This window comes from Cygnus atratus, chromosome 19, assembly GCF_013377495.2.
Source record: "Cygnus atratus isolate AKBS03 ecotype Queensland, Australia chromosome 19, CAtr_DNAZoo_HiC_assembly, whole genome shotgun sequence".
NCBI lineage: Eukaryota > Metazoa > Chordata > Aves > Anseriformes > Anatidae > Cygnus > Cygnus atratus.
The window spans coordinates 1,850,431-2,965,826 of NC_066380.1; the positions used below are offsets into that span (position 1 = coordinate 1,850,431).

At 46.4% G+C, this 1,115,396-nt stretch overlaps 31 protein-coding genes, 2 long non-coding RNA genes and 1 other non-coding gene across 99 annotated transcripts; 17 read left to right on the forward strand and 17 right to left on the reverse strand.

The window, feature by feature from the left end:
• The first annotated feature begins 28,193 nt into the window (after positions 1-28,193).
• Positions 28,194-86,090, forward strand: STRBP (spermatid perinuclear RNA binding protein). 4 transcript variants are annotated; one of them, XM_035555459.2, is made up of 18 exons: positions 28,194-28,278; positions 52,356-52,528; positions 55,437-55,654; positions 59,632-59,797; positions 62,443-62,587; positions 68,063-68,157; positions 68,580-68,675; positions 69,430-69,541; positions 70,147-70,244; positions 70,668-70,779; positions 71,598-71,690; positions 72,505-72,704; positions 75,118-75,276; positions 77,399-77,533; positions 78,637-78,777; positions 80,485-80,608; positions 82,389-82,433; positions 85,126-86,090. In XM_035555459.2, exons 2-18 carry the CDS (start codon positions 52,526-52,528, stop codon positions 85,200-85,202), a joined length of 2,019 nt encoding a protein of 672 aa, XP_035411352.1. In that variant the 5' UTR covers positions 28,194-28,278; positions 52,356-52,525; the 3' UTR covers positions 85,203-86,090. The 4 variants fall into 4 exon arrangements, with proteins under 4 accessions (XP_035411352.1, XP_035411353.1, XP_050570507.1 ...); XM_035555460.2 differs by having other exon boundaries at positions 68,066-68,157; XM_050714550.1 differs by having other exon boundaries at positions 55,510-55,654.
• Positions 86,091-109,302: 23,212 nt separating this feature from the next.
• On the reverse strand, positions 109,303-180,334 carry RABGAP1 (RAB GTPase activating protein 1). Its single transcript, XM_035555461.2, has 26 exons — positions 180,248-180,334; positions 173,731-173,932; positions 166,342-166,576; positions 165,613-165,817; positions 164,877-165,051; positions 164,379-164,536; positions 161,564-161,674; positions 160,376-160,442; positions 158,729-158,831; positions 157,619-157,788; positions 154,911-155,085; positions 153,037-153,130; positions 150,049-150,199; positions 128,708-128,821; positions 126,863-126,937; positions 124,801-124,926; positions 124,051-124,194; positions 122,416-122,457; positions 121,931-122,059; positions 118,230-118,322; positions 117,133-117,243; positions 114,016-114,120; positions 113,450-113,533; positions 112,621-112,692; positions 111,887-112,084; positions 109,303-111,101 (listed from the first exon to the last, which is right to left on the reverse strand). The coding sequence occupies exons 2-26, from the start codon at positions 173,878-173,880 to the stop codon at positions 110,979-110,981; spliced, it is 3,210 nt and encodes a 1,069-aa protein (XP_035411354.1). The 5' UTR covers positions 173,881-173,932; positions 180,248-180,334; the 3' UTR covers positions 109,303-110,978.
• GPR21 (G protein-coupled receptor 21) lies at positions 142,103-143,536 on the reverse strand. Its single transcript, XM_035555462.1, has one exon. It carries the CDS (start codon positions 143,429-143,431, stop codon positions 142,385-142,387), a length of 1,047 nt encoding a protein of 348 aa, XP_035411355.1. The 5' UTR covers positions 143,432-143,536; the 3' UTR covers positions 142,103-142,384.
• On the forward strand, positions 180,325-188,188 carry ZBTB26 (zinc finger and BTB domain containing 26). 6 transcript variants are annotated; one of them, XM_050714553.1, is made up of 4 exons: positions 180,325-180,431; positions 180,754-180,825; positions 181,885-181,957; positions 182,804-188,188. In XM_050714553.1, exon 4 carries the CDS (start codon positions 182,814-182,816, stop codon positions 184,128-184,130), a length of 1,317 nt encoding a protein of 438 aa, XP_050570510.1. In that variant the 5' UTR covers positions 180,325-180,431; positions 180,754-180,825; positions 181,885-181,957; positions 182,804-182,813; the 3' UTR covers positions 184,131-188,188. The 6 variants fall into 6 exon arrangements, with proteins under 6 accessions (XP_050570510.1, XP_050570511.1, XP_050570509.1 ...); XM_050714554.1 differs by lacking the exon at positions 181,885-181,957 and having other exon boundaries at positions 180,331-180,431; XM_035555465.2 differs by lacking the exon at positions 180,325-180,431 and having other exon boundaries at positions 180,750-180,825.
• Positions 188,189-188,471: 283 nt separating this feature from the next.
• ZBTB6 (zinc finger and BTB domain containing 6) lies at positions 188,472-192,160 on the forward strand. The gene has a single exon (XM_035555467.2). The coding sequence runs from the start codon at positions 188,501-188,503 to the stop codon at positions 189,785-189,787; it is 1,287 nt and encodes a 428-aa protein (XP_035411360.1). The 5' UTR covers positions 188,472-188,500; the 3' UTR covers positions 189,788-192,160.
• Positions 192,161-192,833: 673 nt separating this feature from the next.
• On the forward strand, positions 192,834-222,506 carry RC3H2 (ring finger and CCCH-type domains 2). 3 transcript variants are annotated; one of them, XM_035555468.2, is made up of 21 exons: positions 192,834-192,960; positions 200,691-200,987; positions 202,391-202,508; positions 202,972-203,205; positions 204,139-204,314; positions 205,254-205,454; positions 205,844-205,976; positions 206,217-206,335; positions 206,622-206,734; positions 207,352-207,660; positions 208,462-208,676; positions 209,773-210,200; positions 210,661-210,831; positions 212,007-212,162; positions 213,113-213,326; positions 213,536-213,620; positions 214,151-214,232; positions 214,610-214,744; positions 215,285-215,392; positions 216,430-216,578; positions 217,191-222,506. In XM_035555468.2, exons 2-21 carry the CDS (start codon positions 200,757-200,759, stop codon positions 217,387-217,389), a joined length of 3,576 nt encoding a protein of 1,191 aa, XP_035411361.1. In that variant the 5' UTR covers positions 192,834-192,960; positions 200,691-200,756; the 3' UTR covers positions 217,390-222,506. The 3 variants fall into 3 exon arrangements, with proteins under 3 accessions (XP_035411361.1, XP_035411363.1, XP_035411362.1); XM_035555470.2 differs by having other exon boundaries at positions 216,430-216,559; positions 217,191-217,354; XM_035555469.2 differs by lacking the exon at positions 212,007-212,162.
• Positions 205,640-205,755, forward strand: LOC118252347 (small nucleolar RNA SNORD90). The gene has a single exon (XR_004780115.1). It is a non-coding gene; the product is annotated as a small nucleolar RNA SNORD90 (small nucleolar RNA).
• A 98-nt stretch (positions 222,507-222,604) lies between the features above and the next one.
• On the forward strand, positions 222,605-229,834 carry PDCL (phosducin like). 6 transcript variants are annotated; one of them, XM_035555471.2, is made up of 6 exons: positions 222,608-222,749; positions 223,069-223,150; positions 223,380-223,423; positions 223,919-224,093; positions 225,231-225,412; positions 226,019-229,834. In XM_035555471.2, exons 4-6 carry the CDS (start codon positions 223,925-223,927, stop codon positions 226,568-226,570), a joined length of 903 nt encoding a protein of 300 aa, XP_035411364.1. In that variant the 5' UTR covers positions 222,608-222,749; positions 223,069-223,150; positions 223,380-223,423; positions 223,919-223,924; the 3' UTR covers positions 226,571-229,834. The 6 variants fall into 6 exon arrangements, with proteins under 6 accessions (XP_050570514.1, XP_035411364.1, XP_035411365.1 ...); XM_035555472.1 differs by having other exon boundaries at positions 222,626-222,749; positions 223,069-223,181; XM_035555474.2 differs by having other exon boundaries at positions 222,665-222,749; positions 223,069-223,191.
• A 3,383-nt stretch (positions 229,835-233,217) lies between these two features.
• PTGS1 (prostaglandin-endoperoxide synthase 1) lies at positions 233,218-243,061 on the reverse strand. Its single transcript, XM_035555477.1, has 11 exons — positions 242,909-243,061; positions 238,589-238,705; positions 238,363-238,503; positions 237,571-237,714; positions 237,205-237,386; positions 237,024-237,107; positions 236,634-236,880; positions 235,771-236,057; positions 234,876-235,023; positions 234,264-234,648; positions 233,218-234,187 (listed from the first exon to the last, which is right to left on the reverse strand). The coding sequence occupies exons 1-10, from the start codon at positions 243,018-243,020 to the stop codon at positions 234,284-234,286; spliced, it is 1,827 nt and encodes a 608-aa protein (XP_035411370.1). The 5' UTR covers positions 243,021-243,061; the 3' UTR covers positions 233,218-234,187; positions 234,264-234,283.
• Positions 243,062-251,074: 8,013 nt separating this feature from the next.
• MRRF (mitochondrial ribosome recycling factor) lies at positions 251,075-468,437 on the reverse strand. Of its 3 annotated transcripts, none has more exons than XM_035555479.2 (8): positions 468,425-468,437; positions 265,129-265,170; positions 263,987-264,186; positions 263,376-263,531; positions 262,026-262,144; positions 259,151-259,242; positions 254,127-254,286; positions 251,075-252,370 (listed from the first exon to the last, which is right to left on the reverse strand). In XM_035555479.2, exons 3-8 carry the CDS (start codon positions 264,159-264,161, stop codon positions 252,293-252,295), a joined length of 780 nt encoding a protein of 259 aa, XP_035411372.1. In that variant the 5' UTR covers positions 264,162-264,186; positions 265,129-265,170; positions 468,425-468,437; the 3' UTR covers positions 251,075-252,292. The 3 variants fall into 3 exon arrangements, with proteins under 3 accessions (XP_035411372.1, XP_050570522.1, XP_050570523.1); XM_050714565.1 differs by having other exon boundaries at positions 265,129-265,152; positions 468,423-468,437; XM_050714566.1 differs by lacking the exon at positions 263,376-263,531.
• On the forward strand, positions 265,222-276,238 carry RBM18 (RNA binding motif protein 18). Its single transcript, XM_035555480.2, has 5 exons — positions 265,222-265,397; positions 269,751-269,877; positions 271,103-271,189; positions 273,020-273,105; positions 274,489-276,238. Exons 1-5 carry the CDS (start codon positions 265,249-265,251, stop codon positions 274,646-274,648), a joined length of 609 nt encoding a protein of 202 aa, XP_035411373.1. The 5' UTR covers positions 265,222-265,248; the 3' UTR covers positions 274,649-276,238.
• On the forward strand, positions 278,451-293,133 carry LHX6 (LIM homeobox 6). 3 transcript variants are annotated; one of them, XM_035555481.2, is made up of 10 exons: positions 278,451-278,534; positions 279,050-279,190; positions 279,356-279,541; positions 279,626-279,747; positions 284,851-285,071; positions 287,426-287,526; positions 287,604-287,699; positions 289,375-289,549; positions 289,963-290,066; positions 291,784-293,133. In XM_035555481.2, the coding sequence occupies exons 1-10, from the start codon at positions 278,460-278,462 to the stop codon at positions 291,802-291,804; spliced, it is 1,242 nt and encodes a 413-aa protein (XP_035411374.1). In that variant the 5' UTR covers positions 278,451-278,459; the 3' UTR covers positions 291,805-293,133. The 3 variants fall into 3 exon arrangements, with proteins under 3 accessions (XP_035411374.1, XP_050570520.1, XP_050570519.1); XM_050714563.1 differs by having other exon boundaries at positions 278,514-278,534; positions 279,125-279,190; XM_050714562.1 differs by lacking the exon at positions 278,451-278,534 and having other exon boundaries at positions 279,033-279,190.
• Positions 294,736-468,431, reverse strand: MORN5 (MORN repeat containing 5). 7 transcript variants are annotated; one of them, XM_035555485.2, is made up of 6 exons: positions 309,639-309,745; positions 309,414-309,561; positions 308,892-309,003; positions 307,995-308,126; positions 296,087-296,202; positions 294,736-294,843 (listed from the first exon to the last, which is right to left on the reverse strand). In XM_035555485.2, exons 1-5 carry the CDS (start codon positions 309,683-309,685, stop codon positions 296,123-296,125), a joined length of 519 nt encoding a protein of 172 aa, XP_035411378.1. In that variant the 5' UTR covers positions 309,686-309,745; the 3' UTR covers positions 294,736-294,843; positions 296,087-296,122. The 7 variants fall into 7 exon arrangements, with proteins under 7 accessions (XP_035411378.1, XP_050570528.1, XP_050570530.1 ...); XM_050714571.1 differs by lacking the exon at positions 294,736-294,843 and adding an exon at positions 468,425-468,431 and having other exon boundaries at positions 294,892-296,202; positions 309,639-309,703; XM_050714573.1 differs by lacking the exon at positions 294,736-294,843 and adding an exon at positions 468,425-468,431 and having other exon boundaries at positions 294,892-296,202; positions 309,680-309,714.
• Positions 309,791-311,907, forward strand: NDUFA8 (NADH:ubiquinone oxidoreductase subunit A8). Its single transcript, XM_035555487.2, has 4 exons — positions 309,791-309,901; positions 309,984-310,147; positions 311,013-311,178; positions 311,658-311,907. The coding sequence occupies exons 1-4, from the start codon at positions 309,800-309,802 to the stop codon at positions 311,793-311,795; spliced, it is 570 nt and encodes a 189-aa protein (XP_035411380.1). The 5' UTR covers positions 309,791-309,799; the 3' UTR covers positions 311,796-311,907.
• Positions 326,671-358,327, reverse strand: LOC118252268 (carboxyl-terminal PDZ ligand of neuronal nitric oxide synthase protein-like). Its single transcript, XM_035555361.2, has 11 exons — positions 358,211-358,327; positions 354,819-354,890; positions 333,950-334,042; positions 333,084-333,142; positions 332,377-332,485; positions 332,124-332,265; positions 331,611-331,771; positions 330,045-330,212; positions 329,605-329,770; positions 329,156-329,516; positions 326,671-328,646 (listed from the first exon to the last, which is right to left on the reverse strand). Exons 1-11 carry the CDS (start codon positions 358,313-358,315, stop codon positions 328,157-328,159), a joined length of 1,926 nt encoding a protein of 641 aa, XP_035411254.1. The 5' UTR covers positions 358,316-358,327; the 3' UTR covers positions 326,671-328,156.
• On the forward strand, positions 366,730-410,454 carry TTLL11 (tubulin tyrosine ligase like 11). Its single transcript, XM_035555362.1, is given in 10 exon segments — positions 366,730-367,008; positions 372,322-372,418; positions 373,900-374,033; positions 380,453-381,028; positions 381,656-381,751; positions 382,274-382,392; positions 402,498-402,755; positions 405,140-405,246; positions 410,164-410,387; positions 410,389-410,454. Coding segments are annotated over 10 exon segments (1,956 nt in total).
• Positions 423,579-661,691, reverse strand: DAB2IP (DAB2 interacting protein). 16 transcript variants are annotated; one of them, XM_035555499.2, is made up of 20 exons: positions 660,928-661,691; positions 651,500-651,619; positions 648,672-648,762; positions 647,326-647,423; positions 635,441-635,558; positions 555,523-555,626; positions 532,965-533,083; positions 466,437-466,590; positions 460,381-460,479; positions 457,620-458,174; positions 449,451-449,595; positions 447,286-447,430; positions 443,442-443,678; positions 441,720-441,921; positions 440,920-441,098; positions 438,461-439,334; positions 435,629-435,781; positions 432,195-432,397; positions 430,670-430,757; positions 427,013-429,083 (listed from the first exon to the last, which is right to left on the reverse strand). In XM_035555499.2, exons 6-20 carry the CDS (start codon positions 555,589-555,591, stop codon positions 428,916-428,918), a joined length of 3,390 nt encoding a protein of 1,129 aa, XP_035411392.1. In that variant the 5' UTR covers positions 555,592-555,626; positions 635,441-635,558; positions 647,326-647,423; positions 648,672-648,762; positions 651,500-651,619; positions 660,928-661,691; the 3' UTR covers positions 427,013-428,915. The 16 variants fall into 16 exon arrangements, with proteins under 16 accessions (XP_035411397.1, XP_035411392.1, XP_050570518.1 ...); XM_050714561.1 differs by lacking the exons at positions 648,672-648,762; positions 651,500-651,619; positions 660,928-661,691 and adding exons at positions 620,757-620,801; positions 647,932-648,041; XM_035555498.2 differs by lacking the exons at positions 635,441-635,558; positions 647,326-647,423; positions 648,672-648,762; positions 651,500-651,619; positions 660,928-661,691 and adding exons at positions 575,224-575,444; positions 614,328-614,770 and having other exon boundaries at positions 427,013-427,711; positions 429,013-429,083.
• Positions 648,057-660,745, forward strand: STOM (stomatin). Of its 2 annotated transcripts, none has more exons than XM_035555523.2 (7): positions 648,057-648,184; positions 653,192-653,295; positions 654,202-654,274; positions 655,198-655,280; positions 658,106-658,309; positions 658,830-658,964; positions 659,699-660,745. In XM_035555523.2, the coding sequence occupies exons 1-7, from the start codon at positions 648,136-648,138 to the stop codon at positions 659,891-659,893; spliced, it is 843 nt and encodes a 280-aa protein (XP_035411416.1). In that variant the 5' UTR covers positions 648,057-648,135; the 3' UTR covers positions 659,894-660,745. The 2 variants fall into 2 exon arrangements, with proteins under 2 accessions (XP_035411416.1, XP_050570521.1); XM_050714564.1 differs by lacking the exon at positions 648,057-648,184 and adding an exon at positions 650,759-650,792.
• A 138-nt stretch (positions 661,692-661,829) lies between the features above and the next one.
• Positions 661,830-688,688, reverse strand: GSN (gelsolin). Of its 4 annotated transcripts, XM_035555515.2 has the most exons (18): positions 688,579-688,682; positions 688,125-688,181; positions 674,262-674,463; positions 673,134-673,288; positions 672,423-672,584; positions 672,025-672,174; positions 671,624-671,713; positions 670,538-670,670; positions 669,985-670,073; positions 669,216-669,431; positions 668,289-668,422; positions 667,379-667,469; positions 666,178-666,348; positions 664,589-664,763; positions 664,182-664,306; positions 663,564-663,641; positions 662,791-662,851; positions 661,830-662,313 (listed from the first exon to the last, which is right to left on the reverse strand). In XM_035555515.2, exons 2-18 carry the CDS (start codon positions 688,155-688,157, stop codon positions 662,144-662,146), a joined length of 2,235 nt encoding a protein of 744 aa, XP_035411408.1. In that variant the 5' UTR covers positions 688,158-688,181; positions 688,579-688,682; the 3' UTR covers positions 661,830-662,143. The 4 variants fall into 4 exon arrangements, with proteins under 4 accessions (XP_035411408.1, XP_035411411.1, XP_035411412.1 ...); XM_035555518.2 differs by lacking the exon at positions 688,125-688,181 and having other exon boundaries at positions 688,579-688,688; XM_035555519.2 differs by lacking the exons at positions 688,125-688,181; positions 688,579-688,682 and adding an exon at positions 686,743-686,779.
• Positions 676,145-714,089, forward strand: RAB14 (RAB14, member RAS oncogene family). 9 transcript variants are annotated; one of them, XM_035555528.2, is made up of 9 exons: positions 697,625-697,837; positions 699,010-699,265; positions 705,838-705,896; positions 707,185-707,238; positions 708,643-708,820; positions 709,932-709,998; positions 710,906-710,993; positions 711,319-711,349; positions 711,970-714,089. In XM_035555528.2, the coding sequence occupies exons 2-9, from the start codon at positions 699,216-699,218 to the stop codon at positions 712,145-712,147; spliced, it is 705 nt and encodes a 234-aa protein (XP_035411421.1). In that variant the 5' UTR covers positions 697,625-697,837; positions 699,010-699,215; the 3' UTR covers positions 712,148-714,089. The 9 variants fall into 9 exon arrangements, with proteins under 9 accessions (XP_035411422.2, XP_035411421.1, XP_035411424.1 ...); XM_035555530.2 differs by lacking the exons at positions 697,625-697,837; positions 699,010-699,265 and adding exons at positions 703,317-703,925; positions 704,010-704,304; XM_035555533.2 differs by lacking the exons at positions 697,625-697,837; positions 699,010-699,265 and adding exons at positions 703,706-703,925; positions 704,010-704,307.
• A 1,065-nt stretch (positions 714,090-715,154) lies between these two features.
• CNTRL (centriolin) lies at positions 715,155-748,797 on the reverse strand. Of its 5 annotated transcripts, XM_050714559.1 has the most exons (45): positions 748,533-748,768; positions 747,819-747,886; positions 746,818-747,073; positions 746,230-746,363; positions 745,573-745,703; positions 744,093-744,234; positions 743,430-743,616; positions 743,141-743,334; positions 741,274-741,393; positions 740,719-740,944; positions 740,171-740,280; positions 739,719-739,913; positions 737,226-737,379; positions 736,352-736,572; positions 735,508-735,684; positions 734,431-734,565; positions 733,280-733,425; positions 732,627-732,807; positions 731,566-731,745; positions 731,097-731,276; positions 730,423-730,539; positions 729,864-730,008; positions 729,228-729,367; positions 728,399-728,576; positions 727,847-728,157; positions 727,319-727,527; positions 726,942-727,134; positions 726,493-726,623; positions 726,224-726,364; positions 725,975-726,101; positions 725,343-725,507; positions 724,399-724,558; positions 723,551-723,666; positions 722,444-722,661; positions 721,834-721,991; positions 721,516-721,589; positions 720,601-720,789; positions 719,436-719,661; positions 718,978-719,183; positions 718,536-718,676; positions 717,178-717,450; positions 717,006-717,068; positions 716,208-716,414; positions 715,786-715,893; positions 715,155-715,360 (listed from the first exon to the last, which is right to left on the reverse strand). In XM_050714559.1, exons 3-44 carry the CDS (start codon positions 747,038-747,040, stop codon positions 715,810-715,812), a joined length of 7,008 nt encoding a protein of 2,335 aa, XP_050570516.1. In that variant the 5' UTR covers positions 747,041-747,073; positions 747,819-747,886; positions 748,533-748,768; the 3' UTR covers positions 715,155-715,360; positions 715,786-715,809. The 5 variants fall into 5 exon arrangements, with proteins under 5 accessions (XP_050570516.1, XP_035411382.1, XP_035411386.1 ...); XM_035555489.2 differs by lacking the exon at positions 747,819-747,886 and having other exon boundaries at positions 748,533-748,797; XM_035555490.2 differs by lacking the exons at positions 715,155-715,360; positions 715,786-715,893; positions 747,819-747,886 and having other exon boundaries at positions 716,245-716,414; positions 716,953-717,068; positions 748,533-748,781.
• Positions 748,798-750,374: 1,577 nt separating this feature from the next.
• Positions 750,375-777,778, forward strand: C5 (complement C5). Its single transcript, XM_035555494.2, has 41 exons — positions 750,375-750,439; positions 751,411-751,603; positions 752,338-752,500; positions 753,114-753,184; positions 753,840-753,931; positions 756,066-756,148; positions 756,666-756,756; positions 757,070-757,175; positions 757,962-758,088; positions 758,413-758,528; positions 758,742-758,942; positions 759,504-759,707; positions 760,207-760,416; positions 760,597-760,746; positions 761,669-761,798; positions 762,123-762,188; positions 762,795-762,995; positions 763,653-763,743; positions 764,190-764,266; positions 764,924-765,063; positions 765,712-765,933; positions 766,524-766,584; positions 767,191-767,280; positions 767,557-767,769; positions 767,913-767,988; positions 768,851-769,010; positions 769,476-769,571; positions 769,833-770,004; positions 770,853-771,058; positions 771,441-771,593; positions 771,965-772,027; positions 772,412-772,493; positions 773,176-773,227; positions 773,964-774,066; positions 774,472-774,546; positions 774,645-774,750; positions 774,947-775,033; positions 775,404-775,493; positions 776,590-776,673; positions 777,197-777,335; positions 777,608-777,778. The coding sequence occupies exons 1-41, from the start codon at positions 750,375-750,377 to the stop codon at positions 777,735-777,737; spliced, it is 5,037 nt and encodes a 1,678-aa protein (XP_035411387.1). The 3' UTR covers positions 777,738-777,778.
• Positions 777,779-794,126: 16,348 nt separating this feature from the next.
• Positions 794,127-812,469, forward strand: TRAF1 (TNF receptor associated factor 1). Of its 4 annotated transcripts, none has more exons than XM_035555539.2 (11): positions 794,127-794,233; positions 796,000-796,221; positions 797,235-797,319; positions 800,755-800,853; positions 802,278-802,439; positions 805,959-806,030; positions 806,809-806,874; positions 807,331-807,768; positions 808,156-808,333; positions 808,926-809,074; positions 810,272-812,469. In XM_035555539.2, exons 2-11 carry the CDS (start codon positions 796,013-796,015, stop codon positions 810,488-810,490), a joined length of 1,677 nt encoding a protein of 558 aa, XP_035411432.1. In that variant the 5' UTR covers positions 794,127-794,233; positions 796,000-796,012; the 3' UTR covers positions 810,491-812,469. The 4 variants fall into 4 exon arrangements, with proteins under 4 accessions (XP_035411432.1, XP_035411431.1, XP_050570532.1 ...); XM_035555538.2 differs by having other exon boundaries at positions 794,130-794,233; positions 806,806-806,874; XM_050714575.1 differs by having other exon boundaries at positions 794,130-794,233; positions 796,003-796,221.
• Positions 812,470-812,514: 45 nt separating this feature from the next.
• LOC118252330 (uncharacterized) lies at positions 812,515-814,976 on the reverse strand. Its single transcript, XR_004780110.2, has 3 exons — positions 814,584-814,976; positions 813,330-813,494; positions 812,515-812,891 (listed from the first exon to the last, which is right to left on the reverse strand). It is a non-coding gene; the product is annotated as an uncharacterized LOC118252330 (long non-coding RNA).
• A 3,681-nt stretch (positions 814,977-818,657) lies between these two features.
• Positions 818,658-825,086, forward strand: PHF19 (PHD finger protein 19). Its single transcript, XM_035555540.2, has 15 exons — positions 818,658-818,735; positions 819,774-819,968; positions 820,251-820,332; positions 820,485-820,580; positions 820,686-820,786; positions 820,903-821,051; positions 821,363-821,458; positions 821,696-821,764; positions 822,606-822,726; positions 823,478-823,545; positions 823,635-823,805; positions 823,880-823,967; positions 824,142-824,227; positions 824,339-824,434; positions 824,573-825,086. The coding sequence occupies exons 2-15, from the start codon at positions 819,783-819,785 to the stop codon at positions 824,922-824,924; spliced, it is 1,761 nt and encodes a 586-aa protein (XP_035411433.1). The 5' UTR covers positions 818,658-818,735; positions 819,774-819,782; the 3' UTR covers positions 824,925-825,086.
• A 3,479-nt stretch (positions 825,087-828,565) lies between these two features.
• On the reverse strand, positions 828,566-836,515 carry CUTA (cutA divalent cation tolerance homolog). Its single transcript, XM_035555542.2, has 6 exons — positions 836,352-836,515; positions 834,058-834,206; positions 830,480-830,539; positions 829,652-829,697; positions 829,241-829,290; positions 828,566-828,686 (listed from the first exon to the last, which is right to left on the reverse strand). The coding sequence occupies exons 1-6, from the start codon at positions 836,427-836,429 to the stop codon at positions 828,584-828,586; spliced, it is 486 nt and encodes a 161-aa protein (XP_035411435.1). The 5' UTR covers positions 836,430-836,515; the 3' UTR covers positions 828,566-828,583.
• A 733-nt stretch (positions 836,516-837,248) lies between these two features.
• PSMD5 (proteasome 26S subunit, non-ATPase 5) lies at positions 837,249-845,277 on the forward strand. Its single transcript, XM_035555541.2, has 10 exons — positions 837,249-837,458; positions 837,627-837,771; positions 838,427-838,540; positions 839,002-839,130; positions 839,868-839,977; positions 840,367-840,509; positions 841,075-841,266; positions 842,109-842,218; positions 842,855-842,995; positions 843,443-845,277. Exons 1-10 carry the CDS (start codon positions 837,286-837,288, stop codon positions 843,698-843,700), a joined length of 1,515 nt encoding a protein of 504 aa, XP_035411434.1. The 5' UTR covers positions 837,249-837,285; the 3' UTR covers positions 843,701-845,277.
• Positions 845,278-846,888: 1,611 nt separating this feature from the next.
• B3GALT9 (beta-1,3-galactosyltransferase 9) lies at positions 846,889-848,013 on the reverse strand. The gene has a single exon (XM_035555363.1). It carries the CDS (start codon positions 848,011-848,013, stop codon positions 846,889-846,891), a length of 1,125 nt encoding a protein of 374 aa, XP_035411256.1.
• A 22,891-nt stretch (positions 848,014-870,904) lies between these two features.
• On the forward strand, positions 870,905-926,098 carry KCNT1 (potassium sodium-activated channel subfamily T member 1). Of its 4 annotated transcripts, XM_035555543.1 has the most exons (30): positions 870,905-870,999; positions 907,667-907,746; positions 908,582-908,681; positions 909,848-909,904; positions 910,219-910,267; positions 910,436-910,495; positions 911,085-911,159; positions 911,346-911,429; positions 911,874-911,968; positions 912,651-912,831; positions 913,024-913,188; positions 913,699-913,835; positions 914,139-914,202; positions 914,291-914,399; positions 914,759-914,867; positions 915,590-915,739; positions 915,898-916,136; positions 917,048-917,264; positions 917,781-917,886; positions 917,966-918,138; positions 918,366-918,437; positions 918,734-918,868; positions 919,073-919,184; positions 919,596-919,697; positions 919,798-919,881; positions 920,286-920,414; positions 920,686-920,706; positions 921,523-921,826; positions 925,792-925,876; positions 925,978-926,098. In XM_035555543.1, the coding sequence occupies exons 1-30, from the start codon at positions 870,905-870,907 to the stop codon at positions 926,096-926,098; spliced, it is 3,510 nt and encodes a 1,169-aa protein (XP_035411436.1). The 4 variants fall into 4 exon arrangements, with proteins under 4 accessions (XP_035411436.1, XP_035411437.1, XP_035411439.1 ...); XM_035555544.1 differs by lacking the exons at positions 909,848-909,904; positions 920,686-920,706; XM_035555546.1 differs by lacking the exons at positions 909,848-909,904; positions 918,366-918,437; positions 920,686-920,706.
• A 4,900-nt stretch (positions 926,099-930,998) lies between these two features.
• LOC118252337 (uncharacterized) lies at positions 930,999-933,537 on the reverse strand. The gene is made up of 3 exons (XR_004780111.1): positions 933,119-933,537; positions 931,698-931,772; positions 930,999-931,100 (listed from the first exon to the last, which is right to left on the reverse strand). It is a non-coding gene; the product is annotated as an uncharacterized LOC118252337 (long non-coding RNA).
• A 375-nt stretch (positions 933,538-933,912) lies between these two features.
• On the reverse strand, positions 933,913-962,749 carry CAMSAP1 (calmodulin regulated spectrin associated protein 1). Its single transcript, XM_035555548.2, has 18 exons — positions 962,486-962,749; positions 961,961-962,123; positions 951,319-951,581; positions 950,967-951,128; positions 949,685-949,765; positions 945,110-945,251; positions 944,231-944,370; positions 944,035-944,131; positions 943,422-943,599; positions 942,606-942,700; positions 942,063-942,147; positions 939,263-941,699; positions 937,733-937,869; positions 937,439-937,647; positions 937,250-937,352; positions 936,774-936,889; positions 936,441-936,559; positions 933,913-936,175 (listed from the first exon to the last, which is right to left on the reverse strand). Exons 2-18 carry the CDS (start codon positions 962,121-962,123, stop codon positions 935,873-935,875), a joined length of 4,830 nt encoding a protein of 1,609 aa, XP_035411441.1. The 5' UTR covers positions 962,486-962,749; the 3' UTR covers positions 933,913-935,872.
• Positions 962,750-980,293: 17,544 nt separating this feature from the next.
• On the reverse strand, positions 980,294-998,204 carry UBAC1 (UBA domain containing 1). Its single transcript, XM_035555550.2, has 10 exons — positions 997,951-998,204; positions 991,910-992,030; positions 989,905-989,978; positions 988,501-988,608; positions 987,829-987,931; positions 987,035-987,143; positions 985,373-985,604; positions 984,193-984,279; positions 983,292-983,430; positions 980,294-981,031 (listed from the first exon to the last, which is right to left on the reverse strand). The coding sequence occupies exons 1-10, from the start codon at positions 998,086-998,088 to the stop codon at positions 980,916-980,918; spliced, it is 1,227 nt and encodes a 408-aa protein (XP_035411443.1). The 5' UTR covers positions 998,089-998,204; the 3' UTR covers positions 980,294-980,915.
• Positions 998,205-1,011,810: 13,606 nt separating this feature from the next.
• On the reverse strand, positions 1,011,811-1,030,972 carry NACC2 (NACC family member 2). The gene is given in 6 exon segments (XM_035555551.2): positions 1,011,811-1,016,273; positions 1,018,549-1,018,646; positions 1,018,949-1,019,054; positions 1,021,674-1,021,841; positions 1,030,045-1,030,711; positions 1,030,713-1,030,972. Coding segments are annotated over 6 exon segments (1,737 nt in total). The 5' UTR covers positions 1,030,911-1,030,972; the 3' UTR covers positions 1,011,811-1,015,773.
• A 50,648-nt stretch (positions 1,030,973-1,081,620) lies between these two features.
• TMEM250 (transmembrane protein 250) lies at positions 1,081,621-1,085,496 on the reverse strand. Of its 4 annotated transcripts, none has more exons than XM_035555350.2 (3): positions 1,085,340-1,085,496; positions 1,084,396-1,084,572; positions 1,081,621-1,082,311 (listed from the first exon to the last, which is right to left on the reverse strand). In XM_035555350.2, the coding sequence occupies exon 3, from the start codon at positions 1,082,176-1,082,178 to the stop codon at positions 1,081,759-1,081,761; it is 420 nt and encodes a 139-aa protein (XP_035411243.1). In that variant the 5' UTR covers positions 1,082,179-1,082,311; positions 1,084,396-1,084,572; positions 1,085,340-1,085,496; the 3' UTR covers positions 1,081,621-1,081,758. The 4 variants fall into 4 exon arrangements, with proteins under 4 accessions (XP_035411243.1, XP_035411245.1, XP_035411244.1 ...); XM_035555352.2 differs by having other exon boundaries at positions 1,084,295-1,084,572; XM_035555351.2 differs by lacking the exon at positions 1,085,340-1,085,496 and adding an exon at positions 1,084,839-1,085,097.
• Between the last annotated feature and the right edge of the window lie 29,900 nt (positions 1,085,497-1,115,396).

Sequence of the window (1,115,396 nt, forward strand, 5' to 3'; positions counted from 1 at the left end):
GCTCGAGGCGAGAAGGAACAGGACCCCGTGTGCTTCCTCGGCTTTTGGCTTTCCTGAGCTCCCCCGACTTGAGGAAGAAAACGAACCTCGGATCTCCACGGCTGGGACAGGAGCCCAGCGCTGGGGTCATGGCTGGGGTGCGGGTGCTGCATCAGTCACCATCCACTGTTCCAGGTGAGGATCAACAAGGACCTTCCAGAAGAGGATGACTTGTCCAAAGAGAAGAGAAGCCGAAAGACACAAAAAGCTCACTACTAATTCCAAAGAGCAGAGGCATTGGTCCTTACTGCTGCCTCATGAGATCTGTGGACCCACGAAACACACAAACCCACGAGACGTACACGAACCCTCTTTTCCCAGTCACAGAGACCAACGGACACATCCGTGTAACACAAGCACCAGATCACATCCCCACATTTACATGCATGTGCTTAGAGTTTTACAAGCGGAAAAAAATGTCAGTGTCCATTTTTTGGGGGGAGTACCTGGAAACAGACAGAGCTCATGCTCAGTTGTGACCTCCTAAGTACCTCAAATCCACATCACAATTGGATTAAATTAACCCTAGTGAGAATTACGTACACTGCCTCACCCCTCCAGTGACAACTAAAAATAGAAGGCAGGTAAGATGCCGTACGAGCTCCTAGCTTAAAAAAGCAACATGAAAGACAGCGAGGAGTTGGTGCAGACAGACCTACGCTGCAAATCTATTGCAGTGCTTCATCGGTTCTCTTCCTTTCCAAACTCTTAACAATATCTGTGCCAGACTTGGAAAGCAAGTGCAGAAATTGATGAAAAAATAGTTCCTGTTTTGGACAAGTTCCGTACTAAAACATGGGCTCTTTCCCACAGGTATCCTACTATTAAATACAGGTTACCAATACCACAAATAGGTCCCAGCTGCAAACTATTGAGGTAAAGAATTCAACAACCCCCAGAGCAAGCTCAGATTCATGCAAACCTTCACCAATTTTAACTTGAAAATGCAGGATAATGTGGAACAAAATAAACACGCTTCCAAGCTGGAGTCAGTGCTCCATATATTCTAAAGCTAAAACTAAAAGTAAAGGTAAAACTAGGGGTAAGTCTCTGGCAGGGTCTCATGTGACGTTTGCAGTGCACAAAGGTGTATGCGAAACTACAGCAGGGGTTCAGACAAAGCTGTGAGACTGCCTCGTGCTTTTGCCATTACTCCCATGTTTGTTCACTGTGAAATCTTTTATGGCAGGAAAAAAATAAAGGCAACCCCCCCCCAAGAATCTGATGAAAGCAACAGAAATCCTGCACTGAGTAATTCACATTGGCCAGGCTGACGGGCCACGTGCGGGGAAATGGCTGCTTACCACCTTGTTTCTACCTTCAGCACAGAAGGCAGAACAACAACACATTCGGTGGGCATTTTCACCAGCGGAACACCACAATTTGGTAACAAATGCTTCGCCTCACTATCCTGCCTCAGAACACTCCACAGATGATGCATCATGTGTTATCAACCTTATCTGGACCACCCTGCCCCCACTGCCAGCTCTGGTGTCTCCACTCTGTTTTCTCAAGACCAGCCTCAGCATCGGTTTTCTTGCCAGCTACGGCAGCCATCTGGAAATCATTTCTCCCTCCTTAGATTCTCATTTTGCTGCCAGGGGATGTAACCAAGCGCTGACGTGCAGAATCTTTCTGCTCAGAATTTTTTGCCTCACCTGTGTGAATGATGCTGCCAACAACTTGCCTTGTCAAAGCAATACGTGCGAACCCACTGCATGGCTACATTGCAAGGAACACCGCTCTTCCTCCACCAAACACCTTCTCTAAGCTGAACACTGCAATCCCTCACAACTACCCACAGTAATTTCTGGTTCGTGTGTCTACCTGCAGGCCGTGCACTGTTCATACAACAGAGGCAGTGTAGTGACCTCCCACACAGAACAAAGTAGAGACCTTCCCCCAGAGGCTAAGGTCTCACGTGCAGCTGCTGCTTTGGGGTCTGTGGCACCTCACACCCCTGACGGAGCCGCTGGCTCCTGAAGACCTGGTACCTGCTAGCTAGACTCAAAGAGCAAAACGGTTTAGCAGAGGCTGAACAAATAGAAAAGCTTGAGAGGAACATTCCTGGTGTGTCTCAGTACATTTCAGACAATGTTAACTGGTAGTACATCTAAGAGGTCTGCTGGGACTTAAGGCTCATTTAGCCCAAGCTACCAAAGCCTGCATAGGTCAAGACATCTGTTTCATTATCCTAAGTAAAATACCTTAATCCGGCGTCTACCTATGAGGATATTAGAATTTAATTTTTCAACATTCATGCTTGCAATTGTATGGGATTTTGCCAGCATAAATGGCAGACCACTTCTGTGCTGGGCCCTGGGGCATACAGAAACCAATGCAGGTATTAACCAGCTTAGTCCAATTAAAGGACTTTAACGCAACTCTGTTAAGGCCCTGATTTGTTAGGCTTGACTACATTTCCAAAGAAAGAGCACAATTGGGTGGATTTGTTATCTAAAGAATAAGCTCCAAGTCCTTAGTCATCCTTGCTAAAGCCTTCCCCACAGTGGCCATGGTTTGTGCTACCTCTGCGCTGCTGCAGCCCAACGTCGGTATAATCTGCTCTTTAACATAGTATTAAAATTAGAGCCAAAGGACACAGCTGCTTTCGTCTGTGTAACACTCATTACGAGAGACTTAAGGACAGCGTAACAGCAAGGCTTCTATTCTCAGCAAGCAGGCAGGAAACTTTGCAAGCCGGAAATGCATGCCAGGAAAATGGGGCAGCAGCAGGCGAGCTGGATTAGGGGAAAAGGGAGAGAGAAGGTCTGGGGTACCCTGCAGAACCTTTCTGTTTTCTATGTTACCTCCTTTTTTGCACACTTTTCAGAAAACAATCCTACACATTTTTCTACAAACAGTTCACAATGAATCGCACAGCAAAGTACCTGAACAAAACAGTCTGCGCTTTCCACTCAAAGAACTATGCATGGTGGCATGGTTGCACTATTTTTCCTCACACTGGGTTTAAATAGTGCTAACATTACAGACTGGATACTAGAGATTACACGTGTGAGGTGACAGTCAGTACCACAGACAGAAGCTGGTAAGAATAGGGTCATTCACGCCTCCTGTCTATGCACATAGGGTACTCACTGCAGAGCCTCACCTTCCCTCCCTGCAGTTCTGGAACCTCACCATCAAACAAATATTCTACTTTTCTGAACTGAGCGATGCAATCTAATGGGACCAAAATCTTCTGATTTTTTTTCATCAGCTTCCTCCGAGTGTTATTAGGCACAACCCTCAGTGACTGCAGGCCTGGCACAAGGGAAGTTAAGCTAGTTAAACAAATTTCCAGTTCCATTCAAAACAATCGTTGGAAAAATCACTGCTTTGGTACACTCTTCTGCTCTCAATCACAGCTGAAAAGTGCCAGATATATTCAAAAAGACTTAAAGTTCTGGAATTTCAAGCCTACAGAACCACAGGCCAATTCTGCAAACAGAAGGGTTCGAAGACAGTTTGGTGATGTAATGCTTGAGGGTTCTCTGGGGCCCAATCTCTCAAAATTTGCTCTTTCTTGCAAATAACAATTACCCTTAAAATCCATGTCACTACTTTTCCATTTGGCCACTAGATGTCCCTTCTGCACTGCACGAATTCAAGCAAAGGCCACTATGTGAGAACAGGAGTTGAAAAGAAATTCCTGCACCACCAGCGCTGTCAACCCAGTGCCACCAGCCACAGCCACCAGGACCGTGCCAAGCAGCACACCGACCGCTCTGCGACCCACTGCAACACCCACACGCCAGACGAGCCAAGTTTTGTCTGCAAATCAAAACCTCGAAGTTGCTACTAAAAATTGGGAACAATCACACAAAATTTACACTCTCAAGACATATGGAAATATAGAAATATGGTCAGAGTTTCTGACCCGGTCTCCCTTTCCTGGCACACGATAATTGATTTCAGATAAAATTGCAGTGTTAAGGCAGAGGAGCAGGCCTGTAAAACAAAGGCAGAACAAACATGGGAATTTCATCGGAAATATCTGCGTGAATTAAGCCTGAATATAGCACACAATTACACGTACGTGTGTGGTCTGCCTCCTCCCATACGTGCAGCCCTGAAAGCCTGGCCAGCAGGCGCCATCCTGTGGCAACAGACTCTCAGTCCTGCGATGCACCAGAGACCTGGCTCAAACACACAAAGGACTCCTGTCAGTCATACAGCACAGACAAGGAAGAAAGCCTCTGAAATCCTGCTTTAACTGAGAAACTGGGACAACACCAGGTCCTCTTAAGAGAAGTGACATCTTAAGCATAAGTTCTTCTAATCAGTATTACCACCCAGTTCTGGGAAGACTCCCATTTGTCTGCAGGCTACGGAAGGTCTGAGGTTAGGGTTTGAGGGGACAAAATGGAAGCAGACTTCTTGAAGCCTGGAATCACCTCTTCTGCCTTGCGTTATCAGCCGCCTGTGCAGAGATCCCCATTACATGTTTCATTTCAGAAAAGAACAAATTGGAAGAACTGGAACAAGGATATCTAGTACACACATAATACTTTATAGCTTCCTCTCCAGTGCTCGAGGCCATTCACATTACATGCAGCCTTGGCCATCGTAAAGACGGAGCCAAGCTTCTGCCAAGTTATCTCCACGAGAAGTTACAGAAGTCAGGCTCTAGCCACGTACGTCTCCTTTGATCTATGTGAGACTCTGCTGGAGTGCTACAGGTCAAGTTGAAGCCCCTTTGATCCTCTTCCACCGCTTACAGCTGCATCAGTGGAGGTGAACCCCTTCCAGGAGGCCTCTCTTGGCAGACGGGGAGATGAGAACACTGAGCAGCTAAGAGGCAGCAGCCAACTGACTGAGATGGCTCTCAGGCAAGATATTCTGTAAGTAAAGTGCTAGAGCTGGAAGAAGCATGTGTCCAATATGTTGCCTGGATCCAAGAGGGTTTTGAAGTTGAGTATTACCAGGACTTTTTGCTGCTGTTTTTGTCAAAATGATCCAACATGTTTGTAAATGAAATGTCTCATTTTTTTTTTTTTTTTTATCACGACTAGCACTGCCCAGAGAGAGCCTTTCGGGCCACGAGAGGGCAGTGCTGGGCAGTGTTCTGATCTGCCAGCCAAAAACCAGCTTGGGGAGGCACCCTTCTAAATCAGCAGTTTGTTGCAACTGTCTGCATTGCTGGCAACCCTGGAGTCCCAGTGCTCCCTAGGGGGCTCAGCAGGCTCCAGGGGAAGAGTTAAAGGCTCAGCCAGAAGCAGCGCAACCTGCAATCAGAGCCAAAGGAAAGGAGTGAGTAAGTAATCCCTGCAGCAGAGTCTGGGGGAAAGGAACCTTTTAATGCAAAATTTAGCACTTTGTGCAGGTCGAAGCAGGGGGTGGAAAAAAGGGAACTTTGGGAAAGCTCCCAGCTGGACCTGAAAAACAACTGCATCTAGCTGCACCGTGTGAGCATGCAGAGGTAGTGTGCTCTGAGGCAGCCTGGCCTCAAAGGCCTGTTGCACTGTATTTGACAAGTGTGCCACGGAAATTACACCTCTGAAAACTGCATAAATCAGCAAGCACTGCCTCATTTTCCTTCCAGATGCAATCTCTGTGATCTCTCGCAGCCTTCATGCACACATTATGCTCTGTAATTGGGACTCCACAAAATGTGCATTCTTACCACAGTCGGTAGCAAGGAGCAGAACGGATGCAGACCACACATGTGCCAAATGTTGAGGAGTGAGTAATTTTCTCCAGGATGACTAAGATGTGGGGCTCTCTTTTGCACATTTGCATCTCAATAAACACTCCATTCAATAGTCTCACTACCTCCTACTCTAATCCAGGTAACTAAAGAGATATGTCTGTCACCATGAAGACAAGGGACAACTCTACCAAGAGCCATTTTTCCACTCACAAGCTGGGGACGTTGCCCAGCTCTCTCAGTATCTCAGGCCTACACACTCATGACTTTCTAGGCTATCAATATCGTTATAACCACTGACTGAGCCACAGCGAGACAGAGCAGCAAACATCTCCTAAGTTACCTTCTATTTTAAGAATAGTTCATTAACTGGAGCTCCCATTTGAGTCAATTGTTTCTTCTTCTGAGATGTCCCAGAATAATGGCCTTACCTATACGGGGTGTGCAACAGTTGCTGCAACCACTATCACTTGGATAAGAGGGTCTGGAAGTCTTCCAAGGATTACTGCAGCATGCACTGGCATGTGGGCAGAGACATTTCATTTTGCTGAGATGCCATACCCTGTGATTTCCATCACCATCCATTTGTCAAATTGCTTAACAAATTTTAAGAATGACAAATACAGAGCTTTACACGACTGTTAACATGACAGCATTCAAGTGTGTTTTCATGATCCTCTAATGGAGCTGCATCCCAGTATCAATAACACTAATTTATTTTGTAATTAGAACCTGAAGAATTATCTTGTCATCACAGTGGCAACGATGCTTCCAGACCTCCTCTGTGCACATACATCTCTATTTAAGGAAAAAAAAAATGTATCTAAGTCAGCAAAATTAACTTAATAAGGATATAAGCTTGCACTCCTGACTGTTCCCTTCTGCTATAGAAATGTTTTGATGATGACCAGCTTGGCAGCACTGATGTCAGATCAAAACAATAAGAGGCGAGAGCCAATCCCCCATTTAATCCCTCAAATCCTTTTCTGAAAATATCTTTATTTTCTACTAGTTGCCTAACTGGACCAGAGATACAGCCAGGCTGAAGCTTTTAGGACTTCAGCACTTCTCTATCCCAAGAGAAGCTCCAGTTTGTTCCACTTCTCTTAGGGAGCATGGTTTGTGCCCATTTCCTACTCCATGCCTTACAACAAGAGGCAAACCAAGTCCCTGCCGAGGCTCCGCTAAAAGGTGACCTTGATCTGCTCACAGGTGTTTGAATCCTTGGCTCTGGTAACTGGTGTGCTGGATGTGCACAGGAGTCCATCAGTATGTCTGAAACAAAAACTACTTCGTGGACTGTACAAAAGGAAAATGAAGCTTCAATAGCATGCTGAACTAAAACACAATCTATAATCCTGATTTATAATTAAGAAATACAACCATGATGTAAACCAACCTTTAAGGACCCAGCACACTGCACTGCACGAACTCATTACTGCTTTCTTGCTGCACTGGGCGAGAGGAGGCGTGGTAGCTAAGTGAGGCTGTGCATTGCACCAGCTGTGCTGACAACGCACCAAATCCGAGGGAATGCTGCAGTTCTGGGTGTTCTGGTGCAGTTCTGACCATGCGTTTTATTAAACGGAATGTTTTAAGTCAAGGGACTCTGTTGCTCATGCACCAACTGGAATCCAAGAGCCATCAGATCTGTGACTGCACTGTCAAAGGCTTCAGGCGTGGGAAGTGGAAGCAGCAGCAGAGTCTGAAGCAGAACAGTCCATCTACATATGAGCACTCAAAAACTTCCAGTAGAAAGTGACTTCAGCAGATGAAAGCAGACAAACTGGGAACCATTTAAAACTCTTCCAACGTACTTCTGAACACAACCATAGGAACAGAGCCCTGGTAAATCCTTGTTAAAGCACAACGGGAGCTACATAAGGAGTATGATTGTTTCAGTAAGAGCAAGAACAAGCAGCAAGACGCCTCTGTTTGACAGGAGACATGCAAGGCTTCTTCCGAGGTTGTATATAAAATATTCAAGAGGATGGATCTAGAATCTTCCCAAGAACTACGGCAAGAAACATGGAAAGAATTCTAACACTTTAAATCAGATGTCTGATGCCAGTTCAGCCTTGCCATTCACCAATGATACATATCTCTGGAAAGAAACATGATAATTGACAGCTTATTGGAACACTACCCATTTTATCCCTGAGAAACTCCACTGCAACTAAGTCACCCCTATATTTATCACAGCAAGAAGCAGCATCTTGTATCTTGAAAGATTTCCATGCCAAGGCCAGTTTGCCAGCATCATTTATTATGCCTGAATGCCTTATGAGACAGAAGTCACAAACATGACAATTTAATTCTCATTCGCTTTGGGAGCGGCTGAATGTACCAGCCTGGCTCTACTGTTTGGGCAAACGATGAATCTTTCTGCTTCCAATTCAGCCTTAGCTCCTCCTCTTTCTATTAAAGGACTTGACTTCAGAAAAATTTCCTTTCCTGTATCTGCAACCAGAAGGCAAGCCAAAGTTTATATGGCTGAGCTTCCCGTAATAGCAGAACGGTTACCGAAATTTCATTTCACTGCATGGTGTTTGGATCAATCTCTGGATCTTTAGCTTTGTACATTCAGTGAGTCACTGATGTTTGGTGAGGGCCCATCAATGCTTTCCAGAAAAAGCCTTTGGTTGAAGATGTAAACTCCATTTGATCCTAAGTCTTTTTTAATGCATGACTCTGAACCAAATGACCTTGCTTATTTCTGCTAGTCTCACTTCTGGAAGGTCAGTAGGGCAACCACTCTGGAGAAAATGGAATCTGAGAAGTAAGGATAAAATCTCCTCAGAGAAAAAGACGAAACCGCTGTCATTTGGAGTACAAGAGATTAAATGAAAATTTCTTCAGTTCTGGTTCCACCTCCCTTTGCAAAGCTTGTTAAAACACACTCCCTTTGCTTCTGCATTTTCTTTGATTCAGACCAGACAATGTAACATGGGGATTAATCACTACAGAGCACCTGGTATTTCTGAGATTTCTGAGATTTCCTTTGGCTTAGAAAGGTAAAAAGACAACCTGCAATACTGTCAACTGTCAGGGCTGTTACATTTCCTCTTATAACCCGGGGAATACAGCTATTTCCCTGAAATCTTGAACGAGGTAATGATTACCTTGAGCTTTCCTTTGTCAGCCAGACTTAACCCAAAGTAGCCTTCAAGAATGCACGCTTACTTGTGAATACAACCAACTTTCAGGAATAAGTGAATGACCAAAATGCACAGGAGAAAGCTAGGAATGTCAACACATTGTTTCTCTACCTTGGAACAGTTTCTTCTCATTCAGTAAGAGGCTATGCCCTATAAACATTAATTTAAAATTATGAATCCACTCCTGGCTATTAGGTACTTCAAAACTGCTACATACTTAACTCCAATTTCCTTGTTTATTTCCCCTCAGTCACTTAACCCTACTATAAATTTCTGTTAAAACCATAAAGCTGACACTTTGTATTCCCACCATCACAGGTCCCTTGGAGTTAACACTGAAGTCAAAACCAAGGTTCCTCCCCTTTCTATGACTTTAAAGCTCATAACCCTCCATTAAATTAGCTGATTAGCTGATTCTGCCCAGCAGAGGACTTGGTCTCCTTTTTCTACTGCTTTGCAGAATTGGTACTTCAATTATCAGCACATCCTCATGGGCTGACAGAATCTCCCTGTTGGGTCAGAACAAGTACCTACGGTTTGGGAACCAGAAGAACTTACTGGGCAACGACACACAGGAATTGCCACAGCAGCAATAGACGTAATGCTTCCTCACTCATTTATCCATCTTCAGCTGAAACTGAGCTTCTGAGAGCAAAAAAAGAAAGTCAAAACAAACTAAAGAGTGAAATGGAATCTGTCCTGTCAGTAACAACCAGCCAGATGTCAGGTGTCCAGCCCACAGAGCCTGACCAAGGACAAAGTGGTCATTCTCTATTAGCTGCGGTGGGATGTTGGGAATTTTGAGCAGATGTTAATAGGACGAGTACATCCTAGTTGTACAGTCTCAGAATGATAATGCCTGTGAATACCAAAAACATATTGATCTTCCGAAGTGCATAGTTAGAACATCTAATAGCTCTAGAGAGAGCAAGAGAAACACTCAAGGGAAAAAGGAAGAAAAAAAAGCTGCTTTAAGATTGGATAGTTTTATCTGTCAAATCTCTGGGGCACACAGGGTATTTAAAATGCTACTGCCCAGACACGCATTGAAGTGTGCCAAGAATGCACACTTAGTACATGAGAATCAAAGAATGAATTGACAGAACTGTGAGACTATAACAGGTTTAAAACATTTCTTCGAGGTATGTTAGAACCAGGAACAACCTAAAGATGAAATATAATCCTCACTGCACTGTCCTGGTGGAGCAGAACTGTGTGGGGAGAAAAAAAAAAAAAAAAGAAGAACCAGTTATGCAGAGAATACAGATGCTGTTCAAAAGAAAATCAAAGGGAAATTCTTTCTATTTTAATAACCTCCTCTGTTATTAGTAATGCAGATCAGGACTTTGTTCTAAAAGGAAATCTAATTTCTAACCTATAGTTTCTTTTTCAAGTGCAAGACATTTGAAAGCTCTGTTTTTTAAACAAGGGCTATATAACTGGAAAACTTAATTCATTCTCCTAGCTTTGATATCTATTTAGCTCAGCATTATGCACACTGTCAGAAAGGAAATGCTGTCCTCCGCTCTGCACCAGAGGGCCAAACCATCCGACAGTGTAAGCTCACTGCTCCACGGTACTGATCCAGTTTGTTTTCTCCATCTCACAGAACAGAGCTCTCTGAAGAAGGGTGAGACTCCAGGGTGCCAGGACTGCAGATTACCAGCTTATTCAGAGGTGTTTTCCATTTCTATTAACGATACATCAAACTAAGCTGCACTAACAGAAAGATCACTGTAAAGCTGACTCTCAGCAGTGCCACCATAGGAGCATATCATAATTGTAAGAACTCCGGTCAATAGCATTATATATCCACTGAACCACTAAGGACATTAAGCAAACACTTTGAAGAGATGAGAAAAGATTCCAGTTGTCCTGAGCTTCCCACTCTCCGACCGCAAAACCACGCTCTCATATCAAATGGGGAATGAAACTCGAGGGACATTTTAATCCTGCACCCCTGCTCTAATTAATAATCCTACTTTATCAATATTTGATGCAGCTGTTATTGTGCCTCCTCTCACCATTGTACTTTTCATAGAATGCTCTGAATTATGCTGATCTGCAGCAGAGCAATAGCAATGCACTCCTTCCAGAAATCACGGCATCTCCTTTCCTGGCACAGCGCCTTTCCAGAACTCCTTGCTTCATGACTAGCCTATGAGATCGGCAGCTATAGCATAAGCAATCAGGTAATAATTTATGCAAAAAGATATACTGACGCACTCCTTAATGACACCTCTGCTTCCTGGCCTGCTACATCACCATTATATGGAAAAAATACATCATTTCCTGAAAACTGTACCAATGCATAGGTGCTGAGCACACCAGAGGACAGCCGTTGTGTATACTGGCATGGAGAACCACAATTAATAAGGTACAAGAGCAATGACAACAATAAAAGCTTACAGGGTTTTTTTCAAATTAAAGTGTTGAGGAGGGGTGGGGGGTGGACTACCCTGTGCTAAACATAGCAGCGATGCCCATCCCTCACCACAGAACCTTCGTTCAGGTCACACAAACCTGTTTGATGAGTACATGAGGGGGCGCGCGGCGGTGGTCCTACTTCCACGCGGTCAGGAGGTGAGTGCTGCTGCCCGGCCGCTCGCCTTCACAGCTCCACGGGAGTGCTCCCTCTTGGCTCTGCAGGCATAACTGCGGGTGCAGTATCTCCCCGAACAGATGTTGGTAACATGCTCGAGAATATTAACTCAGCCATTGAAAGTGCTTAAGCCGATGTGAATTGCTTCAGTAAAAGGCGGCTCAGGAACAATTACATACAACTACACGAGAAGTAAAACATTCCACAGCTCAGCTCTCATGCTTTAAAATGCAGAAGCCTCTTTGAAAAATAAAACACGTGCTCAAAATCCTCCATCAACGCAGAATCACTGGGATTAGTTCCTGCTGCTGAAGAACTGAGACAGCTGGAGAGGCAGTACAAACCCATGGATACAGAAAGGGCTTGTTCGGTATGTTCTTTGGTCTCACAATTTCTGCGTATTGTACCTTTCATCTACAAGGCATCTTATTTAAAATGAACAAGCAAAATAAATAAATAAATAAATAAATAAAAGTAAAACAAACATTTAAGAGAAGAATAACCTCCTAATAGAAGAGAAACACTTAGCTTGTGCACTTTTTTGGTGCTGCCCAGCTTGTTTCTCTACAGGACAACCATTCTCAAAGCAGAGGTAGGGCCCAAAGCATGGCAACCTACTGGAAGGTTCAGACTTCCCTGTTAGGCCACACGTTTCTCCAGTCCCAGCCTTCTATTGCATTGTGCCACGTTGGTATCTAACATGCAAGTATCAATCCATGAAAAAATGCAAGGAGCAGAGAAGCGGATCTTCATCCCAATAAAAGGCTGCGCGTTAGTGGCCTCCCTGCCTGAAGAGCAGTTACTATTTGTAGAAGAAAAACAGGAAAAAAGTACTTAGACATGCCCAACCGCCTGTCATTAGAGATTAATCATAGAAGTATGGCATTCCTCTTCCCTAGTTCCCTAACGCAGTATCAGCATAAAGACCACAATTTCGTCTCCCAGTAGTGAGGGCAAAAAGGAAAGAAAGAAGTGGGGATGAAGGAAAAAGGAAACCAGTCACAAGCAGGTTCGGGACTCCACATACAGAACGTATTTTGTGCGTGCGTGCACGTGTGTGTGCATGCATGTGTATCCCCAGCCAGTTCTGTCCAGAGGGTGTACAAACCTGTAACTTCACCACCTGGAAGAGAGCCCCCCCAGATGCCAAGAACAGACAGGATTTCTTGGGCTGACATTCAGCACAGAGCCCAGAGGAGATTGAATTTCTGTGGAGGGCAAGGGCAAGGGCTGGACTGCACAGAAATCACATCAAAAAGTTTGTGCAGCTTTAGCTTGTGGAACATAACGGCAGAGATATTAAAATAGGAAGATTAAAAGAAAAGTAACAAAGAAATGTTGAGGTGTTCACAGGACAAGGGGTAGAAGTCCAAGTACCAGAAAAAGCCTGCTAGTTACTGAAGAGCCTTCTACACTTACCATCTGACTCAAAGGCCAGAGAAGTAATTAAAGATCCCTTGCAATTACAGCAGGCTTTGGTTCAGGCCCACAGAGACTACACTGCCAGGAAGCTCAATCCTTCCACATCTCAGTAGATCATGACAAACATTAGACTGCCAAAGGTTGTAAAAATAACTGAGAGACAGAGCAAGGCCTGAATAAGCCTTGTTCAATGCATTAAAACTACCAGATAATGTAAACTTTGTGGGAACTTTTAATCTCATCTGTTCTGTCTCTAAAGAGAAGAAAAGACATGGTTGCATTTATTTTTTTCACAGTAATTATACAAGCACAGTACAGCAAACAGATGGAGGTGTCATAAGCAAAGTGTGAAAAAGGAAAGGAAAAAAAAAAAAGAAAAAAGTGAGAGTCCCACTGCTGGAGATTATCATGCTGTGAAGTCTTGCTTGCAGTGATCTGTCAGGAAAATGGCTCAGCTCCCCCAGGTCGGGACAAGCAATAGGATAAGCCTAAGTCCTTAACCTCGGAGGGAAGATGCCCCGCGATGGACTGGTTCACCACTCCAGAAAGCGGGGCACGGCACAGCACGGCACAGCACGGCATGGCACAGCAAAGGGCAGGCCGGGCCAACGGCCAGCCAGCCAAAAAAACCAACAACATGGAAAGCACGAAGTGAAAACCTCCTCTAAGTGGAAGGAACTAAATAACTGATGTTATCAACACATAATGGAAAAGCCTTAATGACAACCATGTGGACTATAAAGACTATGGATCTCCACCACAAAATACAGACGCAAGTTTTAACTGAGCATTACAAATTTTGAGGGACACACTGGTTTATCTATGAAAAACATGACAAGATGCTACAGTTTAGTCTGTTTGCAGGATGTCCTTTGCTAACGCCACTGTAAATGGTCACTTGTTCAACTAAAGAACACTTCTGCCATGCAGTATAAAAGGACATTAATTTTTCAATTCTGCTTTTGAATTATGTTTCAGGTATTGATTTTACCTCCTGCTCAACATAACTGATGTTTTCTTCATAGTTACAGCCTCATCTTCTGGTGCTCGGAGCAGAGAGAAGCAGCATTTGCCACATCTTCATCAAGTGTCTGAACAGTTTTTTGTTTGTTTGTTTGTTTAAACAGAATGTTCTCTGAACAGATCTTCCCAACGCTAGTCGATCCCCAGTCCCAGCAGCCAAAACAAACCAAAATATTTGGCAATACTGAATTGTTCAAAGAAACAAGACTTTTTTCTGTTCATAGGTGTCTGAGTGGGTTGTGAAAGCAGAGACATTAGTCACTCAAAATAGTCTGTATCCAATCACTTGGCTTGATGGTGATTAAATATAGAAAATGTTACTTGTCCAATGTTTGAAACAGAAAGGCCCAGGGCACCTAAAAATGCTTTCCTTAAAGTGCCCTGTTCCCAGCCCAGCCCACTGAGTCCTGTAACGGGAGCCAGTCGCAAACCTCTGCTCCAAAGGGAAGAGAACCAGAACAGAAAGGAAGTGAGGAAGTTCAAGAGGCAGGACTCTTCGTTCCTCTTCACCTCGTATGTAAGCCACTCTTCGTTGCAGACCGCTATGAGACAACAGATGTTACACACTCTTCTGCTACCTAGATGCTGTTCCTAGGAGGGGTGCTAGTCTAAGTGGTTCAGTACAGAGTTCTTTACCGTTTCTGCAAGATCTTTACACTCCAAGTGGAAAAAAAGTTAGGGCTTTTTCCTAGCTTTGAAAATGCTATACTTTGGATGGTCCCCACTTCTTCAACATTCGACAGGAAAAGGCAAAGCAAAGCACAGACACGGCAAGCACCATCACTGTCTTACCAAGTAATTTAAATACACACGAGTAAGTGTTGCCTTACAGTCCTTTAATTATGCACTGCATCTGAATTATGTATTGAACAGAGGGCACACAGGAATTCTGGTGGAAAAAAACATCCCTGTGCAGCAATGCCTCCTCACCCAGGGTAAGACAGGAACGTGCCCTACTACAGGTTCGCTCTGGCTGACCGGGGTGCTGCCATTCCCAGGGACAGTCTACATACCTGTTCTCGCTGCAAGAAATTGACTGCAGCCCTCTCAGAAGAAAACACATTGCTGGTGAGCAAAAACCTCCTCCTATATCCTGCTGTACTCTTATTTAGCCCAAATTCTGTTCAAGAATAACATAACACGTAAGCACTTTACACCTATAAGCCTGCAAGGCCTAACCTGTTCACCATGCTAACAGCCTCTCTACTGTAGATGCAAACTGTTTAAATACAGAATATACATCATGCTTTTCACATCAGACAGTGGTTTTACAGCGTATGCCAAACCCCAGAACCGTTCAGATTATTTTGGTACTTGATCTAATCAGTAGTTTTACTATTCTGTTGAAAAGCATGACTGCTCTTGCTATTCTAATTCAATATTTACATCTCTGCCATTTTCTGTGAAGGACAGAAATGAATCAGCTCTCATAACGTTCATATAATCTAGTTCTACTGTCACATGGAAACAAAAGTCTTTTTTTCTTTCCCAGTGTTTTCATGTTAGCATTACACACACAGTGGTGATAACACCTACATTAATCACTGTATCAAGTTCTGCCTAGAATGAATCTGTAAGGACCGTATACATACACAAATGATCCATTTAGCATAAGGACTCCCATCTCTGTTCTATCCTTAATCCCATCCCCTTCTTTCCATTTCTTCTGTTTTTCATTTTAAACATATAGTTGTAAGATTTACATAAATTAAGACTGTTTACAGAAGTGGTAGTAGATAAATGATTAACCCTCAGAGACAGTTTTACAGGTTGATCTCTCCTCGTCCATTTCAACAGTCAGACATCAGCCAGAAGCATCCTCCCCACCCTGCTGCCTCTCTAGATTAGGCCTGTACCTTGCGCTGGGCAAAATACCAAACACTGCTCCCCCAAAACAAGTTTGAAGCAGAAAACAGCAGCTGTCAGCTTCAGACACGGAGTCAGACATGCAGGCTGGTCTTTGTTTTGTGCTGAGAAAAACTTCTGAAACTTCAGGTCTACTTTTGCTTAAAGAATCTGCTTTTGTCTTCTTCTTAGCTCGATGCCCTTCTTCCCTTGAAACCATGGCAGTGCTGGCAGGCTGAGCAGCGCAGCCCTGCTGCCAGACCTCCTCTGGCTGGGGCCAATGCTGGGCAGTGATAGCCAGCTGCCACTTGGTGGCAGAGGTTAGATACCATCATTACATTCCTGGTTCCCAAGAACGCATCGTGCATGCTTATTCTCTGCTCAAGGTGACTCTCAAGATAATTTCTTGCCGCCGCATTAATTACTATCCATATTTATAGACAAATTAAAGATTCAAACAAACATTTATTCAATTTATCACTTCGATTTGTAGTAGAATAAACCGTATTAGCTCGGGGGTTCGTGATAATTTAACACATCCATTTTCTGCCTCCTCTCTGTGGCAGCACGTCTCACATGAGTGAAAACATCAAACAGCAGCAGCTATCTTTGTAAAAGAAAGAGCATAAGAAGTTTTGAACCACCAAACTGTTTGCTGCAAGTCACAATGAACAGAAAATGGATTTCCTGCAGTTATAAAATTAAGCTTGTTCCGCACCCTCCTCCAGAAACATCGTGTCTAATCTTTTAAGTCTTTAGCAGATAATTCAATTACTACTTTACTGAGAGCAACTGTAAGCACGGTGTGTGTTCCTAACTGTGACTTCTTGCACAGCGTGAATAAACAATATTCTCCAGCCAGACGCTGCTGCCTGCTTCATGAGACCTAGCTTATCATTCCACTTCCGAGGAAGCTGCGTATTTTATTATACACATGCTGCAAAAGTTTTTGATTCTACGGCCACAACCTTCTTTCCCCTGAGAGGAGCAACCCCATGACTTCAATGGCTTTGCCCAACACGCGAGGAAGGGAGCAGGCCAAGGGACCTACCTGAATTTACATGACATTTCCCTTTCTGCATCTGTGTTTTCCCCTTTTTGTTTCAGAATCTTTTTGAAACCATCACAACACTGTGAAACTCATAAATGCACACAGCAATAACTATCCACCTGATCTATAAGTGAAGGGTAACAGACAACTTCACGTCTGCAGGACTTTACAGACGGACCAAGCTGAGCACCGAGCTGAGTTTATGCCTAACCTTGGCCACAGGACTTTCTGCTCCCTTTACTCCTCTCTACCCCAGTCTTCCACTCCACAATAATTCCAATGGCAGTCAGAGACAGTTACACACACGGTTCCAGAACATCCCTGCTGACATGCTGCAAGCCAGAACGCTTCCAACTGGACAGTATTTAGTGGAGTAGGATTAAGAAAAAGGCTCTTTAAGGCCAAGTTACTTTTGTCAACTGTTTTTTTTTTTCTTCTGACAGGAATCTTTGTACAGATTGTACAAGCTGAAGTTCAGGACAGAGTTTATAAACCACAGGCATTTAACCTCAGAAATAAATAACTCAGCCTCCTGAATAATGATAATTTCACCTAACCATAGCTGTTACTGTTTGTTTAGTCCACACAAACAAACTCTGATCTAGAAACACTGACATAATTAAAGATCATCTCAGTATAAACCATTTCATAAAACTTTAATTAAACTTCATCTAGCTGACTTACCAGGTTAGCCAAGCTGGCTCTGTGTATACCAGCTGCACTTCATCAAATAGGAGTGCTCTATTTACAAAGTATGCATTAATCCAAATATTCGGGGCCTCTTCTGACACACTAAATGATCGCTGAGAAAGGGAGCATGAAAACATCAAGATGTTTTGATACTGGTAACTTTCAGGCTCTAGAATAATTATTGCTGCTACTGAAGATGTGTTAGCTTTCCATTAACAAATAAATATGAGTTAAAATTCAGAGCAGACTAACTGTGTACACATAAGAGAGAAACCAACTATTCTGCATAATTTGCAAATTCACAACAGGAGTAGTTGCTGCAGGGATCAAACATGCTATCTACCAACCTTCCATTAATTCAAAACGATGTCACTTGGAATATTATTTTTACATCCATTACATTAGTATCTTCCAAATCTAAGTCACAGCTGTCAAAATGGTGAAATCTCCATTTGCCTCTTCTTTCAGCATAGGTGGGGAGTTGGCATAACTGGTGTCCCTGTATTATACCTAGCCCTACTTAGAATTGAGTTTTCCAACCCATACGTCAACACCTCTCTCCAGAAACACCTATCTCCCACTCAACCAAAGAGCTTTTCCAGTCTCTGCTACACCCCTCATAAGATCCCTTAAAACACAGCACACCTTCATTCTGCCCTGAGTATTCCAGGCTCGCAGTGCAGTTTGGACTATTTCCCTTCCTCAAACCTTGTGGATTCTTCTGCCTTTCATGTACTTAAGCACTGATGTTTCACTAATGCATCTTTTGATTTGCATTTCTCCCATGTTTTTGCTAGACCAGACACATGCAGCATGCTATGCAGCTTTAAAAAAAGCATGTAAATCTCCTTAGAATGGCTCAACAGCATAACAGACCATATGTGGCCCTGGTACATGGGCCATGCTCATTGTACTGCTACCTGCTGAGCACAGCCGCCAGCGTTCAGAGCAGTATAAAAAGGGCATTACTGTAACAGTGACAAAGACAGTGAGCACTACTTGTACAGTGTCTAAATGAGCCATAAAGGCTGGCATTTGGAGACTGACAGTTCAGGTATTTTGTTTTTTAACCAAATTTCTATCACCATTCAAACAATAAAATGCCTGAATGAATCAGAGTTATTCCTGAGGAAGCAGTCTATGATTTCAAGCCCTTTTGCAGAAAGCACACCTGGGTGCCTCTGAAGACCAGCATGATGACAAGCCTTCTGCACAGAAAACTGGAGAAGATCAAACTGTACTTGTTTAGAAATCATTCTGCCTTTACAGGATTTGAACTATACTTAGACTGCTGATGCCCTGTTAGAACGGAGACAGAAGCAGAGTTACAGAGAGAAGAGGACAGCTTTCAGGGGAGGGCATCACTCACAAACCGAAGAAACAGGTCACAATGGGCAAACTGCTGGTACTGGTTCTTTCCAAGTTTTAGACTACTGCAGGATTATATTTATTTGTAGGATCTTCGATTATATTTATAAATAAATATTTATAATATATATATATTTAAAAAAAACAGCCCGTGTTATGTACTTCTACTCTTTCCCTTTAAATTTTCCACAGGACGTTGGTTTTTTTAGCTGCCAATTCTGTGACCTTGCTGGAAGTCACCAAGCCAGAGATCAATTAGTGAGTACAGAATAGAGAAGCAGCATTGACTGCATTCTGCCTGTCCCTTGGGAAGAACAGCTATGCTTCAGGGTAAAAGCAGCACAAACCTGGAAGATTGTTATCCAGTGGGAGTGCTGATACTCAGGCTGGTTACTAACTGCAGGATGCAAAATGGAGGACGGAAAGGATACAGGAAAATCTCCTCTTTCCTTTGTCTTCCCCGTTTACAATTTTCCAGTAATTTAAAAATGGTTTAATTTTACATACAGCGAATCCTTGTTACACTAAATATCTACAACAAATACACCATGCTGGTTTCAAGCTATGAGTGTTTGTTAGTGCCCCATAGGAAATTATCCTTTAAAAGTACTTTCTGCTTTTCACACATCTCACTTAATCACTTAGCAAACTTGTGAGAAGTTAGCCTGTAAAGATTAATTGTGAATATGCAAAAAGAAATTAAAAGAAACCTTTACTGAACCTCAGAAAAGTTTTCCTGGGTTTTATTAGCAAAGGAAGAGTAACATTATCAGTAACATCTAAGCATGATTGAAATTGCTAAGAAGATTCAACTGTGGACTGTCCTATAGCTGTATTCCCAGTATTACATGAACTCCAGCTCTTTAGTATTTAAATCAGTACATAAATATTTCACATAGAACTTAGCTTGCAATAAGCCGCTTGTCTTGTTACTACAATGTTACAGCAGTCTGTCAGCTTGCCTTAATTTGCAGGCAACTATCACGCAATTTGTGTGATCCACTGTTCTGTGCAGCCCCTCAGAAGGAACCTGAGAGATCAATAGCCCTTAAATAAGTAATCAGAAGAGCTAAAATCATTTAGGTTATCAAATAGCAAGTGTGATGAATAAAAAGTCATAGCTCATGAACATCTGTGTACAATACGATTTTTACATTCATTTGTTGAGTTAAATGATAGGAAGGCTGCACACCGAAGCGTAAGGGGCAGAACTGCTAAACAGTATCCAGAATAGGAAAAAAACAGGATAACGACACATACCTACATCAAAGCTACTTGGTACGTTAATTGGAGAAAAAAAAGACACAAGATATAACAAAAGCCTTCATCCTCCCACTCTATTGGAAGACAATCTGAAATTGAGGACTTGGAATCTTCTAATCACAGAATGGGTTGGGTTGGAAGGGACCTTTAAAGCCCATCTGGTTCCACCTCCCGCCAGCCCAGGCCGCCCCCAGCCCCATCCAGCCTGGCCGTGAGCCCTGCTCGGGACGGGGCACCCCCAGCTCCTCGGGGCAAATCTGAGCCATGGAGCAAAGACAACACGCAGCATGAGGCACTTCTACACTCACAGATGTGCTGCACTAACAATGGGAAAATGAATGTAAAATACACTCTAGTGAAAACACAGCTGCATAGCTGCTTGGATGTCTCAGGTTTGATCCATTTTACAGCACCTACCCTACTCCAGCACATTACCCTGTCATCCCTAGAGGAGGTACCTGCCCCACTGCCTTACCCCCTTACAGAGACGGCTTGTCTGACTTTAAAATCCTTTACTGTCTTCCCTCAAGGAGGCCTCCAACCTGCGGTTTCTTCAGCCTCAGCAGGGAAATTGGTCTTCTACATTTTTAAACATTTCATTCACTTATTTCCACATCCTTACACAGTAACTCCACCTTCCACATCTGTACAGGCTCCCACTTCCTCAAAATGGCTTAGGAGAAGAAAAAGTTTCCTTCCCATATCTGGTTGGAAGACTCTAAATTACAGCTGATTAGTCTGCTGAGACTAATGACTTAACCTGACCACTTCAGGCTTGCTTTTGGGCAGGTAAACCCTGGGAGCTTCTTTCCTGCTGTGTGATCGTCATGGGGGTATCTGCTCTACCAAAGGCTTTGGGCTGCCCCGAGGATCATCTTTACAGACTGGGCTCAACTTTCCCTTAACGGGGAAACCTGATACACTTCAAAATTGACTGTCAGCATTTCAACCTACATAACTCACATGACGCAGACACACAAATCTTTCTGCTGCTCCAGCAGCACACACAACTCGTTCGCTAGTAAAGGCTTACTGAAAGCTCCAGCTACTGCATACTCTACATCTAGACAACATCTTGGCATATCAGTCAAAGTTTACGAAATTTTGAGGTACACACCTAATGTTTGGAAGATGACCCGTATCTGTTGCAGATCTCTCTCCGTTTATCATTTTATATGACAATACCAGGTAGTTAAGCAGCAGCATTCCAGGTAAATATTCTCAAATATTGACAGGCTGCTTCTAGTTTATACAACACAAAGAACACATTACAATACCATGAAAAAGGTAAAACATTACAAAGTATGTCTTCTCCTGTGATTCTGGATAGAGGGAGATACATATATATATATGTGTGTGTATATATATATATCGATACTCATTTGTCAGATCTAGGTTTTGGTGTACAGGACCACATCTGTTTGCTCTGGAAGTTCCACTACTCAAAGATGAATAAACATCAGAAACTGCTCTGTCCCCATGCTGAGCTCCTGGATTTGGATAGCACTGCATTCAGGAAATACTCACACCAGCTTCAACAAGGCCAGGATTTTATGCCAAGGGTACAGCCTGTGAACATTTTCCAAATGCTATTGAATTCTTGTTGTAGTCTCACAAATTTTTTAATGATGTTGTAAAACTACTGCATTATAACCGCAGTTCTCATTACAGCAAGACTTTTAGAGCAGACTTCTGAGCGTGGTTCAAAGCTTTTTATTTTTGTCTGACTACTCTTATTCCTAAGAATTCTCCACTTTCTGTTGATGAAAATGAATCTTGGAAAAAGCTTTTTTCTTCTGCTTTGTTTTTTATTATGACTGTATTGCCAGCTGCACTCACACAACTCTGACTCCAGCTCTATGCTTCAGGGTCATTGATGGACACTCAGCTATTGCTTTCATCAAAAAATACAGACTGCTATAGACAAAAACAGATATGGGGAGAAGAAAACTTGCAGTCACAAAACAAAGGAGAAAAAAAAAGCAGCACTGAAAACAAAAACCTTTTGTACCAGAAACAGATTGAAAACGGAAAGAAAATTAGCATTTAAGAATGAAAAAGCCTATTCACTGTTGACGTTACATACAACACCCGCGGAGATGGAAGCAGGGTTTATTTTTGATAGCAATACAAACATTAAAGATAAGCCACAAGCATTTAGAAAAATATGGGCGCAGTAGAAAGGCTCATGTGATGATAGATATTTTGCTTTTAATCTTGCCCTGGAAAACCTCTTATGTGACAGGGTCTCTTTACAGGGGAGGCACAGTCCTGCCCGGTTACTCTGACTTAGTGATAAAAAGGCCACCCAAGTCGTTGCTACTTTGGGATGATGGCAGGTTTTCTGTCCTAAACTTCAAAGATAAAGGAAAACAAAAACAAAAATAATGCAATATATCAAACTAGGGACCTGCACTAAACTCCTGTCTTCCTTCCTCTTGTCCAATCACATTCTTCCCTGAAGGTCATTACCCTGACAACTGTATAACCATTTCTCTAGAAAGACACAAATTTTCCTCCACATGTACATGAAAATATTTATCTGCACACATGACAGGTGAAAGCACTTCCTTTCATGATAAAAGACAAATGTTAGAAGTCAGATAATATATTAACACCCCATTTCCCAACACCGAGATGTTAAGGATCAGGAGACTTCAGATGATCACTTAGGGCCTCACCTTTATCAGAAATTTCAATTAAATGCTCATTTAAGGATGGCAATACTGTTTGTTTCCAGCACTTCCTACTACATAAGGCATGCTCTGCTGCTCAGATCAACGCTCCTGTGTGGTGTGGCGCTGTGGCTCTGGAAGTGGCAGCAGGAGACACCGCTTGGAGGACACTTGTGAGCTTGGCCACTCCTCCCATGGCCTGCCCTCTGTTTTCCCCTCAAGGTCCACAGTTGTTGTATGAGTGATGTCAACCACCAGTAACTACTGCTGCTTCTCGCTTGCCTCTCAGTAGGGGCTGACATCATACTATCAGCCAGAATTTGCTAAGTTCTACCAACTTGCAGAAACACTTTGAGACAAGAATTAAAATTACTTATTTTTTTTTTTTTACCTACGTTCACACGTGACCACATATGCAAGTGATAAGCAATATTGCAACAGTCCTTCCAAAGAGTTCTCTTTCCCTCTTGGGGGACACTACAGGTATTTCAAGAAAAGTATTAAGTTAACTACATAGTCTTAATTTCTCAAGAAACACTCCTGGAATACCTGCCACAACAAAATAACCTCAGCAGAAAACATGTCTGCATATGCACACTCAGTTTTAAAGCCAGCTGTTCACTGCTCTGCGTTTTGTCATGACCACCAGTGGAAAAATTGGAATTACACGTTCAGCAGCTGCCAGGGGGCGGTGAGGACACAAGGGGACTGAAGGCAGCACAGCCCACCGAACCAGCTAGATGTCGGGATGCCCAAGACTAGCTACACCGTGCTGCATCCTAAACAGCATCTATAAAGACAAGATTAAAGCACTTTTGGTTCCAAGCGGTTCAGGAAGCTGCTGATGTGCAGGTTCACTACAGACAACTTCACCTGGGCTGGTTCTAGCCAAACAAAGGAGTAAGGAACGCAGTGATGGGGCCAGACCAAAGGGACTGACATGCCGAGTGCTGGTACAGCGTACAGAAATTCACTTGCTAATAGGAGGAACACTGCAGCACAACACTCTGCATAGCTAAGACATCAAACAAAAACGTGGAGTCGGAAGATTAACAGGTAGAGTAGCACAGACTGGAATATGCACTTTTTTTTTTTTAACCTAGACCTTTGTTGTTTTTAATAATTGATACAAAATAGCAAATGACTCACTAATTGCACTTCTAAATTGTAACCCAACCTGGAATCAATCACACATGGCATAGCTTCTGTTCTTATTTGAAGCTAAATCCACCTCAGTGCATGCAGTAGTCTCTAATAATTGCATTAGTCATAACCTGAAAGTGTTTCCCACTTACTTGGTTCCAGTTCTGCTTGCTTTTCAGGCTGGTCCTCATCCCTATCGCTAAAAAGATCTCTGAAATGTTACCCCACAGAGCCTGCTCTGGGACCTGAAGAGCACTGTGGCACATTTCACTGTATGATTTCTCCTCTCAGTGTCTAATTTTCCTCCAGTACAATTTTATCTCCTTTGCTTCCAGTCCAAAGTCAAACAACTATCGTTCAGGATTGCACAAGATACTAGCGAGTAACCTGTCAAACTCTTAGTAATGACTTAGGTACACAAAGAACTGCCAGATTCACACGTACCGTCACTTGTTTTGCAGCACAGATTTGAGATTTTTAAGTACCCTCCACCCCAAAAGTCATCTGTTTGATTCTCTCCCTTCTTCTAAGATGTTGATTTTTCCCTTCCCGCACTCCAGACCACTCCCACAAATTGACTACACAGGTATTGAGCTTTTGATTTTAGCGCAGATTTGCACAAATATTGGTTTTAATATCTGCACAGTTGCCCTACAAAGATAGGGACCTTTTTTTACATGTTTACCTTTCAAGACTACAGCTTCAATCCACTCTCCATCTACTTTATGCTGCTTAAATTATAACCCTTTAACCTTCACCTTCTGCTCTTTTTTTTTTTCCTGTAGAAGCCAGATGACATCATGACTTTCCACTTTGTTTCCTGTATCCTTTGGCATTCTACTTCCCTTTGTTACTTTTCTCCTTACAACCAAATACACAAGATGTAACAATTGCTCTAGACGTTGTTTTACATTATATGGAATTGTTTCTGACTTCATTCTTATCATTAAAGATGAGTTGCTTTGTCAAACTTCAAGATTTTCTTCAAAATACTTTGCATTTGCAAATCATCATCTTATCACCCTTCTAAATCCAAGTCTCCTGTGTGGAAAGTATTCAAACACTGCCAAACTTCAAAGCATGCAAACGGTCACATTAAATGTCATTACTCCCACTGAAATTAAAGTTAAGCACATGAAATTATTTGGCTTTATAGATTAAAAAAATGTAAAGTCATACAAGTTCATTTTCAAATTCTTTTTTTTTGTTGTTATTTTTTAGTTCTTAGAAACTTAAAAAACTAATTTCACATATATAGGTTTTTTTCATGAAGATTTCTAAAATATATGCCTCAAACAGTTTTTTTTTTCCAATTCAAAGTCTGTCCTCAGATACTTTTGCACAAATCCCATTAACTTTGGTACATATGTCTAAAGGCAGAATTTGAAACCTGAAAAGAACTGGGTCACTGGACAATGGCAAGTCTCAAAGAGAGATTTCTTTTCTGTGTTATAACAAGAGAACGCCTCTTCCCTCAGGCATACTATGTGAACATGCCCATTTGTCTGTAAACAATACCAGACACTTGAAAATTGATAGGTTACATTTCATCCCTGCTCACATAGGATTTTTCTCTTTACTATAGCTAATAGCCATTTAGTCTTCAATGTAGCATTTGTAGCTGATGCTAGATCATCCAAATACACCGTCCCATGGGGCCGCCTCACAGGATCTCAGTGCCTGGTTCATTCCAACCTTAAAACCAGTAACTATCAACACCGCCTTGCAATGAGTTCCTCTGTTTTTCTGTCTTTTGTTTGGTTGGTTTCGGTCCCCATGAGCACGGTTGGTCATATATACCAACCCCTATTTTTTATTTAATACTGGTAATAATATGCCTTTATCAGATATACAGAATGCAACATAACCACATATGAGATCTGCAAGCTGTAAAATCAGTCTTGGCATGGATATTTTTACAAGCTAATTCTATATTAAATGTCTCAGGGACATAAATAGAAAAGTTCAGTCACTTACTCCGTGTGCTCTGCATTAACACCTCAGATCTGTATGTTGTTCTGTATAACTGGTTATATTCCATCATATACTTGTCACAGTACAAAATCTACACAGCACTTCAAGTCAGACCATCCTCAGCTAGCCTGACCATTGAGGTGAAAGAAGAAATCGCTGTGCAGTACTCAGAAACAGATTGTGAGTTTCCTTTCCATACTCGCTTTTCCTAGAAAGTTCAGGCTTGCAGGAATCATCTAAATCATCAGTGTCTTTCCAGAAAAAAAATCCATGTTACATACTAATGACATATACTTTGTATTTTCTGCTCACAACCATGTTCCCAGTTAGAGGACAGTCTTCTGTAGTGAGCACAAAGCTTGGAATACTAACCCAGACTACGTGAATTGGACGTGTTACCTCTGGGAAAGTGCTTCACCTAATTTTTTGTCTCTGTGTCTCTACAGCCTTTGTGATTCCCTCAGTTGTTTAGGGGATGCTGGGAAAATTCAAGAATACCAGATAATGTTCTGGCATCCCCTTGACACCACAGCCTTGCAAAGAAGCCTACAAACTATCAGCAGTTCAGTTTGAACAAGCTAGGCCTCCCACTACATGTAAAGTTATTCATGCACGTGTGTTTTCTACTTCCACTGCAAACTGCTCTTTGGAATGAACGTTACTGCTTATCTTCAGCACTGCAGAATTCCTAAAACTACTGCCTTTTACCAAAGTTCCCTCACAGGCTGCTTTAGCACAGCGTGTTGCACGTTGATTAGTTTGGCATGGCACTCCCCAGTCAATTGCCTTTCATCCTTCCAGCCTATGCAAAATTGGTTTTGAAAAGTGTGAGAAATTATATTACATAGTACGATCGCCATGAACTAATATGTTCAAAGCTGAGCCTGAAAGGCACTTAAACTAGAAATACTTGCAGAAATTTTGAAGCACTCGCGCAAACAGTTCTGGAAACATTCATCTCTTACATTGATCCTGGAGTGCCAAGTCTTGAGGGGAAAAAATAATATTTTTGCACAAATTATGGGTCAAATATCCTCATTTGAGGCACTCAAGTGTAATGATTTTGGCAATTTGAATGTTGAAACAGAAGCACTGAGGTTCTTTGAAACACATACCAACAAACAAGCAAAATTCCACACCCAACCTTCCCTCCTCATACCTAAAGGTTTCGGCATGCTAGCGCTGCTCTGAAGCGTTTGAAGCGCATTACTTGAACTCTCTCTTTGACTTCGTATTAGTGCCCGTGGCAGATGGAGCTCTAGAACTGTCAGGTGCCTGGGGTTGGAAGAATTATCATAGGCTGAAATCTAACTCGAAGCAGGAACGTGTGCCTTTGTCTTGATTTCTAGAGGAGAAAGATGTAGATTACTGAACGCTGTATTGCTTGTGGTGCCCAACCTGCCCAGGCTCACCCACAGAAGTCTTGATTTTAACGGCCTCTGACACCCACTGAGGGATCCGTGTGGCGAACAACCCCCTTGGTGACCCTGCTTCTCAGCCCAGCTTAGGCCACCGCTCCCTCCTGTCGTGCTGTCCACCCGGGCTTACAACCACGAAGGGAAGCGCCGGGGCCTCACCTCACACCTCACCCCCGGACCAGGCCCTGTCAGAGCCGAGCGGCCGGGCGGGTACAGGACGGGCACGGCCCCGGGGGCAGCCCCCACAGAGGCGCCCTGAGGCGGGGCTGCGGCGCCCCCCGCTCTGAGGCGCCGGGGCCGGGGCTCACCGCGCACACCTGCGGCCGCCTCCGCCGGGCCCCGCCGCGCCGCTTGCGTACCCTGCGCCCGGCACGCCAGCACCTACGCCGTCGGCTACGCCATTTGCGCAACGGGAAGCCTCTCAGGTGCAGCGCCCGCCTCGGCGGCGTTACGGAGAATCCGTAAGGAACACTGACCTCTTTGAGGGGCTTTACGCAAGTGGCGTGTCGAGGTGCGGGCTCGGCCGCTCCCGCCTCGCACGGTCGCGGGAGCTCCCTGAGGCGCCGGGAGCGCTCCCCGCGGGCGGCGGCTGGGGCTGACGCGGGGTACGTGAGGGGCAGCGGCCGCAGGTAGGGAGCCGGCAGGGCCGGGCCGAGCACCTTTACGTCAGCCCCGTGAGGCTACGCCGGGCCGCCGCGGGAGGGGAGGGGAGGAGGAGGCGGCCCGGCGGGGCTCCGCTACGCACTCTGCGCGGCGGCCCGGCATCCCTCTACGCCGGCGGCGTAAGGCTCCCTCTCAGGTGCAGGCAGGGGGCGGGCTCACGTTGCCCGGCAGCCGCAGCCTATGGGGGCGCGGGGCGCTGTCACGTGCCCGAGCCCCGCTCGCCGCTGCGGAGCCGGAGGAGCCGGACGGGGCCGGGCCGGGCCGGGGGCTGCGGCGGGGCCGGCGGCCGGCGGGGTGAGGGCGGGGGGGAGCGGGAGGGGGGGCGGACGGGGGGCCGGGAGCGGGGCGGGGGGGGGCTCCCCGCTACCCTGTGGGGAGGCGGGCGCCGGGCACCGCTCCGCCCACTGCACCGGGCACTGCGGGCAGGAGGCAAGGGCAGGACGGGGGCGGCGGGGCCGTTAGGGACGGGGGAGCCGTTGGGGCCGTTAGGACCGGTGGGGCGGGGGGGGGGGGTGATGTGAGGGAAGGGGGGGGGCGGCAGCGCGCCATGAGGGGCCGTTAGCCCGGAGTGGGGGGCTGGGGGAGGCCGGCCTGAGGGCGGCGCGGGGCCAACGGGCACCGGGAGGGCGGGGGGGGGCTGGGGGGGCGGCCAGGTGCGGGGAGGTGCGGGGGGGGGCGGCCCCGTTCCACTCCGCCCGGCTGAGGGAGCCCGGCCTCGGCCCCCCCCCCGTGTCCCCGGGGCCGGGGTCCCCCCCAGCGCCGCAGCCCCCCTGGGTGCGGGAGGTGCCGCCCGCGCCCTGCCCCGCGCTGCCCCGCTTTGGGGGTTTGGGTTTTGTTGCTTTTTTTCCCCCTTTCCTGGCTTCGCCCTGCACTGGGTGTTGTGGGTTGTGGAGCCGCTGGTTGGTGTGGAGGGGAGAAGTTCCGAGGGGCGGCCGGGGTGCCGCTGGAAGGGTGCCGAGGGGAGCCAAATGCGAGTTTTGTATGGGAACAGAAGTGCCCGCTGTCCGGCCAGAGGGCTCCTTGTTGATCCCACGGCCCTGAAAACGGTGCCGTGCGATCCCAGAAAGGACGGGGAAAACGTCCTGCTCCAAAGAGCACCCGCTCCAAAGAGCCCATGCACAGAACAGTGCATTGGAAGAGCTGGTAAAATGGTGGAGTTGGGATGGGTCTGAATTTGCGTGGCGGTGTCCTACAGACCTTTCATTTTCCTTACGAGGCTGAGGATACTTCTTACGGAAGACTTAAAATTTCTGAGCGTGGTTAAAGCGAGGAGAGACTGAAGTGGACGCCGTTGTCAGGTGGTCGTAACGTGATGTAAGGTGTTTCAGATCTCTAGTTCTAAAAAGTGCTTGCACAACTGTAACGTAAATCAAAATAGCTGTGCTTACACAGCTGTGTGTCCTAGTGAGCGTCTGAAACCGGGTAAAGGCAGAAAGCTAACCTCATTTCCTTCACTCGTGCAGAATAATTTTCCGTTCTTGGAAAGAACAGGGAAGGAAGGACTGAAAACTTTGGTCTTACTGTATTTTGGTTTTCAAGATGTGATAACCTCTTTTTTTGGAGACCCAAAGGAAGCAACTGAGGAGGCACAGAGGGCCTAGTGTTTGCAGCAAGGGAGAGAAGACGGAAAAGTGCTGCCTGTGCTGGGGGAGCACCGGGAGGCCTTGAAAATATGAGAGGGAAGGTTTTGGGGAGGGAAGGAGTAAGGCATGTCTGTAGAGGTTGTATTGGTGTTTTCCTTGAAGTGCATGCTGGTTGCTTGCTGCCTCTCAAAGCAGAAGTGTTCTCCAAGAATGTGAATAGTTTGCCTCTTAGATGGACCATCAAAAGTGTGTAAAAGATGGGTTGAGGTTATTTCCTGCCAGCCTGGAGAAGAAGAAGAAGTAGAAGGCCATGTCAGCAAACGGGCTGGCTGTGACTTGTACTACATTCCTGGTCATTTTTAGGAAGCTGGACTCTGGAAGTTCTTGGCGTGTGTCATTTTGTCTCTCTGGAACTTTCCAATCATTTTCCTTAGCTTCACGTTGGTGTAGAATGAAGGGAGGAATAGGGGAAAAGAGCGGGTATGGATCGCTAATGGTCAGGTTTTAATATTTTCTGTTTTCTGTTTCTCATTATCTTGTCGTTGATAGCACAAGTCTAGTGCTGTTTTCACATTCCTCGTAGAATCTTTTGTTCTGGCAAAGTATCTTAGTCCTGTTTTATGAAAGGGCTGTTCGCCCACACCGATCGCTGTTATTGAACTATCGACAATATTGTCGTCTCCTCCCAAAGAGGATGCTGAGGAAGCACCAGGTCTTGCTCCCAAGGGTTCACGGGCTAAATGGAAGGTAGGAATCTAGGACTGAATTTCTTGGAACCGGAGGAAGCTTCTACCTAGAAACACCCGTGTGTTTGGGTGAGCCCCAGCTGGTGACTGGTAGGAAGGCTGCTGAATCCAGCCTTGTGGCTTGCCCTAGAAGATGGAATTCCAGTCGCTTCTGGTGGCTGCTGGTGTAAAACCAATTGCAAGTGAGAAGAAATGGTAGGCAAATGGAAAGGTGTAACACAAGATGGGCTGCACGTGTGCAGATCCCTACAACAGAGTCTTGAGCTAGCTAAGCAATCGTATAGAAAGCCATTGGGAAGAGAGGAGCAGTGTGAGAGCAGAGGGCAAAAGGCATGCCTTCCGTAAACATTAGTGGAGAACTGAAACTCGGGTGCATATGCAGAGTTCGGGAACTGGTTTCCAGCTTGTGAGCAGAGTCTTTCCCATGGGTGTTCATTCGGTAGCAGTGATGCTTAAGGTTGCAGAGCTCTTTTCTTTTGAAGCCACTCTGTTCCTCAAAGGTCTGTGGCTGGGCAGGCGTTTTTTTTGAACTGTCTCATCTAAAAAGTGAATCCTGTTGGGGGAGGGGGGGGGGGGAAGAAAAGGAAAAAGGGGAGGGGGGGAACTAGTCCAGACTGCTTCGTCTTGTGAAAAAGCCTCGCTGTAGAATCATAAAAGCTGCACTTTTTCCACGTTGCTTTGGAAGCAGCTGAACTTTGTAACTTGGCATGTAAATAGCGCTCTTTGAAGAGCACATCCATGGCTGGAAAGAAGGGAGAGGGAAATGCCCTGGCTGGTTAACAAGCTTGCGTGTGTGTAAAACGCCACCGTGAGCGTGCTCGCTGACGGACCTGTTAGAACATAAAGAAAAGTTTTCAGGGTCTTGTCCTTGGCTGTGGTGATGTGTGTAAGCACACTGGCCGCTTCTAGGGGTGAGTATAAATACGGAGCTGCAAGAAAGCGCAGGCAGTTTGAGGATTTCTATAGCTTGGGCTGGATGAGGGCGAGTACCTGGAGCCACGGACGGGAAGCATCCCCGAGAAGTGCCAGCCATCGCGGGAGACGCTCGGAAGGTGCACAGGCTGGGGTCCCGTCTGCCGTACAGGCCAGCTGGCAGCTGTTGGTGGGTTAGGGTTTAAGATAAATGTAGCCATGCCAACAGAGGACTTGAGCACAGCATTTTGATTTCTGTAACTTATTTTGTATCGAGGTCAGGGAGAGGAGGCTTTTCTGTTCTGACAACATATGCATGAGGAGCACTTGGCTGAGGCAGTGTCCTGGATTTGCTGTAAACTGAGTAATATTGGCAAGTGAAGGTGATTTTACTGCTGTATATGCAGCAGCCATGAAATTAAAGGGAAAAATCCTGCTTAAAGCAACGTGAAAATTACAGTTACAGATTTAAATGGCAGAAAAATGCAAATCTCAAACATTTCTATAGGAATCATAGTTTTACTGCGTATGTTGTACTTGCAGTGTGCGCTTGGCAAATAGAAACTTAGCACTTGATATTTAAGGATAGAGAAGCCTGTGCTGCCCTACCTGAAAATATTTGCTTCTATTTTTATTAAAAGCAATGATTAATACAAACTATAAGACGAGACAATATTTTTTCAGTTGTCCTTTTTCATTTCTTGGCAGTTGTATAGTTTTTCCTTCTTATGTGCAAGTCTTTCACTGTGCAATGATGACAGAAAACACAGATAGTGGCGCATGCACTGTGTCAACTCACAGACAGTGTTTCTATTTAGCTTTTTCAAAAACCTTTAAATTGATGTCCCTTTAAGAAAAAGCACGCATAAGAGTTGTTACAAGTGATATGAGTGAGTTAGACTTCTTGCACTTTGTATTTTTGGACTTTATTTTGTAGCTATGTTACCTTACGTTTCTGGTCCTTTAACTTTAAACATCACGGAATGAAGGAGGATTTGGACCCCGCTCCATGTTGGTCTGTTGCCTTGTATTCATACTTCTGCGTTGCAATGCATATACTGACCTTTCCATTAATTTCCTATGCAGTATAGGAATGTAGACAAGATGCTGGGTATAGGAGAAATGTTACAAAAAATTCAGAGTATGTGGTTTGTTCTGCTGCTACTGAAAGGTATGTAAAGCATGGTACTGGGCTGCTCCCTCCCTCCTGCTCTGCCAGCTAAAAGCAAGAATTGAGCCTAATCCTGCGCGTGGATTTTCCATGCAGCCGAGCAAGGCTGCTCTGTTACTGGGCCATCTGCACATTTGCTGATTGGTTTCTCAAGTAGTAAAGACCATGGATTATTAAAACCCATGCCCTCATTGTTTTACTTAATTGAATTTTTCCATAGCTAAGCAAAATTTTTCTCTTTCGTAGTAAAGTGTTTTCTTAACGTGCTGGCAAACTACAGGTGCCTACAAGAGGAATAATCTTAGGGAATCCAGTTGCTACCTCAGTTTAGCAGATCTCTCGGTTTGGGGAAACTTAAGTGATCCTGCTGCACGGGTTGAATTAAAGCAGTGCTCTTATGTTGTGGCTTGGCATACTGCTTAAGAGCCTCAAGATGCTACTTGTGATTGACATAACAAAATGTAAATTATATGCTGTTTTACTAGGCTCTAATTTATCTGTCGTAAGGTTTGTGTACCAATAGTACTAAGCTCTTTTTACAGCAATGCTTCTCTTCCATTTAATATCTGCATAGGGGAATTGAATTACTCTTAATTGTATGCTTAAAAATAAAATAAAATTGGGGCATGTCTGGCTATCACAGTAAATTAAATTTTGCTGCTTCACATTCTTATTGTGCATTTACTTTAAATCGACTTTATTGAAAAATTAAATGCTTGAATAGCTGATTGGGAACACCACTCTCACTAGTGGGTGGTCAAGAGATGTCACAGAACCTGGCAAAATCTTAGAAAACAAAATCCATTAAGGTTTTAGACCGTGAATTTCCCGATGTAGTTAGTGCTTCGAGAAGCAAAGCAGTGACTGAAGCTGACCGTGACGTTTGACTTAAATGAACTCAGTGGTGAGGAGCTGCCACTGCCTCTCAGGCGTTCGTGTCCCGTAATAGAAGCAGAGAAGCACAAGTTGGTTTGGGAGGCCTTTACTTCTCTCCTTCCTCTGATTCCTGGGAGGGGAGACACTTTCACTAAAGGCGTTTCTTGTTTGACTTGTAATACAGCAAAGCGGAGCGTTACCATAGTGTTTTAGGTGTCGGGCCCGGAGGTGTTTTTAGTGTTCTCTGAGCCACAGGTATGGTGTTACATGGGGAAATGTTTCTCCTAAGCTATTGCATTAATTCAGATGATTATAACCTTAACCAGAGTCTTCCCCTAATCATAGCTCTCAGCTGGCAGTGTCTGTCTTCCTGGAAAAGCAAAAATGGGCTCCAGGTGAGTGTGAAGCGCAGACAGGGGTGCTGTGCGGAGCTGGTTTGGGAACAAGGGCTGCCTGTTTCTACAAATGAGCCTTGGCAAAGCAGTCACAGACTTGAGGCCTGGGAGCAGGATTTTCATGGGCACGCAACACTGCTCATCTTGTCTAGTGAGATTTCACTGCAGAGTGCTTTATCCTAGTGGCAACAATACTGTGAAACTGAAATATATATATATATATAGGGGGAGGATCTTTAGCTGTGGATTTTGTGAAATCACAGAGTTAATCTTTGAGGGGGCATGAAAAATTTTGCTATTTGTTGCAGGGCACTGGCTTTTGTTATGAGGTAGCAGCCAAAACTTCGTTACCTCTCTACCTATTTAACCCTTCCAATAAACATGCTATCTCTTGAATGTTCTCATCTTTCAGAAGCGTACATAAAATTGAGCAAGCAAAGAAGCCAGCATGCTGCACCCCACTGAATTTAGTTGCTGTTGTTGAAATAGGTGAAGCTTTTAAAATTGCTAGCTAGTATGTGCAGCACTAAAGAAGGCATTTAACTTGAATGGCTGGTCTTCTTACAGCCTGCTTAGCAAGACCCCGAATGGTTGTACTAAACGCATCACCTGGACATTGGATGGAGGCCTACAGTTAAGGCTGTACAAGTCCATTTCAAAAAACAAATTACAGCTTGTACTAAAAAGAAAAAAAGCATTTAATTTCTCTGTGGTAGGAGATTCAGCTGTCCAGAGCGCTGCTGGGTCTGTGTTTCTGTTCTAGTATGTGGCGTGGTGATAAAGGGTCCCACCGGGCAACCTTACGGAGATAAGATGAATAGAATTGGGTTGTGGATGTTTTCCTAACCCTAGAAACAAATAATGTGTTATCGGTTATCTGAAAGTGCTGACTAATGTGTGTTAACATTTAATCAATTTGGAGCTGAGCTTAAGGGCCAGCTGTTTATGTTGTTGATGACCCGGTCCTAGGCCTGGCCCAGAGCTGGGCAGAGGGCAGCACGCCGTGGTGCCACACTGCACCGTAGTGCCGCACTGCGCCGCGCTGGCCTAGGGCGCTGGCTGTGCCAGCTGTGCTGGGCAGAAGCCGTGCGTTGTTCCCACAGGCATGTACCTGGTGCTGAACCTGGGTGAAGACACAGAATCTGCAGTATGAAAATAAGGGAAGTTAGTCATTTATTGCCGCCTTTGATACTTCTGTGCTGTTGGAGGGGCAGGTCTTTGCATATGGAAACCTTGCTGTCTCTCTGGCTTTGGGGTACTGTGGTTTGCTCTCTGACCCTCCCCAGGCTCAGTACTTTGCTGCTTTCTCTATCAACTTGGCTTAATTTGTGTATGTGTAATGTGGTGATTTTGAATGGAAATATATGGAAAGGACTCTGGAATAGGAGGGGGTTTGTAGGTGTGTACAGCGTGTCTGCAGGGAGCTTGGTGCCAGATAGTACAAGACCACACTCAGCCTCAGTTCTAGGCTTCTGCAGTCCCTTTCCCGAGCAATAGGTGCCGTGAGAACTGGAGTTTCCTTGGTTTTTGCTTTTCTTTAAGCAAGCTAGCCTGAAGTCCTACCTGAGCTAGTGGCTAGTTTCTAAGTGAAGGAGCTTGAGCTCATCTTAGTTGCCTCAGAAAGATTTGTGACATTGCTGAACTCAGGAATGAGATCTCGGATGTAATCTTGGATATGTGCTGGAGCTGCTTGGTAAATGCTCGTGGTACAGGCTTAGAGAATTTGGCTATCTGCTCCTCTTCCACTTCCAATCCTACTCTTACTCCCTTTATGCTGATAGCTAGTTTAGGTTAACACATGATGAGAGGAAAACAGAAGTGCCCAACAACTGATTTCTCCTCACCACCTGCTTTGTAGAGGAACCCATTTCTCAGGTCAGATCCTCAGAGTGATTGTCATCGCTTTCGGAGCAGCTATTTAATGTCCTAAAGCTTCATGATCTCTCGATTTGATGTCTCGATAATTGGACTTAACAAATACATTAGGGCTTCTTTGGTTACCCAGTCATGCTGTCCAAGTATTTAATCCTATAGAGACTTAATTTGTTCCTTCAAAGCGATCAGCTATGCCATTTGGATGACCTTAAAGATGGGTAGCTGCATTGCTGTAGATGTACCACTTGTTATGTATGGAACAGGGGCTGTTTGTGTTGGGTGCAGAACACTCAAGCCCAGGAGAATTGCGAGTGTTCTTTCTCCAGCTGGACACTGATTAAAAAAAAACACAAAAACCTGGTGAATAAACTCTTCAGAACCAGGCACAGAGCAGCACTGATCTGGTGAAGAAGTCTGGTGATTAAACTGAAAGTATTGATTATGGGACCATTTGGCTCCTTTTCAGGTTCTGCTGTGGATTTACCACATGATTTCATTTCTTCATGTCTCAGGTTCCCCTTTAAAAGACCTGAAATGTTTCCCTCTGTCACAAAAACTGTTAGTTTGAAACCACTAATATATGTACTTGGGTAAATATGGTGACAAGTGTTCTAGAAAAGCCAGAAAGAAAGGCAAACACTGGGAATGGGGGTTGGAGACAAGGCTGATAACTTCTCCGCTTCTGGTGGGTGAGGGTGAAATTGGCGGCTGCCAAAAATATGAGCTCAGACAAGTCGCTTGTTCTGCTCGGAGCCCACATCTGCACACACCTCCCCATCTCCACAGATGGCCAGGAGGCTGAAAAGAGAACACAGTTGTCTAAATTTGTGTAAGAGAAAAGAATCATGACTCCCACCTTGAAGGCGAATAAGAACCTCCTGTAACTGCAGTATTTTTGACAATTTAAAAAGTTTGGTTGAATTTTCAGTCCTAGCAAATTACGTGAAACCTGAGGCTGTTGTAACTTCCAAATAAATAATTTTTACACTGCTTTGTGTTAAAAGGTGGTTGGCTGGAGCTGGACTCTATTCCTGTCAAAACTCCTGCTAAGGAACCAGTTGGATTCAGAGCACTTCTTTGCATGCTTATGCTGTAACAACTTATCAATATGATAATTTTCCTTTTTAGATTTCACAGTACTACACGTTTTAGAAAAAAACAACTGTCACCATCTAAATAGTGATGGTACTGTTTGAAACAATCATCAGAAAAGGCACAAAAATAGAAATAAACTATTTTCTTCCTTATGTTTCTTTTCTCCTAACAGTATTGTGGGAATGAGACTGTAATATTTTGTGGGTTGGTTGTTTCCCTACCATCTGCTTTATCTTTTGGGGGTATTTAGTCATTTTTCTGTGTTAGCCCATGGGATATAGGATATGGTTTATTCCGAGTGGATGGGAGTCATATAAGTGGTGAGCTCTTGACCAAAAGTCTGTTTTTGTGGATGTGGCCTTGTGTAATAGACCAGTAACAAGAGCAGTTTACCAAGTGTGTCTTTGGCAGGTCTCTGATTAACTTTGCAGATAGTGATTGAGAACTGAATGCTTCTGAAGCTTGATGTATATTGTTTCTCCCCAGCCAGAACACTGAAGAACCTGAAACTGGAGACTTCCTGACTCTTCCAAAAACAAACGAGCAAAGCTGTGTTGTTTAATTTCTTGCTATGGGTCGGGAGCCTGAGCTTCATGCCAAGTTTCTGTAAGAAACAAAATAGGACTGCAGAGTTGAGGGGAGAAAAAAAAACTCTTACAAAGAGGGTTTGAACAGGACTGCTGATAAAGCTACAACTTTGAGGAACTTTGACTTTAATGAAGAAGATTCTTAAAAGGGAGATGAGATACGGCCTGCCTTAAACATCATTCGGTAAACTACAGTTCTTAGCTGAAAAACTTCCCAAGTGCGTAAGTGCAGTGTTTCAGGCTACTTAATAGAGATTCCACATTAGTGTTGGAATAACTGCATGTAACAAATAAATCTGCTTTTTCTGTGTAGTTGAAAAGTAACATACCTCTGTTTTGGTTTCCGTTGAGATGTTTCCAAGTGTGCTTTTAGTAAAGCAACATAAGCATAGTGTCATTGTCATAACAGCATTCCACCCTTGGTGAGAAGTTGCAGCAGCACTGTAGGAAGGTGCCATCGGTCTTTTCCTTACAGGATGTCAGTCATTCTTGCAGCACCATGTCTGCTTTCTGTGAAGGCTCTGTTGAGTTCCATGAAATTTTGGAGGAAGCGAGCATGCTGAAAGAATGTTAAGGTAGAAGAGAAACAGGCAAGTAGAGAGTTGAATTAAGCTGATTTGGATCAGTGGTTTGCCTGTAGGTAGGTAGAGTCCAGATGAAGCTGCCAGAAGTTCCTTCAATATTTTGAGTATCCATTTGCTCCTGACGCTTTTACTGTTACTGCAGTGTTTGAATATCACGCTGGTGCTTCTGCAGTTGCTGAAGTTGGCTCAGCCCCTGCCTCCTTGCAGTTCTTCTGTGGAGGAGCTGCCTGAGGAGAGCTCATTTGGGCTTGGGACGGACTCAGTGGTACGCTTACTGTTTGCTTTCACACTGAGATCTGTAATCTTTATTTTAATGTAACCCCCTTGGCTAAGTTCTTTTCTTTTGCTCGTAAATGTTTGATCTGTACGTGCAACTCACCATAGTCTTGTGCCAGAAAAATACAGACTGGCTTTCTGTTTGCACTGGGTGCTGCTGATTTGCGGGAGTTGACTGATTTCACTGCCAGCTTTAGCAGGTGCTCTGTGTCTGAATGAGGGCTCTTCACCCCCTTCGCACAGTACAGTAGCAGGTCTCATGCTCGGTACAGAGAAGATTCAGTTTTGGCTGAGAGCTGAGGAGTACAGGGATTTGCTGTACTTCTCCTCTCTTTCCTTTTTCTTGTTCTGTTTCTATTTGTGCTCCTCTTGTGTTTGCAAAGTTTGGAATATTTCCTGAAAGGACTTTGTGTGTGTTTAGCGTTTGTATTGGTAGATTGGATAATAATTGGATAATGTGCATGCACAAAATATAGCCCTAAATTTCCTTCATACTTCAAAATGTTGGAACAGATCAGAAAGCTGTCAGCCTGGATGCTGTAAAGGGACGGTGGCTGTTCAGCACTGCAGCACAAGAACAGCTTGCAGGTATTCAGCACAGGAGCGACGAAACAGGGTGGCTGCAGAGCCTCGTGCGGGGGGAGAAGAGCGGGGAGCTCTGACAGCGCTCGCTGTGCTGCTTGCCGGCTGGGAGAGAAAATTGCCCAGAGAACCACATGTGCAGAGTGCGTGGAGCCCGAGGGAAGCGGTAACTGCTGGCTGTGTTTGCTTTCCTTTTGTTTGTTTCTTAGACGCCTAAGAGATGTTTTTAGAAGGAGGGTAGAGTCACATAACAAACAGCAATGAAAAGTGGTGCTTTGGCAGAGTTGGGCTTCGTGTAGGGATCGTGATACTGAAGAGATGTTTGAGGTGTGTGATGTGGGCACAGGAGGGGAAAGTGAAGTGCTGACATCTGCTCTCCCGGTCATCCTGGAGTTTCAGCTTTCTGCTTTAATTTGTAAGAGAGGTGCTGTCAGGTTGATGGGGTTGGGACCGTATAGAGGGGCAGCCAGCATCTAGTGTGAAGGCTGGTTTTGTTGTTCTGAGAGAGAAATGAGCTCCCCTATCTTCTGTACCCTGTGCCACGTAGAGCTTTAGAAATGCCAGGTGGCAAAGCCAATCGCCTTTTGCAGTTGTCTGTAAACATCTACTTATACCTGCATGTCTTTGGTTTCCTTTTTTATTATTTTAAAGCAAAATCGTGGTGATAGTGTGAAGCCTAACATTTGCCAGGTGACAGAAACAGGCGCGTCCCAACAAAAGCAGCAGTTGCTTCTTTTCCTCCTTCTCCCAGCAGTGGTGCTAGGAGAGGAATTTGGAGAGCCTTTAAGGTGCCAATAGTGCACAACTTTTTAAAAGTTTTGCCTTTTGTCTCTGGCAGAGTTTCTGTGTTAGAAGTTGGTAACAGCTGTGAGATGTGAACATGATGTGCTGGTAGGTTCTTACTGCTGCCTTTGAAGTTATTCCTGGGAGGCCTGTGCAGTGAAGCCCTCAACGTGTGTCCATGCTTACAAGAAGCAGCATTGGTAAGATTTTATCTCAACATTTATGAGCTAAATGCCCCAGAACTGGGGGCAGGGCTCCTCCTGCCCTGTGTGTTTGCAGTTATCAGAGGACGTCTTCTGAGCACAAAATCTGGGGGAAAGCAGGACACCGGTCCTTGAATGACAAGGAGTTTTTATGTGGTTTGTGTCTCATGTCAATACTGACTTGGATTCAAATTGTTGAGCGTGCCTGAAATTAATTTCCTTCAAAACCTAAACACTGTGCTGGAACTTGGTGTCCAGAGCGCGATGTGTGATGCTGAGGACGGGGTTGCTGGATGGAGTGGGGCTGCAGAGCTTCCCCTCACCTTGCTGAACGGCTCAGGGCCCTTGCTGGTGTCCTGAAATGTCCTCATTTTGCTGGCTTCTGTTCTTCCCGAGAACAGACTGTGTGCCTCTTGCTGTCTAACAAAAGAGGGACTCTATTGTCCTCTTCTGAAAAAGATGGGGGGTCGCTGAGTCCATGTCAGCCTGACTTTCCAAAGAGTGGAGTGCTCAAAAAATCTGATGCCTGAAAATAGGACACGTTCCGAATTCGGTTCCTGAGATTAATCACTCCATATTCAGATACTGAATTGCTAATTTGGATGCCATGAATCTGCAGGTAATTGTTGTCAAGCATTTAGCTGTGACTCTTTGCCAAGTTGGCCTGCAAAGGATGGCTGCACTCCTGCGAGTGAGGGCAGCCAGCAGCGCAGCATCTGTGCAAATTGAACTAAAGAAGCCTGAGTAAGGGGTGGAAAGCTGGTGGGGCGGGGGCTGTGGCATACTCCAGAGCTTAGTGTGTATGGTAAGTGAAAAACTAATTTAGTTTCCAAGTCCTGCCATAGATTTACAATGGCATTGGGAAAGTCACTTCAGTCTTTGGGGATGGGGTCTCTTCTAAATGCAAACAGCATCAAATGTGTACCTGTTACCGGGGCTGGAGAAGTAATGGCTAGGAAGTGCTGTGAATTTCTCGTGTGCACAGCTACGTTCGAGGAGTGTTTTGGTCTCTAACGAAAAAAGCACATTGGAGCTTCCTACTGCAATCAAAATGGAAGAGGTTATTATGCTTCAGTCCCTGCTGCTAGGTTAAGCTGAAGATTGCTATCTCCCACAGGTTAGTGGTGGAGCACTGGGTAGTACTGTCTGTTTACCAGTAGATGGAGAAGTAATGACCCGTATTTCTTTCGTTTGTAACCTCCGAGCTGTTTCATTCAATTTGTTCATGGTGCTGCAAAAAAACTTAATCTCTTGAACAGCAGCAGAGCGCTAGGGACTCGCAGGGGCTGCAGGAAACCTGCCGGTCGCTTCCACAGAGCAGCCTGGTGACACCTGCCTGCTTTGGTCAGTGTCTGCTCGTGGGATTTAAGAATGAGGCCAGAGTCTAGAAGTGTGATATATTAGCCCCATGGTAAATGGGGAAAAATTACCCTGAGCACTTTAAATGAACCTAGTTATATAAGTAGTCCTATTGAGCAACTATGCTTACAGTGCCATGGAGCTAACTTTGATTCCTCTACTAGCTGTAATTTTCATGGTGTTTTTCCAAGAAGAAAAAACACTATACTTAAGTTTTGTTCTCAGCACAGGGATAAATGGAATGTCTCTGTCACTTGTCTGAAACCATGTGTTGAAAGGCATGATTTTTTCCTAACAGTTTTGCAGAGTAATAGAACAGAATATGATTTGGATTACAGCAGACACATGCTGGGTCAGTTTAAAGTCTGCCAACTTCTAATTTGCAATTTCTAGAAAATTTAGAGCAGAAACATCTGAGTGCCTGCAGAAATCATCATTCTAAATTTAACTTGCAGATTTTGTCTTGGTAAAGCAGGAAACTGTCTGGTAACATTTGTCCACTGAATTCCAGGGACTAACCTTTCTTTTCTTGTGCTGAGTTCTGCATAGGTAGAAGCAGTAATATTGAGAACATTAGGATCTGATTTTTTTATTTTTTACCACCAGAACTATAGTTCTCGACTGTAAAAACTAAGGAGATTGTGCTCTGAAGATTCAGAGTTCAGTGTTTGTGTCCCTTTGGTTCTTTTTCTCTTTGCTGTGGTATCCTGTAATAATGATGGTGTAGGGACGTGGCACAGACTTAGACAGATGGCTAAGCAGGTAAGAAAAACATTAGGACTGTAATACAGCTCTGTCATAACTTCTGACTGATGGCTGAAAGGTTTTGTATCCTATTGCCCAGCTTAGGAGAAATTCCATTGATTTATAAAGTAGCTGTTTTTCTATTTGGGTTTTGATCCTGTCCTGTGCGCCTTGATTTGTGCGCTCCTACCCTGACGTGTTGTGGCTTCCCAAGTACACATTCTTTGAAAAAAATAAAATTAAAAAAAAAACAAAGCACCTTCACTGTTGCTTTTGGGAACAGCAGGTTCCCTGTTATCAGGGGAAGCTGAAGTGGCTAGACACAAAATAGTTAATGACCCAAAATAAACAAACTTAGATTGTTTTTCTCCAGTCTTTCCCTTGATAACAATTTCAAGTGTTACTTCTAGCAACTATAGTGTATAGCGGGGGCTTTGGAGAGAAAGTGAGATTTTTGTTGTTGTTGTAAATTGATCTTCCTGTAAAGCTGAGAGCATTTTGAGTGCTGCTATCGATTGCACAGTCTATTTGCTTCCCTCAGAGAGAAACAGGCATGCACCCTGTTTTACATGGGAGTTGCAACAGCTTGCTCTCACACACTTCTGTTTCCTAACCTGGATGTCATCTTCCTAACCTCCACAGACCCCCCAAAAGGCTGGGTCCTTTGGCTTGTGACAAGCAAGTTGCCTCCAAGCCACTGGTGCTGGTTATAGCCTTATAGTTTGATGTTCAGAGGTGTTGCTTAATGTTGAGAGAGAGAGCAAGGTAGGTTGGTGATTACAGGGCCTAAGGAAAACAGCGGGGAATGGCAAAGATGGGGGAGCCTTCCGGTAATGAACAAAGAATCAGGAGTGTTCCTGCTGCTCTGAGTAAAGCGGTACTGGGGATGACATTGTTACCTATGAAGAGAGATTAAATGAAGTCATACCACTATGTGAAACTTAAGGGAAACACCGAAGCAACAAAGCTGTATCCATGTTTTTGTAACAACAACCAGGTGTGGTTGCTGGATTTGTGCTTATCGCTCCTTGTTTCAGATTTTATTTGAAATTCAAAAGACAAGAAAGAGATTGAATGTAACTTCTCAAGTTCAAGATGGATTACTTAGTTGTGTTTTCCAAAGACATTAGAGAATATAGTGCTACAGATGCTTACATATATTTAACTTTTAAAAATTTTGATATCCGGTTAAAAATAAGCAATTGTGGAATTCAGTGCTCATCTCGTGAAGTTCTTAAGGGTAAGATTGACAGATACAACTTATTCACACAAAAAGATATTTAATTTTGCAACCTAGCCATCATGAGTATTGCCATCACTGGTCTCTGCAAAAGTCATCTTTTTTTTTTCTTTTTTTTGCATAGCTGTACTGTGTTGTGCTAACTGGAGAGAAGAGTAACAGATGAGCTTTGCGACTGGGGTTGGCAGATCTGACGGCATTCACATGCAGGGTAGATCTGCTGGATTAGGCCAGTATAAAACATTTTTAAGACTTGAATGACCTTCCAAGAAAATATTAATTTGTAAATCTCCAAATACATTTATTTTTTTCTTCCTCTTAGCCATGCTTGGACTTCTTGAACAGTTCTTTGTAGTAAGAAGTAAAGGGTATCCTTAAGTTGCTAAGGTCAGGCTGACAGTTCTTCTCTGCCATCTAATGTGGATGTGGCGTTGGTTTTTATCTTCATCATGGGTATTGTTGCTAGCTTTCATGCCTAAATAAACTAATTCCTATATTTTGATAGGTTTATCGTGCCTTTGAAGTAAATAATTCCATTCTGAGGCTGAAAGGAGATGGCAGCCAGGGTACTCTGCAGCGCTCGGTCCTGCTCCTCTGGGCAGCTCGGACTGTCTGCAGTGGAGCTGCAGCATTGTGAGGGAGTTTCCAAAGAGGAGGCTTTGGTTCCTAAGCAGCCTACAGTGGTAATCACAGTTTTTGTTTTAAATGCATCTGTGGCATTACATATTGTGCCACTGAGCTTCAGGCTTCCCTGGAAATAATGATCTAAGACAAGAATAGTGAGACAATGCACGGTAACAGAGGAACAGGCTGAAAATACCAGGACTGGAGCATTGTTTGGTCGTGGTCAAGCCTGATGGCAGATGTGGACTGGCGGAGAGCACGAGCTCTTCGCACAACGCTAACAGAGACTAGCTAGCAGTCTTCTCTTCCAAATTCTTGTAAATCCTTTCTCTTTTTTTTAAAAAGTCACCGAGGCAGCAAGACTGACATACTAGAAAATGCATTTAAGTGGAGAGTCATGAATGTTTAAACTGGCTAATGTGCACAGTATCCAGCGTGAATTTGCAATATTGAAAATGCCAGCTTCCTCATGTGCTGTCACTGGGGACCTCAAGGAAGAAATTCTAGAGGAGAAGCTGTTGGTTAAATTTTGCTATTAAGAGTTGCTGGGATTCTAATCAGAACAGCATTTATTCTTAAAAACTTCTTAATCCTTTGAAATTAAAACTTTTTGTTAGCATTGGAAAAATACAGATGTCAGTGCTGTCTAAAATACAGTATTTACATTCTTATTTGTAAAACAGAATTACTAAATATGTACTATCTACAGCACAGATTTTTGCTGTAAAAAAGTCATGTTACTTTTCTCCTTCATCTTGCAAATCGCTGAGTTATGTATTAGCTTGAGACAGGGAGCAGGGCTCCCTGCTAGTACAGCAAACGTGTTCTGCTGCTGAATGCTTTTACAGGCAGTTTAACTGAACGCTCTTTATTGAAATAAGAACAGATTTTTTGAAAACTCACAGATCTGTGCATCTTCTACAGTAAGAAACTTGTAATGAGCAGCATTAGTGCTTGAGAGTTTCTGTGGGTTTGGGGCAGGACCTGGCTTGAGGGAGCAGCCCGTAACTTTGACGCTTCCCGACAAAGCACCACAGCAGTCTTACTGCCACGCTGGGTGTTTGTCTGTTCGCAATGCCAGCTGCAGCTGACCCGTACCTCAGCTCTTTGTGTCGTTGCTCTTGTTCAGCAGAACATTTTGGATTGGATGCAGATGGAAAGCTGATGCAGGAGCTGTTGGGGAGCTCTTGCTGTCATACTAAAGGGAGAGGCAGATCGTGTATTGTAAGCAATCTGTATGTGTTGGTGAACTTGTGAACATGCTGCTGTGGCTGCGCTTCTGTTGAAAGGGAATTGGTAATGCAGACAAGACACAGGAGGTAGGACATGGCGCTTCAGAGCGTGCAAGCAGAAATTTTTCCATGGTTCTTCTATGGTCTAACCTGCTGATGGAGGAACTAGCAGGTAGCTCAAAGGAAAAAGGTCTGCATCTCTTACGTAGGAATGTCTGAAATGCTTTCTTCTACGTTGGTGAGTGGTCACAAAACACCAACCTTTTGGAGAGCCCAGGAAGTGTCTAACAATACTTCGTGGCAGTAAGCCTGTATGTTAAATGATACCTGCAGAGACTATCTTCTAGGAATTCAAATTGAATAGATATTTCCTCGGGGGGTTATGTTGCTTTCTTGTGCTAGGAGTAACTGTGTGAGATACTAGATACGTTTTATGTATAGCCCATTTGTGAGCTTGCATGTTTTTGTTTTTTTTAATGCCTTTACGAATATTAACAGATAAGATCGTTAGTCATTTAGAATAAGCTATTTTATCCTATCTGATGTGCCTAGAATAAAAAAAAGTCTGCTCTGATTTTAGTTTGAAGCATAAGAGTGTTTTTGATTAAGTACAAAATAGGGCTTTTCTGAATATAAAATTATACAGGAATAGAATCATTGCTGAGATCTAGCATGTCACCCGAAAGGCTGTTCTTGGGTGAGGTAAGAAGTTACAGCCTCATGCAATTTTCCCTCCTTCACTTGATGAGAAGTGAAAACCACCAAGGTGATCTAGTTCTCCTGTTTGTCTGTCTGCCCCCCTATTTTATTTCCAGGATGTAAATCACATGCCGTGATTTCCAGCGTGCAGGCTGCAGCACATGCTGCTCCGTGTGTGTGCTGCTTTGGCCTCGCTGTTCTGTGGAGAACTCATTCTCCTGGGTGGAAGAGTGACCCCTTGGTCTTTTCCCCATCCCGGTTGCGTGTCAAATGCTGCTGGTTGGCAGGCTGCAGCGTAGGTCAACCCGCAGTCTTTGGGGTATGAATCACAACAGGAAAGAAACTGGGGCACTGCAGCTTTTTGAGTTAAGCTGGAGGATGCTAGGGAAGGAGTGTCCCAGTTCTTCTCTTCAGTGTTGTGGCTGCTTCCCGCTATGGTTCTGGAGCAAAAAGCCTCAAAAGTAAGGCCGTGGACAGAAATACGGGGATGGAAAGTGGCTAGGGGTTTGAAGGTCTGTAAAGCTCTGGTGCTGGGATCTGAGTGCAGGGCAAGGCTTGGGCAGTAAGAAGCCCAGCATGGCACTAAGCTGCGCTGTGTGGTTGAGGAGGTAGAGCTGCGATTCTGTTTTGGGGAACGTGATGTAACTTCGGGCATAGATCCAGAACTTCGCTTAAGCCAAATCTCTCTCTGGGAAAACTGACATTGCAGATGGTTTCATTTCAGCATAATGTAATTCTTTTTATTAATTTAGTTAATTCTTCAACTGTAACTGAATGTAGCCTGTTTTATGGAATCCTCTGATTTTGAATGTTGATGTCAAATTCTGACTGCTTCGCTAACAGGTGAGTACTTCAAAGTAGCTTCTGGTTTCCAGCATTCAGTTTAGCCAGAAGAGCAGGAATGCCTGCTGGAAGTCAGAAATCAGTTTAACATTTCAGACATGGAGAGTCTAGTAGTGGTTTCTGTCTAGTCTCAAGATGAATAATTCACTATTAATTATTCATGTACTATCTAATAGCAATTTTTTTTAAAGATGCTGCCAAGAAGTTCTCCTTTTAAGATATTTTGGTTTGTATAGGGCTCAGTTTTACAGGCATTCTGTTTTGGACGTTTCTGACCGGTTGAGCAGGAAGTACATTGCCACTTTGTTATTTAAGTGCCAACAGCTGGTTTTTAAGTTTTGTTTTTTTGTTTGTTTTTGAAATTGGTCTGTCTCAGTCTTGTATCTGGGCAATAATAGCAAGACATGAAGGGATCTTCAAAATCACTTCACCAGAGAGCCTTTGTAACACTAGCTGTGAGTGGCGTGCTTGGTATTGTGCAGGTGCCAGGGAACAGGAGGCTGTGTAAAATCTGGACAGAGAGGAGTTCCACCTTGAGGGCTGTAACTGATATGCTGATCTGAAGACCACTGAGTGAGCTTGGTAGGATATTTTCGTGTCCTCAGTAGTGAAGAGTAGCTTGAATCCTAAAAGAAAATTACTTAGGTTCTGCCCCCAAACGATTTTTTTTCTTTTGTTACATCATAATTTGATATCTGCAGTTATTCCTACTAATGTGCGTTCCTTTCTGAGGTTGCCTGGTGTGGTTCTCCAGAACAGTGTTTTCTTTCTTCCAGGGATTGTGCACTTACTTACACCGTGCTTCCCTGTTCCTTTTTAGCCTTCCTGTTAGGGTTGTGATGTTTTCCCCTTAGACCATCCTTTTTCTTCAACTTCTCCACAAGCTAAAAATGTGAGGTATGCTCTGCACAGCCCTGTTTCCTTTCACCTTAATTAATCTAATGAACTGATTGGTTGGTTTTAATTCTTCAACTTGGATTTCTTTACTGGAGTGATTTATTTTGGCTGGTGTTTTTTTTTCCCTCCTTTTTTGCTCTACTACCTGGAGGAATCTGTGTTCACCTGTTTGCAGTTATGCATACTTGTTTGCATCATTGCAATTGAAGGTCCCCAAGTTCCGTCCCCATCTCTGTCCTCGGTACAGCCAAATCCTCTCTAGGAGCTCTTCCAGTAGCTTCCTCCCCAGTCTTGTCTGAACGCTGCTGTCCTTGCACTGTGAGCTCTAGCGCCGGGAAGGTGGCTTGGGTGGTTCCCTCTGTTCTGGTGCTATCACTTCACGCCTGTTTACCAAGTGTGTGCCTGCCTGGCTGCTCCTGAGAACTTCGGAGCGCAGGAGCCTTTTCTCAAACTGGCACAAGAACTGAGCAAGCAGGAGTAATGCTAGACTCCGTGTGTGTTGTGTGCAGTGTACGGGTTTGCCATGGGAAGTACCTCTCCAGCTCTTAGCTGTAGTGTTGCTTTGTAATTATTTATTTGGCTGGAAAATTCCAGCCTTCTGAAGGCTAAACCAGATGCAGCTTTGCCAGGAATTGTATTACTTGGAAAATAATAAAACTCATCTGGCTGTACGGTCTGCAGGTGAAGCTGGATGCTGAGCATGTTGGTGGAAGCAATCTGAGTCTTATTAGCTATGGTTCCTAGTGGTACGATTGCGTTCCTTCAGGGGCTGCTTATATGGCGGTGAGTGGCAAGGGTTTCTCTTCGGTGGTGAAGAAAGAAGAAAGCAATGCTGTGCAGCATGCAGGGCGCCGGGATTTAAAATAGCAAACATCTGCACACGTAGAAGGCTGCTCATACTCTGCAGATTTTTCTGCCCCACACTCCACTCAGTCCCTGTGAATTGTGGTTTTTATCTGTATCTCTTGGTTTGTTGATACTTTTAACAGGAGGGAAAACTATTTTGCTATTTCTCTGTCTGTTATTTTGACACTAATCAACTTTGCAGATCTTGTTTTGTTTGGTGTCTGGGTACATCACAAAAAGAGTTGCTGAAAGAGTTCAATTATAATATCAGCATCTCTGCCAACTGTATTGAGCCGTTCTGAAAAGCGACTTGTCTTTTCTGACCCAGATACACAGTTTCCAACTGCGGGAGATGCTGCCAGAAAGACTCTTGGCAGAATGCCAGCAAAAAAATTTACTGCAGAAAAACACAGCATATTTTCAGCAGCACCATGTGCAGTGTGACGAAAACCTACCTGTCTGCTGAATGCAAAGCAGAAGTTAAAATCAACCTGCAATTTCAAGTTGCAAGCCTCTTATTCCGACTTGAAAAAGTAACAAAAAAGATAGCTTGCACCTTTTCTCGCCTGTTCTGTATAAATCCCAGTTCTGATCCATTGCCTTGTGTGATGCGCCCCAGTCTGTGCTGGATGCCCACCTGTTCGTTATGAGCACCCTGCGCTGCCCTTGCTGCACTGCTGACACAAATGTGGAGCGATCTCGGGGTGGCGTGGGCTGTAAGCTGTAGTTTCCAGGAGTAGCCATTGGTAAGAGGGTAGGCTGGGGGGGTGGTTTTGCTTCAGCTGACTGCTACCTCACTCCGGGCCTTCTAAATTTCCAGGCTCGGGATTTACTGGTCAGCCCTTACGGAGGGCAGGTACCTGCTTCTGCTTTTCGCTTGCCTGCACTCGAAGGTAGGTAAGCACGTTTGGTACTCCTGGATGTTTAAACGCCTCCTCCTGGGAGCACAAGTGCCAGATGCAGGAATGTGCCCTATGCAAAGGCCTCCTCTGAAATTCTTTCCCTTGTTTGTCTTGTGCCAACGCATAAACTTCCTCTGTGCAGGATGGGATGTTTAATGGAAACACTGAGAGACTGTCATGGTGTTTTAGTAACATGTCTAATGTGTCAGATCCCCAGTGGCTTAAAACCACCCTGCAGACTCTGCTCGGCTCCTCCAGATCAGGAGACAGAGTGTTTACTCTGTTTTGTGCTTTAGGTCAACGTGGTCTACAGGTCAAGTGACTTTCTCGAGATCACCAAGGTCTCATTAGTGCTAGGAGCTTTGTCTAGAAGTTTTTCACAAGTGTAGGTGGCAGCCCTCGCATCGGACAACCGTGCGTTACACTATTGTGCCATTAGTCTGGGCCTCAGCCGCCGCTCCCTGAGGATGCGGGGACACGTATCCTGCTATAACCTGCAAGTAAAATGGGGCTGTTGGATTTATGGGATTGCTGCTCACTCCACATAATGCTTTCTGATGTGTTCAGTGCTGAGCCGTGTTCAGTGCTGAGCCATGTTCTGCTGCCTTGGTCCATATGGTTGGAGCAGATTTGATTTTTAGTTTTTCTTAATTTAATTCTGCATGTTGTCAAATGTACTTTGTTCTGTAAATTGTGTCTGCGTTTTTGTAGTAAACTTCCTGTTTAGTCCTTTATTAAAAAAAAAATAAATCCCTAAAGTCTGGACCAAATTAGGTTTTCATTCCTTTGTGTGTTTCTGTGAAATATTCTGAGGATGTCAGTGACTTGCAAGTCATTAATGTGACTTTCATGTATGTCAGCTTCAACTCAGCTTTTGGGATTTTTTTTAGTTGAGTTGTTATAATGATGGGCACCAGTGGAGATGTAAGTCCCTTTTTATTTCAGCTGTGTATGCCCAGACCTCAGCCATTCACTGCTGAGAAAAAGGGTAGGTAGAATGGAGGTCATAAATGTCTTCATCCAACTCTATTGCTTGTCACTGAAACTTGAACCCCTCTTAAAGACAAGACGGCCACGGCCCATTTAAGGCGGAGTATTGGGAGATGGTGGTAGTTTTGCTTCGTCTTTCTAGTAGAAGATTAATCCCCATCACTGCTGTGAAACATTCCTTTTCAGCCTGTTTCAGATTTTCAAAGAACACCAAAAAGCTCTCGATATATGCAGAATTGCGCTCTGAGGTATGGCAGTTTTCAGGGCTTGTGAGAGAGCCTGTAGACTTGCCCTCTAGACAACAGGCTGCTCAGCAACGTACTGAAGCACCAGAATTTGCTCAGCCAGCTATCCTTGTCCATCTGCTTTCAATACACTGCATAAGCTGATAAGCAACAGCTTGCAGTAGTCTTAGGAGGGAGTCCAGGCTGGGGTGTTGCTTGGAGTCTAGAGACGTCGTGCTGGGCATATGCTAAAGTCAGCAACACATTCCAGTGCCCTTCTCTCTGCCTGGCATTGCCAAGTTACAGTTACTAGAGAAGACAGCAAACTGAAAATGTGAAATGTAGGAGTCGCATGGAAGAACGGGTATGTGAAGGTGGTTCTTTCTTCAAACTAAATCCCACCTAATTCGAAATAGATGATCTGGAAACACGTCTGGTAAAAGTCTCTCTAGCTTGCCATCTGCTGACTCAAAAAAATATTATTCATTATTACTACTACTATTATAGAAAAGCTAAGCAAGAAGACCTCACAGAGTCTGGTCAGTTCTAGAGATGGTGCAAAGCTAGTGAGTTTGGAAGTGCCCATGACTAGCTCATAGCCCGAATAGTCTCAGAGCAGTAATCCTGCCTTGTTTGTGCTCCCAGCTGACCCTGCTTGGCTTTCAGGGTCTCTTAAGGTAGGAATCCGGTCCCATTAAAGAACATCTTCCTTGATTGCTTCTAGGAAGCGATTTGGTTGAGTGTTAACATAACTTGGTAGGATATATAGCCTTTGTGAGAAGAAATTAGATCCTTCAGGGTTTTTATTAGCTTGCTTTTCCCAAGCATTTTTAGTATGAGTGCATGTAACTCTCTTGGGGTTTCTTCCCTGGCAGTCTTTAGCTGCTGAAGCAGACAGGCCTCGGCATAGTGTTCTTGTCTGGCTGCTTTTTTTTTTTTTTTTTTTTTTTAACTCAAATTTGCATCCTAAACCCTGTGGTATAATATACAAATAAATAATTATTAGGCACTTACTATCAAAGCTATTGGTCCTGTAAACCCACTGCATTTCTTCTTGATGGAGAAAATAGTAAAAAAGCATTTGTGGTTGCCTTTGCCTTTCCCTTGGAATGCTTAAGTCTCTATCAGATACAGTATTTTAATTATTTCCTGTTACACCCCTGAGGTTTAAACATCTACTCAACTTTCGAGTCATCTCACCTATCTCTGTGTTGTTGCCAAACTTGCCTTTAATCTCTAACTAGAGAAGCAGGACTGACATATAGGAGGAAAGTAGAATATTTGAGTATGTGTGTGTCAGTCTGCAGGAATTTACTGACAGGGCTTCCAGTTACTTCAAGATGTTGCTGAAAAGCTGATGCAACAATATGTGCAATGAAAGGAAAACAGGAGATTTCTGCAAGGACTTGCATGTTGTGCTGTGCAGTGAGCTTAGCCTTTCCTCTCTTTCACACCAACTGCTCGGTCGTTCTACTTTAGTACAAGAGGGCTGCTCTTACAGGATCTTTTAGCTGTTGTGTGCTGCAAAAAGATGTACAAGGGCAGAAAAAGCAGTGTGAATGATTTCAGCTGAACATTGTCACAATTGGTATGCCTTCCGTTTGTTGTAATGCACTTAGTCTTTTTTAATAACAGCGTACAGTTATTGCTACCTGGAGTCTTAGTTCATGTCGTACAGCATCTGACGCACTCAGGATCAAAGGCTGCACTGGGAATTTCAGCTGATAATTACTTTTTGATAATTAAATATAGTATAAAAATAGAAGTCTTCAAGTTGCTTTCATACGGAACATATTTGAGACTTTGGATTTCCAGTCTTCCTCATATCAGAAACTGGGATTGCCAGGAGAGGAGCTCTAACTGGCATGGGACAGTGGTCACATACGTGTGGGCACCTCAGAGAAAGTTGCTTTCTGTAACGTCTGCTATTGTTCTGAGATAAACAGTTCAGCGAGTCCTTCCCCACCATGAATTCAGCTCGCTTTATTCAGCGGTTTAATGTCATGTTCTGCATTGAGCACTTACTGGAATTACCATGTTGTTTCTTCTGGTTTCAAGTTTTATTGTGTGTGTTTGTGTTTCGTGTGTTGGGTTTTTTTCCAGGTGAATTACAGAAAGTGACTCTCAAAGCATCTTGGCTTTATGAACTCTTGAGCTGTCAAGGGACTGAGAGGCTTATGAAGAGGTTCTGTCAGGCAAAACAGCGCTTAGCGAAGACACCGAGGAGGAGGGAAAAGGAGAAAGGAAGAGAAAAACTGAAACACTAACAAACCATGGTAGGTATCTGTCATCTTTATAGGGCTGCATTAGTAATATTCTCTGCTGACAGTCTTGCATGGGGCCTGGTAAAACAAGAGTGAAGGGATATTCTGACCTTGCACTAAATTAGAGATGGTACTGCATGCTTTGAGCAAAGCAAATGAGGTTTGATATTTTGTCAGCCTTTTTAAACCAGAGAGTTGTCTTGTGAGCCTGCATTACATGAATTATTAAATATGAATGAAGGGGATGCTCATAAGGTTTTCTAATAAAACCAGCGTTGGCAAGCTGTAGCAGACAGCACGAATGACCTTGAACTTGCAGACTGCGTAACTGAATGCTGCTCTTCCCCTTCCACCCTCCCTCACAAAAGCGAGTGTTGATTATTCATATTTGTGTGTGTGTGTGCATGAAAAGCTGATTGCAAGTAGTTTTGTGCATGCTTTGTTAATAGTGTAGATGAGATGTGTGTAAACAGTACACACCAAGTGTATCTGACTGAGTGAGGGGTCGTTCCTGTCTACCCGGTATTAATTGCAAATTGGGATTGTCTGAGATGGTGGATTGTGATCAAGGATTGTGATGATAAGGTTCTAAAGTCATGTTCACAAAAGGGCAGCGGTACTGCTGAGAAACAAAATGAGAGTAAATGCAATAAACTTTAAATACAGCTCTCTAACATTTTTGTAGCTGACTGTGGATGATAGCCAGGATGTGTGTTTATATTTAAAAGCAAAACAAACAAAAACAGCAATGTAGAAGACCCGAGACAGGATTTTACCTGTTACAGAGCACAGAGAGGAAGAACACGTGACACAGCAGAGTTGTCAATACATTGTGTTTTAAAAAGTCTTGTTTTGCTATTATTTTTGGCTTAAATTGTAATGAAGAATTGATCTTGCCAGTTGCTGTCTATTAGAAAAGAACACAAATGTCTTCTAATCTGAGTTACTCATTTGTTGCTCTCTGACTGTTTTTCTGATGGATATTTCATGAGATAAGAGATGTGGGGGGAGGGGGGGTGAAGTAGGATCTCCAGCTTGTCAGTTTTCACTGCTGAAGTGAAATGCAGCTTCTTTGTGTATCCAGGCTGCAGATGGGCCTCAGGAGGGGCCTCCTGGCAACATTTTGCAACCTGTGAAAGTACTGGGGATGACACCAGACCCCTGCCTGATGAGGTTTTACTATCTGAATTGTCTGTTTGGGTAGGAGCACAGAAGTTAGGGAGCAAATTGTGACATAGGCCTTTGAGGGACCTATGGATGTGATGAGCCAGGAAGCCTTGACCAGTTCCTTAACAAGGATTCAACCCAGAGGCCTTTCAGATCCTTCACAGGCCCCAAGAGCGTGTGCTGTTACAGGGTATGTGCTGTTAAACTCATGAAGTGGAGGTAAAACTGCAAGCTTTTTGAGGTATTTAATGTGTACGAGGAAGAGGGCTTTTAGCTCATGATTGCAAATTCTGGGAGCCTTTCAGCATTGACTGGCATGTGCCTGTAGAGAATATTTAAAGATGGTCTTGCTGGAGGTCTGTGCTGGGAGAGCAGCTGGTCCAAGTTCACTGTTTAGATCAGATAAGTCTCACTTGGATAAGTGTGTGGCAAACCATAACGTCCTGGCACAAGTCACCCCATCAGTTCTGTTTACCTCTCTCAGCGCTGTCACTCAGGTACTGCAGTCTCACTGTAAACTCTTTAATTAGCAGTCTAATCCCCTTCTATTCTTTCAAATTTTTAATAAATGATTTTTACATCATTTCTTACCAGTTTCTCTCTGTCCTAATTTTCATTTATGCCTTTGTAAACCCCAGTGCAGTTTGCTAAGCCTCTCTCAGTACTAGGTAGTGCCTGTGACTTCATGTGCAGCAGCAACAAAACCATACGGGAATGGCTTTTTCATTGCTTTGTTCCAAAGGGGTTGCCATTGTCTCTAGCATAAACTGAGGAGAGACAGCTGCATTCAGCCTATCCGGAACATGTGAAGTTGTATTTGGAGAGCATCGATGCCTTCTGTAAGCAGGAGTCTTCTCCATGTTCTCCTTGTCTGCCCTCCTCTACACAAGCATTGCCCCATCTGCTTTCACCCTGAGCTACTTAAGTTCTGAATTTCCCTACTTTGAAATGCGATTACCTTTTGGAATCAAGGCCCTGGCTTTTCTCTTTGCTTTGAGCTATCAAGCCACTGAAGCTTGAGACAAGTCAGCAAAGATCACTGAAGTTCAGGATCTTTTGAGTTCCTGCAAGTATTCCCGGGCAGGGTGTTTCTCCCAGTTCTGTTACTCAGCCTGTATCTCCAGGATAATGAAGATCTTGCTTTGAGCAAGATCAGGGCCTATGTCTTTTCTCACTGGCTTTGAAAACCTAATCTAAATTAACAAGCTAGTAATCCCTAGGATGAGGGAAGTCAGAGACACTTGAAAGCAAAGGGAGTGCCCAGGACCCTAGACTGGCTGTTGCAAAGCTGGGAATGAAACTCAGGTTTTTCTGGCCCCTGCTTCAGCACCCTAGCCTTACACAGCTAGCCTATGCCCTCTTCTTCAAAGAGAAGGGGGATAGGCAGAAGAAGAACGTACTTCTGAAGCACAATTCATTTCATCCTAGAGTGGAGTAAACATGAACTGTGCTCCAGATGTGCCTGGTGGAGTAGCCAACAAAGTGATTCTAGAAGAGTTGCTTTTAGGCATCTAATCTAGGTGCCATGAAACCTACCAAAGGCCTTATATGTTTCACCAGTTTAATGCTGATTCTGCATTAGTGTTTGGTCTTTTTCTCTCTGATAAGAGATCACTCCTGCAAGATTATAATCCATGATCATCAAAAAACACTTGCCTGCATCTGTCAGAGAGGATTCCCATTCAGGCGATGTCCTTCTGTTGATAACCCAGTAACTTTGTTCTTTTCCCCCCCCTTTCCCACTTTGTAACAGAGATCTATCCGATCTTTTGCTAACGATGACCGCCATGTTATGGTGAAACATTCAACCATTTATCCATCTCCAGAAGAACTTGAAGCTGTCCAGAACATGGTATCAACAGTAGAATGTGCCCTTAAACATGTCTCTGACTGGTTGGATGAAAAGAACAAGTCTGCAAAATGTGAGGGTGACGTGGAAGCAAAGGAGGAAGCTGCAGAAAGCAATGCCAAGTGAGTGAGTTGAACCTCATAATGTGTTACTGTACGGCTTTGAATGGGTTCCTTTCCTTCTTAATAAGCGTTGTAGTGTTCCTTGATTCTGTTGCATACGAGTATTCATAGAAGGAAGTGGATATATTTGCACTTTTTGAGGTGGGAGCACACAGGATGAGTGCAGGGAATAGTAATAAGTCCAATGTACGCAGCAATTGCTTTCTATTTCATTATTTATTTTAATGCGATACGGTCCAGTTGCATTTTAGCAGACAAATTTCTCAGCAATTATAAGTGAATATATGTCCCTGTCACACACGAATGCAAATCCACAGCCATGTAGCTTAGGGACTCCTTCAGTTTAAGAAATAAAAGATTTTTTTTTTTGGTAAGCTCTCACTGTTTATCCAGCAAACTAACTTTTCTAAGGATCCATTATCTTCTGTTATGTAGTGCTCTCCTGAGTGAAACATCTGTTTGCTCTATTTCTGAGTCAACTCCCTGACCCGGTGCCTAGTTTTGTTGTTGTAGCGTAACTCTGGTAGTTGAGGAAGAAGCTGGAACAAATGGCTCCTTATTTTAGGTTTCTTGATGTATGACTTCTTAACTTGGGTGCTTCCAGTTCTTCAACACTTCCTGGCTAATCTGTCATGTGCTCTGCAGCTCCTGTCAGTGTTCTCTCAGGTTTGTGGATGAGGAAGCGAAGCGCTAGGCGGCTACCTGCACAACCTGGAGAATTGGCCCACGTGAACCCAATGAGGTTCAGCAAGTCCAAGTGCAGGGTGCTGCACTTGGGCCAGGGCAGTCCCAGATATTGGACTAGATCATCTAGGTGATCTTTAAGGTCTCTTCCAACCCAAGGTGTTCTTTGGCTCTCTGATTCTGTGAGACTAACAGCAAAGTTGTCATGACCTGAAAAATCTGATTTCCAGTTCTCTTCCTGTTAGACAATTCTTCTCCACTGAACTTACTCTGGTTACCTCTGTAACGTAACCTGCACCAAAGGTGTAGTCGAGGACTCTTCCAATTTCCTTTCCTATGGTGTGTGCAGCATTAAGAATGTCTGCTGCTGCATGGGCTTTGCCCACTTACATTGTGTTCTTAAACTGATAAATAAAGTGTATTCTTTATCCATTTTTATTAGTTATGTTATCTGACAGCTTTTATGGTAGTGAAAATTTTATCGAGGCCTTTTTAAAATATGTATTATTTACCAGGACACCAAAAATTAAGTTGTTCACATTTGGGGGCAGGAGGAGGTATAGCTTACACTAGCAGTAGGAAATGGAAATGCAGATGCTCTATGCTGGGTGCTTCTGGAGTAGGATACAATTCAGTGCAGATAATGGAGGAAGAGCCAACTGAATCGGGAAGACTGTAGCAGTTTGCAAATTGAAAATACAGTTTACTGGCTTAAAGTGAAAGACGCTGATCACTGCTGTATTTATCAGTTATTTCTAAATTCATAATGATGTGTGTCTGAAAATTCATAAGTGAAATATTGCTTCCTGCTTTATAACATTGGGGTTCCTACTTCTCGCCAGGCCTCAGATTTTCAGAGTAGCATTCAGGAAATGCAATATAAAGCTCTGGTACACCTCACTACGTGAACGTACTTCAGTTTGGAAACAAGAAACGTGCTACTGCATTAACTGAGGAAAATTCTAGAGGGGTGGCAGAAGCAGAAAGCATCCATGACTTGATATTTTGCTGTTCTGAACAGCATTGTGGATTCTACAGAAAATTCTTCAAGTATAGTAGCATTTTTCCACAGGTTTCTTTCTTAATGTTCAGGTTTGTCTTTGATTATCTCTAGTACAAAGTTATGGGCTTGGGAACCATTGAAAGAAAGTGCTTGTTCTGCATGAAGCTTAAATGGAGCACCACCTACTCAGGATACACTGATCTACATGAGAAACGGTCAGCAGCATGAAGACCATCATACGATAGCCTTGAAAAAGTAAATGTACAAACAGTCCCTCATTTTGATTCTGTGGTTTTCTGTTTCCCCTAATAAATATTTAACAGACACACTCATGAACACTGGCATTTTTGTATTAGGCCGAGCTGTGTTATATCACTTTTTTGGTGTGAAATCTATTCAAATAGAAATAGCAAAACACTTAAATTCATGAATATTTTTACATAAATTAACATGTAAATTGGTTTAAGACAGAGGGATTGTATTGCTACTGGAGAATAATTGCAGTAGACCGATAGGCTGTTTCTCCCCAGATGGACAATTAGGTTCTGTCATCTTCTTGAGAAAGGTTCGGTGTCCTGCTGAAGAACAGTCTCTCTTGCCATGGAGTGTACTGGATGTTTTGTGGGTGATTTCCTAGCATTACTGGCAGCATTTCTACATGTCTTCTGGTGAGGATAACATAGGCACAGAATGGATTCTTCTTCAAAAAAAAAAAAAGTTCAAAAAAAATTGAGGACCTGCATTAAGTGCTTTTGAGACAACTGGTTAGCCTTGCTTTCACACCTGTGTGTGCAGGATGTTTTGTGCTTGGGCTCTGTTACAAATCTGGAGTAACTATCCATGCAGTATTAGATTAATAAAATAGTTTGTGTATTTATGTATTTGCTTTGGGACAGATTGTTTTACTAATCTCTTTACAAGCTAAGAGGGGCTAAAACAGTATGTTTCCCCACAATGTAAAACATCTTTATGGCAGTTAGAAACTATATCTGAAGGAATTCTACATTTTCACACTTATTTGCATCCAAGTACTGGTAAAGAAGCAGAGTTCCATGCTGGAAGTTGAGAGGCTGTTTGGTTTTGTAACAGTATTTGCTTGTTTGCTTCTGGCTGTTCCAAGAAGAGTGGGATTACCACTTGGTTTTCCAAGTCCTTCTTTTTTTTTTTTCCCCTCTGTTGTGTAAGCATCCATTGCTGCATTTCTATTTAAAATGCACAGGCAAAGTTAGTAAAATGTTTAGATGAAGATACTTCTGAATGAAGCTTAGGATTTCTTAGGATCGATTTGATGATCATTGATCACAATGGGATTGTTTTGTTTGGTTTTGTTTTTATCCAGTCGATCCTTTTGGATGGTAAGAATGACAGGAACAGGGGTGCTGTCTTTCTGGCAGCAGTGGTTTACCACTTTCACTGATTAAATACTTTCTGTGGTTTTTATAACAGGAATGTGCCACTAGTTGGTGCCACAGTGTTTAAGATGCATCATATGGCAATACCTGGTTTTGAACTGTCAAAGGTGCTTTTTTTGCATTTTTTCCTTGCTGTTTTTATGCAAGTTTTATGTTGTTTTTTTTTTTAGCCTACTGAATTGGTTTTTGTTGCATTTTTCTTCTTGATACTCAGAACTAAAATGTTCTTATGTTGCTTTGAAAGTTGTTTGCTGCGATCTGTAAATGTTCCCCTGAACGTTAGTGGGGAGTAGAACCGAGAGTTCAGACGTCTATTCCTGTAGGTTTTGGTGGTGAGACTTGTTGAAGGAATTGGGCCTGGAAGTCTTTCTAGAATTAGAAGCTTTCCTGAAACATCAGTTTGTACTATGTGCTAAAACTTCAGAAGTTGGTTTTATAGTTAAGATAAAAGTTTGAGTTTATGGATCAACTAAAAGAAGCATTGAAATGGTATGTGGCCATGTTTGAAGTTGAAGCATTGCTAAAAGACAACTCAGATCACTTTTGCTAACAGGAAAACTTCGTTGGTTTAATTATTGTACTCTTTTGGTAGATCTGCAGATAGTTAATTTTGGTGTTTTTTTGTGTGCTTTGTGTCTTAAGCTAGGCAACTTCTGCATTCATGTGAACTGCAAATCAGTGTTTCAGTTTTGTTCTTTTTTTCCATAGGAGCTACTTGTATAAAAGCACTGTATGCTTTTCATTTTCTGATCAGTGGTATGCCACTTCAGCACTGTAATCAGTCCAATCCATTCGTCTCTTCACTGTGATAGCACAATGCAAGTATTTTGAATGTGTGAAAATACCATTTTAATTACTCAGAATTATTTCGTTTCCAGGGATCAAAGTGGTCGGACCTTGTGTGGTGTTATGAGAATTGGCTTGGTTGCAAAGGGCTTGCTGATAAAAGATGATATGGATTTGGAGCTGGTTCTCATGTGCAAAGAAAAACCCACAAAGACCTTGTTATGTATAGTCAAAGACAATCTCCCAGTTCAAATTCAGGTGAGTTAACTTAGGGTAGTCCTGTAACAATGACTGACAGCACTGCAAGGTGTATTTGGGTAAAGGCTGGATTTTCTTCCAGCAAAAGAGGCAAATGATATAGATTAAAGAATATCCTTTTAATCTAGGACATCTAAGGTGTGTAACGTCTTTAATGTGATGTTATGAAGTAGCTATTCACAAAACTTAACATCTTACTCCTGATGCTGCCTAATCCTAATTTGTGATGTCCATTTTCCCGTGCTGGCAGCTAACCTTTCTATTTGGTAACTAACCAAGCTGATTTTTGTTCTCTGCTCCAATCCACTAATGTGAGCTAAATTGCAGTCCCAGAAATCTTCCCTGCTCAAGCATGTGAGTTGGTCTACGTTGTTGTCCCCTGTCCCCCTGCCTGAACTTTAAGTTCTACATTGCAGCAGCTTTGCTTTGCTTTGCTTAGGCTTTTCCAAAGTAAGTGCCTCTCTACTTCTGAAGTGAGAACAAGACAATTTAGGTGATCACTCATTTTAGCTTATGTTAATCATGAGCTCATAATTCTTTTTTATCTACAGCTATTTCATTCTAAAGTTGGCATCCAATAGGCATCACTTACAGCTAATGTTGGTCTCTCTAAAGCAGCCAGGGTTAATACCTTTTTGACAGAGTTCTGAGCTTGAGTAACAAGTCCAGCTTCCAGATTGAGACGTGCCCTCTTCATGAGAAACCATGCCCCAAAATACTCCACTGCAGGTGCCTCTCTGCAAACCAGGTCCAAAGGGGATTGGTTTCTCTCCTGATCTGCTTTTCTGCCTCGTGTTTATTTCCACACAGACAACGTGATCTGCCATTCTTGACAGTTGTTTGTTTTCACTGTTCATTTGTTCACACAAAGGGCTTGTTTTAATGGGATAATACCGTGCCTGCAGATGTAGCCCTATCCATAGCTGAAAATGATAGGAATATATTGAATAGTAGAGAGTAAACTTTACTGTTTATATTGAGATGTGAGTTGAGAAGGGTTGAAAATGGTAAGAAAAGTTGACATATGTGCGTTTTTCAAAAAAAAAAAAAAAAAAAAAGGCAAGAACAGCGGAACAGCCATATCTAAAAGACATACAGACTGCAATAAACTCTGGGGACAGCAGGTAAGGTCTTATGGGGAAGCAAGCTGACAGAAAGGATTACAGAACAGTTGGGGTAAGAGGAATCTAGTGAAACAAGCTACAACTATTATGGCAATAAGGAGAGGTTCTGCAAACACATTAGAGAGATGAGGAAGGTGTAGGTTCATTAGTGGGCAAAACCAGCACATGATGTACAGAGACATTAACAACTTCTGCTTTATTTTTCTTTGAAAGTTAACTGTGAGCATGCTTAAAGAATTTCATCCCAAAATAAAGGAGTTGGAGTGCAGGTCACGACAAGAAAAATAGTAGTTAGAACACAAGTTAAATACGTTCTAACATCGTAATCTTTCTTAAACATACAAATACAGGGAGCTGACTTTAGGATTCATCTTTGGTTATCTCTGTACTTTTGAAGGTTGAGAGAAGACCCAAAGGGCACTGAAATACCTTTCAGACACAGATCAGTTGAGAGAATTCTGATGCATGCTAGTGGAACACATTATTAGGCAACTTACATTACTATCTACAAAAGAAATCTAAGCAAGAAATAAAATGTTTGAGAGCAAATCAATTTTAAAAACACACTTACTGACTTCTTGTCAAGAGAGGAAGGTTAGGTTTTCCAGGCATTCTCAGGAATCTCTTCTGGGACTGGTATTAATGAGGTGGGTGACAGTGGAGTCTTGCATTCAGTTTCAAGTGCTGTGTGGAAAGGGAGCGAGAAAGATGGATGGTCAAGTTGGAGAAAATCTAAAGAGAAGACTGAGAATGAGCACCTAGAAAAACACTGAAGAAAGATTAAAATGATCGTGTTTGGAATGCAGGTGTAAGTTTCAAAAATACATTAATGGCTATTTATAAAGGGACAGGGAGTCAGTACCATGCATGGCTACTAAAGGTAATTAAAAGTGTAATCAAAAAAGTAATTGGAAGTATAGCGAGGGGTAGTTATGTTGCAAAATAGGCCATCTATATATGCGGGCAGATACGAATCAGAATACACTGTTTGGCAAAGTGGTGAAATCCTTTTTGCTGGGGCATCGAAGACTGGCTTAGGCGTGGTAAGAAATGGGCTAGGTGAGCCACCGCGGCTCTTGCACTGCAGTCTGCTGTCCGTTCGCACTGGCTGGCACGGCTGTGTCGGTCATTCTGCATACGAGAGCTTTTACGTTTAGAGGCAGCATTACCAGAGGTCTCTACTTCTAAGAACAGAAGTTGCTGGTGGTATTTCACATACTAGCAGCTACAAAAGTCAGCTTCTATATTTTCTTTTAATTAAAAAAAAAAAAGTGATAGTAGTGCCTTTGTAGTGGGACTACTTAGCATTGTCATTAAATTTGTTGTAGAATTTTCTTAGCTTTTTTAAAAATCACGTTCCTGGGGTTTTTCAGTTTGTTTTTAATGAAGGAGGCAGGGCCATATTTGCTATTGCAATGTTTGTAGGCTTCTCATTAGTTCAGGAGGTGTATGCACATAAAGAGATTCTGCAGTTTTTCAGTTGATTAGGAGATTCTTGAAATCTTTCTTGGTGACTTTCAGAAACTTACAGAAGAGAAGTATCTCGTGGAGGAGCATGTAAATGAGGCAGCTATTATTATTCGTAACACAAAGGAGCCCAAGCTAACCTTGAAGGTGATACTTACATCCCCTCTCATTCGAGATGAAGCAGAGAAGAAGGAAGGAGGTACATGGAGCGTTTTAACGTGTTTCTAAGACTGTTCTATCAAAATGCCCTGACTGTGCAGCACAGGGTTAATGAGGAAGTAGGTTTTTAATTGTGTATTCTATACTAACTAGACTGGCTTTTGCCACAATAGGTTACATTATTTGTGCCTTAAAAAGATAGCAGTCACTTAATTGTCCTGTAAGTATCCAATGGTTTTCATTTGCAAGCAGCATTGCTACAGTGTTAACTTTGACACACAACCAGATCTTAGTTCTTTCTTTCAGACTTAGTGGTTAATTCTGGAGCACCCCAGCGCTGCACAGTCTTGTTTTTAAATTCAGTCAGTCAAGTGGGATTGGTTCTAGTATCTTGACAAACTCGTAAAATTGTTTCTCTTTTTGCATAAAATAACTCTCCTGCAAAGCTCACAAGTATATCCTCCTGGCCCTCAATTCTTATCAATTGCTGATACATGTGTATGGTTCTAGCTTTGAGTTTCCTTGTCAATGAAGTTAGGGTGCTATAATGCAGTACTTTTGCTTCTGAGTTGAGTATTGTACCTCATGCCCCTAGTGCCAAATAGATTTAGAAAACTGTAACTTAGTTTCTTTCTATTCCTTCCCCCTAACTGCCTGACTTCCAATCTAGTCCTCAGCCCCTTGGTAAGGATGAGTAGTATCAATGAGGCTGGAAACAAACCAAGAGAAATAGAGAAGAGCAAATGTAGCCTTATTTTGTTTTATTTTTAAAATCTTGTCAGTAATTTCTGCTTCCGCTTCCCAAACCTATCCCTAGAAACTTTGCCACTGGACGATGTCAGACCTTTGACCAACTGGCCACTCTCTGTCATGACAACTGAGGCAGCTGGGCCCGCGTGGGCTAGGGAACTCCCTGTCGCTCTCTTCCCATTCTAGACTTGCCACAAGTCCTTTGCTTCTCCCCCCCTCCCACATGAACTACCGATACAATGGGAAATGTTGGTCAGTTTCTCTTCACTTTTGTTTGAGGCGAGGGCAAGAAGGATAACCTTGAAAGGAAACAGAGCCCTCTGGCAGCAGTTGGATGCAGAAAAATCTTACAAAACAGATGAATGGCAAAGATTTCCAAATTGCAATGTCTTATTCTCAAATTAGTAACCATGCTCTTTTGCAAGACCATTAAAATAAATTGCACATTACTTCAGTTGTTCTTCAACTTTCTGTAAGATGTTGAGGTCAGGCCTGTTGTTACTGCAGCTGACGGATGTTTGTAAGGAGGAGTACAAAGTGCAGAACAAATTTTAACGATAAAAGATTTGTAGGATTCCCATAAGGGAATAGTTTTGCACAAAGGCTTCCATCCAAGTATTTTCTTGCCAAAAAAATGATAGCATTGTGGCAGTAAACTCTCAGGACTCCTGATTTCATCCTAAAATGAATGAGGATTTGAATTTTTATGCTTTCTTATATTTAAAGTGTACGTGTCCTATTTTGTTTTCAGTGTCTTCAAATATTTTTCAAAATATTGTACTATTTTTTAAACTTAAAATGGTTTCACTGCCTTTGTTAGAGCAGCATTGCACTATCATTTCTGTAAAGCTGTTAAGTATTTGTAGGGTAATTGGATCTTGTTTTAAAGTCCAGGTGCTTTGATGTTGATTTATCACAAGTGCAATAGAAATTTATTATATCCCTTTATCAAAGGTGTGTGAAACATTATGCAGATGTCACTAAATGCAGGTTTTAAAGAGTTAAAAAATACTTTTTTTCATAATATTTGCAATTGTTTTTAAGTCACTTTCACTTAGGTTCAGACCAAAAAAGTTTTGTATCTATCAATGGAAAATACTCAGAGACACCACCAGGTGAAAATACTTTTTTTTTTGGAAAAATTTCCAAAGAAAGTACTGCCATATTTTTTCCAATGCTCCCCAAAAAAATGCCAACCAAATATAACACAGTTTCTGTGCAGTTCTAAAAACGGCCTTGAGCTTATTCCGTACGTCCTTTTGCATGAAGGAGCTCTGAATGCTGGTCAGCTTGCCGTTCATCTTCCGTGTAAGATAGGCCCTTTGGGTCCAGGTGCTGCTGCGGGTTTGCCCTAGAGCCTGCGGGCCCCTGCAGCAGCTCCCGGTGAGCAGAGGCTGCGTGAAACTGACCAAGGTTTCAAGCCGTTCGGTGTTGGTCACTAATCTGTCCTCTAACCAAATCAGCAAGGTTAGGCGCAATGACCTCGTTACCAGTGCTCCCATCTGTTCTGTAGGAATGCTGTGTGTACCTTCATGCCCTGATGTCAGAATGTATCGAAAAACGTTCCTGGATTTCTCTTCAGTCCCCACCTCTTTTGGAAAAGTGTTCATGTTTAAACTGTGGTGTTTGCCCTATTTGTTTTTGCTGCTTGTTAGCAAAAATAAATAGCAGACCTGTGTGCGTGCGTGCGTGTGCATTTCAGTGTTTCTCACAAATGGCTATCCGTAAAGCTCTGCTTTGTCATGTTAAGAAGTCAAGCATCTAAAATTCCTGCATTTTGCATCAGTTTAAATTTTAAACTTAATAAACTAAATTTTTAGTCACAGCATCAAACACGAATTGGGCTTTCCAGGCCAGAATGTTGTACCTTGCAAATCAATTCTTGTTACTGAGCAATACAGTAAAACAAGCTTACATAATAATAATAATAATAATAATGAAGTTCAGTCACTGAAGTGGTGCTGAAATCAGCCTTGCTCTGGAACTGAGCAACTACTGCATAAACAGCCTGCCTTTGCTGGCAGCCAGCAATGCTCCAAAGGTGCCAAGCCCCTCTGAAGGGGCAACAAGCCACTGATGTACCTTGCCTCTGTGGAGAAGGCAGCACTCCTTGTGTGGCTGGCTGTAAAGGAATGAAGTTGGCAGCCACCGTATGAAGAGAGTAAATACAGCAAGTGGGGAGAGAACTACTGAAGGATTGGTTCTAAGTTGCAGAGTGTGAGCTAACGTCAGGGCTTTATTATGAGCTGTTTATTAAACTCTTTGTATCTTTGCCCTTGTTAAAACCACAAGAGAAAAAGGAAAGCTTTGCAATCACATTTAAAAATTTTGATTGGGTCTCACTTTCCTGACTGGCAGAGCATGAAGAAACATGCCATTCTACTGAGGATGTCGAAAGGGAGTCTGCTGCAAGCCGCTCACCCTTTTCACTGCCTGTTCTCTTCATCTTTCTGTTTAATAGAATCTTGCATCAAAAGCTGGCTGACTGCAACATCTGCAAAAGGTGTTCACAACACTAGTACGGAAGTTGCAATTGACAAAATTCTCCAAGTTACTTGTAATTTAGACCTTTGGAAATAGCCTTGATCCTGCTGGAGAAGTAAGATTTCAGTCTGCTGAAAACAATTCTTACGAGAACAGAAAAGGCCTTTAATTCACCGGAATGACTGATAACATTCTGTTTATGGCCTTGTAGTTTAAAGGCAAAATTAATTTACTTGGTCAACAGCTGCAACACGCTTTAACAGCCTTGTAGAATACTATGTAAAAGTCCCTAGGTATGTGAAAATACAGTTCATTGCCAAAAATCAATGATTTTGCAATCAGTCATCTTTGCTAGTTCTAACGTTTTAAAATAAGATTCTGATCATTCATTGACAGTAGCTGTTTTATACAATACGTGAGCTTTAAGCAGATGTTTATATTGTCCAAAATAAAGGTTTTTTATGCAACTACATAGAGGTACATTTAATAATTGTGTGCCACAAAACATTACTCCTGAAAATAAATGAAACTGCAAAGCAAACTTGGAAGCAAATTTTGTTTCAAGGTGACCTTTTGTGCTCACAGAAATCAAGCGCCTTGAGACTTTGCAGCTTTTATTTGGATAACAGGCAAGATGAGTGATTAATCTCAGTATCGCAATAATGTTGGTGAGGGCAATAAGAAACAATGCAAATATCTGCTGTGAAGTTCATCAGGGTCAGAAAATGAGCTTATAGCACTTTAAGTCTTCATTCTGCTGACAGCACAGCCAGCAAGTACAGAATGCAGCCATGATCTATCGGACAGGATACCTGCCTCTGTTCAGTTTTACACTTCCTTTTTTTTGCTTTGGGTTCTTTTATCCATTGTAACACAATGTGCTTTTACCAGAGTAACCTTCCTGGTGAACGGCATAGGAGGTGGAGTAACTGAACATTAAAGATGCAATTACATTTGCAGTCAATACCACCCAAATTAATCTATGTAAAGGTATATTGAGATGTTACTAATAAATTATACATACAAACTGATTTTACTTTTTTCTCCTACCAACCTGATATTTTAAATGTCTTTCTGGGTACTGGATTTTGCTTATCTGGCATAGATTTTGGACTGGATGCTGCATTTCAGTGACGCATTCAAGGATCTCTCTGGAAACCTGCAGAGTTGTCCATTGTGAATAATGAAAAGATAGTTTTTTCCAAATTATTTTGAAATTAAGAATAATTGTGTATTCATAGAAAAATAACACATTCATGGTTTTAGTTGAGCCATGGATTCATTTAGCTCTTCCACTATGTTCTTCTCATGTCGGCTAAAATCTAACATCCCTGTAACCTGAACTCTGATATGCAAAATCTGTCATTTGTACATAGCTTCCAGTGAATCTGAGTGCTAATCACACATTTTAAGAAAAAAATAAATAAAAATCAGTGAAGAAAGGACTGTTGTATAATATCGCTCGTTACAGAATTGCTTGTGACTGCTAAAAGCAGTTTGTTGCGTGCTGGATAAAAACAAAAAAAGGGAAGGGTGGTGAGTGTAAAGCTCCACAAAAGATGTCTTGTCTCTAAAACCCTTCTTTGAATTTCATCTGTCAATTTTGCTTGCTGTTGGGAAGAGAAGCTTTATATAAGTGGAGACTACATCTCAATATATTAATAATCTGGTAGTTAACAAAATTCTTTCATATGTCCTGATTATATGAAAGATTAAATTTTTTCAGCATTTATTTATTTCTTTCATTGAATTATATTGACTAATACTATTCAAGAAAAAATATTTCAAATGTATTCATTTTTTTTTGAATTCTCAGCAATTGCATGGGAATAACTTCAAAGTGTTTCTACCTATTATAATTTTTCTTTATGTTCTATGTCCCTCAAGAAAATATTCCCCTTGTCAAAAGAAGCATGTCTCTGAAATTCTGTGTCACTTTTTGCACTTGGAAGTCACAAAGAAGTGAAAGAAAAATAACGATGAAAGAAGTGCTATAAAGCTATTTTCTGCCCTGAAATGTTCTACATTTTTAATAAGATCCCAGATTGTCTGTAGCAGTGGCCATCTTTATTATTACTATTATTGTATGAGGAGTGAATGCCTTTGCTTCTGTTGCACACGTGCACATTTACTATCTTTAATGGCTTGTTTAAATTAAGTAACAGTGCACTTAAATTCTGGGAGTCTTATTACCTCATTGAGATGCTGCCACTCTTTTTGTATTGTGACAGAAACCCCTTGGTCAAATTGTATCTGTCTCTTTTTATCCCATTTTTACCAGTAGATAATGTTGCGATGAAAGATCCTCCGGACTTATTGGACAGGCAGAAATGCCTGGAGGCCTTGGCGTCTCTGCGGCACGCCAAATGGTTTCAGGTTGGCTATTCGTTCTTACCTTGTTGTTACTGTAGCCTTATGAGGTTTAATTTCAGATATTTAATTTTAATGCCTCTTTAACTTCTGATTAGTCCCTAGTAGAGCAAAGGTCTAGATTTCCGAATTCAGTGTTGTACTGTGTAAGGGGCAGGCATGACAGGTAGACAGCCAACTGGTCTAGAGTTGTCATGAGGCTACAAGAGCAATCTTGATATTTTGCTTCCTTTTCTTTGTCTCTCTATAAGTTGAAATATTTTACTTAATATAACTGTTCTTTTGCATGAAGCTGATTAAGTATTAAATAGCTATTGTAAAAAAAAATCTATCACAGGACTCTGTGCTCTTCTTTTTAAAAAAAAAAAAAAGGCAAAATTGAAGGCCAGGTCTTTGCAGGTATATTGGAACCCTTTTGTTTGTTTTAGGCCAGGGCAAATGGACTAAAATCATGTGTAATTGTGCTTCGTATTCTACGGGATTTGTGCAACAGAGTCCCCACATGGGCACCACTGAAAGGATGGGTAAGTACAGAAAGAGCTGAAGGCAGCCTGGTCAGATCTTAAATTTTCTACGGATTGTAGCGGTGTTTGGAGTGGGGGAAGCAGTGCATTGTATGACACTCCTCCCTTTAACCTGCCTCCCCCCTCTTTTCTCCCCGCTCCCCACTAACTGCTAGCTGTGTAGAGAAGTGCTTACCAGAAGGAAAGAGAATGAGTCTTATTCAGTCTGTAAGATGTACTGATAGCATGGGAAGAGGCGTGACATTGTGGGGCCTTGCATGTCCTCATGGATTATCAGTAGAATCCCACTTGTTGCTTCCAACCTCAGTTTTTCAAGTCTCCTGCTACCATGACAGAGCTGGTCCTATCAGAGCAGCCACTTCGTGTTAGCAGGTCTGGGGAAGGCAAAATGCTCTGTGTGTCCAGAGAGGAACGCTTCGGAGGTCAGCAGAGGCAGCGTTTTCTCTGATGTAGAACTGATATCCCTTTGACAGGAGGAGAATATTCACATGATTTGGCTGTAGAAGGCTTCTCCTTTTAGACTTCCAGTGCAGTTAATGGAGAGCAGTTGGTTTCCTAAAAGGTGACTCAGAGCAGGGAACAAATATACATGCCATGAACTGTCCTCTGAGATGGCAGCCTCTGTCAGTTAGACCTGTAGTGGATTAAAGTTGAAGTAAGCTGATGTGAATATTCTTCCCCTCTACCTCTCCATATTTAACTGCAGTTATAGTTACCCTTGTGTCCATACTAATCATAATTTAATGTCTTCTAGCCACTCGAGCTTATATGTGAAAAATCTATAGGTACTTGTAATAGACCTTTGGGCGCTGGGGAAGCATTACGACGAGTGATGGAGTGTTTGGCATCTGGAATTCTGCTTCCTGGTAAGGGGCCAGATTAACCTCAGGAATACAGAATGTTGATCGGGCAGCCCAGACCGATTTAAAAGTATGCTGCTGTATGATTAGATGAAAAACACCCGCATCCCACATTGCATCCCACCTGCAATGCAGCTGAATGAATATGGCTTATTTAAAACTGAAAGATGAAAGGAAGTTGCATGGTCAAACTGAATGAAGTACTTCCAACACAGTTAGGAGTTCATGGGGAATGTTAGGTTTGTTTATAAATTAACCTCTATCTTATTAAGGGGTTGCAAACAAATCTGGACCTAACGACTAGCTACTTCATTTAGATTTACTGAAATCAGTATATCTACCCAAAACATTATTATTATTATTATTTCTTTTTAAACCTCCTGCTTTTAATTCACATTGTTGTACACGTGCGGTGTTCACACTGATAAGTTCTGTGGCCTCTTGCTTCATGGGTTAGCTTGCTTTGGATAGTATTTGAATCCCTTATTGGGAAAGGTGCTCTTCCCACTCTGCTGAAGATGAAGGCTACCTGTTAGAATATTCATTACTCCCTTTTTTCACGTTGCTTTGTGTTTACTCTCAATAATCTGTTTTGCCTTTTTCCTTCCCAGGAGGCCCAGGTCTGCATGACCCCTGTGAACGGGAGCCAACAGATGCTTTGTCGTATATGACAGTTCAGCAAAAAGAAGCCATTACGCACAGTGCCCAGGTAGAAAACTCACGCTGAGGAGCTAGGTGCTATAATACTCGAGATTTCAGCTAATTAATTTAATTTATTCTCTGGTATGATGGCTTATTTTAATGGTGGTCCTGGTGGTTCTTACAGTGCCCTGCACTGGAAAGATGAAATTTTTTTGAGTGCAAGAGTTAAATACAAATGAAATACAGTCCTTACACAAGGCAGCCTAATGTGTGTGCACCATTTGCATCCTACTTCAAGCGCTTACGGCACAGAGTCCTTGGGTAGGCTCCCTGTCAATGTGGCCTGCACTTTATATTACAGATATTGATGTGTTTTAAATTTCTAGAAATTAACATTTTCACGGAAGAAATGACTTTGTGTCTGCAAACTTAGACAACTCAGATAAAATAGCATTGTGATGTAACTTGTATTTCTACTGTCATTTTATAGCATGCCCTCAGATTATCAGCCTTTGGTCAGATCTATAAGGTTTTGGAAATGGATCCCCTCCCATCAAATAAGTCATTTCAGAAATATTCCTGGTCAGTAACTGACAAAGAAGGTAGGTATTGTATGCTCTAAAAATCACTAATTTGGAAGTAAACTAGGGATTAATATAGAACAAGTGAAATTCCTGAGTTCCATGCTATGAATGTACAGTGAAGATTTTTCTTTGTCAAATGTTTTGTTTTGTTTTTTTTTTACTTGGTTTGTTGTTTGTTTTTTTGCTGTTGTTGGTTGGTTGGTTTGTTTTAGTTGTTTGGCTTGTTTTGTTCTGGTTGGTTGGTTTGCTGTTTGGATTCTTTTTTGGTGGCTTGGTTTGTTGCTTTTAATATACGTATTTTATTGTTAGGAGAAAATCTGAATGTTCTGTTTTCCAGAAGTACCAACAGAGAAGCAGTTAGGGAATAGCTGATGACTTTTTCTAAAGCACAAATCCTTTTGGGGTCTGAAGAGTAAAGTTAATATTTACGATTCTTGTGCTGGGGAAGGAGAGACTTCAGACTGGTCAAAAAGCGTATAATGAATGTCCATAATGAGAATTACTCACGTTTTTCCTAAAAAATAGTATACATCTAACAAAAAACTTTCCATGTATTTCTTTTTTGGAAAAACAAAATTATTACAGTTCTTGCCATAGACTAAATATAAAGCAAACAAATACACATACTATTGGAAACAGACATCTTGCATGGCCTGGTGCAATGAGTAATAAGCTATTAATGGTTTACATGTAACAGTAAGAAAGCTTTGACTGAAGGTTGAGTTCTTTTCATAGTAATAAATGTGGAAAGAACAGTATGGGACTAATCAGATTCCTGCTGTGGAATTTTGTTTTTCTAATAGTTTATTCATATTACAAGGAAATTTATACTCTAGGTACAGGTTCATCTGCTCTCAAGAGACCATTTGAAGATGGTGTTGGGGATGAGAAAGATCCAAATAAAAAGATGAAGCGTAATCTGAGGAAAAGTAAGTGCAACGCTTCTCCATTCTCTTTTCAAAGGACCATTGTACAGTGGGAGCTGGCTTAAAAGCTTCTCGCTGTTGGTGTGGAATAGCATGTGAGGAAGTCTTTGGAACAAGAAATGGCGCCTCTCTTGTCCCACATTGAGAATATACATTTCTTACTGGGCATCTGAATTTCCCCTGACATGTTTTACTAACTGAATGATTTGCACTCTAAATAGGATTGCTTGTCAGGTCATATGAAAATTTAAGTTGCCCAAGCAACTGAGGTATTTTATTGATTACTGTCCTCTACCAGTATTTTCCACCAAATACTGCAGTGATTTTGCTGTGTGAAGATACGCCTTTTTTGCACTCTTCCCTTCTCAAGAAAAATAAAATGCTTAATCTACAAAACAATGACGCTGAAAATGCACAGACTAAAAGTCTCAGCATTTCTGGGATCCCATCAATTCCAGAGGCTGTTTTGATTATGCTGCATTGGTGCCAATTCTATGTCTGGTTCTTCACTACCTATGAAACTTGTTACTCTTATAGCAACCAGGAAAAATACAGGTAGCTGCAAAAGAATTGTGCTAACGATATTAAAAGATGGGTAATTATAGTTACCCAAAAGTGGAATGGCTTATTACAGACTTAACAGTGTCATGATTATCCTCAATCTTTGAGAGGCTGAGGGGTTGTTTTGCTCCTTTATACAGACAGAAAACTCTTAAATGCAAACTGTTTCATTTTTCTGTTCATCTTGTTTTGTTCATCTCCCCTCACCCTTTTTTTTCCCCCCTTCTCCCCCTCCTTCCCCACTATCTTGTACTAGTACTAGATAGTAAAGCAATAGATCTCATGAATGCTCTGATGAGGCTGAACCAAATCAGGCCAGGGCTTCAGTATAAGCTGCTGTCACAGTCTGGTCCAGTCCATGCCCCAGTCTTCACAATGTCTGTAGATGTTGATGGTACGACATATGAAGCATCAGGACCTTCTAAGAAAACAGCCAAGCTCCATGTGGCAGTGAAGGTAAGGCAGCCTAAAATACTCTGCTAACCCCAGATCTTGGAACATAGAGCGTGAAATATGGTTAGAACTAGTAATACTAGTAAAACTCAATAATGAATAAAATTTTAAAACTGAATTTTAAAAATGGATGAAGCTGAGGTGCTACCTGTGTACTTGAAACAGAGGTTCAGAGGTTCAAAGGGCACCAATATTTTTAGACTAGTGGAGAGGGACAATGTGGAAATGTGAAGGAAGAATGTCCCAGGGCTCTGCAGGTCAGCTCATGTGCCAGGGGATTGAACACAGTGTTTAAGTTCTGGACTGGGGGGGTGTACGTGCTGGTTTCGTTCTGTTCTCCTCCTTCCTCCTGTTGGCTAGAAAACAGCATGCTGGTGGCTCCCTCTTTCTCCCCTTCCTTCTCTGTGTCTGTCCATTCCTGGGTTGTGAAACTCCTTGAAACATGGAGTTGTTTCCTGTCTTCAGTGTTTGAAGAGTATCTTTTGTGCACTGGGATGAATGCTGTACGTAAATGACTGGTCTCCAGTCAGTTTTTCAGTAAGACTAATCTCATGCAGCCGCTAGTCAACCTACTGTTGCTTCTTGTAGGTGCTGTACATGGCAGAGCTTTTGTCTGTTAAGCAGTAATAGACTGGAATGCCCAACATGAACACCCTTGTTGTATGGCAAGAGGACAGTTCAGACTGCTAAAGCAGACCGAGCCTGCTGGGTTTCTGGGAAGAAAGGAAAGTTTCCTACAGATTTTTCATGTGAAAGAGAACCTCTTCTAATAGAACTGCACTTATGATAGGAGCAAGCGCATCTGTCATTCTGTGCTTCGTTTTGTGTTTTTAAGGAGAATTGCCTTTTTAGAAGCTTCATCTGGCAACTTTCTGCTCTCTTTTGATTTCAGTTTTGAAAATCCCATTGTCCCTTGTGCTTTCAAGTTCAAAGTGTCCAGAAGTATCTGAGGGAATGTGTTGTTCCTCAGGAAAAGCAGCTCTCTGCATGTGTGTCCTTCCAGACCTTCTTCCTCATACTTTTATTTTACCTCACTCCCTGCAGTTGTTTTGGAGGAGAAAAAAAAAATCTATATATAGAGAGAGATTTTTTTATTTTTTTTAACAAAACTTGCCCTGAAAAGCTGCAACTTCTCTGCCATTGAACCTCTCTGTATCTGCCGTATCTGCACTGGTACACACCCAGCTCTGTTCTCTCAGTCTACACATACACAAATCCTGGGTTGAATTTCAAAACATCCCTAATTCAAGCCAAGGGCAAATGGATGGTGTGTAGATACATTTTTTTTTTCCCTGAGCAAATCTGGGGCCTTTTTTCCCAGACTTACAAGAGAGCTTAGTGTAACCATTTCAGTTTCCAGATCTGATTTTTTTAAAACATAGAAGCCTTGAAAATTCACCTAAATACACAGCAATTGTATGGGAGCTGAGTCTGGGATGGCATCTGTAGTTCTCAGTTCAGTGTTTGAACAGTGATTTTTGCAGGCTTTCTTCTTGGGACTGTGTTTTCAAGGGAGCTTCAGGTTGGTTTCAGATTCCCTGGGGCTGTGTCTGGTACCTCTGTCCAGCTAGGTTAGGTAGCTGGTTAAAGGAGAGGCTGATGTTGCTAGCGGAGGATGTTTTTGAAGGAACTGATTAGTACCTTAATCGGAGAGTAAAATTTCATTTGGCATACAGCTGCTGGAAGCAACAACTAGGAAGTTGTGACATGCTCCACTAAAACTTACTGCAGATGGAGTGGTTTGTTGCTTTGCCAGCTGGACCCTCCCTCATCTCGCAGCTCGGCTCAGGATACCTGAGTTTGTTCCCTGTACACTCACTTTGGAAGCATCTACCCTCCCGTGTTCTGGAAGATGCAAACAAGGAAGGTGATGTCAGCCCTGTAGCTCCAGGGATACACTTTGCATGACCAGCTGTCACTGCGCTTTTCTAGGAAGCTCCAGAAGTGCCATCTTCTAGAAGTGTAGTGCTTTGATTCTCATGAGACTGATTGTCCTGTTTGCCCCGCAGTCAGTCTGTTCATCTGTCTATATACACAGAGAGAGAGGAAAAAGTATGCAAAACAATCTCCTTATCATACTGTTAAGCAGTACCATGGAGGGGATGAACTTTTTAATTTTACCCTATTATTTTGCATGGAATTATCAAGATGAATGATGTTCATGAGTAATTGCTGTCTTTGAGACAAACATTTCTGTTTGTGTTGATTCCACTTTTGGAAACCTAGGACTATTTCCCCCATTGCTGCTGTGCTTTTCTCCATTTCAACACAGGAGAAAATGCATTTTCTAAGCAATCTGCCTTTATTAAGTGTGTGGTGGCCATTCTTTTGTGTTGTGATTAGCCCTCTATTTGTTTATATTTATTTCGGTAGCGTTAACCTATTTTACAGTTCATTTCATGTGGTTTTGTTGTAGGTTTTACAAGCAATGGGGTATCCAACTGGTTTTGATGCGGATGTCGAGTGTGTGAGTTCTGATGAAAAATCAGATACTGAAGGCAAAAATGAAACAGTGTCTTCAATCTCAAGCAATAATACTGGAAATTCTACATCTGACACCTCCACTACCCTAGAGGTGAATATTGCATAGAAAAGTACAAGTGATGGAGAGGTGTGGGGTTTTTGTTTTGTTTCCTGTCTTGGAAAAGGATGATGTTTTCTTTATGGCAGCAGATGAGAAACTGAGTCTCAGACCTTCCATAGGCTTTGTCACTGTGCACAAATAACTTGATCTTTATGCCTCCTTTCCTAAAATTTAAGGTGAAGTAGCCATATTATGCTCTTAAGACCATAAACTCTTTGACAGGTGTTGTCTCTTCTACTTTTCTCACATACGGTCCAGTCCTAGGAGTGGGACAGCATAATCTTTTGTTTGTTACCTTTGGGCTTTGGTAATGCAATTTTGGTATTTTCTCTCTTGTAATAGGTTTGTCAAACAGGTATAGTTCTGTAGACAGTATTTTACGGATACACATGAAGACCAATGAAAATAAAACAATTCATCAAGCGATGTTAAGAAATGTAAAACCTAATACCTCTATGCATATTGAATGCCCTAGAAAAAGCCACATTGAAGATTACATTGAAATTGGATCATTTATGTTAACTTCAGCACTTGTAGCTGACTGAAGTCGGTTGCTACAAAGAAGTATGCAGTGCTTGTTTCCTCACTGAAGTTGTAAGAAATATGGTATTCCTCAAAGGACTAAATTCCAATAACTTTAGCAGTCTTGGCAGAACGTCCCCAGAAATCATGCTAGGATGGGTCTGTAGTACATTATTTGCATGTTTTCTTAAAGTATTTCTGGTATTTCTTTTCACAATTGAGAAAGCAGGAGATTTTGAAGAGGTGCTTGGATATCTTCTCCTTTGCCCTTCTCTTTCTGATTTCCTTGACCAATCTCCATAATTGAAATAAGGGATTTTAGAGAATTATTCTGTGTAAAAACAGAGTAACAGCTTTTATTTATGTATTTGTCTGCCTGATTGTTCTGTGGCAAGCTCTCGAGGCTGTACAGATAAACCACTGTAGATCTCTGCTTTATTTTTAGTCGTAATGCTTTTCTCAGACAATGGGGGGGGGGGGGGTTATACTATGAAACCAGTAATCATTCAGTTCAAGTATTTGTCAATATATTGAAACATGAATTTCTTCAGCTGAAGGTCACTTTCTTTCCAGACAGTGCATATTTACTGATGACTCAGTTTACATGTTTTTAGTCCAATGACGTATTTCCAGGGAAAAAGGTGTGTGGAGGTATTTTATACTCAACAAACTGACCTGTTAGTTTTCCATTACAATAAACGTTTACAGTACTTCATCACAGAAGTGGTAATCTTTTAAGAAGACAAAGGTATTTCCTAAGCTGCATTGACTTTGGGTTTCCATGTTTATGCTCGTGAGATGATTTACTTTCAAAGGACCCGTCCTGGTACTGGACTCCTGATCCTTATCCAAAATAAAAAATTGCTTTTGAACATTTGGCATTCTTAATCCATCCTTCTTCATTAATGACTTGCCGTTAATATCTGTAGCTGAATGCACTACAATGCAGGCCAATGTGCTGGTGCACTTGGATCTTAGCTCTACCTTCCTTGCTTCCCAAACAGTTGCAGATATATTTGTTGTAACGTGTGACCTGGGTGGAGAGCTCTGCAGTCAGAGCTCAGTAGTGCCAGGATATAATTAGATCGAGGAGCAGAGATGTGCACAAGGTTGAGAAGGCCAGTCTCCCCTTTATCAGCATTTGATGTCAAGGAACTTGACACCATGGCTTCAGCTTTGGAAACCTCAGGGTTGAAATTCCAAGCACAGCTGGTGAGATGTTCGATGATGGGTAGACACCAGACCAGGCCCTGAAGACCAGGCTCACTTCTGGACAGAAACACAGGGTATAACTTCTTTTATGGTATTTTTGTCCCCCTGCCATTCTCTAGAGAAGAGACTTTGTCTGGTATTCTAGCGCAGCATGTTATACTGAAGCCAAGGCAGCGTTATCTGTGATACAGGTCTGTTACTGGAGTGTCTAGTGAGGCGCACGTACTAGGAACAACAAGCTGTTGCGGAGGCTTGACACGGTGATAATGCTGGCCTTCTCTAAGGGGCTGGCCATTTGATGCTGTAAGCTGTACTGCTGTAGATGTTTGCCATTTGAAGACATAAAGGCTCTAAAGCAACACCATAAATGTGTCTCTAGGTAAGAACTCAGGGTCCCATACTGACAGCAAGTGGCAAAAACCCAGTGATGGAGCTTAATGAAAAAAGAAGAGGTCTGAAGTATGAGCTCATCTCCGAGACGGGTGGAAGCCATGACAAGCGCTTTGTGATGGAGGTGAGCGAAACAAGTTTGTAGAGTTGGTAGGTGGTTTTAGTAACAATGCTTCAGTCTTTGGGGTTCTTGCTGCTATGATTTTAGATTTTTTGTGTTTTGCTTTTTGCAGCGCACAGCTGTAGTGATGTTTTTCAGGCTTTTGTATCTGTTATTACAGCTGTGATGATTAGACTGGGGAAGGGAATGTCTTTTATGCTGTAGGAAAATAAAAATGAGAAAACTGGATTCTGACAGCCCCAAACCACATTAAGTCTTGTCACAAGTAGGAGAAAAGTAGATGATCTACAGCCTGACAAACACAAAAACCTGATCAGCAAATTTTGCAAATATGCTTGGTAACCTCAAAATTTGAATCTCCTGTTGGAGTCTTAGGGGGGTATTTGGTATGACTGTGACAGAAGCTAAACTTGTGCGTCTTCTTCATCTACTTGTGCTATCTCTGAAGTAGCAGTTAACTTGGAAAGAGTTATGAGGTAGTGTAGTGCTCCAGTTAAATAGTGTATATATAGTGTAAGCAAAGGTGTTGTTGTTTGAGGCACTGATAAAGATGAGGGGGCCTCAAAATTTGACTGAAACGCCCTGTTTCCCAGCAGTATCGTTTATTTGTTGAGAAGCCCTCACTGTGAGGGTGACAGAGCACTGGAACAGGCTGCCCAGAGAGATTGTGGAGTTTCCTTCTCTGGAGATACTCAAAATCCACTTGGATGCCATCCTGCGCAACGTGCTCTGGGTGATCCTGCTCGGCAGGCAGGTTGGATCAGACGATCTTCAGTGGTCCCTTCCAGCCTCGGCCATTCTGTGATTCTGTGAAGTTCAGGCATACTGGTTAAATTCAGTATCAAATAGATACACTGGTCCTCTTTTAATTGTACTTGTAGTTTCCAGGTTCCTATTATCAGTCATGTAATGGTTCATGTGATCACATGCATACACTTCATCAGCTTCATGTTCTTGAAGCAGAAGAAAGAAATTTGTCGTATAAAACACGGAATAGTGTTTTTTTGTTTTTTAACTACTGAGGCTCTCTCATCACTGACCAGTAGGCGCAGCATGGTACTCCCAAGGATAAAATACTAGACATAAATTCATATCTTAATTTTCAGGTAGAAGTAGATGGCCAGAAGTTCAGAGGTGCAGGTCCAAATAAGAAAGTAGCAAAAGCAAGCGCTGCATTAGCTGCACTTGAGAAACTGTTTTCTGGGCCTAATGCAGCAAACAACAAGAAGAAGAAGATTCTTCCTCAGGTAAGAATTGTTACTTGCTTTTTGGACTACTCTGTTATCACAGCTCTTGAGTGGTTTTATGACGTGACTTTCTAGAGAAAGCAAGTAATTTCAGTTTCTTGTCTTGTGCACACTCTGTAAGGTTTCTATTTTTATTCTTATATAGTAATTGTTGTAGTATAGCCGTATAGTATGATAGCTGGGACTGTATTGTGCTAGTGCTACTACAAAATATTTTCCTATTATTATTAAGTGGTTTAACCTAGAGGACACAGAGTAGAAAACGAGGCACAAAGAGAGGTGGTGATTAGCCAGAGGAAATACGAGGTCAACGGTTCACTGATGACATGGAAGTCTCTTGCGTATAAGGCCAGAGCCATACTGTGCTCCTCCATCATCTAAGATACATAGACTTAAAGAATAAATCATTTATAGCTTGGCAAAGGCATTAACTCTATGTTCTGGAGTAAGTTGAGATTTTTGCACCAGACTTTTCAAATGAGACATTTTATTTAGTCAGGACGCTTCTGTAATAAAAAGCTTGGTCTTGTCCATTAGGTTTAATAGCCACAATGATTTCTCAAGTCTATTAAGTTTAAGGTTGAACAGAGCAGAAACTATCAACAGTGTTCTTCTCCAGAGGACTGTTATCAGAAAAAAAGAAAAAAAACCTTGAGGGTTACCATTTGGATCTCTTTTGTGCAAATGTGTTAGAATTAGGATTTTCTTACTTCACAGTAGCAGAATGTATCCCAAAATACACTTACAAAAATTAAAAGTCAACTCTATTTTTGTCTGTAATTACTAAGACCTCCTCAATTCACTAAGACTTTCGGTTAGGAGTATTTCAGTTTCCATTACTGTGTTGAAAGTCTAGTAGATCAGAAGAAATGGTACCTCACAGGACAATGTTCCACAGGCAGCTAAAGTATGAGAATGACTTCTGATTCTGGCACTTACTTAAATCTTTTTTTTTAACTTTTTTTTTCTCTGTGTGTTTATGGCCAAACTTGTCTTTGAAATATCTAGATATGCTTGATTTTACTGTGTTTCCAGAAGGTAGCCGGGGGGTATGTAGTACAGCAAAGCTCTGCTCTGATGCACTGAGCAACACCAGCGTCTGCAGCTCCTTGCTGTGCTCTGAGTTCTTTCACTCTTCACAATGGAAAAGGAAGGTGGCGTTCTAAAAGAAGCTGGTCTGAAGTAATCCAGCATTGTCATGAGGTGGTTTTGTTTTTGTGGTGAAGTCCTGGCCCTGATGAAGATTTGTGGATTCAGAGTTGTAGGAGAAAAGCAAAGACCACGTTGTAGATCAGGGAGAGGCAGTTTGTAAGGATGTGGGAAAGACAGCGGCGAGGCACGTCAGAGAACAGGGCAGAAACTACTCATGTTTGATCATGCCCACGCAACCAAAACTGAAGTAAATAAAACATGGCCTGAATATGCTAACTGCCAGGACAGAGTGAAGTGACCATGCTCTTGGATTCAGAGTGCTATGCAGTCAGTGAGAACAGAGAGCTTTTCCTCTCAGAAGGGACTCACTTGGTTTCTGTCAGTCTTTTTTTTTTAAATATTACTTCTCCATTTTGTACTCTATGTTAAATAAGGCTTGTGCAGCAAGCATTCTTAAAGAGATTTGGGAAAGGTGGTGATTTAATGCAGATGGCCTTTTATTTCCAGCAACACTTCAACCTTCTGAATTGCTATTGTTTTTATTACTCTGAGCAGACTAAAGGGGTTGTCAATACAGCTGTTTCGGCAGCAGTCCAGGCTGTTCGAGGTAGAGGAAGAGGTGCTTTAACACGAGGGGCATTTGTTGGGGCAGCTGCTGCTACTGGATACATAACACCAGGTAAGGCATGGCAATAACAGTTAATACTTTAATTCTGACTACTGGTGTGCTCTATTCCATTTGTCAGTCAACTATGCAAGTGACCTCTTCAGCTTCAGTCATCTGAGATGAAGCAGAAGAGAGAATTCATGGGCGTTTTAATAAATCAAAGAGCTGAAAAACTGGCAGTACCTATCCTTTATAAGTCTGCAACTTAAAACTCCATGTGCACAGGGCACGAGTACACAGTTATCCCCATAATGGCTTTCCTGGCTTTATCATTCTATTATCCATCTTTGTAGTTGACTGCCAAACAATTTCCCAAACTTTCTTCCTAGGTCAGGTGTCTCTTGGGTCACGTGTACTGTAGCAGTAGGATTGGCTTGCCCAAGAAGCCCTTGCAGGGATAGAACTGGCAGTCACTGTGATCCCAGAAACTTTCCACATGAATTGGGCATGCGAGCACAATATCTATCAGTAGCTTCTGTGCTGGCCTAAAAAAACAAAAGTAAAAGAATTTGTGTTCATACTCTGTTAATTCATCATCCGTGCTGTATTGTTCTGAGTAGCAAAGGATCTTTTGAAATCCAAGGGCCTTGTGGTTCACATACGTGGTACTTTCTGTACACAGCAGGTGAGTTACTAATCAGGTTATTTCACTGCTGACTCCTCAGGGCAGACCTGCAACCATCAGAGGCAAAACTATTTGAGCTTGAAGAGCTGAGGTGCTCGACTATTAGTGGCTGGTCCAAAATAGTGATGATTTTTATTAACCAGTAGGTTGCAAGCAGATATGAAAGACGTACAGAGTGTAAGCTGTTACAATCCCCAGACAAGAAACTTTTAATGAAATGTTAACTTTCTCCTCACTTTCCAAAGTGCGTTGTTTTTTTGTGACTCTGCATCATATCTGAGGCTTGCAAGTAACGTAAAGGGAGTCTAGACGTTGTTTTGACTTTGAATATGAATCACAAATTTTTAAGAATGAGATGCTTGGAGATCCCTTAGTCAAAGCAAACCCAATAGCTTCCAAAAGTAGTATGTATACTCATACTCAAGTTTTTAGATTATAGCAGGAGCTCTAATTATACCCTTCGTCCATTCACACATGCTAATAGCATAGCCCTGTTGTTTGGTAGACCTGCTTTCTGGCACAGTCAACAGCATGATGTCTTCATTGTTCCTGTATGTTGATGTAATTATAAATACTAAAAACCAGTAATTCATTTTTAATAGCTGTTAACATTGTTTTTGGAACTGTCTTGCTGCCTGAGGAGTCATTTATGAGACATTTTAACCTGTCAAGGGCATTCTCCTTGCCAGCATGGAATTACTCCAGAAACAGGTTTAATTTCCAAGTCATTGCAGTTGTTAAGCTTTTATTGGTCTTGGCCTACACAGATTATTGATGACGTGGTATCTGCCACAGGCACCTAGCATTCCCCTCTTTATAATGCAAGTTGAGGAAGATGACTGTTCTCTGCATCAGACTGTATTTGTACTTCAGGGGTAGTATAAGCAAATACGGGATGTGTGACTGGATCATGCCAACTCCGTGCTCCGACATTACAGACTCGAGAGCTGAGGTTTAAGGAAGTCACTGGGTAGCTTGTTTGTTAAGACACTGTGTAGAAGGATTTTAGTGTTTTCAGCAGTTTTCACGTGCATTAATGTGAGTTTGGTTTTTCCGTGGTCCTTCTTTGTGTACCAGAAAGGGTCCCTGTGTATTGGTGAGCGAATACCAATTGTCTTCAGGTATCACAGGAAATGAAAACCCATTCCCCATCTGTTTATATTGCAGGCTATGGAGCACCATATGGGTATAGTACAGCTGCGCCAGCTTACGGTATGTATAGCCCAGTAATTAACAAAGTAGAAATTATACAGAAACCATTGTGCCAGTCCAAATGTGGCAGTCCAAGTTGGTTTAGGGTTTGCAGGAGAAACTAGAGATTAAAGCTCTTAAACCATGACGACAACACCTTGCCATAACCTTGTGGTTCTTTTTTGGTTGGAGTAGTTTTTTGCCTATGCTTTGCCTGATCTGTGGAAGGACCGCTTGTTCTAATTGCCTGTTCCCTTTCATACTGAAACTGAAGTAGTTTTCTTACTTTTTACAGCCAATCTGTGCTCCATTCAAAGACTACCTAAGGGCCTATGTCAGCAGCTCTGAGCAATATTTATCTAAATGGCTTTACAAATAATTGGCAATGTTTGTCTACAAGTTTAATTGGCTTGTGGACCAAGCTCCCCTAGTGCTGTCAACTCTGTGAAATAATCTCTGATACAGTAAAAGTCTACGTGCGTACAATCCCATCCCCGCCCCACCCCGCTCCCCCTGCTGCAGGCTAAACCACTGCTGCTTGGGACAAGCAGAATGATTTTGTGTAGTTTATATCGCTGGTGATTAGACTGCAAGGAAGCTAGGATACGGTAATTTGCCACAATGATTTTACTAAGAAGCATAGTGAAATTAGGCTGGCAAAGCACTGGTTTTGTTAAGACTGTAAAATAAACTAAAAATCAGCAATGATGGAAAGGTTTTTCTTACCTCAGCTTCTCCCTACCCACCTGCTTTTTTTTTTATGCTAGACTAACGAAGTGTATTTACCTCTAACCGGCCCTTTTGGTTACTTTGAATGAGGTTTATGTGGCAATGGGAGCAAAGCAGTTTGGAGTCAGTGATACGTCCTGGCACACACACAAAAAAAAAAAACACACCTGCGCCTACCAGAACCCATCCCACCGTCCTCTCCTGTCACAGGGCTGGAGGGAAATCCTGCTACTCAAATGACAATAAGTACGTTTCAAAGCCTGCAGTTTTTTCATATGGGAAACTGAGCTTGCAATTTCCTACTCATTTTCTAGCTTTTGTAGTATTTGTAATACTTATTCCTCTCTAATTTGTATAGCTTTTATAGCTTGGGCAATACCAACTCCCCTGATAGCATTATAAAAGTTAGAAATATTTTCAAATGTTTATTTCATTACTTTCTTTTAGAGGTATGAGCTATAAACAACAGAATGCTGCTGCTTTATTGAAAACATTCCCTTTGCTTGACTAAGACCAGCCGGCCCTATTCTGTACTCCTGCAGTGGAGAGGGGAAGTACAATGGGCCAATGGGCTGCACTTAACAGTGGGAATTCTCCCTTCAAAATATAAGCAAACCTCACTAGTTCTGCAAATCCTGCCCTGTTGACCGGCCAAGTGCTTTGACAAAATGGCAGCTGACAGCTGTGCTTTCCTACTGAGTGTGCTCTGCATTGTCTTCTGTGTTGTATTACTGAAAATAGAAGGAATAGCTATTTGTTTTTCAAGGAAAAATCAAAGGAAGTTTAGTTTATGGTTTACTTCATGGCATGGATTTTTAAAAAACCTCTTTAGTTCTTTCCAAGCTATAGTGACTGGCTATAACCAAGATCAGTGGTATATGCATATGCGTATTTTTACAAGCCAGGGACTTGCAGTGACGTAACATGAATCCTTTTGTGGCTGAAGAAGACGGTACAACTGTTATCAGTGCTCCTGCAGCATGAATTTTACTTACAGCTTTTTTTGCCTTCCTTCACTCCTCCTACTTTGTTTTTTTTTCTCATGATGCGTATTTTGGGAGCTAGATTTTAATCAATTAACTGTGTATATGTGACATATCACTGACTTCAAAACACTGTGGAATTGAATGCCCCCATTTTTCACATAAAGAGTTTCTGTTTTTAATGTCTTATGATTGTGATGCAAAGTACTGGGATAATGCTTTTTGGCTGTAAGGTAAACATGTCTCTTTGCCTTTGTAAGCTGTTGCATGTTGGGAAACTTCACTTTGATCATCTGGTGCTCTGGAATACCTGCTGTTGCTGCTTTGTGATTTCTAAATGGACACATAGGATAAATACTAGAATTTAAATAGGAAAGAATTATTAAAAAAAAAAAGCATTTAATTGTGCAGAAGCTTGTGAGGCCACAAGAACTCTGTAATAACCATGAAATCAGGCAAATATTAATCTTTCCAGATTTGCCACTTCAATACAGGATAGCAAAAGCAAAATAAAGCAGCAGATACAAAATTTACTGTAGGTGCTGGATTATTTGGCTGATCTATGTGGATGCTTATCAAAACTGCTGGACAGTTTCCCTATGAATTTTCTTTTATGCATAGCAGTTCCTGTCAAGAGTATCTGCAATTGTTACTGGCCTGTGACATACGAACACAGAACAAGGTAGTAGAGATTAATTATCATAAAGATTATGAAGTAGCTTCAAGTCCAATCTCTTTTTAACAAAACACACTCTATTTTTGAGACTACTGCTTGCTTTAATTTTAACAAACACTGGGACAAAAATAAAAGCAAACTTTAAGCTAACCATCTGTCTGAAATAGTACAAAGTGTTGAAGTGTTACTGTTTATGGGGCCCTGTACCCTAAAGTCACATTGACTGATTTGGAAAAGGTTAATGAGAACACTACTGTAAGCTCATATCTGACTTTCTTGGATCACTGAACTTATTTGGAGTCCTCTCCCTTTTTTCTCTCTGTAGGTTTACCCAAGAGAATGGTTCTGTTACCAGTTATGAAATTCCCAACTTATCCTGTTCCCCACTACTCATTCTTTTAGCAAATGGCAGAAGCTAATTCCTATTGATTGAACAACACAGTACAGTGCAGAATGTTAGAAGAAAAAAAAGCCTTTTTATCCTGTTTTCTTTGAACACATACTTGAGCAAACTCATTTGTAAAGAAACATCTTTTTCCTACTTTTTGATTTTAACAAAATGCAAATTTAGTTCTCTAAAACTTGAAAAAAATGTTCTGTGAAATGTTACCTCATTTTCAAATAACTTATACCAGCCTTCTGTTATAGGGAAGAACTAGAAGCTTAAATCTTACGTTTTAAATGAAGTATCCGATTATGTAAAATTAAATTTGTGAAGGATGTATAGAATATAAAACACTGATCACAAATAAACTGTTTTGTTGTAACACAAGAGTACTGCCTGTTTCCTAATGCAGTCACACAGATTCAGTTAGTGACCTGTACTTGTTGTAGGGTTATTTAATGCAGGGCATAGTTCTTTAAAAAATTATAAAAATAAAAATAAAAAAATAGAAACTTCAGTTAAAATATAACTTTGTAAATATTATGGTGTGTAATAAACTTAGTAAAATATGGGTTAAATATTGTTTTATTTTATAGAGCTAAGCATCAGTATGTGAGTTTCCTCAGAATCTTTAAAATCAGCATCCTGTAACTCTCAGTGACTTGAGTCTTAATCATCAAAGAAGGCTTTTCATTTGTACACAGAATACTGAAAAAACAAACAAAACAAAGGGAATTAATCCTAGACTGTCTCTTTGTATTAGGTTACATTCTGTGAAATACATATTAAACAAAGGAAGTTCCCACAGAAGAGCTCATATAATTACAGGGATACACAGTTAAGTCCGTATTGCCCAGAGAAAGGACGTCAATAATGTTACAATCTTGTTCTTTAGAGCTCAAAAGCTGCTTGTTTTCCTTTCTTTTGTTTTTCACCAAAAAAAATAAAAATAAAAAATTGCACTTGTTCTTGTGGCCTTCTTCACTTTTAAGATTGTCTGCCCACCCTTGATTTTCCATTCACCATTTTTGCAGAAAGCATTTTAGTTGTCAATCTTGTATTAAAACAAAGGGTTCTCCTTTTTCCCCTTACGTTTACAAGAATCTAAAGCAGCAACAAGGTCCCCATGAAAACTTGCTATTTAATTGTCCCAGTTCTTGTTGAGTGCTGCTGTGGAAAGTGACACACTTCAGCCATAGGCCAGTACTTTTCTTAAGAGTTGGTGCTCAAACCAAAAGAATTTCTTTTCAGATAAGGAGTGGGTGCACCTGTCAAATTCCAGGACAGGCCCCAGCTCCGTGCTGGCTCCATGTGTTTTAGACTTCTGCAGAAAAACTGCTGTGGGCTCTACTGAGGGATTCAAGTAGTCTTTATTAAGGTATCACCCCCACAAAATAAGTAGCGTTGCTGGTTGTATTTCTCTACTCTTTCAAGTTGCTTTTCAGGAGGTTTGCTTTAGTTCATGCTCTTTTCAAGACTGCCTTTATACACTCTGTTCTCCAACAGATTTTGCTGTCGAGGCAGGGGGGAGCTATATTTATGAAGGGGGTGTAAGAACAGTGCTTAAAGCCATGTAAAGTTCCTCCTTCCTTTCATCACCCATTACAGGGAAAGAAATATTAGAACAGCATAATAAGGGGCAGCTTATTTAACAAGCTGCTCTTCTTGGAATTAACTGCACCTGTTAAACTAATATTTATGCTTAGAACTGTGTTCATATCTTACATGGTTTTCCTTCTGACATAGCTCTCGCTTTTGTTTGGTGTTGGTGGTACTTTAATAAAAAATGCAGCTCTACTGACAAGTAGCGGTGAGCCTGCTGTTCTCATCCATGCGACAGTGCTGAAATAAAGAGCAGGGTCTTGGGGATGTAATCAAATTGAGCGGTGCTCGTAAATCACCAATACATTTTGCTGGCCTATGGATGAAAGGAAGCCATCACGGAGCAGAAAAAGCATGGCTGATAAGAGCCCGTTTTTGTTAATAAAATATTCATTAAAGGAATCTTTCCTCTGCACACGTTCCACCCCCTCCCACCCCTCTTTTGGAGTTCCCCTGATTGGCAACTGTTTTCTTTTTTCTTTAATCCCTGGATTTGTAAAATTTCTAACAAAATATTGTCTGAACCAATTCTATAAAATAAACATTTGTATGCCAAATAACTTGTTCCTTATTTCAAAAACAAGGAGGGCGCTATGCTCTTTTCCAACATGATGGCAGTCATTTCAGATGATTGATAGAAGTCTTTTTTTTTTTTTGTCATTTGTTGGGAGTTACTAACCACATTGTAAACTTGCCCCCTTGCTGCATATTTTACATTTCTCTGCTTTACTGAAAATATGAATGAGCTGTCAGTTCTTTGTTTAGAAAGTGGTAACCTTGGAAGTGTTAGATATTTCAATACCTTCAAAGAATTAGAAGTGCCCATTTTACAATGAAAATTCCACTTGCAGCTGAAAGAGCAGAGAAATTTAAATGGAGCTTTAGCTTCAGCCATTCTCTGAAATTAACATGAAATTTTTGCTTCTCTGCTCTTTTCCCACTGTAGGTGGTTTTTTCATTGACAGTCCCTATTGCCAGCCTCTCAGCATCGCACCTTTTATTATTCACTTGGGCCCTCAAGATTTCTTCTCTGACTTCTAGAACCATCAGGTTGTGTGGCTCCAAATGGCATTTTGTACATGTCTTAAAAGCAAGAACAAAAGTGGCTCGTTTTGAGGTTTCTCAACTTCAGACATGGAATCTGAGGGTTTTTTTTTTTTCTTTTTTCTCTCAAAAGTGTTTCTCACTTTTTGAACTTTGTTCCATTTAATGAAAAGCAATACTTACTTCAAGCCACAGTCCTTTCTTTGGGTACATAGCAATAGATGTGTATATACTTCTGGTTATTTCTTTACACTAGAAGGGAAGGGGGGGGGCAACAAAACAAGACTTTAAACCTCGCAGGGTGCTTGCTTTAAGCAGTGAACCCACATTTACTTTCACTATTGAAGTATTTCAGAATTTTAATACCATGACTGTATTTGCATGTTTCCTATAAAAACTGCTACGAACAGTTGCAATGGTCACTCTTGAAGCAGTAGTGCTTTGTACCATTGTACATGTCAGCAGACATGAAATGTAGCAAAAAGCTGGAAGAAAAAATAGTCTATTTTTCTCCAAAATATAACTAAATGTTATTCTTTCTCTCTCTCTCTCTTTCTTTACCACATCGTTAATATGAGGCACAAAAAGGGTAGGCCTGAATTTGACTTTGAAATAGTTCTTCTGTGTCTCTTAAAATCATCACCAAATGATAGGAAATTGTAGTATTTGGTAAATCTTCAATTCAAAATCCTCGCTTCTCTAAATTTACTAGTGTGTTTGGTTTTTTTTTCTCTTAAACTTGTATGTTGATATTCTGAGATTGTGAATCAGTAATCAGCAATAACTGAAAGGTAAATGTCCTTGTTTATTTAAATGGTATTGGAACATCTGTATGTTGCAGTTAAGACTTTTAAGCAATTTTCAGCAGGTTAATACCACTTTATTCTCATTCTCTCCGGACCTCCATAGCCATATGCACTTGTATAAAATAAGCAGAAATGTAATGACTGTAAGCTGAGATCGTGATGTAAAAGGTAAGAAATTTTATTTTAAGCTTAAAGAATATTTTTATTGATTTTTTCTAAAAATCTCACATACCTGTGACAATCTTGTATATGGCAGATTTTTATTATGTTTTATGTAACTCTAAACATTCAAACACGTAATATGCAGTTTTGGATTCCAACTTCATGTTTTTCAAGGCCACTTCAAATATTCCAGTTTCAGTTAAAAATATATATATATTTCTTAACACTTTTAAGAAATAGTTTGGTTTTATCAACAGACTGTTCTTCAAATATCTTTCTCTAGCATAGCCTAAAAAGCTGTTTTGATACTGCTATGTATCAGGCACCGCATTCCTTGCATACTTGTGGAAAACATTTAGGTAGGTACTAAAGCCTGGCCATGGCCCGCACTGAAAGCCATACCATGGTTACAGTTATGTGAAATAAAAATGTGAAGTGTAATTTGTGGTATTATCTAACTAACAAGAGAGAAATTATTTCCCTAAACTAGTAAAGCTGAACTCCAAACTGAGAATGAAAGACTTTGATGATGTTAGAGTTTAAATCTGCAGAGATCAAATTACATTAGGCCAAATTAATTCATGAAGCAGCCAGGTTTGCTTTCCTCTTGTGGGTGCAGTGGGAGGAGAGGAAGGCAGGCAGGAAAAGATTTAACTCTGCATGAATAAATTGTTTGGCTGTAGTTTTCTAAAGCTAGAAATTAAGATAGGGGCATCCGTAAATAATTATTTTCAGTTCTGTAGTAAATGTTTTAGATGATATTTTACTTCGAGTAAAATGATTTTGGATTATGACTTATATGGTGCACATGATATGTGTAGTTTTAAAATACTTGTTTTTTTAATTTGCATTTATATAACCTTACATTATGCAAGATTGCATAGCACAGTACTGCACAACTGCAGTACCTGCAGTACTTGAAGTTGCTGGAAACAACTCTTTTATATTAAAAAAGAAAAAAAAAAAAAAAGGAAAAGGGGGGGTTGATGATGTATTAGCGTTTTAGGGTCTCAATTCAGACATGAAAGCATTAAAAAACCCTGACTGATCACAGTTTATACTGATGTAAAACAGAAAAATACTTGGTATGAAATATGTAGTAAATCAAGCCTAAAGCTTGTTGTTTTGCATCAAAATATAACAGCAAAAATAAACTATATTTCTTTTTCAATACTGAAAATATCAAATTCAGTAAATAACTGCATGTGTAGGTTCTCCATAACTCAGGATATGTCTGGATAAAATACATAGGTTGATGTAGAAAAATAGCTGTCAAATATTGTTGGGTTTAGTAATGTTGGAGGAAACCTGATCTTGCAAGTGGCCTATGTATCTGCACCTGGAGAAATTAAGTTCAGGAACTTTACCAGTGACTTGCCCACTAAAGCACATAACTGTTTGATTACATTTGCAGGTGCAATTGATGAGCCATCAGAATGACCTTTCTGTTTGGTGGTGCAGATTTTCATCTGCTGTTATCTTCGAGGTATAAATATAGGGTTTGGTCTGAAGCTCACTTAATATTCAACTATTTGTTCAGCCTGTAAGGCAAAGCAATCCTGATAGTGGAGCAGCAGGCTGCTCTGTTTCCTCTGAAAGACAGTGTTTTATATGCTTCACGGCAACGTTAAGGCACATTATAACGAACTTCTCTTGAGTATTCCTTTTGTAGGTTTAACTGATGACAGTCTGACAAGCAGCTTATCTGTCCAGTTCAAGGACTGATTAATAAAATGTCTTGTTGACTTCTTTGATCTCTCTCTTTGTGGCCTGGATTTGGCAGCTTAATCCATTTGTATTGGTTTTCATCAGCACTGTTTTGACTGTGTATTTCCATATTTTTCTGTCATTACCCTCTTAACTCTTACAATCGTAAGCATTCTGCCCTTCTGCTTTTTTGACATTTTCACTTTCTTGGACCTTCTCCTCCTCTTTTTCAATGAAAAGATACTAAATTTCTTTGGTATATTTTTGCTCAGTAGGCAAACACTTATGGCCAAAAATTGTCCCCTTGACTTTGCTGCACGCCTTCGCAGTAGGATGGACACCATTTCCTGACATGAAGTACACGTTGTACTTAAAACTCCTAAATCCTGGTTTTGAAGCCATGTGGAATCAGTGACAAGACCCTACCGTGGGTGCTAAGACTTCCTAGGACTGTCTCATTCATGGTGGTACTTGAGCAAAACATTCACATGTTCTGAAACATCTTTCATGTAGGTTCCACAAGTGCCTAATACACTGGCATTTGAGAGAACTGTTACGGACTGCATTCTAACCAGTAGGTTTTAACCAAACCAAAATACCAGGCTACTATTTGATGAGTGAGTTGGATAACAGCTACTTGATCAATGTTGCAACAGCCACTGTTTTGCTAAGGCAGAATTAGAAACTGCTTTCTTTTGCCTATAACACTTGCAGGTTTCCTTTTAAAATCCACCTCACTAAGAGAATGGTCTGAAGTGCCTTTTCTGTGAGATTGAAGTCTGCTATTTGATGGCTACCGAGCTTTGTCTTTCTGGATATATGCAGCAGTCAATGTGGAAACCTGGTTCCATGTGCTTTGTGTAGCTGCTGCTATCTTCGCCAATTCTGCAGTACCATTTATGTGAAGCAAAAATATTTTACAGTTGGAATTTCTGGTTCATGGAAAAGAATTCTGAAAAAGTTCCTTTCGACTACTACATATAAATAGGACACTCGGGAAAGTCTGTATCTATTCACTTCCCACCTTAACTCTAGTTTTAGCTAACCAGATGCCAGTATATATTTTGGGAGATGATGTCTGGCACTCAAAGGATTAAAAGAAACCAGAGCTTTACAATGAAAAACTGACCTGCTTAGTGTGTTACCTGGACTGGAGATGAATGGCATTAACATTGACTTTGGACGAATAAATGTGAGCTTGGGTGGCCTGGCTGGTTGACATGGAGGGAAGTGAGGCTATTTACAGAATTGTGAGATTAAAACACAGGCTGTTCCATTGTTCCAATAGCGTTTATTTGCTTTTAGCTGTTCTGGCATACAAATCCAGAATCACACACAGTGGATTTCCCTTTCTAACAGTTTGGATTTTCTGGAACCATGTGAGGGAGAAATGTATAAGCAGCCTGTTGAGTTGTCAGATTGGTATCTGAAGTGGCCATGCAGGACAGCAGTCTTCACAGATGGAAACCTCTAAGTACAGTATACTGCTAACCATACCTCAGCATTTTTCTTCCTGATGGTTGAGTGGCAGCTGGAATGGTTGTCATTTTCCCAGATAGGAAACTGTGACTTTTGAAGAAATAACATATTTAACAAGGGAACTTAAATCCTGCTTTGCCAGCCACATGAAATTTCTACAGGCATGTTCTGTCTACAGACTGGTTTAAGGCAACCAGATCGCTTTGGAAGAAAAGTGTTATCTTGAGCTAGTGTCTCAATTGTACATGATACAAACACCATAGAAAAATCTGCCTAAACCTTTTGAGACATAATTCCATCACCATCCTTTGCTTGAAAGCCTTTATGTTAAAGCACCAGGGTTGAATGACTGTGAAAGGACTTGGCGAGCTGAAAGCATGGCACATGATGCTTCCTGCCATCGTATCCTCTCTCTGCCAGTGCTTGCTGTCTTCTTAAAGTGTGCATTCTGGAGCTGGAACATGGTGACCTTATTCCTGGGCATTGAGCCATACGGATGGAGGCCAGCCTATACCCATGAAGGGACTGTGTAACACACGGCCTCTGTTGCCCAAGCAGTTTCTGTTGGACACAGTACACAATCCAGCCCTCACAAAGGCAATTTAGTGCCTGGGTAGGTGGTTCCTAATCTGTCTAATTTGCTGTCATGCAGCCAATGTGAGTTAATTAGATGATTCAGCAATTGTCGTGGCTCCCAGTTAATGTGCTGTAAACCCTGCTGCCCTAAGTTTCACTGGGGCGGCATACCTTAGTTTCTGTGAATGCTTCCCACTGCCTTTTCTGATCTCCTCTAGCGTCCCAGTAAATAACCAAGTCTCTAAAGTTACAGAATATTTATGTAGCTGTTTCTAGATTGTTGAGAATTTCTAATCAGCCAATGAAAAGCTTTAGGGAACAAGTTTTCCTAGAAACTTATTAATGTGCCAATGGACTATTTTTACTCATGTGCAAACATCTGTGAGAAGTATTCTGGTATCTCTGATCACTTGAAAGGGCACTAGTACTCCTTCTTTAAGAATACTTGCCTTCTGGCAGAAAAAGATAGATTTAATGTTTGTCTTAATTCTAAGATTATTTGTGCCTTTTTCCTTTCATTGGACTACTAAGAGAAATTTCTCTGACCACAAGTTTCTTGCGTTAATAGGAAGTAGAAAATGAAGGAGGAGTGGCATGAAGACTTTTCAGGTGTTCCAGGAAAAAAATCTCGTTTGTTGGCTGTTCAACTACGGGACATCAATCTCCTGGCAATTCTAAAATGCCAAGATAGCAATAAATGTGAGCAGCTTCAATGTACTATCCTTGATCCAATCCAGCAATGTCCTTGGAGAATGAGTCTGACAGTCCCTGTGTTTTCAGTCACTGATCTCTGACAGAAAGTGTAGAAGCACACGGGTCCCTTGCTTCATTTTTAATTCTCCATCTGTACTTCAAGAGTCCATGGGTCATCACAGTCTAGTGATGAGATTCCCAAACATCTCACCAGAACTGTGTAAATTAAGAGCTAGCACAACATTATAGTATTTCAGTCTTAGACAAAATTCCAAGTTTCCCTCTGCATCCTTTGCTCTGTAGGCAATACAATACAATCATTCTGTATTAGAACTTAGTGCCTTTAGATAAATCCTCTGTAGTCAGTTGCTTGCTAATAAATAAAGGGAAAAATATGTCTTCCACCTTCAAATGAGTTCCAAGTCACATAAGCAGCTTACAAAAAAAGGCTCCTACTTCCTGAGGCTCTGGGAAACACCACAAGAACTCTGCCAGGGCAGACTCTTTTGGATACGTGATGAGATAGATACACAAATATAAAGTTCAGACTGCTGTTCTCAGTCATGAATCACACTGGGGCCTTTCCTCTGGCAACAAAAGAATGAAAATGAGGTCTCTGCTGGCCTTACAGAGAAGTTCTGTTAAGTACAGTTGTACTGTCTTAATATCCAGTAACTGAGCTTGAATTTTCAGGACACAGACCCTCTCAAGCGTCCTGCTGGAAAAAACTATGGAAAAATTAGATACTTTGCTGACTTGTTTAAAGAGATGCGAAGGTATATCATAGTTGCAGCCGCTATCCTTAGAATATAGACAGCTTGTCTAACAGTTCATTGGTTCCAGCCTTCTGTTTTAGCAGATTTGGTTTGCTGTGAAACTGAGCCCTACTATAAAGTGGAAATTCTGTCGCAGTCATTTTAGAGCAATTCACTGAAGAAACTCAGCACTGGGGTCCCACACTTACAGGTTGTGGCAGCAGTTTTCACCTCTATTTTCTTTTGAACATTAACCACTTAAGCTGGTAATTAAGTGTTTGACATTAAGAGAATTCACACCACAAAGCTGCTTTATTAATTAACCCCTGAAGTTATGTCTCCTTAGCTTAACTTCTCTCATCTAATTCCATACCTATCTGTGTGCAGGTTCTTTAGTGCCCCAAAACATCTTCCTGTTTCCCATTGTAGTCACAGAAACAGGAGTGATTCAGTTACTTACGTGCAGCTGATGCTCAAGATAATAAAACAGCATGAGTGGGATACATACAGACCTGTTCCTCTAGTCTGGTGTTTTCTAGGAGAGAAGATGCTCTTTCTGCTAGACCTGTCTAATACTGTGTAGGCAGTGCAATACCTTATTAAAAGAAGTTCTGTGAGCTTTTTAATAAAAAAAAAGTTCATCTTATATTAAGATTTAAATTCAGTATTTTTTTCTCCAATTCCTGTGGCTATGTGAAAACATTCAGACTAAATGCTTACCTTGACACTTAAGAGGAGTTGAGTGATCTAAAGTGCTAAGTGGAGATGTGCAGTTCTAAATCAAATTTCTTATGTTGTATGTTGTTTTAACTTGTATTTGGTGCCTTAACTCTGTACAATCTAATGTTATCTATACTGTACCACAGGTAGTTTAGTGGGTAAGTGTATTTTAAGAGAAGTCATCAAGCTAGGCTACAGAAACTGTAGCAAGGACAAGCCTTCTCAGTGTGAGCTCTCCTGCATGTTTAATTAATAATCCACTGATAAACAAAACCTGAAGAATTTAAAGAGTATATAAAATTTTTAACTACAAATTGAGACTGAATGTATCCAATTTCCAACTTCAAAGGTTTGTGGCAATGAGATAAAGGTACAATCTCTTCTATGCTGTGTAAGTAAACATCAAACTGGCCAGAAGTGTGTGTTTGTGAAAACCTATGGACTCTTATCTTTACTAGAACAAATGGCACTAGAAGGTATTAACTGAATGTAGTTTAGAAGGGTATTAATAGAATGTAGTCGATTATCCTTTATCCACTGGTACAGGGGGCTTGGAATGAGTCAGATTTGCAGTTAATGTTTAAGTCCAAAATACCATGGGGACTTAAGCCTCATTCCTCCCTCTTACCTGAATCTAGAAGCTCCAGGTGCCTTATGCTGCTTTGCAGTTTGCAAGGTGTAGCACAGCTTCTACTTGAACACACATTTGCTTGCTGAATGCACCTGGTCCTGGTAGGATGGACTGAGGCAAAAGAGAGAGAGAGAGAGAAGAAAACAATGAAGGTAGAGTGCTCTTCTCCAGTCTTAGGTTAAGCAGACAAGGAAGTTGCAGGGAAAGTTCCACTGCCTTTTCCAAGGCCATAAATACAGTCTCTGGAAAAAATAGGAGGTTTGTCTATTGTGGTAAATCAGCAGCCTTAGTACACTAAGAGCAACGAGGAAGAGGTATTGTTTTTCCAATAGCTTGTAAGAAATTAGGTAAGAGATTTAAGCTACCCATATTACAAGCTAAAAATCTGCTAGAGCAGATTATACTTTTTTCCTGCTTCAATAAACAGGTACAGGTTGGAAAGAGGAGGAATAGGAGCAATCCAATGAATCACAGAACAGTTTGAGTTGCAAGGGACCTTAAATATCATCTAATTCCAACCCCCTGCCGTGGGCAGGGACACCTCCCACCAGACCAGGACACTCCAAGCCCCTTCTTTATATCTAATCTAAAGCTACCCTCTTGTAGTTTAAAATTGTATTTGCTGATGCAGCGCTATCCTCAACAGGGAGACTCCTCCATGCAGTATATAAAGCATGCAAATGAATTTTGGCAGGGAAAGGAATACTAGTAGTAGTTTTCTCTAAAGGAATACTAGTAACTTATTGATACGATGACCACAGTACTCTAGACAACCTGTTTTTGAAAAGAGCAGCACGGTAACAAGGGAAAGCTGATACTGCTCCCACTACTACATGTTGTAATGTACATACTGCAGGTCACTAATACTGGCATAACTAGTTATGACAAGATCAGTTCATCTTACCAGAAAAGCTTATTTTGACATTCTAGCTGCTTCTATTTTTTAAGCTACAAGGGAGTTAATTATAGCACAGATCTTTTTCTAAGGCAGTAGAGCGGAAGGTAAGTTTCAGCTTTGTGCTTCGAAGCTGCTGCAAGTAAGTTGATTAACAGTGTTCCATGGAAACAACCTGACATACTTATTTATTTTCTTTGTGCTCATTTCTATGTTCTTAGAAAAGCACAAGCTTCTATAAGCATAATCAACACAAAGTTACTCAGGGTACCGTGTCATCTCAGCAGTGGACACCAACTTGCATCTTCAGTCAACAGGCACATATAAATCAAGCTTAATTAAGAGGAACAGAACATCTTGGCAGGTTTGCTTTACTACTGGCACTGTTACAATTTAATGATCTATGCATATGGAAATGTGTGTATTCCTGCACTCCCAGTATAAGTTAGAGTTCTGCAAGATCATCCTGTAACAAAGTAAAATGTGTTTAGTGTAGAAACAAGTATTATTCCTTCATTATTTCCACAAAGGGCTGTTTATAAGCAGTTGCAAAGTGATACTACTCAAAGCAGAATAGCTGTGCGCTGAAGAACAGTAGTCAGCTTTTGGAAATTTAGCAGTGATATAAATTTAATAATGAAACAGCTGTACCATACAGATTATTTCCTGTGTTTTCAAACTAGTATCCCTGCTTCCCTGCTCAAAGTAACAGGATAAAGACAAGTGTAGTTTTCCAATAACATGTATTGCATGGAAATGTACTGGACGAAAATGGAGGCTGTACTGCTGAGAGCGTATTCTACTATACAGAGCCATTCTCTGGGCAATGCTGCATAATTTAAGAGTGGGTAAATATGCCTTCAGGGACAACACAACACCAAACAGATGTTTGTTTTTAAAAAAACTACACAAAAAAATCCAAAAAATCAAAAACAAAAACCAGAAAAAAGCCTTGAAGCTTTGTCCAGTCATATGCCTATTCTTCCCTGAAAAAAAGAGACAGGTACATCCATACGTGCTTAGTGAGTTACAAACCAGGTAACACAAAGGCCCTTAAGGATGAGCGTTTTACAGATAGTCTCCTTTTGGCCAGAAAAGAAAGGAAGCTGACGCTGTCTTCCAGTTCCACAGAGCAGTGTGTTATTTCTGATCCTAACCCTAGAGCAGTATTTATTGATCAAACTGACTAAGCTTTTTAGGTCGGTGAGCTCTCCGCAAAGCAATTCTGTTCTCCTCTCAAGCCTCTGCAGGGGCCAACAACTGGTGCTTAACTACTGCTTCCACTGCAGAATGTCACCTGTCCTCCAGCTGGCCCAGGCGTTCTGGGACACTTGCACTTCTCAGAGCAGCACTGCTGTGGGGGCGCCCATCAGAAGCGCTGCAGTAACACAGCAGCGCAACCCCCGGAGGGCTGTATGCTTTCTCAAGTCCCACCCAGGTCTTAGTGACAAAGTTGAGCATGAAACCTGTACCGCCAAAACTCCTGCCCTTTAATGAGGACATCTATGGGAAGGAGATGTGAAGCTGGCGACTTTGAGGAAAGGTTGGTGTCTTCCAAGTCCAACTCATCTTACAAGCCTTTTTTTCCAAATGGTTGAGCTTCCATCCACTGTTCACCATCCGTCTAATCAGTTCAAACAATTACTGCTAATTTGGGCTAAAATATCCCCCTTGTGTAACCCAAACTACCACCACCAATCCATCTGAAGAATTTTTTTAAACAAAGGGTCATCTGGCGGCAGATCACTGCTAAGAGTATGCATACTGCAAGGCAGACAGGAAATCTGGCAGTGCAGTGCAATGCTTCTTTCCTGATGACAGTTACTCCTACAAGACAAGAAAAAGACTGAGGCAGTGCTTTGGGGCAGCGTTTCATGCTCAGCAAGTTTGCAGAGGGAAGGAATGCAATTCTATAAATCACTTGTACTGTATTTCTGTTTCTAGACTTGAATGAATTTCACTTTTCCTTTGTGGGTCAGCATAGTAAACATTAAAGAAAAGGACTATTTTTATAAATCTCTTTCACCAATAGAGAGGTCTGACCTGCAGCCACCAGATGGACTTAATTATCCATAGAAGACAGAGTGTTTATTTTTACACTAAGATTATGTATGATATTGAATAATACAAAATATGGCCTTTGAACTATCTAAACCTTAAATCCTATCACCAAATTCCATAAATAAGTAATATGGTGGACAATTCCATCTTCCTTCCTAATAAATCTCCCTCTCAAAAGAAGTTACTCAGAAATAAATTTCCAAATGAAGTACAAGAGATCCTTGTGGTCTAATTACAGAATACTTTACAAATCAGGAGGCATCTTAAATATTTTTAATAAAGTGAGCTGTATGTACTCACTAGCTAAAAAAGCCTGCAAATGTAAAGTAACTGGAATGCTCTTTGGACATGAAGTTGCTTCCTCATGTGATGCTGTACCCAGTACACTTGGCTTCATTTGGCTTCTGTGTTGTGGTTTATATGCCAGCCACTGTTCTGAACTGTACGCAACACCGATATTTGCACTGTAATCTTAATTCATTTGCCACTGATTGTAACCCAATGCTACGGACTTCTCTGTATATAAAACCATAACCATGTCCCATTTGCTTCCAATAGCACACAATAAAGGCTTATCTCTGTAAACGGGAATTATGTCCTTATGACTCTTTTTTTAATTATTATTTTTGTCTTCAGTGAGGAAACTGGCTTTAAGGATTTTTTGAAGCCTGGAGAGCCAAACCACAGAAGTCTGTTCTGCTTTAGGCAGGAGGCTAAGACAGGCTTCCAGGCCTACGGACTTATCAGAGGCAACTGTTAGCAAAGCTGTGTCTTAGAGATGGAAACGTAAAGCACATTTACACCGTCTGTACTGAGCGGAATGCCTTCCTTCACAAAGGTGAATAAAGTATGCAGGACTAATGTCTGACACGCACTGACGTTGTGAAGGGCTGCTGCACAAAAATACTGCTTGGTGTTAGCCAGTGGAAGCAGTAGCAGAAAAGCTCAGGAAAGGCTGCAATGAGACTAGCCAGGAAAGCAAGTTGTACTGCAGAATAAAAACATTCATTTTCTAGCATGTAGTTAGTTGGTAAAATGGGATGCTTATTTTCTTAAAATATAAATTATACAAATGAAAAACCAGTGAAGTTCTTTCTCAAACTTCTATTCTCGTTCCCCTCCCTTTACTGCATTTCCTAGAACATTCAATTCCTGTGGTCCTGGTTTGCCCTCTGAGGTCTGGAGCAAACCCAAGGCACTTCCCTGTGCAGGGCCACTGAAGGCCCAGCTGAGGACAGTGGGAGAGCTGTGTGCCTGTTTGCTTGAGGCTGCATCCCACGGCAGGATTTACTGAACATGCGTATGTCCAGGCGCCTGCAGTTAGAGAACACGCTTTTAGTCTAGAAACCAACATAGAGAAGGCGTTTTATCAGATGGCCTTAACCTTTCCTTCAAAGTCTTTTTATGGTCTTCAATTCAGCTTTTCAAGTCTAAGTGCAGAGCTCATTAATCAAATTCAGAGGAGCTCAACCTCGAGGAAGGTTTTAAAACCACTGTGAGCTGACTATAGTTGAGAGCGCTCTCAAACATGAGAATTGTGGAAACCCATGGCTTAGCATGTATGGCAATGGGAGTAAGACTCGGTGTGTGACTCCTGTTCTCAACAACACAGCGGGCAGCCACCTGAGTCTGCTGTTGTGAGGCAAACCAGTCAGTTGTGCACACGAGCTGTTGAGGGACCCCTGTGCCAAAACTGACTAAACCGTGTTTCCTTTTAAAATGCAGAGCTGCATCGAATATTTAGCAAGTAAAAGCCATAAAGAACCGGCCTTAGTTAAGAAAACACCATTAACACTTGGCTGAAACAGAGGCCCGCTTTACCCTATGTATTGGCATCATACCGTGCCTCTGTACATGCTTAGTGCCGGCTGGCTTATTGAGAGGTCATTCAGAAAGCTACCTAAGGATTAGCATCGCAGAGGTGCCAGGAAGGCCGACAGCTCTTCAGCCGTAGCCTGACAAGTGCTGTTCAGTGCCAGCTAAAGAAATGCACTGGGCCCGCTCCAGGAGCTGGCGGATAGCTGTGGCTTCAGAGGAATGAAACAAGGGGTAGACAGGAGAGTGGCACACGGGAGGAGCAGTACGATTTGGTTCCAGATCAATAAGGGAGGCTAGCACGCCATCTTTCCTCCCTGTGAAACTGCCTGAGGTCACCAACTGATGTTTCCTGTCCTGCTGTAGCTAACCTGAACTTGCCGAGGCGGCTGCACAGAGCCTTGCTTAGAACAGGAGGCTGCTCGTCGTGGCCCCATGCACACAGTACTGCTCCACCTACTCCCCACCAAACAACCAAAAGGAACCACAAACGAGCACCCAAGTCTGTCTGCTTTCTCTCAGGATAACGCAATGTCTTTACCACGCCAGCACCCAGTGCCAGCAAGCTGTGGCTGAAGGCAGGCAGGGAACTCTTCAGCAGCCCACAGTCGCTGGACTGCACCAGCCCCGTCCCTTGCGGGCACAGCACCGAAGGGACCATGCGGCAAGAACCAGCCACTAAACGAGCAGGAAGCCCGGTTTCTCTTGCTGCAATCAGCATCACCTTGAAACACTGTATTTGATACAGACAAAACTGAATAAATGATTTATTGACTGATGTCCATGTAACTAGCAACCCAGCTTGTCGCTTCCACGTGGCCTGATGCATCTCTAAACCTGCCCCAAAATTCAGAGAACCAGCTCCAGTCTCACTGTGCAATAAACACACAACAACAAATAACGCACATTCTGTGTCCTACTGCCTCTTAATTTATTGATGCAGTTTGATTTATCCAGGCATCAGTTCCCTTTCCTCATGAATACAGAACAGGTCCCAGCTGCAAATTTTTGTCCCAGGCAGTGGGGATGCTGAAGGCTCCTATTTACTCAAAAGCACGCTTACAGCCTGTGTACAGCAGCCATCCCTCACGGTGGTCTCCTCTAATGCTGGTCTGTTTCAAGAGAATTGGAAAATGGTAAGGAAAAGCAGTTAATGCAGAGTGGAAGTAGAGATCTTGACAGTGCCTCAAACAAGGATGTCTATCTTCCCCAGGCTCACAGATACCTTCCACAAACCTGCGAGAACACAACTCATGCTGCCAGGTTTCCTTGACAAAAATCAGAAGGCTCTTGGTTCGGCATTCAGGTCTCTGAAAACTTCCAAAGCCAGCAGTCTGAGCCACACCTCCCTGCCAGCAGAGACAGGCAGCTTGGTTACAGCCCCCACGTGTCACTCACTGCAGACGTAAGCATGGGAGCAACCCGTATTGTTGCACAGGGAGCACGCAAGAAGCCCGACCATGGAGCTACCCACTGGATGCCAATGTAGCGCTCGAAATGTCATCCTCCATACAACTTCTGCGCTCTGCGTCAGGCCCACCACCGAGCCCCTGCTCTCCCCAGTGCCGCGCAATCTCCCTCACTGCTGCACAACTCCCGACCAGAATTTGAGGCTTACTCAAGTACCACCCATCCTCACAGGGCTAGCTGTCAATAAGTCACAACTGTAATTTCTTCACCATGCCTGTCCCCTCTGCCAAGCTAGCACCAATTCTTTCTGAACAGCACCCCTGCTGTGAGAAGAGAAATGTCACCTCGCTTAATTGCTCACCACTTAATGCTGACTTTGGTCCTCTGCTGCAGATTGAGTTCCAGCAAGTCAGCTAGAAAGAGCTCTTTCCCTCTTACCAAGCTGTAAACTATCTTTCCCTTTTTTCAGCCCAGTCCTTGGTACACTCCACTGAAATAAACTGGAGCTGCTAACATTTTCAGGGCGCTGGATTCATCCCCGCTTTGGGTTATATGTCCCAGCAGATCTGTAAAGGTACAAAAAGCCTGTGTGCGCTCCTGTCACAGCAGTACAAAAAGGCCCTTTATTGCTCCAGATACGAACACAGAGCAAAAACCTAAAGAGGCCTTTGGATACCCAAAAAGGGTCACACACCCTAGCGCAACTCACACTTCCCTCTACTGCCCCTTCCTTAGGTGCTGACACACACCAAAGATGGGATGTCCTGCTTGCAGGAAGAGCAGACTCAGCCCCCTGCTCATTATAAGTTATTCAAAAAGGATTTTTTTTAAACTGGGCAATTCTGGTTACAGCAGAAGACAAAGTACAGCTCAAGTAAATCAAATGACGTTGCCCTGCAAAGCAGTTCCAGACTCCTACATTGTGACACTGCAGGGCTTGGCGTAGCAGAATCACTGCATGCAGCACAAAGGAAGCCTGGGGACAGGGCTATCAGTTGCAAAATGCAGGTCAGTTATCCCGGTTTTAATGTAAGATGCTGTTAAATGCTGAAGATATACAGCTTCCTGTGCCTGCAGCCTGGGGACTGCAGAGATCTGTGGGTGCCTCAGTTTCGGCAATGAATAAACAAATCTGAAAGACAAAGGTGAGACCAAGTCCCAGTGACCGGAGGAAGTATGAAGAGAGCTTTCTCCATCTACTGTTAGTCACATCTACTGTTAATACAGTTATTCAAAAAACCTTTCTTATGCTGGTTAGGATGAAAGGTTTAAAACCCCAGACACGTAGCCTGGTCCAAAGTGACTTGGAGGGCTCTGTTTCTGTGTGGTCTGAGAGGAAAGGTGCTTCAGAGAAAGCCAGGAGCCAGTCTGCAAGCCTCAGCTCCACCTGCCAGGTCTCATTCAGGTCAATTTATCTCAGGAAGAGCGAAAGCAGAGCCCTGCCTGCGCTGTGCCTGGCTGAGGAGTGATTGCTCCTACACAACAGCTTTGTACCTGGAGACGGAAGGCACAGAAATCAATAAACCATGCCAGTGATACCACAATGTAAAAAAATAAAATAAAATAAATAAATAAATAAAACCTGTCCCTCATGGCTCTAGCTGTACAGAAAGCTGAGCATCACAACTTCTTTGCCCTTATACCAATCTCTCGTTCTCTAATTTTTCTCTGCATACAGCTGAGCTCCTTAAAGGAGGCATCTGTTTACAACACCTAACAGAAGCCCAATGGAACTGGTCCGCATGTCCGAGCAGCTATCTCAAGATATTTTACGCTCTATTTATTCTCTCACCTTGCTTGCTATGTTCACAAAGGGCATAAGGATTACTCAGGGCTGTCTGGGACTATGACCGCCTTGTTTCATTACTGGAGCAAAGTACAAATTAAACAGCTGAAGGAAAAGACAACATCCTCCCCGCAAAACTTACAGAACAACAGAACGGGCCAGACTAGCGCACACTCAGACTAGGAAAACGAAGCAGTGTTCAAGTGAAAGATGATGAATAAATTAAATTCAAACATGTTACACAGATCTCCCTGGGAACAAATGAATGAAGACTTGGACAAGATTTAGAGCTTTCCAGTTATGCTACTTACCAGTGGCCTTCTCACTCTGCCCTAACCATGCGAACCAGCAGAACCTGCAACATCTAAAGACATTCAAATGAGCTCAGAGCGGGCTGCTGAGCAGCTACCTGACTCTAAACGCAGTCTGTTACTGTACTGCTGAGACTGCCGGCACCCAGGAGCTCTACAGTTTGCTGTTCATGTCTGTGCTAGCAGCAGTCATCTCATTCATAATTCACAGAAGTCTGGCACGGGCTTCCATAGCCCCTCTGGCATGCTGGGGTTTTCACCATACCATGCAAAAAGCACTTTAAGGAGATGCCCAGCCATCACCTCTTAGGAACACCGTCCCTTCCGCTCCCTGCTAGACGAGATCTTGTTCCACAAGTGATTCTCAGTGGGATTATGCAGCAGCCCTACTACGTCCTGGGCAGGTGGAGAGCTCAGACGCACACTACTCTGTAACAGCCTTCATTCTCCTCCTCTTCCTATCCATTTGATCTGGCACATTGTTATTAAATTACCATAAAACCACTTCTTTAAACTAGCACAAGCCTTCAGGGCACAGAAGGCATTAAGTCACTTCCCTATTTTCTTGTCAGCCAAGAACTGTGCCAAAACCACAATGGTTTTCTACAGTATTCTAAAAGAACTGATAAAAAACTTTCACACTGTGAAAGCTGATAGCAACACAGCTCTCAGCCTCATCTCAGCAAGTATTTTACTACCTTTTCTCATGCACAGAAGCTGAGTGAAATCTGCAGAGTTTTCTTTTCCCTACGTGGGATAAACTGGCCACACAATAGATCAGAAAACCTCATCAGGAATCATTCCAGTGTCACCTCCCAAAGTTCATTTATCAGCGTGGCTCTGAGGCTCCCCCTTACCCTGATCACAGACAACTCTGTGCATTAACAGATGCTCACAGCAGGGAGTTTAAACACACAACTTTGATGTATTCATGGTTTTACACTAACTGCGCACTCTGCATGAGGGTTTCTGCTTCCTATCTGGCAGGCTGCAAATCTCATCACTTCTGCACCTTCTGGCATCTGAGAGTCCGCAGCGGCTGTGATTCTACCTGAAGCACTACAGAACCTTGCCAAAAATCAAGACATTTGTCATATGAGCTGTTGATTAGGAGAAACTCTGCAACCTTGGAACGAAAACAGTGTGCTCATTTCTATAAAACAGGCTATACTCTAAGGAGTTACCACCTCTGGAGACAGCCACGTACAGAGTTAACCTGCACATGGAAGGCCCATACGGCAAGATCACGGTAGAGCAAACAACTTAGGCCACATCACACTAACTAACTCATCACTAAAGCTGATTAAAAAATACTTTTGTCTTAACATTTTAATTAAGCTAATTTTTTTTATCATATTCTGTTTTTTCACCATAACGTGATAAACTTTTGCTCTAGTATGCTCTGCCTCATATCTCAAGCAGTACTATTAAAGCAAGAGAGCAGCTGAAAGACTTATCCATACTCTAAGCCAAGTCCAAGATGTACTACAAATACATCTCACAGATTTACTTCATACATACTTAAATTTAATCACACTCCATCCCAGCAGATCTTTTACATACAGGGATATAACAACACAGCTTTCAGAACAGAAACTCACAGGAGACTAACATGGGATGTCCTAGTCTTGTAACTACCTCAGGTTATCTCACAGATTGTACATTTTGGATTTGCTAAAAGGAAATGAGGGTTCACAAAGAGGCTTTTGTTAATGCTGGGCACCTACTATCCTCAGATTCCTTGGAAAATTCCAGACCTAATGATTTGAGCCTTTGAGAAGAGCCTAAGCACACATTAAAACTCTCTCTCCTGCTGCAGACTAAGGAACTGATTCCGTAACAAATAACCATCAGGCCATAGTTTTCTTTCTTTAACTCTTCTCTGATATCTAGAATTAATATGACATGCCAAGCAGGCTGAATAATACACGTACTAAGGACAAGACAGCACCAAGATAAATATTATCTTGAAATCTGCATCTCTGGCTGGATGCTGTTTGGCATCCTGACAGATCCTGTCTTTTATAGTTCATTGCTTGAATTGCCTAATTGCTGAATTTTATTGAAATAGATTTTAGCTCCCTGCAAGTATGGCAAACTTTTAATTAAGCATTAAAAGATCATTTAACAAAGATTATTTCTGTTAAGAATCTTGTTATTTAACACTGCTCTTTCGAAGTCTTGCAGGGTCCAGAATTTTTACAGTACCATCTGCAATAATTTCATCTATGCCAATTTGGGCCAAGTCTCGTAATATAATTACTCAATTAAAAACAAAAATAATTTCAAAGAATTGCTTAACAAACCGCTTCTGCAGTTCTCAGAAGAAGATCTGATAAATCATATTCGCCTCCCATTACCTCAGGATTAGAAATGAGAGAAGTTCTACTTACAGCAGTTTGTACCCTATAGAAATGCATTAGATGTGAGAATACATAGACTATACATTTTTTTTCTGTACAAAATTAGCTTATGCAGAGAAATAGCTTCCTTTTACACACCCATACAACCATTGTCTCAGTGATTCTAAGATTTACAGAGGTAGAGTTTTTTCTTATTCCAGCTTTCTCTACGTCCAGCCTCAGAACACAGCTGACACTCAGCGGAGCCCATGAAGGGAGGAGGAAACCAGGATCCACCTCAACTTGCACAGCAGTTAGCGACTTCCCTGGGTTCTCATCGTGGGCAGCACAGCACAAGGCACCGCTCATCACATCACGGACCAAACGGTTTGAGCACACAGCACCTTGTTAGTTCTCACATCCTAGTTCAAAGCTTATCACATTAGGAGGCCTCAATTCACCTCTCAACAAAGTTGGCGCCAGAGAAGAACAAACCTGACTGGAACTGTGACAAAATGACATAAAAACAACCCCCCGCAATAGCAGGTGCCCATCCCGCACCACACGAAGACCTAACCCCTTCCTCAACCCAGGGCACCTACAGCATCGTCTGCAGAGGACAAGCACGAGGACAAGGCAATATAAATGCCATGTAAGTTAGAAAATATGAGCATGTATATATATATATATGTCTTTTCCACAACAGCCATTAATGCCCTGTCAACTTCAGTACGCTTTTCCTCTTTGGTGCTATCACCCCCAGCCCTGCCCTACAGCGCCCCACTCACCCCGACGCCCGCTGTACCCAAGATGGCGCCGAAGCGAGAGCCCCGTGGGCGACGCCCTAGCACCTGCCCCGCGAGCCGCTGTCTCCCATAGGCTGCTCCTGCCGCCAATCACCGCACGACCTTTCAGAGGCCGCTCTGCCACCCGCGAGACACGCCCCCCTCCTCAGGCGGGAGCCGAGAGCGCCCCTGAGAGGGCGGCGGCCCGGGGCGCTCACGGCTCCTCACAGCCCCTCCGCCAGGCTGTTTTAAAACGTCAGCCATGTGTGAGGCTCCAAAGTGAGCTCGGTTCCACTTAGCTCGTGTTCAGCAAGACCTGACACCATTGCAGGAGAACACTTGACTTTAAACACTACAAATATTAAAGACGCTTTCTTAAAACATAGTCATACCCAGTCCATGCTTTCCCACCATCTTTGTGACTGGACTGCAGCTGTGTGCCCACATTATCCTCAGAACAGTCCTTCAGTATGGGATTGCACTTTGTTTTATTTCATTAGCATGCAGAAAATGCAGCAAAATCAAATCCTCATTCCTCAAAGTCCTTTTGGACACATAGTTGTAAATTCCAGTAAAACTCTAAAGGTTTTTGTACAGTCTTCGATTGCCCTTAGGGATAGTGTTAGGGTTAGGAAAGATAACGCACAATAAGAAAAAAAAAGGGGGGGATCTAAACTAGAAAGCAATTCTTGCTGTGTACACAATGCCCTATTTTCATTATTATTTTTTGATTTAAGAAGGGCCTTCATGCAGCTGGTTGCCATTAGCCTCCTTGCTCAGTCACAGCGCAGCACGTGGGCCGGCGTGCCCAGGGACTGCCGAGCAACCCAGGCCGATTAAGCTCTTAAGTGAGGCACCTCCGTGAAGAGTCTAAAGTTAGGTTGGATGAACACGAGCCAAGCTGTTGAACAGATGGAGTGAAATCCTCCTCTTGATAACAGGAACTTTATATCACTGCCATGGATAAGAAGGGCAGCTAAAAAAAGTCAAGGAGATGGTTATATAAATTTCAAGGAGGCTTACCAGCAACACTTAAAGGTAAAGTTTTTGATAGATCTAGAATATTCACTTCCATCTGAAGACCCTGCACAGCCAAGAAGTAGATCTGCAACAGAAAGGAGATTGTAACACTGGAGCTACCAATGCTACAGAACCCTGGGAATGCAATGACACAGCACAAAACATGCAAAACTGGAGCCTGGGCCACACCAAACTCTTAAAAAAAGAAGTGGCACTTATTTTGAGTTTTGTGCACAAAGCCAGCTGAGAGGCATATGTGAACAGAAAGATAATTAACTACCAGGAGATAACTAAACATCTTATTAATGCCAAAAATGCTAGTACATTCATTCCTCTTTGCTGACATGTCTGCAAATACCCTTGCTTATAGCACCTTTGACACAATGTTGTTTTTTTTTAACCTTGCTTATACATAGTTTCAAATATCTGTAAATTCATCTTCCTCATCTTCAAAATGACCTGTTTCCTTGTATTTCACATGTAACTAAGATTCTGACGATATGCCTCTCAATGGAGGATCCAATATTCTTAATTAGTTGTGAATATTTTAGATGGAGTCAGATGTGAAATATACTGGTAACATTTATTTCTGAGCATCAAAATCCATGTTCCATGGCCATACTAAAAGGAATATATGCTGCATGCAGTTTTTAGGTTATGTTTACTTAGTGGAATAAAGCAACTTTTCCCCTCCTTTAAGTACCTAATTTTTGGAGGAAAGGAAGCTATATTATTTCCCATTCCCCTTGGGAAAGGCAAATGGATGAATTGCTTTGGTCTTTGGTTGTTTCTTCTTCCCCATCTTTCACCTATTTGCCTTCAAACTTTCTCGAAAAGGTGTAATTACTGAGAAACTGCAGAGCTGAAATTGCCAAGGGATACCAGTCTGCGAAAGACAAAGCAGCAAAGACTACATGCAGACTTATAATACCATTCTCTTACAGCAAAGTATGGTTAGAAAAATGACAGCGTGATAACAGCTTCCCAGAGTAGGGCTGCTTTCAGAGTCACCTTTAGTCATTTTGGTGACAAAAATACATTTTTACTCCTTGTTATCTCTGCAGAACACATGCAGTTAGGGGAGCCTGATCTGCACTGTGACCCAATTAGTGCATTCATCCAGTTGCACTGCTAAACCCTACATTCAGCTATGACTAGAAGATCCTAGTGAAGATGACGTGAACAACACTTGACCCCACAGAATTTATGTTCCTGATGATAAGCAGAGCTAGGCTACATTTATTTTTGCAGATCCAAGCAGAATTTGGAGGGTCATGGAAAAAAGTGTTCTAAATTGGACATATTTGAGAAATACTGAGTCACAAGCCTCAAGCTGCACAAGGTCATTTTTGCAGTTTCTTTTTTCTAAGCAAAACCTAGATTTTATTATATAAAGCAGTGTTGGCAACATGAAGAACACGCAGTCTTTTTTAGCAAAGCCCTTTGCAGCACGAATATAGCTTTGGTCTTACAGAAGCTTGCAGATCCTAATGCTTCTATTTTAAGAAGAAAATTGGTTTCATATTGCAGAATATTTAATGAATTTCCTGTTAAAATGAAATGAAACGACAAAGTAGTTATACAATTTTACTAGTTTATATTTCAATTCATAAAGTATACACACTGCAACTATGCTACCACAATGTCCACGCATCTAATATTGATGGAGTTACAGGTTTTGTTTTGTTTTGGTATTAAACAATAGAGATAATGTATGCAGTTAAGGAAAAAAGCTTGGACATAGCATGTTCTATTCTGTAGTTACAGAGTACATTAGCTAGCATTAGTACAGTAAACAAGAAAAAGGTAGAAATACAAAATAAACCAAATATCTTTATATACAAACCAGTGCCTCTTATTGTTACCAGCTTATACTCACACTGCACACAAAATTTATCCACTGATGCAATAGATACTTCAGCATAACACAAACCATTATAAATTAAAAAAATTACAAGGTGCAAACTCCATTCTACAGCTTTCTGGTGAGAACTCAAGACAATCCAAAGAATAAAAAATCCAAGCACGTTTAGCACCTATTAGTGCAACTGCATCGAGCGTGGAAAATGACCTACACAACCTCTGAACATGTTAACAGGGAAGCCAGTTGGACAGCTATAGATGCTCGCAGCTACACTCACGCAGTGATTTTTGCCTCATATATATCTCAGTTTATTATTTCTTTGTCCCATTCATACCTATGTGCAAAACTAAGTCCTGGAAGCTTTCTCAGAGCTTCACAGAAGGCCTGCTACAGCCAGTTAAAAACAAAACAAAACATCAACAACAACAAAACAACAAAAAAAACGGACAAAAAAACAAACAAAAAGACTTAATTGTCAGACCATCCACATAATTAGTACTTATTAGCAGTTCTGGTGTTGGGGATTTTAACGCTGTTGATATGTGGATCAAAGAATATGACACAGAAGTGAAACGGAAATTTGCCAAGAATTCTGATTATTCTTGTCTAGCACTTAGACAAGGCTCCCAACCTCAGGTTGTGAATTTGTTTGGCAGTCCATGCCAAAAAAAAAAAAAAAAAAAAAAGCCGAGAGTTGCATAGAATTGATTAGTAAGAGAAAGAAATGCCAAACACAGAGAGATGGATGCTGCATCCAACTAAAACAAAGTGGGGTTGCTCCGACAGGAATGCTGAAATCATCATCCCCATTCATAAAGCAAAACATGTCACCTCCTACTCTCCATATCCTACCTCTGGGGACTGCTTTCTGGCACTGATGTAGTTCTTGTTAAAGTTATCTTTTTTTCTTTTTTTTTCCTTTTTTTTTTTTTTTAAACTTTGTTAGTGACACTTTTCCTTTCAAATAAAATATTAAAAAAGGTTATAACTGTAAAAAAACCTATCATATGTAAACTTAACGATTAGGGTTTGGTAAGTTCTCGTACCTAGTCTGTGAAAAGCCTCCAGCCAGACCGCAGAATGGAGTGTTTCTCTGAAGAGCTTCAATCTAGCTACATCACCTGTTAAATATCAGTAGTATGAAGATCCCGTGTCTAGCAATAAAGCCATTTTTGTGTTTCCATCCTTTTTATCACTGACCTATTGAAATCCTGACATGCTGTGTTTCTATTGTATTTACATTCTGGTCCTCTCATGTCACAGAATTAAACATCTGGCCAAGGAAGGCAACAAAAGGTGTTAAGAAGGTGTGTTTGACCGAACTGCTTTTCAACAAGTCTCTTTTCCTTGGACTCCAGTCACTGTTTTTATAGAGCTTATTGTTCTGTTGAACCATGTTTTCTTTGCAGCTTGTACTTCATTCAATGCCAGACCCAAATGGTGTTCCAAATCCTGCAAACAGAAGAGTAATTTCTTTAATTTGGTATGCATTCACAACACAAAGTTATAGGAGTTAAACTTTGAAGGCTGTAGGACATCTACAATCTCTTGGCTACTGTAGAAGCTGAACAAGTCTTACATAAATTAAAAGTAATATAACAAGCAGATAAAAAAAAAGCTTTGAAAAGCAAAACAAGCCTTTGTTGTTGCCCACAGTGAAACATTCAGCTTTCTTCAGTACATGTAAATCTATTAATTCTTTCTATCTGAGAAGGAGGTGTTCCCACAAAAAGTGGACATTCTACAGACTAAGTTTTAAGTTTCTGTGAAAAGCACTAACATACCAGTTTTAGGCTAGAAGAACAACATTGTCATATTTTACACTAGTACCTCAAATACCTGTAGTGCTTTTCATTCATGTTTTAAGAAATATGTCTAACATTTGTCACATCAGTTCTTCATTTAACATTGTGAGATAAAGAAACACATGGTTCAGTAGTTTGTCAGAACTTGGATTTCTTCCAGGAAGTTGCAGAAGGTCAGTCAGTAAGTACTGCACTGCAGCCAGGCAAATGTCTGGAAGTTGTGGTAGCTGGTAAATACAGTTCATGCGATTTCAGTTATTTTATCTGCATACACCAAGTTTCAGACAATATTTGGTTAAATAAGCCATACAGGAAACAGCAGGTTACAGTTTCAACCAAGAGGATCTGTTCCAACCCCTCTACAACAAACACACTTTTCTAGGAATGCAGACACACCGTATACACTACAGAATAAACCCCCCAAAATATTACCTGTATTTTACATTCTGCTTCCACAAGCTGCAATTTGGTCTGGGCCAGCTCAAGCTCCATCTCCCTCAGCTGGTTTTTCAGCGTTTCCTTCTCCTCATCTGTGTCCTCATCTGAACCATCCTTGGCTGAACTAGCAACCTTCACACGGCCTTCTTTATTGAAGAACTCTCGGCAATGTTCACAGTCATCCACTTTTTGCTAAAGTAAATACCTGATTGTGAATGCTTGTACTGAAGCACTGATGGTATTATCACAGCCTTTTCCTGCCTCTGCTCTGGCAGAGCAGCACAATGTGAGAGGGACCACTAATGGCCTGCAAACTCTTAACTACCAGGGAGCACAGCCAAGTAGGTTCCAGCCATGCCCAGATCTGTGGGCTGTACAAACAAACACTGCTGTATTTTTGGTAAAACTGGCTAAGATAGTGGGCTCTGTAAAAGACAGCCAGAGCAATCTCCTCCAATAAAAAATAAATAAATAAATAAGACCCCTCAGAACAATTAACATTTATTACTGCCCAGCATGAAAATGTAACCAATACGACATTGGAAAAAGATGACAGCTATCCATCTCTCCTCCAAGATCTCCCCCTCATAATCTTAATTCCAAAACTGTAAGTTAACAATGAATGCTCTTTCAACCATCATTTTAGTAATGACAAATTATATTATTTCTGTTATGATTTGGCTAAAAGACTTAAACAATGCAGACTGTGGTTCTATCTGGTCTCTTACCCGTATCTTCTCAATTTCAGCTTTATTTGCTGTCTGTTGCTTTTCCAGTCGCTCACTCAGCTGGGAACAAATCTGAAAGCAAAATTATGTTACCAGACCATTTATAAATGTACATTTTCTCCAAGATGAATGCTAAAGCACAGATAAGTGCTACAAGAATGTTAATATGGATTGTTTGAGGGCTCTGAGAAAAATCGGAAAATTGGGATACTACATTAAACTGTCTCATTCTATACATATTCTCCTATGCCTATAGGAAAAGGTGCAGCTTCAACATCAGTTATTGGCCTTTTGTTTGGCCTTGCTAAAGGAATCCAAAAAGATTATGAAAAGCATGGCTCTTCTTATTGTCTTTGGGACAAAAGGCACCAGCCAAGACACCAAAATAGTAACAAAAAAAGTCTAAAAAAAATAAAAAGATGCACGGATTCGCTCCCTTGATACCTGATGATCAGGTGCTTGAATTCTAAAGCAAAATCTTTGAAAAGAAAAAAAGACATTTTCTTCTTAACTGCAATTACCATCAGATTGAAGAAGTGAAGATTGGAGAGCTTTTAGAATAAGCTACAACTTTGATATATGAGAGCCAACGTGAACAATGTTAGGCTGTCATCGAGGCTGTGGTGACTGGTGATCTACAAATACCTATGTCAGGGGTAAACAGAACGGGCTATCACTATATCAGCAAAATAAACATAAAGCAAGAGCAAGTTTCCTGCTTAAAATAGCTAAAATGTCTCCTCAAATGCACGGTGGAGAAGTCTCCTAAAGTACCTGAGAAAGTCTTGGGATTAGATTGCAAAACACATAATCATTAAGTTGTTCTTACCTGTTTGTAGTCACCAATAATAGAGCTGTTCTTTTTGATCTCTGACTCTGCTTTATCTAGTTCCCTACGACACATTTCCTTCAGCTGTAGAAAAAAAGGTTAGAGGTTTGTGATATCTGTACAACCTGAAAAAATAAATGGTTGGTATTTCCTCCTCCTCCTTAATCTCAATACTTTTCGCACAGGGCAGTATTCTACAGGGAACAAGGGTCTATCTCACCTACATGGAAACAGGGAAAAGCTGGACTTTGGTGGCTCTCATTGCTAGAAAAATGACTAGTTTAGAGAAGAAAGTATTAAATGTACTGACAGGTGAAGTCCTGTGCTGCCTCTCTGTGCAGCAATCTCTGACACAGTCTGCGCCTTCACAATTTCAAGTTAAAAATTCACAACTCTATGAAGCACCTGACAGGAAAGCAAAGAATTCTGCTTTGCTGACGTCCTTTATACTACAGAAGAGGCACAAACATGACTTCGAACATTACGCTCTTCCCACGCTTGTCACTTTTTTTTCCCCCTCTCTCTGTACTGCACAGAAATGTGAAAATGACAGAAATGCCCCTAACCTGAGCTGATTCTTCTTCTAGGCGCCTCTTCTCTTCTTCTGCATCAATCAACTTCTGCTTGGTCATTAGCAGTTCCTTATTCAGAGCATCTGCCTTCTCCTCCGCCTGAAACACAGAGAAGTTTACAGCACTAAAGAGAGGCTTTCTTGCTGTGCTGATGCTGTGAGGCAGCCATGGGCGGAGGCTCCAGAAGGACACAACCAAGAAAACAGTCTTTTAATTCTTATTAATAAAAGTCTGTTCATTGTTACTAATAACAATAGCTGGATTATTGTGGTATTATTTTTATTATAAATAAACATTTAATTGTAATTATTTTTCTGAAAAAGTACCATCTGCAATGGCAAAGCAGCAATAAATTAAAATTAACAGAGTACACCACTATACTCCATCACCCCTAAAGTCTCTCTTGAATTCAGTGATTATTTTTAGCAAAACTGGAGTAGGGCTTGCTCCAAAGAAATACAATTACAGAATTAAGCTTTGTTTTCTCATCCAAACTGGAAGCTGACCAATACATTTTGAAGACAATGAAAGGTACAAAACAGCTCACAATGTGCAAGATCAATAAACAACTATAATCAGCTTAGACATAAGTCCAATTTGCAAGCATCCAAACTTGTAATGCAAACAGAATTCATGAAAAATGTCTCTATAACATTAAAAACACACCTCTCTGATGCCTACCAATGGATTTGATACCACCTTTATGTCACCTAGAAAATGCATGAAAAAATTTAGCTGCCAAAATAAATGTCAGACTCCTCTAAGAAAAGAGATGTCCCACCAGAAAGCATACATTTTTTATTTTTTAACCTTTTTTTATATTTAGAAGTATAGCTGAAAAATCTTGTGCTCTTCATAAGCCACTCAAAACTACCTCTGCAAAGTAAGACATCTTTTTCCGGTCTTATACACGGCAGCTCAGTACTTCCCAACAGGTGTACGAATTCTACATAAAAATAGATCAATAACTCAACTGATATATAAAATGTTCAGAGAGTAGCTGTACCATTTCCCTTCAAAGGAAGAAAGTCAGAAAGTGAATTTTAGTCCCTTAAAGTCCTGCTGATCCTTTAAAACAGATGGCAAAGTCAAAGAGAATATCCTTTCATTATACATGGTTTTTAAGGCAGTTTTAAAGTTAAAGAAAACTGGGATGGTGAGAGTCTAGCAACAGCAAAAAAAATGAAGCCTATTTTCTGGTGTAGTGCAAAGGTTATTAAGGAAATTCTCATATTCCCAAATGCTTTGCTTTGATCTTTTAGGCTGCGAGATTTCAGACACACCATGAAGGTATTAGAAAAGGTATATTAAACTGGTACTTTTCTTTCAGGACATCAGGCTAGTAGAATGAAACTTACCATTTCAGGTTCCAATTAGAAGAATTAATCAGGGTCCTAAAGTAGGATCAAACCTACCTATCTCCTCCTGGGAGATAACCTGAATGCTACCAATCGTTTACCACCTTTGAAGGCATCACTGTTACATATCTACTGGGGTATCTCAAAGATTTTGCTTAATTTTGTTCCTCTCTTAGCTCTCCATTTCAACGAATCAATATAAAAGCGTAACTGGGTTACATGTACTGAAGCAGCCACAAACAACAGCTAAAAACAGATACAAAAAGCATCTTCAGTACATTTTATTTGCTACAGTCCACCCTCTGAGTGCAACTACTGGGCAGTCTGCGTAGCCTTCTATGAGCTATCTTTAATGAAGTAAAAAAGCATAGGTAATAGGAAGTGGACATAGCAATGCTTTGTGAAAACCCTGTATGGAACGTACTTCTATGATTTCCACATTTTAACATTATAGAGCAGTAGATGTAATAAACCTGAAAGTCACAAAACAAACCTCATTAAGAGCAACATTCATCCATTAGCATCAACATTTACTATGAATATTTTTCAACAGCAAGTTTCCAGGAGACTGTGGGAAACCTTAATGTTCTCTGCAGCAGGTAAGCTGAAACGCTTTAAAGCCTGTCAACTCCTGCACTATAAGATTTTTGAAAGTTATTTTCCTTTGAGATTTCTGAAATGTACTTATCTCAGTACAGAACGAAAATGCCAAACACCAAGTACTTGAACTCTTCTCTTCATGTCTCTAACCAGATAGACCAAACGTGTTCTAGCCTAGTACGTGCACTACAAATGCCAGTATCTTTCTGCCTCTGCATGTCTTGTAAAAAAGCATAACCTGATAAACTCTCCCAGATATGACTATGTAAAGAAGGGAATGGGAGAGCAAGCTTAAAAAAACCAAAACCTACAACAAAGCAAACCTGAAGCTTCCTCCTGAGAGCTCTACTGATATGGGAGTGACTGCTCTACTGGCAGTGAGTTCAACATGGGCAGATTTCAACAAGCCAAACCCAAACCACAGTAGCTTTTTCAGAGTTGCCTTAGGTATCTAAGAGCCAGACAGACTCAGACTTTCAAGTTTATTAGCCACTTTAGAAAAGCCCATCTCCTGTGAGATCATACACATTAAAATATCAGTTGAGGGAAAACAGAACACATGCTATTATTTTTTATAACAATTCAAAGACTTGGCTCCTGCTATACTTTCTTTCAATATACATATAGCAGAAAGTAATTACTCAAGTACAGGTTTAGAACCTGTCTTCTTCCTCAAATTACACTGAATGCTTTTCAGAGCAATCAGTATTTCAGTCAGCGGTCCTATTTCTTGTGGATATCTGACACAGGTCTATGTATCACTGTTCTGCAGTAGGAACATGGAGGAGGAAAGAATCCTATCCCACCCAAATTAATACCATCACATTCTGCAGCGTATCAGATACCCTGTAAACATGCCCCGCCCCACTATGTAATGTGAAAAACTGCACCTGCTCAGCCTGTGGACCTGACAGGACTACAAGTAGCCCAGTAGTCTCAGAAATAAACATAAAGGCAATCCCTAAGCCTGAAGGCAAGACATGAGTGAAAATACGTCCTGTAAGGCACAAAGAATAAGGGATTTATCAGTCCTGTGAACAGAAAATGCAAATCTACAAAGTGTGAAAACATTCTGTGATACCTTCAGCGAGAGGAGTAACTAGGAATTAGCCCAGTACTTTGTCTCCACTACAGAGCATAAAAAAAGTCTTACATTGTCTAAATCTTTTCGCAGAGCAATCTTGCTGGTCACCAGTTCATGTGCAAGATCATCATTTTCTTGCTCAAGCCTCATGTTTGCTTCTTGCAGACGACGGTTTTCGCGCTATGGGGAAAAAAAAAAAAAGTCAAGAAAAAAGTCTTACCAGGTATTTGTCTATAAAACACAATGCCTACAGTGCCTGAACACAAAAGCTACCTTATATCTCAAGTATTGAAAGAGAACTCTACCTGCATTAAATTCATTGAGGACAAAAGCAGATAGCCGTATTGTTAATATAAATTAAACGTTAGCCTTGAAAAGAAACCATATATAAATAACACTGCTCCTCTATTACTTGTTTTCCCGGATAACTGGTTTTGAAGAATGCAATGATAGGGGTGTCTTTCTGCCATCAATATCTTGCAAGGAGGTTCCCACAAAAACTGATTTTCTTGGCTGAAAATAAAATTTGCGTGCTAGAAAAAGGTGAGAGAGGATGGTCCTGGGAAGGCCACTCTATATTCTCCTGCTACAATTTCCAGCACACAGACAGATGTTAAAGTTTATATACAACTTTTCAGCTTAAAATATATAAATGTATGTATGTATGTGTGTTGGTGTGTTATGTATACGCATACAAAATTATATATAAAATATATTCCTATTTTTTTTGCAAAACAAATATTTATAAAATTATATACTTACCACAACATACATCATTTAAAATCAGGAAGAGGAGTAAAGGCAAAGATTATAATCAATGGAAAATAGGGTTATAATCAACTAGGAGTTTTCTTTCTGTTCCTGATATTTGGCACAATCAGCACATTATATAAGTGCCAAAACCTGGCTCTAGTGAAACAGTTCTATAAGCCCAAATAAAAATTCACACTATTCCTTTTTCCACTGAGAAGCTGGGCTCACAAGAACCCTGCCACAATTAACACTGCCAATACAAAGAAGTGTACTTGATGTTCATGTAGTCTATTTTCCTGCTACATCAAAAACTGGTCACAAAACAAAGAAAACAGCTTAAAGGAGAAAAAGCCAAAGTAGGAACTTCCTGCAGGTATTCTGTGTTAAAACAGATGGCAGTAGGTAGGCATTACCTCAAATCTTTCTATAGGATCCTCCTGCTGAGCTTGCTGCTCTCTCATGGTATGATATTCCTTTTCATATTTCTTCAGCTTCTTCTGGCTAATCTAAATTAAAGCAGCCCATTAGTTCCTGTCCAGAACATCAATAAAAGAACACACAATTCACAAAGGGTTATGGTACAAGCTTTGGGCAACTCCTGCCTTCTACAAAACACAGCTAATATGTTCACTCAAATTTTGAGTGTCAAACCATTAGACATAGTCAAAAATTCTATTCCACTCAATATAATCACAGAAGTATTCCTTTCTCTTATCCTTTTGTGAAACAGAAAAGTTTTTGAAAGGGATCCATTAGAGCATCCTACCCGAATTTTCCTTGGTACTGTACAGCTATTTGATGCTCCTAATACTACAGTGGCTTAGCAAAACAGTTTGCTTTGAGGCCTGTGTGTTTAATTTCTGACTTAGCATGGTGGCGAGGTTTCTTCAGCTGCTTTTTCAGCTGTAACATTCATCATCATGCAGAAATGTTTGCTTTACTTTGCATGAGGCTGCAAATGCTGAAAGGGCAAGCGCAGGCTCAGCTGACTTTTCTGCTACTGTTGCTCAAGCCCAGTAGAAAATAATCCAGTCCTAAAGTTGTCTAGGTGTTTTAGGCAAGCAGCAACACCTCAGAAGCATATACGCTCTGTCCCCTGCTGCTCTGGGATTCGGAAGACAGGAATTCCGTTCTCATCTCTGATAGACTGCACAACACCAGGCAAGTGACTCCCTCAGGGTCCCAGTTTCCCTTTCCGTGAGAAGGGAGAGAAAGGTGGTGTTAAATTCAGTATTTTGTGCACATTGTCCAAGTCCTACAGGGACAGAGAACATGAGATCTACAACAGATCGTGACCAGCCTATTTCCAGGGGTCCGCAGCCAGGTGCGCCGTACACCACCATGGTTTAGCGATACAGGCTATGCTCACACTGCTGCAAGCATTTCACATGCAAGGCAGCACCCATCTAAATTAAATTGCTAGTAAGAAAAGCTGCTGAGCCTTTATTGTTATCTTAGTAAACCAGGAAAATTGAACGGCTATGGATACGTTTTCCTCTTAAAAACAGGCTTTGTCTGAGAAACATATTGAACGAACTTTCCACGCATAAATGGCAGACAATGGAAAGCACGCTTTAATTTCTCTTATCTGTGGTTTTTATCACTAACACTTACTCGAAATGAGCTGTAGAAAACTGGTAGGTAGGCTCCCCCTAGTGAGAGTTGCACAGAAACATTTCACTGAATGTATTTCAGGTGACAATTTTTTGGAGAAGCTGACCCATTTAAGTGGAGTCAGTCAGCCACATCACAAGTGCAGAAGGTATTCTTACTAAGCAGCCCAGACAAATACTGAGAGTATTAACCCTACTGACAATGCAGCCAGTGACTTCAGGAGATTATTTCACTGCTCTGCTGAAACACTGCCTGAATTGTTGGGTTTCATACACCAAACCTCAAGCTGTGTAAAAGTTAGCTCTTGAAAGTGAGGCATCCAGCTGTGCAAGAGGAAGAGAAGGAAGTCCCACCACTATAATTTCATCCTCTCCTTTTCTGAGTGCATTAAACCAGTTTTGCCTCTAGATACTAATAATGAGGTGATCAGGAGAACATTTGCTGTTGTCACCAGTTCTTGACTCTGGAGCCCTAGAGGAAGCCGCGCTCCGGGAGTCAGCAAGGCCTTTGGGTGTGTGTGGTGATGGAAGGCAGAAATGAACACTGGAGTCCCACCAGTTCTCCAGGGGCACAGAAGGCAGCAGTAACTCTGTTAACATTTGACTGCACCACTGAGGAGTGACTTTAAGAAATTAGTGTTGTCTCAAGCTCATCATTTACTGACCTCCTTTTCAGCAGAATGCTGTTGCAATCACAATGCCTTTGCCAAGCTACTTCTCCCTTCCTATAAATGATTTATTTTGACATCAGACCCTTTTCTGCTCAAAAACACTTCCAGACACAGAGCTGACGATTTCTACTGACAGCAAAAAACTTGTATTTTAGGTCAAAGAAGGCGATTACGTGCAGCACTCCAACCAGAGGCAACAAACATGGATGAGATACAGAAGTGTGCAGCATCTGTGCAGAGCCTGCACAGAGTAGTACAGCCTGCACTTTCTCCGTAACTTTCCATTTAATCCCCTGAAAACATGAAGCACTCAAGAAAGCAGTGTACAACCTTGACTGTTTGCCTTAACTACTTCACACAGCACTGAGAACGAAGGGAAATTTGGCAGGGTGGGAAGAGGAACAAGCTATTTGGAAACATGAAAAGCAAATGCACCCATTACACGTGATCTTAACCAGACGTATATGCAATGTCTAATCTGTGGCTAACATCAAATGATTGGATGAGCTGAAACAGCTTGCTTACTTCTTGATTATTTGCTAATTTCTACGCTAGTGTCATGTAAGACATGCTTGAATTCTGTGGAGAATATTGCTACTACTACAGGATGTCTTGAATGTTAACATACTAGGGAAGATGTGTACTTATAAACTGACGCTACAAAAGAATTCCTCCAGCGAATTTTAAGAAATATAAAAATAAAAAAATTGAATCATACCAGTATACTTGACCAAAAGTTAATCTATGTGAAACTATAAAGAAAGAATCACAGCTTCCTTAAAATATACAAAATAAATTACCAAAGTTCCATTTTAGAACTCAATCATCCCATCTATAAAGAGGAAACGATACATTTCTTACAGTAAATTCATTCTGAAGTTCCATTTTAAGGGCCTATTCCAAAATGCCAATATAAAGCTTTAGTTAGAATATTTATTGATTATAAAAGCAATTGACTTTCAGCTACAAGATAATGCAATACTTGACGTATGTAACTAAAGTCTTAACGTCAAAGGCTAGAACTTTTATTTCATGTAGTTATACTTAATAAATAGGGCTTAATGGGCAACTGAAACGTAACAAAAAACATCAAACAAAAAAACTCCACTGCGTACCTCAGCAATTCAAATACACAAGGAAGCCCACAGAGATCTCTGAATAAATTATCTTAGAAAACAGGAACTACTGAGATTAATTCATTTATAGAGAGAAAATTTCTGGGACATCTCTCCAGTCTATAGTACATACTGAACTCTAGTTTCTATTCTGTTCAAAAGAAGGCTCCTATAAGGATCAGAAATGACATATTTTACTATGAAACACGATTTCTGTTCTTTAAGTCAGAAAGCTAATCATTCTCAATATTTTATTACAGTATCACGTGTGCCCAATTAAAAATAGCCACACTCTGAAAGATAACATTTTGTTTGTGCATTATATACTCTGTTTTAAATAAAACTTCCCCCCTTCTTCTCAGTTAAAGATACTACCCATTTTGTGCCTACTACTAGATGGGAATTTCAGAGAACTGCAGCTATGTCAGTATTTTATTTTAGTGCCATTAGTGGTGTTTTTGTTGTTGTTGTGTTGTTTTTTTTGTTTGTTTTTTAAGTCTGATTTTAGCAGCACTAAATATTGCTCTCTGAAAGCCAGTCTCTCTTATTTGTCCAAGTGGGCCTATATCACTGAAAATCTCAGGGCTTTACTGTATTTCATTGCAAAGAATCTGCAATTATTTTCATTTGGACAAACAAATTGTAAAGTTACATATGGAGACTGAAACTGTACCCATTCAAGACATGGTCACAGTTACTATCACCACATCTTTACCTTCATATTACAGGCTAATTCCATCAGCTTTTTTGCATTTTCCTCTGAACGGTATCTCTTGGGCAGCTGTACACGGAAGAATTTTAAAGCCCCTTCAAAGTCAGTCAGTAACAGATCATCCTTGGTAGTCTAGAGACAAGGAAAGAAGACCCAGTAGTTGCGAAGCAGCTTTTGAACAAATACGGAATTCCCAGAGACAATGCAACAACAATTTTGTAAAGCTCCCAAGAACATATTTACTTTTTAACTTTCTAAAAACTTCTTGTGCCTATTTCTGCAACCTTCTATTTCCCTGCCACCCCATCCCCCAAAAGCACTCTGCTGCACTCAGTACGCCAGACAACAGCATATGTAATACAGGAAGTTGTTAGCTTTAAAAATATATATTATAATAATAATTATTATTAAATAGTTTTTAATAAGCATCTTAAATTTTGATAATGTGCATGATGAAGTATAAAACACTTTAAAAACTGGATACTCACTTTTAATAATCCCAGCGCAACATTAAAAATAACACTTATTCCCTAAAGAGAAAAATAATGACAAAATAAATTCATTTATCAGTATTTACAATCCTAGTTATTAAATTATTTGGTGGGTTTTGTTGTTTGTCTAGTTTTTGTGAAGTTGAGAACCAGGATACAAGTTTACACTTGTAAGTAACTACAGGTACTACGTTAAATCAAAAGCCCAGAGAATGACTTTGCAAAAAATGAGGAAGGTATTTTTACTGGATTGCCATTATGTGATAGCAAACCAATCTTTCAACACAGGTTTTACTATCTCCTTAGTAGTTCGAAACTCCAGAATGATAAAGCACTGTACTTTATTTTTTAATGACTAGTTGGTCAGCTCAAGGTCACTTAATTTTCATATAGCAACTTCAGAAAACACTGGAGTCAAATGCAGCAATATATGCATGAATATATCAATTTCTGGTATTCAAAAGTTGGAATAATTCTTTTAATGACAAAGAAAGTGACTCACTTTAGGACAGAGTCCTACATCATCTAAAAAGTAGTGGCAAAGGTTAGAAGTGCTTTATTTAAATTGCCCAATTAATTATGAAAAGTCAACAGTAGCATGCAACTTAAGTGGTACCTTCAAAAATCAAGACACATTGCTGATATTGTTTCAAGATTGTCTTTCACTTCCCCAATGAATTATTTTTTCACTATTATTTTTAAATGACAAAAAAAACCCTAAACCTTCACTAGGAACACATTTACTATTTATTAATTTAAAATGTGTTTCTAAACAAATAAAACTGATTTTCTAGATACCATCTGTTATTTTCTATTTCATTGGCACATGGACAAATCAAGCAGCAGACAGATAACAGCGAAAGGGTAGAAACATTGACCAGGAGGTTTATGAATGCTGAAACCCTTCCGTGTAGGAAATGCAGACAAACTATGCTACTTCACAGCAGCAACTGCAGATCTGGTGAAGAATGCATGAATAATGTTAATCAGCAAGTAAAAAAGTAAATCATTAGTTAACTCAGGGATGCTTCAGTACAAAATGTGAATTGTTCATATATTTTAATAAGCTCCAACTGAAACTACACTACTTACCAACATACCAGGAAATATACTGTTTTAAACATGATTATGTACAAAATCTCAAAGTAAAGAATTTGCTTTCCTCCTTATATGCTGGGAAGTATAAAGAGACTTCAAGTCTCCTGGAAAAAGAGCTCCATGCTTGAGATTACCAGCACAGAAGTTAGCTGAGCAATTTTATATGTAATGGCCTTCTTTCAACAGTGTTCTACAAAAAACATTATCATGTATAATACAATTTAACAACCAAAGAAATTTGGAATCTTTCATCCACATATTCGTAAATTAATTTCCATCCCATGAGCACTGTATGGAATTATACATACAGATTAAACAGTATTCCATGAAATGCAATTTTATAATCACATATGTTCCCAGTTCATACCTTTAAAATGCTGAGATCTCTTTTTCAATACAAAAATGTAACACTTCTACATAAAAATATCACTTGCCTAGCTCTGAAAGAACAGATAGTAACGAGGACATGAACCAAGATAGTAAAAAAACTGTCAAAAGTTACTAGTAGTACAAATCTCCAATTATAACACCTACCTCACATAAGAGTAAGTCGATAATATGGAAGACCATGTAGAGAGGGAATTTTGCAGTGAACAATGTAAGGAACCACTGGGAAGCATACATGTGTGCTTCAAGGCTAATGTCCAGAAAGTGGTTGTAGAGATCAGGAATGTATTCCTAAGAATAATATTACCAAAAAAAAAAAGTTAATTTACGCTATTTTGGAGCATTAGATAAAATCCCAAAGTAACAGAAGTTGGGTAGAGCCTTTACAGTGACAATCAGTGCAGATAGGCAGGCTTCTGTATCCACTCGTGCCTGACAAGCCAGCTGTCTGACATGTTAAAGAACCTTGCAAGGATGCTGAAGGCACGTCCCAGTGCAGATGCTCAAAAGGCCACTGTATTACATGCACAACGAGCCCAGTCTCCAAGCTCTCACCCTAGCAAGAAACCCAGACAGGAGATGTGCTGACCCTGCAAAGCCACTCTGCGGCGTGTCCGCAGTGAGCTCAGAAGTCACTGGCAGGACAGTCTGTATGAGAGCCACTCCAGCTGCTCACACACCTCTCCCTTCAGACTTACTGCATGCAGCCAGTGCTATCCGACTGTCTCGGGTCAGCACTCTCTAGTCTCAGAAAACCTCCAGTATGGGTAATCCTCACTCTTCATCCTTACTAAGAGGTTACAAACAGCATTCATGGGTAAAACAAATTGCTGCTTTTGCTAACAGTTTGAGTTGCAGGCTCTGATCCATTCAGTTCACACAAGTTTGAGCACCTACCTGCATGAGGCGCTCCAGCTGGTAAAACTTGCAGTGCAAATCTTCGAAGTTTTGTTTGAAAAGTTCCCTGAGTCCGTAATCAAACATGATTTTGACCAGAACACTGAAAGCTTGCTCTTCAGGCATCTGTGAGAGGAAAGCGTATTTATCAGAGCGCATTTAAATCTTTCATACTGGGTCCATCTGCCCTTGCTGTTTCTCCTCCCTCTTACAGAAAGGCCAAATTATTACTACTATTTAATCTGGCCCAAACCAGTTTAAAAGTAAACAAGAGTATTAACACACAAAATGAGGCCTAGCGTTGGAAACTGCACTTCATTCTTATTCTGTGGAATAAACCATCTCCCAATGCCCAACTAAAAACACATCTTTCAGACATCGAGACCAAAGAAGCTTCTTGCCATATTTTTGCCAAATCATGTCAGAATCCTACGAATTTTAAACAGCCTAACTCTGTCACCTATGTAACTAAGAAAAAAGCAATATTAGATGATGTTTAACTGGATCTTTCCCTTATTTTTAACTATATATTTACCTTTTAAAATAACATTACTATATTTGATGTTTATTTTTCAGATTCCATGAATACAAGAGACCAGTAACTGCTACCAAAAGCTCTATTTATCACAACTCAGCATTGGTTTGGGAATGTTCAATATCCCTTTCCTGCCAAAAGCTGAAGAAACACTCATCATGGCTTGTCAGTGTTTAGACATTTCCCCCAAATATCAAAATTCAGTAATAGTAAAGTCTGACTTCAGGTCGATCACTTGTTCCTGTAAAGGCCAGAACATCCATCTCAAGTATTCTATTATTAATCTGCAGATGGAGTCTGTTAAAAATGAAAACTTTGCTGAGACATGCCAAACTGGTAGTGAAGGGCTCCTTTTCTGCAACACTGTCTTAATATTTATTTTCCCTAGCAGCCATACTCCAAAGACTGATTTCAAAGAGAATCAAATAAAAAAAAACTTATTTCAAATTTAACTTTTTTTAATGCATATTCCATTCCCACAGGCAATAATTATCATTAAGAAAGAATTCTAGAATAACTCATGGTCCACTCTTGACAGCCACTCTCTCTAATGCAATGGATATTCAAAAAATGGACATAAGACAATGAAAAAGAAAAAAGAAGGCACATATGTTTCAGTAAAAGGGTTCAATTTTCCTATCAGAAAGTATCATCCTTCTTGATCTGTTTCAGGACAGTAGTAAAGGATTAATTGGTCATCAAGCAAATGTTTCAGATTACAGTCACAAAGAACTAAAAGGTTGCTCTGCTTAGTCATTTGCCTAATGTTTGAAAAGAATGGAGTTTACAGTATGTTTGACATCCTCCACCGACTTCATAACGTTGTGGAAAACACTACACCGAAGATCAGACTTCCTCTTCCACTGAAAACTGCAGAGAAGGCTTCATGCTCAGTTCTCACTGGTAGCAACAGGCACTAAAAATCAGCTTGGGAAAAGAAATCTCAGAGCTCTGCTGGGCTTAGGAACTGGTCAGTTTCAACTGCCCATGGCTGCAATACACACACTGAGAAAAAGCAGACCTTCCTTTAAAAAAGAACGGTCTATAAATAATTTGTACAGATTTCTAATCCTCTCATATTTCCCAAGCATGAGTGAATCTAAAACTTTTGCTTCTGATTTACGGTAACCATAAATCTTTTGGCTTCTGAACACGCAAGCAATTAAAGGATATTACTCTGCCGAGGTCACTTTTACCAACAACGATTAAGTTAAAAAAAAGTATTCTTGAGTATATTAACAAAACAAATATAAAAACTGTTTTATCCTTCAATAACCTCTAAAACCAAGAAGCACAAAGGCCTACAATGCAGTAGTCCAAATAAAGGCAGCATTTGTTACGAATATCCCAGCAAGTTTTAAACAATTTACTCTTCTCAGTCTAAAATCACATTATTATTGACCAACATTTAAGTGGATAAGCAGTCTGCAATCCCGCTAGTTCAGAAGTTACCAATGTCTGTCCCAGACATGTGGAGCAATATTTATTCTTAAGCTTAAGACAAACTGGAAAAAAACCACCACTTACATGTAGAAGCAGCACAGCAGCAAGAAACGATTGGCCTTGACAGTAGCCAATCTCTTCATCATAGACAGAATAGGCCTAAAAAAGGAATCAAATTTTACAGCATATCTGTCTTAACCTAAAAGCACAATGAGAACAAAATGCTATGTTAAACACAGCTCCATGAAATTTTCATGAGGTGTTCTGGTGCCAGCGAAACGAGGGGATAACCCGTGTGAAGAATCCAACCATGGCATGCAGTGGCAGTGGCTGATTACAGCGATGCACCAGGACTACTGCAGCCTCTCCAGGTATTTATCCGAGTGCTTTTACCTCTGACCAGCTGCTACAGGGGTGTTAGGAGATCAGATGTGGAAGATGGAGAAACACAAGAAACACAAAAGAAAGGGTGCTGGAAGCTTAAAACATTCTGGTTGAGACGCAAACAACAAGCTGCCCACTTGTGCTGCTAATTTCTGCCTTTTAATAAACAACTCCAGTGCATGCCTGTGGCTTTATAACATAGCTATCTCCAGTCTTAAAGACCACTGTGTATTTTTCCCCAACATCTTTGCACGTTGCTAGACTAGTGTATCTCAGATGACATCCTACAGGTCCATTGGTCATATTTTGGAAAAGTTTCACCCCCTGTTTGGATTTCAGCAGGTTTTTTCAATGCGGAGGTGTGATCTATAGAAAGGCAGTTATCCACATTTGCCGTTCTGATAAAAACTCTAAGATGTCTTATTCTTTCTTCATGGCTGCATTTTGCCTGTTTGATGCACTCAAATCACTCATATATTTCTCTTAGAATAACTACCTGTAGTAGTGTTGGTTGGGGAGGCCAGTCACGAACACACCTACAGGTTCCTTTCACCATCTCTAACCAACTGCACTGTGATGAGCAGCCTGCCTGCTGCTATGGGGATGGGGTCTCCCAACTTTCTTTCTTTCCCTCACTGCATTTTAACCTTTACCTAAGGATCTGTTGTGTCCCTGTCTCTGCATTCCTCCTAACGGGGACAGCCTGCTCCAAATTCAACACAGTATGGCTTGTGTTTTTGTACTTCATTTGAATGAAAAAACTACACAACTTTCAATGTGGATATAGGGAAAAACATGAGGATTTCTAAATCGAAGCTCACTCACTCACTGTAGTTTTTATATCTCCTTTTGAAAAACAGTCACCTGGCCACACAAACTTCACACCACTCAGCAGGAACAAAGCTCAGGAACACACTTTGTGAAATTATAAACTGATCTCTTGAATTAATTTGCAAATGTTCACTGTCTCCATTTTAGATCCAAAAATATTCATTAAAGAATGCAGAGAAAGCTGAACAGAAGAAATTCAACATCTTTCATTTATTTCATGTAGATGTTGCATTCACACTTGCTAGTATACATTAATGTAAAATACATTAATGTCAATCAAAATCAAATTCAAGAGGCAACATCAGCATGATTTCCTGCATGTGTCCCCAACTTTGCCGGAATCATTTAGACAATATTGACAACCAGGGAGCATGCTAGAGTGACAAGCTGTTCTTGATCACTATGGAATTAGTCATCACCTCTAGAACAGCATATAATTCGTCCAGCCTGATCCAGGCTGACATGAAGTTTCTGTACGAAACAAATTAGCATTCAGGAATCCAGAGGGCTTACTACTTTAGACCTCCTACCTGAATGTCACTATAACCAGATAAACATCTACAATGAAGGACCAACCGGAGCCTAGCACCAGTCTGTCTCCATGATACAGTTAACTATAATACCCTACATATTCTTCTCAAGTAACAGAGTTACATCTGTTAATGATTTTAAACATAAGTTACCAAAATAAGTGAAGAAGAATTTAAAGAATACCTTGCATATTTTATACAGGGAGTCCTGACCATCTCCCCCGGTATCTTTAAAATAATCATGAGCAGGGAACGTTCGATTGATGTCTCGGGTGATAGCACTGTCTTGTGGAGATTCCTATTAGACAAAAATAAAAATTCAGGTAACGTAAATGAAAACACATCAAAAGAGACTAAATTACAATATGCTAGGACTGAGAGTTAGGAGACTGGCATTGTGTTCTGTGCACTGTTCTAAATTTAACAAAATACAGTCTACTCAGCCAGAACAGCCTGCCTGCAGGCTGGCAGCTCCAGATCACAATCTTGATAGATTTGGTTACCTAAGCACATCTGGGAACAGTCAGTGAGTGGCAGAAAAAGCACACACAGAAAAGCATTCCAGGACTTTGCAGTGCAGACAGCAGCCTTCCCTCGCAGTCTCCTGAACACAAATGCTGCCTAGTCACATCTCATTTTTCTTACAACTGCAGAGGGTAACTACCAATTGTAAGCAGCTGCACGCTGCCGTCCTAAGTTCTTTCATTCATTCTCTTAAATGTTTTAGCTAGAGAAACCACTCTCCATCCTCCCCAAAAAATTAGGCAAAACAAGAAAAGAAAACTGAGTATGACCCCAAGGAAGACACTAACCATCCATCCAGAGCTTAACACATGGTGCAACAGCACCACACACCTCTCAGAAGCTACTTCTAAATTCACAAAGCTCAGGAAGGTGACTGGGAGCAGCAACGTGGATATAACAATGGCAAACCACTCCTAACCAACCTCCCAGCACTAACTGGTGAGGTGACTGGAGCTGTGGACAAGGAGAGGCCAGCAGATTGCGAGGCCTTTGACACGATCTCCCACTTTCTCCTTAAAATCAAATTAGTGAGACGTAGGCTAGGTAATTGGAGCAGAAAGTGGGTGGAAAATTGCCTGGACTTCTGGGCTCCAATAGCTGTGAGCAGCGGTGCAAGGTCCAGCTGGAGGCCAGTAACTGGCGAGAGCCCTCAGACCAGCGCTGGCACCAGCACTGCAGGATGTGGCTCAGGGACGTGGATGATGGCAGGGAGTACCCCACAGCAAGTCTGTGACCACCAACAAATCAGAAGAAGAGGCCATTATGCTGGAAATAAAACAGAAACAAAGCCCTCTGTTTATCTTTAGATATTTCTTTTTGCCTTTAACTGGTCCCTCTTTCTACTGCCAAAAAGAGGACTTTTTCTAGGCATGGAGCAAGAGCTCCTTGGTAGGGGGATCTCGGCAGTGAGTAACCGTCTGAAAAGATGCCACAACAATAAACCAGCAACCATTGCTACGGGAAGGATCCAGGCTCCCTTACTAGATGGCACTGCCGACTGACTGAACACTCAAACAAAACCCCGGTCAGCTTCACACCTGAGGCTATCACAGAGCAGCGCGCCAGGCTGTGGCTGCAAACATCCACGATGCCCTGCGGAACCACACTGGAAGAGGTGGGTGTTCGTTGTTGGTTGGTTTACTACAGCCAAATCACTTGTGGGTTTGTTCGACAAAGGGAAGAAAGTTCAGAAGTAAAATAACTTCAGAGTGCGTGAATTAATCAGTGTGAATACAGATTTTAGTTGATCTTTTTTTCAATGTTGCAAACAGGAACAAAATTACAGCTCTGAACTTGATTTTCTCTTCAGATTTTATCCAAGTTTAATGCTCCTCTCTGTGGCTACAGACATTTCATTAGGAAAGCATTACACTGCTATTAGAATCAAGTTATTGGATTGTTTTGGAAATTGTATCAAAAGTACTGTACAGCATTTCAATTTGGTAATAATTAATATGCCAAAGAGGTCCATTTCATTACAAGGAAATCAGAAGCAAACAAAAGCCAATACCAAAGAAATTTCATACATATACACACACACGCATTAAAAATCCTTTTAAGTCAACAAAGACGTTAAGATGATGGCTGGCTGTCAGCTTCAGCTAGTTTCACAAGAAGAGAAAACAAATGCTCAGAAATAAACCAAGAATTTTAAAGCATGTGAATAATGTCTTTGTGATAACTTCCAGTTTCTTAAAAGTTTGCAAGGCTGAATTACGGTGAAGTACCCTTCTTTGCAAGAGCGCAGATAGTGTCCACTGCTAATAGCAGTCTGTGGCACCAAACAAGTGGATTTCCTGGGAGTTACCTGTGGTCTGCTGCAAGGGCACAGATGACAGAAAATAACCTTAAATCCACCTGCCTTTTAATTCACTTATTTAATAGCAGAAGCAAAAGCATCTGGTTGGAAACTCTTAGGACAGGCTTCTCAAACAAATCACTCATTTTGACTAAAGAGAGCAATTAGTGGTCCCTCTGACTTTGCGTGACTTGTTGAGCACTTGACTCCTGTATTTCAGTACAATTCCTCAAGTAATCTGGAAAGCTAGTTCCTGCAGCTCAAACAGAGCTTGGTGAGAGAAAAATTAACGGAAACGATAAGGTTTTAAAAATGTTTTTCAAACCATGGCTTTGAAATCTCTCCATTAGTACAAACTGCTGCACTCCAAGCATTGTGTAACCTTTTCTTTACTCCTATTTTTATACCTTGCTGTGAGAATTGGCTCAATGGGCAATTTCTCATGCTTTCAGGGGACTGGGAACTGAAGGAAACCCTTCTGAACCCACACCCTTCACAAACTGGGATTGAAAAATAGAAAGCTAAGAATGACAGGAAGAAAAAGAAAGTAATAAAGAAAACAGAATGGAAAACAGCCATGAGAACTGAGGCAAGCGCAGTAAAGATTAAAATTCTCACAACAGTTCACTGCTCTGAAGGAAAGCAGGGAAATATGGATGCTCCGAACACAGCCTTCCTCCCCCTTTCATGCACTTTAAAATATTAGTGGGGTTATACTAAAAAATTCCTCTCCAGTTGATGGAGTATCCCAAATTGCATCATGCAGTTACAATCTCGATCAACATCTTCAGAGTGAGACTGTTGCATTGGAAGGCTTTTTCAGTAGCTTAAGACGCTTAATCTCGAAGAGCTGGAGTCAGTAGGACCTCTTCACAGGGATGAAATACTTGCAGTTTTCAGCAGGTCAGATTTATTTTTCCTAATCCCGTACATAAAACTGAAAAGACAAAGCAGCAGCAGCAAAGAATTGCTGAAGGGACAAGAGCTGTGATGAAAAAAAACTGAAATAAACCATTTCAGTAGAGGTAGTTGCCTGCTGAAAATGGCTCGCCACTCGAGGATCAACTCCTCCTGTCACACCCGGAGAAATCAGGTGTGGACATAAAACAGAGCCCTTACTGAGACACAGGCTGACTTCAAAAATGACATAAAAGTGGAAAAATGGTACGGTCGAAAAAGACCATCTCCCAAAAAATTCAAAATACAGTTTGTTCACTGGGGTGACACATCCGCCCAATAAATGATTAAAATTCTAAACATTTAAAGCTTACCAAAATTAAACCGTTAAAAAAGTTAAGAGAACTAAAGAAATCAAAAAGAATTAAAGAAAACAGTCCAAGGAAAAAGCCGTCTGGACATGTCCTGGGCAAGCTGCTCTACGTGTCCATGCCTGAGCGTGGGGATGGACCAGATCACCTCCTGGGGTCCCTTCCAACCTCAACCATTCCGTGATTCTGTGAAATGCCACATAAAATACAAAAATGAAGGAAATTAAGAATTTCCTTGGCATAAACCTGAATTCAAACACCATTCCCATAAGAAAACAAAACCCAAACTCTGCTCAATTCTCACTCTTGGCACCATGGAGTAAATTTTCACACTGCAATTGCTTCTCAGGAGGTCGCACTGACTTTGCCGAGCTTTTGTCATACAGGCAGAGATGACTGTGAAAAGAAAGGCCTAAAGATTCCATCTGTCGGTCACATTTCAGATGCTTCGGCCAGGGGCTGATCAGCACGCGGCACGGTGTTGCAAGGCATTTCAATGCAAGGCACACACAAGACATTGAAGGAAGCAGCACGGCAGCTGACAGCTTCCAGCAGCTCTAACGAGTGGGGGAAAACGAAACTGTCAAACTTCCATGGACAGCAACACGGGCAGTGTTACGTGCTATGGGTACGTTATTCGGAGATCTGTGCATTTCCAATACATCCTGCAATATTAAAAGGTCTTTCAATGGCTATTTTGGATGTTCGTAGGACACCACATCACCAAATTCATTCTGCAGGTTAACGAGGTTAACGGCATTCCCACCATTACTTTTGATAGGGAACATTTACAGCGAGTGCATCTCCTGCGTGTCCTGGACCAAAGCGCTGTGAGGTTTTAGGAAGAAGAATTACACCTGCTACCGAGACCTTGAGGAAGCCCCACAGAACCCACTTTCAAAGCAACACGCTGGTTAGCTTCCCATAAGAAATGCTGCCCCCAGAACACGTGTGTTACCTGGAGTCAGCACTCACCGAGAACGCTCCCAAATAAACAGTAGTATTTGTGGAAAACAAAAATTGAATAATTTAGAGAAATTCGGAATGGGCAAACAGCTGCAATTTGATACAATAGAGCATTGATACAGCATACTTTCAGTCCAAATATGGCAATATAGTGCAATTCTAAAAATAAAAGTGTATCCCTTGTGATAGCCAGCCCTTTAGCTGTGTTCATTTCCTTTTAGGGCTCAAGTTTCCCACAGGAAAATTATAGAGAGAAGCTTGCCTACAGTGCCCTGCATCATGTATGGATAAAGCATAAACACAAAATATATGATGGAAGGTTTTCCTGCTCTTGGCAGTTACGTAAAAAGCAGAATATTTGGAGCAGTAAAGATAAGAGGGAAAAGCCACCCACTCCAAAAAGAACACACCTTTATCAGCCCGGTTACATAAAAGCCATCGGAGACAAGACATGAAAACATGTGACATATCATTTATTTCTTAAATGTATTTATGATCCATTCAGACCTTTCAAATAAAGTGTACAAGTGCATTTCCGAATAAAAAACTACACTCTTCACACAGCTCTGTAGAACACTACATTTCATCAAGAAACTTGAAGCAAAAACTTCCTATTAATCCACCCATGCATCCTTTGGCTACAATAATATCACTGATCAACGAGTACTGCTATTCAATTCCAGGTTTCCCTTTAAAGAGAAGGAGCATCCTAAAATATGCTACCCCTTCCGACGAGCTCTCTTTAAAGAGAGAATGTTAAATAAATTAGCTAGGCTTTTAGGCAAAACAGTAAGGCTACGTAGTACTGTTGATGCACGATCCATACATTTGGAGAACAGGCAATCCCAGGCTATGTGAAATGCGTCAACAGCCCTTGAAATTTTAGTAGTATCAAGATTACATCAATCCAAAACAAATGGCAGACAAAAATGTAACCAGTGGAACAATCACTGAAATATGTGCAGTTTTTCTTAGGATGGGAAGTGCTGATAACAGATTCAGAAAAGTGTTTATAAAATTCGCTAAGAACCACACTGACATTCTTAAAATTACATATTTTACAAAGCCCTAAACTGTGTGACTGTACAATTACTGCCACGTTAAATCACTTACTTTGAGATACATACATATCTATGTATGTACATCTACAGCAAAAAGGAAACAAACCAAGAGATGTATGACACAGCTAGAGTACAGGTCAGCTCAAAGGGAATAATACATTTCTTTGAGTTTTAACAGCTCATAGCAAAATTATCTCTTGGAAATAATTATGCAAAGATTGAGGATCAGGTATGTACATACTTCGCTTTAATGCAGTTCCATTTAATTTTTAAAAATACGTAGGTTATTTTAAATCAGTAACATTTGTAATTTTTGGCTTAACTATAGTTTTTCCTATATTAGCCTTAGCTGAAAAATCAGCTACAGAAATGTCTATTAAAATAATTGGGCAGAAGTACCTCTCACCCCTCTATTTTAACAACAATTCTGAGTTGGCACAAAATACACATTTTTGGACTCACAACAATAACTGTTCCCCAGCTGCCGTGAATATCAAAATGCCCATCTTCACTACCTCCCCCTTCCCCTGCAGGGTACAAAACAGAACAAATCAGGCAGAAACCAGGGACATTAAGGTGCCTAGGCTGACACCTTAATATTCCTCCCTGTGTCACAACTACACACAGCATCACCGAGTCTTAAGGGTTGGACTGCCTCAAATTCACCTGTTTGCTTTTCTAATCTGCTTTGGTGGACTCTTTTTCCCTGTAGTTTTTCATAGCAGGGGTTTCACACTCACACCTCTTTCTCATCTTTTAATAAAAAAATAAAAATAAAAAAATTCCAGCATTAAAAAGGTGCACAAATTTCTTACAAACACACATACACACTCTTAGGTGTGATTTTGTCTATTCCTGGCCTTTTCACCGACGCTCAAAAGAAAAGTACCAGTTGTAACACTACTCATGTACAGAGCTGGATCGTCTCCCCCAGAAAAACTCCTCGTGACAGCCCTCAGGCAGATGCCCCATCCTGCAGAACACTGAAATTATCTGACCGGTGGCTTCTGCTGTCCCAGTGACTGTGAAGGAGCAGACACAGGTGGAATGTAAGGACAAGAGAGCATCCGTAAGTAAGATCGCTCCACTGCATTTTGTTCAGCAAAGCAACCTAGAAGCACATGCATGCATAGCCTCCCATGCTTGCAGGTTAATTGTAAACAGCATGTGGGAAAAAAAAACAAAACAAAAAACAAAAAACAAAAAACAATTAAAAAAGGTACTAATACAATTTTGAACTCCCTGAAGTAAAAGACATACCCACGAGTATTAAGAACAGAAGAAAGCTCATCATTAGCAATTGCAAACTCATTTCCATCCTGTTGCATTCATTAGAGGAATACAAAATTGAACCTAGTGTTTACATGCTAGAATTACAATAGAAACTTGATTTCAAAGGTTACACATGGAGAGAAATTTATCAGCATAGCAACTTGCAAAACACTGTGCTGTACAGCATTGCTAAAGACATCAGTCTATGAAGACAATAAATGCGATGGCAAATCCTTTCAGACAGTTCAAAAGCATGGCTGGAGGTAATGCTGCTTCCTGTTGCTGAAAGGATTAACTGCACCATTATTTTTAGTAGGTTTTAACAACAAAAATTTATCCCAAGAAATCCCTAATCCCTCAAAAACTGAGGTGATCAGAACCACACATGTACCTTACAGCCCTCAGGGTTTTATTTCTTTGTACACTAAACATCAACTCCTTTGACAGCATCTACAGAAAATGTTTTAAAAAAATGTTTTTATGAAATACTTTTAATACCCAGTAATGCTAATATTTAAAAATACTTCACAGTGTTGTACTAATGTAACTTCATAAAACAAGCAACTTTAGTCAGCTAAAGCTCAAAGCCTTACATTATATTAAAATTGTCCAAAGTTTTCACGCACACAAATATCACTAACACTATAAACAATACCTAAGCCACTTTAGTGCAAAGTCTGTTTTTGCTTCCCCTGACAAATCCCTCTATATTCCTGCCAGCATATTAAAACATCATCCTTTACTAATCTAATTATTGATTTTCAAGGATTCATTTACAGTTGAAATCCTGAAAGAACTTTTGTTTCCCGCAATTTGGGCAAAAAGCGCCGACTTGTTTTGCCACGCATTTGGCTGCCTGTAGCACGCGACCCTCAGGACGCCTGAGGATGACCCACATATGCACAGCAAGACTTGTCCGAGTTCATCTTTAGGAGGGGCTGCTTGAATTTGTGTAACCTTTTAACCGAAGGACCCCCAGCAACACCTGAGAAGCCTAGGCTTTGAATTCCAAAGCTACTGTCCTCGTCTTACACGTTCACACAGAGAAAGCAGCCCAACGAGGAGCGCAGGCCACCCTCCAAACCCGCCCCTCTGTCGAAAACCCCATTCTAAATATAACCTAACCCAACGCACAGCCCCCCAGCATTTCTTCAATCCTCGCGGCACACACAGCCCCTGCGTACAGCCCCGCGCCCAGGGAGCAGCCCCATGCCACCACCAGCTCCGTGGCACCAGGCCGCCCCCAGCTCCATGGCACCAGGCCGCCCCTCACGTTCCCAGGCCAAAACAAAGACAAGTGCCAACTTGGTTTCTCAATGCCAGTAAGGGCAGATTCACGAGGTGGAGGATCCGTTCTGACCGGACAGATTGCCCAAGCCCACCACAGGTTGTAAACAAATAACTTGGGGCAGGATGTGAGAACAGAAGACTTAGGGTAACATTTTCACTGAGTGCCAAAGCCCAAGAGAAGCAGATGTTCTACGGGTGAGATCTGCAAACATTTCCTTGCGACAGCCACTACATGCACAGAGAGCAGGCACAGGCTGTGCACGGGAATGGGGATAAAAACTGGAAGGCAACAGAAGTCAATAACGAGCAGAGAACCATGAGTATAGCTGTCTGTGTAACCGACATCTCACATACCTAGAAAACCCTGTGTCACACGAAGGAACTGGGAAGCTGGCTAAGCCCACCCAACTAAATCGGCCCCTTCTCTCTGGGGAGAACACGTCGGTCACCCAGCACGGCATGGGCCCGCCTCAGCTGCCCCCTTCTCCCCGACCATGGCTGGAGCAGCCCAGGCCCGGCACTGGTATGGACGGGATCCGAGCGCTGCGGGCGCGGGGAACCCAAGGCTTACACGAGCTGCCCCCGGAGCACGGCCCAGCAAGAAGGGTAACCTCCATCTTTAACACGTGTGCCATAAGGGATACACCCAGGTTAAATACTCCATTGTTCTAACACAACTTACATCATACCACCAGCGCAGACACACTGCTGGCCCGCAGGCTTCTTTTGTTTGTTTCCAACAGCTTTCAGTTTCTTTCTCTAAATATAACGGCACCTGTTTTTACACATACTAGATTTTAATCTAGAAGACTTTCCCTCTTCCAAAAGCATTTTACTGATATAATTTTAGTATTAAATCATCTGCCTTTGCTTATCTGCAGAAAATGTCTTTCCAAGTGGTAACCCTGCAATGCCAAGGCAGTAAGGGAAATAACACGAAAATAAGGAACAGGTCAGCCAAAGTTTAGCAGGTGCTTCAAGTACCCAGAACTAAAGATGTGTTAGAACAACAATAAGATAAAACTTCCAAAATCTCCGCCTCCTCATAAAGAATTATAATTACCTACAACAGATGAATAAAGTCACTAGAAAAATTTTAATTGGGCATTTTGTTTGTAATGTCTAAAGGCAGGCTCCTATGCTCAAGTATTAGTTCCTAAGAAAAATACTTCCTAAAGCACCAACCTGAATTAGGAGTAGAAGCTTAATCAACTTCAAAATCTGATGTGGAATAAGAGCAGACTGAAAAGTTTCAGGCTTCCTGGCTCAGGAAGGTTCAATACTGCTGTTAGCATCGAGTAGCTGGTGATGCCACAAAACAAATACAAAAAACTACTCATCAATTTCGCACACTGAATATTTCCACCTGACCTTATATATATGCTTTGGAAGCGTCTTTTTCAGAACAGACAAGCTTCTTACAGGTAAAAGCTTTATGTAAAGGGGAAAGGGGTGCTGCCACAGAGATGCAGGGCAAAACTAAAATTTGGGAATTCTCATTCAAGTCTTTGCTCTATGAAAGACCCTTCATGCAACCTTGCACTACTCCTGAGATTCTCTGTGCCTCAGTACTTTATACCACTTTCTTCCTGTAGATTTATGACAAATATTCAAAATTGTGGCACTCAGACACTGAGCTACATCAGAATTGCAACTAGGAGAAACAAATTTCTGATTAATAAGCAGCTTAAAAAAAACAAGTAAAAAATCCCTAACAGCAAATAATGACTGTAGAAACCAGTAATATTTAATATTAAGAACTAATGGTAGACAACAACAAAACTTTTGCTTCACACAAATAAAAAAATATTGTCACCTGATTCAAGATTATAAAATTAATACTTCACAGATCTTCACCCAGCCTATCTGGAAAATGACAATATCATCACTGCCTCAGCACCCAGTAAACTTTTTTTTTTTAATCAAGAGTACTAGATGAAGCAAATTAATCACACTGAGAAGTTGTGCATATAGAAATCCTTTCCCATGATACTAAAAAAATGCCACTGAATTCCATCCCGTAAATTGAACCTTCTAGCAGCTTAATTTGAAAGTAAGGCAGATAACCCTAATAAGAAATAAATGTCGACTCTGAGATGGAATTTCAAGATTAGTTTGTTTAACTATACTACAACATGCCATTTTTATGAAGACGGAATTTGATTTCTATGTTCTCTTCATCGTGGCATTCATATGTGCAATGCTCTTGATACCAATTTCTAAATCACTAGGCACACTCGGATACAAATAGAGCCAAGAAAGGATTAGCTTCATATGTACAACGATGAAAGCGATCCGACTGGAAAGTTAGCTGCCTAACAATTCATAGCACATATTGTGATGAAAAGGACTACAGTGCCTCACGTTAAGTCCATGGCAAAGGATGTTGAATGGAATGCCGAGCAAACAAGGTAATATGTTTCACAATTATTTCTTCCACAGCTGGCACAGTGAGCTAGATCCACCCCCGTGCAGTTTCACTGAAGACAACAGGCTCAAATGTTATGAATATTTAAAACATCTAATCACCTACTGAACTCAACCAACCTTAAATTAATTGACAGGGGAAATTAAAAAAAAAAAGATAAATTAACACAGACAAAATTAGAAATATCTGAAACTAAACGAACAAGGCTACTGAGGCAACATTCAGAAGTGCCTCTGGACATACCGGACGGAACCTGACCACATCAGCTGGCTGCAGCTCTGCCCTTCATCTCTCAGACTTCAGGTTCTGATTTTCACCTCTTATGGAAAACACCGGAGCCGATGAAGACTTTGAGATGAGTATGGCAACTGAGAAAAGCCTAGCTGTTAGGAATATTGACTAGAACTTTAGCTGAAAAGCAACAACAGCTGCAAAAATGCATCTACATCCGTAACAACCACTGCACTGACTACAGCTCTAGGCTTACAGCTGAAGTAGCAACTGCTTCAACTCAAGTTAAATCTCCATGCCATCCTTTAGAGCCCTTGATTTATTTTAAACTTCCCAACTTTCTCAAAAAGTAACATACAATACTCCTACATAAATCTTTTACTCATGCCACAAAAACTGAAATAAAAGCCACGATATTTGTAGTCCAGCTCCCACTTAAACCTGGAACTGCCATTTTTACGGTTTTAGGCCCTAGCAGATTAGTTTCTTCTATTAAATTTAATCAAATGTTATTTTAATGCGAGATTGCATCACTTCAAAGACGTGGAAACGTTAGCTCAGGTGAAGAGTCAGAGAAAAGCTACTGAGGAGTTTACCTGAGATGCTGTTCCAAAAGATGCCACGCGGAAATGCTTTGATATTGGTGACTCAAGTGCTTACATTGCCCCCCCCACGCCGTAATACCTACAAAACACTAGGAACAATTAGCCAGCTGGTGTGCCGCGAGCTTATTACACCGTTTACAAGTGACTCACTACACCGTTATGCTCTGCTCCCCCACGGCTGTCTGGCATATTCAGGTGCCTCTAACCAGAAGTCAGACTGCAAGAACTGCAAGAACCACCTCTGCTACGTCTGCAGGAAGGCCACGGCGAACGCCCTCGCTCTAGACGCTGTCTTAATACAGAAGAGCACAAGTAACATCGTGAAGGCATCAGGATTTAAGCAGCCTTCATCCCTAAGATTTCAGATGAACGAAGGAGGAAGCTTATTTGGAGAGGTTTGGGCGATGGATGAAATACTCTGAATGCCGACCACAACGTGACTTAGACACAGTTTGTAGCAGCAGCTCTCAACCCAAACTCAGCAGCAGCAGCCAGGGTCTCCCCAGGAGCGGGACACGTGCCGTGCTTGTGGGGGACTCGTGCATCAGCGCTTGCTGCTGAGCAGGACCAGGCATGCCGGGAGTGCCCTGGTGCCCTCCTCCAGGCACAGCGTGGAAGACCAGGGGCCGGAGTACGCAGCACATCAGAGCAGGGTATGTAGATGCTTGCGGGAGGGGCAGGGTAGACCACTTTAAAACAGATCATCTCAGTCAATGACAACAGTGGAGCTGAAACCAATTAACAAATACACAGAGTCTTCCCTTCGGCCAAAAGAATTACCCTGCTTCTAAAATATTCCTCTGAAATTTATTTTCCTTTTTTTTTTTTTCCTTTTTTTTTTTCCTTCCCCTATTTTTTTTTTCCTTTCTCTGTATGGCTAACAGCGTCCACCAACAGCAACTCTAATACAAGAGCTCCAAGAATTCCCCCCGGTCACAGCAGTCGAGCACAGCGCGGGAGCACAACGCGGTGACCGCGGGCGGGCGCAGCACCAGCTGCAGAGCAGAGCTGTGCCTGCCGGGGACCCCCCAGGCCGCAGAGCTGGAGCTACAAAAGGTGATGCAGATGTAATCATTATTACAGAAAAACGTGGTTCACAAATACTTTCCTATTCCAATATGGCATCAGTAAAGAGACAGAGATATTCTTTAGAAAAACCCATCAATTGAGGGCCGCGCTGCATTCTAACAGCATTACAATACTCAGAAACACCTCACCTAAACTAGCTTGGAAAAAGTCGTGGTCAATGAGACTGTTTCTCAGATACCGTACATTGTTTGACCAGTTAAATATGCGTTTGCCAACAGGATTTAGCTCCTGCTATATTCGAACCATCTTTAATCCCCTGCAGCCTAAAGAAAAATGTCTCTGATTTAGCTCTGTGCACTTATGAATAACTCAAATACTACAGTTAAATTTACAACATAGTTCCCTTAGCTGTTTAGAAGACAATTGTTTTCTTTCCTTTCCCCTTAAGTTCTAGTATGTAAAATATCAGAAGAATTTAGATTAAAAAAAAAGGGGGGGGGGATGTTATTTTTAAAGTTGTTCTTGAGAAAATTTCCACACAAAAATGTGGCATTTCTCCACTGTTTTGAGAATAATTTTCACATGTTGGCATCATCCTCGAGTGACTGCCACAACTCTGCTATCATAAAACGACAAGTATTTTCTCTTAGCTTATCAAAACACATTTTATTTAACTGCTAGATTTGGTCTGATCCAAGTTTTTCTTCCTACTTCACAACAAATAGGAGAATGCAGATGCCACGCTGATCGCACGCAGGCAGCCTACCAGAGGAAGGGGCACAGAAGCCGGATCGCTCCCCCTACGCGTACGACTGCCCAGACCAGGTTGCTGCACCCATGGCTCAGTAAGACTTTAAGTTCATGCTGAAATGTTCACATTGTTCATTACTGTTCTAGAAATCCTGTCTAGGTAGCACTGAAAAACAAATTGTTTGGCCCCTTCTCTTACGACGCTGGAAAATTGTGTCGATATACTTTGGCATATATTAAAAAATCCCTGTAATACACCATATACCGTGACATTTCCACTTCAGATCTATCATTTACATGTGAAGCACGAATCTCCAAAGAACCTAGTAGAGCTGTAAGAAAGACTACATTTTGCTGAAGCTCTCAGACACCCACTCCATTCAGTCACACCAGCTGGAGAGGTAACTGTCAAGATACAGCTTTATTCTTAAAAATGAACATGGAGGTGAAACTCCACGGCCGCCTCCACAGCAATAAATTTTTAAAAGTGAAATCACAATGATATGTGCTCCTGATTCTTCTATGTCAGCAGCATTTCTCAGAAACCTTTTTGCAAATCTGGACATCTTAAAATCATATTCAATTTTTTGCAATTTACAGAGTTGTCCCTGCACTTCCCAGTCAAGCTGATAGGTGTCTTAGACATGACATCCATTGGAAGATCTTTTGCTCCTAGAGGTAGAGGAGTCCTTAGCTACCCTCTGTCTAGCACAAGAGGCACAAATAGCCCCCGAGAGACGCTTAAGCCCCTTCTGAAAGACACTGTTGGAGAGACTGTAAATGACACAGTTGCAGAAACTGTTGCTAATGGCAAGCCAAGTGGTCAAGAAGGACGCAACGCGGTTACTATAGACATTGGAGCTCTCCAGCAGAAAATAGATGATGTAGGGCAGCCAGAGGATGTAGAAGACACTGGTGATACGGAAAAGAACCATGGCGTAGCGCTTGTCTGGGCAGGGCTGGGCCTCCCCAGTCTCCCCGTCCTGAGAGCTGAAGCGCACTCGCCTCTCGTTGATCTCCTTGGTGTGCTGCTGGCAGATGCGGAAGATGTTGAAGTACGTGAAGCAGACGGTGAAAGCAGCCGGGGCGTAGAGCATCACCACGATGAAGAGAGTGAAATAAGGATCGGTGTTCCAGGAATTGGCACACCACTGAAACACATCCCCGTGATATCCAGGCTTTCCCCAGTGGAAGGAGGGTAAGAAGACGAGGCAGGAGTACAGCCAGATTATCAGGATGCAGATCCGCAGTCTCCACGGAGTAACCAGCGTGTTGTAGGTCAGCGGCTTTGTGATGGCGATGTATCTGTCAATACTAATGCATGCCAAAGAGGCCATGGAGACGCTCTTCAGCACCGACACAACGTAACCGAAGATTTGGCAAACCAAGGACTCACTTAAAACAATGGGATAGTGCAGCAGAGACAAAGAAGGCACCAGACAGCTCACGCCCACCAGGAGGTCAGCATACGCCATGGTCTGTATGAAGTAACTGGTGGTGTGGTGGTTCAGCAGCGGTGCACAGTGAAAGACAAATATCACAATGATGTTGCCCGAAATAATCAGCACCATGAGGAACACGATAACGACCACTTCCAGGAGGCAAAAATTGATGGTCTCCAGATAGCTAATGGCCAGGAGGCAGAAGGGCCGGCCACTCTGGTTGCCAACCAAGGAGGAGTTCATCTTGAGCACTGCAGTGGTCTCCTCACTTCATGCTCCTGCCTGCTGCCTGCAGCCACTCCAGGCAGCCGCTGTCATTGCGGCTGGTGCCGTGTGTGCAGCAATGTCAAAACCGGAGCTCCAGTCCCCGGGGCTGCTCCAGATGCCGCCGCGCATTGTCTGCAGCACAATCCCCCTCGGAAGCCGGCTCCCCGCCGCTGCCGGCGCACCGGGACCTGGCGGCGGGCATGGCAGCAACTTCGTGCAGCCGCACCGGGGGGGTTCTGCCGGCCCCGGGGTGGGGGGGGGGGGCTGCGGGGCCGGGGGGTAGCAGGAGGGACGTTCCCCGGGCCCGGGCGGGACTCCTCCCGCAGCTGACAGAAGAGAAGGGGAAAGCGTTTTACAGCAGCATCCCCGCCCTGCTCCCCCGGCCCCCCCCCGGGGCGCTCCCCGCCGCCCGCCCCAGCCCCCCCCCGGTGCCCCCGGTGCTCCCGTTCCCGGGATGCGCGGCGGGGCGGGGGTCCCGGCCCCTCTCCCTCCTGGCTCCATCTTGCCCGCCGCTTTGTTCCCGGCTCCCCCCGCCGCCGCCCGCCGCCCCGGCCCCCCCCCCCCCAACACCGCTCCCCCCCCCCTCCGCCGCCGCCCCCCGCCCCTCACCTGCCGCCGCCACCCAGCCCCGGCGCGGCCCCGGCCGAGCGCGGCGGCGGAGCTCGGGCCCGGCACTGCGGAGCCGGGAGGGAGGGGAGGGGACGGGAGGGAGGGAGAGGAGGGGAGGGGAGGGCGGCAGGAAGGGGAGGGCGGCGGCCAGGAGCGCGCCGAGGGCGCGGCGCCGCCGGCGGGGACCCGGCAGCCCCCCCCCGGGAACCCCCCGGCCCCCCCCCCGCACGGAGCAGCCTCGCCCTGCGCGCCCCCGCGGCTGCGAGACGGGCGGACGGGTGGATGGACAGACAGACGGCTGGATGGACGGACGGATGGATTGATGAATGGACGGACGGACGGACGGACGGACGGGCACCTGCCCTGCTCCGCGCGCCCCCCTCGCTGCGTGCCGGGTGCGAGCAGCCCGAGCCCGGGCGTGAAACGAGCGCCCAGGGCTCCGTTGAGGCTCTTCCCCGGGGAACAAACGCTCATTCGGGGGGAGAAAGGAAACCCACCCTGGGTCTTCCTGCCTGCCGCGGTCCGCGTTGCTCAGGAGACACCTGAATGCGAGGACACGAGAGCCCGGCGGTGCGTCTCACCAGCTCGGGTGGGCTCCTGCACCCTCACAGCCACACGCCCGGCTGTCCGACCGCTGGCGGTGCCCGAGAAAACCCAAACCGACCGCTGACGGTGCCCAAAGCAGCTACACAAACTGGAAAACCTGAGGGCATTCCCGTGGGCAAGCGTGCAAGGGATTCACAACAGCACTTAGACGTGAATTCGCACCACAGACTAACGCGTCACGCACGTGTAAGCAGAGAAACCTCTTCTGCGCACGCAGGCATAGGTGTCACAACAGGATACGGGCACCTTGTCTGCAAAACCAGAGGAAAACACCCAAGAGCCTTCTGCTCGCTCAGCGTGCTGGAAAACACATCCCCGTAAGATGCCGAAGCTCACTTTGCAACACCGGACCGACCGCGCCACAGCCACGATGCGGGCAGGCCGTCCCTACGGGAACTGGGCTTTGAACCCATCAGCCAGTAAGGCACCGGAACGAGGCTCTTCAACAACTGAAGTCCTTTCACCAAAAACGCAAGCACGCAGCTGTTGTGTGCCAGTACAAGTCCACACGCCAAATTCCATCGGTACCAACAAGCCCAAGGTTTTGGTTAACGCAAGCCAAGTGTTTGTTGCACTGTGGGATTTCTAACGGGAAAGGAATTAGCCAAAGGGATGAGTCTCAGGGCAATCACACTGCTGCGCTTGGGATTTCAGTTGACCTGTAGGCAGAAAAACCATTCTACAATGTATTTGTACTGGTCAAAAACATTGGTTGGACAACACCATGACTTGGCAAATCTACAGGCAGTCTCCTGCAAAACTCTGAAAACCAAGATCTCACTTTTGCACCTTATTCCACCCCCCAACCCCCAAAGATCACTTCACTGTTGTCCTTCATTTCTCTTATAATTTATGGCATTTCTACTCATGGAAAGTTAAGTACTAGAACTGTAGCTAGGAAACATAAACTTTGAATTAAATTTAGGCAACTGTATTGTGGTTGTACAAAAAACAAGCTCTGATTGAATTACTGCTGGAGAAATGATCTCCTATCTTTCCAAAGCAGGGAATGATTTACATACCAATTGATTCACATAGTATTTCTGGATCCTTAGGCATGAATAGGCACATTATAAACATCCTTAGTAAAACAGCACACATTGAACCTTAAATATATCTCAGATATAAAAGTAAGGTGGTATTGGAAATCCTGAGACTGCCCAAAACAGCGTCTGCTTGCTCAAATTTCAAAACAAAAGATGTCCCACCAAATCAAAAAGTCTTCACTGTTTTATTTTTATTACTATTTTATTAAGTCCAAGCTTAACTCCTTTATAGCTGACAGGTATTTCTATGTCAGAGTTTTTTCCCTTTAATTGACAGCCTGTTGGTTCTTCAACAGTGACAGCTCTGCCCAGAGTCCAAGCCAACTGCTCCATGATGTTACAACGAGAGCTCCTGGGAGACCTACTGCTTCTAAAAGATAATTAAACTTTTATCACCACGTGATCAAAACTAATCAAAGGGAGCTACAAGTTCAGGCACACCAACACCAAGACTGTCATACTTCTATTAAGCCGCGATTCACAGATGTACATTAAGTTTAATTTCGACGGATCGCACACAGTTGTGGCTCTCTGTACTCCTGAAAACTCAATGGATACTTCTGAATTTAAATGAACACGTGGAAACCTGACTGTGATACACGTGGAAAATAAATGTTAGTCACCCACAGCTAAAGTACTGTTATATTTTATGCCACTGATAAAACAACAAATTCAGTCAAATAATGATAGTGACACATCAACCTATTTCTTCCTTAAAAATTCGTATCATTTGCTCCAAGACTCAGGGTGCGTTTGGTAGAACTTCCATGTACTATAATCCTCTGCTCATGGAGACAAAATAGGGGGAAGATGAGAAAGGGAATAGCGAGAGTCCTGCTCTAAGAAAAACTGGAACAAACTCATCTCTAACTAGGCCTAGATTTTCTATCAGAAATGTTATTGCAGGGTAACATCCCAGGATACTCATTCTGCCACTGTTTTATTATTATTATTATTATTTAAATTTGTGCCACCAGATGTCCCTCTCATGTTGGATTTTTCTTAATGTAGTGTATTTATCTGGTTCAACAGTTCATTGTTTCTTTTTTTTTATTACTATTATTTTAATCTTTCAACCTTATTTCCTCCCACACAGACCTATATCCAAAAGCTTTTAGTTTCTCCTCAATATTGTAAATGTCAGGTTTTTAAAATTTTGGTATTATGGAGTACTTATCCACTAAAAGACTTCCACTGATCTGAGAGATTCAGTGGCTGTATTAATCCTCTTTAAAAACATTGTCTGAAAAGTAGGTGATGTCTATTTTGCTTTGTATCACGATTTATTTATTTTTTTAACTTGTGTGGTAGCTTTACAAGCCTTCCATTCAGCACCACTCCCCATCCATCTATGACTGTCAAAAACACGAAGCATTTTTCCTTCAGGTACCCGTTAACACCTGGAGCAAGTCCCCATCTCTCCCCTCCTACTGTTCAATGGCTGAAAGCCTAAAGATTAACAGCGACCATAACCACGACTGCCAAAGTCCTATCAGGAACAGATGCCTCTCAAAGGATTGTCTAGATCATTTTACCTAGAGTTTCCTTTCTGTCCCCAGTAGGGACATGACCTTAATTCATTGGGCTGGCTTTCATCCACACTCCCCATCACCAGCATGGCAATCTGGAGTTGCTAAAAGCTTTGTTATTGCACACAGATGGTGTGCAAATTCTCAAAAGTAATTTGAAATACCACAATGGTGCAACACTTCTGCAATAACAAAAGCATAGAGTACAAACCCAACTAGTGCATATCAAAGAAACGTGGAACAAATAATTAATAAACGTTGTCACCACGACTAGAACGCAGCACTGCACCTTGAGGCCTGGTTTCAATGCTGGCTTTTATGCACAAGTCAGATTCAAGAAGAGAACTAGATACAGCCTTCACTGGTGAAACCCATCGCAAGACACTTCTCTTTTCATCATTCAGTAGTCACACTTCAGTAGTAAACAAGAAATTTTTCTTGCAGCAATTAATTTGCAAAAAGAAAGCTAAAAACAGTTCTCCAAGCACCAGAGGCCAGAATTCCATTGGAAAGCATCAAACATCAAAAGAAATACTGGGGAGCCTGCATCCAACACCCTGCTCACAAGAAAAAGGAAAAAAAAATCACTGAAAGAGGCCAGAAGCTTTTGAAGCAGCTGTCAACACAGATCCTTATTAATTTGGGACCGTTCTGCCACATGGGGTCGTGAAAAGCATGGCAGAAATCAAATGCAGCTACAGAAATAGAGGTCAACATTAAGAGAGCAGGGGCACAGGATTAGGAGTGCTCAGACTGGCTTACTGCACCTCCTGCCTGCACTGAAGAGCAAAGGTTTTGCATCAAGTCATGCTTCAACTCTGCGCCACAGCAGTTATTTCCATATAGAACATTTTCAGTGGACATTAACAGAAATAAGTGCACTCCTGCCCGAGCAGGATTAGCGTTAGTGACATGCAAAACATGACGGAGCATTATGAGGCCAGCGACACAATAGATTAGAAAGACCCTTGCCTTCACATGACTCATGACTTTCTTTTTTGGACATTCTTTCTTGTGCATTGATGCATTTTGACTACAACTGAGCTGTTATTTTCAGAGCTGTTATTTTCAGAGCTGTAAGAATAACCAGTCACATCGGAACTCCAAAATTATCAAATAATCTATGAAAGGCATGAAAACAAAAAAAATAAGGCCAAGATGCTATTCAGCATTATTATACTGTTGGCGTATACTATATACGATGGGTCTGCAAGCATCATCTTCCCAGGTCCTGAACTCATGTCCTCAACAGTATACGACAGAAATCATATGACTGCAGCAGAGTCTGAAAATAGACATTCAGTGCTCGTTTTTTTTAATTCCTTAATTAGTTTATATGCTGAACGACCACTGCAAGTATAGCCAGTTCTTTTGCTGATCAGTTCTTTTGCTCTCCCTTGCACTTGGACTCTAGAGATGCTTCCAACGCATTAGATCCAGGTTATTTCCTTTGTGTCTGCTAAATGTGAGTGAGTGGAAAGGTTTCACAGATTTAAAAATCGTTACACAATTCCTTTTTAGATCACAAAGATAGCACCAGTACGTGCCATCAACTGTGCTACAGAGATCACATTTTCCATTCTGATACCAAAATATTGAAACAGGAACAAGTGACATGGTCACCTACTCAACAGGCAATTAAAACAACACAGCAAGAATAACTCTGGTATGCTCCTTGCAAGAGCACTCAACCTCCGTAACATTTGTATGATTTACGTACCACAGATACCAGTTACAGTTCTACTGTGCAGGTACCAATATTAAGGAATTCACATCAAGTTTCTCCTACGTTCAGTAAGCGTGTGTGAGTATTTATGGCAGAACATTTTTAGCTAATCTAACGTGATTCATTTGAATCATGTAGGATCCTTCCTACAGGATGCCAGCAGAAACCAAGTTTAAATTCAGAAGCCCTCTTACCCTCAGAATAAGATCTTTAATTGCTCCCCATGAATCTGTGCCATCAGAACATAAATATACAGAGACTGATTCAGTTGTTTTGCTTTTTTAGCTGGTGAACAATTAGTTTGTTATTTTAATACTAAGCCTGCATCATTAACAATGTCTAATATAGTCCTTCTAGACATGAACATTTGATGAAAGTAGTAAAATACAGCTTATCTATAAAGATAATGATCAAATCCAAATCAGCGTATTGGTAGGGAAGAGAGATTTCATTTTGTGACACATTTGTTACTCTAGAACTCTGAGAAACACTGAATGATGTCTGTATCTGTTTTTTTTTTTCTTTTCCTATATTATTGAGGTCAGCATTCAAGATAAGTTAAAAAACTGCTGCTAATGCAAAATGTCCAAAGTGCTCTGCTTTTTCTATCTAAAAAAAAAAAACAAAAAACACACAAAAACCAAACCAACCAAACAAAAAACCACCCTGCAATTTCAACTAGCACTGGATTTTTAACATAAACATTAAGACAACGGAACAAAATTCAGCCTTCTTTCAGGAAATCCAAACAAGCAAAGGAAATGAGCTTCCTGAATCTGTCAATTACGAATGCAATTAATAGAATATTAATTTCTGACAAACTAATTCAGAACCAATCCAAGTGTAACAGAAGCAAACCTATGAAATGAAAGCGCTCTACAAATATTGTAACAACTAATTTTTCTTGTTATTTTTGTTGCTGTTGGGAGGAGAATTGAATTATCCTCACTAGTTCACACATATTCAGATATACTCATGAGCCTTTAAACAAGACGTTACATACTTGGAATTCTCTGTATTTCCATTCATTAACTTATGGGGGTGGGGAGGAAGATGGAAAATAAAATAGCACTCTACCTTTGTGATGAGAATTCGGTACTTCTCCACCAGGTGATCGTTGTTATGACACCCTGCCAGCAGCTGCCACACTTCTCCTCTCAGGGCCTCAGGGACACCACTTCTCACCAGCGCTGACAATGTCTTTGGCCTGACACTCAGATTGAGGTGCCTGGGTGTAAAGGAAACCTTTGTTACTATTATCCAAGTACGTATAAATGAGTACATGAACAACAACTGATGTGCAACACCTAACATGACAAATGACAGGAAGCTCAAGATATTCAACATATTGTCAAGAGTAAGTGAAATTCTTCTGAAGAGTGAAAAGTTATTAAAAAAAAGATTTAGAGAAGCACTCTGCAAACTCTTTCCTTGATTCCTATTAAATTTAAATACAATATAAGCATAAACTATAAAACACTCAAGAAAACAGAAGTCCACAGCAAAAACTACAACTGGAGGACAGTACCACATTGTGTGAATCCCAAGCTCAAACTACACAAACAACAGAAAGAGCTTGCAGAAGCACGTACTGCGCTCTGGTCCTTCTATGCCAGAGTGTGACCAGCTAACCTGTTTTGGTAGCAGAGCTATCAAAAAATCTTGCAGGGCTTTCTAACTGCCTCCATACATTTGAACAGCTTTCACTGTTACACAAGCTAGTCCCATCTAAACTTTTTTTTTTTTTGAGTGAAACTGGTTGACAGCCCATAAATTACAGCACTGCAAGTTGTAAAAACTAAACTTAATTTATGCAGAAAGTGAAGCCGAACAGTCCATTTGTGGCTCAAACATTAAAATCCCAAAAAACAGTCCTTAAATCAAAGAAATCATATTTTTTTCTACAGTTACTGAAAGAAAACTGCTTTGTAAAATTATTAAGAGGACTGATAGACAAGCCAGGCAAAAACTGAACTTGTCAACATTGACTGCATTCTATTAATAAACTCGTGCTTAACAATCTTTATTAACAGTCTAACATACGTGGATGATAATTTTACACGTGCTGGGAATCCTTGTTGCCTTCCTCCTGTCTACAGTGTTCCCACACAATAACCTGGAGCCCAGCCATCCTGGACACTTAAATCAGCTCGTACCATAAAGTCCACCTTCACTTTGTTTTCTCTAAACAAAACCAACTATAATCAAGATAATATTTCTATAATAGTTACACTCATATTTATATACATTTATATTTACATACTTATATTTCCTATTTATATGAATATTTATATCAAATACTCACTATACAAAATACTCAAATCACAGAACAGTTTGCAAAGGCCTATTAAATGAAAGATTTACCTTAATCTTAGACCAAAATAAGTACAACAGTAGCTCTAATGAATACAGCCATGAGCTATAAGGCTGTGATCACACACTACTAGATTTTTCCAAACTATTTTGAGATAAAAAAACCTGACTCACCAGTTATAAAACAAGCCAGATATTAAGAAATCACAAAATACCAACACATTTAATTGCTATACAAATCTAACGATAGGATTCTAAAAACCTAGCATGAAACTACCTGAACTCTGATTTTTATGATTTTCAATCCTCTTATGTTAAAAGCTCAAGGATCATTACTTCCAAATGCTTATTGTTGGTTAAGAAGGAAAGCCCTTTAACACATATTAAAGCTGTTGTTGCCAGCATTAGCAAAGAAGCACTTCATATCCTCTTAAAGCTGCCAAAACATTTTCAATGGGAGTCAGGTGGCTTAATTATCTTTCAGCCCTTGGAAGAATTACAGAAAATGCAAGTTGAAAGAAACTTTCCCATAGCAGCAGATGCATAGAGCTCATCTGTTAACGATGTTCCTACAAGTCTAGGAAAGGGAAGAAAAAGGGATCATGTATCTTTTTAGCACAGCCTTCCCCTTCTTACAAAGGTGTCCACATCAGACGTGCCCTTTCCTATCAAATTAGTGCAACACAGTAGTGCAAAACCAAATGGTAGCAAAAGCACTTATTTAAATAAGCACTAAGCAATAGCAAAAATAAGAAATATTACCACGTTGTGATAACCTTAAATTAAAGGCTGATATGACCTCTTAGCCACGTCATTTTCCCTCATACAAAGTGCATGACTTCATTTAATCTCTGCTCTCCTACTCCTTAGATCTAATACTCTGTTAAGACCTTTGGTTGCTGTACACTCCTTGTCCTGCTCTTCAATAACATTAGGAAGCAGAAGGCAACAACTAAAGCAAGAGCTGAAATGTAGCACATTGGAGCTCAATCCAATGTTGTGCTTGTTGTCCTGTTTTGCCAAAAAAAAAAAAAAAAAAAGAATTTTTCAGTAATTAGCATCACTTTCTTAAAACCGCTCAGGCTACTTCAAGGTGACTAAAAGATCCTTCACGAAGGGAAGGCAGGTGTTGCATTAGCAACTTGTCTGTTGAGAAACGTGCTCCTTGTAAATTGGCATTTTGGAGGAAAAAATAGAAGAACTCATATACTTCCTTCTTGGCAGGCTCTGGAGCCATCTCACTTCAGAGAAGGGAGGAAAAGCATCTTCTGTCCAAGTACAAATCTCCTGTACTCTTAAGCTGCAGTTACTAAGATATGACAGCTGCAGAAAAAATGGCTGTGAACTACATCAGAATTACAGACAGGAATGGAAGTGATCTATGCAAAATAAAGACAAAAGAGCTGCATTTTCTTTATATTATTAGTTTAGATTCTTCTTCCATAGAGTTCTAGTCAAGCTTACATATAAGTCACACACTTATTTTAAGAGATCAAAGAAGCTACAGAAGCAGCGTAAGTGAATTTCTGTACTGTATTTAAACATGCACTCAAAAATGAAAATACTTGAAACACTCTGAAGAAATCAGAAAACACAAAGCTGGAGAATATGGAGTGTTCTGGGGATAAAAGAGGACTAAATCCATACTAATCTTAACCGGCTTCTGGAAATACGAAAAAATCCAGGCAGAAGGAGCAAACAGGCTGAGAATATTCACAATTTTAATTTTCAGAATGCGATTTTGCAACTTACCATTTGGACAGCAGCTCTCCCCACGTCTCAAGAATTTTTTCTGCACACTCTTTGGAAACATCTCCAGAACCACTCAAGAGAGGTTCATCGTTGTCTGCCAGCAGAATAAAGGAGATGCTATGAGACCAAGAACCGTAACGCTACCTCTGCAGATATAAATATTGCTCTCCTAAGAATTCCTCATTTGTGGATGCACTGCTTGTGCACTCAACCCAGAAAAGCCAGAAGTCTTTTCAAAGGAGCACAGATGTGATAAAACACAGAAGACAAGCTTTAACGTGAAATTCTGGTTAAAACATAAGGTAAAAAATTACCACAAGGGTGTCCAAACACCTGGACACAAGGACCCAGAGAGGCTGTGGAAACTCCATCATTGGAGGCTGTCAAAATACAACAGGACATCCCTAAACAACCTAACTAGCTGGATTCACACTGAGGCAGGACTAGAGACCTCCACAGGTCCTCTCCCATACAAGTACTTCTATTATTCTATCCCAGACTTTTGGACGATTACAAAAATTCTCAAAGAGCACAACTTTCTGTATAAATAAAAAACAAAAAACAACCAAAAAAACCACAAACTAAAATAATAAAAAAGCTAAAAAGACAATAAAAGCAATATGGTTCCACTGACCAGCTGCAGGCTCAGCCCTGTTGTTGCAGATCCATGACAGTCCACAAGCTGTTTTAACTGTTTTGTAGTTTTACTTTGAAACCTGGTACTTTCTGATAACATCCCTGACTTAAAGTAAACAGCTTTTTGAACCAAACATTTTCAATTGGGGGTGGGGGGTGCACAGATTTGCATAATTGCAGTAATTCTTTTTGAAACCAATATTAAACTGATGTACTCCCAGATATTTTAAAATGCTAATAGCAGGTATCACACACAAAAACTACATTTCATAATAGAGTAGTCAATATTGGTTTTGAATTATTGAGGAAATAGCATAGATTTAGTAAAAAAGACTGTATCTCAGCTGACACCTGAAATTGTCAGCAAACTCTTGCAATGCTGCAACTTTTGTCTTCTGCAAACAAAATATCTATGTTCCTGGTCTTGAAAAGAATGCCACTGTGGTAACACACAGTGGTTGGAGAATCCTTATGAATAATACTTTGCAAAAGGAGTTAAATTTCAAACCTTTTTTTTTTTTTTTTTTTTTTTTTAAATAAAGGGAAGGTGAAGCACAGAAGTGAAACAATTCACCTAAGGTCACACAGAAGGTCAGCAGAAAAAGCAAAAAAGCAGAAAGTCATCTGCACTTCAGCTCAAAGCTGTAAAGCCAGATGTTTATATACTCAGAACTAGTCCATATTTTGGCTTAAGAGAATAAAAAAATAAATAAAGAAGCCAGAAAGATATATTGAAAATGCATTAAGGTTCTGACTAGGCGGCTCCTGATAGAGTTTTATGTATTACAGAGGTCTGTATTTTTCTCTCCACTAAAAATGCTGCTTGCTTACATTTCTAAATATCAGCTTCTCATTTTCACTCTCAAATCTTTTCACAGCTGCTCAGGGAGGGGCAGAAGCTACATGATAATCCCAAATTTTTAGCAGCTTCTTTTCACATTGTTCCAAATATATCACACACGAGGCTTCGTGAGGCCTGTGCTGAGCAAAGCACAGACAGAGCACAGAAGTGGCAGACAGGGGAGAGGCCGATCCAGGAATGCAGGGGTACTGGTTACTGAACACTCACAACATTAAAGCAAGATTTAAACAAGAAAAACAAACAAACAAACAAAACAACAACAACAAACTATCAGCAGGACAGAGTCTGACTGGAAAGTATTCAACAAGTTTCATAGCTATTACTTAAAAGCTACCCTTTCTTTTGAAGTATACAAAGTACGCAATCCACTTCTTACCTTCCTCTTCATCATCCTCTGGAGGAGAAGGAATCATCGAGCCCTGCGACCCAGACTGGGGCAGGCGAAGAGAAGGGCTTGCTGTAGTTTTTCTTCTCTCCCTCTCTGATTCACTTTCTAGACACACAACTTCATACAGTGTGTCAGAGTTATTCTTTCTGTCCTTTTGCTTTATCTAGGAAAAAAGAAGTTTCCTTTTACCAAGAAAAGGTATACAAATCTCCATATTACTTCACAAGGCTCTACCTCCTCTTTTTAGAATAGGAGAGCTGAGAAAGAAACAATTTTCATCACATTCTGCAGTGAAAAATATTCAATCCTTGCAGCACCCTCAATGCATCATGCCAGCCTGTAAATGTTCCCATCCCTAATGCTGTGTAACAAACCCTAAGCATACTTTCATACCTTTCAAATGCAGTCTAATTTCTCTTTTCTAACTTTCTGGGGATACTGGCAGGAGCAAAGGGAGAATTCTAATAAGAATTGTTCACATTTAGTTTCCCAACGTGACGATGTCCTTAGCAATGCCTCCAAGTCAGCTATCTGTGCATATGTATTGCGGTGGACAACACAGGCACACAAACTGGTGGGTCCCCAGGTTTATTACACGGACCTGTTTCATCCTTAATTTTCAATGTTTTGCACCTTCCTTTCTTTTAAAAGGAAGGTCTTTCTCTGTGAAATTGTTTCAAATTTTTGATGCAGTCCAAGAATTTTATTTTTTTTTGTCATAAAGTAATAAAACAGAAAATAGAAAAGGAAAGGTGAAGAAAAGAGGAAGATAAGATTTATAATCATTAAGCTCCCTGTGCTCAATTTTATCCCTTGTAGTACTTAAAATGAAGAGAAACGCATCAAAACTAAACAGGACTAAATCACTAAATGTACTCTGAGAAAATAAAATCCCTCTGCTTTCACCATTTCCGAATAAAGAAACACTGCCAAAGTAAGATAAGCCAATTCTGCACAGCTGTATTTTAATAGGCTAATCATGACTCCATAGAAACAGGTTTCCCTTCCAGGCTTATCAGGCAGTACATTCTATATTTGTTGCTTCCACTATGAATTTTGATAATCTTCCATTAGTAAACACTGGAAGTTGGACAGCCTGACAGTGCCTGTGGAAAAAAGAGAATTAGCTAAGATAAGTCACAATGCCTGTGAATTTGGTGAGACAAAAGATACAGAATTAGCTAAGTAAGATAAACTTCCTTTAAACTACCAATCCGAGAAGGCGTCTGCTGGAGGTAGTAAAATATTTATAGTTCAGCAGCCTTATCAGCTCAACATCTCCATGCTACACCTCACAAAAGTTCCAAGTAAAAAGACTTATCTCAATCACAAAGATTTTTTCCACCTTACGTTTTGAAGGAAATTTTGAAGGAAAGTTTCCAAAATATTTATTCGTATTTTACATAAAAGATAGGACATACACAAAAAACGAATCCTTAGCAAACCTCATCTTTGTTACTACTAAGAAATAATGCCACTATGTGCTAGCACTGTATGACAAGTGCACACATAGACACAAAAAAAAGCTCACAAAAGCATCTTATTTCATTCAAAACGTCTTTAAAAAAAAGAATACTTATCAAGAAATCAGATGGACTCCAACCTTGCTTTTTTGAGATTCACTCAGAATTATTAAACTTTGAGAGAGTACATACACCCACACAGATGTTTGCTTCTATCTTTCAATTCCTTTAAACAGGACTTTCAGTTCAGACCAGTGATTTCTAAAGCAGGAGAACTTCAAGTACATCATCTCTTTAGTAATGTGGACCTTCAACTTTCCAGACTTATTTTGAGACTAAGTTATTGCCTTGTATTGTTATTATGAACATTATAGACAGAAATATCCTTTCCTTTTTAGTAGATACGGTTAAAAAAAAAGTTGGAAGAAACAGTAAAAATTTTTAACAAGTTCTAGGGATTTTTTGTGGTTGCTTAGATTTTTTTTCCCCCCAGGGGAAACTTGGGGTATGTGTGAAATCTCTGCTCTCAATCACGTACAAGTGGGTTCACATATGTCTTTTTCCCCCCTAATTTCAGGTGGATGTTTGCTCATAAAAAGAAAAGTTTAGTTTGTATGATAAAATAATTTTAGCATCATATCAGATAGTATGTCACCAGGATTATGTTGAAAGCTTTTTTTCCCCCCTTAGTCCTTTATTTTACATGTTTGCCCTATGTAACCCAAACGCAACCAACTCTTGGCACAGCCTTGAACTGCAGATAAATCCTCTGTTCCTTTTATTTTCGAGGTTTGGCTGGAAAATCCATAAGCCGATGCACAGCCTCATCAAAGCTGTCAAAATTTGCCTTGAAATGAAGACACCCAGCTCTTTAGGGGAAGTTTAGATAACCAGCAACAATTAGTGTGATGATTTTAGTTTTTCTAAAAAACGAAGACCATTTATTACATCTCTATTTCAGGAGAAAAATGCTGAAATATAAGCATCATATTAGTAAGGGTTTTACCAATCCCAGGGAGAAACAACCGTAGTGAAATTTTGATCTGCTAACAGGCACCAGTAAATACAATTCTGTATCTTTAATGCATTTGCATTTATTCAGCATTACACCGTAAGTTTACCTCTCAAGTTCCCAAACAATATAATCGACTGCACCACAATTAACCTTGAAAATCAACCCAGCAAAATCCCAGATTAACTGTAGATTATTATTATTGTTTTTCAAAGTGTTACCTGTTTCAATTTCAGGAAAAAATTTTCAGTCGAGCTACGTTTGCTGAAGGGCCAGAACAATCTCTCGTTAGGTGAGCAAACTCTGACTTTAGTCTCCAGAATGAATCGAACAGGTTCCTGAACCTCAGTTATCACCAAATCCACAGCTGTAGTCATGAAAAGTACTTTATCTAGAGAGAAGAACCAAAGCATTAGTATTAAGAGAAATATTTCAAACAAAGTACTCTGTAATCTCTTTCCTAGTAACATGAAAGTACAGAGTAAACTTTTTTTTCAGAATTCTATTTTTTTGCGTAGATTAACATCTTCAAAACCCAGAAGTTTCAAAGAAGATGGAACAGGAAAATACAGTGACTGCACACTACTCACTAGGGAGTAAGCATACTTAAGTCTTCAAGCCAAGAAAATGATCTCGTTAAAGAGAACAAATATTTTTGGTTTTCAAATCCCACTGAAATGTATCGGAAGTTTGTGGGTATCAAGGTTTTGATTTGTATATTAATGCCACAGCGCAGATTTCTTGCCACCTAGCCTAATTACATTTTACCTGTTTTTGAAAATAAGTTACTTAAGTCCCACTGTACTAAACAGTGTTTAAGACCACTTCAGCTGCGCGATTTAGTACATTGGCTATATAATATGATGCTCCAAAAGGAGGCAACTGGACCCAGAGACTTATGAGATCTCTTCCGGTGCTAAATAATAAATGATGTCCTTTAGGTAGGATGGCATCTCATCGAGCAGCAGACTGTACCCAGCTGTACCAATCAGCTGACTTTTATGACTCTGCTCAGTCAATTCCCAAGAACTTCCCCAACCATCGGTACCTACCTGTGACAGGATTAAAAAGATGATCAGTCAACTGACATCTTAACAACAATGACAGATCTGTTTCAGATCTCTTCTTGGGGTACAGTTGTTCTTACAAGGGATTATTGCTAAACACAGGACTTTTCTTCTAGCCTTCTATTTTGCTTCTGAGAGTATATTACACACTATGAAGAAAGTTTTTTTTTGCAGGATTCATCTTAAAAGAAAGGAGAATTGAGCCAATGCTCCCTAGATAAGTCATCTGCCCTAACTAGGGATAACATCTGGCAAGGTTCATACCTTTTGGTGTTTCTTCATTTACAAACTGGAAGTGTGGAGATTTTTGATTCCAGCTCCCAGTGATCACGTATGATTTCCCATCAGAACTTTTACCCATGGACTCCTGTAAACAAGGAATTTTATGCAACTTTATTTAAGTTACAACAACCTCTACATTACAAGAGTCTCAGCTGCATAAAACAGCTCCTGCACTAGCTAGAGAAGGGCAAGCACGTGTAGTCCATTTTACGTAGTCCTGTAACAGAGATCATCTCTGAAGGTAAGAGCAGAGTTCCCATAGAGTCTTTGCTCCTTTGCTGATGACACAGAAAGGCCAACTACTGATAACTGTTTTGTGTGTATGTAGTACGAACATCTGTCTAGTGACACCTGAAGATCAATAGCTCATTTCGGAGGTGGCTATTTGACAGCAACTTTAAGCTCACCAAGCTGTAGGTGCAAGTACACCAGTTCCCCAAGTTTCACAGTTTTGCTCTTTCTTTTTTTATTTTTCCCCTGTTGCTGCTGCTGTTTGGGGAAAAAAATCAAAAACAAATAAAAGCTTTTCAAACTTCTTTTTAATTTTTTTCTGGAAAATCCAAGGCAATCCAGTTATTCTGGCCTCATTTTGTATCATGAGTCTCTGAATGACAGCTGCCTGACTGGCAAAGCATTTAAACACATAAAGCTTTAATCACACACTTAAGGAATGTAGTTCATTGCTTTTAAAAGAACAAAATAAACCAGAACACTGTCCTACAAGCTACTGAACTTGTAAACTTGGCAGATGTTTCACATCAACATCCCTCTGCTTCGCTATCATGTTTTAATAAACTAACTGTGTTTTATTTTATCCTAAATAGCTATTTTATAAAAAAGTAAATTTTACTCTAAAACATCTTGAGATCCAGCTTCATTCAGCAAACAAAACATGTTGCTCAACTATTAGGAACCGAGTCAGTATTTTATCCTTAGTGTTCAGTGTATCTGTCTTCCTATCAACCTTATTTTCTGAGCAACTCAAAGCCTGGTAAAAAGTAAAGTTACTCATTAAGTATGGGATCATTTTGGGTAGTCACTACTGCAACAAGTATGTACTTCATAAACACTAACCAAGTTTGTTTTTACAACACACTTGTGAAGTCAGACAATTTCTAACATCATTTTATACGTGAAAAAGTGAGTTGTAATAACAAAGCACCCACTAATTCTCAGAGTTATACGTGAAGGTCTTAGGCCTTGATTTTTACAGCAGTAAGTATGCTGTAAAACTTTATAAGTTCAAGGCACAACTCTTCAATACTTAGTACTTCCAAAATAAAATGTATCATGGAATGGCTCGGTTCGAAGGGACCTTAAAGATCGTCTAAATCCCCCCCCGCCATAGACGGGGATGCTTGCATGTTTCTTGTTCCAGGCCCCTAAACAAGAACAGTCATGGCTGACTGCAGAATTGGGCAACTCCCTTGACCAACATTACGTCATGTCATATAACTCTGTAGCAGTAGTGATTCATCCCAGTTTCACAGGGCTACACTCAGGAGCATACACTACAGCATCAACCCAAAACAACAAGTCTGCCTAAGAAGCTCAATCTTTTCTGTCTATCCTGAGATCACAAGCAATTGTAATAAAAGTTATAGAATTTTGTTAATAAGAGATCCTTACCAAATCTAAAAGGTGCATGTCACCACTCCGAACATCTTTCCCACGGCTCAGGAGGAGGCCAAAACATCTGCAAAACCAGACAAAAAATTAACCTGCAAAAATTACTACTTATAAACAAACCATTAGCATTCCTTATCTGAATATTCTGTCATATACCACAAGCAGCCCATGAATGCAGTAACAAATGTCAACAACTCTTGACATTTGAGAGTATTATCAAGCATGTACACCAAAACAATGTTAAGCCAATATTGAAAATGTCAAGAAAGATTTCATGAACATATTTACAGTGTGATTGTATCCTGCCTGCAGTTGCCTCCAAACGAAGATAACTGTTTGTCAAACAGACTCTGCTAATGATCCCTATCCTGTAGGTAGGGCAACACTGCCACCATTTCTCTTCCCTTATTTTATTTTTGTTGTTGTTTTGTCCTGGTTTGATACATATTTGCATACAATTTAACCTTCTAACAGACAAGAATCAGGAAATTCTACATGAAGTGCATGGACCTGTCTTCTACGGGTTTAATTTGGAAAGACCTTTGGCCCACAGAGATATTCCACTTCACACTCTGGTTTACCACACTTTCTGAAGTTCCTACATTTTGTGTCAGACTGTAGAGTCTGGCAGAAGATGCATCTTTTCTCTGTATTGTGAGCAGCGCAAAACTCTGGCAGTAATCAAAAATTGCTAGTTTATTTCCAAGCAGCAAAAGATTTGAAGTCTGAACTCTCCATTCCCTACACAGGTGCTTCATGTTCTAGAACTCCACACTGCAGCAGATTCAAAGTGTACGTACCAAGATATTCTCAGATGCAACTGAGAAAAAAGGAAAGCAAAATACTTTAAATAATTCAGTCACTGATTACAGCCTCTGCATTTTAGACATATTGACCATTTAAAATGGAAATAGTACATTTTTATACAAAGTTTTTGAATGGGCTAGAGTAGATATGACACTGACTCAACAATCAGATCCATGCAGATTCCACTGCACCTGCATTGCGCCCTGCCACACACGTGCTGAACAAACCAATGAAATCTTCTGCACAATCCCGCTCAACACAGAGGTGTTGAATTAAATTACATAAACAGAGGATTCATGGAACAGGCAGTAAGCTGCTGCCTCAGAAGAAAGAGCACAAAACATCAATTAAAGATATATTTCTTTAAATCAATAAAATTACCTCTCAATAGCAAGTTCCTTATTAGTTGTCTGTTGGACGTAAATCACTATCTTCTTATCAATTCCTTGGCGGAGTTTAAAGCATTGCCTGTCCTTGTCTTTGGGAACTGCGCTGTTATTTACCAGAAAAGGAAAAAAAATAAAATTCTCAGAGCATCATTCAACTGTATTCCTTTTATGCATTAAAAACAGCATCACACACTCGGTGAAGCCAGCTTCTTACACTAAAGCACTTAAGACCTTTCTTCCCTGCACACTGCTAACAGTTACTTGGAAGCAAAAGCCACATAATAGGTGTCGGTATTTTATCACAATTAGGTGAAACCAAGGACACTTTCAAAATAAAAATTGTATTTTTTTATATTGCTTGACTTATTCTTGTGAGACCTCCGGCAACATTTAAAAAAAGTTTCCAAATATTGATTTCCCATATAACATGGGATTATCATCTGTTAAGTAATTGCTTACAAGCGGCAGCACATCACTTTCTTTCACAAGGGAGGTGAGCACTGGGGCACTTGATAAGTCAACAAGTCAGGAGAACGTTATGATCTTTAGGCCATTTTTTGTACTCTTTTTCAAGAGAGATCACCTTCTCCTAAATGCTACCAAAAGCAGTGATAGTGCACTGTGGTGGGCAAACCTAGAATTATATTTCCATCCCAATACTGATGGTAAAACCGTAGCATCTGTATTCCCTACTGAGCAGCACAGTCACAGTAAACGCTCAACAGATTGAGACTGTTGGGTTTGGACTTTCTTTCAAGTCACCCACATGCTCACTTTTCCCTTGGACATAAAAATATTCTTTATTTTAGTTCAGACTTCTCAAGCTAAGCATTGCGACCCGAGAGATGCAAAATGGGATATGCAGTATTGCCCGTAGTTTAACAACTCCAAAAGAATTTGGGTTTATTTTCTGACAGCAGGTGCTTACCCAGGGAACAGCAGACTACCTTTAACTGGAGTACTCCGGAGTTTATTCTTGGAGCAGGACAGTGGATTTACACTTACGGCCAGTTACGGCCACTTACATGCAGTCTGAGCTCCCGTTCCCAGTATGACAGAAATGCACCACTACTATTGACCCATGGTGAGCAATGATGGTAAATGAACCAGGACAGGCTCATCTCTGATAGCAGACCAGTTATGTGAAAGAGTTCTCTTACTTTCCACACGAGTATGGGTCTGCACTTGAAGGGTCATACAAGGATTAGCGTCAAACAGCTAAAGCTAGCTGAATTAAAGCTAAAGCTAGCTTGAATTAAAACCTTTACAGTACACCCAATGTAGGTAGGACAAAAAGTCACTTCTCTTTATTTTCTGTAGAACAGGTACATAGCTTATAAACAAATGCCCTGTTCCACCCCTAAAGCAACAGAACTGTTGTGGCTGAAGAGATCTTTAGGCATCTCTCCACAGCAAAGGCTGAGGTTCAGTGCAGTCCATGCTGGCATACCTGAGCTGGCTATGACTGAAGCAGCTCTTGGCAACATGGTTTCTGAAAACCACTGCAAGCGCCAAATCCTAGGGACGGCGTACTCCACCTGCACAGCTGTGACTACACTGTTACTGGTACCAGGCCAGCGAGCCTGAACATCACCTAGAGTACCGCTGTGTGCTGCAGCCATGCACCCTGGCGGCTGCTGCTGCTGCGCCCAAGCCCAAGAACCATCAGTATCTTTCATACTCAGGCTCTGAGCTAAACCATTTTTCTGTTACTAGCACATGAGCAGTCTTTTGGATTGTCTACAATGGAAGGTGCTGAATAAATATTGGATTATTAGACGTGAATTATTTATTTATTTAATAAATAAAGCATGAGCGGGATGCAAATCCAAGAGGAGAAACATTGCTGAAGCTGTGGCTAGGAGCCAATGTTCTCAACAAGTCAGAGTATTTGGCAGACATGTTGTACTGTAATAAAGACACTTCAGCAATTACAGAACACTATAAATGGTTACATAAAATATCTAAGGGCACTGTGTATAAGCAAAGCAGAAAAAAAACTTCTAGCAAAAAATTTAAAAAGTCTTTTTAGAAACCAAGGTTATCCATTAGCAGACTTCACACGAAAATGGCACTAACTAAAACAATGTGAAAAGCTGCTCTAACACCCTCACCCTATACCACTTGCCATAGCACCTGGATCAGGAAACAAACAAACCTACCTGGGAAAAGATTTATGGCATTTTGAGAACTAGATCAAAAAACAAAAACATTCAGAAACAGAAGCAACATTTGTTCGTAAAGCTTTTTTGATACAGACAAGGAAGCACTACTTTACAGATCAAAACAAGTGAGTATTTCAAATAAATGGATCACAGGAAAACTAAGGAGAATCAATATTGGTGATTTTTTATAATAAATTTAATTTCTGCCTTCTTTTCTGCTTTCAATAACTAATATACAGATCAGCCCTAGGAAATCACAGGGAAATGGATAAGGATGACCAATTTGGCCTTCCTAAGCTTAAAAATGCATGATGTAACTAAAAGTTGCAAACGTGAGGGGAAAATAAGGAAAGCTGGGTTCTTCCTAGGATAAAAAATAACAGCACGTCTACACAGGCCATGTCATTCAAGACATTTACCTTTACTGAGCAGCACTGGAAGATCAAATGTTGGACTAGATGATCTTAGAGGTCTTTTCCAACCTGAATGATTCTATGATTCTATGATTTCGGCTTGGACTACTCAGCTGAACGTAACTTAAAACACATTGCACAGAAAAGGTTTTAAAGACAAAAGAAGAACACAAAATAGAAACAGCACTTTGCACGTAGCAACAGCTTCAAATGAATGAAGAATCTATACCTGAAATAACCTTTGCCATCGTCTTCCTTGATTTCCAGTGACACAGAGAAGGTGAAAATATCACTGTCTGGAGTCTGTGGGGTGGCGATGGCTGAGAGTGGAGTTTGTTTGGCGGAACGACGGAAGGCAGTGGCAAAGCTGTACAGTATTCGGCTCACCTGCATTTAGACAGCACCAAAGAAAGTTCAGAAAGACACAGGTGTACAGAATGTAGCAGCTGAAAACCTACCTGAATTTTCACTATATAACACAATGAGAAATAAAGATGCTGGCAGCTTTAGCATCTAACTGTTTTTCCACACTTTTTTTTAAAGAATAAACCATTAAACGTGTTCTCATTTCATATCCAAGATTTCTAAATTATCTTAACTTGGGGTATAAAAGAAACAAAAAGTCATGAATTGAATTACTTCTGAAGTGCCTGACATAATTCTGCTCTATCTCAGTAATAACTTTTACGTTTACATAATAATTATTTGACAAAAAGATTCAACTTACAGCCTCTTGGATTTCACATCGGAAGACATGAATCCTAAAGAGTTCTGCATTGTAGTGGCTTTCAGTGAAAGCAAAGCAATCACTTTCAGGGGTTCCATCATGCCCTCGTACACAGAAAAGGATTTTATAGATTGGATAATTTGCGATTTCTGTGTTTGTCTGAGGATCTAAAAGTCTGTTAAAAGAGAGAGAGAGATTGGATAATTTGCGCTTTCTGTGTTTGTCTGAGAATCTAGAAGTCTGGGGGGCAGGGAGAGAGAGAGAGAGAGAGAGAACCTGCACCTTTAGAAGAATTAGCTCAGCCAGCCAATAACTTGCAAGCCTCAACAATTTCATAGCTACTGGAGAACGTACGTCATGAATAAAATAACTAATATACAGCAGTGGACAGCCTCATCACTGTTAAGCCTGATGTACCAGCAATATTCCAGCCCTACAAACCAAATACTTCTCAGGCTATTTCCAAAGTGTTCATCAATAACCACTCCCACTGTAGCTTTTGGGACACCCTGGATCATCACAGTATTCCATACTGATTCTTGGGCAAAAAAATGTCTTCAGGAAACAAAATCAAAGCATCACTTTCCACAGATCTCTTTAAAATCCACTTTTTCCACTGAAAGAAATGCTAAGTTGCTCATGACTCCTCACGGATAAATTGGTAAATTGTTTCTTTTGCTACAAGAAAGTAATATTAAATGCACAAAGTCAGAGTACGCTTGAATTAGCTTTGTACCTCACTGTTCCTTCAGAGACATTAGGCACTGACAGAGTCACATCTAAAGAAATCTGGCACTGGCTTCGTAAGATGCACATCATTCTGAGGGCTTCCACTTCACTCCGGGGAGCATTCACAGAGGCACAGCCTAAGTAGGTGAGCTTGCTAAACACCACACTGTCCTCATCAGTCACAGGTGTAAAAGGGCTCAAATCCTCACAGTCTAGGGTAAGACACAAAGTTGAACATAAGAAGCAAGACTAGGTTTACAGCAGTAAATTATCAGAGATTGACTAACTGCATGCAAAAAATGACTAAGAAACATATTATAGAAAGTCAGGTCAGGCCAAAATACTACAGCAAAACCTGCCTGAAAGGAAGTCACTGATTGCTAACATTGCTACCCAAACTCTATAATCAGTTCACTCAGACACCTTTTCAATATGAGTGCACCAATTTTCACTACAGCAATAAGATGCACAGACAAACTAAACAAATTAGTATTTTATACAGCCAGACAAATAACCATAGTATTTTTGCACAAGGCCAGTACAGCAAGTGTTTTCAGAAGAGACAATGTTTCAGCATATGGTAACTCTTGCATCACATAACCTGCACTATAGTGGTGATTATAGTGGGAGAAATGGGGAAAGGTAGACGGACACACCTGTACCTAAATCCTCCTTCCTTTCCCCAGATAAAGCTAGTTCAGAAGATACCACCAGGCATTCCCCATTTTTTTCTAACCTCCCTGGGATGGTTTCACCGGCAAACTCATTTCTGGTTTCTGGAGTCCTGCCACCGACACTGGGTTAATGGTAGAAGATGCTGAAGCTTCAAGGACAACGGGTTCTTCCCCATCGCCATCAGTCCTAATTTCTTCTCCATGGTCCCGGTCACTTGACTGATCTTCTATGGGTGGATCCATCAGCACGTCCTCAAGTTCCCTCTGCAGCTGCTGTTCGCTTCCATTCCCCACAATCTAAGAGCACAAACAGAGTTGGACACACACACAAGAAAAAAGACTGTTCAAATGAAAAAGAAAAAAAAGAAACAAAAACCAACAACCACCTTTTGGGTACGTGGCTGTTCATATGGCTGCCTCCACCAACCAAAACAGCAGTTAACAAATTTCATCTAGTTACAACCGTAAACACAAATTGCAATGAGAAAATGTTCACCAGTTGTGATTCTATCCCCCTCACTTTAACAAACTAACAAAGGGAGCTCAAAGCAGGAATTTTCTAGTACTACGAAGACTAGCTTATGGCAGAGGAAACTTAGAGAAGTCCACAGTTCACTGGTCTATTACAATTCTCAGAATAGTACCAGGAAGGACCAAATATAGTTAATATGCAACGTGGTTCATGGGGAAGATAGCAAGGTTTCACAGGAAGAGAAGAATCTGGAACAGGATGATGCCACCATGCTGAGGAGCAGTGTACGTTTATTTCCTAGCACACATCTGTAGCCTGACCCTGCACTCACTGAAGTCAACAGGAAAGAGTGCAGCAGCCCAGGTGGTGCAAAATTAGGTCCTAAGCTAGAAAGAGGATGAAGATATTAAGTGCTACTGTTTTTGTTCGTTTTTTTTGGTTGGTTGGTGTGTTGTGGTTTTTTTGTTGGTTTGTTTTTGTTTTCTTTTAGTTTGTAGGCAACATGCGGGGAACTATTCATGTTCACTGAAGAGAGAAAGAGAACTGGAATTCCTGCACTACCTCCTGTTGACAAAGACAATCCAACTGTATTGTTCTCTAGTCACATCTGGGCAGAGATGTTCAATCTTTGTGCAAAAAGACCAAAGAGGCTCCAGATACACGAGGTTCTGTCCCTTATGGAAGATCAGCATAGGCTGTAGCAACAGTGGGCTATACTAACAGCAGCACAGGCAGCAGACACAGGGATGTGGCTCTCTCCTCTGCTCAGCTCTCCTAAGACCACGTCTAGAAGGCCACATCCAGTTTTGGATTCCCCAGTGCAAGAAAGATACCCGTGAGCTGCAGCAGGTCCCAGATAGGGCCACCAGGTTGGACAGGGAGCACTTGCTCTACGAGGAGAGGCTGAGGGAGCTGGGTTTGCTCAGCCTGAAGGAGAAAAGGCTTTGGGAGTCCCCAACAGCAGCCTTCCATAGCTGCAAGGGATGAGAGAACCAGGCTCTTCACAGTGCTGCACAGCAGGAGAAGGAGAGAAAGTGGCATAAGCAGCAAGATGTTCCACCTGGATAGCAGGAAACATTCCTTCACCATGAGGACAGTAACCCATCGAATCGTGTCACCCAGAGAGGCTGTGCAGTCTCCATCCTTGGAAGTTTTCAAGACCTGACTGAGCGACAGCCATGACAACCTAACCTGGTCTGACACCACACTGCATGCTGCTTTGAACAGGACCTGAGACCTCCTGAGGTCCCTTCCAACCTGACACGGAGACCTGTGCTCTGAGCAGTCTTCCAGAAGCAGTCTTGGTCAGAAGCACGCACTGTAGCAAGCGATCCAACTGGAAGGATGCAAACATTTCTGTCTCAATGAACAGGAGCTCTTTAAGAGCTTGCGTGCCGAAGTCACATAAATGCAGGACACCAGTCACAGCAGTAGGACCCTGCGTTACTGCGTTCCTGCAGTTTCACAGAATCACAGAATGGCCAAGGTTGGAAGGGACCTCTGAAGATCATCTGGTCCAACCCCCCCTGCTGAGCAGGATCACCCAGAGCACGTTGTGCAGGATGGCATCCAGGTGGGTTTTGAGTATCTCCAGAGAAGGAGACTCCACAACATCCCTGGGCAGCCTGTTCCAGTGCTCTGTCACCCACCCAGTAAACCTCTAATTTCAGGAAGCTCTCAGATACTGGATCTAAGGAAATGCTTTGCCCATTCCTCTGCAACTAATAGGAAGTGAGTGATGCTTTACACGGTTTAGAAATCAAGCATGGAAATGGAGTTAACTGGAAGTATTTTACCAGATGGGATCCAGAGCAACGCACCTGATTCCAACACTTCAGCTGCTGGCTGCTGGTTATTGTTGTTGGCACCAAAACTCACCCTACGAGCAGATACGCATTTCTATGTCCTTATGTTTCCCTAAGCTTATTGACTTAGGGCACTACGTGCAAGCTAATAAAATCCAAATTGTGCAACTACCTAAAAAGACTGCAAGACAAACCTTATTAAAGAAAATTTGCGTTCTTTCTTTTCTCTTTAAAATAAGATAGTAAAAAAAAAAAAAAAAAAAGGAAATGGTTAAAAGCAGGAGGAAGAATGCAGGGCAAACAGACGTCTACCCATATACCCATAACACAATCTCAGTACTAAAGCAAACTCCATCTGCCTCAAAACTCGCATTTCATCATAGAAAAATAAATTATCTTGAAAGTATCTGAAACAATGGACAAGGTTCTCATATTTTAACAATAAATAAATAAGTAAATAAACACTTTAAAAAAAATGAACATTTATCCTCCTGAAGCTGATGCTCAAACAGAAACTAACTTTCTAGTACGGATTAAAACGTATTGACGTGCTATGTGGGATCACCTGCCAGGAGTAGAACAGAGTAACCGCTTTCCTCGGCTGTAAACACACAGAAGCACCTGTAACCTGTAGCTAGTAACAAATACAGATTCACATTCCCCCCCACTAATGTCAGTATTCTTTTCTGTGATTCCTCACAGAAGCAATGAAAAAATCTTGCGCAAGCATGTGGTCAAAGACACAATCTCGGTAAGTATCAAGTTCATTTTTCAGGTTTGTGCAGGCTTTCCTCAGAAAGATGATGACGATGATGGAAGATGCTACATGTTGGTTTACTGCACCCTGTTTATATGGCTTGCAACAAAATATAATGAATCAATTAGAGAGTTCCACCAGCCCCATTAATGCCTGTAACTTCTATTTTACAGGACAGGTATTCTAAGGAACAGGAATTCAAAATTCTGGCACAAACCTGCTCCTCACATACTTTTGTTCACAAGGATTAAACAGATACAGTTTGGGGAGGGATGGTGGGGAATTTATATCCAAAGAGAATTAAATATTGTAATGGCCTTAACATAAAACGCAGGTGAAAAACGTTCCATTCCATCAGGCTTACAAGACAGAGAACTCTGAATGCTGACCTACTGTATTTGGTACAACAAATTGTATTAAAAAACTATACCTCGATACTGCTCTATAAAACATGATCTAAAAAGTTCATGAAAGCAGCAGGGACAGGTAAAACGTGAGTCCAGGTTGCTTACATTGTGACAGTAAACAGGCACAGGAAAAAGAAGAAAGGGCTAGGGGAGATTTACCTAAAATGCAAAGTAACCAACAAGCAACAAAACTCGACTCCGAGGCACTGCTTGGATCCAATTTAATATTTAAGCTATGTAAAGACAAACAAAATCACTGCCTGCTTCCATATATTTTAAGATCCAAGGTAAGTCTAGATTTAACTGTTCTAACAAAAACATAGATAAGTAGACAAAAATAATACAACAACATACATGTGAAGCCCACTGCATCAGCAGAGAGCAGCACAGCCCACTGAGGAGACTCTATCTAGCAAATATTCTAAAAACTCCAAATCCTCATTTAAAAAGTAACTCAAAATGCCTCCAAGAAAGCCCTCCTTCTCAAGCCAGGCACTACTTTCCAAAAACAACTCTAAAAGCAACATCAGTGACACTTCTGGACTGGAGGCCTTCTGTTCTCACAGCTTAGCAGCCAGTTGCAACAAAGGAGCTGCCCAAAGGAGACCTAACATCCAAAGTACGGCCGACTTCGAGTGAAGCAGAGCCTCTTACGCAGCCGTAACAACCACCACCTCGTGGGGAAAACGAACGTTAGGTGTAAACCCGTCTGAAGCTCTGCTGCAACCCCAAAACTGGTAAGATGCGGCAGGACAGAGTGCAGCAGAACCAAGGGCAGAAGGGGAGAAGAAACCAAGTGGATCTAACAAACGCCTTCACGTAGGTCCGCTTGAGACGGAAGAAAGAAACCATTTAGCCTAGACAGCGTTTCCTCCATTTCTCACAGCACTGAAAACTAGTTTGACTTAACTTTTAAATAGTATGCAGCCTCCTTCAAAACTTCCTTCACAACAACACAAAGGATCTATTAGAAGTGTAGTTTATTCCCTTCTCCTTACTCGTGTGCTGCTGGCCTCTGCTGTCAGAGAACTCGAGGAGTTAGTGGGCTCCAGAAGCAAGGTTTTTGTAAATCCAGTTCAGTCCCACTCGCAGCAAGCAAAAGCAGACACAGAAATAATACTGGAAAGCAGAGACAGCTAGCAAATGATATTTCTGGAAACATATCAGTGACAAGCCTGTTCTGTAATTGTTGAATCATGTTTCTCTGTATAAAAAAGGCAAAGAAAAAGTACAAATTACGACCAACTGAAGAAAAACATGACTATTCAAAAGAAATATTTATCTGCCTGGACTTGAGAAAGACCAAGAATAAAACTGTGCATTAGTTCAGTCCACAGCACTATTACTTAAAGCGATAGCTTAGCAAAGAATGCACAATGAAAGGCTCAGATTTGATCTACAAATCTGACAGCCTACTGCATTCAGCCAACACAAGCCTAAACTTCTAGCACCATCGTCAGACTGCATTTAGCAAATGTTTTAGGATCCTCAAACTGCTCTTCTAAAGCAGCAGAAAAAAGACAAAAGCTCAAATACAAACCTCAACTTATTTTCTGCTTTTCTTGGTGGGCTCATCATCGCAAATGGGTTTTGACATCTACAATTTAACTTATTCTACATACCAAAGCAATTGCTTCTCCTTGAAGAACTCTTCTCCCTGTTTGTCCCTATGAAATGCATAACCTCATGCTCGTTTTGTAGTCACATTAATTTTCCATATACCACTGAAATACTTTTACCTATCACTGCGTCAGTACTTTTAACTTACCTGACAACCTTCGAAACTCCATTTATCTATTCACAAACAGTTCAATAATACAGTAAAAGTGTCTACTGAATAGTTATCAGCAAACTAGAACCAAAAAGATATCAAGAACGTGCTTTCCGGGCAGTATCTCTTTTCTTGTAGAACAGTACCAGAAGACAATTTATGTCCTTAAGGCCAGCTAAAAGATCTTCCATTTCTGATGGTAATTGTTTTTACAACCTTAACCAGAAGAAAGGAGGTTAACAGGAAAATTCCTGCATGAGAGAACTTACACTGCGCACTGCCTGCTTATCTCAGGTGTAACGTTTCCACTAACCACGCCAACTGCAGCCACTAACAAAACAGCACGCACTCAAACGGCAGAATATGGAAAGGCTCAAGGTGAATCACTCTGTTCAGGGATTGTGCTCAGTCTTGGCACCAAATTCATAAAGAAGCTTATCTTTAAGACCTGTGAAGCTCTGTGACATTCAGTGCCAAGCCAGGGAACAGCGTAACTTTCCTGCTCGGCTGTTGATCAGCAGAGGCAGCAATGGTAATGGCCTTTCCTCATCAAGAGGAACAGCGTGCCTGCAGCCAGCATTCTGTAACTGCTTTGAAAGTAAACATGAAGAAAATTTTAGTAGTAAGTTTCAGGAGTCAGTCTGAAATTGATTAAGGATATTCTTCACAAATATCCATGTGCTTTAATGAAGATGGTTTCACATACAAGCCTCTTTAATGTCTTTGATTGTACTAAACAAGATACGTCCTGTCAAACTATCACAAGGGGACAGCCACAACAAGGCAGTCATTAGACCAACAATACAAACGGCTCCCTCGTGGAGCAAGGAGTGTTGCAGACTAAGGCATTTCATGTTTCCAAACCTTCTTTGGGAATAACAAGATGAAATGAAAACTCTGGTAGACCGTGTCTGTCTCCTGGAGTCTCAAATGATGCGTTTTGACTTTGGGAGCTGAACCACACACAACTACCACATAAGCATTCTCGAGGTAAGAAGTACTGTGGAGACTATTCTGAACTCTTAAGTACTTATAGCTGCTGGTACATGCAGAGTCTAGAAAGATAAGCATGAGGTTACAGTCTTCCAGCAGGTTTTACAGAACATCAGGCTGATTATTCAAGAAAATTTCAAACTTTTGTAGACTATCCTTCTATGATCTTCTGCAACTGCAATAAAATATAAGTGAACATTTTTGCCAGACTAAATAAAAGATCTTGAGACTTAACTGACAGGTTTAGCTGGAAGTCTTATGTAAAAGAAAACAGACGCTATAGTGGCCCATCTTGTGTGGGGCTCAAATCAATGCACAAAAAGCAAATAAGGCCATTGGAGGTAAAAGCAAGATGAGCACAGACATCAAGAAATGTTCAGTAAAGTCTCTGTTCCAACTACTGCTAACGAAAAGAGGAATATACAGTCTACCAGCAGAACACAATTTCTTATCATCTTTGAAGACATTATTTTGAAGACATAGATGTGACCGTAGGTTTCAGTTTCTTGCAGTGGTGGAATGTCTTTCCGTCTCCCACAAAGAACACACCAACTTGACTCGCTCTAGGAAACACCTGGTTTTGAACAGGTTAAAAAGACAGAATTCTGAGCGACCACCTTACTAGCGTCACTTTGCTTAAGGGCTGGTCAAATACATACTGGAATGAAAGATTTTCTTTAAGTAGACAAAAAAAGGAAAAAGAGTAACAAGGGTCTCTTTCCAGAACAGCACTTTTAAAAGCGAGAAGATGTCAATACCCTTCCAGTTCACACAAGCCTACCCACGTAGGTTTGTATTCTCAGTTTCATGCCAAGTTGTTAGTTATAACTACACTTCTACGTTTCTTAAAGAGAACATTTCACATTGGGGAAAACTTTAATATATACTTTGAATTAACAGATACGTTCAAATCAAGTGTATGTTAATATTGCTTTCTACCTGAAATCTGTGAGGAAATCACAGTTCCAAGCTCTTGACAGTCTCTTTCATCCTAAGCACTTCATGAAGGATTAAGCGAAGTGGGAAAAAAAAACCCACAGGTAGTGATGGAGAAAGCTCTTACTCAAAACCTAATTATCACCTTTCACATCAGCAAAAGTAAAGCAGAAACTACTGGCAAAATCAATTCTTGAATAAGTTCTCCTTTCTGTCAAGTTTTCCACAATAAAGAAGTCCCTCTTTAAGCTCTTCTATGGTTAGTTAGGTTTAGAAGAATAGAGAACAAACTCAGGTTACTGATTCTTACCTTCAGTCCTGTTTTTTCATCATCACTACCATTATTTGTAGATGGTGTTTCATCCCCTTGCCTGGAAACCAAGACAAAATCTTCACTGTTAAGAGTGGATACCGAGTCTGATGAGACACTGATTTTTCCAACAGAAGCCTTGTCATCCATGACTTAAAAAGGAAGTTCGACTCATGAATGAGATTAAATATTTTATAAACTCCTGAAAAACAAAAATCATAAAAATACTTATATAAAACTTCATGCTAAAATGCTCAAATGTTTCTTTACAGAAACCTGCTGACTAGTTACAAAAATGAAAAGAAAAGCAACACATCTGACAGCATAACCACGTTACAACTCTCCTGCCAGCGCACACTCATTGTCCTGCTTTGATTTTGCTAAGAAGCACACTGCTATTAGATCACTGGTTTCCACAGCTCACAGCTGGGACGTTAATAAACCTTTCTGCAGCATTTCATGACTGTGTCAGACACCATTCTATACACAGCACAAACCAGGCCCTCGGAGCACCTGCTACACCTGCTCACAAAGGACTTGTCTTAGGGCCGGAACTATTCAGTCCATTTACTTTCTTCAGAGAATTTGTCTGCCTTCATCTACGTTCCTGCAAAGTTATTTCTGTAGCTACTGGAGCACGCTGCACATACAGTCACATTCAACACCCCTCCCCGAAAAGAGAGTTAGATCCAACTCGTGACATTTTGCACTGAGGCTGCTCTAGAACCTTGGGCCGAACGGTATGCTGTGAATCTGTGCTGAATCTTCTGTACTGGAAGGAACAATAAAAGATTCCAAGAAGCAGGAAGAACAGCATAGGCTGGATCAGTACTGAGAATCAGAGCCAAAAGAGAATTTTAAAAGCTGGAACTGGCACTGAGAGGCAGCTGAAGAAAGGAACAAAAGGTGAAGTTCAGCTGCACACCTTGAACTCTACAGCACAGTTCTCAGAATCCATGGCTCAAAACAGACTGCCGTGATAAAAACGGCTGATTAAATTTCCCAGAAACCCAATTACACCCTTATCGCGATGGCTTGGGTCTTTGCTTACCCCCGAGCACGACCAAACCCAGAGGCCTTTTCAACCTCAAGCTCGGCCTTCCACTCGGGGAGCGCTGTCCCAGCCTGGCTCCCAGCAGAGCAGCCAAACAACAAAGGCACCTGGCCTAGCCACAAGCACGGCTCATCACATTCCTCTCTGAACCAAGAACAATGCATCTGAAAATAGCAAAGCCTGCTTTTATTTCTGTCAATACCCTTCTCCACAGCTACCAACAGGACTTGAAAATCTGCCAGGACGACAACAACATTTTTTTTCCCCTGGGTTATTTTTAACCTGATTACTTTCCCAATCGAGTCACTTCGTGGTCCTGAAAACGTTCGGCTGGATATCTGAAGCAGTGCGTAAGATGAATAATGGATGTGGGTTGTTTGTGAGTAACAACATACCTGTGATTACCGTCTTGCCTTTTCAATTGCACGATGTTCACATATCCCTTTCAAAAACATTTTAAGATGCGCTGGCTTTCCATGAAAGTTACTGGCTGAGAAACATAGACAGTTTGAAAAGTTTTACGCACTGTGTGGGTCTCTGATATTACGTGCAGCTACCTTAAAGGTAGGGCATAGTTCTCATTTTTAAGTTGGTATTGTTTAAAATGTTAGTATCAAAACAGTTCTCAAGAAGCTCCTTATCGCACCATCTACATAATACACAGATTATCTGATGGTAAAATCAAATGTATTGAAACACAGAATAAAAATAAGCTTAAAACACTTAATATGACCCCAGCTTTACTGCTTTCATTCAAACAGAGCAAACTCGTCTGCCACACTAAGAGGCACGAGTAGAAGAGCTGGCTTTGATCACAAGCAGCGCTGAAGATCACCCAGGCAAGGATCAATTCAGCAATTTATTTTGGCACAGCGTGCCTGTCTTGAAGCGTTAATTTCACCTACTTCCAAAGTCCTTCAATCTGCCACCTTTCACCAGCATTAACCTCAATTAAGGAAAAATTATGCTGTGCTTTTGCGTACTCCTTTTTGTGGTAGTGTGGTGGAAACAGACAGCACCCGTGGTCCTGGAGCACAGCTGGCTTAGCCTAAGCCCCGCAGCGGTTTCACAACGCAGAATTGCAACAGCAGAAGGTCCTGATTAGCCCAACTTCGCCAACCTCACGTTGAGCAAAAGTCTTACTGAGATTACACAAGATAAGAAAGCACAGGAAAGGGGAGAACGTAGTAGGTTGCTGGACGAAGCTTCTGTCCCGTAGCGACGTACCGGCAGGCGAGGCTCGATTACCCAACCGCTCTGGAATCAGCAGCAGAGGTTCATCAGATTGACACCCAAACAGAGGAGTTGCAAAAGCACTGCCTTAAAATACCAAAAATACTACAACGTTGCCTCAAGTTAACCCAAACGTGCATAATCCCGTACTTTGCTTTGCATGCACTTTATTTCTCCTGGTGCTTGATAGCACTTTGTTTCGGGCAGATTTCCGCACGGACTGTTTTACCCAAATCAGGAAACCGACAGTGGCAGCACCCACACCCCAAAGCCCACGAGCTCATTAAAGCACGCCGGTACATTGGGGCGCGCATCAAAGACCAGCAGCAGAGCAATTACGTGCAGCAGGCTTATGGCTCCTCTGGAATCAAAAGAAGAGCAAAGGACAGTGACAGCGCTCATTAGTGCTATCTGCAGCTCGTGACGAACCGAAGCTTTCTCTGCTGGCAGTTTAACGAGTAACGAGTAAAACAGGAGCTTTCAAGTTCAGCACAGCTTAGGCCCGGACACAAACTTACACCTCAGCAACGTATTTGCCCGAAGGTGTCTTTACACCTCCGTGGGAGTCAGAATGTCTGGGTAAAACGCATACCAAGAGGCAAATTTTTATTAACTTCTTTGCTCGCCCGTTAATTAAAGGGGTATCCCGGCCCCTCCCCAGGTGAGAGACCATTGGAAACGGCTGCGAACTGAGACAGGCACCACGGCCGGCTCTTGGGCCACTGCCTTCAGCTTTGCTTAAAATTCTGGTTCTCAGGACAACTCACCCTCACTCTGCGCTTGCTCTCGTTACACAACGCGTGTCCAAGAACCAAACTCTCTTTTAAGCAGCAGTCTCGTTTGCCACCAAAGCAACCAACCAGCTGAGGCAACCCACCTTACTCTCACTATATAAGATAACGTGCAAACGGACAGCAAAGACGCCCTGCACCGTGTAAGATCTCAAGCAAGGGGGAGACAAACCTATGAAATTTCAACAGTAGTTCAGCAGATTTATAAGACATTTATCCTTTACTTTCCTACCCTCTTCCCAAGTATTTGCCACCTGGCCTGCAACTTGAGATCAAAATTCTCCTCGCAAGTGCTTCAGGAATGAACTTAAAAGAGCTTCAAGCCAATGGGATATAAAAGATAAAACCTTCCATCTTACATTGCTGTGAGACACAGAGGCCTGAACGCCACCATGAGAGCCGAGCACTCGTAACTGCAGCTGGTTTCACTCCACGGAGTGCCAGTTTTCCAGTATTTAGGAAGTCCAGAGCCACACCGAAAGGCAGGAGAGCAGCAAAATCAATGCCGCAGCTGTGAGCTTCCCTGGCTGCTCAGAGCAGCAGTTACCTTTACGGCAACAGCACGCTCAGCACCGAGTTCAGAGGCGAACACAATGCAGAACAATTTGGGGAGGCGGTTCAGGGCAGGAGAGAGAAGAAGCGTGAGAAGGGTGTGCAAGCTAGAGACAAAAGGTGATTTTTTTTCCCCCATTCCGAACCTCTCGGCTTTTATCCGTCAGCAGCAGCTCCTTTAGCAATCCCACGGTTAGAGCACAGCTGATGAATGCACCAGGTACAGAAGAATGATACAGTAACGTTAATTAAATTACTGAAGAAGATTTTAATTCAAGAAGCTGCCTGAAACAACAAAGCTAAAAAGCTCCTCATGCAGAACAAACCTATACCCTCTACCCCCTACAAATAAAAACCCAGTAAGTGTAACATTAAAAAACACGAAAAAAGAGGTAGCTTACGGCCAAGAAACTGAGGTGACTGACTCAGTACAAATTCATTCACTGACAAGTAACGTCTTTTCTGGTTCTATTTCTCGGCCTTCACTTTCCTAGTTTGCAGCAGCAGCAACTCCGTGCGAGTGAAATGTGGAATTTGTTGTAGAGTTCAGAAGCTTTAAGGTACACACCCCAAAGCTGGTTTACGACAAATAAGCCTGCATCCTTTAGGATTTCTGGCTCCTTACAGCCTTTGACAGCTGTGATTTTTTCTCCCGCTCAATTCAAATAGGCCATAATTATTATCTTTATAAATGCAGTGAGTGAAAAAGTGTGGAAAATGCTACAGCACGACGCTGTCACTGCAGGCAGTCATCCAGATGTTTCTGTCTGAGCAGCCTAAGAAATTTTCAGAACAAAACTGGTGTCACACTGACAGACATGGGAAAGGAGCTGCGGTTCGACTTTTCTTGAGCATATGCACAGAGCCTGGATTTTACTGCAGCTCTGGGAAAAAATCATACAAGGAAGATCAATCACTAGCAACCTTTTTCTTCTCACGTATCATATGATTAGTCTGCATAACCGTACGTTTGATCTTTACCCACCGCTCTTTACCGACAGCTACAGCCTTCCCTTCCCCAGGCAAATCATTCTCAAAAGCACCGAGAAGTATTTTTGCGCTCCAAGTGAAGCAAGAGAGTCAGGGGAACACTGCGTGTGAAAAATCAAGATTTAGGATAACTGAAGAGAGCAATTAATTAGCAAAATAGCAACTGCAATACTAAACTTTCCGTTCATTTTAAAAGACTCTGACAGCCACAGATGTTCCCGCTAACCTCAAGAGACAGGCGGAAAGAGGTTTTTATCTGCAGATAACGCTGCCTCCGATGTCACCGCCACTCCTCGAGAGCAGAGCACACCCATCGCGGGGAAGCTGGCGGAATCACTCCGCATTTTACGCGGAGCCAGGAATCGGACAAACACAAGAGTTAAGCTAACGCAACCTTTGTTAACAATCCTTAGCAGATTCAAAGTTGGTGCCAAAATCATTTTGCTTTTACTCTTCCTTTGAACTATTTGCTCAGAGGAGAAAACTGTCATTTCAGGCTCTTGTTACAGGCCGATTCGCAACCCCAGGAACACGCTGCAGGCCCTGGGAAGCCGTGGCTGGTGACAGAAATGCTGACGCTGCCTCAGCTCGCCCGTCACAAGAACGTAGCTGGGATGAATTAACCCCAACATCCACACCCTGCGGCCGACGCTTCGCCAGCATCGGGCACATCCAGGGGCTGCCTGCGCGGGGCTGGACACGCGGGACACACGGACGGCCTGGTGGCCGGGGCAGAGCGAGAGGCAGCGCAGCCGGTGCCGGGCACGCTCTGAAGATCACACTCCGCATACTTCCATGGTTCCCCTCTCGCCAGGATTCAAAGAGAAACGCAGCGTTATGCTTACCGGGCAGACACAGCGCTTTAAAAACACTCTGTGAAAGAGCTGGAACAGGGGTTAGATGCTGCCAGAAGCTGCCTGCGCTTGGATGTGGAAAGCGAAAGGAAAGCCCTACGCCAAGCTCAATTTGTTAATTTATTTACTGTGTACACAAAACGAAGTTTGCTCAAGTCCTTGACCTTTTAACGTTCAGTAGAGACCTTTAAAAAAAATAAGTGTTTCTGTAATTTAACCAGCAACGGGGAAGTCCGTGCAGCTCTGCATTTTTTAACAAAGCAGCTACAAATCCCAGCCGGGTTTAATAAAGCCCCGCGAGCTGGGTGGATTTGGGGGCACCGATGGAGCTCTACCTGCACACCAACGCAGCCAAGCAGCACCCGATCTCCAACGCCTCTTTCAGAAGAAAGGCGCTGCTTCGCTGCTCCCAGGCGTCTCGGTGCTTCAGCTCCCTCTCCTCTCCCCAAACGACTGACCGGGCAAAGCCGGGTGAGGGACAACCACAGATTTTACTTCCACCGCCCCGGTTTTCGCTCCGTTGCCAGCAGCCCGCGTTTCGGGGTGGCCGCGCACGGTGCGGCCGGTGACCCTTCCCCTCCCCTCCCCTCCGCCCCGGGCGGACCCGAGCGGCCGGGATTTACCCGCGGGGGCCGAACCGAGCACGGACCCGCGGCCAGCACGGGGAAGCCCGAGCGAGGCTCCGAGATTGCGGCCCGCGCACCGAGCTCGGCGCTGCGGAGGCCGAACGGCCCCAACGGCCCCACAGCCCCCCCCCCGGAGGCGGCCCCGGGGCGCTCGGCGCGGCGGGAGCGGGACGCGGGGCTCGGGACACGCCGAGGTCGGGGCGGCTCCGGGAGCGGGGCGGGGACCCCCGGAGCCCCGGGCACGGCCCCGCCGCCACCCGCTGCCGGGCGGCTCCCGGGCCCTGCCCCGCGCACGGCGGGGCTGGGGCCCGGCGGGGAGGGGTGGGAGGGGGCGCGCCGGTACCGGAGGGGGGAGAATGGGGAGGGAGAGGAGGGGGCGGCCCGGCGCAGCGGGCGCGGGGCGCGGCCCCCACCTACCCCGGCCGCCGCCGCCGCCTCCCGGTGCCGGGCCTGGGCCGCCGCTGCCGCGCCCCACGTGACCGGGCCGAGGGGCGGGCGCCCCGCGAGGCGCTTCCGGGTGCGGGGGGCGCGGGGCGCGGGGCCGCTTCCGGCGGCCGAACAATGCGGGCCCGCGGCGCGGCGGCGGGGGCAGGCGGCAGCTGTAGGTGCAGCCGCGGGGGCGGCGCTGGGGGCAGCGCTGGGGCCCGGCCCCGGGCCCGGCGGGCGCGCGGCGCGCGGGGGGCGGCCCCGAGCGGGGGCCCGGAGCGGGGCGCGGCCGCCGCCCCCGCCGCCGCCGCCCCCCCCGGTCCCGCCGCCGCCGCCGCCTCCCCTCCCGCCGCCGTCCCGCGGGCGGCCGGGCCCGGCCGGGAGCGCGGGGGGGCGCGGGGCCGCCCGGGGGTCGCGGCCGGGCCCGGCGCTGGGGCGGCGCGGTGCCGGCCGCGGGCGGCGGCTGACGGCGGCTCTCCTCCTCCTCCCCTCTCTAGGTCCGTAGCCGGAGGCCGCGGCGGGGGCGGCGGCAGCGGGTGCCAGCGGGGGGACGCGGCCCGACGCTCCAGGTACCGGCCCCGGCCCCGGCCCCTTCCCTCCGGCCGCTGCCCCGGCGAGCTCCTGCGGCTCGGCCCGGGCCGGGTCGGGCCGTGCCGTCGGTTCCCCGGGCCCCGGGATCTGCGCGTGTCCGGGCCCGGCCGCGGCTCCCCGGGGCGCGGCTCCCCGAGCGGGCAGCGGGCCCTCGCCGGGGGGGGCACCGGGGGGAAGGGGCTGGCAGAGCCGTGCTCCAGCAGCGTGACGGCACCGTGCTTTAACGGCACTTCCACTGCCTTATCCCGCATAACCCGAGGCCGGCTCGCTTGTAGACTCCGTTGCTTCCTACAGAATAATGAAAACAAGTCGTTTGGTATTTCTTGAAATTCACCGAAAACGTTTGCGGCAGCCTTTTTGCCCTGCAAAGCAGATGAGTCAGGCAGCGCTGGCCACAGGGTGACCAGGAGGCTTGTGGCTTTGCCTTCTGTAGATCTAACAGAATTGTGCTACAAACGGTGCTGCCGCTGTTTCTGAGCGCTCAGTGCCTTGTTTCTGAAAACTCTTGAAATCCTTTTGTGGTTTTCTATGTCACGCACTGGAAGATATACTTGATGCATTCGCGTAGTAAGGCTCCGAATGATATCTGGTCAGGAAACTGAAACAACTCTGACAACAGTGTCACCAAATACTGCTAAAAATGTTCTTGGTACCCCGTCTTGTTCATTCGTTCATTTACACTAGGCATGACTCCATTTCCTGTTGTGTTCATTGACCTGATATTTCATGCCCCAAGAGAGCAGCATCTGCTTTTATCTATAAACTTCAAAGCTTCTTGTCAAGCTTTATGTGGTGTTCATAATAGTGGTGAGGTGTAAGTTTTGCTTTGTTTTGTTATTTTATCTCACCAAACCGTGCATCGTTTAGTCTCCTGTGATTTCTTCACTTCCTGCAATCCCAGTTCTCTGGCAGGATTATTTAATAATTTCGTCAAGAATCAGTGTAGCCTTATAGGTTCTTAAGAGAACTGTTGAAAGACAAAATATTGATACTTGTCTTATGGAAGATTACTGTTCTTCATTCCCAAATACTATCAGAGAAGAACAAACTTCCTAGAGGAGTGATCTTTCAAAGAAGAAGACAAGGAACAAGACTTCCTACATTCCCCAGGTATTCAAAACAGGGAGGCTAGAAGGTGTGATTTATATAATGAGGGGTCATACAGCAGAATTTTTCTTAAATCTTAAAAAACATCAGACTTACCCCCCTGCCCTCCCCCCCAAAAAAAAATCCTCCAAAAAACTTCAAGGCAATGTAAAACAGTCACTTCAACCCAGTGCTGCAGATACTGAAAAGCTTGTGTAGTCCTTTCTGCCAAAAGACAGGTTAGCCAGAGTTAGTTACTTCCAGTGAGACAATTTATCCTATATCAATACTCCTGAAAATCATGAAGTGTCTTAGAGGAACTGTAACTCTTAGGAGTAGTAGGTAGGAGATAGACAGTTAAGAGGGAATTCTCTGTCTGGCAGGTTCCAGGTTCTATCTCACCTTGAATTAATGTGTTATGAAAGCTACTTAGCGCAAAAGTAAATCAAGCTAAAGAAGCTCAAGGAACATTGTTGTATTTGGTAAAGACAAAATCTCTGAAGAGTTGCAATGTGGAAGCAAAACTTAAAAAGACTTAAGGCTACTAAAAATACTTCCAGAGTTTCCTTTTAAATTCCATACAAGGAGTGTGGAAAACATCTTAACTCTTTAAGATACTGCCTCAAGAGGATTTCTGTCATCACTTCTACTTCGTATTCAGACTGCATCAAATTAAAAAAAAAAATAACTGCAAGGCAACGTGCAAACCTGATATTTTTTTCAGTTTTAAAGTCTAACATGCTTGACTGTTTACCTAGGGCAAAACATGATGTCTCATTGAGCACGCTTTACTTTAGAACCTTCTGACTTGCAATCTAGAAACTAAAAAAGTTCTCACTTGTTTTTTTTTTCCTTGCTGCTTTTCTTTAGGTGTGCCAAAATGTCAGAAAGATCAGACATTCTTCACTTCAAGTTTGACAATTATGGAGATTCAATGTTACAGAAAATGAACAAGCTGAGGGAAGAAAACAAATTTTGTGATGTTGTGGTCCATATAGATGATGTTGAAGTTCATGGGCATAAAATTGTATTTGCTGCTGGCTCTCCCTTTTTAAGAGATCAGTTCTTATTAAACGACTCCAGAGATGTAAAAATCTCTATACTGCAAAGTTCAGAAGTGGGGAGGCAGTTGCTTTTATCCTGTTACAGTGGCATTCTGGAGTTTCCCGAAATGGAACTGGTCAACTACTTAACTGCTGCAAGCTTTCTGCAGATGAGCCACATTGTGGAACGCTGCACACAGGCGCTCTGGAAGTTCATCAAACCGAAGCAGCCATTGGAGAGCAAGGAATGTGAACAGCAAAGTGACTCCTCTGAGCTGAAGGAACATCCAGAAGACGAAGACTCTCTGCAGCAAGATTCACCTTGTATTCAGCCCTCAGAAGACAGTATGGACATGGAGGACAGTGATATTCAGATCATCAAGGTGGAGTCCATTGGGGAGGTAACAGAAGTTAGGAACAAGAAGGATCAGAACCAGTTTATTTCTTCTGAACAAACTGCTTTGCATTCCTCAGAGCCTCAACACTTTCTAATCAACTCCACTGTTGAAAACAGAGCAAGTGAGATAGAGCAAAACCACCTCCACAACTATGCCCTTTCGTATGCCGGCAGCGATAACATCATTCTGGCCTCTAAAGATATGTTTGGGCCTAACAACCGAGGTATAGACAAAGGCCTCCAGTGGCACCATCAGTGCCCAAAGTGCACGAGAGTATTTCGGCATCTGGAAAACTATGCTAATCACTTAAAGATGCATAAACTATTCATGTGTCTACTCTGTGGCAAGACATTCACTCAGAAAGGCAATCTCCACCGGCACATGAGGGTGCATGCAGGCATCAAACCGTTCCAATGTAAGATCTGTGGGAAAACCTTCTCTCAGAAATGTTCCTTACAGGACCATCTCAACCTGCACAGTGGGGACAAGCCCCATAAATGTAACTACTGTGACATGGTTTTTGCGCATAAACCCGTTCTGAGGAAACATCTTAAACAGCTACATGGTAAAAATAGCTTTGACAATGCCAATGAAAGAAACGTTCAAGACATAACAGTGGACTTCGATTCATTCACATGTAGCGCTGCTACAGACAGTAAGGTCTGTCAGCAAGCTGACGCAAGCCAGGTACTGGATGCAGGGAAGCTGCCTCAGGCTGTGCTCAGTTTAAGAAATGATAGCACCTGCGTCAATTAAGCAATTAAAAGCAGCCCTTTGTGGGGATCATGACTGAGAGGAGCAAACAGTTGGCTTGGGCTCTTACCTAAACTAGTGGTTTGCTCTGAAAGGCTATGGATAGATGGATGGATGGAGGGTTGGATTGCAGAAACTGGCAGGTCTTCAGCCATCGTTCTTAGTCTTACTTGATATCTTCTGTGAATAACAATCTTCCTTCAGGTTTCTGTCTGTGTCTCTACTGTGGATTAAGAGGTTAATTGTTTCATTTCTCTCTGATCAGGAGACTCAAGACTAACACCTTTTGAAAGACTGTTGCTGTGGGCTGCAAGTAAGCCATCTGCTGTACAGTCAGAGGCTTCTCTGTGTCTGGGCAGATGGAGGAAAGAGCAAAGAGGACAAGTCTGTGAGATAACCCAGTTATTATTTTTTAAAGCACTGGATCACTGAAAAAGCACTCCACATAGTGCTAATTTGTTTTAAACTTACCTCTTAAAATTATCTTTCACCAATCTTACCCCTAGACCCCTACAGTTGAAATGAAGTATTTTTGCGTCACTTTTTTGCCCTTCCTACACTATTTCAAGAAACTACTACTGCCAATCAACACTATCTTAAAAGCTCTCAGGGTTTTTAATGTTGGCATGCGTTTTGAAAAGGTAAAACCCTGAATGATTTGGCAGGGTTAGTTGATGGTTGCATAGAACTGTTTGAAGTAAGTTGCAGCTCTGGGATCTGTGAGCGCGGCACCTGGAGTGCCGGTATGACTATTTCACAAGCCGTCATACCGAGGGTCGTTAAAGGGCACTTACCGTTGTATGTACTGAGACCAGCTAAGCACTTCAGAACTAGAAGTTATTATCTATCTTCCATAAATTTTGCTTCAAATAACCACAACAGTTGCTACTTTCCTAATTGGTTTTAGAGCAAAGTTGGAATGGAGAAATACTGCTTTTTGACACTGTGAAAATACTCTGTTTTTTAAAAGCTGCAATGTATAGTAACTCTGTGCTTTTCCTTTTCTTTTTTTCCTTAGTTCTTGTATATCTCTCCTCAATAACTAGTAAGGGCCACATGTCAGTTAAATTAAAAAAAAAGAAAAGAAAAAAAAAGTACCTGCCACAGGAACATTAACATGAAGTTTTTTGATTTCTTGGATACTCAAAGAACATTTTTTTTTTTAAGTGACCTACATAGTTCATGACCATTAGTGTTTTACAGAGCCTACGATGAGGTATAGGTAGCACAATTTCCGTAGTTTAGTGTATCAGCTATTGACTGTACTCAGCAATACCTCTTGTATACCGCCTTAAACATCAAATGTAGCGGGAATGGCATATTAATTGGGATTCTAGGATGATACTGTATTACTTCTCAAAAGTGCCGTGGAATTATCCACATCCCAATTGGGCTGAAAGAAACTAATTCCTCATCTGAAGGACACCATTCCCAGTAGAAAAGCACTCATTCTGTTGAAGTGTAGCATAGACTAATAATCAAGTGGCAGATCCTTGGTGGAGAACTGCTGTTTGTATTTGGAATAAGCATTTCTTCCAATGCAGCTCTTTTCCTCAAGGTTTGCCATGAGGCTAAGATGATGCTTCCTACCTAAAAGTAGTACTGTCTGTGTGTCTGAATGAGGGGTAGGGGTGGGGGGAGGCTGCTACTGTATAGTTAAAAATGCTAAACAGGTATGACCAAAGGTATGTTAGAGCAAAAAATGTTTTGTACGTAATTATCAAAAGTTGGTCTTGGTCTTCAGATACGTGTATGTAGAAACCAGGATTTCTTTATGCAGACATTACACTGATGGACAGTAGAAAGTGTTTATCTTGCAGAACGTTTTCAGAAATCCACATACCTTCGAGTAGCAAAGCAAGGTGATTCTGTGAATCAGTTTTTGCAATTGAGTTTTTAAACTACTGTACTTGACTGTTACATTAACTATTATTACATGGACAGCTATGAAGTAAGCAATGGAAATGGAGTCAGGGCATTACGTCTTTCAAGTTGTAGCAAATATATTTAGGCCTAAAATATAACTATTTGAGACTTTTAAGAATTATTGTTCAGGTTCCAGGGGCAGAAAATGGGTAGGCATGGGAAGAAAAGCTGTTTTTCCTTTTCAGTAACCTGCTTTCAGAATCACTTTGAGCTAAAACAGGCCGTGACAGTCGCATCTGACCCTTGTATTCTGACTTCAGGAAGAATCTTCTGTGGTGTTGTAACATTTTTATAACGTTATCTACTACATGGAAATAAGTTACAGCTCTAATGTCAAAAAGAAGATAGAAATGGAGAATAAGAACTTGCAGGGCCAGGTCAACATACTGTAAGGATTTAGTGACGTATCTAACAATATATGGATACGGATACGATAAGGAAAATGGTCTTCTGCCAGAGAAAGGAATAGAACTGCAGATGCTAGAAGAAAAGTGGCAGCAAAATGGACAGTATTGAGAACTTTGTCTGGGAAGTTTCTTCATGGAATTACTGAGCTGTAATGCTACTGCAAGGAGGACATAGCTTGTGGAAGTAGCCATGGGCCACCTGAAGTTGATTTGAAGAGACAGGGGGTTATCCTAAGAAACAAAAAATGATTTGATCAGGACATCCAGGTTTTCCATCCACCCTGTGCTGTGGTGATACCAGCTTCTGAGAAGGCTGAGACTGCTGGCTGTTCATTTGAAAGGCTGCTTGTGTCATTTGGTGAGACCATGGCAGAAATAAATGGGAAAAAGCAGAAATGCAGAAGACTGTTTCTTCAATGAAAGCAAGACAGATCCGTTGGATGAAAGGTGTCTTCTTACAAATGTCTGTGCTTTTGGCCTCACAAAAGGGTGCAGACCAAAAGATTTATTCAGGAGACAGCGATGTAGCTCCAGAAGCACTAGAGATTAAGAAGGCAACATGCTGATGGCACAATGTGAAATGTGCCAATGGTAAGAGTTCATGTAAGGTTTGCCCCTATATGGAACAGATGAGTGAAGAGTACAGAAGAGGTATTAGAAAAGCAAAATCTGGCTATTGCCTCTTCCCTGAATTAGATTAAAATGGAGTGAAAATTATTATAAATGGAATATACAGAGGCAGTGTGATTATAGAATACAATGAACTTAATTGTCCATGTATGTAAAATGTTGTCTTCATTGCAATGTTCCAGTTAGTGAAAGACTAGATCCAGTGGTTGTTGCTGCTGATGCTGCGTATTCAGACAAGGACTATGGCAGTTATAATCTGTGTGTTAATGTGTAGAATACTATTTGCTGGTAAGTGGATAGTCTCACAACTTAATGTGCTGTACAACTTCCTGCATATCCTAAAAATAACTGGTCTATTACAAAAATATTTTAATAACTCCTCGAATATAATAGGATTTTTTATGTTGGCATTTTATTTATTTGATATAGAAGAGAATTCTTAGAACTCTTAGATTTACCAGAGGCTGAGGCTCACCGCCCTGCTGAGGGGTGGTAGCTCGTGCAGCACGCGTCCCCGCTGAACGTGGGGCAGCTGCACGGCCTCCTGTAGAGATCAGGGATGAGTCTTTCCGTCATTTTTCGTTCTGAGGACGTGTTTTGCAAGTTACTAACTGATATAATCGAAGCATCAGTCTCTCTTCTCCAGCTTTTTGGCAAAACTTGGAAAGCTGCCGCTGAACTCCTGTTGAAGTAACTTTAAAATGGTGCGGGGCCGGTTTTGGTTCTGGAGTCGTTGGGAGGAGCGAAGGCGAGGAGGGAGAATCAAAACTTGATGCGGACCGAGCCGTGAATGGATCTAAGGTCGCGTTAAGCCTCGCTTACACAGAGAGGAGAAAGGAGGAAAACGGCCGGCGCTCGTCACTCGGCGAGGGCGGAGGAGGCCGAGCGACGCCGTGCTGTGGGACTGCCCCCGCCGGACCGAGCATCAGCTACCTCTTCAGGGACCGGGCAGGAGGCTCGTCCCCAGCGGCGTTACCAAAGCAGGCGGGCCGGGGCCGCGGGAGGGGGCCGCTGCCTCGCTACCTCTACCGGGCGCTGCGCCCCGCGGCCGCCGCCGTAGCAGTGCCAAGTCCCGCAATAAACGTGCTGCTAACTCTGCCTCCGCCGCCTCTCGTTTGTCCGCCGGGGAGGGGCGGGGCGGGGACGCTTCCGGCGCCGGTACCGGTACCGGAAAGGGCGGGCGGACGGGGCGGGGCGGGGCCGGGGGAGGCGGTTCCGGCGGGCGGGCGGGCGGGCGCGGGGGCACCGGGAGCGGCGGGGAGCGGGCGGGGAGCGGGGCGGCGCGGCCGGAGGGGGGCGGGCGGCTCCGTGGGGCTGCGAGGCCTCGGCTCAGCCCGGCCCGGTCGTGCCCGACCCGGTCCCGTCGGAGAGAGGCGGCCCCGGTGCCGGCGGCCCCCCGGGAGCGCCGCCATGGCTGCGGACTCGGAGGTGCTGCACTTCCAGTTCGAGCAGCAGGGCGACGCGGTGCTGCAGAAGATGAACCTCCTGCGGCAGCAGAACCTCTTCTGCGACGTCTCCATCTACATCAACGACACCGAGTTCCAGGGCCACAAGGTGATCTTCGCCGCCTGCTCCACCTTCATGCGCGACCAGTTCCTGCTCAACCAGTCGCGGCAGGTGCGCATCACCATCCTGCAGAGCGCCGAGGTGGGCAGGAAGCTGCTGCTCTCCTGCTACACCGGCGCGCTGGAGGTCAAGAAGAAGGAGCTCCTCAAGTACCTCACCGCCGCCAGCTATCTCCAGATGGTTCACATCGTGGAGAAGTGCACCGAGGCGCTGTCGAAGTACTTGGAAATCGACGCTTCCATGGAGAACGGCAGCCAGGCTGCGGAGAGGTGCCATTCTTCAGACACGGAGCTGAGACGTAGGGACGATGTTTTGGATAAAGATTGCGAAATAATCGAGATTTCAGAAGATAGCCCGGCTAATTTAGAATTCTCCATTAAAGAGGAAAATGGGGATGTCTCGCAGCCTGCAGCACAGAGCTTGGACTCGGAAAGAAAGGAAACAAAAACCCCAGAAATATCAACGGTTGAAATAGGATATAAGGATGACGAAATTTGTATCTTCAGGATGGACTCTGTGAGTGTCCCTAGCGTAGAAAACGATCACTTTCCTCAGCCTTGCACCTCCTCTAAAACAAACTTATACTTTCCAGAAACTCAGCACTCCTTGATAAATTCTACGGTTGAAAGCAGAAATACCGAAACGTCAGGAAATCACTTCCAGGCTTTTGTCAATGACAACCCAGAAGGGACTTCGAGTCTGATGAATGGGTTTCAAAGTCTGGATGATTCCGGTAATTCATGGCGGCACCAATGTCCAAAGTGTCCGAGGGGATTTCTGCATCTTGAGAACTATCTTAGGCATCTAAAAATGCACAAGCTCTTCTTGTGTTTGCAGTGTGGTAAAACGTTTACACAAAAAAAGAATCTCAACAGACACATCCGGGGGCACATGGGTATCCGCCCCTTCCAGTGCATGGTGTGCTTGAAGACGTTTACTGCCAAAAGTACCCTCCAGGACCACTTGAATATACACAGCGGTGACAGGCCCTACAAGTGCCATTGTTGTGACATGGACTTCAAACACAAGTCTGCTCTTAAAAAACACTTAACGTCTGTTCACGGGAGGAGCAGCAGCGAAAAAACAAACCTGAGTGCTATTACAAAAATTAAAATAGACTATGATGAATAGATGGATGGCTGTGGAGCTGGGTTACACCAAATGCTCCCACCTAGTGAAACTCCAGATGTTTAACAGATTCCCAGATAATGGAGAGAAGGACAGATATGTGACTGGTGAGCAAAGACAGGTCCTGAGAACAGCGATCTTGCCTGTTGCATTGAGGCTGCTATCGCTGTAAGTGTTCAAAATGCGTTTACTGGTTGAAAGTAAACCATAAAATACGGGAAAATGTTTCATGCCTCTAGTGTCCCTGAAGTATCTAATTTTTATGCAGCTAATCATGTTTTGTGCTCCCTTGTTTCATGGGTGGGCACTGCCAATTTTCAAACTCTTACTGACATTGCAATAAGCTGAAGCCTGAGCTGTGACGCTCCTGATCTATAATGGCTAAGGGAAGGAGATGTTTGTACTTATTCAGCGAGTCAGTCGCTCCCACCCTGTTCATGTGTCGCTTATGGTGAAATCATCTCCTTAACTTGACCAAACTTTGCTGGATCTTTCACCAGAAGAAAGGTACATTCTCATACTCAAACCTGTGATATTTAAGAAAGAACACACAACAAACAAAATCAAGGAAGCTTTCAAGTTGCCTTTTGCAAATAGGGAGTTGGTAAAATAGGGAAAAAAAGTATTGCCTTGCAGTTCATTTTTTTTTTTAAACTGGATAGTCTCATTAGACTGACATGCATTCAGTTTTATGAATGAGTTCTGAATTGTTCTAAACTTTTGGTTGATGATTTTTTCTGTCATACCAGTGTTTAGTGCCTGTATTTGACTTACTAAGTTAGTCCTATCTGCTGAGTTACAACATATGTCTTTTTTTCTTTTACAGATCTTAGATACATATACTAATGTGAAAACTTAAACTGTATGCTGTTACATAACAACATTTGCTATGTTCATTTTGAAAAACAATTCTTTTATATCTTGAACAACATAGACATAGAAGTCTTATATACTCTGGTTCTGTGATACAGTAGAACAGTAACTGCGTGTGTTTGGATAGCTGTGTTTGTACTTTGTCAAAGGTCATTTCAGTTTCATCGTAAGTATTGAAAGCTCTGTAATGCAGAATCTTTATCCAGTACCTGTCTTTGACTGGTATATGTTTCTTTCATTTAATGTGATATGAATAAAGAGTCAATTCAGTTTCTATTACAAGATAATGGTACTTACATTAGATTCTTTCCAATTAGCAAAAAGCAGTAGTTCTTAATCTTGTCTGTATCACGGGTACACTTTCCTTCAAATTTCAGAAGTGCTGCTGTGAAGTTCTTGATGAGTCCAGAAGTGTGACACTTGTGCTCCATAGCTTGGCTGTTTTGAAAATAAAAAACAACGATTTTTCATGTCGATTAACAAGTTTAACTTACTTTACTGTGACTGTACCAGTTGTTGTTTGGGGTTTTAGTTATCAGTTATGTGAGGGGTTGGGTGCAGTTTCCTGGTACTACCTGTAATGGGAACAATCAGCTATGCCAGCGTTAGCATTGTCATCATGTATTAGAAGATTGTCATCATGTATTAGAAACTTTAATTGAGGAGATTTTAAGAACTTGCTTCACAAGGTGTTTTTTAATCTCTTAATTTGATATTATTCACCACTTAAAGTACGTATGAGTTGGATTGTCATATTTGCAAGTCCCAGTTCATAGTAGGCCTTATGTGTGTGTATGCCTTCCTCCAATATCATGGAGTCAAAATGGGCAAGTACTGTGTTCTGAAGCTGAGTGAGTCACCAGTGCGGTATTCCTTCAAAAATTCACAAAAAGTTTAACTTGTTTAAGTTTTCTTGTGAGTGATTTGATTGTATTGATCCATTGGAAAGTCAAGTCACACGCATGCTAAGTCTGCCTACCTGGGTGTCTGTATGAGTAGAGACAAAAAAGATGCACCCAAGGTAAGTAGCTGTGTAACTGGATTAAAGTCACCTATTTTATCAAGTACTTTGAGCATGAGGCCTCGCCTTCAAAATCTGTGTTCTTACTTAACGTTAAAAGGTGATCGTTGGTTTTATTTTGGTGATTTTTATCTACAGTAATTGTCATGCTGAGATTTGGAAGCCATCTTGTTTACGGTGCAACTGCCTCACATTTTGGGGAAAAAAAGCATTTCTGAGCAATGTCTTTTGTTTGCATTCATTAGACTGTCATTGTCAGCCTTTTTGACCTTGTGATTAATATTGAGTTTGCTTGTTTTTCACAGAATGCCATTAATTTCTGGTTCTTAATTGCATCAAAATTATGAGCCTGACCTTGAAAAGCATGCTAATACCGTGCACTCACCCTTCCTGTATTTACAGGTATTAACTTGGGTATATGTACAGGTTTGTATGTAGCTTTTCCTTTGTGTCTACAATCTTATTTTAAATAAACTTCATCATCCTTGAGAGAGGTCATAAAACAAGGAAAAAGTTTGTTTGTCCCCCACACCCCAACCTTTTATGCTGGGCTGCCATTACCGTTCAGTAACTGTGCAGTTATGGGACAGATTTGGTTCAACTGTGCTTAAATTTGTGCTGTGTATACTCACTTTTGACAGACGTACGATTATCATTGGTAATCAGACCAACAAAATACAAGGAATGACGAAGTGTTCTTAGAGGCGTGTGAAGGGTATTTCCCTTCGTCAAAGGGAAAACAGAGGCCAACTTTTGAGGCGCACCTTTGCAGGGAGCAGGACTGTGAGGATTTTGCCCCGCTGCTCTGCTGTGTGTGATCGTGAGGGGCAGTTGTGTGGGGCCAGGGGGGTTTCGTGAGGTGCCTGCAGCGTCCCGGGAGCGTCGTGACGGAAACATTTTCTGCCCGCCTTCACACGGAGGGCCTTTCCTGCCCCTCTCCGTACCTGTAACCGCCAGTCCGCGTCACAGCGCCGCTGAAACCGCGCACACGGCGCTGAGGAGCGGCGCCGCCATTTCGCGACGCGCCGCCGGGAGGCGCTGCCGGCGGCCGCTCTGTGGTGCCGCCCCCCCCCCGCCCCTCCGCGGTCACGTGGTGCTGCGGCGCTCTCGCGAGAGGGGCGGGGCGGGGGCGGGGCGCTCCCGGCTGTCAGCGCGATGAGGCGGCGCCGCCGGGGCCCCCGCCGCTGCCTCCGCCGGGCCGCGCCGCGCTGCCCGCCCCATGGCGTCTGAGAGGCCGGCCCGGCCCCCAGCTCCCGGCCCCGCCGCCGCCCGCGCCTCGCAGGTAGGAGCGGGGCCGCTTCGCCTAGGCTGGGCCGGGCCGGGGCGGCGGCGGGGGGGGGGGACGCGGTGACCCGGCGGGGCCCCGCCCGCACCCCCCCCCCCCCCCCTCCCTTCCCGGTTCCCGTCGCTGCGGAATCCGGGCCCCAACAGCCGCCCCCCACCCCCCGTGAGGCGGCGGCGGCCATTTGGGGGCGGCTGCGGAGCGGGGCCGGGCCCGGGGCAGGTGCTGGGGCCGGGCCCGCGGGCGGCGGCCTCGGGGAGCGGGGCGAGGCGGAGCCCGCCCGCAACGGCCCCGGCGCGGCCCGCGGAGCCCTCAGGTGCCGGGGGGAGCGGGAGCCGCCCCCGCGGCGCCTTGCTGCGGGTAATGGTGGAGGAGCCGCGGTGGGAGGCAGGCCCCGGCCCCGCGTCGCCATTCGGGAGCCTTAAATAAATAAATAAATAAATAACCGCGGGCAGGAGCGGCGGGGCTGGCCCCGGCGGGGCCGGGGGCTGGCAGCCAGCTCGGGGGGCCGGCCCCTGCCTGCCGTGAGGTAACGGCACGGCCCCGCTGACAGGGCTCCGGCATCGGCCTCCGTCCCCTCGCTGTCGTTAAACGCTCGCTGAGGGTTTTTGTGGGGAAAGGTGGCTCTGATTGCAGCTCTTGTAGTTGCTCTTCGTGCCCGTCACAGCCGTGTCACAGTACTGAAAAGAACGTCTAAAACAAGCCTCCGATTCACAAGGGTGTGAGCTTGTAGTAGTGGCAGAATTTTCATTTTCAGTAAGAACGTACAATTTAAATCTCCCGAATCAAAATGCTGTTATTTGCCCTTTGCTCTGTGTTAAACATCTGTGGAATTTCTAGAAATTAAAGCGTGTATTGCTAGCACAGGTATTATCCCGTGAAGCACCAAATTCTCAATTTCTGTAATTAAGCACTTTCCCAAGGGCTGCGTACATTTTTAATGAACTCTTTCTTATATCTGCAACGTGGGCAAAGCTTTCCCCAAGAAAAGGTTTCTTATTAAATCACGTTGCTGTCTTGTTTGAGGTCACGGCCATTTCTCTCATAAATATTAAATTCTAACAATTTTACCGACAGTTCTTGGGATATCCTGAACTTAAGTCACGGCGTTGAATATTCATCTTCTTTTATTTAAGGTTTTGCTGGTTTACAATATTTACAGTGTCCGGAGGGTAATAGCTAGTAGCATTTATTTTGGCAGGTGTATGATACCAAAGCTTCCCCCAAAAAAAATGTAATCCCCTTAGTGGGATGAATAGAAGTGGGCTCTCTTTACTGGCTGGACATGATGAAAGGAATAAAATTTATATCCATGGGAATATTAAGCCATTCTGTACAGATTTAAAAAGGCTTTCTGCCTTATGGAAACCCTCTGTTTTTTTGCTAATGTCTCAGAAAGGAATTAGTATTTCATTAAAATTATAATTGAAAAATGTTAGACCATGGAACCTCTCTTTTGTAAATTTATAGTTGAAGCATTGCAATGGAGATGGTGTTTAAAAAAACAAACACCCCAAGGATTTGAAAGACCTGAGGAACTAAGCCACATGTGAGAGTCCTCATTCTCTGAAATTACTCGTGAAAAATAAGGAATCCATCAGCATATCTCTTACTGGAGTAATTGCATCAATGTGGATCTGCTTAGAAACAGGTTCCCTTAGTCTGCGTTTGGTGCAAGTTCACCCAATTTTGGTGGCAAAGAAAATTTTTTATTTGCCCTTCAGCTAGTTCTGAAAAGGCGATACTGTTACAGGAGCTGAACTCATATCAAGCTTGTGGCAAAGGCAAGCTCTCCTCTCAGTGACACCTACAGAGCACAAAAGCCCCACGGTGGCATTACATAAGTATGTAGGAAACTTAAAATCCAGTAGCAGGACTTCTGCTGGCAGCACTTGAACAGGAACGAGCAGGTGTTGGCTCGGTGGGGATACGCCGACTCCAGTGCTGAGCAGGGTGGGGAGATTTACATCGGAACTGAGTGAACTTTGGCCACCACTGAGTATCAGCGAACCGACGTTTCTGTTGGTGAATTGTGCTGCTGTTTGTTGTGAATTATTCTTCAGCCACGTGTTTAGGGAGGGCGAGGCGATCTGTTTTAATTTCTTAAGCTGGCTAGTGAAGCATCTGGTGGGCGTTTTAGCTAAACGTAGTCTAGGTGAAGTTACAGGTTCAGAGATGTCACCAGGTTTTCTCTTGATGATAACTTTTCTGGAGTTGAAGCTAGGCTGTAGTATTCCCAGTACCATTAATGTTCAGTGGAAAAAAGGGATTGAAATACCATCTCCAATGGTCGTTAAAGACTTTCCTTCATATAGAATCTGGTGTGATATGAAGAGATTTACCTGTGACAGATATTATGGAACGTAGAAATAAGCAAGTCTGCTCTGCCAAGAGGATTTATTTTAATTTCAAGTCACCACTGCTGAATGGTGCAAAGCTATTACGAGGGTAGCCCTTTTCTAAGCCTTTAATGAAGCTAGTTTTGTAGATCTGTAGATGATGGCTGCTGAAGAGAAACGAACAAAAGATTCTAGCCTTTGCAGAGAATAATACCAATAACTTAATTATGCGGGCACTCTAATTTTTTGACCCCGGCAGGATGCTTTCAGAACTGCCTAACTTGGGAAGGAAGGCTTGAAAAAGTTGCCTCCTTGCAGTGCAAGCAATCTGCATAAATGGAACGTTAAAATGGAGATCTTTAAAAAAATAACAATAAATACCATGATCTCTGCAGTCAACATTAAGAGCAAGTCAATATCAAAGACTATTTAATTTAGAGATTAAAAATCAATTTATGTCTAAGATTTGGGATTAAATCCACAGTGGGCTGTACTGCCTTTGTTTGTGAAAGCTCCATATAATGAGCCGCCATAAGTTTAAGATTTTCCTTCATCTGTAGAGAAGACTTTCACCATTCAGCCCTGTCCATTCTCACACAAGATCTGCTTTCGGCACCGTCCGTTGCAGGTGTCCCACAGGGGACCCGAAGTGGCAGGCCAGGGCAGACCCCACGTGGTGCTCCCAGGCTGCTGGTCAGAAGCCCGGCAGCTCCCAGGCTGCTGCTCTTTTTTCTTTCCGAGGCGTTTGCCTGGGCTGTGGGGAACTGAGTTCAAGCCTTCGACCTTCCCCTTACAAGGGCTGGTACTCGCACAGCCTGTGCTTTGGTAAATGCCCTGCCCTGGCGGTGTGCGGCCTTGCTGGGGAGCACCTCGGCCTCGTGTTGAGTTTGAAGAAAGGAAAGCAGTCGTAGAACGAGATGTGTGCTCACCACGCTGCCCAGGAGTTGGGGCATCTAGCTGGGGAGGAGGCGCTGACTCTTTTCTTCCTTGCTCAAAGAACCACACTTCGATCTGGTGCAATGGCTGGCTGGTCAAAATGCACAAAAAATCTTTAAAATGAAGGAAAATCCAAGTCATCTGCTTGGGAAGCTGCAGCCTAGGCTGCAGTTGTCTTTGAGTCCTTTGGTGTGATGAACAGCTTCAGGTGGAGGGGCTGAAATTGCTCTGTCTCGAGGCGTGTGTTTGGCTGCTTTTTTGGAAGGTGGAAATGTGGGTTAAAAGCATTTAAAAGGAATTGGGTTTGTATCTCTGTGTGGGTGAGAAACATAGTCAGTGAATTAAAATGTAAGGCACCAGCACCGCTACCTGAAGCGTGTCCCTTTCTCCTCCTGAGGTCGTTAACATCTGCCGTGGAGACGTGAATGGCTCCTGGTGTGAGGGCTCCCAGCCCTGGATGTGGATAGACTCCCAGATAAAGCGCTGGCATCACAGTTTCTAATTAGCTAGCCCAGAGCGTGCTGCTCAGCACGGTGCCTCGCTGTCCTCACGCTTTGAGTCCTGTTCTCAGCGCCAGGCGTTTGTCGCTGTTCTCCGCAGATCCGCCCTGCCTTCACAAAGCCAGAGGTCGCCAGTGGCTCTGCGACAGGGCAAACGTTGGAATTCCCGCAGAGTTGTCCCAGCCCTGCCTTCCAAATGGTCCTGCGCTGTAGCGGGCAACGTGGGGTGGTAGGGGCTGGGTTCTGGCTGGCAGGCCAGGCAAGTAAGAGCAGGCAGAGAGCTGCTGCGCGTGGCGCCGTCGCCTGTCCTGAGATGTGTGTGGACTTGGACCGGTCTCTGGATATTGACTTTTATGAAATGTGAATGCATTTCAGATGTGAAGCATCCCTGTCGTGTTTATGTGAAAACTGCCCAGGGGTCCCAAGGCTCCTTTGGGAGGGGAAGATGCTGACAGAAGTACGGTCACCTAAGCTTGGCTTCCCTAGGAAGCCAGGCCTACATGCTGCTTATGGGGCCGTATCGAGAGGTTGCTGCGTCGGTACGATGGCTTTGATTAGCTGCAAAGAGTGTCATGGGATTAGGATTAGGTAGCTAAAAGTTAATGTAAAATACCATCCGAATCTTAAAACTTCCATTATTTGAAAGTTGTGCCGCTGCTTGAGAAAAGCTTTGGGGCTTCGCACCTGCTCCCCCCATCCCTGCTTTCAATTCCATCAAGCATCCTGTCTAAAATAATGATTAATCACTGACTTTCTCCTGATTGTTATTATGCTCCATTGCAACCTTTACTGCAATGGGAAGATGTTATTGTGTTACAAACAAAATGACTCAACTGTAATAGTTTTTATTTATTATGTAACTTTGAACTTAGGCACTTGTGTTTTTCAATTTGTCATCTGAGATTGCTCTTAATAGTAATAGTATAAGATTTATTGGAGTGATAGTATGTAAATATGTTTTAAGTAAAAATTACCATTTCTTTTCAAAATCTTTACTTGTATATTTGGCCAGTTTCTGTATCAGACATTTCTTTTTTGCAGGGTGCTTCAACTTTGACAGGGAAGAGAAGCCTGGTGTTGTGTGCTGACATAGCGTATCTAACAGAATGAATAGATAGACCGAGGTGAATTCTACAGTGTATATTTTCAGTTTTTTAAAACAAAACAATGCCACTGATTTCTCATTCACCTTCTTTATTGTGTTTCCTTCCTTGTCTTTGTTCAGTGTAGAGCACTGGAGCAATTTGTTCTTCAAGAGAACATCCCTGAAATGCGTTGTTTTTGACAAGGAGCAAGAGTCAATTAAACATGTGGCTTATGCTTTTTGTAGAAGTCAACATGATAATTAGTAGATGTGAGATTGTTTTCTTAACACACTGGAGTGCAAGAATGGCAGGATATCTGGCATGTTTAATAGAGTATGGAGACTTCCTCTGTCTATGGCTGCTCGAAGTTTTCAGAGTTCAGAGCTTTCCCCAGCTGTTGGCTGATTTAATTAGACTTTTTCCTGTCAAGAAATATGAAGGTCAACACATGCTTAGAAGAATCTGTCATTTATGATGATTAAATACTCAGAGACAGATCTTCAAAAATCAGTGGTGCTCTCTTAAAGAATCTGTTTTGTTTCAGCTGTGTGCTGGCCTGGAAAACAAACAGCTATATTGTAGAAGCTTGTAAATAGAGAGGTGGCTGTTTGTGCAAGGCTCTGAAGTATCTGTGGAAACTGAATGTGGCTACTGTGTCGGAGACGGGATTCCTGCATTCGAGTTAGTTAATGAGTGGTGTGGAAATAGAGACTGTTTATTAGGAGGTTGTCAGTGCCCAACAGCATGTTAGCAGTGGAGCTGCGTGCGTACTGGCCTTTCCTTCAACTTTTCCCTCTGTGAGTCACGGTGGCAGCACGCTTCCCCACGTAGCCTAGGCCGTGCTGTTACCTGTGCCGTGCAGTCAGCTGGCTGGAAAGCCACTGAGAATTGTTCTAGGTCAGCAGTAACGTTGCGTTAGTACCTTGATGCTTCTGGTAACGCTGGCAAAAAGATTTAAGGACAGTGTTTACTGCAAGGCTTTGCACTGCGAATCTGTGCATCTCGTCCTGCTGTTTTGGTCGGGAAGCTGGAGGAAACGGTGGGATTCTTTACGGAGGAATTAAAAATCTTTCCAGGCATGTTGGCTCATTGTTTGTTTTTGCAATTATTTACTTGTCTTCTGCATTTCCTTGGTTAAAAGACGTGTAGCAGTGGCGGATTAAAGATGAGTGCCTTTTTCACCTCTGCAAGAGCTTTGACTGGGCTTTTGTAGAAGCTGGATTAAAATCTATTTTGTCCAGTGGATGCGAGTATTCTGGCTGATGCTGCAAGCATTGTCTCAGCAGTCTGGCTTTGGAGGGACAGGTTCAACTTTCAGTTTTTGTTTTACGTTTACTATGGGAATTCATTTAGGGAGGGAAAATCTCTGCATAATATTGAAAAGCTCACTGAGATAAGGACATCCTGTACAAGTATCCTGTTACTTAAAGGCCACTGAATGTTCGTAGTACTAAATAGGATTTCTAAACAGATGGTCATAATTAACATAAAATACATCCACACATCAAGTCTATTTGGTGTTCTGGTAATTATTTCAATGGTCCGATACTTTAGCATTAATTAAACTGTAGCACAGCCAACAATGGGATCGCAGTGACAAGTCACTGAATTCAAATGCAGAGGGGAGAGCTCAGCTTCCCTTTTTCCATCATTGGAAAAGAAAAATAGAATTCTAAACGTGTAATTAAAACATTTGTGTATTTGCATTTCTAACAAGCTGCTAGGGTAGGCTTGTTCATTGCCTTGAAGTGAACTAACTGGTCTCTGGGTTGCATGGAAAGTCAACATCGCGGCACATTGCAGGGAAGGGTGGGGCTGCTCAGCTCATAGATGAAGCTGTGAATGTAAATCTTCGTGCCGAAAGCTTCAGTGTGAGCGGTTTCGATGAACTTCTTAGGCCTGTTATCTTTTCCGTAGAACTTAAGTTCTATAAAATTGTGTATCTTTCAGAACAATTTCTCTAAGTCTGTTTTTTCTCTGGAATACGCTTACGTAAAAAAATTGCATGATACTGCTAGACAGAGTACAGTGCTGATTTTTGAGACGAAGGACTTAATAACAAGCCAACTGAAGTTGTTGCTTGCTTTATCATAAGTGTTGTCCAAAATGCCTGGATTTTCAGTATATCGGGTATTTACTTTCAAGCTTACTGAAGTGGAGTCGCGTTGTTGTCAGGTAGAGATGTGAAAAGCAACACTGAACACTGATATCGGCAGTTCAGTGTTACCTGAGTCTTACCTGGCAGAAGAGCCCTTCAGAGGGGTTCTCAGGAAAAAAGGGGAAATGGCATAAGAGAATCATAAAACTAATCTCTTGCTCTTTTAGTATCTTCTTATCCTCAACAGAAATGCCTTAGAGAAACAGAAAATGCTGCTTTAAAAAAGTAAAAGGCAGTATTTAGTTTGGTGTCTGATTAAATCCGAATAAGAACTTCAGAAGGAAGGGATTGCTCTACTTCGGATGAAAACACGTAACGTTTTATACTCCCTCATTTTTTGTGCCGTCTCCCCAGGCCCATTCTATAATCAGGGAACGTTTTTAGCATTTTGAAAATTTGAGTTCAGATGGGATTTATTCATGCTTACACACTTTCTGAGCCAATAAATGTCTTCCTTTTCCTCCGCTAACGGTGTATATAATCCCATGAGAAGAACTTTAATGCCGTTTATTGTGAATATGTTTAAATTTAATTCTGGTAGTCTGCATTGATTCAGTTCATGAGCCTTTTTTTGTAGAGTTATTAAAATAAAGTTGTTTTTTTGATATAAGGATTCAGTTTTATTCTGTAAAATATTGAAATTGTATTTTTATTAAAAATTATTCTAAATTATCAGAAGGCATGTTTTAAATAATCTGTTATTCACTTACAGCTGCCAAAACGTAGTACAGTGAAATAATGGTCTGCTAGCCTGCTAAACAAGTGTCCAGCTTCCACAATGCCTGTGCAGGCAGCTCAGTGGACAGAATTTCTGTCCTGCCCAATCTGCTACAACGAGTTTGATGAGAATGTGCACAAACCCATCAGCTTAGGTTGCTCTCACACTGTCTGTAAGACCTGCCTGAACAAGCTTCATCGCAAGGCATGTCCTTTCGACCAGACTGCCATCAATACAGACATCGATGTGCTTCCTGTAAACTTTGCACTCCTCCAGTTAGTTGGAGCCCAGGTATGATTTAAGCAGCTTTTTGTTTTGCCACTCCATGTTATTAGCATTTACGTGCAGTACATGTGCCGATATTTTCCCCTCATTTTAGGCTGAGAAATGGCAAGGCTTTGACTTTGTGGTATGTTAAAGTCTATGTGTACCCTAAAAGGAACCACACCATTTTCAGAACCATCCGTTTCTCAGGAAACGAAAACTTATTCTAGTTGTAAGCTGATTTCTGGTGTAAAAAGGCTCTTGAACTGTGACTGGAGAAAAATGCCTATTAGGGTATAAACAATTATCTGTCACTAGAAAAGCAAGCCTGCAGACTGCACTCGTTCATTCTAAATTTTCTTGCAAGGAGTCTCATTTCTACATGTCACATGTTCGAAGTAGCTAGCTGTTCAACCAAGTTCCAGAAATGTGTGTGTAATTTTTTTAAATATGCATGATGGCTTTTCAGTTGCATTTTCAGATACTGGCTAATCAGGCCAGGAATGTTCCCTGTGCTGTCTCGTAGCAGTGGCAAAACAGCGATTATATAATCAGTACTGTGCTTTATGGGGACTAAATAAGTCTGTTCACCTTATGCTGATTCATGTGCTTTTTCATTTTACGCTGGTTATAACACCTAGGTGATGCAGTAAGGACGCTTTTTTACTTTGCTTTTTAATGCCTTATCACATGCCTAGACACAACTATTGGTAATAACACTATATGTCAGTGTTCTTGTTTCTCAAATTCATCTGTTCCTTTCTTTTTTTTTTGTTTCTAAATTTGTGTCTAGTCACTGCCTTGATCTTAGAACGTTTGTTTTCCTGGTGTCCTAACTTCTTGCTACGTCTTTCAAACAATTGACTGTATTGTGACTAATGTTCCTTCTATTTTCATAGTCTGACCTTGTTAATCCACTTTGAGTTTTTCCACCAGTTAAGTTTGCTAGTTCTTCTCTTTGAAGACTTCAAAGCTATTTGTATGTCTATGTGCCTTTGTGCTTAAATTATTTTTTTAACTTTGTTTTTGACTTTTTCATACTGTATTCTTGCCAATTGTATTATAACTTCCCTGTCTGTAGTAAATCATGCTGGTCTTTTACACTGATCATCTCACAAATCTTGTGTTCTTCATTTATCTGTTAACTACATTCTCATGAGGCCTTGGTTATTGTTGTTTTTTTTATCCTACCTTTGTTCTTCATGTGTTAAGTACTAACAAAAGTAATCTTTCATTACCATGATCTTTGTCTTTAGTCCTTTCTGTTATTCCTTATTACATTCCAGACAACATGGGTGGGTCCTGTCTTCTCTAAAAAGCATTGTACATCTGCAGTGTTATGTAATTAATGGTAGTGATGTTGGTACCATCATAGGCTTGTCAGATGGATATATATAATTTTTTCTACCCTCTCCCTTGCATTTTCGTAGGTACCTGATCATCAGACTGTAAAGTTGAGTAATGTAGGAGAGAACAAACATTATGAAGTAGCAAAGAAATGTGTTGAGGATTTGGCACTCTACTTAAAGCCATTAAGTGGAGGAAAAGGTGAGTTTCTTTTGAACTTTGATTTTTGCAGAATTTTGATGCAGCAGATTGGCTTACTTTTAACAGCATTATGTTTTCAGCACTGATTTTAGGCTTCAGTGGGATAATTATCTCATTTTCATAATAAAATTTCCCCTATGTCTTTAAAAGCTTATTCACACCTGTGACACTTGGTTCTTAATTTCAAGTTTACAAAATACTCTTATTTAATAATATTTCCATGTACTAACTTTGTATTAAAGCAGAACTTTCCTCAAAGGAGGGGTTTGACGTCAATTTTAAGACTCTAATTAAAATTCTTTTTGATAATGAGTTACCCAGAATTGCCCAAGAGAAAGGAAGATACCTGTGATTACATTCAAGTCCTAGAGACATACATATACTATTAGACATGTGTTTGCCTTGTTTAGATTAATTTGCCTGATAAAAAGCAGTAGTTTACCTTTTCTTTCCTTCCTTGTAGGTGTTGCTAGCTTGAATCAGAGTGCACTGAGCCGTCCAATGCAAAGGAAGCTTGTGACACTAGTGAATTGTCAACTGGTAGAGGAAGAGGGTCGGGTTCGAGCTATGAGGGCAGCTCGATCACTGGGAGAGAGAACTGTTACAGAACTGATCTTGCAGCACCAAAATCCTCAGCAGCTTTCTGCCAACCTTTGGGCTGCTGTCAGGGCACGGGGATGTCAGTTTCTAGGGCCAGGTAAGGTAATTGCAGAATCTGCAACAGAGTATGTTCAGCTGTACCCTTTCTTAACGCAAAAACATTCCTTGGAAGTTTCTTCGGTGCAGCTGAAAGTGCAATTACTTCTGGTTTTCAACTTTAAGCTAAGAAGAAAGGGGGAAAAAAAGTACTACAAGTACAAGAATCTGCTTTCTTGAAAGGTTTGGGTTTTTTTTCTGCCTTATTGACTGTTCTTTGAAATGGTGAGGAATTATTTCAAAACTCCCGGCAAAGAAGAGTAAATAAACATGCTTTCAGCACAGTCTGTAATGCAGTGTAACTAACATAGATTAGTTGTAATGCTGCCTGTAATCAGAATTTGATAGAAAACTGCAAACGTTGTCTTGTTCATCCAGTAGCTGTAAGTACATTCAGCCTAACTTTAATTGCAGCATACTTTATTTTTAAATTTTATAATGATGGTGTTTCTATCTTCAATACAAACAACAAATTCTTAAAGTATGCTGCAAAAGTAAGCACGGAGATGAGAAGGAGGTTGTGTTTAAACTGGAAGTAATCCTCTCATGATTCTGATAATTGATGATAGCATTGCTGTGCCATTCTCATATTCTATACAGCTTTATGGTGTAGCGTTGTTGAGATGTCCAAAATGACAAAGGCTGCAAGACTACACAGTAGAGAGAAGTATAAAAGGTGCACCAATTATGCTTTTATTACTGAAAATCAGTCTTAGCTCTTTAAATTTGCTGTGTTTAGAATGGTTCTAAATACTCCTAAATTTCTTAAAATGTGTACAAAGCATTTTTTATGATTAGTGAAATAAAGTAATAACGAATTATGTTCAAGATAATTCATATGTTCCTATGTTCCTACTTAGGGTGTTAATATATGATAGCCTTACTGTTTTTTGGCAACATATTTCTATTCCTATCTTATATTTTTGTGTTAAAGCTATGCAAGAAGAAGCACTGAAACTTGTATTACTGGCATTGGAAGATGGCTCTGCGCTCTCAAGAAAAGTTCTGGTACTTTTTGTTGTGCAAAGGCTAGAACCAAGATTTCCTCAGGCCTCTAAAACAAGCATTGGTCACGTTGTGCAGCTACTGTATAGAGCATCATGCTTTAAGGTAAAATACCTCAATTAACTTCAAAATATTTGAAGTTTGTTACTGTGAACTAGTGCAATTCCAAAGAACCCTTCCTGTGATTAATCTTTCATCTGTAAAATGTTACATAAATTCAGTTTCTACACATTTGAATAGTGTAGAATATATAGCATAAAACTGACATGAAGTAGTTTAAGAATTGAAGTTCTCTGCTAAAGGAACAAATAGTCACATGTGGAATTAGCTGGAATCAATTCTGGAATTACCACTCTCATTCCTAATTGCTGTTCTTCCTCTGGAAATTCTCTCCTAAATGCAGAGGCATGAACCATGACACTCCCAGCCTGCTTCAGGAAGAAGTAAAATATTGTCACTTTTGGCTTTGTTTATTTTTTGTTTGTTTTTGAATCACGATTATCATAATATCTAATACTTAATGTCACTAAACAAACATCATGAAATCTGTTGCCGCCTTTTATGACAACTGTCTTAATACTTATAGTGGCCTCTCAGGTAAATATTCTACTCCTTAAATGCCACTATCTTAAATTTTTTCTTCCCTTGTATCATTTAAGTCAATTCTAGAGTCTTTCTTGTTTATTTAAGTCATCTTCTAATGCTGGCCAGCACCAGCTACTGGTAGAACTACTAAATACATTACCATATCAGATAACTGATTTGCGTGTTCTGTGACTTAAGCTAATCTGATTGGCTACTAAGTTGGAAGTAGTGGAGTTGATATCACAGTTTTTTTTTTACTAGTGATCCTGTAAAATCTTGAAAAGCTGGCTGTTTTGCCTGTGTGCCCTGCTAAGCAGATAATCAAATGGAAAAAAAAAAGTATAAGGTAAATACCCAGCAGTAATATACTTCCGTGTTTTGTGCTGGGTAGCTCTTTTTCTGATAGTCTTAGAGATTTTTTTGTTAAAGGAGGAGTGTTTACACATCACTGTTTATTAGGTCACTAAAAGGGACGAAGATTCTTCTCTGATGCAACTTAAAGAAGAGTTTCGGAGTTACGAGGCTTTGCGGAGAGAGCACGATGCCCAAATTGTTCATATTGCCATGGAAGCAGGACTTCGAATATCACCAGAACAATGGTCTTCCCTTCTTTATGGTGACTTGGCACATAAATCACACATGCAATCCATTATCGACAAGGTTTGTCAAAGGATGGTTTTAGTATCTTTGTAGTATTATATTTGACTGTTAAATGTTATGCTAAAAATTCGAGAACTGCTTCAGTTACTTTTTTGTCTTTGGTTATATCAAATACTGGTTAAAACTAGAACGAAGGCTTTTCCTCACTGTAGTGTATTCTTCATATAAAGACATTTTGTTTTCTAGTACAGTGTTTTTTTGTGTCTTATGATGAAGCTTCATAGGGCAGATTCTGAGTTGAGAAATAAAATTTCTCTCCACTGATATTTGCTATGTACTATCTGAAGACACTACTTATTGCATTTAGGAACCAATTTAATGAAAATTTTCTTAAAATTAGTAGTTCACAGGTGTATGGTCCAACACACTAATCCTTACTTTGTTTTCAGCTCCAATCTCCAGAGTCTTTTGCGAAGAGTGTACAAGAATTGACAATTGTCTTGCAGCGCACGGGTGATCCTGCAAACTTAAACAGGCTCAGGCCTCATTTGGAGCTCCTGGCAAACATAGATCCAAATCCAGGTATGCAAATGAATCTTATTTTAAGATCTCTTCACATTCTTCATATCTAGCAAAGTAAATTATATAAGATAACCTCCATTCCTAGTTTCAAAATTCCTATTAATTAATGTAGCGTATCATAAACTCTTCTTCAGGGTTCTCTGAATTCTATCGTACTTTAGTGTTTTGGTAGAGTTGTCTCATTTATGATACACTTAGAATTATTGACAGAGCGACAAGCCTGCTTTTTAATAATTTTAGATGCAGCATCTCCAACATGGGAGCAGCTGGAAAATGCAATGGTGGCTGTAAAGACTGTGGTACATGGATTAGTGGATTTCATTCAGAATTACAGTAGAAAAGGACATGAAACTCCACAGGTAACTATATTTGACCATTGTGTGGTATGTCTTAATCTACACTTCTTGAAAGATGCAACTTTGAAAAAAATAAGGTTAACTTGAAATATTTATGGCATTTTCTGTGGAATAATCAGTGGTACTGTTATCTGCTGCATTCAGGTTTTGAAAACTTAGCATTTCTGAATATGGAATACAGGAGAGCTCACTGAAAAATTTTAAAACTTCTTAAATGTGTGTATTTTTATGCTATTTTTGTCTGTTTATTCGAGTATAAGCGGAATGTCTTTTATTTGTGTTTCTTAAGCCACAACCAAATAGCAAATATAAAACAAGTATGTGCCGAGACCTTCGACAGCAAGGGGGATGTCCAAGAGGAACCAACTGTACTTTTGCTCATTCTCAGGAAGAGCTTGAAAAGTGAGTATAGGAGACTCTTTTTTTCCCCAATTTAAATCCAAGCAGTTTCCTTAGAACTTTGAAAATGGTTTCTTCTATGCATTTATTCATTCTGAATGGGTTCGCGAATCTCTTGAAGTGACAACTTCAATGTGAAGTTGAAGGTGCAGTAAAGCAATGCCTGGAAACTAATTGCATTTTATATATACATATATATATATAAAAATTAAAACTTTATTATATGAAACAGTGTAGGTTCAATCTGTCAGGGATTGGTTATACTGTCCACAGGGGAGAGAATGTTAATTTTATTTTAATTAAGTAGTAAATTGAGTTATTTAGGTAATATGTGACATATGCATTTTTGAAGCTGTTCTCATGCAAACCCACTTCCAGAGAACTGCAGAAGTGAATCTTCGAAGAGGAGGTGGTCTTTGGTTACAAGGAAAATGCTGATGTTCTACTTGCAGATTCGGCCGAACTGTTGAAAATAAACGCCAGTGTAAACTCCTGTAAATTTTGGTTATAATGTTTATCTCAATCCCTCTCTTTAGTCAGTTTTACAAATAAATTAAACTGCACAATAAGCATTTCTTTAATCATCTGTCTTTTCTGTGTTTGCATATGTTTGTTCGTAGATACCGCCTGAGGAACAAAAAAATCAGTGCAACAGTGAGAACGTTCCCCCTTCTAAATAAAGTCGGCGTAAATAGCACTGTCTCGACCACTACAGGAAATGTAATTTCTGTCATAGGAAGCCCTGAAGCAACAGGGAAGATGGTGCCGAGTAGTAATGGAATAGCTAATCTAGAAAGTGGTGTTCCCCAGTTGATCCCTCGCTGTGCAGACACCTCCTTGAGAGCTTTGGAGAACACCAAGAAGGGAGGGAAGACTGGAGCCAATGGCCAGAATGTTTCGGGATCCCCTACAGAATCACTACCTGAAAAGTTGGTAACATTTTTTTCATAAAAATAACTAAACACAATATTTTGTCTTTAGATTATCAAGGCAAGAAAGCTTGTGATCAGAAATAATAGGTACAATTCTGGTCCTGGCTTCCTGTTTTTGGTGGTGCTCACTGGCAGCAGAGTTGTGCAAGATCTTGTACTGCAGTGCAGACATCATACAAAATTTGGATTCAAGCTGTCAGAGCCAGCATCAGTTGTTTTAGCTGTTGAATAGTTCTATGTAATACAAATTCGCAAATTTCTCCGTATATCTTTTATTCTGTTGTTCTCAACTGGTATATAACTTAGTATCGGGCTATTACATAAAAACAAAACGAAAAAACTGGTATTCAAAATCTGATATTTCTTGGAACCAAGAAGAATTCATGCAGTAGTTTGTGGTTTTTTTTTCCTTAAATCAAGAAAAATCCCTTTCTAATAAATCCCTTTATAACCCTGGAAACCTTCCAGGTTTTGGGTTTTTCCTTAAAAATGCTTAGGTACTTCTCTATGAAACACTGAGCCTCTAAATTTTTCAAAGCCTTTGTCTTTACCAGAATATGCTTAGAAGTAGTACGTAAGCTTATGAGTATATACCAGAACCATCTATATATGCTTTTGAGTTCTCTTATGAGAGAGTCTGAGATTTGATAATACCATCAGTTTGGGGTGTTAGATTAAAATTCCAGAGGAAATGACTTTAACCAACTTTTCGCTATCCATAGGAGTGTGTACACAGAGAGATGATTAACTGAAATAAGTAAAGGTCTGCTTAACAATTCCTTGGTAATCCTTTTTCAGTAAAATTGGTTCTCCACCCAAGACTCCTGTAAGCCAGGCAGCAGCTACCTCAGCTGGTCCTCCCAATATTGGAACAGAAGTGAACTCTGTGCCTCCAAAATCCAGCCAGTTTGTTCCCAGAGTACCTGTCTACCCTCCACATTCTGATAACGTTCAATATTTTCAAGATCCCAGGACTCAGTTGTCGTATGAAGTTCCACAGTACCCCCAGACAGGTGAGTGAGATGCACACTGAGACGGTAGGTCTGAATTCTCATCTAGATAAGCCTGCGTGTTGTGCGCTAAGAAATAACTGTGGTTTCATTTTAGTGGATTTCTTTCAGTTTTGTGAATTTCATATCAGCTGAATCTTCATTTAGTAGAATACTGTTCCCCTGCTGAATATGGGAGGGACCTGTAGTCTGCTTCCAGTATTGGTGATTCTTGTTTTTGAGTGCTGTATATTATGCAACTTGTACCTTGATAATCCAGAACTTGAACCTCAAGGTCTCTCATCTACTTTTTCCGTATTAGCATTTAAACAGGTTTAGTTAGGCTCACTCACCTTGTGCCCTATCCATGGAGGATATCTATAGCCGGGATTCAGACCCAGAGGCATAGCTTGCTTCTAGTAGTGTTTAATAAACAAGAGAAGTACCCTGCGGGATTACATGTATTATTAGGAGTGATTTTTTTTCCTGCTTTAGTCGTTCAGAGTCATGGGGAAGAACAGTGTTTTCATGTACTATGACGCTCTTACCTCTTTGTATTTGCTCAGATGTTTTTGAAAGGTTTCAGTAATCTTTTTAGGTTGCCATATGCATGTTTATTAAGACTTTGTTCTAGCATCGGGTCATTCACAAGCTATCAGAACAAATGTTAGAGGTGTTCAGACAACTCTCTCCAATGAAAAGGAGTAAACCAAGTGTGAAATGGTTACTTGGAAACCTTTGAAATTATTTATTTTTAGCAGTATAGCTTTTATTTTAGAGGTGCTATTTTAACTGTGTATATAAAGAAGTGTTTAAAATGCTGACTTTTTAGTTACATAGATAGTTAAACCATAATATCTGGGAGCAATGGCAGAGAAAGTCGGTTTTCCAGATTGGGTCATGTTAGTAAAGGGTCAGCACTGCATCTGCAAATGTGGTTGTCATACATGAAATTATATTCCACTAAAGAGATGATAGGGTCAGTAGTGAGTTTGTAGAAATGTGACGCTTCATTCTCTAAAGGTGTAATGCTTTACTTAATGCTATTTGCAGTTTTAGAAGGTGTAAAATTATGGGTCATTTGTGGTCACATTAAATATACCTTTTTCCAATTTTCAAGGATATTATCCACCACCTCCAACAGTACCAGCTGGCGTGGCTCCCTGTGTTCCTCGCTTTGTGAGGTCCAATAATGTTCCAGAATCCTCCCTCCCACCTGCTTCCGTGCCATATGCCGATCATTACAGTACATTTCCCCCTCGAGATCGACTGAATTCTCCTTACCAACCTCCTCCTCCGCAGCCGTATGGACCAGTTCCTCCTGTCCCTTCTGGAATGTATGCTCCAGTTTATGACAGCAGGCGCATCTGGCGCCCACAGATGTATCCACGAGATGATATGATTAGGAGCAATTCTTTACCTCCCATGGATGTGATGCACTCATCTGTCTATCAGACATCATTACGTGAGAGATACAACTCTTTGGATGGGTATTACTCTGTGGCTTGTCAACCCCCAAATGAACAGAGGACTGTGCCTTTACCAAGGGTAAGTGAGAGCCAGAAAGGGAGGGATTAAGGCTTTATTCTAAAGGTCATTACTGAAGAGTTGGTAAATAATTAGCATAGGCCTCCTCTGTTTAGTTGAGGTTACAGAGATAAGAAATTAGACCTGGACAAAGTTTTTGTTCTGTTTTATAAACAGAATAAAATGAGCCTGTGAAATAGATTACTGTAATCTGGATTAGGACCAGAGCCATTCTGCCTCTGGAATTCCTGTACAAGTTGATTGAATTCATTACATATTGATTGAATTCATTACATATTTTAAGATTTGATTTACCGTACATGGACTTGGGTTTCCTCCAGATCCTTGCAGGATTCTTCTAGTGATATTGCTGGAAAGTTACAGTCCCAAGGGATTACATTGTCCAAGCGTGTCTACTGCAAGTATTTACCTTTCAGTTAGAGTATGGCAGAATGAACAGAACTATCTTTATTATTGCTAGGAGCCTTGTGGTCACTTGAAGACTGGTTACGATGAGCAATTAAGACGGAAGCCAGAGCAATGGGCACAATACCACACACAGAAAACTCCTCTTGTGTCGTCAGCCCTTCATATGGCAACACCCTCTCCAACACCACCTTCTCCTCTCTTCAGTGTAGATTTCAGCACAGAGGTGGGAAGCCAAAGAACTTCTTTATTTTCCCTTCCTGTTTCTGTAAGATGCCATTTAATATTTCTAGTAAAGATTTTCCATCTGCCATCTGTTGTTCAGAAAATGAATTTCTTCTTTTAGCAAGAGGAGAGTAGTATCTAATAATGAATACATTCAATTTGTTATTAAGCTGGTGCTAAACATGATTGCTGAAAAACTTCAAAAAGTGAAGAAGTCAATTCAATTTCCTTTCATTAAAGGAAATATAACTATATTGAACTTGCTTTGTAAACTTCAGAGGTTTTTTTTGTTTTTTTTTTTTTTTGTTCTCCACACATAGGAAACAATGGTTGTTTTCCACTAAGGACCTTCCTTAACATATTCCAAATTGGCATTATGGCATGACGAGTAGACTGAATCAACCTGCAAAAATGCTTGTCAAATCCCAGAGAAAATATACCCTTTAAAAGTGACAAAAGACACTGGTAGAATATTGTGTACCTATACGATACAGTTCTATAAGCAAGAATGGAAATCTACCAAATAGTAATTGTGTGCTTTGAGTGTGGGGGGTAAAAAATAAATAAAAATCATTCGCTGTTTTCTATACATGTAACATAAATGCGTCCAAGAAATTCTTTGAGAACCACTGTACCAAGCACTCTTTGCTGTAGATTACTGGTTTCACTGTTCACACTTGAGGCGTTGTACTGTAATTATTCAGAATAGGTCTTGTAAGGTAGATATACCTGAAGTCCTTCATGGGTGTATTCAAGGTATATCAGGATTTAGGTCTTCATCCAGGTTGGAGTGTTCTGAGTCGTACTTCTATCTGCCACTGGCTTCTACAGTAAAGAAAAATGCATGGCTTCCTCTGAATTAACTTACTGTAGGTAATCACATGAAGAAACCCGCTACTAATATAGTGACACTGATTTCAGCCTCTTATCTTGGCAGGTCAGACAGTTACTTGTACTGGGAAAGCCTACCCTTCTTGGACAGCTGTCAGCTGCACTGGTTTAAAATTTGATTGTTGAATGGGTTATGCTGTCCCTGAGTCAAGTCTTGAACATGGATATACCTCCTTGGTTGACTTTTGAGATAATATGATTAAATAGCAGTAAATGTCTTTTCTTATTTTAAGACTGAATTCCCTGTTTTTCTTATTTATTACTTATTTATTCCCTTTTCCGTAGTTCTCAGAGAGTGTCAGTGATTTGAGTGGAACTAAATTTGAGGAAGACCATCTCTCTCACTATTCACCGTGGTCTTGTGGCACTATTGGCTCTTGTATAAATGCTATCGACTCAGAGCCCAAGGATGTGATTGCCAATTCAAATGCCGTGTTAATGGTAGGGGTTTTCTGCATGTTATCTCATTAGTGTAATGATACTTACATGCTGAAGTGTCTTCTGTTTGATTAAACAAGCCTTTTTTTTCTTTTATTGATAGCTTCTATTCTTAGTATTTTAGTTTGAAGTAGCTTGGCCCATTTGAAATTGTTTGGAGTACCTCTTCCCGGTTTTGTAAACAAACTGCGTGTTTATGTAGGTGTTTATGACAGGATGTAGTGCCAGGAATAAAATTCTCAGACATCTGAAACAACCATGTTAATAACACATCTCTATAAATCAAATTTGTATTCAACATGTTTTGAGTAGAAGGTCTGTAAATTGATAGGATTCACTGATTTTTTTTAAATGCATTCTCTAATTATCAGAGTGATGGGATAAAAATTTTGACTTTTCAATCCTGTCTCTTTTATCAACTTTTTATCATCTGACTTCCATGAGTGGGGGAAAAAAATGAAGTACTTCAGGAAACAAAAAAAGAAATGTAGTATGAATCATGGCACACAGCTTACTTTTGGAGGGCTGAGAGCTTATGCTTTTTAGAGAAGAGCTTACGCTTTTTAGAGCATTTCTGTTATACGGTATAGCAGGTTACCTTTATGTCCTATGTAGGACATAGAACCAAATATCATAATTTCTCAAGTCTTTTTAATACTTCCTCCTAGTACAGGGAATGGTACTGAAGGAACTTAAAACAATAGTGGAACATTTTCTGCCTGGAAATACTAGCTTGGAAAAAAATATACTTCTAATGCTGGCAATAGCTTTCTGATGGTCAGTTTGCTGTTGAAAGGCAATAGTGAAATCATCGTGGTCCATCTTGGCTCTCTAGTGGAACTGTTTTTCATCACTGTATTCAGCAACAGTAGTCAGAAAGTCATTCGCCAACCGAGTCATATGAATGACCTCAAACAAGTCTGTGTATCTCTTTCTGTTCCTTAAATATATAGGATTTGGACAGCGGGGATGTTAAAAGGAGAGTGCATTTATTTGAAACTCAGAGAAGGGCAAAGGAAGAAGATCCTATAATCCCATTTAGCGATGGACCGATCATTTCCAAGTGGGGTGCAATCTCCAGGTCATCCCGTACAGGTTATCACACAACAGATCCTATTCAGGCCACTGCTTCCCAAGGAAGTGCAACTAAGCCCATCAGTGTATCAGGTACAAGTACAGGCTTCCTATTGACAACGTAGCATATATCACGAGCATTTCTTCTTGTTTATATTTATTACAGCAATGAAGATGTAAAGAACTAAAATACCTGTATGTCCTACTTTTTAAGAACATATATATATATATATATATATATATAAATATATATATATATATAAAAAGATAAGGTAACGCAAACATATTTTAAATTGTTATAGATTATGTCCCTTATGTCAATGCTGTTGACTCGAGATGGAGTTCGTATGGCTCAGATTCCACTTCATCAGCACGTTACGCAGAACGGTATGGACTTGTCCTTGGTATACTCAGTTAAAAGTGTTTTCTATAGCTGGCTAATGTTTAATATCCCTGAATGTAATTTAAAAAAATAATTACTAATAGACCTTCTTAATTTTTAAAGCAACAGATTTTTTCTATCCATCATAAAGCCTTTGAAAAACTAAGTTAAAACTTGTGTAGTCTTTAATACTAAATACAGGTAATAATACAAGATTACTAGCAGTGTTACTCTTGAGACACCTAATCAAAGAATTAGTCAGGTACTGCCAAGCTATCCAAAATCTACGTCCAAATCTGATCTTGACTAATTCAAGTTTTCTTGCCACTTCTTACCAATAAGGATGTTTGCTTCATATGATGCTTTGGGGTACTGTTAAAATACCCCTTTCCTCCCTTGCCATGAAGATGAAGAGCTTGTTACCTTAGTCATGTAGTTTGTCCAAAAACCTGAGATTTATACTGTTTTTTTTTTTTTGTCCTTTGATTTAGAAAACTTGCTTTTAATTCCCAGTTTTACCTTCTTTCTCTTAAAGGGACAGATTCATAGTTACAGATCTGTCTGGTCACAGAAAGCATTCCAGCACTGGAGATTTATTAAGTATTGAATTACAGCAGGTAAGATCAGATATACCATGTGCTTTAAAAAAAAATATATTTTTACCAATTTATTCTTAGTATAACCTACAGAAAACAGTGCAATTAGCAAGATAATCAGTGAGTTTCCTAGACATGAGTACCACGACGCTTCCTGGGGTGCATAAGGACAGCTAGTATGAGCTGTTCCATTGACATCAATAAGACCGTTTTTGGGATGAAGTAGTGGACTTGGTAAATGTCAGCAGGTGCAGAGCAAAATAGATGTTGGACATCAAAGGAACACACAATTATCCATCTGGAGTGAGAGCTGTTCTTTTTGTAAGCTGATTTTATATTGCTGTTTGACAACGTGTTCTAATTGTACTTGTAGGTAACCGGTATGTTTCTTTTTGTAGGCCAAAAGTAACTCATTATTACTTCAGAGAGAGGCAAATGCACTAGCCATGCAGCAGAAGTGGAATTCTCTAGATGAAGGCAGTCGCCTTACCTTAAATCTTTTAAGCAAGGAAATTGATTTGAGGAATGGTGAGGTAAAGCAAGGGGTAATTGGGATTAAACAAATCTTTGTGGTTTTTTTTGTGTATATATATACATACGCACACACGAACACCCTCTCAAATCTAATGCTCCCAAACATTTATAATTCGTTCTGTGCAAGTTAAGTTGCTATTGTTATTACACCCAGTTATTTCCCAAGATCAAGTAGGTACACCTGCTGTGCTGTTGCTCCAGTCATCCACTTACAAAGTGGGAAGAATGTGTCCACTGATTTTCATGTGATCCTTTCTCTTTGTTCTACTTGTGCATGTTAAAAATCTAAAACTTCTGTCAATGGACTACAGAAATTTCAACTCGGTATTCATTGTCTATATCAGTGCTTTGTGAATAGTTTATGCTGTGTGTTCTGTCTTGCCTATACCTGAAGTTTTGTGTTTAACTAGCTCTTTTGTATCATAGAAATGTTGTGTCCTAAAAATGCACCTTCTGTTTTCACTTTAGTATTTGAGTGTTGTGTGAAGCAAGTGAAAAGCCAACTTGATATTTACAGAAAGTATTTTATTCTTTTCTAGACTGATTATACTGAAGACTGTGCAGATGCAAAGCCAGATCGAGACATTGAATTGGAGCTGTCAGCCCTAGATACAGATGAACCCGATGGGCAGGGTGAACAAATAGAAGTAAGTTAACAATCTGTGTCTAAAAAGGTCGCTGGGTCCTTTCATTAATTATTCAAAAAAAATTAACAATTTTTTGTACACTAGTAGATTATGTTGATAGCAAAGCCTTTTGTCTTACTCTTTGTACTGATATCAAGCATTTGTCTTACTTTAACACTAGGGATCTCATACTTCTCATTCAGATACGTGGCTGTTAATAATACCCAAGTTAAAAGCCAGCTCACTGTTTTCTGTGGTAGCTTTCAGCTTTTTACTCTTTACCTTTTGATAGCATTAGTCATGCGGGGAATCTATTCCTTTCCACTTCCTTTCCAGCATTGAAGCTATAATTTAAGAACGTTTTACATTGAAGATCACATTTAAATGTGATCTTTAATTTTTTAAGATCACATTTTATTTTTTTTCATCTTTAATTTTTTTTTCCTTTTTGATACTGTTTGTTTGAAAAGGACTGAAGAATTTGGAAGCTATTTTCCTTCCTTCTTACACAAATAATTGTGTAAGGACAAACAATTGTGTGTCCCTTGTGAATTCTAATAAACAGAATGTGGTGCCTAGACTGCTGGGATTAGCTGTAATTTCAAACAAGTGATCAGCATGTAATCTAGATATGATTTTATGATCTCTTCTGTAATCTGCCTCTTGTGTCAGCTTTATAGCTGGAAAATGATGGAGATGGTCAAAGCACTCCTGAAATGCCTGATGAGGAGGTCATACCTGCAGCTAGGGAGCTTCTTGAAAAAGTTCTGTTTGAATTTCAGTCCTCTTAGGAATTCACAGTTTATATCACATTACTTCTATAAAAAACAAACAGGATAAAAAAGCTATGTTAAAGGTATCTGATGAAGTGATAGGCAAAAATGAAACACGAGCGCTTCTATATTAAAATGTGATAGACGTACCAATAGTCTGAAATAAGAATCAAAAGTCACATGAAGACACTCCAGTTTCCAGCAGCTTAATGTAGTGGAACATAATAGTAGAATTCGAAGTTGTTAGCAACAGTGTTGATGGACATTTCTCCTTTTCTCCTGTAGGAGATTCTGGATATACAGCTAGGTATTAGTTCTCAAGATGATCAGCTGCTCAATGGAACAACTGTAGAGAACGGGCATCCACTAAAGCAGCACCAGAAAGAATCTATGGAACAGAAGAGACAAAGTTTAGGTGAAGACCTTGTGATTCTGTGAGTGTTAGACAAAACAGCAGTGTCTGCCAGTATTAGACAAACAGCAGCATCAAAGTAGATGAAGTATGGTTGTTTAAGGATGAACTACATACCTTCTCAGACTTGGGGTAGACATCTGCATTGTGTATACATGGTGAAGTGAGAAGAACCTGTTAAGAAATCAAGTTAGGTCACAAATGTGAAAGTCACAGGATGGTACCATTGTTTGTATGCATTGTTGTTATCATATATGCTGAAACGTGTCACAGCTGTTAAAAATACCTTTCACATGTTCAGTAAGCAAAAAATGCAGAAGTATTTTTATAGTTGCCAGAAATTTTGAAAAATTTCAAAAGGTTAAGTTTCAGACTGTTTGCACAAATCTCCATAGAGAGGTAGTTTTTAAAGTACACTATTTTAGGTTTACATGTTCTTTAGTTTTTAATGTATAATGCAGCCCTTGAAAATGAGGCAGACTGCATTTAACATCTTGAGCGTACCCTTCCCTAGTAAGATGTTATTCCTGTTGCTAAAATTGAGTTTGTCAGTATTTATTTAATGCACAGAAATTCAGTTCCGGATACTTGTGCATGTACTTGTTTAATATTTGTAACTTATTTTTCTCCTCAGGGAGGAGCAGAAAACAATCCTGCCCGTAACTTCTTGCTTCAGTCAGCCGATCACAACATCTGTTAGCAATGCAAGCTGCCTGCCCATCAGCACATCAGTCAGTGTTGGCAGCCTCATTTTGAAAACTGCTCACATTATGTCTGAGGATAAAAATGACTTTTTAAAGCCTGTTGCAAATGGCAGGATGGTTAACAGCTGAAAGGCATTCATCTTTCCAGCTTGTGACCACACCATGGAAGCATTTACACTAGCTTTTTATATATATAATATATATTATATAATGTATATTTTTTTTAAAAAAAATAATATTGGGGTCATGCATTTCCTGTGGACTCTTTGATACTTCAAGCCCCTCTCGCATTAGCATTCTGAAGAAAAAAAACTTACTTTACTAGGGTAAGGCGTTCACTTTCCACAAATGAATGGAATTTGGACATTGTTTTACTTAAGCTTAAAGCAGCTTTTTATGAGTTTGTAGCAATCCGGTGCGGTATCTGAGCCATTCTTGTTTAAAATGGCTTCTGTAGAAAACTAACAACTCAGTTATTTAAACTAGCAGGATCCTACAATGATACATCTAGTGAAAGGAAGACTAACTTATTCGTCTCTATTTTGTTTCATGAGAGAAGAACTTGTGTCTTGTTGCAGCTGCTTTTTCCTTAGTTGTGGAACTTTGCATGGAGTATTGTTTCCTGTTTGAAGACTGAGAGGTGGGGATTTGGACTTGAGACTTTTTACAGGGTTAACACACCATTAGCTTTGCACTGCTGCGTTGTTTGCAGGTCTGTGGTGCAGTGCTTTGCTGCAGCTTTTTGTTTCCATCCCCCCACCTAATCTCTGCTTTAGTACTGTAGATACACATACACAGGCTACTTGTCCAAGTAAAGTCACCAGAAGTAAACCAAGTGCCTAAGTCCTCCAGCTAATGTACTAGGTATTGATCTCCCCAAGTTATACATGAAACAATTTTCAACCATTTTGAGAGGTTATGCACTAATGTAACAGCATTTTTTTTTTTTATTAATAGTTCTCAACTTGCAGATTATAGAATCCAGATGACTTGGCAAAAAGTATCAGGTGCTCTTGGCTTTCCTTTGAAAACCCTGTATGTAGTGTTTGCACTGACTAACAAGATGGTATTGCTGTTTTTGTACTGTTTTGTTTTTAATTTAAACTAAATATTGGGAATTTAAGGCAGTTATTACCTTTTGTTTAATGTTGTTAATCATTATTTTGTATTCAGGTTTAATTTTTGCTTATTCAGTGGCAACTTATTTTCAAAGACCTTGAAAATACAATAATATAGCATTATCTGACCTTCAGAGTACGGAACAGTGTATGAATTTATGCCCTGTTAAGATGTGACTGAGAATCATGTTAGACATGTCAACTGAAAAGAGTTTTTCATAAATACACACAAACTAGAGCCCTGGGCATATTTTTTTTAAGAAGCTTAAAAATTGACTTTTTTTCGGAAAAGAAAGCAGGACTCTCCCTCCTGATAATTACTATCTTGTTTGTCCTCTTACTTTTCTTTGTGACAAGTTTTGCTTTTTTTTTTTTTTTATGTTTTATTAACTTCTGTGAAGTTGTTTACTCTGAAAATTGTACTGGAATATTTTAAGCCAAGCTGATCTTTCACCAGGTGTACTGCATGTAAGGGCTTTTCCTGCTAGCAAAATGCTTAAAGAGGATCATGTTACTGGTCGTCTGAGTTGTTATTTTACAAAATCACAGCTATGTGGTCGGGTAAGATTTTGATAACTGTTTTGTGCACGTTTCTGGGGGGTGGGGGTTGGCATTTCCCTGAGGGTTACTGATTAGACTAAGTAAATATTGGTGTTTGATATCTCTCCTAACGAACCTGTCCATGAAATAATTATGTTGTAAATATACCTGAAAATCCAAGGGTTAGTTTTGATATTCTGGTGTCAGTATGGAAGATCTTACACATCTATTTAATACTCAAATGTTAAGGAATGTATGTAGAAAAACAGTCAAGTAGTCTTCTAGTGTCCTCTGGCTGTTGCTGTACCTTCCTATAGCCAGTGCCACCTCATAGCTAGGATTAGATTGATGCTTTGTTTCACTTGCAACTCAAAGTGAATGGATACAAGAACCAGACCACCTTTGTCACCTTAACTTATTTCCTATTGATGTTAAATTTAACTTAGAATGTTAGACATAAATATGATTGTTGTATATTTTATACCAAGACCATTCTGTAAATATGAATTTATATTACTTTTGAAATGCTTCTGAGATACTATTATTTGCTGTACAATGTAATTCCAAAACAGATATGCAAACAAGTATGTCTCTTTCATGGATATTTAAACAGTGAGATCTTCCATGTTGAAGGTGATGTAATTTTTTTAAAAGATTTTTAAATTTTAAATTGCTATTTTGTTACAAAAATAGAGAAAATATAAAGGTTTGAGAAGTCCTTATTTGCCCTCAGGGAAAGAGCCCTCTGTGCACCAGAACTCCACAGAACATCTTCAGCATGATCTGAGGGTGAATATATACTACATAAATTGATTGTGTATTTACCTTAACTTTTTAATTTTAAAATTGCAATTTTAAAAACTTGGTTGTGCTCTGCTGGAGGGGGATTGGGATAAGCTGCTTACACACATTTGCCTGTTTGTCCAGTGAAGTTACATAAGCCTAACATATTCCTGCCAACCATATTGGCATATTTAAGAACAAATGTATCTATATACTCTTGTCTGCAGCAGGAGGTCCCATGATAATAGTATTTCTCTAGGATGACCGTACACTTCATATGGAAAGTTGGTTCTTAACTGAGGCTAGTTATTTTCTCAAATTTTTAATATAGAGAATGAAAGGCAAAAAATTACTTGGGGGTTTAAATAGCATGTCAGCTTTTGTCTTGCAGTTTTAACACTGACTGTGATTTTTGCCATGAAACTATGCCCTCCAGTGCCCTGACAAGTAGAAGCTACAGGTGGGAACCTAGTTCTGGCTTTCTTCTTTGGTGGAGTTTCATCCCTTGACCCTATATAAACAAGTATGTATTCATTTGTCTAGTTGCAAATCAGGTGCCTTTGGGCTACGGAAGGGCTTATTTTCTGACACTGAGATATAGTGACTAATCTTCGTGCATTAATAGCAGTGATTCCCATTTAGGTTTTGGCCTTTGCTGTCAGAAAAAAAAAAAAAAAAAAAAAAGAAAAAAGGCCCATAGCAGATTGGGGAAAAGAGATTGGCTCTTTTGCTTTGCTTGGACAAGCATTTTTTATTATTTTTGTTTTTGTTTGTTTTTCCCCACCCCTGCTAGGGGTACAGCAGGGATTTCACATGCAAGAGATACAGGAGTTATTAGTATCTAAGTTAATTGTGTTGCCTCACTACCTGGATTCATTCCTTGTTTTGCCTCATTTCCCACATAGGTCTTAATAGAGACTAATGCTTGTGCTGGGAGAATGCTTGTGTGAAAAGTAGTTATCTGTACATTCTTAACATATAATTATAGCAGAGTGATCGCCCTGCTACTGATACTTTGTTCCTGTAAACAGGTGACAAGAAATGAATCTTAGTGTTTATGCAGATTTTGCATTGTAGAATGTATACTAGACCCTTCAAAGGAAAGGTTAGACTCTTTGCAAAGCAAACTGGCGTTGGTTCTTGGTAGTCTAGTACAGGGACGCTAAAGTTTGACACTTGATTTCAAAAAAGAAAGATTGTATACAGCTGATTATGTTAAATAAGCTCTTCATTGCTCATTGTATAAGTCTAATTTGGGAGGTTTTAGTGCTTTGGTAACATGATTGAGATTTTAATTTATCCTGTACTCAAGAGCTGAATGCTGTTCTTGTATAATAGTGTACTAGGCTGGATGAGGTACAAAATAATACACAGTGGTCATAAACAGCTGAGGAAAGAACACTTAAAAATAACTATCTAAACTCAGAATAGTTCCAAACATGTTTTTTGTTTGCTTTCTTAAAGCACAAGTTGTCAAGTTGTAACTGTTGCTGTACATAAACACTGTATGCCAGCAGCTCCTTGATCATATTTGTGAACAGATTTTTCATTATTATTAGACTTACTAAAGGAAGATGCTGAATTTGAGAGTGTAACAAAATGAGAAACGATTGACTTATAGTATGTAAAAGTCCATTCTTTATGTTGTAGCTTAATCCCTTTTGTTAGGAAATTCCCTCTAATTGAGGGACCTCTTCTGCAAGCAGAACACAAATGTGCTTTTTAAATGACCCAATTTTCCAGTATAAATGAACAGCTAAAATTGGCAGTAGTCGTCACTGTATCTCTTTGCTTGCAAGGGAGCACAACGAGGGAAAAGAAGTGGCAATGATGGGATAAAAACAAATGTGAATATTCCAAATTCCCTGTATCGAACCGTAGCGCTACACCCCGTTATTTGAGGAGTAGGTTTGTGGAAGCTTTTAATCAGTCAAGAGGTTGCTGTAAAAGCTGAAATAAAACAGAGCCTGCATTCACTACTGCCAAAAGCCAGGGTCATTTGCACATAGCCCATCAATTTATCCAGAGTAGATCTCAGTTAATCCAAGGCATGGAAATGCATGCATTTTCTTAGCTGGGCAAACAAGTACATTATACGGTAGTTGTGATACAACACACGTGGCTTTTATTTGTACTGCACATACCCACTGTACAGCCACTCAGAAGTATTGTGGTTAGCTTGCAGCATCTGCTGTCCGCATTTATACTGTTTACTGCGTATTCTTTTCCCTGGAAGTTTTAAGGAAATTTTTTTTCTTGTTGCATTGATTACATTTTATAAATTTGCTTAGCTGGAAAGTTTGGGAAAAGAGGCCTGTTTGTCAATTGTACAACCGATTGTGAAGCTCTAGTGTGAATATTTTTACGTCTGTATTAGACATTTTCTTTGCAAATCTATTGTTCGATTGAAATGTAAATGAAATAAAAGATGGTGTACACCCATCATGTATAAAGCAGGCACCATCGCTACGATGGATTTAATGCTCATTTTTATGGCGCATTCTCAGCTTCTATTTAAAACTATAATTTAAAATCTGTAAAATGAAATGGGGTTATATGGGGGAGTAAATTCTATTCCGTTTATTTCGGTTTTATTCCCGACTTGTACTGTTTCCCTTTGTGTTAGAAGTAGGGCAGGGCCCGGCGGGGCGCTCTGTGCGTGTTTGCTGTAGCACTGAAGTGAAGAGGTTTTAGCTTTGGCTGGTCACAGAGTAGAGCATCATGGTTTTCAGTGTTTGAGAGAATCGATGGAAGAAGTTTGCAGTATTGACATGTATTTGCATGCACAAATAAAAATTATTTGTCCACCTTCACCGCCTCCGTGCCTCAACCCGGGGAAGGGCGGAGGGGGGGGGGGAAGGAGGTGGTGCGTGTCCGGCTCCCCCCGCCGCGCGGGTGGTAGCGCCCGGGCCGGGCCCAGTCCCTGCCCGCGGGGTGGTGGCGCCCGGGCAGGTCCATTGGGCCTGCGGGGGGGGGGAGGTGGTGGCTTCCCCTGCTCCGCCTCCTTCCCGGCCTGCCCCGCGCGCACCGGAGCGGCCTCGGCTGGCGGTGAGGGGACGGCGGGGCCGGGACCGGGTGGGGACGGGAGGGGGGCAGCGGCCGGCCCGGGCTGCTGGGCGCTGGTGGCGGGGCGGCGCTCCCGGCATCGCTGCTGGGGACGAGCGCGGCGCCGGGCGGGGCGGGGACAGCGGCCGCCTCCCGGTAATCCGGGCACCCCGGTAATCCCGGCGGTAATCCCGCAGCCCCCACGGAGCGGGCCCGTCAGGCGGGTCCCCGCCGAGCAGCGCTGCGGTGGAGGGGCGCTGAGGGGGGCAGGAGGGTTCCGAGGTAGCGGCCGTTGCCTCACCGGCCCTGACCCTGCCAACAGGAGCCGGCACCGGCGGGACCATGGCAGCCGCGGAGACCTCGCCGTTGGTGCCGTGATCCGCAGCCTGCAGCTCAAATCCGAGGTCGGAGCCGTCAGCACCGAGCGTTTGCGTGGTTTGTGTCGGTACTTAGCAACTATGTGCTCCCTGTTCCAATAACGGGTTTATTTTAACAGAAAAAGCGGTTGTATTTCCTCTAAACGTTTTTCCTTGCATGCGTTATGGTGTTTAAATGCATGGGCTGCCTGCAGAAGTTTTCATGAGTTTGTCTTCAACAGCTTGAACTGATACAATCTGAAATTTCCTCCTCCAGGTTTTGTTAGAAGTTTGTTCCTGAAAGACTGGAAAGGAATAAAGGTCAGAACGTTTGAATTTGATTAATTATATAGAACGTTTCTCAGCTCAGAGGAATCATTGTTAAGATAATTCACATAATATTGGAAATTGAAATGTAAATAACTGGGAATCAACCTAATGGAGCTGTCTGATTGGGGCTTGTAAGACTCCCACATCACGCTTAGAAAATTCATTCTCCATGGGTAAAAGTATTTAGATATATACTAAAGTACACTGTAGTGCAGAAACAGCTTTTATAACAGCATTTTTTTTAGTAATGAGCCTCAAAGTAAAGCTTTGTTCGTAAAGTTTTTTAACTTAGATACGTTTGAAATTGTGACCAAGAATTAACTTGTGACTGACTGCTCTGTAGACTGTGATAGTGGGCTGTTACCTTCTTACATGGCTAAAAAACTGCTCTGAAAAAGTAGAGTACTATTGTTACACATTTCAAGGGGTTTCTTGTGCTGCATGTTTGAGTAAGAGAAATGTCTGTTTTGTTCATTTATTTTTTAGAACAAAATGACTACTTTGGATGATAAGCTACTTGGAGAGAAGCTCCAGTATTATTACAGCAGTAGCGAGGGTGAGGATGAAGACAGTGAGAAAGAAGATAAAGAAGGGGAGAGCTCCATTCCTGAAAGTGTTGGGGAAATAGAGCTTAGCAGCGATGGAAGCGCAGTCAACACAGGTATTGTTATATCAAGCTAACTGTTTTGTGAATACTTTGCTTATTGGAAGTTTTGTGTGTTTGTTTTTTTTTCAGTAATGAAAGTTCTATTTTCCTGTATACTTGAGTCAGAGATTGATCATTTCCTGGTTATAGTCTGACCTTAGTTAATAGCTGGTTCTTTATTTTAGCATTTGCCTTCCCCTTTGAGAGGCTTTGGCTTTATATCTAGGACAGTTAGTCTCTGCAGACTAAAGAGATTTATACAATTTGGCTGATAATCCATAAATTTCTTTCCTGTAAGCCAGCAGTTGTTCACCACTAGCAGTCCTGATGTAACAGATGTAGGTGCTGAACAAGTATGCCAGGAACAGAAAGTGGCCAGGCTCTCCTAAAGCAGCATTGTGTACTGCCACTGTCAGAGGCACAGTACTGAGTTTTGCAGACAATTGGTGGGATCCAGAGGGTATTTTTTACATTCTTGTGATATACTGGCCCTCTGTATTTCACAGTGTGTTTTCTAAGAACAATAAAAAACTTTCTTATGTGTGTTCCTATCTGTCACCTGAGAAGGAAGAATGGAAGAATTATGGTACTAAACTGGCATATTTAGAGAGGACCTGAAAAAGTACTTCTTTCCACAGGGCCCCAGCAGCGTGGTAGCACATTGCAAGGTGAAGTCTGTGAGAATTAACACTATTGTACATCACAGAATGTACGTCTGTACAGGAATATCGGCAAACTTAATTATAGTTTCCTATCACATTGTTTTTGTTCTTATGAAAAGTCACACAGTAGTGGAATTCTTGAGGGCTGGTGATTCTATTTCAAGAGCCCAGATATTAATCTTTGAAATAACCCTTGGGACAATTATGAGAGTAGCCTAGTTAGATAAGCTTTAGTCTTCCTAGATGTACCCAAAAAAAAAAGAAAACCCACCACCCAGGTACACACTCAAGGACATGTAAATGGCAAGTTACTTTTATTTCATTTCATTACGGCATTTTGCACAGTGTATAAAAAGTTTATGACAGGCCCACTATTTTACTGCTGACTTGGATAGTATTACTGTACTTTTAAATGAGAGATGTAATCGTATTACACATTACGGAATGATGTTTGTAATTTTGTAGTAAATGCCACCATATTTAATTTCAGGTCCGAAAGGAGTCATTAATGACTGGCGAAGATTTAAACAACTGGAGACAGAACAGAGACAGGAGCAGCGCAGAGAAATGGAACGACTCATAAAGAAGTTATCTATGACTTGTAGATCTCACTTAGACGAAGAGGCTGATAAGCAGAAGCAGAAAGAGCTCCAGGAAAAAATCAATGGAAAGGTAACATGGCTCGAAGGAATTAAAATGCCATTTAAATGTTTGACATTTTTTGTTTCATCGTTTGTGTATGTGAAGCAGATAGGAATCCTTATCTGGTCAGCAGGTGTGTTTAACAGAGCAGGTGAACAGACAAAATGCATAAAATCTTGTTAGTTTCAGTTCTAGAGACAAGATAGTGATTTGTTTTGGCAAAAGTTGTTTACTGAAAAACTAATTGAAAAAGCTGATGAGAAAGAAGCTGTTTGACAGCGTAGACTGAGGTCAGGCACAGTACCCAAAGCAGTGCTCATAGCTTAGTGAAAGCACATAGCTGCCATTAACCTGAATTAAAGTGGGAGCATGGAGCAGCCACTTGTGTTATTAGTGCAGCCTGTGGAAACTGGAATACCCAAGGCTGAAATCACAGTTCCCACTGGATGCAGTTTCTAATTAGATCAAAATGGAGCGTAATACAGAGGGTGCTTGAGCCTTCATGGGTTGCACTTCGGTATTATCAAAGATGAGCGACCCACATTAATCCTCTTGATTTAAATCAATTATGTAAGTGACCCACATAGTGATGTAGACCTTTTATTTTTGTCTTCTATCTTTCTATGTATTTTTTAGATGACATTACAAGAATATAACATGATTCACAACGATGAAGATGATGAGGAATTCTTACAGCGATACAGGAAGCAGCGGATGGAGGAGATGAGACAGCAGTTGTACAGTGGGCAGCAATTTAAAAAGGTTTTTGAGATTACCAGTGGAGAGGCATTTTTGGACACAGTTGATAAAGAGCATAAAAGCACACTGATCATGATCCATATTTACGAAGATGATATCCCTGGCAGTGAATCCCTGAATGGCTGTATGATCTGCCTGGCTGCTGAGTATCCAACAGTTAAATTTTGCAGAGTAAAGAGTTCGCTCATTGGTGCCAGCACCCGCTTTACTAATAATGCTCTGCCGGCTTTGCTGATCTATAAGGCGGGTGAGCTCATTGGCAATTTTGTGCGAATCACTGACCAGCTTGGAGAAGATTTTTTTGCTGTAGACCTGGAGGCTTTTTTGCAGGAATGTGGTCTGCTTCCAGAAAAAGACCTAGTGCTCCTGACTTCTATACATAATCCATCTGCATGTTACAGTGAAGACAGTGATCTGGAAATAGACTGAACCACACACGCCGACGGGCCAGTAGGTGTAGTTGTACAGTGGGATGTTGTTGTGCTAGGGGCTGGTTTCTTCCTTTCTTAGCGTGGGTATATTATTCTTCCCCTCCATGCACTTTGACTTTTGCTTGTTAAAATTTTGTTTAAAATAATACGAGGAATTCCTAACATTTTCTTAAATTAATTCAGTAAAGTACACACTAAAACAGTCTTGCTTTTATGCAGTTCAAATGTATTTTACTAAACCTGAATTTCTAACACAATTCAGTAAATTTAGGAAATTATGTATTCTATTGTCATCTCTGTTTTCCAAATCACTTAGATTTTGTGAACATTTTGTTCTTGGATCAGTTGTTTATAATCAGTCTCCTTACAGAGAGACATACAGCATATGTGAATACCAATTCGATCAGAAAGTGGGCACCTAGTCACTAAGACAAACGTGTTTTTAAGTGCTCAAATCTTTTATTAGCCTGGAGTTGAACTGCTGCCAGCAAATTAACAGTGCAAGGTCCCATCTTCCATTTGTAGTCCCCTTCTTGGAAGTACCATTGTTCTAACAATTGGCATCAAATTTTTGTTCTTTTCTCAATTGCAAATAACAACAGCTCCTGACTTGATCCTGAAAATTACTTTTCAGATGGAGAGGGTTCTTCTTTCTTTGACCTTACCCAAGACTTAAATGAGAAAATCTTCCTTCTGTTACAGCTCTTAATGTATTCTTGGGTTTTAAAATACCTACCATTAGTTCATAGTAGTTACTTCTGCAGAAAATAAGCTCTGCCTCTTAAGAGAAAGAGACCTTTTATAAAGAGCTCCAAAGTATGTGCTGAATAGCATCAAGGAGAATTTTGTTGGGAAAATGCAGAATTAGGACTTGAATAGCCTCAGAATTTCGAACATCTCTAAAATTGTTAAATCACTGCCGATGTTCATTTCTGTCTGTCTTCATATTATCTGCTTAAGCTGGGTCTTCAGCTGCATTTTGAATATTAATAACCCCTGGACCTGACAGATGACTGGAAGGCTATGTGGGAAATCACCCTTGAGCCGATAGACCAGGTCCCTAAATAGGCGTTCAGTAGCACAGCTGATTCCCTTGTCTGAAGCTCAGGGACTCATTCCTGCACAGAGGGTTTGGCTGGATCAAAACCATGGCCACTGTCCTGTTCTTCCTCTGACGGCAGCTCTTCAGGAGCATGGCTTTCTGTACAGCGCGTCAGTGGAGTTCACTAACAGACAAAATCTTTTGGGGTGGGGTTGAAACCTTTGTGGAGACTGTAATTTCTTCACATGTCTTTTGTTACAAACAAGAAAGGTCTCTCTGAAAACATCACAGCTCTTTCAGCTGCCCAGTGATGTTGATCTCAAAGTTCTCCTCTCCCCCAGAACACAGGGTGGCTCCTACTTCTGGACACAGGGTGAAAGCCGTGCAGCACTGGCTGAGCCCGTTTGTCTTTTCATGAGCATTATTGCTCCTGAATGCAAGAGCTGTATATTGCGCTTTGTCATTACCATTTGTTAGTGGTTACGTTTTTATTAAAGTGTTTGTTTTGTTTGTGCTCTACTTCATATATAGAGGTAATATGGGGAAGTAATTTTCAGGGTTTCTAGTACGTTACGGTTCACCCTGACTCCAGCAAGTCTAGCGCTACGTAGCTGTGAGATAACCTGAGTAGCATTAGAAGCCATTAGCAATTTAGAGTGAGTGCAAGCATGAAAACCTCCAGAGCAACGCAAAGGCTTTCCTGGCCAGGTTATGGCTGAGTTACTCAAACAATGTACTTAGTACAAATGAGCATGTTGAATGTGTGCACTCTGTACTTAGTTGTTACTGAATTACGTGTCTTCTGCATACTTAATTGGATGTTACAACACTTCTGCTTTCTCATGCGTTCCTTATTTTGCTTGTTATTTTTAATTGTGAGGAAAGTAGACTATCGTTACCTGAATATATGACCCAATGTAATGCCATGTTTAATGATTAAATTTGTTTTGTGTTTTTTTTTTTTTAATTTTTGTTGTTGTTTAGTTTAATTTGCAAGTAAGGCACTTCGGAAAAGCAGGAAGAAATGCATATGTCTGTGTAAGCTCTTGGTTCATAGTAAGACTAGATCTTAGTACAGAAAAATAAGTGTTGGCAATTCTGTCTATTTGAACTATATTTTTAAAAGTACTATGAGCAGGAAGATAAGTAATTTGTAATTAAAATTACTGAATTGGCACAAATTGTAGCTGTTTTAAGGAAACTGGCAGAAACCCAAATTTTAAAATGTGGTAAGGGAGTCTTCTTTTTAGAATTGCGGAAAAAAAAAAAACATGAAAGTTACATGAAATTAAATCATTGAGTGTGGCTATCAGCACATGTAAGAAAAAAGTCGAAGTAGCTGTAATTTATATTTAGGAGGAGGTTCAGTGAAGTCTGTAGCACAGACAGGGTGCATATTAGCATCATAATAAAATGATTTGGAGGGGGCAGAGCTGACTGCTTGAGGTGCGTTGAAGTTTTATTTGTACAAAGTGTTTTTTGTTTGTTTTTGTTTTTTAATCCCTATGTCAGTAAAGCTGTAATAGGATCAAAACCTCTCCTGCTGCTCTGTGTCAGATGGCCTGCAGCAAGGGGACTCGGTTATTAATCTGCAGTGCTCAGCTATTTGACAGATGCTTTATGGTGCCAATAACAAAAGGGAAAAAAAAAAAGGTGTGTGGGAAAGAAGTCTGAATTCAATTAATCACTAATCTTGGAGAATACAATAAGCATAAGGGAGAGAGGGATAGAGAGAAGATGTGTTACGATGCTGCTTCTCAGCAGCAGCACAGACAACACAAACCTGAGGAGGAGTCAGAGGTTGGCTGCTGGAGCTGCTGAGAAGCGTTGCCGGCAGGGCTGGGTGCTGCTGCTGGTGCTTTTGCCCGTTCTTGAAGCGAAGTCCTCCCAAATCTACCAAGCAGTAATAGTGTGCCCAAAACCCAGCATCCTTCATGCACACTAAGCAACGTGGCAAAGTGAAATGAATTTTAGGATAGGTTAGCTATTGGTTTGTTAGTGTCTGTCCTGTCCATTCAGTAGAACCCAAAACTACAACTCCTGTCTGTAAATGTTATAGTTGAAACGCTGAAGTCTTCTTTATTTATCTAATTTTTTAGATAAGGCCCTGACCAGATTAAAAACCAGAATGTGTTTATGTATATATATGCTTTAGAGGACTGAAATTAAAATGAAATTGTACCAACACCTACATACAATAAAACAGTTCTGAAACATCCAGTTTGGCATTGGGAGCGTCAGGTTTTTGGTTTGGTGCAGGTGCCTCTCCTTCCCCCAAAACTATTGCATTCTGTCACCATCAGAACTCCATTTATTTTGATGCGTTCTACTAAATGGTTTGGTTTTGAATAAAGGATGTTTTTTAATTTTTCAAAGATATTTCATCTATCTTTTCTGGCACAGCAACATCCCTAGCACAAAACATTGCTCCTGGCAGAAATGTGTGATGGTGTTTTTGGTACCACGAATGGCTCTGGTGCAGGAGGTGGCAGAGAGAAGCTGGCTGCGGTGTCTGACGTGGGTTGTCTGAATTGGGTTATACACTCGAATGTTTTGTCTCTAGCAATGCACCTTATCTTGACTGGGCCAAAAGTCCTCTGCGTGCTGCTAGGGACCAGCAGAAGCTGGGAAAGAGTTCATCTGCCCAGCTCTCCCTGCTAGCTGAGAACTGCTGACCCTGCGCCTTTCCGGAGGGCTCGGTGGGCAATGCAGAGCCCGGGGCTACGAAGCTGGGCAGGTATCAGCCTGAGAGTGATGTCCCTTGAGCTCTGCCAGTTGTTCCCTGCCCCAGCTACTGCCACCAGCAATTCTGTTCCTTTTATTAGTGCATCTGATGAAACCGGTCTGAGCTATAAATGTGAAAAGTTGAGGGAGGCTGGGGTGTTAACTGCAAAGCGACCGAGGTTGGTTGCCTTTCTCGTGCCGTGGCAGAGCTTGTGCGGGCACTGCTCAGGTTTTAACATTTTGGGATGCAATTCTATCAGCATCGAATGGAAGCAAGCTTTCTTAAATCCGTTATTTCAGTGCGGCAAGAGAGCTAAGAAAGAAAACAACTGGTGCTGGAAAACAAGGTTGGTACTTACTACCTTTAAATGTTTGTGATATTTGCACTAGTCTGCGTATCTGAAATATGACAGTAAGTTAATGCATGGCGAGGATTCGGTGAACAAGACTTCTTCCTTCTGAGCTGTTATGTGCTCTGTTTGCAGTCTGTCCTTTCTAGGTCGCGTTTTCTATCTGTTGCTTCTCAAGCCTAGGACAAACATGCAGATACGGCCAAGGTGATTTTGGCTTTTCCTGCCTGTTGGTGTAGCTCTGCTTAGTCCTGTGTGTACCCGTGGAGCCTGAAAAACCACAGCTCCCCTGACGGGCTGTCCGTTTGCTTGTCTCTATCTGTCTCTTCTGGTCATGCAGCTACATTGCATCCCTTTTGGAGCGCTGGGGGTTTATTTGCAGGGACACCAAAAAGTGAATTAGTACTGTAAGGTTCGTTGGTGTTTTATCGGAGCCAGATGATCAGGTTGTCACCCCAAGGAGCTTAACTCAGATGTTGGGTCATGCGCTCACCTGGGTGCCCGACAATGAAGGACAAGACTGAAGAAAATCAGTCTGATTTTATAAAAATAGCTGATTCTTTTTTGTCTTCAGTATAAAAGTTACGGATAAGTATCTTAACATACCTAAAAAGTGATACATGCTCATTGATTTACATCTTACAAAAAGCATTCAAAATGTGCCTTTCTTGAAAAATCTAAGCAGACATTCCTGCTCTGGTACCTGGTGAAGTGCCCCAGCCTGGCTGAAGAACTCATCGGATGAGGGTGAAAACGCTGCTGGATGCCCCCGATCCCACCCAGGTGATGGCTGTGCGCGGCTCGCACCTTGCGGCCCCCTTTGCATGCAGCAGCGCTGCGGGCAGCTGATCTCCTCCTCCTACCGTCCACTCCGGTCATCGTCGTGCTCGGTGAATCACTGCTCCAAAGGTCACACAAACACGGGCAGATGTGCACGCTGCCGTTTCACGCACCGCACGTACGCAGCAGCAGCGGTCTCCTGTCCAGATCGGCCCATGGGCGAGCTGCAGCTGTGCTCCCCCAAGGCGCTTGTTTAAAAAACGGTGCTTGTTTAAGGGCATCTTCTGGGCTGGCCAGGAGCAGGCAGAGCAGGGAGCAGGCAGAACAAGGAGTCCGTCGGAGCAGGGTGTCCAGCAGCCCCCAGCTCCACGCTGGACCCTGGGTGCGTGGGGCAGCCCCCCGGGCGATGCTGGGATGCTCTAGGCTAAACACTGCATTCCAGAGCTGCAAGCTGCTGTCGTTTGTGCTATGTCAGGCTTGGCAGGGCTGCCTCAGCTGCACTATTCCTGGCAGGATGTTCCTCCGTGGTGGCAGGGAACACCTACGCAGCAATCCTTGTGTGCCTGCCGGGCCGCAGCGCGCTTATCAGCTGGTAGCAAAGCCGTGCTGGCAGGCTGCGATAGCTACAAACAAGAGCAGGATGTTTGTGGTCTAACTGAAACGAGCCGAGCTTGTGCTGCTAACCAGATGCTGAAGGATGCTCCGAGGCTGGAGCTCTGCACGGCGAGGGCAGTCGCGTGCGTGCTTTGGAGGTGTCGTGGGAACACGGTGCGTGGCTCGCGGGCTGCATTCCCCTAGGGGGAGATGCCAGCAGCCGTCCTGGGTGCTGCTTGCTCTGTTTTTGAGTGCTGCATTGCCACCTGAGCGAGGGCTGGGACCCTCTGGTGGGCTGGCAGCCCCCGGAGCACAAAGCCACTGCACTGTGAGTGTCACCGGCACGCAGCGAGCTGCTGCAGGGAGCTGGGCGCGTTGGTGCCCGGGCATTTTGGTGCCCAGGCATGTCCTGCATGCCGATGCCTTCCTCAGCAGCAGCGCGTGCAGTGTGGCAGAGCAGGGGTCTGCAGGGGACTAGGACCTCTAGATTGAGGGACATGGTGGGACAGCTTCTCTGTTGTTTTTTTTTTGTTTGTTTTGTTTTTGTTTTTTTTTTTTTTTGTGGAAGTTTTCTCACCCAAGAGCAGGAGCACTGTCCCACCTAGCAGACGGTACCGCGAGGTTTCACCAGTGAATTGGCCGAGTGCCGCTGTCTCAAGCCCCATTGCAGGGGCTCACCAGGACAGAGCAGAAGCACAGGGCCGGGGCCCCTCCAGCTGCTCCAGCAGCACAGCGGGGAGCTGCAGCCTGCACCTCACCTGCAGCTGGGGCTGCTTGTGCCCTCAGGGGTGGATTTCACATGATACAAATACCCGGTGCTGGGCTTAAGCTCTGCATCACCAGCAGCAAAGCGCAGGTTTGTGGGGCAATGGTGGCTGGTGGGAAGCAGCGGGGCCAAAACCTTCACGGAGGCTGTGGCACAGCCTCTGCTGAGGCACAGGGAGCCGGGAAGCTCCGCTTGTTTCTTCTCACGCAGTTGGGAGTGACACGGGCACGCTGCTGGTGAGCATGGCCCGCATCGACAGCCTGGCTGAGCACTCACCTTCCACCAGCGCCGCTGAGACGTCTGCTCTCCCAGTTCCTGCTGGCCCCAGGCACCCTGCCTTGGCCTGGCTCTGCCGAGTGAGAGCTTGAAAACTTGCTGGAGGAAATGAGAGTGGTTTTTAACATTGTTTATTCGAGAGGTCCATTTTCTGGGATCTGACTGGGACCAAGGCCAGCGACCCTGGCTTCCAGCGATCGCATCACGTTGTTGGCGATGGCTTACATCTGCGAGCTGTGGAGCGGGACAAGCAGGTTCTGTGTGCCTTGGGGGACATCATTTACTGAGCTATTAATGCAGGGCAGTGTAATGAGCATAGAGTGCAAGAGCCTTAACGGGTGATCGGCACAGAGGTGGCATCGTGCTCGGAGCAGCCGTTGTCGTGGCTCTGGCCAGCCCAGGCCAGCCGTGCGTGACGGGGCCAGCGCAGTGCTGGGGGCACGGGCCTGGGAGTCCCACCGAGACCTGGGGCTGGGCAGCTGGCACGGCCACACCGCTGCAACCGGCGTGACTGGGACTCTTTGTTTGTCCCAGGCCAGGCAAATGAGGCTGCTGGGCTGGGCTGGGCCGAGCCAGTGCTGAGCAGGCTGCAGGAGAGCCAGGTGAGAGCGCAGCCCGAGCTGGGCCAGAAAGGAAGGAAGGACAGACGGACGTCTGCAGCACATCATCCCCATCCCTCCCTCGCTGCCATGTGCGGAAGACAAGGCTGGGAGGGCTCCCCGTGCTTCGTGCCCCTCTCCATCCGAGTGGGGATGCCCCTGCAGAAGAGGGCTGCTGGTGCTGGGAAGCAGTGGGAGCTGAGGGTGAGCAGGAGCAGAGGAGCTGGGAGCACCCCAGGGCGCTGGGGGTCCCTGGAGAGCCCTGAACGTGGCTTAGCACAAGGCAGGGGCTGGGAAGAGGATGAGGTCTGCTGAGCACGGGCGATGGCAGCTCTTCTCCCTGGGCTCTCGAGCTCTTCCCAGAGGGGGCACCAGCCTCTCCCCGCCAGCGTGGGGCTGAGCTGGAGCCTGCCCGGGGCAGACGATCGTCGGTCCTGCTCCTGCTGGGCACGGAGTGGGCAGGGGCCCCCAGCCCCGCCGCTGCCTGCAGGGACAAAGGGGACACTCAGCACTGAGCAGGGGGCTTGTTCCCCCAGCACCTGGGTGAGGACAGACCCTACCTGCGCAGGCCGTGGAGGTGCTAGAGCTCTGTAGATGGCCCACCGCCCCGGCTGCTGCTGGCCGTGCCTCCTGCCACAGCGTCCGGCACCTGGAACGCCACGTACGGGCACCTCTTCACGTTGAGGCACACGAGCTTCTCCAGGGATGCTGTCTTGACTATCTCAAAGCCAGTTGCTCCGCCAAAGGTACTGGGTTTCCAGTACTCTGGGGAGCAGATGGGGTTTCCAAGAAGCCCCTTCAGGGAAAACGGAGCTCCGATCTCTACCATGCTTTCTCCGAAAATGCCGTTGGGTTGGGGTTTCTCAAGCAGCAAGCCCGGATAAAACTCCAGCGCATCGATGTCTCCATAGAGCTCCTCCAGCTCTGCAGCCTTCTCCTCCTCTCCTGCACCAGGTGAACACCAGACGTATCAGCAAGGGTCCGGCCTTGCGATGGGGCACGGGGATGTGGTAGGAGGGAGACCTGCAGGCACCACACTGCCCCTGCTCACCTCCAGGTGAGGCTTGGATGGGGAAGAGCCCGGCAGGTCCCGAGCTCAGCTCAGGACAGCAAAGCCTCCGTGCTGCTGCAGCCAAGCCCGGAGAGCCCCGGTGGCAGCACGGTGCTCATACCTGTTAGCTCCTGGAAGGACGTGTAGGGCTTCATGCCAAACCTCTTCCGATACTCATTGAAGGGCTGCAGCCTCAGCTGCCGCGACTCCTTGATGACCCCGACAGCCACTTTCAGGACGTTGGCGTTGATGGTTTGCCCCCCGCCGATCTGGAGGGCGAGAAGACAAGGAGGGGCACGCTCACGTGAGGCACGGGGAGGCACCGGCCTCCACGGAGGCACAGCCCAGCCTCCCGGCCCTGCCACGCTCCCAGGTGCCCACGTCCTGGGCACGGCGCGGCCGCAGCAGGGCGAGGGGGAGCCAGGGGCAGTGCCAAAGACTGGTGGTGGCACAGCTCGGGCTGGAGCCTGTCTCCTGCAGGAGGAAGGCCTGGATGGCAGCGTCCCACCGACTGGGGAGGAGGGAAGGGATCGCAGGGTCTGGGGTCGCAGAGGGAGCCTGCACACCCCAAGAGCAGCAGGGCTGCGTGTCAGCCTTGTCGCTTTGCCCAAGTCAGAAGCGTTGATGTAATCACTTGGAAGAAAACATCCATGTGATGGCAGCAAAGAACAGCGTGAGACGAGCTGTTCCTGCGCCCAGGCTGCTGCACGGCCTGGCCTGGGGCACGGAGGAGCCTGGCTGCACCCAGCAGGGTGCCGGCTTCACCCTGATGCTTATTCCAGTGTCCCAGGATCAAGCAAATGGGGCTGCCAAGACCCAACCTCGCTACACTGCTCGGGGGGGTGGGCTCTCAACGCACACACCACGTGCTGCCCTTGGGAACAGGCTGCGAATGCTGCACACAACCGGGACATTTGTTATGGGTGGGCTGTGGCTGTGCTCTGACGATGCCTTGGGCCCGGGGTCCCGCAGCCCCCCATGGGACGTGCTGCAGAGAGGGGAGAGCAGGACCTTACCATCCCCGCAGCCTGCTTGGAAAAGGACTCCACCAGGGCCTCCACGCCATAGTCCAGGAGCATGGAGGTGTTGTAGAGAAACTGCTCGTAGCTGTACTCTTCCCCCTGGATGACGAAGGAGTCCGGCATCAGCCCGTGCCAGTGATAGAGCTGGTTGAACTCCACCGCGATGCGATTCCGGTACTGGAACTGCCTCCCGAACAGCAGCTCGGGGTCAAACTTGAGGCTCAGGAAGTACCCGCTGAGGTGCTGGACGTAGTCTTCAATGACGATCTTGATGGTCTCCCCTGGGCAGGAGGCGAGAGGAGGAGGTGTCAGCTGGCAGCAGGAGCAGCCACAGCCCCAGCCGGCCCGGATGAGCCCTGGCTTCCCCAGGGCTCGGGGCAGCCCCGGTTACTCATGTGCTGTGCAAGGCTCCCCGCAGCAGACTGTCCCTGCGTCCCTGCACCCTCTGCCGCCCGGACCTGCCTGACATTGGGCTTGTTGTTGGCTGGGAATTTCTGTCCTTTATCTTTTCACCGGGAAAGGTCAGCTTGCCGAAAACGAAATGGTTTCATAGAAAGCTGACCTCGATCTGGAGCTTGAAGACAGTGTGGTGGCATCGTGGGTCTTTCATAAGTCTACTGTAAGTTCACACAAAGTCACCTCCATCCAAAATCCAGAACATTAAAATGGAATAGTACAAAATGATGGCTAAACTGCTCAAAAATAAATTTTCTGATGGACTAAAGCCAACGATCCCCAGAAGGCTGCCAGAGGAACTCCTCCAGCCTTTAAAGCCAGGCTGCCTCCCGCAGAGCCCGACAACACCAGGTCGCCGTGGGAGGTGGGACGCAGGGATCCACAGTGCCGCCAGCCCTCACCGATGAGGATGAGCCGAGCTGTCTGGAAGAGCTGCTCATCACTCCAGGTGGGGTGCTCCCGCTTCAGGATGTCACAGACGCGGTTGTGCTCGCGCAGCCAGAGCGTGGCATACATGCAGAGCCCCGGCAGGAGCCCGAACACCTCCTGACCCATCGCCAGCTGCTTCTCCTTGGGGATGGCAGGCGGGTACACCATGTGGACCGGCGCTTCAGTGACCGAGGGGGGGTACACCTCTCCATCCACCACCTCGGGGAGACAAGAACAGGGTGGCTGAAAGGGAGGAGGGGAGAAAACCACCCTGTCCTGGCAGCTGCCAGAGGGACGTGGGCTTCAAACAACATTGGAGCCTAGGGCTGAGATGCGTTTTGGCACATCGTGCCACGTGGTACCTGGAATTTGAGCTTCCCATCCCTGAAGAGCCGCAGCTGGTGCTGCCGCTGCAGGTTGTCCCCGTACAAGTGCCCCAGGTCCACCTGCGAGACAGCGCGGTGTGACGGGAGCGCCAGCCCGGCCGTGCCCACCCCCGGCCCCCCTCGCTCCGCGCCGGCCGCCCTTGCATCGAGCCCTCACCCCGTGCCCCAGCGCCTTGGTGAAGCCGCGCCCCATCTTCCCGGACGTCTTGAAGAACTGGTGGGTGAAATGCTGGGCGAAGAAGGCAAACATCAGGTTGGTGCCCCGGGGATCGGCTTCAAACTTGTGCCGCAGCAGGAACCTCTCCGCCAGGAACTGGGCGTCGGGGAGCTGCCGCTTCCCTGCGGAGGACGGGGGTGACGCCGGTGCCCCGGCGGGTGCCAGCGGTGCCGTGCGGGCCCAGCCCTGCAGCAAGGCACGGGCACTGGGATGCGGTGGTGCTGCACCAGGTACGGACCCGGTGCTGCTCTGCAAACCTAACCGTGTTCATCGCCTCGTGGTGCCGGTCCTGTGCTGGGCACGTACCTTTGGTCCCCATGGGCGTGGGGCAGTCGTCCGGCACCGGCGGGAGGATGCGGGTGTAGTAGCTGACGTTGGCGTAGGCCTCCCAGCTGATGTAGCCGTAGTTGGAGTTAAAGGTGGGGGGGCTGGGGATGAGATTGGCACGAACTGGAAGGAGAGAGCAGTCAGTGCCGTGGGGCGGCACCCAGACCCCGCTGGCATCTCAGGAACCAGGAGGTGATGGGCAGAGAGTCCGGCCGCATCCTGCTGTGCTGTGCCCCCCACACACCCGGCCTTTTAGGGGCTGCAGTTCTCTGCAGGAGCAGGGGGCTTGTACTGCTGCACTAAGTGGATTCCTGCTTGATGAATTAGATGACAAACATGCAGAAATGGGGAAACCAACAGCCGGAGCCTTGCGAATGTGTTCCTACAGCTCTAAGAGCTGGAACCTAAATATTTACGCAAAGTGATAAATGTAGGGACAGAAGTAACAAGGGCCAGCTCCATATTTCCACCAGCTGCTCCCTGTGTCTATTTGAGAGCCCTCTGGAAGGGGAGCGCAACGTGCTGAGAGCAGCTCATGTGTCTCAGCTGGCTCCCAGCCCGGCGTGTGCGGGGCTCAGCCTGCGGCCCCGCAGCCCCTGGGCCCCTGCTGCTAACATCCCCTGGGGGCCAGCTCGTGGGGAGGTGGCCCCGAACTGGTGCCACCGGGAGATGCTCGGCGGCTCCGCTGCCCCCTGCCCGTGCTGGTGCTGCTGGAGTCCTGCTCGGCCCCGGGGACCCGTCCCAACCCCTCCCGGGAATTGCCCCCCGCACCTGTGAGCACGAGCCTCATCAGCGTGTCCCTGATGAAGGTGCTGTTGATGATGTCCCAAAACCACCTGAAGTGAGTCAGGACGAAGTGGTAGAAGGCGGGACTGGGCTTCAGCAGGTTGTGGAGGCGCGTCCACAGTTCGGCTGGGGGAGACAAACCCGGGCACACCGCTCAGTACCGGCTGCTGCAGCGTTCGCCCCGCTAACACAGTCCGGGAGGGGGACTTACGCGAGGTGCAGTTAGCCCCGAAGTACCCTGTCCGCGTGCAGTCGCACTCGTAGCCTTCCAGGCCAACCCGCACGCACACCCCTTGGTGCTGGCAGGGGTAATAGCAACACGGGTTCACTGCGGGGAGAGAGACAGAGAGGTCACCGGCCATCCACGGTGCCACCGCTGCCCCGAACGCAGCTGAGAAATAAAGGCAGAAAGGTGCTGCCAGAGCATCACGCATGGGGTTCCTGTGCCCCGAGAGCCCAGGAGCTGGCAAACCCCTACAAACACAATGTCAGCATTGTTAATAATGGCAATTGTCTGGGCTGGAGTTTGCTTTGGCAAGCGGCTGCTTTGCCCCGGCCCCACGGGCGGGTGGAAGGGGCTGACCGCTGGGCTTCTTCCTCCCGGCTCCAGCCCTGGCCCTGCCGCTTCCTCCGCAGCCACCTCCTTGCCCGCGCGCCCCAGCTGCAGCCGCCAGATAAGGGCCCCATCCTGCCCTGCCTGCATCCACCGGGGTCCCAGCAGCTGCCAGTGCCCCCCCGGTGTCACCCGGGCACCGCAGCTGGGGCCGGCTCCTGCAGACGCGTGGGCGGCCTGGAGCCGCTGCCCCCCCCGCCAGGACCTTCTCCGGCCGCCCTGCGCGGCGTCGGCGTGGGAGGAGGTCGGGGCTTGGAGCGACGCGGCTCCAGCGGCGCTGGCACCCCGGTATCTGCTGCTTTCCCTGCCCCAAACGGGGGACGACAAAGCTGGAGAGGAGCAAAACCACATTTCGCTGCCGGAGACAGAGCCCAGTGGGATAAAACAGCCCCTGCGTGTAATGGAGGGATGGGGCACAGGGGTGGTGGGGACATGCGAGGACAGCCGCGGCACCCAGGCGCAGCGCTCTGCCCCGGTGCCACCCAGCAGAAGGCTCCGGGAGCTGTGACCGGCGGGTGGCCGCAGCATCCTCAGCACTGCGGGGCTCTGCCCAGTCGGCTCCAAGTTCTGCCGGAGGCCGGAGCCAGGCTCTAACGCCGGGGGAGGTGGGCAGGCGCAACGCGCAGCACATTTTTCCATAGGAAATTGAAGCTAGAAATTAACATCTTTGAAAAATCAAGCTAATTTTGCAAAGTCTCCCAGTTTCCCAGGCAGCTTGGGGCCGGGATGGGGTGGGGGCTGCCTGGGGGCCAGCAGCTCTCACGACTGCTCTCAGCCCTGGGATCCCGAATCCCTCACGCTACGGGGGGCGGCTCGCAGAGTTCAGCTCCCAGCCCTTCCTTCGGGCTCCCTTTCATCTCAGCTCTTTTCATGTATCCAGCCTCCGTTACACATCCAGACGGGAGGCAGCAGGCAGGTCCTTATTTATCTCGGACAAATTAACTTCAGACCACCCGCCTGCAGCTTTTTGTAGCATGGAAACTTTTTACCGTGCTGCAGCGCAGCCAGAGCATCCCCCGAGCAGTTCCCGCGCCAGTAGCTCTGCGCTTGGCTCCACCGCAAACATCTGCAGGAGCGGCCCCGCTCCCTGCCCCGGCCAGCTCGGGGGGGACATGGGAACACCGCGGGTGCCACGGCCGTGGGGCTGGGTGGCTGCTCTGTGCCAGGGCCCCGCAGGCAGCTGCCTCCTGCTGGGGTCACAGCGGTGTCAGCGCCGTGGGGGCCCAGAGGTGGGGCGGGAGCGGCATGTCCCAGCCACAAGGGCGCGAGGGGACGCGGCGTGTCCCAGCCCGCGACAGCCGCCCCCCGCGGCGCTCCCGGCCTCTCTCCACCCCAGGCAGGAATCCGGCCGGGACAGCTCCAGGTGTGGGGAAAGCTGCTCCCGGCCCCCGCGCTGGATCGCGGCCCCCTCCGTGACGGCTGAGCCCCGGTGAACACGTGCGATCACCGCTGAAAAATGCCAGATTTTGGGGACGACATCCGCTCTGCGAACCGCAGCCAAAGCGACGTGGGGTGAATCATGTGCGGGCTGGAGCCGGGCTTGCCCGGTGGGACATTCCCGTCTTGCGCACGGCTCCGTGGCTGCGGGCTGCGAAGACAACAAACGGCTCACACGCTTGTTTTTCTGACTGGGGATGGTTTCCTTGGGTTTTCCATGAGCTGCTCCCAGCCCGCGCGACGGAGCCAGATTGTCATCTGCAACCACTTCTGGCCGCACCGCCAGCAACAGCAACCTGCCAGGGCCGCAGCTGCGCCGCACATGGGGCTGGCGGCTCCTCCTCCCCGCACCTGCGGCCAGGCGCTGGGGGCTGCTTCCAGCAGTGGCACTGGGGCTGGGGGGGGGCCATGGCCATGCCACAGCAGCGGCCCCTCTCTGTGCCCGTGCTCTGTCGTCCCCTCCATGCAGCGGAGCCGAAGCCCCGCGAGCGCCGCCGCGGACGGGGCAGGAAACCCAACCGCAGGTGGCGGAAATGGGCACAAATCAAAATCGGCTCTGCCGAAGGCACCCGCGGGGTCTGAGCCCAACCTCCCTCCCCGTGGTGGGACCCCGGGCACAGTGGTGACATCCAGGGGCCCTGCGGCAGCAGTGAACGGCGTGGGACCCCGATGAGGAGCAGCTGGAGGGGCCGCGGGGTTATTTTGATGGAACGTTTGCTCTTGAACAAAAGCACAGCCCTGAGGGCAAGGCAGCAGTCAAGATCCCAAGGGCAATATCCATGGGTGCAAATGGAGAAACACCACGGGACCAGCCTGGCTCAGCTCACAGCCTGGGAAAACCTCTATGGGGAGCAAACATCAGTGCTCTGAGGCAAGGTGGAGCCTGCGAGGGGCTGAGAAGTGCTCAGAGCAGCAACCATCAAGTGGGCAGGAGGCTGCAGGCAAAGCCCAGCATCCTGTTATTCTGTCTTCTAGAGCAGATCTGAGCACAAGATTAAGGCCATGGTCCTCCAGCTGCATGCCTCCCGCAGCCCATCTGCTCTGCTGGCAGCACCTCGGGGCACGGCACAGTTCCCCGAATTTCTCCGTCAGGTATCTCCCTTGCTAATTAAAGCTTGGAGGAGAACCATCCTTTTGCGTACATCCCGGCTACGGGTTCTCTCCCCACCTGGTGAGCTCTGCTTTGGCCCCGTCCTGCAGCCGGCAGCTCCGGGGCTGGCCATGGCTGCACCAGCCCGGCGTGTGCCTGTCCCAGCCGCTGCAGGCTGCGTGTCCCCAGCCGCTCCCTGGGGCCCATCCTGTGGCACCCAGCGCGCTCAGCCCTTCCGACGGGACCCGCAGCGAGGTGCCACAGCCCCGTGTCGGTCTGAGTGCTGTTCCTCCTCCCGCAGCACTTGCTCCCATGCCTCGAAGTGCCGTAACCCCCAGCTCATGTTCCCGTTTCGGGGACACATGCTGCCGAAAGAGGGAAGTCTCCACCTTAGGGGCATTGTTTCTGGGCAGGAACAGCCGCCTCAATGCCGATAAGTCCCAGCAGGATGGCTGCGGGGAGGGGGTGAGGGGCAGGGGGAAGGAAGCCGTGCCCTGTTCCAGCAGCCCCCTCTGCCCCGCTCAGCCCCAGCCAGCTCCCTTTGGGTTGCTGCACCCACGTCCTGCTGCCCCCCCCCAGCCCCGGCCCATGGAGATGGGGCCACCATCGACACCGCTAGCACCAAACACAGCCGGAGCCCCGCCAAGGGATGCCAACCACGTTCCTGCGCTGGCTGAGCGGGGAGCTGCAAAACCCGAGAAGTTCCCTGAGCTGGACCCGGGGTGGGCTTTTCTCCATGGAAGGGAGGAAAATCCTCTCCTGGGAGAGGGACCGGAGGCAGTGTCCCCCTGGGGACCTGGAGGAAGCTGCTCCGGGGGAGCACATGGAGGGAGGTGGATCACGACGCCGCGAGCAGCGGTGCCATTGACGCCCCCGAGCCCCCCGAGCAGCCGCGGCGATGCCTCGGGGGCACTGGAGCCGTCACGCTGCGGCCAGGGGCTGCAGCCCTGGGGGACTCCCACGGCCGCGGACACGCGGGGGCTCCTCCAGCCCCTGCCCGTGGCCCCGGGGGGCACAGCAGAGGCGGGGGAGACCCCCGGGACCCTGCTCCTTCCCCCCCCGTGTCCCGATCCCGCGGGGCCGGGCACCAGCGGGACGTGGGCACGATCCTGCCCCGGGACCCCACGCGTGGCCCCCCCCCGGACACGGCCAGCGCCTGGAGCACCGAGGGGATCCGGGGGGGTCCCGAGCTCTCCCCCCGTGCCCCTCCCGGCGGCAGCGCCCCCAGCCCCGCGCCCCCCCGCCCCCCAACATCCCTCCGGGGCCCCGGCCCCTGCAGGATCCCGGCCCCGCTCCCCGCTCCCAGCCGGGTCCCCCCGGGTCCCCCCGCATCCCCCGGCCCCCCCGCCCCGCCCGGTCCCGCATCGGGCTCCCCCCCCTCCGCCCCGTACCGGTGCCGGTGACGGCGGCCGCGGCGCTCCCGGCGGCGCAGAGCAGCAGCGCGGGGGCGAGCAGAAGCCGCAGCCCGGCCGGGGGGGCCCGGGGCCGGCACCCACCGCCCATGACGAGAGGCAGCTCCGCCGCGGGCCGCCGCTGCCCGGCCCGGCCCCGCCGCCCCCGCCCCCGCCGCGCCTCCGCCCGCCCCCGACGGGACGGGGCCGCCTCCGTGCCCCGGTCCCCGCGTCCCCGGTATCGCCGTGCCCCCCCCCGGCTCTCCGCGCCCCCCCCGGTTCCCCCGCCCCGAGCATCTCCGCTGCAGGGACAGCACCCCGGGGGGGCAGCGGGAGGGAGGGGCTGCTGCCCGTGGGGTGGGCGAGGGCAGCACGGGCTGTGGCACCCCCAGCGTGGTGGCACCAAGAGCCTGGTGGCACCTGGAGCATGGTGGCACCCCAAGCGTGGTGGCACCCGGAGCACGGTGGCACCCAGAGCCTGGTGGCACCTGGAGCACGGTGGCACCATGAGCCTGGCACCGTGTCTGGCCGCTCGCGCTCTCCCGTGCTGGCAGAGGGCCGTGGAGGAGCCCCAGGGCACGTCCCGGGGGTTTTGCCATCACCCCCCGCAGAGAAGCAGCAGCCCCGGGCACCCCAGGGGTGGCCGCGCGTTTCCGCCACCCGCGGTGGAAGCGGCTGCAGCGGGGCGCAGCAGGGCCGAGACAGGAGCCTGCTGAACTGGAAAGTGAAAAGGTGGTGCTGCTGGAACAGCCGACTCCGAATTGCTGCTGGGAAGGAGCACGTGGCTCCACGGCGGCTTCTTGCCGCAGTCGTCCCTCCCGGCGGTGACCTGCCCGTGCTGGGGCTGGCCAGGGACGGGTGGCAGAGGGGCTTGTGAGTGCCCCGTGGGCAAATGCACCAGCCTGACCCGAACGTGAGCTGAGCGTGCCCTCGGTGGGCTCCGGCAGGGTGGAGGTGCTGGCTGCTCCTGGTGAATGTGAGCTGGCACCAAGGGACCGGCACCAAGGGACTGGTTTTGCTGTAACGGTGCAGCTGGAGCTGCGGTGCCGTCAGCACCCTGCCGGACAGCGTGCGTGCCGAGCTCATGCCCTGTTTCTGCTCCCCAAAACGAAATGCGGCCACGCTGCACCAAACCAGCGGGCGCTGTGGGGGCCCTCCTGCTGTGCCCAGCTTGGAGCCCTGGTAGCAAAGTGCTTTGGGCTGAGCCCTGCAGCTCAGCACAGTGGATTTGGAGGCTGTTTCTATGCGCTCCCATCCAGCAGCAGCAGGGCAGTGGTGTTTCCTGCCCCTCTGGCCCCCAACGGCCCCACGGCACCGCAGCCCTGCGGGCTGGCTCAGGAAGTCGAGTGGTTTACCCCATACAGAGGTTCTTTTTCCCCATCCTGCCAGCTCTGGTGCTGTCCCCCTCCCACATGCCCAGCACCCAGCTGCAGCACGTGTAGGACCCGGCCAAGCCCACGGCCCCGCAGCTGGCCCCACGCTGCCCGCGCTCCGCACGGGACCGGCCGATGCTGACGGCCCCACGTAGCGGTGAGGGAGGCGGCCGGGGCTGGCTGCCCACAGTGTTCACATCTCCCGCTCCCTTCCCTTTCATCAGAATTCAATAATCATTTGCTTGCACAATACGGGAAGCAATTGCAACAGCCCCAGCCCCACTGTCTCGCCAGGACTTTTTATAACCTGTGCCGAGCACAGGCTGCAGGAGGAGCGGCTGCGCCCAGGGCGAGGGACGCTCTGCTTGTCCCATGGCACAAGTGAGAGGTGGGGGGCACCGCAGGGCATCCCAGCTTCTCGTGGGCTAGGAGGGAAGAAATGGGGCAGGGGCAGTGCAGATGTTGGAGGTGGAGCTGGAGCTGGATGGCAGGTGCACCGACATCACTCCTCCGTGGCCAGGGCGGTTGAAGGGGAAGCGCCAGCACGGTGGCAGTGGCACGGTGCTGCTGGGACACTGCTGGCATTCATGCTGTGTCACCCAGACAGGGGGGTGGCCCTGGTGGGAAACCAGGGAAATTAAAAGATTTCTTTTGTCCTGAAGAGCCTCATCTTTGAAGAGGTCTGTGCTGGACCCCATGGGCAGGGGGCTCCCCGCCTCGCTGAGGGCTGGGGGTGCCAATGAGGGAGGCACAGGTGGGAGGGACCCCCCGGCTGTGCTGGCCCCGGCACCGTGGCCTTACCAGTGTCCCCAGTTTCACTGGTCACAGGGCTGGGAAATGGAGTTCCTAAAGTGTACAAACAGCCTGGGGTTTGCACTGGGAAAATAACATCACCCCCCCCCCCCCCCCGGTGACTTCAGAACGGCTGCGGGAGCCTCCCTGGAGCCGGGCGGGAGGCGCAGATGTGGCTGCAGCTGGGCTGAGCTCACAGCTGCATCGGGGCCGTGGTGCTGAGCCCTGCCCCGCACCCTGTGGGGAGCGAGGCGCCGCGGGTCCTGTGCCGTGCCCTCTCCGCGCCCTCTCCATCGCAGCGCCGCAGTGAGAGGGCACGGGCTGTGTGACACAGGCAGCCTGGGGGGGTTAGGGTCTGGCCAGAGGGTTTCAGCCCCACACGCTGCTATCCTGAAAACTTATGAGGTGCCCCAGGGGTCTCCCCTCTCCTCCTGTGCCCTCCCTGTGCTGTTTTCTCACTGCTTTTCCACTTTTCTCAGCAGTGGCCAGGGGTCACAGCTTTGCTCCTGTTCCTCACACGCCTTTCTTCCTCCTTTGGGAGGCATCTCCCAAGTTTTGCTTCCTTTTTCTTTAGCCCCCACTCAGGGGGGGCACGACCCTGGCCCCACTCTGTCTCCAGCTCCATCGGGTGCTTCCTGGCCATGTGTCCCCGGGGAGCCGCAGCAGCACTGGGACACCCGCCGAGCCCCTCCTGCGGAGCTGGGCCTGGGACACCCCTGGGAGTCGCTGCACGGTGCCCCCACCCCATGTGCGTGTCCCTGGGGCTGGGACCAGGGCCCCCAGCACGGGCTGGCCACGTGTGGAGGCCCAGCACTGCCGGCTGCGTCCTCCCGTAGGGAGGCAGCAAAACACCGTCTATGGCAGCGCGCAGCCGGCCGAGGAACGCAGGAAGGCTCAGAGCGAAGCTCGTCCCCAGCCCGCTGCGTTCCACTTCTGCCCAGGTCTGCAGCGATGTTTTGTCCCCCTGTGCCAGCGGTGGGATGGCAGGACCCCCAAGCCCACAGCTGGCTGGCACCGCAGGACCGCTCCTTTCCCAGCTGCTGCGTGTCCCCAAACCAGCGGCAGTGGGGCAGCGCTGGGAGCCTCTCCTGGAAGGCTGATGTCTGAGGGGGGCAGGCATCAAGACCCCCAGCCCCTGCCGGTCCCCACTGCCCCTCAGCCCCCTGCTCGGGGGTGGCTGTGCCTGGAGGGAGCGTGGCTCCCCCGCAGCCCTGGGAGCATCCCCAGCCTGCCCCGGCGTCGTGCACCCCGCTGAGAGGCGCGCTGGGTGGGGATGTGCCTTGGGAGGCAGACCTGTGCCGAGGCGTCGTGGGACAGAACCGGCCTGGTTCTGCCTCACCCCGGTGGAGGCTGAGGGGACTCGTGCCCAGCACCCTGTGACAGTGCTTGAGGCCGACACGGCGGCACAGTGAGTGCTGACGGCCACAGCCCCCCTTGTGGCACTGCTCCCGTCCACCCCACATGAGGCTCAGTGGGATGTGTGGTGTATGAAGCCGGGTGGCAGAAGGACAGCCAGGGGGCACAACCCTCCCTTACATCCAGGCAGGGTCTGTGGTGCCCACGCTGAGCCCAGCCCTCACCTCGCTGCCCAGCCCAGCCCCTCGCCCAGCTCTTCGGGGCATGGTGACAGAGGACCGAGCTCTTCCTCCATCACGGGGAGCTGACGGGCTGTTTGGGGGGCTACAAATCAGAGCTGAAAAGCCCAGGCTGGACAGGCTGTCTGGGAACTCGTAACCTGAGCCCCAGGAAAGAAGGACTCAGGAAAGCGCTTTCAGCAATCATATTCATCATCTTCAGCCCAGGCTCATTAGGCTCGCCGAGCCCAGCCCCGCCACTGCCAACGCCTCCCGCACGCAGATAGAGCCGCCGGCCCAGACAAATAAATGCTTCCAGCTTCCCGGTGGATGCGGCAGGTCAGGGAGCATCTGATGCCAATTACCTGCGGTGTAGGGTTCCCCGGCCGCTCTCGCCGGCCCCGCACAGCGAGGCTCTCCCACACTCCAGCCCCTGTGCCAGCAATCCCTGTGGACTTGGGGGTCCTGGCCCTGCCCAGCCCTTGTGCTTTGGGGGCCAAGGGGGGAGTTTGGGTCTCCCACCTCTTGCAGGTGGAAGAGCAGCTCCGTGCCACTGGTGGTGGGCTCCTCCGTGATGGGAATGGGGACTGGTGCAGGTGTCGCCCACCCGAGCATTTCAGGGGTCACCCTTCTGTGTGACCGTTCCCACCATGGCTGGAGCATGTGTCCCTGCTGGGGCCTAAATCCCCCAGGTCATAACCGTGATGGGAGCAGCCACGGGGCCTTGATGAGTGCTGCTGTGAAATGGGAGCAGGCAGTCGTGCTCACACAGCAGCTCTTTGGGGCGCTGCATGTTTCCACTGCTCCGGGCTGCCGTCGGCAGGGATGTCCTTAATGGGCCCAAAGGTCGGCGTCCCCGCGCCCAGGGCCACGTGGCAGAGGGACCCCGGGCAGGAGCCCGGCACGGATGCGAGTCACTCAGCATCAACGTTGGGGGCCAGGAAATTGCAGCGGACACAAACCTAAATACACCGTGCGTCGCCCCCAGGTAATCAGGGGCTTGGCCAGATTCCGGCTGACAGCTTAAATGCTTTAATTCTTCGGACGCTGCGTTTCAAGGGGGTCCCGTGCGCCGAGAGCTTCTCCCAAACGGTTTTTGTGCTGGAGATTTGTCTGTAATTGGAGGCATGTTTCATTCCCCTGAAACTAGCCAGGTCCCTGCTGGAGGAGGGGGCTGCGGGAAGGCAGCAATTTCCCTTATGGAATTATTTACCTGATTAGAGAGTTTATTTTATCAAAATTGCTTCAGAATGGGGCCACTCAGTGTGTCCAGCGCGGGGAGCTCCCTGGTGGGGCTGGCGGCCTGGAGACAGGTAATTTGTGTGGTTAATGGGACTAATCCACCAGGCAATTACACCAATAGATTTCACGGCTGCAAAGTGCTCTGTTCCCATTAATTAAAAATCTGTTAAGAAGATTAGCACTAAAGGTATCAAAAGAAACCCAAGAGTTTCTTTCCCCACCGGCCCCCAAAGGCGAGTGTGGGAGTGCTGGATTGCTCGCATTAGCACAAAAATTATTCTTTCAAAGGTAAGGGCTCCACATCCAAAGTAACTGCTGACAGTTTTCCCTGACTTCCCCACCAAGAGGTCCTTTATGTTTAATTATAGTTTGTTTAAATTAGCCCTGATTGTTAGCATGGAGTGCTAGTTTAAATATATTCCGAAGGCATTGTTCGCCCTGCCGGGATGTGGGGGGGGTTCCCCCTGGTCGAGCCCTGTGCCTGGGGCAGGTGCCCCTGCGCCCAGTGAGGAGAGCGGGGACAGGGGTCCCGTATGGGCGCGGGGATGGGGGCTCCCAAACTGAGCGTCCCCTGCCCAGGCCAGCCCCGATGCAGCAGCAGGAGCCCCATGGGGGCCCAGCCACCGAGCCCGGCCAAGCACCGGGCACTGGGCTGCAGTGGGCATCCCCCCAGCACATGGCGTGCCCGTGCCCCCTGGAGAGCCCCATGCCCCTGGAGTGTCCCGTGCCCTCTAGAGTGTCCCATGCTCCTCCAGAGGTGCCCAGGCAGTACAGCATCACCCACTCCATCACCCCGCGGTGCCAGCCGCATCGCCCCAGCCCTTCGCTCCCAGGGCCGCTCCTGGCCTTCATCCACAGCCAGACAACAAGTGAAACAAAAGCGAATTCCCCGGCAGCTGAAGGTGCCATTTTTATGGCTTGGCTGAGCAAGGAAGTATTTTTTTGATCTCTTAAAATCCTGAATATTATCTGACAGTTTATCTTGTTTCTCCGCATCCGTGTCTTTGCAGCAACGCCAGCTCATTTACATGTGTATTGCGCCTGCCTCCACGGGTGCTGAGGTCAATTGAAACTCAAGAAAAGAGGAGAAATTTATGCAAAACTGTTGATTGCATTTGTATGTAATGAAATCATCCAATATTCATCTGACTATAGACTCTAATCTGAAAGGAGAAGTGAAGGACATAAGAGTCACTGGAAAGCAATAATGAGCTTCTGTAGTGATTAAAAAAGCACTTGAGCTTTCTGAAAATCCAGCCAGAAATCGTGTCTAATCAACACGGAATATAGGAGGCAGAGATTACATTGATACATTTTGCAAAGCTCACTGTTGAAAATGTATGCGAGCTGTAAACTCTGACATGCCATCCATGGTCTGTTTTATACAAATCCGGGAGGCACACAATCAGAGCCCGGGCTCATCCCTGGCACAAAGCAATCTTGGTGTCTCTGCTCGATGACTCATAAGGAGTGCAATCACATCTATTTTGAAGAGCAATGTTGTTTTTTAACTGTGTCGAGAGCTTCCAGCTTCCTCGGAGTTTTTCCTGCCTTTCGCTTCCACCTCGCTTTCCCTGCGGCCGCAGCTCTCGGCGTGCGGGTGGCGGGAGGCCGATGGCGCTGCTGCAGCTCCACTGAGCCGTGGCTCAGAGGGGAGCAGAGCCCAGAGCCGCCGTCCTCAGCCATCGTGCCGGCACCCACGGTGCTGGGGTAGGGCACAGGCATCTGCCCGGTGCCATGTGCAGGGCTCGATGCCCTCAGAGACCCCACGGAGCTCACCAGCAGCTGGGGCAGGGACAGCAGGGACCCAGTGGATGCCCAGAGCTGTGGCAGGCACTTGGAGGGGAGCCCTGGGGTCAGGTCTTGGGGGTCTGGGCACAGCCCCCCTCACGTCCCACCACCCTCCTGTGAACCCCCCAACAGGGTGCTCGCTACTGCTGCACCCAAACTGTTTGGTGGCCAAAGCAGCTTGCTGAAATCAGTGCTGTTACACCCAAATGTTTTCTGGCTGCGGTCTCTGCTCCTCCTGGGTTATTTGGCGCAGCTGGAGCTCCTTCTCCACCCTCCAACAGCATCAGCTGCAGCTTCTTATCAGCGCTGGGCACAATCCAGGCTCTAGCTAACTGAAGGGTTGCTGCTGGCGCTGGTGGAGGAAGCCTTTGCCTTTTTATTTCCACCTTGCGTTGCTGTGTGCAGGAGATGCTGGTGTGGTTGGGGCAGCAGCAGAGCTCAGCAGGACCAGCCTGGAGCCACTCCTGTGAGCCCGCTGGATGTGGTGACAGTAAGTGTGGTGTCCCTTGTCTCTTCTCCTGGACTAGCAGTGACCCTGCTGCAGGCTGCCTGTGCTGTGGCAGGCGTGGGGTGCTCTCCCTGCCCTGCGTGTGGTCGGTGCCATGGTGGTCCTGTGCAGCTGGAAGGTGCCTGGGCCGCAGCTGGTGCTTTGTCTGCTTGTGCCGCTGTTTGAAGGACAGGCAAGTGGTGTGGCTCTAGCTGGTGTGTGCTGCTCCCTCAGGGCTGGGGCAAGGGTGGCTGCTGGTGGCAGAGCACTGGAGGCTGTGGGAGGACATGGGGGCTGCCTCCCCCATTTGGTGCCCTACTGTGTGGTGATCAGCTGAAGCCGCGTGGAGAATGGGTCTCTGTCTCTATTTTCCTGCACTAAATCAGCCTCTGCACCTGTGTTGCTGTGCCATTGAGGCCTGCATCTCCCCCCTTGCCTCCTAAAGGCCCCGGGTACCCCACACCAGGGACAGGCGGCCCTGTTCCCAGCAGCATGTGGCTGCTGGCACCTGAGGGAGGCCCGGGGCGGCCATTTTGGATGGTGCTCAGGTGCCTGTGCTGCAGCTCTGGTTTTACCCTCTGCTTTTAACTAACATGGAGTGAGGTGCGACAGGAATAGCAGTGAATACCTGGAGAATTCCCCCATGTAATGGCTCCCTACAGCTTTGCTGCCAACCCATCACCACTGCCTCGAAGGCTGGGAGGAGGCTGGAGGAGCCCCTGTGCCCTGCCTTCCAAGTGCACGTCCCAGCCACAATGGCCCCAGGCAGGTACAGGGGAAACCCTTCAACCCCAGGCTGCTGCTGGGATGTAGAGGCTGCAACAACAGCAAAAAAAGCCCAGTTGATAAATGTCAGAAGAAATACAGTAATCAGCTGAAAGCAATTTACTGAGCCATGTAACCGCCCTGGGCTCGCCATTTTCCTTTATTCATTTATCATGGTAAGTGCTTTGGCCAAAATACACAAAGCAGAGAAATTGTTGACATGTGGGGTCCTAGCAGAGCAAATCCTTCATCCTCCTCCCCTTCCCCACTGTGCACAAACTAACTTTTTGGGAGTTGTTTATTTAAGGACTGCAGAGGCTTGGTGCTCTTTGAACCCAAATGCTTTGGGAGTGGGGCTGTGGTGCTGGCCACCACCTTCCCTCCCTCTTGCCATTGCCTGAGGCTGCTTGCTGCTGTTGGAAAGTACCTGCTGGTAACTAAGGGTTATAGTATGTGCTCAGGACCATGTTATGATTCTACCTCCTCTAATCCTTGGAACGTGGTACAAGCAGTGCATGCGGGAAGATGTTGGCTTTGTAGACTCCTGTGCTGACTTTTGGTTGTCTTACTCCTGGCAAAAACAGCCACGCTCACAGTATTAATTTCAATTCTCTACCTATGAATCCTACGGAACTGTAAAGCCACGGTTCCTGCTGGCCGGTGTGTAGCAAGTGGTGCTGAGCTGCCATGTACCCTCCAGGAGCAGCCGGTGGCCAGGCCACAGGTAGCTGTGCTGGCTCAGCTGCTCCTCTGGAGAGGGGTGACCTCACTTTTGCTTTATTTTAAGCAAGAATAAATGATAAGGGTCACAACAGGAGAGTGTCAAGTTCCTCCTGCACGTGGTGCTTGCTTCCACCAGCCCTAGGCTGACTGCTGCTAGAAACACAACCAGGCTGGGGTGCAAGGCGATTCCACAGCCCTGCAGAGGGTAGGGCGTGCAGGAAAGGGGGCAGCAAGGAGGTGACGTGTCTGGTGGTGTGAGCTTCACCCACTCCTGCTGAATCGATGCCTGAAGCAGAGGGCAGTCTTACCTCCTGGGTCTCAGCTTCTTTTGTGGGAATCCTTCTAACAGCCTCCAGTCCTCCTCAGTATTATTTTATTTTTAATCTTACTTCACCCAATTCAGCTGATGCCTGAATGAAGAACAGCAAGGGGAGTTTCCCCCTTCCCTTCAGCACAGTCCAGGTTCAGGAATCCCAGCGGCCAAGGGATCCCAAAGCCCAGATCTGCTCTGGAGGTCTGGGAGAGCCGTCCCTGCCCATCACCTGAGTCTGCCTGACTCCAGGCAGGGATGGCCAGTGGGGTATGTGGCAGTCTGTTCTTGCTTGTGGGGGGGAGAGTATGTCGATACGGATGACACTTATCCAAGCAGCTCCTTGGTCTTTGCCGCCAGCAGCTTGTCCATCTCTGCTGCAGCGTTGTCTGCCATTTGCTGGATCTGTGGCAACACAGCACAAGCCTGAGTCACGTACTAGGTAATGTCACAGTTTAAAGGAAAGAAACAACCAGACCATTTCCTGAAAGAAAGCCTAAAGCCCTCAAAATCCAAAATAGTGCTTGGGCAATAGCTGGCTCTTCCTAGAGCTCACAGCTGCCCTGGGTGAGTCTTTGCCAGTGTTACATCCACACAGCGATAACAGGGATCAGTCAAAGGCTCTGAAAAGAGAAGCTCAACATGGACTGTCTACGCAGCTCCTACTTACTGCCGATAGAGACTTGGATGCTGGCGTACAGCATGGTGAGGGATCTGGGGGACGTCCCCATCAGTGCTCTGCTGTTTCAGTTGGACCTGCTCAGCACCCAAAGATGTCTGCACGTGCAAATGCCCTGTATCTAATTTATACTTGCTGCAATCCTTGCTCTCCTTTCCAAGGCTCCTGGCAAAAATCTTGGCTGTGCTTCACAAGTTACTTGGCCAAATCCTTATTTACTTCAGGGAAAGGCAGAGTTAGAGGCCAGCTGGTGTCTGCACCAGAGCAGAGAGGGCTTATCTCTGCAACCTTCTATTATTAGAACAGACCAGGTCACAGCAGGAGCACAGCCTTAGCACACTAAGAATTCACACATCAAGTAACAAGTCTGTTTATTTCTTGTAAAAAAAGAAAATTCTTGTAAACTGTACATTTCTTTTCCTTGTATAAGAAATTTCTTGTAAAAAGAAGTAAACAGCTATTGCTAAAGACCTGTTCATTGATCATGGTAACATGGGATGGACAAGACAAACAGTTCCAAAATGGGTATGTGTGTATTTGAGTGAGTGAAGGGTGCATGTGCAGAGAAAGGTAGGAGCCTCTGGGGGTTTTGTGTACTACTTTTATAGGACTAATTAAGATGCACTCAGTTCCAAGGCATATGAGTATACGACCTTTCCTCATGCTGAAAAATTTGGGTACAAGTGAAAATTAGACTTGAGATGCTACCTCTGTAAATGCAGAAAACCATCTGTGTGCTGTGGGACAACTGCTTCCCAACAGGATTCAGTTACAATAGCATGGCCATTTTTCCTGCTTGCACAAACGCTCTGTATATCAATGTTTATTTTTGTGAGCGCACAGAGAACAGTTCTGAAGCATTTGCAACGTATCTAACTTTAGCTGTTAATAAACAAACAGCTAAAAAGTAATGGCCTGCCTTCAGAGGCATCAATTCAGCAAAACACTTATGCTTGTGCCTGAGTTTTTGCCCAAGTAATTGACTTTAGTGACATCTGCTCTTAGGGAATTAGGCGTGTGCTTAAGTATTTTCCTGAATCAGAGCCAAAAATCTCCTAACAGAGAACCTTGCTAGCCTTTTCGTTAACAACAAACTGGAGCAATCCTCATTAATGCCAGCTGTTTTCTCATGTCCAGGCACTGCATAAGTGGTGGTAAAACTTTGGGTAGCTTTGCTCCCCAAGATCAGCTGGTTTGTGTAATAAACCCTTGGACTACAAAAGCTTTCGGGGAAAATGTTTTTTCCTGTTTCAGCTTATGGTTCATACCATAAATTTGGCTTTGAGATTCAAGCCTGAAATCTCACAAAGAAAAAGCAAATACAACAGCTGTTGTCTACTCAAAAAATTCAACCCAGGGTTACTCCTTTTCCAGCCAGGTTCTCAGTGCTGGAGGTTTGTCAGCAAGCTCTGGCATAAACGCTCACTGTGTGTTCACACTACTAAGCTGTGAAACGTGATATGCTAGAAGGAAAAAAATTACCTGCTTTTCTAGCAGCCAGATGGTATCTTCAGACACTTTGCTCTTGAACTTCTTTACCTGGTTCATGCTTTTGCTTCGCACCTTTCTCAAGGCGTCTTTGGATTTGTTGGTGGACTGTTTGGCAAGCTTGGCCAGGCTCTCCCTGTGCTCTCTGGTGACCCTATCAATGAAGAAGGAAAGAAAAGTGTAATGTGTAGCACAGCCAGATTTATCTCCTGCAATTGGCAGACTGGACTCTGGGTAAATCCAGCGACCATCTCTGCTGTGGTACCTCTCGGACAGCTCCCCAGCCTCCTATGGGACTGATGGGCTGAGGCAGGCCTGCCACGTGGCGCTGTGCCGGTGTTACGATGGTGCTGGCTCTGTGCGAGGCCTCGCGTCGCAATGGCGCTGCCCAGGGCGTGCTTTTATCCTGCTTTGGTCACCCTGAGCCAGCTCAGCTACCTCTGCACATCTGCCATGGCAACACATCTCGGCACAGAGAGTCTCGAGCCTAGAACAGAAAGTTCCCAGCACAGCTCTAAGCTGAGGGACTTGGACCGAATCTCACTTGTTTTATGGTGGTTGCTGCAGTGCCTGAAAGTCATGCTGAAATGTTTAATTTCTTTTTTCTCCTGCCAAAGCATCTGTGGGGAAGAGGGAAAATCCAGCTCCGGACCTGAGACAGAGCTGAGAAGTGTAATTTCCCTGCAAAGCTGAGAGGAAACCTCCATCCATTCCTGAAACTCAGAGTGGTCTCCCTGCAACTGGAAGAGGCTGAATCATGTATCTGGAACCTATAGAGCTTGTATTTCACTTGACCTTATTCCAGCTCATCATGACAAGGCATCTCCACTGAGACCACATGTAACACCCTGTCTGACAAGGAGGTGACAGCAGAAATGGCTCTGATGTGAGCGGCTCATACAGCTGCAGGTGACGTGGCACAGATCTCCAGCTCTCACCTGACACGGTGCTACTCACTCTGTGCTGCCACAAGAAAACTTTCAACTTTCCATCCCAAACTGAAAACCGAAGATGATGAGGGAGCCTGAACACAACGTGGGATTGGCTGATGTGTCACCTTAGCTGCAGTAATGTTCCAGCACCTACAGCTGATCACTGTCAGCATCAACTGTTAGTGCTTAACAATAATATTGTAATTATTTTCATGGCTATTGCGGTTTCCACATCACCTTGAGAATAAACGTAGTGCTCTCACTGAGACTTGCTAGGCAGAGAGCTCCCGTCTGCTCGTGGAAGATATTGCAAAACAAACATTTCACATGAATATTTAGAAATTGGCTGCAACAGCCTGGGTCACCAAAACACTGAGGCCAAGACTCTTCCTGCAAAGAAGTCAGGAAACGTGGGGCGAGGGCTCCCGCAGCAGCGCCAGCTCTGCCCCCTCGCGGGTATTGCTTACGGGGAGGTTGTCAGCGTGCATCGGCCTGCGCCTCTCAGAGCTTGCTGCAGCCCTGCGCGTTGCGCTGGCTTTGGCACCGTCCTGCAGCAGATGTTCGCTGGGGCTCCGACTGCTGCTCAGCACCGCCGGCTGTTTTTACTTTGAGGTACAGGAGGGAATACGCTTTCCCGAACTGATCAGCGACTGCAGGGATTTGGTATCCCTGGAAAGGCTGACAGACGCTGAGCTGAGACCCAGCTGCGGCACTGTTGTGCCCCCTCACACCCAAGGGACACCCTGGGGACAGCGGTGTGGCCCCGCTGCTGAGGGGGGCGACCAGCGTGCAGACGGCGAGGGGCTTCTGGGCAGCGCAGGCTGGGGCTGGGACTCGAAGGCCTAATTAGAAGTGAGCGGGGTTACTCGTGGTTTCCTATGCATCCCAACGCCGATGCCTTTAGGGCTTCTCTTGTTCAAAATCCCAAGCCAGAGGTCCTGCGGCACATGCAAAGCCAGCTCATAAACAGAGGTCTGGGTGAGGTCAGGTTCTCAGGCAGCTTTCTGAGGGGGCAGGGAGGGAAAAAAATAAAATCCATGGCTGCTAAACCGGGAGGAGGGAGCTGGAAACCTCTGCTCTCCTGCTGGGCGGTGGGGTGAGCTGGTCCATGAGGACTGCCTCGGCCGGGGGAGGCCGAGTTTGCCCTTTGCTATTCACCTCCCTGCTCGCTTCGGCTTGTGCGAATTGTGCTGAGGGTATCACTCGCCTGCTTGGGGCTGCCGAGCCTTTAAGGAAATGTTTTTGTTTATGCAGGGCTGCCAGATTTCCTATGCTTCTTGGCACAGGGTCACAGCTTTCGTGCCTCCTTGTCTGTCTTTATTAACACCAATTTCTTTTTATCACTGCACAGTGCTGTGGAGTTTCTCAGCGGGTTTTACGTTCCAACCAGACCATATGTAAATTCTCAGCAATGCTACCACCGATGCCAGAAACGGACGCTTCTTCAGTCAGATGCTGTTTCTGGTTAAGGAATCCATCAACATGAGCCAGGCCCATGGTTTTTAAGGACAGTTGTTTATTCCTGTACCCAGACCTGGGACTCTTAAGCTGTCTAGTAACTGTTGCAGCTGCTTCCTCTTTAATCCCCCAAAAGCATGAAGCAAACCTGGGGAAGGGGTGCCAGAAGAGGGGTGCAAGGACAAGGTTCCCATCCAGGGGCAGCTGCAGCATCTTGTCAGGTAAAGTAGCAGGGTTCAAACCCTGTGGGGTTTCCAGGGACAATCCTGCCCTGCCAGGATCATGACAGAGCCTGGTGACTGCACACCAGTGCGTTCAGAAACGCACCCTACACCACGGGTAACATCTCTTCTGTTTCTGCTTCAGTCAGCAACCAGTGGTTTAAGCACTGCAGCACTTGGATGTTCCTTTCCCAGCATATGGCATGAGCACACCCACAGTGAAAACAATGCAGGCCACATCTCATCTCCAACACAAGGCATTTATGCGGGTAAGAATAATTTCTGTATCTTAAATGCTAGGAATTTCCTGTGAATGAGAGGGATCAGTTCAAGGAAAGTAGGCTTAACTAGATACTCTGCGTGCATAATTGCAGATAAACATAGGGTGCAAAATATATTATTCAACAAAAAGCATGAAAGAGGCCTATTATGATGAGCGATCTGGAGCAACGCAGCTCAAACAGCTTTGTTTTCTTCAAATGAAATTTCTTAAGTCCTTTCTCCCCATAGTAGGTATCTTTGCATATTTCTTAAAGGGCAAAGGAAAATAAAAGCTCACAATGAGTCATTAAACTTTCAAATGAGTCATCTGGCTTTCAGTAAAGCATGTGTAAAAATATTACTAATTTACAAACAATATCCAGTGTAACACAATGGGTCCAAAAAAGATGAATCTAAAAATGAGGCAATACCATAAAAGACACAAGGTCAGGTCAAATTCGGCCACGAGATCGACCAATACAGATGTTCCCATGGCTGTGTTTTTTTTTTTCTTTTTTAAACCCTCAGAGAATAATTTTTATACAAATAAATATTGCCTATGCAGTGCTAGCAACACAAACAGGCTAATACCTTAGGGAGTAGAGGAGATCCTAGCAGGAAGCAGAAATAAACACCAACAAAACGGTGTATTTTTAAAACTAGCATATGTTTAAACTGCAATGCAAAAACTTACCTAATAGAATAAATACTGAAAATTAAATTTCATTTTTAAATGCTCAGTTGAAACAATCTCAAGCCCTGATGTGTAGCTGCACTTATGAGGCAAAATATAACGCATAGGTGTCCACCCAATAAGTCTGATTAAAAAGTGTTTTTAGTAACAGGCAAAGATTGCTCATGTTTGATTTACTTTTAATGTCTCCCCTCATGAAAGTATCACTTTTTGCAGAAACACTGTCTCTTCATTGTTTGCCTGTTTTGCACACCTGCTCTAATTTTGGTGATTTCACTGCCTCCATCTGTTGTATGTTCTTTGCAAATATTTTTAGAGAGTTGAGAAAATTAAATATTTTGGGAAAAAATAGAAAAAATCAATTCAGAGATATAATATTAAAGAGTAGTCTCTGGCAGAACCTGCTTATTTTTCTTCCATTTGCATTAGAAGGCTTTAAAGATTGAAACCGTCTGCTTGTCTTCTTGGTAAGTGGATGAAACTCTGACAGATTCAGTTGTGTCAATAGAGTGGGTCAGAAAATGGAACTAGAGGAGCCCACGAGGGCAGACCTGCAAGGCAAGTTTTCCAAGCTGAAAATCAATTTAACTTAGGACTCCCTGGGCTGCCGATTGTCCAGGAAGAAAGGGACCAAGCACAGCAACCCTTATGCACCAGAGGAACAAGGGAGCATGTTAGACAGATCTTTCTTGGGGAGAGAAAACCTGGTTTTGATCCACAACACCACAAAAGAAAGTGACAGAACGTACATATTTGTTTGAAAAACAATATTTTTTTTAAAGATCGAGATTTATAGTTTTGGAGTTTCCTCCCCTGCAATTCATATTCAAGGATGACCCAAGTGCCCATTAACAATCAAACCACTGTGCAGCAACCCGGGAGCCTCAGCAATTATGAAGATAATGGTGCCCTCCTCCTCTGCCTCCTCTCCTGAGGAATGGGGGAAGGGCAGAGAGCACAGGGGAAAAAGAAAATCAGCAAATAGAATGATAATGTCATTCCCTTTCACCGACAGCAACAGAAAGCTGCAATTAGACTTCCCTTGAATTTTATCTAGCATTTTGATCAGAGAATTTCTAAAGTAGATCTAAGGCACGAGAAATACTCAGTTCATCTTTACTTAGCAGTCACCTGCTCCTAAAACGCAGCGCACACGTGCAGGGTTTGTGCGAGCAGCCGGGCATGCAGCCATCCCTTTGTGGGAGCTGTTCACGGCACCCCAGGACCACGTAACCCCGGGATGGCAGATCACACAGCGGGGGCTTTGTGCCTCTGCGTCTGACCAGGGCGTTTTGAGGGCTCCGTCACTGCAGGGTCTGAGCACCCACAGGTGCAAGGGCCACTCTGGTTCCAGGAATTGCACGTGGGTGAGCTTGCCCTCTGAAGGGCCCTCGCTGCAGCCCTCTGCGTTACCTTACGCGAGGGTGAACTTGGGCAGCCGTGGGCACTTACTTCGGAATTGGCACCCGAATTAGCGTCCCATCCACTTCCGGGTTCAGGTTCATTCCGCTCTCCCTTATAGCCTTCATAGCTGCAGCTGTGCTCTGTAAAACAGATCAAAAGGTAAAGAGAATTAGGAAATAATCATTCCCATATGCCAGAACTCTGTCAATAGTTGGCAATCCATCTCCACAGAACATGGAAACATTTACTTCTGTTACCAGTAAGATCAGGAAGTTACATTGGTGCGGAGAGCTTTGATCAAACTGAATGGGAAACTATGGCTGCGCTCGGTATCGGGGTAGGAAGGGCACAAAGGGGGGAGAGGGGAAGGGAAGTAACAACAAAAGAAAACTGTTTTGCTTCTTTGAAACTATTTGAATGGTTTGAGGCAATGCAGAGTGAAACCGCAATAAATTCCCTAGGCATAGCCTGACTGTGGCAAAGGAGATGAAAGATTCTGAGCATTTAAAAATTCCAGTAGAATGTTTTCCACTAGAAATCACACAGTGCCAATTTAAAAAAGTTAACTAACTTAACCACTTCAGCACTACAACCGAACCACATTACATCAGTAGCAGTTGGCTGAGAACGGAGCCTGTGCCCAGCTCTATGTTTATTTTACAGCTTATTACTTAGGATTAAGTTTTCAAAACTCCATCACTGCTGACTGACGCTGCTCTGCTTAAAAGGTGAGGTGTGCAGGTTTGCTTGGGAACTATAAAGTGATTAAAATGCTTCCTTCCCCATTTTAGAGCGCTGGTGAACTTTCACACAGCATCAAACGTTATGGTTAAATCACAGTTTTGCTGGGAACTCCCACAGTGCTCTGCCAGTTTGTTTCGTTCTTTGACATTGACAATAACAAGACCAAACTAGTCTATTCCTTTGACACTAGTGTGGCATTTCCTACAAGGAGCATTGCTATTTCTGATATTCTTTCCCATTGTTAACTTTAGCTCCAGGCTGCTACAGTAGACCGCGTTTACGAAGTTCAGTTTCTATCAACTGAGGCACAAAGTAAAGCTCTGCATATTCGTTTAGCTCTGCAATGCATGATGTCACTGAATGAAATTAATGCTGGGCCAGTGTTCTGTAAAACACAATGGCCATACTCTAAAACACAAATAGTGCAGAGAAAACATAAAGATTTCAGCATGTTAGGACTGTAATGTATTCTATGCACAGCACATGCTCTGTAGGAAGAGAAAGCTCACTAGAAGTTGTATTGTTTAACATACATTCTAGAGGAGATAGAAATAGTGAAAATACTGTCCCCATCCTATCGCAGCACATAAAATAGCCGTAGTTAAAAGACACGGTCTTGTTTGTTTCTGTAACTCTTGGGCAAACGAGATTTGGCCCTGTAAGTCCTCTTCTATAATTATTTTCTTTTCCAGACTCTTCAGGGATTTTTATTTGCTTTTCAGTGCTATAAAGTATTGCCTATATTCTATAAATAATGACATCACATGAAAGTGAGTGTAACGTTATTAAGCAGTTCAGCCTATTCATGGAACAGTTGTGGTATAAAATATTGCATTGAGAGAAATAGTTACAGCTCTAGTTCAAATGAAAAATGGTCCTTTGGCTTGGAAAGCAAATGTAGGCAATGGTATACGCAACGATATTGATATCTTAATCTCCTGCCTGGACAGAGGCTGCATCATGGCACGGCTCCTCCGGCCCTCTCAGCTCTAGCACTCTGAGGGACCTCGCTGCACTCACTGATGAGGGGCCTTCAGTCTTCGAAGTCATTATATGTGCTGGATACACTTTAAGAAACACTTAGGCATCAAGTGCCTTATGCTGACCTCCTCTGAGACTTTGCTGACTTAATTAATTGGGGAAAGCCTTTGCAAAATAAATAGAGATAAGCTTTGGCAAGCCTCCAGACCCAGAGCGGGATGAATAGCTAACCTTGCGGTCGCTGCCGTTCGCATCTGCAGGTCGATCTGCAGGAGCCCGCTGTGTGGGACCACTAATGCCTGATCCTGAGGTGTGATTCGTACTTGCTGCCTAATTTGGAGGCAAGCCTAAGCCTCCTGCAGAAGGCTAAGGGAAACTAACCCTAATTTAGGGGTTCTGATCTGAAGGTGCTGTTGATGGAGGAGCTCACTAACTACAGCAGGGCCTGTGTTAGGCCTTGTTCCTGTTAGCCCAGGCCCAGCTCAGAGGCAACATCAGTATCTGCTTTCCATGAGCTTCCAGGGGGTGCCCTCAGCCTCTGTGCTCAGTAAAGCAAGCTTTACAGGAGTTCGATGGTGCCCCCAGCACAAGTACAGACTATTCCAACTGCACTTATGGTTCGGCGCATGGCCATGTCTCCTCAAGGCGCTGCGCTGATATAAAACGTCAGGGCAGATCCAGCACCACTCCCACATGTGGAGATCAGGTCAACCAAAGGAGGACATGTGCACTCAACTACTGGGTGCAGAAAAAGCAGGGGAAGCAGGGACCTGGCAGGGCACGGTGTGTGCAGGTGTCCTGCCAGCACTGCAGCGCCCTAACTTACAGATGCAGCTGACAGCAACCTAACCCCCAAAGCAAACTGACCGGTCAGTGGCGTGCTCTGGGTATGAGCCTGAGGGCCCTCACGGCCTGATGTGCAGCACACCGCTCCTGTCTGACCCCAGTGCCGCCACACGTGGGAGGTGCTCTGCTCTAGACGGTGCTGGAGAGTCACTTGCCCCGCACAGCATGCAGTCAGCAGCAAAATACAGCTTCTGTTTTGTGTCAGACAAGAAGCGATACTCAGTGCAGTCAGAGCTCTCCGACCCTGTCCGATTTGATTGATTTTGTCCAATTGTTTCTTTGCTCGGTATCAACCTGTTTGTTCTGTCAGTGATTACCTCCCTTTGCCATGCCTTCAGTAACGTGTCCTTACCTCTGGAAAATTGGTCATGTTTACTATGATGAGCTGAGGTGACTTCAGTGAGATTTGCCCAAGCTGGTTCAGCGGAAACTTCCCATCTTTCGTCACGACAATTATGTGATCAAGGGCCCCTCAAAAGAACCAAACACACGGGAATTTCAGTATGATACAGCACTTCAGGATGATGCTGTTGTAAAAACATGAACAGAGTGTCCCAGTTTCCTTATGTTGGGCAAAATATAGAAGTTACAAAAGAAATTATACATTTTTTCAGACTTCAGGTGCTGTTTATATTTATGCATCGCCTGCGATATTTGCAAGTTAATTATTTTAACACTGCTGTAGAGCACAAAAACGTGAAAGCAAAACTCACTTGTTTTTGTTAGTAGAATAGGAAAACTAAACAGATTGCGAAGAATAAAAAGGAAATAAATATTTTTTGATTCTTCAAATTTAAACATTAAAATGTTATTACAAAGATCTAGAAAATGATTGTCTTTAACTTAGCAACGTTCCCTTAAACCCCTCATTTTTTCCAAGTCCCAAGAGGAGGTGCTATACACTGCCTAATTTAAAGTATTCAGTTTCTCCCTGAGCTACTCTTAATCTGCTCTCTTGTTTCTGCTGCAAAATGTTAACAGGCCAAAAGGCACATGGGACAAGAGGTACTTTATCAGTGCAATTAAAAAAAATACCTACGGTTAAAATAAATAGTTAAGAGACTGAGCTACACTTTCCAACTCCATTAAAAACTGAAGTGCCCCTGCCAGAGCAGGGGTGGTGAATGATTCAAATTTGGTCATTGTTTAATGTTAAATTTTATCCCTGAAACTTGATACTACTTACAAATACATATGTTCAGAGTGTTATAGTAACTGTAGCTTAGTCAAATATATTCACGTTTCTTCCTGAAACACAAAATTCAGTAAGTGAATAAGGCTTGTAAAGGTCAGTAACCACAAAGATGCATAGCAAAAAAAAAAGTTTGTATATGCCAGACACCAGCCTGATGGCAATTTCCAAAAGGCTAATTTAATGGCAATTGGATTTTTCCTGCCCTACTGCACCATTAGCTGACAACCTGCTTCTTCATCACATCTGCAAACAGTTCAGTTAGACACTTTTGACATCTCCCACTTAGAAAAGCTATTTCCAGGAAGCTATTAACAAAAATAGATTCTTCCTGGTCAAGCTCAGGGTGAAGAGAGCCTTTAGTTGGGGATGTCAAGGTTGTAGTAATCGGGTGCCCAGTGAATAACTCAATAAAAAGAAAATCAATTTTGAAAAAAACAGACTTCTCTGTTACTAGGATGGGTATCCTTCCTTACAGGCAACAGAGCATCGTACAAGAAATTTACCAACCTGGCGAGGTTCTAACGCTGACATTTCTGTTGAAATCTTCTTTCAGAGCTTCTACCACTGCCTGCATGTCTTCATTGGTTTCCTCCAAATTGATAATATCTTCAACTAAGGCAGCATTGATATTCACTTTGGCTTGGGTCTGCCCTTTACCTTTAGCTGCAGATTACACAAAAAATAATTTCTGTTTCTGAGAACACTTAGTGGTTGTATTAGAAAGTAGAAAGAAGACGTTACGACCACTGTTAGATTCAGAGTTGAGTCTAAGATAAACTGATATTCTTAAATGGGTAAACAGCCCAGCACTTGAGCACAGTGCCGAGACATTTTTGAATGCTGCGCTGTGTGCACGAACTCTAACTCCACAGTCTGGATGGTGTCGATGGCTACTAGCTGCTGCAGTGACAGCTCCGTGCAGCACTCCTCCCTGAGGAAGGACTAAAGACTCCTGTACCCTGCGGTGCACTCGGGAAAACTAGCTCCTCCAGGGCAGTGTTCTGCCTAAGTTGGAGTGATCCTGGTACAGGAGAGAAAAGGAGTAAGAAGTTCTGCTTTCAGCAGTATCTGGCAACACCTCCAGGGGTTGCAGACCCGGCCAGAATGGCTGCCTGTACCTTTTTTGGTGGCCAGCTGCTGGGTCAGCATCACCTGGCGGACACACTGCCTGTAGCCCTCCAGCAGCGGGGCCGGGCAGCCTGCAGCAGCCTGTGGCAGCCTCCTCATCATGACCAACGGGGAACAATACAGCAGGGAGTGCAGGTGCCGAAAGCATCTCAGTGCCATGGCCATCGTTTACAGCTTGCCTTCAGCTCACCTGGAAAGAGGAAAGAGGGGTGAGGTGCTCAGCTCGCTGAGCAGAAACGGCTTCAAGCCTTGGCTGTGCGTGTCAGGGCACGGTGACAGCTCGGCAGTGACAGCGGAGAGGTGACAGCTGAGTGGTGACAGCTGAGTGGTGACATCTGAGCGCCGCAGGCTGCTCCCGGTGCCCCTGCAGCTGCATGGCTCAGGCCCAGGGACACGGCGCTGTCCCGGCCACCTAAAGGGCACAGCTCGGGGAGCCACAGCCGGGGGACAGGGTGCTTGTGGAAACTTTGGCTTCCATCCTACCAGCTCTGAGGCTGAAAGGCATTATTATTTTAAAGCATTTATTTCAGAGCGTTTACTGCGGGGAGCTCTGAGGTGTGATCGCAGCACAAGGGCAGGCTGGGGCTCGGAGGTCCGAGCTGCAAAAGCACGGAAGGGGAAGCAGGTGGAAGCCCGGGTGGGCTGGGCTGGGCAGGGCAGGACTGGGCTGAGCTGAGCTGAGCAGGGCTGCGCAGGGCAGGGCCGTGCGGAGCTGAGCAGGGTGTGCAATGCAGAGCCGTGCAGTGCGGTGCTGAGCCGGGCCGTGCAGGGCCGTGCAATGCAGAGCAGAGCAGTGCCGAGCCGCGCCCCGCCGCCCAGCACGCGCCACCCGCAGGGGACGAACCGCGCCCGCTGCCCCGCGTCCCCCAAGCCCCGCCCCCGACCACGCCCCCTCCCCGTGACCGCGCCCGCCCCCCGTAGCCCCTCCCCCCCCGCGACCTCGCCCCTGCTGCCCACGCCCCACGCGGCCCCGCCCCCCTCGCGTAGCCCCGCCCCTTCTTCTGGCCCCGCCCCTCCCGGCCCGTTCCCCTCGCCCCTCCCCTCCTCGCCCCCCCCCCTTCCCGTTAGGGCCGTGCCGGGAGCCCCGGGCGGGGGCTGGGGGGGCTCCGGCCGCAGCCGCCTCCCCGCTCACCGTCGCCGGGCCCCGCGCGCTGCGCTGACGTCACGGCCCCGCGCCGCCTGCGTCACCGCCGGGCGCCGAGGGCGGGGCGAGGCCTGCGCGGGGCCGGGGCGGCGGCGGGGGGGGGGGGTGATGGTGGGGGCCGGTCCCGGTCCGCCCCGCGCCGCCATGGAGCCGGGCCGCCAGGCGCTGCCGCTGGAGAACGCGTCCATCCTGTGCGAGGGCGCCCTGCAGGACGGGCACCGCCTCTGGATCGGAAACCTCGACCCCAAGATCACCGAGTGAGTGCCGCGGGCGGCGCCGCTGCCACCCCCGCACCCCCCGGTGACACCTCCGGTGCTACCCCCAGCCACTCCCGGGCCCCCCCGGTGTCCCCGTTCCCCCTCCTGGCCACCCCGTCCCCCCCGGCACCGCCCCCGTTATCCCCCCGGTGCCCCCCCCGTTACCTCCCGTTCCCCGGTACCCCCCCCCCGGTGCCCCCCATTCCCCGGTAAGCCCCTCCCGGTACCCCCCTGTAGCGGCCGAGCCCCTCCCCGCCGCCCGTGAGGGCCTGGGGGCTGCGCTGAGCCACGGTCCCGGGGGGCACCGGGAGGTCCGGGGGTGGGAGCGGGGCCCTCCCCGTGCTCCCGCCGAGCACCGGAGCCGAGGCCGCGGTTGCCGCCCGGTGTTCGGGCGTTGTGCCGGGGCTCGGCTCGGTCCCGCCGGAACCCCGCGGACCGGTGCGTCCCTGCCCGGCCGCTGGCCGTCCCGCTGCAGCCCGCGCAGGCCGAGCTCCGTCCCCGGGGGGCAGCCTCGGAGCTGAGGGGACGCGGCGGGTGCCGTGGCGGAGCAGGGGGCGTACGCGGCTTACGCCCCTCAGCGCCTGCCCGGCCGCCGGCCGTGCTCTTCCGGACTCTTTCGGCCTACGTCGCTCCTCCGGGTGAGGCCAGGCACCCCGTAGCTTCACAGGCAAAACGTCCCGCTTACGGAGCGAGTGGGACGAGTCGCGTGGGTCTCAGCCCGCTGCTCGCACCTCCGGCAGCACCGTGGCTGCAGGGCGGCGTTCCCCGTCTCCTAAAATCCGGAGCGCTCCCGTGCTGCTCAGTGCTTGTTGCCTGCCGCGGGGTTTACAGTTCTGGCTCCAGACCCGCATCTTTTGCTTTTGCTTTAAAAACGGCTATGCCCTTCTGAAAATGGCATCGTAATCTCCGTTTCCTTGTGAAGAAAAGAGAGGAAGTTCCTTTTAACGCGTTGTCAGCACGGAGAAGAAAGAATGTTTGTGTCAGTTCTGCAAATGCTTATAAATCGCCCTGACCCTTGCTTTCTTGTTCTGAGGCTTTACACCCCTGCCCGTGCTTGCTCACCTGAATTATCCCCGTTAAGCCAGCTAATTGCGTGGCTGAAAACACGCACCTGAACACTAATTAGCTCTTTCTTCATTTGCTGCTTTTATCTGATTTTAGAGGGTTGCCCTGCAATTTCTATGTTAGATTCCCTTAAGATGGAGTAAAGTTGATGGGGTTGTTAGTAGGGCTAATAATTGGTTGTGGCTTCCTCGAGCAGAAATGAGTTCAGAAAGTCTTGAATTAATCCAAGACTTCCGCTTAGCGAGCAACCTATAGCTGCAATCATGCACTGGGGAGTTAATAGGTAACGTACACATTTGAGCACAAGCTGTGGTAGTAGGAATTTATAAATGTAGGGCTGCCTGCAAATTACAGCCTGCAAGCCGATGGCTTTCGGGAGGTTTTTGCGCGTACCGAGCAACTGTGACTCCAACGGGAGGGGGTCGAGCACTGATGCCCCATATGTGGTGGGGTTTGGGGCGCCTTCTGGTGGGCTTCCTTACTGGTAACGGTTATTGGGGGGCTTCTTCTACGTGGTCAGGTTCTGGGTTTGGTGTCACTGAGCAAGGAAGCCGTAGGGTTCCCTCATCATTGTGGTAAGTGTTGTCTGGTGCAGGGTTTGTCCCCTGCTGGGGCAGGAGGTGCTTTGTGCCACAGCCCTGTGTTCACAGCACTGCCTGGTAGTCCTAGCCTGTGGAAACAGCACTTGTGTTACGCGTCCCGTGTCGCAAATGGAGTGGAACTGCCTCCTCTGCCAGTTCTTGTCTGCAAAGCCTTCAGAGACTCATATTTTGTGTGTCCAAATGCTGCGTTTCCAGTGCTGCAGCTACACATATGCTATCTGGTCTCCAGTAGCCTTTGAATGACCATTAATTGCCTGCAGGTATGAAGTCGTGTGTGTCCAACTTCCTCAGCTGCTCTGCCGCTTGTCTGGGGTCCCATCTTGATGAGTCTCACCTCGAAAACAATGTGTGCATGAGTTGTTGTTGCAGACTCCTCCTGGCTCCCAGTGGGGCAGAATTCCTCGCAATAATAGGTTTAGCATGTGGCCCGGTACCTTCGCGGCATCCTTGGGACGGCATTGTTCAGAGGAAGCCTTGCCGGTGTTTGAATAGCACTCGGGGTGCCAGGAGGAAGGCTGGAGGAAAAGGAAACGGGGGAGCTGCTGGTTTGTCTCGCGTTCACATCAGATGAGAGGAAGTGGAAACTGGGGCTGGCCGTGGTGCTCCGCGGGGCTGCATCTGTGCGAGCAGCTCTGAGGCTCTGGGTAGCCTGGGTCGCTGCCATAATAATGCTTCTAACGCGGTCACGCTTTTTTTTTTTTTTTTTAACACTTGGGGTTTTCCACGACAGGTCTCCCTTGAATACTGAAGTCGTCTTCACTTGGAGATGAGTCAAAGTGCTGTTAATGCCTCGCTGTGTTAACACCGGCTTGTAGTCACAGCCTGAAACTTTTGGTTGCACACAACTTGAGGTCTGAGCAGTTCCTTGTAGCGTAGATGACTTCCAGTGGTAAAAATTGTGTGTCTGGTTTGAAATCCGTGTTTGTATCATCTAAGATTTAAAGCTTGTAAATTAAATGGACTATGTAGGTCGTTTCCAGGCTCTTCTAATAAAACGTATTTTAAAGGAGTGACTTCTGCTTTGCTGCCAAGAAAGCAGAAGTAAATGCTGTTATTTGAGTGCAGAGGTGCACGGGGGGACAGCCACCGCCACAAGGTAGCTGCAGGGGTTTCCCTCCTTGCTGAACAGAATGCAGAGAGGAGCCTCGCTGCCTGTCCCACGGCTGTCATTGCAAAAAGGCAAACAGCATCCCAGTAGTAAAGACTTCATTTCCATACTGCTGAAATTGTAAGTGCTTTTTGTAGGAATATGTTCACAGAAACAAGCCTGGGGCATTTACGTGTTTTGGAGGCTCTGACAATTCAACACGTGGGATTTATGTCACATCTCCAAAGCTGGTGCTTTTACTGGTACATCTGTGCCTGCTGGTTGGTAGCTTGAGGTGCAGTGGTGATGCGTGGTTTCTGCGTAACCGGCTCCCTTCTCTTCCTGCTCTTGTTTTTCTGTCTCTCCTGCCTGCTAAGCAGAGGCTGAGTGTTCACGAGCCTCTTGGAAGACCCCAGCACTTCAGTGCTTCATCTGTATTCTGAAGGACGTAGGAAGCTTCCCCTAATCAATTACAATGTGTTTATTCCCCTGGAAGATAACCTGGCCCTCCTGCACTGCGGGCCTGAACACTTTCTGTACCTTCACCTCTTTGAAAGTGCACATCCTGAACGTCCGCCGTGCCCGTGCTGGGAGATGACTCACGTTCCTGGAACTTTCTTGTTTGGCTCCTGAAGCATACAAAGGGCCACAGCCCGTTTCAAACATCCTATCGGGCTTTATTAGGAAAAATATTGTCTGTCCTTCCCGTTCGGACTATCCCTAAAATTACGTGATGTGCTTGGGTGTTCTGGGGCACTGCTGATCTCTGTGTCTGGACACGCACTGTTCTGGCCAGTGCCTGCCCATGTGCACCAGGAGTTGTCCCAAGGGACTTGGGAGCTGCGACTGTTCTCTCGTCAGGGAAGCTGGAAATTGGGCTGGGGTTACACGCCTGCTAATGCTACACAGCTAATTGGCAGGAGAAGCTGAGTCCTAAGATGCCCTTTGTAAGCCCTTGGACAATTCTTGGTCTCCAGGTTCGGGGTCAGCCAGTGACTGCCCTAACAGGTGCAGTTTGCCTTGTGGGTCAGCCAGCGGTGCTCGGCTTGGATCGAGGGAACCAAAAAAAGCTGTAAGGAACTTCCAGGTTTAGATGTGGCCTCTGCAACAAAGAGGCTCCCGATTTTAGGCTGCTCGTTGCACTAGATGCTAAGCAGACAAATGTACTCAGGCTTTTCCAGATGTGTTAAAATACCAACGTGCGGGGAGAGGGAGCTCCAGGCTGGAGGGGGGCAGCTTACGGTTGGAAGTAGGTGTGGTTTTTAGGCGAGAGGCAAAGCCCTCCCAGCCCTCTGGGGAGCCGTTTTAATTGCCCAAAAGGCAGCTATTAATAGGTCTTCTCAGCAGGCACTGCGGGAGGAAGGCCGCGTGCCTGGGGTTTGGAGCTGCCACCGAGCGCAGGGCAGCCCAGAGCCGTGGGGCCGAGGTGCTGCAGCACGCAGCGCCCACCCCGGCGGGTGGCTGGGCACTGCTGCGCCACACCACTGACAGGTGGTGGGGCCGAGTGTGAATCGTGTGCCTGTGTGTGTGTGTGTGTGTGTGTGTGTCCTTGCTTTCCAAGTACTGCTAGGTGCATTAAATGTCTCCTTTCCCCTTCAGGTACCACCTCCTCAAACTCCTTCAGAAGTTTGGCAAAGTGAAGCAGTTCGATTTTCTCTTTCACAAGTCCGGTGCTCTGGAGGGGCAGCCGAGGGGTTACTGCTTTGTGAACTTTGAGACCAAACAGGTATGTTGCTTTTATGTGGAATTTTGTTTTAAATGACTGGCTTCTTTCCCCATCTCTTTTATGTCAATAAAAAGCTAAACCAGGAAGGGATAAATTAAATACCTTTTCTACACAAACCTGTAGTCTCCAACAGCCTCGCTCTGTGACTGCTCCTGGAAGCCGTGGTGATTTCCTTTCTTCTGTGCCATCTATTCCAGAGCTCTGCTTTCTTGTGCTGATTGCACAGGGCCGGTTCTTTGGTTCCTTTCTATAGCGAGCTGGTGGGGGTGTACAGTGGTGGAGCTGTGATCCATGCAGAGCCTTGGATCAGCCTGCCAGACCGCTTGGAACCCAGAACTGCTCAGAAGTCCTCCCAGGCTTCATGAACATGCAAACACCTTGTGTGATGCTGCCGGATACGCAACATGGTACATCTGCAGCGTCCTGGAGGGAACTGCCTCTGGATGCCCGTTCGGGATTTTAACTCTTGCAGTCTAAAATTCAAGTCAGGCTAGCTATAACACCAGAGCTATAGTTATTTGTCAAAATTCTGCTAAATTGTTAAAAAGTTAGGAAAAACAGCGTTTTTGGAGATTGCTAGTGATTGTATACCCTCATCTTTTTGCTGTGAAATCCTCCCTGAGGATGTCAGAAGAGCCGTGATGCGGTGCCAGAGCTCTAGAAGCTCTGCTGGAATGATTATTCGTAGCAAGGTGGAACAGCATTGCAAAGCGCGTTTTTAACTGCCGTGAATCAAGTTTTATGGGAGTGTCCCAGAAGTGAGATTTCACTAAACCTAGATCAGGGCCAAGTGGCTAACATCCCCAGCGTGCGCTAGCAAGGTCTGGGATAAGCATAGGTAGGTGTTTATGAGACATGTAATCACTGTAATGAATCATAGCATTTTCGAGAGAAACCCCTGTAGCACAAACCTCCTTCAGCACGCTGTTCCAATAGCTTCTGCAGCTGAACTTTTGAAAACTTGCGTTCGTCTTCCCCATTTCCTCCCCCCAACAACTGAAGGAGTCTGCCCTGCTGGTTTATAAAAGTCTGGTTACTGAGATGGGTGTGGGAGGCTTCCAGATATTCCTGGATTGGGATACAAGGGGATAAACTTTCTTTGCTGTCAGTTAGCTTTACTTACAGAAGACTGATTTACAAAGAGAAAAGGGTCTTTACATCTGCGACAGTTTTGACTGAAGACTCGGTTTGTTTATTGAACTGTCTTCCTGTGCGTCCTGTGCAGGAAGCAGAAAAGGCGATCCAGTGCCTCAATGGGAAGCTGGCCCTTTCCAAGAAACTGGTGGTGCGGTGGGCACACGCACAAGTCAAGGTAAGCCTCTTGCTGTAAATGAAAACTGCATTTATTTTGCAAAGGCAAAAATCTTTAATATTAAGGAACAATTCTTATCAAGGCCACCTTATCCTGGCAAGATAATTTCAGTCTGTTCTGGGAAATAATTCTCATGGAAATGGCATGAACGATCTGCCACTCCTCTCTTCCACCTAAGCTGTGCTGGATCAGCTGTGAATGAGAATAGGCCGTTTAACCTGATGTTCTTTGTAAAGGAGCTTCTAATCAGAGCTCTGTGAACAGGTTACTCTGTAAATGTCTGCATTTCAACTTTTCCCAAAGGTAGTGAATGATTGGCTGAAAGTCTGTATCCTTCCCTTTGTGGTTTTGATCCCTTTTTGGGTAGGAGATGCATGGAAATTCCCAATTACTAGGCACTCTGTTACTTTGTTCCACTTGTGAAAGCACTTATGTGGCAGCAGCTCTAATTACTTCTGACTTCTAAAGCAAGGTAGTTCGCTTCTAAACTAAATATCATTTTATTGCTTGCTCTATTGCATAAAACATTAAGTTTTTAGTATTAACTTAAGCAGTACCTTCTGGAACATCCTGGTTTTAATGTCACTGAAGTCTTTTCTTGTTTCTCTTGCAGTTATTTGCTAACTGGTATTTGGTAAAGCAACGTAGTTTGAATAACTTTCTTTGCAGAAAGATTGTTGGGGGGAGGCAGGGGAACCTGCTTATTGCTATTTACCTGTGGGTAGTTTGCTTTTAACATGTGTTGATTGTCTTATAGACAACTTCCTAGCATTTCTCTTATTGAGTATACCAATGCATTTGTTTTAGAGTCTTGGGAAGGGAAAAGGAAAGAAAAAAATGAAAAACAAGGGCAGGTGTCTTTGTTAAAGGAGACCGTGTTGTTTTAATTACTGGCTTTGAGGGCTCCAGGCTCTTGTCAGCACATCCAAACTGTGCAGATCCAGTCTCCATTTTCTTGGGCACTGTAGGCACTGGAGCCACAGGCACCTCTGGGGTGCCTGACGAGCGTTCGGGCCACAAAGGAGCTTCAGCCTGAGGAGCGGGCGGCCGCTCAGCTGGGACTTGAGCGGGTAGCTCAGTGCTTGGCCGGCCAGGGTATGGCGAAGAGCATACATAAACAAGCAGTTCAGTTTGCATGGCATTTTCTAATCTGTGGCTGGAAAGATTTAACAACACAAAACCTTAGCTTATTGCAACAAGTGTTTATTTTAGGCAATAGCAGCACTGTGCTAAGTAGTTTTAAGATGAGCAGCCAAAGCTTACCAGACACTGTCAATTTGAGCAGCTCTGCTGAAAAACAAACCTGAATTTGTGCCAAGCGAAACAAGGAAGCGGAGCACTGTGAATAGTTCAGGAGGCCCGTTGCCCACAGAGAAGACAGACTCACAAGCTGCTTTTTACGGAAAGGAGGTGGTTCCCAACTGATCTGGAATGCGTTTTTCTTCCAGCACTGCACAATTCAGAGGAGTTGGGTGCTTGGGTTATCTTTGCACTCAGAACAATGCCTCTATAAAGGGTATAGTGATGCAGTGCAGTAGTTGCCTTAAAATTTAACATCTTTACTTTGTCTTATGTAGTTGGGAACAGGAAGTAATAAAACAGGATGAGGTGTAAGGATCCATAGTACAATGTACATAAGTGTATGTACGCATCATGTTGGTACTAAACAAACATCATGGTTAGGGTTTGTTGTAGCATTTGGCCATCAAAATCACTCAGTGAAAGATTCACAAAACCCAAGGTGATATTAATCCAAATTTAAAGCGCATCCATAAGCAAATGTTTTGTTTGTAATTCCAGTTGACTTGAATATTGGTTTTCTGCTTGCAGAGATATGATCATAATAAAAATGAGAAGATTCTTCCAATCAGCCTGGAGCCATCTTCCAGCACGGAGCCACCCCAGTCTAACCTAAGGTAGGAGATGGAGTGAGTGAGAGGTGACCAAATTGTGGGAGTGGTAGGGAATTAGGTTGTCTTAGATTTCAGTAAGATCTAGAGTTGCCATTACCTTTGTACTAAAAATCTAATATGGCAGTAAAGCCATTTGTAGACGGGCAGCATGCTACGAAGTGTCCCAGATGAGTTACTTAGGACTCAATGTTCATTTTCTAATGTATTAAACTGCTAGGACACTTATGGGAGAAGTGGTAGAGAGAGGAATTGGAAATGTGCAATACTTTAGCTCATGTGGCCAGAACGTGCTTTGTACTTCACATGAATTTCAGTGAGAGGTTTTGTACTCTACTAATTTCATTAAGGAAAATGCTTATGAACACGAATTTCCTTTATAATGGTGAAAGATTTTTTTTTAAAAAGATTTTAAAGATTTAAAAAAATCTTTCTCCATTAAATTACAATTAAAAAAAAAATGCTGCCAGCATTAGGGTTAGTAGGTCTTGCCTGTGGGATGCGGTTAAATTCTCCAACCCCAGGGCTGCTTTGGTTTACGGTTTGGTTAAAGGTGTGTGTGATTTCCAACCCCACCCCCCAGTGTTCTGTCGGCGGAACCGTATGAGGAACCAAGACTTGGGATAATTAATTTGCCTACAGATAAAATGAGATTGAAATTCAGAAGTACCGTGCTAGGAAAGTAATGAGCAGAGAGACGGAGTCATGCAGATTGCTAGCTACGTCAGTGACACAAAGGAGCTGTTCAGTGAGGACGGATGCCGCAAGGAGCTGCCGCGGAGAAGGGAACATTCCTCAGTCCATACCCAGCGGAGGATAGTGGATAACAAAAGTCCTAGGAATTTTGGGTGTAACCTAGGATAGCTTCTCCCTTTGGGATAAACTCTGGTAATGTTGAAATGTTTCTTCCTGACCCAATTAGAGTCTGGGGTTTTCCCATCCCGAGTGGTCGTGTAGCTGGGAGGAAGTCTGGCTTTCATTTCTCTGCTGCTTCCAGCAGCCTTGTCTGAGCTGCACTCTGCTGCACATGCTCAGACCTCCTCAGATGACTTCATTTTGCGTGAACTAGGAAGCCCTGTTCTCATCTAGCTCAGAATCCTTAAGAAAGTGCTGAGTAGGTGCAAGGACTGCTGTTTCGTGGTGCTGTGTTGTGTCATGGAGGGCCTTTCCTAAGCAAATCCCTGCTGAGAATTCAAGTGAAATAGCGTGGGCATTAGGCAGTAGATTCCTGTTTCCTGATCTCACACTTGCGGAGGCAGTGATGGGGTCTGCCCAGCTGCTCCTGGTGCAACTAGGTGTTCAACTGTCAACAAAATTTTTGGATTGCTGTAGTGTGATTCCATGCTAAGATCAAGCTCAATTTCTCTTTTTTCCCCCCTCTCTTTTCAGTGTCAGCGCGAAAATAAAGGCCATTGAAGCAAAGCTGAAAATGATGGCAGAAAATCCAGATGCCGAATATCCAGCAGCACCTGTTTATTCTTACTTCAAACCACCAGATAAGAAAAGGACTACTCCTTATTCCAGAGCTGCCTGGAAATCTAGGAGATGATGCTTATGAATGGATGATGGTAGCAAGAAACACTGCTTTGTATATCTGGAATCCTCCAATGCTTTTGTACTCTTCTAGAGCGAGAAGGATACTGCCACCTGAGCACAACACCACTGTACATGGCACAGGGCTTTGTAACACCTTAGGTGGTTTGCTGAATACTCCTTACTGCCAGTGCAGCTTCACAGCTGAATGCTGTTCAGAAAAGTAGGTTGCATTCAAAGCCTCTGATGAACATCCAGACAACCTCTTGTTAGCCCGCATTCATTAGCAAGATTAGAAACAGTAACCAGTGTATGGAGTAAAGCACATCCAAAATACTCCATTTAACTGATTATTTTTAAAGTCTTTTTTTTAACAAAAAGTATTCCAATTCGTGTTTTAAATGGAGGGGAAGCACTTGGTTTCGATTAGCATTCTGTAGTTACCATGGAAAACTTTTTCATCTTAATAAAACTCATTTTAAATAGACTTTGCAACACTTTTAGTAACTGTGCATGCAATAGTTTATATGCACCAAAGCAAATTTACTTTGCATTTTGACTTGCTAACTTTAAGATAAGTCATGACACAGCACGGGTATTTGCAGTGCCATTTGGGCTGTAGGTTTGTGCCTCTGTGTTGGAATTGGGGTATTTACACACCACTGAGGTTTGTTCTGTGCCATAAGCTTCAGAGTGCAGCAGTGGCATATCTGATGTTTGCGTTCAGTAATCCCCTGTAGTGGTAGCTCTTCATAAACCAGATGTGACAGCGTGAGAATAACGTTGCAGCCTCAGAGACATCTGTCAAGCACATGACCTCAGTGCTTGCCCACCAACCAGTCCAACTCCTGTACTTTTCACTGGCTGGTAAGGGAGGTTGATTGTCTCTCGGTGTAACTAAAGTGACCCAAGTGTTTGTGACAAAATTGCTTCTGCTGCCTGCTGAGGCTTACCTGTGCAAGGTGTTTAATGTAGAGGTCTAATGGGTGGCGTTTTACTGAAATCATTTGATCTGCAGCTCATGCTTTTCCCTAAATGTTCTCTGCAAAATTGAAAGATCTGAAGAAGGACCACTCTGGCAGCGTTTTCTCCTCTGTGCACATGGTACTGTGACTGCGTGTGCAAGAGGGATATAGGAGAACTTGTGTTTTCAGGTGTGGGAGATATTGTTCTGATTTTGTTGATGTTCACTTTCTCAAGTCCTTTTAGTGGTGAGTCTTTACCTTGTCTGTCACTCTTGAGTTGCTTCCCCAAGCCGGCAAACAGTGGTTTCAAACAAGAGGAAGAAAGTGATTTTTAAACAGCCACCATTTCTGTGCACAGGTGTTGCTCACTTGTATAGCAAAGTAAGGTTTGTATTCCCAAAGCGGTGCACCTGCCTTCAAGTGCTGAGCACGCTTCCTGCTTCCGAACTTAGCATCTAGAATGAAGCTGTGCATGTGTATGATGGATAGATTAAAAACCTGAATTGTTAAAAAGTAGGTCTTGTACTGTTAAATATTTGCTTTCTAATTTTCTTTGGGTACCTGAGTAAAGAGAAAGTAGTGTCATTTGGAGTTTGTACCCCTGTGAATGTCAATAACACCCATTTACATTCCTCTGTGAACAGCCTGTGTTTTGTTCTTACGTGGTCTAACACTTGTACTCCTCACGATGTGCATCAGCATTATTTCAAACAACACTTTTTCTTTTTAATAAGAATTTAGAGAGTATCTGAATTCAAGTCAGGCATGTGGTTGCGTTCTCTTCAGAAACATGCTTTGATATTTATTTGTATTTAAATTGAACTTGTTGAAATTCTTACCGCTCTAAATAAATGTCCAAAATGCCTGTCTTCTCCTAGGGCCGTGAGGGTGGTAAGCAGGATGTGAGGGTGGTAAATGCTTGGCATCAGCCGCAGCCCGCTGCTACGAGTCCGCGTACAATAGCAGCAGTCATTTTTTTCCCACTGCCCCCTCGGTAACAGAAGTGCCTTGTGTGTCTGTCAGCCAGACCCAGACCTGGGGGAGCTTTACTGCAGGTCCCTGTCTGTCGGCTGCCCGTGTTGCCCAGGAATGTCGCGGCCTCCTGAAGGCAGCCGCCACTGACGGCACGGCCAAAGCGAGGAGTTTCTCCCATGGGCTGTGGGAGGGGGTGAATGCTCAGAACACTTCTCACGAGCATCAGCGCTCAGGCCCTGTCAACCATCATGAGCTAGGTCTGAAAAGCACCTGGAGACACGGGAGACATGGCACCGCTGTGCCTTTGGCAGAGGACGCAGCTGGCTCTGAAGCTGTGAGTACGGAGGGTCACAGGCAGGCGGTGAGCAGGGGAGCAGAGCTCTGCGGCCGCTCACTTGAGGACAAGTCTGGGGGCTTTAACCTATGGTCCCGTCCTGTCAGGGTTTCTCTGGCTGCACCCTATTGCCAGCCAGGTGGGATTCCAAGGAACATGTTTACCATCTCCATGATGTGGGATTTTCCTCAATATTTCAGTTTTCCTCCTGGTGGTGAGACCTGTCCCCAACACCCCAGACCAGAAATCCCATCGTGCTTTCACCTCTGGGGACATGTAGGATGACTGACCTGAAGTCTCAGGGTCCTGGCTCAGTTGCTTGTCGCTGTGGGTGCCCTGTCTGTGTTCCCGTGGTGGTGGTGGGGAGCCCAGGGAGGGGTGAGGCTGGGGCTAGGGTCGGTGCGAGCACCTAGCTCTTGGGCTGCTCTGCCTGCCCCAGGCACTGCGGTGCCCCCAGCTCTGTAACGTGGGCTCCAGCCCCTGCCTGCTCTCATCGGGGCCAGGACGTGAGCCAGGGGCTGGGCTGCACCTCAGCCTGTTGTGACTTCGCTGGGCCCTTATTACTTGTTTAATTAGGGTGTACAGCCAGCCCCGGTGTTACTGCGTGACGGCGTGCCGGGGCCTTACAGCCCTGCATCTTTCTGGGCTGCAGACAGAAGCCGTACGGCCCTGCTGGGGGGGCAGGCGGTGTTTGCTGCTCTGTGAGAGCTCCTCCGTGTTCCTGCTGGAGCAGCAGGAGCTGACTGCATCCCCCGGCGGGGCTGAGGGGTTCCCAGCGGCCTTCCCAGCGCTCGGCACTTGCCTGTGTCCCTCCCGCGCTGCGGCGGCCCCGTGGGTCACGCTGCTGAGGATGGCGGGGAGGATCCGCAGGCAGGCCTCAGGTTGAGTTTCCTGGGGTTTTCGTAGGCTTTCTTACAGCCTCGATGTTTAAACCTAATGTCTTGTATTTATTCTGAAATGGCTTTCATCTGATTTTCCCTCTCGGTTAACAATTTAGCTGTCAAAATCAATAACGGCGAGGATCCATCCCCAGCCGCCATCAGCTCACGTTACCGTCCTCCAATTACTCCATGGTGGAACCGCTGCTGGGGCTTTGCCGGGGAATTATCAGGTTACTAATGAAGCCCGGGCAGCGGCGGGCGGCGAGACACCGCGGCGGTGGGTGCGGGCCCGGCTGCGGCACCCGGCCCGGCCCCGCCGGGGGGGGCTCCGGGGCCGAGGCCGCTCCCGGCGGGGCGGCGCTGCCCGCGGCGGGCCCGTGCGTCCCGTCGGGGCGGGCAGCGCCGGGGCCGGGAGGGGGCCCCGCGACCCCCCCCGCACCCCCCCGCGGGCGGTGCCGGTGCCGGTGCCGCCGCAGGTAGCGGGGCCCGGCGGGGCGGGCGGCCCCCGGGGCGCGGCGGGGGGGCGCCGCTTCCTGCCCGGCCCGCGGCCGCCCCCGGCGGGGGAGCGGGGCCGGCGCGGCTCCCCGCCCTTCCTGCCGCGGCCGCGGGACGCGCCGCCCGCGGGCACGGAGCGCGGCGGCGGCGGCGGGCGGAGCGGGGCGCGCCCGCCCCATGCACCGGAGCCATGAGGGCGGGCAGCCCCGGGGCCCGGGCCGCCGCGCCCCGGCCGGCGCCGAGGCGGGCAAGGTGAGCGCCGTCGGGGCCGGGAGCGGGGCCGGGAGCGCGGCGGCGGGGCCGGTACCGGGGGCGGCGGGGCCGGTACCGGGGCCGGGCCGGGGCCGGGGCCGCTCGCCGCCTCCCGCGCCGAAGGGGAGGATTTTTCCATCCCGGCGCTTTCTGGGGCGTTTTGTGCTCGGCGGAGGGAGAGGGGGAAGAATTTCGATTTTTAATTACTACCATTAAAAAAATCAAATTTGCAATTCTTTGGGTGGCCTGATGGATTCCCTGATTGACAGCCGGAATTGACACTCTGGGTACCTCTTATCTCGGGCATTTACGGCAATTTCTAATTGCAGGTAGTTTGTGGGGTTTTTTCAGCGCTTTGGCTCGCATGGGAACCGAGCGATTACTTCAAGAGGCCCGGGTTAAGTGCAGGCAGGGAGAGAATTCAATCCACATTCAAATTGCTTCATTAAAGAGACGCAGCTTTTGTTGCAAAGGATTTAAATGGCCACTAGAAAGTTCTTATTTATTGTTTTGAGGCGGTTTATATAGGGTGCCCCGCGCTCGCCCGGCGCATGGAGCCGCAGCCTCCCTCTCCCGCTCTCTCCCGCAAGGTGATGCCGCCGGAGCCGCTGCCCAAGGGGAGCGCCCGCTGCCTCGACCCGCACGCCCGCGCCATGGTAAGCGGGGCCGGGGCCGCGCCGAGGCTGCCGGGGGCACCGGGGGCACCGGGACCCGCCGGGCCGAGCCGGGCCGGGGCCGCGGGGAGAGCGCCGGGCCCCTGGGGGGGGTCGCGGGCGGCCGAGGCGGGGCCGCGGCTCACGGCCCCCCGGCTGTGCCCGCAGTCGCAGCCCGACGGGGAGCCGCTGCCCGGCGCCCTGGAGAAGGAGGACGCCCGCTCGGCGCCCAGCACCCCGTCCACGCCGTCCGTCTGCTCGCCGCCGTCCTCCTCCTCCTCGTCTACGCCGTCGGCCGGCAAGAACGTGTGCTCCAGCTGCGGGCTGGAGATCCTCGACCGGTACCTGCTCAAGGTGAGCGGCGGGGGCGGCGGGGGAGGCGGCGGCGGCGGGCGGCGGGCGGGCGGCCCCGGGTCTCAGCCCCCTTCTCCGCCGCAGGTGAACAACCTCATCTGGCACGTCCGCTGCCTCGAGTGCTCCGTGTGCCGCACCTCGCTGCGGCAGCAGCACAGCTGCTACATCAAGAACAAGGAGATCTTCTGCAAGATGGACTACTTCAGGTAGGGGCCGGGCCGCCGGGGCTAAGGGGGCGCGGGGGGCAGCGGCCCCGTCGGGAGCGGAGCGGCCGCGCCGGCCCCGGTGCTGCCGGGGAAGGGGCCGCGAAGCTGCGGGGCCGCGGGGCAGAGCGCCCCGGGGCTGCTTCGCGGCGGCCGGGCGAAGCGGCGGCTCCCCGGGCACGGCCGAGGGGCCGCAGCCGTTCCCGTGCCCTCGGCGGCTCCGGTCCCCGCCGGCCCCGCGGCGCCCGGGCAGGGACCGGGAGGCGTCGGACGGCACCGGCCCGGCGGCTGCGGGCAGGCTGAGCCCGCACCGAGCCTTCGGCAAGGCTGAGCCGTTGCCCAAAGCCTTTTCCTGCCGCGCAGCACCAAAAACCGCCGCGGCGTCGTTGGCGTTAGCGGGAGAAAGCCGCGAAACGAGTCCCCGGCGGCGGGGAGCCCCCGGCCGGCACCGGCACCAGCGCGGCTCGGGACCCCGGCGGCCGGAGGAGCGGGTCCCGAGGGGCGACCGGTTGTTGGGGCTGCGGCAGCCTTCGGGTGGTGAGCCCGAAACTGGGAATCCTCCCCTGGAAGAGGCGCGAGGGGATGGAGGGTTCCCGAGCTCCGCGCCGGGGTTTGACTGTCGGCAGCGCCCCCCGCTCCGGCTTTGCCCATCTCGCCCGCCGAGGGAATGCAGTTTGCCCCAGGAGGAAGGGGAAATCGCAGGCAGGAAATGAGAATGACCCCGGCGGGGCTGCGCGGGGCTCGCCACGACGGCCGCGGCTCGGCACGGCAGCTCTCCCGGGCAGAGGTGCTTCGGGCAGGGCGCGCTCTTCGGGCACTGTGCTTTAGGTGCCTCCAGGGGCTTTATTTTATTTAATTTGGTTTTGGTTTTATCTCATTTTTTTTGAGAGGGTCTCCAGATGCGGCAGGAGGGGGGCCGTGCCCCCCGGCCCTCCGGCGCGGTGCTCTCGGTGCCCGGCGGGGCAGCCCCGAGCTCGGCTCCCCCCGCGCCCGCCCCGGCCCCGCCGCGCCGTTGGCCGCGAGCAGCCGGCGGGGGGAACCCGGGATCCCACCGGAATCCTCCTCACCCGGGGCGGAAAGCACCGGGGCAGCCTGGGGTGCCTTTGTGCTGCTTCGGAGCTCCTCCAGCGCCTTCCGTTAATTAATAACCGTTCGCACGACATTGCTATTTTTTAAAGACGGGCGGGTTTTTAAAGACGGGCTCCGAGCAGCGGCTGAGCCTCGGCATCGCGGCGCTCGCCGCCCGCTCCACCGGGGACGCTCCGGGCCGGCCCCGGCTGCCCGCGCTGGGGCGGCCGCAGAGCCGGAGGTGGCGTTTGCCGTTTGCACAAAACGATTTTAATTTTGATTGCATTTTTCTCGCGCGCGGAACGACGCCGGCGGGGCCGCGGCCGGGTGGGGACGGGGCTGCCCCGCTCCTGGCCGCCCCCGGGGCCCCGCAGCCCGCGGGCACCGGGCTCCCGGCGGGGGACTCAGAGCGCCGGTTTGGGCAGTGCCGCGCCGTACCGAGCCGTACGAGGCCAGGCACTGCCGTGCCGAGCCGAGCCGTGCCGAGCCGGTCCCCGCGGCGAGCCCCGGGCGGTGCCGATCCGCGCTGCCGCTGCCGTCGGTGCCCGGGGGCGGCCGAGCCCCGGCTGCTGCGGGGCCGGGGCTGGGCTTCAGCGCCCCGATCGGGAGCCGTGGATAGCCGGGACCCCGCGTCTCGCGTGGGGGTCCCTGGGGCTCCCCCACCGGCAGAGGGGAGCCGCCGGCGGGGACCGCCCGGGCTGGGGTCCCGCAGCCCCATGGAGAGCCCCCGGGAGCCGCCGGTGCCCGCGGAGGGCCTGCAGCCCCGGGCAGCAGGGACCCAGCGCTTGGCCAGGGACAAATCCGACTCTTTCGACTTTCTAAATTATTGTTATTATTATTATTTGCTGCAGCCGAAGCGTGTTTTTAAAAGCGGAACAGAACTGTCCCACCGCCCCTTCTGTCCCCCCGTCCCTTCCCGTTCACACGAGAGGCTGTGCTGGCGCTGCCACGGCCCTGCAGCTCCGTGCGCGTCTTTAAGGAAGCGTCGCCGTTTCCTGTGTCCTGTCAAATAATTGCATTTGGCATTCAGGGCTCTAGTGCTTCGAGGAGAACCAAATTAAAACTGGAGCTCGTGGAGCTCCATCGGAGGAACATTGTGTTCCCCGGGTGATGCGAGGGCTGCTCGCGGCCAAGCTCCCACGGCTCGGTCTCGGGGAGGGCCAGCACCCCGCCATGGTCCCGGTGTGACCCCCAGGGCACCCAGCCGTGCTGGGCAGCTCCGGGGCAGAAAAGCTTGGGGACCCTGTGGGCTGGGGCAGTGCAAGGCCTGCGGGTGGGCCAGGGCCAGTGTGGGCTATGTCGTCCCCAGCCTTTGTGTCCCTGGGGTGCCTTTGTGCTCCGGCCCGAGCGCAGCCGTGGCTTGCAGCGCAGGCAGGCTCGCTTCGGCAGCGCGCTGCTGCTCCTCTGCGTGGTTCAGCACGGATCCTGGAAGCCGCAGCCACAGCTGCTTCTGGGGGCTGTGTTAGGAGCTTCCTACAGAGCACACCCAGGGGGAACGGGGATGTGGAGCTGTCGGTGGCCCTGGGTGGTCCTCACCCCAACCCTGCAGGCAGGGGGGTGCCAGGGCTCAGGGAGCTGCAGCACCCGGGTGCCCGTGAGCCTGCACGCACCAGGCACCCTCCTGCCTCTGCTCTTCCCACAGCCCAGATGCTGCGGCCACCCGGAGGAGGCAGGATGGGTCTTTCTGGGATGAGTCCCTCCCGGTAATGTCGCTGCTGTTTTCTATCTCCCGGTGGTGGTGCGGAAAGCTGGCAGCATCTGCGCACCCACCACAAACCACATGCGGGGCTGGAGCTGTGTGTCCAGCCGATGTTGGCGATGCCCCGGCCTGAGCTGCTGTGCATGGGCCAGGCTGTGGAGCTGAGCTTTGCCATCAGGGAAACCACCTGGGCTTGGGGAGAGCCTCCAGCTCTGTGTCTCCTGCTGCAGCGTGGCTCCATCCTTGTCCCCTCCCTGCCAGGCGGGCAGCAGGACCCCAGAAGCCCCTCGCCTGCTGCCCTGCAGGCGGCAGGAACAGGCTCAGTGAATTGAAGTCAGTTTTATTTTTGAAATATCATTTCCCATAGCGATGGGTCAGGGCAGTTTCTCTCCTCACGGGTGGTGACGTCCCTGTGGTGACAGCCCCTGCTGGGTGACAGTGGGTGCCTGTGCCTGGCCCCGGCTCGGTTTGGTTTCCGTCAAAACCCACCAGCTGCAGCCAGTGCTGGAGGCAGGCACTGGCGCGAGAGCTGCGGGCGCAGCATCAGTGGCTGCCGGCGCTGCCTCCTGCACGGCCCCGTGCCCGTGTCCCCCTGCGGGACCACGGGGTCTGCGTGGGTTGAGCCCTCCCTGGTCTGTGTGGCTTGCTGAGGGGCCTCTGCCGGGAACCGCCACCGGCTGGGGACTCTGCCTGGCCACGGGGACACTGTGCTGCAGGTCTGGGCCACCTGGGTGTCCCCGTGGATCCCAGCCCCTGTGGGGATGTGTGCTCTTCCCGGGCCCTGCCCATCCCAGCGCACAGCTTGGCCTGCTCCAGAGCAGGGAGCGATTGAACCGGGGAGAGGCGATTACCACGTGTTATTAGTTCGTTTAAGCCTGCCCCCCTCGTTTGATAGCGTTCAGCAAATATGACTGTTTATATAGCACATTGTTCAAAGTAATTCGACTTACAGGAACAATCTTTACTTCTAAATAAAAAATTAATACAGTTCTTTTGTTTGTGCGTTTATATAAACGAGCTGGCACAAAGTCAGTTTACAATGTTCCCATCTGAAGTAAATTAGCGAAGTCTCTTAGCTAAGTCTCTGTATAATTTCAGCACAGAAATGTCCTTTTTTTTGTTGGTTCGGTTTCGTTTTTTTTTTTTCTTTGGTCAACTATGGTCAGGCTGAAAAATTTAAACCTTTCTCTTCCTCCCAAGTATTTTGCAGTTAGTGACTCTGTACAGGATGGCCTTGCAGCATCTCCCCGAGGCCACGCATGGCAGGCAGCTGTGGGACGGCTCAGCTGGGCTCGTGGCATGCGAGGCTGCGGCGTGCTCCCACCTGGGGCTGTCTCAGGGTGCCCGGAGCGGTTGCGGTCGCTGCCACCTGCCCAGCTCCGCAGCCTCGAGGTGCTGCAGCGCGAGGTGCCCTTGGTGCAGTCCCCTCGGTGTTCCCTGCCTGCAATGCAGGAAATACTCGGGCTGTTCGGGCAGGGGATGGCACCGTCTGCTGCTTCCCGGCAGGGACGGGGACGAGGAGCGCGGGACCGGGTGCGAGCCCCACGATGCAGTGGCTGTGCCACGGATGTGCGGGGACGCGCAGTGACTGCGACCAGGTCTGTGTCGGGGCCAGCGCCAGCCCTGTGGTGCTGGAGGAGACACTCCTCTCTCCCTGCTGCTTACTGCTCGTTGCATGTATTTTTTTTTTAATGGTTTTAGTAAAACTAAAATGCAAACACCCACCCACGTTAGAGGAGGCCGTGCCTGTGCTGCGGTGGCACCGCCTGGACTCGGTGCGGGGAGCGGCGGCCCGGTGGAGCTGCCAGCAGCGGGGCGCTCAGAAGCGTGCTCCGAGGCACGGCCCCCCCAGCGTGTGGGGATGCGGCGGCCTCGTTACCTTTTCATTTCACTGAAATACTTCCTAGCATAAATAACTTGAGCGCGATCATCATCTTCTCGCCGCGAGGAGACCTCCTCGTAGGAGGAAAAAGCAGATGCATACGTCTGTGTGTGTTAGGAGAAAACACATGTTTTGATTTATTGCAATAGGGGAAAAACGGCTCTAACAAAATTTCCATCTGAGTGTCACACTGCCTGTTATCAAAATAAAAAGCCCACGAACTTGGAAGCTGATTCATTGCACTGCGTGACCTCAGTGCTCGCTCGCACGGCTCAGCCCCGCAGCCGCGCCTGGTGCTGCGGGGCCGCGCTGGGCCCCCTGCCCGCGGGTAGCCCCCAGGGGATGGTTTCCCCGCAGCCTCTTCCCCGCGTGGGCTTTGTGGGGTTGGGGCTGGTTGCGGTGGGCGATGGGGCGGCGGAGGCTGCCCGCCCTCACCCTGTCTCCTCTCCTCCCGCAGCCGGTTTGGTACCAAGTGCGCCCGCTGCGGCAGGCAGATCTACGCCAGCGACTGGGTGCGGCGGGCGCGGGGCAACGCCTACCACCTCGCCTGCTTCGCCTGCTTCTCCTGCAAGCGGCAGCTCTCCACCGGCGAGGAGTTCGGCTTGGTGGAGGAGAAGGTGCTGTGCCGGATCCACTACGACACCATGATCGAGAACCTCAAGCGAGCGGCGGAAAACGGTACGGAGCCACGGTGCAGCCCTTGGCACGGGCACTGCGCGGGGCTGTCGCTGCCATGGCGAGGTGTTGGGGCCGGTCCCGCTGCTGCTGGAGGCATGCGGAGAGCGGGATGGTGCCTGCCCAGAGGCTGCTGCTGCCCTGGGGTGCACGTGGGTGTGATGGGCTGGCACTGCTTGTGGCAGAGCTGCGTGCCGAGGGCAATGCCAGGCACAGCCCCTGGTCCTGCTCCCACCACACCGCCTGGCCTTGCTGCCGCGTGCAGCGAGTCAGAAAACCGCAGGGATTTTGAGGCCATGAGTCATAAACCTAGAAGGTGGGAAACCTGGTGGGCAGATAGACTGTTCCCGTCTTTTTCCACCGGCCCTGGGATGGGTTTCTAAGAGCTGGACTGTGCTGTGCGCTGCCGTCCCTGCTGCAGCACGTCACCAATGGCCTCCGTGTTCCCACCCAAGTCCTGCTCTCACGGGGCTGGGTTGGTGCCACCAGGTCACACAGCACTGCGGCTCCTCGAGTGCAGCCTGGCCCCAGTGCCAGCCCAGTGCGTGCTTGGAGGAAAGAAGTGTCTTTGGAAGGTTTGCGAGGCCATATCGTGCCACGTTACCACCGGGCTGGGCCAGGAGGGAGCCCGGCCAGGTCCTGCCCCACGTGCTTGGGCTGCAGCTGCCTCTGGCTCCCTCCCGTGCTCACGCCAGTGGTGAGGTGACGAGCGAGGGCTGTGGTAGGGCTGTTTGCTTTTATCATGTTGGGCGTTGAGAGGCTGCCCATGGAGATGCTCTGCGGCCATGGGAATGCCAAGAGAAATGACCAGGGACCCCGTGGGGCTGTGCTGGGGCACTGCTCAGCTGGGAGCATGGCTCCTGCCTGCGCTGCCCCTTGCTTGCGCTTCACGGGCACGGGGAGGCAAACACCGCGTCCCAGCCCATGCAGCATGTGGAAGCTATTAACAACCTGACACGAAAATAATCAGTGTTTCTGTTTACAGCATTTGAGTAAGAGAATGGAAACAGCGTGCCCTGTCGGGCTGGGAGGGTCCTGGCCGTGGGGCCGGTGGCCGGCTGGTTGTGGGGGCGTGGGGCTGAGGCCGGGCGCAGGGGGTGGCAGGGAGAGGCCGCAGGTCCGGGAGGAGCGTGGGGCCAGGCTGCTGCTGGGTCTGGCTCTGGGGCACTGCAGAGTCATGGTCCCAGCCGGGGGCTTGGTTTGCACTGCAAGGGGGTCCCTGTGGAGCAGTGCTGGGGAGCCCTGCGGAGCCAGGGCATGGGGCAAGTGTCCCCAGGCAGGTGCCCAGCTCCGAGCACAGTGCCTCTTGGCTGCAGGAAGGGATGGAGAGGCTCTGGAGAGCAGCATTGCTGCAGAGTTAGAGGGCCACGCTTTTTTCCCCCTCCAGTAATTACCCAGCAATTTCTTCAGCACATGAGGTTTTACACACAAGAAAAATAAACAGATGTTGCTGAAGTCAGAGTCCCATTCATCATCCTAAAAGAACAAGTCAAACTATATGAGAAAGTCCTTCAACTCAAGCCAAGACAATCACAGCCCGGTCCAGCTTGCAGAGCAAACGTCGTGGTGTGCAGGCACATCCTGGGAGCGGGGCGAGCGCCAGCCCTGCGCAGGCACCCTCCCTCATCCATCACTCCTCCGGGCAGGACGCAGGCTCCGGTGGGGTCCCCATGGCAGGGCGGGGGCCCTGGTCCTGGCCGTCCCCCCGCTGGCTCCATGGCTATGTGAGCGTGGCCAGGCTCACCCCAACACCCTGCTTGGGCAGTGGGGGACGGTCCCTGGCCCAGTGTGTCCCCCTGCTGCACGGCTGCTGCTTCGGGTGGTGGCACCACACAGAGCAAGGTCACCATGGGCTGCTGTGGGGCCCAGAAGGTGGTCAGGGGAAGAGAAAGAAGCCCATTGAAATGCATTCTGAGCGAATGGGATGGGTGATGGAGGCAGTGCTGCAGTGGAGACGGGGCCATGAGGCACAGTGTGGGCTCAGCAGCATCCAGGGTCCTCTTCTGAGCCGCTCACGGGTGGACACAGCCTGGTGGTGCCACAAGCCGAGGACATCAGTGTGTTCCTTTACACACCGCGACGTCCATCTTCCCTCTGTCCTTTCCCCATCCCTCATTCCCCAACTCTTACACAAAATGGCTGTTTTTTCCAAACTCATCAGGGGCAGCATTACCACTTGGTGACAGAGAGACTTGGCAGCCCCTTACAGCTCTGGGTCAGTGCCACTGCCCCGTGCCACTATGTCCCCGGGCAGGGCAGGGCAGGGCAGGGAGGACTCTGTGCGTGTGCTGGGAGGTGTACAGTTGTTATTCAGCTCTCCCAGCACTGACTGCAGCACTCTGGGCTTCTCTCCACAGGCAACGGGATCACGCTGGAGGGGGCCGTGCCCTCGGAGCAGGACAGCCAGCCGAAGCCGGCCAAGAGGGCCCGCACCTCCTTCACCGCCGAGCAGCTGCAGGTAGCGGGGCTGGGCCGGGGGTGGGGGGGTCCACGGTGCCCGGCCGCACCCTGACCCCTCTCCTCGCCGCCCGCCAGGTCATGCAGGCACAGTTTGCTCAGGACAACAACCCCGACGCACAAACGCTTCAGAAACTCGCAGACATGACGGGGCTGAGTCGGAGAGTCATTCAGGTAGGGGCAGCTGTGGGGTGAGCGTGTGGGGTGAGCGTGTGGGGTGCGGGCGAGGTGCGGGCACCATCGGCCGTGGGCACCAGCACCCCCCATGGTGGATGGAGAAGGGGGTGGAGGGGGGCACCAGTGCCCCTGTGTGATGGGGACACTGGTGCTAAATGAGACGAACATCCCCCTAGCCCCTTGCTCCCATGCTGGCCTCAGTGCTTGCTGCATCCAGCAGCTTCATCCCCTCTCGTGAGCACGTTGGCTGTGCTTGGTCCCTTCGTGATGCCAGCTCCATTCTTCCCCTTTCTCACTCTTTGGTTTTCTGTATTTTTTTCTCTTTTTAATGCAATGAAAAAAATACAGCCTGGGCCAATCCAAACAAATTACAGGGTAGGGAGCTGCCCGTAGCACACTGGCTGCAGCACTCTGTCACTGACATGGGCGCAGGCAGGACCGGTGCTTCCCCAGCAGCAAGGTGCTGGTCCTGCAAGGCTGCACCGTTGGTGTTGGGAAGTTTCAGGAGAAAGGGGGGCAGCAGCAGCAACGTCCCCGTTCCTGTGCCGTGTGTGAGGGGAGGGAGAGCGGTGCCGGAGGGGCTGGGAGGAAAATGCCACCTCTGCCGCTCCTGCAGCCACCCCAGCCGTGCCCTCGGCCACATTCGTGCTCCTCACTTCAGCATCCTGCTGACATACTTTCTGCATACAATGAGAGCACGAGTGATTAAAATAAACTTGGAGCTTTCATCCAGGATTGTTTTGCCAAAGACGCATTTAAATTTCTAGCGCGTGAAAATCTGGCTTGAGCCTCAGTTATTGAGACTCTTCATTTAGAGAAAGATCAACTGGTCTACACGCTGGGCTGTTTTTTATGTGGATATTTTTTAAAGGTGCTTCGAGCAGGAAACAATTTGTCAAACGCGTGACTGTTTCCTTTGCATGGTCTAGTGTGCGTGGCCTCAGGGCGCTGATCTTCGCTGTGACTTGTGGAAGGTTTCTACTCCCAATTATCCTTCAAAAATTAAAGCATAAGAAAGAAAACACCACATTAGCATGGAAAAAGCCTCCATGCATGCTTTAGTTCTAGGGTGTAATCCCCTAACTATTCCTTTAATTAAGAGCAGTGAGATATGGTCAGAAGGCTCCTGCCTGCTGGTGGATGCAGTAGGGCTGTCTCCTGTCATACCTTCATTTCTCAGCTTTATTGTGCTGCTGATGTGGTTTCTGGACACAATAACCACATGACATTAAATTGTTTTTCATGCCTACAGTCGCAGATGCAGCTTGCTGCGGATGTGCTGTCAGTGCGGAAGGGAGCGGTGTGATATTTAGCGTGAGCTCCTGCACAGCCCGGTCGTGGCATTTCACTCAGCGACTCCTGCGCCAAGCATGAAAGTTTTCATTGCCTTACTAAAGAATGGTGTTGGTTCTGACCACACCAAATTAACCGTAAGGGTGCCACTTCAGGCATGCTAATGTCTGTGCTTTCTGGAGACAAAAGTCTTCCTCCAGTGAGTGCAGAAAAAAGCAGTGGGGGGCAGCGGACACTAACAAGGTGTTTCAGCGCAGAGATTTCCAAATGTGATTCCTTTTGTAAATACCCTGCGGAGGCAGCCCTCACAGGGTCTTTGTGAGTGACCGCAGCTCAGCCCAATTACCTCTTCACTCAGTGTCTGCCGCTTTCCTTTCAGGTTTGGTTTCAAAACTGCAGAGCCCGCCATAAAAAACACACGCCCCAGCACACGGTGCCGCCCTCGGGGGCTCCCCCGTCCCGCATCCCCTCCTCGCTCCCCGAGGACATCCACTACTCGCCCTTCAGCAGCCCGGAGCGGGCCCGGATGGTGACGCTGCACGGATACATAGAGAGTGAGTGTGGGGCCGGGGAGGGAGCTGCGCAGCTCGGTCCCACGAAGGTCCCTGCCTTGGCTTGGCTTTAGGGTCCTCGGCCTTCCTTGGGTTCCCTTTGTCATGAAGAGCAGCGTGGGTGCACCCTGCGGAGCTGGTGCTCCCCTGCGCAAGGTCGGAGGAGCTTTTCCTACCAACTGCTGGGTGCCGATGGACCATTTGCGCGTAGGGTGGTGGTGTTGGGGTGGGAAGGGTCACCAGGACGGAGTCTTTGGGCTCTGTGAAAACTGTGAGGTTTCTCCCCACCCTCGCCTGCACCAGATGTGGCCTCTCAGTGTGTGTCCCTGGCTGCTCCCTGCCAGCAGCCCGGCCGTGCCGCTCGCCGGGCTCGTGTTGTTGGCAGTAACGGGGCTGAAGCCTCTTCTCATCCACAGGTCAGGTACAGTGTGGACAAGTGCACTGTAGACTTCCCTACACTGCTCCACCAGTGCACCTCAAAGCAGACATGGAAGGACCACTATCTAATAGGGGTGAGAAGGTAATTGTACTCCTTGTTTCAGGCTTTGGGGCCAAACTGCTGCTTGTGTAATGTCGTTGCCACGGCCTGCTCATGCCAGCAGGGCTGCTTCTCTGTGATCTCCGGCAGCTGCCAGCTGCTCATGGTGTTGCTTAATTCTGGTGGTCCTAGACTGATGTACCAGCTGTTGGTACATGGCGCCAATTTGTTCTGCACTAAATTCCCCTCGTTGTTGTGATGTGCTGGGTGGGATGCTCTGCCTGGAGCCACTCAAGTCTCTGACCTCCCGCTGCCTTAGCTCCTCTGTTTCTGGTTTCTCCCTTCCCTGTGGTCATTCGCTTCCTTCCCTGCTCCGCTGCCCCATTGTCGGCACGCTTGGTCTGCGAGCAGCACACGGCTGCTAGCGACTGCGCGGGCAGGACCCACGCCACGTGCTGACTTCCAGTTCTCCATGAGCTAATAAGAAGGATTCATTTCTCGGGGATTCCAGTATTGCTTAAAAAATAACAACTGGCCATCATCATATCTTAAATAGGAATGTTATTTCACAATGCCTGGCTAAGAAACAATATTGCGTATAGATTATTTTTTCTTTTCAGTACCTAAGTATCTGCGCGTTCTAACGTAGAGCTCATTTTTGGGGGAAGGCTCCTGAGATGATGTATACATGCATAGACTCATAAGATTTTATTTAGGATCCCAATTTAAGTGACTTCATTTTGAGGAAACACTGAGCCTTTGGCAACTCTTACTGTTTTAGCTTTCATCTTTACTTTTAGAAGCTCTCAGCATCTCTTTCCAAATCTTTCTCTATTCAGTGCAGCAACCAGAGATTGTTGAGCTCTTCCAATAAATGCAAGCAGGGGCACAGCAAAGTTACTTTTTTGGTCAAAATGCTACCATTTTATCATGATATCTACAAGAAAACTGGAGAGTTTTTGGAAAATATTACTCAGTCCTGACGTTGTCCTTCAAAGAAACTCCCCAGCAGCAACTGGCTCCTGTGACTTCAGTGCAATTACTTGTGGATGTTGCAGGGCTGGGTTCTCAGGACATGGAGCTGCCCCCCACACCAGTTCCTTTTCCAAACAATTCCTGCCGTGCTCAGTTCTGGAAACCTAAAGCAGCATCTTTTTCCTCATAATTTTTTTTTAAAGGCGGTGATATCCGAGATCCTGAAAAAGCAATTGTGTAGGCAACACTAAGTCTCCCCCTTCCCGTGAGGCATGTGCCCACCTCCACTCCTTGTGGTGCCCCGGGGACGAGGGCAGATGCCGTGTTTGGGGGCAGTGAGGTGGGATGGGTAGCCCGCGGTTTGAGGGACGCCTGTGGTGATTAGCAAGTGAGGTGTATGGAGTAAGGACACCTGGTACTGCTCTGCATCTTTCTTGGTAGCTGTCGTATCACAGAGCAAACAAAATACCTACTGGCTGTGCTGCGCAGTGCAGTTCTGCAGGCTAACAGGGAGGTGGTGACTCCCTCAGGGGGTGCGCTGCTGTGCTCCCCTTACCTCCCGCTTGTGATGCCTCAGCTGCATGCTGCCTTCCCTGTGGGCTCTGGTCTGTGGGGCTCAGGGGCAAGAGTGGCTCCAGAAAGAGTTTGTCCCACGGGCAAGTCGCTGCCTTCCCTTTCGGCTGGGCACGTGTGCTGCCTGGCTGTTCCCCGAGAGCCCATTTCCGTGGTGAGGGCCATTTATCTCTGGAAGAAGCTAATGCTTGGTTCACGTTTCTCCCAATAGGTCATCCTCTTTCAGTACTGACTGCGCGAGCTCTTCCTCATCTGCCCATGGCGCTACCAGCACCACTGCCCCTCAGTCGCTGAAACAGCGTCCAGCCCGAGGCAACTGTTCTCAGTCATGCAGGAGAAACTCAGATCCAGCACTCTCAGTTGTTCCCATTGACCAGCATCTAACATCCACTATTATTTCTCCAGCAACACTCTGTGTATGTGTGTGTCGAGTGCAGAGTTACATTTTTCACTTGTTTCTTGTGGACTTGTAGAATGACAGTGAGTCTCTCCAAGGCAATGCCAGACACAGCCAAAATTAGTGACTCTGCTGTGCTTACAAATCCTGCTCCCCAGTCACAGGAATATGAACAGATCAGTTCACGCTGAGTCACAGGGGGTTCGATGATCACCTATGAATATAAAGAAAGGAGGAATTTACGTGGTTTGGCCTGATTCTCTTTTTGCACCAGTGAAGCAGTGTTGGTTCCCGGACGTCCCTCCTTATTTACACTTGCATGTGTGAAATCTGAAATGGGCTCTTTGGCTCAGCAACTCAATATACACACAGGACTCCTGAGCCAAAGCCACAGGTAGCTGTGGCTCCACTAAGTGGAAAACATGATGCCAGCTGGAAATAGGCAGTTTTCCTTCCTCCTCAAAGTGCTTTAGAATCACATGTCCTTTGATCACTCTGTAAGGTAAGTAAACCTTAGTGTTTCCCCCCCTCATTTTGTAGGAGGGGAAATGGAGATGTCCTAAACCGAAAGGAGTGGTGGGGGTTGGTGGCAAAGCCAGGTTTAGCACTCTGAAGGTTTTGATTGCTGACTTGTTCTCAGAGCACTGAATATCTCCCTCCTCTCACAGCCATCTGCCAAATCTTTTATTATTGTTTTTATTATTAGTCTCGTTTTTTATTAACAAGCTAGTTTATTTCTGTGGAGTCACGTTGGATCACAAATGGGTGTACCTACACAGAACTTAGACACTCCATACACTGGGACTGGGGAATCCTTAAAGGAAGCTGATTGTAAATGCGTAGAAAAGTTTTGCCCTGGTACAGACCCCAGGAGAGGGACCCAGCGCCGTGCCCAGTGCTCACTGAGGGCAGCAGGGGAGGAACCCGGGAGCAGTCAGGGAAGTGCAACTGGCGGTAAGGCCGGCAGGAGCGGTCCCCGGCCGAGCGGCAGCAAGGTGACGGCGTATTCCTTTGTCTGGCAGCATCCGATTACCTCTGCCCTTGCGTTGTTCCCCCTTCCCGGAGCATGACTGTTGCTTCTGCCACGACTGGGATGGAGGCACAGCCCCAGCCGGCTGCTTGCAGAGGAGCAGGCGATGCGGGGCTCACCCTCAGAGGCAGTCTCACTGCAACAACAAAGGAAGTACTCGGCCCTCTGGCCCCAAATCAGCAAAAACCCTCTGAAATGATACTTCATTGACAGTAATAACAAAAGTAAACAGCTAGCATTTGACAGCCCTTCTCAGCTTGCACCAAGCCAAGAGCAGGCCGATAACAAAACCTCTCTCCACGTGAGCACACGGGTCTGTCTTGCTGCTCGGTGTCTGCACGGCATTTCCAAGAATGTGAAAGCCTACCATGAGCCACAGTTAGTGCGTGACGTGACTAAGCGGTGCCTGCAGGACAGACGACAGGAATCCAACAGTTGCATAACTTGTTTTCGGTTCAAGCCGTAGATACACGTGTTTTTCTCTCGGGGAGATCCATCTCCAGCAGCCCGTGGCGGCTGAGCTGGGCGGGTGGCACCAGGCCGGGCCCGCTGGGCGCTGGCAGCCCTGCACGGTCACCGCGGGCTGCTCAGGGACTTGTGTGAGGAGACATGGATATCTGCTGAGGTGGCCACCAAGATCTCTTGATTTGAGGAATAACCGAATACAAGCACACGCTGATACATGTTGGAACAAATACATACATACCTCTGTGTGTGTGTATGTATATAAAGCAGGGAGAGTGATGGTAGTATTCAGACAGTTAGGCCAGTATTCTAATTGCAGCTAGCAGCTCTACCCCCCCATTTAAAACAACATTTGGAAGGAGGGAGGAAATTAGGTCCGCAAAGTATTATCGTCACCTCCTGACACGCCAATAACCGCTTCCAGCGTGTGACCCATGACAAGGGACTCCCACACGCGTGGCCTGGCAGGAACCACCACTCCAAAGTGTCTCCGTGGGGCAGGAACAGTCACAAGCTGCTCCCGTTCCTGCCACTTTTCTCCCTGTCTGTAGCAATGAGCGAAAGGACTGGCAGACCTTTTGTTGGCTGTGAGTGCTGCTTCCTGGCATGGGTGGCTGCGGGGTGTACATGGCATGCTGTGTCCGCGTGAAATGGCCTTCAGATGCTGGGGGTGGTTGGCGGGGTCACCAGGGCCCCACTTTCTTCTCCATTTGTGCTCGCGCATTGGAATGATTGTTTAGTTGTGGACTTAGTGCTATAAACTAATGGGTAGCTGTCCAATTTAAGGCTGAAGGAGAGACCTCAGGCTGTAACTTGACCTGACATCCCCCAGTACTTGAGATTTCCACAACTGTTTTGTTGAGGGAGAAAACAGTCTGTTGCATTTATCTTCTGTCTCAGCAGTGCAGTGAAAGGGAGGCTATTAACTGTGTATCTGCTAAATATCAGCTTAGTCACTGACCAAGAGAACCACTTGTGAAATGTACTGTATGTCAAAGTTTTTGTAGCTGATACCACGGACGGGACCACGTGCAAAGTGCAGGGTAACGCGGAGGTCTCTCCCCAGCCGCGCTGTGCTCACAGCGACCTGCACCGCACAGACCCTGCCCGAGGGCAGCTCCCCCCGTAAGTAGCCAGGAGCAGCTTTGCTAATTCAGAAATCAGGCTCTGTTCATATTAAGCCCAAATTGTTCGCAAAAACTGGAAGCAATTCAGCTTGTGCAGTTTTAGAGCTAATTATGTGTATGGAAAATACTCAACTCTACCAAGAATGTAAGAAATTCTCTAATTTATTCAATACGTTGTTTCACAATGTATTTCACACTGACTATTGCCACTGAACCAAACCTTATCTCAGGTCATTTGCATTCATCTCCTGTCTGTAGATTAAAAAAAAGAAAGAAAGAAAGAAAAAAAAGTAAAACTCATTCTTGTTTTCTTCGTTTATTCAGTAATTGCCAAATAAGTCCTGGTGCAGCAATGCAGACTCCATGTATTAAACTTTTTCCAGTTGCTATTTACAAAAACTTTTGCAGACAAAATCCAGTGAAGATAGGCAGTGAAAGGCTTTTCACTCGAATTTAATAAGGTAACTAAATATGGTGAGGGTCTGAAAGTGGAATGGTTTACAATTTTATTGCCTTTTTTTTTTCTTTTGGCTCACGCTGGTTAACCCCAATGCCCTAGCTAAAGGTGCTTACACAACTTACTAGTTGGGATGGGGGAGTGGGAATCAATCCTGCACTACTATCAGTGATATATCTGTAGGATGCCAACTATAGACACATCGGTTTTATTTCATCAGCCAATCATTTTGTTGTAGCATGTTGCAATTATGCATGTCTTGGCTACAATGGTTAAAAAATTCTCTAAATGAGTGGACAGTCAAGACTAATATTTATTTTAAAAATTAAAACTAAATTGTAAGCACTTTTTTGTAAAACCAATGTCTGTTTTGTTACATACTTTTAATGTTGTGCTTTGTAAATGTCTTATTTGTGTAATAAATAAAGTTAATGCAAGTAGAAGTGCTGGCACTTACATCCAGAAAATGATGTAATTCCATTTTATTTTATTTTTAAATACTTTCTGGCTTACTAATCAAGCAGCAACCCACCCAGTTTTCCTCTTTTATTATTTTGTTAAACTCTGGCTTCAGGAGAGTTCAACAAACGTTCGTAGTAAATGGATATAATTTCCTAGTTAGCAAACCAGTCATTAAAGAATACCTCTGGTGTACATTATTACAATGATCAATCAATATCAAAGTACTGAGCAAAAAGAGAGGAAAGGAATTCACCAGGACAGCTAACTAAAATCTGGGAAAATAATGTTGATTAAGATGGATTTGAATGACTTCAACACTGAATCTGAGGCACTCTTTTTAACAAATTGTTTTCAAGCTTAATAACGTGTATATATACTACACTACACACCTCTCAGGAATATTACTGTGAGTACAGTCTGCTCTTTTTCCATGGCTTTTTCTCAGCATGACTGATTAAATGATTATTTCCATTTTTGTTTATGCTGACAAAGATGACGAAAAGATTACATTCCTGTAGAGGGAAGGGGTGATATAAATCTGCGAGGACAAATTAGACTTATTGTGAATCAGATTACCTGCTTTGGATTATTATTGTCTAGCAAAACCCATTTTCATGGTTTAGGTTTATGCCCAGTTTTTTCATCCTCAGCTTTCCGGCAGGTCCGAAGGATCCACTCATGCTCATCATCATCTAAAAGGGAGAGAAAGAGAAGGCCAAATATCACCATTTCACACCTGCTTTTTGCATTACCAGGGTCCAGCACAAACAATTTTTCCTTTGAGGAAAAAAATATCCGTTCTTAGCCATTGGCATCTCTTAGAACACATTTTTGTTTCTTGAAAAGATTTTGTGCTGTTGTGTTGGAATGTGTCAAGGCAGGAGACACTGGATACATGGCAATGATTCTGAGTACTCAGCTGTTTGATAGGATTAACTTAGGCAGAACTGAAATTTATGCTTTTTCTGGACTTTTTATGACCATTTGCAGGAAATATGTTGAAAGTATCAGAAGTGAAGTTACACGTTTTTGAATACTATGTCTGCATTGCTTGTCAGGTTATGAAAAGTGAAGGTAATGAAAAATCTACAGTCAAAGCCTAAGTTCTTCTCTTTCAGTTTTTCTTTCGGTGCTGTTTTTGAAATGTACGTTATGATCGGTATAAATAAGCTGATATAGTACTGATGGACGTGTTATAGATCATCTTCTGTGTCCCTTGTTAGTATTCATGTCTGTCATATTCTCAGAGAATAATAGCGTGAAAAGAAAAAAAAACAACAAAGACAATGTAGGAAAAAACAACTGTCCAGCAAAGTTTGAATAGAAATTTTGTGTATGATTACAAAAAAAAATAACATGGCAAATATAAGTTGTGGCTTCTTTATTCCAGGGACTTAAACAGTCTTATCTTCAAAAACTGTTCTGCAGACTTTTCTTTTTTCACTTGCTTAGGGGAAAAGTGATCTGTCTAGTAGACCAGGAAAAAACAAACTTCAAAAAGCCATGGGAAAAATCAAGGTATTCCTTAAAACAATACCTGTATTTATTTTTGTATAAATGAAATATATTAGAGTTGCTTCTTGTGTTTACCACTCTCTTAAGAAATTCACATTATCTGCTTGTGACATGTGCTTCTCACTTGCTTCCTCCTAGATTGTAAGGTTTTGTAGCAGCCTTTATTACCTGAAAGCCCAGATGGTTACAAGAAAGATGGAGCAGAGGGAGCTGTAATCGTGGTGCTGTGAACACCACTTGGCATAGCTCATGATCCCACCTTGCACAGCTGAGAGCCATGCTCAGTTAGGTCAAAACAGATCAAGAAGGAAGAACGCTGCTTGTAAGGAGTCAAATTTTCCTGGAAACCTTTTGACTGGGGAGTTGTACCTTTCAGTTAAAGTGACATGGTAGCATTTTAAACGTAAAGGTAGGAAGGTCCTGGGAATACAACTGTGCTCATCTCAGAAGTGAATGGTCACAGAAGGGTATGTGACAAACTAGTTTTGATGTACAACAGTAAGCATGTGGCTAAATCTTACTGACTCCAGTGGGTTTTGAATCAAGTCAGCTTTGTCTCTCTTTTTTTGTTGTTGTTCCTTTCTTTTTTTTTTTCCTTTTTTTTTTGTTTTCTTTTTTTTCTTGATGCTGCCCTTCCCTATTTCTCCTTTCTGTTCAAGTGAGCTGAGTGCAGGTCTTCCCTTCTCATAAGGTGCTGCTCACGAGGAGCTCTATTGGCATCCTGGTAAAAGCAGGCTAGAGTGAGGTCTGTGCCAAAGCATTCATCCCTTGTCTAAATGGCAGCACTTGTCTGACACCCTTGACAAACGGTAGTCAGAAAAGTCTGTGAATCTCAGGAGGTTTTTCCTAGGAGCCACTTCCCCAGTCTGGTCTTTGCCTGCAGCCACTGGTCTCTAGTCAACGTGGCTGCTTGTGCCAGCTGACCATGCCCCAGTGACCGTGCATGGGGTAGAGAACACCCTTGGACTGCAGTTGTTCCAACAGCCCAGGCTGTAGGCTTGCCTTAGTGACTGTAAAACAGTTACCATTTTGATAGCGTACCTAAGTACTGGTCTTTCTCTGTGTCACTGACGTGACACCTCTTTCACGCTCTGTGTTATTTACTTTGAATCAATAGCTCTGTAACAATACACCCCATTTATGGCACATTTCTTTTTCAGGCATAAACTAGGAGAAAATAAATGCTGGAAAATAAGCTAAAAAGAAAATTAAAAAGATAAGCAGAGAATCTTGCTTAAAGACCACACAATCCTTACACAGGCAGAGATTCCATTGAGGGCTGCAGCAGGAATGCAAATGTGGTCCTTAAGCTTTCTTAAAAACAACATCAAAGCCATAATCAATGTGCTGGCTTTTGTTCTATGCACTAGGTGTTCCGGCCCTGTAATGATGTGATCACGTGAGCCTAGGCTATGACAGACGTTGTCCAGTCCGGTTATCTCTGCGGTTTTAGCTGGGATCTCCCTGACTAAGAAAAATAGTTTAATCTGAGCTTGTAATAAGCGCAAGGAAATGAAACTTTGCCTATTTCTATGACAGTGAAGGAATAAACAAACTCTACACATGCTACATGTCAGCACTATCTAGCTCATATTTGGGTAATGATATAATTGTCTCACCAAGTACTAATCAGTTCACCTTCCTAGTGAGAAATGTGTTGTAGTCACATATTAGCATCAGGGCTATAGGCACTAAGAAAGGCAGATGCTACACTTGGCTTTGTATCATGGATTTCCACCACATCCTTGCTTTGCCTAAGTTGTTTCCTTCTGCACTCTATATTCTCATGATCTCCTAGGAAAGCACACAAGGCAGATTGTGGTAGGGCTTTTAGCCTCCACAAACCAGTCTCAAAACATCTCGGTTCATGCAGCAATCTGAGCCCAGGCAAATTAAATTCATGTTCATAAACACTGCTTAACTTGCATATAGTTTAATCAGCTGCAAAAACTGAATGAGCTATATGAATTTCAACTTTATATATGAAAATGAATAATAGATGTAATGACTTAATATTGAAAAAAATAATCTAAAGCAAATCCCAGAGCTGCCATCCAACCCAAGCACACTGCACAACTGCTCCTTGGTCTAGGTAAGGGGAAATGAAAGCTTTGATCCAGCATAGCTAGAAGAACCACAAAACCAGACATCAGAATGGCTCTGGGGCTAGCTATGTGAGAAGAGACGGAGAAATATTAGAATGTAAAGAGTTAAGCTATGGTAAAACATACTTTTGCTACACTAAAGAAGACTGGTTGATAATTACTGTAGTTTTAGGGCTATTTGAATCAGTGCAGCTGCAACCTCTTCAGTAGTAACCCCTGAAACAAGACAAACTGGGTTTATTGTACTGAACAAGTCTTAAAGCTCCTCCCTGATTGTTAGTAATTGGCAGCAATGGACTTAACAGCCTCTTGACTACCCTTTTTACACTCTACCTGACTGTGCAGCTAACAATTTAAATCACAGATGCCGATCCTTCTTTGTGGCAGCTGCTTGTTAACTACACGTTCCTCTTTTTCTGTCACTGGCTGCTTCCATAACCCTGCAACACCAGGGTTAGATTGGAGAATCACATTTCATCAATATTTAAAATGGAATTAAACCTTGAAGTTTGATTAATGCTACCAGATAGTGAGTTGTAATTACTATTTTGCAAATTGCGATTGTTTGAATATGTTAATATGATTGTCTAAGCACATCTTCACCTTCAGAAGTAATTTTCCCTTTAAAAAAGATTTGAAAAAAATACAAACTCTTTAATCAGTGGTAAATTATCACCCTGTGCACAATTAGGTAGTATGGGGTTCTTCACGTTGTGTGCTGAATTTTGTGTCAGCATTTTTATCTTTACAAGTTTATCCATTTTTTTAAGATTTTCCTCAGTAGAATATACAGTCATGGAACAGACTTTGCTGAAACAAGACTAATGTTTACGTTTGAAGGTAAAGAAAACAGGTTTGGCTAAAAATTTTATTGCAGTCTGGTGTCTCCCTGTTCAGTTAGTAAACAATAACAAGTTATTTACTCAAAAGTTAGTGAAATATAATGATCATTATCATGACATACAATTGAAATCTTCAAAGAGAGAGAGATTGAGTTAGATCTTAATGGATGAGCTGCTAAAATATATGTAAGTATTGATTGATTCTTGTGAATTATTTCCTTACGCCTCAACCAAAAAAAAAATCAGTTTTCTACAACCCACAAAATATATTTTGAATATTGTGAGCCACATCCTCAGCCAGCCCAAACTGAGACAGCTCCTCTTTAATTTATATGATTAATTCAAGCTGTTTTCATTAAGCAGGCCCAAAGCATATGAGGCCAACCCTGCTAGCCACCTGCACAACCCACCCCCAGAACACCATCTTTCCCCAGTGGATGATTGCCTTGGGGTGGAAATCCTAGTGATCTGCTGTTAGATACTGTCTATGTGGTCAGCAGGGACAGAGAATTTTTAGGCAACTTAGACCCAATTAAGCCTGTTGGTCCTACTGTGTTTCTGTAAGTAGCCACTTTTGTATTAGTTCTTCTTAACTACTACTTTGCAAGTTTCTTCCTTGTTCTGAGCGGCTTTAGGGGAAGCTGCAAATAGCAACAAAATTCAAGCAGTGTATGTCAGAAATGCTGTCAGGTGTATTCCAAGGTGAGCTCAAACTGCAGCCCCCTCAAAACAGTGGATTTGAGCTCAATGTTTCTGCAAAATGAAACCACTTGCTTAATATCCAATGTTCAGCTAATAGTGGCAGAAGAGACTTCCCCAACTACACACTCCATTTTCTCTCTCAAGGGGGATTAGAAACAGCTGAAAATTCAGGGTGGGCTTGCTTCAGGGTGCTTCCAAAGGATGGCTTGAAAATACACTGTAATTTAGGTGCATTTAGTCTTTCTATATTAAATGCATATTGCAAAGTTTAGAATGGTTTTCTCCTAGCTATCACATTTCTGTATTGCTTCTGGAAACCTCAGCTGTGAGAGATTTCTTGGGACTCTTCATGCTTAGGTGTCTGCCGTGATGCAGAGTGCAGACTGCCAGCAAAGAGCACTGTTGTCTGCAGGCTTCAGGATTTGCCCTCTACCTAGTGCTTTCTCAGGAAGCCACCCAGAGGCGCACAGGAGGATGCATTGCATTGAAACTAGAATGCTTAGTGGCTCACCCAGGGAAAAAGCTATACTGTTCACCTTAAGAGCCTTCCACACACTCTGGTCTGACTGCGTTAGGCCTTCATACTGCACTTTGCAGCTGCATGTGGTTCTGGTGTCTTAAAGGCTTTATCTACAGCGGAGGCTCCATGTGCTACTCCTGCTGCACTCCAAAATTCAGATCCTTGGCTCCTTCCTCTGCCCAACGGTGAGCTGGGACCAGGCATGAGTGTGCATCGTCCCTTTGTTCTCTCTTGCTGCTGTTCAAAGCCGTGTGAGCCAGGAGGGAAGTAGCTGTGCCATGATACATCCCTCCATCGGGACAATCGGAGGCTCACAACTCCAGCACACCCCTGTAGCTGTGCAGGCACGGCCGTGTGTCAGAGCAGCTTTCCATGAACACGGTTTGTCAGAGCGGGTGTTTACAGTAGACAATCCTTGAACTAGAGCTGAGTTTCCTCTCTGTTTGTAGAGGGCCAGGCACACACAGAACATTGTAAACAACAATATCAGTTAATTCTTTCACATGCCTGACTCCTCCCATCACCCGCAGTGCAGTTTATCATGTTCTTCCACTGCACAATTACAATCATATGTGATAGCATCTCAGCCGTGGATTCTGCCTGCCTGGCACACCCCTTTCATTTCCACTGCCCCTCTGGGTCCCTAGCACCACTTTCCTTACTGTGTCTGACCTCACCAACATCAAGGCTGGCAAGAAAATGGAAAACATGTTTTCAATTAACCTTTGCTTCCACCCACAAATTCTCACCCTTCCATTTACATTTAATTACTGTAATTCCAAAATGGCCCAAAAATGAACTTTCCATGTCTTGTAAAACTTGTTTGCGCATGAACTGTATAGCTGACTATAAGTGCCTATAAGAATTGTGTATAACCTGTCTAATGGATTCACAATGGGATGGCTAGCACACAAACAAAGTTGTTTTTCTTGGCATACCACTATTCGGAGCTGAAACTTTCACAGTTTTCAAAACGATAAGTATTTTAAGACCAGGAAACCACAAGGAACAACATAGTTGCAAAAGCTATAGCTACTGAAATTCCTGTATCATGATGCATATATTGATATTACTGTTGCTGGTTATAGTGTTGAATATAAATCATGTTGTTTAATAATCTATTTTACTGAATGGAGGATATTTTTTATTAAAACACATGAACCAAATTTAATATAAAAATATTTTCTTGGTTACACAAACGAGGGGTCTCTAACTATGCTGGTCACCTGAATATACTTTGATACTGAGAAGGACGTAAGTATGCATTTTGCAATGGCATTCAAAATGTGCCTGATCTTAATGCATTTCTACATAAAAAGAAAGGAAAAGAGCAGACAAAGGGTAGGAGAATCAGTCCAACATTAAAAAAGGTGTTTAGGGTAAAATAATAAAAGATATGAAGCTACTTCTCTTAGGAGTTGGGATCTTCTCTTTAAGCGGACTCAATTTCCTTCTGCCATCTTGTCTTCAACATTCATTCTCTTGTCATGCCCATTCAGCTGTCTCCAGTACGATATGTGCTAATGTTCTGCCTCTCTGCCTCCTAACATTTGGGTCCTCAACTAATTTATTTGTTGAGCACTGTGGATTATTTAGGTCCAAAGCTCTCACATCGGGCCAAAAGCTATCTATCTAAAAAAAATAGCAGGAAATAGGCAAGAGACACTTGGAGATCCAGATGAAAGTGTTACGATAGAATTTCTAACCTTCCTCTTAGTGTAATATTTTTCAAGGCTTCTGACTATCACAGAAGTAATGAGTCTGGAAAGCAAGTACCAGAAAACTGTGGTTTTATAGGAATGTGGGCAGAAAAGCTATCCTAGGACTAACTGCAAGGGAAAAAAAGTATACGGGAGATGGAGGAGACAAGACCAAACGGTGAATTTGTATGGACTCGTGTAGAACCTTGAGGGTAAAAAAACAAGCTGAGTGCAGTGGCAGAGAGACAAAATACTTCTTGCAAAGGTATTTTGGAGGAATTTGTATAAAACAGGCCAGAAAGATGGGTCAGCTGTAGTCAGAGGAGAACGTGAGAAGGACAAGAGCTTCAACTGTTGGAAGAAAAGCAAAGGGCTTCTGACTTTCACATGCTTGACTGGTGTAAATGGTGAGTAGTATTGGCTCTCTATTTTATAAAACCCTTTTTTCAGAAATAAGTTTGCTAGCCAAAGTAAAGAGAAAAAGATCAATGGAGTGCAATAAATGGCATTTATCATAAAAATACATGAAATTTACAATTCAGTTAACTTCTCAAATGTTAAAAAATCAGCAAACAATAGACACAATTTGTTTTGTTCAGAGCCCAGAGGTAGAGACCAAATTCTCTAAATTAATTTCTGCAAAAGCTGTTTTTTTTTTTTTTTTTCAAACAGGTCTGGATCCTATTCGTTGTAGAATATACTGATTACCAACTATTTTTAAGAGCTTTACACAAACATTATTTCTTTTGTTGTGTGAAATGCAGAATCAGCCATCTGGCAAATGCCCCAGAGCTAAAATCTTTTACATGACATATAATTCAAAATGATTAAATATACAACAGAAAATAGCTATAGCATTGCACTTAAAATAGCATGAACTTTTACTGCCGATCAAAACTGATTTCTTTAGCTTAACAAGTATCCAAAGAACAATTATTTGAAGAGCTTTTAAGAGTTTCAATATGTAGGAACTAAACCTCATCTAAATTCAGTATCTTAAGTCAAATAAAAAAGAAACAAATGTACAAAAGATTAAATGGTCCTGTGTTATAAGTAGACATTTAAATCTATGGGAAGCTAAATTCATTCGAACAAAAATACTATATTCCCTGTGTATGTGTATTGCTGAGGCTTTCCTCTCCACTGCTAAGGGCATCTGCCAAAACAACTCTTACATTCTTAGGCAATGACTAGGGACTAGCCTGGAATCAGACTGTTCATCCACTCCCTCCATCATCAGAATGGGCAATTTCAAAGAAGAACAGGGAATAAAGCTCAGTGCATGATCCCTTAGTGCAGTCAATCTTTTTTTTTTCCTTTCTTTTTTTTTTTTTTTATCCCCTGCACCACAGTCAACTTTAAGTTAAACTTGCTGTCTTCTCTCCAGAAATACTCCAGGCCTGAAAAATTGCCAGGTCCTCATCCCACACCCAATTCTCCAGTAGTTTATGAGAAAGAGCACGCAAACATCTGCATGTATTTGGGGTACATGAGGGTAGGTACAGAAATATTACCCTGCGTAATTATTGAGTGGTTATGGCTCTGTTTCTGCACTACATTTTTCAGACAAGTCAAAGTCTACTTTTCTCAGAAAGCACTTGGTGCAAGTCACTTCTGAGCTTTAAGACAAAAAAAAAAAAAGTCTAAATGTAGATTTATCTCATGGATTTACATACTTGGATAAGCCTGAAATGGATTAATAGATCTCTGCTGACTTTCAAAAAAATTGCTTCTAAATTCTTTCAGACCAAGCATGAGAACCTTCATCCCAAGGTAACAATGTGAGGAAACTCTAAGGCCATGATTACTAAGACTTAGAATTAAAATGTGTTCTCAAACTTGCCTGTGGAGTTGGGTCAGCCTCAAAACCAAGGAACCTCAGATGTCCTAAAACCAGTCTTCTTAAAACTAGAATAAAATTATATTCTTGAGTCTTGACCTTTTCAGGTTATAATGATTCCTGAAGCAGCAGGACTTTCCCTGCTGCTTTTTATGAGACTTTCAGGCTTGTAGAAATCCTAAGCTGATTGCTGGCTGGTTTGGGACTGCAGCAACACCAAAATCACTCCTCCTAATAAGCAGTTGCCTTGGTTTTCTGGGCCTAATCCTGCTCTTAGTTACATGTATATTAATTCAGATACCTTACTGAGTTTAAAGTGTAAAGTCTGACTCTGGGTCTTCCTGTTCTTGATCTTATATGAAGAGATGCATGTATTTCAGGTAACATTGACTGCAGTATAGAAAGCTACCCTATGCACCATATTCATACTAATTAAGCCTAAAAATGGAACATGAAAATAGAAGCACAAATATTATCATGCTTTTGCTTTTTGTAGTATGATTTATACTATTTAACCCAGCATCAGGGTAGGTGCAGGAGAAACATCAATTTTCATCAGACGTATCTTTGCTTTTCATCAGAAGAAAGGTGACTCAGGCAATCTCCTATCATCCTTTCCTCAGTAGAACAAGCCTTCTATTTCTGACAGTATTTTCTCTTTGAAAGTTATGGGCCTCTCCAATATTTGTGGGTCCTAAAATCTGGATCATTTCTCTTCTTGTACCTCCCTGCTTTGAATTAAACATAACGTCACATATTTCCTACTTTTCACTGAAAAAACGGGAAATCTTCCCATCTTTCTATTGACTGAACTCAGTTACAAAGATGCTAGGAGTCCAATTTTTTTGAGGGGGGAATACTCTGAGTGAAACAGGAGGCTAGTCCCAGAGCCTATTCAAAATAAACAACGTATCTTCTTACAAATGAGTATTCCTATTCTTATTTATGTGTCCAATTTTGTGTACTTCACAATACAAGAAAAAAAAAAGAAAAGATTGAAGAACGCATGAGGAATCAAGAGAAATTTGAGCATCCCCAAGGAAATGGAGGTTTAGGGATGGAGTAATAACTGCAAGATTGCAATGAGAATTTGGAAAACCTTGCTAGATAAAAAGTATAACAAAACTGTTGCTGTCATTTCGGTCCCTGGACCTGATTATATTTTCATGATGGGCCTTTGCACTGCTTTAACAGTAAGAGCTTTAAGTAAATGAGGATCAGACCTCCATGCTAGTGAAATGCAAAGCTTGCCAAATTTAACAGGAGTCTCTACGGTACTCTACAAACACTCATCCTGACAAAGAAGCGGTGGAAGCAAACTCAGTAATTTCAAATGGAGTCTATTTGTTTCTCTTCTGGAATGACACCTGGATGCTGCCAATTTGGCAGGAAAGTCAGTGCCAAGGCAGTATGGTTCCTTGCCCTGTTTCCCCAACAGCCAAGAAACAATCAGCAATTGCTTCATAATAGGGCCAGGGTGAAAGGTGAGAACTGGAGTATTCTTAAAGCCTGCTTCCAGACCTGAGGAAGATAGTGTCATTTTGGTAAACCTGTCAAGCTGTTGTAAGAACTTCCTGAATGCTTCCTACCATCTGCTTTTGATGCTTTCAAGACTTGGCTGGAAGCCTGGAGGTTTTCCTGCTCCTTCCTGCCCAACCTATAATGGAGTAATTCTGGATCTGTTCCCTGTCATTCCAGCCTCTTCCTCAGTTTCTTCTGCTTACAGCTGGGGTTTTTAATTTTTTTTTTTTAAACTGCAGTGGCCTTGTGCCCTGAATCATCTCTCCTGGGGCAGTAAGAGTTCCTCTGATGTTGAACAAGTGCCGGGTTTTTCAATTGTGTTCATGTTCTTAAGAGGAAGGGTCTGGCCTACATGACACATTCCTTCTTCACGCTCACATCAACAAGTTTAACTGTGTGTACACGGTTTTCAATGGAATGGTCACACAAAGCACATCTCCAACAACTGTGTCAGACTGCACGCTGTGCTGGTCTGGTTGGTGAATATTGATTGATATGATTTGTAGAGTTTGAGATAAATGTCATCAAGGACAATGAGTTCAAAGAACAGATTAAAAAACAATAAATTGAATTCCAAGGCGTTCCCTCCTGTACTAATCTGTGTAGGTTCCTGTGTTTTTGGAAAGCATGTTGCTTATCTTCCTCATCAGTAGGCCCACTGCATTCCAGTATTTTGGATCAATGCCATTTGTAATAATCTAGATCAGTTTTTATTCAACGTTTATAAAACAGGCCATGTATCATAGGGTATATTTTATAGCAGATGGTATCTCCAATTCATTTAAGCCCCCCCCTTCACTTCCCTCCTCCAATATCACAGTGCATACTTATAAAAGCTCTTGAAAGTAGAGCTGAGCGGATTTTTTTTCAACAAATAGTAAATTTGCTGAAAAATAGTTTGCAAGCAACAAAATGGTTAAACTGTGGCACACTGAAACTGAAATGTTCTGTCTTCTAGAAATACCACGTCTTCCAATTTGGACGTTTGGGGAAGAAAAAAAAAAGTGGGTGGTTCCTTTGAAAAGCATTTTCATTTAAAAAAAAAATAATCTGCACTTTAAAAAAGTGATAGGTTAAAAATCAGAACACAAAGTATTTGCTTCAGGTCATATTACATTTTTGAATTATCCCTGTGTCAACCATTTAGGGATCTTCTGTGTGTATTTAATTTGAAAAGTTTCTCTTTTGGCTTGATGAGAACTAATTTTCCTCAAGGTTTGTTAATTTGGGGACTGATCCACAAGACCTAATATTTGCCAGATTCTACTCAAAACGCAGCTCTAGAAGGTGCCAAGAAAGTTTCCTATTCAGCAAGGTATTTAAACATTGCCCGAAGACCCATTTAAATAAAGTGGACTGTTCTAACATTTAAAGATAAGCACATGCTTAAACTCTTTGCTGATCGCAACAGTTTATTAGTTTTCAGGATCAATGATGTACATCTTAGTACAGTTCCTTTGCTTGAGATTGTAATGGAAGGGATTGAAGATTTTCCTGAGATTAAGGTACTCAATGGTAATAAACTTTATGTATTACTTCATTGTAATTTTGCAAAATATGATTTGTACAACTCTGGGGATACATAAATAGCTGATAAAATTAAAACCTAAGAAATATTTTAGTTCAGTGATAACAGAACCCAATCATGGACTTTTAAAAAAACTTCAGCTTTAATCATACATCGTAGAAGATATGACAAATACACTTACTGAAATTTACCTTGCAGAAGTTAATCATACCTGCGTTTCTCAGAAACCTCAGTTTGTAGTCAATGACAATTCTGGTTTCAGGGTTATAGAATCCATCACCACAGTCGTAACATCCTGCTGGGATTTTTCTAGGAGGATCTAGATTTGTAAGCTGAGAAATGCCTGAATTAAAAACAACAACAACAAAGGATTTGCTTTGTTTTGCTTTTTTTTCTGTACTCATGCTTTTGTCTAGATAAATAATGTTACATCACCAAAGCATTTGCTATAAAAACAATATAACTGGTTTACAATAAATTTTATAAAACATTTTTTCAATTTTGCAGATGTAGAAAATGAAAATGGTGGAATTATGCACAAAACTTATGGGGTAAAAATAGATCACTTTGATTTCCTCAAAGTCCTGTGACTCAGACCACTCAGCCAACATTACAAATATGAGCCCAAACTACAGAACGGGGCCAGGAGAGTCTTGCTGGCCTCACAGAACTACTACACGTCATCCCTAAAATATTCTATTTATAAAGAGTATTTTATGTATTATGTTACATGTTTCACTCACTTGTTCCTCGCAAATCTTTTCACATTTTAACTACGGGAAAATATGTTTCTAAAGTCTTTTGCAGAAATATAGATTAGACATACACGTTCATCGTGGTTTCTGCTAAAAAGCTATGCGGGGTAGGTGCGTTCAAACTTTATTTGGTGTTTGGTGCTTGGGTGTTAACTGCTTCTGTTCAATGTGTCTATGCTGAAGGCATGTGGTTAATGTAGGGGAAAGGGGAATCTATTCATCGGGGTTTGGCGAGGCACTGGTAAGGCCGAAACTGACCACACGCTCTGGCTGCACATCGCTCAACGGATGGTCCTGGAGCAGAGCCGTTAGCTTGGCTCCTTCCTCAGGACCACAGATACGGTTACCGGTACCTGCGGGCTTGAGGCCGGAGCAGATTTCTGTGTAAAACCTCCTGTCGTAGCCGTCGCAGTAATGCCATTTCTCGTCCTCGTACTCGAGCCCATCTGCGAAAGTGTACTTCCCCTGCGAACACAAGTGGGGAGTCATGGCTGGGGGGGGGGGGGGGGGGGCAGAACAAACTGGGGGGGAACACGGGAGAAGCCGGGGGGGGGACAGAACAAACGGGGGGGACGTAGGAGGAGCCGGGGGGGACAGAACAAACTGGGAGGGGACAGAACAAACGGGGGGGACACGGGAGGAGCCGGGGGCGGCAGAACAAAGTGGGGGGGGGGGCAGAACAAACGGGGGGGACACGGAAGGAGCCCGGGGGGGGGGGGGGCAGAACAACCGGGGGACACACGGGACGAACCGGGGGGGGCACCGGACGAGCCGGGGGGACACGGGACGAGCCGGGGGACAGGGAACCGGCGCCAGCGCTCCGCACCCGCCCGCCAGCCCCGGGGATCCCGCCCCCCCCGTCCCCTCCCCGGTACCTCGGCGGGCACCCCGCGGTGCCAGACCGCCTGGTATCTGCCGCCGCCGGGGAAGAGCAGCACGCCCTCGCCGTGAAACATCCCGTCCTTCAGCTCGCCCCGGTACTCGGTGCCGGTGGGCAGCGTGTAGGAGCCCCGGCCCTCCATCCTGCCGGGCCACACGGGGCTGTCAGTGAGGGCAGCGCCCCCCTCATCACCACCCCCTCCCCGCCCCGCCGCCCCCACCTGCCGCGCACGGTGCCCCCGCAGCACCGCCCGCCCGTCACCTCCATGGCGGCGCCTCCGCTGTCGCCATGGCGACGCCGCCGCCGCCGGGGCGGCCCCGAGCCCCGCCTCCCGCGCACGCGCCCTGCCCCCCTCCCCTCCCTCCCGCCCCGCCGCCGCGCATGCGCCGTGCCGGGCGGGCGCTGAGGGGAGCTCAAGGAGACGGCGCCGCCATGGCGGGCGGCCTGCGGCTGCCCTCGCTGGAGGAGCTCGAGGTGCCCGAGGTGAGTGAGCGGCCCCGCGGGGCGGCCCCCGGCCCTCGCCCGGCCTCTGCCCGGCCCCCATTGCCGCTCTGTCCCGCTGCAGGTGAGAGTCAGCTCGGCCGTGCTGAAGGCCGCGGCCCACCACTACGGCTCGCAGTGCGACCGGCCCAACAAGGAGTTCATGCTGTGCCGCTGGGAGGAGAAGGACCCGCGGCGGTGCCTGCGCGAGGGCCGCCAGGTCAACCAGTGCGCCCTCGAGTTCTTCAGGTGAGCCGCCCTACCGCCGCCTGCGGGGGTCTCGCTCCCGCTGCCCGGCTCCTGGAGGTATGACCGGTGCCCTTGAGGAGGGGCGCAGTCGCCGAAGAAAAGGTTGTGCTCTTATTTTATTACTTGCGTGGTTAAACCTCGGCTTGTCCTTTCACTCAGAGCTCCGTGGGCTCAGCTGCAGGGTGAGCGGCACCAGGGGCTTGTCAGGTTAGCAGAGGAGTGCCCTCGGGGGTTATAGGCTCGCTGCTTCTGCACCTTGCAGCTGTGTTATGGGATCTAGGAAATGAGCCTAAACTTTACTTCATCCTGGGTTTTGTATGCATGCTGTTATAAAAACTTAGGTAGGTTTGAAATCAATGTCTTGTGACAAAAACATAGGTCATGGTGTGCGTTGGTATCTTAGGTTGCTGGTAAAGGGCTGTGTCAATTAGCTCAAAGTTTGTCCTCTTCCAGTGTAGCAGCCACCCAGTAATGAAAAACCTCTGTCCTAAGCGTGTCTTCTCGAGTTTAAGATTTCCAACTAATTTGGAAGCATTAGAGTGTTGTGTAGCGTGCACTATGTTACCTAGCAAAGCAGACACCCAATATGGGGGAGCCGCATACATCTGTGTAGGAAGAATACCTTCCACATATTGGTGAAGTTATCGCTATCCCTACTTGTAGCTACAGTGCTACAGACTACAGTGGTGGTGGTACTAAGTTCTGTTTAATGGTGCTTTAAAGACTGACTTCTGAAGATTTTAAGTGTTCCTAAGAACAACAACTACAAAAACATTTTAGCACAAGTTAAGGCTTGAATGAGCAATAGAGAAAACATTAAAACTACAACGGTTGCTAAACGTTTTCTTTCTGTGTTGTCTTGCAGGAAGATTAAGACGCACTGTGCAGAGCCATTTACTGAATACTGGACGTGCATTGACTATACCAACTTGCACGAGCTTCGTAAATGCCGAAAGCAGCAGGCAGTATTTGATAACTGTGTGCTAGAGAAGTTGGGTTGGGTGAGACCTGAGCTGGGAGACCTCTCTAAGGTAACTTCCTATCTTTTGGATTGGATAGCCGGGTTCTTCTTTCCTTATGTGCATTTTTCCAGACCGGGTCTCAAACTTCCCACACCTAGAAGGTGATGTATGATCTCAACACTGGAAAATTGTGGATTTTGCTAAATGCAGGACTCTTTTAGCATTCTCTAGAGTTGGGAGTGCATGCATTGCTTTCCTGGAAGACCTGGACTTTTCTCACACAACTCCAGTTACTCTTTTTGCTTTTCCTAATGCATAGACTTTTCCTTCAGGAGTGAGGCTCACACGTTTGTAGAACTATGATGTCGCTATGAATAAAGTGCCCCTCCTCTCCGTTTATTTAAAGTATCCTGCAGATAGGAGCTCTTATCAGATCAGTGATGTATCCCTAGTGTGGTTTGGTGGTACTTATATTAAATTCTGACTTAATCTAGCTTTTCTGTTAAATGCCGTGAGAAATTGTATCATTCCTTTCTTTTTCTTTCCAGATCACAAAAGTGAAGACGGACCGACCTATCCCTGAGAATGTCTATCATTCTAGACCTAGACCAGAGCCAAATCCACCCATTGAAGGAGAGCTGAAGCCTTCTCCACATGGCAGTAGGCTCTTTTTCTGGTCCTGGTAAAGTGGGCAGACTGTCCTGTAATTAAAATGCAAAGATACATTGCTCTCAAATGTAAATTGTTCAGTACACGTTGGGTATAACTTTAAATGTAATGATTAAAAAAAAAAAGTTACATGGCTTAGTAGATTTCTTTAAACGTATTTTTTAGCGACTATGATGTGTGAGTATCTCCCTGTTTTGTGCTATGGTCTCTGCAGTCCTATAGCCTTTGGGACCATCTTAACACAGTGATGTCAGTTTCCCAACGGTGGCTGCCAGGCTTGTCTGAGAGGCATGTGAGTATAGCCTGAATCTTCAGCCACTGCTTTAAACAATCGAAATGGTGTGAGACTTTGTTTGCTTATTGAGATCCCTGTCACTTGCATCAAGCAAGCTTTAAGCACAAATGAGTCATCCATGTCTTCCCTTACAATCTTGCAACCAATAGTAGTGCATTTTTTCCAAGAGACTACTTCTGTATAGATTTTTACCTAAAACCTGTCTTGGAGCAAGACCTTAGTCTCGGTGGGTTTGGATAGATGCGAGGTCAGTACTGTTTTTGACATACAGATCCTTATTCTAATGACCAACTACTTCTCCCGCAGACAGGTTAGCTGCTCCCATTGGTTTTTAATGGGGAGCATAAGCTACTTCCCCAGCAAAATCACAGTAAACTTTCAACTCCTTTAAGATGATCTTTTAAAGGATTGCATTGTTCTGTTGAGCAGCGTGAGAAGGTAGCTCATCTGCTGACTGAAGGGCCTGACATGAGGGGCTTGGGGCAGATCCTTCCTGTAGTCTCACCGTGATTCTTTCTGATGGAGGAGTAAGGCAGCTTCCTCCAGGTAGTTTGTCTGCAATATCCAGAAGTTGCATGTTTCGTGGATCTAGTCTTTCCTCTGCTCTTCCCCTCCAATAGCAAGAACCGTATTACAAAGGTCAGAAAAAACAAATGAACTTGTTTTCACAAAGCCATGTGCAGTTCAGCTTGCTCTAGACCAGATGTAGTCTGAACCATAGCAGGCTCAAATAGTATTTTGCTCCTCGAGTAGACTAGCAGTGAAATTAGGATCTGAAGATTTACCATCCCCTTGTTTGGGGTAGGATTAAGTTGTAATGGGTCTGTAGCTGCAGCATATGTTTCTGATCCATGGAGCTAGAGGGAAAATTGTATAACCTTTATCTAAAAATAGCTCATGTACTGTGTGGCTGATGGGTTCTTGCTACTTCTGTTTGGGTATGTTGACTGAAACTCAGAAAGCAGGTGCTATGGCATACATGTTTGCATTTTAATGTACATATCATGCTGTCTTAGCACCTCCTTGTCTAAACCTTCGTGGTTTTTCCTTCCAGATGACTGCCAGCATTTCAGAGCAGCCATGTATTTCTGAAGAAAGATAACCTCTTCTCTAGAGATTGAAATTACAGCAAGCTTGAGGTCTAATTACATTCAGCTGAGTGAGTGAAAATGCAGTTTGGCCAAGTAGAGGAAACATTTTTTGGGGATGTTAACATGTATCACATCTGATCTCTGTGCTGACCCATTCTAACACTTAGGCAACCCTGCAAAAAGACTTTTTAGATACTACGTTTTGTTAATAACTTACTATTGTCAGCATAATGTATGAAATACTGCAGTGCTGAACATCTGCTTTTGAATAAACAGGCATAGGCATTCCCATAGTCAGTCCCTAATCATAATTAAAAAGTATTTTCCATTTAATTCATTCTGAACAGAATGACATTCATAAATGTGGGGGGATGACATTTTTTTAAACAGCCTCTTACAAAACCCAACCTTAAGTTGGCTAGTACTGTAAGGAGAAAAAAAAAGGGTGACTTATGCTGCAGTCTCAAAGGTTTAAGATTGTTCATCTTTCATGACAGCTGAATCTACTACCTCTTGGATTGGAGGTTGTTGATCCTATAATGATGCATTGATTATGTTTAAAAGTCAGAATTAACTGCTTGCTTAGATTCCCACGTGAGTTTCGTGCAGGGGTGGGAAGGTGAATGAACAAAAAAGAACAGCAGAGGAGGACAATGAAGTGATCATAAAGTCAAGTAGAATTCAGCTGCACTATGAGCACTTCTTTCATTAACTTCTTTGAGATAATTACTTCTTGTCTCTATCTCTTGGCTGAATCTGCAAAAAAGTCTTGCCAAAGTTCTGTTTCTTGGTGCTTTGGACAGTGCCTATATGTAGCTATTTCTGTTCAAAATTGTTGTGTGGCTTTACTCAAACATAGATCCCCCTTTGGAGCTGTAATGTTTTTTTGGGAACTTTAGAACAAGTGAATGTCAAGATTGAGTAAAGACCATAAAACTATTTTTGAGGAATGTATCTTGACATTTTTTTGGCAGATGGAGAGCAGACTCGCACAGATTCAACACAGATATTTTACTGGCAATGTGAGAAGTGTTATTTGTTATGTTGTCGTCTCTAAGCTCTGCCAGAGCTTCTAATCACATGTGAAATTAACAAAATTTCAAGCCAATGTCATGGTAGCTTGCCCCGCACCATAGGCTGGATTAGGCAGAACCTGCTCCCTGTCAGATTACGGATGGCAAGAGAAAAATCGTACTGCGATTTCTAATCTTAGTAAGGGAGGAGCGTGCATTTCTAGCCCAGCAGAGTTACTGCGTGGTGGCACTAGCATGACAGCCTTGTTCCACAGAGAATGGCCCCCTCCATGATACCTGGCAGTTTGATAAGCTCCGATCTCGAGTGGTTCTGTTTAACTCGCAAGGCAAAAGGACTGGAGAAGGTGTACTGCTAGCCAGAAAGACCAGAAACCCGACAGCAACACCCGCTCTGCTTATAGCCACCAAATTGTTCATCTGAGAAAGCGGTGGAAAGGAATTGATTTTATTTAGCTCTCCGAACAGTTTCATAAACCTGCTGCATGCCATTATCACTCCTGTAAAAAAAAAAAAAAGTCAGTTTAGGTGGAACTAGCCTCCTGAGCATATGTAAACGGAGATTTGCTAGGACAAAGCCATTCATGTATTCTTCCCCTGCCTTCAATTTCAATGTGGTTCTAGAATGGAGCTACGATAAGATGGATTTTTTTTTTGCCCATTCATAAGTAATGAAAAACCTTCAAGAACCTTTACCTTCAGAACAAGGATACTTCTGTGAATCCAGAGAGAAAGATTTGGAGTTCGAGATGACTTTGTAAAACCCTTTTGAAAGCTTGCTGTGTACTTTGTAGTAAAAGCATTTTGAAACTAGAATCTATCTGGATATTAATAAGAGATTTAAGACTCCCTCTTGTGGCTGCTTTAAGTTGGTCTTGGGCATTTGTGATGAAGATTTTGCCATTGTGCAAGTCCTAAGGCTAATTCAGTATTGCTAATAGAAACTTGATTACGGATTAAAGATTTCTCTTTGCTATGAGCCTCAATTGAACATTGTCTCAACTTTGTTTTTTCTACTATGGAAGAAACTCTTGAGTGAAATGAGAAGAGGAAGAAAAATTGGTTGAAAAGTTCTGATCACCTCAATTACATTTGATGTGAGTTCAGGAAGTTAAGACAGCTAAAGTAGATGGAGGTTGTTGGGAAATCCCAGTGCAATTTCCATTTGCTTCTCTGAATGCAGAGGAGAGGCGTTGGTGGCACTGCAGAGGGCAGGATGGTGCTCAGTTCTGAACCTGCTGGGCCAGCGTTAGCAGTGGGTGACAGGCAAACACAGGAAGCAGGTTAATTGCAATATTTAACTTCATGTAAAAACCCATTATTTCTCTTTATTCTATGAGGAATGGACGTGACCTTACCAAATGGTCTTAATAACGTAACCTTGCCCTCCTGTTAATAATTTTATGGCTGTGCTTTTGCATGAGCCCTTCTGGGTGGGGTCTCAATGTAACTGTTCTGAGACACCTCCTGCGTGGCTGAGAGTGGTTCGAATAGTGCCTTGGCAAGAAGAGCTGAGAAAATACAGCCCAGCAAACTGGAAGCAAAAAGTCTGCAGGGTTATTTTGGCTATTAAGGCAGTAAATCAGCCCAGCAACCAGATGCTGTGCAGGGGGTGGTTCCTGAGTACCCGAGGCACGTCAGCACCACTTTGCTTGGCAGTGCAGGGGTTATTCCTTTTTTTTTTTTTTCTGCTACAAAGGCAAGTTTTTCCACTCCCTTACACACGCTGCAAAACCGTTGGCAAGGCTAATGTGTGCCCTGGTGCAGGTTCCTCCTGTGTGTGATATCTGGGGTTGACAGCAGCGGTGCTGCATTGCCTCTGTGCTCTGAGTCTGCTCAGCTGGTCGCGTGCCGCTTCAGGCTATCGCAGGGCTAGGGCACAAGCAGAAGCTGGTGGGAGTGAAGAGCTTTGCTGTATCTGACTGCATCCAGGAATAAGAGGGCTTGGGGAAAAGAAATAAGAGCATTTGATAAGGTAAAAGCTCCTCTATCTTGCCTGCATCCCAAGCATCTCGTTGCTGCTGCCCTCACTGCCTGGGAAATAGCTTAGATCACGTTTGTCTGCATTTGCCTACTGCAGATGCCCAAACAAAAGGATTCCAACCTGCGTGTTCTTGTGCTCTTGGCTGGGCTGGCAAATGCGGATGGTTCAAGCGAGTATTTTGTTCATGCTGTGTTCTGCAGCACAAAATAGTGAACAGCTTTTGCTGTTTTGATAGGGTTTAAATTAATTTCTCCCATCTCACCAGGGGAAATGAGGGCTGGGAAGAATGGCCATGCCTGTTGCTTTGTTAAGCTTGGCTTTGGCTCCGATTCTGGCACTGAGAAAGGAAATAAAATACAGGGGAAGGGGAGCTTTCTGAAAGAGCTATGGGTCTGCTCCCAAGTCGATAGGTTAAAATGTATAAAACACTGACTTCGAGGCATTGCTCTAATATTTGTAAAATCAGCGTGGCAGCTCTGTTAAGGGCTATGAGTCACCCCGAGGGTGGTTTAGTTCTTTATGAGCAGTAGCGCAGCCCTCTGCTTCCACGCAAACGGGAGCTAGAATTTTAATGGAGTCAGAATTACCCCTTTGGTTCGAGCACCGTCTGACCTCCGCTTTGTTCGCGCTGCCTCCCGTTCACAGCTGTGCGGAGTGAGCCTGACCCATCTTTGTCTGAGAGAGAAGGACTGGACGCAGCCCGTCAGCGCCAGCCGCAGTGACTGCAGCCGTTCCCCCGCCGCTCTCCGCAGGCTCCCGTGCCGGGTCCCTGCCCGGCTGCTCCTGAGGGACGCGGTCAGGTGTGGCCCGACTTGGCTGCGGTTTTCAGGAAGCCGCTGACAGCGGGCCTGACCCCGGCCATGTGCACGCAGCGGGAGGCTCTGCCTGTCCCCAGGCGCGGCCTCAGGCGCTCGTGGCAAGCCTGCGCTCCAGGCTAAACAGAGGAAGGTGAGGGTCAGCAGCAGAGAGCTCTGCCCAAGACTCAGGAAGCACATTTTGGCAGAGGAAAGAAATACAATACAAGCAGGGAGGGAAACTCAGCTTCCATCCAACCCCCTCCAAGAAGCTTTTGGCTCCCTACAGCTGCCGGAGTCTTTACTATCAGTTATTGTGCTCTTTATTGTTACAAGCTCTCGTGTTTTTTCTGCCTTTTACACCAGCATGTTGAGGAGGGGAAAGAACAGAGCGATCCAGGAGCGGCGCGGTCTCCAGGGCAGAGCCCTGTGCCAGGCGACAGGCTGCCCAGCTCCCCCCTGCTGCCTGCCACTGCCTCCTCGTGTGGCCCTGGGATGTGCTGCTTCTCTCTGTGCCCTGGGGTGGTTCCACCGACACACCGCCCTTCGCTTGTTCACCGTCCCTGCCCTTGTAAAGTGCCTCCGAGGGGTCTGGGGCAAAGCTCTGCACGGCCAGGGCAGGCACAGGCCCACCGCTCGCTGCCCTCCTTCCCCGGAGCAAGCAGAAGGAGCTGTGCCCAGCCCTGCCCTGGCCACTCAGCCCTGTGGCCGTCAGCCCCTGTTCCCCTGCAGATGCTGCCTGCGCTGGCAGCAGCGGGAGATGCCCCTGCAGGAGAGACCGGGGTGCGAAGTGGCACCCTGAGCACCCAGTGCGCTGTGAGCACTCTGGGAGGAGTGATCCCCGGTCCTGAACATCACGGCTCTCTCCTGCCTGCTGGCTCGCAGATCCGAACCCTTCTCGCAGCTGTGCCATGTGCGGAAACCTGTGCAGGGACCCAAGGAGCAGCAGAGTTGGCTGCAGAAGTAGACATCCGCAGCACGCAGGCAGCACCAGCACGCAGTGCTCAGTGCTTGTCCTTGCAAACCCTGCTCTGCTCCCCATCATCACTCGCTTAGAGCCTTTGTTTCTCCTAACCATGAGTGAAACCAGTTGTGGGATTTTGTGTTAAGGGCATGACATAATCAGAGTCTGGGAATTCCACTGGAGGAATCCTTTTGAAGATTTACTAGTCTGGCTAATTACAATAAAACTATGAAGGTGCTGCAGTCTAAATGATTAACAGTTAATAAGTGGAGGTTTCTGCTTTCTTGTACTTTTTTTTTTTGCTACGAAACAAAACAGACCAATTCTGGCTACGTCACTAGCGGTTTCTTTTAGGAAGGAGATCTGCCAGAGGCGTGCTAACAGGTTTTCACAACTCCACTGTCCATCTCTGTTGGTGGTAGCAGATCATTCAATTAAAAATGTAAGTCACTTCCTTGCTTCTTTCTATGTTTGTTGCTTTTCTGCCTTTCTTTAAGCTCGAGTAGTGACAACAGCCTGGAGGATTTATTTGCTGCTTGTTGACATTTTCGCTTTCAGATGCACATCCTTACATTACCCTGTAGAGTTCAGGCCATCTCAGCCACAGAGAGATAGTTTAAGGAAAGGTAGCCTTAGAAAATATCTCTTCCACACTCCTTCCCTCCCCAAATGCCCACATTATCAATACACTTAATAATTCTAAATTTGAGTATCTACTTCCATGTATAGCCCATTTACCTGTTATTGCCATTAAAATATTTGCTCTCTGTCCCAGCATCTTTATCATGTTTTTGATCGGATGTGTTGTAATAAGCCCACCACGTCTCATTCTCTGCCTGCTCCACCTCAGAGCTCCTGCAGACCCGGCCCTGCCCGCCTGCACATCCCTATCCTCCCCACTCGCTCCTGCGGCCTGCGAGGGCTGCCCTCGTGCCGTGGCTGAGGGCACGCAGGTTGCTACCGTGCTGGTGGCATCCTCAGCTTGTAGGGGTGATGTGGTGCTGCTTCAGTTGGAGCTGCTTTTCCAAATCGGGCCCTAAATTTCCCCGTGCCACCTTCTGATGTCTGTACAGGGATCTGGAAGCAGCACTGGGTGCCTGGGGGAGAAGCACTGCCCTGTGTCTGCTGCCATGGGGCGAGGCGCAGTGGAACGGGGCTCGGTGCCACGTGGGGTTGGAGCGAGGGAAGTGAGTAGCCGTGGGAAGGTGATGAGAGGGGCCTGGGCTGAGCTGGTAGTGGGTGCATGGAGGTGGCAGCAGGACACCTGAGAGGCTCAGAAGCAGCAGAGAACCTCGGTGACTGCAAACCCCATCTCAGGGCTTGCTTCAGCCACCACAGGCCAGCTGCCCTGCGTGTCCCTGGGGCGAGAGGCCTGAGCCTGGGTGCTGCTGGAGCCCCGTGTCCCTGGTGCTGCCAGGTGCCAGCCACCACGGAGGACGAGCAGCTCCCGCAGCGCGGCGCTACCAGGTGCTGGCGCCGTGCTGAGCTGCCCACTGGCGAGCTGTGGGTGGCTGGGCTGTCGTGTGGTAGGCAAAGTGCTGCAGAACAAAACTGAATTGAAGTGATTCTTTCCCTCTCCCCTTGGCCTGCGAGGAAATCTTTTTCCATTTACTATAAAACATGGTCCTTAATAGTGCTGAAGTGTTCTATGTATTTTAAATAAACATGAGTGGATTTGAGCCCAGGAGGACATGAAAGAATGCAGCGTTTGCGGGGTACCGGCCCGGCACACATGTCAGCAATTTGGCTGCCTTGTGTACTTTGGCTTTTAAAAAAGCATTTAAAAGTAAACAAATGAAGGAAAATCTGGCAGCTGGATTTCAAAGTAAATTGCTTTCAGCTGATAGACCCCGTTTCCAGCTTGGTTGGGTAGTATCAAGCCATACACATCCAGCGAGAAGAGCAAGCGGCCAAGGAGGAGAGCGGGGGTGGGAGGGAGAACAAAAGCAGGGAAGTTCTGTGGATTTAATTCTTCCATTTCCTTCCTTTGCACCAAACACTCCCTGCCTGTCACTGCCCTCATGTCAGACGGGCAAGCTCATACTTCAGACAGCAAATTGCGCTCCACCGTCTCCCAGCCCCTGCTCTGCTGGGGCTCGCTGCCTCCTCCGGCCAGGCTGGGAGCATCATACTGGGGCCAACGCTGTCCCCGTGTCCCCTCCAAAAGGCACGGCGAGGGCTCTGCGCTCTTGTCCTCGTGTCCTGCTGCCAGCCCCGCGGTGCAGCGGGGTGACCCCCACCCGCGCAGACCCCGGTGCTGCCAGCCCCAGCAGGCATCGCCCCGCCAGCGAGGGAAGCAGAGCTGGAAGCGGCAGAGATAACGCAGGCATCAGGAGCGCGGGCTGTGGCGAGGCCCCGCGCCTCCGGAAGGGCCTGGTGTGGCCCCGAAGGAGGAGATTCAGCAAATGCTGACAGATAATAACGAGGTCCCGGGCTGGACAAAGAGGGGAGGTTGCTGAGGTCACGCTTTGGCTCAGCTTCGGGCTCCTTCTGCTTTGACTCGCGTTTCCTCAAGTTTATAAAACTTTCTGTGGGTTGGTTCGGTGGAAAGGGCAGAGGAAACCGGTGGGTCTGCAATGCTGGCAGCGTGGGGCCAGGGCTGGGCTGCTCCACACACGCACAGACAATGTGCCCAGGGCTGTCCTGCTGGCACTGATGCTGCGATGCCACCCCAGGGCTGTAGGGCCCTGCAGCCCCCCGGGAGCAGCGTGTGGGTGCAGCAGGAGGAGGCAGCACAGGGACGGTGTCCCTGCAGCGCTCGGCGTGCTGCTCCCCACACCACATTGCAGGACCCCACTCTGCTCCCCGGCCGTGCTCATGGCAGAGGACACGGCTCCATGCGATGCTCCCTTTAAGTGTGCAATTAATCAGAAAGGCTCGCTCTAATGGCTTTCCTCCTCCTGTAACTCAGCAAATGGAGTCCCTTCCCGGCTCTCCTGGCCGCGCTGAGGTACTGCCAGCTGTACCCCACAAGGGAAAAACGTGGCGAAACCTTCTGGGTGAGCAACGCTGAGCGCAAAAGGAGCCGGGGCTGAGGCAGCACCGCACGGCCGTGACGGGAGCCAGCCGGGCCGGCTGTGCTGAGCCGCAGGACAGCTCTCATTATCTCTTGGCACAGGAGGCCTCTGGCACTGGTGTTGGGAGCTGGCAGCGCCCGCACGCACCTGCCGGCACCAGTGGGCTCACCGGGAAGTTCCTGGCTCTTGCTAATGCCATGGAAAAATGTTTTTGAGGCTCCCCAAGTGGCCCGTTCCTCTCCGCCCTGGCACAGGCTCCAGCACCCTGCCCAGGCGCTCAGGGCCCAGCCCCAACACCACGGCCCTGAAAGCTGCAGGGAAGAGGCTGCAGGACACAATGCGAAAGCACTTTCTGGGTTCTGTAATTTCTTTTTCTTCCTCAGGTAGGCAAATGGGGCTAGAAGGCTAGAAGTGGGGACGTGGAGGATTCGTTCGCATGGGGAAGCGGCTGCGGGTGGGTAAGGCTCCAGCCCTTGTTCAGAGGAATGGAAACAACCCCCAGCAAAGACAGTTGCTTGGATGTCCCTGTGATTAACGGGAAGAATATGTAAATGTATATAGCGGTTGCCATGGCTACCAGAGGCATTACGCGGGTGCTGGGGAAGGCAGAGCCCCCGGCCCAGCCCGGGTCAGGATTTGCATTTGCGGCGCAGCAGCACCCCGGCACCCTGTGGTGCTGGTGCAGAGCCACCAGGCTGCGCCCACCCCATGGCACCGCCACGTCCCCAGCACCCCCAGCAAGACCTGTGCACCCCTGCCTGGCAGGATTCATCCTGAGGGAGCGATGTTCCTTGGTCCCATGGGGCCACACAGCAGCACAAAGCTGGGAGCGGGATGGGGATGGGGCCTGCACACAGGTGCACCAACCCCCCAGAGCCACCCAGCCCCACCTCACACCAGGCCAAGCTCGTTGCTGGCTGATCCTATAAAGCTGGGAGGGGAAAGAATCTCCCCCTGGATGGAGCCTGCAGAGCTGCCCCTGCCTGCCCCCAGGCCCTGGTAAGTGCTGTGGGCGCCATGTCATGTCACATCATGTCACTTACCCCTGAGGCTGTCACGAGCCCTGACAGCAAGGAGCCCCCGGGGGCTTCGTGCCCTCAGTAGTGCTCGTGTCCATGCGCCAGCCCCAGGACCTGCTGGGCCACTGCAGTTGGAGGGAGAGAGTGAAACCAACCGGCCTTCAGCACCCTGACCCGAGAAGGTCCTGGTTGACAGCTGCTTGCACATCTCACTGCTGCTGCAGCATGAGCAAAGTGCTTTAAAAACCCTAAAAGAAAGCAGCATCCCCAGGTAATCTGAGAAATGGCACATTGGGGGGGTGGGGGGCAGGAACTGAACCTAAACCTTGTGTGGGAAGGGGCTGCTTGGGAACATGTTGCTTGTCCATCTGTACCCCACGCTGGTGAGGCCCCACCTTGAGTGCTATGCTCAGTTTTGGGCCCCTCAGCGAGCTGCTGGATGTGTTCAGAGTGGAGCAGTGAAGCTGGTGAAGGGTCTGGAAAAGGAGGCGAGGAGCGGCTGAGGGAACTGGAGCAGGGGAGGCTGAGGGGAGGCATCCTTGCTCTCTACGCCTGCCTGAAAGGAGGCTGCGTGAGGAGGGTGCTGGTCTTGTTCTTGGGTGACAAGTGACAGGATGCGAAGAAATGGTCTCAGGTTGCACCAGGGGAGGTTTGGGTTAGACATCAGGAAGAATTTCCTCACGGAGAGGGTGATAGAGCATTGGAATGGGCTGCCCAGGGAGGTGGTGGAAGCGTTCAAGGGATGTGTGGCTGTGGCACTGAAGGACATGGTTTAGAGGTGGACTTGGCAGTGCTGGGTTGATGGTCGGACTGGATGATCTTAAGGGGCCTTTCCAACATAAATAATTCTAAGCTTTTGTTTAATGTCGAAAGTGTAAATTTCAATGTTTACCCTCAAACTGCTTTGCCAACCCAAGCTGAAGCAAGGCTGTGAGTTATCTCTCAGAAGCCGAAGCCCCTGCTGTCAGGGTGGATGGGTGCCCTGTGCCTGACCGGCTGGGACCTGCAGTGCTGGCAGAGCCCGTGGGTGCCCCCGCACCGACAGCCCCTGTGCCTGTGGCCACTCCTGGCTTTGGGGAGCAGCAGGGGTGTGGGGACCTCGAAGGATGTGGGGATCTCCCTGGTCCCCTGTGGCCGGCCCTGGGCTCCTTCGCCTGAGTGCTCCGCTGCCGTTACAAATGGCAGGCGTGCACGCCTGGGCTCTCGTGTCTGCTATTTCCTTATAATTTAAGAGCCTTCCTCACATTAATCTTTTTATTTTTATTTTGACAAATGTATGTTTCCAGGAAGTTGCTGAGGTCAAAGCAGCATCTGTTGCTTGTTATTTTGGGGGATGCAGAGGGTCTTTGCGAGGGTTTCCAAAGCAACAAGGAATTAAGTGGTTTGTAAAGCGGAGACCAGGAATGAGGAGAGGGCTGGGGCTTCCCGAAAGGCAGCTGAAGATGCTGATGAAAATCAGATCAGCTCGCCTGTATTTTCTTGGAAACTTGATCTATTTTTCTTGTACAACTGTCAGCCTGACTCCCGTATTTCAAGCACTTGGCCGGAGCCAGCTCTGCGTTTTGGCGCTGGGATTAATGTGGCCCCGGTCAGACTCGCGTTCCCCGGCCTGCGCCGGCTGCTACGTGCTGCCCAGGAGCACGTGCGTGGCACCGGCCATAGCGTGCTCCGAGGGGCAGGGGCGAGTGAGGTACTGGGGACCGGTGGTGCGGGAACCCAGTGTGGTGCTGGCTGCAGACATGGGCGGGGACCCCTGGGACGGCCCTGGGTCCCCTGCACTGGGAACAGCTCTCATCCCCCAAAATGAGGGGCTTGGGACCGAGCTCACACCTTGAATTGCCTGACACCCCTCCCAGGGGCACGATGCTGCTTTGATCGCCTGCTCTCGGGCAATGAGCTCAATCAGCAAAATCGGCTGAGAAATTGGTGCTGGGTCGGTCCTGAGGCCAGGGGCTCTTGTGCAGGGCTGGTGTAGTGGTGAAAGCTGCTTTTTCTTGCAAAACAACCCAAGGAGGGTCTGGTGCCAAGGCGAGGGCTGCTGAGGAGCCCAGGAGATTTATCGCTGAGGAAATACTTTCTCCAGCAACGGCCGACGGTCGCAGCAGGAACAATAGGAGATTCGCAACGTGAACAAAGCTGATTTCGTTCTTCTTTTTATCAATGCGTTTTCCTTGTGGATCCTCCCTTCCTGGAAGTGGGAGATGCAGCTTCCCCCGCGCGCTGGCCGTGTAATCAGCAGGAATGGCAATATCCTGGCTGGGAAGCGAGCTGTGAAACGCTGTCGCCCGTGCTGATTTATGAGCCCGGGATGGCGCAAGCTGTGGCAGCGGCCAGTGGCGGGGCTGGCCCAGGGACAAAATGCCAGGGCGCGTGCAATATCCATGTATTCTTTCTCCTCCTCACCGGGTCCCTGGGGAGCCCGCGAGAGGAAGTTAATGGATTAGACACACACGTTCCGTTTTATTTTATTTTTTATTGCCCTGTCTTTCCAAACGCCTTTAGCAGACGCACGATGACAATAGGGCCAGGCGGCGAGCGTCCTGGCCGGGCAGGCGGGGGGGTCAGCAGCCTGCTTGCAGGAGGTCAATGCGATGCACGGCCACTGTGGGGACACGGGGACGGACCTGTCCTGAGCGGGCTCTGGGCAGGGGCAGCACGAAAGTGGCTCCATGGCACCCGTGAGCTGGGCACCACCATGGGAGCAGGCAGCCTCTGCGGGGCCCTGCCGCCGCCATCCCATCCCTGCCCGCCAGGCTCCCGCGCCCCCGCCGCGCCGCACCATGCAGTCCTCACCCAGTGCCGGGAATATGAAATAATTATTCCAAGTGATCAGATTTTAATTATGCAACACAGAGGATGATTATTGTACACCAAATTGGTGCCGAGTGCTTAGTTATGTATATGCCAAATTTAGTCTATACTATTATACCCAGTGGGTGGCCGTAGACAATCAGGAAGTAATTAGTTTTGCTGGAGGTTGTTCGCCTGCCTGGTTCACTGTGCTGTCTGGGGAGCGTCTTGCTGCGCTCCGTGAATACCGCGGGCTTTGAGTTCAATACCGTCTTTTTGTGACAAGCTAATAAGCTGTCTGCATGGCGGCCTGTAATTAGCGCTGTCGATATTCATTTGGAAACCGAGACCGCGCGAAGCGTCTCTGCCGACGGTGCTTCCCTTTGTCGAGGCTCGGGGCCGGTCCCACCTCTCCTTCGAGGGACAGGGACACGGCCACATCCCGGGCACGTTGGCGAGGGAGCAGAGCCACGGGGAGAGCACCACGATGCCCAGCCGCAGCCTGGAGGTGCTGTGCAGCCGCACCTTCCTGGGAGGAGGGATCCTGCGGGGTCCCTGCTCACCTTCTGGGGTCTCGCCGGCAGAACCAGCGGTGCTCAGGGTTGTGCTGGCTGGGAGAAGCTGGAGCCACCGCGGCGTTGCCCCCGGGCAGCGTTTGGTGGCGGTGCTGTGGGGCATCGGGATGCGGCCGCCTCAGCAGAAATGGCCTGGGTCTGCCGGGCGGGAATTGCCTGAAGTATGGAGCAACTTTTACCTCTGTTACACAAAGGAAACTTTCCTCCTCTTTTTGTCAGAGATGCTCACTCCATTGAAATGATTGGCATACTGGAGAGCTGAGAAACTAAATTGTTTATACACTAATGAATAGAAGCTTGATTGCAAGATCCTGTTTGGAAAATTATAGTGCTGAATTGAAGCCGTACAATTACATCCAAAATGCTGCATATTCATTTCATCTGCTTTGCATAGAGATTAACAAGCGAGCCCTAAAGCAGACTCTGAAATTAAAGCTAACACCAGATTTAGTCACAGGTTACAAACTAAATGGCATTGTTTGATGGATATGAATCTTTACCACCTGCCTGCCTGATGATTGCTAGCAGCTTACCAGACAGCAAAGGAAAAAGTTTCTTCCCATGAAGGAAGCATAATAAAACGTGGGGTTGGACGTGCCCCCTCCCTGCACGGCCCCGCCAGGCAGATGTCTCTGCGGAGGCTGTGTTTCCATCCCGCCCCTCGGCCAAGCCCCCGAGGATGCCTTCGTCCTGGGCCCGTTCTGCTGCTGGCTGCAGCCCCTCCGGGGCCATGGGCACTGCGGGTGGCCTGGGGGCATGGTGCTTGGGGTCCCTGTCCCCACCTGGGTCACACCCCACAGGGCTGGGCTTTGCCTCCCCCAGGGCTCTCCCTCCCTGTGCACCTGGGCTGGGCTTGGTTTGGGGGTTTGGGGCCACGATTTAGTTTGGGAGCAGGAACCAGGGTGTGGAAGGGCAGAGGGAGCTGTGGCTGCCCCGTCCCAGCTGGGAGCCTCAAGGGGTGTGGGGGCTGTGGTGGGTGGCAGCATCGGGTGCGGTGCAGCTGGGTGCAGGCACCGTGTGCTTGCGGGGTTTGCTCTGGAAATGGGCCCTGTCCCTGATGAGGAACCTGTCCCCCACGTGGCAGCACCTGTGGGGACACGAGGCCTCCTGCTATCCTCACTGGCATGGTGAGGGGCAGCAGCTGGGGCCCGTGTTCGTGCTGGGGCTGGCAGGGGAGCAGGCTGGAGGCCAGGGGCTGCCCTGGCTTCCAGCTGGGATCTCACTGCCCCAGGAAAACTTCACAGCCCCAGCCTGCACCCCAGGGCACTGACGTGGCTGGGCGGCGAGATGTTTCCCGCGAGCAGGTCAGGGACCACAGCACTGGCTCTGCAAACCCAAGACGTTTATTTTCTTTAAAAGTCAGTTACCAAACCGTAGTGTACGTTATCTCCTAAGGAGCGGTCGCTCTGCCTCTACCACGCTAACGCACAGCCCGACCACAGCTCCACCAGCCCGCAGCTCCCACCGCAGCGGTGCCAAGGGCCCTCTGCTATCAGCTCCCGCTCGGCGGCTCCTGGCCAGCACTGGGCCCCGCGGTGCTGTGCAGCCGGGGGGCCCTGGGGTCCCACCACCCCCTCGTGCTGCACCGGGACTGGGGCAGAGCTGCTCCGATTCTCCATCTCCTGACACTTCCCCACCTCGACCCTCCAGCACCTTCCCAAAGCCCCTCTCGCAGACACCCACATGAAGATCGCCTCCCGGGGTCCCTCCCCAAAACCCGCCCCAGCTCCTGTGCTGCTGGGGGACGTGTGGCAGCACCCGGCATCCTCGGGTGTTCCCCCAGGGCTGGGTTTCTTCCTTGGACCTTCAGTATGCAAACTCATCCCCAGACATTCACACTTCCCAAACAAACCCAAACTGTACTGTAACGCCCCAACATGACATAGCAGCGTCCGCCTGCGGCCCCCGCCTGCCCAGAGGCAAGCGAGGCTCAACCACGGAGCAGCTGCCTCCAACACCCCAAGGTGCAGGCAGCACCCGCTGCAGCAATGGGCTCTCCGGGCTCCCCTGCACCTGATCGCCCCGTAGTGGCCTCCTGTGGGGCGGCCCCCAGCCCGCATGGGCAGCAGGAAAAGGCACCTTTGAGGGAGGCAGCGGTGGCATCGCCGCATGGGGACGTGGCAGCAGGAAAGTGAGGCTGCTGTCCCCAGAACAGGGCTGGTGTCAGGGCAGCGAAGCACCCGCTGGGGTGGCACATGGTGTTAGGGTGGATGGACTCTGATGGGCTGGGGTAGCAGCAGGAGCCTCGTGTCCGAGTATTTACAGCCCTGCCGTGCCCCTCCCCAGGAGCTCCAGGGATGTTTCTGGGGTGGGACAGGCAGGGTGACGGTGAGCACAGCACCGTGCGGTGACCGCTGGCTGGCTGGGAACCGCCTCAGAGCAAGCCCAACCAGTGCCATCCGCATCCAGCATGTCCTGGTGTCCAGCAGCACTGTTTGCATCCTCCCAAGACCCCCGCAGGCCACCCCACTGCACGGGGGCCAGAGGAGGCAACCCTGCTGCAGGAAGTTTGGGGTGGCCCCGGGCTGTCAGCAGCAGGGACGTAGTGGTGAGCGTGGCCTGTGCCCCTGCCTGATAGCAGCAGCGAGAGCTCCCCAGAGGCAGGGACCAACGTGACACCCCGAGCAGAGGCAGGACAGGCAGACAAGGACAGGGGACAGCGGGAGGGCAGTGTGAGCTGGTGCAGCGGGCAGGGACAGAGAAGGGACCTGCTGCCCAGCTGGGGCGCGAGGGCCCCCAACCCCAGCGCAGGTTGGGGAGAGGTGTGGATGGAGCCGCTGGGGCTGCCTCCAGCCAGCTGCCACACGCCGTGGTCCGACTAAGAGGGGACCCTGCTGGGCCCCACCACAGTGTCCAGCTCCGGTTCCAGCAGCTCATCTTCTGAGAAGCTGATGTGTAGGCAGGTGTCGTCCACAGGAGAGAAGGGCGGTATGCTGTCCGTGGGGCTCACCAGCACAGCCAAGTCCTTGCCCAGGACCTCACTGGCTGCCGGGTCGTGGCAGCTGGCTGGTGGGGACGTGTGCCCGTTCTCCCCAGCCCTGTCCTTGCTGAGAACACGTTGGAAGGTCCTGGAGGGGACGGGCTCTGTGCTGGCGGCAGCGCTCCAAGCAGGAGTCCTTGTCTCAGAGTCCAAGAGGGTGAGGGAGCTGGCAGTGATGTTGGTGAGGCTGGACACGCTGGGGCTGGGAAGGCTCACGTGGGCAGTGCTCTCGGGCTTAGCCTCCACTTCCAGGCTCGGGGAGGTCTTGCTTGACCTCTTGCGTAGGATGGGTGGCGGCGGGTTCAGCTTGGGAATGGGCTGCTGCCGCCTGGGAAGCAAGAGCAGAGAGGAGGTGATGGGCAAGTAGTTGCTTACCTGTGCAGATGGCTCGGTCGGGCTGCCCCAGGCTCTCCAAAAGGCAGACGCCTTTTGTGGCTCGGTTCAGTGCAACCCATTGCTGCGTATGTTGGAGCTGGGGTGCTGCAGTGGTGCGGCATTGACCACATCGCTCCAGTTGGACAGGAGCAGGACAGGCAGTGACCCTCATCCCTGTCCCCAGGGGTGGAGACGGTGGATTCCACACCCCAGCTCTGCCCTCCTGGTCTCAGCCAGCGCACAGACCCTGTGCTGCCCGTCCCTGCCCCTGAGCCACGGGACCAAGAGCACAGCCCTCCCTCCCCGGGCAGCTGTGAGCGCCCCGCTGCAGGCGCTGTGCTGTTGTACTGCTTTTGGCTGGGATAAAGTTAATTTTCTTCATATTAATTCGTGTGGATTAGCGATGAAAGCACCGCGGCGCTCCCGCTCCGGCAGGTGGGAGCAGAGGCAGCGGAGCCCCACCTGTCCTCGTCCCCTCTGTCCACGTCCTCTGCCTTCTGCCGGCCGCTCCCGTTGAGCAGAGCCACGTCGCTGACCTCGGAGCCCTCCACGCGCCTGCCGAGCCCGTCCTGCCCCTCCAGCGCGGCGGCCAGGCTCTCGTCCCCCTCCTTGCTGCCGAAGCAGGGGCCGCCCCTCTCCAGGCCCAGCAGGTTGAGGTAGGAATCCCCAGCGCCCAGGGCCGACAGCGAGCGGGGGCCCACGGGGCTGCCCAGGACGCTGGCGGGCGTGGAGGTGGAGGGCAGGGCGACGTCCAGGCTGTAGTGGTTCTTCAGGTTGAGGGACAGCGACTGCGCCAGGGACAGGTTCTGCAGCGAGCGGTCAACTGCGGCGACGGGGAGAGAGCCGAGGGGTGAGCGGGGAGCCGCGATTGTCCCCGGAGCTGGCAGCGCCCGGTCCCCGCGCCCGCTCACCCGGCTGCCGGCGCTGTGCCCGGCTCTCCAGCGCCTTCAGCTGCCGCACCAGCAGCGAGACGTGCTGCAGCAGGTCGCGGTTGGTCAGCAGCAGCTGCCGCACCCGGGCCTGCGCCTCGATGCGCGCCGCCGTCTCTGCCGCCAGCTGGTCCTTCAGCAGCTGCACCTGCGGGGCGGGACGGGGCTGCGGGGCCGGAGCCTCCCCGGGCGCCCCCGGAGCATCCCCGGGTCCCCCAGGGCCCTCCCCGGAGCATCCCCGGGTCCCCCCCAGCCCAGCTCCCCGGGCACCCCCCGGCTCTGCGCGGGGCTTGGGCGCCCTCTGCCGGTCCTCGGGGCCCCCGCGGGCCGGGAGCGGCTGCCCGGTACCACTCGGTCCCGTCCCGGTCCTGAGGGGCGAGGAGAGGGGCTGGGGGTGTCCCCCGGGACGGCAGGACCCGTACCTGAGCCACCGCCACCTGCGTCTGCTGCTGCTGCTGGAGGAGCTGCTGCTGGAGGAGCTGGAGGCAGTGCTGGGAGGCCAGCGGCGTGATGGAGGCCGAGGAGCAGGGGCTGCCGGGGCTGAGCAGCTGCTGGGAGCCGGCCGGGCACAGGGAGCAGCTCTCGGGGTCCTGGCGAGGGGAAAACGCCCGGTGGGAGGGTTGGTTAGCTCGGGCTGGGGTTCAGACAGCAGCTCCCCAGGAGTTCGCTGGGGCCCCGCGGCACTGCCTGGGGGGGGGCAGAGCTGTCCCCGCAGCCCTGGCACTGCAGGAGCGTTGAGGGGGGCAGTCCTGGGTGCTGTGCATCTGTGTGAGAACGTTTTGGAGCGAGCCCAGCTCCCTGCTTCCCCCAGGCAGCAGCACCCCTCAGGGCTGCCTGAGCCTGGCTGCAGCGCGGAGCAGGGAGGGCAGGGCGCTGGGACGGGGGCGGCCGGCAGCCACCCAAAAGCCCCCCCTGCCTTCCCCACACCACCCAGACCCAGGGTGGGCACTGCTCGCTGTGCAGCTGCCAGAAACAGCCCTCGTGTCCACGCTGTGCTGTGCACCCCCAGCCCCCGGCATCCCAGCGTGGGCCCTGCAGAGCCCCGGCCAGCGCAGCGCAGGGGTGGTGACCCCACGGCCATGTCACCTCCTGGGCAGCGCGGTGGCACCAGGGCAGCAGCGGTCAGATCCACATCTAAACGTTAAAGCAGAGCAAAGCCCAGCCTTCTGAGCCAAGGAAATAAATCCAATTGAATGCATTTCATCGCAGCTGTTTGCAGCCAGGCTCTGCAAGCGATACAATTGTGTGAAATGAAATGATGCCATTAAGGCAGCCAGGAAACGCTCGCTGAACAGATCTGCAGAGCAGCTATTCATTACGGCGTGCCCACGGCCAGCACCGAGCGCACCCTTGGTGCCTTCACTGCGGAGGCTGGGCTGCCCTGAGGGATGCTGCTGCCTGGGGGAAGCAGGGAGCTGGGGTCACTGCCAGAGCACTGACAGGCGACCGCTGCAGACCAGCCCTGGGGCGCAGAAACCCACCTGCACGGCGCAGAAATGCTCGCCTTGCTGGAGACACCTCTTAGTCTCCCCCTGTTAAGAGGGCGCTGCTGCTGCTGGGGTCCCTGCCTTGTTTTCCCTTTCCAGCGCTGTGTGATACTCTCAGTGCACTCAGTCAGGTCCCTCCTGTGCTCTGCCCTGCACCAGGGGACTCTCACGGGTTGGGGAAGCTCTCGGACACAGCCTAGCCACAGGTCAGCTGGATGCTGAGCAGCCAGCCCTGCCGTGGGTCTGCCCAGGGAGACGGGGGTGCTTCGCCCATGGTGGTGACAGCCCTGGCTGGCTCTGCGTGCTCTGCGAGCCCGAGCTGCCTCGTGGCATGGGGCACAGGGCTCTGTCTGGTCAAGGCGTGCTTCAGCTGCTGAGCTGCCCCGGGGCGCCGGGAAGATGGGCTCTGCAGGGGGGGGGCTGCATAGAAGACCCCTCCCCAAAACATCATGAGCAGAAGGACATCAGCAGCATCCCCAGCTTGGCCCCGTGCACTTTTACCTGGCAGTTCTTGTCCTTGGTGCCTTGTCCAGGTTTCAGCACGCTGAGCTCACCCCTGGCAGCAGGCAGCTCTCCTGGTCCCCTCTCAGACACGCAGATGCCATCAGAGTCGAGGCCAACCTCGTCCACATCTGTGATCTTGGAGCCCTTTATCTGGTGCACTTCAAACAAGACGGATAAAATGAACCAAGCACAGCCGCCAGCTGGGGCCGCCAGCCCCACAGCAGCCCAGGAAGAAGAGCCAAGGAGCCAAGCCTTGCTTCAAGTCCCTGTGTGCTGCGGTGGGGCAGGAGTGACGCGGCGTGCCAGGTCACCAGCCTGCTGGAAAAGGAGGCTCAGCCTCCGTGTTCCCAGGATGGGGAGGTGGGAAGGCCGGATCCCCCGTGGCCCCAGACAGATGGGCCACAAAGCTCTCGCTGTCAGCAGAGCCGGCCCACGAGGACAAGTCACTGTGCAGCACCCCCACCCCAACACATCCCTGCCACCCGGACCCCGTGGGGAGCTGGACGTCACCTTCGGGCGGCTGCTCCTCCGCCGACTTGTCGCTGGCGCCGTCCGCCTGGCCGTCGGCGTTCTGCAGGGCGTGCTGCAGGCTCAGCTTGTGGCACACCTCGAAGGCCTGGCCCACCGTGCGCACCACGCGCATGGCCTGGCTCTGCGGAGCAGAGACCCCCCCCACCCCCGTCAGCCCTGGGCGGGGGTCCCACAGCCCCATCCACCCCCCGGCAGGCGGGGCGCGGGGCCCGACGCAGACGCAGCGTCCTACCTTCTTCTTGGATTTGAAGACGTTGCACCTGAAGGAGTTGTTGGCGCCGTCCCTCGCGATGTAACTGAATATTTTCAGGTCTTGCGAGTCGTGAGACACGTAGAAAATTCTGGGGGAAAGCACAGGGGGAATTAAACATGCAGAAGCAGCTCTGCCCCCAGACAGACGTGTTGAAAAAGCCCCCGGACAGAGCCCTGAAGGATTTTCTGAGCGCTGCCACTGCCAGGCACAGAGCAGCAGGAGATGCCTCTGGGTGTGCTTCTCTTCTCCAGGTACCTGGAGATCCCAGAGCAGGTGCTATGGCAATCAGTGCTTCCCGTATGGGTTAATTCCCTCTAAGAGCTCATGCCCCAACATCAGGCCCTTCTTCAGAGGCTCACAGCGTCCAGCGAGCCGTGCTCTGCAGGGGACCACAGGCAGCTGTCCCCTGCGTTAGCATCAGAGAGCAGTTCAGGTTGAAGGGATCTCTGCAGGTCATCGTCTGACCCCTGCTCAGTGCAGAGCCAGCTTCAAAGCCAGCTCAGTCTGTCTGTCTCACTCCCAAAAATGCATGAAAAAGATTCTCCGCTAGCAGTAATTTTGCGGCCTCGTTAATTTTTCACGGAGCTTTGACAGCCAGCCCTCCCGGAGGTGGAACAAGCAGGAGGACAGCTCTGCATCCCCCCAGGGCTGGATAAAAGCACCTGGGGTGCACCCCCGGCACGTACCTGTACACGGGATCATGCATCACCACCATCTTGCTCTCGTCCCAGGTCCATTCCTTGCGCTGTAAGCAGGGCAGAAACACAGTTACGGTGGATTAGAGGCACTGAAACTCCACCACGCCGATGGGCAGGACCCACGGAAAAAGGCACATTTGTCCCCAAGCCAAGATCGGGGCTACAGCTGGACTGGTTTAATGGTGGTGGACTTGGCAGTGCCAGGTTAAAGGTTGGACCAGATTTTCTTAGGGGTCTTTTCCAACTGAAATGATTCTGTGACTGTGTTAGCAGTGGCTGTTTGGTCGGTATCTTGGATTAAAATAGATTTCTTTGATCATTTCTCATATCTGGTCATCCGATCATAGCCTCCAGGGCTGAAAACTGTTCCGAAGATTAATTTATAGATTAACTTATATCATCAAATATGCAGAAGATTAACATGTTTTTGGGAACAAGGCTGTGAGCGGGGGCTTGGGAGATCGGGGGCAGCCGCTGGCTCTCCTCGGGTGTGAGCCCAGGCACGGGGCTCAGCCGGCGCGGAGAGCTGAGAGGTGCACAGCCGAGGCAGTGCGGAGGAAGCCTGCCGGTATTAACAAGGAAAAGAAACTGCATTTCCTGAAAGCTTTACATTTTTTGATAGAAAAAATCCTCCTCCCACAGTGTAATTTTCCCACTCTTTTTTTCAGTGAGATTTTGCTACCATATTTTTTTTTGTGTGTGTGAAAAACGGAGGTTTTTTTCCTTGTGAAAATTCTGTGTGTTTCTTAAGAAAAGGCCACTTCTGGTTAGAAGTCTGGCTCCTCTGAGCAGCAGCAATACTCTGACATGGTCAAGGCCAATGTCCCGGGTACGCTGGGCTGGAGAAGCCTCACCTTCTGCTTCTTGCGCAGGATCACCTTCACGCCGTCCACGGACACAATGATGCTCACCTTCTTCTTCTTAATGTTCTTGGCTTTGAATTCATACTGATGGGAAGACAAAGGCGGGTTAGAAGAGAGGTAGGACCGGACTGTGCAGCATTAGTCAGTGCGTCACATGAAAATGTTTTTGTTTTTAATCCCAGCTGCCGAGGGAAGCAGTCCTTGCTTATCCTGCTGAGAAAATCCTTGTTGGAGGGACCTGCTGCTGGAGCTGGGGTGCTGGCGGGATCCTGCCCTTGGCAGGAGCGCCCCTCGGGGGGGGACAAGCGGCGCTCCATCCTCTGGACCACACCAGGAGCCAGGTGGTTCCAGCCTGTGATGGGAACTCGGCTCAGTAAGCAGGGTCCTGGCGGAGCCCAGCGCAGGGCTCCCAGGGGCAAGGGTGCTGGTGACAAGGAGGGGCTTTGTGGCTGGTGCTGGACCACAGACCAACAGCCCAGGTGCTGTGTGGACAGGGCACAGCCCAGGGCTGTTAATCCAGACCCACAAGGAATTTCCTGACGTGCTGGCATTTGAAACACCTTGCATAGTCCAGTGGGACCTGCACCAGCAGCTTGCCGGGGGGTGGCTCTTGTGGCAGGCACTAAGCAGTGATTTCTGGCATCTCCAGTGCCCTTGTATTTCAGCGCTGCAGTGCATGGGGAATATAAAATCACTTACGAGTTGCAGGGAGGGCCAGATGGGTGGCGGTAACGCAATTATATCTCAGTCATTGACATAATCACATTAACCTCAGTGCGCTCGGTATCTCTAGAGAAAAAAACAACTCCTTATCTGCAGGTGTCTGCAGTTTGAACTCGCCTCCATTTGTGTTAAAAATGAAACTGCTGGCTTTTAAATGTTGCTTCTGATGATAACTAAGAAGCACGGCAGAGCCTTTCCACTCTGGAGGCCTGTATTAACCATGCTGATCCCTGCCGGCCCCATTTTAGGCACTGGTTTTGGCTTCCAAACACAGCATTTTGATACCCTATATTTTTTTCTGTCAGTCCCTATCTGAAATCCAGCTTTCCTGGGCCAGACCCTCGGTTTATCTAAACCAGCACACAGCCGTTACTGTCAGCGCAGCCACAGAGACAGACCCCGTGCATCTATTAAAAAAGAAATCCTTTGGATTAACTCGATGTACAGTTACTGTATCTGGAAAGCAGAGGCTACAAATCCCCCATTTTGATAGCCTCATAATACAACCGTGCCGTGGCAGGGCTGGGGGCCACGTACACGGCAGCAGTCAGCCCCCGGGATGGCTTCTGACCCCTTGCTCCGGAGAATCCAGGCAGACCGCGTGAGTCTGGTAATCCTGGTACGGGGAGGACAAGGGGATGCCAAGAGGCAGAGCGCAGACCGAAGCTTACCTATGCTGTGTAATTAGACATGTAATTAGCAATCTTATCTCTTCGTAGAGTCAGTGGAGCTGCAGGCAGCAGCTCAGTCATTAGGGGAGTCCAGGCAGCTCCATCAGAGCCTGATGTTGGAGTGTGTGGGGCTCTGTCGGCACAGCACCCAAGCACTGCAAAGCAGACAGGAGTCTGTCCAGCTCCTCAGCACGCCCTGTAAGCCACACTAGCCCTACGGGCAGAAAATTGGACGGCTTTTCATGCCTATCAGGCCTTTGATGATGCTCATTGAATTCTCAGCACTCTGCAAGGTTGCTGGTATCAGACAGACCCCTGATTAAACCCTAGCCCTTTGATCTCCCCATGAATTATTGCTCTGAGACGAGCTCTTTAAAAATCTATCTATAGCACCACTGCGTGTGAAGCCAGAGCTAAATTTGATGCACACGTATATGTAGGGAGGAGTGAAAGCGACGGGCGAGGCGGCAGGCGCATCCCTTGGATTTTGGGCAGCCTGCACGAGCTCAGGGGCAGCACGCAGCAGTGGGGCTTCTCCCAGCCCGCGCCCCGGCCTCAGCCCTGCCCTGCTGCTGCTCCCGGCTCTGCCAGGCTGCGGCTGCACCCTCCCTGCTCTCAGCTCCGCCAAGCTGCTGCTCCTCGTGTGCTGGCATGGATGTCAAAAAAACAAAAAAAAAAAAACAAAAAAAAAACGGGAGAGATTGTTCTGCCCGCTAAAGAGCTATTTATCTTTCTTTGTACACAAATGGCTGGGAAAATACTAGCCGAGCTTTCCAAGAAAGAGAGAGCAATGCAGTGTATTTTCCCCTTGTAGCAACAGGGGTGCAATTACATTCAAACAAGGCTCTTTACTCAGAGACTTTAAGCAAAGTCCAAGTCTGGGTTTTGCAGAGATATTTTTTTCTTTCTGTCTTGGACAGAAAGCAAACGACCGGGAGCAGCAGCAGTGCACGGCCGGACGCTGCCAGAAGTGAAGGGGAAGCCTCCTTCAGCACCGGGTCCCGCACAGCCTGACCTCGGGACGGGCTCTGCAGGGGACCCACGCTGGACATCAGCCCCCCAGGCAGCCACAGGGCTGCTGTGAGCTGCCCGGCCCTGCCCTTTTCCCTCCCGCGGGCTGGTGTCAAGCCGGACGGTCAGAGCTTGGCCTGAAAATGATTAAAATCCACAGGGCCCTGAAATCCTTCTTGAAGAGTGAGACCCCTGAATCTGCCTTCTGAGATTCAAGTTATTCTCCTGCTGCTTGTGTTATCCTATGGAGGATCTTTCTGGATGTTAAGGAGTCGGGAGCTGCCCCTGTAAGTGGAGATCCAGTAGGCAAACCTGGCGGTTGTATCAGCTATGGAGAGAGGAGGGGACATTTTATTAAAAATGCAGGTCAGAAAAGGGCATTGCATCTCTTTTAATTTAGCAGCTTCATTAATTCTATTTCTGATGTGTCTGACCTGGAATACTTTCCATTTTTGTTTTCAAATCCCTGTGTTCAGGTCCTTGCCTCTCATACAGTCCCTCGCACTGTTGGCATGTAATATTAACTTACCCAAGAGCTAAAGACTGTATGACTAGAAATGTTAATGACGCTGTGTAATGCATATTTCATCTGATAATTCCACCCAAGCAGATATAAATTACACATGCAGTTACCCGCTTCCATCTGCTGATGAAAGAGATGGGCTAATGCACATCTGAAATCATATGTAGTTTCCAGCACTAAGAACAACTTGCATGAATAGAGTTATTCAAGGAAGCAATTCTTAATGTGATTAATTACTGAAGGTATCAGGGCCTTCATTATGCAAATGAAAAATGTCATAAAATAGAGAGTTTTCAGGTCCTGGAGGCAGGCTCTGTTTCCAAAAAGTGCACCTTCCTCATTAACAAAGAGCAGAAGGGCCAGACCCGAGGGAGCTGCGGGAGCCAGCACCGGCTTGGTGCTGCGGTTTGTAGAGGTGTACGGGAAGGAGAGGCAGAAGCTCTCTGGGTTTCTGAGACAGGAGTAAGTCAGTAAGTGGGTAGGTACTTTGTTTGCATGCCCGAAGGACGATGCCACAGGCTTGGGAAGGGCCTGTTTCTTCCTGCAGTTGTAAATTCTTCAGCCAGCCCAGCCTGCTGTCCAGCCCCACTCCTGGCCCAGCAGCCCGGGGATTTCTGTGTCCCTAAAGAACCCTGCGGCGAGGCGCAGCCCCGGCCCCAGCAGATGGACACTGGAGGCACGGCAATGAGGGAAGAGATCTGCTCAGCCCTGCTCTCCTGCAGAAGGAGAGGAGGCCTCTCCTCCCGGCCGCAGTCTGCAACCTCTGATGCCGCCTGGATGCCATGCTAGGAATTAATGCCGCAGAGAATCCAAGTACTTCTGCTTCAGGAATGTTATTAATTTCCGACCAAACCCGCCCGCACGGAATGGGGACACGGTGTTATCTCAACTTCTGTTTGAATTATTGATGCTTGGAGGGCTGCTGCTTGGAAATGATGCCACAGAAACCCCGTGGGCTTTGCTCTCAGCAAGGGCAGATTACCGGCGCTTTGGATCTGACAAACGAACACTGTCAGTTCCCACACCCTTCGGGCCCCCAGCTACAGCCCAGCCTCAAATCCCCTGGCGAGTCACCACGTCCCCTGCTGCAGCACACCTTCAGGTGACAGCCCCTCGGGGAGGACACCCTCTCAGGTCACCCCTGAGCCCCATGGGCTCCATCTGGAAGCCGCCGGCTCCCAGCCTTCCCTCTGCTCCTCCTGGAAAGCAAGCTCCTGCCCGAATCCTCCGCACTGCCGCACTGCCGGGGCCAGGGGCCACAGCTGGTCTGAATGGGGCTGGGCATAGCCCGGGGCTGCGCCGCAGTAACTGGGCAACACGGACACAAAACCCGGCAGGAAGCGGCGCAGCCCAGGAGCGCACCTCCTGCCCAGTGGAAAAACGAGAATTTATGGTCCTTGGAAACATAAAACTGCCCAGGGGAAAGCAGAAGCCGAGCAGGGAGTACAATAGGCAAGGAGAATGCTGGCAACGGACCCAAAGTCTTTTTTTCTCATTTAAATTAGCTCTTTCCCCCCAAGCAAGCTCTCTGCAGGCCGTCCCCGCGCAGTGACCTGGGGGGTGCCAGGGGCAGCCACAGCGAGGACGCGGGGTCACCGCTGTCACGCAGGATTTACAATTTCCTTGTCGGCGCTCCGGCTGTGCTGCCTGCTGCCTGGGGAGCCGGGGAGGACTGGGGATTGTGCGGTGGTGCCGGGAGGAAGGACAGCCTGCAGGGTCATGCACCCAGAAGGTCTCCCCGTGCTCTGGCCTGGTCTCCACCGCACACAGAAAGACCCAGTACGTGGGTGCTTTCCTGCCCATCAGCTCTGCACATAGCTCTGGGAGACGCAGGCAGCAGGCACAGGCTCCCTGGGGAGCTCCACGCTCCTTCACCAGGTCTCCACCTACACCTCAGGCCCGCGGTCGGTCTGTGTACAACCACCCCGCGGTGCCGACAGCCCTGACCACAGCCTGAGCTGCAGAAACTTGCAGCCTCGGCTTTGATCAGTGCTGGCGAGGAACACAGGGGTTAGGCCAGGCCCCGGTGACTGATTTATGGGGCTGCTGCGGGCTGCCTGGAGCCAGTGCCCCACGCGTGGTGGTTCTGCTCAGGTGCAGGAGCTGGAGACAACTTGTCAAATATCTGTGTTCAAAGTATTAATGGGAAAATCCAGTCTAGAGCTCAACGTTTCTTCAACACACCTCAGCCAAGGTATGCAAAACCATCTGCTTCCTGGCAATGGCTCGGTCCAGCAGGCAGGCAAGGGCTTATTTGAGACGGGAGGTGGAAGCAGGGGTACTGGCAGGCTCGTACAGGGCAGGGGACGGACTCCAGAATAATGGAGCCCTGGCACTTGGATCTAGCTGGAGGACAGCCCCTGTCCTCCACAGCCTCTCACCAAGCCCAGCTCCATGCCAGGGCTCTCTCTTGGTGGGCTGTGCTGACACCTTGGGTTATTCTCATTTTGACAACTTCACCATGACAGCAAGTGTGCACAGGCACAGGTGTGCATTTATCTGCAGAAACGTGGAAAGCTAACAGCTCTGCAGCTTACTGCCCTGACCACAGGGTGCACAGAATTAAGCTTCTGGTTTCCACATAGACAACACGCACCCAGTGCCAGGGCCCTGAGGCCACAACAGGCCTTAACGGTCCTGACCAGCTTCACCTGGGGCCTCCACCACACCCCCACGCACCAGGCACATGGGCTCCATTTAAGCTCGGCTCTGGGCCTTCAACCCCTTCCGTGAGCTGTGGTGTGGGAGCGTTGGTCTCCAGCTGAGCGCCAGCCATGACTGCCATGGACCCGCTGATCCTGACCTGTGTGCTGATGTCCCACCTTGGCCTCAGACCAGTCTCATCACCATGGACCTGCCTGATGATCCGGACTCCTGGCTGAACTTGGCTACTGCACCAGGCCTGCTCTGCTCACCTCGCTCAGGTATTATGGGATGGGCCCAGGATGGTGAGGTCCCTGTTGTCCAGACCTCTTGCTAGTGGCCAGGCTCTTGCTGCAACCTGAACTGAGCTGTGCTGCAGTTTGGGAGAGGGATGAAATAAAAACCTGAATTATGCTAGGATAATATTAGCATTTCTGGACTTTATAATTTGGCATTGTCAGCACTGTATGAATGGGTCTAATCTGCAGGTCTTCATGGCCGTGTACCTCCCAAGCCCCCAGGCACCAGGAGGGCACTTCAGCCCTGATCCTGGCTTAGTTCACAACTGCAGCTCCAAAATAAACTTCTTGAAAGTTGCCTGTAAATGGCAAGGGGCATGCGAGCTTGGCCTCGCTCCTCTTAGTTTTGGCTCTGGACATGTTTCAGCTCTCTGCAGAGACACAGGCATTTTCTGTCTCTTTTTAGGATGCTCTTTAGGGGACCAAGGTTTATGGATGAGGCACCACCAGGAATGCTGGGCATGCCTGGCCTGGCTGCCTCATGCAGACTCCTAGTTTGCCTTTGTAGTCAGTCTCCAGGGTGGTTTATGTGAGTGAAGCCACAAGACTGCTCAGCATCTAGCAAAAAATCACTCGTAGGAAGCTGTACCACGTACCGTCCCCCTGCCACTGTTTTGGAAGCTGCAGAGAAGCAGTCTGTGGTAACAGGAGGGCAGCCTGTGGATCCAGGCTCTCTAGATGCTCCCTCTCAACACCAGTTTTCAGGCTCCAGTCATATTAAAAAGCAATGTTGCATGGTTGTTTCAGCTCAAGGAGCTTGTGCTGCATCCCCTTGCAGACACCCTGCTTTTGTCATCCCAGACTTTTGTCCCTCACCCTGGTAGAGTGAGGGTCTATGGAAAACTTGAGATAAGCAAGCACTGTTTTTAAGAAAACACTTCCTTTCAGGTAAGGAGCTGTACAGCTCGGCAAAACATGTCTGACAGTTTTCTGCTTTCATAAATATTCAAAACCAGCTGTACTGGGAGCTGACTAATCTGAAGACCTTCCCCTGAACAGAGCTTTCCACTCAGGTCCTTTTGCAGACATGAATCTTGAACTGTAGCTTCTTTCTGGGACGGGCAGATGCTAACCGGAGTCCCAGCATGGGAAACTGAGGCAGGACGACTCATCAGGAGCTCACCGGGCAAGTCGAGGCACAGCACAGCTGAAATCAGGAGTTTCCAGCACCCACTCACGGTAAGGATTACACATCCCCACTACACAGCATGTGCAAACCCGTGATCCCCTGTGGGGCTGCAGTCCCCACAGCCCACCCAGTAACCACCAGAGCAGCTCAGGACCCTGTCCCAAGCTGGCAAGAGGCTGTGCTGCAGGGTGTCTTGAGCCATGCTCTCTGAGGGCCTTGCTACAGTGCAGATGAGCTTGGAGAGAAATCCTGCAGGAGCTGTGAGGATGCTGCCTGCGGCTGGAAGTTGGTCAGGTAAGGGCAAGGCAAAGAAAAGCACTGCCTTTCATGCACATCCCCTTTGAGTTCTGAGGGAATCCTGCTTCCTGAGGTTCTGAAAGCATTCAGATGGGCATGTTAGTTTAGGCCTTCCTCTTCGTCCCCTTTCTCCCCATCTCTGACAGACCTTATCACGGGAGGTCTCCAACTGCTGGAGTTCCAGGAAGCCTTCGAGGCTAGTCTGGTCATTCTATGAAAAGGTGCGGTGGCAAAGTGAAGAATGTGGCCAGAGTTTAGATGTTCCTCTGAGCCAGCCAAAAGGATGTGGAGCAAAGAGCGCTCCAAGTTGCACCCATGGGGGAGACTACAGCTTCTGCAGATGATGGGAGCTGGTGGGGTACAGGCAGTGGCTCTTTAGCTGGGGGTTTCTACCTCTGAAAACAGCCAAGTTGTTCTGGAACAAAGCTTCTTCGTCTGCCCTTTAAAAAGGGTGGAATAAAAGCGGCCTTTTCATTGCCTCCTCCCTGTTAAAAAGATATGTGATGCTGCTGAGCTCCATCCTGAGGCATACAAGCCGCCTCACAGCCCAGTGCAAGGTGACATCATCTGGCCTTTGGTGCCTCTCTGACAAAAGCACCATTGTGTGACTGTCGCTTCCAGGAGCCCCCCGCTGTCCCCAGGTTTAATAGGGAGCTTTCCCACACACAGCCATTCTGCCCTTCTCTTGCCAGCGTGGGCCAGCCCCGCTTCACAGGGAAGCTGGGTCTTTTTTTCCCTCCCTACCTCTATTCACTTGCAGGAAAAAAAACAAATTACCTTTTCTGTCCACAGTGCTACCCATCTGCAAGGGGAGGCTAGCAACTGGAGGGAGAGCTGTGGGAGCCAGACGTGAAGCTCTGGCAGTGAATTTGCACTGAAAACCAGGAGGGCAGTCTGCTGGCTTCCTGGCTGTGCTGAGCCCCATGATATACCTTCACCCTGGTGGAAGCACCTGGAGTCTGCAGTGCACAGATACAGCTGCCATTGTGCCACGCTGTCCTTCAGCAGCTGCTTGGAGCTAATGCTCTTCCCTGCTCTTAAGCTTGGGTTATTAATGAGCTGCAGTAATTGAAGTAGTGTCTTGGGACCCCACCCCAAAGGAGTCTCATGTACCAGGCACTGAGTGTATGTGAACATAGCTCCTACCCCAAAGCTGCTAAATTATTACAGATAAGGAGTGCTTGTTTCATCAGAAGCAAGTCAAATTCACCTGAAATAACCCTTAAAAGTGACACTGCAGTTATGCACTGAGACACCTTCAAGTAATTCTGTATTTCCCCACAAAAATCACTGTAGAGGCCCTGGCAGAAAAGGTCTCCTGTTCTTGTACATGCTATTTCGTATCCTAGTTGCCTTCTAGTCTGGTATGTAGGACAAGAGACAAGATATTGGATTTTTTTTTTTTTAAACCTTGTTCATAAATGTTCAAACAACAAAGCTCAGAAGAAGAGCAGGAGCCAGGACTTTGCAGCAGGCTCAGCGCTCCGTGAAAAAGACTCAGACCCCCTATGTGGCTGTGGGAAGGTAACAATATTTTGAGCATCGGTTTCTCGTATGCAAAACAAGGATGCTCATTTTCTATTTCATTCGGTTGTTCTGGTTACAGCTTGTCCCCTGCTAGTGACAGTTCCACAGCACCAAGCCAGCAGGGCCAGGCCACGAGATGCTGCTCATACAAATACACGAGCAGGGAGCAACTGAGGATTTCTGCTGCTCCCCCCGAAGTCCCATTGTACACTCAGTCCCGTCCCATTCCTTCCTGTGAGCCTGACATGCTTGCTCACATGGCAACACCAGTGAGATGTGCGAGCCCTGGGGAGGGAGATCAGAGGCAGCAGGGGAGATGTTCTTAGGAAGAATCTAGTTTGCTCCTGAGAAAAGCTGGAGAAGCTACATCTGTGTGACTAACACCTGCTTCTGGCAAATGCTGCAGGGAGGGACCATCTCCTGGCTTCTAACGTGCTATCGTGCACCATATGCGTTTTGGGTGCTGTCCTCCAGCCCCGTGTCTCATGGCTTCTCTTAGCCACCACCCTGAGAAATTAGTATTTTCTTTGTGTAGCTGCAGCAGAGGTAGGAAGCTGGTCGTGCATCTCCAGCTATGAGCAAGCAGAATTTAAGCTAGAGTGAAGACCTGAGCTCCATTTGCATTCAGGAACAGCGCTCGATTACAAACTAGACCAGAATGAGAATGTGAGGGATGCTGAGCTGCTTAGTGTGCTGCTCGGTGCAGACCAGGTTTCATGCCTCATTTGCTAGGTGCAATCAGGCTCCCTTCTCTTTCAGGGCAGAAAGCCCTTTGCTAGCTCAAGCCCCGGGTGCAGATGAACCCTTCCATTTCTCAGTGCCAGCTACTTTCATGAACAGCCTTGCTATGTCCTGGTCTGAGACAGTCAGGGTCTGAAATAATCTGCTTTATTCCCAGGCCAGGAGACTTTCCTGTGTAGCTGTTAATACTATCAATCTCCAACAGTTCCACTTGAGGAAACATTTCTTACAGAAAGCCCAGAGTTATTGTTGGCCTCCAAGAGCCGCACAAAAAGGACGGGTCTGCATCTGCGAGTACCAGCAGTGCAGCCAGAACAGGCCATTGAGCTTGGAGGGCGTCAGTTGCTGTAGGGCCACCGCAGCCCTGCCTGTAATGCCTGTTAGCAAAGACTGGCGTGCAGGGCTCCCGGCTGAAGCAGCTTGCCTCCTTGGTAAAACCAGCAGGCAGGTCTAATGCTCGGATGTGGCTTGTAAGGGATTTTCTAGAGCATGCAATTCCCATTGATTTTAGAAGGAATCATGGTTGTTCTGAACAACACACAGGGAATGTAAATGGGTTTAGAAACTTGCCCAGGAGCGTTTCTGTAATACAACAACAGCCAACGAGGAAAGGAGTGCACACCTCTGCTGCCAGGCTGCCCGTGGGCAGGGGTCAGTCACATGCAAACACTGCCCCGATGCGAAGGCACCGAGCAGCCAGGCGCAGTGCAGCTGGCACCCGCTTCTCACCACGTTGTCCTTTGTTAAAAATTACTGAACACTAATGAAATCGCCAATAGACTGTGGTGACCTTCCTCTGTGGCAGTTCCCAAATCTAAAGGAAGGTCTCTGAGTTCTCAAGCTGTCTGTAAAATCTTATTCTCCAATTTGGAAACAAGACTGTTACTAGATGAGAGTAAAAAATCAGTGCTAATTGTGTCATTTACAAAACTAAGAATATTAAACAGTTCAAGGACTCTTTTAGCCTCGGGGGAGCTAATGAGGTTAGTGAATCATGATGAGAAACATAGCCCAAGTTTAGATAGCAGGAAGTATGCACAAGGAGGGTTTTGTGGCATCAGTATTTATCACCAAAACTGCACCAGAGCATCACAGCTGAGCACTTGGCCAAGGCAAGCAGCCTGGGCTTGGATGCAGGGAAACAAGAGAGTGGAGACCGGCATTGCCCTAGGCAGAAACAGGGGAAGAACCTAATGTTCCAGGTCTGGGAGCTTAGACCTTGTAATCGTTAACCACAGGAGGCCGCAGCAGGATTGAACCAGCCCACAGTGCCTTGGGATCACTGAACCTTAGCAGCTGATTTTGCAGTAGGTGCAGGACAGAAGTGCCCTACTCAAAGCAAAGGTCCCAATGCCACATTTTCTGCTCTCTAACAGGAGAGGTTGGTGTGTTTATGGGGTCCCACTGATTCCTCAGGAATCAGTACCTGAAAGCCCTTAAAGGATTAAACCAGGCATTAAGCATGGAGCTGTACAGCCTGCAAACAGCTGCCTTTGGCAGCCCGTCCTGGATAGCAGGCTGCCTGCTTGGGCACGGTGCAGACCCCCAGCAGCTCTCGGTGAGGCGGCAGGTATTGGTGGCAGACACCAGCATTTGGGCCACTCCTACTACATGTGCCTGAACAGTAAGCACCCTCCTGGAGCCAGCTCTGAGTGCCTACTCCTCCCACCACGCTACATCTAGTCTTAACATATCTCACTGCTCTTCCACCTGTCGCAAAAATAAGCTGTTTTTAGAAGAAACCTCTGGAGCTCAGAGGGTTTGTTGGGATAGCTGGGGGTATGTCAGACTTGACCGTGCAGGTGGCCGTGATTCAGGGCCGTGATGCTCTCTGCAATGCAAGAGGCCACATCCTCCTCTCCAGCAGACCCACTGCATGGTGGTAAAGCATGACCAGCCGCAGCAGCGACAGAAGGATGGAGGAAGGGGGAAGTGACTCAGGTGTCCTGAAAACAGTCAGGCGGTTGCCAATTAGTCCAAGCAACCCATCTGGCCCATGGAAAGGCCATTTGGAGAATGTCTAATCACTGCTGCAGGAAAAAAAAGAAAACCATTGCATGATGCCTATTAAAAATCCCTGTTCCCTCATCAAAGTATTCCTCCCTCCAGGGACTCGTTCAAGATTTTTATTCTGTAGATTTATCATGGAGTTATTTAGTGAAAACATGAAGTAACTTGTCACTGTATTATGTTAAGCAGTATGGATTCTGCTTGCCTTCGGGCCTCATTTAGTACAGAGCTAAAGAAGAACGAAGAAAGCAAGTGCAGAACCAAGCTCTGGTTTGCAAATCTTATTTTGCTAGGCTTAACTTTGCTTTGTGGTCATGGTCTCCCAGGTCTCCCTCTCCTCAGAACAGTGATCTATAAAGTATGAAGGACTCTTGTGCTAGACAACAATCAGTACAGCATCTACAAAGGCAGCAGGTCTAGCCTTTCTCCCATGGAGACACAGCCTAAGAACCAGTAAGGCTGCAGTCAAAGCACTAGGTTACATTATTTTGTCAGAAATCAAGGAGTGTACTCCTTAGATGCACGAGGAGGGTCTCTCCAATCCACCAGCATAGCGGAGGCACTCCATGCCATGGTCAGCCCCAGTTTATGTGCCCTTGCTCACACAGTTGTCACTCAGATTAAGGCACCTCCTCATTAACGAGCTAGTCCAATGTGCTTGCAGCCACTCTGGTTGCCATCTCAATTACATTTTTTCAGACACCAATAAAGAAGCAGCTTTGAATCATGGCTGATTGCTCTACACCAGAATGTAATTTGAAAGCCATTATATTTCATCTCTGTAATACTCTACAACCAGTAATATAGTTGCTGAAAAAAACTACTTTATTTCAAACTAGATAAAAGCTTTGCAGAGATCTCATATGCCGGTATTTTAGCTAGTGAACTCAAAAGCTTCTGTAAAATAGTAACACTGTTAAAGCCACTTTATTTTACAATTAAAAGGTACCTGCCTCAATGCCAAGATCTAACATCACACAAAGAGCTCTGTCTTGTTCTATTTAGTACTAACATTTTAATTTAGCTTTTATCTAACTGCTGATTTTATTAGCCTTCAGCTAAACTTCAATCCATCATGACTTATGCAAAACAATACGAATATGCCTGTCTAGTTCCACCCCCTCACTGGAGAAACCATCCAGTTTTCAGCTCTCTCAGAAAGGCATTGAAAGGTCGCTGTTGCTTAGAGATGGCACATTTCACTGAGTGGTCCCTCTGTCCATCTGTTATCAATCAAACATAGTACATTATCTGAACAGGGTATAAGAACTGAAGCATCTATAATAGCCAGTCCCCTCTGGAAAACTAGGTCATAGCATGAGGCTACAGAAAAAAGCTCTAAAATGACTTCTGTTACAGTGGCACTTAGTCACAGCTAAACCAGTCCACATAATTTCAGCTCAGAAGTGGCAGAAGACAACTTATTATTCTGTGGCAAGAAGTCCAGAGATGATTTTGGGATGGAGACGAGCAGGGTAGAAACCTGCAGGAGATTCTAAGCCTCTGGCACGGTGAGACATCCCCAAGCAGCCAGCAGATGGATGGATTCAATCTAAAAGGTGTTTATTCCTCTCCTCCCACTCAAGATGCACAAGCAGAGTGTAGTCAGTTCTCTACCACAGCCACACTATGCTGCTTAGAAACACCACGCATGATGCCACTGCAAAAACAACTCTTTAAAAGCTTCTTCCCTTTGCATTATGATAACATGAGGAACAGAAATTAGATGGAAAAAGCTTGAGCCAGTCCAAGACATGGCAGACAGTTCTAGGAAAGCAGCTGCCACGTTTTTAAAGCTAATTCTTCAGTTTATAAAAATTAATGCTTCTGTATGGCTAGTAAAGCAGCGTACGTATGAAATGTGCCTGAGCCTGCCGAGGTGACCGTGGGCTGGAGAACACATGCAGAGAAGCTGCAGGGAGCCCCACAAAGCCTTACCCACACCATAGGGCCTCCAGGGCCCCACTGCCTTCATGGCAGGGGAGGTGCTGGGCCCGGCAGGGCATGCTGGGACCGGGAGCCTATAAAGGTCTCCCCAGGGCTGGGAAGACCTCAGTGGAGATGAGGCAGGGACCAGATGAGGAGACGCAGCTCTGCCCCAGCAGAGGCCCTACTGTCCCCTGCCCACCCTCCACAGCATCCAACAGCGCCCTTGCCACGCGAAGGTAAGGCCTGCGATGTGGCTGATGTCTCCTGCGGCACATCCTTCGGGTCTGTTATCTTCTGTGAAACCAGTACAGAGGCTGGGGAGCCTAACGCAGGTGGTGAACTGTAAATTGTTTTTTAGCAGAGCAGGGTGTTGTGTATCAGCAGCTCCAGTACCAGCTGCGCATGCTGAGGCCACCAGCCCTCCTATGGTGTGGGCCAGGAGCCCGCTAAGGCGGCAGTGTTTCTGGTGAAGGAGCCCTAGGAAGGGATGCCAAATCCTCTGTGCCACAAAAGCAGGCTAGCACGTGTGTCTGGGCGTACCAGTGCCCTGCAGAGCTGGGATGAGGATTACGGCTTCCCAGTCCCAGCGCCTCCACAGCTCTCCTCCCACTAGAAGGTGCAGGGGCAGCTCGGTGGGCGCCTCAGAGCGGGGCTCCTGGGGCTCCCTGGAAGCCCACCCTGATCCCCACACAGGAGACTCTGCTTGAGCTGTAACACATAGAGGGAAACAAACTAATGAAGCATTAGGGCTAAACTTAGCTGCAATTAACGCTTAATTACCATCCTGAAAACACTTGCTCTATTTTGCCAGGGCCTGGAAAGGTAAAACCAATTAGCTTAATCTTGTGTGATAGAAACCTTAAATTGCATCAGATGCCTGTCGGGGATGGGACCCTGGGAGTACCTGGAATGACCCTGGAGCTGAGCCCTCCTGTGGGTAATGGGACAGCCCTGCTCTGTTCCCCAGGGAGGAGAGCCACGTGGTGAGGATGCCTTGCTAGGCATCTGCTCTCGATGCCCTTGCGCTATTCCCAGCTTTCTTAACCTGCTTGTCTGAGACTGGCCTTCTCTGTGCCTGTAGCTTCTGGTGTCGACTGGTACCCCCCCCAGTTAAAGCAGGTAACAGGTGGTGATGCAGGCAAAGGTGTGTGGGCTGCTGGACAGGGATATGGAAGTACAGAAAGATCCAGAGAGTAGGCAGAGGACAAAAGCTTTCCATGATCTCTTGTAAATCTCTCTCCAAGTGAAGTCTCTAGTGTCAGTTCTCCAGTTAAATTTTTGGGGTAGGCTTGCAGCCTCTGCTGAGGACTGGCAGTAGCCCGATCATGTACTGCCTCTGCTGTGCAGAACAGCCAAAACTGACAGCAGACTTTCTGTGAAAGGTATGAGAGCAAGTTAGTACATGCTCACGTAGACTAGGACACCTACAACCACTGAGCTCCGGAGGCTAGAGGCTTGATCTAATGTGTACCAGAGCATGCAGTCCCTGCGAGGTTCTCTGGAGAAGGGAAGGCATCCTAGAAAAAGACCTGCTCTTTTGGAGCATACTTTGGGGTAGCATATACTGTCGTTTTTGTAGAGGGGAGGAAGAGAAATGTGCAGGCTTAGGGAAACTGGTTTAGCTGAAGTATTCCTCTCATCTTTCTGTAAGGCCTGACGCCTGCCTGTATGCTTGTCAATATAAATGTTGATTGGACCCGTGGTCACAGCATGGGACCGTCTTCTGCAGTGCTGTTCATCAGTGAATGCCACTGTGTGATGACAATATTTATGTAAAGGCCTCAGATGAACCGAGGTGGCTCTCCTCTCCTGCCAGCTCTCTCAAGGCATCTAGTAAATGGGACTTGGCTACCCACCCAAACATGGAACGTATTCCCCACACTGTACTATCAGCGGTGTCCTTAGCTGGCTCAGGCTGTGCTAGTAGTTTGGAGCAGACGCGTGAGATGCTGGTGTTTTATACTCCAACCATGTAAGAACTGTCACCTGTTTTTTCTGTACCATCCTGTAAATGAAAGGAAGGTGTGTGGCATTCAGAGAATTAAAGAAAGGTCCACACCAGCAGTTTGAGGACTGCTGAAATATTTTAAGAAATTGGCATAGTTTTCTTTCACAGCCCAGGGCTGTCATTAGCTGAGCACTTGGATGTTCTTCCAAAGAGGCTGAAAGGAAAAGCCCTTCAGGAACTGCAGCAGAACAAACTCCCATCCAAAACCAACAGAGCCTGGCATGCAGCTACAGAGGTCTATACCAGGGCAAGTGCTCCATCGCTGCACAGGGGAACTTCCATGCTTGAGCCTGTCTTTCAGCTGCAGCAGAGCCAACCACTTCATTAAAGTGGGAGAGGCTGCAAAGACTGACCAAGAAACCCACCAGCTGGGAGTTCAGCTTTTTTTTTTTTTTCCCCCCCCTTTTTTAAAGTACTGAACACAGCTCCAGCTCAGCTTAATGTGAAACTGGTAGGAAAGCTTAGCTCCGTGCATAGTAAGTAAAGAAGGGCTGATAGGCAGAACATTTCAGAGAAATCTACGCAGCGATAATCTTGGCAAACTTCTCTCCTGTAGTAGGAAGGGTGTCTGCCTAGGAAAACTGAAGGAACTGTGTTCTAGAAGAATCTCATTGTCAAGTCTGTTAAACATCTCTATTTCTGGAGTCCCACCACACGGTGATAAATTAAACTGAAATGACTGAAGGCAGCCACCCTGCCCTCCGCCATCTGTCTGCCTGGTTCCTCTCCTGTAGCACGAGCAGACAAATGACACCCAGATTTGCTCCTGAGCCCTCGCCATTTACAGCCCGGCATGGCTCTCAGTGTAGGCTGCCCTATGAAGCCTGCCCAGCCATCAGGTGGGAGCTGCTGTCTGCACAGCTGTCCCTGCCTCCTCTGCTTCACCAGGGTGCACTGAAGGACTCTGACTTCCACTCATCTGGATTTAAACTGATGTCATGTCACACTTCAACACTACCGGTTGATATTTGGCAGTCAGTATGATTTATTGTGTGGCTAGACTGAACTTCCTCACTGGAATACTACACTGACAAACTGCAATTCGCTGAGCCTCTGCTTAAGAGCATGAATGCAGCAAAAAATGATCAGGATAAAGAGGAGGCTGAAGTGGGAATCTGGTTCTCACGCCAAGGAGAACTCAGCATTTCTGATGCATCCTGTGTCAAGATTTATAAATGTTTCTGCTTTTGTGGCACACTAGACTCTGGAGAAAGGACTTCTCAGTTAATTTAAGTGTAAGAAATAAGGAGGTTAACAGCAGAAACATGTTAGTCTGGAGATGCCTCCCTCCTGTTAGTTCATCCTGGTGCTTGGGTGGGCCCAGCACCAGTAGCCTGTGCCCTAATGAAATGATTAAACTGAACTAGCAACCCAACATCTGGCTGCTTTCTGAGTGTTAATACCTGCCCAAGTCCCAAACAGGCCCGAAATGTCTAGGCTTCATAGAACTGTAAGTGCAAATTCCAGAGAGCCTGATTCTCTGCCTTAAAGGTAATTAAATGGAGTGAATTAGGGAATTGCTGTCAGGAGGTTGTCTGTAGGGGTGATGGGCTTGGGCACTGTTCCTACAGTGTCCTTGGAAACTCGCCTCTCAAAATAGCAGCACTTCACCATGGCTGCTGGGCTATCTGTGCAGGGCTCAGCTGAGGGTAGTGCTGCTCCAGGCAGGTCACAGCTGACCCTCACCTCTGGTCAGTGTTAGCTCTGGAAGCTGGGGAAAGGATGCAGGACATGCTGCAATGTTAACCTTCCACATCAAGCCATTTATTCCTTGGTCTCTCAGGGCAAGATTCCCAAGCAATCTCAGGATCTTCAGAAACGTTTTGTTTTACAGAGCTCATCTGTATGCCCAGGGCCATACCCATAGGCATTGCCAGCAAAGCCTTCTTGCTAATGTTGTAGTTTCGTTGTTACCTGGGCTCCACAACATCTCCTCCTTACCAGTGAGAGCCTTCATCTGGCTAAAGGGAGGACTTGTCTGTTTAACTGTCCTCTAAAAGGCAGCCAGGAGTAGTGTGTCTAGGGAGAGAGTGACCCTGCTGAATTGTGGTGCCTTTTGGGCCCCTGAGAAGGACTTTACATTCTTCATATTAGCTGCCACTTGACTGCTGTAGGAAGAAAAATCTTGTGTTGTAGATAAATTCCTAGAGTGATGAGAAGGCTCAGTATCTGCAGATGAATCCACCTGAGCAGAACGCCAGCACTGGCACGCTGACTCCGAGGGCAGGAGCTGAGTGGGTGCTGCCAGACGCCCGGACCTGGATGGCCTCGGGCAGCAGCAGCAGACAGCCGGTGGGGCGCCTGGCAGCGCTGGGTGCCCGCAGGGAGCTGGACTCTCCTCACCAGCACCTGGAACTTGATGTGCCTGTCAGAGCACAGTGTGTACTCATTCAAGTGGCAAACTAATTTCATCACCTCCCCTGCCAGGTCTTAGAGGAGGTAGAGGGATTAGTTTGAACTCAAAGGATCATATAATAACATGGCAGCTGTATGCAACTAATAAGCCACGGGGAGGATTAGCAAACTTAAAGTTGTCTAGCTCTGCATAATGGGGAGCTAAGAACAGCAACTTCCCTGTTCTACCTCTTGCATTTGCATTCCCTTCAGTGGAAGCATAGAACATGACGAGACAAGGTTTTTCCAGCCTGTTATGAAATGGGAATCTAATCTGTGACTAATGGAGTATTGCTAGCAATTCCACAAGCATCCATTCAGTAAGAAATATGGATTTAAGCTTTACTATGAGAGTGCATCTTAAATCCCTTCTGCAAAAGAACAGATCATGATTGCAGCAGGCTAATGTTAAAGCTTGTCATTTGAGGCTGTCTGGGAGTAGCGTCCCACAGCACTCTGCATGTCCTGAACTCTGCAAGCAGACCGCTCTGCTGATGCGGGGAGAATGCCACTGAACTCCTCCTAGGCTCCCTGGCATAATTCATATGCAACTGGCAAAGGAGCCCAGTACAAAACACAGGCCAGCAAGGTGCCAAGGAGTAGACTTAACAACTCCAGTTGCTGCTTTTCTTACCACCTTCTCTCTCTTCCCACACTGTACGGACAACTTTGAGTGCTACGTAGCTCTTGGTTTTTCCCTGGGGCAAGTGCTTTTAATCACAGACTGGAGACCAGAATTAGACCTAGGAGTAGGAAGGCAGTTTCAGAGCTTGTATTAGCTTACTAATGAGTAACTAGAGTAACCAGCTCTGTCAAGCCTGGAAAAAGAGGGCTGTGACTCCCTAAAGAGAGGCGCTCTAACTCCTCATCCTCCTTGTGGTCCCCTCTCAGAGCAGCAGAAGCCACGAATAACAGCCGGGCTTTGCCAGGGGCTGCCCCCATGCTCAGCTGGCTCCCAGCCCTGCCTGCCCCAGTGCTGCCTCCTCCCGTGTCGCAGGGCACCCAGGGCAGCACAGGCGATGTTGTGCTAGGGCTTGTGCTGCGTGTCTCTTCTCTTCCGCTCCAGTAGAGAATTCCAGTTGAACACTGGGGCGCACAAAGGATGAAAGCTTCAGCAGAACGTGCCCTCAGCAAGGCCTGGCAGGGCCGCAGGACCCTGCTCGCTCTCGCAGCACAAACAGACGCTACCACTCACAATAAGGTGGTAGCAAAATACTAGTTTCCACCAATAGCTTCTCCCAGTGTTTCCTCCCAGTTATAACTGGTTCTGCTGAGAGCCCATGGGAAAAGACTCCAGTATAGACAAGGCCGCTGCATGCAAATGAATGCTACATAAATAACCCCCATCTTCCCTCAGTTCCTAGGTTGTGTACTCTATGCACTAGAACTCTCTTCAAAGACCTCCCAGTTCATTCTTTATGCTCTAATTAAGGATCAGTGCCAATTAACTATCTTCAATAGAGGAGCATCTTCCGCTCAGCAGCCAGGAAGCGTCTGAATGAGATCCTGCTGTACAATACACGCATGAAAAGGGAAGCCCTCCCTTTTTGGACAGGGCTCCCAAGATTAAAAATCCAGTATAGAATACAGGGTGCCTACTTTAAAAATATTGTGCGATCAGATTAATTGATGGCATCCAGAAATGCAGAGTGGTTTGTTACATGCCTCACGTAGCACCTGAACGTGTTATGGCATTGCCACGACTCAGAGCTAGATACTGTGCCACTGGGGCAATAGCAGGTGTGAAAACAGAACGTAACGCTTTCTGGAAACTGGGATTGAAATATTACCTGCTTTTTCTTGCAAGGGTGTTACCTGCTCAAAGATCATAAGAAGCCGCTTTTGCTGTGCACTGTCAAAATGCCAACAAATCGATTCAGAGCAAAACTTATTAATAGCTGCACCAGTATCTGAACTGGCCCAGTCCTCCGCACCTATTGCCTTTGCTTCCTGTTGGTGTTCACCTGCTCCATAAATAACCAGGCAATTTAGACTGTGATTGCACTGTGTTCTGAGCAAGAGCTGTGCTGAGAGTCTGAGCAGGCACAGAACGTCATTTCTGAGCCTGGCTGGAGATGAATACATCAGCTCCCCAGTCACTTACAGGCTAAGTTTAAAAAGCACCATTCTAAATGAAAAATAGATGGTTAAACACTGCAGGGGGAAGGGTGGAGAATAGGATAATCCCTTCAAAGCTTTAAATGGAAGATTCTCAAACCTGCTTCAGCTGATGTGAGCCATACGAACAACCTCAGAATTAAGACCCGCACAACGCTTCGGCCAGGCACAATGGCTGCACTGCCTTTTGGGGTAGATGCACGTGAACATGAAGCAGATGTAAGCTAGCCACAAAGCTTATCACTGCTAAATCTGGTGACCATTCACAGGCTGTTCTGAAAAGTAAAGGGCTAGAGGAGGAAGAGTACAGACTTGATGATGAGAAACAGGAACTGTAAAACTGTATTGGAGGACAGGGAAAAAACAGTGAATTAATCCATGAGCAGCAGAATCCACAAAGTCTTGTCTAATGGGATTTACATGCATAACATCTGCCAGGTCACTGATACTTCAGTATATAATAACATAATGTACCTAGAACTGTCAATGAATTTGAGTGCTTTTGTGAAGCAGATTGTGTTCATTTTGCTTTTTGTACAAAAAAAACAGGCTAAATAAATCTCTTAGGTTCAAGGAGAATCCCCATACCTGCTTGGCAGAGGCTAGGGTTTTATGTTTGAGCTCTGCTAACTGATCCTTCTGCAAAGAACAGGGGGGCAGGTCTATCCTAACATGCCTTGGGAGTTTCTAGAGAAGCAAGTTACAATCCTGACTGAGATTTGAGCTCCAGGTAGGAAGGGGGAGACAGAGGAAAACGCAGAACAGCACACTGCAACCACGTCACTCCCGTGAAGGTAACCTTTTATTCCACGTGAGACTCAGCTCTTTTGAACTTACCCGAATCCTTCTCATGGCTGCCACAATCTCCACGCGACTGCTGGGCCTGGGCACATCCAAGCTACCGATGTACTGAAAGACAGAACAGTGAGATGGTTTGTGAAGTAACGCACGAGTTAACTGTGTAGGCTTCTTCAGAACAAACTGCATCTCTCATCAAATTAGTCCCTGCGTGGTTAGATACTCTTAACCCAGAGCATGGTAGGGATATGTGTTGTGGATAGTGTTATCAAAGTTAGGGGGATGTTAACTCCTAACTTTGGGTGTGAGTCTGTGACCGGATTCAGGTCCTGGCTGTGCCTTTGCCCATGCTTTGCACGGCAACGTCTGCTGCGAATCAAATCACAGTCCCGCGGGTCTGAAAACAGGACCATCCATCCTTTGTCATTCCTCCCCACATCTGCTTTTAAAGGACTCAGAGCTAAAAGCACATGAGAGTTAGACAGTTGCCAGGGTGTGCGATAACCAGCCCTGCTGGAACGGGCTCACAGTTCTGGGTTAGCTTCTCAGTCGGGACCATCTTCCCCCTGGACACCGCTTCTGCTTGGCTGGACTCGTTCACCTGTCTGCAGAGTCCCATAAACACTCCAAGCTGTGTCCTATACCAGCGGTTCTTAACTAAGCTTAACGGAGCTGCAATCCCAACCAAGCTGCTGGGTGAGCTGGCACCGACGCCATAGCAGCCGCCTGTGGCACCCAGGATTTACACCCGAGCATCGAGTCCTAGCAGGGCAGCAGCGCCCCTTGCTCCGGGGCTGAAAGGTGAGGCAGGGGGTGGCCGCCAGGCCCCCAACACCTACAGCTCTCTGCAAGCTGGCGGCCTGTTCTCTCGTGCTGTCAGTGCTCTGCTGAGGAGAGACTTCACGTGTCCAGGGCAGGGAGATGCTGCCTGAGCACGAGGGTGAGTGGTGTGGGGGCAAGTGTCCTCATCCGACAGCGGGGGCTGGTGCAGGACGAGGAGCTTGGCACTGGTGTTTTCCCGGGGGGTCTGTCGGGACAGAGGGCAGGTGACAAAGCTTAGTCCCCATTTTGAGAGCTTGGTTCACGAGTCATGTTTGGCTCCAAGCTGTTTTTTTTTTTTTTTTTGGAGTTTGTTCCACTGAGACAGGGGGAGGAAAAAGGGAGCAGCTAGTCAGGAGAACCCTGCAAACACTTAATGTGATAACAGCTATGAACAGAGACGAAATACTTCCTTGAGAGCAGCCACAGAGCTGTCACTGTTACTGACACAGTTCTGTGTTAATTTCTCTGCTATAACACTTGCAGCTTGCAATGGGTTTTATCCTGAAAACTTATGCATAATAGAGCTTTTCAGAGATGAGTTCTCCTGGCTCAGTATTTACTGGTCTTTTATCTGCCTTGAAATAAATACCGCAAGCGATCTGAAAGGTCATCTGTTCTTTCTGATGTTTCTGTAAATGCCTTTGCAAAATGGCATTTTTAAGAGCAGCAACTTCAGGCGTGTCCTTTGGTAAACCACAGGAGAGCCAAACCACTCCAGCCAGAGAGCTGGAGAGCAGCAGGGAAGGGAAAGAGGAGCCAGGATTTCCTTCTGCCCTCACTGCAAGGGCATGTCAGTGTCTCTCAAGAGCTACGCCTTGTTTGTTTGCAAGCATCTTGTTCTCTGAGGCGGCCATCAGCGTGGTCACGAGTACTCCCAATGGGCTTTTGCCTGCACAGAGCAGAGCTGCACAGGAACGGGCCGCCCTGCCAAAGGCGGATTCACAGGTGGGGCAGGAAGAGAGCTGGTGACAGCAGAGCCACGCAAGATTCTCCCAAACTCCCTGCTTTAGCAGAGCTGAGGTGCTTGTGCTCCTGTGCACGCAGCCACCTTTCCACATGCAGTTCCCATTTCTGACCTTGTGACATCTGTCCCTGAAGATTATAGGGCAAGCAATACGGTTTGGTATGCGGAAATTAGAGACTAAGTGGCCAGGGAGATTGCCTGGTGTCAGACACCTGGCTGCTTGCTGCAGCCTTGTCATCCTGAGCTGCAGCTGCCTGATGTGCCCACAGTGAGTGTCCTCATTGGAAGAAGCAGACGAGAACAGAACGGAGCGAGCACGTTACTAAGGTAATGCACACCCCATCTCAGACCCACACGCCTTTCAGCAGCGATCCGCTCTCTGAATAGCTCTGGGTGCCTAAAGCTGTCACTCTTACGAAGCCCATTGCGCTCAGTTAAAGGTACAGCCTGTTCACATCTTTTAAAAATAAAGATTTTTGTTCTCAGCACAGTTTGTGGTATAGCAAATGTTAACTTAAAAAAAGAAACAAAGATTAATTGTTTTTCTCCCCTAAGGAAGAGATTTTTAAGATGTGATCAACTGTCTGTTCAGATTCATCCTTACATCCCATTTAAATCTTGCAGCTCATTTAGCAGGAAAACCAGACTGCACAAAATCCATGTTTCAAAGCTTTATTTGAATACATTCCCCTTCTTTCCAGCTCAGGAGACAGCAGGCGTGAATTCCATTTCTAATCTGTGTTAGGCCACCTGCAAAGAGGGGAAGAAAGCCCCAGAGTTGCTCCAGCAAAATGCAATTCTTCTTGCCAGGCGAATTATAAACCTATTCCCTGCACTGTCCACAGAATGCCAAGTCCACTGAGTTGCTCACTTGGTGGTGGTGCAGTGCCAGACCATCTTTCATGATCAGTGTGAAGTTTCTGACAGTATCCGTATTTCCTTCTGATACCCCAAGACTGCGTGCATTTAAATGAAGCCCTCCCATGTCTCACTTCTCAAGCAGGGGTCAGGTCAGATGGAACAAGGAATAAGGTAAGGAATGAGGTGCTTTTCAGCAGCAGGTAGCAGCTGCTGCTTTCCAGGGGGATTGGGAGCTGTCACCTCGCTGTGGCAGGAGCGGGACCCTGCACGGCGATGGGGCAGAGCCAGCCTGAGCCAGGATGCGTGCAGCTGGCACCTGCCCCTCTCAGGAGGGGTCTTTCCTCATCAGTTCATAAATGAAGCAGACGAGGCTTGTAAGCATTAAATAGCTTAAAAAAATGGAAAAAAAAAAAAAGAACCTGTTCGTGATATTAAGTGTAAAGCTTTCATAGTTCATTGGCATCTTTCTTCAGGCTTCCTTAGGCCCAGCACCCGGCTGCACGGTGGCGGGGCTGGGGGCACCTCAGAGGTGCTCTGCGGGCAGGACTGGGGTGGGGGGGGGGGGGGCACGGCGAGACCCCGGCCTCGACCTCCCCCGGGGCCGCTCGGTGCGGGACCGGCTGGCAGCGGGCCCGGCTCTGCAACAGGGCCCAGCACCGCAGGGGGGGGACCCTGGGGGGCCCCTGGGTGCCGGGGGGGGGGGGGCTCCGACAGGCGGTGTCCCCGCAGCCCCCTCCCTCCCTGCCGCCCCGGGCAGGGGGAGCGGGGCCGTGCCGCGGCTCACCTTGGCCTGGAAGTGGATGCCGTGCTGGAAGGCCTCCTCGTTGTGCAGCGGGACGCGGGAGTCGCAGCCATCGTCCACCAGGTTGTACCGGTTCTTCACCGGCATCGCGGCGGCGGCAGGGAGGGAGGGCGGGAGGCCGGCCGCGAGGGCGGCTCAGGCCGCGGCGGCGGCGGGGGGGGGCGCGGCGGGGGGGGGCATGGCGGGGGGGGGCATCCCGGCGGGCAGCGCCCGGCCCCGCGGAACCCCGGGGCTGGCGGCGGCGCCCCCCGGCTGCGCGGCGGCTCGGGGCGGCAGCCGGGGCATGGGGAGGCGACGGCGCGGGGCTGGCGGTGCCCGGACCCGGCCGCGTTTTGAATGAGCGTCCGCGGGCACCGAGCGGGGCCCCGGCCCCCGCCGCAGCGCCATTGGCCCGAAGTTCCCTCATGTGATGCGGGGGGCGGCGGCCGCCGGCACCGGACCCGGCCCGCTGGGGCCCGCCCCGGCCGCAGCCGGTGTGGAGGCACCGCCAGGCGGGCGCAGAGCTCGCCGCGAGCGGCTCGGGGAAGGGGAGGCCGCACCGAGGCGCTGGAAGGGCTCCTCTGCGTGCCCGAAACCGGCAGGGAGCTGGCTGGAGTTTCGATGGAGCTTTTGTCGGACCGGGTTTCTGTCCGTGGGGGGTTGCCCCGGCCCGGTGTGCCTGGAAGCAGCGGGGAGCGCTGCGGTAGCACCGCCGGTCCCCACACACCGATCCCCAGTTCCTATCTCTCGGTGTGGAGCCTTGGACGTGTCCAGAGCACGCCTCGGAGCCGGCACTGGTGTTGCCTTGGCTGGGAGCCGTGCTGTGAGACGAAGGGTTAAGGATGGAGGCTCGTCCTAGTTGAATTGTTTGCCTTTTTTTTTTTTTTTTTGACAGTTTAAGTCACGCTGTATAATTTCAGCAGCACCTGCTGCACTCCCTTTGTTAGAAATTCTAACAAGACTTTGTACAGAATGATCTAGGATCTCACTGCAACTTCTGTGCACAAATGGTGGCCTAAAACAATTATGTATGTCCCATTTTAATGTGACTTAGCTTTGTTAGTAATTAACACATGCCCTCTGTTAGAAGCCTGCACAGTTGTTGTCCACTGACCGACTCGATACACTGCCAGGATTTTGGGCTTTTGCTGTGCACTTAGGCTGTTCTTTTCTTCCCAGCTTTGTCTTCAGGGTGCAGCACTGCCGGCACGCAGGAGAGCCCCCGCAGATGCCGCCCTGGGATGCCCGATGTGCCTGAGCAGCAGGTTCTCAGCAGGCATCAGCACAGGTACGGATGGGTGCGGGGCCGTGCACAGCTTGGTGGCAGGACCCACGACTTGCCTTCCAGCTGTTAGTACAGCTGCGCTCTCTGTCATTTACAGGAACGCTCAGAAATGTAAACTGTGTAGAACCCAAGGGGATGAGGCTTATATTTGCTCTGACTGATTTAATTTGGCTTCCTAAGAATTAATTTTTGAGCGATCAGTTTTAACTTTCATACAAATAACTACCCAGCTGGATGCTTGGACATTGCCGGACACCACCTTTTGTGTGGCTTTAACATTAGCAGGAGAGAAAATTTTGGCCACAGGCAGACAGCACACTATTCCCTGTCTCCAACTCATGAGAGTAATCATCTTGAGTTTCTTGGCACCTCTGAAGACTGGTAAGTCAGAAGGGAGATGGACAAGAGCCAAAAATCCAGAAACTTACAATTAAGAGAGCGAGAAAAAGTCCAAGAAATTAATGTTGGTTCACTGACTGTGAGTCTACATGTTCCAGTACTTTGTGGTATTAGCAGCTCATTCTGGCACTGTGGACATTGTGCTGGGATGAGTTCTGTGGCCAGCGTCTGTGCTGTTTTTCTGTTTCCAGACAGGCTTCTTTTTTTTTTTTAATTCCGAGTTACAATGTTACAGTACCTTTATATTTAAATATATCCGCATGCACTCTTTCATTCAGCATAACTCAAAATCAGCCTAGATACGCGTCTCACTTGCAGAGTCATCGGTTTAGTTATCTGTTGATTTTGTCTACTTAGAACCTTTCATGGCACTTATCTTGTAGAAATACTGATATAAAAAAAGATCTGTTGACCTGAATGAAAAACCTAGATTTTGTGTGGAAATGGCCTTGGAGTGATGGAGCAAAATGCAGTCCCTTGGTTCTCCTAAGCCCTAAGAGAAGGAGATGCCACTCAGTCATCTGGGCACAGCCTGTGCTTGTGCTTCCTTTGATGCTAACGCCAGTGAAGCTCAACCAGTAAGAGAAGAAAGCCTAACACAGCCACTACTAGCGAGTCTCAACATTGATTCTGCAATACTGCATTTTAACTGAGGCATGCATGAACCTGTCACGGTGCTGAGCTGCTGAAAGCTCCTCCTCATTTCCCTCCCATTGACACAAGAGCGTTCCCATGTGAGTGGGAGCATGTGGACTTTGCTTGGGAGAGTCAAATCTTTTAATCTGGTAGACAGGATGAAATAATAAAAATGAGCTTTTTATTTCAGTTCTGATGCTCTCCAGTATCCTGCAGATTATAAAATCCTTTGGGTAGGAGGATGGAAACATTTCACAGGAATCCTGGGAAAAATAAGGCGATTGTGATTTAATAAAGCTTGCAGTGCCAGACTGTTATATCACAATTGAATGGAGTTGTTTAATATTCCGTGTTCATTAACTTCCATGAACTCTTCATAGGGCTTAGCTCTTCTAAGGTTAATGGTTTGGATCTGTGTTTGAGAATTGAGTCTGAAGGCTGCTAAACTTACGAAGCCATTAGTTTTCTGTTTCTTTGCTGGGCAAAGAAAATTCTCTTACTCCACTGCAGGTAAGAAAACTATGTCTTTCCTTCTGGATAATAAAACTGGGCAAATATGTGGAATTAAACTGTTACACAGCATATCATCACAGATTTAGTATACAGGCATTACCCTTTCTTGACATGAGCAGTTAGCCAAACTTCATAGTGGGTGTTTGCATCAGATGGAGGTACTGAGCTAGTTATTCCTTTGATGTGCAAAGCACACTTAGAAAGTCCTATTTCTCTGAACACGGTGGGAGTTAAGCACCAAAGACAGCTTCTTGGCTCATAGCTTCAAGTGTTCTTGCAGAGAGCAGGTTTGTATCAGCTTTCTTTTTCAGGCACAGCTACCAAGGTTTCTTTCCTACTCTTTCCCTTACACATGCACGTTTCTTTGCATCGACATTCGCTCCAAATGGAAATCTCTCTTCCTTTATAGTTTCCTAATTTGAAGGGACCTTGAATGTGATGTAAATCAGGTAGTGGGTATTTATAGCGTGTCCTTTAATTGTTTCTTTGGTTGATTTGCATGGAAGGTCGCTGTTGCTCCCATCCGATCCTGTCAGGTTTCTTCCAAAACCCACCTTCACAACTCAGATAGGGAAGTTGCAGAGGCACTGCACGCTTTCCACAGGAGAATTGGTTTTGATGCCAAGAAATTTTCCTCCCTTTTGCTAACCATTTTAAGCACTTATTTCTGCTCTGCAGAACTGCAAAGATTTTAAATGATAAATAAGATGTGACATAGGAAGAACAACCACACCGACATCCAGTAACGGCAGATAAAAGCTCCATTATGGGAAATCACATCCATATCATACTCGTAAGATCTGAGAGATCTCTACAAGTTTACTATCTTAGCGGATCTGGTTTTGTCATGCCATTTTTATTAGCATTATTAATACTTGTTCTGCTGCAATTTTTACAGCGAAGTCTCTGGTGTACTTTCATGGTAGCAGACTTTCAGTGTGCCAGTGGACAGCCTTGTGACATATAGCAGCTGAATTCACTTGCCAATCTTCAGCAGATGTGTATTCACTTGAATACAGAAAAATGCTGCTTACATTTAATAAAGGGACAAAATGAAGCAAAGTATGCCCAATTTATAGTTACTGAGAATCGGCAGTTACTGCAGTAAAAGTTAATAGATTAAAACCAAAGGGACATAACTGATTTACTGATGGCTTTACAGTACAGAAAGAATACAAGTGAATCATCCGAGCTTGCAGCAAAGCAATAAAACTTTTCACTAAGTTCAGTGACTTTGGATTTTAGCTCAGTTGTGTATAATAGTTTAAGAGTTTGGGAGTTATTTCTGTACATAATACTAACAACCAGCTTCTGTCCCCTCCTTCTACAGAGCAGGATGAGCTGATGTGGAGGCAAGGGAGGAGAGGCTATTATAGGAACAACATGCTCTGCTAGTGGAGGCAAAAAAAATGTATACTGCTTTTGGATTTCTAAAATTTCAGATGTGTTCTACTTCCTTCACAGTCACTTCCTTTACTCAAGGGAAGCAAAATTAAACAGCATTACCACACAGCAAGGCTTGTTGGCTTTTCTTGATATCTTAAAATACTGATCAAAAGTTAAGACAGAGACTCAAGGGGAACAGCATGTCAGGAGTTCTCCAAGGCCATGAAATGTTGTCTTACAAAGCTACTGCGAGGTCAGAGGGTTATGTATGTGTTTTTCCCTCTGTTCTCGGAAGCTGTCCTCTCCCCTAGTGAAAAAGAAGATCTGGAAGCAAAGAGAGGTAGAGAATTCTATTCCAAACAATGCGGGTGCCCAACCTTCATTTAAATGAATTGGTCTGGACCTTCAGTTTAACATAAACATTGGGAACAAATCAGAATATCTGCTTAACTTTTTTGTATAAGTAAATTATCAAAATAAAGGTGGAAGAAATGGTAGGAAAAGGTTATTCAGAAACATTTTGTCCTGCAGTTACTCCTACATCAGATAACTCTCTATCGTTTATGATCATTGGGTGATAAAGTAAAATCTTTGTTTAACCAGTTAAGCCTGGAGGCACCAACCACATCCTATAAATGGTGCTGTGTGGTGAAATGTGGAGGCAAGGTACTGTTAACTGAAATTGTGTGATGTTACCCTCTGCCGTATCAGGGATTTGAAGAAAACAGGGAAAAAATCACAAGCAAAATCTTTCAGTGAGTCTCTGAAGGTGCCATATGATGTGAACTCAAAAGTGACATGTGGAACAGGCTACTCCAGCGTCGTTCTTTCAGTCCTCCTCAGTCAGCGTCATGTGTTCTCTGCAAGTACGGGGTCTGCTTCGTTAGGTGATTATAGCAGATTTGTGTCTCTCAAGAAGAAACAGAAGCTTAAGGTCTTCACGGTTCAGCTTTGTAGCATAGCCAGGAAATCTGCCCATTAGAATTGCAAGCCTCTTTCATGCATGGCCAGTTCCAAAGTTCTGTGCAGCAGGATTCGGGAATGAAAAATGTCATCTACAATTATGCATATTTTCATCATCTTCTGTCATGCAAATCCCCCCTTCCCAAATATGCAGCAAATGTTTTGTTTGCATATGTAGGTCAACCACAAATCTGCAGTGGTCTAACATAAATATTGGAAGCATAGGTTGATGTAAACAAATTTAAACCCAGTCTGAGAAGCATAATAACAACACTGACGTTTTCCAAGTCTGTTTACTGGATATGTTTTCTTCTGACATTTCATTTTATAAAACATTGCTTTCCTATTGATTTTCAAAAGTACAACTGACAGAAGATACTCACCTTTATTGCAAAAGGAACTATAAACTTCAGAAATGGATGGATAGTTCTCAATGAGTAACTTATTTTTATACAGGAGCTCAAAGAATGTGTTCTTTTTCAAAACGGTATGCTAGAGTATTTCTGCAAGTAATTCTTACTTTGTGGCTGGCAGGAGCCCAGTTTTATATGATATTTTAAAAAGATTGTATGTTCGTTTTACACATTATGTGCCACTTAATGTTTTACTTGTCTGGGCTATCTTTAAAAAAAAAGAAAGAAAAATATAGAAAAGAATACATTTATTGTTCTTACAATGCTAGAGAAACGCTAGAAATTTTGATCCAGACTCAGCAACAAAAAAGCTTACTAGAACTCAAATTCACAGTTTAAGAAAAACATTGCAACCTATTAAACTCATAAGCTTAGTGTGCTCCCATGTCTGATTCATGAATTTGGTATACCACAGGTTGGCAGTATGGTTCGTCTTCAGTATGAGAGGTGCTTGGATCAGCATTGTCATGATGAGAAGCCCATACTGCTCAATTTACTGACTGCGAAAGTGTAATATTCAGAGTTAGGCTTTCAGTGAGAATATCCCTGCAAATGAACGAAGAATCCTCTTGCTGGTAGATCCAGCTTGCAATTTTCAGCAGGATACACTCTCCCTCTGAATTACCTTGCTAGCTCATTACTACTAAACCTATACTTTACTCCCCTACCTTGCAGTACCCAAGTATCATGTACAGTCAGACTTCATGCTGTACACCGCAGACCATCCCTATTTATCTCAACATGAAATGAAGGTTTTATCCATACTACACACTGCAAACCAGGTATCTGATGTATTACAGCTGTTCTGATAGAGAAAGCACTAGTACCTTAATAGGCTATAAGAAATGTGGATATGTAATAATTAGATACACAAATATTTTTCCTTTGCAATCATTTAGTTTGGGATTTCCCATGCTCCAAAGTCTCATAGTGCCTTGACCCATCTTAACTATTTCCCTGGCTTTCCTTCAGCACTGCTGGCATTGGTGATGATAAATCTCTAAAATACGTTTTAAAAAGTGTTCATCCAGGAGCCTGGCAGTAAAATCAGAGGCAGCCCGAGTCAGGTCACCACTTTAAATCACACTCCGGTTGGCAGACACCAACAGTTGCTCCCATCTGGTGGTGGTTGGTGAGACAGCCAGGATGTGCCCTTAAACAGTGTTTTTTGAAGCACGCAGAAAAGGCAATCCCCGGACAGACCTTTGCTGCTGAAGTTACAGCCCCGCCGAGCTCCTGTTGGCACAGTGAAATGCTCCCAACTTTTCAATTATGGATTGTCTCAGCTATAAAAAAAACACGTCATTTAATATCAACCAGAGAGCAAGCAAGAGCGAGCTGTGATCTCACTTTCCTGGTCACGTCACATTGTAAGACACAATGTCGTAAATAATTAATTAATTAGTTTCTTTGCCTACAAGGGTGAATGGCAGAAGATAGGCGAGGCACTGAAAAAACGCAGGCACTGTTAGGAATGCAGCTGATGCTCTAGTTGGCTGTTAGAGAGTATCTGGGTGAACAAACTTTCTTTGTAAACTGCTGATGATTTGTGGAAAAGGGTCCGCATGTCCTGTGACAGCTAGTGACACGCTGTGCCTTGATTTCTGTAAAATACCAGGAAGCATGAGATGAGGGTGAGGTATTAATCCAGATGTTTCTAAACCTGGTCGAGCAGGTAAAAGATATGTGCACCTCTCATCCTAGTCTTTGGAGTTCCCGAGTCAGGAGCTTAATCCTCCTGACATGACATTTCTATTTTAACTCATAGCTAACTGGAAGTCCCAAATTCTGCTGCATTTATTTAAATTTAGCTTTCATTCAAGTGATTTTTTCCCCCTGACATACTGTTTCAGTCCTGCCCTTTCTACAGATCGAGAAAACGAGTCTAGGGACAGCAATTTCACGGAATCCGGGTAATTCCCGTCTCTGTCCCCCCTCGAGCCCCATTCCAGGGGGCGCAGCGCCACCTCCTGCCCGAGCCGGCCCCACGCAGCCTCCTCGGCCCGTCCTGCTTTTGGCATTGCCCGTCTCTACTTTTTGCTGTCCTTTGGGACGCCGGGGCAGTTCACCCGCGTGTTCTCGTATTCATCGTGTCTAGTAAATTAATATTGTGCGGGGTTCACACAACTGCACGTAATATTGTTAGTTATTGACACTGTAAACGACAAATGGTTTTTGTGTTTTCTTGCTGTGCTTTTGATTCCCTCCAGCAACGTAGGAGCGTGTTTGAATACAGAGATTGCTCTTTAGAGTGACTCCAGAAGCACGGTATTCAGCTGAAGTCGTGCAACACTGAACGCAGGTGCCTTGGAAGACGTTTCCAGTACAAATCCTGCAGATTTGGGGCTGCAGAGCCATTCGGGCAGCATGTCCCCGAGCAACAGGCCCAGCGTGGGTCTGCCAGCCATATGCCTCCAGAGCAGCTTCTCCAGGCAGCTTTCAGTACAAATAATTGGGGTAGATACAGAACCTATTTAATCATACAGTGGTCCAGGGCAGCAAGCTGGATATCACTGGACAAGGACAAGGGGCCGATGCCCAGTGGCAGCCCACAGCAGAAAATCCCTGATTTATCTCGGTGTAAGGGGACTTGGGCGCCGCCCGCCCACACTGACTGGGACAGGGGACGTGTCACCCCTCAGCCCCACGGCTGGCAGGCGCTGGCTGACGGCCTCCGCCGCCCGCTTCCAACATGGCCGCCGCGCCCCGCCCCTTTCCGAAATGGCCTCCCCGGCACGGGCGGGCGGCCCCTGCCCGCTCCCAACATGGCCGAGGCGGCGTCGCGACGTCACCGCACCGGCGGTGGCTGGCCCCTCGCGCGCTCCGTCCGCCGCCCCGCCCGCCCGGGCGTCGGCGTCGCCATGGCAACGCGCGGGGGCGGGCCGGGGCCCGGGGCCGGGCCGAGGCGGCGGCGGCGGCGGCTCGGGATGGAGGCGGCCGGGAGCGGGACCGGGGACTGCGCCTCAGCCCGGGAGGCGGCGGAGGCCCCGGGGTCCCCGGCCCTGCCCGGGCGGCGGGAGGAGGACGAGGAGGAGCGGGAGGCGGCGGGGCCGTGCCGCGGGCGGGCCTCGGGCGGGCGCGGAGCGGAGGCGGGCGGGGGCCGAGGCGGGCGGCGGTGGCGGCCCCGCGTCACGGTGGACAGCTCCAAGGCCAAGACGTCGCTGGAGGCGCTGAAGATCAGCCTGAGGCAGCTGCGCTGGAGGGAGGTGGGCGCCGGGGGGCTGCGGCCGGGGCCCGGCCCGGCGGGGAGCGGGGGGGGGGGTCGGAGGCACGGGAGGAGGCGAGCTGGGGCAAAACTGGTGGTTTTAAACTCCTCGTGTAAGTCCTGAAGAGATTTCTGCTGGGTGTTGTGTCACAGGTGCTCAATTGTTCTCCGAGGCCGAAGGGCAGCTTTCCGCAGCAGCTTTATAAATACCTTTATAGAAACAGATGGTTTCTGGGAGCATTTCTAGGAGCTTTGCTAAGAAAAGGGTGCTTGTAATCCTTTTGGAAGAGGGAAGCGAAGCAGAAGGCCGAGATCCGAGGAAGCAATGTTTCTCTGTGCGGCGGCGTGGTCGGTGGCACACCTGCCCCTCAGAGCTGCCCTTGGGCTCCCTGCTTCTGCCTTTTGCCTCCCCCTCCTTCCCCGGGCTCACCAGATACCGATATTTCTTTGCACCTGATGCTTTATAAAGAAAATCTGTACAGACTTGGGGCAGGCAATGCATTCTGTGTTGTTCTTAACTCCAGAGTTAAAAGCTTCAGAAGCTCTGTCCAGTTCCCTGCTGCTCTCAGTGCAGAGTTGAACCCCAGAGGAGGAAGCCCCAGCCTGGTGCGGTTACCTCGCTTCTCCCCGGTGCAGCCGCGGGGGTCTGTCAGCAGCTTTGCTCCGCGTTGTGCTAACCGACGTGCAGAACAAGGGGCACTTCACATTTAATTCTTCTTTGTTGTTCTTATTGGCTAAGTTTTTATGCTCAGAGTGTATGGTACCGTTCTTGTGTTTCTGAGTTACTGCTTTATGTTAGCCTTGTCGATTCTGTTGGTAATGAGCCATAGTTACTGTGTTAATTTTGTCTTGATTCCTGAGATTTTACTGTTTGGTGTACCTCACCCCCTGGATTTTCCAGGCACGGTGGGCCGTCCTACAGGCTGACTTGTTTCATGTGCTCTTGTTCCTCCCGAATATCCGCGCTGCATTATCGGCATTCTCCTTCCTGCTCTGTATCCCACAACCGCGATTGCTTCTGGCGTCACTTAATCTTTTTCTGTTTACTGCCTCCCTCAATACTCTTTTTCCTCCATCCGTTAGTATGGTCAATATTTTTCATTTAGTCTGTTGCTTCCCCCTGTGGCCTTTTCTTACTCCTAATAAAGAAATGACCAGGTACGGAATTGTGGGACATCTGGCTGTGCCATCGAGGTGGCTAATAATTCATCCCTCTCAAACAAGTCGCTGCAATATATTTCTGTAGGATTTTCAGCTTATTATAGTAAAGAGTTCAACAGGTATGAATGTGACATTATCTTTTGTCAAATTTCTCATATCAATGTATGCGTCAGATCAGTTTTTAGATTCCCCCCAGGCGTACCGAAAGGGGAAGTATTAGCAATGTCTCCTAGCTAGTACTGTTTGCATTGTGGAAAACAGGAGGGTGAAAATCTAGCACGGGAGTAAGACAGACTATTGACTTCAAGGTAGCAGACTTCAGTAGATGCAGGGAATTGGTAGGCAAGATCTGGTTTAGATTTGAAGAGAAAAATAAATGACTTTAAGAAGAGAAATTCAGGGAAACCTCTTTGGGTCAAGTTGCATAACATTTTGAATGCTTTTCCTCTCAAATACTTAGCAAAATAGCACTGTGGTGTTCAAATAATTATCACTGATGTCCAAAGAGCCTTGGAAACAGGGTCACTGTTACAGCAGGACTGGTGGAGGGAACGCACGTAGTTTCTTGTATGGTCCTTAAAAATAACGTGAAAAAAAATCTTAGAGGTATTAATGAAATGTGTATACTGAAATACCGATGGTTTAGGGGCTGGTATTTCACTCTTTTTCACTCTGTAATACTTCTCCAGTTGTTTGCATTTTGGGCTTTGATTTGGTATATTTGGCTCTTCTCTCTCACCACTTCTTACATTCTTTCCCGTTGCTGCTTTCACTTTGTTTCTGTTCTGTACGTTTGCTGCTGAATATGTTGCCTTGAATGTTTTCTTGGGCAAATGTTATACTAGGCTTTTAAAGTGGACTACTTTTCACTGATAGCTTTTTCTGTCCGATGGATAGCATTATGTCAGTGTCATACAGGCTTTTGTTTGAAGTTGTACATCCTGAAATTTCCTTTCTGTGGTTCCCTTGACTTGCCAGAAGGGCTTTGTTTCAGTAGCAGGCTGTAGTTGCAGTATGCTCCCTGATTATATTAGTGTTAAATGCCACTATAGGGGAAAAAAAAAAGGAAAAAAAAGACGAAGTGTGGCGAATACCGGTGAGCAGTTTATCCACGTACAGGGTGGACCTTTTAAAAAGCATTGCAGAACGTTAATGGGCATGCCAGCGAAGCAATTACTGGTATTGCTAGATTGGACGATCTGATTTAGTGTGTCAGATTCTTTAAATGAACATGATATGCCAAATGCAATAATGGGCACAAATTGAGCTTGCATCCTGAGTTTATTCATTGCTTAATAAATTATTTTATTTGGCTAGCTTTCAATTACTAGGAAAATGGAAGAAGCAGATGTCTCAGGCATCAACTGTCCCAACATCAAGTGTTTCATTTGTCTTGCTGTTCAGTAGCTGCACAGAGGCATAAAATAGTTTGAAATTTTATGCTAGGAGAAGCTGACTAGAAGACGAGTCGTTTAACTTGTCATTAAATGTGATGGAACAGACTGATGTGACCCATGAGACAATTTAAGTTATTGGCTTCCAATCAAAAGGTAGAAATGACCTGTCAGACAACTTGACTGAGATTGATTATTAATTGTGTCAAAGCTGTGAAAACACTTCACTTCGTGGCCTCCTGTTTGTCTTCTCTGACAAATGCCCCAGCTCTGAATAAGAAAGACTTTAAATGAGTTCTTTGAAGGTTTGGCGGTTGGTTGCAGGGACGGGTTGTAGGACCAGGCTGAGCAGGCAGACGGAGGCAGGGATGGCTTCGGTCACATTTTTTAGCTCTGTCCCCTGGCAGCGGTGAGCACCCCAAGTCCTCAGGCTGCCTGCACCCTGCTTTTGCCATCGGCCAGAAGCTGGGGACGTGGCAGAAGGCCCGTTTTACCCCAGCAAGATTAATTCATATCTGCCAAGCACTGCAGTGAGCTAAAAAATCTGACTTGTTTGTTCCTTTCCAAACAGTATTCTCATGTAAAAGTATAGTGCAGACGATAAAGAATCCTTTCCAGCATATCCAGGAGATGAATTTGATCCTATTGTTGGATAAATCCAAATAATCTTGATATGTCAGAAGTAGAGAAGTTGCTGAGCTATCTGAATTGCTGATTCTGGGCTGAAATGGCTTCCGCTTTCCAGTCCAGAGGTGCTTACTCTTCATCTGTTGTGAACTGATTTCTGTGCAGTGTTTGTAAAGTGCTTTGATATCCTCAGCAGATGAAAGGTGTTATATAAATGCAAATTTTGTTCCTTTCATTTCCATTTCATTTAATAAATAAGTTGCTCAGGTTTTAGTGGGAAGGATAGTGTGAGACCTAAGACAGAATCTGTATTCTGGATGTACCTGTGGAAAGGTTAAGGCCACTGATTGTCTTTCAGAGCCTAACAGAATTAATTTTCACATGTACAGAAACAGTTTTTGCAGGCTGAATAATAATGGAATAAGTGAAGAATCCTCTAGCTCTGCTTTTTGGGGTATTTCGTCCTTAGGAGTAAGGAAATAGAGAAAAGATGTATTGCTAAATTAGCACTTGAGATTAATTTTTCAAAGCTATTCACTGAAACTGAAATTTTAATTAAAGTAGCAAATGAAGGAAGTAATTCATTCACAAGCTTTATAAGTTTCTTTTTTTCTGTATCCTGAAAGTGCTGTGGTCAGAAGTATAGCCTGTTCGTTTGTAGAAGAAGTAACCTAATAACAGGGCAGGCTCCTGTGAATGCGCTCCATGTGGTAATTAACGGCATCTGCACGGCGTTGCAGATAAAGTCATTTGGGTCTTGGTTCCTTTGAATAAAGGCACTATGTCTAAGAGAACCAGCAGGAGAAATAAGGGTACCTGTTTTACACAAAACTAACCACTATTATCATAACAGAGCTTGTAAATGTTTGATTTTTATTAGTGATTTTTTTTGCTTTAGGTAGTTGGAATCCCTAATATATATAGGGCATTTGTTTTTACTGCCGGTAGCTTTTTTTAGCCATTACTATTAGAAACTTGCTATCAGTAATTGCCCATGCTGTTTGAGGGCTCTTCAGGTGAAAAACACTGAACTTTCTCATAGCAGAAAGCTAGCTCTACAATTTTACCATTTATGATGAAATATTGTGTGAATGGGAAAAGAAGCTCTTAAGTTGCTGGAATACTTAATGCAGTTGAAATGATTGCCTTAGTCCTTGCCAGTTGAAAGCTCAACAAACGATTAGTTGAATTGTAAGCTTTTCTTTTAATTCCTTTCAGCTACTAATAGCCTGTAATTAATACTGTATGAATACGTATAATCAAATATATATAGAGAGACAGATAACGCCTTGAATATCCATTTTCAATTTACTGCATCTTGGACACCAATGTAAACCTGCTTGCTCAGGAAGTCCGTGGCAGTTGCAACTTACTATTACTTTACAACACCATTGCTAACTGGCTACGGCTGTCCCCGAAATAGGGAGCAGTGATGTCTCCTGCTCGTGCGAGACTTGGAGCACGTGGAGGTGCCGCACGCGGTGGGGACGAGGCCACCACTGGTGTGGGTGCAACCTGTGAAAAGGGATTTGGATTACCGAGCTGTAGGGGAGGGCACGAAATAGAAGCCACGGGATTGCTTGTACTAAATTGTGATATATTTAAGAATAGAACTTAGTAACTGGCAGTATGACAATTAATTCCTAACCTCTGGTGATTTTTTTTCCCTCGATGGTTGCTTATCACCCCTTAAACTGGGAAGGAAAACAAAGCAAAAAGCATTATCAGGTTTTGTTTACTTCCCAGTTGTAGCCATTTGCTATTGCTGTGCCTTCGTGTGCTGGGATTAAGTGCTTCTTATTGAACTTTATTCCCTGTAATAGTATTTCAAATTACAAGTGAGTCATGCCTTAATTGTTGTTGATAACAAGCTCTAAATTTCTCAGATAGATCCTGTGCCTCAGCAGTTTTTGTTTTTTTGCTTCTATAAGCCTTTTCCCATTCAACATCTTGAACTTAACTGCCTTGAACTGATAAAAATGTTCTTAGTTTTGCAACCACAATACAGAGCATGTTTCAATTGACAGAGTACTATTCTTGAATGATTTGTATGTAATATGAGCATTTAGAAAAATAAGGAATCAATGAGTATTGCCAGTTTGCTTCAAAACTTGTCTCCTTCTCTTTTCTAGTTTCCTTTTGGCAGACGCTTGCCATGCGATATCTATTGGCACGGGGTGTCATTTCACGATAATGATATATTCTCAGGTCAAGTCAACAAGTTCCCAGGTACCTTATTTATGTTTCTATTTTGAACGAGTGCTTACAAAACATGATTAATTGTTATTGGGCTTACTATTTTCTGTGAGAGTCATCTGCCTAACCAGTTGATAGTATTTTTAGCATATTATTTTTGGTAGGTGAAATCTGCTTAGGGGGGTGTGAATACCAGAATGTGTACCTTAAGCGATTTGTGAACTGAAGTTTGTTTTACAGAGGAGGAGGTTTTAATTAAAAGAATATATTCATATATGAATTTAGGGGGGAAAAAAAGTCTTAGGTTGTGATTTAAGTGGACTAACTATGCAATTATTGATAGCATAATTGATAGCGGTGTTGTATCTTTGGATTTATTTATTTTTTTCAGATTGGAAAGAATCTATTTTGCTTCATACTTTGGTCTAGCTCAGAAAGAAGCTCAAAGCAGAGCTCCTCAAATGGATTTTTAATATTGAAGAGTTCTTGCCAGCCCTCATCTTATTACGACTATTCTACTTTTTTTAAGCTCCCTTTTTTGTTGTTTAATCTCTGTTGAAATCTCTCTAAATAAGAGCAAGGAGCTTAGGTATTGACTTATCTAAGCGCTTTACTTCAGATTTACTGCTGCTGTTAGTATGCTGTGAGAATAAGAAACCTCGGATATCGAACTTGATGCTCTATTTACCTTAACTTTCTCCTGTCTATGAGCAGTTCACATTCAAATAGGAAATGGTATAGTTTTCTGGGGGTTTAAATCTCAGTGTTACCTCTGTGTTGTGGGCTCTACACGGTGAGTGAATGGAGCGCACAGTAGTCAAGAAACACGGAGTCCTGCAGAACTAGAAGTGGTTTCCGGGAATGTTGCTCTGACTTGATGCTGGATTTTACTGAGTTCCTTCTATTGAAGAAGAGTAAAGAAAGCCCACACATCCTGCTCTCTCTGAGACAGAAGCTGCAGCATGACCTAGTTGTAATGTTTAAAAGCATGCAATCAACACAGGAGAATAACCTGGAATGCTCCAGTCCTGGGAGATCCAAGCGTGAGATTCAAAGCTGCATAAAGGCTTTGTAAGTTCTGCTGCTCACAAAGCAGCCTGTTCTTTCTGATACAGTTACATAAAGGAGTGGGAAGTAAACACAAAGTGGTAGATTATATTTAAGTGACGTTGTTTCCTATTCCTGGAATGTTAGCAGGCTAGGGCAATAATTTTGGATTGTAGCGAAGACAGAAGTTGCTACTGGACTAGAGCTTTCCCTCTCTTTATTCTAAGTTTTGGAGAATCAAATTGATCTTTTTCTTGCGTGATATGGTAATATAATAGGTAATGTGTCAGGAAAATGCTACAGGTATTTTGTCAGATTAAAAACTTGGAAAGGTTTTCAGCTTTATTGAAAGCCGTGGCTGTAGTGCCTACCAGTAGGGTGAGTAATGATGCGACAGTTTACTTTCAGGATGAGACTTTACTGTGGATTCCTCATCACTCTTAAATACTGTCTGTTATTTTTCCCAGGCATGACAGAGATGGTACGTAAAATTACACTGAGTCGGGCAGTGAGAACAATGCAAGATCTGTTTCCTGTAGAATATAACTTCTATCCTCGATCCTGGATTCTGCCAGAAGAATTTCCCCTCTTTGTGGATGAGGTAGATTACTTGTACTGAGAACGATACATATAACTTGTTGGATGTTGCCATAGACATCATATACTTGTTGTCACCACGTCATTCTTAAGTTTTTCATACATACCAGATTATTTAAAATCACACTTAGGTGCTACGTATGGTATTTTTTCAATTTGCTTGAGATCAGACATAGTCAGGATGAACTGCTTTTGATTATGTTCTAGAATTTTTTTTTTTTTTAAAAAAAAAGCTTCCCTGCAATACCAGAAGAGTTGTCTGGAAATTAGATGATAGAAACATAATCCCTTTCCCTGCATATTCCACTGAGTGTAAAAGGACTAAAGGAGTTTCAGCACAGTAGTGTGTGGAATGTGGTATCTCATCAGGTTCATTATTGATGAAGTGTTCCTTGTCCATCCTGTCCATTTCATCTAAATTCTTCAAAACAAAGTTTTGTAGTGTGTTTTTAAATATACTCGTACCTTCCTGAGTAGATGCTTGTTTAAATCTCGTCAAGCTGTTTCTTTGTTTAATTATTCAGAATGTGATAAAATGCCATGCTTATTCAGCTTTTTTTCCGAGGATAAAAAAGTGCTGTGTGTTGGTGCTCGGTCCTATTATTACAAATAGTTTTAAAATTACATGTGCTTGTTTTAGCCTCATCTGACTTGCCCAGTGCATTCTTGTATTCGACAGTATCCTTTGCTTGGAAAAGTGAGAGAAGAAGATACAGCATAGAAGTGTAATGAAGTCTGTATGTTACTTTTTAGATAATTACCATACCCACAATCCAATTAAATCCATGAACATCTATCTTTTAAATATATACTCCTCAAGTGTGCTGGGTCACTGCCGTGGCGCTGCTGGTAACAGTAAAAATGAATAAAATCCCAATAGTACTTCACAGCTTTATTGCTTTAGATGTAAGGCCAATTTGTAAAAAGGAGTGTAAATTATCCAACAAATTTAGAAATGACAGGTAGATAAGTGAAAATAACTTGGAAGTAAACTTTCAAAATGGCGCACTGGGGTTTTAGCAATGATTCTTTTGGGAACCATGCCTGTCTCAGTTACAAGGCACTGATTAACTGAGCAGCACGTAGCAATGTGGTCTGTACATCAGGTTAAATGCACAGACAGACACGCACACTGTCAGCAGGTGGCACTGCGAATAAATACTTTTCTCTGGTTGAACGGTTGCTGGAGTGAAAATGATTTGGTTTTTGTTCCAAGAATAACAGATGTCCAGTAACACACTCCTAGGAGTTTCCTTTGCATATGTTTTTCCATCTGTGTTTGAGAGAAGCATAGTTCTTGTTATCAAACATTATATTTTATGTTGTAAGAGTGTGTTTGGCTTAACATGAGTTTGTAATGTAAGTCCTCTAAAACAAGAAAGTACAAAACAAAAGTGCTGTCAGCTTCTTCATTTTCCCACTTTCCTTCATACCTACATCCAGCTAGAAAACTCAAAAATTAACCTAGTGTTAACCTTCCATGCTTTAAAAAAGCAGTAATCGATGAGAGAACTGCACTCTTAAGTTTGTTGTGGATAAGCTTCATGCTGGGAAATACCAAGAAAATGGTAGTTCCCGTGGTGCCATTTATATTAAACTGAAATGGTGATGAGAATTTTTAATAAGGGGTTAAAAGTTGTTTTTACTTAGTAAGTATGTATGTGTCTATTTTAAATATTTACCGTTCTTAAGCCATCTGAAACATTCTCTGCTAAGGTGTCACCATAATGGAGATGAGTTACAGATAAGCAAGTCTCTCGAGTGTTGCAGTCATCACTACTTCACTAACTGTTAGAGAAGAATCTGTTGGAGTCTGTGTGATAACTCATTTCTGTTAGGAAATTCCAATTTCTGAAAAGTAACTAGCTTGGGATTCAAACCAAGACCTTGACTGCTCTCTTACTACCTTCTTTCTGTTGTCTGTGAGGATGATGAATAGCCCTAGTGTGATTAATTCTTATTAAGAATCTAATTTGGACAGTCTAATTTCCAGCACAGTGTATTTTTGGTGGCTTAATCAGGTTTCAGCTTTTGGATACCTCTTAGGCATAGGCATGAATATTCCATTCTTTGTGCTGTCAAGTCTTATAGCGCATTATATGTATTTCTTGGGGATACTATTTCATTCAGCCAGTGTTTTCCTCAAGAAGAGAGAACCTGCAACTGAATCAGATTTTCACACCATTAGACATCTAACTCTCTTTTTGCTGTTGGCTGTAAGCGGTTAGCATGTTTTTAAAAATAATTTCCTTCCGTCAAGCTAATTATAGTATGTAATTTTATTTAAACTAATTTTCCTATATGACTGATTTTTCTCAGTCTGGACAAGCTGCCTCATAAAGGGAGTTTGACAGAATGCAGTTGAGGCGATTGTGGAGAATTTCAGGATGACTGTTGAGAATTTTCTTGAAGATCAAGAAACCATCTTTGTTCTTCAAGCCGCTTGGTCTGCTGAAAAACGGATTGACTCCAGATTATTATTTCCCATGTATACTTTGTCTGGCATGTTTTGATGGCATAGAAGGCCTGAATAGTACAGAGAACGCTTTTGAAGCAGATCTGGAAAGGTGCTCAAATACCGGTCTGGAAAGACAAATGTCTAGAGGAAGTGTGGACGTAGTGCCATAATATACCAGTTGCGATAGGCTTTGTTGTGGACCTCGGGAAGTTACTTCTTTTGCAGTTAAATGCAAAGAGTAAAGCATGAGATTTTGATCTATCATAATACAAGAAGCCATTATATGAAATTAACTTGTCTAGCTCTGATTATTTCCAACGAAGGTCTTAATCTTGTGTGTTTTTTTTTCTCCTTCCCCTAGAATGGCTTCCCTGAGCAAATCAGTGGGGTTACTTTGTCATTTATGTATCCTTGTGGTATGTTATGGAAGCATGATTGCATTTAATGTCACAAGAATTTTAATTTAGAAACAAGAAGACAAACCTGAAACTGAAATGCATTGAATCTCTCCTCAGTTAGCCTATACCGAAATGCAAGTCGTCTGTTCTCTCGGCAGACTTCTTATATGATGTTCCTGCTGTCTTTGCTGGTCAGAGAAATGAGTTATCTTGTTCGATGATGAGAACAAAACAGAGAATTGTCTTGCTTTATTTTTTGAAGCCAGCATGTAAGGAGCACATGGCATTTAGACTTGTACGATATCCTGGCCTCTCTCTGTAGTAAACACAAATCTTGTTCTGACCTCAAACAGCAACCAATGATTGTTAAAACGCAGGATTTCAAAAGCAGGTCACTGTTGCATCTTTAACAATAGTCCCCAGAAAGCATTATCTTTTTTGAAAAAGTACTGCTGCAGCAGAGCAAAAATAGCCTGAGGCGTGTATGATAGACATGGGGAACAGCAGGCAGATTGCCCTGTTCATTTCAAAGGGTTCTTTATTATTTCTGCCCTAGTAGACCATGATTGCCACTTTGTATGTACGGCTCGAATCATAGTAGAGCATGTTTAGTTGTGGAGGTTCAAGATTAGCCACGTATCTTTCTGGGATACTGACTTGAACAAAGTGTAAGCTAGAAAGAATCCTCCAGTACGCAGCTTTATGTCGCGGAATGGGAGGATTATTCTTCACTGGTAAAAGGACCAGGAGATGAATTGAAATTTGAATTTTATAGTGTTACATTTTGAAAATTACAGTTTGTGCTCTAACAACGTCTTTCCTGCTAAGTGTTTGCGAATGCAGTGCTGCTAGATTTACACCCTTTGGGGTTGCATCGGAATGCAGAGAACAGCAATAGAACTGGATTGAGCTGCAACGGGCTCCTCACTAGGGTGCTGTTGCTTTACCGTGAACTTAAAGGACTGCCAGAGGGGGTGACATGGCAGTTTGTTTTCCATTGCTTGCTCAGTCCTTGACCTCCAAACCAATTGCAGATAGTACCACTCCCTGGGTTCTCTCTCAGTCTATGCCAGTGGATCACTAAATTACCATTGCAGTTACCAAACAGGCCCTGATGGCAGTGTGAGCACCCCCGGTGCTGTCTGCAGTTGCAGAGATTGTGCACAAGTCTTTGGTCAGCCAGGACCTCACGTAGCTACATTTTTGGCTTGGATGCCTCTGGAGGCTGAAACATGTGAACTTCACTGGCTTAACTGTGTTCATACTCTTTCCTTGCTACATGTTTTGCTTATTTATATGAATAGTGTTTAAAATTCATCTTAGGTAACTTTAAATTCTTCCTGACTTTCATTCTCAATTTCACTTCTCCTGTTTGAGGCATCCAAATGTCTATTGTTCTTACTTTTGCTCTACAAGTGATAAATAAACAAAAACTTTTTTTAGGCAGTGGGAGATACGCGTATAACATCAGAGATCTGATATTCAGCAGTTGTGTCAAGTCCTTACGGTGACCTAGTTTATCTTTCTGATTTTTTTTTTTTGTCTTCAGATAAAATGCTTTGAAGCTTGCAAAGTGTAGGTTTGCTACTTGGGAATGTGAACTTTGTAGGCAATTTAGATGGCATAATTGCTTTTTTCTCTGATGGAAAAAGTTTTGAGTAAATATATGTAGTTTACAAAAATGCAGATTTTAGTCTGGTAGTTATTGATGTCATATTTAACTCTGTTTCACTGTATCCAGTTGGGAATGATACTAGCTTTGAACTTTCCCTGCTAAATGAATGTATCAGCTTAACCATTCAAAGGCCAAAACAACCTTATTACAATACTTATGTTTATTTCTGCCAGCCGTTAACACAGTCTGTTCCAAAAGGAACTGTCTGATTTTTCTTAAAGATAACTGCTTCTCTAGGGAAGAAAAATGTCGTTGTCTTTTTTTCAGTGACTTCTTTATGCGACTCCCATTAGTTTCTTAACCCCCAACCTTCAAATATATTATTGTTGTTTCCAAGAAGCTGGTGCCTGTAAAAGGCTGTTTTCTGTTAAAGTGCCAAGCCCTGTTTATGCCCCAGAAATCAAGTTGCTGATGTCAGCATGCACAGATCATGGAGGGATTGAGCAAAAGGTTCAGACTCAATGGCTTCTTGAAGATGAGGCATTAGGATCTAGATTTGAGTTTTAGAACTTTATTTATTATTACCACTTTCTCTGTGAAGATATAGACCCTCTCTGTGATCCTGTAATTCTCTTTACAGAAATCACTTTTGAGTTTCATCTTACGAGGCCCTATCTGAGTAAGATGTAACAGAGTAAGTTCATTTGTGAATGTGTGACTGTGGAAATGATGTTTTCTGGAATTATCCTATTAACATAATTTGTTAGCAGTACAGAGTAATTGACACATTTTTAAAGAAATACGCAAACTGGAAGCAATTCTCTGCGAAGGAGGTGAAATGTATCTTCTTTATTGACTTCTCTAAGCTTTTTTGACTATTAAAATGCATTATGTCTGTGTAGATGTTGGTGTTAGCTGCTTGCAAGCTCATACGCTAGAGTGCACTGTGTTTCATGCTGAACCACCACAGAAACGGTGAACGTGGGAACACGGACTGAACATCTGCACTAGCTGGAGGAAGTGACAGTCCAGGCATGGAGTGCTGTGCAGATTCATCCAAAGGTTTCCATTTGTTACTGAACACCATCAAATTCTCCCCCAGCTTTATTCTGTCCTCATTTCACACTAGGTACATCTAAAGAAAGCATCTGAATTGTCATGAGAAATGAACAGACTTTCTCAATACAAATCAAAGCCACTGGTATGAGTTGTTGAAATAGTGATAGATTTTTTTCTCTTGTATTGGATAGAAAGCTGGTAATCGCATGCCAGGCCTGAGAGGAATTATGGTGTAATTTAGAAAAAAAAAAACTTCATTTTGGAGAATGGTAGTAGGTAGCAACTGAAGCATAAACTGTATGTTTTATTTTGTAAACTTGTGGTGTTTGCTCAATATCTGCATGTGGCTCAATATTCCTTAGTTTTACTAATATTGGGTATCTCGACTGTGAAAAAACATCTAGTGGTAGAAAAAGATATTATCGGTGCCGAAGTTTTACTTTATCTTCTTTTCTTCCTGTATTGCATTCATGCCTCAATAAATAAGGTGCTTTTTCCTTAGGTTAATGATTATTTTTGTCAATAATTGTTCAAAATGCAACACAAAAGTTTAACTTTGCAGTTTCATACACACTAATGACTAGTAGAATGGACCTCATGAGTTATACAGCATTTCATTCTGTAAATGGGTGCGTAACAAGTTCCTGGAATCATTAATACAATGGCTTGTTAAATAAAAAGCCCTTTTATCTGCACTGGTAACTCTCCACTCAGGTTTGTTTTTGTGCTTGTCAGTACTGTTTATCTTCTGCCTTTTTTGTGTGGTGTTCACTACTATAGTGATGTGATCGTGTGATTTATTTTATGAATGCGAATGCAATTTTTTGGCTTTCATAGTATCAGCCCTTCTTCCCCCTAGTTAGTGTCCTTCTTTATAATTCTTTTCCTCCTAGGTTCAGATGATGAAAGAGAGCGATCCATCCTGGAAGCCCACTTTTATCGTAAAACCTGACGGAGGGTGCCAGGGGGATGGAATCTACCTCGTTAAAGACCCAAACGACGTCAGACTGACGGGAAGCCTCCAGAGCCGGCCAGCTGTGGTCCAGGAATATATTTGCAAACCCCTGCTTGTTGACAAGCTGAAATTTGATATTCGTCTTTATGTCTTACTGAAATCTTTAGAACCCTTAGAGATTTATATAGCCAAAGATGGACTTTCTAGATTTTGTACAGAGCCCTATCAAGAGCCCACTGTAAAAAATTTGCACCAGGTTTTTATGCACTTAACCAATTATTCACTAAATATCCATAGTGGGAATTTCATCCATTCTGACAATGCAAACACTGGCAGCAAGAGGACATTTTCAAGCATTCTGTGCAGACTGTCTTCCAGAGGAGCTGATGTCAAAAAGGTTTGGTCAGATATAATTTCACTGGTGATTAAAACAATTATTGCACTGACTCCAGAACTGAAGGTTTACTATCAGTCCGACATACCGGCGGGAAAGCCTGGGCCAACTTGCTTCCAGGTGGGTTGAGATTTTTGTTAGGGATGCAGTTAGCTCTGTGCATGGATTAATTTTCTGGATCTGTTCTTCCTTTTTCTAAAAGCTGCTTTTAGTTTTGCTGCTGATCACTGGTTGGATGTAGTGGAAAGAGGAGTAGCAGATGGAAGCTGGGCAATGCATTGTGTGAGCTCCCAGCTTAGGTTCTCCTCACCCAGGTTTTACCTTACAGATCTCAGTCACCTGACCTATGTTACTTCTGGCTGTAAACATATGGAGAACTTTTAATGCAGATCAATCGTTAATATCAGTATTCCCTCCAGGTTCCATCTTCTAGGTATTATAGCTATGAAGCTTTGCCGTTGCCCAATGGAGCTATGACAATGGCAGTTTTAAGACCCAATCGTGATAGGTGCTGAAATTCTGTGTTGACAGATGCACTATTTAGAGATGGGGGTAGTGTGAAAGTAGGCAGTAAGATCAAAGACAAATGGCTGGAGTAATTATTCAGCAATATGTTGTGATTTTCAATTATTTCTTTTGTTGCTCAAATGTTAATTCTAACCAAATGTTGATATTTGGATGACCATTGCATTCTCTGGAAGAACACCATAAGTAGAAGGAAAGTAACACGCTGCTTGTTATGCACAGATTTTAGGCTTTGACATTCTCCTGATGAAAAACTTGAAGCCCATGTTACTAGAAGTAAATGCAAATCCCAGCATGAGAATAGAACATGAGCAAGAGGTAAGACTTCTCAACGTGATTGTGATATTGGAATGAAGTTGTTTAGGCTTGGTTTTCTGGTCCTTTTCCTTGTTTGAAAGATGAAAGCTGTTTGCTGATATGAAACCTCCAAGGTTTTTTGTAATTCCCTGCTTTGAAATCATTGCTAATCTTATACCCTTGAAATATGACTTATTGGAATTGTGAAAGCTTTCCATCATCTTTGTCATAAATACATTTATTCAACATCCTCTTCAGTTGACTTAATTGTATTTAGAGGATTGCTACTTTTTTCATATTTTTATACATAATATAAATGGTAACATTGGCAACAATCTTTTTTTTTAATCTTGATTTACCAGAGAAATAACTAAAAGCTGTTGTAATATACTAAAATATTAAGGTATTTGCTTATTCTTTAAGTGTTCTGTAATCTATCACTGTGTATTTAAAATGTATATGATATGCATAAATTTTTAAAAGATGTAGAGTAGGTAATGCTCTGTTCTTCACTGAGTAATTGTATCCTTTTGTAAATTAAAGCTCTCTCCTGGGGTATTTGAAAATGTCCCAAGTCCTGTTGATGAAGAAGTGAAAGTAGCTGTTATCAGAGACACTCTTCGTCTAGTGGACCCTCAGAAAAAGAAGAGAAAAGATATCCAGTAAGTGTTTTGACTTTTTTTTATTTGCGCCTTGCAATAATTACAAAAACAAAATACTTTTTCTCAATTATGTTAGTTTATCCAGGAAACTGTGCTCCCAACTGTCCTTGTGTGACTTCTTTTGCATCCACAGTGTTAATTCTTTCAAAGAAGCTTGCAGGATATTAATCAGTGGCTTGATACAAAAATGAATACTCACATTTGTGGAAGTGTCAGGTACATCTGTTGGTTATTTCCAGTGTATAAACTCATCTAGAAATGAGAGGAACTGCCTGTTGCAGCTTGCACAGAAATGCTTGTGGTAGGATCAGTCTGAGAGACTTAATGCCTTCTGTTTTAAGGAAGCACCTTGTTTTAAGCCGTTCCTTAGAGACACGAAAAGGTGATGTATTTATTTATTAATGTTTTTATTTATAAGCCTGCCTCCATGCCAGGATATCTATTTGGTTCTTCTTTTGTCACTTATTGGCAAGCTTAAATATGTTTCTCATGTTCTGTGTTGATTTCAAGGGTAATTTTGCTGTCCTTTTTTAGAAAGAAATACTCAAAAGAATTGTATAGGAACATTTCTTTAATACATGCTAAAGAGTCCCCTGAACAAGACATGACTGATAATATTTACAAGTGCTATTGTAATATTATTATTAGATCAAAATATTTTTTCAGAGGCAGTGCTACGCGTATAGGTTGCTGTGGTCAGTGTATAGAATGTCTTGCAAAGCAACCAGTGCTGTGTTACCTGCACTTAACCTTCACCCTTAAGATTACTTCAGTGCTTGGAGCTGGAAAAAGATTTCTTTTTAACCTGCAATTATGTAACTATTTTTTTTAATGCTGATTTTCATGTCAAGCATTCATTAACTACATATTGGATATGGAAAAAAGGCAAGCGATGATTGCAACAAAAAATCCTGGGGAATGCTAGTGTGTGTCTGGAAAGCTTATTCAACTGAGAATTCTTCTCCAATACATTTAGACTGCTAAATAATTTAAAACAGGATTAGTCAGTCATGAGAAAAATTATGGGCTCTTCCCAGCAAGAATTCATCAGTGATGCAGCTTTTTCAGCATAATCTATTGAATAATGTCTGTGTATCTGCACCATAAGACAATCCTATCTGTTTGCGCATAAGGTGATTGTCCTGTAGCTCCTTGTATGATACGTGGGAAGTCGTGTGACAGCTCCATACTCACTCAGCTGAGATCTACCCCTCCTACTTCCAAGTACATTTCATTGAAGAGGGAATGGTGTGTGGAGCTTCTTGAGAGAGACATGGTCTTACTGTAAGCTTCAAGTAAAGGTCATTGTAAACCTCCATGGGTGATTAGAACACCAAAGTAAAAGCAAAATGTGATCTGAGCTCCAGTTGTGTTTTCCTTGTCTTCAGGAGCAAAGATTTGCAATGCTTTCTCTTTGTCTTTTCTCTCACTCTTTTCGTCTTTTCAATGCCTTTCAGCTAATTCTAACCTGTGCTTCCCCATTCCTTCTCCAAACATTCCTACCAGTAGCTACAGAAATGGCATCCCTGTAAGTTCGCAGGATGAAGATAATAGTTGACTGGATATAGAAAGCTGGACGGAATTTTATCTATCCACTCTAGTACTTTTAGTCTAATTGTGCTTGGCAGCAGGGAAAGCAAAATTTGGCCTATTAGTATAAAAAAAAAAAAAACAAACCAAACACTGAAAGATTTCCTGTTCTGACAGATAACAAGGCAGCAAACACTGCAGACTCTAGTTTTGATGCTAATTAGTTAATGGACATTAATCTATGTAAAGTTCTAACAATATATTTAACACTACATTTGAACACAGGGAACACACATTGAGAAGTCTGAGCTGCATCTCTGGTAAATATTTTGCTGTGGAGACGGATTTGATTTCCCTCTAATTATCTACCAGATTAAAATAAATGAAGCATCTAAATGAAAGTGAGTTTTAGAAGTCATCCTAAGTACTTCATTATCACGAAAGATTAATAGCTCAGAAAAACTTCTAGTTTCACTTTTCCTCATTTTTATGGAGTTTTGATTATTTTTTCTCCGTCCTTTAATGTTACATATCACATTGAAAGATAAGTTACGTTCAGTCAGATTAGTGCAGTTTCTCATGCCATACATACGCTTAATTTTTCCAACACTATTCTAGTGTTTACATCCAGCAATCACTGGTAATTATCTTGGCAGTGACAATAGTCAGTCACTGAAAATCTGTAGTGACACAGGCAGAGGCCTGGGGAGCGGCTTCTGAAATCAAGGGAGGAGGCAGAGAATCAGCTGCATGTTTTGTGCTTTGTTTTACTTTCTTGCTCATCTTCTTAAAAAAAAAAAAAAAATAATCCAGCTAAGAATGCACTGTTTAAAAACAAACAAACAAACAAAACCCACAAAAAACAGAAACCCTCTTTTTAATTTTTCCTAATGAAACCTTGCAGGACCCTAAACGTAGAGCCTTTTTTGCCCTACCTTTGGTTCCTAGACTAGTTCTCTTTTTCTTAGGCATTCTTAATTCAGAACTCAGATTTCACTCATAATTAAGAACTTAAAACATTTAATAAAATAATGTGGAAGCTGCCTAACCCTTTGCTTTGGGTTGTGTGGCAGTACTGTCTTCATAGATTTTTAAGGCTTGAGTCGAACATTTTAGTCGTGCAGTCCGATTACATGGAATAAATTCGTGGCTGAGCTATTTTGTTGGAAAGCCCGAATTTCATACTCCTGTGTAAATCTGTTAAATATTGTCAAACAAAGCTTACTTTCTCCTAGCATTACTAGAGAGTCAGTTCAGAAGCTACTGATGGCAGTCATGTTGATTTCTGTTTTGAACACCTGTCACTACTAATTTCTGAATTACCATGGTGTTTTTTCCAGCTTACATTTTATAAGCAATTGTAGCTCTTTTGACTTGAATTTATGATCTAGTAAAGACCTTTGCTGCCAGCTGGTCACTGTATCGTCAGGACAGAGCGTTCTTTTAGTGGGAAATATAATGTGGAGGGAGAAGGGAAAAAAAAAGTGGAAAGGGAAAGAGGCAGGAAGGGGCAGGATGTAGTTTGGAATGAGTATCATGTAGAGTTTGGTGGCACGTGTCCCTTCACAGGGCTAAGAAGCGATCACAGTATGCATGTGTATCCACATCTATAATAGGCAACAAGGTCAGAAAGGTTGGCTGCACTCAGAGTGAAATACTTGACACGTGATAGGGTAAAGGGCTGGACTGTGCTCCACAAAGCTTCATGCAAAATTATTACCTTTTCAGAAACACAGCAGTATTACAAGTCTTTTGTTTAAGACTTGCTTCTTGCAGCCGAGGTACTGTTCACAGGTAGCAGGGATTTGAGCCTAAAGGAAATTTCCACAATTAAATGAGTGGTCTAATGAGACCAAGCAGCATTTGAAGTAAATCAACATTACTTGTGCAAACAGCAGTTGGAATAAAGTAATTACTGATGCAAATCATTGTTTATATTGTTCTTCCAACAGAAGATCCACTTCAAAAAGCTTTGCAAACTTCTACTTTTTTGTGCCTGATTTTGAATCTCTGTAGTAGTAAAAGGATTTAGTTTCATTACTTGTTTAATTATTACCAATTTTTCTTAAATCGCATTAGATTTGAGGAGCAAAAAGGAGTCTCAGCCTTGTATACAAATATTGTATATTCTCCACTGGATGTTTAGATGTAAATTATCTGGCCATATAATTACTAGCCATGAGTATCATTTGGAGTGGGTCTGCTCTGGATGTGTTAGGAAGATCACCTATATCATCTCATCCATGCTAATGATCTGCTTTCCTGTTCTGTCAAAAATATTTTTGTCCTAGTTTATTAATGCTAATTAATCCAGAGATAAGAGAATTCTTTATATTTGTGTTGCTGTTGTTTATTCTGCCCCAGTATGATCTCTTGGATTTACACGCCTGGTTTCTTACATGTTTCAAGACAGAAAATAAGTATTTTGCTCCTTTGACAAGGAAGGCATAGTATTATGACATGTTTATCATTATTAGAAATATGAGTTGCTCACGGAATAATATCTGCTTTATACTTGTTAGAGATGAAGGTGCAGCCCCCTAAATAATATAAAGACTTCTATTCAGAAGTTAAATAGCTATTGACAGAATAAAGAATTGAAACACTTTGGAAACCAAATGTAATTTAATCTGTGGCTGTTATAATCAATTCATTGTGTCCGCAAAAAAGACTTTGTTTTATTACCTATTCTGGTATTGCTGTTTCATTGGTAGTTTATCTTTTCTTGAGTGCTTGTTCTCTGTTCATACCTTTTTTTTTGTATTTGAATTCAGCCTTGAAATTTATTTGTGATGTTCTGATTATTTTTTTCTTCTTTTTAAAATATGTCAGGTATGATTCTCTTCTCTGGATTCCGTGGCTCCAGCAAATGTCAAATGTGATTAACCAATTTCCTGAGCACTAAGAGCCCCAATGTGGTCTCTCTCAAATTTTTTGCAAGATCAGCATGCAAACACTGGCTAATGTCACTCTGTTCAGAGAGCACCGTGTAAATATTAATGTGTGTCAGCTCGGCTCTTTTTCTCTAAGCATTATGTAGTTAGGAAGAAATTCTAGTCAGGGTTTTGTAGAACTTAATATACAAAAGATTTCACTCTTTTCTTGCACAAAACAAGGTAATTTGTGCTCTCTACTATATGGGATTACACATCTTTCCCACCTTAAACTTAAATGTTTTTCTTTGACATTGGACAAAGCTACTAGTTCCTAGGGGGAGAATATTTACCTGTATTAGGTAAATGTCCAGAAATCAGTGTTTTCTGCTCACATAGTTTCTATCTTAAAAATAACTTACGTTAAAGTGACAGCTTGAGGAGGTAAGTCATTTCCCCTCTGCTAGTGACCGTTGGGTCTATCCTTGCCTACTAAACTGCAAGTCTACGAAGGAGGAACGTGAGTTGTACTGAAAGGCCTGTTTAAGTCCTGTTTCTGTTTGGTATGTTTCACAGACATTTTCCAAATCTAAATGTTGTTCTTAATTCCTTGATATTGTGGGTCAGTTTCGAATTTACTTAAAAAAAAAAAAAAAAAAAAAAAAGTAAAAGAGGGTGGGGTGAGAGAACAGGAAATCATCTAGATGGCTACATTTCTATTTTTTACAGGTATTTTTAAAAATAGCTTCCTAACCTCCCCCAATGTTTAATAGAAATATGAAAATATGCCATGCAAAGAATATGATTATCCTAGATTTTGCTGATGAGTCATTCTTATTATTGATTATGGTGTTTATCTTGCTACTCATATTCTGAGGTTATAGTTATGTGATGGGGGTAGTTTAAGAGGGTCAGAAACTCAGTGCATAATCATATGGAGAGGCTGAGTGGTATAATAGTGGTGTTGCAGCTATTGCTGATCAGAAAATGGCTGTTCTTCAGTCCCGTTGTAAGGCATCTTAGTTTCTGCTTCTGTGCATAACTCTATTATGTTCTGTAGTGATTCATTACTCAGGGTAGTCAGTGTCTTTGGCATGATTATATGGGGTGAGTTTAGTACTTAAAAAAAAAAAAAAAAACACACTAAAATAAGCACATAATAAACCTAGCCATGTTAACACTAATATTTTGGATTACATTTGCTAATTGGCTTTTTTAGTGGAATCCTACAGCTTTAGGTTGATTCCTGTATTCCTTTGTTATCACTTGGAAGTCTGGTCAGGTTTTCAGCTATTCAAATGCTTCTCAAGCACCACCTCTTCATTCCAAGCCTTATTTCTGCCTGAGAGTGTATAAACTCATATGAATGGCTTTTTTGAGATTGATCTTTCTACTCTGGTTCATTTTAGAGGCTGACACAATTTTTTTCTCCATCAGTCAAAATGACCGAGCATTCATATTCAGCATCATTCTGCCAAAGCCCTTTGAAAGTACATTGAATTAGACCCGTTGTCTTTCCTAGAGGGTTTTTTGTTTTATTCCTTCATCAGGCAATCTGCCAACTTCAGTATCAATTCTTGTCCATTACATTAGCCCATGTGGCTTTTGAGGAGTTAGACATGTGGGGAAGACTTTTAAATTTGATGTTTGTCAATGTTACTTCAGTTCAGATCAGTGAAACGTTAACTTTGTTTTTCTGTAAATTGGGGAGTATTTATTTCAACTGCTATTTCTCATCCTGCTCAAGAAGAACTATCCTCAACTACTCCGTTCAGTTTTGTGAAGCAAACCTTATAGGTGCCTTGATCTTTGTTCTCTGTTCTTGCAATTCCAATTACTTCCCTGCTTCATTGTTAAGAGCTCTTAACGTTGTTGCTATTGATTAGGGCAAGCCCTCTTGGAAATTCTACGAGGCAGTGTGGGATGTCCCTCCTTGAAATGAAGGGAAGGATCTGTTAGTGCTTGACTCGCAGGAAAATTTTATATTGGTTTTAAGAGATGCTTAAAGGAAAGCAGCTCTTTCCTTTCCAGAGGAGTGCTTACTACAACAACAGAAGATATAATATTGAGTCCAGGACAGTGGTAAATAACTTGAATGTGCTGTAGCAGCAATCCTAGCAATTTTCTTTTGAAAATCTGCTGATACAAAGAAGATCAAATCTTTAAGTTTGTATGTGGCTCTATTTCCCATGTAATCTGAATGGTTTTAATTGACTAAAAATGCATAGCTTAAATATACACGAGCAGTAATAATGTCTCTTCAGAAACAGCTAAAACTGTACCCCTTGCATACAGTAGGAAGTCAGTGGTTCACCCCTTTGATATTTTCTCTATCAAATCATTACAGGAAAAGTTGGTTTTAGTAGTATGTGAGGTCAGTTTATGTACTGTTGTTATACAGAAGTATTACAGAAAAGCTTCATTTTTCTTCTTTGGAAGATTTTAGGTCTGATTCTATGCTCCAGTAAATATCCCTGTAGGTTACTAAGGTTTGCAAAGAATTCTTTGTTTTGCCAACCTGTCATTAGTGATATTTTTATCTTTTACTTTCTCCCATACAGAGTGCTTAAAGTTACTGCATTTTCTGTACAATATCCTATCTTGGATCATAACTTGCTACTTTGAACATCCAAGTTGTTAGAATTCTGGACAACAAATTAATTTATGATTATTCCCATTTTAACCTTTACCACTGGAAAAAAAAGTGCTGTTATTGCATAGTACATTTTTGTGCGTTGCTCCATGTTCATTTGCTCCTATATTGTATTTTAAACACATCTTGAATGTAGACTCTATTTTAGCTTCTGTGTAAAGAGTGAATTCAGTCTTACTTTGAATCTCTTGAAATGTTGCCCTGCTGAGGGACAGCTGGATTGGCTTGGAAAGTCCTAAGCAAGCAAGCTGATGACGGGTCCAGTTCCGTTAAAAATTTAATGGGCAAGAATTGATACGAATTGCACAATTGTAAAACGTTTAGCTTTCAGCACTGTGAAAGTAATTAATCCAAAAATGTAGTACATTTTTGTGGTAATTGGCATGCAGCAGTGCCTCTGGCTCTGGTGTGAACCTTTGTCTGTTTTTGTTATCAAACTGCGAACGGAGACCAGTTTGTCCAATTAGACTTGCATCCTCGTGTTTTGAGATGCAGCTCATCTAATTGCTTTTTTTATTGACATCTGTTTTCCTTCTTTTTGCTCTCTAAATTTTCTGATGAAAAATAGAGGAAGGTTTGAAAATGAACTATGGAATGTGACCTGTCAAGAGTGATTTCACTTTGAAATCTGAACTTTCCAAAGATTCTGGTATATCAAAACATGCTATAGCAATGACATCTCTTAGATATTCACATAGTCTTACATTTTAAGTTGATCGTTAAGCAGCCTTTTTGCTTCCTATTCTCTTGCTGTGATTCTCAAATGTAAAGGAAACCTTTGTGATAAAATACATAGCAAATAAGGTTTTTATCAGGATGTGTCACTTTAGTCTTTGTAGTGTAGCCACAAAAGTTGCTGTAATCTTCAAGGTTTGCCCAAGAAGGGAGGTCAGGAATACAGTAGGGTGGCTGCTTAGCTTCCTTCCCTGTGGCATAAAAATGAATGTGGAGGCAGTGAGCCTAAATACACCTTTGAATTCAGTTATTTGATTACAGGTTATAAATGACTCTTAATGGAAATAGAATCTGGCTTAAGGCACGCTATTTTGCATCACTCATAACCAACAGCAAGGACCGGGCAAGAATAGTACATTGACTTCACCAAGCCATAACAAGAAGCCTGATAGCAAGGCTTCATGGTGCTTGGTGGCTGTTAAAGCCTTGTTCAGTAAGTGACAGCAGAGATGTCCGAACACCTTTGGTCTGTGCTCCTGCTTTGACGGAATTCTAAGAAAATATGCTTTTGTCTTTTTTTCCCCCTCTTAAAACAAACGAAATCCCAACATAATCTCTGCAATACTTCAAAGTATTCCTGGGAGTCTTGTTGAATACAGAAGTGTGCTGTGTCCAGCCCTGCTGATGGCGAGCTTCAGCTGTAACAAGTGAAAAGTCAGATGAACCATGGTCTGCAGTTTGCTGAGGTTATGCTGGATAAGATTAAAACAAATAGTGATTTTGACCTTATTCATCAAGTTTTTAAGTGCATACTTAAGTGCTTTGCAGGGTTAGCCCTCTGTACCTTTGAGAGAGAGAAATTACTGTAAGTGGTAAGGCCATTCACCTTTCCCTTTTATCTTAGAGGTAAAGTGGCTTACCAAAAGAATATGGTAGGGAAGTCCTTGATGTTCTCAGATGTTTTTCCACCATTCAGAGCTTCTTGTATGTAGCCTAAGAAGCTGACATCTTTTCAGCCAGAATGGTTCTAGCACTTTTCTGCTGAACAAGAGCTTAATTTCCAACTAATTTTCCATATATGTCTCAGGTTGTTTTGGGCTTCTCTGCCTCAGTGATTTAGCCATCCATCCAGCTCTGAAAATATCTTTTTTGAAAGACGCTTAACCTGTACTAACTCTTAAGTTGTAAAACTGTCATATAGTAAAAGCTAAACAAATGTATTTGTGCCTAGTGAAATCTACTGAAGACAGCATTATTTCAGAGAAGAGCACTGCTTAGTGCGCTAACTAGAGTCTGTTCAGTAACACTCCAGATAAGGAAGCAACTTTCTGCATATAAACTTAATTCATTTGAAAATTAATTTGTTCCCCTTTATAGGAGAAGAAGAAAAAAGGTTGATTCTGTCCTCTGCACTTACTGTACAAACGCATCCTTTGGTAGACTGCACTAATCATAGCCTGTCTTGTGCAAGGAATAGGAGAAAAAGGAGCAGTTGCTTTCTTTAAGGAAAATGCTTAATATTTTAAAATACATTTTTAAAGAGTTGGTGATACATCTTTTTTCTTCGTCTTAGGATGTGCTATAGTTTCCTCTAGTTTTCAATACAAGAAAGCTGTTGAGTTCTGAAGTTACAAACTTCTGTCTTGAAATATGGGGCAGAGGCAATGTCTGCATGTCTTATCTTTCCAAGTGGCTTCACCAAATCTGCATGTTTGTGCAGGTAAAGTGAGTAGTAGTTAGGCTTGAATGCCAATTGTTTTTGTTTTTTTCCCTGACATTTCAAAGTTCTAATCATTTGAGCAGAGATTTTGCTATCAGCAAAATAATCTTCACCTCTGTTTAACACTATAGCTTGCTAACATGATCTAGTTTTTGGGTGATGTCTTGACTTACTGCAGGAGTGATGATTCCACTGCACTCTTGAGTATATAGATCTCTCATGGCTTTTGCATACGGTACAACTTCCGTTATTAACCTCTAGTGAAATGCTCCTTTGAATGAAATTTGGGTTTCACAATGTTAGCTTAATTGCCTTGCCTAAAATTAAGGGTATACAGGTACTTGACATTTTTCCCCTTTTACCTTATTGGACATAATGTTTATGTTGCACAGAAGCAACTCTTCTTTTATATTCATTTTTTCCATTTGGCCTGTAATGTAAACTCTAGTAACTTTTTTCCCACCAGATAGTTTGCATAAATGTGTACAAGCATTTACTATAAAGATAATTGTAGTGTATTTGTGTATATATGTATGTATGCATATACCATGTGCATGTGTATATTATTATATGTATAAAAATGTTTTATTTCTTAGCTGTCTCCTTGCCACCTTTACAGTCTGTATGTTGTGTACCTAAAGCTACTACTGGCTGTGACAGTTCTGAGTGCATGGAGTCTGTGGGGTGAGCCTTGAATGCTTTGGTAAATGAATGTTTTGGTGTCAAATCTTTGTAAGCTCTTCATGTGACTGTTGAGTTGCAGTGTACACTTTGTTCTCTCAGGCATGGCACAGTCCACAAACAAATTGATTTAAAAAAAAATAAGATTTCACGCAACCCAGAAGATGTTACAACAAATCGATCAGCCAAGAACATACGAAGGTACATCAGCTTATATACTACAAAAGAAACAAATCATTTCTGTGGCGTAGGGCTCTTGGGTCATATGACAATGTTTTATTGAGGTAAGAGTAAAATGGAATAAATTTATGCATGGGCATGGATTATATCTCTGAATCCCTGTGGAAAGTTCTTACATACAAATGCATTCTAAGAATTATTTATTTGCGATGTATTTAGATGTCACATTTGAGAATGGGAGAACTTTCTGTAGCAGATAGTTGTCAAAATTGATGCAGCTGTGAAATATAGAACAAATTAAAAGATATCATTACCCAAATCCAAGTAATTATAAGTAATATGATATAAGTCATTAAACATTCATTGTTCCACTTACCAGTTGGAATGGTGCTACATTACATGAGTGTTCACTGCTCTGGATCTGGACCCTTGCTATAAGCGAGCAGCTCTGTCCCTGCTGTCCTTTCCTTCCCTTCAGGGTTGTTGTCTTTGCCACGATAGATTCAGCTGTATCAAGTGTGTCAGGAAACAGCCAGGATATGGGTCCAGCTTTCAGAACGTAGTGCTTGTTTCCTTCTTACTGAAATACTGTGATTTGTTGGGGCAAAGTTGAAAATTATATATTCTCCTGGCAAAATATTTACTTTTCAAGACTTTTTCTATTGTAACTATGGGTTGAATGCAAGCGTTTATCTAGCTAGCATTTGTTCTTAAATAGACATGTAAGGAGAAATGAAGGAAAAATGGAGATTATCTCGGGTTTTTTTGCAGGAGCTTTATTATTCTCATCAGCTTCTGGCCATCAGAAAGTTGCTTGTTCTCAGGTACTGCACATAATGAGTATGAATATTAGATTATAACCATATCTGAAAGCTCCTTCCATATTCCCCTGTCTATACTCAAATAATAAAGGTGAGGGAGTGCAAAGCAAGTTTTTAAAGGGTGGCAAAATTAAGTGCTTGGGATTTTGGCTTGACTTAAGCACAGGCATTGAGCAGAAAAATAACATTTTCACTCTTACAGATGTCCTTCAGGTGTCAGTTCTGCAGAATCCTGGTTTTATTACATCAATCACAAGCAGCTTAAGGCTTCCAAAAACATAGTCACAGACAGATGTTGAGCCTGTCTGGGGATTAGAAATATCCTCTTCCATTAAGTATAAATTAACTTAATCACCAGGTATGAAAGATAAGCAGCATAAACATCATTCCCTGAAGCTTTCATTAAAATTAAAATTCTATTTAAAACTAGGCTTGTATTTTCTATGACTTGATCCCCCCTTCAAAGAGATTGTATCTGCTTGTAAATTTTTACAGTGACAGAGTGACAGAAATTAATGTATTGGGGGCAGTGATGTTCTCTATAATTTAACTTCTGCTTCTAGTTGTCTTTTAGAAGGAGAGATGATTGGCTTATTTTTAAATAATAATTGGTCTCTAGTCTCTGAAAAAATTGGAAAGCAATAAAACTGCCTAGCACCCAGTTGCCGCAAAATGAAAGCAAAGCCACATGACTGAACAGCAGTGTAATCATCACTAGTGTTATTTTGTGTATGTAGAATTCAACTGCTTAAATAGGAGGATTACTACTCATAAAATGCATTTGCACAGCTGCTTTCTGCTCCATTGGATGACAGGGTAAAGCTCCTTTTCTACCTTAGCATAATTGTGACTGCTTTCTAAGAATAATTTTCATATGGGAAGAAATACCTTGGGGCCTAGTATTTTTTTCTTTTTTTCGTGTTCTACAGTAAGATGCTTGGTGGCCCAATTTAATGTTGGGTTCAATATCTTAGCAGGCTTTACAACTGATGTGTCTTTGCTATGTCCTGCTATATAGTATTTTTAAGGCACACTTTCCTAAAGAAACAAAGGAAACTCTGGAGAAATAATGGGGTATGTAAGTACCTTAAAAGCAAATAGTAAATACAGATAAATCTATTAGGAATAATGAAAGCTACCCCTCCCACAAAAAATTATAAAATATTGGGGACCATACTTAATGATTTTTGTTCTACAGTATTTTTTTGGTACAGCGGAACAAGTCCTTCTATGCAGGTTTTGCATTGCTTGTGCTTTATTTCATTATAGTAATGCCATATTTCCTGCAGTACTCAAATAGATGACAGGGAATAGCATAAGCATTCAAAACTGCTATTACAGTAAAAGTAGCAAATCTTTAGATAATACTGACTGATATTACCATTGTTCTTAAAATGAGAAAGCTAGAACTAAAGAATCTCAATAATTGAGAAATAACTTTTTTTTTCAGCATATTGAATGTGACAGTCCTCAAAAGCGTTTCTTCCCTTAGAGTGTTACAGAATTAAAAACGGGTCAAGTGCCACTATGAGACCCTGTTAAATATTTATCCCAGGTATCTGGTATGTTTTCTGTCTCTAAAGGATGCCTCTCGTCTCTGAAGGATGGTGTGCTGCTTTATGAGTTCCTTTCATCACCTAGCAAGGTCAGAGTTTAACCAAACCAGACTTACCACAGTGTCACTGGTTGGCTAGCAGGTTTCAAACGGTTCAGTAGACTGAGGCTTAGTTTAAAATGGCAAGGGAATTAACTCAGCCTTTCTGACTTTACATTTGCATAATAGCCTTCTTGCAAACTTAAACATCTCTTTTCATATGTGTTTCTTTTAAAAGCACATTCGAAAACAAGCCCTGTCTGAGCTGGAAGATGCTAAGATCACAAGCACCTATATTGTCTAAAATATTCCATCGATACTGGAGCAAATGTGTTCATCAGGGCAGATAAAATCTGCTCCAATCTATGGACAATTCTTCAAATAACCAAATGACCCAGCTTCTGTACTGCTGAACTTCCTCTGTATTGGTGCTTTCTCTGGCTGGGTTGTCTTTGGAAGTTCCCGTGGTGTGTTGTCAAGGGAAGGATGTAGATCTCTCTTTGTTCCCTACGCCCTGGTATTTTGGGGATGGCTGTAATGGTGTTAGCTGTGCCCCTGCGGTGAATGTTCTAGGAAACCTGAAAGCTCGTTTCTGTTACGGAGTACAGGAAGCTTTTATTTCTGTAGCCTACAAGAGTAGACAGCTGCACGTTGAGTGATGATAACTGGGAGGGGACAGAAGTGACTGTGTCTGTGTAGGCCAAAATGGGAAAGGTGAGCAGTGAGCCTTTGCTCGGTCTCATGTTAGAAATTCTTCTGAGCAGTGCAGGGTTTAAACAGGTGCTCCATACAGCTACAGTGAAAGGAAAGGGATAGTCTTTGAATATACAGCTGCAGCAGGTGTATCATGCCCCCTCTGGCTGACGTGCCTCCTAGTCAACAAACTGCATTTCTTTCTGGACACAATGTGTAGGACAGCACTTTAGCTTGTCTTAGGTTTGAAGTTTGATGTAGAGGCTCTGGTCTGCTCTGTGTATGCTACGGAAATGTTCAGAATATTCTCATCCATCGCTTTGTATCCCCAGTGTGGAGCAAGTCATTTCCCACACTAAGTTTCTGCATCTTGGAAACTCTCAATAACTATGGGTGGAGAAGACAACCTTCAACAGCCTACAGTTTTTGTTCAAAATCTACTTAATCTTTAATGAGAAATGTTTGTTTTCATAATGAATCTACCCAGTCTGACGAGGCAGCAAAGTGCCCTTCTCAGAAAGGGGACAGAATGTCTGTGGATCTTATGGAGTATGATACATGGTAGACAAATAATGCTCACAGGACAGAAAATGGAAAGCCTGTAACTAGCAGATGCTGTGTGAGAGATACTTTGGTTATTGGTGATGGACTGCAGGGATTTCAGTTGAAGTTTTTAAAGAATCAGATACGTCGTTTTGTTTTTATTAAGCAAATGGTAAGCCTACAGAGTACATCTTGAATTTATACTTGGATTCAGGAACTAAGTTAGTGTGCTCCATTTCTTTCACCACTCCAGAATGAATGCAGTATTAGGCCTTGATAAAGGTGCAGGCAACATTAGACACAGTTCTGCTTCCAAACGAGGTTAAAATGAGGCGATCTGACTGCTTTATTTCTTTAATCAAGATACAGATTTTCTTCTGTAAAGAGAGATGGAAATTCTGACTGCTGTCTGCACTCTTCCTGCTTCCAGAAGACATATCTGCTTCTTTTTAAATGGATATCATATGATGTCAAGTTAGTTGACTGCCAACAAAACAGTGATTATCAATCCTTATTTTTTATTATGATTGATTCTGCTCTTTGAAAGGTGGACTTTTGACTGCTGTTGCTCTGACTGCCTCAAAGCATTCTTGAAGCATTGAATAAGCCATGTAAAAGTAGTAATGTTTCTAACGACTTCTAAAACCCTACTCTTTTGGAGTTTAATATTCTTTTAATTTTTTTTCCTTTACGGGATTTTATTATTATTTTGAAAAGAGGGAATATTAATGCTATTGAAACTATTTTGTGAGAGAATGAGTAGATGAATATTCACTGTTTCTTCAAGTGAAACTAGCAAGTGGGTGGTTCAAAACAAAAGATGCCGATTTTTCACACCACATGCAGTCAAACTGAAACGTGCTATTGCGTACTATGAGTGTTAGAAGTCTCTCTGTGCTAATAAAAGTAATCGGATTAGTTCATAAAAGAAAGTTCATGAGTGGTTGATAATACAAAGACATTGTTCTGGCTTTGAATTACTGTTTCCTAAATGATTGACTTGTATGAATGCACACACAAACACATTCATGCATATACCCTCCAGTAGCACACATGTACCTATTTCTTGGGAGGTCCATACTCTACAGTGATAAATGGATGGTTAGATAGATTTGTCATGCAAAATCTTGTGTGCTTTTAACTTTAATGTAGTCCTTGCTTTGAGAATAGAGGCTCAGCTGAGGGAATAATTATAGCTTCAGAATAGAGAACATACTATTTTCTTCTATTAGGTAAGTGGTTGTCAGCTGATTAAAAAGAAAAAAAAAGCTTAATTTTTATTTCTAGCAATGCCCTAAATGTTAAACGTATCAAGTGAGCATTCTTAGAAACATTAATATTCCAATTTTTACCTAATTTTACTCTGAACCGGACAGCTAAATTTTCTATACAAGGATACAAAATGGTGTGAATGTTGAAGCCTTTAATTAGTGGTTGCAAATTTGTTTGTCCCTTAGCAACTTGTATTTACATAAAGATTAAGGCTGGTCAGAATGAAAGGGATAGGACATAGATGGAGAAAACATTAATAAGTTAGTACTCATGTATAAAAGATAAGTAGTCTTAGATGTTTCCATAAGCTTTATTAAAATTGAATTTCTTTTTTTAAAGATGCAGTTAATATTTTTCCACGGTTGATCATTTCTAAAGAGAGGTCTGTCATGAGCTGCAGAATTAGAAAAATTAATGTATTGAGGTCAGACATTAGTATGTAAATTAAGCTTTGCTTTTATTCCATATGGCACCAGAAGCATTACCTTATAGTTGACCTTTCATTCATTTAGCCTGACTCAGCTGTGTCAGTCAAAACAATTAATTCTGAGGAGCAACTTTAAAGTGCAGGGCTCAGCTTTCTTCTCCTCCCCTTTCCTGTTGGAAAGCCCATGAGAAAGGAGCTGATGGAGAGTCTCTGCACGTTTCCCTTTCTAGAGATTCGTTTCAGCATTTTGGAGTTCCTAACCCCTTCCCCACAACTCCACTGCAGCACTTGTCCACAAACATTTTGCAAGGTTTTCAGGGAGACTAGTGCAAAGCATGAGAACCTTGTGTGTTATACAGGGACTCCCGAGATGGAGTCCCGAATGAAATAGTAAGTAAGATGCTGCTTGGAAGTCATGTTCTGGAGTAAGAAAGAACAGGATGGTAAGTATTGCATAAAAGTTTTTTAGTGACTTTAAGTGTTATGAATATTATAAAACTGGTAATTCTATGTTTGCCATATGACCGAATTAACAATAGAAACGGAGGTGAAAATCCCTCATAAATTTTCACTGCTGTAGTACTTTGGGCTGTACTTCTGCTTCTTGTAGCTGTACTGACAGTGCTTACACCCGTCTTTAATTGGGTGACCCTTGGGGAGTTATGTCATCCAGCTTACCCTTATGGTGTGTAGATGGCAGATGGCACCTGAAATACAGAAGAAAATGTAATGGTGCATTGCAACAGAGTGTAATTTATCTTAGCACTAGGGCAAAAAATATGTCGTGCACTGTTTTCTTGCAAAAATGTGCAGACCACAGTAAAACTCTGTTTTTATGGATCCTGAGTCTGGCTGTAATATACCTAGCTAGGCAGTTTTTCTTAATTAGTTGAGACCACACAGAGATTGGGTACATACAACTATGTTGAAGAGATGCAGAGAAAATAAAATTTTATTGAAGTGCTACCTGTGGAAGCAGTGGAGAGTTACACTCTGAACACAGTCTATATGAATGCCTGCAGTTACGGTGAAACTGCACCTTAACTGCACTGTTAAAGGGAAACTGGTTTTGAGTTTTTATCCCTGATTTCAAAGGAAGCTGTAGGTTCTTCCCTTTCTTTTTGTGGAGGAAGAAAATAAATTCTACGTGGCAATTTAGAGCTTCTGCTCTATACTGAACAATATTTTTTTCTTGACTATAATAGAGTTTTTTCTATGAACACAATCAGTTTTCTATTACCATAATGCATATCAAACATTTAATAATTTCTCTCTCTCCTTTCTAACAAATAATTTCCATTCCTCCTAGATCAGGGAGATGGGATCTTCTATGTTTTTCCCACCACTTAATACCTTCCTATATGCAACAGCAACCAAACAGAACTGGGTAACAGACCTACTTTCCTGTGATTTGGGAAGAAATAGAAACCATTGTTTTTGCTATTTATTTTTGGTTTAGGTACCAAATGGTATTTTAAATGCAGAATGTTGGAAATAGTCTGAAAAGGGAAATTTAATTGAGAATGTATCAGTTTATTTGGAGCAAGACCAGTGATAAATAGTGGATTTCTTTTTGCAAAGAGAGTTTATTATTAATAGAAATGTCCAGATTAAGGGGACTCACCATGAATGATCCAAGAGATTCTTTTCACGCCTTGGTTCCCAGGAGCAGATAGATGTCTTTACAGATATTCTCACTGCCTGTCTACATATTAGCTATTCCACCAAATTCCAGGTGGCTATCTTGGACAGAAATCTGAAAGAAGACCCTGAGAAAGACAAACCTGCGTACTCTAAATAGATTGTGCATCCTTGAATTCTTAGAGATATCCTTCAGGTGTCAGGCCAAAGATGAAACTGATTTGAAGAATTGAAGCAAAGACTTTTCCCTGAATTTTTATGACAATAAAGGTACGAGAAAAAACATCAGAAGTGTGTAGATTGCCTCGTTGCCATTGTGGAGGTGGACTGGCTTACACCCGCTCTTGAAAAGTGAACATGTGCTCTAGAGTGCTGAAATAACATCCTAATGCGTCTTATTGTCAGCTCTCCAGATATCTGCGTGGTTCAAAGCATTTCCTCCAAATTCACGCAGATTGCTGTGGCTGACTTTGACTTTCAAAATATTCACTAGAAAGGTATCCTGTTGATGAGAAGCTTTGATTACTTGCAGAGGAGTACAGATATTTGGATCAGGCATCTAACAGGAGATATGGATAGTCTGTGACAGAAACAGGAGAAAAGAACTGGAACGTGAGATGAGAAGCTTGGACTATCGGTACTGGAATATGATTTGATTGGCCCCCTTGCTGTAATAAAAAAGGCTAGTAGTGAAAGCCAGCAGTAGATCAAACAGATTTTTCTGATGCTCAAAAAGCCATTTAGTATTGCTTTAGGAACTCTTTAGAGCTAACAGTCTAATTCTATTTCAACGTTTCTAAATCCAAAATACTACTGCGTTTACAATTAGAAAGCTTACAGGATTTTTCTGAACAGCAACACATGACTACAGTTCTGCAGAGGCTTAATTAAATGAGAGTTATGTTACAAACAATGTAACCTTCTTCACGGCTCTACATTTGGTCATGTCCTAGTTCCTCTGGATGAAGACTGGAATTTTAAATTCGTGAACAGACCTCATAGGATTAAAAATAGAAGACAGCACAATTATTTTCTTGGCTGTACATACTCTGACTCGTTTGGCCTCCAGAAGGTACTTGATGGCAGTGAAATCACCATCCAATCTCACATGAAAAAGAATGAAATTAGGAATTCATATTTTAAGCTTTAACTAAAGACAAATGTTACGTTATCTTTCTTCGTTGCTATTTGCAGGAGAGGAATGTTATTAAAGCACTGCCTCAGGTTTTTTAGACTTCTTAAAATCTTTCATTCATCAAAAAATTACGGTTACTCAACATTGGTGAAAACCCGTGTGGTTACAAAACAAGTACCATTATTTGAAAGTTTTTTAACAGTAGTGTGCTTACCAGAAGAGAACTTCCTGAAATGCAGCGTGACAGTCCCTCAGAGCAGCAATGGCTTAGCACTTAAAATTACACGAACACCAAACGAGGCTGAACACAGATGCTTTTCACAAAGAACTGTTGTGGCCTCATCTTTGCAGTTCATCTAAACAAACCCAGAGGTGGCATTTGCTGCAGGGAGAAGCCTCCTGCGTGGTTCGGTGCCGAGCAGTCACAGCTGGGCTCACAGCCTGCAGGTGGTGCAGCTGAGGGTGAGCTGCTGTCATCCGTAGGTGTCAAGGAGCAAGTTCAAAGCCCAGATTCTGAAAGCTCAAAATTTGGCTCCAAAAGTGGCTTTTAGAAATTAGATATCACAACGTAATTCACACTTTCTTTGCAGTCCTTACTTTTTTCCTTGATGTTAACATTGCCATACATTTATTTTCATTATGCCTCTCACTGGAAGTTAAAAGCATTACTTTGAAGTATTTAGACTGAAAGAAGACACAGTGTGTCAATGGATTAATGCCTTTCAGGGAAACTTAGGAGAAAGGCTAAAAATCCCTTGGGGATATTTGGTACGGGTGACTGACTACAGGATGGTTGGAAGTGGGCTAAGGAAAGCTGCTGCCTTTTAGAAGCAGAGTTGGAAGGTACAGATTTGCTGTAGATTTGACTTGATAATTTTTACAGTACTGTGGGTGGATAATAACTATGTTGATTGTTACTCTCTGCTGGAACAGAACTTTATGAAGGACACCAAATCTGCTCAGGAGCGCAAAAGATCAATGTAGTAAAAGCACTAATTTTTAAATACGTAGTGTGAATTATATTCTTGATGATGTGTACTTAGAAAAACAACGGGAAAGAAAATGAAAACCTGTGTATACTTAGTGGGCACCAAATAATTACCACCAGCTATCAGACTTTCTGAGCTTGTGACAATAGCAATCTTCAATTTTATTTAGGTGTGTCAAAAGCAGAAAAAATGTAAAAATGTCATGCTGAATAAACGTGATATTCATTTCTTAATCTTTGTCTCAACCAGCTTTATTTAGAGAATTTGGCAACAACAATGAAGATGAAATAATATATTTTGACAGTATTCACAGAGAAAAAAAAATTGCCCAGAAATTGTCTTCTGACTTGTGCCTGTGTGCGTTTATATGAACTGTATCACTTCTGAATATACTGACAGAATTTATTCTTTGCAAACATATCTTAATGTGCTTTTTGTTCCTCACTTATCAGGGAACTTAAGAGCTTCTAATCATTATTGGAAAATAAGTTTTAAAACAGCATTAGATTATAATAATCTCTAAATATTTCCCATGAAATGCTCCATGAAATTTCATGAAACTCGCTTCTTAACCTAAATTAGTTTGATGCTGGTAGTAACAAAAAAAAATGCAGAAAGACAACTATTGAATCTTGCAAGAGTAAGATTAACATAAAATACAATTATTTTATGTTACAGATCTCAGACTTCAGAGCACGTGTCGGAAACAAAAGATGAGCTACTGGATGCAGGACCAGCAGACGGACTGGAATATGATACCAGCAAAACTACGGAGGCAGGCCTGCCTTCCCTTTGTCTCAAGCAGGTGTTTCCAAAGTATGCTAAGCAGTTCAATTATCTGCGACTTGTGGACAAAGTGGCTGCGTTGTTTATCCGATTTCTTGGTGTAAAAGGGACAACGAAGTTGGGGCCAACAGGTTTCCGAACGTTTATAAGGTTAGTAATATGTTTTCTTTAGGAATGAAATGAGGTGTAGCACAGAAGTTAGAAACTCAAAGCCCTACTGGGTAGCAGTACTTTAGCTGTGCTTATTTTAAATTTTGTTGGATAAAAATAGGCCTTAGCAGCTTTACACTTTTAGCTGGTAGATTTAGTAATACCTTTCAAAGGAACTTTACCCCTTAAGTTTCATTGAAACATTGCATATTAAAAATAATAATATAAAACCCTGTATATACTTCCAAATTCCCCAAATGCCTGACCTATGATTGTGTCTAGTAGAAATGTGGGTCTTTGTTCTATAGCACATCAGTGGTACTTTGAGAGATACTATTTGCAGTCCTTGTCAGCATGTACCTTCTAGTAAACCTCAGGAATACGATTGTGAGAAAGTGACAATTGAAATTGGGTCACTTGAGATCTGATTTTGCTAGCTGTGGGGCCACAGCTCTCTGCCTCAGGCCAAAGTAAAGGATTTCCAAATGCCAGTGCAATGCATTGCCCACTAAGGATTTGCATTATGAAATTGCAACTTGCAGTTGCAAGGAACTCAATTTGTTTTTTTTCACATACTTTTTATTTTTTTCATTCTTTTTAATGGATGGATCTGTGCTTGTCATGGTACAAATGTCTCATGTTCTGTCTTTCATTGACAGTGACAAAATAAATAAGCAGCAGATGTAGTCTTAAAATACAGATTCTGTTTCTATGCAGATGCGTTTAGTATTCAGGAATGAATATAAACAATTTGATATATACAAATTACAGATATATAGAAAAATACTGAAGGCATCTGCTCTATCCATAGACCAGTGCAGGATGTTTTCCAGTTCTGTATTTTCTATTGTTTGGTCCAGCCTTAACTTGGCACTTGTCAGATGAGCACAGTATAAATGCCAACATTTTCTTTTAATAATATTAAAATAAATTGTCATATCTTAATGAATACTCTTTGCAGTTTCCTCGTGCGTGTTAACTTAAACTTTTTAATATTAGCAAATATTTTTCTTTATTTTCCCCCAGAGGATCTAGGTCAATTGTCTGGCCTCTTTCTGAAATGCTGTCTTTACTGCTCCTTTCAGAAAGAAGATTGTTTCTGAGATGTGTTCTGTCTCACTTTTCAAGAATGAAATGGCACACGTGTAATTTGTGTGTATGTGCAAATGTGTGTGGGCAAGTGGTTGCAAAGGTTATCCACTCAAATCTTTGCTGAACAAAATCTGCCCCCCTCCCCCCACCATGATTTCTTCATTCAAAAAAAAAAATTAGAAAAATATGTAATGTGGCTCTAAGATTTTTTTTAATAATTTTTATTTTTGGACTATCTAGGCCACATCTGAGCTCTCCTCTGTTTTAAATGAGCTCTGCTTGGACTACTAAAAATTAGGATTCTTTTAAATTATCCTTTTCTTTTCTTTCTTTTTTTTTTTTTCCTGGCTAGAACTTTTGGCCAGCTCTTTGGCATGTGCACTGGTTCCAGCCAGGCTGCCAGACATCTGGAAATCCTGGACAGATGGCTAATTCTCATCTACTGATCAACTCTGTACTGTGGGCTTAGACCACACAAGTCAGAACTCCCACATGTGCTTATCACCAAATGCTTAAGATGCATCCAGAGATGCTGCTGTTCTCCATGCGGTGTTCAGTAACACATAGGATAAATCTGTTCAGTATTCAGACGGGAAGAAGTGATTCTGTGCCTAAAAGCTTTCCTCCAACCCTTTCCAAACAGGATCAGTCAAATAAGAGTATTTCTCTGTGCAAACTGTGCTTTATGTAGATAGTCCGTGCAGATTTGTGTTGGGTTTTACCATGTACCAATTAACTCCATTCTGCTATGGCCTCAGAAAGAATAGTAGCAACAGGCTCAGAGAAAGCCGTGTATAACAGGTGGTCAAGTCATATCTCTTATTTAAATATTCAGGTTTTTTTGCTTGCTTGTTGCAAAACCAAGATAGATGAGTTAATCTGTAATCTGACCTGCTGCCTTTTGTTGCTAGATGTTGACATGAGATTGAATGTACAGATGGGATTTAAATGCATGCCTCCAACTGGACCACTCATCCTCTCCAGAGCCGTTTCTTGGCAAAGATGGTACTGACATGATTTGAACAGACAGCAGGGCTACTTACATATACAAGATGTTCTGCATATGAAAAACGCAGGGCCTTTACCATTTCAGATATATACACTCAATGAACGTTGGTTTGTTTGGCATCTGCTGTATGTCTTTGGTTAGACTAAGTGTGTTATGATAGGTGTGTACATATGATGCAGGTAAACTTTGCTCCCATTGTTCTCTCCATTGCTCTTGCATAAGTTTTGCTACCTCGGAAGTTTGGAAGTAAACAGACTTCTTTTTTGTTGTTCATTTTTAACAGAAACTGCAAACTGAGTAACAGCAACTTTTCAATGGCTTCCGTAGATATCTTATACATTGATATCACGAGAAGGTGGAACAGCATGGGAATCGATCACAGAGAATCAGGTAACACTATTTTGTTTTTGAAGATTCTGGAAGCTTTTTTTGTAGCTTTGGTAGCTCAAGCACACCCCAAACTTTAGTAAAGAATACTGGGAACAAGGCATGTAAATCTGAGCATGTACATGTACAACAAATTGTTCTATTTAGTTCTATGGTAATTTACCTTCATCTATAGAATAGATCACTGTTGGTTTTCAGTTTATTTATTAGAACAAATCTTCTGCAAATCTTCTCCCCTTTTATGCTTGCAGTTTTGCATGCGTAATTCTTGTTGCTGTTTGCAGAGGAGCATTTAAAAACACTCCCAGTGGAACCTCCAACTTAATTACAGTGTAAGAAGATATGTCTGTATTAGAGTAGCTTACATGGTCTAGCAAAAAATCAAACAAACAAAAAGCTGTGCAGGAGCTAGAAATAAATATGCTTAACTTCATTTTGATTTAATTCTGTTCTCCAAACGGGTTACTATGGGGACAAAGAAAACTACCAGTATTACTTTCCAGAGAGTTTCCCCCTGCCCAACTGTACACTCCTTTTTTTTTTTTTTTTTTCCATTTGCATTGTCCTTGTGATGGCTCAGGGAAGGACAGTAGGTTTCTGCACAAACTCCCACAGTGCTCAGCTATTACATTGGCTCTTAGTAAGGAAGAATAGCAGCACGTTCTCCTACAAGCACCCCTTGTTGCAAATTGTGCTGCTGTTTGTTCTTACAGGAGCATTAGTCACTTAAGTCACTTTTAAGCATTTTTGCATCCAGTGTGGGTTGTAATGCTCAATGTAAGCGTACTCAGGATGGCTGAAAGGCTTCTATATCTAATGGGGATTCACTTGTTCTTGGACTTCCTCCTTTCAGCTGGTCAGAGGCACTTTCTGCAGGAAGTTCCAGGTTTGTACCACAGTGTGCCACTTGGAGTGTCCTTTCCATTGAGCAACCTCAGGGAGAGACATTACAGATCAGTCATCTAATTTTTTTTTTAATATATTAGTCAAGAACAGTGGCTATGGGAAGCTGTTTAATGAACTGTCTTCAGTTTACCTGTATCCACAGTAGAGTTCATCCCCTTTCACTTCTTAGGCTTATAAGACAGATTTTTCATAAACTCCTTTCAAGGGAAAACAAACTAATTGAAATGTCAGTGGTTTCTTCTTCTGTGAGTTTGGCTCTTATCTTCTGCTCACAGTAAAGGGCAGGCGTTCTTGGATGTAATTAGTTTCCCCTCAGTGAGAAATGGTTATAATAGCATTGGATCCACACTGATAACCCTTGGGCCCTAGAACTGACTTTGTACGTGCAGATCAGCGAGATAACTTTCGATGTGAGTATTTGCATTGGTGAAGTTTAGAAAGTATTTCTCACAACAAAAACCTCTTCAAATCTAATTTTTGTAAATGTTTGAATATATAATTTTGTCCGAAGTGATAGCATACTATTGCTTCAGCATTAAAGGACTTTGAAGTATTGAATGCTGGGGATGATACCGGGATGCCCATTTCCTGTTACTTAATACAAATTGCATCGCGTGTTTGTTTTCCTGAGGTTACTAAAGCAAATTATTTGCTCAAGAGAATAGGTGGTTACTAATCATCAACAAAGGGTTTCTTCTGTTGATTATCTTATGGACTTAGGTTTTTAATGTAAACACAAATATTTCTGAAATAATACGAAGGTGTTAACATGGTACGCAGCACTAGGGCAGCAGAGCATTGCTTAAGGGGCCCAGATTTACTCACATCTAAAAATCCCTGCTGTGTTCCTCAGGTATAGTATTCAGTCTTCCCTTTAAAAATGTGATGTGTTTTCAGTTTTAAGTCTGTTATTTGTCCAAAACAAATTCTTCTGAAATATGTTTGTAAAGTTGGTTTTCGAGCATCTTTTTTTCAAACAGTCATAGTCTGCATTCTGTTGTCTCTTCCTGTATTCTTAGGCTTACCTGGGTACGTACATAGCCTGGGAACCCAGCCTCTGCAAAAAGTGGGAGGTTGATAACACTAATAGCATGTTCAGTTCTTCATTCAGAAGATGAGACACTTTAGAAAATTTCAGAATATCTATATTCTTATTATATGTTCAGCCTTATTAGTGAAAAGCAAGGTTTGCATTTCTTGATTAAATAATTAAGAATGAAGAGTGTTTCTCTGGCTAAAGAAACCACTTTTGCATAATGCATTTTTAAAAGCTTCATGAGCAACTGATCCATATATTCTAGATATAATTTAGTGAGGTGTTTGCAGTGAGTTGGTGAGTTTATTTGCAGTTATGAAGAAAACGTATTGAAAACGAATAAAATGAAGAAAGACTCTTATAATCTGCTAGAAAAACAGTCAACCTTACTTTAGTAGTGAGTCACTTCCCCATCTGCTTTGGTCACATTTTTAGATCTAAGGCAGTAATCTATCAAAATAGCAGAGTTTAATGATTATTTCCTTCTTATATTAATGGTGTAAATACACCATTTAATATATAACTTAAGTTCTAAAATTGCTATTACGTTTCTATATCAAATTGAGTGTCTGAATTTGGCAACTCTTCAGTAGTTTTTGTAAAACATTGAATAATTTCAATTGCACTAATACTCCCTTCTCAACAGCGATTAAAAAAAATCGTTAGTGACATGTCTTTTGTGAGCAGTTTACAGCAGGGAAACAACAGTTGAAGGTTTCATGCTGCTGTTCATTGTGGCCATCAAGGTGGATTGTCAAGGTTGCATTTAAATAAGCTTGGGATAAAGAAATCTCAGTGCCACTGGTATAAACTAGCATGCTGGTCACAGAGCTGCAAGCTGGTATCTTCCTAGAAACTGGTTCAAAATAGATTTTTATATAAGAAGTTGAACTTGGACATCAATGTATATAATCCTGCGTTTTTTTGAATGATAAAATAGCAGAAAAATCAGAAGGTTTCCCAGCTGAGGCCGATTTCTTGTATTTTATATCAGTACTCCCTTGCAGAAGATAGATCTGCAGTTCTCTCCTGCAGAAGGATCAATAATCTCAGTGACACACGTAATTTCTGAGTGTGGGCAGGCATGACAGTAAAATTATCTCTGTATAAACTTATCTGAATATTTAAACATGCTTCCAAAATGTTAATGAATTTTCTGTTTGTATGAAATAGATAAGTATTATTTTGTCTTAGTTGAACGTAGATATGTTATAATAATATCCTGTAGGCTCTGGTTATGAAGTCAGATAAGGCACAAGGAGAATAAAATAGACTGCTCATGTGGTTGATGGAAAGAATAAATCCAGGCCTAAGGTTAGCTGGGAGAAAATGAAGGCATAGTGTAGCAGGGTTGCTGTGGCTGTTTGTGTGTGGATTCCTGGACTACTTTAGGTAGGTTTGGGTCGCCTTAGTTTCACCGATGTGGACAAGTTTCCAGGTACAAGTCGTATCTAGTCAGGTTTTGAGAGAACTGAGTAGTTGCATTCAGTATGTCGGTTATGTAGCTGATGAATTTCACTAGCAAGAACAAGGCTTTCAGAAATTAACAGATTTGTTGAGTCTCAGTGTTTTCTAGGTGTTAAAGCACACGCACTAAACAAACAAAAAACCCATTTCTGATGGCTTTGCGTTTGGCCCACTTCCAGCTGTGGCCAATACAAGAGCTGCTGCTGTTGCTGTAAAACAGCAGCTTCTAACTTTTCTCATTAAATGCTTCACATGAGTGTCACTTATGAGGGAGAAAGTGTGGATGTGACTAAAGGTGTTTTCCCTGTCTGCAGCTCACCGTGACTGATAAAATAATTTACTGAGTTGGCAGCTGCTGCTTTCAGATAACCCAGCAATTCAAGCTGTTCTACAGCCAAGGCTGTAAGCAATCCACCTGCAGTTGGAGTTGAGAGAAATTATACTTCAGAATGTAATTGTAATATTTTGAAAAGGTGCCTTTCCTGTGGCACCAGTAAGCTAACACTGAGTTTACGAAACAAAACAAAACAACAGCAAAAAACATTCCAATATCTCATCCTAAAATAATCTTCTAAAATGTATGTTCAAACTGGGGGAGCCAGTTAAAACACAAAGCAACTGTAACTGTTCCTTGGTGCTTGCATTCTGCAAAACTGATTGTGGTCAGGCTTCTTAATTAAGAATTAAATTAGGTATTACTTCAAGGTTTAAATATAATAATTAGGGTTAATATGCAGCCCCTCTTTCCATTGCCTGCAGTAATTTGTTACTGGGTTGATGTGATCAAAGAACACCTGAAGAGCTCTGTACTGCAGCGTATGGCTTCTGCAGGGTACTTTTGTTTGTGAAGGGGCAGAGTAGAGTTTTATTAGAGCAGAGCAATTTTTTTTGGCACTGCACCACTTTCCCTTTGTACATTTGAACTGTTTGGTTTTTATTCAGTTGAAACAAAAATACTCTTGTAGAGGTCTAGGGTCTTAACATTAGTCAAGACATCTGGGGGGAAAAGGAGAACAAGGAACCTTCCACAAATGAAACATTTTTCTTGAGGCATGGCAGGGTAATTTGGGTAAGTTTAATTACACATTTTAAAATGGGTCAGTTTAATTACACATTTTGAACCCAGTTGTTGGTGTACCAGTTTGGATTTGGATGCCAGGGTGCTGGTCAGGCTGATGTTTTTAAAAACTGCAATAGTCTCAATGATAAGGAGTATCACTTGTCTGCAACTCAGCCTCGGCATATGCTGTACTGAAACACAAAATGAGCTCACATGTGAGTTACATGCAAACAAAACTTTGTCTTTTGGCCTTTTTTTTTCTCCTAATGGGCGTTGTATATGGCTGCTTTTTAAATCAAATGATGTCAACTGGCACAATCGCATGTGTTCACGCATGGCACATACACATTTGGCCTTGGTAGCAAAGAGATAAGATTTATTATGTTTTAAGAATGCAGTTTGCTGGCGCATGCTGTGTTATGAATCTCCTTTAAACTCCTTTTCCTTGCAGGAATGTGTTTGCAAGCCTTTGTTGAAGCTTTCTTCTGCCTGGCTCAGAAAAAATACAAGTCACTTCCTCTTCACGAGCAAGTGGCATCATTGATTGACTTCTGTGAGTATCATCTGGCTGCCCTGGATGAAAAGCGCCTGGTGTGTGGACGAGGGATTCTGGAGCGCCGAAGTGCAGTTGCTACTTGTCAGACTGAAGGACTTCAACTTACAGCAGCTGCACATAACACCCCTCCTAAAGCACAGAGCCACAGCTAGTAAATTTGCAGATTATAGAAATCATCGCTATTAGCAGTGCTATTTCATCAGGGTGGAGCAGGGAGAGACTGAGGGAACTGAGAATTAATCTTCAGGTACGTACATACTGCAGTAGATGGAACAGACTATTGAATTCCTTCATCCGATGGTCACAATTTGTTTATTACAGCTTTTTCTTTTTTATTTATGCTCTTCAAAAGGTCAACTGCAAGGTCCCATTCTCAAATAATGATCCTCCCTCACAATGGCTTTTTTTTTTACGTCTCCATTGAACCTGCAGTACACCTCAGTGACAAACTGTGCTTTCATTCAGAGTGTGAAGACAAGGAACAAAAATGCAGTGGGATGATAACCACCATCATGGGATTGGTTGAACTGAGAGGCATACGCATGTCAAAGGAATTACACTGTTTTGTGTGCACTGAATGTATCATGAAAACCAAGTAAGAAGCTGCAGTCTCAAATAGCTCGTGTGCTTGGAGAACTAAAAGCTGGAATTGCATTTCTGGTCAGATGTCAGGCTTTTGACCCTGAAACAGCGACTTGAACTGTATTTGTTGGTATCAGTACAGATGTGCTCTTTGTCTATGGCTACGTACTTATTTTTATAGTCAATCTTAAAACACTGACATCATATTTTGGTTTCTATTTTGTACGTCTTTGCCATGACAAGTACTGTTAATTTTTAAAGAAAAACTAAAGATGTTTATCCTTTTGCTTCCACAGAAGAAATAAGATCACACTTATTCACAGGATAAAAAAAGGTCAAATTTGGTTAATTAAGTGGTGCTTTTGTCTTCAGGTACTAAGCACTGCTTCTGCAAAGAGCCTTACAGTGTAAGGTGTAAGAGGGCGTCTAGGTTCCAATGAAACCAATCCTGTCACTGACTTTAGGCTAAACTAATTGCATTCTAGGTTTGTTTTTCTTATATACTTTTTGGGTGTTTGTTATCCTATTTGGAACTGCATTAACATTTAGAGCAGATTTTTTTTTCTTTGCACATATCTTCATATTTCCCTTAAGTAAGTACAACTCTCTACAAATTAGATCTTTATTATTTAACAGGATGTTTTGTCAAGAATGCTGGACTATACCACTGGAGCTCTTTTGGAGGAGTTCTACAGAATAGTCTTATTTTTCAAGAAATGAACTGTGAGTTCCATAATCACACTCTTCTTGGGGGTTGGGGGGGAGCAGAGACATGAGACTGGTTGTAAAGAACACGAGTAACTTAGAACTTCAGCGCTGCTCAGCCAATTTTTTTTCTTGCCTCATATTTTATTACCATAATGTATCTCTACATAGCTTGATTTTTCTCCTCTGTTCTGTTCTTTACTGTTAATAATCTACTTGTGTTCTAGTGTTCATCATACTGTCAAAAATCTCGAAGTTGTAAGACGGCACAATGCCTGGGCAGTTAGGCTTGGATTTGAGAAAATTACCTGATCTTGATATCTAAATGTTCCAGTGGCTGGCATATCAGAAATGTTACCTGGAATACATGAAGTGTGTTGTCAATACAGAGAAAGTCCACACATTTAATGTCATAGACTAAATGCACACACAATACTGAGTGACTTTTTACTCTAGGAAAAGTTTAGTATTTACTTTCTTGATTTTTAGGTTTGAGCAGCATGCATTTTTCCCAAGTGGCAATCAGTAGCATGGCAATACAATGCAGAAGTCCACACATTTAATGTCACGGACTAAATGCACACACAATATTGAGTGACTTTTTGCTCTAGGAAAAGTTTAGAATTTACTTTCTTGAGTTTTAGGTTTAAGCAGCATGCGTTTTTCCCAAGTAGCAATCAGTAGCATGGCAATACAATGCAGAAGTCAAGCTGCGGCTGCAAGAAACTAATACCTAGCATGTGTTAATAACAGATGTGGGAGTAGCTTCTTCTCTTCTTCCTCTGTAACAGAAATAAGAGTAATAGTAGACGATTGTTGTTTTTTTCAGTGGCTAGACAGTTTGAAACTTTGTGTTGTACATAAGAGGGTGATTGTAGACTAATGCCACTGCCCTCTGCCTTGTTTAAGTTTCATAAAGATTATTGCAGTATGAAGATAAAATGCCAAACTCCAAGGTCTGGCAGCTGTCAGAACAAATGAAGCTGAAAGGGTCATTTTTTTTTTCACACTTTTATTGTAATATATTTGAAGGCATTCACAAGTTGAAAAATGGTTACTTCTCATTTTGTGACATCTGACATTTGTCTTGCAATTGGCAGTGTGTTACTAGAAAATAGCTTACAGTTGCTCTCATCTTGTGATTGATGTCCTGTAAAGACAGAGTTATAGAAGACTAAGATTTGAAATGGTATAAATGCAAATACCTTTCTTTGGAGCTTTCTAGTAGTACAATCTATGCCCTAAAATATTGTGAGATTTTTTTGCTATTATATAAGTTACCCTGATATCAGTGAATTAAATTAACTATTGCATATAATGAACACTAGCAAGATCTCTATTTTGAGATCTTTATATTCTCTGGATCTAATACTGATTTTCATAACCTGTGCATACACAGGCTGATGCAGTATACCCTATTTATTTCCAGCTTCAAGTGTGAAGGGTCCCTTGTAGAATAGATAAAATATTCAATTATCTGCCTCTAGTAACCCGGTGTTCATATATTTATATAATTGGAAAACTGAATGCCGTATTATTCTCGGGGGTGGGAGGTGGGGGGTCTTGCAGTAAAATAGGAGTGTACTTCAGAGACCTCACAACAAAGTCACACTTTCCTTCCCTTCCATCTAATGCAATTTCCTCGCAATATTATTCAGCATCCAAAGCAATTTCACATAGCTTTTAAGTTAGCAGTCTGTGCAAACACAAGAAAATGACCAGAGATGCAAAATTCAGAATATGAATGCTAATGCACTGATAATCTGTTAATCCTGAGATAACTTTCTAGCAGAAGAAGCAATAATGAAAGGTATGCAAGTGTTGTTTTTTAATAGTACTTTTCTATATATTATTTTCAGAGAATAATATGCTCACAAACGGAATACTGAATGCTATATATAAACATTGCATACCAGTGAGATCTTTTGTGTTATCAGACACATTGGGTCTGGTATTTTTCACTGGATATAAATCAAAATAAACCACCTAAACATCTAAAGCAGATTTGAGGCAAGTGTGTCCAGAATTTCAGTCCAGTCATTCCCCTCCCTTCCCTGAAGGCTTGGATCTAGCCTGAATGCACCTAAATTCACTAGGTGACTCCTTGCTCAATGTAAATGAGTTGTTGCTCTGCATGGAGCTGTTGTAGTCTAAGTTGCTTGAAATTTTTCTTCTGCCTAAACTTGATTTGGCTCTTGAAACTTAATCACTCTCTCTGCCTGGATCACTTTACTTGCCACGCAGTCCTAGATGCTTTCTTTCAAAACACAGTTGGAAAGGGAGATGTTGAGCTAATTATAATGTCAGTGCTTGCTCAGGTGTGAGACCCAAGTCCACCTGCTTCAGAGTTTGTCTTCTCAGCTGGAGCTCTCCTCCCCCTGCTGTGCAGGTGACTCCCTTTTATCTGCTCTATGCCTCTGGTTGCATTAATCTTTTGTTCAGCCTATCATCAGGTGGTCAAAGCACCCTTCTAAGAGATGGAGGATGCAGTTTGGAAACCCACGTGATGATGAGCGATCTTCTCCTCTCCCATCTGAGCCTAGCCTTGCATGGTTCATTGGAAACAGGGTAGGTGCCCACCCTCATACTGAGTGCACCGGACAGAAGGGGCTGGAGCCTCTGCAGAGATTTTGGGGGTGCGAAAAGGGCACTGCTCCACACTGTGGGATGTGGGAGTTCTCGGGGCAGTGTCATGCTGAGGCTGTAGGTAGGGCCTCAGGAGGAGCAGCTGCCAGCTGGATCCTGCCTGGTCAGTGTCTCGACTGCTGCTCCTACCTGCCGTGGCGTGAGCTATAAATTACTTGCAACGTGCCCTTCATAGGGATGTGAAGCTGTGCCCTGACCAACTTTGTGCTTGCCTGCACTCGTAGCCTGTTAGGCTTTAGAGAGGGAAAGAGCTTAATGACATCTCTGCTTCATGTTGCCAACCGAGTGACTTCTCATTCCGTGCTGACTTTTTTGTGCAGTGATTCCCTTGCACACGATTGTTCCCGTGTGTGAAACAGGAGCCTCAACGCCTGCCACCATGTGGACTTCAGTGCCAGGCTGGCATTGCAAATCAGTCATTATGACAGCTCTCCGTTCCTCGCCAGCCCTGTGTCTGACCTTATTCTGATTTCTGTCTGATGGACAGTGACAATCTGCTTCTAAATATTACCTAGTTCCCTCTAATTTGTTTCCTTTTCCATCATGCTTTACCGTGTTTCCTCCTAATTCCAAAATCCTGTTTTTCAACTTGCCTAATAAAGCGATATGGTCAATTTGGCTGAATCCATTAGTTTAAATTTCTTTTTTTTGCTGTACAATGTTTTCTGGAAGATGAGTGTCTTTGAAGGTAAATCTGTCCTGCTTCATCTTTTTGGGGTGTTATCTTGCATCAGCCTTTGCTGAGTAGATGCATCAGTTCGAGCTTTTCCATGTTGGTTGATCAGAAGATTGATCTCTGCAGCTTTATTCGATTAGTGCCAGCCCTCGAGCCTCTCCTCACTCAGTCTGCCATGGTAATAGTGGTTGCCAGTGCATGGGCTTCCTTTCTTTGAGTTTCATAGATGAGAAATGTATAATAAATTATTATTTCGCCAAATCAAGCCCTTGCAGCATCCCTGGGCAGATTCCCAGAGCATCCTGACACGCAGCCACAACCAGCCGCACCCTGGACTTGGGACATGGCCGTTCCTACACTGTGCTTCTCACTCTATGGGCATATTTTTAAATTAATACAAAGAGCTGAAAATGGCTGTAAAGCTAAATGCACAGAATGCATCCGCTTTTCTCCCCAGTCCGTGTGCTCTGAGGAAACGCCGACAGCCCCTCCCCGTGAGGAGATCGCAGGAGGGGCCCCTCAGCATTGCCCGCACCTCGCTGGGCTCCCACCGACACCATGGCCGTGCTGCCTGGGCCTGGTTCTGCTCCCCTCAGGGCCTCACGTGGGCCACGGCGCGTGTGTGGTGGTTGCTGAGACATGCGGGTGGTGCTTGTGCCTGTGAAAGTTTTCGATGCAGAAAATGATGTGTAAATAGAAAATGATGTGGTGGGGTTTGTGTCCGAGTGTGTGCTGGTGCCTGATGAGGACAGGTGCTGTGAGTGGCCAAGTACCTGCACCTGTGGGGTGGGGCCCACAGGGCTTCCAGCACCTTCCAGCCCGGTACTGCACTATGGGGTTCCAGCACCATCCTGCCCAGCACCGCCCTGTGGGGCTTCCAGAATCTTCCAGCCCAGCACTGCCTGGCAGCAGCGGCCCTGACCAGAGGCAGCAGCACGGCCTCCTGCCGGTGAGTGATGGCTGCCGGGGGGGCTGAAGGGAAGCTGAGGCTGAGACCTGTGGGCAGCGGGGTGAGGGGGCTGGGGGGGCCCGGCCGTGTGGCCTCGCCAGGGCCTGGTGTGGAAGAGCTGCCCTGAGCGAGGCTCTGCTGCTGGGGGTGACCCAGGGGTGCCGGGGGGGCTGAGGCTTGCTGAAAGCAGCGGGTGGAGGCAGGGGTGTCCACAGTGCTTCGCTGTGGTGCTGGCTGCGGCCCTGCTCCTGCACAAATGGGGCCTCTGGGGCTGGGGGGGGGCCGCACGCCGCTGGCGTGCTCCTCTCTGCCTTTCGTTACTTCCTTGAGTCATTTAAACCATGAAAGAATCCCTCGGTCCTGTAAGTAGGTTGGAAGTACTAGATTAAACAGTGCTCTAGCAGTGTAAAATACAGCATCCCTCGGTTCGTTAAGATTAATTTGTTAAGAGAAACTCCCCTGCAGCGTTCTTCTGGGGAGCTTTTTGATAGTTCCTGAGTTGGCACCTGGTGGCTGCGTTCTGCCACAGCGCTGTGTGTTAGAGGGCGCTCGGTAAAAGCGGTTACCCCACGGACTCGGTGACTTCTTTCAAACCATTCAAGCCTTTTCTGTTCAACTGCACCTACTGCGGGAGGATCTGGGGACCTGATGCTTTTGCCTGATTAACTTTAGATCTCATGGGGAATCTGCGGTGGAGCCAGGACCGGGGGCTGTTCCTGATAACATTCACTGCTTTCAAAAGCCCTAATTATTAGGAGGACCCAGAGAGCTGTATTTTTCCCGATGTTCATGCAGCTTCTAAGCAGCCTAAGGTGGAAGTGGTGGGAGATGGTGAAGAAATTTGAAGGAACTTTGTCTTTCTGTGCTGACGGCATCAGAGCTGTGTGTGGTTTGCATCCCGCTCTGCCATGGGCAGTTAGTTTTAACCAGTCAAAGGGCAGAGGTCGAGTCTTAGTAAACGTTTTCCACCTCTTGCTCTGTAGAGAGAGATGTTCTGAAGCGCATATCCCTCGGGGGGCTAATTTGGGATCATGACTACTGAATAAAATGTCTATATTAGCACTATTTAATAATGTATATTTAATGTGTCAAAGATCCATGAGAATAGCATTTATTATCTGGTAGGTTTGTCATTGAATGAAGTAGGTCACTTCCGTGACAATTGTTACTGTTTTTCAGCAACGAGAAAGAGAGAGATTGCAGAAAGCCCCTTTGGTTTTTGACACTTACCAGCTCCGTGAGCTTGCAGTGGTGCTGCCGTGCAGTTTGTTAGTTTGAAACAGGGAGGCAAGGTTGAAGCAGCTGGCACATCTGTTCTTTATTGTGCCCTTTTCCACCTCTGATGTCCGTCATGTGCAGAAGTTGATCGCAGCCTCATAAAGCACGGAGCTGCCTTGGTGTTGCATTAACGCTGCGGGACGCGGGAGGCTGTAGGCACAGCATGGTGTCACGAGCTGGTGTGCTGTCAGTTGTTAATTCCTCAGCATAGCTTGAAACCAGGGCTGTGTTTACAACTGGCTTTGCTAATATTGTTCAAGTTACTATTAAATGGACCCAAATTCAGTAGTGATTTGTAAATACTGCTAGGAAATGCATCAGTAGCAAGTCCTGGACAAATTATACTGAGAGAATCCGTGCAGGTGTAGAGGGGAAGAATCTGGGTTTCATTTGCGGCTGGGGTGGGAGTGCAGGAAGGAGAGCAGCAAAGGCCCTGAGACTTATTGCAAGTTGAAAGTGCCAGCGATCGTTAGTGGAACACAAACAGATTTTTAGAAGAGTAATTTTTTCTCCCCTCTGCTCACCTATTGCAGTCTGTTTAATCAAAGAGCTTCGTTTATTTTTCTTGAAACTCTCACAGCTTTTAACATCTGTGTTTTTCTTCTTTCTTTTTTCTTCCTACTCCCCCTTTGTTGTCATTATGAAGGAGGAGAGAAGAACTGAACTCTCTCACCTTCTCTCTCCTGATCCTGCTTATTTTTGGTGTTATCCAGAAATTAGTTTATTGAACTCTGTGGTTTCATCGATGTTACCAGTTTTGGAGAGCATTGCTTTGCAGTGGAGCAGAGGGCTATCTGAACTCAAAGCTGCCCTGCAGGCCCCAGCCAAGTGGGGAATTGGGTGGTTGAGCTCCTTCTGCTTCTGTCTCCTCTGGCAGGGCTTTGTTCAGCCCTCCTTTGTAGCGGGCTGTGGACGCAGGTATCTTGTGCTGTGCGTAGCTGGAGAGCTGCGGTGGAAGGCAGCACAGAGCTGCCTTACCAGGTGCCTTTATCTGCAGCCTTTTTGATATCTGGGTGAATCTGCCAGGCACCTGCTACTGTCCAAATGGTTTTTGTGGCTCTTCCAGTTTTTGTGACAAACAGGCCTGCGTGTGGTTACCTTAGTTTGTGTTATCCCTGCTTACAAAATGACTGAACATCTCTTGGTAGCAAAGGCAGCAGTTAAAGCAGTGGTATTTATATGGTGCTGCCTTTTAAATGGGTTTGGGAATAGCTGCTTTCTCTGCTCTTGAGGCCATGGATATTTGAGCCCCATGCTGCCATCCCTGCAGCAGCCTCCTTGTGGCCGTTCTTGCCAGCTTGCTGTCAGAAACAAGCCTGCTGCCCATCGCTCTGTGTGCTAGCCTGCAGCTCACGCCTGCACTTCCCAGCCTGGGCAGCTGCCTTGGGTAAAGCCTCCGTGTGCCAGTTACTGCCAGGACCAAGCTGCCGCCGCCGAGCTGGCCAAGCTGGGAGACTCGGAGGCGCTCTGTTCTGTGTGGTTCAGCTGGTGGCTGTCAGCTTTATCCTCTTTGTTCTCATGGTCCTGTCTTGGATCTGGTGGACCAAGGTTTCTCTTTGTGCAGACTGGGACTGCTGGGCTGTGCCGTGCTGCAGGTGATGACTTGACTCCTTCGCATCCCTGATAAACAGAACATGTATGCTTAGCTAGTGGCTGGCACTCGCCCAAGCTGCTTAGCCTGATGCCTCTTCGTGCTTTGCTGTCAAGCTGTGTGGGTTATTCGCTTACTGCTTTAACTACTGCAAAGCCCTCGCTACCTTTCTGCACAGCGCTAAACAGCAGCGGCTCGTCCAGGCTCTGTGCTGGGCGCAGCAGCTCCAGCAGAGGAGGCAGGTTACTGAGCCCATTCCCAGCACCGGCTGTTCGTCCCGCAGGGCTGCAGTGTGCTTGCTGCCCGCTTGGGCGAGAGCGGGCTACTGGGAGCACTGGCTGAGCGCTCGCTGTTCCCAGGTGATGACTCTGTTTGTACAGCTGCCGCCTGCTTTTGGAGGTGCTGACTGGCACGACTGCTCAGGTGCCTCTGCCTGCGAGCGCTCGAGTGTGTTCAGTAGTTAGAAACCTGTCCCAAAAACCGTGAGTGAGTGCTCTCCTTGTGTCTGTCTCTAGCACTGCTCTGCTCAGTTACTGGTTTGTTACCCGTCTTGGCTTTCAGGTGGGTTTTTGTATGGGAGAGGTGTTTTGGGAAAATCCAGCTGTTGCTGGCAGGGGCAGGAGCTGGCCGTGCGTACGGGCTCTGAGGTGGGTGCCTGCTGACCTGCTGCTCAGGGGTTCACCTTTCAACAGCTCTCTTGCAGCTTAGGAGGCGGCAGCGGGGAAAAAAACACTTGTCTTGGCACGGGTTGTGAAGGGCTGCTCTGCACAGGGAGGGAGAGCGCTGCCGTGGCTGGGTACGGGGCCGATGCGGTTCCTTCGTGTGCTGCAGAGGTCCTGTGTGGGTGAGGGGTGGCATCTCGGCTCCGAAGTCCTGCCGGAATCTCACGTTAGGTATCTCCAGCTGCCCCTTGTCTTTGCTCAGCTGGGCTGGACCAGTCTTGCTCTGCACTCTGAGAACTACTGTTGTTTTTCAGTAGGATTAAATAGATAAAAGTGTTTCTTTTTGTCTAACGCTTCCATGCACGCTGTCTCTGGAGCGTTCTGCTCGCGTGGTTTGTTTCAGTAGGATGAAGGCCTGAGCCTTGTGCCAGCCCTGCCCCAGTTATGTATAGCAGAGCTCGTGCTTTTCTTTTACATCGTTTCTGCCTTCCTTGCCTTCACTTCACCTTAAGCACACACAGACACACAAAACAACCAAAAAAGACTCCACTACCCAAATAAATCCATCTGGTCCCTGTCTCAGCCTCATTTAACCTGCTATTGAAGAGATTGTATCACCTGGTATTCAGCTGAAACCTATTACCTTGCATGCCCAAGCATATCATATTGAATTACCTTCACCCATAGGCCTGCAGTGTTTGTTAATAGCTAATGGCATCTTTTAAGTTTGAGGTGATTTATTTGGATGCACTTCTATTTCGTAGTGCAGCAGGGGTTGTGCGTTTGTGTTTTAAACAGAGCTCAGTGAGAGGATGCAGGTGGGCTCTGCGGAAAAGGTCAGGAGAAGCTAAATGCAGGCTCGCTTCGCACCTCCTGAGCGCAGCAGAGCTGGGCGCTGACCTTTCCCTGTGCTCCCACTCCTTGCACTACCCCCAGCAAAAGCGAGCATTAATAACTGGAGCGGCTTCGTCTGCCTGCACGCAGCCAGGAGCTCCAGGAGAGCACTTGGTGTGCTCGCTGTGCTTGCCTGGCTGTCCTGGGGCGATCCCTCGGGTACTGGGGGGCTCGAGGCCCACCCGTGCCTTCAGGGGTTTTGTGGGGAGGGGGCTGGTGTGCCGTGGTCCGGCCCTGCCTCCCCCAGTGGCAGTGCTTCGCCTGTGCCTGAAGCGGGAGTGCTCTTCACAAACTCAAGACCCATCTCCCTGGGTTATAGCTTGTGGGCTGAGTGTAGCCTCGTGCTTGTCCTTTCCTCAGTCCAGGTCTCACTGCTCTTAGTTCAGAGAGGTGAGGGAGGAGCATGGATTCAAGGTGGAAGAATGTTACTGTGATAAATCAAAAGCAATCAACGTGGGATCCCTGTTCAGGTTTTATTCCTCAAAGATACGGCACAAAAATCAAATGGTTGAGGTTATTCAATTATAGCTCACACCAGCAATGGAGAAATCTGATAATGTAAAGGGCCTGCATCAGTATTATTTATGTGAGTGGAATTGTGCTTGCTGTCAGGTAGGAAACTGGAAATCCTACAGGTGTCCAGATCTTTGTGCCTCTTCCTTTTGCCTCCTTTTTTAATAACCAAATAACCTAATCTATGTCTCTCTAAGATCAATAATGGAGCAGGGCACGTAATGACAGACTGGAAAACGTTTTCCCCTGGGTGAAGGGAGTGTGTCTCAAAACTGAGCCTGCGAGCAGCTTTGATCCTAATAAAGCCAGGCAGAAGTAGCATGGCACATTAAATGAAAGCAGTGTGCAGCCCGCTCCTGCTGACCTCCCACTGCACCCACCTTGCTAGCTCGGTAGCTTTAATCTTCTCTTTCTCGGCTAACATTGCTCCTGACTGGTATTTCGGGATTGTGCTGGGAGCTGGAGCTGGCTTCTGTTTGGGAGCCTGAGTGCTCCTGCACGTACAGCCCCTGCTGGGGGTGGTGCGGGCTGCGCAGGGGGGGCAGTGCTGGGATAATCGAGCCCGTGCTCTGCCTCCCTGCCCCAAAACTGCTCTGTCTGCAGCTGGGGGTGTCCCACTGGTGCTCTGACTCCTTAACCTGCGTGAGAGGTGAGCAGGGGGTGCCCGTGCTTCTGCAGGCTGCCAGGGTGGTGGAAGGAGCCTCTCTTGGGAGCAGTCCTTGCAGGAGAGAGGCCCCTTTGCAGAAACTTGGGCAGGTCCCTTAGGCTGCAAGGGTGGGTGCTGGGGGGCTCACAGCAAGGGGGAGTTTGCTGCTGGGCAGCACTGCAGCCTTCCGCCCCTGAGCAGGGCTGCTTCCACCCCCAGGGCGGCTGGTGGCCTTCCTCTGGGGCACGAGCGTTCGCCTCTTCTCAGCGCTGGGCCCACGTGGCGCTGGGCTTGGGGCTCAGGGCACTGCCCGGCTCCAGCCAGGGCTCAGCTGCCGCCCGGTATCGCCGGTCCTTCCTGGAGGACGTGGAAGAGTGCGGGGAGTTGGTAGGCACGGATAAAATAAAGTTGTGAACGGCGAGGGGAGCTGAAATAGCAACATCGATAGTGGTTTGCAGATAATGATCTAATTAGCACAAACAACAAGTTTCCGCTAATGACTCTTGTTCTTCCAGCCCCTTCCTTTCTGCTTGCCTGTCCTTATTGACTCCTCCGGCAGCGGGCGGCTGAGCTCTCCCAGTCCCTGGGGCCGAGGCTCTGGAGGTTTGTTTACTGCTGGCTTTGAGTTGCTGCCCCAGAGGATGTTTGCTCTGGGGCTGGGGCTGATGTGAGTGGGATGGCTGCGTGCGGAACAGGGAGGGAGGGAGGGAGATCAGCTGTTTGGCTTTTTTTTTAGCATGCTAGAGGCCTTGGGAAAGTTGTGCTCCAGCTGTATGTCCTGTGTGAAAATGAGGATGATGACATTCATCTACTGCAGAGAGGCTGGGGGCTGAGTGTTTGTGAAGGACTTGGAAAACCACGAGTGAAAGATGCTTGACAGGAGTGAAGACTGGAGATTAATAATGATCTCCGTGGCTGCCTCGCCTCAGCCTCCTCCGAGCAGGAGCTGTGCTGCTCACGGGGCTGTGATGGAGAAGAAGCTGCCTGGCACCAGGAGCAGCCTGCGGTCTGTTCGCTCTGACATAGCTAAACTCGGCACAAACCTGTACCGTGCCATTACTGGAGCATTATTAATGCTGATGAGTCTTGGGCTAAAACGACTCTCCAGATTTAAAAAGCTCAAGCAAACCCATTTGGAATCCCCAGCCTCCCAGCCCCGTATTCCCCTTGTTGTTCTGGCTGCTGATTTGCAATTCAGAGGCTCGCTCCTCCCAGCCTTGCCCTTCTGCTGAGCAGCGCTGGAGCTGGAACCCGCTGGGAGCGGCTGCAGCCAGATGCCAGGAGCCTGAGATGCTGAAAGCTGTCAAGAGCACGGAGCTGTTCTCGGTGTTTTCAGCTGAGACTTCAGCTCTGCTCTGATGAAGCCATAACAGAGACCGCTAAAGAGGTTTTATTCAAATCAAGGTGTTACTGACTCTTTGGAGCAGTTGCTGAGATCCCTGCGTTTCTTCCTGGGAATTCTCCTCTCTCTCTCTCAGCCTTCAGAGCCACCAAGGTTGAATTCAGAGGGACGAGCGCTCCCCAGCCTGGTGTGGGACCAGGGGAGGAGGCGCTGGGAGCAGAGATGGGGGCTGGAGGAGCTGGGAATGGCCGACCTGGTGCAGGCCGTGCTGCGGTGCGGGCACAGAGCAAGGCTCAGCCACTGGGCTCTCTGCAGGGCCCTGTGGCAGGCAGGCAGCAGAGGCTCTGGCGTGAGGACAAAAGGCTCAAACCTCCCCAAAACCCCAATGGCAGTGCCCAGGTGTGTCACGAGGAGGGGTCGGGCACTGGCACTCAGGTACAGAAGCGTCAAGCACCTGGGCTGGGTGGAAGCCGGCAGGGCCCAGTGACCCGCCTGGCTCAGAGCTGCCACCGCGCACGGGGACAGCCACGGGCACTCGCCACATCTTGGCTCGTCCTGAGGCAGCCAGCTTGTCTTCCCCCTCTCTCATAGGAGCTAATTATCGCGATGGTAACGAGGCAGAGGTGCTGGTGCTACCCAGGGTTTTAATGACTCCTCCAAGTTTTCTGCCACTTCTAGGAGGAAGCCAAGGGAAGGGCTTTGGGAGGAGAGGGGTGGTGGGGAAGGCCTGCAGGAACCCTGAGCGTGGCCGGGCAGCCCCAGCCCTGCCGTGTGCCGCAGAGCTAGAGACTGGGAATGACTGAGTAGAGGCGCTGGAGCGCTTACATAAAATATCTAAATAAATCTTTAATATTTCTAATTGCAAATGTACATAAATTGCACGGCCACATCATTTCTTTGAACACCAACAACTTTCTCTGTACATTATTACATAGTTTAAAAGGAGCTGAAGGAGATTCAGCAAACACTTCCACTTTGCATTTTTTTTGTTTTTAAACATACTTACAAAAAAAATTTTTCTTTATAAGAGGATATAAAACATAGCGACTGCTTATCAGGAACAAGTATCAGCTTAAGCAGATATACAGAGAGAGGTATATCTTAAGACACAGTGATGTATGAGAAAGGAATATGTGAACATGGAGACTGCACTTTGGGGTACTGGCAGCTGATGCAGAACCACGTGGAATTTACAGCAGTGTCACAGCTCAGGTCATCTGTGAAGGTCAATGCTCCAACATGACACCTTTTTCAAAGCACGGTTGTTTTTGAATGTCATGTAACACCCTCAAGACTGGATTTGGTTTGGATGGATGCCTGTGAGCTGCATGTTAGCATGCTTCGATCATCCCACCCCTCCCACCCCCCCTATATTTTCCGCAAGGGAAAAGGAAAAGGCAACAGATTTCTGTGCAGGGTTAGCGCAGGGCTTGGCTGCTTCTCAGGGCAGGGCAGGAACTGTGTGGCCAAGCCTTGCGGCTGAGCAGCCTGCTCTGAAACTGCCCCGAAGAGTCAGGGACCCGCATGGAGGGGCAGTGCCCCTGCCTGGGCCAGAAAAGGATCCTCCTGGTGCCCGTGAGCCCCTGCACGCTGCCCCACGTCAGGGCCTGGTACTGGCCAGGGTGCTGTGCTGTGCAGTCCTAGATTGCTTCGAACGCAAACCTTTGGGAAGAGGTTGAGCACTACAGCCACTGCAGGGGGAAGGATGGGGTGCTGCACAAGAAACCTCACACTCACCCCGAGGGCAGTGTCACAGTTGTGCCCTTGTACCGGCTGCTTCATGCTCTGGAGGCAAGGCCACAGCGACCCCGGGGGAGCTGCTGGGTGCTGCTGGCTGCAGGACCGCGTTCAGAAAGGCAGCCCCAGGGGCTGCTGCCCTGCCCCGGGGGCGCAGTGGGAAATGAGCCCCTTGCAGATCTCATCCGAGCCGCACCTGGGGGCTCTCCTGGCAGACTACAGCAGTGAATTTTCCACCTTCTGGCACTAAAAATCCTTTCCTTGTCGATCACAGATCAGACTTCGTTATGTTTTCTGTTGCATCGTGGTATGGACTTAAGTAACAGGAAAAGCCTCTGGACTAGTTGCTGATTTCTTTCCTAGGAGCGCCTGTGGTGCCTCGCTCGGGCCCACCGAGTCCCTTCTCCCTTCAGCCTCCCCGTAGCAGCACAACCTGCGTCCCGCACCCTGCGCGACCCACCGGGCTGCCTGCCAGGCCAGAGGATTCAGCGCGTTCTCACAGTGCAATCAGTGCTTTACAGCTGCAAAAGCAGAAAACAAACCCAACCAGACTCCAATGACGATGCAGTGACAAAGGGCTCTTTGGATGGCAGCAGGCTTTGCAAAAGGGGCTGGTGACTACGCTGTAGTGTTAATTGGCGTGGGGAAGGACCTAGGTCCCTCCAGTTGGTTGGCACTGAACTTAAGCCATAATCCCTGTCCAAAAAGATGGTACTTGGAGTCAGCAGAGGTGTTGGGGTATTGTTCAGTCCTTTTCATCCCCGTTTACACAAAATTTTGCTCATTTTTTTCAGCAGTGTTCACTACAGTTTAACAAAACCCCAAATCATAACTCTTAAAACAGAATCCCTGAGGTGGGCCAACCCCAAATCTGGATCCCTGGCTTTTCTCCCTTCCCTTTCCCTCAGATGCCCAAGGGGAAGAGGTGGAATCATAACCTGTGGCTGGATCCAAATTTGCTAGCTTGAGTCCACCTCACCTAAACAGCATTGATACAGCCAAATCCTGACCAAATAAGCAGCACCAGAAGTAAATTACTATATACAACTGTTAGTGAGATAGATACGTTACAGTAAACACTGAAAACATTTACAAAAAAATATTAAGACTTGTATCAAGATAAAAATCTGAGTGTGTTTTAGTGTTGTTTACACTTTGACAAGTTTGCACTAGAACAGCTTCTTATTGTAGACAGCGCAAGAATGGAAAAGGAAACGGAGCAGATCACAAAACATTACGCGTAGTGGTTGCTTTACTCCGGTGCCATCGCCTCGGTATTGCTGTGCCAGCTCCCAGGGCTGAGGCCGCAGCTGGGTACCCTGCCCGCTGCGCTGACCGCACGCATCGCTGGCTCCCGCTCACACACACGTGCACGCACACACACACACAGAAATGTACAGTTTATAAATAACAAACACAAACTGAAGTAACAGATCTGAGCTGAGCCTGGATCTTAAACCCTATCCCCAGCGTTTCGCAGGGGAGGGTGGTAGTTAGGTCCAGTTGTTGACACTTGCAGGGGAAGGCGACACAGGGATGAGGGGCGGGGGGCTCTCCACTGTAACGAGACCGCTTCCTGATTTGAGTTTTGTTTCATACTGGCTCAGGAAACTAAGCAACAACTCCAGAAGGTATTGGCACTGGAACTTTTAAGGTTTTTTCTGTTTTGTTTTTTTTAATAACTCACTGTGGAAGGACTTAAGTGTGCCTGCTACTTCAGCAGAACAATGTGTTCAGTAATTTGCAACTTTGAGGTTAACCGGGAGTTTCTGACAGCTCCTGGGGAAAAAAAAGAAAAGAAAAAAAGGGGGGAGGGAGAAGGATCTAAAAGCAGTGCCTTGGCTTGTGGTTGAGCAGGAGATTAAGCTGCACTTTGCTTAGCTTCAGTGCTAAACAACTGTGTTGTGGGTGGTTCTTTTTTCCAGCTCTTACGGAGAGCACTGACTGCATCCCAACATTACTTCCATGTACGAATGGGAACGCTGCTGGTGGGGCGCCCGCCCCATGCTCTGGGAGCGTTTCCATTCCTCTCTGTTACTTGGCTCTTGAAAAACTTCGTCTCTCCCAACACCGGTATGTTGGAGCTCAAAAACAATTAGCTCTAAAAATACATCTCAGGGCAACAGCAGTTTAAAATAGTCTTTTTGCAGGGTTCTTACAGTGTGTATGAGACAACGGCAGCTGGTAAGTGTACGTACCGAACCGTTCCCAGTACCCTGTGTATTCCTAACCTGTCTGGGTCTTTCTCCAGTTGTAACCTCGTCAGTTTTGTGTGGGTCTTCAAAGCCATCTGTGCTAGTCTCCAAATTCAAAGGTGACTGTACTTGCCATAAATGCTTAGTGATTACTTTTCTCTGAGGAGCTCCTGTTGGGGTCTGCTGTGTGATTGCACCACTCTGCAGGCGTTGGCTGGGCGCGGAGACCTCAGTGCAGAGCAACACGTCCGCTCCTCCAAGGACCAGAGCTGCAGCAGGTGCAGCCGCGCCAGGCTTGGCCCAGGGCTTCCAGGCAACAGAAAAACGCTTACAAAAAGAAAAAGCAGCTTTAATTTTGAAAACAATTGCATGTGGAAGAATGCTGTTAATGAGCCTTACGGCTGTGAGGTGGCATGGCAATGCAGAGCTTACTGGCAAACAGCGTCCTGCTCGGGCAGCCTGGGTACTGAGAGGTTGGAGACGGTACCTAAGCTGTGCAGAGCGCAGCGAGCATCCTAGTCCCTTTGGACATTTACACATGGCAGGAGGAGCTAGGACAGGCGGTCAGCAGTGTTAAACTTTAGTGGGAGGAAAAGGCAGATGTCCTGTACACTGTACACTGTCATCCAGATCTCAGAGAAAATCTCTGGGCTCGCGGTACGAGGGACCTGCTCTGAGACTGGGAGTCATGAAGGACTAACTTAAAAAAACACAAACCAACAAACACACCGTGGCAGCAGGTCAGCGGCACAATCCCCCGTTAAGGAGGTGACCCCTCCGCTGAGCGCAACGTGTCTGAATGTGCCGAATCTGCGTGTTTCAGCAGCAAGGAAAAGTCTAATCCTGGCTTATGCCTGCACAGTGCTCCTGACAAGGGGGCTCTCGGTGGTGGCTGCTGTTCCTGTTGGTTACTCCCTTATGACCATGTTTTACATTCTTCAAGCCGGTTAATTTCCATGCAGTGCTCATTCCCAATTTAAAGAGGACAGTATTCCAGAAAATGGGCTCTTTTTTTTTCTAATGCATACTGTGAAAGAAAAGAAATACAATTACCGATCTTCATGGGTCTTCAGGGCTGTTCTTGTTTCTTTGCCTGTTTTTCTCCCCAGAAACAGTAAAAATCTCCGCACAGAGTATTACATCCCCATAACGAACCCTTTGTCAAGCAAGACGCTGGCCGTGTCACAAAGCCCGTCACTCCCCCGTGCCACGATGGGCACCACCAAAGCCAGACCCTGCACCTCATTCACAGCTCAGGGACAAAGCTCAGGCAACCTTTACTTTATTCTGTGGTTAGGCGTGTGGCGGGGAACGCAGCGCCCTGAACTACTGCTTTATGAAGACGTTCCCCATTAGCTGAGCGAGCAGCAGCTGGCGAGGGGACCCAGGGAGCCCATCGCCAGGTACCAGCTCCTCCCTGCACCTGCGTGCAGAGCCTTGGGCTGGCTCCGCTCCTTGGGCTTGCGCGGTGGCTCCGCAGCCCCAGCAGCGCCGTCGGACCCTTCTCCACTGCCCTGCCACCGCAGTGCCCCATGCAACACCCCTCTGGTACCGCGTTGCGCCGAGGGAGCCCTGACCATTCTTCTGGACTGTGCCCCCTGCGTGGGCGGAGTTAATTAAACATTAATTTGCTGTGTAAATGCCCTGCAGATAGCTACGTGCTGTAAAAGCCAGTGGCCTCACAAAGCCACGTAAGGAAGGCCGGCCGGGCGCGGGGTTTGCTCTGGGGACAGGGCTGTGCTCCAGGGGGAGTCACAGGAGTGGGGCAGGCTCTCCTGCCGCCCCCGGGCAGCTGCAGCCAGCTGCACGCTCTAACTGCCCTGAGTGGGCCGCTGCCTGCTGCAGGCTCTGCCCAGCTCCCTTTATTTCGCTTCCTGCAATGACAAGGACATTATTCCTTGCTGGGAGGGGTGAGGCATATCCTTTGGGCAGTTTGGAAGGAAAAGGTTACTTCTGTTTAAACATTAAACACTGATTTAAATCCAACAGTGACAGCGATTCTCAAATATATCTTATTTCCTTATGCCACTCATCTCACACTCGATCTTTCCGTCCCCTCAATGTGCTGGCATTAGCATCTCCCACAAAGGCTCAGTCAAGCGCGCCGTCCGCAGTAAGGAGCTGGTTTCTCTGGGGGAGAGAGCAGCCGTTCTTTGAAGCCGCGGCTCACACCTGCTGCTGCACGGTCTCTCTGGCCAGGCCTCCTCTCCTGCGGCAGCGCCCTCCACGGGTTAACAATTACTGCTGTTTCTGAATTCTCCATTCTCTGTAATCTGCAATTTAGTTGGGTTTGTGGGGGAGATCCCATTACGTGTCTGCATGCTGTACCTCTCTTTCAGCTGAGTAAGGGCACTCATTAGCCGTGCGTTGGCAGCATCCAATGAAGCAATGCGTTTCTCCTGCAAAGGAGCGGCAGAGGGGAACGGTCAGTGGAAACGCGCGGAGCCCTGGCTCGGTGATACCGGGGCTTGTCCTGAGCTAGGAGCCCAGAGGCAGCCAGGGTCCGGCCCCTTCTCCTCTGGCAGTCTTACAGAGGCTTTGACACATCAGGCTTTTAAACAAATGGAATCTGAGCTAAATTAATTTTATCATCCCATGTAATAGTTGGTCCTGAACAAAATGGAGATAAAGTTTATTTTTTCTAATTTTTCAGTGATACAGAAATTAATTGTATTGTTTGCTCTAACTGCAGCTGTTATGAAGATGATAAGACTCATGTTCTAAAATCTAGTTCTCTCCCAAGATGGTTATTCCTGCCAGTGTTTAATTGATTTTGTTAGTGTAAATAAATGGTTTAAATGACTTGTGGCCTCCCGGGATGGCTGTGATGGCAATTTCCTTATTCTTACTGATTAGAGTAAGAAGTCCTGTCCAGTATCGTGGGGATGGGAGCTGGAGCTGCTGTGTCGCAACCTGGTCCAGCTGCGCCTGCCTGCTGCGTCTTCCTTCTGCCTGCCGCGAGCGGGGGGATCAGAAACAACTCAGAGGGGCTCAGGTTTGCCTGTGTGTGACTGAAAGATCGTGCACCAGCCTGTCCGACACTATGCACAGCCTGAGATGACAAAAAGCCGAACAAAGCAGGCTGCACAGGCGCGGCGGGAGCCTCTCAGGTACGCCACGGTGGCAGCGGGTGGCCGCAGCCTGCCCCGCGCACGCCTCCCATCTGCCCCGTGTCCCCCGGGCTTTGCTCGAGTGCAGGAGGGATGGGGCTGATTTACCAGTTGTGAGCCAATTACAGGAAAACAGTGATTCTTCTTACAGAGTTACGACTGTCTCATCTCCTTTTTAATTAGCTATACAGTAAATTAGTCATGAGCGGTGACTCACAAGTGATTAATACGGTCATTAGGAGAAAGCCTACAATTTACCAGCACCTAGCCACAAGCTGAAGGAAGGCCTGGCTGCTGAGGAGATGCTGATCTCTGCCTAGACAAATTAAGAGATTATGGGCTGTATTTTCAGATTGTTCTTTCCAAGCAGAGTATTTTGTGCCCACCACCTGATGCCATTCTAATCTATAACACTAGCTGAGCTTGCTAATCTTGCAAACCACAACCCGAATGCTGAACAATGTCAGCTTTGCTCTGGCCAGCCAGTGCTTGCCTTGCCAGCCAGGTCCTGCAAGCATCACTGGGACTCTGCAGGCTCTGAACCCACCCAGCTGATCTTAGCGGGCTGAGCACCATTCAGGCTGATTTTCAGCACTGAAACAAAGGGTGCTTGCTAGGGAAGGAAGGAGGCTCCCCGTCCCTTTGCCTTGCTGGCTGGCTGGCTGGAATAAGGCAGGCTCCCAGCATTGAGGCCTTTCAATGCTGTTCCTGTGAGGTTACACGTGTCCTGCTGAGGTCTGACCCCCCCGTCCCTGACTGTAGCTTCGTGCTGACTCACCCCATGCACATCGTCGTGCCACACATGACCTGGCACTGCTGCGTGTTGGCAGTCTCACCCCTGAGAAGCGCTGCAGCTCTCGGCATCAGGGACTTACCTGTGCATCAATTATCTTCTGCTTGGAGTCCACGGCAGCCTGCATTTCTGCATGGTCCTTCTTTAACTCCTCCTCAACTGACATCAGCCTGGTAGCCAAACAGACAAGAAAAGAAAGCCACGTTTTCAAGCTGCAGAGTGCAGAGCCCTTGTTTGTGAAGTGGGGCGTACTGCTTAAGGAGCTAAGGAACTGGGAGGAGGTGGCGGAAAGGGGATCCTGCAGGCCTGCAACTCCTCCTATCTTTAGGCTCCTTGGAGCTGGTTTGGAGCTGGTGGCTTTGCAGAAAGCGCTCTGTATGAGAAAAACACAGTACCCCAAGGCACCCCTGGAGAAAGGGCAGGGACAGCTTCGGGCATGGCTGGGCACACCGGAGCACATCTCTTCATCTGCTCATTCAGACAATTTCATTCCCAGCTCTCGCACAGCTTGACAGTGACCCAGGCCACTGTTCTACTGCTAAGGCAAGATTGTGCCGATCACCTCCTGGCTGGATCAAGCTACACTGAAAAGTAATGGCCTTTTGTAGCACGCACACGATGTCAGGAATACATTAATTACTTTTGTTGGGCTCTGCCACACTGAGCTGCCCAGACACGAGTCTTACACCCACCCAAATCAGCCACCCAGGGTGAACAATACAGGCCTCATTTAGTCCTCGTCACCGAGGAGGCAAAGGGGTGCTGTACAGCTCTGCAGCACACAGGAGGATGTATGAAATGCCAGAAGGACTATCTACAGATGGGACAGGCCTCACGTAGCAGCCCCCATCACCCATACGAGGTCTAGTTCCCTCAGCTGAAACTGCAGCGCTGAGGCACACACAGAGATGCTCCCAGGACCCGCAGCTGCGCATTCAAACACGCACACACACACACACACACACACACACGTCTCTTCTTGCACAAAAACCAATAGTTCAAGCCCAGTCTTTTTTTCTGGTGATTAATTTTGTCTAGACACCTCTGTAGCAGGCTGCCCAAAAGCTTAAGCGATTAAGGCCAGTGAAGGAAGACCCATTTAGGAGGGCCGATTAAAAGCACTGAATTGGCTTGCCTCAGGTAAAGAAGAAGCCAGCGGGACTGAACAGCCCAGGTACCAGAGAAATGTAACCACCCCATCAGTCTGGGTGGGAGAAGGGGTTTATAGCTAGGAGTAATGTGAGGGAGATGAGATCTTCACTGAATGTCAGGAAAGGCACATTTTGAGCATTAGCTCAATTGCTTGTACAAAAAGAAGAGCAAGCCTGCCAGATCCTCTGAGAGCCGGGGGGGCCTGCCAGCCCTTGCCTCCTGAAGTTTTGTTTTTGTGAATCAGGGAAATGGGGGCAAATCCTTTGTGAGGTGACACTGATGGGGGGGGACCCAAGGAGTCAGGGCTTGAAACTCCCCCAGGGGCAGCAAGTGCGTAAATGCTGGCAAACCCTCAAGGGAAAGCTGCCTGCTCTCCCCAGGAACCTGATTCTCCCGAGCAGGGCTCAGCTCTAATGCCACCCTGGCTGCCTGCCTTCCTCCCGCCTGCCCCGTACCTGCTGATGATGCCCTTCATCTGGATCTCCTTATCCTCCTGCTGCCTCCGGAGCCGTTCCTCACTCTCCTCCAGCCTGGCCTGGTACTCCAGCATCAGCTTCTGCGTCGTCTCCTCCTGGCATTTGAAGCGTGTCTCATACTCCTCCAGCTTCTTGTTGGAGATGCGAAGCTTGTCCTGCAGCACCACTAGGTCCTGCTGGTACTACAGCACGCAAGGACAGACACAGGAGGAGAAAACACATGTAGCACGTTACCTAGTAGGGCTTTGCCCTTGCCAAGGTTTCCCCATAGCCCGATTACGCCCCTCTCCTCCCATCAGACTAGCTGCAAACCCGTGTCAGATAACCCCGCGTGCCGACACCTCCTCGTCCGTCTTCTCCGTGCTGCGCTAGGAGCGGCGCTGCGTTCCGCGGGGCTGGCGCATCACTGGCAGGTTCAGAGAATGGGTTGTTAGCAGAGTTTGGCATTTCACACGGGGAACGCAGGTTAGAGCGACTGAATGGCAAATGCAGCTGGCAGCTCCCTTACACTAACAGCGCGGGGCTAAACACAGGCAGGAAAAGCTGAATTGGTGGGATTTTGGGTTTACGCGTGAGCTCTTCAGCCTATGTCAAGAAATGCGTGTGCTCTGGAGTTGCTGAAAGCCAAGCAGGAGCTGTTAGGCCGGACTGCCTCCTGCCAGGCAGCGGGCACACGGCAGGCACACGTCGGGCGCTGCCGTGTAGCGCAGCGCGGTCACACCGCATCGGCGTGAGCAGGGGCAGCGAGCGGCACTGGTACTGCGCCCTGCGGGCTAAGCGAGGCGGGCAGATGTCAAGCCCAGGCTCAATCCCAGAAGAGCTGCTGCGTGAAGCCAAGACCCCCACAGACTACAGTTTGCACAGCTGAAGCTAAAAATCAGCAGAAGAACCACGTAAAGCAATTACAAAACCGGAGAGCTTCCTAACCCAGTGAGGCTCGGTGTGGCTATTGCAGAAGCACAGCATTCAGTACAACTTGCTTTGGTAAAGGAAAATTCAGTGTAAATCGCTGTAAGACGACTTTCATTTCAAAGTTATCCTTGAAATGTTTTTTTTTTTTAATTTAAACTGCAATAACCTTAGAATAATTAATATGCAGCTGATAATTTGGCTGTTTTAGGGTCAGAAATGGGAAAAAAATTCATCTGTGTCATGAAATCTGTTACAAGGCCACAGGTGTCATACACCAGCTGACAGAAATGTGCTTCATTGTGCACTGACTTGGTTAGCTGCAAACGTGGCCATCTCCTTGGCCAGCTGCACCTATGTAAGCATTCAAATTACGAACTTTGTTTGTCCCAGATTTGAGAGCCCTGCTGTGGGGTTTTACTAAAAGGCCAGCTCTTTGTGAGAGGGCCCCAGCTCGCACAAGTCCCCACGGCTCTCCTACGATCAGCTCCACTGACTTGTGGCAGAATAACCGTAATGCCTCCAGGCTGAACCTTTACGGTGTTGAGGGTTTTCCTGACCGGCCACGGTATTTGCGCCATGGCAGGCAGAGTGGGAACAGCCTCCAAGCTCTTTCTGCCTGGGCAGACGGGCACAACGGCTCGCTGTGTTTTTCCTTTAGCAAAGCTTTTACTGAGGCACTGAAATGAGACAGTTTGCACGTGGAACCGGCGTGATGGAAACACGGACGCCCATAGAGCTGCACAGAAGCACTGAAGTCAGACAGAAGGGAGTTGCCCAAAGAGGAAAGATTAAATACCTACCCTAGCCTTAAAATAGGAGCCGCATAAGTGAGCTCAAATGATAGCAGGAGAGGCCTCGGAGCCCGAAGGAGTCGCTCCTGTCTCTAGAACACTTGTCTCAGTCTCGGTTACCATTCGAGGCTTACAGTAATGGGGAGAGAGGTTATGCTAATGATGGTCCTTAATGCCAGTGACGGGTGTGACAGCAAAGTAACAGAAGATGCTGCATGGGAATGAGACGCCAGGCTCAGGGCAGGGGCTACCTCCGACCTGAGGGCAGGGACCGGTGTGCTGCAGTACTGCCTGAATCTGTAACCCCAAGAGCATCTACCTGGAGCGGGTGCTGGCGACCCCCTGCCTGGCACGTCCCGCACTGACCCTTGTGAAGCCCTTCAGTGACCCAGCGCAGCAGTAACACCGCGCGCAGCGAGCACATCTGGGAACACCCTCGCTGTCACTGGCTGCCTGCTGGTGTCTCTGCTCAGGCGTCTGCCTCACAGAACTTCTTCTGTGTCAGATACTGTCTGCTCAGTACGTGTCTGTGTACTTACAGGAACAGCCAAGGAGGAGAAAGGCAGTAAAAAATGGGTTGAGCTCTCACAAACAACAGCCCTGCTTTTCCTGAGGAGGCTGGGAGCCTTCGCCTTCCACCTCACAGTCCCTACCATAGGGTCTAAAGTCCCTGCCTTTGGCCTTTCCCTTGAATTTAACAGGTAAGAGTCCAACAACGGTACAACACAACAGGCAAAGGCTGCTGTTACAAAAAAACAGAAACGTGTCTGTGCTGGAAAAACAGGAAACAGGTTCCGGGAGGGACACGTCTGGAGTTGTGCGTGACCTGGTGCTAACAGGTGCCTGGTGTGGGGAACGTGACGCACGGTCAGGAAACACCCCACGTGCTAACTGTGCCCAGCTGCAGCTCTCCTGGCAGTGCCAGGCTGCTGAGAAAGCATCTCGCAGAAAAGATTGCTCAGCTCTTGACTGCTGCATCCTTAGTTCTAACCCTACTTCACCCCCGGCCTGTGTACTCACTCTGTTCCCACCCCAGGCTCCTCCAGGAGGCAGGGGAGGGAGCAGCACCCGTCCTGCAGCAGCACACATCCTGCAGCCTTTCTGGGACCATGGGCTCCGACTGAATACACGGAACTGCCTTCTGGCAGGCCGCACACCGGGCAGGCCCTCGTCCGTGTGACACAGCCTTGGAGCAGCGTCAGTGCACCAGTAGAGTCACACCACGCCCTGGTGCTGTACCCGAGACCAGAATCTGGGCTTAATTTTAGGGCTTTTTGCAGCCTTTTAACGTGAGAGCTGCTTCTTGCTACACGTCCCTGCTGTGAGGCACAAGGCTGCCTGCATCCTCCTCCCTGGTCTTCTATAGGTGAGCTGAAACTGGCTTTTAAGCTTTCTTTCCTGCAGCCAGGGGGAAGTAAGAGGCACCAGCTGGCTCCAGATGATGTCGCAGAGCAGCACCAGCACTCGATTCCTGGCTCCTGCTTTTCTCACTAGCTCTCATCAGAGGGCAATTTGAGTCAGTGTGTGAAAACCTCCCAGACCTTCCCCAGCAGTGCCCTGTGACGCTGAGCAGCAGGGAACAGAACCTGACACCCCTCTCTCCTGGGCAGGGAGGTGCCAGACAGCCCACCTTGCCCCTGCTCAGATGAATGACATTCAAGGAAATCCTCTCTCTATTTAGAAACTTGATTCAATCCAATCAGGTTTTACCTTTTCTGCTTGGCTGAGCTCGTCCTTATTCCTGAGCTTATCCCTGTGCTTGGAATCTGGGTCAATGCTTTCATCTTCTAAAAACTGCATGTTCATATTCAAAAGCCAAGCAGCAGTGCGGTCCAGGGCATTGGGGTTCACAGGAGAAGGGGCCTACAATGAAACATACAACCATAACAAAAGAAAAACCTGTAACAGAAATGGTCATGAAGCTAGAGAGAGAATTTCCTTCCAAGCAAGCCCTCTCCCATGCTGCTCAAACAGCAATGAGCAAGTCTGAGCTACCGGAACAGCCAGGGGGAGGCACAGGAACGACTCCTGTTGTGCACCCCACATTATTTTAATACATTGGCCTTCACCAGGCCAAATTCTTCCCTTTGCCATCCCCAGAGAACAGCCGCACAAAGGTGTGCTGCAGAGGGATCCCGCTGCAAGGAACAGGCCCGGGTTTCTGGGGCGGGTCGTCGCCGCTGGCAGATGGGAAGGCTGCTCGCTGGGAAGGCTTCGTGCGGCTACGGCTAAACCCAGCGAACTAAATGCTCCTCTTGGTCATGCTGACGTCTGCTTGGAAAACACAGGTTTCTTCTAGGATGAGCCTCTCCACGGATGAGGTCCAACTCCTCGACATCTCGGCAGCTCCCGGGTGTGCTCAGGTAGCTGTGGGAGCGCGCGGAGCGGGGCTGCTCTCCTGCCAGACAGCCAGAGCTGCGGCTGCAGCTTTTCAGTCCTGGCCTGGGCAGGGACTGCAAGCTCCAGCTGAACTGCATTGCCTGAATAGTTTCCAACCACATCACGAACTTGAGGAAGTGAAGCGCCAGCCATTTCCCCTCCATCCTGGCTCATTATAAACGGCAGTAATTAGTTTCTTGGATGAACACAAGGGATCTGCATGACCTGGTCAAGTGAATTCAAGATAACAAGGCAGAAATGCAGGCGACTTTCTCTTCCATGCAGAGCTCTGGACAGGGGAGAAACCCAGTCGTTGGCAAGCAGCAGACCAGGAGGTTCTGAAGGAGTGGGGGCTGCCTGGTTGTCTCCCTGGCACTGGGAGCTTTCCCAAGCCATCTTTCAGTCTGGTCTTCATTTCCACAGTTCTAAATCAGAAGCTTCAGGCTCTGCTCATGGCACACTTGCTGTAAACCCTGCCCTGGCTTGTGGCTTTCTGTTTTTTCTTAAACCTTCACCTCGGGCGCTGCACCTCTGGTGGCTGCTCACTGTCTGGCTCGGAGGAGCGCTGGCCACCCGGCTTCACTTCAGCGACTTGAAGGCTCTTGGTCCCAGGCTCTCAGTTAACAGAGCTCAGCCCACTGTGCGCAGGTCCTTCCGCCCCTTTCTTCCTTTGCCAAAGAGGTGAAAAAGAGCACCTGATCCGGCCTGGCACAGCTCCAAAGGCAGATCAGCAACTGGACTCACAAAGGCAGGGGAGGCGCTGCTGCCTGGCAGGAGCGGGGCTTGGGGAATTCTATGGGAATGGCCAGGGCACGGGACGCCTTTGGTCTCAAAGGGCATTTAATACCAGCAGCTGTGAAGGAGCAGTGTAACAGGGATTCACGGACACTGCTCACACACAAGTCGAATATGCAGATCGGGCTGGGAGGGCATTTGGGGACTTCAGCTCTTGGAGGAAAGCTTTGCAGTCACCGACTGGCCAGGGGCCGAAGGTTCTGCTGCGCTCTTCGTCTCAAAGAAACTCTGCTACCAACCAGGCTGCTGCTTGCAGAGCTCTGTGCCCTCTGCACCTAACAAGCATCGATCCACATTATACAAATGTGGCTACGTGGCCAGCTTGCTAATGTCAGCGCTTATGAATCAATACAGTATGCACAGAACAGCTCCAGATCGGGCTGATACAATAGCCTTTAATGGGCAGCACTGCCACAAGGCCTCCACAGCTGCCTTGTAAGGCAGAGGTACTTACACCAGCTCTGCTGCTCCTCCAACGCTGTGCTGCTGGAAAGGAGCCTGGGCTGAGGTGCCGTGAGCTCTTGCCAGTTGTCCGCACTCTCTGGGTTTTGTATTACTTTTAAAACTCCTCCTTTGGGCACTGAGAGGCCCTACTGTGTTAATTTTCTACAGGGCTGTATCTGAAATGTAAAATGACTAAAGGAGCACTAGCCAAGCAATTTATCCATGCCAGGAAACCGGAGGGCCCTGGGTCTGTGACGTACTGCTTTCCATTTTAGCACCGTGAACAGTCCCATTCCTTTCTGTGCAGACCAGCACGTGCTCTGGGACCCGAAGCACTGTCGAGCTCTGCACAGCTGCAGCTTCACTCTTGATGGGGAACACGCTCCTTCCTTACCGCTCTCGCCTCCCCCGATGCGCTCCCAGGAGGGTCTAACAGAGAAATGAGTGTCCAGGGACACCAAGGCTGTGGTGGGACAGGAGCAGCAGCACAGAGAGTTGTAGATAAATGAGAAGATTAGCGCCTAGTCCAAGTCTGTGAGATGGGGCTGGGTTGACTATGGCATGGGATGAGAGCCTGTGCATGGAGAGGCAAAGCGGTGACGAGATGGTAGCACAGGACAGAGGCAGGGCTGCCGTCGCCCTCGTGTCTCTGCCACCTGCCACCTTGCGGCAGTCACACCCCAACGTGCCACACAGCGGGGAGAAAACCACGCGTCTGCGTCCCCTTCCCTGCAGGGCCCCTGTCCCAGGCCACGCTGGGTGCAAGAGCCAAGGTAGCACCATGGTGCTGGCACTGATGTAGTAACTTGAGGCCAGAACGATGTCCCCAGCAATCCCCAACAGCCGATTTCTTCTCCAAGTCCGTGGCCTGACCCCTGCCTGGCCCCGCCAACCCCCGGAGCTGTCACAGCCCCCCGAACTCACCTGTTTGTGCATCGTGCGCTGCTTCATCTCGGGGCTGTCGCCCTTGGAGGAGGAGGACTGCTGCCGCAGGCGGGCCCCGCTGCCGGGCCAGTCGGGCGAGGAGGACATCATGCTGCCGCTGGAGGGTCGCTGGTACTGAACCGTGTTCAGCAGGGAGGGCGGCGTCCTGCCCCGGGTGACCGGTGGCGGCGGCGGGGGCGGCTGGTCTATCCGCCTCTGCGGTCCCGCGCTGTTCTGGCGCGGCATGGTGGGCTGGCCGCCCTTCTCCGTCAGCGAGAGCTGCCGCCGGGCCAGCTCCCCCGTCCGGCGCGTGAAGTCCTCGCTGGCGGCGGGGCCGGCGAAGCCGTGCTTGTTGGCCGTCAGCTCCTCGCTGTTGCTGTGGGAGCTGAGCGAGCTGTGGCACTCGGAGCCGGAGTCGCCCAGGCCGCGAGGGGAGAGCGGCAGCCCGGCCGCCATCTGGTACACGGGGTTCTGGAAGGAGAGCGGCGCCAGCAGCTGGGGCCGGCCGGGCGCGCTCTCGCCGCTCGGCGTGGTGGGCGTCTGGCCCACCCGGCGCACGGTGGCCATGCCCGTCACGCTGCTCTGCTGAGTCCGTGCGGTCCATACGCCCTGCAACTGCCCGAGGGACGACTGACTGTCATTGAGGGAGTCGGCAGCGCCGGGCGCGTTGGCCCCGCTGTCCAAGAGCCGATTGTCCTGCAAGTCCACCATGGACAAACTCTTGCTGCCGTTAGACATCTGCACGTCGGGCTCATTGGCCTCTGAGTAACTGGAGCTTCGGGCAGGCGAGGGCTGGGCCCCAGCAGACCTTGTGACAAAAAACAAGTCCTTGTTTTCAGGGGTTGGAGATGGTAACCGGGTGAAATCTATCAGACTGCGGGGAAGTCAGTGCGTAAGGAAAAGGAGAGGAAAACAAAAAAAAAAAAAAAAAAGAAGAGTTGTGAATGCTGCACCAGAGCAGGAAAACGTTATCACTCAGAAGAAATCAGCGTGGCGCAGCTGTGCGGGCAGCGGACGTAGCCCAGCCCCTGCAGGGCACGGGGCCAGGCCCAGCTCTGTCTGTGCGTGGGGACGGTGCAGCAGGAGCAGGGGAACGGGGGGTGTGGAGGGGTCCGGGGTTCTGGGCACCCCTGTGGGGGCGGGCAGGGGAGCAGGGGGTGCCTCGCGTGGCAGAGCGGGCCGTGCTCTGCGGGAGGCATTGATGGGCTCGCTCTTGGGCTCTGCCTCGCCAGCCGCAGCCCGCAGCGTGCCGGCAGCACGGGGCTGAGCTCCCAGCTGGCCGAACCCACCCCGCTCCCTGATCTCTGCTCTGTGCCTGGGCTCTGAGCTCCTGGGGGCTGGCCAGGATCTGTACAGGACCGGGGGGGGGCTGATCCACACCAGGCCGCCAAGGGTCAGACAGAGCTGTAACAGCAGAGCTAAATCCTAGCGGTGGAAAGTTATCCACCCACTGCTCCTGCTGTAACAGATACATCCAAGCAATATTGATTTCTTGCAGACAGAAAGAAAGAGCTTTGCAGTAGCTTAATGTGAATACACCACTGATCAAAGATGGTGCATTGTAAGCAAGTATTTGGGTGAAAGCATACTGGTAGAGATCTTCCATAGCATTAGATTTAAATAACTGTACCTCAAGCTGGGAAGCATTAGAGATGAAAACTCTGATTAAAGCAAGTCCAGCTCCATTGCTGCCTTTCATTCCTAATTAAACTGTTAAGTATTATGTAGTTTCCACTTACAAACTATTTTATTAGCAGTGTCTTTCAATTTATGTGGGCTCTACTTTTCCAAAAACAGAAACATTTTAAGTCTGCAACAGTCATCCTTCCCATGAATGAAATTTGTTACATAATTAGGCCTAAAAGTGTGTTTGGTGACTGTCTGTGAATCACTGCTCATTAAAAGCACATGGTATTATAAAAACTGGATGGAGTGGATTGGAATTGATTGTTAGGCCTCTACAGCTTGGCCACTGTTAGAGAAATGTCCACATTTGGATCTCAGTGAATCCAGCACATACCCTACATCTTACAACGATGGGTAAGACCAATAAATCTTGCACATTCAGACAGCCAATGAACTCAGTGGTAGAACTCAGTGCTTTGAGGTCAGTATGAACAATCCCTCAAGCCCTCAAAGGATGAACATTTTGCTTCTGCAGCCAAGCGTCAAGAACTGAGCTCAGAACTGGCCACTTTTCCATTTCCCAAACCACATTCCCAGCTCTGGCTCATCACAGACCCAGGATGGAGCCATGTGCTTGCGCTACTGCCCACTGCTTTGTCTAGATTCAGAGCTGAACCACACCCAGTATCCATTTTGCAATTGAAAGCATTGCCAATGGATCAGGTAAGTCCACACCACGCCTTGTCCTGCCAGTCCCTGCAGGTGCTCAGGTTTTGGTAGTAGGTGAATACTCAGTATTTCCTTTGTGGCCAGGCCACCTCTTAGGCTCTTACCCAGATAAGTCATTCTCTATCACCATTTTCTGTAGCCCCACAGAGATGCTGTTGCCAGCGTTAGGAGTGGATGCAGTGTGATCGGCTGTGACTGAGACCTGCACGCAGGCTGGGTTACTGAGTGCCGAGTTGACATCCCTCAGGATCCGAGGCAGAGGCCCAAGCTTTGTTGCAGTGCCCTGGTAGAAAAAGAGAGCAGAATTACTACCACCATCTTGTATTTCTGCTAGAGAACTGTGGGTTCTGCCAGTTGCTGGACAGTCTCTTCAGTGAATTGTTAGCAACATTAATTTTCTCCATAATTTAACTCCACTGGCTGTCCCAGACATGTGGCTTCAGAAACCATTTGCTGCTGCGGGGCAGAAGGCAGCAAGCATGCTTAGCATAGTTCAGACGCCGAAGACAGCTGTGGCCAAGCCTGGTCCAGGTCTCCTGACAGAAATCCTTTTCATTAAAAATTAACCATTTGAATCTGCTGGGAAAAACAGAAGGGCCTGGCGTTCAGCAGCTCTGCCTTCTCATCCCACCAGCCACTTCATGCTCACCCCCAGTGATGAAGAGCAGAGGGGGAAAGCGATACTCACCTGCCCCCAAGAAGGCCAAGAAGGATGAGCTACTACAGCAGCACGTGCAAAGGCTGGGGAAGTGCTAAGGGTTAGTAACAGCGGTGCTGTGCACCCACACAGCTAACGGATGGGTACGGGCTGCACAAGGGGGAGGTGTGTGGTGTGCTGGGCCCCAGTGCCCAGCGCTGGCCAACTGTGCTTCCCTCCAGGCCTGTCCCTGTGAGCTCCCCGTACCTGCTCCAGCTGAGAAATGACTTCCCAGAGCAGCGAGTGCAAAGTGGACAGCTCCCGGCCCAGGTCAATGTAGCCTTCAAAGCCAGCTGTGTTTGAGATGGTTTCTGGATTGGAAATCTCCAGGAGAAATCTCTGCATGTTAGTCCATTCATGCTCCAGGAACTGATTCATGAAGGACATATATTCCTCTTTGCTGCCAAACCTATCAAGACAGCAACAGAAATCTCAGCTAAATCCTGTAAACAGAGGTGCAGTGAGCAGAACGAGCTGGTACATATGCACGTAAGAATGCCAGAGCCTTTCTGTGGCATCTGAACCCTTTCAGAGCCTTTGGGATCACTGGGTTGCTAACAAGCAGCTGGTACCCCACTGAACATGGAACCAAAATTAACTCCAGCCTAATCCAGCTAAGCCCTCATCAACATGGGACCTCAGCAGCAGAAATGGAGGTGAAACCTATAGAAACGAAGCTGTTCTTGGTGATGGGGTGTATCTTACTGCTGGTACAGCCTCCAGAAATAAGACACATCAGTGGAAATAAAGAAATCAAAATAACCAAGCCCAGTCACTTGGCTGAGGTGCAGTGAATGACGGCTGTGGGAGTCCCACACTCTCCCCCACTTCCCAGGCACTGAAGCTGGCCGCAGCCACGTGCTGCTGCCACCCTGGCACAATGGCCAGGCTGTTCTCCCCTCAGCCCTGCACACTCCTTCTGCCCTTCAAGCACTTCACGCAGCCTTTGTTCTCAGTTAGATGTCTTAGAGCACAACAGGGCCTCGTGGCTCAGTTGTACCAGCAGCACTTCACGTTGTGCTGTGACAGTGATTCTGCAAGGAGAGGCGTGTGAGCGGTCTGCAGGACAGCTCAGCCTCATCACTTTGGTTGACTAATGTCAGCTTAGTTAGAGGTTCCTTTCTGCAAAGTGCTGCAAATCTGAAAACCCTTTAGTTAGGGATTGGTCAGGAATATGGAGAATTTCTGTCATCTGGTGTAACACGCTGATTTGTCTTCCATCTGTGGTTGTGTGCATGCACGTGCACTCCTGGCTGCGCATGTGTACACTGAGCTAGTTCCCAAATCTAAGGAGCTTTAGAAGGAAACTGCCCATTCATGTTTTGGAAAGCTCATCGTTTTGTTATCAGAGCTCAGGATAAGTAGCTCAGAGCTGCAGCCAGTGGAAAGATTTTCAGAAATCTCTTGCTTTGTTTCCATCAAACCTACGGGCTTAGTTAGAAATTGATAGTGTCCCCGTCCTCTTTTCCTGCCATCCCCATTCAAACAACTGTGCTGTCGTAGCAGGGAAGGTCCCAGAGCTCCTGGGAGGGACAGAACAGCTCCCGAGCTACACACACCACTGCTGCTGTGCGGGTTCTGGCCCTGCTGGTGCCTCTGACGGGAGGCAGAGCTGATGCCATCAGCCTCTCCCAGCACAGCGATCACGGGACACATTTCCTGGCTGTGCCTGGGTGTTCCCGCTGCGACCCAGCCCGCTCCTCTGTGTGGTCAGAGCAGCCTGTTTTCCTGCTCATAAAACACGTGCTGTTTTGGAAACTTCACTGATCTCCCTGACCTAACAGTGAGGGAATGGGTCCCAGAGAGAGATGGGGAAAAACACAACAGGAAACAAGCAGGCCCTTTCCATCCAGGGAAGGAGCGGCCAGTGTGGGACCTTCCTTCCCCTTCTTCAGAGCTGGCCCCCCCCACTGCTGCAGCCCCGCTTACTTGGCGAAGTTGGCGAGGTTCTGGGTGACCTTGGCAATGAGGGTCAAAGTGCGCGCAGTGCGGTCGTCCGGGTACTCCTGCAGGAGACTGAAGAGGGAAGGGGACATGATAGCTGGGCACAGGAACCGCAGGAACAAGGAGGCACTGATCAGTCGCTCGCTGATGTCTGGGCGGCCACGGTTGCTGCATTCTTGTCTCCACGAGGCGAAAACTTCCTTGAGCTCCCTTGGGAAGACACTGAAATGACAGAAGGACACAGAGGGATGGTGAAGTTCAAGGCCAAGGTTTTTGAAGTGCCACAAAGCAGTTAGAAGCATGGTGTGTAGCAGCAGCCACGTGGTGTGACGCCCTGACCTTCTGCACCAAGGCAGAGTCCTCTCACCCCGCACATCAGCACTGCCACCCTCACCAGCCACAGGCTCTTCTCCTTGCAGTGCCCGTTAGGAGACTCAAACCACACAGAAAAGAAGCATAGAAAAAAACCCCGACAACTGGGAAGCCAGAGATACAAAACAAGCCGTGCAAAGCAGCTCAGCGCCACGTGAGGTGGTGCGGAGCATCCCAGAGCGATGGGGCACACCACCTGTGTGGTGCCCAGCAGCGTGGGACACCCTTGGTGGAACCACCGGGGGTACTGGGGTCACCAGCACAGCTGGTGCTCGGCTGTGCAAATTGCAGTACTCCTGTTCTAGCTCTTGGACCAAATCCCATGGTAATGAGGGCAAATGCAGAGCCCCACTGGAGTCACTCCAGCTTCGCAACCGCACCGAGCCCAGCCGGGCTTCCCAAGGCCCCGGAATTCTCCCGTGCCCAGCAGACGCCCGCCGCAGCAGCCCTTATCACCGCCAAACCGGCTGCCTGCTCTCCTCCCAGCTCCCTGCTCCCACCTTATCCTGTTCCCAGCACGGGTTATTTGTTCAGCTGGATCCTCCCACGCGGGAGCAGGCTGACAATGGGTCCCCAGTGGCCAGCAAGTCCCTGCTCCCGGCCCTTTCCCTCCGCCCCAGAGGCTGCTCTGGCCACGGCCACCGTCTTTGTTTGAAAGTCAGAACTGTTCACCTCCAGAGCCGGCTGGTCTAACAGCAGATCGAGGAGGGGGCAGACTCCATTTTAGGCCATAAATCTCCTTACCAAACAGCCATTTCACACGACGGTTTCCCAGTTTTGCTGCAGGGACTACGTGGGGTGAGCAAAGCAACGTGAGCTGGCTTCCCTGTGGGCCTGACTGCCCTGCGGCTGACCCTCACACTTGTTGGGAAGAGAAGGCCGCGCACGCTGCGCTGCCAGACCCCGTCCTGCTGCCCAGCACGGCGCGCTGCCACAGCCGATGTCCACCAGTGCCAGAACCAGGCGGGAGGCCCCAAACTGCACGAGCCTCGGAGCGAAGCACCCGGCTGAGCCACTGCCCCGCTGAGCACCGCACCGGCCGGTGACATGGCACGGCACGGCACGGCACGGCACGCTACGGCTCGGCCCCGGCAGCGGGCACCTGCCCAGCCGTCCTCCCAGCCCCGTCTTTTATAAATACCACTAACCAATGCCTTCGGCTGGAAAAGTTCCCCTCTGTCTTTGGCGTGATCCACACAATTGGACAAAGCCCTTTTACTTCACGGTATTTGCCCAGAAATAGGAGAATCCTTTAAGCAATTTAAGGCTTGAGTGATCAGGACAGGTTGTAGTTACTGGAAGTAACCCCCTGAAAACGCGTGCACCGGCTGCGTGCAGCCCGCGAGCACTGCTCGCTGCCACAGGCTGGGAGACCATAAAAGTTTAATTGTGGAGCAGCGGATGGGATTCAGTTAGCCAGCTTTATGTGACAAACGGGCCAGTAATTCATTACCCAACTTTCCAGTAACGACCTTCCACATGCTGAAATTCTGCTTACGCTGAAACTTCCCAGATGTCCAAATTATGTCATAATTATAACAATTTTCAGTTATTGTAAACCTCTTTCCTCTCTCCGACTCTCTCCGGCAGATGAGTATGCACACTCTGGCACTCTATTTAAAGCAAGACTGTTAGCTGTCAGGATACCTTGGCCAAGCCTGAGCACTCATTGTCAGCCCAATTAATCCCCAAGAACTGCTGAGCACAAAGGAGCGAGAGGGAACTGCTCGGAGCAGCAGCTCCGTTGCTCCAGCCTTCCTCCGAAAGGCAGGGCTGGAGGAACAAACTTCCCCTGCACTCGTGACTTTCCTTGGGTCACTTTCCAAGCCTATTTTTAGACTTACCTTTTAGTGCTGCTCTGGGTATTTTTGGGAAGATGCTAATTTGAACAATTATTATCCACTGGTGACTAAAAGCAGTGAATTCCTCCTGGGAGAGCAGGTAAGCACAACTCCTGAGTCAGAGAATTATTAATTGGCTCAGGATAAGGTACGGGCTACCTCCAACAAAATCTGCCCTTTTGCTTATTTGTGGTAGATAAAGGAAGTCGGAGCGAGCCTCTCGCTGCTTGTTCTCTCGCTGAGCAACATCAGGAGAAGCAATTCCCTTCCTTCCTGGCCTTGCAAGACAGCACACTCCAAATCCTGGGAGACTACAAATAATGAGTTTTCAGACCTTAATACAACAGCTGGGATAGGGGAGAAAATGAGAAGTTTTTACTATCAGAGACTTCCTTCCTCCAAAATGAGCCTTAGTTGATGTTACGCAACAACAGTGTTGCTACAAAACACATTAATAAAAACTAAGCTCGGACTTTTAACCAGGACGACTGCAAATCCAGCAGTAATAATTTTTTTTTTGTCAGGACAAGAATCTTGTGGTCTGCTAGCAAGAAGCAGAAGGAAAACGTTTTTATTCCTCAAGGTAAGGAAGGTCACCAGCTCAATTCTTCCCGTTCCTTGCAGGCACCAGCTGTAACAGACCCAAGGACGGGACGGCGGGCACCAGCACGGCCACCTCCAGCACGGGACACCAGACACCCCACTGCCTCACCCCAGGCAATTTTGTATATTGAGGCCTGTCCCAACTCGTTGCCAGAACCTTTACCCTGAGCGCAATCAGCGAGGACATGCCTCCAACTGCATACCAGGCCTTGGGCCAAGGAGGCAGGGAGCTCCCCACGGCTGCCCCGAGGGCCGGGAGAGAGCGGGGTTAACCCGGAGGAATGCGGGACGCGGAGCCAAACAGGCCCCGAGCATCCTCCTGCTCCTCGCCCCAGCACTGCCGCAGGAGCACATCTGCCTCAACGCAAGCTCCCTGCGCTGCTGCAGCTCCCTGACAGGCACGAGGAGTGCCACAGGGCCTGCGGGCAGGGTTTCAAAACTCCACCTGATGCTCTGGTGGTCAGACTGGCACCTTATTCCTCGACCCCACCGCCCTGTCCCCGTGTCTGTGCTGCAAAAACCCTCCACCAGGCACCGAGAAGAGGCGTGACGGGCAGTCGGTAGCTGCTGCCTCCACAGAGCAGATAATCCACGGCTGGCCTGGGGGTAGCCACGGCTGCAGCTGGCACGGGATGGCAGCAGGGAAGGGGTCCCATGGCCCCACACCCTTCGTGTGCCCTGAAGGCGCCGGGGGACGGCGTCCCCAGGCTAAAGCAGCTCAGCAGAAAATCTGTCCTTGAAAACTCGTTCCTCTGCCTGCCACAGCTCTGCCATTCCTGCGTCGAAGGAGACGCCGCGCATGTCCGCAGGCGCACCCGCGGGTGTGCCACCGTGGCAGCACCCACACAGCTGCCGTGCTCAGCCCCGTGCCTTTCTCCCCAGCCCCAGGGCAGCCCCAGTCGGAAGCCAGCGGGACGGCTTCGGGTGCTGCAGGGGTGGGCAAGGCCCAGGGCTCTCCCTCCACAGCTCCCACAAGCTGCCCGACAGACGCAGGCTGCTCGCGGGGCACTGACCAGTAGGAGTTGATGATTTTGCAGAAGGCCAGCTCGCAGCACATCTTCAGGTTGCTCTGATGTTCGGGAAGGTCCGAAGACGAACACTTACTGGGATCCACCTCACAGTTTTCATCTGATTCGTACAGAGCCTTGATGAATTCCCCTGTAAAACAGACAGTCAGTGACGGGTTTTGGAGGTGCAGTCAGCAAGCAAGGCAGCCTGTGAGCCCCAGCGCCCGAGCAGCTGCCCCGTGCCCCATCGCGCTGACCCAGCAGCGCAGCTCCTCCTGCAGAAAGGCCCCGGCCTCCTGGCGAGCACGCTGGCAGCTCTGCCCTCGGGCCTCTGCGCTGCTGCTCCCCAGCTGCCCTGCCAAAAGGCCGGGCAGTATTAATTAAATTAAAATTAAATTAATTAATTAAAGTATTTCCGTGAGTTTCTCTGCACTCCTGCTGGCTGCTCGGCCACCCCTCGCCCTGGCGGGCTCACAACCCGGGGCGTTGCCAGCTCTCGTGCCACCCCGGGGTGCTGCGGGCACAGAGCAGCGCGGCGTGGGCTGGGGGCACTCCCCACTGTGGCACGTGTCCGTCCGTCGGGAAGGGCAGCTGTCTGTCCGGGCTGCACACCGCAGGCAGGGGAGGCTCGGGGAGGGGATGGCAGGGAGCAGGAGGGCCTCGCACAGGGACCTGTGGGGCTGGGTGATGCCCTGGGGACAAGGTTTGCTTTGGTTATCTTCTAATTCCTTTCGGTTTGCTCACCTCCCAGTTCCTGACTGTCCTGGACTTTCCCATCCTGCTTTTTGTCCACCCTAGTCTGCATTCCTCCCCTTCCACTGCCAAAACAGATTTTAATTATGTCCCGGAGAGCCTCTCCAATGTATTTTCAGCTCTGCCAGGGAGCTCTGGAGCCTCTCTGCTTGCCCGCAGGTGATGCCTGCTGTTATTACCCGGCCCTATTACTCGGTTGTGCTTCATGGTTTGAAGGAAAGCACTATGCTGCATTGTGCTGCCTTGTGACACCGACATGAATCATTTCATGACAAAAGGGCGACACAGGATCCGTGCCCCGAACAGCTCGCAGGGACTGCGGGCTCCTCCGGTACGAGACGGAGCTGGCTCGGCAGCGTCTGCACCGAGCCCTCAAAGGGGAGCGTTACGAAATTCTCTGCCTTCATTAATCTCCCGGCTTTTTAGAAATTTTATGAGGTAATCTACTTACAGGCTTGCCTTCAACCAGAAGGCATTACAAGGCAGAAATAAGTAACAGTCCCTCTCTTCTGCTGGTGGGCCATCTGACTGAACTGGCTCAATGATCTCCCCGTCCCCAGCTCCACCAGGTGACTGTTACCTCAACGAAGTACTTACACTTTCTTTGGTCCTTGTTAAAATTACACCAGTCCACTAGTAGGAACCTAACACACCGAAAAATGAGCAGGTCGATAGGAGCACTGCTCATCCTACTGCAAGGACGTGCATAAAACCCAGCTGCCTTCGCCGAGTGTACGCCACAGAGGCAGCCCCCCCGGCCTCGCACTGTGCTGGCTGCACGCAGCAGCGCTGCCATTCCTTCCTGACCTGCCCAGAAGCGGAACCTCTCATTATTTTCATTTGCATCAGGAGAAATATTTTTGGAGCCATAAGCATAGCCAGCCCTTTCGGAAAAGCACCAGGAGGGTTCCCAGCGCCATCAGGGAGGCGACTCTCATCACTGCAATTTGGGAGATTTCATCTGACTGCTGCGAGGGGCGGGGGGAGCGTCTCCGGCTGGGGCTGTGCAATCAGGGGAGGGATTCAATCAGCCTCCGTGACACTGCCAGAGCTCAGACAGAAGACTTGGCAGACAGCATCGTGCCTTCAGCTACCTACTTGGTACCTCCTCTGAAAGCAGATCAGCGCACCAGCTCGGCAGCGACCTTCACCCGAGAGCTGAGCGCCGCCCGCTGCGGCCGCCCCGGCCCCGGGCCCCTCTGCCAGCCCCGGCAGCAGGCGCTGGGCTGCGGCGCTCAGCAGCCAGCTGTGTCTCAGGCAGACGGCACACGGGTTCAGGCTTCTCTTGCGCTGTGAGAGAAACCCTCTGCCAGGTAAGCGCCAGCACCTCTGATGGCCACCGGGCCTCAGCCGTGGCCCCGCACCGTGAGGAGCAGCCGGCAGCTCGCGGCAGAGCCCCGCCACCCCTCTGTACGTACCTAAGGCATCTTGCAAGTATTTCTGCCCCACCAGCTTCAGGTATTCTTCGATTGCTTTGGTGGCTAGCGTGTTCTCCCTGAAAATGAGATGCTCATTCTCACCACAGCGATCAACTTCAGACATCATCAGGTCAGTCAAGAAATCCTGGAAAGCAAAGCCCACGGTGGGTCACCAGGTCCCGACACGCTGTGTGCAGCAGGGCGGGCAGCTCTCCCCGCCTCCAGCACCTCCCTGCGGCGCAGGAGGGGGCGAGGTGCCGCGGTGAGCCCCTGTGCCCGCTGCACTGCCGCCAGCCTGACTTCTCTCCTGCTTCTCCGACCCTCGGAGAGTCGAGAGGAGAAATCAGTCTCCGGGGAGTTACAACTTTTGCACCCCAAAACGATCCATTCCACGCCCGCACCGCATTTGCCCCCGCATCAGTGACAGCTTTCAGGGGGGGGTCTCCTCTCAGCCTCACGTTTTGTGGGTGAAATCTTTTCTCCGCTGCTAAATGTGGCCACATCGGTATCCAACTGCACTGGGTGCAAAAGCGGGGCATGCTCCGATGTCACCGGCTGTGCCCCACGGCTCATGGCTGGGAATCAAGCCCGTAATAGGCATCGAGATGCTCCCGTGTCCCATTTCCTCAGTACTCATGGAAATAAACAGCACTGCTACAGTGCGCGTTTTGGGCACATTTTGGGTCTGATGTGCACAGAGCCAAATACCGTGCAATTTTGTCATCCGTGCTGCACAGCAACGGAAGGGGGGAGCAGGAGCAGCGTGCACGCTGCCAGCCGCCCTGTGCACCGGCCCGGGCTTTGAATTGCAAATGCTAACAGAAAGCCAGCACCTAAGAGTGAGCTCCGCGTCTGCTTCAGCAGCGGTGTTGTTAACTGATCGGAGAGGGTCACGCAATTCCCTGTGCATTCTGCTAAAAATCCACTACGTGGTGCGAGCTGTAGCGCCGCAGCTCGCGTTAATGCAGAAGAAACGCCGTCCAGCTCCTCGTGCTAATACATATTCAGTTCCTGTTCTCCGCGCTGCTAATGGGAAAATCGGCTGCTGAGCCAGGTGCTGGGCCCGGACGACCTCCTCCCAGCCGGCACCGCTCGCCTCGATGGCAAAGGGAAAGCGGGCTGCTGGCACCCTGCAAGCCCTGCGCATTAAACCTCGTACCGAGTCCCCGTGCAGGAGACAGCAATGTTGACACACCGTTTCACTGCCATAACCAAGGGCACCTTTTTTCAACCACCCTCCTCTCGAACCCAATAATCTGCGCAGTAATAACCCTTCACTAAGAAATTCTCCTTCATTTGTCAGAGCGTGCGAGACGTAACCCATTGCTGGGCACGGGCAGCAAGAGCACCCGGAGCTGCTGCGCGGAGGTGCGGGTGCTGTCCTCGCCGTCCCCACGCGGTGTGGCACGGAGTGCAGCTCCCAAGCCCCCAAAGCACCGCAGCCACGACTCCGAACCCCTTGGGAGATACGGGGACACCCGGGTGCCATACCCTGCCAGGGTGTTTGCGAGAGAGGCACTTGCTCCATCTGTCACAAGGGTGCCCTGGAAACCTCAGGCTCATGCTGAGACCCCCTCCTGGATCATCCCAGCACCAAACCAGTGACCTACAGCCCTTTGTTACTGGGCTTCTGTCCCAGACGAAGGAAGCCCGGGCTGCAGACAGGTTCCCCTGCCATCCAGAGACGGGCTGGGGGTCGGTGGGCTGGCAGCCCTGCAGCTGCTGCCGCTCCGGTCCCTCCTGCTCCCCACGGGGCCGTGGCTGGGACCGGCGTGCTGCCGCCACCTTCCCAGAAGAGCCTCCAAAAACCCAGAGAAGCAGCTTTTGAAGAAGATGTCACTTGCATTATTTCTTTGACCAGAAGACCGCCCTCCCTGCAGCCCGCTCTGTCTGCGGCGCGCAGGCAGCTGCAGAGGCACGAATCCCTCCTGGAAGCGAAGCACGCGCCTCCCGCCACGATTTTCTCTCACTTTGCCTCTTTTATCATCCAAGCTGGAATGAAACTTTAAACCCCTGCTCAAATCCCTTTAGCTGCTATCTGGGTACCTCCATCACCTTTATCTTCCCGGGTCTCTCCCAGTGTGCGTTTCAATTCCAAGCCACAGCTCAGGATGACACAAGGTGCTGATTCTTAATTAGCAGCCGCTGACCTTGGCTTTGCTTGATTCTCTTTCCTGTCACTTTCCCAACATACTAATTATCTCCGAACACCGAGTTTTACAGCTCCTCTTACCAAGGGTTAGGTTTTTCCTTCCCCTGTCAGCTGCGGACCCGCGCTGCCTCCCCCCGCCGACCACACGCGTGGCCGCAGAGCTGGGGTGGGACACGGGGACACGGGACATGGGGACACGGGGACGCGGTGCCAGCTCCCACGCAGAACCCAGCTGCCAGCAGGGCCGCCGAGCTGTGGAGACCCAGACGCCAGGTTCTAGCCAGCAGCCACGTGAATTCTGATGATTTTAGCTAAGCTGCAGAATTTACTAGAACTAAAAACGAGGCAAAATTCCAGTTGTGTGCGACTCGGCGCGAAGCCAGGGAAGCTCCCTCTGAACCCCCCGTGGCGGTCCCCATCCCATGCAGAGATGGGCCTCGTGGCTCTGCTCCATCACATCCCGCGGTCCTGTCCCCGGGCCGTCCTCCGGGCCTTGCCTTCCCTCCGCACACGGAAGCCGCAGCAGCTCCGGAGCTCACGCCCGCTGCCTCTGCCTCAAGCACGGCAGCAGCCAGCACTCGGAAGACACAAACGGAATGCAAATAGTTGTCGGATCCCTCCGGGGGCTTCGCTCACCCACATACACGGCTCTGAATAAAATGCAATAACTAGAGCCAATAAAACTCCCTGTTTCTGAGCAGCAGAGATCAGCGGGGGGCTGTTTTTAGTTAGGGCCCCTGGCAATGGAAGAAAATAAGATGCTTTATTTCATTACATCAGAGTTGAGAGGGGAAGGAAGAGGTCTACAGTAAAAATTAAGGGCTGTAGCGGCGTTCCTCAGGCTTGCTCCCGTGTTTATTTTAAGGATATTTGCTTCAGTCTGGACACCGCTGAACCTGTGCAGCTTCAGCCGCTGCACACACAAAGGGGAGCAATTCATAAAGAAATGCCGAGCATGACGGCGCCAGGCAGCGCTGCTTCCCAGCACTTTTTCAAGTACCCCAAGCAGCAGCCACTGCAGCACGCGCTGGTGTGAGGCTGCTGCTGCAGTCCTGCCACAGACACCCGCACGGCTTTGGCTGCCGCACAGGCAGCCCCACGGCACCGCTGGTCCCAGCTCCAAGGGGCCAGGGCTCAAAGACCCCACCTCGAGGTCTGCCAGCGGCAGCCTCCCCCCGCCCAGCGCCGCCCTGCAGCCCGTCTCACCGCACCCTCGGTCACCGCACCCTGCCCCGAAGCACCGGCGGGGCCGGGTTTGCTCCACGTGCCTCGCTGCTTTTCATATTCCTCCATCCCTGCGGCGTAGCCCGAAAACATTTCCGTTTTCCCCTGGGGTGAGCTTCAGGTGCTGCTTCTGCTGCCCTACCTGGGTGGATCCTCCCTCGTGGGCTGGAAACCTGCCCCGACCCCTGCCTCCTGCCTCGGCCCTCCCGCAGGCCATCGGGGCCGGGTGACTCCATTTGGGGCTGGGTGACTGTCAGCTCGGTGCTGCCTGGGGACACCAAACTGCTGCCCGAGGAGCCTGGAAGGAGCAAACAGACAGAGCAGCCATCCCAGAGGCGGCCTGAGACTGGGAAGGCTCGCTGAAGGTGAAGGCCACAAGTGTAAAACCAACAGCTGCTCACGGGAACGGCCCTTCGCTGCCATGTCAACAGGGCCAAGCAGTCGGACAGCGGCGCCAAGAGCCTGCGGAGGGCTCCACGCAGGTTGTGCAGGAAGGACACCGCACCCTGCACCCGGGGAAGGTCCCTGCAGCCCCGCAGGCAGGGCAGAAGGGGGCCAGCAGCAGCAGCAGCACCTCTGTGCGGGGGGTGCTGCTCCCCCCCAGTCCGAGGGGCGGCTGACTGGGGGAAAGGAGGTTCCCCCCATCGCAAACCTAATTAATAGGATTGCCTTAACCTTAAGAGGATTGGGTTGATGAAGGCAGTAAGATTACTGCTGGTTTCAAAGAGCAGCCCAGAGGCCAGCTGGGCAGGGGTGAAGGAAGCACCAGGAGGCGGCGGGGCTGCAGGCGGACGAGTATCAGACACGCGTAAGCATCAGTGGCCAAGGAGAGGGGAGGGATGCGCTCATAAAACCGACGAAAAGCTTTTTTAGCTGGATTGTGGCTGCCATAAAGTATTATTAGAGAGAGAAATTCTTTGCGGGGGACAACAGAGCTGCTGCCAAGCGTCACCCAGGGCTGAAGGTGTGCAGCACCCTGGCTTTGCAGCTGCTGGTGCAGGTAAGCGGGCGGTGCTCCGGGAGGGGACCCCGAGCCCCGTGCTGCTGTGCCCCCCTGCCCCCTGCCCCCAGCAGCTCCCCGTGCTGAACCGGGAGCCTCCAGGAGAGCTCCCGCAGCTGGACAGGCGCTTGCAGGCACTCCTGCATGGTCCCTGCAGCATCCACACGAAGCAGCAAAGCACCCACATGGCCAAGGGGAGTGCGGCTGCAGCGGTGCTGGCGCAGAGCAGAGGCTCCAGCAGCCTCGCCATGGGCTGTGAATGCATCTGCTGTAAATGCATCTGCTCAGGGGAAGCAAATCCTCACGGCATAAACAAATAGGGACACATGTTTATCCTTCACTCCATTCACACCATAATAAATATTTATTTCAAGCGAGCAGCTGGTTAGTCAGAGCTTTGTCTGATGCCGGGTTTCATCTACCAACCCCTCGGACGAGAACATTTTTCAAGTGTATTTATGGTTACGAGCTGAGCTCCAAAAGCTGTGAGGTAGCCCTGAAACAGACAGATACAAGGGAAGTACTCTGCAGACACCGACGTCCCCGGCAGTCCCACGGGGGAAGGATGCAGCCTGCCCCTCCACGCCCACATCACACAGCCCACATCAAGCGGGGCTAATGGCAGGGGGAGCACTCCCACGCCGTGCAGGGCAACAGAAGTATCTTTAATTAGGACTTGGTGTGTTTCGTCTGTGGGTTGCAAACACATCAAGCAGTTAACTCTCTCTCCACACCCTCACAGGTAACATTTCATCAGATGGAAGACGGGAGCACCCAACGAAGGGAGGACGGGTGCCGAGAGCCCGGGTGCCCCTCCTGGCACAGCCCTGCCTCTCCAGGCCCTACAAACGGAGCAAACGGGGCCTGTGCCGAGAGCTGGGCAGGTTGCGGGTGGCCGTCAGACTTTCCAGCGGGCCGGGGCAGCTCCCCGCCAGGCTGTTGGCACTTTATCAGAATGCTTTTCCCCTTTCCCTCCACCCCGCTGCTGCCTTGGTGGCTGCTCTGGGTTTTCCAGGCGTGCCCTCGCGTGGCACCGCGGGGATGAAGCTTTTCCCTTTCCCAAGCAGAGATCAAAGCAGGCACGGCCTCTGTCTCCAGGGAGGACTCTCTGCTTTCATTTCCCACCTTTTAATCTATTGCGATACAGAAATGAGGCCCAGGATGATGCAGATATTTAGGGAGAAAATGAAGCTGCAGCCACTGCCCCGGCCACCCACGCTCCTTTTGGCAGACGGGACCGGCCCTGCCTCTGGCTTTGACGAGCTGCAGGTAACGAGCCCTGGCTGGGGGGGGACAGGGGGCACTGCCAAGGAGCAAGGGGCACGGCCCCGCAGCCCGCTGAGCCCCGGTGAGGGATTACACCCCACTTAGCACCGATCGCTCCAGGAGAAGAGCGCCTCGGACAGCGCAAGAGCAATTAGCTGCTAACGCGTCCTCGCAGATAACCCACCGGACACTCGTTTCTCACTCCAGCTGTAATTGCTGCTTCAGCGCCAGCTACAGCGGCCAGGAGCCGCAAGAAAACCTGGATCGGCGAAATAAATTAGTGGCTGCCGATCGCCAACGCTGTGCTCTTCGGCTCGGAGAGGGCAGGGGCGAGCTGGGGGGGGCCGCTGGCAGCACCCCTGCGCCCCTCTGCCTCCACCTCCACCCCGCCACCCCTCGCTGCCTCCTGCCAACAGAACCAGGGGCCAGGCAAACCCACGCGGGGGCAGCCCCCCAGTTTGCTGCCGGAGCCTTCACACACGGGTGTGATAAAACCGGCACGGCCCACAGCGGTGCCTTGCTGCCCCCACAGAGCCTTCCTGGGCACACCCCTGTCACGCAGGCAGGGTGGGTGGGTGCTTTCCTCTCCCATTCATTTTTTTTATTATTATTTTTTACCTTGCTTCTGTTTTTTCCCTTTCTCCGCTCATCCAGCTCCTCTAGGAAGGACGCGCCACCCGGCTCCCATGCTCCAGTAACTCCTGCTGCTTTGACAGTTCTCTCAACCCCGTGCTAATGCTGATGGCAGATGACAGGCGGGGAAAGCAGAAGCTCCATTTTAGGGGACAATTCATCAAGTCTGTTTACTGTTTGCTGTGTCCCCCGTGCAGAGCCTCTGGGATCCCAAGCGCTGGCGCGGACACGTGTCTGGAAACGCACTTGCTCTCTCCTCAGCCTCTCCAGCACCGAGAGGAGAGGAAGAAGCAGGAGCAGTGACAAGACTCACGGAGACTGAGATCAGGGTGAGGACACCTTCTGCACCAAAACCCCGCACAGGTCCTTCCTGGCAATTTCACCGCGGCCCCAGCGCCGGCAGAGCTGCAGCGAGGGCAGCCCGGGATGCAGCGAGCAGCGGTGCCAGCAGAAGGCAGGGCCGAGCTGAGCAAGCATGCGCCGAGCGCGGCACAGCCCCGCACGGGGAGCGAGGCAGGGCACACACCTGTGATGCTCTCCCGACACAACCACCCGAGCGGGGTTGCGCACACCGTGAGCCGCTTCTGCCCCCTCTGAGTGTCCCAGCCCCGTGCTGCGCCCCTCACTGCACACCCCAATGCCCCGTCCTGGGCTCCAGGAGGCTCCGGGCAGCTACCGGCACTGCCGCAGCAGCAGGCCCGGCCTCGCAATCCTCTCAGCGAGCTTTTCCTGCCTTGAACTCGACCAGGAGGCCAAGCACTTCTCTGTACGACAGACGGTAATTAAATCTCATCCGTGAACCCTGCCACGATCCCAGGCAGCAGCGGAGGCTGCAGGGGAAGCGTCGAGCCTCGCAGCTCCCCTCAGGTGAGCAGCTCACAGCTCAGTGCTGTAAGAGCTTTGGAAATCTCGTTCTTCCCCAGCACCCCACTGCAGAGTTCAGGGAGATGTTAACAGAGGGAACGCTGATGCTCCCACTCCCTCCGTCCTGCATGCGGCCACACTGTGCCACTCAGGGGGACGCAGCAAGGATGCTCTGAGGCAGATGGGCCCCGCGACTCCACGCCGTGGGGCAGGGAGCTCGGCGCTCGCCTGTGCTCTCCAGTAAGGGCGTTTCCAGCTCTGCTCATCTGCCCTCGTTCTCACCAACCAGCCACTACCAGGAGTAAATCCCACTCCCTGCCTCTTCCTGGCTCGTTGCTTCCCCGGACCTGGCAGAGGATTCCCAGTCATGAAGGATATTCACACAAAGTGGCCCAATAAAGTGAATTTCCACCGTTCACAAATTGGCCAGCATCAACTCCCCGGCACCTCCTGCCTGGGAGCACCCCAGAACCCTTCCTGCACTGCTGCCCCCATCACGTCTCCCTTCTAAAAGCATCAGAACAGACCCCAGGGGCTCAGAGCTTGCTCAGAGGCAGGCATGCCCGGAGGCACACTTTGCTCTGAAATTCTCATGGCACCGTCCGCGCCCGTGTGCTGCCGCAGTGCCGGGTGTGCGGCAGAGCAGCCGTGGGGAACCTGCTGTGTTTCCACAGGAACGCCCAGCACTGCCGGCTGCTTCGCTTAAGCCAATGTTGCTTACATTTCGCCCCCGAAAACTGCCTTCTTGCTTGCTTTTATGTTTGTGCTGGTTTACAGAGTAAGAGTCTGGCCCCTGAGCCTCCACAAGTAGGGAAAAAGGACTTGGGTTGGTATCTTGTGGTCCCCCCGACCTCTTTACTAATTAAGCGATTCACACTGCACGTGCTACCGACTTGTTTGCAATTAAAAGCAAAAATCGCAGTGTATTAATGATGGCTGAGCCCAACCAACGTGCTGACTCCCTACAGCCCACCCCAGGAGACTGCCCCTGCTCATCTCTCGTGGGAGCGTGCGGATGCCGCAGCCTTACCTTGGCCTTGCCTGTGCTCTGCAGGATGTGCACCAGCGCGGACGCCATCTCCTCTTTGCTCTTCACGCTCAGCGAGGGCTCCAGCACCGAGCACAGCACCATGTAATTGTTAGTGATGTACTCGGCAAACTCCTTGTACATCTCCATGGGAAGGATGCTCATACTCTGGTAGCGTGACTTGATGCGGATCATGGGCCCTGGGGACTTGCCCTTCCCGGGGTTGGGGCTGACCACGGGGTACCATTTCTCCACAAACTGCCGGCCCGTGACGGAGCTGACAGGGATGTTCACTTGTCCAATGAAGTTGGTCTTGTCCTTCTTTTTCTTCTTGTCAGTCTCTTTGTATAAGTGCACCGTAATGTTTTTGAGCGATGGGAGGTTATTAAATTCAAAGTGCTCCCCCCAAAAGACATTATCAGTTTTCAATTTACAGGTAGTTCGTGCATAAAGAACGTCATCCAGGCATAATTCACACAAGTACTTTTTCTTAGCTGGCAGGTCCTTGGCTTCAATAATCCATAACTTTAACATATTCTCTACCCTTCTGCTGTTGTCCTAAAAAAAAGATGCAAAGAAAAAAAGGTCAAGAGTAAAAAAAAAAAACAAAGCCACGCACAACAAAACTGGAGATATGAGTTAATTATTTTGGATGGGCTAAATGAGCAGAAGCTTAATTACATTTTATTTTAAGGAAATACTGGCTCTCAGGAATTTGCATAATAATGCTACTTATGTTAATTTTCCAAATATCACCATGCTCTCCATGTCTGCTGGTGCCAATTAATAAAGGAAACAAGGAAGATAAAACCCGTCCAAATCATAGATGTACCATGTCCAATTCACTGCCAAGAGGACCTCTAAGGTTCTTTCAGGTTTCTTTTCTGATAACTACCGGCTTGTGCAAAACAGAAGCTACGTTACAGGTACCACAAAACCACCTCCCCTCGCAGGCCAGCCGCTTTGCAGCCGCACTGGAGTACATTTTCTGGACTGTACCAGAGCAACAACAAAGGGATCTGAACGCACACTCAGGGATCACCTCATCCGTGGCTGGAACACAACCACCTCTGGCATGGGAAGAGGCTTTTGCAAAACTTCACAGTATTTTAGGGCACAGGTCCAGAGCATTGAACTAAAACATCAAGAGGAATTATGGGACACAGAGTGAGTCACACAGTGGAATCGTTACAATTCAGAAATAGAAATTTGGCTTGGTATCATTTAAACAACAATGCAGCAAAGGATACCGCGGCTCTTCAACGGCTCCCCAGTGATGCTGACCTCGCCCTGGAAGCGCATCCAGGGGCATCTGCTGCAGCGGTGACTAAAGAGATAAAGCACTTGCAGCTGAACTGCTCCCGGGGCTGCAGTAACCTGTTTTGTCTAGGAGCCCTCACTGAAACAGCAACCGTGGCTTCCCCTGCTCAGCTTCGGAGGCTGGGCAGGAACGTTTCTGCTGGGAGCCCACAATGGGGTACTGTAGGTTCAGGAAGTACACACAGGAACTACACAAGAACATTGAATTCCTGATAGAAATATCAAGTCAGATACTGAGAGTTTATTGTCTACGAACTCAAACAAAGATGGAAAGTTAGCCATCAGCTAATGGCATGTTTCGAGATGAGGGCATCTTTCCAAACGAATTTCCACTGAACACCACATCTCAAAGCCATACTGACGTGTCCAGCCCTCCCTCACATTCCCAGGACTTTTCTCATGGCGTGACGCTCCAAACCTCACACAGCTCTTTCAGGACATTATCGCCAGGCTGCTGCGCTCAGAAAGCCACTGGAGCCACTGAGCTGCACGTGCAGGAACACGCTGCTGGGGGCAGAAGCCCCCTCTCTCCTCTGCCACTCCCATTCTGACACTGAAGGAAATCTCTTATCCCAAACTAGGCACAGTGAACTCAGACACGGATAGCTCCTTTAGCAGCCTGCCAGGCCCAGACCTAACCCGTACGCAGTTGTGTGTCTGATGCCAGGGATGAATTTAGAGGATCCCATCATTTGTGTCTTCTCTGATCAGCAGAAAATGACTTGTTGATGGAGCTCATCAGCTGTGAAATCCTGCAGCTGATTAGTCCTGATCAATCTTTGTTAGCTAATTCCAGCACAGAGAGGGAGAAGCAGCTGTAGACTTTATTTGAGGATGTACTTAAGTCTTAGTGGGCCATAAAAACACATATTGGGTGTCCCTGTGTTCAGTGAAGAGAAAGATTTGCTTCTGGAGATCTCAGACGGGATGGTTTCGCCACCCTCAACTGCCTGTAAAAGTGAAGGCTACGTTCCACTACTGCCTCAAAGAACGCACTGCCATGTGCCACCTGAATTTCTCCATCACTACAGCAGACACTGCAAGTACTACCAGAGTCAGGAGATGTGATACGTGAACTTCAGACTATTCAGTCTTGTAACTTTGCTGGCAGCTACCGGCCATCTGTCCCAGCACTTCTGGGAGGTGGGAAGTCCTACTTGAGCGGCAAGTATCATTAGTACAGAGCAAGACTGAAGATTCTTCAAGTCTGATCATTTCACAGCAACAGCTGAAGCAGCATGTGCTGAGAAAAGAGGAAAGAAATAATTGGCACTTTCACGTAAATATAATTGTGGAAGAAATGGAAATATGGAAAAAGGCTGACCCACAATTACACTTACTCACTAAAATGACAATACGTCCCCTGCTGCTACTATGCACTGGGCTATAAAATGTAATAACGAGGAACTGAACTATAGCAGAGGCAATTCCTCAAAGCCACTACCTTATTTGGGTGCACGGCACGCCGCAGGTTTTCCATCCATTTATCTCGCTCTGCTGCGGAACGACACGAGAAGCACTTACTTCCTGATGAAGTCGTCACCTACAGGGAAAGGAACAGGATTATGTCTTGACCAGCACACTGCAGACTGTGATACGGGGGAGAGGGGGAGTTAGGAAAGGTGCTAGTGGATTTTTTTCTTTTTTAAGTAAACAGCTTTACCCAGGCATGAAGCAACAGCCCCTAAGGCTACCAGAAAAACAGGGCAACTCTGTATGTCACAGAAATAATCATGGAAGCAAATTCCAATTACTTCTCCTCTTGCACACCAGAAAACACAAGATAATGGCCCCGTGCATGTGATGCTTTAAACCACCAAGTTCCTCTACTGAGAAGAGTGCAAATCCTTAAATGAACTAAAGATAAACTGCAACCACTTGGCATCCCTCCAGATTCAGCCCAAAACTTGCAGTTGTAACAACCCAGCCCTTGTTTTCGGAAGAACGCCAGGCCCCGGCAGGCTGGCTTCTTGCTGTCCCCCCCCCCTTCACGCCCTGTTCTGAAGGCCTTGCTGCGAAGAACATGCAGCCGAGGACATGCACCACGCTGCTGGAGGGCCAGAGGCACTCCTGTGCTCCCCGCACTGGCTCCCCTCAGCCAGCCACAAAGCCCTCAGCCGGCTGCTCTCCCTTCTCTGTATCCATTGTATTTGGTGATACCCCATAATATTCTTTATGCACATCTCTGGCTTGCAAGCAAATGGACCTGGTTAGTACCTAAATAACTCTCTCTGAGTTTCACTTCCGCCAGTCAAGCTGCAGAGCTCCCTGTGAGTGCCGTATCGTCTGACAGTGTTTGTGTTTACACGCTGCACACCGCTTATCTGCTTCTGGGAGACACAATCTCCTCCAATTTCATACATCTCCCCGAACCTGTTCTTACAAGCAGAGCTGGCACTTGCTACGATTCATCATCTTCAGCTAACCTCAGCCGTGAGCTGAGCACATCCCTTTGCACAAAGGCATCTCCTCACCAGGACAACACGACGAGAGGCCTAGCCTGCCTTTTCACAGCAAATGCAAGAAATCTCCCCACGCTTGATATCCCCAAGTTCTCTCCTTCAGGCAGACACTCTTCCCTGTCCTTAATGCATTCAATCTGTCCTGTAATACTAATATTCTTTGGGGCACACTTTATCTTCCATTTCTAAGAAAAGATGACTCCATATTACTAGGCACAATAGTATGATCTTTTCAGCATCCCTTCACGCTTCGATGTGTTTCCCGTTTCTTCAAAGTTTCCCATCACAAATGTGGCCTGCTTCATCCCGTTTGCTGCTCCTGTGAACCTCTGTCCCCGAACAAACAAACTTCTGGTGGCCCAGGAGACGTACCACTCGCAAAAGTGACTGTCCACAGCATGTGACCCCTACACCTTGCCCTGCCCATGGCGTGGCTGCTCTGTATTTTGATCCTTTTCTCAGCAGAGCTTCTACAACAGCATTCCAGATGAGCATGGCCATACACCCGCATGGTAACGACACCCAGAAAGAAGCAACACGCAGCTGCATCGCTGTGACATGTGCTTCAAAACTGCTCAGACAAGAACCTAACAATTCAGAACTTGAGCCCTGTCTTGTCTGGTCCACAAATTAGCTGTGCAAGAATCAAAATCAGCCATGTTCAAATCCAAAGCATCACAGTCCTGAACACTGCTGGGACAGCCACACCACCCTGCGGTGCCACAGCCGGGTTTCTGTACCCCAGAGTGAGAAAAAAACCCTCCCACTGACACTGAGTGAGGTCCACTAAATTCAGTCCTGCACAGAAATCAGTTAATAAAGGTGTAACAGGTCAAATATACTTTTCAGTAAACTATACCGTTAGTCCATTTCCTCAAAGGCCATTTTTCACCTAGCTTGTTTAGCTCTTTTGTTTTGATGGGAGTTCGGTATACTAATGAATTTTCCAAAAAAGAGGATTATGGCTTATTTGATTGTTGTGGAAAGATGCTCTCTTAAAGACAAGTTCTCCTTGGTGGCACACATGGATCCCACAGATGCCTAGAGTATTCATATCCAAATAAACAAACATGCAATTTAGCCGTCCTTCTATTGGCTTTGTTAATTACATTTGTGTTTTGTTTTTTTTTTTTAAACAGCTGTCTGTTTAGTTGCATATCTAATATATTTTCTTGCCACACTTAAGTCAATACGTTAGCATTGAGTTATCACAGTAAAATTTATGATTCAATTCCAAAACAGTTACTGATCAACTAATCATTCAAAAGCTACACAAAACTATCTGTTCACTCAACTGAGAGAAGGCAAAAGTCCCGGTGCCGTAGGAAGGAAGCCCTCCTGATCTGCTGGGAGGTGAAAGTCCTATCTACCACATGTGACCGAAAATAGCATTTTCCACAGATCTGCAATAATCTTTTGGCTTTCAGCTCTAACCTAAATATTATATGGCACTGATGATCTTCATGACATATTAATTACCTTGATAAAGAGAGCATTCTTGTCTCAACAAGATTTTGGATGTGCTAAAAAACTATTAAGGTACAGGATAAACTCGTGGGTGGCTGATCCCTTAAGTCAGACAAAATCTTGTCATTTTTAAAATGTGTTAGGTACAGCATCCTCGAAGCATATTACACGGAATCTCACTGGTGTAGGAACAGAGGATGATAACCGAGTTACTAAAGCTGTTTCACTCAATGTGTGCAGAAGATTTTACAAGTTCTGGCTCAAGCTGACAACCCCACCGCACCCACTGGCAGAAGGGCACAGCCCCGCAGAGCCCGTGATGGCTGTCCGGGACCTGAAGGGCTGTGTGAGCAACGGTGACTGCTTACACTGTGGGACTAAACCTCTCCTCTAAATCCTCCTGTGCTCAGGCAAGGCCAGGATGAGGCTACAAGGTTCCAGTTGTACCAGAGCAATCATCCCAGTAGCAGTTTTTCCTTCCTCCTGCTCTGCATCCCCCAGGCACGAGCTGTGGAGCAGGACAAGACTCCAGCCTGCCCGCACAGAAACAGAACCCTTCCGTCCTGATTCCCATTCCTGGTCCAGGTCACCAGGATCCCACAAATAGCAGAGCCAGGAATAGGCTCTGGGAGTCTGGACTCCCAGTCTCCTTTACGAGGCTAAGCTGCCTACTATATATTTAGCACACACAGCATATGCGGTGGCTCTAGATGATTATGCTGACTGGAGGTCTTATAAGGAGAAAGAAGACGGCGTTGAATAACTTTGAAAACAATCACTGAGGAAAACAAGTAAATACTGACTTCCAAGTACTCAGCAAGTCAGAAAAACAGCAAGTTTCACAGACCTAAATAAGCAGAAAAAGCCCGATGCAGCACTGAAAAAGCGCTGCGTGAGTGCTGACTCTCCTGGCCCCCGGCGGAGCCAGAGCCACCACACGGCTTCACACTGGCTGGCCAGGCCGAAGGAGAGAAACATCCCTGCCGTAACCTTTATACAGCCCGCTGCCTCAACAAACCACTTGCTTTTCTCCACTGCAGATGGCTTTGGCACCTCCCTCTTGTCTCCGTTTGGGTGCTGCCACTGCCCTCTCCGGCCCTTTCCCCTTCAGCTCCCAAGGCACCGGGCTGCTGTGGCGTGGTGCAGGAGGAGCTGCGTGTGAGGCACCTCGTGCTGGGGCTGGCAAGCAGCGGCTGGCCTTGCTGGCACTGTCCTGTGCCCAACCGCACCACTGAGAGGAGACGATTTCGGACAGTGTGAGGCTGGCACTGCCCAGCACCGGCAGTGCTGCCCTTCGCCGTTTGAGATAGCAGAATTGGCTGTTCCTGACAGGCCTCCCTGGAGGACTGATCCACCGGAGCTTCACAGGGCATGGATGAGGCACAGTATCACGCCACAGCCTCTTCGCAATCCATTGTGTGGAAAAAGTCTTGTGTCCGTGACTCGGGCAGGCCCTTCTCACTCGACATTTCTTACTCAGCTCATTTTCCAGGACAACACCCTGAGTTTCTCGCTCTTACGTGTTCCAACACATGGCAGTGTCGTGGCCCAACCAGCAGCTTCAGTTTTCCTCTCGGCTTCCCACAGACCCAAACCAGAGATTTTGCAGTTCCACACCGCAGGAACTGCCACAAGTTTCCTGCTCTTTGCTGAGCTTCCACCAAAAAGTGGCCTATGCTATGTCTTGCTTGTACTTACTTGTACTTACTGACAGAGCAACACTGAAAGATTCAGGATTACAGACGGGGAGATATTTGGGATCGATCAGAAGTCTACCATTCTAGTTTTCCAAAACATTCTCCAAAGCAAAATAACGAAAGCCAACTTTCAAGCACTGAGGAGGAGAAGGTGCCTGTGCAGTTTTGTTGCTCTGCTTCCACTGCTGCCTGGCACGGAGAGCCACGCGATGTGGCACACAGCGCTTGGCCGCCAGCGCCCTGGTCGCTGCCCTCCCGATGGCAACGCTTACTCTCTGCCTCTGCCAGCTGCGCAGGGAGGATTGCGGGCACTGCCCACTACCCATCAGGGATCCAGAAAGATCTACAAACTCATTTCACTTCTGACCGAGTGCAGTATTTGAAAGAGGCTCTCTGGAGAAGCAAGACCGATGCATTAACACAATATGCCATTTAGCTCTCACCTAACCGCTTCCCTCTGGAGCTTGTTGATGAGTAACCATCAGTTACAAATCAATGCCCCTTTTGTTTTCCAGCATTCTTCCTTTACTCTGCAGGATTTGCAGAACAGCAATTAACATGTTCTTTTTTTTTCTGACTCTTCTTTATCCAACTCACTTTAAAATGGAATTTTCTTCCTCCTTACAAGTGCATGACTTGTGTAATTTTCCTCTCAGTCAACTTCTACAAGTACTGTTCATATCCCTTCCCCTTCTCTTGTGTGCTGAACAGAATTGGTAAACAACTCTTATATTATGGATGTCACATCTATTTTCCATCTAGCTTCATTTTATCTTTCTTGAGTGGAATGTAATAGAGGCCATATAATTTACAAAACTGTTCTCCTCCTGACCTGCCACACTTGCTCAATTCTACAGAGAATGCACAGCACTGGAAATTTTATACCTCAACCCACTCCCTCAACTTCAGAGTTCATGTATGGGGCTATTTTTTGGTCAGACTGCTTCTGTATTACCCACTTATATTTTAAAAAATGGATCTTTTAATTCATTTATTTCAAACTGTGCTAATTTCAGTAACGTAAAAATCTTCATGTGTCCCGTTTGACTCCTCTTGGACGCTGACAGTGCTGTCTTCACATACCTCTGCCCATCCTAGGAATGCATTCCCATCAAATTTTACAGTACAACCCAAGCATGGCTATATGGTTTATCTACTCGCTGATGTTCAAGTACAAAGAGATTACCTTCTCTTCACAGAAACACAAGTATCAACCACCTTATTACTGTAGGAAAACCATTTCCCAGTACCATATGCAGGTGCTGCCATAAGCAATAATGCTTTTCCATCCATGATGCAGGGCAAACAATTCCCAAGAGGCACTGCCTTGTGCTATCCAACTACAAACTTGTTTGTATGTGTCCCACCACCTCCTGCTAGCGCAGACCTAGCCACGTGTCATAAAAGATGCATATATCCATTTAAAAAACTCCTGAAATACGGATTTTTTAATTACCCAGAAAAGCGAAGCTTGAGATTTCTAGACAAAGTCCTCAACACTCCCACTAATAGCTGTAGGCTCTTTGTGACCACGTGTAACATCTTTGTAAACACAGAATAGAGGCAAGCACCTTCTGCTATCTGTATGAACATAAACTACAAGTTTAAGCTCTGCTAATGCAGGTTTCTAAGTAGTCTGGCACCTGTGCCAGGAGCAAGCCCTGCAACAACAATGGTTATAAGGCAAAGAGCTTGTTGCTCTGATTTGTGGGTGTGCTTCTCCTTGGAAAGATGAAGTAATTTTCTGCCCATGGAATGGTCTCTGTGCAACAATTCAGAGCAGAAGCGCTTTGTAACAGCGAGAGCCCAAGATGTGATCCCGCACCTGGCTCCCCAGCCAGCCCTGTTGCACAGCGTACAGAAAGGCTCCTTACCTCAAAGCAGTAGTCTTGTCCCAGGATGCTACTGTGGACCGGCTTGATGACCACTTCTTCCTCCATGCTGAGATCCAGAGCCTCAACAGCACTACTGGGACTGAGCAAAGACTCGTGGGAGCGTGATTCTTTCAGCCTCGGCATTAGATGGGATCTGGAGGAAAAATGCAACCGTATCAGTGGACGCTTTCCTGCCCAGAGAAATGATTCAGCCCATCTGTTAGCAACAACTGCAGAATATTCCTATGAACTTTATGCCACGCGATAACAGAGGGCCCAGAATAGCATCCCCCTGTGCGCAGGGACTCTTCTCCCCCTCCAGAAATGCATCCAGCTGTATCACGGATGCAGACAGTGTGGATTCACACTCTGTAACCAACAATCTGAGGGCTCGTGTGCTCCATCCGATTGTTACATACATCCCCAGGATGGGGAGAGTGTGGAAAATATGGCCATGATAGCCCTATCGATTGATCTAAATGCTCTAGAGTCCCACTGGCAGCATTTAGCAGCAGGGAGCCCACAGACAGCAAGCAGCACACCATTTTCAGAGACAGCCAATACAATCAATGGTGCTGTAACTCTTAAAGCAAAATCAGAGAGCTCAAGGGGAGAAAAAAAAGAAAGATAGCTAGGTACTCCCAGGGAAAACACAACACAACCATAAAGTGGCAAGGGAAAAAATAACTTGAGAGCAGAGGGAGCAGTTGCTTTCTCTAGTCTGCACCGTGTAAAATGTTCCTGTGCAAGCTGGCTCACAAAAGCTCTGATCCCAGCAACTGACCTTTCAAACCTCTGGCAAGCACTTTGGGGTCTTCCAAAGAGAACATGCGTCTGTCTGTCTGTCTATAAAGAGTACGCTGCCTTATTCAAAGGCGCGGAAGGACAGAAATAAGGGGAGTCTGAGATATTCTCAGCGTAGTCTTTTATGAGCAGAACAACAATGCTCCCAATATTCTCTATCAGATTGCTCTGCCTGTGCGTATTGAGTTTTGTCAGTCTCCAGAACATAGCTGACCAAAACACAGGGAAATGTCAATAGTGCATGCAAAATTCATAGCTTCCAGTTACTCACATGCCAAGCTCAATCTAGAAAAAGCCAAAGTCAAGTCTAAGATAAACAGCACTGGGAGATAAAAAGGTGCTCCTCTAGATTTGCCATTAAGATTCAGGCCATCGATAGACCGCAAGGTGATGAAGGATCAGCCTGCAGCTGGGCTATCCACCTGGGAACGGGAAAGGGACAGCTCTGAGGGCTGCAGGCCACCCCTCATGCAGCTGCTCAGGGGACAAACGGCTCTCAAACATTAAAAGCCTTGCGTTACTACAGACCCGTATGGGACAAGAAGCAGTGGCTTAGAAGCACCAAGGCTCTCCATCCCATTAGCAATTCTCTGAGCTGCCCGCTCACCCATCTCTATTGGGAATAAATTGATCTTTAGGAATTGAGCACAGTCATTTCCCAGTACTTTGTGGCAATTTTGCACTATTTTCACAGAAAAGGATCCATACCCTTTTCCTCTGAGTGATACTGTAAGTGAACTCTAATATGGGTAGACAGATCAAGTTGCCCTGGCTGCTGAGTACAGTACTGATACCCAGTAGCTCAAGAACTGACAACACAGACCTGATAAGCTCAGAATCGAGGCATTTATGGCAAGTCTTACTTCTGCAATTTACAGATGAAATTAGAAGAGCTAAGTAACCAAGCTGGGACTTGCATTTTTGTGTGGGCACATATAAATATTGATAATTTAAACCTACAACTGAGGAACTACGTGCTGTAACACACCGAGCTGGACTGCTTCATGCTGGCATAAGAATTTTTGCTGGAATTAAAACAAAACAAGTCTATTTTTCATTCAAAACCATTGCAGCTGCAAGGCCACGAGAAGGAATGCAGATGTGCAATACAAAGAATCACCAAGCAGGAGTTTCTCAGGACATATCTCATTCTCACCAGATTAATCAAATGCCTTTTTCTATCTCCCCGTACTCTGCCGTACATCTCTGGGTATTCTAAAATTAACAAGATTTTCTTAGACACAAGAGTATTTGGGGGGTTCTTTCCTAGGCAGGACACATTCCCTGGCTGTCTTTTCCTCCCGAACAGCAGATCAGATCCGACCCAGGTCAGCACCACCAGCACTTCTCACCAGATGCTGCGCTGCATGGAGGAGCGTTGTAGGTCTTAAACCAGCCCTAAATGGCGCAGCATCTGTCTGCGTATCACGAGCTAAACGGGGAGATGTCATTAATTAGAGGCTCTTGTTGGAGATCACAGCAGAAAGGCTGAGGTCCTTCTGCCAGAGGAAGCCCCGGCAGAGGGGGAGCGCTGCCTGCGCGGGGGCTCCCAGGGCAGCGGACGGATTCCCCCCAGCACCCCCAGACCTGCCCTGGCGCCGATCTGAAAACCCCGATCCGGAGGAGAAGCATTTCTCCCATCCATTATAAGGAACGTGACATCCGCAGCACGATCCCATTTCCTGGAAGATGTCTGCCAGGCCCTGTCACAGCTCCCACGCTCCCTGCTGCAGAGACAGCCCGAGGACGGTCCTGCAAAGGCCACACGCTGCTCCCTGACTTGTGGGGTGAGGATATTCTCCTCTCTGAGAGCCTTCAGCCTCCCTGCATGCGGGGAGAAGGTGGCTCTGTGCGGTCCCTGGAGTGGTCTCGGAGCACCGACGTCTCTGCCCCTACTGCAGCGGTCACTCAGGCCTGCAGGGCTTGGGGCAAAGACAGCTTACTGGGTGACGGCTGGCAAGGAGTGCAGAAATAATAGTAAAAAAAACCAACATCCTGGCTTACATGAGCCGATTAAATTCAGTTCCTACACCTTTGCTTTAATATGGTGGGAGCGTCCAGCTGCCCGGAGATGTCTCACAGCAGGAAACCCTCTTTCCAAACAGCACATTCAGTTCCTTTTGCCGTGGGCCTTATTTTAATCTCCTTCTACATGCCTAAAGTTCAGTTGAAATGAAGGAGGGAAAAAAAAAATCTCATAAAACACCACATTAGTTCTAAAGAGAAATAACATTACTGCTACTGGCACTGACCTAGAGAGTCCTGCACAGAAGCAGCCAGTCGCTGGTTATTAAAGGAAGAGGTTTACTGCCCCAGAGCAACGAGCGAGGGTTGTTGTTCTAAATAATAAAAGCCATAAAGCACTGCCACGTGAAGGGACGCTATCCCCCCTCTGCCTGCTTCCCTCATAAGCAGCCAGAATTAGGCATGTTGAGCACTGTCAGGCCGTGAGTGCACCCCCAGCCCAGGCAGGACTCTGGACACCGGGGAGGAAGCGCAGGGCCAGAAGCCATCCTCACCGCGCACAGGAACCATCCGTCTGCCAGCAGCACCGGCAGGACTGCTGGGGAATTCGGGCCCCGTGCTCCCTCAAGAGCAAAGATACTCAGCCGAGGCTACAAGGAGGGAAAATGTTTAGGGCCTGTCTACACAGAATTATTCTGGAGTAGGTCTTGTGTGTTAAACTCGTACACTCTTATTCCAGAATTGCTTTCTTGTGAAGACAAGCCCTCAAAGGGGCAACCCCAACAGTTTTCATTTCAGGACTTCACCTGCCTGAAACTACGCAGCTGCTGACTTTTGTGGTTTTCTGACGGAAATTTTCCTGATATTTTTTGAAAGACAGAAGCGAACGGGGAACCTGGCTGGCTAGCTGCAGAGAGGGGGAGCAGACACAAAACGTGGAAAAAAAACCTAAGAACCTTTCTTAAATCTTCTGTTCCACTGTGAAAGCAGAAGCAGATGGGAAAATACTGAGGGAAGTCCAGGCCCCACACTGAAGATGTCCCGTTAATACCAGCTGCAGTCGGCCGCTGCGACACAAACGCCCCGCTGCCTGCAAGGCCGACAGTGCCCAGCTTAAGGTCTGGAAGGATTGGATCTCCTAAATGACAGACGTGACCCTGGACACGTTTCCAGGTCACATCCATTCACCATACACAGGTTTTCAGGGACTAACAGCTCTCTGTTCTGACCCCCGGGGCAGCCCTCGACCCCTCGACGTCCTCTGCAGGGGTCCTGCGGGCACAGGCGCAGCGCAGCCGGGACCCGCCTGCAGCGTCGGCACAATTTCGAGCTGTCCCCAGCCTGGGGATTAGGCTGTGTTATGACTGAGAATAAAGGGGGCGACTCCACTGAACGATCTGCAGCCTCAGAGGGGAAAAGGCTGCCAGCGGGGCAGACGGGCGCACCATCCTTGTCCAGCTTCACCGGAGGCACAAATTCGGGCGCAGGGGAGCTGCGTGGTGCAGAGCCGCCTGCCTCACTGCTGCACGGCCCCAGCTGCTCAGAGGAGCCACGTCCTCCAGCAGCAGACACAAATGAAGCTCTCCTACACCTCATCTCCCAAGCCCCCCCAGCCTCACAAGCAGTGCCCGTGTGAAACCCCAGGGCCCGGCGCTGCTTCCTGCTAACCTCTTGGCCACTGCCGCAGCTCTCACCCGTTCCTGCCCTCGTGCCTCATCCTGCTGAGCGCGTTGCTTCGATTTAACAAATAAATATCCAAGTGTTGTTATGGGAATAACCACGAGGAACGGCGCAACAGAACTTGTGTGCTCCCAGAAGACAAGGGAATGTTTTTTTTTTTTCCCTGTACGTGCGGATGAAGTCCCCACGAGCGCTCTGCGTGCGGCGCTGCATCCTCCTAGGACAGCAATGCCCACGTTTTGCTAATCTGAGCTTTCCCCTCTGCTCTCTGACCTCCAGCTGCTGATCTGTGCCGCCGTGGGCTGAAGCGGAGGCAGATGCCCCGCAGCCTTTGGGATCTCCGGGCAGCAGGCACAGGGAGCACCGATCAGCGTGCTCACCACCGGCAGCTGCGTCACGTTCCCCTCACTGCACAACACCTTCACCCAGCAAGACAAAGGACATGTAATTAAACTTATTAATGGCTGCCCTTGTTTTTAGACTGTTCTCGGTTTCAGCTGGCAGCAGGATTAGTTACGTTCAAAAGGACTCTGTCAGCTCAGACCAGGTTCCAAATTTTGTTTTTGCCAGAGCAGTGCTGAAGGGTGATTTAGCTCACGACGTTCACCTGGGCAGGGCCCATGCTGGGCTAGCGATGGCCACAGCTGGGTTTGCCAGCGGCAGCCTGTAAGTCCAGCACAGTACGAGCAGCAAGGACACCACTGGGTTTGCAACGCGCAACATGAGAGAAGCTGCAAAAGCATGCAAAACGGCTCGAGAGCAAGGAATAAACAAGAATCAGAAACGCTGCTCGAGTTTCAATAACCAAACATGATAAGCTAGAGAAGCAACTTCTCCCTCCTTCCCAAGAGCACAGGGGGACCACCATTTCTCTCTTTTCACAGGAACCAGCACTTCCATATAAAACACGACCTTTTCTTCCCACATTAGGCTAAATCAGCATCTATTAATAGTGCCGCATCTGTGGACAGCTGATACGGAGGACGCGGGGCCACCGCTCTTTGGAATTCGGACCCCAGCGCAGCCCCAGGCCTGCCCATTCCCGCAGCACCGGGAGCCTCCGGAGCGAGGAGGCGCGGGACGGCCGCGGCAGCCACCGGGGCGAGGACGGGGAGCGCAGGCAGCAGCAGGACCGCGGCGGAGCCTCCCGGTGCCCTGGTGCCCTGCCACCGCCCGTGGGCACCAGCGAGGTCGGGGCGCTCCCCACCTGCACCCCGCATCCGCGGGCTGGGAGGAGGGCGGGGACGAAGGTTTTTGGGTTTTTGCCTACGAAATCGCGGCTCAGCGTAGCTCAGGAGCTGAGCAAGCGAGAAAAAGCCAGGCAGGATCTCTCCTCCCGGATCAACCACAAGGAAATCAAAAGTCGCAAGCTCCCTCTTCTGCGCCACGGCCCCGGCTCCGGAGCCCGGCCGCGGACCGTTGCCTAAGGCAGCGAGGATGTTTGGATAAATAACGACGAAAACAAAATTCCTCGCACACAGCCTCACGGACGCAGCGCTGCTAAAAATAACGCGCTGCTGGGCGCGGGCGGGGAGCGAGCGAGCCGCGGGCTGAAACCGCGCACGGCCGGGCCGGCTCCGAGCCGCGGCGGCCTCCGGGGAGCTGCGGGCCCTGCGCCGGGTCCCGCCGGGCCGGGACCGGGACCGGGACCGGGCGGCTCCGCCACGGGGCTGCGGGCGACGGCAGAACCCGGAGCCCGCGGGGGAGGCGCAGGAACCCCGGGGCTGCACCGGGGGACGCGGACACACCCGGACACCCGCACGGACCCGGCCCCCCCCCGCACGGACCCGCACCCACCCCGCCGCCGCCGCGCTGCTCACCCCGCGGGCCCGGCTCGCCTCGGGCCGCCCCATGCCGCGCTCCGCCGGCCGCCCCCGGCCCGGCCCCGCCGCCGCCGCCGCCCCTCCCCGCCCCGCTCCGCCCCGCTCGGCAGCCGCCGCCGGGGCCGCGGGATTGGCTGCGCTGTAGCTGGGCAGAGCGCCCCGGGCCCGCCGCCGCCGCCCTCCCCGGTCCCCCCCCGAGCCCCGGGAGCGGCCCCGGAGGAGCCCCGGCCTTGCCCGGCCTTGCCCCGCCGAGCTGCCCCCCGGCACGGCCGCGCTCCGGTTCTCTCGGGGCCCCGGTGCTCCGCAGCCCTGCTGCGCCCCCCCCGGTGCTCAGCCCCCTCCCGGTGCTCAGCCCCGGGAAGCGCCGGGGATGGAGGCAGCCGCTGCCCCCCCCCGGTGCCCCCCGGTTCCCCCGCCCGTCCCCTGCCCCGGCACCGACCTGCGCAGCAGCGCGATGCCCAGCAGCGAGAAGCGTTTGCAGCAGCAGCCGGCGGCACCCCCGTGAGCCATGCCCGCACCCCTCGGCCACGCCGGGGACCCGCCCGGGACCCCCCCCGGTGGGTGGCAGCCGGCGGGGCTCAGCGGTGCGGTGCCCGCCTGGGGGGGGGGGGGGGGGGGGCTCAGTGCGGTCCCCCGGGGGCCGGTGCCCCGCAGGGCAGCTTCACCCCCCCGGGGGACGCGGGGCAGGGGCAGGGGCAGGCAGCGCAGCGGGGCCCCGCCGTCCTCGTCGGCACCGTCCTCGGCCAGCCCACGCCGCCACGTTCCCCGAGCCGGGCTGTCGCTGTCATCAGCCCGGCGTATTCAAATGCCTCCATTACTCATCAGGAACAAAGTGGGACTATCTAGTAAATGAAAAAGCACCGCACGGCACTGTCCCCTGGCTGGTATTTATGGCTGCTTCCTTTTCCACTTTTCAAAGGCTACTGGCCGTGTCTGCAGCAAATCATAAATTCTCCGGCTCACGCACGGCTGCTCCGGGGATGAAGCAGGCACCTGGGCAGCTGCCGCTGGTCGGCATTGGAGGGGGAAATGAGAACGACGGTGAATATCCCTAATTAAAACCAATACAAAGTGCTTCCCCAGACCAGAGGGGGCCAGCGGGTCTCAGCACGGAAGACGGGCAGGCGCTGCCCCGCTGGCACGCAGGCCGGACTCCTGGGCTGTCCCTGGGATGGGTGCGGGCACCCCGAGCCCTCTGCCCAGCTCCGACACAGCAGCCGTGCCCCTCTACCTCCTGGGCCAGCGAGGTGGGCTCCAGCCTCGCACAGCTCTACGGGATCCTGAAGGCTTGGCGGAAAGGCAGCACTGTTGGGCTTCGCTAACACGGAGCCCTGCCTGTCACCTAACGCCGGTGGGGTCCTTTTCTTCCTTCCAGGGCAAACCAGTCCCCGCCGTGCCCTGGGGACGACACCACCGGCTCACCAGCCACGCTGGGACGAGCAGCGCGGGCAGCACAACGCCCCGCTCGGAGCGTCTCCCACCTTGCCTCCTTAGCGGAGCGCACGCAGACCCCTTCCCCTCGCAGTCTGCAGGCAGTGCTCCAGATTTAGCACATTTTTTTTGCCTTCCCCCCACTCCCCCCACCAGCGGTTTGAAGCTTTCTCACCGTTTGCTGGCAGATGCCATGCACAAAGAGAAGCTCGCTGTCCTCGATCTGCTTTTCAGGGCTTCTATAAAGTAGGGCACCAGCACCAACCCAGCGTCAGGTTTTTGATACATTGCTGGAGTAGCCAAAAATAATAACGGGCAGCTTCAGTCAATCTTTTCGTTCTCAAATCTGCAGCAGCAGCAGCAGCAGCACAGGGGTCCCTTGTGTGGCAGAGCAGAAATTCGGGACGTGCCAGACCAAACCCGCTCAGCAGCCCCCGGCTGCTCCGCGCCGTGAGCCGGGCTCACCCGCAGCTCCCGAGCAGGGCCCTGGGGTCCTCGCCGCGGAGCCATCAGCCCTTCGCCGCCGCCATCGGTGAGCACCGGGCTCTGCTCCCCAGGTTTCCTTCAGCACCTTATCTCCCTCGCTGCAGCGAAGCGTTAAGGTCAAGTTACAGTTTTACCAAGCGTTTTATCTTTCTGGCACGGCATAAAAATGCAGAATGTGAACTTTGGAACGAGCCCTCGCGCTTGCACTGGGTGGAGAGCGGAGCAGACCAAAGTTAGCAGGAAGAGAGAGAACCCGGCTCCTCTCTGCACCCCAGCGCAGGAATCATTCCCTCTGCACGTTCAGACACATTATTAGGACAAGCTGGAAGGACGCACTGAACGCAACGCACGCGTGCGTTCGGCCTGCCTTCAGCAGGCAGCCAGATGCGCTGGGAACGCCAGCTGAGGTAGGGGCCCCGCACGGCCCCACGCCGCTGCCAGGCGGCCAGGGGGGAGGGCAGCGAGGGCTGGCCCACGGGTGCTGGGCGCTGGGAAGCGCCGGTCGAACTCCGGTGTGCCGGGCCTGGAATTCCGCCCGGTCGCTGTCTGCACACACCCGGGCATCGAGACGAAGTCGCGCAGGAGCCCAGAGCCCTGGGAGCCCTGTGGTGGCCGTCCTGCTGCACGTTCATTCCCTGCACTCTCACCTCCGCGAAACACAAGGGTCTCCTTCCCAGAGGTAACGTGCTGCCGTGCCTGTGCCCCCGCGGGCTGCCCCACTGATCGCGCCGTGTTTGGGCTGATGCCCGAAACGCACGGCTCCTGGGAGCTGCTGTCTGTACCGCACAGGGCACTGATTCCCTCGCCCTCCCCGGCCTCCTGGCTGAGCACGCCTGTGAGGCTGGGAGGTGCAGCAGCAAAACCTTACAGCCAGCTGCTGCTTCCCCTGCCCAAGAGGGCCAGGCAGCTTAAGGGCTGCTGCTGTGAGCATTTCTAACACCAAAACCAAGCCTGGATGTCAAAGCCTCGGCTGCTTCCATTCAAAGCCAGGCTTTATCCCAGCTGCCTTAAACCAAACTTCATCCACACGGGGGGGGGGGGGGGGGCTCCCTGCACACCGCTGATCCCCCAACGGTGGCTGCGTTCAGAGGGTGACCAGCACGCTGGGAGCCGTTATCGTGCTCACGGATGTCTGCATCCTGCCTGGAGCGCTGCATCTGACCTCTCCCCCTTCTCTGCGTTCGCACCTTGTGTTATTTCTGGCACTCCAGCCTCCACCCACGCTGTTTAAGAAATGGCATTTGTTGAAGGAAATCACAGTGCTCCCTCAGAGGGTGCATAAAACAGTGCCTTCCGTGGGTTATTAGTTTTTTGGTCACAGCTAGCCCCAGTGACTATTATTTGCCTTCTCGGGTCCCTTTCCCTTCTGTGGCTCCTCCTGGCCACCCAGCCGGGCAGGGAGGGCTCGCACCAGGCGCTGCCCCAGCTCTGTGCAGCGACGTCTCCAGCCTCCTGCTGCGTTTACCTTTTTGAGCTATTAAACGCAGGGATCTCTCTCTTTTTTTGGCTCTGAAGCCGGTTCTCTGTGATCATGCTGTCTTTCACTCAGGAAAGCCAAATTCCCTAACAACCCTGAAGATTAAGAAATGGAAGGCATTGTGATCACCCAGTTTTACTCCAAATTTACAGTTAAAAGCCTGTCAATGTCTTAGAAAACACTTTTTGAGAAAGTTCGAACAACCCCACATTTAAGCATAATTAACATTTTAAGATGTGTAATTGCACAGCTGGCTTCTTGTCACTGGGTTGCTGCTCAAGTGTTGGGGCTGGGGATAATTATTATCGTGTACCTCTGCTGAAAAACTTTTCAGTGCGCCTACTACAGCCCGTGGCACCACCGAGCAACGCACAGAGCTCACTGCAGGTACCATTAAATCAGCTCGCGGGACACCTGGTGTTCCCCTATCAAGCCGCACGGCCGTACAGGAGCTGCCGAGCGCTGCAGAAGCACGACCGAGCCGCCCGCAACCTTGACTGCGTCCGCGTTTACTTTGTCCTTCAGCTCAGTTTTGGCAAAAAGTTAATGTGAAGCTGAAGGGCACAAATAACCCAAGCACTGCAGATAACGGGAACAATGGCAAAATTAAGCTGATAGATTATTAAAAGATTTCTTCACCTGCTTTATTAAAATGTGCTTGACGTTCACAAAACTCGGCAGAATCGATGTCTAGCATTTCTGAAAAATCAGGCTCCGTATCAAATAATATTTACACCGAAGGAATATTTAACCTCTGACTAATGCTGCCTTTTACTCCGTATTTCATAGCGGCTAGACAGTGGATCTGGACTGGCCAATTTCTATTCCTGCTTGCAATTAGCTTTCCTTTTCTGCTCTCCTGAACAAGCGCTAGACTTAGGAATTTAATACCGATAAACAGGAAATCTGCCTTTACTGAGATGCCACTCATCTTTTTTGGAGGTTTTATGTAAAATGTAACATTGTTATTAGCAGAAGATTTATAAAAATCTTTGTGTGAAGTCCCATTCCTGCAAACATTCAATATCATTTTGTGCTATTAGTCTCGCTTCAGAGACACTACTTAACATTCGACGACAATTTGAGCCAAGAACATTTGCAGGAGTCAAGTTCTGAATTTCAAATCTAAACTACATAGAGGTGCCAGCAGCATACAACTTCGAGCCTGGCAAACGCAAATACATGTCTTAGCATCTAAACAGTATTTTATTTTGATTTGTCCTTCTGTCTAACAATATCGGCGTATATAAAAGGCTCGGGTTAACAGGTGATAACTGACTTCAGAGACTGAATAATGTTTTTAACAAAATGATGTTCTTATAAACCAAAATTCAATCAATGACAAGGTTATAATAATAATAATAAAAAGTTAGGACAATGCTCTTCTGTTACTGCTGAACTCTTCCTTTAAAAAAAAACTCAAAGCACTTTAAAGTTTGTTTTGGTTGTGTGTATTTTATCCAGAGATGGCACCAGGATATAAAGCTAATTTCTTCCAATTGCTATCTGCCCTCTAGCCAGATAGATGTTAGTGTCTTTTAGGGATATAAAACACATCCTTCTCATAGGAGCCTTCTTTTCAGATGGAATGAGAGATTCACGCTGATGAAGCTGGTGATTTTTCTAGGGCTTTCAGAGCAGTAACTGCAGGCAATCCATTCCAGGAGCACAAGCACTCTCCCCTGCTCTCCTCCGCCTCTGGCACCTTCCAGGGGACAGGAGCCCTTGGAAGACACAGGATGTTTTTGCCCTCTTGTACACAGCTTCTGCACATAGCAGGAATTTGGAAAGCAGCAAGAAGGCCGAGGGCAGCAGCAGTGCTGGGGTGCCAGGGTTGTTCTGCAGGCACAGATGCAGGACGCAGCTATGAGCCCGGAAAAAGCCCTGGGCACCAGGACGCTTGCAAGTCCTGACTGCAGTCCCCATCTACCCCCAGACACGCAGGTAGGAAAAGGACAGATATTTGAAAAGACCCCCTCAGTATTTTTCCCTGGTCTCTGCACATTTCTGTGTTGGCTCACGCTGACCCCGCTCCCAGGGCCGAGCGGTGCGGTCCTGCCGTGGCCAGCCCCGTCCCTGCCGCTCCAGGCTCCCCGAGCAGTCACCCTGTGGCACGCTGCGGTGCACTGCATCAGCTCCCCAGCTCTCCTTTACAAGTGCAAGTGTCATTACTGTGTGCTTCACGCGATGCCAGGGGCCGCTACTTCCAGAGCTGATGTAAAAATTGTTATTAGAACTTATACACTGTGAAAAACTCCTAAGAAGTCCAATCCTGGCACTGCCCTAAATGAAATGACAGCCGCCGCCTGCCAGGGGTACGTGGATAAGAACGGAGCCAAGCGTGCATGCGGTCCTTATCCACACCCCACACCTGCTGCTCCCTCCCCAGAGTTTAACTGCTGAACACAGAGTACGGCCCAGAGGGTTTAAGATATGGAAAAGGTCAGAGCCAAGACTCAGGAGTGAAGAACAGATTGAGTGGGGTACATAAATGACAGCCCCATTTTAAAGCTAAAATTACTTTTTTCAATAAATTAGGACAAGCGAGCTTGCCTCCCCCTCAAACAATGCAGCTCTCCCTGGATGCAGACCGGAGGGCACGTACACGCAGGAATCAATGCTAATACCCTAAAAGATTAATCTCCGAAAATTATTTCAATGGAATGGAAATGATTTCATATAAATCTCTGCGTAGCAGGAGCGGATGAAGTATCGCAGTGATTCCTAGAACATGTGCAGACTGGAAAAGAGGCTGAGTTTCGCACAGGCGCGGTGCCACCACCCTGCCTGCCCCAGCGGAGGACGCGGGCTGGCACACCAGAGAACCTGCGGAGGCTGTCGTGCCCCTGAGGTCGCGGTCAGACAGGGGCGAGGACAGGGTCTGGCTCCCCGCAGATGGGAACACAGCCTGTTCTACCGCGAGTGAGTCGCGGCTTGCGATTTCAGAACGCAGTCAGGACGGCACTCCCCAGGGAAGGGAGACCTGGCTCTCATCAAAGCCCAGGTGAGCGCACTGAAGGCTCTACATGCGTTTGTGAGCGTGAATGTCTCCCTAAAACGTGCCTTTTGGTGCCTGCGGGACAAAGCCAGCCACGGGGCAGCAAGTTTTGCACATCCAAACCACACCTCAGAAGCACAAAGTCTCTGCAGAAGCACAAACCTGGCTGAGTAACGCCATTAGCAGCAGGCACCAAGCAGCACGGCAGCTCTGCTGCTGCTGACCACTCGCTCGGGGGGCTGCGGACCTCCAGCCTCCCCTTTCCTCAGGCTGGGAAGAGCACCGTGCCCCTGCTCCTGCCTGACCGGGGCCAGGAGCTCCTGCCTAACCAGGGGAGGGACACCTGGAGCCGGGCTGCCAGCCTGGAGGAGCAGGGGCTGCAGGGCCAGCACCGCAGCTGGAGAGGTTCAGTCCCGGGCCGCGTTCCCAGTGACACTCGTCGGCTCCAATTTGCCCCCCAGCCCAGAGAGCAGACAGGGCTGTAGGGATCTCATCTTCCCTTGGAGAGATGAAAGCTGAAATCTCAGTTTGGTCTCAGCTGTCTTTTTAAAGAGTTGTGTGATAGCAAAAGCTAACGAGTTTAACAACCCCTAATTGCCATTATCAACGTACGAGCTTCAAGCCGAGAACACCAACATTTGTTTTCCTAACTTCTGATTACTGCATTTCTCTCAAAGGGATGAAATTAGACCCAGTCGATCTTGCTGACCAGAAACACTTCTTATCACCTCTTGGATGAGACATGAAGAGATTCTTGAATGTGCTCTGTGAGCAGCCCTGTCTGGTATACAAATAATAGCTCCATCCTCCTCTACACAGGCAACTTGACCAAGAGCTTCAAGCTGCAGGCTGGGAACAGGCAGGAAAAAGACAGGTCTGATCCCTGGTTCAGTAGCTGCACGGTGGAAACAATTTCCTTTTATAACCAAGTTATTTTAAATCTATCTAGTTAGACAGATGCAAAGCACTGACACAGATGCACTGAAACTGGTTTCATCCTTGCCTGAACAGGATTAACTTGCCTCAGTTATTAACCAAATGAAACACCAGCTCATCTTCCTTGCAAAAACGGCTGTATTTTATGGGGATAGTTGTGCCAGCGCAGGATTTTTACAGAGACCGAATCTGGGAGGATTTTCCTTTGGGGCAGGTATTCAGGGTCAGCACAGGGCTCCCCACAACTTGGCTTGGCCTCAGCTCACTCCTTTGAGGTAGAACTGTGCCTTGTCTCACCTGCGGTTTTACTTCGTTCTTCAGGTGTCAGCCTGCCCCTTGGGGCATTGGCCTGGGCTGTTAACACGAGGAGTCAAAGCCAGCTGGACACGGCACCGAGAGCCTGAGCTGGTGGAACCAGGTGGAGTTAAAAGGAATGGAGCTGCACGGACACATCTTTTCCTGCGCATCCAGCCTGGGATCTGCTCCCTGCCCACAGTCCTGACTCCTGCCTTTTCCACTCCCTGCCATGGCTTTGCGTTGTGGTTCCCCAGCTCCGGGGGGTTACAGCTGCGCAGCAGAAAACAGAAATTCCTACTTCACTTTCCTCCAAGAATATTCAAAACATTTCTAGCCTTAAATTTTGATATGGAAAATTAGAGTTTGGATTTTGTTGTTGAATTTAATTCCTTAAAATGCTGATTTCCGCACGTAGTTTTTCTAGCAGCCAGGAGCCCTCCCTGCCCCACTGCCCATCCCCTGAACCACCGCTGTGCCAGTGCCACAAAACCGCTTTTTCTTCCCATGACAGATGCTAGGCTTAGCTCAAATCCCTGGGAATGGACGGGGCCAGCGTATGCTCTCATTAACGGAATTGCAATCTGCCCCTGAGCTCACGAGGCTGCCCCGGATTACACCGCCACAGCTAAACCCAGACCCCGTTTCGGGGGGACGTGTGTCCGGGGGCACACGCGGCCGATGGCCCCCGAAGGGCACTGTCCCTCTTGGGACGGGACACAGGAGGAGACAAAGAGAAGGAGCAGGGGGCGCGATGGGCCGGAGAGCCCCTACCCCAGCCTCGTCGTCTCCGCTACGCTGGGTTGCAAAGGTGCCAGGCTCCCACCAGCAGGCTGCCAGCAGCCTTTTACTCTGGTATCCCAGGGGGTAAATCACTAAATCAGGCAGTGCTCCGCGCGGGAGGCGGCTGACACGTGCCGGTGTAGGGCTGCAGCAGCTGCTCCCCGCAGCGCTCGGCCACGGCTGGGCTGCACGGCGCAGGCGCTGCTGGCGGCTCCAAGCGCGGGCAGGCAGGGCACGCAGAAAGTGAACACAAGCAAGCCTTTCCAGCACTGACAACTCACATCTGAATAATGCTACGGCAAGGTTAAACCAAAATGGCCCAAAGCACGAGGCTGAACTCTGGGGTCCAGCTCCGCACGTTGCTTCCCAGTACCAAGTGCCCAGCGCCCTGCGCCCAGCGCCTGCCGCTTCCCCTCCTCGTTCCATCCACCTTTTGTCTTGCCCGTTACACACTTAGAAGGGAGCACGGGCAAAGGGATTAAACGGAAAGCTTGCTAGAGGAACCCCAGAGCTCCCCAAAGCAAGGCGGCTCCCGCAACATCCCCTGGCACGGGGAAGGGCAGGGGCAGGGAGAAGCCCCGGCACATGCTGGAGCCCACCCTTCGCTCCCACGTGCAGTGGCCCAGCACAGGAGCAAGGAGCCAGGGGGTGCGGGGCAGGTGGCGAGCCGGGGTGGGTGCCAGGTGGGCAGTGAGCCGGGGTGGGTGCCGGGTGGGCAGTGAGCCGGGGTGGGCAGGACTCACCTCGCTCCGGCAGCAGCCAGCTGCTCGGCCGTGCCACCTCTCCCTGCCGGCAAGAGCCTGAATGTCTTTATATACCATTTCAGCAGATCAAAACCGAAAGCTGCAGCTTGGTTCCCAAATGAGCAATGGCACTGTAAACACCGGGAAGCAAAGTCCAGCCCGGCCCAACCAGTCACAACCGCTTCTTGCTTGCCATCACGCACAAGAGCTGCCAGCCCCTGCAGTCACCAGGCCTGCACAAGCAGCACAGACACCTAAAATGGCTTCACGAAACAACCGGAGCCATTTAAAATGTACATGCTGTGTGGCCAGGGCTTGCACCGTGTCGCCTTCCCTCGAGAGGATGAAACCCCGGCCATCTGCAGGCGCCTCTGCCACGGGACCGCAGGCGACGCGGGACTCGGCCATGGGGAGCTGGGGCAGCGCCGGTGCCCCAGGGCTCCCCAAAGCCGCGACCGGCTGTCTCAGCCCTGACTGCCTGCAAACTGGTGAGCTAGAGGCGAAAAGCTCCATTTCCCATTATCAGCCCCTAGAATTCTCACTGTCTGTGCTGTTTGTCGCTCCCTGACTTCATCCCCCAGCCCGACACCAGCGCCGCTGGCCTCAGGAAGCCAGGCACGCGCACGGAGGGCTGCTCTCGCAGGAGGGGTCACGTGGAGCGCGATGCACGCCAGGCCCTGGCTGCAAGGCTGTGCGCATGCCTGCGGTGTCAGGGCTCTCTTCCCATTAGGAAATCATCAGCTTGTCAACACGAATTACCCGGACAGATCCTGGCTGTTTATGAGTAACTGACCACATTCGGTGACTGAGTCACTCCATAACCTCTGGTCATATCCCATTTACAGAGCGCGAGGACAACAACTCCAATTGCTGGGCATATCCCGCAGCAGAGGGGTGGGACGGGGAGAGCACTGATACAATGCAGACTGCAGAGAAATTAAAACAATTGCCAAGTGAGAAAAATGTTCCACCATTTCTTCACTTCTCTGGACACTTAGAAATGCACAACCCATGAGGCTCTGGGTGGCTGGTTATTTGGAGGGGGAAAACAAGGATAATCCAAACCGATCACGCCTGGTACACAGGGACGGGTTCAACCCTCTGCACCCTCCGACCCACAGACTTCTGCAACAACCAGCTGCACCAGCAGCTGCCCCGCAGCAGACAGACAAATTTGGAGAAGCTGCCCAGCACCTCCCCTCTGAAGCGCCCACAACGCACACATCCATGTTTGCAAGAGCCTGGATACAACTTTATTTTTATTTTATTTTTCTAAGAACGAGATCAGAGCTGGTGGGAAGCGTCCCCCCAGCCCCGGCAGCAGGCGGTTCCCAGACGGGCAGCCAGCAGCAGGGGCTCCCATGGCAGTGCGCTGCCAGCAGGCTTCAGCCCAGCCTCCGCGAGGGAGAGCCGAGGCCGGGGCAGCCTCGCGCGTCTGCCAGCCCCCATCGAGCGGCCCCAGGGGGCGGCGGTGCCAGGGCAAACACCGACTTTGTGCCCCCAGTCAGGAACCCCGGGCACTAGCACTGGGCGACATCTGAGCCCTCCCGGGGGAAAAGGATGCAGGCTCTCGAGAAGTCCACCGTCTCGGACAAAGTACAGTTTCCAAAGCATACACATTCCTCCCGATGTCTAATTAATGATACTCTTTAGCAAAACTGCTTGGAAAGATGAATCATTTTACCCCCCTTATGTTTTTATTGTAGTAACGAGCAATGTAATTGTCTTGTCAAAAGGAAAACAGAACTGGAAGGAAACTCAGGGAGGGAACTCAAACGCGCCTTCCAAGCGCGCGGCTGCGACGTACCATTAGTCAGAGCCTAACTGGGGCCGTCTTCCTGCTCAGACAGAAAGCCCCAAGGACGCAGCAAAGGACTTAATGTTTAATCTAAGTCTGAGCACTATTGTTTGGAGCAAGCCATTAAAACCTCCGCTAGGCTGATGTGCAATCGCTGAGTACAATCTTGGCCTACCTTTGATATGTGCCTTCCCTTACAGCACCACTTATAATTTAAGGAACAAAAATGCTTTTAAATGCCTTTGAGTGTAGAAGTGCGAAAGCAGCTTCCTCTGAAAGCCAACGAGATCCCAAGTGGAGCCAGAAAGCCGCTCGAGTTGTGCACCATAAAGACTTCCACGATGCAAATTAGTAAGTCTCTCTGAGGATTGGGAAGTGTGCCACAGACTGCATTTCTGAGGCCATAGCTCTTTTATCTGAGTTGTTTTCTTCCTTTATCCTTGCCTCACTCCATGACAGTTTCGAGATTTTTGGCATCATAACTGCAGCCTGGCCTGTCAAGCTAAACATCAACAGAGACTTTATACGTACGTGAGAAATGAGAATAGACACCAAAATTGTTAATAGCTCTGCTGCTAGAATACTAACCAAGCAAAATGGGTGTGCTCCAGCAAAGGAAGGGGTTTGAACCATTTCTGATTCACGTCTGTCCAGCAGCACTGGCTTCATTGGGGCACCTCGGGGCCACCCAGGGGTCCTCCAGGCGGGCGCGGGCGCAGAGCCCGTCCCCGCAGATCTCCGCGCAGCTCAGCCCTGTGGAGGCTCTCAGAGCCGCGCCGCAGTGGCGCTGACTTGCTCTAAATGAGATCCAGATAAACTGTTTCTCGGAGACCATCCCAGCTTGCTGCAAACACTACAACGAGTTTGGAAACACTGGGATCACTGGACTCCAGTAAAAAGAGGCGAGCCATGCCAAGGCTGAGGGAACAGGAATGTGACCTAGCGGGGCTGCCTTGGCTTGCGAATGGCTCGTGGACAAAGCTCGCTCTTTCTCCCTTGCTTTTCACCATTGCCAAGCAGTGCCTTGCTCCCTTTATTCTGGCAAGTGTGTTAGGTAAAATGTACAAGAATTTCTCTCTGTGCCAGTGAATTCTAGCGGAGAAGCTTGAGAACGGCGCTGGGTGACAAGCCAGAGTTCAGCAAGGCGCCTGACCAGAATCCTGTGCACAGGCCCAGCAGCGAACAGACCAAAACACTGCAAACTACTACTGCCCAGCTCAGCGTCTGGGCCTGCTCCTGCAGAATGCTGCAGTACTTGTGCCACACTTCAGAGAAAATTTAATTATAAATGGGAACAACAGGCATGGCCCCGATATTCACCTGCTGCACAGGATGTGCCCCAGACTTTGAAATAGACCTACCAAAGTCAGAGATCTTCACTACTCGTTGTGAGGATGCTAAAAGCTCCAGCTACTTTGGCAATCACTATAACATATTTCCAGGCAGTTTTTAAAGGCACTAGCAAGATAAAATGAAGAAAAGAAATATTGCTTTTAAAAGGTACGCTGAACATTTGCCTTATCTGCCAGCCACTTTATTTTAATGAGGTTTGCTTTACTTCTTCTGGTATTTGCTTTGTCACACAGCTTCAGCCCCTGAGCATTTCTATCAAGCGCCGGTTATTTTCCGTGAGCAGCTGGAGGCTGAGGGGGCTGCGGCGGAGCCGGGGACACCGGGCAGCCGGGGCACGCGGGGAAATGCGGCGGGCACTCGTGCCCTGCCTCACTGGGCAAGCAAAGCCTCTGCCTTCGTCACAGAAAAGCTTTGAGTCCCGCAGATCAGATGCGTTAGGAGAGAGCCACATGCCGATCCCACAAGCGGGAACACAGCTACAGAGTTTTATTTATGGTGATATTTAATATGCAACAATCATTCCCCAACATCAGAGTAATAAACATCACTTCTCCATCTGATCTGAAATCAGCAAGCGTGCTTCTCACATTCACAGAGAGAGAGAAAATGCTAAATTATTTATGCTTTGAATATGAACAAATATAGAGAAATAAGTTAATTTGGTACAATTCAGCAGAGCAGATTCGGGGCAGATTATTGTACATCCTTCAGTCAAATCACACTCCCTCATTACTGTAAACAATTGTTTCTCCTTCAAAAAGTGGGTTAAAGAATTCTGAGTAAGGGATCAACAGCAGCATTTCTGACAATTTCTTTCAGATCTGACTGCACAAGTAAAACCTCCACCCCTCTAGGTCCTTGACGGTTTACTGGGCTGTAGCACCAGCGCTGGGCAGGAGCACTCCAACGCAGCAATCGAATTGGGACAGCGGTGGTTGAATGGCTTTCCAGGACACAAGCAGCTTCGTGTTGCTTGGTGGTAGCAAACGTATTCCCAGCTACATTCTGCAAAACTCCTTGTAACGATTCTATTGTGGTTGCCAAATGTCAAGGAAGTGAAGGAAAAAATGAAACCGAGCCATTTTGCCTCATCTTTGCACTTCTCCTTATCACCAATCACACCAGAGCAGATATTTTAAAGCCGGTATCTGTCTGCCACAGCAGCGTGATTTATACTATGGCCCTGTTCATTACGAAGTGGAAATAACATTGCAAGTGGCAGTCAGCAGTCACCAAGCTGTCACCTGGGCTACAAAACGCTGTGCCCACACACTGGCCGACTTCTGTGCAAAGGCATCAGGGTGCCCACGGAGCCGCTCTCAGCTCAGCCGGTGTCATCGCAGCCCAGGTGGGGACAGGCGCTTCTGAGCGCTGTCGCTCGTCTGTGGCACAGGCGGCGGTGACAGGCAGTGGTGACACAGGCAGTGACAGGCAGAGGATGACACAGGCAGCAGTGACAGGCAGCAGTGACACCAGCGGGGGAGGCACGGGGCCCCTGGTGCCAGCAGCAGGGTGCTGCAGGGTGCCCCGCTGCCCGGACCGTGCTGTCTGCAGGCAGAGCGCCTGCCGGACGAGGCAAGTCGTCGCAAGGACAACCCAAACCTCTAAAGCCACTGTTTTCATCGCACCTACTCTGGTTTCTTTATGTTTTATTCAACATTTTCCTGCCCATGCAGTAGGCTGTAAATACCGGCATGTTAATGAGCTCCTCCTGTAATCACTACAGCCATTAACAGGGCTGTGAAGTCTCAGGGCTGTTGTGCAGGCCCCAAGAGCTACAGACCCAGCCACGTCCCACCTTCGTTCCCAGCCCCTGTCAGGAGCGCAGCAGCAGTTCTCCAAACCTGGGGCCCTGGCAGGCAGCCCTGTGCCTCAGCCCTGACACCGATGGGTTTTAAACATCCTGGCAAGCTCAGTCGTTAAATGAATTAATTAAAGATACCCGACAGCTGCACAGAACCCCTCCTCCTTTCCATGTGGATGCAGAATTGCTCTTACACCTTCCACACTGCCCGGAGACCTACGCCAGCGTTAGCAAATAGAGTTTGCGATACCCCACTGTCACTTCAGGCTTGGCAGGAAGGAAGATCCTGCTGACAAGGAAAGCAGTGCCCCTGCAGGGGGAACGGCAAGAATCCTGGGGCAGGAATCCCTTCGGAGACTGACTTTTTGGCATCAAGCCTCCTATTGCACACGTGTGTGCGCATGTGGCAGTGAAGGGGATGAGATGGGAGAGGGGATGAGAACTGCCCTTCAATTTCTCAACAGTTTCTTAACTTAAATCCTTCCTTCTGAGCATAAGACCTAGATCAGGCTCAAGGAAAGAAAAACTTAATTAATCAGAGGTAGCTAAGTTCAAAGTGCGCCTGGGGTCAGTGTTACTACTCCTTTGCTTTGGAGTTTGGGGGTTGTGGATAATTCCCATCTGCTGCACAACGACAAGTAGGTGATGCCTGGTATTTTCTGGCAGTAGCTACATTTGAAGGTCTCCTTTCTTTCCACTCATCTCTTTTAAGCTTAATATTGTCACTGAAATATACCTGAGCTCCATGTCTATAGTACAAGGGTCTAAAATACCACGCGCAGTCCTGTGACACCAAGCACCAGCTCCGGGCAGTACCACGCAGGCTCCCCTAACTACGGCCTTTGAGCACGTGGTTACATGGATCCCAGCAAAACGGAGAATTGCTGGAGCTGAGCAGGGGCCGTGTGGGCCCTGGCTGGGGGAAGCAGGCCAAGGCAGCACGCTGGGAGCTGCTTGGTCAGTATCTCCACGTTGCAGCCAAAGGCGTTTCTTGTTGCTTTGGTATAACCTTCTGAGGACACGGATGAGCTGGAGCTGAAGATGACAGCTCAGCAGTTCTTCCCTTCTTCCTGCCTCTGTAACCTTTTCTCACAGATCAGGAATATGGAAATGTAGGGCCAGATCCCACTTCAATGACAGAACTGTTGCTGGGAATTTCGGCGAATGCACATCAAGAGCATGCTACCTCCAAAGATGTGTCCTACCAGTCAGACTCGGATGGGACCGGCCACCCTGCTTTGGTACCACGACAAAAACTGTACGTTAACTTCTGAGAATCACAGATTCCTGGCACAAGCAAAAGCCGCACCATTTTCTCATCTTCCAAGCACAGAATTTCTGAGAAGCACAATGCCAAGGCACGTCAGCAGGCTATTACTGACCTCGCTAAACTTTAACACTATTTACCTGAAGCGAAGTAATCCTAAGAACGATGCAAAATCCTTTTCTTCACTCTGAAGCCATTGAAGAAATTCTAACAGTAGGCCCCAATGCCTCGTGGATAATCCTGACTACAAAGGTTAGAAATACAATGCTGAGGGCGTGAATCCCTATTTCTTGCCTGCTTCACTTCATTTCCTCACGTCTCAGTTCCTTCATCACTGAATATTATCCACCTTGCTAAGTACCATGAGGTGACATCAATGCACACACGTGCCCACACACACGGGCTGCTGACGTTGTCCCGTGGAGGATGCCCCACCAGAGGACCTGCTGTTACTTAACAGCAGTCGCGCCACTAGCAAGAAAGACAATCCTCATCCACCAATCCACGGCTCAGTCCGGGGAAGTGAATCACCTTACAAACACTTTATTTTCTGCGTGGACAGAATCACTCAGACGTGTAACCAATACCAGCAGCAAGCCCTTATGCGGCAAGGTGGCCACAGGGGCTGTGTGGAGGAGGCCTGCACGGAGGGGTTCTGTGCCCAGGGCTCGGGGAAGGAGCGCTCTCCCACAGCACAGGCAGCAGACAAACCTGTGTCTGCTCCACAAACCCAGCTGCCCCGCTGCTACTTCTCACCTCTTGAGTCCTGGGGGTGTTTGGCTATGGACCGTCCCCCCAGCCTGCACAGCCCTGTGTGACCAACCTGAGTCCTGGCTCTGAGACGGGAGCAGGGGACACGGCGCATGGGGGTCGTACCCGGCCTGCAGAGGGAGTATGTGAGGAAGATGAGAGCTGTTCAAGCTGCAGAGCAGCACTGGTAAAACAAGTGGCTAAAACTGGCTGTGAGGAGATTCAGACTGACAATTAGAAGAGGGCTTTTAACCACGAGAGAAGTGAGATTTGAGATTAGCCTGCCAGAGGGAGGGAGAATGGGGAAGAAAACCTCAGTGATGTTAACAGGGAGGAAATATGTTTATGAAGGATATTCTAAAACGTGGTTGTCACGAAGGGATCAGGTCTGGACCTGCTGAACGACGAGGTCCCTTCTGGTCATGTGCAATATGGCCTGGCTGGTCTAATATTTCCTAGCAGAACCTCTCTGGCATGTCCAGAGACGGCACAGCCAGTCTTGGATATCCTTCCCAGAGGTCTGGAGAAGAAGGACAAGTTGAGGCGGAGGAATCCGGCGTAGCGGCTGCTCCCAGCTACCCTGGCAGCCCTTGCCCGAGCTGTGCAAACCAGGATGAGCCAGGAGGCTCGGAGGCAGGATGCAGTCGGGCAGCAGCGTACGCATCAGACAGCAACAGCCACGTTCCTGCCAGCCCCACAGCCTCCCCTGCCCGCTGCCTGGCCTCGCGGTGCACAACTGCACGGCAGGAGCTGCCTGGGCCTGGCCGGACGCTGACCTGTGCCAGGGGCTCCCCAGGTCCCTGAGATGTGAGCTGGGCCAGAGCCCGCTCACCTGCGTCATCCAGGGAAACATGTGCCGGCCCTGGGATGGGGAGCTCTGCCCCGTGCCTAAATAGTAAAGCCAGCATTTAGTTCCTTCATCTCCACACGAAGTATCTCATTTCAATTTAATTTCACAGTTGTAATGGATTTTTCAAAAACATTCAAGAACATATTTACTTTCCAACATCTTATTTCCTTTCACATTTGAAAAAACTTTCTATCTAATCCCCCAAGTCATCCTACAGTCTGAATAATTTCAGGTTTTTAATCAATAGCTGTCAGACTTGTCAAATTACTTTAGGGACCACAAAGCAATTTTTAAACATTCATAAACCCTCGTAGAACAGTTAAGTGCACTGAATTTTAAAAGAAAGAGGAACTGAATAACACTGATCAAATAGGATTATATTCTGGCAAATTATAAATTAGTTTTTTATGAATCATCTCACAGCTACTTATCTAGCGTCAGGCTGCTGCTGCTGTAGGAAAGCGAAGTTACTGTTCACCTCTAGAGAAAGAAGCCTTCTTTTCTTTTGCTTCTGAGCCTACTAAGAAGGAGCAAGGTGCAAGGCATTTTTTCTGTTGTCCTTCCTAAAAGCAACTTCATTATCCCGCTAGCCACCTTGGGGCTCTCTCTGTCAGCCTGCTGCCTAAGCCAGAGACAGCCGAGCTGCGGCTCCAGAGCTGTATGAATGCACCTTGGCTCCTGGCATCCTTCCCATCCCAGTACTGCTTCCCGGTCTGCTCCAGCCATGTGAATCTGTCTGGCGTGTCACTCTGGAAATGATGGTCACAAAAGTTCTCAACTTATTGGACAAAGACCACCTGGACTCACAACGCAGCTTGAAGCCTTTATAGGGAAGATTTTCCACGTTGCACTGAGTCAAGCTACCAGATGAATGCAGGAGCCTGCGCTGTGCTTGTTCTAGGAACAAAGAGAGATCAAGAACGTCTGAAGAAGTCAAACATGTTTATCCAGCACCGACTTTACACACAACAGTCCCACCTCATCATCACAGCGTCTTTCCTAAATTTGAGGGATGTGGCTTGCACAAGGGATAAAAAGGGAGCTTCGTAGCTACGCCAAGAATGTTGGAAGTCTTCCAGGAAAAAGCATGGCTCAGATCAAAGCGGGGATGAAGGATGTTCAGAAGGAAGGAACGTTTCAGCTGGCCACATGCAGCCTAACAAGCCCAAACCGTCTGTCCTCCTCCTCCCAGCCGAACTTCCTCTTCCACTGTCAGAGCTGCCCCAAACACACCCGCACCTTTACTGTTCCCGAGTGCCTCCCTGGGCAGCAGGCCCCCTCGCGTGTTACTCAGGAGAGCTGAGCACCAGCACCGAGCCTTGCCGGCCAGCTGGCCACGTCACAGAGAAGGGAGTTTAACCCCGGCTGCAGCACTGGCTGCACCGTGAGACCAGGGCAATTGCCATTCCCTGGCTACTGCAAGCAGGAGGGGAGAGGACTGCGAAGCAAAAGGCACCGCGTTTACCAAGGAACGGCCGCCGAGAGGAGGCCTTGCTGCTCAGGTACGGGCGAAGGAGCCGCGCGGCCCCACGGGGCGCAGGGCGCTGGGGGCACGCACTCGCCTGCAGCTTCGTGTCCAGCACGGGCACGGCCGTGAGCCAGAGCACAGGTCTCCCAAGTCCTCCTCTGGGACGACTCATCTGGTGCCATGCCTGTCTCCGTGCTGTTTGTGGGCTTACAGTTTCCCACAGCTCGGGGATGCACAGGTTTGGGGTGCAGTGAGTGGGGTCGGTTCTGCAAGTCACACCTCCTACTCCTGCTGCTTCCCTGGGGAGGCGCTGAATACATGCCCTGGCTGTCTGCATCTGCTGCAGATGTCCTCTGCCAGAGACGTGCAATTTTATATGTGAAGCTTCCAAATACCAAACAATGGCTGCTTTTAACCTTTACACTGGTTTCTGGTTTCCCAAAGGACTTTGGCTTCTGCCCTCTCACTCGGTGCAGCACTGCCGGCAGCAGGAGAGGCTCGTCTCACGCAGGCACGTCTCTGGCTGCTGGCAGCCCACAGTTGCCACTCGCTTGCCCAGGCTCAGGCGCCCCGGGGCAGGAGATGCAGCAGGCACGGACTCTGATACCCCGCTGACCTCGTCTGACGATGGCTCAATGTCCAAACCACCGCGCTGGGAGCCGAACCTGTCCAGGCTTTGGGAAACCTTGTTCTTAGCGCCCAGGTGGCGCACATCTGCCCGGGCGGCTTCCTCCGCCTTCAGCTGAGTCTGGAAATAATTAACAAGGCCAGCCTGGGGCAGGAGGCAGGAAAGGAAAGGAGAGCGTCCGACCTGGTGGCCTGGCCAAGTCAGAAGGAAGCGAGGGATTGTCAGACTGATTCAGACTCAGTTGCTTTTTTTGTACTTCAAATTGAAGAAGCAAAAACATTTCTCCATGAGAACATTTCAGCAAGTTCAGAGCTTTTTAGGGCTCGGTCTGCTTTTCTTTGTGAGGTGCTCGGTGGGTTCGCCGAGCCAGCCCTCACAGACAGCGGAAGTCTAGTATTCTCTTTTAGCTTTCTCAGTATTTAGTTTATTGCTAACTGTTTGCCCAGTGAACCAGAAAACCAAATATATCCAGGCACGCTGTGCTAACACACAGACGCTCATACTAACGTATATGCAATGACACGCGCTGGATGCTCTCGGCCAGAACAACGGAGCTGCAAGATCTGAATGAAGTGAAGAACGCGAGAGGACAGCGATCAGATCGGTCCGGTGGAAATGCTGGAGCTAACTTTTCCTGCTAACTGAAATGATTAATCCCCTGAATTACACCTGATAAGGATTCCAGTGTTTCATTACTCTGCATTAGTAATAATAATAAAATTGGTGCTTTTTGTCATGAGATGCTCTGCCCAGGGAATTGTGGAAGAACATTTAATTACAGGGCTGTTTCATTAAATGTAAAAATTAAACTAAAGACAAGAGGGTGCGATTTTTGGAAGAGAAAATAAAGTGGTACCATAATGAAAAAGAGGGACTTACAAGGCACAGAAGGAGACGCAGAAACCACGCTACAAGAAGCGCTGAACGGCACCTTCCCGGCACTGACCAGCACCCTTGCCCGGCACTCTCCCCGCGTGGCAGTGGCCCCGGTGGCCCCAGACCCCAGCTTCCCAAGACCCAGCCCTAGTGCAGCCCCCCCGGCCCCGCAGCCCACGTGAAGGGCCCTGGCTTCAGGGAGCTGCATGGGGGTGTCTCAGCGAAGCCGGCCCAGCTCAGCGCGTCTGAGCAGCCCAGTGCTGCTTCTGCTGGGAACGGCACCCAGTCCCTCACCGCTCTGCGTTTTTCTTTAACCTCCTGAGACCCTTCCCCACAGAGAGCTGTCTTTTAGGCACAGGTTTGCTCAGCACATAGCAACAGCAGGCTGGGGCTGCCCCACATGCCTGGCTGTAACTCAAGGAACGAATTATTAAACGACACCAGTTACCGTGGGGGCACCACCAGGATGAAAACTACTCAACTTAGAAGTCACCAGAGTAGTCCGTGTGTGGTGATGGTTGGTGTCCCCTCTGCTTTCCCTGCAGAAAGAGACGTACAGGCGACCAAAAACGGAGAGGAGCCAACAGAATAAATACTGTCGAGTGGACAAGGGACAAAAAAGCCTATCAAATGTAACAGGAAAGCTAAAACGCGTGCATTAAACGGAGCCCCTGCACCACGTCCCGGCTCTCCCTGCTGCTCCCCACTAGGCACTGCGGGTGGGGAAAGGGCTGGGAGCGCTGGAGGATTTGATTTTCAACTGTTTGTGCTTATCTGTGCTTGTGGAAGCATTTCAGAAACTCAGCTGGTGCCTCAGGGCGCTGGGCAGTGCTCTGAAAGAGCTGGGGGCTGGGATAAGGGGGAGCCAGCCAGGGTGATGCAGCTCCAGAGCAGAAGGCCATTAACGCCAGCTGCACCTTCTCTTTCCAGGACACCTTGCTCACACCCGCCAACGCATTTTTTTTCTTTCCAAATAGTTGGTGCCGCTTCAAAACGTGTTTGCCTGACTTCCAAAAGTGACAGTTTCACTACCGTGAAAAATAAAACACATCCTGAAGGAATGTTAACGCTAACGATGGCCCCCAAAATCGTTTGCTGTGGTGGCGGCACAGCCTTATAGCCAAACACAGCCAGCAGCCACTTCATCCCTGCAGCTCGCGCTGCCGCTCCGAGCCCGGCGGTGGGACCGGGCCCAAACGGACCCCGCAGCCGGCTGAGCTCCCGCGAGCCCCGGTGCTAACGGGCACAAACACCCCCTGCCCCAAACAGCCAAGTGCCTTTCACAGCTCAGTAACCCCAGCCACCACTGGCCAGCCTTGCAGCTCTATCAGTATTGAGTGAGGAACCAATCAGTATAGTGAGGAACCAAATAGTCTTTAAATATTCCAAGACTTTTTTGCTTAAAAAAAAGAAAGAAAAGAAAAAGAAAACCAAAATCACACAATTTTCCCCCGAGCCAAGGAAGAGAACCTTGTATTTACAAAGGTGTATTTGGGGCTGAATGCCTTTGAAGCGGTGCCCACAGCCAGCACGCAGCGTCCTCGCGCTGAGACCTCCCCGAGTGCTCGGGCACAGCCCCTCGGCGGCGGTACCGACCAGCACAGCGCCCGGACACCCCAGCGGGACAAGGAGGGCTCCTCAAGGCCACGAGCACACAGGTTACCTGTGTTACAGTTCATTCCTCCCATTGAAATAATAAATCTGGTGTAGGAATACAGCTCCCTATAAATACCAGGAGATCTGGCCTTAATATACTCAGCCTTATAATTAATGCCGACTTGAGTGTCTGTGGAGGCTCAGAGGTCTCTGGGGCTCTCGATCAGGGCTATCTCTATTTAGGGCCAGGACCGACGGCAGCGGTGTGCGTGGCAGGGCTCAGGGCTCCAGCAGCTGGGCTCTGGAGCTCTCCGAGGGGATTTCCCCGCATGCAGAGGCTGACAGGCAGGGTAAAGATCGCAGCATCATCTCTAGCTGGCTCTTGACTAAGCACGAGGAAAGAGGCAGAGATGGAAAATATCCTGAGGTTACAAGATGGTATTTAAAAAAAGAAGTTCCATTGAGAAACTGCTGCTGGGATTTGATTTGCTGCCATTCCCATTGGCATTTCTGAGAAAATTCCTCTATAAATAAAACATATTTTAAAGTAAAATGTCACGCTTCTAGGTTTTCTGGTGCAAGCCGGTGAAGAGCACTGCCCAATACTCAGAAAATGAAGCCCAGTGACTTTAACTGCTAGGCCTCGGATCCGTGTTGCAATCACAGCAGCTGGGATCAGTGCCCCAAAGCAACAGGAACCGCATGGAGACATCGAACGAGCAAAGCTGCAGAGAGTCACCATTTCAAACCTAAACCACCGCAGTCATCCAGTCACTTAACTTCTGCCATCTGCAAAACGGGAGCAGTCTATAGCTGCTACTTCCAAGAGTTGTTGGGAGATCTTACACGAGAATATTTAGAAAATATTTTATATGTATTTGACATTACTCTTCCAAAAGCATTTTCCTGCGAGCGACCGGGAAGCCTGACTCACTTGATGGCCTTTGGCAAGATGCTTATCGTCTGTCCTTTCATTTACGTTTCCAGCACAGCATCCCAGAACAAGCCTCTGGTCTATCTAATATGGTATGCTGCCTCCAGCAGTAGCTAATAGCTGATGTTTCAGAGGAAGGCAATCTTGTTAACAGAGGGAAAATATAGTTCCTGACCCTTGAAGGCAGGCAGGCAGAGCCCTGAAACTTTTGATTTATTCTTTCTGCTGATGTTGGTTGCTTAGCTACAAATATTCTCAATGCTCATAAAAGGCTCTCTCCCTTACTCCTCCTCACCGCTGTGTTTTAAGTCCAGCCACAGTTTATTTTTCCTGCAACCTAGGTGATGAAATTTCATGTCGATGTTCCATCGGAGATGCAGGACGCCCTCCTCCCTCTGCGATGCCTGGGCAATTGCCATCAGCACTAACGGCGCTGGAGGGGCTCCGCGCCGTGCGGAGGGGCCGGGTCACCCGCCAGCACCCACCATGGGCAAAGCGACAGCGAGCCTCCGAGCTCTGCTGTGGGAGCACTCTTAAAAAAGAACATAGGAAGGGGAGGGAGAAACCAACAGTAAGTGACAAGCTTGATGAACCAAACGGAGCCTGTAGCGAAAACAAATCTGCTGGCAGCTCGTTCCACGGACCCAGCGAGCATTCGAGACAACGCCTCGAAGACTGGTGGGTCTGACGTGGTGCTCGGGACCTGCCTGCAGGTGATGTGTGTGCTCAGCACCCGCCTGCAGGTGATGTGTGTGCTCAGCACCCGCCTGCAGGAGATGTGTGTGCTCAGGACCTGCCTGCAGGAGATGTGTGTGCTCGCAGGATCTCCGGGCACAGCAGCTGTGAGCAAACCCGCCAGGATGGGACCAGCTGATGCAAGTCTGCTGTGCCCAGGGGCGAAACATCCCAAACACATGGCAACGTGCCCTGCAGATCTCCCTGTCCCCGGTCTCTTTGCACGTGTCCCTGACAGCCAGCAGAACACGTGGCTCCAACCCTGCAGCTCTGCTCCCTGCTCTGCGGGGTGTCTGGCGGGGCTGCTGTAACGCGCGAGCATTCGTCAGCACCGAGGTCCTGCCACCGCCTCCATCTCCCACCCTGCTCCGTGCTCATGTGCCGGGCAGGAAGAGGCCACCAACAGGTGACATGAGTCAAGAGGAAACAATGGTCTAGTCTCAGTCAGGGAGGAATAAAATGACTGCAAAAACAATAACCTCGCAGAGCCACCCTGAGGAAAACAAAGAGCGCGGCTCTGGATAGGAACACTGGGACAATTGCTCGCAGCAGCTGTGGGGAGAGGGAAGGCAACAGAATTCAAAGTCGGGTTTTTTCCTGTCTGCTCAAATTAGAGAACAATGGGCAAAACCTCTCCCGGTGGGAAAGGGAAGCAGCCTAGCAGGGGAACCCGGAGCCGGCGCCCGACTCCAAAGCCGGCCGTGCTCAGGAGCCTCGGTCGGCTCTCCCCGTGCCCCCACCAAGCACCCGCCCGCTGCTCTGCCCTCTCCCTGCTTGCTAGGAAGGCGCACGCTGCTGCGGGGTCGTGTCTGAAAAAGGCTTTGAGATCTCCTTACTAAATACTGCTAACCGAGGTCTGAATTATACCAAGGTTTTTGTGCTCCCACCGCACAATGCCCTCCATACTTCACATTTGAGAAGTCAGGCACATACACGTACAGCTGTCTCTGCACACACGCAGACAGGTGAACACGATTTCATACAGAAAGCCGGAGGATGCTATCTAGAGCTCAGGGAAAAGGATGTCAGCTGACTTGACAATGCCATCAGTGCAGGAGCCAAGAGCCATTTTTAACTCATTTTGCTGTTGCACAGTCCCTTTAAAGGACCTGGGAGTGCTTTAAAAGCCGGGAGTAGAGCTGAGCCCCGCTTTGGTGCTGCTCTGTAAACATGGAAATGAAGAAACAGAGCTTAAGGCAATGGTCTTTTGGTCCCCAGGAACCTCTCACTAAAGCCCAAAGAGGAGCTCCTGTGCAGTTTGGTCCTCCAGCCTCCAGCAGACACTGGCAGCGTCCAGCTCCTCAGCCCCACCTGGAAGCAGACTGTGATGTGATCCCAAAATTACTGGACAGGAAGCAACAAGCACAGAGATGGTGCTGGTACATTCTGCTGAGTAAAGCTGGGGCAACTTGAGCAGTAAAAACACCTTTTGGGCTAACACTGCCTCACGTTTGGTGAGCAGATAGCAGCACACAGAAGCGCTGGCAGTCAAGGGTCTCTTTATCAGACTTGTTTTGTAACTAACAACCTTGCAACGATGCCAGGAGAGAACCAGAAAGCTCCCAGTCAGCACTGCATTGCAATCAGTGATTAATTTGTTGCAAGACACTTTGCTTGCTGTACATGACAGAGCTCATAAATTCTCATTTTTATTGATGTTGTCCTGGCCGAGGGGGCATGCTGGCGAAGGCTGCCTCGTGCTGCAGGCGTCCTGCAGAGCTACCTGGGGACTGCCAGCGGAGCGCAAGCAGCCCGAGCCACTGATGCCATCTGACTGGGGGAGCCCCGATGAACCAAGGCCACAGGCTCAGTATCTGACTGCCTGCACACACACAGAGGCACACACACACACACACGCACCCAGGCACACACCCAGCCGCTCCGAGGTGTCAGCGCTCGCTCGGCGCAGTTGCCTCAGCCGGCTGCACGCTGCGGCACTGCAGTAGCCCTGCTCCAGGCGCTCCTTGGAGCCCTCCCCAGCTTCCAGCTGCTCCCCAAAGAAGCTGCAATGTCAGGACGCCCGCCTCAGGAGCTCCCCACGGCCAAGTCTGTGGCCGTCTACACACAGAAACGAGGGCCCGGCTAACAGAGGTAGGCATCTGCTCTGTGCCCTGCCTGGGAGAGCCCTGCTCCCGCGCTGCAGGCAATCCGCCTTTCTCTCCCTTGGCAGGTTCCATGTATCTGAATGCCCTCGCTCTGCTCCTGCCCACCTTTACAAGCCGTGCTGAGGACCACAGGCTCATCAGGCCCTGACTGCTGCTCTCAGCACTTTGTATGTGCTCTTCGTATCGCTTTCCCAGGCCCCAGCATCCTCACCAGAGAATTTGCTAAGGCGTGCAGCTGGCCGTGCTCTGACTTGCAGGGAGGGACTGGAAGATGGGAAACGTGCTGTTGGGACAGCAATCGCTGGAAAACGTTCTGTTCTGTGGAGACCAGTCCTGCAAGTGGTGGAAAGGTTGAGCTGAGCCTCTCCACTGGAGCTCTGCTCGCTCCCGCGGGACAGCCGCAGCATGTGCACTACCGTCGGGACCATTCCCACCCGCACCTTAGTCAATCACGCTGCAGGATATGACCAACTGCTCAGAGGCTTTGTTAAAGCCCTTTTACCATTTATCGGCCTAGTTCTTGGTTTTATTGTCTTTGCTGTAAACCTACCGGCTGCAGCCCAACCTGCATCCTGCTCCTTCCCAGGCAGCAGGCAGCGCGGCCCCTCTCCCCACTGCGCTCCCAGCCAGGCACCGAGCACCTCCTGAGCCAGGGAGAGCCTCCTGGAACAGGTCTTCAGCTGTGAGGAATGAATAAGCCTAAATATGCCAGTACAGTCCCTAAGTGGAGAACCCGGCAGCTTAGGCCCGGTATTTAACTCGACTCCAGCAGACATCTGTGCCCAACAAGTCTGAAAAATTGGGTCTCGAGCATCTAAAACTGGGATTGAACAAGTCATTGGCTTTACGTTTTGTTATCCCAGGTGATACAACTTTCCTTTGAATAGCTCTTCCCAGCACAAATGACAATTCTGTCGTATATTATTAAATCTGTCATCAAATTGCAGGTCTCAAACGGTGAAAGCCGAAGAGAAGCAGAGAAGGGGGGTGTTTCTGTACAACACCCAGGGGAGCTGAGGGAGCCTTTTAAATGTGAAAAGGTGTTTTTCCTGTCACTTTCAGCAGAAGGAAGCTCACAAAACTACTGAGTGCTTTCTCATCCCACTCACTACGTTCCCGGCTTCCCAAATACGCACCCTAGGGCCACAAAGGCCCGGTGAGCTGCTGTGACGAGAGGCCAGACACGCGAGGGCTGTGGCCAGCGGAGCACCACACACGGGGGCTCGCCGGGCCCCGCTCCCCCCAGATCTGAGGCTCCCCGTTGCCTACAGCGCCGCTATTCACCCGCTCCGTTCACATCTTCCTGTGCTAATATTGTCGCTAACGAGGCCCAGGAGGCGGCTCAGCCTCACAGGAGTCTGTGTTGGTTTTACCACCCCGCGGCAGCCCCCTTCTGCAGGCACGGCCGTCATGCCCAGGGCCTCCCCTGCTACCCGCGGCGTGGCGGTGCCAGGAGCCCGGCCGTGGCGTGGGGGCAGCGCGGGGTGTCAGCGTGCCGCAGGGCCGTGGTGCTGCGGGCTGGGAGCCCCCAAAGCACAGCCAGCCCCAACCCTGCTCCATCTGTGCTCGTCAGAGGAAGAAGACCGAAACGATGGCTGGGAATCAAAAGGAAGCGAGGAGAATCGTATCGGCTTACCTCTGAGCATTAGCATGACCGTTAATTACGGTCTGCTACATTAAGCTACGATTTAATGAGGACAAACACAGACGCATCTTGACCTTTCCCCCTCGCTGCACATCGCTTTCCTCACGCCCGTCCTGCAGCCGCACTGCCCGACCCTGCCTCGGGAGGATGCTCAGCGTCCCTGCCTCCAGCCCCGGGCGCTGACTGAGGCTGTCTTACCAAATTCACTGCCACAGTTACAGGTACCTGCTCCTTGGGGTACGTAACATGCTTCGTTTTCTAGCTGCGATTATTATTTGCTGAGTTTATCGAACAGCGAGCGGTCCAAAGGGTAAGGGGGAGTTCTGCTGCCGCTGAAGGCATCGCAAGCAATGCTTGTCACCCTGCTACTTGTAGGGAAAAAGAGATGGGAGGGAGGAAGTGTGCCTGGAGCCTAATGAGGACACAAATGCTTGCCAGACTTTACTCTGAAATACTTTCTTTCCTTTTCAACAAAATCCTTTTCTGCCAGGCTCAGAAAAGAGCAGAGCTGGACAATTGTAGGGGAAGCTGGGAGAGCCTAACAATAGAGGAGGAGTGGAGAGGGGAGAGAAACCAGCCTGGCTCCTTTTACTCAAAACGGAACGTGAAAAGAAACAAATTGCAGAAAGGATGACTAACAAAGACAGCTTTAAAATCATTTCAGGGTTAGCCTTTTCAGGCTCACAGCACGGACATCGGGAAAGGACGCTTGGTTTCATAAATTACATAAGATTTCATACATCTCCCTTTAAAGTTAGCTATCCGGTACTCTCACCACGTACACAGCCGCCTACACACACCCGGGACTGCTTGCAAACACACCCTGCCCTAGTCCATGGCCGATTCTTTTTTTTTTGCAGTCATACAGAACTTCTACATTCTCTTTGAAAAAAACGTTAATCCTGTACGCAACGCCGTGGTCCCGCTGCCTGCTGCCCTCCCTGCGGGCGTGAGGGAATTGCCTGCTGCACGCCGTGCTTCCACAAGTTTCAGGGCCCAGAGCAAACGCCATGCGAGCAAACCACTTTACCACTCGATTCCTGCATCTTTCTCTCTCCCCACGAGCATCCAGAGAAGGCGCTGAACGCGCCGCTCCTTGGCGGCTGATTGAATGCAGAGGTTGGCTGCAGGCGCAGCTGCCTCAACCCCCACCGGCAGCTTTCACAGGAAGCAGCACAAACATCTGCACGGCTGAACCGACCGACAGACCTCGGGAGAGCTCTGCTCAGAGCAGTCCAACGTTCAAAAATCCAACACACTGCACGATGCCGCAGCCCCAGCAGTCCCCACCAGCTGGAACAATGCACTGGCAAGTCTGTTTTCTCCATATCTGCTTCCTGGCTTTTTTTTTAAAGCAGTGTATGAATTCAAAAGATTTTAAAGGTCCAGCTTTTCAAATCTGGATCATCCACTTCCAGAGCAAGCTCACGAAGGTGCGGGAAATGCTTCGCCACTGCAGTTCCATTGCAATTTGGCAAGTCCTAGTGACCACAGAAATGAAAGGTAAGCGAAAAGCTACTGGACACTTACCAAAGCCTTCACAGGATCGAAAAATAAGATCGGGATAGAAAAGCAGTTCTGGGATCCCTGGGAAAGTCAGCTCCCTGGCGAGCAGCGCGAGTCCATCCTCGGCGGTGCCCTCCCTCGGCCACGGCTCGCCCCGTGCTACCCAGCTGGCTCCGAGCTGCTTGCAGACTCCCGGACTGCGAGACTTCCTCTGCAGCTGATAGTGGGATTATTAAAGTAAACTGACTATTGCCCTTTGTGACGGGAGGTGGGGGGGAGGGAAGCTCAGCCCCTTCCCTTCCTTTGTAATTCAAGCCCTTCCTCGAGGCTTGCGGCTCTGGAGGAGGCATCTGCTCCCTGCTCCCAGCCCCTTCCCGCTGCCTGGGTGCTCCCGCAGGTGCTGGCGGCGATCCAGGCTGAGCAAACTGCGCTGCACTCCGGGTTTACATGATGAAGCAGCTCATTCCTAATTAAACTTCATCCAGCACGCCTCTCTCACGTATATAATTAGTGCAATACAGCTAACGTACCGGAAAGAAGGGAGAGAGCTCGCGCATAAGCACAGGCTCCTCGGTCTATGCCTCCGATGAAGTTTAGGATTTCCTCTCCACGTACTCAGCAGCAGGCTCCTGGCTGCTCTCGGCAGCCCTTTGGGAGGCAGCCGGCCAGGCCTGGATGGGGCCGGGCGATGCCGGGGGCAGCGGAGCAGTGCCCGCTTCCGAGCCGTGCCCGGGGTGCGCTGCCCGACGCCGTCACTGCCGCCGCTGCAGTCCTTCACGGGCAGCTGCTCCGGGCAGCCCTGCTCGTTATTACTTCCTGCAGGCAGTTCGTCTTTAAAGCTGGAACTATAAATGCTGTCGGCTTAGCTTGCAGCCTCCTTCTATCAGTATTTACAATGCACATTTAAAATTATATATATAAAAAAAAAGTGCAGGCGTGGAGGAATAAGTCCATAATGTAGGCATATGGGAATTAAAGGACATTTTCCTCAAATCCTCTTGAAATTTAAACTGCCATTATTAGCCACTGCCCGTCTAGATAATAAACTGTAGTCCCTGACAGCAACAAATATATCTCATCTCCACTGCACACCCGTAGCACAATTCTGTACAATGACCTGGAGGGCAACCTCAGTCCAACAGGTTTTACTTCACCCTGTCAATTAGAAAATTCTGACAAATTACAGAAATAAAAGAAAAAAAAAAGAATGTTTTGGTTGAGTTCCCACAACTCCCCACGCCTTGCCCTTTCCCGAAACACAAGCTGCTTGAAGCAGTGACATTTCTGAGGGCAAATGTTTAAATTCCCTGCTCCGGTGTGCTCACGAGCAGCGGGAACTGTTGCGTTATCTATTTCATCTCTTTGTGCCGTTCCCTGAGTTAACAGGAAAGGGAACCAGGAGCACCTGCCGCAAACCAGGGCTCCCAGTGCTCCAGAAGGGCACTGAGGAAGGATGTGGCATTCTTCTGAGCATGTTCTTGCTGAAACAAGTATGTGGAGGGGCAGAACAGCAAGGATGTTTTCTATTCCGTCTCTGTTCCATGTCCCAAAGATGTGCTAGCAGCTTGGCTGTGACTTGTGCACGATCACAATACTATCTCACTGTCACTGCAACGCAAACAGGCATCTTCCTAATCTACCACGTGCAATTTGCACAGCTGGCTCTCAGGACATTTGGACATCCACTCCTTGCAGCCTGTTCTTGCACCAGAAATCCTGTCGTATCCAAATCCGGGAGGCAAGAAACGAAACCCTTTTTGCAATACCCACGATGAATCATGTGTTGGCTGTCTGCAGGCCAAATCCCACTTCCACTGAAGTCCAGTGCTTACATCCTCCTTGATTCAGCAGGAGCAGGCCCTGACTGTGCAGCAGCCATCGCAGCCCAGCTGCACGCCTCCCATTTCCCATTTTTCCTGCTGACACCAGGCTGGACGGGCTCTCAGACTGGCAGGTAGGCACGTCACAACGCATCTTCCCTACGGCCTTACGGCACGACTGGTAGGCAAATATTAAATAACAGGATTAACTCATGGACAGCCTAAGCTGAGGCTGGTGAAAAAGAACAGCTAGACCAAAAAAAAAGAACAACAAAAAAAAACAAACACGAGTCCGCACTGTTAAAAGACACAAGGAGCTTGGTTTTCTCCTATATTAAGTTGATGTAAGTTCAAACTAATTCCACTCTATACACATCGGCATAATAAAATAAGAATTGACCCAGCATCAAATATTCCCCGTTTTAGGAATTATTCCCATCTGCTAGCACCACAGAAGGTCCACGGGAGCCTGGGAGAATGAATCCATATGCACACTTATCTCTTCATTTCAGACCATTCATCACTCTTTGCCTGGAAGCAAGAGTTAATTTACAGTAACTCAATGTCAAGATGGCAGTTTTGAAATCCTCTTGAGCATTGCCCCGGGAGAAGATTTTCTCCTGGCTATCTGTAGCCCCTGTAGATTCAGCTGAGCCTCTCTTTAAGTCACTTAGTTTTAGAGCACGGTAGAAATAAAGAAAGAGAAGACCTGCTAGGCTGTAGCGAGTGCATATCCAAACCCATTGCGGGATCATCCCTCCAGTGCATTCTTGCAGGATTTCAGTAGTCAGAGGGACTGGAGACACAAAGGAAGAATATGGCCAATCAGAAAACCCTGTGTGCAATGGAGATCATTCCCTAAGGTTGTTTTGTCGAGACTAGATTTAAAGAACATGAGTCTCGCACAGAGTAGGAAATACTTCCAGCCTAGAGCAGAGGAGAAGAATGTGCCCCTGGGCTAACATCAACAGATCCCAGCTTTCTGAAGGGGCTGTGCCACAACCTGACCTGTCCCTAAAACCTTGCACCCAGCAGTCCAGCCCAAATCCCCAGGACTCTCTGAGCAGGGCCACCGACACACCGAACCCCGAAATCCTTTGCTCTCCTCTCCTCTCTCTTACCCTACTTTGGAATTGGCTTTATCTTTTCATTTTGAGGACTGCTTACCACATTTTCCTAGTGCTGCTGATGGCGCTTGCCTTTTATCAAGGACAATCTGCATCTAATATTTTGGAAAGCAATTATTTAGAAATCTTCAGGTAGTGCCTAGACAATGGCTGACACGCCATCTATGTAAATCAGAAGGTGTCTAAAGAGGGTGTTTACAAGCAGAACGCTGCTAAAAGTCTGCCGTGGTTGCAGATAACAAGGCTGAGACAATGACAGATTTCCTTCCCCTCGCAGCCAAGAGCAGCTCCCTCTGATTGGCTTCGCTGTGTTTATCCAGGATGCTGGGAGAGAGCAGGCACCAAATATGCAATTAATTGGCAGTTTGCAAGAGCATATTGCCTAAAGATAAACAGAGTGGGTGATCGTGTCATATGTAAAATGGCTGAGTGCTGCAGATGTACTGTTGACCCAGTTTAAAAAAAAAAGGGATTTTTTTTTGTTCTCTTGAAAAATAACTGTATTCAAATGAATACTTTTTTTGCACAGTCCCTCTGGCCTTTGAATGTTTTGTGAATGTAAGCCATTCCGTGCTCTTCCTTAATCTGGAAGTACTTAGTAAATTAAGAATTTGCTGAAAACTTTTACTGCTGACATCAGTAAAGCCTTTCACCAATAGAGAATTTTTTGCAGCAGCAAATGAGTACCTTGCTACATGGTGTTAATGGCCTTTGCTGTTCACAGGCGGTGTTTGTGAGCAGGAAAAGGCAAGACATTGTCAGGAAAAAAAAAAAGGACGAAGATGACATAAAACCCAGAGGCAGGTAAGGAAATAAAGAAAATGGGGAAATGACTGAATGCTGCTTAGGAGCTCAAGACACACGCTGGGGAAAATACATTGAGGCTGGAAAAGCAAAGGAAAAGGCAACCTGGAGGTGATGCCAGACAAGTCTGGTAGCCTGAGAGCCTTTAGAAGGGGTACCTATGCCACGATCAGAGCGGCAGCACGAACTCATGATTGAATGCAAGGCACACACTGAATAGCAGAGCTCTGTTTCAGGACAGAGGATGCATTACAAGAAAAGTCCTAGATGTTGACTTTCAGACTTAATGTCCTGCCAAACAAAGCAGAGGCCCAAGCAGCTACCAGGCACACCAGTGCAGGCAATGAAAATCAATGCCCTCGCAGGACAAAAGGACATTTGTCTCTCTCCTTTTTTATATGTAGTGCTATAAAAGTAAAGACTAAAGCACATGACAAATCTCTCACTTCATTTTACCGAGACCACACTGACATTAACAGCGCTGGTCAGACCCAGCAAGAAAACAAGTCATGACCTGGCAGCTTCACTGTGAGGGACAGCACACAGATTGTATCTGCCCCAGCTTCAAAAATGCCTTCGCTGGAGCTGCCGATCCCAGGGAGAGATTTGTACGGCGTGCTTCGACTCGTTGTTTTGCCCGGTCCTTTCAATTTGCCCTCAGCCTAGGCTGCAGGCTGCCAGAGGGCAGCTGCCCATGAACCTCCTGCTGCCGACGTCCATCCTCCTTCCCTCTTGCTCTGTGGCCACACGGGCGAAGCCTTTGGGCAGGGCTCAGCCCAAGCTCCCTGCCCGAACGCCAGGCATCAGCCACGTGCCACGCGTTTTGGTGTCCCAGAAGCATGGCAAAAAATCAGCAGTGTTTTAAAAAACTGCTGCTAGATCAAAGTTTCTGTATTTGGGTACCTAAAATTAGCTAGCAAAGTAAGTGACATTTTAGTGGGAGATGCAGAACTTCCATTGATTTTAATGGATTCAGCATCCCAGAAAAGTAGGCCGCTTATTTATGGCCCTACATCAGCATCTGCATGCCTAGCTTGCAGGAGCCAAGGCTGAGAGCGATGACCTTAAGTTTTAAAAACCCTGAGATGACTCTGCGTGCCTCGGTCTGTTATCCCCTTTATTTCTGCCAGCCAGTCTTGTTTGAGAGGTAGACTTAAGCTGTAAATGTGCCTTTGAAATTTCTCGCAATGAGGTCTCCTCTAGTTAGCAAAACACTTGGGCACCAGCGTAACGCCTTCCTGAAGAGAAGCACTTGGCTGCATCAAGGCCAACAGGCTCCTCCGATCCCTTGGGCTGAGACAGGGAACAAATCTTTGTGTCCCCACGGAAAAACCTCTGATCCTGATGGGAATGGCTCGGCAGCCTTGAGAGCTGTGTAGCCTGGAACAGGCTGTAACATCTCCCAGTACTTACCTTGCAAAGAGCTGGGCAGCCAGCAGCAGGCAACGGGGTCTGGGGGGCGCGAACCTCGCTGCTGCAGGCGAGGGGAGCTCCTTAACCTGCCGCCTGCCTCCAGACTTCTTTATTTTAATCCCCTGCAAGTGAGCGGCTATCAGCGGACTGCCGTCTGGGTGCTTAAGGAAATCGCTGTATAATTCAGCTCTGATTGTTTAAAGCACTTGGCAGGAAACAATAGATAGAAACTGACAGGACTTTCTGCCATTAACAATACAAGCTAATAAAGTGAAATGCTCTCCGCAGAAACGTTGTGACAGGTATCCACAGGTGCAAATGAAGTAAAAGCCGTGGCAGGGCAGGCTCTGCACTGCAGCCCCTCAGTCTCGACTTCGCAAACAAGTCCTCCTCACACCTCCCCTCTCCCCGCCCGCTGTTCCACCAGGCTGTTTCGGTCACAGCACACCCGGGTTTGTGAGGTTTAAAAATGCCCAGAGAGGAACCGCAAAACCAAACGAGCTGGTTCACATCCACTGCCCATTCCCATCCCCACAGCTTTAGGGGCAGGGGCGAGCCACTGAAGGGGACGACGGGGAAGGCCCCACCTCGGGCAACCCGCGCACCACCAGGCTTTTGGCATGAGTGTTGGCGTGCCGGCATGCTCGCAGAGCCAGGGCAGGGAGCTCAGCACACAGCCAGCACGGGCACGGGGGTGCTCTGAGGGCCCAGCCCTCCTCTAACAGCAACTGCTGGAGCTCAAAACATCTGTCAAAAGAGTCAGAGCAGGCAGCTACAGGCACTTTGCGTTTTCCTTTATCTTACTGACTACAGCTCAGGCTGTTATCCCCGGCAGACTCCCCAGACAGCCGGCGAGGCAGGGGCACACAGGCGGTGGCTGCAGTTTTCCCTTGCATGCGGTGTGTCCCGATTCCCACGTGTATTCAACCGGACAATTAATGCAACTTGCGCTCGCAGAAGGCAGCGAGGGGGAGCAGTGCACGGCCCGGACTCACCAGAGCTGCGGCCTCAGCACCGCACAGGGGTGAATTCATCTGCTCTGCACAAACCTGCTGCTGGGACACCGGTAAGAGCAGCTGTACCTGCTCCCGGCAATGCCTGCCAGCATCGGGATACTGCGCTGCTCTCCGCTGCAAGGTAAAGCTGTTCAAGGAGACGTGGTGTGTGCCTGACTCGGTATTTCTAACGGGAGCTGACACGGCCAGAGCTGAAAGTCAGACAGGAAGAAGTCCTCAGACACGGAAACCAATTAGAAAACATAACTGACACGGGTACATAGCTTAGGAGATATAAAAAGCAAACCTAGGAACATCCTCATCCTGAAAACAGGACACACAAAATCTTTACTTTTGTACAAACCAGAGTTAATTTAACAACAAGGAAATATTCTAAAGGTCACCTGGATCTTTTACGGGTATCCTTACACCTGAAAGGCAAGGCACTGGCTTCAAATTCCATTTGAGATTTTAAAGTTTATGGATGTTTCTGCACTCATTAAACTGCAGCTTCACGGGAAAAGACAAATAGGGGGCAACTGGATCAGGTAAAAGATGATTTTCTAAATGGCAAGAGGAAGTGAGAGTCCTGCCGCCCGCAGCACTGCCAGTCGGGGGAAAGGCCGCAGGAGCGCTCCCTTCCAGCGGCTGCCGCTCTCCCCTGCCCAGACACCAGTGAGCCAGGCCCAGCAGGCTGTGCAGACGTGGTCAGCGCCCAGCTCCAGCTCCGGGAGGAGAAACGGCCCAGCTCCGCGCCCCGGACACAGGCACAGATCGGCCGGGGCAGCCTGGCCCCAGGGGACAGCCCAGGGCTTTGAAATTCTCTGCGCTGGACAAGTTCTCATAGGGAACGTTGCCGGCAGTGTCTTTCCGTGCACTGTTCTCTCGGGCTTAAATATGACTCACGTACCACTGACTGGGGAGCGCTGCTCTTTGTGGGGGAAAATGCAGAGCAAGCTTTCCATTTGACACCACTGCTACCACACCGTCAAAGACTAAATAAGCAATAAGAAGAAGAACCAAAAGCCTACCAATATCCCCACTCTCTGTGCATATCTCACTGTCAAAGAGATTAGGATGCTTACTTCTAAAACTGGATGAAAACTCTTAAAAATTTGTTTTTGCTGTTTTCATTGACAATGTAGGTTTTTTTTCCCTCTCTACCTATTCTATGACTTAATTTCAAAACATTTTACAACTTTTTCACTACACAAAAATGGGAAAAATAGAAGGAATGAAGGAAATAAAATGGCTTTTGACTAGCAAAAACTCAAAGCATTTCGAAGTTATAAAAATGTAATTTTACGAAAATAAGGGATGCTGTTAGCATTGATACGAAGCACGGCAGGTTCTGGAAGGCTGAACAACTGCTCCAGCACGCACAACACACGCTGCCTTGCCAGCCGGCCTCGTGCCTGCTGATAGAGGTTCAGCAGCCCACGGGCACTCCTCCCGGTCCCCCGGGACCGCTCTGAGCACGGGCACCCTGCGGCTTTGCAAGGGGAACGGCCCCATTGCTCGGGCCAAGACTGGCGTTGCAGGAGAGCTACTCTCCACAACAAAGCATTTGAAGGCTGCGAACGAGCTGGGCGTTCGGGATGGTGAACCACAGCCTGCACAGTCCGTACAGATGTCTGAGTCTACCATGGCTAGGATTAGTCTCCCAGACACACACCCAATATCAAAGCTTCAAAGGCCCCTGGCTGCACCCCAATTTAATCCCTGCCTCATCATTTTTCAGAAGTTCACATAAATATATCCCCCTAAGACAAGGAAGACCACGGCTACACTGAGTTAACCCCAGAGTCTCTAACAATGCCCTAGCTTCCCAGTAGCTTCGTGTATAAGTGCAGAGTTTTACTGCAGTCATCGTAACAGAATCTGTCACTGCTGTGTCCTCTGAATGTCATCAATAAATAATATATGAAACCACTCAGGAAGAGGGAGAAAAAGCGTTATCTCAGGGTTTTTGGAGCACGTTGAGAGGCCAGTGGCAGTGACAGGCACCAAAGGAAAAGTCTAAGAGGACGAGCTCTGGGGACTGCCAGCTTTGCAGTGTCCCGGAGATGTGCACAAAGCCCAGAGGGAGCCACAAGCTCAGCGGCGGCTGCTGGCTGCCCCTGGGGGCAGAACACCCAGCAGTGCTCAGACCTAGTGCCTGTGGGGCAGGGGTACCGGGCACCCCGACCAAACAGGAGGAGAGCTGGGTTACAATGACGGTGCCAACACTTGCTGGAGAAGGTCAGTGTGTTTTCACTCTGGGGACGCTGCTTTTAACGTGGTTTAATTAGGCTTTAGCACTCGTGAAAGCCCTGGAGAGAGGTAACTTGTGCTTAGTCACAGAAAAGTTACAGTCACGGACGATGGTAACGTCCCTCTTTGTAGTCAACATACAAAGCAATTCGCCCACCCCTCTCTGCAGCCCGTCCAGGCATCATCCCCCCTTTCCTTTCGTTCAGCACACGGCCTGCTCCATGCCTCCAGTTCCCCTCCTCTCGCACCGTTAATACCGGCTGAGACAGACGGGGGTGTCACCAACCCTTGGCACCGGTTAGCTGCCGGTGCTGAAGAAGCTGCCTTCATCGTCCTGTCCTCCCCCTGGGAGCGCGGAGCTTGGAGGACCAACGTTGGGAACTGCCCTGCTACGTGCATTGTGTGGGGGGCAGCTCATCCCACCCCGAGCCACGGGGAACCCCAGCACCCCACGTAACTCCACGGACGCCTCAAAGGGAAAAGAAGTAACGGGCATTCGGCTGGTTTCACAGACCTCTCTCCTAACCCTGCTTTCCCAGCTGCCTTGTGCTCACCATGAGTCGCTCTTATCAGTAAGAAGGAATTAAACAGCAAGAGGAATGCCTTATTTAGAGATGAGCAGTGAACTATTCTCAAAACAACTGCTTGAAAACTAGCAAGGAAAGAAAAAAACGCAACCCCAGAGTACAGGGAAGCCAAACACACCCTGTCGATCGCAGAAAAATGTCCTCCTCATCATTTACCAAGTCAGTACTTTTCCTTTGTGTGCTAGGCCAGCACAGGAAGGGAAGCGAGGCGCTTCTCATTTCCTGTGCATTTCTTAAACCCATCATCCAGAGCGTGGCACCAGCCACTGCTCTGCCAGCTCTGCCCTGCCTCTCTCCAAGAGCCTTGGTTGCTCTGAGGTTGCTCCATTTTTCTTTTTTTAAGAAGTACTTGTCCTGAGAAACAAACAGCCCCACATGCGGCCACAGAGGGGTTATTTCCATCCCCACGTAACTAACAGCCAATGAATTTCTTTAGTTCACTGTAGCCTAAGATGGGATTTCAAAATGTGTCAGACCTGTCCAAGATCCTGTTCCTGTTCTCACTCCCCACCGCACCCTTTGCTCTTCAGAGTGACCCCCGGGGAAGGCTGAAACCCCAACCCATTTCCTTGCCAACGACTTTTCCTTCTCATCACCTACACTCCCACTTGTGCTCATCTGCAGGCCCTGGAGCGCACTGCTGCTGGCGCTCGTTCCTGCTTACAAACGGACCTTGTTGGACCGGGACTAGGAGTGGAAGAAATCTGCTTTGCATCAGTTTTTCTTGGTTTGATTTGCAGGAAGGGTGTTATTTCTTAAAGGATGAGTCTGTTTATTGGCTGGGGATAGTTCTAGTGCATTTATTTTTTGTTGTGAATTTGGACTAGAGGCATCTCCTTGCTCCTGACAGTTGCTGGCAGCACGTTGTAAAAATATGATTAATTAAAGTGTGACTATGAATCCACTCAGAGGCTTAGATTTTTCCTCCTCTAACATTAAACAGAGAAGCAGCCATTTAAAAACATCGAGATCTTGATGCAGATTTCAAAGTATGCTGCAATTTAGCTCAGCCTGACTAGGAAGTTCAACCTTCAACATTTAAAAGCTCTAAGCCCTTGGAGATCAGGGACTCCAGTTTCAGTTCCAATCCCTAACGAAGAAACAAATAAATAGGAGTCAAATAACCAAGCCATGCTCAAAAAGGACTCTAGCAGCACAACAGAAGCAGCACTGGTCACCTGAGGGGCTCCTTCTCCGTCTACGTGACGGTTTTAGCCTTGTAGGCAGTTCAGCCATAGAGTGTGCGCAGTCCTGCCGCACCGAGATCTTCAATTACAACAACATATTCTGGCTCTTGCTCTCTTCTGGTGAGAAACCACTGGAAATCCTGGAAGACCTTCAAAAATGAGTAGTACAGTACTTGAAAAAGAGACACAACTTTACTAAATTGAAAAATTTGAATTTCCTAACATGGACTTAAAAGGTGCTACTGAATCTTTAATGACTGCATGATAGAGATGGTTCAGTCTGAGAAGGGTGGAAGGTCTTTCTTTGAAGAAGTCAAACTTAAAAAATATATATAAGAAAAATGTCTGCTACATTCCAAAGTCACAAAGGGTTTCATGAAACTCTGTATTCCTCCTGACTTTGACTTCCTAAACGATAGTCACTTGTTAATCCAGAGCACCTACTTGAAGCCGAAGATAATTAGCTGGGAAAGGAAACACGCCGAACTAAAAATATTTCTGTAACAAAGGGTTGCAAGCAGCAACGTGTTGCAGATATAGATAGAAAACGGGCTAGTTATTTATTTCCAAAACACAGAATTCTTATTCATTACATGCCACTTTTGAGCTAGATTTGTTTTAAGCTGTTAAGTATTCCACCGCCTTTTGACTGACTGGTAGCTGCGAGGAAAGGATGAAGAATGGGAAGCTCTGGCTTTGCTACTTAGTGCTATCTGCGGAGGCAGCTATCAGCTCACTTTTCCACACTACCTCTCACGCTCTTTCTCTCCTTTGTTCCCCATGCCTTTAGTCCCCCCGGTCACTTCCTCTGTCTGCAGCCCAGCCGGGATGCTCACCCAGCCGCTCCCGGTGAGCAGCCCTCTCCTGACAGCTCTACCAGCCCGGTAAACGTCTGGTTGGGGCGCTGAACATTGTAGGAGACAGCCTGCTAGACAACACGCTCCATTTTAATACATCCAAGCCACGAGGAGTCTCCAGCACGCTCAAGGCTAGGAGGTTTTACAAACAGCAGCCAAGCTGTACGGCACAGCCCGGCGCTGGTGTCATCAGCACAAAGGCGCTGCCCAGACCCGAGGCTGGCACGCACGCTGCACAGGCACCGCGTAAAGCCGTGTTCCTGTCAAGCCTGCAAGCAAACATAACAAGAAAGAGATGGCCATTCGCTTCCTAAAAAAACAAAAAGATCGATAATTCCCTGTTGTTAGGCAAGAACACAGGCCGTGGTAAAGCACTTGAACAGATAAACTGTGAGGCTGAGCCATAAATTTCGATGGTGCGAGACTGGGAATGTAAATTTAAAATGAAACATTTGAAGTTTGTGTGAAAATACAATAATTATTAAAGATTATAAATTTGCATGCTTATTTATGTGATCTCTATTGATGTTTTCTTTCTAATTCACTTTTTATTCATTTCTGCATGCAGATAAATCCTAGATAAGAGCATTGTGATGTGCAAAAACCTTAATCCAGCAGAAACTCCCTAATACGCAATTTAAGGATCGCGGGTTCATTACCACCCTAGGAGCACCGTGGTTGCCCTACTTTATTTGCAGGGCTCTGGGTACACTGGAGCAAGGCTGGGTGTCGCCACCCCTGCCCCTCAGAGACCACCCGTGCCAGGCACCCTGTGGGGCCGGAGCTCGTGCCATGGGCAGCCCCCTTCCTGCTCTCGGGGAGGGGAAGACAGGGCAGCCCTGGGAACATCTGCTTCCCAGACCCCAACCTCATCTGTCCTCTCTGCGGGCATTTTGATAACAGAATAAAATTAATACCCAGACACTATTCTTCTCATCAATCCATCCATCCACCTACTGGCAGTTTCAATAAAAGATCAGATCGATATGAATTATTGTGTGTGTGAACAGATGTCAAACCACGCTATGTTACAATCAGATCAGATGGGTATTTCCTAGAAAAACACTATTTATCCATATTTGGTAGAGAAAGTGCATCTGCTCATCCAGAACCCAAAAGAGATAAGCCTCCTAACGAGACCTGGACACTATCTCTTCACTGGTCAAAATCCTGCAAAGAATTGGTTATACGCTGCGAAACAAATACTGATTTTTTATTCTTTTTCCATCTCTGTGCTCTATCCAAGCACTTCCTTTTTAATAGATCAAACTGTAAGAATGCCTAAACCTTCCTCAAATTCTGTAGCACTCACTATACTGGCATGAATCAGTGTTTTGTGGCTAAGACTCCTCCCTAGTTTTGGCCATGGAAGACAACATCCGAGGCGTACATGAGAGAACCCCAAGGAAATAACAGAGACCACCGCAACTAGCAAACATCCGCCAGAGACCAAAGCCCAGCACCCGGGTCAGGATGGTAACAAACAGGCACCAGTACATTCTCCCACGCTTCCCCCCAGGCCTCCCTTTCCCCGTAAATCTCCCTGTGCTCAGCCCCTGACTGGCGTCCTCAGGAAAGCAGACGAGACCTGTTGGGCGCTTGCCTCCTCCAGCACATCCTCACGGGCTGTGTCAGTAACGGGAGCGCTTTCACTACTTCTCCGGGCAGCCAGCTCCAGACGGATATATTGGTGTACTCTGATAATTCCCCGATGCGTGGATGCCTTCATCTTCCCACCTCGTCCCATGTTTATCTGCCAAATACCCACCCTAAATTCTTTCACCTCCCCACTGTTGACACCCTTTAAACACACGGTTATGAAATCCAGCCTCTATCATCTTCTAGCCGACCTAGATAACAGAAGTGGCTGCGCTCCGTGCTCCGTTCAGCTTCCCAAGAACTTGCTCCGATGGGGATGCTTCCCAAACCCTGAATTGATCACACCACGTTCTGCACAGGGCTTCAGGGCCTCATCAGCTGCCATCCCAAACAGCATCAATCACCACTTTAGTCTGCTGTCTGCCTCCAATCTAGCTTGTTAAACATTCCCAAAAATGAGTATTTTTTAATTACTGTTTTCTGAGAATTGGGATTATTTTCCCTCTAAATGCATTCATCTGATTATCTCCAGGATGAAATTCATTTGGTTAATTACCATCTTTTTAATTTGTTTAAGTCTATGTTTCTATTTTCTCCGCTGCAACACCTCCCTGCTAGCTCAGCCTGCATTTATTCGGTGTCTGGCAGACTCCCATTTCGGGCAACGAGAAGATTCCCATAAAACCACACACCAAACGAAGCCTTGCAGGCAGAGCCAGCAATCTCCCCTAAAGCCCGACAGGAGAGAGAAGCATCATTCCAAGGCACAGGTTTATCGCTCGCGCTCCCTACCAGGAGCCCCAGCCTCGCTCCCCTTCCTGCAGCCACTACGCACCCCCGGGCAGCTCCCCAGCGAGCGGGGGCACTTCCCAGCGCTCCCCGATTGTCCCAGATGTGCACAACCCTCTCCAGCATCAAGGTGGGGTTTAAGGCCGAGAAGAGCCTTCTGCAGAAGGAGTCACAAAGCCTTCCCGGCTGGCAGCCCTCGCAGCCACCCCGGGACCCTGCCGCAGCTGCTCCAGGTCCCGCCTGTCCCCGGGGAGCGGAGCTGCCCTTCGCCTTCCCTGGGGCTGAGCCTCGCACGGCTCCTGGGCGGAGGTTATTTTTACTGACAGCCTAGCCAAACACCACTTTTTAAAAACTAAAATAGCCGTTTTGTTAAGAAGATGATTTTATACTGAAATAATGACATCGGTACGATCTTCCCTCTCTTTCAGTAAGGCAAGCGCACCCGGTGCACCGAACAGGACTGGATGTGCCCGCCGCTGCTGCAGTGTTTCAGAGCCGCCCTGCAGAAACCGCACCGCCAGCAAGATCCACAGAGACCGCAGCGAAGCCCTGCGCTTCCTTTCCAGAGGTGAAATTTCTGCTCCTGGAAGGGAGTTCTGCTTTTGGGGTTTTAAGAGTTTTCCTTTTTTTAATTTTTTTTTGTTTGAATATTTTCTGTTTTTTATTTTATTCATTTTGAGAGAGAGGAGTCACTGATATAATTCATATATTTGCACAGTGACTAAGATTTCAGCACTCTCAATGCATGTAGAGTAGCATTAAAGAAAAGCGTAAGGAAATGCATTTCCAATTTACAGGAACGTCCCACATGATAATATCTTGGGTTTTGCTTTAGTGGTGATTCTTTCCTCTTATTTATGCACATTTATAGTAGCTGGATGCCCTGATTTCATAGCAATAACTGTCTCTCTTCCAAGAAGAGAATCGTGTCCTTTAGAATGATGCAATGAGATTCAGATACCCTGGGCTGGAAAATAAAAAGGAAATGCCGACAAACATTACACATTGTACCAGAATGAAGGAATTGTCTCCCAACTTTGATCAGTGTTTTATCGTTCCCCAGCACAGGTTAACAATCCTACTTCGCACCAGCTCTGCCTAGAGCACCATCACCGCTTCCCATCTGTACATGTAGGCCAAAGCATGCTCCTGTCAGAAGCAATCTAACATCTCATTCATTTGCCAAAAACCTAGCAGATTTTACCTAATGTCCAGCTTATGCTATCATCATCTTATTACAACCCTGAAACAGAGGGAGGTGAACTCCAATCTCATTACCAAGTTCTGAATTCCAGTCAATGACGCACACGCTGGAAAAAACCTAATGTAATTTTACTACTTCGCTAAACTTTCCTAGTTATAAAAAAATCTTCTATTGATAATGCAAATGAGAACAGTGGAGACATTAGGAGAAATTTCAAATATTCTGAGGCTGATGGAAAAGCCTCCCAGAAGAAAAGGTCGTGGTACCCAAAGGGATCACGTTGGCCCTGGCTCTGTCCGGGCAGCAGGCTGAGGGCAGCGCGGTGCCCATGGCGCTCTCCCAGGGCTGTCCCCGCGGTCTGTGCGTGCCCAGCGCGGCGCCAGAGCCACGGCACCTCAGCGGCACCCCACTTCTCCTCCACGCCAACGCGTTTCCTTCTTGCTCGGGAAGCTGTTTGCCCCTTAAGAGGACACATTTTCCAACTAGCTTTGTTGTTCTGCAAATTATGGGCTATAAAGAATTAATGGCTGAATATAAATCAATTTAGTTCACCGGGAGAGTATGTGCTTTATGCGGTAGACATTTTCAAAGAAAAGCAATTAGTTGATTTGGCATTTTAATCGTCAGAAAAATAAAGAAGCTATTTTTCACCTACGAGAATATGTTCAACTACATAAACATATGCTGTATTTTCTGAAACGGAACTAAGAAATGTTATGTGTTGGCTAGATGTGGTACAGCTGATAGTTGTTTCTATTGTCCCAAGAAGTGCCTTTGCAATAAAGATCTCGCCGTGCAGACTGCATTTGACTTTCCAAAGCCAGGGCCTCACGAGAGGCTTTCAAAGAGCCCGAGCAGAGCAGCTCTCGCAGATTGCTCCTAGGGACTGCTAAAAGGCAACGCCACAAGGAAGATCCAGGTCACCGATTCAAACCCGAGCTCAGCTGGCAGACGGGGCGAGGGGCGCATCCCGCAGCTGCTGCCCAGCCGGCGCGCACCCCACAGAGGGCTCGGGACCGCTTTCGCCAGGGGTGGTCCTGTGCTCGCCCTTGTGCGCTCCGCGGCTGTCGGCTGGGGCTGCTGCTGCCAGGGGGCGAAGCGGGGACTGTCCATCTGGCAGCTCTCATGCGGCAGCGAGTCCATACCACGGAAGCAAAGATACTTTGTCCTGCCTGTGTGTGAGGAGCAGATAACCCCATCCGGCACTGCCGAGCCTGGAGGGGCGCAGGGCGACCATGCGGGATGATGCAGAGTGACTGACCCCCTCCTGGCACCGCTGCGGAAGGCGTCACCGCCCTGCGGTCGGTCTCCTCCCCGGCTGCAGCAGGAACATCTGAAGCTGAGAGGCTACTTTGTGCTTTGTGAGGGAACAGGCCTGTCCCACCGGTGAGTCTCTCTTGCCCTCTCTGCGCCGTACAAACGCCACCTTATTCCATTTGTTGAGTTTCACGCGTTAACACCCTGCGTGTGTTTAGCAGACACACCAAAGCTAGCTTGCAATACATTTGAGTTTGCTTTCCCTCGACTCTCCACTAACGACTCATTTAACAGCAGCACAGCAATTAGAAAATCAATATTCCATTCAGACACGAGCATTTCATCTGGAGCATTACTTAAGGAATGCCTCTTGCAGCCTCATCCTTGCCTGGACGAAGGATAAGGCAGAAAGGACGCTGGCATTAGGCTGCTGATTGATTTAAGGTGATTTCTCTTAAGGCCCACATGGTATTTGCAGAATGTTTCGGGCTGGGTACAGCCGGCGTGGGTACGACATTCTACTAATAAGCACCTCTGTGCCAGAGCGTGCACATAAATCCAGTTGCGGAGAAACGCAAGCTTGCTTTATTGTTTAATATCATACCACCCACCTGAATAAAACAGAGTCTGACACGTGTCATAAGGAATTACTCCAAAAATGCAAGGCCCCCGGGCATTAAAGCCCCATTTGTATTCCAGTCATATTAACAAAAAATAAAATAAATAAGTAACAATCCCATCCTCTTTGCTAGGAAAGGGTTTGCCATTCAGGCGCTTCCCACGTTGCTGTTCCAAGCTCCCCGGCTGCAAGAGCAAGGGCAGCGACGGAGAATGGAGAAGAAAAAGCAGAGACAAAGCAGAAATCACGATGGAGAAATTATTCTGATTTGCTGCATTTGGGGCTGTGCTGAAAGCCTCCAGCACTCGCCGGCACAGACACGCTCGCTGCAGCCCCGTCCCCGGTGGGCCGCGGCGCAGCACCCGCCGGCTCCCCCGGCGCTATATTTAGCAGCAGCGAGCAGCCAGGCGGGAGGCGAAGCGCTGCCCATCTGCAGGCTCCGGAGTGGGAGCGTGCTTGGAAGCAGCCTGTTTTATTTGCACGTTATTTAAAATACGAGCTGCAATTGCCAATTGTTGTTGGGGGAAATCACTCCCTTGCACGCCGGGGAACAAGGCCGGCGAGGCACAGCGTGGGCTCAGGGGGAGCCATCACCTCTGCGAGTCTTCATCTAGCAGGGTAACAGCAACAATTCCCTAAGCTCAGGGCAAACCCAGCCGCGTTCCTTCCCACCTTCTCCAGAAAGCAGAAACCAGATATATGGGTTGCTAAACGCGGTAGCAGGAATTCCTTTAGTGGGGAATACTAGAGATGAAAGCGGCACAAAGCAGACTTCCCCAATCCATCCTACATCCCAGTTCCCTGTCTTGTTTGCACGTGAGTGTTGTGTAAGCCATAATTACGCAATCTCACCAGTCACCATTGAGCAGATTCTCAGCTTGTTTCAGCTCAGCAACAGATACCAGCTTATGATCATAACAGAACGGCTAGATTTTTTGGCAAACTTATTGCCAAAGAATAATGTGACCTCCTGCATCACAGGAAAACGGGCAGCTCAAAGATGTGCTCTAGGAGAACCCACGGACAGGGGCCGCAACACCGCTGCCTCGGAGCTCCACGACCTCCAAACTGCACAGAGCTGGACACTCAGCTGCGACAAAACACTTTCCAGTCTACTTTTGGATACAAGTGGTAGATAAAATCGCTGGGCGAAATAGCCCAGCCTAAGTAATCTTCAAAAGTGTTGGATGTAGACTTATTAATTTTTGGCAGGTGATTACTCACTCAATTTTTCAATGAAAAATTAATGAAGAATTCTGAATACATTTTTCATGAGAGACTGTACAAAATGAACATAATTTTTAAGGTTTACAAATGGATGTTAAATAGTTGTGAAACAATGGTCAGACCAGAGGAATAGCTGCAAAGCCAGTTCACAATATTTATTAGGGTTTTTATTAACCACTTTTTGAAATGGTTGGCCTGCCCTAAACTCTATCATACAATAGGTTTTGAAGATTTATTTTTATTTTATTCAATTATCAGGATGAATACAATTAGGAGGACTCAACTTCTCCAATATATTTAACTGATACCAGCCAGTTCAGCTATTCTTTATATACTACATGCCAAGAGCACGAACCAAATTTAATCCCACATTCTTACGCACTGACATTTATAGAAAGAAAAAAAATACAACAGGAAGAAGTGTGTCCAGAGAAACTACTCCCAGAGCTGAATGACACATTTTTAGCTTCTTGGTGACAAGGTATGTGGTTTTAACACATCACACTGGAGGAAAGAAAAATGCCAGGGATGCAGGTGATACAGCACTCTTCTGATCCTGAAAATACTGACACGCTGCTCTCGGCCAGCTGGAACTCACTGGAGTCAGGAGCAAGAATGGCGCGTGCTGATTTGGAGCAAAGCAGGACAATGGGCTCGGTGAGATGAGGAACTAGAGAATTAAATTAAATGTTCAAAGGGAACTTCATTCTTCCAAAACCTTCAGACCTATGACTGGGTTGGTGGTGCAATTATTCAAGTCAAAACCTTTTTTGCATTTTAATTAAACAAAAATAAAAAGGAAAAAAAAATCTAATGTGAATTTTAGAACACCAAGGCGAGAACAATTAGCCCAGGGAACTATTGATGAGACTTCAAAGCACACGTAGTGGTGCCGGGCTAGAGGTGCTCTGGCGCAGGGCTGGAGCAGGACCAGGAGCTAGCAGCCAGCCGCCTGGCAGCAGCCTGGTGACCCGAGCCCAGGTCCCAGCAGTGGGCACCCAATGCTCCCAGTGCCACCCACCCAGCTCCCTGGGGTGTTCCCAGGGTGGGCATAGGCCGGGGAGCAGCGGGGCAAAGCAGCCGGGCTGCTGCTTGCGGGGCCCTGCAGGCTCGAGGCGCGGCGTCCGGAGGCGCGGGAGGAGCTGCGAGCGCCACATGCGCTGCACCTGGGGTGAGGGCAGGGAGAGGATTTCCCCAGCCTGTCAGTCAGCCTGGCGTTTGTACAGAAGGCCTTTTCATTTCTAAAAGTTGTTATTGGAAAATGTCACTATTCATTGTCAAGAGTTCCCGTGATGCAGTAACTCTCATTACACCTAAGCCCTCTCAGCACAAAATAGCCGCGCACTGATAACCTGAATATATTTGCGGCAGCTGCTGTTCCACAGACTGCGCTCTCGTACAGTCAGGTTATTTTACATGCTTATTAGCCCCATTATTTTATAACTCATTCCTCTGTGTAATGCTGACTCTCTATCACTTCATTTTAACAAAAAGATATGTTCCTCTGAGGCAATAAGGGACGAGGAGCCTCAGCGATGGAAAGGGAGGAGGCTGCACTAAAGGCAGCAGGTCGCGCTGTGCCCAGGCTGAGGAAGCGCCCAGCGGCCTGGAGCCCTGCAGCCAGTGTCCCCTGGGGGCCCTGGAGACGGTGTCCAGGGGAAAAGCTGCCAGCACTCCCCCATCCTTGTGCTGTGTTGTGCCTTGCTTGGGCCAGGTACCCGTGCGCTTCGTGGATGCACACCCCAGAAGAGCTCCAAAGCTAAGAAGGGTGTTACTGAAGAGGTGATGCACGCTCACACACGCTCACGCACACACACATTCACGGTCAGCTCCCCAAGGCGCCTGTCTGAGGGATGCACAGAACAGACATGCCAGTGCTTTCAAGGAAAAAGGTGTACAAACGGTGCTTCTTCCAGCGGCAGCCCGCACGCGCATGTGCACTGGATTCACTGCGGAAAGCCTCAAGAGGTGAGAGGAACGATGGGGACTGCGTGGGGGGGAGCGAGAGGAGTCTCTTTAGCTGGAAAAGACAAGGAGAGATGGCACGACAGATGTCCTCTTAGTGAATTATCACCAAATAATGAATGGTGAAGTAAGAAATAAACTGTCTCTTTCTACTTACTGCCTTTTACTAAAATGGCCAAGGAAGAGATAACAAAGATGAAAGACAACTAACAATAGATTTAAAAATATTAGTGTTATAATTTATGTATCATATATCTCACTGTGTTTGCAGCACTCACTGATACAAGAGGTAATCGAGAACAAAAACTTCACAAGGCTGCAATGGGATTTTTGTTTTTTAAGACAATGAGACTTATAACAGCATTCCGAAGAGATAACCAAGCTCTCAACCCAGGGTATAAGCCAGCCACAAACTGGCACCAGGCACTGGGCTCCTCGGGCGAGCTCCTGTCACTCTGCTTTGTCACTCCCCTGCTACCAGAATATTTGCTCTGACCGAGGGGTGTGCAGAGGCTCTGCTTGCTGTGAGGGGGCTGGGAATGAGGCTAATCAGGTGAGTGAGAACCTCAACATGAGTGACTTTATCTAAGGAGGGCAAAACACCCTGCCTTGGTTTGCACAAAGAGCGAGCTGTAGATATGAAGGCATCGAGTCGGAAAGCTCTCCAGTGCATGTCGGAAACAGGTACAAAAGGGCCGTGATAATGAAACAAAGACAAATCATTCCTTGCCCTTTTCTTGCAGGTCTCACTCAAGGACCTGGAATTGCTTTATGAATACATATCAAGGAAGCTGTCAATAGTCTTGGGAAGCAGTTATGTTATACACAGATCATAAGCCACGTTTAAGAGATGGGAGTTAAACAAAAATCACACAGGAGTCAGCTGATGACTTTTCCTTAAGTTACACGTTCAGTTAGAACATGTTAAAACAGAATCAGAATTATCACCCACTCTGTAGGGCTCTGATGCCTGTGTAAATGAAGCCAGAAGTAACTAGTTAAAGGAAGAAGGATCGAGGAGATTAATGTTAGCTAGACTTACTTCCCTAGATGGCTCATAGAGCTTATAATAGAAGAGGGATGCAAGAAAGCAATTAAAAGAGCTAACTTAAATAAATCTCTAAGTGTTGAAGGTTTGCCAGCATATACCTCTAAATTCTTCTGCAGTGCATCTGGGCCCCTTCCTCTAGAGACTCTCTAACAACCTTTCAGACATCAGGGTAATTATTGCAAAGTGTGACCCAGACTGTGGTTACTGGTGTAATCAAAAAATCCCCTTGAGGTTTCAACATTAGACACAATCTCACCAGTAAAGCAGACTTCCAACTGCTGGCTAACATTTTTGTAATGGCTAAATGTAAAATTTCATTCTCCATGACTCCGCGATGCAGCCAGTGGGCTGGGGTCACGCTGTCTGCTGCAGGACTGCCCACCAGACAGGCTGCTGTGTCCATTAGGGACCTGCCACAGCTGCAGTCCCCAGAAAAGCCTCCTAGCAAGGAGCATAATCAAGGAGCTCAAGCAGGAAGGAAGACAGGTAATGGATGGAGAGAGACAACATCTAAATGTTGTTATTAAACGGGTATGATACTGCCAGTGAAGTTTTCCTACTTTGGCAGGCTGGGCACATCTGCTCCTTTGCAACATTTCCTATACAAAACTTGCTCCCCTGATGTTTCAGCTCCTCAGACTGACGGAGTGTTTTATCTCCTTGGGGAGCTTACAGACTGCAGTGGATTTGCTAGATTCTGGTGCACAGGGAACTTCCACTGCTGGGACATCAATCCTTGCTTGGTTCTAACATGCCATCTCCAATTTAAGCAAACAGGGAATAAGGAAAGAAATGAAATACTAATTGCAATCCAAATTGCTCTGTCTTCTAGCCACCCCCTGCCAACCCTCCTCCCTGCTCCCTAATCCATACGGTCTGAGTGATGATCAGTGAATAATTAATGCTGGGTGAGCGAGAGAGGCTTCATGCAGAGCGCGTCCGCAGGCGCGATGTGCAGCTCGGGCAGCCCATGGGCAGCACGGAGCGGTGCCCCCGGGCACGCACCCCGAGGGCTCTCCGACACGCGCAGCCCGGTGGCACCCCACTCCTTGCAGCTTCTGGGTCAAACTCTCTGCGCTTGCCCAGCCAGCCACTGCCAAAACCCATACCTCCGTGTTGGCGTGGGGCATTAATAAAAGCTATGGTGGAAGTGCCACGATCACGAACAATGACACGTCAGTGATTAGAAGGTACAGTCTTAAAGTAAGCATTTCAGCACACAGCAAAAGAAAGAAAAAATATCACAATGTGGTGGTAAAACTACGCCAAGCTGGTGTTCTGAAAACACAAAAGTTAAAACAAAAGACAGCTCCCAAGCAGCCAAATGCCAGACCTCGGCCTTCTCTATTGATTCAGAGCGTGAGTGTGTGGGGGAAATGCCGCACTGCACATGTCCCTCCTCTTACAACAGTCTGAAACCAAACCCCTCGATCCAAGTACCATCAAATTCAAGCAACTCAAAGTCTGAATTCAAATTATTTCTCTTTTTTAGCTATATACGGGACTAAAACTGTTCAGATGACACGAGGCAGCAAGACACATCTTTTGCTGTGTCTGAAAATACCACACACATCTCTGTCGCTCCAGACTCTTCATCCTACAGATTCAAGAGCACTGGAGAACTGAGAAAAGCGCTCAAAGCGCGGTTGCTTCGCCCTGCCCTACCTGCAGAACCTTCCTGGGCCTGGAGGGAAATGCCGTGCTGAGGTGGCAGCCGAAGGGTGGCAGCCCGATGGGTGGCAGCCCGGGGACGTGCTGCTCCTCGTCAGGGCCAGGTGACAGCAGGAGGAGGCTGCTCTGCGGCCCCGGCCCCCAGCGCAGGCTCAGCCTTCCTTCGGGCCCAGCAGCTTCATGCCCAGGGAATGTGAGCAGCAGATCCCGCGGTGAGCTACGAGCAGCCCTCAGCCCCTCATTTCAGTGCTCAGAAGCAATGAGATTTTTTATAATTTTCTGCTCACTTCTTCCAAAACACACGTGAATCGTCCTATGTTCACGTATATATGGGTATCACTGGGAGTGCGACTATATAGCCACACATCCATTACAGGACAAAGCTCCCCACACAGCAAGGAAAGCAAAATATTAATTATTCAAGGTGCATACAACAGAGCTATGTAAATCATCCGTTAACTACCGCAGGACTACTTTGCAGAGGGACTCCTATGGGGAAGAAGCACCGAATGCTTCAAATCGGGGCTGTGTGTAATCTCTCATGTACCAGCAATGGAGCATGGGGGTTATTGCACAGGGCCAACATAATCCCAGAGACATTTGTAAATGTGAGCAAAGGGGACAGCCTGATATAATACCCATGGCTTTATAATTACTAATACGTTGGCATCATTTCGTGAATGAATGCCACCCTCCTGCACACCATCAGTCATGTGCAACGCGTGCCACATCCCTGTCTCACACAATTACTTACGTAACACACGTGGATTAAAACCAAATTCATATTTCTGGCTTTTATTCAAATCAGCTAAGTATTTTTTTTAAAACAAATTATATTTTAATTCTAGCTAAAATGCACTGCCTTAATTCAATTAAAATCAGTTCCTGTTTTTTTTCATCACACCTGACCTGAATTTTGCTGAAGTGAATGTAAGTGAGATGTTCTGTAATTGTACTGAAAATTAAAATCATACACACTGCCAATGAGGTAAACAAGATCATAATACCGGCATTATAAGAAGATACCCACAAGTGAACAACGTTCTTGAAATCTCCCTACTAATCATTTCACAAGAGGCCCCATATCGTAAGGCATTATTAAAGAGAACGGGGAGGAGGAAGGACAGAGGAGCCCATTTTTCCTCTGCCTGTTTTTTTCTCCCCTCCTAGCTGATGGATGAACTTGACATAGTTATTTCGTATTCACAAGTCCTGAACATCATTACATCCAGTGCTCCGTACAACTGGCTGCTGGCAGCGAGCTCAGCACACGGGCTGCCTCCAGCTACAATCAGCGGATTTCTGTGCACCACCACTGCAATATGAAATGGGATAACAAGATATACATGTCAGACAGCTGCGTCTTCCAGCACTCGGAACAAAGGCTTGAAAACCTTGCCCACCTCCGTTATATGCTCACTTATAGCTCCGTCTTTGCCCCTCACACAGATCTTCAAATCCAAGCCTCGCAGTTTCAATAAAGAACACAGCTAAACTTGATTTTAAGCACTTCCTCCTTCCAACAGACACCTATTGCTAATACTAATTGCCAACACAAGTGATGAGTAGAGGATGGAAAAATCTGGTGCATCCAGCACTGTAACTTCCCTGAGATGGGAAATTCCATTCTGAGAGAGGGAAACCTGCAGCAGACCAGGCGGGCATCCCTGCCCTGCCTGCAGGGGCACAAACGGGAGCACACTTCGATGGCCTGGCTAATTAAATGCAATTGCATGCTGCCACTGAAAGGAAAGGGCTTTTTCTGCCACCTTCCCATTGCTCTGCAGTTACGCGACTTGGCGCAGTGCCCTAACCAAACTGACACCCCCACCCCAAATAATAATTTCCCACTGAATCGACTCGCTGGTCTTCCTCAGCCTGTGATGGCTGGATCTGCTGCGAGGGGAGCCAGTGGGCTGGGGAAAGGAAGGCTGATCCTTTTCGTTTTAACGTAGTGTTTTCAGCAGCAGCAGTTTTCATTGTGTGCTAGAATGTTTAAGCCTGGGAAAGAAGTATCTTAGTTTTGTCGTAAACAAAAAAATAACTAAAACAAAACAAAACAAAAAAGCAGAAGGGCCTTGAACTAACAGAAAGCCTTTTCTGGTATAAAAGCTGTAGTGATGGCATTTCCTTTCTTTTTTTCTTTGAGTCTATTGACATGAAGAGTAATGCTAATGTAATTGCACTGAAATTCATGCACATGAAAATCTCAACAGGGCAAAGTCAGAATAAATGGTCTGTTTGAAAACAAAATGTTAATGCAGCGGCACAGCAGTATCTGCCTTCCATCTGAAGGATATCCAGACACCATCAGCCACAACGCAACTTAACTGCCACCCCTGCTCAGAGGCTTTGCAGAAAGGAGAGGAACGGGACCGTCTGCTTGTAACCCCGGGGTGCCCACTGCTGCACCCATCACCTCGGCCAAGCAGCGGCCAAATGAGCCAACGCTGTCTGTTCAGCCTGTACGAGGAGTAAAAGGAAAGACAGCCTCCTTCCGTCCATTAATCAACCTGATCTCCCACTGCAGAAACAATGCCTTCCGATTGTACGCATTTACCAAACATTCTTCAAATGCTAACCATCTGCAGCTGCAATACAATGCTTTGATTACAAATGTCAAAAAGATAGAGCATAAAATTAACTTCTCCTTATTTAGTAGGTTTAGAGAAATGTGGCTTCACGCTACACTAATTCAGTGCCCTCAGTATGAAAACTCCCCATTATGATGTCTCATCAAATTAGAGCCAACGACACAACGATGTCATCTGTACCATCACACAACACTATATTTCGTAATTAAGCAGGACAGTGAAACAATGGCCTTGCTTATAGAGAAAAGGTCAGGAATGCAAAACATATTTTTGCAAGCTAATTGTAAGATGCATGAAGCCAATTATCCCACCAGTGCTGCATGTGCCTAAGTAGGAAGGATCTTATAATTTTGCTACATGACTCCAAGTCGAGTCAAAGTCCTCGCTGCACCCCTGTGGGGCACTCGGTGGGCTTGTTTAGACGGTCAGGAAAACGGGAGGCAGAGAAAAGTGAGTAAGGCTATTAAAGTAATTCCGATTTCGTAGCTCTTCCCTTGACATTTTACAATAGCTTGAAAACTTTCTAGGAATTAAGACAGTCTTTTACTGAAAGATATGAGTTGACTTCCCTGTTAAATTAGGATGTTTGAACATGCAGGATAAGGGTGTTTACATATTTCTTTGAGACTGACAAATACATTTACCCCAGGTAGCCTCAGATACAAATTACAGATTCACATCCATGTGCAAAAGCCTGAATATATATATGCAAGTAACTAAAACAAATTTGCCAGGAGAAATGGCTGAGACCTTGCTGTTGCCTTGGGAGAAGCTGAAAAGCACCCTGTTGGTTTCAGGCTGTCTCTACCCCTCTCGGGGTTGCTAAATGGCTTTAGCTGAGGGGAGCAGCGTATTGCTGAATGGGGCTCTACGAATAGTTCTGTGTGCGCAGAGCAGTGCAACTGATCCGCAACCTTCCAGGTTTACTGGAGCTCTACTCCCCTTAACGAAGAAAATGTCATGAGAACGATGCTGATGGGGAAGTGCTTGAGCTTTGTCGAGCCCTGGCTGCAACTGCTGGGGCTGCAGAGGAGCAGAGGAAGCACTCGTGCCCACCTGGACCTGGAGGTGCTCTCGCTCTTACTGCCTCTCATCGGCCACGTACTGCAGCACCCAGCTGATTCCAAAGGGAATATGTGCCCGTATTAACGTGATGGAAACCCAAACCGCCTGTATCAGGAAACTGTACCTTATTTTTACAAAGCTGACTATTACCCTTTCTTCCCTAAAAATGATTGTTTGTTTTTGCTTCAGTGTCTCCCAGAAGAAAACTCCCAACACCCTCTTTCCATTAAAAGCTTTATCCCTTTAAAAATATTTGAATATTATTTCCTAAACTTCCTACTACCACGAAGAAGGCAGCGAGCAACATGAGTTTCTGTGGAGAACTGATAATTTCCTCCTGCATCTCTTCTTCAAAGCAGTTCTCTGATTTCACTCTAGCCTCCTAACACAGCCATTAATTGGCGATCAGTAATTAACTTTCTGGTTCATGAAATACTTTGCAAAGGAATCCCATTAAAAGGTTGATTTGCACATTCCTAGACAAGGTTGCCTTGATATAAATGCAGGCACTAGATGAGGCCAGCAATCCTGAGACCGTCCTTGAATCTGTGAGCTTCTCTTTGAGCTCCCCACGTTTGTTCCCCGGCTGCAGGGTGGAGCGGGACCGGCCGTCCTCCGCCGCACGGGAGCGCAGACATTGGTACCTGCTGGCTGCTCCTGCTCCTGACTTTGCAGGATATTTTATTTTGCTTTTCAGTTATGGCTGATGGTGCTGAATGGTTTCCATATCCAAACTCATCAGTGCTTCTTCAAGTATTTTTATTATCAGAAAAACCCTGCATTGTGCACCTACCATTCTAACTTAGGAAGCTTCAGTGGCTAATGCCACCTACGTAAAGAGCCAGGAGAGCCAGCGAGCTCTCCAGCACCTTTCACAGAGATCTGAAAGCGCCCCGCGCGTTGTGCCAGCGCCCCAGATCTGCAGGATGAGTCACTCCTCTTTCCACAGGAATCAAAGTGACTTCTTCGTACTTTGTGATGCAGCAGTCACCATGTTCTCCTCAACCTTAACCAATTTCATCATAACTAAAAATATTCGGCGTATCAGGTTTGTTGGGAATAACCAAATGATAATTAGATCTAGTAAGAACTCACAAGCTAAGTTTACTGTACCAGCATAGATGTTCATAAGTTATTGATGTTCTCCTATTGCATCAAAAAACCATGTTAGGAACGCTTGAAAACCCTTAATGCAGACTGCGTTAGCACATTAGGAATTAAATGCACTGCAGTACATGACTTGTATGCTTTCTCTTCCCTCTGTGGGTTATAAGCAGAAATTTTTGATGGGATTAAAAAAAAATAGTTTAAAGAGGGAGTCACAGTAGTGCAGGTCTTTGGTGTTACCGATGCATGGCTGTTCCCCTTCCAAGGCTGAGGCTCATTTAACAATCAGCCATATGCTCAGACTTTTGTAGTGCCAAGAAAAAACATAAATGGAATGTTATCTTCTGGAATTACAAAAAAAAACAAAACAAAACAAACAAAAAAAAAACCTTGCAAAATAATCCCAAATGTTACTAACTGAGTGTCCCTCAGCTCTAAATGAATTCTAAGCATGCTCAGAAAAAGTGTCTTTAGGAATGATCAACTTCAGGATTAACTAGTTACTCAGAGTACTCATCTTTCACCAAGTCAGAAGGCATCCATCCCATAAAAGTGATTGTGTCCCTCTCCTCTCAGTCCTAGTGTATAATTATGGTGGCCTTTGCCAGTTTCAGAGGAGATGGGACCACGTTCATGTATTTAGGTTTAAAAACAACAACCCCCATTTAATGGACTTTCTAAATTCCTGGCAAACTTTCTTTTCCAGAAATTACTTTTAAAAGATTACTGTGAGAGAGCATCAGCAGTGACGGAACAGGTCACTACCACCAGAAAACAATCCCAAATGCCCTAACGATACATTTAACAAGTGCAGCAGCAGAACCTCCTTCAGTTCTGCAGTGCCACGCTGGGTGCCCAAAGCCCAGCCCAGGAGCCTGCTCCATCACACAGGCTGCAGGAGAAATGTGGGTCCAATTAAGAACAATCCATCTGCCAAATGCTTGATTTGTGGCCGATTCCAGAGAGGCCGCTACAAAGACAAACATTCAGAGCTCCGTGATAAAAACTTCGTTAGCTGCTGTAATAAATCAGGATGCAGGAGACATTGTTAGCAAAAAACCAGTTTAACACAATCCTTCTTTAGCTCTAACGAGCAATCTGACTAGCCAACAAATTGAAAGGCGCGCTCATTCCACAATACTCCTTTGAATCTCACACTTATATAAACTGATTGTACCAGATTAATGCACCTCTCACACCAGACACTAGTTAGACTTGCTCCGATTTTGCTGCTTCTGTTCGCAGTCAATAATTGCATCACTGTTACTGTAATGGGGCTCCAAGAAAAAAATCAGCATGCAAAAGAATGGCAAAATCCGGCCTACTGCACCAATGTGAACCCCGTGGTAATTTACTGGAGTTAGCACAAGCAATTTATTGCACCTTTTCCAAACGAAAGTCTCTTCTCAGTCAATGTAAAATCCAATACCATGAGAAATAACCACGTGCTTTGTACAAAGGTAAGCTCTGCTTGACTAAAACCAGTGCGTTTGTCTAACGCCCTGCTTTAAACAGGTCCTCAGATGTTCTCCATAGACATAAAATAGTTGGCCAAATTTTACTAAGACAGAATTCTCGGAGTTTTCGTAGTTGCTCTGACCGTGCACACACCGTGGTAGTACCACAACCAGGTGCCTGGCAGTGGAGATGGGCCCCTGTAGGTGGTATATCAGCTCCGCAGAGACAAACCCCCACACACTTCAGGACTGGCAGCTCCTCTCTGGGATGCCACAACCAAGCTTCGTACGGGCAGCTCGGCACAACTCTGCTGGAAACCTGGCTGTTCTCTCTGTGCCACCACAAGGTAGAACACCAGCCCCTACTGACCCAAATCCCACAGGGCAATTCTGAAGGGGTGCCACTGAGACACTCTGTGACACCTCCAATGTTTAAAGGTATTTCCTTGTTTTGCTTTGTTACAAAACGCACATTGTACAAATTTCTCACTGTGGTAGAAGGTAACCATTTGCCATTTTAAATTTACATAAAGTATTGAAATGCATACATTAATCAAGCACAGGTTAAAAAGCGCATGTTTATAGCCTCTTCCCTGCTCTACATACCTGTCACGTCCATCTAGTTAGCTGTCTGTGCATGTATGTGCACATTTCAGATATTTACATGCACCTGCTGTACACAGCATGATAAACAGGACATGCAGGAAAAGCATAAAAAATAAAATAAAAATACTAAGAGATAGACCACAGCACCGATTTAGATATGCAGAAGCTAAGTAACAGAATCATTTACGATCTAATATAGCTCAGTACTTCAACCTCAAGTGTTTTGTCTGCATTTATTGCACTATTCATTTCTGCTACGGTATCACCTGCAAAAATTCCACAAAGCCCCACAGCAGTACGGTGTTACAATGGGTACTTCCAGGAGAAGAGCAGCAGTTTGCAGACAATCAGCTTTAATACAAGATGGAGTCAAGAATCAAATATTTAAGAAGTAACTATTCTGATACCAGATGCTTCTTTGAAGTAGTTCTTGGATTTTGCGAAAGACAAGGAAGCACAACAGAAAAAAATGAACGAGAGTGATCTAAAAGACTCAAGCCCCTTCATACACAGAGCTGCATGCATCGTGCATTTTAATAGACACAGGAATGTTCAGGAAGATAAAATTATCTTCCATAACCAAACCCTCGAAGGGTGACCGAGAAGCCCAGCTGCTGCTTTCTTTCACCTCTCTGAGAGCAGCACCTAAGGCCGAGGCCTTCTGCAGCAGGCACTTGCTGACTTAGAGGTCTGACACTGCTAGGAAGGCGAGGGAACTAACAGCTCGCTGTCAAAATCTACTGAGTGCCAGATGGTTTTCTCCAGACCAGGCCGCGTCTACGTACCATAGATCAAGTTTATGAGTGATGCCTGAAGCCCTTCATTTTCAGTTTCTAAATACTCACATTAGCAAATCCTTGGGGTTTATTCGAGGCTGCCAAATGCTACCTCTCCTCCAACCCACCTTTTATACTCTACACCGAACATGCACTACAGCCATTCAGTGAATCTCCTCAAAGAAAAGCTCTGGTAAACGGGGCCGTGTCTGAAAGGACACTGCCCGGCAAGATCCAGGCTTCTTGTGCTGGGAGAGCACGGAAATTACAAGGCTTCATTTGGGAGAATGACTTCGGCTTCAGGGCTGGCCAAACAGCTCATTCCCAAGTCCTGTAGTGCCAATTCACAGAAAGAAACAAAACTCATCTACATAGAGAGAAACATCGTCCAGCTTGCCCATTTTGGGGTGAAGCAGCAGCACTCTGGGCAGATTCCTGGCCACCCCACTCCATCACTCGCCTTCCATACGGAACACAGTGCCCTACTTTGAGCATCTGTGAAAACTGCAGCACAGAAATCACATCAACTCTGCCTTCTCAGACAGTAACCCCCGAATATTACTCTACGCTGACCAGCACAAACCTTTTACTTGCTAAATCCAGAAGGAAAATGCTTAGGTCATCTAAGGAAAAATCCAGATGCGGGCTTCATAAATTTCCAGCCCCTCCAGTGAGTGAGAGTAGCTAAAAAGAAGGAAAAGTTGCCATTGTCTGAAAGTGAAGCATGCACTCAGCGGTTTCTAACGTGCTATCCTGATATTTTACAATACTACTGCTACAAAATGATAACAGCAGTGCATGTCTTATCTGGCATGTTTTTCAGACAAAGGCTTATTTTGGCATCTCAATACTTCTGTATCATTCTCTGAAGAGATTCACGTAAGGTTTAAAGAGCTTCCTTTTGGAAGCAAACCACTAGTTTGTTTCTGTGACTAGTAATGGAGCCTGTCATACCCAGCCCTGACCTTGATCTGCATGTGAATTTACACAAATTTACCTAGAAACGTGTCTGTCTCATGCACACACTGACATAAATGTACGTACACATAAATACACAGAAATCCACTAAAGAGCTTTACTCTCTAACTGAGCTGAAGAACAAAAACAAGGTCTCATTTCCCCTGTATTTTGCTTGCAATTCACTCCAGTACTGGCCATCCCATGTCAAATGCTTCCTCCGATCCATCTGCATATTCCCTGCAACACATCCCTTCTGGACTGAAGGATCCTGCCATGGCTCAGACAGAAAGGCAGCTCCGGCCACATGCCGGGCATCCATCGCAGTGTAATGACAGCAGGCAGGGGCTATGCTGGAGACGTGTGTGTGGAAGGGGGAGAAAGGGATCTGGGGAGATTACGGTTGTTATTGTTCGTACAACGTGCAGCCCGGCAATGCTCAATGCACCCGCTGTGGGAGCATCCCTCTCCTCCCGCCTTCACCCGCATCAGTCGGCTTCGGCTGCTACATCTCTGTGCTATTTATATGCCGGTGCATCAGCTTAGGATTTACTGGGGAAAAGACAGCAGATCACACGGGCTTCTCGGTACACGCTATTTAACCCCAGAAGGGAGGGCTTGCACTGGGTACTCGCCAACAGATTAAAATTACCCCTATCACAATTAAGCAAGTCCGCTTCTGTCAGGGACGTGGCCCTTGCTCTGAATAAGATAAGCAAGATATTAACAAGCCCTGGAAAAATCAATATCCTGGTTCTCTCTCTCCCACACCCCCTCCTCCCTACCCCCCAGGAACGTCCCCTTACCTTTCATTGTCCACGCTCCTGAAGCCAGGTAAAATGTGCCGGAAGCTGCTGTTCCTATCGAGCTTCGGTTGGCTCTTTGTCCTTTTGATGGAGCCTTTAAGCCGACGGCTGAGGAACCCCTGTGGGGTGAGACAAGAATACTAAATTACAACAAAAAAAAGGAGAACGAGTGAGCGAGCCTTGGACCTGCTCTCCTGCACCCACGCGGCCGGGCAGGTGGCTCAGGGCAGCCCCTGCCTGCGCGCCCGCTGGCAGCGCCGCTCCTCGCCGCCCGCCTGGCTCCCCGCGCAGCCAGCATCTGCTCCCAGCGCCCGCCGAGGCCGGGGCGCTGCGTCGGCGCGAGACTCCCCGAAGCCTCTGTTACCCAGGCAACCATCAGCTCACATAAAAATACTGTCTGAAAGACGAGGCTAGCACATCGCAGCGCCCGACGCGAGGAAGGCTGCGGCTGGGGCTCCGGCTGCCGGCACCACCCAGGCAGCGAGCGGGAGACGGGCACCAGCTCCATCGCCTGACGGGCTCCGGGCTCCCGGCCCTGGCTGGTGGGACTTGGCTGGGTGTCAGAGATACATAAAGACGTCCTGCAACGCATGTGGCCGTGGGCAGCACCTTGGCAGGAGGACGGGAGCCCTGCACCGACTGCACGGGGCCTTCCCCGCTGCCTCCCGGAGCTCAAGTCGTGGCTGCCGTGGGGCACCGCCACACCGCCAGCGCCACGCGCTTTAGTAGCAAAGCCTCTAATGTGGTATTTGCTTATTGTTAGGAGCTAATGTTCGACATAATCGGAACATTACATTTAATCTTTTGGCTAAATAAGGCAATAAAAGTGTAATACTGCTGTGGTGTCCAGCGCTTACAGCATATGAGAACAGTCATGAGGTCAAGCATGTCAGCTAGGGAAAATGGGTGGTGTTTTAAAGGCAAACCAGGAGTTTGTGGTGAAGCCCGAAGAAGCGCTCATTTTACACACTGTCAGACTGAATCAGGTCGATCCCTGGCAAACCCCCGCACAACCTGAGGTTCTGCACATGCCTCTTCCGTTCCCCATCCCCAGGAGAGGGAGTAAGATATCCACTGGAAAAAGCACTGATTTTGACAGGCATAAGGCAAGGTGAGAAGAAGCAGCATCTTCCCACTGGGTACCATGCCAGCATCCCAGACGTCCCCACAGAGCACTCCTCTGACCCCCGTCACGAGTCCCAGCAGTTTCTCCCATCAACCCTAAGGAAGGGATATAGGTCACATACCCCTTAGCAGCTCCCTTCTATAAACTGATTTCCTTTATATGTTTTGCAGAAGGATAATCACAGTCTGACTTATACCTAGCCTGTCATTTGTTGGTGCTATTTAAATGCTCCTTCCACACCTCGGATATTCATAGCTCACATTGTGTCTTTCTCAGGTTGCAAAATCTCCTGGGGCAGTCTGGGCAGCTCTCGTTATGGAAGCGGCTTTCCTGTTTGTAAGTGCATCAAGAATTTGAAACATCTAGGTAGGTGTTTCGCATTTATTAAGTGCCACTTTACTTACAAATGAGGTGCGTAACACGCATTTATGTGAACTGAGTATTGCTCTGGAGCTATGTACTTGATTGAAAAAGCCCGATGTGCAGCACAGGCCATCCAGTTACACGCTGCATCGCGCGCCTCACACGAAGGGAACGCCAAAGATAACAAAGGCCTTTCAGAAGTGTTTGTCTGTGATAAAACCCTTTACAGAAATTCATTTTTATGCTAAAGAGAAACATCAGATGGTACAGCAGGAGAGAACAATGTGACTCCGAAGTAGCAGGTTTGGGGATGTCCTCCATTACCTCGAACACCGCTAAGATATTTCCCTCTGTACTTGGACCTTAGCCAGCATCGTACTTTTGATACCAACTCCTCATGCTCCTGTTCTGGCTAGATCAGGCCATTGGTTGCCTGCTATGGAGCCTAGCCAAAACGTCCTGCAAAGGAAAAGACCAAAAATCAAAAATATATAACTGGCCAACCATGCAACATGTCCCTAAATGCCACTGGTGAGCGGTGTCCGCCCCTTATCACCGCCAGCTCGGTCACAAACGTGTCACAGTATTACCAAGTCACTTCTTAAAGTCTTTCAGCTCTGGATGGGGAATTGAGAAGGAAAAAAGCAAAGACCTTCTGTGACAAACGATCACAGCTTTCTTTCACTACCTTATATTTCATATCTCGACAACTGTTAGATGATTCGTACAGGATTTAGAAATTAGAATTTAGGGTTGCAATAAGACATTACTTTCCTTCTGTTTCGCATTGTTTTTACATTCATTGCTACCAGAAGGAGATCACACTGTGCCATTTCAGTTTTCATTGCTAGCTTCATTGAGAGAATGATATGTCAGACATTTTAATGCTGATAAATTATAATGCTGTAGCAATACTCTGCACCTCCATAGTGCACGCCAGATAGCAGGAACTCTCATGTGTGAATTACTGCCTTCCGTAATTTTACATGGGGTAAGAGAAAAAGAGAGAGGAGCTGGTCTCCGCAAGACAAGGGAGAGAGAATCCAACCTGGGGTGTAACTGCCGTGCTTGCCTGGTGAGATCATAAGTACATCATCCATTTCTTCTTCGTTTATGACTTTAAACAACATTTGATTCTGATCTCTACATGAATGAGGCTAATCCTAACTTATGAACATCGCCTACTCCTCTAGCCTCATTGCATTCTTGTGACTTCTAGTAATTAAAGTGTTGCACTTTTTATTACATGTTCTTTATATTCCTTTAAGTTTATATTGCGAGCTGTGTATGGCAGAATTGTGTCTTCCTATGTGTGGGCAGCACCTACCGCCAGGAAAAACATCTTAGAGAAAATTCAACTGCTAACTTGGAAAGTTTAATTCAGAAGTTAATAGACTGTATTTAATGACAATAAACAGAAGCTGTTTATCTGAAGAGCCAAAGGATCCCTTCTAAATTTGCAGCAGCAGCAAATGACGGGTTGCCACCAGCTGTGGTGCTGAGGGCCCTTACTCGAGCCCCAGCGCAGCCGCGGGCAGTGCCCGGTCCCACCACAGCAGGGGCGCTCGGCAGCCACCAGGCTGGAGCAGCGCTGCCGGCAGTGCACGACCCAACCTCCTGCTGCTGTGCTGCACTGCACGCGTTAGTGCATTCTGAGCTAGTGCAAAATTTGCACAAACGAGAATAATGCTTCTGCTGCATTTAGTACAGATTTGTCTTTGGTTAGCCCCAAAGACTTTTCAAGTTCTGCTGGGATACAAGGAAGCAAATCTTGGGTTAATGCTAACTTCCTTGTAGGCAGGGGGCATAAAGTCAATCATGAAATCCTTTCAGATGCAAGCAGGGGCACTAACTGTAGAAATTCATCCTGTGCACAGCCTAATTTCTTCTGCATGAGATGAGATATTTTAGGGTCATTGGAAAAGAGACCATTCTAGTCAAGAATCCGGCACCAGGCAAAGCTGCGCAGTCGTATGGAAGTTTGCCAGGCATAAAAGCGCACAGAGGAGCGTGGCACAGAACTCAGCTAGCCTAGCAATAAAGGAATGCACAGAGTTCTTACTGTGCAGCCATGTGATTTCACTTCTTTAGGTGCAAGGGCCTTGCTTTTCTTGTTTTGTTTCTGTAGTTCTTACTCTGCCATCCTCAAGTCCAGAATACAATTGCTCTAATCAGAAGAGCTGACTGAAGTTATAATAAGATGCAAAGAAAAGAGGCAGGGAAAAAAATAAACAAATCCTTTAGAGGAATGGCTTAATCACAGCCACTGCTATGTAAGCCAGAACAGGACAGCCACAATTCCAAGCACGACAATTAAGTCTGCTGTGATTTGTTTTTTTGTTTCATGCATATTTGGACAAGCCCCAAATCTGATGCCACTGTCTTTGCTGCAGAGGAAGGTAAAATTTTCATTTTAATTTTTCCTGCTTACCAACATTGGCATTTTCAATTACTCTAGACCCTGAAAGAGTATTTGTTATATTTGAATATTTTGTATATAATACTTTAAAAGCATATGTACCAACTGATCAGAGCTGTATGCCTTTGAGATGCAGGAACTGGGTACTTCCATTTGCTCTGGACCAAGGGTAAGAAAACTGGAAAGAAAGAAAAAGGGAGGGCTGCTAAAATGAATACAGCACGGAAGACAGCAAAATCCTGAGTCTGTCTCCTGATCTCCTGTTTTATTAAATATCAAGTAATGATGCAAGTCTCACGTATCTGGAGCTGACTCCCACACCATTAATGTTCACTTGCAGTGAACCCACATGATAAAGTTTGAAAGGTAAAAAGTCAGCACCATGGAAACATAATATATGTGAAATTACATAGATAGACAGATAGATGATAAATCAAGCTGGATGCTTCAAGTGCAGCTTTGTTTGGAAGACTCCTGGCATCTCAGCATTTGCTAAGCCCAGCAGAACACGGAGGGCTGGCCAAATACGCATGGGGCAAAGCACGAGCGTGTGGGGCTGAGCCATGGGGACCTGCACAGTGCTGATCAAGCAGGGACACTGCAGAAGCAGGCAGAAGTCCTGGCTCAGGTCCTTATCCAAGACTACACAGAACAAATGCTGTAAAGACATATCAGAGGAACCAGTGAACAGATGGGATTATTTTTATAGTTCTTCCATAGCTTTTTGTCTCTGTTCAAGCAAATCTCAACTACAAGGGATATGAGAGGATGTCAGAATTTTTTTCACTACTCATAATGAAACTGCCATAAATAAGCACTTGCTGCAAGTATAAATGTGTAATGTAGTATTTTATATCAGGTGTCCATTTTTTTCTAGTATATCAGGGATAAGTTTAGAGTTATAGTAAAACTGGGGGCAAATCTTTTCTACCAGATCTGTCTTTTCCCTGGGCTTTAGAACAATAGGTTTTTGTTCATTTGTTTTTAATGATAATATTAAAGTACTTCAGGTCTGTTTTTTATAGTGGTCTTGCACAGTATCTATCAGCCCATGGAATTATCCTTTTACTGAGGCTCCACAGAATGGGTAATTTATAATTGTATTTGTGAACCAAGCAGAACCTTGCCAATGCTAATACTGTATTAGAGACATAAATGTACAGAAACAGTGGGTTTACCTGTTTCTACAATTACCCATGTTACCCTAAGCTTTCAAAATAAAATGGAAGCCATTTTCAGGCAGTATCTGATATTGCTCATTACCACGTAAAGACATCTAAGTGTGCAGCTCTCCTATTCTCTTTGCAGAGCATGACTGCATTAAACTACTACAAGGACCATAAGAAGCTGAGGGTGAGTTCAGGCATCAAATGCACATCCTGAAAGCCCAAGAAGTGAGGTAATCCACTGAGTGGTCTCCTGGCACTGATACAAGGAAAGAGGGAATTTCACGTACAGCACTGACCTTTATGGATCAAATACTTTTTATTTGTTCAGAGGCATGTGCCTGTAAGTATATGTATCCTTTCAAACACTTCATCTATAATTTATTACTGTTGGGTCTTTTGATTTGAACTTGTAAGTTAAAAGTTATTTTCCTATCATCCAATTCTCTTCCTGTCAGATGTGATGAAGGGCTCCATTCAGGAGGTGACCAAACAGACAGTCTCTATAGAGTCCTTTCCCCGAAGAGTGCATTTCTCGCATATGCAGAGCCGGTACTGCATATGGTATGAAGGAGCCGGTCAGCCAGAGCGTCATTTGAAGCTGGACATCAGCAGATTCATGGGAATCCTTGCTGAATTAACCTTAAGAAGTTATGTTCTTGCAAGTTTATCAATCAACAACCACAAATTCTGCTACAAGAAAAAAAACAGCTTGTTTGAATTGACAAGACCTGCCTAATATGCAAGCCCAGGGCAAGGGCAAGGAAAAGAAATATACTACAAAAGTCAGCAGAGCAACAGAGATGTGGACTTAAAAGGAAAACCAAAACAGTTTGTTACTTCTGGACCCAGAAATTTGCACACAGCTTAACATGTATTATTACCCTTTGTGTTTAGAGGAGACTAAATGCACAACTTTGTTCAAGTGGGTGCAAAGTCCCTTAATTTACCTTTCCCTATCTTATTTTGTAAATCTCAGGACTCTTCCCAGTCACCCCATGGGCCCCTAAAGAAACATGCAGATGAGGCAGTAACTTTTAGGTCTGAGAGTATGCGTACGCACTATCCATCCATGAAACACCAGCTTGCTCTGACTGATGGTCTCTTAAAGCATTATTCCACAGGGATAAGGAAAGCCCCTCTGTGACATATGCATCTCGGAACTGAGATAAAAAACAAAAGAATGAAAAAATAGCTGCAAAAATATTGTGCGTCCAGCGATAGATGGCAATGAAAGCTCAAATCGTACCGTTCCACATGCTGTGGTCAGACATGGGCTCTGGCATCCAGAGTTTGAGAATAAACACAGAGACAGAGCACTTAAGTGCTCATGAGGGTATGTCTGTGAGCCAGGCCATAAAGCAGTCCAGGAATGTGAGAAACAGCTCGTGTTGGTAAATGCTGCTTAGCAACACTGCCCTTCTATGGCAAAGGATTAATCAAATTTGCAGTGTCATTGGAAATACTTGGTTCAGTCCATTTGAAAAATCAGATGAAGATGCACTGAAGTCTCAGAGGTCACCAAAGGGATAGTGTGGGTCTGTCTAGGTCATGAGAACTGGAATTATGTCAAATGAGAGGCACTGAGTGTTAATTAAAAATACAGCAAATGTAATACACGTAAGTATCAGCACATCACAGACAGAAGTAGTAACTTCAATGCATATCATCTCATCCCTTTTCCATCTCTAGCCAACAAAGGATTGCTGCTAATGTTCTATTTTTGTGAAGATTTTACCTATCTTCTTGAAAATGTCTTGGTCACGGGGTCTCCTCCCACTGCCCTGGATAAAGAACTGCCCGGCCTGGCAGCTCTCGCTGCTGGGTACGCCTCTTCTCTCGGGTCATTTTTCCTGGTACTCAGCTAGATATTTCTTTGCAGAATTTCACTCTGTTCCTTCTCTGCTCTTTTCTACTAGAGGAAGACTCCTCTTCCAGCCTCTGAAATAGTCCCCCTCAGCCAGCACACACCCTTAGTCCCTGACCGAGAGAACTACCAAAAACCTACCGAAAACATTCACAAGCCAAGGCCCTCTGGTGAAGTAACCAAAACCCGGGGCAGTCTCTCTGCGCTCTCCGACTACCACTGATGAGATCCCTAACGTGCCCAGGGAACAGGCAGGGCAGTAGTAGAGTCTGAGCAAAGGAATGCGACTGCTGGGAAGAATCTTGAACACACCTGCAATTTGACAGACATTGCTATTCAGGGATCGCCCAATTCTTCAATTTGGATTCTTTTGTTCTCCTGTTAAAACAAAACCCCGCTATTCTGGATTATTTGTTCACAGCTCCATAATTATCATACTGTCAACATTTCATATCCAAACAAGACAGATAAATATTCCTTAGGAAGGTAGGAGAAGGGTAATTGAGCAATCAGGGATGAATGATGCAGAACCAGAGATACAAGTAGAATGCAAGTAACCCTGAAGAACAAAACCAGTTGTTTACCCAGAGAGAGGAGCAATGAGAAAAAGACTGCCTAGATGAAACCAAGCAAGGATGCCACCTGGGAAAGAAGTTCAGTGGGGTGAAACAGTTTTCTTATTTAACTGGCACAAACATCCAAGAGGGCAAACTGTTCATACACAAAACTTCTCTGTTTGTTCTTTAGCAGGAACAATCCCGACAGAAGCAGAGCACCTCCTGTGAGTGCTGAGGGCTCCCAGCTTCCCAAGGGTGAACAGAAGCTGCGCCAGAACCCCTTGCAGGAGCTGGTTCCCTTCATCATCTAATGTGGAGAAGCCATGAGTCTTTTTGGTAGGGATGAAGTTTCATTCCTCAAAGTATCATTAACTAAAACATGCTCACTCCCCCAGTTTGGGCTTCAAGAGTGATTTTCTTCCAAAAAAATCAAAGCTTAAATATTCATTTTAATTTGCTTTACTTCAGACAATTGGTTGTGTGTTAAACCAGCTGAATCTCGAATCTGGAAAGCCAGCCAGAATGGCTGTCACATATACACCAAGCTACTGCATTCCAGTAATTTTCAATCCAATGCTGTTAACGGCTTCTTTCTGATGTACGCTCTTGTTCATAGATCCAGGACCTCTGAAAGAAAGCCTACAGGCAGTATGCATTGGTAAAACCTTACATGTGAGCCTGGATGAGCTGTGCAATTACCTTGGCTGCATGTAAGTAATGGCCATTCTTGTTTGTGGGATAGAGGATGATATGCCTGCCATCCTTCTGGACACAGCTTCTCAAGAAGCACAGCAACTAAAGGCCTGGCACCGACATGTTGCAGGGGAAGCACCCAGTTTGTCAGCAAATACCCAACACAAGGTAGAAGGTCAGAGGTATAAAACTAATTTCTAGACTCCTAAGAAATCCCACAACAATTTTCTATTCATTTTTTAAAGAACCATCCTCACTGGATTAGCCTCCTGAGAGTTTAAGTGTCTTCAGACAAAATCTCCAAATCCAGGAGATTTGCAGCCAAACTGTTACAAAAAACACTGAAACGATATCCAATGAGTTCAGAGACTTCACTTGTTTGTGACATAGAGAGTTTTAAGTATTTGACTTTCATTAGCTGTAGTAAGTTTCACACTTACAGTCTCCCATGCACTGTATACACAGAAGATTTATTTTACAACTGAGAGCAACAGATTTCAATCTGGCAACTATTTTTGAAACCTCAGATACAGAGAGAATGAGTGCGGTTCAGATTAAAAGGAATAATCCCCAGCTGACAGAAAATTATTCACACTCCTATAAATTTAAACTTTTACAATACTTTTCTGTAGCTTAATAATGACTTAAACACTTGATATTGACTGTGAATCATTACATTCATCCTGCTTTTAAAATGTAGTTGTGATTTCACCGAAGATAAAATAAAGAATTTATAGGACATGGTAGGACTGTATATTTGGATGCTTTGTGATCCCATTCAGGCATGAAAAACAACCAAATTCTGCAAAGATTGATGGTTTCTATCACTCAGACTTTTTATAGAGGGCATCCAAGGAAAAACACCTGCAGGTTCTTAAGACTTCGAGCGTGTGCACAAGGTGCTAGGACACAACTATATAAAGGATCCTGCTTGCTGGGACATGGAAGTCAGCACAAGGCATGCAGACATAGACATCCTGACTCCAGTCCTTGGGTGCTTTTGCCGTAATCTAAGAAGCCCAGCAGCTTTCAAGAGCTGCACTTTTGAAACAGTCACTGTGGAGCAGAACTCCAGTGGGTGGCTGACCATGGGGCTCAGCCCATTTATACCAGACACTTACCCTGTGTATGTAGTCATGATAAATCACTCTGCCCTTTGATTCAAGGAAAGAAGGTACATTTTCATATAAACCAGATTACCTTAACTCTTTTACAGTATCAGAAATGCAAATACACCTTCTAAAAGTCCATAGGAAGATCCGTGGTTCAACAAGCTTACTGTCTGACAAGGAGAGAAATGAGGGAGCATGGGCAGAGGTGGGAGAGCAGGCAGGAAATACTGCCAAAGCAGCTTCTTTGGGCAGGTCACAGAGGAAATGAGTTTGAAGGAAGAGGTGTCTAAGTGATTTGCTACACCGACTACACAGCAGATAAGCAGCAAAGCCAGGATCACTTCTCAGGAATGCTTCATTCCTACGCCAGCAGTCTAGTTATTCAAATACATCGCCTCGTGTTAAAACAGGTATCAAAGCTCTCCAAAATGAGTAATAAACACGCAGGGGAGATGAGAAAACCATCTCCATAAATCTGTTTACATTAGTGTTCTCTTTTAAAGTCCACCTTTGCTATATGATACAGAATAAAACGCTTCATGAGCGTGTTTGATATGTGCTTACTCTACTTTGATTTATGGCCTTGGGGCAGCTTGTGGATATCATGTTGTATCTAGTCATCAGGCTCTTCCTACTCGCTTCCATTTGAAATCTTCCAGGCAGAGCAAATACTGGAAGAGTAAGCCTACTTTTCCACAACTTTCATGGCCAACTCTAGGTCTACAGAAAGGTATCAACATCAAGTCATGGCATTTTCATTGACAAATCCTGTGTAGTTTTAATAACACGTTTTCTACAAAACCAGCTGCTAGACTAATACATTTTAAAAAGCAGTTGGTAGATGATATGTTTAGAATAAAAAATTATTATTATCCTTTGAATGTAGGGATCCATTGTGTAATTTTCCGGTAAAAGTTACTCATTCAAATATGAAACTCGTGTTTCAGGCAGATGGTCTCGGTTCCAAAGACTTTCACGACATTTCTGAAGCTTAAATTGGAACATTTGTATTCAGCAATAATTACATCTGCAATCAAACACAAATGTTAACTCCTGCAAAGGTACAGTGAATACTTACTATAATTCAGACAATACATCAGTCTTGTGTTTTTCCGCTATCTACCTTTCTAGACAACTTAATTTCCAGACATAGTGAAAACACTTAAGATGAAGCTCATTTGTCCTGATCTCAAAATTTAAGAAAATCTTTTGAGTGTTTCAGTTTGATTTACCTTCTGCTTACAGCTTTGAAAAAAGGAGAAAAATTACAATGAAGGCATAAATATAACACACATATGACGTTTACAGAAGTGAACCGGCCTTGATTTCATGAGGTTTTCTGTCTATAATGACACGCAGATCAGACAGCTTTTTGTTTAAGAAAGCTTAAGACTGTAACAGGCAATAAATAATTAGGATCAAGTAGAAGGAATCTTTTTACTTGAAATTATACTACAAAAAACACAAGAACTTCAGGTGTTGTTTTTAAATTGGTCAAAAAGTTCTCAGAATCTGTAAGTCCCCTCCTAGTTAAAATAGAACCAGAGACCAGAAACACTCACAATTCCATCTAGAGACTGGAAGTGAGGTCTCTACCTGCCCTCTCTATGCAAAATAAAATGGAAAATCACCCAGTGGCTCTACTTTTCAGATGAAATCATAGATATTCAATCATCAATTTAAATTTTAATGAAAAACAGTCCAAGACTACCCCCTTCTATTTCACCCATATTTACTGTTTTCTCTTCCCTCCTAAGCTCGTACCTTGTGTCTGACCTTTGGGTTATGGCGGTGAAGAATGTGCTGCGAGGTACCAGTACACTGCATGGCAGACAACTATGTTTCTTAGGATACTCAACTCGAAAGTTTGCCAAAGATGTAACAGAGAAAGAACTGGAGGCAAAAATTATGTTCACTGTTGTTTTATCCCTCTGCAAAATAATAAGACAGACATCATAAGTGGCAGAGCCTATTTTTGGGTCTTAGCTGAGATTATTTCTTGCCTAATTATTAGCAGTAGATTTATTATCTTTAAAGCAGAATTTTGTCACCCAGCAGGAAATTTCTGTTCTATCAGGCAGATTTAATTCTCATTCATTTATTCCTTAAGTGTTTTTGACTCGCTTGCTAATTATCAAGGACGACAGCATTCAAAGTAAGTCTGACACAAGGAGGCACCATGGCCTGCATGCTGGCACTCCGCTTCAGCCAGCTGTCACTTCAGTTGTACAACTTTGAGTCTCGTTTCCAATCAAGGTGTCCCCCTTTCTCCTTATATTAGCACAGCTTGAATTACTATTTGTAAATCTTTAAAAAATCCTAGATTTGACCCAGTACAGAACCCCAGGCAAGGTATATGGACGCCTTTTTCACCCTGTTCTTCCCAAAGGGGATCACAGTGCCCAGAAGTGACTGGATGTAGGGATACAGGAACATTACTTGGACATGCTGAGTTCCTGCCTTGTTCTATACCACATCCCTATTTCCCAAGTACATCTACAGACATTGCCATCTCTGCTCTCAATATTAAGCTACACAATACACTGCTATCTAAGATTACTCTAGAAAGAAAACTAATCCTAGATTCCACCTATTCCTGCAACATCTGCATGAAGCAGGTGAGCACAGAGCTGGACACACCTTCCCTTACACTGCCCCTGTGTCTTGGAACAGGGGGCTGCCGAGGTCACTGCAGCTCAAGCAGAAACTCTCTGACATCGGCAAGGAGGCAGAGCCGTGGCGCAGCCCCTCGGGGCTCCCAGCTGCTGTCTGAACGTGACATGAGCTGACCCAGCTCTGTGCGTCACAGCCTGGGACACACGTGGGGGCAAATCTCCCACCAGTTGCACAGGAGGCATGGGAACTCGATCATTTACTACATCCAAGCCACATGATGGGAAATACGTGGCTATTATCTTGCAATTGGCAGGAGGGAAGGGAGGAGAGCAGGGCAAGCAGAGGCAGGTTGTGCTGAGCACCGGGAATCCCATTTGCAGAACAGTATATACATAACTACACTGAGCTATTTAGGAAATAAAGACATGATTAGTTCTGGAGCTAATTTCCTTGGTGCTTTGAAGAGTGTTGCAGGTAAGATATGATCCACTGTAATTACGGAGGAAGATAAAGACAAGAAAGTTGCTGGCAGAGCTCCAGGGCCCAGGAATACCTGAATACCTCGGGAAAGGCTTCGCAGCTCGCACCGTCTCTTTCACAAATTGCCCTTGATGCCTGAGCCACTACTATCACTGCTCACTAGGAAAAAAAGAGGGTGGGGAGGACAAATGTGGTCTGTTCCTTATCAGAGTGCAGTGCTGAGGAACAGCGGCAGTATGGAGGAGAAAGTGAATCTTGTTTCCATGGCAACTGAAGTTTGAAAAAAGTATACCGAAATCAATGTCATCTTAACACATATGTTTATGTGCAGACCCACAGTATTAAGTTATTCAACTGCAAGCATCACGAGACTGTAATCACCATCTGACTGTCCAAAGAGACCTGCTGCTCGGAGGAGCCATGCTTGGTTTGGAACAACAGTGTCCCCACCTGGAGGAAGCTCCTCACACTAAGCAGCGCCAGCTTGAGATTTGGATAGGAAGAAGAAACCTCCAAAACAACTTACAAATGATCTAACTTAGCAGCCCTACTCAAAAGAAAGCGCCGTAAGCTCTCGCATGCCTAGTAATGTTCAGTCAGCACTTCCACAGGGGCAAACAACACAGGCGATGGCTTCCCACCGGGACAGAGCAAACGCTTACCCAATTTCCTGCCCCAGCACCCAAAGCTCTTAGCAGAGGACACAGATGGCATGTGAACCATCTGCCACAACCAAAGTCCAAGAAATGATGGCTCAAAACATGGCATACATCTGTCTCAGAAGCTAAGTACAAACTTGGAAGAAATTTAATGATAACTGCAGCAATGACACACCTTTCTATTAATTCCATTACAATCAATTTCATATCTAAGTATTTAATATCCATGAGCTAAAGCAATGCTTGTTTCCAAATGGAAAAAGTTCAGAGATGAAGGCCCTGATTAAATGGATGCTCATGGTCTACTGGAGCTCTCTATGAGATTCAAATAATACCTTGCACTACTTGAATTGTTTTCTGAAAGCACAATATCAGTGCTTTTCAAAGTGGGAAAACTGAATGTGTTTATTATCCTACCTTTTATATCTGCAGTACAATTCTTTATCTGTGACCCATAAACAAATTAAAGGGACGCTGGCAAGCTGTACATTTTAATGCTCTTCTTTTCTCTGTTCTCAGAAGCCTGAGAATTTTTCAGTGCCTAGAGGCTTAAACAAATTAAAGCTTTTGTTTGCTTACTTTTAGCATTTCATTAATTTCACAAAAGTGAAGCTAGTCAGATTCATTTGTCTTCCTGGAGCCTATTAATTAGCATTTTGCATTTGGACTTCCAGGAAACAGTTTTAAACCTTTTTATTTGTTTATTTTTAAAGTAATTTTGGAGGTAGTTGTTTCTGTTCAAATCATCCTTTGGAAATGGAAGACTGAAAAAAATTGATATCCATCCAAGTATGTTGGTGGAAAATCCAGCGAGAGCTTGGCATTGTTTGTCTGTCTTCGCGGAGGGAATTCAGACAATTGCAACAGATCAAAACACAACGGAGCACCCAAGCAAATACGAGATTGTGAAACTGCCATAAAAACCAAACATGCTTTGGAGAGTTTTTACCATTTTCACCTCTTTAAGTGATGCCTTGGTTGTTTCTGCTCCTTATACAAGATGACGAGCACCACCACTATGCAACCCGAACTCTGTTACACAGATTATGAAAGATGGGGGAAGTCATATAATCTTTCCAAGCCTTAGTTTCCCCGTTCAGTTTAAGGCATTATGATAATTTGCAACCTCACAGTGACTGCAAGCTTGAATTCATTGAGATTGGCAGAACACTTTAACAGTCTCAGATGAAAGGTGCTACAGAAGTGCCAACTACTATCACTGTAATTATCATTCAATATACACTGATCAAAAGAATGAAATGTGAATTAGCATTTCCTATTAGCCCTACTTACAGCCTAAATGTTAAATATTCCTCCCATGGGCTCCCTCCATGAAAACACAAAGGAACTGTTGGTATTTCTCGTACAGCTACAACAGTGCTGCTACAGGAGTGGAGGAGTGGGGAGAGCTAAGGAGAGTCAAAATGTCACAGAGCCACGCAGCTTCTCCCACGAAAGCCTGCCCAAGCTCTGTGGGACATGGAACCGTGGCGCTGCCCTCTCCCTCTCGCTCCTCATCCATCTCCGGTTTCTGTCCTGACACAAAGCTGTGACCCGCTGCAGCCCCAAGGATCTTCTGCCATTGGCCTCCTTTGGACCCTGAACACTCCCAGGGCGTGGGCCTTGCTCGCCTGAAAGAAGTGTAGAAATTTGGCTTGACTTAATGAATGGAATCAAGCTAATTTGCACTCACTGCAGAGCTAGACATGCTGAAATGTTTGCTTTCCTTTCTCACCTGGCAAATGCACAGTATTTGACTTTATTTTCCTTAGAAACACGGGAAGCAACAATGTGATTTCCCCTGTATTCCTGAATATGTTTCAGCAGCAGCTGGGGCAGAGCACTTTTGGGATTCGTGGCCAGTTCCCGCGTGGTGGAAGCTGCCACCGCCGCAGGTTAAATAGGATCTGACTGCGGGCTGTGTGCATCCATGGCCTGTAGGAGCTAACCAAACTCTCTTAATTCTTTTTGGATGCAGCATCAAACAACTGCTAACAATAGCGGGTCATCTTCCATCTCTGCTTACTGCCACACGCCAGAGCTAGCCTTGCTGCTGCCCAGACAGACCCTGCTGGAAAAGAGGACTTTGCTGTCCAGTCACGTCAGTTTGATCGCAATCAAAAGCAGGCCAAACCATGCTACACTCCACAAAACCCAAAACAGGATTACTAACAATTTTAAAGAGAAGCGGCCTCGGCATGTGAATTAAGCTGCTGGGGAGCCCTGCACCTCTTCCTTTTTGTAAAACCATCCTTCAGACAGCTACAGGCTCTGAAAGAGAGACCTCCCTGGAACATACTCAGCTCAAAAAGGGAAAAAAGTCCATACCCTGCCTTGCTGAGTCCTTTTCAGTGAAGCAGGTCATAGCACCATGTCTTTTATCCTGTCATTCCTGTCTCCTGCTTGATGCACATAATAAATCCACAGTGGTTTGAACTGCAGCTCCGTGCTGAAATCTGACAATCCCACGGATCTTTAACCGTGCTGCCCCCCAGCACTCCCCCAACTGAAACCTCCAGGTTTACTTAGAAAATTTTAAATATACAAGGTCAGATTCAAATAATTTAAAATATTATATTTACAATCAGTTTCACTTTCCAATTCTTGTGCTAGCTAGCACTGAGCAGGGAAAAAAGATTCCCTTTTTTAAACAAAATCTAGCTTTCAGGATTTAACTAGAATTTATCCTATGTCTCAAAGTACACTCAACACTTAAAGAACAGATATTTACATTACCTGTGAGATTTACATTAACAATGTGACTTAGAAAAATAAGACAGAAGGCTCTAATTTTAATAACAAGCAACTGAAAATTTGACAACATGGGGTACTGGCACAAAGTAAGAAAGCCAGGCATGTCTGACCTGGAAACCATGATGTGGAAGCCAGAAAAAATTCTTACTCATTTTCATATGGTAGCATCAACTTTGAGAAGAACATTTAATTCTCTTGAAACTGAAGGAGGATTCAGAGAAGTAATTAGCAGTAACTTAACTAGTGGTTAACAGCAGGATTGGGAATTAGAAATTAAGAAATTCAGCTCAGGACACGTTTCCTGGCTTTGCTGCATGATCCCATTTAAGTTAGTTAACTTCTCCCTGCTGTAAAATGCGGGTGCCAGTGAGTAGCCACCTTTGGGGGGAGCCTGGAGATCTATCAACCAAAGACACTTTAAGAGGTCAAAGTCTGCATGCTGTTACTGTACCTGACAAAAATGAATCTGACAGTCAGGTTAGCACTGCTAATTTTTGCAAAACAGTACCAGTGAGACTAGAAATAATTGCAAATGTTCAGGATGACCTCGTTTTTCTTCCATTCCCTAAAATGCTCGGAAACTCAAAGCTTCCAAGCATGCCCTGTTCCACAAACAGTGTCTGAACTGACAGATACATTCTCGAAGTAATTTACATATTTCTTGCTGCCACTAACACTGGTTATCCAAATTCAGTTGCAGTTGACAGTTTAATGATAATAGCTTTCTGTTTATATATCATCTGTGATAATGTTCCTATTCTCCTTAAATTCAGTTCCCGTAAAAGGGGTGCTCTAATGTATGCAGCCACAGACTGAAATGATAGTAATTTTCCCTTCTAGTTGGAATGGTTTGGTAAACAATTACATTCCAATTAAAGACGGGGTGTTCATGCCGAGGGAAGCACCATTCAGCTCTTCACATAATACAGGAAGATAAATTTGCCAAAGTCAAACTATTAAAATACAATTTACATGACTGCTTTTGAAAAAAATACTTGAAACAAAATGGAAAACAGAGTATATTATGCACTGGAAAAACTTAGGAAAAATCTTTCACTGTATCATCCACAGCAGCTTGAACTAGGATCTCATTATTTAGGATTGCATTCAGTGAAGAAGAATGGTAGAAGGGTTACTTGTTTTCATCTCTTCAGGAGTTTCCATTTACTGGTATGCCATTAGGACTTAATACTTCATTTATCAAGGATTAAAAGCAGGACAGATGGAGGAATGCCATAAGAATAGTGTAGAATGTATCACTGTAAATTCAGCTGTATACTCAACCCAAACAGACAGAAAAACTGCTGGAAAATTTGGTAACATTACATTCAGGAGAACTGAAACGTAAAACGATTTCCTGCTCAGGGCGCTGTCTCATGGCAGAGCAGGACTCTACAACCAGCCCCTGTGTTGACTCAGGAAAGCTTCCCAGGGGAAACAGAAAATCCTCCTCTGATCATCCTCATCCTTACAGAACAAGCAGTTATACAGATATATTTGCAGTGAAGCAGCATCCAGGCCTGTGGCCCACCCGGGAAGCATTGTACAAACGAACCACAAAGGACAGCTCCTGCTCCAAGACATCTCACTGGAAGCGCAGAACAGACAACCCGCAGACAATGAGGAACGTGAGAAGACAGGGAGATGACAGTCAGCTTCATGACTGACAACGACCTGGGAGGAGTGTGTCTGCACCACCGAGTTTGTCCTTTGAAGCCCCTCTGAGCATCATTCCCCTCCAAACCGAGTTACACAATTCTATGGATGGATTTCAAGTTGAGCCAGGGGAGGTTTGGGTTGGATGTTAGGAGGAATTTCTTTGCTGAAAGGGTTGTGCGGCATTGGAACGGGCTGCCCAGGGCAGTGGTCGAGTCACCATCCCCGGAGGTCTTAGAGAAATGTGCAGATGTAGAACTTGGTAGCCTGGTTTGGTGGTGGACTTGCCAGTACTAGGTTAAAGGTTGGACTAGATGAGCTTAGAGGTCTTTCCAACCTGAATGATGCTACAATTTTGTTTTTTGGAGCCAATGTGGCTTCAACTACAAGAAGCACAGAAACATTTTCCCAGATTATGGAAAGCAAATGATTGATACTAGAATTGAGGATTAAAGGGATGGAGGGAAGAGAATTCTAAACCCTCTCTGGCATTTTGATGGGAAGAGAGAGTACACAGATGCTTCTTCAAACAGCTCTGTAAGGGAAGCAGAGTACCATCTTCAAACTGCTTAAAATCAGACTACCTGATATATTAATTCCCTCTGTTAGCAGGGAGGCTCCTTGCTTTATCAGTGAGGTAGACTAACAGCAAGAAATCATGCCGGTTTCTTGATCCAATCACTTAGTCTGCTTCTTCTGCACAAGATCTTTGCCAGTTTGGATTTCTGCTTGGCCTGGGATATTTGCAGAGAACTGAACCAGGCTCTAACAAAAGCAGTCAATAGATGGCAGTATTCCAATGGGATGGGAGAGAAGTCATCACACAGCAAGTCTCAGCAATCTCACCCTTGCTCGTGATTTCCCTGCAAGGTGGGCAGTGTAGGAGGATTTCACATTCAGCGGAGTTTCTCATCTTCTGGTCCCTGTGTTTGTTAAAATACAACCCAAATTCCAGGTTTAACCCATCTCACAGCTTAAGCTATTTGAATTCAATGCTGAGAGGCTAAATGCCTCTCTGCATTCCTGTAACCAGAAAATGTCAGTCAATAGCAAGACTTCTATCATCTTCCCTTGGAGAGGAGTCCAGCACTTGCCCTTGGTTACACTGGTGTCCGCAGCTCTTGAGCATTATTAGCTGCTACCAATTACCCATTGTCAGGGAGACAACCCCAGGTCACTGCCAAAGCAGGCAGCATTTTAGCTAACACTTTATGCTAAGTCAAGTCTCCTGTCTTTCTGTCCTCAGATACTGTTAAAGCCCTTGTTAATTAGGTCTCCTTATTCAAGAGGCAGAATCATGCCAAATAAGACGGGTCCCAACAAGACTACTTAACTGTAAAGATGTCTCCTGCTAAGATGTGTGTGAGGACAGTCAGTCTCTTCCATGAGTACATCAAGATATGATAAAACAAACCCTCTTTCATTAGGACCAGAACGTCTCTGCTTGCATCTAGGTTTTATACTGACATGCACCAAATCACCGCTGTTCCTAGGCACCAATGCAGCAGTCAGAAAGGTCTCTCCTAATCCACACGAAGCATGAAGGCCTCAGATGAGTGGTCACTGGGATTAGAGATTTAGATTCATTAGATTTCATCAGATCTCATCAGATCATACAGAGCTCTGATAGCACAGGAGTTCAGTGAGACAGGCTGAAGTGGAATATAATCATTTTACAACTTGAGATGACTAGGATTAAGAGAGTTTTTGTAATGTTTAAGAAGCTCTATTAAAAACTTCTTCATGTGGAAGGTATAAGAACAGTTCACATAGAATAGTTCATGTATTGTGACACAGAAAACTTAAGGCTTGATTTTCAAGGTTATGTTTTAGGACTCAAAAAACTCGTATAAGCTGTTGTTTTCCAAAGTTCCTACAAAAAACATAACACTCAAATAACCATAACTTGTCATGCAAACTTCTGTATGGGAGGAGGACACATCCACTATAGAAGGCTTTAGTTTTCAAATAAGGTAGAAAGCAATTGGGAGTGTAACACTGTCAAAATAGCTGAATCCAATGGCTCCTGAGCTTACTAGTCCCTTGGAGACTCAGCAGCAGAAGGATGGAGAAGTCAGTGAAGAACAATGATCTGTAAAATATGAAAAGCTTACGACATCAAAACCTTCCGCAGCAGACTCAAAAGTAATAATCCCATTACCACTAAACTAAAGCACTAATTACTATTCCCAGTGGCTGGAGTGGACTGACTGCTAATGTTCCTCTCTGGTTAATGAAGGAAGGTGAGGGAGAATATATTTAAGTCAGACATCTGCTGAAATCTGGGCAGCCATAAAAACTATGTATGTAATGAAGCCATTCATATTAATGGCAATAACATTCGGAGGGCTGAGCAGAAACAGAAATGAGATGATAGTGCATTGTAACTCAGAGGAGACAAATGCTAGGTATTAGCCACCTGACAATTGCCCTTATTTAATCCATACTGAACAACTTAGCCAGACAAAGCAAGCAATTATATACCATATAGGCTGTTTCACTACCTGAGCTAACCTGCTTAAAGACAGGAATAACTTCCTAAAAACATAAAGCCGGAGATATACCATTGGAAGAGGGCTACACAGCGTTTTATTTTCACTGACTACAGGTGTACTAAGAAAAACACTCCCAAATCCTGTCTTGTGAAGAATCCAGATGTTCCCATCCTTCTTCGACCAGTAGTACAATGCTTAAGGTTCAAAGATACTCATTTGCTGAGACAGATTCTGATGAAAGACGGACACAAAGCAAAAGCATGCCTATTCAGTTGGTTTGAATGTGTTTCTGCCTGCTATGCTCAGAGTTTTGGAGCATTTATAACTGACAATCAATTCAGATAGATGGCATATGGCTTATGGAATGAGGGGATTAGAGTCAGAAAAAATTAGTTTGCGTCTTGGCATTGAAACACAATGCACCCTGTTTAGCAAGAAGGTGATATCACAAGGGGGATCAGACCTAAGGATGATCCCTCTGTGTTTTGACCTGTTAGAACAGGGAGATGTTAGAATAACTTCCATCAACACCAGAAAAAGAAAACCAAACCTGCCCTGATAGCAAATGCTTCAAGACATCTCATCCTCTGTTGTTTTTCTGTTTCACTGTCTTCAGTATTTACCACATACTATACACACTGCTTCAAAACAGAACTCAACTCCTGCCATCCACTCACTGCTTTCAACACTTCTTCCTCTTTCATTTAGCAAACAGGACAGTACCAAAAAAAAAACATAAAACAAACTCATATACATTCAGCATGTGTTTGCATACAGCGACTCCAGAATATAAAGTCCACAGAGAATGCTATGCATTCAATAGCTTACAGTTTACAGAATCAAAATAAACTACTTAGACAAACTGCTGTTAGTGATTCATTCACCAGTACAAATGTTCTCAGGTGAACTGGGTGTGCTCAGATTTTTTATAGATTGCACCAATTGCCTTTCCTTTGAAATTCTGGTTCTACCTATGTAGGCTTGTTATGAGGTAGCTGAGCCTGTAAAGTAGGTGTGATCTGCAGAGAAAACATATAAACATATGTCGAGCAAACCAGCTCCAATATCACTTGCCTCTTCTCTAAATAAAAATATCTGTGCTCAAACGTATTATCCACATACAGCAGACATTTTCCTCTTGAAAATATAACCTTCTGGTTGCCTTGGCTATTGCTCATACTGGGTATATCAGTCTACAGCTGTGTATGCTTTATGATTGTACTTATTCTTGAAAAATTCTAAATACATTTCTCTTACTTTTGAGTTTACATCAAATGTTATCCAACAGACTTGGGTGTCTTCAGCTGATTACAAAACCCCAGTTTCACAAAGCTCTATTTAATTAACTACAGATGTGTTAAGATTGATGATGCATTATAAATAAATAAATAAATAAATAAATCAGCTACTCTCAGCTTCATCCTTATTGCCCATTTTCTAGAGAGTGTTTATTTTGATCCCACCATTGTGCCTCTATTTGTCAGCTGAGTGTATTCCTCAATTAAAATTACTTGGATTTGATATTATTAATTAGATAAAACAATCCTTGCAAAAGTTACTGTGATCCACTCCAGAAGTCTATCTAATATCTACAGGATGTTAAAGAGATGACTTACATCAGAGGGGAGGCAGTGATAAACATCACTGTGCATGTTCTAACTGAAGAAGAAACAAAGTCTTTTAACTCACCCCACAACTGATCTCCAAGGCGTAACAGGGACCATCTTCTAACGCTATGAACCAGCCCGAACATCTGATCTTATAAGAGTGCAGACAGGACAGGGACTGGGGAGTCTTGTGGTTAGACTCACTCCGCTTCTTGATACAGCAATGAAACTTGGCAATTTCTCTATCATATGCAACATCACAGACCTAGGGCTCAGCAACGATAGATTCCTTGGTCGGCCGCTAACTCTGACTTCTTTGGGTCTTCAGCTCCCCTTTTTATAATAGACATAGTAGTGACCCTCCCCACGGAGCTCAAAGACCCTGTTCATGCCCTTAATGTTTGGTATCACCGTTATTCATGTTAATAGCACTGCTCCTTTCCACTCTGAAATGACTTGCCATTCTTTACCTACTGTTATCACAACAAAACGTTAATATTAGTAGAGCACCGCAAACCAAAACAGTTGAAGAAATGTAAAACAGTGAATGGCTCCTCTAGGCTCCTGCTGGGAGAGGATACCAGGCTCTGGGGAACCATCAGCCTAGCAGTTCTTCTGTTAATTAATGGCAGGTTCTTCTGCAGAAGCTTCTGCAGAAGTATGAGGATGTGCTGAACAGTTGCAGACAAGGAAATAAGTCTGTGAATATGCTGCACGACTGAAGGATTCACAAATGAAACCTCACCAGGAAAGTCTCCCCAGTGAAACAAGTTACCCAAACCCGCTTCAGATTCAAATTCAAATCTTGTTGCTTTACCAAGAAATATTTTAGTTGTTTGTTGCTAACAGCGCCTAACAACAGCGTGTTTATTTAATAGTAGGTAACCGAATTGTTTCACATATACCACCTCTTCTCTCAGGATGAGCAAGCTCCTCTCCCTTCTGGCAAAACCCCGCAACGATCACTAGGCTGGGAAGAGACACTTACCGTGACCCGGAAAGGTGTCGTGGCTGCAGGCTCCATGGTGGGGTTCTTCTCAGGGACCCCGCTGGGCATGCTGCGCCTCTGCCCGCACCTCTCCGGGGGGGACTCTGCAGACGGTGGAGAAAACAAGGAGGAATTACAACACACAGCGCAGGAACAGTACAGAAGTGGCAGCAGGCCATGCAAAATGCAGCTTCTTCCTTTGAGATGCCCTTGCAAATGAGCCAGCACAACAATCAGATTTCCCACAGCCACCTAGAACAATGTTCAATCAGCAAGACTTTCACCTTCAACAATTAACATTTTTTTACAAAACTGTTAGCTTCAGATGATGCCTGACAGGTTGGCATTATCATTATTTCCTGTCTGCAGATGGGTAAACAGAAAACATATCGAGCTGAGTGACAATTATATGCAAAGTACAGATCCTTGCACATGTGGACTTGATACTCCTAAGGGAAACTGCTCATGGGGTTACAGGCACAGGATGCTTAAGTTCCCTCTCTAATTCCTCTAGTGATTTCCTCTTGACCACTTTTGAAGGACAGTATGGATATGTAACACGGATTTATTTACTACACAATATGGAATTCAAGCTAAGGCAACAGTAAATCAACAGCAATTTCAGAATGACACTGAAAAGCAGATTTTTCACACAGCTGTTCCCTTTTTTAAAATGATGAGCATAAAAACAACTACCACAAAAAGTGGAGCTGAAGTAAACTTTGGGGGAACTCATTCTAACACACAATTTTACAGGCAACAGCAAAGCCTATGAATTATATCATTACTATGATTCTTGTGAATGAGAGGTAGCCTGAAGAATACCTGCTGGAAAAGGAAATCAGATAGCAGACACTGCTAGAGGGAGGCTTCTACAAATTAGTATGCAAAGACATCTAAAGACGGAACAACCTATATTCAGAATGTCTCAGACAATGATATTCTCATAACTAATATAACTTAAAGGTCGTTTGTTTGCCAATTCTCAGCCTCTGCAATAGGCAATTTGCTGCAATCAGGTCTTGGCAAGGAAGGCTGTGCCCTTAGCAAGGTTCTCCCCTTGCCAAAGCCTGCTGTCACCCAGGGTCTGTAAGGAACAGCTACTAGCTGCAGTTACACTCAGCAGTTCCTGAGAAGTATCCCAAACTACTGCAAAGGGACAGATTGGGAGAGTCTGCCCAGGGGCTGGGTGAAGTGCCGCTTCAGAGACATCTTCCTTGGCTGGAAATCCCACCCGAAACGCCTCACCAGCAGCCACGTAACCTGCACAGAGGCAGCCAAAGTCAGCCAGCTCACTGCCCTCCGAACTTCCAGCTGAGCCTTCGAATTGCTTGACCACTTCTCTGCAGAGTGCTGCACTGTGCATCTCAGGCAGCAACCAGGTCCTTTGGTACCATCTCCTTCCACGCTAAGGCTCCCATCCCTTTGAACAGCGACTTTTTTTTTTTTTTTGATTTTCATAAAGAAACTACTTAATTCCAGCACTTTGAAAATGAGCTCTGCATGACGAGACAACTGAAGAAGCTGCTTTGCAACTTCTTTTTGACCAGTCCAATAAACACTGTTTAAAGAACTTCTCCCATGCGTGGCTGGAGAACACGAACAATGGGATTACACAAAACCAGCAGCCAGACATCGCTTCCCCGAGGCCTTCCCAGCTCAGCAGCGCTGTGCTCCCCGACCAGACCCACCTCTCGCCTCCAGCACGGGGGGAAGGTCTTGCTGCTCCACACAGGTGCTGCGGCACCACTGCTGCCTGTCAGGCCAATGCGCCCACCTTTCTGCTTCCTCTCAACCCTGTGGGTCAGAGCTCTTCAGAGAAAGGGAGAGTGTGGTGTGACCCAGGGCTGGTTAATACCTGTGTCTAATCGGGACCGCACCGAAGTCACAAACTGTGCTCTGAAGTCGTTCCTCCACGATTACAATCTGCCCAGAGCAGAGCCAGCCAACACACTCCTTTGACCAGACCAAAACTCAGAGAAGGGTCAGGAGCTAAAGCCTTTTTTAAAGCCTTGCATAGTGAACAGTAAGGCTACACGAAGGATTGAGCTGCCCTTTTTACTCCTTCAGGCCTTATTTCCTGGGATTTCTGACAAATTGCCCGCTTGTGCACAAGACAAGCAAGCTACAAGAGAGCAGTTTCAGTACCTGACCTCAGCCTTCTCTTCACCACCTCTAGCACTTCGTCCCCCTCCGCACCCCCGCGCTGTTTCGGCCTGGTGGGCTCTGCTGGCAGGCCCCGCTCGCAGGCCCCACGGCACAGCCCAGCACAAGGACTCCAGGCTCCTACACTCAACTTCATTGCAGAACCACAGTGCGACCCTTTGACATTCTGATGTCTTTTATGAGACTCACAACTGATAAAAATCTTGAAGATGCCGTGGGAACACTGCAAGGTTTCCTCGGTGAGTGGCTGCCGTCCCCCGTGTGTCCCAAGATAAAGGGCCCCGGAACAAGGAGCGCTATCTCTGCAGGCCACGGACTGGCATTTCCAGAAGCACTTCGTATTAGCAGATAAGAGCCTCGCTAGCCAGTGAATTTCTCTGTTAGCTGAATACTACCCTCCGCTCATACAATTCCAGGATTATACCTTCATTTGGCCATTTATTTACTCTAGATCAGATTCGATCCAGGGACTTCTGCGTGCTGCATCTCAGGACCTGTGCCCACGTGCAGAAGCAGATGGCTTTTGCATTCGCTGCCATCTCCACCGACTGACAGCGCAATGCCCAAATAAATCCGGGATATATACAGATAAGCAATAAGAAGTCATCTAATTACTGTTTGACAACTGAATCAGGTCCACCCAAGCATATTATCTGGCTCTCTAGATGCTCTTAAATATCTCACAATCAGATTGGAAAAGGTTCATGGATCACTCTGAGGAGAACTGTGGCTGTTCTGACAGAGATTCCTCATCTACTTCTCTCCTCATAACTGATGGCATTTTCTGTGCTTTTCTCTGCTTGCACAATGATAACCAGGCATTTCTACTCGCATGCAGTTTTAGTTCCACTGTGCACGTTGCAGAACCGTGCTCTTGGCCCTCCCAGGTCTTTCCCATGACCATGCCCCAGATCTCACCATAAACAGCACTGCTCAGACTGACGCTGGGGTGCATCCATGTTATGCAATTGCAGAGGAACCGAAGCGAGAAGAAATAAACAAGCGTGCTTCCTGCTTTTCCAAATATTTACAGAAGGCTGCAATGTTTTGGGTTTTCCACATAGCAGGATAAGATCTTCAAAGAGAAACTTCCTTGCAATTAACAAAACCTGAGACCTCCCATAGGTTATCGCACATACTTGGGTCCCAAATGCTCTTGGTGTGTACTGCCCTAGGACTTTTTTTAAGCTGTCAGGGTTGAAACGCATCCCACTGAGTTCGCTGCCAACAGAAGGACACTAACTGTAAACATTACATGTTAATTTAGGACCTAGGGCTTATGAATATTTCTGAAACTGTTTCTGTAGAGTCATAAACGCATTTGATTTGTTAACTAGTTCAAGGCATTTGAATTAACAGCATAATTAATCCTTACTACTTTTCTATGCCTGTTCTTAGTGCTGAGAAATAGTTACAGAGCAGCGTAGCAATCCCCCCAGGCTTCCAGGACATAGGCAGCAGAACAGAGTGGGGAGCTCCTGGCACCCAAGCTCGCTTAACCCACTCAGTATCACTGCTTTCTTCCTTGCACCTCCTCAGACACTGCTACCAAGCAGGTCATTATGTGTAACACACACGGAACAAACATTAATACTATTTACTTTTCACTTAACAAGTGAGATGTTTTCACATTTGCATTACCTGCTCTTGTGAATCACAGCTAGTCCAAGAGATCATCAGGATTCTGCTCCTATTAGCAGCAAGGAAATACATTAACTCCTTCTGTTCGCTCATCCCTCTTCACACGCTCCCCCTCTCCTGCTTTCCTCTGACACACAATTCCAGAGATCAGCCAGTGGAAGAGACAGCACAAACAAAAGCAACAAGAACCAGCTGGAATGAATAGCTAACAAGCAGACACTTCCCAGCAAGTTGATTTGCTGATACGAAATTGTTCCAACTCCAAGCAAGAAAGGGAGGTGCGAATCTGAATGAGGAGTTAGCGATGAGAAGCCATCTCCCTCAACTCACCAAAAGGAAGCTGTGCTTGTCAGCAGCACGCATGCCATGGCACTCCGAACAAGCCAGGAATAAGAGAAGTGGAGATGATGACTTCATCAGAGGCAGCGAGAAGGAGAAGTATGACTGGAATGCCGGACAAGCCAGCAGCGCTGGGGAGACGCGGCAGGAGGCTGGGAACCGCCAGGTTCCTTCAGCAGGACCGCAGTGACGGGCTTTAGGGAACGGAGACGTTAGAGGACAAGAAACTTCACCAGCTCCTCTGGAGTCTCCTCAGAAAACTAGGAGTTCACCAGAACCAAATGCTGACGGCAAGACCCTGCACGCCAGGCGTGGGGAGGTCAGGATGCCCCCGGCCTTGGGCTGGGATCCACCCATGGAGGCTCGGGGCCATCCCCTGGTGCTCCCCTGCCCGGCCCCATTGGGTTTGTGCCGGCTCTGAGCTGAGCTGGGCAGGGTGGGGTTTCTGCGAAACCAGAGGGAACAGGAATTACCGGTCTCCTGCTCATACAATTACACTTCGTGAATTAATTTTATTGCTTAATGAATTTAGCTGTTATTTCTCTAATTTCTGCATTATCTAACAGCTCCTCACTACATGCCCAGCAGAGGAGAGGAGGAGGCACGCAGTGACAGAAGTGATTTATTTAACGTGGCTCACGGTAGCACGTATGAATTAAAAACAATCCCTGGAGAGGAGATGTCTGCAGTGTCTGTGTGATTCAGAACACCCAGAAGAGGCAGGGGAAAAGCCTCCATTTCGGACAGCCGCAGGTGGCCACAGGAGTCCAGAAGGAAGGAAGATCTTTCGTCTGAATCCAAAGGGGGATTTCCAAGATGCTGTTAGGACAGCGGCACTATTTCAAGAGTGGAGTATTACCCTGGGAATAAATAAAGACAGAAAATAACAAACACCAACTTAAGCCAACTTTCTGCATCAAGAGGCAAGAGTAACTTTGAGTGGGAAGCAGAGAGCAAGAACACCCACTTTCCAATGGACAAAGATCAAGGAGAGCCAGTGAGGGGTTAGGAACGCGCCTGCTGACACAGTCCCTTCCCGGTCCAGTCGGCTGGACTAGGAGAAGAGAGGCGAGGCCAGTTTCTTTGTGCAGTTACCTGCAGAACTGCTCATTGGAACCTATCGCCCATTGTCCTAATGATCCCTTGGTGAGCACCAGCTGATCCCTTACAGCAACATTATGATCGTTATGCCACACAAAATTAATTGGAAGTCAAACCTTTATTAGGCAGTAAAATTGACTTTTAAGTAAAAATGGTCGAGAAGCAAAAGTTTAGGGCAGGTAATGATGCCCTCTGAAAAATCCAACTTACCTAAAAGCAAAGCTAATGAACATCCACAATGGATATTCCCCAGGCTAATGAAAGTTTGTATCATCACCACTTTTTATATTAGAATTAAATTATTTCTTCTCACATCCTAGAATCCCTAGCTTAAACACACTTCTCTGAAGCCCAGCAACCCAACCAGCTGCACCCAGGACTCCTCACATCACTCAGTGATTTACTCCCCCTTCACTTCAAGCTCCAAGAAGAAACAGTTGCTCGTGTTCTCATGCCTTCGCTACCTTTGCGAACAAATTAAGGATTCTGTTTACAGAATTGTACCTTGTCAGAAAAATCTTACTTATCTAACCATTTACGTAGAAAACAAACAAATAAATAAATTGGGATCATGACTTGCCTTTTGTGCTACACTCTGGCACAAGACATTTCAGACTAAATAATTAGAGGCTGGTCATATGCGTATAGCTAATGCTATCCACGATGATTGCACGAGACTCAAACTTCTTACCTTTACCTTTGTTTCCCTCACAGATGACTTAACTGTTACAAAACCACCACACTCAGCTTAAAACGTGGAATGCCATCTCTGCCTCAGCTGTGCCCCTGCCTGAAGTATACAAAGGCACCCGAATCATACAATATCCTGAGCTGGAAGGGATCCACAAGGATCATCGAGTCCAACTCCTGGCTCCACACACAAGTACCTAAAAGTTAAAGCGCATCTGAAGCAAGAGTAAGCACCATACGGTCCTCTGCAGCTACAAGAACAGCGGCTGGAGCAGTTCTATAAACTAAAGAGCCTTACTAGGACTGGCTGGAAAACAGAAACAATTCAACTCGTAAAAAGCATTGGACAAAACTGTTCCCCATCAGTCAGAGATTAAGACCATCTTCTCTCAAAGTAGGACTAACATCTTCTGGAAGGAGAGCTTTTTCTTTTCCTTTGTTAAATAATGATTTCAAGTTACACTGACCCTTGCCACAGCACGCTGTGCACTTTAATAGATCTCATGTCATCTCTGTGCCAGGTTCTGGGATATCACTGTGTAGTGTTTAATATTCCTCATACTGCTCCTGAGCAAGCGCTATTAATGGCTCTTGAATCTAGTACTGAAAAAAGCTGCTATTTTTTCTGCACACTCGATATGCACCTATTCCTCTTTTCTCTGCTACCACCCAGCAAGAGAATTCTTTCCCCGGCAGCATGCCAAGGTGGTTTCTGATGCATGCAAGCAGAAGCGGGACTGCCCTTTTCTGCTGTCTTTCTGGGGTCTGGCCGCCCAGTTCTGCAGCCTCTCCTTTCCTGGGAAGCTCAGTGCATCCTCACATGCCCAAAGCTGGCATTAGCCGTGTCCATCGCCAGCCAGCAGCGGGGGTCAGGCAGCACGCTCCAGGCCAGCAGTGGTCCTGCTGCCTCACCAGGGGAGCTGAATCCACCTCGCCGCCAGCCGAAGCCCCAGGCACCGCCGGAGCAGGAGGACAAAGGAGGCAGGGGCTGCGCAGAAGAAATCGGGTTCTGGCACAGCCACCAGGGCTGGGGGATTTTGCCCCACCGCCGTCTGTTCAGCCCACGCTCAGTACCGCTGACGGCTACAGGGGCTTCCCCGGGGAAGTGAGGGAAAGGCGGCTGTCCCCTCTGGGGCACAAAGCAGAAACACCCCTGGGGACAGGAAGGAAAAAGAAAATAGCACAAATGGGAAGACACAGGAATGGAAAGCTTTGATAATTCTCAGCATGAGGAGCCTGAAAATATACACACTAACTTCTGTGCACTACAGAACTAGAGAAACAGACCCATGAATGAAAAAAAGTCATAGCTGAAGGTCCCCAGACCTGCTGCCAGAGCGGTGACAGGGACAGTACACAAGGCATCCTGAAAACTAACCCCCCTTTCTAAAAATAAATAGCAAATCATGCTGATTGAGGAGCCTTTATTACAAACTCCATTTTTACTGTCTTGTATTTTTAATTAGATATGTGTATATATACATATTTGGTATTTTTATTCTTTATTTATCAGTCTCTGAAATAAAATATGTATGATATTTATCTTTCTCTGGTGTGAAGCCTAGAGAACAAATTCGCCTCTTGCTAACGGCATATCATTAGGAGTCTTTTCTCCAGGGTAAAATTGAAATCAAGCACAGACTTAAAAAATACATCAGCAAAAGATGAAGTTCTAGCCTAGCTGGGGACCAGCTGGGGGAGACTGCTAATACTCTGGTTAAACTGGAAAGGATGATAAAGTGAAGCGGAACATCGGCTTCCTCCTATGTGATGATAAAGACAAGCAACGCGGAGTTTGGAGAACAAGAAGTCAGCTCTGGGGAGATTTAAATTAGATTCATCCATCATGCTTACCGTTTCTGCAGAGCCCCAGACCTGTTACCACGCTGCTTTCTTGCAGCGCTTTATCAGCATGGCTGCCTGCTCGCAGACACAACCCAAGGAGCAACTTTTACACTCCGTCATCTCTGGCCCTGCAGACGTCAGCTATGCCACCTACACGCGCCAGCGGGGCAGGGCAGGGAGAACATAACCCTCTTCCCCGGGGACTGCCGGGAGCCCCTGGGAGCTGGAGCGCTGCCCGAGGCTGCTGGCCCCACCAGCACGTGGGCACCTGCCCGGTCAGCGGGACGAACCTCTGGCTGGGGACCAGATGGTGCCTCCCGCAGCGGGGTCTGGCCGAGGCTGCAGGGCAGCTGGCACGGGTCCCGCAAGGCCTCCCGTCTCGTGACAGCTCCTTGGGTTGCAAAAGGGAGTGGAAAACTCACAAGAACAGATTTCTTTTCTTTTTCTTTTTTTTTTCTTTTTTCCTTTTAATTGACTAGAAGTTTTAGTTGGAAGTTGCTCCTCATTTTAGCTTCCTCTTTCCTCCTGCTTGTTCTTAAGCCATGTGCTCCCCCGGCCGGGATCAGAGCTCACTGCTTTTCTTAAAAGTCCGCAGTCACCTCCTGCACAAGTGCCACAGTGGCAACCCCGATGAGGTGGGTGCTTCGCATCCAGACTGCGGCCACAGTTTTGCCTCCCACCAGCGAGGTCTGTCTCCTGGGTAAGGTGTTCTTCTGCCTGCTTTGGGGCTTTTTTAACAGCTGCCTCGGAGAGGTGAGCTACAGACCCGTTCAGGGCAGCCGTCTCTGCACGTGAAGCAGCAGCACAGCACAAATAAAACTTTGCGCAGTTTAATTATTACTGGGCCATTTTTGCAGTCGCGCATGGTAGCTGCTATAACAGGTCTGTACTGGCAGAATGCAAATTAAATAAATAAATACTTAATTTATAAGCATGATTCATCAGAGATTTCATCTTCTACAGCAAAGAAACAGATGTTCCATTGATTGCACTTCATTAGAGAGATAAATGGGGTCACATACACATCTCCATTCACATCCATCTGCATAATAGACCAAACATTAAGATTTGAAATCCACATAGTACATGCAGCTCTTACATCAGCCTGGAAGAGTCTAAACGCCCAGAGCCAATTAATCCAAGTTAGATTGCTTTAACATTGCAGGAACTTTAATATTGTTCAGGAAAGCAGCAGGTTAGGATTTAACACTGGGTATGGAGGATGCAGTTTCACTGGGAACACTTAGAGAAGAGGAACAGATTTTACCTAACTGGACAGCAGCAAGTTTTGGTAGCCGCTGGCCAAATACAGCATCTTTCCTGACGAAGCAACTCAAAGACAGCATTAAAAAGCATCAGTGACAGGGAAGTCTGAAAACTGTTCTTCCTGCACTTACAATTAGCTAGGGCTAGGGCTAGAATTATGGTTATGGACAGGGATAGCAGAGATTTTTTTTTTTCTTTTTCCTAGTGTTCATGCAGGATGCCTAAGAGTTCCCCTACCAAATAGAAATAACTCTCCTTCATTTTAATATGCATTAGAAAAAGAAGATGATGCTTATAAAACGGTGTCAGCTCTGCCAAACTAATTATTTTTAAAAGTGTGTGCTTCCACGAGTGTTCTGCATTTGGCTGGTGTGGAGGTGGGTCATGTACCCCAGGATACATCGGTAGCTGTGTGCCTACACACAGGGTGTTGCTGAAAATGCCTCCTGTCCTTACTACTGCTACTCAGGTGCCTTCTTCTAGCTATTTAGACTCTCTTAGCAATCGTTTTACATTCCACAGTTCCTAATTCATTGTGAGTGATGCTTAGACTTAGCGCTGGGGGGCAGGAGGGGTATTTCCACTTCTCTTACACACACGAGCTCTGAAAGCACACCTGCAGGTGTCAGCTTCACCAGCTCCCTTGTTAGACTTCAAACATCCCCAGTGCCAATGGAAGAGACAGGAAAGAAGCGACCACAAAGCAGTCACGTTTCCTTATTTCATACAAGTAACTGTGTGCCACAGATGGACATACAGAACCCATCATTAAAACTACAATGAGCCTTTATCCCCCTATCCTACAGAACTTGTGCTACCTCGGTGATTGTGTCGCTATGTGTTTAAGTGATACCCACTGTCTACCTACAGACAAAAGTATGCGCATAACAAGAAGGATCAAGCAGGGCTATATTCACCTGTACATCTCCCATCCCGTTTTTGAGGTGGGAGGAAGCAGGACGATGTTCTTACCTACATTAACATTGACACTTGCATCTTCTGCCCTAAAAATACGCTGGGTGTACGAAGGGATTGGTTCCTTCCCTGCTGAACGGCAATTCACTGCGAGGAGGAGGAAGGAGGCTGTTTAACAACACACTGCAACACTGCGGAACAGTTTAGCACGTGTAGTGAACAACAGTCACTCTTCTTAGGAAGATTAATGCACCACACCCTGCTCTCAGAAATTTTATGTTGGAATTCACCCAAAATTCAGCCGGTCCTAGAAGTAAAGTTATTTAAATGAACACCAAATGTTCTCACTTTAAATATGCCAGCCAGATCAAGATTTGTTCTCATCTAAGGGTATAAAGGTAATAACTGTTAACCTTTGACTGCTAAAAATGTAAAGGGAAAATATCTTTCATTTAAAACTTGCTCATTTGGTTACCATGGACACTGCTTAATCACGAAGGATGACTATTACTTGTTACTATAGTAACCAAGAAGCTTAAGAAGCATCCTGTAATTTAACTCCAGATGCCAAATTTTCCAACAGTCCACCTATTACCACATTTGGATACTTCAGAACAAGACCAAGCTTGATCTCCGACACTACAAGGAATTCACTGGCGCAGAAGTGCTGTGAGAAATCAAAAGTGTGAGCACATAATGTACAAAAGAAACTGGCACTTCAAATAAATTGATTTCTTCAAAAAGAAACGTTAAGTGCTCAACATCTGAGGATTCCTTTCTCAGTGTAAATGTTAATGAAGCACAACTTTGGCCTTCCTTATTCTTGCCGATGCTTCGCAAAGTCTATACAATTGCAGGGCATGTTTTTCTCCAACGCGAACGCTTCAACGCTCATCTTAAAATGAATTTCTCAAGTACTGCTGAGTAGCCAGTATGCCAAACCCACCTCCAGCAGCAGGAGGACTTCCAGCCCAGCCCTCGGGAACAAACCCACAACAAACCCATGCGTCCCTCGTGCAAGCAAGAAGCAATGGACAGGACAAAACTGCCAAATTCAGACAACCAATGTGCTGCTCTAGATAGAATTTCTGCTTATTTAAAAAAGCATAGCGCTTGGTTAGTGCCACTTACCACCATAAAGCTTTGCCTCCAGCACTGCCAAGAAATCCTACGTCAAAAGCTTAGTCCCCCATAGGACTGGGAGATGAAGCTTCCAGAAGTTACCTGTGGAGAATGTCGGCTTTTGACCCTCACCTCTCCTATACTGGGTATTATTTCAGTTTTAAAAACGTCATCGGTTTTCACATTTGCTGATTTTCCAAGGGGCCTGAGGAAACTTAGCTAGAAGCCTGACCCTAGGGCTCTATAAAACCGTGAAACAGGTGAGGAGGTTCTGGGGTTTGTGCACTTCTTAAAATAGGCATACACACAAACACATGAGCAATTAAACTCGGAATTTCAGCTGTTCTCCGCAGTGTTCTAAAGCAAAGCACACTACCCTCAGCTAGTGTCTGAGACAAAAAAGCAAAATTGATAAAGACCAAATACGGAAAGTGACCCAGCTGGTTCACCATCTCTATTGAGACCAGAGTAAATTAAAGGATTACAGAGTGCCTTCAGTGCAATAACTTAAGGGATTAGTGGCACGCTAGAAGACCTTCAAGGGAAATATATGTTTAAAAGCTTTAAAAGGCAGCTCTGTATCTAAATTATTTGGACTGCCACAGCTGTAAGGTCACAAACTTACTCTGGTACATCAGAGATCGTGAAGTCTGTTGAAACCCCTCTAAGCATTCTTTTGGAAGCAATTCTGTTTTGGACTCAGACCAGGGTTTTTGACCTCTCTCTCATTTATTACCTACAGCTTTTAGATAAAAACTCACCCTGCATTACTTGGGAGCAACTCCGCTGCTTATTTCCTTTCAGAGTAATCAGCCTCTCTTAGCAACACTGTTAGGGGAAAGGGAGGTTCCTACCAGAAGGAAAGGACTTCAAAAAAAAAAAAAAAAAAGAAAGAGAGAGAGAAGCAATAGACGAGCAAAAGAGACAACAGTCAGTCTTCGAGCTGCCTGAAAATTGCTGAAAATTCCCAAATTGCTGTCACGGCATTAAATAAGGAAGTAATTTCTCAATTTACTCTTCAGCAGATTGAAAACTCTCACAATTTTATCAAGACTGGTGCTAAGCTCAGTTACCTCTTAAGGATGCAGTTTCTGGGACCACAGGACTGTCAGGTATGGGACCATGGTCAAGACTTGAGAGGAAGAACATGAGTCAGAACTCCTGAGTTCTCGTCCTAGCTTGGGGCAGAAGCAAAGTCTGAGAGCAGAACACGGAGCTACAGGAGTCTGTGCCGTTACTCGTTCACTGCCACTCACAGCATTTCCTGCACTTGCCCCTGAACACCTTTAGCGGTTAAAAGAAAATGCATCTACCTAAGGCTTCCCTCAAGTCTATGAAATATTTGCAATTCTTACAAAATATGATAAAGAAAATCAAACAATTGTTATAATACGGTATTTTGGTTATGCATGAGGATATTCAGAAGACGTTTATTGTTTCGGGAAGTGCCACAAACACCGCAATGGGCATTAATCCACATTAAAGGAATCAATCGACGTCCACACCTTTCCGATTGCCCAGTTTCATCAAGGTTGGTTCTGGGCTCTGTAGTCAAATCTGCTTCTTTCCAAGCAGCTTACCTGACTTTTATCTGACTCGCAAACCTCACTGCCCCTGCCTCAGGCCACAAACACACATGCGGCAGCTGACAATGAACCAAGGTGGCTGCATTGTCCAGCGTGAGCCTCTGCCCATTTCCCAGGTTACTCCCTACAGTTCTGTGTCTTTCTTTCCTTTTCTTTCCTTTCCCTTCTCCCCCCACCGCCCTTCTCATGTCTCACTATCAAAACTCCGCACCCTGCAAATCTTAAACCCCCTCCTTTCCAGTGTTCCTCTTAAAATGTAGCAAAAGTTAAGACACGTGAAAATCAAAGAGCGAAGACAGAGGACACTACAAAACTCCCAAAGCAGCAAGATCTTGTCACTAAGAGAAGAGGTGAAAAGTACATAAACAGAACCGAGGTGCTACCTCAGCAAGTCAAAAGCAAATAAAATGTCTGGTCCCCCAAACCACACTCCAAAAAACACCCCATAGTTTGTTAACGTTGCAAGCTGGGCCCAATACAATGCTTTCAGTGTAGCTGCAGACACTAAATGGGAGCACCAACAAGTGGTTACACACAGCAGGGCTGAGCAGGAGGTCTGTGCCTTTGGAAATCCAGACTATTGCTTCCACTACTGATGAGAGCAAGATTTGAGGGGATATTTCTAAACCCTGCTTCTACCTGTGGTTTTCTAGCTTACCATGCAAATGCCAGAAGGGCCACTGCTCCTTGGAGGTTCACTCTGGTGCTTGCAATGGCTCCTACTAAGAATTTTAAAACCTGATTCATTTTTAATCTAGCAGGAATTGACACAGTTGTCACAGAAAGTGCACACTACGCTTTGATATTTCTGTGTTTCTGATCGGTCAGTGGGGCATCGCCAGCACAGTAAGAGCAGAAGCAGCAGCTCAGGGCAGTCCTGCCCCGTGCTCTCACTGACGGGTCTGCCTCACCTTTGCCCCCAGAGACAACAAACCTGCTCGGAGGTGTTGTCTATTGACAGGATATTTAGACTTCTATATCCATTGTTTTCATATCAAAACAGCGCATGGCCAAGAACTCCTCCATCACGCACTGCTTCCCAAGTTACAAATGAGTATGGGTTTTTATTAGACAATTAAGCACCCAACACGTAGAGCAGCGTCTCAACTGAAGCACTAATGCTGAAAATAGCAGGGCTGCCAGCGAGTATTTCTTACAAACAGCACAGCTTAAAGAAGTTTGCATAGCTTTTCTCTGGGCACCTGTCAGCCATGCTGTTAACATTTCAATGAAACACCACAAGAGTTCTGATAGAAAGTGCCACAAAGAGGCTTGAAAAACAAAGCAAAGCTCTTTAAGAACAGCGGAGCAGGAAGGTCTCCTTTTCCTGACATTTAAGAGATGCCACCCCTGGAAAAAAAACAACCCATCACTAATGTTTTAACTGAACTTGCCACTCACTGCTCCCAGCTCTTCCGTGACAAAACTTGTTTGTACAATGTTTTTTAGGAAAATAATAGGGATTCTAAAGCACACAGTTTGGTTTCTTCTAAGAAATCCCCCCCACAGAAGACAGGTGAAGGGACACCATCCCACTGAAGTCACGCAAATTCTCAGTAAGGAGGGGAAGAGTGATTCTGCATTTGAAATGTCTGCGGCGGAGCCTGCTGGGGCTGGAAGCAGGGCAGCCGGGGCCGCAGCCCCAGGGCACTGGGACTCCATCCTGCCCCAGCCCAGCGGCACCGTGCTCACCCTGCTGCCCAGACCTGCCTCCTACTGAGCGTCCTCGTTCGGTATCAACCACTGGTACAGCCAGATGTGCCCAAATACCAAAACCACTCATCTTGTCAAACTTGGTAGGCTATGAATCAGAGGACAACGGGGAAACAGGATCATTTTACTCAGCTTTCTGCCTGCCAAAATAAATACATGCAACATGCAGGGATACTTGTATTCGCAAGGCTAACACTGCTTATCTCCAACTTCTACACGCTGATACAGAATCAGTTCCTTTTAATAAAAAATCATGTTCTTTAGTCACACAGATCATTAGAAAATCTGCTCGATGTTTGTCAGAGAGATGCTGTCTCTCTCAACAAATTTGTTATAAAAAATTCCAGGCACAATCCAAAAGATCAGAGCAATAGCCCAGTACAAGGGGTAAGCGTGAAGGACGTGTGAAGTGTGTTAGAGGGACGGCACCTTCATAGGCAGGTGCACAAATGGACTTCTGATGGAGCCATTGTATCCGTAATGACTATTCAGTTTGTTAAAACTAGAGACCACAGAAAGAAAAATCAAGGCTCAGGGGCACATACTGATTTGGCATGCAAGAAAGAGAGGGCATTGTAAGTGTAGGGAGGTGTTCTGTTCGGTATTCTTATTTATTAGTGGATTCGGGCGCTTCTGAGATAGGTCTGGCCAACACTGATTTACCAAGAAGGGGAGGTTTGGATACGATACAGGTATTCTGATACCCAAGCTCTTGTCACAGTTGGTAGTATCTAAGCTAAGCTTCATTTAGAGTAGGTGTAGACCAAAGACACACATGAAAACACATGCTTTCAACAAGAGGAAAGGCACGCAGCTAAGTGTAACTCAAAGAAAAATCATTTGTGGGTCATGAGAAGAACAAAGTACTCCAAACTTGAAAAGCACTTGTGATGAGCAGGCCTTAGAGCAAGACATTTATGTCCGAGGAGCTAACAGAGACAGAAGTATCAGGAACTCAAAATGTTACCAAATTCTTGGAGCTTTGATGACAACTGATTGCCTACAGAGTTTTACAGAAGAAAGAACTGAAGCCAAAGCTGCATTTGGTTCAAACTGCTATTTCTAATTCTTCTTACTAAGAATTTAGACAGCCTCCTGCCTTGGTCCCACTGAGAAAAATCAGCAACAGAAGGCTGTTTCATAGGAGAGATGTTTAATTGCGGACAGAAAATCCCTTCTAACAAATGAGAAAAATAAGAGACAGAGAAGTTCCCTATTTCCATGGCATTTCCTTCTGGAGAATATGCTAGGATGCTGTACAACACATTTTCATTTAGGACAACATGAGAGAAGAATGCATGAATTTTCAATGTGGTTAGGCTCAAAGGGAGCCTGGGTATGTGCATCTCATGTCATTCTGTTGCATGCTGGAACAAAAACTATTATTACCATGAAGCGAAACATGTCAAAGCTTCCAGTTTTATAATAAATGATTCTGTAATTAAGCAATTTACTTGTAAATTATCAGAAACATAACCTCATACTCATACGGTACTTTCTGGGATCTCAGAGCAGACAGACTCTATTCTCCATGACTAACAAGGCAGTGAATGTGGGTGCAGACACAGGCCCACGGATGGAGCACCTGCGAGAGGTTTCTGTTAGCAAACTGGACTTCCAGAACACTTGCCACTGCCCCCTGCTCCTTCATCATGTCCATAATCAAGGAGAAGCAGGGACACCATGAAGAGAGCCACAGGGCAGCGTACCGCAGGCAGAAGCAGGTGTTGCTTCTATCGAGAATTTTCCTTCTACTCTCTCTGCCTCCCAAGTACCTTCCCCTGCATTAGACGGATCACCTGGTAGTAATCATAATTACAGCCATGATTCCTCGTATATTTACACACATCTCTGAGCTGAACAGATGGTCCACGGAAGAAATGGGGATTTCTGCAGGTTTTTTTAAACTACCTAATGTACCTGCAGCGTGTCCCAAATCCCCATGGAAAGCAGAGCCAGGAGATTTCTGACATTATCATCATTCTAACAAAGATTAACAGCAGGGTGAAACCTGTCCTGTTTATCCACCATCAAATAGCAATAACTTAAGCATGCTGGAGGCACGATCATGAGTCTCCTGGTAGCATTCCTGGTCTGGTCTGAACTGCCATCCTCATCAGCTTTACCGTTCTCCAACTATTCTAGGGCTGGACCTCTCCATGAACAGGATGGCAAACACCCTAAAGCACGAGATGAATGTGTTATAAGCACCAGGGCTAAGTGGAGAACTCTAAACTCCAAGAATAGAGGATAACATCACATGAAACATCAAATAAGCCGTCTGCCACTGAGAACAGCTGAAAGTGCTATAGATATTTCCGCCTGCTACATCAGATTGTGTCCATCTGGAGTCCCAACAGAAAGCAATCCCCTACTTTCCTTAGACACTTGTATAGAAAATGCAAATTCTGTTCACTTTGCTTATCTGAAATGCACTTCAGCAGCACCTTCCTGAGGGAGTGGTTCTCTCTTTCTTTGTACCTCAGGAAGCAAGACCCATTTCCCCTAGAGCCACCACCTAGGAGCTGTGCATGCTGCAGCCCCAGCCCACTCCTCCAGGCCCTCCTGCACACCAGCAGCATCCCTGCGGCGATGCCGGGCACAGCGGCAGGCGGGGGGCTGGCACCGCCCCCCCAGGGGCTGGGAGTGGGAAGTGGCAGGATATAAATACCTGTTTTTAAACACATCCTTTCCCCTATTCAGAGAAACGGAGTGATGTAAGCTGAGTGGGCAGAAAGCTGTCCCTTGACTCACAGCAGAGGCGTGCTGCAGCTTTCCGGACGAGCAGCCCTGCTGGCAGCAGATGGCAGCACCTGCATCTTATGGGTGCTCCCGTGGCAGCGCCGGCATCAGGGTTTTATCATCCAGGACTGATGCAATACGCTGAACGGTTCCAGATGGGGAGAGGGGATTGTGTGCCAGCAGAGATCTCCTCCCTGGTAAACGTGTCACAGCTGCTTGATCCTCAGCAAGTCCCCTGTCCAAAAGCATGCTGCTAATCTGCTGAAGTGACACACCTTGGAAAAGCTCAACCTCCAGGTACCGCGGCTCCACCAGCGAGGTCCTCAGGCCCACCTGTGCTCTGCAGAGATCTTGGCAAAGCGTCCTGAGACTGGAGAGAGCCAAAAGTTGTCAAGGGAATGCCCTGAAAACACACAACTGGCAAAACAGCCCATAGCCAATTCCCCTAAATAACTCCAGTGCTCATGAATTTATGTTAACCTTCCACTAAAGATATCTGGTGTTTGAGTATCTCAGCCCGATAGCAAATGACGCCACAGATCAGTATGTGAGAAGGTGACCCCCAGCTCCTTCCTTCGTCCAGGCTTTGGAAATTCACATTTCACAAAACCAAAAAGCCTACAGCCTCATTCCGGTTCCTGCGTTGTCCACAGCTCCTCCACCCCTGCAGTCCCCGTACACGAACCTTCCAGTGGGACCAGGACTGGCAGGTGTTCCTTTTGCTTCATTCCAGCACTTGCTTCACTCTGTGCAGACTGCCTCCAGACTCTGAACCAGGCCCTAACTCTGACCCACCCCGGGACCTTGCTGTTTGACACCGTTACTCCACAACCTGCTTTCTGCGACTCTTACAAAAGCATAGAGAAAATGAAAATTCTTATCCAGATTTGCAAATCCCTTGAAGATCTACAGATGAGAAGAGCTAAACGAGTGCTGAGGGTAATGATTCTCCTAGCAGGCAGGAATCCTAGAGACATGTGACAAACACAAAATACTCAGGGAGAGATCAACAGCAAGAAGATTTCATTTGGTCCAAATCCAATTTCTTACAGACATTAGGGTTCATTTCCATTTCAATCAAATCTGCCTGCATATTCCTTGAGCTCATGACAAATTATGCCGACAAGTTCATACTGGGTTACCTAAAAGAAACTAACACATTTCGTTTGTCACAGTCACTGAAATGACAGTAAAATATTTTGGTTTTGAACCGTATACAAATAAAGGGGGAAAAGGAGCTGTTACACGCTTGTGAATCTACAAACACTCCTCTCTGACAGGCAAAACAGAAAAAAAAAAAAAACCATGGAAAGAAAAACTCTGTCTGCTTAAAGGAAAGGATGAAGCTCGGGGACTGATTTAGCTTCCTATTGTTTTCCCAGTGATGATTCAAAATCCTGAAAAAAGTACTGTATGTCAGGGAAGGAAGAAAGAGGACACTGCACTAAGCTCAATCTTGCAGTCCCGGAGCCTACTTCACAATCTGCCGGCTAAATCTGAATCAACTCCAGTGACACAAGAACAAGGCTGGATTTGTACAAACACCTGATGGAGGATGAATTGTTGCAGTTTTGCTTTTTACTTTTTTTTTTTTAATTCACCCGCAAACTAATAAATTATTTTTAATTAATGGTCTTGATTAAGCTCAAGACCTGATAAATAGGACTGGATTGTCACAGTAGAGGCCAAACACAACCCTCTTCCCTCCTTTCTGCAAAGATAGCTCAACATAAAATGACTCCAAGACACCCGCTCCTTTGACTGCTTTACCGACAGGCACAAGCATCAATAAACATTTATCTCACACTAGAAGAGAGAGCCAGAATAGCTTATTTTTAAAAATGCAACTGGGTCAGTAGCTGCCTCAAGTAGAATAAATGGGCTGCATGAGTGAGTATGCCCTAAAGAGACATTACTCTGCGGACCTAACTCCTGCTGATGAGGACAAATAGGCCCTTTTAGAGCAGGATTTTTAAAAGCGCAAAGTGATTTGGGAATACAAGTCCCAGAGGTTTCCACAGTGCCTCGGGAGCACAATCTTCAGGCTCTTTCTAAAATTGTACCCCTAAACTGTACTCAGCTTTGTAATTGCGAACCCCCTGGTGACACTCAGCTCATGAAGAACAAGTTCTAGCAATTCATCTTGGCATATTGATAGCATCTCTTAATCAAGGGTTTTCAAATCCCTGTAATCATCAATTAGGCCTCCAAACATCCCAGTTAGCTAAAAGCAGCAGTTACCTTAATTATACGAGTTGAAAAAACGGAACCACGGATAACTGAAAAGCCTGGGTTAGTTACAGTTACACGAGGTGTTACAGCCACCGCAAGGAACAGCACCCAAGCCTGACTCCCAGAGCTAAGCTCTGAAAATCACGCACTTCTCCCTCCCCTCACGCCCCTGCAGCACTGCACAAGCCACTGACCTTCTGGAAAGCTCAACACGAGCTGCCCAGGGAGCAGGTACACTCAGATATTCGCACTGGTCATTCTGCTCTCCAGTAAGGAAGCTACCTGTAAGCAACAGCACGCGTGTCTGGCACTGTCAAGGAAACAGAAGTGTTGTTGCATTTACCCCTACTAAGCGGCCTGTTCCGGCTCCGGGATCGGCTCCGCTGTCTCTGAAGTCGTGACCTCCGGAGCAGTCGATAGTAGTAAGACGGTCTCCCAGAACTTTTCCTGCTGTTCATTGACATCTTTCTAGCTATTTTACACTACACACATGCAGGCACAGGTTCACTCTCCCCTCTGGCAAAGCAGCAACAGTTCCAGCGTGTAATTAACAGGAGGTTGGTTCTGTGGAGTGGAAAGGGAGAGGGGGGGGAGAGGAACTCTTCACTTTACACATTTAAAAAGAAAAACAACAAGAAGAAAACATAAAAAGACAGAGAGAAAAAAAAATAAGAGAACGCAGCACCAGAGTACATGTCTCAGCAGAGGGAGGACTTGCAGCAAGCAAGATAAACTGTGCTAACAATTCCTGCCCCAAAAAAGATAAGCGTGCTGGAGTTGGAATAGGAAGCCAGAGTTGGCCTGGGCTCTTGAAACATGAAGAAAAGGCTGGAAGAAATCCTGGACTGGATCGTCTCCGCTGGACAGCAGCATCTGATCAACCCGTGCGGGAGGAAACGCGCAGCCAGTGGCAGGAAAGCGGCTGGGCAGCGACGGGGGGCAGCTGGCTGCTGCCTGCCCCGGCCATCGGCCATCAGCCATCGGCCATCGCCATCGCATTGCTTCGGAGACGAAGTTTCAGGCAGCTCGTTCTGCAGCAGGAGGTATCGACAAAGGCTGGGCTGGGGAAGGGTATAACGATTTCCGGGCCATGGGACACATGTTAATAATCATCGTGAAGCAAAAGCCCCGGAAAATAAAGTGAAACTTGAGAGGGGAAAACTTTAATTAGAAGTTGAATGAACAGAGCTCCAGACTCCCCTGGAGGCCCATTTCCTTTCAACATTTGAGCTGAGTTACAGCACATCCCACGAGCCACAGGACGAGCAGAGTTGCGTTTGGGCTCCGACGGCAGGGCAGATTCCAGCTCACGTTGCTCAATGAAATCACATCGCGATGGGCAGGATTAACACTTTACAGCAGGGAGGAAAAGAAAATAAAAAATAGAATACCCAGGCAAAAAAATTCACTCCACCTTTAAAGTTTTAAGAGGTCAGGTGAGAGGCGAATTGTCCAGATTCCTTCACCAAACTCCTTCCCCGGCTGGCACGAGGCGCCCCGAGGGGCGGGCGGCGGAGGGCACTCCACAACGTCCCGACGTCGGCCAAGACCTGCGCGTGCGGCCACTTCGCACAAGTTGGCAGATAACGGGAAAACCTCATCGCAGAGCGGCACAAACTGAAAAATGACATTTGCACGATACCTCTCTGTGTTGTGTCCTGGTTTTGTTTTTCCCAGACGTTTGTGCAAAGTTATCTTTGCGGTGTCCTGTGAAGCGGCAGGACCAGGCAGGCGGGCTGAGGACGAGCTGTTCCCCGCTCAGCTGCAGCTTCTTCAGAAGTTTGTAAGCTCCCCCTGCTTATACCCGGCTGTACCTTCATAACAAGAGGCAGGAACTGCCAGACTTTGGCACCCTCAGCGTGACACCTCTACGTAGTGCTTCACGGGGGAAACAAAGCCCTGTAGCTCTACAAAGACCAGGCCCCTCCTCATCACCAACCACCCACCTTGACTGCAGGATTTCATAAACCTACGCAGTCATGAAAAACATTCGAAGTTTACAAAATCTGTGCTTCCTTATTTTCACGTTGAGTGGTGGAGACGTGATATTTCTCAGCTGAGAAAGACCCTGCCAGGACAAGCAACAAGCCTCAGCCTTTAGCAAAGTCCATGCCTGGTTTTGAGGCCACACGTAAGGAATTCAACAGCTTTTAGGCAGCGCAGGAAGGAGCCAATCACCGGGGCAATGACAAGTTCAGGTCAAGGAGGGAGCTCCCAGCTGGACAGCAGAGGCTCCCAGGCCTGGCAGGGGGACCTTGCCCCACATTCCTCTGCCCGTCCACCAGGGCACCAGCAGCCACCACATCCCACAGCAGAGCGCAGCAAAAAGGAAAAGGCTCCAGTTACTACGCATCTGCCCTCATCTTGTCATCCAGAATAAGGTTTTTTTTAATATATTTAGGTACATTAACATGCAAAAACAAAATACAGGAAAAACGAAAAATGTTTTCCAAGTGACAAGAGACTTGTCCTGTGCAGCGGATTCAGTTCGTAAATAGAGCTGAGAACATCTAAGGCAGTGACGGGGAGGTCTGCAAACACTGAGGCTCAACGACAGATCTGTTGTAGACAAGAAGCCAAATACCCAGGTCTCTCTTTGTGCTTTTGTGTCCTAATAACTGAGCTGCTGGCTCTTAAGAGAAGCTTTTTACTATTATGCTTTTGTCATTAGCAACGTCTTTAAAAGAGCCTACCCAATTTATTTTTTTCCTTTTATCATTCCCAAGAGCAAAAAAAAAGGCACTGATGGAAATGAAAGTTTAAACAAAACCATTTACAAAGCTCACCCAAATTCAGACAATCTCAAAGGGCCAGGTTCACCTGGGCTGGTTTTGCCTAATTGGAGCCAGGTGAGTTGTCCTCGAACCACCTGGGATGCGGTGAGGCACAGACACCGGTGATCTCAGGCCCTCCGTGGGCAGGTGGAAATGATCAGGAGGCAGGGGATGGTGGCCCTGCGCTCACTGTGCGCTCCCTCGCTTGTACTTCAGCATCTGTTCCATGTTTAGGCGTTATTTTTCTAAAATCAACATAGTACCTTCAGGAACATTCACACAGGTGACCATAAAACAGGAGAAGTTAATGAGGGACTATAAACTATCATGACAAGAGCAAGCAGCCCTACAATAAAAGCATAAATGGCTGGGAGTTTGGTGCGAGTTGAGACAGCATGCCTCTGTCTCTCTCACTTCAACAAAGTTTTTGAAGGTTTTAAGTTCAGATGCTACAGAGCAGCAGGCAACAAAATGAATGACCCATCTGGGAGGGAATGTGACTGGTCTGGACCTTTCCAATTAATCCAGCACTACTTTTTTTCTTTCTTCTTTTTTTTTTTTTTTCCTTTCTGAAAGCCACATCCTGATACAAACGCTTTATTGTGTCTAGCAGAATCTACCACTTCCAAACGTTAGATATATTAACTGTTCTGGAGGGAAGCTGACAATATTAAAATCTCTATCTCTAAAATAGCACATCACAGCCTGGCTGTTCCCTCTAAAAAGCACGAGGATGAGTTCAGTTGCTGGGCTCCGCTGAATCTCTCCATAAGAGGAGCAAACAGAGCCAAACATAGCAGTGGTTTTGGGGCTGGTAACTACTCCCCCCAAACACCGAACAGAAACCTAACCCATGAAATTAAATACCCACCAAAGCATAATGCCTCGGTAAGATATCCAGTGTCATATATCACTGAGATGTAGAGGAAAATTAGAGCATCCACAGGCAACCTCACATCCGCTGTCATCCGCGTCTGTTAACCTGCTTATAAGCCCTCTTAATACTGGATTTATTTCGCTCCTTTACCAAAACTAACAGCATGTGAATAAATTTTTAATTAGCACCAAAATAGGTTCTGAGACAGAGAGCTACACAAACACGGACTTGTTTGCTTTGACATCAAAAGGCGCAGGCTGCTGCCTGAGGGTTTGTGCAGCTACAGTGGGGCTGCTGGGTCCGTGGAGGCAGCCGGAGGCCCTGCCTCCCCAGTGGCTAACACTCGGCTTTTTTATCATTTGTTTATTGCTTAGTGCTGGGAAAATAATGACTGTATTTCAGAATGCACATTCCCAAGGCAGCCCCTACCGTTAAACCTCTTGCTTTCCCAAAGGGCTTTAGAGGGAAACAATCACTCCTCTTAACTCCCTCAGACTTCGTGGCAAGGAGCTTGGGTTCCTTATTCTGAGAGGGAAAGTTTGATGCTTGTCAAGGGCACAGCCCGGCCCCAAAAGCTCTGTTTGTAAAGGTATGAGCATAGGCTGACTTCTGAACTGAACTGAGGCTTTCAAAAGTTTAAAAAAAAAATTTTTTAATTGTTTTGCCTTGGCCAGTATAGGGAGGAGTAGTGGACATCAGCTGGATTTCTAATTTCCATTTGGTCAATGAACTGCAGGCATATCATCAAGACGCTGAAAAAAAAAAAGTCCGATTGCTGCCCTGATTTTCCTGTCACATGTAACTCCACTACTTCTGAGAATGATTATATTTCTCTCACAATCTGAAGCAAAAGTAATATGGGAATAATCTCTACCAAGTATCTGAACTTTTAAACAAACGAGAAACACAGCAGTGTTCTTGCTGGATCTTAGTCACTCTAAATTTGCCTGCTTGAATTTGCTTACAAGTTCACTGCAGTTTCCACTTCAGCACAGTATGAAGCTGGAAGATTTCCAGGCTTATTGCCTCAAGGCTACTAGGGATATATAAGCTCTACACAGAGTCAGAGAGGAAGGTAATTTCCTTTGTGTAAGGATAACTTAACTTTCAATTCAGCTATACACATATGAAGAGAAGTAGAACAGACTTTGGCTTTCAAGCAGCAGTGGAAGTTTGCATTGAAACTCTTCAGTTCTATCCTTGTCCATGTCCTAACCTTCCAGCAGGTTGGCTTTCAAAAGGTCTTCTCTACCCTAATCAGCACGGAGGGGAAGGGGTCCTCCCTGAAAAGTTTACCTGCTGCAGTCTGAGCAGGGGCTTCCATGCTCCTACACCTCCCTTCAAGGAAAAAAAACAAACGAACAAACAAACAACAAAACCAACCAACAACAACAAAAGAAGCGATATTGTTAAGCATTTCCAAATAAGAACATCCTCCAAACAGAAGAATATTCAGAAATGCATCAGAGAAATTTATCTACTTATAAAAAAAAAAAAAAAAAAATCAATCACAGGTCAGAAAAAAAACTCTTAAAATTCTTCTGTTCAGGTAGAATGGACTTGATTTAAAAGTTTTTAAAGTACAATTCTCCTTTTTTTTGGAAGAAAAGAAACAATATAACGTTTTCTCATTTTAACTCCACTTATTAGAGAATCTACAGTGACATATTTGAAGACTTAACAAGGGAAATTTCATACCCATAATAAAAGTGAAATAGTTCTTTTCAATATTTTAATGGAAAACAATGATTATTTTAAGACCATGCAGAGACAAATTAATTTCCTTACTACCTTAGGTGGATTGCAGCAGCTTTTTGATAGCCTTACAACAAACCAGTACACAGATTTGGAATCAGAATGGAAACAAAGATTTACATTAAATTTAAACACTGAATTAACTGCTCTCTATTTATTTATGAGGTAGCTACTCCGTGGAATATTCTTGCTGTCTGTATGGTGATGAAATCCAAATGGAAGTGGGAAAGTTAATTTATCTAATATAGATATTTAATGATATTAATGAGAAGAAACAGCAGTGTCAACATTAAAAAAGCAAGAGGAAGAATTTGTGTGTGGATAAAATAATATTAAACAAGAGTGCAGGAGGTCTTTTATCAGTTAAATCAGGGCACGAATTCTTTTAGCGTGGGTGTTCCCTACATAGAGGCTTATTTACAATCACTATCTATATATTTACTGTGGTGGTGCCCAGAGATCCCAAGGAGACCAGTGTCACGTTGTTTTGGGATCTGCATACACCACCAAATGAGAGACGATTCCTTGTCCAAAGCACTCCTAATCTAGCTAAATGCACACACCATCGCACACGCTGGAGGCAGGATGATTTCCATGCCCACTTCATGAATGGAGAACTGCAGCCCCGACGGATTCAGGCAGGGCCACGTGGGAAGGCTGTGGCAGAGCCAGGCGTACACCCCTCATCCCTTAGCCCTCGCCCAAAGGATTAAATGAGCTTCCTCGTGCTCTCAAGACAATCCCCTCATAATGAATAAGCATGAAGCATAATAATATATTTTTTTTTCTACAGTGTCTTTCATCCAACAGAGTGCTGATGCTTTTGCAAATACTTGTTCAGCTTTTCAGTGTACTTAAAACATACAGACTGTCTCTTTTTCACTCAGGTAAATATAAATTTCAAATGAAAGTGCCAACTGTTAAGCAGGAAAGTCAATTATTTGGTTTCTAATGCACAATGCCCTGATTTTGAGAAATACTTGTCATATATTTGAAAAATATGAACAAAGAGTTTGTCAAATACCACGCACAAAGACGGAAGCACCAGAAATAAAACCAGAGCCTAGGAATTCTACCTCCAATTCCCAACAAATCTGTCAACCAACGAGCTGAGTTTTGGACCACAGCATTTCATTTCTCTATATAGCAGGCAGCTTCTTGACAGTGGGGATTCGGTACAACACACCAGCTCCAGCAGTGTGGAACAGGCAAACAGAAGGTCAACAAACATGTTGTTCATTGTGCTGGAAGGACGTGGAGTGCCTGGTGAAAAACACGTGGAGTGATTCACGTAGGAAGGGCTGCTCAGTCCTCAGGCAGGTTACAGGAACACCAGCGAGAACCCAATCGGAGGCGCTTCCTGCGCCACGCAACGAGCTCGGTACTGCAAGGGAACAGGGAAGAAGCCCAGAGACTGACCTCAGAGCTGAGCGCTTCCTGACCACTTCCCAGCAGAACAATAGAGCTAGAGAACATAAGCCTTTCCACAGCAGCTTCCAGCTAGCTGGGGGAGACCAAAATAAAATCAGTTAACTTACTCTGAAGTTACTGACATGTATTCCTAATAACAAAGGATGCTCCACTCAGATAACTTGGTTTATAACCTGACTGGCAGTGATGCTTACAAAATTTAGGAAGTCTAAATCTCTCTTAAGATTTGTGCTATAGATTCCCATAGAACTAATTAAGTAATTTACCACATGAAGTCCAACACAAATTGATGAAGAAACTTTTGCCAGAATCACACATCCTATGCCTCAAAACAGTCTGCTGCCTTAAATACCTCGGGAGAAAAAAAAAAAGAAAAAAAACACACATGAATGTACAATCTCTATTGTATAGCAAAAATTCCCATAGCAAACATCCCAGCAAAAAGAAAAATCTTGTACAAAATAACACATCGAACAAAGCCCCCCATACATAGCTGGGAACAGCACAACACTTCCTAGCACCATGCGTCCTCCATGAGTAGCTGCTGGGAGGAAATATTTGTTTAAGCCCGATTATTCTTTACAAAAAGCTTATTACTAAAATAAAATGTTAACAATGATTCATTGAGTGATTAACAGAGTAACTTCAGCTCTGGGTTTCCAAAGATCTCCCATTTCCTTCTCGGAGACAAAATTAAAGCACTACTCTGTTATGACCTCTACAAGCTGACCCGTGGGGTCTGCTGTGAACTCAACTTACAGCCAACTGAAATGTATTCACTGAAGTTCTTTTATTCCTTCTGAGTACAGTCGAGCTAGCACTGCTATTTACAGGGGTCACTTCACTAGCCAGACTAAAACAAACAGACTTCCTTTCAGCAGGAGGATCCAGCCACACAGAAATCCCCCCGACAGACGACACCGGCTCTCGCTCTCACTCGGCGCAGAAGGAGCCATGCAATGCACACCCAACGAGCACAAGACATTTTTTTCAATGGGAGAAGGAAGAAAGTTGTAGAGATTGTTCAGAGATGATTCACTTCAGCCTTGTAATACAACTGCTCAGAAATTCTGTATTTACAGTAACAGACAATGATGGGAATTTTTTCCCAGACTTGTGCTAATATTAACCACATTTACCATATGGCAGCGCAATTTTTTTCCTTGCAGTTTATTATTATTATTTTATACATAGATTTTTTGTTCAAGTCAAATATTGAGAAAAAATATTTGGTCAAAAATATTTTTATTATGATTTCAATGGGAAATAAAAGTTCTTTTATGTTAGTCCCTCAGGTGATAGAAGTCTGGCATCACTGGCTTGGTATGCCAAACGTGTTGTTATAAGCAGAAGTGTCAGCTATTTTTTGCATGTTCTGACATAGTGGTTTTCCTATGTGGTGTGCTGAAAGGCCAGGAAAATTGATCCACCTTTCAGAAAGTTGCTGCAGGGCATCATTATCCTTGTTTGCATGGAAATCTGCTCTGTTCCAACTCCAGGTGGGGAGAAGAGTTTTACAGGTGGTAGGGCCGTTTAGTAACTGACTTTGTGCACAAACAGCATTTACCTACCCGAGGAATCCAGCTCGCTGCGAGGGAAGCAGACGCTTTCCTACTCACCTACTGCTGTGCAGATGTTTCCAAAGTGCTATATAAGCACACGTGAGATTTACACAGTGGTGTGAATCAACACTTGGGGTGTTTAATCTCATGGTAACATCGCACTGAAAGCAACATCTCTGTTGACAAGTGAAAGGAAAGATTAAATTGTTTACACATGCTACGTAAAGCTTACTTCCTGACTCATTAATAGCTTAGACCCCTTTATTCAAGTTTAAATGCCTGATAATGATCGTACACTCCTATAACAAATCACCGATTTATATACACACAATTCAAACTTCATTTTCCATGTGACAGATTATTTTCTTCCTTTCCTTGCCACATCATTTGCAAACTATATTACAACCACAGTTGCTTGTTTTACTTGTTTTTTGGCACCAGAATAACTCCTAAGGAATGTTTTTGGCAAGTATGCTCTTTAGCCATCTTCCTTATCAGACTTACATGACAGTGTATCACAGAAAACACCATCCATTTTAAAAGCATACCCTGTTAACAAGTTAAAAAAAAAATGTAGCTATTGTTTTTTAAGACTGCTTTACAAAACCAACTGGAAATCCTTCAATCAATTTTAAATACCACTGGGAGCTCATTTTAATTTACGTTCTTCCTTCTGGCATGAAGTCTAAGCACAGCAACACAGTACTGGTCTGAAAGAAGTTACTGTTCAAGTTCAGTACCTCGCAGAAAGCGAAGACCCTCCTTAAAAACAGCACAGGTACGACAAACAATCTAAGGGCCACACCAGGGATATTGTGAATGTGGAACCGTGCTGAAATCAGCTAACCTTTCCGGTCCCCAAGCGCTGCTGTGCCACGATCCACCTCTGCAACTCGTCACACCATCAGGGCTGTCTGAACCACCTCGCAAGCCCTGTGCAGAGATCTGGTTGATAATCTGATAAGTGACACTCCAAACTAAAATGTCAGAAATGGTGTTTTATTTAAAATAGCTGGGTGCCTTAAAACACTCTTCCTAGGAGACACAAATAATTGTTCTTGGTTTACAGAACGTATGGACAGCAATGCAGGAATCATTTCCTTATTCCCCATCTTAACACAAGTAACTTGGTCCTCGGCCTCTGTGCTGAGCCTCACAACAGGTATTATATTCACTATTTTCACCAGAGAAGTAAATGCAAACACCTGCTACAGCCGAAAACGCAAGATTTCCAAACAAATTCTACAAAGAATGAGATATTCAATGTGAATTTGATAAAAATCACAAGGGAGCCTGCAGCACCCAAGCACTGCACAGTTCATCAATACGTGACAGCAGAACGAGCCCTGTTGCACTGCCCACTGCAGCACAGCCCCTACAGAAACTATACAGTCAGCCTTTGGTAATCTCAGTCTAACTCAAAACTCTACCTACCTTTTTCTTTCTAAATCATCCCCAGGACAAGAGTAGAATCTCTTTTGAAATGTAAAGGCTCTGTAATAAAATTTAGGAACAACATATGGTACAAATATCAAGCGTGAACATCTCTTCCCATCTTGTACGTTTCAAAGACTGTGCAAACAGCACTTTTCCCTCGTTTTGATCCTGCAGCCAAAATGAGTCATCTGTGAACAATTATGGCTCTGGCAGGGGCCTGACTGTTTGAGAATGAAAGGAAACACTTTATTATTGAAATGAACAGTATGCCAAGCCAAGAGGCGACTGCAGAGAAATGTTAAGAGTCCTTTGTCCTCCTTCAGCCAGCAAAATGGAAAGCACTGGATGCAGCACCCTCCTCTCAGATGCCGATAGCACCTAATTGCAGCATGGGCCATGCAAAAACATAAGGAAGTGTGAGCTGGGGAGAAGAGCAGTACACAGCCCGAAAAGAAACAGAGAGCCACAAAGCAGGAGGCCTAGCTTAAGAAAGTGTTGGTTATTCCTGGCTTAGTCCTCCCAGAGGAGCTGTGAACGCATTAAAGGAACGTACAGTCAGAGGCCACAGAGCTGCAATCCCAAACTATTCACAGGCTGTTGCGAGGCCGACACAGGCAGAGTCCACCAGGCTCTTCTGAAAGGGAATGAATGGAATTCCGCTGGATGAGAAAAAACAGCACCAAGACAGTTTAGTAGGGACACTGATCCTCCACTCGCAGCTCTTCTTCAGCACTGATACTACGCTGCGGTGTGGGTGCCTGCCCTCAGGAGGGGTAGGTAAGATCTCCGGAGCTGTAGGGGTAACCGCGCGGTGCAGGCTGCTCACAGAGGTGGGCAGGGCAGCTAGCAGGGAGGTTATTGGTCTGACAGCCTTGGCAATGATATAAGCAGGGGGTTAAAAATTGGGCTATGAACTACATACAAGCAAATAATTTCCAATACATTCTCATCTTTCTTTCCAAGAGCAGCTTGCAGAGGGAGGAGGAACATTATGGTAATCCTCGCTCAGCGCCTAGAGGCTATTTAAAGGCTGTTAGGGTTGATAGGATGGGAGGAGAGAGCAGTGTACACAGAACTGCTAATGGAAGGTGTAGGGCAAAAGATCAGGGAAGAATCTGGGAAAGGCACATTTTGCCTTCTGGAACCCAGCCCCAACCCCCAGTAAAAGACATTTAAGGAAGTTCCTTAGATTAATTTTCTGATTCCAGTACATCTCAGGTCAGGACATCAGCTGAACCATATCCTTCACCCTTTCTGTAACATTGAGCTCTGAAAACCTCTGGAACAGCTTACGCTACCACTGCCCCAGGTTGGACAGGACTGATCCCCCAGATTCAGCAGTGTGGCAGGCCTAGCACCTAGGTTAAGGCACCGTGCCTTACCCCACGTTGAGAAGGCTGTTTGTTGAGCATGCAGGCTCCCAATATAGGAGATTCTTGATAGCCAAAGCTAAGATGCAAAACTCCTATGAGGGGCAGAGAACAGGTGTTGTATTTGTCTTGGCAGTTGAGAGCCAAGTTAGTAATCAGCCTTGCAAAAGACCACGTTCTTCTTCCTTCAGAGAGTCTCACCCGGATCAGGACCCCACGCTTACAATTCTGCTAAGTGCAGCAGATCCCACAACTGCTTGAATCGAAGGGATTTCGGAGGGCCCTGCTAGCTTGTTATGCAAAGGCACTTTTGCTCTCACAGAACCCATTCTGCTCAGAGGTACAGATTTCCCCTGCACGCATAAGACATCTCCATCTAAACCAGGCAGTCTGGCAAACACTGACAACTCTGAAGTGGTAAAATACTTAACAGCAACGCTGAGAACAGACATCCCAACACAACAGGAACAGGGAATTTCCCCAAATGCTCACTCTTTGCAATTCCATCAAGTAACCTAGGGTTGCAGTCACCCTCTGTTGGTAACACTACACAGAAGGCGTGATGTTACAGAGTTACCTGGACTCTCACCTTAGCAGCAACTGCAGTGCTCTTTTGTTAGGGAATGTCACCTGTGTGTTTCATATCAGAACACACATAGCTGTGGATAAATCCACATAATACAGGGCATTGCGAAGTTTTGCCGATGGTGTCTGTGCTTTGCATTGCATATGTTACTCGTAGCCGTCTTATTTGATTTGTTCCAGCTTTTCTGAGCATTCCTAAGTAATAAATAAACCCAAAAATCCATCCCTATTTTGACCGTTTCTGCAGAAATTTGATAGTTTCAAACTAAGCCATGTAGAGCAAAGACAGTCTTGAAGGTCTCAGACCATTCTGAGGACACACAAAATAACATTTGCCATCTACACAGGGCCCAGAGAATGCAGAAATTAGAAGCCTGTTCAGCAGAAAATGCCAGAAGCACGAAGTGCCGTGTCAGCACTTTTAACCTACTGGAATGCCGCTGTGTTCTGCATGCAGACCTGCACTCAAATGCAACGGAGAGCGAACTTTTCCCGGTCACCCGCCAGCTCTCCCAGCCCGAGGCTGCAGCCCCGAGGCTCTGCTGCCCCCCGCCGGCCTGAGAGCGCCGGCTCCGCGGGGAGCCCCTGGGGCACCCCCGGGACCCCCCTGGGACCCCCCTCCATGGGCACCCCCTGTGCTGTCCGCGCCGGCCCCAGAGCACAGACTAAGCGGGCAGGTCACGTTTTCTCCCAAGATCTGTTTTCCCCTTAGAAGAGTTCCTCCTCTAGGAGCTCTTGGCGGAGCTGAGATCATTTTTCTTCCCCCAGAAAGCAGGAACTGAAATACCACGGCCAGGCCTCTCGCACGTGTTGTTTCAGCTGAGTAAAATTTGCCTTTGGCATTAAAGGCCACCTAGAAAATAAACACAAGGTCGCACTCTGCGTTTGCTGCACAGACATTTTCATACAAACGTTCTAAAGACGCTTCACCAAAAAATTGCCTCCGTTTTACCTGCAGGAAACCCCACCGGGGTCCCCAGCTGAGCTGCTCAAGCCCTGAAACAAGGCGGTATTTGGTCGCTTCCACTGCTGAATTTTATCCACTGCCGGGCTAGCATTTCCTTAAAACACCTCCAACTTCAAGGAAAAAAAATAATAAAAAATTTGTTTTGCAGTAATATTTAAATAAGACACATGCAGGGCAGGGAAACGGTGCAGGTGAGAGCCACCGCGCAGCCCAGCAGGAAGCAGCAGCAGAGATCCGGAGCCCTTCCCGTGCTGTCAGCGAGGAGCTGGGGCAGGTTCCCCGGGGCTCTACCTGGGGGAGGACGGTCACGCACCCCAGACAAAGAGGCAAAGCTGGGTTTTGGCCTGCGCTGCGTTTTTCATTTTGTTCGTGAAAAAGGAGTCGATCATGTAGGATGCTGAGCAGTCTGAATCCAAGCTAGCAAAACTCTCACACACATGCTTAATTTCCAGAATGACTCGTCTCAATAAAGTCTGAGCACTATAGGTTTCATTACTTCCATCTGTAATAGCACACAGTCCTAAGTATGCTCAAAATCTTTCACCCACATCAGATCCTGGCCATAACGAGGGCTTTACAGCACTGCAGGGTAACTTTCCCAGCTTTCCCCACCTGCTTTTTTTCCATGGCATGCTAAAAAGCATGAGGAATTAATAATTGCTAATCCGATGACTATAATACTTCACTGCATACAACTGCCTTAAACATGTGCTAGCAACAAACAATCCCGGAGTCCTAGATAGAACTCAATGTCTAAAAGACGCCCCTGCTTTCAGAAATCCATCACAAGCAATAGGCAGATGCCAAACATCCTGTACAAAGTCAGGCCTTTGTAAAGCAGCAGCGTGTGACTCGAGAGGGGAGCAGAGGACAGAGATCGGAGTTGTGCTGCTCCAGCTTCGCCCCAGTCACCACAGGACTTGGAGCAGGCCGTAGGGCGCCTGTTTCCCTACTAAAAAGGGACCAGAGAAGTATTTTAGCTCTAAAGAGTTACATGGCTTATTGCGGCAATGCCCTCTGAGAACCTTGAACAGGGTAAGAATCAAGAAGGACTTGGGACCACTAGATGACACAGCTGCCCGTCTCCAAGTTATCTCCCAGACCCGCTGGGACATTACACCCAGCCCCTGGTGATTTTTCCCTTGCTCAGTGGAAGAAGGGGCACCAGCTGAAGCACGCAGCGTCGTTCTGGTGTAGCCTGCCTCATCTCGAGCAATGCTGTCACCCACTTGTCCTGGTGGAGCACGCTGCACAAGATGACTAAGAAAATCTCACCGAGTTAAGAGGAGAAAAGAGGCTGGTGGAGCTGCTGGCTACCTGCCAGGTCTCTACACTCTGGTTTTTCATTTTTAGTTTCTGCTCTTTGCTGGAAACTTTCTACTTATGCTCTGGTTTCCACGGCAACTGCATTTCTTGCCTTTCTTCTCTAGCATTAAATTCTTTATTTGATTTCCCTTCTTCCCAAGACAAGACTTTCTTTTCCTTTTGAAAAAAAGAATTAAGTGTTGTCTTCTCTTTGGTTGCTGATATTTTAAAGGAGGTGAGAGAGACTTCACTCTCGATCTGATGGTGCATCTGTACATAACAACAGCAGAGAGGTAACCTTCAAAGCAGGAATGTCAGGGGATTCCCTTGCAGTAAGCCCACTTACCATAGCTATCTTACAGGTAACAAGGTTACTACTTGCAAGAATTCCAGATACTGAGGAATCCAACATTTAAAAAAAAAAAAAAAAAGGCTGTTTTTCTTTCAAGGCCAGACCCGGCCGTTTTTTCTATGGCTAAACATTGTATTTTGTTTAAAAGCATTACTTGTGATTCCTGAGCAGTCTCAGGAGAATACATAAATAGCTTAAAAAATATATCTCCACTAGGAACGTGGCCTTCAGTTCCTCCAAACCGTAAGGGCATTCACATATTTTCACTGACACTCCTCTCCCTCGGCTGGGAGCGGTGCTAGGGCCGGTGACGAGCTGAAGGGACCCTGCCCCTGCTGCTGGCGATCCGCCCGAGGGCAGTGCCACGCATAACCTCACACCAAGTGCACAGAAACAAAAATCCCCCTCTCATGGAGCTTAAGCTAATTAATTTGTCTTTCCCTTGCCATGCTGGGACTGAATTAATCTGGCAACCTGAATTAATTTGAGAATGAAAAAAATCATCAGAATAGCAAATTTGGATTAGATTTAGTCATATGATTTTCCCAGGCGTTAGGTTTGTCATAAGCAGGAATGGTTTACATGCTGCAAAGCACTAAAATAATGCGGGTTTTCATTCCATTTCACTACGAGAGATCCTCTCCACATCTATATTCTCCAGCACATTCAGGCCATAAACTGACCCTTCTGTGTAGCTGTAGATTACAAGGTTTTCAGTCTTATCTCTGCCTGGTGGGATTTCACAGTAAATTCTTTCAGGACTGAATAATTAAAAGAAGCAAAAATATAGCATTTGGCTAACACGAAAACACAAACAAATCTGTCCATGGGTGCTATCTTGTTTGCAGCACATGTGCACAGATTTACATGTAGGATTGAGGCTTAGTGCTCACTTTGTTTAGATTTTTCATTACTCAGTACTGCAAGCATAAGGTAAATTACTATATAAAGACTGAAACTGGAACAACTCTAAAAGTGAGCTGGCCTTGTGACCACCCTAAATAATTCTTTAGCCCCATCTTGCAGGTTATGGATTCTTACTACTCATAAGAAATAATGGAAATGGGTAAGATGTAAGGAGTTCTGTTTTCCATACTTCCCTCCTCTTCTTGAATTCCTTCCTCCGATGAATATCAAGGCCAGGAATTCACAGGATCTTGTAAAAATCTGGCCATATTCAGTGTGTTTGGCAGCCAAGCTATTTTAATTGTCAGATATTAAATATATCTGCCAAGACCCACATTGTAAAATCTCATTACGACACGCACTGTGCATAAACTCCCCGTCCATTGGTTAACTGCAGGCCAGATCCCCCCGATTCAGCTAAAGGCCAGAAGAAAAGTTTGACAAAGCTAAGCATGGCCTCCGTTCTCTTCCCTGTAGGCTGACAGGACTAGGGAACTCAAAGAACTGCCTTAGGCGCAGCCCCCGAGATTGCAGCCGTAACGTGTCATTTATGTGGCCACAGACTCGTGTCTCCACCGCTCCAGCTCTCTGAACGGGATTGATTTAGACAGGCAGCAGCTTCCTCAGCTGCTGTGCTGAGGTGAGAACAGCCAGGCTGCCCCCTGCTCCTCTCCTCGATTTAATGATTTGCTGGCCAGACCACAGAGAGCGCCTCAGTAATTCACATACCAGTGCGGCGTGATTTGTTGGTTGCTGCTCCTCATCCGTAATTGCAGTGAGAAAGGCTGATCAATCACCGGAGCTTCCTAATAGAACATTTTGATGTACAGCAATGAAGAGGCTTCAACCTGGCCTATCTTTTTTGAAAACATTCTAATCTTTCAAATAAAGATCTGAAAGCTATCCAAAGAGCAGGTCTGGGAAAGGCCGGGAATCGTGCAGTGCGTGCACTGCCTGACCCCACGGCACGCAGCCGCTCCCTCGGAGAGAAGAACGAGCACTCCCTTCACTTACTGCATCGGCAAGAAGAGGCTGAAAATAAAATGTACAAATCTTTACCGCTGTAAGCGTTAACACCAAACTCTCAAGTCATGGAATCAACATACTTTTGTTGATGATGCTGATCACTTTGTTGGTGTCAGAGGACACTCCATTAATCCCACTGCACTTCCCCGTTGAACACAGCCTTCCTCTACAAACCCTTCTGCATTAACTATTTCCATGTCCTTCTGCATCTGGGTACGTACACAGACACACAAACTCTTATGCATGTGTAGGTGACCACATATACAAATTATGATGACATTTCAAAAGCAAAAAGGTAACATTATAAACCAGAGTGTCATTCACATAGCACAGAATCGTACTCCTTTATTGCTTCTCTTACTGTACTGAACCGGAAGGCTCACCCATTTGGGCACTTTCAGGGAAAGCAGGGGTTACTGAACTAAAACACACTTGAGGGCAGACTGACACAAACCTGGAACGCAAACATTACGGTCACTCCTCACACCGAATATTGTTGGTGCTACGCAAGTTAGTGAACAAACAAGAAATGGCATCACAGAAAAACTACTCTGGCATAAAAGGAAGAAAGATATGCATCATTTCCAGCGAAGAAGCTTTCTAAGGATGAAAGTGCTAAGTTCAGTGGCCGTAATTCCTGTTTTCATCTTGAATGATCCAGAACTACAGCTGACATGAAAATGCCCCTTCCACAGTCTCTCTACCTGAGCTGTTTGATCACCATTACAAATGTTTCCTCGCCTCTGTGAAGTGTAAGCTGAAAATCCTTCCCAGGTACCAGAGCCTCATTTACACTGCTCAGGGCACTTCTTGATCATGGTCTCTTTTAAGGAAAAAGATCGAACAGGCAGGGAAGGGCTCTCATTTCTCTCTGTCTCACTCCGTGCTATCAGCTGGTGTTTACTGAATTCTGCATAGGTCACTCGGTGAGCCGTACGCTGGTATTTGGAACTTCACTTTGCTACTGATCTTCAGTGCATTCACAATTAAAGAAAAGGATTAAGAGGCACTGTCCTAGAATAACAAAATTGTAGCCTGTAATTGGAATCCTGCTGCACTGTGGTGTCATTAATCACATTTATTATGGTGCTGCCTAGGGAATGGGGACTCTCACTTGCAAAGCATCGACGAGCATACGGTGGTGTCCCTGGCCAAAAGGAAGGCAGAGCGCTGTACTCTGACAGGCAGCAATTCACGAATTCAGAATATCAGCTGCCCTAGTGTCAGTAGGAGAGAGAGCAGGTGGGAAACAAGCTGAAGTACCTGAAGGAGGAAGAGCCTCATCCTACACGCATAGCTGTACAAGCGTACAACCCTGCGGTGGAGTATCCCTGCCTGGAGAGGGGAGTGCTTCACCTCGCATTCCCTTTGGGTACACGCACAGCCCCGGATTCCAGCAGTGACACCCACAGTGAGGGTGCAAAAATAAACCCCAGTGCTTTGTCTTCCATGCAGCCTTTGGATTGAACTACATGCATGTGGGGCCTTCTGCTCACAGAACAGACTAGAGTATTCTGGGATATGTCTTCATATAAAGACTGGGACAAATTATTATCAAATAGCACAACCAGTTAGTCCCCAGTGGGATATCAGAGTCTCTGGAGGTAAAAAGCATGACTGAAGGGGATTCCTGGGTAGCTGTGCTCTGTATCTCTACAATCCTTACTGTCCTCATTATTCCCTCTACCAAATTTTACAACTTTTTTCTAACTGCACTGTTACCATCACACCTTCCCAATAACATCCATATTTTAATTGCTCTCATTAATTTCTCGGGGTTTAACAGAATACAATCTTAAGACAATTTATTGAGACGATTAAAATTTGGAAAACAAGCTTCTCCGTGCTCCATAAAGCACAGCAAATTTATTTGCTGCAGTCAGTAAAACTCTGCTGCCTAAAGCTGTGCAGTAACTCAGCAGAGCTTGAGCAGTAACTGTGGGACCCTTAAAGTTGAACAATTCAGACAATCAATTAGAGCTCTGCTTGGGCCCTCAGGGGCTGGCTGCAGAAACATCACGGGTTAAAGTGACTTCTACACCTAGAGAAGCAGAAAAGGATTGAGAAAATAAAAGCTTAGCAAAGTTTGGAGAGTTGATGGTTAGTGTGTTGTTCAGCTGGTGGACGCGACGTTGTTATGCCTGCGTCTGGTTACCAGAAGTGGCTTGTTGGCATTGTATCCTTCAAAGCTCTTGTGGCAATCAAGGCAAACTGTAACCTCTGAGGCTCACCAAGGAACAATTACCTAAGAGATCACCAATATATTTAATGAATAAAAAATATGTAACTGAGAAGCCTGGGGTTTTTAAACAAGACAAAGTGATAAAGTGACAGGAGCACTCTTCTATCCCTACCGTGGTCTGCTACAGGGTGTTGAAAGAGTCATTTTGCTTCTCTCCAAAGACATTTCACAATGCACCATAAGATAATAAATAGAACTGTTGTACTACTTGTAATCTCTCTTTTTTTTTTTTTTTAAATGTCTGACAGTTAAATAAGTTCAAGTTCAGTTTTGATAGATTCTTCATCCTCCAAATCAAAAAGAAAACAGCTGGAAACATTACCAATTTGTAAGAAGGCTGCAAGCACTTGGATACCCCACCCTCAAGCCACAGTGCATATATTTATTCAAGGAAATCATTTTATTCAAAACAGACCACCAGGAAAAGAGCTTGTCTTTAGACTGCCTCAAAGAAGAGATGTCACACTAGGTATTCTTCCAGTTACTTATAAAACAATCAGTTGTTCGAAGCTATCTGTCCCTCAGATGTAATTATTAAGTGACTTGAAAACACAGTCAGCCTGAATACCAATAAACTTGGTTTATATACGGAACAAGCAGCACTGGCAGGTTATAAATTGCAGAAGTAATGTCACACCAGAGTTCAACTTTCTGCTTAGTCACACTTTACTGCTCCAGCATTGTACAAAATAACCCCAGCTTTCATTACTAATAAAACACAGCATTAATTGCTCAAAATAATAGCGGCCTTGAAACTGTGCCCAACCAGTCAACCAGTGCACCATGCTGGCTTTTTTTATTTTTACCCTATGTGGTAACCTCAAACCCACTGCTAGTTATTTCTTTAAAGGCAGCTGCACCACACGCAGGTTTTTTTCAGGTCTCTTCCAATCCAAAGTAGCTGTTCATAACCTGCAGACTTCAGCAAAATCTCTACAGTCACAACATTCCTACTGAAACAGTTAAATTGATGGCAAACGGCTCATTTCTCCAGCTGGATTTGTGATAAAGAATAGTCAATTTCGGAGATTCAGTCAAGCAACCAAAATAGTAGGAAGAACACCGGAGAAAGAGGCAAAGCCGACCAGCACAAGAACCACCCGGGGGCCGCATGCGGAGGGCCCCTGCCCAGCAGAGCCTGGCCCCTTCCCACTGCCCAGCCTGGCCACCGGGCCCCAGACCCAGTCTGAGCACGAGGGTGGGAGCCTCGAGAGCCTGCCTGGGTCTTTGGCAAGCCGGCTGCGTGGCCACGGGCAGCCCCATTCATCTTGCTGACCTTTAGTCACCGCGTGCCTGCTAGGAGAGCCGCTCGCTCGCTTTCTGGAGCGCCTTGCCACTGGGGAGGAAAACAATTACGCAAATAGGAGGGTTTGGATATTTTTTTTTAGTTGTCAGAGGCAGTCTGAAAGGTGCTTTATCTACCCACCAGTATTTTCCTGCAATACCTCACTATGTTAGAACATAATTGGTCTGCTGAGCTACTGTAAAGTCAGTTTTCCAGTTCTCTGAGGTAAAGTGTGATAGATAATGCAGGCAGGATTTAGAGCGTGGGTAGAACAATCTCATGTGAGAAGATTCCAATTGCAGAGATAAAGTATTAGCTAAATTTTATAATCACCGAGTTACATTTTTTGCTAAGAAAAGCAAAGCCAAGATTAGGATTGGCTCCAAAGATTACACAGTGTGTGGTCTTTGCATTTGAAGAGCTCTGCAAGGCACTCACTCACGTTACACAAATTACTTTAATAAAGTTAGATGCAGAATAATATTTATAAAGCTAAGATCAGCAGACCTTTTTGCAATCACCTGGGTACAATCCCCTCATTCACAAGAACGAGCTCTAAGTTATGCTAATCAGAGACATTCAGAAGATGAAGAGGGGTTTACTGTGTACTTTTAAATGGATTCCCAATGAAAAAAATTGGGGAGATATAAAATGACAGTTTCAGTTAACTTTCCTTTCACTAACTTATCTGTTGCGTATTAGTAATATAAAAGTCAAAACACTATGATCAAAAACATCATTTTTATGGTGGGAAACCCTTCACCTCTCCATAAAGATTAAATATAATGCCGGAAGGCTTTGCTATATGCAGATGTCATCTGAAGCACCAATCCTGACCGCTCAAGTTAAGCCTAAACAAAGTGGCCAGAATTTTGCTTTCCCCTATTTCAACTCAGGTTCTGTACTGAAGTATAAGGGGAGCACGGGCAAGGTAATACTCCATGTGTTTCTAAACAAATCACGGGATTCGAAGGTGAAATAGAGGATATGGCATACTAGCTGAGACATCTGGCAACTTTTATTTACAGATGGACGAAGAGAAGCACGGAGTAAATGACTCGCCCCACACCGCAGAACGGAACACCATGACATTACCGAGAGGATTCAGCTGTAGGACCCAGGTATCCCACTGTCTGCGTGCTTGCTCTGTCTTTGCAGGGTCTTGCCTTTTCTACAGCCAAAAGCAAAAGTACCACAGGCTTAAATAAATGCTGACTCTTTTACAGAGCAGTGCTTCAGCACCTTTTTTGCCAAGGTTTCTCTTGAATCACGTTTTCTCTTGAATCACATCAGGTTTTTTCACTCTAGAGGCCAGGGGGTGCTCTGCACGCTCTCAGCTGTTGGGAGCACTTCACCAGGTGCATACAGCAGGTGTATACGCCTGTGTATAATCACCAACTACTTGTAGGCTCTCATCTGACTTCTTTGTTCAGATCACATCACGTTCAGATTTCATGAACTGAAAATATTCGAGCCAGAGGTTACAACAGTAATTGCCCAGGCTTTTGTATGATTCAGACATTTTGTAGCCTGGCCTCGGATACCTGTAACACAGCCATAAGGGCTATAAATCATCACGGAATCTACTCGTGTGCCAATTCTTTCTGGTTTCTACTGAATTATTTGCACAACATTACACAGTGGTGACACTTAGCACACAAAACTCCATTAACAGGAGTGATGTGCTGTCTAAAATTAACTCTATGTACTTGCTTTCTCTTCAGTTTCTGTAGCACATGAGGAGTGATGCAGATGGTTGACAGCAGCGAGGAGATTATAGTGATAGCTGTAAATTTTGATGACTGCTATCAAATGCATCATACAGCTTACAACACCCAGTACCAATTAAAAAAAAAAAAAAAAGGAAGAAGGAAAAAGAACACTTCCAAGCTTACCCCAGACAGGACAGTTTGCCAAACAATTTTGCCATCACATTTCATGGATTACCATTAGCTCTATTGGTAAAACTCTATTTTACCATCAAGCACTGATGCCCGCTTGCCATAAGAAATACTTTAAAGGAGCAAGTTTGCTGTGCACTCGGTAGTAGTAATAGCAAGGAACTTTGAAGCCAGTTCCATATTAAAGGATTTAATAAAATAAGAAGATTACTACCTCAAACCTTAACAGACATTGGTTATCTGAAACCACTAAAGGAATAAATCTGTGAATGAAATAAATCTACTGTATGCAAGCCCGAAGTGATGACAAACAGATTGAAATTTGAGGGTGGGAATTTTACTACTCAAAAAAGCAAGGCAGTGATCAACTGCACTTATCAGAGACAAGTGCTAAGCAGCTTGCTCCAGCATCTCTGAACGAACTTACTCTAGCTAGATCACTGGTTCCCCAGGGCCAGAAAAATGTTACGCTGCACATTGGTACACTGCAGGAGAATTGGCAAAGGGAGCTGAAACCACTTTAAATCACAGTAACGTTTGCTCCATCCCCAGAGATGAAATACTAATCCCACCTACAAGACAATGATATCCACAGTCTTCTCCCATCACAGACCTCCCTGGATAAACTTTTATCTTCTTTTGAGAGTTTGCGCTTCACCAAGCTGGCAAAGCTCTCGTGTTCCTATTACCCCTCCTCTCCTCTAAATTACCACGACTGGAAGCCCAGACTTCTCAAAGCTAGAATGATTTATTGAAATGAGTTCTAACTGGTAGGAACTCTGGCAAGCAGAAGCTATACTAAATGCAAACAATTAACAGGACAAGATAAAATCTCTCAAGAAAATTTTCAAGCAGTAAAAGAAACAACTAATGAAGGACTGACAGTTTTCAGTGCTTCCTGACAAAAGGCAAAATCCCAAACAGAAAATCAGCATCTTTTTCTAAGGTGCACATTACCCATTCACTAGTTGAAAATTAGATTTTAATTCATTAGAAATCAGGACAGAGAAAACACTGTTCCACGGCTAGACCTCCAGAGAACATATCTACAGCATCTGTAAGAGACAGACACTTAGCAAACACTTAGCTCCTAAACATTATAGGGTTTTCAAAATATCCACGTTACATCCACTTGGATACAAGTATTTTTAAGGTAGGAGGAAGTTAATCATAATCCAATGGGAAACATAGTTCTCTATGTTGGTTTTTGATTTATATTTCATCTCTATCCTTCACCAAAATACGTGCATACATAATTAGCTTAAAATATTTAAGAACTTTTTTTGATGTGGGATCCATTTGCAAGCAATATGATACTGAACACCAAGACCAAACCGAAATGATTTACTGACAAAGAACCCATGTCTTCAGAAATGCCTATACTGTAGACAGTATGCAATCTGATTAATTTACAAATCTCTACAATATTGGCAAGTTTACAACACGCAAGGTCTTCAACCTGAATTATATCAAGTAAAATCACATTGCACTTCTTCAAACATGAGCAGACTTCATATAAACTCTTTCCATTTGAAGAAATCAGAGCACATTATTAGCTGAGATGATTTCTTAATTTAGTTAGAGAACACTGTAATGTGAAAAAGAGCAGAGGAAATGCAAACACTAAATTGTTAGCTCACCAAGGAACTTGAGTTTCTATTAAAATTTTCTTCATCGAGGAAAGAAGAAAATACAGTTCTGCAATTCTGCTTCTCTTTATTAATGACTCCCTCTTGGTCATTCTGGTTAAAGAGCAAAGAGATTCGGACTTCTTTCTTGTAATTCCACACAAAATGGCAACACCTTTCCAAAGCGTTGATGGGACCCTTTACCAGAGAAAGAACATTCCCGGTTTTAAGAAAAAAGCAAGTTAATACTGCATAAACTCAGACTAACAATGGACTGTGTAGAAGTTTGCATGAGTTCCACCAGTTTTGTTTTACTAGACAGAGGTGTAACTGTTGTGATGGGCATTAGCACTTCTCCAGGTTTGAGAGGGATTCTCATCGGGACGGCTCTCAGCAGCCATGGCAGAGGAAGCAGCTGGGACTGCACACCTTTTCTTGTGTGCTGTGCATGGTCCTGGTGTCCGTGCAGCTCTCAGAAGTGCTCTTCATAGAGTCAGTCCTGATCATTAGTGTTCCATGACTTTATTTCTCCTTTTTATTAGATTTGAGGCTTGCAACTTGGAGTAGTTACTGGGCAGATGGGATTGCAATGAAATAAAGAACATGCAGGCCTCGGTTCTCCTCCCGTCTGCACCACCCCAAAATCAGTTCTACTCCACCACACATAAAAGCAGAGTTTGAACGAGAGCAAAGGCAATGAGAGCTGGACAGGAATCTGATCAGCCATCCACAAAATGTTGAGGAGGGGAAGCTTAAAAAATGTACCATTTCTTTTAGACGCACCAAATGCCAGAGGTCAAAAAGTCAGGCAGCAAACATCAAATGGCTCATAAAAAACAAGGTGAGCTTATCCACAGCCTCAGGACGTGTTTATATATGGAAAACTTTGAGACAGTAGAAGAGAAACCAGATCTCTTTATCCATGGCAATTTACCAATAGCTAAAAACAAACCAACAACAACCAAACAACAACAACCAAACCAAAAACACAAAGCAAACTTACATCATCTGAGAAAGGAATGCCTTCTCCCTACTTCTTGAGTAGCTCGTGTCCCTACTCCTGCAGACATGTCGTAGTTTCTTGCTTTCATGCCTGTTCGGGACGCGAAGCAGTTAAGGTGCCTGTTCACAGTTATTTTGCAAGCACAGATGTTAGCCTGTGGAAATCCCACATATCAACAAGAAAGCTGTGACAAATATAACCTTAACATAATGGAATTTAATTTGGTTTGAATTAAAAGCTATGACTGAAAGCCGGAACAACTGTGACTAGGACAGTAGCATCAGAAAAAGATATTTACTGACAATGCTAAATGGCGAAAAAAAAGCTCAATGGCTTTCAATCATCTGTGCTATGTGGCCTAGAGTGCAGCAAGAGTTAATGACAAAGCAGATGAGGGTGAGTTACTGGAAAAGGCTCAAATGAAGATGGCCAAAAATAAGGTGGTAGGCAGCCAGATATCAAAACATCTAGGTCCTGGGGTCTGACAAAAGCCTTTTTGTCCTTTTTCAACAAAAATACGAAAATACAGTACTGGAGAACAGCACTTCCCCCTACTGTCTGTTCTGTTTCCATCCCTAACATACATAAATGAAAAACATAAAATAAGACAATCCAGCTGATTTTTTCTTGGACTTTTCTAGTATTGACTGCTGGATGAAGCTCAACACAAATTTGTTTTCCCTACCCCAAATTTAATTTAGACTTGTAATACGAGGGCTGAAGTCTTTCCTTGTTAATTTGTAAATGTCTTTAGAAAACTAAACGACCTATTTGGACTGGTGACTCTTTACAAAGGAAGAAAAAACCTCTTGTCACAAAGCTGAATACGTTAACAAATTTGTGTTGGATATTCCCTTGAGGAAAGTGTCTTAGACCTGAACACTGGTAGCTCTTTCAAAACCAGGCAGCTGGTTAGCCCCGTGGCTTGAAAATTGGAAGGGGTTTGCTCTTAACACTGCAAGAGACCTTCGCCTTTTTAGCACGACAGTGTGACAAGCAGGCTGACAGGTCATAAACCTGTTCTTTCTTCTTGACTCTTTAATTCCACCCATAAAAAAAGTCTTTTTCAATGCCCTGAATACCTGGCTGTCAGAACATCCTCTTATTCCCCATCTTCCCCAGGCACTGTCAGAAGGAAAGCTAGTGTCACCTTCTGGAGCCAGCAGCTATGCTTCTTCTGGTGGGGGGGGGGGGGGTACTTGAGAGGAAGGGGCCTTTGCTTTTAGAGATAAAACCATGTGGACAAAATTACAAGAAAATTGACAAACCCATACATACTAAGGTATGAAACTTTCTGTAAGGATTTCTTTTTAAAGAACAGACTTGTTCCATCTTGCTTCCCCCCTGAACTCACCCACACAAACTGTATTAAAAGCACAAGCTTGCATATATTATCAGTATTCTCCATTTCGTTTTAATGCTATTAATAATTACCATTTCTCCAATTAATACTATCACGAAATTCCGTGCAATTCTGTGCAAATCTATAAACTCCAGACATACCCAGCAGCCATTTCACATACTGCAGTTTGAAAAACACACTGCCCTAACCCAAACCGCATCCTCTATGCACAGCGAAAGGAAACGTGCATGTTTAAAACATTTCTCTCTTCAACCATTTCTCTTTCTCAAGACACCTATTTTCAGACCCTGATTTTAAACTAGAGCTTCAGTACTTCTACGTTGTCGACAGACCATTTAATATTAGTTCTTTTAGAACTCCAATTGCAAAAGTGAAGTGAGGTACGAGACTCGTTCTCGGTGGCACTATTCTTTGCCTTCAGTTCTGTGCCACTTAAGTAAAAGCTGTAATCTCCAAACAAGGGACCTCCTTCTCCTGCCGTGAGGCAGCCAAGGTCAGGAGCAGAAGCTAGAGATGCTGCACATGGTTTCCACAAGAAAGCCTGGAAATACACATTTTGTCCTCCTACTGAATGCTGTCCCTTTCAGATTACCATTTATTATTTGGTCTGTAGGTATTTATGGCTACTCTACAGCCCCGTATGGAAGTACCTATGGCTCTTCCAGCTTTGTCCTCAGCCTGCTGAAGGCATATGATGCCAAGTTATCACAACAGTTTGCCAAGTAACAGTTCCCAGTAATGAGAACCCCAGAAATAAGGGCCCTGAGGCCTCAACGGCTTCTTATAAAGGAAGTGTGCGTCTCTGGGTCACGGCTGAGAGGATCGCCGCTGTGGTTCTGTGGTTATTCCTACAGCAGCTCCTGGCACAGCACCCACGCAGTGTTTGGAGGTCAGACAGCAGCCTTCCACTTCCCGCACGGCAGCCCCAGGAAGGGCAGCCAGGCAGTACAGAAGGCCAGCAGGTAGCACGGCGTAGGTTTGGGAATTCATTTCCAGCTCACAGTACAATGCACTGTTATTCTTGGTAATTTGCAGAAGGATACATACAAAATCACTACCGTTTTGACTGAGTTTGATTTAAATGTAGCAGTTAACTATTTTAAAGCATTAACTTCAGGGAATTAAATGCCAAACTAATAAAACTGAAGAAATACCACCGTTGTTTGATATTCTTTTAACAGCTCAGAAGTTGTTTTATTTTTTGAGCCATATAACAGGAATAGCACTGCTTTGGACATCATGAAAGTCAAAGAGTAAGACATTGCAGCTTTGTAAAGAAATACTATCAAAAAGACAAGTTTGAAGGACAAAGGCATGGATGAAATTAGCTGAATTTTCTTTGGAAAATATTATATTCAGTTGAAAATCAGATTTTGATTATTCTAGAGATTCACGCAACTGCCATACAGCTCTGGCTGTATCTTTTCAAGACTAAATTGCCTAGGCTGAAGGCAAGAGAAGCCCTTCACATGCAGCCCCACTACACCCTGTTCACAGCAGAAGTGGTTAGGGGTCCCGGGTCAGGGAACTACAGGCAATCCACCCCAGAGCCAGGCAGCTGGCATGGACTGCTGTGAGAAAAGAGTGGATGGAGGTTTAAAGACCTCAAGAGGGAACGGCTTCCAACAAACCTACTTTTGCTGATTTTCACTTCCACAGCTGTTCTGAAAAATGGTTTCACGCAGCCTGAAACAGAGACCAGGGCTTCTCCGCTCTACCCTGCATGCCACCAGACTACTCCAGTTTCTCTGAAGCCCTTCTTTCTTGCTTGCTGTTCCTTTTCTGTTTAAAACACTGGCTTCTATGCTTCATCTGAGCTAAATGAAGTCAAGGTAGCCATTTTTTATCTTGATTTTTGTTACCTTATCTTGTTTTTCTCTCCTTTTTGATTTGGATAGTCTTCTGGCAAGCACCAGCAGCAATGACATCATAGCAGGAGGCGGCATCTATTCAGGGGAGCTCAGAGCCAGCAAAAATACTCCCAAGAACACTAAAATAGTTCCTATTACATTTCCTTGGCAAAGGAAAATTGTATTATATAAAAAAGCAAAAGAAATAGTTATCACAGATGCATGCAAAGTTCTTAAGTTAATGACTGCACCTCAACGCTCTGGTTCACATCTGCAGCCTGGCAGCCTCTACTCTAGGGAGGTCAGATCTGTGAAGCTTACTAAAAATCTGCTCCAAGCTCACTAAAAATCTAGACTCCAAGCACCAAAGTATGGAAGAGGGAACCACATTCCTTGTGAATTAAGTGAGACTGAACTCCCAGAGAAAGTCTGGCAACTAAGGCTGGCAGGAGCAGTTGCAGTGGAGGAAAGAGGAACGAAGTCTATGTGGATTCCTGAAATTAAGCTGTAAATACCCAATCGTGTTGTTGCATTGGCAGATTGCCACTTTACCAAGAAAACACTCTTTCCTATACTGAAAACGACAATTCTTCATCTTCAAGGAACCAAAAACTCAGGCCTGCTTACAAACAGCACCAAGATTTTCCAACTTCCTATAAGCATGTCAGGTGGATATTGCTTTCCACAGTAAAAGGACAAACGTCTCCAGCAAATTATCTTTTATTTATTTAATTAATTATGGAGGTGACAGAGAGAGAAGAAAAGAAAGGGAAATGGGCTAAGAAGCTACAACACAGCAACAATGCAACACTAAAAGCTCCCTGTGTACAACTGTGAGCAAGCCACTTTTAATTCAGCTCTCCTTTACAAGAAGGGGATAACAAGAACACGTTTAAACTTGCATGAGGATAGCTGGATTAGAGACTGAAAAGCAGATGAAATTGCTGTACTCAGGATCATAACAGCACACTAGCAACAGGAAGGCCAACAAGAAGTGCTCTGCAGCTGCACAGAATCACATTCAAGGGAAATATTAAGCAGCACTAAGTTGTGGAGGGTTCTGCAGAGGGATCTAGTAGCAACCCTCTACAAAAGGGTTGGTTGCATGTTTGGTCCTTAAGCAATGAACTCTGCCCCATGAAAACACACACATCACAGTTAGACCACTGAATCAAGTAACTACTATTTTTGATGAAGGAAAACCATAAAAACCATATACACTTTGAGCAAAAAGGAAACACACTTTCATCAGCAGCAATTTTTTGATTTAAGTGTGCGTATGAACATAGCACTGAATTAAAAAGCTCTGATTCCACTGTACACTATCATTTATAGCTTCTCCTGAGGCTCTGCTGCCAAGGGCTAAAAAACTTCAGCTATGCCTGGAATGGAAGTGATCTTCACCCCTGAAGTTCAAAGGTCAGGATTTTACTCCCAATGCCCCTTCATTACCATCATCATGTCTGGACCAATGACAGATTAATAAAGGGCACCTGGGAAATTTTTAATTGCCAATATAATTCCACCAGAAAAGACCTGGGTGAGCATTTATTATTATTATCAGCAGCAATGAATGAGAAATAGTTTTTCTATCCCCAGAAGTGTGACAATTACTGGAAAACGTCATTTGCACTGGTACATGCAAGACTTTTCAAGGTTTCTAAATGTACATAAAAGGAGAGAGGCACCCTTGGCTTGCAGCCGGCATAGCGAGACCTTAATCCTATATCATATGCCCTAAGCAAGTACAGTGGCTACCAGCCAACAGCCTGCACTGCTGTAGCACCTCTCTGTGGTTCAGGTGTTCCTTCTCTGGCTTGCAACAATTTTCCTGATTCAGGCTTCTCCAAAGAAGGTATTTTCCTCATTAAAAGTGTAATTTCTGATGATCTGGCATTTCGCCACAAAAATGACTAAGTGAAAAGGTCGGAAGGGAGGTTTGGGTTGGACATCAGGAAGAATTTTCTCATGGATGGGGTGGTGGAGCACTGGAACAGGCTGCCCAGGGAGGTGGTGGCGTCCCCATCCCTGGAGGTATTTAGGGGATGTGTATTTAGGTACTGAGGGCCATGGTTTAGTGATGGGACTCAGCAGGTCAGGTTGATGGCTGGAGTTGGTGACTTTGAAGGTCTTTCCCAACCTAGACGATTCTGTGAAATGAGATCTAATTTTTTATTTATGTTTTTTAGTGAAACTGGAGACAGCTACAGCTCTTTTCTGTATTGCAAGAGCACTAGCTCAAGAGGCTTGAGTTTAAGAAAGCATGCTAGATGTAGGCTCTTCTCTTGTTTATTTAAAATTGATTCAATATGGAAAGTTTAGGTTGGATCAAGTATCAGTTATATAAATTCACTGCTCCTCTATTTGTTGCATATATTTCTCTTAGAATACACAGAGGGACCTGAAACTTACATATTTAGTTTAGATACAGTTACAATTAACATATCAACACAGAAGAGAAAGCTAAAACCCAGGTATTTGTCAAAAATAAGTAACAGTGAGGCCTTCAGCAAACATAAGGTCTTAGAAATATTCTTTGCAGATTTCTCCTTGGAACAGATGACAGCAAATTGAATAATCTGACTCACTGGAAGGAAGGCTAGCATTTTGTAAAATAGCAGCATTTCATTTGCTCCTCCAGCTAACTTTGCCTTCTGTAGCTACGAGTGTCTGACTGAAATGTCACCTCTAGAAAAAAAAACAAACTACTGTTTTAAAACAATATCGTAAAGTTAAGTATGTGCTAATTAGTGGTGGGAGAGAGTGGTGGCCAGCAGTCTGCTTGTGGCAGGCCTGTTGTTTTGAGGTTAAAGGCATGGCTACAGTTCTCTCTCTACTGATTGAATCTACACCAGCAGGTCATTAGTGTGCAGGATTTAATAGGCTCACAAACTATATCTTGTCTCCTTGAAGTGGAATGCACCATTTGACTGCAAATCCGGACTGCTGGAAAATAACTGTGTTTTGTCTGAGATAACACTCAGGGAAACATGAGTTGGGAGAGCTCTCTTCCAAAAAAATGCAAACCCAAATGTATATGCAGTCTTGAATTACAATTACACTTACATTGCACAAACTTTGTTTTTAAAACCTAAAAACTTTGTTTTAAAAACCTACAAAAGAACGAACAAGCATTGTTCCAACTCTGCTCATTTCTTCAGGCTCATTAAAGACATTCTGAGACAAAACACAGTTTTTGATCTCAGGCATTGCTACAAGGCAACTGTACATTTCAAATGAGACATTCATTCCTAACAAAACAAAACCTCTATGTAAGTAAAAAGTCAGTCCCTGAAATGCAGAAGTCCTTAATTGCTTACCTTTTATAAGCAGGTCAAATTTTTAGAAGTAGTTTCTCAAAGCAGCTCAGACATTCCATGTTGACTGCTGCATCGCAATAAACAGCTGCAAAACTTGCTGATTTATTCCCCCACTTTGTGTGCATTCTGAACCCCAGAAGAAATCCCATGCAGGAAAAAAAAAAGCAAAGAAAAAACACCCCAAAACCCACAGGAGAAGCACCTCGGCTTCACCCTTGAGCAAAGCACAAAAAAGTTTAACAGGGAAGCAGAAAGGAAATACAGGCACAACTAAGTTTGGCTAACAAACAGCAAAAGCAAGCTTGTTCCCTTTGCCTCTAGTCCTGGCTAAAGGTGCCTCTCCAAGCAAAATTCACTGAGGCTCCCAGCTCCTCGGAGCAGATGGTATTCACACATTATTCCCCAACAGCAGCATTCCCTAGGCCAATCAGGAGGCAGCACTCAAAAGCCAAGCGCTTCCCAGACTCTGTTACAGTTTTCAATAGCTATAGCACAAGATGAATGACTCAGAAAATGAATAAGCAGGGAAAATAAAACACGCCTCTCTCCCAGTCAGAGGCACAGGCAGGCAGTTCAGCAACCCGAATGTACTAAGCATTGGCTTCGAGTCGAATGCACCTGTTTTTTCCCTAAATCCTAAATGCTGATTACATTTTCCATATCTTTGTGCTGTCAACTTAATCTTGGGTTGGAAGTCACAGGAAGAATTAAATCTCTGCATTTCTTTCTTCAGTCTTAAACACTACAAACATTTGAAAGAGTCAAAAAAGGATGAACTGTGTGCATGTTCTTCAAGATAAACAACTCCCAGTTAACTCGATGAAGCTTCTCATGCCATCTCTTGCTGAAAACCTACATAAAAAGCTCTCGATATTTCTACTGGCTCTACCTAAATTTACCAGGGAAGTTTAAATTACAATAAAACAAATACAACTAAGAAGCAAGTGAGCTAACCACTACCCACCTTTCAGGGGAACTATGTTACCCAAAAGCTGGCCAAAACCAGTAAACTATTTCCAACTGCTTTGTTTAGCTTATATACCATTGCAACTGTCTCATCCAGGGATCACTCTTAAATCCAACTGCACAACTTGATGTCCGGCTTTTTTGACAGCTGCAAATGAGTAGTAAAGGATGAGCTGCTGAACAAAGCAAGTTACTCCTGGAAGCAGACTTGCAGAGCACTGACAGTTTTCTCCCTAGAATAAAGTACTGCCCTCGTCAGCCTTCCAAAACATACTGAAATTCTCTTTATTTTTTTTTACAGCAGAAAAGACTCTAAGAAGATAACGCTGCATTTCATGTTCCTGTACCAGCTCTCACTGCAGTCTACATACAATGCTTTTATTGCTGCCACCAGAAATTAACTCTGGGTTGGCCAACGCACTGCAGTCAGACAAGTGGAGTCAGTTAAATCAGCTGAACTATCTGGGGTGGGAAGTATTCTGCCAGGTTCCCCTGGATATTTTCAGATCTTTGTCTGTGGCGGTAAATTGATCCTTTGCATTCCTGTCTGACACATGAACTGTGAAAAACTCTTCAGGGATATTCTCTCTGCCACGAGTAATACTCTAATAGCACTTCTGCAAAATATAAGACCAGCTGCAGAGACAATGAAATACTGTGAACTCTGGTCTAACTTTTACTATTATTATTTTAAGTCAAATATACGTATTTATTTATTCTGGAACAAGTAAGAGGACTCCATTCACATCTTACTTTCCTTATTTCAAAACACTGAGCACTGGGAATTCTCCAGCCTGGATTAACTGTAGGATTCAGAGGCATCGATTTGCTCCACACGCCACGCCATGCCCACCCAATGGTTAAGCAAACAAGCCCACACATCGAGCTACAGGACAAAGAACAACGGCTCGTGTCAGTACGTTTGCCACAGCTGTCTACCAACTTCCCAGATACCTCTAGAAAAGTATCTAAAGGCGTAAACCAAATAGCAGCATATCTAGATTTGGTAGAAAAACAAACTTGAAACTTTATTTTGGCAGACATTTTCTGATCGCTGCATTAAGCTCTGGGGCTGCCAAAATCTCTGACTACTGACTCACCGAGCGAGGCAGCTGGTAGGCCTCCAAGTCTGTATAAGCAGTAGCGATGCTTTGCAATTAAATCTTTTGCATGTGCTAGTTCCTTGGAGATGCTCAGAGGGGAAGCATACCTAAATGTAAACCTTATTACCATAATGATCTGACACAATAACTGCACGGATGTGTCGAGAAACCTCCCTGACAAACATCCGAAGCAGACAATCAGACTAAAGAACATTGCAGTGAAGTGGCCAAAGGTAAGCACCTATTTATTCTTTCCATCCCTAAGCATACAGCACTCTTGTTAGACATGGATGTAAAGCATCAGCTGTTGCCAACCTTTCTGGGCATCGCCAGAACAGGAGGCTGCTGCCCAACACCTCAGTAGCTTCACGTATGGGATCACAGCAACCCGTGCTTAAAGGTCGCAGAAAAGGTCTCGATAAAGACTTACACCTTCTATTGCAGCTTCTCCAGTTTCTGCTATCTGCTACCCAGAACCTTATGAATTTGAATGCTTCTGACCTACAAATACCTTGATATATCATCTTCACTTCCATGAAATCCCTTGTCCTTTGTCTTCCAAATCACACACATGAATGTAACATTAAAAACCCGTTGTAGAAAGTTCTGTGAGAGACTCATAACAGTGTCATATTTCAGAGAGAGAACTCGAAGGCTTTGCTGCAAGGCCATGCTTTGGAGTTGATCTTTTTGGAAGCAAAATAAAAGAGGCTTTGGAAATATTTGACTATGAAAAGCCCCTTTTCTTCGTTATGAAAAATGAAGGCACTACCTTAACTGTTTCCAGTACCTCCAAGTACAGATGGTTATACCCTGTTCATCTAACGTCCCTGGGTACTTTCATGTAGATGGTTCTCCTTTACTGCGGGCTCATAGGCTGGTGGGGTGCTTGTTGCTTGATTGGCTTGACCTTCTTCTATGGATTTTAGTAGTGAGAGCAAGGAAGAGACTGCATGCAATGTTTGTTCCTAATTCATTTATAAACTTGGAAATTGTTGAATGCATTCTACAAATCATTATATAGTAATCTTGTTAATCTTTGGTCTCCTATTCCCCCAGAGCTTTCTGCCTTTTTGATACTGTTGGACACTTCACTAAAGCTATATTGGATTTCTCCGTTTCACCACATACTGTAAATTATACTGAAGTTTCCAGATATTGCTTATATCTATTTTTAAATCTTTCTCTTCATTGCCAAAAAGTTCTGTGGACAATAAAGAAATCCAATTATACCCTCCCACCTATTTTAAACTCTGTGTTTACTTTACTCGCCACACACTCACTGACAGTTCAGACAGACTATTTACTATTCTTTTCCAGCAATGATCGCTACACATACTTGGATCATTTCTTTAGAGTACGCCCCGTACTGGTCATACAACTTACAGGCTCCTCAGCAAATAACGTGGAACAGTGGCCTAATGTTACCTCCAGGGCTAAGCTGTCACTATTTCAGATGTTCACCAATAAATAATGCCCTCAGGTAGGACATACATGAATTTGTCAGCAGTATTTCTTATGTACAGATACTCCACTTTGTCTTTGCCCACCAAGATTTAAAACTTTTTTTTTTTCCAGAAAAATGCATTTACTCCTTCACTCTTACCTTTCAGTGCAGCACATCTTACATATGAGTTATAGTTAGTACCTGAATACAGTATAGGTAAAATGAAGAAAACTACGGCATGCTGTAAGAAAAGGACTGCCACCCAAAATATGCCTGCTGCTTTTATGCACAATTCATTCGGAATTCAATCTGCATTTATCTTCTGCACGTATTACATTGGCATTTGTCTTCCTCTTTCCAATTTTTCCTACCATCGAGCACACGTTCCTTTACCTCTCTTTTCTCAGAAATCATGAAGATAGACATGGTATAAGGACCGCAACAAAGAAGAGAAGAATGATGGCTAAATGTCTCAATGCTCTATAGTTCTCAGCTAGCTCAGCCTTGAAAACTGACATTCACGATGAGAAAGTATGATTTTAAATAACTGCTATTTAATCAAAAGAGAGACCTCGCTTATGTAACAGAATATCAAGGAATAATATATTTGCTAAAGAATTCTAAACATCTCTAAGTAACCACATAAGTATTTCTACTAATAATATACACTTTGGTTTTTTAACTTATTGAATCCAAAGAGTTCTTTACAAACAAAAGCAAACAACGTAAATGCTGGCTGAGGTAAGCAGATGAAGAAGGCATCGTTTTTAAATGACCTATGCCACAGGCCACAGTGCAGAACTGCTTAATCACCTAACGATAGTTTAATGTGTTTAATTTCCAAACTATGCATTAGCATTTGTCTTCGGTCCTGTAGACAGTGATGGGAAATCCTCTTTTAAGAAGACAATCATATGAGGTCAATAACACATATATTGTCCACACAGTGAAATAAACTTCACGGCCATGAAATGGAAGAGCCTATGGAGCTGATGAGCCCTCGGCTCTGTCTGCTGAGGTGCTGGGTGAGGTGCCCCAAATGAGGGCATCTGCTGGATGCAGCCCAGTAGCCACGTTCATGGCCTTCGCCTGTTCTATGGCAGATCTTTGTTCTCTCTCTCTCAATAAAACACCTCACTCTTCACCTGCAGCAGCCATAAATTATTGGTCTTGGGTTCCTGCACAGCTCTGCTATTAAACTTCAGATCTGATCTAGAAAAGCTTTTGTTTTCCCAGTCCTTACTTCTGCTTTCCTCTCTACCAAATGCAATCTTTAACGCACATCAAGGTGCTGCTGAGGTTAGGATTTCCTTACTGCCCTAGACCATTGCTTAAAGAATCTAAATTACCAACAGCAGGAAAAGTTCAGGCCTGGCTGTCATCCATGCAATCCTCCCGGCTGATTACGTACGTCAGAGTTTGAAAAACACATGCCATAATTCTTGTATTATCAAAGCACAATGGTTTAACTCCAGTCCTCTGTGGTACAAAACCTGCATTTGTGATTCGCCCTCACTGTGTAGGGAATATGATTCCACTAAAACCAGTAGACGAGGTTTGCCCTACAATGTTGTTCAGAAAGTCCGCTAAATCCACCGTGCCTCTGAAAGCTTAATAAGTAACTCAAAAAGAAATACTGTCAGGCTACACACCAGAATAAACTCAGAGGTGATACCAGTGTTCACTATAGCGACAAAAAGTGTAATCTAAGCAATCAGAAGACACAACGAATGCACAGTTCACATATACTTTGTACTCAAGAGTTTGTACACAAATACAACGTTTTATAAATCTTCGCCAGCTCACAAAAAACTGCTGAGTTGTCTTTTACTCTTATAGCTGCAAGCGGCTATAGCACAAAGAGAAATCTGCAGCTCTGATATGTCATCCCTCTGAAATGGATAATTTAGGGTTATGGTTTCAGAATCAGCACATTCTTCAGCACTTTTCTTCCAAGAAAAGGTTGTGGGTTTGTATGTGTGCGTGTGCCTGTGTGTGTAACAGAAAGAGAGAGAAGAACCAAGTAAATTCATTCAGTATATTAAAAAGAACACATCAAAAAGTCAGAACTGTGGGCCATCATAAAATGACAATAATCTTTCTTTATATTCCCACTTTTCAGAAAATATTGGGGGTGGGGATGCTGTAATGATTTTTAAAAGCCTTACAAGAATCTGTATCGTTACGTGAGCTTTTATCCTAGGCACACAGGCAGAAAAGTTGCAGAACTTTGTCTGCTTTCACAAGCATCAAAATGGATAGCAACCTCTCAAGCTGGTGTTCAAAGTGGCGCAAGTACCACAGCTCAACGAGGAATCATAGAAAATAACCCAATAACCATTTCATCCACAGGTTATGATTTTATTCCAAGGTCTTTTGTGTCAAGGCAACTAACACAGCTGAAATCTCATTTCAGGCCCCCAAATAAATGAGCTGGTCCTCTGCTCCAGTCACAAGCAGTAATAAATCCATGAGGTATCCTCCACAAAAGGTTGGCAACCTGATCTGATTAGTAAAAAAAACTGTGTGGAAAAATGAGCCACACAGCTTCTCAGTCTTGAATATTCCACTAAGGTCTTTCTAGATGATTTCACACATCTCTATAAGCAAATGAAAGGGCTGCAAGAGGCAAAAAGAGCAAATCTAAAGTATATTACTGCCACATATCCTTCAGAACAGCTTTTGCTATCATTAGTGATCTATTTATCGGGCTGGTCACGACCAGCTAAGAACGAACTGACACTGGATTCTAAGATAAGGTATATGGCAAACCAGGAAGGACTATCCGGTAAATCAAAAACGAAATAACAGTTTTCATTCTGCCAGCAGAAGGAATTTGATTTGACATTCTTGAAGGCAAAAAGGCACTTTTACAGAAAGCAGTTCAAGTTACGGTCTGTTCCCAGGGCGTCCGTGTTTGTCACGTGGGCAGTACAGTAAGATAAACACAATAGTTATCCGTGTGGTCAGAGCAGCTCATTTGCTGTCTGATAATAAGAGGGACAAAGGGGCTGCTCCATGAATGACAGCTACCAGAAAACCTTCTCAAAGGAGAAAACCTTTCTCACCAGCACCCTGCTAGCATATTTTTGAGAACTTTCTACTGAATGAATTCATGCAAAATAATGCATGGTATATCCTAACAGATTAACGCATCGATTCTGCGCATTGCTCCTGCGGCTCCAGCAGCAGAACACCTTATGCAATTGACCTGAAAAACAAATGGTTCAACCTTTTTTCTTTTTTTTATTTTAAACCATGGAATTGTTTAAATCAAAGTAATTTAAAAAATATATCTAAAAGGAAGCCAGGGATTTATAAAGTTAGGAAGGGGGAACCACAGGAAGTTCTTCTCTGGTCCTTAGTGCCATGGGTGCTTATTTCTCTCATTTCACAGTATGAACATTTCCAGTGCCTATCTACTTATTCAAATATTTTGTAGGAAACGCAAGTTACTACAGAATGTGACAGAATATACTTCACATGTCTGTAGGGAGAAGAGTGAAGTTCTATATCTTAAATATACGTTCTAAATTTAGTGAGCTGTTTTAGCAAATCTGAGAAAGCAAAGTTACTCTTATATTTCCCAAAGAATCAGGACATTCTCTCTGTGACTCCTAAAACCCAGATTCTAATGTTGGGACAGGCAAAGATAGTTGTTTATATGTTTGTTAACATCAGCCCAAAATGTGCATGCACTTCTCTGAAAATCCTAAAACTTGCTGCTATAAAGAAAAAAAATAACTTTCAATTCTGTGTCATAGTGGCATAAGAGCAGGAGTAAGACTTGAGAGGTAGATGCTGTTGTTCTAGAGGGAAATTAATATAACTGCATGAAGAGAATAAAAACTGAAATAAAAGAACTGTGATTCTACCTTCTTAACTTTTTCAGGTAAATATTATCATCTGAAAAACACTGAATTTTGTCCTTGATTATTTTATACAATTCAACCTCAGCAGGGCACAGAGCTGGAAGTAAAGCAGCGCTGCCCACTTATATCTGTCCAGTCAACTGTTCACATAGTTTCAATGTTACTTCATTCCCTTAACCACATTCCTTCCGCACAGCTTCAGGTCTACCCTGATATTAACACTGCGGTTACGTTGTACTAAAAGCTCCGGGTTATCAGCAGAAAATATGCTGCAGGAATTCCAGAGGTAGCTCTTGAACCCTATCTATGCAGAAGGTGGAATACTTTGTGGATTTCAAACTGCATACAGAATAGCACTAAATAAATATGAAAAAGCTGAGGATCGATGTATTCTGAAAAACACAATCTTAAATGGTTTTTAAAAATGTAAACAATTTGTTGTCCTCAATGCAGCCAATCCACTGTACTAACAGAGAAAAAAAAATCTAAGATTTGCAATTGCAAACAACTTTTCACCCCAATTTATGCCTTTTGTATGTCTTCTAACAGACCAGATAGCAGAACATCAGCATGTGGAATGTTATAAATCCAGGGAATAGCTGCAGTTTTAACCACAGACTTTAATTCCAGGGTGAATTTATGTGGTCCACAGCTAAATATATCCCTCTAAGTAAATTACTCACTGCAACTGCCTTTAGGAAAGCTTTCTGCAGATAAAGAAACTGTTTCCAAATGCTAGGCTTGACAGACACACAGCATAAAGTTACATTCTTTTCTCACTGGCAAAAAAGACCCCCAAACTGAATAACGTAAAATAAATAGGTTACTGTCCTCTCTGCAAAGACTGCCCAGGAGATAGGTTAATGAGGAGAGCACCGATCCTGCTGGATTACTTCTTACAATACCCTGTTTATATCAGTCTACTACATGCCTATCTTGAAACCCTGTAAACAGAGTGATTTTTAAGATAATGTGAAGCACATTACCACACTCATTTCTACTGATCCATGCAGAAGCCAGTAAAAACACATGCCTAACCCTGTGCCTTAAGTAGGATGTACAACTCAGACGCTCTTTCGCTATCCTTTATTTCCTCTTTTCTATGTTTTCTACTTCTTACCATTGGAGTTGTCCTGGTCCAAGGGATTATCTGGTTCCATTACTTCAAATAAAAGCATCCAACATGCAGTTCTCCATGCAGCAGAGGCATAAAAACACAGCAGTTGCCTAAGCTGATTCACCTGATTTATGAATTAGTGCTGCATCCATAAGAGGCTGTGTTTCTTCTTTTGTATTACATCTGGCTGCTTTTCCAACTAGATGGCTGGGTATTACAGCATGCAGGCCTTTTTCCAGCATCCTCTTAATGCATTATATTTAAAGTAGCAGCAACCTTTTTCTCCCATCCCCCAGAATAAGTTACAGCAATGTAACTAGGCTGAGCTGGCAGAGAGCGGAGCTCATTCAGAACAGGACCTGCAAGCGTTCTCCGATCCGTGTTGCTGCATAAAGAGAATGACTGATACAATAAAAAGTAAGTGGGGTTTGACACAGCACGGTACGCACTGCAGAAAATCGCACCAAAACCAGCAAAGGTCTTGAGGGCTTGGGGAATGCCTTCTGAAGCCACCAGTACCCACCCCCTCCCACACAAACACAAATTATGTCCTGCTCCCTCCTCCCCTTCCCCCCCGCTCCAATCTTTTATAACCCTGGATCTCCTCCAGCAATAGTCTGTTCCTTTACTCAGTTTATAATAAACTCTGCCATTCCCTTGTGTCCCTAGGGCTGTCTTGGAACGGAAAGAGGCTGTTTGCCGAATGAATAGACCAGCCACTGCCTAACAGGGAGGCAGCTCGGGGACTCTGCGCTGGGCAGCTGCAACTTGCTGCAGCAACAGCCGTCTGCTGGGCACCTTGTCCCGCATTTACCTCCTTTGCCAAGCCAGGAGCTGCTGCTAAGCTGGCTTCCTGAGAACCTTCTGCAAACGAGCTGGGGGCAAGCACTGGCTCTGACAGAATCAGATGATACACAACACCAGATTCTGGAACCGCAGACCCTCAAAACAGAGATAACGTTAGTTCGTGGTTAGATCGCGGGACCAGGAGTCAGGTCACCTTTGTTGTTCTGCTGGGTCTGCCACTAAGTCCCTGAGACTTCAGATAATTCAGAACTCTTCTTTGTGCCTCAGTTTTCTATAACACACATTGAAATGTGTCTTATCTCACGAGAATACAGCTGAAAGTTCCCAACTTTAAGTGCTTTGAACTTCTTGGATAAATGATACAGAAGAGGGGCTGAGGAAGATGACCCATCCCATCGCCTAGCTGAGAAATACTAAATTTTACTTTCTCTGAAGACATCTCCAAAAAAATAACATAAAAAGATATCAGTGTGCAACTATAAACCAAGGTGTCTCTCTGAAAGGTGAAGTTATGCCATTACAACAACCCTGGAACAATTTTCCAAATTCAGACTTTCAGGATCAATATTATTTTGAATGTGTTATTCAAACTCTTTAATACTCCACCAAAGGCATTAAGATTATCTCGTTCAAAAAAAAGAATGCTTTTGTTTAAATCTAAGGCAAGGATCACTCTAAACACCTACAACAGATTTAGTGCATTTTAGGTTTGTCATGGCTGATGACACAGGATTCAGAGGCAGACAACAGAGTGCAGGGTTTTCTATTTTGGTGCTCCTGGGTAATGCTTCTGCCTTACTAGCTCACTCTTTACAGAGTCATGTAACTTGTGCTTTAGAGCTGACTATTCATGCTTGGTGCTACAAGCTGTAGGCGGACAAATGAATGGCTGGCTGAAGGGAGAAAAACATGCAGTTCTGTATGGAGAAATTAACCTAGCAGGTTGATATGACTCTACTGTAATTGTACCTTACAAAAACACTTTAGTACTGTTCTTGAGAATTATGCCATATTAATAGAAGAAAAACTCATTTCCATGTATTTGTTTTAAGTATTGCTCAGTATATAGTCCCTATTAAATAATGTTCTGAGATCTCTGCCTTGGTCTAAATTACAGTGCTGCAAACCCTATATTCTCTCTTCTAGCACCCTACGCTCCCTATGTTCTTTACAACTTCACTACTTCTCCCCCTCACTGACAAAACAAAAAACCTCCCTCTTTCCACCTTCCCCACAAAGCCACCTACTCTGTGACTACAGGAACACGGCACTCTGCCTGCCTGCAGCCCTCCACCTGTTTGGGGTCATACATACAGTCTAGGATTTAGTACATGATAGAAAAAAGTGTGTTAACTCTTGACACACACATACGACATCCATCCAGTCTGACGTAACAAAAGCTGACCACGGTAGGAATAGAAGGGACTTAGAGACATTTTGGAAGCGAGCAGTCCTGGCCATTTGGCTACCCTGCATCCCAGGGTCTGGAACTGCACCAACGTACACACACGGTGACTCATTAACACGGCCTACCTAGGTCACAGGAGATGAACTCCAGATGCTGAGAGATCCGCGATCATCCATGTATAGCAGTACAGAGTGCTGTAATGCTCATTGCCATTGACAGGAATTATATAAAGAGAGAATTTGTATTTTTCCATGAAACAGAAACTGTGGATACATAATGTACTTTTCATAGACAATTTAGTACCAGGAAAGAATAAACACCTGTGAAATCCCTCCTCGTGGTGAATCGAGAGTAAGCCGGTAATGCTAACCAAACAGCCAAGACCGAGAAACTGAGACAGGAACAGTGAGTGTTATATACTTCTTTCGGCCTCAATGACTGCATATGAGAACTGATTTGACTTTAATGTCATCAAAATGATTTGCTCCTCTGCAGTTACGGCCCTAGTAAAAATTAATCTTTAATGTGCCAGTCAGAATGATGTCAATATTTTGGCTAAGGCAGTACTCACAGTTTCTAACAATCGAGCAATTGTCACGCATTCTTTGCTTGAGCACAGCTCATGCCGTCAGGAAAGTAGCTCATGCAATGATTTTGAAGAGAAAGGGACAGTTGGAAGACCAGGGCTTTGATCACTAGGGATTTTAATTGCTCAGGCACTGAATGGAAAATTGCAGAAGTAAAGAGGGAAATGATTTTCAGACAAATGGCCTGAATGGTCAGAGGCTATGCTAGACCAAATCCTAGGAAAAGAGCCAAGCACACTGAACTAATGAGTGTGGAAAGAGAAGTCTAGCTAGCATATTCTCTGGAATACCTATGAGGTTAAGCAGAACACAAAATTTAGAGTTTGGGAAAGCTGACTCTTCAAGGAAGGAATTTTGAAATGGTTGGAAGGAAGTGGAAATTAAATGTACTCTGTTTCTGTCTGATCAGAGCATCTCTGCATTCCCCTAGATAGGCAGTTATGAGACAAAAAAAGGACGTTCTAATTACCTAATGTCTGCATGAGGTTAATTTTAACACCATCTACCTGCCATACTCCAGTTGTGTTCAATGTGTAAGACTTCATGTCACAGGAATTGGTAGCTACTACCACTTAACTCCTATTTCTTTTCAGTAAACATGGGAATCTTAGTTCACATTTGCCTTTAATTGATGCCGTAACTTGAAATTGTAAACAGGAAAGATGTTACTTGCTTTTAGTTTGCTATTAACTTCCTGTAAAACTGGGCAAATCAGCTCATCTCTCACTTATCAGCTACATGGATCTGTATTTAACCTGTTACTCTTCATAAAGCAAGTTAACATTTCTGCATCAAGCTATACAGTTTAAGTTTGAAGTGGTAGAGATGTGGGGATATAACTTCAATTTGTTTCCAGGGAAAGGATTTGTTTCCTAAGTCTTTTTGGACCTGGTTTTGTTATTTTATACATAGTGACAATGGATTACAGTCAACTGAGAAGACTGTGAGAAGTCTACTTTCTTTTCTAAAAGGTGCTTTAAAGATCTCTAGGAACAGGTAAGTAGAAATACCTGTATATATAAACAAGTAGAGTCAAAGCACATTTGAAAATAACACACTCTTCATCCAGAAAAGCATGTTGATATAATTTTTACGTTGTTCCTGATAGACCTTATGATAGCAAAATGATGTGTTATCTCTAACAGCCCCAGGACAACCCTGAAGTACGTCATAACTTTGACTACATCTTACTTGTGCCAAGTAAACATGACCACTCCACTATTTTAAATAAAGACACAGGAACATAAAGCTGCAGGACACCTTCTTTGCAATCATGATTGTGACTTAGTTTGAAAGCTATAAAAACTTGAAGAGCCTTTACTATTTAAAGTTCTAATAGCCCTATAGTGAGTCTGTTAGAGCACAAGCAGGTAAAAAATTTCATCTGTTACACTTTAGTTGCTAGTATGTGTGCAAAACCAATTCCTGTGGATTCCTTCTGTCTGTCACTTCAGTAGTGTCACGCTACGGGAGAGGACCAAGTTGGAAATGGAAAGATCTCCATTATTTAAAATAAAGAGAAAACATTTTAGGCTGCACATCTAGAAAAAGGATTGAGAAGAGGTTCAGTTGCTTTTCCCCTTGAGAAACAGAAGAGTGGTACATTATTCTGCCTGCTTTTTGATGCAGTCGTTGCTAGCCAGTGTAAAAGATCAGCATGATGCCACAGCTGCCCGCCACCACACAGTCCTTCTTTGAAACATAAATTCATATGTAGGAGGGAGCAATGAATGCATGCAAGTTGAAAAGCCAATGAAGTACAGACCTGCTTAACAAAACAGTCTGCCAAGGTTACTGGGGGTGTTGTCAAAGCCTCTTCTTTTATGAGGCTGAATAACAATTCATACCAAGTAACCAGCGTCACAGTTTCTTTGGCTTTACCTGGCAAGTTTTCAAAGTCACTCTTCATGGCTGGGTCTGTTCACATTGAGATGCAGCTTATCTTGCCCTGGACAGCAAACGCAGGGATGATCGTACTCCAAAAGTTCATGCCAAAGTCCTATTGTGCTGTTTTGCTGCTTGAACTATGTCTGTCGTAAATGTGCTTGTAGATGACACAAGCACAAATTGAAAAATGATACATCCTTGGTTACTTCATATTGGTAGGAAGAATTCCCCTGCCTCAGCAGCAACTGATAGCAATTCAACCATTTAATTTAACAAATCTGATTATAACTGGGATCTTCAAGAAGCCCCAGTAGCAGGGCAGCCCAGTTGCCAATTCTATCCATGCCATTCTATCCATGCAAATGTTCTTGCTAGCACAAGCCTTGTTAAGAGAAGACAATAACCTATTTTAAGCTTAGTACTCAAGAACTTTTAAAGGGAGGTTTGTCTGCTGAGCTATCCAGAGCCATAAGGAAGCCTTTTTTCTCAACTGGGTACTCTTTTGGAATATGAATCATATAATCTGGAGCAACAGGACAGACATTCTCCAAGGATTCTTTATTTGGGGAGATGGAAATTTATACTACTAAATCCGCAGACTTTTACCCCAATTTTCTCAAGAAAGTGATGCTCTCTAATCACACATCTAAGGTGGCAACTTTTAATCCAGAACTAAGCGAAGTCCCACCACAGGGAAAAAAAAACACAAAACAAACAGAAGGTGTAACAATTAAATGGAGCATGAAACGCTGGAAGACCTGTGTTGGAGAAAGAGTCTGTGAAAAATATTCCCTAGGATTTCAGTGCAAGAGGCTGTGTCTGTCATATCTTTCCCTTCAGTGCTCTCTGTGTTTTTGTGAACCATTAGGAGGTTTGGTTTATAAGACATTTTTTGGGGTATGAGCAGTTCAGTATCTGATACATCCTCAAAACATGTAACTTACTGAACCATCTTTAGCTTCAAGAGTTTTAAAATAACCTAGTTCTTCAGATTCTGAAAAGATTGAGTTTTATATCTCTATTCAAAACTCTGCCACAAACTACCAAACAAAATGCTTCAGAGCTGCAGATTTTATTGTAATCATGATTAGAAAATACATTAACCATAAATTATGGCTATGCAAGGAGTACTCATTGAATATTCTACCATGAAATATGCCAACAATCAATTTAATGCAGTCAATGTTTCTAAGACTGAAAAAATGAATAATGCTATTTGGACATTCTTTCACAGTAACCAGAACATAACATTACCTCTTGCTACTGTATGCTTCAAACTGATGCAAGGATCTCTGAGCTTCTTCAGTAAAATCCTCCTGGCAGTTTAACGGAGGAAGACAAAACTAAACGGACTCCTGGGCAAAAATAACAAAAGGTCTACAACAGGCAGAGTTCTGTGCACAATTTACCAAGCTGTCTGTTGAGATTCTGCCCTAGCTGACTTTACAGATTCCTAACTATGTTTTTGCAGTTGTCTCCTAGAAACAGGAACAAGAAGCATTCTCTGTTTTCTCAGCTCTTTAAAAAGAGTCTGCAACAGCTTTCTTCACATTCACTAACCAACATATATTTCCTTAATCAGTGGACGGCCTTAAAGAATGGGTTGTTCTTTGATACCATGTTATGTAAATGTAATACAATAGCAACTGGCATAGTGATATATCATTAATAAAAACTTGGACAAAAAGTGGCAATGGAAAGTGCAATTCAGAGAAATACCCATACAAACATTTGAATACTTACCAGAATCTTTGGATACTTGAGGGTGCTCAAACATTGGATAAGAATCTTAAAAGAGAAGATGTTGAAAAGTTACACAGTCCCTCCTTGTATCAAACAAAATTCGTAATGACTATAGCTTCTGAAGTGTATCTGATCAAACAGCAAAACGGTGAAAATGAAGTGCTGTTTCTTGAAACATGGACAGAAGTTTCATCTGAGTTTTCTATGCAGGTTCAGGCTAAAATAACGTACAAACCAAATAAATTAATATACTCTTAACAACATCTGCTGGAAAAATAGCCCTGGTTGAGAACTTAAAGTATATAAATCTCTTTTTACATACTGAAAATAATCTTCCCTCTTCCAGAGTGGGCTACTCTGCTGCTATTTCTGCATTGGATGTGATGGGATAAAGATTAACTGCTATTTGTTTCTCCAGCCTGGATGCTAGGGCCCTGTTACCTAGGGCTGTTAGTAAAATATCCATCCCTCTAAGTTTGTAAAATGCTACAAAAATAAGAAAGGTTACAAAAAGCAAGCACAATGTTCAGATGCACCCAGTTTATGTGATCTCCAAACAGATGCAAGCAAGGTAAATGGCATGAATAAGGCTTTGCATGTTGTAAAGAAATGGACCCGTAACGATGAAAACTAATGTCACACTGAGTATTAATTGGAGAGAAAACCCATATCCAGATCTTTTCCTCTGAAATCTTGGTTTCTGCAAATCAGTAGATTTTTCCCATGCATCCATAGTTACAGCATAGAAATATTGCATCAAAATATGTATTTCTTTCCATTTGCAAGTTATCTACAGTAATACATGCTACTTAGAAAGAAAAATTCCAGACAATGTTTAGGCACATGAAAAATGCCATTGCACTGAGAAAGAGACATTCTGAATCCTCAAAGCCTGTCAAGGCTGCTTGCTCTGAGCCTATTTGTTCTTCCTTTCTTTCCTTCACTTATTGTTTCCTGTCTTTTCCTCACTTTCTCCCTTTTTGTTTAGGGATTCAGCTAATTGTTGTCCTTCCATATCAAGAAGCCTCTTCATTTTAATAGCTTTTTAGGATAAATTACTCCATATGGTCTTTTGCTTTATGTGAGATCCACATAACAAAAAGCAAAGATATTGAACTAATTTTTGTTTCTTTCTATGTCACTCGAAGAGAGAAATACAAGATAAATGACATCCTATACTTTCCTCATGTTTCTAATCTGTTTCTGATAAAATAGGCCTCTATCATCTCTTCTTTTTTTGGCATATTATTGTCATTCTACCTCTTTGTTGTCTGCTAACTTCTGATTTCACATTCACTTTTTCAATACTCTTTCTTGCTTTAGGCAGAATAAAAGTATAAGAATACGGTCTCTGTTCCTACTCAATTAGTTTTGCCTGAGCTAAGACTTCAGAAATAGATCTAACCATATGACATAGATAAACCATTTTTTTTTAACCCAAGGTTTCCATGGAATTGTTGAGATATTGGTGTGGGTATGAAGTACATAACAGCAAATCTCATTTCAGAGTCAGACAGAAAATGAGAAACTTCACTGAAATCAACGGAAAAAGGAAGGGTAAGGTGAAAAGGCAGAAAATAAATACTCATCTTGGCATGTGACAAAAGACTGCGAGGTTCAAACCTGCTATTCATTACTCTGATGAATAAAAATTCCTGAATAATCCATCATATGTACTCTCTTCCTTTCCTGACCCCTATAATACTCCTCCAATCAGTCTATGCTGCTTCTGGGAGGTTTATCCTTTGCTTTATCTACAGAGTGTGCGGGGAAACTACAACAGTTTCCCACTATCTTGGTTTATAGGTACATCACAGATTAGCCCTCAGGTGGGGAATGCTTCTTCCACTTACCCTCAAATATTTCTTAAGTCAGCACAGATTAAGGTAAAATAGAATTAACATCTATTTGCAGCATTTTAGGCAACACAGCTGCAAAGACACCGGCCAAGAAATGAAAGAAAAACATTTTAATTTACTTAAACAAAAATAAAGTGCAAAAGTTCCCCTCTCCCTGTGTGAAGATGACGGAGGTAATTGTTTTTCTCACATACAGGCATTCTTCTGCATAGCTTACACTTCAAGTTCCACTCAGTAAAGTCACCCTTTCCTAACGGAGCATGCTATTTTTTATAACTAATCTTCTTTTATAGCTAATCTCCTCTAGAAGCTCCAGTGAGGTGTACAATGCTTTGTCGTTTTTTCCCACTCAGACTTACTCACTTTGTCTATGTTATCCTTTCCCTTTCCTCCTTCTCCACAAAATACATATTTTCTGGTTATTTTTTTCAGTTATTTAGGGCATAATCTTGATGCTTCTCTAAGGAAGCTGAGCTATCTCTTTCTTGTAGATGTAAATATCACTTAGCTAGACCAAGTGTCACTGCCTATGCTTGAGTGGCAAATTAACTCCCTGTCTAAGCCAGGAAAAAGATTTCCATCTCCTCTTTAGAGTATCAGTGTGCAATTTTAATTGTGGAATTTTTATTTTAGATTTGTACAGCAACACAACCACTTGATACAAACATCTAAATTGGATAAATGAATGTAATTCTTTACTAGTTCTTGACTTCAGTCATATGTGAAACCATTCTAGGGTAACACTTTATCCTCTAATTTAGGGATACCATGAAATGAAGCTTCCATATAAATCAAACTTACTTAACAGAACAAAAAAGAAAAAAAAGATCAAATTGTTAATAATGGACAGCACTTCTGCCATTCATCACCCAGGTACTGTGAAGAACTTGCTACTTAGAAGTTAGCTGTGCGTTAGGTTCTTCCAGTTTTCCCCTTTCCAAGGTTTTCTAAACCTGTCCACAGCCAAATCAAAGAAGCCAGTGGTTTTCCACTCTGCAGAGGTTACCCCTCTATAGATATTCCTACTGTCACTTCCCACAAGTCAAACAACTGTCTCTTCCCAAAACTTCACCTCTTTTCTCTCTAATTTACTTGTAGCCACTCTTACCTGATGCTCTTTCTTCCCTACTTCCAATGCATCTCAGTTTCTAGGATTGCTTTCCATATTGGACTAGGTCCTTTTATATTTCAGGAATTTTGCTCTTAATCACGCTTGACTGACCTCCTGTGCACTCCTACACAGATAACTTAGACCTGTGCAAAGGCCAGAGCATGTGCTGTAAGGCCACGCATGGCCCTGCAGCAGATGGGGAGGAGAGGTCTACACCACTTTGTGACTGTCACCTCCTCGTCACCCACAGCACCAGAGATGCATGGGGTGGAGCTGAAGTAAACTACTACAGTTCTGCTCTCTGCCCTGGTGCATCTGTGCCTGGGTTTCAGCTCTGCAGGAAACAAGCTTAACCTACCCGCTGGGGAGAGCTGGCCACACGTAATAGCCATATGTATGTTTATGCACACACATACATGCCTTAGAAATTACCAAAGACAATTAAAGCACAGACTGCTAATGCTCCAGCCAAAAGAATAATTTCAGTGTTTAGTTATGTAAGTAACCCTCAGATCCCTGCTTCACAATCTGTTTGAAATTTAAGGAACATGTAGCCTTTCTGGAAAAAACTATGGACCAAATTATGTAGTCCAATCAACACAGTTTTCATTTACAAACAAGAAAAATTTGATTTAAACTTTCAGTGTTTATTTATGGTTTTGTTTTCCTTCTCATTTGTTCATTTCTAAACCTGCATATAGGAGAAGGTGCATGTTGCTTTTGCTGTAATTTTGTCTTTTGTCATTATTTCACACGCCATTTTCTGCTAGTTTACAGACCATGAACAGTCCATGGACTACACAGGTTAGGAAACACTACTCGAGATGTGCTAGCTTTCAGTAAACATCTATTATATCTCTGCATGTTTTCAAGCATATTCAAAAGCAAACCTCTTCCATTCAGCTTTTCTATGCTACTTCTGTGAACACAGGGCCCTGCGAATACCATATCTGCGATAATTGGCAGGTATCTAACTGGAATTATCAAGTCTGACCTACTGCAGTATATAACTGCATTAAGATTCAGCTGCTCATCCTAGCGACTGTTCAGCATCATCTGCAGACATATATATACTCCTCTCCCTGCGCAGAATTATCATCTTCAGAGGCTATAGAATAGACTCTCTTCTAGCTTTGTTAAAGTAACTGAGACTATTAGAATGGTTAGAAGAACTTAAAGAACATTTTTCCTCCTTTTTTTGGCAGCTTACTTTATCTGATCTAGCAGTGTCCTGATTTGCCTTCTTATTCTGACAAGGAGATATAACAGATTTCTATAATCAGTTCCCAACACTTGATAGAATAATTTTAGTGTCAGATGAAGCTAGCTTTGCCTGATTCTAGGAAATGCCTGTCAGTCTGCACAGGCTGTGATATCCTCTATCAGGCTTCTCTCCTGCTGCGGGTCTCTGTCATCATCAAACAGATCCTCCCCACTTCTGATTCTCTAGGCACAACGGGCATGGCAGTGAACCGAGACTCTCGCAGGATTACACAAAGTGCACCTTAGCCACTGGAGTCAGGGGTTCAAAGCTCTTTGAGCTCGTGTATGAAGTGACAATTTCATTTCCCTTCATTTCCCTTTCTTCATTCTCTCGGGATGTCTTGGCAACATTTTATTCCAGTTCAACATTAGCTGCTTTTTCTCTCACTTCTTTTTATATTCCTTTCTCTCCCCATCTGGTAATTTAAAAGGAAATTGCATGGTATTCAGCATTATCAGCCAATCTGTTTACTCTGCTCTTGTTCAAACTAAGACTATTTCTCACACACTGAGCTGCTCTGTCTCACCCCCATACACACTATTAGTATCCTCTAAGCCTGTATTTTCCTTCATACGTCACCTAGAGCAGTAACCCACACTTCCAGAGGTACAGATCTTCCTAAAATTTTGTCTGTTTTTAAATAAAGACATGGGAATAGAGGTCTGTGGAGAAGAAAAGAGATGTCCACATCTGGGCCTTCTCTCGCTGCCAGGCAGCCATAAAGCATTAGGCATGCTGGCACACACGAGAAGGAAAAGGCCTTGACACCATTCTGGCTACCAGAAGAGCAGCATTCACAGCGACAGATTCCACACCCAGCCAGGGGAGACCGTCCCCATGCTGAAGAAGCTTTCTCTTTAGAAACACCTTCTCGGTGGGCCAGAATTCCTCCCTCCCCCAGGACCAGCCTAGCCCTTCCTCGCAGTGACTCCTCAAAGCGCCCCAAGTAACTACTGTGCCGCACTGCTGTCCGTGCTGACGCTGACTCGCTCCACATCACACAGTTCATGATTTCATTACTGAAGATAAGGCCAACTTTGACCTGTGTTCCAACTCCTTCAGATCCAGAATTAATAATACAATAGCTACTTTGATCCCTATCAGTGGCTAATGCTAACAGTAAAATGCTGAAACAACTCTTGATAGCAACAACGTGAAAGTTCTGCACACTCGGGCACAATAAGCGTAACTGGTATTAATGTATTTTAAAAGCCATCAGAGAAACAACTAATAGGAAAGGCTTTATTGAACCTGTTAGTGAATTCTCCTCTCATGATCTACTGAAATATTTTAGATAGACATCATCCTTTCAAAAAGGAGCTAACATTTTGAGTGATAAATCCTTATTATTATATATATTATATATCATATAAATCCTTATTTCCTTAATTCTTCAAAAAAATATGAACAAGAATGGAACTGAAATATGCATCTGTTTCTTTAGAGATGATATCAGCTGGAAAAATTGATCTCCAGGATGAAATGTCATACATGAAACTATCTGGCTTGCTTCTGAACATAGACTTGACATCCAGTCGCTGCTCTCAAGTTGACCTGTGTTTAGCCAGGCATTCAAGCATATGTAATTTAAGCTGATGAGCAAAACAAGCTTGTTTCCAAGTAGAAGCATTTTACTTAATTGATGCTTTGATTAAAGCAAGTCTTGTCAAAGTCAGTGAAAGCTGCTTAACTGGCAAAACAGCAAAGACCAACTTCTCTAGGGCCAAGTAGGAAAAAAATACTAATGTATATGTACTTAGCACCTGGGAATTAGGAAAAAAAAAAATCTAACTTTTGTATGAATTTGTTACTATTAATACAAATCTTTACTTATGTGCTGAAACAATTGATTCTTGTGTGATGGGAAAGTAGATCAGAACAATTTTACTGAACATTGAAGCTTGACTTCTTACCAACAGCAGGGTATCATGCTGCTATATTGTATGTTGCTTAGCAATGTAATGTGGGAAGCAGCACCACAGTCCTTGACAGCACCATTGTCCATTGAAATGCTTGTGAAATATTACCTGGGTTATATAAAGATAGCACACAGTTATAGAAAAAGAGCATAAAGTTTCAGAACAGGACAAAGGCAAAGAAGAAGGCTGTAAAGAAAAGGCATTGCTATTCCAATGGCAAAAAGGTCTCCCTGGATGATCTTTCACTCTCTGAATACACACAGCATAAACTAAATGTGGAGAAATTGTATCTGTAAAATCTCATTACAGCTATGCTTATAAATGATATACCGTACTGTCCAGCAACTGCTCTAACAGTTGACTGGCTCTTCTCCATATACATGCCAATGTCCCTACACTGCTACCCTATAAAGAAGACCTATCATTCATTATTCTGGTGCTTTGCTTTGGAGGAAGACTTTTGTGCTGTGATGTACTGACTACCCATAGTGAACAGAACACATACAAAACAAGGAGCATAAGCAAAGACAGATTTGTTCTACAAACAGATTATACGATACATATGGGAATATTCACCTCACGGCTTCACGGTATACCAGAGGCCACAGGTGTCAGAGGCACACCCTCCCGTATTCACCACACTTGCTTTTTCTCTGGTGTCTTTCGCATAGAGAAATGTTATCCTGCTCTTGCTTGATCAGCTCTGACAGCCTCAGTATAATAGCCACTGCCAAGATTTTCCTTCATGCATGTCCCAAAATGTTTCTCTGGCCCATATTCCAGCCATTCACCACATTTTAACTAGCCAGAGCAAATAGCTTGGGTAATCTGTTTTCTGCCATTCGAAGCAGATGCCAAGGCCTGAGTACCGAAGCATACAGGAGTGCTGCTTCACTGCTCAGTGTTGGGACGCTCTGAGGCTTCAGCATTTCCAATGACACTCCTTTCTCCTGCACGGTTTCTCATATGTTCACCTGTCCCTGGCGAGGCCATTGCACAGTTTTCAAGTGACACCTAAATGAGCTTGTGTGATAGTGTCATTAATAACTCAAACAGTAATGAAATCCTCTGACTGCTGCAACAGGAGGTCTCTCCAAAAGAAGGTGGGTCATGTTTTGCTACTCTTGCCAGAGACTACTGCTGAAGCATTTTCATGTCGCACACCAATGGAGGAATGAGCCCAACTGGGTCATCCACCAATATCGCTCTATAAAACTTTCCATCACTTTTCCATCACTTCCCCTCTTACCAAAGCAGCTGAGACCAGGAAGCTGCACTAGACACTGGCAGTACACACAGAGAACACACAAAACTGAATGTGTACATGGGAAATACACGACCATCAGATCGAATCGAAACAGGCTCCAGTGCTGTATCACTGGATTCATCACACTCTCGTTTTTGTAATTTGAAGCAGCACAAGGCTCATATTCTTACTTCAGCGTATGGAACAAGCCTCAGATTATGATGGTTCATAAAGATGCAGGAGCAAATCTGCATCTTAGTAAAAAAAAAAAAAAAAAATACTGAATAGACATGACAGATCCTAGGGGCCTTTCCAAGGAACAATTCAATATTTCCTTTTATAGTATTTGGCAGGAAAACACCACAGAGTTTATTCAGCTTGAATTAACTAATGGATTTGAGCATTCCCTTTAACAAAGAGAAAAGATGTTGAGTTACACTGACTGCAGGGTTACAGAATGCTTTGGACAAACCTCATAAACTCATTTACCACAGAATCTGTGCTGGCTTTTCTGGTTTTTCTCTAAACGTATGTACAGTGATGCTTTATACTTCAAAACGAGAATTCCTAAATTTGTTTAGAAACATTTATTTTTGTTGGTGTGCTACTTTCCCTTATCAAAAATACGAAAATGGAAACAATTAAAAAAAAAAAGATGTAATGCTGTTGAAAGAGTCATCAGAACAGAAGCAAAAGTTTCAGACCGGCCAGATCCTTCGGACATGCCAGCAAACCCCACTGCACAAGCACACAGTACGTATTTCTTTAGAGGGCCCACTACCCACGGAGCAGAACCTCAGATAAATACAGGAGTACCAATGGTGAGATTTACCCTGTACAACAGTAGTAAGCCACGCTCATCTTCAGTCAAGAGGAACCTGGTTTTGATCTCAAGGAGTATGCATTTGATATGTAATAACCATTCTCCTACATCAGCGTTGAGCTGCTGAAGCAGGAAGGGCACTCAGCTGAAAGCACTGCTTGTCTCCCTCTGAAAATGGAGCGCTTGCTGCGGAGGCCTTCCTGAGCACACAGCCACTATCAAACCTCTGCTCTCTATATCACACTTGTTACCTGAAAATAATGCATTTGATAATTTAAACTAGTAAATGCACAACACTGCGTGGGTCATTCCTCTTCACTAATCAGACATATAAGGTTCTCATGTCAGCCCTCCTTTGGCCTTCAAATCACTCCATATTTCTTTGAATTCTTTAATTTGATTCCCTTGGCTTAGTTTTTTAAGCTTCTACCACATATTCTTGGTTTCTCAGCCTTGGCTTCCTTTTATCCGATCTGAAATTAAGATCTATTCTGTGGCCTCTATGCCTCTAATGGATTTTCTGCTTAAACATAAGTGAACGTATAATTCAGCCAGAAGCTTTTTCGTAACAGTGCAGTCTTACAATAGATTAAAAGCAGTTAGCTTTTCTTAATGCAAGCCCTTCTTTGGACCTAGTGCTTCAGAGAAGTTTAGTATAGACAGACTTCTTCCTTTATTCCTTACTTTCATCCCGAGGAAGGTTTTTTTAAAAAAAAATCACTAAACTTCAAGGCTCTTTGTTTTCTTCATTTTTATTTTTATCAATTTTCAGCTCAGACCTGGAAAAAGATAGCTTGCTATCTTGCAGATAGAACTGCACTCTGTCTTGCTATCTGTAAAAATATTTTTTGCAAGGAGAATAGCAACCCCACCTACCCAGGCTGTCGCACAGAACAACTTTCAAAGTCTGCCCTTACACTTTTCACCTTCTCAAGCACGGCGAGCTCTGGAAGCACCCAGACGTGGGGAACAGTTGCAGTTACAGGGTGAGCAGCAAGAGCATTCCTGGCTTCCTCACAGCCAAACCTTTCGGTATCAATCAGCATCATTCACTCGGGCTGCCAGTTCAAGGCCACAGACCCATCTGACATTCATCCTTGTATTTCCTTGTGACGCAGCTAAGCCTCTGGACTGATTCTCTCTAGTCAGAGGATGAAAAACATACCTGAACAACAGCTGGTGCATGCAGTCTGCCTCTAATTTTTAAAGTTGCGAAGTCACCAGTGTTAGGGAGGCTTCTTAGCCTTTGCAGACCAACACTCGCCTGCACCACAAGACCTTGCTCTCATTCCACGTTGCTTCAATGCACGACTTACCAGCAATAAATACAATTAAGTTACAACAGAGAACCTAAACTTGTCTCCTTGTCCTGGAGACAAAATAAAGAAAACAGCTTTTCTTAACTGATCCTGTGGTTAATGTGCAGCAATGAGGCAGACACCGGCTCCCTCAGCGTGTGACTTCTCGTAAGGGGTATCAATGCACTAAGCCCTTTTCACTGGGATATCTGCAGAAAACAGTCAGCACCAATGCTTGATGGCACATTGTAGCACTACCTTTTGTTTCTCTACAGAAAAAGCTTAAACTCCCTCTTGTGGGTAACTGGAGAAAATCCTTTTTGTAAGAAACCACAGCAGTTTGCAGGATGAATCTCTCCCTTTTCTATCTTACGTTGACCGCTCCAGAACAGGCTGTGTGGTCTCCACCCTTGGAGGGTTTCAATACCAGCCAAGTTAAAGCCCTGGGCAACCTGGCCGACCTGACAGCTGACCCTGCTTCGAGCAGGAGCCTGGATTAGAAACCCCCTCCTGGCCCCTTTAACCTGAGTTGTATCTTATATTCTTTTGACCCTATACACACGGAATGGAGAAAACATACGCTAAAGAGAACACAACAGTTGCTATAGAAGAGAAAAAAAAAATGGAAGTGTATTAGGAACCCCATAGTATTTATTTCATTAGTTCCAAACGTAGTTGATGTCATCATCTCTTGTTGTGGATTTTCGGCAAACTACTGTAGGAAACATGGCAATGTCTGCACCATCCTAACTGCCAAACCAAGTGAAGAGAGAATAATAATGAACAGATGTACAAATAAAGAATTAATCATTTTCCCACCTGAGACAACCTGCAGGATAGTATAGATATAAATATGATATAGACAGCAGCACCTAAAATATTTTCTCAAGAGCCTCTTTTTATATCTGTACCCCAAAGCAACCACAAATCTCAGACATACACACTGCTAAATTACATGATGCACCACAGCCTAATTCTTAAAATACTTGGGTAGCTACAAGCATAAATATTTACTTTCTAAAAATAAACAAAACAATACATGTAGATGGTGTTTTACATCCACAAGTCTCAAAAAAACTTTAGGAAAGTTAGAGGAGCACTACAGAACCACAGAGGTTACAATCGTTTGTTTAAAGTTATAAGATCAGGAAAGTGCACTGGATCTTTGTGCTTTGTTTCTGGAGACCAGTTCAAATATCTAATGAAAATTCAGCCCAGTTGCCTTGCATGAAACATAATGAACATTTTATGAGATGGCAGAGATGGATACAGAAGATACAAAGGCAAACAAACCACAGTTTATCACTCAGGAAATACTCACGTTGAAAGCCTATATGTAAGAATAAGCTCAAGAAATAAAAAGACCATTTGAGTCATTTCTTACAAGGAAGCTTTATAGCACCATCAACAAGATACCAAGGCCATAGCAGTCAAAATGCTATCCCAGTACAGCTAGACCTCTTTGTTGCAAATCTTTTCAACCAGAGTCAACTGCTTTTCTTCAATTTTTTATTTTTTTTTTTAACAATCCAGCAGTCGTTGCAACTATGGGCAAGAGGCACTATAAGCACACGCTTACAAATTCTGGAATATGAACAAATAAAAGAGGAACAGAAGATATCCAAATCCTTTTAGACTGTACCCAGTTCATAAATCACATGCAGACATCATGGTCCCCTTCATTGATACATTTTCGTAGTCCCTAAAAGAACAGTATTTGTCCTACTCTCTAAGGCTTCCTCTTTTTTATTTCCAGCTCTAAGAAAGGTGAATTGATTGGACAGGAATAACCGAGTCTGGTTTACTCAAATATTAAAAAGAAAAGCACAGTTACATGAAAGCAGCACTAGAACCCCATTACTCATTTGTTTAGTCACACTGAAGGGGACAAATTTATTTAAAAAGAATTAGTCTTTTTCCTCCGTCAGAGACACTAGCTATTAAAAGTTTCAGGTTTGCATCATAAAACATTAAGGCGAGGCAGTGTTAGATCTTATTCCTTCTTCAGCACTGCTCAGAAAACGCAACACAGAACATGGGTTTCTAATGTTTCCCTCCCATTCGGTCTGCATGACAGCAGCCAGGTGTTACTGCAAATTTTAGGAATACACTAAATACACTAGCCTGTTCACATGAGAGGAAGAAATCCTTCCTGTGAAAATAACGATGTGGGGCACACAATACGCTTTGCTTTCAGCTCTGATGATTACATAGCATTATGGCCACTTTTGGCAGTTAATAATGCACCCAAACATACTGCCAGGCACAAGACAGACAGCTGATGAATTCTGACTAGTAGAAAGATGCCATCAGCAGCCAAGGAATGACCCTCCTTTCACAAAACCTCTGGCAGTAGGTGCTCTGGTCCCTGTGGAAGTTAAGTACCTCCAGAAACATTTCCTCCAGCTCTTGTTCTTTGCAGGACTAACTTTCATAATTAACAGAGCAGAGTCCCCTACACTGTAGTTAAACCCAGCAGGACGCAGAGCAATTTCAGCTTATGTTTCAAACTTTTTCTTTAATGAACCAAGTCATTTTCAGAAGTTATTGTAAAACGTGAGCCACATACAGCCACCTGTATTTCACCATTTCTGGATCCCAGAAAAAAGTTTTAAAGATGTAAACTCAACAGAAGATCACTAGCTTTTCTTGGTTTACAATTAGAATACCGTGTGTTCACATAGGTTTTTGAATTCATTAAATCTCATCAGTGGAATTTCTCTCCATGTATTCCATCATGCAGAGACTGGGCAGTTTTCCCCTCCAGTGTTCTGATAATCTAAAACAGGTATGGCAATTTTTACTAGCTGGAGATATCCCTTCTTCTTAAAATTCAAATTATTGCAAGCACATGCTTAAATTACACTGAAACTTTAATACAGGTTTAAGCTACCTACTGACATAGAATTTATTTCTTTTTTTTTTTTTTAATTACGAGTAAAAAAATAATTTATCATATTCAAAAAGTTATAATGGCACCCGAGAGCAAAAGAAACTAGAAGTCTCCATAACAACAAATTATATTTAAAATCAACAATGAATCTAGACATGTGGGTTTTTTATGCACGGGGAAAATTATTTGCTCAGAACCAAAAATAAGAACCAAAACGTAAGATTGTAACAACATAATACAAAACATTTGACTTAAAACCAACTGAAAAGCTGTGTTTGGAATTTAGTATTGAAGGACAATCAGTAACCAGAGAATACAATATGCGAGACAATGCCTGATGTGAAATGCTACTTATCAAAATTGATGGTGTATGTCTATAAATACAGCAATCTCAAAGAGATGGAGTTTGCTGACAGCAAATCCTGGCCATTAAGCAGGACAGAATCTGCTGGAAAAGTGTCTGACTTGGTTTAATTAGGCTCTACCTGTCATTAGGATTGCAGTCTACATCTTCCCTACTGAAATTCATTCTTTCTTTCTAAGTTTTTCTTACATCTCTACTCTCACACAGACTTGGCATTTTTAATGTTGTTTTTCAGAATTAATTACTTTTGGCTAAACTCCGTGGGGCTCAAAGCTCGTGACAAAATCTGAGACTGAACAAGATCACTGGTGTACCAACACAAGGGATCCCACACTACGCTGTGCTCTGAAACATAAAAGGTGAGGGTGGTGCATGCCGCCCTTTAGGAAGCACCTGCTCACACTATGTAGTGGCAAAAGGAAATGCTGCATTTTGGCCAGAGGAAACAGGTCACTCACAGTGACAAACCAAATTTGTATAGTAAGAAGCAGTTGTCCTGCCTGTACAGCGAGCACTTTAAGATTGCTGAGAGTTTGAAGCTACCTGCTGACATCTATCCAGGACAGAAGCCCCATCCAGTGCAGCATTTCACTTCTGGCTTCTATTTGTGAGGGAAAATGAGTTAATGTGTCATTTGCACTTAAGCAGCCGTTTCAGACATTTTGGTTACACATAGTTATTTTGGAGTCTAGATAAAATGCAGAGGGAATAGAGGGATGAAAAATCTGCAGTGAGTGCACTGACAAGGATTCTCTCTGCCAGTACCTATGCATGGGTGTGGCAGAACAAAGTGCTTAAAGATAGGGGGATGAAAAAAATCCTTGCTTGAAAACTTTGTGCAAGAATTGTTCTGAGCACTGCATGCAACTGAGCCTCCCTGAATTTTCAGCAGAGCACTAAAGCAGCTGGCTTGGAGGTAGCTGTAAGGCAAGAAGAAATAAGACTGCAAAGACTGAAGTCCCGTACAAACAGTAGCTTACATGAAAAACTGAGATTCTCTGTCCCTATCAACAGATCCTCAATCATTTCACTGGTAATGAAACCTCCCAGAGAAGTTTGTCCCTGAAGATCAAAAAATGGACCTGCTCATATTTTGAACTCTACCAACCCTGAAAGCATTGACTGGAGTACAGGGGACGAAAGCAGCTAATGCTAGGATGCACTGCCTCATTAGACATCTCCAGCTCTGAGAGAGCTGACATTAGGCTTATTGCCAAGCTTTGCCACATTAGGGGGAGAAAGGAAAAGGACATCGAACAAAATTGGGAGAAGGAAGTAATCATTAACACCAAAGGGCAAGACTCCTCCTCCTCATACCTGCATTCTACTTCCTTACTCATCCAGAGTGCATTACATGACATAATTTAGAGTAATATGTTCTATAGCAGCTGCAGAATGTCCTTCCCATATTTATGTTTTAATGAAAGAATTTTATCAATGATGATCAGAGAAACACAGTGCCCATAACTGGTGAATATGAAAATAAAGGGGCACGTTTTTTGCCCTGACATACAAGTCTTTTCTGTGATGACCAAACTGGCCACAAAATGGGAACACGGGGGGCAATGATTTGATTTCCAGATGATTTTTTTCTATATGGTAAATAATGTCTTTAGACTAAATTTACATACACTTTAAAATATTTTAGAAGAAAATAGAGAAAAACAAAGAAACATTCCATTTGGTATCAGACAACCAAAACCAGCCAATACGTGTTCCTTTCAAGCCATAACGAATCCACCTCAGCAAAAAGTAGAATATGGCTTTTTTGGACATTTTTCAGTTTGGATGTATATTCATTTATTTGTATAAATTCTACTTTGAAGTGCCTATGTTAGACTTTCTTCTTCTCTTATCAAGTTGGTATTTACCCTTAAGGAAAGGAGAACTGATAGTGCATGACATACCAACTCTGAAGGTGCCATCAGCTCACGTTCCTCATTCCTGAGTCTTTTTTCCTGTTCCATGCCAGAGATCAGCATCCTCTCCACTGTTCCAACACGCTTGCTCATGGGTTGCTAGGATCTGGAACATCAGAATGACGCAGCTGAAAACAGACATCACTTTTTAACAGGTATTTTCTACTGCATCATTTCAGTTATTTAACAAACACTTACCCTTCCAAATTTTGACAAGCTCTAATTAATTGCTGTTCCTGACTGACTTCTCCTTAAATTACTGGGTATGTCAGAAATAGCACAAGTACAAAGTACAAGTACAAGTACAAAGAGATTACAAACCTTCAAATTAAGGAGGTGGTAAACTATGGGATATCACAACAAAGCTATCTATGTATATATATATGTGACTGTGTGCGTACAGTAGACTGAAATCGTTCCTACTTTTTCTACCATGCACTGGAAGTTTAGATTACAATTCTGCTCCATGTTGTGATTCCTTCTCCTGTTAATACGTTAATATGTGTTTCTGTTACAGTAGGAAATTACACAGTACTTTTCTTGTTGTAGGCAAGTGTAGTTGAAAAATCAGGAGACAAGGAGGCTACCAGAAAAAATCTGAGCACAGATGTGTGTAGCCAGTGCTAAACAGGAGCTGCTCTCCTCACTCCTGGGCAAAGTGAACTGGGCAAAACAGCTCAATTCAGAAGTGTCCAGAGCAAAGAGAACTTCTCACAGTAGTACGAGCATGTTGCTTATAAGCAGTACACTATCTAGGAACTTTGTATATTTAACCCTGGGTGAGGATCATTAGGCTTTCTGCAGCTATACACTACAAGCAAAGCAAAAAATACCAGTTGTAAAATCTGAACTGGAAAATATGTATCAGACAGGGATTTTCAGTATGCTGGGGGGCTGAAAGTCATAGGTTACTTTAAAGTACATCCTGGTACACACATTGCCAGAAGAGGTACAAAGGCTGAAAGTCTATCTGAAACATTCCTCATTTTTATGTTTCTCTGCAATCACAATAGAAACAAATATTAAACCAAAGACACGCATTAGCAGTGAGGCTCATTAGGTACAAACTGCCCCATTTCACATTTCTCTCTGATTTACGACAACCAAAAGTCAGCTGACTGTTCAGGTCTCTCCCCATTTTTTTTATAGCTCAAAAACGTGCAAATGGACATTTAAAACACATTTCAAAACAATTTGTGTCTGAGTGTACATCTTGTTTACAAGAATGAACTACTGAAGCTGGGTAATAAAACACTGAGAAATGCAGTTTATAGTGGAAACACTGGCACAACTTTAATTACTGCAGTGTAAAAGGCATCTCTGTGCACAGGGTTCCAGCATATTTTTAACCTACATGAAAAAGTCAAAGAAGAAATCTATGCAACAAGAAATGGAAACATAAATCCCTTCCAAATGCTAGACAATTTCTGCTGAGAAAGCTTGCAACCCATTAGAAAGACACAGTCCCGTAGATGAAAGGAGAGGCAAGCAGTGGTATTTCACCCATTGTCAGCGCTGACTCCGTTCTAACCAGAGGCAGAGGGAGCTTTACCAGCAACTTAATAAAGAACAAGACCTAAAGTCTTTTGCAAATTGGCTCCATGAACAAAAATAGTCATTTAGGAAATAGATTGCAGGCTTAGGAGGAAATAACAGCTTCAGCGGCTGTATAAGAAGAAACGTGCAAACCAATGTCCACTTCCTAGATACAAGGCATCAAAACAGAACAAAAGTATGTGGAATATCAGTAGGGTCCAAACAATTTGAAATTTAATGGACTTATTGTTAGCTCAGTTTCCAATCTCTATAGTTTCAGTAGCCTTTCCCACCCAGAATATGGGAAATGCTGTAAGCGAAATGCAAGGAAAGCGATCATACACAGAGAAACAGCCACTTTCCAGGAACATCTGCACTGCATATTATAGACAAAATAATTGCTCCCAATTCATCTAGCTCAACTCTAAGATAAAAACGAGATGCCAAAATAGCACTCAAGTCAGATCATTCCGGTTTATGTACACACCAAGCCTCTCTCACGCTGTAAATGCAAAGACCATCGTTTGTTACTGTAAGTGAAATAATTAACAGTAATAATCACACACACAAAAAAAGAAAAAAAAAAAAAAAAAAGCTGCCTCTAAATAAGTCTCAGAAAATGGCACAAATCAGGCCAGCAGGGAATCAGACAAAGCAATGTATCTTTAACAGAACTTCAAGACAAAATCTTACTAGCATATAGGTTCTTGGGGCCTCCTCACATTACTGTAGCTACAACTAGTAAGAACAAATGTAATCAATATTAAATTGTCCAGCTGAAGCAGTAGAAATAAGAGTAAAGTATTTATTTCACATAGCATCCTGGAAACTGTTCTATTATCAGATAATCAGCTGCCCAACAAACGCTGCATAGAGGCAAGCAATGAAAGTCATTGACTAAAGAGCCAACTTGACAGCTCCAAAGAAAGTTTGAGTTAGGGCTTCCAGAAGCAGTGCTTTATTGGTGAGATTTACTGTGTACATCATTTCCCTTAAAAAGTTCCTTTATCATCACATCTAGTAATTTAAACATAGTCATCACTTTTATCTAACCTTGTAGCCAACTAGATCTTGTCAACCAAGTCAGACAGAGGCCACAGCAGTTTAATCATTTCTATTTTCTTTCTAATAATGTTTTGCTGGCTCCATGGGATAAACATTCAGTTACAACTCTCCTGTTCTGCTATAAAACACTGTACGCAATATATTTGGAATTACTGTCACAACTTCAGCTCACTCAGGACTTGTAGTTAACCATCCTGATGGCGTAGACACCATTCCTACACCACGCTGAGGTAAGCACACAAGATTTAGCTGCTAAGGAACTGTACCCTGCATCAAAGGGCAAGGTCTGAGCTGCTAGGTGTAACGCATGGAGATTGCTAAAACTGGTGACCATATGCTTAATACAACCTTGCCAGTGATTTGTAGTAGGTGTCTGAAATCAACGTAAATTCCTTCTTTAACCCTTTCCCCCTTGCTTCCAGTCATTTAAATCTGACTTCCAGTAATCCTTTTTTTTTTTTTTTGTTAAAGCAATCTGGCACTGGTTCCTCTTTCACAGCAGAGCTAGAAAGCACACAGAAGTACAAGAAAGGAAAGCCTTTATTGCCTAATTCTAAAACTCTCCTTAAAAATTAAATCTGCTTCCTACAAATGTCAGGAATCCCGCTTCTCTTCCATCAAGGGATTTGCATCCTGCGACACAGGATGTATCCTCGTGCAGGTTTGTTTCCCTCTGCACAGCAATGAAATGTACCACACTATACCTCAGCTATCCATTTCACCCTTTGCTGCACCTTTACGTTTGCCTTCATGCTTCCTCCGGCGCCCGTGAAATAATTCATGACCTCCACTTCTGGTCTATTGAGTTTCTTAACAGATTTGGCAGAAGTAATTTAGCAAATTACTTTTGAAAAGCAACTGCCTCACTTGGTAGATTTCTTCCTCTGTCTTAACATGTCGAGATGCTAATTGCAGAGAAAGATTTAGCAGACAAACTCTGCACAGATTAATGTTTGGGAGCTTGCACATGCTTTCTACTCCGGCTCCTTGCTTTCTTCTTTCTCTAGAATTACTTGAGGCCCTTGGTACCTTCACAAACATATGGGATGTTTTACGGGTTAAACTCTCGGATCGGCAATCAGATTATAAATCAAGGAAGAAAAAAAAATCTCTTCCAATATATCATTCTGATAATTCATCATGTTCGAGGCCCCTGCCAGCAATTTAACTTTCTAGAATCCAGGACAGGTATCCTAAAGTCTGGGGAGAAGGCGTACAGAAGTGAACTGAGGGTGCAGTCATGAAAGCCAGGAATGCACAATGCTCGTGTGGGTTTGCTTCTTTCTTTTGAACTGTGGATCTGTCCCAGGGATAATTTCAGTCGGTTAGCTTAAGCGATCTCACAGAGCTAATGCAACATCCTTATTTTACAGACATTGTTTAACTGTTGGCACCAGCCTATTTCTGGCTGCTTTCATGCAATGGAAACAGTAAATTTTTCTCCTAATAAATCACTGTCGCGATCTTTAAAATTATCTGCAAATTAATTAATCCTTTTATATTGTTCTACAGCTCCAAATGCCTGGTGTATTGCACCCAATAAGTTTACAGTAGCAAGTCAGACTTGTCTAAGCATAAACATTTCGCTTCCAATATCAAGAAGTTGTGTCAGAATAAAAAATTCTGAACTTCGGGGTTGCCTGGCAGCTGCTGTAGGGAACAGTGCTCTCTGCATCATTTTCCACATATTTGTGAAAACAATATTGCATATATCACCCAAAGGAAAAGAACAGCAAACGTGAAATGCAGCTCAATAAAAGATGAAGAGCCAAAGCAAGAGGAAAGATAATGCAGGCACCTCCGAGTTTTGTGAGGAGGTGGGAAAAAAGAAGTCCTTATACTGAAAACCAATTCCTGTTGTTTTCTATATTACTCTTAGATTTAAGCATCAAGTCAGGGAAGAATCGATATTTATTGTAAAACTAAGGGCTAAGGTGAGTTCCTAATCAGGCTAACCTATTCCGGAACTGAAGTGTGAATACAACAGTGGCTTTAATTATCTCCCTAAAACCAACGACAAATCACAGACACAGAGGCTTTTAGAGTGCCTCCCTAACTATCCACATTGTTCTAGATTTGTAACAATGGTCTTCAAATCTCAAGAAGGGCTTTTCTAAAATTCAAGTATTCCATTTGCTTGTAGGAAAACCTTTTTTTTTTTTTTGGTATAATATTTCCCACTTTAATTTGAGACTGAAAAAAATGTAAGTTCATTTATGCTTTTTTAAAAAAAGTTTCCCTTACATTTTGGGTGAAGTTACTCAGTAATTTGCTCATGTTGATATGATATGGTAAAACAGGCTATTTTCTTCATACCTACACTGTATTCCAAACTTACTTATTCCACTAATATAACCTCTACAGACACCTTAGCTCTACTGAGACTACAATACATACAGAAGGAGCAACACACACAAAAGGTAAGAGTCGAGACTCAGGGCTTTTGTTCCAGCCATCTGTTGCCTTGTAAGAAACCCCCACCACGCAGAAGGGTACGATTCCTTCTGTGTTAGAGCAACAAGACCCTACAGATCAGTATTCAGATATCCTCAGTTCAGTATTTGTCTTCATGAGAATGAGAGCACAGATACGTGTTATTCCATTTGCTGTGGCAGTCGATATTAGAAGACTATCAAAGACGGAAACGTCTCAGCTTCAGCCAATTCTCCACGTGACCATATGCTATTTTCATAATGAAGCTATTTGTATGGCCTGCGGAGCTGTGAAGGAATTAATCACTGCTGGCATGAGGTGCCGCTGACTTTGGGTGAAAGCTTGATTAAGTGAGGATCAGTCTCTGTCGTGAATTACGAAAGCTCTGGCAGAAAGGGGGGATGAACAGATTGTACGTAATGAATTTGGTGGCTGTGAACTGATCTGTGCTGATTAAGAAAGTGAAATCAAAGTGCATACAAGAAGCATGGACGGAAATAGCACAACGCCTTGGTGAATCACAGCCCTCAGCTCCGACCAGCGTGTCTCACTGACGCCACGAGGAATACGAGGTGCCGCTCAGCCCAGCCACCGCCACAGAAGAGCCCGGGCCCAGGCCAGTCCCAACGCTGGAAAGCAGAAACGTGAGGAGCCAGCTCACATTCAGACCAAGTACAAATAATCAGATAATTCAACAACAACAGCAACTGAATGGAAACATGCACAAATATTTTGACTGCTAAGCTGCAGCTTCTCATCAGCAATCTGTCCCAAAAATCACGTAATTAATGGCAATGATTAAGACAGAAATGTCACCTTACATTTACACAGCGGTTCTCATCCTGATGCGCTTCGTTAGCTATCTTTCCAAAGACCACTTAGCGATTGATTTTGCTGTATTTATACTTTGTCTACCCAAATCAGAAGAGACAGATTGTTCTCTTCTTAGAATCTCATCAGATAAAAACCTTAAACTGTAGTTTCCATAGAAACGCATCATGGGTCTCACGGGTCTCTATCAAACCTGTTCATAAACTTTCAGCTTTACTTAATACTACATTTTCAAAAATATCAATTAGATCTTTTATATTTAATGCTCTTCCAGGCCTTTGTGCTTACTTTCAGTACAGAAGTACAGCTAGACACAGCTCAGCCACGGCTCGGTCACAGCGAGCACCTCACGTTCAACTTCAACTTCAACTTCAACTAGCATTACAGGGCACGTCTGAGGTGGAGAAGCAGTATGGAAAGGGAATAAGGGCGCTGACTTCACTCGCCCACACCTAGACTGAGACATCAGAATTTAAGTTCCCCGGAGCCTAAGGATAGTATCTGAACTATGTCATCGTTGTTCTGAGACGATAAGCTTCTATTTGTGGAAACCTGTATGACTATTTCTAATTGCAGTGTGAATCTGAGGCGTGGATCTGCCTCGCTAAATAAAAGACTTGTAAAGGAAAATTTAAAAAAAGCAAGAGAAAAACAGCTGCCAGGGACACGGGAGCAACCTAAAAAATAATATTTTTTGGTAATCTATGGAAATCCCTGAATGTCAGTCAAGTTCCATCTGACTTAAAATCTTGTCTCAAAGGTTGTTGTAGATGCTTGAGCTTCATATGAACCCTGACTATGGAAAAAATGATGCCATGCACATGATGAGTGCAGGTCTGGGACATTTTATGAACATTCTGACACGAGCTTATTTTGTATTAAAACATATTTTTATATATATTAAAAAAAATTGCTCTGCTTGTGTTAAAAAAAAAAGATGTAAAACTGACTACCTAAGTTTTCCAAAAACTCCATATTGCATGCTGTTGTCCCACGTTTCCTTCTACAAAAGAACACAAGTATTATGGAATCCTTCTTTTGGCTCATGGTATTTCTCCCATTTTGTATACCCATGGATATTTGGATGATCCCTTCACAATTTACAGTCATTTCCCAGACCACCTTCCTACAGGCCACAGGTTTACAAACTGTGTCTTTGATGAGGTTACACGTCCTCTACAGTTGACCTGACGTTCCGCTTTTGTATAGTGGTGAGGCTTGCATGTGTGAAATAACTACGGCCACCTGCACCGACGTGCAGTCTGTCAGCCTGGCTAATACCACTCACCAAATCCTACTGCCACTGACCCTCTGCTCAGAGTCGCTTTCTGTGAGAACACCGAGTGAAGTAATGCAAACGTTTAGCTCTGCTTCCTTAAAGTTTCTGTCAGTTCATTTACGAATCCAATACAGTTGAATCACTGCTGTCAGAAACGCATTTGCAACACAAGTCCTTGGAGGCTTTGCTGCTTTTGTCAGCAGATTAAGATTTGTCCTGAAATCTTTTCAGTATCTTACACAATAATTCTATTTTAAAATACAGAACTATTAAATATATATAAATATATGTTAAATAGACTGAAACGTGCAACACTAATATCCTTTTGTCAGCAACACCATCTTCTCTTATTCTGCAAGTAACTCTTTCAGGCATGCCAGTGGCTCGGAAATGCAGCTCTGCTCCTAAATTCTAGTGATGCAGTAGCTACAAGTGCCAAAACCTCCAGGCCATCCGACTGCGAGACAAACTTGTAATTTCAGTGACATACTACAGGAGGATTCCTTCTGAGGCTGGGTTTCTTGAAGACTAAAGTAACATTCCATTGCTGCTTTAAGGGCACCTTGATGACTTCAACTTGTTCTAGTGGTCTTTTTTTTTTTTTTTTCCTATTACCTACGGCTTTTTCTGTTTTGTTAAACACACATTTTCTTTTGCCAAACCTACAAAAGCAAAGAAATCATTATACTGAAAATTCAAAAAGAGCACTGCCTCACAAGCTGAATTCTGGGTAAGACCAGAAATGACAAGTAAAACCTTTTGCACACACGACTAGCACATGAAATGGCAGAGGGAATAGGAAAAAGGTTTCACAAGAAACTTATCTGAGAGCACTGGGAAATTTCAGTGTCTCTTCCTTCCTTTAAAATATATTCATTCAGTACATTAAGAAAATGTGGAGCTGGATTTTTTAAAAATGTTAAAACCCACTGTTACATCACTTTTTCTTTTTTCCTGCTGATGGTTCCTTCTGAAAGGAAAGTTCAACACACCAACAAAGCTGGCTCCTACACCCCTCTGCGCACAGCATCCAGACAAAGGACGAGAGAAGAGAGGTGTGAGGAGCAACAGCCTGCTCTAACCTGGCTCCAGGGCCACAACACAAGATCTGAAACTGCCAGCAACTTGCAAAAACTTAGGCTTCAATCTCTCTGAACCATAAGAAATACTCCAGAAAATCAAAAAATCCAATATATTCTCTCAGTGCAAATATCATCAAAGACAATTTGACTTTTTTTGATTTATATTTGTGGATCCAAATATCCCTTAATGGGATGTATATGAGCATGTAAAGGGAGTACTTTTGTAGGATTTGCTAGAATTCTGAAATATTTATAATGCTTGTAGATAGTTTGGCAGTTAAATAATTTGCTGATCAGATTTTCTTTATATTTTAATAATGAAAGCACACTACCTCAGAAAAAATACTATGCATACTGTCTTATATATTATTTTGATTCAAAGCTCGATGTTGCCAGCAGCAGCAAAACAAGTGCAGAGAGCCTGCTGCAGCCCGCTCCTCTTCCTGTTACAATACATTTACACCAACACCAAGCCTCATCTTTCCTGTATATGTTGTGAGTTTGGCCACAACAACCCCATGCAGCACTACAGGCTGGGGCAGAGTGGCTGGAAAGCTGTGCAGAGGAAAAGGATCTGGCGGTGTTGGTCAATGCTCGCCTGAACACGAGCCAGCAGTGTGGCCAGGTGGCCAGGAAGGCCAATGGCATCCTGGTTTGTGTCAGGAATAATGCGGCCAGTAGGACAGGGAGGTGATCGTCCCCCTGTGCTCTGCTCTGGCGAGGCTGCACCTCAAGTGCTGGGTTCAGTTTTGGGCCCCTCACTACAAGAAGGACATCGAGGCCCTGGAGTGTGGCCAGAGAAGGGCTACGAAGCTGGTGAAGGGCCTGGGACACAACTCCTGTGAGGAGCGGCTGAGGTAACTGGGGGTGTTTGGTCTGGAGAAGAGGAGGCTCAGGGCAGACCTCATTGCTCTCTGCAACTGCCTGAGGGGAAGGTGTGGGGAGCTGGGGGTCGGCCTCTTCTCGCAGATAACTAGTGATAGGACTGGAGGGAATGGCCTCAAGTTGTGCCAGAGGAGGTTCAGGTTGGAAATGAGGAGACATTTCTTCTCTGAAAGAGCAGTCAGGCGTTGGGACGGGTTGTCCAGGGAGGTGGTGGAGTCACCGTCCCTGGGGGTGTTCAAGGAAAGGCTGAACGTGGTGCTTGGGGACAGGGTTTAGTGGGTGACATTAGTGGGAGGGGGACGGTTGGACCAGATAATCTTGGAGGCCTTTTCCAACCTTAATGATTCTGCGATTCCCTCAGGACAAGTTTTGCTCTGAGTGGTCTTTTATATATATTCTGTAAGTGTAAACAACATAATGATAATTAACCTCCCAGACTCGAGGATATTTTAAACAATGTGTTGTTTAACGTGGGAAAAAATATTCTGTTTAAACAAATCTGATTTTAACACATTCCTATTTTGGGATTATTGATTCCAGCATATAAACGTTCTGTTTCCACGGAAAACAAATAATCCCATGATATAAGAATAGGCAACTAAATGAAACACAGACTTCTACAACGTGGGAAATGTTGGCTGAATTAGTATTGTGGTTTTGCTTAGTTTTAGATGTTTTAGGAGAAATTGATTCAAACTAATGTTCTTCAGAATAAAACTAAAGCATATGTAGACAGACCTACTGCAAATGCATTACATGAAGTAAAATAGAAGTGCTCCAGACACCTAGCTCCAGTTCAAAATTCAGCAAAGTATTTAAACGCATATATAACTAAGTATATAGTCAATGTCCTAACATACGTAACATTAAGTTCACTCCTAAAAACTCTGAATGGTAAACAGCAATGGAAAACAACACCTGTGAGTGTCCCTAAAAATGTATTGCAAACTGGGAAAAAACACAGTAAAAAAGCACAATAACACACCTCATTACCAAATTGTTATGTGTGATCCCTGTGGGAAGCTGACAACACAACACTTCATGAGCTTAGAAGAGCGCACATTTAACTAAATTTTCCCATAAAATTCTGCAGAGTATGAGCAGCTCCAAATGGGGTTTGTAAACTAAACATTCCACATCCAGCACCTCTTTAAGGTAAGAGCCGATGACACTTAAGGGAAAAGCCTCTGATATTATTTCATAATAATTATGGACTAATGCCTTTCTACAAGAAAGTTTCTTTTTAAAAAAAAAAAAAAAAGCCTGGGATGACAAAAATCAATACACTTAATACATGCTTCATAAAGACTACCATTGGCAGTAGCTGTGGTTAGTATCTTGCTGACATCTACAGGTCGCTTTGTATACCATTCTCAGTTTTTTCAACATAAGAAAGCAAAAATCATATTTACAAACAACGCAGTCTACAATCAGTATGTCTATGTACCATATTTCCCTTTTGAAGGATAATAGAAAGCTGCAGCTATTGCCCACACAAGATAAAGAACTGGAGTTTCCAAGGCTGACACACCTCACACAAATGCTCTAATTAACCATCTACAGACACCTTAGAATTCAAGCAAATGTTATGTAAATGAACAGAATGATACTGAGGAATTATTGTTGACTGGAACTTCTGTGTTTGAAATCAAAATTACTCATAGAAATGATAAAGGCAAAATCCAATGAAGTTTTTCTCTTCATAAAGCCTAAAGATTAATAAATCAATTTTCAACTCCACTGTTGGCTTCTAGCCAAACAAAAATCAAATCCTCTAATTCCTTTATTTATTCAAACAAAAATTACAAGGAGGATAGAAGACATTCAAATACTATTATTCAGTAAAGGTTGCATTTTTTCATATTTTTATTCTCAGGCTTTGTCTGGTAGTATTTCACATGCCTTCATTGCCTGCAGAATGCATCTAATTTAACACTGATTCCCAGACTCATCTCACTGTTGCGTGCACTTCTGAGTTACTACCTACCTGTCAGTAATCCTGTACGCTTCTCTTCACTTCAGTATTTACAGAAAGACTGATTAAATTGCATTAAATACTTGTGTGAAGCACACAGCAGAAAACAGTAGATGGCAGTAACAAACCACAGAACAATATCACAGCCCACCACCACCCTGTGTTTTTTCCAAGTTTCTTGGCAAACGTCTTAAGACAGCAAAAGAAATGGAATGAGAGCCTATTTAAAATTAGACAGAAGGTTTTCTCTTTTTTGAGCAAAATGCCAACATAAATTTTTACATAAGTACACAACATGTTGCTGAGATATTAGAGCTTTAAATGAAGTAAGGTTACCAGCTTCATGTAGGATAAAAGGCCTTTTATTTGCAGACTTTTGAGTTTAACGATAGGGCAAATTAACAGATGCTTCCTTTTCTTTGCTGAAGTAAAGTAAATCAAGAAGGACGCATTTTCTAATGCTCAATCATATTAATTTTAAAAGCACTGATCTTATTGTTGGCACTAGCTTAGACTTTTCTAGTGCCAAATTTGGCAGTGGTGACAAGGGTTCACCAAAGCTCATCTTCTCTATGATTTCACAGAACTTGTTCCTCCCATTTCAAGAACATCCTTCCTTCTTTATCATTCTGAGGCATTCTAAGCAGTATTTGCCAGAAGACCCTAAGGTCAGCAAACTAGAGAGAGAAAAATGCTGACACTCTCATCTTCCTTACAATATTATGAACTTTCTTGGGACTGCTGGTATGCAAGATTGTTATGTGTAACAACATGTTTCTACACACACCTTGCTCCTGTGGGATGAGCCTTGCGGGAGAGCAGCAGGGATCACAGCTTTGGTGTCTTCAGAAAGGGGACTCAAGCTGCAAACTCTCCACCAGCATCCTGCAATAGGTCAGGAAACTGTCAGTGTCCTGACACAGGTCAGAACTGCAGTAATACCTGAAACTTGAGGTGTGTTTCTCAGAAACGGTTATTTTCTTTAGGGCAGTTTTAATTCCCGCCTCATTTTCGACACCCACTTTAGCAGGGCCTCAGAAAGACACACACAATGCACCAGCATATAACTCCTTAAACGGAGCGGTTAAAAGCAAAAACCCATGAATTTGCACACTACTCCCAACTCTTCCTCTCACGCGAGACCCACCTTTACCTGCTAAGAACCAAGGGGCTCCCATTCCCACCTCAACCTGAATGCGAGGCCAGGCTCAAACCTTCCTCCCCCCGCAACGACCGCCCCTCAGGGCACCCCCTTTCCTCACGGCTCCCCCTGCCCTCAGCCCCCTGCCCTGGCCCCCTTCCCTCACACCCCGCCTCCCGGGGCCGTTCATCTCCCTGCCTCACACCTCAATTCCCCCGCTCCCTGCCTCTAAGGGACGGCCGGGCGGGATACCAGGGCTCGGGGGCTGGGGTCGGTGCCACCCGGCTCCTCACAGCACCGGAGAACGGCGCTGAGGCGGCAGTGCACGGCCCAACGGCAGCCATCGCACGCGGCGCGGCCCCACCCAGGTGGCGGCCACCCCCGGGACAGGGCGGGACGGGGCGGGACGGGACCGGGGTTGCCCGGGCCGGCGGCTGAGGGGAGGCGGCAGCGGCCATGGCGGACTGCGAGATGGGGTCGGTGCCCAAGGCGCCACGGGATCGAGGTAACTGCGGGGCGGCGGCGGTAGGGGAGCACGGCCCCCTTTCGGTTTTCTGCTTCGATTTTTTTATTCTGATTTTACTTTTTTTTCCCCGTTTGTCGTTGAGCGAAGTTCGCAGACCGAAGTTAGCGGCTCAAACGAGCCTCGCCGCCCTGGGGCAGCCCCCGCTCCCCTCAGCCCGGGCGGCCCCGCGCCCTCCCGCAGCCCCCTCCCGGCTCCCCTCAGCGGGGCTCGGGTCGCTGAGGAACGAAGCGGAGCGGGCACGCGGGAGCGGAGCCGGCAGCCGCGGTCCCCGAGGAGCCCCAGAGGGCCGGGGGACGGCTTGTTTACACCGTCAGTAAACCCTCTGCACTGTACTGAACTTGCGCTTCAGGGAAGCAAAAAACCCCCAAACCGTAGCGTTTTTATGGCACGGTCAGGTGTCGGTGTGCTAAAACATGTTGTCTCGCGGGTGATGCACTCAAAGTATGCAACCAGTGGTTTCTCTCACCAAAAGCTGGAGCGTTTTCCTGTTATTTTCGTGGTGTTCACGAGCAGACTGCTGAAGAGCGGTGAATTAATTTAACTTTTGTCAGCTGCAACTGGAGAAGGAAGCACATGTGTGAGATTCCCCTACGTACAAAGGCTTTGGCTAGGCAGTCCGCGTTGTTGTATAAATAACTGTAGATCTATGTGGGCCTGGTGCCTAATGGCACACGCTTCGTTCTCGTATCCGTGCAGAGGACTTGCATTTCATTCCGTAGGTATGTTGGTTATTAATACCAAATAGCGGTTGCTCTGCCCCTAGCCTCATCTGGGCTCTGCCACCCCTTCCTTGCCTTGGTGCCGGTGTTTCTTCTGTGGCTCTGTGGTGTGCTGTGTTGTTCTGGAGGCTAAGGCTGGCCAGCAATTATTTTTGTCATGATAAAGTATCTACAGAGCAAGTAGGCAATAGACGTAATTTCAGTTAATGAGACATAATGATTTTGGCTGTTTTCCTTGTGAAAAGCTTTGAAATGCTCTGAAAAAAACTGATTAGTTCTCATTGAAAGTAGCAGTCATTGTTTGCTAATTAGCAAACCTTGGAATAACTGTCACGTAATAACAGTACTGAGTCATTCTCATACTGCCCTGGATTTCAGAGTAGCAGCGTGAAAGTGGAAGTGCCCATCTGGTGGCATGTTTGCATGTCTGTGGAGGAAGGTCCTTTCCCACCACAGTATCTGGGAGTCGTACAATCATTAAGGTTGGAAAAGACCTCAGGTCCAACCGTCCCCTACCCTGCTATCACCCACTAAACGATGTCCCTAAGCAACAGGTCCAACCTTCCCTTGAACACCCCGGGGACGGTGACTCCACCACCTCCCTGGACAACCCAGTCGTACACATTCTTGTGATTGGACAGGGATGCCTTTGTTCAGTTTCTGCAGAAGAGAATAGATCTCCAGTGAAGGGCATGCCACACCTAAAGCAGTAATAGGAGAACTTCGCCCTTTCATCTCAGTTCCTGGGACTAATTGTTTGTTATAAATTGCTAATACTGTTTGATGAGCCAAGTGATGATTCCTGGTTACAGCAGCAGTAGCTGTTCCGGTCAGCCTTAAAGGGGCCCAAGGCTAATTCAATTAAATTTTTTTTTCCTTGTGGTTTATTTCTTAAAGATATACATAATTTATTGCAGACTGTCCACAAATAAGATTCTTCAATTAAATTCAGGTCTGAGTTTTGAGTATCTTGATAGCAAAAGAGCAAGACTATTGTTAGAGTCTGGAAAAAGCGGATAACGTTTGAACTGAAGCTGTGGGGCATATGATAGTGCTCAGCACTTGGGAGAATCAAGCAGGAAAGAAGGGAAGTTGAGAAGCTAGAGTCACTGGAAGTTTAAAAAAAAAAAAGGACTTTGTGATGTTGAATAATGTGTTTTTTTCTTTTTTAATTTTTTTTTTCCCCTTGGAAGGAGTAAATTTCATCTCCCCTTTGTGAGTTTAATCATATAACAGTATCAGAAATCTCACATGGGGAGTCTGTCAAGAAGCAGAACCCAGTTTTCTAGCGTTCCCAAGCAGAACTCTCACTACAAAACCAATTTTCCTTGTTTCTCATTCTGGCTCTCTTTAGCTGATCTTGAATTCTACAGATGCAGCTAAGAAATTAGACAGGCCTTTTTATTGTTGCTTTGCCTCGGGATCACAAAATACACTGCGAGTCTGTCTTCAGTAGTTCTGTAGTTGTTTTACAGGCGTTTTATGAAAAGAGCATCTCCCCGAGCTGTTCCTTGTCACTGCCTGCCAAAACAAAGACACATTGTATCTCCACTGAAGGGTGCCCGTATGGAATGGGTGAAAGCAAAAAGCGAAGGAGGGCTGGGAGGAATTCTGCTGTAAGCCAGCACTTTGCGTTGTGCAAAATCTTTTTTTTTTCAGCAGGTTGGGTGATCAGGGATATGCATCATGTGCAAGAGATGCAGCTGAGGCTGTGCGTTCCACCTGCACCATCCGTCAGTCTCATTTCAGTGCTGTTGAACTTGCTGCTATGTAGAGTGCTGTGTCGATGGGCCTGACTGAGAGTGTCTGACAAGTGGCCAGTTGCTGAAGTTATCCAAATCCCTTGCTGATGTTCAAAAATGGCAATAGTAAGCTCATTGCATAGATTCCAAACATGCTTCCTGTATTTCATGCAATTTTTCATGAGACAGCATTTCATGTGTTGTGAAATATACCGGCTGATTGGACAATTATTTTTGCTCAATAAAATGTGCTTACTTGAGATCTTGAAATTGTACATTATTTGCATTGTAACTTCCACCTTTGGGTTCATCAGGGAAGCAAATGTACAAATACTTTTTTTAACAGTGTGGTTCAAGTTAGAGCAGATAATTGGTGTGGTGAAGCTTTGACGTTAAGCTGTAGAGTAGAACTGAAGCAGGATCCTCAGCTCCTTTAGGTTTATACAAGTTAGTAAATGAAAGAGAGAGGGAAACTTTTCTTCCTTAATCAATGTGGACTTTTTTATGGTTTTAGGTTAGCTAATACCCTGTTGCAAAGTTAGAGGTAATTTTCCCTTCAGTAGTGAGTTTTCAGATGTTGCTTAATGCTGACAGCTACCTATACAATACGTATCGGGGTGAAGTAACCCAGGTAATGCATTGCTGTGGCTTTCTCAGAAGACCTGGAAATGACTCCTTTAATCTGGCATTTCCATTACGTAACAGGAAATTGCAGGGCACTATCTTTAGGTAACTTTTCACAGGGGAACTTTAAAGTGACACACAATATGACATGCCTCCTTGAGGGTTATTACACTGACATGTGAAAGGGATACGAATTAGAGATAAGATACCTGTGGCCTTCAGGTCTGAGTAATTTCGTCGAGTTGAAGATACCACAAGACAAAAGTTACTCTCCACCACTTCCATATTCTGTCTTACTTGAAAGGCTCGATGGCAGAAGGGCTCACAATCTGGGGAAAAGAGGAATGGAAACTTTGATATCGGTTCCCAGTTATTTTGATGACTTCTGTGACTTCAGTCAAATGTTGTGGATCTGAATTTGCAAAGCATAAGCTATTCTTTGCTTTCAGGGTTATCTAACAACTCATCTGTCTCACTTCCCTCTTTATCCAAGGCTGAATTCAATTGTGGGCACCACAAAGTGCTTATGCCTGTAACTGGAATTGTTAGAATTTTTCAAAGTCAAGGTTTTGCTTTATAACAAAATGGGTTCTGCCCAGAATAACTGTTAGGGTAGAGACTTGGAGACTGACTTATTTCTTACTGTTGGCAAGTTTTGTTGTAAAAATTGAATTTTAATTGTTTCTGGTGAGTACAGGGCAGAATTTATTGTATAATTCCAGGTAGAACTAAACAGAAACTTGCAGATTCTTTAATGCAATTTTTGTGCTAAGCAAGCTGCTGAATGCAGTGCAGTAGATAACGACTCCACACCTTTTGAGGTGTTGATCAAGTTAGGATAATGATCACGTAACTGCAGCACTGTAAAGGTGTATTTACAGTTCAGCAAAATTGGGAAGAGTGACCCCAAAGCAACTTTCTTTCGTCTAAATGTGAACTGTGTGTTTCTGAGCTTTGCAGGTATTTCTTGGCAGTGTACCTTTGGCTTTTTAGCAGCTAGGGTGAGAACGATGGATGTCAGTATCTCCGTAGCAGGAATGTGAGCATTGCGTGTTTCACCCTGGGATGTCCCTGCTTGGCAGTGGGCTCCTGGCAGCCTGTTAGGAGTCTTAACTAGCAGGAAGGGAAACTTCCTATAGCTTCATGAATGCTTGACAACAAGTCATGGCACGTTGCTTTTTTTAGCTGTGTAGTATTTGATACCACTAGCTCTTGTTCTTTGGTGCTTCTAGAAATACCTTCAGTTGGTGTCATTCGTGACAGAGCACTAGCATGTCTATTTTCTAAGCAATAGGAGTCTTTGGACAAGAAATGTTTTACAGAGACCTTATTTCACGTTCAGGTAGTCTTTCACTACCTCTTATCCTACTTCCTAGATCAAGCAATGCTAAGAATGCAGGTTTTCTCAGATCTGCATCTATGGCAATTGGAATATAAACCAAATTTTAAATGTCCTATTGGGCCACAGGGTATTTCAAGCTCACTTATTATGATGCAAGTGTTGCTCTGACTTCTTTAGCTGCTAAAGGAACAGGAGTTCTACTGCTGCCTGTATGTCATTCTGCTAGAGAATGCTGAGGAAGAAGGAAGCATTTGAGAGCCTGTATTGATGTCTGTTAGCTCCAGGTGTGGGTGTGAAAGTGCATACTTAATTCTGCATAAATGTGACTTGAACCACATCCTGCCCTCTGCTACCTTGCACAACTTGAGAGCAATGCAAATGAAAGCAGAATTTGGCTTTTAATTTGGCTTGATCTAAAACTAATGAGTTTGGCCATAGGAGTAGTGTTAGCAGTGACTTATTTCAAGGACTGTTCAAAGTAAATATCCCAGTGTAGGTGCTCTCCTTAACAAGCACTCTTTGTTTTAAAACTCTGAAAATTTCTGCTCTTTTCTTCCAGATGACTCCAATGCTGGCCTTGGTGTGTGTGGATGGATTCTGGTGATAATTTCTTATATTTTCACTCTTGTTACGTTTCCCATATCGATCTGGATGTGCATCAAGGTAAAATTTTTCACTGCTAAGTTGGATTAAAACTTTAAGCAATACAGTTGCTTCCCAGTGGTTATTATTGTTCACTATTATATTTATTTATTTTAAAAATAAATGAATCTATTCTCTCTTGGACTATAGCAGAAACATTTCTGTTTGTTAATCTTCAAATCAAAGAGAAAAGTGCCATTACAGCGTTTAGTCAAAATGATTTTTACATGGGCATCTTTACTATGTCTACCCAGTTGTCATTTGTATATAAGCTAGTTGGGATATCAGAATAATTTGTAAGAACTCATAATTACTCTTGGAGGGTTGTTTTTTTTGTTTGTTTGTTGTTTTCTTGTGTTTTTTTGTTTTGTTTTTTTAGTTTTAAGATGTCTATATATGTGTGTGTGTACATATGAAGTATATAAATATGTGCATATATATGCATGTGTGTACGTGACAGATTCTTAGAGAATGTGTCATTGTGATCACCTCGAGCTTGATGTTTCCAGACCTGAGGGAATAACTCCTGCTTTGTTTTTCCCAATATACCCCATCAGAATTAGAATTGGACAATCTCTGCTGGGTCACATCTACTGTGCTTTGTTTTCTTGTTGCCAGGATATTCCTGATGGCGGCTTTCAGTGCTTGGTCTTGCCCAGATGAAGTGTTGTTGCTTCTGCTATTGACAGGTGGTGCTATAGTCTGAAGAATATTTCTTCTGGAACATTTTTCTTATTGTTCCTTTTTCTGTTTGCTTTTTGAAAGTAAGGGTTAGGCTGAAACTCTCAAAAGCAGCCAGTATAGAAATGAAATGTGATGCATATTAGATAAGAGACTTAAGACTGTCTTAGGCTGGTGTATATTTGGTTTGTAATCCATGAAACGGCTTCTGGAAACTCTTGCATGACATCCAACTATTTACTACAGGTTGTAAAGGAATATGAGCGAGCCATCATCTTCAGACTTGGACGCATCTTAAGAGGTGGAGCAAAGGGACCGGGTATGTCCTGGAGAGCATTCTTAATATTTGTTCTAATTGAGTCATTGGCAAAATAATAGCTGTCTGGAGACATGGAGTTAGACTGGTGAATGGGTTTCTCAAGTATTTTGTAACTTCAGTGACAAGATCTGATATTTATATAGGGAAGGTGGTTAATTAATTATCTGTGAGCCTTACCCAGATCTCCTTAGTTAATGCATGGCCTTCAAGTAGAATTAAAACCACAGAATATCAAGTGAGGAATAATGGCATCAAGTGTGCCGTCTTAAAAACAAAAGTTTTGCATTTCAGTTAAAGCCCAAATGGTTTGAAAGCCATAGCATTCTTCAAAAGAAATAGAAGCAATTAAACTATATGTTAATTTTGAAAAGTTTTTTGTGCATATTAGAAATTCTCATGAGAAAGAATTTGTTTTTCAGCTATTGCTCCTGATGCTCAAAGTGATTGACGGGCAATAACGTCTTCCTTCATTTTAATCTAGATTTTGGGATATTTTCATAGTGCTGTAATGTTGAAGAAATAGTGATCCACCAGAACAAAAGGAGGTTGATAGTTTCTGCCTGCCAGAATTAGGCCCCACAAGTAACTATGTGGGACAAGGTTTGAAAAGTAGCTCTTAACAGGTCTGTTGTTTTTTGTTTAGCTTTTGGGTTGGGTTGGTTTTTGGGGGTTTTGTTGTTGCTTTTCTTTTTCAAAATGTTAAAGCTCTTTAAATAAGTTAGAGCTGAATAAATTAAAGCTTCTCAGCATATTTTTCTTAAAATCTTATCCTGGTATGAAAGCCACTAGTGAACATGCTGCTGAGCTCGTTATGAAGAGGGCTATACAGCTACAGTGGCTGGACTGAAGCTTATTTCTGTAGCTAGTGCCATCTATTTTAATGACCCATTTTTGCATCCTGTCCGATGGATCTTTTTGTACAGGTTTGTTTTTTGTCCTGCCCTGCACAGACAGCTTCATCAAAGTTGATATGAGGACCGTCTCTTTTGATATTCCACCCCAAGAGGTATGTTTGCAATTGCCTTTGTATCTGCTAAAATGTTTTTCCTTTGTTTTTCCTTTCCCCCTCTCAGCATTGGGTAGCATGTAGTTTTCATGTAGATTTCTTGCTTCTGTTTGTACAAGGAAAATGTATTGTGAAGAATACATGTTAAGTGGTATTACTAAAGGCCACGAGAGAAGATCCCTGAAAGAAAACAAATTATGCTGTCCTCTAAGGAGCAAATAAGATAACTTAATACTGCCTAAGAGCTAGAATGGGAGAGGTTTAGAATCAGGACTAACAGACTTCACGCAGCATTCTCTAGTCATTTCTGCGCAATCTGAATGACTTCCAAAAGAAGCAGTGATCTTTTCTTTGCCAATTAATCTAGTTGTATGAAGTAGCTAAAATAATGGCATGAAATTATTGCCAAAAGCTAATAATAGAAACTTAAGGTGATGGTCCACTCTCTTACATGGGTTTTGTGTATGCGCTGCTTCTGTGTCCTGCTACATACAGGAACATACGAAGGTGTAATACACCTAATGTCATCTGGTATCTTCCAGTTTGGAGGCTACAAAAAGTTTCTCGTAATTTCTTGTCTGTTGTTACCTGGACATCTTAATCTCATAGCAGAATCTCTCAACAGTAGCGAGCTAGCTGAACTAAGTGATGCCAACAGATAGCAAAAGAACAAAAAACTAGCCTTCTAAAAATGTCATTGAACAATTGTATGTTTCTGTTATAACTGTATCCTCTATGTATCTGGTATGTTTTGCAAGACAAAGATACTTGACGCAACCTGTCTGGTGCATCTGTTTCCTGTCGTGTTTGCCAGCCAGTTTATTTCTCATCATTAGTTGTAGATTTAGACAGATGGCAGCTGTCATAGCATACTCGAAAGGGTAATTGGTAGAAACCTAATCAATGGCAGGCATAATGTGCTTGCAGCTGCAGATGCACCATTAGTGAAGTACTACGTTTTTTCTTTTGACTTGATTAAATTATGCTTGGGGTTCAGGTTTGCTTGTTTTCAGTAGGTGAAAGCAAAAATATATTTTTATTTGTACATGATTTCTGTCCACACTACTCAGTCTTTGTTTTCACATGCTATTATGAAAAGCCTGCTAACATAGATTGTGGAAGCACAAAACTGGTAACTCTTGAAGGTTAAGTATCGCACTCCCCCCTCTCTTGTCAAATAACAAGATCCTAATCTTCTAACATGGAATTAGAACACTTCTTCTCATGGTCATGTGCATTATTTCAGTATCTTTCTAACTAAACTCTAAAATATAATTAATATTAACGATAGCTTCTTTATCACGTACCCTCTTTTAAACTGTCAGTAATATCTGTCTTTGTCTGTGCATGTACATCTTTTGTTTAACATACAGGTGCTAAATTCAGTAAATCACTTGAATCTAGCTCTGAGAATATTCACAAGTTTGATTTTTCTCTACAACTTGTCTAAAAATCACCACATATCACCACTTATCATTTAGTAATATAAGGTGGCATTTCAATCAGAAGCACCTCCAAGAAGGAAAATGAACTGCTAGATAAAAACATTTCTAATGAAATACAGAACTAAGGCTGACAGCTATGCAGCTGAAATGTATTGCTTCTGGGCAGGCAAAAACAACTTTGTAAGTAGCTAGACATAATTCAGTCAAACCTTACAGTGTTTCCTAAAATATCTCATGGGTGTGGCCCTTTGTTTCTCTGGGCTTCATGATACACTGACATCTTTCATTTACAAAGCTTTTTCAATTCAATAAACTAACTTACAAGGTCACTGCAGTGTTAGAGTCTCTGTCATTGGCTGTCCCTATGGAATAATCACTGAATTGCCTTCAGCTGCGGTCACACCTGTAGAATGGGAAACTCTCATTTGTGCTCTTCCTTCAGAAGTGCAGCTGAAATACACTTCCTCCTCCCTCACCTGCTTTTTAAACAGGTTGCCTGTTTTGCCCTTGTTTTATAAGCTGACACACCTGCACAAATGTGCCTGCTAAATCTTCAGTCTTGTGACTGAAGTTAAATACAAGTAAAAATCTCATATATCCTATATTTGCAATGATACTTACTGGCCTATTGTTCCCTGTACGGAAACATAAAATGAGCCCCTCTCAAAAATGTTTCTAGGGTGTGGTCTTAACTAGAGTGCTTGAACACTTTTTGAATGAAATGGTCCAATATTTCTATCTCTGCATTTAAACAAAATAACTTTTGGATTGCTAATGTTCTTGGAGCCTGTTAGCTTGGTCCTACATTATGCATACCTCTTGTGTTCCTCTACAATCTGCCACTTTTATACACTTGATATTATAAGCCTCACTGAAATGGGGTGGTTTTTGGTTGTGGTTTTTGTTTACTTTTATATATATATATATATATTTTTTTTTTTTTATTTTATTTTTTTTTTGCTACCTAGATATGATACATTGTTAGTTTCAGCGTAACAGGTTAAAATTGCCCAGGTAAAAGCACGTGTGTTTATTCCTGGATTTTTTTGTTTGTTTGTTTCTTATGAGTTGCAAATCCCTCTGAGTTTGAAGAATTGAGTTTGAAAAAACATAAGGGCAAAATTAATGGATTCATTTTTCAGTGAGGAGTGTTCCATTACCATATTTAGTCTTAGCTTGACAGAGCTATGCGGGAAGGTTTGTGCTTCAGTATGTAGACGCGTTTATATGTACCATACATGTATAAGACCTATGGTTTTTATGATAATTGCTTTACCCTGGAAAAAAGTAGGCATTTACCCAGTAAAACAAATCTGTAATTATCATTATGTTCAATAAGTATATGCTTAATTATTATATGCTTCTCCCATTGCTTTTTAGATCTTGACCAAGGACTCTGTGACAGTTAATGTAGATGGAGTGGTTTATTACAGAGTTCAGAATGCTACCCTTGCTGTAGCAAATGTCACAAATGCTGGCTCAGCCACGCGTCTTTTAGCACAGACTACCTTGAGGAACGTTCTGGGGACCAAAAACCTCTCTCAGATTCTCTCTGATCGTGAAGAAATTGCACACAGCATGCAGGTATGAGCAACTTTATCTAAGCAATCCATTACACAATCAGTTATGCAGTAATCCCATGGATAACTTACATGTTGGGATTTTTTTTTACCTTGTAAGTGATAAGCCAAGTTTTGATTTGGAGCTTTAGGCAAAACCCTATCAACAACTATTGGGATGGCATTCAGTCTAATAGAAATGAGTGAGTACAAGAATAATGGACCAGTGGGGCTAATAAATGGGAATGAGGAATTCATGAGAGGAAGCATTTTCTGGATTGTTATACTCTGCTGTTGAAGGAAATTACACCACAGACTTCCTTTCATAAAGCTTTTCAATTCCTTTCATAAAGCTCTGCTTTAAGTAGTTGTTTAGAACAGTTATGCTTTTACAGTTATCAAAGCATACCATAAATACTAAAATCATTAAATAGACAGTCCAGGAATTCTCATACAGTTCATGTGGCTTGATAGTCTTTCTTCAAATGTGGACATTTGTTTGCAGCCAGGTAGATGGCTTAAGTTAATTGTCATACTTTAAATAGGTTACGCTTGATGACGCAACAAATGATTGGGGCATTAAGGTGGAACGTGTGGAGATCAAGGATGTGAAATTACCTGTACAGCTGCAGAGAGCAATGGCTGCAGAAGCAGAAGCTGCCCGGGAGGCAAGAGCTAAGGTAATAACATCAATATGCGGGCTTGGATTTATTTTATATATATATATATATATATATGTATCTTTTTCCTTCATAAATAACTTAATGTTATTCCAATTCTTTACTACACTCTGAGACCACATCTTAAACAGAACAACTTTGAGCACTGACATGCACCACTAACTTCAGTAACTTACCTGTTAAAAGTGCTATTCACCTATCTAGCTGTCCTTTACAAATACTCAGACTATATTGTCCCAATGCAGAAGAGCCTTGCTTGTAAAGAAATGCACGACCACATATCTGTTCCTAATGAGCACATATTTAAAAAATAATGAGGGAATAAAAAGGTATTTCCCCAGTAAAGAACCACGCCATTCATCTGTCAAGCCCTTTTCAGAGAGATGTATGAGGAGTACATTCTGTTTTTAGGAGGCAGTGCTGAAAGAAGCACAAAAGCAGGGATTTTCTGAAAATACAACAAATTCAACATGTTGCATTTTCAGGACTTAACACTGCGAATTTTTGTAAACGGAATGGAAAAGAGGCATACAAGGCCTTGAAGGCAAACAGAAGTAGCTTATATCTAAGGGAGAGAAAAGGCAGAACCAGTTAAAGAAGACAGTAAGGGCAGGTCACTTGATCAAAGTGATACGTGATATCTTTCATTTATGACTTAAGGCTGAAGTCATCTGACGAACTTATAGTTTATCATTCTGTCAGAATTAATTCCATGTAATTAATTCCATTTCCAGGTAATTGCAGCTGAGGGTGAAATGAATGCTTCCAGGGCCCTGAAAGAGGCATCCATGGTTATCACAGAGTCACCCGCTGCCCTTCAGCTGCGCTACTTGCAGACTTTGACCACCATTGCTGCAGAAAAGAACTCCACCATCATCTTTCCATTGCCCATAGACATGCTGAAGGGCATCATAAGCGCAAAAGGCTAGAGAGATACAGTGAGAAGAAGGAATTCTTTTTCTTTTGCTACAGCGAATGTTTGCAGCACTGAATTGTCTGTGTGTTACAGCTTAAGGCAATGTTAGCCCAGGGGATTTGTTGAGGAACCCTTTTGTTGTTGTTATACTGTGTGATAAAATGCATATGCAATGTTTGTGAATATGGACAATCAAAATACTTGAAACTGAAAATCTCTCCAAGTTAGTAAAAGCAGGTTGTGATCTTAAGTAAACATGTATCCATACTATACCAGATGAGAAAACTATATCCTATAATCTGTTATAGGATAGTATGCTACAATCTATTCTATAATCCTATTTTCAACAAGCATATAAAACCATTTGTGGTGAAGATGGGGAGATGATCCAACATTTGGAAAGAGAAGTATTCCTTTTAATAATAGGGTCTGTAGTCCTGTAAAGGAAGTGAAACAGCTTTAACTGCACTCTCTTAGAGTGTAGCTATATGTGATGAAGTCATCTTGATTGTTGTCATATGGATTTGTTCTCTAGCTTACACTAGGAAAAAGAAGAGAATTTGACATAGGATTGAGAATACTGGGTACTTCTAAAAATCAGGCTCATGCTCCCTAAGATAGTCCCCTGTTTGTGAGAAACTGTTATTAGCCAATGTTACTGAAATGGAACTTTCCATCTCTGTTCTGCCACACGGGAAGGCGTAGACATGCTGTAGTTAAGGCTACAGTATGCTTGCAGTTACTGATGGGCCGTTCAGTTGTTACGGTGCTGCACCCGTATAGATTTTTAACTCTTAGAAAAGTCACTGTGTCTGCCTTTATCTGTACATCTTCTCAAAAAATGATTAAAAGAAAAATAACCAAAGTCCTGACTCCTGTTGTAAATAGACTTCCTTTTTTGACCTAACTTTAAACATACTTGAAACACTGCATTTTATTCAAGTCTAAAACCTGCTTCCCTAGCAAATACAGTATCTTAATTGGGGGGGTGGGGTGTTTAACAGAAGATTCTGTACTGCTTATATATTTAGCAAACGAGTGATTTACCTGTTGAGGCTGATCTGAGCAGACTTGTGCTATTAGCTGTGATGCAAAGGCTTATACTTCATACCAGAAGCATAATCTTCAGTTCATGTAGTCTTGAGCTACAAGTCTGTTAAACTTTATTCATACTTTGCACCTGTGCAGTAAATGTAATTAAAGATTAAAATGAGGTAAGAATTAGTCTGCATGGCAGGGAGGTTCTTTAGGCTACCACTATCACCCAAGTTTGTCATCTGATCCTTAATTATTGGGAGATAAGAATGAAAACAAAAAGCTGAGATCAATTATTTAAATGCCCTTGTTCTCACACTGGCCAGCACAAAGTTTGTAACATTTTTTTTTTTGACATCTGGGGTAATTTTGTCTCATTTAGCATGTTTAAGATAGCAAGCACTTACAAGGGCTTAAGCTAATTAGCACTGTTTCTTTTCTGCCTGTTTGCTGTGAACTTTTCTTTCCTCCTCTGTATTGAAAATCAATATACCCACTTGCAGGTGTTGGTCAGTATTTCAGTTAATATAAGCTTGACTTTTGGCAGGGGAGTAAATACAGTTAACAAAGATGTGATAATTAGCATCACTGTTCTCACACACTTGCAGTTAGGAACAAAACTACTGCACAGCTTGACATTAATCCTTGGGGAGGATGAGTGAATCTCCTCACTGCTACTGGCCACCCCTGTGAATTCTTGTTGATGAGAGGGACATGCTTTTTCCTTTCATCCTGAGTTAAACAAAATGCTATTTACTATTGGGTGACTTTCTAAAAGAGAATAATACTGTGAATTTATCAGGGTCTTAAATGCCAAAAGTTCTGGGGAGGGGAAAGCAAGCCATCTCCACCCCTCCCTGCCCCACACGCATCCTTTCTGTAAACATTTAGCAAAAAGTGCATTCGCAAAAAAATGGCACAAAGAAGGTTTATTTTTCTAAGGTGTATTTGTTTCAAGTAAGTTCAAATGTGGGATCTACAGGGTCTGTTTATTATTTTCCTCTTAGTAACAAAGCCCGCCATTTTATTCTTCTTCTATTCCATATAAGCTTTATTGTATTAAATATAATCAAAGCAAGGAGTAGAGCAATATGACTGGTCACGATTGTTTTGGTACTTATTGCACAGCTAATTGGCTATTAACATCATTGCCTGCAGGAAAAAGTAGCTCTTGAAGGCACTGAAGGCACTATACTTGCTCCATTTCAAAAGAGAAAAAACCTGTTCCTTAGACATCCACATCTGCCATTGCTCTCTGTAGAGGATCAACAGACCAGTAGTCGTCATCCCAGCCCAGGAACCAGCCAGAGAAGGTTGGAGGCTCAAACCCTTGCTTAACGAGCGTGACTGGAGTTCTCTTATCTCGGCTGGCGGGATCAGTTTCAATGTACCGTTTAGCTGTAAAGGCACAAGGAGGAGAAAAATCACATGGAGTCCAAATCTTATGGAGCAACAGAGGAAACAGATTAATTATAGCTAAATGGATGCTAGAGATACAATTTCAGATTGTATCTGTAGTCATTAAAAAAAAAAAAGCTTTCACTCAGTGGTTTTATCTACACCTGTTACAAGAGTGGCATTTGTAGGTAGAAAGCATGTGTTGGGATTGTAAAATTCTCCAATGCAGTGGCAGTCTATAGCCACTTATCCACGCAAGAATATTTTTTCACTGTTGGGGTTTGAGCACAGTGTGTCTAAATGCTGCACCTCTTTATGCCGATATTTGGGATCCTCCTTTCTCTATCTCTGTTGTCTCTTTGATCACAATATTGAATGTCATATCATGGTTAAGATAAGTTTCTCTCTACCTTAAAATCAGATAGTGAGAAGACAAAACAAACACTTATTTCAGAGAGTAAAATGTCATAACAGTACCTGATTTCAAAGCCTCAGTCTTTTCTTCTTCCTGTGCATCTTTTCCAATCCATACAAAGACCTGTAGATTTAAAAAAAAATCATGTGAATTGTTTCAGCAACAGTCAGTATCTTTATGAAAGACAGGATAAGGGCTCATTGACCAGAGTATGGCACAGAACAAGAACAAATTCCTCCTGGTGCGCGTGGCTTATCGACTTACTTGGCTAAAGCTACTGGTAGATGACAAGAAGCTTTTTGACTGCAGTTTATCTGCAGTAAATTCTAGATACATGAACAAATTATACACTACTTTAACATCAGGAAAAATTGCTTATGTTTGAACATCCTTACATAAAACAGACACAAAATTCATCTCTAAGTTCACTTTTGGCTGATTCACGCGCAGTGACTAACCCAAGCCTTCTGTTTTCAATTACAGAAAATGTGTCTGTGTCTTAAACTGCTGAATCCTAACCATGGTTCAGTCACCTCCAGCCAGGACAAGGACACTGCCCTCAGGAAGTTTACAGCCTGGGGAAGTACATATGATACACAACAGCCTGTCTGCTTCAGCCCATAAGCTAACAAAGTGGCAAGACACCGGCTCTTTTCTCAGGTTCTGGGTCTAAGTTCTCTTCAACATCACTAGTGAGGTGATTTGTTCTCAGGCCTGAAGGTGGAGGGACTCTACAATACAACAACTCTGCTAGCTCTTGTAATTTGGGTCTCTTAATCTAGAGCCACACTGTTCATATTCTTTATTTCCCTCCTCATAGGTAAACATGACATACCTGATCCCATGTGTCAAGGATCATAACGTCATCTGTAGCAAGGTCATCCTGAGTCAGATCTCCAGGAACTTCTTCAATCTGAAAAACATAAGGTTAAAAGATGAGAATATAGCTCAAGCATCACTTTAGCTTTACAGGAAAAAGGCAGGTTACATGGACTCTGGCTTCACCTCCTGTCAATGAGATGCATACCATTGGCATGGTATTTGACCATGCAGCTCAGGCTATGTCACAGAAGTGTTCTTACACCACAGAACACAAAATCAGTCTCTGTCTATCTAGTAAAACATTCTTTAATTCCTGTTCAAGGCTTTTAACGGTGCCTCTTGTTAATAGAAACATTCACGAGTTAAAATCTGAGGAGTTTGAATGCTGGTTATTAACCAGGGGAGGACCAGTTTAATGGTTCAGAAAGTTGCTGTGCTGACAACAGTGCTATAGAACTAGCTGCTGTCTCTGCAGAAAAAATGGTGCTGATGCTTTCCTTCTGGAGGCTACACTGCAAAGGAAGGAAGGTAAGGTATAACAGCCCAGCGGGTGACTCAGAGCAGACTGAGATGAAGTTACCCCCATCTTTGTCAGATGACTGTTGAGTTGACTGTCTTCCCAGATACTCACAGTGAAGCGTCCACTCTTGTTGGAGCATGCAAAAAGACGAGGGGGGTGAGCATCCATCTTCTTGTCCTTCAGCCGGGGAGAGGTACGGTAAGGAGCTTTTCCACCCAAAGCAGCCCAGAAATTCTCTGAAAAAGAGAGTGACATACTGATGCTTCAAGTATTCGTGGAAAACACAGTGGCAGTATAGCTTGGCTAGGACTTGAAGCACTCTTCTGTCAATGTCAAACTCCCAAAGGCCTACAAACATGAGTGCACTGTTAAACACAATGAAGGTACTAGCTCGGAGAAGCCACTCTGTGTCTATGTGTACATTTCCTTGTTCTGGGAGAAATAAAATATACACGAAATAATAATTGGGAAAGTGCAGCTACACAGAAATGACCTCAGACTTCACGTATCTCCCTCACCTGGCTCTCTACCCTCAGAAACCTGTACTGAGCGAGCTCCCAAAACGTTCAGCAACTCCTGTGCCCCTGATTTCTCGGCATTGCTGGCTCCTTGGCCAACCCAAAGGTAAGCAGCAGAGGGAGTTTTCAGGACAAAGGCATCATTGGAGTTCAGCTGACTGGCAGCAGGATCCAGCTGAAGAGAAAGAATATTGCATGTGTCAGGCATAATCACTCTCTATGCAGAGCCCATTATTTCAAAATAAAAATCAGCATCTATCCTGAAATACACTTCTAACAAGATATTCCACACAAGCATGTAAGGTTACAAGATACGTTGTATATTTGCCTATATCTGAGTAATCAGTTAAACTTAGTTATGTGAGAAGAGTAAACAAATTGTGTTTCTGCATTTAATCTACAGATACATATGACCTATGGCAAGAATGCCTGGAGCTGTCATTTGGCCAGTCTTTATGGTTATGACAGGAGACTTAAGAATTTTCTGAGGAGCCTGTCAGAGAGCACCATCCCTGTTGCTGAGGCTGATGAATCATTAACATAATTTCCCCAACAAGGACAACAAGGACATGCCATCATGACACTAGGAACTTAGGAAGTTACTGCAGATATAGAACAGTGCTCCTGCCTCACACAGAGCTCCAGTCCGGAGGAGGGCTACAAAGATGATCAGAGGACTGGAGCACCTCTCCTATGAAGAAAGGCCAAGAGAGTTGGGGATTTTCAGCCTGGAGAAGAGAAGGCTCCGGGGAGACCTCATTGTAGCCTTTCAATACTTACAGGGGTCTTATAAAAAGGATGGAGAAGGACTCTGTACTCGGATATATAATGGTACGACAAGGGGAACTAGTCTTAAACTAAAAGAGGATAGATTTAGATTAGATGTTAGGAGGAAATTCTTCACTGTAAGAGTAGTGAGGCCCTGGAACAGGTTGCCAAGAGAAGTTGTGGATGCCCCATCCCTGGAGGTGTTCAAGGCCAGGCTTCATGGGGCCTTAGACAACCTGATCTAGTGGGTGGTGTCCCTGCCCATGGCAGCGGGGTTGGAGTTAGATGAACTTTACAGTCCCTTCCAACCCAAGCCATTCTATGATATGATTCTATGACAGCTGTTGGCCAGGATTCATTCCCTTTTTTTGTTGTTGCATGTTTTTGTGTGTGTACGTGCATTTTTTTTCAAAGGAGTAGGGCTCTTAACCTGTGTCCTGGCACAGGTTCTATTTGCATATAGGGTTAGCAGCATGGTCACACAGGCTAAGAACAAGTCACAACAACCAGCACAACATCCATCCAAATGGTTTTCAACACTGTTTGAAAAGCATCATTGTACGCAGGTGTAACGTCTGTTGTGGACTTCAGAGAAAACAGCTTCAGCCTATTCAAGGTGATATTTATAAACTAATTAGAAGGTGATGATTATTACTACTTATCCATAGGAAAAGAGAAATCTTTTAACACTTTACCAAGGTTTCAAAGTATGCTACAGTTTACATCAGAAAGCTCAGTCTGGCCCTTGTTCTTCTCAAAGGGCTCATGTCCCCATCACAGCCAATGCATGCAACATGGACGTTGGCTCTCTCTTCACATACCTCTACCGCTCTAGTAGCTCCTGAGGTGCTGGATCGGACTTGGAACAGCCGTGTTTCTGCAGGTGCGGTTTGGCCGCCTCCCCTAGAGGTTCCACCCTTGTAAATAATCAGGGGCTTTCCACCAAACATACTCATCAGGTGAGGTGGCTCTTTTCCTTGCACTACTCGTTTCTAGAAAAAAAAAAACAACACTCAGTTTTAAGCTGCTGTTGAAGAGTAGCATCAGGTACGCTAGAAAAGGCTTTTGTCGCCATACTTCCAGCTGAAATCTTCCTATAGCACCTAGATGGTCACTGGAGCTTAGCTATTAACTTCCACACAAAAACAGATCAGCATTTAAACCGAGCTCTCACAGTTGCCATTTCATTTTAATTGATGGGTGATCCACTGGCATAGAGGTAACAAATAACAGCCATGAAAAACCTCCTGTCTTATACAGGCCACTTGTTTCTTGCCTAAATAGCTTTAGGGTTAGGTAAGGCAGGCAGCCTCTCCGTAACACCTGCACCACAGATGGAGTCTCCCACTACGTGACTGGATTTCTCCACTGACATTTGGTACCGTATATGATACAGAGAGGATCCCAAAAGCCCTTTCCTTCTGCTAGGATGGTTATCAGGGTATACGACACATTTTGGTAAGTTACACTTATCCTACGAAATACAAACGTCCTCTTTCATTTGCCAAAACATACTGAGCTTTCTCACTGTTTCTCAGCATTTTAACTCTTTCAACTCTTTCCAGATTCACTTTAGAAAAAGCTAACTGAAATATTTCGTTCTCATGAACTATTTGTTTGCTTCTCACTCCTCTCTCAATCACCAAGGGCTTTCTTCTGTCACATGCCTTTTTTCTCACTTTAATTTTAAATTAAGAAGAAAAATAGGTATCTTAGCTAACTCCAGAAATTTGCTGCATTCATCGATCCAGCTGCTTTTGCAAAAACACAGCTAAATATATCCAAGGTGTTTCCTACTTCTCCTACCAAGCTCTGTCAGCTGTCAACATGTTGCACTAACTGGTATGAAATGCAGATTGTTAATTCCTGGTGTTAGTAATACTACAAAGCAGAAGGCTCACTGCCACTTAAAAGATATAAGAAAACCAGTTATATCTTATTTATTCCCAGTGTTTATTTTTCTGCTTTGTTGGATTTTTGTTTGGTTGTTGGTTTGTTTTTTTTTGTTTTTTTTTTTTTCACCTGCACAGGGCTGCCTCCCAGCTCCTCATCCAGCTGTACTGTAAGGAATGCAGAGGTTGCAATTTCATCTTGAGTGGAATGAGCACCCTGCCTGAAAGACAAGGCAAAATTTGAGTTGTATTTTTAACGTTTTCCCTTCCTACACATGCACCTTACAGAGACGAAGACAGAAGAAAAACTTTTGTTATCCAACCTCTGCAGCACTTCATTCAACATGAAGAAGAAATTCACTATCTTATATTGTAACACTGATTACAGAGGGAGATGGGGACATTTTCTAGAAAATAAGCACAGATTCTTTAGTACCTTCGTGTCTATCTCCCATTATCCTTCTAGCAGCTGGCTTAAAAACATGCCTGTTGGTACTGTTAGCAGGAAGTACACATGCAGCACCTACAGAGACCACACCCTTTTTGATTTCAGTTACGGAGCTTGTCTGTGACCCCTCTGATAAGCAAGAACATCACCACTGTGAGACTAACCACTGAAAAACTCCTCTTTAATGGCGTGGTCTGGAAACTGTAAGAGTCACAAGCCACCAACCAAGCTGTTAAAATAACAAAAGACAGTCACAGTGGTCTCAGATGTAGAAACTCTGCAAAAAGTCTAAAGCATGATCCAAAGAAGGGAGTAACTACTAGTAGGGGAAAAAAAAAAAAGAAAAAAGAAAAAAAAGAAAAAAGAAAAAAGAAAAAAAAAAGATGCTAGCACAGTAATTCCCCCCATTAAAATTTCAAACAAAACATTTCAGATTTCTGGTAGTGTTTTGGAAAGGAATACTACCCCGGGTGAAATCTTATTCCTTAAGAATCCTCTATAAATGGAAACCAACAGTGATCATTTTCAAAGAAGACTCAGAACACCGCTTAGTCCCAGTGTTTCCTGACTTGCACCAGGAAAACCTTCTTACCAAGTGTAAATGATCTGTCCCTGTTTTCCAGCATGCTGGTAATTGTACAAGATAATATAACTATCCCCTCCGTAGAACTGGCCATATGTTGAAGGATCCACTGGCACTTTCTCTGAGCCTTCTATTCTCCAAATCTAGAAAAAGAGCAGAAAGGGAGAGGAACAGAAATATTCTGAGTGAAACATGACAGCAAAATAAGCAGACTTTCCTGAACAGAGCTTGTGTTCCATTTTCTTCCCTAATTTGGCTTCCTAAAACTTACAGTACTGCAGCCCCACCTGCTGGGGAAAGTCACTACAAGCCTGGCGATCCCGCCCATCAGATTTCCACAGCTTGCAGCCAGGCCTGAAGCAAAGCACATTTACCTCACCCTTTTGTGAGCTCTCAAACCTCGATCAGATTTATCAGAACGGTGAGAAACACTTTAACAAAAGCCAATCAAACTACTAACACTGCCAGCCCGTGTGCCAATTTCGTACCTGACATGATCATTCCAATTTCTCTCAGTTGGACAGTTGGGAACAGGGCTTTTAGATTTACTGGGGACTTCTGAAAAGTCTAAGGTTGGCATGAGAACCACCATGCAGCCTTTTCAAACCCATCTTCACCACTGCTTCCGAGACACCCATCCCATGTATGATGGCAACAGCTAGAGTAACAGGGAGGAGGTGGAATGAGAACATCTGGCTACACACCATTGGGTGAAAAATTGTCCCCAGGGCAATCTTGGAGTGAAAATAACAGCTCATCTACACCACACGGTTGTAGGGCTCTCAAGACCTTGCTGGTATTTCTGATGTTAAAAATTCCCTCAGTATTTATGAAACTGAGTCTCACGCTCCTATCTGTCTCACTGTTCTTGCAGGAATGCAAGAAGTAGCAAAGACAATTCTGGAAACCTTCCAAAGGGATTCTGATGCAGCTCACCTGTTTCCTGCCAGAGCCATCATCCTCCATTCCATGCTGGGCAGCCATGGCCTTGGAGGTGTGAAGAGTGGCGGCATCAAAAGGAACCTTCTCGATCTTGGCAACATGACCAGAAATGTAAGCCTGTCCCAGTCCTTCTGTCTGGTCCTTGTCTCTCCAGTTCTTGAAGAATTGCTTAAACAGAGGTGTCTCACCACTCTCAGGGAGGACTTGGATCTGAAACAAATGAGCCAGCCCATCACGAGCAGCCTTACCCCACATCCCACAGAGCTCTGACTCTGGCTACTCCTTGCTTCATAGGAGCTCTGGTTTCAAGCTGGCAGAATTGCCTGGTACAACTCTTCTGACATTACAACAGTGAAGTGCTGGGTGCCAAGAAGCACTACTAAGAGCCAGGTCAGCTCTCGCTAATGCCTGACACACAGCAATCAATAGAACCTCCAGTTATTACCACAGATAGATCTTTATCGAGAGTAAAGACATCACAATCCATCTGTTTTCTGCTGCTTGCAACCACTAGTTTGAAAGAATCAATTTCTTCCATGCCAGTGTTAGTCAGCCTTTAAGCCTCTGTGTAACTATGCCTGGGTCTCAGAATATGCTATGGGATTCAGACTCAGTCTAAGGTGAGTTTTGAGGAAGACTGAAGGGCTGTTAAACCCTTAGAATCATCACTTTAAGAACAAGAAGGGCAGGTTTACCTATACCTTCTCTTTTTCACCATTTTGAGAGGTCATAGAAAAGGTAAAATAAATATATAAATCCTTACCTGGGTATGCTTCGGATAATTCATCTTATCAATGAACTCAGAAGCTGTTTTCAGGGCTGCCTTCCTCTCTTCAGAGTTGGCACTCCTGCCTTTAATGAAAATGGAGAGAAGAGGGGTCAACTTTTACAAAGTTTTGTGTACCCAGAGAAAAAACTGTCCCAGGCACTTCACCCTTTTGCAGCATCTGAAGGGCCCAGCCTGCCAGCTAGAAGATGATGCCAAAGAGCAAAGGAAAATTGTTTGATTTCCTTTATGCTTTTCTGCGATGACTGAGAACACAATTGCCTTTCTACTTATGACATTTATTTATTTTTTCTTCCTGGTTCCAAGAACCCTTCGTTTAATTCTGTACACTAAAGACACTGTATCTTAACACCTAACATTTCAGATGAGAGTGCTCTTCTGAGATTGTTCGTACTATCTGAACTTGCCCTGAAAAGCACCACTATCATCAAGTGTCCACTCCCCTACCCAGCTCAAAGGAAACAGGGATCAGTAATTGGATGCAAATCCTATGTATGCAAAACCAGCTTCACCTGCATCTCTACGGTACCTTTCCAAACAAAGATCTTTCCATCTGTGCCGTGGTCCAGAATGAAGCAGTCATCTGTGTTCAGGGCTGCCTGGGAGAAGGGGTTCTCATCTGCCACCAGGGAGACTGCCATGTTCCCGGCCCCATTTGAGACCTGTGATAACACAGCGCAGAGATTAGATAAGGCATTTCCCTTTTTCCCTCCAGCGTCATGGCAACGATCCAAAACTCAGGGAGTGGAAGGAAATCGATTTGAATGCATTGGCTGCTCCAGGCACTACTGTTTTACAAACAGGATACCTTTGACACAGCAACAGTATGACAAAAGCATAACACTTACTCTGAAGCTTTCAAGTACTTCTAGCAATGCAGATAATGCTGGGACCAAATAAAGATTGATTCAAAATGGTAAATATCTTTGGTGCAAAACCAGCCTATAAAATTCTTCTAAAGCAAAATAACTGCACCTAACAACCGGAGAGGACTGTCTTGGTAACTGTGAATAGGCTTCTCTGTGTCGAGTGGGTTTAATGGTCTGAGTTCCTGTACTTACTAGTGAATAAAGATCTACATTACAAACCACCTTGGCAGACATTCACTAAATCATTAGCAGAGACTGCTGTAGAGGAGATTCCTCCCAAAAAGTCTTGGACATTCTTCTGCACTTATACTAGCTGGTGGCAAATGTTACCTTCCAAATCATTGCTTCATCCAGTGTGCACACTGGATGTAGAAAGGGATAGAGGCAGTTTTCAGGCTCACTCTTTCTAGTCCAATCTTGTCAACTTCCTAACACAACATTTGGTAACACAAAGGAAGACTCCCTTTCTTTTACCCACTCATTTCACACTCTGCCCTTCCCTCAAAAATTCCTGAAAAGTCCCAGCTCAATCCCCACTGCTGACTAGATTCAGCAGCGGCAATAAAGACAGTAAAAAAGCATGTGAGTATGCACTGCAAGCAACCAAGGTTCATACACTTGAAAAGTTCATAAAAAGCTCTTTGACTGAGATCAGATCAGCTTTTCTCCACTATTCCAGCTCCATCTAATTGTGCAAAGATTAATCCATTCTCCACAATTGTCAGAATCTGTCTGTTTCTTGTTACCTTGTAGAGCTTAGCCAGTTTCCTATTAGCTGTATCGGTTTTGGTCTCATCAGGAGTTCCTGCTGGCAAACTGGGCTTTGGTCCCAGGACCTGAGAGAGAAGTAAAAAAAAATAAAAATAAAAATAAAAAAAGCATTAGTAGCCAACTGAAGAGAATCTGTGTTCCCCAGATACCCCAGCCACAAGTAACAAGTAGAAGAAACTTCTAGATCAACAAAAGCAAAAATATACTCTGATGTCCCAACAATGCAGAGGTCCAAGTCTGCACTGAATTGAGTGTTTACACTGCTAGCACTTTATATGGAAAGACACACGCTACTGAGCCTATCCACCTATTGCATCCATTCTTCTAGATACCGCCCTTCCCATTCCAGCACAGAGAAATGGATGAAGTGAACAACCTGTAGCATTTCCTCCCGCTCTGATCCTTCCTCTGAAACGAAGACCTTGGCGCGACCATTCCGCTCGTTGTCCCGAATCCCCTTGGCCAGCACAGTGGCCTTCAGCCGTTCTTGACGATTGCTGTTGGAGCCGCACCACTGGTAGATGTTCTGGGGGGAAAGAGAAAAACCATGCAGCTAACACTTGTCGGATCCAAACATGACCCTCTCTGAAGGAGACAGCAGTACGGCTGAGACTGAAAGATGTCAGAAGACTGGTTATGTAATGTTTCAGAATGCTCAACACTTGAGATAACTTAAACACCGTGGAAATAAAAAAAAAAAAAAAAGAAGAAGAAGAACTAATCAGACTTCTGCCCCTGAAAGGCTGATAAACTCATCTTTTGCATGGTACTTACGCTGCCAAGGTCAAGGATGAAACAATCCCCTGTGTTGAAGCTCTCCCAGGTCACAGGGACCTCCGTCGCTCGGACTGCTCTCCTGCCTTTGACCTGGAGAAGCCTCTGCACAGTCACTTCATTGGGAACCACGTGCCTGAAGCCAGAAGCCACACCACCAGCCTAAGACAAAAGGAAAAACGACTGATTCATACTCATGCTGTTGCTTTACTACAGTGGAATTCCACTACTGAAGTAAAATGGAATAGAAGAAGCAGGCATTGAAGAGCAACTCCCACTGCTATTCATCTGCTTTACCCAAACATTATGTATGGTAAGGAAGTGGACTGAGCACAGAAAAAGGGACTGGCAAGGTTAAGCTGTTAAGTAATCGGGGAGAAATTAAGTCTACTGAGTAGGTGTTTCCCATTAAGTAGGACTGCTCTTTCTTAAACTCATTCCAGACATCTTGGGACTGTTTTTTCCTCTGCTTCCTGAAGAAAAACAAAACCCTGATTCCTAAAATTGTGCATTATTAATTCAGCCAAAGTTCTCCCACTGGGATCTGCTGTTCTCCACCCTGTCAGTTCCAACTCATTGAAAACATCTGTTTGAGAATGTTTTTAAGCAACTGGCAGAGAGGGAGTTCTCATTCTTCCGAGAAGTGGGCAGGGTGCCATTTCTTGCAGACTTGATTCAGACTGGCAGTATAAAGATCAAGTCATAACCTACCTTGTACTTGATGCCAGATTTGAAGTATCCCAGGAAAGTTGCAGACTCATGGCCTTGCACTTCACGATGCTGGACAGCCTTCCCTTGAAGGTAGTCATCCATCTGAACAGTGAATATGGCAGCTGCCCCGCGCTCATCTTGAGAGCTTTCATCTCCTAAGAAATGAAAAGGTGACAACAGGGTTTCAGCTCCCACATCCGACTGCATAAACACCAAGGAGAAAGGAGATTCCTGAAAAGTTTAGCTTCCAGGAAGGTCTGCAGAATAACCATTTCCAAACTTTTCTAATAACGACCCCAAAGAGCATTAAAAAGCTTATTTTTTCCTGTCAGGCTGATTATACCACCATATCTGCTGCAGGCCCACTGCTTCACAGCTGCGCTTTTGATAAGTATCACACACTTTCCCTTTGCTGTTTTGCCTTGTCCTGGATGGAAGCTTGCTATGGACTAAATCATGAGCAGACGAATCTGCAGGGAGACACAGTCATGGTTTATGAAGATTGTAGAGACTAGCAGGGCATTGGTTCCCCAGCAGTTTCCCTCTCAGGAGCTCTTTAGCATGGAAAAGCTACTGAGAGATGGCAAATAAGACAAACCCCAAGCAAGTATCCTACATAGCTTTAACTACGATATTGCCAAAGTGTTTTGGTTTTGCAGGATGTAGAGAAGTCTTGCCATGTTAGTCGGTGACTTTTACTGCAGATGGACAATTAGAAGATCTAAACTTCACAGGGACAAAGAATACTCATTGAGTGAGGAAGGTAACAGCTGACTTCTATCCCACCAAACAGAAAGGATTTCAGCAGCCTCTTTCATGTGAGATTGTCTTCTCTGTGGGCCTGACATGAGACTCTGGAGAACTAGGACTTGTGTCATCTTGATCAGAAAAGTCCTTCGTTTGGTCACACAATTCTATTTCTAGGTACAGAGATGGCTGTTCTCACTCTTGCAGAAACCATTTCAAATATTTAAGTTGAGTAGCGCTACGTGCACCCAAAATTGCATTCTCTGTATGCCATTCTCTGTGTTCCTTACTTCCCTGGGTAACACTTGACAATGCTGGAGTAGTGTGAGGAAGAGAGTTCACTTTGGGCTCCCAGTTCAGGAGCACTCCCGTCAGACTTACCTAACCAGAAGTGCAAGTCGTACTGGAGGTTCCCATTCCTCTGCTTGATGGTGTTTAGCACCAGATAGGAATCTCCTGTGAAGAAGTCTCCATACAGATTTTTTGGCACTGGTACCAAATCAAATTTCTCAATCCTCCAAATCTGAAGGCCAGGCTCCTTCCCAGCCTTGGAAAACTCAGCGTGTTCCACCATGCTGACAGGCTAGGGGCAGGACAGAGAATGTTATTCAGTACACACAGTACAAGGAAGCCCTTGTTTAAATTATATTGCTTCTGATCTCTTAACTATTGTTCCAGGCAACAAGGGGAGAGTTTCTTTTTCTTTTTTTTTTCCTCTTGCACTGAACTGTGCAAATAAATAAAATCTTTCTTAAATGATCACTGTTACTTTTCACTTCCAATCAGCTCTACTTTCTGGCTTATCCCTGACACCCTGACTTATTCTTTCCTAGACTCTCTTTTCTCTGTTTTTTTTTTTTTTTTTGGTCTACTTTTCCTGGTTTTACTTTATGTATTTTCTATACTAATTTATAACTTTTCAGTTATAAGCAAAAGTCAAGTCCCCTTACTATTATTTTCAATGCATGAGGTACAAGACCGCAAGAAATAAACTTATCACTACACATTGTGCATCTTGCACAATTATTTATCATTACTTACACCTTGTGTAATCTTATCCAGCTTGTATTATTATTGTGTAATCTTATCCAGCTCTCACTGGAAAATGTTGTGAATATCATCAAAGAGTTAGATAATTAACAAGTTTCTTATATACCTTCCATTTATAATCGTGGGACACGTTACTTCAGTATTTCTGTGCAGCTGTTCCATTTCAGGAATTACATATACTGTACATAACATCCTGTCCTAAGGACACTGCAATTCTGCTTTAATATGTGTTTTTTCATGTTAATATAATCTGTTAGTAATATGCAATCCATTCTTTTAAAAAACATAATAAACACTTTCATATAGCTATATTTTTAAACAATTCACTTTTGTAATACTGAAAGGAAATAGAACATTTCTGTAGCACCAGTAAAGGAAGTTTGTCTGTATATTACTGCATGCCTTTAAGTGGTATCAGATAACAGGGAAGAAAAAATTAAAAGGTTATATTAGAAGCATCCAGTATTTTGATAAAGAAGACAGTTCACAGTAGCTGATGGACAAGAGTACAATACGTCAGCTTCCAAGGCAGAAATAAAGAATGTTACAAACTAGAAAGCAAAACAGCAAGTTAGCTACTGAAGTGATTCCTAAGCTGAAATCAGGTATCAAACAGGCAGAGATGGAAAACAGCGAACTTCCACGTTCTGATTCCAGTCATCCTGAGAATTGCTCCCAAATCCCCACTATAAAATTGGACAAGCTCCTTAGAAAGAGTTAGAAAACAGTGCGACTCTTAGAAGTAATCAAAAACCAAAAGTTTTCCAATGTTTAATTGTGGCGTTAGGCACTTACCACAGCTGAAAGCACAACAGCTGCTGTAACAACATATCCAAGCCCTGCAACAGACATGGAGCTAACACAGTTCAGCTTCAGAGCCATTGTGCAAAAAATGGTGAGAAAAACATAACCGAAGTCCTGTCTGCCCATTTCTAACCGCAAATGGGCTTCTCCCTTCTCCTGCAGAAGCTGTAGGGAGTCCCAGCTCCCTCCTCCTCCTCCTGCAATTGAAGGCACACTGCAGGAGCCAATCTTTTATCACAGACAAACACACCCACCCCCTCAGCACCATAGGGGCGTAACGTGTTTGTGCACAGACCTCTTGGAAATCTCAGAGACTCTTTCAGCCACTTACAGATGCTTAATCCCAGCAGGCAATAACTCAAGACAATATGCTATCCATTACAGCTGACGGTGCAATTATGTCCAAACAAGCGAAATATCTGGTCATAAGGCCAATAAGAGAGGAAGAAATTAAGAGATGTCAACAACAAAGGCAACATTTTGTCTGCTGAAAAACTGCAAATAAATGGAAAGTTGACGAGATGCAGAGGAACAGAAAGGGTGTTCCAGATGGCAAGGGCTGCAGAGAAAAAGATTTTGAAAATGAGAAAAGGAACAGAGAACCACTAAAAGTATACATCTGAATGACCCGAGCATGGAGGGAATATGCCTTCATCTCTCTGAACTTGCCAGAGGAGAAAGGAGCAAAATTCAGCACGTTTTGTGAGTCTTGCACCTGAATGCAACATCTATACAAGCCTCTATCAGAGGAACACAAGCCGGAGAGGGCTGATACGGACCCCTGTATTTCAGCTCATGTGTTAGCAAAAGGACGTTAGTGGTCTGGTGGGTGAAAGAACAAGAGCTACCTCAGTAATTCCACAACCAAATATTACTGAGGGTGTAGTAAGACCCCCGTGGCAGGAATGTAACAGCCATCAATCCCGTTCAGTCCAACAGAAGTACAACATAGCATGGTGGACTGCAGCGTGCCGATGATCTGCCACCAAGGACAGACAGCAAGGAGCTTGTTCTTCTGCCTGCCCTACACTTCAACGACTCAATTCACCACGTTCCCAGTACGTACACTGCACAGAACAGCCTGTGTCCCACCTCCAGCCATGGCACCCCACGCGCAGAGCAGCCCCGTGCTCGTCCCAGGTGCTGGGGTGGCTCCCGAGGTGCGAGCAGTGTCTGTGGTGCTGAGACCTGCTGCAGGCACGCTCCAGGCTGCGTGCCCACGGACACCCTGGAAGGCCAAACAAGAAAGACAGGAGGAATGCAACTACTGCCTTGGTGTCGTTATGCCGCTGGTTATTCTTTTGCTTTTAGTGCACCCGGAGAAGAATTACTGACAGTCTGAGGTTCCTCCTTTCAAAAGCTCTCAAAAGATGCTTAAATAAGGGACCAGTGCTCCACCTGCTTGAGTCCACAACAAGACTTCCAGGATGGAAAGATCAGACCCCTCTTTGTATGTGCCTTCTCCTCTCTCCGTGAGAATTCTTTCTCTCTCTCTCTCTCATCCAAGCTAATGCATTTTGTTCTGAAATTTCAAGTTGGCAAACTCTGTTTTAGTTAATGTACCTTTGAAAATCTCACTGCAAATTCTCAAACTGCAACAGATAATCAAAACAATGTCTTAGTCTTGCTGGTATTTCTGATCTCTGCAAAGGAAATTCAGTGTCAGAGGTCCAAAAACTGGTGAAACGACTTTGGAAGCCTAACAGTGTACTGGGTCAGCCCTAGTGTTCCGAGGAAGTCAGCTGTGAATGGCTCCTGCAGCTGCAGCATACCCAAACCAAGATGACCCGATTGCAAAACATTAGAAAGAGGTGAGTCCCTTCCAAATGGAAAAATACTTTGGACTTTTTATTAATAAATGTCTGGATAGAGCCACGCTTTGATAAACTTCACAGACTGAAGGCAAAGAGACCTGGGATCATCTTCATTGTTAGCATCCCATTTCAGGGTAAATTCAAATCCCCAAATATATGCCTGTAAGGATATACAATATGCTGGGGGGGGTGGGGAGAGGAATGGATGTGGTCTTTTAATCAACTTGGCATTTTATAAGTCTTGCTGTGAGTCCAAGCTTGTCTTGTCAATTAGCTGCAGAATGTAAATGTAGGCAAACGAAGGAAAGAGGGCTATATTGAATAAATTGTATGTTATCATACTCCTTGGTAAAGATTCAGCTGAAGCATGTCAGAAGGGAATAAGGGTAACATACTTGACCAGCTGGTATGGCTCATTACTCTGTCAGCAAATGTGGCATTGTTAAATCAAGCCACAGAAATCTGTGCTCTGGATGTCTGATCGACGGCATGTGCCAGATGAGGTTGCCAGGGCCATACTGAAAAGGATGTCTTGCTGGAGACGTGGGAAAAAAGGCAAATTTCAAGCTGATGTTAATAAAAGTGTCCAGCTTAGTCACAGAAGTAGTGCTGTGCAGAGCCAGCATCTTATGCAAAAGAAAATTATTTAAGGAAAACAAGGAAAGGGCTTGAAATACGGGATTTCAGCGCCAATGGATCATCTAAGTGACACTTGGCCGCAGCGTGATAAAAACAAGAACTTAAGAAGTCCAATGTTTTGAGCAAGCAGTGGAAGACAACAGCTTGTTATGGTATCCAGATGTGCAGTTAACGCAATCGTCACAGGTCTGTCTGAGAAGGGCTTCTGACGGAGAATGGCCTACAGAAATAATTGCGGGGCTGCACGTCCTATTTGCCACACAGCATGCGAGACCTGGTGTGCCAGGGAAGCAGACGCTGCCCAAAAGTCTACGTGTGTCTCTCACAGACCAACAGCAGAATTTAGAGATTGCTTCTTCAAGAAATTTTTAAATAATTTTTTTTCCAGAAGCTGGAAGCTGCTTGCTTCAAAAGAAAGGCCAGGAAAGCCGGAGGCACCCTCTGGTCTCTCTGCCCAGCAAATGTGCCATTCCAGCCCACGCTCCCCATCACTGCACTGCGAGAGGCCCGACAGCTGGTGCTTCCACCACCACCTCTCAGGGACTCTGTATTCTTTCCTGATACCCAGACCAAAATCCCTTTCTTATTTCCATCCTGGAACTTATAAGAAACAGTTCTCTTTGCCTGCCTCCCTCCCTAAATACTCCCATTTATGCTCCTCACGTTAATCTCTGTGCCTGTGCCTCCCACTCCCCTGTCGCAGTGGCTCTGTGCCCTCACAAATTGATGCCATCAGCATTTTCACTGTTTGTCTTTACTCCCCTCTAAATTTGTTCCTGACACGAAGGTGCCCGGTTCTTCAGCAGGGCCCCTGCCCTACACAGAAAGGAACAGCTTGTTCCATTTCAAGACATACCTGTGAGCCCAGAACCTCTTATTCTGTGTCCCATCACACAGCAACACCCATTAGTGGCAACAATAAATGCCTGGCTCCTCCACATCAAATAAACTGTCACATCTTCACACCTACCACCATTTAAAGCGTGTAATGATGCTACCTAAAGAATCTTTCTGTGAGACGACATCGTCCAATCTCATGGAATAAAAGAAGAGGAGAAAAGTCTTCATTCTGTCAGGCTCCAGGCTGGTTCCTCCTCAACCTCAAACATTCGGAGCAGCTCACCACAGCTGCAGGAATGCATGCACTCAGACAAAACATTCTCTGACTTCTGGCATTGCCAGAGCATTTCAGACCACAAAATGTGCAAGGCAGTAATACTTTAATAATTAAAAATTTACTGAAGTGAGATTAAATACACAGGATCGGGAATAAATATTTAGTAGCCAGTTCCTCTGCATGACATAGCAAATATTAGCACACAGGGCTTTCCTCACCACACTTTGTACTCTGACATTTCTAAGACTGCAAAGAGCACATATATTTTTAAGCCATTCAGTGAAGCTTTTGGAGGCTTTTTTTCTGAATACTTACTGAATATGGGCAGTTGGAAAAAAAGAGGTGGAAAATTGCTGGTAAAATAGTCGATAGAAAAAAAGAAATAAGTGCAGTGGTTCGTTTAATAGCTTCAGCTGTAAAGAGTTTTTTGTGTTGCAAAGGAAGAGATATTTTAAGTATTTACATGACACACAGAGACCCAGAGGTCTGATCGCTATGTTCATAGCATCCTGGTTTAACAGAAATGGTGCTTGTGAGGGTGCTTATTTTTGTTCAGCTGACAATGCATCAGAAGGAGGACTCTGGCTTACCTTCGAAAAAAAACCCACTGTTGAACAGTTTGCTCTCCTTGTAACTTTTACCCAGTAACTGACCACTTACAAGAGAAAACCAAACATATATTTCTTTGAGATTTTTTTTTTTGAGCTACAGTTGAATTGTGGCAATTCACGCATGTCTACACCCACAAATACAGCAAGGACTTACCCGCACAGGGTGGCTGCTCAGGAAAGCTTGGCTGAATTAAATCAGACTGTGAAATAAGCAGTGGCAGGCCAGATCACCATGTGGTTGTTCTCATTTGCAACCCCAGTGTCCAGGTCATAACAGGTTCAGTTAATTTGTTTAAACTCGATGCGTAACAAGGCCCATACAGGAAGGTCTGCAGCCAACATAACATTACAACACCGAGTATGTAAAACACCTGCTGTGTAATTCTGGAATGATTCCTGCATTTCTAGTTGGCAAATGCAGTATATTTTATTTTGATGAATAATACTTACGCAGCATCAAGATAACTGTCAAGTACAGTCTGAATTTCTAAAACGTGGGGAGAACAGGAGATCTTAGTAGAGTTTCTATCCACACAGCATTCATGCTTCAAAAATGCTTCTTGTGCACCAGTCCTCGCTGTACCTTGGAGGCAAGAGGTTGCATTTCCACCCAGCTAATATTTTTATTTTCTTCTACTTATTTGTGAAAAATTGCCCGGAGACTATGGATTGCTACAAAGAAATAATAATATATCTCCTCAGGAAAAGCAAGACTCCCTTGCCTCATAGAATTCCACACCTCCTATACAGAAGAAGTAAATCACCACCACATTTCTGCAGCAACAACAGGAGGACTGAGTCTCTGTTTTGCAGGGACCAAAGTTGTGCTGCTAGCATGTTCAATCCTAATAAAATCAGCAGGTTGTACGTGCGACAGTAACACTGCCGAGCAAGAGCTGCATCCTGCAGATCACTGAGAATGTCACTGAGCAGATCAAACATACCCAAAATCACATTGTTTGCTTGCTTCAGGTACAGCTGTTGCTACACTTTATAGAGAGTCTACACTTCCTGACTACCCACGCAGCCATTTCTTTTCTCTCCGATCCTTTGCAAACCCATAAAACCTCTGAAGAATTTATGAAGATTGTTAGATTGAATATTACAGAATCATTCAAGTTCTGACAATAAGAAATTCAAGACATGACACTGCATGAAGTAGAGAAAGGAAGGCAGTTCAGCGCAGTATTAACAGCTGACAGTACATAGTGAAAACGGAAATACTTTTCTGTTCTTTATAGCCTCCTTGCCAAAATAGTATATATGACTAATTTTTCAGTAAGTTGCTGAAAATAAATCTGGTGGGACTTCAGCTTTGTTGCCAAGGTGACAAGCATTGAAAAATATCTAAAATGAGATATGAGATCAGCTTTCAGTCTCCTGACAGCGCTAAATTCATATACACATAATACTAAGAACAACCCCTTTCCTCCCATCCCTAGAAGAAGCTAGTAAACAAAGCTTCCACGAGACAAGGAAAACTGGCATGGAAGAGCCTCCTTCTACTCTAACCATAGTGACTCCATAAACTATTTCAATCTTCAAAGAGCAGCATGGTTAATGATAATCTTAACATCTAAATAGATGCAGCCAGTCACAAATCCAAAAAGTTCAAAGTGGCATTGTCCCTTCTGCAGCTACCTCCTTGATTTAAAACATGCGTCTGATCCCAAGACGAACTCAAATCAAGCATCCAGGACACAAAGTACAGCATCATCTGCACAAATGGCAAAGTAGGTTTTTGCATTCAAAAGTTAAAATTCCTCCTAAACCACTTTAGCAAACCAGAACACCCAGATGATTTACGTATTGTTCACTTTTTCCAGCTGTTTGCTTGCATTATGAGTCATGTCAGCTCTATTCCAGTCTCTACCTTTTGAAAATGATCCACTCAGTAAACATAGAGGCTTCAGTCCAATGCACCAGGGCTGAAAACTTGGTGCATAGAAAAATACTGAAACCCCAGAAACGCAAAAGCCTGAGTTTCTTCTCAGTTGCACTGATATGAATCAGGAGGAATATTTATTACATGGGAGAAACTCTTGGATAATATGCAGGTCTCCCATCTGATCGAAGCACACCCAGAGAAAATCTGCTGATACAATCAACTGTTTAAAAGCCCTGCCTTAAGAGCATACATGGGAGCTGAATCATGCACTTAAACACACGCAGCATAGATAAGCGTGGACCAGTGGAAACTGCTGGCCACTTTCCATCTGTTGCGAGCAAAAATGAATCCTGAACTGTACTTAAACACAAATCATTGTTCAGTGCTGAAAACACGTCTCAAAGGAGCGTGTATATAGCCCATAAGACATAAACCAGTGCATTAAAACATGATTACAACCCCATGTTATGTCCCATAGACAGATCTGGCGGTGACAGCCAAAGCACAAGCATGGAGACAGTGAGGAAATGCTCGTGGTCAGCTGCAGGGACATGACACAGATGTTCTCCCTCCAGCCACCAGCTCCTGGCTGCGTACCCAGGAAGTGATCTGCAACTTTATGCAAGCCGTTTTCCTCCTGCAAACCAGCCAATACATTCCTCAGTAGCACAGGAGTCTGCTCAATTCATTACCATTAACCCAAAGAAGCAGAGAGCAATACGTTATTACTGGAGAAGACGGGATAGAAACCAGAAGAGACAGCCTCAAACGAATCCAAAAGGGAAGCGTGACGCACGGCCTTGCCCTCCCGGTGCAGCAGCAGGCCCAGGTGACCAGGTGAAGAGACTTGCAATAAGCCACTGCTACACGGACGGCAAGGATAAGGAGAAGTACATGCAAATACTAGGGTTGAGGATAAAGCAGCTGTGATTAAAAAGCACGTAGAGGGAACGTTGTGCTATGCCCTGCTGGTGCAGCACGGCACGTCCGAGTCCTGCCGCCAGCCTGCGAGGGGCCTGGCTGCTGGGGCAGCGCAGCCAGGGCAGCGCACAGGAGGGAGGCAGAAGCCAGCTCGCCGAGCAGAGGCACTGAAATCAGCGTGCTTCTTCTGATCCTGGGATGTTGATTGGAACGTGAGCTGTGTCTGCTGCAGGTTTGCAGTTCCAGCATTTACCTGCTGACGGGCACAAGAGACGACCTAGAGCTGCCACGGCTGCTCCCTCCAGTCCCGTGCCCGGAGGCACAGCGCAGGCAGTCCTGCACGTCCCCACCTCCCTCCTCCTCGGGGCGCCAGGGACACGACTCCCCCATTTCACACTGCGGTCCGCCTCACAGACACCCACTTCCACGTAAATTGATGTAGAGCTACTAGAGTTCCCCTTTCAATTTTGCTATCAGTTCTCCTAACACATGCAGATGTGGTCACTGCATTAATGACCCTGGCTCGAGCAGACTGACTTCTCACGAAGGCTGTTTTCTGTCCCAAAACCACAATGCCTGCGAGCACCACGGCCTTGGCAGGAGCACCGTGCATCATCCATCCCACGTGGCGTGCAGCCACAAGATGGCAATGCTATAAACAGGAACGCCAACATAATCCCTTCTTCCTCACAGGAGAGTGTTTACAGCTCTCCCTCTGGTGATTGACAGAGGTTTTTAAGTTTATTTTTAACGGGATTCAGGCTTTTGGTGGTGAGGAACCACAGGCGTTCTCAAGGAAGGCAGCCTGCAAGAAGGGAAAGTCCTAACGGCGACGGCTTTCCGCACCGCGGCCTCCATCCAGCCCGAAAGATTCGGGATGATTCATTTCCTCCAGAGTTTTAAAGACGCTGTTTTGAATTGTAGATGTATTTTTACTGTGTGTGGAAACATTCAGTAAATAACACATGTTTAAACTTTGTTTTTGGATGGCATCCCATGGGCTGACTAGTTCCTAACACAAAGGGTTGTTTCTCCCTCCTCCAGTTGTGCTGGGACACCAGCTGAGAGCAGCCCCAGTTCTTCAGGTTCTCAGTGGGAGATGAATGAGGGGCAAAAGAGAAGAAGGGAAAGATCAAAAACACAGCCTGTAGTTGGAAAAGAACCCTGAAATGAGTAAAAGGAAAAAAAAAATCAGAGTCCAAACCATCTAACCCGTCAACATAGTCACCACTACGTCCCAAACTTTGACCAAAAAGAGCCAACAACTTGGTTTTAATAAAAAAAAACAGACCTCCAGCACGGCTGTTCTGGGCTGGCATTTCCACGGCACCTTACGCGGCTCCTGAGCCATGCTGAGCACCCCAGGAAAAAGCTGCTGGAGCTCTGTTCAACCCCACAAATGTCTGAGCTCTATTTAACCTTGCAAGTGCATCATCAGTGGATAATCGGGGATAAATACCTGGCAACCCTGCTGCTAGTTCAAGTGCTTACAGTGAAAGGCTCCTACTTCCTCTCCTAATTTTTCAGACCACACTTTTCCTCACCGAGCAGTTGGGAAGTACTGAAAGCTGACAGCTTATGAACAGCCTGATCTCATTTCGCCTCTGACAGGCCTTAACAGTGACACATTAACAAACCAGTTCTCTGCCGGTGCCCTAGATACACACCTGGATCAGCAGACTACGTACGCTGAGTGTCTGGCCAGCGATGGGCTTGTAGTACTGCAAGAAAAACACTGACTGCTGTGATCAGGCAAGTAGCAGCAGCACGGCTGTACCTGGAGGGTACGGACACGCTGGTCCGTGTACAAAAGAGAGATCACCTCGCTGCGTGCCAAAGAGCTCATAAAAGGCCTGATGAATCTACCCTGGCAGCCAGTGAACTTTGGCTATCAGCGAGCAGAAGACTGAAGGATGTGGTGTAAATATGGGAAACGCGCCAACATCCAGGACTTCTTCAGAAGCAGACGAGGCAGAAGCATACCCTAGGAAATCTGGGCCTGCTGTGTACGCAGCCTGCGCAGACACTCCTACCACCCAGCTCATTTACTTTTATTTCCTTACTGAAAAACAAAATCATGGGAAGACAGAAGACCTCTAACTACAGAAATACTGCACAGGTTTTGCAGTCTGCCTCGTGGTTTAGCAGCATCCCCGTTACTCCTGTTTGGTACAGGGGCAGGAAGCAACCAGCTGCCACTTATTTCTGTGGTGACAGCACTCTTGGTGGTAAATCCCCACAGTTGCTCCTAGGAGACAAATTCTTGACAGACTGGGCTCTGAAGAAAACCCAACTCTGGACTTCATTTTGGGCATCATAATGACACAGGCAGCAGTGCAGGCTAAAACCAGAAATTCTCTAATTTTTTACATTTGCATTAAGGCATTGTTTCTAGATGGACAGCCTAATTGCTGTGTAGCAATTTTAAAGAAAACAAAAGGGGTACTCTGCAGGCACAAAATTGGAATTATTGCTCAGGGGTAGAACTACAAGTGGAATCAAAAAGATAAGGTAAATTCACAAGGGAGGGGATGATTAGTGACTATTAAACACGACAATCCGGATGCAACCTTCACTTCTGGAAATCCCTAATCATGACAGTTTTCAACTGCCAGAAGCCACAAGGATAGACCTAAGGAAATCTGCCCATGCAGACTTCTTTCTCTTCCTTTGCCTAACCATCTGCTAGGAGCTGCCATTAGAAAGGAGACACTGATGAATGAACCAGTGTGACAGCTTTTCTGCTCCTGCCCTGAGGGCTGTATCTGACTGCATTACCTTTTCGCATCGCCATTGTTTCGTGGAGCCTCCTGCAGAAAAATACTCTGCAGACTAACAAAACACGGGCTCTGTGGCTGTGCTCTATCCCCACCTAGTTTGTGTCCCATACTGGTAAAAGGGTTCCAGCCCGGCTTGTAGCTGAGAACCCTGGCAACTCCGTTCCTTATATGGGAACAGAATAAATCATCCAGAGCATTTCTTTCAAATTCCCTTAGTCTTCTTAGTGTCTGAAGTGATTAATTAATGATTAAGAGACTAAAAAGACAAGGTCTTTAAGTAATGCTCAGAAGCAGAATAAACTACATGACAGAGGTACACAAAGTGATAAACTGCACACACACACACACACAAAACCCTTTTTTGCTTGATGTAATACCTCAGTGGCCTTTGAAAGCCACTGCACGAGGCATCTTTTGAGTCTTGAGTTTAAAATGATTCAAAACAGATTACAAGAGTACGTACAAAATAACAACATATACGGTTTTGGTTTCAGTTTTAATTTTTAGAAGCGACATCTAATACCTTGCTTAGAGCATCAGACAGCTACTAATCAACAGAAGTATAACACACAACTTGCTGCTGACAAATTGCCCATTGCAGAATTTTCCGCCGCTTCATGAAAAGCATTTGATAGCAATCAGGCAGAGACATATTCAGAACTCAGTTATTCATACAGCAATTCCTAAGTGCAGTGAAAGTGAACAAAAACCAAGAACAGCTGCTTCTTCCTAGACAGTAGTTACTCATTGTGAGCACCCTACTTCATGTCTGTGCTTAACCATGTTCTGCTTTACTGCAACCAGTCTGCAACTTGATCACTTCAGCTCCTATTTAAAAAAGAAAAAAAAAAAAAGGTGGGGAGAAAAAAACAACCCCCAAAATATTTCTTTTGGTGTCAGGATTCCAAATAAAAAGGGCGAAATAGATAGTTCGCAGAGTCCCCTGTACCTATCCACCATCCCCCTTCATATATATGTTACTGAGTAACAACACTAATGTCTGAGTCTAGAATTAAACTGGAAAGTTTGTATTTGTAAAGCAAGTTAAAAGCCGATACAAATCCCCAGCACCAAATAAGTCACAGAGCTATTTTAAGAGCGGTTTAGTTCCCACCAGGACACTGTAAAACAGCCAGCCTACAAGAAGTTCTTTTATCTGAACTTGGGGAAGCGTTGGCTCAGCACGGGTCTTTGAAAACAGCTAGCTGCTGCTTCTTGTACTGTACAAAGGCTCTTACCTTTTCTTTTTCCCAGAAGCAGCATCCCCCCCTCAGTGACACTGCCGGCTACGCTGCTAACTCAAGCAGTGGCTGGAGCACTCACCAAAGTATATAAAGTATCTAGAAAAACTGCCTTGTAATGGAACATGTCAGGCAGCCAGCCTTTTAGCTGGAGCTGGCAGCAATCCCCGGTGGTAACGTTATCGGAACCATGAAACTGGATTGTGGAATGCTATCTCGCATCCCCGCTTTGGTGACAAAAGGAGCACATTCACAGACAGGTTGGATTGGTGCCTGTAAAATCAAACTTGAAACTAACAGTAGCACTTTTGCTTTGTCACCCTTTAGACATTCAAAAGTAGCCAGAGATCGATTGCTGGTTCAATTTCCTTGCACTTTCCCCATAGCACTGGAATTTCATCAGGCTGAAGAAAGCGTCCATTCTTCTGCAGGCAGGAGATATTCTCCCAGGGACACCGAAGGTATCCACTGCTCACTAAAACACATCGGTATCTAAACACTCAGACATCCACTGGAAAATCCCTCCGTGTATTCAAACACAAACCATTTAAGAAGCTGTCCATCCACCTATGCCACCGATGAGGTGTAACTGCAATCCCTACCCCATCTTCCTGCTGAATTCTAGTGAAATCCACGGAGCCTGACTTCTCGCTGCTTCAGCAAGCCAGTCCTGCGAGGGGGCCCGTTGATGGTACAGATAAACTAACGCTGACACGCAGGGCTGGCGCACAAGCGCAGAGGACAGCATTCTCGTTATCCGCACTGGAGGTGAGCAGCGCAGTACAACTCAGGGTGTGGGACCACACCTCGCAGGATGGCACAGCACAGGCGGAAGGCAGCTGCGGTGCCCGCAGCAGCCATCCTGCAGAGCAGACGTCAAACAGGGCTGGCTTCTGCTTCTCCCTGCTAGCTTATGGGTTAAAGTTAGATCTCTCAGCGCTCCCTAGTATGGATAACGGAATAAACTAGCTGATGAACAGTATGAGGGGAACCCTTTGCGACACCCAAGGTTGTGCAAGACCTGCTCCCAGTTACCCAGAGAACATTTCATTTGCCCAGGCAGATGTTACGTAGCATTTTGTAAAGTAGTTTGAGAAACCTGAGGGGTGAGAGATGCTTAAGAAACCTGTTTTACTGCAGAGCAGGAATACCCTAAGCTGAGCCATGCCATAAATCCAGCGAAGGAAACTTTTTTTGCTGATAAACTTGCGTCATGCAAAGTTGGTAGTGGAAAATTGAAGAATTGTAATGATCAGTATGAAAAAAAGGAGACTTAGGGGAAACTGACGCTAGTGTCATCCTTGTTAGCAAAGTCGGATTTTTTACATCCAAAAGCAAGTAACATTCAAAGCAGTTTTATTCAGAGAGGATCTACTTACTAATGAGGCCTCCTTGAAACAAGTCATCCCCATAACTTTTTTTTTAAAAAACTCTTCCTAGGAAACATTTCAAATATGTTTTAAGTGTCTACGTATTTGGAATTTCTGTTCAAACAGACTTTTCAAGCATTCCTTCCCCAGGCCGAGAACAAAGCGGCCGGCCCCCCGCTGCGCCCCCCGCCCCCTGCACGGCGCTTCTTCCTCGGGGGACGCGAACGGCACGGGGATTCCAGGAGGCGCCGTAAAACCGCGGCCGGCTCGGACGGGCAGCGCGACCCGGGGGCGCCGCTCGGTGCCGGAGCCGCCCGGAGCCCGCCCGCCGCCCCCCGGCCCCCCGGCGGTGAGGGCTCCGCGGTTCCCCTCCGCCCAGGGGGGGCCGCGGGGAGCGGCAGCCCCCCCCCCAGAGCCCCCCCCCCGGCGCCGCGTCCCCGCGGGGCTCCCGGGCCGGCCCTACCTGCTGCTGGCACTCGCGGCCGGGCGGGAGGCAGCTGCCGGGAGCGGGGCCGGGCCGGGCCGGGCCGGGCAGGGCAGGGCAGCCCCGGGGGCGGGTTGCGGCGCGCCCCCGGCCCCGCCCCGGCTCCGCTCCGGCTCCGTCCCCGCCAGGGGGCGCGGCCCGGTGAGGGCCCTGCTCCGGCAGAGGCAGAGGCTGCGCCTTCAGCCCCGACAGCACGAGGAGAGGGCGGCACGGAGCCATCCCGGCGGGAGGGTCTGCACGATGGGCACTGGGAACGTGGGGCCAGCGCGGTGCCCTCGTGGCCCTTCTCCTCACCTCCCTGCAGGCCGCCCGCCCTCGGCCTCCGCTCTGCTGCCAAAGGAACAAGGCGGCACTGAGCCCGCCGAACAAAGCCGCCCTTCGCTCGGTGCCACGGGAGCCTTGGTGGCCTCGGCGCCCCGCGGCAAGGCAGCGGCGCTGCAGGAGTTGGTTCGCCACCAAGAAGTGCACCGAGAAGTGCCAGGGCGAGGGGACAAAGCAGGAGGTGAAGGCGAACTCCGCCCTGAAGGAGCCTCCTGCAAATCTGCTCGAAGCCATGTCCGCGGATTTTGGGCTGGGTGCACACGGGGCCGATGCCGCTGCCAGCGTGGCGGGAGCGCTGCGGGGCGATGCGCGGCGTGCCCCTGAACGCCCAGCTCACCTCTCGCCAGCTGTCGGTTGCTGCAGTTCCTTCCCCTGCTTCATGCTTCTCCACGTTTCACTCGTGCCTTTAACTTGAGGGCTTGAAGCTATGCTGAGGTTCATTCTCTTCGCTGGCCGTTACTGCTTTTTTCCTGGCTTTGTCCCTGTGCCATAAAAAAACCCAAGTCAGATTGATTGTTTTTTTCTGTTTAGCTGGGGTTTTGCTTGTGATGTGGAAAACTTTGCAGTAACTGGCAAGTATTTCACTGTTTCTTAATATATTGCTCCAAGATCTTCTAAATGGGTTTCCTTCTGCTACATCTCCCCACATCTCCAGTTCCAGATATTGTTCTAGTTATTTTATTTCTTTTATGAGATTTCTTCTTTGCTTTTATATACTTCACCCAAGTATCGGTATATCCATACAAAAGAATATGTACAAGAAACCAGTAGTACAGTTCCCATATAGATTACATAGTCATTAATCAAACATAAATCACTGATACAGTGGCTTAATGAGCTGTAACTGCACATGCATGAGGACATGGATTTTATGGCTCATGTGCTTGGTGTCTGTCACACAGAGCAGATTCACTCCTCACGTGGTTGTGTTGGAACTCTAGAAAGGAAGACGATCCTTAAAATCAATCTGCTGTTAACCAGTGTTTGTGAGCTATCATATGCAGTAATACATACAAAAGTCATTGATATGTCCTCAGCATTACTCAGAAACAACTGAACTTTCTAACTTCTTGCATTTTGAAAGCAGTTTTTCCTACACACAACAAGGGAGTTGTGGGAAATGGCACAGGCTAGCAGGCACACCACAGACAGCTGTTGTTTTTCTCTCTCTACATCATGTCATCAGAGAGAAGCATTGTACGGAGACAGTGCCGCCCTGGCATTGGTTTTTACAAAAACAGTTTCTATGCCATCAACAATGCCTTCACTGGAATTGCAGGGAAATGGAACAATGACGGGGTTAATGACAAAAGCCAAGAGTAAATACTTCTCCTCTGTCATCGCTGTAGCTAAAGAATATTGCTGTTATCCTTTTGTTTTATGAGAACGTTATCATCTGGGATATTTTAGAAAGTCTGAAAACTATCTGCCATTTTGATTGTGCTATCTAGCAGAACTGTGCACAGCCAAGGCAGTAGCAAGCCTTTCATTAAGTCAGGAATATACATTACAAAGTGGTACGAACACCACCGCACGGTCACACACGTTCTCTTTTCATAACTGGAATTATCTACCCGATGCTCTGCACCATGTCCACATCAAGCAGAGGTATATTTAGAGCTACAAAGGGGTAGGCTCATTAGTGCTAATCAGTGTGTGAAATTCTGCTTTTTTCAAAATGTGTTTTAATTCCAAGTGTAAATGTTTAATTCTGTTTTTAATTAAAAAAAGACATATTATAATGCATAATATGAATTGCATTTATACCACAATCATTACACAGCTAAAGCAGTTCTTTAATTGTCAGTCAAATATGATCAGCGTAAAATCATTCAACTTTTACAAAATGCTGTTCAATTTACTTACTTATTTTGAAAAAAATATATATATTGTAATGTTTCCATGGAAATTTTAGGTCCCAGTTGCCACAACAAACATATTCAATTGCAAATGCAACTACTGCTGGGTTGTTGACCATATCAAAAAGTAATCTTGGCGTACTTAAACAGTTGAGATTGTTGCTTTACAGGAAGAAACCTCTTTCACTGCAGAGCCAGTGAGATGTGGGATTTTATCCCTAGTAGAATCAAGATAGCGTACTGATGTCAGGAAGAGCCTCGGGATTCGCCCCAACAGAAGGGCAGATACTTTGTGAGTGAGACAAATGATTGTCAGGTGTCAGCTCTGTGTTCTGTACCTGCAAGTACTACTACATAATTGTCCTTCATCCATTTGAAATTGGTGCACAAATATCTAAAGGTATTTGCTACTAGCTTCAATCATTGCTTCCTATTCCTGAGAAGCTCTGCATGGATCTAATCTTGATTTGTGCAAGACATTTGACTCACACATTGTTTCGCCACTTTTAAGATTTGGCCTATAAGTACGTTGTCAGATCAACCAGGAAAACCATACAACTTGCATGTCTTTGAAAGGGTGATGCTGGTATTTTGCAGGCAGTTCTGTTGCTGTAACAATGTGGGGTTTTTGGTGCCAAGATGTAAGCTCCGTGCTAAATGCTGCATGGAAGTTTGAATGCAGCATCAAATGTTAAGCTAAAGGAGAAGTAAACCAGACATCACAGTTCAAATATGATCTCCTAAATAAGTCAAAGCCAGTGCAGCTCAGCTTTGTTTTCAGGATAAAAGGAGTCACGCTGAGCTCTGGCACTGTCAGCTGGAGCCGCTGCTGTATGTGCTTGAAAGTTGGTGTTGCATGAAAGGTGGGCAAAGGGATATATTTCCATTTCATACTTCCATTCACTGCCTTCAGTGATGTACAACATTAGCAGAGAGAATCCGGCTGATTTGCATCTACTTAACACTGTTAAGTATTACTGTTGGCACAAATATTCTTGTACTATTATTAAACTTAATTTGAAGCTTTGAGATTGTGTATGCGCAAATGAAAAAAAAAAAAAAAAAGATTTGGGGCTACCTATTTTCCAAGAGATGAAGGAACTAAAAAAAGATAAAGAAGGAAGTAAGAAAAAAAAATGACCACAAAGACATTTCTGCAGACACCACAAAGCTGAAATGGTAAGATATGAAAGAAGAACCTAGAATCTTAAAATACAAGAAAGGACTGATTAGTCATTTCAGAGCAATACAGTGTTATGTGATCAACTCTCACAGAAGTATTATATATCAGAATAGTTCCTGAAATATCCCTTGCTGCTTCTTCTTTCTGTACTTGCCTACATAAACTTGAACACAGCCAGAAGAAGAAGCTGGGGTTTAAGGGCAGAAGAAAGACAGAGAAACCACATCTAAAGAAACATATGTTACTTTTGCTGCTATTTTATTGGCTGTATTTGTGATGTGAGAGTTTAAATTCTCACCATCTGGTCATTGTTACTTCTGGATAACTTAGATTTTCCTAACTATTGCTAACTACTGCTTTCATGTTGTCCTATAAATGCTTGCTGTGTTTTTTTTTGTTTTATTTTTTTTCCTTTAGTTGTGGTTTATGGATCATTTTTAATTTTTTTTTTAACCGTACAAAGCAGTATTTCTTGTAGGTTAAGCAAACTTGTGTTAGTAATTCCAACATCGAGAACCCGTGTTATGACTTCACAGCAGCTGTTGTGACTGCAAATAAGGAACTAGTGACCAATTGTCTGACATTTCCTTAGTCTAAGTTGCTGACCTTTTACTCTATGCACAGTATTCCAGCCCATTTTTACCATGCATACAGAACGCTGGAGGCCTACTTCTGTCATTTGAAAGTCTGCATATTTTTCTACGTTGCTGTTTTCTGCATTTCTATGTTGTTGCTGTCTCCTAATGTTTCTGGGTGCTGATGAGTGGGTGAAAACTTCCAGGTTGCAACGGAAAGGCAAATGCTCACTAGTTTCATGGAGCCCTGCTGTTACTTGTGTGCATGTGCAAGCTGAGCAGCCCAGGAACCGTAGCTCTAGAGATCCAGGAAGTAATGGCACAAATTCACCACCTCACAGGGGCGTTAGAAGATCTCAGTTGCAGACTTTTTTTGTTCCTTCTATTTTATCTGTGAAAATCTAATTGAACAAAGAAACTAAAAATTGTCCGAGATGCAACAATACCTGTTTAAAGCATTGGTCCCACTGAAGTGGGAGCATACTTACGGTTTGAACAAGCAGAAAAAAGCCTGGCTTCTATTTCCATTTTTTGGTATATTTGTGTCCTAGGGCAAGGCCCTCAGTCACATTGTTTTTCAGTTTCTGTATTTGTAGTATGGAAATTATAATACCTTCCTTCATAGGAATGCTGTGAAGATTACATTTTGTTTTGAAAGCACTTACTCAGAATTATGTAACAATTAAACCTATTACTGGTGAAACTGTTAATCATAGTGTGAGAGGGAGATCCCGTACATTTTATTATATCTAAGGTAGAGAATTTTGAAAATATAGTAAGTAATGTTACATTTTCAGGGAGTGTCTAGAACAATAGTAGGAAAGGAACCTAATGTAGGGTTAAAATAATATATTGTTGACAGTTTTTACCAGTAGGGATATAATATTCAGAAGAGCTTTGCAGAAGAATCACTTGTTTGGAGTATTTTAAAGCAGCCCATTGCAAAGGGAACACAAAGTGTTTCTCTTAGGAACAGCTATAAAGCAGATATTACAGTTCCCTTCTGCTCTGAAAACATCGTAAGTGTTCTTCATTTTTCATTATCCGTTGGTCCTCGGGCTGAGCTGTGTCACAAGGGAGAGCTAGAGTCCTGAAGAAAGGTATGGTGGCTTTTCTCCTCCAATCTCAGAAATACGCATGCTAAGTAAGGCGCACCTTCAGTTATTAAAGAACGTGGATGTCTGCATTTCCTGGGGCCAGCTTTAAGAATCAAGAGCTCTGTTTTGCTCCCAGTGACTCTGGGGATAGCAAAATGATGCTGAGGTTGCTGACAACTCATCTTGTTCAAGGATTGAACAGACTGCGGGGGAACCAAAACTTCCCAGCCTGGAGGTGGCTCTGACCAAGTGGAGTGGTTAAAGCAAGCCTTGTCACTGCTCTCCTTGGTATAAAGAAAGTATCTGGAGTAAGAAATGACTGTAACTTTCTGTACAGTTCAGTTCCACGTTCTTCATGAATGTTAACATGTAATTTAATCATTATTTTTAAAGTATTTTAACAAGGATGCAATCTAAATCAAGGAAGCAGATATTATAGATTATTGTATATAATTTATTTGAAAAGAGCAGAATCCGCAAACCTATCAACCGTATTAACTCTGAGTCTTTACTTTTTCCTGGGGTTTGTGGTAAAAAAAAAATAAATCCAAGAGCAATGCTTATGTGACCAGAAAATTTGGATGCTGTTCTTTCTTGACAGAGACTTCAGAAAGAGACACGTAGAAATGGATTTTCAAGAGCAGGCTGTATTGACCTAGCAGAAATCCACAAAGAAGGGTGGGACGATATGCAGTATTTCATCTCTAGCAATTTGGTATTGTTACCAATTTAGTGGGTTTTAATTACTGTTGTTAGGTTCTGCCCAGATGTTCAGAATGAATAAGCTGAAGTCAGCCTTTTCTCAATAACTGTTGTTGAAAAACTGCTGCAAGCTTTCAAGCACTCACAAGAATAAAAGAATCAAAGAAGAAATACGGATGCTATTATCCAGTCTTCTGTCTTGCTTCCATCTTTTGTGTGGTTTAAACTTTATAGGAATATTTGATAAAAACAAACAAAATGATTCAAAACCAGACCCTTTAAAGCAAATCTGTATTGCCTTTTAGCTCATCTGGCAAATGATGACAGTTTTATATAAAATACGTCTGGGAGTAAATCACAGAAAATTGAATTTCAGACAAAAAAAATACCATCTTGGTTAGATAACGGCTTCTAATCTTCTTTGTTGCGAATAATAACAATAATTATATTCCAAAACTGCTTTTGATTCTGTTCAGGATTGAAGTATGTTCTCCACAACCCAGTCCTCAGATTAAAGTGATTTGGAGAGTTGTTGACTTAATCCTGAAGATATGTCTGTGGCCACTGGAGGGGAGAAGTGCTTGTCCTGTTAGTCACAGAGGTGCAGTGCCCTCCTGTTTTAGGCAAGCAGTTCCGAACTGGGTGATGGTGTTGCTCAGCCCTACAGGAAAGCCAGGGGCACTCTGCGGTAACTTCATGCACTTTTTATGTCTGCAGAGTGAAAGGGCCAGGACTGCTTGGAATTTTCACCGGAAAAGAAGACAGAAAGCAAGCCAGCTCCTTTGCAGGCTGTGAAGGCTGTCATCCTTCCTGGGGCATCACAGATAACACTACCTGTCATGACTTGCATCTCGTGAAAACATGAAAGCTCACATGCTTCAACTACCAAGATGGCACATTAAATAAAAACTGTGGATTTCTGTGTGATATTTTAAATAGTCGTAATTTTAAAACCTGTTAAGGAAATGTTATTGTCTGTGTTAATAATATTTGGGAAAATACCAAACGCTTAAAGGAATTTTATTTTTCTTTAAAGACAGAAAAACAGGCTGTAACTGGGTCAAAATCGCCAGATCATTTTCCGGTTAAAGACTCCCTCTTGTGGAAATCATTCTTACTGACCTGTTTTGACCTATTTTTCTAGTAAAAGTCACTCCATGTAAGGTACTGCAAACCTTTAAAATGGCTCTGTTGCATGGTGTTGCCTATTTAAAAGTTAAGACCCTGGTACTAACAGCTGTGAAAGAAAGTTACCTGACGGTAGTCATACAATAGTCATATATTGCTAGCAGATTTTTTATCTTTCTACTGAGATCTCTTTTATCATCATTATTCACAGTATTTTTTTTCTTGTACATGTAATGGAAAAAAAAAGAAACCAGTTGTTTTTCATGTATGTTTTTTACCCTGGTAAGAGCCTTCTGCCCAGATGATGCGGAACTGAGAATCCCGTGCCTCCCCAGCAGGAGCTGAGTAATGTGTCAGGGAAGGGGTGATTCATAGAAAGCAGTCACTTCAGAAAACAGGGAATTCCCTGTACGTTGCTATGTTGAGAAAATGGGATTAGTAAAGCAGATGGAAAATACCCATTCTGGAAAGATATTTCCATGGCAAAGTTGATAGCAGCGGCACGCTGCTTTATGTGAAGGTGCAATTTGAATCTTGGACACGGAGACACAGCAGAGGTTGATGTTTTCCATAATGTGAGACTGACATCAAATCCTTATTATCCTCTAGTCATCTGTTAGGGGAGGAGATTACATTATTTAGATTCAGTGTCAAATATGTATGTGGGCAAGAAGCACTATTAGCTCTTTTCAGTCACACTTAAGCCTTAATCAACTTTCAGTTTTAAAGTAAGTAGAATCCCTCTGCTTGCTGTAATTGCATCTGGTTGCTTTTGTGCCCTGAAGCTGAGGAGACATCCTGCTCTGCCTCAAAAACACGGCGGGTGCTGTGTGGCTGCCCGCTAGCAGCCCCTGCAGGAATTTCTCCGCAGAGCTGTAACTGCCTTTGGCAGGTTTACTAGGCCCTAAGGCTTTCCAGAAAGACAATCTTGAAGGAGTTTCAATTAAATGCTACGTAGAGAAAAAGTGAAAATCTGAAAATAAGTCTGGAATGTTATTAGTCTTCATTTGGTACGTCAGAACTCATTTAATATTAAATGTTTCTACAATTTCTGTGTTCATATGCTGAAAGTCTGTAAATTGAGCTGCGCATCTGGGTAAGTTTATGGAACTGGAGATTCATAGAATCCTTCGTAATGATACTTTCACTGCATTTCTTCATCTCCTGAGCCACGGATTTTTTTTTAACCCCACAAGCTGTGAGATTTACGCAGCATCTTGTATTTTTATGTCTTTAGCATTGCCTGCACTGAGCGCTTAACGAGCACGTTTGAAAATGCAAAGCTAAAACTAACAAGCTGGTTAAAGCGTTCCAGGGGACGTTATAAAAGAAATGAGATAGGATATGGATTTTACTGAAATGGGAAACAGAACAAGTGCTTTCCTAGTTCCTGCACTGTTCTGTGTTTCGGTGCCTGGGTGCTCTGTGTACCTGTGCCTCTGCAGCCTTCGGGGCCGGCGTGTGGGAACTCTGCAACCGGACAGGAAACAGGGGTTTTGCAGCTAACGTGTGACCTACCTCGGGGTCTTTTTCTTTACAATTCATTAACTTTTGGGCTCGTAGACGTTAGCTAAAGACAGAAATTGGAAAATAATCGTGAGGATCCGCTGGCAGCCCGCGACGGCTGAGGCGGGCACGTCCCTGGCCCGCAGCCTGCCGCCATTTTCTGCCTGCCGGGGGCTGCCCGGGACCGCGTCTCTTTCCCTCACGAAAAGCACAAATTCCCCTCAGCGCCACCTCATTCCCCGTGTGGGCCTCACACACGGCCCCAGCCCAGCGAGACGCTGCCCTACCGCCAGGCCACGCGTGTCCCTCGTTAATTTTTACCCTCATTAACTCGCCGCACCCGGGGGGCTCCCGGCCCCTCCCCCGCTCACCTGAGGCGGCGGCGGCACTGCCTGAGGGGAGGCCCCGCCCCCCGCCCCGCCCGGCCCGGCCCCGCCCCTCGGCGCGCTCCCGCCGCAGGGCGTCGGAGAGGGAGGGGGGACAGGGACTGAGGCGCAGGCGCGGCGACGGGCGCGCGGCCGCCTCGCGCCTTTCCCGCCCCGCCCCCGGCGCGCTCCGCCATTGGCTGGGGCGCGGCCTCTCGCGCCCCGCTTTGTGCAGCCCCGGCGCCCGTCGAGAGTGGGAGGGGAAACCCCGTGCGCGCCGCGCCGCCATCTTGGGCCCGGGCGGGGATGGGGGCGCAGCGGAGCCGCCGGAGCTGAGCCCGAGGCAGCGGCGGCCGCAGGCGGGAACCCGCGGGGAGCCACAGCCGCACGGAGCCGCACGGAGCCGCGCCGAGCAGGCCCGCCCGCCCGCCCGCCCGCCCGCCGCCCCACAGCCCGAAGCCGAGCGCCTCAGCGCCCAGCGCGGGGGGGGCTCCGCGGCCAGGTACGGAGGGGCCGGGGGGAGCCGCGCCGCCGCCGCCCGTGCTCGGCCCTGTGAGGAGGGCGGCGGCGAGGCCCTGCAGGCCGCGGCGGGGCGGCGGCGCCTCTTTCTACTCCTCCATCTCCTCACGCACCGGGGCAGGCCCTGAGCAGCCGCCTGGGCCCGGCGGGGTGAGGCCGGCCCGGTAGGAGCAGGCCGCTGCCGGGCACCGCCTGCGGGCCTCGGCCGTGAGGGGCCTCGGCCCTGCTCCCGGGCCGTGCCGCCGCCGGGAGGTTTGGTGGAAAAACAGCGAGCGGGGGGGTGAGGTGGGAGCCGTGCTGCTGCCCGCCGGGGGGCTGACAGACGTTCTCTGGTCTCCTTTTGTCAGCGCTGCTTCTGCCCAGACAAGTTACTTTGTCACCTGGTTGTCTGGTGCCCGCTTGCACAGCATCCTTGAGGGTTCTCTGACATCTCTGCACAGTTCTGTCTTGAATTAAAATTATACTGAGTTCTCCTTGCTGCAAAGCCAGGGATAAAAGTGTTTGATTTGGTGCTTTCTCAGGCTGTGGCTGTATTGCTTTGGAGGAGGTTACATGATGTGAACTCTCTAGGCCTTTGAAGTATAGTGGTTCTTGTTTCTGAAATATAAAACTAGGCCTTGGTGTATAATATAGGTGCTTTGTATCCTACATCACTTCAAACCCCAAGATGGAAATCTTAACTCTTACAGTTACTGGACATTGTGATATGGGATGTGTGCTTTGGGATCTTTCTGTCATGGTTTGGATTGAGGGCCTCTCGTGCTGGGGCATTGCACGGGAATGGGAAGAAGATCCTAGCCCTGGGGGACTTTTTAAGCCTCATGGTGTTTACTTACTACGATTTAAGGAGAAATTTAGTGGTTTTCTGTAGGGATTTAAACAAGTCTTAAATCTGAATTGAAGGAAGAACCTCCTGTTTTTACTTTCTTTTTAAAGAAAAAGTTATTGTAAAGGACGGTAGTTTGAAAGCAAACCTGTTATACTGGAGGTACCAGGATTCAAAATGTAAATGGAACCTTTAAAGTTACTTGCTCACCCTTATGCATCCAATGGAACCTAATTATGATTCTTTCTCACTTTTTGCTGTATCTTTCTGGAACAAAGGAGGTAGACCTTAATTTTGTTCTAAAACCTTATTTTATTTTTCCCCCTAAGGTGATGACTCCAAACAGTTGCATGTTGTTCTGATTTCTGAGGCTGAGAACAGAACTCTTCTGGTTTTTGTGTATACTGCCCCTAAGCTTATCTGATATCTGTGGAACTTCGTTCCTCTGCTGCCAGGACAGACACGTGGTACAGGTTAGACTCTTATAGGAAGAGGAAACTAGGATAAATGAAGACATACAAATGGATAAACAACCATGGCTAAGAGAATGGACACCGGAGAAAGTGCTCTTACTGATGAGGACAGGTATGCAATATTTAATTTAGCTGCAGTGCTAGGGTGTGGTTAGCAAGAAATGATGTGTATGCATGTGAATGCAGGAAGCATAGGAAATAAAATGGCAGAACTTGATAGGGTGTGAAACCATTTAAAGGATAACCTGCGCGGCCTGTGCACAGCTGGACAGCTGCTGAGCAAAATGTGAAGATGGCGTGATACATTGACTTTATTTTAAATCAAAGCTGAGGCTTTTTATATAGAAAGAATGTAAGACCTGTGAATTCTTTAGAAGTACTCACTAGACCTCAGGCTGAGTTAGCGTGTTTAACATGATGAAAGAATATAGCAAATACATTTATTCCAAAAACAGCTTGAAAGAAGGCTCTGCATAGCAGCAAGCTCGTTAGTCTGAGCCCAGAAACATGCAGGCCTTGTGCATTTTCAGAGGGTATGGGCATGGAAGTAATAAGGAAATACGAAGTGATTTTCAAAAGCAGTTCATAAGAAGCTTCCTGGACCGCTATCGCTGAAGGTGAGTTCAGCCAGATTTACTTGTGCTTGGCTTTATCAGATGCTTGCTGAAGTCCAGTCAGGGAAACTAGAGAGGATGACTCTGGAAGAACTGAAGAATGAGTAAGAAACTGGCCGGCAGGAAGTAATCTTATGAAAGAGAAAGTGTTGGGCTGCTAACACAGCCTGCTCATGGGACTCCCTGGGGATCAGTCTCAGAAGAAGGTGGGTTTTTTAAAGACGAGCATACAAAAACCCGAGAAGAGGAGGAGGGGATGGAAAACAACAGGGAGGCTGTGGGACCATTCTCTTAAAGAGGGCTGAGGTGTTTATATGTTTAGGAAGACCTAAATCTCCGTGGTGCACGGAGGTGACAGAACCACAATGAAATGTAATGGTATCTCGGGGCTTGCTACGGACTCACCAATTCAATTGGAATTCACCAATTGGGTGTATTTGATAACAAAACCGTTATCATCTTCCAGTGTGGTACGTCTTTACAGGAGTTCACAATTGATGCAATTATAGACTGTATTTCCAGCAGCCCTCTAAAGGAAGGTACCAGTTAGACTGCGTTCTTTGGTGTGTTTGACAAAAGTCTTCATCAGGGGAGTAGTAAAATAATGAGTTGAAACAATTCTGCCTCTCACTAGATTTCCCTCCCTCCCCTCTGCCCACTTGTATCGATCTCTTCTCAGTGTTCATTGTGAATTAATGTCAGAGTAAACACGCAGGGAAGAGAAGGAAGATTATGCGCTGGGAAAGATCATAACTACCTGTTAGTTCTTGTGTAGAGATCTAGAATCTGTTCTAAATAATAGTGGTTGCATACAGTTCCCCTTATGACTAATATTTTTTCCAAATGAAAGAAAAACTAACATCATCTTTTTAAAAGTTGTTTCTGTTTTTGGATGTGATGGTACAGTGGCATCCTCTTTTATAGAGGGAAACTGAACTTGCCCTCTGAGTTTCTTTTCTGTCACATATCCCTGAGGAATGATCAAAAGAACACCTGGATGGCCAGATGATATTAAAAAAATAAATAAAATGCTTCAGACTAACTGAACAGCGGCCGTCTGGCTGCAGGGCGGTATGTTTTGAAGGGGAACCTGTAATATTCCAACTGTCCTGAGTTGGAAGCTGACACCTCTGCAGACAGCTATTGCTTCTGTGTGGGTTGACCAGCTAATGGATTCAGCGCATGCAGCGTCTAATAAAACCTGTGATTACAGGTTCTCGTCTCTCCTAATAACACACTGTTTCTTGCTCAGCATAAAGCTATGAAAATTCTCCATGCAAATGATATCCAGTGAAGACTTGAAATGGGCTGTGTCCTTGAGCTAAGCTCTGAGGAACTGCATGGGTCTCATGGAGGCTGCTGTGGCTGTAATTATCAACAGCTGGGTGCATCTGATGAGTTTGGTGGTAATGCACCTAGAACTACCTTGTTTCAGTCTGTACGGGTGGGTGCTCGTCCTTGGAATAAGGTGTTAGTGAGATGACAAAATGCTGGTGTAGTGCTTGGTTAGAGGAAGAAATACAGGTGTTACTAGTATCTTAGTAAGGTCACCTTCCCTTTTTTAAAAAAAAAAATGAAAAGATATACAGAAAATGGATTGTGGTGACACTGTTTTTAATCTAACTGCAATGCAGAAATTAATTGTAGAGGTTTTGAAGCTAGCAAAACTGTGTAGAGTGAAGCATGATCCTCTGGCTAGTTGCCGTTCAGAAATAATGCTCTGAACTCTGGGGAAGTTTTACCTCTGAAAAGGAGCCAGGACTTGTTCTGAGTTGGCAGACTTTGTTGGAAGAAAGAAGGCAAGCAGGCCAACCCTCAGACCCAACCTCTGCTTTCTGGTACGAGTAAGCCTATGGTTGGTTAACTTTGCTATCGTATTGTGTAACAGCAGCAGTGGCTGCAGGTAAGTTGTGTGCCAGTCCTGGGGCTCTTCCTACCGGCACGGCTGCTCCCTGCTCCCACCCCTCAGAGGACAACTCTGAACCCCTGTATTGGGAACATAGAGACTGTAAGCGTCTGGAGCAGAGGGCTCTGAAGTGGGAGTGGAGCCCCAATTCCTACAGAATATATATATATATAGAGAGAGAGAGAGAGAGAGCTGCATATAGCTGAAGCCATCAACAATATTAACCCTTATCACTAATACGTAGCTAATGTGCTGTGCTTACTGAATTCTGTTGTGCGCTAGTCTCCTCTGGACTTCCTTCCCCATCTGTGGGAAATACTGAGCTTGTAAGCTTTAAGGATGAATTTTTCCTGTGTCTTCTGTGTTCTGTCACACTTCAGCCCCTTCATCAGAGAACATTTCAGATCCACCTTTATTTTTAGATCTTGAATATCTTGCAGCAGGGGTTGTCATGTGTATCCACCTAGTGAAGTAATGGGATGATGTAAAATCGTGAAAAGCTTGAAATGTGTTACTACTAGCAAGGTTCTGTCCCGTTAAGGAGATTAAAATGCTGTTAGCTGCAAGGTGGAATAGTTTAATCCCAGATGATTTACTTAATGTCTATAACTCTCGCTTAATATTTTCATTTCTGCTGCATGATTCATCTTTAAACAGGGGGGAAAAAAGGGATGTCAATTTTATTCCATGATTTCAGTGTAGTTTGGATTCCTGCTTATCCTCCTTGGAATTTGAATGTTAAAAGCCTTTTTAAAGAGGCCATCTGTTCTTCAGGAAAGATTCCTGACCTTAGTATTAATTTGGAGCATTTCAGCATCTTTTCTGCGGCATGACCCTTGGAATGGATTTCCTACCAAAGCATTGCTTTATTGCTCAGTTTAACTCCAGAAACTGTTTAAACTTAGTATCCATCTCTGTAAGCTTTCAATACATCTGTCATACACAGTAACTTCTCCCTGAACTATCTGGGACTTGAGAGAAGCTCTAGGCTCCTGGCTTCAGTGCATTTCTCAGTATTGCTGCTAATCTATTTCTTTAAGCTGTGGAAAGAGCACGTTAGCTCTGGCTGCGCCCAGTGGGGTCTGTGGTGCATGTCCCCTCTGTGAGGAGTCTAACGTCGCTCTCAGAACGAGGGTGAGGTCTCACAGTGAATGTGGCTTGAAGTCTGCTAAGAAATGGGTGGGAAGGGGTAAGTGACTTTGTTGCCAAGCACAGAGTTTGGTTTTCTAGCTTTCACTTTGAAGTGGGAACTGATTTTGATGCATATGTTGCAAAGTAGTGACAATTTCTTTTATACTGAAATAGCTTAGTTATAGAATTCGTTACTTAAAGACTGTTACAAAAACTGACGTACCTCAGCAAGCAAAGAGTCCAGTAAGCAGAACCGCATATTTGTCAGTAAAGATTCTAGTTAGAGACTCGTTTCAGATTGTGGTGTAGCCTGCACAGGGGTCCTGGTTTGTCCACTTTTTTTTTTTAAAAAAAAGTCTTCCCCACCTTGCAGCAGTGCTTTTTGAAAGCTTTCATAGTGAGACGTGTGCCCTTCGCTTGTTACATACTGCCTTATTGTGAAGTCAGGTGTTCAAAACCACTAACCTTGGAGTATTTTGGAGTACTTAGCGTTCCTTAGCCAACTGGGATTGTGAGGGAAGAGGGGACAATGAAGTTTCTGCAGGACAAGTTTAATCACTGCATGAGCAGCTCCCTACCTTGAAATTCACAGCACTGCATTGCTGAACCCCTGTAAGTTAGCAGGTACTGCCATACGTACACCACCCGTAGGTACTGCTCAGAACAATACCGCCCTTCCAACGGGATGCGTATTAGTGCTTCTGAGCTCTTCAGCTTTCTTCCTGTGCTGCGGCCGGAACACCTACTTTCTTTGAGAAACAGCGTACTTTGTGCTGTCCTCCCGAAGGGCTTGCGCATATGAATTGGTCTGTTTAAGCTTTTGTGTACTTCATGGACATACCTCCTAGTCTTCCTGTTCAGCTGTCTGCCTAAAAAATGGATCAAGACGTGAACTCAGCCCTCCCAGCCTTACTTAGAAAGCAGGCGGCAAGTTAAAAGTACCTGCAAGAACAAGTGCATTGGATCAGAAGGTGCTTGCGGTCTGAAAGCTGCTGCTACTGGGACGTCTTGGAGTACTGGGACGTCTTGGAGAAGAGGAAGAACACGTGGAGATGGATTTGGAAATCTTGAAGTACCGGGTGTTTGAGCAGTGTCACAATAACTTGGATTCTAACCAGCAGGTACTTGCCGGTATTTGCCAGTGTTGGAAATAGTCAGTGCCTGTCTTGAAGCTGATGCTGTAACTCTGGATCTTTCACTTCCAGGAGACATGGCACTGCAGTTGCTGGCTTGCTCCACAGCGGACGAAGGGCAGTGTGTTGTCAGTCCTGGGTGTGAATCCTTACTCAGGAGAGCGGTAAAAGCGCTCTGAGCAGTTGCTGCTCAGATTGAGACCTGGGGTTGGCTGCTGTGTGGGCTGGCTGCACGCGGCTTCCCCTCGCTGCCGTGGAGGAACTTCCTCTGAAACTCTCTCGATGGAAACGACTGCTCTTGGAACCAGCGCGGCGCTTCCTCTGGAATTGTTTTCGCCAACGTGGACAAGAATTAAGCTCCAAAACAGTTGTGTGTTTACTATCATGGATTAGGCTTGGTTTAATAGCGTGTGTGTATGTTTAGGACTGAGTGTCGATGCTTTGGTTATCGCTTGGGAGAGAAGTCCTTGAATTCCCAGATCTTGAGCAAAGCATGGAGGAAAGGTGCAGATCGTACAAACCCCTCTTACCTACCTGCTGCAGCTGTCCCTCCTCCAAGGTCTAGATAGGGGTGTTTGCTCTAAACCTCAGCCGTGCGACGCAGCGGCTGTTGGCTGTGTGCTGCGAATGAGATTTCTTGTCAGTCACCTTTCTTGTGGCTGCAGGTCAGCGTTGGGGGTTAATCTTGGCTGAGGAAACACCAGTTTGCTTTTGAAAAAGGCACAGGCTCGTAAGCTTCCCTGTGTTTTCAGTTCTTTGCAATACTGCTTCAATTTGTCATGTGGATGACACACGGCTGAATAGAAACCTTTCTAGGCTGAAGCCATGTTCTGTATTACAAGTACTGCTGTGCCGCTGGCTGCCTGCCTGCCGTGCAGGAACAGGAAAGGAAGTGGTGAATTCCTAGCAGAAATCTTCGTTTGCTTCGCTGATGACACCTATAACTCTTAACTTAAAACCTGGGACAAAAGCAGGCGTTTCACTGCAAAATGACAAAGGTGAACCTGGGCAGTACAGACTCGTGGTTCTGCTAGCTGATGTTAGTTGGCGAGTCAGTTTACATCGCTAAAGCCAGTTCCAGTTCCTTCTACATAGGAAAATTCTGGAATGTTGGAAGTCCTTAGCCCAAATCTAACTTCAGTGCTATCACATCCACTGTGGAACATAGACTAGTGAGTAAATCTTACAGCACTGGTGAGCTATGCTATTTAAAAAAAAAAAAAAGCTGCTAAGCCTTGCTGTAATGTAGTGCTGCTGTGCTAACCAAGCCGCAGATGTGTTGACTAACTTCCTGAACATCTGACTTGTGGCTTGTGCTGCTTTTTGGACCTGGGCATGTAGAAGTCCAGGCTCCAGTTAAGGCTGCTGCAGCATTCTTGTGCTGTCTTAAGTGATTCTTAACTGTTGGAGGCAAACTGCACTGTTTGCTTCTGCTACAAGTCTCAGAAGTGTGGTAATAGTTCCAAATAGCTGGTTTTGTTAATCCTCTTCAGGTTTTTCTTTTGGAGTCGGACTTTATTTTCAGTTCCCATCGGCTGTTTGGTCGGTGAGTACTGGTCTACTCAGTGACTGTGCAAATCAAGAAGCTCCTGGAGCTTTTCAACAGCTTGGAGTCTTTCCTGATAAGGCTGAATGAGTACTAAGAGTGTGTTTCTGTTCAGAGTTCTTGCTGATAGAGGGTCAGAGCAAATGATATGGGAGTCTGGCTGGAATGGCTCTGGCACTGATTCAGTGATTGGGGAAGTACAACAACACTTGAATGTGAAAGGAAAGATAGTTGGGGGAGAGAGAGGAAGGGTGTTTTTCTTTGCTTGTATAAGCTAAATTGGGTGAATTGGGCTGAGTTCAGTGAATAAGTAGCAGTTCTGATATGTTTTTATTTTTGTTTTTTTTCTTTTAGTGCCACAATGGCAACTGCACCTTACAACTATTCCTACATCTTTAAGTACATCATTATTGGTAAGTATGAAGTGGACACATACCTATCAGTGCTTGTTTCTGTGATCCTGCCTACAAACCCTGTGCCTGACTGTTGTTGACTTCTGTCGCACGTTACCTGCTGTAGCATTAATTCTTCTGGTCCAACTCGTCCAACCTCAGTCCCTCACAAATTGCCACGCTTGCCCTGAAACTTCAGCCACTAACAATATAAAGGCAAATGCTTTTGTGCGCTGGTACAGCTGGTGCCAAGCGGACTGGGGCAAGTACCAAAGAATACTCTGTAGAGTTCACTTTGTTGCTGAGATCCTCAGCAAATCACTGCTCTTCTTGACATACTTCAGCGTTCTTGAACATCTTTCCTGCTAGGGCCATGGCACTTAGCACCTTGCACAGCACTGGGGGGGTGGGAAAAGGGTTCTAAAAACTTGTGCGTGTTGTCCCTGAATCAGGCTTATATTTAGGAAAATCTCTAAATGCACTGGAAATGGGAAGAGCTTTTGTGATGGCTTCTCAGATGTGCAGGTGCAGGTTTGCTGTAGCGCTGTTACTGCCTTTCCACCATTAGCCTCAAAGGTCTTAAATTTTATTGGAGACAACCCAAGTGCTAACTAAAATCCCTTGCTTTAGGCTTATAAGCCTCTGTTAGGCTATAGTTTTGTGTTGGAAAGGTTGCTTTTAGCTGCAGCTTCCTTGGCTATTCAGAGCCAGCAACTTGATTGCCTTTATTACTCTGCTGGAAGAACTGGTATTGCTGTTAATTGTTTAATTCTTAATGATCTTGCGTACGTGGCAGTGATCTGCAATCTTGTGTGTGAGTCGGGGTGCTGTGGCAGCATCAGCCAGTGGAAAAGTGGTACTAAAGATCTTGCTGTTTCTCGCTGTGGGTGTTGTGTAAGGGGATCAGTGGAAGTGAGGCAATTTCTTGGTGTGTTCTGGTCGGCTGTCAGCGTTTTCGACGTGCTTACCGGCAGCTGGAGGTGACAGGAGGAGGGCAGGCACTTGAAATGTGTGTTGCGCTTCCACTTCTTGCAGGTCAGCTTGCGACCTACTGAAGCAGATGTGAAGTCAGTAATGCAGGCGGTCTTTGTGTGTTTCTGTTCCGCCTTCGCTTGCAACCCTCCACCTGTAACCAAAATTACAGTGCGGAAGTTGATAACTTCTAAGGGCTGTAGCCAGGCGTAGAACGCTGCGTACCAGACCTGAGGGAGGACTGGCTGCCTGTATCTGTACTCTTGTGTGAAATGAACAAAACGGACTTGTTGCGACAAAGATATGGTGTCAGTCTTAACTGTTCTTTCTGTAACAGGGGACATGGGTGTAGGAAAGTCCTGTTTGCTTCATCAATTCACAGAAAAGAAATGTGAGTATAAATTCACAATATTTATTCGAATTGGTATACTTCGTCCCTCTTTCCTGCCTTTCTGCTTCTGTCATGCATGAGCTTGATGCATTGTCTTTCTGAACCTATGTTTGTTTCTAACCATGTGATTGTATGCTACTTGCTCAGATTTGTTTGTTTCTGACTTCTGCAAATACGGAAACAAAATGCCGATGTAGTAATAGTGAGAGTGATGCTTCAGGCCTAACTGAGTGGTGGGAAGACCACGTCCATTTTTATAGCTCTTCCAGGGAACTGTGATACGAAACAAAGTGAGATTTATTGTCTGAAATGTGCATGCATTTAATATTGGTATAGTTTAAACACAGAGCCGTCGTTTTTAAAGATGAAGGAATTAAAGGGGGGGCAGTTCATTTTTCTTTGTCTGCAGGCTTAAGTAGCATTGTCGTCCTCTGTAGTTGCTGTGACTCATGAGACTGGGACTGCCCTGCGTGATGGTGATTAAGGCTTACTGCGTTCCGTCTCCACTGTAATGTTTCCTCATGTATGCTATCACAGCAAATTAACAATTATCTTCAATTCTTCTTACCAGTGTGCATTGCATCTGAGTTTGCAGTAGCTCTTGAACTCTTACGACTTTCCCTGTAGCTCATGCTCAGCGGATAAATCCGTAGTTATCTGTTAATCAAAATTCTAGATAACCCAGTTGTTTGAATGCTACTTTGCATATGGTTAAATTCACAAACAGGTGGTTCCGTGTTTTTTTTAATTCTTGAAAAATATCAGCATTGAGTAGAACTTGTACAGCCAAACTAACGTGTCAAACACCTGTACTGCAGGACTCGCTCTGGACAGCTTGAATATGTGTTTGTCCTTTCTCAACTTTCTTGATCTCTCTTAAAGAATTGAGAATTAATTTTTCTTAAATGAAATTCTAATTAGAAGCCGCTTTTTTGGTTTTGATTGGCCATATGATAGCTACTTGTGAAACTGGCTTTTTCCTGTGGACGGTCATACTGTTACTCCATCTGAAACAACCTGGATGTTTGTTTCTCAAATGTTAGAGGCTTCTAAGTGTATCTTGCTAATTCTTTAAAGCTGTCTTTTCCTACTGGATTGAAATAGCTAACCATTTCTGCAAGGATAGGACTGAGAATCAACTGACTTGATATCTTCTGATGCATACAGCTAAATGGTATCAGCAGTAAGATTCATTAGAGAAGACTTAACTTCTAAAAACTAAGAACAATTCAGGAAATCATTTTATTCCTGGTTAAGTGATACAGGTTAGTTACTGTAGCTGTAAAAAGTCTCTTAGAGACTGAAAGTCTAGTCAGCATAACAAAACTGATGGCAGTAAGATCTCTGTAGCAAGGAGACCTTATGCTAGAAGGATCTGATCTTCCCTCTTACTTTTTGTGACAGTTATGGCGGACTGCCCCCACACAATTGGTGTTGAATTTGGCACAAGAATAATTGAAGTTAGTGGCCAAAAAATTAAACTACAGATCTGGGATACAGCAGGACAAGAGCGATTCAGGGCTGTCACACGAAGCTACTACAGAGGAGCAGCAGGAGCTCTCATGGTCTATGACATTACCAGGTAAGATGCTGCTGACGCTTGTATTGATGCTCTGTGCGTTTCAGAAGGTATTTGGGTACTGCGGCCTTCTACTTACCGTCTTGTCTGTCCTCTTGACTTCATTTAAAGGACTCTGTGTTGGGATGTCATGTGTGAAGCTTACTACATTTCTTATGTGAATAACATTTAAAAAGCTGCAAATGAAACGTAGGGAACTAACTGAACTGCTTTTCTTGGAAAATTTCACTGCCGACAAGCCCTAAGGATCTTGCAATTTCAGGTCTTGGCTGCCTGTGTTGAAGTTGGCTAAAGAACTGGCTTTCCCCTTGGAATTACCCCTCAGTGTATGGATTTCTATCTTCCTGGTGACGCAGGGAGGCAGAGGATTCCTGCTGCTTGCCTGGCAGGAATGTTCTTAGAGTAGGCATAGGACAGAATATTACTTCTACTGCAGTGGGCTATGTAAACATGCTCAGCGTTCTCTCAGTACATAAGAATTGGAGGACGAGCCTGCGGAGAGGCCCCGAAGTCAGACTTCAGTAAAAGGAGACCGCATGGAAGCTATCCCGTTCTTCTTTCACAAATGAAAATTAAAGATACTACTTAAAAGAATAATTAGATGTGCAATGTGAAGGACTTCTGCCTTCATGTCTCCCATCTTCCTTTGAGGCTGTTCATGATATTCTTCAAGCACCTCCTGTTTTTAGACATAGGTGTATCGCCTGTTTGCTTAAACCTCAAGTAAAAACCAAATTACCTTATGTACTGTTTGTTACCAAAGCTCTGTACTACTGCACAGGGCTCTGAAAGAGTATCTATCAGGAAATTCTTTAGTGTTTTATACAACACAATGTGAGTGTTGTCCTTGTGAAGCCAGCAGTAGTACTGCTACATACTGGAAGAGGGAATTGGTCTGTCTTTCTGTCTTCTGTTTGTGTTGCAAGAGTTGCTCTGTGGCTTGTTGAAATCTTGGTGCAAGTCCAAACAAGATGCTGCTGTTTCTTCTTTCTTGAGGTGGGGAGAGGATTAGGTATGACGTGGTAGAGTGGGTAATGGATGCTAACTGTACTGTTGGTCTTAAGTATTTTAAAAACTCTGTAGCTAAAACCTGTGCTCACTCGATTCTTTGCAGAAGAAGTACGTATAATCACTTAAGCAGCTGGCTGACAGATGCAAGGAATCTCACCAATCCAAATACTGTAAGTTGGACTCTACTTAGCTTGAAATCAAGGTTGATTATCTCAAAGCGAGAGTTAGAAGGCTTATGCCAAAGCATCTGGAGTGGTCACAGTGTTCTTTAAAAGAAGCTGCCTGTGTTTCTCAGCTACTTAGTTCCCAGTTACCCTTATGTCCCCACCGTGCAGTACACTGGTAACTCTTCCCTTACTGCAATTGGTGCAAAAGTGTAGGCTTCTCTGTAGGAAAACAGTGGTTTCTTCCAAAAATCTTGCTCTGCTTTACTTGCTTTTTGGGCTATTTTCAGCAGTTGGAGACCAAAATTATGGTCACTTCTGAACAATCCTTAACTGCTGTTACTATTTCGCATTGCCTTGTTGGTGGTAATGAAGTGAATTTGAACTCATCTTAGACTGGAATGTAAATTAAATCTCAAAAAAAGCTGTCCAGGTCTCTGGAGGGGTGGTGAGGGAAGAAGGTTCTTCTGTGTCTGTTTGACTAAACAATGAAATTGTCCTTCAGTCTTTGTGAATGACTCTAAAATACTTTATAACCAAGCTCATGGGAAGACTCTTACTGTGGTGAAAGAACTGCTAAAGATTCTGGCTAGATTAGCAGGTGACTAAAAAAAAAAAATGCAAGAAGTGTGGTTCAGAGTACAACTTTTCATGAGTAAAGAATAGGAGTACTGCTTTCTTTTATGACCATCTCATGAGAACAGGCTAAAGAACTTGAAAGTGGCAGCAGGGTGCTATTCCTGACTGCATGGAGGGGGCACTGCTAGAACAGTGTCCTCCTGAAGATGCATGGGTATTGCAGCAGCGCTTTTCTGAACGCTTCATTTTTCTTTTTTTTCATCTTGTAATAAAGAGGTTACTGGTGGAAAAAGATATGCCTTTTCTCAGACTAATTTTCTCTCTTCTGAACTAGGTGATAATCCTCATAGGAAATAAAGCAGATCTGGAAGCACAGAGAGATGTTACGTATGAAGAAGCCAAACAATTTGCTGAAGAAAATGGTGTGTCTTTTTTCTCTTGAGGTGTTACATTTCCTACAAGATAGCGATGTTAACGTGAATCCTCACCCTTGATAGATGCAAGCTTGCTCTTCCAAAGTAACGTAGTTATATGTACAAACTTCTACTGTGCCTCAGATAGCCTGGCTTAATTCTAACTGTGCTTGGTTTTAGAAATCAGCTTGTGTATTGATGCCTTAACTTAGCACTAAATGGTATTTTATGGCTAAAGTAGTCTCTTGCATGCAATCTGAAGGTCATAGAACATTGACTGGAGGCTATTTGAAGTGTATTATGCACTGACAGTTAAACTTCTGTTTTTAAACAGGTTTATTGTTCCTTGAAGCAAGTGCAAAAACGTAAGTTACTTCTGCCTAGAGTTAATGTATCTGATGTGATCTGTTTACCCATAAACTCTATATTCCTCTTAAATATAGCCATGAGGTTCAGGTGTTATAAGGTTTTTACAAGTGGAAACAGTTTTAAATTGTCTTAGTGTAAGGTAAGGGTAGCCTGACAGAACACAAGGGATAGCATCTCCAGACGTGCTAATAAATATGGTTCTGAGTGGCACCTGTTTTAATGGAATCTTTTTTAAACAAAAAGGTTTTACTAACAGTCACTCCACTGTCTTGTAGCCTCTTTGAAACTTGTTGTGTACGTGTGGCTCAATGCCTTAGCTTATTTTTGATATTCCGTGTTTTGGGATGGAGTGGTATTCAAGGCTATTCCAGGCAGATTTAAAGGCTAGGGAGTGAATTACCGTATCAGAAATTGTCCTGCAAATGAGCTATTAAACTTCACGCGTGTGCTTAAAGTACCGTAAGCTTTTCTTTCTTGAGAAAAGAGGACCAGGGTAGCAACGGCTTTTACTTGGTGACCTGTCAAATCCCAGCAAGGGTGTCTAGCCAGCTGCCTCCATAGCCTGCTTTGCTGTGCTCAAGTGTAACCTAAATAACTCCCGCTGCTCTCTTCGTAGTGGAGAGAATGTTGAAGATGCATTCCTGGAGGCTGCCAAGAAAATCTACCAGAATATCCAAGATGGAAGCCTGGATCTGAATGCTGCAGAATCGGGTGTACAGCACAAACCATCGGCTCCGCAGGGGGGGCGACTAACCAGTGAACCCCAGCCCCAGAGAGAAGGCTGTGGCTGCTAGTGACCTCTGTTTCATGGCTTCATTTCTGACCTTTCACCTGTCTGTTGGGAGCAGTGCTTTTGATTGCTTCCATGTCTTCTGTACATCTTATTGGGTTTAATTAAAACTGAAACAAGTTTAACACAATACTAAACTGCTAAACAACTTTAGATGTAATCAGGTTATCAAAGGCAAGTAGAGTAATAAAACCTCTCCTGCATGGTAAATCTAGAAGTTTTTTTTCCTTGATTGTCCTTGTGATAGTGTCACAGATACGTAATTTAAACTGAGCACTGATGCTGGACTCATGATTTTACACTTTTGCAGGGCTTTGTCTTGTACGGTTTAATTTTATGGTTCTTCAGCCTTTCTTCCCCACCTCTAACTGTGTAGAGCTGTCCATAGTAAAGGATAAGTTTTTTGCTGTGAAATGACTTCTGATGGTAGAAAGGGGCTCTGTAACGATGTGCTTGTTGAAAGAATTCCCTGTGGTGTGCATGTTGGGGGCAGGGGTGGGCTGGCACAGGAGTGTACAACTTGCACAGGGAAACAAACCATTCATTCTTGTGCTCATAGCTTTACATCATTTTTTTGCCACTTTTATCCTTTACATTTGTTAACAGAACGTAAATATGTATAAAATTTGAAGGAACTGAGCTAACAGTTAAATACATCCTGTGTATATGATTTTAATGAAGAAAATGATTACTGGCATTAGAACAGTATATAAGAAAGTATCAGTTTGTACAGTATGACCTATATGTGGCCACATGCCCCCTTAGTACAGATATAGGTGTAACTGCAGTTCACTAACATAGGCTTAACTCCTCGGTGTTGACAGTGGACATTGTGCTGGGGGAACTCTAATCTCAATGCAGAAATTAACACTAGTGGAATCTGTCATTCATCTTTGCACTGTGGTATATCTATGCCATTTTATTAATCCTGTTCTGTGCAATCAGCAGTGTGCTAACCTGCTTTCTTCTGTAAGCATTTTGCATTATTGGGCTTCATTACCTGCCTTGCATTGTATACAAAGGCTGGTTCTCTTGCACACCTTACGCTTTTATACCTTTAACTTTTTCAATGGTCAGATACTGAACTGGACAGTCAAAACAATGTGCTCTCTAGGGATTTTTAGCTACTGTTGTATTTTAACAGTACCGTGTGAGGGTTCCTTTTAAGACTTAGGTTTCTTCAGAAAGAGAGTACGTCCTTAACAGGGTGACACAACCTGTAATACTTCTATAAAGGGGAGATGTCAAGTGGTGACCGTGCACATGTGGATTTTGTAGAACTGCATGTGGGGTTTACTATGTTGTCAGAATTAAATGTGTTGCTCTCTATGCAGTACTGTATTTCACATGCAGCTTCACTTGGAAAACATCAAATATGACTTCGAAATGGAAGGGGGTAAGTGTTTAACTGATCAAATGTCCAACCTTTAGTCTTACTGCAGTGTTTAAAATACAAAGTAGTCTTAAAATCTCTCTCTAGACACTAAAACTATACAATGTTCAGACTTGTAAGTCAACAGTGGTACCAGAGTATTGTACAGTCAATGTTAAATAAAAAGCCAAAACTGGAATGTGCAAACAATAGGATTTGGGTAACTTGTGCACTGTCCCTTTGTTTTGTCTGGTAGTCTTTTTTTTCTTAAACTAATATTCTTAAATAGATGGCTATGTTCAAATCTACAGCTAAAGTGTCCTGCTTAAACCAAGGTTGCACCACAAAGGGTTTGCCCAGGGACCATGACCTGCTGCTGACATGAAGTTCGGAAGTAAATGTTCTAATGACTACAGCTTGTTGAGGTGCAATACCTGTATTCCCAGAATAAGTTACAGTAGGTCTTATTGTTTCTGTCACAGAAAGGATTTGTTTGGACTGCTGTACTCCTCATTTGATGTAACAATGCTATTAATCTAAATATTTGTAAATAAAGTACCTGTATCTAGATAAACCAGAGTGGCTTGTGTTACTTGCTCTGGCTCTCTCTACTTCTGTGCTAATGTTCCTTGGAGCTGTTCAATAGGAAAGGAGCCCCCCAGCAGCCCCTCTACCACTGCAGCTGGCTTGCCTAAGCTGCTAACAGGCAGTTCTGCTCACCTGCAGTCAGGTCTCTGCTTTTTGAGAAGTATCTTACTAAATTGTTGGAAGAGGGAAGTTATGCAAGGTGCCCTTGTAGTGATGGCAATTGTGCTTTAATTGCTTTGTGTTAACTTTTAGAAGACCTTCATGGTAAGAACTTTACAGGCTTTTTTTTTTTTCCCTGCGTCTTCTATTCCTGGAGAACTAACAGGCCAGTGCTGAGTGTGTGAGTGTATGCTCCTAGTGAAATGTGACACTTGCTGCATAAAAAAAGTTACATATCAATAATGTAGCTGAGAGGGCAAGTCTGAGAACAACTTCAAAGCCTGTCTCAATCAAAAGGAGGGCAGGAGCTTTGGGAAGTCCTTTGTACAACTTTTTCCGTAGGCTGTGTGAGTGGGACAGGCCTGCTTTGCAGAGGTGCATGGGGCCTGCTCATGTGGAAGAAGTTCTGTATCTCATAGTGCCTTATTGCTGCTGCGTTAAGGCTTCGATCTCTTCGTTTACAAAATTTTTTTAGTTAAAATCATACTGCTTGCAAGTTTGTGCAGAATTAAAAACCATATGCCCGTGCTTCAGAAAAGCAATACATGCCACTGTTCAGAGAAGAAAGTGTAATGATAGTCACAAAAGGTAGCCAGTAACTTACTACCTAAAGATCAGTGTTTGACAAGGCTTGCGGTCTGCCTCTAGGAGAGAGGGACTCAGGGCTTGCTTCTGCCATCCTTATCCAAGATATTGTTGCAGCATACACGTTAAAAAACAATAGGTGAAAAAGGAGAAAAGGCAAGCACTAGACACTGAAATTTAAGAAAGTACTCAAAAATAGCTTTATTTGCAATATTCATGCATTTGACATGTAAATGACAACTGTCCTTGTTAAAAATTTTCTTTGAAATGTAAATTGACATACCTACACTTAAATAAATGTTTTGGATACCCTTAAACCCATCTTTAAAGTTTTTTCAAAAACATATATACATAAAGCTCCCTTAGTCATACAAAAACTTCACAGTACAGAGGAGGGCCTGCAGTCAGCTGTTATTGCTGGTAAATGCCTTTCCTACCAGGGCTTGCAAAATAGTGAGGTAGAAGTCTTCAGAAGTGGTAGATGGTACAGTCCCAAGGAGCACAGCTGTATATCTAGAAAACAAGTGACAGGAGTGGGTTTGCACATCAGTAAGAGGTGGCGGTGCGTGACCAGTTCTGGCTGTTGCATAGTACTGGCTTGTACAGCACAGGCCCCATTTACAGTCGCATGGATGCTTTGCATGTCCTGAGACTTAACTCCTGCTGCATGGCAGGGGCCTAGAAGTAGCTGTAGGTGTGCTTAAAGCTTTTCTTCTCTCTGAGCACTGATGTATGGCAGTTCTTGAATTATTTTTTATTTAAATCATTAGAGAGGAATCATTAGAAGCAGGATAGGAGTGCTTTCATGTGGCTGAAGACAACATGGTCTGGGAACAGTACTGTGCCTCCCCCTTCCTTGATCACCTCATAAGCCCCAAAATTCAAGACACTTACAAACAAGTACTAAGTGCAAACTAAGCTGAAGCAATCCCTCTTACCTCTGGACTTTACTGAGAAATTTCTCATGAGCAGGAATGCCATGTGTGAGACACCACTGGAACGCCTGCTGGCCTGCCAGGGACATGTTCAAGTCTTGTCAGAGCACCCTAGGGGAAGCAGTAGAAGTCTGAGCAATAAATTAGTCTTCAAGTAGTAAGGAGATTTTTTTTAAAGAAAAAATGGATTAAAAAACAAAAGGTAAGGAAGCAAGTAAGTATAAAAGTGATCTTTGAAGCAGGTAGGAGGTAGGCTTCCTCTAACAAGTTAGTTACTGGTGAAGCAACCAAGCGTACAGTGTGGTTGCCCCACCTACAGAAAACCCCTGCAGTGCCTCCAGATGGTAAGCATACAGGTGTAACAGACTACCAGAGAGAGAAACATTTTAAAACAATCAGAATTCTTGTATGCACTAGAGCATTACCTGTGTTTTTGTTAAACTCAGAGCATCATGAAGAGATGCTAGACTTGATGAGCTTTGGGCTAGAAACAGGGAGTCTGAAGAAGTGCTGCTGACCAGGTCATCCAGGGCATCAACCTGTCGCTTCAGGCTGTGAAGGGTGCCTTCTGTTTGTTGTTTTCCTCTGATCAATACTTCTACTTGTTTGGACATGCACTGCCGGAGCTGAGCCTAAATAAATCATTAGTCCTATTTATATGCAGTTAGTATAATTTTGAAGACTATTATTTTAGTAGTCTGATGACCTGAAGTCAAACCATTAGGGATATAATGTTAAGAGTCTCTTGAATCACAAGCAGCTGGCAATGGCTTTGCAAATAAAGAGGTAAACTATTTAAAAATAAGTTTAAGTCAGAAATAAGCTGTATTCATCTGGCATTTATCATTAGCTGCTTGAAGGGGCAACTAAATGAAATTGGCCATCATATCTGCCTAAAATGGTCACAGGTGCCCCTGAACTGTAGATTTTCATGTTGCTAACATAGCACAGTATAATGTAAGCGACGGAAACATTTTGGAATACACAAAAATCAAACTACAATTAACTCATTTAACATTATTCATCTTGATATAACACAGTTGCTAGGCCTTCTTTTACTATTCCCACCAAAAAAAAGACACCCAAAGGTATTTTGCAGTTCATCATTATGGACAGAGTAGATAAGGAAGAGCTGGAGAAGGATCTCCCACACTCTGTTGTTTAGATTACTTTTGGAAGGGACCTAACGGATGTATTAGTGCGATGGGGAAGAGATGCGCCACCTTCAACCGATCTTCATGATGCTGCAGTTTCTCTCGGAGAGCCTCTCCACGCCATTGTTCATCCTTTTGGAAACAAAAGCACATTCAGCAACTGAGCACTACAGCTAGAGGTACCGATATGGACACGCTCAGCTGTAACATGAATAAGGGCTACTCTCTGAAAGCATTTTACCATTACGAGGACTTTAGAAAAATCCAACTTTTCTTCCAATAAGAACAGTCTTTTGTCAGCAGCAGCAAATGGAAGAGTCTCCTCTAAGTTACCAGGTTCACAATGCAGACTTTTTACTGCAGAAGATGCTCCCAGATCTTCCAATGGTTCTGGTGAGGATGGGCGTGAAGATTTAAACCCTATCTTAATTTCATCTTCAACCTCCAATTTAAGCATTGCTACTGTATTCTGTATTTCTCTTTGTCTCTCTTCCAGGTCTTCCTGAGTCTTAACCTACGACATAAAACACAGTCTTGCTACGCTGCTGTCACATTACAAATGCATCAATCCAGAGTGATTTCCTGTGTAACTGAACAAGTCTTATCTCTGAAGTGTTTATGCTTTGACTATTAAAATCAGAAGTCATAAAATCTCTGAGTAGATACAGCCTTAATTCTGAAATTAACTTCAATTGCTTATGAAGTCGCTCTGACCAGAGAGGAAAGTTACCAAGACACAAGCAGTTAACTTAAACCTATTCGTACTCTGACCTAGCATAGCCTTCCTCGAATGCTTTAAAGGACTAACAAACAACTTATAAACAGCTTAAAGGTGGGACAATGTGGAATCACCTTTTAAATTAAAGCTAGTAACAGAAGAAGAAAATGCTGGTCCAGGCTGGCACTACCAAGTTAAGTCTCCAGTGAGTAGCTTTGAACTTTGATAACATTTAGTGATTTACATACATTATGCCTCCAGTTATGCCAGCGTCCTATGACCAAACCTTAATGCAAACAGGAGCAACAGTCCTAGTTCTTGATTGAGACATTACATAAATTAAGCTGACAGCAAATGAAACAGTACAGTTACCATGTATCTTTGTAACATCCAGATTTAATTATTCTAAGGAATAGCTAGGACTCCCCACCACCATCCTCAGCTCATCCCTAAAAGACAGTCTCTATTTCAGGCACCACTTCACTGGGCGAGAGGGACCGATCCATTTGAAGTAGCCTAATCAGGGCCTGTAATTCTCTACCGTGTGATGGGAAGGTAACCATGCAGTTGTGCCACTCCGCCTTGACCCCCAAGATCTGAAGAACTGCTTTAGAGCTTGGCAGCCTTACACTGAAAACTCAGCACCCGACTGGCTGGAGTTGGTCTGTTTTTAAACCAGGATTACTGAGCTGTCCTACTGAGTGTTAGCAAAGCGTAACCTTCCAGGTTTGAAGAAAAATAAATAAATAAATAATTGCATAGCAATTTTAAGTAGTGTCAGTCTGCTTCATAGGAGGAGATTCAAAACCAATACAATATAACCCTGTCTAGAAGAGACAGCTTTCCCTCCGACCTGCCTAGATTTGTCTACACAGTTATACCTGGTTCCGGAGATCCATATAGTCCTGCTGGATCTGGCCAAGCTCTTTAATAAGACGCTTGGCTCGTTCCCGGTTATGGTGCGCTACTTGTTCAGCAGTTGCTATATCACTCTGCAAACAATTATTTTCATGCTTTTGTTCCTAGGAAAATGCACAAAGATTGTCTTTAATGTGAGCACTCACTTCAGAAAAATGGATAAAAAGAACCCACACATGACAATTTCTTCAAGTTAAAAGGTAAAAAGAGCATAAAGTAAGTGACTACAGAGGTATTCTGCAGCACAGTCTAGAAATACCAGAATTTGTTTGCCTCAAGTTCTGTCTAGCCATGAAGTTATAATGCATGACTTTTGTTCTTCCTGCAATAAATGGGGCTTTTTATCATTTTGCCAAAAAAATCACCAAAAACTTCCAATATTCCCCCCATCCAATCAGGGCTTACTCGCAGTTCTCTTTCAAGCTGTGTCCTCTGCATTTTCATTGCTTCTTTCAGACTCAAGATTTGTTTTTCTGTTTTTTTCCTCTCTGATGCCAGCTGACCTTGGAGGTGGTTTAGCTCAGACCTGGAGAGTTCCAGTTCTTTTTGAAGAGACTGAATTTCTTTATTTTTTTGTTGTAACTGTAGTTCTTTCTCTGAGATCTGATGTTCTGTAATCAACATTTAAAATAAACACTGATTAGCAGAAGTGTAAATACCTTGGTACATTTCATACACATAAGATAGTTTCAAACATTTTTCTGCCAAACACTGTTTGGAAAAACATTGGCACAAGGTGGGAGGGGACAGAAAACCAGTTTGCTTTAGAAATTCAGTTCTTTCAACAAATCAATTTAAGGATCAAGAGTCAATCCAGGCGCTGAATTAAAATCTAAGTGACTTATTTGTACAACAGATCTTACTGTATTTTCTGATAGTTTCTTCAAGTGCTGCGAATCGGGATGCTTCATTTTCCAGCTTCCTGTTGTTTTCTTCTGTCAGCCTTACTTTTGCTATTGCCTGCTCCAGTTTCTTTTGTTGATCTGTTAGTTCCTTTTCCAGTAGTAGTTTCTGATCTTTCAGTTTAGCAGTACTTTCTTCCAGTTTTTTTCCTTCACACTCTGAATTTTGCTTGAGCTGATGAAGAATCTGGCAAAAACAAAGAAGAGATCCCATCAATTCAAACTTTAACTAGCAGCAACACAGTAAGAACAAATACCATCACCAGAAGACCTAAGTTAAAGCATCAGAAATCTGAAAGAAGAAATGTAGTATAGTACTCAATCCAAACAAAATTCATCTTTTTTCCTTTTTTTTTTTTTTTTCTCCAGGACAGATTCAGTTCTTCTTCTGGCTAACACTTTGTTGAAACTGCTCGGCCAACATACGTTTATCTTACTACAGGAATATATGATTAAGCCCTAGTTTTCATGAAGAGCTGATGGTTTTGCACAGAAATACAGTAGAACAGAAGAACAAGAACTAGCTGCAAACATTAATCCACTCAAAATCAAAAGTAAACTTCAGGAATAGAGGACCATGAACTTTTTGATGCTAATTTTTGAATTCTAGAATACAGCTGGACTTAAGTTTTGATTAGTTTCACTTGAAATACATTTCATCAGTTCAGGTATACTAAACTGTTCACTTACCTCCGACGAGAAATAAAAATCATGGGAAGAAATTCATTGAACTATATCTAGCTGCTATATTTTGTCAGCTGACAAAGCAAAAAGTATGGAGAATAATCTGTACTAGTCCATTCCCTCATCTGTACCAGTAACACAACAGCAGCCCACATACAACATTGTACAGTGCCTGCCACTACACTAGCCCTTCATGCACTCAGCGGTCATTGCTGATTTTACTGGTTTTGTTATCAGTTCAGTATACGATGACCTTGCTAAGAAGGAACAGTCCTTTTTTGGGACATAGTAGCTTTCACTAAGACATAACTGAATGTTGAAGCTGTGTGTTCATTGCTATTCCTCTAGAAATGAGACTTCATGTTTCTTGCACCAAAAGCTTTTCTGTCTGCATCACTTTTAGAGGCCAGGCAAAAGCTAGACACATTATCAGGCTCATTACCGCTTCTTGTTTGGCTAGTTCTGTTTCTTTCTCTTTGATCTCTTTCTGGAGCTTCTGCAAATGGTTCTCCCTCCTTTTCTGTCTCTCTTGGCAATTGTTACATTTCTTTAAACTTTCTAGGATATCTTCTTTCAGGGTTGCCTGCTCTCTAAGCAGCTCTTCCTGATGCTTTTTATTATTTTTCAAATCCTGTAATATAAACAGAAAATCAAATGACATAACCAGCTGGTAAAGGTAACAGGTGTCTGGCTCAACAGGCTTGCATTTGAAAGAAAATAACTGATCACCCCTAAACACACTGAAAGACTACCTTCTTTTTAAACCAGGCACTGAGTGAATAAATACAATAGGAACCACAGGATGCCTAAGTTTAAAGATGCCAGAGTAAAGGCTGTACTGCACTTTAAAACAAAAACAAATTGTCTTTGCTAAAGACAAAAACAAAACAAAAACAACAACAAAACAAAACAAAACGGTAAAACAGGTTGATTTTGCCTCCATACCTGAATTGTTTTCAAGAAAGAAAAATATAAACAACACCACCCCCACCCACCAAACTGCCACCACCACACTGCACAAACCCACCCCACCCACAGGCTCCCGTTAGGTGCATTTGGTAATAACAGCCTGACAGGGAGCCTCACCACAGTTGCCACTTCCATTCATGTTCAAAAATGGAAAACAAAATAGAAATCGCCTGGTTAGGTACCTGTCATAGTCCAAATCACTCCAAACTCAGCGAGACCAAAAGAAACTAGACAGTGTTTATTAGCTATGCAAAGTGTCTGATTTCAAGATAACGTGCTTACAGGAAGAGACAGGCAATGGACTATCAACGGTGATAAAAAAAGGTCCCTTGTTTCTGTGCAATCTAGTCACTACGTAAGAACAAGCATAAATTTGACAAAAACTAACCTGTTCCACCAGATGAAGACGTTGCCTGGAGTCACTGAGTTCTCCTTTCAGCATTTCTAGTTCTTCCTTTTTATCTAGGAAAACATTTGAAGAAAGACATTTTCAATCAGCAATCCACAAAGTAACTATACAGATAAAATTTGTCTTCTTGTAAATGAATAAAAAAGTTTCCATCTTTCTGACACATTAAATACTTTCTGCCTGTAGATATTTGAGCATAACAGATCATTTATCATACAGTACAGTTACACACACTGTGCCTTTTAATGCCATTCTTTTAAACTACATTACAGCTTAAAAAGAAAATTTGATCTTTACCTTGAAGATCTTTTTGTACAACAGTAATGTCTCCATTCAGTGACTTTTTTTGTTTGTTCAGTAGATCTAGCTCCTGCTGCAGGCTTTTAACATCCAATTCCATTTTTTCTACGTTGGACAATGCAGTTCTGCTGCTATCTTCAGTAGCTATCAAGTCTCTGTAAAATGTGAATGTATGTTCTCAGTTTGTTGGAAGTACATGGTGAGGACTCTAAAAGCAGTTGCATTTCAGTAGTTTTTTCAGCTCAAGGGCATGTTACTTAGTAGTCATGAAAACAAGACAGAAGTCTCATTTTAAGACTTAACATTTTGCTTTTCATAACATTCTCATTGCATTGCCAGGATGTAACAAATGCTGCTGCATTCAGCAGCTTCAATTGCTGCATACCTTCTGTAAGTCTGCTATAGACATTCTACAGACGTACATACTTAAAATAAAGCCTCCACGGGGCGTAAGAAATGACGTATTCTACAGTATTCTATAGAATAGATGCCCATATTGTGTAGGGCACCTCAGACTTCCAGTAATGTTTTTAACCAGGATAAATTGACATTCAAGACACTTCCCATCACTTCTGATCTTCGCAGAATGCATATCCCCCCCTCACACCTTCTGGTTTGTGACAACTTCTTTTCCAAACTCTGACAGTCTTCTTCAAGCTTTTGCCTTTCTTTATTCAAAGACTCGATATTACTTTGCAGAGTGCGCATTTGAGAAACCAGATGTTCATTTTCCTGACGGTCTTTCTCAAGTAGTTGTTCCTGCCAATCTACTTCCCCTTGCTGACACTGAAATAATCTCTGAATATTCTCCAATTTCAACTTCTCCTAAGAAAGAAAATATTGTGAACAACACATATGGTGAAAAAGAACAAGTTAACATCTTTATCTGCAGCAGTTTAAAAACCTTTCATTCACAGATCATGTGCAAGCAGATACAGTACTCTCTAACTACTGCATTAGAAGAGGGAGGAACCGTTTAAAGTGCCAGATTCATTTGAGTGCATTTATGATAAAGTTTAGCATGAATATTAGGATGACAACTGGAAGATGAAGGTGCAAGTATTCGTTCCTTCATAGCTTAATCACTATTGTTTTCTCCCAGCCATAAGATGAGTAGCAAATCCCTTCATCACGGGGATTTTGAGAGAATGACCACTTTAAGAGCTACAGTTGACACATCTAAGTAAAGAAGTGTTATCCTGGGCTCTGACCTAACAATCCCGTAGCTATTACAAGGCTGCCAAATGGACGTCACTGATCTTCCTGCATGCTCGTGGCAAAGTTGAATGCCTGTCCGCGTTCATCAAAATAGGAAGAGACTAGCTGAGCTGAAATACCTTTACAGTTATAGAAAGCATCATCCAGCTGAGTTAGTATGCTGTCTTCCATGCCAACTTTGTGAGTGAGGGCACAAATAGAATTTGGATAAAACAATCTGGAAGCTAATGCTAAGAAAACTGTATTCATCATTCTGCAGATAACAGAAGAGCCTTCTGTCTTTTTGCCTGTCTTTTTCACCCTCCTTCCCTTATATGCACCAAAAAATTCCCATCATTTTAAAGTGCTCAAGCAAGCTTTTCTATGATAAGCTGAAATCAGACTAGTGACTCAGATTTAAGAGCACAGGGACTCTGTCACCCAGATCTTAATAGGACCACAGAACATGCAGGTCTCTTCTTCCAGTTACTGTACTAGCTATAAAAGAAATACTCACTTCTAGAACTGCAACTTGAGTCTTTTCTAGTTCGTTGATCTTTTGGTCATGTTGTAGTTTCAAACCTTGAAGTTCATTATTTTCAATCTCCAGCATTTCCAGAACATGTTTCAGTTCTAATAAGATGAAAAAATCAAAAGGTTATTAGCATGCACATGAAATTAATTCTATTCTTTAAAAAGACATTAAAAAAAAAAAGAAAAAAAGGACAATCCTGATATCATCCCTGTAAAAACTACACTTTCATTTGCTGTGGCAGACACAGCAAGTGTTGTATCTGATGCAGTTCCACTGGAATGTTGCAGGTCCCTAGGTCTCCTGTTTTTCCTGTTTTCTAGGGAGTTATTCTGGGACAAGTACCTGACAGACAATGAAGTAATATTATTTTTTTTCAGAAAGTACAAATTTTGCAAGCTAACGCTGATTATACTTCCCACAATCTGACAGGATGTAACTGCCTGGAAGGGCAATCCTTCATTTCCCTTTGCACCCATGTTTAATTCTTCTGTCAGCGTGTCACAAGTGGCTGGTATCTCCCAAACACGTAACACCAGAACGCAAACTTAACCAGTTGGTCCTGATGGTAGATTTGTTTACATTTCTCACTGGGATGAAGAACTCCAGTCCCAAAACCAAAGCAAAACTAAGCACAGCCTCAACTCAAACACAGAGAAATGGTCAGACTCTCCAGTACACAGTACAGAGCTGAGTCTCCAACTACACCAGTTACACAGAACTCTTTCTCTCTAGGACAATATTTAAAAAGAGTGAAGAAAAGATGACTACACAGATGTACGACTAGCAGCTTAGAGTGTATTTCTATTCAAATTGCACAGATTAATATCTACCTATCTTATGTTTAGTAATTTGCCCAAGTATTCCCTGAAGATTTTCTTCCTCTTCTCCAATATCCTTCTTTATGAATGAAAGCTGTCTTCTTTTCTCATTTATTTGGACATCCAGTTCTTTCCTCTCAACAGTAAGCTCCTTCAGAAGCAGCTTTATTTCCTGTGGAAATGTATCAGTGTTAAAATGACTGTCAATATTTGCCATTTGATTTTTTTTTCTTTAAATACATTGTAGATATTTAAAAATATATTTTAAAAGTCTGTCAACTATAAACTGGACAGTTTAATTGCAGAATTTATAGTTACAGTTACCAATTAATATAACTACAGTTACAGTTGTCAATTTAAAGCATTACTTTTGTGAAGATTTTGACCTAGAAATCTCACCGTAACAGCGTAATTCAAGTGAACAGCAGGTAGGCCTTAAAACAGGAAGCCAGACAAAACATCCTCTCAACTCCTCCCCCCCCCCCCCCCCCCATAATTTTGATCCTTTGTTTTTATTTCAGTGCTGAGAGTATGAATCTAGTAAAGTCTTTCTTCCACAAGAAAGTATAGATGCCTTTCTGAGCAAGCAAACAGGAAGGAAGGAGACAAACAGCTGACTTATGCCAGCTTTGTTAAATTTTATGCACACTAATCAGATTGATTTGCTTTAACTGATTGCCTCAGCAACAGTAAGTCATTCAGAGACTTCTATTCAATATAGTTTCATTCTCAAGGGACCAATCTGTAAGTATTAACAAAATTAGCAGAGTTCTATTTCTCATCTGTGCACCTGGTCTTAAGCACACAAAACTGTAAACTTGCTTGTTCTATTTTTCAGTGGGTTTGGGGGAGGATATAGAAAGCAGAGCTAGTTTTGTGGAAGTTCTCTGATGTTTTTGATACTTTATTCTTTTGCTGTTCTTCAAAGATATAATAAATTGAAAAATCAGAGTTACTCTTATTTGGCGTTGTTTTTCATTTGCTTCAGTCTCCCCATCTCGAAGAGCTTCTTTGAGGTCACCTTTCTTTTGACAAATACAGTCTTGAAGGACATGGAGCTGCTCTTTTCGTTGACTTAACTGTTGCTCCAGAAACAACAACTCTTGTTGCTGAGCAGTAACCTATAACGTAGAAATTCAGAAATTTAACAGAACAAGCATCTGAAGGCTTTTGAAGCTACACAAATATACAAAAATAAATGCAATGCACTGTTCCCAGACAGATTTATTTGAATTCCATAGCACATAAGGATTCCATCAGAGCAGTGAGCTAGACCCGTGTTACAAGGCCAATGCTATAGACTAAGCTCTGATCTGGACAAGCACAGTCCTGTATCTCAGAGGTTCTTACGCTTCATGTTCTGAAGCATAATAAGAACATAGAGAACTCTGCAATAATATTTACTATGCAGAAACACCAGCAAGACTGGGGTCATACTTATCACAAGTCAAGAAAAAATCAAATTACCAACACTAACATAAAATTTTGAATTAAATTCTTCAGACAAGGTAGTTTGGAACATAAGATTCCCCAGTTACATTAAAAACAGTAAAATTGATAGTCCACAGTTAACCAGATACGGTGTTACCTGATCTTTCAGTCTTTCCAGTTCAGTTTTCTTGCACTGAAGAATGTTTTCTGCTTCTCTGAGGATTTGGAGGTGATGTTCTTCATTGCCTTCTGCAACTTGAACATCACCTTGAAGCTTCTGAAGACTGACAGTGAGAATAAAAGCATGGTGCAGAACAAACAAGAATATAATTAGGCAGTAACTTACCAGAAAAGGTCATGATTAGCATATCTAATATTGTTTAAGGTAAATTTAAGATAAATTCACCTTTCAGTCAGCATTTCTATCTTCTGGTTTAAGGACTGGAACTCAGAGTCTCTTGCAGACACCATTTTGTTGATTTCCTTCAAAATACCTTCTTGTTCCATCTTATGCTGTTCTAAATCCCTTGTATCTGCCTGTAATAATCTAAAGAAACATTTATGCCATTTCATATTAATATTTTAACAGCTCTTCCTCTCCAAAAGCATTATCTTGATATTTGAAAGAATCTTGTTCTTCTCCACATTTAACAGAAATTCACAAGAACAGCGTACCTTAATTGCTGATCCGCTTTCACAAGTTTAATGGCCATTTCCTGAGCCCTTCGCTCCAGCTCCTCTGCCTCAGTTTCAGTACGGGACAAGTGCTGTTTGGCATGATTGTACTTTTGAATAGTGTCTTTAGTCTAAAGCAAAAATTGAAGACTGAGACAACACAATTCCATCTTACCCTTCGCACACCTATAATCTGCAGGTTAGCTGTCTCCTCTTGCCCCAGAAAAAAAAAAAATAGAAGAAAGCATCCTCTTCTTTGGCAAGGACCAAAACATTTTTCTTTTAGCACACGTTATCCCAGGGCTTATTTTAAAATAGAAGCATTTTTAAAAGGCTACAGGTTACCCAAGTAAAAATAAATGGCTTAGACAAAAAGCAGACATTCTCCACCTAAAACAATCTTAACATAACATAAAAATCCTTCTGCACTTAGTTACAGCTTTACATACCTTTCCCCGCGTGCTCTCAAGTTCCACTTCAGCTTCCGAAAGTAGCCTATCTGCCTCTCTAAGCTCTGCTCGTCGTTTTAGAAGTGTCCTCTCTATACATTCAATTTCCTCTGCAATATCTTCCTGACGCTTAAGAGATTTTTCTAACTGTAATTCTGCCATTAGGTTTTCAGTATACCCTTCAATGAAGTCCCTAAAACACCAGGAAGAAAAACATTGCATTAAAATACGAAATGTTAGAGGCCCAGAAGCCTCTTGTAGTTACTCCATTTTATGTACTATACAAGCACATTAACTGTAAAGGTGTCAAAATTGACTAAAAGTTTTAGGTATTTCCACATGCTGACTTTCTACATGTTCTAGTGCAATATTCTTACTTGCGTTTGTTATATTTTTGAGCTGCTCTTCGCAGCTCTGCTACTTCACGTTCCAGCTCTTCTCTTTCGTGCAGAAGATCATCTATGTTTTGATGTAATTTTTCCACCTCATTCTTGCATTTATGTTCAGTTGTCCCTGACCGTTTATCTCTGGATTTCCAAGACTTTAAATGATGCACAGTATCTTCTAACCTTGAGATTTCATTCTCCTACACAGAACAGAAAAACAGGAAAATAAGTCTTAATTTTCCTATTTCAGCCCTCCAAAGCAGGGCTTTGAGACACAGGAGCACCTACAGATAACATACACCAGACTACATACAGAAGACAGAACATTCTTATTAGCAAGCTCTCTCAAATTCAGGATCCTACTAAAAAAGATCTTTTAAAAATGAACTTTTAAATTTGTAGAAGTCAGATATTATTGTTTTCCCTTATTTAAGAAAGCATATAGTAAAAGATGCTCCTGATCTATTCATAAGTCAATTGCCTACAGCTAAACCTGCAGCCTACAGCTCTGTATCTTACCAAATCATGATGTTCAGGCACATTGCAGTGAAGTACTCCAACAGGAATGAGTGGTAGAGTAAAGTTCGGAGGAAGAGGGCCATAAACAACCTGGGCCCCCACAGGAGGAGGGCCATAGATAACAGATCCAGGAGCAATTGAGCCTCCATTTGCAGCTGCAGGAGGAGGGCCATACACCACGGTTCCTTGAGGTACAGGGGCACCATTTGGAAGGGCTGTGTAAATAACTGTACCAGGTGCCGGTACAAAGGCTGGGTCTTCGTGAACACGAGCTTCCTCATTTCCTTTATTATCTTCTTTTGTTTTTCTAGCTTTATGTACAAAAAAAAAGTTACTTTATCACTTTTTAAATGAAACATTTTTCAAATGCACAGTTTAAAGTAATACACAGTATATATACAAAAATAATAAACACTGCTTGAACTAAATAATGAGTTCAGCAGTAAAACATTTGTAATTCACTCATGCATATCAAAAACATTCATTATGAACTCTAAGCAAATCCATGCTTAGTATGCTCCTGAACATTTTGAGACCATGAGACTGACTTACCTTTATCAGGATTCATTTTGTACAACCTACTTCTGACTGGTGAATACACCCAACATCCTCTTGGATTGGGTAAGTCTTCCTTTCTGATTTGACCATGCCCTCTCATAGGCGGGGATGTGCCAGGACACAGTAAACCCACTCCAGAATCTTTTGTGCTGTGGGAAGCAGGAGTTGAGGCCTAAAGAAAAAAAGATGTGTTAGTATGAGATACCCCATTCTACATAATAAAGGTAAAATAATTCATTAGCTGTAGGCATTCTAAAACATTATTTTTTTCAAGAACATGCTATACATAACTGTCTTTCCATATTTCCAAACATTTTGCTGCTTTAAAGAGATCAAATATATTTTCTCATATCATCAAGCAAGTGATATACATAGTAATGTTTTTATAAAAATTGTCCTGTGCTACGGGGGAAAAGAGTCTGAGAACTGTCAGTATGCAGGGCTGTCTTCAACCTATTACCAATATAACAGTAGAAAGTGACCAAAGGAAAAAACGAATAAATAAAAATCCGGATTTGCGTATCTACAGCTTTGCTGGAAACCAACAACAGATGTACGTACTGCTTCCCTTTTAAATTTTTATGTAAATGAATTTACAGTACTGCATTTTGAAGGGTGGCCTCCAAGTCACGTGTTCAGATTCCTATCACTAAATAGCTCTGCAAAGACTTTGTCAGCAGACCTGTTTGTTTACGTGTTGTTTCTGTATTTCTCTTCCATGCCAGTCAATGTTTTTCATAAGTTCTCCCCAGACCTAGCAAGATTATAGTGGACTTTCCCCACATCATATTGCTCTCCACATAATAGGATTTGATTTTCTGACCTGTGATGATGGCATGTAATACCAATATCCCCTTCTTTTCGGTGGATCTGCTATACTGGCGATGTAATCGTTCTGGTATGAAAGCACATTTCTGAGTGCTGCAATTTCATCTTGTAAATTGTCAATTTCATCCTTGTTACCTGTAAATTAATCACATGGTTTTAAAAGCATGTAAGGCTAATAATAAAGCCAGAAACATTCAGAATTTAACTAAATTTACCAGAGGTAAACCGGCAAAGCTAGAAACCGAGAAGTGCTAGGACTGTGGCTGATCCTTAGCCATCCATTTCTTCCATTCTATATATTCAAAGAAGCAAAGACCCGTACACTTTACATAGCCGTACTTTGTGCATTTCAAATGCACTGTAAAAAAATACTGTACATTGGAAATGTTAGGTCTTGCTGTTTTCTTCATATACATAGATACAGAGAATCCACTGAAGCAGAGTTATTTAGGTACTGAATATATGTAACGGTGTAAGAACTGTACAGAAAGGTATCCTGAACAGTTACTTCTCCTACAATAAAATTACAGAGCTCTGAACAGCTTCCCACAAACAGTAAGAAATACGGAGAAGAAAATGAGTTCTTCTGCATTCATGCTTAACTGCAAGAAATGGAGATAAGAGATATTACCTGTCCCGCTGTTATCCAACAACCATCTTAAATGGTCAATTTCTGCTTTCTGTTGCTCCAGAGTGTCATTTAGTTGATCTATTTCAAACTTTTGAGAGCTTGATGCAACATTCTTCTCACCAGCTTTCTCCATTTCATGCTGTAACTATTTTAAATGAGTTAAAATCAAAGCAAAGCACTTCAGTTTAAAGTAGACTACACTAAAGCTTTCAAACAGGCTTACATTTTCCTAAAGAAATGGCCATTTGGCACAATGCACATACTACTTTGATACAACAAAATTGTTCTTCCCATCCTCTCTTATGACTGAGGCTTAAATATCTTTATGTGGCTGTGTATGTTAAGTAAACCTGTCACCTGTTCGCTAAGTCAGATAACCTAGTCAGTAAGGTTTTCACTTTGTTCTTTGCAAGTGTAAAGTGAGGGAAGAACACTGTGACTTGGAGAAACTTGAAGAAAAAGGCTACGGCAGACAACTGAATATGGCAGTCTCAGAAAGTTGCTGAACCACTCTTTTACCCTCCTCATATAATATAGAGGAAATATTGCTCCAACTTACTTGTTCTTCCTTCTGTTTTAGAAGTTGTTGTAACAATTCTATTTCTGCTTCTGCTCGGGCAAGATCCCGAGCTGCACGAGCTGCTTCAACACAGAACTCTTCAGCTTCCTCAAATTCCTAAAATTGAAATTTTATTTTAGCTTTAGTTTGAAAGAATACTTCACAAATTTGCAGGCATATGAAAATTTGTGAAATGCAGACTAATGAGAAACATCATCACTTGTCTGTTCCAGATGGACACTTAAGTTTACGTAAAATATTTTCTCCTTTAACTTTAGCGTTTCTACAAAGTAGATGTTAGTATGTAGCCAGAAATAATTCCCAGTTTTAAAAGCCTGACTTATAAGAACTAAATTCCATATTTTCTTCTATTTGTCTTATGTAACGATGTATTATTTATCGTTTGATTTTCAATTGCTAGAAGATCAAACTTGCCTCTCCCTCACATTCCACCATGCAGCAACATAGCCCGTCCAAACCCAAGTTTGCTCAGACATTCACTTATTATATTTCAAGATAAGACTGTCCAAAGCAACAGCTTCCATGTGGCAGGCCAATTCAAAATAAAGATTTGAACCTGAATTTAAAAGCAACACCAGGACTGCTACCATTATTATGACATTAGAAAGCACTGCTTAATTATAACTAGCAATTAATTATCAATGTTGATTTACCTCAGCTCGTTCCTGATTAATTCTCAGAACAGTCCCATGAAGAGCCTTCAGCTGATTTTTAGCAATGGATAGTTCAGCAGCTGCCAGTTTATCTGAAGTGATGATTGCTCTCTTTAATTCCTTCAGTTCTTTATCTAGACTGGCAAATTGCATTTGTGCCCTGGCATCTTCTAGTTTTTTCTGAAACCAGGAAAACAATAGGATTTATGATAATTTTCAAATAGAAAGCAGCATGGAAGAAAGACTTCCCCACACATCCTATTTTGTATTGCATGTAGAGAAGTATCAGAAAAATACAAAAATAAGGGTTACCAATAAAATTTTAGGAAAAGAAAGGTTATATTTAATTGCCATGTTTCTTCCTGCATTTGATCTGTGTCTTAAAATGCAAAATAATTCAGAAGTTTTTTAATTTTCTTTTCCTGGGACATCAAACACTGTGCATGGACGTGTCCATACTCATTCTTACCCTTTTCTCTAAATCTTCCAGTTGAGCAAGGATAGTCTCTTTTTCTTCGTCTGCCTCTTGGAGCTGTTGATCAGCAAGGCCCTGAATTTCTTCCATGCTCTTTATTTTTTCAAGTAAATGTCGAATTTCATTCTCTAATTGACGGACCTTGTTCTTATTCTGCTTGTTTTCACATTTAGCCTGTAAGGGAAATAAGTTAGAATAAGCAGAATAACTTTTGAGAAGGTTACTGGCTATATTTTTCTCCCTATAATTAAACCCTCTACTGCTTGAGAGACATAGCATTCAGTCCAAATTCTAACTCGCCAAAAAACGAGACAAAACTCATGAACCTGTTAATGACTCCATTGTTACATGAACACCAAAAAGCAGGTCTCTCCTCATTATCCTACAGGTCAAATTAGAGATTGCTTGTGGAAGTTTAAATGCATGTCAAATCCTACTCTTCCAAGCAAAATTTTTTCAAGCTTTATAAAACAGAAACTAACAAAAAATTGCAAAGGAGCACGTCATATCTATCAAATACCTGATCTAAAGCAGTTTAAAGTATAAGCATACTTTTTTATTGTGTTTTTTTTTTTTGGTGCCTTAAAAATACCTTCAGTTTTATCGCTGTCTTCACAGGGTTCTTACGAAAAGAATGGACAAAATATTTCTCTACTTTAAACAGAACTTCACAGTATACACAGCATAGAAGTGGTCAGTTGTTTGTTCTCCTCCTTCAAAAGCTCTTGCCTGCTTATACATTTTTTTAAATAGCAAAAGTTATGACCTGACATACACTTGTGTACACAAGGAAAAAAAAAAATCAAAGCTCTAATAATGGTTAGCATTCCTGTGGGAATCACAAGTAACAGGTGTCCTGCTCTGATGTGAGCTGTTGAACTTGCTTCTGACTAGCACCTGTGCTCAGTTTACCTACTTGTAGTGAAATACTTCTCTGAGAGATGGAGGGAAACAAAGATACACCTGTAATGAAGCTTGATCCTTCAGCTGCAAGTTACATATTTTAGACTAAGTTCAAGTTTTCTTACTCTTGCTTTTGTAGTTTTGATACATGCCTGTCTATATTTTTCCTGTACATCTTCCAGTTTTTCCTGCTGGGATGCAATTTCTTCCTGCAATTGTCTCTGTCTAACCCATGCTTTCTCTTTTTCCCTCTGTGCATCAGCAAGGATGTTATCAAATTCTTTCTGCAGATTTGCAAGGCTTCTCCCCAAAACATCATCTGAATTCCAACATCTGAAAGACAAATAAGCCAGGTTCCAAGACAGAAAACAGTGATTTTAAATTGCAATACCAGATATTGAAACAGTGAAACCTAGTACAATAGTACAAGTTGCAGACATCCAATGTAAATGAAATCAGGTGCAGTACTGCACAGGTTACACTGCACGAGACAGACCTCCACACCCAGCTCTGATTATTCTGTTCTTTGTTTATTCCCATTCTCTGTTGCTGGGGACAAAGGGTAAAAAAAAAAAGTTTGTTCTACCTCTTGCAGTGAAACCCAAGAGGAATGCATATTTCCCTCAGTAGTACAATTACTGAGCTCAGGTGATGCTCTCTTAATTAACCACAGGGTGCTAAATCTCATGTTTGAACTGCCCACACGGTACTCAGCAGGACACAGCGGATGTACCTTGTTGCTCTCATCTACTTACCAATTTAATGTGCACAAATCTAACACTGTTTGTACTTTTATTTTACTCACTTAATCTCTCCTGCTCCTGTCTGAAGCTTTTCCTTGAGTTCATTCATACGAGCTAGGACTTCCTCAGGATGAATCAAGTTGCCAACTGCATGGCTTAGCTGATTCTGAAGATCTTTAAGCTGCTGCTTCAGGAGATTATTGTCTCCCTAAAAAAAAAAAAAAAAAAAAAAAAAGAAAGAAATACATAAATTATTAATGCTTATTATTATTATAAAATTTGAATACCTAACTCTATGTTTCTTTCTGAACAAAGAATCCAACATTTTTTTCCCCAATGTGAGCTGGACCAATATCAACAAAATGAGAACAAGCAAAAATTACAGTGCTAATATCTGGTAAGAATTAATTATAAACTGGTGGTCCTTGTATCCTTTGAGGAGCATGTGAGATAGAAAATGGAATCAGATGTATGCAAAGAAGAACGGAACCCAGACTTCCCACAATGAGGAAAACTGCTCTAATTGCACAGGTTTTTTTCTTAATTTTAAAAATTAAGGAGGCTCCTTTGCCAGGTATATTTTGATAATCTTGAACCCAGTGTACTACTCTTGCCTAAGAAAATCCCATTGACCGAGCCTTTCAGCAGCTTTAGGAAGAAGCACACTTAGTTTCTAATCCCAGGTAAGATGAGGCACTGATCTGTGACACTTTTAAATAGAGGTGTTTCTGAACATCAAGGAATTCATGAAATGCCTAGAAATCCAACGATCACAAGCTGTGTTGCCTATTGTACTTGGATGCCATTACTGTTTTGTGGTAACTGAATAAGCTTCTTCAGGATCACAGCTTTAAACAGATGAAATAAATTCTGCTTTAGGTATTGGATCAGTTTTTCTACTGCACACAAAAAGTTACTGACACATACTGAATGAGGCTTGTGGGAAATAAAGATATATTTAAACAATCTATCAATTCCATTGCAATATAACAGAGCAGCTCTGAAATAATTTCAAATGTCCACAATAGATAAAAGACTATGGTGTAGGGTCTCTGGACAAGAAAATTTAAGGCAGGAAGAGTCATAAGTACTACCGAACTTCAAAACAAAATTTATAAGGAACCCCATAAAATTTTTTTATTACTTTCCCCTAGTGGCAGTGGAAAAGCAGACTGCATATCAGGTAATTTGTTAAGGCAACAAAGTACCTCACCTGCAATTGTTTGAACTGAGTAAGCAGCTTGTAATTTTCTTGTTCCTTCTCTTCTACTAGTTGTGCTTTGGTCAAAGCATTCTCTAATGCTTGCCTTTCTTTTTCAAGTTCAGCTTGCAGAGCTGACAGTTCCATCTACAAACACAGAAAACCTTCAGATTAACAGCCCCACTCCCAGCCTGTCACACAAATATGTAACAGCTGTATTTCTAAAAGAGTAACAGTATGACAACAGCCCCTAAGGAAACAACCATCGCCATATAACAGCTAATATTTCTTAAAACATCATCATCATGAGTGGTATAGCAAATTCTAATACAGACCTAATATGAGCATATCCTACCCATTAGGAAACTGACAGAATTACATTTGTCAGGGTTCTACAGACAGCTTCCAAGTTTTCCCTGAATCACCAAGACTTGGAAGGGTTGGAGACAGAAGCACTTTGTGTTGCATTTTCATGTCCTCCTGCAATCTGGAACCTGCAGGTGGAATAAATCTTTCAAGAAAGACAGAAAAAAAAAAGGCCACCACCACAAAATAAGTTCATTTCTGATGAATGGAAACTGAATCAAGATGGTAGTCACCATCCATCACTGTGTGTGAATCCATATGAGGATCACCAACAGGAAGATAAAATAGAAATGTACAGATTAAAGCATATATTGGTTTTCCCCATCAGAAAGCTATTACTTTGTGTGTAAAAAAAAAAAACCCCTATAAATCTCAATTTCTAGTAGAAAAAGCAACAGTGGCCAATTTCTCCTGCTACATTTCACAGTACTGCTTCAGTATTATTTCTTTGACATGTGTGCATCTCTTTCCAAAAAGACACTGATAATTATTTTCCTTTGAATATGGTAAATAAACTCTACTGAGGCTACAAATACTTTGTACCTCTCTTCAATGCAAGGTTACAAGTCCTAGTGAACTGGTAGCTTCCATTTCAGGACACATCTAAACCAACAACTTCTTGCAAAGGAATCAAGGTTGGAGACAAGGTATGGAGGAAAGGTTCCACCCATACCACTAGCCCAGCTGGTTATCACCTTGGCAGCAGTAGAGCTCTGTTCTTACCTGGCTAAGTTGTTTCAGTCTTTCCAATTCTTCCTTTTGCTGATTGGCTTCAATGTCTCTGTCTCTTAGCTGGGCTTCCAGTTCAGCCTCATAGGCACTGACATCCCTTTGTGCATCTCTAAGTGATTCGTTTATTTCTCGCTGCTCTTGAAGTGCACCTTCTAGCATTGCTATTTCCTGGAATTTTACATTAATTTCAGAAATATAGACACAGGAGAGACAAGATTTCTTCAGAGTACATTGCCTCTCTTTCTCAGGAACTCAAAGTAACTGCTGTAAAGTCAAAATAGAGCCACTAACTCTAATCACCAAACATTTAAAATTTAATCCTAGATAGCACTACTATATATAAAGGTCAGGTCAATGATGCTACTGTGACAGACTTTGCATAAAGTCTGCACACAAGTTAAAAAGGTGTAGCCTAAAGTGAAACGTGCCTCTGGTATTAAGGTTTACATAATACTTATCAGGATACTAAGACAGACCTTTAAGTAGCTGGATTACAGGACTGATGTATGGTCCCTGGGCTAGTGTCCAGTTTTCACTAACGCAATTCACTATGACAGTGACTGCAAGTACATTTTCAGTAATGTTTGAAAGGTAGAGTCTACATTTTTAAGAGATCTTCTATAAAGTACAGATTTACTGTCTGCCTCTTGCTACTGGCTTGAAAGGCCCCGTTCTGTTCTTAATGTGCATGGGCACATCTGACTGAAGTTACGCTACCAGAAAATAAATTTGTCCAGAGAGCTATGTTTTGACATTTCTTATTTGATTGCTTGCTTAGTTTTAAGTTTACTCTTAGTAGTCTGAACTTGGGAAGAAACATAGTACTAAGCCTTACTTTTTTCATATTTTCTGCATCCATGGCAACTACTTCCAGGTTATTTTTTTCCTCCTGTAGATCTGTCAATCTTTGCAGCAAAGATTCTTTATCTTTCTGCAGCTCCTTACATTCATCATTGGCCTGTTTTGCTTGGCTTTTAACACTTTCCAGGTATTCCTGTAATCCAACGATAATGCTTTCTAAATCCCTTTTCAGTGCTTCATTTGTTGCTATTTGACCTGCAGAAATGCAAAATGAATTCAAAATAGCGAAGACACCATGCTTACTTACAAAACACACAAAACTGCCATTCCTAATCTTAAACTGTTTACCTACTGGAATATGAAGTAAGAAGCAGCTAGAATTCAAGCAGAAAATGCCTGCGTTGTGTTTTTAAAGGCTAAGAGTTCCACTATTAGTGTACTCACCTGACCACTGGAAGAGCTGAAAAGAACCTGCATCCCAACCCCAGCTTCCTTCTAAAATGGCATCTTTCTAAAAGATTTTTTTTATTCATGTTCTTTTCTGGGACATTTACTTTCACATAGGTTATTATGTATACAAAATTGCAGATGACAAGGATACATTTAGTAATCAACAAACCACTCAGCTCAGACTTGATCAAGAGCCCTCCTGCCTCAACATTTTGATCCTGAACCCCAGAGCAACAAACCACTTAGTCAAAGCAACTGTTTGCTCCTCCCACCTTCCGAAAAAAAAGAGAAGGGAAGAAAGAAAAACAAACACACATACACACTACCTAGATCAGCTGGGAATAGTTTTTAACCTACACACTCTGTATTTCTTTGAAGCAAAGAAAAGCAGAACTGATTCCCCAATTCAATTACCATCTTATCCTAAATACAATACTGTAAGACAAGGAAAAAATTACCATCAGTGAGCTGCTGCTCCAAGTCCTTGATTTCCTCAGTTTCCTTAGCAATCCTAGAGAGCATGTCATCCAGGCGACTCTCAAGCTGTTTGTAATGTTTGTTCATTACATCCAGCTGCTGTTCTTTACTTGCTTTTTGAGCTTTCATATGAGCCTGTAAATTAGTTGGAAAGGTCAAGTGGGTCAATGTCAGCACCAATTAAAGAAGTCAACTCTCTATTTTAGTCAGTTCTGCACTGTCTCACTATCATTAGTGAAAGGCACAAGCACAACGTATCTTCTGGAGTTTGGTTTTATTTGTTTGTGTTCCTCTTTACTACCTCACAAAGAATCCCAGGTAGGCAAGTAATGTGTGGCAAACAGCATGATCAGGTACAGTTTCCCCCCTTGCCCAGGCATGATGAATCAGGCATGCATTTACAAGTTCGTATTCATGGCTGCTAGCTTTTTCCACACCTCTATTTTCTGCTCTACTATTTCCTGTTTCATTCAAAAACTGACACGACTTTCCCCAGAAGCTTTATCCTGTCATCCTGCATTGCCTTCATGGTAGTCATGCTTCAGAACATGTCAGGTCATCACCTGAAGGAAAACACTGAACAACCAGCAAGTCATGCCAACTTTGTAGCTAAGGTTTACATAAAGCAAAATTGTTTTTGTTTTTCTGGGAAATACACCAATTCCACACTTCACACAGACTTTGACCAGGACTTCACACATTTAGGATAAATTTAACTGATTATTTCAATTGTATACAAAGCTAGACTATAGACATAACATACTGCTACATGTTTCTCACTAGATGAAGTTACCAACAACTTAAGTAACAAAAAACTTGGAAAAGTACATAATTTATGCTGCCATGATAGCCAGCACCTTTCCTCTTTCTACTCAAAAAAGACATAGAGCTCACAGTAGGAATTTAAAAAGACATACTCTCAGAAAAATCACTTATAGAAGTAACTTTATAACAAAGCACTTGGTAAAAAAAAAAAAAATGTATTTTCCCAATTTTAACGTATTAAAATATGAACGTTAGAAGTAGCTTATCGAATTAATACAGTTCAACCTGCCACCTGTTAAAAACAAACTAACGTTCAGCTTTCAAAAGCGAGATTTCAGCAAGTAAAACGGGCGGCGAGGCGCCGCTGCTGAGTCACTTGGCCGCAGCTGCAGACCGCCCCGGGAGCCCCGTTTGAAAAACAACAAGCACTCACATACAGCTCGCCCTTTGTCTGCTGCCTCCGCGGCCGGAACACGACGCCGCACCTCGGGGCTCGCTCCCTCAGCCGGGCGGCACCGAGCACGGCGGGGCTGAGCCCGCAGAGCCCTCAGCGCGGGGCGACCCGGGGGGGCCGGGCGGGCCCTGCCGCCGCTGAGGCGATTGGGCGGCCGCGGTCCCCGCGCCCTGACTGGAAGCGGGCGGCGGCCCGAGGGGCCGGGCGGCTCCCGGGGAGGGCCGGGCCGAGGGGCCCGCAGCACGGGCCGCCCTCCCGTTACCCGACCGCGGGGGGGAGAGGCGCGGATTTTGAAAGCTGGAGACGGGAGCCGAGCCTCGAAGTTCTTTCTTTGCATGCCTAAAAGCCTCAAGCTGGCCAGGAAAAGCTCTCATTTTAAAAGACAAGCGCTTTTTTTTTTAATATTAAAATTAATTTTAATTTAATAGTTTCATAAGTGTTTACTGTGTCTGAACACAGTAAATGGCTCAGAAATCCAGAGTCTTGCTTCCATAGAGATGGAAAAAGAAGCTAGAGCTCTTGGCACACCCTTGCGACCTCAAGACCTTGTTGAATCTATCAGTAACAACAGAAGCACCTACAACAGCTGAGGAAGGTTATTAGTCCCTGCCAAAAGGACATGATAAATCTTTTCAGAATTAGAACTATTTCTTGAAAGTTGATTATAGTTTTGGATACCAGACTGTTGCAGAAAGCCACAGCTGTTGCTGCCTGGAATATCAATACCAGCTGTCACCACTCCATCCAGGTCAGCTTCATCTGCCACTCCAGAGATGTTTTCTAGGCCCGCCACTTGCAAGCCCACTTTAGTGCCAATGCAAGAGCTCTCAGACAGAGCAGGACTTCAGCTACACGCCTACAGCAGTTACACAGACCTTTCTAAGGCTTTAAGGCCAGATTCTATGAAGAGATGTGTGACTTCTGTTACAAAGGAATTCTCTCCTTCCAAGGCTCTGCACAGCATGTTTTTGCAAAGCATAAAGATCTAGTTCTTAACATGACGTACAGCAGCTGCATTGAAAATCGGTTGCACAAGTGTTTTATAATCTAAAAAAATAGTAAATATTGAGTTGTACGTTTGAGTAACAGCTAAAGCAAAGTGTCCTAACCACTAAAGAAATTACTAAATAGCAAAATAATGTCTATTTCATGAATTATATAACTGAATGGTAATCAGTTAAAATTGCCTTTACTACATTTCTCAGTACATGAATATATGTAGTAGAGAAAAATGCAAGATTTTGGTTTTACTCACGTGTCTTGGATCTTTAGGATTTACAGAAGCAAGAGAACTCTGCAAGTCTTCAAGCTCTTTCTGTTTTTTCCCTATTTCTCTTTTCTGTTTCTCCATTTGTTTTTCCAGTTCTAAAGCTTCGTTGCGTAGCTGATGCAGGATTTGTATCCTTTTGCTCAACTGCTGCTCCAGACCTTCCTTGTTGGCCTGTGAGATCTGGAGACAGCATTAGGAGGTTGGGTAAAACAAACTGGAAATATGACTTTTTTAAATGTTGTCAATCGGTTAAATCAGACTGGTAGTTTAGCTTAACAGGTTGTCTAAATATGACCTACTCATTATTTTGAATCCTCATTGTACACGCATACACAGCCCATTTAAAAAAGGATGGGGAGAAAAACACTGCTGTTTTCTACATAAACACAGTTGCAAACACTTTCAAATGCTAATCACTTAGCAAGTCCTTTGCGCACCTTTTTCTGAGACAGAGCATCCTCCAGTTGTCTCAGTTCCCCTGTTACTTTCAGAACTTGTTGCTCTGCATTTCCTATTGCACCTTGCAGTTCTTCTAATCTTCTCTGTGCTGTAACCCAAAAAAAGTATTAATATTCCATACAACATTGATACACGTTTTCTATTAACATGTTAATCAGAAAACACTTCCTTAAACAGGGATAATCAAAGCTGATATACTATGATTTCTCAAAGAAAAAAAAAAGTCTAACAAGCTTTTAATGTGATTGATACAATTAAATTGATGCATCAGATATGAGACGTGTCCAACATTCTCTTTTCTATATTAAAATTTAATCTTTTCATAATTAATTATCTTAAAATAATAGCAAAAAATTGTTACGATTTTGACCCAAAAGACATAAAGGACATGGCTGAGAGGTTACAGCAATTACATCCTTTGACATTGTTATCATTCTCATGTCAAATCCGTGCCAAAAGTTTCATCAGTGGAATAAACATTGCTACATGTATTTTATTTTTATTTCATAAAAAATAAAGCTTTTACCTGAATTAATCTTTTTCTCTTTTTCCTCCAACTGTTCATCTAGAGTTTGAAACTGCAGTTTCAGCTGAGATTTCCTACACAAATCATCTTCGTCTAGTTGCATTTTTCCACTCTCCATCTGCTGAGCTTTGTTAGCAATATAGCCTTCTCTTATGAACATATTTCTTTTATATCTGGCCTTACCAATGTATGGGCTTTCACCAGGTACATTATCAAGTTCAATATCCTGAAATGTATAAATCAGTTACATATAAATGTTACGTCATTTATACATCTATCTCAGAAACATCTCAGACTCCCCTCATTCAGGCATCTTTACAAAGATCATTTTAATTTTGAAAGTGACTAATATTCAACACATTAAATAACACACAATTTAGATCAAATCATGTAACATGATTTTAAAATGAGATTTTTTATATTTTACAACTAATAACTCTTTATAGAGCAGAATCTATTAGAATTATAGAAAAGCTATAAAGTTTGATATCTTCTGAACAACTGAAAAACCAAGAGAAAAAGGAATGAAGAAACCCATTATTTTAAAATTATTACCTCTGATGGAAAATAACTTAATGGCTCAAATTTTGCATCAATCTTGTAAAATGCCAGTTCCTGCTCCAATTCATACTGCTTCTGGCAAGCTCGGGTTAGCTCCTTTGTTTTCTGCTTTAGCTAATAAATCAGTAAGCAAAGTAAGTTGATTTCAATCAAGTATCATCATTATCACGTACATTTCAATTCAGAATAGAGGATGGCAAAGACATCAACTTCAAAACAAAGTTCACATTAGAGAAAGGTAAGATGGTATATTTAGGGTCAAGAATATCACAAAGTACAACTTCATTACAAGATACAACATGACGACTAAGATTAGTCAAGAATCCCACAACATAACACAAATGATCACATGAAAGGCCTCTTAAGTTTACGTGCAGAGGTTTGAAAGTAAGTTTTTCACTAACTTTGGAAAAAAAATAATTTGGGTACAATTCTTTTGTAAAATCTATGCCACATACTGAATATATTTACTGCTACAAATGAGCAATGAGAACTCATTCCTAGCAGTCACTGTAAGAAGAAAAAAAAAACAGTTATCTCAATTATCAAGCGTATATCCATACTTAACCTTGTGCTAGTTGGGTGTTTTGTGTTTTTTGTTTGTTTCTTTGTTTTTAAAAAAAGGTCCATCATGTGATTCCCTTTTTAAACCAACTTTTCATGCTGAATACCTGAGGGAGAACATGCAGCAAGACTCCAATACACAGTGGAAAGCAAAACTAATGGAGGAAAAGAAATAGAATAGAATGGAATAAAGCAAAGGGTTAAAGAAAGATTTTTAAAGAACAACATATGTCATGCAAAAAATAACTGCTTAAGAAGAAAAAGACTGTACCCCAAAACACTGGATGCGGTGTCACTGGAACACTTTATACGATGTTCCTACTTTATTAACATGCAAAAAGTTCTAGAAATGAAAATAACCATGCAACTCAGGAGCACAGGGGGGCTACCTTCAGTGAGGAATAAAGGCTCTGCGGAAAGGGAACTGTGACAAATCAATACACCAGCTAAAGGAAGAAAGAAGCGAGCAAAGTTTGTCATCCAGAGGGTAAGAGTGGGTTAAGCTGCAAACTATCTGCTGCTAAATCTCACTATACAGAAAACTACATTTTAGAAATAGGCTGCTGGTTAGCGTGTTCACAAAAGAAACAGCTCAATAAATATTAGCAATAGAGAATCTGAAGGATAAAATTGTAGAGGACAAGTTTAACAAGTAAGATTAAAAGCCAAATATTAGGCAAGTCATTCACAACTGAGCACTCTTAAATCAACGGGACTTTTTCCAGGGCCCCTGTACGAGCCTTGCATTTTATAGCTACCAATGAAAGACATTTATTATACATAAGATTTTAGGATGATGTAAAGAAAGTACAAGCAAACTAATGGGCATTACCTGAAATAATAATCATCAAGTGGTTATTACTGGCATGCAACATGTATGCCTTATACCTTGTTCTTATAAAAGTATTTAATCTCTTTCCCTTATTACAGCAGCATTTTGAAGTCTGAACAACACAGGCAATTTAGTATGTCAACAATTTAGCAGCTAGAGGATGCTTAACCTTTCATCAATTGAAAAAAAAAATTAAAGAAAAAAATGACTACAGGCCAAAAAAAAAGTTACTATATAAATTACGAGATTGATACTGACTACTTGTTCAATATACTTACTTTTTCCACAAAAAGAATATCAAAGACATTCTATAAAAAGTTGAAGGGTCGTAACTTTTGTCTCCCAAAATACTGACTTCTCTTGATCTTTAACATAAACCTACAGCCATTTGAACTCTCCCATTGACATCTATTTCTGACAACAAAACTATTCCAAATATATACTTAGTGCAAGTGATTACCTTACCAATTCATTTTTGGTGTCCACATCCCTTTGTAGATCTTCATAGCTTTGCTTCTGCTGCAAAGTCTTTTCTTTCAATGATCTGTTGACTTCATCTTGATGGTGAAGTTGTTCAAGCACTTTGGACTGGTTAAGCTTAAGGTTCTCCATCTCCTTTACTGTGTTTTCCAACTCTCTTTCTAATTTTTCTATCTCTTCTGAAAAATGAAGCAAAAAAAATTTTACGATAGAAATCTTTTCCAGCTAAACTTTTTTGGTGTCATTCACTACACTTCTATCATAGCTTTATTACCTAAATTAAACCTCTTTAAAGCTTCCTGCCTGTCATTATTTGTCACTGTCTGTCCATCCAAGTTTTCCAGCGCTCTCAAGTGGAATATGGTGTACAAGCGGTAGTGAGGCAGACTTGCAACTGGATTATCAGCAAGGCATAGAGAAGTCAGATCTTGTAGAGGCTTTAGTTTAGCTATATCATGAAGCTAGATCAAAGACAAATGGTACAATGATTAGACATCCTTCCAAGAACAATTGAACTGAATTAACTGAATTTCTGACTGTATAAAATGTTATATGTTAGATCTATATCATCCATTTTGATGTTTATGATAAACTGGAAACTCTAAAAACCTACCAAAATACACAGTACTATGACTAAAGTAAGTTCCTAAAATCAAATTTTTTTTTTCCTCCATGAAAAAAATACCACTGCAAAGAGAACAAATGTCATCAAGCTTGACCTTGGAAAGTCCAAGATCACAGGGTCTGTGGATATACACAACCTTCCATTGTCCCAGACTAGTTCATGAGACAAGTGAACTTTTATTGTGTGGAATACTCAAGTCTTGTTTCTTTCTCCTCCTAAATACCATGACTCCTTTAGAAACTGTATTATTAAGTAAATTCATTTCATAGACACCCTCTTGTAGATGCAAAACATGGAAATTAAGTCACTTACTGATGATACTTTATTCTGTTTCAAATTAAGGATGCGCAGGGATCTCAGTTTCTTTCCTACCCACACAGGAATATGTTCAATTTCATTCCCTGCAAGGTTCATCTTTTGTAGATTATGCATATGTTCTATGCCTTCAATCTTACTGAAAATAAGAAGAAAAGTATAACTCATCATGATGCATACCAAATTTACAGTGCAATTGAGGCAGTACGGACAAACTACAGCAAAATCTTTCTCAACTAATTGCCATTCAAAGAATAGCAAAAAACAGTTGCTTGCTGCAATGGTCTGACAAATTAAATGATATTACACCAGCTTACCTTCAAGTGCTATGCTAACGCCAAAAAAAAAAAAGGCAAGAATTTGTTGGTGGCAAAACCTTAACTTTTACACCTCTTCCTTATGACATTAAAAGCATTATTTAAATGTGGGACAATACCATTTTAGTATACAAATCTTGCTCTTTTTCTTCTGAGAATGCCATTGCACACTTAAGCGACACAGCTGAACCAAAATAAAAGGGTTTATTTTTCTTCTCCAGACAAAAGCAAGAATCAACTGTAAACTTACAGTGTACAGAACTAAATTTTTTAGTAGTACACTTAACCACTAACAAGGAAAATATACTGAGTTTTAATTTCCTTGGGTGTTGATCTAAAGATAAATGTCATAACAAATTAGGGTTGAACGTGCTCTTGTTGATCTATTAATTTTGAGTAGAAACCTATTGTACATAATTAAAATCTGAAAATGTACAGTGCTAGCTAAAAGCTACTATGACCTTTTCAGTTCCTGATAAGTGAGGAAGTTGTGTGAATGCAATGTGTAGAAATGCTAGTGTCTTGCTTACTTAATATTGTTAACTTCTCTACTGAAATTGCAACTTCTCTACTGCAAAGTCAGTCATGTAAAGATCATAATTCACTAATAAAAAAAATTACAGGAAACAAAGATGTTTGCTATTGCTTGAACCATGACTCTTCCGAATTTTTTACACTATTCAGAAAAGATACTAGACTCTTGAAACAGTGAAAGTGAAAAAACAATTTAGTGAGTTTACAGCCTGCCTGATCAGGTCCATTCAGCTTCCTCTTCCAAAGAGAAACTTCCTGTACTATGGGTAACAATATGCAGTACAAGTTTAATTAAATTGGGATATTGTATGCTTTTCATTATGGTATCTGGAAACTTTTATTTCTGGCTTGGTTTCCTAGGAAAACATTTTTAACTGAAGCCTTGGTATATTAACAGCACTTCCCTGAACTATTTCTCCTTCAAATAGCTTTCTGAGGATATTTCATAGGAACTTGTGATTTTTAGTAAGAGCTCACCAAAGCATTATGGTCTTGCCATCCAACTGATGGGAAATTCAGTTTAACTTTTCACACTTCAGAGATCTCATTTAAACAAAAAGAGAACGACAGCTTTAATAGTTTTGGTAAGATATGATGAGATTAAATGATTAAGTGTTTCTGCTTACCTGATTTTGTTGCAAGACAAATTGAGCTCACGCAACTTCAACAGTTTATCCAACTTTTCAATCTTCTCTATTTGGTTGTTGCTAAGATTTAGTGTCTCTAGTTTAGAGCACTTTTCCAAGTTTTCTATATACTAAAGAATAGAAAACATGTGACTTAGCATTGCACTTTATTTCTTTAAATGAGAAAGGCAGATTTCCATTTTTACCAAACACATTCATTAAAAAAATGCAAACTATTTCTAACGTTATTAATCACTTTCATTGTTGCACCCTCTTTTAACTAACAGCCTTACATAGTGTTGGAGGAGTAAAACTAGATTCTAAGTTTGCAGTAGACCAATCTACACAAAAGCGAATTTGCTATAAAGAACCCCGACTAAAATAACAGCACAATCCAAAAATTAAGAAGTTTACACAGTGTTCTCAACTTTATTCAAATTGATCCATGGTTTCTTCTTTTGCACAAGTCTCCATTGACATTCTCTCTATATATACATATTTTTTATTTTTACAGAAGCTTCTATAGAACTAGGCTAATATAATTAGAATACAAAGGTCTTTTTAAAGTGGATATAAACAGTTATTTTTTAATATATACATACACATATATATCAAAATGTACTTTGGTTTTATTAACAGTTATTTTCAATAACTTACCTTAAATTTCTTGTCCCCATCCTTTGGGGATGAAAGATTGAGTGAGCTTATACATGCCAAATTTTCCTGTTTTGACAGGACTTTTATGAGGGGTTCTGTAATGTACTTAACTCCTGGACTAACACCATTTTCATCTGAAATGAAACAAAGAAACTACCTTCAGTGGTGAAACAATTGGTGACCTTTACATTCATCTTCTACTTCACCCTGAATACAGGGAAGGCATTGAAAATCATTCTCCCCCATATGGGATGAGAAGAAACAGCACACCAGATGCATTTACAGGAAATGACGTGTTAGCATAAGCGGGTATATTCTTTCAAAAAAGGCACAGTATGTTCCTCCCTTTTTTAGTAATCTCCCCCGGTGCATTATTGTATTATTATATTATTATTATATTATTGCATTATAGTGAAAGCTATACAGCTTTCACTGCTATCATTTACACATTTGAGTACCAAGAGTTGAAAGCAAATTTCTCACATTTCTTTCCAGCAGATCATAGATCTTTAATCACAGAGTTGACAGAACATTGGCCTTTTGTGGTTTTATTGTGTACTTTTACACCAGCAGTTTTTTATACATTACCTTCATGAAACTTATTTTCAAGAGCAGCTTCTACATTTTTTGCTGTAATATCAAGTCGCTGATTCCTCTGCTCCCTGCTTTTGTGAGCAGATGGAGATGTCTGTTGGCTACGAGGAGATGGTGATCTGGTGCTTGAACCAACAGAAGACATTGGACTAGGTGTCCGAGAAGACGGCATCTGTGTTTTTCCACATAATGCTTTTTTTATGTAGCTTTTCTTCATTGCCAAAAATATAGAATATCATATGACCAATATCTGTAAGGAAAAAAATAAATGTAATTCTCTATATAAGCCAAAACTCTTAATTGTTTGCTTTCCAACAAAGGTGCTAAAGTAGTATGTTGTTGAAGGATTTTAGGTGCTTGTTGTTTAAGTATCTGTGCCTAATGGCACAATTTATTGCTTTAGATGATACACAGTTTGAGACATCACAGAGGTGATATTTGAAAAATTGTCTTTTTAGCATAAGAAATATTTCCAGCAATAATAGGGTGCCAAAAATATATTTAAACCAATTCTCCAGCGGGTGACAGCTTCCATTTTTCATGGGCCAACGCATATCTGGAGGAATGTTACAGCTGTATACTTATGCCACTCTAAAGCACAACGCTAGGAACTGTGCTGAACTGCTTTCTGTTTTGCAGCTCATCTTGGTAACTTTGGCATGTAATTTATGGCTTATGCAAAGTCTGGAGACACTCACAACTCAGGCTAACATAGTTGGCAGAGGACAGAAAGACAGGACGAGGATCCCAAGTGCTTTTATGGAGGCTAGAAATCATCCACTTTGTAGCTAAAAGAGCAGTTACAAGCAAAAGGGGAAAAAAAAAAAAAGGAAGTAAAAATAAATAAATAAGTATCTGTCTAACACTGGCACAGTGTCCCCTTGCTGCAACAAATTATTTTGTGACTGAGTGGGAAGTTCCAGAGAATTGTTAATGGCAGCTTCCACTGATGACGAATGTGGTTTCCCTAAGGGTAAGCGCAGAAAGAGCCATACTCATTGTGTGTGTGGAAGCCCTCGTAGTAAACATCTCCAAGGGATGGGGTTTTACCAAAACCGAGACCCTGTAAGCAAAAACACATTCTAAGATGTTCTTTAAGATAAAAGCACGTGCTTTTAGGGGAACTTAGACACAATGTATTCACTCACATAGCTTAACGTTGAGAAAGCTTTTTTTTTATTATTATTATTATTACAATGGAATTTTCAATGAATCTTTAAAGACAAAAAGAGAACGAAGGTAAAAGCCCCTCTCTTGTAAGCCAGCATGTAGAGACACAACTCATTCAGGGCCGGGAAAGTGAGATTTGAAGGGGCAGAAGAGGCGTAAGACGGCGGTGAGCAAGTGAAAAGCTACCATGGAAAGCGTCGTCATGTTTTAAAGAAAAGCAGCCAGTTACCTTAACGCTTAGATTTTACAGAGAAAAAAATGTGTTCTGGCACCGAAAATCCCGACAAACCTCCCGTGCTCTAAAGGGCGGGAGTGGGGGGGGGCAGCGCCGAGCGGTGCACCCTGAGGGGAGCCCGAGGGGCCCGGGTGCCGCCAGCCCCGCGCTGGGCGCTGCGCACCCGCCACACCGCTGACAGGACGGCCAGCCCGGGGCAGCGCCGCTCGCCCAGCCCGCAGCGAGGCGGCCGGGAGCACGGTGGACGCCGAGGGGGACGCGGTGCCCGCTGAGGGCGATCCTCTCGGGCCGCCGCTGTGCTTACCTGCGTTGACATGGTAACGCCGCTTCGCCGCTCGCCGGGGCGGGGGCGGGGGCGGGCAGGGTGGCCTCCCACGGCCTCCCGCAGCCCCCCGCGTGAGGGCGGCGGCCCCCAGGACCCCCTCCCGTCCGCCACCTGCCTTCCTCCGCCGCGCGGTCCTCGCCCCCCTCCCCCGGCCGCCACGCCCGCGGGTACGCGGCTCCTTTAAGGACCCAGCACCGGAGGCCGACCCGACGCCATTTTGTTTGGTCGCTGGCCGCCGACGGGCGACCGGGCTCGGGGGCGGGACCTCTCGGAGCCACGCCCCTCCGCACCCCTGTCCCCGCCCGCCGCTTTCCCGCCCGCGGGGTCCCCTCAGGCGCGTGCGCTGCCCCTTTCCCGCCGCGGGGCCAACGGGCGGCTCGCGTCAGGCTGTGCCCACTGCTGAGGGGGATGCTGAGGGGTTTTGTCCTGACTGAAGCCCCAGTGACCCTATATATAACAACCTGTTGGGGATTTTTTTTGTTCGTGCTTTATATGTCTGCGGGTATCACATTTTAGCCTACACACGTAAAATTGTCCTTGCGTGGGTTTTAACTCCAGAACTCAGTGGAGTAGGCCTAAATATAACAGTGTTTTCACAGCAATATTTAAATAAAGCCTTTTTAACAGTTTGATGTTACGTGTGTGTTTGGAGTCTGCCCACTTTCTAGGTGTGAAATGTGCAGCAAGTAGAAAAAACAGTAAACCAAATCTGACAAAGAATGTAAGGAAGACATAACTATTAGAGTTTATAACCAATACAAGTTGAAAAGCATCCAGAATATTGTTAGACCTTTAAAGTGTTTTCCAACATTCTTTACTGGTTACTCCTTTTTATTTACATATCACCCACATGAACATTCTTGTGGTTTTGTATTGATAGGTATTTGGATGTGTTTTTTTTAATAACAATCATTATATTTTATATTTTATTATTATTTTATTTTAATATTAATATACTTTATTATTTTATACTTTGTTGCTTCCCTTGTCATTTGTAACTTCAGTTTCTGAAGGCCCTATTGGTCTTCTTGTAATTGAATTTTATATTGATCAGAAATAGTTTTGTAAATAGTTTTCCCGTAAAGGCTGACTCCAGTGTTTATTTAAGCTTGAGAAGTCTTACGCAACTTTAGTTTAACTTTCTATAATCCTGTTTGCTTAGATCCTATGCTTAAATACCAAGTATGCAGAGTTTTTATTAGTTTCTTTTTGCAAATGCTATTTACAATAGTACATGTTCTGAGTGTATTGTGCCCTAATATTTTCATATTCTAGTGTAGGTACTCAGAAAGCTGGCATAATCAGGAATACAGATAGCTAAAAAAATAAATAAATAAATAAAAAATTGCAAGCAAAGAATTATTTCAAAACAAAATAAAAAAAGGAAACTTCTGATCTAAAAATATCAGAACAGTCTGGTCAATATAATTGAAATGCTTTTTTCTTCAGAAGCAAATTTAAAATCATATCATGGATTTAAATAAAAAATATTTTCTGAAGTACTAGCTGAATCTGATTTTTTGTGGTTTTGTTTTGCTTCCTCTGAAAAGTTTTATGTGGCTATCTAACAGGGAGAATGTTAGGATTGACAGAATTGCTCCATATATTTTTAAAAAAATGAAATCCTAAGTTTAGCTGTTCTGGGTTCTTTGAGAGTTAAAGAATTTGGAAGGGGCAATAACATTTTAGTAAAACAAAATCTGCAATTAATTATTAACTGTGGGTGATACATATTGGTGGTATTTCTGTTCATCTACAGCAGAAGCCAGATAGAGTTTAATCCAGATTTGTTAGAATTGTTGGTGTGTTAGTTGTGATGCTATGGCTATTTTAATATTTTGTTTTATTTTGTTATTTTCTGGAACAACTTTTAGTCAAGATAAAACGTAAGTAAAACAAATATAGTATTTACTGGAAATGATACTTGATAGTTGACTGCTATTTTAAGTGAATAGATACCGGATTTCAGCAGAGCCAGTGCAGAAGACACTATTCAAACTGATGTGTCTTCACAAGCAAAATTCTTACTAATATATGTGGACTAATCTTAGAAAGAGGACTGCTGCTTCTGGAATTACTCTATTTGCTGCCAAAGAAAAAGGTAGAATCAACTCAGTATGTTCCATAAATTCTGGACATAATGAAAAGATGAATGTGCAAAAAAGTTAAGTAAAGCTTGGTGCTTGATACCTTTTCTATAGTGCCTGAAGACATACTATGCTGTGGGTTTCATAAAAGCTCTTATTTATAGCAATCGATCTAGGTGCTATTACCATTTCAGAAAAAGGTGCACGTATATTGAATGTGCAGCAGCACTTCATATATATATATTTACATTAGGTATAATATATGCTCAGGTATTAAAGCCTGGTTTATGGTTTTGTGGAATAATGCATACTTCAGTTCATAAAGCAATGAAGAAATTAGGGTAATCCTACAAAAATTTACTCACATTTGTTTTTATTGTAAGTTGCCCTTTCATTTCAGTAAGAACGTTGCTGGTAGGAAAACTATACAAGTATGCTGTTTGAAGCATTAGCATTTTGGGTGTTCATTTGGCAAAATAAGTAATTATTTTTACATAAATATCCTGTCATAGTAGGCATGCTTTTCTGTGTCTGCAGAATCAAATCCGTATATATTGCCTAAGCTGTTATTTGGTAACATTACATTACAGTTTTCATAAAAATGATTCTAACTGGGGCTATGCTGGTTTTAACTACTGTATTAGAATAACTTTGCCTGATCTTTAGCTCGTTTGCTTTACCAGTGTCTACATAAATGAATTACAAATGTAAGTAAGAAATACGAAAGTATAGTTCCAATACCCTTTTATTATTTCATATTTCGTATACAGCTATGTCCTTACAGCATCAAAGATTTTCCGAGTTGGGACATCTGAGAAAGTCGTAGTTCAAGCTTTTGGTTATGAGAAGGAATTTGCAGTCAACGTTGCCTTAAGAAGCTTTCCAGATAAGCTTGTTTCTTATTCATCTGGCAGCATTTCTTTAACTCCAGCCAACAAATTTCAAGATGCTGTAACTTTAACAGTAAGGAATTTGGACTTTTCTTGTCATGTTTTTATTGTTGCATTTAGTCATTAGTGTTAAAAAAACAAGATTGTGGTAAGCTTACAGTTGCTTAAACTGGGAGGAAAAGCCTAGGGCCCTGACTTGTCAGTTTGCTGTGCGTAGTTTATTTCATTTTAGTTTGTCTGAAATTGAAATTATATTGGATAAAATGAGTGTAAAGGAGTGTCGTCAAAGCTAAACATAAGATCATATTATTTTAGAAACATTATCTTGTTTGCATAACATTCCGAAAACAAAAAGGAAGGGATGGAGAAGTGTTCAGCGTGGACAAGATATACCTCAAATGAGTGTTCAGAGTAAGCCAAAATGGCAACTGAACTGAAGCTCAAGCTATTTCACCAAACTATCAACCACAACAGCAACATTGCTGTGGCTGAGATTCGCTAAGTATATAAATGGAAATCTGGTAAATTATACTTTCATAACTTCATAACTTGTGTTTTAACTGCGCTATTTCAGTTCTTGAAATAAATACAAAATTGAAAATACTTCTTTGTAGTCTAATATTTCAGACTGTTATCAATGATGTAAGCAAGAATAAGCCCTTTCTGTGGGTGTTGATGTTTTTGTTTAATAATAATTAACAACAGAATATTAATTGCTATTCAGAACCCATTCTCAACAAGAAATGCTGTAGAAAAAATACTTGAAAAATATTTTAATATTCTTTAACAGTATCTCATCTCCTCCAGCTTCAACCAACAGATTTAGCAAGAACAGCAGATTCAGTCAAGTATGTGTATTTGGAAGCTGTTTCCCCGCATTTTACCAGATTGAAAAAAATTCCTGTTTCCTATGAGAATGGCTTTCTTTTTATTCACACAGACAAACCAGTTTATACTCCCGATCAGTCAGGTGAATAATGTTTATTTCTCGTAGTTTTTACTTAGTTTTTACGAGCTGATGACATTGACAGGGAACGAGGATTTAAATGTACTTTAAGCTCTTGTTCATAGTGTATTATTATCAGTCACTATTTATTTTCTTAATCGTCAAAATAATATTTTGAAATATTTGATCATACTGTAGAAATTAATCGTTTCTCCCAATATCCTCTCCTCTGAATCCCTGCCCTCTACACCTTACATGATTAATCTGTGGCACAAACACTGGAAAAATTGTACAGGGAATATGTATTAAAAAAAATTGTCAAGAAATAGTGACAACTGAATCGTTGGTTTTGTGTAGGTTGAGCTTATTTGCTACAAAAGTGATCTGTTGGTATTGTGATTGTAAGAAATAGCCTTGCACTGTGATTTGAGTGCAGAAAAGATGAAAAAGTGTTGGTGCAGGATCTGTTGTTGCTAGCATGAATAAATATTGTTTGGATAGCATACTGACAAAAGGTCAAAATCGTCCTATAAATACTAAACAAATTAGTAGAGAAAAAAAGTTTTATGTTTTTTGTTTGTTTGTTTTAACATTGATAACAGTATGACTTTGAGATTTATTGTAATGTTTCTTACAGTGAAAGTCAGAGTTTACTCTCTGAATGAAGATCTGCAGCCAGCTCGGCGAGAAACTGTCCTAACATTTGTGGTATGTTGTTACTGAATTTAAATTTAAGATTGTGTGGGTCACAAAAGCAATAAACCTTCTTATGTAGTAAATCAGCATTGCAATGGATATATAATAAAATTGTTAAGTAAGTATTTTTGCAATAATAAAAACGTTAGAAATTTTTTTTGCAGGTAGCCAGACATCTTTTAAAAGATCTAAAACAGACTGCACACTTAGATCTTTTCAAGTCCTTGATGTGAAGTTGTTACAGAATGGAAAAAGAAAAACTATGAATTATCCTTAATATCTAGGGAAAGGATTTGTGAGAAAATTTTGATAATATATGGTTTTCATATTGTTGTTTATTTCTTTTAAGATAGAAAAAATAATCAGTAGCTCCTGTGCTATGTTTTTTTAACCATAACAATAGTTATTATTGTTATTAGAGTAACCTTCTAGCAATATTAAGTATTGTGTAGTAACAACTTTTAATTGTTGGAAACTCAGTAAAATGTTTTATCAGGATTTCAGAGCCTGAATTCCTTTGTAAAATGTTTGCATTTTGGTGCTGTGAAATCGACAAAACTCTTAGAAATGTACATTATGGGCAGGGTCCCACTAAAATAACTGAAAGAGGATTTTTCTTTTAATAAGAATGATCTAACTGCTGATTCTTTTCTGTTATTTTTCAAAGGATCCCGATGGAGTAAAAGTGGATATCATAGAAGAAAAAGACTTTACTGGAATAGTTTCTTTTCCTGACTTCAAGATTCCTCCTAATCCTAAGTAGGTATAATTAATGTTCTTTGAGAATTGTTAGCATAATACTGCCTTTTGAGAATTATTAGCATAATACTGCCTTTTCTTTTTTCAAAAGACTATCAGAGTGTCTTTTGCTGATACACAGAGTGCCCATGACTTAAAACTTGGAGATTTCTATCATTTCACATAATTTATAACAATGGTATAGATAAAGAACTTATGACAAAGTGTTCTTCTTTTTAGCTAACTTCCAAATGAACATTTGTCTCCTAAAGTGAAATGGGAAGCTTACTGCATGTATTCTCAAACATATGGAATATCCTCACTGTAATGAGAGAAAGTGAGGAGATGCAATAAGTGAAAACACTGGTGATAAAACTGAGATAAGAGAGCAGTTGGTGGTGGGTTTGTCATGCTCAATTAAAAAATAATAAAAATAAATTTTCTATTGTAGAGATAGGAACACTGTCAAAAACATTGATTTCAATGAAGGGAATTGTTTGTATTTCATACATATATTCATACAGATCACCATCATTTTTCCAGTGTGCAATATACGTGCCTCTACAGTTCTCCCTTTAGTCTTGAGAGGGTGCTGAAGATACACCGAGTTGGCAGAAGGATGCTTAGCAGGCGCTTGAAAAAATGTTTTCTGTCAAATTTACTTTCCATTAGGAAATCAGCAATAATTTCAGTCCATGTAAAAATTAATTTTGTATCCCTTTTGAAATTGAGATTCTGTTAACTGTAGACTTGCATCATTTTTATCGTGGTAATATAAAGTCAAAATATTGTAGGGACTGTTTTTCTGTGAATTATTTAGTGTAAATTGCGGTTGGGCCTCAGTACTCTAGTCAGAGAGAGAAGGACCCTAACAGAAGTCTGCATGAGCCCTCTGGAGCATTTTCCTCAACTGCCCTGCAGGGAAGGACTTGGGGTACTGGTGGATGAAAAGCTTGACATGAGCTGGCAATGTGCGATTGCAGCCCAGAAAGCCAGTCGTATCCTGGGCTGCATCAAAAGAAGTGTGGCTGGGAAGTCGAGGGAGGTGATTCTCCTCCTCTCCTCTGCCCTTGTAAGACCCCACGTGGAGTACTGCACCCAGCTCTGGGGCTCTCAGCACAAGACAGACATGGACCTTTTTGAGCAGGTCCAGTGGAGGGCCACAAAGATTATCAGAGAGCTGGAGCACCCCTCCTATGGAGAAAGGCTGAGAGAGGTTTGTTTGTTTTAGCCTAGAGAAGGGAAGACTCGGGAGCCTTCTAATACACAAAAGTGGCCTACAAGAAAGATGGGAAGAGACTCTTTACCAGCACATAGTGATAGGACAAGAAGTAACAGTTTTAAACTGAAAGGGAGTAGATTTCGATTAGAAGAAATTCTTTATTGTAAGGCTGGTTAGAGGCTGGAATAGGTTGCCCAGAGAAGTTGTGGATGCCCTGGAAGCGTTCAAGGTCAGGTTGAATGGGACCTTGAGCAACCCACTCTAGTGAAGGTGTTCCCTGCCCATGGCAGAGGGGTTGGAACAAATGATGTTTAAAAGTCCCTTCCAACTCAAGCCATCGTATGATTCTATGAAGTTTCTTTGAATGGTAAAACAGGAAGATAGACGCAGTTAAATATGATCTGCACCTAAACTTTTGTGCGCTTAAGTAAAGCAATTTGAAATGAAACACATGCCTTTTGAGTGCTTCTAGTTGCAGGAAAAAATCATCCAAATTATGGTAAATCAGATAGGTGATGCACAGTAATCATACTGACTACACTGAAACAGAGCTGGAGAGCCACATATAGGCATTTGTCTAATCTCAGGGGTGATAATTGGCAAGTGGAAGACGGTAGCAAATAGTGCTTTAATGACTCCAGTTACATTTGCAGTCTTCAGAATATCTCTGCTTTTTGTAACTGTATGACAAAAAAAATCTGACAGTAGTCAGAACATAAATAATGGCGTATTCTTTTCAAATATGTATCAATCCTTCAAAATGAGTTTCAAGTAATTTTATTCAAAATATCAAAGTAGCAGAATCTTCTGAAATAGGTATTGTACATGTGCAAAAAAATCAGTGCCCAATTTTTCTAATTATTAACATTAATATTTTCACTTTTGATATTAATTTTCATTTTAAAAAATAATGTTTGATTGTTGATATTGTAGGTATGGAATTTGGAAGATTGAAGCCAAGTACAAAAAGAATTTCATAACCTCTGCTGTTGCAAAATTTGAAGTTAAGGAATATGGTAAGGTGTTCATGTACATGTGAATCTTGATTTTACATGCCTTTATTGCATGAAATTCATGCAGGGCAGCTATACAACACAGAGGAACAAAACACAGAAATGCTTGAAGTAATGTTGGCCTACTTATACAGCAATGGGATGCAGCATAGTGCCAAGTGGCAATATCAGTTCAAGCTAATGTGTCATATCAGTATAAGATTGTATTAATGCAGCTTGCCTATAGAGTTATTCTTCAGCATCCTGAGTAATCTTGACGCAGTTGCACTGGTGCAAAATGTGGAGCCACGGCAACAGCTGTTAACTTAGGGCTTTATAACTTGTGCTTCATTGCGGACAAGCTGACAGCTTTATCTTTGGGCTGTGACATAATTCAAATCACTTGAAACGTGATTCTTTGATGCATATACAGTGACATATCTGTGTATGTATCTGTGACATATCTGAGTATCTGTGGTTCTGAGAATCTGTGTGTTTAAAAACACATCAAAGTGGCTTAATTTTCTACTCATTTTTTCAGCACTGCCAAGCTTTTCCATCGTCATACAGCCAGAACGTAACTTTATTAGTTCTGATAAATTTGAGAACTTCAGGATTGCTGTGAAAGCCAGGTAAGGAAACTAGGCTTTGATTTCTAGATGTGTGTCTCATCTTTTCCTTAAGAATGATTGTCCCGTGTTGAGAAGCTTCCTCTTTTACTTTCTCAGGGAGCCCTGTCATCACAATCATTTCTGCTATGTGAGAGAGCTAAGTGAACCTTTTTAAAATTCTCACAGAGTGATTATTTTTCAACAGAAGTGTTTGTAAAGATACATAGGCATTTGCTTTCTATTTCTTGCTTAGGAAATGACTCTTCTCAAAAATGAATGCTTTGTTGCAGCCATTACGATTTTAAAAACATTTCTATCATTGTTTTATTCTCAGCTATTTTTATAATAAAAGGCTTCCAAGTGCTGATGTTTTTCTTCGTTTTGGAATAATTGAAGGAACTGGAAAAAGAATGATGCCTCGTGCAATGCATGTAACTAGGGTAAGAAAAAACAAGCCTAAATTGCTTAGTTCAGGACTGATCTAATTCCATTCAAGCTGGGGAGAATGTCTTCCAACTCCATTTGGATCGACATCTATTGAGTGTCAACTTTTCCTTTGTAATCCTGTCACCAGGGGCATAGAAACATACTTTACAATGAAACTCAGAGGCAGCATCTCAGACAGAACGGAACTTCAGTCTCATTCAGTTGTTTCCTTGAGTAAACTGTGTTTGAAATTTCTATGAAATAACATTTTTGCTATCTATTTATAGAATAAACAAAAAGAAATCAAATATAGGATCAATGTAATAATACCAAATCAGGATTGGAGACAGACAAATCAAAATTATATCGATGTATTTTGGTTAAACTGTTCTCCACCAGTTCTCCTTCCCTCATCTAGTCTGGTCTTTTTGTTTTATTCATTGCAGAATGGTAAAAGACATTATCTTTCCTGAATGAGCAGAGATATATCTGTGTTAGTCATAGAATCATAAAATGGTTTGGGTTGGAAGGGACCTTAAAGATCATCTAAAAATCACCTACCTCTTGTTTGGCCTGCATGCAGACTTCATAGCACGTACTATTGATTGATTAATTACTAATAATTATATAGGTAAAAAAAGAATTCTTAATCATGAAATTCTACATTAAAACGTCTCCATCTTTGATTTCCTCTGAAAACAGACAGAGCAGAAACATGCTGAAAAGAATTTACTCATAGTTTACCGTATGTTATTTCTAAGTTATTGACTGTAAAGGAATAATTTTTATTTAATTTCCAGCTTGAAAATGGTGTTGCTGAAATCAGTTTTAACAGTAAGAAAGAAGTGAGTTATTTAGGATTTCAAAGTCTAGAAGAATTGGAGGGGACATATTTATATATTGCAGCATCAGTGATGGAATCTATGGGTAAGTTGCTTTCAAGTGATTTCTTTGAACACATCTGCAAATGTAAACAGAACAAACAAACAAAACAAAACTGTACAGCTAACTTTGTTAGTATCAGACTTTCTTCAGTACTCACAAATCCTTCAGCCAAAAGCTTATAAAGAACAGCCTGTCCATCAGTGTAAAAATGGGGTTAAACTTTTTTTTTTTTTAATTGCTATTTGTTTTCACAGTGCTAAGTGTTTAATTTTTAGGTGAAAGGACTTCACCATTAGAGACAGATTGTGCTGCCCTTTGAAGGCAAGTGCCCTAGGATGTTATTATTAAAAGCGGCATATTTTTTAGGTGGCCTCAGTGGTGAAGTGGAATTTACTGGAGTCAGATACGCTGTATCTCCTTACAAATTAAACTTGATTGCTACTCCTCTCTTTATAAAGCCTGGACTTCCATTCTTTGTAAAGGTTAGTTAAAAGAAGTATTGTTGCACGTTACAACGTAAAATCCATAATGCAGAAGCCTTACTGTTTGTCAATATCTGTAGGTCTTAACACACTTTTAATTTCCTTTGACTGTTTACATTTTTTTCATTTGCTACTGTAGAAGGTTAGCAGCTTGTTTTCTGCTTGAAAAATGTTGTTGTTCATATAAGAAATGTTATCTCTTCTAATGAATAGGTGCAGGTGAAAGATACAGTAGATCACTTTGTTGGAAACATCCCTGTAACTCTCACTGCAAAATCATTTAGTGAGCAAATGGATGAGACTGAGTTGATATCAGAGGATTCAGAATCTGGGAGAAGAAAAACAAGCATGAATGATGGAACTGCTTTATTTGTTATTAATATCCCATCTGATAGCACACTACTGGAGTTTCAAGTGAGTTAAATTCTCTCATTAACTGATTTCTTAGAAGATTTAATTCTGTACTTTTGCCAGTGTACAGCACCTGTGGTAAGACTTTGTTCTTAAAAGTTAGTAGTTTATAAACTTAGAGATTGTTACCAACGATCAGTTATGAAACCTAAATGCTATAATGAAACATTACTTCTATATTAAGTTGTATTTGAATGTATTCTGAAACAAAATATCCCAATTTGTCATATATTTATTTAATAATAGTTATTAAATAAAACATCTGAATGAATTATGAGAGAACAAATCTCTGAGAGTGATTCTCTTGTTAGACAGGAAGGCATATTATTGACCTTTTCTGATCTGCTTATTTATGGACATGCTTCTATACCGCCATTTTAATTTGACTTGGTATTTATAAATCTTTTTATTAAAGAAAACAGGAAAGTCTTGAGTTGGCTTATTACTGTGATTATTTATTTTCTGAAGTATAACTTCATACTTAAACTATTCAGAAGTCAGGACATGCAGCTTTTGTTTCCTTCTTTGCTACAAAAATTTTTGGACATATTATTATCTTTTCAGGTAAAAACTGTTGATCCACATCTTTCAGATGAAAACCAAGCAACCAAAACCTATGAAGCAAGAGCTTATTCATCATTAAGTCGGAGTTATCTATATATTGACTGGGCTTCAAACCACAAAATACTTCAAGTAGGGGATTTCATCAATATTAACGTATATCCACATAGTCGGTATATTCATAAAATACATCACTACAGCTATTTGGTAAGTAACTGATGTTTCCACATGAAATCTTGAGTTGTGATTTGAGATATGATCCTTAATGAAGAACCTCAGCAGTCAGGATCTATCATTAACACCAGAATACGTGCTGCTCAGAAAAATGTTCAGAATACGTACTCTGCCTTTGCCTATAAAATGTGTCCGTTCTGTAGTTATAATTTGTTACCAGTCTCATGTTTAAATCATATATTAAGGCTATATTGTTTTGAATTCTCACCCAATGTAGACTGGAGTTAAGAAGTAGTGCCAATCTGAGAGCTGTTTCAGGAGCTGAATCATCTAAGGAAAAGAAGACAAAGATGCACAGAGACAGCAGTTCTTTTTACAGGGAGGGAACTACCTTCCCTCGAACTAGTCACACCAGTGCCAAATGCATTTCTGTGTGTGGTGGATTATATCTAAATGCAAAATAATTTTTACATGTGTGAGACATTCAATATAAAATTTGACTTCTTTATTCTCCATCATCTTTCTACTATAGATCATGTCAAAAGGGAAGATAGTAAGCTTTGGAACTCAGAAAAGAATTAAAGATTTGGAATATGAACACCTAAGTTTTCAGATAACCCAAGAAATGGTTCCTTCAGCACGTCTTGTTGTTTACTACATCGTCATGGGAGAAGAAACTGCTGAGTTAGTAGCTGATTCAGTCTGGCTGAATGTGGAACAGAAGTGCGGGAATAGTCTTGATGTGAGTAGTAAAATAGGCACTGACATTTGTGGGTGTGCATTCATTTTATGGTCAGGTTTTAACTTGGTATTACACAAGTTCTTTAACAGTTCCTTAACATAATAAAGTGTCAGCCTCCAGATGCATTTATTTTGAGCCAATGTACTTTTAAAATTACTAACGTTTGTTTTTGATTTATAGATTAAGGTGCTACCAAGCAAAAAGACACACAGACCAGCAGAAGTCTTATCGCTTTACATGAAAACACAGTTCAGTTCCTTTGTTGCTTTGTCATCTATTGACAAGGCAGTATATGGAGTTATTGGAAGAGGAAGGAGAGCAATGGAAAAAGTTAAGTAGTAGCCAAAAAAGAAAAATAAGTTGCTGTTTGTTTCAGATTCATATTCAGATCGCTGTTATGGTTTATGCCTTCAATAAACTTGAAAATACACAGAAGAACAATTCAACCCAAAATAAAATGTGTGGGTTCTAAATTATAAAAAGAATTCATTTACTATGTTTTGATTTCCAGTAAAAGTAAATGATGGTTTTAAAGCCCAATCTGAACTGTGTCAACATAAATCTTCAGACTTGGACAAAAATAGGCTGCAATGTGAGAGAGCTCTGTGGTCCAAGAGGCATGGAGACCACATTCTCCCTTGTAGTTCTTCCTAAAATCTTTTTAGGTTCTGTTTTTTTAGGGCATACTGTTAGGATAATATGGCAGATGCTATTACGTTTGTTGGATTATAGAGGTTTTCAATCCTTGTAGAATTCTAGATATGTGTGTATGTAAGTAAACATGCATATCATCTGTCACTGAGATAATTCCATTCCTGTGATAAAACATGGCAGTTCTTTAATACCTCAGAACAGTCAGATACAAGATAGGCAGAAGATGAATAGGAGAATACTTTTGCACCAACCTTGAATTATTTGAATCTGTTTTCTAGTACTGTTGAATGCTGGGTAAAAATACTTGATTTGGTTTTCAACAAGATAGATGGAGTATCAGAACTGTTAAAAACATGTTAGTGAAGCATTCTGCCTCAGTTCTACATAACTTGTTAGCTCAGACGTGTGCTACAGGAGCATGATTTTGTTGGTTCTGGTGCTTGAATTAGTTCAAATATCGTGAAATGGTACTCTTCAGTGTGTTGTGAAGACATCTAGACTAAAGTGGCCTTTCTGCATGTATAATTCTCTTATCTGTCATATGATATATATGATATTCTCCACATTTTAGTTAGCTGCTGATACGCTTATTCCTCAGGTAATACAAGATTTGGAAAAGAGTGACCTTGGATGTGGTGCTGGAGGAGGACGGAATAATGTTGATGTATTCCGAATGGCTGGGCTTACATTTTTAACTAATGCAAATGCTGATGATTCAAATGAAGCAGGTATATTTCTTAGTTTTAAACATGAAACTGTGGATTTTCTCTCTTGAAATTTTCTATTATGACTCACAGTTATTATATTGGAACTTAATAAAATTAGCAGAGCATGCATATACTAAGAAATACAATTTTGAGGGAGGAAAGCATTGTAGTTTGTGTGTCATTTTCTGTAATTTAAATTATTTCTTTTTTTTTTTTTTGTAATTCAAATAATAGATTTTAAATCTCTACCAAATCTGCAATTTGATTTTTTGGATTGAAGTGGGCTGTGTTATTACCAAAAACATCCTGTCTTTCATAGTTTTTGTGATTTTTTTTTTTAAACAGGTGAAACTTGCAATGAAATTGTAAGAACCAAACGGTCTGACTTCGAGGAGCGAATACTCAAGGAAGGTGTTTAAAAATTATTTTAAAATATTTAATTATGAAAATATTTAATTATGAAAAAAAGTTCATGTCTATTAGAAATCAAGAATCTGAGAGTTTGCATAGTACTTTTGATTGTTGTTATCCACTTAGTGTAGTGGAAAGATGGACAAATATGGAAGATGATAATTTAGAGGACCCCATTTATAAAGCTCCTCATCCATATGCACACTTTGAAATCTATAAGATTAAGTACCCATTGAAAATATAGCATATCTGTAAGATTTCTTTTTCCTACTTGGAAAGGACATATTCTGAAAACTCACAGTACTACCATATGGTAGTCTTTCCAAGTGACCACCTGTCAGTAACCAAGCCTGACAGAAGACCTTCTGTCTGTTAAATCTTAGTGTAATAAAACTTCTTTAATTTATATTTTAAATTCAGTATTGTAGTGATAAAGTGTGTGTCTCTAACATTTAAACATTTACATGTTTATGCTCAACCTTGAATCTATACCTTCATCGAAATTTTGCAAGTTTTAAAAACACATTTAGTATAACAAGTTAAAACGCATTTGAAAATAAAAACATCATCTCAAGGAAGGGATTTTTTTATTTATTGTTATTTCAGCATCCAAATATAAACATCGAGCGATTAAAAACTGCTGTATGGCTGGAGTAAAAGCATATCCAGTCAGTGAGACTTGCAGTGATAGAGCTCGGCGAATTCGGAGTAATGAAAAGTGCATTTCAGCATTCAGGGATTGCTGTGAATTTGCCAACAGACTGCGGGAAGAAGAGCCTAATAAGCTGCTAATATTGGCAAGAATGCGTAAGTACAAGAGCTTTGACTGTTGTGTGGATATGTGGTGAAATATTTTTAATAGATTATGGATAAATATAGAGGTGATAGCTTTGTTAATCTATTAACTCTCTCCAATTACCAGAAAGGGTTATTCGAGCAGATACTGTAGTCTCCATACACCTTGGTTGTATACCCCTAAAGGGGGGTAGGAGGGCAATTCTTTATTCTGTTAGGACTGTATTGGAGAGCTGTATTCTATTCATCCATGAACAGGCAGCCATGCAAAATGGGAGTATTGTTGCCTGTGAAGGTAATGCTAAACTTGAATGCTCAACTGGAATCATTTGCCCAGGCCTAAAACAGCCAATGGGTAACACCTCAGGAAAGATCAGTGGGAGTGTGAAATTTTCTGTCTCCCATTCTCTCCTTATAATTGCTTGTTAACAGGTTTGTTTGTCTGAATATTGGACAGGTATCCACATTTATAAATAGTTGAGGTAGAATAAATAAACTTTTGATGAGGTTATTCAGGTATAATTTTTTCTTGTATCAGAACTAACTTGAGGCAAATAGAGTTACAGTAACACAAAAGGAAAATACAATGATTTTCAGGCCTTTGGTGGAAGGCTGTTGGCAAGGGTTTTGTTTGTTTGTTTGTTTACTTGATTTATACATCTTCTACAGATTTTGAGGCTATCTTGGAACTGGATGAAGTAGAAGTTCGTAGCTATTTTCCTGAAAGCTGGTTATGGGAAGTTCACCAAGTTTCTTCTAGGTACTACTTTTCTCAAAGAAATTACTAACATTTGACTTAATCATCAGTTTATTAGAAAGTAAATGCTAAAATTTTGACATAACCCGAGTAACTAGTCATACCCTAGATGTGTACTAAATTGCAGTTTTATATGAACGCATTGTTCCTGTCATGTTGTTCTAAATGCAGGATATACTGTCTGGTGCCTACATGGTTGAATCACTTTTCCTTTCACTTTCAACTTTGCTAAACACCAGTTTCTTTCAAGTCAGATAAAAACAAGCTTATTCAAACAAAACCCCTGTGTTCCCTAAGTATGTTCTCATTTCTTGTACTATCTGACTCTGTCTTAGATACAGGAGTTGCTCTGGGCAGATAGGTTTTATGTTGATTAGCTGTTGTTAACAAATGGCTAATAATAATGTATAAATGTGTTAAATGTAAAAGAATAACACTTCTAATTGCAGATCAAAGTCTCTGTCTATCACTCTGCCTGATTCACTGACTACCTGGGAAGTGCAAGGTGTTGGCATTTCTGATAAAGGTAGGTACTGCAACCTAATTAGGTTTTAGCCAAATAATTACATAGCTTTTCTGTTTGGATTTTGTAGAGACTCTCATTTTAGTTGCCACATATGTTCTTTAACGTTCATTTTCTGTTTTTTAAAAAGGAAAAGAAAACACCAAAATGTGTAGTTTAAGGAACGGTAATTATTGCCTTTCTTGCTATGAACATAAAAACGGCAGGGCAAGACAAAGGTCTGTCTAACATAGTATCTTGTATTTGACAGTGGCCCATGATAAATGACAAGGGAAGAATAACATCACAAATAGTCAGTGACTTCCTTGGCACAACTGTGCTGTCCAGTTATCAATAGCTCAGGGACTTGAGGAAAGGAAGAAGCAGATTTTCCGATAGATATGGTAGTCCAGACAGAAGGTTTGCTTCTAGCTTTGGGAAAGGGTAGAAGCCCAAAGGACTGCTGTGTCAGCAAGTATGCAAAAGAAATGTATGTGAAAGTGAGTTTGTAAACGAAAACATACGTGAGAAGAACAGGAAGCAAGAGCCGGTCACTTTTGAAAAAGCTGGACATGTTCAAAGTACATTTTGAAAAATCGTAAGTCATCGGTAAAGGTGGCAAGGATGTGGTTTATCAGAAGGGTGGATAAAATAGTGTGTTTTTGTGTTTAATTTTCTTAGGTATATGTGTTACTGCACCACTGGAAGTGCAAGTTGTAAAAGACATCTTCCTTAACATTTATGTTCCTTATTCTGTGGTGCGAGGAGAACAAATTGAGTTAAAAGGATCAGTTTATAACCACAGAGCTTCTGCAATTAAGGTAATTTGTGGCCTTTGTGAGTTCTGTTGAAATAGTAACAAAATAAACTGTAAAAGCATTTCCTCTGCTAGTATCTAATATAAACACATCACTGTATCAGATTTCTCCAATCCTTCAGGAGGTGTTATATATGCTCTTCATAACTATGTAACAATAAAATCCAGTCATTACTCATTTAATTTCCAGCCATTCTGATTACAGTGTTGTCATGCTCTTACATAGCAAATTGCCTCACAGAAGTTAAAATACATTTTTCTATTCCAAGTGTTAGGATAAAATGTCAAATAATTAATGGGATTTTTGGAATAACCTGCTCCAGAGCTAACAGATTACTTTGTCTAGGGTTTTTACATAAAAGGACTATTTTTAATGAAATGCATTTAAACAGAAATACAGAATTATTGAAAAGTTTGCAAAGGTATTTGTGGTTCCATGATGTTGCTAAGGAACATCTGTTAGTGTGTCTCTAATGCAAATAGTAGTAATTCCACAGTTAGTAACACTAGTAACACTTGTTCATGGTAAACAGAAAACAAGTATTATGGTTAAAAAAAAAAAAAGTTCAGTATAGTATTTCAATGGCTTTAATATTTCTCTGGTGCAGTACCTGTCATGGAGTTGAACATTAAAAATCTTTCCACTCTTCAGTTCTGTGTTAAAATAGCAGTTGGAGATGGAATCTGTTCTTCCGGAGGTTCTGCAACTACTGGAGCAAGGATACGCGGTTGTAATTTTAAGTATCTAGATGGTAGTTCTTCATCGCCATTTATGTTCAGAATACTTCCTTTGGAATTAGGTCTTCACACTATCAACTTCACACTGCTGACAGATGGAAACAGTGAAACTGTAGTTAAAACATTACGCGTAATGGTAAGAAAAAAAATTAAAATGTTTAGAGTGTTTTTGAATTTCGTATTGATTCAGTCTCAAGAAGTACAAAATATATGAAATCAGTATATAAATATTGATTTATTTTAATGTTATCATACTCACACATATCATGTAGTATCATTGAATTCACTGTACGCACTGCAAAAATACATGACCAAGTATTTGCATATGTACATTTTTAAACTTTGCATATAAAAATTGTCAGGAAGATGCATGTAGATTTAACTTAATAAGCAAGAAGGATATTGTATTCTAAGTCACTTTGTTCAGATTTTCAAGTTCTTAAGCATACTTCATTGAAAGATACTTTTTTGGTAATTTTTTACTTTCCAAAGCTTTTATTTAAATCTTTTGTTAAATTTTCTCAAAAATTTTGGGAGATAGACTACTAGCTTAGATATAAAATAGATGCAGAACAACAGTGTTTTTGGTTTACAAAAGTATAACTCAACTACACAGAAGGATGTAGGGGACAAAAATACTAAGGTTTTAAACTGTTGCTTCAGCTACTGTATGTGATTAAACAAAAGCGTTTTCATTTTCTACTTCTTTCCTCTTAATGATTACAGCCAGAAGGCATTAAAAAAGAACTTCATGCAGGTTTCACTTTGGATCCACAGGGTGTTTATGGTATGAGAATATATGTCTTCATCTTCTTTCTTTACTTTTTCATTTTCTTGATTCATGTAGTTATGATGATCAGTTTTTCCATAATATGAAAAATTGGTGCTTTTCCTTCTTGACATATTCTTCGTATGACCCTTTCAAGGATTTCTTGTCCTTTCATTGACAAATCCATCTCAGAATAGCTAGTCTTTCAAAAAAGGTGGATTTTTTTTAAAGTAACCTTTTTGTATCTTTTAATATAACATAATACTAAGCTTTTCTCAGTGTGCTTGAAAATTGATTAGCAGGTGCTTTAGTAATGAAAATAGCATATTTTCTCCTTTAACCAGAGGTGACTCTGAAACCGAAAAATTTAGGTCAAGATTAGATTTTCTCTTAACAATAATGTCAAAAGAAAGATTAATGTGTTTGCATCTGTAATTTTTCAACAGTCAATATTGTTTGTACGTACATTTGGGGATAGTTGTAGTTATCATGTTATTGTTGTTTTTTTTGTTGCTGACTTCTCAATAGTTGAAATCTTGAAATCTGGCTATTACATCTGAATCCTCTATTGATTTAGATTTTGCAGTATGTTATATATTCAATATTGAACCTTTTCAATTATAGGTTCAGTCAAGAGACGCCAAGAATTTCGTTATAAAATACCACTAAATCTGGTCCCTAAAACAAAAATTGATAGAAGTGTCAGTGTAAAAGGTAAATTGAACTGAAGCTTTTAGTCTATTACTCTTAGTACATATGTAGTGTCTGTATATATGTTCTGTTTATCTTTGATTTGTCTTACATCCTTTGTTTACATTTGTCTGAATTTATTCCTAGCTTCTTTTTAGTAAAGTCTTTGCAGATCACCTTTTTATGTAAAATTTTAAATACCTTGTATAGAATGATTGCTTATAGGTATCAGGTTCTGCCCTTGGATTCACTTCTATGATCATTCTTTTAAATCTTTTTATTTTTTTTTTCTTTCCACAGGACATCTTATGGGTGAAGTGATTGCCACAGTCCTTAATCCTAGTGGTCTTAGTATTCTTACTAATCTTCCAAAGGGCAGCGCAGAGGCAGAGCTCATGAGTATTGCCCCTCTTTTTTATGTGTTTCACTACTTGGAAGCATCAGATAACTGGCAAATACTGGGTTCCAAAACCTTAACTTCCAGAACTGAAATGAGGAGGAAGATGAAAGAAGGTAGAAAAATATAGCTGCTTCTCTTGCTTCAGAGCTGTAGAAGTGCATAAATTTTGCTGAATAAGTAAGATCATGTATCTGAGTAAGCAAATACAATTTTAAAATAAATCTCATAACTTTCTTTCTGCCTAATAATCCCTTAGGAATTGTAAGCGTTTTGTCATTCAGAAATTCTGACTTCTCATATAGCATGTGGAAGAATGGGCAAGCTAGCACATGGTAAGTTAAAAAAATCTTTTGATTAGTATGAATGGAAAAAGTTTCATTCAGCCCTTTGCTTTCATATTATAACTATTTTTTTTAAAGGGTGACACTTCTCAGTAAGTAGGACAAGTGAGCGTAATGGTAGATTTAAATGATGCTTATAGCTTTGAATAGTATCTTTTCATTCCTTGTTTTCTTGTGATAAATATTTTCTGTGTGTCCATAGTTCACACCATTACAAGCAAGTTGGACCTTGGGGTCCGTACATAGGTAGACATACCTGAGATAGTTTCTAACTCTTCTTTGGGCTTGGAATTTTGCAATAGGACTATGTAGAGCTTGGTTTCCTGCTCAAGCAAAGGTTGCACTCCAAGTTTGAAGAAGGAAAGCTAAGTACAGGGAGGGACAAGGGCAAAAAGGTGATACCCTTTGTTCACAGAAATATGGTACTTAAAAGATATCAAACAAAAGGGGGTAATGCTGTCTATGGAAAATAGAGTCTACCATTGTAAATTAGACAAAATACATGGTCACTGTCTTGCCTTTCACAACGGCAAATGCAACTGGCTTATAGAAAGAAAGAATAAGATGCTTCAGAAGCATCTTCCTTAAGTTCTGATGAAAGAAAAAAATATTTTGGAGATGTATAGAGTAATGAGTTCGTATTCTGAACCATGGGATTTGGTCCTAGTTATAAAATTATTTATGGCTAATTATTGCCTATTTGTTAAAAATTAAGATTCATTTGCTATATTCTTTGAACTGTGGGAGTGGATAGCATACCTAAATCATAAATAATGCAGATTTGTCTAATCTCTAGCAATGTGGTAGTATCTGATAATCAAAACAAACATAATCTGTTTGATTTCTTTGGCAGGTTGACAGCTTTTGCTTTAAGAATTCTTGGACAAGTTAATCAATATATAAATCTTGATCAAATTTCTGTTTGTAATTCACTTCTGTGGTTGATTGATAACTGTCAAATGCCAGATGGCTCATTCACTGAATTTTCAGATTATCAGCCAGTGAAACTACAGGTATGAAAACCAAACATTTTGTGCGTGTGTGTGTACAGTAAAAGATAGAGACGCAGGAGGTGCAAGATATTTATGGCTGCATTTCACCAGAACATCTAGTCAAAACAACTTTGCTAAATTTGCCTCTTTCTGAACTCATTTAAAGAAAGCACAGTATTGAAAACTTTTCTGTCTTGACAGTGAAAGTAGCTGTGTGACACTCCTTGATATTTAGAAAGAAAAAAAGTGTAGGTTGATTTTTACAATACAATAGCCCAGCTTTCCTGTAACTTTTTATATTTTGGTCTTTTTTTCTTTTTCGATAAGCTATTACATTCAAAAGAGTTGATGTATTTTCAGGTAAAACCAAATTATTATTTCTTACCAGAATTTCTATTTGTTTCCTCGCATAAACTGTAAAAAGTTATATTTATCTAAATTAACTGTTATTTCTATTTATTTACATGATTATATTTGATTTTGTAGGGTACATTACCTAGAGAAGCTAAAGAAAAAACTTTGTATCTCACAGCATTTTCTATTATTGGAATTGAAAAGTCAATGAAAATATGTCCTACTCAGGTAAATACTGTTTTTATTTCTGCCAGCAGTCGTATGCTGGGATTCTAATTTCTTGCATCTTCTTTAACATTTGTTCAAAGAAATCAACACTTTTTTTTTTGATTTAGTTGCTTTCAGAATCAGTAAAAGAACAACACAATTATGGATGACTTTATTTTAAGGTATATTGTAGAAAATAGTATATATGTGTATATTGTCTTTATAGATGTGTTTCTTTAAAAATATGTCTAATACTAAGCTGTAGTCTATTCATCTTTTCAGAAAATCCATGATGCTAAAAATAAGGCAGGGGATTATTTATTGAAAAATGCAGAGTCTGCACAAAGCCCCTTTACTATGGCAATAATTTCGTATGCGTTAGCTCTTGTGGATTTGAACCATCAGTCTGCACGATTGTTGTTCTCTGCGCTGAAGAAGGAAGCGTCTGTCATAGGTATTGCTTATTAAGTTCTCTCAAAGTGTGTATTGTAGTTCGTTCTCAGGTGGATTGTTCTTTCGTTTTTTAAAAAAGTCTCTAATGGGTTTCTACTTGGATCATGATTTTCAATGATGCTTGCTTTGGCATATGTGAATTTTTAGTCTTGTGTGGCCTAGTATTTTTGCAGGGTTTAATCCTGCTTTCGGCTTTTCAGCAGTGCAATTTCATTAGCAGTGTGCAAGTTGGTTAGACATTTGTCATTCCTCACCGTATCACAATGTTTGTTCTGTCTGCTTTCTTTTTTTTATGCAAGTGTCCATAGGGGGTTACTTTCGTCTGCATGCTCATCCTTGTGATGTGACCACTCTCTTCTTTAGCTCAGACTGGAATTTTTCACAGTATCTGTCAGCACCCTCACTTTTCTTTTGAGGGGGTTTCCTCTTAATTTCTCACTGGCTGATGAGGGTCTTTGTAATCTCTTGTGAATGCTGTTCATTTTTAGTGCTTTTTGTTAAAGGCAAAAGACTCAGACTGTTCTCCTAGAATAGAAAACTTTTGCCCTGCATGTTGAAATTAACATTAAAAGAAAAAAAAAAAGATATATATGTATATATATATAAAAAGATAAAAACAGTATTCTGGTTTTTTTTTGGCCACTCTATCACTGTTCAGGACCAGTAATTACCTGGATGTGATTCAAATGCTTTGCATCAGGTTTGTTTATCATTGGTTTCTAGAATAAATGTCAGATTTATAAACATAAAAGAAGCTTATCTTCATCTCCTGTTAAATGCAGAGAGAATTCCTCCTTTTCTCCTTGACCTGAGTAGGCAACCTGAAACGTGGCTTTTATATTTTTGTAGGCGAGCCTCCTATTTATCGTTTTTGGAAAGGTAGTTTAAAAACATTAGACCACCATGCTCCCAATTCTGTTACCGCACAAATGGTTGAAACTACAGCATATGCATTGCTTACTGCTTTACTAAGAGGGGACAAGAACTATGCTAATCCAATCATCAAATGGTTGTCTGAAGAACAGAGATATGGTGGAGGATTTTATTCAACTCAGGTGAGCTTTAAAATACTTTGTTCCCATTCCTCAAATACCAAAATCTAAGAAGCCTTAAGAGGGTAATATCATTAGATGACGCCTTTGACAACTTCAGCGTCCTTTCTGTGGTACTAGTATCAAATTGCTCTGATACTATGATTTTCTTTCTCTCTGGGAAGTATGACTTCTTTTCCTGAAATCCATTATAAATAGAAATTTGCAAGCTGGTAAATATCTTACCAGCGTGTTAAGTGTACTGCTGAGATGCTGCTAAGCTGTTTTGCTGGTAGTGGTCACCATTATGTGTCATTGTGTTTAGGTAGCAGAAAATGAACTACTTTGTAATAAATATTTACTTTTTAATTTTAGAAAGTAAATCTTTATAATTGATTTCTGACAGGACACTATTAATGCTCTTGAAGCCTTGACTGAATATTCCCTTCTTGTCAAACGGCTTAATTTGGACATGAGTGTTAAGGTAGCATACAAAAATTATGGAGATCTTCATCTATTTAAACTGACAGAAGAAAATTTTGTGGGAAGAACTTTGACAGTGAGTGAATAGCTTCTCTTTTGAAAAGTTAAAGCAAAATTCCCAGTAACCTGTTAAATAGTTCTTTGACCTTTGAAATCTGTACTAAATTAGCTTTTTCTTTTAATAGACTGGTATTAAAATGACATAGCAAATGTTTAAGAAATTTGCTTATCTGCTACATTTGATGCAGTTTTTAATGTGTAATTCATTTAAATTTAGCATTTCTGCTTGTTTCTATGAATTTTTTGTAGAAGCTGTTTGTAGCCTTAATTGTATTTAAAACATAGGAAAGACAAATAGATCATCAGACCTGAATTATGTTCTTCTTAGTAGCACAGTAATTATTATTATTACCTTCTAACTATTTATATTTAACATCAATCCTTTAGGTGCCTTTGGAAGACGACATATACGTAAGCACTGGCAGCAGCACTGGCATAGCTACAGTAAATGTAAGCATGGAACCATTTTTTTTTTAGTAGTGTCTCTGGTTTGTTAATGTGAACATTGAAAAATAAACTGATTTTTTCATAAGGTATTCCAAAAATGTATAGGTATACATAGGTATTCTAAAATATAAATATTCTTATGTAGTAGTATCTATGTTCATAAAAATAATCAGGATAATTTTTAGTCTTCTAAATACAACCAGCAAGAGCGGTGTAGTTTTGCTCAAGAATTTTATGTCTTATCAAAACTAAACATGCCAAGCATGCTGTTTGTTTTTACTTGTATCGTATTCCTCTAACTCCGTATTCTGAATTTTCACAATTTTTTGCCATATTTGAGGATTGTTTACTGTTTGTATTTTGTCTAATTTATTTGTATGTTTGTAGGTGAGGACAGTATACAACATAATTGGTACTTCTGAAGAGTCGTGTAACTTTGAATTGAAGATTGTTCCAAAGAGAGATGATGGTAAAGGCTTAATCTGGTTTTAAATATTAGTACCCAGATCACTGCAGGGAAAAAGAAAAAAAAAAAGGAAAGCTTATTTAACAATGTGCTTTTTATTAAGAATGAAACTAATAAATTCTTACTTTTTTTCAGTGGAATGCAAAACTGGAAAAGAAATTGCTAGAAGCCTTCTTAGCCCTTCTTGAAACTATTGTCTTTTTGTGAATAGAATTAATCTTTAATGTATTTCTGTTAGTTGAATTTTTACTCATTTATGGAAGTGTTATTACAATTGGGGCAGTGAGGAATACAAAATTCTAGCAGAAGAACAAATATAGTAGGAGGGTGGTTTGGGGTTCTACAAGGTAAGAAAAAGTTCTTAGAAGGTAAGTTCTACAAAGTACTGAAAGTTGTAGTCCAGTTACAGTAGGGTGTACAAACGCATTCTGAGCTTTTGTCATGAAGTAGTTTTAATAACATAAGTATGTGATAAATAATACTAAGCATTAGAGCTGACATTTCACCTGAATTATAAAAGACTTCAGTGTTGTTTGTAGCTACATAATGAGTTCCTATGAAAAATTGCTACCAAAATTATTTTAAAAATTCTCTTTCAATTATGAAAACACTTTACAAGAATTTTGGGGTTGTTATTCCTGAAGAGTTTTAAGATCACTTATTTGACTCTACTTGATATGAAAAGGTTACAGAATAGAAGATGGTGGGCCACTTGGGCGCGTAGAGGCTTGTGCAAAGTAAGTACAGCTGGTGGGGTTTTGGTTGGGTAGTTTGTCTCAATTACTGTGGAAATAATAACAAGGTTTTACTTTTAAAGGTTTCATTTAAACTTAATGCTGGTTCTAAATGTCCTCAGTTTCCTAAGTTTCAACACTCCTACTTAAAAAGGTGGAATTCCCAGCTGATGTTTTAAGGAATTGGAGCAGTGCAAATGAAATGCACTGTGGCTCTATGTATGCATAATGACATTACTCTAAGAATGTTACAAAGGCTTTCTGGTCTTACATTTTTTCTTAGTTATTGTTTTAATATTACATTAGCTGACATTAGCATTATATTCAATTACACACTAGCATTATATTCAATTCCTTTTATTTTTTTAAGAGACTGAAATGTTTTTATTTGCTAATCCTCCCTTATTAATAATTGCGTCTGGTCTTCTGATCTTGTTTTCTTCCTTTTTCTTCCCTTTTATGCATGAGTGTAAACAGAATTGGAGATGAAGGTCATTACTTTTTTGGGAGAGCATTTTTTGTTGATTTATATCTGTGTTCTCCGGGAACATAAGTATTAAGAAAAGTTCATATCCATGATATTGACAAAAATCTGAAATGATTCATCTGGAATATTTTGCTTCATTATAATGTTCTAAATGTTGGTAGAATTTTCCTTACTATTTTCTGGGATCACACAATGAAGTTTACTTTTTAGTTTCAGTTATGTTGAACTAATTTTATTTTTAATCTCTTTTAGGTACAAGCCCAGCATGAGAGAGCCACAGTCAGGGTCTGCTCATGCCGTGATGGACATAGGTTTGGTTAGTGGATTGGAAGCAAATACAGAAGACTTAAATACTGTAAGAATTAAAAAAAAATTATTTCTCTTACTGAAGTTTTATTATTTTTTTTTGACAGAATTATGATATTTACTGTTCAATTGTAATTGTTGTTCAACATGTCAATATTAGTTAAAGGCAATCTGAGTTATACTTACAGGATTTAAATAGGATACTAAATGTGGACTCAGGTATCCCTTTAAGGATAATTAGCTTTACAATTCTTTGTTATCTTCTTGTAATTAAAATAAAAAGGATAATTTCCTTAAAAAAATAAAAATAGTTTAAACATTATAAGAGGCAACACTGAAATAAGTTTTTTTAATCTCAAAATTATGTAAAAGCTAGTGATAAGTAAACCTTCATGATCATCCAAAAATCTTTAACTGTTGCATAATTTTTTTTCTCTGTTTTTCTTCCCTACAGCTTGCAAGTGGAATGGATCAACTGATAGCTGATTATGAGATAATAGATGGGCATGTTGTTATTCAGATAGACTCTGTATGTTACCCCTTCCATAACTTTAAGAACAACTTTAACTCTTTGGAATCACTGTGTTTGCTTTATAGAACTCCTTAATTCATGTGTCTTTCCAATAGGTTCCAGCTGATAGTTTCCTCTGTGTTGGGTTCCGAGTAAGTGAGCTTTTCCATGTTGGAATGCGAAATCCTGCTACATTCACTGTATATGAGTATCATGCACCAGGTATGTATTCCATGTCTTCAAATTCATGTTTGTTCTTTTCAACTGTTTATTCCTTTTTGAAGACTACATTTTTCCTTCTTCAACAGCTTTCTAATCCTTGTTACTTTAAGCTCAGGTAACTTCTGACTCACAAAGTTTCAGTGCTGACTTCTTGAATTTTCTATATTTATTTATTACAACTTTTTGGATCTTCTAGATAAAAGATGCACTATATTTTATAACCCATATGGAGATGAAAAACTTGTGAGGTTGTGTGAAGGAAATGAATGCAAATGCATGGAAGGTAAAGCTTTTTTTAAGATGTTTTGCCATTTCATTTGGTGGGAAAATGCAGTTTAATGCTTTGGAAAAAAAAAATATTAAAGCACAAGGAAAAATCCTTGTAAGAACACAGCTGTTGTCCTCTAAAATTTTACATTAAAAAATAATTAAATGTGTGCACTATAATCATGGTTGTCTGACTGCATTAAGTTCAGGCAATTAAGGATACTTTTTCTTTTTTCAACATTCATTATTCCACCATGCACTCCCATAATTACACTGTTTCTCAGTTACAGCAGATTATTCGAGCAGGTAGAGGTCCATCATGTTTTATGTGAAGACATGCAATGACATTGTCTTAATGCTGTTTTTTTTTTCTTCTCTCAATGTAGCTGAGTGTAGTAGAGTACAAGAAAGACTGAATCAGTCAATAACTGCTGATACCAGGAGAGAAGCTGCATGCCAGAATGATATTGCATATGGTAGTATTTGAATTGTCATTACCTGTTTCTCATGCTCTTACTCAAACAGTCACTTCTTTACTATTGCTGCAGAACATTTTGTTCCAATTAGATCTTTAATGATCAAAATTCAGCAGGCATACACTGTATGAAGATAACATGTTGGAGCAGAGAAGAATAAGTTCTGCCCATACCCTTTGCTGAACAAAACTCATGTAACAAGGGTTATTGCCCCAGTAACCCTGGTCTGATGAGTTCTGCTGTTTTTTCTCTTGGTGCCATTCTAACATGATCATGTAGATTGACGGGCCAAGTCCAGCTGCATGACATTAAAAAAGACTAAGTGCTGGATTCCTGCTCTTGGAGCATAACAACCTGGTGCAGTGGCATAGGTTTGGGGAAGAGTGACTGGAAAGTTGCCCAGCAGAAAAGGACCTGGGGATGCTGGTCAACAGCCAACTGAATGTAAGCCAGCAGAAATAGTGTGGCCAGCAGGACTAGGGAAGCAATTGTCCCCTTTTGTGTGGCACTCATGAGACTGCACCTTGAATATTGTGTTCAGTTTTGGGCCCCTCACTAGGAGAAGGATATTGAATTGCTCAAACTTGTGCAGAGAAGAGCAACAAGGCTGTTGCAGCAAGGAGGATGTCGGTTTCTTTTCTCGGGTAACAAGTGATAGTACGCGAGGAAGCAGTCTCCTATTGCACCAGGGGAGGTTTAGATTGGATATTAGGAAGAATTTATTCACAGAGAGGGTGGTCAAGCATTGGAATGGGCTGCCCATGGAAGTGGTGGAGTCCCCTTCCCTGGAGGTATTGAAGAGACATGGATGTGGCACTAAGGTTTAGTGATGGAACTTGGTAGGTCAGGCTGATGGTTGGAGTTAAAGATCTTGAAAGTCTTTTCCCATCTATATAATTCTATGATTCTGTGTGGCTTTGGGGTCAGGGGAAGTTGCAGGCCATCAGATGAGAACCATACAGTGTATAGCTGTAGCCGTGATTTTCGCAGAAGTTAAGGGATGTTATATTCTCTACCTGAGCATCTGTAAGACATTTAGAATATATTGCAGGAAAAAAAAGGAATAACGAAAACTTTGTTTCGTGTTGTTTTGCAGTTTATAAAGTGAACATCTTGTCTCGTCATGAAGAAGGTTATTTCGTAAAGTATTCTGCAGCTATTCTAGATCTCTATAAAAGAGGTGTGTGTCCTATTTTTAATCCATTTAACTATTTCACTTAGAGCAAGAGCTGTCTTGTTGAGACCAATGAAGCAGCTGACAAAAATCAAGAGTCAAATCTAGTCATTTCTTGAAAGTAGAAAACCGTAGTCTCAAATACAGCCTTTGAGCATTCTTTTATGAAAGAAATTTTTTAAGAAAGGCACTGTATAATGTTTTTAAACAGCTTTTCTCTATTATAGCTGTTGTTAACAAACCTAAACTTTAATCAGTTAAACATCTCTTGTGTGACAAAACAAGCTGAACATATTCCATAATCAATTAATATAGTTGTGAGTTGTTTAGGTATATTTAACATTCCGTTTAATTTAAAAATCTGCAGGGAACATGTTTTATATTATCAAATTTTCTTGCTTTATAAGAAGTGTCAAATGGCTCACTTGACTATACTGTACTGTAGAACAAGTTAATGTTTTCTATTTCATACACGTGTGACTGAAAATTCTCTTTGTGAAATTTTCTAATTCTTGACATTCTACTTCAGGGCATGCTTTTGCTGAAAAAAATAATGAAATTACCTTTGTTAAAAAGAAGACCTGTACTGATGTTGAACTGAGCCCAGGAGAGCAGTATTTGATCATGGGCAAAGAAGCCTTAAAGATAAGCATTGGTTATAGTTTCAGGTAGGTAATTTAACATCAGAATATGCTAAGATATAATCTTAAAGTGTGCTGTCAAGTGGCGAGTGTTTGTATGTAATAATTCTCATGTAATACATAATTTATTTTTTAAGTATCAGTTTGACCAATGGTTACCCAATGTGTTTTCAGATGTGTAAATTTAAAACAGGATTATGAACACAAAACAATCTATTCCATACTGTAATTCTTTTCTTGTTAGGCAATTCCCTCCCCATATCTTAGGAGCAAATGTGCTTTTTCTGTTGTCTTTTTAGATTCCAGTACCCTTTGGACTCCAGCACTTGGATTGAGTGGTGGCCTTCAAACACAGCATGTACATTTTGTCAGGAGTTTTTAAACAGAATGGAAGATTTTGTTGAAGATCTCATCATCAGTGGCTGTTGATTTACGTGGATAATTTTTTAATTAAAAATGCAGATCAAACCTCATTTAAAAAAAAATCCTCAGCTGTTCAGTAATTATTTTCAGAACTTAACATTCGTGACTAGTTCATCTTGGAGAACACTCTTAGCTTGTATTTCATAGCAACTTTCTTATAACCTGGTAATTTTCAAAGTATGTCTTTTAAGCTTGGATTGGAGAATAATGCAAAATACTGCAAAGACATTTGAAGTGAGATGAAGTGAAATGGAATGACTGCAAATATGGAAAATACTGTCTTTTGCCAGAATAACCATCAGAAGCATTGAAATCCAATGTCTTACTAAAACATAACCCTTCCTTCAGCAAAAAAAAAACAATAATAATAAAAAAGAATTGTTTTATCAAATAATTTTGTTCCAACTTTAATTGGAAAAAAAAAGACATACATAACCTAGCACAATTGTATCCAAGTAGTTAGGACAAAAGCCTTGCTGCAGCCCCAGTTACTTTATAGTACGTATTTTAAATGTTCATTTTCCAACCACAGTAAAGTACTGTAGTGTAAGAATGGTAGAAGACAAATCCTAAAGCTATTTATATTACGCTACGAGTGTAAAGCCAGATACTGCTGACCCTTTTTTGCTTCTTTAGTTTCCTCATCCTCATTTTATTGTACCTTAGACCCCTTAGACCTGCAGATGACAGATTCTTGCTTTTTTTTTTTTTTTTTTTACCTAAGCTGGTGTCCAGGTGTTTACATTAACATTTTTCATTCAACTTGTGGTTGGAGTAACAGATTTTTAAACTAAATGATCCTGAAGATTTACTAAGTAAAGAAATGACAGTTTCTTCATGTTTGAAATGCAAAAATTTATTTTAACAGTGCATTGAAATACTGCAGTGCAACTCAAACAACTCCCACTCCCTGCAATGGAAGGAAAACATACTGGAAACATGCAGTTCATATTCAGTTACAGGCAACTCTTCACTTTTTATAACTAAACAAACTGAAAAATCTTCACCATACCTGGCAGCATTTCATTTTTGAAGTGATACTTACATTCATCGAAGATTCTGTCATTTGTAAAGCATTTTGGCATGTAAAATTCTCTGAATAAGCAAAACATTTAATTAGAAGCTTTTTAAAATCTCATTTGTATATGAAAGGGTGAACTTCCAAGTTTGTTGAATCTGCACAGCAGTTATGATTAATTTGTGAAGTGTCAGTGGTATATTCAGAGGAATTAATAGTTTTCTAAGGAATTTTTTTGAGAAGAGCTGTTGGAATGATTTGAACACGCCATGACAGTTTGATGAGAAAAAAACATTTTTCTGAAGTGCTATGGAGGTGTGCTGCAAGAGCAAACAAACTTTTTTTATAAAACCCTTAATATTTCTGAGTAATAAGCTCACAAAGTACCTTTAAAATAATGCAAACATTGTTAGTCTCATGATTATAAGAAAGCAGTGTTAAATCAATGCAAAAAAGAAAATAGTCATGTTACTACAATGAAAAACCAAGCATGTGATACAGGGGAACCCCACTCTGAGAGAGATCAAATCTAGTGTTTCCCCTTGCTGATGGTGTGCTAAGAATTTCAGTCGTTAACCAATTTGGTAAGTCCTCTTTCAAGATGTTGTTTGTCATATCGTATATAATGTACTTCAACCAAGTTTGAATACTTTTGATGTTTTTGTATTTGATGTTTTTTTTGTTGTTGTTTGTTTTTTTGTTTTGTTTTCCTGATAGCATTGGTATGTTATTCATCTGTGTAGAGAAAATAGATTATTTTAAAAATTGTAGTATGTTTCTCACAGGTTCTATTTTAGGAAGACCACATTTTGGGTATAAACCCTGCAGTCTTGGTAAGAATTGTTTGAGCAATTATGATAATAAGTCACAATACTATAACTTATATTACAATAATATTTAAAACTCACATGGAATTATACTTTGGTAGTATTCTTAATGGAACAGACTGCCCAGCTATGACCATGGCATTGAATCATGCATAAAAGCTTATTTTCCAGATAGATAGTGCAGTTTGTACTAAATTTTTTCACCATGCTTCTTTATTTTTGAAAATATTTTGCCAGAAGAAATTGCTCCCCTTTTTAACTTAGGCATCAGTATATCTTATACAAAGCAATATGCATATCTTTTGAAATGTTCCCAGGTTGCAACACACAGTAACAGTAGAGGGAGCGCAAGAACACAGTTTTTATATAGGTTCTATAAACATTAGTATGTTACCCCCTCATGCCCTAAAAAGAACTTCTGAAAGACATTTTTCAAATGTTCAACTACTGGAAATGCCTAGTGAATGAAAAAAAGAAGTACTTCACTGTATAGTGCCACAATGTTGATTTCCTGACTGCTGGCAAAAAAAAAAATACATCTCAACCGAAACCCTTAGTCAATGAAGTTCACCTGCAGGACAGGAGCCACCCCAAAATCTCTCTGATTCTTGGCCAAATTTGAGATTTGACAGAGATGGTATTGTATTCAGGACTGTGTGATAAAGAGGGTGTCAAGTCTCCTCTGATCAGCTCAGAGTTGTGAGCATGAGTGGCTGCAAGCAGCCATACAGCCTGTTGGTCAGGATGCTGCACTCATTTTAAGGATAGCAAAATTACTCCCCATGGAGAAATGTAGTATGTGAGAACTCAGAACAGGAAATGTACTTCAGTGCTGCTTCCTGCCTTTTAGAGAGATAATCTAGTCTAAATGCAGTTTAAAACCACAGAAATAAGGAAATTCAGAATCCAGCCTGACAAAGTCCTCCTTTCCCCGGATTAACCTGGGCATTGTCTAGCAAGTGCATGTACATGGTAGCATGTACTGAGTGAAACTTAAGCTACAAATTAAAACATTTGTATCAAACAGGAGATTTCTTCATATTAGAATTTCCTAGATTCCGTGATTTTAGCATATACACTTTATGATATTTCAACGGACTAGGCTACACAGCAGTTTAATTTTATGTGGTCAGCTCAATTCAGAAGGTTCTTACCACTGGGTATATTGTGCTGATAATGGCATTGTGAATTTCTCAAAATTGTTAGCCTTCCACTAAAAGAAATTGATGTAGAAGTACAAGTAGGGATGCCTAATATAATTCTTTTGCATGAAGAAATGTTGCAATGCTAAGAAATATTGGAAGCAAAATATGTGTGGTAGCAGACCAGGGAAGCAGCATGTAAACTAATATAACCTGTATGAAGTAGATATGAGGAACAAAAATTAGGGAAATGAAAAATAATAAAACAAAAAGCCATAAAAGGGCAGCCTGTTTCTAAACCAGTAAGAGTTCAGCATATCAGTCTTTGCTTGTGATGCTTTCATTTTACTCTTACCCTCCATCAGCCTGTCTCTTCAGTCGTGAAATCTCTAATTCTCCTGTAAACCTGGAGCACTGGAGGAGGATTTACATGAACAAGATTCTGAGGCAGCTCCCCTGAGGCTGTATTTTTGGGAGAAACCTGGAAAAATGCCTATTAAAGAACACCAGTTATTGTCTATTTTTTCTTTCCTTTTAATTTGGTTCATGTCTTCACAATTTGTATGCTTTTGGAATAAACAAGTTCTAGTTATTTTTCAACCGCCTTCTTGGTTTGGTTAGGTAAACTCTTTAACTGCAGTTCTTAAATTTTTGATCTGCATTTAAGTTTGCTATTAGTACACTGGCAGTTTATTTTAGTGCATTCCCAATGCCTTTTTTTTTTTTTTCAGGTTCATCTTAGTATCTGCAGTTTAAATAAAAGTATGACAGTGAACAACAGTGGTGGCTTTAGTCTAAAGTTTTCTGGTTATCTTCATAAGAGAACATGCTACAACGCCTCTGTATTTGGAAGATCTGGTGCGTAAGTGCCTAAGGATTAGTGCATAAGCCATGCGTAGCTCATATGCTTCTGAGGAAACTCTGTGAAAGGATAGGAATAATGCTTCTTCTAATGTATACATTTGTCCTCTGTGCAAAATGTTTCTGCAGAATCCAGCACAGGTACCATGTGGGCACAGTTACTGTCTGTCCTGTGTCATCTTGTTTTTAAGGTAATTCTGTATTCAGAAGGTACTCATCAGTCACTGCAAACAAACCCGTACTGTCCTTAGATGGGATGTTTACACAATATTTGCAAAACTCGCACTGTTCAAGCGGCTCTATCCTTGCAGCTTGTGGCTATTGCACATTGCAGTGGTCGCCTTATTCTCCGTCCCAGCGGACAAGTCAGAGGTTGCATATGTGTGGAGAGTGTCTTGCTCTTCTGCTATGGATCTTTGTCTGCTGTTATAAAATTATGTTTGTATGACTTTGCAAATAAAAGCAGACAGTTCATCTACTGTCTGTGGGAAAAAAAAAAAAAAGTTTTATTCCTTAGGTTTTCCTTTTTTGCACTTTTCTCTGGAATACCTCTTTGTGGGTGTTCCATTGTCTTTTCTTGATGGTAACTAGTGCTATATTTATGCTCTGTGTTCTTGTCCAAAAAATAAAATAAAATAAAAAAGTTCCTGAATAATATTTGTGCCATTCATTTGTATTTTAAAACATAGTAGACTGAATCAATGTCTACTGTAACATAGGTAGATTGGTAGATTCACAACAAATGTTACTCTGGCACTTGATGACTGAATTGGACAGTTAAAAAGCTTGCCTTGCCTCCAGGAAAGTGGCAGATAAAGGGCCAAATTACATTACATTCTCACAGCTGCTGGCACAAATCAGCTTAATTCCCAGTAAAACTGAGAAAATAATTTGATAAAAAGTACAGTTGCACATATTTGTATTTTTATTGACTAGTTGCCCAAAAGCAGCACGGCCAAGAACTTCAAAATCACAGTTTTTCCTCTCTCTTAGGAATATCCTCAGTCCAGAGTGATTAATATGTGGAAAGAAGAAGGTCACAGATGGTGCAATTTTTAATTTTGGCTCTGTGAGTGCTTTTTTAATCTTCTAAACTTTTCTAAGAAGCATAAGATAACACTCTATCCAATAATATCTGGATATAAACTCAAACTGCAGAGTGAAGTACACTTCATTGCTCAGTGAGGTTGTCTAGGCAGTCCACCTGTAAGCATTTCTACTTCTGAACTTTACATAAAGTTTTACACGACAAGGAGCTTGTCTCAGTTTCAGATGTGACTTCTGAAATTTCAGTTCTGTTGATTATTTTAGTGAGACAGACCCCAAAGAGTTTGTATTGCTCCTGAAGATCTAGCAAATTAATTTTAAAATACTGTATAAAAATGCTACACTTATTTTTTTAAACCGACTGAATTGGTTGATTGTTAAAATATTTTAAACTTGTATTTTATGTGTGTGTATATTTAGACACATTTAACCATGTGCAGTATGGAGGTTTGTGTACATATGTACATACTGATGTTGAAAAATTTACCTGTCTCATGTGGCATTGCATGACTTTCATACGAAAACCATGAAAAACATGGGGAAAAGGAACATCTATGTCTTCATCTATTTGACACAGGCAAATTCCATTGGATCTAGTCAGTAAGACAGGAGAAAATGGAAGTAGCATGGGATTGATTTTGGTATCTACTGCCATGCTAATCTTAGTGATTTTTAGTCAGAGAGCCCTGAGGTACACAGCAACTCACAGGATTAATCTCAGAAAAAAAATAGAAATTCCTGGAAAAATCACTGCTTAGATGACTCATCTGTATTATGAAATGGAAATTATTTCAGAACACATTCTGTACTTACTGGGGATTCTGGACATCAGAAAGGCCCTTTTATATCTGAATTGTACACAGTGTTTTTCTATTCCTTGGTTGTTTACATACATGGTGTGCAAGTCTCCAAATGTTCCAGGCTTTGAGTCATAGGCTAATAGCTTTAGTGGTTCCAGAGAAACATGTGTTTGACTACTATACTTTTGTATTCTATCCCGAGCCCAGCATCCATATGTGGGCTTATTGATCTGCCTCCATATTAATGCACTTGTCCAGAGAGCTATGTACTCCAGTCCAAATTTATTCTCACTTCTCCTAGAACAGAGATCACTGGCCTTGAGTCTGTCAATTCTGGCAAGATGCCAAGGGCCATGTGTAAACAGGCTTTTTCTAAAATTCTTTTATTGGCATAATAGTACGTTACAGTGAAAGTAGTCTCCAGAATGAACTTCAGAGTTGCTTCTAGTGATGTGCACAGATAACCTCTAAAAGTAAGGCCCATTGAAGTCAATGAAATGAGTTTGGTCATTATACTTTTGTTCCTTTTTAATACATTTCCCAGATCAGTCTCTGAAATAAGAAAATTCACCAGATGGCATTCTAACGTGATTCTCCTTGAGTACTCTTGGCAGGTATGTAAGACCCGAATTAGATGAATTCCAGAGATAACAACTCTAAGGGTTATTACTAAGCAAGCCTTTTAGTTCTTTACTTAAGTATTTTTCCGTAATTTTCCATTTCTATTTAATTGATTTTTTTAGATAGATGAGTGTCACAAAATGATTTCCCTCTTCATAGCAACCAGAAATTTGTCTAATTGATCCAAGCTAATAAATGATTGAACAGACCAAATTCCACCCTATTATGCACAGTGACACATGAAACATTCACTTTTTTGGTCTGGTCATGAAAGCTGCTGTGCTGCATCTAACTACTGTGACTAATTTAGGAAGAGAGCCAAATGGTGCCATTCTCTGGCTGTTGCTTTACTAGCAGTGCAGAAATGATCTGTGAATACAACTTTCTGGGTATATCAGAAGGCCTAAGTAGCCTGAGCCAGATCAGGGCTCTGTCAAAACTCTTTTGAGTTAAGAATACCCTACAGTTTTAGGAGAGGAATGCTAAGTCCCTGTATAAAACTCTCACTTTTTATATTTAAGTGATTGTCATCATTCTTTCTTGGCTGACTTTAAACCATATCATGTTAAATATCAGGTGAAAAAGAAAATTGCTTATGTGAGCCAGTGGGATGCAAGTCCAAGTTTTCACATCATTTTTATTTTGTTATGACAGTACACACAATCTGAAATCATCTGGAAGAGGAGAAATATTCACTACATCATGCTGAGGTGTTTCCTCAGTGTATTTGGGCAATGTAAAGCCAGGATATTGCACTGAAATTAATTTATCTCTCTTTATAGCAATATAAGTGTTCAATAGAGGCACAGCCTCTTTTCTGAGTCTGTAGGTGGGATCCTGCACTGGATGGAGAAATAAAAAACCCTAGGATATACTCCTTAGTAAGACTTCAAGTTCAAAAATCTCTTTCCATAAGTAATCTCAAACTTTCCACAAACAACCCTGTCAGTAGATTCATTTATAGTATGGGTGTAGAAATGAACGGAAGAGCTGAGTGAACACATACTAGGGAAATCCATTTTTTCATTTGAGTGAATATTATTTTGTAATTTAAAAAATCATTCTTTTTCTGAGGGCTGCCAACTTGGTGTTCATCCACTGCGAGTTCTCATTTGACCCTACCTACAGAGCCTTATTTACAGCCTATGTAAATGCTAATGTTTATGCATGTCTTCTAGCAAAATATGTTCTTAATCTCCTGCTGAATTCGTACATGAGAACACACTGAAATTTGGCATGGCCATCAGTTATTTTCCAGTAAAAAACCACCTTATAGAAGCTACATATGCTTTCAATTTTTAAGATATTTAATAATGTTTTCACCTCTAATTAGGAGAAATATCTGGGTTTGGCTCTTTCATTCTCCTGGGAACCAAGAGTTTGGTTTTGCCAATTGCTGGGTCATTACAAAATTCCATTCCTTGTGTTAAATTTTGCTTTTCAAATTCTGAATGAACTTGGAATTTGGATACGTGTTTAAGCAGCAACTGATTTCCTGGAAAACACTGTACTGAATTAAACCCCACAGCTTTCATGAAAAGAACATTCAAGTTTAGAAAACAATAGCAGAGAAATCTTGATTAAAGATTTCTGTATTCAGCCCTTTCTTTTCTATCCCTGGAAGTATCTGTTACACACAGGTGGTTATTCATAAAATAGTTATATTTACCTGTGCTCATAGCTAGAAGCCATGAAATGCAGATTATCCCTCAGGTGCTGTGGTTCAGACTATGCTTCCTTTATTTGCTACTTGACAACTAAGCTGTCAATTTCTGTCTTAAGGAAAGCAAACAAAAAGTTATATTTGATGCACTTTGAGAACAGCTGAGATATTAGACGACAAAAATTGGGGTTTACAATGGAAAATCAGTTTTCTGTTAATGACAGCAGCCCCGCTGGCGCCGGTAAAAAGTTCTCCAAAAGAAACAGAGAGAGGCTTAGAGTTTGGATGTAGCACACTGTAAGCTGGTTTCAAGGAGCCCTGTCATGGACTTGTATTGTCTAATTTGGCTTTACAAGAGTAACCTCAACAGTGCATTCTTTCCACTGGCTATTATATGTTCTCTGCAATTTATACTGTGAGGCTATAGAGCACATCCTTGGCTAATGCAAATCAGTGTTACAATTATTTTGGAGAAGCTATACTTTTTATACTTGATATCTAGTCCTGTAGATGTAGTATTTCTTTTATTGATTCACAAAAAAAAAAGAAGAAAATCAAAGAGAAAATATTTTATAAACATCTCACCCCCACACACATAGAGATTCACATTTCTCTATGCCAGTTTATACCTGCTGAAATGTGATTTACAATGTATAGACATAAATGTTAGTTCTGCTGACAGACTGGGCATAAACTGCAGCTGTAACTGAAGAGTTGCGCTTACTACGTGCCTGCATTGTCTGTCTCTGCCAGAGTCTGATTAGCCAGTTTTCCTTCATTATTTATAAAAAGCAATTTTCACTGCCCAAATCATAAAATTTTCCACAAAAGCTTACTGCTGCAAGGTCCTAGAAAGTATTCAGACAGAGGCTCTGACAGCTAGGTAGCAATAGGTATTAGTTTCCACCATTCCTGTAATTCCCAAAGTTTGGAGTCACCAATCTTTGCGATATTGAAAGGTATTTTGTTTCTAGCTCCAGTTAGTTTTGTTATATTAGAACAGTACATACTGGGTAATTGTTTTAAGTAGCATTTGTAGTTTCTTTCAGTGCAAATGTGGGTTGACCTCCAGATAAATACTTATGAAAGGGAACTGAAAGTCAGGAGGCCCATTTTGGTCCTGAATTTCACTAAACTTTCACTAAACATGCATCATGCCATGTTCAGCAACAGTTTTGGAGTACCATCTGGGGTACTCTAGAATTTAGACTCTCTGAAGAATTGACTCCATGGACCCACTTTTCAGAGGTGTTGAACATCTACAGTTCTACTTCAGTTTAGGGTACAAATTCTCAGCACTCATGAATATCAAAAGTTGTGCATGCCTTTAACTGAGCACCCGAGCCTATACACCGAGTACAAGAAGTTATTTTGAAGCCTGTGGACTTTTAGCTTTCTTATGTGTCTCTTTTTTCCATGTTACATGGAAATATACCTTGGCAGAAGTACCATTTGTTAATATTTGCAAAGTGCTTTGGGATCTTTGGGTGGAAGTCAGCGAGTGAAAGTGCTGCTCTTGCTCACAGCAGGGGCAGGAGGGGCAGGGAAGGACATACTGACTGCTGCCACCTCGGGACGGCTCGTTTTGAGCGGCCCAGGGTGCTCTCTTGTAAAGGCATTTACTCCCATTGACAAGAGAAATCTGGAGATATATTTGTGGCAGAGATTTCAGCTCCTGGGATGAACCTCTTTGGGTATATAGTGACTGAAAAGGCAGTGCATGTTTTCCTCTGCACCAAGTACACACACGCAGACAGAGACGTATGCTCAATGTTTTTAATATTTTCAATATTTCAAACTTCAATGTCCGTGAACCTCACCGAGCTTGTGGTTATGTAAAACTGTTCAACCCAGGCTGAAGGGGGAATCTTCGTTATGTCCCTAGTGTCATTTGTGGCTTCCTATCAAATCTAATAACTTCACCATTTCACAGTGTCTGTATGGCACTGAAGAAGCCTGGCAGGATCAGCTAAGCTTCTGTTTTGGTCAGGAATCTGAAAAATGAGCTAGGATCAAAAACTTCCCATGGAAACTTGAGGGGTCAAATTAATCTGTGATGCAATTTAAAAGAATAAAATGGATTAATACCAGAAACTGGGGAAGGTTCCTAAACTCACGTGAATTTAAAGCAAGTTTTTAGAAACCCATGCTACTGTGCATCACCTCACTGTGTCTGTTGGCCATTTGCCCTGGGTAAGCAGTGGCCCTGCTGATTTTGGTGCCCAGTTCTGAACAGAACTGCTCTGGAGCGAGGCAGAGGGCAGTCCAGCTCAGGGCCCTGCCGGACAGGCCTGGGCTATGAAGCAAAAAAAAACAACAAATCATGGTAAGGGAAAACTTTAGATGTGATTTTAGATAACCAGATTTAAAAATGCTGAATTTTTGTCCTGTATGTATCTTGTCACAAAGAAAATTCAACTTTAGTTTGTGAAAATTTTCACAATTCTGAACCATTGCACTATGAAACCAATCTGCAATTTCTTCCAGGATGACCCATTGTTACTGAACACGAACAGATGGGCGCATTCATTTCCTAATCACTTTGTGCCCCATTCACTTGCTGTGGGGTTTCAACATTCAATTTGTGATGCATGTATTCGACAGAGAGTTTCAAGGTTTGTTTTCTTGGCTGAATTTCAAGGACGCTGCTGGGAACTTGTATGTGATGATGTGATTTTGGAGTCCCATCTCTGGCAAAGCTGCCAAGATACTTGGCCTCATGAGAGGACTCTTTCTATTCCAGAATTTAAGTGCTAAGCCTGCTTGCCTCTGTCTGTTCAGAATATAGACCTGTCTTTCCCTTTGCCAGCTTTCTCCCACTTCCAACTTTACTCTTTCATTCAGGTGTCTCTTGTGTTTACAATATAATTTTATTTCTCCTTTAGATTTCTCTGTAAAGACATCTTGTTTTGTGAACACTCGGGAGTTTTCTTTCTGCAGCAGTGTTTTGATGGGAGTTTTGGTTCTCTGTAGAATACCATTTTCCTCCTGCGAAACCTTGGATAAAGCTTGGAAATTCTGTGTTCCCCAGGTTTCTTGCCTATAAAGTACAGGCACAAATAGACATTGTAAGTGGTGGTATAGAAATTATTCAGGTTTATGAACCATGCTGAAAAGTGCTATTGCAAAGATAAGCCTCGTGCTGTTAGTCACTTTCCAACAGCAAAGTTAATTATGGTCTCAGTGGAAAAGAAATGCAAATTAGTGGATAGTAAGTCTCGTTCTGCTTCTATCACGTGTATAAAGATCATCTTCTAAACATCTTTTAGGATTAAGATGCTCTTATTAACAAAATGAGTAACTTCTGGCAGGGTTACGGAAGATTTACCAGTCTTCACTATTCCCTCTATTCCTCTCATTAATGAAAATTAATGAAGACATTATTAAAGAAAAGAAATCTCTTCTTTAATAAGAAAGAAAAAAAATCTTTTTCCTTCTTCCACTAATTAGTCCCACTCAAATATACCAAGTTTTCTGATAATTATATAGTTTCTGTAACACACTGTACAAGTGAACTGAGCTATCAATAGAGTATCCACATTTTGCCAGCTGCTTTATAGTCAAAAGATGTTGAATCTTAGCTTGTTTTTTCATGTTACATCCAGAGCATTGGAAGGGCGTTTTGGCAGGCTTCCCGCTGGGCACAGCTCCCATTCCCAGAGTTCTCTCCAAAGCAGTAAGAATGGAAATAAGCAGCGAAGAATTTTCCAGTTTAGATCAGACTCTGTGTATGTTAAGAGAAACAGAAGCAAAACCACAAGTACCAGCATAAGCTCTTGATGTAGACAGGCTGCAACAGAAAGCAGAGCTTAACCTAGTGAAACTGTCATAAACTGTTCCATGTCAGCTTTACACATCTATACCCAGTGTCTGTCCCGCTGCATAAACATAGTGACTGAGACAGGTATACCACCAAGAAGCTTCATAACGTAAAAGAGGTCTGCATAATTAGGTTGCCTAATATCAGGCTCAGTAATCTTTTCATGATGTTTTTATGCTGAAGTAGTATTGCTTACAGGAAACTATCAAGGACAAGAAGAGAAACATTTTATTTTTTTTCTACTCTTTTCTGTTCAATGGGATTCCTTGGCTTGTATAATGCCCATTTTTATGGGTGGTTCTCTTTCTTTTTTTTTCTGACAAATGCTGAAGAGTTATTCCAGAACATCTATTGTTTGGAAGAAAAAAAAAAGTACTAGAACTACTAGGAAGCTGATGATAATACTATGCTACAAAGAATATAATCTGGAAAAATTTTGAGGCAGAGTGGGGATAAAGGAAAAAAAATTGATTCCCAATGTCTCTTTGAGGATTACAGTCCAGCTCTTATGGAATTTAGTGGGAAACTTTCCATCTCCTGTAATATGAGTTGGACTGGGTCCTCAGGATATCACCATAACAAAGCAGAGCTTAAACTGGTAGTGGGCTCAGGCAGATACAAGAAAAACATTTAAAATCTTTTATTGTAGACAAGATTGAATTGTGGCAAAGCTGTCAAGTTTGCTGAGAATATCAATAAATCAAATTTCATGATTCTTCATGTTTTTATTTGAAAGTCTTGAAGATAAATTGATGAAATTTTACAACTTTGTTGTACTCCTACTGCATGGGTCGGTAAAGTCTGGAATGAATTAATAGCATAGAAGATAAAGAATGAACTAGTATCAGCGTTATGAACAACCAGGGATCTTGACTTGGAGCACTCAGCTCCAGTTCCTGGAAGTACTGCATCTCATGGGGGCTGGATCTTCTTTTACTAACAAGTTTTCATTCCTGCGTTTTACCAGTTTTTCAGGGTTCCTAGAATATATACGCATTTCCAGATCATTTATACTAACTGAAAATTACGTTTTCACTGAGTGAGACATCCCTATCTCCAGCATTTTTTTTTCTGTCTGAAATGAGATTCTCAGCCCTGAAAATACTGCTTGCACTTCAACTACAGTCCTTAAACACATAGCATCTGAGCCTAAATTCCATTTGTAAACACACTAATAACTGTTTAATTAAAAAGCTCAAGCTCAGGGATGCTTTCAAAAGGAAAATACTCAAATTAAATATATTCCCTCATGAGCTTTTTTTTTCTGGGATGTGTAAGTGATCATTCACCTTAAATAGTAACACAGTGCTCTGCAATGCTAGCATTGGTGGAATGGCTCTACAATGAAGTTAAACTTCAAATTTTGGTCTCTCTCTGAGCCACATCCTGTTTTTGGTTAACTGATCTCATATGGGGGAAATTTACCAGAGGAAATATCTCTAGTTTGGAAAGTACCAAAAACTTATCTTTAGTTTCTTTCTGTAATTCAGCACCTTTTAAGATAGAGGTGTAATACTTTTGAGAACTCTCAAGGCTAAAGTGAAGGAGCAAGCTAACAGCACAGAAAGGAGGCCTTGTAGGTTAGTGGCACATAGTGCCCCTTCATCCCGAAACAGAAACTGTCCCATGGGTGTAACATCAGTCTTTCTGAAATGATTAACTTGCGCCTCTGTATTCTGAAAGCTTAAAAATGCCACATCCAGAACTATTTTTAAAACTTCTTGAAAGATTAGCTCACATCCTGGCAGAAACTGTCTGTGCCAGATTAACTTGCCATGACTTTTAGCAGCCCTAATTATAAAGCAATGAAAGCAAATATTTCAAGCCCTACAAACTAAGCCAGAGCACACTTTCCACACAGACTCTTTAGTTAATATGGGGCCTTGATGACTCTGCATTCAGAGCATCTACAAATACATTTACAGCATAGAGAAGTAAAGAGAAGGAAGTGGAAATGAAAAGACATTACATGTGATTCTGAAAGTATTAATAGGGCAAGTCTTCCTACTCACATAAGTGGATCTTGATATTTAAATTGGAAGCCTTAAAAATAACTTTAATAGAACTGACATCATCGTCCTTTTCCACAATCTTATTGCCAAATTTTATTAACATCCTAGCTGTTAAAGAGGCTACATGTGCAGGTACCATGGCGGATACACAAGTAATTGCACACCCACATTGCTAAACGAGCCATTTTCTTGTGCTGTGACAGCATTACTAAACTGCACATGATGCTTTTCATCTGGTGAGATCTAAGCGTTTTACAAAAGGAAACAAATGTTGCTCCCTCTTTGCAGATTGGAAGGTGGAAGCATTCACTTGGCTAGTGGTTTATCCAACCACACTCCAGTGATGTATGGCAATAAGCCAGAAGGATACTCTAAAACAAACTCATGGCAATTGGCTCCATCAGACCTACGTTTTCTTCTCTCTAATGACAATTTCCTTTGCATCATCACATTTAAACCGTTAAAACCTTAAACAATAATAATAATAAAAATGTCACTTTTTTGACAAAGTGAAGGATCAAATTATTTTCTTGGAAAGAGTCTTGCATTCTGATTCCAGTGAGGCTACAGGGTGGAACTGAAAATAGTATTTGGCCCACAAATTATTATTTTTTTAATAAAACAGAGTGAAAGAAATTGTGAACATAAACATAGGAAACTTCTTAGATAATGCTTCCAAGAATGTGACTTCTATTATTAAAAATGCTAGGCATCAGAAGATGGTCGTTATCTGTCTCCAAGTCCCATGAATGCACTAGCATACAGCTGTGAAAAGATATTGCCCGTGCAGCAAGTGAGCTGAAGTATGCTCTGTTACAGACAGCAGAGTCTGAAACAATAAAGAAAACTGAGCAGCTATCTGCCTTTCATAGGGAAGCCGTGTACATCTCTTGTATTCTGAGTATATCTTTAATACTTCCTGTTATTTTCAATTAACCACAAAGATGATTGAAAATAAAATTTGCAATCTCAATCATTTTGTACTTTTTTATTTTTTGGTAATATTCTAGGTTTTGTTAGCCTCTGTTCTGCAAATAGTGCCAGGCTTGGTGCTTATAGTATCCTCACAGTACCGTATAGTTATAAGATTATTTTTTCCTGTGTGCACATACATCAGCCCTATAAAGGATAAAAGTATATATCCTACCCCTAGACCTGGCCATCTTTTTCGAGTTATTTTTTTCTTGGATATATATTTTTTAAAATTAAGTTGCCCTTCTGAAGTCTCAAAAAAAATGTTTTGCTTATTCCTCTGTTGCTTGACATTGTCCTTTTGAGACAAAAATGTAGAAGTTTAATGGAATTCTTTGCTGGGAAATCTTCAATAAACCCAGCATGCACGCAGTAAGGGAACACATGGAAATGAATACATGTTGCTATATCAGCCAGGCAAACAAGCTGAGTCACACACAGCTGTGTGAGCAGAGTTGATGAATATTCTTTTTTCCTTTGTGAAAACACATTAATATTGTTATGAATATGTATTCATAACAATGTGAGGAGAAAAAAAATTCAGGAATTAATTCCAATGTTTCTTCTAGCAATGCAACAAAGCACTACAGTGTATAGTCCACTTACGTGAATGAGGGCTCTCCCTTGTTCCCAGAAGATCCACCCCCCTTCCAATCTATTATTTAATACAGCTCTGGTTAATTTTGTATTTGGTAATCTGCAATTATGTGGGGGAGACCATCACGCAGGGCAGCTATTCCACATGTGGAACTAACGGAGGTATCAGAGTTCAGGCAGACACTTACTGATAAATAACCTTTTAGGCTGGCATAAGCTACCCGGATGCAAACGCTGCTGTAAATGCTGCAGCATAGCAAACGAAGCGAAGCATCTAGAGCACCAGCTCCTCTTTTTACCTTTAGTTTTCAGCTAGGAGTCCCCCCCAGTGGTATTTCCCAAATTTCTTTCACAGGGAAGAACTAACAGATTTGCAACTGAAACTCTCTTCTGACTGAATCATAGTCGGTGTGGTTGCAGCATGTGATTTCAGTGTAAACTTGCCTTATCCTGATAGTGAAACTTCCTTTTGTAGAAATCTTCACTGCGCCATGAGCATCTTAAAAGGATTTGCATACCTTAGTTAACTGGCCTTGTGTTAGCTTGTTATAAATATCATCTGCATTTGAGAATAGCTAGAGGGCAGAGGCATGGGGAGGATCCCCAGTAGGCTTCAGGAGGAAATGCAAGCATCCAGATTTACTCTGAGCACTCGGGTTTTCCCCCAGGCAGAGCAGACGGAGGCGCACAGAGGGCAGCTTTCACTCCAGCCCTGCTCTGGGCACGCTGCACTTTCTGAGTTACGGGGCCAGGTCGCAGTGTCACACGGCCGTCACGGCACCGCTTTCAGGAACTAACTCCACCAACAGAACTAACACGCTCCTCAGTTTAGCTGTCCTGAGGGGAGTTTGAGCCCTTGGCCCTTTCCACGCTCACTCCCCCGGCTCCTGGCAGGGGAGAGGCCCGGAGCTGCCCGCAGCCGGGCCCCTGCTGCCCCCCCGGACCTCCCCGGGCGGCCTCCACGCCCTCACACAGCCGCCCCCGGCGGGCAGGGCCCTGCCTCGCCACCGCCCCCGCCGGGGCGGCCCGAGGCACCTCCGCCGCTCCCCGCCCGGCCCCGCGGCTCTCGCCCGCTGCGTGCCGAGGGGCCCGGCTCGGCCCGGGCCGCCCCCGCGGGCTCAGGTAAGGGGAGCGCGAGGGAGGGAGGGCCCCGGGCCCCGCCTCAGGCCCCCCCGGCCCCGCTGAGGGGCTCTGGGGGCGGGCAAGCCGCCCGCTGCCCCTCAGCATCCTCGGGCCTGGCGGGTGGAGTGGCGGGGAGAAAGAGGAGGAGGAGGAGGAGGAAGAAGGAGGAGGAGGAGGAGGAGGAGGAGGAGGAGGAGGAGGGAGGAGGAGGAAGGAGGAGGCCGGCCCTGCAAAGCCTGTGGGTGGTTGGCAGCGTAAAGGCTGGCGGTCCTCCTCTGTGCCTGCTGTCACTGGGTGCCATCAGTTACGCCTGTAACAGAGCTTCATTAGCTAGGGGTGCGGTTTCTGTCACATTTAGCATTGCAGGCTTTCATTTTTTTGGTTCTTGAGAGGTTTGGCAGCCCTGCGTTTGTTGCTAGCCTCCCTTTCCAGTGCCTAGAGAGGCCAAGTGAATTGCCTGAACCAGAAAACAAAATGCTGTTCAAAGAGAGGTATTTAAAATCCTGGGGATGCCCTGTGCACTGCGTGTCAGAGTCACACCGCTGTTTCTGTTCCTTGCCTGGCCCAACGGGTCTGGCTGTTCGTCCCCACATAGAGAGCAGCTTACACAGGAGGTGTGGAAAGTGTCCGAATTGGCTGCAGCGGTGCAGGGAAGGTGGGAGATGTCAGTCTGAGTCCTCTGACACAGGGGAGAGAGCTGAACTTGGGTCTCCCATCGTTACGGTTTTCTATACAAGGTGGCAGCCGCAACCACTTCCATCCCAGCCTCTCGCTGTGTGCTGACACAGTGCAGGGGTCTGCAGCGTGCCCCGAGCGTGCCCCAGAACCACAGTGTGAACATGTAGGCAAGGCAAGTCTGCTTAGGGCAACCTGGCACCCACGGGGCACAAACCTGAACAAGTCCAATAGACTTAAATATTGATTCCATTGTTTTCAGACTTGGTAGTATTACTTTTGGTAAAGTCAGAGTTGGTACTGAGACAGGTTATTTTGTGTCAGTACTGTCATGGGAAAAAATAGATTCCTAAAGTCTTCAGTAGATTCACTATGTTCCAAATGTGCCATGCCCCTGGGTAAAAACCTGTCTTGAACTTTCCAATCAACTGTGGAGACCACCAGAATCACTTCTGGTTGCATATCCGAAAGTGTTCAACTGCACAGCTCTCGTTAACCAAAACCTGTACTGAACATGCTTTATACCTTTTCATGTGTGGCTTTAGGTGTTTCTGGTTAGAGCACAGGTGTTAAGCTTTTTGTGATTTCCTTTTTCATTTTGCCAATAGTGGTATGACTTCAGGAAGATCACTAAAGACATATCAGTTGCTCAATTTCTGCATCTATAAAGCATAATCTCAAATTTTGGCTGCTGGAAATTGAATGTTGTTGGGGATTTACTCTACAGGAAATTCTTTTGTGTGTTGTGGACAGATGGGATCAAGACGATGGGACTGTTTACTTCATCTTTCTACAAACTAAAAAACTGTGGGAAGAAAACCCTGGACTTTTGTTTTAAAGTATTGTCCATTTTCATATTGTGTTTCAGGGAAATTTTAAATCTGTACAGTAATTTCCTGCTGGTACCTCGTCAAACCCCACTGTGACATTTAGTCACGCATGTCAGCTACAGATTCAATTAAACAGATCACTAGACTGCTACACAGGTTTGGAGCTGCTTTGAGGACTTTGATGCCTGATGTGTTCTCTTACATCAAAGTGAGTGTGTGTCTTCTTGTTTCAGCACCTTTTTTTTTCCTCATCTTTGACAGTAGTTGACTTCAAATGGCTGAGAAATCAAGCAGAGGCCCGCAGGATGTCCTCAGCTCTTCTCCTGATGAAAATGAATTTCCTTTTGGATATCCCACTAACATCTGTGAAGATGCACCTGATCAGAAGTACCTGTGCAGCAACTGCAACAATATTCTGAAGAAAGCCCTGCAAACGCTCTGTGGGCATAGGTACTGCTCAGCCTGCCTGTCGTGGATTGTACGGTAGGTCCTTGCTACAAAGGGTCACACTGCTGTGACCCATTCTGTGGCTGCAAGTACCCTGTGCGGTGCCACTGTGCTCAGTAGGTGAGAGTCTGTGGCTGCCTGGCCCACTGGTCTGTCTGGAAGTACTTACCTCTAGGGAATGCAGGGTGGTCTCTGCCTCCTTCCTTGTTTCCAGTGTGGATGTCTTCGGGGTGGGAAAGGCTGGATTACGGAGCTTGAAAGATGTCAGTTTTCCTATGTGTAATTGCGACATAATGGTACTGGTTTAGCTTTGAACAATTAGTGCAAGGCTGACTTAATACTACCATAGGAGTTTACAGTCCTTTGGTAAGCGATGGGATGGGATTTTAATAAACATTATCTTAGAGCTTTAAATTTAGTAACTCAGCTAGATCACTACATGTTAAGGTGCTGCTGCCATTAATGACAAACAATGACAGGCATTCTCCTGGACAGCCTGAAAACCAGGAGCTAGGTGGGCATTTGCTATGATTGAATACCTGCTTCTGTCCTCCCTTTTCTTTCAAGAATTACACCTTGATTCAGAGCCTTTGGAAAAGTTCCTGTCTGCCCTACAGGTGGGAGGTGAAATTGCAGTACATGTCTGTGTATATGAGTTGTATATATATGACTGTATATATATGAGTTGTATGTATATGACTTGAGCTTTGATGTTTTGGAAAACAGAAGCAGTCAAGATATAGTGACAGGGTTGTAGCCCTGGCTAAATAGGTTCCCAGCTTTATTGTTTTTCATGATCCAAGCTGCTGTTGCTTTGCTGAAATACAGATAAAACATACGGGCCTAGTTCTGATCTCGAGGAATGGAATAGCAGGGGTTTCGTTTGTTTCTTTACCTCAGTGTGTTTAAAAATCGGCCCTTTAATGAACAAAGATTATGGATTCTGAGTAGAAATTACCTCCACATTTTAATTTATTTCAGTGTGTATACAAAGACATCCTAAACTACAGTTAACTAATTGATTGTTTATTCTTCTTTCTTTTTGCCAGAAACAATAAAAATCCAATTTGCCAGAAATGTAAGGAGGAGGATCCCAGTACTTTAAGTGAAGGAAGCCTATTGGCAGAAGAAAGGGTAAGTTGTAGTAAACAGTTCATTAACTTATCATTAATCACTGCCTGGTCTACTCTATAGTCAACATTAGATTATAATTTAGGAGAAAATGTTAACTTGTGCTTCAGTCATTTGAATTTCCCAAAGATTTTGATTTTAAAAGGTGTAACAGCATCCTTAGGACTTTTCAAGTCCGTTCAGTTCTGCAGTGTAAAATTCCCCACTGTTCTGTACAATTAACCTTTATTGCCTTCCATGAACCTGTGCTTTCCTACTTGTAATAATATGTCTTAGCTGTTACTTATTATCCTTAGTAAGTATCCTAGTGGCTTTCCCACTTGGGGGTGGCAGGTTTCTCTGTACCCTTCAAACATGTTACTGAACTTTCAGGTTAGAGTTCTCTCTCAGAGAAGAAGCTGGAGTATGGGCTAGCCAGCTGAATTGCCTGGAGCGTGCTTTGACAGCCAGGATATCTGGAGAAAAGAGCGGAAAACTTAGAGCTGAACGTAATCATTGATAAAAATTATGCACTGGTGAATGTTTCCTCTGTAATTTAATGGTGCAGATCTCTTCTGCTGTTAGGTGATTTTCCAGGCATCTCGCTGCACTATTCTTTATCCTGAATACAAACAAAGGGCTCAGTACCAGCTCATCTTCTTCCTTCCATTCTGATTCCAGGCAGGAATACCAAGAGATACACATTCTGTCTAAATTTGTTAGGAAAGAATGAAACCCAAGAGTCAGCTGGCAGTGAGGTAAAAGGCAAAATATAGTAACTGACTGCAGCAAAATAATGAATTTGCAGTTAACACTGAACTGAGTAAGATCTCAGAAAAAATCCTCAGTTCTGCAGTAAATTTCCCGGTAACAGAATTTCATGCATCATGGAACCACAGATAGATAGAGCTAAACCCTTATGAAATTCTTATTCTATGTCGACTGTTAATTTTTTATAACTTTCGGATTTCTCTGGTGCAGGATTCTCCCTAAGTCTTTTGGGACTTTCTGCAAAATCTGTGGGTGGGTTACAGTAAACAGGGCCCCACTCTTGCAAACTGATCTGCCTGGACAGATTCTTATGCCTGTTGAGAGTTCACATGAAGTCAGTCACCACAAAAGCATGAGGATCTGCCTGTATAGATCAATTTACAACAAGTGATCCACAGTTTGTGAACAACAAGAGTAATAAAGACTGTATAGCAGGTTTGTTTTTTGCTCCATATCTTATCCTGGTTAATCTCTTCTTTACCTTTACTGTGGTTTTGCTTAATGTTTATTCCCTATGCTATCTGTTTATATGTTTATATTTTAAATAAGATACTTACACAAGAGGAAATAAAAGGGCCTGTCAAGAGGTGTATCTGCTTTATCTTATCCCATGATCTCCCATACCTTCCCTGTCATATTCTTAATTTATGAACCGTTGGTATACTACATGTACTTCAAGCCTTGCCCTGGTGCTCTTCATCAGTTGCTGTGCATCTGCATCCGTCACTGAAGTCAGTCAGAGGAGTGGGGGGTATCCGCCCCCGACTCTGCTCACACCCTATCTGCTGTCATTCAAGAAGCTTGCTTAGGGGACAATTCTCTACTCTGCACTGAGCTCGAACCCCTTTGTGGCTCTTCCCTCCTGGCTGTGTTAGAGCAGTGGAAGATCCTGGTTCAGCTGCAGCGAGCTCTGGGACAGACAGGACCAGGCGTCTGTGGTGTCCCACAACAACCACCGGCAGCACCTGCACCAACATCTTCCTTTGAAACGGCTAAAATGAGAGGGAGACGTCCAACTACAATATAGCAAATCAGAGAGAAATAGTTTCTGTTTCCTTTTTTTTGACCCAGAACGCTTTTGTGTCAGTGAGAGTCATCTCATTTACAGTACGAGGGTCTGACTCAGGCCCCTAACGAAGTTCCGTGCAAGCTTATGTTCCCAGATATGAGGGCAAGAAGTTTTGCGGGTATTTCAAAGCAGTGACCTGTGCGGATAAAAGAAGAGAGGAGGATTTTCTGCCTTGTTTTTTAACTGAGCTGTGTCCAGAGTGATTTAGCAACTACAGGTGTGAAACAAAAAGCATAGGGAATACACACAGCAGTAAGAAACCCTGGCACTGCTGGGACTGTCCCTGTAGTTAAATATATTTTAAAAGATCTCTTTAGTAATGTCAGGAAATTCCTTGAGCTTTTTTCTTATGACATGGGGAAAAAGCCACCATGTGCCTGATAACTTGAATTTCTTTGATTTGCTCATTAATTAGACTAGAATATTTTAGAGGCTGGGGCTGGTATGCTTTCACTAATTGCTAGCTTACTACATAATATCTTCCATACATGCAGATGGAGCCACACATGTGTTTGTACAGCCTATTATTATTTTTAATTTCTTGTTTGTGGAGTTGTTTGCGATCTGTGCGCAGAAATTCTTCAGAGGTAAACTTTGCTTAAGGGTTGAGAAGAGGAAAGGAGTTTCTATTAGACTCTGCATATATAAATTGATTTCCTTGTTACCATTCATAGAGCTGGTTGTGCTTCTTTTATATGATTTAATATGACGAATGTAGATGACTACAAACATTTGTATCTAGATTAAAAAACAAACAGCAATGTTGATTCTGATAATTTTGTTAACTTTTCTAACTCATTATGTAGAATTTCAGTAACTTCATAGAAATGTGGACATCATTTGTAAATACTTTTCCCCCCTTTATATGTAGAGACACCCTCCCCGGCCCCAATTCCTATCTTGCTCTTTGTTAGGTTACATAGGAAATCTGCTGTCCTCTGTACTGTGTACTTACCACTGTCTTGTTCTCGTGTCACTGTACCTATTTTGATTTTGCAAGAGGTAATATTAAAAATGTGTAGTGTTTCATCATTTACAGAATAATTTCACAATTCTTCACAGCATAAGAAAAAAAAACAACGACTATGTAGTAAAAAAAAAAAATCTCACATGTGGTTTACATTTCTTTAGTACACAGTGCCATACTAAATGGAAACAGCCTGGTCTGAGAAATGTAGTCTCACTGCAGAACAGACCCAAGTCCTCTCTACAGCACTTTAGGAGGTGTTAATGACCCCAATAATGAAATGCATTCATTAGAGTCGCACATGGCAGCACCCTATAGTTAGGATCACATCAGCACATTCATTGCACGTGATGTATTTCAGGCTTCTGTGAAAAGGAACTTGAAATAAAAGCTATAGTTGGCTATGCTCTTTTCAATAAATTTATATTGCATCAAATAATTTATTTTTGAATCATAACAAAGAAATTATAATTATTTGACTCTACTAACACCAAAATACTTGCTAAATAGGAAAGTGTTATGGTAGTAGAGTAAATGAAACAAAAAAAGAAGGGATTTATCAAGATCCGAAGTCTTGATAATCCCTACCACAAAAATGCATGCTGGAGTACTTCCTGACCAGTGATTTTTCCTTACTGTGTTTACTTTCCAGGCTTTTGGCGATGCTGCCATTAATAAAGAGATTTCTGAGCTCAAAGTACGCTGCGTGACCCCTGGATGCAGTTGGTCTGGTATCATGAAAATTTTTGAAGTACGTTTAAAGGCAATTTATTTAAATTAACATGTGCTTTTACTTGAATGTGGACAGAAGAATGAATCTAGTTTCTCAGCAAACACAGATTAGTGCAAATTCACAAGAATCAACAAAGATATCATGATTCATACCAACAGAGTATCTCAAAACATCTCATTAAGTTTAACAGGGCTTTGATCGAGTCCAGAACATCCTGAATGATTGTGAAATTAACGTTACTCAAATGTGTCAGCTATGGTTTTTTATTATATTTATTTTCCATAGAGCTTACTTATTATTTAAATTCAAAGATGCTACAAGCAGTAGCATGAAAATACTTCAATTTCCAGGACATTGTTATGAGCAATTCTTCAGTATTTTTTTAAAATAGAGATAATTTCATCCTGTGCATATGATTCCAATTGATTGAATGCATTCATCATTCTTTTCAGGCAGATGTGAAATGCCCCAGATAAAAAATTTAGATGGACAAGGTTTGTGAATCCGACATGCAAAACAGAATCATGAAAAAATGCAGATAAATCTCATGATGCTAAGGCAGCTTTATTTTGGACCACTGCTGTAGGAACAGGGTGCCTTTCTGTATTTGTAACAGGGAGTCTGCTGTGTACCATGGATGCCTGTGAATCTGATAAGCATCTGAGGTGCTGCTGCCTTTTCTAGTCTTCGCTGATTTTGCACAAGTTTTCTCTTTGAGTGCATTCCTCTTTAAGGAAAAAAATCTGCCCAGTTTGCTCAGCTTCATAGTTTTGAGAACTGGAGCCCCTCTCAGCACGAATACATGGCAAAATGAATTTGAAAGTTGAGCGTGTGATTGAAATTGGCATGTCTGAGCCAGTTCTGTAGGGGACAGCCATCTCCCTCTGAAGACAAAATCAGTTGTGACACAGTGCCAAAGTTTCAGTAGAAGAGGCCAGAATAAATATTTTCTGTTGGAATACTGTATTTTTAAGAATGAAAGTGGACCTGTTGGATGTAGTCACAAAAGATGATGCTGACATTTTTCCTTATTGAGATGAGAAGATGCAAATAATGAAAAGGAAAAGTTTTTAAAGTTATTTAAAATATAGAGGAGAGTTGTATCCTAACTGTTGCATAGGTGTCAGATGGCCATTCTTTTATGCTACATAGAGATGTCAGCAGGCTAACCACATTTATCCTGTCAGTCAGAGCAGTTCAAGAGAGAGCTCATGTTTGAATTTATCAAAAGTTGTGGGATTTTTTTTTTTTTAAAGTTTAGAATTATCAAAAAAGCCCCAGTAAAGATGGTGGATTTTTCAACAGTAATCTTGGTAACGCTGTAGAGTGGGACTTTACCCAAGCTTAGAAGAAATGCAAAGCAAAGCTGGCAGAATGCAAGCTATTTATTGAGAAATGTTTATCTGCAGTTAACATTTTGGTTTGCAACTTCTAACTTCCAGGAGCATCAGAGTTTATGTGAATATGCTTTAATCCCTTGTCACACTGGTTGTGGACACATGGTAATGAGAAAGAATCTTGCAGATCATTTGGAAAACGGATGTGTTAATAATGTGACAATGTGTCAGAAGTGCAAGCGGAGCCTATCCAGTAGTGAATACCAAGTAAGAACATTTGTTTGTTTCAAATAATGGTTTTATATTAATTGCTTAAATAATCTATCATGACATTTTTCATCCTGATGTCATGAGTGCTGCTGCATGTGGAGAACATTTAATTCTTCTGCATTTGCTATTTTTTCCGTGCATGTATTCGAGAGAAAAATGACGAGTATTTGATAGTCTGCTTGTGATATTACAGCAGGGAGAGGGAAATACCTGTGTGCTCATCCAGGGCTCGGGTAGTCCACATTTTAGCTCCAGCGTCAAAGTGTGTCTCCCAGTATGAGGTAGATGTCATACAGAACCACAGGCAGTTGCAGGGAAGAGATCTTGAAAGAGTCTGGTTTTTTTATTCAAACTAAAATTGCCTTTTTTTTTTCCTTTTATCAGATAGTATTTCTATTAGATACGATCAAATATATAGATCTCAAAATTAGCAGCAATGTCCATACAGACCAGGATGCATAAGAACTCATTCTGCCAGAAATTTCTCTGACTATTTAAACTTTTTTTTTTAATTTTTTTTATGTTTGAGTTGCGTTTCCCACTGTTGTGACAGGGACTTGCAAGATGTATATATCCCCCGTGTGTGTTTATATATATTTAAAAACACTCGTCTGTCCCCAGCATTTGCTCAAAATTCTCTTTAAAACAACAAATATTTTTTCTCATTAAATTGTAGTTGATCATCAAACTTTTAAGTTTATGTTGCGAAACCTATTGCATTCTTACTTAAATGCATTGAATTTCTCAGTTGATGCTCAACATTGTGAAAACAGGGCAACAATCTGCATTAGTACTTGCAGATTTTAAGTGACTTCGTGTGCTCATTTTAACATCTTTAAAGCTGCTCTTTATTTTTCCCCGTTTTTGAAGATGCAGTGATACAAGTTCTGGGAGTGGTCTGAGGGCATCAAAGGAGCTAACAGAAACTGTTCTGTGTTGCTGAAGGAGGAAACGGTGTGGTGGGGCAGATGAAAAGTGGTAGAAAATTAGCTGCTATGCAAAGAGATTGCCAAAGATACAGCATCAGTGGCATGTTTCTCAGCCTCGTGGTGGAAGTGCATCACCTTCTGTTTAGGGCATTTTGTGCTTTAAAAACTCCTGGGACAAAGCAACAGCAGCGTGAACGAGAGAGACCCACCCTTGCTAACACCACTACATGTGTTTCGATTTGAAATCTCTGCAAACTTTCTCATCCCAACCCCACCTAGCTTGTGACTCTGTGGGCTCTCGTCTCGGAAGGTGTTGCTGGGACAGCACTCTTCTAGGGTAGGGCAGAATAAATATTGAGCCCATCAGATAATGCAGAGAGAACAGTTGCCAGCCCTGGAGTTTTGTCCTGGAATGGGGGCATAGTGATGTTAAGACCTACATAGCAGGAGCGTTGTGAATACCTCAGAAATGTAGCCTGATGTAAATAGCAGTGGGTGGCTTTATATGCCATAACTGTCACAGATGTAAGCCTTTCCAAATACTGAGCCATGAGCTACACCCAACATGTGGGGGTAACAGTCCTTCTGGAGTACGAAGAAGGCACTCTGGCTAAAACAAGCTTCTTAGAAAGCTTTTGCATGTGCTCTTCATATCTCAGCAACTCTTACGGAGAGAGAAGAGTATCTGGACCCAGGCACATTTTACCAGTGGTAAATCCAGTGTCTGTTTCAGAGAGACTGCAGATACCAGAAGGTGGCAACACTTAATCCCTTGCAACCTTCTGAAAGCGCAGTAGGCAAGCAGGAGAGTGAAAGAGGCAAGCAGGAGGGTGAAACTTGAGCTGAGTCTGTTCCTTGAGCACCTTTCTCTTTCCTGAGCTCTGTGACGCTGCAGATCTACCTCAGCGGGCTTCATTTTCCTGCAATGACAAACTGTTTTCCTCCCCCTCGTTCTGCTTAGCTGTCATCTTATTAATTTTTAGTTAGGAAGCCTTGGCAGGGGATTTGCCTTGAAATGTTGATCTTTCACTGCCTGCCTTAGTTAGCATTCATAAAATTGGAATTCCACTGGTTACGTGATCTGCCTTATTAAATTTATAGTTATGTGGCATATGAATTTTGCTTGTTTGTGTGTATATCCACAGTCCTCCAGGAGCACGGGAAGTTTGGGGCACTGCTCTCACTCTCTCCATCTTAGCCAGTCAGTTGTTGGTCTCATGACTTTTGCAGTCCCATATTTTAAACAAACTTCCCGCCAGCCTCTCTCCCCTTCAGGAAGTTGGGGGTCTGAAGGAGTGAAAGAGCAGCAAGTAAGAAGTAAAGACACACACTGTGCAATACCTAGGATACAGAGTATTTAAAAATAAATTAAAGAGTGGAAAAAAAAACTGTCTGTATTTCTGGGGATCAAAAGAGAAACCTCAGGACTCTGCAGAGGAAGGACTTGAGGGCTGCTGAAATGGCTTTATCAACAAAAAATTCCAGACTATAGGAAATGTACTGGCATGCAAAGGCATTTATAAAGATTAAAGGTAACCCCCTTGTATAGTTTGGGTTGAAAGCTGACAGTTGCTGTGTTAAATACACAAGTTACAGTTGTAGTTTGAACCAATGGCAGGAGGATTACTTTCCCCTCCTTGAAGCCAGGAAAGGCAGGAAGTCTCATGTTAGCACTAATGCATTTTGCATTACTACATCATGATGGAAAATTTGGATTCCTGCCTTCAAAATGTTAATAAGCAGAACCTGAGAAGGGTCTGCACACTAAGCAAACTATACGAAGCCAATGGAAGAAGAGTTTTTATTTGGTTTTCCCATGTATTTGCTTTCTGTTCCATAATCGACCTGCATGCCACTGGGTGTACATATGTGTGTACATACACATGCATGTGTGATTGTACATGCTATGCTTTCAACTGGGCAAGACTTGTACATTGCCAATCTTGTATCAGATTTCCCAGGATGACCTTGCAAAGCATCTGTAAGTAATTTCCAAGAACTCAGGGCCTCATAAGTAACAGATCACACGTTGTACTTTCATTTAACGGGTGTTGCATCTGGAGATGTGTCACTGAACATACCTGCTGAGCTGAGCTGCGTGATCAGATGAGAAGCTGAGCTTAAGAAACCACTGAATCCGTCCCCTGTGCAACCAAGTCCTTGCAGAGGGGACAGCAGCACCCACTTTTAACAGATGTGCTTTAGTCCCACGCTTCTGAAGGTTATTTTGTCTGAAAAGAAGCCTGAAAACAATGCAGTCTATTGAGTAGTGAGGTCGAGAGTGGTCACTGTCTGGACAGGGGTACAGGGTTTTGCACCGTGTGTTGCGGAGCTTGTAGTGCTCCTATGGAAGTTACTCTCCTTTCTTTTACTCTTCCTTAAATCCACGCCTTCCAGGAAGGAAGGAAGAAACTTCTTGCAAACTCTTCCATACCACAGAATTTCTTGTAGAAAAGCTCCTCTAGCCTTCATTTTCTGTGAAATAGGAGTAGCATTCCCAAACAGAAGCAATGTTTCAAAGACTCCTAAGTAAAGATACTCAGTGATTTTAATAATGTACTCAATTCCTTTCTTGTTTTAATGACAGAAACATTCATGTGAAGGCAGTTTATGTAGGGAGCAGAAACGTGTGCAAACAGAAACATCATCAAAGGAAAAGGTAGGTAAAAGATGAGTGAAAGCAGTACAACTTTATTTCAATTCATGAAAATATCACTTGTTCATTTAGATTAAATGATCATCTGAGAACATCTTCAGATATGGCAGTAATATCTGGATGCTTTTTACATCCCAGCATAGCTGTCATGTATAGCTTCTCTTCTCTGCTCCCACAATTAACTTACTAAATTAATCTGCCAAAGCCAGGGAAGTGTTTGTTTCCTTTCAAGTATTCAGGAAGACCCATGTGACTGAAAGAAGAATATGCTGTCTAACAGTGTATTTAAAGATAGGTGCTTTTGGTTGTGAAAGGAACTAAATTCTTGTGCCAGCCAGAGCTTTTGGTCCAATAGATCCATTATTCCCAGGGCGTGCTGCAAGACGCAGCTCTTCTGTGCTTTCTGTAAGAGCAGGAAGAGTGTAAAAGTGGCTGTGTGCACGACTGTGGTGGGCCAACTTGCTTATTGCCATATTATTTATGACAAGTTGTTACTAGGGAATCACTGTGGTTTGTTAAACTCTGTTATATCAGTATGTTAGAAAGGCACTCAACTGCCGGATTGCCTCCAAGTAACTTCCAATCCACCACACTCTTGGTTGATTTATCAATGAGTATTCAGAACTGGTCAGACACTGTAAGCTGTGGCAATGCTTTGACTTGAATTAACCTGATTTATAGCTGCTGGGGATGGGACCAAGGTGTTAGTAGGTAGATACAAGAATTGAAATTGGTATTTGATTATTTTATTGCCTTTTCTTTCTTTTTTTTTTTTCAGCAGAACCACTCTACAGTCTTGATCAACAAGGATGGATGTCGGTTTTCTGAAGTTGGCTGTTCATTTAGGGTAAGTGAAACTGCTGCCTTCAGGAAGGCCTCAGATGGCATGCAGCTCAGTGCCTTTGGTCTAGCCAGCCTTTGTGTTCAGGGTATTAGTCCTTGATTGAATTGTATCTTTAAGGAAAGTGAGAAATGTACCCATTTTTAGTAGACCAGGAGAGATGATGTTGGAACTGTTGTGGTTACACGGTGTGTTTAAGATGCGGTTTGCTCTTTGGCCTGCACAGTGCATTGACTTCAGATAAAAATGGATGTTTATTACAATTCTGCTGGGTTAGAGGTCATTAGAGGGCTTGTTGGTTTTCCATTCTCCATGTCTCTGAAGAGAGTCTGCTGCTCTGTAGCTGGGCCTGTATCTCGCAGTCCTCCCATCCCTGTCTCTCCCAAGAAGCTAGAGGGAACATGGCTTGATTTGGCCAGTTATGGTAGCTGTATAGAGAGTATTAATCATGTCTTCTTACAGGGAAGCAAAGAGAAGATGAAGGAGCATGAAAAAACTGCAGTTGGGGCCCACATGCTGCTTCTGCTGCAGCACATAAAGCAACTGAAGGCAAGCTTGTGCACTGTTTCCAAAGCTGCAAATGGTTTCGTCCCACAATCACAGCTGAATGTGAATGTTGCAGACAAAAGCATCCCTGATCTGCAGATCCCAGGCGGTCTGGAAATCAATGGGGATCTGGAAGTAGACTGTTTTCCTGCATCTTCTGTTCCTGAAGATGAATCTGTTCTGCAGCAACTTGTGAGGGAGAAAGTGATTTCTGAGCTAGAAAATAAGCTACACGTGTTTGAGAATATTGTGTCAGTACTCAATAAGGAAGTGGAAACCTCTAACTTGGAAATCACAGCCTTTCGGAGACAGAGTGAACTTGACCAAAATATAATACGAGGCCTTGAACTGAAGGTAAATATTTATGATAAACATTGCCTGTGTGCTTGCTGTGTAGATGACATACTTAACACATGTCAGAGAGAGACGATGTAGAGATGGGGATAGAAATGAGCACAGGAATTGAAGCTGTGAAGGGTTAAGTTCTGGACACATCTACAAGATCCTTTTCTTGTTTTGGATAAATTTTCAAATGGGGATCTCTTTAAAATTTTTATCTAAATTTGTGTTTAGGCAGTTCTGTCTCTGGTTATTCCTGAGAGTTGTAAATGTTAGGAATTTCCTGAAAGAAATCAAAGGAAACCCTTCAGAACATGAGGACACTTGTACAGTTCTGCTGCTTTTGCAGCACATCAGCCTGGGCAGTGGGGTTGATTGAGAACTGCGATGTTTTTTTTCTAGATTGCAGAGTTGCACCGGTGCCTGACCCAGAAGGATGCAGGCCTCAGCAATCTTCATAAGAGTCTTCTGTTCTCTGAGCAAGCGTCCTACGACGGGGTCTTTCTGTGGAAAATAACAGATGTTGGTCGGAAGTTACAGGACTCTGTGACGGGAAGAACAGTCAGTTTGTACTCACCAGGTAAAACACGACGTATACGTGTGTTAGCAAAACTTGGTCCTTTAGAAAACCCACTGATTTCTCTAGAATGACACTCCTTTCTGCTCATGGACAGGAAGTGCTTTAAAATAGCTTCAGGGAGCTATTAAGGAGAGCTCCTAAGATGCTGTTTGTGTGAAGACCTCATGCTCTCCTGCTTGGTATTCAGGGAAGCTGCCACAGAGCTGTGTTCTGTTCTGGGCTTTCATTTTGCAATTTGCCCTCCGCTGCAGCTACTTGCAGTGACATCTGCTGGATCTCTGTTGTCTAATCCACAGCCTTGGTGCCTGATGGTACTGAATGGTCTTCTGCTGCAGTTTTCTCCCATGTGAGAAGTAATTTGGTTAGGTAAATTATCCTTCTGTGGCTAACACCAGGTAATTTTCACCAAGGTATGAGTCATTAAAAGGATTCCAGCCACTGGATTTTCATTGCTTATTAGCTGTACTGATTTGTGTGTTTTCCTCATCTCTATAATACCAAAACATGACACAAATATTCTTGCATATGCCAAAACAGTCATTTTGTCTTATTTTCAGAGGAGGTTTTACTAATGAAGAGTTCTGATTTTCAGCTTTCTACACTGCAAAGTATGGCTACAAGGTTTGTCTGCGGATTTATCTGAATGGGGATGGGACAGGAAAAGGAACCCATGTGTCACTGTTCTTTGTTGTTATGAAAGGAGACTATGATGCTCTGCTCCCTTGGCCTTTCAGACACAAGGTAAGAAGGGCAACTTTTTCATATCTGATCCTAGCATAAACCCACTGCTTCTCCCAGTGAACTCAAGAGAACTTTTTCTCTTGACTTTAGTGGAAGTTGGAGCGTTTTCCCATTTTCTTCTCTGATGGCTTATAAGCCACACTCTAATTTTGGGTAGTAATTTGGCACTGAATGGAGTGATTTGCACTCAAGGAAAGCTGCTCCTACTGAGATTCAACACTTGCCCTGAAGGATTTTCAAACTCCAGGATACTGAAATAACTCTGCACTTTCAAGGTTATTGTATCCCAACCTGTGTCCACCTGGGATAAACCAGGAGACACAATGTTTCCTGGCTCTCCTATACGTATATAATATCAGTTTATACGAAAATTGCGATTTGCTGCCTGAAACACAGGTGTTACAAATGTGAGGTTAGAGTTCCACTTATAAATATGCCATAGATGTCTTACGTTATCCTGATCTGTTTTTTTTTCTTTTTTTTTTTCTTTTTTCTCATTTTATAAGTGGAATCTGATAAGGGCAACAATGATTAGAGAGACAGTGGAAATATGCGCAGGGTTCTGATCTCTTCTAGTATTTGCCTTTGTATGGTAATAATTCTGTAAGCCTTTCATATAAATAGCCTTCCTACCATCTAGCAGTTAAAAAAGTAGAAATCAAAGTTCTCAATCCTCATTGTATTAAAAAAAGTATTATATGTATTTTACATTTCCAACTAAAGAACAGTGAATTAATAAAAGTGGTAATAAAATGGTGAGAGCCTATACTGATATTTAGGTTGTGTCTTCTACATATTTGCGTACAAGCAAGAGCTGTTTCTTTTGATTCCAAACCACAGCACCAGAATGAGTGTAATGACTGGAACCAAACCTGGGGTTTGTTTAAGTTGTCAGGAGAGAGAGAAAAAAAAGTCTTTGCACTGTAGAATTCTCTACCAGGAAATAATTACTTACTTTATTTTATTTCATTTTATTTTATGGGTGGCAAAGTTTTAAATATTTAATTTGGGAACTGTTACAATCTCCCTTGTTCACGTTAATTGACCTTGCAGGTTGTGAAACATTCATTATAGTTTGCATTTAATTATAAATAGAGCATCCAGGTGCTTTTGCAGCATGTTTGTGTGTTTGTCTCTGATATTTTCTGGTTCGTTTTTCAGTTCAATAGCTCATCATTGCTGCATTCTGTTTTTCAGGTTACATTTATGCTGCTTGACCAAAATAATAGGGAACATATTATTGATGCATTTCGCCCAGACTTGACTTCTGCTTCCTTTCAGAGACCAGTGAATGATATGAATGTTGCAAGTGGCTGTCCCATGTTCCTCCCTTTGACCAAATTACAGTCACCTAAATATGCCTATGTGAAAGAAGACACACTTTTCCTTAAATGCATTATAGAAACAAATTCCTAAATCTTGAAATATGGGTGTCTGGTAAATCGACCACTGAAATTCATTAGTTTACGAGAAAAAAACCATCAGCTTGAGACATCGTATTAGTTTTCATTTGCACTCAAAATCCAGAGAGCCTGAGCCTGTGCTGCATTGAATTAATTCAGATCAACCGGATCTGCCCGCTAGCGACAGTTACTGCTGAGCATGCTGAGTGCTTTGCCCAGTGCCACATGGAGTGTGCTACTGCAAATGAGAACTGTGATTATTTCATGAAACAGCTGATACTCCTGCCTTAGATGTAGATTACAGTCACACCCCTGCAGATTCACATGTGGACAGAGGGGCTGCTCCTTCCCACGTGTGCCCAGGTATGTGTGTCACTCTGGCAGAGTGCAGCCCAAGCTCCCATCTGGCAGCCTTGGCTTGAGAGGTTGCAGGGTTGCAAGAGGTGAGGCCGAGCTTTCCACATCCTCCAGTAGCACCGAGGCACGCGGCTCACTTTTCCAGGAGGTTCCATGCACCTCTCAGCTGCCCTGGCTGGCAGCCCTGCAGTGGGATTTTGGCTGTTCCCTGCCAGGGACAAGGGCAGATTCCTTCCCCTGAGGCTCCATTTGGGTGTCTTTGTGCTTTTTGGTAACCTTGAAAGCAATGAGTTGTGGATAGCGTTTGTAGCTTGAAATCCTTCTACTGGATGACTTATTTCTTGCTATTTATTTTAGTCCTATATTTATGTGCTCTGTAAAAAAAATGCACTGTTGCATCAGCAATGTGACCAGATTACACTGTGCCTGGGGGAAATCAACTCCAGTGTTTCTGAAAGGAGTAGTTTGACTTTCCCACTTCAAACGTGGAGCTCTGAGGGTTAATCCCAGGGAAGTCCAGAGCTGCCGGATCAAGCAGTGGTAAGGACCCTTCAGTAGCTTTGTTTTAAAGTGTTCAGTGTCTTCTGAAACTTCAAGGCAAGTGACTAATTAGGAAGCACCGATCTTTTTCCTGTTTATTTATTTTTCTGTGCTCTGATTTTTCTTTTTACATGCTAAAATGGAAATATCTACTAGAAAAGTTTTTATCCTTTTTTTTTTTTTTTTAAATAGAGGCAAGGAATGAATAGAGACTATTTTTACAATCAAGTCAAGCTTGCAAATGTATGAAGTTCAAATGCTAAACCTTATCCTCCAAAACAGCAAGCATCATGCTCTTTATTCCCTACTTAACAACTGATTGGCAAAATCACTGGAGTCAGGTTTTGGTGCAGCAGTTTCTGAACTTCCAGCAAACTCATGCCAGCAGCACAGCTTGCTCGTCCAGGACCGCAAGGCATTCTCCAGGACCAGTGGGACTGTAGTGCACAAACCCAAGGCCTGATCTTGCAGACAGAGGCAAGCGTGTATTTATGAGTGAAAGGCTTTTATGCAACTATATTCATTTTTCCTCTGCAATATTCCCCATGTCTCACTTGAAAACTCAAAACTGAGAGACAATATTGTGCCCACTGCATGAGAAGGGAAAGGAGAAACTATTTGTCCACTGATATTTTGCAAACCATGGAAACAGCAGCTGTCTGGTAGAGCTGGTGAAATGTCATGTGCTGTAACTAACCTCCAGCCTGACTGCTGACTTACGAACAGATATTTCAATCTCTCATTTCTATCTCGACAGCATCCTTTTAAATAATTAGTTGTGATGAAGTATCAGATTTCAGAAAACAAAAAAAATTCATAAACAAATATCTGTCAAAGGTTGTTTGGGAAGGAACTGGATGTTCTTTGCCCTGCCCCATAGTTTTTTTCTCTTCCGTGTTTGAAATGTTCTTTCAGGCACAGAAAGTTATTTTTCCAGTTATGTGCCAGACCCTCTAACCACACTGGAGTAATATGCCTAAAAATATTACGCTTTTCATAGCTGTGCAATTTTGACAAGTGCTGTATTTATTACAATCATTCATATTTTCTTAACATTTTATTTATTTCCTAAATAAAGCTCACTAACGTAAAAAAGGTTTGTGTATTATTTTAGCTGTAAAATCGGGAATTGACTCAGAAAACCTGGAGGTATGATGACAGCAGCTTCCTATAGGAACAGCCGAGCCCCGCTGCAAACCTCGCTGACTCCTACTGCAGTAGCACCAGGCAGGTTTATTTACACAGCACAGGGCCAGCTGTGCTGCCGCTGCCCGGTGACCCGGTGACAGCCAGCCCCTGCCCTGCAGACCCGAGGATGCTGACAGACAACCGAGAGGCGCGGTGATGAAGTGGCTCGCCTGTGGTCCTGCAGGGAATCTGTGGAAACTTTGGGAACGAACCCTAAAGTCTCTGCTCTCGTCTCAGTGCCAGAAGAACGGGGTCATCGTGTTGTTGCCTCTGGAAGTTGGTGCGTTTGTATGGAAGGAGTGTCACCCAGCAGATGGGGTTCTGACATGCTGGAAAATTGAACAAAGGGTTGTGAGGACCTCCTGAACGGAGCTGCATCTTCAGTGTTGACCCGTTTAAGTGTTAATCCTCCCCAGGAGGCTGAGAGAAAGGAAAATGGGTCAGACAAATCCCCAGCATCGCCCCAACCATGCAAAGAGGGGCTGGGAGGCTGCTGCCCCCCTCCCTCCTGTCCAGCTCGTGCCCAGCACAGCTCAAGGCCTCCAGCATCACCCCCATCCCCGGCTGGAGCAGGGCCCCGAGCAGAGCGGGGTCTGGCGCGGGGAGGTGTGCGAGTGGCACCATTGGCCCCGCGAGCTGCTTTCAGAGCCTCTGGCTGCTGCAGCCGGAGCAGAGCGGAGCGGGGAGGCCGCTGATCTCCAGATCACTGCAGATTAAGATAGTGGCAGCTCTGCCTCGTTGCCATGGGAGTCGGAGCCCCTCCATACCTGGGTGAGCTTTCCTCAGCCCTCACTGCCAGGGACGCTGCCTCTCCCCTGGGGATTCACCTTGCGGCTTTTATTGTAGGGGTCGGTGCCGTGGTGGGGGGCGGCTGCCTCTGTGCTCCGCTCCCACTGGTTCTGTGAAATGCGTCCCGACAGAGCGGTTATCACCTGCAAGTAAATGGGAGGGTTTTCCTTGGGTGTGACAGACAGAGGGGGGAAACGGTGAAACCGTGGGTGGCTGAGAGCTGGGGAAAGAGAAAGTGCGTGGGAGAGAAGACAGCACGTGTGTGCGGGAGAGGAGATGTGCTTGCAGGGAGAAGAAAAAATGTGTGTGTGTGTGCATGTGCAGGTGGAGGGCTGCAGTCAGCTGAGTGAGGGACCCGACACTTCCATGCCTTTACCTAGCCTGATTCTACCACTAACAACTCCACTGATTTTGTTCAAATCCTGCAAGCAGGCAGTATTTTACTGACTGTGGGGCCCCAGTGCCACTCCAGCCAGGAGGTCAGAGCCAACGGGAGCACTGCAGGAAGGCAGAGGCCTCCCAGCTGGCCGGATGAGTAACCCAGGGAAAGGGCAGGATGCTCCGGGGCCCTGTCCCAGCGCAGCACTGCGTGGAGCCAGCTTTGGGGATGGTGCAGGCCTGGGTGGCAAAGGCCTGCGAAGGGGGGGAGGCAGTGCCTGGTGCCACTTGGTGCTGTGCAGCATCCCGGGGACACCACACAGACGAAGCTTTGCTCGTTTGCAGCAGGTAGGAGCCAGCCTTGCAGGAGGCAGAGGCAAGCTGAGCTGTGAGAGCTTGTGAAAGCAGCACGTTTGTCGCGCTGTGTGCACACAGCCACCAGTACACCCAGGTCTTCACTCTTTTTCATGTTGTCCCTGGAATAAAATGGGCTTTTTTCTTTTTTTTTTCTTTTTTTTTTTGGGGGGGAGAGGGGGAGTGGTATTTTCTGAGCTGAGCTCAGAAGCTGCAGACGTGTACATAACATATCTGTGTCAAAATTATGTAACGGCTCCATTAATATAAACCTTGCACAGCTGTGAGAACACTTACAAGCTCTTCATGTCTTATGCAATTGCATGGAAGCACGCAAAGAAAGTTAAGCCTAAAAAAAAGGATACGGATTAAATTCATACTAAATAAACAATAAAAAGACATGAAACCCGACGCCTAAATGCTCTTCCTTTTAAAGGCACAGCTGGCATAAAACAGCTGAACGTCGGATTTAACTACTCTCGTTCTAATTACAACCATACCTTTGTTTCAATGTGCCCTTTGGTAGATCGCTTTGCTCGGGGAGGGCTCGAACGAGAACCGACTCCCCCTGTGCCGCAGCGCGCGAAGCACGGCCGAGCATTACCGTGTCCGTGTGGAATGCGTTGAGCTGCGGCGCCTTCCAAGCACGGGGCTCTGCGGAGGCTCTCGTGTTCCTGGAGCAGCCTCCCTGATCCTCATCTCCAGGAACAGCCTCCCCAATCCTCATAGAATCACAGAATCATAGAATATCCCGAGTTGGAAGGGACCCATCTCCGAGGCCGTCAGCCACACGGCCTTCTTGATAAGGAGACGGATTCCCCTTTCTGGGACAGAAACTGGAATTGGAGAAATATCAAGACTTTGCTAATCCAAACCAGATCGCTTCTGCTGTGCAAATTGTCAGCTGATTTTTCTGGTCCTCAAATGATGAAAAAAAAAAATAATAGAGAGTTCTAATGAGCTAAATTAGGATGGGTTGCTACGTATTTAATGGTAAGGCTGGCAAAGAGTAGTAGTGCTTGTGTAGCTAGGATGGTCTAAAATAATCAAGGACAAGGTTTGTAGGGAAAGGTAGTATTTTTCTGAATTAACTAATACTAATAAAAAATAAAATAATAATAATAATAAAAAGACCTACTTTAACCCTTCTTCAGGACAGAAGCAGAACTTGCCACCTCGCACATGGCTGCTTTGAGCTTCCTTAACTTGATCGTGTTGGCCAGGGAGATATTTTGGAGCAAAGGTGGTGGAGAACTGGGGAGTAGAGGGAAGTGTTGGTCAAGGTTAATTAACTCAGTAGCCTCAAATTACATTTGTTGTGGCTACTTCTATCAGCATGAATGTGCAATATTTTAACAGCTGAACCTCCAGACGGAAACAGCACCTGGGAATTGTTTCGGGGAGCGTACGAGAGCTGTGCTGGGCCTCGAGGTCTCTGAGCACTGCAGCCCCACGCTGCACGGCCGCAGGAGGCTCCTGGGCAGCTGCAGGCAGCGCGCGTCGTTTCTGCAGATCCTATCTCAAAATCAGGCCCGGAGTTCATAGGCAGCTTCGTGTTTGGGTTTCCATTCAATATTCCTCGGCTTCGGTTTCCAAGACTACAAGCCAACATACAACCCCTCCTCCCACTCCTGTTTTCAAAGAAAGAAAAACACTGTGAAAAGAAGCCACCCAATTTCTGGGCAGTTTTCAAAGCGCCCTCGGAAGAAAGGCAGCGCTGGGAGCTGGGAGCTGGGAGCTGGGAGCTGGGAGCTGGGAGCTGCTCACCCTGCTCTGCCCCTGCGAGCTCCCGGCCGGGACACGGCTGCAGGAGCCCCTTGGCCCTGGGGGCTTCGGCCAAGCGCCTTCCCCGCCTTTGCAAGCGCTGGGGATGATGAAAGGGTTCTGGGGACAAAACGAGGGAGGGGGGAGAGTAATTAACCACCAAGGCTTAATTCAAACCACTCTGCAAATGCTGTTTTTGTTTGGAGCTCCAATGGCGGGGAAGGAGCCGCAGCGACCTGCCGTGGCGCGAGCCTGGCTCGTCCGAGGGAGGCGGAGGGCTGCCGGGGCTCTGCGTGAGCCCGGGCTGTGCTCCCACCTCCGGGCCTCCATCCCTGCTCATTTGCTCCCAGAATGGCCCTGGCCCGCTGCTGCTGCTGCTTTGCTTTAACCAGCGCCTTCCTCACCTGGAGAGCAGCTCAGCATCCGCCAGGCTCGGCAAGCCAGGGTGCCGAGGGCTCTGCAGCCGGGCTGTGAGGGCGGCACAGGAATGTGTCGGCAGGGGCCGGGGGTCCCTCCACAGTGGAGCGGGTCTGGCATCGTCCCACCAAGGTCCCTGTGGCCCCGCTGGTGTGAAAGCGGCCGCTCAGCTGTGCCCGAGCCCCGCGTTGGGCTCGATGGGGTTGGCTCAGCAGAGGCACCCATGGAGAAACCAGGACAGATGCTCACGTGTGGCTGGACTGGTGTTCAGAAACAGAGCATCCACCTCAGATTCCTCTTTTATTCCTGTTATTTGGGACTTTTGTTCCAAGGCAATGTTAACGTGCTCTTTCCACTGGCAGGCCCTGGGCTTGGGGTGCCCTCTCCCAGGGTGGAGGGAGCTGCTGCATGCTGGAGGGGGCTTGTTGACGTTGTTCCCACTTGTTAACGGGGTGAGCGTGACCCAGGGTTCGATGCAGCTGTCTCACCGCCTGCATTTCCAGGACACTGTGAGGATAAGCCATGATGGTTGAGGAGTGCCTGAGAGCATCCCTGCCCGAGCATCACCAGGAGAGCGGCTGGCAGCACGGCGCTGCCCTCCTGTCCCAAACCAGCTGCTTTTGGTCCAAACCAGCACCAGGCACTGCAGGAAGGTGAGCAGCAGTGTTTGTCCACGAGCAGGGTTATGGTGCCGGAGTTATTTTAATCCTGCCGTGACTCATGGCTAGCACACCATGATTCACCGCAGAGTTTGGTCGTTGGGCTGTTCTGAAGATGCGTCAGGTTCCCCGTGAAGGCACAGGATGGTGTTTCATGCAGGGAGAATGAGCTGCCAGTTTTTTTGGTTTCCTAAAGCTCTGCAAACATGGGCCCAGCCTTGGGCAATTGGGAGTAGGCACGGCATGGCATGGCCCAGCATGGCATGGCACAGCACGGCATGGCATGGCACAGCACAGTGTGGCACAGCATGGTTCCTGGCCCCCAGAAGGACAATCCAGGACTGTTTGGACTATTTCTGCATTTCTCAGTAAACCCTGAGCAGGGTCCCAGGTGCACTGCAGAGGTTGTGTTTGCCACTGTGCTCACGTCCAGGAGCTTTAAAATGAACTTGGCTTCATCTTGCCCTGCTCTCTGACATAGGCACTTTGGGGCCTGCAGCGCTGTGGGCAGGATATTTACTCGGGAGACAACACGGATTTACTGCTCGAGTTCTGGAAATCAGCCACCAGCACTCCTGCAGTGCCCCATGCGTGGCAGAACCTCCCAGGTTCGCACGAGCGGCGCTGCCTGCCTGCTGGGCCGGGTGCTCACAGCACGATGCCGGTGCTTTGTGGTGAAGTTTGAGCTGCAGAAAACTAACTCTAAGATGACAGAATTGTGCAGAGACCTTCAGGAGGCATCTTAGCACCGTGCCAACCCTGCGTGATGCGTAGGGGAGCAGCTCGTGTGCGGGGTGAACTTTTTTGCAGGTGTGCAATGAGCCCCAGTGTGGGGAAGCCGCCCTGCGGCGCTGCGCGGAGCTCATCGATTACAGCAATAAAATTCAGACGGACGCCGCTCGCGCTTGGCTCCGACCCTAAATCGGGAATCAGCTTCTCTGCTGTCTGAGCAGGCCTGAAAACATTTCTGTTTTGGCAGCACTCTCCGGCAAATAGCAAATCCTTCAGACTCCTTCTTGGCACCGGCCAAAGCATTTTTGCAGTGATGGATTTTCTCTGCTGAGATTCAGAGAAAAGCGACCCCCGGTTCTGGGAATCCCGGCAGCATGGGTTGTTCCCTGGCGCGGGCAGGGCAGCGCGGGGGGCACCCCTGGCCGCCCCCTGCCCGGGGGGCTCTGGGGGTGCCCCGGGGACCTCCAGGAGGGTGGGTGACGGCGGAGGGGCCCCGGATTGGGGCGGAGGAGGGGGGCACGGGGCGGTGGCACCTGCGTGGGGCAGCTGCAGGCACCCCACGGGCTGTGCGTGCACTGGGGGGGGGGGCTGCCTGCAGCGGGGGGGGGGGGCGCCGTGCCATGGTGTGCCGCGCTATAGTGTGCTGTGCCATGGTGTGCCGCGCTATGGTGTGCCGTGCCGACCCCCCCGCGCTGATCCGTGCCAGACCGAGCCGTGCCATGGTGTGCTATGCCACAGCGTGCCGGGCTATGGTGTCCCGTGCCGTGCCGTGCCCTGCCGACCCCCCCGTGCCAAACCGAGCCGTGCCCGTCCACCCCGGTCCCGTCCACCCCGCGCCGTGCCGAGCCGTGCCAGGCCGAGCCGAGCCCTGGGAGGCGGCGGCGGCGGCGGAGGCGGCCCCGCGCTAATTGCATAATTGGGACGTCAATGCCCGCGGGAAGCGCGGGAAGATGGCGCCCCGCGCCCTGCCCCCGCCGCACGCCGCCGCTCCCCGCCGCGGCCCCGGCGGCCCCCGGGCGGGCGGGCGCTGACCCGGCCCGGCCCGGCGGCGGCGGCAGAGGGGCGGCGCGGCGCCGAGCGGTAAGGGCACGGCACGGCTCGGCTCGGCGCGGGGGCGGCCGAGGAGGGGGGAGCAGCCCCGGCGGGGCGGGAAGGGGACGGGGCGGCGGGACCGGGAGGGACGGGACGGGACGGGACGGGAATGGAATGGACGGGGATGGACGGGAATGGACGGGGATGGACGGGACGGGGATGGGGGGGACGCGACGGCGCCGCAGCGCCTTTGAATGAGCCAATGGCGGCTCCCCGCCGCTGCCCGCCGCCGCCCGGCAGGTGCCGCCGGGGCTGGGGGAGCCCGACTGGGGGGGCGGCCCGAAGCGGCCCCGCAGTGGTCCCGCAGCCCCCGCGTTGGGCTGGGGCTGGGGCTGGGGGCGCAGCTCGGGACCCCCCGGCTGGGCGCTGACACGCGGCGGCGGGCGGGGGCCGCTCGGGCCCGGGGGGGGGTCCCCTCGGCTCGGCCGCTGCCGGCGCTGAACGGGTGGCACCGGGACCGCACCCCCGGGGGGGGGGGGGGGAAGCGGCTTGGGGCTGGTTTAGGGGTGGCTCAGAGCGGTGCAAGAGGAGCTGCAGGGAGGCGCAGCTGCCGGGCACAGCCTCTTTGCCTCTTCGCTCCAAGCCCTCGCAGGGAGCGGAGCCCGGTGGCCGGGTTTCACTTGCTGGTTGTGGCTCCCCGCTCCTCCGGCTTGGGAGCTTGTAAAACTGCACGGCAACTGTCAAGTAAAATTCACGTTAAATTTAAAGCTGCAGATCCCCAAAGGCACCCTCTGCAGGACGTGCTGCACTCACGGAGCAGCTCAGGGCTGAGGGCAATCAGGGTCCCCTTACCCCTGCTGGACAGTGGCGAGGACTGAGGCTGCTCTGGCTGATTTCACATAAATTACCATGGCTGAGCCCAGGTCATCCCTGCTGGTTTTGTGGGCTCTGAGCACCCGCTGCAGGGGCTGAACTGTCCACAGGCTCGGTGCCCCCGGGCAGAGCCCCCCGTGGAGCCGAGCACCTTGCCCAGCCGGTGGGTGCCTTGCATCACGGCGCGGTGACGAGCGGCTGTGTCCCTCCCAGGTTCTGCTCATGGAGAACGGCAAGCTGAACCCCATCATCCGCGATGTCTACGCGGCCGCTGGCCGTGTCCAGCAAGCGCCGGCCTCCGCGCGGAGGGGCGGCAGCTGCAGGGAGCTCATGGTCAAGCTGACGGAGGGGCAGTACGTGCTGTGCCGCTGGACCGATGGGCTCTACTACCTCGGAAAGATCAAAAGGGTAAAAGGGGTACTCAGAAAGGGAAAGTGGGTGCCCAGAAGGGAAAGTGGGCATCCAAAGAGTAGCTGGTGCAAGTGCCATTCCCTGGGGTGGCTCGCAGAGTTGCTGGCCTGGGCTGCAATGTCTTTGGTCATCGGGGCTTTTTGGGTTGACATCACCTGGGTATCACCCCCAAAACCTGCCTTCCCGCAGCTCTCAGTCAGGGTAGTCAGTGGGGGAAAACAGGAAAGTGCTGGAAATGGGAGTGGGGGCTCACTGGATCTTCCCACTCTGTTCCCGCAGGTCAGCGGCTCCAAGCAGAGCTGCCTCGTGACATTTGAGGACAACTCCAAGTACTGGGTCCTCTGGAAGGACATCCAGCATGGTGAGTGCCACCCCGTCCTCCCCTGCTGCCAGCATCCACTTCCCTGCCAGTTTCAGAGCAACATGGGGCGCAGGAGCCTGGTGCTACAGGCAGTTGTGCAGGGATGTGGCTGTGCCCCGTGCATTTCTGACCCTGCCATCCTTATTCCATAGCCGGCGTCCCTGGGGAGGAGCCCAAGTGCAACATCTGCCTGGGGAAGACGTCGGGGCCCAGGAACGAAATCCTCATCTGCGGGAAGTGTGGGCTGGGTGAGTGCGGGCACATCGCCCTGCTTTTGCTGCATCCCACGCACCTCCGCCCCGGCACCGTGGGTCCAGCCAGCCTGGCGGTGCTGATGCTGAGCCCTCCCGTAGGTTATCACCAGCAGTGCCACGTCCCGGTGGCAAGCGGCGGTGAGGGCCCGCTGGGGACGCCGTGGTTCTGTCGCCGCTGCATATTTGCCCTGGCTGTGCGGGTGAGTGGGGCTGCTGGGGGTGCCGGCTGCGTCTGCTGGCTGCCCTTGGTGCGGCGGTGCAGGATGCGGCCCCCCCCGAGTGGCCGTGCTGACCCCCATCCTGCTTGGTCCTGCAGAAGGGGGGTGCCCTGAAGAAGGGAGCCATCGCCAAGACGCTGCAAGCCGTCAAGATGGTGCTGTCCTACAACCCCGACCTGCTGGAGTGGGACTCCCCGCACCGGACCAACCAGCAGCAGTGCTACTGCTACTGCGGGGGCCCCGGCGAGTAAGCACCCTGCCTGCTGGGAGGGCTGTCCCGCAGAGTTTAATGTGCAAAAACATTTGCAAAACCCAGATGGGGTCAGGGTGGGGATTTTTCCTCCAAGAGGCAAATCCCCAGCTGGGGGACCATTCCCTGAGGCTGGTGGCTTTGCTGCCCGCTCTGTGTCTGCGATTGGGAGGCACCGTTTGCCCCCACCTCCGTGGCCATGGACGATGCCTCTCACGGTCAGATTTCATCTCCCTGGCTGGGGATGCCGGGGTGGTGGCTGCCACTTCCACTGCCCTCACTGTCACCCAGCTCCTCTCCCTCCCCAGGTGGTACCTGAAGATGCTGCAGTGCTACCGCTGCCGACAGTGGTTCCACGAAGCCTGCACCCAATGCCTCAGCGACCCCATGATGTTCGGAGACCGGTACGTCCTGGTGTCCCGGGGTCCCATCTGCGTCTCCACCAGCTGGCTGTGGCACTGAGGCGGGTGCTGCTGCAGCCCCGTGCTGGGGTGGGGGGAGAAGGGGTGGCCCCGTCCGTTGAGTCCCGCTCCTCCTGGTCACAGTCACCTTCGGCACCCAGCACTACTCATCCCTAGGCCCCCATCCCTGCGAGGATGATCCCACCCCTCCTTACGTGCTCCGTCCCTGCTGTTTTCCAGGTTCTATGTGTTTTTCTGCTCCGTGTGCAACCAGGGACCTGAATACATCAAGCGCCTGCCCTTGAGATGGTAAGGAACGGCCCCGGCTCCTTTGTGACATGTTGGGGTCCCCGCTGTGGGACACAAGGCTCACTGGTGCCTGGTGCTGCCAAGCCCTCGCCTTGGGGCCAGCCCCAGCGCCAGGTTTTAGCAGTGCAAGTTCGTGGAGCATCTCCCACACAGTGTGCTCCAAACCTGCTGTGTTGTCTGGGAGCCAAAGCACACATTTGCCAGAAGATAATTGCAAAAAGCAATTAGGGGACGCGTCATCAAATTTTGTGATTAAATACAAGCTTATATGGTACCTTATAGTGCACCTTGGTGGTCCGAAAGTGCTTTATAAAATGTACTGACAGTGCCAGCAGCGCAGCTTTTCCTTGCGGATGCGTTGGTGGTGCGAACAGGCTGTGGGGATGCTGCAGGGAGCAACGCAGGGTAGCAGGCTGGATGAGGGATAAGGGAAATCCTCCAGGATATGTTGCTTGGCTTTCATTTTTGGAGACGCAAGTGTAAAGTCCCACAGGAGAGGCGGTTTTGTAAACAGTCTGTCTTCATGTGACTAAGAGCCATCCTGCTCCTGTACTTGACTGCAGCAAGAGTGTGTGGCTGGAGCTTATTAAAACACCAGAAGTCTGGGTGTTTGTCCTGGGAGCTGCATGTCCTTGAGCTCCTGGCCTCAGGGAGCTTGCTTTTTGGGAATGTCCCAGTCCCTGAGGTACAGGTGTGCTGTCCTTGCTGCTGCAGCGTCCCCCAGGCTGTGCTCCGGGCCATCACGCTTCCCACAACTGTGGTCCCGTAACCCATGAGTGGGCTGGGGATGGCATTGCACCGGGAGCAGGCTGCTGACCCCTGGCCTTGGTCACTCCCACAGGGTGGACGTCGTCCATCTGGCCCTCTACAACCTGGGCGTGCAGAGCAAGAAGAAGTACTTCGACTTCGAGGAGATCCTGGCCTTCGTGAACCACCACTGGGACCCTCTGCAGCTCGGAAAGGTAAATGTCCACGCTTGGGCCGAGCTGGGGGGCAGCAGCGCGAGGGAGAGCTGCTGCTGGGGCGGCAAGTCAGGGCTGGCTGTTCCCAAAGCCATGGTCAGGGGGACCGGGCCTTCGCTGTGGTGGCTGGACCTGTGATGCTGGGGCATGTTGGACGGTGAAGGGCAGTGTCCACGGTGAAACTGGGGGCAGCGAGCTCTGCCCCAGGTTTCGTTTGGCTGCCGACCCGGAGGTGTGTTGGTGTGTTTCTTGTTTGCGAAGGGCCAGAGCTTTGGAAGTGCTGGCTTTGTAGGGTGGGTGACTGTGGGGAGAGCACAGGGACACAGGTGACAGGTGGCCAAAGGGTGGAAGGGGACAGGTCCACGTGTCAGTGGAGCCGTGGTGCTGGCAGTCCTGCCCTGATGAGCGTGGGCATCTCCACAAAATCCTGTGTCATGGCATGGACCTGAAGGAGCCCACAGCCTTGCTCATCCCCACAGCACTTGGCCTGGGGAGCTCGTGCTCAAAGCTTGCTTAATCGACTTTATGATGGGATTTTCCTGTTTGTGATGTAGCTGACAAGTTTCCCAGTCAGGGCTGGAGCTGGGAGCCGCGATAAAAGCGAGGCGTGTTGAACTCTGTTACGCCGCCGGCATGGTTTTGCTTCCCTCGCTTTCTGCCGAGGCAGCCGGCGTGCGGGTTCCCCCGTCTGTTCGGTTTTTGCATAACGGCTGCAAAAGCACTGAGCCCGGCCTCTCCTCTGCCCCTGCAGCTCACCGGCACCCCCGTGTCCGAGCGAGGCCCCCACCTGCTCAACGCCCTCAACAGCTACAAGAGCAGGTGAGCCCTGGGCATGGCCTGGGGGGCACAGGGCCGGGGGGATGCAGGATGCTCCTGCCCGCCCAGGCTGAGGGCTGTTTCCTCCCCAGGTTTCTCTGTGGGAAAGAAATCAAAAAGAAGAAATGCATCTTTCGCCTGCGAATCCGCGTCCCGCCAAACCCCCCCAGCAAGGTGCTGCCGGAGAAAGCCCCGGGGGCGGGCGAGAGCGGCTCGTGCGAGCTGAAGAAGAGAGGAAAGGGCAAATACGTCCACAAAGAGAGGTGAGCGATGAAAGGTGCCCGGGACCCCCAGCGTCAGGGTCCCACAGCCTCATCCACCCCCCCTTACCTTGCAGCCTGCTTCCGCGGCAGCTCCAGCAGCAGAAGCGGCGAGCGGCGCGGCGGAAGCGGGCTAAGTTCCTGCTGGAGGACGCCATCCCCAGTGTGAGTCCTGCGATGCGCATCCCTGGGTGGGGAGAGCTCCTGTCCCTCACCCTGGGGCTGTGTGAAGCCCACTGGGTGCTGTCGGGCTGTGGGAGGGAGTGAGGTGGAGACTGGGCAGAGGGTACTGAGCCCGGGTCCTGGGCCATATTGAGGGCACTCGTTTTTGCGGTGCAGAGCGACTTCACCTCCGCCTGGAGCACAAACCATCACCTGGCCAGCATCTTTGACTTCACACTGGATGAAATTCAGAGCCTGAAGAGGTGAGTGCTGCCCAGCCAGGCTTGAAGCCCAGGTGCAGAGTCCCTGACTGGGTCCCCTGTGGGAGCCTTCCCCTGTGTGGGACTGGGGCCGACGCTGCCTCCCCTCCCCAGCGCCAGCTCGGGACAGACCTTCCTTTCGGACGTGGACTCCACAGACGCCGCCAGCACCTCAGGCTCGGCCACCACCAGCCTCTCCTACGAGTCCAGGTGAGGGCTGTGCCCCCCTCACCCCCTTTCCAGAGGGGTCCCAGTGGCACAACTGGGGACAGAGGAGTGAGGGGCTGCCACCTGTCCCTGGCAGCACCCTGATGCCCTCATCCCCTGCCCTGTCCCCCTTTCTTGTAGCCGGAGAACAGTGGGCAGCCGCAAGCGCAAGCTGGCCGTGCCGGCCTACACCTCGGCAGGGGCGAAGCGTCGAGGCGGGGAGGCGGGCGGGCGCCCGGCCGGGGGCACCCCCGAGGGCAGCGAGGCGGCCTGCGGCCCCGAGCGGCCGGACGATGGCATCGACAGCCACACCTTCGAGAGCATCAGCGAGGACGACTCCTCGCTCTCGCACCTCAAGTCGTCCATCAGCAGCTACTTCGGGGCGGCGGGCCGGCTGGTCTGCGGCGAGAAGTACCAGGTGCTGGCGCGGCGGGTGACGCTGGAGGGCAAGGTCCAGTACCTGGTGGAATGGGAAGGCACGACCCCCTACTGAGCCCCCCAGCCCAGATTCCTCTCCCGGACCAAACGTTGGAAGTCTGGGGCATGGTGAAGCCCCTGGTGCGTTGCAGAGGAAGAGGCACTGGCACCACCATGGCCGGGGTGGGCTCAGAGCCCCCTGTGTTTGGGGTCCCGGCTGCCCGGAGCCATGAGGGGTGCAGGCAGCATCCAAACCTGCTGTGGGGTGAAACCTGCAGCCTTTCTATTGTATTTCATTGACAATTGTTACTTTATTGGCTGTGTATACGAAAAGAGAGACGCTTTCCTGCTTCAGCCTCTGGCCAAGCCAGAGGCACCGCCGCAGCGGCGGGGGAGCAGTGAGCGGCTCTGGTCTTTCCTGGAGGGTCCCTGGGGTGCTACCCCTTGGCTGTCTGTCATGCAGGCAGGCTTCTTGGGGTCTCCTGGTGCACTCCAGTGTCACCACATCCACACCTTAAACAGCAGCCTCGAGGGGGTCTGGGTGCCAAGCACCTCTGCTGTCACGCCGAGGAGCCCGACGGCCTGGCCCTGTGCCCCCAGGAAATGGTGGGTGACTCTCGTGGCAGCTGTTGCATGGGGTTTTCCTTCTCATCCCGAATCCATTCGTTCGAGGAATGCCGTTTGTTCTAAGCGAGGGGAAGGTGCCCTGTGAACAGCCCACATGCAGCACTTCCACGGACATGCGTGGCGGCCCTCATCCTGCGGCTTGCACCGTGCGCGGTGCTGCGGCCGCTTCGTTTCCCTGGCCTGACAATCATGTCTTGGAACTGATCAGCCAAAACACATGCTCTTGCCTTAAACCACAGCGGGCACCGCCCGGACTGGAGCCAGAGGCCTTTATTCTTGCAGGAAACCCTGTCCTGCAGGTGCCAAACCAGCAGACAAACCAAAAAGGCAGAAGAGAAGAGAAGAGGGGGGGAGACAGCACTGGGGCGTTCCCCCGCTGCCCCCATTCCCGGGGAGGGCACACACAGGCTGTGCCTCGCTCGCTGTTACTCGTGCGGGGTCGGTTCTTGCAACGTGGTTTCTCTTCTGACAGAGAACCAGCACCCCCTTCTTGTCTAAAGCAATACTGTCATGTTCAGGAGCAAACAGTTGTCTTTTTAAAAAAAAATCTAATATCAGACATACCTGTTAGATTTTTTTTCTAAGATATTTTTATGTGTATTTAATGTTGCTCTCCTCTCTCCCCTACCACCACTGTGGCTACCCCACGGTGCGGGTGAGCGGTGTGGTCCTGCTCTGTCCGCATGCCCTGTCCCTGTAGCATCAGTGTTTGTACATGTGCTTTTGTGATCTACCAGCCGGAGGATGAATTGAAAAGGTTGTTTTATTGAAGAAGTACCTAAACTGCTCACCACGTGGCTGGGTGGTGCACTGTAAAGACGCAGAGTGAGGTGAGGCATGGGACACAAGGTATCTTGCTGCCTCCCCTCCAGTAAAGGCAAAAATCCACCGGTGTGACCAGCACTAGAGAGCAGGTGATGTTTGCAAACCGGAGGCCAAAGCATAGTCCTCAAAAAATAAACTGCTGCTTCAGCTACTGCCACAGCAAGGTGGTGCAGGAGGCTGGCGGTTGGATGGGGAGGTGCCCACATGGCTCAGGCCAGGCATGAGCTGCTTCAGCTGCTGTGCTGTGAGCCTGAATACTGGGCACAACAAGTAAAAGCCTTTTAATTCCCTTCTGATGAGTTACCCAGTGGTCTGCTTGGTGGAGATGCTGCTGGCTGCTGGTGCAGCGTATGGCTGGGACACGAGGCTCTGCCCAGCTCCAGCCACAGGATGGTTTGAGCCAAGCAGGGTCAGGCGAGCTTGGGGAGAGGCTGCTGGCACCATCGAGGTCTGCATCCCAGCTTGCTGGGCTGGGACGGGCCTCTAGGGAGCCCCTTGTCTTGAGAGGCATCGCTGGCAGGCCCCCCATGCCTGGCAGGGACGGGTGCAGCTCAGCCGGCTCCCTCCCCATCCTGCCAGCGTTGGTTGCCGGAGGAGCGCTTGCAGTATTTCCCTTTCATGAGTGCCTATGAAGCCTTATTATTGTCTGAGTTGCTGCCCTGGGGAGGGGCTGGGGGCTGCCAAGAGCCATTCTGGGGCCAAGCAGGTTTATTCCCATGGGATGTGCCAAGGGGACGTCGCGCACATGGGTGCACCTATGCTGTGGTGGCCCCAGCTCAGCAGCTCCTCTCCCTCTCTCCCTCTCCTCTCGCAGAGAACTGAATGTGGAGCCTTTAAAAATATTTTTGTTCCAGAATATATTTTGCATTAGTTGTAATAGATATTATAATGACTCTGTGCACCTTCTAAAGATTTATGATTTCAGGTTGCTGCTTGTAATAACCAACTCTTGTTATATCCAAGTTGTAATTAATATGTCTGATGTACAATTAAAAAGTCTTTTTTGTAACGTCACTGGTTCTTTGTGGTACCAGGATTACTGAGTTTGGGCAGCTGTGGGCTGGGGGTCAGTGCTGCTGCTTTCTTCATGTGCTTTGCTCTTTTTTTTTTTTTGCCAGACAAAATACCCATCTGGGATCCTGCCGCTCCTGACTTAGCGCTGGGAAGTTTCCTGCTCTCAGAGCTCAGCCCATTTTCCCTGTTACCTTCTTTCCCACACCTGCTACCCCTGATAGCTGATGGGTCCATGCAAACCTGTGGCCCAACACCTTCAAGGCTCCCTGTACCACTTCTCCACTGCCTGAGATGAGCAGGTCGGAGCCAGTGGAGCACGGTTTGGCATCAGGCTGCAGGGAATCACTGCAGAGCCCCAAGGGACCCTCCTGCCCTGCTCACTGCAACGACTCGTGCAGCTGCACAGGTAGGAACACGCCTGTTTATTCCTTTCCCTGTCACATAATTGACTTGGTTTTGGTTCATAAGTTACATCCAATTATGCTTCGTGAGCATCTTTTTACAAGGCTAAACTTGGCCTGGCTGGAAAGCAACTGTCCAGGCACGGGTGGGGGATGCGGTGCCAGGGCTGCACGTCCCTGCAGCCAGGCGATGCCCTGCTCCGGCTGGCACCTGGGTTCCCTGAACTGGCAGCGGCTCGGCCCAGCTCAGCAGGAAGGGCACTGTCAGTGCGTTACGCTCACTGGGGCTCCTGGCAAGTGCCTGCAGCCTCTGGACAAGTTTGCTCTCTGCTTGGGTTTTGTCAGACGAGCCAGCAGGCTGGATGACAGCAGGAGAGGGTGTGAGCCAATGCCTCGCGGGGTGCCCGGCCACATCCTGCTGCCTGCGGGCTGGGGAAGCGGGAGGCAGAGCGGTGCAGATGCTGCGACAGCTGCTGCAGCGGAGCCAGGGAGGGGTCTCAGGCGCAGGCTGCAGGATGCCTGGGGGCTGCCAGGCCACGGCCACCACCTGGCTGCTGGGGGCCTGAAACATCCCCAGGTGCCTTGGGGTCTTGACATGAGCACCTCTGGGTATCCGTGGCAGCGATGCTGCAGCCCCTTGGTGCCCTTCCCTGCTGCCCCCAGGCTCGGTGCTCCCTGCAGCACAGCGTCTGGCCAAGGAGGGGACATTTCTAGTGCAAATGAAATTCCCAGTCCCAAGCTTCTGTGCTGTAGCAAGCCTGCAGGGATACAAGCTGCCTCCCTGCGTGTGCCTGCACAGGGACACCAGCAGGACAAAGCGCATTTTGTTGTGTCTCCCCGAAAGCAGGCTGGTTTCTGCACTTTTCCTTTAATCCCGTGGGACATTTTCTTCTATCCATTTGAGGTAGAGAGGGTTTCCTTGGTCAATAGGCAGACTGATGACTTCAGGAATTTCAAAGGGGTGGATGGATCTGAAGTGGAACCAGATGCAGAGAATGGAGTCACGGACCCATCCCCGCGGCAGGAACAGCCCCGCGTCGGCTCGCAGGCGCAGGAAGCAGAGGTCTCTGCTCGCAGCGGCACGTGTCAGCCGTGCCCCATGCGTCCCACCAACTTCAAAGCACCCGCCTCTCCTTTTTGCCATGTGAGAATTTTGCTTTGAGTTTGGGGTTTACCACAGCCAACAGCTGACTGTCAGGGGCCCTGGCTGTGCTCAGCACTCGGCGCTGGGGAGGGCAGGATCCTGCCGGGAGGCAGCTGGGCAGTGACCTGCGCGAGCAGGAGGAGAAGCTCTCCTTGCTCCCAGTGCCGAGAGGCTGGTTGGAGCCCAGCAGCTGATACTCCTGCCAACCCGTTCTGAGCTGATGCAGTGTCTGGGTTTTTAGGGCTCGCAGGATACATCCAGCAGCACTTGAAACCCTCCTGGGTGGGACCCGGCTCGGGGAGCCTGAATCCCAAAGCCCAAGCATGAGATGGCAGCGTACCTTAGATGGAAACCCCATGCTCCCCAGAGCCAGAGCCTCACCTGATGTAGTTGGACAATTCACCTATTTTGGATGTCCTTGTTTTCACTAACTGCAGAGAATAAAAGAAAAAAAAATTAAAAGGGAGAAATAAAGGGAGGGAGCAATCGCACATGCACAGCCCCAGCGCACCCGGTCAGCACTGGTGGTGCGACAGGAGCAACCCTGGGCTCTGCCCTGGGTCTGCCCCCATGCACCAGGTCAAGGGGCTGAGCCGAGCTGTTCCCCCTTGCCATGCCTGCAGGGGAGTGCTTGGGGTCCCTGAGAGCCATCCCAAATCTCAGGCAGGTTGATGCCACCCTCCCCAAAACACCCTGCAGCCCCTTTTGGCTTGGGCTCTCTGGGATGTTTTTTTTTTGTTTGTTTGTTTGTTTGTTTGTTTGTTTTTTGTGACGTGAGGAATTGTTACTTACCAGCAGTATTTCTGTGGATTCTTCCAGTTCCCCTTTCCAGAAATACCTATATTTAAAAGAAAAGAATAATCAGCAAATACAGCTATGGGTGCAGCCATGCTGCTCCCCCTGGGGGGTTCAGTTTCCCTGCTTGGTGCTATCTGCACGTATCCCCTAAAAATCTGCTGTACTTGTGACCGAGCACCCTGGGTTCCCAGACCAGAGCCACTCTCGCTGTGCCAGGCTTGAGGTTGCTGGGGGCAGCAGGACAAGGCAAGGTGAGGGGCTGGGACTGGGGCCAGGGGCTGTGATGTGGGCACCTGGCTCCCCTCTTCCAGCAGGGACAGACCAGGAGCGCTCCTGCCGGCTGTTTTGGGGCTTTGCTCCCTAACTTCTCTAAAACAAGGGCAATGTTTTTTCTTTGCATGGATGGCTGAGGATACCTACAGTGCCTGGCCGGCTTTATTCTGAGGTAAAAGATACCGTTCTTCCTTCCTGAAGGTGCTGCTTAATATTGCAAAAGCCTTTTCTGGTCCCTATCCTAGCTTCTTTTTAGGTTGTCTACAAACAGGAGCTGCGTCCTCAGGACCACAAATCACCCTGCTAGGTCTCCGTAGCTAAGTAACCAAGAACTAAATGGTCCCCGCTGGCAGTCAGAGCATCTGTGGTCCTTAATAAGCTCAGTGCACTTTGCACGGGTGAGGATCATCTCAGCCACCCCCAACAACAACCAGAACCAGCAGCCTCCTGCCAAGTGCCTCCTTGCCCCAGGAGCCTCGGGGGGCCTCCTCCTTCTCCCCAGCGGCCCGGGGTTTGCCTCCTCTTTTGGGAATCCCCAGCCCAACTTACAAGGCCGAGCTCTTTGGCAGGATGTTCACGTAGGCAGCCAGTCTCTTGTCCATGATGCCCCTGGGTGAAACAGGAGGGAGTTAGTGCCTGCCCCCAGCCGTGACACCCGGGGCTCGGATGGAAGCTGAGGGGTTTGTCTCCCAGCCACGTATATATGCTGTCAAGCTATGCTTCTTCCTTGCAGAGCGAACTAAATGTGGAACTTGTTAATTTAACAACATCAAGGGTTTTCTACCCAAAATGTCCTAGAAATCCGAAGCCTAAATAAACTCCTTCCCCCCATGCTTCCTCCTTTAGTTGTGGGCTGATTTATTGCAGAGCTGCTTGGTCTGCTAGCTCAAGTGGTATTTAAGTGATTAAAGAGTATTGAAGCAAACTCAGGGTGGATTTTTGGAAGAACTAGGTCAAATGTTGTATTTGCTGACCACAACAATGTCTGGGCCCTTCTGTCGGTGGTGGCAGCCTCGTCCCTCCTGCAGGCGCCTCTCACAGGCGCTGTGCTGGTGCCTTCACCTTTCTTTAACACTGGCCTTGCCGGGAATTGTTCTGTACCGAGGGCTTGAACAGTGCAAACGTTGAACTACTAGATGATCTTGAACTGCAGAGAAGCTGACAGTTATTAGATATGGGAAGGCTCGATTCAACACCCTGCAAAAAGTAACCCTTAGTGAGCTAAAGAATTGAACCCATTCTGATTAACTACTGCTTCAATCCTTACATTCAGGTTATGGTACAGACTGAAGGTGATGACAGAACAAAGCATAAGAAATCTTAGCTTTCAAAAAGACATTATGAACTGTAAAAACGACAGACTTGGTCAGTGGCCAGTGTGCTGCAGGAGACGAGCAGAAGACAGCCCGGCGGGGTGCTAATGTGCAGTTGCATCATGTATTGCAATCTGGCCTCTGACCCAGAAGGAAAGCTGAGCTCGTCTGAACGTGTATTAGCTCCCTTGCACATCTGTGTTAGCGGCCTGCCCTCTCTGTCCTTTTGCAGCACTTCATACCTTGCCCAGGTGAGCCTGTGGGGTGCAGGAAGGCAGCGGGAGCAGCCCTGGAGCTGCAAGGAAGCAGCTCTTCCCGTGGCTCTTACACAGCCTTGCCACTGCAGCAGTGACTCTGGTCATGACGAAGATCTTTGGGATCTCGAGTGGTCTCCAGAATTTTCCTCCTGGTCTGTGGCTGCCAGCTGTTGTGGTGGGGAGGCTCTGGGGAAGCAGCAGTGTGGCCGGTGGATGGCTGAACCCCCGGCGGCACTGACGCCACAGGAGGAACCCTACAGCAGCGCCGTCAGAAAGTCACAGGATGGGTAAGTCCCTGGCAGTGCTCCCACAAACCCAGAAGCACCCAGAGACACCTGGGGAGGGGACCAGTAAGTTCACTGGCGCATGGCCACAGCTCAGTCACCGGTTGGGTTTCATGTCAAAGCCTGGCAAGGCGGTGGAGCTGGGCGTCCCTCTGCTGAGGGGCCACGGCCTGGGAGGACAGCTGTCCCCGCAGGCCCGGGTTGTTTGCTCTAACCACGTGTAGTCAGCACGAGTCATTTAATGCTTGTAAAGCATCTTGAGTTAATCTGTGGACCAACAAACTGCAGCAGCGCACGGAGATATCCCCGCTGCATTTATCATGTAAGACACATGGCGCAAATCACTTTGTTTTTCCATCTGCAACTTCCAAGCCACTTGAGCACAGGAGCCTTTTCGATTTGGGTGAGTACCTCCTAATTACTTCTGCTTTGCCCCAATAAATGGTGATCTTAACCGATATCTTGAACTTTGTTCCAGCAAGCTGAGCGGAAACGAGCAGCCACCATGGTAACGGGAAACATTATAAGAAACTGAATGTGGTCTGTGGAAAACGTCTGCATAATAGATGATATCTTTGGGTTGGGTACTTAATGCGTGTTTCTTTGTCCTTGCCTGACTAAACTATAGGCTCTGAAATGAGACAGATAAAATATTAACAAGCAGAAAAGCCAAGAAAAAGATACACACGAGTCTAAGGCAGAGCCAGAGGCTCATGGGCTGCTCAGGTGTTAGATGAGCTACGTGAGATGCAAGAGGCTGCACCGTCCAGCCCAGAGGGGCCAACTTCTCATAGCAGGCACAGGGGAGAGGCTGGATCTCCTGGGTGGACCAGGGCTCTCTTCTGAGGATTTTAAGTTATCTCATCCAGATAAACTGGGTTAGAGATGGTGCAAATGAACAAGCCAGGTGCTGAATTTTACCTATAGCTAGTCTGTTTTCACAAACCCTGAACTTTTCCTTAAAACCAGCAGACAATTTCTTTGCAGTCTGATCCTTCAAAGTAATTGCTCTTCCATTGAGCAACATGAAGGAAGAATAGACATGACAGTACCAGGAAAAAGGTGGGTGGGAAAATGAATGTAGAAGCCCTGTGTCATCCTTTACAAATGTTACTCATTCCTACAAATTCCAGAACAAAAGAAAAATTACTCAACCAGTAAAAATGCAACCAGAGTACATAAATCTCAGCAATGGGGTGTGATTTATTTCCTCTCCCTTCCCTGCACGATAATCATCAAAGAGTGGAAAACTTTTGCAAAGCTGTTAAGATTAAACATTTTCAGGAACTGAGGGATCTTTTCAGCAGTCACGTACAGTTACTCATTTATTCAGAAGACATCCAGCAGTACAAATATAATTCTAGTTGAATTTCTTAATACAGTTAAAGTATTTAAGGTGACACAAAATCCCTTTCAGTAGCCGGTGAGCTCCTGAATGGCTGCTTGGGAACGGTCAGCTATTACAGAAGACAGGGAGAGTTTTTGGCAAGCAGGAGCGCAGCAGGAAAAACAGCTCACAGGAGGTGTTGCAGGAAACTTAATGGTCCATCATAAACATTTCCCCAGTCAACACAGTTTCAGTAATTTGAACAAACCATCTATTGAGTCAGGGACTGACGGCTATGTGGAAAAACTGCATGCAAAACATCATGCAATGCATGTCATATGCTGAAAGAGGAAAAAAAATCAAGGTAAAGCCCTCATTCCTTGAAGTTTGTTTGGTGAACAGTGTGCAGGCTTTCAGGTGGTATCTCACAAGCGCCTGCTCTGTGTTTTCTGTGGACCACTTCTGATTTTATTTATTATGTTAGTGCACTGTACTTCATCGCTCTCCATAAACGCTTAGCCTGGAATTTGTTAACTGTGTTGTTCAGAGAAGAAGAAAGACTATATAGCCCATCAGAGACCATGGGGCTGGGGCTTCATCCACCTGAGGACCCAGAGATTTAGGGCCATGGCTTTAAAACTGATCTTGAAAACAAAAGGCAATGGAATAAATTAAGAATTAGCTTGATGTGTTACTGTGGCACTGACTTCAGAGGTAATTGTCAGCTAGCTTTTAGAAAGCACAGCTCTTGTTAAGTGGATATGTGATACAGAGAAAGAGAACGAGAGGGAGTATAGGAGAAAAGGAACACTTTTTGGGCAGAAATGTGAAACCCCTAAACCAGCAGAGAAGCGCAGCTCCTCTCAAGGGACAAGGAAAAGCTTTATTCCACGAAAAGCTGCTTTCGAATAATTCAAGCAGACAAGCAGGGGAAATTTCTCTGTACCTTGCAATATCCTTGGCAATCTGCTCATTGAGACAGTTGATGAAGGCAATGGAGTGGGTCCCAGAAATGTAGCTGCCAGTGACGGCAGCGTGCATGTGGAGAGCAAGACTTCTCAGCACTGGATACATCAGTAAAGACAGAGTCATCACCTAAAATGCAAAATATGAGTGCTGGCTTAAAGTAAAATGTTGCATTTCCTAAAAATAAGCATTTACCTTACCTCTGGTTCAAAGGAAGTCTCCAGCCTTCTTTCTTTCAACATTACAGTAATGCTCATTGTAATTTAAGTGAAAACATACTCACGGAGAGATTTATTCCCCTACAATGGGGCCAATCTAATACTCTGCCAAGCTGCCTCTGTTAAACTGTGTTTCTGTTTCAAAAAGGAGTGAGAAGGGAACCACACGACGCTTGGCTCCCACAGCAGGCGCATCTACTTTCCTGCTCAGACACATCCCACAGCCGTCCGCTTGCTGTACATCCAGGGTGAAGCACATTGACTCCTCTAGGAAAGAGGGGGGACGGAGCCTCTGCCTCGCTGGGGATGTGGAAGGAGGACAGCAGTATTTCCAGGAGAGGTAGGGGTCTGGATAATACATTCTGTGCAGGCCCTGGAGAGCTTTAGCCCTTTCCTGCAAACCCAGGACAATTACTGCATTCTGCTGACAGATGCTTCACAGTCCACCCAGGCTATCGTGCAGCCCTCGCATAGCAGGCAAGGGAGGATAGGACTTAAATGCAGGTTTAAAATTCATTTCATCTTAATTAACAGATAAGAATAGTACAGTCAAATTCAATCCTTTCAGGCACAGAAATCCTAATTGACATGGCCTGAGCTTGTATGGCTGCAGAAACAGTAATGCTCTTTCCATGTACTGCCAGTACAGTGGCAACAAGTTGTTTTGCTGTACATCACATCCCATTCCTGGCAAGCCCCTTGGCTGCTCTTTCTACTCACATGCCACAAACACGGTCACATAGAAATGTAATACATAAATTATATCAGCCGGGACGTGGCTGAAATAGCAAGGTTAATTTGGTGTGCTGAGTAACAGCAAAAGGATGGGCGCCTGTGCCCTGGGTTGCAGCACTCACTGTCGCTGCACAGCTGCTCTTCTCTTTGTCTCTTGTCTTGTTTTTTAAATAAACAGCATCTGGCCCTTAGTCAACGACAATGATAAAAAGGTTTTGATCAGACTAAGAAGATACTCTTTTTTTTCCCCCCCTTATTTTCACCCTCTGAAAAAACTCCCATTACAGGACTAATGTCAGAGATTTTTTTCTTTCAAGATTGAATTTAAAAAAAGAATCTCTCTTGTTACCACAAAGACAGGAAGTCTTTTCTGTTTGTAAAATGACTGATGTTCTTTATTAGTAGTCTCCTCTTTTTCAATCCATTTGAGGGAATACTCTATTATCACAAGGTTTCTTATAATAATTTTTAGAGCTTCTTTTGTGTTCTTTTTTCCACTACTCCGCAACAAATCCCAGAACCCACTCAGATAGTTACAAGCCAGACAGAGATATGCTGGTGTATCTACTTTTCCAGATTAGGATGTAATCATGTTCTCTGCTTAGGAAAAAAATCTGACCCGTTCAGCATGGCAATCATTAATCTTCTTGGAAGATGTGTGTGCATGTGACGAGGAAATCCCCTTGAACATTTGTATTGAAGTATAATAGTGACCACCCTCTTGTTTTTTGTTTGTTGGTGTTTTGTTGTTGTTATTTGTTTTCTGACAAGAAAGATTACAGCACTTTTTTTTCCTTTTTCTTTCTGTTCTTAGAATACTTGTATTTGCCAAGGGATGGTGCAAAAATGAAGGATGGAAACTTCAGGACTCCCACCTGATAAACCAAATATACTCATGACTGCCAAAATGTCAAAGCGAACAAAGCTGACAACCCTACTGTGCGATTGTATTTCACTGAAAAGCACTGATTGGCACAATGACATCCGAGTTTACAGAGGCTAAGATTTTTGCAAGATTTATTTGTTTTGGCTTTGGCGAACCACAAACAGCTTCGGGGATCAAAATCACCAGGTTAGGGCTTTCCCTAAACGCCTCTAGCATGGACGAGGCACCGTGCAAAAACCAGAACAGAAACAAAAACAAACAAAACCCAACCCAAACAACACCGCAGCTGGTGGCAACCTTCAGGCTCCCTCAGCACGAGTGGAAACAAACCCCAAAATTCGTTGTGACAACGCCTTCGCCCCTTCCCTTCCGTGCACCCCCGGGCTCCGGCTGCCCCCCCGGCTGTCCCCGCTCCCCGCCCGGGCTCCCACTTACCAGCAGCACCGTGCCGCGGCCCGGCCGGGGGCAGCCCTGGGCGGCGGGCAGGGGGCAGCGCTGGCTCAGCGCCTCCATCGGCCCGGCCGGGAGGGAGCCGCGTCCCCGCCGAGCCGCCACCTGCTCTGCCCGGCCCGGGGCCGCTACCCGGAGGGGGGGAGCCCGGCCCTGGCTCCTCCTCCGCGGCCTGCGGGCGGCTGCTGCCCGCCGGGGCTGGGGCACGGAGCGGCCACCCCCCGCCTTCATCCTCCCGGCCCTTGGGGTTTTGTGATTCTGGGGTTGTCGGCTTGGGGTTTTGGTTTGTGCTTTTTGGGGTTGTTTGCTTTGGGTTTGCTTTATGGTTTGGGGGTTTTGCTTTGTTGGTTTTTTGTTTTGTTTTTTTGTTTTGCTTTGCTTTGTTTTTCTTTGGGAGGGTTTTGTTTTGCTTTGTTTTGTTTTGCTTTCCCTCAGACTTATTTTGTTTGTTTTTGTTTTATTTATTTATTTATTTATTGAGACAACATTCTCGGTGCTTTGCATTCTTTGGGCAGAAACTGACAGAAAGCCGGTACGTTATCCGGACCTGACACATTTAACACCACTCCCGCCAGCCAGGGAGCAGCGGGGGGCTTCCGTCTGCCCCCGACCGTTACCCCCGGCGCCCCCGGGGTGCCTACTCTCCTCCTCGGTCCCTCGAGGGGTCGCAGCTGCCCCCCGCCACCACCGGGCGCCCCACAGCCCCGGGCGGAGCCGGGCCGGGCCGCGCCGGGCCCCGCCGTCTCCTAGCAACGCCCCCCGCGCAGCCGCCCAATCGCATCGCGCAGCGGCGGAGGGGCCCCCACGGGGCGGGTGGCGGCCGCCATTTTGTTTCCGGCGGCGCGGACGCGAAAGAAGCCCTTAGCGACGGCGCGCGGTTGCCAGGGGCGGCGGCGGGCCCCGGGGCGGTGCTGCCAAGATGGCGGAGGCGGTGGCGGAGCTGCTGGAGCGGGCGGCGCGGCGGGGGGCGCCGCTGGAGGAGCTGCGGGCCCTGCGGGTGGCCCTGCAGGCCGTGCCGCCCGCCGCCCTGCGCGCCCGCCTCAGCGACGACCACCTGGGAGCGCTCTTCGCCCTCCTCAGCGCCAATGACCGGTGAGCGGCGGCCCGGCCTAGGCCCATCCTGTCATGCCCTGCTGCCTCCCCTCACCCCGTCCCCCTGAGCGCCTCTTGCTGCCCTCTGTCCCCTTCACTGGCCTCCTCCGCGGTGGCACAGACGAGGAGGTGGTGCTGAAGGCCTCGTGTCTCTCTCTGTCCCGCCAGGGAGCAGGTTTCTACGTGTGTTTCCATCCTGGAGAGGCTCCTGCAGGCCCTGGACCCGCTCTACATAATCCAGAACCTGAAAGAAGAGCTGCAGAAAGGGCTTTTCCACCCCGACGACTCTGTGAAAATCCTCACCATATCTCAGGTACAGGTTTTGCTCCAGGGTGGGACAGAGGTGCATCGTGGGCCAGGCTGGGTTTGTACCAACCTGTTACTGGCGTTTTGTGGCCTAAATTGTGACAAAAACACTACATCGTGTGTTATCTGGAGACTTGTGTTCTTATACGTGGTTTTGGATAGTTACTGTGCAATATGTCAGTATATAATGCTTCATGATATATCTATTAAACATAATATATGAAGCTACGTCTTGACAGAAGTAACTTGTAACTGAATCTTCTGTTTATTGAGGGCTGTCGTGTGTTCTGGGTAAAGCATCCTAAGCCAGCGCTGACAGCAGGTGCTGTAAGAACTAAATGTAGCAACGTTTTAATATTCAGGATACTTGGAACAGCATTGGGAAAACACTGGGGAGGAAGAGGCTCAACCGAGTTGGTATTTGTTGCATTGAGTTAAAAGAACAGAATTGTGTAGCGGTGTAGTTTGGGATGGAGCTCTCGTGGTTTCAAGTCCAGTCCTCAGCTTACAGCAGGCTGCTCAGGGTGTTGTCCAGCTGAGTTCTGGGTGTTTCCAAAAATGGTGATTCCATCTGTCTGGGTAGCTATTCTAGTGCTGGCATGTCTGTGTGGAAAAACTTTGTTTTGGTATTATTCAACATTGTTACTTAATATTGCCCTTAGATTGGGAGGATTGTTGAAAATTCGGATGCTGTTAGAGAAATTCTCAACAGTCCCGAACTGTTACGGCAAATAATAAATTGCATTGGTGGAGAGAAAATAGCAGTGGCTAAAGAGGTAAGCATTTGCTTTCTTTTTTTTTGCTTCCTTTACAAATGGATGCAGACATGGCATAGGATGCTTTTTCTCCTGTTACTGAGATGGCTGCCTTTGCTCTCCTTTAAAGAAAGGAGAGATCATGTTGCTTGAAAGATGTTGTAATCACATAGGTGCCTTAAGCCCAGAAGTTTCTTAAATGTGATTTAAAATTTTTTCTGAGACCTGTTATCTTCCAGCATCTGTTGATGCAAAGATAAGCTTACAGGTCTGCATCTGATGCCAGAGGCTTGTATCACAGTAACCATGACTAGCCCTTGTCAGCAATACAATAATTTTCATTGAAAAGTGAATGAAAACTAAAATTGTAGATGTTTAACATGACTTAATGTGTTCAAAAGAACACTGAAACACTGAAACTGTCTGATCATTCTGGATTTTTGTCCCTTTGTGTTATAGTAAGCTACTGTTTTTGTTTACAGGCCATCAAATCTCTCTCAAGAATAGCGCAGACACAAGAGGGCTTAGAGGCTTTATTTGTGAGCAGTTTGTTGAGCGACTTGAAAAATGTCATGGCGACAAATGATGTTGTTCGATACAGAGTGTATGAGGTAGGAATGAGATCAGTGTTGTCCTTCTGAATGACGTTGTTCTGCACTTCTCTTGGACTGTGATTCTGAATTACAACTTGGATTTTGCAACATGCTTTTAAGTTAGCGTTCATTACTTTTTACTGCTTCATGAAGTTTTCTTCATGTCTATGCTTTGTCGAGACTAGAAGGGATCAGGAAGGGTACAGCACTGTTGGTCCTCAAGTAATGTCAGAACTTCTCTTTCTCAGTTTATGGTAGGAAGGTGTGAAGTCCTGTTTACATCTTTTATTTGCTAACTTGTGGTGCTTAGAACATTGGAGGGGCGACACAGAATGACTAAAGATGCAATTAAATGCTTGCCTCTCTGGAAGTAAGGGTAAAATACCATCTGTGATCTCATTACCACCGGAGGTAAAGAGCTGTTGAAAGCTCAGAAGGGGGAAGACATGAGATACTAAGTGTGTTGATCTAGATATGTATGACAAAAGAGAAATGATACAGTTTAGCTATTCTAGATCTTAATGGATATAGCAGTGATGATCCCTTGAAGACGGTTTGAATAGAATCAAATATCAACTTGGAATGCTCTATGAGCCTGTTTCAGACAAACAGATAAATATAGAATTTCATGTTTTCATAATTTAATATTTAAATAATTAATCTGTGTTGTAAGATGTATTTGGTCATTATTGTGAACTGTTGCCGTTACAATGTTTTTATAAACCAGCCTTTTTTCCCCCTGTGCTTTTATATAGTTAATTGTTGAGATTTCTTCAGTGTCAGCAGACTCGCTCAGTTACTGTGCAAACAGTGGATTGATATCGGACTTAATTGGAGAGCTGACTGGAGATGATGTACTGGTCAGGTATGTTACAGCGAGTTCGACATTTCCCCAATTGCTAAACAGTGATGTTTGATCTTATTTAAAATAACTCTCTTTAAACACAGTTGTGTTTGTTTCTCATTAAACCCTTTAAATTTGAGAACCAGGATGAAATTTCCGCAATGTGCCGTGGTAGTTGTATTGTTGGGTTGCAATGTAAATACTCCTGGAAGGTTGTCTTTCTTTAGGTATATCATCAGAAAGCAGAGTGAGCTTGGACGAGTATTTCACAGCTGTGGTTTTGTTTTTGTTTCTCTTCTTTGGTTGGTTGTTTTTTCATAAGGGTAGAAAAACTTTGTATGTTTTCTTAATCTCTCTGTACTTCTACAATCTGTCGGAAGGAGGCCAAATGAACTTTTTGTCTGTTTCAGAGCTACGTGCATAGAGATGGTGACCTCGCTGGCCCATACTCCGCATGGACGTCAGTATCTTGCTCAACAAGGAGTTATCGATAAAATTTCAAACATCATCATTGGTGCAGAGTCTGATCCTTTCTCAGGCTTCTACTTACCAGGTTACATCATGCATTTCTTATTTCCATTGCTTACCGCTTGCATTCATTAATACGTTAAACTGGGAGGACTACTAAGCCTCTGTTTTGAAGGCTCATGAATTTTTGAGTAGTAAAGCACATGTTGGACATGCACAACGTGCTGAAGGACAGTCTAATACATGAATCATTCATTTAGAGTGGGTAGCAAAGGTATGATCGGAAGAGACTGTACCAGAGGTTTGAAGTTTGTGTTCTTGTAGTGTTTTTTTAAGAGGGCAGAAGATGCATCATGAATTAAGTCGCTGTTAAAAGATGAATACATCTTGTCATAGAAGAGTTGTACTCACCTGGACTGTGCAAAGACTATGTCCAAGTTGTGATGCTGTCTTTTATAGTCTTAAGCTTCTTTTGGCTTTTTCCTTAGTTCTGTGCCTTTCACAGTGTTAATAGCATTTAATAGTGAATCGATTAACAATTAAATACAATTATCAGTGAGTAAGTCTTATGTTCATGTATTGTTAATTTTGACATTCTTATGTTGTTGTTATTCCACTCTGAACACTTTTGTTTTGTCTTGTTCTATCAGGTTTTGTTAAATTTTTTGGAAATCTGGCTATTGTAGATAGCCCACAGCAGATCTGCGAACGATACCCTGTCTTTATGGAAAAAGTCTTTGAAATGGCAGAAAGTCATGATCCAACCATGATTGGAGTGGCTGTGGACACATTGGGAATCCTGGGATCAACTGTAGAAGGCAAACAGGTTTTACAGAAAACTAGTTAGTATGATTTTTTTTTTTAACAAAATATTCTCAGTATATCATACAAGAGGAAGCTGATAATGGTATAATAGAGAAAAGAATTGAAAAACTTTTGTCTAATAATCAAGGGGGTCTCTTTGAATAGCTGTGGTATAGCAGATAAGATGTCTTAATAGTCTTGCCAGGCATGGTAGCGTGAAATGCCTAGCAGTGAGAATTCTGGTATCACAAGTGCGATTCAAGTTACTCCTCTCCAGTGAAGTGCATCGTGTGAATCATCGGTAGTCTTGTAATTTTAGCTTCCTTTGTTTCTACTTATGGCGTGGCCTTTTCACCAGGGTTAGAAATGTAATGGCACTTTCCTTACAGGCTGCATGTATTTTCTTAATATAAAATGGTTCAGAGGATTCAAAGTAGGTGATAATTTTTTTATTTGTTTTTTGCTGATTGTCCAAAGTGGAAAACTTTTAAATGAAAATGTGTGAGCATATAGCTATTGCGGCTTTGTAGAATGGGATTGGACATATCTAATCACAAATATACTAGGGTGTGTACTTCCCAAGATGACTCAATTATCTGTGACAAATAACTTCCTTTCTGATGGTCTTTGGATAGTCTAGAGATAGACCATAAAGCTTTGTATTCATCTACTGTAGGTCTATATGAAGCAAAGAGAATCTTTACTCTTTTTATTATAGTGGATCAAAAGCAATCCTTTCTCAGATTTTATATACAACCTTTATATACTCTTTCTACCAGTTAATGTTGTATAATGTGACTGATTAGTAAAATTGTACTTTTTCCTAAGGTCTATCTGAATTACTTCAAAGTGCTTTTTTTTTTTTTTTCCTCTCCCAAAGGAAGCAGATTTCAAAATCTGTTAAACAAAATAGGGCACCAGGCAAAGAATGCCCCTACAGAGCTACGACTTCGATGTTTGGATGCCATTTCATCTCTTCTTTACTTGCCTGTATGTTTTTTTTTTTTGTTTGTTTTTAAAATCTATAAGAATGAAATAATTGTGCATCTCGTTAACCATGTGAAGACTTTCTGCAGCATTCAGCTTAGGTAGTAGTGGTAGCTTTCGAATACTGTGAGTCAGTAACTTTACTGTCCTGAAGTTCCCTGGTTTGTTTGTTTGCCTAAAGTTTGAGTTTGTGAGAGACCACGTGTTATGAAATTTGTTTATAAAACTTGAGGTCAAGGTATTGTTAGCAAAGGAATGAGAGTAAACAGCTGAATATTCTTGTGCTTTAAAGGCAAACTGCTCTGACTGTATGTTCTTTAGATTCAGTGACCTAGCTTTAATAATGCAGCTCTAAGTGAGCAGTTTTTGTTTATCTTACATTACTGTACTACAGCACGGCACTTCTCTCATGTATTAAAATCAGTTTATTTAATTCTGTCATCCAAGCTAAATGAAATATAGATAGCTATTTCTTCATTCATGAAAATATGTTGAAAATATAAGGTATTTCAGTTTATTTTGCTGGTGGTTTGTTTTAAATAACTTCTTAAACTTTCTGAGCATGTACTTAAAACTTGAAATTTATTTATAATCCTAACCAAACTCTTTCATTTCTGTACATTTTTCTGATATATGTAGCCAGAGCAGCAGACAGAAGACCTTTTAACAATGACTGAATCATGGTTCGCATCCTTGTCTAGCCAGCCGTTGGAACTCTTCAGGAGTATCAGTACTCAGCCGTTCCCTGATCTCCACTGTGGGGCTTTAAGAGTGTTTACTGTAAGTTTCTTTGTTTTTAAAGATCAGGTAGTGAATCGTATTGTACTCAGCCTCACATTTTTCAGTGGCGGTCACACGTTTTTGTTTTTTGTTTTGTCTTTTTGAAGTCCTGAAGCAGTCAGAAATAACATCACTTGCGTTCACCATTTAAATAATGGATCGTGTGTGCAGTGCTTATTTTCTTACAAACTTTAATAAGTGCTATACTGTATGTCACTGCTTTGATAATTTACTTAAAATGTTAAAGAGAAGCACTGCGCTGTACTTGGTTTCCAGTGATAAATACTGCTGCTTATATGGTGGTTGCAGAATTACTGTGTAGAATGAATATCCCACTTCAGTTTTCTCTGTTCTTTGACTTTTAGCTTAACAGCCTTCTGTGTAACTGGTTTTTGGGTGTTTTCTAAAATGAGGTGTTCTTCCTCCTCTTTTTGTCTTTGCATATAGGCTATTGCAAATCAACCGTGGGCGCAGAAGTTGATGCTGAACAGTCCAGGGTTTGTGGAATACATCGTGGACAGATCTGTGGAACCTGATAAAGCTTCGAAGGATGCCAAGTATGAACTGGTTAAGGCCCTTGTAAACTCCAAAACAATTGCGGAAATTTTTGGAAATCAGTATTACTTGAGGCTTAGGGCTTACTTGCGTGAAGGCCCCTATTATGCTAAGGCAGTTTCTACTACAGCTGTGGAAGGAGCAGAATAATATCACTGATGTCTTGGTTCCCCTTCTTACAAACCACGTTACTGAAATCGATGTTAAGGTGTAAGGTGTAAAGGCTCTCCACACGGGAGTCATCTTAGATTGTCTCTTTAAAGGAACACGAAGCACTTTGACTCTATTTGAAATGAGAGTCATGAGAGCAAATCAAAACCTATTAGGGCACAGTGTAATTTTCCACAGAATCTCATGGCAGAAATTCTCTGTGTACTGTCCTGAGACAAGTAAACAAGGTAAGCATTCTATCAACTGCTGGCTGTTTTATTTTGCAGAAATTATCAGTGTTTACTTAAAACTGTTCTTGGGTTTGGAATTCCTATCATGTTTTCTCAGTAGATCACAATTGAATTAAAAAAAAAAAAAAAAGCCAAAAACCCTTGAGGTTTGTAACCTCCGATGCTGCCATGGTTTCTCTTTTTTAAAAATTTTATTACTACTTTTTTCTATCTGCTGAAGTTGGCCCTTGCATAGAAGACACTTTTAGCTAGATTTAGTTCTGCCAGAAACTCAGGTGGTAAGAAAAAGCTAGTAATATTCTGTCCACATGAGGGAGTACAAACTGGCTTCTCTTCTCTCGTCAACTTGCTGGATGTAAGTCTTGTTTGAATAAGTCCTAAATATTGTTTACATTTTATACTGAGGATTACAAAAAAAACCAAACACTTAGCCCTTTTAAAAACAAGTGAAAGCAAACTCTAGTGTATAAAACCAAATTGGGAGCTTTGTGTCATTAGCTGTCTATTTTCAGCAAGTAAACTGAGCTGCCAAAGGAGCATGAGCTACAAATCTACTTCAGAACCAAATCTTAAACAGTTTACACTTTTTTTATCAAAGATGATTTTTTTAATTTAAGTGTTATTTAAAAAAAAGTACCAATTTTATCTACCAGAGTTGGAATAAAAGGGGTAAGAACATTAAAGCTGTCATGTTTAAAGGCATGAACCGAATTACGAGGCTATAAATGTAGTACCTTGTGAGGCTGTGTCTTCCTCTGAAGATGGTCAGCTAGCACGTGGGTAAGGTACAGGACTAGCTGGACCACTGGTCACTTTAGTGACCTGTGATGTGTTGGCCCATAAACAGAGACCACAATGTACTTTATACAAAAGGTTTATATTGTTTTTGCTGAGAATGTAAGACACAAATCTGAGGATAAGTTGGGGGGAGCATAATAAAACATGAATTAACTACTTCGGGGCTTGCTTTAGTAGTGTATTAAGTTGGGTATGCCTCTATGGAAAGTACTTGCCCTGTGTCTCCGCTCTGCCAAGTGAAATGGGATGATTTAGTCATGCGGTAACCCTTTTATTGCTTGTAGTAGCTTCGGGCTGCAGCAGAGGTGATAGCGTTGCCTGCCAAAACATTGCTGGCAAGGGATTGAACTGGGCTGAGAGAAGCAGGGTAGTTGGGGAAAATCTGTTGATGTTTAATAAACTATCTGAATGCAGGTGATCTGCTTTGTTGCTTATGACCTAATATGTACAAAAAGCTGTCATCCAACATTATCCTGCTGCTCACACTTTCATTCTAAATGTGCATAATAAACATCTGCTAGTGGAAAAGGCAGTTTGTAGTGTCTCATTTGTGAACTAAGGGAGCACAGAAGTTCAGTGAATCTCAGCATCCAGAAAAACGTGAAAGTGCTAAAAAGGAAATGGAAAGGATATAGAAATCCTTGGTTTGCACTTTTATTGGGCAGTTCAGCGTGGTTGTTTTGGGTGGCATTGTGTGCAGGTAGCTCTGTATGAGCCGTATGCTAAAATCTCAGCAAAAGAAACCAATATAATCCTTTTCTGCAATTCATGAGTCTCTTCTGTGCATGTTTTCAGTTGTTGCTTATGAAAGCTACTGTGTGCCAAGTCTTTAACATCTGTTTTGCATGGCACATGTGCCAAATAAAATATTTTAAAATACACAGAGGTGCCAAACAAGGGGATTTTTATGGATGCACGTGCACTTTTTATTGAGCTCAGACTCTTACCCCTTGTTGTCCACATGTATGCATTATATGCAACTACATTCTGTCTGTAGCCGTATGGTTTACGTGGTGCCAGTGGTGTATCTTGTATACAAAGGAAAACTCAATTGCATGCCCCCCGTGTAACATAATGGGGGGGATTATTAAGGCAAAAGCAGAAATGGAATGATGGAGAATGGGGATTGAGATAATGTGATAAACTGGGTGAATTTGGTTTAAAATCAAGCAAAAACACCACCACCAACAACAAAAAATGAGCTCATCAGTTGACCCTGGTTAACAATCAGCACAACTTGATACTTAAGAACTGTGGAGTTTGGGAACCCCCCTCTAATTCCTTCAGTCACACCAGAAAGAGTAGATGAGGTCTTCAAAGGTACGTGTGTGCCTCTTCCCGTGTGTGTCTGTCACAATTCTAGCACATCTGTCCAGCTAATCTTTCAGCTGGAGGAGCTGCTATGGAAGAGTTAATCTGGAGGATGCACGCATGGGTGGGGTTGTGCTCTCTGTGACTGGTTCCTAATTTAGGGAATTTTTACATTTTTAATGAGCTTGGTGTTACCAGCCCTCTGGTGAATTTGTTCTGAGTTCATGGCTGACCCCATTCTCCAGCATAACGTTACAGCATGGAGATGGTTGTATCAGTGTCTCTCTGATGCTGTGCACGACAAGTACAGGATTGTTTAGCAGGTAAGTCAGATTTCTGGCCCGGAACCTCCCCAGGCTGTTTACCTTATTGAACTATCATGGGAATTGCTGTCTGTTGCCGCTCTAAGATGTTCTGTGGTTTCACTGGTACTGCAAAACAGGCTCTTCAGAAATAGCTCCTTTTCCTTGGATGAATAAATTCCCCTTTGTTACAAAATACTGTGGAAACAGGTGATGCCGAACTCACTTGAATCAGATCAAAATACAGGAAGAGTTGGGGGTTCAAGTAGAGGCCTTCAAATGTCTGGAAAACACACTAGAGACCACATTTCTTGGAATACTTTTTACTTACATGCATGCACTGGTATGTACAGGTGTAAGTAGAATACAAACAATGCTTTTGCTACTGTAACACTACAGCATTTGAGAACTTATTTGCTGTTGAAGAGAAAAAAAAGATAGCTTGAAGAGGAAATTATTACTGAATACGTACAGGGTAAAAGGGCTGGTGGAAGAAAATGCAGGCCTCCTTCACAAAAGTAAAATTTTAATCAGCGAAATGAAGAGCCTGTTTTTTTATTCTATCCAAGTTAAACTGTTTGAATTTATCAATATAGGTCAAAACCTTGCAGGACACCAGACTATAGTATGTTTCCAGTAGCGAGCAGTCTTCCCCATCGTTTGTTTCCTTCCAATCTTTAAATAACTCATCCTCTTTCACATTGGAAGAGGTAAAAATGAATTTATAGCAGCATCGATTGTAGCTGATGTGCTTTTCCCCAGAAAACCGAGAGCTGTGAATGGGAGTGATGCCAGCTTTTTTAGCACAGATTCCGACAAAGATATCAGGGGGCAGTGAAACCGGCACCTCCTTGGCAGCCACGTACACCTTCCGAACGACATCCTGGGACATGACAAACGCTTTCCCATCGCAGTAATCTGGGTAAAACTCCTCCGAGTATCGATGCATGGGAACAAAGCCAGGGCTTTGAGGGGCTCTGTCAGGCACTCTTTGGTGAATGACCCTCCCGGTGTAGACGTCCTCTAGCTGTGTTAAGCTGAGCAGGTATCCAGCCAGACTTGGAATACCGACAAACATTTCTTCATCTGTTTTAAGGATATACCTTGCGTGAGGGCAGAAAGTTACTGTCCACTCCACAATCATCAACGTCTTCTGCGTCTGTGTCTCGGGCGAATCGATGAAGCTGCCTTCAATAATGTCTCTGTGCTTTTGAGACTCTTCATTGATCTCCAGCTGGGCTGCTACTGAAGCCGGCTTTCCTAAAGCAAACAAAGTAAGGACAGCATAACCTCTGGTGTCTGTCACGTTGCCCCACGTCTGCCTGATCACGTTGCGCCTTGTCCTGTTTTCTGGGCTGCTGCAGACAAGAACCAGCAAAAATATCTCTTGGTCTGAGCATGTTGCTGCACTGCTGACGGTGTAAGACTTGGAGAGATTGGCCTTTAGAGGGTCCATATCCAGCTTCCTGGCCTTCTCTCTGATTTCAAGAGTCTTTGCGTCAGTGTAAGAGAGAGGTAATGACCGCAGGAAGTATTCCTCCAGTAAATCTGCTCCAAAAAGCAGCATGTGGAAAAGCAAGACGTTAAACAGAATGAAGCACCACTGGTGAGTCCGGAGCCTGCAGAGCATCAGCTGGGGAAGAAAAGACATGGGCACCGAATGCTCTTGCTACTAGATTGGAAAGGCTTTTATTTTATAACACCATTATAATACATTTTATAATACTTTGAGGCAAAGTGGAATCATGACATTTAGATTTGTACACGTACTAAGCGTACGGCTTTTTACCTCCTAGAAACCCGACCAGCCCTACTTGTGGTGCAGTGAGAGCTCAAGCTGAGAACATTAACATGCTGTAGCTTAAATGGCTCATCTCTGCACATCCACCTGGGGGAATACCAAGGAGTAACTGACTGCTCTAATGCTTTCTGGGTGGTTTTAGCCTGTTACTGAAGGCCTGAGCTCCTAGTGAGGACCTGTAAGGACAGTATACTTCCTCAGAGGAGAGCCTTGGTGCTCGGTCTGACAATGCCTTGTGAGACCTGGCAGGGTAAGAGGGGAAAGGGGAAGCTGTGGCCCCGTAGCGCTGAAGCAGGACTGAGCCCATCTCTACCCAGGACCGACCCCCGGCCCTCCCACTTGTTGGGTGCTGCTGGTTCAGCTGAGCCCCCTCTCACCGGCCCCAAGGAGGGGTTTTGCTGAGGCCCCTGCAATGCTGGGCTCCAGCTCAGCCTCGTGCCATTGTGCACGGCTGTACCCCGCACAAGGACAGGACTGTGTTTTTGCTGCTCCCCTTCCCCTAACACAAATGGCAACTGCGAGCCCAACCTCATGGAGAGGAGGGAGCCCAGAGCAGACGCCCAGTAGATGCTTTGCAGTGAGGGTGTGCCCGAGCCCCAGCACCCACCTGCATGGCCGTGGGGAGCCCTGCGTGTGGTGGGCTCCGCGTTCCCCTCGGAGGCAGCTTCTTCCCAGCAGCGGCTCGGCAGCAGCGCGTATCTGGGGCTGCAGGATTGAGTTACTGCCCAAACCCGCACACGGCGGCTTCCACCTCGCCTGCCTGCGGGGAGGAAAGATGATCCTGGGGGCGATCGTGTTGCAGCTGCATGAAGCACAAAGCAAGCGAAGCTCTAGCTGTTCCCTTATTAATTCCCAACATTTAGCTGGGGCTTGCAGTAAAATCTGAGGAGTAATGAATTGAAGCCACTGCTGGGGCCACCTTGGCAAAAGAGGTCCCTTGGTTGTGTTGAGCTGCGTTAGGTCTGGCGGTTGGTTGCTGTTTTCCTGGGTTTTTGTTTTTCACAGCTGGGCTGTGTTTCTGTTGGTTCCTCACCCCCGTGCCGGGTGCTCTGCCCCTCCCCAGGCAGAGATTTGGCGCACAAATCTGCTGTAAGATGAGGTTGGTCTACCCTGGAGCTGGGAGCACCCTGTTGGTGGTGGGGTGACCATGCAGGTGGCTCAAAGGGCTCCCTGTGGGCATGGGGGTTGCCCTGGGCACATCGGGGTTTGTGTGCTACTGGCCAGGTTTTGCAGTGTCCTGGGGGCAGTCTGAGAGGGGTGGGGGAAAGAGATTTTCCCTGTGCTGGGGTTCTCCAGGCCAGGTGTCTCACTTTGATCTCAGGAGCCAGGGAAGTGCAGGGAACCATTTGATGCCAGCTGTTTTCAGTGGGTCCCGTGGAGCAAGGCACGAAGCAGGAGCTGTGCACGAGAAGCTGATGGTGTGCAGCTGGGGACATGTCTTGGGGGCCCATGGCTTGGAGACTGGGGATGTTTTGGTGTCCCCCATCCTCCTTCCTCCTCCAGCACCCATTTACAAGACTGGGAGCATGAACCCTGGCAAGATGACTGCACTGTCTGGTCCTTTGCTCTCTGCCCACCCCTATTTCACCCCTGGTTCACCTGACTGCAGGTATTTGTGCTTTGGTGGTGGCTGCACGTCCCAGTACAGAGCTGTGATGACCACCCCCAGAGGGACCTCGGGTGGCGGCCTCGGCCGTCCTGCAGCCTCTGCATGTTGACGTTGGCTCGGCCACAGCCTGCGCTGGGGCCTACTGGGTTGGGAGCCGCAGGGGACTGGAAGTGCTGGTGTGGAAGGTGCCAAAGACACCACGAACAGGACGGAGGTGTCAGCGGGGGGAATTGATTTTGGCAGCAGCTCTGTGAGGCCTGGTACCCGCAGAGCACTGAGGGGTGCACGGGGCGGGAGGGTCCCCAGCAGCTGCGTGGGGAGGGCTGGGGGGGAGCAGGCAGATGGCAGCCTCAGCACTGGAGCGGAAAGATCATTATTTTTTAATTTTAAAGAGATTTCTCACAGTCAAGGGTGTGTTTCTGTTAGTGCATCCCAGGTTGAAGGGGTGTAAGGAGGGTGTGCTGCTGCTGTGCTTGTTTGCAGCCATGTGCCCTGTGAGGCCCAGGGCGCGCTGCTCCGACCCTCACACCATCCCTAAAACATCCCTGAGGGAGCCAGCACCAGCCAAATGTCCCTGGGAGGGGGAGAAGACTGTGGACTTCCTGCTTGGGTGACTAAGGGCTTCCCACTCCACCCCTCCAGCTGCTGCTGGCATCAAAATTTTCTCTGTGGGCAAGGACAATCTCGTCTTCTTGGGCAGCTGATGCAGCCATAGCAGGGAGGTGCATTGTGCCCCTCTGAAAAACTGCCCAAACACAGCACACATGCTCCAACCAGAGCTTTAGGATCTCCAAAAACTGGAAACCCTCCTTTCATGTAGCCTGTGTGTCAGCTGGGCTACAGCTTTGTCTGGATGAGCTTCGAAATCACTGTAGTCCTCTGAGAAGTTGTGCTTTGAAGCTTGGCAAGCTGTCAGCAGGGGAAGTGTCAGTTAAATGTGTTCTCTGAAATAAAAAGCTAATAACGAAATATTTTTCATGTATAATAATATAGCACTGTAGCCCCAGATACACATTCTGAGAAAAAATTCCTCCTTTGAAGATGCTCTGTCTCCAGCTAAACTATTTAATAAGTAAATAATACCAGTATTTGAAACCACTTCCATTAAAAATATTGGCCTTCCCAATTGTGCGTTTTTAAAATAACAATAAGACCCACATGTGTATCAGCCCTGTTGCAATTTCACACAGCGTGATGCTTGCAGTATATCTGAAGTCATTTCTTTTGCATGGCTTTGTGGTGGCAGCAGTAATCTCAAATAGTCACGTACGCATATGCATACAAAATATATGCATATGTATACAAAATATACATGTATTTACATTATCCAACAAAAGCTGTTCCCTGAGGTTCAGCTGATAAATTTTATCTGCAGAGCTTGGTGGGGTCACACTGGGAGAGGTCTGAGGACAAGCGGTGAGTGCTGGGGGGGTCACATAACTGGTCTGGGTGCCATGAGCACCGTCAGCTTCACAGGGTTTGCTGGGCAAAAATCAACGCATCGCCTTTAAAAAACTCAGGGTCTGTAACATATGGTGTTTTAATACACAGCGGTTTCTTTATCAGCCTATCTTGCTTTCAAGGTTGCCGAAGTCAGACATGTTCAGGGAAAACCTTGCTCCCTGTGAGATTCATGAGCTTGCAGAAGAAGAGGGAATTCAGGATCCCTGGAGGGGCTGAGCTCAGGTTGGTCTGGGTAAAATTTGTTCCTGCGTCTTCACTTAAACCCTAGGAAATCTGGTGGGTGTGAATTATGGAAATGTCCAGGAAAATGGGTTTTCCTGAGGCATGGGGTTGTAGCTTGTTTCATGTAAGAGATTTTCATGTTTTCCTTATTTTATATCCAAGCAAACCTCGTAACAGGAGCAGGGATGCACTGACAGCACTGTAGACAACTTGACCTATCATCTGAACGGGAAGCATTTAGAGCAAAGGATGGCTGGGATTTGGATTTGATGCTTGGAGAGGAAGGGACCCCGGGCTCCCGAGATATTGGGAGGTCAGAGCCCAATGCGTGCCGGTCCTTGTCCCGCTGCAGGGTGCCCGGTGTGACGTGCTGCAGGGAGTGGCCGTGCCCAAAGATTCCTGAAACATCTTTCTGAGTCTCCTGGCTTCCCTCCTGGTGCTTGAACATTTGGGAAGGGGGAGCAAAGCCTATGTTGTTTCTTCTCTGCCTGAGTCTGCTTCTTGAGCATGCAAAGGCTTTGGATGACGCACAGTTCTCGAGTGGTGGTGCAGGCGAGGGAGGGCGGACAGAGATTTTTTTTGGGGGAAAATCAATGAAAACTGGATTTCAGACACACATTTGCTCAAATATAGGAGCCCAGGCTCTGTCTGCCACATGCCCCCATGTAGTCACACTGTGCCATGTGCTGTCCTTCCCTGCAGAGCCATCATCCCACCTGCCATCCACCCAAAACCTTCCCGAAAACCGATTTGATTCATACAGGCAGGCTTTAAGCCCTTCACTTGGCTGGTCTGGCTCCAGAGGCATGCCAGATCCTGTGTGCGTGAGCCATGTGTAGGCAGGCTGTTCTTCTCAGCCTCTTTCTGCAATTTCTCAGGGAACCAGGAGTTTCTGCCCTGTCTTCCCCTGCTCTAGTGCAGGGTGCTAAGGAGAGGGGACAAGGATGTCTGTGCCTGGAGGGGCTGCCAGGAGCCACCTTCACCTGAGCCTGTCCTCTGCTTGCTGCTGAGCCAGGGTTTCCATCTGCTTTCTGGTGCCCAGGTTAACGTCCCATGCGCTGCGGGTGGCACCAGTTCCTCTTGGGCTAAAATTAATAGAATAAAGAGGGAAAAATCCAAAGCTTCCATGTGTAATGCAATGAGGAGCTGGGAGCGAGGTCCCATGTGTGTGTTTGTGGCCAGGAGAGAGAAGGATGTGGCCCTTGCCCGGGGTGATGCTGAGCCCCCAGTGACAGCAGTTTGGGGCACCCAGGGCAGGACCCGCTCCCCTTGCTGGGGCAATTGCCCTGAGGTGGTGTCCAGCCAATTTCTTGCTTTTGCTGTGTTTCACCAGTGCACGCAGAGCAGATAGCGCAAGGGGCTGGAAAGGGACATGTCTGGTTTTTAATAACAGCATCAGTTGCAATAAATAACGGAAGACAATTGTTTTGGTCTTAGTCACCTAACAGCAATGTTTTTGCTTAAAGATATGATTCGGATCCTGCAAGCAATTCTTCACCCTAAATTCTCCATGAAGCTTGGGAGGTGATGGAAGAGAAGGTTTATAGAAATACTCTTACACAGCGTGTATTTCATTTGTTTTTTGATATTTAATGTTCCTTAGGGTGTTAAATGGAGGTAGAAAACTTAAAAACAAAACAACAAACTGGAGTGCTGACATATTAGACAAATAGATTGGCCACTCCTGGCGTACAAATGAGGGTGTCTTTTCTTCCTATGTAATGGCTCAGTTGTCTGCATTAAAAACATGTTTTATAGCCAAGTTCCTAGCATTCATTCTTTCTTTGCATACATCAGTCTTGGAATTACAGAGCTCCATCTTTTTGTATGTGTATGTTTGATTATTACTTTTTGAGTTTAATGACAGCTTTGACAACCAGCTACCACTATATTCTTTGATAAAGACAGCTCAAACCCTCTGTGCATTCTCTAAGTGCTACAGTCGGCATCAGAAATACAGAGCTAAATATAAGCTGGATCGAGAGAGCATTAGCTTGTGAAAAATGTTGAACTGGGGGCTGCAGGGCTCCCAGCCCCTTGGCTGCGTTGGTTGTCTCTCTGCCAAGATGTCAACTTGGCAGAAAAGTCACCTATTTTGCTGTAGACCAGAAGTTTTCCGCTTGTTGCTGATTTTCACAGCACGCCACGCAGGTTACGCCTTCCTCTTCCATTCCCTGAAGTTAGACGCGTGCTGTATTTGTCCCTGGTGAATCCAGGTTTCATGTGAAATTTGTATGAGATGTGGAACATCTGAAACATTTGGAGCCTTGAATGAAGCTTGGCTTTGACTGAGTTCGGCCCACGCTCTGACAGTGTTTGCAGTGAGGAACAAGCTGGGCTGCGTGGTCCGTGTCTGCGCGGCTGCTCTGCAGCTGCAGCGGCGCTGGCGGTGTCGGGGCCTTCCTTCGTTCCGTGTGTGCTGTACCCAAAAATGCAAAGTGAGGGGGCTGAACGCAGGCTCCTGGGGCTCAGGCCATGCACCAGTGCTTCCTCTCCATATCCTGCAGTGCCTGCGTGGTGCTGGACGGCACCTGCTGCGTGGAACTGGGGGTGCCCCAGGGCTGGGGCTGGGGCTGGGGCTGCAGCCCCCCAGCCGTGGCCAAGTGCCCTCAGGGCAGGGGTTATCAGGGAGTTTGGGCACATCAGGACACCCTCTGACAAGATATTTATTTGGCTCCGGAGCACCGAGGCATGCCGGACTTTGTTAATTCATTCCTCAGAAAATGACTTTCTCTCCTTCGTGCCTCTGACTCATCCCCGCCGCCGCCTCCCACAGACTTATTTATTGCTCCTCCAGACACAAAGCGCCAGAGCTGGGCCCCTCCCTGGGCAGCCAGACCGGGGGGGCTGTGCCCCCCTGTGCCCCCCTGTGCTCTGGGGAGGGGATGCCATGGAGGGGCTGAGTGTCTGCGATCCTTTAATGAGCAATCGTGGTGGTGTCATCCACGGCTGCTGGGAAGGTGCAAGCTTTATCCCAGGGCATTGCGAGCTGGGAGCTGAATGTGTTTCCACAGATAAGTGAATCTTACTGCCATTAACCTCAGAGAAGTGCTGGCAGAAGGGAAGAGCAGCATCCCTGTGGCACTGCTGAGAACTGGGGAGCCGAGAGCCACAAACGCTGCCCAGCGGCGGGGGAAAGGCTGCAGGGAGGAGCGGGAGCGCTCAGCGGCACGCAGCCTGCCTCGCTTTCCACAACGCAAAGGAAGAGGTGCTCCGTGTGGCAGTGTGGCTTCAGGGGAGAAAAAGGGGTGAAGGCAGGCTCCTGAGGCCGTGGGAAGACGCAGGATTGTAAGGTCTGGGAGCCGCGGTCAGACACATCCTGGTCCGGAGGAGGGGGGGGGCTGAGTGTGGAGCGTGGCGGTGTGTGGGTGCGCCGAGGGAGAGGGATGCTGGTGGTCCCAGCACCCACAGACACCCTCCTGAAGGCTGAATGTCTCACCAGGCATGGTGCTGCACCTCGATGCCCTTGGGGTTCAGCTCAGTGAGCTCCGGCCCAGTCCTCTCACACGGAGAGCGAAGGGGTCCCTGCGCCCACCGGGTCGGAGTTTCCCATGCAGTGGCCGCAGCATCCCCAGGCCCGGGAGCACGGGTGAGGGCAGCTGGTGCCTGTTCGTGGGGATGGCTGCCGTTCGTTGTGCCAACCGTAATTAAAACATCCGTACAAAGTGGGGCAACCTTATAGCTGAAAGCAATCCGTGCCTGAGCGAGGAGAGCTTCCCGGTAGCTGTTTGCTTCCTCTGTGTGCCCAGACAGCCCCAGCGCCCCATTAATGTGCACAGACACCGCCGAGACGTGACTCCTGGCCTGGAGCTCACAAACAGCTTCAGGCTGGGGCAGGACATCTTCTCCCTCTCCTACCACCAGCCTGGCTGTCCCCGCTGCCCACACCTCATCTGGACAGCCTGGGCTCAGCACCCAGGCTGCTGCCTCTGCCCTTGGTTCAGGCCAGGAGCACGAAGTCCTTCTCTCCCCCTCTCCCTTCAGATTGCGCATGTGTGTGGTTGGTGCTGACCGTACGTGCCCCCGGGAGGGTTTTCTTCCTTTAAACTCCTGTGTTGGAAACAATGGGGGCAGTATTTTGTTTTTATTCCTTTAACTCCAGGCTGAGAAATGATTTGTTCTGGAGGTTCCCCTTGCACCCCCTCAACAGGAGAAGGAGCCAGGAGTGGTGGTGCTGGGGGCAGTGCTGGGACCGGGGGCACCCCAAGCAGCCAGGTGCACCCCAGGGACAGGCAGTGGTAGCAGTGGTGTCCCCCAGCGTGTGGCCTCTGCTCATGGCCACAGCTCCTTGCAGATGTGGCTCTGCACCAGCCTCGCTGCTTGGGCTGCAGCACTCGGGCGGGGATGGGTTTCCTCTTCTGGCTCTTTCTCGTTCATTTTTTTCACTTCTTTTTCCTTACTATCCCCACCCCCACCGTAACGTTTTAAATAATTCCTCCTCCACACCTGTGTTATCACCTCGCATGTCAATACACTGCTGTGCCACCCGCCCCCTCTCCTCGCAGAGCTGCACGTTAACATTTTGCACCCGATAATGCGAGGCAATTAGTGAATGAAGAATAACTTTCCTTCTTAAAAGCATGATGGGCCGGGAAGCATCACATGGAAGGATCGCACAGGCAGCATTAATTGCTTTTCTCTCAAATGCCTCCTAGTGTAGGAGAGCCCATATGGAGAGAGAGGAGGAGGACTGCATGCTGCAAGAGAAACAAAGTCTCCGGTCCTGGTGAGATGCGTAAACCCTGAAGTATCTGAGCGGGCTCGCCTGGAGCTGGGGGCTGCAGCGAAGGGGCTCCGTGTGCTGCCACATCACCAGCTGGTGGCTGCCACTCCTTGGGGCACGGCGTGCTCCTGGCCATTGTCACCCTCCCCTGGGTCTGATCTATGTGGCTGTTGGCATTTGGGGTGAGTGCGGGAGGAGGAGCATTGCCAGGCCGCTGATTTTCTTTGCGAGGGTTTATTTTGCAATAAACGATGCTTGGCTGGGGGGGCACCTGGTCACCTCTGCTGCACGGCACACAGCGTTTTGGTCCCACGGCGAGCACCCCAACGCCTGCACTACAGCGTGGGCCCTGGGAGAGAAACAAGGCAAGAAACCAACACGGCTGAGTGCGCCTGGGCTGGGGCAGCGCCGCTCCCCTGCCCACGGGGGTTTGCTCGGCCATGTCGTCGCGTGTGGCACCGCATCACGCGTGGCACCGCATTGCGTGGCACCGCATCACGCGTGGCACCGCATTACGTGGCACCGCATCACGCGTGGCACCGCCTCGCACGGCACCGCATCGCGTGGGGCTGAACGCCCAGGGGACAGAGGGCTCCCCGGGCTCCCCTTAACCCCTTCCCGGCGGCTCCCGGCTCGTTTCCAGGCCCTTCCCCGCCCGGGGGCGGCTCCGTGTTATTGCAGCGGGGCCCCCCCGGGAGATCAGTGCCCGGCCGCTCAGCACGGCTCAGCACGGCTCGGCCGCTCCGCAGCGGGCCGGGGCCGGCCGCTCGCTTCCAGCGCGCAGCACAAATATTGACGCGGCTCTTACGGCCAAAAAAATAAAAATACAATCAACCAAAAACCACGCAGCCCCCAAACACACCCCCGGGGCGGGCGGCGGGGCCGGGCGCGGCCGGCAGGTGGCGGCGTGGTGCAGCGGCCGTGCCGAACCGAGCCGTGCCGAGCCGTGCCATAGCCAGCCTCGGCGGGCAGCACCGGCGGAGGCGTGCCGAGCCGAGCCGTGCCGAGCCCCCACGCTTCAGACAAGCCCCCCCCCGGGCCGCTCCCGCCCCCCGGCAGCCTCCTCCCTTCGTTTCTCCCTCCCACCCTGCCGGCCCCGCAGCCCCCGGGCCGAGATGCGGAGCTCCCGCGGGCTGCGGCGGCGGCGGGGCTCGCCGTGATGGGCGGCGGGCACCGGGAGCGGCACCGGGAGCGGCACCGGGAGCGCGCCGGTGCCTGCGGCTGTGCCGTGGGCAGCGCGGGGCGCCCATGCCCTGCTCCGAGCCGCTGCGCCCATGCCGCTCGCGGGCGAGGAGCGGAGCCTGCCCGGCAGCTACCGGCCGGCGGAGGGCAGGGCGGCCGGAGGCGCCCCGGGGTGCTCCGAGTGCTACACCAACAGCACCTTCCTCTACGACGATGGCAGCGCCCACAGGTGGGGTCGGGGGCGGTGGGGTCGGGAGGGAAGGGGAAGGGAAATGGGAAGAGAAAGGGAAAAGGAAGGGGAAGGGGAAGAGAAAGGGAAAAGGAAGGGGAAGGGGAAGAGAAAGGGAAAAGGAAGGGGAAGGGGAAGAGAAAGGGAAAGGAATGCGGAAGGAAAAGGGGAAGGGGAAGGGGAAAGGAAGGGGTAGAGAAAGGGAAGGGAGAGGGGAAGGAAAAGGGGAAGGGAAAGGGAAGGGGGCACTGCCAGGGCCTGTCGGGGCTCTGGCAGGCCCCCTCCCTGCTGTGATCCTATGAAAGTTTGTGCGGGACGCTTTCAGCCCCCCCTACCCCACCCCACATCCCCCTCTGGGTGCCATCGCCCCAGGAAGGGGGCAGTGGGAGGCTGCTGGGGGCGGCGGTGTCCGGAGGCCCCTGTCACTGCTGCCCCACATGGAGGGGCCCCGAGGTGCGCAGGCTGGGCACGGATTTGGGGGAGCTGCCTCAGCTGAGCCCTGAACCGAGCCCGGGCTGAGGCCTGTGGAAGGTCTCATCCTGGCCATGCTCTGTCCTCGCGTGTTGCTTGGCCAAAGTTACGGGGTGCGGGGCCAGGCAGGGGCTGCGGTGCAGCAGCGAAGAGCTGCTCCCGGTGTGCCTAGGAGGAGCCTGTCTTGTGCCTGGGCAGGGGCAGACGCTTTTCTTACAAGGGGACATGTGCTTGTTGCTGGAGTCTCCCAGCTTTTCCCGATAACTCCGTTATACTGTCGTCAGTCTGATCGCATTTACTGGTGCGGCTCTTCTGACTGTCACACTCAACAAATATCAGCTTCACCGAGCAAATCAAGTGTGTGCATCGGTTCGCTCTTGGCAGATAAGGACCTTGGCTGGGTTTGTGCCCAGGGCTGGACAACTGTAGTGGTGTGGTTGGTGTTTTTTTTTTTTAATGTTTACATCTTCTCACTGATTTGGGCAGACCCTCTTTTATTCCTGAAAGACTAGATAGAAAAAGATGGAGCAGTGTAGTCAGTGAACTCTCTAACTTCAGAACATTGCTGCTGGCTGGGCAATCAGTAAAGTCCTTGAGTTGCTGGGGGTGAGTCCCCCATCACTTCTCCCCCTGCTGTCCTCTCCGCAGAGGAACAGTGTCCGATGCAGCCCAGGCACTGCAGAGCCTCAGGACCACCCAACTCCCCAAAGCACCGCTTGGAAGTCTGTCTGTCTGGGGGCCTTGGGCGTGCTGGGGCAGCCATGGGGCTGTAGTACCTTCACCTAAACCTGTTTCTTCGTTTCGCACCTGTACTCAGTGTGTTTGCAGACACAATGACCTCGATAAGGTTACCAAATGTGTCCATGTGTGTGCAGAGAGCAGTCAGGGGAGGCGGCTGGTGGGGGCCAACGACCCGGGACAACCACGAGCTCAGACAGCAGAGCTATTGCTCCTTTCTGCTTGTTCTGCAATACTGCTCGGTGGAATTTATCCTCATCTAACACAACAAAATCCTTGTCCAAAGGTCCTCCCCTTTGTCTTTTTCAAGCTGAATAGAAGAGCTTGGGGTTTTAATTATGATTACACAGCTCCGTGTGTTTCTAACCCCCTCCGGCTCTGAAGAGGTTGAAATGCCATTGCTTTCTGCGGCTCCTCTCGCCTGCTTGCTGGGCACAGCCCTTTGCTGCCCTTCCAGAGGTACCAAATGAGCTGCCTCGAGCCCACAGGACTCGGCAGTTTCCTGCAGCTGCCCGTTTCCCAAGCTCTGGTGCAGCCTGGATCTCTAACGTAGGCTTTCAGTGCTGAAGGAGAAGGAAACGTTCACTGTAAACAGTGCAAAGAGAAACGTGCCGGAGCAACAAGCACCATCCCACCCTCTGGGTGGTCTAGGGACCTGCTAGCTGCTCTGCTGCTTGGTTTCCCCCTGCGGCTGGGGGCGCGCATCGCTGTGGAGGGTGATCGCCTGTGCTCAGCACCTCCGCCTGTGCTCAGCACCTCCGCCTGTGCCGGAGCGAGACCTTCCTCCTCACCTCCTGGGGCTTCTCCTCTGTCCAGCTGAGGCAGGGGGAGGCTCCCTGCTTGGTGCAGGGTTTGTGCCTGACGAGCACAGTGTGCCTGGCACACACCAGGACCCCCATGCGGGTTTATGGCCCCACTTCGTGTGCCTGGGTGCGTGTGGCTGTGGGGTGGTGGCAGACGAGCAGACCCAGCACCAGAGGTGTGTGCGGGGGATGTGATGTGAGAGCCGGGGTAGAGCTGAGCAGCAAAGACGTGTAGCACGTTAAATGTGCCTTCTGCCTAACGTTCGTGTTCAGGGGGACATCAGCTGGGCTGGCCCGATTAAAATGGGTTGATGCCTCTGTTGTCCCCTTGCTCTGCAAATCTAGGGGTGACTTGGAAGCTGGTGAGATAAACTCCATCTCCTTGGTCACCTGAGTGTGCAGGTGTGGGTGTAAGTGTCTGTGTGCTCTCTGTTGGTCCTCATTGTAAGGGGACAATTATCCTGAAAGCTGTCGGAAAGCAAAGGGTTAACCATAAAAGCACTTAAAGGAATGTTTGGAGAACAAATACACATTTCTGGCACTTAGGGTACACATAGCCTAAATTTTACTTTTCTACCTCATGGGAAACATGGGTAAATGTTTGTACAAGGAGCTAGGCTGTCACTTAGGGGAATACAGGATTTCCTCCTGGCCAGAAGCTCTGCTTCCTCCGCCTTGCCCATGTAAGGGCACTCTGGCAAGAAGCAGTGATGGATGAGAGGCCATATGGAAGGGCTCACGCGAAAATACCTTGCACAAGCGAGGGGGCCTGCGAGAGAAGCAGACGTGCAAGAGCAGAGGTGGCTTTTCCACCCGCTGCCTCCCGTCACCATGGCTTGTTTCAGAAGAATAAGGCGAACCGAGAAGACACGCACGGTGATACCTGGAGAAGCCGTTTAGGAGGATCGCGGCCGTGCCTCAGACGTACGTGGCTTTTCTCGTGTCTGTTTTTGAAGCCTCCTCCAGGAGCGCTGTCTGTGCGCCGCCCGTCCCGTGCCGGCTGGGCACCTCGCCACGGCATTGGGATCTGTTCCCAATGGGATCTGCGGGGCACAGCAGCACCGGCAGCATCAGGGTGAGCCCTGGAGAGGCTGCAGCTGGGGGCTGGAGAGCTGCAGCTGGGTGGCCCATTCGTGCTGCTGGTGTGGCACCGTGGGACCAGTCCCTGGGCTCCCCTGTGCCGTGGGGTGCGCTTCACTGCTGGGTTTGTTCGCTCTGAAGGCTGCTTGGGGGCTGTGGTGACCGCCCCCGTTACGGGGCAGCGTGTTGGTCCCTCGTGCTTTCACTGTGCCTCTGTGCTGCTGCCCTGGCTCCCGGGTCTCCTGGGTGGCGAGAGGCAGCCGCTTTCTGCTCTGTGCTCATGGAGGGGGCTTGGTCTCAATGGGGGCTGTGCTGCAGCGGGGTCTGCCCCCAGTCCCACCGGGCTGGCAGCCAGGATCGTGCTTGCTGTCCTGGAAGTCGCAGCCAGGCTGAAAGCAGCGGCAGCAAAAACTGCCTGGAGGCATCGCCTGCCTCTCTGGCAAGAGCCTCTGCTGGGGCCAGGCCAGCCGAGCGCCCGCTGTCCTTGGCTCTCCAGGGCTTCGTCTCGATGCGAGGGCTGATCTGAGTCCACGAAGGATGTGAATGCAACAGAAAGACATTGACTAAAACTGGGTTCAGGCTCAATGCGCGCACTGCTCCAGATGCAGGATGGCTCTCCCACGGCTTCTCCTGCCCCACGCTGGGTCTGTCGAGTGACCTGGCTCGGTTCAGCAGAGGAGTGGTCCCCGTAGCTGGCAGCCTGTAGCTCTCTCTCCACTTCCTGGAAATGAGTGGCAAGATGCTTCCTTGGCAGAGCTCGCACTGAACCAGACTGTAGCTAATTAATGGCCAGCTCTGCCAGGCTGGATTACTAGCTTAGACATTGATCAGCTTCCAAAAAGCCAACCTTGTGGATTGCAACAACCGTTGTGGCTGTGGGGATCTTGGCCTCCCTGTTCCAGGAGAAATTGCAATAGGGAGCCATAAAACTCCAGGGCCAAACACCACGTATTTTCAGTGTTTATGTAGCAGAGATAAGAAGGAATTCTGCTCTTGTTTTCCTCAGCTGCCTAGGACAGGACAGCGTGCAGGAGCCTGAAGTCCAGGGCTGGGCATGTCTGTCAGCAGGTGGTGCTGCTAAAACCACCACAGGAGAGCATCCTGCAGGACCCATCTGTCTCTAGAGAGGGGTTTCTGGAATGTCCCTGCTATTTAGTTTAATTAGAAAATGCCATTGGGTTCTAGCATGGCTGTGTCACCCTTCACTGGAGGGCAGCAAAGTAGGTCATTGCCTGTGTTCAAGCCTTTTTCTGCTCTGCAGAAATATTTGCAGCATCTATTTGGATCCTCCCAACTCTCCAACAGAGACCTCTTCCTGACCTCCACACATGGTTCCCAAGTGCCGCACTCAATTTATTCTGGAGCCTTGTTAATATTTCTCTTGCATCCGTGTCAAACTGTGCTGGACTGTGGAATATCTCATTCATCCTTCTTGTGAATAAAAACAGACAAGTGGCTGTACTGGGGTGAACCCAGGTGCCTCTGGCCCTGTGTCCTGCGGCTGGTGGCAGGCACTTGGGGCAGGCACAGCACAGCCCCTGGTTATGCTCCTGGGGCTGAGGCTGTGTCCCACGGCTGTGCAGAGCCGCAGGGACAGATGCCTCCCCAGGGACCTGCTTGGTCCCTCTTAAACCCATTACTTTCTGCTTCCACCACAGGATGTGGCTTCTCTGAAGCGGTTGGTCTGTGCAAAAGCACGCTGCTTTCTGCTTGAGCCTGCTGTCCTGTAATTGCCCAGGGCTCCTGCAGCTCCTGTGATGTGCTCCTTGGTCGCTCTGTCTGATCTCGCCTCCCTTTCATCGCGTCTCTTTCCAGGCATAAGGCTCCTCCTGATCTGTTTAGTCTCTCCTTGTACAAAGTGCTTTATGTCCCCGTAGTCCTCTGTTGCCCTTCTCTGTGCCCCATCATCTCTGAGGAGGGGAACCAGAACCATGCACGGCTCCGCTGCGGGTTTGCCTGCAGCCTAACAGCCTCTGCTCAGGTTCTGCTTGTCTTCTCCGACCACCACTGACAGGCTGCTGCTGACTGTGGTATTATCTGCAGTGACTTTGGCTCTTTTCTGGCTGCTCATTTGCAGACCTTTTAGTGCCTGTGCGGGAATATGTTGTCCCCTTCCTTCCCATTTGGGATTAGTTGGCATTTATTGATGCTAATTTTCATCAGTATTTTGTCATCAGGTCACACAATACTGTAAGATCCTCCTGCAGCTCTTCACAGTCAGGTCCAGGTTTGGCCATACTGGATAATTTGGATTCATCGCCATCACTTCTGAATTCGCAGAATAGCAGCGAGCCTTGTGGGACCCCACAAACAATGTTTGCTTCATGTTGCCCTTCTGTTTGTTTCCTGCCTCCTAAACCAGGAGACATCCCCCCCTTTGCCCCATTACAGCCCTGGTCTGGCAGGCAGGTTGACAAGCCTGCCTCTCGGGGTTTATTCCTGTAAGCCTTTGTATCCCCGAGCAATGTGAAAAGACTCTTCCTCCTCCCACGCCTCTCTATTATTTTCTGCTTTCAGTAGAAGGGAGCATTCTGCAGGGGTCTGGAGTGCCAAGAAGTTTCTTCTCTGTGCTTTGTTCCTGGCTGCTTATAGCAGAAGGGAGGATTTTCCCAGCAGATCATTAGCAAGAATTAGCAGTGTCCTGATTTTGCAGCCGCATTTTTTTTTTTTTTAATATGAGCCTGAAAAGTATTGGGCACTGGCAGATTTGGGAGGGCATGTAAGAGCTGGGGGCAGAAGGGTGAGTGAGAGGATCCTGTGCTGTGGGATACCAGGTGTGCCCTTGGTTCCTGAGAATAACGATCCTGGGGAGTAACGAGCTCTGCCTGGAGGGGCTCTCCTTGCTCACCCTGATGGCAGCTGGGAGCAGATAGCTTTCTCCTGCCTGCAGCCAGGCATCTACTGAGATGAGGCTTTTGGCTGGCTCCCAAGGTGGGGTGGATGAAGTCGGTCCCAGGTAAGCTCCGCGTGGGGAAGGGAAGCCCCAGGAAAAATAAATAAATAAAAGATTGGGCAACAGCAAGAGGGCAAAGGACTGTCAAGGCTCAGTTTAGCTGGAGGAAAGCTTTTCTGTGCCCCAGGCTGGAGGGAGGAGGTCTGCCTGCACCTGCAAAGGGGTGTGCTGGCAGGATGGAGCCTGCAATGGAGCGGTAGGATCTGTGGGGGATGAGAAGGGTCTGCTTAGGAGAGCTGGAAGTGGCCAAGACCCACTTGGCTTTCTGGGCTTCCTCGTGATGTCAGCAGCTGGAGCAGGGTCCCCAGGGACAGCTGCTGGGTGACACGGGAAGGGTGACACAGGAAGGGTGACACGGGAAGGGACATAGCACGGCGAGATCGGGTGGCCGAGGAGCGCTCAGGCTGAGAGGCATGGGGGCAGGCTGCAGACCCTGGGCCCGGAGCAGTCCTGCAGCCAGGAGGCATCTGAAAAGACCTCAAACCTTGGAAAAAGGGGACAGAGACCTGTGGGTGAGGTTCCTTATGGCATCTCCAGCTCGTGGACGTATGGGCTGCCCTGGGGCTGGGCAGCGAGCGTGGCCGCATTGAGAAAAGCGACAGCTAAAGGAGGTGAACAGAGGAGTCGCTGAGGTGCGGAGGCTTGTGGTGTTGCCGGTAGGAATTATATTCCCCTTCTTACACAGGGAATAGTAGAGGGTTGGCTAGTGGCTCCGGGAACAGAGCAGGGGGCTGTGACAAGTGCATTGCTCTCTTTTTAGTGTAATAATCTGATTCGGTTTAATTTTTGTTGTGGTTGTTTGGAGTGAATCGTGAGCCTGTTGTCCCTGCCCGTGACAGCATCCTGTCATTGAAGGCCCGGTGATTTCAGGGAGCCTGGTGTGCAGGGCTTGGAAATCCCCAGCAGCACCGAGGGGCCTCGTGGCATGGGAACGTGAGGGAGGGACAGCTTCTTACTCCCAGCAGCAGTCATCCTTGTCTCTTGGCTTCTTGAACTTTGGGAGTGATTCCGCTTTTAAGTGAGCTTGCACGTGCTTCCAGGCCACCTTGCAGACCCAACGTCATGGTAAGGACAAAGGCTCCAGTCCTTGCTGGGAAGGGCTGAACTCAGGGAAACCTGCTCTTCAGCTGCAGCTTGTGAGGGGAAAATCCACTCTAATGGTGAAATCCATAAATAGCCCCAGAAATCGCCGGGTCAGCAGCTTCCCGGCAGGGTTAGCGACCTCGGCTCGCAGGCTGGGAGCGTTTCAGATCTGTCCTTCCTGCACAGGCTGCTCGTGGCTGAAGTGCTGGGAAGGGCTGGGCAGGACGGGTGGCCACAGGCAGCACTGGGTTGGGGTGTCCTGCCTGTCCTGGCCTACACTGTTTGTGTCTAGGGAGCTTCAATCCCCCCAGATGTTAGGTGTAACTAGATGCATGTCACGATTTGAAACGTGTTTCTATGCCTCCGTCTCGCTCCACTGCCGTGGCAGCCCCAGGCCAGGCTTGCGGAGGAGGGAGCCGGTCTGCTTGCCTGCCAGAAGCAGTGCGCAGGGTGTGCAGGCTCTGCTCCCCTCCTCCTTTCCCCTGGCATTATTTTGGCTTTGCAGTCTCCTGGGGCATCAGCCCGACGTGTTTACCTCTGCCAGGAGCAATCGCTGCAGGCAGCAGGGCTGGGCCAGCGGAGCTTGGTGCTGGCTTGTGCCACTCGTGTGCCCGATGGGCGGCGTGTTTCTGCTCGGACAGAGGGGTGACAAGCCTTCTCGGCAGGGCTTCGGCTGCGGGGAGTTTTACCCTGCGGTACAAACTGTACGTGTGCATCAGGCCAGAAGGGAATGGGGATATGTGGCACTGAATTGCTAATACAGGGTTGTCTAATAAGAAAAACGACTCTGGACCTGGAAGGTACAATTTATACTTTTATCTTCTAGAAAATAGCATTGCCAGTGGGGAGAATGCTTGCGGAGTTGTGCACTGACTCACGCTTCCTGTTAGTTTTCAAAGTGAAATACACAACATGCTAAATTTTCTGCAAGGCCTGTGGAGCTAAATTGCCTCTGCTTGTTGAAAGCGAAGCAATAGACGGATTCGTCAGAGGTCTGAGCAGTTTTATGTAGAAGTTTCGAGCAACTGCAGCCCCTGCCATGGACAGTGTGGCTGTCCAGGGAGATGCAAACGTGGATGCAAGAGTTAAATTTGGGAGACCGAGCACTTCATATCTTGCATGTGTGTGGGGATGTTCTGCACCCGCCGTACCCACTAAGCGTAGCCTGGGACAAGGCTGCCAAGAGCAGCTGGAACAGTGGCATGGACATTATGAGGGGCCTCTTCATATCCTTTGGAGCACTTAAAACTCTTTTTGAATCAAGAAGTGTGACCATCATACAAGCAACAAGAAGCTGATAAAAATTAAATGATGTGGAAGGTGTTTGCTTGTAGACACAGAAATGTTTACGAAGAAAATGGTCTTATTGAGGCAAACAGATCGCCCCCATCTTCTCCTGATTCCCTTTCTCTGTGTCAAGCTGAGGGTTGTAGTGCCTAGGTCCTCAGTGCCTGTCGTTTGAGCTCTTCTTCACACATGATCATGGAGTAGCACTGCAAGCTCACCAGTTCATCGCTGCTGCCCCCACGCTTGGTCTGTGGAGTTGCCCTCAATGAACGCTCCTTTCAAGTGGTGTTTCATGAGGGTGTGCTGGGGAAGGCTCCGTTCGTGCATCCTGCAGCACTTTTGTTCCTCATGGATTATTTTTAAGGTTGGGAGGCGTTCTGATTGCAATCGCTTACCTCTTGGCTATGAGACTTGTGTTTAGAAGACAGAAGAGATGTTTAAAATGTGTTTTGGGGGGAAAGCCTTGTGTCCTGTGTGTGCTCTTCCCCAGCATGGCCCCTTGCAGAAGGGCACTCAGCTCCTGGCCAAGAGAGCGGTGCCCACGCGTGCAGCAGCAGCAGAGGGGCGCAGCCCAGCTCCGGAGGCAGTGCCTGCCTCTCCCTACGCACTCGGGCCATTAGGAGACCCCACAGGGATGTCACTCAGAAGGAAAAAAAAAAAAAAAAAAAAAATAAGAAAAGAAGGGGTAATGACAACTGTAACCCGGTAACCATAAGAGCTGTGGGAGGAGAAGCAAATAAATGATGATTATATATATTTTAATAAATATAGAAAACGAAAGGGCAGAATTTCCTGCAGGGCTCTGTTCACAGGCAGCAGCTGACGGGACCAGGGCTGGGGGTGGGCCAGGAGCTTGGAAACCCACGTGCTCTTGTGGGACCTTGTTCTTCCTGCTGTGGGGGAAGAGAAGGGGATGGGACTCGCCTTCTGGAGGGGGAGCTCAGGGCCCAGAGAGCTCCCGCTCCGAGGGTGAGAGATGGCACAGGCTGCCTGCCAAGCATGTCCTGCGCAGCATGCAAGGAAGCATCAGAGGAACTTGGGTTGTGTCCATCCTCATCATTGACGTATGCAGTCAAAAATAGTGGTAAAATCCTAAAACGCGCTGCAACAAGCTACCAGCCTGTGGGGTGTCCTCTGAGGCAAAGCTGTCTCTGGGTGCTAAGGACCAGAACCACGTTCGATGAGCTCCGCAGGGCAGGTGGCTGGGCACAGCTGCAGCTGGTGCAGGCAAGTGCCTGGGCTGTCACTGCTCTCTTCCATGTGCCTTCAGTCTCTGGGGACCACACTGCCAGCAGCAAAGCTTTCCTGTGTGCCCTGTGGGGAAATAGTGAGGGAAGAAGGAAGGAGATCGCGACCAGCCTGTGCATGAGAACGCTTACGGAAGAAAAAACCAAGGCTGGTGCAGCTCTGAGACCTGGTGGAGCATGCTCCAAGGGGCAGTTGTGCTTGCTAAAATGGCACCGTGACTGTGTCAGGCTGCAGTTTAGTGGTAGAAGAGAGCGACAGGGAGGTTTTGGGTGGATCACGCTCGGCTCGATCCCAGCTTCTGTGTTCCCAATACACGGAGCAGTAGGGTGTCCCCCTCGCGGCGCGCTGCTTGCTGCGGGGAGCCGGCCAAGCTGGGGGAGAGACGGTGTCGTAGCGATGAAGTGGAATAGTGTTGAGGTTTCCATATGCTGATTACAGCATGCATTTTTAGTTGTACGTGGCTCTGGAGGAAGGAAGGAAAGGCAAGATAAAAATAAAGCTGCAGTCCTGTATTTAGCTATAAACCACTTTGGGATTTTTTTTTTTTCAGTAGTATTTGAAGACTATGCAATAAGCAAGCTTGTTCATGAATTTTTTATTTTATACCACTATTGCTTAGAAGAACTGTCTGTGTTGCTGTGGCATTTCTGTAGCTCAGAATCCCAATGTTTGGGCGGAGAGGAGGGTTGCAAATTCTCTGTACCGATGTAAGGAAATCTGTGTGCACTGCAGTAGCACTTTTTTTTTTTCTGAAACATTGATTTGCAACGTATCTTAAAGTCAGTGTGTAAGAAAGACATCTTTATCAAATAGGTGCATGCAATACTTGCCTTACCCAACCTTCATCTGAAGCCAGAATAAAGAAATGTGCCAAACTTTAAAAATTCTGAATGATTCTATATGTGAGAATAAACAAGGAATGTATGCAAAATGTAGGTGTTACTGTGGATGTGAGAACAAACTCAGATGCAAATACATAGCAGAAATTGTGTTTCCAAAGATACTGTATCGCTGGATTTTATTACAATTTCTTAGAAGTAATAAAGTACATTGGCAAATATTTGCTTTGCTTCATGAATTTTGACGCATGGTCTGAGGCCAAAAGAGATGGATTAATTTGGTTTAAAAAGAGCGATGTTAAAGAAACAATCAAACAAAGGCTTGACATTTGAGGAGGATGGCCGTGCACAGATAAGGGTGCCCTTAGCTTTCAGTGGGTGCAGGGTCACGGCAGCCCTGCCTACATGCAACCTACGTGCATCAGGAAGGACGCGATGGCAGCTCTGCGTAAAGGTGCCCTTTCCACATGGCAGTCGGTGTGTCCAGAGCTGAGCAGCCTTAGCTTTCTGCCTTTCCTCCGGGAAAAGAAGCAACATGCTCGATCCTTTAAACAGGCACCTAATAATCAAAGGCAATTACAGTGTGTAACAGTCCACTTCAAATGCAAATACAATTGCCCACAATTGGAGTCAGCACCTGGCTCCCCATTTTAAAGCATGCAGTATAATAAGTATATAAGTATAATAATGCTTTTTCTTATTTATTCGTATTTTTTCTCTCCTTGAAAGTCCAAGCTTAGGTTGCTGTCCTGGCCTCACAGCAACAATAAGTCTCAGCTGGACCTGCGCTTTGTTGGGGGTGGCCTGGTGAAAGCAAGCTTTTGACATAACTATGGTTGAGCTCTAAGAGGAAAGACTTAATTGCGGCTTTGTGATTAGATTAGTGTTAGATCCTCTTTTGCAATGTGAGCTAGAGATGGACAGCTAACTTCTGTGCTTATATCAATTGATCCAGAGGGAGTCCTTGAGTTGACAGGAATTTGGTCTGATTTCTCTTAAAGACCAAGTTTCAGATCAATTTTTATCTTAGAATAACCTCCCTGAAGCCCAAGGCCCCACACAGATGCATTACTCAGCACAGAGCCTCGGCTGCAGTGTGCATATGGTAGCTAAAAGGAACTGAAAAGCTCTGGGGGTGTAGAATTAAGTAGCAAAAAACCTAGCAAAAATCATCTGAAGTGCTGGGAGTGAGCTGGGCCGTCTTCTGGGGCTGTGTTCAGCAGAAATATTGCACGCTGGTTGCTCTTCCAGAAAGTTACGACCAGCAGCTGCTCAGGACTTCGGAACCTGGTCAGCTGGGGAGTTACATATGGGGGTTGAGTTGTTAGAGGTAGGAGATGATCTGGGGAGCCTCAGGTCTCTGCAGCCTGCAGCAAAAAGTTAGATGTCTGTTGATAATCTACTGTTAAGCTATTTGAAGCTTTTTTTTTCCTTTTTTTTTTTCCCTCTTTTCTCCCCTGTATGAGCTTGTACACTATATGCCGGAGGCCAAGCGATGGGAAGGTGGTGGTAGTGAGTCTTGGAGAGGCTTGGGGTGAGTCCCTTGGAAGTGCACCTGGCAGGAGTTGGACCCTTCCAGCTGTTTGCATGCCTCTCACTTCAAGCTTATGTGTGAGGGCAACCGTCTTGCTGCAGAGGTGCCACATTCCCTCTTCTGAGCTCTCCCCCTCCATCCTGCTTTCCAAAAAGGGCCTGTGAAATTGGAGTGACTCTCATGGCACAGATTAATTTGAAATTGAAGTCAGGACCCAGAGGCTCAGGACCAGGGTTGTGCCTTGTGTGCCTGTACGTTGGCTCTACAGGATTGAATGGCTTCGTTGCCTTGTGAAATTAGCTTAACTCCCATCAGCTCTAATTAGCAGCTCTAGTTGACATGGGGAGCGGTGTAGTACCCATGTTCTGTTTGGTGAGTGTGGTTTGACAAAGGAGAGCAAAGACAAGCTCTTAGCCATCTCGCATGCCAGTCTGAGAGCTGGCTGAGCTTCGTCTCTTTGCTGTGTGGCAGGAACAGGCTGCGTGTAGGTGACCGTACAAAGCCCTCTTTGTCTGAACAACCGCTTTGGATCTCTCCCAGGCTCCGCGATCCCCCGCACCTCTGATCAGAGGCGTGAGCACGCCGAGGGACGGGCGATATATCCTCTCGGCCATGACACTTGGCGGCTGGACAGATGACTGAGTCATCAGCCTTCGCGGTTTCTCATTTAATACCGGGACTGTCCGGGTGATTTAAGTGCCGGCAGTCTGGAGAGGAGGTTGTGCTTCTGCTCCCAGCACTGCCGGGGAGCCGTCTCCTTGTCTCTCCACCATCCTTACTTTTTTCCTGGGGGGGGGGGAAGCGGAGGGGGAGGATCCGGCTTTGGCTCTCAGCTGTAGAGCTCCCCTGCGAGCTGTCTTTATTTCCCCGTGCCATTTCCAGTGGCTCCTCTCCTTGCGCTGCCCTGCGCAGCGAACCGAGCCGAGCCGAGCCGAGCCCGGGGGGGGGCCGAGCTCTGCCCCCTCCCCACGCCCGAGGCCGGCGGAGCCCCGCGGGCGCCCCCATGCCCCCGAGGGGGGCGCTCTGCCGGGGGGGCGCCGCCGCCGGCCCCGCAATGTAAATGCACGGGCGGTGCGTGCGGGGGGGTGGGAGGAGGTGCCGGGGGGGGGGCGGGCAGGGCAGGGCCGGGCCGGGCCGGGTAGGGCAGGGAGCCCCCCCCCCCCCCCCCCCCGCCCCATCTCACCGCCGCTGCCCCCTCGTCTCCCGCAGGCTCTCGTCGCCCGGCGGCTGCGGGGGCCGCAGGAGCGGGCTCATCCTGGACATCGCCGCCCTGAAGATGACGGAGCTGGAGTCCGAGGTGCTGCCCCTGCCGCCCCGCTACCGCTTCCGCGACCTGCTGCTGGGCGACCAGTCCTTCCAGAGCGACGACAGGTTCGGGGGGCTCGGCCACGGACTGGGGGGGGACGCGGACCCGGGGGGGGACTCACGTACCGGGGTGGAGGACAAGTACCCGGGGGGGGGGACACACAAGTACCTGGGGGGGTCACATACCATGGGTGGGGGGGACCCACGTCCCCGGGGGGGACACAGTACCTGCGGCCGGGGGTCGCATGCCGGGGCCCCGCAGAGCTCTCCGCGGTGCTGAGCGCGCCGGGTGCGGAGCTCTCCGCGGTGCTGGCGGCGGCCGGGGGTGGGCGCCGGGAGGCGTTGGGTACATCGGGGTGCTGGGGTGGGTTTGGAGGAGCCGGGGGGGGGCAGGAGGAGGAGGAGGGTGGGCCTGCGGGCTCGTCCCAGGCAGCTGGCGCTGCGGTGTGCGGGGGCACGGCTTGGGTGGGGGGCAAGGGGAGCGCGGGGGCATGTTGGGCACGGAGTTGTGGGGGTACCGGGGCAGCAGACGTGGAGACTTGAGGGTCTGCCGGGCAGCCTGCTGTCCCTGGGAGTCCTGTTAAGGGATGGCGAGGATGCAAGGGGTTGCTCTCTGGGAGATGGATAGCGTACAGATGGCGAGGTGAGAGGCTGGTGAAACTCCCCGTTAAGCCGTGTGCATGAGTGCGGACGTTTATTTAAGAAGTAAAGCTTAGCCAGCCTGTTCTCAGAGGCTGTCTTTGCGGCAGGGAATGCCGATAGGAGCAGATTGACTCGAAAGAGCTGCTGTGAATGAGGCACAACTCTCCCTTTCTTGGGCTGTCTAGGGAAATGGGCTTTGTGGCTTGAGCACCAAGCCTGCTGTTCCTTCCTGGCTGGCGGGGGCTTATTACTAGGTTGACTGAGCTAAAGCGAGAGGAGGAATGTCATGAGAGGCAAGTGAATTCCGTAAGAGGAGCAATTACATGGAGAACAACAAGAATAACTGTCCTTTCAAGTCTGTACATATGATAAAATTCAAGGAGCTACAGTGCCAGTGGGGAATCAAAAAAAAGTCATCTTTTCCCATCAACTGACTGCACGATGTGAACGGGGAGAGCTGTAACCCGTGTTGAAAATACCCCTTCCATTGCTGCTGAGTTACCTTTTGGGTAGCTGCTGTGTATCTGGTAGACCTGAAACAAAGCTTTTGTGCGTCTGTGTTAAAAGGTAGTCTCATTATTTCATGCATAAAAGTCAGACAAAATATATATGAATTTGGGTTTGAGAATGTGGGATTTACAAATGTTCTAAATAAGCATTCCTAACTCTTATAGCTGCATAAAAATTGGTCTTTCTCAAAAATGAGTCTGTGATCCTTACGCTTTTAAAGCCCAGATTTCCCTAACAGGCACTTAAACGTTAATATAGTCTTATGGTATCAAGTGACAGGTTGTTTGGAAATTCCTGCTGTAGAAAATATCTGAATTTCAGAATGGTTATGATATGGTTCATTAGAATAAGTTTGAAGTTCAGCATTTCAGTAGTTTCCATATTTTAATGGAACGGAAATGCAGAAGATAGCAATTACAGATTGTGTTTCTTCTGTGTTTCACTGTCATAACCCTTAGTTTTCCTTTTCATCTAGATTTGAATGTTTCTGATTCAGAATCTCTTTAATTTTAGTGTGGAGATACTCCGGGTTATTTTGGCAAATTAGCCTTGTTTCTCAAGGTGTCTTTGTTTCACTGCCTATGTGGGCTGTTATGTTTAGCTGTTTGGCTTTCCCTTCATTTAGAAAATAGCAACTTCACAGTGTTTGGGAGTGCAAATCTAGGAGCACACCTCTGCTGTTTGCATGTGGTCTGCTTGACCCCACTGGGAGTTCGGGGAGCCACTGCTGAGGGTTTTTGGCGGTGTCACTGCTCGGCCTCCGTTTCTGTCCAAGTCCATAGTGATTCTGGGACCTTAGAGGTGAAGCAAACCCTCCAGAGAAGCTGTGACTAGTAGGTTAATCTGTTCCAAACCAACTGAATCAGTAGCTGGTTTAGGCCAGCAGAAGAAAAGCAGACAGCCTTTTAGGCTATGCTGTGCTTATAAATACCGAGCAGCTCGGAGATGTGCTTTGAAGTGCTTTGCTACAGCACTGAGATGACTGTGGTATATTTATTAATCCATCCTCATCAGAGAGGATGCTGAGGAGACACCAACCCTGATCCGAGGTAAAAGAATGAGGTAATGCTGGAGCTTGAGGAGATTGCTGGAGCTTGATGAGAGCTTGCTGGAACAAGTGGGTAATTAGGGAGATGTGGTGTGGCAGGAGGAGAGATCGTGTCCAGACAACCCACAGAACTGGAAGAACTAATCAGTGAATAGGCAGGTGGAAAACATGGTGCCTATTTTACTTCTATTTTTGGACTGTGAAAGGTGAAGGTAGTCAATCTAACCAAGTAAGGTTTATCCTTTGGCAGGTAGACTGACGTGAAAATTAAAATAATACTTTAAGTGTTGTGTGGAGGATGTTAATAAATCAGCCAGGAAACAAATAGGAAAAGACCATATAGAAGAGCAGTGGGGGAGGTAAGTGGATTTGTGCAATAGGGAGTGAAAAGCCTAATGACAAGCAAATCTAGAATTATCAAATGGAAATGCTCCTTCCAACATCTTCTTATTCATGTTTGGAACTCTCTGCCATGAGGCATCTGGAAGACTTGGGGCTTAGCTGTGCTTAAATGCAGTGCAGCTGTATTTAAATGCTGTGCTTGGCATTTTTGCAAGGCAGGTCATTTAGTTTATAGAAACAGGATTAACTGCCATTCAGTTTTACATTTCCAGAGGATACAAACTGCTGGCTCAAGGCAGAAATCTGACTAATGGGGACGGGGAGGTAATTTCTCTGGGGACACTTCTCTTTGGGATCATAGGACTTGCCTCACTCACCTTTTCCAAGTCCTGTCTAGTTTAGAAGTTTTTTTTCCCTCTTTTTGGAAGGTTTTGTCAATGTCAAAGATAAAGAGATTGGTTCTCCTCTGCGATGGCAGTGCTGCATGTCGTATCTCACTCGTGTTTTGCTGTCGTGGAAGTCATTCAGAGCCACTGGAACAGAGCAGTAAAGCCAGAGCTTGTGGTGTCGGGCCTGTAACAAAAAGAAGGTGTAGAAATGGGGGAACAAATCCTGCTTTTGCCTGGTTACCCTTTCACCCACTTGGCACACGACTCTTCAGATTATGGGAATCCTCTGTAACCATCTGTGTGTAGGAGCAAGGCCAAGGGCTGCTGGTGGAAGGGAGAAGGAGCCGAAGGTAGGATCCCACCGGTGCTGCAAGCCGGGGCTTCTCCAGCAAGGACGGCTTCTGTTCTGAAGTGGTCCCGGTGTTTGCTGATTAAAGGCATCTGAGAAAGCACATCTGCTGAATTGATAAATATTGTTTTATACCGCAAGCTGTGGCATCCCTTTGATCTTTGCTGCCCTGACTACAGCAGTTTTTGATCTCTTGTATTCTCTTTTCTTGGGCAGCATTGACAACTGGGTTGGGGCATGAATAAAAAAAAAAAAGCCCATAAATAAAATTAAACTGTATCTCAGAGCAGCACCATTAGGAACTTATTGTAGCCTAATTTAGATAGTCTGAATACTTTCCAGAAAATCATCATCATCACAAGCCACAGTCCTATTTACAGTAGCAAGAATTAATGGATATCACTTTGATTAAGTGCATTTTCTGAGACTAATTATCAGCAAAGAATCATTTTGATGGGTGAGGAAGCTTGGAAGAGCTTCTTGTGCAGAAGAATTCAGCAACATCTCTATAAAAATTTTAACGTCTCTTTTTCAAATCAAAGATTTTTGATATGTTGCATAACCAGGAAAAGAGAAGATTTTAGCAACTAGGGCGAATTCTTTTAAATTTCTGCTTCCAAAGTTAGATTTTGAAAGCTTCTCCCTCTGTTAAGAGGTGGCAGGTTAGATTATACAAGGCAAAAGCAAGCAGTAGTGCTGAAATATCAGATTTGTAGAATCTTATCCTTGTAGTTTCATGCTAACATGCCCAAAGTGACATCCTCATCGGATGCATCATTACATTAATGAAAATGAGCCCAGTTCGGTGTCTTTCTGTCAGGTTCCTTGAATATATCTGCAGCTGAATCCCCACTTCATTGCCATTTGATTTAATGGGTAATTTCTCTCATTTTATTTGGAAGATGTGGATAGTTATTGAAAAATCTCCATTTGTGTCCAGAAGCTAAAGACATTTATTTCTGTGATGGTGAGGTAATGGTCAATGTTTTAGGTTTTGGCCTGCGTGTCAGTTCAGGCTGTACTGGCTGTACTAAGTGGTAAAGGTTTGTGCTTGGATTTAGGAGATCCAGCTCTGCTGCCCCCCTCTGCCACAAAACTCCTCTGGCTGAGGCTCTCCATTTGCCAGAAGTTTGACCACTTGCTTGAGAAAGAAATATTCATTGCCTAGTACCCAGGTACATCAATAAGTCACTGTTAAGACCCTATTTTCACCAGCCCTGTGTGCAGAATCTCACAAGGGGTGACTCAGTCTCACTTGTGATGCCCGAGCCCTGCTCCAAATTGAGTAATAAATAACTCAGGGGAAGATGCTGGGATCCAAACCCGAAATGTGCAAGTGCCTGTGTGACCACTCGAATTGAATTGCATCTTCTCTGCTTTTGCCACCTGGCAAAGCAAAATCAAAACTTGTATTAATGGGATTAAGCTGTTTTCCTGAGTCAATGCTTTGTCAGATAGCCTTGGCCTGGTGCTGCTCAGGAAAGTATGGGCTCCTGGAAGCTCAGGCAGCCTGCGGCTGTAACACCCCTCCCCTAGCCAGCCCCTAGTGCCTTGCTAGAAAAGGTCGGGTGGGTGGTGAAGCTGTTCCCAGAGAAAATGCCAATGTGCCATCATGCCTGTGGCTCTGCTGTGCCAGCCAGGGCTGCGGACGAGACCCAGTTCAGTCCCCAGGTGCCACCTGAGCTGTCGGGGGGCTGGACGCACTGCACGCCTCGTGGGGCTGCTGCCAGCTCCCAGCCAGCGGGCAGGGGCACCCTGGACCACCAGCCGCCTGTGGGACGGTGCATTTGGCCCCGGCTGGGAGAACTGACAGCGGTGCCCACAAACACATCACAGGGCAGGGCGTTAGCGGGCTTAAATCTGCCGCCGGTCCCATTCGGCACCTTGGCCCTGGGCAGCAGGTCCTCTGCAGCAGGGGGCTGCAGGGGGGGCTGCAGCAGCTCCTTGCCTTTCACACAGGCAACACCAAAGTGCATTGCCATGGGGTCCTCAGCCCAGCTCCTGGTGGGATGCGTGGCAGGGCAGAGCATGTTGGGAGCCTGGGGCGGCTTTATCAAACAGATATGGCTTTCCCTCTGTTTGTAGATTGTTTTTTTAATGATATATGGCCTTCTTAATTGCAGCTTGCTTTTTCAGTTGTTCTGAAAGGCTGTAGTGATGATTGCTAATGGGGTGTCTTAACCGATGTGCTGCTCAGGTTTTTTTTGAATTGAGGTTTCCTTGTACCTATTGATGTACCGCTGAGTATTCATCTTAATGCAAGAACCCCTGGACATCAGCAGGAATATTAGTAAAGTTATGAAAGTAATAGAGTAAGAGAAGAAACGCACTTCTCTTACAATTATATCTATTATTTTATAAACAAAATGTCATTACTCTTTTCAGGGATATTGCTTTTACTGTCAGCAACGGGCCCTTGCTGGCAATAAAAGCGAGTGCACATAGCTGCCTCGTGGAATGAGCGGAGGTGTCCCAGGAGTGATGCAGTACGTACAGCTGTGCCATGATGAAAGGGAAGCACAACATTGATTTTCAGTTATTTAGCACAACTTAACACTAAGGGCTCCAGTTTCCATCCCTCCCTGGTGTATTTTCTCCGGCTTATTTACTTTCAACTTGGTTTCCATTCAATTTGTTGGGAGTGTGGGGAGCAGAGCTCCCCGGGGGCGGCTGGGCTGGGTGGCGTGGCGTGGTGCAGGCAGTGTCACCCCAGCTGAGGATCCGTCCCCCAGCGCCTGCTGCGAGCTGGAGCAGAGGGGAAGAGCGGGGACCTGGGCATGCAGTCAGGGGAGCATCAGGCTCCCTGCAGGACAAAGAACCACGCTGCCAAAAGGAGGATTTTTGCTCCCTTTGACGAGTTGTAAGGGCAGAATTGCCTTCCTGCTTGCTGCTTCCTGGAGCTCCTGGGCTCTGCCTGGCAGCCACTTGAACATGCTGGTAAAGAGCAGAAATCACACACAAGCCAGTGAAAGAAGCTTGGCTGTGTGTAAGATCTCGGCACAGATCTACATGGGACCTGTCTCCCTTTTGCACCAGGGAAGCATCAAGAATATGAATCTGTGCCCATGGATCTGGCAAAGCAATGATGATATTTGTCATCGCAGCAAACCCCTGTGCCTGCAGGAATTAATGGGAGGGCTGCCGCCGGCTTTGGGGAGGTTGGGAGGTCAGACCGAGACCGTGGTTGTCACATCTGCTGCAATGACAGCATGAGAAACAGCTTGGCAGCTGTAGCTGTAATTGCAGAGAATGCATTACATTTTTTCTGCTATGTTTTCCCACCACTTTAAGTCACAGTTGCATCTTTGTTCCCGAGGGAAATAATTCACTGCCATTCTGAAGGTGGTGCTCGTTCCTTTTCCTCTGCACCGCCTGCTTGGGGAGACGGGTGCTGGAGCTGCGGCCTCCTGCAGCCAGCCCGGCCCCTCTTGCAGACCTCTGCACGGTCACGGTAAAAAGGATCACAAGCAGATCCTAAATAAATTGGTCAGAAAATCCCCATGTAAGGCGCAGCATCTCAGAGACCTCATTTTGTGCAGCACACAGGTTTAGAGAGAAATAAGGGACCGCAATTTGAACTCTCTCTTTCTGAGACGTTCCACTCAGGGTTAATTTTATAATCTGCTATTTTCAGCTCTGCTTATCAACAGGGAAGTGAACACATTGCCTGCTGAAACCCTGCAGCTAGTGCAGATTTCCTTGCCATGCTGCATTTGCCTCTGCTCCGTCGGCACCAGCTTGGATCTGTAGCAAAAACTATGGGTATTAATTTGCAAAGAAAATGCTTCACGTTCCTCTTTCCTGGCAGCTCAGTTAATGGGTTGTGCAGGCACCGTGCAAATGTCTCCGAGCTACCTGTTGGGCTGTGCTGGCTGCAGTTGGCACAGGAGGGCTTTGCAGGGCCGGGCACTTCAAGGCTGAGCAGCACCAGCCCAGGAGCCACTGGAACCGGAGGTTTCTTCTGGCATCGTTTTGTTACTGGCTGAATTACGTTGGTAGGAGACAACTTATCTTACATTCCTTCTTATCTGTCAGAGGGTTTGGAGTTAAGGATGTACTGATGCCTCTCACTTTGTATAAAACATGATGTTGAGTTTTGTGTGCTGTCATTACCTTCTTTCCTTTCTTTTCGGGAGCATTTAGCTGCTGTTACAGCGAGCACAGCTGCCTGTGCTACCGCAGGGGGCTGATCAAAGCCCAGCCAGCAAGAAAACACCGCTCCTACGGGGCTGACAGTCCCCAGGGAGGCAGCACCTCGGTGTCCCCGTCCCAGCACCTTACTTTGTGTCCTCACATCTCCCCTGTACAGCTGGGGGAGGAGGCTCCCCGGCCGCAGGTCCCCTGGGTGCATTTCAGCACCACCCCTTCAATGTTTCTAGATGATAAAGACTTGATAATGAAGGAGCTGGTGGTGACAGAGTTGAAATACTGGGCTTAAGTGTTGGGGGGGCAGATAGGTTGTGAACCTGAGTGCTTGACTAGAGGATTAAAGTAAAAAAAAGGCATGATCTCTAGATCTCTGACTCAGAAAACCTCTCCTTCAAGCAGGAAGCCTGTGATGTTGGATCAAGCAACGCTCTGCACCAGTTATGTTAGCTTTCAAGCATCCTGAAGCGTTATTTTCTGTTCTAAAGATTACCTCAGACCATTCATTGCGGATGACAGATGTGCCCTGCAAGGGCCATCTGCAACTTTCTGGAAGAACCGCAGGAGCTCCGAGTCACTTTGCCCCTTGGGCTTGCCATGGGGCCTCTGGTGTATGGTCAGTGCTTGTGTCCTGCAGGAAGGCAGACCAGACCGATGGCTTCCCTTCCATCAGCTTTCTTTGGGAGGTGGCCCGGGGCCGTGGGGTTTCACTGACAAACAGGACACGGAGGTGGTGTTTTATGGATGGAAGCTTCAGGATCGTGCCACCTTCCAAAAGAGTTGCTAGGTGTTTAGTCCCAAAATGCTCAAAGCCTACTAGTTTGGGAACTGAAGTCTCTGCAGTCAGATGGCTTTTTCCTGGGCACCTGGGTGTAGAAAAACCGAGTGGAAACCTGCCTGGACTTTTTCCCATTGAACAGGCTCCCTCGTGTGACAGCGCGCTGCTCGCCCTCGCTCTCTCCCTGAGCAGATGCCGTCGTTGCTTTTCCCTGCCTGCTTTTTTTTGTGGCCGTTGTGTGGGTGTGCAAGTGTGCGCCCGTGGTGTGCAAGAGCCATGGCTTTGGGGAGCTCAGGGCCAGGGCAGGGCATGGCCACAGGGAGGAGAGGTTGTGCAGGAGGCTGGGCTCACGGCGCATGGGGTCAGCGGGAGAGCGTAGATACCGAAGAATTGATTTGCTTCAAGGGTGAAAGACTTAAGTGCGGTGAGAGAGGGGGAGCACACAGCCGGTTGTTGACTCAGTGAGGCAGAAAAGGGAGGAAGCTGCTTTGGGTGGCAGGAGGGCTCCTCTGGGGAGACCCCAGGGGGCTTGTGGGGCACGTGTGTGCCGGGCCCTATGTCGTGTCTGCTCATGTCAACGCTTTCTTTGTCACAAACGACTTTTGCTGCTGTTCTTTCATAACACCGTGGCAGAGCCCTCTTGAGGACAGCACAAACACGACTCCTGTCGGACCGAGCTCCCTGGGCCCCCGGTAAAACCGTGATTTTATTATTCTCTCCGGAACGCGTCACTGTCATCTGTCTTCTAGCTTCTGGCTGCGGCTTCGCACACAGCTGGCAGCAGTGGGTTGAATTCGCTGTCTGTGGCGTGCAGGGGGAGCCTGGTGCTGTTGTCGTCCTGGCTGTGGTTGCTGAAGCTCTTGGAGTTAAGTGTGGAAGTTGAGCTTGTGCTCCCCCTTCCTCCTGCGCCTCCTGCTTTTCTTCGCACGTTGGGTATCTGTTTCTAGTTCTCAGACGGCTGTGATGGGAGCCCCGGTGCCCTCCCTCTAACACTGATAACTGATGCTGCCTGTTACAATAGTAGGAGTTAAAAAAAAAAAAAGTCATTTTTAGGTTGGGTTAAACCCTCCCATCTTCTGCGACTGAAGATCCTGGGAATTCAAAGAAAGAAAGAGGCCGCTGGGAATTCAGTCATGTTGGATTTTGTTAAGGAGATGCTGTTTGGGTGGGGATTTCACCTGTGTGCGTGCCGCGATGCTCTGCTGGCACTGCTGCCACGTGTGACTGTCACCTGCGGCGCCACGCGTCGAAGGCCCTGGCTTTGCAGTGCCCTTGGGCAGGAATCCGCAGGGGCACACAGGGAGAGACTGTGCTCCAGCGGCTGTGCTTAGATCAGTGACTGCTCCTCCTGCAACCCACGCAGGCTCGAGCAGGAGCAGGATTATTGCTTGGCGAACGTAGCAGCTACCTTCAGGCAGGGAGTGATTGCTGTCTGGGCTGCGAGTTTCCCTTCAGGGCCGCGGGTAGGTCGGTTGCAGAGCTGTTCTGTGTGTCTCACGGCTGTCCCTGGGCTCTGGTGGTGGCTGTTAGCAAAGTCATTGCTTTTGTCGGTCCTTGCTGCACTCGGTTCCTGACCTTGGGTTGATGCAGGGGGTTAATTTGGGAGCGGGGCTTCCCGATGCTGTGCTGCTGCTATGGTCCTGCTGGCCCTCTGCGAGCCATGGCGACGGGCTCGGTGCCCCAGCAGGCCAGGCATTGCTTGCCAAGCACAAGGCGCAGCTCCCCGGTGGCAGGAGCTGCCGAGGAGAACGTTTCCTCTGTCTAGGAGAGGAGCATTTCTGGGGAGCAGGTGGTGAAGATGCTCAGCAAATGTCAGCTTGAGACCTTGCCATTCTGTGGGCAGGAGTGACATCGCTGAGAAATGTGCTATCCTGTCATAAAGCAGCAAAAAAAAAAAAAAAAAAAAATCAAACAGCTCAATGTTTACGAGGAAGGGAGGCCTTTGCCAAAAGCGGCTGTTTTTCCGCCCCTGGGACTGGTGGAGCGAACGCTTCATGTGGGAGCCCCGCGCTGGCAGGCGGGCAGGTGGCAACGGCACGGCCAGGACGCGGCACATCAGTGGCCATGCCAGGCAGCGGCCCCTCGCCATGGGGCCAGCTCCTCTCCTTGTTTTTTCTTGCTCCCAGCTTCATCCAGCTCCGTCCCTGGTGCAGGAGGCAGCTGAGGCTCGGGCGGTGCTGCCGCTGGTGGCTGACACCAACGTGAGCTCTGTGGCTCCCCGTGGGGCAGCCGGCGGCTCGCGCCTTCGAGGAAGGCTCTCGGCACGAGATCTCTGGCTGTTAGGACGTCAGCATCGGGCCAGGCCGTGCTGCGGCACTTCTGAACGCCTTAATAAATCACCACGAGCTATTTAATTGGAAACTGGCCCTCTCGCTGCACGCAGCGTGCTACTCGGTGTGTGTGCGAAAAAGCTTAAACAGAGAGCTCTTCTGCAGACAGATGCTAAATACATTTTTTCAAAGCTAAAATGCTTTCTACACTGTCTAAACTTTTCCTTTCAGACCGGCTCTGGGTGTGATTGCGGGACTGGGGCTGGGGAGAGCTGCACAGCCCTAAAGAAACTCATCCACCCAGTGTCCACGTGTCAAAGTGTGAAGTGTGTAATTACCTCAGGGCTAATAGCTCCGTATGGGAGTATTGCTTGAAAAATTTCTAATTTAATAAAATGGGTAGTAATTGGTTATTAGAAGAGAGCTTAATTGAAATAATTGCAATGCATGCTAGTGTACTAATTTAGCTTGGTATTTATAATGCACAGTCACATTGTTTGTTCAGGGCTAGAGGAAAGGGTATTAGGAGGTGCTCATATTTCTCAGCAAGAAGTTACAGCTGGTCCCTGGAAAGACATTTATTCGGTGAAGCTATTTAGTCACTGTTCCCAAGCTTGGATTTTGAAGACGGGCTCGCTTCATTACAGTTTGATGCAATTACGCCCACGCTGTTGAGAGTGGAGGCCTTCTCTGACACTTCAGTTCCCACTTTGGATGACTTTGGATTGGTCTTTCTAGTCATCCGGAGCAGCGCCGCCTCTCTGGCGCGGTGACATACACTTCCTGACACGCTCACGCACACATACGTGCATGAGTGTGCTCGCCCACCAGCCGGCATGCAAGCAGGAAAGGGGACGTTTGTCTTTGCTGTGCACCTTCTCATCCCCTCTTGCCTCAAGTTCGTCACTGCCTACATACGTGTCTTCAGTTCCAGTTCGCTAAATTGGCACCGTGAGGTTTCCCCATGCAGAGAAAGCATTTAGAGAATCCCTCTGGGCTGGGCTGATCCCTTGTGCTGCCGTTGCTGAGCTGTCGTACAGGTGTGGCCGTGAGCTGGAAAGCTCTGCTGCAGGAGCTGATGACCTGCTGGGTCACTGAGAGTGCTGCGTGGCAGAGGGATGGTGGCACGAAGAGCCGTGAGGTCTCATGAGCCTCGTTCACTGCTGGCATCCAACAATTGCTCCTCTTCGTCTTTCTCCAAAGTGCTTTTAACGCTCAATATTGTCACTTCGCTCGGACTTCCCACAGCATCTGCACTTAGAACGGCCCAGTGCTGATGGAGAGGTTTATTGCCAGCAGCCATTGGGCTAAAAATGAGAGGAAAAACAATTTCTGGCCTGCTCTTGTTATGGTCTCTAATGGGAGATATTTCTTTCTTACTAGGAACTTTGCTTGTAAATGCGTTTTAATGCCGGATGCAATGCTTTGTGGCTAAGAAACGTTCAGAGCTGCCTTCCAGGGTCAAAAGTGGTGGTACAAAGATTTCTGCTCATGGACGTGCGCAGAGCACATTGCGCATGTACGAAGGACAGATGCTTCCCAATGGTGTGAGATAAAAACAGACAGAAAAACAAAAAGCTGTGAAAAAGAGCAAAGCCCAGCTATCAAATCCTTGAGGAAACTGAGCCCAATGGCTCCCTCTTGGGTGCCCAGGGCCATTCTGGTGGCTTGTGGCAGGGACAGCAGGCGTGGAGCCGGGGTGCAGGCTGCAGCAGCAGGACGGTGCCAAGGGACACTCATGCTGCCTGTGCTGTGGCTGCAGAGCTGGTGCTCAGCTCAGGGTCAAGGCAGAAATCCGTCCTGGCATTTGCACTGTGCCCCAAGGGGTTGGTTAGGTGCATCCAGGGAGATCCTTTGCACGGAGAAGCTGTTCTGCCTCTGTGCTGTACAGGGAAGTGTCGTCTTCTCCTGCGATGCGTGTTTTTTTTCCAGAGCTGTGGGTGCGCTGTGCTGCAGGCAGGCATTCCAGCTTAGGATTTCAGGCACAAATTTTATTCAGCGTGTAACTCCGCTGAAGCAAGTGGCACCGTGCCACGCATGGATTTGCCCTGCCGAATACTGCTACTCCCATCCCCACGGGCTGCTTTGCCGCCTGGTTCTGTGCGCGGCTCAGATCGGAAGGACCGTCCTCCAGAGCCAGCGGAGCGGAACACGGCCCCACCGGGCTTTTGGGGAGGGAGGAGGCAAAGGAGGGCCCTTCGTCTCTGCTGCAGGGGAATCTTTAGAATGAGGATAGAATGAGATGAAACGCACGTTTGGATGAGTCCCATGCCCTTTTGCAGCACCGTGGGTGCTTTTTGGTGTGCCCATGTTCGCTTTGTATGATTTAAGAGAGCACAGCGGGTGCTGCTGCTGGTTGGGTGCGTTAGTGAGCGTGGGAGGGCACAGAAATCGGCTTTGGGACCTGGTGGCTGCTTTTCTTGAGCAACTTTTAGGAGTTTTAACTATTAAGACACCTTCTAAGGCCTTTTTCCTCTCTAAGCTGCTCTGTTTCCCACTGCCAGGTCTTAGGGAGAGAAGGGAGAACAACTGAAAGGACTGGTTCAGATATTAACGAATTCATGATATAATTTAATCTTGATCACATTAAACAAACTTAATGACCAGAGAGTTTTTCACTTGCTTTAATGGACTCATTTCCAGATGATGTGACTGCAAGATCAGAGATGTATGTTGTAGATGTCTGTTCATTAAACAGTCTTTCTTCCTAAAAGCTTCTGCCTGCCGAGAACGAGTGTAAGTGGAGGGACGCTGAGGAATAAGTTTGCAGCTAAATCTTTGTGGAGGCACTGTTTAAAAAATGGGGGTCTGTTGCTTTTTATTTACGCGTGTCCTTATATGAGATATGAGAATAGGCCAAGAATTTTATCTTTTTACGTGTGCTTTTTACTCTAAGTGTATGCAGCGAAGATGAGGTGTCCGCGAGGCAGCACCTGCTGTCAGACCAGCCCCTGGCAGGGACGTTCCCGTCCCCATCCCTGTCCCCATGCAGGACTTGGTTATGGGGTTGAGCAGAAGCTGCCAGCAGACGAGCAGCAGCATGGAGCCTCCTGGCTGGCTGCTGCCCACGGCTGTCGCTCAGCTCGCGCTCCTCGGCAGAAGGCAGCACAGAGCTCGCATGTACAGCAGCGCTCAGCTCCTCGGGGAGAACTTCAGGGGTTGTGCAGAGGGGGCTCCAGGGGCCTCTCATGTCAGGTGCATGGTTCTTCATGCAGTGCTCCACCTGTTTTACTCGCTTTTTGCCAGAACATACCAAATGCAGGGATAGCCAAAGACCGTCTCCATCCCATCAATGCTGTGTGTAAGGCTTTAGGAACTCTGTTTGTGCTGGTGGTTCTCATGGCCAAACAGCACACAAGGAATATTTCTTCTCTTTTCGATGTCCTGGTGCTGATCCCTGCTCTTGGCCGTGGGTGTGAATAGAGAGAGCCTGCTTGTGCCCCCTGATGGTACCTGGGCACAGCACGAGCCTTGTCGTTGCACATCGCCTGGATGTTGAGTGATGCCTGGCTCATGGCAGAGCTCAGCTACAGCACGCTATTTGCTGGTAAGCAGAACTTCCTCACTGAATTTAAAATAAGAAATGTACTTGGAGGTCACTGGTCTGGTACAAACCCTCTTCCTGTCCTTCCCACACAGCCCGATGAGGCTGTCAGAAACTCCACGGAGTTCATGCCTCATTTCTGCAGCACATCGTGAATCTGTTTTTGTAGGGACTTGCAGTTTTCTCCATCTTACGTAACGTATTAGAAAAATGAATGGTGACAGATACTGGAAGTGTATGGCAAATGGTACGTCAAATGATCCAGCGGCCCTGGGGACAGAGGAAGTTTTTATTACCGTGAGACGCAGTTGGCAGAGCTGATGGAGAGTCCTAAGTCCTAAATTTCTCCTTTGAAGATTCATCTTTTAAAAAAGGAAAAAAAAAAAACAACCTTTAAGGAAAGCTTCTAGATGGCAAAATTCTCCACATTTTAAGCAGAACCTTGGAGCCATTTTCTCAGTAAATACTGTTTTACGGTTTAAAGGTCATTTCATTAGAATTTTAATAGTTTAATTACAAAGTTTCTGGGGAAAAAAACTCATGCAGAAAAGGCTCAGAGTCCTTTAAAATTGCAAATTAGGAGCCACTTTGTCATTTTGAAAGTCTCTGTGGTGCGTGTTAGCAGCTCCGTGTCCTGCAAGCCCACCCCATACCACGCACCCACCCTGGCCACAGGGACGTCTGCGTCCCTGCTGCACCAAGCTGCACCGAGCAGTGTTTGCAAGGCATTCTCTGGTTCTTGGGGAAAAGGCACCACACGAATGCTCGGGGTAACAAACACCAACAGTGCAAAGTTCGTTACGGCCGGCAGGCAGCGGATTGCTGCTAATGGCAGGCCGTGCAGGGGGAGCGGGTCCACAACTGTCGTGCTGCCCGTGCCACGCAGGGATCGCTCGCCACGAGCACCGCCGTGCAGCCCCAATGGTGTCGGCTTCGTCACTGCTCCCATTAAACCCTGAGAGGTTGGTTGGTAGCAGCCTTGTTACGTGCTCGCCTGGGAAAGGGACTCAGCTGTGCCGGGTTGCTCTGCGCTAGCCGGAGAGTTTTCATGCTTTGCTTGCAGATATATATTTAGATTTTACCCCAGGGTTTTAATTTCCTCACTGACTCCAGCAGCTGTGACAGGTATACAGATACGTGCCCTTTTTCCCCTGGCCGTTTTAACCTGGCATCAGCTTTGTCAAGAAAATTGGGAAGAGATCACTGTCAGGCTCTGGGGCCTCATTGCTCCACTCCTGAGCATGTAAAATGCACCAAGAAATAGGAACCCAGTGCCGGAGGCATCACGGCTTGGTAGGGATATTTATTCAGCATCTCTTCATGTCTGCTCTATTTCTTCTTCCGAAAGGCTCCGCCGAGCAGTCCCGAGTTAACATGCTGGTTTTGCAGCTTTCATGCTCGTCGCTGACGAGCCACACTTAGGGAGGTAAAAATGGGTTTGTAAAGGCTGCGATGACAGTTTTGGGATTCGGCACACGCAGCGCTCACGTCCCTGCTGTTACGTAAGCCCTGGCTCTGCGGGCACCACAGTCAGAGGGACGAGGGACCTGGGACCAGGGACCCGCAGCCCCTGGCACGGAGCCGCGGAGCACGGCTGCATGGTGCTGGGCCCTGCCGGAGCACTGGGCGCTCAGGGGAGATGCTCTCCCCCGTTGTACACGTGAACATTTGGGGATTGTTAACGTTGGAAATGTTAATGTGGAAAAGTGGGGAAGAGAAGTGAAATCAAAGGCTCTTCTGCAATCAGACACACCGTCCCCCCTCTGGGCTTGCAGCTTGCCTGCCAGCTCTGCGCGCGTTTTCTTGCTGTACATAGTTTTCCCATCCATATCCAGCAGCCAGGCTCTTCAAAGGCTTCCTTCTATTTCCAGCCCTCTTGCTGCTGCTAAATATGCTTCCCTCCATTTCTGAAGCGTTCTTCCCTGAAACCGCAGCGCTCCAGTTTATCACAGAAGTCTCCCAACTCCACTGAGCAGCCCCGCCAGGCCGAGAGCCCCTGCTTGAAGCTGCTCCCGGGGCTCTGCAATCGCCTTGGCTGGTTGCACTGCCGGGACTAAACGGGAAGAGCGAGTGAAGAAAAAAGCAGCCTGCACAGTCACGCAGATCTCCTGTGCGCCTTCGAGCGTCCGGTGTCTGCTGCGGTACCGAAGGCTCGGGCAGCTGCCAGGGGATGTGGTGGACAGTGGCACACTGCTGCTCTGGGCTCTCTGGCCGGGCTCTTTTGGGTGCCCCCCTTACCCAGCCCGTCCCGGTGGGGGCTGATCCCTGGGCACAGCACGGGTAAGGGGCTTACAGCTTACCCTGGCACTGCCCAAGGTGCAGGTGCCCCAGCAGAAGCTGCTGAAGGCAATGGGGTCTTGTCGCACGGCTGGCGCTTTCGGCAGTATCCGCCAAGCTGAACTGCCCTCCCGGCAGCTGCTGCGACGACCGAAATCCCTGCGGTTTTATGAACTTCTCCTGAAATGCTTTTAATGACAGTTTAATAATAACACTTAGCGCTCTGAACAGAGCTTCTCAGGCTGGGTACTTAAACGCTTTGCTGGGAAGGGTAAGGACCATTATCCCCCATACTCACAGAGGGGGGAATAGCTGGATTTTATTTGTGAGAATAATTATTACAAGTGGAAGTAATCAACTTTTCATATGAATGGTGTTGCTTTTAAAAAGACAAATGTCAGGAAAGAGTCCCGGATACAAAGGAGAGCTCGCAGTGGTATAGATCCATCCAGCTGCTTCTCAGGGAACTTCTCAGGGTCCTGTTGTGCACAGGAATTAACCCTGCCAAGGCAGTGCGTGGAGGGACCAGAAGCTGGTGGAAATGGCTGTGAGACTGGGCACACCCCGTTCACTTGCTTGTGCTTTAGGGGTTGGTGTGCGGGCACTGCAGAGAGAGCTGCTTTGCCCTGATACCCCCATGAGCATCACTCCCCTGCACCTTGCCTCTCCGGTCGCTCCAAGCCTGGTTTGGGACTCCCAGCTCCTGGCACTGAAAATCCTCGTGTGGGGAGCAGTGACATTGAAATAATTGCTGGCTTCTTATCTGGAGGGCTCAAAGAGGCCAAAATTTCTGAGCAAGCTCCTGGGAAGGGGTTTTCATCCCCCTTCTCTGTCCTGCCATGTGTTCCCCCTTGCACCCCAACTCTGGTCAGAGTTCAGGCTTGCAGGGGCCTAGCTTGCTGCTCTGTGCTTATGCCAAACCCAGGAGAGCCGAGGCTTGTTTTGGCTGGGACCTCTCGGTGTGACAGTAATGCAAATGGAGAATAATAATGCCTCTGTGCACAGCGAATGCGGAGGGAGAGTCATTGAAATGCTTTCTCCTGCTGCGTGCAGCCCATTGCTGGATCTCTTTATGAGGCTGCCAAGACACGGGGTCACTGCAAAGAAAGCCAAAGTCCTGGGAAACCCCCCCCAGTGCCTCTGGCAATCTGCTGCCCGGGAAGAGAGGGAAGGTTGGGAGCTGCCGTGTGCCAGATGCGGGGCTTCACACGTGCTTAGCTGCAAACCACATCCCGGGTGCATTGATTGCCAAGTGCCGTGGTGGCCTCGCCCTTGGCATCCCTGGGTGCTGGCTTGGAGCCTCCAGCCAGCCCCTGCCTTTCCCCCGGACCCTGCAGAGAGGGTTGGGTTACTTCTCTTCTGAACCCTGGTGCTCGTGGCATGCTCCTTGCCCAGAAGGACCTGCTGGCTCCCCGCAGCAGCCGGGCGCTGGGCTCCCACTCCCATGGTGTGCCGCATGGGCTTCCTCCCCTCACTGATGGAAGGGAAATGGAGAGAGGTTTTCAGATCGATCCAGGATCGATATAGGCAGTATTTTCTAAGCCTGATTATCAATAGACAAGCACATCCTCGCTGTTCAGGGAAGATTCCCAGGCATCTCGTGTATATTCTAATCTCTCTGCAATTCTGAAGTAATCAATGTACTGATATCGTATTTTAAACTGTAAAAGGAACTGAGGCTCTTTGGCTTCAGCCCTACCATTAACCGCAACTCCACCTACTGTTGGATGGACAAAAATATGGGCAGGAGGATCTGGCTTGTTTGGAAAAGAATTACTTGGGTCAGTGTTGCACATGGTGAGCAGCTCGGTTGCTCCCGGGGAGCCTCTGGGCTCGCTGCCTGCACCGCGGCGCTGGGAGGATGAGAAGCGCTGGCACCCCACGGAGATGGAAGGGATGCGTCCCACGCAGAGAAAGAAAAGGGAGCATCAACACATTTTTTTCTTTTTGACAAATTTGTTGTTTTAACTGAAACAAATGTCAGAGGAAAAAGATATTCTAGTGAGGAAGCCAAACCTCAGTCTTCTGCAATTTTAATTTCCCTTTGGAAAAGAGAAAAAAATGGTAAATAGAAAAAAAAAATATTTAAATCTCCTGAAAAATACTGACATTTGCAGCCAGCTCAGTTGAAGAGAGGTGCCTCTGCTGGTGTTTAGCAGCTCTTCATGCCTCTCCACACCAGGCTGGCTGCAGGAGCCTTGCAGAGCCACTGGCTTTGCAGGGCTGTGCACTAACCTTGGCAACCTTGAGGCATTGGCAGGTTTTGAAATGCTGTTTGCAAAATGCATTGTGGAAATGTAGGGCATTCCCCGGTGACTAACGGGTGGATCCGGCCTGGGTTGTCTTCTTGAAAAACACTTCAGCAAATGGCTTGGCCAGGGAAATTTGTAATGTTTGTCAAGTATTAGGGGTGCTCTGAAGTTTACTAAAGTGCTAATGTCATGCTGTTAAACTTGTAGGGCCCTTGAAATTTTGGTAGCGCTGCATCTGCTGAAGAGTTTGTGGTGGTTAAAATTGCATGGGACCTTGCTTTTCCGCGGAGTCGTGGCACAAAGCAGTGACGGCTGCCCTGTGAGGGCAGGATGCAGCCAGGTGCGGAGCTGGGCAGCCTGGGCCAGCACGGGTGGTCCTGGAGCAGCTCCCAGCGCTCCCCAGAACTTGGGGGTTTGCTAGTGATCCGGTAACGAGCCTTAATTAGTCTTCATTTCCCTGTAGTCCTGCTGGCAGCAACAGGGCTATGGGTGCTGGCATCTCTCCGGTGCGGTGCTGCTGCAGCCGTGAGCACAGAGGTTTTCTGGCAAAATGCACACCCTACACAACTAAGTTACCTTTTGTGGTTTTCTGAAGTCTTCCTACATGGAGTGTATGCCTTTCAGGGTGACTTCTCCAGGTTTTTAAAGGTATTAAACCGACTTTTCTTACAGAAGCCTGTCATGTTAACACTTTTAGGTCTTGTCTGAGTATAATGGGTTTACTTGCCAGAAGAATTTGAAAAAAAACCACCTTCCCATTTCATCAGCTACTTACAATAAGCTAGATCGTGCTTTATTATTAATATGTTGAACCGGTGCGTAAAAGGAGTTTTGGCAGTTGGGACTGAAAGCTACCTAGATAAAAGGGAAATATCTAATGAGACAGTTGCTGTGGATTCAATTAAGACTAAGGAAAAATCTGCTTCTTTTTTAAAATCGTATCTTAAGAAATATTATTATGACTGCAACTGCTGCTGAGCAATTCCGAACCATTTCCCTAGACCCTGGCACAGCGGCACAGCAGTGGTCTCTGCATAATGCAGGCCCCGGAATGAGAGCTCAGCAGTTTGTAATGGGTTCTCAAACTAAAATTAAACACTGGCTTCCTGGCTTGCAGCCGGATGTTTGGCACTCATTTAGCCGGCCAAATATTTCTGGGCCAGAGGAATTCTGGTTCAGCCCGTGAAGTTACCGGGGCTGTGTTTCGGTGGCTTTCCTCCTCCGCGGTCCCATGCTTGGGGGTGTCCTTTGCCTTCTCGTACTGTGTGCTTTGGGCTGCATCTTACAGCCATTGCTCTTTCTAGGAACATGCAACTTCCCAGCAAGAACGGGCATTCTGGACACCACTCATTATATATTGAGTGCTGCCTTTTGGCTGTTGCATTGTCTGAATTCTGGGTAAGCGTCTAACAGCCATAAACTGGCATCAGCAGCACAGGGGACCTGCAATTAGTCTTAAACATCTTTTGCTGAGTAACAGACCTTCGCTTTCCGAGCTGCAGCACTCAGTGTGAGCCCTTCCCCTCTTACAGACAGCATCATGCTCCACCAGCGACCTGGCAGCCAAGTGCTTCCTTGATTTTTTTCCCCTCACCAGCAGCTTGGCTTCCTGTGCTGCAGCCTGAAGAACAGCGCACAGCCCTGACTGGCTCTGGAGGACCTGGCAGCCTCCGGGAGGTTTCCTCGGCTTCGGACGGCCTCTTTCCTGCCTCGGAAGGGAAGCGGCGGGTCAGAACAGCAGCCCTGCGTCCTGTTTCTTGTGACCCTGCGTTGGATCGCTCCTCTCTCTCCTGGTTTTTGTGCCTTGGCTTGTGTTAAGTGCTTAATGGAAGAGGTGTCTTCAGGTAGAGGCTCCCACAGGCAGGAGCTGAGTTTCTCAAGGGGCTCGGCTGCATGCTTTTTGTCACCTCCTATACAACAAAAGTGTGACAGGAGGGCTTCAATTTTCTGCTAAAATTCCCCAAGCCTTTCCCTAATAATACCTCTTTATCCCCAGTGCTGCTGCTTGATGGCATCAGTGCCGGGGTTAGAATTTCAGCGTAAGCCACTTTTCCCATCAAACCTCGATGCTGAACGTAATATTCCTCTGGAGCTGGGGGCACCACGCAGAGCAGAACCTACAGGTAGTTACCGATAGGACAGGAGTTGTCCTGCTGCCCCAGCCCCAGGCCCTTCTTGGCCAGGAGGGCACAAAGCAGAGCGATGCGGTGGGTCCAGGGCAGGGGCTGGGGGGGCTGAAGCAAGCCCCGAGGCAGGCAGGAGCGGCTCGGTGAGGAACCAGGCGCATTGGTCTGATGAATCATTTTGAGGCAAAAGGAGAAATTAAATGTGCGCTGAAAGCTGGCACATTAGTAAATGGGTTGCGGTTTTTTATCCATTTTACATTTCAAAATGCTGAAATAAAATACGTCTTACGGAGAAATCCCATTAAGAAATTACTCACCGAGTAGGCAAACGTGGGTTTTGTTAACAGGAGGCAGGGACTTGGTTTCTCTTCCCCACCAGCCTGGGACTCCCTCTGTGTCCCGGGACGAGGCCCCTCGAGGCACTGACAGCGGGGAGGAGAGCTGCCAGCAGAGCCTGGGCTCGACAGGCCCCTGGCACGGCAGAGAAAGGAGATGGCTGGCCAGTTTTGGGGTGATCCGTGAGGTGGTTTGGGGGCTCTCCATGGGGCGGTGTTGGGGCACCTCTGTCCGTGGTGCTGTGGCACCGTCCCCATGAGCTCTGGCACCGCCGAGGCCGGCTGGAAGATGCTTTTTGTGGAGAGCAGCCATCAAGCGTGAGATGAGTAGGAGCAGCTATGGGCTGGTGGCACCCCCAGAAAGAGGACGAGATGCATGACCCCCTCTTTCCAGCCCCGCACGGGGGGACGGATGGATTTCTCTCTCGTCAGGGGCTCCCCTGGCCATGAAGATTTCCCTGCTCTGTTTGATGTCTTGAGAAATGGATGCCAAGCGAATTCAAGGAGCAGCAGCTCAGGCTCTCACCTGGGGAGGGAAAGCCATGCTGAGCTGGCACAGCACCTTTCTGGGCGCTGCCTGAGCACCTCTGGGTGGGCAGGGTGGACGCGCTGGGCGCCTGCTGCCCGCTCAGAGGGATGCAGCAGGGGGTTCCCCCCACTCAGCTCACCACGGGTACGTTTAGGAGGAACCTTGCTCTGCTGCTTTGTGTCTGCGAGCCAAGCACACTGCGTCTGTTCCTTGGCATCCAGTCCGCACATGCTGCTCTTTACACAGAGGGGTAAGATAAAATAGCTTCCTCCCCCTCGTGTCGCTACTGAAAAACAGGGATGGGGAAAAAATAATCCCTCGTCCCCTGCCCTGCTTGTGGTGATAGGAGTAATGCAATCATCTGTTTTTTAAAGGAGGCTGCCAAGGCAATCGCGTTATTTACTGAACAAAGCCATTTCAGAGCTTTCTGCATTGTGAATGTTTCCCCGGTCATTTTGCACCGACTTGGTTGCAGCAGCAAGGCCAGAGAGTTTGCCTTGACTCCCCTCACTACCAAAATAAATGCACAGGGCAGGATTGTTCCACTGGGCTGCTGCGAGTGGGGAAAGGGAAGAAGGAAGGAGATGGTACGTGCCGACGGCTCTGAACTGAATGCGGTGAGGATTGCTATGTACGGGAGAGTTCAGGGGGGAAAGAGGAGGGAGTCTCGGAGCAGCCGAGGCTCGCAGGATGGCGAGAGCCAAGCTGAAGAATTCCCCTTCCGAGAGCAACTCGCATGTGAAAACCGTCCCACCGGCAACGACCGAGGATGTCCACGGGGTGAGCCCCTTGTTACCAGCTCGGAGGATGGGATCCCTGGGGAGCGATGTCGGACAAAGGTATTGCAGGACTGCAGTGGTGCGTGGGTTTTGGGGTGGGGGAGGCAGCACGGTTTATCTTTTGAATAAGGGGAAAAGGATTAGTGCCACTGGGGGCCGGAGGGGTGGCAGATGAAATCCTTCTGCGAGCGATGTTAAAGAGCCACAGCAGCTCTAAAGTTGTATTATGAAATAGGTAGCTGGAGCCGAAGAAAGCCAGTTCCTTTACATTTTTTATAAGTGTTCCATGTTTTTTTAATATGCCATAAGCATGTGTGAATGGCAGCCCTAAGACTGTAGGGCTGCTACATGACACTGTTAACTTGTATTGCACCTTATCTGTGCGGTACAAGACTGAAGCTTATTTACACTGCCTACACCACAGCACGCACTGTGCAGAAGCACCATGTTTGCAGTTGGGAGAAAAGATGCTTGATCCCCCTTCTGAGGAATAATTTATTTACAACTGGGGAAAAAAAAAAAGCTACCATAGGAAATGCTGCAGCCTCTTTCTGCAAGCACACAACCGATATGTACAGGCAGAAACGTGCTATTTTTTAGGAGGATAAAAATGATTTACATTGCACAGTGTTTCAGAAGAAGCTAGGTCCCCTCATTATAACGAGGATGCATATGTCAGTAATTCAGTTCTCGTTCTGTTTATTCTTTTTTTTTCTTTTTATTTTTTTTTCCATTTCTTCAACATTTCAGCCCATCCATGCTCTCTTCCCTCTCAGCAAAAATTGCCTCACCTGTGGTTGTGTGCTGTGTGTCTCCCAGAATGTGATTTGGTGCTGTTTCTAGCTCTGGTTTCCAGTGCAAATTAGCACAGTAGGAAGGCTCCTGCTCACAGCAAATTTTACTTGCTTGGCGTTAGACTGGAAGGAATTAACTGCCTCGGCTGCAGCATCCTCCCGTAGCCCCGTGGTAGGCTGGCAGAGGTAGCAACAAGCAAGGATTAGGAGATGCAGCCCCTTGGGAGGGGGCACAGGCAGGGCTGGCAGCACCACTGACCCCCCTGGCGCCACGCTGGGCCCGGTGCCCGCTTTGGGCACTGTGCCCGGGAGGCAGAGTCCCGCTGTGCCCACATTGCTCTGAGTGCAGGTCTCTGCCCGGGCGTGATGTGCCAGCTCTCCAGATGGCACCGGCGCTGATTTTTGGGTGGGCTGCTGCCTTCTGACTTCGTGAGGCTGGGGCTGGCGCGTCCGAAAGCTGCAAACGTGCGGGAGGCTGCAGCTGGGCATCATGCGGGTACACAGGAACCATGTCCCTGATTTTGGGGGTGTCATCGCGCTTCGACAGGCGATCTCAGTCTGTGCTCCCAGGGGTGCCTTCTCTGGTTTTATGCCTTCCTTCTGACCGGCATGGCAGGCTGGCCCACCCGGGTAGGAGCCATGCTGCTGGCACCGTGTGCTTCCCGGCACCCCTGCATGCGCTGCGATGTGCCCCTCAGCACGGCGCCAGGCCTCTCAAACCCAGACGTGCCGGGGCTGGGACAAGGCTCACTCCTGCAGCTGGGGGACTCGAACGAAATCATCCGAACCCCTGCTAATCAGCTACGTTTAAACAAAGGGGGGTTCCTGCCCAGGACCATGGGGCCACAGCTCCATCCCCAGGGCTGGCCCCTCCGCGTCCCTTGGAAGGGAGTGTGGCACAAGGAGTACGCTGCAAGGCAGCGCTGGATCCAGGGGCACGGGGACAACAGTTCCCAAAGTCACAGAGCTGCAGCTTGCAGTGGACCAGTTGCCAGAAGGCCAAGTGTGCGGAGCACAGCAGGGCACCTCAGGGCTTCGTAAAGACCCAGCATTGACCCCAGGTCCCTGGGTTTCCCTGGAAGTCAAGGGTTTTGCTGCAGTCCTCTTGTAAGGAACCGGTGGTGCCATGGACACTGCTGGCGAGAGGTGGGGAAGTTGAAGGCAACACTTCTGTGCTCCTCTGGCAGCCAGCTGAGCCCGAATTCCTTGACTGCTGAGCTCTCCTGCGCTGCTCCTTGGTAATTGAGTTGACTGTTATGAGCGAGATTTGTGCACTTGTATTGCATTGCGTATGCAGGCAACAAAGGAAGGAAGATTGCTTCTGAAATTATGAATACGTCTGAGACGCTTCGTCTCCTCCAAAGCCAGACAGAAGCAGCGTTACCGAGTTAGCAGTAATGATTGTTGCTGGGAGTTTGGGGTGAAATTGCAAGGTAGCGGTGGAAGAAGATGTGAGTTACAGGATGTTCCCAGGGATGCAAAGCAGCTCTCCAGACGGCTGAAGCCAGGGAATTTTATTCTCACCTACTTTATTTGCCTCTTACTCTGTCTCTTAGTCACTGCAGCACCTCAAAGCTTTTAGGGGTTCTCGGTCACAACGAGAGAAAAGGATTTGGGAAGGGATCTGGGAGCAGAGCGCTCCGCAGCCCCAACATTGCGCACCGTGAAGCCACCAAAGGGCGCACGGGGCTGGCCCGGGGGGACCGGTGTGAGCGGGCTGGGGCCAGCTGGGCAGCTCTGGGAGAGATGGCTTCATTCCCAAATGAGGGGGGACTGGTGCTGGGGAGGACTCAGGGAGGGGGAGGCATAAAGGTGGGAGAAAATCACAGGGAAGCCAAATTCTCCGCTGTGCTCTCCGTAGAGCGCTGCGGTGTTGCAGGCTGAGGGCTCTGTCTTTGGGAGGCAGCTGCTGGCAGGCGTGAGGGTATGTAAATCACCGTGCTCGGATCTCATTCCGTGTGCTGTTGATCTCTCTGTATCACCGGACATGCGGACTTTTTTTCTTTTTTTTTTAAATATTTTTACAAGATATGTGTGTCCTGTTTATGCAGCTCTGCTGGGAAGTAGGGGAAATTCTGGCCACTATGCATCCTGGGGCAAACTGATATTCTTAAGGGACTGTAAACATACCCGTAACGGCTCCGGGTTTGAAGATCTGCCCAAAAAGCCGGGAGGGCCAGGGGCCAGCAGTGGTCCTCCTACCCCGGATGGCGCAGAGGTCGGGCATGGAGCTCCACAGAGCTTTGGCGTGGCCCAGGGCGAGCTCTCCAGGTGCTCTGAGCACTGCACAAGCACGCTGCACGAGTCCTGAACTCAGGCTGCAGGACCACGAGGTGCTGTTGTTTGAAACCGAATGAAGCTGCTAAGGTTTGGGGGAGAAAATGAGAATTGTAGACTAGTTCAGGTTGGAAGGGGCGGTGGGAGGCCTGCGCTCCAACCCGCTGCTCAAGGGACGAAGGCTGAGGTTGGATCAGGTTGCTCAGGACCGATCCAGCCAAGTTTTGGAAACCTCCCAGGACGGAGCTTTCTTAGCCTCTCTGCCTGCCTATCGCAGTGCTTAATCACTCTGAGGGTGAATATTTTTTCTTTATATCTAGTCTAAATTCCCCTTGCTGCATCTTGTGACTGCTCCCTCCCGTCCTTTCACCACGCGGAGAGGAGTCTGGCTGCCTCTCGCCCCGCAGCCTCCCGTCGGGTAGCTGAAGGCAGCAATTAGCTCCTTCCCTCACCTCTCCTCTGCAGGCTCCGCGGTCCCACCGCCCCCAGCCTCTCCTCGTCTGGCGGTTGTGGTATTTTTGGCACCAAGAAGTGGGGCTTCGCTTCAGCCATGTTACAGGGAACTGAGCAGCAGCCCGGTGAGAAATAGCAGCACGCTGCCGGGAGAGTTTAACCCAAGGCTTCTTGGATGCCGAGCGCTTCAGAGAGCGAGAAGACCTCCCAGACGTGTTTGAAAATGTAATTCCTAAGCAATCGATGCGTGTTCTCCCAGGGGGCCGCCAGGTGTTGACGAACAGCTCTTGCTGGGTGTGTGTTTGTCGCCTGACGCCCAGACACAAGCAGAGCTGTGGAAGGGCCCGGTCGGGCTGCTGGGACCATGAAAACCGCTCCATTTAACAGCTGGGTTGCTCGGCGATGGTCTCCATGGCAGGTCTCGGGAACAAGCGCCGGGTGCAAGTTCCACCTGCAGCTGAATGTGTTGCCAGGCTGAACCCCCCTGGGGGAGGGCAAGAAGCCAAAAGTGATATTTTTCCAAATTTCTTTTGTTTTTGCTTCAATAAAAGCCGTGTGTTGCTTGTGCACCAGCCTCAGGTGAGGCGATTCTGGGAAAAAAGGGCTGTCTGCAGAGGGGACAGAGGGCCCTTCCCAGGGCTTGCCCACCTCTGTGGTCCCTCTTTGGCTCGTCTGCTGATGCTATTTGGCTGTGGCCCCCAGCAGGGAGCTCTTGGCGGGGCTGTGCTGGAGGGTCTGTGTGTCTGCCTATGTCCAGCTGTTTGAGCACTGCCTTTGCCATGGCAAAAATCTGCCCCCGGCAGCCCCAGCTCTCCGCTACCAGGGCTGAGCCCCACTTCTCAGAACCAGAAACGGAGCAGTGCTGGGGCAGGAGGCACCCAGACCGTGTGCTTAGTGAAGTGTTTTTGCATCTGTGCCGGGCACGGCTCCTGCCCTGCTCCTCTGGGGGCTGGGACCGGCGGTGCCAGGCGCTGAGATGTGCCCCCGCAGCGCTGGGCGTGCAGAAAGCCGTGCTTCTGCGAGCCGTGCTGCTGCGAGCCGTCACGGAGGCGACCTGAAAAAGAGCCTGGCTGGCTCCCTAGGGTTTTGCCTGGGAATCTGGAAGGGCTTTGCCCTAAAGGGGAGCAGTGGGGATGTCCCACAGAGCTGGGCACGGGGCATCTCCACAGCCTGTCCCAGCACAGCGAGCACACCAGGGGTGTTCTCCATCTGGGATCTGCCTCGTGCTCAGCATCCAGGGGATCCCGCAGCACCTCTTTGTGCTCGGGTTGTTCTCCTGTGCACCGCTGGGATGCTCTGCTGAGGGTTGTGCATGGCAAAGCAGGGCAAGGGGCTGGGATGTGCCCAGCGTAGGGGGCTGAGGGGGGCTTGGCACCCCTCTCCACCTTGGAGACTGTTGTCAGGAGGAGCTGGTGTGTGCATTTTGCTTGGGCATCTCCTTCCTCCACAGGGCAGGTGATTGCTCTGCCACCCCAGCGGTGTGGCACTGAACGGGCCGCAGTGGAGTCCCGTTGCAGAAATGGGCGCGGTGCCCGATGGCTTAGATCCCGAGCAGCACCGGGCTGTGAGCGCGCCGTTGGTCCTGGCAGAGAGGCAGCAGCCCCGGGTCCCGGCTGGCGGCACAGGGAGCTGCCAGCTGCCAGCAGTCGCGCCAAGCAGAGGGGTTGTAAACACAGCCTGCGACTGTCACTGGCTCAAGCCAGGTGGGCTTGGGGCTGCCTGGTTCCTGCGCTCACCCTGGAGCTGCTCCGTGGTAGTGCTCACCATCCCTGTTTGGTCCCCAGGTCACCGTGTCCTGCCGAGGGCTCAGCTCCCGACTCCCTCCTGCAGGGTTTGGACGTGTTTCGGTCTGTGTTTGTGCTCCCAGTCCCTGCAGGTCCTGCTGGGCTCGTCCCCGGCACGCTCCTCCTGCACGGCGCCGTGCCCTATATAGGCACTGAGATGTGGATGCGGTGCCAAGCCTAAGGACACCCACACTCGAAACGTGCGCTTGGGTTTTTGCCCTGTTTATTTTTGATCTCTTGAGCCCATCAGGGCCCAGCAGGGCATGGGGGCAGAGCATTGCTGCGGAGGAGGAGGCTGACCTGCTCGGTACGGTGCGAGCGAGTGGGACAGACCCCGAGCCCCGCTGGGGGAGCATCCCTGCGGGTGGCACAAGCTGTCCCCACTGCCAGCCCCACTGCAGGTGGCACAGGGCTGAAGCAAGCGGGGACACGTGGAGCTGGGGTGCAGCACTGCCTCCCCGGGGCTCAGCAGGGCCGCAGGGAACCGCTCAGCCCATCAGGGAAGGCAGGGAGACGTGCATTATGAGCCACCCGCGCCTCTCAGGGCATCTTTGCCCAGTGGGCTTGGCACGCGGGCGAGCCAAGCATTTCTGCAAGGGCAGGGCTGGCAGCACCAGCAGCCGCTGGGCACTGGCTGCAAGTGGCTCGTAATGCAATCCCCATCCCAGCCCCTGGGATGCAGCTGCCTTGCCCGGGCTCTGAGCACGCTGTGAGCCGCGGAGCCACCGGGGCTGCTCCGTCCCATCCCGCACGTGTTGGTGGCCAGACGTGTGCCTGCTCCGCTCGCTTCTCCCTTCCTCTTTCTCACTCTTTCTCCCCCTCTTTGCTTTCCTTTTTCGTCTCCTCCCATCTGTCCTTCTCACATTGGGCTATTTTTGTGGATTAGTTTCTCACTGTCAGTGTGGTAAGAACCGTGGTGCATCTCCTCTCTTAGAGGCGCTTTGGGAAGCCTTCCCCAGCAGTTACCTCGCATAGTTCACTTTCGTCCCCCTGCCTTGCCCCGTCTCCTCCCCAGGAGGACAGACCTGTCCAAGCTGGGGGTTCCCTTAGCCCCCGACCTCGAGATGCCTCTGAGCTTGGCAGGTGATAACTGAGCAGCCTGAAGCTGAGTGTGGTGCTGGCGGGTGATCACTGGTGCCCTGGGGTCGTCCAGGGGCTCCTAGTCGAGGCAGGGGCTCTTTGCTTGGAAATGTTGGGAAGTTCACAACCAGAAGTGAATTTTAATACCCATCGTTTACCAAAATACCTCCCAGAAAATGGCAAGATGGCAGAGAATGCACTGGGAACTGGCTGGGGGGAAGAGACCTGAGCGAGCTGAGCGCAGGCTGTGTGTGTGCCCGGCAAAGCTGTGCCTTTACCCCGTCTCCTCCATCTTCAAGCACCGTACACACAGTGTAGGCATTTTGCCCCAAATTACCCCCAAGAGGCAGGGGAGCTGAGTGCCTCCACGCTCCCTCGAGGTGCCGCAGCCTCGGGTGTGCAGCTGGAGCAGGACAGTGCCGAGCAGCTGCGGTGCAGCGTGGGCAGGCAGGTGCTTGCTCGCTCCTGTACACAAGCAAGGTTCCTCGGTTGCCTTTGTTCTAATAATAAACGTGCCATTGTCTCTTCCCCTCCCAATAAAGCCCTGCCCTCTGCGAGGGGCTGCAGCTCCAGGAGCAGATGACAGAGCTGTCTGCGGCAGCGAAGTTCCTTTCTTTGCTGTCTCTGCTCTCTGCTGTCACTGCTGTCACTGTAGGAGTGCCTCTGCCACCAGCCTGCAGGGAGCCAGGGGTGAGCACCCTGCTGGCTGCCTCCCGGCTGGGGCTTGCCAGGGTATGGGCAGGAGGGGTGCAGCGATGCTCGGGAAGGCTGATCTGGAGGAAAAAAACAGGTGAACTTAAAGTAGGTTACTTAAAACACATTAAAACACATTGCCTGTAGAAGCAGTGCTGCGCCCTGTGGGGGGTCCTGTCCATCCTGCTCCCTGCAGAAAGCGGGCCCGGCCCTCCTGTAGTAAGCTGAGCCCGCCAACTTTTTGTTAAGTTTTTGATGTGTGGAAAACAACCCTTTTTCGGGTGAGAATTGGAGTGGGGTTTAGTTTTCCTTAAAAATTATTTTACATATTTTCTCAGCAATTAGACGGTTTTTGTGAATTTGGGTGCCTGGTGGGAAGAGGGAGAGTTTCAGTGTAACGCCTCGGGGTTGCTTCTTGTTCTGTGAGCTGGACAAAGAGGTGCTTTGCTTTGGACACCACAAGCACCTGCTGCTGGGTTCTCATTGCAGTGCTTCAGCTCTGGGGGCTGCCTGTCCCTCTGAGCCCTTTTTTGCGGTGCCTTTCGGGGAGCTGCAGCTCCCTGGGGGAGGCCGGAGCTCCAGGGCCAGCAGAGACCGGTGCGACTCAGTGCCCCGTGGCCAGGTGCTGCCAGGGAGCCTTCGTCCCCTGCCGTGGGGAGCGGGGTCTGGAGCAACCCCCTCTTTGTGCCAGCCTCTCACCAGCCGGCTGCCAGCTGCCGGTGTATTAGGAGAGAACCAATTAATTTGCAGTTTCTTGCCCATAATGTGTCTGCGAGGCACGGACACGTCCTGTGCAAAACCCAGCGCGTGCGGGGGGGCTGGAGCAGCCCCTGCCGCTGTGTTAATCCGATTTTATGCGAGGGGAGCGGGGCTGGCTGGGCACCTTCCTGCGCTCTCCTCGCCTGCGCTCTGCAGCTGGAGGAGCTCGGGGATGTTTGTCCTCAAGCCCTTGGGGTCCGTCACTGCTGGGACGGGTGGCACGAGAGCCTCAGGTGGGGGTGAGAAGCTGCAGGGCAGGGAGTGGGGCTGGGGAGGGCTGGGTCTGCATCCTGGGGGTATGGGGGGGGCTGTTCTGCCTTTGTGCTGTCTGGTGAGGGAGGGCTCCAGCCTCACACCTCGGCTTCTCGCTGCGTGCCTGCTCGGACATCCGCGAGCCCTCTTGGGGCAGCCGTCACACAGATAACAGCAGAGGCAGAACAGCAAACTCAATATACGGCAGGGAGACTTCTCTGCTGGATAGCTGGGGAGTGAATTAGCTTTCTGTTGGACTCGCATTTTAATTGAAATGAGGATTTATTGCTTTTATATTGTTTGGACTATACTAGAGCGCTGTAGGCTCATAAAGCGTGAGGCGAAATAAAAGAAAACCTCCCCAAGCTGTACCTGCCCCTTTTTCTTTGGCGGTATTGCCTACTTGCCCTGATCAGGTTAAACAAGGCTGCCTCCCCCAGAAGGCAGGAGGGCACTGACTGTGTGGGGGCTCCCAGGGGGTCCCATCCATCCCCTATTGCAAGGGGCATCATTTTGGCACAGGGGATTCTTTCTTTCCTGGCTGTATTGCCCAGCACCGTGCTGCTGTGCGTTATTTCAGCCCGGGGAAGGGTTATTGCCCACGGATGGCAGCAGGGCAGTGCTGTGTGGGGCTGTGGGGCTGCTCCCCAGCTTGGGGCAGCCGCTGGGGGATTTCCTTCAGCTTCTGCTGGGACCTGCAGGGGCATAGTGGGGTGTGAAGCTGGTACCTTCTGCTGTGCCCCATGCTCTTGCCCATCTTTATGCTCTCTCCCACCACGCCATTGACACTCCATGTCACCATCATTGTTCCTTTGCGTTCTTTTATTTTTGGTTTGTTTTCATTTTTCTCATCATCAACCGTGAGCGCAAGCTCAGCCCTCTGAAGGTGCGCAGGGATCCCACGGTGCCAGGCTCCCAGCAGCACCCCGAGCGGCACCTTCCAGAATGTAAATTCTTTGCACAAAGTGTGAAATTGATTCGAGACAGAGCAGAGGCTCATCGAAGAGAACCCAGAGAGCATACGTAAAGATTTTTATTTGTGGAGCTGAGCCCGTAGAAGAGCCGGGTGCCCACAAAGCCACCCGAGCATCCCCAGGTGCCCGACACGGGACCCCAGGGTGTCCCCGAGCAGTCCCGGGGCTCGGTGCCAGCTTTCCCTGGCACTGCCTGGCCGCCGTGCCATTTGTTGGACACTGACCTCGCCCCTTGTGATGCTCTCGCCCCGTAGGCCCCACGCCGAGGATTTCAGCGTGGATTCCTCCTTCTCGCAGTAAGTGCCGTGCATGCCTGCATGTCGTGTCGGGAGCGGCGTGAGCAGGACGTGCTGCCACGAGCGGTGCTCAGGGTGCTCCGGGCTGCCCCAGCTCCTTCCTTGGCTGCTCTTGGCACCAAGGGTGGCGGGCAGTGCCTGCAAAGCTTCCTGAAACAGAAATGGGTCCCGCCACGGGGAGCAATATCTGCTCGGCTCCTTCCTGGGGAAGGAGTGATATCTTGGCAGCAAACTGGTGATTGCCCATTAGCGATGAGCTCCGTGCGCAGACTCTAATTAAACAATCCAGAGTCATCAGCAGAAGCAATTATCGGAGCAGATTCCTGAGTGTCAATCTCCAATGTTGCAAAACAAATAAGGCAAACAAAGCACAGCATGTTATTCTGTTGCTTCTTCTCTTTCTGGTTTTTCATCTTTTTTTTTTATTGTTGAGAGCAACGGTGCGACTGCAGGGCAGCGTGGGGCTGGGTTCCCCGTGTGGTCGATGCAGGGACGAGTGTGTCCCTGCCTGGGCTCGTGCTGCCCACGTGTGAGGAGGAAAATCCCCTTCCTCACCACCTGCAGCTATCACACCTCGAGGCTGCAGACTCGGCCTGAGGCTGAGCGCCACAGGTGCTGAGTGTAGCCGGAGAGGAACCACAGCATCCTCCAGGGCACGACGAGCCGGTCAGCTCTTGCAACATAAAACTCCCACTTCCCCAGCAGCCTCCCCAGTGAACAGCAAGGAGGAAAATAAGTTCAGCAGCAGATTTCTGCTCTATTGGTACACTTTTCTGCAGCATGGGCATGGGCTGAGCCGTTCCACCTGGCGGCACGGAGGCATTTGTGGAGCTGGTGGATGGGGCAGCGATGGGTGGCTGGGAGGACCAGCCTCACGAGGTGCAGCTGCCCTTGCTCATGGGCAGCGCCTTTCCGGAAGCAGCTGCTTGGAGCCTGCTTTTTACCAGAATCTTAAAAAATCTGTAGTGTTCCCTGTTGGAGCCAGGGTGGCATTATCCGAGTCCAGCTGTGTTTAATTTGCCATGGAGAGATTGGCAATATCGCTTCATTCCCTTGGGCACAAAGCACAAATCTCCTGTAATAAAACAGGAGATACCTTTTTTTCTCAGTTTATTCCCATGGTGAATGGAGGAAATTTTGAGGAAGCCCCTTTCTGAGCCAGTCCTGGAGCTCAGTGTGCCATGTCCCTGGGGGCTCTATCTCTCAGTGGCTTTGCCATGCGTGCCGTGCCTCAGGAGTGGCACCGGGCATCTGCCGGTGCTGGGGCATCGGCGTCTCGTGGCCATCGGAGCTCCTCTGCAGCACGGAGCGCTGTGCTGCCCTGCTTAACCGCGCTCCAGAGGTTTCCTGCAGAAGCTGGTGTCGTGAGAAATGCTTGGGGGGTGTGTGGCAGCCCCCAGAGAAGCCGAGACGTTCACGGGGAGGCACACTTAACCGCGGCGCTGGGTAAGCACGCTGGGCCCCGTTTCGAAGCCGCTGCCTTGCTTGCTCCCGGGGCTGAGCCGTGCGGGCGGTGCGGAGCCGCGGTGCCCCCCTCCTCCGAGCAATTGTTCAATTACTGCTGATGGAGCGCGGGGGCAGCCTGCGCCGCGCGTCTCGCTCTGGCAGGCGCCCAGGTGCTATATATGCACCTGATACATGCACCTGATGTGCAGACGTGCGCCCATCTCCCCTTCCCATGCTCGCACCGTGCTCGTGGCAGAGCTCGTGTCCGTCTGTCCTGCACCAGCAGCACTGCCTCTCCCAGCCCCAGCTGTGCAGTGCTGGCTGTCCCCTCCACTGTCCCCATCAGCTCCCCATGGTGGCTCCCGGTGCCCCCACATGTGCTGGTCACCTCCTCCTGTCTTGAGAAATTCCCTGGGTGAGAACGGTGCTCCCCAGCCAGCTGCAGCATGGGAGCAAGGACAGGAGACGCAGAGAGGTGCTGATACTTTTTCCTCCCTTTCAAGAGCCACGCTTATTCAAAGATGCATTTCTCACGGCAAAATATTTTGATCCTTGTGAAACAGAGCAAAAGCATCCCATGCACGTAAACCCCTCCTCAGGGAGCAGCGGCGAGATTTTGGGCAGCATCCAGGCGGTGCTGGGCGCTGGGACCCTGCTGGGCACCTGCTCTCGGAGCCGGCTCAGTTTTCAGGCAGCTGTCAGCTGCGGGGCCAGAGAGGAGCCGCTGCACCCACCGTGCCCCCCGGGCCTCATGGGGATGAGGAGCTCGGGGTACGGCCCCGGGCCCCCACGGTGAGCCCCGGCGTGGAGCTGTGCTTGTCGCCGTCATGGGTGGGTTGGTGGGGGGGTGGGGGGGGGTTGCGTGGGGCCGGGGGGGGGTGCGGGTCGGGGCTGGCAGCTGGCCGGGCTCCTCCTCGCCTGTTGTAATGCCGTTGAGCAGAGCTGTGCCCGTTTCGGTCTTGTACCCTGCGCTTTTCAGAACAAATTATTGTGTCTTTTTTTCGGGAGCTCATCGTCTTAGAACAAATTGTCTCTAATCTTAGATTAATAAAGCACAGTAAATAACCGGGCGAAGAAAATGAAATTGCTCAGGCATTATGAAGTGCATAATAGCAGTAATTACACTTCCAAGCGAGGGCTTGTAACCAAACTTGTACCTCGATGCTTATCGGGGCGGCTGGCGGGGCTGAGCTGCTGCCGCCCCCCCAGGGCACGGCCCTGAGGAGCTGCTGGGTGCTGGGAGGGCACGATCTGGTGCAAACCCTGCAGACAGGGGTCCTGGGGGGCTGGGGCTCCTCGCTGGGTGCTGTGGGCCCAGCTGGGCTCCAGGGAGAGCCAGGCAGCGGGGACGCAGAACTGGGGCTGCGAGCAGCGTGGTAGCGCAGCCGGGGTGTGCCGTGGGCACGCTGATTTTTATTTTAAGCTAAATTCTTGACAGGGAAATTAAAGGATGTGCTCTAAATGATCTGATCGCCTTCTCTTGGCTGGAAGTGGAGAAGGATCTGTTGTGCTTTCTGGTGACTGCTGCCCGGTAAAGGCACCACTCGCTCGCCGTGGGATGCGCGGCTTGGCCGGTGCCTGGCCCGGCCCCGCGCTGCTCGCACCGGGGCTGCCAGACCCAGCAGCGGTGGGGGCCTGCACGGAAAGTCTCCTTCCCATCCCCTGCCTGCCCCATGGCAGCAGCCAGCACCCACCTCCCCCCGGATCCATTTCAGCTGCTTTCCCAGTGCTGCCCCTTCCCATTGCCATTCTTACTGGGAGGTGTATGGCTACTTCGTCGTCAGAGAGATCTCTCCTAATCGTTCACTTTTATCCACCAGCGTTTATATTCACAGTCCTGCGGTGGGCTGCAGTGCTAGAGAGCAGCTAACCATCTGGCTGCCCCCAGGGATTTGTGCTGCTCATGGTGGGGAGATGAGCGCTGTCCCTGAGGTCCCCCCGCTCTGGGCATTTTGGGGATGTTTTTAACACGGAGAAGGAGCAATTACCTCGTGCATGCAGCATCGCGAGCTGCCTAATTTATGCCCTGGCACAGCTGAATTATTTGCGAAGTCTGGCTTTGGAAAAGGTTAATGTTAATGTGCGTCTGAGCTTTGCTTGCAAAGTTCCTCATCCCCCCGCTGCCAGCCCCTGAGGTTCTGCTGCCGTCCCGGCCGCTGTGGGGTGCAGGTGTTGGGGTTTGCGTTGCTCCGGGGCCGGAGGGACACATTTGGCAACTGAAAGTTTGATAGCCCTTATAAAATATTATCCCGACTATCATGCCTGAGGCAATGGTTTTCTCTCCGTGCTCTTGCTTTTTGTGCACAAGAAGCTTGTGAAGTAAAAGCCTGCCTCTCCAACCCGACAAGCAGCTCTCGAAGGGATGCCACGCTCCTGCGAGCGAGGCCGGCTGCTAAATGCCGGCATCACAGCACGGGGTCCCAACAGTGGGGTGCTCCTGAGCCTTCCCCAGTTCCCTGCCCGCCCGGCTCGGTGTTCGCACACGGTGAAGGTTTGTTCTCCCCTCTACCACATGAGCCTGGCAGCTGCTGCCCAATAAATCACGTCCTCGGGGCCCTGTTTGGCTGCAGCTTGCACCACGTGGGCACGGGGGCTGCAGAGGTGGAAGGCACGGGGCGGGGGTCTCGGGGTCTGACACTGTGGTTTGGTCCCCGCGGCCTGCGCCTCGCCTGGCAATGTGCCTTGGTGACCTTCAAGCAATTAAAAAACAGTAATAATAGCAGCATTTCAGGGGCTTAGCCTTAGAGCGAGAGAGGGGAAATTGCTAAATCTTGGCACTTGGCCCCGTTATTAGCTGTGGCGTTGAAGAACGGACCCTGTCCTGCCGGGAACCTAAAGCAGAGCATCGGGAACCGATCCCTGCCGGGCTGCACTGAGCAGGCAGTGTGACTTATAGCCCTGCCCACGGGAGCGATTTGGGGCTGGGTTCTGGCTTTGGGCATGCAAGATGGAGCTGTGGTGGGGGAGACGTGTCTGGGATGGGAGCAGCCGTGCCCAGCGGGGCCGGGGTGAGTGGGGTTGGCTTGGTCCCTTGTTCCTCCTGGCTCCAACCCTGTTTGGGAGAAGCCCCCGGTGGTGGCTGTCCCTCGCCTCACTCCAGTGCCACCAGCCACCAAGGGATGCTCAGGGCTGGCTGGCAGCTCCTGGCTTCTTCTGGAATGGCCAAATGCGGTTTCTTAGCAACACGGGGAATTTTCCTCCTTTTAGATCAGATTTGGTTCTTAACAGCTTCGCTGCTGAGTGTTGCTCCGGCACGGGTAAGGCCGGGGCGTGGGACACGGCCCTGGCTGGCTGCAGCCGTGCGAGCGGGCAGGGGGACGGAGCTGGGGGGATACAGGGGTGAGGAGAGCTGCAGGGTGCATGGCAGGGGACGTGTTTGCCCCCAGGCTCCAGCCTGGTGCACCTGAATGAGAGCAGAGCCCTTCACCCAAGCTGCAGCCATGCCGTGGGGCAGTGGGATGCCACCGGTGGGTGCTGGGCCGCCCTGGGGGCACTGGGACTGCTGGGGGAGGCTCGGGGGGGACCCAGCTTGCAGGGGCCAGGGCTGGGTGCCAGGGGTCCTGCCCATGCCCCCCTCACTGACCGGCCCCACGGGCGCTGTCCCCGCAGGGTGCAGGTGGAGTTCTACGTGAATGAGAACACCTTCAAGGAGCGCCTGAAGCTCTTCTTCATCAAAAACCAGCGGTCGAGTGAGTGCTCCCTGCCCGCGCGGAGGTGGGGACGTGAAGCCATTGCCATCTGCTGGCAGCCGGCCCCGTCCGGCCCTGGTGCTGAGCCAGGTTATGGTGCCCAGCCTGGGGCTGCCGCCACCCCCTGTCCTGTCCCCAGCTGGAGCTGGGGGCCCCCATAGCCCCCCGGAACTCCCCTATCCTCCCTTTGGCCCTGCAGATGAGCTGTCCCTTGACTAATGGTGTTGGAAGCTGTTTTCTCATCAGCTGTCCGGAGGGAGCCCGCTCGTTAATTTATTAGCTCACATTTTCCTTTCCTCCCTGCATCCTGCCGGCTCGTTAAAAAGCTGGAGCGTGGCACAACAGGGTGCCCGCGGGGAAGTTTTTAATGAAAATGTGATGAATTCCTCACTTGCACTTTGAGTAATAGCCCGATAAACTGGCTGCGGAGGGAGTGTGGATGGAGTGGATTTGCTCGGCCCCCCTCCTGCACGCTGCACAGGCCCTGCCCGTCCCGTGCTTTTCATGGGTGATGGTTAACGAGGGGGATACAGCCCAGCAGCTCCCCGATTTGTCTTGCATCCACTGGGGCTGGTGAGCAGCTGACTCTCCAGTATTTATGTCTGTAATGCTGCGGTACACCCGACACGGGTGGGCAAAGCGTGGGTGCCCCAGGGGTGGCTGTGCAGGGGGGGCCCATGCTGAACCCCACGAGGGGTGTCCCAGCAGCGCAGTGCTGCTGCGTCTGCTCCTCCTCCTCTGCACCCGCTGTGCCGTGGTGCTGTGCCGTGGTGCTGTGCCATGGGGCCGTGCCGTGGGGCGCTGCCTTGCCCACGCCGTGCCCCCTCCGCCGCAGGTCTGAGGATCCGGCTCTTCAACTTCTCGCTGAAGCTGCTCACCTGCCTGCTCTACATCGTCCGCGTCCTGCTCGACAACCCGGAGGAGGGCATAGGCTGGTGAGTGCCACCGCCACCATGGTGCCACCACGGTGCCACCACAGCCCCAAACCCCCCCGGTCAGTGGTGAGAGCTGGCACCGGGCGCTCACTCCCCCCGGCGCGCGCACACAGAGGGATAGGTGGTTTTTCTCACTCCATCCTCTCTCTCCCTGTACCAACAGGTGGTTTAGCAAAACTGTAGGTCCCCGAGGGCTTCTCTCGCTGTTTCAAATAAAGGCATGCAGGCGTGCTGGCCCTGCACAATGCACGGGGCAAAGGTGGTGGAAAAATCCAAGGTCGGTGCAGGGGCAGTTTCTGCACCGTGAGCTCGAGCAGAAGTGGTGCCACCGCGCTGGGGCGGCTCTGCTGCGGGCTGCCTGCCGCTGGGGCTCTGAAAACTGGGGCGCACAGCCCACCCTGCCTGCCGGCCCAGGCGCGTGCTCGTGGCTTCAGTGCATTGTCAGGCAGGTGTTTTCTGAATAGCGACGCCCTTGAAGACACTTCTGCTAAATCCCATTTAAGAGTTTGGGAATGAAATGCGTTTTGCCACTTAGATCCCTGAGGTGACAGATGATTCCATCTAGCAGCTCTGCTCTGGGTTTCGGCATAGCCCTGTTTTTAATATGTCCTTGCTTTGTTTATCTCACATGCTGATTTTTTTTTTTCAAAGGGCTGGGGCGCTCTATGAGAGTTAGCAGTTTAATTTTCTCTTTGGAAAGGTTGCAGACGGCCAAGGACATCTGTACTGCCCAAAAGTGGTTGCAGCCCTGTGAGAATTAAGAGCGACATAGACAGGCAGCCTTGTGAGGTTTAACACAGCTGCGATTTGGGGAAGCCTCCCCGTTAGCTGGGGGACATCAGCCCCTTTTGGTGTGCCTGTGGTAAAGCAGATGCTGGCTGCTGGGAGCACATCCCTCACCAGCAGGGCAGGGCAAGACCTCGGCATGGGAGCAGTAAAGTGTTCAACACCGCCAGGGTGAGTTAGGGTCCTGCAGAAATCACCAGGATGGGGACCAGAATGAGCCTGACCCCATAGGATGTTGTCCTAGGACCTCTCCCAGTGTCAGGACAGATCGGAGATGGCATCCCATAAGCTGGGGAGCCAAAGCCCGCACCTCTTGTCCGTTCTTCTGTCCCTTCACCATCCCGCTGACGGCTCTCCCCTGGTTTATGTTTCTATTCCAGCTGGGAATGCGAAAAGCAGAACTACACGCTCTTCAACCAGTCCACAAAGATAAACTGGTGAGCTGTGGGATGCTCGTGGCGCTGGGTCTGGCTCTGCCGTGACAGCGGGGACGCAGGCGGTGGGTGCAGAGCCTCCCAGTGAGGAGCGGGCTGGGAAGGGCTTGGGGCTGCTGGTGGGACAGGAGCTGTGCTGGGTGGACTCACAGGAGCTTGGGGACCGTCAGACCCAGCTTCAGGCTCTGCACGGAGCAACACCAGTAACGAGCCTGCCTTGGATGAAGTCAGAGATGGCCTCGGGTTGGCAGGCAGTGAGAAGTAAAAGCGCTGCTAATTAAGCTACGGTTCAGATCCATCTGGCATGTTCTTTGCAGGTCACATATCTTCTGGGTGGATAGAAAACTGCCACTGTGGGCTGTTCAGGTGAGTGGCCGGCCATGCAGAGGTAACGGTGCTGGGCGCCCGCCGACGCACCAGCCGGGTGCAGGAAAACCGAGCGGGGAGGCTGAGGCTGAGGTGTGCGGCAGCCACCGCTGCTGGGGGCGGCTGCAGGAGCGCACCCTGAGCAGCGCCTGCTGTCTATCTCTGCAGGTCAGCATAGCTCTGATCAGCTTCCTGGAGACCATGCTGCTCATCTATCTCAGCTACAAGGTGAGCACTGTGCCGGGAGGTTGTAGTCACTGTGGCCGCTTGTCCTTCGTGTGCCGGTCCCGCTGCTGCCAGCGGGCACCACCCCAGGGCACACCGGGGACGGGGGCGAGCTGGCTCCTTGAGCTGGCCAAGGGCAGGGACCTTAGCAAATGGCATCTCCTCACAGTCCTCGGGAGAGTTTTTCATGGTTTTGTGTGGCTGGTGGAGATATTTCTCTGGCTCCGGCCCATCGGTGGCTGGTTCCTGGCCCTGGGGCAGGAAAGGCTCAGCCCCGGCGTCCCCCACATGTGTTTGAGTCAGAGGTTTGTGTTCGTTGCTGCCTTCAGTCCTTACACGAAGCGTTGCTGTTCCCAGCTTTTGTCAGGGACAGCCACCGACAGAGGCGCCACCCGCCTGGGAAAGAACCAGGCGTTTTGGGAAGTTTTGTCTGGCACCAGCACTGCAACTCCCAGGCAAAGCGCGGCATCATCCTGCCTGCGCTAGCGTCCTTCTCACATCTAGCAGGGACCTGGGCACTGGGAGCGTCTTAATTGTCCTTTGGCATACTTTCAAGCTTTTTAATTAATTGTTGTTACTTTTAATTCCTCAGGGGAACATCTGGGAACAGATTTTCCGCATTTCTTTCATCCTCGAGATGATCAACACAGTGCCCTTCATTATCACGGTGTGTAGTCCCCGGAGTCACTTAAAGCAACTTTAAGTTTAACACGTACTGCGGTTTTGATGGTGAAATATACAAAAGCAGGTGTCTGGCCAAGCAGCATTTAAAGCTGGCAGTTATTTTTGGTAAAGAACTCGGTTGCTCTGAGTCCTTTGCAAGTCAGCCTGTGAGAAACCCTTGCTTTTCTAGATATTCTGGCCTCCTCTGCGGAATTTGTTCATCCCCGTTTTTCTGAACTGCTGGCTTGCCAAGTACGCCCTGGAAAACATGATAGTAAGTGACCAGCCGCGTCCCTCCTGGGCATCCCAGCTCCTCTGCCACAGGAACTAAAAGTGCCCAAAGCTGTCCTGCCCGAGCCCTGGCAGCGGGCCATGCTGCAGCCTGGCACTGGGGTGCCTGGGGGCAGATTTTGGGCAGATTTTCAGGCGCTGGGGTGAAGTTTGCGGGGTTGAGGCTAGGCCAGCCGCCTCCTGGTGAGGCTGGGCTGCGGATCGGGTCCCTTCGGTGCGTGAGCAGGGGATGCCCACCCGCTCTGCGTGCCTCTGGCCCCGTGGCACAGCCTGGCCCTGGGCCAACCATCATGGCCCTGCACAGAAGTGCTCAACCCTGCCAAGGGCGGCACGTTTCTGGAGCCTGCAGGCAGCTGCAGGGCCTGTGGCTGTGCTCCTGCGGCCTCTCGGCTGGCGAGAGCTGCTGAGGCTCCTGTCCCATACCCAGAACGACCTGCACCGAGCCATCCAACGGACCCAGTCGGCGATGTTCAACCAGGTGCTCATCCTGATCTGCACCCTGCTCTGTCTCGTTTTCACGGGGTGAGTGTCGTGCCTCGTGTCACCGAACCCCCGCCACCGCGCCTCTGAGCAGCTCGTTTGTAGGCCCAGCTAATTAACAGGGCCCTTACCCTGTGCTTGGCCAACAGCAGGGGCAGGTTTCCAAAAGGAGCCCTGCTCCGGGTGGGTGCTTAGCTCTGAATCGGGCTTCTGGAGCTTTCCTCCCGTCCCCTCACTCTGCATTTGAAGCATATAATATCAATTCAGTTGCTGAGAGGACAGGAAATGAAGCTTTTGGGCTCGTGAGTCTCTGACAACGAAGGCAATCTTCTCAGATGAGTGGCTAATGCAATTTCTGAGCTCAGCGGGCTCCTCGCCCGTGGCACCTCCTGCCCGCTGTGGCGCCTGTGATGCTCAGTGCTGTCTGTGCTTTATCGCAATGTGTCCCCCAGCCCCTCGGCTTCCCACCATGGTTTTGATGAGCAACCACGTCAAACTAACTCCTTAATCTGTTCGTGCCGTGAGCCGAATCCTTTTTATTGGTGCTGTAAATGCACTTCAGATGCAGGCAGCATATTGCAGGCAAATTTCCCCTGAGGACAGAAGTGGAAGTCACCTTCGAAGGCTGCCTTCACAGAGCAAAGGGCAGTGCCAGGCTGCAGGCAGGGAGCACTGCTGTTTGCCTGGTGCGGGTGCTCGAGGGACCTGTGCTTTCTCCCTGCAGCACCTGCGGCATCCAGCATTTAGAAAGAGCAGGTGAGAAGCTCTCCCTCTTCAAGTCCTTCTACTTCTGCATCGTCACCTTTTCCACGGTGGGCTACGGAGACGTGACACCAAAGATCTGGCCTTCCCAGCTCCTCGTCGTCATCATGATCTGCGTCGCTCTGGTCGTGCTGCCGCTGCAGGTCAGAGCCAGGGCCAGGGAGGCAGGACACCGAGCCTGGGCTGGACACGGGGACGTTCCCTGCGTCCCCAGGGCTCTCCAGCTGCCTGCTGCCATCAGCCACCCCATGGACCGTGTCTGGGAGGCAGCAAAGCACCACGGCCTGCCTCCCCGCCCTGCTGCTCGGACATCAGCCCTCGGCTTTTGCTTGCAGTTCGAGGAGCTCGTCTACCTGTGGATGGAGCGGCAGAAGTCGGGAGGCAACTACAGCCGTCACCGGGCCCAAACAGAGAAGCACGTTGTGCTGTGCGTCAGCTCCCTCAAGATCGACCTCCTCATGGACTTCCTCAACGAGTTCTACGCCCACCCGCGCCTGCAGGTCAGGGCTGGGCCTGTACCCATGCTCACTGCTTCTGTGTTTTGCCCGTGCTGGGCTTCAGTGGTGCTGGGCATGGCCGGGCCGCACCGGCTGAGCTTGGCTCTTGTTTTGCCTGATCTGCCCTGGTTTTGTGGCCAGGCCTCTTACAGCTCTGCGTATGTGTGGCATACACATACATACTGGGCGGCCTTCTGTAAGGATGCCTCCAGTGGATGGAGTCTTACACAGGAACAGAATGTGTAACTGCAAAACCTCGGGGGATTTACCTGACTGGAATATCCCCACTTAATTAGTGATCTTCTAGCAAATGACTATGCCTTTCCGTTTCCATGGGGCGCCAGCACTACAGAGCTGCTTCAGATTGGCATTTCCTTGCAAAACTCACCTACACTTCATTACCAATGCTCAGCCTTCATTCCATACATTCAGTTTTAAAAATCCTGCTCACTTCTGTCTTCAGGCATGCGGGACGCCAGCCCACAAGGTTACACGAACCTCTCTCTCTTTCAGGACTACTACGTGGTGATACTGTGCCCCACGGAGATGGATATCCAGGTGCGGCGGGTCCTGCAGATCCCGCTGTGGTCGCAGCGGGTCATCTACCTCCAGGGCTCCGCGCTGAAGGACCAGGACCTCATGAGAGCCAAGTGAGCAGCGGGACGGGGGGATTGCAGGCAGCCACGGGGGGGTACTGGGCTGGGGCTGAAACGCTGCTGCTGGGGATGCTAGGATGCTGCCTGTGCTGCTCACTAATCCCTAAACATGAAATATTCCTCGGGGGGATGCAGGACGGCTGCAAGCACTGTGTAATTCAGCCACACGCGTCCCCAGCAGTCACTGGCTGGGTGACGATGGCCACGCTGACATCTCTGCGGGCGCCCCGGGTGGTGCCTGCAGGCTCCCGGCATGGCCGGCCTGGGTGGTGCACGGGCGCTGCTCTCTGTTTGCAGGATGGACAATGGAGAAGCCTGCTTCATCCTCAGCAGCCGAAACGAGGTGGACCGCACGGCAGCGGTAAGCTGCTTTGTAGTTTGTCCTAGCTACAGAAGTGTTGGGGGAAATAGGCTGCCAGGAGCTAGCCTGTGCTTTGCTCTTCTGTTAGGACCACCAAACCATCCTGAGAGCCTGGGCTGTGAAAGATTTTGCTCCAAACTGCCCTCTCTATGTTCAGATCTTAAAGCCGGAGAACAAGTTTCACGTGAAGTTTGCCGGTGAGTCTGCGGGGCTGTCCTCCATGAGCTGGATGTTTTTAGGACCAGCTGATGCTTCCAGGGGGCATCCCATATCCTCAGAGCCCACCGAGGGGTGGGTTTGCAGACCAGGGGTTCAGAGTAGAGGAGGGAGGGAGGTGTATGGAGGGAGGGCCATGGATCCCCATCCCGTCTGCAGGGCCAGCATGTTCCCCTGTCCCCTTCCACCACCACAGTGTACTTTTCAGACCCCGGCACCTCTCTGCCCTCCTCGGCACGGCACAAGGCACCGCGGGCTGCTTGGGTTTGCTGCCCCGAAATCTCCAAGCAACGCAAGCAGAGGCAGCCGGTGCCCTAACCCTCACTCCTCTTCCTTGCAGATCACGTCGTCTGCGAGGAGGAGTGCAAGTACGCCATGCTGGCGCTTAACTGCGTCTGCCCCGCCACCTCCACGCTCATCACGCTGCTGGTGCACACCTCCCGAGGCCAGTGAGTGCTGCCCGTGTGGGGTGGGAGGGACCGGGCACCCACGGCACAGGCAGCGTCGTGTCTGCACCCCCGGGGCTCCTGTCTTGGCAAAATACCACCTGAGTCGCAGCCCGGAGTCGTCTTCTTCCAGCCAGAGATTAGTGATGGGAGGTACTGGGGGCACTGCCTTCGGCAGCAGCCCGGGGCGCACAGCCTGGTTGTTCCTGTGCAGATTGCCTTGCTGGAGGCCAGGAGTAAAACATCTTGTTTGTACTGAGCTGATCCTGCTGGCAGGAAGCTTGATTTACAAACTGCAAGGCTGGAGCCTGCAGGTTGTTTTGCGGGTTTGTATAAAGTGCAGCTGGAAGCAGCTAGGTGGGCCCTGGCGCGGGTCCCTTGCCCCTTAGCAGAGCCAGGACTTACTGTGCTTTGTTAAAGTGAAATCAAAGAGTTACAAAACATCCTTCCCAGAGCTTCTCGCCCCATGCTCTGAGCTGTTTGCCAACACTGGCTCTCAGCCCTGCCTCCGCCGCTCCCCTGGGAGCCCTCATTAAATAAAAAGGCACTTAAAGTCAGAGATCTAAATGAGCTCAGCCTCAGCCTGGAAGTGCTGACAGCTCATCACCGCCACCTCCCCGCTGTTGGACCGGGTGGCAGCCTCAGCACCCCTGGGTGCTCCCGCGGAGCAGGATGGTGCTGTGCCGGCTGCGGCCCCATCCCGGCACGCAGCTCTGTGCTTGCAGGGAGGGCCAGGAGTCCCCAGAGCAGTGGCAGAGGATGTACGGGCGATGCTCAGGCAATGAGGTCTACCACATCCGCATGGGCGACAGCAAGTTCTTCATGGAGTACGAGGGGAAAAGCTTCACCTATGCCGCCTTCCACGCACACAAGAAGTGAGGACTGGGGGGTGGCAGGCAGAGCTGGGGTCAGGGACAAGGTGCTGGGAGCAGCACCGAGGCTGGAGGGTGCTTTGAGGTCCCTTCTGCAGGGACGAGGCCCTTGGAGAGGCTTTTCTCTGGCTTTGAACGTCCGCACCACGCTCCCATCACAGGTACGGCGTCTGCCTGATCGGCATCCGGAGGGAGGAGAACAAGAGCATCCTGCTGAACCCTGGCCCGCGGCACATCATGGCCGCGTCCGACACCTGCTTCTACATCAACATCACCAAGGAGGAGAACTCTGCCTTCATCTTCAAGCAGGAGGAGAAGCAGAAGAAGAAGGGCTTTGCGGGCAGGGGCACCTATGACGGCCCGTCCCGCCTGCCCGTGCACAGCATCATCGCCAGCATGGGTGAGTCCACGGGGCCCCCTTCTCCACCCCCTCCCAGATCACCCCACCAGCAAAATACACACAGGTCCCTGCTCCTCGCATCCTGGGTGCTCTCAGCAAGCCCAAAAATCACCATTAGAGCTCGTGATACCCATTGCCATTAAGGATATTTGTCTGCAGAAATCCCCCACGTCCTGGCTGGAAGAATGAATGCTGTTGGCCTCCTCTTAAATCATGTTTATGATTCACAACCCGATGAGCAGCGTGGTTTGCTCTGCAGCGAGTGGTGCAGTTTCTCAAATAAAAAATGCCATGAGTCATTGCTCCCAGCCTGCAGCTGGGAAGACCAAGTTGTGGGGTTGTCCGGAGAGGCTGAGCTGCAATAGCACATTGTACTTCAGGCAAATAATTTATGCATTTATATTCATGAGCAGCAATTTGCATGATTATCCCACAGCAAGCCACAGAGCACTTTGCTGAGCAGCGCTCGTCAATGTTCTCGTTAGGTGGCTTGTTCGCAGAGGGACTTTTTCAGAAAGTGCAATGAGAGAGAAATTGCCCAAGTGCGAGCGGGTCCAGCCCCACGGCTGCTGGGGGAGGAGGGCACCCAGCCCCGTGCTTGGCTTGCTGTGGAGCTCCCGGCTTTCACACCCATCTGAAAGTAACTATTCGGTGAAGATTCAGATGACAGCCTTGGCTGGGGTTTCCAACTGAGGCCAAAACCTTGATGGCCATGATTAATAATCCATAAATACATCTGGTTTTTAGGAGGTGCTGGAGCATGGGGGCATCCAGCCTCTCTGGGCCATATTGAAGGTTGTGGTTGGGTGGGGTGCGTGGTCCCCCCAGGGCTGACGGGCTCAATGCTTTGCTGTCTCAGCTCCTTCCCCTCCTCATAGAGCGCGCTGTGCTTCCTTCCCCGCCGCGTCCAGGTACAGTGGCCATGGACCTGCAGAACACCGAGTGCCGCCCCGCCAACAGCAGCAAGCTGGCGCTGCCGGCGGAGAACGGCTCGGGCAACCGCCGGCCCAGCATCGCGCCCGTCCTCGAGCTGGCTGACACCTCGTCCCTGCTGCCCTGCGACCTGCTCAGCGACCAGTCGGAAGACGAGATGACGCAGTCGGATGAGGAGGGCTCAGCGGTGGTGGAGTGAGTTGCCCGCGTTCGGTCGCGCCGTCCCTCGTTGCAGAGAGGCACGGACGCTTTTTAATTTGTGCCCATCTTTAAATGAAAATTGCTGCTTCTGGTCCGATCAGAAATGCAAATTATGATTTCTTAAGAGCTGTTAACCGAAACCAAATCTAAAAATGGGCCTTGAGGTCTTTGCTTCTTTGTATGGCTTAGCGTCCCCCTCCTCTCCTGGAGTTCACTGTCTTGTCTCCCTTGAGCCATGCTTGCTGCTCCTACCTGCTGTGTTCTCTGCCTGTCCTGGATTTGCCTGTCCTATTTGCAATCTCAGGACCCTTTGCATAACAAAAATTGTTCCTAAGTATGTGTCTTTTTAGACATTTCTATCTGATGCAGGAGAGTTTTGCAAAACATTTGCCAGTGATGTGTATGAGTTCTGGGTCTGTGACTTTAGAGGTTTTTCCAAAGGTCTGAGTGCTGTATTCATGGAAAACTCCCCCTGTGTCCTTACAGTGCTGCAATTTCTCTCTGCTGCAGGTACGTGAAAGGCTACCCACCGAACTCCCCCTACATCGGGAGCTCCCCAACCCTGTGCCACCTTTTACCAGAGAAGGCCCCGTTCTGCTGCCTGAGGCTGGACAAGGTGAGTGGCAGCGCTGGGGCCGAGGCGGGTGATGGCCGGGGGCTGCCACGGGTCCCCGAGCTGCCTCCCCTCCCCGCAGGGCTGCAAGCACAACAGCTTCGAAGACGCCAAGGCCTATGGGTTTAAGAACAAGCTGATCATCGTGTCGGCAGAGACCGCTGGCAACGGACTGTATAACTTCATTGTCCCCCTTCGTGCGTACTACCGGTCCCGCAAAGAGTTAAACCCGATTGTGTTGCTTCTGGACAACAAGCAAGTACTTCTCCGCAGATGCTTTCCATTGCACCGGGCCCTTCCCTGTAGTACCGGGGGCATTTCACACCGCGTGGGGATGGGGCAGGGGAGGCAGCGGCACCGCCAGGGTGCCCCTCGGCCAGTGGTGGGGACACTGCTGTGCACGGTGCTGTGCGCGGTGCTGTGCGTGGCCCCTTACTCCATGCAGCTGCTGACCCCCTTGCTTTCTGTTGCTCTCCCTGCAGGCCAGAGCACCACTTTCTGGAAGCCATCTGCTGTTTCCCCATGGTTTACTACATGGAAGGCACGATTGATAAGTAGGTGTTTTCTGCCCGTGGCCGTTGTTAATTGCATTGCTGTCTAAAGGCACTGCATTTACCCAGTCCTGACACCTGCATGCTGGGGGGGAGATGTGCCCCCAGCCCCTCACCCTCCCATCCCATGGGTCAGCTGCCACAGAGCTGACCCCGCCGTGGGTTTCTCGGGTTGTGGAGCACGGCCGGTAGCTGGGCGCTGGTGGCGAGGAGGCGGCTGGGTGCGCGTCGCAGCGCGCTGCCTCCCTGTGTCCTTCCCAAGGGCTGACCCCGCGCTCTTCTCTTTGGGGACTGCCCAGCCTGGACAGCTTGCTGCAGTGCGGCATCATCTACGCCGACAACCTGGTGGTGGTGGACAAGGAGAGCACGATGAGCGCGGAGGAGGACTACATGGCCGATGCCAAGACGATCGTCAACGTCCAGACCATGTTCAGGTGGGGTGGGCAGTCACGGCCAAGCCCAGGGGGTGCAGGTGCTGCAGGGAGAGGTCACAGCAGCGCGGGGAAGACACAAATCTATCCCACTATTTCTGATCTCAGAAGGGCATGGGGGAGGTTTGGTTTTTCCTCAGGCTGTACATGCAGGCAGTCCCTCGCTTCTGAGGCGGCCGCTGGACCACAGGTCTCTTCCCATCGCAGGCTCTTTCCCAGCCTCAGCATCATCACGGAGCTGACCCACCCCTCCAACATGAGGTTCATGCAGTTCAGAGCGAAGGACAGTTACTCGTTAGCCCTTTCCAAGCTAGAAAAGGTAAGGGAAGGGCTTCACTTCCTGGGAAGGCAGTGCTGTGTGCAGGGATGCTGAGCAGTGGCCTCTGGGCTCTGACTGCAGCGCAGTGACTGTGCTGAGGTCTTCTGGCAACGGGGAAATGCCCCTAAACCACACACTGAGGCACATCATAGCGCCACATCCAGCCTGTGTCCGAAAAAAAACAAACCGATGATGATGTCTCACACGTTTCCATGGAGAAACATCCCTCTTTCACCCAGCGTGAGGGATGCTTCCCCGCCTCCCTGCTGGCACCCCCAGAGATGCTCAGCTGGTGTCCTCCCATTCGCACCACATGTCGGGGAGGCCGTGGGGTTTTGCTACTCTAAATGCCCTGGGAGGACGGGAACAAAATCGCACCAAGGGCGCTCCCCAGACCCCTTCTGCTTCCAGAAAGAGCGCGAGAACGGCTCCAACCTGGCCTTCATGTTCCGCCTGCCCTTCGCGGCCGGCCGGGTCTTCAGCATCAGCATGCTGGACACCCTGCTCTACCAGGTGAGCGCCGCGGGAGCCCGGCGGCGGGGGGCAGCGCGTCCCCCTGCGAGTGCCCCTGCAAACCTTTTCCCCACCTTCCTGCCCAAATGTCTCCCCGCAGTCGTTCGTGAAGGACTACATGATCACCATCACCAGGCTGCTGCTGGGCCTCGACACCACGCCGGGCTCCGGCTACCTCTGCGCGGTAGGCGCCAAGGCTGTGCATGCAGGCATTGGGGGATTTTTGGGGGATCCCTTTCTGGGGGAGCGGGGTGGGGGGCAAAATGGAGCAGAACGGGGCAGCTCATTGCTCCCAGCATCGCGTGTGGGCAATCTCAGGGCTCCCAGAGGCCCCAAAGTCATACAACCACAGGATCATTTAGGTTGAAATGGACCCGTAAGATCCCCAAGTCCAACCACCTCCTAACACGGCCATGTCCACCTCTGAGCCATGTCCCAAGCCCCACAGCCGTACGTCCTCCTTTCGGACGGGAGCTGCCCCTGATCTTTTTGGGGCTTCCTTTCGGGTCTGGCATCTCTGTGCCTGGGGGAAGCCCAGACGCAGCCCCAGGCGCTGACGGCGGTCGCTGTTTGTGCTGTGCTGCTCAGATGAAGATCACGGAGGACGACCTGTGGATCCGGACGTACGGCCGCCTCTTCCAGAAGCTCTGCTCCTCCAGCGCAGAGATTCCCATCGGCATCTACCGCACGGAGTCGCACATGTTCGCCACCTCTGAGGCAAGGGGCAGCGGATGCAGGAAGGGGCTGGGGGTGTTCCCGGCCTCATCCACAACTTGGGGGCGTTTCCTGGCTCCTGGGGCTCTGTGCAAATGCTTATATCTGGGAGAGAAGCATCTCAAAGAAGTGCCTGCAGGCGAGCAGGGGTGGCCTTTATCAGCAATCCAGCACATCATGTCATTAAATTCCCAGGGGCCAGGGGATGCTGCACACTGGGGATGCCCATTTCCTGTGCTGACCTGTCTTTCCCCTCTTTTTTCCCCAATTGCAGCCCCACGACATCAGAACGCAGGTGAGTACCATTTGCTCCCAGTCTTTGGGTGCTAGGTCGGTGGTGGGGAATTCCCTTGGGATTATCAGCTCCTCTGCCAGGCCCCCCGCAGCACAGACGCTGCTCCGTGGGCGATGTTGGGGCTGGTTTGTGTGCACCTGGAGCCCCCCTCACCTTGAGCCCCTCCTGTGGCTCCAGCACGGCCCCGGCAGCCGGGAGGTGTAATTACACAGCACAGGGAGCAGGAGCGAGCCTGGCCCCGCTGTGAATACCTTTGGTTTTGAGCTTTGTAGAAGCAGCTGCAGGGAGCTGGATGCTGACATTTAATTAAATGCGATCCTGTTCGTTCTTAGAGGTGCTTTAATCCACTTTATTTGAAAATTAGTTCTTATCAGCGGGGCTTTCTGTGTCAGATGTGGCAGCGCATCTGCTGCAAGATATCGGAGAGGAAGACGAGGGCAATTCTGCCACTTGGGCAGCAAAGAGAGAATTGTGCTAGTGGAGATTAGCTAGCTGGCACCCATTATGCCCCATGGCCGATGGTGTTCTGGAGTGCTTACCCCACACCTGCTGCCCATGCAGCTTTAGCAGCACGGAGGTGATGTGCTGGAGGAGCATGGAGGTGGGATCCCAGCCCACCGGAGACGTCCTACCCTGTCAAGAGACAGGACTGGCTCTTCTTACATGGCCAGGGTGCTAAAAAGCAGCCGTTCCCGAGGCAGGCTCCGTCCCGAGGACGGGTCCCATGGTGCGGGGTGGGCCGGGAGGCAGCAGCCCCCGCACGTGCCCCTGGGTGCTCCGTCACCCTGCTCCCCCCGTCACCTGCCGGGCTTCCAGTCACAGATCTCCATCAATGTTGAGGACTGCGAGGACACGAAGGACGTGAAGGAGCACTGGGGCATCAAGACGAGCCACCACAGGAACTCGTGCTCCAGCGACCAGTCCGAGCACCCGCTGCTGCGGCGCAAGAGCATGCAGTGGGCGCGCCGGCTGAGCAGGAAGGGCAACAAGCACTCCAGCAAGACGGCCGAGTGGATCAGCCAGCAGCGGCTCAGCCTGTACCGGCGCTCTGAGAGGCAGGAGCTGTCGGAGCTCGTCAAAAACCGCATGAAGCACCTGGGCCTGCCCACCACCGGGTATGGTAAGTGCCGCTCGGTCGCGCTTCCCTGCAGCAACGCGCCCCGTGGGCTCCGCAGGTAACTCCAGCGTGCCCGAGCCCCATGGATTGACGCCGGGGCCCGTCTCCATTTGCAGTCCTGTCCCTTGGGGTGGGCGCACTTCTGGTCAGCTGCCAGCCTTCCTCCTGCACGCCCCGCGCTGCTCCGGGCAGTGACCACCATTCCCAGGACAGCCCCAGTGGGGATCTGAGCCTGTGGATGGATGGGGGGTCACTGGGCAGCCTGTAACACAGAGCCCAGGTTGGCTCAGCGTTTGGCCCGGCAGAAATGGCGTTAAGGAGACACCAAACCCACTGCCCTTATATCAGCAAAACCCAAGAGTCCCACCCCGTAGCGCCACAGGGAGAAGTGACCCCCGGTGGGCTGGTGCAAGGCCCTGGTGTCGGTGTTGGCTCCTCATCCTTCACCAAGCGTTCGCAGAGGGGGTTTCGGTAGCGGCAGGGCTGAGGGCTTTGCTTCATTGCGTGTGACCGCCGTGTGTGTGTCGCTGTGCGTGCGGCTTTGTGGTGTCGTCAGTGCGCAGGGTCCCTCTGTGCAGCCGCCTTCCTCGTGGGGTCTGCCGCCCAGCACCGCTGCTGGAGCCTGTCTGCCTCCCCGGGCAGGTCCCCGGCCCCCGGTCCCGACAAAGCCCTCACCCCACGGCTTTCTTGGTTCGTTTCGTCCTCTCTTTCCTTCGAGCCATCCTGTGCTGCTGCCTGTCTGCTCCATGCTGGACGAGCTTCCATCGCCACGGCCAGGCCCCCGCGCACGGCGCTGACCTGGGGCCCCCCTGGGGTTTTGCTGCCTGCCGCTGGCTGATCCTTGCAGCCTGCAGGCAACGTGAATGACTGCGGGGCTCTGCAGCGCTGGGTGCTGGGCACTGGGTGCTGGGCACTGGGTGCTGAGCGCTGGGCGCCTCCCCACCCCAGGGCTGCTGGACACGGGGCCTGTGGGAACAGTGGGGACAGGGCCGCGTGCAGCTCGCAGCGTAGCATTCGCCTCTCTGTGTCCCTAACTGGTCCCCGGAGCTCCTGCAGCTCATCCCGGGAGCCTCCCAGCCCCCTTCGGCTCTGCTTCAGGGCCTGCAGCACGGCTGATGGCACTCGCTGCCTGAAACGCTGCTGCAGGCGGGCAGCTCCGCGCAGCTCCAGCACCCCCGGCCCCGCAGAGAGCACGGCAGGGAAGGGCCATCGGTGGGGATGGAAAGCTCCCCGGCCACCCCGGGACAGTGCAGGGACATGGCCTGTCGCCTGCCAGCCTGGACGTCGTGGTGTTTTGGAAGAACACCTTGCTGTGCCTGCTCTCCCCTGCCTTGGTCTTTTGCTCATTTAATTGCTGAAGTGCAGGAGCTCGTCTCTAATATTTGCCGAATCATGGCTTGCTGACCTCTCTCTCTCTCTCTGTTTATGTCTGTGCCTTTCCCTGTATGTTCTGTAGAGGATGTAGCAAATTTAACAGCCAGTGATGTGATGAATCGGGTAAACCTGGGATATTTGCAAGGTAATGCTCTTTCCCTGGGAGTCACGCGTGACTCACGGCGTACAGCGTCCAACAAGATCATGCCAGCTAAGCCCAATCCACACCCTTGCCGTTTTTCACCTTAGATATTCGAGCCTTTCACACACTCATTTGTTGGGTGGAGGTGGAAAACCAAAGACCGTCCTGCAGCTGCGGGGCAGATGCAAGGCTCTGTGAAGTCAGGAGACAAACAGCACAACTTCCCTAGCCGAATTCTAGCAAGGAAGTCACAGCCTGCAGCTGTCATTAACAGCCACCTCCTTGCATTGCTCTGCAAGTTGGTGTTGATCTGTAAAACCAGAGGCATTTCTAGGAGGGGATTTTGGGCTCCTGGTGGGCAAACCAGCGCCACGTGCGCTGGGGATGGAGCAGGACAGCAGAGTGCGGCCGCTCGCCTCCATGCTGCCTGCATCTCGCTCTGAGCTCCATGGCTCTGTAGGGTTTGGAAAGCCCTGCTTCATCCCAGGTTTGTGTTTGGGAGAACACCGTGTTTGGCAGCCCACAGGTCCCAGCAGTCACCCCAGGCCCAGCTCGGGGCTGGGAGGGAAAGGTCGCGGGGCAGCCGTGCGGTCCCAGCCCTGCCGTGGGCGGCTCGGCACTGCAGGTCTCATGCTCGGCACACGGCTTCGTGCAGCGGGGCTCAGGAGAGCCTAGAGGTCAGCCACAGCCCAACCGATCCATATTTCAGGCTTCGCTAGCCCACGCTTAAGGTGAAAAGTTGGCATTTTCCTATCAACCGCGTCCATCACCAGAGACCCAGCCCAGCCGTGGCTCATGGAAGCCCCGCTCCAACTCGGTATATTGCCAGCTGCTCTGCGGAGCTCAGACCTCACTGCTTTTTCCCCCCTCCCTCGGCAGCGTTTTGGCTCCGTGAGCCGTGCTGCGGGGTCCTGGCACCGGGAGCCCACCGGGAGCCACCCCCACCAGCACCCGTCTGCAGCGGGCGCATCGCTAGCGTGGGAGCAGGAGCTGCAGATCCCCCCACCCCCCCCCCAAAAAAAAAAACTACCTGAGGGTGCCAATGGGCTGAGCCCTGCCTGGGTGCAAGGGACACTGTGGCAATATACATGGTGGGTTTGGCAGCGCTGCTTGGGGGGGGGAGGGGGGGGGGGGGGGGGAGGAAGGAAAAGGTGCTTCCATGGCGCAGGAGAACCTGTGGTGCCCTGGGGACCCCCGTCACGGCGCACCCCGTGGGTCCCGCGCTCTGTGTGCGCCCCAGCGTCGCCATTCCCCGTCCCCGCCTCGCTGTAAGGCTGAGCACTGGGACGGCCGAGGGCTCTCAGCAGTGGTGGGACGGATGAGAGCAGCAAAGGTGGCCCCTGGGGAGGGGGTGAGCAGCAAAAAGTGGGGGGGGGGGGGGAGGGTGTCCATGCACAGACCCTTCCCACATCCCCCTGCCCACCCTGTGCTGGAGGTTTCAGCCTGGACCCAAGCTGCTCCTCACCCACCGTGCACCACCGAGCACGCACCCCCCATGGAGCTCAATGTGTCCCACTGCTCCCCCCAGTGCTGCTCGGGGTGGGGGGGGGGGGGGTGGTCACGCAGAGCCACCCGTGCCGGCGTCCCGGTGAGCAGCCTTGCAGCGAGCCCGTGTCCCGCCGCGCTCATCCCGCCACCCCCGCGCCCGTCTGTCCCCCGCCATCCCCTTCGTCCTGTCCATCGCAAGCCCTCGCTGTGCTCCCGCTGCTACTTGTGTCCCCTGCCCCTCCCTGGTGCCTGCTCCAACCCCCACCCCCCCCCATGATCTTGTTTGGTAGCGAAGGGCCCCGCGTGCTCGGACTGGTGTCGCGGCGGCTTCGTGCCTTAGGGCCGTCCCCGAAGGGCATCGGTGGCTGGGAGGCACCACGGCAGCGGTGTCCCCTGGGCAGGAGCAGGGAGCGATGGCTGAGCTTAGCGCTCTTGCTGGAGGGTGATAAATTCAGCAGTTCAGCGAGGGAAGGTGGCAAACCGTTGTCGTGGCCCTGGGGGGGGGGGGAGGGGGGGGTTGAGGTGCCCTGAGCAGGTGCTTGGAGGCGTTGCACTGTACTTAACGCGGCAAAACTAACGTCTTTCCTTTTTTTGCACTAAAACAAGGTAAGACACCTTTACTTATTTCTTTTGGGGGGGGGGATTTTTAAGTGAAGAGTCTGCGAGTCCCCTGGCTGGGGAGTGGCTGTGGGGCACGGGAGGAGGTGGTGTCAGTGTTCGTGGTGCTCGCCAGGCGCAGTGGCACGGCCCTGCAAAGGGACCCACGTGCTGTCCTGGGGACCAGCTGTGACCCCGCTGGGCTGGGGATGCTGCAGGGGGCTGTGGGAGCCGGGGCTGTCAGGTTGTCCTCTGGGGTGTCCATTGGGATGTCCACTGGGGCATCCATTGGGGTGCCCATTGGCACGCCCACCAGGGCACGGTGCCGGCCCCACTCACCCTACCATCCCCTTCCCTCCCCTGGCAGACGAGATGAACGACCACCAGAACACCTTGTCCTACGTCCTGATCAATCCTCCCCCGGACACGCGGCTGGAGCTCAACGACATCGTGTAGGTGCCACCCACCAACCCCCAGTCCAACCCCCAAATTGGGGTCTCCACGCACGGGGCTGAGGTGCAGCCCTGCAGCGCGCCCGGTTTCTGCCCCGCAGGTACCTGATCCGCTCGGACCCGCTGGCGCACGTGGCCAACGACGGGCACAGCCGCAAGAGCAGCTGCAGCAACAAGCTGGGCCCCTGCAACCCCGAGACGCGGGACGAGACCCAGCTCTGAGCACACCCCCGGGGCTTGGGGGCGAAGGGAAAGGAAGGGAAGGGAAGGAAAGAAGGAAGGAAGGAAGGCTGCTGCCCCGCGCTGGAGCCGGGCGATGCCCAGCCTGGCTGAGAAATGCCCCGGAGGGACGGGACAGACGGCCAGCTGGCAGTCACCCGCGTGGGTGTTTTTAACATTTTGTATGAATACCGCAACTAGTGAGAACGTCTTCGCTGGTGCTGGTGGGATGTGTCAGAAACCACAACTGAGGCTGCTCAGCAGGAGGATGCAGGTCGTTTGCAATTTTTGGGGCACCGCTGGTACAAGAGAAGCCACCCTGTGCTCATCCTGCTCCTCTTTTGCCAGACATCCCTGAGGGATACCCAAAATGTGGCTCTTTCACCCCAGTGTTCCCCCTGTCGGCTTGCTGGGTGCTGCCGGGAGCTGCGCGGAGGCTCTGGGGAGGACGTTGCAGCCCCCTGCAGCGCTCTGGCGGCATCTCCAGAAACCAAACCACACCAAAAAGACAAAAACGGACCCAAAGCTGTGCCAGACGTCTGCCACGGGCCTTGTCGCATGTGTCCAGGCGTAGCCAAACGCTGGCTCCAGCGGCTGCCACGCCGGGTGTCGCGGTGGCTCTTGGCAGGGTGCGCGATGCTGGCACCGGCCACTGCTCCTGGGGCTCAGCACCAAAGGCACTGAGGGCAGGGATGTGTCCCCATGCTGCCCCTTCCCCTCGCCCCCCCGCCCCCTTCCCAGGTCCTCGCAGTGCTGTTTGTACCCAGACCCCGCATGCCAGCGGCTCCTGCCCGCGGTGGCGGTGCATGGATGCACAGCCCGGCCTCGCCGCGGCACCGCGCTGCCGCCCGCCCGCCCCGGCTGAGCGGCACAGACCTCTGCAGCAGAACACGAGATGTATTTTCCATCTATTTTTGCACACTTTACAATGTTGACGTGTAAAGGTTTTCTTTGACTGCCAAGTAAATAACCGAGTTGGTAACTTTATATACTTTTACATTCATATGTTAAAACTTAAATGTGATTTTTTTTTTTTTTAAATTTTTTTTTTTTTGGATGAGAAGCCTGTAAAGCACAATGTGGCCATGCCATCCCGGCAGCATCCCAGTCGCTGCCAGGCGGGTGGGCTTTTGCCGTTACCATCTGCCAGTCCTCCTCCATGACACAAAATAAAAGCTGTTTACAAAAACCTGATAAAAACTGCGGCACCTCGCAAAGTGGGTTGAGACAGGACAGACCTTTGTGGCACCTGAAAAAGGAGGAAAATTCCAGTTCTGTGGAAGCTGTTAGAGGCCTTTGGGAGAAGGAAAAAAAAGGCCAGCTGGTAGTCAATAGGACTTCTGCATGCTGATGGTTGGACGGGCTCTGGGCTTGGTCTTTTTGTAATCCTAATTTTTGCTGGTTTGCTGGCCATGAGGCCCTGCACAACCTGCACCCTTCCCCTGCGCTTAGACATGGGCACAAACAGAACCATTTCTGATGCTTTTTACTTTTATTTGTTTGTTTTTAACTATTTTTTATCTTGTTGGCTCTGGCAGACACATGTTTTATTTATTTCTGTTTGTACCTTGTCATGCCAAAAATCTGAAAAAGAAAGAGGTTTTGCAGGCTGAACGGCGAGAGCAGCTGGGGGACAGAAGCACGAGGGGGCTGCGCCACGTCAGCCTCGCGATGCTCTGCTACCGCCAGAAGTGGTGCGGTTGGGTGAGCCTAGGGAAGAGCCCGAAGAGTTTCCAGCCCTGCTTAGCCCCTGGGGACAGCAGAGCAAAGCAGAGCTACGAAACCAAAACACGACGTGGGTGATGTGATGCTCCACGTGCTGACCCCCTCGAAGGGACCGTCCTGTGTCCGGCTGCGGTGTGCGCGGGGCCAAACGCCCCCCCGGTCGGCTCAGCAGAGCTGTGTGGGGCATCCGCAGCCCCACGGCCCCAGGTTCAGCCACATCAACCTTCCTTAAACTCTCCTAGCACGGCGGGGGAGGCTGCAGGGGCTTCGTGAGCGTGCCGAGACAGCCGCCCTCACTGTGCCTGTGTGCCACCAATGCTTCTGTTTAATGTATAAATACTGTATTTAAAGAGAAAAAGCTGCGTGTATAAATCCTACTCATTTTGCATACATTATTTCTATGGTGTAAATTTATAGCTGACATTCTAATGAGATGTTTAAAAAAAAAAATCCTGTAGATACTTAACTGTGGTCAATGCAAGTCAGAGAACAAATGTTTAATTTTTTCTAATTCTTTAGACTCGGTTACAATACTAATGTAAAAACAAGAATATTTATTTTTGTAACGGTCCTGGAAACACTGATGCATCAAAAAGAGTTGTTTCTGCTTATAAAAGGGCTGTCGTAGAGGGGCAAGCGCTGATGAAGTTGCACTCTTCAGTGGGGTTTGCGTGCTCTGGTGTGCGGCGGGTGCTGCAGAAGCAGCAAGAAGCAGGAGGTAGGGTGCACGGTGTGATGGCATGCCAGTTTTGCTTAAACCCAGTGGCTAAGCCATAACTCACCACAATACAAATATATACACACACACGTTTTATATATATGTGTATATATGTGTGTGTGTGTATATATATGTAAAAATCAGGTGGTTATTCTCATTTTTTTTTCCAGTTTAACTAGCAAAAAAAGATGGCTTAACTATTCATGACCATGTTCCAAGGGATAAGCCTGGGAACAGCCAGCCCAGTCCCTGCAGATTGTCACAGGTGGCACAATTTTGGATAAAGGCCAGCTGGAAGCGATAACCAAACGCAGAGCACGTGCTGTGGCTGGCTGCGGATGTGGGGATTTTACCCCACCTGGGGTGTCAGAAAGCAATCCTAAATCCTGGGGCCACCCGGGGTCCCTGGAGCACCGTGGGCACCCCAGAGCATGTGCAGCTCGGCCCTCCTGCGGCTTCTGTGGGAGAGGAAATGCCCTGCTATTGCTCCCAGTGTTAGGGAATAAACTTAGAAAAATGTAGCTTTCTAAAGGAAATATTTGTGCTTTGACACGGACACAAAAGGCCCTGGGAACACAGAAACAGGCGAGAGCCGGGTGGGTGCGGTATTTCAGGTTTACTGGCAAACGACCCCGTTGCATGTTACACGTCCACTAACAGCTTCATCCTCTAAATATGGACTAAATCCATATATCATGCATTAAAGCAAAACCAAGTATTCAAACAAATGTTAGGATATATTTATCTCCTGTTAACCCCCTTTTTACTTCAGCTTATATAAACATGTTTTTATTTCCCGAGTGAGGGACCTGTCATCTCTCAAGGTCAGCTCGTGCATGGGTTTTTATCAGCCATGGCAGATAAAAATCACTTCTTTCCCTCTCTGAGACCTAATTTTGTGACATGTTCTTCTGGGATGCACTGTAGACAGCCAACTGGAGATGTTTTTGTACAATTATTGTGAAGATGCTTCACATTTCTGTAAAGACAAAATAAAATAAAAGAGCTGCATGCAGCAACAATAGAAACTGCTGTCCTGCCTGGTGGTTTCAGATTATTATTTAAGACATTCTAGAAAAATACTGCAAAAATTAAAATATATTTGCTACTATAGGGAAAGACACAAATGCTGAAGATAATTTGAGGATTAACAAACATGTACAAAGGAGAAATTCAGCGAAGCCATCAAGTCACTCTGTTGTAAACTCTTCCTGGTCAAGGAGGAAAGCAGGACTGCAGCTCCCTGTCAAAATTATATCTTAACTGTTGTCTTTAAACAAAAGTTGGTGAAATGGCTTCCAGTACAGCTGCATTGTGACGGTTTGGAACCAGCAGAGGAGCCGGTGCCCGGAGTTGTTTCCACCAGCACCAAGCAGCCCAGGCTGCTCTGGAATGCCGCTGAGCAATCCCACGGGGGTGGTGTCCTGGGGGTGCCCACTTTGTTCCCCGTTGTTCCAGCTGGGAAGCAACAGAAGCCAGGCAGAGCTGCGTTTTGAAGGACTCCAGATCACGCAGAAGCTTCAAACTTCATTGCTTCTGCCCTTTCCAGCAGGGGGTGGGAGCTCTCCCGAGCACCGCGCTCCTCGGCCTGCCCGGAGCTCTCGTCTCAGCAATTCCTCGTCTCGCTTCACATCCCACAGCAACAGGCACAGAAGGAGAAGAGGAGGAAACAATACCGCCAAGTAACCAAAATTAATTTTAAAACTTTGCCATAGTTGAGAAAAATTAGTTTTAACACTGAAAACTTCTTTCAGACAAGAAAAATCTAGAGCACTAAAATATACATTAGAAAGAAAAAATAATGGTAATATTATCAAGAAGCAAAAAGCAAACTAAAACCATGAAAGATATTTCACTTTAGTGTAAATTCAGTTTTAATAGAGTTATTCCCTGAAAGACATACATCCAAAGGAAATAAGTTCTCTCTTCAGTAAGATTTTTCATGTAATGCTGTGGTAATTCTAGGGTTTTTCTAAGCTTCACACTATTCTTTCGGGGGCTCATTTGAATTTAACAAATGCTGTATATTGAATTTTTAATCATCCCTGCTGCATACATCACTTTAAGAAGCTTTCCCCAGAGTTTTTGTCCCCCCATTATAATAAATGTTATTTCTGAACAAGTTCAGAGAATTTATTAGACATTACTGTATAAGCCAGTATTTCAGCACCAAGATGTAATTTGAAAGTTGATTTATTTTAGAACAAACAAGGGACATTCTCTGAATTGTGATCCAAAGAAAACAGCAAAATTTCAGATGCGGCACGTGCAAGGTACTCACATTTTATTACATGTACTTTCCTCTTGCAACTCACAAAATCCAAGTCCCATTCTTCTCGCTGCACTTCTCGTATATTTGCCCTGAGAGTTTGCCTGAGATACGGCCTGCATGTCATGTGCTTCTGTCAGAAAGCAAGTCGAGACTCACTGTTTTCATCTCGGCGTTTCTGAAGCCCACGACAGAGGCGGATTAAATTGGGATTAAATTGCCTTCATGTTGTGAGCGCTGACAGCTGCCTGTGGAGACCCTCGTAGGATCTGTCACATCCACGCTCCTGGGTGCTGCAAGAAGGTATTAGAACTAAAGCCAGGACCAGAATCGCCATCCACAGAAAATTTAGGTCTCATAACAAATAGGTAACACAAAAAAAAATTAAAGGTGAGATGAATTCAACTTTTTTCTCCCATTTTTAATACTCATTCTTCATAAATATATATATGTATGATTCAACAAAACATCTGATTGATGGAGGCGAGAATAAGAATTCAGTTCTTTTGGCTTTAATGTACTGAAAGATGCATTTTTTTAAGACATCTAAAAAAATATACTCGTCAACCACAGGAATAATCTCAAATTATTTCAAAGCGTCCTGAAGAGCGTTATATAAAAGTTTTCAGGAGCACACACACAAAACACCTCCCCCACAAAACAGCTCACAGATTTCTCAGTTCTGCACGTGTAACACAGCAGTAAAATGGGTACGAAATCAGTCCCTGTCCCCCCACCCAAAACCCTCTTTGCACCTCACTGTCGAGTGGTGTCCTTTGAGTGCCCCAGAACAGCAGCTTCATCTCAGCTCCTGGAGTTCAGCTACTGCCTGCCGCCTTGCCCACTAAATCCCCTGCAGACATTTAGTGACACTTAGTGCCATTCAGTACCTGGCAGCTTCTCCCCACCAGCGCCTTTTTTCAATCACACTGGGAGACCCCAACCACCCACGTCTCGCTGACCTGCTAAAAAATGAATGTAAAACTCTAAATAACAGAGGTGCTTAATTAGGTGAGCGTAGCAATGAATAGCAGCTTCATACATAGCCATAATGAGAGATTGGTTATACTAATTTAAGACGGAGGAAATAAGAGCCCAGGTGTGATCCTGTTGTCAGGAAGCATGCTGGATACCCAACCCCAAGGGCAGCAGGTTCGGAGTGAAGACGCCGCATCTTGTTCGCTGGGTTTGTTTAAGGGGTGCTGGTAGGGGATTGCTGAGTGTTTTGTACTGCCACTTGTGTCAGAGGTGAATGGAAAATTCAGGTCCTGAGAACTCATTCACGTTTCTCTGCCCTTCCTCTCTTCCCCAAAGCAGTGGTGGCAGTAGTGACAACTCCCAAGGGAGGAGCGGTTTGGGTACTCCTATCTCCCTAGTGTAACAGGGAGGAAAGGCAGGTTTATTTTTCTGTGTGTGCAACCGTCCTAACAATACAGCATAGCGCTGAACCATATGAAGGTTTTCAAGACGAGTAAATATTTTCAAAGCTTGGATTGTTCTTGCTTGAACCAGGGAGCATGATGAAGATGAGACACAGACACATTAACCACAAAAGCAAAACAGTACCCATAAATAAATACACAGCACACTGAAGTATGAAAGTTTGAGAAAAAGAAATTGCACTTAAAGCACTTTAAAGATGTACATTCTTGTATTTATTATAAAGAAACAAGTAAGAAATTGAGAGAGGTCAAAAGACAGATCCACATTGATGCTGCTCGGTGCTGATTACCTAGCTCAGAGGCAATGCAGCAAGGGAGCTGCAGCCCCCCCTTCCATGGAGCGCTACAGAAGTCTCTGAAGATTCAGGGAAACAAGCCCCTTGCTTTCAGAAAGCTATTGCAATTTATTTCCCTTCTCCTGTCAGGAGGCAGAAGCTGGTACCGCAGCTGCATCCCAGCTCCCGTCCTCCCCTCCTACCAAAGCTCCTGGGAAAGAGTTCAGTCATTTAAAGTTTCAGTCATTTAAAGTGAAGCATTACGAGTGATTTCACTGGAAACAATGAGAAACCCTATATATTCAGAATTTGGTAAACTTGACATAAAAAACGCTAACAAAGATAGTCATGGTCCTGCACTCACATTTTACCCCAGCCTGACACTGAACACATTTGACATTTACAGCCACAGATTGTGCAAAATGTTTTTAAGTCTATGAATTATTCTCCCTTCTACAAAGCACGGCCTGTTTGCCTACACAAAGCTACGGGTTCCCTACATTGCTCTGCACACACACCCACGAAGTCAAGGTTATATCCTTCGCAAACAAGCTTCCTGCCTTTCGGACTGAATTAATGCACCACGTTCCTTACCAAGCTATTAAGGATTATCACTTTTTGGTAACTATGCTCTGCAGACTACGTATGTGTCAGACAATTCAATCTCTTCTCTCCTTCCCCTGTGATCCTCGGAACTAGACGCTGCCTACAGATGAAGCGCTCCCAGCTCCTCTCCCTCTCCAAGCAGATGTTGCCTCCTGTTGCTCCCAGTAGTAAACGAAACCACACTGCACCAGGGAGAGTAAGGACATGACCTAGCACAACGAGACCCAGGACACTGGAGGTGCCACAACCTTTTTGTAGACCAGTCCTTTCTACGAGCAGCAAGATTTCAGTCTGCATGAAGACTAAAAAAAAATCATGTTAAATTTTTTTTTGAAAAACTACAAGAACTATTTTTGTATGAAAAAAAGTCTGTTACAGAAAATTATTTCTACATTGGAAAAATTATACCTTTGAGAATGAAAACTTGATTTTTGTGCAACCAATCTAGACGCATTATGATGCTTAAATCGCCAGCTTATTCAGGCAATCTGCCTATAAAAATCACAAGCAAGCTAACACCAAGAAGTCTGGCAAAATACATTCCCTTGGTGCTTCTAAAGTTCTGGCACTACCTGAATACTGAAGAGATCAAAGAAAACCTACCAGCCAGATTCAAGAGCCTGAGGACTGATGAAATAAAAACATAAAAAACTACTAAATAAATTTCCAATTTTCCGAAAGCCTTTTGGTCAAATCCTTGCACATTTCAATCAAGGTCAGGAGAATGAAGCTCTTGTTTATGACAAGTTATTGGAGCTACTTGCAGGTGAAGCTTTCTAAGAGCGTAACTAAGCACAGAATAGCACATCTTTAAAGCGTGTTAGTTCTTTGACGGGATGAAGTGCCACAACAACAAAGGTACACATGAAATAAAAAGGAAATCAGTTAATGATTTTTATTAAATTTCAGTGCTTTCATAAAATAAATATGGTATATAATATCAAACAGTGAGAAATAAAGCACAAGCATGAAAAGCATGGTAACAAAAGTTACACACACAATGGTGTTTAATACTTAGCACTTTAGAAACCATAAAGCCTTTAATTATTTACAAGCAGCAAACTATCTAACATAATTTACAAAGTTGCAGCAGCCTAGTCAAGAAGTACTGGACAGGGAAAAAATGGAGAGACCGCAATGGAAGACCTTCACTTTGCTCTATCTAGTTAGTTAGCACTTTATTACGTACCCTATTTTCTCTTTATGTACATAACTCGTTGCAACTTCCATTACTCTCTAGGTTTAATAATTACACTGTATTGTACTTTAGAGCTCAGTTCATCTCTAGGATTGGTGTAGTGCCTTCCGCACCGAACAGGTATTTTCAAGTAACACTTCAAATAAAAGTAAACATGTGCAAACCAAAGTTACGAACCTCCATGACCCTCAGGTAGCAGTGTCCAACTGGATGGAGCAGCCGCACGTTAGCAGATTAAGTTATGAAACAGCTACAGAAAGCTACTCAGAAGTCCAGCCCGGGCAAAAAATGGAAATGGGAATTTGTCTTTTTAAATGGAACTGAACTGCAAATATACCCTGTTACCACAGACAAAAATTTAATCTGCTGAAACACAAAGATCTTTAAGGTCATAACTCAAGATTTAATATTTCAACATGAAAAGAAATCCAAGCCATTCGACTTATTTGGGCTTTTGAAACAAATGCAAATGTCTCTGTTTAAAAATTGCTTTTAAATGAGAAAAACAAATCAATAATATATTAATATATCACCCAAAATAAAAAACATACACACTCTTCATTTTAGAGCATGCTGCTCATTCAGAAGAAAGACAGGACAAAGAAAGTAGAATTACATTTCATGATGTAATAAAAACATTAAAATTTGTGATCATTAAGTGCACCATCGTACAGGATTAGCGTGCTCAGAGTGGAAATGTTCTATACCTACCAGAATCCATTTTTATTAAAGCAAACAAATCTTTAGGACACTACCTGAAACTGAAATCGGTAACAACTGTGCTCCATTCAGCTTGCCTCAAGTTTCAGTCAGGCATGTTCCAGCCAGTAGCACCTGTATGCCTCTTCATGATTGTATTCCAGAAATCTTTAAATTTGCAAACGATTTTTTTTATTTTTTTTATTTCTAAAAAAAGACTGGCTTTTGCAATCCTTGCAATGCTTATCCTAAACAGATACTGCAAGTAAAACTGTTCTGAGCAGCACAAGTTGGGGCTTTTTTCAGAAATCTGAGAGCTGGACTTACGTTGGCAGTAGATACAGTACAACAATTTGATGTATTAAACAGTTCCTCAAAAGGGTCTGAAAGGAAGATTTCCCTAAAGACTGTTTAAAAAACCAAACCAAACCCAAAACACTTCACCCAAGATCTGTTCAATCTTCTACTGAAGTTCAGAGCTTGCCAACTTTAAGAATGACAGGAAGGAGGAGGGAATGAGTCGGAGAGGAAACAGAACTAAATTCCCAATTTGTACCGATGAAAAGCTTCAAGTAAAAGGAAATCCACTTGTTAAAGATCTTGCTACATGCACAGTCCCTCATCAGTTGAAAGCCACAGTAGTTAGCATTGGGTGTAACAGCAGATTCATCATTTGTAAAAAACACCGACAATGTTCCTTCATTCTTAATAACTTGCATCCATGGTTTCTGTTTAGAAGCTTCTTAAAAAACGTTTATGGTTCTGCACATTTCATACCAAACTGTAGGGAAATGTCTTCATTTGCTGCAATCCCACTCAGCAATCTTCTCCCCAAGAACTCAGTGTCATTTACGAGTCTGAGTCTTCTTTGGCACTGCAGGTCGCTTGGCTTGCCACAAGTGGTTATGAATAGTAAGAGCATCCACACTGACAGACATGGTTTTGGCTGGAATTACATTAAACTGTTTTCTATCTGAACTGTATTTATAAAGTTTGTCAATCATTTTCTTGGTGATGCTCTTTGGCCCTGTTCCAGTCAGCTTGTAGATTTCTTCAGTGTCAGGATAGTAGCAATAAAGTGCTCTGAACTGGCAGCCAGCATCACGGAACAAAATTATGTAGTGGTTGGCATCGCATTTTTCAAGTTCCTGCATTAAAAATAAATAAGCAAACATACAAACAAGATTGTTCAGTGAAAAATCTCACCTTATGCCCAGCTTTCAGCATTCACATATAGATAAATAAGTGTTAAAGTTTTTTTGAAACGCTAGACAGTTACTGACAACATTTCTCATTTCACAGGTACGTTTTGGGAAATGGTATTCACTGCAGTGCATCAGTAGGATTACGAAGTGAGTACTGCGGACAAAATTTACTGTGAGCGCATTGATGATTTTATATTTTATTGCTTACCTCTAATATTGAGTTCTTATGTGGCTCATTCACTTTTCCAGCAAGACAGCAATGAGATATAGCATTGTGAATAATCGGTTTGTTTGATTTGCTGCTGGGTTCCTTAAATAACTTTGGACCTAAAGGAAGATAGATCAGTAAACTTTTTGCCCAACGCTTATGATTTTCATTCATCAGAGGTGTAAAACAAGTAACCGTTTTTCTCCATTAACTTACTTTTAGATATTAAACAGAACAAATTAGGCGTGACAACTTCCCAAAAGTAACAAATCACACCAAATATATCAGAACTTTTTATGAGCTGCTATTCGTAACAAACACTCAAATAGTCACCTGTGTATTCTGCCACTGAAGCAATGGAAGATGCCGTTGAAGCGTTCTCCCAGTCTCTTTCTGTGTTTCTGCTAGGATTTCTGCTCAGTATTGGTAAGGACTCCATTGATTCAACTCTGTCGGGGAGTAACAGGGAAAATAATTATGATATGCCAAGTTCCAACCCCCGTCAAATCTTGAATAAATTGTCACTAGCCCTTAATGAACAGAATATTGTCCCTCCTCCTCCCCAGAATTGTCAGACTGTCCCTGCCAGATTATAGAGGCAAAATTCTATTATTCTTTTAGGGAAAAGCAAAACAAAATGTCAAGTTTGTACAGACCATCAAACTTGGCAGCCACATAAAACAGAACATGAATTCACCTAATTATTGTTGTGCCTCTATGATGGCAAACTGAAGTAAACAACACTGAATCCCAACACTATTTCGTAACAGAGGCTTAACCTTCATTTATTTATTTTCAAATATCTTTACCTCTGAGATGGTGTGCCACCAGAATGTACACTTTCAGGTTCGGTTGTTGCTGCTGAGGCCAAAGAAAGACTGGAACCAGACTGAGCACTGCTTAAATTATCAGCTGCAAAACAGAAGATAAAATGTGAAACACATTTTATTAAAGCAGATTTGCAGACTCATTGAGAACAAACAACTCAAAATTCTTACGGGTGGAAGAGCACTTTGTCCCTGAATCACTGTAAGATTCTTCACGATGGACTGACTTTGGCCTGGGCTTCTTGGGCTTTGATTTGGGCTTTCCAAGTCCCTGCTCCTCCAAGATTTGTTGCTGTTTTTTCCTTAGATACTCTTGCTTGATCAGTTCTCTACGAGCTTTCTCTTCTTCCTTGCGTATTCGGTCCTCCTCAGCTTTGCGACTGAAAAACAAACACAATGTTTAACATATAAAAATTTCCCTCATCTTAAAGAGGAGATGTAGTATCCCTTTCCACATGTTATTACCGAGCTTCATCTCTTTTTTGCTCAACTTCAGCCTCCAGCTGCTGTTTCCGAATCCGAGCCTCCTCAGCTTTGCGCTGCTGTTTTAGAAGGAACGCTGCACGTTTTTTTGCCAACTCATCTTCTGCTTTCTGTTCGTCCTGCAAGATTCATAAGGATAGAAAGCTTTAAAGAATACAAGAAAACACATTGAACTGGACATCACAAAATTGCTGAGGATTCCAGAAAGATTTTTAGGAAAACATAAGCTAATGATTTTAGAAATCCTTAGTTTTACAATTGACAAACGTAAGAAAACCACCTTGAATCTTTTAGTGCTTAGGAGAACTTTGGCATGAAGCTTTCCTTTAACTCCATGAGAAGAAGAGAAAATATGGTCTCAACTTACTCTGACTTGCTTTAATTTTGCTTACCCAGCACAACACCTCATTAAACTGCGAAGTATCACGGAACTACAAAGCTGCCTAGGACGGAGCATAAATAAACCCAGCATAAATGCTAACCTTTAAGTCATTCAATATGAATCATACTATACAAAATCAGAAGTCAAATTCACTGAGGTTGACACTGCCTACCTGGACTCTTTTGAACCAGAAATTTAGAAAGAAATGTCATGTCAGCACATCGTAGATATTTACAGTAATCATTGCTAAGCACAAATAAAGACACTAAATGTTTTGATACTGGTGCTGGACTAGAACAAGTGGCATTTAAAAAACATCCAACCCAACAACATAAGAAATACCACCAGACTCTAAAAACAAAAGCTAAACAAGCCAGAGTTGGGTGTGAAATGAGATAGATTACTTCAATTTAACACATTTTTATCACGAGATCTACACACCGCCATCACAAGACAAAAACGAAAACTGCATGAAAGACAACAATTTCTTCCAACAGTGCCTTTGAGCATCTGATTTGTTGCTTGTATCTACAGTCATACAACTAAGTTACCCGCCCGTTAGAGCCCTTGATTTTTTAGGCTGCTAGCCCACTCAAAAACCAGAGAAGCTCAGTTGCAAATGAACAAAAACCCTAATTCAGATGCTCAGCTCCCTGATAAGCTTTAAAACCTGTTCAGCAAGGTCTGATTAGAAACCTGCCCATGCTCTGTCAGAATTTTTTCTTTCGGTTGATGCAGGTTCACAGAATGCTCGGATTTCAAAATGGTAAATTCTTCTCATTACATTCTGTGATTTTTTTGTGCTGAGTATTTACAAAATGTTTGCATGTTTGTCTGTGTATGTTTGTCTGTTACTCACATAGAAAAAACTAAAGGGAAAGAAGAAAAGCAAGGTTAGCCCTGGTTCCTAGTGAAGTTAACAGTAGATTGCTCTCAATTTCAGGAGACTGATTTCATAGATTGTCAATTTTTTTTTCCTCTGCAAGCAATTCTTTTCAAATGCATTTTTTTTTAAATGATAGTATTGCAACCAAAACACATTCAGAAGATGCAAGAGTGAACTGGGAAAAAAATTCTAATGCTGGACAAACGTGTACAAATAACAAAACATACAAAGGTAACGTATTTACCTTGAAGAAAAATCCCACACCAGACTTCTGATCACCTTCACTAATTATATCTGTAGAGCTATCCTGGTTCTCAAGTTCTCCTTCATCTGGAGCTTTTAAGTCAGACAAATCTACTTCAATGAGATTAGCCTTGCTTCTCAGTGGCTCATCCACTGGGACATTTTCTTTTCCTGAGCCATCAGAAGAATTCAACCCTGTTTCTTTGAAGCTGTTATTCACCTCCTTGCTCATTTCCGAAATGATATTTTCATCTTTGGAGGTGGAGAGAACAAGTGCCCGTTGATTACTCTCATCGTGAAGTCTATAGGTATCAAAGAAACACTTTTCTTGAGAAACACTTCCCTGATCAGGACTATTTTCCAAGCTTATTTCTGTTGGCGTCTTTGACAAGCTATTGGATGGGAACGGTCTTAAATGCGGTAAGGTTTCTAGACTTTGTGTTGGAGTCTTAACACGTGCTGAATTTTGTTGTCTCTCTTTAGGGACTTTCAAATCAGATGGTCTTCCCGATCGAGGACTCCTTCCTTGACCAAATCGAGGTGGTTTACGAAGATTGTTCATTCCAGTTGGTGAGAGGGGCTCAACAAAATGAATCGATGGTTTTACCTTTTGGTCCTGAGTGTTACTTCTGGTTCCTGGTGATGGCACTGTTGGAGATTTCATAAGTAGTTCCTGTTGCTGAGAAATCTTTAATATAGCCTGCTGAAGTGTGCTGATTGTTTCATTTAGTTTTTCAATAGAAAGATCACATTCATTAATATCTACTTCTGTAACGCTGTCTTCTAGGAGGGCAGCAGAAATAATTTTACTTTTTTCCAATTCATGTATAGCAGCAGAGTCTTTAGGTTTATGTTGCTCAACAAAAGCTATGCTTTCTTGCATTTTCACTTTTGCCACTTCTTGAGCATCGTTCAGCATTTCTTCTCTCTCCTCCTCCTTCACAAAAAAATCCTCAGACTTGGAACCCAAAGAGACTTCATCCAAATCTTCACCATTGTGCCGAGGATATTCTTTTGGAAAATGCTCTGGTTTAAGTGGTTGTGGAACATCAGGAGATTTCCCTTTTTTAACAACATGCAAGAAAGCTGCCTTGCCCAATTTTAGTCGCTGCCTTGCTGATAAGGCTTCCATCTTCTTCTTCTGAGCTTCTATTGCTCTCCGTTTCTCTTCCAACTGCATATGAAGCTGCACCAATTCAGAAGCTAAAAGATTAACATTATCTTTATTTTGCCTGTTGGGGCTTTGCTCTCGCTTCTGTTTCCACGTGGTCAGTGGTGCTGGACAGCTTTCTGACCCGTCCGGCGTGGTCTTTTGTGAACTACTTGTGCTGGACTTCGTTTCGTAGCTATTAAGCCTCTGAAGCTTTCGTTCTGCGAAATTGGTCATTCGGACACTCCCACTAGCCATTGACACACTGCTAACTTGAGAAATTGTACTCAAACATGGGCTGGAACGTCCACTTGCATCATCCTTATCTTCATGTTCTTTTACCTTCATATCTTCCTGCAATTTTGCAGATTCTTCCTCGCCTATGTATTTAGCGACTATAGGATGGTCATCTATGACCACCAAGTCCTGTTCAGTGTCTTCTATGTCTAAGAGATCTGAATCAGAGTCCTGTCTCACCATAGTCCACGTAGTATCTGGAACATGTGAATTAAGACTTTTCACGTAACTTACGTTTACTTTACTTGCTATATCATCATCAGATTTAGCAGCATGAAGAAAAAATCCTCCAGTAGGTTGATCCTGAACAGAAGGATCCAAACTGCTACTAGCCAAAGGTCTGGAAGCTTCTAACCCTGCCTCCACCAGTGCTACTGAGTCTGCAGTACCAGAGTCTGCAACTGAAGTGAAATCCGAACTAGAAATTGGAGTAAAAGTCCTACTGAGATCATGGTCACCATGACTGCTGCTTGTTTTCTTGCGGATCAAAGGCAAGTGTCCCTCATTTAATCTCTTTGTTATAAAACTCCTTTGTTTCCCCTCCCCACATTCATCCTCTTTATTGATTATCTGCTTTTCCTTTGCTGGTTTTAGAACTGCAGGCATTAAGGGCTCCAAGTAAAAACTGTCTGGTTTGCTTTCTAAAGTCTCGCTATTTATTTTTGGAGACCACGCTGTCGCAACTATGCTGGGTACCCTGGCTGACGCATTCTGCAATTCAAGATCACCACGGTTTGGCCTTTCTTCAGACTTGATTATTGCAATAAGCTCTTCGTCTTCATCCTCAATTTCAACATTGTTCAGCAAGCTCTTCCCATTAGTTTTCATTGATGGAGGATGGGGCTGGTTTTTGGGAGTTACATTAACAATATTTGAAGCAAGACTGTCTTTGCTGATTGATCTAGCCAGACTAATGCTATCACCAGATCCAGGGTCCACATCAGTACTGGCAGAATGATGAAGAGCAAATGGTGTTGGCTGAGACAGAGGCCTAGAAAAGAGAATAACATGATGCTTATGCACAAGAAGTTACAAATTATTGAATTAAGGACTGTAATAAACGCAGCTAAAATTTTTGCTCCACTTAAAATATCTAACCAGCAGAAAAAGTGACCAGCAATGGTAAATAGCAACTTCAGATACTTAAATTTTTAACAGTGCTTAATGAAAATCATGTTTAAAGTATTTTCAGTTCAAAACCTAAATTCAGACATCTGTGAAAATGGAGATTTAAAAAAAAAAAAAAAAACAAGTCTAAATCCAGGATGTGATACCGTATTACTACAATGAAATTGTCACAGGATGAAGTATCCTTCCATTAAACAGTATTGTAATGCTTAAAAGCACCCATTACCTGGGTTTCTTCTCCGGCCATGCAAGAACTGAACCTCGTGGCTGCCCATCAACACGGGTCAGAGAATTAGAACGATGTCGATGACCTGAAACATTTTTGAACAGTTAATGTTTTAGAAACTGTCTTTCAAATAGGAGTTTCATTTTCTTTTATAGCAAACATAACACATTGTTCCACCAAGAGATGGCAGCAGAAAACAGATTTGCTGGAATATTCAAAGAAAATAAAAGCCTAATACAATGAAAAGTGACACTGAATGTGTGTGCATATATACACACACACCCCTATATATACATTTTTATACACATACACAACCTTTGGGTTTCCAAGCGTAGAAGTGTTTAATTTGCTAAAATTCAAATCATTTGAAAACACAGAGAAAGAACCAACACAGAAAATAAATCACAAATTATAACCGTGTCTGTATAAATAATACCAAAAATAAATTTTATTCTCTTTATTTAGAAATATCTTTTTTCATTCGTTACTATATTGACAGGAATGCTAATTGTCTGTTGAAATGTAAATTCAAGGTAGACTTACCAGGGCTGTCTTCTCCCTGTAAAGATTTTTGTTGTTTTTGTCTCAAAGGGAGCAGTGGATGGGAAGGGCTAAAGGCAGGGCTTCCTCCTTTGCCACTAATTCAGAAAAACAACAACTTGTTAGTACAAGAATTTTTTTCTATAACAAGAGAAGAAAGCAATACAGTAGGGGAAGATACACTGGTAACAGGTAACCCTTTTCCTCCTCTAAAACACAAGAACATATAATTAACTCTAACGTTAAAGAAGTTACCTAAAGAGAAATAAAGGTTTTCACATGTAACAACATAAAAATAAACTATTACTTGAAATCAAAGTGTTTTTATATTTTTAAATAGTGACTTTAATGTACTGTTACACAAGTTACGTTTTAGAGACAAAGTAAAGGCTGAATTAACTTTCTAGTTCCCCTCAAACTTAGTTCAGCTGAAAAGCTTTGTCATTGACCTGCTTGTATATTAGATCACAGTGTTTGTTTGTTTGTTTTTCATACCACCACTTAGAGAATATGGTCAGTAAAGATGAGATGCTCAGACAATTTTCACATTTCATGTTTTCTTCAAAACAGAAATAAGAATTTCTTCTATAACACAACGGTGACATTTAGTGGTGAGGTTTAGTGGAATTTGCCAAAGATTGAACATAACAGTGCCAAGTATTTCTTTGAGCTTGAGAATATTTTACAAATTGAGTGAATTCACATTATGTGCAGAAAATTTGTAGCAAAATCTGAACATTTAGCAGCTAAAATTCCTATGTTACTCAAATGGAAGCATAAATTAGAAGATTAATCTCAACAACATGAAAACAAACTTACAGGTAGTCAGGTTCTTCAGGGTGCAGGTAGTATCTGCTGCAAGCTTCAGAGCCTGTCTGAGCTGTGGGATGCAAGTCTGCTGGAGTTGTACTAGCAGGGCTAGCCATGAAACTTCGCTTGGTTGCATTGGAAATAGGAACAGGTGGACGACTGCTCTTCTGCTGCAACACTGTTTTAACTGTGCATATATTTATAACATTAACGCAACTTCTACTAACCATTGAAATAACAAAACAGAAAAGGAAGTTTTCAGGTTGCAGTACATTCGAGTGAAAACTTTAGAACACAAAACTAAAATGAATCCTGAAATAATAACCTGCATTTAAAATATGTATCTTACAATGACCTTAATGAAAAGGAAGTAAATAATTAGTGGGTTTAGAGAAAAAATTCTATCTATTCTGCCTACCTCATTCCAAAATTTAGAACTCAAACCACAAGTGGATCTAGGACTAATCCTGCTTCCATTTTTACTGCTTTCAAAGAACCCCCAGCCAGCAGAAAGCTCAAGTAGAAACAAAACTATAAAGGAAACAACTCTGTGCAACAGTTTCATTATAATGTAAATATTTTTAAATAACATGCTAATATTTATGAAACATTAAAAACTTACCATCTTTTATTTCCTGAATATCTCTCGGTTGTACAAAGTCTGGTTTGACATTCTCAAACCACCAGAAGAGTTCCGCAATGAATACCATGACGTTAGGCTAGAAAAAAAGAAAAAAGTACACGTCACAATAACAAAATACATGCTAATGACTTACCTGTGTTTTATTTAAAAGTATATCCCTTATTATGTTTCTTACCTTTAAAACCAAAGGAGCGTACAACATGTCCTCCAATGTGAGATAAAAGCATTTGTTTAGATACTCATTTGAGAATTCTCTCAAAAGTTGAATATTATATAGGCTGTCTGCAATTGACGTTACCTCCTTCAAACAAATATCTAGAAAGGTGAGAAAGAATAGTTTTGACACTACCCCAGAGAATTAACCCCCCATCCACCATTAACAGAAATACTGTGTACAGGAACTTCAGAATGCTTATATACCATTCAATATTTATTGGCTAGCAGTGACATCTCTACCTTTTAAGTACCAGAGGGGTAGGAAAAGGAGGGAGGGGAAGAAAAGCACGACACATTATTAATTTTGCATTCATTTTAGAATCCATATATAATTCTATCACAGCCACAGAAAAGGTAAACAGGCTACAGAATATAAACATAATAACAAACTAAAAAATAAAAACAGATTTGTAAATAATACAAGGTTACTCCTAGGATTTACAGTTCTGGTTCTTTCTAAACCATTCGGCATCTCTGCAAGACTCAACATATCTAAGAATTTAAAAAATAATACAAAATATTGACTTGCAGAATTTAAATAGAACAAGGACATTGAATTATTACGAAAATATTTTCTGGGGAAGAGATTATGTTCAATGTGCTGAAGAGTGACAATTACTGAAGAGCAGTAGAACCTATTTTCAATTCTAGACCAGAAATCAAAAAGGTGTTTGTTTTTTAATACATTGATTTTGTACAGATCTCATACGTAACCTGACTAATTTGGTATAGATCACCACCTAGCAGATGTGCTGCTTTTTTATTTGATAATGCATTTCTAGTTCAACTTTCAAAGACTTCAGAATATTTATTTATTTAAAAAACCTTTATTACATACCATCCAGTTTCATCTGCTCTGGACAATAATAGTGTATCACAGCTAAAAGAGCAGCACCATCGCTACCATCCTTCATCAAGTCTTCAAGCAAAGGAAAGTAAGGTAATTGCCTGCTTGAAAGATGGTCTCTTCGGTAACGCACCTAAAAAAGAAAACTAGTGATCATGTGATGCCTAGGAAAGCAGGAATTCTTGTTAAGTACTGTAAACTCTTTATGGTGGATCCTTTACAGCATTTTGCTTTATCTAAGTCAAAAACAGCGTACAAGGTTATATTATACTCTTCTCTCAATGGAAGCCAATTCAGAAGAAGGCGGTGCTTCCTCTTTAAACATTCTCCTCATATCTGGAAGCAATCCGTGCTGCTGAATTCTTAGCTTCATACACACATTTTAATTTATTACAAGCAATTTCAGTCAAAACCCTTCCACACAGATGCATGAATGCAGCAGATCCAAAGAAAGAGACACAGATAACTACATGTAAACACTTAAAGCTTTGGGGAAAAGAAATTAAGATGAGCTAGCGATTTCTCACGTGTTACCCACATTCAGACTTGCCATCGTCCACAGAGAGCAAAGTTTTCTTGGAGAGATGCAGAATATCTGGCAAGCCAGTACAAAATACTAATGTGTAAAGCAGAAAACCATGGCTTTTTCCAAGAATGCTCTGCAAGAAGAGCTTTTAAAAATCAATGGCAAAACTCTCCTCGATTTCACTCTAAATCGACATCAAACTCTTTGGCCATGCAGCCCCTGCCCCTCACACAGCTTTGAGCGTACCTGATGAGTATCTAAAGCCAACCAGCTAAGGAACAAATCTTGCACTGCTTCTTGCAATTTTTGCAAGAAGAGTTTTACTGTTGATATTTAACAAAGAATCTACGTGCTAGACTAGAAGGCTGTATCCAAGTCCCAGCAGCAAAATGATGCGGCAAGCAAAAGAACAATACACTGCATAGCTTGCAGAAATGGCTTCCAGTGTTGGAAAACACTCCTTTTACACTGTAGGGCATTAACATCACTTAACATCTACTATGCTACATAGCTGTATGTTGCGCCAGTACGGTAGCCAATATAGAGTGTGTTTTTAATGATCAGAAGGAATTTTGATTTTACCAATGGTATTATACACTTTCCAAGACAACCTGGGAGAGCTCTCTGTACACACACACACACACTCATTCATATGCGTCAATTGAGGATGGCACAGGCTGAGAAAAATTCTATTTGAAAGAATGAAGGTCACTTATAATCAGAGTAATAAGAACCTGTTTCATTTATTTACTTTCCACGTACATAAACATGTTATGTTAAGTTTCCCTGGCAAGTATCTCCAAAAGCTATGTCTACATGCTAATGCTCTTTTTCCTCTCCTTTTACCAGGTGCAAATTATCTTTTTCCCCAGCCTAGAGCACTCCACAAATATGTAATGGAATGTGAATCATACTGTACCACACGAGCATATTCCACTGGTTCCAGCATGCAGTGCGATATGGCATGCATCAGATCAGGCTTACGCAAAAAGAAATAGTGAGATACACGATGGCGGTTATTCAAACACGAAACAAATCAAATGCATTAGCAACATCCATTATGCACTGGAAAAGCTGTCATTAAGTCTGATAAAATAAGTACGCACACTAAGGTGATCTGGTTAGCTTAAAAGGTTCATTATTTATCCACTTAGTCGAAGTAAGCAAATTAAAAGACAAACTTCAGAAACTTCTTTTTAAATGTCAGTTGCTCCTGTATTTGAAGTAGAAACATATTTCCTTCCCAATAGGTTTAAATGGAATTTAAACCAACCACAGTCAATACCGAGAAATAAAATCTAAAATCTGTAAGTACCTCTTCTTTATTTAAGCTTTGGTGAAAACACACAATATCAAGGTGTTTTTTTTCCATTTAATTATTTTTTGCCCTACTAAATTCTCTTAACCATTCAGTCTGTTACAATGACAATTCTAAATCATTCTGTATATTCTGAGGTTTGAGATTTATTTATTAAATAAATGGCATCTGTATGCATTGAAGTACAAAAACAGGTGCTACTGAACCAAAAAGAGATAACTATATATGCTAAGAAAAAAAAAATCACAAAAGAAAGAAAAAATAGGGGAGAGGTGGCACAGCGTAAGAACTACTAAGGAGACTGCAAAATCATCAGTAAACCAGGATAATCTAAGGGGTACTAAACTAGCAGAAAGATGACTTCTATTTATTCCTTCCTTTACCACCAGCTTGCTCAATGGTATCGTGCAAGTCAATTCCATTCCTGTAGCTATTTCTTCTACTCTCACCCAGTTGTCTCTCTGAACAAAACATAATCCATGAAACTTAGAACTGCTATCAAATGTAGGCCTCCAATACAGACGTGATCTTTGGGCACACACAAACCTAAGTGCTAAGCACTAGGGCAACACTTCATTACACTGTCATGAGTCATTAAATGAGGCTGGAAGACAGGGCTCTGGTGCAGGTTTAATCAGCCAGCAGGTCCCCACTCACACTTCCTTTATTTCAGATATTTAAAAGTTTTTACTGTGGGCCATAGATTCAGTTCAAACAAGTACTAGATTGTGAGCCAGAAGGGCGAGACTGAGCTCTCTGGGGAAAGGCAGAGACTGTGGGATAGGTGACTGCCAGATCACGCCTGCCTTTTCCAACAGTGCTGCTCTTTGGAATTTGCAACTGAGACAACAGCTCTCATCTTCCCAGGCAGAAAAGCACCAAATCCAGCAAGCGGAGGAGAAAAGGTATCAAGGAAATGCACCGGAAGAAAAAAGAATCTCTGCAAGTTCAAACAAACCCAGGAAGCTCAGCCAAAAGCAAGCAGGTTTGTATACTATAACATCAATCGCACTATATACATATATATATATTTTAAACTTTCATTTTCACACTTCATCAAAAAGAAAATATTTTGTTTTGATATGTAGAACGTTACTTCTGTTTTTCCTCCCATTATGCCAGCTTCAGTTTCCTTACTTCGCCATACAATTCCACGGGCTGTAGTAATGGGCCCAAACTGGTTTGTCAAATCTTCTAACCTCATCCCAATGAATAACGGTGTTCTGGTTTGGACAGATTTACCTGCCATGGGAGTGCAAGAGCACTACAAAATGAACTAATGCAAACATCTGCGTATCTTAACTATAGATTCAAAGATCAAGCAACCATTTAAACTGACCAGCTTTGATATCACCTTAGTGCTGTGATCAATTACCTACTTGCGATAAAAATAGTAAATACAGACATTTCCACCATTGTTAATTTCCTAGTTTTTGGCTTGTATTTCATATTCGTCACTCCTGCACCATGGAAATAATTCTGAAGTGCTGTAAAGTGATTATGCTATATGCTGTACAGTATGCAAAAGTCAGGTTATGAAAATTAAGCCTGATGAGCCAAAAGCTGACACAGAGGGTTTAAGTTTCCCTTTTTTTTTTTTTTTTTTTTTAAAGACTGAATAAGAAGCATTGTAAATGGAAGCAAACAATCTGAAGAAATTTTAAAAAGCCATGATTTTGTGGATGACAACTGGTGTAAAAGTAGTTCACTTACAGGTACTAATTTCCAATACCATTTGGAAGGAGACTGCTCAGGAAGCAAGGAAAGGAATGTAGGAATAGGAAAGGAACATCAGCAATGCAAGTTATAAGCAGCAGTACTTAAATGCACTTCAGCAATAAACACTTCCATATTTTAGAGGGGCTGTAGTCTAGAAGCTTAATTTTAAAATATTAAAATGAGACCCAAAAGTCAATAGAAGGTTAAAGGGATCCTCCAGACCATACAGCAACTTGTAAATTAAACAGCTCTTAAGTCCCTTATCATTGAAGGATATGATTTTATATAAAGTACATAAACTTTGACACCGACATGAAAGTTAAATAATTGTGCCTTGTTCACATGTTAAAATTTATCCTCTTTGCACAGCAATGCCAACAAGAGGGAAGAGCACAGCAGAGCTTTTCTAAAGGCTCTATTAAATCATAAATCGGGAGCATGGATAGCTGGTGTATATTACATTTTAGAAAAATATTATTTTACATTCTCCAGAAATGAAAGTGTTCTGTGTTTTTGCAGTGTTAGTGCATTGTGATATAACTTCAAGAGAAAAGGGGGGGGGGGGGGGGGAGGGAAGATCACAAACACACACCTATAACAGCTGAATGCTAGGAGTATGCTTACTAGATAGAACTTGAATAAGCCCTCTGAATTTACATTAGACAATAAATTCATGTAAAACGAATATGCCCCAAAAGCTTTCAAAATATATGCTATATATTTTGTGCTTTGAAAGCTAAGCGAAGTTTTCTAAAAACATTAAACTGAAGCAAGTTATTTTAGTCGAACTAAAACTTAAAAGAAAATCAAAAGATACTACAGGGACTGAAAGGTAAGGAAGGGCTCTGGTGGTACACACGGAACAGACTGCATGCACAAAATCTCAGGTTTTCCAAGGACTGGATGCCTCATGTTTTCTGACAAAGAAAATGCTGACACGTTTATATTTAAATCCATTAATCACTAATACAAAAAATTATGACTGAAGATAAATTTGTTTTACCTTTTGATGCCCTGGACTTTCCATTAATTGCTGTTTTAACTTAATCTCTTTCTCTGTTATTTCTCTCATTTTAAGGTTCACCTAAAAGGGCACAGCATAGAAAGGATATATTAAGACACATTTTAATATGATTCCACAAGTTGTTTTTTTCCATCCTCTCCTCAATTTAGTGGTCAATCCATTCTGAAAATACAGAAAGCTTATAGAATAATTTATTACAAGTCAATAAGGGAATCTTCTATGTGTTTTCTCTTTCAGTGGTGAAAGTTTCTCATGGACATACAAATCTGCTTCTGAATTCAAATAGATCTCCTTGAATCACAAGGATATTTAGACCAATATAAGACTTACAGGCACACAAGCAGTATCAGAGACATCAGCAGCATTAGTTTTCAAGACCAACTACCTTATTAACAGTAGCTGTAATAGCTTTCCCTCTAAGATTGGCAAAGCTTAGGTTAAAAAAAAGTATAAACGTATAAAATCGATAAAAATATAAATGGGTGAATGAACTTAGCTTATTATGTATCTCATTAATACATAATAGATAACTTTTCTACTGGATACCTAAGAAAACAAATATTTTCAGAACTATTTGATAAAAAAAAAAAGTGCATAATTTGTAAAATTATCGAAGGAAAACCTGGGTTTGCAAAGGATACATTCTCTTTAGAATGCAGCTCTGTTGTCATTCAAAAGGTTTCCACAAACTTAACTTTTACCTTTGAAAAGTTTCAGGATTTCTGTTAAATAGCATTAAAGTTACTCAGAATTAATCTACCTTCTTCTTTAACAGGAAACAATGCTTTACCTAAAGAATCTCACAGCAACTTGTCTGAAAACAAAGAACCCAATTTCTGGAGTTTTCCAATTTAATTCTTAATTACCTTCTCTATTTTAAAGTTCACCTTGAAAAATTTACCAGCTCTATCATGGCAACCCTACGAAAAAGGAATTGCATTTCCCTACTAATCTGATTCTCTTTCCAATCCATATGAAAGCCTTGAGAAGCCAAACAGGAAGATGAAATTAAAATTGGTCTCATTGGTTGCAGTAATAAGGAATCAAATACCATCAATAACATCCTCCTGCTACAGATCATTACATCCAGCTACAGCCGGACTTCAGTTAACAAGTTACAAAATAATTAAAAGCAGTTCTCTTTGTCTGAAGTGGAAAAGACAACAGAAGAGCACAGGTAAGAGAGACAATCATCAGAACTTTTGGAAAAATTTGAAAATTGCCAATAAGGAACAGACACACATCTCGAAGTAAATTTTACCTTGTTAATCCAGAAAACCATTGCATCCTCCAAATCATAGGGCAGTTCTTTCGAGGCACTGAATGTAGAGAAACGCTTGACGCTAGCGACCACCTTTTCAATGCTGATCATTTCTACAGTATAGGCCATCATGAGAGCATCAATCATTGCCATATGCGAACTCTAAAGGAAGAATGCAGAAAGTATTGAAAAATGAAATTCTTTAGGAAAAAAACTTTGTATATTCTAACTGTATTTACAATGAAAAAAAATCACGAGGTTAGCGACCTAGAAATGAAAAGCTCTTCATTCCCTTAACTATTTAAAATGGTGTTAAATAAAAAGATCATTAGGTGGATTTAATTAAGCTAACCATTTTGATTGGTGCACAGCCCAGGTCAGATTCAGACACAGGTGTATCATCGCTCTCCATGACGTAAATCCCTTTTCGAGACAGAGCCTGGATCACTGACTGGTGTCCCTGCAGAGCAGCCACCTGATCCCCCTTCAGGATGAGGCTGCAGACACGACAGTACAGCTCGCTGGACAGCAGCAGCTTGATGACGGGTGGTTTAATGTGTTCTTGCTCATATTGATCTATGTAAAACGGGTCCTTCAGCTCCTCCGGGACATTGTCTGAAACAAAGAAAGTTTCAACGAGTGACATCAGTACGTGGCACCAGGTAGGGACCGAAGTAAAAAGTTCTTCCTTTTGTTCAAAAGGCAGCATATGAAAGGAGAAAATCAAGCACTGAAGATACTGAATGCAGTAGGCCTGCAGCTCCATATCACAAATGGTTTTCAATAGGTCTTTTTGCTTTATTTTGACTACGTAAAGCACACACACAGTTCAGAAAAAATCCTACACATTACCAGGTAACTTTCCTAAATAACTAGAGCCCCATTTCACAGAAGCGCTTCAATACAGACTGAGGGTCCACTGCCCTCTGTGCATCTCTAGCTGTTCCTTGGGAAAGTCCCAGCTCAATCACAACAATGCACTGTTACCTCTACCAATTACTGCATACAATTGGCATTTTAATTTTTTCCTGAATTTTAAGTTATTTACGTAGATCACAGGCTAGCAGGCTCCGTGTATCAGATTGACAAAATACGTATGCCTTCCAAGCAAAGTTTACAGCTACTTCAAGCAACATCCCCAAACAGCTGTGCACAGCAGTTAAATAACTGCAACAGTCACCAAGAGCACTTGGCTAAACATTCTCAGACCGAAAAAGAGAACAAGCCACCTATTTTTGGATTCGGTGCTAATCAACGGACAAAGATAGAAATTCTAAGGTGCCAAAGTTCATAAAAGGACCAAAGTATCTAGCACCTAAAGCATTTTTACAAATATTTGGCAAACTAAGTCTTCAATAGCTGATTGTGTTTTTGAAGACGAGAGCACTGAAGCAAATTACGGCAGATTTTCAGCCTTCAAATAAAAGCTTCTGAAGCAAAACCATTCCACTTGGATTTGGATTTAACATGAATTTTACACCAAATCTAGAACTTACATGCACTGACAAAACAGAAGGCTTCATCCTTGCACACCAGCTCCCATCCCTAATGAAGACTTACACAGCTGCTGGTGGCTGGCAGGAAAGGCAGGCACCAACAACTGATATTGCCATCACTCGAAATAGCTGTAACGCGTCTCAGATCCACCCGCTGCCTTCCGAAGCACTGTCAGTGCTAAAGGCTGACACACTACGACACAAGGCAAATGCCAACAGGCCGTGGCAGTCCGAGGTGGAAGGAAAAGTTCTTGCAAGCGATACTACCTTGGTATCAGCGGAAGGGTATAAAACAAGTTAAAATTAGGTAAATCCCGAAATAAACACTTCTACTCATATTCAATAATCAGAATGGAAGCTATGGAACTTATAATAGCCCAGCTGTGAGTACAGCAGTCTTCACCTCCAGGAAACATACTTGCCAGCCTCGAGTGCGTTGTTTTAATAGAAGGCAGACATTTCATTATTTGCAGACATGAATTTGGATCCTATGTCATCCAATCACTGTGAAGGTCTTCCGCTGAAGTCACCTCAGTAGTTCATTTCAGTAAGTACATCTACAGTTAGAAGAATTACTAATTTGGCAACTTTTTGACTTTCAGCTCATTTCCAGCATAAATTAATTTCTCCGTTGAACACACTCCCACCCAAAGCATATCTTTGAACGGCAAAACAAGCCACGCAGTATTGGTATGCTGCGGAGCACTTGGTGTTCATAAAGATGAGAAACTGAGACAGAACGCTACCAATTACGTGAGCTAGAAGTAACCTCACTTAAATAAAACTGTGTAGTAAACCAGTGTTGTCGTAACAGCCCTACACAGTTTTATTTAAGTGAGGTTACTCATACAATACTGCCCCTATTTTGCAAAACTGAAAGCTTTCTGAAGTTTATTAAAAAGAACATTTTTCCCTTAAGGGACACTGAATGCTGCACTATACAGACTATATATCGAAGACGGCAGGAAATACAATAAAACCTCACAGGCACCACATAAGCAGTATTTGTTACCAAGGCTGTCCATTTTTCAGTGAAATAGGTAGTAAATGCAACTATTTTTAATCTCCTTAACATTAGTCAACCTGACCTAAAAATCAAAGGCTGTTGAAAGGTAATTCCATTTAACGGCCGCTGCCAATTCCAGAAGGAGAAAAGGAGCTTCCATTTCTAATGACTGGGGAAGGATCCACAGCTCAAAATGTAAAGCAGCTCGTATTATTCAACATTTTAGCTTCATTACAAGCAGACACACCTTTAGCAATCTAAGACATATTGCTTTTCAGTAAAATTATTTGTAAAAGGGAATAATAGAATAACAGCTCACAGAAAACCTATGATGAAGTACGTTCTGGTAAGAGTATTAGCATCACTCCAAGTTTTAAAGGATTAAAAAAATAAAAAATTGAAACCTATGCACGTTCAAAATGCCTGAAATGCGCAGTACTTGTTCGCCATGGTGGTTTTGGTAGGAAGGTGTGCCCCCAGCTCCTCGGAGCACCTCGAGCATGGGAATTGAGGTGACAGCCTGAAGCTGCTGCCTGGAGCTGTGTGCCCAGTCGCTGCCGGCCCAGGAATCCCATCCCTGCACCGAGGCCCAGCAGCTCAGCTACCTGGGCACCAAGGCATGAGCAGCAAATGGCTCACCTCAGCTTTTCTGCAGGTTCCTCCTCCACAAGGCAGGTGGTTGTTTTATGGACTACAACAAAATAAATCACTATTTCCATTGCAGCAGCAAACGGAGGTGTTATTGGTCGGTATTCCGATTGTGGTAGCGTAATTCCACGTTTGCCAATAGTACAAACAGATTATATTTATCTTTTTCCTACTGTGGCATTTAGTTACACTGCTGTTCAGGAAGAACTGTGGGTGCAGTCTTTGACATAATGCAAAATCCAGACCACATCCATCTATAAAAGGTGTCAGCGGCACACATCTGCACGTTGATTTACATAGTATGCTGCCCTCTCATGTAGAGCTGACAGTTTTCAGTTTAGGCTAACTTGATTTACCGTAGCACCAAGGACTCAACAATCCAGAATACGTAAAATAAAATTCAGAAAAATAGTAGAAAGACAAAAATTAGGATTTGCACAATTCAAAAAGGCTTTTAAAAAGTCAGAAGAGCACAATATACAACAGTCCCTGTCTAACTTGCATCATAAAAACTGCTGCCAAGACTTCTCCCTCAAGACATTCAACTGATGAACTTCAAATAGAAGGAAAAACAAACCAAACAGAACAAAAAAACCACAAATGTTGGGAAAAGGATCCTATTTACTACCTTTTAAATGGTGACACAACGTTAGGCATCTATATTTGCACAGTTGCTAACGAAGGCAAAAAGCTTTCTCTCCACCACTAACACACAACAGGCACAACCCATCGGGGTGGGATTTTTCCACCCTTATCAAAACAGAAGACACTACTGGAATGTGATGCTCAGCTTCCTGCCTAACAAAGGCAGTGAAATCCCCCACACTAGTTCTTGTTTAAACTAGCAACATTTGTAAAGATTTTTAAAATTCTTGTTTAGCAATAAATTGACCCAGTTCTTAGCAATAAGATCCCATGTCTCACAGAGGTAAATACACTCAAGATTCTTTCTTTAAAAAATACACATCTTGTATCTTGGCTACTGTTCTTTATTCTGAACTTCCAGACGAGAGATCCCAAATCATTCTATACTGAAGAACCCTCCGGCCTCCTGTTTCCGATCTCCTGTAACTGCTTACAGACTGGATGGATTATAACGTGACCAGGATTGAAGATACAGGGGAGAAAAGAACAACTTCTAGTAGCAGGACTAATTATTTAAATGGCATCATTTAAAGTTATTCATAAACATTAATTGCCCAATACTTGCAATTTATTTCACCATAAGCACTTGCCAAGCTTTATTTCCTACATTCTTGGTGTATCCAAGACTTCTGCTAGCTAACTTTGGAGACCAACGCCTATCTGTTACAGCAGGGAACGGTACTGCAAATACAGTGATATCCCAACTAGAGGCCACATTGAAGATTTCAGATAGAAATACTTCAGTGCTGAAGAGTGGAATTATTAGCTTTACTATTTAATTCAGATTTACTTCATACTCTCCTTGCGGACATAAACACATTACCCACACGGCAGGGACAAATGAAAAATAAGTGGCAGAAAAAGCTGTAATGCAAAAAGAACGCTACAGAAGCAACTCTGTGTTGAGGAACTTCCACGCATCGCAGCTGCAGATGCCCTGTCCGCCACGCAGTCAGCTCAAGCTAGGGATAACACGGCCTTCCTAGTCAGGAGCATCCAACAAGAAGCGATTTATTTGTGAGACTGATCTTCAAAATTCGAAATCTGTACCTAGAAGTGCAATGCAGGAGACCTGTCTTTCACATCTCTGCTAATTAGTCTTATCTCTAGTACAATGCCACATAAAACAATCAGTTGCAGCACCCAGGTCAGCTCGTTCTCCCCTTACAAGCGCCAAGATTCCCAACTGTCAAAGTCTCAGAAATACGCTGTCAGTTTTAGAACAATTCAACACCAACAAGAATTAACCTAATGCTGATTTCATCTCCAGTAGCTGATTTCATCTCCATCTCCACAGGTAGCCACAGACACCCCGGACAGATTGCCCAACCCCTACCGTGGGGAGTAACGCCGTCTCCAAACATGCCACACACTCTTTGCTTGCCACACTGCTGAATGTGTCAATGCTCCTTTTGAAGAAAATGTCCCAGCCTCTCCAAGCCCCAGTTCCATAAGCATCTTTTTCAACACCTTACTTTCACGACCTATAACTGTACTTAGATGTAAGAACACTGTGTGTTCATCAAAACTTGTGCTTCTACACATTTGTGCTTTGGAATTCTGAAAATCAACTGGAAAAATTTAATTCTGAGCAAATAATGCCTGAGATACAAATACAAGAAGTTCAGCTTGAGCAGAGTTTAACAAATTCTACCAAAGCAAAACAAAAAAATAATTAAACCGTGTCCTTTCGTTGCTTATATTGCAGTCTCCAATACCATCCTAACTCCACAAGGAAGCCACTTCTACGTTACTACTGCGTGTTACCAAAAAGTGTGCAAATGCCTTCTGCTTTTCCTAACCTGCTCTCTCAGGAGTTACCTCTAGGGAAATCTTAGCATCAACTCCAATGCAAGCTTTACAGAGCATTTTCAAGCTTTTTGAAAGACATAAAACAAAAACTACCAGTGTTTCTATAGCAACTTCAAAATGAGATGGCATGCAACCTGATAATCAGACCTGTCAAAGTGCATACGTAATAATTCAGTTTGTCCTAAGTTCTTGTTAAGAATTGTCAAAGAATTCACCACGTTACATTCAGCAGCTGAGCTGACTGGACACTGATTTTATGCAAATGTTGCAAATGGCTGCATGCAGTCGACTCATAGAGCAAGGATGTCCAGTTTTGCTATCTCCAACACCTATAAAAACACAATAACATTTCTCCAACTTTCAGCAGCAAAAACTCTTAAGTCTTCTTGTCCCCTTGAGTCTAGTGCAGAGGTATCTGTACTGGCTATTTTTATAAAAGATGAAGCACTCAAAAATAAGCCAGCATAACTTCTCATTAAGCGATTCTTTTGGTACCCTGTCGGTGAATTCTAATCTCTCAAAAAAACCTGTCAGTTCCAAGTATAAATCATTCTGCATACAAGGTTTACAGGATTACAAAAATAACTTCACATGTAACAACAGTGAGAAAGACAATTATTTCCAGACTCTCCCCTCCTTGCTTTAGGGTAGGGACCATTTCTTTACCATCTCACTTACAAACGCCCGTTCAGAGACGATTAGCTAATTACAATTTGATACAGAAAAATAAAGCAATCCCGAACAAATTTGTCTTATCCCTTGAACTGAAGAAGTGGATGCCAGCCAGATCTGACTTTACCTCGAGAAGCATGAAGAACTGGTTTCACATGGAAAGAGAGCCAAAGCATCACGGTAAACAGAACGAAGCTTATTCAAATTGTGAGTAAGATTTCATTAGTATCAGTATCTGTTCACAGAATTATTTAGTGCTGCATGATGTCCTCTAAGCTGCAGAACAAAGCAGACGCTACACTTTCCCAGCAACTACGACCATGTACATTGTAACAAAAACATTCTTTGTTGGTTCTCATTACAGAACTCTATTATAAACTCCAGAAGTGATCTCTAATATTACACACACAAGTTTATGGAAAATGGGTAGCAAAAAAACAAGCGAAAGGCTTTGTGTACTGCTGGTGAGAGTGACTGCACTTTTATTATCCTATCTTTTGATCAGGCAGAAAGCCACAAATCTGGATAAACAGAAGAAAGAAAAGAATTATGGAATTCTTCACCTTGTAAACTTCACGCAAGTAAGATCCAGTGTTTATGAAACAGGCATTATTAAAGAAACAAAACGTTTAACTACTAGAATATTTGCAAAACACAACAGCTTTCATAAAAATATTTTTATTACAGACCAGAGAAGAAAGCTGGCAGAATAGGAACAGGGAACACAGGGGTTTACTTAGCCAAGTTTAGCCCAGGGAACATTTTCTCAGTGCCCCTACCAACTGGCAACTGTGGGTAGCTATCACGCTACTGTAAAACTTTATTTAACAGGTAAGTATTAAGTACTTCAAAGACAAGAAAAGCCACAACTTGCATTTCCTCTACAATGGATTACATTAACACTTGGCTCTCCTGCCTGTATCTCGCTAAACGTCTCGGGCTCCTGTTAGCAGTAAGCCTGGAATCCACGTAAAGCATGCTAGGCCATGGAAAGGTGTAAATAAGCAAAGCCCACCAGGTTCCTTTGGAACGACCTGAATTTTACAAGCTGTGATGAAGCAGCAGCAACATTTGTTATGGAAATGCTGGGAACAACACGCTCACAGCAAACTGCAACACACCAAGGCAAACAACACTTTCCTATGCTCCTTACATATCTAAGTTTTATCACAACCATGATGATGGAAATCAATTTCTACGCGTAAACTAATGCTGGCGTAGCTCAATCCACCGAGAAACCAAAGTTCTCCGTTGCCACTGCCTATTTTCCCAAGGTGCAGCACAAGAAATTGGCGCGGGGCTCGGCTGCTGCTCCACAACCTGCTTCATCCGACCGACTGGGGAAGAGCGATCGCTCCCAAGGATGGCTTGCCGAGCTGCTTGAAGCCTCCTACACTCCCTTCTGCAAGGTCAGAACAAAGTTTTCGGAGGGATTGAAGCACCCTGTGAACTCAGGTACCGCAGAAACCCAGTGGCACCCGTGCTCCTAGGCCACTTAAACCTTCAGAGTTGTGTTTTCACACTGCTGCCAGAATTCCTTAAAGCGGACATTTGGTTCTAATCAAAGATTGCTGATGGAAAAGATTATTCTGTTCTAATCAATTTCCCTCCCCTCGAACTACTGTCTCAGCTGAATGGACTTTATTATAGTCTTTCAGGTATGCAGGTTTCCAGATCCTTGTCCAGAAATTTTTACAGAGATCCGTGACATGCTCCCAGATTTATTTGGGGAAAGGGAGGGGGGTGACAGCAAACGGGGGAACACCTTCCTTCACAGCTCCACTCACTTCTCTTTTCTATAATTTGGGCAAACAGTTGTAAAATCCACCCATGGAATCCATGTGTGACAACCAGGCAGCCACCAGAGACAGGCAGGAGGAGCCACGTGCTGCCAGAAACAAAGCATTCAGCTCCATTCCTATTCAAAAAGGGGAGTTCTCACTCTAGCGGTATCTTGTGCTGAAGAGGGAAGGTAGCTGCGCGCAGCTGTTTGGCTACCAAAATTCTCGTTTCATGGGCAGAAGAGAAAAAAGAAAGAACACATCAAAGGAAACAAATCCCAAACTAAGACCTCAAATCCAAATTATGTAAGGTATGCCCTCAGTAATTTGTCCTTGAGAAAAAAAAAAACACAAAGGATGAAGAATTTTTCTATTTAGATGCCAGCCTAGATATGGAAAATTCAAATATCCTGCAACAGTAAATAGAAAATACAGTTTTGGGTAAAATCTACAGCGAAGATGATTATTAGCAACAGTCTACACTAGAACCTAATTCCTGTTCTTGACCACTTTCGCACTTAAGCATGAGCTTGGCCCTACTCAGGTGAAAATGAAATCCAGGATATGAACCAGCATTTGCAAGATGAAGGCACAAAATTATGTCAACTCATAATGTCAATTCCAAATCTAACATTTCAGAAAAACACTCTTCACTCAGCCACTTGAAGACAGTTATGGAAACCCTATCAGACAAGAATTACTTCGGAACATAAAAGAGTGCTTTAATATGATTAACAGAGAGCCTTTATTTTTTCACCAAACTGACTAGAACTAAGCCTAATGTAACAAAAAGCCCCCCTAAAAATATCTGCATAGTGAGATTTTATACTTGGAAGAATGGAATCCCAATTGCTCGGTAGCTGCCCAACACTCACTGAACATCCAATATATTACGATAAAACAAACAAAAAAAAAACAGAGATGACAAGTAACGTATTAAGTTCAAATATTACTCAAAATGGTAATCATGTAGAAAGCTTCTTTAGACCCATCTCTCTATGAATTAAAGAGGCTTATAAATTTCTAAGTATTCTGCAATGCCATGCTAGAAGCAACGGTTACTATGTGACGACTGCAGAAGCCATTTCAAAAATCAAACCAAATTTCCAGGGGCCATGGTTCTGAAAAGATACACGCACACAAAGCAAAACAAAACGTATGCACTGGAGCTAACCAAGAACACAACCCCAAGAGTCCCAGCAAAAACATTTGCTCAAGGCATTTAATTTCTATTAACGTATAATCTGAACAAGCCTAAATACAAACGGAAAATCTGGCAAATGCTGCTGCAGCCCTCCGTACACTAGAGACCACACCACTGCCATCACGACAGGTGGGTTTCTCTTTCAAAATTCTTTGTCGAAGGAAAGCCAAGTACTTTACTCACTGCAAGTCCGCGCTGTCAAGTGCACAAACAGATTTGTTCCCACCACACTGATCCAAGACCTACAGTCACAACCCTGAGTCCTGAGTCCAGAAGACACTACCCAGAAACATGAGGCCACCAAGTTTTCTCTGCAGCACAGGATCTATGCCAGTCGAACCTAAATCAGGATTAGCTTCCATTTGAAACCAAGTCATAATATAAATGGTGCATCTTCCTGGCCTGAATATCCATTTTCTCTCTGACCAATAACATTACAAACAAATGCAGCGACCGCAAAATACGTATGAGAAGAAACACCTGTTTACTTCTTCAAAGTTATCAACGTTTCCTTAACACCCTCCCCAAATCCCCACATTTTTAAGCTTCATTTAATAAACGTATTTTTTGTCTCTTGGTGCTCGTATTAAAATACCTTCACTAATTTTAAATGTTACAAAAGCACAATTTTCTTTCTATTTTCCCCGCCATCATTAATGTGGTCAGACCACTGACAGAGCTGGTAATATTAAAGAAAAATAATTTAGAAAATCTTTCAAAAAGGGTAATATTTAACTGCAGGAATGCACTGCTTTTCTCCAGCCTTGTCACAAAGTAAGCTAGTGCTAATCCATTAAGCATATTATGAGTTTGTCGAATTAGACTTAGATTAACAGGGCTACCTCATTTTCCAAAACAAGATTCTGTAGATGCTTTTATTATATGTTTTGGATAAACAAAAACAAGTGCTCCAGCATACTCCTTCATAATGAAGCTACTTGAACACAAGAGGCACCCAGCAGCAATAACTCAAAATAGACAGGTAGATCAGGTTCCAAACAAAAAAGCGAATTTCAACAGATGCCAGGAAGATACTGTACAAATGTGACTCCAGAACTCTTTCTTTTTCCACGTTTGGCTGTAATGGTTTATACCAACATCTGGGAAGGGAGAACTCCTCCTCCATCACCCACACCTTGCTTCCACAGAACACAGACGAACTGTATCTGCTCACGCAACGTTTCTTTCACATAAAAGACTTTTTCCAATCACAAATGGTTTGGTTTTTAGTGCATTCTGAAACCAGTAACGCAGCCTGGCAGAACAAAACAGAAACCACCTAGCCGAGCATACAAAGAGCATCTAGCTCTTCGCATCTGTTGGCCGAGATGACTAGACAAGGAAGCGCACCACAGCCTCCACAACCTGATGGGATTCGAGGCCTGCAAGTACTGAGAGTCCACGTGGCTAAAACGAGGATTTAAACGTTGCGAGATATGCATTTTTCGTCATAAATAATAATGATAACAACAAAAACCATAATAAACGTTATTGGCGAGCATTCGCTGTCTGGTTTGCTGATTCGGAGCGGCTCACACAGGTCCATTATTCCTGGTGGAGGTACCAGGAAACACGTAACGCTCCAAGGGAATGGTCTGTCACGTTATCGATATTTAAAACAAAGGCGATTTCGGCTTAATTTGATTACTCCTGGAAGGGGGGGGGGGGGGGGGGGGAAGCGGAGACGGCGAGCACACCCGCGCACGCCCTCCTGACAGCGGCGACCTCACCTATTCCGTAGGCTTTCGCGCAGATCCACTGTAGATTAGCAGCTATTTTCGCTCGGGCTGAATCATAGAGCTCCAAGGGGACGATCTCCACGGCGCTATCCGCCAGGGCATCCATTTTTCTCCTGGCGCCGTCTCCGCCCGCGCCGACCTCAGCATCCACCATCTGGAAGGACAACAAAAGACCGCGGGCCTGACGGGGGGCTCGGCGCCCCCCCCGGCGGCTCCGCACCCCCGGGGGCAGCACCTGGGGCTCCGTCCCCCGCCGGGCCCGGGAGAGGCAGCACAGCTCCCTCACGCCCATGCTCCGGGAGGACGAGGAGCAGCAGCAGCAGGAGGAGGAGGAGGAGGAGGAGGAGGAGGTGGAGGAGGAGGAGGAGGAGGAAGGCAGGGGACCGGCGGCTCCCCCTCCCCTCCCCGCCGCGGCCCTGCCCGCCTCCCCGCCCCCACCCTGAGGAGGAGGAGGGGGGGGGGGAGGAAGGCAGCAGCCCCCACCCCCCCGGCTCCCCGCAGGCCCCGCCGCCTCACCTTGCTACCGCCGCCTCATCCCCGGGCACGGCGGCCGCCGCCTCAGCCAGCGGAGCCCCGGCGGCGCCTCGGGGGGCGGCGGCTGAGGGGGGAGGAGGAGGAGGAGGAGGAGGAGGAGGAGAGGAGGAGGAGGAAGGCTGGGCCGGGGGAGGAGGAAGAAGAGGAGGAGGAGGAGGAAGGGGGAGGAAGGCAGCAGCCGCCGCCGCCGCCGGGCCGGGGCTGGCAACGCTCGGGACCGCGCGCGCGCGCATGCGCCCGCCCCGCGCGCGCTCCCGTGCCCCCCGCCCGCCTGCCCCCCCGCTCGCTCCCGGCCCGGGGCGGCGTGCGCGCGCGCGCTCGGCGGGCGGCCACTGCGCAGGCGCCGCCGCCCCGCCGGGTCTGCCGCCCGCGGCCCTCGCTTGGCAACCGTCGCCATGGCGACCGCGAGCCCGGCCCGCGGCGGGCCGCGGCCTGCGCTCCGCGGGGCGATGGCGGCCCCGGCACGGTGCGGCCCCCTCTCCCGGGGGCCTTCACCTCACGGGCTCGATGCCCCGTGGTGATGTGCGCGGACAAGCGCTCGGTGTTAAAAAAAAAAAAAAAAAAAAAAAGAGCCTGCACACCAGGGAGAGCACAAAGAAAGGCCCCGGGCCTGTCCCGGCCCCGGGGGGTTCCCCTCACGAGATGGGCTCCAGCCGCCACCCCGGTGCTGCCTCAGCTCTTGTTGAGGTCTCCTGGCCCCGGCTGTGGTTCCTGAGCAGCTGGGTGCTGCGTGGTGGAGCTGCGATGGTCCCTGAGGTGGTCCCCGAGATGGTCCTGAGATGGCCCCCAAGATGGTCCCTGAGATGGTCCCCGAGCTGAGCCTTTCAGCTGAAAACTTTGATGACGGCCATAACGGCCCAGGCTGCTTCCCCTCCCTGTTTGCACAGCAGGGGTGTCAGAAGGCCCCATCCCACCGGTCTGCGATCCTACGGGCACGCAGGGCTCGTGCAGGCCGTGTTAACAGACAAAAGTGCAGAATCGGAGGTTTTAGGGTGACTCACGTTGAGCTCGAGGCCTGCCACAGGCAGCCCATTGTTCGCGTGTTTGCTCTGACAGCCGTGTTGTTCTCGGTGCTGTCTCACCACGTTTTGCAGTTGTCAGTTGGGCCTCCTTTATCATGCAGGGAAGAATATAAATGCCCAAGAATTTCTGTCTTTTGACTGTAAATCATTAACCAGGAAAACCTTTGGGTACACAATAACTTCCACAGTAGTAAAATCAGACATTTGCTTCATGCTATCTTTCCTGCCGGGCAGCCAACCACCGTTGACAAAACATCAGAACTGCCAGTTTGATCATCAGCAATACTTTCCTCCAGGTCATTACAATCAATTTCCCCCAAGACTTGATCTGTTAATATCTGATCATGATCAAAGGATGCCAAAGGTGGTTTCCATGCAGAAGACCGGCTTATGTATCCCGTGTATTTCAAAACAAATGGAGAATTTGATCACCTGCTTTATGTCATGATACATAGAAAGCAGCAAGTAATGTTTGACAAGTATAAAAAGGTTTGTTTGTTTATCTTTTTGGGTGCAGGTAGACTATCCCAAGTTCCTTAGAGTTCTTTTGCTGCTGGTGGTCTACCAGCCACCATCTGAAGGCCCGCAGGCTCATAAGTACTGCTGGAGCCAGCAAGTGCATCCCTGTACGGTGCGTGGTGGCTTCATGATCAAAACAAGATCCTGTAGGTTGACTGACTTGACAAGTTGCATTACTGGAAGCAGGGCTCATGTCAAAAGTGAAGTTACGTGATGAAGAGAGTTGAGCCTTCGACGCATGCACTGGATCGATGAATTACCTCAATATCCTTCTTATGAAAAAGCGATTATAAGCTTAGCCACACAACAATGATAGCAGACTGGCATTATTCTACCTAATTTTATTTGTTATGATTCTCATAAATTATTTTTTGTTACACATAACTGGTAGACTGTATAAACATTTCAAAAATTTTTAAAGATTAATTTAGGTCTGTCTTAAGATTCAACATTTATTTCCCTATATCTTTTTGTAATGCAAATGCAGGGCAATCTGTTTCATGTCATCAGGAAATATGATCTGGTGTTCAAAGGTTATCCCAGCCTACTTAATTGCAAGATTGTATGCAATTAAAGTAGATGTCCCTTGCAAATAACTTGCTAGTTGTTTTATAATCTCTGAAGAGTTTGGTTTTCAATAGCTTTTTACAGGCTGTTGATTTGTGACGTTATCATTATAACAAGCTGCTTTTGTTTTTAGATTAAGGCCCAATCCAAATCCCCTTAAACTCAAGAAGAATGTTTTCATTTACGTAGTGGATTGGGCATTAAACGTGCTGCAGAAACAGAATGGCCCTTTGACTCTTAGAGCAGGTGACCTGTATCTGAGGGCAAAGGTGCACACTGGGAGAAAATTGTCCTACTTTTTTCTCTGATATATTTTTGCTATAAAGAATGGATCTAGTTGTTCAACTTATCAGAATGACTTAGAAACAAAATATGTTTTAAGATGGTGGCAGACTACCTTGGCAAAGCAAAGCCAATATTACTAAGACCCCTGAAACTCTCAAGGTAAAAAAGTAGAAACGTTTGGCTCAAGAAAATGAACACTGTGGAGAAAAAGCATAAGGGGAAGTCCAGTGGCAAAGAGAATGTCATTCTTTTACAGGCTGATGTTGAACTAAAGACCCTGACTTAGTACTACCTTTTTTTTCCCTTTTAATTTATATTGTGTTATCCTCTGGATTTGCATTTATTTATCACTGTTTTCCAGTCCCAGTGTGAAATGTGCTGTGACTTCTTCCTCTATGGTAATATCCTGTAACCGTTACTTAGGGCATTTGGGTGTCCTTAAGCAAAAACTCAAATTGATGTTTTGGGAAACTTTGCAGTTGATAATGAAGTGGTTTGGCCAGAACTCAGCACCACCACCATCAGCACCCTCAAAATTGTCCTGCAGGTAAAAAGCCTACATTTCAAGTAGGAGGATCACCAGTAGATTGCTAAACGTGTTTCCTTTTCATGAGAAAATAAACCTCTTCTATATTCAATAGCAGTAAATTCATCTTTAATTTGCATACCCCTTGTTTCTTTCTTGCACTCCATACAAAACATCCTTTATGGCATTTCTTCTTGAAAAAAATAATACAATGGTTTTCTATACAAAATAATTTTCCTATTAGAGCATTCTCCTGGATTCCTTAACCATTCAGAGTGGGCGTACACGTGAACCGACAAATACTGCACAACCTGTCTTACAGCAGAACTCTGAGATTAATTACTAGGAGGTAATACCTTTGACAAATTACCATATTCAAGTGTGACACCTATTACATGCAACAAAGCTAAACCCACGTGCTTGTTTTCAGCCTTACTGGAGAAATGCCTGGGATTTCAGTTTCTTCCACCATGTTTCATTTATCAATATGGGAGACAACACATAAAATAAGAATATCAGTTCTTTGTCATCCTGAGGACATCAGATCCAAGTTTATATTGTAAAATAATATATAGCCTGTAGAAATATAAATGTGCTGTGCACTGGGAACATATAGGGCAGGGATACTTCCTGGGTATGTAGAAAAAGCAAGAGCTAACCCATCAGTGGCACTAATTAGCGCCCTCTGGTTAGAAAGGCCAACAGTGAATTGGGTTTCTCCCTCACCATTACAAAAAGCACCTTCAGAAGAAGGAAAACGTGCATCTGCAGGAGGCTGCACAGAAAGCCTATGCTTCACTGTCTCCCTGTAGCTATTTATGGAGAGGGAAGACTCCATCCAATGTCGCTACCAGTCAGATAATGCTCTGAGCGTTAAAATCAGCAAAAAAAAGCAGCAGGGCAAGGGACTACGACTTGGGAATTTTGGCACATTGGGTAGCTCATCTGTACCACATATAGCCTGATTCCTGCTCAGCTTACTTTCCCCTAATAGGGCTCACCACACTTTCCAAAGGTTGGTAATTTCCCATCCTTCACTTCCTTTCCCCGGGAAAAGCACAGTTATTAGCAGAAGAGAGAGACTTTCCCTCCACCAACTCCTTTAAAATTGCCCACAATCAAGCAAGGCTTACCATACTCAGAGCATAAACACTATAAAGATCGGCTTGCTTCAGGCAGCACAGCCGCCGAGCAAACGAGGAGAAACCACGCTGGTCTCGTTTGTGCTGCGCGCTCTCTCCCCTCCAGCTGGTTTATAACCCGCATCCCCCAGGGACTGAGCTCCTGCTGCCAGCGCGGCTCATTAGCATTGCTGGGGGAGCTGATCCACCCCTGCTCTGCCGCGGCGTATCAAGGTGGGTGGCTCCAGCCGGGAAGAGCTTCAGCTGCTCGCTTGCCATCTCAGGAGCAGCAAGAGAAGAGGATGGAAGAAATCAACAGGGTTTTTTTCCCCCGTTATCCTTGCAAATTCCAAACGGCCCCCAGCTCCGTTCTTGGGGCTCTATTTTCAGCCGTGGGCTAATTGGGAATGCGGCTGTATCTGCTTCCCTGTGCTTAGTTCTGCAGGGCCTCGTTTGCCCCGGTGCTGAGCGCTTAATATGCCCTGCCAGAATCGACTTAGAGCCAGGCCACTGCTCGAGGTCACTGCTGGGCTCGGGGCTGCACCACGACTGCTGGCCGTGCGAGGCCAAGAGCTGTCTTCTCCATCTCCCCTCAAACCCGGGAGTCCCAGCACATGCCACAAGGGTTTGGTTTTTTAAAGAAAGTTGTATCTTACTCAAAATTCACCAAGTGAAAAGAGATGTGGTCAGAAAGGCATCTCAAGTGTCCCGTGAATGAATGGATGAAGCCAGGGTAAAGTAACGTGAGGATGAAAAGAGGGAAGGGGCAGGCTCCTAACTCAGCCGCTGCTCTACCAGCTTCAAAATGCTTCTGTCCCTGTTACGAAATAGTCCCCCATGACAGTTTATCATGTATTCAACCTTTAGAAAGAGGGAGCTGAGTATTATTCTTAGCAATAGAACAGTCACCTCAGTGCAATTACCAACAACACGGGAGCGGTTTCCATAGCATACTGCAGCTATCAGTAATTACTTACATTCAGTTCTGCAACTCGTGAAGAATGTGCACTACGACAGACTTGTGCATTGGGGAACCACATGCAACGAGCGATATTTTTCATGTAAATAAAGAAAACCAATTAAGCACAGACAGCAGTACCCTATTTCCTTCATTCACTTGTATTATTCTAAAGGCAACGTGCATGTAGTTGAGCTGTGTTGCTGATGGGGTGCAATGCTAATTCAGCTTTCTTTCTTCTCCCTTTCTGTAAAATGCCCGATGTGCTTCAAGCGATGGCAGGGGAAGGGCCATCTCGAGCCTCCACCTGCCGTGCCACAATGCCAAGGTTTCCTCCTGCGGTGCCCAGCAAGACCCAGGGACTGGGGGCACACGAGGCAGGGGTGCTGGTGGCCCTGGTCCCTGCGGACAGGGCCTCTCCTCCCGCCTGCTGTGCTCCGCCTGAATTTAAAATAATACTTGTACTTAGCGCCTATCTTCGCAGTGCTGAACAAACATTAATTAATGACTTTATTGCCTGGGGGAGACGGCAGAGGGAGGGGTGACAAGCCCTTGCCCGTGTGTCTCTGGAGGCCGGAGCGCCTGCTGCCAGCTGCCAGGCGTGCGGGGCTCCCTCACCCAGCTCGCCGTTATCGGCAGCACGTCCTGCTCGAGCAGCGAGGGCAGAGGATTTAGGTGCCTGCTTTAATAGCAGGTATTTTAAAAAATAAACCATGTTAGAGATAAAGTCCCAGGACTAGTTTTAGGAGGATGGGGCAATGCCATTTACAGCCCAACAGGTTTTCCAGACAGACTTTGATAAGCAGAGACCTGGTCCCATATTCATCATATTTATTAAATCCTTATTAGCAGTTGTATTTGGGTAGCATTCAGACAGCAATCAATTTTGCTGGGAACTGTTGCTTTGCTTTACCCAGATGATTTATTTTAAAACACATTTTTTCTCCCGAGGACACTTTTGAAAAGTAAAACTCCATTTACTGCAAATGTGTAACTGTGCAAAGATACAGACGTATCTCCAACTTTTTCACCGCTACTTAAACATTACTGGAAAGCAATGAACAACTGAAAGGCAGAATAAATTATTAAAAAAAAATAATAATAACTACACTGCCTCCCAGCCCTGCTGCTGGCTGTGCTCCACAAGGCGAAGCCATGAGCATGACTGGGCCCAGCGAACGCCGGCACCGAGCGCTGGTGGCCTCGCTTCAGGACACGACGCGGAACCACCCCCACAAGAGGAGAGCCTGGTGGAGAACGCACCCACGTGCTCCAGCACCGTCTGAGCTGGGCAGGGTCCCGCAGCACCCATCACCCCTCCCGCGGGCTGGGGCAGAGCCCCCCACCGGGTGACTTTGGGTTTGTTTTCACCAGCGGTGCCGCATCACCAGCGGCCTGCTCGTCCCCAAACCCTGCTCTCATCAGCACCCAGAAGCAACCGCAACACCGGACTCCCACCGCCTGGCACCCACCCGGGGCCACGCCAGCTCCCACGCAAGCCCTGGCGTTCCTCCCCAGCTCCCAGCGCAGCCGAGCTGGGTCCCACAGCCAAGGCAGCGCACTCGAGGCACCGCCGAGGAGGCAGGTCCCCTCCTCAGGGGATGAACAATTTTTGTCCAGGTTGCTGCCATGCCACAGCCACGAGGTCGGGGCACGCCTTGGGGATGACATAGCGGTGACAAAGCTGCCAACGCTCACAACGCAGCAGCGCTGGGGGCTTCCCAATGCATTGAGTCATTCTGCCCTAGTATTTTTAACTTCTGCTGTTTTGACAGGACCCTGCTCCTGGTTCACGGCCGGCTTGCAGAGCCCCTTCCCGCGGCCAGCACCTCACCGCCAGCCCCGTGCCGCAGCCGAGCTCCTCACCTGGCAGCCCCGGCCCCTCTCATCCCGCCTCGAGTCGTGCCAAAACAAACACTAAAATCGCCTCACGCCCTTGGGTCCCTGCCAGCTTGCACATGTTGCACTTTAATGCTCTTAAATCTGTAGCCAGAGAACTACGTTAACACGCAAACCAGTCACAGCGATTGGAACGTCTCAATCCTGCTTATCCAGGTCCTATTTGCAACGAAAAACTTTACGACTGTGAAACTCCAGCACTGAGCAGGAAACAAAGCCAGGGCAGCACCGGCAGCAGAGCTGAGGCCAGCACCACTGGGCAGGGGCTGGGGGCCCCGCAGGGCTGCCGACAGCCTGGGGTGCACATCCCGTCCCTCCCCGCTGCCAAGCCTAGCACGCAGGGGAGACACCCAGAGCAAGGTAGTGCCTTTGATCACGTACAAAGGATTTAGCACACGCCAGGGGTTATGGAGACAGACTTCCTACCGGGTGCAGCGTGGCTCTGAGCAGGCAGGGATGGGTCCAAGCACGGGGTGCGTGACCCCGCCGTCCCCACTGCACGGTGCCGCTGACCCCGGCCATCAGGCACCGGTGGCACCCCCACGGACCCCGCGCAGACCCCAGACCCATTCCATCCCTCTCTGCTCCCCCTGAGAGCAGCCTGTACACCCCCGGCTCTGGGGATTTGGGGCACGAGACCCCCTGGGGCTGCCAGGAGCACACGGAGAGGGTCGCGCTGCGAAGGACACCCCGCATTCCTGGGGTGCATGCGTGCAGCTGCCCGCCCCACCAGGAGAGCCACGCGGATGCTGTAAGACCCCACCAGAAGCCCCCCCAGACAGCTAAATCCCTGGCAGTGCTGACTTACCGGTGCTGTTTGCCAGCATCCTCACAGCCGTGGGGGTTTGGGGGGGCTCTGGGCGGCAGCCAGCGGCGTGGGAGCCCATGGTGGGGCCGGGGGCTCAGCGCCGGGGGGCTCGGCCCCCTCTGCTCCCCAGGCAGGGCAGGGGCAGGGGCAGCACGGCCGCGCTCCCCAGCATCACCCCGCTCCCCAGCATCGCTGCCGTTGCCACAGAAACTGGGGGATGACTCAGGCGCTGCGCCGCTGACATCAGAAGCGACGAGGAAGGGGCTGGGGGGGCAGACGTTCCTCGGTCGGTTTTGCTCATTAAAGCCGGAACGCTTTGTCCAAGGAAAACATTCAGCCCCCCCCCCCTCCCCCCCGGGGGGTATCCTGGGGAACATCTGGTCCCTCAGGGTGCGGGGTTTGGTGATTTCCAGGAGGTCGGTGTAACGGGGATGGGGAGAGACCTGGAGCCCTCCACACGTTGGCTTTGCTCTGCCGAAAGCTGCCCGGCCCCACAGCCCCAGCGCAGGGGCTGGCACCGAGCAGCCCCCAGGGCATCAGAAAATAACCATGGGGAGGAAACCCACCTAGAAGCGGCTTTGCCTGGTGCCGGAGCACAGGGAAGGCGTTTGGGAGCCAGGGGCAGGGGGACGTGGCTCCGGCTGATGCCCTGACCCTGCCACGGCATGGGGACGAGGGCTGTTGGTGAACGGTGCTGAGCACTGCGTTGCTGGAGTGGTCCCAGCCGGAGGAGTAGGACATCAACTGTGCCGCCCGGCCCCATCACAGCCCAGTCTACGAGAGGCAGCTTCAGCCTCTTTTTTCTATAATCTTTGAATATGTTCTTGCAGTGGCTTTAAATAACCACCAAGCCAAATGACTTAAAGCTGGGGGGCCCGGGGCCACCCCTCCTGCTGCACCCCGAGCGCCGTTTCACCCCGCAGTGGCCGTGCCCAGGACAAGGACTCAGAGGAGGCAGCAGAGCACGATCAGCTGCTCCCCTGATGTTTCATAGGACGGAGCTATTTTTGAAAAGCAGTAAATTAATGCACTTTTCCACTTCGTGCTTGAGCGCAGTGCCGAGACGTCCTGGTTGGGTACCAAACCGTTGTGCTGACTGCTGGCCAGCCAGCGGCCCAGGTTAGAAACTAGTTAAACTTAACTAGTAACATGGAAATTAGTTAAAATCAGGGAGAAATATTATCTGTGCATAGACACGGGAGAGCTTAGGCATCACCCCAGGCAAACACTCCGCATCTGGACAAAAACATGGGCATTTTGGTAGTGCCGTGCAGGGATTTGTTACGCAACGAAGCGCCGACGCTTCGTTATCTCCCGCTTACAGGCGTTGTTAGATCTAGCCCAGTATGACACACTGAAATATTTTTAGTGAGATGAGAGTCCCGCAGGAGATTCCTCGGTCAGTGAGAGTAGCGACTGATCCCAGAAATGCCACAGCCCCACGAACTCTGTCAAGAAAGAAACTCCCCAGTCGCCCGCAAAAGCAGCCCCAGGGCCAGCGCTGAGCCCTTGCCCCCAGCCATCTCCCGTGGGGCTCCGCGTGGCCCTGGCACAAGCCCAGGATCAGGGAACCGAACGCCCAGGGCTTTTATTTTTAGCACAGCAAGCTATAAATAGGGCCCGTGGTAACCCACGGAAATGTGATGGACTTGGGATCAGGAAGTGACGGCAGCGGGGAACCCCGGAGCTGCGGGACGGGGAGCGCCCTGTCCGGGCGGGCTGGAAGCAAACCATGCACAAATACACCCAAACGGGCAAAGAGGGCACCTCTGTGCAGAGCAGGGGCATGGTGGGATCATGCAGGGCACAGATTTCTTGGGGTTTTGTGCCTTTTTTTCCCCTCTCCTCGGAGAGCGTCTGCGGGTGGGAGCGAGGAGGAAGCCGAGCGCTGCCGTGCGCCGAGCAGCCCGTGATTCATCGCACGCAGCCTGGCAACAAGCTCGAGTACGGGGGGAAAACACAGATGGAAGGGGCCTGCTGTGATGGAGAGCCAGCAGCTCGGAAATTGGTGGCTGGTGGCCTTCTATGGGTAATTTAGAAGAGCCCAAACTATTTTCCTTTTCCTGCACATTGGGCGGAGGGGCCGTGCGGGGCTGGCAGCCTGCATCGCCTGGCTTGCAGCCGGCCTGGCTGCTGCCCCTCTGCCAAGACCATGCAGAAGGGAGCGAAAATCAGACCCTCGATGCCAAGAAATCCAGGGAGATGTCCCAAATGCTCATGGCCTTCGTGCAAGGTGGACAGACTGAGGAAGCTGTGCGCTGGCACGTCACAGCCAGCAGCTACAGCGCGGCACCGCGGGCTGCGCTCTTCTAAGGGCTGCTGCGTGCCACAGCGACAAGGATGAGCTGAATAATTCAACCAAATCCTGGGCGTGTGGGAGCTGCCGTGGGCACAAGACTGCCGGGCCTGCATTCCCTGCAGAGCAGCCCTTCGGCAGAGGGCACATGGAGGCTGGCTTTAACAGAAGTGTGGTTTATGCCCAGGCTACAGCTCATAAAAGCCACGTAACCGCACCATGCATAAGCGCCACAAGTCTTCCATGAATAATTTCTTCAGGACGCCCTGCTCACACCCGTGCAGCACAACCAGAACAGGGGGAACAATCAAGCAGCGCTTGCCAAGCGCGAGGAGCAAAGCTTCGGCAGCCGCTGCCTGCGGCAGGCACGGAGCCCTCGCCTTTAACCAGCTCGACCAGCCCAGCGCTCCCACGTACTGCGTCCCAACGTGCTCCTTGTGCAACCACCGGTGGCCTCATCAGCCCGGCTGCATTTCACAAACCCTGTTGGAGATCGCAGCTCTTCCCCGTGACAGCCCCGGGAAGCGGCAGTACAGCGCCCTGGGTGCAGAATCCGTGCAGGACCCCGCACCAGAGCCACTCAGCCCAGGTCTGTCATCTGGGCACCGCTCCCCAGCTGGGCATCTAAGTTTACACCCGGGGTTTGAGGGCGCTGGGAAGGCGCTGGCCACCTCTCCAGGTTTATTTTGGTGCAGGACAGCTCGAGTTACTGACGTCCCTCCCCCACCTCCACAAGTGACAGATTCCCAGTGACACGGGACACCCAGGGCTGGCACTGCACTCTCAGGTCACCCCGCCTGGCAGTGTTACACCAACGCTGCTGTCGTGCACACACGCACGCCAGAGACCTGCCCGTTTCAAGCCATTTTCCAGGACCACGCTGCAGAAGCTACAGTTCAGCTGACAAGTGCAAGTCTTGCATTTCAAGTTCGGGTTTTGAGTTATGAGAACAAAAGAAAAAAAAGAATTAGCTCCATTAATTCTGCCCCAAACCTACCACCCCTGTAGCAAGACATCCTCAGCAGCTTCCACAGCCGCAGGTTCTTTTGGAAGACTCCCCTCTTACAGGAAGATCACTACGAAATAGCAGGATCAGGCGCAGAACAAGTTACCAGATTGCTGCATCCTATGCAGAGGGGGCTGCAGCCCTGATCTGACCGCGTTGGGCTGCCAGGCTGTCAGAGCTCACACGGGCAGCAGCTGCTGCCTCCTTCTGTTCCTGCTGGAAGCCAGAGCAGGCAGGTATGCTCGAGGAGCCAGCTAGGTAGTTCTACACCGTTCTGCTGCTTCCTGAGGGTTAGTGCTCCTGCTGACCTTCAGTTCATGGGAGAAGAGCGTGTGCATGGAAGGAATAACCCAGGAGACTGAACAGCTTGCTGGGAGAAGCTACGGCAACCAGCCCCTGAGGAAATTGGAACAACTCTTGCCACACCGATTCTGTTGGTGCTGGCAAGGCGAGACATTACTAACGAGTTGGATTCCCACAGCCAAGTGCAGCCTGTACTTACCTGTCCTTTGTAGTGCAGGCTGAGGCTTTGATGGGAGCTGGAGGTAACGCTCGGGCCACGGCAGCAGGAGCCTTCCCCTTTATCGCTGGGGATGTCATGCAGGTGACACCTCTCTGTGCTGAAGGCACGCAGCTCATCTCCTGCAAACACTGTGCCAATTACAGCCCATCTCGTCGCTGAGATAACCGGCACTTTTTAATTTTGTAAGGTGTGGATTTCTGCCTAGACCTGCTGTACCAGTTTCGGTACACAAGTACCATTATCTAATGATATACCACAAGCTGCTCGCAGAGTTTTATTTGCTTTTGTTTTAATTTAAATCACTGGAGAGAGGGACTCTGAAGTGTCCTGCAGCCTGCTGCTAATTTGTGCACTGAAGGAAATTTAAGTCAGTGGCCACCTGGCACCAAGAGAATACCTGCATTTAATAACACTGCATTCGAAACCTGCACCGAATAGCAAGGACTTAGATGCCTCATGCTGTAATCCTCCATCTTTCACAGGATATAATGAAAAGATATAGTGAAAATTATTCTGAGCTCCTCACAAGTGGCTGGAACATGCGCTAAACAAACAGGCTGCTGGCAGGTGCTCTCCCTTGCCCTGAAAATTGTGTAAAAATGCTAATAACCCCACCTTATTCTTCGGAGAAAAAACCTCACACATTTACACTCTTAATCAGTTGCCTCCAAGGCAACCACAAACACGTGGGCAAAGCTCAGAGGAGCTTCCGAGTTCATTGCCAGAGCCAGCAGCAGCACTGCTGCTACATAAGCGAGAACAGCGTTTTGGTACAGTCGTGTGCAAGTTGCTGCATCCCACCACAGTGCCAGCTGCTGTTTGCTCAAACTATTTTCCTTAATGAGAGTTCCCTTACTGAGAAAGGGAATTCCAATTTATCAGTCAACGCATTCAAGACAAATCCTTCTTGAATAGCATCAGTCCACCACACGGGATCACTAAAATCTCGTTTCATGTCGCCCTTGCGATGAATCCTACCAATGCAACTTTGTTCTGGGAGAAATAGTTTCTGGAGAAATAGTTTCCAGCTGCAAAAGCAGTAATTGAACCAGGATTTGCTCCTGAAGTTCTGTTATAGCTGATCAATAACCCTAGAAAATACCATTTCTTGACAAACAACTCCAGCAGTCTCCAGGTGCAAGGAACCCGACTCCAAATTGTTCATAAACCTTTGCTGCTTCTGAAAATGATGTTTCGGAACACCTTGTAATAAATCAAAAAAACTTTATTTTTAAGATATATTATAAATTTACAGCATACAACATCAGTGTCTTTAGTGTGTATGTGTGAGCAGGCTTAAAGACTCAGCATTCATTCTAGTCTCGCTTGTGGGGATGCTTTCTCCACATGCTAAAGGTACGCAACAGTTCCAACCTGAATGGGTCTGGCTTTGCTAACGACCTCAATAACTTCTAGGGGCATGTTTCAGTAGACAACAGTGACTGTTTAGAAGGATAACAAATCGGTAGCACCTCTTACTTGCTGCCTGGAGGGCTCCTGTATCAAAGCAAAGCCTGCTGGTCTCCCCAGCCAGGAAGAAGTCATTGACCCACGCGAACGTGTCCAGAATGAACGCTGAATTCACAGGCTCAGTGATGTCTGCCCTAGTTAAGCTTCATAAAAGTAACATTACATCTTAGAAACAGCTGTGCATGCCACACATCAGTGTCAGCTCCATATAAAAATTATCGTATGCTGTACCTAATTATTTTATACACAGGTGAAATGAAAAACGTTAAGTCAGTACCTTGCAATATAATTTTACCGGTGCTACCTTGTGGTAAGTGCTGGATAGCAAATCATTCTTGTACAGTTCATTAACTATGATAAAAATATGCAAATTAAAAATCTCTATAGGCCCCTGTTACCTGCTGTAACAAAGACACTGTTTTGCGGGGCTTTGTTTAAAACATGATCCAATTTCTTCCCTCTCCCCAGAGCATGATATAAAACTATATCCAAATTCAGAAAGAATTTAATACATTTATTGAAGTTCACATGCTGCAAACAGGATCTGCATTGAAGATCTTTAAATCTAGGGCAAGAGGTCCTTAAAAAAATTTGTAGTTATACCCAGATGTTAGGATGTAGATGAACACAACCACCACGACAACACATTCATGTAGACATAAAGTACACTGCTTGCTTTTTCCTCTGCAGGAACATTGGGGTTGCAACCCTGGCCAAGCTCACCAAACTGTCCTAACTCTGACAAGGGCCAAGACAAATGCTTCAGAAAAATAACCGGCCCCAGAGAGGACAGTCAGTGGCTTGCTTATGCCTCAAAGCATAACAAGTTACAGTTGAATGGAAATACCCAGCTGCAAGTGCTGCTCTTCTGCCAGTTAATAAAAATGCCACTTATTAAAAGTAGAAAAATGGGCTATTACCTTAGATGAAACACTCACTATCCTGTGCACAATACGTTAGGAAAATTACTGCTGAAGTTGAGATCCCTGGGAACCTCTCCTCTCTCTTCTACAGGCAACATTTGCTGACAGTGTCACAATACATTCATTTGGTGCAATGCTTATTTAAACAACTTTCAAAATACATTAAAGATCCTCAGCCCGTGAATCATCACGTGGAAAAAAAACCAGTCCCAACTAAAAAGGATTTCAATAACCACTTAAGCATTTCTTGGATATGAAGATCAATCTCCAAAAGACAAGCTTGGTTCCAGGACAGCGAGGAACGAAATGGGGGTCAAGGTTCTGGGACACATCTGTGACAAAGGCTGCGAGCAGCCAAGAAGCAGCAATTAGCTGCAGGCTTCAGAGTTCTTGCAGGAACAAACCTCACACTTCCCCAGAAGAGCAGAAGTGCAATGACTGCTTTAGAAACAGTGCAAGTTAATTTTCCAGCTGCATGGAGAACAGAAGCGTCCTTGAAATGGTGTAAAGATCAGTGAACTGTGAAGGGGCTGGGTAATCTTGTGTGACCACGTCCATATGATGATGCAGCAATCTTAAAGGAAGACTCATGCCACTGCTCTCACGGAGAAAAAAGACTGGCAGATTCTTTGGACTGTACCTAACACAAGAGGTTTATCAGGAGCGTTATGCTAGCTTGGTCTCAAAGGTCAAGACCAACCAAGGTCCAAGCTGCAAAGTGGCCACTGGCATTTTTTCCAAATACATCCTTTTAAATGCATCCCCCTACAGAGTATAAACATGAAGCCCTGAGAACAAACTTCCATATAGTACATTTCTATTAAAAATATCAGTGTTTTGATGACAAAATTATAAATTACATATATTTAAATAAATAGCTAGCTTTCAAGAGTCATGTAATATCAAAAGGCAGAAGATTGTCTTTATTAATGTATGGGGCAAAGAGCTAAAACTATAAGAAACAGACACTGCGCTGTAAGAGCCACCTAGCACCCCACTTCCTTGATTCCTTATTTTTCCTTGATTTCGCAGGCTTCCAAATATTCCCTTGACCATGTTATAAGACACTTAAGCATGACATGTCTTTGCTAGTCTTAACTTGAACACCAGAGACAAGCACAGGACCTGAACCTGTAAATCCTTATTCCTCACAAAATTAGCTTTTTTTTAAAAAAAATTATTTTTAACAAAAGCTTCTATTCCAAATTGCTTAGGGACCTCTCACTGGCTTGCAGACCAGATCCACCAGTCCTCTAGCCTTCAGCCACAGAATAGAACAATTTGCCCCCAGGCAGCACTCCTACCACATACGCTGTGCCTGGAGACCTACCTATGCACGCTGACTAAACAGCAGTGATCCTTCAGTATTTTGCAGGTTTTGTAAAAATTGCTACAGTCGATACTTTTGCAAGCACAATGGACTTAGCTTCCCCCAACCCACCTTTAAATGATGAAGCAGCAATACGCCCACACGTTGCAAGGACACACAGCTCCCTAAGCCCTCTACTATTTCGTACTCATAGGACAACACTGATGACTTGGTCAATTCCTCAGAGGGTTTGTTTAACCTAAAGGGTAGTTGTTTCTTCTAGATCAACTCTTACGCCTTGCTGTGAACACCACACCTCATAAGTTTTGGCCTCTTTCAGGGACTGCCCAGTGGAAGCTTAAGTTCTCACAAGACAAGCAGCCATACCAAGCAACAAGCTGGTTTGGCAGATTGGAAGAACGCGCGCACCAACACTTCAGCTGTGTAACTGCCAAGCTCTGAAATGAGAAAAGCCAGAAACAACCACATTCTCAAGCCTTCGAGCATTTTAAAGATGCAGTATTCCTTTATCTGTAGAGTTTCTAACTGTTGCTACAACGTTAGGTCACGTTGTTGAAGCTGGGTATCCTTACTTTTGTCTCTTATGTGCGCGCCTCATTTTACTCATGCTTTCTTCCTTATAAGATGGTCAGTGGCACTGACCCTGTTCTGACATACCAAGGGAGGCAGCTCTGATGGCCTTTATCACCCCTACCGAACTGACACTGAAAGAACCTGCTCAGTAGCAGCTCCTGGCAGCACCACGCTGCAGAAATGCACAAGCAGCAAACTTCCACCCTTACAAGTAGCCACTCTGTTCCTCTGAAGGAGGTCAGACAGCAAATCAGGAGCACACTCAGTTTCAACCACCTCAAAATCAGACAGCTGGTTCAAATTCATCCTCCACATTGTCACATCACAGCCAACGGACAGTCCTGGGGCAGCTCCTCCCGTGTCAGTGCAGGCAACGTGGGTTGTGTGCTCCTGCCATGTGGCCACTCACCCAGGTTTTGCTAGCAAACCAGAGGCCAAGGGTTTAGAAGAATTTAAAGCTGACAGGGGATTCTCACCTGGTCTGTCTGGAAGCTCTGCAGCCACTCTAGAGTCTGATCATGTATTACTGAAACCAAAAGCAGCACAGAAATGGTCTTTTGACAAGTCTTTACGATATTCCAACAGCAAGAGAGAGCTTCCCAAGTATCTATTCAGTAATTCTGAACCTCTAACTTACTCATTCAGAAGCCCAAACCCACCCAAACTACAGGATAGTCTTTTCCCAGCTTTGCCTTTTAAAAACTCATCTTTCATTATGCTACAACCTTCAGTCACAACTGGCCATGAGTATTTGTGAACTTACTGGGTTGCAGAATCAGGTTGCTTGCTTTTAGTACTGTAAGACAAAGTAACAAAGTCATGCTGTCGATCTGTTCTTAGCAAGAATCCAGGAAAATGTTTTTACTGTCCAATTTGAACAAACATCTCTAAATCTTAGAAATTCTAAATGTAAAAGTAAATATTTCAGCTGTCGTGAACTGTAAAGCTTAATACGAACTTACAGATAACAAATTAAAAAATCCTGGGATAGTAAGTTGAGATAAAATCTCATGCTGTTTTGGTTTCCCCACCCTTCATACTAATTATGTGAAATTGGCAACTTCAGTGCCTTGACTGCATAATAGCACAGATTAGATGCCAAGTTCAGGCCAAAACTTGTTATAAAGGTTTCGGGTTGCATCTTGTTACATTTTTTTAAAAAAAATAAATAAATAACTGCACAAAACCAGTTGTAAAATAAAGGTGACTAGCAGAGTTATTTAGGATCTATTTGACAGACACCTCTGTGCTATTTAAGGATAAGGTCTGCACTTTGGAGAAGCAGGTCTCGCCTAGCCTGCCTTTCCAAGGCAAGACACAGCAAGGATTATGACAGACGTCAACCAGGTTTCACTAACTTGAAAACAAACATTTTTGTTCAGCCTGTATAAAGAAGTGACACCTGCGTAGCCCAATCACAGCGACTAGCTGGCTATTCACCGGTGAGTTCTCTCCTTAACAAGCTCACAACCGCTGTCTGAAATCTTAAGTCAATCTTCTGACAAAACTAGCAAAGACACAGCCTGACTTTCTCGGTATTTCCAAGGTGAAAGGGTCAAGAAGAAACACTTCTATCTCAAAGTAGATAATTTTAAGCGTGCTTTTAAACATGGTAAACAAGATAAAAACCTAAGTGTTTCTGCGTCTTTGCAGATCACCGTTCACTGAAAACCCATGCAAATTAGTTGCTTTTTTTTTTTTTTTTGCAAACCGTTTGAAACAAAGCCACAAGTCCCCCTTTCCAAAACCCTGCACACAAAAACGGAAAAGATTCAACGTGAAGATATCCTCTTTGCACTACGACATGGCATAGTGTAAACTGATGAACTGCAGCCTACTTGAGAATCCAAGGGTCGGTGTAGTAAGTTCTGTTGCGAAAGAGATACTGCATCTTTAACGTAGCTGGCAGAGAACCTCCTAGAAGTGTAACTGCTGCGGGACTGGAACAACACTAACGCAGAAAATAAATAGGAAAAAGTAATGCTATTTATTAAAAGAATTCCATCTATGAATTATTCTGTTTAAATTATAATGCAAGACAGACAAGTTTGGATAGAAATGTGCTTGCTCTCCCAATATTTGGACTTTTAAAAAACGTTCCCTAAGAATCAATTTTAAAAAGCATTTTATAATTTGATATAGCCATAAATTAATACTGCATGGAGATGATTAATATCCTATGCTAGTGGTCAGTGACCTTTTGTAAACATTAGCCAGACGCTAGTAAAACTGGCTAGAAAACTACTGTCACAGGCCTTTTTGACAAGCAATATCATATTTCTTTCCAACAGATTCTTAATTGTTTTCACAAAACCTTTTCCTATTTTTGATATACTTTATTTTTGACCTAATACCTGAAAAAACATAAACAAGTCTTCAAACCTCTTCCACTAACACTAAATCCACAAGGCAATTAACTGCAGTTGGCCGTTAACTACATACCCCGTGCGAGACACCCCCTCGGCCAGAATCTGCCCCCTCCTGCCCCTTCCACCCCCCACCCCCCCAACAACCCATGCACCCTCCCGTGAGGAGAAGGTGACACGAGGGACAGTAGGAAGTGGCACAGTGGACTGGCATCCCCCTCTACGTGCGATTCAGTGTCTGGAAGATTCGGGAGATCTGTAGCATGACAGGCCCCGTTTCGGGATCATTCATCCACTGAGTGCTGTTCAGGGGGTTTTCAAGCATATCCTCGAAGGCTGCCAAGAGATGGAAAGCGCAACGTGTTTAGGCTTGTAGTCAGCAGATGCTTCCGCGTTTGGGATGCTTCAACGACAGGAGAGGTAGAAATAGCTACAACTTACCTAACGCAGTGGGCAAGCATCCCCCCCACGGTGAGAACACATCATACACTTACCATTTCTACTCCCAAATCTCCACAGACCGGGATGCTACAGGCTGTTACACTTCCCTCACTCCTTCGCATCAAATTCATTGCGGGCAGAGGCTGATTAAATACTCAGCCTGGATTATAAACCATTTCACAAAGCCTCAAGGACACGGGCTTGAAGAGCTAAACACTTCACAAACATTTACTTTGGTTACTCTTATAACATCTCAGAAGGGGAAACTAAGCCAGCAAAATAAGAAGTAGGTATGGCAAAGGCTACCTAGGAATGAGCAGCAGAGCCAGCCCCCAGATCTCAGGGCTCTATCTTTTCACGGAGGCCCCTGCAGCCAGAAGGGAAGCAGCATCTTCCCTCTGAACAGTGTGTGCGCTCTCCTTCCTGCCATCTGGAGGGCTGAGGACATCGGGGAGCATGTCAGGGGACAGGGGGAACAGCCAGGCCTACCTGCCTAGACACAGACAGAAGGGGAAAGGCTGTCTGTGCAGAACGACTGCCTCTATTTCTGAACAGTGACAGAGATCCAAATACTTAAGAGCAATTTTTATTCTTTCTATACGGAGCTGTTTTTACACTAAGATTTCTTTTCTGCATGCCAGTTTTCACTCTTCTACGTATTTTGAAGGAACCAGGCATCCAGTGCAAGAGCTAAGCCACAACTTTGGCAAAAGAACGACCCATGAAATAATTTATAACCTTTATGACAGACCCTGCGCTGGACTACTGGACATTTGGAGCAGTCATTACGGAACAGGACTAAAAAAGCAGTTGCACATCTGATCTATTCAGGAGTCACCAAAAGGTCAGTGTGACAAGGGTCTGGCAGACCAGCACGAGGGGCAGTGTCTTCGCTTTCCCAGGAACGTACAAAGCGTTAGTCTCCAAAGCTCTAACGACATTAGTGCGAGCCATAAGCACCAAGCACCTCTGAAAGGCTCATCATTAATACCTTGCTCAAGGTCACGCACCACGCCTACTGCAAAGCCCAGAATAAAGTACAGATCTCACCTTTCACCACTCTGTATTCTTTTACACAGACTCAAGAGCTTAAACCTAAAGATTTATCTACATTCTTTAAATATCTAATTAAATGCAAACATTGTTAAAATCTGTGACATAAGCAATCTGCAGATGTATCCTCTGATGTTCATCCAAGCCTTACAAGCACATATAATGGCATTTCGTTTTCTATTTATATTCTGAGCTGCAGTGTGGAACCCTCTTTGGAAATGAAGAGACCATTTGTTCAGAAATGAGGGTGGGAAGGTTCTGCTCTTGAATTATTTAAAGACTTGCAAACTCTCCTGATTACATTTAAAGAAGTATTTTTAAAAGCTCTCCTGACAGAGCTGCGCACACATCCTTTATTTCAAAGCAAGTGTTCAAGTAAATTTTGAAGCCACACACTAAAACGCAAAATTTGATGAACACAACATAGAGCCAATGTCACTCTCCTGTACTCTTGTCCAGTGTCAGACACACCAATCCAACAAAGACTTACTTTTCACCATCAGGTTCATCAGCCCAGTACTTGCCACGCTCACAGCATTTTTGACCAAGAAAACAGGCTTTACCACAGAAAAGGAAAAATGTATTTTCACCAACGCTGTCTCGATTTTGATAAGCAAGGCCTTAGCTTTGACTTCTTGTTTGGTTACACTTTCACAAGTTATCTTCCATTCCAATGATCAGGCTGCAGCTCACAGTAAGCTGTACAGCAGGAGACAGCCTTGCGTTTTTTTTCTGTGAACTCATCAGGGTTCTAAACAGACATTCCATTTTTTTCTCCCATAGCCAAAGGGAGCACACAAAAGGTCTCCTAAATCCACAAAAGCATTGCAGCCAGCAGCTATTGAAGTTCTGAGTTCAGCAAGTGTAAACCAGCAGCCTAGGGAATTAGTGTCATTTCTGGGACAGCCCCAAGTTCTGTTGGTGGTACAGCTGAGTTGCAAAATGAAGCAAGCAAACAATACAGCTGCTGAAAGCGAGGAAAAGGGTACAGAGCTGCACGCATCCCACAACGTGTGCTGTCATCATCCTGTCTCTGTTCTTATTTGCTAAGAAATGCAGAGACAGTGTATATTTATCAGGAACCCAAATTATCAGGACTTACCTAGTAGAGTTTTGGGGTTTGTTAACCCTAACTGTACCACTGGATTTTCTAAGATGGCTTGGAAGAGAGGGCTATTGGTGTCGATTCCCTTATCTAGGTCCTCTGGAGAAGGCTTTCTGTCTCCTAGCAGCCATTCACACTGAAAGAAATCACCAAACACAACATATTTCATGGTTGATTCCATTAAAATGACTCTGCCAAAACATTCGACAATGCAGCATGATAAAATATTTTTCCTCTCACAGAAGCATTGAACTATACATTTCTTTTCAACGCATGGTGTCGTGCAGACGCACTGCCGCATAGGAACTCCATCAGCATGGTCGCATTAGGTCATCTGGAAGAGCCATGCAGCCCAGCATCCTCTCCGAGAGTAGCTAGCACTGGATGCTTGAGAAGGTTCCTTGACCGCCAGCTGCGTCCACACCTTTCTACTTAATATACCCATTAATCAATCTTCGAAAGCCTTCTTATTTTTGGATTCCACCAATTCTGGAATGCATTGGTGCCAAACATTAGTTCATACGCTGCATGGCCTGAATCTCTTGCCTGATTTATTCCTGTCCTTTAGTCAGTTATTTATTGGGAATACCTTTTCCTTCCACACAATAGCATAATCTCTAGAGACGCTCCTTCACCAGAGGCTTCAGAAAAGCTTTTTGAAAATCCACATATGCAACATGAACCAGATCAGCCTCAAGCTCATGCATGCTGAGTTCCTCTAAAAAATCTAAAACCTTTGTATTCTCGCTATGTATCTAACTGAAAAAGGCACAGAATAGTGTTCATTTCATCTCCAGTAGCAGCTCAGCTTTATGACAAATCAAAACATCAATCAGTGAGGAAAAAATCAGTTGAACAGATGATTACGGCAATAAGGAACAAATGACATTGTACTCACGGCTGCATTTTGCTGGTTGTTGTTTACTCTGAGTGCATCTACCACTTCTTTTTCATCAAATCCCATCTCCATCAGGGCAATGACAGCCTGTAAGATTTGCACGGCTTCATAAATACAATATTTAAAACAATCACATCCTCCACCTTCTGTCCAGATTTTTTTGGGGGTAAAAAAAACATGGTTTCCATTTGCAGACTACTAAGCAATCTTAGCTACAGAGTTTTCAAATACTGTCTATCCAAAGATTTATTCCTTTTCCATAATAAAGACACTTAAGAGTGAGACTGAAGGTAGTTCCTGTTGTCATTACTGAAAGCTGAATGCAAGGCAAAGAGCAAGTAGCTGGTGTGGGAAGGAGAACAGGATGGAAACACCTCATTTTAAAACTTCTCTTGTGTCACAAGGCTTTGATTGATCTCTCACTGACAAATCAAGCTCCACAAGCTCCAAGATCTCGTGCATTTGTAGTTCTATTCACTGGATTTAAGTTTTACTTCTGGGATTTATTATATCGCTAGTGAGCATTGCATATTTAGACAAATGTACCTAGATATTGTTATGAGAAAAAATGTTATTTAGAAATCGTACCCAGGTCATCAAATCCTACTTTTGCAGCTTGCAACTAAAATCACAAAAAACATTTACTGTAAAAGTGAAGTGATAGATTCTAAAGAGCACCTCCTGGTGAATTTACAGTGTGATAACAGCACATATTTTCACTTCAGCTAGTATTGTGCGCTGAAAAAATGATAACTTCTGCCTTTGATGCAAGACTTAAAGACTTAACTGCTGGTGATACTTTTCCTTATCCCCTAAATACAACAATGCTCTTCTGTCCTTCTCTACAGCAAAAAGGACAATACTGTCCTGCAACCCTTCCTTGATGCCAGACAGTGCTTTTTATGACTGTCATATCAGTAGCATCGACTAATTTTCAGGTGTAAAGTGTCAGTAATTTAGATGCTGTTAACCGAGACAGCAGTGGTAATATCCCTTTCAGCAACTTGAATTCAAGCAGCCCCTGAAGACTTCCACTAAAATACTGTCACACCAGCATAACATACATCTGCACGCTTGTCCCATTCCATTTATTAAACGAGCATTTGTTTGGATTCTGTGATGCCAACCCAGTCCCTTTCAGTTCTAACAGTTAACAAATAGCAAGATAGACACCACGTACTCGTGGGTCTGGACGAAACTCTCTTTTCCTCCGGATCTTCTTGAATATTTCTGTCAGCTCATCCTTGGCCTCTTCCCCACCTGCTTCTGAACTAGGACCCGCAGTTGCTTCAGCAGAGGATGCACCAGCTTCGGCCGGGGCTTCTGATGGAGTCTGGCCTGGCAGCGGAGCATCTACTGCAGGGTCATCCGCATGTTCTATCAACCACTCCATGGCCTGTGTCACCGACATACTGAAAAGAAAATTAAAACAAAGGGATGAGGAACACTCCAGAGGTGGTGTTACACATACATTTTCCTTTGCATTTATTCCTGGTGGTATCTTGACTTAATGATTAATTAGTATCTGAATTGTCATAAATACAGTTTTGGAGCAAACCTCGGAGCACCTTAATTCTACATGCACTCAGGGCCCCAGAGTCATCACTCCTCTGTCATCCTGGCTTCAGAGAAGTCCAGTTTGGGCAGCTGCATCCCAGATTTTAAAAGGCATTTCTAAGGCAGTCACCTTATTCTCCAAATCATCTGCTTTATTTCACAACAGACAAACACTGGCTATTCGCAACTGCTGACAAAACTGCGAAGCGTGTTCCAAATTTACATGGAACCACAGCTCAGACAGAAGCTGCTTTGTTGCTTCTTACAGAGATCTCTCAGACATCTAGTGATAAAGGAATGCCATTAACAACAGAAGAAAGTGGGAGAACATGTGCACAATATATCTCGAGCGAGAGCAAAATTCAATGCAGGCAATTGCACCAGGATGTGTACCACTCATCTCTTCCTCTACTGACTCAAGAAGGAATCGGCGATCCCTCAAAGGAGCGGCCACCTCCAGGGAGGCCAACAGAACGCCACGATCATAACCCAGTCAACTGCTGGACTGCAAGTACCCAAGCTAAGGGATCTTGAGAGAGACCCGGCACATGCCTTCCCAATGAATACACAGGAAGCAAAGATAACGACAGCGTACCTGAACGTGCAATTTCATTTGACTGCATGGTAATTACATGTTCTAAGAAAGGGAAGCCTTTGACTACTTGGCTTTTCACTTACGACATGAAAGATGGAGGACATCGGGGGAAAGTCCTCCTAAGCCCAAAGGGAGAGAGGCTGGAAAAGAATGACTGGAATATTTTGTTGATTCTCTATCATTAGAAATTTTTTACGAATGGCCTAAGAAACCCCCTCTCAGAAACGAGGCGGCACAGCTGTTTCATCTTAGAGCACGAGAAGAACTGCGTTACCTCCTCTTTTCCTACAGTTGCTATCTGGACTTTATAATATTCTTGGAATGTTTTTAAAAGATCAGCAGAAAGTATTTTTACTACAGCTGAAAAACCAATCTGGATGGGCTAGGCTTGCTTTTTTCCCCTCTAAAATTTTAAAGCAGAAAATGTGACTTTAATACTCAGAAACAGTGCCAGCCTGACAGCCTTGTGAACTGCAGACAAGCTATTCTTTCCAGAACAAGTACAACACTGTTTCCCCTTTCCTGGGCCATTTGCACCTGCACGTTGCCTGAGACAGAAGTCTTCTTTGAACTACTGCTTTGTTCAAACCTAGTTTTAGGCGACCCACATAAGGAGGCTTCTGAAAAAAATGCTTTTTTTTTTAAAAACCGTATCAAATAATTTACAGGCAGTGTGCTCAGTACACTTACTGATTTAATCGAAGGGCTTTGACAGCTCTGCTCTCTGGAAACCCCATTTCTGTAAGCTGCCGCAGAGCTATCTCATCCACTCTGTCTTCCTCATCCTCATCCAGCATGGCTAGATATACACAAACAAAACAACGTTCAGACTGACTTCGAGCTAAAATACAACCCTTTCTCAGTGGAGTGGCATGTGTTAAGTTCAAACCCCGTTCTTCTCTTCCATCCCTGCTTTTGTTTCTGCCCCGAATTTGCTATCTCACCATTTAGTTTGCTGCACTCAGCTCGATCAGGCTCAGATAGAGTCTTCCAGGACAAAGACTTTGTCCAGATTTGTTCAAGATCTCTAGTAACAGACAAACTTTTGCATGACTATATGCTCACATAATTAAATATATGGGAGACTCGCTGAAGATTTGCTTATCAATCATCTAGAAAGTTGGATCCAGTCCTAGCAAATCTCAAGGGCATTTCCCATGCTGAACCTACAGCTAAAATTTCTCCCCACTTTACCATCTCCTTGTGCATTTTCAACTATTTTTTTTTACCAAGTCTTGCAAAGTTTTCCAACTGTTTCGCTGCTACTGGTTTAGTTTTAAATGAAACTTCTCATCTATCCCAAAGGGACTTTATAAATTCCTTCGTTTTATAAAACTGGTACCACAAGTTGAGATCTTTGCCACAAAGTTATTATTAGCTCTATTACATTAATGTCTGGAATTAACTCTGCAAGGCTACTCTTTTGCTACATAAGAAAACAAATTCCTAGGATAAAACTAATAACTATAAAGATATGTTCATACCATTTGCCTTCTTAAATAGTTCAACCGCATCTGGATTCAGTGCTAGCAATTTCTGTGCAACTTCTATGAGAGAAACTAAGATTTTCCGGAGCTCTGTCTGGAACTGCAAGAAAAGAAACTGTGAAAACACTCGGACAGGAAAAAAACAGGCATCATTAAGTGTTAACATGGCTGTTGTTAGTGTCTCTGCTATAGTCTGGCCCCTTGTACAGAGCGCTGTTCACTGCATCGTGCGCCTACTAGTACAGAAGTGTAAAAGGAGTCTCCACACTGCTGAAGACACAGCTAGAAGTACTACAGACAGCACTCAACTACTGAAGTCAACATTTATGACTCTTCAAAACCGTGGAAGAGGAAAAAAATTGCAGACTCCCAAACTATAGAAGACTGAAACCTAACTGCACATCTGCCAGATCTCAAGAAGTATTTACTGAGGCTTTCCCATGGACAAATAAAACATTTAAAACCGTAATTCAGAACAGAGTGGCTTTTAATCACTAAATGACTTAAGATTTACACACAGGTTGTACTATCGACTTTAATATACTTTTATACACACCTGAATTTCTCTTACAGAGAAAGGCTAATCACATTCATATGGAAGAGAAGAGGTTATACGAGATAAAAGCCTACTTGGATATTAGTGTAGGAGTTAAAAGGTCTAATACTTACATCCCTCATGTTGTGATGGGCCACAGTGCGATCTACATTGCGAGAGGGCAGATTTGCAGTTGCTTTGAGAATAGCATCCTTATCAGGAGCTTTCTGCTCTTGTTTCCTCTGAAGGATGGGAAACAGGATCAGGTTTCATAACCCATTATCCACAGAACAAAGAACATAGCATAGCTGAGAGCAGTTTCATATTCTTCACCAAGGCATCAAGCAGTGCTCTGTAACTTGCAACTACGAGAAACAGCAGTCTAGCAATACAACGGATTAATAGCGCTAACGTTTTGCGATTATAGAGCAGAACGGGACCTGTTGGGTTGCCCCACTTTCAGTCCTTTTTAAAAATCTATTTCTGTTATCTAAACAAGTGGGGAAATTCCAGCAGAAAGAGGGAAAGCGATGCACCAAACATGGAGAGAAACTGGAAGCCTCGATTCCCAGGACCATACACTACTCCACATGGCCTGCTCAGAGCACACTCTCTTCCAACCCATGGTTTGTTGGGAGATGTACCAACGCTGTGAACAGGCTAACACTTAACTGCTTCACAGGGGAAGTGCTTTACTGCTTGCAAGTATCATGCAGAGATATATGGTGCCTTGGATTTTCAGTACATGCTTATAGACCAGGAGAAAACGTAGCAGGGTACGAACTATAAATATTTCCCAGTCTTGTATCTTAGGTTCTTATGGTGACGTTCTGCACAGCAAGACCGTAATGGAGACAGAGACATACACCAATACCTACAGGAAGGGATACAGAGACAAACACCAATACCTACAAAAAGCAAGAAAAAACAAAGCTTTGCAAGGAGGGGGTGGAGAGACCTAGGAATTCACAGTGTCAAGCACAAGCATTGCTCAAGTGTTTATGCACTAATGTCAACTGCAGTGCCACTCACGTCTAGGTGTCACCCTGGATATCACTGACCCTCAGTAACAATTATGTTGTGAGAAAAAAACAAAACAAGAGTAGCAGGGGGCCAACACTTCAGCTCTAGGGACCTGGTTAGAGGGTGATAAGCCACTCATTGCTAAAGACATACGACAGCCAGAAAGCCAATCAATAGATTTCTGTGGAGTTTTCAAAAGAGAAAAGGCAGTTGCTGAAGTATGCTTATACAGTTACCAGACATTTTTTTTCCAGAGATAAGTCTGTCCCACTCCCACAGAATGCACCTGCATGTCTTATTCTGAGGCAAATGTTCTCACAATCCAAGTCAAAAATGTAAAATCAGTTTCCCCAAAGTTTGGAAGAAAGACAAAATAATTTCCCTAGAGTTTAGCTGGCTGTATTTGCCAGTTGAGTAAAATAAAACAAAAAGAGTAGACCACAACAATCTTTCTGTAGCTCATTAATAAAGTAGTTAATCAACATGTCCAAACCAAGAAACCATTTCAAACTCACTTTCTCCTCTGCTGACACATCTGCCATCTTGGGGAGCGGAGGTGGTGCACGCTTCTTGATTAAGAGCAAGACATCTGGAAAGAGAATGATACCAAAATACATTAGAAAGCAATGTGAAAACAGTCCTTGTACGATACCTCACAAATTCAAGTTTTCCTAGAGATTAATTCTGTATTAATTCCACTGTAGCATCAGACCTTTTTCTCACTTAAAAACTGTATGGCTTTACACATCCACCTTGGGTGTTTGCTATTCCATAGCGCGTGCTGAATGCAAAACACGCTCCATCATTAGTTACACTTTGTTACTGGCTTCTCCTCCTCACGCAATACCTTTAAAGAAAGGGTATGAAAAGCTCCAGGTGTTTTGTATGATTACGTTAATAGTAATTAGCCCATCATAATAACAACTCATCAGCACCTCCATTGAGGAGGAAACAGTAGAGACGGGCCATGTTATGGCTTTTGGTCCAACCTAGGGCCTTCCTTCAACTGCAGGGAGTCAAGCGCCAAGCTTTGAAGACAATTTCAGTATCAGGATGAAGCTCACCTTTGCATGTGGAGCAATTCACTGCCTACCATGGGGCTGCATCACTGAGCCAACTGAGGCAAGCCTCAAGGGCAAACAAGTCTTCAGTCCCAGATAACCCACATCACGTGGCATGAGCTTGCTTAAGGCTTTTGGACTAATGCTTTCCCCTTTCAAGGCACACTTTTTCTAGAAATCATATGATGGTTTAGAAGTTTCTAGCACCTGAATTATTACCCCATACATAAAGATGTCTGTATCACTGCGCCACTCTGAGCCCAGAGCAGGCCTGCACGGCATCTGCAGTCCTTCAGCCAGACAGAGCAGTTTTTAGCCCATCACGTTAAGCAGGTAAAAAGCAAACAAATCATGCGTTGTGCAGCAAGTTTCCTTGGTCTGGCTCAGCACAGAACAGCCAGGAGCAACAGCTGGTGAGGGCTGTTAACCCTCACTCACCCAGCTGACGAGAACATGAAAGGACCCACGTGCTGCCTTTTGGCTGTCCTGTGCAGCGGCAAGCGGAGCCAGCCAGCAGCAGTCAGCTGTCGGCTGCGATCTCGCCTCCCTGACAGCAGCAGGGCACTTAAAAGGCAGAGCACATTGCAGGGGAAGGAGGCACAGAGAGGCATTCGCATGACAGCTCAGTACTGCTTAGCTGCCGTACGCTGCAATTCAACTCCGGAGGAGCTGGTGCCTTGCCTAGAAATAACCCCCCGCCGAGCAGCAAAAAAGCTGCCCCTCGCCTCTGCCTAAGATGGCAGCTCTCAACTCCTGTTCAGCTCTGGAGGTGATAGGTGACGCTGCCTTGCAAGAGAAAGAGACCAAACTGCTGCTCACGATCACAGGAACAGCTCTCCAACCTGTGTGAACTCCGGCAAAACCAGAACACTACTGCTGTGGAGCTCCTGGCTCAGACAATGGTCCATTCTACAGCAGCCCTGCTTCTCACACCTCCTGGAACACGGCCTGTCATCTCCAGAAGGGACCAGGAGCTTAAGCTGTCCTGTAAAAACTGACTCCAGCGATCCCGACAGCTCTTACCTATAGATCTTTTGTTTCACATCAATCCTCCACACCTTTAAAGTTCAGGAGCAAATACACACCTCACGTACGCTACTGTGGTCAGTGACGCTACGGTGTGAGGAATTCTGCCCCACACTTGCAGAGGACTGAATAAGATACAAACTGTGGACACTCAGACAAGCTTCAGCAAACATCCTTCTGCTTGACCTGGAGACCTCAAGAAAATCCCCAAGAAGTTTTTGGGTTGTTTTGTAACTCGAAAGGAACAGTTAAGGAAAGCAAACTGCTCATCGTACATTATCGGGGGAAGGTATTTTTTCCCCTCTTCTTTTTCCTGCCACTTAATTAGCTTCCTAGGCTGAAGCAGAGTGTAGATATTAAAAAGAAAATTGGAATTCAAGTAGTTAAACAGTCTTCCATGTCCAGGCTGGTAGGATAAAAAAGACAATCTTACCTCTATCTTGAATGTTTTCCTCCAACACTGTTTTTGTGTCTGTCAGCACCTTCTCAGAAGTAGCGTGTATCAACTTATGATGTGTCACAGTTTTTGGATCCTCCAAGCTCCCAGGTACACACTGCAGAAGACAAATACTGAAGATCAGAGACAGAAATAAGCCTTCTACGTGAATCACGGCGCTTTGCACTTAGGATTCTGCGCATACAAACGGTGCCATCAGTTACGAGCTTCTTAACGCCTTAAGAAATGGCACGCTGTGCTAGAGGCCAGCGCACAGGACGTGTGTTATTAAAGAAACCACGGCTTGAATCGTGCTGTGACGATGCTCTGCGGTAGGTTCCTGCCTGCATATCCAAGCTGCTGGCTGGGATGAATAATCAACAAAAGGAAGGATTCCAGCCTGCCTTCCTCGATGCTGTTAATAGCTGCCGTTAAGTTCAACAGATTGTGATACTCTAAAAAACTTCCTTACAACAGTCAAAGACTTAATGTTACATCCACGTCACCCCAAACAAATCTTTCAAGGGCACCGAGCCCGTCTATACAGGTGGATTTATACTTTTGCAGCACAGTACATCTGCACCACACTCAATTTTGAGTGCCTGGTCCTACGCTCAGGCCCGTGCAGACTCAGAACAAACACGGATACCCCAGGACCCACAGCTCCGTCAGTTCTTCACCAGATCGCCACGGTCGCGCCAAGTCTGGGGGTAGCAACGAGCACGACACCAGAGTGGAAATCTCCCGTGAGCATCCCGTGCTTCTGCAGAAGGGGAAGCTGTAATAATGCAGCAGGTTTCTCATTCGTAACTAGTGTCGAAAGAGAAGAGAGATTCTCTGCTTCATCTTGTAATTACTATTTACAGGCACTGTCAGAGCACACAAGCCACCGCCAGCAGTGAATTCGGTACACTTGACCTCAAGCTGGGAAGGAGGCAGCTTCTGCACCTTGTTTCGAGGTGCAAAACGAAACCAACAGACTGGGCTCCTGGAGCCCTAACCTTGGCTCTTGCTGGAAGCGCTGAACCGAAGCTACATTCCCAACTTTTCTCCCAGCCATAAATTACCAACATACGCTAATTTTTTTCCACATACGAACGTTTTGTTCTATATTTTGTTACAATTCTAAATTGCACGTCAATTAATTCACTACAAGAATCAAGCTCAAATCCCAAAAGCTTACGACACAAGCACTGTCAGAGGTTTGTTCTGTGACTGCACCGGGTATATCCACACACGTAGGCACAAACGACGCCCTACCTCTGTCCTGGCACAAAGATTCGAGTACACAGAACTGCTCCCCAGTACCAGATACACGTTCTGCCTACAGCTCCGAAGTTCTGCTGTCACTGAGCCTGACGGACCTGTGCTACCCCAGCAGCAAGGCGAAGGACCACCCTTTTTCATCTGGGCTTCTAAGACAGCTCCAAGCTGAAATGCCACGCTACTTACCTAAATAAGCATCAGCCTCCCAGTGCCTGCGCCCCCGCAGAGCTTTACAAAGTTTGGGTTAGCGTTTCAACTTCCTGGCATTTTGGTGCTGCAGCAGGAAATGGAGCAGGGAGCGCGCACAGACCTTGAACTGACTCATCTTCACACACGAGTGGCTCACGGATCCACAGCGAGAGACTTAAAGAGCATTACATCAGCGCATCGAGAGACTTCTAATTTGTTGGAGTGGAAAAAGCAAGCGTAATGGCCGCAATTCCAGCAAGGCAGAATTAAAAATAACCGCCTACCAACCCATGAAATTGAGGCTGTTGTTCTCACCACAAAATAGGCCACTTAATGCTGACCTCACCTCTTCTGCTCAGGGGAAATGGCTCTCAGTGACACTTCTTTCAAAGCACGTTGCTACGGAGCCACTTCTGCCCCGTCTGCAGAGCACCGCGTTCGCCCCTCAGGTGACAGAGCCATTCCAGAAACCCCGCTGACATCGGTGCTTCACTTCAAACGCGGCGCTTAGTCCTGGTAATCACACCGCCTGCCGCCAGCCTCCTTCAAAGGAATCTTTAGAGGCCGTCATCGCTTTTCCTGGTGTGCCTGCAGCTGCTGGAGAACTCAGGTTCTTGTTCTTTTTCCAAAGATAACACACTTGTTTTCAGCGTGGCTCTTCAGTTCCTCATCTGAACTCGGGTTCAGTTCTGATGCCTCAGCAGGATGGAGGTGAGGGCGTTCGAGCCCTGCTTTGTCTAACAGCAGCTTCTTACTAATCCCTCGGCATATTAACTGCTGAACGAACGCCAAAGAATGCATTAAGGCTTAGAAGGGACTGGGAGCAGCTACTGAAATTGATCTGAGAAGTTACCCAAAAGGCGTAAAAGCACACCAGCGGCACATCTCTCCGAACAAACTCGGCATAGTATTTTTACACATTCTTAGGGTCGGACTCCAAAAGGAAGAACTTGAAAACGGGAGCTGCGAGGCACCCTGATGGGGGCAGGAGGACACGACACGTACCCACTATTTATCTTCTCCCTGGCACAGAAAGTTGCGCATGCAATCATGGTATTTACTAATAACTTCTAAGCGCATGTGAAAAACTAGAGGTTGCAGGTAATCACTCAGTCACCCCTAACACCCCAGGAATTCATAAGGAAGCTCTTTTAAAAGAGAAGTCCTGGGGACACCTATTCCTATTTCCCGTTCCCCTGACTGGTGTGTGACAACCGCAGAGACCGGTAAGGCATACACAAACAGAACCTCTAGCAAAGGGAACGCTGAGTGAAATATTTAGCATATCTTAGCCTATTTTAGCATGCCCTGGAAACAGGAAGGCCTCCTCGGAAGGCAGTGCCTCTGCTAGCTCTCAGCAAACCACCGCGAACCTCCACCAGTAACGATGAGACCTCGCTGGGGAGCCTTGCTTCATGAGAACATCTGAGAAAACGCAGGATTTTTGTATCAAATACAATGCTTTAAAGTGTAACTGAAGACATCTTCTTGCCCAGAACAGGAGCAGTAACCCACAGGAAGGGCAGGGAGGGGGGAGAGGAAGCCCCCAGGGCTCACCCCACAGGCGCTGCTCCACCAGCAGAGGTGAGCATGCTCTGGAAGGTGAGCTCTCCTGCTTCTTCTTGTACAAAAGGAGTTTTAAGGAAGGGATCTGCTGTTTCATGGTTTTGCTTCCAGCATAAATATTTGCATTTCCTTTCAGTGCTGGAACTTACAGCAGGCTGCTGTGCCAGGCAGGTGAGAAACCTTTGTTCACAGATGCCTGAGCAACGGCTGAGCTTGCAAGCCCTGGTGCTGCTAAGTGCTCTCTGCAGAGCTTGGAATCCTGCTAAACCACAAGACTTTCTCTTCGCTTATTTTTTTTTTCTTTTATTAACAGAAACATTCAAAAATAGTACTGCCCCTCCCTACTACTAAGCTTGGGTGGCTTAAACCATCCGCATCCCTCAAAACACGCAGAGGAGGCCCCGGGGCACGAACCCACCGTGTCTTTGCACTCCGAGCACCTCGCACCTCTGTTCCACGGAGACTCCTCAGCACACCCCGACAGCCAGGCGAGCAGCGCTGAGGCAGCTTCAGGAGACGGGGAGCAGAAGCACGGGAGCACGAGAAGCTCGCCCCACGACGCCACAAGAATTACAGCTGGGGCTTACGCATACAGACAGCTCGCATCCGTGCGCCCGGGTGCGCTTTTGAAGGAAGCCACAGAGCGTGGGGCCTGATCCTGCCTGCTGCACTGCACACGGACCTCGGCCTGGGACCTCGCGCGGAGAAAAGGCACCGCTCCAAGAAACTCGAGTTCAAAAAATAGCTAGGAAGGGAAGCAATTTGCTGTCAGGTGTTTATTTATTCACAGACGAGGCAGTGCCACTGAAGGCAGCAGTTCAACGGCACGTAATCGCCATTACGTTGTTACAGGTCAACAGATAAGGCAACAAAAATCCCTCCCGCTGGTTTTTATCTGTAGCAAAAATACCCATCAAATTCAGCAAACTATACATCAAAAGTGACACTTCAGAGCTCAGTAAGCGTTTGAACGTTGGAGGGACAGAGCGTCCACCTTCCTAATTGAGAAGTGGGCACCCTTACGGATATTATCTTCCTCTGCCTCCTGCGGGGAGGATTTCAAGGACTTTAGAGAATATATTAATCAGCATCTTGTGAGAGATGGCTGCATAAATTATCTCAAGGTGCTATCAAGATTCACTGCAACACACCCGTGATCAGGAGACATGATTTTTCCATTTCTATTTTTCCCCTCCATAAAACTCCATATTATCCATAATGGTTATGCAAATCCATACCATTAGCACGGAGCAGCTGAGAAAATGAAATCAAACGTCTTGCCAAGTTATCAATTGTCTTCTGCCCTGACTTGCACTGCAATGCAAGCATCTATTCAATTATGTTTGCTGATAATTAAAGGCCTTTCAGCTCTGCACATATGCATGTAATCATTACCCCACCCTATTTTGGCAGCCTTTGTTTAATCCCTCAGCTGCACCGAAGAGGGGACAAGACAGGAGCAGGAGACTTCTTCCAGGAACATAACAGCGGGGGGAGCCCCGCGCTCAGCTCTTTTCAGCAGGGCACCCTCATTTTGCCTAACGGAGGATCCCACCTACCTCAACCGAAGCAAATCCATTTGCAGCTGCTCTCCCCTCCAAATCAAAAAGCACTTAAAAAGGCTCGGGCTCCAGAAAAACAAAGCGTACCGTGACCTGGAGTTTCCCGGGGTTGTAGCTGAAAGCAAACAGCCAGAGGGCACGATGCAGAGGGCACCTGGGCTGCCGGCCACCTTCACTTCACAGCACGCTCCTTCCAAAAATAAAACCTGCTAGTCTCCAAACAGCCAAGTCACTACACATTACGGGCATGTTCTCGTATCGTAGCGTTGTTTTACTACAACAAAGAACATTTCTTAACATCTTTGTAACGGTCTGAAGACAAAAATCACTACTGAATGCAACTGATAAAGCTCCACTCCCGGGGACTGGATTTGCTTTTTGAAATGAGAAGCCAAGGGGCTCTCGGCGGCTGCCCGCCCAGGCTGCCGGACACGGCTGCAGAAGGGAGGCCTGAGGTCAGGCCCGGTCACTGGACCAGCTTGACGTTTTTGCTTTAAAATAAAAGTCACGGCAGATCTTTGAAATTCGGCCTAACAGTCCTGCAACCGCTGGTTTTAACATTTAGCGCCCACGAACAGAAGCGGGAGTTGAGCAACCGAGCATAAAGAGCCTGTGTCTTCCAGCTCAACTTTCACAGACCGTATTTTTATGCATTTTTATGCATTTTCTCTTCCAGACAGCGACTAGTAATTTACCCTTTGGACACGTCCATTAAGCCTTACTGCTTAGAGCACAGGAAGAGCATTAGAGAAGCCCGTTATCTCCCCGCAGAGAACCCCACCAGCTACTGTGCCGACCCAGGGGCAGGCTGTGCAAAGCATCGTGTCAGAAAAGGGAAGTTCCCACCGCAGTTACCATTTTAACTGCTCGTTAAATACGAAGAAGAAACAAGGCAGGGGGCTCGGAGGGGAAGCCCTCAGAAGCCAGACACACCTGCGCCTTACGGCGTGTGCTCAGCGGTCCGTAAATCGCACAGAGAGGAGCTGCTGGGGCAGGCACGCTGCAGCCGGGAACCGCAGGTTGTAAAGGTCTCCCCCACACCAAGCCGTCCTTCGGCACCGCACAGAGCCCTCAGATCGGCGATTTCTTTCCGCAGGGACCTTTCTCACGATTCAGGGGGTGGGGGCAGAGATGACAAAAGGACCCCCCCCCCCCCCCCCCCCAAACCAAGCTGCCCCTTGTCGTTGCAGAGAGCTCTGGGAATTGGCGATTTCTTTCCGCAGGGACCTTTCTCACGATTCAGGGGCTGAGAACGCTGCCAGAGACGGCCAACGAGGGCAGCGGTGTACAAAAACCCCGGCCTAGTCCAGCTTTGCGTTACTTTAAAGGCACTCAGAGGGCGCTGGAGGAACCCCCTCCCCTCTCCCAGCCCCCCCCAGCCCCCGCTCCGTGCCGGGGGACCCCCCACTTCTCCTCCAACCCCCCCCCCCCCCCCCCAGCGGGGCGGCTCCTTACGTGCTTGAGGCAGCGCTCCTTCAGCTTCTCCACCGTCGTGTCCTCGGGGACCTCCTCCAGCCACTCGGCGCCCTCCATGGTGCACACGCGGAGCCTCAGCACCTTCCCGGCGAAGATCTTCTCCTCCTGCACGAACATGGCGCCGGGCGGCCCATGCAGGGCCCGGGGGCGCCTCAGGGAGCTCGGAGGCCCCGCTCCGCCCGGCCCGGCCCGGGGAGGGGGGGGGGGGAGGGGGGGGACGGGGACGGCGGGGGCGCAACGGAGGCGGCGGGAGGAAGCGGAAGGAGAAGTGGAGGCGGCGCGGGGCGTGCTGGGAGTTGTAGTTTTTGGTTTTTTTTTTCCCCCTCTCATGAAGCGGGAGCCGCGGATGCTGGGAGCCGCCAGGGGGTGTCTCTGCTGTTTCGCTGTGGTTTTAAAAGTAATAATAATGTCTCGTTTTCCCAGTGGGAATCGCGGAGCCTCCTCCCCGCCCCCGAAGCGCTCTGGGAAGTGTAGTCCTCCCGCCGCGGTGCGCGCTGGGAGTTGTAGTCCGGCCGCTCCGGCGCCCCCCCGCGGCCCTCGGCGGGGCCGGGCCCGGGGCTGGGTGCCCGTGGTCGGGCGTGGGCTCGGTGCCCAGCTACTGCCTGCACCCCGGCAGGCTGATTTTATTATTATTATTATTATTTTTTTTTTTTTTTATTATTTTTATTTTTATTTTTATTATTTTTATTTTTATTTCTTTTAAATACCCTGCTAAAAGGAGCTGGGAGCGGACACGGTGCCCCGGCTACCCCTGCGGTTTATTTGTGTGTCACACAATCATTAATGTTGGAAAACACCTCCAGGATTAACCTGGTCCAACCGTCCCCTACCACCAATGTCACCACTAAACCCTGTCCCCAAGCACCACACCCAACCTCTCCTTGAACACCCCCAGGGACGGTGACTCCTCCACCTCCTGGCTGAACGAACACACTGAGCATTACTGGGCCGGCACGGATGGGGTCGTGTCTGCGGCACGCTGCTCGGCCTGGAGCCGGCTGAGGGGCAGCGAGAGCCCGGTAGGAGACATAAACCCAGGCACAAACAGAAATGGGGCAATAACGGGGCTAGGGGAGAGAATCAGGGGCAATAGCGGGGCTAGGCGAGAGGATCGGGGCAATAACGGGGCTAGCGGAGAGAATCAGGGGCAATAACAGAGCTAGGCGAGAGGATCAGGGGCAATAATGGGGCTAGCTGAGAGGATCAGGGGCAATAACAGAGCTAGGCGAGAGGATCGGGGCAATAACGGGGCTAGGGGAGAGAATCAGGGGCAATAGCGGGGCTAGGCGAGAGGATCGGGGCAATAACGGGGCTAGCGGAGAGAATCAGGGGCAATAACAGAGCTAGGCGAGAGGATCAGGGGCAATAATGGGGCTAGCTGAGAGGATCAGGGGCAATAACAGAGCTAGGCGAGAGGATCGGGGCAATAACGGGGCTAGGGGAGAGAATCAGGGGCAATAGCGGGGCTAGGCGAGAGGATCGGGGCAATAACGGGGCTAGCGGAGAGAATCAGGGGCAATAACGGAGCTAGGCGAGAGGATCAGGGGCAATAATGGGGCTAGCTGAGAGGATCAGGGGCAATAACGGGGCTAGGTGAAAGATCCGGGGCTCCCGACCGCCCAGAGATGGTCTCCGAGAGACCACGACAAGGAGAAAATCCCTGAATGGCTCCGCTCGTGGTGAACGGCGTCGTTTGCTCGCTGGAACTTGCACTGCTTCACCAGCGGAGCTGGGAGTCTGGGCGCCGATTTGGGAAGGTGACACGGTGACACCGGCACGGCTGCCCCTGTGGCTCGCCAGTCACCCCGCAGTTTTGTCAGGAGGTGCTTCGAAATGGCAAAGAAACGGCCGGTGATTTCCAGGCAGGTCAAATTCAGCTGTGAGCTCGTAGTGCAGGGAGGAGGCATGGATGTTACACGGCCATCAGGGGGGCTCTTAGCCGTCCTTACTGCAAGTCGAAGCAATATTTGGAGATGAAACTGGAGCTGCTGCAGAAAGAAAATAAAAAAAAAAAAAAAAAGGAAAAAAAAAGATTTCTGCTGGCCATCCATATCTTGCATCAAAACAGTACTTGCCTAACACAAGTGGAATACTTTATTTTCTTGCTTTGAATGCAGCTCCTGTGTGCTTGATAAAATGTAGCCATAAAATTGCAAATACAAGGCAATTTGACTACTGATGGCTAATGCATCATAATGGCTAAGGAAATGCGAGCATTTAAAAATATCCCATTTAAACGTGGGGCATTACCTCCTTTACTTGCACCATAGCAGAATAAATAAACAATATATGTTTATTATGTTAATATTGTCCAAAGCCAAAAGAATGAGTGCACAATGCGTTGCTTGCCGCCTATGACTGATACATTATGCCCAGAGACGAGCGCGTGAATGCGAAAAGGTGGAAATCAACATCTCTTTTCCTTTGAGAAATGGCTTCTTTTGTTTTATGTCTCCGGATGAATTATTTTATGTGATTGCAGCTAGCAGCAGGAATCTCCTGCAGTACCGAGGGCAATACCAGCCACACGAAGACAGCGGCAAAACTCCCATGGATTCGGTGATTGCGGGCATTGGCCCGGGGGTTCCTGCATTACAGCGGGGACAGTGACCCAGGCTAGGGGGGGACCGAGCCCACCACAGCCAAAAGAAGCCCCGCAGTGCCCGGGTCTGGCTGGGCTACAGCCGGGGAGCAGCCTAATGCCAGTGCCAGCTCCTGCAGGAACCAAAGCGGAGGGTGGTGGAGCTGGTGACACTGCCGAGGCTCTCCTTTGGTGCGAATCAGAGCAGTTTTGGGGCTGCTGCCATGCCTGAAAATGGTCCTCTAGGGGGGTGACATGTCCAGGGACTCCTCCACATGCACTGGGTTCAGCCCTGGGCTGATTTCTGCTGGAGGGCCCCCAAGGAGCTGGTTCCAGACCCCCCAGTGCTGGAGGAGCAGGGAAGTCTCCACCAGGGACCTTTCAGCAAGCCTGTAATCTTTTCTGAATTGTCTGAGAGTGGGAGGAATAAACGAGAGTGAAAATTACCACCATCCCCCCTGCACCCCTCCAGCATTTCTGGGCACTCTCCGAATTTATTGAGACAAGTCCTGTGGGATGCTCCATCATGTCATCCAAGACTTCCGTATTGACTCTCTTTTCCTGCTGCTGCTGAGTGAAGAAATATGATAGCGGGAGGGATAATGAAGCAGACGTTTTCTTCAAATCAAACCGATTTTCTCCTAAGACGGGATAAAAGGGTAAAGAACTTTCCCTTCGCAATATTTTTCCCGGTAATGTGTTTTGACAATTTAATTTAGAAGTCATAGAGTAGCGAAGACAAAGTCACCCGGTGGGTGGACATCGGAGAGTTCAGTTGCCTTTGTGATGAATTGGTGATAGTACAGAGATGACAAAACAACACAGGGGGACAAGAAGGAGGCTGGCAGCACTGTCGGTAACATGCACAGGATAAATTGAACACTACACTTCATCCAGGATCTTCAATAGTCCCAGGCGTCCCAATATAATTTATGAATTGCAATTAGCATTTTGTTAGGCTCGTGTCCGAGCTACGTACCTAGCATGGCTTGGGCTCGGGTCTGCCAAAAGTTGCAGAGTTAAGTTTTTGTAAGTTTAAAGTAGCTGTTTATTTAAATGAAAGCAATAAATGTGCTCGAGTTGCTGCTTTCCTGTTCCTAACCTGCAGAGGATAAGAGTGCGGGTTCCTTGCAGGGCTCCCATGGGCGCAGAGGAGCGCTGGCTCCCGCGTCTCTTCCTCGCCCTGGCTCCGGCTTTGTGCCCGCATCTCCTGCTGGCCTTGGGCAGCCTGCTTGGGGAAAGCCGTGGGACCCAGACCGGGAACGCCAGGAAGAAGCTGTGGGAAGCAGTGGGATCTGTCCCTAGAACGGGATCTGCATCACGGGCTCCCCGTCCCTCTGCGCAGGTCCTGAGCCCCATCCTGGTGCCTCGAAACCGATGGGTCCTGAGTTTCTCCTTTCCTGAGACACAGAAACTTCTGCCTCTTGCCCCTTGGCAACTTCCCTGGGGCAGAGAGAGGAGCAAGAGCTCCTCCTGGGTGCCCCCAGGGCTGCCCCACGGCACCAGCCCTGCTCCCCCCCCCCGCACCCCGCAGCTCCTGCCCCATCGCGCTCCCCCTGCAGCGGCTGCGGCTGGCACCCCCGCTCGGAGAAACATCCCCGAGTACAATTCAGCTCCCGAATCTCTCTGAGAGGCCCCTGACTGTGCTCCGAACGACTCGGTAGGTTGTTATAAATATACAAAGCTTTTTTGTGGGGATATTCATGAAATTCTATCACCACTTACCCTGGCTGGTAATGGCCTTGTTTATGTATGGTCTCCATACCTGGCTTTGCAGCCTCTCCAAACACAATTCCATTACCGCGTGTAACTGCTCCATCAGCGCCGTGCTTAGCGCTCGCTGCTCCCCAGCACCGCTCCTTAATGGCCAGGGAAGGTATTAAGGCACTGCTGCTTGGGAGTGCTCAGAAGAAAGTTCAAATCTCACAATGTCTTTATTTTAAAATTCATGGAATTTGTAAGTACCAACTTTTAAGCCATGACCAAATAGTCGTTTCTTCCTTAAACAACCTTTTATTTCCCTCTGCTTCCCCCCACCAGTTACCTGTGGCTTTCCCTCCCAGCCCATCGCAAGCCTCTCCCACTTTCCTCGCAGGCTTTGGCAGAATGTCACAATTTAATTGTTGAAAACAAGAGCAGGAAATATTAGCAGCACCAGCACAATAGGATTTTAATTTAGCTTCGGGATAGAAATGGGTCTCTAGCAGAGTGCCAGGCTCCGGGATTGCCTTCGAGTGCGAGGAGCCTGGAGTTTGGCTAATAGTTTGCACAACTGGGGTAATTCTGTAGGGATGCGAGGGACTTAATTGGGCTCGTGCTTAAACACCCTCATAATGCGAGGCACACTGCGTGCTCTGAGCATTATTATTAAACAGCCCATTTCCCTTTTTAATGATCATCTTGGATCACCGTAACAGTGATCATCAAATAATCCCGGGCAAATAAACGTCTGTCTTTGGCATCTGCACGGCGGGGCTGCCACCGGGCATGGGAACGGCCGTGTCCCAGCCCCACGGCGGCCCCACAGCAGCCCCACACACCCAGCACCCCTCATGGGACCGGGATGTTCAAGGGCCACAGTTTGTCCTCGTCCCCGTTGTCCCCTCGGGTTGTCACCCCAGCCCCAAACACCGCCGGGCTGCACGGGAGGGTATGTGGAGGTAAAATATGGGGCACCGCTGAATTATTCAGCTGGCAAGAGGGGCTCTCAGGGTGGTGTGTTGCTCTTCTGCAGTGTAATTAATAGTCTTTAGATTAAATATGAAATCATTCCTCGTCATTAATAATTTAGCCGCAGCGTGGCGATCTTTAGAGAGCGGCGCACTTCATATTCTTCTCAAGTACGTTGCCTGAAACGCTTTGGGGGAAGCCGGACGCCTTTTCATCCATCTCAATTACAAGCACCGGCTGCTCATTTCCTTCTCGAGCATTGTTGTGCAAAGGTGCAAAACTCTTCCGCTTCCTCCTGTCGGGGTTTAACAGCCCGGGCATGTCCTGGAAGCGAGGCGCGGCGCTGTACATCGATGACAATTTGCCATAAAGCACCGAGCCTCACCTGGGACCCCCAGCGCTTCCACAGCCGTGCCCGTGCCCGACCCCAGCAGGTGCCCAGGAGGCTTTGGGCAGGATTGAGCCGTGTCCAGTTCCAGCGCCCTTCCCACGGGACCAGGAGTGGGGTGAGAGCCCTGCGCTGCCCAGCCCGGCCGTGCTGCGGGGTCTCCCCTCTCCCACCTCCTTACTGGACCCGGATGAAGCCGTTTGGGACCCGGGCTGATTGGGGTGGCTCCGATGCTGCTGGTGAACCTCTGGGAACCATCAGTCCCAGTGCGCTGCCACGGGCAGCCCCACGCCATGCAGGAAACCTCTCCTGTGCCCTCACCCAGCGCAATCAATGGGGAAGGGGGGATAAAACAGCGCCTGCATCTCCCTACAACGCTTATCAGCTCCAGTCGGAGGGCAGGAGGGGGCTGTGGGAGGGGGGCTCGGCCCTTCGCAGCTCCCCAGGGCCAGCAGACACCGTGGGGATGCTCTGGGCCACGGGGCTGGGAGGGATGCAGCGTTTCGCCCCGCTCCGGGACTCCCGTTTCCAAACAGCACGCAGCTGCCAGGCAGCTGCCGCATGGAAATGTCAAAGCCATGCCAAGTCCCCAGGGTGCGAGGGGCAGGATGAGGCCGGCCCCGGGGCAGCGGCTTCGCGGGGTCCCAGCGGGGACTCGTGGGCTCCCCGGGGGGGATCGGCCTCGGCACAGGCAGGCACCAAATGTCACGTCTCCCCGGGAGCCCTAAATAACGCCGTAACCTTTCCGCAGCGCCCGTGATTCATGCGCTCGCTGCTACAATAGAATAAACTTGTTTGCACACCTGGCAGTGTTTTAAATAGGTCGAATCCCTCGGTGCCTCCCGCAGCCTCCTCCGACGGCTGCTGGCTCGGCAGCCGCTGGGGCTGAGCGCTGCCGATGAAACGTGGTCCTGGGCCTGCCGGGGGGGTCCTGAGCCTCAATCCCCTGAATTGTGGCTGGTGATGGGCGGAGGATCTGGCCCCAGCCCCATGCGGGTGCCCACGCACCAAGGGAGAACGGCCTCGGTGCAGAAATCCCTTCTGGCACCGGGCACACCGCGGGCAGGGCAGCCCCGCTTCACCTGGGGGAGCTGCTGGCCCCTTAGGGGCAGCCTCGGCGCGGTGCAGAGGGGTGTAGAAATAGGAACATAAGGGAGCACATTAATGAATATGGAAACCTTCTTTTCTGGTATTGCGCGCTCATAAATGAATCCACTTTATAGAGCCATAGCAGAGAGGAAATGACTATTCGGAGCCTGATTTATCTGCTCAAATGCTTTGTAGTACTTCAGATTAATAAAAATATTTAATAAAGAATCAAGATGGTTTATCTGTAATGCAAAGAGAATCACATCCCCTGTATTTTTACTACTGAAAAATTGGAAGCGGGAAGAAATAATGATATAAGCTACTGTATAAATGACAAAAATACCCATTCTAGTTATATGCATTGCTGTACAATCTTTTTCTATCCTATAAACATAATATATTCTTATGCCTATTTCAACTGATTCAGTAGTCATATGCTGCATTGTGTGGTTTAATACCATCCCATCCTCAACAGCTCTGGCAAGTGATTAAATAAGAAATAAATTTTGCTGTCATTGCATTTAAAATCAAATCAAGGATCATTTGTTACCCCAAACGAACCAGTTATCCTTCTCTGCTCGTAAGTAGGCTGCTGTTTGCTGAAGCATTTAGAAATGTATATATAGTAAACTCTTTGCATAATGGCTTGTACTGTAATATGATCTTTATGAGCCTGCCGCTCCAGAGACACTTGCAGGAACCAATAAACAGTACATTGCTTTTTTAATTTAAAGTTATAGGTAGGAGACATTTCCTATCCCCCTTGTATCCATCTGAGTCTTGTTGGCCGTGCCATGGAGTTGGGGCCAAAACTTTGCTCCTCGCCCGCGCCCCGCACACCGGTTTGGCACCAGTGGCCCCCCCCAGCCCCGTGCCAACACCAAGGAGCCCCCGGCCCCGCACACCCCCAGCCCCACACGCCCCCGGTCCCACAGCAGTGCCCAGCCCCAGAGCAGGGCCGGGATGCAGAGACAAACGCCTCGACCACCAAGCACATCGCACTTCACGTCACCGCCTTGTTAATGGCCCCTCGCGTTGTAACGTGTGATATAAACTTAAAAATTAATTGCGGCACCTTCTACAGCTTCTTTAACTGCCTGCGGAATGAAACCTGGCTAATAACCATAATTTTAAAGGCCGTTCTTGTTCAGAGATGGTGTCTGACCGAATCCCTTTGGTTGGCTTTGGTTTTTGCTTTAATTTCTTTGCTCCCCGTTGCTGTTTTTGGACTCCCTTGTGCAACCCCATTTCGGACACTGCTGAAGAGCAGCCAGTATTTATTGGGACCCCCACCGATGGTCAGCCATGCACAGCTTGGCCTGATGGACTGATGCTAACATAGGAAAAAGCCTGCTATGGGGATCTTTTTTCTTAGAAAGGCTAAGAAATGACCACTGTAAGAGCCACAAGGTGTCCCGGGGCCCTGCACGGCCCCGCCGCCCACCCTGCGCCTGCCACGAGCCCCGCCGAACCCAGTGGGGAAATTGTTTGTTGCAAATTATTTGCTCAGCTTTAATTATCAAGTTTTGGCACCCATTAGTTAAACCGGTTAATTTTATTACAGAGAAAACAACAAATCACAAGGCTGACAATAATGAGGATGAACAGGCATTTAATTATCCTTGTTCTAGACAGAACAATTATTAATTTTAAATTGCAAAAACTCATTTGAAAAGTTTGGAGTCTGGAGAATTATCACGGGGAACGCGGTATTGCTGCGGGAGATCTACGGTCAGATGTTTCATTAATACCAGTAAATCAAGCAAATCAATTCCTTCACCAGCCTCTTCCTCCCCGTTGCAGAATGCAGAAATAAAACAAATAAACCATGGCATGGGGTCGGGTTGCAGAATGGGAAACATGGGCTTGAGAGAGGCTCTGGAGGGACGTGGTGCCAGGGGAGGAAGGGGAGAAAATTTCTGGTGGCCTGAGAACAGGACGGGGCAGCGGGGTGGACACCGACCCCGGCCAATTTTGGGAGCCCCTGGACTGAGCAGCACCCGTGGGTGTCCCTTGGGGTGAGCGCTGTCCCCTCTGCAGCAATCGCTGCCTGTCCCGGGGGTGAGGCAGATGGGATGTCCCCATGTGCAGTGTCCCAGGGGACAAAGGGAGTTGAGATGTCCCCATGTGCAGTGTCCCCCTGCCCATGGGGTGGGAGCAGGGTGCTGCCTGTCCCGACCACTTTGGGACCCTTCAGTTCCCTTCCCAGGCTTAAAAGCCCCGCAGCCCCCAGGATTGTGGCCATGAACCCAATGTGCAAGGTGCCACCACCACCACCAGGGTGACGCGTGGCCCTGGGTGTCACATCGAGGGTCCCTTTTGGGGTCCCCCAAAGCCCTTCCCCTCTGCTCCCGCAGGCGTTCAGCCGCCGGCAGCTCCTCACCCGGCCGAGCCAGGGGCAAGCGGCAGGAACAACAATCAGAGAGAAAAGTTGGCAAAAAGAATCTCAAGCTCGGAGAAACAAATGAAACCTCATCATTTATCCCCAGTGGTCAGTGGCACAGATAACATTTTTCAAAGTGTAATTGCAGTCAATTGTACTTTCCCCCCAGTGCCCGTCAGCTCATCTTAGCCGGTGTGATAAATGCTAGCTTTTAAGCAAGAATGGATTGATTATTAATAGCTTAGATACCAGTTACAGGAACTGCAATAAAACTAGATTTTAATTTCCCTCTCTATTAAGGAATCTCATGTTTCATTCAACGTAGAGAGAAAATAGGGTTTTTTGCACAGATATTAGATTTACTGCCGCTATAAAAGATCATTGATGCACCTAACTCCGGTTTATGTCTGAGCAGCTTTTAAACAAAAGCCGGGCTGCTGGGACACCCCGAGAGGGGATGGGGGGACACGCAGCTCCCCGGGGTGCTGGGAACCCCTGGGGGGGTCCCGAACCACCTGGCACCCCCCAGACAGAGCTTTCCACCCTCAGGTGCCTCTGATGGTGGCATGGCCCAGAGCCTGCTCCTGCTCCCCCACCTCCCTCCCGTGTGCTCCTGTTTGCCATTAGAAAAAAAAATCCCTGCAGAAAATCACTTAATCAGGGCAGGGATGTTTCGGCTGTGATTTGTGTCTAAGTCAGGAGAAAAAGCATAAAAGCTGCCTCGACTGAAGAACGTAGTTGTGCATTTTAATCTCTTATAACTTACTTTTATGATGTAATTCTGAATTATGTTATTGCATTTGTATTTAGAGAGCACACCAGATGGTGCATGCAGTAACACTTTAAATTAGGGTTTCCCAAATACACATTAAATTTAGATTTAATAAGACAGTTATCACATGGGAATTAAATACCAATTGATTATTTATAAAATATCCCGGCTCAGCAAAGTGTGCGGCTCAGCCATCCCGGCGCGCAGCAGCTGGCATGGAGAAAAGGCACCTTTACCCACTAAATGGGGTCTCACCGCCAGCCCTGCTGGCCGTGTGGGTGCCACCAGCCTCCCGCGTCCTTGCTGGCCTCCCTGGCACCCTTTTGGGCATCCCCTGAGGCCACGGACACCCGAGGCCATGGCCCTCCATTTCCCCCCATTAAAGCTCCGTCCAATTTCATGAAATCATTTCAGGCCCTGCGCTGCCACTGATTTATTATTATTATTATTATTATTATTAATTAATTATTATTATTCAGCCCCACAATATGCTGCTCAAACGCTCCAGGCAGTTTACTTTTCTAATCAAATCGATTTCCATTCAGATGAATTCTCTTGTCCATCTCTGTTCCAGTAATGTTATTTTAAGCGTAAGCCGTGCCTTGGTACAAACGTGTAATCAGGCGGCGCGATGCAGAGGGCATGGCGGTGCTTTATGGCGAATCAAACAGAAGTGAAATTATAGAAGCTTTTAGGAGCCGTAATTTATGTATTGTAACTTCAGCTTGGGCCCGGTGAGTGAGATTACATTCCCCTCCTAGATTTATCTGTCCTCTTGGTTTGTGGCTTGGCATTTCTTCCTTTTTTATGTAACTTTTGTCCCTGCATTGCACTGAGCGGATCCGATTGCTGCCCGGGGGAGCGAACCTCAAACCCCGTCAGCCTCGGGCTCACCCCGCAGCCTCCACCCCACGTCCCACCGTGGGACAGGCATTGTGGGAGCAGCCTCACGTTAATTACCTGCGTTAATTACCTGCCTGCTGGCAGCGGCTTCGCTCCAGGAGCCTGCTAATTGCCGCAGCGATACTGCCTGTCGCTGCCCCGGCACAACCCTGAGAGCATCAAATCTATCGCGGCCCCGCCACGGCCACCACCAGCCGTCACCCACGGCCGGGGCGTTATCATCACTGCTTTATTATCGCTCCTAAGGTACCCTGCAATAACGCTCCAAAGACAGCGCCTGCTGCCCCTGCTCGGGGGCTGATTTATGGGCCCAGGGGCGAGCTTAATTCAGTGCCGCTGCACCCGAGTCAGCGCCGCCGAGCAGCACGGGCACAGCGGTGCGCGCTGGGAATGATGCAGTTCCTACCCTTCACCCTTTATTTGTATTTTCTGTCCTGCACGATATATATCAGCCATCGCCTGCGCTGGAGTGCTGCTTCACAGTCTATTATAAAATGGCTCGGTGCAAAAGATGCATATAAATAAGAGAAGCCGTGAAGTGTTCCTCAGCCGCTGATGCAGGCAGCGATCGCGGCCGTGATTTATGGCAGCTGCTCGGTGCTGCTCTCTGACATAAATCTCGCCCTTCCTTCATATGTGTGAGGCTGTGGAGAGGCAGCAGGGGCACCCCCAGCACCCATGGGTGCGCACTCCAGGGCAGCAGCCTTGGGGCCGGGCCTGTCCCGAGCGGTTTGGCCCTGGCTGATCTCGCTGCCGGGCCTGGATGAGTTGGAAATTCAGGGCCATATCCGAAACCATCCCCACGCAGCCGGGGCAGGCTCGCTTCTTCGGGGTTTGTTTCGGGCTAGGTGTCGCAGTCGGGGTCGTATGGTACTTACAGCGTCCTGTGAAGCTGATAAAGGCAGGACTTTAACAGCTCTGGTGCTGCTGGGCCTTGCTGTGGCCAGGCTCGGCTCCTCCTCGCTCCTCTTTCCCTGGCAGCTGAGGGCAGCGATGGCAAAGCCAACGCCGTGTGCCACGGCCTGCGCTGCCTGCCGTGGTCGGGGCCGTCTGCCCTGAGTGCCGCACACCGTCAGGAGCCGGGGCAGCTGGAGAAGAGAAGCTTAACTCCAAAAAACCAAGAAGCAGCCCAAACCATCAGCCCAGCGGGGCCTGCTGCAAGCAGAGCAGCTTTCTCTTGGTTTGTTCTCCTGGTGGAGGGGTAGCAGCCAAGAGCAGAGCCGCGGGTTTCTTCTCCCTCTGTCCCCAGCTCGGGGAACCAGCCACGGACCCCCCCCCCAGCTCCCCGTGCCACCCCACTTTGGTCCCTCTGCGGCACCCAAGGCTGTCTGGGTGCTCCCATAGCCCCACGGCACTACCAACGGGGTGCACCCGGCGCTGCCAAAACCCCATCCTGGGGCAGGAGGTGGGTGTGGGGCACCTCACAACCGCAGCAAGTGCCATTAGTGCCAACAGATCTCCCCCCTCTTGCCCCGGCTCTGCCTCAGCTGGAGCTGCCAGGGGATGCGAGCTGCCTGGCTTCAGGGCCGGCCCTCCCCCCGCACGTTCTCCCTCTGCACATTTCTACAGCAACGTCGTTTACTTGGTTAAATAACTCATTTATCTTTTTATACTCTCTGCAGATCATAATACACCCACTCTGACAATACCGCACACCAAAGACCTAATTTTAGAAATGGTGTTTATAAGTAATCAGTTTGAAATATTGGAGCAGTCGTATGATGGTTTTTTTCTGAAATACTGACGTTTGCAAGAAAGCTGCTCGTAAGGAAAATTCTGATTATAACAACTCATTTAGAATAAATCAGTTTGAAATGGTTTATATAACACGGCGGTATGTGCTGCGCACAAGCATCCAAGTTTCTGTGTTTTTCCTTTCAGTAAGATGAGATTAAATGAAACCCCAAATGCAAGTGGTTTGGGGCACCTTTTTTTTTTTTCTTTTTTTTTTTCCTCAAAGCAGAGGAAATGCAGCTTCTCAGCAATTTTATGGCCAATTTGGTTGGGGAAAAAAAAAAAAAAGACAAAAACGACAGCGAGCAGAATTACCTCCCCGTCAACCCACTCCGCTGCTGCTCATCCCACTGCCTCGGTCACCTCGCTGGCGTGGGGGTCTCAGCTCGCCCCCAGCTGCACTTTCCTTGCCCGTCCCGATGCTCAGGCCGCTGTGTCGAAGCATCCTCCGTGCCCACGCTGGGTACCACGGCACCCAGACACCCCAGCACCCTGCTCAGCAGGGACCCCGTGCACCAGGGTGTTTTGTGCATTGCCCCCACCCTGTGCCACCCCATTTTACCTCAAGCCTGCCGAATGTCTTCTTCCTTTACGAGCAGGCACCAAGTGCTCAGCAGATGAAAGGGGCCTCGTGTTCTGGCTGACACTGCATCCTTCTCGACCCCAGCCCTTGAGCCTGACAAAGGGCCGGATCCGGCTGCGGGGCTGTGGGTGGGATTTAAAGCACAACAACCAAAGAGAGAGCGGCCGAGGGGGAGTGTGTGATGTGTGTTGGGGGGGGTGTCAAACCCAAAGCCAGAAGACCCGCCAGCCCGGCCAGGTGAAGTGCGGGGAGGACCCTCTGAAACCCCAAATGCTGGGAGAACCGCTCGAGTGACAGAGGTGGCATCGCGTGGTGCTCTTCCACATCCACACCCCAAAGCCGAGCCTGGTCCCTTCTCCCCCCGTCACACCCAGCTGGGGGTCCTGCAGCTCGTGGGGAGCCCGTGCTGCCCCTGAGTCCCCAGAAACCTGTTGCATCGTGCCCCAGGGACCCGTCCCAGGGCCATGGGATGCTCTGCCAGCACCCTCCTCATCGGTACAAGGCATTTAGGGCATCGCCCCTGCACCGGGCATCCCCTACCTGCAGCACTGGTAACATCCGTCGCCAATTAGTGACCTCCAGAAAAGAGAGAAAACAGAGCGAAGAAAGGCTTTTAATTGTAATTTACTTTATTATTTTGTAAATGTGAATTTTACAAAGCGTTTTACAATTAATGATCACGTTTTTGTTGTTTGTTTTTTTTTTTAATGGATTTTTCATCATATGAAAACAGCTATGAGCACAGTTTCAACTGGGGGGGGGGTCCTTAATCCTTTTTTTTTTTTAGTTACTGATATATCGTGTCAGCCATGGCTACAAAATAACAGTCTTAACTATACAGAGTAAGAGCACATAAATACTAGTGAATAATGCACGATAAAAAAAAAAAAAAAGCTAGCATCTTTCGTGGCTGAGACAGTTGAGAAACATAATTCAGTGGTACTGTGAGATTTTTCTTACAGCACAGAAAGTATTTTTAACAGTCATGAATTACAGTACTACTTAATACCCTATGAAGACGCTTTAAAAACAACCTTGTACTTTTAAGTCCTTTTTCCCAAACATCCTGTCCAAAGGATTAATGTTCTATTTGAATCAAGTGCCATCCAAATGTTCAAGTCAAAAATATTTTATACATTTATACTTAGTTGTTTATTTATTTATTTATTTATTTTTTTGTCTGCTAAAAATAGTATTGCAAGTTTTGGCTTTTATTTTGACATAAAAATCACAATGGTGTGCAAAACGCTTACAGTGGAAGAAACTCGTCAGAACACTTGAAGGTTTTTCCAATTCGAGCGCGCTCGACTTCGCGGATCCAGTTTGTCGGCTGTCGGGGCACTTTCTGCTTGTTTTCTACAAAACTCCCTCATTTTGAGAGCCACCTTACAGCAAGCCCCGGCTGTCTCGGGCAGGGTAATACGCACGTTTGCAGCTTGCTCGCTGACAAAATGACAAATTTATACAGCAGGAACACTTTGAAACAGCAGTTGGAGCCCAAGACAGCTATGAACTCTCAATTTTGTGTTTAGGATTTACTGCCGGCAGAGGCAAACAGGGCTTGTCTCTTAGTTTTCAGTTGGTTAATGGGCCATACACCCTTCTCCACTCGCAGCGAGTTATTTCCATAAAAATAAGCAATCGAACAAAACCTTAGCAGTAAAGCGGCCGAGGACAGGCGCCGCCAGTCCTTCGCAGAGCACCACGCCCGCGATGCGGAGCTCAGAGGCGTGAAGCGGTGCGCGGCGAGCCCCCCGACCACGGGACCCCCATCCCAGGCACCCCACGAGCCGGCCCTGCCCCGCCGTCATCGCCCCCGTGCCCACCAGCACCAGAGCCACCGCCACTGCGGGCACCGTCCCCAAGCATCAGCCGAAGCATGAGGAGCGTGGCGGCGAGGCCGAAGGCCATGCAGCCCTTCGGCAAGCGGCGGCACGGGGACGGCACGGGGAGACCCGGTGCCACGGGGGGGACGGGGGCCGGCGGCCACGCGCCGCGGCGGCTGCGCGGAGCTCGTACGCTCACGCTGCGATTTCTTTAAAGGTGCTTGGTATAACTTTAGATATATAATATACATGTAATATTGCTAATAGTCAAGCATAGGAATAAAGGTGCAGACATACCATAAATACTGATGCTTCGATTTTACACTATCAGACCTAGATGAATGCAGTTTCCTATTCACATTATAAAGCAGCCCCAAGTTCTATAATTTAATATAGTGTCGTAAACAAAGAGGAGGAAGGAGTCGGTTATGATCTGATTTTCTTAATTTGTTTTCCTTGGAAAAAAATGATCAAAAAATTCTAAGGCACTCAGGAAAGCCGCATACAATCGATGGACTGCTCTGTTCTCATGTTACATTCAGTATTTTAAAGGGGTTACTTTTTTTGTTTTGTTTTTCGGAAGAATACAATCATTATCCATATAACATTTTCAAACATATCATTAATCCTCCACACACAGGAAACATTAGTGCAAAATGCTTGCCCTCATCTACCAGATAAGGAAAAACCCAACGCCCTTCACATTTTAGAAGTTTGCCTTCCTAATAATAATAATTAATAAAACAAACAAACCCAAATCAAAAAAAAAAAAAAAGGAAAAAAAAAAGAAAGAAAGAAAGAAAAAATGAAAGAAAGAACCCCAAAAATATACAGGAAGTTGTGCTAGGTATAAAAATATATATTTTCACTGTGCAACTCGACTCTCTTCAGATTCTCTGTCCTAAGCCATTCAAGTACTGCTGCCGCTGTCCCCCGGGGACGCCCGTCTGGGAGCTGGTTTGGTCCAGGACACCTTGAGCCGTCCGGGAGCCCCAAAGTGCCGAAGGGGAGGAGAACCCTTCCCGCTGCCCACCCGCTGCCCACGGCCGCGGGCGTTTCGTTTGACGTGGGTAAAGTGCAAACAGGGCCCGGGCTGTGCCGGTCCCGCGGCCCTGCGGCATCGCGCCCGGCTCCGCACGGGGCCGGGGGCACCGGCTGCCCCCCGAGCCCGGCCACACCGCGGGGCGAGGGGGAGGCAGAGAGGAGCCCGGCGTTCATTTGTCTGAGGGCAAAGAGCAGTGGAACGCACGAAGTGCCGGACAGCTTCGTTATCACGATGCAAAAAAACAGCTTCAAGTATCGAAGAAAACAAAACACGCGGCCAAAGGCTGGGTCAGCCTCTCACCCCTCCCCTTCCCTAACTCAAACACAAAGACGGAAGAAAACCCTGAGCAAAGCGCTGTCTGGATTCAGGAACCAAAGCAGGAAAGAAAAGAAGAACACAGCCACAGGAGCCTTCAAAAGTGACTATTTGTGCACTTGTTCAGAGATCCACACTTATTACAGGACAAACTGTAAATACCTTTAAAGCAGGCCTGTTAGTCACAGTAAAAATAAAAAATAATAATAATAAAAAAAAAAGCCATACTTGGCTTTCACATGGCTGCCCCCATCCTCAGCATCATCACGCACGAGCCTGGTGCCCACAGGCACCCCATATTTCCCCATTCCAAGCTGGGGTGTATGGGGCCGGGCAGCGAGGCTGCACCGAGCCACGGCTTTGGGGACGATGGAACGAGAGCCCTCGGGGGATGCCCCGCAGCGTGGCTGGGTGCTCTCGTGGATCCGTCCTCGCCCAGCTGGGTATCCGCAGGCAGCCCAGCCCAGGGACAGCAGCTCTGAACCACAAGCAGGCGGATAAATCACACAGGGCTTCTTCCCAGGAGGGCCTGTCTGGAGGACGAGCCAGAGGCGAAACGCCTCCTCCTCCCAGTGACCACTTCATGGAGGGGCACAAAGCTAATTAAAAAAAAAAAATACACAAAACGACCCTTTTTGTACCCAATACACTGCGGCTAAAGACGGAAGAGCAGACTGCTGGCCCCAGCAAGGTCCCAGCCTACGGCAGCCACCAAAGGACGCGGCTTTGGCAGCCCCCCCACGGGGCGCCGAGCAAGGAGAAGCAGACAAGAAGCCGCTCGGGGCGGGAGAGCGAGAGGAACGAAACCCAGAACCCAGCCGCATCGAGAAACAACACCAAAGGAAAAAGGGCAGGGCTCAGCCTGCAGCCCACGCATCCTCCCTGCACGCACGCCTGGACGCGGGGGCAGCCCCCGCTCCCTGCGCCGGGTCCTTCGCCGACCTTCCACCGACAGAAGCGTTGAACAATTTCCCCCACCCTGTGCCACTTGGCTAGAGCCGTTCCGCGAAAGAAAATCCTTGCCAGTCAAACCACTCGTACCCTAACACATCTTGCTTTCCTGTGAAGCGACGGTGAAACTCTCTTTTCAAGGAAAAGGTTAACGATGGCTTTACTTCTGAGCTGAGTAATGGATGGGGTGGTGATGGCGGGGGTGGTTGGGGGGGTGTCTAGCTTTTCTCCTCCCCTTCTTAAAAAAAAAAAAAAAAAGGAAAAAAAAAAAGGAAAAAGCTACAATCTTATAGACTAACCTCAGGAATATCAAAAAAGGAGCCCAATAGTTTTTTCTTTTTTTAAGTAGGTCGCCACAGACCTAGTCGTTTACAGTATAACGAATGCGATTATTTCCTTCATAAATTTTAAATACAAGCAGAATAAAAATCACATTTTTTTCAGGCAACAGTAGCAGTTCAGTAGGTAAGTGGCTTGATCACATTTTTGTTTTGTATTAGTAATGCATGCAAGCAGCTTTAGTATTACAGATCCCTTATAGGTCACAAAACGTTTGCTCTCTTTATAAAGTCCCTCCGTAAGTACCATCTTGTCTTCTCACCGGAGTTTCGGGCCGGCTGGAGGAGCCAGAACCTTGTTCAAAAGGTTGCGGAGTGCTTTGGGTATCCGATGCCATAGCATCTGTGGCAGCTGCCTCTTGTATAACAGAGCCAGCCCCTTCGGCATCCTCGCTCTGTTCAAAGGACTGGCTGGATCCATTGCTTAGATCTACGTTCACCGTGTTAGTTCTCAGAGCTACTATAGTTCCTGAATCGCTCCTCCTTTCTGCATAGATTCGCTGCTCAAAGACCTGAGCAGAGTTGGGCTGGAATTCGGGATCCAGGGGGACACTGTTTGTGGTGGAGCCCATGACCGTGCGGTACATCTCCATCCCCTCCGGCAGCATGGACTTAATCTTCGGGAGCCAGCGCTTGCGGACCCGGCGGGCGTTGGTGCACATATCGGCCGCTATAACATTCATCTCGCTTTCCTTAAAGCTCGGGGCAAAATTCTGACAATACACTGCAAAGACAGGGATACACAGAGCTGAGGAGTCAGAGAAGCAACACCATGAGGCCGAGCGACTGCAGCCTCGCCCGACCTGGACACGCACCGATCGCTGGCGGGTGCTCCCGGGCGGAGGAGCTCGGACCCGCAGAAAAGGACTCCTCAGCTCCAGGGATAGCTGGGAAGGGATGCAGTGGGAAGGCACAGAAAGCCCAAAGGGACTGGAGGAGGTGGGGTGGAGAAAGACCAAGTGCTCCCTGGGGACCTGGAGAGCCCTGGCATCACAAAGCTCCTGACCACCGGCCCCAACCGCCAGCAGGGAAAGGCCAGAGGAGAACTGGGTGCACAAGAGGGCAATGGAGGCTCTTAAAAACTCATCAATGGCTCTGAGGACCACAGCAGTGCATGGCTAATGGGAAGGGGTGAGCTTCAGCATGCCACCATGTGCGTGGGGACAGGACAGGACTTTCCCTAGCCAAGCCCTGCAGCACCTCGGGCAGCCCTGCTCTCCGTGTGGGTCAGGCTCCTGACACCGTGGAGCAAGATCCAAGCGCTGCCTTCACAAACAGCCACCAGCTGCAGCTTGTGCACTGGCTACTTCTAAAACTCAAGAAATCATCTTATGCCCTGCACACAGCAGCGTGCTGCAGGCACTGTCACTGGACAACGAAGCCTTTCCAACCTCCAAAATGACCTGCGAGCCTCAACAGGGAGCACAGCTTGGCTGAAACGCTGCCTGCCCGGGCTGCCGGGGGGCTCTTGGAGAGCTCCACGCACAGGCTATGGGCAAGCGCCAACAGCACTGCCTAGTGATTTTCTCTTCATGTAGTGAACATCTGCTGGTTTATCCCTTTCCTCCACGTGCAGCAGGTCTCAGAGGGTGGCTGGAAGGCCCCTGGAGTTCAGCAGCACAGCAACAATCAGGGAGAGAAAAAGATTTATCTTCCAAATCTCTCTCTCAAAAAAAAAAAAAAAAAAAAAAAAAAAACGCTTAGAGTTTCATTTTCCAGCACAATATTTACATAAAGATTTACTATCCAGAATCCAGCGAGGGTGAGAGAACATTTGCTTTCCACCATATATCAAGCACACGCTGGATGGGCTCCGCTGTGCCGACCGTCAGCGCTGCCCGCAGCACCGTGCTGCTCCGGCTCCAGCCGGCGCCGTGTCGGCAGCGCCCCGGCACGCAGGGGGAGCTCAGTGGTCACCTTTAACCACGGGTTTCTGCCGCAGATAACGGAACCACCCTGGTGCAAGTAACCCAACTTTCTTTTATCAGCACTGGCTGCTGGGCACAAGCTCGCCAAGTGAAGGGCAATCCGTCAGGTACCCCACACTGGCTCCAAAGTCAGAGTGCGGTGTAAGCCGTGAAACACGGGGACCTTACCTGCAGGACAGGGAAGGGGGTGCTCGTTTTGAACAGCTGAACCTTTCGGGCCCCAGCTCTAAGGCAGCCCAGCTGCTCTACGGACAGACCTGCTGAGCCACGCGGCACGATGCAGGGCTTTGTTTGGGGTTCAAATGTTAAAAACAAAAGCTACTGCTGCTTTACGCAATCTTTTAAAGAGGAAATTAATTGCAGCAGGGCTCCCTTCAATCATTTTTAAAAAAGTCTATAAAGCATATTCAAGAAAAAAAAAGTGTAAAACCAAAGAAACATTGCCAGTCAGATGGTGAGAGCAGCTTATCCCATGCTACATTGGCCAGAGCAGCCAGAGGACCCCTCCAGCCAGGGACCCCTTTATTGCTCAAGACCAACAGCAGCAGAAGCTCAGGGCACTGAAGCATGGCTGGGGCACAGCTGGGCCAGGAGCAGCACCCAGGGCTGCACCGAGGGCAGGTTGGGGCTGGATTCGAGCTGCACACTCTGCTCCTGCAAATCAGCATGCTGGGCAGATCCCCGCACTCGGATGAACTTGAATGCGAGCCTGAGCCCTAGGGCAATAAAAGCCAGGGCACGGAGACCTGGTCCTGCAGTATCAAGCTCCGCTTGATGCCAAAAGCTTGATTTTGATTTCCTTCTTAGAGCACCCAATAATTAACTGGGAAATTTTGGTCTTGAAACGTAGCAAAACAGTTAAGTAGCAATAATGCTTTCTGTTCAGATACTGCCAAACAACAACAAAAAAGTCAGACCCAAAAAATGACATGAAAAATTAATTTCCCTGTAACCTAATTTCACCATATAAGTTCCCCCTATAACGCAACAGAGAGGGCCTTCCCTGCTGAGGTTTCGGCTTTGCTCCCGGCATGCTGTTCCAACACAGCAGCAGTAAACCTCTCTCCTTACATTTCACTGCATTAAGGACCCTGCTGTCCAGGGGCTTCCTGCTAGGGTCGCTGGTGGAGGACCGGATTCCAGTTCCGCAGCTATTGGCAAGGGTGTTCCTGCAAGAAAGGCAAAGGAAGATCCTTACACTGGGGACTCCGGGCCCAGCAGCCGTCCGAAGCCCCGCACAAAGACACCGGCCTCTTCTACTTAGTTTGTGCAGGGGGCACCAAGCTACAAGATTTTAAGGCACAGAATTGGAAAACCTCGTGTCGAGGCTCAGGCATTGCTGAGAAACAGCAGAGAAACGAGCGTGGCATGCACAGAGGATGGCGTGCTCACACATCATCTGCTAACGTAGTTAAACCACCAGAAAATAAACTGAATCCCTCGAGGGAGCACGGGCTGCGAGAGGACATACCGATCAAAGAACGTGGCCAGAAGACGTCTCAGGAGGACCTTGTGTTTGACACCGGCACATAAGTGGCAATTCATCAGCTGCCCCCGCGTGATGTAAACACCTGAGCCTGGAAGAGAGGGAGAATTCAAAGTTAAGTCCTCGTGCTGCTGACAGGGGCTGCCTTCGACCTGGGATTTCTGCTTTGCTGCTCGGTCACAGTCCTGACACAGCCCAGAAGGGAGCGTGCAGCCAGCAGGGGCCTGGGCAAGCCTGGCGGGGTCGCTACCGCAGCCCCTCGGGGTCTTGGCAAGAGCCAGGTAGTGGCATTCCCAATTTCAGCCACGCAGGAAGGAGGTCTGTGGAAGTCAAATGAGTGGAATTTTTCTCTCTCTCTTTTTTTTTTTTTTTTCCAAAGGCACACAGGACAAGGCTTTATCCTGTGATTCTATATATACAACCAGATTATCTATTCTTTCTGAAGGAAGAAAACCCCAAACCGTTTGGCATTTTCTTTTCTCCAGTGAAAGATCGAAGAACACAACTAAACTGAAAACAAAAAAACCCACCTAGCACAGAAAGCAGCGCTCATTAAGCTACAGATCTAACCGTTTCCAAAAACCCCAGCCCGTAACCTCTTGATACTTCTGGTGAGCTGGGAATTTTTGCTTCTAATGCACAGAACTGCTGACTTTGAAACACACGGGCTTTAAGGATGTTCTCCGGCAGCTGGAGGAGCCCTGCCAAAGCGGCTTTACCCGTGCAGAGGTTTGGCAGCAGACCCTGCAGCTTCCTTCCCCTTCCCTACCGAGCGCCCAGGAGCACACCGCCCCGCGGGCTGGGGGGAACTGGGGCTTGGGGCTGGGGCTTGCTTTTAATTAGGGTTAAATAACGGGCGATAGCAGGATCCAGTACACCCTATGCTCTCGAGATATAAAAACATCTACCGGAGGAATAAAATTACCTCCTGGATTTCCAGCACAGCCTTCAGATTATTGTCCTTAATCTCCGGGATGAAGGCAGAGCCGCGGGGCGGGGGGGGGTGGCTGTGCTGGGGGAAGGCAGCACCCCTGGCTGGGGGGCCCCGGTTCTGCTGCTGCATGGGGCAGTGTGCCCGCTGAGCCCGGGGGTGCTGGAGCCCGACCTTCGCGGAAAAAAGCTTGCAGAAGGCAAGCGAGCACCAGTGCGGGTTACAGAGCAGCTCCGCACACTGCATCTGCCCGTCGGATTTACCGTGATCATTGCAAGGCTGGTTTAAGACCCTCTCAGAGAAAGCTGCTGAAGCTTGCAGAATCAGTTATGGCACAAAAAATCCGAGACAAAGGAAAATGCTCAGAACGGAGAGTTTACACGAGCCCTGGGTCCGGCCCCCCCGGCGTGGGGACAGCACTTAGCCGCGGCGCCTTTCTGCCCCCAGTAGCAGTATTTTAACACATGAGCCAGAGAGAACGCCAGACCCTACCAAGGGTAACTTCACTTTAATAAATAAAAAATAACCCAGGCAGCCACTATCAGTTAGAGATATTAATCTACTTTTTTCCAGATTGAAAAATGTAAATCAAGCAGAGCTGCCTCGAGCCAATTTGCAGCTCGCACTGTGAAAATAACCTGCACCACTTGATGTTTTTAAGAAGTCTCACACAAAATGTAAATGGGTACAAAATGAATATTCCAGATACAAAATAAATACTGGTGGCTTTGTGCTGCGTTATGGTGAGTGCTTTTCACTCCTGCCTGCCCCTGCAAACCCACCGTTGATCAGACAGGAGCCGTTCTGGGCAATCCCTGAAATTAAGATTCCCTCTGCAAACCGAAGACAAAACCCTGCTACTCACCCAGAGAGAAGAGGCCAGAGGGAAAGGACTGCTGGTTTGGATTGATTGCGCTGCCGTACCTCCTTTTTACAGCAAGTGCTTTGCAGGTGTAAATGAGGCTGCAGGTAAGGGACGTGGCACACAGGTCACCTCACCCACACAGCTACACTGGGGGAAAACAGGCAACTGCCATGCTGTGGGGGCAGCAAAAAGGATCTGGGGGTGCTTCCCGAAGGGGACTGTAGCTCTTCAGACCAGATTGAATCCGGACACTGCAGCACGGCCGCTCTGCCCTGCCCTGTGTCCAGCCCTGCAGCACCGGGACCCCCGCGAGCCACCTCCCACCCCAACTCCCCTGCGTCCCTCACAGAGCAGCCCTGAATTCTCCAGGGACTGTAAATTGCCCCCAAACCCGAAAATAAAGATGCATGAAAGGACCAAGCAAAATTGATTCCTTCTCCTCCTTCCAACCGCAGCGTATGACAGCTTAAAACATCCCCCATTTTAAAAAAAAACTTCGACAGGTTTTTCAAAGCTTGTTCACTGACACAGATTTAATTTCTATTGCTTTGTAAATCTTATAGTGTGATGATTTTTTTTTTTAAGATCTGTGCATCTAAATCAAAATACAATTGCAATGCAGCCCACACCAATCAGGAAGAACACAAGCTGCAGAATTCAATTAAAATGCTAAATTAATTCAATTGAATAAATCCTGTTAATGACACGTTTTTCTATCAGCAAATTAAAGGAAACTTAGAACTTTTTTTTTTAAAAAAAAAGATGATTGGTGATGAATAATCCAGAAAGACACTGCAAGGGCACACAAAGCACACGGCTCCAGCAATGGCGCAAGATGAAGAACGCATTTCAAGAAGAAAAGTATCAGTGATCTCCAGCAATTGCCAAGCCAAGAAAAGTTCCCCCCTTATTACCTGCAACGAGCTCGAGTTTCTCTCCAGGATCTCCCTCTGAGTAGAGTTTTGGGTGGCAGCGGTATCCAATTTGACTGATAAGACTGGCTGGGAGAGCAACTAAATCCCGGCGTATGAGGACACAGGAGCGGTTCTCCAGCGGGATCTGCTCTGGCTTTTCTTGAGCAACTTCAAAATCAAAAGGGAAAGACATTAACACGGATTATTAGGCAGGCACAACGTTAAGAGAAGGTCAGGTTTCAGCTTTTCACAGAGCTCCTGGAGTCACCCCTCCCTCCAGCGGCCGCTGCCTCGGGTCCGCAGCCCCATGTGGAGGCTCACCGGGCTCTCCACGGGCGGCAGCAGCCTCGCGGTTGTGCCTGGATGCTGCGAGAGGGACTCCTGGAGCCTAATTACACTTTAGCTGGTTCTAGGTTAATCATTTATGAAAGCGGGCAGCTCTGCACATCTGCCGTCAGTCTGGAAATGAAGCATGCAGCGCCGGCTTCCCCGAGCACTCGCAGAAGAACAGGATGGCAATCCAACAGCGGTCTCTAACACAGGCACTAAACTGCCCGGATTTAATAAATATCTACCTCAGTACCGTAACTGCTTCTCCTGATGTTTTCCCCGCTGAAGTTACGGTCAGGCTTCGCAGGCACACACCACCCCAGGGACAGTCACCAGCTCACCTCCCTCGCCACAACAAGCGTGACCCCAACCAAGAGACCAAAAAGTGGTGTTGAGCTGCGGCTACAGGACCCAGTTACATGGCTGCCATTTCCCTGCTGCCACCCCTGCAGCATCTCCAGAGCCCACCACTGCCCATCAGCAAACACCGGTGCTGGAAAGCCTACGCAAATGCTTGAAAGTACAAATCCCAGCAGAACAGGGCTGACACGGGTGTACAGGGACTGCAGATGCACCGGGACAGCCTGGGAGCAGCTACAGCTCCTGGGTTTCATCCCAGCAGTACAGCGATCTGTCCTTTCCCCCCAGGAAGGGCTGATAACGTGGCAAGTGCCATGCACAAAGTCAAGTCCAGCTCTATGCTGCGTTGCCCGTGAATACCGATAAAAGAAAGACCAGCAATTAGAGTTTCTGAACTCGAGACGTTCCCTCCTCAGGAGGCGACGTGCTCCGCAGCTGCGATGCCCTGTGGGCCGTGCTTCCTCTCTGCAGATAAACCGGCCGGTTTTGCAGACCTGTTGCTGCAGTAACGGCACAAAGGGTCAGTGTTCCAGCCGGGACGTGCCCACTGTATCCAGTTGCTCCCTGCCACCACCGCAGGGGCCGGACCCGTCGGCGCCCTCCTCCCTGCAGCACCAAGACCCTGCGCCGGGGCTGCGAGGGGTGCACGGCTCTTCCCTATGCCCAGCACCACGCTTCCTTGTATGACTCAGGACCGATGGCAGCAGCACAACCCATGTGCACACCCTCAAGCCCATGCCCCTCACCATCGCAGCCCCGTTACCCGCACAAAGTGGCCGTGCTCCGTCCTGCTGCCGTGCGGGTTTGTGGGCAGGAGACCTGATGGACCTGTGTGCCCCGACGGTGATGGGCAGAGCGCATCCCCTTCGGCACAGCGGAAATAAACCAAAAGCGGAGGGGTGCCAAATATCCTATTTATACCAGGAAGAAGGAAAACAAACAGCCAGCTCTGCCGTCCTTCAGACGCTTGGTTGCGGCAGAGTGTGCCCACAGAAGCACTATGGCAGCACAAAGGCCCCCGTGAAATAAACACAAATGTGGAGGGGGAGAGGGACGAGCAGCTCCTGGGAGGCACCACGGGAAGCTCCCGGCCAGCATCCCCCACGTGCTTCTCTGCCACGCGCAAACCGAACCAGACTTCATCACGTTCAAATTCCATCGGCCACACACAGCACTTGTTCTGCCGGTAAGTCCCAGCAACCTTGGGATGTCCAAGGTCTTTAACAGCAGCAATGGGAGAAAGGCAAACCATGCTGCTGGGGTAAGCAGCTGCCAACACCTGCCAACAGCTTTCTGTCTTGCATGCACAACCCTGAACCAGCGGGTCACAAGGCAGAGGTGACAATGGGGCCACGTCGGTGCACATGGCTTGTGATAATTGCAATAATTGTGATAAATGCTGAGAGGGAGAGCATGCCTGCTCCCAGTCCTCTCTGCACACCCATGGCATCCATGCTGCCGAGCAGAAAACCACCACAAAACCCCACCACAAACAGAAGCAAGATGCTCTGCCCTATTTGTGTGAAACTGCACTTTAATTTATTTTTTTAAACTAATGACTCAGGTAAGAATTCCCCGAGATATTTATCACCATCTACAAACTAGCAGATCTTAGGCTGCTGAAGAGAAGCTGGGCAGATACCGATGCTCAGGAAGGTTTTTAGAGGCCTCCAGTGATTTATTTTTTTTTGCAGGTATGAAGGCTGCAGGTCTCCAGAGGAAGCAATTGCAATCAATACAAACACTTCCGAGCAGAAGGGACAGCCAGAAGGTCCTCACTACTTCTGAGCTAATACTTCTATAATTGAAAAAAAAAAAAAAAAAAAAAAAAAAAAAGAAGTCAGGCTTGGGACTGAAATAGCAACGGGTTGCTGTTGTGATCACACCGGTGTTCCTTCAGATGGCTGCGTTGGGTAAAACCCACTGGCAGCACCAGGAGCAGGCAGAGCTGCAGGGGTGCCGTGTGGCGTCAGCCGTCCATCGTGGCACATGGGGGCTGAGGGGCTGATGGGGCTGACAGGGCTGAGGGGCTCTTTTCGCCCCACAGCACCCACCTGGTGGTGCTCCGCACCCCTGCGGCCCTGCCCTCCTCAGCTCGGCCTGGCTGAAGAACCGGAGCTCCTTCAGCACCCGAGCATGCGAGGCCAGGCCCACCTCCTCCACCCCCCGTCGCACGCAACCACTCCATATAAAACCAGGCTGGGGCACCACAGAGCCCAGCGTAGCAATAACAAGGCACACAGGAGAGAAGAGAACAAGCGCTGCATCAGCACTTTTCCTGGAGAAATTTCAAAGAATGAGGTGTCAAACCCATTTCTTGAAGGAAAAGCAGCTTTTGAGGGAAACAGCGGCGACATGCGGAAACCCGCACCTGGGAGAGCTGGTGGCAATCGTGCCTCACGAGCACTCCTTGCTTTTGAAGTCAGTTCATCTTAGACACATGGAGCCATGGAGAAGCTAACGTTTCTTCTGGTGAAATCAAATACTTCTCAAAAACAACCCAAAATCTGATCTGAAAAGACCAAGCACGCCTGAATGCACTATTATAATTCGGGCACATCTCTCCTGCCGTCTACAAACCCCTCACTAAACATGCGCACAACCGATTTTTGGAATCGTCTCGATTCAAGCATTAGCACAAATTCAATGCCGCCAAAGAAAAATTAGCAAAGATTGAGGGCTTTCAGCTCCCCCAGCCAGCAGATAGCCATCGCCGCGCACAGAACAGTTATGTAAAGCCACGGGACACAAGGGACACTTTGGTCCCATGTTCTCAAAGAAAGCAAGTCTGTTTGGCCTCTGTGTGCGGAAGAACAGGATAGTATTCGCTTCTAATTAATGTGTATCTTCAGAGGGCAGCAGCTCCTTCCCTTTCAATGGAAGGGCAAACAATGCGAAGGATTGTTTGGTGCAGTTTTGTCCTCGACCAAGAAAGCAGCCTACCCGCGGCCTGCACGAAATCGCTGCAGAGAAAGCAGCGATGGCTGCACATCGGACGCTGAGGGATTTTATTTTTTCAAATACACACTTTCTTCTGAAACTTGTAGGGATGCTGCAGCTTGTCGTGAGCGGTGTGGGGTGGGAAATGTGGTGAGGCTGCAGCAGGTGCCCAGCGTCTGCTCCTGGCTCGTGCCCTCCCTGCCACATCCCAGAACCGCTCCTCAGCCCCCGCTTCCCAGCCTGTGCTCTCCTCTTGGCCATTTGCTGAACATAAACCACACCAGTGGGCAAGGAACAGCAACTTTTAGTTTAGGGATGGGAATGTGAGATACAGAAAGACTGGAGCGATGAACCCTCACCAAAAGCTCACCAAAATCCAGATGACAGAGCCACAAGTCACGAGCCCACAGCCACCACCACAGCCACCAAATCACCTCCATCCGCTCTGCACCAACACCTGGATAATTTCCCCCATTCTCTCCTGAGAAGTTTCTTTCCAAACGGCGATCCTTTACCAACATTTGGATCCCACTAGTCCATTTTCCCCCAAAATACCCCACCCTAAAAATAGCACCCCCTGGCACGGCGGGCCCTCGGGGAGCCGCTGCCCGGAGCCTGGTGTGCCTGCCCGCACCGGCCGCACACGTGGGCTGGGTGTGCAATGCAGACCCAGCCGGGACAGTTTACATTTTACAAATGGTACATTTATAACAGCGTGCTAGAATGCAGAGATTTGATTTGTGACCTATTTATACAGGGAGGTAATCTGGAATTAGTATAGGAAAAATATTACTGGTTTATAAATACCCCTATCTTGCCTTGCTGCAGACCTCAGCCAGGAGTGAAACATCTGCCAGCCTAAAATTAAACATCTGTGCTTTACGGTGCGGAAACCGGGACCAGTTCACTGCCTAAAAAGGGCAGCGGCTGCCTGACCCCGGGGCTGGCTCTGTCCCCTGTCCCCAGCCCAGGGACATGCTCCTGTGGCAGGGGGCAGGTTTGTCACCCTCACCAGCACCTCCGCACCCACAGCTCGCGGCCCTGAGAAGCCCCCGTGCAAAGCCAGACCAAAAGCACTCTGGATAACACCCAGGGCATGCCCTTGGGAACGCTTTGGTTCCTAAAAAACTCACAAATCCTTTGCTCAGGGCATCCTCCTGCCCACGGCACCAGTGTCTGACCAGCCCCTGGACCGCGCTGCTCCCGGCTGCGCCACGCGCCGGCTCTGCAGCTAACACCAGCTACTTTATTCCGAGCGCAATTAGCTGGCTGCAAGACGTTAATGGGTTCTTCGCTACTGGCTGCGACTTCAGTTGTTGCAGCGTTTCTCTTCGTAGCTCAGTTTGGGATACTTCGCAGCCTGCGCCGGAGCCGCTCATTACAGATTCTGGGTTGTTTCTTGCCCTCTTTCCTTACTGTCAGGAATCTGAGGCCAGGAGAGAAAACTATTCTCTCAGCTAATTACCACAACTATTCTATAATGGCTATTTTAGATGAATTTTTAATGAAGTGTGCTCTTGTCAGTTCGGGATTTCATAACTTTCAAGTCCAGCCTTTACATCCCAGCGATTTGCTGCATAAAGATTTCTTCTCCCCTGCAAAGGAGCGCTCGGCGAGCGGGAGGGAAGGGAGACCCTCGCCTCGCGCAACCTCGCCGCTGCCTGTCAAAATCGAATTAAAGGCATCTGCTAAGCAGCAAGCTGACTGACAGGAACGCAGAAACCACGCCAAGCATCTGCAAGTCCTGCTGCAGCCCACTTCAGAGCAGGCCCACGACGCTGTAATTAAGAAGGATAAAAATACTTTGCTTTTGTTTAATATTTTCCCCGAGTTGTGCATTCCTCTGATCAGATGCTAGGAGCCTCAGCAGCCTCCCCAGCGCCCTCCAGGCCTGTGTCCTCCAGGTCCAGACCAACGTACGGGATCAGGAGCCACGCGGCACGCCACCCGTGCTTAAGGTGTGGACTTGTCCTTGCATTTATCTGCAGCCCCTTCTGCACGCCCTGTGCTTTTTCCTGTGCATGCCACCGCTGCTGCAAGATCCCCGTCGCTGCGCGAGGCTCTCTCCTGCTCCCCCTTCCACCACCCTTTGCCAAGGTCGAGATGTGCTCGTCGCCTCTTGGATCCCAGCCTTGGAGATCGTTTCTGAATGCAAAAAGGGGGCGAAGAAGAACAGATGAGAAAGCCCATGGTCGGGACTTGGTGCTGCCCCGACCAGGCGTGGGCGAAACCCACGGCTGGGGCCAGCACCAGCACCCAGGCCCAGCGCTGCTGCTGCTGGGCAGGGAGAAAGTGCAGAAAGAGAGGGGAAAAAAAAAATCTCTGAAATTCAGGGCTTAAGCTGCTGTGCTCTTCTCTGGCTTTGTTTTTGTTTTTACAAATGGGGCTCCTGGAAACCTTGGCAATCTGTTTTAAGCGGCTCCCCCCTCCCCCAGGCCTTTGTGAGGCTGCGGGCTCTACATGCCAGCAGCAGGATTAGCTGGCTCGCTCTCTTCCATCTTACGGTGTTGTTATTCTGCACCTTTTGAGGGTACAGTTTATCCCGAGTAATTAAAACACAGTTAGCTGTACAAGTCCCAACCATAATGGAATAGCTTAGATTTTTTGTTTTGTTTTGTTTAATCTCTTTTTTGTGTGCCCTGTTTTCCAGGAAGCCTGATACTATAGCTGGCTTATTTAAAACAGGAAACTCCCTTGAAATGTGCTGGTGCGGAAGAGATATTTTAGCAGAAATGTAGGATACTGCAGCCTCGCCGGGGCTGCTCGGCGCGGGGCAGAGCCACGGCCGGGGCGCTGCCCACCTCGTGCCAGCTCCTAGCGCATCCAAGCGGTCCCAGGCTTCTCCCTGCAGGAGCCAGGCAGGAAAACCTTCCTTCCCCGGGACGACCAGCTCCCACGTGAGGGCTGGACGGCTGAAGCGCTGCCAGCGACGCCCAAGAAAGCTGCTCGCCTTTGCAGTTCTCCAGCTGGAAGCACGCTGGTGGCGCGGCAGCGAGAATCGGGCACCATCGCCCGCCTGGGTAATAGCTGCCTCCTGCTCCATCCTGCGGCTTTGTCCTGCCACAGCCTCCTGGCGTCCTGCAGAATTGGTTTTGTTCTGCTGCTATATAAACTGGCCCCATGACAGAGAAAGGCAAACACAGCGTACAAGGCTATAATCCCATTTCTCTGAAGAATAATGCTCCAAGCGCTCAGCGCTGAGGACAAGCCCATATTACTCGCTGCGTGCTCTACAGTGGGAAAACACAAAACAAAATAAAAACAAAACCAGCATGCAGGAAAACAGCCTTAATTCTGTTCAGGCTCGACACCAGCGTCGGAGTGCCGGCTGCTGGCACAGCCCCGTGCCCGGCGGGCACCCGGCCGCAGGACACCCCGTCCCCATCTGCCCGGCACGGGTGGCGTGGACACTGCTCAGAGCAGCGGCGGAGAAAGCAGAGAGGCTTTAGAGGCTCGTTTTCTCAGCAGATATTTCTAATCTTGAAATAGCATCACTGCTACTAGCATGCCTTCCCCCTTTTGCATAGGGTTTAGGAATTACCGCTCATCTGTTTGCTGCCTGGCAGGCGGACGTGCCGAGGGAAGTTCGGGCTCCTGCTCTTTGGGAAGGGGTGGGACATTGCCAAGCCTCAGGACCAGGCGAAGCAGGCTTTGGGCAGGGGAAAAGGTGGCGTTTGTCAAGTCTTTTCCCTTGCTTAAGAATAAAACCAAACGGCTTTGAGGAAAGCATGCCAGCTCCTCAACAAATGAGTTAAATATTTGCAAAATTAGCCCAGCAATCACAGCAAAGCAGCGGCACGCAGAGGCAGCCCCAGGCTCGGGGCCACCAGACCCAGCGGCTCGCTCAGCCCAGTGGAGATGGCCCTGGAAGCACACACACACAGTCCTGGAAGCACACACAGACCCGAGCTGCCTGCCGCTGGCACCCCTCGGTCCCGCACCCCCCAGCCCTGCACCATGCCCGGGCAGCAGGACCGGCAGCCTCACCCAGCCAGAGGGCAAAGAGAGGGATTCCAGTTAGTTACGGGCACAGCGGTTCTAATACAGAAATAAAACGTTATCAATTTGCTTTTCCCTGCTCGACTACAATGCACCAGGCTGCTCTGGCACAGGAAACGGGTGCTACTGCAAGCAGGGGGGAGCAAAGCCTCCCTGCTTTCCTTTCTGCAGATATCCCTAACGAGCATCTTCTGTGAAGACAATTTATTCTATGACGTTCGGAGGAAGGCAGAAGAACACACTTGCCACTTATTTCAAAGGGCCAGGACAGAGGGAGGGTGCCTCACACCCCACGGCCCAGCCAGGCTGCCTCGGGCTGATGCTGCCCTCCACGGGTGCCCCACGGGTGCCCCACAGCACAGGGGATCGGCCGTGTGGGGACAGGCGCCCACTGCACGGCGCTCACCAACGACGGCCTGCTTGGCGGCTGACGAGCCCATTTTGGGTGACGTAGCCTCTGACCTGAAGTGTCCCAGCTGGGGACACGGCACGTGAGAGGTGGCACCGGGGGACCTGCCCACGCCATACCAGGACAGAGGCTTCCACCGCCCCAGGCTGCTGAGCTCAGACGTCCCCGGCACCGAGCCCACTGCGGGCGCTGCACTCTGCAACGCACGTGAACGAGCAAAGCGCCCGAAGCCAACAGCCTGACAACAGCCCCCGACTACCTGCACTGCCTGGAAAAGGACCGAGCGAAAACTTGGGGAGAGCAGAAAACCAAAGGACAGAGACGGTTCGTTACCAGAGTAGCCTCCCGAGGACTTGATGTACATCTGCCCGTACTGCTCCTCCACCATGGTGTCGTACGCCTCGTCGTCTTCCTCGTCCTCCTCGTTGTGGTAGGACGTGGGGCTGTCGGTGGTGGGAATGCTGCTGGCGCCGGGGCTGGTCCGCTCCCCCTGCGAGTACTGCACCTGCTGCACGTTGGGCAGGAGGGTGGCCAGGTTGGGCACCCCGTAGTAGGAGACGCGGGACAGCTTCAGCGGGCCGGCGGCGGGGCCACCGCCTCCCGCGCCGTCCCGGGCGGCCGGCTCGAGGGGCCGCTTGGCTGCCAAGCCGGGCACGGCGGCCGCCTGCAGCTCCAGGTTCTCGTGCTTGACGCGGGTGAGGAGCGGGATGGGCATGGAGGGGGACATGACGTAGGGCGCCGAGGCCGACTGCAGCTGGTTGCAGGGGCTCTGCGGCTCCGAGCTGGGGTCTTCGATCATGGCGGTCTGAGAGTCACAGTGGGGAGAGCTCACCTTGAACATCAAGTCTGTCCCTTTCTCCACGATGTGCTGGATCTGCAGGAAGCCCGCCGTGTACATCACCACCAGCTGCTCGCTCGCAGCCATGGTGAGCTTGCCGGTGTAGCAAAAGGAGAGGATCTGCTGGAAGCAAGCGGGGGGCACCGTCCCCGGCAGCTCGAAAGGCGTTTTTGCTGTTCCCACTGAACAAGTCTCGGAAGTAGAGGCTGCTGGCGGCCAGCACCGCCCGGTGAGCCTTGAAGGCTTGGCCCTTCACCACGATGGAGACATCGCAGTACAGCCCCAGCAGCCGCTGCTCGTTCAGGCAGCCCAGAACGGTGTTCCCGAAGTTGGGAATCTCTATGTGCAACATCTGCGACATGGCTCAGGATCAGCTGGAGCTCCTCAGACATTCAATGCAGGGATATCCAAAGTAGGGCACATCTGAAAAAGGGAGAAGGCAGGGAGAAAGGAACAGCGTTTTTAGACAGTTCACCGGCACACGCAGAAGCAGAGGAACCAGCCTCGCCGCACATCAAAGGCTCCGAACTCAGCTTAGAGCCAATGCAGAAAAGCAATTGCTTATAAAATCACTTATCGATGTTTCTAAACAATGCTGAAAATGCTATTGGAGGATGGCAAGGGATATTCCAAAATTCAAATATTTTCTTAAAGTTGTGGTCTGTTTAAATAAACACCACTGATTTATTCCCCCCGGGGTTTACTTTATGCAGGAAAATCTGAACTGTAATGGGAGAGGAGAGAACGGTAAAGCACACATAAAACAGACAGACCTTGGGCAGCATTATATAAGAAACACAACAACAACCTGCCGGCGATGTTGAAACTACAGAAAAGATATTTATAAAGCAACGTGCCATTTTGCCTGAAATAAATACAGGATTCTGTCGGAGCAACAGCTCCCATGAAAAAGCACTCCACAAAGCGACCTTCCCATTTGCACCAGAAAGAGGAAGCATTTTGCCAGTCGACCCCCTTCCTGACAGAATCATCCCGAACAAAACGGCGCTTATCTCCAAATTCAGGCAGACGGGTGCTGCGGGAGCTGCCCACCGGCCGCCGGACCCCCCGGACACGTGCCCTGGGGTTGGGGGGTCCCGGCACAGCCCGGGGCAGCCCCCCCCCCCCCCCCCTCCACTTTCTGTCCCCCCACCCCGGTACCTTCCTGCGGCGGGGGCAATTCCGCCTCTCACATCCCAGGGGAAGGCTTGTCCAAACGCGGAGCCGGTGCGCGAGCCCTGCGCGACGCCGAGGCGGTTAATTTTAGTGCATTCTGGGCACTGAAACTCCGGCGAAGCAAATCACTGCGTATTCAGCGGCACGCAGCCATAGCCCAGGACCCCCCCACCCCATCCACCCCCCGCGAGCTCCGTGCCACAGTCCAGGAGATTTAAAATCCTACCCCCCCCACCCCCCCGGCCTTCAACGCTGCTGAACAAAAACTACGTTTAACTAGTACCGAAAGATCACGAGACCATCATTAAAAATAATAATAAAAAAAAAGAAGTTCATCAGAGAAAGATTAAAAAAAATAATAAATCTGTTCCGAAAAGAGAATAACCCACAAAGAGCTGCTCTGTTCCCAGTGCTGGGGAATAAAAAAAAAAGAAAAAAAGGGAAAAAAAAAAAAAAAAGAGTCCTATCTGCAAGGCCACGGGGTAACAGGAAGAAAAGGGCACACGCTCAGAGCCAATTTAATTGTATCTGCATGGTTAAAAAAAAATTCTTCCGAGCGAGGAACTTCTCGGTCCCCTCGCCGCCTGCGCGGGCACGTACCTTACAGACCGCACATCCAGCGCCCGCCGGAGGGTCCCCGGCCCCTCCTTATCGCCCCGCCGGCTGCGCTCTGTGCGGCGACGGCGATTGCTCAGGGGGAAAAAAAAAAAATAGTATCAGCCCCTCCGTTTGTATCTGCTGTAGCTCAAGCTTTTACCAAGTCAAATCTCCACGGCAGTGCACAGCATCTAAATGAATAGGCCGGATGCAGATTAACATTCAGGCTGCTCTCTGCAATGAATAGAGCCCTTTGATTAGGGACCTGAAGTAAATGCCAGTTTCAAACCGAAGCTTTAAAAACAGAGAAATATCAGTGCCAGAGGAATGCTCTCAGTGTTGGTACAAGACAGACTTTTGATGAGTCACTGCAATGCAAACAAAGATGGCAGAAATACTGTACTGTATGCTGATGAAATGCTTAGTGGTGCCACGGCAACTGAGACAGGTTTTAAATTTATAGTGCAGTTTTGCATATGAATTACGCTGTAAACTGCCTCCCCTGCCATCTAGTACATCCAGAGTGTCAAAGCATTTAAACTATTCCAAACAGTCTGCAGCGCTGGCACTGCTGCTGGTAACTCCTCGGGCTGGGGAAGGGGCGGCGAGCACAGCATCCCGCACCCCAGCACCCCCACCCCGCACCCCAGCGCCCCCACCCCGCACCCCAGCGCCCCAAAATCCTGCCCCGAGCCCCAGCATCCCCCTGCCACCACCCCAAAGGGGCGCGGGAATGCCCAGGTCAGCAGGAAATAAAGAACTAAAGGTGCTCTGTGGGCAGCCACAGGCATGGCCCACCTCCCGCCAGCACCCCCCCCTCCCCGAACATACAAGAAAGCCTTTCAAATGCAGGAAAAATGTTTACCCCTTGGGGAAAGCTTCTTTCAGTCTGTGGCTGAATCCACTAAAAGCAAATCCATTTGCTTAAGTAATGAAATCCTAGTCACATTGTCTCCTGGATTCAGATTTTAAATTACCTTCGCATTTATTGAGCATGTTTGGTGCTATTTTCTGGGAAAGAGGGTGGGGCCTTACTTTGCTTACTTATCTCTTGCCCAGAGCATTTTTATTTCAATTATTGCTCTAGGATTTGTTTCAATGGCTCTGCTCAGATGGTCACACGCAGTTCGAATTTAAGAGATTAAAGATCGAGTCCACCCTTAGACAAGGGCAACAGAAGTGCAGACACGGCCTGTGGCACTCCATCTTGGTCCTTCCCCAGATTTTTGGACCACATCTCTGCTTTGCTGCCCCGGTACCTGTCTGGTGAACCGAGCTATGCCCCCAGGACCGCAGCGAGCCGCCCCCATCCCCATGTGGGTGCCTGCCCTCAAACACGGTGACTTCCCCATGTCCCCCAGCACCGCCACCGCCCGACAGAGCTCCCAGGTCGGCCCAGGTCTCCTCTGCCTCTTGCTGATGAGGGAAGTAAAGGCGTGGAGAGGTGGCCAAGGCGACCACACATCGCCACGAGGAGGTTGGAGAAGACACAGCAATGGCCAAGCTCAAAGGCCTCCTCCAACCACGACGCTGACAACTCATCCAAAAAGTCACTGAGCCTCCCCCAGCAAACGCAGGTTGACTCCAGATCTGTAAAAATTCCTGAATTTTTACATGTGTTTTATGCTTTCTGCTTTCGTCACATCAGCTGGGGTGGCAGGAGGGGACACGGAGCGAAGGTGGCCTCATCCCCATCCAGCCTCACCTCAGAGCAGTGCCCATGGGTCCGCAGGCCCAGCAGGGCTCGGGCAGGCCAGTGTTTTGGGGTTTTAAGTCAAAAAATGACATTTAAGCGAGGGATCCTTTCTGGCAGCTCAGGGCAAAGGTCTCCATGGGGTGCGAGTCCCTGCTCCCCCACCAGTCCCCCCCAGCCCACGCCGGCCCCATAGCAAGCCTCCTTCTGAGGTCCGGCCTCCACGGGGAGGCTTGCTTAGGGGAGTCAGCCCTGGTGGCACAGAATGAACTGACTTAAAACAGATAAGAATTATTACCATTGCTTAGAATTTACTCTACAAACAGGCCGGGCATACCAAGAGGCACCCACGGCTCAAAAATAACCAGAATTGTGCTGGTTCGGGATATGTCTATGTCAGCGAGTCAATGAAACCAGTGCCCCAGCCTAGCAAATTATTGGCAGATTTCATTTTAAACTTGCCATGAAGCATCAGAGTTTGAAGCAAGATGCTCTCTCCATTCCTCCCCTGCTCCCAGCAGGTTTCTGCTCACAAACCAGCCGGACCTCACCAGGTGAGCGCCCGCACTGCCAGCCCCTGGCAGAGAAAGGCTCTGGCAAATGAAGAAATAATGGTAAAAGCAGTGACACCACCCAATATCTGGTCTGGAAACACTACCCAGAACACAAGCAAACACTAAGGAGCTTTCAGAAGCCCCAGTGACTTAAATTGCAGGCCAGGAGAGGTGGTTTTTTGTTTCTTCCTCCTTTTACCTCACCTCTTCGTGGCAGGACTATGGGTAACCAAAATAAGACCAAGAAATGAGATAATGTCGTCTTGGAAGCCAAGCAGAAGCTGCCCACCACCACACCTCGCATCCCCTAAAACCAGCAGCAACCAGACATCGCCACAGCGAGAGGGTGAAGCAGCGAGTCCCTGTAGGGTGATCAGACTTCTCCCAACCCCAGAAACCTTGGACAAAACCAGACTGAAAACAAACAAACCACCCCCTCCTAATTATTTAAGGTATGTGACAACTGAAACAAAACATCGTTTTGTTTTCTAATGGAAGCCTCTTACGTGAACTGTTAGATATACCAGGACAATTTGTACGTTTCTGCATGACTTCTGTAAAGCCATAGCCTTTGTCACAAGAAGCTCATAAAAAATTCAGCTGTCATTTGATACAACTTCTGTGAGAGTTTCCAGGTTCTGCATTCACATGCTTTGGGGGGAAAAAAAAAAAAAAAAAAAGCAGGTTTGCTCTGTCCTGAAGTATTTTTCTGCTCAAAGGCCTGAAATGTCAGGGCTAGACAACAACAAAGAAAAATGCATCGACCTGGAATATGATGCTGGCATCAGATCTCCCACGGGAGTAATCAGAAATAATTAGATAATTTATTTAAATTGTCTTTTCCTTAGCCAACAGGGAAAGGGGAGTCGCAGACTCAACCAAAAATAATGAAAAAAAAAGGCAAAAAGGGTTCCTAAAAAAGGGTCCCTACTGTAACTTTCTGGGAGGTGAGGTGGCCGAGGCAGCAGCGGGACTGCGGGAGGACAAAGGCAGCAGAAACCCTCCGGTGGCCGGGGACAAAGCGCCGCAGAGGGCTGCCACGGCCGTCCCAGGAGCACAAGAAAACAGCTGAAAAGTCCTGCCCTGGAGGGCCCCAACAGGTCAAAAGAAACTTCCCTTTCTTCCGTAAATGAGGAGAGGGAGGGAAAATAATAAATGATTATAATAATCAATTTTTTTAAAAATTGCACCCCTGGGCTTCAGGCTGCCGGGGCTGGAGCAGGGAGGTGCCGATGGCGCGGGGCCGTCTCTGCTGGCAGCAGGGATGCTCGCTGACGGCCCGGCTCCGGCTGCAGGGTTTGGGGCTGTTTTCCCCTTTTTCATGAGGAGGGAATGCGCTTTTTACCCGAGGGGGAGCATGCACAAGCGTGCTGCTCAGTGCCAGAGCCGTGCTGTTGCCGCTCCTGGGGGGACAAAACGTGCTGGGCGGGTGCTGCACACCCCTCCCAGGATGTGCTTGCAGCAGGAGACACAGCAGAAAAAAAAAAAAGAAAAAAAAAAAAGAAAAAGTATTTATCCTCCCCCCTCACCCAAAAAAAAAAAAAGAAAAAAAAAAAGGGGTACCCCCCCCCATTTTGGAAGTCCCAGTTTGGGGCAGGGACACGAGGGGAAGGGACTGGGGTCGCAGATGCAAAGCACTGCGAACGCCGGCGCTGCTTAATGCCGTCTGTGGCAGGGGAAAGGAGCCAAGGTTAAGTTTGGTGCTCGGGTGCCAGGCACGGCGAGCAGGCTCCGTGCTGCGGCACTGGGGCTCCTGCAGCTCCAAAGCGCCTGGGTTCGAGCGGCTGCGAGTGGCAAGCGGGGCCCCGAGCTAACAGCCCCCGGCTTCAGTCTGGCAGCCGGCGGCGAGCGGCGAAGCGAGGTTATTTCTGGTCTGTTAAGGCAGAGGAAAGGGAATTTGCAAAGCTGGGCAAGTAAGAGAAGCGGCGTGCGCAGGGCGGGCGCAGCACAGCCGGCTGCTCCTGGAAGTTCGCACGGAAAGCGGGGAGCGGGCGGCTCGGGATGCTGCTCCCGGGGGAGCGGTGGCAGCGCCGGTGGCAGCGTGTCCCCGCGGGGAACGCTTCTCCAGGCAGCGCCCAGCGCTCCCTCCCGCTGCAGCGCTGGCAGCGGGGCTGCAGGATGCGTCCTGCTGCAAGGTGAGTCACTCGCAGCCTCCGTGAGCCGCCGCCGCCGCTCGAGGTCACGGACCCGGGCAGGCTCCTGCCTCCGAAGCGCAGCGGTTCGGCCAAGGCGAGGCGTGTTGCTGCCATTATTTTTTAATTAGGTTGGTTTTTTTTTGGTTGTTTTTTTTTTTTTTTCCTCCTTATCTACCACTGATTTTAAGAGCTCGCAAAGCAAGGACATGCAAAAATAGAAAATGCAACACCTAATTTTTCTTTTTCAGACTACTACAGGGAAAGGGGTAAAAGAAAGACATGGTCAGAAAATAAAACTATTTTGCAGAATTTCATTTTTTACAACCTAACACAGCTCCTCAAGATCCAGCCAAAGTTACAAGCCCCTGAAGCACCAGAAAGCACGCAGCACCCCGTTACCACGCCTGCTTCAAAACCGTGCATTTCCTGCATCCCGTCACAAACACTAATTCACCTCCATAACGCATCAAAAAGACAAGTGTCATGCTGAATCGTATTCTCCTCACTCCTCGCACACAACAGCAGAGCTAGCAATATATAACATGCATGACTCAGTCCTACCACCATGCCACTACAGAACAGAAAGCCTTAAAATAAAGTAAATATCTTAAAAGGTCAATTAAGAAAAGCTTACAAAACATCAGACGCTGCTTCTTGCTAGAGCTCATTACCTAGTATGGTGGAGCTGCCTGTGTGTTTTTTTTCTTGTGCAAGTTAGTCTGTGAGTCAGCATTAACACACATGAGAACATCAGGAATACTGCCTAGTTCTGATGCAATGGAGGTTGTAAAAAAAAAAAAAAAATCGCGCTCCGTTTGGACAGGAGCCTGTAATTCAATTGCCTTTACTTTTCAATTACTGCATAGCCTACCGTTACCAAACTGCATAGGGGAAGGAAACTTTGCTTACATCTCTGTCTCAAAATTAATGACTTCTTACTTTTGGCTACAGTTTATTCTCCCTGCTTTCAAAAAAAAAAAAAAAAGTAGGCATAATATAAATTAACCCTTTGAGGGCAGCTGAGTCCCTGAAGCTAGCAGGACCTCCATGTTTTGGGAGGAATTTTAGCACTGGGGAGTGATACTGCCAAAAAGTTCTGGCGAAGGCAGACATTTACACATTAAACTTTTAGTACTCTATAAAGCGAAGCTACAATTGCATCTGAGCTTGATCCTTAATGGAAATATAAGCTTGCAGATAAGGAAAGTTACATACTGCAGCCATTTAACCCTGTACTCGCAGGCTCACAGCAGCAAACACGAGGTCGCACGGGATGTTTTGCAGAAGCGGCGCTGCTGGGCATGGGGCAAAGCCACCGACAAACCTGGAGGCGCCGTCACAGGCAGGATGGGATGCGAGGTGGTCGCTGCAGCCCACGATGCCTGCACTTTGCTGCACCTCCATGAGTGCCACAAGGTTACTGTGAGCCCATGAAGCCCCTGATGAAGCTTGTAGGGGCGCTGATTGCATCCCGCCTCGTGCCTTGGGGCAGCGGCCCCGGGGAGCCCCGGGCGCCTCCCAGCCAGGGCCACCTTGGGCATCACAAGCAGATTCCACACCCCACTTTGGTTTGTTGCTCTTTTTTTTTTAAATGAAAATGCAAGCACTAAAAATTTCCTGTTTCTTCATGCACAAGACGTTATTAATGCTCATTAACCAAGAAGGAAGCCCCCCAATATTACAGACCAATCTTTCTGCAGCTTCGCTGGCACGCAGCTCTGCCTCAGGCCAGCTGAGCCCTGGGTTTTTCCCCAAGCGTGTGGGACACTTGCATACAGATGAATTGAGTTTTAAAGGAAAAAAACCCAAGCAGCAACTCCCGGGCCAAGTTCTCGCGTGCCAAACTTCCCAACCACCGCGGCGCGGCTCGACAGCCTTTCAAAAGAATTCCAGCGCTGTTTTGAATACTGCTGACAATCTTCCTCGTCAAAATTTGTAATTTAAATACCTCCAACGCGAGAAGCGCGCGGCTCCCCCCGCCCCAGCCCTGCTCTGGGATCAGCGACAGAGGGATCGGCATCCCACAGCATCCCCAATCGCCCCCCATCATCCTTGGGCACCACGGGGGATCCGCCGCACAGTTCTCCGGCCACAAAAAGCCTCCACGATGGTTCTCCAGATTACTGGGGGATGAACCGGCCCCGCACACCGCAGCGCCCAGACCCCAATTCTCCCCTTTTCCCCATACTTTAGGGGAGCACCCATGCGAACCGCCCAGATTCCTACAGCAAGGAAGGGTTAAGCCGAGGAGCCCCGGTGCCCAGCCCCGCGCTAACCAGCAGATAAGATGTTCCTTCGCATGACTTCGGATGTGTCAATAAACCAAAAATAATTCTATGCAAATAAGTCTAATTGGGGAGGAACGGCAAAATTAATTTCTTCGGGCACACGCAGTTTGAGAGGAAGCAGCTCCATTTTGGCTGAAGCATGTTTAAGATTCCCTCCCGGTGCTGCAGAGCACCTTGAAAGGTCGACGAGCACTTTCATATTCTCGGATCCATCTACAACACTGCAGCAGATGAAACGGATTGACCTATACGAGAACCGAAACGGTCTCTGTGAAATAATCCATCAACACCCTTTTCCAGCCGCAGCAGCGTTTGTCATGGGCACGTTTGGAAATAGCACCTACCTCCTGCAGCTGATACAGGGCTCGATAGGTTTTAAATAATGGCCACGCTCCCACGGGATGTAACCAAACACGGCATAAATAGCTGCAGAGCAGCGGAGCCGGTATGCAACATAAAATACGTCCATATTAAAGTGTGCACGAAGCCTGTGCCCATTACTGAACTCATTAAAGACAGTGATACTTTGTAACATACTCTAATCTTTAATATTCATAGCTTGCTTAATTTGCATATCATGCCATAAATAGTTGAAGCAGAGGTAAAACACAAAGCGCTCTACTTGCATTTCTAATTATGCCTAAAATCAAATGTAAATCACAACACATCCAAGACAGAAAATATTAAATTTGCTGTCTCTCCATTAAAATATTAAAATAGATTTAAAAAAAAGCCAAACCAATTATTTTTTAGGAAGAAAATCCAAAGCGGCTTATAAGCACGGGGCCGGGATGACCCTGCTATGAGCGAGGGCTGCCGTGCCTGAGCTGGGCCCGTCGCCGTGTGCCTGGATGTGGCTGCAGCGACCCCGCCACCTGTCCCGTTGTCCCCTGGGCCTGGTGCTCGCCCCAGGTTTGTGCCGTGTTTGCTTCCCTGTTTTCCTGTGCCTCACACACCCAAGAACTGCATCTACCACCCAGCCGTGCTGCAGATGCTCCTTTGACCTTGGGCTCTGAGGGAACAAAAGCAGCCCTTCTCCCCGGGGCGGCCGGGAAATCTTAACCTGAGGAGGCGAATTTGGAGAATCGGATTGAAATCTAACTTGTGCTGCAGTGCTGCAGGCTGCTGCTGGCGGTGTGGGTGCGGAGGGACACACAGCCCTTATGGACGGACACCTCACGGCTGGGGAGCGGACTCAAAGCCCACAGCAGGGTGCTCAGCACCACGTCTGGGTGGCTCTGGGAGACCTCCAGCACCCATGGCCCTGTAAGCATCCCCCCAGCCCTGCCACACCTTGTGGTAAAGCAGTCCCCGGCACCCAGGGCTGCTGCCTGGGGACGCCTGGAGTCTTCCTCCCCATCCTCCTCCTCCTTCTCCTCTGCTCCCAAGTTGCTGCTAACGACAAGGAAGTGCAGCGACCACGGCACTCTGAATAAAGTTCTGCAGATCCATGCCCAACAATTTCATTAAAATCTACCTAACCAGGTTCCAGAAAAGTGGGGCAAAAATTGTTTCTGCAAAAAGGCATTTTTGGAAGCACCCAGACCCATGTGCAGGACAGAGGAGGGCAGCCCAGGGCTCACTGCCCAGTGATGCCACCAACCACCTCTGCCCTCACCTTTCTTTTACCACTGGGCCCCCAGCTGCACACCGTGGCGTAAGGAAGGGCTGCCAAGGGTAGCCGTCCTCAAGGAAAAATGCACTTTTAAGTCACTTCAGCTGGGACTGACTCTTGAGACAGAGCAACCTGAAGCTCACCAGAGGCAGAAAGGCAACCGGCAGCTGCCTCGGCTGAAAACAGGGATCCGAGCCACAGAGTCCCCCTGGTTGGATTTTCCCAGCTTACAAAAGCACACACATCATTGCCACGCTCTGCTCCCAGCCCCATGCTGCATTTGCAGCACCCCAAGATCCCATCGCTGGCGGGCCCAGAGCCTTTTGCCACCCCCAGGCTCCTGTATGACACCAGCGCTTCTTCCTGCTGCCTCGCCAGGCTTCTTCCCAGAAAAATACCGTATTTGTTCTACCACAGAGCTAAAGTATCTTTTCTGCAATATCCACCTCCAAAGAATTCCAGAGAAGTAATTAAATTTAACCCCGAAAGGTGAGTGTTTACTCCTTTGTCCCGGTTAATACAGCTGGCATACAGAGAGAAGTGAAAGCGAGCTGCTCAGTGTGCAGAGCTTTTTTGCTGTTCATATGTACCCTGGCATTTTGCCCAGACCTATTTTTAAGCCCATTTACTAGAAATCCCACAAATTAAAGGAAATACGGATAATGTTGTAAGAATCCTTTGGGCCAAATAAAAGCTACACATAATTTTCCTGGTGCATCAGACTAAGATCCTTAACCACAAAAACCAGATTTCCCCAAAGCTCTTTTGCAACTGCGAGAGAATCTCGTTTTGTAAAAAAAAAAAAAAAAAAAAAAAAAAAAGGTGCTCCAATTCACGGCTGGATGCAGCAGGTGGCACGAGGCGCGAACCGGACACCGCCAGGCTTGGCAAGGCCGCTGGTGCTGGCAGTGGAGCCTTCAGGGTGTGCTGGTAGGGGAGCCATGAGATGTGCCTTGAGGGGTTTTTGTCTGCACGGAGAGGTGTGTGGTCTCGAGAGGTGTGCGGCCTCGAGAGGTGCGAGGCCTCACTTCCCAGCTCGGCCCCAGCCATGTGTGGCGCATGCAGGCCATCGTACTGCAGAGAGGCCCCAGTACACCCCAGTCCTGCCCAGCTCGGCCTGGTCCCAATGGCAAAGCAGCCGCTGACGGTGCCACCTGGCTCCTTGTCCTGTCCGCCCACCAAGCCGCAGGGAGCTCCATGCCTCCATGGAGCCCAAACCTGACCCAGCCCAGCCTGGACCCACTGCAGGACCCAGCCCCAAAATGTGCGCTGCGGATGGTGACAGGAATCATAGAATGGTTTGGGTGAGCCCAGCCAGTGCCACCCCTGCCGTGGGCAAGACCCCACCAGCCCAGGCTGCCCAAAGCCCCCCCAGCCTGGCCCTGGGCACTGCCAGGGATGGGGCAGCCACAGCTCCTCAGGGCAGCCTTGGCCTCGCCTCCCTCATAGCAAAGAATTTCTTCCTAGTATCTGACCTAAACCTCCCCTCTTTTAGCTTAAAACCATCCCTGCCACCCCCAGCTCACAAAACCAGGAACTGCTCTAATCAAGCTCTAACGAAGCCATTCTCTGCACCTTTAGCAGATGGGAGTCCAGTGATAAGAAACGGGCGAGAGAAGTGCCCGCAGCCAGGGCCGGGATGGAGGCAGCCAGATCTGTGCTGACCCCAGGGAGGGACTTCAGTGGGAGCAAACCGCAGGCGTTGAAACAAAACCAAACCAAACCCAAGCCAACAAACACACACCTGGGATTTAAAAGGAAACTAGCAACCAGGTATGTTTCAATAGAATTCATAAAACAAGCATAAAAAGCCCCAAACCACACCAGTAAACACGGCATTTGGCGTTAGTCCTTGTGGGAGGGGGCTTCGCTCCCAGCAGCTGTGCAGCAGCAAGGTGAAGCAACCCTCATTAAACCTGCCTCTCCTTTCGGCCTCGCTCATCCCCAGCAGTCTCTGAAAACGTCCTGCTCACAAACGTTTCAACCTCCTTTTAAAAAAGAAAAATAATTACGCAGGGGAATAAACACTCCCATTCTACAAACGCACAGAAGTGAGCAGTTAAACACGCAACTTCGGGAACTTTTCCAAGATTTATATGTTTTGCATGAAAAGCAAATGTTTTTTTCCTGCCTGGGAAAACATTTAAATGCCACGCTTAGGAAGCCAAGTCCGTTTGTTCCCGCTCGATGCTGCTTCTTGGGCAGAACCCAACCCAAGCCTCGCACAGCCCAGGGACTGGTGCCGGTGCTGGTTCCCAATCTGTGGCCAAGTCCCCACAGACCCTGCACATATGGGGCTCATCAGTGCCGCCCTCCTCGCTCCCCCCACGTGGCCGGATTCAGCCCAGACGTGGGGTTTTCCACCCCTGCCCTCCGAGCAGAGGACGCTCTGCAAACCTGGAGCCTTCCCCTGGGTCACAGCCCAACTGGGCCACGACCCAAAGCCGTTGTGCTTTCCTGGGAAGAGGAGGAGGAGGAGCTGGGAAGGAAGGGGTGAAGCTGAGCCCAGGAACAAGGCAGGAGGATGCTTTACTTTTATTTCTCTCTATCCTACTTGATTTTTAATCAGCAATAAATTGAACCAGCTCTGGCCATGTCAGTAGCCATGAGCTACCTCCCCACGGGGCAGGACTGCCCCCCAGGCTCAGCTCCCCTTCCTGCGGTTCTGCCCCCCGAGGGACACCAGCAAGACCCTAAAACGTGGAGCTCTGCTCAACCCCAAGTGCCAAGTCCTCAGTGGGAGACCTGGACGCTTGTCACGGCAAAGCCCTCCTGCTTTTTGCAACAACACGGCAAGTGATTTCCCTCTATTTTCCCACTTATTTCTATATTTTTAAAATCTTTCTGGCCAGTTAGACCAGAACCATCACAATTGCGAAATCCAGGAAATGTGCTGCAACACTCTGTAATACTTGCAAGGCAATTAGCCAAAAACCTCACACAAATAAGCTTTTTTGCCACACCATTCTAACCACCAAGCATTAACCCATTTCTTAGGAAACAACATCTGCTGAAATAACTTCCTAATCTAGGAGCAGGCATGGAAAAAGAGCCGCCGCAGTATCTCTAGCCCGTGGTAAACAACATCTCCAGCCAGAGCAGCTCCACCAGAAGACCTCGAAGTCACCCTGGCTGAGTGCACGGCTTGTCCTGGGTCCCGTCCCCAGAGCATCAGCTCGTCAGGAAAACTGGCACGTGGGGAGTTTTCCCCGCAACACCCGGGCACCGGTGTATGGAACGACGGCGCTTCCTCGGGGAGCCCACGGCGGAGGCGATGGCAGGAGCAGCCAGGGGATTCGGGATGGGGGTTTGCACCACTGAGCTCTGCTTCTGTAGGACCTGAGCTGAACCTTATTGCGTTAGAAATAAATCACAGCACAGGCAGGACAGCTCCCAGGCAGTAATTGGGAAGAATAAAGAAGCCACCGGGCAATAACGCAGACAGCTTGGTTCAATTTCAAACCTCAGCGTTTACAGGGCTCTTCTTTTTTCTTGGGAAGATGTCAAAATATAAGAAAAATTAAGGTTCATGATTTGCCCTAGGAAACAGTTATCATCTACAGATAAACTGAGGCAGAGCACGATAACATAACCAGCACCACACATTGAACTAGAGCTCACAGGCAGCCAGACACAATTATGCTCAAATATCTTTCCCTATTCCAGATTAAAATAGCAGCTATGGTTCTCCGTTATTTATTATAACTCATTCCCACTCTCATTCTCTCTCCCTGCTTTTCCCTCTCCCCCATCCTAAAAAGCCAATAAAATAAAATAAAAAGCTTCCTTTTGGGAACGCGGTGGTAATAACGCCGCTACCATCTGTTGATAAGTCCAAGGACCTGCATGGGGAGGAAGCAGCGTGCGCAGCTGAAAGGGAGTCAAATGTTTGCATGGTTTTATTGAGAAATGAAATCCAGCTTTAAACATAGTAAATCGGAGACTATTCTGAATCACCTCTTGAATTTTTTAATGCTACTCCTGGGAGCACTGAAGGTAAATATGTTAATTTGACTTCAATCACGGTTCAGGAAAAAAAGCGCACTGTATTAGTTTAGGGTACCAAGTCTTAAAACTATTCATGCATTTCTGCATATTTTATACTCAGCAAATAAAGTTCCAAGGTTCTATAAGGAGGCTGAGAAATTATTCTGAGTAAGCAATAATGAGGCGTGCATTATATAAGGCTGATACTAATGGTAATCTATTCTTAAAATTTAAGAGTTATAGCAGCTACATCCCGCGCAGCCCTGCGACTTTCCCCCGGCAGGATGGGGAGGCAGCACCCGGGGGGCAGAGGGGCCCCCAAAATTCCTCCCAGCCAGCTGCCTGTCATGCAGAGGCAGCACAGGTCCCTGTGGCTTCATGTTCCTTGCACCACGCTACGGCTGATGCTTCGGCGTAACGGATCTCCCAGAACATGTTGGCATTAAAAAATTAACGAGGTTTCAAGTTTGCGCGCCTTAGCGATCCTTGCGGCTCCCTTGACCCTTGATTTCTGCCGCGATACCCCACGCTGGTGGCAAGGAGGACGGAAATTTGACTGGCACGGTAAAAACTTATGTGCTTTCCTTCGTGTGCTCACGTGGGACAGACCACGGCCACCACCCGACACATGGCCTGTGCCACAGCTCTGCCCTGTCCCACACGTAAGCACTGGTGTGCCGAACCACCACAAAAAGAAGCATCACGACGTAGTGGGGCTGAATTGGCACTCAAAAGAGCCCCGGGAGGAATGGGGTAACTACACCCTAGTGCTGCTAACAAAGCGAGCTCCTGACTTCATTAAAAAAAAAAAAAAAAAAGGCACCAACCCAGAATTTGGCTCAGTTTCCTCTTTCCTACATCTTTCGGTGAGCACCACAAGGAGTCTCTGGGGCTGTCAATCTGTATGTGACAAGCACACACAGAAATAGTCGCGGCAGGAGGGCTCAGGAGCAGCAGCAGAGCAGTGCCTCCACGTTTAACTTGTTGCAGGCTCTGCTGGCTGCTACTCTCAGCCCCACAGAGGGGCTGGGCACGCAGGGACCCGTTGCACTGCATGCCCTGTGGAGGGAAGGCCCCTTCCCCTGAAACGCAAAATTACATTTTAGCTGCGTTTCAGAGTGTACCGCTGGTGTGCAGCAAAGTTATTTTTTAAAGGAATGTTTAAGTTTAGCCCTGACAGGCAATGTTCTGCCCAAAGCAAAGGATACAGGAGCATAACAATTGCAGAAGCATGCTTCGTTGGGACCCTTGTACACCAAAAAGGGTGACAGGCAGCTTCACGCTGCTCTCCGACTGACAGGCTGCTGGGAGCCATGTGGCAGGGACGGACGGACAGGGCACTAAGCACCACCATCCCCTGGGCACGTGCAGCTCCCATCACCAAAGGAGAAAGCTGCTTTAAAACCAAGCGGCACAGGCTCCAGCCCCTGCAGGGCCTCGCGGGGCAGGAGATGTCCCCTTTGCTCAGCCAACCCACCAGGGCTCCCCGACTCCCGTTCTGAGGTGGATAACCAAGATATCAGCACCCGGCTCCTTACCTCTTTCAGGAACCACCTTTATATGCTGGAAGTACAGCTACGGGGCACCTCACACAGCGCAGCCGAAACAGGACGCAGTGAAACAAGCCATTTCTGAGCCATCTGCAGGAGGATGGCCTGGCCCCAGCTGCTTGTCCCTGCTCTGAGGTGGGCTGGATGCAGCCATCGCGGCCCTTCAGCCAGTGGGAGCTCGGCACCACCAGGCCCGACGGAGGAGCAGGAGGCTCCAGGCCGTCCTCGCCCACACAAATAGTGCCCACCAAAGGCCACAGTGAAGCAGAACTTGGCTCAGCCTGACCTCCACTCCCCCCCGACCCTGCCGCACCCCCCGTCCACAGAAAGGCGGCTTTTCAACCCAAAACAGCCGAGAGAAAGGAGCCGGCACCCATGGGCGCTCGCTGCCTGCCCCAGAGGCAGGAGGCAGCAGAGCCCCGAGTGCAGCACGCCGCCGTGCCGATTCACACGCCGGCCCCTTGGTATTTTTTCCCAGAAGGAAAAACAGAAGATGCTTTCCATAAGCAGACGATTTCAGCAGCTAATTTTACCATCACTTATGGTCGACTTTATGACTAAGATTTCATGCTGACTATATTAATCCTGTCAAATCTCAGAGTGAGAGAGAAATGATACTGTATATTTTATGGCTGCAATAACTTCTAAGCCATTAGACATGCATGCTGACATGAAAGTAATCAAATTGATTTTTTCCCCTATTACAATGAAGAACTTTGCATGAGCATATAGACTCTCTGGCAGAGGAATGAAACCCCAAGAACCTTGTGCTCGCTCAGGAAATTAAGAAATCACCACAAGACATTGTTCAGAAATTTGGGTATTCTGCTTACTTGCATGTTGTTGTCACTAAAGCAGAAAGGCACACGCTCGTCAAGCAAACGATCAACAAAAGACAATGCAAGGAATAATTTGAGGTTTTGGAAAGAAGGCAAACATTACAGCAGTTGCAATTAATTGCCTTCCGAGCATCAAAGGCTCCGGCGTGCCATTGTTAACCTCGCCAGGCTCACCGAGCCCCTTACACAGCTTCCTTGCCACGTTCTCAGGTGTTAAACATAAAAGCGAGAACAGATCAGAGGAAGTTCAGAGGACTTCTCGGGAAGCCCCGAAGACCTGGAGGCACTAACGGATGCAGCACAGTGCCGCTGAAACCCCCCTGAAGCCGAGCACTGGGAGAGCTGGGGCCAGATCCAGGCGCTCGCAGCGGCAGCATCTCCATCCAGCCCTGCAGCATGGCCGGGCTGCGCCGGGGGAATTGGCAGACGGTGCTCAGCTGTCACCCCGCAAAAAGCCACTTTTCTCCTGGGGAAAAAGCAGCTTATCCCCAGGGGCGAGAGGAGAGCTTAGATCCGCAGGCAGAAGCGCTGCTGGAAGCTCGCGCCAGCAGCAGGAGCCCACCGAAGGCAGGGACGGGACCGTGCTGCAGGCAGGAGCCCTCTGCTCCCCCGTGCTGCTGTCCCCTTGTAGTTACACGGGCAGGAAAAAAGAGATCATTAAAAGTAATTGTTAAAATGTAAACACGCCTTTAGTTTTAAATTACACTTGCTCTGTGGTTGTTTTTTTTTTTTTTAAAACCCAACTCATAATTACACCTGGAACCACGAAACCTTTCCTTAACTACAGCAATTACCCAGGATTATAATTTAAGACCTTTAAACTGAGAGACTTGTAAAGTTCTGCACAAAGTCAGGTCACAGACATCCATCCCTGTGACAGGCAGGCAAGGCACGGGACAAGGGGTGCTGGTGCTGGGTGTTTTTTATTTTATTTATAATATATATTTTTTAAATATGGATGTCCATGTGTGTGTGTGTGTACAGCTTCTCTGGGCTAGCAAAAGAATCCTGCATTTAACCCGCATGCATTTAGTTGCAAATCAAAATGCTTCAGTAGCTCTCTACCAACAGCAATCACTTCTGTCTTTTTTTTGTTCTAAGCAAAAACTTGGAAGTACAGAAATGTAAAACCACAACTACAAGGATCACTTCAACCAAGACTTGCAAAATGCCAGTTCCAGTGAATTAATTCAGCCTGTTACCCAAGGCATCTGTAACGTCATCTGAGTTGCTGCTGCAGTCCAAGCATGCAAAAGGTTTTCATAAAAGTTATTAAACAGAAGAAACTACTTTTTGGATAATTTTTTAGTTTAGTTCAATTCAAATTTAAGAGTTAGCACCTCTCCCCTGTGACAGCTCACAAAAGCAGAGACTCACCCTCGTACCTTTAAAGCCTCGTTGCTCACCCCCTCAAATGCACTTTGTTTTCCACTCCTTTATTTTCTACCTTTCGAAAACCGAATAAAGGCAGCCTGCGACTTCCCCATCATCTCCTTCGGGCTCTGCCCGGGCAGCGGGACAGAAACCCCGCTTTGCTGCCCGCGCCACTTCTGCCTGTGTTTACCGACCACATATTTTTTAAATGACCCCCGCCCGCACGGCGCGCTGGGAGCGGCCGCGCTGCACGCGTGACTCGCGGCGTTACGGCCCAGCACCAAGCTTGTCTCTCTGCCCACATTCCTCGGCAGTGACCGCATCCCCCAGCGCCGTCCTCGCACGGACCCGCACCCTGCCACGTTACCCGTGGCCACGGGGGACCGGGGCTGGCACCCAGTGCACCAGGGGCAGCCGCGAGGGCTTGCTCCTGCTGCTGCTGCACCTCCTGCAATCGAGAAAGCACTTTTTTCTTTCTTTTTTTTTTTGTGTATAAGCAAAGGCTTTCCCAACAGAAGGGGACCAAGTGACACCTGCAAGCTGTGGTGCTCCCAGCCACCCAGTACAAACTGGGGCCATTTGGGCAGCCCGGCACTGGGCCCCGCTGCGGAGCGCGGCGCTTGTTTTGGGGCGGTGCGGTAACTGTCCTCCCACACACCCCTCCCGGTCTGGCCACAACTGCCTCGCTCAGAACACAAGCACGCTATTCACCAGAGGGTCCTTTTAGCCAAACTGTGACAAAATTATGCTTTAAAGTTATTAGACAAAACACCCAAACCCATAGTTTTGCAAAGGTAGACGAGGTCTCCCGGGAGAGGCAGCGAACAATATCAATGAGTTTCTCATGACCTTACGGAGATTGCCATGACAACACGGTTTCAATCCTCCAAACATGGATATATTCATTTGCACCAGTGTGATTGAGAATAATTAGAGCGAGATTCTCCGCGCTGGGGAGACCGGGAGCCACAAAGCGGCGGCGACGCCGCGGCCGCACAGCCCTGCACGGAGCTCAGCCCGCGCCGCGCGATGGGGGAAGCGCTCACATTGAAATGTAAAAAAGAAAACCCACAACACTCTTTAGAGCCGTGTGACCTAATTCATTATAAAGAATGTCAGTTAGCAAACCTCTTAAATAAAACATTAAGCTAGAGGTAATTTGAAGCCTTGTGGATTTTGTTTTACTCAATTATTTTCTAATGCTTCAAGTTGAAGAATAAATATGCAGAAATAAAAAAAAAAAATACCAAGGGTTTCATTTAATTCTTTTGCAAAAGAAATGAAGACATTCATACTAAAACAAAATACCCTCTACCAAGCCAGATTTTTAATTAAAACTTTTAAGTCCTACAAGATTCTTCAAGGTTGCAATATCTGCTTTGGTTTCTCTGGGCTGAAGCTCAGCCGTCCACTGATGCCAGGCTCTGAGTCAAGGTTCTTCCACTCCAGCCAAGGGCACCAGGGAAAGGAAGGGGCTGGGCAGCAGCGGGGTAGGTGGGGACAAAGCCTGCAGAAGAGCAGCAGGGGACAGAGGACGCTCCTGATGTGCACGATCTAACGCCAGGTTAACTGGGAAGTGGGGAAAAACAACAGGGGGGAACTTGGTGGTCAGTGCTGCCGATGTTCTTCTAGGAAACACCATCAAACCCAAGGAAATTTGCCTCTTTCTACTGCAGCCTTCGTGCAGAGCTTAGGCTTACCTATAAGAAAAGTAAGTTAGAGGCCAGAAAATTCTGCCTTTAGCTTAAAACTCCTGGGCGGGGTTTTCTGAGCCCTTGCCTCCATCCCTGGGCACCCAGAGCGGGTGCGATGCACATGAGGACGGGGAGTTGTGGCCACCACCCCCAGCCTCCCTCAAATAGCATTCCCGAGGCTTCCATTTACAGGCTTTTCCAAAAGAAAAGGAAAATCAGCTATTTATATGCAGGAGCGTTGTTTTATTCTCTAACTGCAGCAGTTCAGGGGAGCAAACTTCCCTCTGCCCCATTTACAGCACACATTCCTGGATAAAGACGTTGCGCAGAGCATCCCTGCCGCCTCCGCGGCGCAGCACCGGCAGCTGCTTGGTGGCGAACGGCAACAGCGCGGCAATTTAGGAAGAAGGACGGCTCCTGCATCCGGCCGAAAATACAAGGGGAACACTGGGAAACGGAAATTAATGGTCTGGTGCGACAGATTATCCTGCTGTCTGGGCGAACCCAGCACCGAACACGTGCACAACGGCACGGGTGGTGCATCAACGCCCCAGCCCAGCCCCGGCCCTGGGGACGGATCCTGCCCGAGCTGCAGCAGACACGTGCAGCATTTCTTCCAGCCCTGCGTGGATCTGCAGGGATGGGGGCTCTTGGCAGGGCAGCTGCCCATCACTCCCCAACCCGCACCGCGGGATGAGCACGTGCCACCAGAAGAGCCTTGGAGCAGAAACGGGCAGGCTTGGAGCTGTGCTTGGACGTGTGCGTGGCAGCGTCACCGTTTTCAAGGGGACACCAGGAAGCGGTTCGCAGAAACGCGCTCCACAGAGCTCCTCCGACAAGCCCGCGCTGCGAGGGGAAACATCCAGGAAACGAAAACCCCGAAGATCAGATATTCCTTCCTGCCACCGCGGTTAGAGCAAAACACCTCGCCGCTTTGATTCATCCTTTACACAAACCAAACCAAACAAAACAAAACAAAAAACGACCCAAACCAAACACTCCTTTCCCCGAAACTCAGCAAACAGGCTGCAGGGAAATGCCCGGGGCCGACCAGGGCCCAGCTGCTGCCACCCCTTGCCTCTGCCACCCCTCGCCACTGCAGCAGCTGCACCCCGCAGACACTTTTGGGGTGCCACAAGTTCTCCTGAGCAGTGCTACCCGGCACAGGCGGCGGCACCTGGCTGAGCACCGGCGCGCACACGTCCTTCCGAGATGGACAGGCCCTGACGGATCTGCTCCTCTGCACACTGCAGCAGAGCAGGAACAAGGATTAGTATTCACCCGCTCATAACGGGGGAACCCTGCAGCTAGAGGTGGAGTCGGTCGGTGCCTGAGCATCCAGCCTAAGTTGCTTGATGAATGCTAACTATGACTTCCAGCTTATTTATCTAATTTGGTTTGATTCTAAAATATTGAGTTATCTAACCAGACAAAAAAAATAGTCTGAAAATTTCCCATGCTGGTGAAAACTCACTCTGCTGTTTTACGACAGGATAATTCAATATATATCTCTGAATATTACTGACCTTTCTCAATCGCATTTGTATTGAGAAATGCCTGAAGAAATTTCAGGACAAAGGCTACAGTTTTTCAAGATGATCTGAAGTGCCTGAAAAACGGGGTTCTGCAGTGAATGAACTTTTTCAGCTCCCACTGCCATCCACAGCCTGTAAATATTTTAGCCATATGAGCTGGTTACAATATTTATTAGGGTCTACTTTTGTCAATCAATCCATACAGCATCCGATACCTATAGAACAACCCAGTGGAGTCTGGTTTCTGTATCAGGAGCAGCTCTGAACCGATACAAGGAGTTTCCAACAAAAAAATAATGGAGGAGGGATGAAGTCGGTGGCCAATTCACCGTGACTTCAGCAAGGGCTAGGATTTCCTGCAGGAACGTGCTGATGCCCAGAAACACAAAGCGGGCAGGGCTGGAGCGGCTCGGGGCAGGACGAGCCCTCGTGCCGCAGGTGGACGCAGCCCTGGGGGTGTTGCCACCTCCCACTGCCCCTCGCTGGGGATGCTCACCCTGCGACAGGTCGCCGAGGCTGCCGCACGTGCACTGTGCTGGAATTTCAGGAATCTGGTGCTGTTCGATGTGCTTGAGCCCCCGATGTGCACTGGTGGCTGCGGCAGGGCTGCAGCCTGATGCTCAGCACCACGCGAGCCCCGAGCTGAACGCTGCCACAGCCCGCAGTGACCGTTCATGGGGGCTTGAAGCAACGGCCTGAGCACACGAATTCTCCCCCTCTCTCCCTGAACCCACGAGGTACAATATCCCCCCCCCACGCAACCCTGCCCTGGTTTTAAAATTCATACTTTATCAGCTTGAGTTGAGAGAATCCAGCAGAAAGCCACAAATGGATTGTGCTAGTAAGCAGAAAAACTGTTACATCTTCTGAATGTAATTTTGCCAAAAGCTTCTGCACAATTTTTTTTTGTCACGCTTTGCATTATGAAGGAAATTTCTTTTTAGAAGAACAGGAGAGTGATTTGCATAATATTCTTTGCAAGTTAATATCAGCCTCTGATAATGATCTCTGCATAATGCAAAAACGTTTGAGAAGACTGTTACAACACTAAGTAATCATATTTTAAATTATGTTTCCCTTTATAGAAAGGTGTTGCAAAAACACACAGACATGAAATCTGTCTGTTGAAGTCCTCAGAACCACCTGACCATCTTCCCACTATTCTACTGTTACATATTGCAACACCGCCTTTCAAAATCTTACAAAACAAATTACGCTGCAACAGTCTGGCTTCACAGAAGGCAGAGCTTTTTCCTGTGCCGATGCTACAGCACATTAGATTTCACAAGAGCTTCTGATGTTCTCTGCGAGTTAAGCAAGGAGCCACAAATTAAGCCGTAACACAATTAGGCACGCCGCATCAGCTCGGCCGCGCTCCCCGCACCGGGCCGGTGGCGGCAGCACGGCTCCGTGCCTGTGACACCCCCAGTAGGCCGCAGAGCCCCTTGCGGGTGCTGGAAATGAAATGGGGACCCTACAACCCCTGACACTTTGTCTAGGATGCTCCCGACCCCGAGCTGCCTCCTGGCAGCCCCCGAGTCCCCCAGCAGTTCGCCGGGTGCCGCCGAGGCCTCTGCTGGTGTTAATCGGGCCGTGAGCTGGCCGTGATGAGGGGAGGGCCAGGAGGAGGCCGCCTGCTCCAGCAGCCCCACGGCAGCTCCTGGATGTGGGCACGAAGCATTTCCCTCTGCCTGCAGCAAATGGGGGACGTGGGTGGGAAGGTAACGGACTGGTGTGTCACACGCGTAACGTGCCTTACAGCTACAGCCAAGCAGTTCAAACCGGAGCCAACCTTCCCCAAACAAAAATCGAGAGGTCGGAGGGGTTCAGATGGGTTCCTGGGACAAGCCTTGCACGAGACAATCAAATATCAAAGCTGTGAACTTCAATTAAGCAGAGACAGGCGGCGTCCCACCCAGCCATCTCACCCCAGGACCGAGGAGAGGTGGAAGAGAGCGGGAGGCGGGCTGCACGGCGCCGGCTGCGCTGCCGAAAGCTGCCCTACGAAGCCCCTGCGGGCATCCCAGCCGCTCAGGAGCAGAGTGGGCAACACCAACGTCCCGCTAGCACAACCCACATCTCCAGCACACGGCGGGGCAGAACGCAGCGCTGAGGGTGTGTTGTTGGGCTTCTCACCTCTGCTTTGGGGCTGCGCACGCGGCGGCGGCTCCAGCCGGCCTGCGGAAGGGAATCGATGCAGACAGTGTGGGGTGGGCGATGGGTTTGCCCCCTGCAAGCCTCAAGACCAGTTGGAAAGCTCATAAACTGCTTCACCAACATGGGAGGAATGAGCAGTTTGCAGGTGGAAGGCCTGCACTGGTTTTTCAAGGCCGTTTAAATAAGTCACAACCTTCACTATTTAAAACCTTACAAAACGGTAATAAATGCTACCGGAATATTTTTGACATTTGAAAAATCACTTCGAAAAGCACCATCAGACACCGCCACCGAACGCACGTACAGCTGTAGCGGTCCTCCCTGCTTTGCTGGTGGCCACGTGAAGAAATGATGCTCCGAGCTCTGCTGAGGCTGCGGCGGGGGGCACGGCTGAGCCGGACGGCCTCACACTGCAGGCTCTGCTCGGGATGCAGCCCACGAGCAAGCCCCAGAGCTCACCCCGGTGTCCAGCGAGCGATCCTGCCAGCCTGCAGCGGATCCCTCACCTCTGCGCAGCAGCCCCTGCCTAGCAAGGCTCCACGCAGAGCCCGGCCAGCCTGCAGCCTAAAGAGGCTGCATCTTTATAGGAAGTATGGGCTGGGCTTTGGTTAAAAAATAAAATACGTATTTGTGGTCTGGGTAAGATTTGGGAGCCTCGATAAAAGCTGAACAGCTCTGGGCTGCCTGCAGAGAAGGATCTATCTGTGCAGGCAGCTCCCAGGCAGCAGACACAAGTCCTCCCTCTGCATCGCTCCTTACACGAGGAAACTTCCTAAATTTGACTGTGAAAATGTTCACGAAGATATCGAGTGGCTGGGAACTTGCAGCCACTCTCTTCAGGAGTGCCCACTGAGGACGAAGCACACACATGCCTTGGAAGCAGGCACACCTGGCTCCTCTCCACGGTGGGCGGGAGCACAATGGGCAACACGAGGGAAAAGCCCCCCCGGCTGTTCCATCAGTCATCAGGGCTACAGAAAAACCCAGAAAAAAAAAAACAGAACCCAGAAAAAAAAAAACAAACAGAAAAACCCAGGGCTACAGAAACCCCAACAATGCTGTGTAAGGATATAAAATAGCCTGGGTGCCAAAATTGGCATTGCAGGCTGGGAACAGGAGCATCACCAGCACCGGTGGCTCCGAAACCCGGCGCAGAGCCGAGCCGAGATGCCTCAAGCTCTGCCCTGACTGCAGGTATCGCAATCCTGCTCGCTGCTTGCGCTGCAAAGCCGGAGCACTAGATGCAGATTGAGGCCAAAGTAACATGTTTACAGTTGTGCAACGGAAAAAGAGAGGGAAGAAGTAAACAGTTGTCTGAAAAAGAGGGTTATTGGATTTCTTGAAGCGACTTAAAATGAAATTTCCACAGATTTTATTGGGCTGCTCGGGTATTGATTCTGGCGTGCTTCTTTTCAGGTCTGCAGCGCAGAAGGCCCACCCCGCTAGAAGCCGCGCTCGCTCGCCGTGCCAGCAGCGTGCGCGGGGGGACATTTGGGGTTGCTTTGTTCCGCTCCCTCTCCTTGGCCTACGACTGCTGGCGCACATCGCTGAAGTGAGCCAGGGATTTCCAACAGCGACGCCTTTGTTCCCTGCCCGCAGGCACCAGCCACCGCTTGGAGGTGGGAGAGAGCAGGGGAAGCCCCCGTGCCCCAGGGGAAGGGGTGCGCACACCCCCGCGGCCCCCAGCGCCTCCCGGGGCCGGCCCCATGCCCTGGGGGTGCTGTACTGGCTGGGACACACCAGGGATACACCAGGACAGCTCGCTGCCACCTCACTGCCCTGGTGGTGGCTTCCACCTCCCTGCCAAAGGCAGCCTGCTCGACCAGCAGAAGAGCCTCGGGCTTCGCCCATGGGTGCTGCACTCGTGTGCACGCCCGCGGCCAGCAGGACGTCACGAGGTCGTTTGACCCACGGAGCTGCGCCGAGGTGGAACTACGCTCCGTTACCCTCGTGTTCATGTCACACGAGATAACTTTGAATCCTTGTCCTGAATTCCCAGGTTATAAATTCAGGCAACGCCTAACCACTTGACACGGAACAACAACATTATAAATTAAATTATTTACCCACTTCAAAAGGAGATAAAACACTTAAAAATCTGGTCTTTGCTGCATGCGAACAGCGAGCTCAGAGCTCAAGGCAGCCCCTGGATCACCCAACGCTGTCCAACGCGGGATTCCTTGTGGGGACCTGCTCGGTGCTCACGGCTCCACAGGACGCAAACTCGGCCCCAAGCAGTCACCACCACTTTCCCTCCGGCCCTGCAGAAGTCCCAGCTCCAGACGGTTTGGGGGCTCAGAAGGCTCCTGCTCAGCACCACACCACCACCTGCCCGGCACGGACAGGCCCGCTGCCCTGCGACGTCCCAGTTCCCACGTAGCTTCCCTGAACCCCCGCTCACAGCACAGACACGAGCTGGGCTGGGACGCCGCTCCTCTCGGCTGCCAGCCAGCTCCCTCATCAGGACGCACTCATCCTTTGACTTCATGGCTGATCCCCTCACGTTACTGCCTCATTCAGCGGCACACCCAGCCCATTGCCAAGCCCATTGCCAAGCCCATGCCCCGTCCCGGCGCTGAGAAAGCCTTCACCAGGAGATCCGCGCTCACAACCTTCCCCAACACCCTGCAAGAGGTGCAGGCGATGGGAAGCTCTTAGCACAAAAGGAAAACGTCCAGAAACCTTCAAGAGAAGGCGCCCAGAAGGCGAGCACGGCTCGGGCTGAGCAGCACAGAGTGTTCTAGATGGGCTGGAGGCTTGGCAGGGCTCGAACGGCCAGGCGCAGCCCATGGACCTGGAGAAGCCATGGCACGGTTCCTAGGAACTGTCTGATGAGTCAAGAAGTCCCGTTGTTCGACTCACTGCACGGCCCGAGAATTAGTCAACCCTTCTCTTTAGCCTACCCCGGAGCTAGGGAGGGGGGGCGCACTGGCCCCCATCCAAATATTGTGTAAACTGCAGAAAACCTATTAAAAATAATTAATAATGATAATCACTCAACCTCTAGAAACACCATTTTGGAGGATGGGAGAAAACACAAAGCCATACAGCGAATTATTTGCTCTTCTCACACGCCTTTCTTCCAGGGGCCTGGCAAACTCACCACCACCCGACGCGACGCCCTCACCGTGCACAGCCCCGCTGGCAGCAGGACCCCCACATCTCGTGGGCTTTTTATTCCTACAGACACCCCCAGAGAGCCGAAGCGAACTTCCCAGCTTCCACTTTCTAAAAAGCTTCCCCCTCTCCCTCCTTTTCTTCCCCCACTCTTTTAAAATCCAATTATAGCGCAGCTCTCTCAGCAGGGGTCAGTGTAGAATAAGAATCGCCAGAGTTAATGGACACAGGACCAAAAAAAGATTAATGCCTAAATGGTTTCAAAAGTTGTATGATGCAGATTTCATTAACATTTTAATTGTAACGCATCTTTTTAATCTGCTTTCACACTAATGGTTTTATAGGCTTCAAAAAAGAAAAAACTGCTGACAACAAAAATATCAACATACAAAAATTAACAGACAGAACTTCGGGCTGTAATGGGAAACGAATGAAATGCAGAAAGCCGTGTTAATGATGCATTAAGAGCAGAGATTGTGCTTAAACAAGAGTCAAAAACTGAGCGCTACAATTGCACGCCCGGGCGCCCCTTCCCCAGACAGCCTCAGCCACCCGGCTCCTAGCAGGCCCCGGGCAGCACGACCAGAGGGAGGCACACTTTTATGAAAAAAAAGCATTTTAAACTTGTCAATTCACCTAATTTATTCCCGGTGATATACCAGACCGGGGCACAGGCTTTTTTCTGCTGTTGTTCTCTATGGCCCCGTGCACGGGTGGCTTCGTCCCTGCTCTGCAGGCTCAGGTACCGTGGCCACGGCAGCGCTCACACGTGAAGAATGCAGTTACAACCCCTGCGCAAACTTTACTCTTAACTGGAAGACAGCTAAACCCGAGCAGCGATGTTCCGGTAAGCACAGGCATGCACCCATGACGTCTGTATGTACGAAGAGGAGGGAGTTGCAGAGCAGGCAGATGAAGTTCCACACAGCTTTGTCTTTGTGCAGAGCAGTGACCAAATGGCACGGCCCCCGCCCGGGAGGCTGGCCTGCAGCTCAGACACGCTGCAAAAACTACTGCCTTATTTTGCAGCCTTTTACTTTGGAGTCTGTAAAAACTTGTCAGAAGGGCCGAGATCGGTCAGAGCCATTCAAACCCTCCGTACGGCTGTCAGCAAATCACAGAAACCTAGGTCTGTGGTGAGAACATGATCCCAAAAGGTAACCCACGGCACATCACCCTGCTCACGTTTACTCCTGCGAAGGCTGCTCCTGCTGGTGCAGCCCTCCGAAAGCTTTCCAGGGAACAAACACCTACGGGGAGGGTGAGCCCCTGCTCGTGGGCACCCCGATCCCACCGGCTGTGAAGGTTCAGCTCGGCACCTCCGTGAGACGCCTGTGCCCACGGGGCCACGTGGGTGCCAGGGCAGCGGGTGGGTGCCTCCCGCCCCATGCTGCCCGGCCCCAGCTGCCTCTGCCCTCCCAAACCGAGCACTTCCAGCCACCTCCAAGCGTGCAAAACCTCTCTCCCTGTCTCTGTCAGGCCACTGCCTTCCACGTGGGATGCCCTGAAACGCCAGCCGTGTGTTTACACACCTGCATCTCGCGCCTCTGCGCAGCGTAATCCCTTCACAGCTTGGCATGCTGGAAAGCACTGAGGACGCAACATTATCGCTCCTCGGTTTTGCCACTGCTGTATCTTCGCTAAACAGCGTCTTTTGCAACATCTCTGCAGGAAATTATGGTATTCTCCAACCCTGCTCTTGTTTTCCTAATGCCTCATATAATCGGAGCGTAAATGTTTGTCCTATGACAGCGAGAACTGGCATGTGAAATATGTACCCCCACACAATATATATAACCGAGGCTGCCATATGCTTCCCCAGTGGATATCATGATACGAACGCGCTCGTGGAGCCCAGCCAGCGCTGGCACCAGAACACAGGACCCTTTCCACACAACTGCGCTGCCATCGGGCCCACGAGCCTGACGAAGCACAAGCTCGGTCATATTTAACTCGCAACGCTTCACACACGCTATTCCTCAACCTGCTGCCGAAATTCCAGCTCCAGACACCCCGGGATGAAACACATCCGTCTCCTCCCCCGGCCCGACGGATCTCGAAGAGCCCCAATCGCCACAAATCGGACGCCGCGAGGAAGGAGGATTTTTCCTCCCTTTTTCGCTCGTGATTTACAGATCCCGATGCCGGCCGTATCTCGGCGGGGTGACGGCGAGGCGAGGCGCTGCATCTCGCCCCGGTGCCTATATATGGCCACCCCGACGGGGCCACCTCCCCGCCGTGCTGCTGCCGCCTGCTCCTGGCGCCGCGCTCGGCGGCCGGCCGGCAGCGCCGGGCACGCAGCCACCCCACGCTCCCCCCACCCGGCACGTCAGGAAGCTTCACCGGGAGGGGAGAGCGAGGAAAAAGCACATTTCAAGACTGTCCTGTAGAGAATCATTGCATCAGGATGGGGTCGGACCTGCCAAGTTACTTATGTTTAAGTGGACAGATCGGAATCGCCCAGAAGTTTGAAAATCCATCTTTTTTTCTGAAAACTGCACCCATTTATGCAGCCCCCCCACGCCGGTTTGTTACTGGAGGGCAGCTGGTGGCTGCTGAAGCAGCAGCAGCAGCGATTTCTCCGCCCCATCCACCCACCTAAGGGAAAAAATGCACTGAAATATTTGCCTTGATAGGAAACGAAACATAAAAATGTACTTGACATGCAAATTTAAAAAAGAAAAAAGTCTGACGCGAGGACCTGCAAAAGGCTGAAGCAGAAGCAGGCTGCCTGCAAGCAGCGCTGGGAGCACATGGAGCACCGAGCCCGTGCCAAGAGCTATTTATCTTCATTTCAAGGGGCGGCGAGCTTCGGAGGGTCTCCGTCACCGCACCGAACAAACGACCGCGCTCGGCACGCGCATGGCCCGAGTCCTGCGAGCAGCTGCAGGCGCCCGTCCTGCCGCTGTCCCCAGGGGCTTCAGCCCACCGAGACCCCTCTGGCAGAGGAAGGGAGCCCGGCGAGCTCCCTCCATCCACCCGCAGCTCCTCGCGGCACAGGCTGTCCCCGCAGGATGATTTTTATTACCTCCGTCCCCATTTAGGAGCCATCACATGACAAAAAGGAGCGCAACGCCGCCCAGCTGAGCTCTCCCCGGGACTGCTTCTCCCTGCCCGGGATCGCGTCACGTTAACAAGTTTTCCCTTAATGGCAGCATTTGTGGGTACAAACGCTGTAGGATTTAATGTATTTTTTTTTTCAATTTTCTGTTCTGCCTCCAAACATTTGCTTAAAAAACAAGTTGAACTTAAAAAAAATCGCTAATGAATCACAGTTCCTAGCAAATGAGCAATTGCAGTTGACACAATGAATTATGCCTGAAGCAAGCTGGGAAGCATATTTTGCAAATGATCTCATCCACAGGCAAACCTGGCATGACACTTGATTTGCTAAAAAAGACACAAAGGCTGTCAAAATTCCTGTCACTTCGCAAATAAAGTCAGGTAGAGAAAACCAACAGCCTCACCCTCTTTAGCATGCTTAACCTATTTCTCAATTTCTGCACAGGCTCGATTAAGAAGAGCCCTGCGCCACACACACCCTTTAGGTGTTTCCATCCAAACTTGTTTAAGCCCGGTGACAGCGGGAGGCCATCGGCCCTGCCTCGACCTCCCGAGGTGCTGCAGACCCCGAGGGATGCTCAGGTGGCAAAAAGCCCCCGGCTCAAACCCAGGGCTGACTGCAGCACGGTGCGGAGCTCTCTGGCCGTTAGGTACGCTGGGGAACCTCCAATGCAGTTTATTTTCCTGATAAAGTTTTATTTTATTTTTATATTTCAGCGGAATGTTTGCATTTTGCTTCTTTCATTTCATTCGACTAGACTCAAAGAAATGTAAAATAAAATTAAAAAAGAAAAGAAAAAGCAATTAAAGTGCTGCCCTTCCTTTCAGTTCTTCTGCCCCGCGCTCCCCAGCATCACTGGGGCTCCCCGGGACCCACTCCTTTCAGCCCAGCCCAGCTGTTTTCCCCGCTGCAGGTCCCACTAAAAATCCGCCTGGCTCATAAAACCTGGGAAAAATTCAGACCTAAGGCTGAAGCCTCATTCTAACCCCATTTTGTCAGGCCTGGGTATTTTTAAACACAGGCATTGTACAGAGCAAACCAACAGCACAGTCACATCATCGTTTTGCAGGGTTGTTTTGCTATGTTTATCCACAATCCAATGGTTCCACACAATCCTTTATAACACGCCCGCCTATCGCATCTGAGAGCCATGTACCAATTTAAGTGCTATTATGTCAATAAAGCCAGCTTTCAAATAAAGTACATATCTGCAGAGGTACGCAGCCCAGCTCCAGCCCTCCAGAAGGCCTGGCAGGGAAATCTGACTTTATAATAAGACGGTCTAAAATAAATATTTCCATTCCAGCGCGAGATGGTTTGCATCCCGACTCGGATAAGCACACACAAGTCCAGAGGTTTCTCTGAAGCAAACCCAAACCCCTCCCGGACTGCAAAGAGCAGGCCCTCGCAGGAGCTTTTTGGCCCTTCCCCGTGCACCCATCGGCGGTGCCGCTGACCATGAGCCATGTGGCTCAGCACCACAGCTCCAGGTCTTGGCCCGACCCCTCTGAGCTTTACAGAAGGGCTTGGGCAGGGCGAGAGGATTTCTGTTCTCTGGACTCGTGTTAGCAGCCGCTGTTGGAGTTCACCCGACAAAGGATCTTATTTAACCGTGCCCATCTCCTAGTGACGGGCAGGGTGGCTGAGAAAGGAAGGAGGAGCTCTGAGCAAACCAAACCTGTAAAAACCCAGCGAGGGCAACTCGAGGATGGGGCCACCACCCCACGGCCACCCCCAGGCGGTGCACGGGGCCCTTTGCCCATGCAGGAGCCTGGAAACGAAGCTCCCCGCTCCCGGAGCGCCAGAACCCACCGGTGCCGGTGCCCTCGGTGGCAAAACCCAGCGGCACCGGGCGGGCGTTCCCAGGCAGGCTCGGTTCTGGCAGCTGCAAAAGTTTGGTTTAAAAGAGAGCGTGAACACCGGGGTTTGGAAGCAAGGTGTCCTTGGGAAAGCCGTGCAAGTGCCCAGCCTCTTCCAAAGACAAACGACATGCTTTGCCACAGCGGGCCCCGTACAGCCATGCGGAGACCTCCTGTTTATGCACTTACTGCAACCTGATTTCTCTCCAACTGTTTGAATTATTTAGCAAGCGCTGGAAGTTTTCTCCCAGAAATTCTAAGTTCGTGAAATCCCTCCCTACCCTTTAATGTTCAAATATCTCAACTTCGCTCCCAGAAGCCTTAATTATAAGACCTCTACAGGAGAATAAAAGAACCTACGGTCTTCTTCGGTGTCTTCGGTGCACCGCGGACGGACATTTGTTCTCAGAAGGAGGAGGTCAAGATCCCTAATTATTTTACATTTGCTGCTTACTTCAGATCGGACTATTATTACCTCCATTATCCACACCTTGAGGTCATGTACTGACTGTCCCAGGCAAGGCAAGCAACATAAATTCAACTAATAAGCAAGTGTCTGGCTTTATTCTTTCTAGTCGGAGTGTTGTGTGGAGCGGGGAGCTTCCAGAGCCGCGTGTCCCGGGCGATTCCTGCAGGAAGACGTGGCTCTGGAAGCCACCACGACGCGACCCCATCCTCCAGGGCAGCCGCTGGGAGGAGGCAGCGCTGACTCCCGGTTTGTTTACCGCCTGCGACTCCTACTACTGTTTAATATTTCAGCTCGAGAAGGTGAAGCAGCAGCGTGCCAGAGCGTCAATTACGCAGGACGCGAGGCAAACGCTTGGCAGGCGCGGGGCACGCCGAGCTGCCCGCAGTCTCACAAACGCCACCCGCCAGGAGCAAAAAGGCAGCGCCGAGCCCTCCCAGCCCCGGCCCGCTGCCGGACGGAGCCTCCGCGCCCCGACGGCCGGGGCAGGCGGCGTGCGCTGCGGGGGCAGGTGCGCTGCGGCCGGGCCCTGGGGCACAGCGACCCCCGGAGCCCCCCACCCCCGAGCCCCCCGCAGGCTGCAGCCCGACGGGGGCGCTGGGCAAGCCCCGGCCCCGCCGCCGCCCCCCCCCACCCACCCCCCCGGTCCCTTCCCACGGCGGCGCGCAGGGGCCCGGCCCGGCCCGGCTTTTCCCCGCCGTCCTTTTGCTTTTGTTTTTCTGCTCCTCCGCAGCGCCCCCCCCCCTTCTCCCCCCTCTCCCCGTGTGCCCGCAGCCCCCCGGCTGCCAACCACCAACGCGCCCCCCCCCCCCCCCCCCCCGCAGCCCAGGGAGCGAGACACGCGTGGGGACCCCCCCGCACCCCCATAACCCCTTACCCCTTATGACCCCCCCCCCCCCCCCCAAGTCCCCGCACCCCTCCGGTACGCCGCATCCCCGGTGGGTAGGGGGGTGTCCCAGGGGGTGCACCCCCCTCAGGACGAGGACACGGAGCGGGACACGCGTGGGAACCCCCCCCCCACCCCTATAACCCTCTACTCCTTATAATCTCCATAACCCCCCACCACCCTCCGGTACGCCGCATCCCCGGTGGGGAGGGGGGGTGTTCCTAGGGGGTGCGTCCCCCCGCAGGACGGGGACACGCAGCGGGACACGCGTGGAGACCCCCCCACACCCCTATAACCCCATACCCCTTATAACCCCCATAACCCCCCCACACCCTCCAGTACACCGCATCCCCGGTGGGTGGTTGGGGGGGTCCCAAGGGGTGCACCCCCCCCTGCAGGACGGGGACACGGAGCGGGACACGCGTGGGGATCCCCACCCCCCATAACCCCCCCCCATGCCCCCCCGCACCCCTCCGGCACACCGCATCCCCAGGAGGATAGGACTGTGTGGGGGGAGGGTCCCAAGGGGTGCACCCCCCTCAGGACGGGGACACGGAGCGGGACACGCGTGGGGACCCCCCCCACACACACCCCCATAACCCCCCACCTCTTATAACCCCCCCCCCCAAGTCCCCGCACCCCTCCGGCACACCGCATCCCCAGGAGGATAGGAGTGGTGGTGGCGGAGGGGGGGGGGGCGGGAGTCCCAAAGGGCTGCGCCCCCCCCAGCAGCACGGGGACACGCCGCGCCCCCCAACCCCGCGAGGAGGAGGAGGAGGAGGAGGAGGAGGAAAGCTGCCGGGGGCGGGGGGGGGGGGGGGGGCTCACCTGCGGGGCGCCGGCCCCATGGACCCGCGGCGCGTCGCTGCCCGGGGCCTAGCGGCGGCAGGAAGTGATTCCAGCCGCTCCTCGCCCCGGCCGGCCCCGGCCTCGCCCAGCGCCGCCGGGCGCCGCGCACAGGCGGCCCCGCCGGGCCGGCCCCGCCGGGGGAGGGGAGGGGAGGGGCGGGGGAGGACCGGGAGGGTGGTGGGGGGGGGGGGGGGTTAAGGGGGGGGCACCCGGCCCCGCTCCGCCGCCCGTGGGGTGCCGGGGGGTCGCGGTGCCGCGAATGAGGGGGGGAGGGGGGGGGGGGCGCGGTGCTGGTTGCGGTCCCCTCGGGAAGGCCCCGTCCGGAGGTGGTTTTGGGGAAGGAAAAGGGGAAAGTGCGAAGGGAGTGTGTGTGTGGGGGGGGGTGTTCTGGGACCCCACACAGCGCTGGTGTGGCTGAGTGGAGGTGCTGTGCGGGATCCTGCTGTTGTGTGAGAACCGGGATTAAAAACTGCAAAAGGTGCTGCACGGCACTGCGCAGCATGGCACGGCACGGCACTGCACGGCACAGCATGGCATGGCACTGCATTGCACGGCACTGCACGGCACTGCACGGCACAGCACGGCGCTGCACGGCATGGCATGGCACAGCACTGCACAGGAGTGCGCAGCACGGCACAGCACTGCACTGCATTGCACAGCACAGCCCGGCATGGCACGGCACGGTACAGCACAGTACTGCACTGCATGGCACCGGACAGCACAGCACTGCAGTGCATTGCGCAGCACAGCACAGCACAGCCCACTTGCCTGCAGTGTTCACAGGGCCATTTCCTGCCCTAGTGCGACAAGGTGGGCTGCGGTGCAGGGGGCACTCGCTGCTCTGCCCCCTCGCCTGTGCCCATCGCTCACCTGAGATTTGTGGTTTTGGGATCGGGGATCGGGGACCAGGCAGGAGCTTGTGAGCCGCCCCAAGCGCCGCATGGCCCTGCTCGGTGGCGGGGATGCTCCGGCGCAGCTCCCACATGCAGGCCAGCTCCAGCGCTGTCCCCTCGGAGAGGAAATCCTGCAGGACTCGCTTGGAGGTCGCGCTGAAGGACACGGCGGCGCAACCTGCACGTGTCCCCAGGTCGCAGCCCTGAAGTACCCGCTGTCTGCAGCAATCCCGTTTGCTGCCACCACCAAAGCCAGCGCGGTGGTTTCCCAGCACCTTATCTGGTTTGTTTTTGTCGTTAAGTCGGTCTTGCCACCTACGACTTCCCGCTTTCATTTGCTCCTACCTGTGCTATCACAGTCAGTCCTGGGCACGTTCCCCAGTCTGGGCCCTGCTCCTATGAACACTTGTGCAAACGTCCCACGGAGGAGGCACAACCCACAGTGGGGCTCCCCCGGGCAGGGGGCACTGGCAGGACCCCAGCATCCCAAGGGACGGGGCTTGGAGCGAAGATGGGCAGCACCTGCTCTCGTTGGGGAAGGGGCGAGCGGGCTGCGGCGCTGGTACGAGAGCACGGATGCTGCCTCCCCATAAATCGTGGGGGAATTTGTTTTTGACAAAGTCCCGCAGCCTTCAACGTCCGCAGTAAGCTGACACCTGCGCTGACCTCTAACTGCAATCGCGGGCTAGAGCCTGGCCGGCCCCGTGTGCACGGCCTTCGGCTCTGCCGGCTGCCTCCAGCTCTGCCCTGTTCCTCCGCGCCATTTCCCTGCCACAAAAAGCCTTTGAAGCATCACAAAGAAAAGCGGAATTATCCGAAGTAGCACTGCTCGAGACTTGGGAACATGAGGAAATTTTCATTCCAAATTTCACTCTACGGCCTAAAAAGTCTTGTTTTGTTTTCTTGCTTCTCTAAGCCCTAAGTATTAAAATCAGTGAACCTATTTGCATGATTAAAGTGAGCAGTGTTAGCCCTGTGCCTTCGAAATAAATTTCAAAGGAATAACAAAAACCTCTTTAAAGTATGAGCCTCTTTCTGTCTGCTTTGCATATAAGATTGTGTCAGAACTTCTTTGAATCTGGAAGTTTCTTTCCTCTCACACATTTATCATTTTGAGGCTGCCTTAAAATCTGCAAAGAAATATCCCCATATTTTAAAAATCAGCATCGGATCCTTAGAGCTGCTCAAGGCTGAAGAATTTCATTAGCACTCGACACTTTAAAAAACAGTGTCAGGTCAGGACAAACACATTTTCTTTGCTGCGCAAGATAAAATTGTTTTTTTTAGAAATGATGCATGAGAAATATGTCCCCATACCGCGCTCGGAGATAAAGCAATCATAGTCCCCTTAAACGTGACATTCCCCGCTCCTCTTCCCCGTGCTTCATTGAGGGATCTCACCGCGATGCTCCAGGTCTGTCTGCACCCACCCAGGTGCCCGCTCGCTGGCTCACAGGGGGCAAACGGGGCGCGCAGCACAACCCGGGGGCACAGAGCAGCCGGGGGGGCTGGGGAAGTCCTGCCCTTCCCCGGGTGCTTACGTGGGACAGAAAATGCGGCTTGCCCAGGGCCTTCCCTTGGCTTTGGAGGAGAGCAGAAAGCCTGTTAATGCGCCAGCCCGGAGACCGCCGCTGCTCCCTTCAGCCACGGGCATTTTAAAAACGTTCTGTGATGGAGAAAGAAACATTTCTTAAGTACCATTTGATGTCTCAGAATGGCTCCAGGGCTACAGAAAACATGTTTATTTACTACTGTGCTGAATTTAATGCAAAAGATTGGTTCAGAGACTAGAGGAAACAAAATAGGCAACATTTTCCGTAATGTCTGCAAAGTGTTCTCGGGCTGACGAAAATATTTTCTTTCTTTCTCTCTCTTCCCTGCATTTTTTTTTAATCAAGCATTTCAAATTGAAGAACGGCTTGAGGGCTGAAGAAATCACTTGATAAAACACCCAACATTTACATTCTTGCAGGAGACAAGCTAACGTTTTATTTTTTTTCCATCTGAACAGTAGTTAGTGCAGCATAGGAAATAAAACTGCAGCACAGCACATCTGCGTTAACCCTTCCTGGCTGCGGCTCTCATGTTAAACATTAGCCATCCACTGCAAAGCTTTAGAGAAGATGTTGTTCCCTCTCCAAATCCCAGGCTGGAAGGACACTGAGGGTAGTTGAGATACTCTTTATGGTGCTTCCCAGCTTTACTTCTAAACACCTGCATGAGGGAGCTGGGCTGCCTGGGTACCTCACCTGGAGCTGCCAGGGAGCCCATGGCAAAATCGTGTTGCACCACGACTCTGAACAAACCCAGGGAAAAACAACTCCTTTTGTAGAGATGTGGCTTTCAAGCAAACTCCATAATGAACAAGACCCACAAGATCTTTTCAATCCTCACACCTTCAGAGTGCTGAAAAACAGATCTGTTGCCGTAACAGGACGCATTCTTGAAGCTGGGACACAAGTTTGCTTTGTGGGTAGAAAAAGCGCTATCTACTTATTCCAATACATGCAACCAGTGTTTGTCTTGCACTGTGAACTACAAGGCAATCTGGAAAGGAGAGAAAATTACTTGCTACCAGAAATCTTTCTTTTGATGGTACATTTAGCTAACACTTCAGCGTAATTGGTATTCATACGAGAGGAGAGGACACAGCAGCTGTACTACAGCCGTGCAAAGTTCATGGGGATTAACATACCATCATGGATAGCAGTAAACGGCAAAGCAAAATGTATCCGAAACCCTTGTTTACATATTTTGTTTATGGCAGAGGGATTTGCCTGTTCCTCTCCCCACCACACCGGACAGGTGAGCTTGGCCGGGTGATGAGTGTTGGGTGCCCTGCTCCAGCCTGCAAGAGCAGGGACAGTCTTACACGTCCCTGCGCAGAGCCCAGCCACCTGAAGGAAGGAAAGTGTGGGATTCCGGGGGTTTGCTGTGGGAAGACACACAGGTTCTGGCCATGGGGAGCAGTGCAGACACCCAGTTACACCCCGCTCAGCCACGAAGCTCGAAATGGGCCTGCAGTTAGGCACTACGCCCGCCTCTCCCTTCGGACCTGGAGATAAAGAGGTTAAATGGCAGCCAGGGACCATGACAGGAATCCATCCGGCCGCTCTGCAGCCTTAGTCTTTTGCTCCTCGACTGCCCCGTGGTGTCTTCATTTTGCTTCCCCCCCTGGAGCTAGGCCCCACTCCCATCAGGGAGCCCTGCTGGCACGGATCTCACTGGGAAAGCTTCAACCCTGCCGCAGTGAATCTCCCCCGGGGCACCGGGGGTCTCACTCCAGGCAGTGATGGTTGCCTGCCAGCCTCCCCGCGGCGGCGTCCCTCCTCGGTGTGAAGGCCGGGCCCTCCAGCCCGCGCGGTGCCGGGCAGGGAGCAGGCAGCATGGCCTGGTGCCTCCTGCAGCTCCCGGGCAGGGCCTCCTCCTGCATCGCCACTCACCCAGAGAAGTCGCTCGTGGAACAAGGCACTGCCCGGCGAGAATTGGACTGTAACAGTTGTCGGTTTTTAGAAATAAAGCTCCTTCTGTGGAGCAGCAAGGCAAGGCGAAGGCATCTCAGTGATACACAGTTAGCACGGTGCGAGCGGCGGTTGTTTGGACTACAGCCAGGCTTATTGTTTTACATTAAAATGATTAGGAGTAAGTTAAAATAAACAGAATTTGGGAGTGCCTCCAAGGGGTCTGCATTGTCCTGACTAAGCCAGTACAAGGTCGTGTGTAAAAAGGCTTTACTTATTTGTACATGCAGAAAGCCTTGAGCTCCTGTCATGAGAATTGCTCCAGAAGTGCCTGGCATTGCTTCTTTCCTTTCTGGGCCTCCCAAGAGATGAGGGTATGACAATAACAAAAATAATGTATCACTGGCCTTTTAAATAGCCGTTCATTACGTAATGGTACAGTGACCGTGAAACAGGAGAAGAGAAAACCCGGTCCCAGGAGGCATTTTCACTTTGGCTGCATTAATTCACACACCAGGGGCTGAATGCCTCGGTTTGCTGAATTTCCTGGGCTCCGATGCTGGAAGGAAGCACCGCAGCTCCCGACCTCCCTGTACACAGGCTGCAGGCTCCTCTCTCAGAAGAAGCATTAAAACAAATTTTTCAGAAAAATATCTACTTTCATCTTGAAGATGCAAAGTGTTTGTGGATAGATACCTCTTCTTGTAAATGATCCTGATGGTTAATTGCCTTTACTGCTCAGAAATTTTATTTAATTTGACTTGGCACAATTCACGAGATTAAAATACCTTCTCTTTCAGATGCTTCTTCCACGCCCAGGGACCCAGCTGCTCAACTTTCTCTTCAGTTAAATGAAAGAACTGAGCTCGCCAGCTTGTTTCCCAGCCCCAGCTCTTCTGGCGATGCTCTGCTGAGCTCCCCGCGTGCCTCCTGGCCCATCTCAAAGCCTGGGCATCCCTTTGGGACGCAGCTTCCTGCATTCAATCTCACCCATCCTGAAGCACTCGCTGCTTGCTGTAGGACATCCCTACAAGTCCTCTCCTCTCCTTCACAAGCCCTAGGGTCTGGCTGTGCTCTCTGCTCCCCACACATGTGACAACACGTCTAAAGTGTGAGTGCCTTGCCAAACCGCCCGCTGACCACAGTGATATGTGGCAGGTCTGGCTCTTGCTGTGTTGTGTTGTATTTGGGGTCATTTGTTTGCTCTACGGAGTCCGAAGCTCGGGCAAGGAGCAGAGTGTGGGCTGGGCTCTGTGTCCCCATGTAGTGCAGAGGGGTGTTTGCTGCCAGTCCGGGGCTTTTGGGGACACAGAGCAGCACCGGTGATGTATCTCGCACCCCAACTCCCCGCAGCATGTTGCTGACACAGCCAACACTTTTTCAATGTCTTTCTTGAACCGCAATTCCAATTAACTTAAAAAGCCCAAAAGAGACCACTGAGCAACTAACTGCAGGGTGTTCAGCCTCTCCCTAAAGATTCCCTTCCGTCCCTCACCGTTTTGTGATTTAGATGCACAGCAACACAACCAAAATGCTTAAAATCAGGCAGCTTGGGGTGCATTTGGAGGGGCAAGTAATGCCGGCCAGGTGGGTTTGTGTCTGTGCTGCAGGAGACAGCCCCATCACCAGCAGGAAGGTAAAACAGCCTGGGGTGAAGTCAGGCAGTTAATTTTTGCCAGTTAAGCATGTAAATGACAGACTGGTATAATTGGTCTGTGTTCCCCGTTCCTTTCTGCAGAAGAACATTTGGGCTTGAAACACCTGTGATGTGGCAGGTACAGCGAGTCGCTCGTGTCGGAGCGGTGGCTCCCAGTCGGTATTTGGGTGCTGGAGGAGCAAACAGCACCCCTGGCTCAGGGCAGGCTGCAAGCCCAGGGGGCCCGTGCTTGGTGTCCCCATCAGATGCTGCAGGGAAGAAGCTGTTTCACCCCTGGAAACGGGCTCACACTAACACTGACACTCACCAAAGATTTTATCTAGTAATGTTGGCATGTGGAGAGCTAAAGCAGCAGGTCTGGGCTGGCCAGTACTTTTGTACTGAGAGACAAGCAGGGCAGGAGAAAACACACTGCATCGTGCAGCGCCTTCCCATTTGCATACCGATACGGGCAGAGGTCGTTCTGCCGGGACGGCCAGCTGCAAGCAACCATAAAACGGGGCACAGACCCCAGGCACCTGGAAAAACAAGAGAGGCTGAAATTTACCTGCAGGCCTCATCTCACCGCTGCTCCCCAGCTGCCCGTGGCACTGCAAGGCCGCTCCTGTGAAGCCCTCCCGGGAAGCCGGGAGTTATTGTATTTAGTTTCAGTCACACCAACCTCTCCCCAGGATAAACGTTCCACATCATTTGTTCTGCAGAGCTGACGGAGGTTTTTAAAATGGCAGATCCCAAAGATGACCTCTCTTATAATCTTGGTGCACTGCACACAAAAGATTTCCAAAACGACTCCTGCTGCTGAAGCCGAGCCAGAACTCTTAATATTTTCCACACAAACAGTATGATCTTATCACGGGAGCTGCAGTCAGGGCCCGCACGTTGGCACAGCTACTTTACTATTGTAGGGAAAATCTCAATTTGAGAAATTTTCGAGTAGCAGTGATGGCTCCTGAAGCGCAGCGTTACTCTTTGTTCTGTTCTCTCTCTGGACGATGCTGCGAGTGGTGAGAAAACTCCACCAGCCTGAGACCTACTGGAAAGAAGACTTCAGCCTATTAATTCTCCAGGTTTCCCACAATAGTTTGAGAGCTTTTGTTTCCCACTGTTAAAGGGGGATTTAATTCTGATCTTCTCCTCCTTGAAAGCTCAGCAGAGACACGACGTCCTGCCTGGTCCTTGGCTTGTCCATCACCATGGGACAACACATACCTGCTCGAGGTGCTGCTGCTCCTGGTCGGCACCGAGGGAATCAGAGGGCCTGGTTGTGCACAGGGAAGCGTGGAAAAAACCCTGCATGATTTACCCACACGAGGTTCAATAAACATTAGATCTGATGGCATTCATCGTTTTTTCATAGCATGCTCGATTACTGCCTCAGTTATTGCTCAAATGACATCATTCCTGGCACAGGAATTGATTGATTTTTTAATGAATATTCATATGGCATTTCAGCCAGGAGTAGGCATTAATATTCCAAGATAGAAGAATGAAACGTACATCCTAATTTAATGAATGATTGTAAATATGTATCTGATGGATAATGTGACGATGAACATTTAAAAAGGCATCCATAGTCACCTCTGACGCTCCCCTGAGGAACAAAGGGAAAACCAGGGTGCAGGCAGGGCAAACGGGGCGAGGTGGGACCTGGGCACCCCTCAGGGTGCTCTCACCCAGCCCGGCCTGGCCCCAAATTCCCATTGCTGAGGCTGAGGCAGGTCAGGACTCTGCACCTCTCAGCCTATGTCCTCGGTGGCCCGAGCTGTCCCCAAAGCATTGCTACTCCACGGACAGCACCTCCCGACCTGGGTGATGCTGGTGCTGCAACACAACCGGCACGTGGCGAGCTCCTGCTTCCTCTGAAGCTCTCCGTGGGGAGGCAGGAGGCGAGGAGGGGAGAAGGCAGAGAGCTCCGACCCTGTGTCCTCGCCATCCCCGTCCCACGCCACCGGAGACCTGGGGCCTTTCCCTCTGCCGTGGCAGGAGACACAGCGCCGGCTCCGTCCTCCAGGCCGCCCTGTCATGTTCGATACGCCTCACCGTGTTAGGAATTCAAGGCTTGCGGTCCCCACATGTACATATATTTGTCAGACACTCTTAAGATGTCTCCCTGCTCCGAGCGCTGATCCTTTGTGAAGGCGACAGTTGTAGTGCTTAAAGAGAGGCAGCGGGCCCGCTTCTCTCCCGGCTCGTGCCAGTCCCAGCCCAGGAAAGCATTAAAACACGGGCTTAGCGTGTCGCCTCTTCAACACACGTTTAATTTAAATATGTGCTCAGGCCCGTGGGGACGGTGCACACCTAAAGCATCCTCTGGAAGCAGGGCTTAAATCAGGGCATCGCCGTTAAAGTCACTGAGGTGACAGGCATGAAAGGCTATTTATACCCAGCGGCTTTCCATTGTGCAAGGGAGAGAACAGCCCCTTCTGCTGATGAAGCAGAAACGCGCCTCATCCCCACATGAAATGGAAAAAAGCAATACCCTAAATTCACCGCAACCTTTCCAGAATCACAGCCACAACTGCACTGAGGTCTCCCCTGGATTGAGGAGGAGGAGCCGGGACCCCAACGGGTGCTGAATTTGTCCTTTTTTTTTTTCCCCTCTCTCCAATCAAATCAACCACTTGCTATTCCTCTTAGCAGCTGGCAGCTGGCAGGGAAAAAAAAAAAGATACCTTTGCAGGCCAGCTCCTGAAAATCTGACTTAAGCAAGCAGCCGGGGCACATGGCTCTGTTCCCCCAGCGCTCCCAAGAGCAGCCCTGCAGCCAGGGCTCTTGTTTGCACATCTCGATGCGTGGGACCGAGTTTGCCGATAAAAATATATACAAAGTTATGCTTGGTATGGAACAAGCAGGCAGTAGCTGCTGAAGACTTCACAACATCCTGCTGCTGGCGCGCCTCCAAAATACCAAAACAAAACAAAATTCAGTTGGCATCTCTGCAGATTGAAGCGAGTTTTCTTTTTGCGGCAATTGCTGAACAAACGTTTTGGTGCCGTGCCGCCTCCCCCGCCCCTGCCTTCTCCCCCGAATCATGTGCTACAAGGATGCAGAAGATGTTCAAGGTCGTGGGAGGCCGGCCAGCGAACCCCCCCCCCGCCCATCTCTCGCGCCGCTGCGGTGCCTTCTCCCAAGGGGTTCACCCCAGGGCTTCAGCTTCCCATCACGCCGTGTGCTTTTGGACCCCACCACGGCGGTGCAGCGTGTGCAGGTCTGAATTCAAGCCCTTGTGTTTGCCTTTCAGACGCAAAAAACAAGCTCCTTTTCCTGCCGAGGGTCCCACCCGTGCAGAGCCAGCCGGGTTTTTTGATGCCAGCCGCGAGCTCCAAGGGCGGCACAGCCAGCCTGGGGAAAAACCCGCAGCGGTGGCCTGCAGCGAGGGACTTCAGGATTTGGCCTCATATTTCTTGTGGTACGCGCTGACACAAATCAGAGTACACCTTCTGTATGTACGCACATTGCGACTTGACCTTATGAGCATCGCTTTCAAATGTTTTATTTATTTCCCCAAGAACAGGCAGTTTTGTTCGAGGAGAACACAAGGTGAAATTCCGACCTCGCTGAAAGCACTGAGGGTTTGCCATTGACTCCAGCGGAACCAGACATTTATCCCGAGCTATAACCAGGTTACAGGTCTCGGTTCTTGCTTCACTTCTTAGCTGACGTTTGATGCTTTAAAGGAAGACTCCACAAATCCTCTAGCCCTTTCGTGCACGCCCAGCATTCCCAAAGAAAGAAAAAAGCAGCATCAGTCCCCTCCTGCCCTCTTGGGGAGGTAGTTATGGGTCTTGAGGCGTGAAAATTGTTCGCCCTCATTGTAGCACATCGCTATCACGTTGCTACCGATCACAAAAATTACCCTGTTTTCTCAAAACCAAGCAGCGCATTCATCTCCTTCTGAAGGCGTTCATAACGTGTGAATATAGGCATAATTTAAACAATCTCTGCAGAAACCAACATTTTTGCTATCACAAAGGGAGGCGGACCCCTGGCTTTGGGCAGCCAGGTTTCAGAAACACATCGCTAACTGCCCTGGCTGTGATCACGACCTGGCTGGCACCGCCGAGCCCTGCAGAGCAGCCCCCGGGCACACCGCGGTATCTGCCGTGCTACCGGCTTCGCCTGGACCCCGAGGAGCTCTCTTTGTGTGCTGTCTTAATCAGTACATAAAATGCTCTCAGTGAAATGCTGCCTTCTTCTGTTTATTTGTCACAACTGATGCTCTGGTGAACATTAAATAGGAGATTTGTTGGCAAATCAGCACTGCCGGCCTGGTTTGTTAGGAGAGTCTGGAGGAAGGGAGGACGGCGCGCAGTCCCCGCAGAAACTTGATGGACCCGCGGTCCTGGAGGCTCAGCAAGTTTCACAGACCCCGAGGACTCACAAATCTCCTAAACTGAACCTGGCGAAACTGAGACGCCGCGTTTGGGTAGCCCTTAGCAATAAGGATGGGGCTGTTAACAGGACACAGGCTGAGTAATTCCACATGTACTCAAAAAGAATTTCTATCGGCTTTGCTAGGGAAACCTCACGGGTAAGGCTCGGCGCGTCTGAGCCACGCGGGCTGCTCCCCGCTCGCCCCCAGCCCCACGGCGTTGCACAATGCCCAGTTTCGTGCTTGCCTCCAGACACAGCTTCACGGGGAAAAGAAGGAAGTAGCAGTGCCTACACCGCACACGGCTGCAAGCAAACGCATTTCCAAGAAACTATTCGGCAGCTTTCATTTGAAGTTTACATGAAAAAGAAAGAAAAAAAAAAAAGAAAGAAAACCTTGGAAGAATTTTTCTTGGCTCGGAGCTTTTTTATGAAATGCAGATTTCAAGTGAAACGTGCCCGTGGCGCCGCAGAGCCAGGCGGCACACAGCCAGGGGCCATCCTGGGCTCTGACAGAGGCAGCAGGGGTCCAAGCTGTCCCCACGCAGCCACCCACCGGTCCCCTCCATCCCCAGCCGCTGTCCCCTTGCAGCAGGGCCGGCAGGACCGACCCCAGCCCCCCGATGTGCTCCCATCCACGACCACGGCACCTGCCCCAGCCCAAAGGCCCTGGGGGGCTGAGGGTCCCCCCGGCACCTCTCGGAGCCACCTCTGCCTGCCCGGGGTGGCTCCGGCCCCACCGCAGGCGGCTCGGCCTGAGCAGGTCCCGGGGCCGCGTGAGTCCCTGAGGACAGGGGTGCTGACAGCGGACTGGTGTGAAATGGCACCCTTGTGACAGCAGGGACACCATCAACGAAGCACATCAGCAGCAGTCGGTCCTTCCAAGGTCTGCACGCACCCCCCGCTGCCCCCCCGCAGCTTCAGCCCCCCGCGATGTCAGGACAACCGAGCAGGCGTCGTCTCAGCAGTCGCATTAGGATTTTAAAACGCACAGCGCCGTGATTTCTGTTTCAAACCGCTGCTTGCTTTTCGAGGCAGGGAGATAAGGCTCCTATGAAAAAACCTCTTCGCCCATCTAAATTCTCCCCATTACTGAGCAAATGGTTTGCAACAGCAAATTTATTCCGCAGCGTCTCCTGTGCTCTTTTTTTTTTTGTTTGAAAAAGCCACAAACAGATTGTGATTTTCTCTAACGGATTCACCATCTGGGAAATTTTTCATGCAACTCCTTTCCTCAGTGGGAGCAAGTTACTCAGAGGGGAATTCCCAGCAGAGAGCAGAATCTGAAGGGATGGGTGGTTCATTTAATTAGCATGCATAATGCCGACGTCCTTACTCAGGCAAAACTCTCACCAGGGCCAACGGGAGATTTATTTTTTATTTTTTGAAAGAACCGGCTAAGGCCTTTGGTATTTGTCTCTTGGTGTTATATACGGCATTTTCCATGCAAGGGAAAGTTGGCTTTTGTGTGCGTTAGCGGCTCTGATTTACTCCAGCCTGGCGCGCCCAAGGTCAGGATGCGGCCCTCGGAGGCTCCGTCGCGGGGCCGGGCGCTGGCGGGGAGCTCCGGGCCCGGGAGCTGCTCCCTTTCGCACACTTCCCAGCTGGGCCGACATCACACACTTCTGACCACGCTCCGCGGCCCGGGAGTGCGGGCTGGAGGTCAGCGGGGAAAGAGGCTCTCTGAGACCTCGGCTCGGGCCAGCGCAGCGTTTGCAGAGCCCCAGGGCAAGTCTGGTGCTCGTTTTCCCTCGCAGATGAATTCGCTGCTCGGGAAAGGAACAGGAGATGCGGGCAAGCTCCTTTTATCCGTGCTGAGAAGCTGGTAAAGCAGCGCAGAGCCCAGCCACCCGAGCAGGGAGCTCAGAGCGGGCCCTGACAGCGCGGCTCTGCCTCACCCCGGCGCAGTTTGGAGAGCTGCACAAGCTCTTACGCTGAGCAATTCTCACCGACTCATTACCGGACAAAACTTCGCTTTGAAGTGACATTTTCTGGGCACGATGACTGCTTTGAAGCGGGAAGACAAAATTAGTGCAGAGAGTTGGCAGGTGAAGAAATGAGATTTTTTTTTTTTTTTTCCTCCCAGCAGCAGAGCTGTCCAGGAGCTATGGAAACCTTGTTTGGCTAAATCAAATCATGGAAAGATAACAGGGCCTCATATTTTCCAGCGACGTCTTCCCTGGAACAGCACGCTATCTGTGTGTGCTAGAGCCTCCAGAACAGCCAAAGCAGTTCCTGAAAGTAAATGCGCCACACTACTTTCTGTGACTGGGAATAAATGCTGCCTCCTCCTGCCCCACAGAGGGGAAAAAAAAAAAAAAAATCACAGACTTCGGAGAGCCCTGGGAAGAATTACAACAAGCTCTTAGCCAGCTAAGGCCCTCTAAGGTAGGGGCTTCCAGTGCCTTTCCAAGACGTATGCCTACAGATTGTGTCAGAATCCCACCTGAAATTGCTTTTATGCAAAATGCAACCCTGATCCTAAAGCTGTACAGACAGAAGGCAAAGGCTCAGCTTTTGGAGCAGGCTCAGGGAGTAAGCGGAATGTGCTGGCACAGCACAGAGCCTGCATGTGAAGAAACCCCGAGGCCGCTGCCCACGGACCCTTCGGGTTGGGGGCGCCCCGAGGTGCCCGGGTAGGTGCTCACTGTAGGGACTGAGCAAACAAGGCCTTCCCTAGGAGATGGCAAAGGGTCGTGTATTTAAATATAACATTAATAATAGAAATTGCATTCTTATACAGTACTTCCCTGAGCCTTTTACTGTCGTTGAGCACGATGCTCCACAGCACTCAACCAACGTTGCCATCTGCCACCAGGCACATTTCTGAGCACTGCTTACTGCTCCTCATGCAGTCCTAAAAAGGAGAATACATCCATCCTTGCCCAAGCCATCCCGTGTTGCAAACCTTCTTCCCCTTTCTTTCGAGTCCTCCGCTGCGATTCTTCAGCTGCTCGGTTCGGAGCATCTCTTCCATGCAGAGGGCCGTGGCTGCTCTATCCACACAAATTCCTCTCCAGGAGCTGAGCCCCAATGCCATCTGCAATGGCCCTCTCTGTGCCTTGCCAGTCACCGGTGAGCAAATCCCGTCTGTTTTTTGGATTTTACGCTGCTGCACATCACGGTACTACCTTCCACATAAGAGCAATAGGAATTAAAACGTCCATCAGAGCAGGAACACTCTTTACTTGCCCCAGGAAACGTCGCTGCTGCATTCTGAAGCAGCGCAGCTCTGCGCCGCAGCTCAGCGCCACGCACGGGAGGAAGGAGCTCCTCCAGAGAGTAACAACGTGCGCCCCAACAAGTGACAGTCCTTCGAATCACTCCAACGCCCATGATGGGCAAACACAGGCTGCCTGCTAGAGCCAAAGCCTAGGAGCTAGAAATCTGGGCTGTACCCAGCCCTCCCAGTGCCTCACCGAATGACCTTTCAAGGAGATAAAGGCAGCATTTTCCCCAACTCAGTTATGTTTCTGAGCCATAACCACAGAGAGCCTGATTCTCCTCTGCTGTGCTCCTGCTGCATTTGCACCAGCACAGAGAGGAAGAGGATGTAGGCTATCCCCGCATCAGAACGATACCAGCACCACAGAACTGTTCCTTTTTCTCCACAAACAATCGACCCATCAACGTGTTATAAAAAAAATAAGTTTAATGTAGGTGGCATGTTCCATACAGAATTTAACAGGCACCCAAAACACCAACTGTTTTCATGTTCTGAAGCGTTAACAAGGTGAAGCTCCAGCACTTGGGTCTCGTTTGTGCATTCCCAGCCTAGACGAGAGGCCGAGGCAGCTTTGTCACCGCACACACCAGCATCTCCCTGCCCGCGCCGCGCTCGGCACCTGGGGAGCTCCGGTGGGCAGGAGGCGCTGGGGAAGCCCTCCCGAGGGGAAGGGCAGGGCTGGCACGGGGCCGGGAGGGACACGCTCGCCCAGATCAGCACTTCTAGTATTTTTCCTAAGTGCCCTTAAGGCCATTTTTAGCCCGGTAAGTACAATAGCAATATTTAAAGCCCAAACATGGCAGCAAGAAAACAAACAAACAGAAAAGCATGAGAGGGAACAAACTAGCTGCTCTCGCTGTTCAGGACGGCATCAGCGTGAAGGAATGCTAAAATGTAAATTCCAAAAGATTTTGAAGTTATAGCCATTTAAATAGCTAGACAGGGAAGACGACGTACTTCAGAGCCTGATCTACCCCTTCCAGCATCAATGAATTTGGAAAGAGTGAAAAAAAATCCCAGCAGAGCACAAACTTCCCCTCAGCTGCCAGTACCTGCTTCGCATTAGGCGTTTCTGGCAAGGAGCACTACAAGCCATTTGTCTGACTCTTGAAAAGCAGAAAGTCCAGCTCCCATCCATTTCCTTATTTGCTGTATTATAGCAAATGTTTCTCCCCTCTTTATTAAAAATGCCAGGTTTCTCAATGAAAATATTATGGGGAAAATAAACAGCTTGTTCTTTGCACATACTTAACATTTATTCTGCCTTTTCCTCCCACCCTGTTGTGGCTTGGCTCCCCTTAAGCTTGTAAGGAACTTGTAGAATCTCAACTCCTTGAGAAAAAATGTTTTGGCAAAGCAATCCTAAAAGCTTTAAAAAAAAATATCTCAAAAACACTGAATTTAAATTCTGAATCATTACCAAGATCTTACTTATTCCGCAATCTCCTGGGGATGTTGTAAGGTTTAATTAGCTCTAGCTGGAAAACGCTCTGAAGAAAAGTGCCGTAAAGGTGCCAAATGCTGCTCTACTCATGTAGATCTAAAATGTTCAAATTATTACATCATAAAACAAATCATTTGAAAATTAACTCCTCTTCCTTGCCAGCATGACTTCAAAGGGAGCTCCTTCCCCCCCCCCCCCCCCATAGGCTGGTCGTATCAAACTGCCTGAGCGCTGCAAGGCGTCCAAGTGCTGGTAACGACCAAGAGTATTTTGAACCTCACCTTGCCTCCAAGGTCTCCTCCTCAATTATTTAATCTTCAGGTTGTCTGTCTTTGTGTGCAGCTGCGCTCAAGAGTCAGGGCGTTCTGACAGCAGACATTTGGCTATGTTTGCAGAAGAATGGGCGATCACTTCCCGCTGTCTTCTAAGCAACCTCTCCCCGAGCTCTCCCTCTAGGAACGCTTGAAGATTTGGCAAACGCTCCTTTTTTTGTGATTTGGCGGGGATTCGTACTTCTTCCTCGGTGTATACGCTATCAAATCGGGATGCAGAGGGCTGACGGGAAGCCCGCACAACAAAGCTGATCTTGTTTGGGCTGTCGCTGCTGCGGGAGCAGCCAGCAGCTGGGGCAGGTGCGGGTGGGGAGCACAGCAGCACCCACAGGCACCACGAGTCACCCTTTCACCCATCATTATAGGGTGAAACACGGTCCTACCTTCAACTGGCGCCCATGCTGCTTGACCCAGAGGGCAAGGGAGAGCTGCTGCTGGGCTCCTGGCTGCCCTCTCAGCGCATCCTGGGGCTGTTTGGGGCTGTATGCTCTCTGGCTGCAATTCCCTGCAGGAATTCCCTCGCACAGCCACCCCGGGATGCCCACAGCCTGCACGGTGCTCCGGGCCGACAGCTGTACTGGGGAGGAGGAAAGCACCGGGCTGGGAATTACTGGGAACTGCTGGGAATTGCCTCTGCCCACAGAGCGGGCTGCAGCTGGGACCTGCAGGACACGAGGTCCCGTGGTCCCCAGCGTGGTCCCAGCACGGAGCTCTGGGGAGCTCCACAGTTAGGAGGAAACTTCCAGACACCGCAGCTTGCGGCATGCGCTGCGCTACGTCCTTCCTGCAGAAACAGCCTCTGGCTCTCACGGGGCTAAGTTCACGCCAGCGTTGCCCATTATTTATTCAGCTCTGTGTGTTCAGACTGCATTATCTGTAATGCTTGATAATGAGATAATTTCTGGTTTTGCTTTAGCTTAGGGCTTCAGACAGAAGCTTCCCTATTTTGCATCTGTAAGCCTACAAATCAAAGTATGTCAGCAAAAGGCTCCACTACACGCACTGAAAACACTCACAGGCTGAAATATTGAGTGTCCTCCCCTGGGCGCACGCTGACTTTGTTCTCAACCACTTTCCTATCGCAAAGCAAAGATCATAAGGGAACGGTCACGTACCTCCAGTCTTGCTTATTCTACTGCGACTGACTCCAATGATTTCAGGGGGAAAAAAGGGGGGGTCTCATTTTCACCAACTTGTTTTTAGCAGTTCTTTAAAGAAAAAGAGTAATATTCCATTTCAAGAAACAAAACCAAACCATAAAAAACAGAATCAAAATGAACTTTAGAACAGGTTCTGGTCTCCATAAATACAGAGTTATTTAACTGACTGCAGAGGAACAGTCTGAGATCTTAGACCGAGACCATTAAAATCAAGCTTAATGCTTAATTCTCTGCCTCGGCTGCCAGCAAAGCTCTCCAGGAGCACTGCCACAAAGGTAGGGGTGTTTTCTGTAACTGTGGAGAACCACCACTGCCACTGCAGACCGTACAACGCTTTCAAGCTCCCCTAGGTCAGCCAGCCTCATCCCGCTGTGCTCTGTGAGACAGGAGCACCTCTGTGAGGAAGCCGCAGCCACTCAATCCAGGGAAAAACAGAACCAACCACCAAGATCTGAACACTAAGGGCCACTGCAAAGGGTTCCCATAATCGCTGCAAGATGATAACGTCTTTGCTATGACTGGGAATTTCAAGAGCACTGACACTGAACTCTGCTCCCCTCACTCCAGTGGATTTGCTCTGCCGGGGGAAGACTCCAATTACTCAGCACTAACTGCCTGAAAAGGACAAAACCATTCAAATCACAGTAAAGTGAACAAAACGACACAGTGTTGAATGCAAGTCTCGCATAAATCTTAAAAACAAAACCAAACCAAAACCAAAACAAAAAAACAAAAACAGTCTGTTGAATTTGGCCCTGTATTCTTAGTTGGGAATACGCAAAAAGCAAATTACACAGAGAAAGGACAGCACTGGTCAAACAGGATACACGTTACATGCCTGAGACACGGAGGAACATTTTTTTTTTAAAAAGGGTGAAGACCAATTCAGAGCGTGGGGTGCAAAGTTATCTGGCTTCTTTCCCTCCAGAAAAACCACTGCTTTTTTTTACAGGAACAGCAGCAAAGGCAGGCGCCTACGGACAAGAAGAAATGTCTATTAACTTGCACTACGCAAAGAAAAAACACCCAACCAAGTGTTGCACTTCGATAAGCAAAATGGCACCTTAACCCTCAAAAAAAAATACAAATTCCAGAGACAAGTACATTAATTTATCAATAAAAAGTAGCACTGATAAATAAATTAATTTATATAAAAAAGAAAAGAGGATAATTGACACATTTGGGGGTAGAAGAAAAGTCACCTTCTTAGCCCACATGCGCTTGGTTTATTTACATATCCACAAATACCATGAAACACCATCCCAGCCCCCCCACTAGCAGCATGGTCACATGAATTCCGTAGATGAGCAGTTCATTCAGGAGGCTGAAGTCTACCCGCCTTCGCCCCAGTAAGAGGAGGATGATGGAGAGTTTGTACTGGAAACGCAGAAAGATCCGGATGCCAAGGTACTGAAGGCAAAACAAGATAGAGAGTGCCACCCAGAGGATGGAGGTAAACAGGCTGCAGCTGAAGTACAGCAGGAAACGAATGAATCCGTACATCCATCGGGATTTCAGATAGATGTCGAAATTGTTGTACTTGGTGCGCACCAAGTGAGTGGTCCTTACCGGGCCACAGGCCGAATGCAGGCAGGTCGTGTGGGGGCCGTGGAACGAGCGGACCCGGCGGGGAATGGGGATTACAGGCATCGGGCACCCCACCGCTCACCGAGTCCCAGGGCAGGACTTACGGGGCACATAGCAAATATCATCCGTTAACACGGAAGAGCTCCAACAGCCTGGGAACGCTAACTCTTTGCTGAGTTTCCAGGAAGGAAGGGACCTGCAGGAAGGCAGAGAAGGAAAACACGTTTAAGTAGCCCCAGCAGGAGGACGCACAGCAGGACAGACGCTCCGCAGCTCGGCGGTTACGTACAACTGCTTTGCGCAACTCCAGGTCTCCGCTTACAACAACTTTGCTAACACCTTACAGCTCACCAGGCAGACATGCAGCAACACAACTCTGCTTGTCATCACCCAGTCAGATCCCCAGAAGCACCCGAGCAGCAGCACCAGCTATAACCTGTTACAAGCCTTACAGTGCTAATGGAGGGAAGAAGGGAGCTTTGTTCAGGAACCATTCTGGCTAATTAGGGCTCTTCTTAATCAGACAGAAGTCCTGCAACAGCCCACCAACGCAAAAAGTAATATTAACGCGTGCCTTTGCATTGGATCGGTTTTCTGTTGTTTTGTTTCTGAAGAAGTTCTCCGAGTGCTTTTGCAAGCGAGGCCCAGACAGGGCGGTGCTTCTGATTTCTGCCCATTGCAGATCCTGGCAAAGCTCCACCCAGGAAACAAACCGAAAATAATGGAAGGTCCCGCAAAAAACAATGAGGCAATCGTGTTTTTCACACCCGACAGGATGTGCCTCCCCTGCTCAGGTGAGCCTTGCGGTCCCACTGTCATTGCATCCAATGACAGGCCAGCACCTCAAAGATACCCAACAGTTTATTTCTCCTGTTGTGACCTGCAGAGATAAATGAAGTATCTTGATCTTCTGGAGCGTTTAGGATTTACAATCTTAACATCCTTCCACACGCCCACTGTTGTTATCTGAGTGATGAGCGGCAGCCTGTTAGCTGCTCTCTGCTTCACCCCAGGCTTACGATGTGCCAAATTCCGGGAATTATGAAATGACAATGCACTCGTCAGATAATGCTGGAGAACAACAGGGACTTCCCCAGCCTCCTCGCACACCCAGGCTCTCAGACCTTTGTTGAACAAGAGATCCTATCACTGTTAAAATGAGAGTAATTTAAAAGTTAATTCAGTTTTGTTTTTTTTTTTTGTTACTAACTAAACTAATTACAGAGTAAACGATAAGGCTAAAGGCAATTGTAGCTTGATGTCAAAAACCTTCTCTGCGGCAACGTGTGCCACTGAGTAAATCTTTTCACTGCTCCCTGCCTCGAATTACAGACGTGTGGAAATTACAGCTCCGAGCACTTCTGCAGGGTCCCAGGTTTAATCACCTATAATTTCTGTAACAGAGAAAAGGAATCCGTTGGCTCTACACGGATGAAGCTAACAAAAAGGAGTAAGAGTTAACTTATGGTTAAGGAATTGTGATAATTGAGGTCTGTTCTCAACTACCAAAACGACCTGTGTAATTTAAGTGCCTCCTTGCCATAATTTCCTGCCGGTAAAGAGGAAATGCTCAGCAGCTCAGAAGTATGTTACAAGGATGTATTTTGCAAGGCATATAAAGGCGGTCAGACGCTAACCCAACACTGCTTAAGGACAAGTTTTGTGCCTGGAGCGTGCAGCGGAGCGTGCCTGCCACATGCTGCGCATCAGCCGCTCAGTGTTTGCCTTCAGAGATGCTTCTGGAGGAATAAATTAACAAGATAAGTTAAAAACTCATATACTGGGGACTCAGAGCATTGCATTTCTGATAACACCGCCTCTTCTTACAACCTCTTTTACTGGGACACGAAGGCAGCTTATCGTTTCCAGCAAGCTCTGGCACAGCTACTTATCCTGATTCCCCGAGCAGCCACGGAGAAATCCGTGCGAACACAAGAAAAGCACTCGGCGAGACCACGCCTGAGCAGCAGAGCACATCTCCCATGGGCATAAGCTACGGTTTCCGGGGCAAACTCAGCACGCTGGGCACACGTCTGATCAGTTTTAAAGAGGAGTTCAGGTTCTCCCTGACAAAACCTTCAACAGCTGAACCTGAGAGAACTGCTCAGCTGCAGAACTTATTTGGTGTGAACAGCAGCGACTCGTTCACATTTGCTGTGCCCGCCACATAAATAAATACCCTCTGGGAGCTTGAGATCTTCAGATAAACTCAAATGCCAACACCGTGCCAGCCACAAACAGAGGGATGCTGTGCAAACAGGAAACTTTCTCGAGTATTACATTGCTAATGGCGCCGCCATCCACCCAGCAGGTCGATAATCCGCTGCTGTTCCTGGGTGCCACTTAATTCTTGCGATAAAAAAGCGCGGCTTTCCTGAGACACCCGGCCTTCTAGGAGGAGGGAAAGAAACGGCTAAGGTGCTTCACAGACCCACAACATCCTACACATGAGTTGATCTAAAAGATAAAAGGAGAGATTAGGTTGCAGTTTGCTCGTTTTGCGCGTTAACAAGTTCAGAATCACAAGGTCCGCCTCCAAGCATGATTTTTCAATCTCGCAACGAATTTCAAAAGCACGACGTGCTCGGTAACCCATACATTACAGCTTACTGATGCGCGTTGCACAGAATCACCTAGCCTGGGCCAAAAACAAAGAGCGGCATGAGAAAATTACAGGGAAGGAACTCCTGCAGGTCGCCTCCTTTCATCGCAGAAGCGCTCACCTAGGCCACGCCGAACACCGCGGCGAGCACACGCTGCCAAGGCTTACGAACGGGACGGACGCAGGAGCGGGCCCAGCCCGTAGGTGCGGAACGCGGCAGGCCACCCGCTGCTCGGGGGCTCCGCTGGGGCCTTCCTGCCCCACAGCGCCCTGCTCCTTCCCCTGCCCACGCCCCGAAGGACTTCGGTACCGGCAGCTGGAGCCGCGCTGCCGCTGTCCGGGGCCCCGCGGCCACTTTTAGCGGGGGACCTTCGGGGTCTGAGCGCCGGGCGGGCTCCCGGCCCCCCCCCCCCTCCTCCTCCTCCTCCTCCTCCACCACCAACGGCGAGAGGCCGGGGCACACCGGCACACCCCCGCATCCCCCGGCAGCGCCTCAGGAAGGGGCCGAGGCCACCCCCGGTGCCTCCCCTCGCCCCCCGGTGCCTCCCCTCGCCCCCCGGTGCCTCCCCCGAAGCCTCCCCGCTTCCCCCGGCCCTGCCCCGCCGCCCCGTCCCGCACTCACCGCCGTGCCCATGGCCTCCCGCCGGGCGGCGGCCGCCGAGCCCCAGCGTCCCGGGCCCGGGCTGACGGCGGGCCCGGGCCTAGTGGCGGGCGCCGCACTGCGCATGTGCGGGGAGCGGCCGCGCTCCGGTTCCGGCCCGCGGCGGCGGCGGCGGCGGCGGCGGCGGCGGGGAGGGAGCGGCCGGGGCGGCGCGCGGTGATGGCGTCATCACGCAGCGCCCACAAAGCGGAAGCGGGAAGGGCGGCGCGTTGCCATGGCAACGAGGCCTGGCAGGCTTCAGGCCGCGGGGACCGCGCCTAGGCCTCGGGGAGGGGGGCGCCGGGACGGGGCGGAGCTGCCCCCGGAGCACCGAGGGCCTCGGGGTGGTTCGGGCAGCCGCGGAGAAGACGGGTTGTTAGTCACGGTGTGAGCGACCCAGGCTTCTGGGGAGGCCAAAAAGACGCCAAAAAGACACCAAAAGTTCCTAAAACACACACAGGGGGAGGACAGATCAGAGGCAAAATAAAAAGAAGGAAAAAAAAAAAACAACACACCCTCCCTTTTGTTTCCCTTTAGATTTAATTAGGAATTACTTTCTATAATGGAAAGAACACAAAACTTTTTTTTTTTTTTTTTTTTTTATTGGCCCCCTGCCCCACTTGCCATCTAGGCATTATCGCGGTGGAAAAACATTAAATAATAATAACACGAGCCATCTGCCAGCAATAAGCCGTGCCGCACTGCACAGGCAGTTGAAGGCACGAGGCCAAATACCTCCGAGCGCACCAACTGGCTCCGACGCACGCGCCCCGCTCTGGGCGCTCCCTGCTCGCTCGCAGCAGCCTCTGCCCCGCAGAGCGTTTTTGTTCCGCAAACACAACGAGGGGCCCGAGGTGCTGGATGTACAGCGAGGGCAAATTACAGCCAAGGCGAGGAGCGGTGGTGTGCTCCTCGTAAATTGCCCGTTTCTGTTCTCCCACGTACCTTCTGGTGGGAGGGAGAAGGGGAGGTGCGGAGCTGATGCATTTTCCCGGTAGCACGAAATGGGAACATCTGTTCGGTGACTAAGATTAGCACGAGAGCCACGTTTCATTTATTTCGCTCCACCATTGCCTGGAACAGGGAGCCAGAGATGGGAATTTCAGCCCAAGCAACAGCATTATGAGGGTACTTAGATCTTTCCAGCTTGGCTTGGAGAATGATGGGGATGCTGCTGAACGCAAGCGCTGCAGAGGGGGCTCCTGGCTTCCCACAGGAACTGCTCCAGGCAGGCAAGGTCTGCCATTGCCTCCAAGAACACCCAGAGAGCTCCACTGGCCAACCCAAAACCCGTACACAAGCACAAGGGGGTGACACTGCAACATCAGTGCTGAGACCGACCCTTTTCATTTCTTAGGTCGGGATGACAAAAAGCAAGGCGGCACTATTCAGCCTGAAATACATTGACCACTTCACTGCTTAAATAAATGTGTATCATCTTAAAAAATATACAGTCCCCGGGTCAGGCATGAATTGAAGCTTTGACATTCAAAGAGGTGAGGTCCTAAGCAAATGCTTGTGGTGCAGCCCAAAGAGAACCCGCCCACAGCACTCCAGCGGGGCTCTCGGTTGTATTTCTTTCCTGTGCTAATTTTACTAAAGACACAACTCATATTCCTGTTGATTGAACAGTTTTGTGTTGACAGCGTTGAAGATTTGTGATGAAACTTATCATCAGCCCAGAGAGCGGGCCATTAGTACTAGTCACAGCGGCCAGCCAGCGCTGATATATTTTATGGCACGCTTCGAAGACAAACATACACATTTATATGTCACTTGTTGCAATATAAATGCTAACTTGTACTTCTTTCAAAACTTTTAATGAATTGTATACATTTCAGGAGATTTATAGCAAGAACTGAACTGCTCAAAATATTACTTTAAACATATTTGTCACTTTGGCAACAGAACAAAAAAAATCTGGAAGATACTGCGTTTAGAAATAAATCATAAATATATGCATCTTAAAAGAGTTTATTTCAGTCATTAATAGTTGATGGCCCCCCCCAGTGCAGGATTTAAAGTTAAATTATGCAAAATCAAAAACAAACCTTATAATACTTAATCAAACATGCATAAAACTGTCAGGGCCAAATAAATTCTCTCAATTAACTTGCTTCAGATTGTGATTGCATTTACTAATTTAATCAACACTAGAATAATTTGGAGACTGGGTAATGATAAATTACTATGGTGCTGCACATGAAGAGCCGCTAAGGTAGTGTGCTAAGACAAGAATGCAAGAAATGCTTGCTAGGCTGAGGGAAAAAAGTAGCAGCCGAGTTATCACAAACATTTATAATGGAAACCTCTTTTTAGTCCCATTTTTGGGGGAGATTTCTTTTCAGTAAAAACCTAAAACATCTCTCATGGATAGATCTTGTCTGGATGCATGGCTTTAACATCAGTCCACTGAGTCAATCCCATTTCAATCTGAGATGACTTAAGAGGTGAAACAGTTCAATGTAGACATTCGCTCCACATTTCTTGCTCATTTTGTGAACGTGATGTTTCGCTCTGAACACAAGGCAAGGGACTGTGACTTCCAGTCCTGCTTGCTGGCACTGCTTCACACTTTGGCCTCAGTCAAGTCGTTTAGGCTGGAGCTGGAGTAACAACCCTCTAATATCGAGATGTCCTTTAGCTCCATCCTTTTGCACTTAGAATGGATCTGCACTTTCTGACCCCTGTCTAGAAAAAGCTTTCAATACTATTACTTGTGGAGAGCTAAACATTTGATTTTTGCAAGCGTAAGCAAGGTTTTATGGAGAGGTTCTCATTTAGAGGTTCATTTGAAGGAGGCTGTAAGGTATTCAACCCTGTAAAATACCTGGACCTCTGAAAATCAGACCCTTATTTGGTCTGCAACCTTTGCAACCTTTCTACATCTGTTTTACAAAAAATAACAATGCCCATAATGCTACTGTGGGAATTAACTCATTATTGCAATACTCTTCCTCTTCCTCTCTCTCTTTTTTTCCCTTTCTGCAAAATATAGCCTCCAGTGGCTAGCTTTACATTTCTGAAAGCTTTTATTTGAAACAGGGGTGGTGTGTACATTTACATATGTATAGCACCTAGTACTGTTTGGCCACCAGCATAAATCTGTAAACCTGCGTGCTGAAAAGTATATCCAGAAAGGTAGCTAACAAGTTTCCTTCAGTGACCCAGAAACAACTACCTGCACAGTAAGTCTATAGCCATATAGATAGCCATAATTTCAGAGGTCTTAAAGATAATAAACATGTTAACGGGATATTTTCAAGCCAGCATTCACTGCTGGCAACCTGTCACATCCAAAAACACCATCCAAAACCAACGGCATCTTGTGCAAATTCACTTGGGTTTTGCTGAACCGGTCTGTAAAGCTGAAATATAACAAACTGAGGAATTAATTCTTTCCTTTTCCTTAAAGGAGATTTAGGGTCAAGTCTGGACCTTAAATTTTAAATGTAATCGATCCACCCTGCAAATCCTTGTGAAATAATTTTGCCTTATTACTTCTTGTACTTATTACTTATTGTACTTATTACAATAATTTTGCCTTATTACTTCTTTCCAGATCTAATCTCTTAGTTTAAATGCCAGTTTTAATCAGTTGGAAGAGATTTGCATGTGGTAAATAATAACGCAGTATATTAGACTAATCAAATAAAAATATAAGTGGCAGAAAGCGGAACTAATTCCCACTTCTGCAGCACTGCCTTACCAGTGTGCAACCCCCGCGGCACTCAGAGCCCCGGGCTCCCTGGCAGAGCAGCGGGGCTGCGGAGCTTGTGGGGTTACTCAGGGTCCGGCAGCAGCGTAAACGGAGGGAGCAGAGGGAAGGAGTGGAGTCCATGCATCAGCATGCCCCGACAAACACACCCGCCCGCAGCACGCCTCTCCTTCCTCACTGCAGAGCTGGGCACAGCAGTGCCAGGTACCAATGACAAGCCCAGCGCAGATGGTGGGGTTGCAGTGCACTGTGGTTTCCCTGCAGGAGTCCTAGCTCCTGTAACGCTTTTATACATATATATTTTAGAGGTGACTTGTGAAATATAAAACTAGACCAGTCTGCAGTTTGTAAAGAAATAAATGATACCATGGTTCACGTGAGGCATAGTGAGACAGTAATGTTTGATGCATTCAATATACGGGACACATCAGCATGGTTTCTGGCATAATAAGCAGTCTGCCCACTGCTGCCATGAGCCTTCACGACACCAAACAGGAGGCGAGCCTGGGGGATGCTCGGTGGGGTTCGGGACAGCCTCCTTCCCTCTGCCCCCACAAACAGCTCGTGGGGGCTCCCCCGCCACGTGGAACAGCATGCAAAGAGACAGGCTCATGCTGGTGTGGGTGGGATGCCAGTGAACCCCCCCCCAGATTTGATACACATAAAAAAATGTACATTGTTCTGCAGTGGGGACACTTAACTGCCCGGATAACGTAGCGAAACACGCAGCTTCCCCAGCCCGGCTCCCCCCCCACGGCCGGGGAACAGGCAGTGGTTATCCTGGAGACGCTGGAGTCATGGAAAGATTCCTGCTGACCTCCGGGGGCTGGGGCGGGAGCCAGCTGCACACATATGGTGGGAGAGAAACTGTCTCTAAAACAAATGAAAATAGAATTGGCCACTTTGCCAGGGACAGGCCTCCTGCCAACGCTTGTTGCTGCATCATGCTGGCTAGCCCCGGCCCGGCTGGTGTCAGAACTGCCGATTATGCAGAAAACTCTCGCAGAGAAGTGTCAGTATTGCCTTCTGTTCATCGGTAGGCTAGGCCTAGGGGAAGCCTGCGGCATTGTCCCAGACCCAGCCCATACCTCCCACGGGAAGCGGGGGGCTGGCGGGCACGCTCGGGGGGCATGCAAAGCACTTTCAGAGCACCGCGTCTCCTCGAGAAGCAGGAGGGTGGCATTTCAGGGCAAAGAAAACATTTTCTCTGGGAATCTCAGCTCCTCGGGTTTCGATTCATTAATAACGTGTCCCAGTTCGTATCATGGTCGTAGCAGGCGGGTCCTCTTAAGCACATTGCATAGATCCATCAGGTCTGAGCCGGGATCGATCTGCTCTGAGGTCATTTTAACATCAGCAACCTGCCCCCCGGGTCAGCAGCAGAGCTGGGACAGGTCTGGTCTCTGGTGCACTATTTTCAGAGGGATTCGGACAGCTCAGGTGGGTGCCCAGCACCACACCAGCACTTAGATCAGAAGGGCTTTGGGGCAGGGAGTTTGCAGGGCCACAGCCAGCACCTCCAGCAGCTGCATGCTAATGGCCGCCCCGGGGCCCTGGGGAGAGGGCTCAGGCCGAGCTCCGCAGTCCGAAGATGCAGAGCGGCTCCCACTCCATCATTCCCCAACAATTTCCTGGAGAAATACAGATGGTGAGGGAAAAACACCTATGACCCCAAGATGCCCAGGCAGACTCTCACTGTTACCCCAGCCAGTTCTTTTTAAGTCCCTCTCCAGATGCTTAAGCCTCAGTTTTCCATCTCCCCCCACCTGCATTCAAGCTTAAAAATGCCAAAGCCCCCTTGTCTGCCCCCTGCTCTCCGTTCCCCTCTGGAAAAGGGCAGGCGCCTGGGAAAGATGGAGAGTGACAGGAGAGAGCGGAGACAAACCTCCGCTTGCCAAAGGTGTGTTTCCCCGAGCTCCCCCCGCCTCCGTCCCTCCGATGCGAATCAATGGAGCCATCTACTCCGTGCATTGGCTAAACGTCAAATTCAGAGACAGCATTCATTTTTCTGAGATCAATGGAAAGCGGAGTTTGCCTGTATTTCTTAAGCATCATTACAGGGCATCAGTCAGTGCCCAAACCCACCACTCGCCGGGATTAGCTGCGATGGCAGCTTTTCCAGCGCTAGGGGGTTCACTGCATCAGGAATCCTCCAGTGCTTTCCATCAGGGTGCACAAAATGCGTCCACGCTGTTGGAAGGTAAATTATTGCAAGAGTTCTTTTCTTTTTCTATTTTTTTCCCCCTTTTGATTACTGTTTTGAAATCACCAGGTGACCGGATGAGTCCAAACCCGAGCACAGCACCGCAGCCTGCACGGAGCAGCCCTGGGCCCTGTTGTCACCGCAGGGCTGGGGGCGCAGAGGGACCGGGGGGGCACAAAGGGACTGGGGGGGTGCGTGCAGCCGCCACACTGCCCCTGTGGAGGAACCACAGGGCAGAAGCAGGGGAAGGGAAACAAGCAAAGAAGCAAACAAACATCATCAACAGCAGATGCTCACCTCTGTCCTCAGCCCCACGATGGTGGGGGTGTCCTGTCCCGTCCTGTCCCGTCCCGTCCCGTCCCGTCCCATCCCTCCTGGAGTACCAAAGGTGTGAGATGGGAGCGGGGTGCAGGAGGGAAGGACCCCGTGCATCCTCCCGGGCCCCTGAGCCATCTCCACCTCTTTGGCTCCTGGGGGTAAAACAAACTCTTGCATTCATGTTGGGCGAACTGCTCCCTCTGTCCGGCTGGATTTTGCCGCTGCGTTCTCATGGGAAGTGACACCGGCTGCCCACGGTGTCCAAGGAAGAGTTTGGCCCCAACGCAGAGAAATGCCTTGCTGGAGGCTGAGAGAAACTTCTGGTGCTCAGCACGTGTCAGGAGTCTTCTTGACCTTGCTTATGTTCAGACTACGTTCTGCAAAGGAGAAAATGACTTCCCAGCGTCATTACAGCAGTGGCATCCTTATCAATAAAAATGATCAAGAAAAAAAGAACAAAGGATTTATAAGACAAAACCATCTTCAATTATATCTGTATTTAATAACAGTATATTTCCAAATGGGGGAAAACTACTGCAACGGTCAAAGCTGATTTTGCTGTAAGATTGGAGCACTGCCCCTCTCCTTATAATTACCTCCGAACTGGGGAAATGTGGGTCTCCATGACAAACTGCACCTCCTGCAATAAGAAATATCATTTTATCACTGCAGGGAGCAGAGGAATAAGAGCTGAGAACATTTCTTCCGAAAATGGAACACGGAAGTCCACTCAGTGGCCATATTTACCTATTTCTCAGCTGTGTGCCTGCATTTTTCAAGGTATGAGAGTCAGATCTGGTAAGTAAAGTGACCCCAATAAACACCCCAAAAGCCACGCAGGTGGCAGCCCCACTGCCTGATGCCAGTGCCTGCACCGCTGGCTTGGCAGAGCTGGGAGGGGACCCCACAGTGCCCAGCTCGGGATGCACAGCGGGGCAAATTGCACTCCTTTCTCCCTAACTTCCCTCATCTGTCACCAGCAGACCAGCCTGTAACTTAACAGCACTTTGCTGGTGAGAACATGGAGAAGAGAAAAAACCAAAGCCCTCATCAATCACAGCCTGGCTCCGGGTACAATTAGCAAGTTCTATTATCTTAAGAATGACACTTGTAGCACAGAGCAAAGCATGGCGCACCTCGTATTATAATACCGCATGCAAAAAAGGGAAGGCTTGAATTGCATTAGCATTGCATTAGATTCCCATGACTTTTTATATCAGCACTTGTGAGTTATTTATGAATTCATTTATTTACAAGGACAGCCCTTTCTGCATTCAGTTGCCATGGTTGCTTTAACTCCTGTATCCTATTAATTCTGGATGTTATGAAATAAATATAGATCAGACAATCATTGTGTGCTGCTTTTTTTTTATTATTATTATTATTTTACAGTTTGATTCCCAGTGTCCTGGCCAGAAAGGCTTCTCTGTGGTGCATCCACTGTCCCTCACTGAGCGGAAATGCCCCCCGAGAGCCAAAAGCTTGGTTCTGTTGGCCAAGGAACTCATACGTGTGTCCCCCATCCCTTGGAGAGGGCAGAGGCACCGATCAGGGAGGAGGACGGTCCTGGGGCCAGGATCCCAAAGCCAGCGTGCTTGGAAGTGTTTTGTAATAGAATTCCACAAGAAAATTAAATCAATTACTGAGTCTAATAAAGCTCTCAAGGTTTTTAATTAAACTAAGTTTTAATTAAAGCAGCATGAGCCCGTGCTCTTTTGATATTCTGCGTCAGACCCCAGAGGATTGCAACTCCTTTTTGTAATTTACATGGGCTGGATCAATGACGAGAGTCACGAAAATGCGAGAACTTTGTCAATTTTACAGGCTGAAATATTGTACGCCAGGCGGGAACCTCGGGCAGCTCGGGGCTGGGGCAGACAGACAGGTTGGGGTCACCTTTCCAGCCCTCAGCGGCGAGGAGAACAGCTCTCTCCGAGCAAACTCCTGCAGTCCTGTCCGCAGCAGAGAGCTGAGCAGCGGTGTGATGAGTTGTGGTACAGCTGCAGGCACCGGAGAGCCCAGAGCACGGCCGTGGTGCCCTCCTGGTGCTCCTTGCGACCTGCAGCCCTGCTGTGGGGCTGCTGAAAACGTGCCGTCACCCTGAGCAGGGCTCGGCATCTCCCCACACCACGCCAGAGCCCTGTGCCTGCACAAGGACCTGTCCCGTGTGCCTGCTCCGGGCAGGCGAGACCCAGATCATCCAACCTGCACGTCTGGTAAGTGGCCCTGGGATGTTCTGCCTCTATTTTAGTCTTGTTTTGTACACAATATGCCCCAAACATGCTTTTTTTTTGTTGTTTGTTTCTTAAGGAGATAAGGATCTTTATGTAACCCATTTTTCCTTAACACTAAGTCCTTTGTCAGGATTAAAGAATCCTAAAACATCTGCACAGGCTTGGGCAGCAGATGCATGAAGAAAGCGGCCTAAAATAACATAGAATATTAACCTACTAAATGAGGTATTTAGAAAATAGAAGGACCCTCCTGCATCCTTACTTACAGCCGCTTCCTGACCCCAGCTACGCGATGCAGGTGGGTAAAAACAGCATGCCACCCGCTGTGATTTCCATCCCAGATTTTTTACCTGATGCCAGGACTTGGTTTTGCCAGGAGTCTCGGCTGTGCCAGAGGAGCGGAGCTGCCCTGGCCGGGGTCTGGGCCCTCCTGAGCCGCCCAGGGCTGCGACCATCCCCTGGAGGGGGGACGAGAGCCTCCCATGTTCCCAGGGAGAACACCCTGAGGGGCTGAAAATATCCAAATATCTGCCAAGCCTTTCAGGGAAGGGATGCGCTACATGTCAGGCAGCATTAATTCCTCTTGTTCCGCCTGGAAGTCAACGTTACCTGCCTGGGGCTGCTCAGGGAGTCTTTAGGGTGTATTGAGTTTCTTCCCTCTTATTTTTAGGGATTACTGCAGGGAGCAAGCAATTTGTCCTTCCTCCAAGGAAAGAGTTCATGAGATGTGCGTTTGCTTAAAAAAGTGAGCGAGGAGGGGAGGCAGGGGCTTGGTGCGGGATGGCCGAGAGCACTCCCCAAGCTCTCCTAGCGGCTGCCCCCCCAAAGGTTTGCCAGGAACCGAGGTCAAACCTGATTTGGATGAGAGTCCACAGAACAGGTCAGCAATGACCCACAGTACCTCAGCCAGCTGGAGCAGGCTGTCAGCACCTCAGCCATCCCCATCTCCCGGCCCGCTTCCAGCCATCCATCGCGGCCCATCCGTCCTGGCCACAGCCAGCCCCCGGCCAGCCAGGGCCATTAGTGTGATTACTGGGGGTCGTGAAGTTCAAACCAAAATGTCAATTTTCATCTGGAAGAATGGTCCCATTTTAGGAGCAGAGGGATTTCTTTTCTCTCTCTCAGAGCCCCCGCCTGTGAAATCATTGCTCCCCAAAGACTTGCAAATTTCTGGCCAGCGAAAGGTGCCAATAGCTGCTGGAGCCAATAAAAAGATTAACAAGGGTCACCCTTCTTCCCTTTTTGCCTGCACTCGAAGGCTCTGGGGCCTATTTTGAAGATATTAACCATTGCCTTTACCTCCTGCACGTTCATCACAGGTTTGGGGTCTGTATGGATTTATCGACGAGACGTTGCCATCAATCTCACCCGCAGAATGCCAGCCTGGGAGTCACTGGGTTACATCATCCCACCAGCAGCGACATTTAGCCAGGAAAGTTCTGGAAGGAGGACAGAAATAGGACAAAGCAGCTGCTGGGGCTGTGGGTGCTGCTCTGGGGCAGGGACAGCGTCACCCTGGTGCCACCGAGCGCAGGGACTGAGCCTGGGGGAGCATCGATCCCAGGGGGCCAGGATGCAGCCCCTGTGCTGCGGGGTTCGGGAGCCAAAAGGGTGATCCAGGAGGACAGTGGGATGATGAGGGGCCGGCACTGACCCCACTGGGGTGTCCCCAGAAGGGCACTGCAGTAAATTGGAAATTGGAGATGTCCCTGTTGTGGAGAAACTTGAAATAGCTGCAGGTGGCCTGGTCACGGCCTGATGGCACCACAGGGTGGCACATGGCAGTGCTGGGGGAACACACCAGCAGCATGTCTGCAGTCACCCCGTGCCTGGAGTGCAGGCAGGGAGGCAGTAATGGGCTGGGGGGGTGGAACATGTGGGATCCCCCTACCCAGGGACTGGCCCCGCGGGACACCCGGGGCACCCTGCCCCGGAGCCGCTCAGCCCACCTCGGAGGTGTCACGCGTTTCAGGTGGGTTTTTTCTTCTGTGTCACTGTGTTAAATAATTAAGTCTGCTCCATCTTTACCTACTGACAATGTGGCACTTAATTAAGTGGTTTAATTAGACGCTGGCAACTTTAATTAAGTTTAGGACGGTGGAGGTGACTGGGAGCCTCCGGATGAGTTGCGGAGCCTTTCCCTGGGGGCGCGATGTGGGAGAAACTTTCATTCCTGGGTCCGGCCTCCAGGGAGGGACCCAAGGGACCCACCACAGCATCCGTCCCCCAAATCGCCCCACCTCGGAGCGGGTGGCTGCTCTGGGCACCCTTTGCTCAGACATTTCAGGGAGCCGAGGCCTGCCCTGGGACCGCGGCGCAGAGGCAGGCGGGAGGGATATGGGCAGGGGCAGCACAGGAAGGGGTGTCAGGAGCCCCGGGCTCTGCTCGGTGGGTGCCCACATCCCCCTGGGTGCTGTCTGATCCTGCTGAGCACTGGGCCGGGCCGCTGGGAGTGGGACAGGGCCGGGGGGAGGCTGCGGCAGGCTGAGGAGCAGCATCTGCAATTCTAGACCATGCACAGGGCTGTCTAAAAGACGTATTGCTTTTTAATAATGTAAATATGTAAATATTACCGAGGTGCCATTAATCGTCGTTGCCTCAACATGATACCAGTCTTAAGAACAAATGTAATAAGATATTATTAATATGCAAAGCTATAGCACATTAACCTGACTAACACCGATAAATTGCAGAGCTTAGCACAACACCAGAAGCTCTGGGGAGCCCCCACACCCCACAACCTCATAGGAAAAGGGGCTTTGTCCTTGCTGGCCGCTGAGAGACCTGCCCTGGGTAAAGTGGGTGGGAGCAGGCTGGGCTGGGCAGGCCCTGCTCCTGCCGCCCTTCTTCTGGAGCTGCTGAGGATCCTTATTCAAAGCCTCGCACATTCTTCTGGAGGATTTCCTGACCACCCTCATAACAGACTTGGTTTAAATCCCGCTGCAGGTGTGTGAGAGGAGGGGGAGCCTGGACGGTCCCAGGAGCCGAGGCATTAGCCGCGGTTTTGTGCCACGGCTTGCCACGAGGCAGCTGAGCCCTCACCCTGTGGGCTGTTGGGTTTCCTCCCCAGGAGGCTGGGTCTTTGCTCACAGCCCCAAAAGCCCCAAGCCCCCCAGCCTGGCCCGGCACAGCCCTGCTCTCACTGCCTGCTTTGGTGGTGAATTTCCTCCTGAAATACAGGCACACAGTGGGATTAAAAGCTGGAACAAGTGTCCTGATTTACATTTGCCAGTCTGGGAGCACCGGTGTGGCCGCCAATCCTCAGACCCAGCAGGGCAGGCCCCAGTTAGAAGCCCTGCAAGGTGCAATTGGGAGCAGGGGGAGAGCACGCGGCTGAGGCAAAGGAGCAGGGGAAGCCATAAAGTCTGAATTTAGGACTTGAAAGGGAAATTATTCTGCGCAAATGGCTGCTTCAGTTCAAATCCGCCCTGCCTTGTAAATCCTGCTCATCCTTCTCACAAGGGAAAGTCGGTGAAATAACCAATATTTCAGCAGCACGCAGCCTCCTGGAGACCTTCACCTCCCGATGTCCTCTGAGCCCCACACCCAGGCCCAGGCCTGGAGAGCAATTCAGGCCTGAACACGGCCATGGTTTATGCAAAAATTAACCTGTTGCCCTTGCTTGGGTCAAAGTAATTCCATTTAATTTGGTAATCTGGGCCCTTTATCGTTAATGAGTCCTTGGGGGGTGGGGGTCAGAGCATCTCTTTTTTGGCTGAAGAGAGCGGCAGAGATTATTGTTAATATTCAGGCTGCTCAATAAAGCACAAAGACCTTTTGCTATTGACAGCACTGTTGGTTTTCACCTCATTGGTGAATGGAAATTGCCAAATTAATCTCTCATTAGATCTGAAGTTAATCCTCAATTTCATGATTAATGAACCCCCGAACCACAGATTTACCTGTGCAAAGTGTATTGAGAAAGTGCATACAGTAAATGTCCGCAAATAATCAAGACTGTATCCAAGAAAAGGAGTAAAAATAATTATTTTCTGTTCCTCTCTGTACAAGAATTAACTGGTAAGCAGTAAAACTATCAGGCCATAGGCTGTAATTTTTTCCCCCCAGATCATTGACGGGCTGTGGCGCTCACTGCTGGAGGATGTCATGTAAGTCATTGCTAACAGGGAGCTAAACAAAAGACCATGCAAATTTGTGCATTACATGTCCAGCTGCGGCTTTCAGGCCAGGAGGTCTGTAGCCAACGGGCTGCTGAGAGCAGCAGCGGGGTTGCCATTCTGGCCAGCTCCTCGCCCGGCACCTGCTGGCGTGGGGCTGGTGAGCAGGACAGGCTGCATCGGCTTGCAGGGATATCAATTAAACCACTCCAAACTCATCTGGGTAAAGCTTCAGGCCAACCAGCAGGGCCCAGGTTTATCTGCCTGAGCTGTCTTCTGCCTGCCTCTCACCGAGGCCTCCTCGTGTGCTCCACCAGGGCCCCGTGCCCCCTCTCTCTTCTGGGGGCTGAGCGGGGCAGGCGGCTGGAGCTGCGGTGTGCCAAGTCCCCGTCCCTCCCCAGCCGTGACCCCTTCCTTTCCTCCCAGGGTTTCTTTTATGCATCATCACTTTAGCAGGGCCATTGTACTGGAAATCTGTTTGCCACATGTTAGCTGGAGCTCATCTGCTAGGATCCTCGGTTAAATATTCATGGCGAGGTAGCTATTAAACTGGGGGTGAGAACTCAGGTTACATGGAGGAGATGAGGAGAAGGCTGCGCTGGCAGAGGAGACGGACTCAATATCAAGTTAAGAACCCGCGTGGAAATGACTCACCCCACATAAGGTCTGGGCATGGAGCGGTAGGAAAAAATCCCGTTCTTGTTGTGCTGCTGAAACGCATTGGTTACCTTGGTGAGATGGGCACAGCGGTGCGTTGGGCCTACCGGAGCCCCGAAACGCTTCTCCGGTAGGACCTGAAGTCCTGCACGAGTCTGTGGCCACTGAAGAAGCAAGAGAGAATTTCCAAATGAGTTGAGTTTTTAAGACGGGAAGAAAAAGGCAGTGTGTTTGGATGGGGTTGGGGCCTGCAGCTTCACATGTGCTTGGGGCAAGGAGAGGAGCTGGGCAGGGAACTGCGTCCGCCCTGCCCTCGGGCTGCAGGCGAGCGACTCGACTCAGAGCGGTGCTGCAGCGAGGAGGCGATGCTTGAGCAGGGCAGGGGACGGTGCCTGTGCCACTGCAGGGGGACGCTGGGGACGGACCACCCAGCACGCACCGGCCATGGACTCCTGCAACCCGGGGGCAGGAACAGGCAGGGCAAAAGGACAAGAGGGCAGAAGTCAGGCTGGGGGTGTCGGGTGACCGGTTACCTGAGCCCTGCCTAAAGGTGACTTCCTCATGAATAGCCCAGCAGCGCTCCCGCGAACACCAACACGCCAAGCTGGTGAATTATGCAGGGCACCGGGCTGTGCGAGCAGATGGCATCGCTGCTGTAACGTGAGCAGCCGCACCAGACAAAACGCAAAGCCCAGCAATTAACCTTTTTGAAGGTTTCCTCTTGTCTCGGGGATTAAACCTCCTCCAGCCCCCCTGCGCTCCACTCCTACCCAAGAGAGAAGAGTAATCCCCCAAACAAACAAGGGAAATGGACTTCCACAGCCTCAGCAGCCCCGAGCCGGGCTTCCAGACCTCCACCCTAATACCAGCAGCTCTGAAGCAGCCTGCGCACGCAAGCAATGCGACATCGTGGCTCGGGAGCTCATTGCTGCCCTGAGCCCATGCCATATATCCTGTTACTTTTCTTTGAGATGAATCTGCGGCTCCAGAGGCTGCCTGGAAACTGTTTGGGATACAGTTTTTATTTACATCCCCAAGCTTCAGCATTTTATTCTTTTCAGAGCCTGCCCTCCTGGAGCCTTGGCCAGGGTTGATTTATGAGATGGAAATAAAAGGAGAATAAATCATTTTTTAAATGAAGAGAGCAAATTGATCTTTTCGTCTCGGAGTGAAAGAGATCCCACTATTCCCAATACAAAGGTATATGGTTGTGATCACTGGGCTAGGAGAAGGACGGACAAAAGAGGGAGAAAAGTGCCGGGGGATAGCAGCCCTCCATGTCCCAGCGCAGGTGAGGGTTTTGTTTGTGACCCTGCTCCCTCCAGGACTGGCCTTATTGGAGTAGGCAGCACTCAGAAACCTGTGAGGCTCCATCTTGTGCTCAGAAAAGAGGCAGCATGGGGTTCATCCTTTGAAAAGCCACGGCAAAGAGGGTTTGAGTGGGCTGGAGATGGGAAATCTGGGGCACGGTCCCTTTTCCCTTTCGCCATCCCTGGGCTCCACCTTCTCAGCAGCTTGGTGCCCACACGGTGCTCTAGGGAAGGACGTGAGCAATGATTTACTTTTTAGGGGAAAAAAAAAAAAACATATTCCATGCCAGGCTCTCACCTTGGTGTATGGCAAAAGCTATTATTTTAACTGTGATACTCAATACTCTTCATAATTAAACTGATTAATTCCCAACAATGGAGTCTATATTGCCTAATACTTTTAATTAACAAAGTGTCGTACATATACTGGCAAAGCATTACTGGCACGCTTCCTATGCAATACACTTAATTCCATAATAAATTATTAGTACCAAAGACTAAGATACATTGCACCCTGGAAGAGGCTGTCAAGAGAGGAGGACTCCAGGCTCGTGGTCACGGGTTGGACCAGCCTGGAGCGGAGGAGATGTCAGATCCTGTCCTTGTTTCCTCTGGTGTCCCGCAGTCAGGACAGTGCCTGTCCCTGCCGGGGACCTCAGTGCCTTTGCACAGTTCTGCTCTAGACCTTAGAGAAAGCCAAGACAGCTGCTTCATGGCCTTCGCGTGGTCCTGCCCACAGAAGTGCCAGGACAACACTTATCTCAGCGCAAGAGAAGGGTCCCTGAAGGGTGGGTGCTTTGTGCCACTCCACGCAGAGGCTTTGCTTGTGGTTTTTGTGCTGACATCCGAATCTGAGTCACGCACTCAGGCTGCGACACGCACAGGGATTTTGCCTGCAGCAGCTTTTAAGATCTGGATTTTTGCTGCTAAACCGTTTCTCATTCAGGATTTGCTTCAGAGAGAGGAACATTGCAAGGTACAAAAATGAGTGGGTGAAATCAGTGCACCAAGGTCAGGGACGGATGAAAGTTAGTTCTGCAGTTAGCAAAAGTTTGAAGTGGAATAATCAGTCAGCTCAGGAAGGCACCTGGGGAAGGCTACAGGAAGGCAGCTCTGTGCACAACTACAGCGATGCTGACGGCTGCAGCACCTCCAGAAAGAGCCGGCTGCAGAGCCAATTCTGCTCCCACGAGCCCCAGAGCACACAACACGAGCTTGGGTCAGCAGCCAACACAGGGCGAGAGAAAACAGCAAGGACAGGGCGGGCTTACAGGGAGAAGCAAGCACCCAGAATGGAACCAGCCCCCAGCGCAGCCACACTTGGCCCTCGGGGCTTGTTGGGCTTCAGGGCAGGGGGATACATCTCTGCCAGCAGCTGTGCCCCTGAAAATCTGCTTTATGGCCACGGGATGAGCTTTCCTGGGTGGGCATGCTGGAGCATCTGTCAAGTCCTGCGCCCGCCCACGGCAGAGCAGCCCGTGTCCTTCTGCCGAGCCGCGAGGTTAGAGGTGAGCGATGCTTTTATGAATGGTCATTACATCCGAGGAGGAAAGTGGGTCTTGTAAAGTAAGGATATGAAGGTTAATGGAAGGATTCTATGTTTTCCCAGGTTTCTTACAAATTAGTTAAGAGACAAATACCCTGGGGCCACATGCAAAGCAAACTTCATTCCTACAGCTTTTATTGGATCACAGCAGAGGAACCTGGCGGTCAGAGGTCATCGGTGGTGCTTTAAGACACAGTCACTGGGGTCAGACTAATTAGCACCGCAGATCACACTGCCGGCTTTTCCCTTTTCTCTTTGTTTCCAAGTCCTGGGGTCAGAGCCTCCCAGTCCCACCGGTTTGCAGGGACCTGGTTGTGCTGGGCTTCACAGACCCCTGCCTTAGCCCGAGGCATTGGGGAGGTGGCTGGAAGACAAAGGGAACCTGCTCTCACTTTTCTGTTTTGTTATTTTTCTTATTATGGACACTCATGAGCTGCTGCTGGAGAGACATACCCGTACCAGCTAACAGTGGTAAGACCACCACAGCCCAAGGGCTTTCAGCCACATCCAAGCGCATGTCAAGGCTGGATCCCTGCCCACATTTCCCCTGGGATCTCTCTGCAGTGACCAGGACGTTGCCTGCATGCCGGCACTGCAGGCTGGCACCGCGTCTCTCTGACGGGCAGATCTGAGCCCACCGCCTTCGGTCAGCACGTCACAATGATGAGTTTCATGCAAAAGCTGAGCCCAGCTCCCCGTCTCATAAATTTGTTGTGCATTACATCCAATTAATGTAAATTATTACAGTGACTAAATAATGGCTCTGCCATCGGGATAAGGGAATAATCATAAGCGAGCCTGCAACTTCCCCAGGTCCCAGCTGAATTAACCCTTTCCCCTGACTCCACCAGACCTGGGATCAGAGCTGGGTGCCAGCCCTGCTCCTGTCACTGCGGGAGCCGAGCCCATCCGTCCCATTGCCCCAGCCTCCATCCACGAGGGCCTGGCAACACCAGAGCTATCGCAGTAGCTGCAGCTGCCTGCCAACAACCCCAGCATCCCTCCTTTCCACCACCAAGCGAAGGACACCCTTCTCCCTGCATCCCTTGCCGGGCTCCATTCCCCGGGGAGCACAGCCAGTAGGCATCGACCCAACACCCCCAGCCCACGGGGCTGCCCCCCTCCAGGGTGCAGAACACCCCGTGCCCCTGGGGGCACACTGCTTGTGGGGTACAGAGCATCACCCAGCAGGGCAAAAGGGAAACGTGGCTGTGTGCTGGCAGCCAGCTGCCCCAGGCTCATCAGAAATGCCTCCGGGTGCCTGTGCTGCCGAGACCTGGAGGGACCCCCGGTGTGTTTGTCAAGGCAGAAGTGATCATCAATGTTTGCAATAATTCCCGGGCTCAGATTAAACGGAATAAGGGAACGAGTTCAGGGCAATAAATAAATAGTCCTCTCCCTGCCTCGGCGTGCTTCTCCTGGATTCATTCGTAAGCTTTCCTGCACTGTGTTCCTCCTTGGCTCGCTCGTGCCCAGCTGCTAGCGGTACCCGTTTTACCTTGGCAGAGCAGCCCACAAATCATGCTGACACACCAATCAAGAGATCTGGATTTTCTTTTACACTGCTCTGCCTCTTGAAAGATAAGTCACCTTCTGCACTACGTTCCTGGGCACCCACATAAATCTGTCACAAACTTCTCCTTCCTCCAAGGTGCAAAATTCCTTCCCTTTTTCTCTGGGGCTGTATTTCCTCTCTTTAAGCTCCTCTTCTTGCCCCGGCACACATTCACACCCCTCAGCCATCTCAGTATATTTCTCCCTTTGTTCCTGTTTCACTGACAACTTCATCCTAATAGTCTCCTCAAAGGAATGATGAATGCATAAGCTGCATATTGATCACTGCAGTGATTGATTACTAGATCTCTTTGACAGATGAGCCTACTACGGTGGTTGCCAATATGGAGGTATGGATGGCAGGGCCCCCTTGTACAACAGTCTAATGGTATCTGACCTGATAGGGCAGAAAGGCAACTCCCTCATTTCAGCAGGAAGAAAGGCCTCTTTATACTCTTTATAAAATAATTCATAGGAAACTTAAAACACTCAGACACAGAGAGATTGCAAATGGGGAAATATGATGGATTATGGGTTGAAAGGAGCCGACTTCTGGAAGCTAAATTGATCCCCAGGAAAATGTTTTTGTCTGCTGTGAAAAATGGGCAATATCTCAGCAGCTCTGGAGGGCTATAATCTGGAAAATAATTTGCTTTTGATTTCCTTTAGTTTCAGGCTTTTTTTTCTTTTTTCTTTTTTTTTTTTTTTTTTAAAGTTGGTTCCTTGCAGGCTTTGTTGCTCAGCTGGGAGAATCAGTGATGAAACAGGCGAGGGATTAGCCATGAGCTGATCCCTACTTTATGGTTATGAAGCCCTCACCCCACCCTTTGTCACTTATTCCGGTGGAGATGTTACATCCCCTGCAAGAGGAAGTGCTCCGCCGAGCAAAAATAGAAAAGCCAAGCACATAACTGCATACGAGCGTATGTGCGGAGTAAGGGAATCTCCAGACAAGATCCCGCAGAGCCCTGCAATCACCTGCTGCACGTAGGCGTTACACACTCACGCTCATTTTCTAAATGTTTCTGCGTACCTGGCTCGCAAGGAAGAGGGCAGCGCCCGGGGGCTGCTCGGTCAGAGCACCCTGTGAACTGGAGGAAGGCTTTGGCTGAGCACCGCTCCTCCGAGCGGCGCAGGGAGAGCGGCTCCCAGCAGCCGCTTTATTTAGTTCTTTATTTCTGCGCTCCGGTCCGAAGGGCGCCCCAGAACCACAGAATGTCAGGGATTGGAAGGGACCGTGTCCTGCCCCCGGCTTTGGGGCTGGGAAGAGAACGTCAGATCAGTTGTTGAAGCACGTTTAGCAGCTTCCTTTCAAGTGGGAATTTCTCCTGCTCTCACTTCTTAGTCGGTTTCCCGCTTTTACTGCTAAGAATGAGAATGTTATTTTGTCAACAATTAGAAGAGTTTCCTCCGGGTTCAAAATGCAAAGATGAAAATTTATAGAGAATTAGGTACAGCCTCCCCCTGCCTGGAAATTCCTTTGCTCCAGAGAAATATCGAGTCATTGGCAGGCTAAGAGCTCAGGAGCCTCCTACAATAACATGCATACCTCGAGTGCAGACAATCAATAGCTCAGCAGGGTGCAGCTACCCAAACACAACAACAAATTAGTTAGATTTCCATAGACTTTACATTTGGTGAGTAATAATCAGTAAGTAGAAATGAACCTAGCCTGGAGAGACCACTGAGCCAAATGGAGATCTTTTATTCATGCCTTCAGCCACTGCACTCACCGAGCAGAACGTTTGGGCAGGGCTCCAACCCTGCAAACACCCGCGTGCATGTTTCACTTTACACATATTCCTACTGAGCTCACTTATTTTATTGCTAACGGACTCCTGTTTGCAGAGGTTTTTCAGAGGTCCAGCACTGCGAGACTGTCAGGCTTAAATTTAACTCATCTTACTTGCATATTCCTCCTTTGAGGTACAGCCAAGATGCCCTCTGCCTATCAATAAACAGTCCAGAGGTCAAATCTTTCCCAGCTTACACATTACTGCTGCTGGCGTATGTTCTTAGAAGCCAGCCAGAACTGACCTCTGGCTGCATAAAGCACCTTGAGCGTGAGTCCTCAGAACAGCACGACTGCAAATCACCGGATCAAAGTATTGCAAACAGTTTTGAAGCTACTTCCGCGGTATCTATACAGCCAAACCGCTTCATTGGAGACAGCCAGACTTACTTTTCTCCCTCTAGAATAAATATCATTGTCATTTCTTTTTTAATCAGCAGATACCTATCTAGAATTAACAGAAGCTCTAGCAATATGATGCTGGTTGACTAAAGCTAAGCGATAAAGAAAAGCTTGCAGAAGTGCCCGTGACACCCACACCCCCCAGATGAATTCCTTCAGGCCACCGCTGCTGTCCTGCCCCTCACAGCCCGGCGTCGCGGTGGCAGCCCGTCACATTTCACCTGACACCCTCACAGGAGAGGGGGCAACAAACGACCATCTAAATTACACTTGGCTAAACACAGAGCAGCCCAACTTATTCACCTAAATGGGAATTAGATCAGAAAGTAGCTCCAAAACATTAGAATTTTAAATGTTTCCCACACTCGTTTGGTAGGCAATTTCAGAGGAGCCAGATTTCACACACCGGTAGCTGATTTTATTTGCTCAGGTATTAAAGACTCCTTTTCTTGACAGACTTTAAGGAGCTTTTTTTTTTCTGGATACAAGGTTTTATTTAGCAGCAATTCTTCCTTTAGAGCAAACCGAAGCTTAATTTACTCAGATCCCTATAGCTCAGAGTTTCTGTAGGATATTCCTTTAAACTAACACAACTTACAGTTACCAGCAATACCTAGTGTACTTATTCACACTCCTTTCAAATAAAGATAATTCCTGAAATCCTCCTAAGATTGTACCTTCCAGCAGAACCAGCCTCACCAGTACAGAGAATAATATTCAGTAACTTATAACTTATTCAGTATCCACTCAGAAAGGAGAGAAAAAACCACACAAGCCCCCACTACCTGCTAGCAGCAGAAGCACCATCACCCACTGGTCTCGAAGGCTGGTGGAAGCGGTGAGCAGGGCTCACCTGGAGGCATTCACACAGGTGTAAACTGTAATGAGAGCTGCAGGTCCCTGCCCAGACCTTCCTCCGCAGAGCAGTTCAGTAAGCAGCTCTAATAACCTACTTTGTACCGAATTTATTAGAATTTTGCTAGCTAGTGAGGAAATGGCTCTGCATCTGAATGTTGTTGTGCCTGCTCTAATTTGTGTTGCTACCTCAAACACAAATACCAAGTGGGATGTTTTATAGAGATGCATTAGCTTATTGCATTTAGTAAAGCCTACATGCCGATTGCAGGCTCTTTAGAGAGGGGACTTCTGTGTTAGAAGCCGCCTTCATCAGGGGAGATTGTCCCTAGGTTGTGAGATTGGAGGGTCAGAAAAGCTGTTAATTACGTGGTCCTCCATCTGACTGGATCTAACGAGTGGCTACACCTGCAGAGGACACCAACCAGAGCAGTGAATGAGTATATAGTTGCTTGTGCTTATTTTGGTTTTGTGTTCATTGCTTGCTTATTTTTCATTTGTGAGAAGCATCACTTTCCAATCAAAATAAGAATCCTTACACTACCCCCAAACTTCCAGTCTTTTCTCAGCTGTCCCTGCGCCACACTCGCTCAATCTGAGAACAGGCAAGAAGGAAGGATTTTATCTTGAAATGAAGATATTAAATATAAAGCTGCGCCTATCAGAATATACATTAAGTGGCTCCAAAAACAGATGTACCTATGGGGTGTTGGGGAGGGCCCAAAATTGTGAATTTCATTTCAAAGAAGCGTTTTCATATGTATGTAGGGAGGCATTCAGCAGCATCACGAAGTGATCTATGTCTCTTGCTGCCGGCAGCATTGGCACAGTCCAGGCACGAGCACTGCAGTGAACTTACACACTCGTGCACGTGGAACTATTTTTCATGGAATTGATGAATTCCGCAATGATGTTCATAGCAGTAGGACACATTACTGCTGCAATATATGACTACCAGTAACACCTACAAGCCCTTAATATTCTGCAGCTGAGCTGTGGAAACAGAAGAAAGTTGCCTGTAAATGACTAATTCGCGGTTTAACTGGGTTGTCCGTCAAAATAACTTTCAGACGTGGAGCTTCAAGTAGGAAGCCTGAAAATCAGAAGGATGCGAGGAACTTCTTGATGAATGTTAAAAGCATTTTAGAGAAGGTGAAAACTATCAGAATACTTCTCTGCATTCATCCTCATCACTGAGAGTTTCAATTAGCTGTGTCTGTACAGCTGTCTAATTGCAGGCTTCCTGGAGTCCTAGCAGCTCTGTTACCTGCACGGTAAATATAGATTTAAGTGATGGGGCCTGGTGGGCAGAATATGGTAAAATGGATTCTGCCCTTCATTTCCTCACTTCTGGAAACATTTCTTGCATATTTCTATTTCACAGTTCACTTGTTTTGATGGAAGTGCTGGTTAATTTTGCTGTGCTTCTTGATTTGCAGCTGCACTACTGTTTCTATCCTTACCTCTGCAGAAAATGGTGCTCTGTCAAAGAGCTCAGCCACTCTCAGGCACAAATGGAGGCCCCCAAATCTACACTTCTGAGCAAGCATCCAAGTTGGTGGCAGGAGAATCATGGACTTTGAGCAGGAATGGACAGAACAGAAAGGTTACAGCACAAAAATAAACAAACCTAAAAACCAGCCTGTTGTGTTATGTGAAGGAATCCCACTCATGCCTGATCCAGCTGCAGGCCTGTTGCAGAATCAAGGCGATCCACAGCCTTTGGGTTCACCAGGCTCGGCCTGCCTCCTCCTCTGTTTGTCCTGCACCTAGCACCGTGCTGTCATCGTGCAAACAATGAGAAACAGCAGCAGAAACAGCAGCACGAAGCGAGCTGTCAGTGGCTGGAGGGAGCTGCCCCCTCCAGAAGTGCAGCCACCCAGCGGGCCACATCTCGGTTTGCATTCCCGTCATTTGAGTCGCCAGATAGTTCGCTGCATGAAACATCGGCCAAGGCTTTGGCAGGAACTTGTGCTTAACGGCAGGCTCTCATAGGAGGCACTTGATTATATTAGACAGATAATTATTGATCCAGCTATAGTTTATCCTTGCTGCCTAATTTCAATAAACAGCAGCTTGGGAGAATTAGCAAGGGATTCTGTTCCCCCCTCCCCCTGCTTCTTCAGGATTTGTCAGAAACAAGATGATTTATGTGTATTCCAGTAAGATTCTCGTTTGTTGGCAGGCTGCAGGGATTGTTTGGGGTTGGAAGTACTAAGCTTTTATATTTAAATGCTTCTGTGCGAGTATTCACGGGTCTCGCTGCCTTGCATTGTAATATCTGAATAATAACTGTGACTTATGCAAACCAGTTTTCAGCTGTTCACTATGATCAATTTTTCATTTTAAGCAACTCCCTGCCATCCCGGGGAAAAAAAAATCTGATAGGCGAGAAGAGTGAGATTCAAGGAAGGTAGTAATACTCTTCCCTTTTTAAATAATGCACAACTCATTTCTGGAGCAGCTTCAGATGTGTTGCTTTCTATTAAGCGCGGGTAATATTCTGAAGATGTTCCCCCCCGTTTCAGGTGAGGCTTTTGGAATAACAAAGCAGAAGAACACGGGTCTGCCTGGTACAGCACAGGCCAAAGCCTGGCTGGGCAAACACCCACGAAGGACACGCAGGACTGCCACACTCTGTGTCTGGCATAAAGGTGACCTAAGGGAGAATCACTCCCTGGTGCTGCGTGGGGGCACAGCGGCTGCTCCACCCCACCCAGGAAACACCCACCAGCTATGAGCGTTTCTAGAACTGGTGGCAATGCATGGAAAGCACTGCACAGACACAGACACGTCACAGCAGGATTTTCTTAAAGCAGATGAGGTGCCGGACCGTCTCTCTTGCAGGATGCTAGTTTAGCCTAAAGAGCATGATTGGTGTCAAACAAGGAAAGGATTAGGAAAATATTCTCTCCCTGACAATATTCAAGACGGCCAAGTCTTTTAATGAGGAAAGGCTCTCCTGTTAGCAGAAGTGATGCTTAACCAGATAACTTCACTTGATAAATGTGGGCATCCGAGACTACTTCACCTGAACGTGAGCCTGTGGTCATTCTCCCAGGCTGATTTCACAAGTGTGCAGTGGATGTCTTTGAATTTCACTCACATGATGATAAATAACTTCAGTTCCTTCAGGGAACACCTCAGTGTCTTTTCTCTGTTTTCAGAAAACCTCCCGCATGGGAAGTGAAAGAAAAATGTCATCACTAAAGATCTCTATACCAATGCTGGTAAAACAAGTTTAAAAAATTCTTGGTTTTGTTTTATGTCTAATTCCTACCTCATTTGGGATCCCAAGCTGCTGCTAGGGATTTAGTTCTATCTTACTAGTACAATTTGGAAACTTGCTGTATGAAAAACATGTCATTAAGTATGAGACTGATGCATCGTGACAAGATTTACAGATGAGTGCTTGGAAATACTCCACTCACTTCCAGGTCTGGGCTTCCCAATGGGAGCCAGATTACTATTTGCAGTTTTCTCAAGGCCAGTTAGATTGATGCTCTGGTATTTTACCTTATACCCAAGAGTCATAGTAGCCAAAAATCTTTCCTGATCTGCCAGATACAAAGGTCACACAGAAAATGACTTTAATGTGCATCTGTGAAAAATCCCCAAGTCAGCAATATTCACATACTCCCAGTCTGAGGCACTTCAGCTCTCTGGAGTTAGGAGGAGCCTGGACTTCTGCAGGCATCAGCAAGGAGCCCTTTTGGCCAGCAAGATATAAGACAGACAGATTCTACACACAACATCCAATATTTCATACTGTCACTTGATTAGTTACTTTACCTTCAAGAAAGGTTTCAGGACAATCCTTTTACTGCAGTAACCTTTAAAAACTGAAAACTAAAAATAAATAAATAAATAAATAAATAAAAACAACTAGAAAAAATAAAAAAGAAGCAGAAGTTTCTTTTCATTTTAATATTGAGGGCTTCTTACTCCTAAATCATAGCTTTTATTATTAATTACAAATGTTGCTTAAAATTATGATGAGAGAATGATTTGTTGTAGCTGGGAATCCCAGAAGAAGCTGCCAAGCTGGGCTGGCACAGCTTGCCCATTTCCTTTGACATCCCACAAAAGGACTGAAGTCCTCCCCAGGAGCTTTTGCAGTGGTTGATCAAGAGAGCAACCTTCTGACAGGCATCTGAACTTGATTTAGTCTTTAGTGGTGAACATCACCACAGCCCATGGAAAGTGAACCCAGCAGTGAATCACTAGCACAGCACTGCCTGACAAATGTAACAGGTTCGGTTAAAAGTTATTGGAGCGAGGTGGATTTCACAGACAAAATACTGAGGCTCTTTTAGAAAAGATCCTGTGTTATTTTCCACTTTCTTGCAGTACAGGAGTCTAGGATCTCCTATGCTGCATATTTAGTGAACAGCATCTGCAGCATCTTAATTACAGTAGCTGTTCTCATCTTAATCTCTTGCTTCAGAATAAGGTTAACTGTAATCTGTCCTAGATTCTTATACAGATGGTTCATTTCTTAACTACTTGAGAAGAGTTTAGTCAATCCTTAATTCTTTAATCTGGGAAACAAGACCAACCAAACTGATTCTGAGTGATATTTTACCAGATTTTACAAGAAAAATATAACAGCCCCCAGCCCCCTCCAACAGGGGTTGATTTCTTTTTTCTGTTTTTTCATTCTAATGAAAGTTGCTGGAGGGAAGAAGATCCACGCCTGGTTCTCCCTTCATCCCATTAATCCCAATAACTACACAGTATCATGGATAAAGAGCATCTGAATGTCAGGAGAAGGTAGCAAGTACCTTTTTCTTTACTTGAAATATGGCAGTTCCTAAACAGTTCTATAATATGTTCAGCTGCTCTGTTCATGTATAGCCAGACTGCTGGCATCACCAAAAAATACAAACCACGACTGGACACAGATTTCTTTCCTGCAAGAAAACTGCGTTTAACCAGTTATGATTCTGGTAAGGACCAGACTAGGACACACAATGAAAAGGCACTTTTCAGTTCAGTTCATATTGAAACACAGCATGATTACAGCTGGGAAAAAATGCTGATTAAAAAAATTTAAAAAAAATGAATTTCCCAGCTCTTAACTTGTGCTTATGATTTCAAGATGTGCATTCAGTAAGAACTTAAAGGAAGCTCAAGAAATAAGTTCTCCAATGCAGTCATTTCTCTTTGTAAACTTCCAGAAAGAGACTCTATGTTGTCCTTTAGCAAGCCTCTGGGGAGGGCATTTTGACATCCTTTCTAGCAATTCTGGCAGCTCCATGAAACAATAACTGAGAAGCTTTATTTCCCCTGACATAAGAACTGCGTTTGTTTTGTAGGCATTTAAAAAAATAACCATAATTATGCTCTGAACACTGCTCTGTGTTAACAGCAGCTGGCTCTGGAGAGCCCTTGAGATGTTCCCATTAAATGTGATGGTCACAGGCTCCTGCAGTACACCAAATTGGCACATGGCAAGGGCATGCTGGCTGCTGCAGGCACAGTTGGGTTTCCCAGTTATCAGCAAGGCCCTGTCAGTACCATGTCTCCTTTCTCCTAGGACGATTTTTGAGCTTCAGTTTCCTCAAGGGGTAGGTTTGAAGCCTCATACAAGAATGTGAGTGGACACGAACTCCAGTAGAGCTGTGATCCATGAGAAATGAAGTGAACCTGCTTAGAAAAACACGTAAGCTCAAAGGCAGCACTTTGATCTGGGGGGAAGTCAACATATAAAAAGGGTTAAATTTCCTCTTGTATTCAGTATCCCAATCTCAAGCACTTACAAATCTGAACTCAGCTTGGCCCTTCTGCTGCTTCTGTGCTAGCACATTTGCAAGCAGTTTCCTTCTTTCAGCATTTACCCAATTTTCCTCCCACAGGTCTGGAGGTTTTTCAGGTATGGGCTTTTCAGGCAAGACTTGTGACACAGAGATATAGCAGAGAGGAAAAGCTTCATGACACACTGAGTGTCCGCAGCAGTACGTGGTCACAGGTCTGCAGCCCTGCCTTTGTGCTTCTGGGTGCTGCTGCGACAAAACTGACTGACCGTGAGTGCGGCAGGCAGAAGGGCGGGTGGCTGCAGACTCCTGCAGGTGCTGCTGCTCCATCCTGTGCTTTCAAGCACCATATACTGTTGCTGAACAGCCCTGCTGGTGCTTAATCCAGTTCGAGAAAGATATGTAGATATTCTATGTAAAAGGTACCTCAGTCACTACAAATGTTTTAGAAAACAGGGGATATCACCGGGACAGACTCATTCAGGGAAAGCAGGTGCCCACCAGCATGCAGTGGCAGAGCTGGAGGCCTCCTCATTGCCCCTTCCCTGCGTCAGAACCAAATGTTGGACACCGAGCATCCCCTCAGGGAGCGCCAAGCATCCCCTCACCGCCCCTGGATGCCTCAGAGCTTCCTGTATCCCCTCGTCACTCTCTTTATTTCTTCCCTTGACAAACCAGCAGCTCCTCGGCCAGAGCCGCCGGACCCTCCTGCGACCCTGCCTGCACAGGCGCTTTGTGGCAGCCCCTTCCCCCCACACGCCCTCGACTTCCCCAACTTCCTAATGTGCCTCTTGGCAAGCAGCAATTTTTCTCCGAGATTATAAATTTCAGCTGTTGCCCTGATGCAGCAGATGTTGGTCTTCGAGCTCTCCTCGATTGGTCCCCGGTGACAGGAGCCGATCGATTTTTCGCCTCGGACCGCGCGGACGGATTAACACAGTGATAAATGGCTAAGGATTGATTTGCACTTAATTGACAATTTGGTGAACCTGTTTTAAAACCCCGAGGTTTGGCCCCGGGAGCGAGCAGGCCGGGGTAATATACGGCCCGATCGATGGGGCCCGGCGCGGCCCCGCCGCCCGCGCTGAGGCGCCGCGGGCCGACAGGGGGCAGCAGAGGCTGCGGGACGGCGGGGCCCGGCGCCTGCTGCGGCCGTTGGAACCGTTAGGGCCGTTACAGCCGTTAGATCCGTTACAGCTGTTACAGCCTTTGAAAGCGGCCAGGCGCTTCCCCGCGCCCTTCTGAGGCGCTCCGCCGGCCTCCCGCTTCCCCTCAGCCCGCCGGAGCCCGGCTCGTTCCCCCCATCCCCACCACACGTTTCGGGCTCCGTGTTGTTCCTCTCTGAATAAATGCTTCCCCCTCAGGGCACATCCTGCCCTGTCACACCTGGCCAGCACCCCTCGTTGATACAGGGGCAGAGAAAGCCCCTAGCCCAGTCACTCCAACCCCACACAGCACCCTCCTGCCCTGCTGGGCCCTTTTTTCCCCATGGCCCAGCTCTTCAACGAGCCCCATTTTGCGCTTTGCCTCGGTGGCAGGGGGATAATCCCACCCGGCCAGGCTCGGCGTGGTGCTGCTCCCCTTGCCCAGCTGCTCAGGGAGTGGTTGCAAACTCATTACCGCTGGCTTACCTGCAGCTTTGTGTTTATCTGACATGTAACACAAACTGCCCCCAGGATCAGGCACTGTGACTACTGGGCTTTGCGGACAAAGCCGTGAATTGGATTGCTGGCAATAGTGAAAGTAAGGGACAAGGAGGAAGTTAATTAACAAAAACCCTAAACTCCACTTGCCTTTTCTGTCATCTTTTGTTCTTTCCTTCAGTCGTGCCAAATCCCAGAGCTTTTACCCACGTAATAGCCCCACTACATTGTCTGCATTGAGACGATAAAAGCTCTGTGCAATTCATGACAGCAGAGCAACACTATCCTCCACCATTTAATTATTTATCAGTACTTACTTTTAGAGTTGACAAGAGAAGCAGTGTGAAGTCAAGCTACTGAACAACTTGATTCAGTCCCACGTTGTGCACCCAAATTGTCTGGAGGGCTGTGTAACTGTAAATGGCCGTGTCCCCTCCAGTGAGCATGACCCAATCATACCCTAAACATAAAGGATGCCTGAATTCAAATTTTTCCCAATAACTTTTAAACTCCAGCTAACCTGTGTTTCACCTCCAGCAACATCACCCAGAGCCACCTCTGGTTTGCAGCCTCTAGGTTACAACTACGTATGTTGAGTCTGGTAGGGTAAGCTGCAAACAAAGCTAAACCCTTCATCTTGAAGAGTGACCTCAAGCATCCTTTTCCTGTATGCCCTGGCCCCATCACACCCCATTGAAGCTGGCATAAGCTCTGCAATGAACATGGAACAAACACAGGGCACCAGCCTTGGTGAGCCAAGAGCTTGGTGCAGCACAGTGGATGCCGCATTCCCATAACCATGCTGTGCACACACACAGGGCCCCTATTCTGGAATTGCAGAGCTCCTCTGAGTAATGGAAGCTCTGAAACTAATTACGAGGACTGCAGCACATGTCCCCCTTCCAATGGGCTCTGACACTGCTTGGCAGGCCTTCCTCTAGGGCGATTGGACTTCGCAGAGTACAGAAATGAGATGGTGGTAAGGCTCTGATTGAGGGCAGTGAGCTTAAATTACATCTGCCTGCTGCATGCCTAACTTGCAAACCTCAGCTGCTCACCAAATTCAGCTTCTGTCTTTGGGATAGAACTGTTAGTGTTTTCCCTACTATTTTCTCCTTTACTGCATCTCTTGGCTTTGAAAGTGCCCAAGTGCCAGCCCCTGACCACACACTTTACATCTGTTTTGAAGCTATGAAGAGAGGCTTCACTAGCACAAAAACTTCAAGGCAAGGAGAGATGAAGGTTTCACAGATTTTTGTGTGTTCCTCTTAAAAGCTTATCTCAAATACAAATCAATAAGTGTGATTTTCAGAACTGCAGGACTTCTCTTCAGCTCTGCTTCAACCAAGGAGGCCCCGTACTACCAAAAAATTAGCCCCACTAGCCTTGTAATGCAGTCCTCTGGGCTATTTTGTTACACTGGTTATATGGTGGAATGGAGACACAGAGGCAATTAATTATGTGGGAGAAAGAAAAGTTCTTTTTAATGTCACCTGTAGCTTTGTGGCATCTCTGTATTGATTACACTGGGGGAAAACAGTAGATTACAAGCCAAGTTGGAGCACACCATCAATACATTTAATTGGAAATGAAAAGACAAGTTTGCTGGTTAATTAAGGACCATATCAAAAGAAGGCTAAAATTACTTGGAAAGAAAAAACTTTAAAAATTTCTCTGGCCCCAGAATGACCTCTACTGCTGTCCTAAGCTTTCTTTTGTATTCAGGGTAGCCAAATCTCTATGTCCTTTGCATGGAGAAACAGGAGCATAACTGATAGTGCCAGTAAGTAGAATAGCTCAGTATTCATTTAGTATGCCAGCGATTGTTATAACTCCTTAGCATAGAGAGGGTTTAAATAATCTCATCTGCAATTTTAATTCCCTATGCAAGAATAACTGGGCTATATGAAAGGCCTGTGCTGCTGATACTGCT

Coding starts and splice junctions, on each gene's coding strand:
- STRBP (XM_035555459.2), top strand. Junction 72,705..75,117: donor AGCTCCATGTGGCAGTGAAG/GTAAGGCAGCCT, acceptor GTTTTGTTGTAG/GTTTTACAAGCAATGGGGTA. Junction 82,434..85,125: donor TACAGCTGCGCCAGCTTACG/GTATGTATAGCC, acceptor TTCTCTCTGTAG/GTTTACCCAAGAGAATGGTT.
- GPR21 (XM_035555462.1), bottom strand. CDS start 143,431: ATGAACTCCTCCTTGGTTGGCAACCAGAGTGGCCGGCCCTTCTGCCTC.
- RABGAP1 (XM_035555461.2), bottom strand. CDS start 173,880: ATGGATGACAAGGCTTCTGTTGGAAAAATCAGTGTCTCATCAGACTCG. Junction 122,458..124,050: donor TCGACTTACTCTTATGTGAG/GTAGGTGTTATA, acceptor TTTTCTCTTTAG/GGAATAAGTGTTATTTTTAA. Junction 112,693..113,449: donor TTATTGGTGACTACAAACAG/GTAAGAACAACT, acceptor TTTTGCTTTCAG/ATTTGTTCCCAGCTGAGTGA.
- ZBTB26 (XM_050714552.1), top strand. CDS start 180,392: ATGCGGGCCCGCGGCGCGGCGGCGGGGGCAGGCGGCAGCTGTAG. Junction 180,436..182,803: donor GGGGCAGGCGGCAGCTGTAG/GTGCAGCCGCGG, acceptor GCTTTTCTTTAG/GTGTGCCAAAATGTCAGAAA.
- ZBTB6 (XM_035555467.2), top strand. CDS start 188,501: ATGGCTGCGGACTCGGAGGTGCTGCACTTCCAGTTCGAGCAGCAGGGC.
- RC3H2 (XM_035555468.2), top strand. CDS start 200,757: ATGCCTGTGCAGGCAGCTCAGTGGACAGAATTTCTGTCCTGCCCAATC. Junction 204,315..205,253: donor ATAGAGCATCATGCTTTAAG/GTAAAATACCTC, acceptor ACTGTTTATTAG/GTCACTAAAAGGGACGAAGA. Junction 214,745..215,284: donor TTGATTTGAGGAATGGTGAG/GTAAAGCAAGGG, acceptor ATTCTTTTCTAG/ACTGATTATACTGAAGACTG.
- PDCL (XM_050714557.1), top strand. CDS start 223,925: ATGACTACTTTGGATGATAAGCTACTTGGAGAGAAGCTCCAGTATTAT. Junction 224,094..225,230: donor TGGAAGCGCAGTCAACACAG/GTATTGTTATAT, acceptor ATTTAATTTCAG/GTCCGAAAGGAGTCATTAAT. Junction 225,413..226,018: donor AGGAAAAAATCAATGGAAAG/GTAACATGGCTC, acceptor TGTATTTTTTAG/ATGACATTACAAGAATATAA.
- PTGS1 (XM_035555477.1), bottom strand. CDS start 243,020: ATGGGCGGTGGGTGCCGGCCCCGGGCCCCCCCGGCCGGGCTGCGGCTT. Junction 238,706..242,908: donor GGCCGCCGTCACCGGCACCG/GTACGGGGCGGA, acceptor CTCTCCCCGCAG/TGAACCCGTGTTGCTATTAC. Junction 236,881..237,023: donor ATGGGAAGCTCAAATTCCAG/GTACCACGTGGC, acceptor TGTCTCCCCGAG/GTGGTGGATGGAGAGGTGTA.
- MRRF (XM_035555479.2), bottom strand. CDS start 264,161: ATGGCCATGGCACTGAGATGCTTTCGGCACCTGCACTCCCTGCTGTAT. Junction 254,287..259,150: donor ATTCGGGTGCCAATTCCGAA/GTAAGTGCCCAC, acceptor CTTCATTGATAG/GGTCACCAGAGAGCACAGGG. Junction 252,371..254,126: donor TCTGGCTGCTAGAAAAGCAG/GTAATTTTTTTC, acceptor GTGTTGCCACAG/ATCCAGCAAATGGCAGACAA.
- RBM18 (XM_035555480.2), top strand. CDS start 265,249: ATGGTGGGGGCCGGTCCCGGTCCGCCCCGCGCCGCCATGGAGCCGGGC. Junction 265,398..269,750: donor CTCGACCCCAAGATCACCGA/GTGAGTGCCGCG, acceptor TTTCCCCTTCAG/GTACCACCTCCTCAAACTCC. Junction 273,106..274,488: donor CCACCCCAGTCTAACCTAAG/GTAGGAGATGGA, acceptor CTCTCTTTTCAG/TGTCAGCGCGAAAATAAAGG.
- LHX6 (XM_035555481.2), top strand. CDS start 278,460: ATGCACCGGAGCCATGAGGGCGGGCAGCCCCGGGGCCCGGGCCGCCGC. Junction 278,535..279,049: donor CCGGCGCCGAGGCGGGCAAG/GTGAGCGCCGTC, acceptor TATTGTTTTGAG/GCGGTTTATATAGGGTGCCC. Junction 289,550..289,962: donor GCTGCACGGATACATAGAGA/GTGAGTGTGGGG, acceptor TCTCATCCACAG/GTCAGGTACAGTGTGGACAA.
- MORN5 (XM_035555485.2), bottom strand. CDS start 309,685: ATGGAGGTGACGGGCGGGCGGTGCTGCGGGGGCACCGTGCGCGGCAG. Junction 309,562..309,638: donor GGGGGCACCGTGCGCGGCAG/GTGGGGGCGGCG, acceptor GTGGCCCGGCAG/GATGGAGGGCCGGGGCTCCT. Junction 296,203..307,994: donor GAGGTTTCTGAGAAACGCAG/GTATGATTAACT, acceptor TCTCCCTTTTAG/ATGATGATGAGCATGAGTGG.
- NDUFA8 (XM_035555487.2), top strand. CDS start 309,800: ATGCGCCGTGCCGGGCGGGCGCTGAGGGGAGCTCAAGGAGACGGCGCC. Junction 310,148..311,012: donor TGCGCCCTCGAGTTCTTCAG/GTGAGCCGCCCT, acceptor GTTGTCTTGCAG/GAAGATTAAGACGCACTGTG. Junction 311,179..311,657: donor AGCTGGGAGACCTCTCTAAG/GTAACTTCCTAT, acceptor TTTTCTTTCCAG/ATCACAAAAGTGAAGACGGA.
- LOC118252268 (XM_035555361.2), bottom strand. CDS start 358,315: ATGCCGGTGAAGAACCGGTACAACCTGGTGGACGATGGCTGCGACTCC. Junction 331,772..332,123: donor GGAGGAGCAGCCGCCCGAAG/GTGACGTCCAGC, acceptor TCTTGTTTGAAG/TGCACCAGATAAAGGGCTCC. Junction 330,213..331,610: donor CCAAGGACAAGAACTGCCAG/GTAAAAGTGCAC, acceptor TCCCCTCGCCAG/GACCCCGAGAGCTGCTCCCT.
- DAB2IP (XM_035555495.2), bottom strand. CDS start 575,344: ATGTCAATGAACAGCAGGAAAAGTTCTGGGAGACCGTCTTACTACTAT. Junction 449,596..457,619: donor AGAGCACAGGCAAGGCCAAG/GTAAGGCTGCGG, acceptor TTTGCTTTCCAG/GATTTCTTGACTGACCTGAT. Junction 429,084..430,669: donor AGAAGATAATTGATGCACAG/GTAAGTCCCTGA, acceptor GCTCCTTTGCAG/GAGAAACGCATTGCTTCATT.
- STOM (XM_035555523.2), top strand. CDS start 648,136: ATGGCGGACTGCGAGATGGGGTCGGTGCCCAAGGCGCCACGGGATCGA. Junction 648,185..653,191: donor CAAGGCGCCACGGGATCGAG/GTAACTGCGGGG, acceptor CTTTTCTTCCAG/ATGACTCCAATGCTGGCCTT. Junction 654,275..655,197: donor AGGTGGAGCAAAGGGACCGG/GTATGTCCTGGA, acceptor CTTTTTGTACAG/GTTTGTTTTTTGTCCTGCCC.
- GSN (XM_035555514.2), bottom strand. CDS start 675,860: ATGGGCAGACAGGACTTCGGTTATGTTTTTCTCACCATTTTTTGCACA. Junction 672,585..673,133: donor AATCTGGCATCAAGTACAAG/GTAGGTTATGAC, acceptor CTTTTGTCTTAG/GCTGGTGGTGTGGCTTCTGG. Junction 666,349..667,378: donor TGGGAGGCAGCCCTGTGCAG/GTGAAAAAAAAA, acceptor TTTTTTTTCTAG/AAACGAGTAGTGCAAGGAAA.
- RAB14 (XM_035555528.2), top strand. CDS start 699,216: ATGGCTAAGAGAATGGACACCGGAGAAAGTGCTCTTACTGATGAGGAC. Junction 705,897..707,184: donor CTTTAAGTACATCATTATTG/GTAAGTATGAAG, acceptor TTTCTGTAACAG/GGGACATGGGTGTAGGAAAG. Junction 710,994..711,318: donor ACAATTTGCTGAAGAAAATG/GTGTGTCTTTTT, acceptor GTTTTTAAACAG/GTTTATTGTTCCTTGAAGCA.
- CNTRL (XM_035555489.2), bottom strand. CDS start 747,040: ATGAAGAAAAGCTACATAAAAAAAGCATTATGTGGAAAAACACAGATG. Junction 733,426..734,430: donor CTCAGTTCAAACAATTGCAG/GTGAGGTACTTT, acceptor TTTTTTTTTTAG/GGAGACAATAATCTCCTGAA. Junction 721,992..722,443: donor AAGTTGTCACAAACCAGAAG/GTGTGAGGGGGG, acceptor CACATTTTACAG/AGACTTGATAGCTACTGAAG.
- C5 (XM_035555494.2), top strand. CDS start 750,375: ATGGCTATTTTAATATTTTGTTTTATTTTGTTATTTTCTGGAACAACT. Junction 767,989..768,850: donor AATGGGCAAGCTAGCACATG/GTAAGTTAAAAA, acceptor TTTCTTTGGCAG/GTTGACAGCTTTTGCTTTAA. Junction 777,336..777,607: donor AGCATTGGTTATAGTTTCAG/GTAGGTAATTTA, acceptor TTGTCTTTTTAG/ATTCCAGTACCCTTTGGACT.
- TRAF1 (XM_035555538.2), top strand. CDS start 796,013: ATGGCTGAGAAATCAAGCAGAGGCCCGCAGGATGTCCTCAGCTCTTCT. Junction 797,320..800,754: donor GCCTATTGGCAGAAGAAAGG/GTAAGTTGTAGT, acceptor TTTACTTTCCAG/GCTTTTGGCGATGCTGCCAT. Junction 806,875..807,330: donor AAGTTGGCTGTTCATTTAGG/GTAAGTGAAACT, acceptor GTCTTCTTACAG/GGAAGCAAAGAGAAGATGAA.
- PHF19 (XM_035555540.2), top strand. CDS start 819,783: ATGGAGAACGGCAAGCTGAACCCCATCATCCGCGATGTCTACGCGGCC. Junction 819,969..820,250: donor ACCTCGGAAAGATCAAAAGG/GTAAAAGGGGTA, acceptor CTGTTCCCGCAG/GTCAGCGGCTCCAAGCAGAG. Junction 820,787..820,902: donor TATTTGCCCTGGCTGTGCGG/GTGAGTGGGGCT, acceptor TTGGTCCTGCAG/AAGGGGGGTGCCCTGAAGAA.
- CUTA (XM_035555542.2), bottom strand. CDS start 836,429: ATGGAGGCGCTGAGCCAGCGCTGCCCCCTGCCCGCCGCCCAGGGCTGC. Junction 830,540..834,057: donor ATTGCCAAGGATATTGCAAG/GTACAGAGAAAT, acceptor TGTTTCACCCAG/GGGCATCATGGACAAGAGAC. Junction 828,687..829,240: donor GAATTGTCCAACTACATCAG/GTGAGGCTCTGG, acceptor GTTCCACTTCAG/ATCCATCCACCCCTTTGAAA.
- PSMD5 (XM_035555541.2), top strand. CDS start 837,286: ATGGCGGAGGCGGTGGCGGAGCTGCTGGAGCGGGCGGCGCGGCGGGGG. Junction 837,772..838,426: donor AAATCCTCACCATATCTCAG/GTACAGGTTTTG, acceptor TATTGCCCTTAG/ATTGGGAGGATTGTTGAAAA. Junction 842,996..843,442: donor GGGCTTTAAGAGTGTTTACT/GTAAGTTTCTTT, acceptor CTTTGCATATAG/GCTATTGCAAATCAACCGTG.
- B3GALT9 (XM_035555363.1), bottom strand. CDS start 848,013: ATGTCTTTTCTTCCCCAGCTGATGCTCTGCAGGCTCCGGACTCACCAG.
- KCNT1 (XM_035555543.1), top strand. CDS start 870,905: ATGACGGAGCTGGAGTCCGAGGTGCTGCCCCTGCCGCCCCGCTACCGC. Junction 916,137..917,047: donor CAGCATCATCGCCAGCATGG/GTGAGTCCACGG, acceptor CGCCGCGTCCAG/GTACAGTGGCCATGGACCTG. Junction 919,882..920,285: donor GCTCCGGCTACCTCTGCGCG/GTAGGCGCCAAG, acceptor TGTGCTGCTCAG/ATGAAGATCACGGAGGACGA.
- CAMSAP1 (XM_035555548.2), bottom strand. CDS start 962,123: ATGGTGGATGCTGAGGTCGGCGCGGGCGGAGACGGCGCCAGGAGAAAA. Junction 945,252..949,684: donor AAAGTCCAGGGCATCAAAAG/GTAAAACAAATT, acceptor TTTCTTTTTTAG/GTGCGTTACCGAAGAGACCA. Junction 944,132..944,230: donor ACGCTCCTTTGGTTTTAAAG/GTAAGAAACATA, acceptor CTTTTTTTCTAG/CCTAACGTCATGGTATTCAT.
- UBAC1 (XM_035555550.2), bottom strand. CDS start 998,088: ATGTTCGTGCAGGAGGAGAAGATCTTCGCCGGGAAGGTGCTGAGGCTC. Junction 983,431..984,192: donor ACAACCAGCAAAATGCAGCC/GTGAGTACAATG, acceptor GATTTCTTTCAG/TGTGAATGGCTGCTAGGAGA. Junction 981,032..983,291: donor AAACCCCAAAACTCTACTAG/GTAAGTCCTGAT, acceptor ATCTCTTGGCAG/CCTTCGAGGATATGCTTGAA.
- TMEM250 (XM_035555350.2), bottom strand. CDS start 1,082,178: ATGCCTGTAATCCCCATTCCCCGCCGGGTCCGCTCGTTCCACGGCCCC.